This window comes from Lissotriton helveticus, chromosome 3_1, assembly GCF_964261635.1.
Source record: "Lissotriton helveticus chromosome 3_1, aLisHel1.1, whole genome shotgun sequence".
Classification (NCBI taxonomy): domain Eukaryota; kingdom Metazoa; phylum Chordata; class Amphibia; order Caudata; family Salamandridae; genus Lissotriton; species Lissotriton helveticus.
In genome coordinates, this window is record NC_136061.1 from 1,912,788,909 (window position 1) to 1,913,942,341 (window position 1,153,433).

The following is a 1,153,433-nucleotide window of genomic DNA, read 5'->3' on the forward strand; positions in this document are numbered from 1 at the left end:
TCACACCGCTTGCCACGCTGATTAGATCGTTTGGGCTATCCTTGGTGTCATATGCCGATGATACACAAATCATAGTATCAATAGCTCAAAATGAAAATGGGGCTGGCGACGCGTTCAACAAATGTATGAGTGTAGTAAGTAGCTGGATGACCAACAATTGCCTGAAGCTTAACTCCTACAAAACAGAGGACATTCAGTTCAGCAATAATCCAGCCATCTGGTCCCCCCAAGGCCACGCAAACCCACTCTACGTGGTTTTCCATGGCCTTGTAATATGGTCCCCTTTTACACATTACTCTGCGTGAAAGGGGTATTCCATTGGTGTTGCTGTAGGTGTTCCCACGCATTCGGACACAGTGCTAGATTTACAGGGTCGAAGAACAAGGAGAAATACCTTTATTTCTCCTTGTTTTTTGCTCTTTTTATGTGCTGCATTCTGCCATCAACAATTGTTTTTGTGCAGGAAGGCATACTTCCCTGCACAAAAACAATCATCCCTGCAACGCAGGCACCTTTGCACCATGGTGCAAGAGTGCCTGCGTTAGTAGTAGGCAGCAAATTGTGTGTCAGCACAGAGGAAAGCACAGTGATGCTGTCATTACGACATGTCCCTGCACTTTCCTAATGACACAGCACGACACAGCAAGATGGCTTGCAGCACTGAACTGTAGGCCTCATTTAATATGTTTGGGTGCAGGGCAGCACTGCAATTAATCTTGCTGCACTGCCAAGCGTCAAAACAAAAGTGCAGGTATGCGCCGTAACTATAAGATAGGGCGCATTCTTGTCCTTTTCCCCTGCGCTGGTACACAATGGGCTACCATGCGCCAAAGCAGGCACCTTTGGGGCATGGTGCAAGGGTGCCTGCGTTGCAGGACTGATTGATTTTGTGTGGAAAGGGACACCTTTCTGCGCAAAATCAATCAATTGAGGCGATTTTCTCTTTCTATGTGTAGTGCACAATGCAGCACAAATAAGAGGAGGAAAAACGAGGAGAAAGGAAACTATTTCTCTCGTTCCGCCTCCCTAACGCCACCCCTGGGGTAGCGTTAAAATCTGACTCATTTCCAGGTTTGCGATTCCTCGTAAACCTGGGAATGCTTCAGATTCCATGGGTGTTGCGTGGGAATACCAAGAGCAACACCCCTGGGACCCCCTCTTTCATGCAGTGTTCTGCGTGAAAGGAGCACATATTCACAAGGCCATGAAAAGCCACGTAAAGTAGCCTTGTGTGGCCTTGTAAATATTCTGTGGCACATTGTGCCACTAGAGTGTCAAAAAAGTGACACTCTGGCGGTGCAAAAGTGCTGCAAGAGCCTCGTAAATGAGGCCCTCTGTCATTTTCTACTAAATATGCTCCCAAATGTACTGTGCTTAGTGGCTGCAAGGTGATACGACTTGGACACGGTAGAAACTAAAAAGAATTCAATTTTTCTCCACTTTCATCTCTGATGAGGATGCTATCCAGGCTGCACAGTTATGCAAAAACCACGTATTTATGGGTTTAGCACTGTAACAGGACTGTTGTTATTAATCGTTGTGACCTGCCTTATTTGCGATCATTTTAGTGAGGTTCTGATGAATCTGCTTTTTACTTGGCTTAGTTTGAAGGCTGCAGGGCCAAGGCCATATAGAGGAACTATTGGGGTGCCTGTAAAGAGTAACCTTTATTTATTTTATGAGTTAGACTGGCTACAAATGTCAAATCGGTGTTATTTTATACGTTAGACCTTATCAAGTCGATTTAAGGTTGTATGTGGGCTACAGTGAAGGTTTGATTATATATGCAAGATTGCATTGAAGTTCTCAGTGAAGCAGGATACGAACCTGAATTTTGATTGAACAATGGGATAAAGTAACTCTGCTTGCAAATCATAGGTTAGTCTAGCAGTATAGCACAGCAGTGAGGGAATGTCAGACACACTGAGTTAGAGATTATTGAGCACCTAGATGAATCTGGTAAAAGTGAACTCTAAAAGAGTAAATAATGCTCCCAGGCTTTCAGTCAAATAGTTCGCTTCGCTTAACACACTGCGAACTCCGTCAACTCATATGGTGATGTGATTTTCTATATTTTAGACTTTGCATTTCAACAGCCTGGTGGCAAAGTTGGGTTTGTGGATAAAGGATCTTTGAATAGTTAGAGAACCCACGTTGACAAATCAATGCCATAGTAAAAGAGCAGCAAATGCAAAATGATTCGAGTGATGGCACAAAGAAACTGTTGAAAGGTTCTGTGTGGTTTATTTCATTATCTCAAGCATAAACTGTTTACATGGACAGAGCGCTGGTGTGAACAATCTGTAAAAGAGACGTAGACTTCCACTGGACCTTTAAGGCTGTATGTACAAATGTAGGCACCACCGTTAGATGTTCAGACCCACCTCTCCGCCTGTCAATAACAGGCGCCATTTTAGCGTACTGGGACGGACAGAGATTCTAAAAGGCCCAGAAGGTCGAATCATGTTTTTATACCTTATGGTCTGTGTTATGACATTTCAGGTGGTGATGATGGTCACTGCACAGCAGCACACACAGCATTACCTGGAACCTCTTTCTGAGGAGCAGAGGTACGGCACTGATCATATTTACCAAAGGGTACAGACCAGGAAGACTAAATCATTTCGAATGATGCAGAGTCGCGCATTTACCTTTTCACACTTTGTCCTTAAATGTTTTCTAAAACATCCCATTTCTGTCACTACCTAATATTTGCATGCACACATTGCATCTTAGGGTGCCTATATACAATAATGCAAAAATAACTTTTGTGGGAAAGTAATTATAATTTATAATCAGCTGTGGTGGAACCTTGCCAGTCAGTCGTTCTGCTCAAGTTGCTATGCTCAGTCCTACCAACAATAAATAGTGATTTAAGTCCCGGTGCAGTACTTCCTAAACACTGGTCCAAAAAAACGCAGATGTATCGAAATGCACTAGTATTTTCAAGTCCATCAGCGTTCTCCTGAAATTAAAATCTCTGAACTGTTTGTACTGCATGTCCAAATATAAACAGTGACCCCAGCATGAGGCGAACAAAGTAACAAGTTAGTCAGCCGGTACTAGTGGACATAGAATATAAAAATACTGCTCGAAAATAGTTTGTTCCTGAAAATAACAGAGGGACAAAGAAAATAATTTGCACAAACGAAGCTACATTTGGCTCTAGCATTAAGGCCCGTACAAGAGCAATGGTCCTTGACGGAGTGCGTGGAAGAGGCCAGGGTGCGCTTGTTAAGAATTCCATTGCCACCTCTCGGGGTCCATTTTGTTGCTTTCTACCCCTTGTTCATTGGCGTAAAGTGCTTGGCACCCCCATGGTTCATGGGTCCTTTGTGGTTAGTGTTCTCCAGCCGGCATCCTTATTTAAAGACAAGATGGATCAGGAGCTGACAGGAAAGAAAGATGCAGAGGAGGAACCAGTAACGAGAGTTCCGGAGAACGTTTTCAGAAGCAGTGTGTCTGGTGAAGGATTTCCTGTTCAGTGCTGTTAAGTCCCTGAAAATAAGCGATATGAAACATGGAGAGGCGTGTCAACATTTTTTCTGCCTGCTCAATTAAACAAATATCAATTTACATTACAAAGACATTATTAGCGGAGCAAAAATATGAATCAATCTGGCATCAAACACATTACCAAATTATTCTTCTTTCTGGGGGAAAATCTGTCTAGGTGCTAATTCATCATTTGTTAAAATATCCAGATATCAGACATAATGTGTAAACTTCAATGTACTCAAATAGGCTCCAAGTGGTACCTTCCCTCAGGGAGTCTCATATGCGTCTCTAGTAGAAGAATTGTTTTGGCTATCAAAGATGCCGCCCCACAACCTTGACATCAATTGCATCGGATTTCTCCTCAGTACAGTTTGTAAGACAAAATGGAACATATGAAGCTAGCATGAGTACTTAGTTTAGAAACTTCCATACTAAATAATTCACAATCCTCAGAAGAACGGTAGGAGAAGAGTGAGTGTCCACGAGAAATAATGGTACCAAACAAGTGATTGAGGACCTAATGTACAAAACACTCTAGCAGTCGCAAAACCCACAATTCCCAAAATCATAGAGTTTGCAACCAGGAATGCTAGCAAAACTCCTTTTGCAATTTTAAAAGGTATTTTCGATTTACAAACGGTATTCTACGACTCATTACGAATCGCAAATAGGCAGAGGGATGACAGGATAAAATGGCAGGTTTCAATGCTTTGTGAATCCAACTTGGGTCACAAATCATTGAGTAGACTGCTGAGTTTTAGGTGGTGTTTGATTCTTACCCAGTCACGGAGCAAAGACATACACCCAATGCTTCCTCCTCTCTATGATCATTGGATAAAGTACATGTATCAGCAGGGACACATGATGAAGATGAAAATAATTATAGATCAGGAATGCACTTCGGAGAAATGTCTGAAGGGAAAACTCTTCAAGGAAAACAGTCTGCATTAGTGGTATTTCTAAGTGGCAAAAAGTTTACTGCAGGTACACGTCAAGCAGTTACTCGACTCACCTATTGTTAGAGCAACTACTATTGTTGGGACCTAGAATTTAGCCACCTTTAGACATCAACCTGACAATTTTCAAAGCCTTCTATATGAGAAGCCGAAGCAAAAATACTGAGTGACAGAAAAGTGCTAAAGGTTATTGCTTTGCTGCAGCACTGGAAAGATTATACTAGTACTATCTTGTTGACATGGTGCATTGCTCTCATGTTGTCCATCAAGACTTTCAGCAAGCAGTTCAGCAAGCAGTTCCACAGGAAAGAAAATGAACCTCATAGGCCAGAAGAATTCCTTGGTTTCGTTCGTTAAAATAATTTCCCCAAAAATATTTGGTTTCTTATGTGGTTTTCTTATTTTAATCAAGCCCTTTTTATACATTTCGATGTACTGTAACTTAATTTTTAATTACTTTTTTTATATTCAATTTTTTAAATCTCTCTCTCTCTCTCTCTCTCTCTCTCTCTCTCTCTCTCTCTCTATATCTATATATATATATATATATATATATATATATATATATATATCCACGCTCCTACACACCAGTTACGAGTCACTCCAGCAGCGGGTGCCGTTTTTCGCGGTGGTGCTACCGCGATCCAAAATGATTGCTCCACTTACTCCAAATTCTCCCAGCCGGGATTGAAGACAAAGTAAGGCACTCACGGGGTTTATTTTCCACACGGAGAATTACTCATTCCACATCGTAAATTCTAAGGCTGGTTATTCTATCACACCCAAACAAATGATTTTCCATCCAAAGCTTCAATCATCAGAACAGGACCAAATAAATTTCCAAATGTCCAAACGTAAAAAACACATGTTACATAATTCAGAAAGCTCGTCTGTACAGCAATTAGATCCAATTAATGTCAACATGTTCTACAGAACTGTAATCAAGAGCACATAACAACAGGTAAGAATTTGTGCTTTAGCCCAGATGAGTTGCCAATTCTTCCCCCATATTAAGCCCCCCCGGGGCCTTCGTTTCCATGTCTATTATATAGCGGGATTCCAACCTTCTGAGCATCTGTAACCTGTTTCCTCCTCTAGGATTGTCCACTACATAATCCACACAGAAGAACCTCAACAGATCCCTGTTGCTGTTGTGCTTGATAGCAAAGTGACGAGCGACCGGATAGGAAAAATCCTTATTCGCGATCGCTCGCATATGCTCAAGTATTCGAAGTTTTACCGAATTAATAGTGCTACCAACATATCTAAGTTGGCAGGGACATATCAAACAGTAAACTGCGTGATCTGTGTGACAGGACATAAACTTCTGTATCCTCTTTCCCCCTTTACAACCTTTCACCTCATATGACAATGTACGCCTGCTGTAGGCGCAAGCCTTGCATTTTCCACACGGAAAGAAGCCCTTAGTTTCATTCAGGGTCCCGGGGCTTTTTCTGGTGGAACTCAGATGACTTTGGACCAAATGGTCTCGTACACTTCTGGCCTTACCAAAGGTGATCAAAGGGACAGCTGGCAAATCCGATCCAATGATCTGATCAGTTTTTAGAATGTGCCAGTGTTTTTGCATGATTGCTCTCAATTGCCAGGAGTTTGCTGAATAGGGGGTAATCATCCGAAATTGATTTTCTGGATTTGGACGTGGTTTAGTCTTTTGTTCAAAAAGAGAGTGTCTGGAAAGTCCTCTAACTCGGTTGAGTGCATTATTTAAGAGGTTGTGTTTATACCCTCTTTCAGAAAATCTGTCAATACTCTCTCGAGCAGCCTGTTCAAAATCACTATCTAAAGTGCAGTTACGTCTTAATCTGAGTAATTCTCCGTAAGGGATACTCTTCACTAATTTATTAGGGTGGCTACTTGTAGCGTGCAAAATGCTATTACCCGCTGTTGGCTTGCGGTACAATGAAGTACAGATTTTATCATCCCTTATAGTGACTAGTAGGTCTAGATAGCTGACCTGCCCTTTACTGATCTCCCCCGTGAATATCAGATTACAATCATTGGTATTTAATGATTGGACGAACTGTTTAGCCTCTTCTATGGACCCATCCCAAATAAGAAACAGGTCATCGATATACCTGTACCAGGCAATCACCTTCCTGTTAGATGTCTCATGTTGTGGGGCCCAGGCTACCTGCTCCTCCCACCAGCCCACGAACAAGTTCGCGTAACTGGGGGCGAAGCAGGAACCCATTGCTGTGCCAGACAATTGTTTGTATATCTGATCCTGAAATATAAAGATGTTAAAATAAAAACAAAATTGGATAAGTTCCAACAACATTTTGTTGTGCATAGCAAATTTCAATGGTTTCTTATCCAGAAAGTATTTCACATCAAGCAGACCTTTCTCATGTTCAATGCTCGTGTAGAGACTCGTGATGTCAAGAGTCACGAGTGTATAGGTTGGGTGCCAATGGATCTTCTCAATTTTTTCAATAAAGTCAGACGTGTCTCTTATGTATGACTTTAGTGAAATCACAAATTCGAACAGGTAATGATCAAGGTATTTGGACAGATTTTCAGTTAAGCCACCAATAGACGAAATGATGGGTCTACCCGGTGGATTACTTATGCTTTTGTGGACCTTGGGAAGGTGGTAAAACGTTGGTAAGATGGGATGTATAGGCCTTAGTGGCTGCAATGCCGATCCACGGCGAGATCACGACAGGTAGACCGTTTGGTCTTCAGTCGCATTGCACTATTTTGGTGCTTTTAAATACTGGCAGCTTTAATGCTGCTATAGCCGATCCACGGCTACATTTTGATCATTTATTAAATTAGATGGTCACACAACACGCATCTTGGCGTCCTTATAGTGTCCACAGTTTTGACTTGTGGATTACCAGTAAGCATCATGGCCATACACATTGAATAATATGAATAACTTTCATTTAGGCAATTTGGTTTGATGTAATCGTACACCCATTACGACAAATAGATGGCATTAGACACTACAAGATGGAGCGCATGATTAGACTCGAAGCTTGTCCTATGTTTATGTCAATGCCTGTAAACCGGAAATGATATAATATGCTGCCACTGCGCGCGTTTTTTGTAAAACACTGACAAAGGGAGCGTTCTCCCGAAACGCGTCTGAAAAATAAATACTGCTGCTGAGCTAAAAGAAACCCCGTGAGTGCCTTACTTTGTCTTCAATCCCAGCTGGGAGAATTTGGAGTAAGTGGAGCAATCATATATATATATATATATATATATATATATATATATACACACACACACACACAGACATGTATATGCAGGTAGACACACATATGTTGCTTACACACTTACAAAATGTTACATACTGACACTTATTCAAAGTGTGAATTATATATATATATATATATATATATACATACACACACACATATATATGTATATGTATATGTGTGTGTGTATATATATATATATATATATATATATATATATATATATATTTTTTGGATTGGTAATAACTTTGCCACCTTTTGACGAATCTCCATTAAACATTGCAGACCTATTACTTTTTCTACATTGGCTGATGATGCAAAGTTTCATGGTGATTAGTTAAGGGGTGCAAAGTAAAAAAAAAAAGGGGGGCGGGGTCCCAATTTTTTTTTTCCACCAATGCAGTTTTCAGAGACAATTTAGACAGACATAGTGGCAAAATGGCTAAACAGATTTTTATGACATTTAACAGGGATATAGATTATGGTGTGGAAAGAGTCCTTTTTCCTATTTGATAAAAAGTGGTTCAGTAGTTGTTAGTAATAAGGGACAAAAACTTAGTGATATATTGTGCCGCTGTACAGCGTGGTAATTTATTATGCTATTGTACGACATGCCACTCCACTCTATGCAACTCCAGTATACTCTATGACACGCCACTCCATTCTTCACCATTTCATTCTATGCTGTGATACTCTATGCCAGGACACCCTGTGCCATGACACAGTATTCCATGTCACTCTACACCATGACAATCCATGACAATTCACTCGACTCTACTGTAGGACACTCTACGCCACACCATGCCACTCCAGTCTGCAACACTGAACTCCACACTTTGTCACTCCACTACACTGTTCTTCACTCTATGCATGAAACTCTACTCCACTCTATGCAACTCCCTCTATGACACTCCATGCAGCTTTCACCTTACTCCACTGTACTCAATGACAAACTATGCCACAAGACTCTAAGCCATGACACTCTATGCCATGACACAGTATGTCATGACACTCTACACTACGACACACTATGCTATGGCACTCTACAACACAACACTTTATAACACGCCCCTCTACGCCACAACATTGTATGCCACTCCACTCTACTCCACTGAATCACATGCTACTCCACTCTACACCCCTCCACTCTATGACATTAAACTCCACTCTGTGCCAGTCCACTCTACAACACTGTACTTCTCTCCATGCCACTGTACAACACTGTACACTCCACTCTCTGGCACTCCTGACACTGTACGGCACTCTATGACACTCTACTCAACTCCCTCTCTGCCACTTTACTCCACTGTACTCTATGACACTCTATGCCACAAGAGTCTACGCCACTACACATACACCACGATACAGTATGCCATGACACTATACACCATGACACACTATGCCACAACACTCTACAACACTCCACTCTACACCACAACACTCCAAACCACTGTGCGACACTCTACTCGAATCTACCCCCCTTCACTCTATGCGACTCTACTCTACAACACTCTATGCCACTGTACAGCACTCTCCTCCGCTCTATGGCTCTCTACGACACTCCACTCCACTCTGACACTCTACACAGCTCCCTCTATGCCACGCCACTGTGCTCTGTCACTCTATTTCAATTTACTCCTCTAGAACACACTACTCCAACCTACTCCTCTATGACATGCAATTCCACTTTACAACACTCCACTATATGACACGTAACTCCATTTATGCCACTATAGTGTACTCTGTGATACGCCACTCCACAGTATGCCACTTCACTGTTTGCCACTGCACTGTGCGCCAATCCACTGTAGACCACTACACTGTACACCACTAGGCTATGCCACAACACTGTACACAATTCACTCTATGCCACAACGCTTTATGCCATGACACTCTACGAAGCCGCACTCTACACCACTATACGACACTCTACTGCACTCTACTACATTCTGTGCCCCTTCACTGTTCAAAACTTTCTTCCACTCTATGCAACTCACTTCTACAACAATCTACTCTGTGCCACTCCACTCTACTCTACAACATGCCACTCCACTCTACATCACTCTACTCTACAACATTCTATTTCACTGTATGCCTCTCCACTCTATGCCAATTTACGACAAGCCATTCCACTTTATAATATGCCACTCTACTCTGACACACCGCTCCACTCTACGACACTCCACTGCACTCTACTACACTACAAGCCACTCCACTCTACGACACTCATATCTCTGCCACTCCAGTCTACTCTATGACACACCACTGTACTCTACGTCACTCCACACTATGTCACTCCCCTCCATACCATGAGACTCTATGCCACAACATGCTTTGCCACAACACTATGCCATGACATTCTACACAAGGAGACTCCACAACACTGTATGCCACTCCACTGTACTATATGACACTCTACTTCACCATACGCTCCTCTACTCTACGAAACTGTATTCCACTCTATGCAACTCCACTCTACCAACACTCTGTGGCACTCTACTCCACTCTATGATGCCCTGCAACACTGTACTCCACTCTGTGACACTCTACGCCACTCCCTCTACACCACTCCATTCCACCTCACTCCACTGGTGGTGAGTGTTTGATTTGTTTAAACGCTCCTTCCATCATCCCCTTTGGTATCGCTTTGTTCGCCCTGAGTTGGCAGGGTGTGCCCAGACGTGGGTCCATTGCTCACTCTGCCACTGGATTCTAGGTAGCCTGGCTGATGAGGGTTATGAACCCGAAACCGGTCCCAGGATGCTTGGCAGTTAGGGCTGGACTGTTCCGATGAGGCACAGGGTCAGACTGATTTGCACACAAGACTTTGCAACTCTCTGCTCCACTCTACGGCCCTCCCCTTTAAGACACTCAGCTCCACAACACTCTAGTCAACTATATGCCACTCCACTCTGCTCTACCACGATCCACTCCACGCCACTCTACAACACACTATTCCACTGTATGCCCCTCCACTCTATGCCACTGTACAACATGCCACTTCATTAGACTCTACGCTACACAACTCTACTCTATGGCACACCAAAATGAGTAAGTGCCTTCTGTGAATACCAAAATGATAGTAAGTTCATTTTGGTATTCACAGAAGGCACTTACTCATCAATTAGTAAGCGCCTTCTGTGAATACCAAAATGAGTAAGTGCCTTCTGAGAATACCAAAATGAGTAAATGGTAGTAAGTTTACGATTTTGTCCCAAGTTAGTTCTGTAAATCGGGCCCCATTTATTAATGAATAATGCAAATAAACAGATAGTTGGTACAGTGAGACCTTTTGTATCTATGCTTACTCAATCGACTAATAATAAACCACTTCAATGTGCCCATGATTGGTACAATGCACAATGTAGAAGAGGGAAAGACACTCTCTTCAAGGCTTTGAAAAGTAATCAATGGATGACATTATCACACGGAGGAGAAGTTATAAGGAACTTCTAAAGAACACGAAAAATTATTGATTCCTACAAGCCTGGAAACAACATTTGAAGTAATGATTGCAGAGCCCTTTGGAACATTGTCACATACGGGGTAGAAGTAACCTGTATAACCCTTGATGTACACATTGACAAAGATAAGTATTATGCACACTTTTGGTTACTCTACTCTAGAGTACATTCTTATCTGCCCAGTGTGTTACCACTGTCATTATCAATGTTTCTGCCTGTGAAGTAATGGTTAACAATGCTATTTACGACTCATTAAGCACTGAAAGCCATCAAATTACAAATCTGTAGTCAAGCTCGAAGGTAATCCATGCATTTTGCCACCTCACAAACAATAAATTCTTACTCATAGTAATTCTCCTGGGCTCAAAATGATACCCTCTGGAATTAGATGTATTAATTCATCTTAGGGCATATTTATTGGGCCTTATCCAGCAATCACTATTTTCCGATATTTGTGAAAACTAAAAGGACCTATTTTTGGCTTTGGCTACTTGTCCATTCATTTCTATTTCCTGTACGACAGCAGGCAATGATGCTCACCATGATCTCAGGCCCCGATCATCCAGAAAGTATTTGATTGTACCCATTAGACATGCACATTTCAGCTTCATTCTGGAGATCTGGTGGCTTTCCAGACCTAATGCATCATTTTCCTATCTATCACGCATGGGAAAGATAAGACAATGTTGTCCCTGCATCTAGTTGGCACTCTTGCCTCTTGTAACTGGCTAGTAAACTCCAGAGCGCCCAAGTTCTTGAACTTCCTACTCACTGAATTCATTCTTATCCCTTCTGAAATATACAACAGGGGTGTCACTATATTTGTTATTGGATACCTTTAAATTCAGGCACGATACTGATTTACAACAACATTAATAAACTGGAACATACGTCACAGCCTCCCTTTAAAGTCTAGGCATCTGACTCGAGAAATAAGAGAGCTAATCTCAATGCTGGTCATCGATCCCAAGTAGAACTAATGCACATTCAGAACGGATATTAAGTAAGTTATTTCAGATCATCCATGCACATAAAAATATTGTCAAGGTATGGTATTTGTGTTGTATTTCACCTATGAATATCCTGCTGAGTCTTCTGCAAAGCTAGAATAGCTGCTTGGATTTCCTTTAGTTCATTTGCTTCTTTCCCACAACGAGTGCATGATCTATCAAAATCTACAAAAGAGGAAAACAAATTTAAAAAACGTAATATATCACATTCGACAATATAATGAGACTGCTTTTGTATTCACAGTTCACAGTCAAAGTCCACAGTAGAAACCAAACGAGTACTTTGTACAATAAATAGGTAGAAATATTTGGCTGCAGCCTCTAGTTCCCTAACGTGCATGTTCAAGTACAAGTTGAACAGTATGTGGAGATTGAAACCATAAACAACCATTGACCAAAGCACTCTCTAAGAATACACATCATCTCTACCTCACAGCATTTAAAAATCTGATAATTGTTCGGAAAACTGCAATGGATGCTCCTTATCCAAGCTTGCGTCCTAAGCACTTATCTACTGCTCTTGTATCTTACTCAGTGCCCCAATAAAACAACACAGCCATAGGTATCAGCGTTTGTCTGAAAAATCATGAACACGTATCCCCCTATCTTTTTAATTAAAATGGCGGCTCATCAAATAGCAAATTAAGTTACACCATTTACATCATCTGGAAGGTGCCTCACCGTAAAGCCTTATTTATTCAGTCAATCTAGCATTCAGGAGAAGTTACCACTTAATCTCAAAATGTTGAAAAAATCATGGTATCCATCTTCTAAAATGCTTCGGGCAGCACATTGGTGAATATGACGCACACAATAAATGTCAGGGTGCCTGCACAGATTGAACAGAGACTAATTTGCTACCCCTCCAAAACACTGCAGCAGGTTAGCAAGTTTGTTATCTCATAAAATGCCCAGTGATTAGCCCCTCATTAAACCCTTCGCTGCACCAAGTGTTAGAACTCATAGGAGGTCATTGCAGAGGAGAACAATCAGCTTGTCTAAAGCCTACCAACTCAAAGTATTTGCCCATGATGACACCCCAAAAAAGAAAACTGAATAACTTGATTAGAAATTCAGAAACTAGTCAGTTATCTACATCGTATTGTAAAAAAATCATGTTAAAGAAAAAAATATAAAAACATAATTTAACAGGCAAAAAAAAGAAGGCACTTTGAATCACAACGGTGTAATCAGTATACACACTACAGTTCTAATGCTTCCCACAGATTTTGAGATAATGTTAACAGTTTAGATCATACTAACGGTAACCTCGACTAAGTAGAGAACGACATGTTGTCCGATAGTTGGGAAAAGCATATATTCAGCGCTATGTCTTCAGGTAAATTCAATTTATCAACTCTCTAAATACTGATTACAGGGATTGTGTACAACTGTTCAATAATAATCTGCTAATAAATCAAACAAAAGAAAGCAGATTAAGTGGTGCACTAGGACCACTTGTGATGCTTGAAGCCCTACTTAGAGAGGATCCTTATAATTGGATGAGATATTTTACTCTGTTGTCTAATATTCACAATATCTCTGCTGCAAAACAGCCTTCTTAGCAAGGGTCCATACAGCATTACTAATTTGTAAAAGGCTATCCCTTTAGTTCATCACATTATCATTTAATTACATTATTGGATATTGAGTCTAAATGCTATGCTAAGGGACTACTGAAAAAACTGACTCATTGGGCTCAGGATAAGCCACAATATTAGACAAGATTTCATCTTGGACAGCATTATCTATGTTAGTACATACTGTTATAGATTACTAAGTCAACTATTGTATGTATGCTTTATTGATTTTCAATTCTCATTTGATTGAGTGGCTTGGGGAAATGTCAGGGAAAATCTTAAAAACTGGGGGATACCACTTTTGCTGCTTTGAGCTATCCAGAGTCTTTTCCAAACCATGGATGCAAATATAGCTCGGTTAAAAGGGCTCTCCACTCCTCATAATTTACACCAATAGAGGGTTGTAGCAGGGGTTGCTGATATGCATGTCATATACAGCTAACATCAACACCCCTTGAAGAATATATATCATAGGCAATAATCTCACACATGGTGGGGACTTAGTTGGATTTTGCTCCGCCCCAGCCCACTTAAAGCAGCGATCATTGACAGCTGAAATTGAGTTATTTTCACGAAGATTATATAGCTGAAAAATATGCATATTTAGTGTTAATAACTTATTCGATCATAATTGTATTTGGACTTTCCTTATAATATAGGGTACCCAATGTGTATCTTCCTATAGCCTAAGTATCATTTAAAGAAAAAGAATATTGATTCTACTTCAAAGTTCAGGAAAAGCAATGCTTTGAAGTAGACCCTTCAATATATACTGTGTTGATGCCCAGCCTTTATGCATGAACGGAGATGTTTTCTGAGACCAGCGGTGGCTCCCTCGTTATGACGTGCTGTAGGTACACACATTAATAAAATGGTAATAAATACCATTGTATTTTGTTTGCAGGCTCGTGCTGTTACAGCACAATGGCGGGGGTGGGGCTGATTCATGTAATTGAACTATTTCTGCAGCCCCTGTCCGTGTGCATGTCAGATTGGCCAACTGCCTACAGCTGACCAATCTGACATGCGCACTTCAGCCTACACAATCCCAGGGCTGCGAAACATACGAGGGATTGCAGCCACAGGCCCCCAGCCGCAAAATGAGCATTGGGTTAGCCTGCTCCAACAAATCTTGGTTGGAATCATGTTGCACAAGGGAGAAAGTCCTTCCCTTACCTGCTGCCTGCTGGAGTCACCACTGAGGACAGAGACACCAGACGGGGCTACGTGCAACAAATATGGTGAGTTTTTTGGGCCTCGTTCCCCACCATGTTTTAATGTTTTCAGCCACCACTGCTGAGACAGATGCTTATTAACAATGGGGTCTAGGTCGCACCTGTCCTAATGGTATGGTGCTCCGTCTCAATAGAAAGGACACACAGCTGTTTGGGAGATTTATCAGATATATGCAAAAGGAATTCAAAAGTTTTAATTAGGTTACACAGTGTTTCTTAATGTTTTGTACTATTAGGACGGCAGGCCAGAGATTACAATTTTTTATTAATTTATGTGATTAAGGCCAGGCTGGGTGCTTGCTTTTTATTATTGGGTGTTCTTATTTTCCAATGATTTTAATGAATCATGCAATAATAGGCAAGAACAATAATAAAGCAGGCACCTCTCTTTTTAATTCTGCTTCTTCCAGGTAGCCAGTGCCAATATAGCAGGTCATTCACCATGTTAGTTCCATCTCCCTATCTCCACGTTAGCCACTGAATTATTCATTTATGAGTTTTCTTCCCTGGCATTCTGACTACCCTGTGTTTACAACCTTTTACTCTTCTTTTGTAGGGCTAGTAAATAAAATGATCCAGGAGTGATACTATTTGGTACAATATTAGAATCTAAGAGAGTGAATTGTAGGGAAAACATTTTCTTCCCCAACTCATTGACAAAAAAAGTAAATCCCCTGGTATCTGTAGGTTTTTATTTCTGGGAGGCACAACGACCCTCCCATATGCAATTTGGCGGATACCAGATCCTGATAGCACAGACCACATTCAAGTATTTAGGCATCAACGTTTATAGGTTGCCGGAAGATCAGATTGAAGGCAATGTCCGAAAGGCCATTAACAATCTCCGTAGTAGTGTGACCTTCTGGACGTCCCACCCCTGTCCATTATGGGTAGGATAGCGGTCTCGAAAATGGTCATGCTTCCCCGTATGCTATATTATTTTGTGAACCTGCCAGTGCTTCTCCCACAGCATATCTTTACTACCCTGAATACAATCCTGATTAACCTCATCTGGGCTCTGGGCGGCGGAGAATAAGCCTCAGGAAACTACAGCTCAGCACCAGGCAGGGAGGCCTTGGAGTGCCGGACCTGTGATGTATTCCTATAGGTTCTGTATCGATCCCCCTATTCCTGACCCTATTCTGGTTAACAAATTAACTAGCAGCCATCCCATGATGCAGAAACCGTTATCTGATTACGCCAGACCACGGCACAGGAGCGCGTTATCTGATTAGGTCATAACGCTTGCCATCTAATTAGGCAAGCAATATTCCTCCAGCCCCTGATAAGGCATACGGAGTTCTCAAAACAAATCAAACCTATGACAACCTGGGAAAATCCCTGCGGCCATTGTTTTGATTTCTCAAAGAACTTCAGTAAAAGAAAGTGCTAACGACCAGCTCGTATGACATCCTTATTGACGTATCTATGTCCATCCTTACGTCAATCTCGGCACCTTACAGGTATAAATATTACCGATATTGCCTTAAGCAAACACACGCGGTGGTGACTAGATCGGAGCAGCGAGACTTGCCGAAGCCCAGCAGAGAGCGAAGCCACCGGCGCTGCCCCGCCTTCCTGACGCGCTGAGAACGAGACGCTGCTTTCTCCTGCCGAGAAATCCAGCTCCGGCGCTTCCGAGCAGCCCTCGCAGGCAGCTTGGAATATCGAGACCGCAGACGAGAGATACTATCCCTCAACCATCCTAGATCTCAGGTACAGAGCTGAATAACCCCTTACAGAGAATTCTTGAGTTAGTCACTTGGCAAAACAAACTTAACTTAAACTGCTACTTTCTATCCCCGCCCACGTATTAGGCTTAGATCAGGTACACTGGGGTAGGCGTAGTTAGAAGCACCAGTTGAGTACTATTAGTTAAATGTATATGTGTATGTATATATTCTGTCCATTTTAAATAACGTATGGCTTAGAAACCATATCAATGTTTTTACAGTATTATTTTATAATTCTGCTTTTATTGTATGCACTTTACTTAACCATAAGTATTGCGATAATATCGATCCATTTCTCTTGTACGAGAAAAGAGACTGATCAATAAATAACATCTTTTATTGAACACGCCCGTCTCTTCCTTTTCTCTACAATCTGGTGAAACTAAGAATGCACGTACTGACTGAGTAAAATAAGTTGTCTTTTGTTTTCACACGACTCTAGAGATACACTCTTGATTAGGGGAGAGCAAAGTTGTCATGTTCTATGGTTGTCAGAAACTAAATCCCTTCTTGTCTATCCAGGGAGGTTCAACTCCTCCTTGCCTATTCGAGAAAGTTTCTAGTGAACTCCGAGCTAGCTGGCAAACCCAAAACTTTAAGTCTAATATCGACAGTAGAAGACCTAGTTAACGTCTGGTCTAGGTCTATACTATTGGAGGTATTATTCCAATGCGCAGAGCCTATTGGGATAATAGGATCTACACTACATGGCGCCCAACGTGTTTGGATAGGCGATAAAACTAACGCAAGACTTTAGAGTAACTCAGTCGTGCTCTTTCACTCAGACCCCTTTTTCCCATAATACTCCAAAGACGTCTGGAGTGGGTGAGAGGTAAAATCCGCCAAACCTCGCAGGAGGGAACTCCTATGTATGGTTCTTGGTTCAATCAACGTTGAAGGATACACTGTTCCAAAATATTGTGCATCTAATCTTTGTTTCCATAAGAAACCTGATCTGCAAACAAACAGAATAACCTTCCTGACAGTAAAATGCCAGAAAGTGATGATGAAAGAGAGAGAGCTAGAGTAGCAGCTGAACTAATAGAAGCTGATAATACTATGCAAGAAGCGGACCCGGATGTAAAACTCATCCCGGTCAACATAAGAAGATCTATAACGTTAAAACGTATAGAAAATGGACTGACACCAAGAGGTGGTACAGTCATATTCGTAATTGAGGCACACGAATATCGGCAGACAGAGGTATTCTATTCATGGATAAACTTTCCAGCAGCAAATGCTGTAACAAAGGAGTTCCACTATTATAAAATAGAGGAACCTCCGGATACCTACACTCCTTTCGAGGAAGTGGAAGTACCACTCAAATTCCAAGAGCACCTGCTCTTGTTTAATGGCGCCTTAAAACATAATAATCACATCACCAGGCTCGGTCCACTAGGTAGACCAGGAGCAACATGGCCGGTCCTAGCCGGATACACACCACATCCAGACAACGAAAGAATGTCTGTAGCAGATGTTTTAGTACAACTAAAACAACTAATTAAAATATATAGACAACTAGTCCAATATGTAATGCGGACTTCAACCATCCAACCTGTAGTTAAAATTCCACAGCTGACCCCACATCAGGGGAACACAAATAAAATTACACCACAGAACATACAGTCCTGCCTAGGTAAAGTACCAGCTAAACGGGAACAAATACCATTCTGGTTAGCACAAAAAATCACCCAAATAGAGGCGGTGTTTCCAGACACCACCCCTGTGGATAAACACAGGATTCTGACTATCTGTCTTCCAATGGGAATCGCACCACACGTGGAGGACTGTGACACTTGGGGTACAGTCTTTGCTTCCATTTACACAAAAACACATGGTGTACCATCCATGTCGGTAATACCAGATGTGCTAAAACAAATTCAAGACGAATACGGTCCAGAACCCGCTTTAACTCTCGGTATGAAATTACTAAAAGACTTCAAGCAGGTCTCGGCAATATTACTAGCCAACATAAAAGGAGAAGCAGCGAATGTGGCGATCCGCCAGAGGTTAAAAGAGACAGATATAGCTGACCAACCAGCTGAAATTGCCAGAATTATAGAAAAATCCTATGAAGAACTAGGTAGAGATAGTTTGGGTGGAATACCAGTAAAGCCCCAACTAATTGAAAGTCCTGAAAAAATATTTATTAAAAATAATCTAAACAGTCAAAAGAAGAACTGGGATGGAAACAAACAATCCAATCCAAAAAAAAAGAGATTCCAGTCCAGAGGAAGGTCTCCTCGGCGGAGAGAAAGATCTCCGGACCAAGGACCCAAGTCTCCCCAAAGGGAGCCCTCTGTGAAAAAATACAACCTTAGAAATAGGGATAACATAAAGAAACCGGATAGATATCAAGATTTTGATACACGTCCCTCTCAATCTTTTCAGACTTCCTCGCAGAAATCGGAAAGAAGAGGACGATCGGAACCCAGGGAAGGGCACGTCAAGTCCAAAGACAAAGAACCTGCTCATCCAAATAAAAAATTACAGTTTCCAAAAAAGAAGGTAGCCAGTATTAAAGTATTCAACAATGCCGAGAATACTGAGGACACAGCTGAAAAACGGAGAGTGGGCTCAGACAATGCTAGACAGCGCAGCAGAAGTGAGCATAGCACGCAAAGTCCTTATGAATCATCTGGAGACAGTGGACACAAATGAATACATTCAGGTGGAAACTGCAGACACCAGAGTTAGCAAACCTCACAAAATATATGAAATAACTTTACGTATAGAAGGGGATAAGACTAGGAAAATAAGGGGCCTTTTTTGGGATAATCTCTCCAAGGGCTATGACATCCTTCTAGCTGAAAAAGATTGGCCACCAGAGTTCGTCAGGGAGTGCCCACAAGGCGAAGAAATAATTATGCCTGCCTTCTCAAATCATATTCCAATTCATAAAAAATATACACTTGCAAGAAAGTGGGCAGTAGCTCAAGCTCCTGCTTTATATAAAAATCATGTAGGATGGGATGAGGAGTCTCCTCCTCACAAAATCCAGTTAAAATCACAACCTACTGCACAAAGGCAGTATCCAATCAAGCAAGAAGCTAAAAAACAGGTAAAAGAAATTCTAGATCAACTAGAATACCAGGGGGTGATTGAAACTTGCACCTCACAAATGAACAACCCTTTGTTTCCTGTCTCCAAACCAGACAATTCATATCGTCTAGTTTTGGATTACAGACACCTTAACTCATGTTGCAAAACTTTTGCAGTACAAAACTCGCATAGTGCTGCACTAATGAATAACATAGTGCGCAAAAAATATAAAACAACTTTAGACATCTCTAATGGATTCTTTTGTCAAAATATAGCACCAGAGAGCAGATACTTGTCAGCGTTCTCAATAAATGGCGCTCAAAAAGAATTCTGTCGGTTACCCCAGGGGTACAAGAACAGCCCAGGATTATTCTCAGCGAGAGTAACAGAGTTACTACAAACATATGATGACGAAGCATTATCGTATGTCGACGACATATACCTAACAGACGATGACTTGGATACTCACTTGAAGAGAGTGAACACCATAATACTTGGGTTCGCGGCAGAGGGTTACAAATTCAACTTTAAAAAATCTAGAATTGCCCATCTAACAGTCCTGTTCTTAGGATATGAATTATCAAGTGAAGGCAAAAGCCTGGCTGACAATTTCCTAGAGAAATGTGCCGTACTCCAAGCACCTAGAACACTAAAAAACCTACAGTCAATTCTAGGCTTCCTAAATTTCGGAAGAACATACATTACGCAGAAAGGGTCAAACCCCTTTATGATCTAATAAAACCAGATTTTAAAAAAACCAATTGGACTCAAATACACACAGAAATTCTGAGATCCTTACAAACAGATATGTTAATTAAAACAAAATTAGAAACACGTGATAACACACGCAACCTTGTGATTCGAGTCATCCCAGGAAGATGCGGATTCACATACCTGACCTCTAATGAGGGAGAAAAGGTACCAATTGCATTCAAATCACACTTGTACACAGAAGCGGAAAAGAAATTCAGCATTAAAGAAAACCTTGTTCATGCAGTTCAAACCGCAATAGCTAGAGAAAAAGATAAAGCTGACGGTAGACACATCACAGTCAGAACAGCAGAATCAGCCTTTGAGCCATTAACAACCCCGTGTAATTTACCAACAACAGCATTGAATCCGGAATGGATACAATGGGTGAATTCCATTACAATGGACAAAGTAAAATACTACTTTGATCCAGAACTAGAGGAACTAAAATATCTAGAATATGAAAGAATATTCCCTCTGCCAAACGACATTCTGCCATTACGACAGTACGCTTGTGTAATCTATACAGACGGACATGCTCAACCATCCGTTTGGGGAGAACAAGCATACAACCCCACATGTGAGATTACAAAAGAAGTGTGGCGCGGAGGTATACTAAGACCTCTATTAACAAAAACACACTCAGTAGAAACTAATTCAGAACAACAGACTGAAATAATAGCATTGAAAATGGCGCTAGATAATGCAAATCGCGAATTCCCGACACTCATAGTGTCCGATTCGTATTACTGCGTCAAATCATATAACAGCGATTTACAGAAATGGATTCAAAACGGTTACAAAGATGACACAGGTGCAACAATAAAGCAAAAACTGCTTTGGGAACAAATAGTTCTGTTAAAAAAAGAACTACCAAAGACTCACGTGATACACTCACTGAGTCATCAGCGTGATGGCGTTCACGTTGCAGGGAATTCATTGGCTGAGAAAGCCACAGCGGTAGCAACTAAATCGGCTTCCGTAGCTAGGAAAAAGCGTGCAGTAAAATACATTGACGGTGAAACAATGCTGGCGGTGAAAACGTCATCAAAAGGCGACTGCTCAGCGTTACCGATCAGTTACCCACTCGAATATACATACATAATCGATGCGAACTCCGTTCCTTTTGCTCGAATCCCTGGAGTGGGGGATAGAGTAATTCCAAACAAGGACAGGAGAACTTTGTTAATAGCAGACGCGCATATGGGCGAGGGTCTCAGACACCTCAAACTAAAAGATTCTCTGGAAGAACTACAATCAGTGTACTGGTGGCCAGGCATGAGCCTGCATCATCACATTTTTGTAAAAAAATGCCCGGGCTGCAACAGAGATCGCAGCGGCGAGAGGAACGGGGTAATACCATGGCGTTTCACTCAATAAGGGCTAAACAATAATCAGTGAAACAAGTGTAAATAATGCGTCCCATTAACAAATAAAGACTAGTTTCCACTTATAAATGTAGACCCCAGCACTCGGCTGACGTCGGGACTGTTATACAAAGATTTGCGAGTCTAAATGGCATATACGCTAGGAGCATGCTACGTTTGACCAATGTTTTCACTTTAGCCCTCAAGCTTGTGGGAAAGCACGGCCAAATGAGCATAGCGAAGCGGGATTCTTCTCACTTCCTTCCTGAGGGATACGGGATGGTGTAAAGAAAAAACCAAGGCATAAAGCAATCTATAACAGCAAAGGTATTAGGTTCGGGAGCTGGGTGGGTCAAACATCTAATAAGTGTCCAACGTAGTCTAAATAACTTGCCAAGAAATTCTCTGAGGGGATTCAGTCCGTACGAATTACTGTTTGGGACTAGGATGCTAGTCTTAGATCTTGACAGTCAGACTTCAGTGGTGAAAGAAAAAAGCTTTGATATCAAAGATCGTTTGGCTATTTTACAGGACTTAAACGAAACAAGAAAAGACCTGAGCAACATAAAGTTGAAACAGCAGCCAACAACCACTGAAGAACCACCACCTGTCCCAGCAAGACCTGTCTGGATTCCAAAAGTCGGGGATCTAGTCAGAGAAAAGATCGCGGTAAAGAAGGAATTTGGGCCTTCTTACAGAAAAGCAGTTCCTGTCTTGTCCATCAACGGGACAAGATCAGTTTTACTACCGCCGCTTGCTGGTAAAAAGGAGAACCGAGTTGTATCCATCGACCTGGTAAAACCACAATCATGTGGCCGATAACAAACAGTAGGCCAAGTGGACTCCCGATAAGTAGTAGAACACCGAGGTTTGCTACAAGTACAGAGGTGCTAACTAAAAGGCTAATCACATTCGAAACGCCTACAGAACAACAACAAGGACTATGCAACAATGCAATGGAACTCACACCTCTGAAAACCCAAATAAAAACATTTAGTAGAGACACACCAACCTACAATGAAGTAACAAATGAATATGCTGAAGCTGCAAGAAACAGTAATCCTGAAGCAATTGGAACAATAGACAGAACGGCATCCGGCTACTTTATCAACTTTGAAGATTCTTCTGAAGATCTAAGTGAATCAAAGACACAGCCATCAACAAAAACTTTTAAAGACAAAGCTAAGGAACTTTTGAAACAGCTGAAAGAAACCTATCTGATTTCTCCATGGATTGAATTTTGGGTGTCCTTTGGTGTATTTATCCTGATACTTTGGCTCATCATGATACTATGTTTGGGACGCTTCATTGAGGGAAAATATGCAAAAATGGACACAGCAAGCCAGAAAATCAACTTGATCCTCAAGCCACACACGTCTTCACACGTCGAGAAAAGAGAACTTTCTTCAGTCAACTTCACAGCCAATCCTATACCGGGTGGGGTAGCATGGGACAATACTGACTATGAAATCTATGGTCCGGTTGAAATCCTCAAATATCCACACCAAATCAAGATCTCGTTGAGTGACTTTGCAAAACCAAACTCATTTGCTGATGATTGGGACTTTGAAAGTATTAATGACATGATGTCTGACCTAGTGATGTCTGCTAAATTTACCAAACATGATTATTTGCAGGGTTCATCTAATTATGATAGTATGTACTGCTACAACCACTATGGTAACCATTTTCTACATAAATCTGCACAACCTAGAAATGTTTTAAATTATAATCAATGGGAACATTGTGCAACCCCTCCAAAAGGAAGCTCAAGAACCTTTTATGACAAATATTCATACTTTTCAGGGTTCAACACAAGTGATGCTGAAACATTTTATTTTAAATTGTCAAATAGGACAGGAACAAAAACCATGCTTACAAACACAAAATTGATATATTCGGACTCATTTTTTGAACAAATGAATACATTTGGTTTTGATTATTGGGACAAAAATGTTGAAGTAAAAAGTGTTTGGGGTACAAAAGAATGGCAAGTACAAGGTATAGAATCATTGTTTAGAGCCTGCATGATCCCAGAACAAACTATATTCTTGAATGAAACTATTCAACAAATTACCTGTCTTGGATTAGCCAAAATCAAAGACTTAAATAAACCGTCTATTCCAAAACCAACAATGAACAGCAATAACTCTGCAGATGAAGAGATAGACGTAAACTTTGTATTAAACCAAAACAGAACAAATCCTGATTGGAAACAATGGTTGATCTGGCCCACAGATACTAATAACTGTCAAGACAGATTCCTGAACAAAACACAGGGGTTCACATTGACCAGGCCAGACCCTAGATATTCCCAAAGACAACACCCAGGGATAATCACCACCTACAGTGTGGGCAAACTCTGCCTTCAATGGCTACAAACTTCCACACTGACAGAGATTAAGCAACACCTAACTTTACTTACTGATGGTGCTGACTTGCGTGATTTCATTATGGGACCGCGCAAACAGCGTCAAAAACGCTTCATAGCAGCCTCTATATATGCAGCTTACAACGAGGCCTGGAAGATAACTCAAATTGAGACAGCAGAAAGTATACGGGAAATTGACCGTATTAATTTGGAAAAATCGCTTTCTGTAGTGGACAATGGGTTAATGACTCTGTCCTCCAGAATCTTTTCATTGGACAGCATTGTGTCATCAGCAATCGACATAATATCGCAAGACTTACTGTTGTTACAACACGGTCAGTCTCAATTGCGTTCTATTGTACAGCTTGGCTGGACGTTACAAAATCTGCGTTCAGGCTATGTGCCTTGGCGTTTAATCAACACAACGTCACTATTCAATATCTTTAACCTTACTGATAAACAAATCAGTATGGCACAAAAGGGTGCTGATTATACAATCCTGAGCATTGAGAAACTCGAGAGATTACCATTGACAATGTCAGAACGACCTGTCATTGAATGGATAATACATGGGATAATTAATATTCCGATATCTACTTTCAGGTTTCAATACTGCCAAAAAATATATACAGGCTGGCATGTACGAAAAATTGGGTAAAGGGTACATTAAGACAACATGGAACTTGCCCTATTCACATGCATGTGTCAGTAATAAAGGACAGAAAGTGTTTCTTAGTGGCAATAATTGTGCGAGGTCACTAAGCGGTACACTTCTGTGTAATGGAATTAGTTTGCATGGAGCCTGTGAAGGGAATTCAAATAACCTTTCATGTCACCAGCTAGGCACACCTGCAACAGAGATAGAACCATTCTTTAAAAGACTCTATAACGGGAGTTACATTCTAATTGTGGATCGCAGATGTTGTAGTCTACTGCCCGGGGTTCCTTATCTCGTTAGTACGACTGCGAAGGTCATGTGCTGTGGACGCTTATTGTTCCCCAGCTCCTTTCCAGACAGGGAGGCAAGGGCATGGCCTAACTTGAAAATTACTTCTATTCGAGTTGATACTTTAAGCAGAATGAAAACAGTGCTTCTTCAGACGCCGACCAGGCTCACGTCATCAAAAGAAACGTATGATCTCCTAGTCGCAAGGACGACTGCAGAGATTCACTCATTGCTATCAACTAATTCCCCCATACATTTCGCAGAAATCCTGAATGAAATCTTAAATATTTCTGATACCAGTGGAGTCTCAAATGTATTTAAGACAGTATTTTCGATGGCATTAACACCATTCAAAGCCATACTGGGTATTTTTCCAGACTTCGTCCATTCGATTTTTGGAGGAGTTCCCCTCATTTTGGGACTAATTGCAGGAATCCTATTCTTAGTCCTTATATTTCGTTATGGCAAACCATGTCACAGACAAAACACCCGCGACAAGGGAAGAAACAATCCGAGCCATTGGATACCGGGACCGGATATCAAAAATCCTGGGACTAACCCGGCTTAGAGACCTGAACATGACTTGGTTTCTTTCATTTCGGCCGATATGGCAAAGATGTGTTTTATCTGTATTAAGGTGCATGCTGTGCGGAGAAGAATGCGTGTTGGACACCTGTCTGACGCTACAATCGGATGCGCCAATGGATGCAGAAACATTGTTGGGTCCGGTAAAGGCTCATGCATTGTGCTGCCCTCAACGGCTGCCAATCCTGATGACGGCATTCGTGGAAACTTCACCACTACGATTAAGGGGTAGTGAAGATCAAGATGAAAGCAGCATCGATCAGGTACAACCTTCTGTCAGCAATACTACTCAAAACGTCAATGGAGACAATCATGCACATGAATGCATGGTTACATCCTTTTCCGAGTTAGTGGAACTCTCACAGGAAGCTGTTGACAGCTTTTTCAGCAGTCTCAATGATATGATGTTCTCACCAGAGCAGAAATAATGACTCTTGAACAAGCTAGCACACGGCGTTCCCGACACCTTGAATTTGGCCTTCAACTTTAATAATAAAGTAGCAAGATCAACTTTTCCTCCAGTCCACGGACAGCAATTTTTTTAGCAGCCCCAAAATATTTTTTTACATTTTACGGGACACTTTTTCTTCTGCTTAAAGTAAGAACTATTCTTAGAGAACTAATTTCTGTTTTTAGAAACTTCATAGACATTAGCTGCCCGCTGGTATGTTCATATATATTTTTTATCTTGAACTGTGATGAAGTGGTCTCGAACTTTTCTTCTGTATTAAGAGCCATTTCATGTGTATTTCTAATATTCTATTACTAATAATGTATACATATGCGTGATTATTTTAGCATTATTCTACTGCTTGAGTGCATATAGTACATATGACTATTTTTTTTCCCGTATGTTACATAATTTCAAAATGCATTATGTGTATTTTGGGGTGGTAAGGTATACACAATACTCTACAGTATGTTTTACTATGCCTAGATTTGTAAATATGGCCATAGTTAGCGTGGAGTGGGTGTGATGTATTCCTATAGGTTCTGTATCGATCCCCCTATTCCTGACCCTATTCTGGTTAACAAATTAACTAGTAGCCATCCCATGATGCAGAAACCGTTATCTGATTACGCCAGACCACGGCACAGGAGCGCGTTATCTGATTAGGTCATAACGCTTGCCATCTAATTAGGCAAGCAATATTCCTCCAGCCCCTGATAAGGCATACGGAGTTCTCAAAACAAATCAAACCTATGACAACCTGGGAAAATCCCTGCGGCCATTGTTTTGATTTCTCAAAGAACTTCAGTAAAAGAATGTGCTAACTACCAGCTCGTATGACATCCTTATTGACGTATCTATGTCCATCCTTACGTCAATCTCGGCACCTTACAGGTATAAATATTACCGATATTGCCTTAAGCAAACACACGCGGTGGTGACGAGATCGGAGCAGCGAGACTTGCCGAAGCCCAGCAGAGAGCGAAGCCGCGGGCGCTGCCCCGCCTTCCTGACGCGCTGAGAACGAGACGCTGCTTTCTCCTGCCGAGAAATCCAGCTCCGGCGCTTCCGAGCAGCCCTCGCAGGCAGCTTGGAATATCGAGACCTTAGACGAGAGATACTATCCCTCAACCATCCTAGATCTCAGGTACAGAGCTGAATAACCCCTTACAGAGAATTCTTGAGTTAGTCACTTGGCAAAACAAACTTAACTTAAACTGCTACTTTCTACAAACTATTCAACAAACTACCTGTCTTGGATTAGCCAAAATCAAAGACTTAAATAAACCGTCTATTCCAAAACCAACAATGAACAGCAATAACTCTGCAGATGAAGAGATAGACGTAAACTTTGTATTAAACCAAAACAGAACAAATCCTGATTGGAAACAATGGTTGATCTGGCCCACAGATACTAATAACTGTCAAGACAGATTCCTGAACAAAACACAGGGGTTCACATTGACCAGGCCAGACCCTAGATATTCCCAAAGACAACACCCAGGGATAATCACCACCTACAGTGTGGGCAAACTCTGCCTTCAATGGCTACAAACTTCCACACTGACAGAGATTAAGCAACACCTAACTTTACTTACTGATGGTGCTGACTTGCGTGATTTCATTATGGGACCGCGCAAACAGCGTCAAAAACGCTTCATAGCAGCCTCTATATATGCAGCTTACAACGAGGCCTGGAAGATAACTCAAATTGAGACAGCAGAAAGTATACGGGAAATTGACCGTATTAATTTGGAAAAATCGCTTTCTGTAGTGGACAATGGGTTAATGACTCTGTCCTCCAGAATCTTTTCATTGGACAGCATTGTGTCATCAGCAATCGACATAATATCGCAAGACTTACTGTTGTTACAACACGGTCAGTCTCAATTGCGTTCTATTGTACAGCTTGGCTGGACGTTACAAAATCTGCGTTCAGGCTATGTGCCTTGGCGTTTAATCAACACAACGTCACTATTCAATATCTTTAACCTTACTGATAAACAAATCAGTATGGCACAAAAGGGTGCTGATTATACAATCCTGAGCATTGAGAAACTCGAGAGATTACCATTGACAATGTCAGAACGACCTGTCATTGAATGGATAATACATGGGATAATTAATATTCCGATATCTACTTTCAGGTTTCAATACTGCCAAAAAATATATACAGGCTGGCATGTACGAAAAATTGGGTAAAGGGTACATTAAGACAACATGGAACTTGCCCTATTCACATGCATGTGTCAGTAATAAAGGACAGAAAGTGTTTCTTAGTGGCAATAATTGTGCGAGGTCACTAAGCGGTACACTTCTGTGTAATGGAATTAGTTTGCATGGAGCCTGTGAAGGGAATTCAAATAACCTTTCATGTCACCAGCTAGGCACACCTGCAACAGAGATAGAACCATTCTTTAAAAGACTCTATAACGGGAGTTACATTCTAATTGTGGATCGCAGATGTTGTAGTCTACTGCCCGGGGTTCCTTATCTCGTTAGTACGACTGCGAAGGTCATGTGCTGTGGACGCTTATTGTTCCCCAGCTCCTTTCCAGACAGGGAGGCAAGGGCATGGCCTAACTTGAAAATTACTTCTATTCGAGTTGATACTTTAAGCAGAATGAAAACAGTGCTTCTTCAGACGCCGACCAGGCTCACGTCATCAAAAGAAACGTATGATCTCCTAGTCGCAAGGACGACTGCAGAGATTCACTCATTGCTATCAACTAATTCCCCCATACATTTCGCAGAAATCCTGAATGAAATCTTAAATATTTCTGATACCAGTGGAGTCTCAAATGTATTTAAGACAGTATTTTCGATGGCATTAACACCATTCAAAGCCATACTGGGTATTTTTCCAGACTTCGTCCATTCGATTTTTGGAGGAGTTCCCCTCATTTTGGGACTAATTGCAGGAATCCTATTCTTAGTCCTTATATTTCGTTATGGCAAACCATGTCACAGACAAAACACCCGCGACAAGGGAAGAAACAATCCGAGCCATTGGATACCGGGACCGGATATCAAAAATTCTGGGACTAACCCGGCTTAGAGACCTGAACATGACTTGGTTTCTTTCATTTCGGCCGATATGGCAAAGATGTGTTTTATCTGTATTAAGGTGCATGCTGTGCGGAGAAGAATGCGTGTTGGACACCTGTCTGACGCTACAATCGGATGCGCCAATGGATGCAGAAACATTGTTGGGTCCGGTAAAGGCTCATGCATTGTGCTGCCCTCAACGGCTGCCAATCCTGATGACGGCATTCGTGGAAACTTCACCACTACGATTAAGGGGTAGTGAAGATCAAGATGAAAGCAGCATCGATCAGGTACAACCTTCTGTCAGCAATACTACTCAAAACGTCAATGGAGACAATCATGCACATGAATGCATGGTTACATCCTTTTCCGAGTTAGTGGAACTCTCACAGGAAGCTGTTGACAGCTTTTTCAGCAGTCTCAATGATATGATGTTCTCACCAGAGCAGAAATAATGACTCTTGAACAAGCTAGCACACGGCGTTCCCGACACCTTGAATTTGGCCTTCAACTTTAATAATAAAGTAGCAAGATCAACTTTTCCTCCAGTCCACGGACAGCAATTTTTTTAGCAGCCCCAAAATATTTTTTTACATTTTACGGGACACTTTTTCTTCTGCTTAAAGTAAGAACTATTCTTAGAGAACTAATTTCTGTTTTTAGAAACTTCATAGACATTAGCTGCCCGCTGGTATGTTCATATATATTTTTTATCTTGAACTGTGATGAAGTGGTCTCGAACTTTTCTTCTGTATTAAGAGCCATTTCATGTGTATTTCTAATATTCTATTACTAATAATGTATACATATGCGTGATTATTTTAGCATTATTCTACTGCTTGAGTGCATATAGTACATATGACTATTTTTTTTCCCGTATGTTACATAATTTCAAAATGCATTATGTGTATTTTGGGGTGGTATGGTATACACAATACTCTACAGTATGTTTTACTATGCCTAGATTTGTAAATATGGCCATAGTTAGCGTGGAGTGGGTGTGATGTATTCCTATAGGTTCTGTATCGATCCCCCTATTCCTGACCCTATTCTGGTTAACAAATTAACTAGTAGCCATCCCATGATGCAGAAACCGTTATCTGATTACGCCAGACCACGGCACAGGAGCGCGTTATCTGATTAGGTCATAACGCTTGCCATCTAATTAGGCAAGCAATATTCCTCCAGCCCCTGATAAGGCATACGGAGTTCTCAAAACAAATCAAACCTATGACAACCTGGGAAAATCCCTGCGGCCATTGTTTTGATTTCTCAAAGAACTTCAGTAAAAGAATGTGCTAACTACCAGCTCGTATGACATCCTTATTGACGTATCTATGTCCATCCTTACGTCAATCTCGGCACCTTACAGGTATAAATATTACCGATATTGCCTTAAGCAAACACACGCGGTGGTGACGAGATCGGAGCAGCGAGACTTGCCGAAGCCCAGCAGAGAGCGAAGCCGCGGGCGCTGCCCCGCCTTCCTGACGCGCTGAGAACGAGACGCTGCTTTCTCCTGCCGAGAAATCCAGCTCCGGCGCTTCCGAGCAGCCCTCGCAGGCAGCTTGGAATATCGAGACCTTAGACGAGAGATACTATCCCTCAACCATCCTAGATCTCAGGTACAGAGCTGAATAACCCCTTACAGAGAATTCTTGAGTTAGTCACTTGGCAAAACAAACTTAACTTAAACTGCTACTTTCTATCCCCGCCCACGTATTAGGCTTAGATCAGGTACACTGGGGTAGGCGTAGTTAGAAGCACCAGTTGAGTACTATTAGTTAAATGTATATGTGTATGTATATATTCTGTCCATTTTAAATAACGTATGGCTTAGAAACCATATCAATGTTTTTACAGTATTATTTTATAATTCTGCTTTTATTGTATGCACTTTACTTAACCATAAGTATTGCGATAATATCGATCCATTTCTCTTGTACGAGAAAAGAGACTGATCAATAAATAACATCTTTTATTGAACACGCCCGTCTCTTCCTTTTCTCTACAATCTGGTGAAACTAAGAATGCACGTACTGACTGAGTAAAATAAGTTGTCTTTTGTTTTCACACGACTCTAGAGATACACTCTTGATTAGGGGAGAGCAAAGTTGTCATGTTCTATGGTTGTCAGAAACTAAATCCTTTCTTGTCTATCCAGGGAGGTTCAACTCCTCCTTGCCTATTCGAGAAAGTTTCTAGTGAACTCTGAGCTAGCTGGCAAACCCAAAACTTTAAGTCTAATATCGACAGTAGAAGACCTAGTTAACGTCTGGTCTAGGTCTATACTATTGGAGGTATTATTCCAATGCGCAGAGCCTATTGTGATAATAGGAACTACACTACAGACCTACGGGGTTATTATTATGCAAGTCAACTCCAGTGGTTGTCACGCTGGGTAGCGGGCAGGGACCTACACGAAATTGACTTCCCGACAGTCCGATTGATGCGCGGAGAATTACACTCCCTCCTGCTAGCTGGGGCTAGGATCCCCCGAGACTGCCATCCCCTTCTATACACCGCCCTGATGTGCTGGCGAAAGGCATTCGCGTACACGTCGGGGGTCAAACCCTACGCAGATAATATTCCTCTGTTAGGGTTTCCAACACCGCAGGGGCGACTGACGCAACGTAGATTACTACCTTGGACGGAGGCGGAGGTCGAAAAAGTGGGGGATTTATTTGGAAACGATATACTGTTAGATCATGGTTCTTTTACACGGTATACAACCTTTACAACGAAACTTTTACAACGAACTACCATTACAACGCAACTTTTACAACGCAAACTATTACAACGCATTGCTCTGGGGGGGCGCTCTAGGATAGGGAATAGGTTAATTTACTATCCAATAACCTTCCCTACTATCCACGGGGACTGGAGTTGGAATAGTAAATTAAACTATTCACTATCCAGCACCCCAAAGCGCTATGCGTTGTAATGGTATGCGTTGTAAAAATCGCGTTGTAAAGGTAGGCGTTGTAAAAGTATGCGTTGTAACATCATACATCCCTTTTACACAGTCCGCAGGAGCTCCTCCACGATTATACATCCTACATGCTACAGTATCGCATTATGTACGAAATACATGGGCCCCACAGCGTATTAAGCCGGCACAACATGAACTTGTACATCTCCTCTATTACATGGGGACAGGAGGACACTTAGTGCGGTGGCTCTACGCTGGGATCAGGGGACACGCAGCCATGTCACTCACTGCACTCGAGGACACCTGGACCCAGGATACGAGAGAGGAACTGACGGACGGGGCCTGGAAAATTATCCTGGAGCATCCCAGAAGGGTGTCCAGGAATGTCAAGTTCAAATTTATACAGGCAATGGTATTACATAGGGCATACCTCAGCCCCAAGAGGTTACATAGGATGTTCCCTGATTCTTCGCATTGTTGTCCCCGTTATCAGACAGACGGCCTTCTCCATATGATGTGGTCATGTCCCAGCCTGCGCAGCTACTGGGGGACAATCTGTCATATATTGCACACAGTCACAGCCCTGCAGGTCCCAGGGGAGGCGACACACTGTCTGATAGGACATAGGAAACGTCCCAAGACACACAGAGCCCAGTTGAAGTTTTTGGACTTGTCATTGTTAGCAACCAGAGTTTTAACTATGAGGTGGAAGTCCGCCAGACCTCCAGGGGTAGAGATGTGGCGCTCGGACCTGTTAAAATGGGGCAGAGCAGAAGGTGCAGTTTTGCGCAGGGAGGAGGGGAGGGGACAACGAAAATATCCAATTGCACAGGAATGGGAACGAATGCAGATAGAGGCGGAGGAACTAGATTTGGTGCCCTCACAAGCAGGCACTGTATTCTCAGGAATAGTGGGAGGGAGTTAGTATGGATGTCCAAGAGGAATTGCCCAGTGTACATACAGGTTGACCAGACGAACCCAGACATGCTTCATTAGGTGAGATTGTTTTACCTTATCTTCGTAACGCAGACGGCTGACACTATAGATGGAGGGACCAGGAGACGTACGGGGTGGGCGGGGAGTTGGGCGAGACAGGGAATGTTCAAAGGTTTAATTAGTACGAGACTAATGTTGCAGACTGTGGAGGAAATGCTTGCTAATATTTGGTCGGGCCAAAATATAGTAGATTATTATCTGTACTGATTTTGTTTACGGTCCGATAGATGACATACTATAGAAGTTGCGTGTAATTGTTAACCTCTCAACCTGTCGCAGTTTATTGGGGAGAAAACAAAAAAGACTGTACCTTACTGAAAATGGATACTGATGTAAAATGAGATGCCTTGCAATCGCAAATAAAGAGTTTAAAAAAAAAAAAAGTAAATCCCCTGGCAATGTTTCCACAAATGAAAAATGACCGAAAAACAACCGCAAAACTATTAACTCAAATTTGCTTAAAACTAAAGAAAATTATAACCCTCAGGGAAAAACTCTAGATTCCAGTCTCAAAACCTTGGTGGAAAATTATTCTTAAAATTGGACCATATTGAACATAAAGTTCTGCAGGACATTAAGGTTATTAAAGATAGAGTAGCTGTTCTTGAAACATGTTGCAGGGAGTGTATGGATGACATGGTACCAATAAGAAAAACAGAAGGGGAAATGTTAAACCTTTTACAACATAGAACAAATACATTGAAATTGCTTACCCCTACAGTTCTTTCCGCATTGACCCCTACATCTAACCCCATAACTTGTTTAAGTAACTCAACACAACAATTGAACTCTGGTGATAGTAGGGGTACAAGTAAGGATTCCATGGACCAGGGAATTATGCAGAAAAATGCGGAGGGTAGAAGCCTACAACCACAAACAGTCCAGGATAATCAAGTAATGCTTCACTTACCTCCTGATGCAGCACCCTATGTTATAGTGCTATAAAATGTCCCTAAGTTTGAACCAAGATCTAAATAAAGCTGGGATAGCTTAAAAAACAAAGCGGTGCACTGGCTGTCGTCCTACAAATTTAATATAAAATTATTACAGGCTGAGATCATCATGGTAAGGAGAATAAACTGGGGTGGCCCTCGCCGGAAACAAGAAGGGGGCGACTGTGTCATAATTAATTTCCGAAACAATCACTCCTATTTCACTTGCAGCAACGACAGAAGACTCTTAGCCACCATGGTGAAACAATGACAGATTTTCTCCTTGCTTATTTCTACAAGCCACAAGCAACCTGATAGAGGTCACAGGTACAGAAACCTGTGGTCGTCCAATGCAGCCTCAGACCAACTGTTCCGATTACATCTCCAAATAGATTTGCACCTTTACTGTCTCTCGATGATCAGGACTGATGCCACAACATGCACCAGAGTAACATTGATGAAGGGGTTGGTTGTGTAACCCTGGAGACAGATACATTGAATAGAAGAATTACCCTGCTTGATGCAGGACAAAAAGGTGCTGTATCTTTGGATGCAGATGATCTAAATAGAAGGACTATTATGCATTAAACATTACAAAATGGAACGGGAGGCACCCCCTGCGACGCTGAAGTAAATAGGAAGATGTGCCTTCAGGAAAACTCTGCTAAGAAGAACTTTTCTCTTAAATCATGAAATATAGTGGTGTAAGAAGCAAGTTAGCAAATATCGACTGGTGTAATTACATATGTACAACAGATTTATTATGCTTCCAAGAGACTTGGCACACCGAGGATTATACAATTAATGGGAATATCCCCTTAAACAGTCCAGCCATTCTAACTATATATGGACGCGCTAAAGCGGCTTGTCTGTCCTGGTCTCAACTGTGGCTCCAGTATCTGTTAAAAAAAACCTTTGTTAATTCTCATTTATTTCAATTGGTTTTACATAAGGCAAATTTAAGATATTCCATTGTTTTAATCAACTTTTACAATGATGTGTTTAATAATAAGAGCTATGATGTGATAATGTCACTTGAAAAAGAATTAGATTAATTAATAAAGAATATCGATGGAGAGGGGACCCTTATCTGGGTAGGTGATTTTAATACTGACCTTTGTATACATTCACCTAGTGATATTTGAGGGCATGTAGACCCAAATAGCAATAGTTTGGAACACTTTCCTTCTAATAAATATGGGGATAGTTTAAATATGATGATATATAAATACAACATGAAGCTAATGAATCAGAACAGGGACACTTTGCTACCAACGTTTTGCGGGACCTAAGGCTTTTCAAATATTGATCATATTCTTATGTCTTGCAATAATGAGAGACTTTTTAGTACATTAGCTATTGGCACAGTTTACTATAGTCACCACCTCCTACTAATTCTTAAAATGTTTTTTCCAACTCAGTACCGGGAGGTGTATCAGATTCCTGGCAGTTGCAATAGCAAAAAAGAATAGTATTAGCTTGAAATGGTCAGGAGTTAATGTTCCAGCATTTATGGAGAAGTTGGTTAAAAGTAATCTAGATGAATTTAATGTCTGCAATTAAATAGAACCTGAACCATATAAATAGATGTTATCCTTTAGTAGTATCACCACAACCATAGCTGGAAACTTAACGAAGGCAAATCCCAGCAAGCAATAGTGCAGTACTGGGTGGTTCGATCAATTTTTCACCCAGGCAAATAACAAATTAAATAGAGCCCTGCAAAAAGCACCAAGAAATAGAGAGGAAGTTAGGTCTTTAAAAGTGGAAGACAAACATGCCACAGCCCAACGCAAAAAAGAATTGAGGGAACACGTGGGAAAACTTAGAACAAGCAGCTAATACCAAAGACATTAAGCTCTTCTAGAAAATTATAAATTCCCCTTTCTTATCAGATGGAGCTGAACCAAAAGTTGATGTCCTAGTTGCCCCGCTCACTTGGGTAGAACATTTTGAAGGCTTCTTTTCCTGTTTCAACTACCCGGCAGTATCACAGAGCAAAACAACTTTCACAATATCAACTCCCTAACAAACCATCTCTGTGAACAAGGTCATTGCAGCCATTGGAAAAGCCATTGCCTTGAAAGCCGCGGTCCCTGATGGGGTCCCAAGAGATGTGTTCAAGGATTTAATTGAATTATGGGCACCGATTTTAACAGATGTTTTTAATGCTGTGGGAAGGGGGTTTATTCCAGAAACTTGGACTGATTACATTATTGTTCCAATTTTTAAAAGGGGAAGACAGTGGGGACCCAAGGTGCTATCGCCTGATATCTCTTTTGAACTTTTCTGCTATAATTTTAGGGAGGGTAATTTTGAACAGACTTGATGAGTCGATGACTAAAAACTGTATTTTAACCGACTTACAATTTGGTTTCAGGAAAGGTATTGGGACCGCTGAGCAATGTGTATTTCTGCATCTCATTATTAGTAAATACACATTAGCAAAGCATAGATTTATTTATCTCTGCTTTGCCGACCTCTCCAGTGCTTTTGACTTTGTGAATCACACAATCTTACGGAAAACTTTGGCTGACATGGGTGCACCAATAGATATAGTGGTCCACCTATCCCAATAACCTCATATGTCAGGTTTGGGCAGGGGGAGAATGCATTAAGAGGTTTAGCGTTAAAAAACTAAATCTATTGAAGACTTACACTATGGTATGTGGTAGGGGTAGGCCTAAAAATAAAATACATTCTGTAAGGGGCCACAAACTACTCAATACAGTCTGCTATTTGGCATTCTATTTTTAAATAGAGGCTAATTTAACCGCATTTGGAATTAGCTAAATTGAAATTTGTAAGAACTATTGAACCCCTGTTTAGGTTTGCAAGGAAAGCAGGAAATAAGCCCATCCAGGAAATGCTCCAACTTTATAAGAGCAACTGCTTTCCAGTAGCTATCTACGGATCGATACTGTGGGGGGGCAAGGAAAAACACTACGCCAAAAACTCTGAAAAATCTATTTTTGGCTAGGCTGCTTGCTGTACCGCGTACAACACTGACTATAATTACCCATAGGGAACTAGATATACAGTTTATGGAAGATATAATTGACCTGAGTGTGATTACTGGTTGGTATAACTTCTGAAGTATAGTGGGTACAACATTTTACAGAGCAGTCATTACTAATTGTCTTAGGCTCAGGTTGGCTCAGGTTGATAGACTAATGCAGGAAATAGTTGCGGATTTTAAAATTAAACAGCCAGCCATAAATTGGGAGAGGTGTGGCGCAGTGATCAGGGCGGCTGACTCTGGAGCATGTGATTCACGTGTAAATCCCCGGATGCAGCTCAGCCCAGCACCATGTGACTTTTGGCAATAGCTTGCTTAATCTCCCCGATGGCCCTCAACTCCTTGAGACCCTTAGGGGTGATTAGTTCACGCTTTACAAATACTGGGTTATTATTTATTATAAAGTATGGAAAAAATGTAATTAAAGCCCTTATCATGAACAAGCTAACTGACAGGAGAGAAACCAAGAAAAGGCAGAGAGTCTCAGTAATGACTATGGTATTAATCACGCACCAGCGAACATAAGAGGGGGTGACCGGATTTTTAGACTTCGCAGACTGGAATCAAAATATATAATCGATCTCCAAACAAAGGCCCCACTAGGCATGAACAGTGGGGAGGAATTAGCAGTTCACCATGGAAATTGAGTATACTGACAGGGTATGAGTAAATGTCCACAAGTTTATCTGGCTAGGAGTAAATAGCCACATAGGTTTACACAACATAAAGTATTAAATGCATGCATGTTTGATGAATTTGAATGTAGGAGCTGTCAATAGAAGCAGCCAATATGCGGCTACATAATAGAAATCAGCTATAAAGCTTTATATTTCATACACACTAAATGAATGTATTTTTGATGAGCTCGAATATATGAGTTGTAAATAGTGGCTGACCATTGGTTACATGGAAAGTTTGCCGATACAGGGCTATATAATGGGTATGAGCTATTTAATTAAGAATGATAGCATTTTAAAAGAATCACAATTTGTGAAAGAGTGAATTTTAGCTCTCATAGGTGGTGCCACATAAATGAGAGGATGATTATTCAGTTTCTAACATAAGAAATACAATGTAAAGCTATTGTTACATTTCGAAATTTTCCCATGCCCATTGAGGGCTTTATCATGAATTGCATTGCAGCTTGATTTGAATTGGTACTGAATAACTACAACTATTGCGGCATACTTTCAAACTGTTTATACATCTGTCTCTGATCGACCGGAGGAGGACTCCCATTTGCTGCTCCGTGATATACAGCTCCCCTCTCTGTCCAGTGAGGACCGTGATTTTATGGATAGTGCCTTAACTGCTGATGAAATAGCCCAAGCTATTCGCTCCTTGAACTCGGGTAAGGCGCTGGGACTCAATGGGCTCCCAATTGAACTCTATAAGCTTAGACCCGATAAGCTTGCTCCTTACCTTAAAGGTATGTCGAGGCCCGGGAGAAAGGGATCTTGCCCAGTGATCGGAGAGTTGCATCGGTGGTGGTGATTCATAAGGAGGGTAAACCCAGGACTGACTGTGCCTCTTATAGGCCTATTTCTTTATTGAATGCTGAACCCAAAATCCTGTCCAAGCTTCTCTCTAATAGACTGGTGAAAGTGGTCAGCGGACTGATCGACCCAGATCAATCGGGCTTTATTCCCCACAGAAATACGGCCCTGAATTTACGCAGGTTGCATGGCGTGATAGCCAGGGCCCACACTCTGCAGCAACCAGCCGTAATTGCTTCACTTGATGCAACTATGGCTTTTGATACCGTGGAATGGTCCTATTTGTGGGCAGTCCTGACTAAATTTGAATTTGGCCCTGATTTTATTGGCTGGGTGCGCTTACTATACACTGAGCCACTTGCCTAAATAGTCGTTAATAATAGGGTTTCGGTGTCCTTTTGTCTTGGTCGGGGCACTCGGCAGGGCTGTCCTCTCTCTCCCCACCTTTTCTCGCTGGCCCTGGAGCCCCAAGCGACTTGGGTGCGCTGGGATCCATCTATCCGGGGAATTCGGTTGTCCCCTGATTGAGAGGACCGGGTCTCCTTGTACGCGGACGATATTCTGCTTTATTTAACATCTCCTCGGAAGTCCCTCATTGTCGTGTGTGATGTCTTGGCCTCTTTTGGTAAGAACTCTGGGCTCTCCATTAACTGGGGGAAATCCCTGTTTGTACTTAAAGGGGAGCCCCCGGTCCCTCCGCGGAACTGTCTCATTCAAATTAATACGGGCGGGTTTAAGTATCTGGGGATTTTAATTTCTCTTGATCCAGCAGTCAGATATGCCAAGAATCTCCTTCCCCCTTTGCAGAGGCTTAAGAGTGATATTGCTAACTAGAGGAAACTTCCACTCTCATTGTTGGGGCGTGCGGCGCTATTTAAAATGATGTCTCTGCCCCGTTTTCTCTATGCCCTTCAGAATACCTTAGATGTAGTGCCGGACAGTTATTTCTGTGAGGTGGAAGGGTTGCAGCGTAGTCTTTTATGGGAGGGCAGATACCGTATTGCTTTAGCTAAGCTGACGCTCCCCTGGTATGATGGAGCCGTTGCCCTCCCGGTTATTAAACGGTACTATTGGTCTACCCAGCTGGCCGCGATCAATCATGGAACATATTGCCCCGTTGCCAATCCCGGATACGCTATGGATAAATGGCTCCTCCCTGGAGGTAATTACAATAGGGCACTGTATTCCAAGCCAACGAAGTTGGACTTGACAGGGCCAACTAAGCATGCGGTGCGGATCTGGCACGATGCCACAAGCTCTTTGGGATGGAGGGACAAACTGACGCTAGCTACCCCACTTTTTGATTCGGAGCGGCTGGGTAAGCTTTGGAAGACAAGAGGGTTTGACAAGTGGGATCTGATAGGGATCTCCACCATTAAAGACATTGGGGCAAGGGGAGGATTAAGTCATTTGAGGAAATGCAGGCTGAAATTGTGCTGGCGAGTTCTGAGTACTTTAGCTATGCGCAAATTCAACACTCATTACAGGCGGCCCTGCCTGTGGACACGGACCTACCGGAGGCTTCGCCTCTCGAGGATAGAATTTTAGATGGTCACCTCCCCGAAAAAACAATCTCCCTGATCTATAAGAAGCTAATTAACCACAGGACGGATCAACTTGGGGAGTTGAGGGATTTCCCTCCCGGCGCAGCCGATTGAGGCGCTGACGCCGGGTGTCAGAGGGCTAGCCGCCATCTTAGGGGGAGGCAGGGTAGCGGTCCAGCTCTTGGACGCCTCCCGCCCTCCCTGGTTATTTAAGACGCTAAACCCCGCGTACTCGCAGATTACTTGCTACTTTCCCCTGAGGCGGAACGCGGGGGCGCTTCTCTTCTATCCCTCTTAATTATACACTTTGCTGGTTATTCATTTGATGTTTTAAACTTGTATATATTTTAACGGTGCAGTTTTATCTACCTACTCTGCCGATCCTTGGGTCCGAGACTCGCATCGCACCAAGGCTCTCGGGGTTGGATTTCCCTCCCGGCGCAGCCGATTGAGGCGCTGACGCCGGGTGTCAGAGGGCTAGCCGCCATCTTAGGGGGAGGCAGGGTAGCGGTCCAGCTCTTGGACGCCTCCCACCCTCCTCCAGCATGTATAAAAACAAAGGGACTCCCCGTCCGCGCAGCGGACGGGCGCAGCGGGCGCGCCTAAGGCAAGCCCGTCTGCGCCCGTCCGCGCCTGGCCCGCGACCAGCGCCGGTCCCCCTGTCAGTTGTACCAACACTAGACAGATCAGCTGGACTAGAACTCAACTTTTTAAGTTGAGACTAGGTATTTGCTCGCCAGCTGCCCTCTGCTGCCCACTCAGCCTTGAAAGCCACCCTTTTAAATGCTCACTTTGTGAGTTCATGCTTACCCCCTGGTCGAAGAGGCCCCCTCAGCACTCTAATCCAACACAATGCCCCAGCCACCCTTTCATGCTGAAGGCTGCTTTGATCAATTGTCGCTCCCTTCCTCGACACGCTACTGAGATCTGTATGTCACTCGATACCCATGCTTGGGATATCCTATTTCTCACGGAGACCTGGATCAAAGACACCTCGAAACCTGATATTCACTTAGCTATTCCTTCAGGTTATCGATTGGTAGGGATTAATCGAGATAACGCCAAAACTGGTGGCGGTCTTGCTATCATCCTAAGGTCACATCTCAATTTGACTTTTAAGAAACTATCTAATATTGGGCTTATTGAAGCCATGTATTTTACTATCCTTGATTCGGCTACGGCCATTATGGCTGGCATCTTAGTATATAACCCCCCCAATGCTTTAGCTTCATCTCTAACTACCCTTTTACACATGATAGCGGATCTCTCCCTTAGACATTCGCACTTTATAGTGCAAGGAGATTTTAATCTTCATATTGATAATCCCTCCTGTTCACTAGCTTCTCACTTACTTGAGACCTTGCAGGGACTCACCTTGTCCCAATTAGTTCAGGGCCCGACACATATAGCAGGTCACACTCTTGACTTAATATTCACTAACCATCCGGGGATCACTATTCTCCCCTCACTTCCCATTACCTGGTCGGATCATTATCTCCTTCCTTTTGATTTTACTCCTCCCTTACTACCCATCCCCTCTACTCTTGATAGGGTAATAGGGAGAAAATGGCTTAAAGTTACACGTGCTGCCGTTGATCCTCTCTTTTCTTATCAGTTTGATCCTCTCTCAAAGGACCTTAACGAAGAAGTGGCGAAATACAACTCCTCTCTTTTACTTGCCATTGATGCCATTACTCCATTAAAACCTATCACCTCCTCTAGATCGAGGCCCTCTGCCCCTTGGTTCTCCCCCGCCTTGCGAGAGGAAAAGAGCCGCTGTAAACAGCTGGAACGCAAATGGCGGCAGACATATGATGCTGAGTCTAAAGTGACTTACAAGAATGCCCTAAAAAATTTAAAAAAATTAAAACGATCCACTACGAGAGATTTTTTCACCCAACAAATTAAGAATGCAGAAAACTCCACTAAAACACTTTTTAATATTGTCAAGGACTTTGTTAACCCCCCCGCGATGATGGTTCAGTGCTCCCCTAGCCAGGTACTCTGTAACGGGCTATCGGATTACTTTCAGGACAAAATCATTAATCTAACTTCCTCATTCAATCCTGTTCCGGCCCCCCCTTCGGTCAGTGACCCTGACTGTCAGAAAGTTTCGCTTAAGTCTTTTAAAGAGCTCACTACTGAGGCCGCCTTAAGTCTTCTTGTCCAATGCAAATCAGGGTCTCCTTTAGATCCGGTCCCTGCCAAAGTGATGGGCAATCTTGCCCCTTTACTGATCAGCCCACTCCTCTCTATTTGGAATTCCTCGCTATGCACGGGTCAATTTCCGAGGGCCTGGAAACAGGCAATGTTAGTTCCAATTTTGAAGAAAGCAGAGGCGGATCCCTCGCAATTTTATAATTACCGGCCTATCTCTCTCCTCCCTAAACCGGCAAAAATACTGGAAAAGGCTGCCCAGAAGCAATTGACGGACTATTTAGAAGCCAACCAATTGTTACATGACTCGCAGTCTGGATTTAGAACAGGCTTCAGTACCGAGACTGCTCTTTTGGAGGTATCAGAGACAATGCGTGAGTGTGTGGATAGGGGCGAGGAGGCCATGTTGGTCCTCCTCGACCTCTCCGCCGCTTTCGACACAGTATCTCATGAGATACTGTTGGATCGGCTAGGTCAGATCGGAATTGGAGGTACCGTGTTGACTTGGATTAGATCTTTCCTTTCAGGTCGGACCCAGAAGGTTTTTCTTCGACCATTTGAATCTGAGGGTAAACCTCTATTTTGCGGAGTGCCTCAGGGTTCGGCCTTGAGCCCCCTGTTTTTTAATGTCTATCTCGCCCCACTGGCAGAGGTGGTGGAATCTTGGGGGGTCAGAGTGATCTCCTACGCTGATGATATTCAGCTTGTGTTTTCATTTAGAGATCACTCTGACACCAATTTCATTAATTTTCGCCACAGCCTCACTAATATCTTCTCCTGGATGACCTCCAATCATCTTAGACTTAATACCGACAAAACGGAGGTGCTATTTTTTAATCAGAAAACCGCGCTGCCTGCCATTCAGTGGTGGCCAACTGTACTCAATCCTCCTCCGGTCCCAGTTCGGACAGCTCGAAACTTGGGCTTCCAAATTGATAACGCACTTTCCTGCAAATCACAAATCAACAAGGTCACAGCAGCTTGCTTCGTCAAACTGCGTATGATCAGGAAGATCTTTCCATACCTCCCACTGGATTCCTGTAAAACCATTATTCATTCCCTGATTACATCGCATCTAGATTATGCCAATAGTCTCTATGCGGGTGCCCCCTTGTACCAAATTGAACGCTTACAAATAGTTCAAAATGCTGCGGCCAGACTGATTGGCAATATCCCTTTTCGCCACTCGGTGGCATCATATCGGAGGAAGCTGCATTGGCTTCCTATTGCCCGCCGCATTCAGTTCAAGGCTCTGATTTTTGCTTTCCGGGCCCTTAATGGGTTAGGCCCAAGATATTTAAGAAAGAGGCTCAAACTGTCCCAGTCTGTCAGGTCTTTGAGATCAAACAGCCTACGCCTCCTGGTGGTGCCCAGATTTCGTCGGGCTAGAAGTGGTGGCAGAGCGTTCGGCGTAGTTACAGCTAAACTCTGGAACAGCCTCCCACTGGATCTTAGGTTTGTCTCCTCCGAACCTTTGTTCCGTAGCAAATTGAAAACTTAGTTGTTCACTATTTCCTAGTAGCATCTTTCCTTTCTAGCTTGCAGTCTATAGCGCCGGGACACCCCCGTTGGGGGTAGCTGTGCGCTCTATAAGCTTCTTAAATAAATAAATAAATAAATAAGTGGGTGCGAGACGGAATAGAACTGGATGATGAAGACTGGCAATCGGCTGTGTCCTCTCCAAAAATGGTTGCCATTCCTGCACGGTTGTGGCTCATTCAGTTAAATATTACACGGTCTATGTCACGGGCCCCACCTTGTACAGATGGGGTTGTTTAATACCGAATTGTGTAGACGGAAGTGTGGTCTTGTGGGGACGTTCATCCATATCATCTGGGAGTGTTGATATATCACGGAGTACTGGCGTAAGGTTCACAACAATATACACGAGGTTTCGGGGGTCTCTTTGCTACCAGAGGCGAGAAGATGCCTCCTCAACATATGGGAACCCACTGCACTTAACTCTGCACAAACACAGTGGGTCACATTAAGTTTTATGATAGCGAAAAGGAATATTGCCCAGCACTGGGGATCCAAACAGCCCCCACCCTTGAGAGCTGGAAAAATGACTTAGACTGGAGTATGTTCCGGGAAAAGACTGTTTTCATGGCAAGAGGCCGCCCTCGAAAGTGGGCCTCTATATGGGGACCCTGGAATAAATATATTTTTGATGTACCCCATCCCCGTAAGATTTCTGACATGTCTGTATTTTGGTTTCCTATACCCCCGCGGGTGTTATATTTGCCATAACATGACTCCTCTGTACTGTGTCTTTTCTTGATGCCTTGTTTTAATAAAAAGAATTGTAAAAAAAAAAAGAATAACTACAACTACATGTTAAGATGGCGGAACCCTTGTAGTAGCATATCACCATTTCCATTTTCGATGTCGAGCAAATTGTGAGATTTGAAAAACTGTCGCTTCCGGCGCATCTAACAACATTGACGAAGGCGTTAGCCGAAACGCGTCTGCTGTGTGTTTGCATGCATTATGAATAAATAACGATTACATACTCTCTGTGAGTGCTTATTCCTTGGTTAAGCAAAAGGAAAGGGAGCATATATATATATATATATATATAAATATATATATATATCACTCTAAATATACTATAAACTTCACTAACCACAATACACTTGTAAAAAAAACATAGAAAGTGAATGCGTGCTTAATATAAAAGTACAAGCCTGTCAGGTGACCTCATCCCGTGATCAAGCCTTTGGAAGAGGTGACACGCGTTGGGTCTGGCAAGAATTAAGGCGCTGTAAACTTTTTACCAAAATACGAGCGAGTGCCTTCTTTATTAGTCCTAGTGACTAAACTGTGTGAATATATATCGGCTGGGTCCTGCCGAATGAAGATGCACCGCGCTACCCTGGGAGAGCGCTAACGTTGAACAGGGTCTAATTACGCTTTTGAGGCATATATATATATAATGAGGCATATATATATATATATATTTGCCATAAGTTGCCATAAGTTCCTCAAGTCAAAGGAAACACTCGGACACCCAGGCTTCATGCAGTCACTTTATTCAGCAAGTGCATAAACAGCGCGTTTCGCCATTACGGCTTGCTCACGCTCGTAAACCAATGCAAACCACCATTTTTAAATACACTTCACAACGTGTCAATAACAGTGTGCCACCCTACCAAGTCGCCAGTTGGTAGTTATAGTTAAAGCCTCATTTCTATTCAAGAAGCATTTCTTCTTTTGCCAATGCCTTTGGCGCCGTTTGACGAATCTTTGCGAAATTTTTCAAATGGGGCGCTCTAGTCAGCTCCTGTCTTGAAAGTTTTGGGGTGGTTCGTCAAGCGGGGGCAGAGAAAAAATGGGGGTCCCTAAATGTGTTTTCCCTATGTTAATTTCCATAGGAACTTTAGACACAGCTACAGCCCGAACTGCAGAACAGAATTACACCAAATTTGGCACAAAGCTAGCTCTTGGTTCATAAAGCACTCCTTTTTTTAAAATGGTGTACATCCGTTCAGTAGTTGCTGAGAAATTCAAAAAATAAAAATGTATACATCTGAGCACCGAGGAGGAGCCGCGACTTCTCCCGGGCACGAGCTTCACTCTGGCTGCCGAGTCACAAGAAAACAGAAAAAAGAAGATGAAAAACAAGAAAAGGGGGCAGGGTAGAAACACCCTGACCCCCTAGGCCTGCTCAGGGGGTCCCACACAGACCCCCAGCCCCAAAAAAGCATGACAAAAAAAATATATATATATAAAAATCGGCCGAATTCACACTGGGTCCGTGAATCGGGCCGAGAAAATAAATAAAAAACGAAGCCATGTGACTGAGTAATAGCTCGCTTAATCTCCCCGACGGCCCTCATCTCCTTGAATCCGTTGGAGGTGATTGCGTTCAGAGATGCAGTTCCATAATAAATCCAGGCCAGATTTTCAAACCACCAACTTGCAAGAAAGTGTTCTTTATGTCTCTCCTGACCCGCTTTTTACTTATGTCCAGGTCTTCTTTGCAACCTTTGTAATATTAAATTTAAAGCACTCCGTCCATCATCCCCTTTGGTATGGCTTTGTTCGCCTTAAGTTAGCAGGGTATGCTCAGACGTGGGTGCCTTGCTCACTCTACCATGGATTCAAGATAGCCTGTCTGATGAGGATTATGAATCCGAAACTGGTCCTAGGATGCTTGTTTCCGGTCCAGGGAAGACATGGCTAGGCAGTTCGGGCTGGACTGTTCGCATGAGGCACAGGGTCAGACTAATTTGCATATGACCATGTCTGAACTGGGGTTGTGGAGTGAGCTAAAGAATGATGATGGATTAAACCCAGATCAGTTGACTGGGGGGTGAGTGTTTGATTTGCTCAAGCACTCCGTCCATCATCCCCTTTGGTACCACCATAATAGTGGGCAGAATCTGGTCATCAAGACCCCAATTCAGGCCCCCCGATCCCTAACAAACCTACACGAATAAGGTGGTACTGGCGGGCAAGGTGTAATATAACTGACACACTTCTTGGGCCAGAGACCTGTATGCCCGTTCAATTAAAAAATAAGTAGACAGCCATAGGGGGTCAATCCAGGATCAAATCCATTGTTCCAAAAACACTGCAGTTGACGATCCCTCCGCTACTGCAGAAAACATGACATAGCCGATATTGCTTCTGCGGGTATGATTTTCGGTGTCTTCAGCTGTGGCAGTGAGGATCATGGAAGACGAAGTCAGACAAGACAGATCAGTTTTGAGGTCACACACTGCGTTGTCCATTTCGGATATTTACGCCCTTCATCCTCAAAGACCCTAGCTGTATTATTGAGGAGATCCTGATGCTAGAGGGCCATATCGATCGCACCTCCCATGTATTGGTCTCGAGGGCCGAGTGTGAGACTTGGATCACTTGAAGAATGGTAGTAGTTCACCCACCCCGTGTCTGGGTCGCCTGAGGGTCTCTGCCATGGCTCCCTATTGTTTCAGCCCATAGGGACTGTGAACTTGTGGATCCTGGATTTTTCTGGCGTCACCGCAGGTTTGTCATGCCCCATAACAAAGATGGGAACTGCGCAATGTCCACCAGCTCTCCAGTAGCCCCTCTGCATGCAATTCCTGCGACTTCCGGCCCTCCTGCCCTGCAGCATCACAGGTGCGGGCGGTACAGGCAGATGATGCTCACCAGAGGACGGTCCTGTACAGTATAGGCTAGGGCTTTCTGGTCTTGTTGGGCATTACAGGGCAGTGATAGGTGGCTCTCAGGCTCCTGGCACACATCAGTGTGGTTCTCCACTGCCTCCACAGCTTCAACCGGCCCAGCCTACTTCCTGGGCCCTGTAAACTCCTGTGGCCATTCCCCTCATAGCTGTTGCCTAAAAGGCCCCAGTTGCATTTCAGGGGGTGGGGGACTGGGTTTGGGAATGTGGTTGACTGTTCCATCGCAGGGGCAACAGCGGGATGCTAGTCAGTGGATTTTCTTCCCCTCTGTGGGTCGATGAGGTGCCCAGAATGGAACAAAATGGAGCCATGCCTCTCATGCCATTCCCTTCACAGCTGCCCTGGGTGGGGCCATGATCTTGAGGATGGGGCCAGACTGCCAGCGCTCATGTACGACATCCAAGGGATGTAGCATGGACTCGGAAAGGCAGTGGGGTCATGTGCTGATCACTGATGATGGCGATTGCCTCACCTCCGGGCCGCTCGTCTGCTGCACCTTCGACAGCAGCTATGCTGGGCTGCCACAGCTCGTCTGTACTCTCCCAGGCCCCAGAGTCTTCCAAAGCCGCCTGATGAAGGGCAGGCAGTGCACCAGCACCAATGCCCGGAGTTAAGGACTGGGAGCCATGCAGGAGCTCAAAAAAGAGCGACCACCATCTTAGCCATCCCAGCTCAGCCCACCCTCCAACCCCGCTTCAAAGGAGCATTTAAAGCAAAAACAAAAATCCCAAAAGTTCACTAGTGGGCTGGTGGAGGAAGCGCCTCCAGCTCTCCAAAATCTGCCATACTCAAAATGACCTCTGGTGTGAGCCTATCAACCCCAGAGAGGAAACTAGCTGGTGGAAGAGACTATTCTCACTTATTAGATCACGGAAGGCTGACAACTACCTCCTACTGTTTTCTACAGTTTTGTTTTTGCTCACTTTGTGGTAGGCACTGACAGTAGCCTCACCAGTTAGCTGCAGAATGAAACTAAAGCAGGTTTTACATTGGGCCAATGGTTCTTGTGCCTCACATTGACTTTTTTTAAAAATGATTTCTGTTGTAAGTAATTCAAGTTTGGGCTGCAACTTATTTACCTTTAAATATTCAATTATCCATGAACGTCTTCTACTGTAGATTATCTGAGTGGTACTTAGCAGAAAGTCATAATTTTAAAAAACTAGGAGCAAAATAATCCCTTTCTTGGATAAATGTAGTTACTGTCAAGGTTCAACAATATGGTTTCTTATCTCTCATTGTGAAGAATGTCTTTTCAATTGTCTTATAGTTTTCATATGTCATGTTATGGCACAGGAACCAAGCATAAAACTGCAATAGCAGAAAATTGGTCTTAATAGCGAACATGGTCAAAAAAAGGTACTCGGGGGGAGGTGTGATGGTACATTGATATTACAATTTCCTTTTTCAACGAAGGTTGGTAGAATAAAAAGGAAACCCACTTTCATTATGCAAATCTTGGTGTTGAAAGTTCATGCTGAAAAGTGCATATCAGCAAGATAATAAGTTTGTAGAAAAGTTGAAATCACTGGTCCATAGTGAAAACAATATGTACAATCAATAGTCAACAGACAAAATACTAACATTTCAATCTAAATGTTATTTCTGGTAAGGTAGTTAATCTCAAGTGCCTTGTTTTAGTTACTAAAAAGAAAACCGCAAAGGTATAGAGAAATCGCTGGCTATAGAATACATGCCATCATCATCGGAGAGATCCCGCGCTGGCTCAGGTGTGGAACCGCTGCTCTCGGTGGTTTGGCTGCAGTTGGATGGCTGGTCACTTGTTTTCCGGTGTCTGCACTCGATCATTGGCCTCTAGAAGGGATACCAGGCAAGAAAACACATACTGAACTCTCACAGCAGAATTCGTTATTCAGTTCTATGTCATATAAGCCAACCAGTTTATTAAATTCCGGTGCGTAGTGCTGCTTTACAGAATATTGACAGAATTTGAGAAAATATTTTCGCATACAGAAAAAGTCTGCACTCTGACCAATAGAAATTGGGAGACAAAATGCACTTATCACTACTAGATATAATGTAATGTGAAATGCATTAGCCATGTTTGGATATATGAGACGTGTGAAGAGACCTATTCATTAATATTCAACTGTTTCTGATAGCAGGACACCTGCAATAGCTCACCAGTTACAAGAACAGGGGATTTTACATTTAAATAAATAACATTTGATATGTAAATGTTTTATATCTCATAACATTTGATGTGTACATTTACCGTTAGAGTTCAAACTAACATTTATTAGCAAATAAAAACAAGCTATTAGGCATGTAACCAGTGGTCTGTTTGCTAGTTTTGTGCTGCTAGTATGAATATGTGAACTTCTAAAAAGCAGTGGGAAGCCAAATGAAACTTACAACATCGATTTTCCTCTTCTTCCCAAGATGTCTAGTTGCAGTGGAGACTGACAGACTGACTCACCAAGATGTTGTCTTGAAAGTGTTGACTGGCCTCACAAAATTATGTTAATGGGAGTCTGATTTTAATGCACAGGCATGTTGTATGTGATGATATCTAAAGTAATTGCACATTGAGGGCTGTGACTGACATCCAGTTGCATATGGTCGAATCTTTTCAGGAAGAAGTGTAGAATGGGAAAAGCTTAAGCCGCAGGGCATATTTTCGACCACAAGGGGTGTTGTGAAGTTAGCAGACTAGTGGTTGTGGGTGGAGCTTAGGGGGTGGACAGGAAGAGGAGGGGACGGACAAGGGAAGAGGCAGTTAGAGTAGGGACAGGGTAAAGACAGGTAACAGAGAATAAAGCTCCTTAAAAGTAGAACCTGTGTCTGGGGTTCTTTGTAGCACGATGCTACAACTGGCGACGAGGGTGGGATAAGCAGGACTGCAGCCCACAGAATTGAATGGAAGCACCCTGTCGCCTGCAGCGTCGGAGAGAAAGGTCCGCTGCTGTGTGATGCTGCCAGCCGAAGAAGAGAGCAATAGTGGATGACCCTGCCCCTCCTGTGAGTGTGGGAGCCCGAGGGAGCCACTACCACGAGCGCTGAAACGCTCGAGCAAAGAAGAAGTTTTTGCGCCGAAAGCGCGAGCTCCGCCTGATGCGTGAGCTTTGGCACGCTATTGGCACCGAAGAAGCGGGAACTCCGAAAGTGAGCTGGGAGCCTACCCCAACCCAACCTGATGTCTGCTGTGGTCGGGGGAGAGTGAATATTGGGGTAGATCGCCCCACGAAGGCCTGCTTCTGAGCGCGAAATAATCGGAGCTTGAGTGGCTCCGACGTCGGAGAATCTCACGCCCGATGCGTGAGACTTGGCAAGCCACCGCCGAGGACCCTGCAAAGTAAGGTGGGAGCCCACCCCAACCTCACCTGACGGTAGCGGTGACCTGAGGGAGCTGAATCCGGAGGGTACTGCTCCTGAAAACGACTGCCGGTGAGTCCTGGGTGAAGAAAAGAGCTGAATGAAGAGAGAGAAAGTAGTGCCTGTGGATGATCACGGCGGCCATCTTTGAGTCAGGCAACTTTCGGGACACCTTCCCTGTGCAAACTGTAGGCGGCCATTTTGAAGTCAGGCATTGAGCAAAATAAACAAGCATTGGCACCTAAAGTTAAACAAGCATTGGCAAACAAACAAGCATTGGCACCTAAAGTTAAACAAGCATTGATACCCGAAACTGAAAACAAGCAGTGACAAGACAAGCGTCGACGACTAAGTAAATAGCAGGAAACAAACACATCAGTGAGGCAAGCGGGACGCCCCTCGGACAACATGGTGTCTGACGATGAAGCCACTCCACCGCAACAAGGCGACGTCAAGCCCAAGGTTGCAGGTGGATCGCACCTACGAGCGCCCGAGCCTCTCAAAGTGACCACTGGGGGAAGCATGGGTCCCAGTTGGCAAGAATGGCTGGAAGAATTTGAAGACTACATCGAAGGGTCGGAAGTGACTGCGGACAAGAAGAAGTTGATTGCCCTGCGCAACCTGGCGGGGCGGGAAATAGTCAAAATAATCAAAGACCTTCCTGCTGCTGAGGCGGACACCTATGACAAAGTGCGTGACGCACTCAACAAAAGATTTCTTCACAAGAAAAATGTGGACTACGAATGCCATACGTTCCACTCGGCTCGTCAAGGGAAGGAAGAACCCATGAGTACTTTCATGATGCGCCTGCGGAGACTAGCCAAGCATTGTGAATTTGATAATTTCTCAACAGATGCTGCAATTAAGTCACAAATAATAGATGGATGCCACTCCGATCAACTGAGGAGGCGACTATTGAGGAAAGAACATAGCCTAGACGACATAGAGGAGATGACACGAGTCTATGACCAGGCGGAGGAGTATGCCGCTGATATTGAAACGGGACACAAAGGGAGTCACGAACAAGTGCGACGAGTCCACGCCAAAAGCGACAATCGAAGGAGTTCGAGGGACAGACAATGGCGGTCACGCCCGCCCTCCCGTCAAGATCAGTCAAGATACCAGCGGCGAGAGCCATGGAAGAAAGAGAGAAAACCAGAGAGAGTGAGGAAATGTTACAGATGTGGGTATGATTACCCTCATGTGGATAGCTGCCCTGCCATGGGCCGGAGGTGTCGGAAGTGCGGTCGAACTAATCATTTCAAAGCGATGTGTGGGGAATACAACAAGGAGAGACGAAATAGTGCAACCAGGACATCTCAGTCTGACACACGAAACAGCACTTCGAGGACATCCCGGTCCGACACTCGAAGAAATGATGCGCGAGCTGTCCAAGAACTGACTGAGCCGTCCTCTGGGTCGTCACACTCCAGCAGAGAGTCACGGCAGTCCAGGTGGGAACGGAGGTCACCGTCCAAGGACTCGAGACCTTCATCCCGAGACTCAGCATACACCATCGAATACCTGAACTTAGCTGCAGATCCGGACCAACTGAAAACGTATCCTCGTTTGGACATCACAGTTGGCAATCATGACACAAAGTTCGTACTAGACTCCGGTGCATCCTTGAACTATATTCCGATCACCGAATATGAAAGAATGAGTCCACGTCCTCCTCTGACATTTGCACCAGTGAGGGTTTTCACGTGGATGGCAAAAAAGCCACTTCCCTGCCTTGGGAAGTTCTCGACGACCCTCAAGCACGAGGACACAACCATTTCTGCGGTCATCCATGTCATCAAGGGCCCAGTAGCAGACTGTCTGCTGAGCCTTCCGACAGCTGAACGTCTTCACCTAGTGGAAATCCTCTTCAAGGTTAGCGGTAACCAAGATGTGACCCGCCAATTTCCCAGACTATTTCAAGGACTAGGCAAATTGAAAGACTGCCAAGTGCGATTACACATTAATGAACAAGTCAGGCCCATCGCTCAACATCCGCGAAGGGTACCGTTCCATCTTCAGGCTGCTGTTGAGGAAGAACTCCAGGATCTGTTAGCTGCTGACATCATCGAGCGCACGGATGGTCCCACACCGTGGATGTCCCCAGTAGTTATAGTACCCAAGAAGGGCACGGCCAACAAAGTCAGACTCTGTGTGGACATGCGCCTGCCCAATACTGCAATCAAAAGAGAACGACATCCGGGACCCCATCTGAGCGATATGATCTCCGCCCTCAATGGTGCAACAGTGTTTTCCAAGTTGGATTTAAATAAAGGTTACCACCAGCTAGAACTAGATGTAAAGTCAAGATACATCACCACATTCGCAACCCATCTGGGGTTGTTCAGATATAAGAGACTGAGTTTTGGAGTTTCCTCCGCAGCCGAAATATTTCAGGAAGCCATTCGGCAAGTTATCCAAAACATTCCCAACACGCTTAATTATAGCGATGACATACTTGTATATGGTTCTGATCTACGAGAACGCTATATTGCACTCAATCGTGTCTGTCATGCGTTATTGGAGGCCAACCTGACTCTAAACAAAGAGAAATGTGAATTTCATCAGAACACACTAAAATTCTTTGGCCACATTTTCTCAAGCGCTGGCATGAAACCTGATCCTGACAAGATCATGACCCTGAACAACACCAAGAGTCCCCAGGATGTCAGTGAACTCAGGTCGTTCTTAGGCATGGCTAGTTACTGTGCTCGCTACATCAGGGACTATGCGACGATCAGTCATCCTCTCCGCATCTTGACCAAACAAGGTCAACCGTTTGAGTGGACTCCTCAATGTGAGCAATCCTTCAAGGAAATCAAGAAGGCGGTGGAGTCTGCGGATCACTTGTCTTACTTCAACCCACAAAGAAAGACTGAGATAACTATGGATGCCAGTCCCGTCGGACTCGGTGTCATCCTGGCCCAGTATAATAAAGACTCAGATCAACGTCGTATCATTGCTTATGCGAGCCGCAGCCTGACAGACCCGGAGAGGGCTTACTCGCAGCCCGAGAAGGAAAGCCTTGCCGTTGTGTGGGCATGTGAACATTTTCATGTTTTCATATACGGCAAACATTTCACTTTAATCACAGACCATCAAGCCCTTGTCACCATTTACGGAAACCCACGATCAAAGATGCCCCCAAGGATTGAAAGATGGGGCTTAAGACTACAGGAGTACACATTCACCATTATCCACAAACCTGGCAAATCGGAAAACCCGGCTGATTATATGTCCCGGCACCCACTTGCATCGTCAGTCTCCAAGTCATCCATCGCGGAAGAATACATACATTTTGTGACTGACCAAGCCCTACCCCCAGCTATCCCCATGGATACCATCCGGGAAAGTACGGCTCAAGACATCGTCCTGCAGAAAGTCCTTCGCAGGGTTCGAAACAACAGGTGGAGACATGACCCTCAGGATGAAGAGACTGATCCCATTATCAAACGAGAAATGCAAGCCTTCCGGCATGTCTGTGGTGAACTATCAGCCACCACTGATGGTATACTACTGCGAGACCAGCGTATCGTGATCCCCACTCAACTAAGGCAAGGAGTGGTTGCCCTTGCACATGAAGGGCATCGGGGGATCGTGTCGACTAAACGTGCGCTACGGGAACGAGTATGGTTTCCCTATCTGGATCAACTGGTAGAAGAGACCTTGAAAGACTGTCACGTCTGTCAGCTCACCAGCAAGAGTGATCCTCCAGCACCACTGCACATGACCACGTTGCCCCCGGGAGTATGGCAGGAGATCGCCATTGACTTCTAAGGACCCCTGGCATCTGGCAAATATGTGTTGGCCATCATTGATGAGCATTCTCGCTATCCCATGGCATACTTTGTACCATCCACAAATGCCTTTAGTACCATCAAAGTCCTTGATGAAGTCTTTGCCACATGGGGTGTTCCCACGAAGGTGAAAACGGACAATGGACCCCCTTTTAACGGGCAAGACTTTGCAGCTTTTGCGAGACACCTGGATTTTCATCATCGCAGGATAACACCTCTCTGGCCTCAAGCTAATGGAACAATCGAGAGATTCATGGCCACACTCAAGAAGACTTTTCAACATGCTACTACGGAGGGCAAAGATCTGCAAGTGGCTCTCAACGAGGTTCTCCGAGCCTACAGAACAACCCCTCACGCAACGACTGGGCAGTCCCCGGCGACACTCATGCTAGGACGCCCCATGAGGAATCGCATTCCAACGTGGGAAGGGGCCTTGCATACGTCATCGCCCGCACAAGACCATCAAGAGATGGTGATAACGGACAGACGCAATAAGGACAGAATGAAGTCATATGCCGACCGCCGGAGAAGAGCGAGGTCACTGTCCTTCCATGAAGGGGACCGTGTTCTCGTCAATCAAGAACAGCAAAGGAAGACCGACTGCCTATTCAAGGATGAACCTTTGCTAATCACGAAAAAGAAAGGAACAATGCTGACTGCGGAATCAGAGCATCGGCGAGTCACGAGAAACATTTCGCATTTCAAGAAGTTATCACGAGACACCACTGGAACCGTGGTGAGTGAAATGGACACTCCCAGTTCAGAAGAACCACGTTCAGATGATCGTGATACCACGGGTCCTGTCCATGAGATAATGAACAATGCTGGTCCGAGAGCTAGGTCACCACGACCTCATCGCGACACACGTCCACCCAAAAGACTCATTGAAGAAATGGACTGAGAAGCCAATATGTTTGTTTTGTTTGTTACAAAAGGGGGAGATGTTGTGAAGTTAGCAGACTAGTGGTTGTGGGTGGAGCTTAGGGGGTGGACAGGAAGAGGAGGGGACGGACAAGGGAAGAGGCAGTTAGAGTAGGGACAGGGTAAAGACAGGTAACAGAGAATAAAGCTCCTTAAAAGTAGAACCTGTGTCTGTGGTTCTTTATAGCACGATGCTACAAGGGGGTGCTGTCCCCATTGAGTGGGTCAAGAGCACTTGAATCCCCTATTCATAAGTGGAAATTCTAAACGTAGAACATAAGGGGCCAAATTCAAATGATTTAGAAATCTACACCCTACATTTATCTCGGAAAGGTGCAGATTTACACATTTTAATACGTCACCAAGGTTTTCAAGAGCAGTCTTGGAAACCTGCAGACGTGACAGGGTTCCAGGAGCACTTATGCAAAACGTTTTTCGAATGCCACTTCAATATGGTACTTTTCCCACATTAACAGCTGTGCACAAAGTACAAATGTGCATAATAATTCTTTCACATTATGTAACTGCTGTTTTTTTTCCTCTATTGTAACAATAATATCCTGATGGAGAATCCGATTTTCTTACAACCACCATCAATTTCTGCAGTGCTCTCCTCCCCTGGGAAATGAATTTACGTCTACCTTTGATGAGACGATTGTTTCCAGGTTGGGAACAGGTCATGCAAACGTATTTGAATACCCACACACGCTCTAGTTTTAAGTTTGCAAGCTTTCTAGGGCTTTGCAAAATCCACTTCCCACCTCTGATTATAAATTGAAATTATGAATATGACCTAAGTGTTTCTTCAAAAAGCTTCACTTGTCATGTGAAATATTGACCTCAGCAGAATAGAAATCTGTCACTAGTTGAAGTTTAACCTGCCACACACACTGTGTTTATTTTCAGACTATAAAACAGTTAGCTTTTGAATTCCTTGTGTATTGTGTTGAGGTAAAGATTGTGAATTTTGTATGCATTTTAAAAAAATATCTTAACTTTTTTCCAAAATAATGTATTTTAAGTTTAAGATCTGATATTTGTGTATAAAGAGGAGAGGCTTTTCTTTTTATTGTAAGATGAAAATAATATTCTATTGATAACTTGTGTCCACACACTGTGGTTAAAAGTAGGGGTGTGCACTAATGCTAGAGCTGCGGAAAAGTGACAGGAGACTTACAGCACATGTTCCTTGATTGCATTTTTCTAAGAAAAGTCTTGTCCAAACTTGGGGCTACCATATTGCGGATCCTAAGGACATGCTGAACCCCTGATCTTGCCTCTACTGTATTAGGTTCCCTCCCTCCAGAAACAGCTCATCGTCTGGACAATGAAGGAAGTATTTTATGGGAAATACTAGTTTCAATCGGTCCAAAAGCTATTCTGTCTGAATGGAAGGACCTCTCTAAACTCTCAGTCCACACCTGGTAGGAATGGGTCCAATGTACCAGTGGGAATGATAACTCTCTAAACACTTACCCAAAATATCCATCGAAGAAAAAACAAAAAATCTGGTCAAAACTACAGTCATCCATCTCTAACTCCAGGTTACCATAGATGCTAACTCATCCCTTCTGCCACCCTCTGCCTAACTCCCCCTCCCTAGCTTACCTCCCCTTTCCCCCAACCTTCTCCATATCTACCCCTCCACCATAGCTTTTTCTTCTTTCTGTTTCCTTACTTTCTGTCCTCTCTATCTTGTCTCTCTCTATCTCCATATCCTGATACTACTCTCGGGTATTCCACTGCATAATACTCTGGCAACACACTCCTAGCACTTCATTCGTCCCTGGCCCCTATGGTACTATCATACTTTGATAATATTATTTTTGTCATGATACTAGAATATCGTGACACTATGACTATATAGCAAATCATTTTGTACCTTCTCCCATTCCTCATATCCCAATATGCAAGTATTCCTCTTCTTTCTGTACTGCTTCTCTACTATTTGACTTCTAAAATCTCAATAAAAATGATTATGAAATACAAAAAACAGTAGGGGTCTGCAAAAACTGGAGTTTGGGTAAGTACTTAGCTCAAAATGCTAAAGTCGTGGATGCATTTCGCGGTTAACGGGACAAAAAACCAAAGCATGGCTAACAAGTGCTCACATTCTGTTCATGATGCTCCAGTGCTTTCAATGAAAATGTAACCGCAAATGGTACATTTCCACAAAACCTTTACTGCAAACGGCGTGTGATGGCGCAATGAGTGGTCATATCATAGAATCGAGAATTTCATATAACAAAAGTAACACAAAATTGCACTAATTTTGCCATCGTATCACAAATCAGGCCGAGGCAGAGTTGTAAATTTGTGTTTTCACCACAATAAACGTTTAGCAAACAGAGTGCTATATAAAAGAGTAAAACCATGCTGATTTGGACTGAGGCTAAATGTATCAGGTTTTCAATTACCTCGTGATGTGTTACAAGCCTTTTGATGCACAAAGCTTTGTGAGAGGGAAGCCTGGAAGGTAGGTGTCGCTCCACGGTTTGAAGAATCCCATCCTTCTCAAATTGTGCAATGTCATTCAGCAGGCTCCAGGGGCGCAAGCTGCAAAGCATGATGGGAAGAATAATATTGAATATTAAGCCTTACATTGAGCTATTATGAAGAATGATAGCAGGGTGGACAGGAATGCCCAGGAAAGAGGTCACATCAATTGCCCACCATCTGCTCATTGTTAGAAAGATACAACGAAATGCAATGCAATAAATACGCAAATTAATATACACACACATTATGTAGAAATTTGTAAGTCATCGGTCAATGCCACTTCTATACATCCAGTTCCACTACAATAGAAGTGTTATGAATCATTTAAACTTCCTTGCAGACCCATCATTATCATGTGGTGAAACACACACAGAGTGATGTGATTCAAAGCAGGCTTTCATCAGAATACTTATTCCAGTTAATTATAGCAAGTTGTGTCTTAAATCTCAAAATGCAGTTAAAATTTGAAATAATTTAATTGCATTATTTCACAAAGTATTTATGAAGCTTCATTACAGAGTAACAGTTGAAGTGTCGTTAATTACCTTGGACGGGAATGAGTTTATCACTCACATAGCCATTATTCGTCCCCGGCAGCATCAGTAAATGCCGGAGGGTAACTTCTCAATACGAGTGGAACCCTGATGGTCCTCTGAACAAATGGTAAAATGCTGCAGGATTCCCATTGTGTTTAACCTTTTCCCCAGCAGTTTCTGGGGGAAACACACAGCATCGGGCATCCTTAGAGTGGTTTTCCCCTTAATATTTTGTTTTCAACCCTCCTGTTTTGTTGACTTTGTTTTGCTGGCCATAGGACTCTGCACAAATTACCACTGCTAACCAGTGCTAAAGTGCTTGTCCCCCTCCTTAAAACATAGTAGAATTGGCTTATACCCAAATGGCATATTTAATATACGTGTAAGTCCCTAGTAAAGTGGATCTACCAGTGCTCGGAGCCTGTAAATTGAATGCAAAAAGTGGGCCTGCAGCACTGATTGTGCCACCCACTTAAGTAGACCTTTAAACATGTTTCAGGTCTGCTTCTGCAGCCTGTGTGTGCAGCTTTTAAACTGCCATGTCAACCTGGCTGGGAAAAACCTCTTTCCAGGCCCAAATCGTCCTTTTTAATACTTATACGTCAGCCGTAGGATAGGTCCTGGACAGCCAGAGGGCAGGGTGCAGTGTATTTAAAAAGGTGGACATGTACTTTAAGATTCACATGTCCTGTTAGAAAAAAACTCTTACATTCGTTTTTCACTACTGCAAGGCCTACCTCTCCCATAGGATAACATTGAGGTTACCTTATACATTGAATTAGATGTAACTTCCAGATAGGAGCAGGCACCCAATTCATGTTTGGTGTCTTTGGAATTATAATGGAAAATCCTACCTTATGGTGGAGTCGGATTTTAAATTAGAATTTTGAAAATGCCACTTACAGAAAGTTTTAATTTTCCTGGCCTAGCCATTTAGTGCCTGCAGACTGTCTCTGGGTCACATAACTGGATGTTGCTGACAGTTGGGCTTTGTGTATTCCTACTGGATAGCCACACACAATAGAGAGGTTAGGTGGTCTTGGATGGGCCATCACTGTCAGGATGGGAGGGTGGAATGGGGCACCCCCACTTACACTGGAAGGGGCTGTGTCCTGCCTCTACATAATAGGGCCTCATACCCCCTGTAGTTACTCTGGAGCTAGGGCAGGGTAGTCAGAATACCTGTGCACTTCAAAGGCAAACTTCCAGTACCTTCTCCCACTTCAAAGGATGTGAAATATTGGCCCTCAGTTATCAACTCTTCAGTACACTTCTGGACCTGTGGACCCTGTCAGGAAGAAGGACGTCTGTGCTGCTAAAGGGACTGCCACTCTGTTGGACTGCTGCCCCGAAGGCCAGCTGCCTGCTGTGCTGACCTGCTGCCCTCCTGCCTGGATAAGAAGGACTGGGCCTGCATCTGTTGAACTCAGGAACCCAGGGCGACTCTGAGGGCTAGATGGCTGGACTACTGACTAGAGCCTCAAGAACAGAAGGCTCTAACTACCTTGAACCAAGCACCTGGACTCTGCCGCCTGTCAGGCCTACCTTGCCAAGTGGTGCTACCCCAGTCCTGGACCATAGGAAGTGGGCCTGAAGGTGCTCTGCTAGCCCATCTGTGGATCCAGAAGAACAGACCCATCTCCTCTGCTGCGCGGGGCAACCCAAATGAGGACTGATGCATAGACTCTACAGCGAGAATTCTCCCAGTGCATGGACTCTGCATTGGCCCCGCAGCATTCATTGGAACCGCTGCAGTACAACGTCTTCACGATGCAGGTCTTGCTTTGCTAGTCATCAATAGAGGTCCCTGTTGGCACGATGAGCAGGTTTCACTGAAACTTCACGTTGGCGGTCTTCGCATGTGGCAGAGTATTGGTACAAATGTGCTTGTTTGCTTTCAGGAGGAGCCCACAATTCAATTTTTAAAAATGTTTTTCATTAAGGCGGATAGCTCACTGATGCCAGACAAGGTTCCAGGACCTGATGGGGTGTCTCTTGGGTATTAAGATTCACTCCAGCAGAGGCCAGCAGCAGGGTTCAGACAGGTCCAGTTGAATGTCCAGTTGCAGCAGGTCAGCTGGGCTTTTTTTCAGAGAGGCCTCTGAAGTTTGTTGTGTCCCTGTAGTTCAAACAGGAGGTCAACCAACTGATCATTAGAGTCACTCTGGGTAGCCTAGGATAAGAGCAAACAGGTCAAATCTTCCTTCTTAGACAGCAACACAGTCCTTCAAGCAGCAGGGTGGTCCACTGGCAGCAGGGCAGTCTTTCTTCTGTAACCGCCACAGATCCAAGAGTGTTCTGATAAGTCGCTCTGGAGGTCCAATATTTATACCTGGTACACAGACTCCCTGTCCTAGCCCGACAACTGGGTCTGGAAAGTTCTTCCCCTTACCCAGTCCAGGCTCCAAATTATCTAGGGTGACAAAAAGAAGGGCAGGCATGATATCTAGTGCCATTGTGTGTACAGGAGACAAAGCAGTTTGAAGTATGAGTGGGGCTGTGTATACCCCTCCCCAGTCATCCTACCAGAATGGCCCATCCTGTCAACTGAGCACTCTTTGTGTTACTATCTGGAAGAAACACACAAGCCCCAACGGAAAAGCCATTCACAGGACATTAGCAGAAGGTACAAAAAGATGCCAACTTTCTAAAAGTGACGGCTTCACCTTTAAAGAGTATTCTAAAGAACAATTTGTTTGAGTGTAAACCACATATCTCTATCTGCTACCCATCTAAAGTTAGCATTGTTAAATGTAATAAGGAAACCCAGTGTTAGTCAGTGGGAGAGATAGGTTTTACAACAGTAAAAAACAACGTTAGGAGTTTTCCATTGCCAGGACATGTAAAAGTTAAGTACACATGTCCTACTTTTCAAATTCAATACACCCAGCCCTACGAACCTTTAGGGCCTACCTTATGGGTGGCTTACAAGTATTAACAAGTCATATTTAGGCCTGGCAAAAGGTTTAGTTTGTCAACTCTAAATTTAATTTACAGGATCTGGGTACCATTTACTATGGACGTACAAGTAATTCAAGTGTACCAATGAAGTAGATGCCAATTGCACCATGTGTTAGAGAGAAAGCCCAAGCACTTTACTACTGGTTAGGATAGAATAGTTGCACAGAATCCTAATGCAGCAAAAACAGGTCCAGCAACAGAAGGCAAACATCTGGGTGTGACCCTGCCAAAAGGGCCAGGTCCAACACTGTTCATTAAGAATTATCCTGGATCAGTTGAAAATGTGTCAGAGTATTGAAAGTTATGATGGCTTTAACAACGTAGCATTCATGAGGATCAGCTACATATGTATGTCCATAGTATTAAATAATGACAATATATCATCAGGAGAGAGAGGGAAGAGAGAATGTGGACCAAGGATGCGTACTAGGCATCGCTCATGAGCTAAACCTGTAGGCTAGATATGGGCTTAGCTACAATATTCTGATGGATGGTACGAATTTACCAAGCGAAAAAACCTTTTTTTTAAATTTACAAGTGTGAGAGACAGGTTGAGAACCGTAGCTTCATGTGAGAGATTTAGACGAAGTCTGAAAACCTCTGGGTGACCAGCTAAGCAATCTGATTTAGCAATTTTGCTAACAACAGCTATTTATATGGTGGCAACTGTGAAAATAAAACTAGAAGTGCATTCAGAGTTTTGTGATATTGTCCCTATTAAATATGGCATTTCCACTGATAAAAAGTCTGTGTAGAAAGATGAATTACCTTTAGTTTAAGGTTTCATTAAGAGCATGCCAAAAAGTTATGTGGTATGACATAGCTCAGTGCAATATTGCAACCATTGCAAACAAATGGTCAGTATCTCCTAGTCCAGTGCTTAATTTGAGTAGGGTGGTGCAGGTGGGGCCCAATAGCTCTCAATTATGGGGATCAGCACTTATTTTTTCTCATCAAACTATTACCCAGAGCAATAAGGAGGAAGAGAAAGGTGGTAAAACTGTGACAAAGGCAGTAAGCCGCAATCTGCAAGAGTGAGATAAAGGGACAAGGAGTTTCGGATGGTGGATTAAAGAGGCAGGAGGTGGACACAAGTCTAGGCAGCCTTGGTATTTGGCACGCTTGCATTCAAGAGTGTTGACTGTGGTCTTCTGAACAAAACATTGGCCCCTTACAAATTAGGCACTATTAAGTCACAAGTTTGAATCTTGGTTGCTAACCTCAGTCTTTAACCTCAGTCTTACAGCCTTCTGAGGTAGATACAATTAGCACCATTAAGCTGGATATCCATAAACTGTTACCTTATAGCATCACGTGAACCTAAAGGCTGATCATGCCTGTCATGCTATGCTTCTCAGGTGCAATGTATTTAACGTGGCACAACTTCTGATAATTTTAGTGTGTAAGGGTTATCACTTCATTTATTGCATGGCACAGCGCCAAGAGAACGCGCGGGTCACTTACTCTTCATACTTGTACCGCCACTCATTCATAGCCACATCATATGTGAACAGCAGCGGTTTCCAGTCTACGCCTTTTTCTTTCCGCTCCCGCGTTGCTGTTCTCTGAGCCTCTTCTAACACAAATTTCTCCTCTGTCGCTTTGTGTTGGTCCTCTTCATTTATAGCACTTGTCACGTGCTGCCAGAGCCTAGAAAAGCACGACAAAAACATTCATTTGCTGAACCCTGGCAACTAATAAAAATGTCTACTGGCTATTAGGAAAAGAGTAGCAATTCCACATGTATTATCACGATTTTTTACCACAAAAACGAATCAATTCCAAAAACAAGTAGAGCAAACCCTCCCCACACCTAAGGAAGAAATAACACTAAACAGACCATTCAAGCAGTGTACTAGCACTATGGTGCTATGAAAACGCACGACGATAAGAACGTAAACCTAAGAGGTTAATTTCATTGTTAGTCTTCTGTTATCACAAATTAAGTAAACACATACTTGTAAAACATTAAAGGAATTATCACACATGTATTCATTTATATTTCCTTTGGAATACATTAAAACATTGAATAATCCAGAAGCAATTCTTGCTACTTTGAATGATTGTACATTATTAGGACTTCCTTCATATTACTCACATCACACCCTCTGGTAAAGGTAATAGAAGCTTTTACTGAATATTATGAGTTCTTGGCAAAGAAACTACAGGTACATTTCATTAAAAGGTTTGTTTTTATCATGTAATATACAGAGTGGCTGTGCGTCACTTTTTGCCTCTTTTATAGAGCCTGTGGCTACAGCCATCCGCTCAATTAGTGGTTCGACATCTCCAATACCAGGATTGTCTGATTTTAAGTTGTACGCTGATGATATCGTTTCGTTTTTAAAACCCAGCTTAGACATTCAAAAACAAATATTTGATATTTTTCAGGACTATCATCAGCAAATAGGAGGGTATAAAATAAATAAATCAAAGAAAGAGATTCTACTCTGTAACACTGTTAACTGAATTCGGCCCACTGGTTAATGCTAGACCCAAGAGGTATCTTGGTGTCTCTTTTCAAAACATTAATCATTTTAGCTATTTCATTCTAAAATTGTGATTTACATGCACTTTTGATTTCATCTTTTTCAAAGTTTTCACAGGCCGGGGGAACCTCTATCAAAACCTTATTTGAGGAAGGCTTCCTTGCTGAAATTCAGAATGTATATTACATCTGGCTTTCAGCCTGCCAGTTGAGGATGAAGGTGGAGCCAAAAAAGGAAGTGGGTGGAGCCAGTGGAGGAAGTGGGCGAGCCCAGGGAAAGTGGGTGTGGCATGAGACAAATGTTTGAGCACCTGGACTTCATATTTTACAAATTAAGCACTGCTTGGTATATATGTTTCTGAAAATGTCGATGACCTGTATGTTTTAAACTATGTCTCTAATGAATAAGATAAAGGGGCTGTTTGCAAAATGGAATGAATTTCCCATTTCAATATTAGGCCGGGCTGCTCTTATTCATATCTTGCTTTTACCCTTATGTATTTTCTTATTTTTAGATATTCCTAATGCAATACAAGTGACATTTTTTAAAGAAATGCAAGTTTTTTTCTACTTTTCTCTGGGCAAATAAGGTATCAAGACTAACTATAGATATTCTGGCTAGACCAGGTTAGGAAGCATGTTTAGCCCTTCTTGATTTGAAATTATATCCTTTTGTGAATTTTGCACATATTACATATAGATCGACCAAGCCTTTAAATATTAATAGGTATGATTTTTTTTAGATTTAATTTCTCAAGAATATTAAATTATTGATTTTATGTGTTTAACGCAAACCCCCAAAATGTTTAGATATAAAACACTACAATGGAATATTAAGCGTAAACAACAAATGTTTCGCCATTGTGCGATCTCTAACATTGATGGAGCAACATTATTATGATCAATTTATATAGGGCAGAGCCTTTAATAGATAAGGCTGTAATGCTCAAATTGACGCGTCCGGGCTATGGTAAAATAGGGAATTTTTGGGATGTGAAGTAGAAAAATTGGAATGAAAGAGTCTAGTATCAAACATTGAAAAAAAAACATGCAATTGTCCTTTATCAAGATCAAATATTTTCTGCATGAGTTGAAACCCATATGTATAAATGAAACCACGGAGCTCGCGGAGCAGCTGTTATTTCAAAACCCGCAAAACAATCAGCAGCTGGGCTTCTCTTCTACGCAGTCATAGAGTAGATGTGAGTGAGTGAGTGATATATGCTTTATTTCGATACGTAAATATCTTAAAAGCAATACATACATTAAGAAATACATTCACAAGGCCAAGAATAAAATACAGTGTAATTTAAAAAGAATAAAACAATCGGGAACTATTACAATAAATATCTAAAAAAGAATTAAATTGAAATGGAAAGCCTTTTTGAGCGGATCACCCATGCCCATTTTAAAAATTTTGTAATACCACAGACAATGGGGGAGGATGTATCAGTCAGTAAAATACGGAGGGCCACCAAATGCTGGCGTGTACCTAAAAGTCTACACAATGGTATGAGGCAGCGCCTCCTTGGAGCACAAAAGTCCGGGCATTCAAAAAGAATGTGTGCCACCGTCTCCACCCGTGTCGAACACAAAGCACAGAAGGGCGAGGACTGGGAAGAAGATTTCCACCTGGACACCAGGTTACCTAGAGGTAAGGTACCCACTCTAAGCTTAAAGTAGAGAGCCCTATCCAGTGGGATAGAGATAAGGTCCAGATAAGGCTCATATGCAACCACATCTTTGATCCTTATGCTGCGGTCGAATTGCAGTGTCGAGGATTGCCAATGAGTTTGGAAGATACCCACTCCCAGTACAATTTCTTCAAGGTGGCTTAAGGAGGAGCAGAACGAGTAGCCCAACAGTCATCCAGACCCAGCTCCCTCAATAGACTCTTAACATCCCTTAACCATTTTATTTGGTGCCATCCCTCCATTTCGATCACCTTAGACAGGCCTGCTGCATATGAGGCTAGCTCGGGAACCCTCCACAAGCGAGCCCACAAGAGCAAAGACCGGAGTCGCGCCTGGTCCGCAATTGGTCTGCAGCCCAAGTCGAGAAGCACTGGGACTGTGGGTGTGCTCAGTGGAAGGGCCATAATATCCTTCAGAAACCTACTTTCCGCTTTAGCTAGTACCTCAAGGTTTGAGGTGCCCCACAACTCCGCCCCATACAGGGCGGCAGTAACCCCTCTAGCTTTGTAGATGTCTATAACCGAGGAAATGCAATGTTTAGAGGATGAGCGATGTTCCCTGAGTAGGACGCCAGTCACCCTTTTGTGGCTGAGCAGCATCTTTTGAATATGTGGGGTCCAGCCCATGGAATTGCTAAGGCCCTCTCCAGGGGAACAGTATTTAGAACCGGAGGGGGCCCTAGCTTTTTAGGAGGGTTCAAGGTCAGGAATTTGGTCTTGTCTACATTGATCGTCAAGCCCCTGAGAGAGCAGAACTCCTGGAAGCGGTTGAGGAGCTTTTGGAGACCCCGGGGTGTCTTTGTGATGAGAAGGGTATCGTCGTCAAAGAGCAGCGTGGGGATCCGAGTGCCCGCCAGGGACGGAGCATCTGCTGGTTCTTTAAGCAGGTGCTCTACCACGCCATTCACATACAATGAGAATAGTGTGGGAGCTAACACGCATCCCTGGCGGACACCCCTACACACCGGGATCCTATTTGTTTTCTCCCCATTCGTGCCCCACCGCACCTGTGCATAATTGTCTGTATGAAGTTTAATCAAAAGCGACAGGATATAGGGGGACAGCCCCAGCCCCTGCAGAACCCTCCATAGCTCCTCCCTGTGTACTAGGTCAAAGGCAGTCTTCAGGTCAATGAAGGCCAGATAAAGACTGCCCTTGCCCAGCACCACCACCTTCCAATACAGGAGCATCAGCCTGAAGGCCTGTTCGATCGTCCCAGTACCTGAACGGAATCCCGCCTGAAAGTCAGACAGTATCTTGTAGTCATCAGCCCATTGAAGGACCCTCCCCAAAATCACCTTCCCGACCACCTTTTGGGAAGAGTCGATGAGACTAATGGGCCTGTAATTAGCGGGGTTGTCCCAACACCCCTTTTTGAATATCGGACAACCTCCGCCCCCTTCCAGGAATCAGGTACTAATGCGCCCCTCACAATTGCATTTAGTAGTGTAGCGACGAGTTGTCCCCATTCCTTGGGATCGGCTCATAGCAAGTCACCTGGTATCCCATCCGGCCCAGCTGCTTTTAATGGGACCTGGGACTTAATTACGGCCTCCACCTCCCTCGCGGTAAAGCCATCAATGCCACTAACAATAACATCATCCTCCAGGGAAAAAGGCTCACTAAGGTCCCCTTCAGGTTGGGAATACAGGGCCTCGAAGTGGTTATACCAGATCTGGGTGGGGATGTTACACGTAACCAGCGATACATCTGGCCTATTCCTTGTTCTAACCAAGCTCCAAAAGCCCCTTGCATCCTTTCCCTTGCTTGCTATCAAAAGGTCTTCCCAAAACTTCTCCTCCCACTCCTTTTTCGCTGCCCTTAGGGTGTGGGAGTAATCCTTCCTAGCTGTCCTAATTGCAAGTTGGGACTTGAATTTAACTGCCCCTATTAAGGCTTTTTTCATGGTCCTGCATTTTGTCGTAAACCATCCCTGTCTATTCATGGGTTTAGTCCTGTTAGTCGCACCAAAGGAACTACTAGGTGAGATGAAAAGCTTACTTAGGGCCCTAGTTAGGTCACAAAAAATCTGCGTGGCCTCCTTAGGCGCATGGGACAATGAGCCTAGATTTCTCTGGGCTAAGGCCAGCAGTGCCCCTATGGCTGTGACTTTCTCAACAGATAAGACGAGCTTGGCCCACTTCAGTCGCCTCCCACAGTTAGATACACTGGCCATCTGAGAGTTGGATGCCGACAGTGGTTGTAACCCAGCCTTGCCCTTGAGCCACTCAGGAGATAAGACAAGAGAGAGAAGATTATGATCACTCTCAATAGTCTGAATAATCTCCATGTCACTCAGGGTGCTCCATAAACATACGTCGAGAAGAATATAATCTATTCTAGACGTATGATTGGGCCTGTTGTAAGTGTGTGCACCAATCAAATCAGATTTGGACCTCCCATTGACCGCCCTCAGATCAAATTCCATATTGAGTGCGTTGATCTGCAACGCCACTTGTGACCACCTTTTAATAGGGGGCAGAGTCAGGGCCGGAATCCCCTTTCTCGAATCCTCCTCTTCTATGCCCAGCATGTCATCGAGGGCTAGGGGCTCGAACGTACAATTTAGATCCCCCGCCACCAAAATGCACAATTTATTTGGCCGCTGCCTGAGGAGATCTTCCAAAAGAGCAATGGTGGGCAATTGTACGCCTCCCCTAGTGCCTCTAGCATAGATATTGAAGATGTCTAGGAGTAGACATCCCAGAGAATCCTTTAACGTGATGTTACGGATATCAGGTGAATTTGTGGGGTGCTCCTCCACCCTGCAATCTAAAGAGACGGCAACCCAAATGAGGAGACCACCCGAAGGGCGACCCCTCCCTGACAAAGGTGGGACAGCTGGAAAAAAGTGGGATGAATATCCCACCTTATGACAGGGATCCCTACCCCACGTCTCCTGGAATATACAAATAGAATATCCCCTAGAACGTTCCAGTCAGGCAGCCCCAACTTCCTATCGATTCCTGCGATGTTCCAGCTGAAAATCCTGAGAACTGGATCCGCCACAGCTGGGTCACCGCCAGAGTCGAGGCCTCCTCCACCCTCCAACGGGTCCTGGGTCGTTAGGCTGCCAACCCCACCATGCCTCCCGGGAAGCTGATTACTCTCTGGTATAGGGGTGGGAACTACTATACTTGGGGGGAGAGTGCCATAATCAATGGTCAGCCCACTCAGCTCAGTGGCATCACCTGAGTTACCGACTCCGAGGACCTCCCCTACGATACCGTCGGTTCAATATCCCTGTGGTCTTGCTCCAAACCACTCCGGATTCTCGGCCAATCGGGGTAGTGATTGATCTTGGATAAAAAAAGGTTAGGTCCACTATACCAATTCTCGGCCCCCCGGGATTTGGTTTAGAATTGCAGATGGTTTGTGCTACTCTACTGTCCCTGAAATTGACCACCACGCAGTCTCCTTCCAAGTGCTTGTGACCATAACCCACCCATCCCACCCATCTGACTCCTATAATTGATCTATCAAGGCCCCGTGGGAGGGGTCTGTTGGACTCTAGCCAGTGCAACGTTTTATTTTTTAAGACTTGAGGGGATTCATTTTGATCAGCCTTCAGGGTGGGTACATTGATAAGGACAGCAACATACGGTTGACAGTCTGGAGGCAGGTTCACAGGAGGGGATATTGGAGCAACTTTGGATGATGAAACTTTTGGGACAGCTTTTGTTAGTAGTGTTTGTGGTTGGATAGGAGCAGGATTATTAATCGAGGTTTTGGCTAAACAAGCCTGACTAGTAACTTTACCTTTACCCGTCCCCTTAGATGTTCCCTTTAATTTAGCAGGACCACTCCCCCCCGGCAACTCGACCCGGCCCGGCTTCGTTCCCGGGGCTTTGGGGGGCTTGGGGATACTTGAAAGGACTTGCGCTTTTTGACCAGTGCTCCCAGAAGTAGCCACAAGCGGCACTAAGGGAACATTGTCAGTCAACTGAGAAGATACCAAAATAGCCGCAGTGGGTACAACAGGCAAAGCCTGCTGGGGCTCCGTAGTTTTCCTATTTTCCGTGGGCCCTCCTTGACCCTCCTCCCTTAACCTAGAGTGCAGTTTAATAAGTGCTTTCAACGAGAAAAAGCTATCTAGGGTTGATTGTTCAAACCTATCTAGCCTATCACCCAGCCCTGTTACTCTGTCAACAATCGGGGACAACAATGTTTTCATCAACTCCTCGATTTGTGCAATAGTAACAGGGACACAGAGAGCTGGTGGCTGGTGGCTGGGAAAGGGAGCTGCACCTGCTATTTCTAGAATAGAACCACTCCCCTTGGTAGAAGAAGAAGAATGTATCGTGCCCAAGCCCTCACCCGTTTTGGTACCTATGCCCTTGGTCCCTTGTTTCCTTGGTTTCTTGAACAGTTTCAGGGAACTTCCTTTACGTGGGCTAGCAATCCTTTTCCTTTTAGTAATTACAGGGATCTTAGGAGCCAACAGCGGGGTGCCCAGTGTCTTATGATTATCCACTGTGGCGGGGGGGGGAGGGGGCAGACAGGACCTGCTATGGATACAGGGGATGCAGTGGAAGACAAGGTCGGATTGCCACCATCCTCAGAAGGAGGTATGGATGATGCAGCCAGGCTCTCCAATCTGTCGATACTAGCCCTCAGAGATGCAACCCGCAGTTCGTCAGACACATGAGGAGTGGCTAAAAGGGGAGCAGGGTTACATACAGGTGACACTGCCTGGGCTAAGGGGCTCGGGGATGATCTTTTAGACGGGAGATGTTCCTGCGAAAGACGCCGCTCCGTCATTACAATCTCCTTCTCTATGACGGCAATAACCCGTGTGATAAATTTGTCCATAGTACCTATAACATTACTAGATCCCACATCGCCCCCTCCTCTCAAGCTCTTCCCAGAGTGGGTAGACATTGTCACAGACTGTTAAGCAAGAGCAGATACCTTTAAAAAAAAAATAAAAAAAATTAATAGCGTTAAATTATCCCCCGGGTCCGGAGTATCGAATAACAATGTCAGAGGGGTAGCCCAGCCCAGCCCTAGACAGCCCTTGACTGCCACAGACTGCCCGCCCTTTGCCCGGGCTTAGCCCGGCGCCGCCCGCGCGCGTCCCGCGATGAGGGAGGCTGGATCCGATTTTGATCACCTGTGGGGCGTGTCCTGGCGATGTCGATGACCTGGCGGTAGCACGCCTCTCAATAGGCCAGGAGGTTTGTGGGCGCTGTAGTTTGCCTCACCCTGTGGCTCCTTTGCCCCCCAGCTGCGAGCGTTTCCCGCGAAACGCGAGATGTGGCGTAGAGGTCCGCACAAACTGCAGGGGAACGTGGTTTCCTTCCAAATACTGCCCCCTCAAACTGTCTGCAGGTCAGCACGGCACAGTTCTCTCCGCATCTTTATTATCTTCTCTCCATGTTGTCGACGTTTGTGTGAGAGCGGCTAATCTCCCTGCTACGGGGGTAACACAAGATGCCAGCAGCGCCGATGAACCAATGTGTCCCAAACGCCGTCCACCGATTCTCCCAGATGCTCGTTCTCTCTCGTACCTCCTCATACATGCCTCGAGAGACGGCTGCAGGCAAGACCAATCCACTGACGACTGTTGGAATCTATCCGTCAGCTGACAAGCGCCGGGCGCCGGGCGCCGAACTCTACTCTCTCAACCCGGGTCCCAGAAGTGCCGAGTACCGAGCTCCCTGAACTTCTCCTGATCAGTTTGAGCCACGGCGGAGTTTGCCCAGCTTCCAGGCGTCACCAAGCCGTCACCCCGCCAGTCCGAAGATCAAGGAAGCCGCCGTAAGTAAATGAGCAACAATTTAGCAAGTTACTGAACAGTAGACATGAAAGGGGGCACAGGACGATCCTCCTATGCGTCCGCAACGATGTAGAGTCGGGAGATGCCAGATACATGAGCGCAGGATGGTGCGCTGCTGAGAAAAGGACCACTGCTGTAACAGGCGATCTGCTGTGCCCCGGACTGGAGCCTGCGGCGGGGGCGTGCTCGTAGAGTAGATAAGCCTCATGCGAAAGCGCAAAAAAAAATAGCAATTAAAAGAAGGCCTCAAGATATTGTTTTCAGCTCGGGATCAGATCAATAAGTTTTACTTCTCTATAGTGAAAGCGGCCAATTTACGACGGATGCAATATTATTCTAAATGGCTCCTATATAGAACCCCAGACTTTCTCCATAAAATAAATCTGAAGATTTCTACGAATTGTTTTTTTTGCAATTTAGAAGGAGGAGGGAACTGGACACATATTAGATGGAGCTGCCCAAGGTTAAGTATATTTTGGGGAGAAATTAATTGGTACTGCGCTAATAAATTGAAAGTACAGCAGACGCTAGATAACCAGACTGCTTTTTTTTGCATATTAACCTGATGTAACAGCTGATTTATTGCAAAAACAAATATACACAGTGGTCTTACTAGCTAGAACATTAATACTCCAAAGGTGGCAGGCAGATGAAATCCTGACCTTTAAGGATTTACAATGTAAACTAAATAGGATTAAGGAGTCATAAAAAAATATGCATTAAGATCCGGGTCGTATAGGAAGTTTGTGAAACTATGGGAATTTTTGGATTAATAGGCAGTTTTATTGCTCTGTTTTAAAGAGTGTTGACAATTGTATGTAATTATAGTGTTGAAATTTGTATGTAATTAAATAGGGGTTTTTATCTTTATTTATCTTTCACACTCTAGGTATTTAAGATGTACTTGTGGATCAGGTATAATATTCATGGCTTTTAAATTTTACACATGTTAGAAGATTTGGACTGTTTAATGTTTAAATATGTGACTATTTTTTATTTGATGTTTCAATGATTCAATGGGATTTTGCAGTAATTTATTTATTTATTTATTTTTGGGATTTTTAGTGCGCAACTAATACCCTAAGGTGTCTAGGCGCAGAAAATACTCAGGATTACAGCACCAGTCAAAGCACGTTCTCATTGATTGAAAAGCCAAGTCTTCAGTGATTTGCGGAAATTAATAAGGGTGGGAGCAATTTTAATGTCCAAAGGAAGAGAGTTCCAAAGCACGGGAACTGTTACCAAAAATCGTCTGTCACCCCAAGTAGCCGTTCTTGTTCGGGGGACAGTCAAAAGATGGCTGGCCGCTGATCTTAAATTCTTTTTAGGGATGTATACCTGGAAAGCCTCTTTTAAAAACTTCGGTCCAATCTGGTGAATGGCCTTATAGGCTATACAAAGAGCTTTAAATTTGATCCTGCTTTCGACCCTTAACCAATGGAGATGGCGAATGGCTGCAGAAGTGGACTGTCGCCTAGGGATGTTGAGCAGGATCCGTGCTGCCATATTTTGGATGGACTGAAGTTTATTTAAGATATATTTATGTGTGCCAAGAAAGAGAGCATTTCCATAATCTAATTTTGAAAATACTAGAGTGGTAACTAGCGTTTTTCCTGCAGATGCTGGTAGGTACGGCAGGAGTTTTTTTATTTTCTTCAGTACAAAAAAAGCAGCTGAAACCACCTTGTTAACATGGCATCCAAAAGATAACCTGTTATCAAAAATTACTCCAAGATTTCTGACCTTGGTGACTGGCACCGGAGGGGGGCCCATCTGACTGGGCCACCATGTGCTTGACCATTCTGGGGAGATTGTGCCAAAAGTCATAACCTCGGTCTTCTCCGCGTTAAATTTCAGGCAGTTACTGTGCATCCATGATTGTACATCCAGTAGTCCCTCCTGAAACTTGGCTGCTACCACAGGGCCATTCTTGTGCACTGCCAATACAAGCTGGGTATCATCGGCGTAGGTGGTTACACGCATCCCATGAGATTTAATGACCCTCGCCAAGTCCGAAACATAAATGTTAAAAAGTGTGGGACTTAGCGAGGATCCTTGAGGAACCCCACAAGGCAATTCTGTGGTGGGCGAGTAATAATTGCCCAGCTTTACTGCCTGTCTACGGTTGGCTAAAAAAGAAGCTATAAGGTCTTTGGCCCGATGATTGATTCCAAGGGTCGCGACACGGTCGACCAAGATGGTGTGGTCGACCGTGTCAAAGGCCGCCGACAGGTCCAATAATATAAGCACTGCGGCTCCTCCTGAGTCCATAATCTCTCTAATTTCGTCCGATGCTTTTATTAATGCTGTCTCAGTTCCGTGTTCCCTCCGGAACCCGAACTGAGTGTCATCTAAGAGTTTATGATGTTCAATAAACTCTGCGAGCTGTTTATTCATGATTGCCTCTATGACTTTGGACGTGAAGGGAAGACAGGCAATAGGCCTGTAGTTGGACGAAATAGTGGGATCTAAAGAAGGCTTTTTAATTAAAGGTTTAACAATGGCCTTTTTCCAGCTTGCTGGGTAGACACCTGATTTAAATATGGAATTACATATTTCCATTAGTGGTTGTGTGATGACATTTTGTAATTTATTCATTATAGTAGGGGGGCAGGAATCAAGGGGGGAGCCTGATTTGATCTTACAAATCAGTGTACTAATCTGATCTTCAGTAGCTGGTTGAAACTGATCAAAGGAGGGATGGTTGAGTACTGGAGAAATGATGGGTAGAGCATCAGTTTTTCCTACCTGTTCACTAGAAAAAGTAGAATAAATGTCCACCACCTTAGTTTTAAAAAAAGTGGCTAATGAGTCACATAATTCCTGCGAGTTCTCGATCACCGGTCCACTTGGGTTAGAAAGAGAATTGACCACTTGAAAGAGCATCCTAGCTGAGGTGTGTGCTTGCTCAATTTGGGCAGTATAAAAAAGATTCTTTTGCATGTTAATCACTTTTTTATAAATTGCTAGAGCGCTCTTATACTCTTGCTTAGCAGAGGAACTGTAGTGTTTCCTCCATCGTCTTTCAAAATTTCTACAGTACTGGCGCTGGAGGCGCAGTTCCTCTGTATACCATTGAGCAGATGGAGTAGCTCTATTGGGGCGATGACATTTTTCAGGTACGTTTTAAGGTAATGATGAACTATTCAAAAATAAAAAATATTAAATGTGAAAAAAATAGATTAAGAGCACCTCTGCGTGAGGAATGCCTTGGCAAGCTCCCTCCCCACCCAGCCTTTTCTAAAGGCAGTCAGGCTAAAAGATCGCCTTGAAAATACCTACATAATTGAGAAAGAATTTCCCTGTGATAAGAAATGTAATCAGATAAAGAAGATTTCAAAGAAAGTCTCAGAAACTCAGAGTTCATAGCTACTGTCAATGTTTGAACAGCCCTTCGATGTTCACGTTAGTAGTCAGCATCATGTAACAACAAAAACTCATAAAATAATACTGTTGGAAAGTGGATTATTAGGTAGCTTGGTTGCGAGCAGGCAGGCTTAACTTCAAAGACAGGTATGTAAAGCATTTAAAAACACCTATTCAGTGAATAATTAAGACAAATCACACAATAAAAAATCCAACACCAATTTATAAAAATAGGAAATATTTCGATCTTTAAAATTACACCAAAAAGGAAAAATAACTAATGTAGGGAACAGGAGATATGATTTTTTAAAGATTTATTACTATATAGCACTTAGAAACCTATTGCGCCAATTGGGGCATGTGTTTGCGCTAGACTGGGAAAAGTCATACTTTCAGGCCAACCTCAATGGGGCCCTGCCCAGCTACCCATCGCAGTTGGCCTCGGTCAAACTTTTTACTTTCTGACATAGAAACGTTTATGGAGCTTTTTCTGCCGGGGTCCCTCAATGCTCTCCACCAGTCCAATTGGGTGAAGATTCACAGGGTTGCCTTTCGACAACCTCCTAGTCAACTATGGATGTCAGATATCCAAAGCTTGCGAGTGGGACGAACCAGGGATCCAGGCCGGCTATCGGTTTGAGGTGCGCGGCTTGACTCTCGTAGTTGGAGTCGGTCAAGTCTTTTACCTTCGGAATTAGAAACTTTTACGGAGCCTTTTTTCCCAGGGTCCCTCAATACTCTTCACCAGTCTGGGCTCGGTGAGGGTTAACCGGCTTGGCTTTTGACCAGCTCCCGGTCAAACTCTGGAAGTCGGACCTCCGGAGTTTTTCAACAGGACGAACCTAGAGGGCAGGCCGACTCAGGGTTGAGAATTACTAGCTTGGCTAGCCAGGTCGAGTCGGTCCACTTATGGAGCTTTTTTCCAAAGCTGTTCCAAACTTCTCTAAACTTCTGGATCTTTTTCCTGAAGTTCCTCTGATGCCCCGAAGTGTCCAAACCTTACTCCAAGAGTCTGGAAGCTCCAAGATGGTTCTTGAAACTTTAGGTCTTCTGTTCCCACAATCCACTTGGAAAAAACCCTTACAATTCCACTGGACACACTCCAGGCTGGGGATTCTTGGTGGTGAAAGTCAATGTAAGCTCTGTTAACCTGTAGCTTGCAGGGAGTCCACTTTGTATTCCTCTTGAAGACAGTTAGGTCTATAGGGCTGTAGTTCCAGATTGTGCAGAAGGCGCAAGTCAGTCAGAGTGCAGTGCCTGGTTGGTGCAAATCAAACTTCCAGCATTGGCACTTCTTATTCTCTTGTTTCAAGCGGCAGATCTGAGAGGATCTGCCCCACTCAGATACTTATTAAGTGTTCTCTGGGGTCAAGCAGGAGGACACTCCAGTCCAATGAGGTGCAAGGCAACACTCTAGAGCATGTGTGGTGCAATGGTCTCCCAGAAAGCACTATTCTTCCAAAATTCAACACGGCTGAAGCGTCAGCAGAAAGGCAAGAACTAGCTAAACCAACCTCCAGGAAGGCTCATCTCCATAGTATCCCTTCCCCTGGCCCCTGCACATTCCTTTCTTAAGCCTGCCATCTGGCTGGGTTCAGAGGGGATAGGTGTAGATGGACCTGGATTTTTCTGCCTGTCCCCTTCTTCCTTTGAAGCTTATGGTTTATGACCTCTCCCTCTTGGTCTGGCATTCCTGTATAGGAGAACCCTCTCCTCCCAAATGGCTCCTCATCCCCGGTGTCACTTGACATTTATCAAAGCAGCCTGGATAATCCACTTAACTCTGACCAATTAGGGAAGACCACCAGAAATCTGAATTTTGGCTTACAGACTAGAAAGTCTTTTTAACTTATGTTCTGTACATTTTAGGATAAATTCAGCAATAACATATTGTTCTATTCTCCTAAATCCTTGAATTATATTTTTTGGCAATTCCTAGTGTTAGTTATTAACTATTAACTTCTTATCTTGTTAACCTATTAGGCTGGGGATCTACAGTGGGGGAATGATGTGGGCAATTGATCCAACACCAGGGCTTATTAAACATCTTCTATAAGGACCCTGCCTATATCTAGAGGACCCCCACCCGTGGAACCCCTAGCAGAGACTTTATGGGGCTGAATATGTAAAAAATATTATAGATCCTCACTCCACAGTGCTCCTAGCACAAAAGTCGATTTTGGGAACCATCTTAATACAATGAAGGAAGTAAAATGTAAAATTTCTCTATACACAGAGCACATAAAACCTTGTTTATAAGGGTCCTCTTTATATGTACCTGAATTCCCCTTGCCCCTAGGGCATCTAGAGGAGACTCTGGGGGCACCTAATGTGCCAGAATATTGTAGTTTATCAATTTTAAGTTCCCCAAACACCAAAGTCGAGTTTGGGAACAATTTACTTTTTAAAAGCAGTCCTGCTACACAAGGCAGCTTTTAAACTGACCTAAGGCTCTCAGAAGTGCAGCAGATTTGTTCCATCAGAGCATAGAGCATGGGACATTGGTTAGCTTCAACCATTATCGTTATAGTAAATCAAAGCCCATAGTACCTTTTCTTTGAGCCAGTAAAAAACAAACATATCCTGTAATGTTCATCAAAACTAAAAAAAATTCCCTTGCCATTTAATGCGAAATCCATAAACCAATGAGCAAATCCCCTTGAATTTATGTGTCACACAATCATTGAAGAGAAATGAAGTAATAAATAACTCATGCAGCAATTAACAAAATGCTCCTTAAAATTTCATCTGTCATTATTTTACATATAAACTATTTTGAAGGAGGGGGTACTGACCCTCAAAAAACGTAACTAAATAATTCTAGTGTATCTGCAGTTGTCTTGGCCACTGGGGAGCTAGTGAAACACAGTTTCTTTCAACTATTGTTTTTGTGAACTTGTTTCCCTTGGACGTTACCAAATATTATTGGTGGCTGTGTTTGCTTAATCCCAGTAGCATTCTTATCGCAATAGTCGGAGCCTCCTGGGCATGCTGCAGCCCTGACCAAGTATAATCCATAAACTAGTATCAGCATAGGCCAGCTGATTGTTGTGTTATTGGTATAGTCACTTATAAAGCGCACTATCACCCTACGGGTATCCTGGCACTATCATACGTGTGCCCAACTGAGCTCATGGTACGTGTGGTATCTAACCGGGTGAGTGGAATCATGCTCTAGGATAGAGCCATGTCTTCAGCCTTTTCCCAAATTGAAGAAGATCTTCCAGCTGTCTCATCTAAGGTGGAAGATTGTTCCAGAGTAGCGCAGCTGTGGTGCTAAAGGCCCTACTTCCGCATTTTGTTCTTTTAAATCTTGGCACTTTCACCAACTTGTCCGAGGAAGAGCGGAGGCTCTAGGCAGGAGCATATCAAGCAAATTTGTTCTGCATTGGTTTAGGCCCAGCCCCATGCAGAGCCTTGAACACTATGCAAAGCGACTTAAATTGTACTCTTTGCAATACAGGATGCCAATGCAGCTCTGACCGAGTCTGGGAAGCAGATGAGCATCGTGGCCTTCTCAAAGCTAGCTTAGCCGCCATTGTTTTGATCCTCTGGAGTCTCTTGATCAAATATCTTGGAGACTCCAGCAGCAAGGCATTACAATAATCTACCCTGCTCAAGATGGTGCTTCTTACTATCAACGCTCGGACCTGGGCTGGTAGTAATTGGAGAATCTTTCGAAGGGCTCTAATATTGGAAAAGCAGCTCCCCACTGTTTTATTTACTTGTGTTTCTAAGCTCAGTCTGTCATTAAACATAACTCCAAAGTTACGCACTGTCTCAGAGGGTGCTCGTGGAGTGGTTGTGGTTAGGGGCCAAAAATTGATGGGAAAGGGCGGGGGAAACTGCTGCGCAGTAAAGGACCTCGGTCTTATCAGCATTAAATTGTAACAAGTTCTGTCTTAGCCAGTGTGCCATATCCTGCATACAGTCGTGGAAGTTTTCCAAAGATATAGACTGGTCCCCCTCTAATGATAGAATAAGTTGGGTATCATCTGCTTAGTTTACAATATTGACATCATGAGCCCTTATGACAGCAATCAGAGGGCTCACATAGATGTTGAACAATATTGGACTGATCGCAGATCGCAGGTTGAAATAGCTTCAACGCTGTGCCCACTACCCTAACCTCTTTGAGTCTGGACAGAAGGACCTCATGGTTGACCGTGTCAAATGCGGCAGACAAGCACAATCAGTATGCCTGATTGTCCCCTGTTTGCTCGCATTCGAAGATCGCCTAACACGGTCACCAGAGCGGTCTCCGTTCCATGTCCAGGACGGAAGCCAAATTGCACGTCCTCCAGAATGTTATTGGTTTCTAGGTACTTAGAGAGTATCCTACTGACCAGTTGCTATACGATCTTTACTGGGTAGGGCAGCAGAGAAATAGGTCTATAATTTTTTGGGCAAATTGGATCAAGTCTTGTTTTTTTCAGAAGTGGTGTCACCAATGCTTGCTTCCAGCAAGTCGGTACTGACCCGCTGGATAAGGATTGATTACAAATCTGCAGATGTATCGGGAACAGTTCTGTTCCCAGTTCCTTCCAAATTTTGTGTGGTAATGGGTCCATAGGTGATCCTGAGGAGACACATAAAGCCACTCTGTTGAAATCCTTCACCGAAAATATCCCAAGGTGGTCTAAAGAACTCAGGTTCATCATCCCTGCCCTTCTCAGCTTTTTTGTATCTAGTGAACCTCTAGTATTACCTCTGTGATCTTATTCCCCCACAGGGAAATTGCCCATTTTGAGTCCATCAGTGATCTTTCTGATTTTGTCCTGAAAAAAAGTCGCTAGACTATCAGAGGTCCTGAGTGGCGTAAATCTTATTTTTAGGGCAGTCCGGATTAACTATATCATTCATTATTTTAACAATACTTCTTGTGCTATTGGGAGCTTTCAAAATAGTATCAGCGAAGTTCTCTGTCTTCGCTATAAAGATTTATTTTTTGTAGTTAATAATTGCTACCTTCCAGATGGTTTTATCCTCATCTGTGTAACCCTTTCTCCATTTCCTCTCTGCCTGCTTACATCCCTGTTTCAATTTTTTTAATTTCTTATTAAACCATGGGGCCGAGGGTCTACCTACTTTTTAATGATTTTTTAAAGGGGCAATCTGGTCCAGCCTAGAAGTTATCTGTGCACAGAAAGCCGCATAGTTTTCTTCCACCTGCTGTTCTACATCAGAGCACCCATTAAGGGGGACTACAGAGGATATTGTTGCCTTTTTCAGGAGCATCTTTAAGTCCCTGCTTACAAAATTCCTCACCTCACTAGTGACTGGGATGCACATCCTCGGGTTGCGTACCCGGAATTTAATCAGGGGGTGATCGGACCAACCCACTGGCAGAATATCCAATGTTCCTATGACCTGCTTTTTGGAGAAAATTAGATCTAAAATATATCCTACCTGGTGTGTTGGCTCAGTGACCCATTGTTGTAAATGTAGGCCTTCACAGGATTGGAGGAGATTATTATACCCCGAATCCAAGGTTCAGTTTAACCACAAGTTAAAATCTCCCACAATAAGCAGTCTGGAGTGTGCAATCGCCATATTGCTAAGGACCTCAATCAGCGCCTGCTGTTGTTGGAAACTAACAGCCCAAGGAGGCCTATAGCAAACTATGCCAGTCAGCACATGTCCCTTAGGGTCCTTTAGTGAAAAACCTAATAGTTCAATGCTCTCTGTCGCATCGATGTCCATTGGGGCAAAGTCCCATATCTCTTTAAAAATAATCCCTACTCCACCTCCCCTACCACTGGTTCGGGGATAATGAAACACTTTATATCCCGGCGGGCATGCCAGCCCTGGCTCTAAATCTGAGCCAGGGTGTGTCCATGTCTCGGTCATGAATAATGCATCCAAGCCATGGGTTTTCAATACCAATTCGGTCTCCAAGTAATGTTTTGACAAAGATCTAACATTTAGCAGACCACATGTAAGGGTATCTCGTCTGACAAAGTCGGACTTAGGGCCCGCAGTCTCAGAAGTTGCTGAAGTATACACCCTTGTTATGCACCAACCCCACACGTGTACGTCTGCTTTACTATTTTCAACGAGAGCAGCCCATTTAGAATCCTTCCATATGGGAAACGGCCACTACAACGCGGCCGTTTCCACGAAAACCTTTACCACGCATGCTTTACAACGCATGCGTGGTTACAACGACAGCCTTTACCACGCATACCTTTACTATGAGATACGTAGCAAAGGCATGTGTGGTAAAAGCAAAAAAAAAAAAAGGGGGCTTCGGGGGGTCTCTCCCCAAAAAATAAAAAATAAAGCGTGGGATTAAAAAGGGGGGATGAGGGGGGGCATCTCCCCCCCCCAAAAAAAAGAATCTGAAGTGCTGAAGCAATCGGCGTCATTAGAGAGGAAACGGAAAGAAACTTCTGCTTCCTCTTCACGACGTACGACCGAGGTACCCAACGAAGATGGAGAGGAGACAAATTAAAAAGTTAAGGGGAATTTTAGTTAAAAAAAAAGATTAAGGGTTAAGGGCAGGGGTATTTATAAGGAGTGGGGCCTGGGGGTCATGTAAGGGGAGAGGAATAACCTTTAACAAGAGTATGTCCTCACCATGCATAAATTTACAACGAAAATCGTTGTAAATCTATGCGTGAAAAGGATATTCGTGGTAAAGGTTATGAGTGGAAACCGAATTCCGTTGTAAAGCATGCGTGGTAAAGGCAAGCATTGCAACGGAATTCGTTGTAACGACATACAACCCATCCATATGTATGTTTTCTACACAAACCATCATATATTATGCCTGTAAAGATATTCTATAATAAAACATAGTGCCCGATTGCAAAAGATTTTGCTATATGGTGTAGTGGACGGTCATTTTAGGAAGGAGCAGGGTGGGTGGGTCACACAAGCACACATATAAACTCACTCACACTGATACATTCACAAACGTGCACACACACCCATTCACAACACTCACTCACAACAAATTCATTAATTCATACATACTATGTACCAAACTTTTTTTTTTTTTAAATCACTTTCCTGTGACGGCTGGCTGCCGCCTCTCCACAGTCCTCTTCTTCCTGCTCCTTTCTGCAGCAGGATACATGAAGTAGTAGGAAGCACCCAGCTCCCAGGCTTCCGCTAGCCAATCACAATGCTGTAATGCAACGTTGTAATTGGTCTAAGAGCTTTTGCTCTGAGCTCAGCCAGGGAATGGGGGCCTGGGCATGTTGTCCATACAGCCTCTAATGTAGCCTGCATGGAGAATATGGGAAGTGCGCATGACTGTTTTGGGTGACCCGAGAGGGCTGACCAAACAGTCTTGTGCACTTAGGAGTGGGCAAACCACTCCTTCCCAGCTCCTCTGTCCTTGGAGCAGCATCGCCCGGCCAGAAAGCAGCAGCAGCATAATGTAACTTAAAATGATAATAACGTGCGTTATTATCATTTTATGTTTCCTGCTGCGGACCAGTGGGGCGATGGTCCTCTGCCATAGAGGAGGAGCCACCACAGCCTATATGGACATACAGCAGCTGGCTGTGAGTAGGTTTGAGTTACTCTTGTAGTAGGCCTTTCTTACTTCTAGATTTCATGAGTGAGGCAGGAGCTCTAAAAGGGTAAGTGACCGCAAATTCTTTGTGAATTGAGCCCACAATTCTAATACCAGGTAGCAATGAAATTTTGAATTTCCTTTCCATGGGTCAATTTGTGATTGTGATTCCTATCCCTTCCCCTTCATGAACTATATGTCCAAGGAGAATGTGTGAGAATGTAAATAAGTGGGATTGGCGGTCTGGCCTCGGCTGGCATTTTGTCATGTGCTGTATATCGTGTACCAGCCCTCTATTTATATATGGTTCTTTCATGGTTTTGAATTTGCAACTGTTGATTACTTACTGAATTTGTGATTCTTATTGTATGACAATATGTGTGTATGCATTCAAAGTTCTGATATTGTGAAAATCAGGCATTTTTTTACCTCCTTTCCTCCCACATCTCCGCCCGATCTCTGCCGGCCGCCACTTATGTGTGATTTGTATTTGTGTAACTTCCCTTGATGTACGTGTTCTCATATATTGTTTTCGAACACCTCACATAATGTGTAGGTCTCCGTTGCTTCTTAGCTAGCTTTGTGCTATATAAGTACCAATACATATCTATAATGCCTGGTGTTATAATATATGAATAATTGACTTGTATGCGTGGGAGAATTTTCATGGAATTTCCCTCACATCACCTCACAAACCACGAGGACAGTTTCTCATGATGACTTGGAGAATTATAATAAAAAGAGTGCCTTTAGCTCTCATGTGGCGACAGGAGCATTTCAATTTCCAGGGAACTTGTTGTCTCTTTATCAAGGCTGCTCACTGACTACAGGCTTGATTCATATAAACAGAGCTTGTCCTTGCGCCTGGCTGTCTGCCTTCAGCTTTCAGTTATGCAACAAACTTGATATGCCATTCATGATGGTAGACAGTGCCCAATGGGATGGTCTCACACATCAGCGTGTGCCGTGTGGGTCCGTTTTTCAACAGTTTGTGGGCCTGTCTTATAGTCTGTTGGGCCCGGTTTTTACTGTTGATTTCCACGATACACCACAAACATTACCTGCTCAAACACAAATGCATGCAGTCCCCGATACCTTCCAAAATACTGACACAGCGTGTCTTTACAAGTTCAAAACTGGCCGGATTTTCAAATGTGCCCACTTTGTTAGCTATCTGGTTCGCTGACGGGGGCACTTTTATTTTGGTGCACTGGCCAATTTGTTGCTCCTGTCTGACCCTATAGCCAGGACTCGGTAAGAAGGGAGTTAATGTATTATAATATGCTGTCTGCTTTTATGTTGTTCACTCTTTGTTCGTTTATAATCATCACACTTGGATCAGGGGCGGGATACTTACAGCGGAGACTGAACTTCTATCATCCAGTTCGCTCTCTCCGTTCGGAAACCCTTTTTAAAGCGGTGGTTCCACGGGTGAGGAAGGTGCGCGCAGGAGGGCGATCCTTCAGCTGCCGAGCGCCTCAGGTGTGGAATTCGCTTCCGCTTGCGCTGCGCAGTACTGCCAATCTGCTTCAGTTTAGGAGGAGCCTGAAGACTTGGCTTTTTAATTCCTAGTCTGTTTTTTATTAAACTGTTTCTTTTTTTTTCTCCTTTTAGGGTTTTGTGTTTTAGCTGTGTTGTGTTACTTTTATGAGCCACGGGTGGAAAAGCGTCGGGACACTCCTTTCGAGTAGCCGTACGCTATACAAAAACAACGTAACATAACATAACATAACACTTCTTTTAATATATGTAGTAATATTTGTGTATGTACTCTGCAATTTCACTGTGCCTAGTAAAACCATAAAAAAATGCTAGCTCAGATTTCCTGTGTATGTTCTATTGAGAAAAGGGTGCAAATGCACCCCGTTAACTACCTGCGTCTTCTGAAGATAAAATAACCTTCCTAATGAAAGTTGCAGCCTGGTAAACCCACTGGAGTTTTGCGGGACAAAACCTGTCAGTTCTGCTCATCCTGAATGGTAAGTTAGGTACTTGCACTTCATTAGGGCCAAGTGAAATCTATCCCATGTGGTCAGGATAGACGCTGTCATCCAGCAATCAAGCAGCAGGAGCACCCCCATTTCAAGACTCATAGGTACACTGTGCAACCAAGCTGAAGAGGACCACAAAAACTGTATAGTACTCGGGGGCAGCTAAAAACGACAGCCTTGCTTTTGACCAGTTCTTTTGTAACTTCAGCCTTGTGAGCGTGAATGGAGAATGTAAATGTAAATCTAAATGTAAGAGGTTCTTGTATAGCGCGGCCTTCACTCCAAGGAGCATCTTGGCGCTTTAGACAGGATAGGCAGAAAGTGGGGAGTCTCGCTGAAGGTAGTAGGAAACTGCGTATTCAGATTAGACTTTTACACATGGTGTCGGATAGATTGTATATCCACGTTTTTAAGGTCTTTCTGAAATCTGTTTCTGATCCGATTTGGCGAAGGGATGGCGGAAGAAGGTTCCAAGCCTTGGAACCCAAGACTGACAGAGCCTTTCCTCCTCTCGTTTTCAGTTTGAATTTGGGGATGATGAGGAGGTTGGCTTTTTGGGACCTCAGGTTGCGCAAAGGGATGTAGTGTCTGAACATGCTCCGAATGTAACTGGGTACTTTCCCATAGAAGGCCCTGTAGGTGATTAGAAGGATTTTGAAAAGAACCCGTTTATGGATCGGCAGACAGTGTAGTATGTCCATTGCTGCTGTGGCCGAAGTTCTTCTGTTCCATCCTAGCACCAGTCTTGCCGCTGCATGTTGTACCATTTGCAGTTTATGGCAGACTATCCTGTTTGTCCCTGCATATAGACTGTTGCAGTAGTCAAGACGTGATGTTATCAGTGCTACTGCAGCCATTTTACGTGCAGGGAGTGGTATTAGGTCAAAGAATTTTCTGAGCCCTTTTATGAAGCCGAAACATGTTCCTGCCACCGTGACTGCTTGATGTTTAAAAGTCAGAGAGGAATCGAATCTGATCCCTAGATTTCGGGCTGACAAGATGGTGTAAGGGGGGAGGGTAGCATCTTCCGGCCACCATAATGAGGGGTTAAACAGATTCCCCTAACCATATGGGACGATCTCTGTTTTCCCTGAGTTGCATTTAAGATGGTTCGCGCTCATCCATCGGAATGTGGCTTTTAAGCAGTTTTTGAGCTTCATTTCAGACTCATCGGTGTCATCTTCCATCACCAGGATGAGCTGCGTATCATCCGCATATGAAATGGTGTGTATGTTAAAGGATGATAAGAGTGCGATCAGGGGGGCCATATATACATTAAAAAGTGTTGGGCTCAGACAGGAGCCCCGAGGCACTCCCGAGGTGAGCCGTTTTTCTTCAGACCTAAACTGGCCTAAGGTGACCACTTGTCATCTGTTAGATAAGAAACTTTTTAGCCAGCCCAGCACATTTCCAGCTATCCCTGCCGCGGCTAGACGGTCCACCAAGATGACATGTGAGACCGTATCAAACACCGCGGACAGGTCCAGCAGCACCAGGACCGCCTTCTTTCCCTGATCCATTGCAGCCCTTAGAGTTTCAGAAGTGAAAATCAGGGCTGATTCCGTTGAATGTTGGGACCTAAATCCGGCTTGGTTAGGGTGCCATTTATAATTGGCCTCCAAAAAGGTGGTAAGCTGCCTATTCACGGATTTCTCTGTTAATTTGCAGAGAGCTGGGAGCAGGGAGATGGGTCGCAGATTTGTCAGAGTTGTTGGGTCTGATAATTGTTTTTTCTGCAGGGGCTTCACTGCTGCAAGTTTCCATTCTTCAGGGACTAAGCCAAGGTTGAGTGAGGATTTAATAATGCTATTTATGATGGGGTTGACAATGTCCACCATTGAGTGAAGCATAAAAGGAGGGCAGGGATCAAAAGGGCAGCCTGATCTAATCTTTAAAATGTCTGCCCGGGATTCCTCTAGGCTAACCGAATGAAAGATGGCCATGTGGGGAGGGGGGGTAGTTGTTGTGGCGACTCTGTTTGTTGGCTCTTTATACGTTAGTGGATAGGAGAAATCTTTTATAATCTTTTGAAAATTTTCCTCGAAGAAATCTGCTATTGTGTTACATAAGTTCTGGGAGGGGGGAATTTTTTTCTGCACGGTTTTTGGGTTCATAAAGGTATTGACTATTTTAAAAATGTCCTTCTGTTGTTACTTTTGGTTATAGCCTCAGTATAGTAGTCCTTTTTAGCAGTTTTTATCATCCCATGATATCGGCGGCGTGCGGCTTTATAGTAGTTATGATCCATTTCTTCATAGTTCATACGCCATTTGCGCTCTAAGGCCCTAACCTTTCTTTGTTCTTCTTTTAGAACCAAAGAGAACCACGGGGCATCTGGTTTCTGCTTCTTTCTGGCACCTAGCCTAGGAGCGGCATGGATATTTCCTGAACTTAATGTATTAATACACTCCCTAAGGGTTTGGCTGTCCTTAGTTGGGTCTCCTGTGGGGGTGGGTCTGCTTTCTGCAGCTGTAGTTAAGAACTCCTCCTGCCCTATCAAAATTTTCCAGCAGGGTTCTCTCTGGGAGGGTTCGATGTCTTGTTTGAGATGTTTAACGTCTTGCCAGTCGTCACCTAGAGGTGGAAAAGGATGAGGCTATGGTCTGTCCACGTTAGTGCTTGGGGTGTCTTGACACTGAGTGTCTCTAGGTTCGAACAAATGCAGTCGAGGATATGCCCCGCCTTATGTGTGGAGTTTGTTATAGCCTGAGTTAAACCAAGGAAATTCATTGTGTCCCTAAAACATATTGCTGCTGGATCTATGGAGGAGTCTAAATGTACATTAACATCTCCTAGGAGTGTAAAGTTTGCAGATTTGAGAGCTAGGTTACTGACGGCTGGCCCAATGCTCTCCAGGAAATCTGTATGTTTTCCTAGCGGACGGTATAGTAGCGCTCCCGTAAATGTGAATGAGTAGTGCGCTTTTATAGCGAAACAGAATGAAGCCTACAAAACCCTCCTGCAGCTTAGCCTATTAATATGGTAATACTAGCTGTAAGCAGAAGCTGGTACTAGCTGGCTCTGTACCACTATATCTTCGCCTGACATAACTATGTGCTTTCTGCCCATTGGATTTCCCTGTGTAGTATTTAATTGTATCTTGTGATTAAAGTTATCTTGCTAATTAAAAGCACTGGCTGAACAATACTTTACTAACTGGTATTATATGCATGACTTAGACCCAAATCTCAACCCCCCACCTCAAAGTAAGATACGAATAGCCTTTCTAGGAGTGGCATTGTGGTTGGTAGTTGCTTATAATTATTTGCCATTCTTTGAACTTCCACGGCTAACTTTCTCTGAGTCAGCCTTTGATCGCTCTGCCTCACTACCCTGGGGATCAAGGGCTAAAGAGGTGTACTTGGTGTTTAGTTTGAGTCCAGCAGTAGGGTCCATCCCAGGGCATCAAAGGTAAAATGTTTTAATTGTTATAATTTGAGCCAAACACACCGCTGAGTGCCCTGGGATTCCTGAGTTTTGAAGAAGAATACTGATGTTGCTGTATATAATGATAAACATAATTCTAAATTTGGGTGGCAGTATTGTCCATGAAATTTACAAAGTGGTAGTTAAAAAATAGTCATTAAAAAACGTATCTAGCATACTTCTATATCAGGTTTGCAAAATCTTCATTTTGCCACTTCACGGCAATACTGTATGTCTCCTTAACATTTGATAGAGCCTGTACAAGAACATGACATGATGTCCTTCTGTCGTTTCACAAGAGCCAGGTTAGGACTTTGAGTGAACACTGCAGTTAAGATGTAATACCATACCACTCAGCTAGCAACAAATCCCTCCTCTACACTTATTGCAATAATCATCCATTGGATAAGATTAAAGTGCATTCCACTACGAATGTTATTTAACATGCATCATCCTGCCTTAAGAAAAAGCAGTGTGTTCTCAAATGCTAGAAAAGAAACAGTATCTTTAACGTCCTTAAGCATAAAATAGGTAAATAAATGGCTCCTCCTAAATTCTTACCTGTTGGAGTTACCCTAACAAATGCAGCCTCACCGACAGAGAATTGGATGGTTGAGAATTAAATCACTTGTAAAGTGCTACAATTCCTAGTCGCAAACTTGACCCGAAGCTATCGTGTATCAGAGCGCTTTACATTAGCACCACTTACGTTACACAAAGACACATTTATTTTTGTTCAGCACGGGGAGATTAAGTGATTTGTCCAGAATCACAGGATTTTAAGCGTCATTGCCGAGACTCCAACCCGGATCCCCACATTTGAGGTTGACCGCCCTAGTCGTTAGACCAGATCCTCACCCAAGATTTGGGGTTACAGATGTTCATGAACATTCATGAATTTGCCAAGAGATTTGTAAGGGCACTGTATAAAATGCCTGCACTGCCAGGCTTCTCAAAAGTCTCAAGAACATTTTCGTAGTGAGTGATTTAGGCTACTTGTTATTTAGAAAAAAACAGAATGGGTGCTAAAGCTAGGCAATCCACAGAAAGAATACAGTGAATGTATTCCACACAAAGAAATGTACCACATAATGTAGTTTAATGAAAAAAACTGCCATTTTGTATAAAGGTAGGGCCAGGGGCGTGGGAGAGAACACAATTTCAGAGAGTGAGTTTTTTAAACTTTTTTTCTGAAAGAGATGTAAATGCAAGTTATTTGAGGCAACACAACTCTAGATATATGCAACCGAGATTGTATTTATTTTACCAAAAACATTACTGGACAAGAAGCTCATAGTTCTATATGATTTACACATATTTGAGTGAAAAAGCTGAAGTAGCAATTTTATCTAGAACACGAAAAAGAGTGGGGTTGATTGAAAGGCACACTAGTGTGATTTGAGGCAAAGTATCTATACATAATAAAAAGACAAGACAGAGAAATGTGTGGAACTGGTGGCCTGCTTAATTCTTGCATAGTCGCCTCTGTAATCTATACGAACACCTGAATTGCCATGTTATTAGCAGAATCATGCATGGCACTGTGCTATCCACAACTACAAACTTAATGGCCACTGCCAGAGGAGTAGCAAAACAGCGAAGCACAGCGTGGTGGGGTTACGACACTGAATATCACTGGAGCAAGATGTGCATAAAACTATGCTGAAGTCAGTTCAATGCTCACCTGGCATTTGTCCTAATCTCCTTTCGTCTGTGTTGAAACCTACAGGGGTACATACCGGAGTTGTGTCAGCCTGATATTCTACTGGTAAGTGTGGTGGATGTGAGTCCCCAATCACACTGGAAGGTTAGATTTTGCCATCAACTTTTGGAATTGGGCATGTACCAGAAAAGCGAGAATACATTGTCAGCACCCACATGTCTAATCTCCCTAATATGCTGTGGAGGGTTTACCCAATACGTTAGGGACACAACGCTTATCTTACAATAAATGTCTGACACACATTCCATGGTCGTCCTTGATAGACACAACTCTATCAGACATGATCGTGAACCATTCACATTCAATTGAACCGCTGCTCCTTCACTATTTCTGGCAAAAGTGCTGCTGCCTCATTGCTGGGGAAGAAACACTGAAAGGATGTCTGCCATCAAATGAAGTCCTAATATTTGTATCATTTCCTGGTGGAATCACTGTTTCCACCATTTTGGTTTGATTAAATGTCTGGTGGGCGATTAGCCCACTGAGTCTGAGACTTGGAGATCAAGCAAGCAATAGGGAGAGAAACATCATATGGTATAGAACAGTAGAACGTCTCAGTGACTTTTACTCCAATTACATTTTGCACACTTTCTAGTTCTACTGGTGGAGACTTTGATGATGACTCAAATATAGGCCTATTTCACAAAGGTAAATTTACAGCAGAGGTCTGTATAATGTATATTTAGTCTTATGTCTGGGAATACATTTCCACCCACATGCAGTTGAGCATATTTACTCATTGTAGCAAGAGTGTGTGCCCCCACCTTTTTACATGAGAGGGAGGGGTCACACTTACACTTACAACTCAAAATGTGGCTGAAACGTTACTACTACCGTTTTATGGCCTGCTATTTGGGGTGTAAACGCGCCAAATGCAGTTGTACATAGCAAAGAAAACAATAAACATTCGAGAATCATCACAAATGGAAGCATATAAATACAGTCCACACTCCTTGTGCTGTGAGAAGTCGTGGAGGTAAACTTCAACTAATTGTGTGTTCTATGTGTAAGTGTGTGTGAGCGTTAGAGATAGTGTTTATACACGTCTGTGTATTTGTGTCTTTTTTGGGCCATGAAATATGTTATGATGTGATTTTGAATGTGTATAGAGCAGTGCTAATTCAGATTATGTCAGGTCAGGTGTTTTTTGTATTCAATGACAATGTACATATTTATCATTTTCTAAGTACATGCATCAGTTTTTTTTACATTTCCCCATTTGTGATTTCTATGGTTGCCTGCAAATCCTAAAATTACATGGCCATTTTTTATAATTGATTTTATTTATTTTATATTTAATTGATTTAAAAAATATGTTTACAGTTTGCTTTCTGTGTGTGTTGGTAATGGGTAAACCTATTTTGCCATTTTTTGAACATTCGTTTTATTTTTTATGTTTTTATATTTTTACAATTTGATGTCTACTTGGTGTCTGCAACGTGTTGGGCTATTTGACATTATTTCCATTTATCTGTATCTTTTTTAGGTGTTTGAGCTGATAGCATTTTTCTATGCCTCCCTTGGTTGAGATGTGATTCCCTCAGTTCTTATAGATGTAGGTGTAACGTTTGTGAATTACAATTGACTTACTATTTTATGGGTGCATCTCTGTATTTCATGTCACTTTCTGTACCTCTACCTAATTCTCTGTTTCTCTCTCCCACATTATATTATACATTCTCAATTTTCCGACCTCTCACCCTTGCCTCTCCCACATCACACCTAAAATATAGAGCTATGTGTGCAGATTTCTATACTGAGAACTCCTCACATACAGGAGGGAACTGGCACATGGGTAGATCTACAACCAAACCCATTATAATTGCATTTATCCATATGTGAAGTGGAACTACAAGTACTATTACTCATGCTCATTAATGTCAATGTGAATATTTGTTTATATTTAGGGCAAAATTGAAATCTCCTTTTTACATTCTGATAATAAGTCCAACTACTTGTGAATGTCACTACTGTCCTAACTACAGCACCAGAAGGAATTAATTCAATATACTCAAGCAACACAGAATTTTGCACAGGAAGCAGTTACCAAAACCTGTTACTGCAACCGGTCATCCTGTATGAATATCACCAACTGGATCATTAAATCCCACTCATACAGAGGTTAATCTAACTCCTGAGGCGGAAGCCGGGAGAACGCTAGGATTGATTTTATTTTAAAACTTGTGTATTTACTGTGTTTTTATCTCCTCACCTCCCCCTCCTGCGCACTTGCACCTTCGCTCTTCTTTGCTCTGGGCATTCCCGTGCAGCAGATTGCATAGCTGCAGCGGGCCACAAACATCTTCGCCGCCATTCCCCAGAGGTCACTGGCCACGCCCACCACCAACAGGCCCCCCCCCACCGAAGGCATTTAAACGCGCTGAATGCGAGCGTGAGTCAGAGGCTAATCTAACTCCTGAGGCGGAAGCCGGGAGAACGCTAGGATTGATTTTATTTTAAAGCTTGTGTATTTACTGTGTTTTTATCTCCTCACCTCCCCCTCCTGGGCACTTGCACTTTCGCTCTTCTTTGCCCTGGGCATCCCGGCGCAGCAGATTGCATAGCTGCAGCGGGCCGCAAACATCTTCGCCGCCATTCTCCAGAGGCCACTGGCTACGCCCACCACCAACACGCCACGCCCCTTCCGTTTCCCTCCCTATAAACACTGTGTTTTCCCCGTACGCGCAGCGGACGGGAGCAGCGGGCGCACCGTCAGCGCGCCAAAGGCACGCCAAAGGCAAGCCCATCTGCGCCCGTCCGCGACCAACAGGGACCAGGGGCCACACACCCTGCCCTAGCCCCTACCTATACCCCATCTCAACTTCTCCTATTAAACACAGCTCAGTCTATTGCCCCTTCCCTGTCTCGGGATATTACCACATTGGGCATCTCTGTCCCTTCCATTCCCTCCTCTGAACCCATGCTGCCCTCCCCCTGGTTACTCCCCTACCCATGTCCATGGCCATACCCTAGATCAGATATGGTCAGCCAGTTGCACTATTCTTTCCCCTACAGTCCTCCCCTGCACTTGGTCCGACCACTTTCTGATTTCATTTCTCATTGAGCTTGGAGCCCAAGAGAAACCTCCTGTGTCCAAAAACGTCACAGCTCGTAATTCGAATCGAGTTGATCTTAACTCTCTCTGTACCTCTCTTGCTGCTTCTCCTCCCGACTTAGGTACTCTTTCTCTTGATTTTCAAGCAGACGCTGTGAACCATTGGCTGTCCTCCACTTGTGATCGGGTTGCCCCCCTTAAAAAAGTTAAGACCTGCCGCCCACATGACGCCCAAAAATGGTTCACAGATGAGCTGAAAACCCTAAAATTGGACCTTAGGTGCTCCGAACGCACTGGAGACGCAATTACTGTCCCTCCCTGCGAGCCAAATATAAGCTTCTTTTGGACAATTATAAGAAGGCTATTCTCTTAGCCAAAACTAGGTACTTTTCAGAGAGAATATCCTTATCAGCCAACAAACCTAAGGAATTCTTCTCCATAGTTTGTAACCTAGTTGCTTCGGATAGAGCCAATCCCAACCTTGTCCCCTCTCAAGCTCTTTGTCTGTCTCTTAACGACTTCTTTTTAGAGAAGATCGCGAAGATCAAATCCAATATTCCTCCAACTAATTCACTCCCTCTTCCCTCTCCCGCTCTTCCACTCCCCCTGTCCTCTGTGCTTCTGGACCAGTTTCCACCCATCTCTCTAAATTCCTTTCTGGCTCTACTTCAGAAAGTGAAGTCTGGTTCCCCGGCTGACTGTGCCCCAGCACGCATACTGAAAGAGCTTTTCACTTACTGTCCTGACCCCCCTCTTTCCCTCCTCAATGCTTCAATTTCCTCAGGCCTAGTCCCGCAATTTTTCAAATCTGCAATAGTTCGCCCCATCCTAAAAAAACCTGGTGCTGACCCTTCCCTTCCCTCCAATTTCAGACCCATTTCCCTGCTCCCTTACCTTGGGAAGATATTGGAGAGCTACATTACCTCTTGTCTCTCCTCCTTCATTGAGGACAACCATCTCTTGGCCTCCCACCAAGCGGGATTTCGTCCAGTTCACTCTACTGAGTCAGTGGTCCTGTCCGTCCTAGACGAGCTCAAGAGTAAGGCTGATTCCAACTTACCTCAAGCTTTGGTGCTCCTCGATCTGTCTGCTGCGTTTGACACGGTCGACCATTCCATCCTTCTCGGCCGTGTCTGCGCAGCGGGCGTTCGGGGTACCGCCCTCTCTTGGCTCGCCTCCTTTCTTAAAGGACGGACTCAGGCTGTCCATCTCTCTGGCCACACTGCCCCAACCTGCTTGGTCCCCTGAAGGGTCCCCCAAGGTTCCTCCCTTTCCCCTCTTCTTTTTAATCTTTACATTCGTCCCCTTATTCTTTCTCTTCTTGACATGGGGGTCTCCGTATATAACTATGCGGATGACCTCCAGTTAGTCTTTGACCTTTCGTCCCCCTTGCACTCCCCACCTAAATTCCACTCCACTCTTGTCTTCATCTCGGAGTGGATGAACTGTAACCAACTTAAGCTTAACCCGGACAAGACGGAGTTGGTCCTGACTGGCCATACCATCTCCTCTTGGTCGGCCGCCTTTTGGCCTTCCACCTTCGGCCCCCCGCCCATACCAGCGGCCTCGGCAAAGACCTTGGGTATTAAAGTCAGTCGGGACCTCTCCATGCATGCCCAGATTAGCTCTGTTGTCTCTTCTTGCTTTCTTTCACTCCGTATTATTCGGAAAGTGTCTCGTTTCTTTTCCTCCGACGCTCTTAAACTGATTATGTTGGCAATGATTCTCTCCCGTCTTGATTATGGGAACAGCCTCTACGTGGGCATTCCGGCCTACGAACTTCGCCGATTGCAGGCCATTCAGAACCAGGCTGCTCGAATTATCCACCACTTGCCCAAATCCTCTCACATCACGCCTGTTCTGAAATCCCTTCATTGGCTCCCCATCTGTCAGAGATCTCTCTTTAAATTGGGCTGCCTGGCCTTCATGGCCCGCATTCGTACTGCCCCAGCATTCATCAATTCACTCATCACCCCCTACACCCCCACCCGTGCCCTTCTTTCCTCCAACCAATCCCTCCTCAATGTCCCGCGATTTCGCAGATCCAAAACTGGAGGCACCAGATTCGCGGTACTAGCTCCCCGTTTCTGGAACAGCCTCCCTCTGTCAATCAGGTCTATTTCAGTTTACCCACAATTTCGTAAAGCTCTAAAGACCCATCTGTTCTCCATAGCGTACTCCGGCTGATCTCCTTTCGGCAATTCCATTCTCTTTAGCTCTCTACCCTCAGCTCCAGGAAGCCGCTTGGTCGCAGTGCGCTTTATTAAGAACCTTCTTCATTTCATTTCATTTCACTATGCAAATGATGCAAGTGACACCTCAATGCTATGATGAAAGTGAGTTTGTCCAGCAGTCTTCGTGCACGACAAGCAACAGAAATGTATTTGCTTGCTGTGCTGAGAAAATTGTATCCCCTGAGAAAATATAGATAGCTTTTGGATATGTTTTCGATTGTATATAAAGAGCAGGTCGGGGGGGCGGAGCTAGCTCGCAGACAAGATGGCCGCATAAGCCGAGAGCTCCCCCGTCTCGAGACCTATCCTGCTAAATATCCTGACACAGAGCGGACCGAAAGCCGAGAATTTTGGCAGATTCTGAGGGTGGTGGCGACTTTGTCCCAAAAAATCGGTGCCGGCGAGCCGCAATTACTGCTGCGGCTAGGGACGGTAGTGAGCAAGAGCAAGCCGCGCACTTGAGTGGGAGGAGCCCCGGGGCCCGGCCGGGCCTGACTCATCGAGCGCGGCGGTGGCCTCACAGTAGTCGGAGGTGGTGCTCTGCGAGATACCGAGCAGTAGAACGAAACGATAATCCGGAGGTGAGAGGGACCTGACGGCGGGCAGATCGGAGACGGCGGGGGCGCACGGACGGGGGCGCGCCTCCCCGATGGTCCAGAATATGTGCTCCAGAGGAACCCTTGGGGGGAGATATGCGGTACCATACGGGAGAGCGGATGCGTGAGTGAAGGACGCTGGTGGACCGGACGGGGACTTCTGGCTGCGACTGGTGCCTTTGGGGTGCATGAGCCCCCCTCCCCACACACGCATTGGGCAGGCAAGAGCCCCGAGGATCCACGCTTCCACGAGGGACGCAGGGGCCTACGAGCAGACATCGCTGGAACACTTGCACATCCACTGGCAAAATCCCACAAAACCGAGACATACTGAAGTTTGGGGAGACAGCCCCTACCCGGGTACAGCCAGAGTAACAACCCACCAGAGCACACGCCACGAAGCTGGGCGGCGGCTGCCATTTTGGACAAGTAGGAAGGTGACATTTGCCACAGGCCTCGATAGTGTGGGAAACCCCGGGGACGGGACCGGATTGCCCGATAACAGCTAAGGACGGACAGTGTTGGTACCGAAGGTGTGTTTCGCGCCTGCCCCCTCACACCCCTAGGCAAGCCGCCGTGTGGATGTTAGCCTCAGAAGGGCGGAGAATCAGCTGGAGGAGACCACGGGCATTACGTAGAACGCCGAAAGTGGCACCGCTATTCCCAGTGAGAATTACAGGCACCCTACACTACCCGAGCTATCCCGGATCACCAGACCAGATACAAATCAGTCTGCAGCAGGACCTTAGGACTGCTTCTGGTTTCCTCTGATACAGGACCGCGACTGGCAGAGCTAACATGGGACGCACGGACAGATCCCAGCCAAAACTTTCCTTTGATCCTAAAGGCACCAGGGCTACCGACACCTCGGCGAACAGAGAACGCTGGAGAACGCGACTTGCCGGAAGACGCTGCGTCGCTAGACATTAGAGGCCTACTGATCGCCATGGAAAAAGGCCTACAGGGAGGTATAGCGTCATTAGGCACCAAGATGGATACACTATCCTACTGTATGGACAGGATGGCGGAAAGGCTGGACAAACAAGCAGAGCTGGTGGATATGGCGGAGCGGCACATTACGGAGGTGGAAGAGGCACAGACCACAATGGATTCGGAGAACAAACAGATGGCAAGAGCCATGCAGGCGCTTATGGATAAGACGGAGGACCTAGAAGCTCGTTCTAGACGCTGTAACATACTCATCACAGGCCTTCCGGAGACCACGCAGACAGGCATTATGGAGGTGTTCGTGGGGCAGCTGCTTAAGACGCTGCTTGGGGACTCGGCCTTCTCCGATATGTTCATCGTGGAGAAGGCGCATCGCTCTTTGGGACCGCGACCCAAGCCGGGGCCCCGCCGAGACCCATAATCGCCAAATTGTTAAATTATAGAGACCGAGATATCGCGCTCAGATTGGCAAGGGAAAAGCAACCACTACAATATGAGGGTTCCACCCGCTCACTATTCCCAGACTTTACTGCAAAAGTCCAGGAGGCAAGGCGACAATTTCTCCCAATGAAGAGGTAGCTGCGCGACATGGGAACCGACTATGCAATGCTGTACCCTGCGAAGATAAGAATCAACCGACAGGGGAAATCTTTCATTTTCACTGACCCCAAAGAACTACAACGGGCGCTGAAGGAGTGGAAGAAGGAGTCGAAACGTTCCCCTCACAGAGAATCGGAGGAAGCGGGGAGCTCGCTCGAGGAGCAAGAATGACACGCTGCGTGGCAGACGGGCAAGGGGATGACTACACAGGGAGTTGGCAGGATGGGGAGTTTCTTGTGGTCACTATTTTTTCTCCTTGTCTAGCTCAATCGATACTATTGTGCTGAAATGGGCACCAAAGGAGCTACAGGGAATGAACAGTCTTGTAGGACCTGCTGAAGAGCTTGGGGACCGCCCACAGAACATGGTAGGACATGCATTGTTGTTTACAGGCTAAGGTTGCGCACAAGAGATTGGCAGAAGGAGGCGGGGGAGGCAGAGAGGCGGCAATAAGTATAAGAGGGTTTTTTGTTAAAACATTTTCATACAGAACTGGACTTTTGCTTGCTACCTCTGCCCACGAGTGAACACCACAAACTTTGGTCAACGAGGGTGCTACCCTTGGGGGAAGGGGGGGGGGGGGGGAGAGGGGGAATTTTGTTTGTATGGGGGGAGGACGCGGTGAGGGGGTTGGGGCAGTAGAGGGTTCGCGGCCTAGTTGGGGATGGGCAGGCGTGGGAGGGACGGGGTGGGAGGGGAATGGAGCTGAATGCAGTTGGGGAATATGGCTTATTGAATGTTCTGTTTATGGGGTTACAGTTTGCATTTTGTCACACAGGCCAGTTACAGATTGCTCAGGACCGCAGTATGTGCAGATTCCATTATTGCATGAGATAGATGGGGGATGACACCTGAATCAACTGGATCAGAGACTGGTCTAGATAAGCTGACTTTGATTACGTGGAACATAAGAGGCCTTAATGACCACAGGAAAGTCAGAAAAGTCCTACAATACTTGGCTAGATATGAGGTGGACATAGCTCTTTTACAGGAAACTCATCTGCCCACAGACAGTCGCATACTCCAATATAGGGAACTCTCCGGAAATGCACATGCTGCAGGGTTCACATCGCATGCACGAGGTGTCCTCACATGGGTTAACCCGAAATCACGCATGACATGGGTGCCATTGGTGACAGACAGGGACGGCAGGTACATTATTACTAGATGTTGTGGTAAGGGGTTAGAGTTCTGCATAGTTAACATGTATGGACCCAACTATGACAACCCAGGTTTTTATTTTTTATTCTGAACTCACAGCTAAGATTCAGGCGTGCTCAGGGGGGGAGATACTCTGGGGGGGTGGGGACTTCAACATGACCAGGCACCCACACATAGATAGATCAGATGGCCCTGATAGAATCCCCGTTGCATCCGCTAGAGCGCTGGAGGTACACATGGAACATATGGAACATGGGCCTGAGAGACATCTGGAGATATAGATACCCCACAAAGGGAGGATATACACATCCCTGAGCACACTTTAACATACACACAAGAATAGACTACTGGCTGGCCACGCAGTCTCTGACATCGGCCGTGCAACGATGCAAGGTGTTGCCTCGTACATACTCCGGTGTTGATATCAATAGCGACGCCGGAGAGGCGGATTCCACCGTTCACATGGCGTTTCCTCCCCTATTCCTTATTAGACGCATCCTTTAAGGAGGAACTGGCTACGGACATCTAAACATTCTTCGAGGCTAACGAGGGGTCAGTTTTGTCAGTGCAAAATGTCTGGGTGGCGTTTAAACTTTATGTAAGAGGTGTCACCATATCTAAGCACTCGGGGGTTCTCAAATCAATCAGGGGCAGGCTACAGACACTGGAAGCCAAACTCAGGGACCTGAAGGGGAGCCAATTGCAAGATCCCACTGAAGACCTTGGTAGAGAACTAGCAGACACGCTGCGAGAATATAATGAGGAGGCAGATCTAGAAGTTAAGCAATTGGGGAAATAAGCGACTGCCAGGGCTTATGGGGAAAGCAAAAGGCCAGGCGCGGTGTTGGCGCGGTTAGCAAAACGGGGAAGGGACAGAGGTAGAGCGCCAGAGATGAGGTGTGAAGACTCGGAAGAGCTACTCACAAATGCCCAAGTAGCAGATAGATTCCGAGAGTATTATGCTGCTTTATATGCATCCAGAGGTCCCGCGTCGGTAGAGCGAACTCTTGACTACCTGTCTCCTATCAAGATACCTGGGCTTACGGATGTGGATAGGAGATTCCTAGTACAACCCATTTAACGAGAAGAGATAGTACTAGCACTGTCAACCATGCAGTCTGGAAAAGCGCCACGAAGCGACAGCATCACGGTGGCCTTTTATAAGGCTTTCCTGGATCTCTTACTTCCCAGGCTGCTAGCCCTCTTTGAGGACATGGCGGGAACTATGCCTCCTACGACGCAGGAGGCGATATTAGTGGCCATTCTCAAACCCGGCAAGGACCCAAGCGAGTGTGCATCATATAGACCGCTCTCGTTACTGAACGTCGATGCGAAGATATTCGCTAAATTGATTGCTAATCGACTCCGACCCATGGTTACCATGTTAATGGCCCCAGAACAGGCCGGCTTTGTACCTGAGCGGAACCTCATCCACAATTTGAGAACGATCTTTGCAGCCTTTCAGCACAAGTGCCCAGAGATCCCGGCGGTGGCAGTTTTTCTAGCCATGGAGAAGGCCTTCGACTCGGTCGAGTGGCCTTTTCTGCAACATGTGCTGACCCGCATGGGGGTGGGCAACTATTCCTACAACTCCTGGCCACATTATATACTGCTCCCACAGCTCATGTGCACATCTGATCGCTGGTCACTGGCACTATTCTCATAGAGAGAGGCACGAGGTTGCCCCCTATCCCCCCTATTATATGCCCTGGTGGCGGAACCATTGGCCTGTGCCTTGCGAGAATACCATGGCCACAGTGACATATGGTGTCCCACATATAGGTTGATAGTTTCGACATACGCAGACGACACGCTGTTATATGTAAGAGACCCTGAAACACATCTACCAGCGGTTTTACGAGAGGTGGTGCTGTTCGGTTCGCTATCTAGCATAGGGGTCAACTGGAATAAGTCGCTTATGTTCCCGCTTACCCCAGCTACCAAGCAATTGGACCCAGAATATCCTATACAATGAACTATGGACTGCGTGCGATATTTGGGGATCCGGTTACACACGGACCCGGAAGTAATATTGAGGGGAAATTACGGTACGGCAATCTCTAAATTAGAAGATGATCTTGAAAGATGGATAACATTGCCATTGTCACTTCTGGGGAGGGTGGCCCTCATGAAGATGGTAGTATTGCCACGCCTTCTGTTTTTATTCTGTAATATACCTATGGTATTATCCACGAATTTCGTCGTACCGCTCCGAGCTATAATGGTGCGCCTTGCTTGGGCTGGTACGCAACCTCGAGTGGCCTGGTCTATACTTATACGGCCCTATGCGGCAGGAGGGCTGAACGCTCCGGACTTGGATTATATTACAGAGCGGCACAGGCTGCACCCGCATATCATTGGATACATGGCCCAAGGGAGATACCTCACGTACGCATTGAGGCAACAGTTGCTGATCCTACTCCTCTCCCGGCGTTGTTGACACTCCCACGAGACAGGAGAACTGGCTTCTTCGACTCTCTGAATGCGGTTGCACACGCTTGGCACTATATGATGGTGGCGCAGGCGTGCAGTCTACTGTACGCTCCGGCTGCAGCGATAGAATGGGCTTACTGGCTGCCCAAATGTAAGGAAAGGGCGGTGAGGCTAGCGCTGAAAGCCCTCAATATAAATATGATGGGAGACATGTTTGTGAATGGCGTAGCACGTTCATGAGATCAGGTTGAGGCAGACGAGGATGGTGGACAGATGCTGGGGAGGTTCCAGTACCACAGAGTACGACATGCGCTGAGGGCGCACTTGGGGGAAGCAATGGAGGAGCCACAAATGGTGGCTGCCTTCGAGTATGTGGTCACAGCCAAGTCCCCTGCCAGACTAATAGCTAGACTGTATTCTATAACGTTAGCGGAAAGAACGACAGACTATGCCAAGCTGAGACTGGCGTGGCAAGTGGATCTACACAGAGACCTGGATGAGGAAGTCTAGCGATATTGATGTACCAGCACTAAACGTATATCCCTAAATGGCAGGCACCGATTAGTCCATTTCAAATACCTGAATAGAACATATTACACACCGGACAGGCTCCACAGATACAAGCAACGAGACAGCCCTGCCTGTGAGAGATGTGGGTCAATGGTAGCAGACTTCCTTCATGTGGCGTGGCACTGTCCGGAGATACAGGTTTTTTGGCAGGAGGTTTATGGGGAGGTCAACAGTACTACGGGCTGACACTGACACCAGACCCTTTAGTAGCGATACTAGGGTACTCTAAGCCCCTGAGCCCGACACATAGACGGTTGGTCGACATGGCCTTTTTGCTGGCGAAGAGGTTTGTGTCAATGAGGTGGATGAGAGGCCCTACCCCTAGACTGTCTCACTGGACCAGGGAAATGACCTATTGTTGTACACAAACGGAACTCTATAGTGAACTGTTACCCCCAGAAATAGACCCAAAAATTTTTGGTCTTGTTTTATAGACCGTAGACAGACGCAGAGTGACTCAGGGGACGAAGGGGTGGGCACGCAAATGGCAGAAACCGAGAGTGTAACAGCTGAGGAGGCGACTGCCCTAGACGCACTATCAGACGATAGGGATTGAGGACGGTCGAATGCACATGGAAGTATACGAAAGGTCACATGGAGGGGATACACACACAAGCGACTGCTGTGGGTGGACATGTCTGTATATAATTCGGAGAAGAACGCCAGAGAATATGTGTGACGGACGGAAAGCTAATTAAGCGACGGCTGATGTTCGAATGTAAAAAAGAATCTGCACTTTGTCGATGAATATGTAACTTTCATATTGCCTGTGTCGGTTGTTGTTTTGCTTATGCCTTTCCTTTGTTTATTTTTGGAAAATGTAAATAAAAATATTAATTAAAAAAAAAAAGAGCGGGTCCCAAAGAAACAGCTATCTCAGAATAGATGGATGTAGTGGCCCATGCCATCACCTCTGACAGTGTCACTGGCAAATGTTCTTCCTCATCTTATCATTAAGACCAGCAGCGCCTAATTGTGTTTTATCTGCCACTATTAAGGTGCTATTGCAGTGTTACCAAAGCGTTTAAACGTGGTTAAATATATTGTTTGGGTTTTTTATTTTTTTATTAACCTTGTAGGCTCACATCAATACTGAAGCTTCATAACCAATATTTTTCTATTCTGAAAAATGTGGGGCTTGTCCAATTTTACATTTAAAGCAGCTGAATTTATTGACCCATCACAGATACTTCACAACTGAAGGGGTTCTTCTGCTCAGAAACATCATTTTGTCAGACATTGGTTGGCCACAGTAGAACTGAAAGATATCTACCTGACAGAGATTACCCCATCAGAACAGACTTTGTCACACAAAGGACAGATTTACAATAAAGGTAGGGGAAATTAAAGATAGCACAACGTTTGTCCTGTGATGCAGGTAGTATTACAATATTTGACCTTTTTTTTTTTGTAAAACATGTTTATTGGCATTTTATATTATTACATACATCACATCTTTCATTGCCAATGGTTTTTGGCGTACAAGTGATCCCGCACGGGACCTTAATACTGCGATATATTAGCATATGAGTTGAAGATTTTTGAGCCCTGTCACTCAGTCTATAAATTGGCGATGACCCTCACAAGTCTGTGTCCTTATACAGGTAACCTTCACGTATGTTACTCGCCGCGTCACGCTGGGGATGTGAGGTGCATTGTCTCCCCGCACAAGGGCTCGTAGGAGTTTTGAAATATCAGCCTTATTCCTAACCGTGAACAAACTTGGGGTAGAAAACTGGGATGCACTGTGTCTTATGTTGTGGTTATGTGTACGCCTGAGAGCTGCACTATTGTGGGATATCATTGTGTAATTGCACTGAAGCAGATTGGGGGACGGGGAGGGGACAACGCTAGGAGCTGTCTGCGTGGGAGTGCGGCGATGGGTCGTGGCAGCCATTAGGTCTGACCCGTTGGATGTTTGGGCCCGTTGCATACCCTCCCGAGCATCCTCAGGGGCTATAGGTGGCCTAGGGGAACCAGCCCCACGTTTCCGCCACTGTTTCGTGTGTAAAGGAGTGAAGTAGCATGGCCCAGGGCATGGAGATTGGATGCTTGCAAATTCCCTGAACTACCTCCCCTTACAATATTCCCTCTTCCGCTGCACCCCACTTCTTGACTGCACCCACCCAGGCCGCCAGGGGGGGAAGTTCAGGTGCCTTCCAATGCATAGTTATGCACCGTTTGGCCAAGAGGAGCACTAAGGAGGCAAAGCGCATTTCGACTTTCATATGCTTGTGCCGCTTACCAATGCCAAGGGCGCTAGCTTCCCACGTGTAGATGTCCCGAAGTCCCGTGAACATTCCAAGGGTATTATGGATGGTCCACCAGTAGCTGCGGAGGGACGGACAGTCCCACAGCATGTGAAAAAATGAGGCAGCGGGCTCCTGATATCTAGGGCAGGTGAAGGTACCATCAGGGAAATACTTCTAGAGCTTTGCAGGAGTGAGATATGTCCGATGCAGGATATGCAGTTGTATGTTTTTGAAGCGGTAGTTGTGGGATACCTTCTTGGTGTATGCTAGTGCTTTGACCCATTCCCTATCATGTAACAGCCTGCAAAAGTCAGCTTCCCATTGTTCCCTGAGGGATGCAAGTGTGGGCTGCTTAAGGGATCGTATGGCTTTATATATCCAGGTAACTAGGTGTTGCCCTGGGCTCATCTGTAGGATTGCGTGGAGGACCTGGTGCGTAGAGGGTTCTTCGTCAATTGTGTGCCAATATTTACGACTATGCAGCAAAAACTGTCCCCTAGGGAGCTCAAAGTCATTCACGAGTGCCTCAAACGTCTGCATTTGTCCGTCAAAATAGAGCGCCCCAACTTCCGTCAGGGCGTGTTCAGTCCATGTGTAGAGCATTCTCCATTCTCTCCGTGTAGTGTGTGCGACCGTTGGGAAGCCCTACCAAAGGCAGGAGAGAGGAGTACGGGGGCGCCGCACGATTCATTCTGTAGATGCGTGCGAGACAGGCGCGTGCCATCATCAGTTGGAGTGGCTTGGTCAGGGGGGTGCAGCTCTTGGTAGCAGCATGCGATGGATGGCGGGGGTTTGAAGTTGTCCAGCCGTGGTGATCAGTTCTTTACGCCCGGCCCACTGTCGAGCGGGACACCCATTGTAATTGGGCAGCCAGGAAGTAAGCCTCGAAGGATGGCGCAGCCAGCCCTCCTTGGGCGAGAAGTAACTGCAGTTTTGCCAGGGCGATACACCTGCGACCAGAGCCCCAGATAAGGGTCCCTAGCAGAGCATCTAGCTCGCTGAAAAATGAGCAGGGGGGAACCACTCGGAGGTTGGCAAAGAGATATAGGAGTCTTGGGACTAGGATCATTTTGGCGATCGCTATCTTGCACGTGACTGCTAGTGAGAGATCTTTCCAGGATTACAATAATTGAACAGACCATGAAACTACTAATAAAAAGGTTTAAATTAAAAAAGTAATGAAAAAATACAGTATGCAGAAAAGGATGGTATGTGTGCATATAGCAGGTATCAGGGCTCAGATGTACATGAATTTTTTTAGTTGGCGATTGCAACCGGAAAAAAGCACTTCTTTGGAGATATCGTTTCGGTCGAGGACGTGTTCTTCTGGCCTAAGTCCCCGTTTTTTGTGAGGGAGTCTGTATTCCGTGGCATCTCCGGAACCATTAACTTTGAAATCTGCTGCCTCTGATGTTATCAAGATTACTTTAGTTTTGGTTTTCCAGTATTTCCTTTGAGTGGAGTTACTTTCCTGATAGTTCATCTTGTCTGCGGGACTTATCCCCCGAGGGCTCTTGAGCCGCGGGAAGTGTGGCGGGCCACGTTCTCAAGGAACTATGAGCCTTGCTTGGACTTGTTGCCCATTATGGACATCTGAAATAATACAAATTGAATGGATTGAGCCCCCTTGTCTGGTCATTACCTGAATTGTTGATCTACCATATGAAAATTGAAGAAAGCAACGCTTCAGAAGAAACTGTGTATATATTTTTCTGCGCCCTGACAAAGGAACTGTGGATAGTTGTCCTTTCCGAAACGCGCGTCAGTGCTTTTTGCTTGCTTTTTTGTATTATTTGATTATTGTTGTATTGTTCTTTTTTTTCTTTTGTTGTATTGTTTTGTCCATATTGTACATTTGTGTATTGTTGTGGAATTGTGTATGGTTGATTGGTTGTTTGTGAGGATGTCTGGTTGCTTCAGGTTGATTGGGGGTTGTGGTGTACATATAAATTGGTAACTTGTTTCATATATTTTCATGAAACAGTATTGGTCTTTGTACATAAAAAATAAATAGGAAATATGTTTTTCAAATAAACATTTGTGTGTGGGACAATGTTAATATATATGAATTTATGGATATATTACCTATAGATTAAGCGTGTTTTCAGGAGAGGTTTTTTGTTCTAGTTTGAATTTGCTCCCTGCCTCCCCCTCCCAGTATTGCTGTATTCAGGGACCCTCGCTTGTTTTTGATATGGCGATCGCTATCTTGCCCGTGACTGCTAGTGAGAGATCTTTCCAGGATTACAATAATTGAATATACCATGAAACTACTAATAAAAAGGTTTAAATTAAAAAAGTAATGAAAAAATACAGTATGCAGAAAAGGATGGTATGTGTGCATATAGCCGGGATCAGGGCTCAGATGTACATGGATTTTTTTAGGTGGCGCTTGCAACTGGAAAAAAGCCTTTTTGAATGTCGAGAACCCTATTTTGCGATTTGGTAACCTGTTTCCGAACTGTAAAATGGATTTGCGGTTCGGTATTAGGAAAGGGGATGTTCAGGACGTCCCTTCCTAATAGCGACTCGCAGTGGTATGTGTGAATGTTTTGCAAACCAAAACATTGAAAATGTACAGACACTTTAGTTGGTCTAGTAAGCCATTTACATTAGGGGAGTGGTCCCATTGGGCTTCAGGGACCACTGCCAACTCTCATACAAACTTTTTTTTTAAGTAACCATTGATTTAAATAACGCTTTATTTTGTTTTAGGATAATGAACTGCATTTAAAAAGTTTACTTTATTTAAATGTGATCATAAACATGGTGACCTACCTCGGATGTGCTATCTGTGGGTAGGTGCTACGAGAAAGTGAAAGTTGCTAGGAAAGTGGAGCACGCTTTCTTTTCAACAGGGCACTTTGTCAGTCCTAGTTGAACACACCATGTCTCAAATAAATGTCAACAAATGCTGGTTTCGAGTGGAACCTTACCTCTCCGACTCAAACTCAGTTTGCTCCTCAAACAGAACAATGTGGCGCTTCAGTCTCTGCTTCCGGATTTCACTGGTTGGGTTCCAAAATACATCTCTCACTCCATTTCTCATATCATTTATATACACCTCTCCATCCTGCAAGAGAGACAAAAAATAGACTTGAAAAGGAATACATTCTAATTAAATGAAACACATATCCCTTCCCTCTGTTTAGATGAGAAAAGTCATAATAAGTGCGCACAAATTTGTAAGTAGGGTGGAGTTGGGACGAAAAAGGGGAATAAAACATATACCCTAAACTCGGCTTTACTAGTAGCTTGTTGACTTCAGAAGGGTCAACAAACATACTGGATACTGCCTGGTCACTCTAAAAAAGGTAAAAGCGCAGTGCACCGTTAAATTCAGCCTCTTCAGTCTTTCAATTTAAAATGTCCAACTCATGCCATTATTTAGGGTCACAGGGATAGATGGAGGGTACTGCAGAAACGTTCTGAGCTCAATGTGAAATAAAAAGAAATTATCAGAAAGAATACTAGTGCGCACGTTATGCAAAGCAGGTGCCTGGGCCTTGAACCATCTAACAAAATGTCTAAAATGCTGCTTTTTTCACCTACCTGAAACAGTACAAATGTGTGCAGAACATTTTAAGTGCACAGTAAGCTAAAGCTGCACCTCTTTTTCTAATGTCCAGGATGTCCCTGTGTATTTTAGGTCCCACCACCTATTGAATTTGAAGGTATTGTACTTCCTAAATAATGTAGGAGGAGTATGTACCCTTTAGAACTAAATTAGGTAGGCTCAACATTTTACCACTATCTCTAGACAGTGGTGAAAAACATGCACAGCCTGAAATCAGAGCCCAGTTCGGCCTTGGACTAAAGGGTCAGCTACAGGTACTTCAGAGTTTCTCATTAAGGACCCTATTCCAACATGGCGGGATATCGCTAGCACCAATTGGAAATGCTAAGATTATCAGGTGGGAGAACACCAGGCACAGTTTGTTGGGTGCGGATCTCCGCCTGGCAGAATTACTAGAGCTTTGGGGCAAGCGGTGAGTAGAGGCTCTGTGCTCTCCTCTGATCAAGCCCCATTAAGCATCAAGGGGAACAAGGATTATTCTTCCTAACAACCCCAGCGTTTGCCCTGCCCCTTCCTGCCCTTTACACCTCAAAAAATATACATGGCAACCTATTATGCACCCCCTTACATTTACAACTCACTTAAAACAAGTGGTAAATGGGAGTGTGAAACTCCAAGAAATCAACGAAACGTGGGCAAAATTACCCAGCAATTAATGGTCCGATAACTGCAGTTTCTGAGGACTTTAACTTGTGATCCCAGTTTATTTATTCGGAAATACCTGCTTGAATCATTAGTTACAGCTCTGGTACCTCTCCACTGAGTTAACAGGGAATTTGTAATTGGGAACTAATTGATGTATAGGAGTGCAGACACCATTAAAACAGTCTTTCGCCATATCATGGTCTCTATGCCAGTCTTAAACTTGCTACTTCCATGCTGAGTTGACCTACACTGTCCTTTGAGTCAGTTACTGCATTTCTGTTCATAAAGGATGTCATTGTTTTCTCATGGCTCTGAAATCTGGCCTTACGAGCAAGCAGCCTTATACCGCACCTTATGTGGAGGGAATCGCTAGGTCGTATTTGTTATTATGGGTAGGTCTCTGTCAAGTGCTGATCAACCTTCTAGAAAAATTTACACCGCCCAATTCACCACTCTCCTGAGATGAAGAGGCACATGGCTGACCTAAAATATTATGGTTTTGAAACGTTGGCTCTAACATTTCCATCAAATATTTTTTGCCCATGTTGTGCAGAACTCTTCCAGAGCTGGTGGTTGAATGATCTGAGATGGTTTTCTGAAGTGAATGCTGCTCAGGAATTGAATCCAACAATCAGTGAGTTAGACTTCCTCAATAGTTGTACGTCTTGCAGACCTTAGGTTGGAGGTGCTTCAGGGGAACCAATCAAGGAGACCATTAAAACAGCCTCCTTGATTTGCAGTCTGTGTGCACTGACCTGTGAACCTAAATTCAGTGCTCTGCTAGGGTGCTGCGAATGTCTCCAAAATGGACAAAGCCTACATGCATGTGCTACAGTCTACCTCCATCTGGCCTACAATGTGCAGACGTAGGTTGGGGTGTACCGCCAATCGCCCTCCTTGAAATATCATTCTATTCAACTCAAATATATAGTTCAGTGCTTAGGCCCTCCTTACGGGTTGGGTTAGTTCACCAGAAGCAATAAACTTGGGTGAAATAATGCAAGTCCCTATTACAAGTGTTTCCGGGAGTGGGGTTATCAGGTTTGAATTCCAGATTTGATAATTCCAAGCCAGAAATACCGGGCCTGCAGAACCTAATGCAAGGCAAGGGCTAGAGGCAGTAGTATTGCCCAGCCCCTGCCTGCCCCCTGTAGCAGTTCGAGAAAACAGATAATGTGTGCCCTTTAACTCTGACCCACATGCAGCCCTACAGACACTTTCTGCCTGCTCAGTTCATGTATTGAAGGCTGGTGACTAGTATTTTGTTACTTAGAATCTCACAGATTCATTTACTAAAGAAGGGATTTGTGTTGGCTATTCTTTCAGATGAAAGATGATTACAGTATGATAATCCCTGTTACATGCTTTATAGAGGGGTAGTAAATTATTTTTCTGACTGTAATTTGATTCATAGTTGCATATTTTGTGCACAGTTTGCCTGCTAGATGCATTGTGAGAAAGCCTATGCTTCATATAGCTGGCATGTGTTGGTGAAGGTGTTAAGCCAATGCTATAGGTTAGGCGTAATTGGTTTATTTGAACAGCTGTGTCAGATACCATAGGACTGATCTGTTTATTATGAAAAATTCTGACAAGGACAACAGGTCTAACTTAATTATTGTAAAAGGCAAAGCCAGCAGGCCTTTAGGATGGATTGTCAGACAGGTATTTAGTTTCACACGATCTCAGAGATTACCATAGTAGGTCAGGCCTTTGGTGTTGGTAACAACTTTCGACAAACAAGATTTTCAAATTGAGAATCCTTGTTATGCCATTTTAATAGGGGTTGTATATTGTTTTATCAGCAGTAATATTGTGCATATTTGTCATTTATGACTAAAAGTAGTTGCTTTGCGGCAAAAGCTCATGCTGAACACAATAGATTTCAGTTTTTTATGGTGACATGCCAGGGATAAAGGCTGTATGCCTGAATGATTTATTAGAAGAAAGTATGTCAGGTGCCATTCATTGTAAAAACCACATGTTATAGACAGGGTGGAAAGTTATTGCACTGTGTTATGGCCTGTAAAAAGATAGATTATTATATATTATTCTAGTAACCAAGGGAGTTGGTGTTAGTTGGTTCCTTTGATAAACACTGGGTGGAAAAATATTTGCATTGTGATAACTCTTGGTAGACCCTTTTAGGAATAATTAGCAGGTGTAGTTTCCAGGCACTATAATAAAAAAGAAAATATTGAAATACTCTAAATACATGTGCTTAGAGGGTTTTTGTGTCAGCCCTCCTTTGTCTGAGTGTCTTTCACATTCTCCCTATGAAAGTACAAAACATGGGGCAATGGGTTAGCCCATTTCACATTCTCTCTATGAAAGTACAAAACATGGGGCAATGGGTTAGCCCATTTCACATTCTCTCTATGAAAGTACAAAACATGGGGCAATGGGTTAGCCCATTTCTGTCATTGGCTCTATTTCCCTGTGTTTACACATTTTCCCCAACATCAGTGTGATTCGGTGTCTGAGATCGGGACCACTCCTTTAGTTTTTCTTTTTTTTCTTTCAAAGGTTCCCTTAATGTATTTCCTTTTTCGTTTCTTTCTTTCCGTCCTTCCTTCTTTTAGGGCATCCTGCCTCTCCCAGACAGTCTAACTAGGCTTCTCACTTGTCACTCATTTCATTTGCAGTGTGCTGCATTTTGTGCTGTCACTATTTCTAAACTGGGTGGCCATCCCTGAATGTTTTTCTCCATAGAGTCTTATTTTTTTTTTACTGGTCTAAGATGACCACCATGTTTAGAAGCATTATGTTGGCCACCTCCAATGAGTACGAGAGTGATAGACTATACTCTTTGGATGGCTGCCCAGTGCAATATTTACTGAGCGCCACCCTGGAATGGTAATATGATATGTATAGTGTATCATTGTTTTTACTTTTCCTAAATGGTCAACACACTACTTCTAAATAGAAACTCTGTTGGAACTTTAAACAAATGATACATGATACAAGACGTACAATGCCATTGCATAGGTCTAAAGGTCAAGGGCAAAATGGCAGTTTAGGTGGCGTTGCTGTCTTTTTTCTACTTTTATTATTTAATTTATCTTCTATCTACTTGTTGAGCTTGTGTATCTGTTTACTGTGGCTGGGTAAGTGGGTGAGTGTAAACATGCGTCAGTGGATGGATGAATGGATGTATAAGTACAAGGATGGGTGACAGAGAGCTTGTATAATGAATTATGGACTGCCTAAATGCATCCCTGAGTAAAGAGGCACTTTCAGTTATAAGCCAGGGCAATGCTGGCTGGCAAATGTTTTTTGTTAAATTTGTGAAATTTACATTGATTGCGATGTTTTAAGACCATAACACAATAAAAATCATTCAAACAATAAAATAAAAATACATCGATTTTTAGCGCGCACTAACCCTGCATGTCCCATGGTAAGCGTGATGCCTGAATGCGGTCTGTTGACAATAAATCACGATGAAAGCAACACTGTGATGCTTCAGGATCGGCTCACAACCAAGAGAAAACATTTTTTCCATCCATGCATTAAAAGCAAATTCATACTATCAAGGAAAAAACACGAGAATGTAGAATGGTGTGCTTCAATGTGGGGCCGAAATATACGCCTGCCCTCAAAGCCACTGTTTATTTTAAATGCATAATGCAATTTCATTTAATTTGAGGAAAAATATGGGTAGCATCCATCATCGCCAGACCTGAAGGGCCATGTTGTGCGCAGTAACATTTTAAAATAAATAAATCCATAAAGCACTGTACCCAGTGTCCATGGAGGTTTGCTAAGACTTCTTCTCCAGATGTAATCTTCCCAGCGATTTGATTAATGGCTGTGCTGCCACCGAAGAAGGGCTATTAAAAGAAAACAACTCGTTATAACTGGAGCAAGCAAACATTCTTCATCGGTCACTGTCTGCAGGAACAATTCTTTAAGGCCCGCTATAAAAGGAAAACAAAACACAAGTTTAACCGGTTTAGACTTTTGATTTGGATTTTAAAGGGCAAATGTCAGCACATGAAAGAGTGATCAATAGGAAACCATTGGACACGTATAGATAATTTATAATTTTTAGGTCTGGGCCAGAGACAGCTTTAACTGTCCTGCCAGCACCAAGTAATGAAACGATCGATATATATGTAATACATGGGATTCTGTAATCCCTGTATAAATACATGTCTATAATTTAGCAGCTGCTCAAAGTAACGAAAATTAAAGGTTGTGTGCCTTTCTTCTGCTCTATTTTTCTAGTTTACAGAGACTAGCAAAAATTTTTGTTGTTGCGTTCCTTAGGTAATTATAGAAAAGTTAGAATCTTTCTGTAAGTTTCAACACATTCTGTGTTACTACAGCTTTTATAAAAACAAAAACAAAACTAACTTGTATTGAACTGTTTCTAATGTTTTATAGCAACTAATATCTAATAGGTTATTGACGAGATGTTCTATTTTTATTCTTCATGTTTGAAAATGTGCTCTTTCTGAAAGATCTACGCGCCAAGATTTTACATGGTTTGTGAGTAAGGTGTGAACATGTATTACATGGGATAGAGTACCCCCTGCTGCACCGAGTTCTAAAACCTGACTCAGGGACTTGCAATAACCTTATAATTTATGGCAAGCTGGTGTGTGTGTATGTGTGTGCGCGCATGCATGCATGTGTGTGGGTGTGTGTGTGTGTGTGTGTGAGAGAGAGAGAGACCTACTGGTATTAGCCAGTAGGTAGTTATAGTTAGATCCCACTATTGCCATAGAAGAAGCATGTATTGTTTTACCAATAACTTTGGTCCCAATTGAGGAATGTTCACAACATTTTCAAAAGTAGTTTACCACCTACTTGAGCAGCTGTGTGGAAAGTTTTGGGATGATTTGTCAAACACAGGCTTAGAAAAATTGGGGGGTTCAAAAACGTTTTTTCCCCATGCAATGTCTATGGGGATTTTGCATTTTTTAGACATGACTGCAGCCCTTACTGCTGAACGAATTTACACCAAATTTGAGGAAAAGCTAGCTCTAGCTCCAGAAGGAGACCCTTTTCTAATTTGGTGCAAATCCATTCAGTATTTGTTTTTATTTATTTAAGGTTTTATATAGCGCGAACATGACCCATTAGGGTATCAGAGCGCTTTACAGGGATAAACACGTTGCGTACAGTATAGGCATAGGCAAAATACAAGGATGGGGTTAGGGAATTGACTACAGTAGGATAAAAGTCAGAGCTATAAACAATAAACAGTTCAGTACCAACATCAGCAAGCAACATGTCAGCATTAAAACAAGGCGAACAATTGATACATGGAGAGGGCCAAGCAATACAGAAGATTATTCACAGAAACATAGGCCATGAAAAGACGGAATGCGCAATAAGGAAAATGCTACCTACCAGTATGCATCTGTTCTTGGCATGTAGAGCTGCAGAGTTGTACACTACGCATAGATCGCCATGTGGTGTTGCGCTCGGATGCTTGCCCTTTGTTGTTGTCTTGGAAGAGTCTTTTGTGGTCACGAGATAGGTGACTCCTCCCTTGGACAATAGTGCGTTTGGGCATGGACTCCATCCTTAGATTGTTTTTCGCCATGATGGGAAATGATGGAGTCAGTAAGAAGTAAGAGATGTCCATGTGAATGTATCTAATTAAGATAATACTGGAACAGATACAGGTTCCGGTGAGGCGGCTGGGTGTTTACAACTCTGCAGCTCTACATGCCAAGAACAGATGCATACTGGTAAGTAGCATTTTCCGTTCAAGGCATATGAGCTGCAGATTGTACACTATGCATAGACTGTACAGCAGTGTCTCCTCTAGTGGTGGTCACCTGTATCTGTTGCAGTGGTTTGAAACAGTGTTTTAAGAACAGCCTGGCCTACAGAAGCTTGTTGCTTAGCCTGCATTGTCAACACAATAGTATTTGATGAAGGTGTGTGGTGTAGACCATGTTGCTGCTTTACATATGTCATCTAAGGGAATGTTCCCCAAGAATGCCATGGAAGTCCCTAGTTTGCGTGTTGAATGCACTCTAGGCGGAATTGTTAATGTGCGCTTAGCCTTTTGGTAGCATATTTGAATGCATTTTACTATCCACCTCGCGATCCCAGCGTTGGATATGGGGTTACCTTTATGAGGTGGGGAGAATGCACAAACAGTTGTTTTGTTTTTCGAAAGGGTTTAGTCATGTCAATGTAATAAAGTAATGCTCTTTTGACGTGTAGTGTGTGAAGAGCTCTTTCTGCCACAGAGTCTGGGTTTTGGAAAAACACTGGTAATTCAACTGATTGGTTAACATGAAAAACAGAGATGACTTTGGGAAGGAATTTTGGATTTGTTCTGAGAACCACTTTGTTACGATGTATTTGTAGGAATGGTTCTTGTATGGATAAAGCCTGGATCTCACTTACCCTTCTGAGAGAGGTAACTGGACAAGGAAAGCTTCTTTCCATGTGAGGAACTGAAGTTCACATTGATGTAAAGGTTCAAATGGGGGACCCATGAGCCTGGTAAGAACAATGTTTAAATTCCACACCGGAGAGGGTGGCAGTCTGGGATGAATTATTCTTTTAAGGCCCTCGATAAAGGATTTAATTGCAGGTACTCTAAATAGTGACAGGTGTTGTCTGTTTTGTGAATAAGCTACAAGTGCTGCTAGATTTAATCGTATGGATGAAAATGCTAGATTACATCTCTGCAAGTGTGCAGGGCGTCTGGCTTCTTTAATGATGTTCATACAGTCCGGTGGAAGGTTAAGATAACTGAACTCTAGGACTTCAGGAGCCAGATCGCTAGATTCAGTTGACCTGGATTGGGGTGCCTTATCTCTCCATTGTTCTACGTTAGCAATGTTGGGGAGAGGCGTCGTTTTTGGTGTGGAACTACTGAGAGTTCCAGTAGTGTTGTGAACCATGGTTGGCGTGCCCATGTGGGAGCCACCAGGATCATCTTGAGAGACTGTTGTCTGAGCTTGCATACTACTAGGGGAATCAATGGGAGTGGCGGAGAAGCGTACTCAAATCTGCCTGATCAGTTCATCCATATTGCATTGCCTTTGGACAACGGGTGTGGAAACCTGGCGGCGAAGGTTGGGCATTTTGCATTTGCGTGTGTGGCAAACAGATCTATGTCTGGTGGACCCCACATTTGGAAAAATGGTTGAAGAACTTGAAGATGAAGTTCCCATTCATGTATCTGCTGTGCCTGCCGACTTAGGAGATCCGCAATCTGATTGTGAACTCCTGGAAGAGGTTGGGCCATCAGGTACATGTTTTGTGGAATGGCCCATCTCCAAATGTTTTGTGCGAAACTGGGACTGCTGCAAAGAATATGTGCCTCCTTGTTTTTGTATGTAATACATGGCTGTCATGTTGTCCATCTGGACGTGGACAGTTTTGTGCTGTAGATGTACTTGGAATGAATTTAATGCTAGAAATATTGCCAGTAATTCTAGGTGATTGATATGGAGCACTTTTTGTTGAGTGGTCCATTTGCCTTGAATTGTATGGTTAAGGAGATGGGCTCCCCAACCGGTGAGTGATGCGTCTGCTGTTAGCACTATCTGTGGAACTGGCTTGAGGAACAGCCTCCCTTTGGATAGGTTTGTGCGTTCTACCACTGCAGAGAGCAATGAGTGCGGCTGTCCACCAACACCAGATCTGTAAGTTATCCTTGAGCCTGGTTTCACTGACGTGCTGGCCATTCCTGTAAGGTGCGCATCTGGAGTCTTCCATGAGGTACGATAAAGATGCAAGAGGCCATCATTCCTATGAGTTGCATGAATACCCTAGCTGGGAGGGAGTGCTGTGGTTGACATTTGGTGATTAGAGCTTGCATACTGGCTATCCTGACTGGATTGGGATATGCCAGAGCTCTGGAGGTGTCTACTGTGGCCCCTAGATACTGAGGGGAGAGCTGTAAATTTGACTTGGGGTAGTTTACTGTGAATCCCAAGTGAATCCCAAGTCGTGTAGCAGCTGGATGGTTTGATGAGTGTGATGAACACACTGGTTGAATGACTTGGCTTTTATTAGCCAGTAGTCGAGATATGGAAAGACATGTATTTTTTGTCTTCTTGAGTGTACTGCTACCACCGCAAGGCACTTTGTGAACACTCTGGGTGCGGTGGTTACCCCAAATGGAAGGACTTTGAACTAATAATGTTGTCCGTCCACCATGAACCTTAGATACTTCCTGTGAGCAGGGTGTATGAGAATGTGGAAGTAGGCGTCCTTGAGATCTAGTGTGGCAAGGAAGTCGCCCTGTTGTGGGAGGTCCTGTTGGAGAGTGATCATATGAAAATGATCTGACTATATATAGAGATTGAGGGGTCTGAGGTCGAGTATTGGCCTTAGGGTCTCGTCCTTTTTGGGGATTAGGAAATATAGTGAGTAAACCCCTGTTCCTTGATGCTGTAAGCGAACTGGTTCTATTGCGTGCTTTTGCAACAGTGAGAGAACCTCTTGTTTTAAGAGCGTGAGGTGTTCCTTGAACATTGGATGCTGTTTGGGTGGTATGGTGGACGGGGTTGCTGTAAGTTCCAGGCAGTAACCATACTGGATAATTTGTCTTACCCACCTGTCTGTTGTGATGGAATCCCAGACAGGTAGGAACTGTGAGTCTCCCCCCAACCTGAGTGGAATGGTCGGTATACAACGTTTATAACGCAACTTTTATAACGCACTACCATTACAACGAAACTTTTACAACACAAAGTCCATTACAACGCATACATTTACAACGCATGTTTTTACAACGCAGATACTTTTACAACGCATAACATTACAACGTAAGTATTGGTAAGTATATAATTATATTTAAAATATTATAGGTTTGGGTTTTTGGGTAAAGGGGTATTTTTAGGGTTCAGGGCTAGGTTTGGGTTTTTGGGTAAAGGGGTATTTTTAGGGTTCAGGGCCAGGTTTGGGTTTTTGGGTAAAGGGGTATTTTTAGGGTTCAGGGCCAGGTTTGGGTTTTTGGGTAAAGGGGTATTTTTAGGGTTCAGGGCCAGGTTTGGGTTTTTGGGTAAAGGGGTAATTTTAGGGTTCAGGGCTAGGTTTGGGTTTTTGGGTAAAGGGGTATTTTTAGGGTTCAGGGCTAGGTTTGGGTTTTTGGGTAAAGGGGTATTTTTAGGGTTCAGGGCCAGGTTTGGGTTTTTGGGTAAAAGGGTATTTTTAGGGTTCAGGGCCAGGTTTGGGTTTTTGGGTAAAGGGGTATTTTTAGGGTTCAGGGCCAGGTTTGGGTTTTTGGGTAAAGGGCTATTTTTAGGGTTCAGGGCCAGGTTTGGGTTTTTGGGTAAAGGGGTAATTTTAGGGTTCAGGGCCAGGTTTGGGTTTTTGGGTAAATGGGTATTTTTAGGGTTCAGAGCCAGGTTTGGGTTTTTGGGTAAAGGGGTATTTTTAGGGTTCAGGGCCAGGTTTGGGTTTTTGGGTAAAGGGGTATTTTTAGGGTTCAGGGCTAGGTTTGGGTTTTTGGGTAAAAGGGTATTTTTAGGGTTCAGGGCTAGGTTGGGTTTTGGGGTACAGGGGTACAGGGTAAAAATAAAGTAAAATTAAATTTAAATTAAATTAATTAAATTAAATTAAATTAAATTAATTTACATTAAAAAAATTATTATATACTTACCAATACTTACGTTGTAATGGTATGCGTTGTAAAGGTATCTGCGTTGTAAAAACATGCGTTGTAAATGTATGCGTTGTAATGGTTTTTGCGTTGTAAAAGTAGACGTTGTAAAAGTAGACGTTGTAAAAGTATGCGTTGTAACGTCATACATCCGAATGGTCTGGTGGGAGTGGAGGGAAGTCACTGTTTATTATTGGGGGTGGGGCGCAGGTGTTGTGGTTACCTCAGCCTCTCCCTTTGTTGTTATTGCCCCTGTATCCGCCTCTAAAATATCCTCTTTTGGGGGATGAGTGGTGTTTTTGTAGGAAGAGGAGGCGGTCTCTGTTCCAATGTTTTTGGATGCTCCTATATAGAAGGAGCGACAAAGGGACCCACTACTGAATGGAGACTGTAATGCTCCCATGGATTTAGCAGTCTGCGTGTCCTTTTTTATCTTCTCTAGAGTGGTGTCTACAGCTGGTCCAAAAAGTTGTTCCTGATTGGACGGCTGGTTGAGGATTGTTGTTTGCACCTCCTGTTTAAAGCCTGAAATGCGTAACCTGGCATGTCGTCTGAGTAGCACACTAGTGTTAATGGACCTAGAGGGTGTGTCTGGTGCATCAAGGGCACATTTCATTGATGCGTTGGTTATTAATTTGCCCTCTTGAATCAAATCATTTGACTGGGTTTCGTATTGATCAGGTAAATGTTGTAATAGAGTTTCTAGTCGGTCATAGTGAGCCCTATCCTACCTAGCAAGTAATGCTTTGGTGTTGGCTATGCGCCAGTGATTAGCTGCTTGGCCAGCAACTGTCTTGCCAGAGGCATCTAACAACTTAGATTCCTTATCCGGAGGTGGTGCGTTAGTTACCACTAGTGAGTCTAAGGGTAGCTGCCCTTTGATGTAGGTGGGATCATCTGGGGCAGGTTTATATTTTTTGTCAATCTTGGGATTGAGTATTCTAACTCTCACTGGGTCTTTGAATATGTCGGGGGCATATTTAATGACCCATTTTAGCATTGGCAGGATTTGGACAGTTTTCTGTGACTGTTCCAATGTGTCCTCATCTGCAGGGTCTGAATGCAGATTAACACAATGGTAGACAGCAGCTCTATTTACAAGCTGACCAAAGCCAATATTGTCATCTGGGGGAGATGGTTTTGTTGGATATGGCTGGGGATCAGGGAGGTCTGGGGGATCTATTGGGTCATTATAATCGTTCCAATCATCCTGTGGTGTGTCCATGTCATCATCAGGGTCAGTGAATGGGTCATTGTTGCCTCCCCCACCCCCTAAATTATCATCATCATCATCATCCTTTGGTGGTGGTGAATGAGGTGGGAGTTTTGGAGGCTGTGGAGGAGAGACAGGCTTAGGAGGAAGAACAGGCTCTGAAGGAACAACAGGAGAAGAGGGTCTTATAGGTGAAGTGGTACAGTCTTTTTTCTTTACAGGCACTGCAGGAGTATCTGGTGTGTCCAGCTTTCTCTTGTTGTGTGGAACAGTAGCCACATGTACTGTTTGATCTATATGGAGTTTTTTCGGCTTGGGATCAACAGGATCTGGTAAAAAAAGTTTTTCCTCTTTGGTAATCGCTTTCGGTGCCGACTATTTTGGGTCCGAGCGGGGTTTGGATTTGTGCTCCGAGGCCTTAATAGGTGGTTTAGGATCCTTTGGCTTGGCTATGGAGACCGGAATCTTTTCTTCGGATCTGATGGTTTTTGTTTCAGCATCGAGGTGGTCGGTGCCAAATTCTTTTTAGGAGTAGGTTGCTCTCCCGTCTTCGGTGCCGATGGCGCCTACGGGACTCTGATATGCGGTTTGCTCGGTCCCGAGCTACCGGAAGGCTTGTCCTTTATCTTCGGAGCCGGGCCCAGGGGCGGGGTTTCTGAAGCTTGTTTTCGGTCGCGACTGGGGCCAGCATTCGAAGTGTTGACCAGGGTCTTTTTTTTGACGGGTGGGGTTGAGGTAGTTGTACTCACTCGTTGACCAGGAGTGATGTGGTAGTCTGAGTCGTCTGCTTCGGACACAATTTCCAGGTCCTCACAATCCTCCTCTGGGACATCGGGATCTTCGTCGAAGATGTCCACTGGTGCCGGAGCTGCTTGCTGCGCCATGATGTTTTGTCAGGCCCAGCGATCACGGATGGTTTTCTTGGATCGAAAAGAGGTGCAGACCTGGCAATTGTTCTCGTCGTGCTAGGGCGAGAGACACAGGTTACAGACCTTATGATGGTCACTGTGTGGGAATTTCGCTCCACTCTGGGGGCATTTTTTGAATGGGTCCTTTCCATAAGCTGTAGGCCCAAACGGCGTCGATAGACCCAGCGGCCCGCGTCGACAACTGGAATCGAGTAGTTGAGATTCGCGTCGAAGATCACACAATCGAAAAACAAAACCATCAAGTTGTAGATAGTCAGCGCGTCGAAAAGGTTTGGAAAATACGGTGCCGAACCAGAGCACAAAAGTTACATCTGAACCCAATGGCGGAGAAAAACAATCTAAGCATGGAGTCCATGCCCATGTGCACTATCATCCAAGGAAGGAGTCACCTATCTTGTGAGTACAAAAGACTCTTCCACAACAGCAACAAAGTGCAAGCATCTGAGCCCAACACCAGATGGTGATCTATGCATAGTGTACAATCTGCAGCTCATATGCCTCGAACAGGAGAGTTATTGGAGGAATTGGCTTATTAGGAAGGTTTTCGCTTCCTTTTTGAAGAGCGACAAAGTATGAATTTTTCAGATGAAGGGAGGTAGCGAGTTCCAGATTCTTGGTGCGGTCCAGATTCTTGGGGTAGCTGGAGCACACGGTCTCTGGTGGGCTAGGAGTGTCTGGTTCTCCCAGATATCACAATTTTCTGGGTGAGATACTTTGGGTTGTTCGTGTACAAGGCTTTATGAGTGATGCAGGCCAGCTTGAGCTGGATTCTGCCTTCAAGAGGAAGCCAATTCAAGGCCTTCAGATGTGGTGAAATGTGGTCCAATTTTTTGAGCCAGATAAGAGTCTAGCTGCTGCATTGAGGCAAGCTTTTAGCGGGCCGTCAAAGTCTTTGGTAGGCCAGATAGGGTAGAGCAGCCGTATTCAATTCTGGAGACGCTTGAACTGCGGTTTTTAGGTCGGCTGTATCAAGGAAAGGTTTTAGTTTTCTTAAGTAGCTCAGCTGGAATCTGGCAGTTTTGGTCATCGAGTTGATATGTTCATGCATATTCAGGTTGCTATCCAAGGTAGTTTTTGAGTTATTAAAGAAATACAAATTTGTATATCTAGGGACCCGAATCCTCCAAAGCTTGTGATCTATTCACCTTTTTGGGATCATTCTCTTAAAGATTTTATTTGACCCGCATTTTTAAGTCAAGAGGGTAACACGTATGCATTTGCCGCTGACAGGACACGTATGCATTTGCCAATGACAAGACACCTTCTGCAAAACCCTACGGGCAACACTATAGTTTGGTAAAATATATGATGCACATTCCTGAGATGGGACACATTATAGATATGGTTACAACCCCAGTGTGAGTTAAACCACCTCTAAATGGGACACCCCTACATTAACATTATTCAACAGCTTTCAATGCATCAAAATCTTCAGTGAAGTTCTGGAAAATACATCCAGACTTTATAAATTACCTTGTATTTGATGTGTCCATAGCACTGTATTACAACTATTTAACATGGGCATGTGCCCAGACAGCCACTAGTGGTTAATCTATTGTCAACAGCAGCATTGGATTTTCTCACAGATGTTTTGCAACAAGCTTTGGCTTTAATCCACAACCTACTAGTTTATAAATGGTGCACCATATAACTTTCAACCTGCGCAAACACACTTACCTCCTGGACTTGCACTATTTCCATTCTATGCACCCACACATGTACACACAGAAATTCTATGTTGTATATAACTATAGCCTTTTACGAACAACTTTTTTATTTCTAAATTATGTAAATGCTTAAGGAGTAATGTGAATAACATAGTCAAGGATGTTGTCATGTGAGATGTCATCAGTCATGTCATTTGAGATGTCATCAGGGATGTCATCAATGATGTCATTTGAGTGATGTAATATGTGAGGGCATAAATAGTGCATGATAGGGTGCAAGTCATAGTTCACTAAACTATAATGGGCAGATTTCAGGGGTTTCATTTTTTAAACATTAGTTTTTATCTCTATGAGAAATCGGGCTGTTGGTTGACTAGGGTGTGAGCCCTGGTCAAGCAACAGCCACAGTCCCTGGCAGGTTGACCACAAAAAGTCACTAAATTAACCTGTGCTTAACCTTGGGTAGCGTGGCACAAAAAGCAGTCCAGCTTAACATAGAGGCAATGTGCAAAGTAATTATGCAGCACACAAACAGTAACAAAGTAGAAACACAACACAAGAAAAATCCTAAATTAATTTAGAAAAATAGAGCAAATTTGTATATATTATACAAATAAATACAATTATTATTTTGACACCAAAATGACAAAAATCCATACCAAAATGACAAACTTCCAATCAGTAGAACCAGCGTTATGAATTTTAGAATTCTTAAGTGAAAACTAGTGCCTAAAAGAACAAAGTGACAACTGCGGACATCTAGTTGTGTGAGACCGGGTCCAAGTCGAAAGTTAACGTCAACTTCAATGGAGTGAGTTTTGGATACAAGTGGATTGGGCCTGGCCAGCGCTTCCCTCTGCACTTAGAAAAATTCTTGAAGAAAATTGTCGGAGCAGGTAAAGTTTAGCAGGTCAAGGCGGCAGTAGGTGTCCGAGATGGGGTCTTCGTCGTCTGATGACCATGGATCAAAGTTGTGGTGAAGGTTTCTAAGTTTGGACTTAGTCACTGAAATGGAAGCTGAAAAACTCCAGCAGGATGAAACAGAGGGCTGTAGCTGAAGACAGCTCCTTGAGATTAGATACCCCTTTGGCGAAGGACCACTGAAACTGATTTACTGCTGAGAAGAAAGATTCAAAAGGGGGTGGTGATGGACAGAGTATCTGAATTAAGCAGAACACTCCTACCCAGTCAAAAGATCAGGGCTTGATCCATCACCGTTTTTTAGCTCACTGCACCATCCCAGTTCAGAACCTGGCTACATGCAAATTAGTCTGACCCTGGCCCAGTGCATCATGGGAACAGGGCAGACCAAACTACCAAGCCAATTCTTTACTGGAAAGGAAACAAGCTTCCGGGGACCGGTTTCTGGCATTACAGCCGTCTTCGGCCCGGCTTGCTTGAATCCTGATGGTGCAGTGAGCAAGGGACTCACATCTGAGCATACCCTTCCACACTTGTGGTGGCCAAAACGATTCAAAAGGGGGTGGTGATGGACAGAGTATCTGAATTAAGCAGAACACTCCTACCCAGTCAAAAGATCAGGGCTTGATCCATCACCGTTTTTTAGCTCACTGCACCATCCCAGTTCAGAACCTGGCTACATGCAAATTAGTCTGACCCTGGCCCAGTGCATCATGGGAACAGGGCAGACCAAACTACCAAGCCAATTCTTTACTGGAAAGGAAACGAGCTTCCGGGGACCGGTTTCTGGCATTACAGCCGTCTTCGGCCCGGCTTGCTTGAATCCTGATGGTGCAGTGAGCAAGGAACTCACATCTGAGCATACCCTTCCACACTTGTGGTGGCCAAAACGATTCAAAAGGGGGTGGTGATGGACAGAGTATCTGAATTAAGCAGAACACTCCTACCCAGTCAAAAGATCAGGGCTTGATCCATCACCGTTTTTTAGCTCACTGCACCATCCCAGTTCAGAACCTGGCTACATGAAAATTAGTCTGACCCTGGCCCAGTGCATCATGGGAACAGGGCAGACCAAACTACCAAGCCAATTCTTTACTGGAAAGGAAACAAGCTTCCGGGGACCGGTTTCTGGCATTACAGCCGTCTTCGGCCCGGCTTGCTTGAATCCTGATGGTGCAGTGAGCAAGGGACTCACATCTGAGCATACCCTTCCACACTTGTTGTGGCCAAAATAATTTCAAACTTCAAAACGGTGATGGATCAAGCCCTGATCTTTTGACTGGGTAGGAGTGTTCTGATTAACTCAGATACTCTGTCCATCACCACCCCCTTTTTGAAATTATTTTGGTCACCATGAGTGTGGAAGGGTATGCTCAGACATGAGTCCCTTGCTCACTGTACCATCAGGATTCAAGCAAGCTGGGCCGAAGACGGCTGTAATGCCAGAAACCGGTCCCTGGAAGCTTGTTTCCTTTCCAGTGAAGAATTGGCTTGGTAGTTTGGTCTGCCCTGTTCCCATGATGCACTGGGCCAGGGACAGACTAATTTGCATATAGCCAGGTTCTGAACTGGGATGGTGCAGTGAGCTAAAAAACGGTGATGGATCAAGCCCTGATCTGTTGACTGGGTAGAAGTGTTCTGATTAACTCAGATACTCTGTCCATCACCACCCCCTTTTTGAAATTATTTTGGCCACCATGAGTGTGGAAGGGTATGCTCAGACATGAGTCCCTTGCTCACTGTACCATCAGGATTCAAGCAAGCCGGGCCGAAGACGGCTGTAATGCCAAAAACCGGTCCCCGGAAGCTTGTTTCCTTTCCAGTGAAGAATTGGCTTGGTAGTTTGGTCTGCCCTGTTCCCATGATGCACTGGGCCAGGGACAGACTAATTTGCATATAGCCAGGTTCTGAACTGGGATGGTGCAGTGAGCAAAAAAACGGTGATGGATCAAGCCCTGATCTGTTGACTGGGTAGGAGTGTTCTGATTAACTCAGATACTCTGTCCATCACCACCCCCTTTTTGAAATTATTTTGGCCACCATGAGTGTGGAAGGGTATGCTCAGACATGAGTCCCTTGCTCACTGTACCATCAGGATTCAAGCAAGCCGGGCCGAAGACGGCTGTAATGCCAGAAACCGGTCCCCGGAAGCTTGTTTCCTTTCCAGTGAAGAATTGGCTTGGTAGTTTAGTCTGCCCTGTTCCCATGATGCACTGGGCCAGGGACAGACTAATTTGCATATAGCCAGGTTCTGAACTGGGATGGTGCAGTGAGCTAAAAAACGGTGATGGATCAAGCCCTGATCTGTTGACTGGGTAGGAGTGTTCTGATTAACTCAGATACTCTGTCCATCACCACCCCCTTTTTGAAATTATTTTGGCCACCATGAGTGTGGAAGGGTATGCTCAGACATGAGTCCCTTGCTCACTGTACCATCAGGATTCAAGCAAGCTGGGCCGAAGACGGCTGTAATGCCAGAAACCGGTCCCTGGAAGCTTGTTTCCTTTCCAGTGAAGAATTGGCTTGGTAGTTTGGTCTGCCCTGTTCCCATGATGCACTGGGCCAGGGACAGACTAATTTGCATATAGCCAGGTTCTGAACTGGGATGGTGCAGTGAGCTAAAAAACGGTGATGGATCAAGCCCTGATCTGTTGACTGGGTAGAAGTGTTCTGATTAACTCAGATACTCTGTCCATCACCACCCCCTTTTTGAAATTATTTTGGCCACCATGAGTGTGGAAGGGTATGCTCAGACATGAGTCCCTTGCTCACTGTACCATCAGGATTCAAGCAAGCCGGGCCGAAGACGGCTGTAATGCCAGAAACCGGTCCCCGGAAGCTTGTTTCCTTTCCAGTGAAGAATTGGCTTGGTAGTTTGGTCTGCCCTGTTCCCATGATGCACTGGGCCAGGGACAGACTAATTTGCATATAGCCAGGTTCTGAACTGGGATGGTGCAGTGAGCTAAAAAACGGTGATGGATCAAGCCCTGATCTGTTGACTGGGTAGGAGTGTTCTGATTAACTCAGATACTCTGTCCATCACCACCCCCTTTTTGAAATTATTTTGGCCACCATGAGTGTGGAAGGGTATGCTCAGACATGAGTCCCTTGCTCACTGTACCATCAGGATTCAAGCAAGCCGGGCCGAAGACGGCTGTAATGCCAGAAACCGGTCCCCGGAAGCTTGTTTCCTTTCCAGTGAAGAATTGGCTTGGTAGTTTAGTCTGCCCTGTTCCCATGATGCACTGGGCCAGGGACAGACTAATTTGCATATAGCCAGGTTCTGAACTGGGATGGTGCAGTGAGCTAAAAAACGGTGATGGATCAAGCCCTGATCTGTTGACTGGGTAGGAGTGTTCTGATTAACTCAGATACTCTGTCCATCACCACCCCCTTTTTGAAATTATTTTGGCCACCATGAGTGTGGAAGGGTATGCTCAGACATGAGTCCCTTGCTCACTGTACCATCAGGATTCAAGCAAGCCGGGCCGAAGACGGCTGTAATGCCAGAAACCGGTCCCTGGAAGCTTGTTTCCTTTCCAGTGAAGAATTGGCTTGGTAGTTTGGTCTGCCCTGTTCCCATGATGCACTGGGCCAGGGACAGACTAATTTGCATATAGCCAGGTTCTGAACTGGGATGGTGCAGTGAGCTAAAAAACGGTGATGGATCAAGCCCTGATCTGTTGACTGGGTAGGAGTGTTCTGATTAACTCAGATACTCTGTCCATCACCACCCCCTTTTTGAAATTATTTTGGCCACCATGAGTGTGGAAGGGTATGCTCAGACATGAGTCCCTTGCTCACTGTACCATCAGGATTCAAGCAAGCCGGGCCGAGGACGGCTGTAATGCCAGAAACTGGTCCCCGGAAGCTTGTTTCCTTTCCAGTGAAGAATTGGCTTGGTAGTTTGGTCTTCCCTGTTCCCATGATGCACTGGGCCAGGGACAGACTAATTTGCATATAGCCAGGTTCTGAACTGGGATGGTGCAGTGAGCTAAAAAACGGTGATGGATCAAGTCCTGATCTGTTGACTGGGTAGGAGTGTTCTGATTAACTCAGATACTCTGTCCATCACCACCCCCTTTTTGAAATTATGCTGAGAAGAAAGAAGCGGGAGACGCAAAGTCAATCTAATTGGTGATGCACCTCAGTGTGATACTTTTTTTTCCTAAAGCCCAGTGTCAAGGGACATATAAACAAAAAAGAATCCATAAAAAATATAGAACATATAGGAGGTGCCTCACATAAGCGACCACCATATGCCAGTTAGCTGTTACTCACTAACTGGCTCGCTTTATCATCATTGGCCTCTTTCTTTCATTAACAAGAGGAACCAACCCCATGACTGAAGTTAATAGTGATTCATGTTTACACTTTCTTTTTAAACCAAAAAATTATAATAATAATAATAAAGGGCATTTATAAAGCACTCAGCTACCTCAGAAGAGGTGTCCCGGTGCTAAAGCGGAAGACATCAGAGCAAAGAGACCAAGCTGCTAAACACTATGCTTGAAAAGCCTGGTTTTCAGTGACTTTCTGAACTCCTGCTCCTAGTTCAGCATGCATAGGTGGAGATTCCACAGTTTGGTGGTTCCCACCACGAATGATCTACCCCCAAGCCTGGCTTTGGAAAAGCAAGGGACAGTGAGGTAGCGTCTGTGGTTGGATCTCAAAGAACTCTTCTGCTGGTAAGGGAGGAGTCTCTTCCTCGGGTAGCTAGGACCCCTTCCTTGGTAGGCCCTGAATGCAATGGTAAGGGCCTTAAATTCGATTCTCTTGGAGACTAGGAGCCAATGGAGTTGTTTGAGAAGTGGAGAGATATGACGGCGCAGTGGAACCTTACGGACCAGCCTCGTGGCTGTGTTCAGTACTATTTGCAGCCTTTTGATCAGACATTTAGGCAAACCTGGGTAATGGCCATTGGCATAGTCGAGGTGAGATGTCACCAGGGCATGCACCATGGTTCTTCGGCTTTCGTCCGCCAGAAATCTGACACCAAGGTTCTTAACCGAATCCCTAGGCACTGGTGGAGAGCCAAGTTCTACAGGTCACCAGAGTTCTGCAGGAGGGGGAGGCTTGGTTAAAAAATAGAACCCCAGTTTTATTGGTGTTAAGCTTTAAGAAGTTGCCGTTCATCCAGGTAGCTATGTTTTTGAGTCAATCTCTGAATGAATCAAAAGCTGACACCAATAGATCTCTAAAGGAAAACATCAGCGGGGTGTCATCCACGTAAGATATCACTTTGACCCATTCTTAGCAATGAGAGCAGTCAGTGTCGTCAGATTGACGTTGGAAAGTAGTGGACTCAATGCCAAGCCCTGAGGCACTCCACATCTGAGTGGTTTTTCAGAGGAGGATTAGGGGCGGAGAAAGACTTATTGTTCTCAGCCGTGGAGGTAGGAGGCGATCCACTCTAATGCCGTCCCCTGGATGCCAATATGCTTAAGTCTGTCAAGCAGGATTGGGTGTGACACAGTATCGAAATCTGCTGACAGGTTGAGAAGTACCAAACATCTACACAAATAATTAAGACAAAAATGAATATAGACCAAGATTGAAATCTATATTAACTGTCCAGCCGGACAGATTTAATAGTAGGTATAGTCAAGTGTAGCCAAGTTGTTAGACAATTTCCAAGTAGGACACAACCTGTGTCCAACTACCACATATGTGAGGACAAAATGACATACATACACGTGCGAGGCAAGGAAGGGCAGTCTGCAAATTATTCAGAATTAAAACAGACAGTTAATATTGGAGTACACTTAGTGTGATTTTCCAATAAAACATTTAAATCATCAAGTGTAAGCTGTCGACGACGTTTCGATCCCTATTTAATATGGGATCATCATCAGGACATATTGATTCATGCCTTTACTCAATATGAAATATGAAAAGGGGCGGAGTCATCTATTAATGCATGGCAGATTAGCCTATGCATAGGGTAACCGCTAACACGATCCGCAAAGTAACAGGGAACCGTCAAAGATAAGAAACCACCACCAGCGCACTAGGGTGCCGGTCGAGGGAGTTGGATGGGTCCCAAACGATCATCAGATAGACTCCGGAGTGGGAGTCAAATGCGGCGGGCGAGTCAATGCTCGATCCGTCTCGGGCAGTTAATACTTCCTCATTAAAAACGCCCGAGACACGACAACATTTCACATGACAATTGAGTGAGGTACAGATCTCCCTAAGCGCCAATGTGGTCTAAATACATTCACCCAACCAAAAACATTACATCGACTTAATCAGACCATTAAAGAAAGGGGCAATAAAAACAAAAAGCATGCATTGTACAGGGCAGCAACACGAGGCAATCAGATGGCAGCGCTACAGCGAGTCACTTAAATAAAACACATCCATTTGGTTGTAATCCACAATGGGCACAATATTGGATGAGGACACTAACTCCGCAGCCAGAGAATTTCACCGCTGGATCTCCAGCTGCACCGACATACGCGCACCCCTCCGCCCCCCAGCCAAACAAAAAGCTGCCTGGTTCACCACAGAACTTCAAGAAGCCAGACGCTCTTGCAGATGCCTAGAAAAAGCCTGGTGGAACCTGAAAACCACGGAAACTCAGAACAACCACCAAAGCTCCCTGAAGGAATACCACCAACGCATAAGAGACACCTAACAGACCTTCATAAGAGACAAAATCCAGACCAACATGACCAACGCCAAGGAACTGTTCAACGTCATACAGCAGTTCGCCAAACCCACCTGCGAAGCCACGGACATCACACCCTCTCAGAAACTCTGAGACAGGCTCAGCTCCTACTTCCATATGAAGATCAAAGCCCTCTACGACAACTTCAACAAACCAACGACAAACACCACCACCCCCCTACCGACCACCGCCGATAAGCCTACCATCATGTCCTGGGATCCCGCTACCATCCAACTTGTCTCCACGACCATGAAGAAAACCCCCTCAGGTGCCCCTACGAACCCCTGCCCACCACACATATTCCACAGGGCCACCACCTTCATCGCACCCGAACTAGGAAGAACCATCAACGCCTCCCTCAGAACAGGATTCTGTCCAGATGACTGGAAATGGGCAGAGGTAAAGCCCCTCCTTAAGAAACCTACAGCCGACCCCATGGACCTAAAAAACTACTGGCCCATCTCTCTCCTCCCCTTCGCGGCCAAAGTCAGTGAGAGAATCGTAAACACCTAGCTGACCACCTTCATAGACGAGAACTCCATCCTGGACGCCTCCCAATCTGGATTCCGCTGCAACCACAGCACCAAAACTACCCTCCTCGCCGCCACCGACGACATTCACATGCTACTGGATCAAGGACACACAGCAGCCCTCATCCTTCTAGACCTCTCTGCAGCTTTTGACACCGTCTAACATCGCACGCTCGCCCAGACTACACGATGCGGGAATACAAGGAGCCGCCCTCGACTGGATCCGATCCTTCCTCTCTGACAGAAACCAGAGGTTTCGACTCCCTCCCTTCCTCTCCAAACCAATGGAGATCAGCTGCTGAGTACCCCAGGGATCCTCACTCAGCCCCATGCTCTACATGGCCCCTCTCGCTGCCATCGTCAGACAGCATGGGCTAAACATCGTATCCTACGCCGACCACACTCAGCTCATCCTCTCGCTCACGAAGAATCCCGATGACGCCAGACTCTGCTTCCAGGAAGGAATGAAAAAAGTGGCAGCCTGGATGAAGGACAGTTGCCTAAAGCTCAACTCAGAGAAAACCGAGGTCCTCATCCTCAGACCCTGCACCACCGCCTGGGACAACACCTGGTGGCCCTCCGCACTCGGGAGCCCACCCACCCCTTCAGACCACGCTCAGAACCTCAGCATCATCCTGGACTCCTCCCTCTCCATGAACCACCAGATCAACGCCGTCACCTCCACCAGTTTCAACTGCCTTCACATTCTCCGTAGGACTTTCAATGGATACACCCCCCCGACTGCAGAAAGACCGTCACCCACACACTCATCGCCAGCAGACTGGACTACATCAACGCCCTCTATGCCGGAATCACCAAAACTCTTCTACACAAACTCCAAACCATCTAGAACGCTGCAGCCAGACTCGTCCTCTGGGCACCGCGCCACGAGCACATGACCCAGCACCTATGAGGCCTCCACTGGCTCCCCATTGAACAGAGGGTCACCTTCAAACTCCTTACCCATGCCTACAAATCCCTCAACAACATCGGACGCAAATACCTCAACGATAGACTATCCTTCCATGTACCCAGGAGGAACCTCCGTTCTGCCAACCTCGCCCTGGCAGAGGTCCCCCGCATCTGCAAAAATAGAACCGGGGGAGGGCTTTCTCCTACATCATGCGGAAACCTGGAACGAGCTCCCTGTGACCATCAGACGCTCCCCGACTCTGCACACGTTTCAGAAGAACATCAAGACCTGGCGCTTCGAATGACCCAGAGCTGGAGCTGCCGCTCTTCCCCCCCCCCCCCCCAGCACCGTGGGACCCTCACAGGTGAGTAGCGCGCTTTATAAACCTCTGATTGATTAACTGATTGATGAGGTACAAGCTGACTACTGACAACATACTATGTAGTTCGACTATGTACAGCCAACCAAAGTGTGTCATATGATGGACCAATTTTTCACAGGTGCATCACACAGACAGACCATTGGAAACAGAGGGAAGAAAAAAGGGGGAAAGGATGTTAGTAAGGAGCCCAACATGACTGGCAAAATAAAAATTACCAAGTGGCAGTTAAACTTGAATCAATTTAATTAGCGAACGCCATCATAAACATGGGGCGCTAAACACTTACCAGCTTATCTTTATACAGCACACCCAGTTTTGTGCCCAATTCCACATTACATATGGCCAAACATTCAAAGAGAGCTATCTTTTCAATAGTAGTGTAACAAAGGATTGACAAATACACCTCTACATCAGGAGTGTGATTGAAAGCCTGCCACACCCAATAGATCAAACATGATTGGCTAAGGGAGAACCACCTCCTACTCAACACTTCCGAAACCGAATTCTTGCTCATTTCTCCTCCGAATTATACCCCCAAGTCTGACCTCTGGTTGAACCATCTGACTGCTTTCAACCCCCACCGTCATCATTGATTCAGCCAAATCGCTTGGAATCACCCTGGATAAACACTTAAATTTGAAGAACCACATTAGTAAGATTTGCAAGGGAACACATCACCAGATGAAACTAATCAGGAATCTCAAACCTTTCCTCCCACAAGCTGACTTCAAGCAGGTTGTTCAAGCGCTGGTTCTGTCGTGGCTAGATTATGGCAGTGCTACACTATGTGGCCTCCCGAAATATACCTTAGCCCCACTTAAAGCTGAATTGAATGTGGCAGCTAGACTGACCACGGGCACTAAAAGATCAGCGCACATCTCCCCAGTCCTAAAATCTCTAAATTGGCTGCCTACTGAAGCAAGAATACAGTTAAGGATCACCTGACTGACTCACAAAGCTCTCCATCTCAAAACCCCCAAGTACCTATGCCAAAAGCTAGAACTATCTGGAGGTAGTAGACCTTCAAGAAGCGTTAACACCTTCCTTCTGAAACCACAGATATTTCTAAAAAAGAGAACTTGTCAAAGAGCTTTCTCCGGCTTCGCTCCACAGATCTGGAACTCTCTCCCTCCTGAAATTCGTAGTCTCACCTCCACGGTTGCCTTCAAAATTGAAGTAAAACGATTCCTTATGTGCAAGTTCTTACCTTAATTGAGCTCCGATCATTTACTTGAAGATACTGGACTTACTCCCTCATTCATTGTACTTACTGTGATGATGTGTTTGCACCCTTTGTTTTCTGTGTTATGTATTTGACGCCTGCCTAACCTTGACCAACTGTAATTGAGATGCGCTCTGATATCCCTCGGGATCATGTTCGCACTATATAAAACTTTATAAATAAATAAATGACCTCACAGGAGAATTATCCCCAAAGCGTAAGCCATTCAACCAATTCAATCGGGCCCGCCTTGTTTGTTCGGAAAAATCCAATGCACCTCCTTTTTGGCACTCATTGGGGATTACAACCAAATGGATGCCTTATAATAAAGTGACTCGGTGCGCCACCATTAAATTGCCTCACCGTGCTGCCCTGTTCATTGCCCCCTAAAAAAAATGTATTGCCCTTTTTCCTCAATTGTCCAATTTAGTCATTGCAATTTTTTTAAATTGTCCATCTCAAGATATAGTTTTGTTTGGATGAATGTATTTAGACCACATTGGCACTCGTGGACGTCCGTACCTCACTCAATAAGGAAACCCATTGTTGTTTACATTCTAGTGGACGCGTCTCAATGAAGCAACACGCCAGAGCGTCACAGTTAAGTAGACTTGCGGTGCCGATGCTGGTCTTGTGGTCTCAAATGTGGTCTGCCAGCACTGGCGGTGATTTTAAGGATGTGATATTCTAATTGAAGGGGAGTTTTCGCTCCTGACACTTGACCCTGGAGCCTGAAAACAGGGGTCTGGTTTTTGATGCAGGGATCGTGTGAGTGCGGTACTGGGGGTGTGCTACATTGTGGTATTCTTGATACTTCTAATGCATAACTCCGATATGGTAGTAGGTGACAAGTTTTTTATCAGGGATGTTGCTTTCCCGCTATGCGGCCCTTATGTAAACAAGCATTTGCAATGCAATCGGTCTCGCCTTTGGGAGTTTATATGTATTTAGCTATACAACACATTAGCCTGGGTGCTAAAACATCTACTGTTCTTTAACATGGAGGGAAAGTAAGCACCAAACTGTGTGACATGCCAGGTATGGGAATACATGGAGAGAAACATTGCCTTTTAGCTGGAAATGGCATAGTCCAAAGCTCTGTTTCTAATATAAAATCAGGGCCTTCGGTGTTCATATCACTGAAAATACATGATTTGAAAAACATATTATTGTCTACCGGTGCTCATGGAAGACAATTTCTATGGACTGGAATCTAGAGAATGCTAAAGTGATTCTGGTATTTTAATGACATCTGCTGGTCATTTTCTAGCAAGAAAGTTTAATAAAGACAGTTAGAAAGTACCTCAGCAGAAAGCAATTCTGGGTTTTTACTGAACTCTGCTGGCCATTTTCTATCAAGACAGGTAAACAGAGGCAGTTGAACAGAAAAAGAAAAGTCCTGAAGCGGAAGCAGGCAAGTCTTAGTAGGGCTGATCTCTAGAGCCCACAAAGTACATACACATATAAGTATATAATAAGTATATACTAAAATATATACAAGAGGTCTTGAATGCTCGACCCAACAATGAAGGGAGCAGTCATAGATGTTATCAATGCTCGTGTCGATGTCATGGTTTGTGCGTGGTGGATTATACCTAGATACGGAGGTGCTATGGGTATTTCATACCGTATAGGTGACTTGAAGCAATACTGTACGGAAGTACATATATATATAAAATGGCACAGCCACGTATCCACTAAAGGGAATTGCTCACTGGCTTCATCTATTTTCCAAATGTACATCTTTTAAAGCATATTGACTATGTCTCCTCCTTTTAGATGGCCACAAACCTTTTCATTTGACCGACTGGTAGGCGTATACCTGGTGGTCATATGGTAAATATAACATGTCCATGTTACAGAGGTACAGATTGGGGATTGAGGTGTTTTTATACCACCATTAATGTACTTTGTATGCATTTCACTTTCCTGTTGTCGGCCCACTTGTTTTTTTAATACAGGTTCGGTGCACAATTGGGTCAACACTGGTTCTTTTACCCTAATGAACTTGCCAGTAAGTTTTTTGTATGGCAATGAAACATTTCTGCTGTTCACAATAAAATGGTCTAAACTTGCAATTTTATTTTCAATCATGAGCATAGGCATAGAATAAAGACTTCTCTAATATGCCATACTTGACTCATTTTAGTATACTTTGGTTAGGAAGATAGAATAGCCATTTCTTCCTGAATGAGGAACGACAGGAGGTTGATGCGTGTTTTTTTTTGGTGCAAAGAGAAAGTGTGAACAAGAAACACTATTAGCTTCAGTCAAGGTGTTGGTTCCTCCTGTTAATGTGGGAAAGTGGCTGATGATAAAGCAAGTCAATTGGTGAGTAACAGTTAACTGGCACATGGTGGTCGCTTGTATGAGGAACTCCCTATATATTCACATTTTTTTTAGCTTATATGTCCCTTGACACTGGGATTTATAAAAAAAAGTATCACACTTGGGTACAGTGTCTGACTCTGAACTGACATCAGAGCCTGACATCCCCCCAAAAAAGACTGTGGCTCTAGGGTGGTACCCTTAGAGAGATATTTATTTTGTGTGACAAATACCAAGCTGTGTTGTTGGTTTGTTTTTTCAGTGAAGGGTGCCCTTGATATTTGTTTAGACTCTCTCAATGACCTTTAGCTCCACAACCAAGGGTCCAGTACTGTGGTGACACCTCTTGGGGGTTCAAGACTAACAAAGGCTGTTCCAGGTGCAGGCTCAAGATAGTGGGAGCCTTTTGTATGTCTTTGTGTTTCTTAACAGGAGATCAGCAAATTAGCCCATGGAGTTACTTCTGGCAATCCTGAGAGATTAAGATGCCGGGCTCAACAGCAGAGCTGGCCTCTGAGGGTTCAAGGCAGGCTCCAGGCAGCAAAGCAGTCTTTCCAGGTACAGCAGCAGTCTGACAAAGTGTGCAGTGGGTCACAGCAGCAGGTAGTCCTCTGAGAGTGCTTCCAAAGGTCCAGTAGTGAACTGAAGAGTGGTCCTGAGGTCCTATTTGTAATCCTGGTACCATTGTTCTGGAAGGTGGGAAAAGCTCCTGACTGTCCTGCCATGACTCCAAGCTGGCTGCAGTAACAATACAAGGTCATTAGTATATTTGCTTGAAGGCAGAGCACAGGCTATTCAGGTGTAAGTGGGGTTGTGCTCAGTGCAACCCCTCTCACATCCTGAAAGCAGATGGCCCATTGATGCGCACCTAATCCTTTTATTGTTTGACTGTCTGGGAGGAATTCACAAAGTCTATCTGCCAGCTACACCCACTCAGGAGGCCCGAGCCGCAGCCTTCAGGCACAAAGGGCTAAGGGCAGGAAAATGCCCAACCCCCAAATATGTAACGTTTAGAGTGGGTGCACACCCGCGAGGGTTATCCTCACCACAAATAAGGTGATACAAAGGAATAGTTAAACTAAAATCAACATGGCTAACCTGAACAGGTCAACCACCAAAAGATTTCTGAACAAGAGACACTTTCATTCTTGGAAGATCATATTTAGAGACTGATTACTACTCCTTCACTTTTTCCTTCCATCACTTTGAGTACAACTGCAAAACGGCAGAATGAAACAGATAAATTAACAAGACTAAAGAAAAAACATATATGAATTGGGTCTACAAGTTAAAAATACACCAGTTATATTTATTGAAGACCCCGAATATAAGGACAACTTCAGCTACATTAACACAAAGTGCAGCAGAGATTTGATGGTTCACTTGAGAGAAACAGCCCAAAGGATTTGCAAGAAACAAGTAGAAGATATTTCAACTTTAGAACAAGCAATCATAGATAACCAAACAATAACTGAAGCAAAAGCTCTACTTGAAAAAGTTGAGACGGAATACAGTACATTCAAGGATTACACTGTATATCTCAGAAATAATACATTTTAAAGATTTTAAAAAAGAGTTTAATTTGGAGGCAGTGTACCCATATTTAAAGGAAGAGTTTTACACTGGACCAGAATCACAGCGAGTACTTCCTAAGTATCATGGAAGATAAACAAAATAGGTTCCTTACATTCTCTGAAACTTTAGCATCTGAATCAATTGGGGAATCAGACCAAGGCAAAGGACCTTCAAACCAGAGTATACAAAGATATAGTTCTTTTTTAGCCAGATGCCAAAAAAAAACAGAAGCCGATACAAAAACCAACCATGGGAAGTGTGCACAAAACACCAATTCTACAAGAATTAAAGAGAACATTAATTGTAAACCTGTCATCTAAAGTTTTACCAGAGATGAAGAATCTACACTTGAATTAAGTTTGGAATTTGTCTGTACAAAACACAGATTTTGCAAGATTAAAAACAGAATTATTGGAATTTTTTAGGAAGATCAGATTAAAAGCCAACTTTGCTTATAAAGAAGCTAACTTTGGTCCACCTCCTCATTCTGTTCCAAAGGAAGTTATTGCATTCAAGCAAGTAGTTTTTTCAGCCTTGTGCCAACTTGAAAAAAAAAGATTTCTGCGAAAACAATATAACTAAAAATCAAATTAGGGCCATACAAGAACTAAATAATAATAGCTCAGTAGTGATTAAGCAAGCTGACAAGGGCGGAGCAGTAGTCCTATGAGTTAAATAACAGTATCTACAAGAAGGAAGAAGAAAAGTCTTTAATAATGACATACTTGGCCTCAAAGAATTTGAGAATTTCTAAAAAAAACTAAATCCAAGGATCCCAATGACCTATGTTTTATCAAAAATTCACAAAGATGAAATGAACCCCCTAGGATGACTGATTGTTTCTTGGGGGGTGAAGGTGTTTTCCTATGAGGATGACACTCAGTTGGTGTTTTCTTGTAAAGAAAAACCCGTTGATGCCTTCCATAAATTCAAGGAGTGCCTGAAAAATATTTCAAACTTGATGAAAGGACAGTCCGCGGTCCTCTGGAAGCTTTGTTGAGCAATGTGTAGCATGAATATAAGATAATTGACTGTAAATCTTCAGCAGAGATACATGCACAATTACCAGAATGCAACAGTGAAGCCCGGTGACTAATTAATTACTCAGGTCTGAAAAAAGAGTCCATCGTAGTACGAATATACATCAACTAAAAACTGACCTAATATGCCTTCAATTTTAAGTGGAGATATGCGCACTGCAATTAACAGCATGCACTAGTGTAATCCGATGAGTAATCTATTACTCAAGTCCGAATACAGGTTTTGGAAGACTGCAATTAGAAAAGTGGGAGACTGATGAGAGCAGGAATTGGAGAGTCACTAAGCCTTGATGCAATTCCAAAAGAAGTACGTTTGGAAACATTTAGGTTGGTCCCATGTAACACAGGGACCAACAGACACACATACAAAATAGGAGAGTTTGCATGACAATTATTCACCCGTGCTGACACTGAAAGATGTTTAAGGGTTTTCTTGCAAGATAAGACCTCATGCTTTTAATTTAATTATTATTTCACGATATCATGTAATGGGCTTGTATCTTTGAAGCTGAAGGAGAGATCATGTGTACGTGAACTGAAGCGCAAGTGCCGGTGACGTGCTAAGTAAAAAAAATATATTTTTGTCGAAGGATACAAAGCACCTATTGAAAAAACAGTTTGGAAGACAACTAAAATTTGCTTGTATAAAGATATTTAAATTCTGGCTATCTCACAATGGTAGTCCAGTGTTTACAAGTGTGTAACAAGTCATCTAAAGAACACAGGTGAGAAAACAGTACACATTTTTAAATAAAAAAAGCCTTTTTTACATAGCCAAATTTCTGCTTCAGTCTGAAAGTATTCACAAAGCTAATTAAATCTCTGGTGACATAAGCTCAGTGAGAGTTCAGCCCCAGCTGCTCCGTTTCATTAACAATAAAATCCTTTTTGCAGAATGAGAACCCAAAAGGAGGACAGAAGGAAGCTGTTTGAATTTGATAAAGGAATCCTGGCAAATGCACAATGAATGTGCTCTAATTTAAACAGAACGAGCTAAATTATCAATACAAAGTGCTGGAAGTATGATAGAGATAATTGAAGATCTGAGGAGAACCCATAAGGAATAAGAGGTTCGAAACGCATCGACAGACAAACTTGGGGAGTGTCTTAGTTGTATTTAAGTTGAACAGTAGACATTCAAAAAAAGACTTAAGAACTGATAAGGTCTACTGTAAGAGATCTGGCTTAGAACCCCCAAGGGACACCCGTGGCAGGAGGGTTTGCATAAATGATCATAGCAAAAACTCTGCATTTGTTCATTATCAGACTGGTCATATGAGCGTGTGTTAATATTCGTCACTATGGTATAACTCCGCTGGGTGACAGCTGCGCTTAATAAGCATTAAAATACATACATACATACATAATGTCATAGTTTTGTACAGTGTTATATAGTGTAAAAATTAGACTTTTTGATTATCTGAATGTGGTTTAATGGATATATTTAAGTATAAGTATAAAAAACAAATGCATGGAAAATCATGAAATAAGTTGTGAATAAATACACAGGGCAATAAAATTCATTAACTTGACCAAGAATATAAAGTTTTCTTTAAATAATTACAGCTAGGGTTCTATATAATTTTTTTTAAGTGGCGTATTCAAAATTGCAATGAAAAATCCAACTATACCATGAAAGAGGGTTTATCATTGCATTTTCATAGGTACCAAACATGATATATCCATATGCTCCCAATTAGAATTTACAGCTTTTTAAATGTAATAAGGAATCCCCAGTGTTATCCTATGGGAGGGGTAGCCCTCACAGTTGTAAAAAAAAAAAAAAATAGGAGGTATTTTACTACCAGGACATGTAAACCTTAAAAGTACATGTCCAACCTTTTAATTACACAGCACTCTGCCTTTGGAATACCGAGGGCCTACCTTAGAGGTGACCTATATGTAGTAGTACAATGGGAGTTTAAGGCTTGGCCAGGGGATTTAAATGTCAAGTCATCATGGCAATGCAACACTGCATTCAGTCTGCAATGGCCGGCCTGGATGTTTTAGAGGGCTACTGAGTTACTGCAGGCCCACTGGTAGTATTTAATTTGGAGGCCCTGAGTATATGGTATACCACTCTACAAGGTATTTATATGTAAATTAAATATTCCAATGGGGTAGATGGCAATCAAACCTTGTTTAGGAGAGTGGGCACAGGCACGTTAGCACTAGTTGGTGGTGGACAACAAAAACAAATTCAGCATAAAATAGTAGATTACGGCTAAATGTTAGGGGTGATCCTGCAGAAAGGGCCAGGTCCAACAATCTCAATTCAACTACTAACTACAAATATTCTAAAATTGTCTTCCTCAGAGCACAGTGCTATTTGGCATAACCTGACAAAATACTGCTAGTAACAAACAATCTTTTATTTTGTGAAGATTTTTCACAAAATGTGGCTTTTAATCACAGTGGTTAAGAACAGAGGTATATCATGAATGTGAGAAATTGGGGGGCATATTATCAAGCACAGCGTTAACATTATCGCTGCTTTAGCGGCAGAAAACTGCTGCTAAAACGGCGATAATGGGCTTGATAATACGCCGTAGAGAATTCCCATAGAATCCCATGTTCACACCAGAACATGGGCTTCTATGGGAATTCACAAGAGCATATTGTCAAGCCCATTATCGCTGCTTTAGCGGCAGTTTTCTGCCGCTAAAGCTACGATAATGTTAACGCTGTTTCTTGATAATATGTCCCAAAGTTTTTAATTGGCAGAGGTATGCACCCTGTCCAAGCAGGAACCACAATCCTAGTCAGGGTAGTTCACAACACAACCTAAATTCTCCTGTGCTCCCCCTCAGGTAGCTTGACACAGAGCATTCAGTTTTAACTTAAGTGGCAATTTGTAAAGTATTTATGTGAACAGTAACACAGTGAAAATACCACAAAAAGACTCCACACCAAATTATAAAAATAGATTATGATTCTATAAATAAAACAAGAAATAAATGACAAACATCCAATGCGTAGAAAATGAGATATGAATTTTTGAAGATTAAATGCAAAACAGAGCTTAGAAGCAAATAGAGCTCAAAGAATGAATTGGTCACGCTGTACCGGGACAAAGTAGAGGGTTTAGGCCAACCCTATGGACCACAGTTCGGATGCAGGACCACGCAGGGCCTAGTGAGTGATCAGTACCTTGATTCTTGTCGCAACATGAGATGCGTTTCTGATCTCCACGCAGTTGGGTTTGTTGGGCTGGAGTCCTCCAGTGAAGCGTTGGTCCCAAATGGGGTTGTTCCGAAGGTGTTAATCCATGCTGGAGGGGCAATGCGTTGATCTTCTACATGCAGTGGCGGCGATGCGTTAGTTCTGAGTGCGATGCAGCTGTTCCGAGTGCAATGTGCCACTACGGTTCCCACAACAGCTCTAATGCGGCGATTCTGCTCTAGCAGCAGAGAATGCTAGGTCCACTTCTAAGAGTGCAGGACTGGGATGGCATCACTTGGCATAACAGACCGACAAGCAGATGAGCCCAAGAGTTCGAACAGGAGAGTTCTAAGTCTTTTGTGTTCCTGACACTTAGGCAACAGGTCCCTCTTTGAAGTCTCCCCCACTTCAGAGGCACAACTCGGTGTAAGTACTGGACCCTTGATGGTATACACAGATTGGGAGACCTCTATCGGGACTGCCACTCATGTCCTACGATATCCTAACACAGGAAGAGGGAATACCACCCGGACATTTCATCAGTCATGCGACTTGGACTGGTACATTGCAATGCCACTGGGGAAACATTGAGCAAGAACCACAAAGGCACCTCACACTCCAGTACCTACACATCATGGGAGAGGGGCGTCATCTTACTCAGTGTTTCGCGGATGCGCTTCTTCAGCAGACTTCCACAGACTTGACCTCCCTGCAAAACCACTTGGAGACAGAGCTGGCTCCCCAATGCACACCTGGGGAATGGAATATGATCCTATCGAGCCCTACATATGTCCCACACTATGCTAGATTGTGATTAATCCAGTACCACATAATACACAGGGCATATCTCCCTCTGTAAAAAAATAATTGTTACTTTCACAGGCATGATGCAAGCTGCCCCCGATGCAGTCATTATGATGTTGACATCTTGCATATGTTGTGGTCATGCCCAAAATTATGAGATTATTGGAAGGGAGTAAGGCATCATTTATTTGAATGTACTGACTGGCACCACACAAACACATGGGAGGTGTGCATATTGGGCATATTTACAAGAGACAAGAAACATAGGCTACTACTCTCTTCTTGGATCTCGGTATTATAGTAGCCAAGCGCCTCATTATGAGATGCAGGAAATCTAGTGAACCACCGTCATTGCAGGTCTGGTCACCTGGTACTTAACTGGGCTAAAGTAGAAGAAGTATCTCTCTGCGTAGAGAAGACACCCTGAGCCTACGTAAACTCCCTATTTCATCAAATTGGATCGTAGAGGCCCTCCAAATTGCATTGTGCCCTGAAGGGGTAGCAGATTATACTACGGATACGTAACCACTACATGACCAAGAACATATGTGTAGGTCATGATTTCATTGTCTGTAATGTTTATGTGTGTACATACTGCGATGTATAGATGAAGTGAAACTGAATTTTAATGCAATGTTGGTACTTAACTCCTTGGGTACTGGTACTTCATTGAACGTTAGCGAACCTATTTGTTTACTCCTTTCTCCCCGTCCTTAATGTTATTCTTGCTTTGCTCTTGTATTGCTTATTTCTGTTTTTTCTTGAGCTAAATAGTTGCTCACAGTTACACAGTTCATATATATGTTTGATATTATTATCATGGAATGTAGCAGACAATCCAGTTATATTTTTCCTTTTTCTTTGCTGGTCATTTTATGAAGCAACTCTTACTCTTACTTTGAGCCACACACGCTTACTAGATTCTAGATTGCGGGACAGTAACCTAGACTAGAAAGGTTGTGCACACTCAAATGTTTCTATTGTACAATCATTTGTTGATACATCTGTATTACTATATTGTCCATTTACATGCTGTAACAGTATTATTAACAATTCCTAATAAACAGATCAAACAAAAAAATAAGTACTGGACTCTTGACACCACTAACTCAGTACCCTTCTGGACCTCAGGACATTCCGCCAGGAAGGACTGCTGTGCTGCTGAAAAGGACTGTCACTCTGTGAACTCTGCTGGACTGCGTCCATACCTCTGCCAACTATAGACACGATTTCTGATAGTATTTATATAGCAAAAGTTATAAATGATATGCACTCATCATCCTAGTGTTTATTGGTGCCTTTATTTTAGTGCTCAGTGATGAACACGTTAGAACAAATGAGAAGTGGGGTTCTTGCTAAGACAATGGGGTATCAATGTCTAACATGTATTTATCATGCCAGTGGTGCCTGAAAGAAAATATTAATATACTTTGCAAAAAGGATAGTCTTGCCATTATCTTCTCAATCTATATGAAAGTTACTTATATATGCCTTGGTGAAGAGTGCCTCTGTAATTTACGATCCCTGTTTGTAGGAAGCTGGCTCTGTATATACTATACCAAAGTAAGATATAGCGTGCACAGAGTCCAGGGGATCCCCAGAGGTATAGCAGAGACTAAATTAGCTAAGTAACAACAGCTCTCTTTGTGGTAGTGTGGCCGAGCAGTTAGGCTTATCATGAGAGTGTGTTAAGCATTTATTGAATTCACTCAATCAAGAAATGATTACACCATCTCAGAGACTTAATCCAGACCAATTACCTAAGTATCAAAAAGGAATACTTATGCCTTATTTCTAGAACCAAGCAGGACTAGGCACAAACAAGTAAATATACATTCAAATGCAAAACCTTACAAGGAAAGGCCATTGTAAATGGAATTGGCTTAGTTACAGGTTTGTATTTGTTTTTAAAACAGTTTAGAATACATAGAAATTACTTTAGATTACTTTAGGATTACTTTTCAGTTACTTTGAGTATTTGCGGTGCAATACTGAGATATCACATACCGGATCTTACAACATACAGGTAAGTACGACAATTTTGGGTTTAAAACAAAGTTACTTTGTTTTCATACAAAAACAGTTCAACACAACAAAACTCAGAACCTATGGGAGAAAAGAAGGTTATCGGTTTGCAGGTAAGTAAATGACCTGCAAGAGTAGCTTTTGGGGGTTAGAACCAAGGTTCATTTAGGCACTCCACTTGCACCACCAACAGCACTAGGACGGCCGCGTGGAGAGTGCAGGGGCCCAATGTTAGCCAAATGGGCTAAGGGGGGCCTTCGGTCAGGGACTGCTTACGAGCAGGCCACTCGGATGTGGGAGCAAAGCTCCTGGGGTTAGGATCAGCACAGTAGGGGCCAACAATCAACACAGGAGCTGCACCATCAGCAACATGGGGGCGGCTGGATGCAGAGTGCCAAGAAGACGTTGGAACCCATGTGGTTTGCTATGGCGGTCCCCTCTTTGAGAAAATGTCTGCAGGCTCAGGCACGGAGGCTACCTAACGGCGACCAATACCTGGAGAGGTAAGTTGGGTTCTTGGGGATGCCTGGACTTCATCGGTTTGGCCACCCAAGGCCATGAACCATCGGGTGCAGGGGTGTCTTTAGGTGTCAGATCTTCTTACTAGCTCCAGTCTCGGTCGGGGGACCCGTCAGGTTGAGGCTGCAGATGTCGGACCGAAGCTCGTGCACCAGATCCCAGCTCAGGATTGCCCGGGAGACCACCTCATGGTGTTGGGTTATTTGGGCAATGGGCGCCGCGTGTAGAGTGGTGCAGAACCCCAGAGCTGTCTGGATCCGGGTTCTGTGATGGAGTCTTTGTTGAGCAAATCCGGTGATCAAGGGAGACAGATTCTTACCGGAGAATGCATGGCAGGTCCTCCAGGTTCTGGATGGCTGGTGGCAGCTGGAGATGCTGTGGTCTCGCTATGAGCAGGTCATAGTCGGGACATGCCAGTAGGGCTGAGGCCAAAGCAGTTGGTGTTCTCTTCTTCCTGGGTAAGTACGGCTATTCGGTCCTTCTTCTTTCTTCCTGGAATCTGAGGAGGCAAGGTTCAGGGTTGCCCCTAAATACTAAATTTAGGGGAGTTACAGGAATGTGCAGGTTGGGACCAATGGGTGTGTACACCACCTATTATGCCACCCTCCAGTGGGAGGGGGCATGAGCCTCTCTCTAATTAGCTGTGTCCCCTGATCTTCAAGATGGAGGGGACTGAGATGTGTGCTTCATCTCGCTTCTCCCACCTGAGGGATGGGGTTGGCAAAGGTGGGCACACCTCTCTTCCTCACTTGGTTTTCCCACTGAATCTCCCGCTCAAAGTGGGGGGGAAGAACCAGTGGAAGCTAAATCAGGAACAGTTCACAAAGGTGGCAGGCCTTTGAAGCTTCCCCTTTGTGGATCCAGCCCATCATGGCGGAGGATGCCTGACAACTCGTTCCAGGATGGGCTTTGTTTCTGGACCCAGAGAGTGGAGGCTGTCTACCAAGGGGACCAGAAAGCTGTCTGGTGGTGGCCAATGGCAGGTAGTCATTCAGAAACTACACTAGAGCTGGTTGTTTTTCAGGGTGCAACTCCAAGATGCCCTTTGAGTGCATTTTTACATTTAACCCCACACTGGCATCAGTGTGAGTTTAATGTGCTGAGAAGTTTGCTGCCAAACTTCCCAGGTTTTTTAAAGCCATTATGGAGCTGTGGAGTTCGTAATGACCAACTCCCAGACCATATACTCTTTATGGGTTTACTGCAGTTACAATGTCTAAGAAGGAACTTAGACACTGTAGGGGTACACTGCTCTTGCAACTGTACTTTCACCTGTGGTCTAGTGCACCCTGCTAGAGGGGTGACTTACCTAGGCCACAGGCAGTGGATTGCAGGCATGACACACAGGGATGGGTGCCATGTCGACTCTTCACTTTCCTCTGCACCAAAACACGCAACCTGCAATTGCAGTGTGTGGGTGTTCAGGTGCAGGGCCTCTAAGGGTGGCACAAGAGGTGCCGCAGCCCTTAGAGGCCTTCCCTGGTCACAGTGCCCTTAGTACCCATGGTACCTTTTACAAGGGGCTTACCTGTGGCTAGAGAGGGGCCAATTGTGGGTACAACGGTACAGTTTTGGACACGGACACAGGCTCTGGGAACCTGACTGGCAGGGACCCAGGGCACATCAAGTCAAAGTGCATCGGAAATCTGGCAAAAGGTATGGGTGGGGGTTACTGCAAAAGAAACCCACTTTCCTACACTGCTCCAACACAATTGATCAGGGGTTGCAATTACAAGTGGTGTGATGTTCATCACATCCAGATAATTACCAGCTGGTATCAAGTTTGCACCATTGTTTTTTTCCTCTCAAGCCTAAGTTTAGGACTAAATTTCAAACCTGATGCAGACAAAAGCTTCCACAAGGGTCAGACTTATGAACTGATAATTATCACACTCTCACAGTGTTCCTCGGATACAGTGCCGCAGGTTGAACCCGGGGAAAAGTCCTGGAAAAAGGCAAGAAATGTGGAAGTCAGTGTCCTAAATAATGATTGAATAATGATTCTGCCTGTTTTGCCTCATTTTCAAGTTGAAAAATTAGAAAAGGAGGTATTTATCACACCTGTTAAATACCTCACCCGGGATAATTGTATTTACTGGATGTGGTAAATATCCTACCCTAATCTGCAACCTTAGGATCAAGGCCTTACATTTAAGCTGGTGACACCTGCCAAAATCATACACGGGGAAAAGGACCAGAAAATACCAAAACATTCATATTTTGGTGCATACATTTGCATGTTATATTCCATTTTAACAGGTAAGCATGGTTGGGGTTATTTATTACACCTGGTGACCTCCAAACATCGTGGAGTCAGATTTAGTCTGAGCCATATACTTCTGTCTTTGAAAATGCCCAAGGAGAGATAGTTATACAAGTAATACATATCATGTTCAAAGAAGAGAACAGCTGGAAACCAAAGTCAGAACTGCACATTCACAGACTAATGGCAGGAAACAGGCATTTATATTAGCCCGACAGCCATAATCTGCTGTCAACTCTTTTACGTCTTTCCGAGTAAAATGCTTTAGCTGTCTCGCCAACTATTGTTTTTCCAAACAATTCTTACATAATTGTGCATTGGAGGACTTAAGGTCAGCAAACATAATTTATTGGTCTTTTAAATAGTCCTTCACATTTTGCTTCCGCCTACCACAGCACACAGTATGAGATAATGGGTCAGTCCCCTTTACTTATTTGCTACCTTCAATTTGAGTTTTCTTGAGCAAAGCCTGTGCACATTGTTCTCATCCACCTAAAATCCTTTCTTTTCCTTTGGTGACAAGCTGCTTCAAAGTGTGCTTTTCATTTCTTTTTACCTTTAAATAACTGTTGTTTATTTTGCCTAAACGTAGGGTGCCTGCACTTCAGTTGATTTTCCATCACATTTTGAAGTTGCTTTTATAAAGTAGGCAAGTGACATTACAAGATGGTAGCTACCTACAGTTTTAATGCTTGGTTGTTCCTTCATCTAATCTTGTTTCCTTCCCTGTAATAATACCAAAAATGCATGGCACAGCTGAAAGGCTTGTTGTTTAAAAAACATCAGTAGTAAAATGAACACATCAAGTATTTTTTTTTTATTTCAAATTATTATTGATAGCATGTGACAGACATGTTTAGGTTTTGTAGCATTTGATAAAATAAAATAAAATAAAATAACTATTGCACCTGCTTGCCAAAGTCAGACCTGTTGGTGCTGCTGGTGCTTGTTAACCAAGCTCTCCATCCAAAAGATAAATGGGTCAGGGAAAAAGCAGTGTGAGAATGGGACAAGACTGGATGACTGTAAGGGATCAAACGTAGTCAAACTGCTGTAGATCATCCTTTAATGAGAGCAAGCAGGAGGCTGGCATCAGTCTCTGGTACAATCCACAACTGTCTGCCCTCCTCCTAAATTCTAGAACACATGCCCTTGGTTGTCAGCTAACCTGGATACCACAAACTGGAGTGTAATATAAACAAGAGTATAGAATATCATACATGACAGTTTGTCTGCTCCATAGACATGATCTCTCTGTGAAATGATGAGATCTTACATGAAAATAAGGAGCAGATTAAAATCACATAGTTCTGAGAGACACCTTGTAGCTCCCATGGAAGAGGAGTGCAGGATGTTCCTCTGTGCCAAAGACACACGCCTAGAAGTCTAACTGGCACCCTTGGAAGCTAAAAGAATCAGAATGAATTACAAACACAGGAACTGGGCTCAGGGAAAAACTGGACTGAATTCAGTGTCAGGAACAGGACTGGAATACACAGAGCTGAAATACTAAATACAAGGCTAAACAAGATCTACACTCAAACAAGGCAAGTCAAAAATATGCAGACAAACAGGAACACAGAACACAAGGCAAGGAGTGTGTATATAACATATATCTGTGCAGATCAAGAGGCGTGCAGACAAGATACTATGATCCACTGCTAACCCAGGAATAGAAATGCATGAAAACAAGGGAAAGAAATGGATACTACAAATAGCCAAAAACATGACAATGGATACAGAGAATAAGGGATACAGAATCAAAGGACAGACCTGTAATAACAGCATCAGGAGCACAAGGAGACTCAACAGAAGTCAGTAACAAAGCACTGCACTCTGTGCTCACAGAGATGAAAACAGCTGGAGGCTTAGGGTAGGGGCACAGGTGCAGGGAGAAACCCAGGTGCAAGGACTTAACCAGGTGCAGGGAATCCGGGAACCACCAATTAAGGGAATGCTGAACTGGGACCTGGAGCAGGGTAAAGACCAAGGAAACCAGGAGACACAAGAAAGGGAAACAGAGTATGGATTGGTGCAAACATAGAGAAGGATCAAGGACCAAGCTAGTGAACAGGAAACCACTACCAGGATGTGATCTACGAAGGTTCTGGGGAGAGAGGGAACTACAAGGACCATAATGCATCTGGGAAGTGGAACAGACAAATGAACTAAAATGAAATGATGAAATGAAATGATAGGAGTCTTATCGTGCGCAAACTTAGCCCAGTGGGCGTCAAGGCGCCTAATTCAAAAAACCAGCTCATGACGCAGACCAAGCAGTTCATCCTGAATAGGCTCTTGAAAAGCACCACGTTTTTAAGGCCTTTTTAAACAAGTCTAGAGAGGGTAGAGTTTTAATCTCCATAGGCACGGTGTTCCAGAGCTGAGGAGAAACGACGGAAAAGGCCCTGGCTCCCCATCTGGTAAGCCTGAAGCAAGGGACAGCAAGCTGGAGTAGTCCCGCAGAGCGAAGGCACCTTGTGGGATGGTAGCGGGTAAGTAGGGAGCTGAGAGCGCCTTTAGATCCATCCTCGAGAGCTCTTTACGTCAAGCACAGGATTTTAAAATAGATTCTGTGCTGGACAGGCAACCAATGGAGGTCTCTCCTCGCGATGGTGGCAGATGATGTCTTAGGAAGGTCTAGGACAAAACGTGCAGCAGCATTCTGCACGATTTGCAGCCGATGTATGAGGCCCTTGTTGGACTCCATGTATAGAGAATTGCAATAATCCAACCTGGAGCCAACAAGGGCGACTGCAATCTGCTTACGTGCATGCAGAGACAGATAGCTGCGAATTCTGTTGAGTATCCTGACAACGCCCCAGCAGGTTGCCACAGTCCGATTAACCTGAAGAGACATTGAGAGTGAAGTATCAAACACCACACCGAGATTTCTGGCCGATTGAGAGGGAGTGGGGCAGGTGAGTATGGTAAGTGTTGATGTGTTTATTGACCTATACTGATATAAAAGCAGGTTTGTAAAGAGCTCTCATGAGTGACATCTAGTGGCAGGATGGCAGAATCCTGCCAAAAAGAGTTAGTAGTGATGGCAGAATGTGTCCTTTTGACTGATTCTAAATCTTAAATGTAACAAAATGGCACACAAAACAATCCAAGGACAGAAAAATTAACTAATGAAGAGAAAGTACAGCTTATTTATGATGAAATATTAGACATCGCTCTTTTCTCACATTCATGAGCTGGTTAAACAGAGGCGCACAGAAATCTTTTCTAAAGTCAAGCAGCCATGGGATGCTGTGGAGGTTGTGCAAGTGGCTGTCTTCACAAACGGGAACCATGTGAACGAAAGGGCCAATAAAATTACCTTCAGTTTGAAGTCCAGTTCTGCCACATAACTGCTTTTTTCGCACTCAATGGTGACTTTCCCTCCAAGCTCCATCGTCATTGTGCCATATAAAATTCCTAAAGAAGCACAAATGCCAAATAAATCTAGTAGAATGAAATGGACTAATACTTTGTTTAAAAAGGTTATCACGTGGCACGTACTCTGCACAATTCCTACAATTTCAAAAAGGATACAATTGTTAGTTTTTGGGAAGTATTACCTAAAAGTTATTTGATAATTATAGTACAGAGAGAGCGTGGAATTTTTAGTGAGTCAGCAAAATACAAACGGTCTGTCGAAATTGAAGTCTGTCGGGCTCCAAATATAGAGCAAGACTGCTTTCTAGCCATGATTCTCCTGCAGAGTATGTACTCTTTATCATCATGTCCCTGGTGCCAAGACAAGCAACTTGATTAACATTCATACATGTAATTCCACCAACTTTTTGTGCAACAAATAAATCAATTGCCACACATTGGCCGGTCACTGCAATTGTATGTTATCGGTGGCAAACACATTGCATGGTGGTCAACAGAGTAGCCCAAAAACACCAAAACACCAAAACGTGTATTCAAATATTAATCAAAAATAGTTTCAGGTGCACACACCAAAATGTACCACTGCCTTCGCTTTTCTGCCTTTATGCATGGGTCTATGGATGTTGAGTTTTGTTTTGACGTGTGGACCGCAGAACAAGTGTAAGCCACAGTTACTCAGCTAAAATGTTATGATCCTCTTCTCCTAGTGAAGCCCCTGCTATTCTGAGGAGCCTCTACCCCTCTTCCAGGAGACAATGCTGATTGAGAGTTGTCAAAATGTTATGTTTTTATTAAATCATTCACAAATAACGTTTTATATATACTAGTACAACATTCATAGCTAGTTTTAACCATTCTTCCATCGTTATAAATTATGTATAACAATCATACCAACATTGACTGCTTAACTAATTAAAATACAGATCTGATCAGGAGTAAAAAGAACACAGTGCAATTAGGTAATGTTTCATTGTATAGAGCAAGATTCTGAAAATCCGAAAAGTCAACAATTTTTGATTGTCATAAGGCATTGCTTTCAAAATGCATCCTTTTGTAGGACAGTCCCATTCATAGATAGTAATATATGTCTACCTGTGCTTTGGGTTTTTATTACAATGCCACGGACAAAAAGCAGAAGGTTTATCAATACATATTTGTAGAGCTAAATAGTGGATATTGCTATGTTATGAATTCAATCAAATACAACACCTCCTGGAAAAGACAGTTGGGATATGATTCTCTTCATGGACATGGTGTGCAATGTCCAATTGCATTAGAGTTCTTTGCAGACTAAAATTATATTTTGATGAAGGTTATGTTTAACCCTGAAAGTTAAATTGCTCAACTATCACATTTCAAGAGCAAATGTCCTTGTTACAATGTGAAATTCATCATGCACATTGTCTCAGCTTAATCAGTTGCTACGGACCCTTCCAAAGTGATAAACAGGCAGCACCTTGGTGAGACTTCAAGGCTTGCTGGGATCGTGCATTTGCAGTGTTCCCCGCTTTGCAAAGTAAAAAAACCTCTGAACTGCGCAAGTACCAGAATTTCATGGACGTCATTTAAGGGTCGCCAGAGGTTGCAGTGGTGACTCCTGGCTTGCTCCTTGCGACCCTTGGTTCAGAGGTGGCAAGATCAATACCAGAAACTCAGGGGCAGCTCGTACTTCTGGACGTCGGTTGGGGCTTCAGTCACCTTGTTTTCTGTCACTTTGTTTGTTACACTAATAATAATTATTATTGCATTATTCATTATTAGTGTATTCAAAATGGAGAACAATTAGCTGTGGTGTAACATTTCTTTGCAGCTGAAGTAAGTAAAAAAGAAAATTATGCTTTTAAATGTTTGTTGGGTGCTTGCGTGTGGATGAGAGAGTGTTTATGTGTGAGAGAGAGAGAGTGTATGAAAGTATGAATGTGAGTGTAAGTGTGTGTGTGAGTGAAAGACAAAGGACATGGGATGTCAGTTCCGCTACCCCTGGGATTTTGGTGAATTTAGGTCAATAAAGAATGTTAATGAACAATTTGCTAAGGGTTCATTAACCATACTACAACACATAAGAGACTTTTAACATAACTTTTAACTGCCACAATGCATTCAATTAGCTTATTTGAAGATTGCCCAGAGCACCAGTACAGGCATTCTCTAATCCATTTGTGTTACTTTTTCATGTATATGCAAGTAGGTTAGGCATGGAGGCTGTGTTGTACCAGAGTGAAGGGAAAAGTGCTCAACAGTAGCTTACTCAGCACTGGATTGCCATATAAAAGAATACCTTTCTAGCACATAGCAAGTTATAATTAGTAGCATTATTGAGTTAAAGTCATTCTGCAGTTATGATTAACGAGCCAACACTACTGCCAGAAAAGACAACAACACTTGAACCAATGTGTGCAATCAGCCAAAATGGATGTTCCTAGGCACAAAAGCTTAAGTGCATTGTCTCAATGAGTTTCAACTTCAAAAATAACAAGCAGAGCTACTTTTGATGTTGATTCATTGCCCAGAAGTCAAAACAAGCCTTCAGTCGAGCATTATGGGGGGACAATCAATAAGGTCTAATTCTTTAATTACATCGTGACTAAAATGACTTTCATAAAAAACAAGAGCCATGGCACATCTTATGATGAGGGCTGTGTATTTTGTTAGGATGATTAGCACCAAACTGTAATGGCACTAAACTGCAATGGCCTGACATTAAAACATTTTTAACCTGTTGTATCACGTACAGCAAGGAATCTGGCGATTAACTGGGATATGTCTCTTAATTACCTGTTTTAAAAAAAATCTTTATTGACATATGCGACAAGAATATAAGATACATCCTCTTCGGCATATTATGAAGCTATACATCAAAGGAAGGTCAATGAATCGAAAGAACAAAAGGAAGGAGAGACAAGAAAAACAGCGCCAATGGCACAACAAATGTATTCATACAGTGCTATATACCTCATAATAGCAAGACCTAGCATATTATTGCTTCTCTTTATCTCCTTCTTCAATATACCATACTGTTTTAATAGATGTCACTTTTATAACAAACATCTTTTATTTAAGCTCAACTATCCCCCCCCTTCCCATACCACCCCCCCTATCCATGTCTGTGCATGCAACCTTCATCCTGTCAAAATGTTCATGTATCTTCCTCCTTTATGTAGGGGTCACCCTATTATCTTGCGGCCTCTCTGTTTTTAAAATTAACTGTTAAAAAGTGTATTAGTGCAGAGCTATTCATCTTTTGTAGGATTTAAGCAAAAATAAGGTATGACAGACTTAAATGGTTTTGATTTTTAATGACTTGAGGTATGCTCAACTGACGTGAAATCGGAAAGCAAAACCATCAGTCTGGATCCTGACAGTGGAGTTCATAATAATTTCCGGGCCATAGACCATCTAGGAATCACTTCTGAAGGTGATCCAGATTGCTACTCCAACTCAACTTACTTAAGATTTGTGAATTGCCAACTAACAAAAGAAGAAATTATGTTAGCAATAGAATAGGGCACACATAAAGTTTTATTTGAACGGAAAGCCAAAAACTGAAATCAAATGTGAAGACTCCGACATAATATCTACTTAAGACTGGAGGAAGTAAACCACTATCTGAACAGTTCAAAAGGTTAGTGTTGCTAAAGCAACACATGGACACTATACTGTAGCGTCTTAGGGTCTGATTCACGAACGTAAGTTTGCACATGTCGATCTACTCATGTGTAGATTTACATCTGCACCTAGAGTAACTCTCCACTTTTTGCTGTTCACAATTTCTGAGTGGAGATTTACATGGAGATGTAGTTTTAATGCCCGATGACTGAGTTTATTAGTGTAACGTTCATACTATCAGCTTTGCACCTATTTGTGGAAATCTCTGCCACCATGGGGCAAAGGTCTCCCTGCAGGAATTTCTAGGAATATTTATAAATGTTATTTATTATTTTAAAAAAAAGTAAAATGAATTAAATGTAAAATAAGAAAGGAAAATAATGTTAAACAAATAAAATGAACATAGGACGCTCTAACTTCTTTAATACTAGTTTTTGAACAATACTTTAAATTAAAATTGCTCACTCTCAATTACATTTATATTTAACTAGCTGCCCGTCCCGACGTTGTCCGGGTATAAAAAAGATTTACCTGAAGGACGGTAAACTTTACCGAACACTACCCCACCGCTTTCCAATGCAGCAGTCGTCTTAGAATCCACACGCCCACACACAACAACGCTGAAGGGCACGCACACCTCACGACGTGCACGAACGCTAATCTCATCACAGTGAGATTAGCATTTGTGCACGTCGTGAGGTGTGCGCGCTCTTCAGCGTTGTTGTGTGTGGGCATGTGCATTCTGAGACGTGTGGGCGTGTGCATTCTGAGACGCCTGCGTTTATCCCCGGTTGAGATCGGTAACGCTTATGCCCACAAAGGTTGCTTCGCAACATATGTTATTAACGCCGCCTGAATGTTAATGTGCGTGAATGCGGCGCACCTTGTGTCTTCTATACGGACGTGTGAGAAGTGATTATAACTCGTGAATGGAAAGGCGCGCTACTGAATGACGCAGGCATTTTTTTGTTATAAAATTTGTGGCACGCCCCTCTGAGAACGCTGTTGTGGTACGCCCCTCTCACAAAGTATAATGTGTGTACTTTGACACGGCTACGACCACGCCCCCGACACGCCAATGGCCCTCTGAGTGTGTAGTTTGACACGCCCACACCCACGCCCCTCTGACAACAGTTACGGCCACAAAGTAAAATGTGTGTAGTTTGACATGCCCACGAACACGCCCCGACACGCCCACGCCCACAAGGGACTACTTTACCGCTAAGGTTCTTTGACGTTTCTAATGTATATGGTGGCCACCTGTATAGCCTATGTCCATCTGCTGCAACTCCCCTTTCCAATGCTGTATTGGGTGTTGTGATTGGTGCTGTACTTCTTGAGTTTACCCGCCTCAAAGGTTTCAGCTCTCTCTTTATAATAATAGTATGGATTTGTAACAAACTGGTTATGTTATGTTTCATTTGTAATCATTTTTAGACTTTTTAAACTAAGGTAAACATTTCATTTAATTTATTTTAAATGTTCGTATATTAAATTCAAATTCAATAACATTTAGTATCAATTACATTTAAATATGTTAACTTAAAAAAAATATATACTATAAATTTAGAATTAAAATAATTAGTTTTTGCATTATTTCCTAGGGGGTATTAGTGATATAGCCTACTTTTATTATGTTTTATGGAGGTGTATGGTAGTATCAGTGGTTGGCCATGTGTGGTGCCTGACTTACTCTAATGCTGTGCTGGAGTATTTTTTTGCCAGATTTTTTACTATTAGGGCCATATTAGAATTAAAAGTGTATTTTGTGAATTGCAATTGTCTTACTCTTAAGCGATGTGTGTTTTGTATTACCAACCAAGCTCCTCCATGAAACCCTTCCTAAATTTCCTTAAACCCCTCCCATTTAGTAGTAACTATTTCCCATTTTCACACCACTCCCTCTTGTCCCTCCCACAGTTACTAATAAATCATATACCTAGTTGTGCAGAGATATATGCCACCAGGGCAGATCTCTCCACCCAGAAAAGGTAGAAGAGGTGAAGCTGGAGATCTCTATGTGGAGGTTTGTGAATTGCATTTTGTAGTAAGTAAAGAGGTACTATGTGAGAACTACTTTACATACTTAAAAATGCTTTTTCTGGATCAGGCCCTAAATGTCCAAAAGGCACACTTACGTGTTGGGAAAAACACTTGAAGTGGTAAAGAGAAAATGGCAGTGGCCCGACCTTGAATGAAATGTTAACATGCATTGTAAACAATGTACATACTTTGGGATGGGAGAGGGCACCTCTTAGACTGTCTGTCTGTCTACACAGCACATCCATACAGCAAAATAAGTTTAGATGAGATCTGAACTATGGTTATTTCTCTGGGAATGGACATAATGAGATTCAAAATATTGTAGTGTTTACTGCTTGGTTGAATCAGATATGCTGTACTACTCACAGCAAGGATCATAAATCTGTAACAGTTGCCGAGTTCCAGGGAAAAGGTTTTCAAATCCCTATTCAATGTCAACTTCTGTTTGGGTAGAGGGTTAGACTGTGAATTCAAATTGGTCACACCAATGTTACAACTAATGAGAATAAAGCAATAAATTGATGACCAGGCTGAAAAATGTACTCGAGCCTTACTGGACATACTTGAACCCTATACCCTCAGCAGCAAACAAGATGGAACCAACATCTGTCACACTGTTACTTAGCTAGAATTCTAAAATACATTGATGTACTATTAATTATCCATGTTAGCACTGTTTCAGTTTATTTATTAAAGAGCTCAATTAATTAAAACCATTGACTAAGTGCATACACAAAACCATTTAAGTACAATCATTTCAGGAAAAAGACTAAAGCAGTTGCGCAAGATATTAAACAGCTGTTCAACTAAATGAAGACAAAGTGCAGGATATTACACATATAGAGTGCTTATCGTGATAAATTGTCCTTGAGATAAAACGCAGCAATCAAGCTTAGGCTGCCAGTAAGTTGTAAAGTGGCAGTGCAACACATGTTAAAAGAAAAACCTGTGCAGAACTTGATCAGGGAGCATCTAGTTTAGCCGCCGAGATTGTAGCATCGGTTAGTCGGTTAATTTTGTGGTCAAGTATTTTGTGAGCATTCACCAGCTCTGAGTGTCCGTTGAATTAAAGCAAGTTATGGTTGCATGCCTACATTGGTGTTATCTCCTCTGGATCCAAACTGGTCTTAAAATGTTTGCCTCTCATAGGCAGATTTGGTGAATCACAGTCTTGGGAGCTTTTTTGCAAAGTTGACAAAGTATGGTTGTGGTACTTCCTTGGTGTAAGACGCCATTTTGAACCGAACGTGCCCCTCAGTGCAAATGCATCTTTGTCTGCAAGCAATGAGCATGTTTTGACTGTCTTGTTTGCCAAGACTTTAAATTGGGAGAAAGTGAAGATCATCTCCCATTCGTCTAGTAAGCCAAGAGCTGCTAAGGAATTGGTGAGGTAGGCTATAGCCGGGTTAGTGGTCTATGCCAGTCATATCCGCCCAGAGATTGTGGTTCAGGGTCCATTATTAGCCTGTTTTTGCTTGTAGCAGAGTCTGATGAAGGCTCCTTGCCATGCTATTGAATGCTTAACTGGGCCGGCGACGAGTGTCGCGGCAGGGAGAAGACTGACTTTAAGAGTTTGGTAACTGCGTAATCCAAGTAAACTGCTGCTCTTCCCCTCAAGTCTTCACTACGTAGACGGTGGTTGGAACCAGTTTAGCCTGGATTCTTTTCAGAAGAGGGAGATATGTGGAAGTTGCTTGAAGGCTACAGTTACAGCTATTTATTTCCAGCACATAAGCTCCAGACACTGTTTAAAGAAGCTGCGTCTGTCGAGAAGCATGCCCAGGTACTCGTACTCTATTACCTACTCTACACTGTCCGAGCCCAGAGGTCACTGGTGGGGCTGCACGCTGGTTTTCCCAGAATCATTATTTTGGACTTCTTTAGATTGATTTCCATTCTGTTGACAATGGTATATGAGACTGCAGTCCCACCATTGATCTAGGGAATTCTATTTCTATATAGCTTTAGGTGTTAAAATTGCAATATTAACACATGTTTATTGAATACATAATTTTGCCTTCCTAGTGGTTCAGAAGTGTATATATCAAAGCAATATTTCCCCTTACAGCTTTGCTTCTTTGTGGATATATTGGTAGGTCTCAGCTTTGCCCTTGTTATATTTCTACCCTGATAAAAGCAGAGCGGAGGCACTACTTAACAATATAGTACATCACCGTCCAGAAACCCAGGTTGGTATTGTATCTTTTAGTAAAATGGTGCCCATTGTCTGTTATAAAGATTAGTGATATTCGCACCCTTCCTCAATAGATTTTATTGGTTTACACTTTTTCAACAATTTATCTATAACTGTGAGTGTAAAAACCTGTACATACAGACACAATGCCCAGAAAATGAGGTGCAGACACTAAGGCTACACTACAGCATTTTCCCATAGACACAGAATAGGTAAACCCCTTTGATACATCTGGCACTAAGAGTTATAGAATAAGGCTGACAAGTTATGTATGTCTGTAATGTTCTTGTATACGTTCCCCATTTATGTATTGTGCTTCATTGCTTTTTGAAGCTAGGTCCACACTTTAAAAATATCATAATAATAATAAATGCATGGTATTTAATAACAGGTCACGCATTGTTCTATAGCACATTCAAGTTATTTTGTAATTTTTAAACAAAGGTTGACGTAATTCAACAATACTTGTGATAGAGCGCCATGTTGTTTGAGAAATTGTAGGGGTGCACCATAGACCCAAGTAGTGAGCACCCGCATATTTAGAGGGCCATATTATTGTGTGATTTTATAATGTAGCATTAGGCTGGGGATCTGTCCAATATGCAGAACTGTGTTTATATCATTTATAGATTGATGTAGGGTTTTAGTTGAGAGAATCATGCTTTACTTAACTCAGAAATAACTGCTCTGTGTGTAAACGTGCATTGAGATTAAACGTGCCATATTAAAGTTGCACATGTAGGCTGCCTGATAAGAAACGTGATGTTTTAACATGAGAATAAAGGTTGCTAATGTGAAATGTAATGTTAGGATTGATTGATGAAATGTTTATGTTGTTATATTAGAAATGCATTTAAAAGAGTAAAGGCCTGAGACATGGAAACGCTGGCAGAGGCCTAACTGTGGTTTTCTTAGCATGACTAGAAATGTCGAGTTGGACATATATTTTGGGAAAGAAGCTCACGGTTGCAGTTGAATTTTGAATTATAACTTAGAGCGTGCAGAGGGATTGTGTCTGATGCATTTCTTTTGCAGGTGCAAGTCCATGTAGCTCGTTAGGTAGAATGAACCATTGTTTAGAAGTTAGATTAGTAGGAGAAGAGATGAAGGGGGTGCACTGGTATGTGCACTTGCAACATTTGGCGGAGAAGGTGCCTGGGACCCAAGGACACAGCAACGGTTTTTGGAAGAAGAAGGTTTGACGCTTGAAAAGTATGAGAGGCTGTACCTGCTGAAGGAGGAGTGTCATGGGTGTATCCATTGTTTTTGTGATTTTGTATTAGGGAAAGTGCCCTGAGGGTGGAGAGTTAGTTCGGTCTTAGTGAAGCTAGGGTTAGGTCAGTTGGGTTTAGACTGGGTCCTGTCTAAGGCAGTCCAATTAGATTTGCAATTAGACATGGGTCTTAGTTTGGAATAGGCAGGAGAAACTAAGGAGCATCTTAGAATGAGCTCAGAAATTGAGGATACTTACCTGGAAAGTGAATGTGCTTCTTAAGGAGCCTTCACAGCTGACACCTTTTCTCTTGCCTGGGAGGGATGTTAAGTAGGGATGTCACTTTAGAGTTAGTGTAGGGACAGACTAATATTTTTTAGTTCCCATTGGAACAGATGCAGTCGAGTTTTCCAGTGGGCACAGCTATTGCATACCTAATGCTTCTTGAATTAACTTTGCTTTTTATTTTGAGTCTTCAGACTCTTGCGTAGGATTATGTTTGTATTAGTGCCAGTTTATTTTTTGAACCTCTTGTTGAGGTGCTTTTATGTCCAGTTATTTTTGGCTTTGTAATACATTTTTAAACTTTTCTTCTGAGTCAATGTTCCTTCAAATTAAAACGTGTTGAATTAGGAATTTGTCAAAAGAATATGAAATTTAACGAACTTCCTTCACACTTCCATGCACATTAAAAGGTCTAGTCGGCCAGGGATTTTTTGGATTGGTAAGGTGAAAATCTATACGAGAATCCCAGCGTCATCAGTTGGTAGCCAGAGGAAGGTTAGTTTCTGGAAGTAAGGGAGTTCTAAGTTAGGATAAGAGTTTTCCCAAGGCCCATAGAATTCAGGTGATGACCGTCCAGTGCATTACCAGCGGATGACGGCGTTTTATGGAAACTGAAAGAGAGTGACAATACGGCAAAAGCAGCAGTTCGTGGGAGAGTGAGTATGAATAGGGCTATATGTTGTTAGATTGCGGTGTTTGTATTGCGATGTCTTGCGGAGTGGGAATGCCTGTTGTATGAAAGGAGATCAGGCTGTGAGCGAGCGCAGCCCGGGAAAAATCTTAGGCTCAAGGAGTAGCTTAAGTGGGTCGGGTGAACCGTAAACCCAAAGTAGTTGTCAACCATTGTTAAGGGGATCGTGAGGTACCATCGATTGCCCGCAGGACCGAGATAGGGGGAATGAATGTGTGAGTGCATGAGTAACTGACGCTGGTTGTGAGTTGCTGAGCGGTTGTAACCTATCAGTGAGGTGATTGTCCGGTCGTTTCATGGACAGACAGTTGCCAGTTTCGGTAGACAATTACATGACTGTGGACGTACAGTCAGACTGTGGACGTACCGTCAGAGAAGTACTTGCTTGGAGGTACAGGCGATTAGTTCAGTGTGTGCATGGGACGTATGCGGGCGGAGGAAAAGTGACGTCAGAAGGTGCTGCGCTGTGATAGGGCGGTTGGTGTGAAGCCGCGTTGGGATTGGTGGATTGTTGTCAGGAAGTAAACAAGCGCTGCGAACAGAGAAACGTTGGTTTCATCATGAAATGTTTTAAGGTTTTACGAGATCTGTTCAAAAAAGGAGAAAAGAAATGAGATCGGGGGGGAGAGGCTCCGCCCGAGGACACCCCATCTCATTACATGGCTACGAATGTGGGTTTGCATATCATACTGTGGCTCGAGAACTGGTGCAAAATGAAGGACGGAAATGAGGAATTGACTTTTCCCAGATATGGAACTTTTAGATTAGAAGTGTTATACCAATTGATATCGATTATGGCTTCTTCGCGACCTTTGCCTAGACCGATTCAGGTTGAGGCACTGAATGCATGGATTAGGGCGGCACACGAAAGAAACAGGGACAGGAGACAGGAATGAGTGAAGATGTCAGTCAGGGCATTTCAGGATGCGAGATGGGATGCATTGGAATAGAGATGGAGGGTGCAGACGATTGAAGGGGATAAGTTGTATCCATTGTTGGTCAAGTCAGGGGACGCACAGAAAAAGAAGGTCAAGGATGAGGACAGTGATACTGATGAAAGCTTGTTAGAAAGGATGTTATCTGAGAGACCGCCTCCGTACAATCCGGAGTCAGAGGGGGACATATCAGCCCCGTTAGAAGGAACTAAGAAACCCCAAGCCCCATTGTGTTCTGAAGTAGTTGGACAACTCTCAATGGGGGAAATGCAGAATGCGGAAAGTGTGAGTTCTCAGAGGTTACCGGATGCTCTTAGAGTGCCGGTTACCATTGGTCCCATAGTGTCAGTGTACAATCCAGAGCAGGAGAGGAATGGAAGCCCACGACAGACAGGAATGGAAGGAAGTGCTGGCTTTGGAGGGAGCAGAGTAGTGAATGATCTGGTTCCATCACCGAGGCCTGTAGAGTCAAGCAAACCGTTGCTGGCTACAGCAGATTTGTCAAGAGGGCCGATGGATCTGAGGGGACCAAGACCAAAATCCCTGGGAGAATTGAGGTCAGACCTGAGAACATGGGAGTCAGTTGAAGGGACTCAAGGTGATCAGTCAAGAGAGGACTTGGATCATGGGAATGGCGAGAATAGAGTGGCTTTAAGGGACACCTTTGAAGTAAATAGGTGCAGAGAACAGGACAGTGACTGCAGGGAGTCAAGTGGTGCATCTAGTCGAGGTATCCTTAGGACAGCAATAAGAGGAGGAAAAATGTTAGATGTGATGCGGTTGAAAGCAGAAGTAGATGAGATTGTTGAAGGGAACTTGCCTATAGAGAGAGGGGAACTCTATGAGCCAGAGGAGTTGTTGTTTGTAGCAAAGGATGTGACTTATGAAGCAAGAACTGCACATGAGAAACTAACTGAATTGGCAAACAGATACGATGTGGATTTGTCTAAAACGAAAATGTTTGCAGGGTGGTCATCGGTTACAGTATATTGATCAGGATTTGGACGAAAAGAGGATAATTGGACTAAAGACCCACATTAGAGAATTACTTATAGGGATACGAGCATGGAGTAGGCTTTACAAGTGGGAAGAAAGATGGTCCAAGAAAAAGAGTGTTAAGAGAAATGCAGCAGAACCACCTCCTCCGGGAGGGGGGCTATCAGGAATTGGGAACTACCCTTTATGAGAAGTGGCTAGTGGAGGGTATGTGCATGTGCCTTGGAGTAGAGGAGATTTGGCGGCATTCACAAATGAATTCCCAAAACTGAGAGAGAGTCCAGTTGAATGGTACAAGCAGATTGAGAGGTTCGTCAAGATTTCGAAAGTGTTGTGGAATGATTTGAATACACTGTTTGACATTTTAGTTCCGACTGACTTGTGGGTAGCCTGCAAGGTTGCCGTTGAATGGCCCACATCTGAACCGGACAGGGAGGTTCTCACGAATGGCCTGTCACCTTTTGTTATGAAGAAATATGAACAGGAAATTACGTGGTTGAAAGCTAAGGTACAGTGCATGAGTACTACGAAAGGTTGTTGCAAGTTTTCAAACAGTACAGTGGGTTGGATGTAATGGATCCTAGAGATATGGGACAGTTTGTGTCAAAGTTTGTCCTGGATTGAGACCTGAGATTTGCCTTATGATCCAGCAGCATTTAATTTGCTGGCAGAACAAGCCGCTGGATGAGATATCGAGGTATGCCAGATATTACAGTGATGAGATTGATTTGAAACATAAGAAACTCAAGGATAAGCTGATGCTGTCCAGATGCTAGCGGCTGATAAGGGAGGCACTCTGGGAAGGAAACAGAATGGTCAGGGCAAGCCAAAGGGAAGTACAGACGATTCTAGCCCAAAGGTGGATTTGGCAACACTGAAAAAGACCATGGAGTGTCATCAGTGTCACCAGATTGGACAATGGAGACGCGAGTGTCCCTGGAATCCTGCAAATCAGGTACAGCAGGAGGAAGAAGTAGTGCAGGTGCCAGAGCCAGAGGTGACAAAGGCGGTAGCAAAGTCAAGTCGACAAAAGGGGGGATTCGGCTCCACGAGTACAAGTTCCCCTGCCTCCGTGGATCTCGACAGGGACTCAGACTTACCAACAGATGCCCCTTTTTGATGACAGTGATGACTGTTACCTAGACCCGTTGGCATGACGGTGCCTGAGGGGGGAGGAAGACTGCACTCTTGGGGCAGTCTTGGAGGTAGACCAAAGGGGACCCTTTGTGGAAGCTGATGTTGATGGTCACTCTACCACCTTGTTGGTTGATACTGGTGCTACCCGTTCTACTGTAAGATCTGCAGTAGTCCCTAACCTAACCCTCTCAGGACAGAGTATCCAAGTTGTAGGTGTTGCAAATAAGAAAATAACAAGCCCTTTGACAGAGCCGATACCTGTGAAAATAGGAACGTTTCGTGAACGACACCAGTTTGTGGTGTGCGATTCGAGCCCTGTGTGTTTATTAGGGAGGGATCTCCTGTGTAAAGTCAATTGCACCATCTATTGTACCCCTAAAGGAGTGGAACTGCAAACTAGTGATGATGATGCTGCTTTTAAGGTCTCAAATCAACATTTGTGTATTGAAATGTACCCTGTTGTGACAGTGGAAGAGCTTCCACTAAATTTGAGGGACTCGGTCTCACAGGAAGTGTGGCACTTCACTGGTGAGGACATAGGCTTGATCAAAGGAGTTAAGCCTGTCAAGATTCAGGTTAAGCCGAATGTTGATTTTCCAAGAACACCCCAGTACAATTTGACCCCAGAGACGATTGCCGTGATAAGACCTGTGATCGAGTACATGATCAAGCAAGGGATCCTTAAGGAGATAATGGGCAGTCCATGTAACTCGCCTATTATGGGGTTGCAGAAGCCGAGTGGGAAATTTAGAATTGTTCAGGATTTGCGCCGGGTGAACAACATAGTTGTTCCCTGTTGTCCAGTGGTACCGAATCCATCTGTGATATTGTTCCAGATTCCATGTCAAGTGGAATGGTTCACTGTGATTAACCTTTGTCAGGCTTTCTTCTCGATTCCATTGCATGAGGAAAGCCAATTTCTTTTCGCATTTAAGCTGGAAAACCGTGTTTTAACATGGTGTCGTATCCCACAGGGGTATACAGAGAGTCCATCAATCTTTAATCAGATCTTGAAGAAGAATCTTGAGAGTCTTGTACTGCCGCAGAACTCTGTTCTCGTACAGTACATTGACGTTCTCCTTGTGGTGTCAGAGACTGAAGATGCGTGCAGGGTTGATACCATTGCCTTACTGAATCATTTGGCAGGGAATGGACACAAGGTGCCACCAAATAAGCTACAGTACTGCTTGAGCGAGGTGCAGTATTTGGGTCACCGGATAGAAAAAAGCAAGAGGAAGGTGTCACCAGACAGGATAGAGGCAATCATGGGAATGATGGTGCCTTCTACTCAGAGATAAGTTAGGATGTTCTTAGGGATGGTTGGCTACTGTCGTCAGTGGATTGCCAACTTCTCATTGAAAGCAAAGCCCTTACAGAGACTGACGCACAAGGATGTAAGTGATCCGGTATCATGGAACGATGACTATATGAAGGCATTCTTAGAGTTGCGAGAGGACCTTTGTCATGCTCTGGCATTGGGGATGCCTGACTACAACAAACGTTTTCATTGTTTTGCTGTGGGCAAGAAGGTTGTGCATTAGCAGTTTTAGTCCAGGATCATGGAGGTGTCCGTAGACCAGTTGCCTACTTTTCAGCTATTTTAGATTCAGTAGCTTCGGCGTTGCCCAGATGTCTCAAATCCGTTGCTGCAACGGGTGTCAGCATTGTAAGGTGTGAGAGTATTGTCATGGGTCATCAGCTAACAGTGTTTTTCCACATTCTGTTGAATTGTTAATGACCAGGACCAAGACACAGCACTTGACCAATAATAGGCTCACACGCTACAAGCAGGTTATACTTGCTGTGGAGAATGTGACCCTCAAGAGGTGTTCTATTTTGAATCCTGCTACATTGATGCCGTTGCCGAACACACTTGATGAAGATTGTGTGGACCATGATTGTCTTGATGTGACTGAACTTTGCACCAAACCAAGACCTGACATTCTTGATGAACCATTGCTTGACCCTGATGAGATTTTCTGTGTTGATGGTTCAGGTTTAAGAGACAGTGTTGGTCGTTTGAGAGCAGCCTTTGCTGTATGTACTATTACAGGAGTAGTCAAAGCTGCATGCCTTGAAGGAGTATACTCTGCTCAGATAGCTGAGATCATTGCTTTGACTCGTGCCTCATTGCTTTGACTCATGCCAGCTTAGCAGCAGATCAAATTCGAATTACCATCTACACTGACAGCCAGTACGGGTTTGGTGTGGTTCATGACTTCGGACAGCTCTGGTCTCAGAGATGTTACATGACATCGTCTGGATCACCCATCCGAAATGGGGAGTTTGCGAGGTTGCTCTTAGAGACCTTACAAAGCGGTACAAAAGGGGGCGGTGATGGACGGATTATCTGAACCAATCAAACACTCACACCCAGTCAACAGATCAGGGTTTAATCCATCACCATTCTTTAGCCCACTCTGCAACCCCAGTTCAGACATGGCCATATGCAAATCAGTCTGACCCTGTGCCTCATGGGAACAGTCCAGCCCGAACTGCCAAGCCATGCCTTCCCTGGACCGGAAACAAGCTTCCTAGGACCAGTTTCTGGCATTACAGCCATCTTCAGCCAGGCTTGCTTGAATCCAGTGGCAAAGTGAGCAAGGGACTCACGTCTGAGCATACCCTGCCAACTATGGCGAACAAAGCGGTACAAAAGGGGGTGGTGATGGACAGAGCATCTGAACCAATCAAACACTCACACCCAGTCAACAGATCTGGGTTTAATCAATCACCATTCTTTAGCCCACTCTGCCACCCCAGTTCAGACATTGCCATATGCAAATCAGTCTGACCCTGTGCCTCATGGTAACAATCCAGCCCGAACTGCCAAGCCATGCCTTCCCTGGACCGGAAACAAGCTTCCTAGTACCGGTTTCTGGCATTACAGCCGTCTTCAGCCAGGCTTGCTTGAATCCAGTGGCAAAGTGAGCAAGGGACTCACGTCTTAGCATACCCTGCCAATTTATGGTAAACAAAGCGGTACAAAAGGGGGTGGTGATGGACTGAGCATCTGAACCAATCAAACACTCACACCCAGTCAACAGATCTGGGTTTAAATCATCACCATTCTTTAGCCCACTCTGCCACCCCAGTTCAGACATTATAGCCATATGCAAATCAGTCTGACCCTGTGTCTCATGGGAACAGTCAAGCCCGAACTGCCAAGCCATGCCTTCCCTGGACCGGAAACAAGCTTCCTGGGACCGGTTTCTGGCATTACAGCCGTCTTCAACTAGGCTTGCTTGAATCCAGTGGCAAAGTGAGCAAGGGACTCACGTCTGAGCATACCCTGCCAACTTATGGCGAACAAAGCAGTACAAAAGTGGGTGGTGATGGACGGAACATCTGAACCAATCAAACACTCACACCCAGTCAACAAATCTGGGTTTAATCCTTCACCATTCTTTAGCCCACTCTGCCACCCCAGTTCAGACATGGTCATATGCAAATCAGTCTGCCCCTGTGCCTCATGGGAACAGTCCAGCCCGAACTGCCAAGCCATGCCTTCCATGGACCGGAAGCAAGCTTCCTAGGACCGGTTTATGGCATTACAGCCGTCTTCAGCCAGGCATGCTTGAATCCAGTCGCAAAGTGAGCAAGGGACTCACGTCTCAGCATACCCTGCCAACTTATGGCAAACAAAACGGTAAAAAAGGGGGTGGTGATGGAAGGAGCATCTGAACCAATCAAACACTCACACCCAGTCAACAGATCTGGCTTTAATCCATCACCATTCTTTAGCCCACTCTGCCACCCCAGTTCAGACATGGCCATATGGAAATCAGTCTGACCCTGTGCCTCATGGGAACAGTCCAGCCCGAACTGCCAAGCCATGCCTTCCCTGGACCGGAAACAAGCTTCCTAGGACCAGTTTCTGGCATTACAGCCGTCTTCAGCCAGGCTTGCTTGTAACCAGTGGCAAAGTGAGCAAGGACTCACGTCTGAGCATATCCTAGTACAACTTATGGCGAACAAAGCGATACAAAAGGGGGTGGTGATGGACGGAGCATCTGAACCAATCAAACACTCACACCCGGTCAACAGATCTGGGTTTAATCCATCACCATTCCTTATCCCGCTCTGCCACCCGAGTTCAGGCATGGCCATATGCAAATCAGTCTGACCATGTGCCTCATGCGAACAGTCCAGCCCGAACTGCCAAGCTAAAGCCTTACCTGGACTGGAAACAAGCTTCCTAGGACCGGTTTCTGGCATTACAGCCGTCTTCAGCCAGGCTTGCTTGAATCCAGTGGCAAAGTGAGCAAGGGACTCACGTCTGAGCATACTCTGCCATCCTATGGCGAACAAAGCAGTACAAAAGGGGCTGGTGATGGACAGAGCATCTGAACCAATCAAACACTCACACCCAGTCAACAGATCTGGGTTTAATCCATCACCATTCTTTAGCCCACTCTGCCACCCCAGTTCAGACATGGCCATATGCAAATCAGTCTGACCCTGTGCCTCATGGGAACAGTCCAGCCCGAACTGCCAAGCCATGCCTTCTCTGGACCGGAAACAAGCTTCCTAGGACCGGTTTCTGGTATTACAGCCGTCTTCAGCCAGGCTTGCTTGAATCCAGTGGCAAAGTGAGCAAGGGACTCACGTCTGAGCATACCCTGGCAACTTATGGCGAGCAAAGCGATACAAAAGGGGGTGGTGATGGACGGAGCATCTGATCCAATCAAACACTCACACCCAGTCAACAGATATGGGTTTGATCCATCACCATTCTTTAGCCCACTCTGCCACCCCAGTTCAGACATGGCCATATGCAAATCAGTCTGACCCTGTGCCTCATAGGAACAGTCCAGCCCGAACTGCCAAGCCATGCCTTCCCTGGACAGGAAACAAGCTTCCTAGGACCGGTTTCTGGCATTACAGCCGTCTTCAGCCAGGCTTGCTTGAATCCAGTGGCAAAGTGAGCAAGGGACTCACGTCTGAGCATATCCTGCCAACTTATGGCAAAAAAGCGGTACAAAAGGGGGTGGTGATGGACGGAGTATCTGAACCAATCAAACACTTACACCCAGTCAACAGATCTCGGTTTAATCCATCACCATTCTTTAGCCCACTCTGCCACCCCAGTTCCGCTAGAAGGTGTTCCTGATTATCTGACTTGTCCATGAGAGAGGCATTATAGGAGTGCAGGAGAGTATCGATATCATTCCCTGTGAAGGAATTCATGGATCTAGAGGGACTAGAGGGAGCGTTTGAGAATAGTATGGTTCTCCAACGAGTGGATGCATACGATTGAGAACAATCAATGGTAGAGGGGGGAATGGTAGCTTAGAGTAGGGGGAAGTGTCAGGAGTAAGATTGTGTCTGTAGATCCCTGTAGACCTGTCTGTCAATCTATCGTTAGCCAGTTTAGTGGTGATGAGTATGAGCTTTTGTAAGTCAGCACTTGAGTTGTTGGATATCAAGCGAGATAGTGTCCAAAGTGGAAGAGGGTACAAAGAGTAGATGAGACTCGAGGAGTGTGTCAGGGAACTCGTAGGCTGAGCTGGAATACTGATGGCAGCGGTTGTGGGTTGATGTCCAGAGAGCTCCAGGTAGGGGTTGGTTAGCAAGGAAAGGTTTTTAAGATGGCAGGGGGGCAGAGGAGAACTATTAAGCTGATCATCTAGATTCTCTAGGGACGACATGGTGTTGGGGTAGATCACAGATGGGAAATATGGCTTCAGGAAAGACATCTCTCTAGCTAAGAGGCAGGAAGGATAGACCGCAGGTCAGATAGGCCAGGGCAAACACAGGGTGAGTGGAGGTACGGTGTGGTGTGGAGGGGAGCAGTGTTCTGTATGACCTTATTCCGGGTGATACCACTCACCCGTTGAGAACCGTATGTATGTCAGTACAATTCGATCTTTTAGATCGCGGTACTTTACAATGCGGTTTCTACAACGCAAGTCGTTACAACGACTTGCGTTGGAGGGCGTGGATTGAGGATTAATATAATTTTATATTCCAACACCAGCCCACGTAACAGTAGGGAAGGTGTTGGAATATAAAATTACAATATTCCTTAAACAACAGCGCCATCCAGCGCAAGTCGTAGTAATGACTTGGCTTGTAATGGCAGCGTGGTAAAGGTAGTGCGGTGTAAACACCGCGTTGTAAACGATGTTTCCCTCGAGAACCTGTATCCCACCAACATGAAGGCAAGATGGGCAAAAGAGGGGGTCTGGAAGCATTAGAGGAGGATAGGGGGATAGTGACAGGGGGAGTGAAGTTACCAGCGGGGGTCGTTTGGTGGGACAAAGACGAGGGACGGTTGCAGAGCCCATATGTAGGAGTGTCAGGAACCTGGTTAGAGATGGAGTTTTTGATAATGTGAAAAATTACCTCTAAAGACCCTAGATGGCAGTCTGCAGTTTGGATGAGGATTATCCCATTATTATAGCTGGAGATAGTAGAATTTGCTTTGAAAGTGGTTGAAGGGGTTACCACTAACCTAGTTTCATGAGCGAATTTTTGGAAGAGGTGATCAGGCTAAGAGAACAGATAGCATTCTTCCATTTGGCTCTTCTTTTTGAGTCGAAGATGAGATCGCAAGTCTTAAATCCCGGTAAGGGTCAGAAATTAGCATTTCAGGGTAAGCTTTGAGAATTCTATGTTTGAGGCATTTGGATGCATTTGAATGCATTTTAGATAGGCTGGGAGGGAATTCAATAGTAAAGGCATTGATGCCCAGTTGAATTAGCTTGAACTGTGAATAAGGATCCATGATGTTAAGTGGTAGACGGCCAGAATAGAGACGTGGAGGGGGAGAAGAGGGAGTAGGTGAGCATATGGCCACAAAACAAAGAGAGACCTAGCTAGAACAGTCAAACACAGGAATATATTGCCGAAATATGGGTTACAAAGGTCACGCCCTAGGAGAAAGCACAACACATATGCCAGAAGGGAGCCTCTTTCAGCTCAGGGAGGCCTAACAAATCTAGCGGAGACCAAGGAGCGTCTAGGTCCAAGAAGATCAGGAGGAAAAATGAGGTGTTCTCTACTGGGATGTGTTGCACAACTCAGTGGAGAACATGTCCAGGCTCCCACGTACTGCCTGAGTGGCCAGTCAGACCAATCATGACGCTGCTCCTGAAGCGTTGTAATTGGCTGGGAGAGTCCGGGAGCCTGGATGCTTCCGGTGGCAGAGAGCAAGGACAGAGGAGAGCCATGCCTCCCCGGCCTACGACCCCAATACAGAGGCAGCCGCCACTGTCATCATGATCTGAACGTGCAGCACAGTATGGTTTTCTCTTACATTTAGGTTTAACATGTACACCTCTCACCTTTACAGTGTGCGTACGGCATTGTAATGATGTAGTCCTCTCCTCTACTTAGGAATGTAAGTCGAGCTTTGCCGTCCAGTATTGCAGAAAGTGAATTACCTGTGGTTAATAAAGAAACATATTACAAATGTTGCAGTTTATAACTTTTCATATGTTCACTGAAAAAGATATTCTAAAAGATTAACTTTTCAGTCCAATATCTGAATCAATTGTTACACCATATATAAATGCCTGCTTTCCCTTTTTTTTTTTTATAAATCTTTTTATAAAGACAGTAGTGCAACATTTATACCACAAACAATCAAGGAGAGGCTCTGGCCTTCTATATCTTGTATGTACATTGGGTATACAGATACATATTACAATAATTGACATATTGGTACATTATAGTTATATTGTGGGAGAGACGAGGGAGGGGATAGTAGGTGGAACACAAGTATTACCTCTATACTTGTTTCATTTACTCTATATTTGTGACCATTTTTTCGGACAGCCCCTTGCAATATAAACGGTCTTTTCCCTCATCATATTCCAGTCCATATCGGTTTCCCATGCTTCTACGGAAGGTTCCACACTGGCGCCCCACATTCTAGCCACATTATGTTTTGCGACCCTCAGGCCCAGCGATACCCATGTTTTTTCTTTGGTATTCAGGTCAGTGGGTTCCCATATGTTCAAGAAACATCTCTTGACATTGAGATCCATTTGTGTTCCGAGCACTTCCCCCAAGCTACAATGTATTCCTATCCAGTATGTTTCGACATGAATGCACTCCCACAATATATGTATAAATGTACCCTTATGGCCGCATTTCCGCCTGCACCCATTTTGAATAGTATGGGTTCCATGACGCATATCCTGTGTATCTGGACCAGTCTAAGTCTAGCTGAGATCGCAACCTCCCTGGGAGAGGCTATTGCTTACTGCCACTTGTCTTCGTCCAAGTCCGAGTTGTCCCTTTGCCAACACCCACGGAGGCTTTCCAATGGGTCTGGGGTATTATTTATCAGTTTTTTTTATAGGTTAAGGATATTGCCTTTGTTTGCATATAACCGTCTAGGAATCGGTCTTCTAGTGGCGAGCCCTCTGGGGGTGGTCTCTCCCCTCGATATCTGTGGAGTCAAAGCATGCCGCACCTGCAGGTATCGAAAACGTTCCGCGTCTGCCATCTCATATTCTTGTTGCAGGGTAGAGTATTAAACAACCTCTCCCACCCTCCACAAGTCGCCCACCCTGGAGATCCCTATTATGTCCAATTTATCAAATCCCTTCATCTTTTGCAAGGTACCCAACCGTTCTGAATCCCACAAGCGGGTGGCCTGAGTTATCTTATGCCCCCATCTCATGCTTCTAGTGGCCACATGCCACACCTGCACTGAATGTCTGTTGGGTCCTGTCAGTTGGAATTTTGAAGGTATGGAGTAGAGTGCCATATTATAATTTACCCCAGGCAGGAGCCATTCCTTCATCCTGTAGCCCAGGTCATCCCAGTGCCGATAAGTGCATTGGTTGATTGCAGACAGGTGGGCCACCCAGTAGTATTTTTTAATATCCGTATGCCCTATTCCCCCATTGTACCATCCCCTCACCAGATTTGTATGTGAAATACAGGCCCCCTTCCATAGTAGCTCTCTCTGTGCCCTTAGGTTAGGGAAATTCTGCAGGGCATATAGGAATCGCTGTAACAACATCATTTTAAATAGGGCGGCTCTACCCAAAAACGACAGTGGGAGAGTCTTCCAGTTTCCCACATCTTGTTTCAAGCGTTGCAACGGGGTAGGAGATTACTCTCGTAGCCAGCCCTTGGGTCAGTTATATACATTCCTAGGTATTGGAATCAGTCTTTTGCCTCCTGCAATTGGCACTCTCGGGTAGGGGAGGGAGTCTTCCACTTAGGGCATAAATCAAAGACTTTCTTCCATTAATCGTATAACCCGGGTATTTGCCAAAGCTTGTAAATATGTTGAGAACTCTATGTAACAATGCCCTGGGTGAGGACGAATACAATAGGATATCGTCCACATAGAGGGAGATGCGGTCTTCCCAGTTTTCTGCACATTTAAGGCCCTGAATAACGGGGTCTTTATGGATCCATGCCGCAAGGAGCTCCAGAGTTAGCGCAAAGAGCAAGGGGGACAGTGGACAGCAGAGTTTTTATTATTTACGACCACTTGCGCTTGAGGTTCCGAGTATAACAGTTTTACCCAGTTGATAACATTTGGTCCAAATCCCATCTTACCTGGCACTGCAAAGCGGTATGGCCATTCTACAGTGTCAAAGGCCATAGTGGCATCCAAGGACACCACTACTGCATCTTCCATGACAGTTTCCTTACATCCCAACACCCCATTAAGCCTCCTCAGATTGAGTGCTGTGTTTCTGTTGGGCATAAATCCCGACTGGTCTGGGTGTACCAACTTGCTGATAACCCGACCCAGACGGGTGGCCTATAACTTGGTCAGTATTTTGGGGCCCGCATTTAAGAGCGAGATTGGCCTTTAGGAAGAACACTTATTTTTGGGCTTACCTATTTTGTGCATAGTAATCAATTTGGCCAGGTGCTGATTCTGTGGGAGCCCACCCATATGCAGAGGCCGCTTTCAGGAGGAATACTTGTTACAGGATTTCAAAGAATGAATTCTTGTCTCATCAAATTTTTGGTACCCATTTGCCATGGTGGCACTAATGATTTTCCACCCTCTAATTGCAATTGTCCTAATGATGACCTGTAGAGTTGAACTTCATTGACATCTGAGCAGGCACACACAGTATTATAATGAAGACTCTCTTAACTATAGCAATTGTGTGGCTATCTTTACTTATTCTGATCCACGTTATCAGCTTTAGTACATACACTTTTATACTCAATGTCAAAGGTTTCTTCGCTGTGTGATCACCGAGGACACTGGGAACTAAATGTGACATTCCTTGAAATTTTCTTGTATATCTTTTCTAATGAACTTTTTGTTAGCAGACTATTTACTTCTTCTTGAATTAATTTCAGTAGTAATTCATTTACTACTAATGTATAATGCTTACCATATATCAATGTTATGTTATGTGTATTTGTAAAGTGCACTATCACCCACAAGAGTAACATGGTACTGAGTCCCCAGTGAGCCACTATTTATTATAGACATGTTGACCTAGGTTCCTGTGAGGCGTAATGGGTTGCCCCTCTTTTTTCTTACTATGTTTGTGGAACAGGCCCTACAATACCTACCACAGAACATGTTGACAGAAGAAACTCAGTTTTGCTCCCACAGTACGTTCTCAAAATGGAAGATGACAAGTGAGGAATTCATTTTACAAATTGTCTACAGTGAGGTGTTAACAAGATCTACCCCTCAAACGCATCACATACAGCACTTGCATTCTGATAGAGTAGGCAGACTCTGGGCCTGATTACGATCTTGGCGGACAGGGTACTCCGTCACGAACATGACTGCTATCCTGTCCACCAAATACAATTCCATTATACCCTACGGAACTTGTAATACAGCGGACGTGAAATCCGTCACATTTAGAACGGAGCATCTCATCTGCCAACATTGTAATGAGGCCCTCCATCTCCTTTTTGAACCCGGGCATAGCATTCTACTAGTTCAATAAGCAAACCCATATCAGTTACCATTTCGAAAATCTACAATGTTATATTTTGCACAGTTCAATATTACAATTTTCTACTAGACACAGAATTTTCCAGAATTAGCTTTTACACATACATATTGAGGAAACCAAAACACAAGTGTTCAGAAAGGCATAAAAGCCATGATTTTTTTCAAACTAAAGTCAAAATTACATAGTACCATAAAACTTGGATTTAGCTAGAATGCTTCCACTTATGCAAAAACCATCCTTCCTGTTGCTGACGTGGAAGGCCGATACTGGTGGATGATGCGATACCTGTGAAGAAAAATAAATTGGTCTTAGGAACACGCTTTGGGGTTTATTTGGAAATCACACTGGAACATTAATAATGTGGTTACACTGCTGAGCAAAGTGTATTTGATTATATAGCATTGACAACCAATAAACAGAAATGGTTACAAAAAATAACATGGCAACTTATTTCTAATGTCTGTCAAACTGCTAGTCATGCATATAAAATATAAAAAATATCCTGGCTTGTAATCTTGGAGAAGAAGTGCTAAATACATGCCAGTAGCCAATGCTTAATTTGTGCTGGTGGTGGGAACCAGCACAAGAGCTTGTTTTTCAACACAATACTTTGAACAAGAGCATGGGACAAAAGGCAGAAAAAAAAGAAAGAACGAGGAAGAGAAAACTAGAAATACTGCCACAAAACGAAAAAGCAGGATCAACACTAGACAGTTTTGCTATTTGGCAATCCTAGCATATAGGTCTGGCAGAGGACTCCAAAGAAAAACTTTGAACCCATGCACGTAATTCTTTTAAGAGCTAAGCACTGCCCAAAACAGCTTCATAAAGGGCCAGATGTAGGTAATTCCTATTTACCGACACCTAAATACCGAATCATACCGATTCGGTATTTAAGAGTAGGTAAATAGGAAGGAGGCATATGTAGGTAATCCTTATTTCCTAATTACCAAATCGGTAAGATTCGGTATTTACCGATTCTGTAAATACCGAATCGGTATTTCACATTGATTCCTATGGGCCTTGAAGCCCATAGGAATCAATGGGAAATACAGATTCGGTATTTACAGAATCGGTAAATACCGAGTCTTGCAAGGGTGCAGGGGGTGTCACTTTGACACCCTCTAGCACCCCAAGTACAGGCTTGTGTGACATGTGGCACACATACATGCCCTAAGGGCATGTCTGTGTGTCATATTGCACAGGTATGCATGCACAGATGTGCATGCACACCTGAATTCGGTATTTTACCACCCAATAGAATTGGGTGGTAAAATACCGACTCTTAGGGCCTGTGGCACTCTTAGGAGTGTCAGCTACATATGGATTTACAGAATCGGTATATTTACCGATTCGGTAAAATACCGAAGTGGTAAATTTACCGAATCGGTAAATATACCGATTCTGTAAATAACGACCCACCTACATCTCAAAAGCCAAATACCGGTCGGTAACGGCCGGAATCGGCCGTTACCGACCGGTATTTGGCTACCTACATCTGGCCCATAATGTTTTCTTTAATACTTTTTTTTATTGATTTTAATATGATTACAAACAACAACACAAAGTGCAGTACAATACAGGATAACAGACATCGAGATAATGTGGTCCAGCGTGCTGGGACAGGCATGTATAACATCATGTGGAGAATGTCATAAACACAATAACTCTGTACACACAAGTCCCTAAATCACTATGTTGTCCATATAGAGTTTGCAACAATATATCACATAGTCAGTTTCTCAGTGACAGCATGCCAATTTAACAATACAATTACATCACAGAACCTCAGCGGCATCAGAGCACAGCCATTCCGCCACTGGGTCCCAGATGTCCCGCGGACGGGACCTAGTATGCATGAGTTCGCAGTAACACTCCCGCTGCTCCCTGCAGTATGTCACATCCCGGACCCACTCCTTTACAGTTGGGTGGAGGAGGGGTGGGGAGACAGCTCCCAATGCAAGGCCACCTGTCTTTTTGCTAACAGTAACAACATTGCTGGCAGCTTCCTAGACTTTGGCGCCACACTTAAAATGACACCTGGCAGTGCCACCATCAGAGTGCAAGGGAGCTCCTGCTCAGTTATAGTCTTTATATGATGCAATACTGACAGCCAATAATTTGCAATGGGCCTACACTGCCAGGCTACATGGAGAAAGGTGGCGTGGGAGGATCCGCAACGCCAGCAGTTGGAATCCGAGCGCAAACCCATTCTATTCATTTGTGTGGGGGTGTGGTATAACTGATGGAGATATTTGAAGTGGATGAGCCTGAGGCGATAATTGGGGGACAGTTGCTCTAACTGCCTGCAACCAAAGCTCCATTGTTCATCCGTGATGCTCTCCCCAAGGTCCTACTCCCAGGTCCCGTGGGATGGTGGGACAACAACCGGAGAGTCACGTTGTGTTATGTTGTAGATCCGGGAGGTGAAGTTACGGCCTGACTCCAATGACAATATGTTTTCAAGTGCTGGCAATGTGTGCGGGTCAGGGAATGTCTTAAATTTGCTCTTACAAGCGGCACAAACCTGATAGTAAAGTAACATTTCAAGTGCAGCTGGTGGGGTAGCTTGATACAATGTTGATTTTTAAAATCATCGCTTATTCTATGAATAATTATTATATAGAAAAATAAATGTTATTTGTGGAGCACATTTCGGCTCGTATCTTCCAGTACTTAATGTGTATCATCAATGGAGAGTGATCCAGTTGAGGGCTAAAGTGGCTGGGATCCAATCATACTTTATCATAAAGAAAATGCCTCCACGACTATCGATCTATTACTATTCTGAAGGAAGAGCCAGTAACTTCTTTCTCCAACCGTCATTGACTTGACGGTTGGATTCAACTACTAATTCAAAAATACTTCAATTGTTACAATTCTTGATGGCACCTGATTGATATCTTCAAGTTGTAGTGGCGGCTGGCATGGTTTGCGGGTGGCAGGGCAGGTAGGTCTCGCAGGGAGGGGTCGCGTGGGATCGTCACGCATATATATATATTTTTAATGAACTTACTTTTGCGCCCGGTCCTGCTTCTCCGTTCCTGCTCTTCTCCATCTCAGACGGAAGCACAGCCAGATCCCACTGACCAATCACAACGCTGCAATGCAGTGTTGTGATTAGTAGGCACCCAGGCTCTCCTGACCAATCACAACGCTGCAAAGCAGCATTGTGATTGCTTTTGAGCATCCTGGTTGGACGCTCAACCAGGGAATGGGAGCCTGGGCTTGTTCTCCATGCAGGCTGTAGTGCAGCCTGCATGGAGAGCGGGGAATGTGTGCATGCCTGGTTTAAGCAGCCTGATAGTGCCGACCAAACAGTCAACTTACTAAGCGCACTTAGGAGTGGGCAAACCACTCATCCCTTGCCCTGCTTCAAGAGCAGAGCAGCCCTGCCCACCCATAAAGCAGCAGGAAGCTTCTACTTCGCACTGCTTAAAAACAGAGAGGTGACGCTCCTCCGCCATAGCGGAGGAGCCGCCACTGTCAAGTTGCCGTTATGTTTAAACACAGATTTGGAAATTCAAGGTTATGAGGAGTGGGAATCCCATCGCAATTCAGCATAGCTTCTGTCCAACAGAAACACAAAATTCCCTGCAGTCATTTACAATCACTGTCTGCTCTCATCTGCTGAATGGCCTCTGGATCTACGCTTTGGAGACATAACCTGTATAAGGTGGACTTTTCAACGCTTGTGTATTTTGTTTCTGACGGCCAGAAAAAAGCAAGAAAAAGTACAAAATGACTCACAGACCCTGTGAGAAAACTTTTAATGCATAACGGCGAAACACATTTTGTTTAGCAGAAATAAACTCCCTCTTTGGGGAGTATTTCTGGTAAACATTTGGCAAGCTGCCAGACATTCATTTCTGACTACAGTGTTCCCACTGTGTCGGTGGAAGCACTTTCACCAGAAAAGCTCCAATTCAGCAGCAGAGACACAAAGGTATTCTGGGCAGTCTGCAATGCCCAATGTCTTTGAACTAAAGATTATGCTTTGTTTATTATATTTTCTCAGATCAACCTGACCTTTTGGCTATCACCACCTTGTTTGAGTAGCCTCAAGAAGATATTCCTCAAGCTTATTGCTGACAACACACTTTATATCATACCTTACATGAAAAGACATATGGTCTGCTGCATAGTACAGTGTTTTTTTAATTATTCATACCAACTACATCTTAATGGTGTAAGTAAATATATTTGACTGTGTGCATGTTGCCATACAATATGTTCTTTCTAGGACAGAGCTGTTTAAATGACTTGTGTTCTGCCTACAATCATGGAAAAAAGACAGACAAAACACAAAAAGATGCAGTGTTGGTGCAAATAGTGTCTCACTCAAATGCCTACCTAGCCTCTATAGGCTGGAATATTCATCATATTGAATGAGGAAGACTCAGTCACATTATGTGGCATGTTTCATCATTGACTTCCTCACCCCATCCTGGTAAGAAAATACTGCCAGGGTCGACTCAACCTCTGTGAGAGGGAGTTCTTAACAAAGAAACAACGGGATCAAGGTGGAATCCTGATAAATTGAAGAATACCTTGAGGTAAACCTTATGGAATTTCCTTTATTTAAAGGTACCTCAGGTATTGTTAAAAGTAAATGATTGGATATCTATAGGTACAATGGTCCTTTCATCCAGATCAAGCCAACATGTTTCTACCCATACTAGTGGCAACAATAATCAAGGGCATGCATCTGGGCTCAAGGGATCCCTGCTCTACAATAATCTTTTAGCACACTTACATGGGACAAGGAATGTCCTTGCTCCACACCACCTTTAATAGTGACCCTAACTTAAAACGGTTAGGACATCATGGTCAGGTCAGAAGGGGCACTCTATGTAGGCACAGTTTAATCCAGAGGTATTTTTAGAAGTTGGGTTTCTAGTTGGCAGAAGTCTGCACCCTGTCCAAGTAGGGATCACAACCCTAGTCAGGGTTTGTCAGATACATATCCTAAATTAACCTGTGCTCAACCTATCGTAGCTTGGCACAGAACAGTCAGGCTTAACTAAAGACGCAATTTGTAAAGCATTTGTGCAATACTTAAAACAGTAAAACAGTGAGATCATCACACCAAATAATCCATACTAGGTTAGGCAAATTAAGTTTAAATATATTAAACAAAACAATACCAAAATGACAAAAATCCAATAAATAGAACTAGAGATATTAATTTTTAAGGATTAACGCAACATAGCCGTAAACGCAAACTGGGGCTATCGGTTTGAGCTGGATCAGGTTACATCTGAAAAGCCAGGCTGACGGTGATGGAGCATTGGTGAGATACAGAAGCCATGCAGAGCCCGCTGTAAACTGTACTTTCCCTGAGGATGCGTTGATCCCTTGTGATGAAGGAGATGCATAATCATGGAGCAACACATCTGGTGCTATGATGTTCTCAAAGCGGCAATGCGTCGGCGCCGAAGGAGATACATCAGTTCAGACCAGCGCAAAGACAGTGATGCGTGGATTTTGATACTGTAATACAGAAAACCCACTTCCAAGGGCCAGTGCTGGACTGCCACCACTTGCCAGGGTAGGACTCACAGATGGCTTAGTTCAGGTGCTGTTTAGTGAGATGGATTGAAGTCTTTGATATCCCTGAGACTTCCAACTGGAGGCAAGGAGGCAAGCCCTTTGAGCAACTCTGAGTTCAGTGATGCAGATTACATCCTACTCACCCAGGCAAGGAGTGCAGCAGGCAGGCCTGTACAGAAGAAAAGCAGTAGTCCAGCAGAGTGGCAGTCCTATAGCAGCACAGCAGTCCTTCCTGGCAGAATCTTCACAGCTCCAGAGGCGTACTGAATAGTTAGGGTCAGAAGTCCAGTTCTTATACCCAGTGGTGCCTTTGAAGTGGGGGTGACTTCAAAGAGGGGTTTTGAAGTGCACAGAGGTCCTCCCTCCTGCTCTGACTTCAGACACCTTCCAGGGGGTAAGCAGCCCTTTGTGTGTGAGCAGGACACAGCCCATTTAGCTCCTCCCTCCCAGCCTGTCCCAGGATGACCCATCAGGATATTACTGGCCCATCAGGCATACTTAAGCTCCCTTTGTGTGTGACTGTCTAGAGAGAATGTACAAAGCCCAGCTGTCACCCACCCCAGACATGTATTGGAGACAGACAGTAGGCACACAGGGCTTAAGAGCAGAAAATGTCAACTTTCTAAAAGTAAAAACAACAATTGATGGACAGAATGCAGAACAATGTCATACATTCACCCCAGTACAAAGATATGGGCCTAAACCCATCAGTTTTTTGCTCACCATGTCATTTCAGTTTGGACCCAGCCATATGCAAATCAATCTTGACCCTGCGCCCAATGGGGACAGTCCAGCCCGAACTGCCAGGCCAGGTCCTCCCTGGACTTGAATCAAGCATCATAGGACCGGTTTCGGGCTTTCAGCCCTTATCAGCCAGGATAGCTTAACTCCAGTGGCATAGAGAGCACAGGACCCACGTCTGGGCATACCCGTCCCACTCGGGATGACAACTGCAAAAACAACAATTGATGGACATAATGCAGAACAATGTCATACATTCACCCCAGTACAGAGATCTGGGCCTAAATCCATAGTGTGTTGCTCACCATGCCATTTCAGTTTGGACCCAGCCATATGCAAATCCGTCTTGACCATAAGATATAGAGCTGCAAGAGGTCAGGGCACCTATTAAGGCCATGGCCAGGAATAAGACACCAGGCACAGACGGCCTTCCAGTTGGGTTCTACTCGATGTATGTAGACATCTTGGGACCGAGACTTGTGAAAGTGAATAATCAAGCGCAGCAGGGGAGTATGTTTCCGGGTTCTACGAGGGAAGCACTGATCGTCCGGTTGCTAAAACCTGGCAAACCAGCCACGGATAAGGCAGCATACAGACAACTCTCCATGCTGAATTTAGATTATAAGATTTTAAGTAAAATCCTGGCCACGAGGCTTCATCCACATATGGCAGACCTAATTCACCTAGACCAGGCTGGGTTTATCCCAACACGCAACACGGCAATGAATGTCCGACGGTTGATGCATGTCCTAGAGGCGGAATCATATGATAAAGAAGACGCAGTCATATTTGCGGTCGATATCGAAAAGGCCTTTGACAGCTTGGAGTGGTCTTACTTATTCAAAGTAATGGAGAGATTTATTTATTTATTTATTTATTTATGTGCTTCTATAGCGCCTGATTAGATCCCCGGAAGGATATCTCTGCGCTTATGATGGAAAACAAGGACATTTGACCCATGCCTGAACATCAACAGAAATAATGAAACATGTGCAGATTAGTTAGAGGGAAAAAGGTAAGTCTTTAGGTTTTTACGGAAGGATAAGTGGTTGGTAGTAAGTTTCAGATGAATGGGGAGGGAGTTCCAAAGGACAGGTCCTGTATGTGCCAACGCACGACCTCCCTGACGAGATTTTTTTATTTTTGGGACCTGTAATAGGTGAAGATTGCTCGATCGAAGTGATCGGCCTGGTACATAGGGTAGAAAGGCTTTAGTCAAATATTTGGGGCCCTTTCCTATCAAACACCTATGAATGGTACACAGAATTTTAAACTTTGTGCGTTCTCGCACTGGCAGCCAGTGAAGTTTGACTAGTAGGGGGCGGGAGGGTGTTCTAGATGGTACATTGACAACTAGCCTCGCCGCCGTGTTTTGGACTACTTGTAGTTTGTTTAATTGGCCTTCATTAGTTGACAAAAGAAGGCCATTACAGTAGTCCAATCTACTGATCACTAGCGCCTGAACTAAGGTTTTCCTGTGACCATCAGGTATATAGGGAAACACCCTTTTCAGTAGTCCGATGGCTCTAAAGCAGGTGCCCGCAACTTGGTTGACATGTTGTTTAAAAGTCAGGGCTTGGTCGAATAGCACCCCCAAGTTTTTGACAGTCTGCTTTGAGACAGGAACTGGTCCTAATTCTGTGGGCCACCACTCCCCAGACCATAGTTTTGCTGCCTCACCGAACAATAAAACCTCTGTTTTGCCCACATTGCATTGTAGGCAATTCTTAGCCATCCAACATGACACAGCCCTCATGCCTTCTGCAAAAGATTTCTGCAGAGCAGGTGAGAAAGTTTTAAAGGGGAACAACAGCTGGGTGTCATCAGCGTAGGATATCGGGGTAAACCCAAATGGCCTCACTAAGTCGGCTAGGGGGGCCACATACATATTAAATAATGTGGGGCTAAGGCATGAGCCCTGTGGCACACCCCTAGTGAGCTCCCTAGAGATGGATTTATGGGAGCCCAGCCTGACTTCTTGTGAGCGACAGGAAAGGAAGCTCTCTATCCAAGACAGGGCCGTTCCTCCCAGCCCAACACCCCTCAGACGGTCGAGAAGCACTTCATGAGACACCGTATCGAAAGCAGCAGACAAATCCAAGAGCACCAGAATCATAGACCCCTCACTATCAAGTGTCAACCTGATGTTATTGGTCACTTCCAGTAGGGCCGATTCGGTGCTGTGGTTTGGCCTGAACCCAGATTGAGAAGGGTCCAGGCCTTCTGCTGCTTCAAGGTGATTCGATAGGTGGGTGTTAACGTGCTTCTCCGTCATCTTACCGATGTAGGGTAGGAGGGAAATGGGCCGAAGGTTGGACAAATCTGTCCAGGGGAGAGCCGCCTTCTTCCTGATAGGGTTTACCGCCGCTATCTTCCATTCTCTCTGGACTTGTCCCTGCGTCAGTGAGATGTTCATAACTGACTGGATGGCGGGCCCCAAGATGGAAATTAACGGGGCCACCATTTTTGCAGGAAGGTGATCGTTCGGGGAGCCAGTTTTTATATGGTTAATGAGGAGTGGGAGATCTAACTCACTAACTGGTGGAATAATAGAAAAGGTGTTTTTGATCTGTGCAGGAAGTGCACATGGAGGGGGGGCCCAGTTGCGGTGCCTTGTGAGGCCAAGATTTTATTATAAATCAGATTTATTTTGTCCTCAAAGAACATGGAGATTTCGTCACACAATGTCTGTGAGGCATCGTCAGGGCTCTCACTAGCTGATGGCTTGACAAAGCTTAGCAGGATTTTGAATAATTCCCTCGGGCAGTTTCCGGCCTCTTCTAATTGTAGAGATAAATCATTTTTCCTTGCAAGTTTTATGTTTTTATAATATTTTGCCTGAGCTTCTAAAAACATTTTCCTTTCTTGCTCAATTTTTGATTTCCTCCATGCTTTTTCTAATCTCCTGCATTTCTGTTTTTCCTTCCTGAGATCCAGAGTGTACCACTTCTCTTGTTTAGTAGGAGGGTACTGTTTATGAAGTTTTAACGGGGCAAGAGAGTCAATAGCTGATTTAAGAGATTTATTGTATTTTTCCAGTGCCTCTTCAGCTGAGTCTCCTTCGGTGAATTGAGGTTGTTGCCAGTGTTCACTCAGATTCTCAACTGATATTTTGTGCCATTGACGATGGAAAATAGGAGGAGATGGCGCTCTGGACGATTGTTTGGTGGGTCCTGCCAGATAGAACTCAATCAAGAAGTGATCGGTCCAATGGATTTCTGTTGCAGGAAGGCATCTTATTTTTGTAGAATTAGTGAAAATAGAGTCAAGGGTATGACCAGCTGTATGAGTAGCTCCGCTATTTCTTATCTCCAATCCAAGATTGGACAGATCTGCAGTTAATTGAATAGATTCATGATCTTCGGGGTTATCCATATGTATGTTAAAATCCCCAAGGAGAAGAAAGTCCTCCTTAGCTCTGACATTAGGGGCCAGTAATTCCAGAAGAGACAAAGCAAAATCTGGATTCTGTCCCGGTGGGCGATATGTTAATGCGCCCTTCCATGAGATATTGCTTGTCAGGGTAATTTAAAAAATCATGATTTCCAGAAGAGAGGTAAAACTCTGTTCTATTTGGCCTAGGGACAGAATTCATAAAATGGATGTCCCTATTATACACAGACTCTAGAGCTCGAGTCAAGCCTGGGTGATTGATCTCCGAGTCCTATCATGTGGAGAGGGGAACACGGCAGAGATGCCCGCTCTCCTCACTGTTATTTGCTCTGGCCATGGAGCCCTTTGCAGCCAGGGCCAGGACAGGTCTTCATTACAGGGGGTTGGAGGCGATGGGTCGAATACAGCCATATAGCGTTATATACTGACAACTTATTACTATTCCTTCGGGATACAAGAGAAGAGCTAGAGGGAGCAAGGGAACTGCTTACATCATTGACGAGGGTATTGGGCCTTCAATTAATTGGAGGAAGACGAGCCTTTTCCCCACTAAATCAGGGCGTGAGAAACCACAAATGGAAGTGGAAGTGACTTGGGAGAACAGGTGCCTCCCCTTCGTGGGAATTACCATCTACCATGAAAGTGCCGACCTATTGGAGGGGAATGTAGGGAAAGCAATCAGTGGAGTTAAGGCGACTTTCGCCTTCAGGGAAACGTTGCCCTTGTCGGTTATGGGAAGAATATCCTTACTATATATGTTTGGGGTTCTGCCTATTTGGATCCTAGGGAGAATGTTTCGATACCTGAAATCCCTAATGATATCCTTTATATGGGGGGAGGCAACGAGTGGGATGGGCCACACTAATGAGGCCAAAGAATGCAGGAGGCCTGGCACTACCAGATTTTGAATATTACTATCTCGCAGCGCAGATGCAGTGGCTCATGAAATGGGTGGCTGGGAGAATGAGAGGTATGAACCAGCAACATGATGCAGTCCCTAGTTTGGCTGTACTGTCTAACATAGTGCTCCGTTTGCCCGTCCACAGCAGAGATGAAAACAACAAAGTTAAAGTAATCCGCAAATGCTGGGTCAGGGCACACCAGAGATCCAAAACCAAAAAACCATATGCCCCGGAAATTCCACTTACCATCTGCATGGCACTTCCCCATGGAGGGAACTGGCGGGATGTGGAGAACTGAGCAGAAGCAGGAGTAACCACCATAGGCATGTTCTAAGAGGACAGAACCCTACTCCTATTTAACATATTTAGAGAACGCTATGACATACCCAGAGGAATTCTTTTTATCTATACTGACATTACGAAAGCAATTCAAAAACACTGGGAGAGGGATTATAGGAGCCCCCGATATCAGAAGGGTGTCAATATGTAGTGTCAGCCTTCAGGACTTTTAAAGCCTCCAAAGTGAAATGCTGCCTGCCCTCACCTGATTTAAGGGAAAGCTGGGAGGGGGATTTGGGAAAAACTATTGAAGAGAAAGCATGTGACACATTTATGTGCTACATAGAGTTTACCTCACACCTGCACACATTAACAAACGATTCGGGATACGCACAGGCCAATGCCGACGATGCGGGCGGCAGATGCAGCATTTCTACACATGTTCTGGGAGTGCCCAAATGAGGAAATTTCTGGAGAGAGGTGTCAACTACAGTAGAAGAAGTAACGGAGAAAGAGATACAAGTAACTCGAGGATGCTGTCTATTACATTGGTTCCCACACACATCCAAGCTTAAAGTTACGAGTAGGTTCCAGGATTTGGCGTTCCTGATGGCCAAAAGAGAGCTCACTAGAAACTGGAAATCCCAGGGGGGACCTGGGGTAGCGCGATGGAAAAAGGAATTCATAAGGTGGACACCATACGAGGGAGAAGTAAGAGTGGGCGAGGCCAGACGAGGCACGGGATCCCTGGAAACAGCTAGAGCTTGGAAAGTGTTAGTGACGCTACTAAAATGCCCATCTTCTGAAGAGGATGAAGGAGCCTGGGGCGTGACCACTGAGGAGGGAGGCCAAGAGTGATCAGGATTATACTTTCTCACCATAGCTGGCAGGAGACGAATGACTAAAATACATGCAGCGTGAGCCTAGATAGGGACACATTAATAGCAACCTGTAATGCCCAGGCACACCTAAGAGGAGGGAGGGGGAGGAGAAGGAGTTGGGTAGTTAACCATATTTATAAGCATAAGAGGATATGCCTCAAAAGAAAGGAGCTAGCTCCATTACTGGTTGTACCAGAGACACATACAGAACTTCTATAGCAGCTATCTCAGAAGGCATGTGAAGGTAGCACAATAGAGAGAATTCAAAATCCTGCTTTGTGAGAAAATACAATTGACTAGAGGTAACAACCTCCTCCATGTACTGTAATTCTGATAAACTTGAACGGCTTCATTGTATATTCTGAAAAGTACAGAGAGATGTAAGAAAAGCTTAATAAAATCTGTTTAAAAAAATAAAATAATAAGGCACTAACATATAAGGAGACCTCTATGGGACCTTAACACTAGTTCATCGAAATTTGGACGTAAATCATGCTCTGTCTCACAGCCACATTCACTTGCTGGAAGAGTATGTTAAATTTCTCTTCCTATGACTAGAGTTGGGCTTTCTGGTCATGTTGTCTGGTGGTAACTAAGGAGCTATGCAATTATTGTTTACAAGGTTCTAGGGCCTTGATGTAGAAAATGTATTTGAGATCCCAAAGACTGGGGTGTTCAACATTCGGGCTTTGTGCCTACAAAAAAGTTGGATTGTACTAAAGGTACATTACAAGTCATGCATCTAATTCTTCCTGGCAATGTACACTCAGACTTCTTCCAATTTGCAAGGAATGTGGTTGGGCGAAAGGGTTGTCTTTCCCTCTGTGTAAATCACAATGAAATGCATCTCTCTTGAATACTGGCATGTCTGCCTGTATAGGTAACTGGGCAGGGTGAACCCAGCTACAGCGCAACACAGTGCTGTACACTTGCAAAAGCCCACTGATCCACTTTAGGATTATTTACAAATTGTTAGAAATGTATGTGGTAGTTCCTGCTTTGCCTTATGTAGTCTTCTCTGAAAAGGTGAGTCTTCAGATCCTTTCAGGTTTGCTGGAGATTAGGGCCGTTCTGACGTTTTTCCGGGGTTGTTCCCTTCCAGTACAAAACCTACGCTTCAAAGAAAACACACCCTAGCACCATGATGCAAGGGTGTGTGCTTTGGGGCATCACAGTCAAAAGTGCACCAGAGCTGGGTTAAAGAAATACTGCACCATATTTTAGTAGATATGGCACATTTTTTTCTCTCCCTTTGAAGCAAGGCAGCACAGCAGCTTGTGTCGCTGTGCTGCCTCGCGTCAAATATTAGTAAATCTGGACCTACTTGGAATTCAAAATCACGAGTTAGGAAGTTTTAAGAACAATTAAATATTTTCAGCAAAACAAACACGATGAGAACCATTTTTTCTTGAACTTCATCCAAAAATTCTTGCAACTGGGATTGAAATACTCACTGTAAAATTTAGATTAGATTTTATTCGGTACGTGCACATGCATAGGGTCTTACAAAGCTTGAGTAACTGTTACGTTTGCCCCTTTCATGATCATGCCCTTTTTGCATGTAATCCAAGATGTGGCTGTCTTATTTCTCTTGATGGAACAAAAGGACTGATCAAGGCCTGGTTGTTTGCTTCTAACTTTTGTGGAGTTTTAAAAGTGTGGTCACCATATGGTTTCTGGAGCCTGCTAGACAAAGAGAAGTTATTAATCTGTTAGATTCAGTTGGATGTCATTTGTCCAATTCCCAAAAATTGAATACTTGGTCAATTATTGTGATTTTATTTTACACTATTTATTTATTTATATGATTTATATAGCGCATGGCTACCCAGAGGCTTCCCTGCGCCGATGATAAGACCTGTAGTGAGAGACAAAGGCCACTTAGTGGCTTAATGGCAACAGCCAGGTCTTCAGATTTTTCCTGAATATTAGTTCATTTTGCAGCCCTCTGAGGTCAGACGGAAGAGCATTCCACAGTTTTGGGACCAAGTGGGAGAAAGATCAGCCTCCCCATCTGGATTTTTTAATTCTCGTGGTGCTGAGGAGGTTGCGTGGGAGGACCTTGGAGATCTCGAGGGGATAAGGCATGAGATCTGGGATTTCATTTTCGGTGGGCCTTTGTTATTTTTTGCCCTGTGAGAAATAGGAGGGCTTTACATTTTATTCTTGATGCTATTGGAAGCCAATAGATTAGTTTCAAGGATTCTCTAACTTCCGCTTGTCTATGGAGTTTAAGCAGGAGCCTGGCCGCTGCATTCTGCACCTTCTGAAGCCGCTTGATCACCTACTTGGGAGAACCCAGGTATAGGGAGTTCCCATAGTCCAGTCGGGAGACTATAAAAGACTGCATGACGGTTTTGCTTAGTTGCTCCGGGATAAGTTCTAACATCTTTCTAAGCGTCCTCAGGAGTCCAAAACAGATGCCCGACAATTTGTTTGCCTGTTCGCACATTGAGAGTGTGCTATCGAGCAACTTACCTACATTTTTTACAACCAGTTTAGGAACTGGAGGCTCCCCCATGCAAGGAAGCCAGTGATTTAGAGGTCTCGAGATGGCCCTGTTACCCAAGATCATAAATTCGGTCTTGTCACCGTTCAATTTTAAGAAGCTATCTGACATCCAGTTGAACAGTTTTTCCAGGCAGGGCCCAGGGCCAAGTAGTCTCCCTGATGGTGTTCATGGGGCCGAAGGACGATCAGCTTGGTGTTGTCTGTATACGAGATGCCTAGGATGCCAAATTCCTGTATAATGTTGGCAAGCTTCCTTACATAAATATTGAATAGGGTCAGGCCTAAGAAGGAGCACTGTGGCACTCCAGACTTTAAGGGCAGGCAGTCAGAGAGGCATTCCTCATCCATAACTTGTATCGACCGATCATCTAGAAAAGAGAATAACCACTCTGCCCTGGATACCAATTTCCTTCAGTCTGTTTTTTAGCAGGGCGTGATTGACGGTGTCAAACGCCGTACTAAGGTCAAGTAGTATAATTGCGACCGACTCTCCGCTGTCAAGTAAGGATTTAAGTTCCTCTGTGACAGCCAGAAGTGCTGCTTCGGTATTATGGAGGGCACGGAAGCCATCTGCGTGGGGTGGAGAAGTTCGTTCTCCTCCGGGAATTTGACCAGAGTTTTGTTGACATGTCTTTCCAGGAGTTTACCCAGGAGAGGAAAAAGGGAGATGGGACAAAGATTGCTCAGAGTGTCTGGGTCCAGACGGGTTTTTTCTAGGATGGGTTTTACTATAGCGTGTTTCCAGGCCTGGGGGACCGACCCAAATTAAAGTGATTTATTGAGGATTTTCACTAGGGTAGGGAAGACCACCTCCGTCACCTTGAGGATGGCATGTGGGGATGCAGAGTCCAGAGGAGAGACTGATTTGATGGATTTGAGCAGCTTGAGAGTGGCTTCCTCGTCGATGCCGGGGAAATGAGTAAGGTAGAATCATCTAGGTAAAGTAATACAGTTTCTGTTGGAGATATTCTGCTGATAGTAAGCCTGCTCAGATGGTTTAAGGCTTCAAGCCATGGCAACCGTGCTAGTGTGTTTGAAGCATTGCATGTGTGCCACCTCCAGGGCATAAAAGAGTAATCAGTAACCCAAAACCTACGTTCAGCAACTCACCTGATAGAATCATTGCAATCCATTAGGTCACTCAGTGGTTAGAGAGGAGACTCTCCATATATATATATATATATATATATATATATATATATATATATATGAATCAACTTTGAATGCTTGTCCTCTTAGCAAACCAAAGCAGATACTCTTTCTTAATCAATGACATATCTTTATGGTAGCTCAGCCCAAATACAGCACTAACAGCCATGGCCATACACAAGAACTACTGAGCACATGTGTTCGCATTCGCTGTGTGTTATACCCCCTCCTGAGCGGAAGCCGGGAGGTTGCTATACTATTTTGCTTTAATATTTTGTTACTTTGAACGTTTTTATCTGCTGTATTCATTCAGCTTTTAACTTCACTTCTATTTTTGCTTGATTACGAAGCTTATAATTGTATTTTCATGTGATCCCCCACGCTTGATTTAGAAGCAGTGGTTATTTCCCCTTCGCCCCTCGCTTGATGTAAAAAGTGTTACCGCCGTCCCCAACGACCCTGTTCTACCTCAGCTGACTATGGCGCTGAGTTAGCAGTGTCCAGGGCGGGCGGAATAATTTTCGCGGCCATTTTTGATTGGGGAAGCCTGCGCAGGCACACGATTGGCCACTATAAAAGGACTCTTTAGGACAGGCCCTCTAATTCGCTGTGTGTTATACCCCCTCCTGAGGCGGAAGCCGGGAGGTTGCTATACTATTTTGCTTTAATCTTTTGTTACTTTGCACGTTTTTATCTGCTGTATTCATTCAGCTTTTAACTTCACTTCTATTTTTGCTTGATTACGAAGCTTATAATTGTATTTTCATGTGATCCCCCACGCTTGATTTAGAAGCAGTGGTTATTTCCCCTTCGCCCCTCGCTTGATGTAAAAAGTGTTACCGCCGTCCCCAACGACCCTGTTCTACCTCAGCTGACTCTGGCGCTGAGTTAGCGGTGTCCAGGGCGGGCGGAATAATTTTCACGGCCATTTTTGATTGGGGAAGCCTTCGCAGGCACTCGATTGGCCACTATAAAAAAGGAAGGGCATGCCTCCGCGCAGTGGACTCGACCAGCGGATGCACCGGACCAGCACCGGAGTCGCGCCAGAGTCCTGCCCGTCTGCGCCCCTCCGCACCTGTTCGTCGCCCCTCACCCAGGCCCCTGGAGAATCCAAGAAAGGTGAACGTATGTACTCTAGACATGATTTACAAGCTTTTAATTGTCTGGCAAGGAGATGCCCTACACTTAACCTTTCACGGAATAAACCCCCTTTTGCCTGTCCCTGCGGTTTTACACTACCAACGCCCCTACTACAATCGTCCTGCACTTGAGCCCCAATGGAACATATCAGGATGGGCCAACTGAATGTCAGGTCCATGCAAAAACACCACCTGGAAATTCATGACCTATTGTCCAATCACACCATAGACATTTTATTCCTAACAGAAACATGGCTGAAGGATGAAAGGGATTCAGTGGTCAACCTAGCTAACCCTAAGGGTTACACAATGCATACCCTAAACAGACACACCAGGGGTGGCGGAATAGCGATGATAGCTAAATCCCATTTTATTTGCACCTTCACCAGATTGGAAATTGAAGATTGTGAATGTGCCCGCTACAATATCAAAATCAACCCCCAATTCACTTTTGTGGGTCTTTTGATCTATAGACCTCCTATGGCTAATACAAACTTCATACGGTCTCTTCTTGAGAATGTATGCTCCATGGTTACTGGTACCGCCAATCTTTCTATCATCGGGGACCTGAATATCCATTTCGATAATACCACCGATAATAAGATCAATACCTTAATAGCTGACCTGGCTGGCTTACAGCTTAGCCAATTGGTGAGTTGTCCCACGCACAGTGGCAGGCACCTTCTAGATCCGATCTTCTCCAACCTTACCGACATGAATGTAGAATTGCCTATCCCTATGACGTGGACTGACCACTACTTAGTGATTATGGTACTGTCCGTTGGAGGCGATTCACACACCAATCCTGCTCAGCGGGTTAGGAAAAGGCCATGGAAAAAGCTCCATCTTGAGGAATTCCACGCTCTCCTCACTACGAACCCCCCTATTTTTAGTGAGGACCCTAACTCAGGGTACGACAGTCTTTGCGACTGGATCAACAGAGCCTTGGATACACTAATTTCAGCAAAGTGGATTAAGGCGCGACTACATCAATCCAGCCCATGGTTTAATGACGAGCTCACTCTACAAAGAAAGGAGTTAAAAATAGCAGAACGTAGATGGAGAAGGGACTATGATCCTACGTCCAAGATCTTGTATGTCCAGCTTCAAAAAAGTTATCATCGCAATATATGTAGGATAAGGGCTGCATACTATGCCAGTGAAATCCACAACAGCCAGAACGCCTCCAAAACCATCTTTAGAATCTTGAAAGAGCTCAGTGCTAAAAAAACTGTAAATAATCCCAACACCTCACCCGTATTATGTGATAATTTGGCCACCTTTTTTATGGACAAAATTAAGAAAATTTACAACACCTTTCCGACTACCATTCCAACCCACTCCCACTGTAGATCCTAACAGGCCTAAACTTTCCATTATTCCGGCACTCAGTCATGAAAACCTCCTGATATTATGTAACAAAATCAAAACTGGTTCACCTATAGACCCCCTGAAACCGGAACAATTTAGAGAAGCAGGCGAGATAATATTAGGCCCTCTTAGAGACATTATCAACCTGTCCTTTCTCACGGCCAATATTCCCACCAGCTGGAAGCAGGCATGGGTTTCTCCTATTATAAAAAAGCCCACAATTGACCCTAACTTACCCGAAAACTTCAGGCCCATCTCTCTACTTCCTTGGCCAGCCAAAGTGGCGGAAGCCCATGTTAACTCCACCTTGACCAACTTTTTGGTGTCTAACTCCATTCTAGACAGATCTCAACATGGCTTCCGGGCTGGACACAGCACCGAAACAGCCCTCCTGAGTGTTACTGAACATCTACGGACCATTCTAGACTCAGGAGGAGTGGCAGCACTGATTCTTTTAGATCTCAGTGCTGCCTTCGATACTGTTTCCCACAAGGTGCTGTTGTCCAGGCTAGAGGAAGTAGGGGTATCTGATCAGGCCCTTAGATGGTTCAAGGCTTTCCTGTCAGACAGATCCTTCAGGGTCTCCATTCCACCGCATCTCTCCAAGGAATGTCCCATTGAAACGGGAGTACCTCAGGGGTCTGCTCTCAGCCCCTCCCTGTTCAATGTCTACGTCCCCCCATTGGCAGAGGTAGCCAGGAAGCGCGGGCTCTCACTTGTGTCCTATGCCGACGATACCCAGCTGGTGGTAGCACTAAAAGACGAGAGCGGCCTGAGTGCGCAGAATTTTAAACAGTCTCTCGCAGATATCACCAGCTGGATGTCCTCAAAGTACCTCCAACTTAACGCCGGCAACACAGAGTCCTGCTGTTAGGCAAAGACACAACAGCGTGGGGGAATAATTGGTGGCCTGAGATTCTGGACCAACCACCTGTGCCTAAAAGTGTGGTGAAAAATTTAGGAGTATGGGTAGACTCTGCTCTGAATTTTGTCCACCATACTAACAAGCATTTACAATGCAATGGTTTTGCCTTTGTTAAAGTTAGAGCTATTGGCATTGCTCTTGACATTATTTTTATTTATGTTTTTTTTTAACATAAATAAATGGCATTGTCATTTACAATGCCACTAGCTTTATCTCTCGCAAATGACACACACAAACACACACAGAGCCCCCCCACACACACCCACACAGAGCCCCCCACACACACAGCCACACAGAGCCCCCCACACACACAGCCACACAAAGCTCCCCACACAGAGCCCTCCACACACCCACACAGAGCCTTCCACACACACCCACACAGCACAAGCAGGCAACAGGGGCACGAAAACGGAGGCACAAGCAGGCAACAGGGGCACACGGAGGCACAAGCAGGCAATATGGGGCACACGGAGGCACAAGCAGGCAACAGGGTCACGAAAACAAGCACAAGCAGGCAAAAGGGTCACAAGCAGGAATTGTAATTTAGACGGGGCTGAAGTGGAGAACGGTCAGTAGGGAAGTAGTGCGGCTGGTGCAGTGGTACCAGGCTGAAAGGTGAGAGGGGCTGTCTGCACCCCAGTTTGGACAGTTTCCACTACCTAACAGGGATTGGTGGGAGGGGGGTGTACTTCTTGCTTTCTTTAGGGCTGTTACTTCGGGGACGCAGTGCACGCTCTTGCCTGCTGCCTGCTGCCGCCGGGACACGACAACAGGCAGGGAGAGGACAGGCTGGGAGAGGGCAGGGAGGGGACAGGCTGGGAGAGGGCAGGGAGGGGACAGGCTGGGAGAGGGCAGGTTGGGAGAGGGCAGGCTGGAAGTGGACAAGCTGGGAGAGGACAGGCTGGGAAAGGTCATGGAGGGGACAGGCTGGGATAGGGCAGGCTGGAAGTGGACAGGCTGGAAGAGGACAGACTGGGAAAGGGCAGGGAGGGGACAGGCTGGGAGTGGGCAGGCCGGGAGAGGACAGGCCGCGAGAGGACAGGCCGGGAGTGGGCAGGCTGGGAGTGGGCAGGCTGGGAGTGGGCAGGCTGGGAGTGGGCAGGCTGGGAGTGGGCAGGCTGGGAGTGGGCAGGCTGGGAGTGGGCAGGCTGGGAGAGGACAGGCTGGGAGAGGGCCGGCTGGGAGAGGGCAGGGAGGGGACAGGTTGGGAGAGGGCAGGCTGGAAGTGGACAAGCTGGGAGAGGACAGGCTGGGAAAGGTCATGGAGGGGACAGGCTGGGAGAGGGCAGGCTGGAAGTGGACAGGCTGGAAGAGGACAGGCTGGGAAAGGGCAGGGAGGGGACAGGCTGGGAGAGGGCAGGCTGGGAGTGGGCAGGCTGGGAGAGGGCAGGCTGGGAGTGGGCAGGCTGGGAGTGGGCAGGCTGGGAGTGGGCAGGCTGCGAGAGGACAGGCTGCGAGAGGGCAGGCTGCGAGAGGGCAGGCTGCGAGAGGGCAGGCTGCGAGAGGGCAGGCTGGGAGAGGGCAGGCTGGGAGAGGGCAGGCTGGGAGAGGGCAGGCTGGGAGAGGGCAGGCTGGGAGAGGGCAGGCTGGGAGAAGGCAGGCTGCGAGAGGGCAGGCTGGGAGAGGACAGGCTGGGAGAGGACAGGCTGGGAGAGGACAGGCTGGGAGAGGGCAGGCTGGGAGAGGACAGGCTGGGAGAGGGCAGGCTGGGAGAGGGCAGGCTGGGAGAGGGCAGGCTGGGAGAGGGCAGGCTGGGTGACGACAGGCTGGGAAGCAGAGAGGGTCTTAACTGAGAAGTCTGCCAGTGCGGAGCTCTCCGGGGCGCAGAGCAGCAGCAGGGCCCAGCAGAGCAGGGCGGGGGGCGGTAGGGGCTCGCAGAGGTGTCTCCTGGGGCAGCCGACCAGGTCCACCATGGTTTGGCTCCGAGCCCCAAGCTCACATGGTGCCAGCCCTCCTCCGGGGCAGGCGCTTCACACCTTTGTGACACTTCACACCCCTTCACTGGCCTCTTTTTAACAGAAGGCGATGGTTGTCAAGCTACGCTCCTTGCTAATAAACTAGCGGGTCAAAAAGGGACATTTGCACCTAAAGTATCGGAGAAACCGATACTGGAAACGCACACAAGGGCTGAAGTAATGTGCTTAATTAATTTTATTCAACGCACTCCAATTTAACATATATGAGATATGATCACATTTACAGGAGCACATTATGCATTTTACGGACCTTCATTTGAAAACATGGACACATAAAACGTAGACACAACCATGCATACTAAGGCCGAGGGAGACAGCCTGGCATCTGATATATTGGGTATCACCAGTTCTTGTCCTTGTGTCTCGTCCATGCAACGAAAGTACTGACGTTCTCAGATGGGTGTGCGTTTACCTATGAGCAGGGCATATAGGATCTGAATGAGGGGCTCGTGTTTCAGCCCCCTAAAGGCAGTACTGGGGATCCGTTCCAGAATCCCCTCGTAGATGCGCCGTGCCACCTCCTGGTCCGAGGGCTGAAATTCCCGAATGTAAACCCGGTCCTTGGTCCTGGCATCCTCCTCTTCAGCGGCGACAAAGGACGAGGAGACCGGGGCAGCTGCTGGCATCAAGGGCCACATCTGGGAGGAGGACACGATCTGGGCATCTTTCTGTGTGCTCCCCGGTATGGAATTGTGATCTTCAGCCACTATTTTAGTCTCGCAAACCATTTTGGAAGACGAATACATCCTAAGTCATTCCGATCCTTATGACTCGTGGGGGGGGGGGGCTCGCGCGGGGTGAGGGGGGGGGACTTGGGGGTGCGGGGGACGACGGGACTTGGGGGTGCGGGCGGGGGGTGGGGGGGGGAGGGGGACTCGCGCGGGGGTTAAAAAGTAAATTTTTTTAAAATAAGAAAACTTACCTGACTGCCCGTTTCCGCGTCAGAGCAGAGGAAGCAGCTCTAGTGATGACGCGACTCTTTGCACCTGCCCTCCTCACCACATCTGTTGCCTACAGCCACCGGAAGCCCCTCTTTTTCGTCCACTTCTCACCACATCCAGTTTAGATTACAATTTACAAGTCAAGCGCCTCGAGGCCAGGCTTCCCTCCTCTGCTTGCTAACACCCTTCACAGTTTGCTACACTATTGGTTAAAGCTTTGCTGATGCATTGCTGCTCTCAAGTTGCTGCCAGTGCCAGTTTAGTTGCTCCCTTGGTTAATCATTTACATAGTTACACCCATGTTTATGCCTTGGCTTTGAAAATAAATGTGGCCCATTAACACATAACATGTTATTTAGATTAACCGTACTAATAAGCACACATTCACACGTTACTACTTCGGTGCAAAGATCAAATTAGATGTTATTATCACAATTCAGCAAAAGAAGCAGGAGAAAAACACCTATGTTGCTTCACAGATTGCATTCAACTATTACTCTACACAGGGAAACAACTCCCCTAATAGTCACAGATATCCCTTCGGTGTGGTTGTACAGTGCTGAACAAATTGCAATAGCCTCTGCATCCTGATTTCAGTGAAATATGGTTACAAAAATAAATAAAGAAAAGAAACACAATAAAATTCTCCGGCACAAACCATATATGCAGGTGCACAATATATAACATGAGATTTAGTACCACAGTTGAGTTTAGGGAGGGGGGTCATGGCCTGTTTTACAATGGAAATAAAAGACAAATTATATACCTGCGTGTTTATTATATATATATGTGTGTGTTTACACACACACACACACACATACACACACACACACAACTCCCGCTCCCGAGGAATAATTTATGTATCTCATTGATTTCCTTTTTCCTGGTCACAAGCTGATTACTCGAGTTGACAGAAAATATCCGAATACAACGAACACATCCAAACATGATACCCGGATTCACCACTAGTATTGATGCAATCAGCCTCCCCTGCAAGAAATGTACACAAAACGGGGACATTTCCATTGAAACCACGGACCACTGCAAGCCGAACACTGCAGGAATCTGCGAGGCAACCCTTCACTTCTGCATACAATTGTGCTCATTGTGCAATGTGTGCGTTCATAAAATCTCCCTCTTCTCAAGAGCACACTCGAACATGCCCTGTTCTTGTACCACAGAGAACGGACAGCCGAACAACAGGTGCAGTATTTGCATTTCTGTTTTCAAAAACATGATCCGTTTTAAGAAAAAGAGGCCAAGTATTCCATACCTAGTGTGGCAAAACAATCATGAAATATAAAAAATACATAACGGGTGACAAGTGTTTTATGGTCTAAGGTGGGGATGGACATCTTGTGAGTAAGGGGAGAGCACAGTAAATTCCCGCTTCCTTTCCCCCATCTTCCTTCTCTCCCTAAGCTCTCACGAGCTCTCGAGAAGAGAGAGACACTCGGGAGAGCACCTACCGTGCCACATTCACACGCGCACAGACGGTGCTGTCACAGGTACCCTATGACGCAGAGGAGACTGCAGCAGACACTTCCACGTGCCGAGCTGCGCGAGGCCCGCGGTGCCCAGTGTAACATGGCGCTCCCAGTGCCAGGCACCAGAGCCACGCCCCCACCAGACTTGTAATTAAATATGTGTCAGCCTCCTGTCACCAGGAAGCTTCTCGGCACCAGCAAGGGAGGTTAATCGCTTTTTTAGGGCAGTGGCTAGATTGCTACTTGATACATTATGGAGCCCCATTGTTAATCCTCCTGGCTGCCCCACTTGGCCAGACAGACTGTGTGATCCTCGGACGCTAGCTTTAGCCAAGTGTGCCTCAGTTCTATTCGCAGGATACAACGGAGAGCGGGAGGGGGGCGGGAACGGCCACACACTGACAGCGGAGGGGGAGGGAGGGGGGGGTGCGAACAGACACACACGGACACACTGACAGCGGAGGGGGGGTGGGGGAGCGGGAACAGACACACACGGCAAAAAAAACAAAGCACTCACGCAAGCAGGAAGGCGGGTGCCGGTCAATGCCGGACCAGATTCGGGGGCGTTCCCGGCTTTCGGCTGACGTCGCGTGACGTCGGCAAAAGCCAAAGAATCTCGGGAACGCCCCCGAATCTGGTCCGGCATTGACGGACAGGCCCCTCGTCCAATGGCTAGGCTCCATTTATGGAGCCAGCCAATGAATGACGAGGGCCGACCCAAAGCCACACTACAGTTCTCATCAGGTTTTCGCCTGCGCGAAAAAGATGCGCAGAGCGCATCTTTTCGCCAGGCAAAACCTAAAAAAGTGGCGGGCACTTGTTTTGGCATTTTACGAAATCTCCGACCCATCTTAAAATACTTTGACCACCATACTCGCCAATTGGTGGTACAATCAGCTATTCTATGGCGGTTGGACTACGCTAGCTCCCTGCTGCTAGGAACCAACGTAGCTGAGAAAGCTAGATTACAGCGAGTACAAAATGCCGCCGCAAGAGCCCTGACGGGCCATCCCTGCCACAAATCGGTCACTACTACCCTCAGGAGTCTACACTGGCTTCCTGTGGAAAAGAGGATTTACTTTAAAACCCCGTGCCTTGCTTTTAAAATTCTGAAACTTGCCTCCCCCCCCCATGTTATGCCCGCTTCTCTCATTCTATGTTCCTCGATGTTCTTTACGGTCGGAGGGACAGAATCTGGCCACAATACCCTGCATTAAATTGAGTCGGATGGGTGGTCGATCATTCAGATACCTAGCAGCAAAGCTTTGGAATGAACTCCCAGCTCAAATTCGTGGGATGAAGGATCTTCTATCCTTCAGGAAAGCTATTAAAACTCACCTCTTCTGTTAGTTATGTTATGCCACTGCTAGTCTACTTTTTCAGCAGCCTCCTTTTGGACACAGACAGCTAGCGCCGGGACGCCCCTTGGCTGGGGCAGCCGTGCGCTATATAAACATTTATAACATAACATAACATAACATGTATGATTTCAGTTTCCAATACATTATCAACCATCCCAAAGTGTGCTTCAATAAGTCATACAATTGATTTAGAAATCCACAACCTTTAATATTTATGTTATTACCTGTTCTGCAATATAAAATGTGTGACTGTGAGTCTGAGGGTGAAACCAGCAGCAGCGAAATGTCTCTCCGAGAATGGGATTGTATGGCTTTTTCAGCCCCTGAAGAAAAATATATATTTTGTTAATTAAAGTTTGGTTTTTATAGAATCAAATTCCATAACATAACGATCTGCACATTAAGAATATTCAGTTCAGAGGTTACTAGGAATGCCTGAGATACTGAGAGATTTTTGATAGAGATAATTGACTTAACATTTATGCTAAGCATTGTATTTAATCCTTCCTCTAGTAAAGTTGCAATATTCTGCAGCATAATCAGAAAATACTACACACATATATCCTACCCACTTCAGATATAAAGTGTAAGCATCATCTGGTAAACACTCCCTCTTTAACCCGCCCCTGGAGGAAGTGGCTTGTTGGAAGTGTCAATCATTTTGCAGAGATGATTGAAAATATTGCCCTTGTCTTGCTATTGTCATCAATTCCACGGCTTCTGTTTTCTGTAGAGACAGAGGGCCCTATTCACAAAAGTCTAACTTTACTACTTTTCTGTATTCAAAAAGGTAAGTTACTACTAGTAACTTTGCTACTAGCAAACTTTCTAATAGTAAAGTTACTGCTAGCAAAATTACTAGTATTAAAGTTATGTGTAGTAACCTACCTTTATGAACATTAAAAAGTAGTAGACAGACTTAAGTCTAAGTTTAGTACTTAAGTCTAAGTTAACTACTGGTTGGTATTTACAAATGTAAGTTACTACTAGTAACTTTACTACAAGTAAAAGTTACTACTAGTAAAGTTACTACTACTAAAATTACTAGTAGTAAAGTTACTAGTAGTAACTTACTTTTGTGACTACCAAAAAGTAGTAAAGTTAGACTTTTGGTCTAAGTTACCTTTGTGAATCAGGCCCTATGACATCTATATTTGAAGCATATCAGCCCCCAGGTGTGTCTCCACTGCCTGCACTTAGTGCACTTGTCCAGAGCCACCAGAGGACCCACTGAGGAACGAGCTGAGGACCATTTCCAAAGGTGTCTTAACAATGAACTTTAAAAGGTTCACAAAAGGTTCAGAGTGGTAAAGAGGGAGTCACTGATTCCACTAATGATATCCTGATATGGGCTGCACCAAAATGCCCAGTGCAAGCATCCACTAGTGCTTGAAAGCAAACCAAAGAAATGGAACAAGCTCAGAGCACACCTCTCTCAATGTAATGCACCTAAAAAAGAAAACTGTAGTTAATGAAGCTGTCAGGTGCATAACTGAAGCTACCTACCTGCTGGAGCAGTTCAGAGAAAACTATCTGGCAGACTCCACCCTATACTGTTCGAGCTCAGCGGACCTCAACTCACTGGATCCACTTTTCCATCCTACAACAACTTCACCTCAGAGCCCTGGGGTACCAAAAATGAAGGCCAAGTGCCACCTTCTGCACCCAACTCAGCTAGTCAACTATGGGAGCATCCAGCCTCAGCAACAGAGAGCAGCCAAGCAGGGACAGGCACCAGCACTGAGTGATCCAATGCATCAGAGCCTACTAGGCCACATGAGAGGTGAGAAATTGCCTAGTCCAGCAGGTCCCAAATGTACGTCATTTACGGGCTACCTTGGAAACCTGTTCCAATCCTTGTCTTTAACATCGTGAACACCACAGCTCTGGCCTCGGAGATGGCAGGACAGGCAGGCGTGTTGCTGATAGGAGGATATGGAGGGGGGGTTGGGGAGTAAGGGAAAAAGCCCTCCCGTTGCTTCTTGCCTCTCTCCTCTCCCCATAGGTGTCTTCTATTGAGTGCTGAGGGTGATGGGGCAAGAGCGCGTGGTCACTTTTTTTTAATGTGACAAGTCAGAGAGAGAAAAAGACAATGGATTAGGGAGAGCGAGTTGGCACCAGTGATAGGTGCACACAGTCTTCTAATAAATAACTTCATTCTTCTTCCACATAAACTGTACTAGCTGTTAATACAAACCTGCTAGACTCACAGTGAACTTGTAGAAACATTTGATGCCCGATTGACTGAGTCGAGTGTGTCTATTTCACTGGGTGTTCATAGATGTACTCTAGTGTAGGTATGCGGGTTGCGAGTTAATATATGAGGATTGCATCTGAATAAGCAACATTTTATCATATTATTCATTGATTGTACTTTTTTGTTACCATCTAAGATGTCATGTTCTGTGATGTCATTGTAGGTGTCAAAGGGGCTGTGATGCTGCTTCCAAGGCGCCTGACATGTTGGTGACATTCTTCAGCAGGCATAGCTAGCCGAGGACCTGAGCTCCCATGCCCCAAGCGACAGCCCACCTCCTAGCACTTGCTGTCCATTATTGTTAGCAGTCCCTGAGAGCAGCCTCGCTTCTTGGGCAAAGTTCAAAATATATTTTGCGAGTGACCCCAGACAAACCTCATATCAAAGAGTACAGAATGGTTTACTCTAAAGCGCTGGGTTAATAATGAGTTTATTTCATTTACTAATGTGCAGGATGCTGTTGTAAAGCACCACGGGTAATATACAGACATTTTCACGAATATTCCCAGCTGCCTTGTAGATCAGTCACATTCTTGACATGTAGTGAATGGGAGCTGTAAATTCTTCTTACATTGGACCAAGGAGACGGATTAGGCAGGGTAATAGTGTCTGAGTCATGCATGCATTATATGAAACAAGAACTGACAAGTCTGCTATAATGTGCTATCACATGCAAAGATGAACATGCGTTTATGTTATTTGCATATATTAGCACACCAAAGCTAGACCTGGGGGTTGGCAAATGCGTATTTAATAACCTTGTGTTGGAGTACAGGCCCTTCAAGGCAGTGCTGTATTGCTATTGTTTTTTCCCTTAAAGCATCTCAGAGGATGGCGGACGCGTGCAACGCAGCAAAACGTTGCTTTTTAAACCACACGTCATAATCAAACCTATGGATTTTATGTTCCTAGACCAACCACATTCCCACGCCATAAACAGGCTTGTCTACTATGTTTACGTAGCACAGGTACAGCCAGAGATCACAATTGATTGTATTGACCAATGTCATGAACTCTGAGTAGGTCATGTGCTCATTAAGAAGTGTTACTGAATCTTGTGTTCTTTTGACATAGTTCTGGTATGTGTGTGTGTGTATTAATATATATATATATATATATATATATATATATATATATATATATATATATATATATATATATATATATATATTTACACTGGTGCGCAGACAAATCTCGCAGATGTCGAAGTCAGTGGATGGCTGTGATACACCTTTATATATATCCGACTAATTAAATAAAGAGACTGCGTTCAAGGCAGCAGTTTACACCCAGTTAATCCGGTGCAGTGCAACACATTTCTCTATCACACGCACACATCTGTTAATGCAATGGCAGTGAAATAAACGCAGCCCAATAAAACATCCTCTTTAGAGCAACTGTACTAACAGCACATTCAAATGTTTATTACTGCAATGCAAAGGTCACTTTCAAGTTTATTACCGCAGTACAACAAAAATGGCATTATAAAAAACTGTTTACTGCCTAACAGATGCAGGGAACAATTACTTTCAGAGGGAAAGAACTCACGAGAAGAGGCTCATCTTGGGACCTGAAATCTGAAAATAGTATTTTCAAGAGTGTCTTAATTAAAGTTACTTAATGAGATAATTGTGTTTTCATCATACAACGGTGGCAGCTGGATGAGACTCCTACTGAGAAGAAAAGGGTTATGAAATTGTAAACCAAAGACACCGTGAGGGGCCCTGTATTTCGAAAGGTGTTTTCAAAAGTGTATTTCTTTTTCATTTCAATAGTGACAAAAGTATATATATATTCAGTGCTTCGCTACACAATTGTTCCTGCCCCTTACCTTTGGTTTTTTATAAAAGCCTGATAGGTACCATCTCAAAACTTGCTTCATTCGGCAGTAGGCATCATTCTCAAAGGCTGCTCTGCAGGAAGACAGAGGGCGGGAGAGTTAATCAACTGAGCGTCGAAACACTGAAATAGACAACATTCAATAGTAGAAACCAAAGAGCTCGTTTTCGTACCAAGAAACTAAACGTCAAGGGGAGCCGGTGGTTGAAACATAATAATCTTCTTGTTCCATTATTGTCCCCGTAGGAGTTCAGCTCAGAAACAAGCTGAAGAAAGACTCCCCAGCGGAATTCACACTCCCGCGTGCTCTGAGGGAGCGCGTGCCCTTGGCTGTGGCCAGCTGGAGAGCACAGAACCTCAAGGGGCACATGTCCTCTTACATAAACCAACACAACAAAACACTCTTCAGTTACCTGAGCCTAACCTGCGGCTTCAACAGTTGTACATCACCTCTCCACGCAGGCTGACACCCTCTCCTGTGCATTACCCTTGACGTTATAAATCTTGAAGTTGTCAATAAGAAACAACACAAAATATTGCTTCACAACTCATTTACAGTAATGAATTTATATTTTATGATTCATTATTTGAAACATTGCGTTTACACTGAGACTCTGAAAAGTATCCATTTTCAAAACAAACATGGCACCAGAATATTAATATTAAAACCTTATTTATTTACACTAGCTGCAAGTTAAAGACAGAGTCCTCTTCATGATGCTGTTTCTTATACACAGGCTGACATGTCTGTGCCCAATTCTGCCGGTGTGCCGTTCCTGACTACTACTAACATCTGATGCACCATGTAGTGGGGCTGTGATACCCTTTTACCGGGAGCAACTGACGGCAAAGTAGTCATGTCTGTATCATTTACAACTCCTCTGTATTGTAAGCCTACATCTACATGTATGTATGTATGTATATATATATATATATATATATATATATATATATATATATATATACACATACACACACACATAAATATATAAACTTTCATTAATAATAATAATGATAATGAAATATATATATATATATATATAATGATTATTATTATTATTAATTATTATTATTATTAATAATGAATTTTTATAGAGGGCATAGCTACCCAAAATCGGGCTAACCAGCGCTGAAAGAACTAGTGGGAAAAGATACTGTTTTAAGTCAAAAGATACGTTTTTAATTGCTTCATGAAGATTAGCAGGTTTCCAGTTATTCTAAGCGGAATCGGAAGGGAATTCCAACGTTTGGACACCACTAAGTAAATGAGCGACCCCCACCTCTTGCTCTCTTAATTCTAGGTATTTCAATCTCAACTCTCTAGGGGCGCTATACAGGGGAATGAGACGGTAAAGAATATTTGGGCCAGGTGTGTGTTTTATCCTGTGAGCGATGCATAAAGCTTTGAATTCTATCCTTTTGTTTATGGGTAACCAATGGAGTTTCACGGGGCCGAGCGTGCTGCTTGTATTTTAGGTAAACCCAACAGTGCTCAAACTGCGACATTTTACGTGACTTGCAGCTTTTTGACATATAAAGAGCTGCATAGATGAAACGAGTTGTCACAGTCTAAATGGGAGTAGTACGAGACCTTGGACCACTGTCCTCCGACCTTTCCATAGGGAGTCACTTGAGCATATTTCTAAGAGCTCTTAAAAGGTTAAAGCAGGTACTTGCAACTTTTTTGCCTGGAAGGCGATGGTACCCACAACTTTCTTTACCTGGAATGCCATGGTTAAATCCTTATCCAATATGATCCAAAGGCTCTTCACTTCTAGTTTGGGGGGCGCTCCCCTAAGCACAGGGGCCAGAGATATTGATCCCATAACAAGGGGTTGTTTCCAATCACCATGACCTCTGTTTTATCCCCATTTAGCTTGAGGTAGCTTGTTGCCATCTAACTGGTCACTAAGTAGTAAGGCTTTTGAAAGTTGAGTCGGTGTTTGATAACAAGGGGACAACTATCTGAGTGTTGTCTGCGTATGACACCATGGTAAAACCTAAAGTACAAATGATATCTGATAGAAGGACCAGCTTCCACGGGAGCGAAGAAGAATCCCTCCACCTCCAGGACACAAAAGCAAGAATGCGAAAATATAACACACTCCTGTCTACTGTCCCCTAAAAGTATGAGGGAATTTACCCAAGGAGTGTCCACCACTCTCCTCATACGAGGGGTCAACGGATAACAGAAGACGTCTCAGGTGATAGTCCAGGCTAGGAAACAAAACCAAGTCATACACTGTAATAATCCCACCGTTACACTGACCATAAATAAGTAAACATTGACATGTGTGATTAATCCAATTAATCTTACCCCAACTGTAGGTCGGGCGTGCCTCAACGATGAGTTCAGGAAGCAGGGGAAGGCAGGAGGCCCATCAACAGGCCAGGATTAGCAGAACTCACGAAGGACTTACCACACACCAGACACAAACAAAATGAATACAAAGAGTGAGGTGCACCGACCGGCTGCAAGGGGGCAAGTGCAGCAGAGCAGTACACACTCAGGAGGTGAGACACCCGGCCCCTAGGGAGCAACAGGGCGGAGCGCTCACTCTCAAAAGGTCACTAAATAATAGAGAAAACAAAGGAATGAATCCAGCCTCTAAGCGGGAGGAAAAAGGAATGCAACGAGCAGCAGACGCCCGCAAAATGCGTGAGCTTTGGTAGGGCAGTCGCAAGCGCTCGCTCGCGCATACCCAGAGAATTGCCGAAGACCGGCAGCCACTCACACAGAGCATACACGGGGCTGAGGTAAGCTTAGAGAGGAGGCAGCTTAAAGTTTAGACTGAGGAATTCTCCAAAAACAACCAGAGGGTCCGTAAGGCGCCAGCAAGACGCGAGCAGGAACCAGGAAGTGGAGAGGGGGGCGTGGTCACGGGGAAGTAAGCCAAGCAACGGCTGCTGTCTGCCGCTCCTCCTTATTCTCCTTAGGGAGCGTCCACAAATGTTCCTGCACACAAGTGTAGGGGTAGGGGAGAAATAATCGGACTATTAGTAATCACACACGTCAAGGCTTCTAAACCCTAACAGAGGGTGGACGTACATATTAAAGAGCATAGGGGTCAAAGAAGAGCCTTGCAGCACTCCACAATTAAGCTGATGTGTCTCCGAAAAGAAAGGTCGTTTACTCACTTGAAAGCTCCTATTAGCTGGAAATAAAGTAAACCATTTTAGCACCTTGCCAGTAATACCAGTCTCTTCTAATCTATGTAGTAAGATTGGGTGGGAGACTGTGTCAAAGGCTATGCTCAAATCAAGAAAATTGAGCGCAGCAGACCCACCTCGATCCAGTGTCTTTTTAAGGTCTTCTGTGGCCAACAAGAGAGCCATCTCTGTGCTGCAAACAGATTAAAAACCAGTTTGCGTCTGGTGCAGTAAATTGTTGGTATCCAAAAATCAGTAAGATAGCCATTTATCAGTTTTTCCAAAATTTTAGTTACCCCCGCAATTGGCAATATGAGTTTATCGTTTTCCGCCCGGTCAGGGTCTAAAGAAGATTTTTTTTCAACAACAGGTGAACAATCGCATGTTTCCATGCATCAGGAACACATCAACTTTTCAAGGATAGGTGACCATTAGGGCTGATATAATAAACTATCCCCTTTTCAACAGGATATCAATAGCAACTGGGTCCAGAGGAGAGCCGAACTTAACTGTGTTCGCCACTGTCAGGATGTCGTTGTTACTCAATTGTGGGAATGTTGCGAGTTCTGCCACAGACATCTTGGCTGTAGCACTCTCTTTGGCTTCAATGAAGGGGTCTGAAATCTCTGACAGTCAGTCATAAATAAGTCTGACCTTTCCAAGAAAATAGTTGGCCAGCTACTCACAATGTTCCTTGGAAGGGGGAGCACCCCTGCAAGATTAGGTTTTAAGAATTAATTCACACTAGCATAGATTTCTTTAGAATGCTGTAAAGACTGATTGATCCTGCCAGCAAAATCTTTTAACCTGGCTCTGTGGATCTTGTACTGATGCTTTAAGGCTTTCTTGTACATTTCCTTACCTCCCTCATCATACTGATGTCTCCATTTTCTTTTATCTCTTTTGCACTCTTTCCTTTGCTCACTTTTCTCTGGTGAAAATTATTTACCACTAGCTCTGACGTGGGGAAGTTTATGTGCTTTTATTGGGATTGACGTCTCCAGCATAGAGATAATCCATAAAATCCAAAATATATATATATATATTACCTACTGGCGGTCGCCAGTAGGTATATATAGTTAGGATTTTTTCTCTATGGGATTTTTGAAAATTCTATGTCTAATAACTTTGACGTTTGTGGACGGAATTGGCTGAAATTTTCAGGAAAATTGAACATTTTGTTTCTGAGCAGCCCCTGAAAATTTGGGGGGGTTTCGTCAAGGGGGGGGCCGAGAAAAAAGGGGGGTCCCAAAACGTGTTTTTAACATTGAGTTTTCCATAGGGCGGTTGGCCTCACTTTTAGCCCAACGGCTGAATGGATTTGCACGAAACTTGGTAAAATTGTAGGGACTGGTAGCCCGATGTGCCTTTGCTAGGTCTCAATATATGTGCTCCAGTGGATTTTGAGAAATTAACGTTCAAAAAAAGATATATATCTGTAACAGCGGACCGGGCAGCGCTCCAGTTCGCGTACTTTTCGCGTTACGGAGCTTTGTGAAGCGAAGCTGATTGGTTCTCCGGCGTCTGTAAACATTCCAAACAGTCCGTAGCGGCCGCCATCTTGTCTCTCGGTAGGATCGAGAGACAAGAGGAGGCCAAAGCGAAGGGGAAAATGACCATAAGGGGGCATAGTAGATCCTCCCTGACCCCCTAGGTTTGATGTGGAGGTTTTAAAAGGGCCCCGCGGGGCAAAAAAAAATAAAATAATAATAATCGAACGGCTGAATGGATTTGCACGAAACTTGGCAAAATTGTAGGGACTGGTAGCCCGATGTGCCTTTGCTAGGTCTCAATATATGTGCTCCAGTGGATTTTGAGAAATTAACGTTCAAAAAAAGATATATATCTGTAACAGCGCTCCGGGCAGCGCTCCACTTCGCGTACTTTTCGCGTTACGGAGCTTTGTGAAGCGAAGCTGATTGGTTCTCCGGCGTCTGTAAACATTCCAAACAGTCCGTAGCGGCCGCCATCTTGTCTCTCGGTAGGATCGAGAGACAAGAGGAGGCCAAATCGAAGGAGCAAATGACCATAAGGGGGCATAGTAGATCCTCCCTGACCCCATAGGTTTGATGTGGAGGCTTTAAAAGGGCTCCGCGGGGCAAAAAAAAATAAAAAAATATCGTTTTTTTGGTGGGGTGCGCCCGGTTAGCGTAACGGGAAGCGGACTGGGGAGCGTACTACAAGGAATGAAGAATGATTGACTTTTAACTTATTGTATGTTTATAGACTTTTTTTAAACTTTTTTTTCTGCTGAGTGACGTCTCGGCCTATCTTCACGGGATGCAGTCCCTACCATCTCGGCGTTTAAGCCCAGGGGGACCGGTAGTGTGGGAGAGATAACGGGGCATATTATCAAGGGGGTTTATCTCCGCTTTTTTGGCTTTAAAAGCCAAGAAAGCGGAGATAAAATTATCTCCGTATTACCTAGCTGTCGCTAACACCAGTTAGCGACCGCTAGTAGGAGATAGCGACCATCTTGGGCCCCACTTTGCATGTCAGTGATATTTATCACTAATGACATGCAAAGTGGGCATGCCAAGATGTTAGCGACTGGAAACAGTCGCTAACATCGCTATCTCCTATTACCAACTTTTGGAGATATTCGCGCTAAGCGCGAATATCTCCAAAAAGTAACACCTGCCCTGAGCAGTTCTTAGCCATGTTATCCAATGAGAGGTGGATAACATGGCTAAGAGCATTAGCTCGGTAATGCATGAATATCGCTGACTTTTCAGCGATATTAATGCATTGCGGCCGTTTTTTATCGCATTTGCGATAAACCTTGATAATAGCAAGGTTTATCTGCAATAATTTCTGACGATGCTTAGTGGTAAAAAATTCGTTGCTAAGCATCGTTAGGGATAAATATCGCTTAACTTTGGTAATATGCCCCAACGTCTGTTAACGTTCGATTCGAAGGAAATCAGGAAGTGTTGAAAAACATTGTCTGCGCCATCTTGCCTTTTTTCAAATGCCACACTTTTGTCGTGCACGGCAGCCATTTTAGATGACTTGACCAGACCCACTCTCTGCACGCTGCCGATCCTTAGCATGGCTCCCCACCCTCGCAAGCATCTCCCCCAGGCACTGGTCACCCCCGCTCTCTGTCTTATGCATGGGCAATAAACCTCCCCCCATCTGCGCTGCTCTTCCCTGAGATTCACACCCTGTGCCCGTCCGACACCTCCCTTTCGCCCTATTCACTACCGCACCCTCTGACACTCCTCTTCCTCTGTGTCCGATTGTCCAGGCCGGTCCCAGGCTATCAGCTAGCCTTGCAGATGTAGTTTATGGCCCCAGCTGTAAAGAATCACCCCTCTTCAAAGGAGTTATAGTAGATCAAGGCCCACACCCGATGAGATCCGTCACACCACACGCGTTCCTACTATCTGAAAACCATCCTGTATTGTGATTGGGGAGGGGACCGAGCCTGAAGCGGAAGATTCCAGGGATGACTCTTTGTACATCAAAGTTTTTACAATTATGTGTCACATTAAAAATATATAGCACTCCAACAAAGTAGTAGGATTATAAAACTTTAATAACTTATAAATATATACAACAAAACAAAAACAGTAAAAACATTTAAACATTTTTAGGGAAAAAGAAGGAACAATGGTCAGTAGCGGTCGGTTGTGCGAATAGTCCCAAGGCAGCACAACGTCCAGATTTCTGGACGGCACCCAGGTGATGTTGCCTGGGTGCCGCACTGATTTGGGTATCCGGCGTGGGGCGTCCCGGGGGGTGGGTCGTCAGTAGCGGTCTGTTGTGCGAATAGTTCCAAGGCAGCAGAACGCGCTGAAATGTGGATGGCACCAAGGTGATGTCCAATAAGTTGCCGCCCTCCAAATAACGGCGTGGGGCGCCCCGGGGGGGGGGGGGGAGGCGGCGTGAACGGGCCTCCCCAGGTGGAGCCTCGTCTGCTGTAGTGGGGCGCCCCTTTACCGTTTCAGTTGCCATTCCGTCCGCTTTTGGTCCACTGTGTCAAAATCCGCAATTCAGCTGAGTTGCGCCCACTCTTGCGGTGCAGCGATAGGCGGCTGTCACAGGACTCTCAAAATGGCGGCAGGCTCTTTCCTTTTTGGGCCTGGTCCACTGAAATGGCCCTGGGACACCTTGGAAATCGGACGCTTGTCTGCTAGGTCTTGGACCCCATTCTCGAAAGCGTCCCCTCCGCCTTGAGGATTCTACAAAAGTCTTGGGGGCCCCCGACTCCTGCATGCTTCCGGTGGGGAGCGGCTGCCATGATTGCTCGCGGAATGACCACGACGGAGCCACGAGATGGTGGTGCTTTCATGCTGACGCCAGCTTCAGTCTGAAACATCCAGAAACAAGGTGGGGCGTTCATCGTTTGGGGAAAAAAAAAAGTTTTCATCCAATGAAAAGTGTTATTTTTAGGTCATATGATCAAGCCTTCCATCATTAGGAAACCAAAAGTAAAATGAACCAATGAAAAGTTTTATAAACAAGTCACATGACCTGTTATGCGGCATAGGGTATAAAAAGCGTAGAAAATCCGTTGGCACGTGAGGCGGCGTCAGCAGCGGACCGATGTGCGAATAGGCCGAAGGCAGCACAACGCGCCAAGATCCGGATGGCACCGAGGTGGTGTCCAGCAAGTTGTCGCACTGGTGTGGCCATCCTACAATGCTGAAAGTCGGCGTGGGGCGCCCCGTTGGCCTGTGAGATGGCGGCAGTAGCGGACCGATGTGCGAATGGGGCCAAAGGCAGCGCAACAATATTGCGTCAGTAGCGGACCGATGTGCGAATAGGCCGAAGGCAGCACAACGCGCCAAGATCCGGATGGCACCGAGGTGGTGTCCAGCAAGTTATCGCACTGGTGTGGCCATCCTACAATGCTGAAAGTCGGCGTGGGGCGCCCCGTTGGCCTGTGAGATGGCGTCAGTAGCGGACCGATGTGCGAATGGGGCCAAAGGCAGCGCAACAATATTTTCGGAATAGAAGACACCACAAGGCGCTGAGATTCGGTTAGCACCGAGGTGGTGTCTAGCAAGCTATGCAGCTGAGTTGCGTGCGCACTTGCGGCGAATAGGTCAAAGGCAGCACAACAATGTTTTCTGAATAGAAGACACCACAAGGCGCTAAGATTCGGTAGGCACCGAGGTGGTGTCTAGCAAGTTGCCGTACTGGTGTGGCCATCCTACAATCCTGCTCCGAATAACGGCGTGGGGTGCCTGAAGGGGGAGGGGGGCGGCGTGAACGGGCCTTCCTAGGTGGAGGCTCGTCTGCTGTAGTGGGGCGCCCCTTTACCGTTTCAGTTGCCATTCAGCTGAGTTTCGGCCGCTCTTGATGCTACAGCGACAGGCGGCTGCAACAGGACTCTCAAAATGGCGGCCTGTTCTTTGGATTTGGGCCTGGTCCACTAAAATGGCCCTGGGACACCTTAGAACTCGGACGCTCGAATTTTTTTTCCTTTCCTCTACATGCAAAAAAAGGTAAATGCCCGGTACGTTACACGCTTTATCTGCCACGATGTACTCTCCAGAGGAACCGAAATATCGTCATATGGAGAGGTGGCACCGATTAATTATAGTGCTGCATAAAAGAGAGATTTGGAGGAGAACCCCCGACCTGCCAGTACATTCATCAAAGAAGTGGCACTGACAGCATCAGAGGCAAGGGAAACGGTCCCAAATATTTAGAAGAACTTTGGAAAGATTAAAATGACATGTTTAGATTGTGGCAAATTAATTTCATGTGGACAGATGAGTGTTACTCTAATAAATACAGCATATGAACATCATCATAGTCGATGGTTGGTAGAGACATTTTGACTATATCCTGGACCTGCCCGTCCTCGCCCAAAATGGCGCCGGAATAAATGGGACTCGTAACTCCTTGTTGTGTACTGGTTGCACAACCTTGATATCACGAGATACGTATGCAGTTTTGAAGCACATGGCGGGCGGGGACGAGAATAGATTGAATATTTCGATATCCCTATTGATATTAAGTTCTGATGTGTTATTGATTACTGTACTATTGAAAGTTCGAATTAACGTCACCCATGGTACTTGCCCGCAAATGTATATCTAGATAATTTTATTGTAACTGGCCCTGTCGTATTTTAATTATAAAATGTACGTCCACCGATTCCGTAACTGTTAGACACTTTAGTTCTTGCACCCTAATGGCCCGCCCGTTACGTTCCTCTACAGTGTAAATGTCTACTCATCATATACGATTACAGTTTGCTCCGTGGCCGGCCCACGTGGTTATAGGCCCGTATTTGTATAATGACATTTTCACAATAAAGGTTTTTAAAAGAAAACATGGTAGTAGTATATACATTGGTAAAGTTTTTAATAATAGTCACTGTTTTAGAATCAGTAAAAGGCAAGTGAAATAAAGCAGACCAATTACATGAAGGGTAAAAGGTATAATACGCAGGAACGCAGTAAAGATAAATGGTCAAGGGCTGTTGTGTTTTCTACTCCTGCAACATAAAGTGATCGATAAGAATCTCATATTCAGGCGTATCGGCGACTAAGACAGCAGGCCGACCCTCTTTTGCTCAACGGCTCCGTCATGGGACGAAGAAACGCCCTTTTTCTCGAAAAAGGAATATATTTTACTTGCAGGACAGTTGTAAATTTTCCGGGAAAGTACATTAGCCTGGAACATTATAACATATATTTAAGAAAAAATAATGTTCGAAAGTAATAAAAAGCGTAATTTTTAGGTCATATGACCAAGCCTTTCATCATTAGAATAAGAAAAGTAAAATGAACCAATGAAAAGTTTTATTAACAAGTCACATGACCTGTTATGCTTACGTTACGCGCTGCGCGTCGCGCCCCGGATCACTTCCGGATGCGCTAACGCGGCGCGTCATATGACGCATTACGCGACAACGCAGGTCCAGAATATAGTCAAAATGTCTCCACCAACCAGCGGTCGGAACACAACCCCTTTCAGCAGGCTAAATAGTTCTGTTAAATGACAACAGAAGGGACAGGCAACAAGAACCATCAGTCAAAGAGGGGAGGGCTAGTTCTTCTCTACCGGGTCACGTTGGGGCGCTACCGGAACTGATCGAATTGGTAGTCTACAGTGTTTCTGGATGTTTCAGACTGAAGCTGGCGTTAGCATGAGAGCACCACCATTTCGTAGCTCCGTCGTGGCCATTCCACGAGCAATAATGCTAGCTGCTCCCCACCAGAAGCCTGCGGGAGTCGGGGGCCCCCAAGACTTTTGTAGAATCTTCAAGGCTGAGGGGACGCTTTCGAGAATGGAGCCCAATCTCTAGCAGACAAGCGTCCGAGTTCCAAGGTGTCGCAGGGCAATTTTAGTGGACCACGCCCAAATCTGAAGAGCCGGCCGCCATTTTGAGAGTACTGTGGCAGCCGGCTATCGCTGCACCGCAAGAGCGGGAGCAACTCAACTACATGGTGAGCGAGACGCTGTAGTCGAAAGAGCGGGCGGTAAACAGCTGAATAGCGGAAGAGGCACAGTGTAGCAAAAGCGGGCGGAATGGCAACTGAAATGGTAAAGGGGCGCCCCACTACAGCGTGTCTTTAGGTGAAACGGATTGTGGGACAAGGTCAAGAATGGAAGAGTTACCAAAAGGCAAAAAGTTCCGCTTGATCCCGGGAGCCGGCCACCTATGTCGGGGGCGATCTCAGGCTACACCAGGAGAACACGACTTGGGGAGGGAGCCGGAGCCAAGAACCCCCTCCGAGTCCGCGCCATCACACCGTTCCTCGGGGGCCTCCGTCAAGCGGTTCAGGGTGGCACCGCATTACATTGTTCACAAATGCAGTCACGTCCTCAAACAGCCCCCACTTTACTTTGAGAATAGTGAAGCTGAAGCAAGTGGAAATAGGCTTCAGACAGTGTTACAAGCACTCCTCAAAACTTTGAACCATCAGAGTGCATGAGTTTCATGCTCGATCGATTGAGCTAGCCGGATCGGGCAACAAAAAGTATAAAATAGTTATGTAAATAGTTCTTTAATAAAATGTTTTACCCTGTTACTTTGCTGGTGTGTTGTATATATTTGTAATATTTGCATAGAGTTTATCGTTATTTTGGGCGGGGTGGGTGGCGGAGCCGAGCTGTATTGCAGCCATCATGGTGTGGAGTTCAGTTCATCTCGATAGTTTCGTGTTTGTCATGAGGGGTTGTTCCTAATGTTTCTATTTTAGCGAGGTCAAAAAGAGATCCCATTAGTGGCCTACTGATTTTGCTCGATTCCTTTTGTTTTTTTACACGATTTTTCGCTATCTGCAAAGACTAAACAGAGTATTGCGACTCTGTGCTTGTTTGTAAATAGAGAATGAACCAAAGAGAACCAATTCTAAAACAGTAAATGCTTGGATAACAATCAATCAAATGGAGAGAGAAGCAGGCACGACGGATTACAACGGGGGCAAAGGCCTGCGTTAACTACCCTTCACTATCTGCAAAGAGAGAGTACTCCTAATAGAAATGAGGGGGAGGGGGGGGCAGCATTCAAAGCAGATCAGTGTGCATAAACACGAAAATGTTTTTACTTACCACGTACTTGACATTCGACAGCTTATGATATTTGCTATTAAAAAACCATTGAAATTCACTGAAAAAACCATAGGTTAGAGACCATATATAGTTAGGAATTAGCATTTAAAAAACCTTGAAAATTCACTGAAAAAACCATAGGTTATAGACCATATATAGTTAGGGATTAGCATTTAAAAAACCTTATTTTACTCACACAAAACCATTGAAATTCCATATATAGTTAGTTGCACTAACTATATATCGCGCACCCGCAATCCACTGCTGATGATGTCACATATTACATCATTCATGACATGGTCAGTGACATCACTGATGACATCACTGATGACATCTCAAATGACATCACTGATGACATCACTGATGACATCTCAAATGACATCACTGATAACATCTCAAATGACATCACTGATGACATCTCAAATGACATCACTGATGACATCACTGATGACATCTCATTTGACATCAATGACCACATCACTGATGATATCATTCATGTGACAATACAATGCATCTCCTCACACTTTAATATAACCTCTGTTACACCCAGTGTTAAATACAGAGTATAATTTTTGAAACCATTGACACACCAATACTAGTTACTACATACGCACTCACTGATTCCTACGTCTACACACACATTCACTCATTCACCCATACAATCATTCATACATACAATCACTCATCTTTACAACACTATCATATGCACTCATACACCTATACAGACACTCACACTCTGCCACTCATCCATGTAGTTACTCACACACCTAGTCAGTCCTGTAAAGAATCAATCACACTTCCATTTTCTTGTCTATACAGTTAAACATAGAGCACCTTACATTTTCAAACATATACTAACACATACTTACTCTCTTATACAATCATTGATACAAGTACACATTGATCTGCACAGAGTCACAACCTCCCAGCCAGCCACACACACACTCAGTCTCCCATACAAATACTTGGACAATCAATCAATAACCCATATAGTTAATCATATAGCTACTGATCAACACATGCAGCAGTTTACAGAACAACAGACATAATGATGCACAAATTAAGACAGTTTAGTCACTAACCCATGCACTCAGTGAGACACATTTAATCACTCACTCATACATTCAGTCATGCACCTACTAAATCCTTCGTCCAGACACTTATACTTCCACTCATTCTTCAATATGTAAGACATATTTTAACTTTACAGAAACATACAGTCACTGGATGTTGTCATCAGTGATGTCATTTGAGATGTCATCAGTGATGTCATCAGTGATGTCACTGACTATGTCATGAATGATGTAATATGTGACATCATCAGCAGTGGATTGCGGGTGCGCGATATATAGTTAGTGCAACTAACTATATATGGAATTTCAATGGTTTTGTGTGAGTAAAATAAGGTTTTTTAAATGCTAATCCCTAACTATATATGGTCTATAACCTATGGTTTTTCAGTGAATATATATATATATATATATATATATATATATATATATATATATATATATATATATATATATATATATATATATATATCTTAGGGTTCCAATGGGGCTTTGTGCCGAGGATAGCCTGAGAGACACTTTGCCATCTCTCCCTTCCTTCCCTCCCATAAAAACAAGCATTGGCAAAGTCAACAGTTCTAGCATTACTAATACTTGTTTCATTTGCTATGGTTTATCGTTCATTTTGCATTCCAAGAAACCTCCATGTTAGTTATCTTGGAATGGTAAACTAATCATGAAAAATAAAAGGCATTATAAGATGGCTGCTATGGTATGCACATGCATCCAAATGAGTGTAGGCACATGGGTAGTAATTTTATATTGATTTTTTGTTATGCTTTATGCTTTATGGCAAAGGAAATACATGAAAAGGAATGGGTACTGGCAAAGTCAAAATCTCTGTGACCAAGGAAATGCCTGTTGTCATTGCCGGTGCTTGTTAAAATCTGGTGTGAGCTGCAGATTTTGAGTACTAACTCCAGTATTTGTGATTAATACCAGCTGTCCAGTCAGTAATGATCTGTGCAGCTCGGGACACCTAAACATAGTTTCCCTGCTGCCTCCTTTTGTAGGTGGTTCTTTTACTACTTGCACTTGTGTGATAGGTAAGCTTCTTTTTTTGCTGTGATTTTGTCAAATAGATCAATGTTGCAAGGTTCTGCCACACAAGCATAAGCAATGCAAGCTTTCCTTGCACCCAGAAAATGAAGCAGATGTTCAATCACTTTTGCAGTGCACTGGCAGCAGCAGTGCAAACCTCACTCACATTGAGAATATACAAAACATAAAGACCAGGGGTGCACCACATATAAACAAACAATAAACGCAAATGCTGTTAGGAAGCAAGTAGTAATAACTCCTGCACAATCCAGTAATCTTCTTCTTTTATTTATGCGTCCAACCCCCGTTTCTTGTGGTGCACCCCAGGGCCCAGTAGTGGTACACCTTCACATGTCAATATGTATTCGGAACCCTTGGGGTCACCCTTAGCAGAGTAAGAACGTCTCTGTTACCTCTGTGAACATAAAACCCAGTTATTCCTTGAGCGTCTCTCTGCCCACCCAGTGCTGCACTGTCTATCCAAAAGAAAATGACTAAAAAAGTAAATATCTAAAACTGAGCAAACAGAAAAACAGAATTTGTTTCTCTTATCCCCAAAACCTGACAGGCTTCTGAATAAAAATTGAATAAAAATAAGCAAGTCTGCTGTTTTTTTTAGCATCAAACTGTTTACTCTGCCAAATTCTTTGGAATCATATTGGAACGGAAACGTAACCTAGAAGCCACTTTAGGTTAAAGCCATTTGCTTTGCTAATGACATTGTATAGCAAAACAAATGGCTTTAACTTAATAAAAGGCGAGACCTATTGCCTTTTTAATGCTTGTTTTATTTAGCTTCTTCACAGACTCCACTACCAGGGGACACATATTGAACCTGCGCTTACACTTGGCATAGCTATGTGCCCGTTTTTATGCGAAACACTTAAGTGCATACACTTGAATGGAGTTAGTGTTGCAGAGAGCACAGCTCGGAAACTGAGGAAACCACTGCTTACTTTCTCCGAGCTACGCTATCTGTAGCACAAGACCTAATTCAGAGGCATTATTTCACTTTATAAAGTGCTATGGCATAAAAAAAATAAGAGGGACAGCTGTGCCTTGAGTTAGAACAAGAATTCATGATAGGGTCCTACATATCATGCTAGATCTGAACCCATATAGATATATATATTATTTATATATACACATGTCACACGTCAGCCTCTCAGGACCTAGGCACCAGCATTTGCATTTCAAACTTATTCATACGTGCACATAGGCCTCTTGTTGTCTCTATTAAATGAGAGCTGTAAGCTTCTGCAGCAACTACAGATCAATCAACACAGGGGCAAGTGAGTTTCTGTTCGCGAACAGAATAAGGGGGGAGTGGGCTATACAGTTTTGGGTGTGAAATTGTGTTTTTTATTTTGTTTACTATCCGCCTCCAAAAGCAGAGCACACTAACCCTAAGAAACGAAAATGATTTCAAAATGAAAAATGTTTTTAAGTAATAAAAAACAACAGCTCAGTAATATGAAACTCCTCTCCTGGAATTCCAAAACCCAACAACAAGCCAACACCTCCATGGCAGAACAATAACCACTTCACTGTATCTGGTGATTGCTAATGAATGTTCACAACAATACCATCTATGTGAAGAGACAGCTGGAACATGTACTGACAACAGCTAGTATTTCCAGGGCAAGAGAATAAGCGCCGATCTATTTCGTCTACCTGCTTGAAAGTGTTTGCAGCAATACCATCTCTGTGAAGACACAGCTGCCGCTTGCTATCTAGGTGCTAAAGGAATGTGATCTGAAGCGAGCATACAGTAGCATGTGTGTTAGGTGTTGCTGGGCCTCAAACCAACATACAAATACATAGGCAAAGGCAAAGCCAATAGGTTCGCCTATGCGAGGTATTGGTTTCGTCTGTGTTTTAGCTACGTTGTACCACAGCATAACTGCGATACAGCATGACTGGAGTTTAAATAAATGTGCCTCGATACCACCAGCGCAGGACGCCTCATAGCACATTGTTTTTATTGCTAGTGGAGGTAGGATAGGGTGGGAGACAAAACAGGTTTCAAGTGGGAAACAGACTGCTATGATACATCCAGCAATGTCTGAGTCATACCCCTTTGCATTTTTAGGTCTCGGCTCTTGACAGTGCATGCGCTGTCTCGAAAATGACATGTTGTATCGAATTTGTGGGCTTCCGCCCGCCCATTACCTTTCCATCTCCTGGCTCTATCGTTGGTCTTCTATTATTTATCTGAAATTTAGCGGAGATGCACACCTTATACAAAGATTAATTTAAATTTGTAGAGATTCGTTGTACGTATTACGTATCCAAAAACTCTCTCTCTGAATGAGGGATTGGGTCCGATCCGTACCTTCAGAGATCAAGACTTGTTCAAGCACTGAGAATTGCTTTTGTGCTATGCTGTGTCTCTCTTCAGTCCAGTGCATTGCTAGACTACTTTTCACGTTTTTGTTTCTTATTGTACTTTTATGTTCTGAGATCCTTACTTTTAATTTCCTCTCAGTTTTGCCTACATATAATTTCCCGCAGGGACATTTAATGTAGTAAATCAAATTCGTTGAATTGCAATCTGAATATGGTACAGCTCGATCTCTTTTCCTGTCCTCAGGATGGTGTAAACTAGCTCCTACAATCACATTATTACAGTGTACACAGTTGGTACATTTTTTCATCCCTTTGAACGATGTCTGCTGTTTTTGCTTAGATGAAAACTTCAAAATTTCTTTCAGGTTTTTAGACCTAGTGAAGGCAAATAATGGTTTAATGCGAAAAATCCCTTTGAAATCTGGTTCACTCTCCAAAAGCGCCCAGTGACGAGTGATGATATTTTTAATCTTCTGAGTGCTTGTGCTGAACTTAGAAACAAACACATGTCTTTCTTTTTTTCCTTTGGGTCTTTGTTTAAGCAAGTTGTTCCGATCCAGAGCCTGGATCCGACTCTTAGTTTGTTCAAGTATTTCTTGGGGGTAACCCCTCTCCTTAAATTTCCGTTCCTGGATGGACAATTGTACTTCTAAATCCAATGGATCTGAGCAAATCCTTTTTAATCTCCTAAATTGTGAGAAAGGTAGATTTTTCTTCAGACTTGGTGGATGAAAGCTTTGAAACTGTAGCGCATTGTTCACATCAGTTTCCTTCCTGAAAACAGATGTTACAATTTGTGATTCTTTAAGTTGAATGTGGACATCCAAGAATGATATCTGGAAATCACTTATAGTGTATGTGAATTGGATGTTTTCATCATGGTTGTTTAGTTGAAGTAGTTTATCTTCCATTGTTCTTTTATTTGCTGTCCATAAGATAAAAATGTCATCTATGAATCTGGAAAAAAGACTCACGTTGTTACTCAACTCTTGATCATTGAAAATATGGTCTGACACAAACTTGGCCATGAATGTGTTGGCATACGCTGGCGCCCCAGCGAAGCCCATAGATGTACCCTTCTGTTGAAGGAAAAATTGTCCGTCCCATGTAAAATAACTATGATAAAGGCAAAAGTGCAGGATCTCCAAAATAAAACAATTTTCAGCCTTGATTCCAGATTGTTGCAAGAGTGCCCATTCTACTGCTTCGATACCAGCTTGGTGTGATATAGACGTGTACAACTACTTAACGTCCACTGTACAGAGCAACATGTTTTTGGTGGGGGTGATTTCTTTGATTTTATTAAGAAAATCTGTAGTGTCTTTTACATATGATGGTCACTTCTGAACAAATAATTGAAGAAAGGTGTCGATATACTGACCCAATGGTTCAAAGATGGTTCCACATCCTGTGACTATCGGCCGCATGGGTGGATTCTGTAAATGCTTGTGAATTTTGGGTAGCATATACAACTTTGGTTGTCTGGGAAAGTGAATAGTGAGGAATTATCGAGTTGAAGTAGAGATGTATCCTTTTTCATATGCGTCCTCCAAGATCTGATGAAGAGTGCTTTTAAGTTCTGTGATGGGATCTTTATCTAGTCGGAAATATGTTGATTCATCTGAAACATGTTCAGTTACTTTACTCTTATAGAAGGATGCCTCCATAACTACAATCTGCTTTTTGGATCATCAATTGATCGTTGTTTTGAAGTGATTTGAGGATTTGCCTGTCTTGAAATGATAGGTTTTTCTTTGAAGACTTTTGCAGGTTTAAACTTTGGATATCTCTTAACACAGAATTCTCAAAGGCATCCAGTACTTTATGAGATATAGGGGTTTGAAACTTCGATTTTGGTTTGAATTCAAGAAATTCCGGTTGTTCTTTCTGAGTAGAATCTTGAATGACATTGTTGAAAAAATTCTTCAGACGCAAGATGCGCATAAATTTATAGAACGCAACTTCTGTTTCAAGAATATTTGTGTCATATGTAGGCACAAAACTCAAACCTCTATTGAGGATTCTCCTCTGATCAATCATTAAGGTTGTCTTTGAAATGTTTACTACTAAATCTATCTCTGGCTCCTTAGTCTTCCTTTTACGGTGACTTCTCCTGGTTTTTCTGCTTCTTTTGACGTGCCAGGTGTTTGGCTGGCATCCGTGGCTTGTGATAAAAAATCCTTAGAACCAGTAGATTTTTCTCCACTCTTTGAAGACGTTTCTTTGGATAAAGTTTTATCTCCCAATTGCCCTTGTGCTGGAGGTCTACTCATGCTGATATCCGAATCTGACACGCTGCTTTCATCTGATGTTGTCGTTGTAGTTTTCTTTTTAGAAAATGAACGCCTCTGGGCATATACTTCTGCCCACGTATATACCTCGTTAAGTTTATAATCTAGCGTGTCTCTTTTGTATTTTCGTAGTTTTCCTTCTTGGAGTTCTTTAGTGTATTTCTCTAGACGATTATTGATTTCTTCCAACTCTCTTTCCAAATCATTTTTTTCCATTCTCGCTTCCAAGTTGAATTTGATTTCCTCTATTTCTGCCTAAAGTTCTTGTATGACTCTTGCTAATTCTTCAACAAGTAATAAGATTAAATCTAAAGAACACTTGTTTAGAATGGCGAACCATCTTTCCATAAAGTCTTTGTTAAGGTGAAATCTATAAAGCATGGGCTTGATAGACATCCTTCGGCCACGGGGAATCCTTTTTGCTCTGTGATACTGTATCAATGTGTTTGGCATGCAATTTTTGACTTAGAAGAGAACGTGTTTATTTAGGCTTTAGTTGGTGAGGATTTTTTAATTTGGTAGTTCTAGATCGGCGATTTGAGAGCTTCGTATTTATGCCATTCCGTTTATTGACAGCATTTGAGATTTGAGGAGTCCTTTCCCAACAAGTACAGGATCCTTTCTGATTTCTTGGTAAGAATGGGTTTAAGATTAGTGGGTTTTGAGCACGTATCAGTATTTGTGGCACTAGAGTAATCGATGTGCACCATATTTTTCAGGAGTTCATTGACTTACTTGAAGTTCGAACATGTAAGCATGTTTTTATTTTGTTTTTCACGATGCAAACATGGGTGTGGTGATGGTGGTATACATATTTTCTGACACGTTTTAAACGTAAATTAGGATGCATATTGAATAATTGATTTGAAAATTTGCATCAGTATAATTCTATTGTTTTCCTTCAGGCTGAGAGAAGTTACTTGTGACTGTGTGTATATTGTTGTTCATAGATAAATATGCTCCTGATGAAGGGCCGGTTATGGCCCGAAATGCATTGAGCCAAAGAAGAAACACAGATGAAGTTGTTAAAAATTGTTTCTACGTTCATACATTGTGAAAATTGTTTTCATTTATTTTCATTATTTACAAATACACGATGTATGTTGGTGGACTTTTGATGGAAAGTTCGATAAAATGATAGCATTTTTGGTGTTGAATTAAAACAAAAGATTATGTTCACTTAAAATTCAATATATGTTTAAATGTGTTTATTTGGGTTGAACCATTGAAAGCTATTGTGCGTAGAGGTCGAATCCTCAGGGATTCGAGATAGGAAGCTTCTATTATTTATCCCCATTTGTCTTCCTGTGTTTAGCCCTCCTGGAGAGCAGGGACTAATTACTAATAGACATACACAGAGGCCATTTTAGGAAATGTTTTCAGGACTACTTTACTCTTCGGTTAACAGCACTTTTTACAAGCACTTGTGTTTACATTTACTATGAGCGATTCTCATCACACTGCTGGGCATTCCGGTGTTGCTTGTCCGTTGTCCAATCCCCTCCCAATTCACAGCTTGGCCTGTCCCCCAACCCCCTTCCTCATCGCGCCTTGCTTTGTGCATTAGAGCTAGTGACAAAGGTTTCCCAGCTTTCATTTGCTAGAACACATAATGGGCGATGGAAAAGCTAGTCAATCGGAATAAATTATTTAACAAATGTATAAAAGAGCCCAGGTGCACCACCACTCAATACATAGGGAGATAACGTATTCAATCAATTCCTAAACAACCAAGGTATTCCAAAATTTCATTTATTCAATATCAAAAAGATTTGTAAAAGCAAGATCATAAATATCAAGAAATCCGTACACCGAGATTCAATTTTAAGTTTCCAACTGGTAAAACTCCATCATTTCAATTAATCCAATTCCTAAACTGCATATTCACAGTAACGGAAAAGGCCAGTTTAGATGTGTTTCTTTCCCGAAATATCAATTTTATATATTAAATGGCACTCAACAATATAAATGTGTTCCCTGTAAATCACAGCTTATTTGAATATCATAGAGAAACTGTGGGTAATATCAGACCTAGTGCCTCTTATATATGAGATAATTGAGGTCAAGCGCTGTCAGTTAGGGGCTTGAAGCCGATAACAAGTTATCCAAGAGCCGAACAGGATCCATCAGAGCGCCTGGTGTGGTGACCGGAGAACAGAAGCAGTTCCTCAAATCTCTGTGTACTGAGTTCTTGATATTTGAACCACTTACCTGCTAACCATGCTACCCCTTGTGATACGTGGAATTTTCGCCCTGAAGAAGTCCTTTTCAAGGACGAAACGCGTCGGCTGTGCCACTGTCAACAACTGATGTTTATGATCTTGTTTTTACAAATCTTTTTGATATTGAATAAATGAAATTTTGGAATACCTTGGCTGTTTGGGAATAGATTTAATACATTATCTCCCTATGTATTGAGTGGTGGTGCACCTGGGCTTTTGAACAACCTTTTGACAGTGGGGGTGATACAGTGTGCACACATTTCTTCATGAGGATATAAGAGGTCAGAAATATGGAGGGATAGCAACTTAGGTGCTGACAGCCAGAAGGGATCTACTGTCTGGTGCTTTGTTTTTATTATTTAACAAATGGTTTAATGAAAGTGGTGCCCAAATCTCGATGGCTGACATGCTCCCCACATGCACCTTTATGTACTTCGCAGAAATGGCATCTGTGAAGGAAGCGCGCAACATACAGAAAGCTGTGCATCGAAATGACTGACATTCAAGAAAGTGTGGACTGATCTCTTTGCCATGCCTTTTGAATTATGTAAAATTGTAAACAAAGAGAAAGCTAATGGATATCAGATGGCAGGATGCACGCAGGATTAGCACACAGTCACTAACGTGCGACTCGTGTAACATTTGCTATGCATGCTTTACAACAAACTCTTTCAGTTCTAGGAATGTTCCTGCAGCAGGTGCACTAGAATGATTCCTACAACAAAAAAGTGAATTGCTCCATGTCTACCGTAAAATTAGCAGGATCATGCACATGGAAGAAAGACTACAAGGCAGGATTGTGAGAAAAAAACTGGAGTGCTGGCTTTATTCCAATAACACTGACTAACACTATGTGAGGCACAGTGGTGACATAATGGCCAACCCCAGCTACCGATTCTCTTCGACTGAGAACTCGTATATCAATAAAACCAGCCCTAATTCTGTACACAAATGCATTAACATTGGCAATGCCTATAGCTCTTGGATTGCTGAGACATATTAGCTTTGTCAATGCTTGTTATGCCGGGTGGGGTGCAGCACCGATAAAAGAGGGATCATGGGCTAGTGGGAGAGAGGCACAAGCAACAGGGGCAACAATGGACGGAGAGAGGGGGGTTGGGAGAAAACAACATAGGCAACAACTGAAGGTGGGCGGAAAGGTGGAAGCAACATGGGAACCATGGCTGGCAGGAGGAAGGGTGAGGCAGAAGGCAACACGAAGGAAGGGCTGGCAATACAGAGGGTAGGTGGGGGGAAAAAGCACAATGAGGCGATCAGTGGCGTCATGTCATATTGCTTTTTTTGTTATGCAAGAGTCTGAGAGCAGCATGGACAATAGTGTGAGGACAGACAGGTCGGGGAGGAAACAGCAGGGAGATCAACGAAGGGAGGGAGGGCAGGTGGGGAAAGCAGCACCGATATCAATATAGGGAGGGAGGTGAGGTTGAATGCACAAACACCTACAGAGGAGAAGGGAGAAATACACAAGGAAGCCAGTGGAAAAAAACAGTCTCAGAGTCTTTAAACACAGAAAATAAAAGCACTGACAAAAATGAGCAGTGGAAGGGCACAAGTAGTGTGGCCATGCTCCAGGGGAGGGACAAACACACAAACTGGAAGGAAGCCTACAGCCGCTGACCAATATAAAAAGCAAGCAAATCAAAGTGACATTGAAGCTAACCAATAGTAAGTAATGGGCTATCTTTAAGCCCATTGAATGAAAACATATGGTTTTGAAGAGTCAGTGCGTGGGTTGTCTAGATGAGACCATACAGAGTAATCTTAGACACTGCAGGAATTCACTAGCGCAGGTTGGCATGTTTCTCAGCAAACTGGTACAGTCCCATCTCACAAAAGTAGTTGCACCACCAGTGGACTTACCTCCAGGATTCCCACACTGGTATTTTCAGGATCTGCATTCTTCCACTCAGCTTGCTGCGTGCAGTGTAGCATAGAATCTGCAGTCCAGACCTGAAGTATCACTTAAGCTTTGCCCTAGATTAATCACCAGAGGCACCCCAAGGAAGATATGGTTTGGAGCGAGTCAAAAGAAGAAACAAGGATGGAACTAGAGACAGTGAATGGGCAACGTGAGGTATTCACGGGAGCCTCCCTCTGTTCAGATTAGATGTTGAATCAGAAGGGGGATAACCAAGTTGTGGAGAAAAAAACCTAAAGTTAAATAACACTGCAAGCTTAATTTGGGGTCCCTATATAAACGGTCTGTCTAACGCAATTGCAGCAGGTGCTCCCATACCAGCCTCTTGGAGAGGGGAGGAAATTATACCTACTTTTAATTAGGAAGCCAGGCAAGACTCTAGGAACTACTATCCCACAAGCCATAAAGACAATGTAAAAAAAATGACAGCTAACAAATATTGGTAAAACTTTGGGACTGGATATGTTCAAACAACGCCCTGTTGCACTTTCAGGCCGGGTTTGAAGCTGGTATAAGGACAATGGAACAGGTTCTCCCCTTTCCGTCAGTAAAGTGGAAACAGTAGATTTTGACCAGTGCGTCACCATTTGTCGCCTTTGTCGACCTGTGGGCGGCATTTGATCCAGTCCCCAGGAGCATAATGTCGGAGGTCCTTGGAAAAATAAGGATTTCAAGTGGTTTATTGCCGTTGATAAAACAACTTTATGCTAGGAATTGTGCTAAGGTTAGATGAGGTCCAGGCGGTAAAATAACCACTGAGATCCCTATACAGCATGGGGTCTGCCAGGGGTGTGTACTGGCTCCGACTCTATTTTCACTTTTAATCGATGGGTGCATCCCTTACCTAGCAAATTGTCAAAACGATTCACCCGAAATGGCAGGGACCAAGGTGCAGTGTCTGCTTTTTGCAGTGGACATTATCATCCTTTCTAAAACCCTGTATGGACTAAATACTCTTTGGGGGATGTTTAATTCATTCTGTAGGGATCATGGCCTGGAACTTAACTGCAAAAAAAACAAGTTTAAGATATTTAGTCATAGGAAAGAAATCAGAGTGACCCTGGCTCTCGAGGATGAAAACATAGATAGAGTAGCCACATATTATTACCTGGTGTTAGATTAAGTTATTCCCATAAAAGGCCGACCCAGATTGGAAAAAGTGTATTAACCCTAAATCTTAGAGCCGGACTAATACTAAGAGTTGTCAACAAGGCTGCTTCATATCCTGTTTCCCCCCGGGGTAGAAATGTATACGGTTCAAGCTTGTGGGGCAGTGCTACATGGAGCTGGACAGTGAGGTTACTGTAACCTCTTTTTTCAAATCCCTTTTGAGATTACCTAAAAGTACTCCATCACTTCTCCTGAGGTGCAACCTAAACCTCAGATATCTCTCTGATGTAGCTTGTTTGAAACCTATTCTAAACTGAACAAAGTTGCCCCATTTAGCAATTATGTCTAGGAGATTATTGATAATCGCCTGACACTTTCAACACCCTGGGTCTCCCATATAAAATGTGGCTGCTGGAGCCTGATCTATCTGAATAATGGCAGAATCTAGCTTCTATGGCCAAAAATGCCAGGGAAATTGTTAGAATAAGTTATTGGAATGTTGTTTTTTGCAATAGGTTTTCGGCCGTTCCCTTGGGCAGTCTGTCTGACCTTTATCTGTTTTTCAAGTGTGAGTCCCGCTTTGAGGATTACATGGACTATGGGAGAGCACTTCTGGAGAGATCCTTATTCTTTAAGTTTAGGCTTGGAATACTCCCAATGGCCGCCTTTACTGCTACATGGAGTGAGATCCGTGTATACCCACTAAATTATGCCCTATGGGTTTCCAAAGTGTTTAAAATGATGAACATGTATTATTTTTCTGCACTGCTTACTCAAAATAGCGTTCACGTTGGGGATAGCCCCTCTTTGTCTTTTCCTCCATTTAGATAATCGACATTTAGCCTTGAGGATCTGCAAGACTAACACTAGGCCTAGTGTTGTATATTCAGTCTCCAACTTTTTACGTTCAATATGGCATATCAGGCAAAAAGCTGTTGGGGCAAACTCCCATTAGAGGTCAGCATGGCTAAAACCCACATTGGCTCAAGCTTTAATTCTAATTCCTTCTATACAATGCGCACTTTATCACACTAAGGAAATCTAGTGCTTCGAAGGAACCTCCAACCCAGAATATAACCTTAGGATGCCATAGAGGGCCCGCAAGAGCTTATTTTAGGCTATTGCTAGAGGTGTTTGTTCATCTGTGACATCAGCCTGTTGAGAGTGTATCTATGTGTTTATCTTTTTCTTTTCTTTTTTTTAACTAAGTGCAAAGTTTGTGATCTTAATCTTTAAAAAAAAATGACTTTTGACTTTTGTTTGGGACTGTCGGCCAACTGGGAGTTTTGGATTTCTCAAAACCTGGGGGCATCTCACCACACTTTATTTAGGCTTATCTTAACGTGACATTTTTAATTGCTATTATATTTTGCCTTACTTAAACTGTTAAGAAATTAATATTTTTTACTTTGCACATATTTACTTTTTTATGTCGGTACACTGTATTGTTTTTAACCTGATGCGTTATGATGCATTTTTATGACTCTTTGAGATGAAATAAAGGTTGCTGATGATGACACTGCAAGGTTTAAGAAGACTAATAATGAAAAAACTGGGGGGAGTCATGCGGGAAAGAAATGATTATAGTTAATCCCACACAACTCAGGTCAATGCTGTTTATCCAGGAAACAGAAAATCGTAGCCTTTTTCACGTTTGAACAAAAATATGGCAGCGCAGGAGGCAAATATAAATCTGCCTGAAGTAGCCCACAAAGTAAAAGCCTCGCATATGATGGGGCTAGAAAACCGGTGCTGAGGTCAACAAAAAATTGTGTCCTATTCAGAAGCCTCGTGTGAGCATGAAAGAACTAAATAGCACGAAGAAGCATCGTTCTGAGCATTCTGCAAAATAATCAATAATATAGAATGACCTCATAGCTTGCTTTGCTCTACATCTGCCTAGCGTGTGAAATCACGGTTAGTTATGCTTCGGTTTCATCCACTTGTGCCTAATATTATCTACACATCTCTAATGTTCAAAAAAGCTCCCTGATGCTGGGGAAGTTTTAGGCGCTACAGAATCAAGATTTTAGTTTTTTGGGGGGAGGGTAAAGTCCAAAAATGCGGAAAAAACATGACGTTCTTGAAGAAAGGTAGGTTTGGCGTAAATCAGTAAAAGGCTTTGTACACCAATTTTTTTTTACAGTAATAAGACAAATCTCTGGAGGTCGTGTTTTTATTACAGCTGTTGTTCAGGTTTTACTTCATCCCAATCCCCTCTAGGGTTCCTCACTGCGCTTTTACTGTGTGCTACATTACAAACTGGGCAGGATCAGTGCATACAGAATCCAAGAAGCCAATGGCAAGCAGTGTAGGAAATAAATGAGCCCTCCTATTCCCCCATCTTTACTGCAATGTACATAATCCATAATATGTAAAAAAAAAATAGGGCACTTCCAGCATGTGCGAACCTTTGATCTAGACATCTTCATGTATCAGTGAATATGTTCCCAAAATGCACATCAACATCTTAAATCTCTGTATGCCAAAGCTCTGCATGTGGGTGAAAACGGCTCCCTTTCAGACCATTGGAGCCCCAGCAGAATGCTGTATTGCTTTATTCAGAATTCCGTGTTTTTTCAAGGTTGGAAAAGCCATTGCTTTAATTTCCACTGTAACGGGTGCATCTGCAGGTTTTTTTTTTTTTTTTTGCAGAGTTTTATATAGCGCGAACTAGAACCGAACCGAATCAGGTATCAGAGCGCTTTACATAGCACCAGTTACGTTACATGAGGACACACTTTCATTTTACGATACAGAAAAGGGGGTGGTGATGAACAGAGTGTCTGAATTAAGCAGACCACTCTTACCCAGTCCAAAGATCAGGGCTTGATCCATCACCGTTATTTATCTCACTGCCCCATCCCAGCTCAGAACCTGGCTATATGCAAATTAGTCTGTCCCTGGCCCAGTGCATCATGGGAACAGGGCAGACCAAACTACCAAGCCAATTCTTCACCAGAAAGGAGACAAGCTACCGGGGACCGGTTTCTGGCATTTCAGCCTCTTCGGCCCGGCTTGCTTGAATCCTGATGGAGCAGTGAGAAAGGGACTCATGTCTGAGTATACCCTGCCACACCTATAGTGGCCAAAAACGATACAGAAAAGGGGGTGGTGATGAACAGAGTGTCTGAATTAAGCAGACCACTCTTACCCAGTCCAAAGATCAGGGCTTGATCCATCACCGTTATTTATCTCACTGCCCCATCCCAGCTCAGAACCTGGCTATATGCAAATTAGTCTGTCCCTGGCCCAGTGCATCATGGGAACAGGGCAGACCAAACTACCAAGCCAATTCTTCACCAGAAAGGAGACAAGCTACCGGGGACCGGTTTCTGGCATTTCAGCCTCTTCGGCCCGGCTTGCTTGAATCCTGATGGAGCAGTGAGAAAGGGACTCATGTCTGAGTATACCCTGCCACACCTATAGTGGCCAAAAACGATACAGAAAAGGGGGTGGTGATGAACAGAGTGTCTGAATTAAGCAGACCACTCTTACCCAGTCCAAAGATCAGGGCTTGATCCATCACCGTTATTTATCTCACTGCCCCATCCCAGCTCAGAACCTGGCTATATGCAAATTAGTCTGTCCCTGGCCCAGTGCATCATGGGAACAGGGCAGACCAAACTACCAAGCCAATTCTTCACCAGAAAGGAGACAAGCTACCGGGGACCGGTTTCTGGCATTTCAGCCTCTTCGGCCCGGCTTGCTTGAATCCTGATGGAGCAGTGAGAAAGGGACTCATGTCTGAGTATACCCTGCCACACCTATAGTGGCCAAAAACGATACAGAAAAGGGGGTGGTGATGAACAGAGTGTCTGAATTAAGCAGACCACTCTTACCCAGTCCACAGATCAGGGCTTGATCCATCACCGTTATTTATCTCACTGCCCCATCCCAGCTCAGAACCTGGCTATATGCAAATTAGTCTGTCCCTGGCCCAGTGCATCATGGGAACAGGGCAGACCAAACTACCAAGCCAATTCTTCACCAGAAAGGAGACAAGCTACCGGGGACCGGTTTCTGGCATTTCAGCCTCTTCGGCCCGGCTTGCTTGAATCCTGATGGAGCAGTGAGAAAGGGACTCATGTCTGAGTATACCCTGCCACACCTATAGTGGCCAAAAACGATACAGAAAAGGGGGTGGTGATGAACAGAGTGTCTGAATTAAGCAGACCACTCTTACCCAGTCCAAAGATCAGGGCTTGATCCATCACCGTTATTTATCTCACTGCCCCATCCCAGCTCAGAACCTGGCTATATGCAAATTAGTCTGTCCCTGGCCCAGTGCATCATGGGAACAGGGCAGACCAAACTACCAAGCCAATTCTTCACCAGAAAGGAGACAAGCTACCGGGGACCGGTTTCTGGCATTTCAGCCTCTTCGGCCCGGCTTGCTTGAATCCTGATGGAGCAGTGAGAAAGGGACTCATGTCTGAGTATACCCTGCCACACCTATAGTGGCCAAAAACGATACAGAAAAGGGGGTGGTGATGAACAGAGTGTCTGAATTAAGCAGACCACTCTTACCCAGTCCAAAGATCAGGGCTTGATCCATCACCGTTATTTATCTCACTGCCCCATCCCAGCTCAGAACCTGGCTATATGCAAATTAGTCTGTCCCTGGCCCAGTGCATCATGGGAACAGGGCAGACCAAACTACCAAGCCAATTCTTCACCAGAAAGGAGACAAGCTACCGGGGACCGGTTTCTGGCATTTCAGCCTCTTCGGCCCGGCTTGCTTGAATCCTGATGGAGCAGTGAGAAAGGGACTCATGTCTGAGTATACCCTGCCACACCTATAGTGGCCAAAAACGATACAGAAAAGGGGGTGGTGATGAACAGAGTGTCTGAATTAAGCAGACCACTCTTACCCAGTCCAAAGATCAGGGCTTGATCCATCACCGTTATTTATCTCACTGCCCCATCCCAGCTCAGAACCTGGCTATATGCAAATTAGTCTGTCCCTGGCCCAGTGCATCATGGGAACAGGGCAGACCAAACTACCAAGCCAATTCTTCACCAGAAAGGAGACAAGCTACCGGGGACCGGTTTCTGGCATTTCAGCCTCTTCGGCCCGGCTTGCTTGAATCCTGATGGAGCAGTGAGAAAGGGACTCATGTCTGAGTATACCCTGCCACACCTATAGTGGCCAAAAACGATACAGAAAAGGGGGTGGTGATGAACAGAGTGTCTGAATTAAGCAGACCACTCTTACCCAGTCCAAAGATCAGGGCTTGATCCATCACCGTTATTTATCTCACTGCCCCATCCCAGCTCAGAACCTGGCTATATGCAAATTAGTCTGTCCCTGGCCCAGTGCATCATGGGAACAGGGCAGACCAAACTACCAAGCCAATTCTTCACCAGAAAGGAGACAAGCTACCGGGGACCGGTTTCTGGCATTTCAGCCTCTTCGGCCCGGCTTGCTTGAATCCTGATGGAGCAGTGAGAAAGGGACTCATGTCTGAGTATACCCTGCCACACCTATAGTGGCCAAAAACGATACAGAAAAGGGGGTGGTGATGAACAGAGTGTCTGAATTAAGCAGACCACTCTTACCCAGTCCAAAGATCAGGGCTTGATCCATCACCGTTATTTATCTCACTGCCCCATCCCAGCTCAGAACCTGGCTATATGCAAATTAGTCTGTCCCTGGCCCAGTGCATCATGGGAACAGGGCAGACCAAACTACCAAGCCAATTCTTCACCAGAAAGGAGACAAGCTACCGGGGACCGGTTTCTGGCATTTCAGCCTCTTCGGCCCGGCTTGCTTGAATCCTGATGGAGCAGTGAGAAAGGGACTCATGTCTGAGTATACCCTGCCACACCTATAGTGGCCAAAAACGATACAGAAAAGGGGGTGGTGATGAACAGAGTGTCTGAATTAAGCAGACCACTCTTACCCAGTCCAAAGATCAGGGCTTGATCCATCACCGTTATTTATCTCACTGCCCCATCCCAGCTCAGAACCTGGCTATATGCAAATTAGTCTGTCCCTGGCCCAGTGCATCATGGGAACAGGGCAGACCAAACTACCAAGCCAATTCTTCACCAGAAAGGAGACAAGCTACCGGGGACCGGTTTCTGGCATTTCAGCCTCTTCGGCCCGGCTTGCTTGAATCCTGATGGAGCAGTGAGAAAGGGACTCATGTCTGAGTATACCCTGCCACACCTATAGTGGCCAAAAACGATACAGAAAAGGGGGTGGTGATGAACAGAGTGTCTGAATTAAGCAGACCACTCTTACCCAGTCCAAAGATCAGGGCTTGATCCATCACCGTTATTTATCTCACTGCCCCATCCCAGCTCAGAACCTGGCTATATGCAAATTAGTCTGTCCCTGGCCCAGTGCATCATGGGAACAGGGCAGACCAAACTACCAAGCCAATTCTTCACCAGAAAGGAGACAAGCTACCGGGGACCGGTTTCTGGCATTTCAGCCTCTTCGGCCCGGCTTGCTTGAATCCTGATGGAGCAGTGAGAAAGGGACTCATGTCTGAGTATACCCTGCCACACCTATAGTGGCCAAAAACGATACAGAAAAGGGGGTGGTGATGAACAGAGTGTCTGAATTAAGCAGACCACTCTTACCCAGTCCAAAGATCAGGGCTTGATCCATCACCGTTATTTATCTCACTGCCCCATCCCAGCTCAGAACCTGGCTATATGCAAATTAGTCTGTCCCTGGCCCAGTGCATCATGGGAACAGGGCAGACCAAACTACCAAGCCAATTCTTCACCAGAAAGGAGACAAGCTACCGGGGACCGGTTTCTGGCATTTCAGCCTCTTCGGCCCGGCTTGCTTGAATCCTGATGGAGCAGTGAGAAAGGGACTCATGTCTGAGTATACCCTGCCACACCTATAGTGGCCAAAAACGATACAGAAAAGGGGGTGGTGATGAACAGAGTGTCTGAATTAAGCAGACCACTCTTACCCAGTCCAAAGATCAGGGCTTGATCCATCACCGTTATTTATCTCACTGCCCCATCCCAGCTCAGAACCTGGCTATATGCAAATTAGTCTGTCCCTGGCCCAGTGCATCATGGGAACAGGGCAGACCAAACTACCAAGCCAATTCTTCACCAGAAAGGAGACAAGCTACCGGGGACCGGTTTCTGGCATTTCAGCCTCTTCGGCCCGGCTTGCTTGAATCCTGATGGAGCAGTGAGAAAGGGACTCATGTCTGAGTATACCCTGCCACACCTATAGTGGCCAAAAACGATACAGAAAAGGGGGTGGTGATGAACAGAGTGTCTGAATTAAGCAGACCACTCTTACCCAGTCCAAAGATCAGGGCTTGATCCATCACCGTTATTTATCTCACTGCCCCATCCCAGCTCAGAACCTGGCTATATGCAAATTAGTCTGTCCCTGGCCCAGTGCATCATGGGAACAGGGCAGACCAAACTACCAAGCCAATTCTTCACCAGAAAGGAGACAAGCTACCGGGGACCGGTTTCTGGCATTTCAGCCTCTTCGGCCCGGCTTGCTTGAATCCTGATGGAGCAGTGAGAAAGGGACTCATGTCTGAGTATACCCTGCCACACCTATAGTGGCCAAAAACGATACAGAAAAGGGGGTGGTGATGAACAGAGTGTCTGAATTAAGCAGACCACTCTTACCCAGTCCAAAGATCAGGGCTTGATCCATCACCGTTATTTATCTCACTGCCCCATCCCAGCTCAGAACCTGGCTATATGCAAATTAGTCTGTCCCTGGCCCAGTGCATCATGGGAACAGGGCAGACCAAACTACCAAGCCAATTCTTCACCAGAAAGGAGACAAGCTACCGGGGACCGGTTTCTGGCATTTCAGCCTCTTCGGCCCGGCTTGCTTGAATCCTGATGGAGCAGTGAGAAAGGGACTCATGTCTGAGTATACCCTGCCACACCTATAGTGGCCAAAAACGATACAGAAAAGGGGGTGGTGATGAACAGAGTGTCTGAATTAAGCAGACCACTCTTACCCAGTCCAAAGATCAGGGCTTGATCCATCACCGTTATTTATCTCACTGCCCCATCCCAGCTCAGAACCTGGCTATATGCAAATTAGTCTGTCCCTGGCCCAGTGCATCATGGGAACAGGGCAGACCAAACTACCAAGCCAATTCTTCACCAGAAAGGAGACAAGCTACCGGGGACCGGTTTCTGGCATTTCAGCCTCTTCGGCCCGGCTTGCTTGAATCCTGATGGAGCAGTGAGAAAGGGACTCATGTCTGAGTATACCCTGCCACACCTATAGTGGCCAAAAACGATACAGAAAAGGGGGTGGTGATGAACAGAGTGTCTGAATTAAGCAGACCACTCTTACCCAGTCCAAAGATCAGGGCTTGATCCATCACCGTTATTTATCTCACTGCCCCATCCCAGCTCAGAACCTGGCTATATGCAAATTAGTCTGTCCCTGGCCCAGTGCATCATGGGAACAGGGCAGACCAAACTACCAAGCCAATTCTTCACCAGAAAGGAGACAAGCTACCGGGGACCGGTTTCTGGCATTTCAGCCTCTTCGGCCCGGCTTGCTTGAATCCTGATGGAGCAGTGAGAAAGGGACTCATGTCTGAGTATACCCTGCCACACCTATAGTGGCCAAAAACGATACAGAAAAGGGGGTGGTGATGAACAGAGTGTCTGAATTAAGCAGACCACTCTTACCCAGTCCAAAGATCAGGGCTTGATCCATCACCGTTATTTATCTCACTGCCCCATCCCAGCTCAGAACCTGGCTATATGCAAATTAGTCTGTCCCTGGCCCAGTGCATCATGGGAACAGGGCAGACCAAACTACCAAGCCAATTCTTCACCAGAAAGGAGACAAGCTACCGGGGACCGGTTTCTGGCATTTCAGCCTCTTCGGCCCGGCTTGCTTGAATCCTGATGGAGCAGTGAGAAAGGGACTCATGTCTGAGTATACCCTGCCACACCTATAGTGGCCAAAAACGATACAGAAAAGGGGGTGGTGATGAACAGAGTGTCTGAATTAAGCAGACCACTCTTACCCAGTCCAAAGATCAGGGCTTGATCCATCACCGTTATTTATCTCACTGCCCCATCCCAGCTCAGAACCTGGCTATATGCAAATTAGTCTGTCCCTGGCCCAGTGCATCATGGGAACAGGGCAGACCAAACTACCAAGCCAATTCTTCACCAGAAAGGAGACAAGCTACCGGGGACCGGTTTCTGGCATTTCAGCCTCTTCGGCCCGGCTTGCTTGAATCCTGATGGAGCAGTGAGAAAGGGACTCATGTCTGAGTATACCCTGCCACACCTATAGTGGCCAAAAACGATACAGAAAAGGGGGTGGTGATGAACAGAGTGTCTGAATTAAGCAGACCACTCTTACCCAGTCCAAAGATCAGGGCTTGATCCATCACCGTTATTTATCTCACTGCCCCATCCCAGCTCAGAACCTGGCTATATGCAAATTAGTCTGTCCCTGGCCCAGTGCATCATGGGAACAGGGCAGACCAAACTACCAAGCCAATTCTTCACCAGAAAGGAGACAAGCTACCGGGGACCGGTTTCTGGCATTTCAGCCTCTTCGGCCCGGCTTGCTTGAATCCTGATGGAGCAGTGAGAAAGGGACTCATGTCTGAGTATACCCTGCCACACCTATAGTGGCCAAAAACGATACAGAAAAGGGGGTGGTGATGAACAGAGTGTCTGAATTAAGCAGACCACTCTTACCCAGTCCAAAGATCAGGGCTTGATCCATCACCGTTATTTATCTCACTGCCCCATCCCAGCTCAGAACCTGGCTATATGCAAATTAGTCTGTCCCTGGCCCAGTGCATCATGGGAACAGGGCAGACCAAACTACCAAGCCAATTCTTCACCAGAAAGGAGACAAGCTACCGGGGACCGGTTTCTGGCATTTCAGCCTCTTCGGCCCGGCTTGCTTGAATCCTGATGGAGCAGTGAGAAAGGGACTCATGTCTGAGTATACCCTGCCACACCTATAGTGGCCAAAAACGATACAGAAAAGGGGGTGGTGATGAACAGAGTGTCTGAATTAAGCAGACCACTCTTACCCAGTCCAAAGATCAGGGCTTGATCCATCACCGTTATTTATCTCACTGCCCCATCCCAGCTCAGAACCTGGCTATATGCAAATTAGTCTGTCCCTGGCCCAGTGCATCATGGGAACAGGGCAGACCAAACTACCAAGCCAATTCTTCACCAGAAAGGAGACAAGCTACCGGGGACCGGTTTCTGGCATTTCAGCCTCTTCGGCCCGGCTTGCTTGAATCCTGATGGAGCAGTGAGAAAGGGACTCATGTCTGAGTATACCCTGCCACACCTATAGTGGCCAAAAACGATACAGAAAAGGGGGTGGTGATGAACAGAGTGTCTGAATTAAGCAGACCACTCTTACCCAGTCCAAAGATCAGGGCTTGATCCATCACCGTTATTTATCTCACTGCCCCATCCCAGCTCAGAACCTGGCTATATGCAAATTAGTCTGTCCCTGGCCCAGTGCATCATGGGAACAGGGCAGACCAAACTACCAAGCCAATTCTTCACCAGAAAGGAGACAAGCTACCGGGGACCGGTTTCTGGCATTTCAGCCTCTTCGGCCCGGCTTGCTTGAATCCTGATGGAGCAGTGAGAAAGGGACTCATGTCTGAGTATACCCTGCCACACCTATAGTGGCCAAAAACGATACAGAAAAGGGGGTGGTGATGAACAGAGTGTCTGAATTAAGCAGACCACTCTTACCCAGTCCAAAGATCAGGGCTTGATCCATCACCGTTATTTATCTCACTGCCCCATCCCAGCTCAGAACCTGGCTATATGCAAATTAGTCTGTCCCTGGCCCAGTGCATCATGGGAACAGGGCAGACCAAACTACCAAGCCAATTCTTCACCAGAAAGGAGACAAGCTACCGGGGACCGGTTTCTGGCATTTCAGCCTCTTCGGCCCGGCTTGCTTGAATCCTGATGGAGCAGTGAGAAAGGGACTCATGTCTGAGTATACCCTGCCACACCTATAGTGGCCAAAAACGATACAGAAAAGGGGGTGGTGATGAACAGAGTGTCTGAATTAAGCAGACCACTCTTACCCAGTCCAAAGATCAGGGCTTGATCCATCACCGTTATTTATCTCACTGCCCCATCCCAGCTCAGAACCTGGCTATATGCAAATTAGTCTGTCCCTGGCCCAGTGCATCATGGGAACAGGGCAGACCAAACTACCAAGCCAATTCTTCACCAGAAAGGAGACAAGCTACCGGGGACCGGTTTCTGGCATTTCAGCCTCTTCGGCCCGGCTTGCTTGAATCCTGATGGAGCAGTGAGAAAGGGACTCATGTCTGAGTATACCCTGCCACACCTATAGTGGCCAAAAACGATACAGAAAAGGGGGTGGTGATGAACAGAGTGTCTGAATTAAGCAGACCACTCTTACCCAGTCCAAAGATCAGGGCTTGATCCATCACCGTTATTTATCTCACTGCCCCATCCCAGCTCAGAACCTGGCTATATGCAAATTAGTCTGTCCCTGGCCCAGTGCATCATGGGAACAGGGCAGACCAAACTACCAAGCCAATTCTTCACCAGAAAGGAGACAAGCTACCGGGGACCGGTTTCTGGCATTTCAGCCTCTTCGGCCCGGCTTGCTTGAATCCTGATGGAGCAGTGAGAAAGGGACTCATGTCTGAGTATACCCTGCCACACCTATAGTGGCCAAAAACGATACAGAAAAGGGGGTGGTGATGAACAGAGTGTCTGAATTAAGCAGACCACTCTTACCCAGTCCAAAGATCAGGGCTTGATCCATCACCGTTATTTATCTCACTGCCCCATCCCAGCTCAGAACCTGGCTATATGCAAATTAGTCTGTCCCTGGCCCAGTGCATCATGGGAACAGGGCAGACCAAACTACCAAGCCAATTCTTCACCAGAAAGGAGACAAGCTACCAGGGACCGGTTTCTGGCATTTCAGCCTCTTCGGCCCGGCTTGCTTGAATCCTGATGGAGCAGTGAGAAAGGGACTCATGTCTGAGTATACCCTGCCACACCTATAGTGGCCAAAAACGATACAGAAAAGGGGGTGGTGATGAACAGAGTGTCTGAATTAAGCAGACCACTCTTACCCAGTCCAAAGATCAGGGCTTGATCCATCACCGTTATTTATCTCACTGCCCCATCCCAGCTCAGAACCTGGCTATATGCAAATTAGTCTGTCCCTGGCCCAGTGCATCATGGGAACAGGGCAGACCAAACTACCAAGCCAATTCTTCACCAGAAAGGAGACAAGCTACCGGGGACCGGTTTCTGGCATTTCAGCCTCTTCGGCCCGGCTTGCTTGAATCCTGATGGAGCAGTGAGAAAGGGACTCATGTCTGAGTATACCCTGCCACACCTATAGTGGCCAAAAACGATACAGAAAAGGGGGTGGTGATGAACAGAGTGTCTGAATTAAGCAGACCACTCTTACCCAGTCCAAAGATCAGGGCTTGATCCATCACCGTTATTTATCTCACTGCCCCATCCCAGCTCAGAACCTGGCTATATGCAAATTAGTCTGTCCCTGGCCCAGTGCATCATGGGAACAGGGCAGACCAAACTACCAAGCCAATTCTTCACCAGAAAGGAGACAAGCTACCGGGGACCGGTTTCTGGCATTTCAGCCTCTTCGGCCCGGCTTGCTTGAATCCTGATGGAGCAGTGAGAAAGGGACTCATGTCTGAGTATACCCTGCCACACCTATAGTGGCCAAAAACGATACAGAAAAGGGGGTGGTGATGAACAGAGTGTCTGAATTAAGCAGACCACTCTTACCCAGTCCAAAGATCAGGGCTTGATCCATCACCGTTATTTATCTCACTGCCCCATCCCAGCTCAGAACCTGGCTATATGCAAATTAGTCTGTCCCTGGCCCAGTGCATCATGGGAACAGGGCAGACCAAACTACCAAGCCAATTCTTCACCAGAAAGGAGACAAGCTACCGGGGACCGGTTTCTGGCATTTCAGCCTCTTCGGCCCGGCTTGCTTGAATCCTGATGGAGCAGTGAGAAAGGGACTCATGTCTGAGTATACCCTGCCACACCTATAGTGGCCAAAAACGATACAGAAAAGGGGGTGGTGATGAACAGAGTGTCTGAATTAAGCAGACCACTCTTACCCAGTCCAAAGATCAGGGCTTGATCCATCACCGTTATTTATCTCACTGCCCCATCCCAGCTCAGAACCTGGCTATATGCAAATTAGTCTGTCCCTGGCCCAGTGCATCATGGGAACAGGGCAGACCAAACTACCAAGCCAATTCTTCACCAGAAAGGAGACAAGCTACCGGGGACCGGTTTCTGGCATTTCAGCCTCTTCGGCCCGGCTTGCTTGAATCCTGATGGAGCACCATCAGGATTCAAGCAAGCCGGGCCGAAGACGGCTGTAATGCCAGAAACCGGTCCCCGGAAGCTTGTTTCCTTTCCAGTGAAAGAATTGGCTTGGTAGTTTGGTCTGCCCTGTTCCCATGATGCACTGGGCCAGGGACAGACTAATTTGCATATAGCCAGGTTCTGAACTGGGATGGTGCAGTGAGCTAAAAAACGGTGATGGATCAAGCCCTGATCTCTTGACTGGGTAGGAGTGTTCTGCATTAATTCGGAATACTCTGTCCATCACCACCCCCTTTACTGTATCGTTTTGGCCACCATAAGCGTGGAAGGGTATACTCGGATGCGAGTCCCTTGCTCACTGCACCATCAGGATTCAAGCAAGCCGGGCCGAAGACGGCTGTAATGCCAGAAACCGGTCCCCGGAAGCTTGTTTCCTTTCCAGTGAAAGAATTGGCTTGGTAGTTTGGTCTGCCCTGTTCCCATGATGCACTGGGCCAGGGACAGACTAATTTGCATATAGCCAGGTTCTGAACTGGGATGGTGCAGTGAGCTAAAAAACGGTGATGGATCAAGCCCTGATCTCTTGACTGGGTTGGAGTGTTCTGCATTAATTCGGAATACTCTGTCCATCACCACCCCCTTTACTGTATCGTTTTGGCCACCATAAGCGTGGAAGGGTATACTCGGATGCGAGTCCCTTGCTCACTGCACCATCAGGATTCAAGCAAGCCGGGCCGAAGACGGCTGTAATGCCAGAAACCGGTCCCCGGAAGCTTGTTTCCTTTCCAGTGAAAGAATTGGCTTGGTAGTTTGGTCTGCCCTGTTCCCATGATGCACTGGGCCAGGGACAGACTAATTTGCATATAGCCAGGTTCTGAACTGGGATGGTGCAGTGAGCTAAAAAACGGTGATGGATCAAGCCCTGATCTCTTGACTGGGTAGGAGTGTTCTGCATTAATTCGGAATACTCTGTCCATCACCACCCCCTTTACTGTATCGTTTTGGCCACCATAAGCGTGGAAGGGTATACTCGGATGCGAGTCCCTTGCTCACTGCACCATCAGGATTCAAGCAAGCCGGGCCGAAGACGGCTGTAATGCCAGAAACCGGTCCCCGGAAGCTTGTTTCCTTTCCAGTGAAAGAATTGGCTTGGTAGTTTGGTCTGCCCTGTTCCCATGATGCACTGGGCCAGGGACAGACTAATTTGCATATAGCCAGGTTCTGAACTGGGATGGTGCAGTGAGCTAAAAAACGGTGATGGATCAAGCCCTGATCTCTTGACTGGGTAGGAGTGTTCTGCATTAATTCGGAATACTCTGTCCATCACCACCCCCTTTACTGTATCGTTTTGGCCACCATAAGCGTGGAAGGGTATACTCGGATGCGAGTCCCTTGCTCACTGCACCATCAGGATTCAAGCAAGCCGGGCCGAAGACGGCTGTAATGCCAGAAACCGGTCCCCGGAAGCTTGTTTCCTTTCCAGTGAAAGAATTGGCTTGGTAGTTTGGTCTGCCCTGTTCCCATGATGCACTGGGCCAGGGACAGACTAATTTGCATATAGCCAGGTTCTGAACTGGGATGGTGCAGTGAGCTAAAAAACGGTGATGGATCAAGCCCTGATCTCTTGACTGGGTAGGAGTGTTCTGCATTAATTCGGAATACTCTGTCCATCACCACCCCCTTTACTGTATCGTTTTGGCCACCATAAGCGTGGAAGGGTATACTCGGATGCGAGTCCCTTGCTCACTGCACCATCAGGATTCAAGCAAGCCGGGCCGAAGACGGCTGTAATGCCAGAAACCGGTCCCCGGAAGCTTGTTTCCTTTCCAGTGAAAGAATTGGCTTGGTAGTTTGGTCTGCCCTGTTCCCATGATGCACTGGGCCAGGGACAGACTAATTTGCATATAGCCAGGTTCTGAACTGGGATGGTGCAGTGAGCTAAAAAACGGTGATGGATCAAGCCCTGATCTCTTGACTGGGTAGGAGTGTTCTGCATTAATTCGGAATACTCTGTCCATCACCACCCCCTTTACTGTATCGTTTTGGCCACCATAAGCGTGGAAGGGTATACTCGGATGCGAGTCCCTTGCTCACTGCACCATCAGGATTCAAGCAAGCCGGGCCGAAGACGGCTGTAATGCCAGAAACCGGTCCCCGGAAGCTTGTTTCCTTTCCAGTGAAAGAATTGGCTTGGTAGTTTGGTCTGCCCTGTTCCCATGATGCACTGGGCCAGGGACAGACTAATTTGCATATAGCCAGGTTCTGAACTGGGATGATGCAGTGAGCTAAAAAACGGTGATGGATCAAGCCCTGATCTCTTGACTGGGTAGGAGTGTTCTGCATTAATTCGGAATACTCTGTCCATCACCACCCCCTTTACTGTATCGTTTTGGCCACCATAAGCGTGGAAGGGTATACTCGGATGCGAGTCCCTTGCTCACTGCACCATCAGGATTCAAGCAAGCCGGGCCGAAGACGGCTGTAATGCCAGAAACCGGTCCCCGGAAGCTTGTTTCCTTTCCAGTGAAAGAATTGGCTTGGTAGTTTGGTCTGCCCTGTTCCCATGATGCACTGGGCCAGGGACAGACTAATTTGCATATAGCCAGGTTCTGAACTGGGATGGTGCAGTGAGCTCAAAAACGGTGATGGATCAAGCCCTGATCTCTTGACTGGGTAGGAGTGTTCTGCTTTAATTCGGAATACTCTGTCCATCACCACCCCCTTTACTGTATCGTTTTGGCCACCATAAGCGTGGAAGGGTATACTCGGATGCGAGTCCCTTGCTCACTGCACCATCAGGATTCAAGCAAGCCGGGCCGAAGACGGCTGTAATGCCAGAAACCGGTCCCCGGAAGCTTGTTTCCTTTCCAGTGAAAGAATTGGCTTGGTAGTTTGGTCTGCCCTGTTCCCATGATGCACTGGGCCAGGGACAGACTAATTTGCATATAGCCAGGTTCTGAACTGGGATGGTGCAGTGAGCTAAAAAACGGTGATGGATCAAGCCCTGATCTCTTGACTGGGTAGGAGTGTTCTGCATTAATTCGGAATACTCTGTCCATCACCACCCCCTTTACTGTATCGTTTTGGCCACCATAAGCGTGGAAGGGTATACTCGGATGCGAGTCCCTTGCTCACTGCACCATCAGGATTCAAGCAAGCCGGGCCGAAGACGGCTGTAATGCCAGAAACCGGTCCCCGGAAGCTTGTTTCCTTTCCAGTGAAAGAATTGGCTTGGTAGTTTGGTCTGCCCTGTTCCCATGATGCACTGGGCCAGGGACAGACTAATTTGCATATAGCCAGGTTCTGAACTGGGATGGTGCAGTGAGCTAAAAAACGGTGATGGATCAAGCCCTGATCTCTTGACTGGGTAGGAGTGTTCTGCATTAATTCGGAATACTCTGTCCATCACCACCCCCTTTACTGTATCGTTTTGGCCACCATAAGCGTGGAAGGGTATACTCGGATGCGAGTCCCTTGCTCACTGCACCATCAGGATTCAAGCAAGCCGGGCCGAAGACGGCTGTAATGCCAGAAACCGGTCCCCGGAAGCTTGTTTCCTTTCCAGTGAAAGAATTGGCTTGGTAGTTTGGTCTGCCCTGTTCCCATGATGCACTGGGCCAGGGACAGACTAATTTGCATATAGCCAGGTTCTGAACTGGGATGGTGCAGTGAGCTAAAAAACGGTGATGGATCAAGCCCTGATCTCTTGACTGGGTAGGAGTGTTCTGCATTAATTCGGAATACTCTGTCCATCACCACCCCCTTTACTGTATCGTTTTGGCCACCATAAGCGTGGAAGGGTATACTCGGATGCGAGTCCCTTGCTCACTGCACCATCAGGATTCAAGCAAGCCGGGCCGAAGACGGCTGTAATGCCAGAAACCGGTCCCCGGAAGCTTGTTTCCTTTCCAGTGAAAGAATTGGCTTGGTAGTTTGGTCTGCCCTGTTCCCATGATGCACTGGGCCAGGGACAGACTAATTTGCATATAGCCAGGTTCTGAACTGGGATGGTGCAGTGAGCTAAAAAACGGTGATGGATCAAGCCCTGATCTCTTGACTGGGTAGGAGTGTTCTGCATTAATTCGGAATACTCTGTCCATCACCACCCCCTTTACTGTATCGTTTTGGCCACCATAAGCGTGGAAGGGTATACTCGGATGCGAGTCCCTTGCTCACTGCACCATCAGGATTCAAGCAAGCCGGGCCGAAGACGGCTGTAATGCCAGAAACCGGTCCCCGGAAGCTTGTTTCCTTTCCAGTGAAAGAATTGGCTTGGTAGTTTGGTCTGCCCTGTTCCCATGATGCACTGGGCCAGGGACAGACTAATTTGCATATAGCCAGGTTCTGAACTGGGATGGTGCAGTGAGCTAAAAAACGGTGATGGATCAAGCCCTGATCTCTTGACTGGGTAGGAGTGTTCTGCATTAATTCGGAATACTCTGTCCATCACCACCCCCTTTACTGTAACACTTTCATTTTAGGCACGGGGAGATTAAGTGATTTGCCCAGAATCACAGGGGGTTTTTGGTGTCGTTACCGAGACTCGAACCCAGATCCCCAGGTCCGAGGTCGAGCGCCTTAGCCGTTAGGCCAACCCCTCTCCCCCACTTTAGCACTGGCACAGCCAATAACTAGCCAAGTTAGCAGTATGCCAGGTATGCAGCATTGCTTCAAGAAAAATAAATAAAAAATACTTTGACATGGCCAGTGCTGGCTGTGTCATAGCACTTTTTAGGTCGAGCCTAGCGACAGCGCACATGCGCTGCTCGCTCTACGCAGTGGAGACTGCTGTAGTACAGTATGGGAGAGAACCCGCCCCCCCCCACCCTCTCTGCCCATATTTTTCATTGGCTTGTGTCATTGTCTTTCGTAAATGCTGCCTTTGGATTCGTTAATAGGCTTGTTAGTCTCTCCTTAGTACAGCCTTGTCTTCATTTGCAATCTCCCATGGCTACTGGCCCCTTTACTTTGGTTGTTACACGGGACCTGTTACTTAGTCTGTAAGCACTATTTACTTTATTGAGTTTCTCTTACTGCAGGCCAGAAATGCACTGCTTCAGCTGAAACTGCTTATGTTTTTTTAAGCAGCATGGCCGCTCCAGTAACACGGGCGCCCGCTTTCATACACTTTAACCCGGCATTATCTCATGGGTGTTTCAATCCCACAAGTAAAATGGATTCAGAAATGATTAGCGTGCTAATGGGCTGAAGCTGACAACAGCACATCTGTGTCATCTGCACCAAAGCCACCTGCGAGTTGTTTTCAAAAGTCTGTTTTATTTAACACCACCACCACCAATACCAGGACCTCTACCACCACCAATACCACCACCACCACCAATACTACCACTACCAACATTACCCCCACTAATACCACCACCAATAATGCCACCACCATCAATACCACCACCACCACCACCACCACCAATACCACCACTACCAATACTACCACCAACACCAATACCACCACCACCACCAATACCACCACCACAATACCACAACCACAATACCACCACCGCCACCAATACCACCACCCCAATACCATCACCACTACCAATACAACCACCACCACCAATACCACCAGCACCAATACAACCACCTCCAGTACCACCACAACCAATACCACCACAAATACCACCACCAACGCCACCACCAATTCCACCACTACCAATACCAATATCACCACTACCACCAATAACACCACCGCCAATACTACCGCTGCCAATACCACCACCACCAATACCACCAATAGCAATACCAATACCGCCAATACCACCACAACCACCAGCACCACCACCAATACCACCACCAATACAACTAATACCGCCACCAATACCACCACCACCAATACCACCACCACCACCAATACCACCACCACCAATACCAATACCACCACAAATACCAACACTACCACCACCAATACCCCACTAATACAACCACCAATATTGCCTCAACCATCAATACCACCACCACCACCAATACCACCACTACCAATACTACCACCACCACCAATACCACCACCACCAATACCACCACCAATACCAATACCACCACCACAATACCACCACCGCCACCAATACCACCACCCCAATACCATCACCACCACCAATACAACCACTACCACCACCAACAATACAACCACCTTCAATACCACCACCACCACCAATACCACACAAATACCACCACCAACACCACCACCAATTCCACCACTACCAATACTACCACCACCACCAATAACACCACCGCCAATACTACCACTGCCAATACCACCACCACCACCAATAGCAATACCACCAATACCACCACCACCAATATCACCAATACCAATACCACCACCACAACCACCAATATCACCACCACCAACACCACCACCACCACCAATATCACCACCACCACGAATGCCACCACCACCAACACCGCCACCAATACCACCACCAATACAACTAATACCGCCACCAATACCACCACCACCACCACCAATACCACCACCACCACCAATACCACCACCACCAATACCACCACCACCAATACCACAAATACCCCCACTAATACCACCACCAATAATGCCACCACCATCAATACCACCACCACCAATACCACCACTACCAATACTACCACCACCACCAGCAATACCACTCCCACCAATACCACCACCACAATACCACCACCGCCACCAATACCACCACCCCAATACCATCACCACCACCAATACAACCACTACCACCACCAATACCACCACTAATACAACCACCTCCAATACCACCACCACCAATACCACCACAAATACCCCCACCAACACCACCACCAATTCCACCACTACCACTACCAATACCACCACCACCACCAATAACACCACCACCAATACTACCACTGCCAATACCACCAACACCAATACCACCAATAGCAATACCACCAATACCACCACCAATACCACCAATACCACCACCACCAATATCACCAATACCACCACCAACACCACCACCACAACCATCAATATCACCACCACCAACACCACCACCATCAATATCACCACCACCACCAATACCACACAAATACCACCACCAACACCACCACCAATTCCACCACTACCAATACTACCACCACCACCAATAACACCACCGCCAATACTACCACTGCCAATACCACCACCACCACCAATAGCAATACCACCAATACCACCACCACCAATATCACCAATACCAATACCACCACCACAACCACCAATATCACCACCACCAACACCACCACCACCACCAATATCACCACCACCACGAATGCCACCACCACCAACACCGCCACCAATACCACCACCAATACAACTAATACCGCCACCAATACCACCACCACCACCACCAATACCACCACCACCACCAATACCACCACCACCAATACCACCACCACCAATACCACAAATACCCCCACTAATACCACCACCAATAATGCCACCACCATCAATACCACCACCACCAATACCACCACTACCAATACTACCACCACCACCACCAATACCACTCCCACCAATACCACCACCACAATACCACCACCGCCACCAATACCACCACCCCAATACCATCACCACCACCAATACAACCACTACCACCACCAATACCACCACTAATACAACCACCTCCAATACCACCACCACCAATACCACCACAAATACCCCCACCAACACCACCACCAATTCCACCACTACCACTACCAATACCACCACCACCACCAATAACACCACCACCAATACTACCACTGCCAATACCACCAACACCAATACCACCAATAGCAATACCACCAATACCACCACCAATACCACCAATACCACCACCACCAATATCACCAATACCACCACCAACACCACCACCACAACCATCAATATCACCACCACCAACACCACCACCACCAATATCACCACCAATACAACTAATACCACCGCCACCACCACCAATACCACCACCACCAATACCAATACCACCACAAATACCAACACTACCACCACCAATACCCCACTAATACCACCACCAATAATGCCACCACCATCAATACCACCACCACCACCAATACCACCACTACCAATACTACCACCAACACCAATACCACCACCACCAATACCACCAATACCACCAATACCAATACCACCACCACAATACTACCACCACCAATACCACCACCCCAATACCATCACCACCACCAATACAACCACTACCACCACCAATACCACCACCAACAATACAACCACCTCCAATACCACCACCACCACCAATACCACACAAATACCACCACCAACACCACCACCAATTCCACCACTACCAATACCACCACCACCGCCAATAACACCACCACCAATAGCAATACCAATACCGCCAATACCACCACAACCACCAGCACCACCACCAATACCACCACCAATACAACTAATACCGCCACCAATACCACCACCACCACCAATACCACCACCACCACCAATACCACCACCACCAATACCAATACCACCACAAATACCAACACTACCACCACCAATACCCCACTAATACAACCACCAATATTGCCACAACCATCAATACCACCACCACCACCAATACCACCACTACCAATACTACCACCACCACCAATACCACCACCACCAATACCACCACCAATACCAATACCACCACCACAATACCACCACCGCCACCAATACCACCACCCCAATACCATCACCACCACCAATACAACCACTACCACCACCAACAATACAACCACCTTCAATACCACCACCACCACCAATACCACACAAATACCACCACCAACACCACCACCAATTCCACCACTACCAATACTACCACCACCACCAATAACACCACCGCCAATACTACCACTGCCAATACCACCACCACCACCAATACCACCAATAGCAATACCACCAATACCACCACCACCAATATCACCAATACCAATACCACCACCACAACCACCAATATCACCACCACCAACACCACCACCACCACCAATATCACCACCACCACGAATGCCACCACCACCAACACCGCCACCAATACCACCACCAATACAACTAATACCGCCACCAATACCACCACCACCACCACCAATACCACCACCACCACCAATACCACCACCACCAATACCACCACCACCAATACCACAAATACCCCCACTAATACCACCACCAATAATGCCACCACCATCAATACCACCACCACCAATACCACCACTACCAATACTACCACCACCACCACCAATACCACTCCCACCAATACCACCACCACAATACCACCACCGCCACCAATACCACCACCCCAATACCATCACCACCACCAATACAACCACTACCACCACCAATACCACCACTAATACAACCACCTCCAATACCACCACCACCAATACCACCACAAATACCCCCACCAACACCACCACCAATTCCACCACTACCACTACCAATACCACCACCACCACCAATAACACCACCACCAATACTACCACTGCCAATACCACCAACACCAATACCACCAATAGCAATACCACCAATACCACCACCAATACCACCAATACCACCACCACCAATATCACCAATACCACCACCAACACCACCACCACAACCATCAATATCACCACCACCAACACCATCAATATCACCACCACTAATACCACCACCACCACCAATATCACCACCAATACAACTAATACCACCGCCACCACCACCAATACCACCACCACCAATACCAATACCACCACAAATACCAACACTACCACCACCAATACCCCACTAATACCACCACCAATAATGCCACCACCATCAATACCACCACCACCACCAATACCACCACTACCAATACTACCACCAACACCAATACCACCACCACCAATACCACCAATACCACCAATACCAATACCACCACCACAATACCACCACCACCAATACCACCACCCCAATACCATCACCACCACCAATACAACCACTACCACCACCAATACCACCACCAACAATACAACCACCTCCAATACCACCACCACCACCAATACCACACAAATACCACCACCAACACCACCACTAATTCCACCAATACCACCACCACCGCCAATAACACCACCGCCAATACTACCACTGCCAATACCACCACCACCAATACCACCAATAGCAATACCATCAATATCACCACCAATACCGCCAATACCACCATCAATACCACCACCAATACCACCACCAACATCACCACCACCAACACCACCACCACCAATATCACCACCACCAATATCACCACCACTAATACCACCACCACCACCAATACCCCCACCAATACAACTAATACCTCCACCAATACCACCACCACCACCACCACCAATACCACCACCACCAATACCACCACCACCGATACCAATACCACCACAAATACCAACACTACCACCACCAATACCAATACAAATACCACCACTAATACCAATACTACCACCACCAATGCCAATAACACCACCAATACCATTACCACCACCAATGTCCCCACCACCACCAATACCACCACCACTACCAATACCACCAATACCAACACCAATACAACCACCACCAAAACCAATACCACCACCACTAATACCACCACCACCAATACCCCCACCACCAATACCACCACCACCAATGCCACCACCACCAATACCACCACCCTCAATACTACCACCACCACCAAAACCACCACCAATATCACCAATACCACCACCAATATCACCAATAACACCACCCCACCACCAATACCAATACAACCATCACCAATACCAGTCCCACCAATACCACCGCCAATACCAATTCCAATACCACCACCACCACCACCAATACCAATACTGCCACTAATACCACCACCACCAATACCACCTCCACTACTAATACCACCACCACCAATACCATGAATGCCACCACCACCAATATTACCACCAATACCACCACCACCAATACCACCACCACCACCAATACCAACACCACCACCAAAACCAATACCACCACTACAGTGCCTCTCGCTCACTAGTAATAGCAGGGGCACTGTAGGAGGCCGGAGCTGCAGCCGAGACTATCCCTCCCTCCACACCTGCCATAAAGCACAGCCCGCCCTGCACCAGGAGGTGAAGCCAGGGCCCTACTACAGCTGGAGTGTTTTTTATTAGGCCAAGGATAGCAATGACATTACACAATGCCACACTGCACACTCAAATCACGGAGAGTGCAGGAAAGAGCCCCCCTCCCGCTCTTCCTCCTGAGCCACGACAGTGTAATCACAGAGTGAAAGGTGTTGGAGCACTATTTTAGTGTTTATAGCTCAGATCATAAGTAACTCTCACTTCATACTTTGTGTCTGTGTTATTTACAATACTTACACATCTTCACTGCACTATTTATCACTGCTTTGAAGATGTCGCAGGCCAGTCTCTTCCTCTGATATTTACAATCTAACATTCGGTCGAGAAGGCACTTTATTGCAATGCAATAGGTCTTGCATTTGTGAGTTTAAGCTATTAGTATTGTAAATGACAATGCCTTTTATTTATGTTTTAAAACCCAAAATATAAATAAAAGGCATAGTCATTTACAATGCCAATAGCTCAAACTTGCGTGAATGCAAGACCTATTGCATTGCAAATGCTTGTTTTAAATAGTTAGCGAGAAGGGGAGAGGGCATATGGTGGGAGCAATGTTGACAAAAAAGGGTGTGGTGAAAAAAGTGATGTGGCTATCGTTGACCACGTCCTTGTGTTTTTTTTTATAGGGGTACAAGGGGGGCAACATGATGTGAGGGGGCAACATGGATAGAGCAGGGAGGGAGGCACTGGGAGCAAGCAGAAGCAGATGGACAACGGAGGAATGAAGAGAGGGGCTGAGAACGAGCACATGGACAACGGAGGGTTGGAGGGAGCTGCTGGGGGCAAGCAGACCAACGTAGAGTGAGAGGGAGAGCGTGATGGCAGCAGATGGATAACGGAGGGTAGTAGGGAAAGAACAGGTGTAGGCAGATGGACAACCGAGGTTAGCGGTAAGTAGAGGAGGGAGGAGCTGGGAGCAACCAGAAGGGAAACGGCAGAAGGCAGGTTTAGGGGCAGCTGACAGAGGGTGGAGAAGTACACGATGAAAGACAGCAGAAAAACACAGACTCTGGAACAGTGCTTAAACACAAAGAAAAAAGTAGTGCCTAAAAAAACCAGCAGTTGAATGACACAGGAAATGTGTTAATGCTCCAGGAGAGGAACAAACAAAGGAAGAGGAAGGAAGTCAATGTCAGCTGCTCAATAAGAAGCAAGCAAATAAGAGTGACAAAGAAGCCAGCCAATGATAAGCAAAGGGAGAGCTCTAAGCCCACTGTAAGAAAACAAAAGGTCTTGAAGAGACAGTACATGTGTTGCCTAGACAAGACCTAAAAGTAGTAAACCAAACTAATTAAACTAAATGAAATGAGTCATTAACTCACTAGCATTGCCACTGAAGTGTATTATTTAGCAGGTGAATATTCACATGTGCAAAGTTAAAATGCTATCATTCACTATGAGACAACCCTAAGGCTAAAGTGGGTGGTTGACCCACTGTTCCATGAGGTACGCTGCTAAGTGAAAGTCTCTTGATGTATGTATATACTTGTGTATTTTGTAGCTATGAATTGTTAAAAAAAAACAGTATGGCAAAGGCCAGACCTGAAAAACATCCTGAGGAGCAGATATTGCATGGCACACGCTGGCACTGTATGAATTGACAGGTCTAAGTGCGTTCATAGATCTGCTGCAATGGAATTTTTCATGTTCCCTAATGGATGTGCATATTTTTCACCACCCGATACGTCCTTTCTATTTTTACATGCATTACTATTAATGTATCAAGGGTTTAAGAGCGGTAAACATATCTGAATTGGGAACAGTGTCACAGCGCCTGTCTAGTGCCCTAACCTAAAATACATGGATGAAATGTGTTTCCCTTCCTCATCACAGGCTAAAGACTTGCAATGCCCTCTCAGCTGACACAGTGGGAAATGATGTACACTACACCACTGAAAATACCAATATCAAAATCAGCTTCGGTGAAGTCGGAATCGATAGAAACGATAAATGAAGTGCAGGTAAACAAAAAATGATTATCTTTAATCTCCTAGAAAACCAACTGCACAATATTACACAGGGAGTCAATGGCACAATGATGCATGGAAGTCAGTTAACAACTGTTAGCCTCTTGAGATTCCTCTGGCTAGCATTCCATTCCATCAATTATTAGATCCTCTTCGACAGTACGCTAGAGGGCCAAAGTACTTTTGCTGAGCTTTGTAGGTCACATTTCGGTCACTTTGTCTTTCGGTCACTTTGTCTTTCGGTCACTAGCCCCACCCAAGAAAAAGTACAGACTTCAACTGCTAAACCAAGTTGCTGCTGTCCGAGAACACAAACAACGCATACAGAGACATGCGTAATAGGCATAGAGGCCTGGCAACAATACAGGGTCATTTCCCTGGAGAGTTACTTACTGGGAAAGGAGGTCAGCGTGGTAATAGTAATCAGACAACTTGTTGAGAAAGGACCTTGGCTCCAGGATGAAAGTGGGAAGAACCACTCGGGACAGATCCATGCCTGGACGAAGCTGCTTGAGTAGAGTCCACATTAGACCCTTGTTTTCTTCAGAGACGATCTCAGTTTGCGATCTTTCACCGATCTAGCAGGGCCACCACCACAGCAGAGCGCAAAAGAGAAAATACATAAAAACAATAGGTAAGTGGTATGATTCTCCTCCATTACGTACTTCCAGAAAATTAGCAAACACTTGTGAGCCAACAATAGAACGAGCCAATCAAAGCGTTTTATGGAATCATATTGTTTTATGTATAAGAACACAAAAAGATCCGAACAACAGCGACATTTGAGCCTGTATTTTAGAAATGACGAGTGTATTACATTGTTAGGTAGGGGGAGGAGTTTTCCCTGAGGTAGTCAAGCCTATGAAACTTCTAGTGTGCAAAGTTGCATAACTTTTTTTAAGACGTTGTCATCTTTACAAAGCATGAGGCTGCTGATGTTTAAACAGTGGGAGTTGTTCCTTGTGCAACAAAGACGTATTGGCTGGCACCAAAGCCCTGCAGCTGTTCAGCAATGCTCACAATCAATTCCTCACCGGTGGGATGGGGAAGTCGTATTCCCTAGGACAGGACATCATGTGAGAAGGGAATAGTGGGTGTGCAGTTAAACTTCTCAGTCGTGCGATGTTACTTTTTAAGAGGTGGGACATCTGGCAAGTGGGAAATGTTTAGTGCGTGGCTATTTCCCACTGCCCTTCATAGCCAGGACCAATTCCTTGTAGGTTGGCATGTGGCTCTCCTTGGGTGAGACATCTCGCTGAAGTGAGGAAATTGCATGGACCTTGGTGTAGGGCAACGTTTTTCTCAATTTCATCTCTCTTTGTTGGCAAATCTTTACACAATCCGAGAGCACAGTATCTTGACCTGCATTATATCTTGATGAACAAATACGAGACCATGCATATTAAATGAGGATGGTGGAGACTTCTTGGTTCAGAACGTTTTGGAGTTTACTCAAGGACTTGCAGGCATGCCTGTTTAGATAGTGCTAATCCTGGTGTTGGTGCATCAGTAACAGGGGGACGCTTCATAAGTCTATCAGTTCAGGTGCATTAGGTGATTTATTGTGTAGAGGTCAGATGAAAATCGAAGATCAAACAGACAGCTTATGTGTCAGTGGTGGATAGGGGGTTTGTCCAGAATTGACAATTAAATGGTAAGTCTTAAGGATGTTCCCTGTCTAGTATTCCTTTTTAGGTCTCGCCTTTACCATTCCGAAGGAATGGGAAATGGCGAGAATTCAAGTGCTCGAACTGATTGTGAAACCACCGCTTTTTTTCGTGGCGTTTTCTTCGAGTGCACGTGGCCACAGGCATGCGCTTTTGGCCCATACACTTTCATGGCCATCTGTTCCTCAATGTCCCTCCCACCCTTCGTTTGATCTTGCCGCGAGTTCAGGCTAATTGCCCTCCCCCAGCACAGAGCGCGCATCGCGGCCGCACAGCACATCAAAGGGCTTCTCCCAGCGTGTGCTGTGCGGCTTCTCCTCCCCTAATTATGTGGCCGGCCGTACTTGTGTTTCCCGGCCGCTTCCCGGCCACTCTTGTATTTAATTAGCAGCAGCAGCATTTCTCCTGCGCCAGGCCACATCAAAGGCTCTGTGCCACTTTCACCCACACAGCAACACTTACAGACACGCAACGCCACTCACACCCACGCAAGCCCACTATCATCCACGCAACACCACACTCACCCACGCAATGCCACTCACCCAAGCAACACCACTCACACACGCAACGCAACTCATCCACGCAACCCCACTCATCCACGCAACCCCACTCATCCACGCAACGCCACTCATCCACGCAACGCCACTCACCCAAGCAACACCACTCACACACGCAACACCACTCACCCACGCAACGCCACTCACACACGCAACGCCACTCACACACGCAACGCCACTCACACACGCAACACAACTCACACACGCAACGCCACTCACACACGCAACGCCACTCACACACGCAACGCCACTCACACACGCAACGCCACTCACACACGCAATGCCACTCACACACCCAATGCCACTCACACACCCAACGCCACTCACACACGCAACGCCACTCACACACGCAACGCCACTCACACACGCAACGCCAATCACACACGCAACGCCACTCACACACGCAACGCCACTCACACACGCAACCCCACTCATCCACGCAACCCCACTCATCCACGCAACGCCACTCACACACGCAACGCCACTCACACATTGTGGGTGCAGATTGTGGGTGCAGATTGTGGGTGCAGATTCAGAGTGCAGATTCAGAGTGCAGATTGTGGGTGCAGATTGTGGGTGCAGATTGTGGGTGCAGATTGTGGGTGCAGATTGTGGGTGCACATTGTGGGTGCAGATTCAGAGTGCAGATTCAGAGTGCAGATTCAGAGTGCAGATTCAGGGTGTAGATTCAGGGTGCAGATTCAGGGTGCCGATTCAGGGTGCAGATTCAGGGTGCAGATTGTGGGTGCAGATTGTGGGTGCAGATTGTGGGTGCAGACTGATTTACTATTACTCACCCCTGAGGCGAAAAGCCGGGGGCTCTCCTGGCTATCCCTTTCATTTCTGACATTTACTGAACAGAATAGAATTGTTTGCAGAAATATTTTAAATCCTTGTAAAATATTTTAAATAGCTCGTTTTTACCTGCTGACAAAGATTAATTCCTCGTGGCAAGACTAGCGTTGCTCCGAGGCCCCTCGAGGACATTGCCTGACCGGTGCAGCCGATTTTGGGGCTGACGCCGGCAGGTTAGAAAGGTCGCCATCTTGGGGAGGAAGGAAGGAAGAGGGTAGCGGTCCAGTTGTTGGACGCTCCCCGAGTGAAAAGGTATTTAAATCTCGCCCTCCCGCCAAACCACAGATTTACTATTACTCACCCCTGAGGCGAAAAGCCGGGGGCTCTCCTTGCTATCCCTTTCATTTCTGACATTTACTGAACAGAATAGAATTGTTTGCAGAAATATTTTAAATCCTTGTAAAATATTTTAAATAGCTCGTTTTTACCTGCTGACAAAGATTAATTCCTCGTGGCAAGACTAGCGTTGCTCCGAGGCCCCTCGAGGACATTGCCTGACCGGTGCAGCCGATTTTGGGGCTGACGCCGGCAGGTTAGAAAGGTCGCCATCTTGGGGAGGAAGGAAGGAAGAGGGTAGCGGTCCAGTTGTTAGGACGCTCCTCACCTCCTCCGACTGGATATAAGGATGACGTCTTCCCGTCCGCGCAGCGGGCGCGCCGGTGGCGCGCCAAAGGCGCGCCAAAGGCAAGCCCGTCTGTGCCCGTCCGCGGCAGACTGGGGCACAGGGCCAGAACCCCTGCCCATTTCACCCAGAATGCCATAAACAGTACGACACATATTAGGTACTCTACCAAGGATATGCTTGCCATACGCCCCAATGTTAAAGAGAGTTGCCGCCATACTATGTCAGTAGACTCTCCCACGTTGTACTGTGCGACCTGCCATTTCACTATTAGGGGGGGAAAGAATGGTGAGTTAAAAGGGACGATTTTGAAAATGACATTAGTTAATTGAAGATCCCTCAAAAAACACAGATTAGAGATACATGATCTTGTGTTAGATGGTGATCTCGATGTACTCTTTTTAACAGAAACGTGGCTTGATACAGCCTCAACTCCAGAAACCTTGGAGGCGGTCCCGGTAGGATATAGCCTGCTTAGAATTGATAGAGAAAAGCAGAAGGGAGGAGGATTGGCTATAATTCACAAGAGCGACCTACACTGTACCTTTGACAAGGCTACACTGCCTAACAGTGAGGGTGGGTTTTTTGCGATAAAAACTAGTCCCAAAAGTAATATCAATGGACTTCTGGTGTATAGGCCCCCTGGTAAGTCCTCACAATTTGCCACTCAGCTGACAGAAATAATAACGCAACATGCGCTCCGACATAAGAAATTTCTTATTCTGGGAGACCTCAATTTTCATTTTGAAGATCTCAAATGTAGGGAGGCACAGGCCGTGGTAGATGCTTTGAAATCATTATCACTAACACTGCAATCTATATCTCCTTCTCACCAACTGGGCCATCTTCTTGACCCTGTTTTTGCCAACTGGGAGGGTATTAAAGTCACCACTCCGCTGCAAATTACATGGTCCGATCATTTTGTCATTCCCTTTGAGGTGGAAAATGTTCTACAGGAATGCAGTGCGACTAATTCTAATATGCCCAATTCTAGATCCTTGAAACGCAGAGACTGGAAGAACTTTACAGAGGAAAAGTTTAAATCTGCCCTATGTAGAGAACCTCCTCCCCCCAACGACACTCTGCTCAAGGCATGGGATGGCTATGAAAAATGGATGTCCAGGGCTCTGGACACAGTAGCACCATGGACACTTAAACCCCCTGTCAGAAAGACTCAAACGGCTCCATGGTTCTCCAAAGAACTTAAAGAAGCTAAAGCCAAATGCAAAAACACTGAACGGGGCTGGAGAAAAAATTATGATCCAGAGGACAAGCTAAAATATAAAAAGGAATTAAAAATTTACCATAAACTTATAAGAGCAGCTAAAGGTGTGCATTTCAAAGAACGCATTGAATCCGCAAAAAACCCCACTAAGGAACTTTTTTCAATATATAAAGAGCTCACGGTCTCCACCAGACTCGAGGCTCGAGACACATACTCTAACGAGTTATGTGATGAGATTGCGGACTTTTTTGTGAAAAAAGTAGACTTAATACATGCCACTTTCACAGACAGTACACATGATCATCACTCAATAGTGAGAAATGTTTCCGCTACCAAGCCCCAGATAACAAGCTTCTCAGTCCCTAAGAGGTCAGATCTGCTTCCCATTATGAGAGGAATCCACTCTGGATCCCCTCTTGATGTAATCTCCCCTAATCGCTGTATGGGAGCTTTTGATGGCATGATTGAGCAGATTGAACAGCTTATCGCTCTCTCTTTTCAGGAGTGCCATGTGCTGGATGCTTGGAAAACCGCACAGGTTATACCCCTGAAAAAGAAAGCGAATATTCATATCTCCCAACTGCAAAACCTCCGTCCTATCTCTCTTCTCCCCTTTTGTGGGAAAGTTGTGGAGAAGGTCGTGAACAAGCAACTTATGAAATTTATTGAAGAGAACTCTTGTCTCCACTCAACTCAGTCAGGGTTCAGAGCAGGATATTCAACCGAATCCGCGGCCCTCTTTTCCACAGAACGCTTGAGACAACTTGTTGATGGAGGGCAGACAGCAGCGTTGGTGTTATTAGACCTTAGTGCAGCATTTGACACCGTGCTGCACTCAACGCTGCTGTCCCGCCTCTCCGACATGGGAATAGAGGGTCCAGCCCTGGAGTGGATAAAATCTTTTTTGGAAAACAGGAGTTTTCAGGTGCATTGCCCTCCCTATAAATCATCTCCTCGCAAGTTGAGACATGGGGTTCCACAAGGCTCAAGTCTGAGCCCCACGCTGTTCAATATTTATATGGAGCCTTTGGCACATATCGTGGAAGCCTATGGTGTGGATATCGTCACATACGCTGACGATACCCAATTAATAATTCAACTTGCCAACAACCAGCCAGAGGAAGCCATCAACTTTTCCAACTGTATGCGGGCTGTGGCGGGGTGGATGAACAGCAATTGCCTTCGCCTAAATGGCGATAAAACCGAGCTGTTGGTGGTCGGTAAGTCCCCCTCCACCTGGTCGCAGGACTGGTGGCCGACGCAATTAGGGCCTATCCCCGGCTCAGCAGAAGTTGTTAGAAATTTGGGAATTATGATTGATGCGGAGCTTTCCTTTAAGCAACAGATTAGCAAAATCACTGGAAAATGCTTTGGAATATTGAAAACTCTCCGCAAAGTTCTCGACCTGCTCCCCTTTGGTGCCAGGAAGAAACTTATTCATGCCCTAGTCACGCCACATCTAGACTATGGCAATGCCCTTCTCCTGGGCCTGAGCAAAAAAGGCATTCAACAATTACAGTGTGTCCAAAATGCCGCTGCCTGCCTGGTACTTAATCTTCCACGCAGGGCATCTGGTAAGACGGCATTGCATAAACTTCATTGGCTCCCTATTGTGGAGCGCATCAAGTTTAAGGCACTATGTATTGTTCATCGTATTGCCCAGGGAAAAGGCCCAAACTATCTGCAAAGACTCCTCACTATCCATCGCCCCATTCGAAACCTTAGATCTGCCGGAGTGATGTTATTCCAACTCCCCCGTGTTCGCAAGACCAGAATGGGAGGTAGCTCCTTCCGCTTCTTGGCTAGTAAACACTGGAATAGCCTCCCCTTGAATCTTCGGATGGAGCCCTCCGAAATAAGATTCAGACAACATTTAAAAACGTATCTTTTTCCCAAGTAATTAGGTATCGTGGTACATTCTAGGATTTGAGTTGGACCTGGTTTCAGCTTCTTCAGGGAGTAGTAGCATTTCAGCGCGGGGACACACCGTCATAGGTGTAACCAGGCGCTTTAAAAATGGTTTTATTATTATTATTATTATTGTGGGTGCAGATTGTGGGTGCAGATTCAGAGTGCAGATTCAGAGTGCAGATTCAGAGTGCAGATTCAGAGTGCAGATTCAGAGTGTAGATTCAGAGTGCAGATTGTGGGTGCAGATTGTGGGTGCAGATTGTGGGTGCAGATTGGGGGTGCAGATTGTAGGTGCAGATTGGGGGTGCAGATTGTGGGTGCAGATTGGGGGTGCAGATTGGGAGTGCAGATTGGGAGTGCAGATTGTGGGTGCAGATTGTGGGTGCAGATTCAGAGTGCAGATTGTGGGTGCAGATTGTGGGTGCAGATTCAGAGTGCAGATTCAGAGTGCAGATTGTGGGTGCAGATTCAGAGTGCAGATTCAGAGTGCAGATTCAGAGTGCAGATTCAGAGTGCAGATTCAGAGAAAACCCAGCAGCACCACCACCATTGCAATGCAATAGGTCTTGTTTTAACGCAAATTTAAGCTATAGGCCTTGTACATGACAAAGCCTTTTATTTATGTTCCAAAAACCAGAACGCAAAAATAAAGGGCATTATCATTTACAATGCTAATAGTTCAGACTCGCGTTATTGCGAGACCTATTGCATTTCCAATGCTTGTTCTATTTTTGACATATTGTGGCAAAGTTTGCATTGGTTTATCGGTGTACAGACATGAAGCAAGTGGTTAGTAATGTGTTGTCAAACTCAAGAGCAATAACACTCCGAGATCTTTAGGTGGATCTAGATCCCATACACACACTTGTGGAAACAAGGCCTCTAGGATATAGACTAAGAGGACTAATTACACATAGGCCAGGATTAGTGACAGGGATTACCTTTCAGGCACTCCACGAGGGATTCTAGTGGCATTAGAGAAGATTGAGGGGAGTATTACATGGTGTGCGTGTCCATCAAGGAATGAAGTGAACCATGATAACTAGGTAGCAGTTCTGGACTTTTCCTGTGTGGTGACCATATGTGTACTGATGATCCTGGAAAAGCCTAAATTTTCTATGCAAGATTGTCCTTTGCAAGAAATAACATGCAAACACTACCTAAATATCTATCTTTTGCATACTTCAGTTTACATTCCCCACATCCTCGGCCCAGTCCACTCGTCCTTCATCGACTGGGACAACTTGGTACTGTGGGAGATATCCAATGTTTCTGTAAAAATTTTACTGTAAGCTTTCAAATCAAATTTGTGCGACACTCTGTTCTTTAGGTGCCAGAGCAAACAACAGTTACTGGGGTCAGAGATTACCAGTGGGGAGCTTTCTGTACTGTGGAGCCTTCCATCACAGAGTCTGTTCCACTGCCCTCTGTTGTGTCTGTGGTTTCCTTTTACTTTGTTTACCTATAAAAAACTGCATCCAAAGACAGCTTTCTTATGGGCTTCCAACATTATCTGGGTGCACCTGCCTTCCCATAAGACACTTCACTTGGGACAAGACCCTGTGGCCACTCCACCCTTGGTACATGGTCAGAAGCTTCTTCTCTGCACAGTTCTGCTAGCACTTCTTCCCACCTGACCTTTTTTTCCTTAGCTCAGTGAGGGAGCAGGCTGGTCCCTCTCTTCTACCTGCCTGCTATTCTTATGCATGGATTAAAAGACCAAGGTGGCAGGAAAATAGTGTTCTAATGTCACAGGGTGACCCTGAGGGTCAGGGTTACGTGGTGAAGACTGGACCATCAGATAGGCAGGTCCCACTTTTTACTGACCCTATTTTTCACGAGTCAAAAGGGCTATGCTTATGAACTGATGCCGAAAGGGAGCAGAATAAACCAGCACATGATCAAACTATTGATATTCCTCCAGCCCCACTGCACAGGGCATTAACTTCACCATGGGTGTTTTTTGTTAGGATGTTACAGTGTCGGCCGATGACCTCAGCTTCATGGCATCTGCAAATGGCATGCATCAGTAGCAACTTCAATTTGAGATTTCATGGCCCCAGCTGAAGTAGGGTTTGAAGCATTTGGACACTTTTCTTCCAGTCACCACCACCCACTACAGGCACAGGTGGGTCAGGGCAAAATTCCTTTTTTATAGCCCTTCACATCTTCTGGAAACACGGATTCTTTCATGTGATTACAGGAGGATTCTGGGCCTTCCGTCCTACCAAGTCCTGATGATCTCTTGACCTGGGCCATTCAGTTCCTCAGCAGCGCCTTACTAGTCTTCCATGAGAGACTATACTGAATGCCTGCATTCCCAAACTCCACAGGCACCACAGCAAGCCCACTCCCCACCAGGATTGGGGGAAGCATTAAGCTCGTTCCACGACTTCCAGTTTCCGTCCTCTCATTACTCGGTACACTGTGGAAAGAGTACAAAGAGTTCTGGAGTACAATCCGGGAGTGAGTGAACCCTCAACGCTCATAACAAGGGCAGTGCTGGTCTTTCTTCATTCCATTTCAGGCTTGTTCTCAGCTCATCCAGCCTTTATGTGGTTTTCTGAATGAAGAAGGAAAGTTCTTTCATTCCTAACCAATCTAGTGTTACCACATCATCCCCCGATCTCTTACCAACTCTCAATGATTCACGCCACTGCCTGTATCACCCCTGGTAAAATTCCAAAATGGCATTCTCACCAAAATCAGAGCACAACATTTTTCTGGTCCTGTCTTGGCCTAAGCAGGTCTGGCTTCATTTCTCCAAAACGTGTTGCGCCCAGCAGCAAATACACTAGTGTGCTATCTCCCCACTGTCAGAACTGGGCACCTCCGCTAACTTAATTAACATGCTGTTGCTGGTGTTTAGCTATGGATATACCAATCTCCCACCTTCCACCAGCAAGAAAATCGTAATCTCTCTGGAATGGACCTACTGTTCACTGGGGCCTTTGATCTGCTGGGTAGGGTGGGGGGCACACTCAGCGAGGTAGCTCTATGGAGATTTCATTAAGAGCTTGTTTAGAGAAATATGCTACAACAAATTACAGTGAGGAATTCATCAAGGTTCCATATGATCCTAGATATGAATTCTACGCTCAGAATAATGTATACAAAGCAGCAACTCTGGTTCTTATACTGTGTGGCAATATGAAGTTACATAGGCAAAAGAAAAGGTAGAATGGTCCTGATGTGCAGGAAATATTCTCCTTGTGTGTCAAGTCCATTTGTTTTTTTTAAGAAGTTGAATTCCCCTAAAAGGAGTTTCTTTTCTCTAAACAAAAACAAAGTTTGCCAAGCTTTAAAGATGGCTTCACCTTTCAAACCTGCAGACCTGTGAGTAAACCTGCCACAGCAGCGGCTCCTCTCACAGCAGAGAGAACCCCACAAGGGTGGATGGTTCATCCCAGGGTCTGGCAGACCGGTGGTTTGTCTGCCATTGTTTAAATGGTTCCCATTGCTTTGAACCTGAAATACAACGGATATATAAAGACATAGAGAAGTCTCTGTATCAAAGTCAGATTTATGAAGACAATGTGGTCAATCCATGATTTTTCATAATTCTACCACTTCATTCGGTTATAAATTCGTTTTGAATAGTTATCTTAATTTAGATTAAAAGATTGTATGGAAATGTTTAACCTATATATATTTTATGGAATAAGAGACCCGTTGGAAAAAAGAATTGTATGGATTATATCTGCCTCTCTAATGTTCACGTGTGCTAATTTTGGGAGTAGTATTCTCAAAACCAGATAACTTTCCAACCGTCACAACCTCCAACATTGTCTCAAGGAATGGGGCTATGGCTTTTAATACTACTAAAACGGCGTGTTCCACAATGAGGTGATCTTTATTTTCTGAAAAAACTTTGCATGTTCCCATTTTGTCTAACTTGTCCATTTATACAAGGGAATTCATAGCCATTGAGAATACCAAGGCAGCAGTCAGCCTTCTTGATGGTTTTCCCTAACCAACGCTATCATGACTGCTAAGGAGCTGTTTAACCAAATATTTATTTTAAGGGACTTGTAAGTGACCAAATGAACCTGGCAAAATTAGGCCCAAAAACCGAATTTGCAAAAGGCCCCTTTAATAAAGGTTTATCCTTTGAGGTCAATGCTTTCTCCGCATCGTCCATCTAATGTGATGTACGAATTTGTTCGGTGTGGCTTTGTGGCACTTTAATCTTGCTAGCACATGGTTTTTTGCTATTAGTAAGATTTTGTGTGTACAGTACAAAGGAGTGAAACAATTCTGTTTAGAATATTTGATTTCCATTAGGGTATGTGTGTCAGTATTGGCCTTAGAGTGATGGTGAGTACAGTGGGGAGAGAGGCGATACTGGTTTCATGTTAAGAACAATCTGTCAACAGAATCATATCTCAGAGACAGTGTAGGTGGGAAAGTGCTTGAAGGGGCAGAAATGTTGGTTGATGAGTTTCAACTGACTGTCCCAACACGGTTCATGAACATCTCGAGATGATGTGATGTATAAGCGGGATCACTCACTCACTCACTTTAAACTGCCCTTTTTCAGGACCCATATTCTGAATATTGTCTATGTTGAATATATGATGACATCATCAATAGACACACGATGAGTTGGGCATTTCAAGAATGCAAGTCGTTTCTAATTTAAAGATTTTTTGGGCCGAGATTGAAGAAGGTATGAAAACACTCTTCAATTTTGATATACAGGTTAGTATATCATTAGTTTTCTTTGGATTGTTTGATAATTATGAGGAACTCTCTCAAGATACTAATAAACTGTCTCTTTATTTAATAATTCTTGCTCGCAGAGAAATATGTAAACTTTGGGTGAGTGATAAATCACCTTTGTATATTGATTGGATTAGAGCAATCAGACATACACTTAATTTAGATAAGGTTGTTTGGAAGAGAAGAAAGCATTTCTGGAACCCATGTATTAATTGGTTGGATAGGATGTGAACAACCTCGTCCAATGATTATGCCTTTTTGCAAAGGGAGTTACCCTAAGATCAGTTCATGGGCCTGGATACTCGGAAGAACTGAATTGAATGGATACTGTGCAGTTCTGTTTTGGACGCACTTGGGTATCTGCAGAAAGCGCATCCATAAAGATCGTCAGAGTTTAAGAAGGGGCCCCTCTGCATTTCTGCAGAGGGTGGTAGGAATCACTGACTCTGAGAATATCCTTATGGCATATGAGGACATAAAAATTAAATAAAAAAAAGAATGCAAGCCGTTTCATTCCTGTTTTTGACAAGTATTTAAATCTATGAAGTGAGATCTGTGATGCTTTTAGGAAATGATCAAAAATGAAAGCAAGAAATGATGACTAACATACTAAGAGTCTGCATGACAGTTTTTACCACTTGACACCATTGGCACAGAAAGACAAATATTTTTTAGGTAAAACACATCCGGCATCCCACCCATGCAATAACAAAATTACTCCATTTCTTTCAATTCGCTTACCTCCCCAAATTCCTCATAGATTTGTTCTATGTACGTCGTTCCCTCTCTATCGGGTGAAAGATCCTGCAGCTCTGATTGGTCGCTGTCACTGGTCTTTCGGCTGTTTTCATGCGTTTCATTCTCAGACTCTTCAATGTTGTCTTTCTCAGATTTATCAGAAAATGCATCATGTTCCAGCGCAGATTCATTAAGTCTTGAAGCAAATAGAATGTTAATTAAGCAAACTAATGTGTCACTTTCCATTATGACTACAACGTACAGTGAGCATACTATAAATCGACGCTCACACATGGATTTTGAAAGAAAATGTAAATGCTACATTCATACAGAGGAACTATGCACTGGGGAGCAGGAAGAAAAAACTGAAGGAGGGTAAGACTGTGGTGATTCATCTCTTCTAGGAGTGTGTGGGAGTAGGATAAGGACACCTCACTACTTCTTCATTTGTTCTCGAGAATTTGCACATGCATGCCTACCACTCATCTACTGATGAGGACCTCCAAGGGCACGACAGCCACGTTTTGTGAAGACTGAATGTAATGCCAAGACACTCATGCTGTATAGAAAACTTTATTAACATATCCGATGAACGGTGGTTTGTTATGCCGCTCAAGGAGAAGTGTCTTGTGCACAAAGTATGATGGACTAAAGATTGTATTTCTCATCATAAATACGCTAATGGCTGTTGAAGAAGCATTTACAGTTTTGCTCTGTCCAACGCCAGGAATAAAAGCACTGAAGTTTACAGATCTGTGTGAAGATGACAAGGTCATTAATGAACTAGTCCTTGACAACTCTATCTTACAGCTACTTTTTAAAAAAACTTTTAATTGACATTTCCACATTGACCGTACAAAGTAAAAGCTGATTTCCAGTTATGCAGAATGAATATGGTTACAGGGCCCTACACAAGTAGACTGACATTTAAGTGGAAAAACTCCCTCCCTCTACTTCACCTACCACTGTCTCCAAATACCATCCTGTTAAGATTTTAAGACATGAAGAGAATCATCTATTAAAATCTTAACAGGATGTTCAGGTGCCAGGCTGTGTTTCATCATGCCCCCTCCCCCCCCAAAAAAAAGTACTTCCGTGATATCCGGAGGTATCACCTTCTCCAGAGTTCTGTCCCACATCTTCATATATATTTTCACTTCTCACCCTCAGGGGGGCACAAACAAGACTACACAGCCATGACACAAAACTCATTGCACCCATGTGGGTCATTATCATTTTCTCGTTGGGGGTCAGTTTGGCTGTCTCATAGAAGGAGCCATAATGTGTGGTTGAGTTACCAAGAGTCATGGTTGTTTGTAACAACACCTCTCTCCCTCAGATAGGCCAGACATTTTCTTACAGTCTTGAATGTTCTCATGCACATGTTTCAGATATAATGGCTTAGGCCCCAGAATCCTTTTCTCACTATTTCATAAAGGCTACTCCTTTACCACTGGTGCAAAGTAAGCAAGATGGTGAAATCACACTTTGGGATAAATTCACATGCAAGTTAAAAAGCACCTTAAGATGCAACATTGACCTTGGTGCAGCATCAAAAGGTGTAGGAAAACACTTGCAAGAAAAAAAAAACCAATTAGGTACAAAAATCATATTTGGATGTAAAATGACATATACGTGCAAAATTACCCGTGATAAACACCTCCAGGCACGTGAAAGCAATTTTAAAACACAAACCACAATTTGTCGCAAGGACATATTGAGGTGCTAGATCACGAATAACAGCAGATTATTTTGAAGGGGTTCTTATTATCAATTTATTTAGATTAACATATGCGTAGTTTGACTCGGGCTTCCCCAGTGATCAGTCTTATCATTTGATGCTGTTAATAGCCACAGCATTAAAGTCTCAGGGCCTCATTTACAATATTTTGATGCATGGCAGCTTAGCAAGCCTTCCTTCTGTGCTGCCATGCGTAAAAAAAAGGGCAGGAATTCGCCATATCTATCAGAAACATAGCATCCCTGCCCTTTTCCCTTGCACTGGCGCACAATAGACTGCCATGCGCCAAGCAGTCACACTTGCGCCATGGTGTAAGGGTGACTGCGCTGTAGGGGTAATTGTTTTTGTGCAGGAAGGGACACCTTTCCTGTCCCTTCCTGCTCAAAACTATCACTATTCCTCTTTCTACGTGTGCTGCAGAATGCAGCACACAAAGAAAAAGCAGAAACGAGGAGAAATAAAAGTATTTCTCCTCATTGCACCTCCCTTACGCCCTCCTTGGGGATGCATAGGAATGTGACGAATTCCCAGGTTTACCAAACCTTGTAAATCTGGGAATGCTTCAGGTTCCATGGGTGTAGTGTGGAAACACCCACAGCAACATCCATGGAATGGCCCTTTCATGCAGAGTAATGTGTGAAAGGGGGGCATATTTACAAAGCCATGAAAAGCCACACATGGTGGATTTACATGGCCTTGTACATATCGGCAGGCACACTGCACCACTGGTGCGTCCAAAAAAGTGACGCACCTGCTGTGCAATGGGCTTGTAAATAAGCCCCTCAATCCTTAATTTGGGGTATGTTCTGCTCTCCGCAGATCTCAACCATGTCCTAACCCCTTTACCACGGCTTTTGCTCACTCAAGGTTAGTTCAGTTAAAGTTTATTTTCCCTTGTAGGATAAATCCTCTTTCTTTGCTCTCAACACTTGCTGGGGCATATTTCTTTCTACAAGGAACATAGATGAACTTCAGGGAAAGTTTTGCCTCCCAGTCAATCGCCATCTCTACGGTATAAACACTGGCTTTTGTCGGCAATAGCCCTGCATTTTTTCCCTTTCCAGTTCTGCCCCTTCTTTTGTATAGGGGAGTTTACGATGCAGCTTCTTTGACTCCCTCCTTCCTTATCGGTCACTTTCCCATGATCCCACCCTCAACAAAACTAAACATCACGCCTGCTTCTGTGCAAGGTTCAGCTGCTACATCCTGGGTGTTCTACTCAGGGAATAACACTATCCCCTCTGTACCAATTTCGTTTCCTCATGTTAGCGAAGTTGTCCTCCCTTCCCTGGTAAGACTTCTCACTGTTTTGGCTATGTGGGTACTGTCTGCCTGTTAGGACACATCTGTGAGCAAGGTAAGTTTAGGCGCTGCACAGATGGGGTCCACAGGTGAGTAGAAGGGTTCCCCATGGGTCAGCTTAGTGGGTCCTGAGAGTATGGATAGTGGGATCCAACTGGGTTCAGGAAGGTGTAGAATGGGAATAGACCCCTGCTGGTGTTGCCAGGTTCCATGTTCTATTGCCCCAAGCAGGGACGCCCATCGAGGTATGGATTGGTCTACCCTGGCTTTAGGCTGGTAGGAGGTTGTGTTGGACTTGGCCCTTTTTGCAGTGTTATCCCCAAGCCATTTGCTTCTTCCTCCTATTTTTTCCTGGCCTGTCGTTGTTGGTTTTAGGACTCTGGACACTTTACCACTGCTAATCAGTGCTAAAGTGCATATCCTCTCTGTGTAAATTGTGAACATGATTGGTTATCCATGATTGGCATAATTGACTTACTGGTCAGTCCCTAGTAAAGTGCACTAAGTGTGCCAGGGATGGTAAATCAAATGCTACTAGTGGGCCTGCGGCACTGATTGTGCCACCCACACGAGTAGCTCTGAAAAGGTAACTCAGACCTGCCACTACTGTGTCTGTGCGCAGTTATTAACTGCCATGTCGACTTGGAAAGTGCACCCACTTGCCAGGCCCTAACCTTCCCTTTTCTTACATATAGGACACCCCTATGGTAGGCCCAAGGTACCCCCCTGGGCAGGGTGCAGTGTATGGGAAAGGTAGTACATGTACTGATGTGTGTAACATGTCCTGATAGTGAAATACTGTCAATTTTGTTTTTCAATATTGAAAGGCTATCTTGCCCCATATGACAGAATGGGGAATACTTTGTAACATTTTACAAGCATATCTTCCCACAGGGATAACATGGAAAAATAAAGTTTAGGCTCTCTGAATTCAGAATTTAATAACACATATTTTAGTAAAGATGGTGTTTAAATTGTGTGTTCGAAAATACTACTTCTAGAAAGTAGGCATTTCTTGTTTAACCATTCTGTGTGCCTCTGCCTGTTTGAGTATTGACTGTCTGGTTTTGAAGTGACAGGGGCTGGGGCGGTACATTCTCTCAGATAGTCACGGGGGGATTGATGTGTGTCCTGCCTTTCCTGAATTAGTCAGGGCTGGGGCTGATTAGGCCTGGGCTGCATTCAGAGTAGGGGAGGAGTTCTCACTAGTAACCGAATAGGTCCGGTCTGCATTTAGAGTGGTGGGAGGAGATTTCCCTTGCACCTGAATAGGGCCTGTCTGCCTTACACAATGCTGTCTCTACCTTCTGCCTGGCAGCTGTACAAGAGGGGACAGAACTGGTTTGGACTGGGCTCAGAGACTCTTACACAAAGATAACAAAAACATTTTGGGATATAAGTATTAGACCTAAAACCCCTGACATTTAGACTACTCCTGTAATCAAAGAGAAAGCTTTGCCAAGGAAAAGAGCTGGATAAACTGAGGAGAAGTACTGCCCATGCTGTGTGTCTGGGGTTGGCCTGCGGTTGCTGTTTCCTCCAAGGAAAGGAGAAGGACTTTGCTGTGTGCTGTGACCCTTGCTTGAGGAAAGTCACCAAGGGCTTGAGTAGAGCTTGCCTCCTGTTTTGAAGTCTCAGGAACACAAATACTTCACCCCAACTCCCCTGAACTTCCTTGCTGGGAGTTTTGACCTGCCAGGAGTGCCTATGACTGTGTGTGGCCTCTGGAGGTTGTTTCTGCTACTGGGAGATGGAAAGCAACACCACAACAAGGAAATCGATGCATCACTCTTCTTGTAACAGTTTTCCCGAAGCAAAGCCGTGGTGAGAGAAGAAAATTTCCCGCACTGCTGCTGAAACTGTTGAGGCATTGAGGGATCGCAGCTGAAGAAACCGACACAGCGATGCTCGACGCCGCCGCATCGTTTGCCGCTGCGTATCAGATTTCCACGCATCCCACTTGTGTGGCAAGTTTTCCCTGATGCATCACCTGTGGATCGGAGTTGTCTCAGAATCGAAGCATCGCTTGCCCCTACAGCCCGGACCAAAGGCACTGCTCCCCTGTGTCCAGCGGAACTGTCGGATCGCATCCACGGAGGTCTCAGAAATCGAGGCATCTCTTTGTTTTTCAATGCTTCCCATCGCTGCGGCTGTTTGGCTTGGTGAATTTTGTCGCAACAACAGGTACTTTGTAGGAAATCATGCATCCATAGTTTTCTATGGACTCAGTTGCTTAAACCTTTTAAAAGTAATTTTCCTTAATACTGTATTTGTCTTCTGTATTATATCCAATCTTCCCAGATAACTTCCAACTTGGCCCTCAATGGACATATGGCCAGCAGAAGACCTTTACATATGAAATTCAAATCATCACCATGAAGAGACTGCAGCACAACATACATAAAGAGGGATGATTGCTCCATTGACAGTTGTGAGAGACCAAGGCTGCAGGACCTCTTGAATACATGCTGCCATCACTTGATGGCATCCGCTTTTCTAGAGTCCATCCCAGCAATCTGCATATTACCTTAAGTAGCTAGAGGTTTGCTGTCATCAAACGTAGGGGAAAGAAGCATCCAATAGTGATACTGGGAGAAAGAGTTATTTCCTATCATTAGCCTCTGGAGCGTGGAGCCCCCAGCAAAAGGCAGACACAGACAAGGGCACTGCATGTTAGGGCCTACGACAGCATTGGGTAGAACCCCTGTTCCACTGAAAATTACAAGGTGAGAGATATATTCACATTTCACTAATCATTCCGTACTGCCAACCCCCACAATCACACCTAGACTTGACAATCCAACACTCATAAAACAATCGTACAACACACAGACCCAAACTCATACACAACCCACTGTCCACCACACACCCTCAAAGTACAGAACACACAGTTCACCACATGCTCATTAAGGCTCTCTCTGCAATACTCCCTGCACCAGACATCTCAGACCTCATCATGTTGACACCTTCCTCATCACAGAAACATGGTTCACCCCACATCGTCACACATGCTAAATGCCCTTCTTTTCACTGTCTATAGCATCCATAATGTGGAGCATTCCATTAACAAGGGAGGAGGCCTCCCTATCATCCATATTTCCTCCTGGTCTTGCATTCTATGCAAGTAAGTAACACTCAACTTCATGGAGCTGCTGACATGCTATTTTACACTCTCTTCAAAGAAGATCACTACCTTTCATTTCATTTACAGTGCCTCCTCGGCAGAACAAGGGCTTCATTGTTGAATTCTCAGATCTCTTTGCCAAACCATCTATCTGACATGTCCACACCACCCTCTCTGGAGACTTCAACCTCCAAGACAACACAAGTTCCAAATATACAAGAGACACCATCCTCAACTTCATTGACACACTTAATGTGGTACATATTGTCACACAACCAGTGCACTTCAAATACCACATCCTTGACTTTGTGTTTTCACCACCACCAACAATTTAATACAAACCCCAGTAACTCGGAATAAGATCTACCACTTTGCCTCCCTATCTCTCTGCTCAGCACATTACTAACAAACAAAGGTCAACTCAAAAGACTAGACCTATCTTTCGGATCTTGGAAAGAATCCTTCATAGACAACCTAATCCTTGAACTAAGTTCTCACACAATCAAACTCACATCTGATGCTAACGTCCATGTAAACAACTTAAACACTTTTTAGGAAAAGTATGTGAGCATCCACACCCCAATTAAAACCTACAAGTGCAAGTCTAAGGTTTCAGGACCCTCATACTCTAGAGACATTGCTGACAACAAAGCAACCATGCACACACAGCAAAGAAAATGAAAGAAAAACAGAACTTCCTCTGACCCTATTGATACTGAAATCCCTCAGAGCAAGACACAGTAAGCTCATGACAGTGACCAAGGCAAAGTAATATACCAAGACCAAAACAAAGCCACCAACTGAAGCAGAACACTTTTGAAGTGATTCACGCACTGCTTCAGCCCTCTATCAGACCCATCTATACCTCACTACACAGAAATGTGCAACATAATCAACCTCTTGTTTAGCAAACAAATACAGAAGATATGACGGCACACTGACAACGCCAATCTTGCTTCATCTCTTATAATTACGTTCAATAGAATCCTGTAATGGTTATCTTTCATAGTCCTATCTCTTGCTGATCTCACTGACATGATCAACTCCATCAAATCATTGCTTATGAAAATGATGTCTTCCCTTCCTCTTTATCATAGCTCTCTTTGGGGGCACTCTCTCACTTCTAGTCATTATTGTCCCTGCCCCCATCCCTCAAGGAACATAATCACACATTTACACTGTGCCAACTGGCACTAGGCAATATTCACAGGGGATTATATACAAGACATGGCCAATCGGGCCACTGTCAGAACCATCGCAAAGCACAAGTAGTAAAAATAAGACACTACCAGTAACTACTTCTACCATAATTACCTCAGCATTATCACATTATAATTAGACACCATCATAAAATGTCATAGCATGACATTAGGCATAAACTCGTTAGGCCCAAACCTCATTAGCATAAACACATTATGCATTAGGCCTCACCAGCATAAACACATTATGCAATAACCTCATAAGGATAAACACATTACACAATAGGTATCACCTCGAGGCAATAACAGTAGGCATAAATCACATTAGCCTAGAGTAGGACCCGAGGCCAACTGGCCTGTAAAGGGGGGGCCCCAATGCCCGCTGTCCAGAAAGTCAGGGCGTAGCTGGCAATGCAGCGAAACTACTGCGCAAATGCGCTGGGGCGTGGGGTGCAACTCACCCCTGTCTCCTCATCAACAAAATGCCCCCAAACGTTGCAGCTGCCCACTGTCCGGCGGGTCAGCTGTGAAAATGAGCCCTGGCACTGTCGTGCCTCCTAAGCCCCCACTGGGACTCTAACATAAGATTGCCCAAAAGAGAAAACAAGCACTGGCACAAGCGAGCCTCTGGGGTCCCCACTGAGACTCAACAAAACAAATGGCCCCCAAAGTTGCAGCTGCCCGCGCTTTTGCGGTGCAGCTGTGTGGAATGAACAGGCGCCAGACCTACTAGTGCCCCGTGACCCCCACTGAGACTCTCAAAACCAAATATGTTCCTCAATCGCAGCTGCCCGCAACTGTGGTGCAGCTGATGCAAGGGAACAGGCACTGGCACCACCGTGCCTCCTGAGCCCCACTGGTACTCTGCGCACCACCACTGGACAATGTGCCTCGACCAACCCCCCAACAAGCTCACATCTTAGCCCAACTCACCAGGGCTGTCAGCAGACGTAGGCTCTGTGGCCTCTCCTCATTTCGGAAGGATGCCGTCGTGCAGCACAGTCACTGCCTCCTCATGGGAACCAGACGGGCAGGGCACGGAGCAAGTCTCCGGCGGCTCCCTCCACGGAAACACGGAAGGCGACAATGGAGCCCGCAAGACTCAGACTTCCTCTGCCACCAGCGAGGCTCCCACCGGCAGACGGGGGCCTGCATTCCTCGGTCCTTTCAACGACGGCTTCTCTGTTGGGTCATACCAAGGCGGAGTAGGCTCCCGCCTCGACCCAGGCTCCTCGTTCTCCAGCAAACGCGGGGCTCCCACCAGGTCACGGGAGCCCTGCTCGGCCCTGCGCTGACTTCTGGACTCCGGCCCCACCCACAAGCAGGCAACTTGCCTGGCTTCTGCTTTCGCAACGCTCCTTCCCGCTTCCTCGGGCAAGGCCATGCCCACAACCAGGCAACCTCTGCGTGACGTTCGGCTCGGGCCGCGGCGGTGATCTTTCCTAGATCTCAGCAGATGCAGGTGGGCTTCCGCCAAATGAACAACAAGGCGGGGTGGGCTCCCGCCAAGTCAGCAGCAATGCAACGTGGGCACCCGCTCTAAAGGCACTGATGCGGGGTGGGCTCCCACTCAGTTTTTAAGCATACATCAGCGGGGTAGGTTCCCGCTCTCCACACAGCACGGGGGAGTCCCCACACCGGGATTCCCCCTGTAGATAGTGCAGCAGCGTGCTGCAAGGCATGCACTCTCCTCTTCGCCTCCTGGAATATGAATGTAGAGCTCATGAGATGCTAAACCCCAAGCTCAAGGACAAGCTGGGAAGCAGGCAGAAATCAAACGTCCTGGGTGCTGGGGAAACCCCAGCAGGGCGCAGCCAGGCAGGCCAGCACGTAGAGACCACCAAGAGTCATCAGCTGGGTCCCACGGTGGTTCCTCCTGGCAGGGCCTCCCCTCCTGTCCCAGTAAGCACAAGCACACCATTTTCATGGGGTCACAACCCGAATACTTATACTGTAAGGGTCTTTGTTCTCCCCCTGCACAGGGCTGTGAAACCAGTTCAAACCAGTTCTGGGTGCACTCACACCTTCCTCTTTGTCAGTGTAGGCTCTAGCCCCAGACCCCCCGCAGGGGAGTGGAGCCAGCATTGTAGAAGGCAGGCTCTATCCTATTCAGGCCCAGGTGCTACTCCTCCCACCATTCCCAATGCAGATTGGCCTAGTCAGCCTAGTGCTGACTCACCCAGCCCCTGTCACTCCAGAGCCAGACATGCAATACACATCAGGCAGGCACAAAGACACATAGCACACAGAAATGCCCAGTTCTAAAAGTGGCATTTCTAAAATAGTTATAATAAAGCTGCGCACACCATTGCATGGCGTTCATTATCACTATTCCAACCATACCAAATTTGACCATGCCGCTCCTCTCATATCAGAGATTACCATTGAAACACTTATCAGGGAATCCCCAATGCATTCCTATGGGAGGGCAGCCTCACAGCAATGAAAAACCAAAATGGCTGTTTTTTACAACCAGGACATGTCACACACTTAAGGTACATGCCCTACCTTTCACCTACAATGCACCCTGTCCATAGGGCTAGCTAGGGCCTACCTTAGGTGTGACTGACATGTAGTAAAAGGGGGGGGGGTTACAGACATGGCACACACACAATGGCAGAGGCCTGAGACAGGTTTGCAAAGCTACTTTGGTGGGTGGCGCAACCAGCGCTGCAAGCCCACCAGTAGCATTTAATTTACCAGCCCCGGGTATGTGAGATACCAGCTTACAAGGGACTGACAGGTAAATGAAATAGGCGAAACAGGCGTAGACCAATCTTACCATATTTATCAAGAGAGCCCACACACTTTACACTGAACAGCAGTGCTAAAGTGCCCAGAGTCCTAAAACCACCAACACCATGTCAGAAAAAAGGCAAGGAGAAAGGCAAAAAGTTTAGGGATAACCCTGCAAAAAGGGCCAAGTCCAACACTGGGTACTTTCCTTCCCTTCCAGCCAACACCACTTTGTTCACATGCAGAACTCCAGGTTGCTAAAGATCCCGATCACTTGTAGAGTCCTGAGGGTTTCACACTGTCCCATATCATCTTTTGTCTTTACATGAAGTCACTCTGTGCTCTTCTCACAGATTAACAGCATCAAGATTCACCATTGTGCTGATAATGCACAACTTTACGCCTCAGTCCAATGCTTCAAACACTGCCTGCATTGCATCCAGATATGGATGTTCAGTGCCTATCTGAAGTTCCATCCAGCCAAAACAGAATTTCTGTTATTCGCCAAGCCAAGAACAACAAACAACAAATCTGTCTCAATGACATGAACTTTGCTGGCTTTGAACACCAACTTTCACAGAATGGCACGTCACTTGTAATTATCCTGGACACCAACCTCACCTTAAAGGAACACACTGCAAAACACATAAAGATGGCCTGGTACCAACTCTCTATCTCCCAAAGAAAATTAAACTGTTTTCTCCAGAAAGCAACTTCAGAACTCCGGTTCAAGCCCTTTTTCTCTTGTGTTGGATGGTAGTAATGCACTACTCCAAGGCCTCCCAGACTCCACACTGGCACCCCTAAAGAGGATCCTACATACTACAACATGTTTTAACCAGGGCCTGAAGAAATATAGCCACATCACATCCTTCCTGATGGAACTCCATTGGCTCCCTTGAGGATCCACACCATCTTCAAAACCAGTTGCATCATTTACAAATGCATCATGACAAGCAATCACGCACTTATCTTGGAACTAAACTCACTATCTCTGATGGCTCTCAGCACAGCTGCAGCGAGAATCAGACAGCATGCCATTTATATTCTGTGCACCCACGATCTAGAACAACACCCCCATATCCTTCACAACTGCCCCAATTCTGCACCAACATATTAAAGAGCTAAAGAAGCATCCTGTGGGAAATTGAATTGCTGATTGAAGGGGGGAAAACCTACTTAAGCAGTAACCACAATATCTGTCAAGGTGAAATACAAGCAAACTCCAAATTAACCTGTGCTTAACCCTCTGGTACCTTGACATGAAAGTAGTCAGGCTTCACTTAAAGGCAATGCGTAGAGTTTTTATACAGCACTCCAAAGAATAATAAAGTGGAAACACAATACAAGAAAGATCTCACACCAATTTAGAAAAATAAAGTAAAATGTAATAAATTATTTGAGACCAGAAATACAAAAATTAAATTCTGGGAATTACAAGTAATTTAAATATGCAAAATGAATGTAAACCGTTTTTGTTACCGTGTTTAAAAGAGAGAGCGCAAACACTTTAGCACTGGTTAGCAGTGGTAAAGTGCACAGACTTCTAAAGGCAGCAAAAAAGAAAGTCAGCAAAAACAGAATGATGGAAGACAAAAGGTTTAGGGAAACCTCATCAAGGATGTCTGATCCAACACATCCTCTTTAAAGAACACTACAGCACACTGCATCATTAGTCGACAACCCAGCCACCTCTTCTACCACTCGCTGACTGTGTACTGGTCTTTACCTCTGTACAGCGCTCCACTGCGTTTAGCTTGGTTTGCGAAATACCGCAATACATACATGCATAAGTATAATCAAACCAAAGCATTGAAAGCATTGAAGGTCATCTGGCAGCTAAAGAATAACCTCCATCCATTCTAACTAAATATTGTGCTAGACTAGTGGTTGCAGTCAAAATTGGGAAAGGTGGTAAGCATGCCCTGGCTGTTGGAAGGATAGCCCATGCACTCCACAAGCTATTTGCCAATCTTGGACGCTCTTTCCGCCACTACTGCAACTCCTGCTTCATCGCTGGGTACTACTGGTCCCAGAAGTCTACACTCCCAGGAGGGAGGGGCTGGTGATGCGCTTTTAAGCGTGACTGGGATGTGCGCAGGATGTGCCCAGGCGAAGCCTGGGCCAAGGGCAGACCCATCCTTGCCAGGAAGAGGCAGGGCAGGGCCACCCCTCTTACGTTTGGCCAACCGCAGATCTGTGCAGGTTGACCCCTGCCATCTGCGGCATGGGTCTCTTTGACTTATTCTACTTGCTGGCCCTGGTTAAAGTTGGGGTTTGGATATATTTTATAACAAGCAAGCTGGGACTGTCTATTGACTTATCCTGTGACATTTTTATGGACTATTGACACTGGTTGTCTGTGTTTGTTAAGACTTTGGGCCTTGCTTTGGTCAATTTAGCTATATTTTTTGTGGCAGCTTTCCTTGGGACCCTGTACTTGTATCTGCTGTTTTTGTAGCAGGCAGAGCCATCTAGGTATTCTTTGTTCTGTGCTGCCTGGAGAGTACCTCCCCTTGTCTTGTTTTAACTACTAATCACTCTACGGGATGGGTTGAAGTCCTTTGCTTGTGTAGGTAACTTGTTAGGTTGGGTGTCATTACCATCGCCACCCTGCTTTAATACCCCTTTATTTTGTGCTGGAAAAAGTCTAGACTTTAGCTGGCTTTTATTCACCTTGGGCTGTGTGATGGGGAAGAGAAACATTATGAAGGGTATGGGTGGTAGGCATGCCTGGAAAGGGACAAAGGTCAGGAAATCTCTTAAACACCCTGCCAGCAACTGCATCTTGGATCGCATTGATAACCTGTCAAGTGAGTGTGAAGGCATTTTAGACACTGAACCAGCCGATTCTTCACCCACCACTACTGACCAACCCTCTCTCAGAATCAATAACCCCAGTCTTCCACCTGCTATTCCAGCCAATCCGCCTCATTTCAATCAATTAACGCAACCAGCTACTTCACGCCTGCCCTCCCCCTCCCCACCAAAAATGTTTAGGGTTAATGTCCCTAAACTTGGTAAAAGAAAGGAATATGAGGGGGAAGACTCCTTCATTAATAAAGCGATCCATTGGATCCGCTTTGTTAGGGGATGCCGTTCAGTGATTCGTGATGACATCATTAGGGCTCCTAGATACACATTACCAGCTCAATCATTTGATTGCATCAAACTTACACTAAAAGGGATAGACTTGGCCAAAAATCTCTTCACCCTAGATTATCGTACCTGTTCCCCTGACGCTTCTTCAATCCAGTTCAAGCGTACGATACTCCATGCCCAGAGTAAGCTAATTCCATCTCTGTCCCTGGGCGGAACACCTAGTGGTTCCAACTTAGAACTTAATGATTGACTCCTGAAGGAAGACCCCCTAGTACCCTAGACCACCCCCTCCTCCCTCCTCCCACGTAAATAACCGCCCAAGCATTGAGGCTCCACAGAAGGCATCTTATCTAATGGAGGAGAGACTCCTGCTAGAAGTATGCGTTTACCAACTCTAGCGGGCCGGAGGGTGCGGGCCCCTGTAAGAACCATAATTCCCAAGTACCAACCCAGGCCCCTACCCGCTATTACCCCTTTAATCCAAATGCTGTATTGTCCCCTAGCTTAGATTCTCATTGACAGCTTAGCGTAATAGCTTGGAATGTGGCTGGGCCAAATAGAAAAATGTCACTCCCTCACTGGAACGATCTAATTGAGGCATATGAAATCTGCATTTTCCAGGAGACCTGGAGTTTGGTTCCCCTATTCAAATCAGGCTGCGTATGCTACTGTGGATCAGCAACAATAATAGGAAGAGGGCACACGGCAGGGGGGCTGATCATTTAGTTGGGCATTGCATTGGAATGTCAGATTACCCTCCATGCCAGTTCATAGATTTGTTCAATGTTTATGTGAGGGGGACCAAAGGGCGCAGATCTTCACCTACTCTTATGTTATTGGAAGAAAGCTCAGATGTTCACCTCACACAAGAGTAATAGTAGCAGGTGACCTTAATAGCACTTTTGAGCCTCTTGATAAAGAAGATCTATTAGGCTCTGAGGACGATAAACTCAAATGGTCTGTCCCAAGCCTAAATCTACCCCCAGTTAAAAGATGGACCCAGACGGCGCTCCACCTTAATGCTCTAAGAGTTTGGATTAAGGGCAGTAAATGGTAGAACCCCGTCGGACAGGCAGGGTGCAAACATGTATAACAGAGTGTTGTGAATAAATGATGGTTAGTCATTTCATTTCCTTCTATTTTCATTGCTTGTAGGTACCTTAGTTCACTTGAAAGTAGTATCTTGCACGCTTCTTCAAACGTCGCCAAAATGTTGTGAATAAATGATGGGTAGTCAGGTAGTTTCTTGAAGCTCCTTTATTCAAGTAAGATAAACAGGAGGAAACCCCACCAGGAGCAGGATGGTAGCTGCTCAGCCCTCTCTCTTCAACTGTCATTCCCCACACACACCAGGCACACTAACATTCTACTCACTCTGTCATCCAGCATTCAACATTCCACGCAGACATCACATTCATACTGGCTGAGCAGCTAACAAGGAGATAACCCAAGGTACAACATAGAGTTAGTTGTCCGTCTCGAATCAATTACATCATCCTTATGTGAGGCTCTGGAGAGATATGATCGATAAGAGCATGAGTGTAACAACAGAGAATGACCACAATCCTCTCTGTTTAAGTATGAGCCACTTGTGGAAAGCATCTTACTACTCCAGGAGCAATTCACCCACGACTAATACCAAAGAGATTTTCCCTTCCAATAACAGTAGATCCTTAAAATGGCTAAAGATGGCCTTGCAAGAAAACAAGATCAAAGGCTTACAGCAAGACCTGCTGGTAGGCACCAACGAGCTCCAGTTCTATGTTGCTAGCAATCACGGAATGGCCGATGTAGCCAAGGCTCATTGCTGAACTTTTGACCGACTTAGCTTACTTGTGGTACACAAAGGATTGAAGACACAAGCGACTCCTCTTAGACTCAGCAATCAAAGCTAAGAACTGCCCTTTAGTCAAAGCTTCCAGGTAGCGCTATATGGCTACTTTGCGTTCAGCAAAAATGGCATGGGATGAATCCCGTTGGCAGAAACTCAAGGAACCAAGCGTAGCGAAGGACGCAAAGTAGTAGTAGTAATATACTTTATTCAGTAGACAAGTACCATCAAATTATTTGCGATCTGTCTGCAATCATACCAGTAGCATGCTCACATTGATAGCCCAGGCAAAAAGATTTAGCTAGATGATTTCCTACTCCTCAAATGGGATCACAAATGGATAGTGATTTGATATCTGTAAGGGGTGTGTTGTAGACTCCCTTCCAAATAACAAATCTGTATACTATGTATTAATTTTTATGCTACCAAAATCCGGTTGCCAAACATTGAAAAATTACCAGGGCCTCAAAGAAGTTTGAACCCTGCTTGTAAAAGGGAAGGGGTCCCCTTGAGACCCTTTGCCCTTGTGAATTATAAAAGAGTGAGTTTGGGAATAGGCAGTGGTCCATGGGACCAGTGGCAACTCTCAAAATAAAAAAATAAAAAAACGTGCATTATTTTAAGCGATCATGGTGGTCTTCTGGCCCCAGCATGCCATCATCTCTTTGATCATGGAGAGTCGCAATTGGTGACCTACATCATAAATATTTATCAGGGAGGTCAGACTGCAGCCAACTACAATTTAAAGTTTTCTGAACTGATCTATTAATACATAGGTTAGTTCAGAAAATTAGTTAGTGGTCACAAAAATACTGGCCACAAATTGTGACAAGCATTTCGTGAGGAGTAAATAGCACATCAGAACCCAGGTTCAGTAATTGGTAGGTTGTGTATCAGATTTAACTGTCCTGTCACTAATGTGTTTAACATAAAAAGTAAGAGATGGCTTCTATACTGGAAGTAGCTTTCCCCTGCCAGGTATGCACAAGGGAGGAGATATTTGCCACAGTCATTGAAAACTGTCATGTCGTTGTTCTGCACTCCGAAAGTTGACTTACAAAATGTGGTAAATTGGTTCTTTAGCACAGGTCTATAATTTGTTTATTATTTGTGTGCCATAAAGAATCTCGAGTACTCTAAATTTCACAGTGAGATGGATATAATTAAAACAAGAGAAAAAGAGAAACTTACTGGAAGAGGTCCTGCTCATGCAGAAGGTTATACCAGCCAGCATGAGAAGCATCTGGCACGTAGTTCAGATCTACATCCTTAGCTTGTTTAGATGAACTGAGCCTGAAGAGACTGGAGCAACGCAGGGCAATTTCTAGTGCATCCATCCAACATCGACCTATGCAAAAAATTGGTGTTATAGACATTACTCAGGTTAGAAGATCTTCAAATCCAGTGAGCAGCAATATGCAGAAACTCAAGATCTTTGTTAATCTCGCAGTAATTTGAAACAGGAAACAATGGCAGTGAGGGGCATGTTCAATTATGTCATCAGACTTTGGTTCATAATGTGAAAGAGTGATAAAAGTTGTAAGAATTTGGGTAATTCATTGAGGGAGGGGTGGAAACCCTACTCAAGCAAGAACCACAATCCTTGTCAGGGTGAACCTCAAAAGTCATTAAATTAACCAGTTGTTCAACCTTCGGTATCTTGGTACACAACAGTCAGGCTTAACTTAGAGGCACTGTGTAAAGTATTTATGCATCACACAAACAGTAATAAAGTGAACACACAACAACAGAAATATTAAAAAACAACGTAGAAAATCAAACTAAATTTCAATAAATAAAACGATACCAGAGCAATAAAACTCCAATCATAAGAACCAGAGAAATTCAATTAAAAGCACAAAATTTCACTCATGGACATCTGGTTGTGCTAGATCAGGGGAATGGAATGCTTGGATTAATCTCAACCACTGGTGATTAATCGGCCTACATTCCAATCCATCGTTTTTCAACCAACATGCCACCTCAGTTTGGCTACAGCCATTTAAAAATTAACTTTGACCCTGCTCCAATGGGAACAGTCGAGCCCAAACTGCCAGGCGAGGTCCTACCTGAACTGGAACCCAAGCAACCCAGGATTGGTTTTGTCCTTATTATGGGCGCATCAGCCTGATATAGCTTGATTCTAGTGGCACAGTGAGCATGGGACCCATGTCTGGAATTACCTGTCACACCTAGGGCATCAAAAAACAAAATAATGGATGAAATGTTTGAATTAATCTCAGCCACTGGCGATTGCGCAGGACGAGTCCCAATGAATTGTTTTTTGCTCAACATGCCACCTCAGTTTGGACCAAGTCATATGCAAATCATCCCTCTCCCTGCTCCGGTTGAACAGTCCAGCCTGTACTGCCACGCCAGATCCTCCCTAAACCAGAACACAAGCAGCCCAGGACCAGTTTTCCTCTTAGAAAGGGCTCATCAGCGAAGTATAGCTTTATTCCAGTGGCACAGTGTGCAGGGGTCCCACGTCTGGGCATACCCGTCACACCTAGGGCATCAAAAAACAAAGCGAACGATGGCATGCTTGAATTATTCTTAGCCACTTGCGATTATTTGGGCCGCACCCCAATCATCAATTTTGGCCCACCATGCCACCTCAGTTTGGGCCCAGCAATATGCAAATCAGCCTTAAGTCTGCTACTGTTGAAAAGTCCTACCCCCACTGTTAGGCCAGATCCTCCCTGAACCAGAACACAAGCAACCTAGGACCATGTTTGCCCTTATTATGAGCTCATCAGCGAGGTTGATTCCAGTGGACCAGTGAGCAAGGGACCCATATCTGGGCATACCTGTCACACATAGGGCATAAAAAAACAAACCAATGGTTGGAATGCTGTATTTTAACTCAGGCACTGGCGATCGCTCGGGACCGCATCCCAATCCATCATTTTTCATCCACCCTGCCACCTCAGTTTTGATCCAACCATATGGAAATCAGCCTTGACCCTGCTCCAATCCATCACCTTGCTGTTGTTGCAGTTGAAGCCCAAGTATAGGTCCTGTGCTCCAGACAGATATGTCTGGATAGAAGACCCCCAGGTGCCAGGGGTATTCCCAGTGTGCCAGTTGTTTTATGCAGTTCTACAATGTGTGATATATCATCCTCTTCCAATGGCACTAATGATGCTGATGAAATTCTGTAGATCACCCAATGTTTATATCGCACTCTAATATTTCTGGAACCATTTTAATGTGATTTTTGCAATGTAATGACTTAAAAGTCATTACACACTTATCTTCTAATGTTTTGCATGGATGTAATAAAACCTTTTAACCTCGTCTTAGCTTTGATAACATGTTAATAAAGTTGTTAAAAGGCAAACTGGTAAAATATGTTCAGCAGCAGCAGCAGTGTGCTTGCATGTACGTGCATGTATAAACACACCCATGTATATACATATATCCAAAACGTCAGCCTTTCAAGAGCTGAAGGTTTATCATGTCTTTGGCATTTTTCATGGTGTTGCATGCACCACTTCCCAGAATGCAGTTTCTCTGAAACCTATGGTAAACCTAGGGCAGGAAGTGTCTGCTTTTAAAGAGATTACCTGTAGAGCCTCTATGAAAGAGGTGATAGGCTCACCTCTACATCTCAGCCCTTGCAATTTACACTATTGAACAAGTGTGGAATGCATATCTTGGTTGCCAAGTTGAAACCTCTGAAACACAGATGTGTGTTACAGAATAGAGTCTAAGCCTCCTCATACAGTGGCTACTCTACTGGAGGTCCTGATGAACAGCCGGTGCAAAAGTCAGAAGTAGAAATATTAACTCAAGCTAGAAAATTGATTGCCAAGTAAGGATGCATTCATGCCAAAGCTACCAGTCCACACTGCAGTATAGGCACTTCAGTAATTATAGCTTTCAAGCACATCTTAGAAGAATTGTTTGTGAGGTGATGACGTGCACATCTAGTTACCCAACAATCATCAGTTCAAAAAAGTTTTATTGATTTTTTTATCATTCCAAATAATAGATAACATACAAAAAATAGTGCCACAGCTGTAAGGAGTAAAATCCCGGTAAATACTTCATAAGAATAAGAACTATCATTTACAAAGTCATATATTATGATGACTAATAACCTAAATAAAAACATAGAACATAGAAGGGCTACTATAATAAATAGAAACACAAAATATTATAGGCATTATAATACATTAGAGTTATTAAAGTAATAACCCTAATGTATTATAATGCCTATAATATTTTGTAGAACTGCTCTTTTGCTTTACGAGGGGCAAGATGGCAGATGCTGGTGTGTCCGAGTGAGTAGGCACTGAATGCCTCTCGCTGATAACCATGCCTGCCTTACCTGACAGCTTGTGTCGAGAACAGATGGATTACTGGCATTCTTTCGTTACAGCGATGCTTGGCTATGTTATTTGATGGTGTCCGGTTATACCGCCGGTTACATCGCTGTGGCTGGCGTCTCCCATATTCTCTGCGAGAGCGTATCCCACTTATGGGCGGCAGACGGTGGAGGTTTGCTGCCGCCTCTCACCTCACGGATACGGCATCAGCGGCTCGTGAGCGACCAACGGGTTACTCCAAAAGCCTGGACTGGCCCGGGGGCCAGACACATCTTGCTTCGATGGCGTCCAAGAACGCTAATAGCTCGGCGAAAGGACCAAAGACTCGGGCGGCCGCCGCCGCCACAGGAGGTGCACCTGGTGTACTTGACACGCATGGCGGGGGTCCTGCCGTTGGCGCTACTGATAGCGCTAGTGGTAGCAGTAGCGCTTGTCATCCTTTAACGCATTTGCAGGGGTCACCATCTATTCCCTTGTCCACTATCGGAAAGCTGGACGAAGCTGGAGGGATCCCCAAACTTCCAGGAATCTTTAAAAAAAGGACTCAACCTAAAGGTAGGAATCAACCTTTGGCTGGTATAAACATTTTCAGAGCGCTAGTGCGAGTCCTACTGTTGGTTCTACTGCTGTTATGGAAAATGCAACGCAATTGGGTTATATTGCACCCCCTTTACGGACTGAAGTTGAGACGTCTATAGCCCTGGTTCCGGCAAAGGAATTAGAGACCCCTGTCGCACCGGCGTTAAATAATATAAGCTGCATTGCTGAGGACACTAATACAAGTGCCTTACCAGGAGGGGTCACAGCCCACCAGTCTGCTAGCTCAAAACCAATTATTGCTTTGTCGGCAAACCCAGGCAAACTAGATAAATGTTCTGAAGGCGCTGGGGGCCCTGGAGATTCAAGTATAGTAACTAAGAAAGGAGTGAATGCAGGATCAAATGAATTAACTGAATTAATTGGCGATGCGGATTCCATTGACTCTGCCTGCAAATTTGACTCCATATCAGATCTCTCCAATGCCTTGGAGACCAAAAGCCTGGAGGGGGATTGGCCGGATGACAGAAGTTTGACTAGCCATACGAGCTCGGCGCTACCAGAGGATGATGATATCACTCCGTTAAGGAGGGAAGAATGGGGCAAAGAAGAGAATACTGTACGTAAAATTATTGAGTCTAGAGATAAGCCCAATTCACCTCCGAGAATGGACCTGAGAATGAAGGATCCCTATACTGGGCCACTCTGGCATACCCTTTGATGAATCTATCAGGGCCAGGGATTTTTCGGAAGGATTTAAAGAGCCCGAAGTCACGTTAATTACTATCTATCAAGCAATTTTACAGCATAGGGTGGAGACGAAGGCGGAGAACTTGCGAACGCAAGGGGCGGTTCGCAAACGCCAAAATATGGTCCATCGTGTTGTTAAGACTTGTAATGAAGTGCCTTCCAGGGTAGGGGAGGCAGGAGGAAGAATCTCTGCAATTGAAGATGAAATGGTGCAGCATCAAACTGATATCTCTCCCCTAGCCTCATTGCGTGAGGATATCAATTGGAAACTAATTGATTTAGAGAACAGATCCAGGAGAAATAATCTGCACGTTTTGGGCATTCCGGAAGGGAGCGAAGGAAGTGATATTCCCCAGTTCATCACCGGACTATTTACAGAAGCTTTCCCAGAGCTGACCCAGTGGCAATGGGAAATAGAACTGCAGAGGGCTCACCGATTCCCTTTTCGGCAGAAGAACGTTAAAGGGACTACAGTTGTTAAGCCTAGAGCAATACTAATTTGTCTAAATAACTTTCTGTCACGCGAAGCCCTGTATGACCTAGCTAGGCCTGATCACAAGAGAAAGGGGAAGGGGGTTGAACTTTTTGTTTGACCTGATTATTGTCAGGCTACAGTGCAGCAGAGATGGCAACTTCGTCAACTTATACCATTGTTCCAAGCCAAAGGCGCACAGGCATATCTACTTAATCCCTCTAAACTCAAGATTATACACAAAGAGAAAACACATTTTTTGATGTCAGAGATCAGTGCCAAGGAGTTTTTGGCTACTATGTAGGGTAGCGATAATTCTATCATATATTTATAGATCTCCTTTTGTTTTTCTGTTTTGTGCGTTTTCACTTTGGGTTTCTTCTGTTTTTTTCTTTTTGCTGTCAAAGGGTCAGGTGCGACGGGCTCTTTCCATCACCTAATGGGACTATCCAGTCCCTCTGCCACTTTTAGGTGGGTGTCTGGGTGGGTGAGGGTGGCTTGTGGGGGATGTTAGGGGGGTAGGGGCAAGAAAGAGCAGCGTAGTTTTTTCAAGGGCAAGGAAAGGTTATAATGTGTCAATTAAATGTTTTTCAATGCATATGTTGATATAGCTGTGTTAATAATTGTGCCAAGAGAAGCTCTCATTTATCACATGTATCACATATTAGTTTTAGGAAGCTATCTGGTTGATGATAATGGCTAAATTAAGGGTTTGCTTCTGGAATATCTGTGGGCTGAATGACAAAAAGAAAAGAGGGATAGCGGCCCAAATTCTGTATTCTATGAAGGTGGATTTATTGTGTTTACAGGAGACACACATACCCTGGAATAATAGGCATTGGCTTAAAGATCTAGGTATGGAAATTGTGCTCTCGCTTACGCGGATGATATTGTCGAGGTAACTACGGATATCAATAGGGCGGTGCCAGCGATAGAGGATCTAGCAGCCCAGTTCGGATCCTTTTCAGGGTACAAGCTGAATATCTCTAAGACTCAAATTTTCATTGTTGGTCAGGACCCCCCGTTGAATATTAGAACTGTTACAGAAGTTACCTATTTAGGTATTAAAATCTCACTTCCTCTCTCTAATATCCCTGATCTAAATATAAATACGGTTCTGAAAAAAGCCAATTCAATATTGGAGGGAATAGATCATCTTCATTTATCTCTTTATGGGCGAGCCAATGTTTTAAAAATGACGGTATTACCCAAGCTTCTTAATATGTTCCGAACTATACGCTTGAGTTCCCTCTTAGCTGTTTTAAACCGTTAGAAAGTATGTCAGTAAGATTTCTGTGGGGCTACATGCTACAAAGACGGGCATATAAAAACATGATTCTGCCGAAAGATCGGGGTGGCTGGGGTATACCGCACTTTATGTTTTATTATTTGGCGTCCGTCTCGCAGTTTATTAACCCACTGGTGATAGGTGACAGGGCCCGTATCTTGCTGTGTCATTCTCCCTCAATTTACGAATTTGGACTGAGGGAGGCATGCAGGGATTGTTTAGTCAAAATTATAGAACCCAGCTACTTCAAAAAAACTAAATTCAAGACCCTGAAATCAGCATATGCTGTATGGAGATGTGTTAAGCGCCAGCTTGGCCTTTCATAGATCAGTGCAAATACACCGTTTGCAGCACCAGATATTCTGCCTTTAATATTTCGTGATTCAATCACTAATAGGTGGCGCTTCAATGGAATTCAGTGCCTGGGTGGTCTATTGCAAGATGGACACTTCGCCTCTTTTGCTGAGCTACAAAATAAATTTGGATTGCCAAAACACGATTTGTTTAAGTTTTTACAGATCTGTAGCTATCTTAATACTTTAGGCCCCCAGGTGGAATTCCAATTGAGGAGAATCCCTCTTATTAAGAGCATGTCTAGAAAAACACCGATAGGTCAATACTATGCATACTTATTCTATCACTTCCTGATGATCTAGAGCACTACCAAAATAAATGGGCAACAAAATTGGGTATCAACATAGTCCATATGGAGGAATCAATAAGCTTAGCAAACAGGGTTCTGATGACAGGAAGGATGCGCACCCAACATTACATGGCTTTATATGATCTGTATTATACGCCCGGAAAGATATCTAAATGGGGAACAACGGTTGGGATTACTTGTAGCAGATGTGGTGAAGTTGCTGCTGACGCTGTCCACATGTTTTTTCCTTGCCCAATATTAGCCGACTTACTTCTGTCTATTGGAAAATTTTGAGGATTATTGTTAGGTACACCGGTAACTATAACCGGGGAACTGGTTTTGATAGGTGTTACTTCAGATGTATGCTTTAATACATTTTCTGAGTTTAGGAAATGCTTTGCATTCATTTGTATGGCGCTAGTGCGCGCATGTGTCACGAATGACTGGATTAGTCTTGTTCCCCCTTCTTTTTCCTCATGGCGTGCTCGCCTCTGATCAATGTACAATCTGGAATTGGCTTTATATAGGACCAAGTGTCGGAAAAAGAGGCCTACTGGCATTAAGATATGGCCCCAGTCACAGACTGGATATAAGGGAAATTGTTTGTATTCTTTGTTTCTGCTTTTTGTTTCCTTGCAGCTCAACATGCTTCATGTAATATCCTTTGTTTTCTATTTTACCTTCCGTGCATAAAATGGGATAAAAAATCCAATAAAAATTATTTAAAAAATTAAATAAAAGAGTTATTAATGTAAGAGTCTGGAGTATACCAAATGGTAGAGACAAGCATGGAAGAATCCTTATGGGTACATAATAGTGAATAGTGGCCACGTTGAAGAAAAAATATAAGGGCCCACCAAACATTAACAGATGATAAACTTGCATATTTCCAGTTTGAAGTGATTCATTTAACAGATGTAGATATATTCTACCAGGTTTTAAAGAGCAAGCACTCTAGCACTGGGTAATAGGTAATTGTTACGAAGTCAAAGGCAGGTAAGATTACTTCAAGTTTTAATGAGTACACCACTAAGGCAGTAACAGAACGGCTTCCCAGTCCCTCAGAACACTCTCCATCCCCACTGGAGGTAGAGATAGAATGTTGGGACAATCGGAGGACAATACCAAGGAGGCAGGAAGGAAGAGGGAAATAAAGGAGGAAGAGACCAATAGATTACAACACATTTCCCTGGGAAGGAGCTAAAAACAAACACAGAAAGACAAGGAGATAGGTAGGAGGAAAAATCAAGGCTAAAGGTAATAAGGTACTAGTACCAAAACAGATATAGAAAAAAATGTAACCAATATTATAGTCTTTGTGCCATGAAGGGCAACTGGTGTTCCTTGATGATCTACGAACTGGGTCAAAGTTAGTAGGCGATGCTTTAACTACTCCTCCCCCCATTTGAGGATGGTTGCTTTTGACCACTCTGTCCATTCCCCACGTTTGTCCATTTTCCAGGTGGACAACATTTCTTCCTACTCCTGTAATTTTGACGGGTTCGGAAAACCGGGAATTACTTTTATTTCTACCCAGTGGCAAGTCTATGCGAACCCATTCTCCTGGTTTGAATGAGAGCGCCTTGACATTTTTGCTATAGTCATATCTCATTTTGCATTTCTCTTGTTGGGTTTCAATATTTTTTGTGTTGTCTGACCTGTCTATCTTGCACTTGTATGCCTTATACAGCCACCCTGCTGTGAGGTTGGTTTTGTGTTTTTTTCCTTTTAGGGATATAAAAGGTGAAATACGTGTGACAGTGTTGGGTGCTGTTCTGTAGGCCCATATCATTTCTTGCAAGGCTTGTTTCACAGCTACATGGTGGCTTCTGCTCTTTGTAGACATTCTTTAATGACCCTATTCATTCGTTCTACTAACCCATTTGCTCTGGGACAATACAATACAGTCTTAAGATGGGTAATTCGTAGATCAGCAAGAAAGTTTTTCATTAAGTCTGAAGGCAATTGGACCCCATTGTCTGTTACAATGGAATCCGGTATACCCTCTTCATAGAAGGTGTCTTTCAAAAATTGGATAAGATTTTTGGTACCAATGAGGTTTACCCATTTGGTTACCACCCACCTCGAGTGATAATCTATAAGAACCAGGATGAAACGTTCACTTGCTTGTCTGAGATTTAAAGGTCCAATAATGTCTAACGCCAGTTTGGACCATGGACGGTTCGGAACTTGAACAGGCGGCAACTGAGGTTTTCTTACTGACAGTGTTTTGTCACTTTTGGCACAGTCTATACAATTCTGGACAACATTTTCCACCATACTGTCCATACCCAGCCACCAGTATTCTTCCCTTGCTTTGCTTTTTGTCAAACTCCGTCCTAGGTGTCCTATGTGCACTAGCCTAATAATTTTTCGCTCATTCCTTCAGGGATACATTTTTTTCTCCTTGATAGATAGTATCGTTGATTACACTTAGTTCGAATCTCACTTCCCAAAATGTATTAACAGGTTCTGATAACGTGTTCCTTTGGTCTGGCTACACCTTTCTGATAAGTTCTTTTAGGGCTACAGCCGTACTGTAAAGTCTTTCATGGTTTTCCTATTCTTTTTTTTCCAACCCAGTTACTTCTAGTACTACTACATCATTTTCTTCTTCTTTTGTGCTGCAGTCAATATTAAGGGGAGCACGAGACAGAAAATCAGCTATCACATTGTTTCTTCCCAGTACATATTCAACTATGAAATTGAATCCTTCCAGTCCTATCATCCATTTAGCTATTCTGGGTGTCAATCTGGTGGAACCTTTGGTTGTAAATACATAGGTGAGAGGTATGTGATCAGCTTTAATAGTAAAAGGTATCCCCCACAAAAAATGTTTTAAATGGTTAACAGCCCAAAAACAAGCCAAAGCCTCTTTCTCAATTACTGAGTAGCGTTGTTCGGAACCTTTTAATGATCTGGAGGCAAAGGCTATTACTTGTTCTGTGTTCCCCATCTTTTGAGTAAGACTGGCCCCCAACCCTTTATTGCTGGCATCTGTGGACAGATAGGTATTTTTGGTGGGATCAAACCTACTTAGAAAAGGAGCTTTGGTAATGCATGTTTTAATTTCCAAAAATGCTGTTTGGCAGTTTTCATTCCATTAAAATGGTTGTTTGGCCTTGAGAAGGTTACACAACGGCTCCACCTTGCTCGCATAGTTCTGAATGAATTTTGAATAATATTCTGTTAGTCCTAAAAAGGATTTCAATTCCTCTACATTGGTGGGAGCAGCTGATTTGAGGATAGCTGCAACCAGATTCATTTTGGATTTTATTCCTTCACTGGAAATACTATGCCCTAGGTATTCTACTGAGTTTACTCCTATTTGGCATTTATCCTTTTTTAAGGTCAGACCCACTTGGCTCAACTTTTGTAATGTGTTCCTTAACCTGTCATTGTGCTCCTGAGTGTCTCTGCCAAAAATTAAGATTTCATCCTGAAAACAGTGTTCCCGGAATGTTTTTGAACACATGCTGCACGATTCCTTGAAAAGCAGCCGCAGCTGATGCTAATCCAAAGGGCATTCGGAGATATTGGAATGCTCATAAGGGTGTAATGAATGAGGTAAGGTGTCGGCAATCAGGATGTAACTCTACTTGGTGATATGTGGCCAATAAATCGAGGACACTGAAATGACTGGCATCTTTAATGAGAGTGAGGACTTTCATGTATTCTGGGTAGCGGGTGCCTATTTACCCAAATATTTTTATTCAGGTCCCTAAGATCAATGCAAAGTCTGACTTCCTTGCTGGCAGCTTTGGACATAAATACAATGGGAGATAACCATTGGGAACTTTCTATAGGTTCTATGACCCCCAACTCTAGCAGTCTCTTTATCTCTTTCTGTAGGGGTTCATGTATTAAATGTGGGATAGGCCTCACCTTCTGGGTAATGGCTTTGGCTTTGTCTTTAAGTTTTATGCAATGCTGGAAATCTTTGGGTAGACCTAATTTATTGGTAAATACTTCAGGAAATTCTTCGCAGATAGCTTGGCCACAAACTGATCTATCTACTAAGAGAACTTGATCATAACTATTGGGATCAAGTTTCATACCTAGGTCTTTTTGATGCTTCCACCGAAGCAAATTGGATCCTTTTTCAGATACATAGATTTTGCCTTCTGTGCTTCTACCCTTATATTCAATTCTCATAGTGGTCATACCTAACAGGGAAATGGGATCTCCTCCATATCCTCTGGGTTTAATGTCTGCTTCTGCGAAAGTGCTTAATTTGTTGGGAAACAACGCTTCAAACATCTTACTGTCTAGAAAGGTATAAGGAGAGCATGAGTCGGCGAAGACTCTGACCAATTTATTGTCCAGTGTGACAGTGCATTCCGGAAAGTTGACCATGTTATCATTGTTTTCTACTTGGAACACCAACTTGGTCTCTTCAGGTATGGGTTCTGCTTCTATCAAAGAGACCTTCCTTGAATTGTTGTCATGGCATACTCTGGCTAGGTGTCCTCTCCTTCCACATTTGTGGCACGTTACATTTCTCGCTGGACACGAAGGATTATTTGCTAAATGCACTGTGTTACCGCACTTATAACATTTAATTTTAGAATTAGTACTCATTGGGTTTTTCTGTTTCAATTCTTTTTCCTTTGACAATTCTTGTTTGTTAATGGTATTTACTTCATGACATTTGGACTCAGCGCTTACGTTTATTTATTTTATACACTGCTGTGTGTTCAATGCTTAAAGCGATTTCTATAGCTTGTTTTAGATCAGGGTTGCCCGTTAATAATTTTTCTTGAATTTTGTGGTTGTTTGTGCATCTGACCAATTGGTCTCAGGTGAGGGATTGAGTTAACCCTTCAAACTCGCATGTGTTGAATAACCCTTTTAAACCTGCAATATAAGGTTTAATTTTCTCACTTTTACCTTGAACTCTGGTAAAGAAGTAGTGCCTTTCCAGCACCACATTTCCAGCTTTTCCAAAATGTTTCTCCAGTTTGTACATTGTAGCTAGGTAAACGTTGAAATCTCCTTCACTTCCTTCTTCAACCTCTGTGACAGGACCTTCTAAGTTATTATAAGACTTTCGGCCTTTAACTCCTAGACTGAGCTCGTCTTGGTAGGAGGCCCCAATCAACCTTGGAATTCTACTTTCTGGCCAACATCCTTGGGGCCAGCACCCTCCCCTGTGAGCTCAGTCAAAAGCCTGGGGGTGATCATCTCTGAAGATCTTTCAATGAGACCGCATATCAACGCGGTCACTTCTGCCTGCTTCTTCCACCTCAGGCGGATCCGTAAGATCAGCAGGTTTCTCAGCAAAGAGGCCCTGACCCAAGTTGTCATTGCGTTCATCACCTCCAGGCTCGATTATGCCAACATTCTTTATGCAGGAATTCCTGCATGCCACCTCCAACGACTGCAGCTGGTGCAGAATCAGGCCGCCCGCCTGATTTTCCACCAGCCCAAACACCAGCACGTCACGCCCCTCCTCCACAGTCTACATTGGCTTCCTGTTTCGAAACGCTGCACTTTTAAATTGGCATGCACTACCTTTAAGGCCCTTTCGGATGCAGCCCCCGCTTTCATTACTTCGGCCTTGTCCCGTCACATCCCTACTAGAGCTCTTCGCTCAGCCTCATTAAACTTCCTTGAGGTCCCCAGATTTAAAAGGAAGAAGCACGGTGGCCTGAGTTTCTCCGTCCTGGCTCCCTCCACTTGGAACTCCCTTCCACCTTCTCTCCGTCTCTGTCCAAAGTATGACTGCTTTCGCAGACTTTTAAAAACCCTGCTCTTCCAAGCCGCATATGACTAAACCTCCTGCCTCTGGCCCACGCTACTTGTCAATGAGCGCCAAGAAACCGATGGTGATAGTGCGCGTTATAAATAATTTTAATAATAATAATAATAATAATAATAATAATAGATTATGCAGTAAGATGTGCTGCTTCCTGAAATTCGAAAATGTTTCTCCCCCTATCGCTATCAAGTATGATTCAAATATTACTCTCCAGTCCTCCCATGATATAGTAGGATCTCTTTCTTCATTTAGAAAGGGCGGAGGCAATGCCATGTTTAGCGCAGCCATGGTGTATTAATATAAGGTGGTCTCCACTGAATATTTTTCTTATGGATAAAACACTCCGAATATTAAGAATAGCAGTGCCTATCAGCGTGTCACCTTGAAACACTTTTAGAGCAAAATAGGCTGAATAGCGTTAGCTGTGCCTATCAGCGTGCCGTAGCATAGAGAACATCAGTGACGTTGACAGGCATTGTAAATTAAGCTGTGCCCATCAGCGTGTAATTTTAGGAAATAATATTAGCTGTGCCTATCAGCGTGCAGCAATACCAACAACTTCACTGGTGTTGACAGGCAGTATAAGATAAGCTGTGCCCATCAGAGTGCATAGGGACTGGAATAGAACAAATCCTTGTCCTGAAAATCCTTCAGAGAATATGACAACATTTGGGCAAAATAGATTGGCTGTGCCTATCAGCGTGCAGAATTTAAACAATTTCAATGGAGTTAACAGGTAGTATTGTATAAGCTGTGCCCACCCGCGTGCACCACGACAGAAACACAGCTCTTGTCAAAGAAATTACTTCAGTGAGTTTATGACGAAAGTGTGGATGAGAAACACAGCTATTTCAGTCAAGCTGAAAGAAAATGCTGACTGGAATACTAAGCCACACGAGGCGCTCATCAGATGCTGAGAGAGAGTTACAGGGTGACGGCAGGGAATGCCGATCCGACCACATAAAAATTCCACAAAGCGCTTCAGGCAAACTAGAGGAGGTAATAGGATTCCCAGCAATGTGAGTCGACAAACTCCTCGTCACAAGGAATCTCCGCCTGAATGCACAGGAATCTCCACTCGTCAACGGCCAGCACCTCTCCTCACCAGATGACAACAGCGCCCAGAACGAGCTCCGCCAACAGGAATCACCGCCCACAGAACCGCCGTGTTGACAATAACTGAAATCCTCCAGATGGACGCGCCAACACTCGAAAAGGAGATCGCTCACCTCAGGGAATAGTGAGTGCTGAACAACCAGTCATATAGAGGCACCACGCACCCAGTAGAGCACTCACTCTGATAATATACGCATAGGCTGTTTCACAGTAATCCTCAGGAACCGACACAGGCTGCTTGCAAACGTTGGCACCCAGGGCACGGAACACAGAATGGTGAGAGTCCACAGCATTGACTTCATCACCACGATGTACCCACTCAGCCAGCGCACACGTCATGAACTCCTCTTTACTTCTTCATGGAAACTGGATACCGCTGCGACAGGACACGGAGCATAGAATGGTGAGAGTCCACCGCAACGACTTCACCATGACTATATGCCAGCGACTGTCATGAAATCCTCTCCACTTCTGTTTGGGAACTGGACACCGCTGTGAACAGCTGGGAATGGTGGTGTAGCTGCCCCCACGCAGTGCTCGTCGCCAGTGTTACAAAGTCAAAGGCAGGTAAGATTACTTCAAGTTTTATTGAGTGCACCACCAAGGCAGTAACAGAACTGCTTCCCAGACCCTCAGAACACTCTCCACAACCCCACTGGAGGCAGAGATAGAATGTTGGGACAATCGGAGGACAATACCAAGGAGGCAGGAAGGAAGGGGGGGACTTAAAGGAGGAAGAGACCAATAGATTACAACAGTAATGTATGTCAAGGGTGTGTGACTGGTATTCTGATCACAAACCAAGCTGGGGTGGTAACCCATTCGCAAAAGTGAAGGGGTCCAGTTTGTACCCTTTCCCTACGTGAATGTTGATAATTGTTTCAACTAGAGTAGGAGGTAGTCTAAGGGACCACTAGTAACTCTCTCCGAAAACTTTTTTTCAAACACAGTCCTGTTTCCTATGAGGAAAACGGGTTGTATTACAAAAAATGTTTTCTTTATTTAAACACAATCACAGACATGGTGATCTGCTGAACCTTGGAGGCCACCATCAGGGCGATTGTTTCCACTATGAATGAAGAAGGTGGGATTGCAGTCTACTGCAATTCACAATTCTATGAACTGTCATAATAGTTCATAGGTCAGTCCACGAATTTCCACATCGGTTGCAAAAATACTGGTCACAAATTGCAACCGTTGTTTGCGACAAGTGTCATACTCAGCCACGGCCCATGCAGGTAAGAGCGGGCCAGGTGGGGAGATTTTGACAGACGTCGAGGGAAAATGAATTATATATTTAATTTCCCCTCAGCATCGTTTGTCGAATCCAATCCCCCCACCACCCGCCACGGCCTCACCACTCTTACCTGCACAAGCTGCTCCTGGTAATACTCCATGTGGCCTGAGCTTGATCATTTGAATAAAGCCTTGAAGTATTGCATGGGGCTGCTTGCAGCACACCTTTCACACATATATTACCGACTGGCAAATTGAACCAAATACCATTAACCAGCCGTTTCCAAGGTGCAATTCGATATGAATTTCTAAACCCATTTTCCAAATCGCAAAATAAGGTGAGCACAGCAGAAAAGGAGATGTAGCTGTCGCAAACTCTGGGATGCAGGGTTTGGGACTGCTAAACCATTTTGTTTCAGGGACAATGTCTCACTGGCACAAACCACATTAAAATCCAAACTACTGAAGCAATCCAGAGGATTGAAAGCAGCTTTCATATGCTGCCGTTCCCTAAGGCCTGCTCAAAAGGAGTACTTTCAAAGCTTTATTATGAAAGGCAACATTTGCTAGACTTTGGCACACCAAAGAAAGATAATTCTTTTAGATCTAATGCTCCGTAGACCATCAGTAGTCTAGGGCTGGGATCCATCTACCACGAAAGCATTCTTTAAAGCCCTTGTTAACAGACAATATAAAGCGATTTCCTTCACGGAATATCAGAAACACCTTTTAGCAAGAGAAATATACCATGCATAGCTCGTTATTAACAGCTAGGAATGTTTTTTCACATAGCTGTACCTATGCTCCACTTCCGTGTATATTAAATAGAAATTGCTAATTTTTAGCCGTGGGTCTTGTAGAAGGCAGGTTATCCAACTATAAAGTAGAATCTCTGGCACATGAATTGGGCACATGTTCTGCACTACTCCCTCAGCAGAGGAAATGGTTGAACCATTACTCCTACAGTATCACATTCACAGCCATTTGCAAGCCGTCATTTTAGCCTAAAAGAGGACCCACCAGTGCTGGTAGCACGTTTTATATAGTTCATGGATGATGGCATGGCTCTTTTAGCGTGTACTGATAAAAACTAATGGCACCGTATGAGTGGTCCCTATAACGTACTGCTTTTAGTTTCTTTAATGTCAGGCTAGGGCAGCTGACATCCAGTACCTTTATCTATGTGGTAATCTTTACTATGTATTGTTGTTTTTATGCATTTTATTTGTAAGGAGATTTTTCATATTTAGAATTGAAAGTTAAGTAGACATGATTTACAAATACCATGTAATGGTTTTAACTAACTATACAATAAACTTACTGCAACTCAAAATTGCCCCTTTTTTAACATCAATTAGCTTGTAACCCTTTCCAGAGTTTAGAGGGTAAATCCCTCCATATAACTGAGGGTTTTCATTTGGGCTGCTGATTGTGATTACCATACCACCAATACGAGAATTACCTGCATTACTCGTACCTTGCTCCCGCACATTTGTCCAAAATGTCCCGGGGACTCCGGATAGGTGCCCTAGATGCAGAGCAATAAGCGCACATTTTTCACATATTGTGGTAATGTTCTCCTATCCAAACACAGTGGTCATTTCTGGTACAGAATATAATTGACATAACAGGTAGAAGATTACCGCTCACTATGGCGACCTGCTTCTTGGGCCTATTTAGTAGACTGTTGAACACGAAGGCCACCTCTAAGTTTATAGATCTGGCCATATTGATAGGTAAATGCCATATTGTAAGGAACTGGAAGGCATTGAGGGTATCCGAGGTGGATGTCTGGCTGAAGGCGTTGGTGAAGTGGGCTACGCCTCCGGGGGTTAATATTCTGACGCACCTATATCGCCAGTTAAGGGTGGGAACTGCTATAGGAGAATGGGATACGATCCTGTGAGTCTTCCGTCGAAGAAAGACACCATCCTGATGATATTAAACCAGAGGAAATGTTTATGTGGCATTTCTTCAGTGGGGCTGAACTAATTAAATGACTCCACTCATTGGGTAAGGGTCTCACAAATAAGTTCTGTACGCCAATTGGCTCTTCTAATCTCTCAGGAGCTCACATTGGGGCATATTTATGACCCGGTTTGCACCACACTTGCACCACGCAATGTGGTGCAAGTGCAACACAAACCGTAAGTCAGATTTTTTAAGCCATGCAAAGCCTTTTTACGTGGCTTTGAGTGGCTCCAAAACTCTGGAGTAATGCAATGCATCACAAATTGCTGCGTTGATTTATTATGCCCTGGATAGGTGTTCCTTTGGCTTTGCGTGGGTGTTCTCAAGCAACTCCCATGGTTTTTGACACATTACCAGCTTTACAAGACCTTGTAAACCTGGGAATGCGCCACAAAGATACGCCTCCCAGGAGAGGCATAACGAGGAGAAATATCTTTCTTTCTCCTCATCATGTCCTCTTTCTATGCATTCTGCAGCACACATAGAAAGAGGAAAAAGCCTCTCAGGATTGTTTTTATGCAGTAAGGTGCCCCTTCCTGCACAAAAACAATCCTGCCTACAAAACAGGCATCCATGTACCATATGCAAGCGTGCCTGCGTTGGTGCTAGGTTGTCAAAATGGCAAGGGAAAAGGATGGGAATGCACAGGATTTGAATAATACTGGCACATTCCTGTCGTTACCTGTGACGCAGGGCACCCCAGCAAGGTCACTTGCTGCACCCGACCGTGCCACAAACTTTACAAATATGGCTCTATATTTATCTTGTAAGTTTTGACTCAAACTTGTATGCCATTCACTAACCCTGTATACTCAAACCCTGATGTGTTTATGTGATGGTTTGTTTGACGTGGCTTCGCTCTTTTCGATTTTCAAGTGGTACAACAATTGCATCTAATTATGCTGTTTAGGTGTAATAATCCTGATGTACGGAACAAAGCATTCCACACATTTTTTTATTTTATACAGAAAAGAAAAATATAGAGGTATTTAAAAAAACACAATACATTCGAGAAGCATGCTTGTGAACAGGTAGAAGTAAATGGAATCCTTAGAAATATAAGTAATCAATAGTTCTTGCAGTCAAAATTAAGTATTGCTTGGGAAATGTGTTAATATTGATTTGTTTTCAGCCGAACGTACAGGGCAGAGTTTGAATAGTTTCAGTAGGCTGGAGCCATAATAAAACAGTAGGTATTATTCTAAACCCATTTCAGTAAGACACCATGCTATGCCACACCAGCATACTTATACCTTCTGTTATGGCTTTTTCTTGTATGTATGTGAGTATTCATGTTTGTTTGTCTGTATGTATGTGGTATTTGTATAGTGCAAACCTAAACAAAAGGCAGTTAAGAGCTGTACAGGGTCAGAAAATGGGTTGTCGAAAGTATAATATATCAATGGAATATACTAGATCTAGCCATGTCCAGGAGTTTCATGGATTTACTGTGCAACTATGGTGACGAGCAACTACCTGGACTTGAAGGATTTGCCCATAACATTCAGTCTTAGGACAAATAAAAGACCCAGACGATACGGACAGTGACTTGGACACCTCCATTTACTTAGCAATGGGCTAAAGCTAGTGCCCAGATTAATAACCAATAACGTGGACAGCTTCTAGCTCTTCTCTTCTGTTTCAGGGCCCTTACTAATTTGGTGGGACCCACATCTGAGGCAGAATCACAACTGTGAAAATTGTAAGATGGATGATTTTCAACCACATGGTGGTCGTAAGGGGGCCATAATAGACAGATTCTCTGGACTGAGATAGATGTGTCTGGTACCTGGAAGCTTTCGGTAGACTCCTGAGGTCCCACCTCTGTGAAAAGCGAGGGGAGTTGCTTTGCAACACAGAAGCCATTGATGGGATCCCAAGGAACTTGTTAGGTGAAAGTCCCAACTTAAGCAGGATTTTGGCAATCAAGGGTCCTGCGGAAGGTGGACTCATTGACTGGCATCAGGGGTTACAAGATTGCCAGGCGATGAGGAAGGAGCTCAGAGAAATCTAAGGATATGTAGGGAATAAACTGTTAACCTGTATTATAAGTATCATGGAAGGGTTATCACCAAATCCACTTCTTTGTCAAAGTATCCTACTTCTTTTTAATACATTGGCATTTCTGAAGAAAATAAATTATGCCCAGCTGACACATTATGTTTTATAAGGACTGTATCGTTTTACACCCTCTACAGGCAGCTTTAGTAGTGCCAGAACTTATTTCAACACAACAAACCCAGAAGAAAAAATTTAACAAAATTAATATATACAAGAAAGCCCCAAAGTCAGCCCCATGCAGCCTGATTAGAGTTAACGAAGCATACATACACGTAAACATTCAATTTACTGAGATGAAGTGCAGACAGTAATGCAACGAGGAAAACGAACACCTCTACTCAATACAAAAAAGCAAAACATATAAAAATAGACTGCACCTGTAAAACGGCAAAATAATATTTGAAAACTGACTGACAATAAGCCTAAATTAATGGTAGGTGATTAGCAGACAGCATAGCCTGTTATTTCTGACAGATATCTATTTTTGCTTTACTACGCATGCAGTCGTGTTATTACTGGAACCTCTGATTGAAGACAAAGTAATCGCCAAACTATCAACGTTAATGGAATAATCCGAAGATAACTACTGGTATTAGCAATGACCCACTCACTTGAGAAATCCGTTGCTCGATAAAATAAGATTTTGGTACTATTTATCTAATTATTGCTTACTTTCATCTGAACGAAAACATTTACATATCCTTGCAAAACATGTTTTACGATACATATATTTAATTTAACTATGACTCGTACAATAAGAAGGAAATAGATGCTTCAAAATGTGAATTCCCAAGTACGTCTGGTTGAAGTAACGATATTACCATTATCGAGGGAGTAGCCAGAACATTAAAAAACCCTCAACTTTGAACCAAAGCTCTAATGGCACCAAGCTAGCAAAGCAAGTGACCACACACCTCCAGAGGAGAGTTCCCTTGTCTCTTCCAAGCAAGCAGCATCTATTAATTCATTCTTTCACCCATCTGTCCACCCTCTGATATCCACCATTTCACCTTTAAATTCTGTCTTCGAATAATTTTTTTTCCTTTATTTCTTATTTCACGATTTCCTCCATCCCTTGGCAACTCCATGCATCCATCCATCAATCCATATGGTCATTCATCCCTCTATGCATGCATTATTCCATCCATCCTTACATACATCTATCATTTGACTTACACAAACATCAATTAAGCCTTTCAACTATCAATTGATCCTTTTGTTCATTTACCCATTCATTCATTATCCACCCATGCTCTCAGCTTTTTATTTACTTTGCCATCTACCCATTCTCTCAAATTTCGGTTTCTTGCCAGATTTCAATTTACTGTGACATCCTTTCATCCAGTCATCCATCCATTCTCCCAAATTTCCATTTACTCTGCCATCCTTTCACCCATCAAATCATCCATTATCAGAATTCCATGTACTCCGTAATCCTTTCATCCATACAGCCATAGATTTCTATTTACTCTACCATCCGTTCCACCCACCCACCCATCCCCCCATCTGTCCATCTTCTCAGATTTCCATTTACTCTGATATCCTTTCACTCACTCATCCATCCCTTCATTCATCCATCCTCTCAGGTCAGATTTCCATTTACTCTGCAATCCATGCACCCACCCATCCGTTCACCTACTCATCTACTGAACCATTTCCCTAACATTCTACTCATACTTTCCCCACTCCTATATCCATTCTTTCACCCATCAATACTTTCACCCACCTATCCATCATTTAACAAATCCATTTATCCCATCACCCACTCATCCTTTCACATACCCATCCTTTCACCCAGTCATCCACCCATCCTCTCACCCACTCATACACTCATCATTTCACCCACTCATTAATCCATGTGTACACCTTACTTTCCCTTTTCATCGACCCATCTTTCTTTCTTCCTTTAGGTGTTAATTATGAGCTTTTATCTGTCCAGTTGCAGATTAAAGAGGCCCATAAAGAACTCCACCCCACTGTAGCTGCTAAATCGAGAGGTTTACACCACCCATGACAATTATATTCATAAACTTTGTGAGAACACCTGGGAAGGCATCATAAATTCAACAGGATTTATTTCATCCCCAACACATCTCAAATTTAGCTGTCAAAAAATCTGAGACAGGGAGCGCGCGACGCGGCAAAACGAGATGGCCGCACCCTGACGAGCTCCGCGCTGTCGAGCAGCGCTTGTTAAAGAAGGGCTTGTTTTACGTCAGCGTTTCATCACCAAAACGGCTGATTTTGCATTCGGAGACACCCCTCCACATATGGGTATGCTTTTAGGGCACAGCATGCCGTTTTTCATCTAATTTTTGGCTGAATTGCTCCTCACTCGATAACGGCCGCCATTTTGTTTTCCTCACGCAGCGTTTTTTTTCTTCTTTTCTCTCCTTGCTGCTGTTTTATTCCATGGCTTGCCTTATTGACGCTATTTCTGCTGGAACTTTTCCCTTCTGTTTGCTGGGATTACTACTTCTTATGTGAAGCTTCATTCGCTCCTGTGTCGGGATTTTTCAATTACCTCAGGTTCACAGCTGCGTCATGGTTCCTACTCCCTTATGACTTGTTTACCAGGTACTGTTACATACTCTCATGACCAAATAGAGGTATTGCTCTATCTCTCCAGCTGGGCCTTACATTTTGTTGAGTTCATGCTTCCATTTTAATTCGCTTCTATTGGCTCCTCACCTCAACGGTTGCTGCCTCCTTTGCTAGTCCTATATTGACCCGCGTGCCGGCGGTCTTTTCATAGCTCCTGTTTGTCATAACAATTTGGTCCTGCTGGTGTTTTGTGCTTTTGTATCACAATGGAACCCTCACATACTTCTAAGGCTCATGGCGCTGCCTCTACACGTAAAGACTCTGCTGCTACTGTTAAACGCCTTAAAAAAGACCCTCCATATCCGTCAAAGTCTCCACTTCTTGTTATGCTGGAGGATATTATGGAGGAATTATGTCTTATACGCCCTTTCATGACTGACACCACTACTACTCTTCAGAGACTTGATGATAAATGGTCTAGTTTGGATACAAGACTATCTGATGCAGAGCAAAAAGTCAGTGATGCTCAAGATGTTGTAGCTAGGGTTGCCAGCGTTACCAAGGAAGTTGACCAGCTTAAAAAACCTCTGAGGATTCGGAAAATCGCAATCGGCGTAATAATTTACGCAGTTATGGTATTCCGGAGGGCTCGGAGGGGTCTGACATCATCCAATTTTTGAAGACTCAAGTCCTTCCTATTACTGGCATCCCTAAGCACTTGGATGTTAATATTCAAAGGGCTCATCGTCTTGGACCAAGGAACTCTTCCTCCACCTCAAAATCCAGAGGTATCATTGCTTATTTCCTTCTCTATTCAGACTTTATGTCTATGCTTCACTCTGCTAAACAACACAAGCAGTTACTTTGGTCTAGACATAAAGTTTTCCTCACTCAAGACGTTTCTAAACCAACTGCTGCGCGGCAAAAGGAGTTTCTGGACATTGAGACCTGCTCTTAGCTCAATGAATGCCCGTTATGGGCTTATCCATCCTTGTTTTTACAAAGTGACCTACAAAGAAAGAACTTTTAGATTCAACGATCCGGCGGACCTTCGGAAGTTCATCCACACCCATAAGGAGGAATCCATGGAACTCAGCAAACCTTAACTTTTCTGTTTTCATGTTCGTTGTCTTATATTGTTCTGTATCTTGTCCCCTGTGGTAATGCTGTTCCTGTTCTTCTCGTCTTGTTTTACAGGTTCCCTCTTCGTAGTTCTTGTTGTTCATTCCATTTTCTGTGCTGCTCCAATGTCTGTACTGTGCATTTCGTTATGCTGCCCCTCCCTCCCAATTGTTTGGTAAGTTCCCTTCACTTGTCTTACTTGGTTACGTTTGGTCTTTCGACCTCTTTATTTTTCTCTTTTCTCTCTGTAATTGCTGTTTAAGTGACCATATATTTGATTTTCTTTTCTGCTCGTGCGGTCGTCTTGTTCTTCGCTGCTTCCCTTCCCACTTCATTGTCCTTCGTTTATTTGTCTTCAATGGCTAAAGCTACTCGGCTTGTTGTCAACTTTTTTTTCACTTTATCTCTTGGGAGTTTTGGTCTCCCACTCCTTTCTTTATCTCCCCTCTTCTGCTCATTACCTCTAATCCTTCTCTCTCTATTCCTTTTCTTCCTCTTTTCTGGATTTCCCTCTTCTGATAATGCTCTCCTCTTTTTCTAAGGCAATTTTCATCTGATCCTGCTCCTTTCATATCCTTTTCCATTTGCTATTCATATCCTGATTCTCCTCTGTCTTCTCAACTTATCTACAAATTACTCACTCCTTTCTTGTTCTCTAGGGCGGTTTTGGGTTCCAGTGTCTCATTTGTTACTTTCTTTCCAGTAGCCTTTCTTCTTTCATCTCTACTTTTTATCTCTTGCCTATTCCTATTATTCTACACTTCTTCTTTCCTATTTTCTTGCCTATTTTTCTGTGACTTCCAGAGATGAACGGTCTTCGTGTCATTTCCTGGAATGTTAAAGGACTCTGCAACCCTGTCAAGAAACAGCGGGTCTTATCTCATTTAGCAAGACTGAAATGTCAAGTTGCTCTGTTGCAAGAAACCCACCTCTCCCTTAAAGATTTGTCTTCTCTACGCAAACAATGGGTGGGCGAAAGGTTCTGTTCCTCTTCAGTAAACAACAAAAATGGTGTTATAATTTTGTTTCATAAATTGTTATCTATTCAGTTAAAAAATGAGTTTTCAGATACAAATGGTAGATGGTTGTTTTTGGATGTAGTGGTTAATAATACGAACTTATCCTTCTGTAATGTTTATGGTCCTACTGGTGTAGATTTAACTTTCTGGAATGATTTCTCTATGCTTCTCTCCTCGCATGCTTCTGCTGATTTAATTGTTGGTGGCGACTGCAATCAACTAATGGATCCTTTTCTGGATCGCAAGTCTCAAACTAGATTTATTCCCAACAAGATGCAAAAGTCCTTTTACAAAGCTATATCCTCCAGAGGCCTAATTGACTCCTGAAGGATATCCCACCCTGATACTTTGTAATTTTCCTTTTTTTATCCCGTACATGCATCGCACTCCCGCATAGATTACATTTTTCTCACTCAGCACACCTTCCAATTTATGACTAACTCTGAAATTGGCTCTATCCTTATTTCAGATCATGCCCCCGTTATCCTTGATATTGACCTCCCTCCTCCTACCCGCAGTTCCCGGCGTTAGCGCTTCAACAATTCCCTTCTTCTAGTTTCCCAATTTAATGAATAATTCACTCTTTTCATGGAGGAAATTTTCCAAAATAACCTCAATTCGGCCACTCAATTTCATTTCATTTGGGATGCTTTTAAAACAGCGTCTAGAGGTTATATTATCGACTTTGTGTCTCGTAAGAAGAAACAAGCCCTTTCTAACTCTTCCCTTATCCTCAAACAAATAAAGGAATTAGAGCATCTTTTTTATACCTCCAATTCTGCAGATGCTCTTTCTTCCCTTGTCAAAGCTAAAATTCAAAATAATAAACATTCTTGGGTTGCGGCCTGTAATAATCTTCTTAAATTCAATTAAAAAAAGTACGGTGGGCATAACAAAGCCGGTAAATCACTTGCGAATTATCTCAAAATTAAGAAACAGAAATCTAAAATAGCTGTCATTACTGATGTTCATGGGAACCGTCATTCCACTGATGATAAGAACCTTGAATGCTTTGTTCAGTATTATTCCTCTTGATATACACCTGAATCGACACCATCCTCTGCTCAAATTCACTCTTTTTTCCAAACTATTCCCAAATCTCCAAATGCTGTTGTTGATTTCTCCTCCCTTGATGCACCCATTTCTGAAAAAGAGATTTTTCATGCTATTACTCTCTTACCTAAAGATAAATCACCTGGCCCTGATGGCTTTTACTGTTCATTTCTATTTTCACTTCAAGAATATCTTATTACCACATCTATTCTCATTGATTACAAATTTTCTTTCTATGGGGGAATCCAAAGTTTTTTTTGCGCAAGCTATGTTATGTTTACTCCCAAAGAAAGATAAAGATCCTTCTCTTTGTAAAAATTACCGGCCCATTTCATTAATTAATACAGATTGCAAAATATACGCAAAGATTTTAGCTTCCCGATTAAATGTTTTTATTCCTGACCTCATCAACATTTACCAATCTGGTTTTGTCAAGGGCAGATCCATCACGGATAATTCTAGAACTCTCCTTAATATTATCCACCTTGCTTCTAAAATGAATTCTCCACTTGCCGCTATCACCCTTGATGCTGAAAAAGCATTTGATAGGGTCAGCTGGGATTTTATGTTCGGCGCTCTTCGTTGGCATGGTTTTAGTCCTCACATTATTAAATGTATTCATTTATTATACTCAGCTCCCTCTACCTCCATCTGGGTTAATGGTGTTCAATCTTCTTATTTTCCTCTGCATAGAGGCACTAGACAAGGCTGTCCCCTATCCCCTCTTCTTTTTATTTTGGCTTTAGAACCCTTTCTTGAAAAAATACGATGCTCCACATCTTATTCTGGTTTTGTACATAAGAATATTGATATTAAATTCACTGCTTATGCCGACGATATTTTACTTTATATCTCTAAACCTAATACATCTCTGCCTGCTCTTTTCACCTTATTACACGAATACTCCTTAGTCTCCAGATATAAGTTGAATATTGATAAATCTGAAGTGTTACCCCTCAATAAATGTTGTCTCCCTCATATGTTTCAAGGTTCTGGTTTTGAATGGAACCCTAAGAATATTAAATGTTTAGGCATCCTTTATGCTAATAATGTTAAAGAAACTATTAGATCTAATCACAAAGATATTCTCTCTAAGCTTTCATCACTTATAGACCGTTTGTCTCCATTATTCTTATCTTGGTGGGGGAGATTAGCAACCATTAAAATGATGCTTCTCCCCATTGTTAATTTCTATCTCTCAATGCTTCCCATTTCCCTTCCCGTTTACTTTTTTACGCTCATCAATCGCATTCTCATTCGGTTCTTATGGAATAATCGCAAGTCTAGGATCCCTCAATCTCGCCTTCAGCAACCAAAGAATTTGGGAATGTCAACTTTCCTAACCTTATCCGTTTTCACTCCTCCTTTACTTTAAAACAAATATGGCCCCTTTTAGCAGATTCATTCCCTCTTCCTATCACAGCCGGAGTGCAATAGAACTGGCTCAGTTTTTGCCTTTCTCTTTTCTCACTGCTACTCGTTTGTCTCAACCCCCTAAACATTCAAGGGCGCTCGCACTATCAATATTTCGCTCTTCCTTCTCTCAAGCACGTCTCCATTCTCTCACCCCGTTATGGTACAATCAATCCCTAATGATCAATAATAAAGCACTCTTTTGGAAGGAATGGATTGCCATCTTTGCGGATAAGCTTTTCGCTGATGATTCCTTGATGGATTTTTCTGATATTCATACATCCTATAATTTATCTAACACATACTCTTCCCAATAACCCGCGCTTAAATTAGCTCTAACCACCTTCATATCTCATCACAATTCCCTACCTGATACTGATCCATCAGACTCCTCTCCACCAGATTTCACTATTCCTCTTAAAGCTGCTGTTATTTACAAGATTCTTTCCCGTTCTGCCCCAGACCGTCCCAAATCTAAACCTGAGCTTGCATTGGAAAGAGATTTGTCGCAGGAATTTTCCTTCCCTGTCTGGGATTCCATATGGTCTAAAATTCACACTGTATCTCGCTCAGCTAGTACCACACAGACTTTATATTTATTTTTATAATCGTCTTTTCCTTACCTCCTCGGATTTATTTAAATTCAAATCTTCAGAATCTAGTCAATGTTGGTCCTGCTCTCACGCTGACAGTAATCTTTTTCACATGTTTTTTCACTGTCCATTGATCAAATCCCTCTGGTATCAAATATGGTCCAAGTTGAATGATATTATAGGCTCAAATCACACTTTTGATATTGTTCATATTTTTCTAGGTGGTTCTTCCCCCATTTGGAATGTTTCATGCAATGTTCGTAAATTTATAGATTTGTTTATAGCTATTTCTTTGCAGATAATTACTATGAACTGGAAGGATACCTCAAAAATCTCTTACAATGCTTGGTGGAATTTGATATGTCACCATCATAGACTTGATCGTGCCTATGCTACTACTATTTGTTATGGTTACCTTTAACTGATTTTCTTTCCAGACATTTGCCTTAATTTGTATTTATAGTTTATGAATTGTTTGCCGTTTTATTTTCTTTCCCCTCTCCTTCTCTCTCTCCCCCTCCTTTCTTTTCTTCCCCCTTATCATCTTTCACAAAAATCTTTAAAAATGCATTTTCTCTTAGTATAAATTTTTATTACTCCCTTTTTGGGATTTCTTCTTGATTTCACCTTTATATTCTGTATCTTCATTGCCTTATTTTTACTGCTTGGTGATATTGTACTGCTGTTTTACATGGTATATTTAATTCAATAAAGCTTTCTAAACTAGAAAAAAAAAATCTGAGACAAAGATTTTGCATCAGCTCAAGTAGTGTTTGAAGAAGCGACGATGTGCTCACAGTTGTGAGAGAAAAAGGTAAACAAATAGCAGGACCTTTATGAAACAACACATCTGCGAAAATGTACTTCAGTGGGACTGCAGCGTGGGTAAATTATAGAAATATAACTCTCTGACAGGGAGCTGGAGGTATTTATGGAGGATATAATTAGTTTGAAAGCGCCAACTCAGAACCAGGAGCAGGAGAGGAGGATCTGGAGCTAGTCTAGGACAAAGTGGATGCAGTAGCAGCAAAAAAAGGACACAAGACACTTGATGCTGGAATTGAGGAAGATGGTGCTGGTCCTGAGCCCTACGCAAGTGGTGATGAAGGTGTCTGTGAGCTTCCCTTAACCTCTTTACATTTCATGTTACATCAACTAAACAATGCATATATTGTGACCCAAACACAACATTGCAACACCAATTTGGCATGCCCTATAAGGGGCTGTACACAAACTTCACTACCTGTACATCATATTTTGCACTGCAGAGGGAACTTCATACATGTGTGGACATGGAATTTGTATTCTGGTAATGTGGATCAACATGTTTCTCTGGTAACTTCAAATAGCAACCTAATAATGATCCTCTTACTGCTACTGGTGGGACAAAGGATATTGGGGGTGCTCAAAAGCCTATACACAATCAAATGCATGTACGTCAGCAGCATTAACATCAACCAAGGCAATGGTGCTCAGAAGACTGACTCAAATAAATGCATCTAAATGAGCTGCATCAGCATCAGAAAAGGTTACACAAGGCCGGTGTGCAAAGATCACTGGCAAATTATGCCTCCGGCAATGTCCCTGCGACCACTGTTGCCACAACCTGTTCATCAGCAAATACTGCTTGGTAGTAAATTTGAGATACTACATGCAACAAAGAATGAGCCTCAATCACATGGGAAAGGCAATACCAGGCAATGTAGCTCACCACATGTGACGGCAATAGCAAAGATCACCTATGAATGCAGATCAACAGCTGCTGGACAGAGTAAACATTCATCTTATGTGTCTGAAAACCCCTTGAAGACATGTGCAAGGATTCCTAAAATGGCATAATGTATTGGTGAACAATTCAGGTGTCCAAATTCTGGATATGCAGCACATTGACCAAGTCTGGAGCAAGATAGGAAAACAAATACAGGGGCCCATCAGCAAGCAATCTTTGAGCAGGTAGTGCTACGCTGCTCAATTGATAGCATGCCCACACATACCCACGGCATGTCCAATGCCATGAATAAGGTTTGCTTGAGTGCAAAGAGCAATACTTGCCACCTAAAGGTTGAAGAGCATAAGACTACACTCAATTGTTAAAGATTAGGGAGATCAATTCTAGAGAGACAAACTAATCAAATTGACCTCAGTTATATTTCGTACAGTCACAGTGGGACCATCCATGCCCCCTAATTCCTCTAACTTAGCATCATAGCTAGAACTCACAAGCCAGAAGTTAATCATGCAATATGGCACAGTCGCCACATGGCCCTTTCCATGTGTTACCGTAGAATAAAAGATGAAAGTGGAACCAATGATAACCTACAGTTGCAGTTTACATGGAAATAGATGTTATGCATACCTTAAAATGTAATCTGAGTGTGTTTACAAGAAATATTCTAGTATGTGCAATGAATCAACGTGCATGGTGTTTCTCGGTGCATAATGCAATTTGGTTGTATGCATTGGTGTGCGCATATTACTGTTGCCTGGGTATGGCTGAATTTATATATATGTATATACCACACCTACTGGCAGTCGCCAGTAGATAGTTATAGTTAGGACCATGTTTCCATAGGAAAAGCATTGTTTAATAGGGGGCCGCTTGACAAATTCTCATGAGATTTTCTAAACTTTTGCTACAGTTGGTTCAGCTGCTGTGTTGAACGTTTTGGGGCGAACTTACAAACGGGGGCCGAGAAAAAAGAGGAACCCCAAAACATGTTTTCCCCATGCGTTTTCCCGTAGGGATTTTGAACACGGCTGTAGCCTGAACCGCTGAACAGAATTACACCAAATTCGGCAGAAAGCTACAAGTTGGTCCAAAAAGAATGCTTTCTGTGATTTGGTGTAAATCTGTTCAGTAGTTTTAGAGATATTTAAGTTTAAAAAATATAGATATTGGGGGACGCACAGTCCCCATGCTAAAGTTTGATTGGCTGCCAACACTTCAACCAGGAAGTGACAGCAGCCATCTTGGGACTAAGCTTGAAACCGAGTCCCACATAAAACGTAAAAAATAAGAAAAAGGGGTAGGGTAGGAATCCCTGACGCCCATATATAGTAGGGGAGAGGGTTCCACAGGGACCCTGCCGGGAGTTAAGCATTTTTTCAATTCAATTTTGCTGCAAATTCATGAGTGGACCTGCTTCAATAAAAAAAAAAAAGACCCATGATCTCCTGTGCGGCTTCTTTATGAACCCCCCAGGAAGGCCAAATCCCGGGGGCAATTTATAATGATTCAGGGGATGCCCATGCTGCATCCCAGCGCCTGCCATCTCCCCTGCGCTATGTAAAAAATTAGTGTGAGGAAGCCCGTATTGCCTCCTCTGCAGCCCCTGGGACCACCACCTCCCCAGGGTTTTAAGCATTATTGAAAGCAGGGGGGCCACCGCCATCTTCCTGGGGCTTTACATTTAAAAGAGACTGCCAACTCTCCAGGGCAAATGTAAACAACTAAAGATGGGGAGCTGTGCGGCCCCCCACCACCCTGTGGACTACAACCTCCCCGGGGCAGTGTCCAGCAATGGAGGGGGAGCTGGAGCCATAAATGGTCCTGGAAACCACCACCCCCCAGGGCTGGCTCCTGCAATATTCCGGGGTGCCCACCCCTGGGACATTGCAGTTTGCTATGGCTTGGCAGGAGCATTATAGTTCCCGCAAAGCCACCACAAACTCTGCTAGAAGCAAGTAAGAGCATTGAAAATGCCCTCGCCTGCTGAAAGCTGAGCAGAATTGCATTTGCACAGACAGAGCTGCATGTTTAGCTGCTCCCTCTGTCCAGGAAGCGGGGAGGTGGGAGGGACCGCGGGGGTCTCGAGGCTCCCCAGCGGTCCCCAACTGTACAAAAGTGGGTGCCCTGGGTGGGACCAGGGCACCTACACAACAGGCTGGGCCCCAGGGGATGGGTCCCAGGGGCAGAAATCACACACTCGGCCTACACTCCTTTCTTTTACTAAATAAATAAAAAGAAAAGGCTGGGCCCCAGGAGATAGGATCTCAGGGGCTGATATTGGCCCGGGGAGGGGGGGCCATGCACCCACCCCCTCCGCGAATAAATAAAGGCATGAACCTAGGGGATGGAGTCCCTGTTGCCAAAATCATCCCAGGGAAGATTAGCCACGAGGCCCCCCTCCAGTAAAAAAAGAAAAAAAATGCCAGCAAATCGCCGTAGGCCCTGCCCCCTTTCTCACCAAAGGTTACAGGTATTTTATAGTTTGGAAATGGAATTTAAAAAAATATATTGAAAAAACAAGGGTTATAGAGACGTAGTTAGTCTCAGGTTTCACTTGAAAAAAAACAGTAAAATTCAGCTGAGCTAACTATAACTCGCGCCCCTGTAATCCACTGCGTAGGACCTCACATATCACATCAATCATGACATGGTCAGTGACATCACAGATCTATTATAATCGAGTTCTAACATAAAAGGCTTTTGCCTTGGGCCTCTACTCTGAACCACGAGTTCGGATATTAACATCTCTATTATATTCACAGATGGAGATCAGAATAGTAAGAATATGTTTTTAAAACGTGGAGAAATATTGTTACATTCTAGTATCAATACATTTTATTTTCACCTGCTTGTGTTGGAACCTCGCTATCCTAGTTGATAGACAGATCCTGATCACTTTTTACGTAATCCCTGCCATTACCAGCTAGGTTTAATTATTTTCTTAAAAGGCATTAAGAAACTTACCGTCTGAGTCTGAAGATGCTCGGAAGATGAGGTGGCTGCTGGGAAGGGGCTGGGTGATGGATCCTACATTTTCACCTTTGGGACCCTGCATTTAAAAAATAAACATTCATTTGAGGTATTTGCTGGCCCTTGTATTACATGATGTGACACTTCAGTGTGCACAGCACATTATCACATATTTTATCATTACAGGCCAAATATCATCAAAATAGTTCTGTCACAAAATAAATCAGCAATTCCCAGAAAAATCCTGAAATCGAGTATAAACTGTAAGCAGTTGTAAGGAAGTCACTTAAAACTTCTGATGATCTTTCCACAAATTTCTCTATTGAGATAAGAACAACCAGTGGGGGAAATTAGTGGTGTGCTCCCCCTCCGCACACATTGTGGATGGGACCGAACCACCTGCGGTAACAACTGTGCCATTTTTTGTCAGTGAAGAACTGCCACCTAATAAGTGTTATGGAGCAAATGTCTGCTAACAAAGACATTTTCCTTTCTTCAAAGCAAATTGGCTATATTTCTAGAAGTGTTTCCCATTTATTTTGGTCGAGACTAGGATACTGACCAGGATCTGACAATTGGAAGAACGTTTAACTCTTTGTAGCCATGGCCCAATTAGGCAGTGATTGCTGTAGTACTGGTAGCAATATTTTATCATCAATAGTACCGTATTGTTCATTGGATAACTACTGGTGTCGTTAACTCAGTGCCTCAAACCTAACACTGCAAAATTATCACTACACTTTCCAAGAGAAATGGTGTAGTTGTTTTTATTTTGCATTAATCTTGCTCTACGAAAATCAGCAACATGAAAACGAGCTTGCTCAACCTATACATGCAATCTAGATCTTTGTCAGCTTGGATTCAGAGCAGGTTAGAACAGAGATAACTGTAGCATTCACCCTAGACGAACTTAGATCAATGGTGGTTCAAGGGAACTTTACTGCCCAGGGGGTTCTGCTGTCTTGACACTTCTGGACCCCTCCCAGGTGTTTGACACAGTTGACTATTCCATTGTTAGTTGCAGCTAGACAATTAAGGGATCTTAAGAACAGTTGTCAAACAGTTTGCATGCATTATTGAGGATCAAGACTGCAGCCTTACGCCACACCATGTCAAATGTGGAGTCCATCAAGGATCTATGCCATTACCTATGATCTTTAATGCATATGTAAAGCTAGTATCGAGCTAATTAGATCCCGTGGCTGTCTAGCTGCTGTGTCCTACACTGACAACACCTGTCATAGCCTTGTTTGACCATCAAGCTGAACACGTAGGAGTACAGTCTTCTTAGGGAGTCTACAAGGAATCAACACCTAAATGTTTATTGAATGCCAACACAACTGAAATCATGTTGCTTGCCAATGATTCAGCCAGGCAGAAAACACTGCCTCTGGCTGTGTTCCTGGGGTGAAACCACTTCTCCCACAGAAAAATCACAGAGTTAGGAACTACAGTCGTTATTAACCTCCTGCTTAAATCACAGATGAATGAAGTCTCCCCACCAAGCAGATTAAGGAGTCTTGGCAAGGTTTTTCCATTCTTGCCATCTGAACTGCATGCACAAACAGTCACCGTGTGTATCCTGTCCAGAATAGATTATTGTAACATCTTGGACTACTCTACAGCAGTGTAGCCAAACTGCAGACAATCTAGATGTTTGCACTGCAGACAGGTGCACTCCTCAAAATATATGACCAAGCATCACAAGCCAGTACTCAACTCCAATGGCTCCTGGTCATGTGGAAGGTCTCCTTTACAGCCCTCTGCCTTATGCACAAGATCGAATATGACATAGAGAAATCAGGTCTACGTGACCAGTTTAAATGCTACATTTCTGGTATAAACCTGCACTCTATCGCCAACCTCCTGCTGCCCATACCTAATTGTAAGAAATCACAGACGTTAGGGCATTCCCTACAGTTTTTTGGGCTCTCATCTGACACTCACACATGACTTTTAGAAAAACAGTGAAAACTTGCTAATTTTTCTAATTCATTTGCTCTTCTTATGCTTACCATTGATTTGTATTTGTTTACTGTTTGATAAATGTAGTTGAAAAAAAATAAAGTTTAAAGTGAAGTTATGGCTACATTTGGTATATTTAAAAATAAAAACCAGAAAGTTAGTGAAAAGTCAGCTAATGTGCAGGTATGGTTGCAAAACAAAACTTAGAACTCACAGAAATTCACCAGCTATGGTTAGGCAAACAAACAATAACCTTTGACCCATCATACATTGTTTACGGCATTATATAAATATCACTTATGAAATGTTAACATTGTTGATGACATCATTGATTATATTTAAAATGACATGCAGGTCCTCTGCCAAGGTGGTGGAGGTATGAACTCTAACTTCAATATTGGCTTTACTGACAAATGTGGGTTGGGATTGAGATTCTCCATATTAATGTAACATTTTTCCTATCTGTAATAAACCATGATCCCTATGTATCTCTGATAATTTACTTAATTTCCAAAGCATGAGACAAGCTAAATAGGTGTGCTATGACAATTTTCTACTATGTACACTTAACAGCCTTATGATTGGAACGTAGGGCTTCTTTTAGAGTTGATAGCATTTCCGCTTTTTGAGTTCCAGACCTATATTTTCGATACAGTAATATATGCTGTACATTTGAATACATGTGGACTAGTATATCTGTATGCATGTGATTTTGACATATCTAAAATTACCAAATGATACAAACAGGCGTAATATTAGTGACACGTGATTGGATGGGATAATCATTACATCTGACAAAATCAGATATTAATGTAGTAAGTATTTATTGGAAGGATTGATTATCACCTATCCTAAGTTTTGCCCTAAACATGGAGCATTACATGTGGAGTTTGATGCCAAAATCTGCATGTGCCAGTATTTCTAGGTCTTTTCCATTCTTTAAATTCTGGTAAGTTTGACCTACTGAAATTAAATGGGGTATGCAAACTTTATTGGACCTGGTAGTTACTGAGTGTGATAAACATCACACCGCTTACAACTGTGATCCGTCCACAAACAGCTGTTTGCTCAGGAAATACAATTTCAGGCTCACTTATAAACAGGCCTTAAGTTTCACAAATATTCCTTTCGTATAACTCCGGTGCCCTCTGTAAAGTGCTCTTAGAGTCTTAACAGTTTCAACCACCGTTACTGACCCAATGTCCTTTAAAATACATCCCCACATCAAATCATGTCTCACCAAGAAAAACTTTGTGCATTCCTAGAAACCTGCCTGTCAAATAATGTAAAGGAAAGAGTTCTGGATATTGGTGTAAAGAAAAATATAAACACCTGGTCCTCGATGGATCATGCACCACCAACTCCTTAATCACGAAACACCACACAACCTAGATTAAATCAATCACTCCCCGCTCTGTGGCTAAAAGCCTTGAACTATAGTCAGCACTACCATAAGACAAGGTAAAGTCAGAAACAGGCGTACATATCACTATATTAGGCTAAAATATACTGAGATGGTAGTGGGCAATGGTCATAATCGAGCCACTTATCCATAAAAATAGCTCAGTCACTACAGTCTGATACACGTATACATATATACTGTTCACTGAAAATAACAACGTTTAAAGTGGAGTTATACATAGGTATTCTAATAGTAAAAACACAGCTTAAAAAAAAAAAACTGAAATTCACCAGTGATGCATAAATGACCCAAGCATAACTTGCACCGCCATAGATTAGTTGACAAAATCGTTTATGATGCCCTCTTCAGATCATCACACTTCGCCACAAGCCTTGCCCATTCCTTTTCTTTCTGGCAGAGGTCTGCCCCATAGCATTGATAACAATGGCAAACTCCCATTACAATAACAACGTATCCTACATCGGCCTTGCCACAACATCTACCATTTTAATTACAGAGCCTTTTCTGTGTGAGAGAGCTCAGTCCTCGTGGGTTGGCATTAATGATGTACTCTTTAGTTATGAAGCACCCCCTAACTCTACTGTCTTCAGCTGATTCAGAACACAGCAGTTTCACTTGCAGCTGGATAGAAACCCATAACTCTATCTTCATCATGAAATCTCTGTCAGTGGTTTGGTCGCCTATGAGGCAGTCTGCTTCACCCACAAACTGAAAGGACCTGACTGCCTCTTCTGCAAAATACAGTGGTATTTCCTTTACTGCTTCCTATACTTATCGAACAAATATTGATCCTTCATACACTCTGCAGCTCCAAAGGAGAGAGAGCCTTCCCAGTCCAAGGACTCCAGATATGGAACACATTTCCTATGAGAACTACACTAAGGCTCTATCTCGCTATCAGGGGGAAATTAAATCACATAATTACTACCATTTACTTCAAACAGGAAGCATGTTGGAACAATGCATATAATAGACTGAGCTACAGAGGCATTTCATCTCAGTGGTTTAAATCAACCACATTTATATGCACATATGGTCTGTTAGTTTTGAATGGTTTGGTAGAAGAGCCTGATAAAGCATTTTCATTAAACATTTTACAGCAGAGTAGAGGAGTTGGTCAAACGGCTAGGGCGTTCGACCTTGAATCTGGGGAACTGGTTTCGAATCTCGACATTGACGCTGAATAGCCTGTGATTCTGGGCAAATCACTTAATCGCCCCGTGCCTAACAAAAAGATAAATATGTCCTCATGTAACGCAACTGGTGCTATGGAAAGCGTTCTGCTACCCTATACCTACAGGTCCAGTTCGTGTTATATAAAACTCAGTAAAATACATTTAAAAAAAACAAATAAAAAACCCAGCATGCGTTGTTTGGCCTCTTTAAGAATGTATGATCATCAATGTGTAATATTTCAGCCTTGGAAAATCTATTTTTCGCCTTAGTAAAACATGTTTGTTCGGTCTGGGAAAATTACACTTCAGGCAAGAATAAAAATATGTTCCTTGCATGACTACAAAGCGGCTTAGACTATGGTACTGAATTGGATTTTGTTAGAAATTGGGTTATTGGCTGACTGAAGTATGAGCCTTCATCAAGCAATAACCACAATCCTAGGCAGGGCAAGGAGCAGGCAAACCCAAAATTAACCTGTGTTTACCCTCTGGTTGCTTGGCACAGAGCAGTCAGGCTTAACTTAGAGGCAGTGAAAACACCTCACAAAAGGATTCCACACCAAGTTAGTAAGATATATCTGACTTTTAATAAATAAAACAAGACCAAAACGACAAAAATCCAATTAGTCAACAGTGGATGCGAGGGGCTTGCGCCGGGAAAAGCGTCACGCAGCGGTGGTTCCAAAGGCAATGCGTCGGTCCCAAGATGTGAGAGGCAGCGGTGATGCAAGTCTCTTGCGACAGGTGCAATCCACACAGTAGCAGCGATTCTGCTCCGGGATGCTCAGCTGAGGAAATGCGTCGCTCAGCAGAGAAGATGCTTAAGTTCTGCTGGCAAGCACCTTAGGCCCATTCCAAGGGTCTCGGACTGGTGTTGCACCACTTGGGAGGGTAGACTCACATATGGCAGAGTCCAGGTGCAGTGGTTGGAAGCCTGTTATGTCCCTGAGGTTTCAGATCAGGAGGCCCGCCAACTAGCTCTTGGAGACACTCTGGTTTCTGGGGGCAAGAGATACAGGTCCAGTCCTTCTTGCTCAGGCAAGAGGGCAGCAGGCAGCATATCAGCACAGCAAAACAGAACTCCAGCAGAGATCAGTCCAGCAGAGTGGCAGTCCTTCAACAGCACAGTAGTCCTTCAACAGCACAGTAATCCTTCTTCCTGCCAGAGTATCCACAGGTCCAGAAGTGTACTAAAGTGGTGGTGTCTGATGGACTTTTAAGTGGGTGAGAATTCAAAGATATGCCTTTGAAGTGCACAGATGTCCTCTCTTCCTGCCCTGGCTACAGAGTCACTACAGGGGGTTATGCAGCCCTTTGTGTGTGGACAGGACAAAGCCTATTCCGTGTAAGTCAGGCTGTGCCCAGGTCCTCCCTTCCAACCTGCCAGAGATGGCCTATGGAGACACACCTAAGCTCCCATTGTGTGCGGCTGTCTAGTAGGAATACACAATGCCCAGCTACCAACTACATCCAGTCATGTGATCAAAGACAGGCTACAGGCACCATATGGCTAAAGCAAGAAAATGCCACCTTTCTAAAAGTGGTATTTTCAGAATTGTAGTTTCAAATCTGCCTTCAACATAAGTATGGATTTTAAATTGTGAGTCCAGAGACATCAGCTTTGAAGGGTTTATCTCTTCCCAATTGGAAATTACACTTATAAAAGGTAATCCCAATGTTATCCTATCGAAGAGATAGTCCTTGCAATAGTGAAAATTGAATTTGAGAGTGTTTCACTACCAGGTCATGTAAAACGTAAAAGCGCATGACCTGCCTTTTAAATACATTGCACTCTGCCCTCGGGGTTGCCCAAGGACTACCTTAGGGGTGACTGATATGTATAAAAATGGAAGGTTTGGGCCTGGAAAAAGGTTTATGTTGCCAGGTCAATGGCAGGCCTGAGACATGGTTAAAGGGCTACTTAAGTGGGTGGCACAATCAATGCTACAGGCACACTGTTAGCATTTTATTTATAGGCCCTGGATACATGTATTAACACTTTACTAGGTACTTATAAGTAAATTAAATATGCCAGTTGCGTAGAGTTCTAATACTAGCAAAAACAGGCCAGAAAAGTGGAAGAGTAAGTCCAAATGTTTGGGGTAAGACCACCCTAAGACTGTCAGGTCCAACAGATGTGCTTTTTTTGTTTCTAAAAATATATTTGCTCTTCATGTTCTAGCATGTGTTGACAAGTGTTAGTACACTAATGCTTTTTTCAAATACTTCATTTTTTATCAATTGTCCTGAACATTTGGAAATGATCCTTTAAATTTCACCATATTTTTCCTCTTTGGAATAATGAAACCTATGCCCACTAAAGAGAATCAAAACCTGGAAAAAAATAGGTTGTAACAAATAAAGGAATTTAATTCTTCAAAATAATGTTTTGGATTCTATCTACAGGAAACACACTAACTTCATGTTCTGCAATTTGCTGAAGAATAGCCCTGGTACAGAGCTACTGTCTCCACAGATACATTAATATGTTGGTAAACTAGGGTAAGTGAGTAACATGAAAACAGCCTCAGTGTAACGAAATTCTGTGTATACATTTTGTGTAGTCTCCTCACAACCGTATGAAAAATCTGATTTTTATGAGACAAAAATATGATTCAAATGCAATATGAGGCAGTGTTCTCGCTTCTTCATATCTTTCTAGAAAATAATATGTTTTGTAATGATATATCTTTCTCTCTCTTATGGAATTATGAATCATAATCAATCAGAATGCCCTGGTTCTGTACAACATTAATCTAACATAGCATTTTACTGACATATTCAAATGAGATTAAAAATAAAATATGATGACTTTAGCAATTCCTGGTAGAAACGCTTGTTCAGTAAGAATACTACACTTAACATATTGTTTTTCAGCTAGAATGGCATTTACTACCCTTTATACTGTACATACAGTATATGTTTTAGGAGACAATATCAGTTTTTTAACTAAATGAGAAAAATGAAAAAATACTGAACGGGCTGTGGTATAAAGTAGGGACTGCTTATATGTGTCTGGATTCTCACCTGCTGTGTATATTACTTTAGATATTTGATGCAACCAAAATAATCCATTAATTTTCTGATGAATTACAATCATTACAACACAAAATAAAAATGAAATCAAAACAAAGCTAGCCCCTAGAATACAGACATGTAACTAATGTTATTGCCATTAATACAAGTAATTAACATACAAATTATTACAGGCTAAAACATCTATGTATTATGCAATAATTGTATTTAACATGGTAACCCCTGAGACCGTCTGTTCTTAGGAGTGTTCAAAAAATATGCTAAAACATATTTCGTTTTCCTAAGCTTTGCAACTATAAACATGGATTTTAGCAGATGCAGAGGTTCTTGTAAAAGATGTGGAGGGATGCAAATACTAGGCTGATTCACAAAGATTGGTGTTTGAGTGTGCCATACACGTATTCATACAATTTTTAGGAATAAGCAACGACTACTCATGCCTTACTCATGGAACTCAGTTTATAAGGTCTCTGAATGAGCACTGCAAAGACATCACTGCCTAGACATGTTGTCATATAGGTTCTGGCTGTGTCTCAAGGGCGAAAAAGCATAAAGCACGTACAAACACATTTTGTTATATATATTGAGGTTTTGGCATGGAGAGATATCCCTGAGATTGTACTTTTTCATAAGAGTCAACTAGATAGGATTAAAATGTACTTTCCTTATACTGTACTAAATCAAATGCATGTGCACAAGTTATATTTGACTCATTACCTAAACTATTAATAATTAGAATTGTGTAAGACCATCAGATTCAACTTAGTTAGTGAGGCTTGTATATAAATACCTCAAGGGTTACTTTGGCATTGTTCACTGATGGACATGGAAATTCTAGCCCAAACCGAGCCCTTAATTGATACATGTCCTAAAACTATATTTGACAAAACTTGTGCCAGAGTGGGGAATTCTTTTATCTTAATCATGGAATAGAATAATTAAAAGAACACTGCCATTAGTCGTATTAGACCTTTGTTCGTTGAAGGAGAGATAAGGAGCAATCATTTACGTCAAACACCATGAACAGTTTGGGGCTGAACACGAATCAATAAAAAAAGTTGGTGTGAGTTAAAATAATTTTATTAACAAATACATTTAAACTGATGTATTTAATTAGTAAATCTTAAATTACAGTCATTGTCATTATAGATTCAAATAATCCATAAATTGGTATTTCAAAACATCAAAACAAGGTAAAATACCACATTAGTAGGAATTACAAATATAATAGAGAAAATACAGCAAGTGTATTTCATAAAAGAATACCCTAATCTAAATTAATAGTATTTTTGGTATTAAAAGGAAATTTCCTCAATAAGCAAGGTAAGGTGTCAGTTTCAGAAACCCAAATGAAGGGTTTTGATGACAGAATGAAAATGCATAGGCACAAAGGCTTAGAACTTAAGCTGTGGAAATTTGAAAAAGCTGGAAAGTATTCTCAGCTATAAATCAGCAGGCATACCTAGTTTCTGAGTGAGTGAGAATGGGAAGGGCTAAGATGGGTTCTCACCTTTCTAGTCCTCATTAAACTAAGGAACACACACTAATAACACTACTATAATTCCGCCAATGTTACTAGCAACAAATATTGCACTCCTCATTCCCACCAACCTAATAATCCGCAGCAAACTTTGAGTGCAGGTAAACTTCCCAGTTTCTCATGTCTTCCCATTGGAGAACAGAATCGAGGCCTTGAATTGTTACACTGATCACATCTTGTCGTACAAACAGTTCTTCTCATGAGCTGCGTTTCCTGCCACCTCCTCCCCTCCTGGTGAGAACCTCACTATTGTCTAATACATAACAAATGTCTATTCACTAGCTAACTTCTGGAAAATTACAGCATCTGCAGGGGAAGAGGAAAACATCTTGTGCAACACAACAGTTTAATGCGAAAACAGGCCTCTTAAATCTAACTATGTTGACTTTTAACATGGCCTCAGTAGTTAGGCTAACTTAAATCAAAACAATATGTTAATTATTTGGTCTGCTTTTAATGTCTAAGTGGTATTAACTACTACAAATGCATTATGCATATACATTTGCACTTTATGGTTAATTGTGTTCAATTTGCAAACATGAGTACATTTACTCTGTTTCTGACCATTACAAACAATTAATTTAACAGGCCAAATTCCAGCCTTATGTTGTTGTGACAATAATACCGATGTGAATAAAAATACTTGGTTATGTTGAGTAATTTGGCTAGGGGGTTCAACAATTATTTCATGGATAGACAGGGAATACAATTAGCCCACATAATTTTGAAGAAACATTGTAGTGATGGGCTCCCGATTTGCTTGTAATCCATTTTATTGTAAAATTTAAGCTATTGGTCTTATGCTTTAGCTTTAATTGATGATGACTTGACAGAACGCTTTCCTGTGTCTAAACTCAAAAATAAATATACGTAAAAAAGTTTGATCTTCTCACCCCCAATCTGACAATTTCTATTGTACACACATCTCTGGCCATACATAATAATCATAATAATCCAGGATAAATGGAATTAGCCATCAGCTTACATTGCACATTGCTATGGCATTATAGTTGTAAGAAACTGGATTACTGGTTGAAGGGATGAGAACCCACTTCAAATAATAATCACAATACTTGTCAGGGTGAACCACAAAAAATCACTGCATAAACCTGAAAAACCATCTGGAATACAAGCAGTCAGGCTTAACTTAGAGGCAATATGTAAAGTATTTATACACACCAAAACAGTAATAAAGTGAAAACACAAAACAAGAAAAATTCCCAAACCCATTTTCGAAAAAAAGAGTAAATGTTAATAAATATAAATGACAAAAATCCAATCAGCAGAACTCGAGCGATGAGTTTTTAAAGTCTTAGGTAAACATAGTGCCAACTGTGGCAATCTGGTTGTGCCAAAGTGGGCAAAGTCACAAGTTCAGGCAGACAGCAATGGAGCACTGGCCAGACACTGCACCAGGTTCATCCAGATAGAGGTTTTGCCCTCTGACTTTGATATTAGGACAGTGCAGTATGGCTCTGCAGGGCTCGGCACAGCTATGCGCCGCATCAGCATTGATCTGCGTTGGATCCGGCTTTCATTCAGAAGCTGCATTGCTCTGTGTGACTCTGCGCCTATTGCCAAACGATATCATGAAGTCTTCACTAAGGAGCTGTGCGACTGAGGCGCTCTGTGTCACCTGACATCATGATGCATTAGATGTGGTGAGGCTTTTAGTTGGGAGCTGTGGGACTTTCGCTGCTCTGCCTTGAATATGTTAAAGCCTTCGTTGAGAAGCTGCATGGCTCTGCGAGGCTCGCCATCATGTGCGTCAAATCTGGTGAAACCTTCAGTTAGGCAGGGAGCAGTGCACTAAGACTCCACCCATGAGCCGAGGACCTTAAAGAGAATACTTCCACAGAGGCCAGCAGATGAGACCAGTTCATGTCCAGTTTCGTCTGGTTAAATGGAAAGTAGAAAAGGCCTCTAGAAGCTTTTTGTGTCTCTGTAGCTAGGGCAACCAACTGACCCTTGCAGTAATCTTTGCGGTCCTGGATTCAAAGTAAGTAGGTCCAGTATTCCTTCAGGATTTTCAGGCAACAGGTCAGCCCTTCTTTTGATCGTCACAGATTCTAATTTTAGGTTCTGGGGACATCGAGTTCAATTCTAAATTCCCTTTTACAATGAGTCGTTGAATCATTTTCCTAGCTAGTCCCAAACTGAATTTGTGCATTATAAGGAATTAGAATGTAAACCAGTGCTTCTTTATAGAAGAGCCACTCTTGTAGCAGTGAAAAACGACTTTGGAGGTTTTCAGTGAACTTAAATAAACATGCCCTACTTTTGAAATACCATGCACCCTGCCCCATGGGTATTTAGGGCCTACCGTAGGGGTGATTTATATGTATTGAAAAGGAAGGTTTAGGCCTGGCAAAATGGTTTATTTTCTGTTGTTTATGTAAATGAGAATCCACTAATTACACAAAGTGAGGTCACAATTTGCCTGCTTGGTGTGCTGATCAGGAGAGTGTGACTGCCTAGCACAGAAATCGAATGTTTTTTATAGTAAGTGACAAAGGTCCCTTATCACCTGATTGCACGGCTTATGAATATATCAAGATAAATCTTACCACAAAAAACGCTGTGCCGCTTCGAATTTATTGACACATTAACAACAATTTACACTTTCAATATAACAATTAATCTGTGGACAGTGTCACTTATTGACAAACATACATGTCAAAAAATGCAATAATTTGTCTGTATGGTGAATGTGATCATAACAATTTGAAAAAATAATAATAGATTGGCCTATTTAACAAATGAGAATACATTCCCAGGCGTGTCTCAGTTGCCCATATGCAATTGGGGCTCTCTAGCCCTTCTTCAGGGGCCACTGTAAAGGAATATAAAAGAACACTACATAGGGAGGAAGTCTCTCCATAAAAAATACACTAGGTTGAACGTCCCGGTGCCAAACCAATAAAGCGTAACCTTCTGGACTATAAATTGTTCAGTGGTGCTCAGATGTCGCTGCTGAATGGAAAAGAAAAACAGAACGGAGAAGCTGATTCAGAATCTTCAGTCCCCTTGGAATAAAGAAAAATTTCGTAGTTCTCTGGTATCTATGCTTGTGTTTGCATAGGCACTTACTACCAGTAGGAAATTACCTCTCTAAAAACCAGTGTACAAATACTATCTGGATGTGTTATTCCCCATTTTGAGTACATGTAATAATCAGCCAGAAAAAATCGCAAATACCTGGGGTGTATTGTACTAGAACATCAAAAACAAATAATGATTGCCAGAAATATTGTATCCTAAATATCATTTACAAGAATATCACTCAATTGGCGTTACTATTATAAAATCATTTACAAAATGTTTCATTATTGAAGATAATACTAGAACATCTAGATCCAAAAGGACCATCGTCTTCTAAACAATATTTAGGATAGGACACTTTTGTCAGAATGCAAGAGTGTAAACCTACATAACGGTCCTCACACAAATATTCTATTTTTAATAGGGTTCTATATGTTTAAATGTATCGTGTTTCTTGAAAAAAAAGATATATTGGGTTGCTTTCGTGCTACAAATACAACAGAAATTCAGATGCAAATTGCTATTTTTGTATTATTATGTTGTTAGAGTCATTGGTATAGCGCACACTTTGGCATTAATAAAATCTAGCAGCTGTAACAAGAGGCCTGTTATCTTCCAACCTTCGCTTTGAGAATTCACTGCAGAATGAAGTTTGATCCGAATGGTGAAGCTGTACCATGAGTGTTGCATTTGTAGCTCTTTTACTTTTCCCAGAGGTGTGTCTCAATCATCGATCTGTCAGTGAATTATAGTCTTTGATAATTCCTGTCATTATATTAAATTGCACTAAATTGCTCCCTGCACAAAATGGTGCTGCAGAATCTTTGGAACATTCAGGAGATCTTACACCTTTCTAATTAAACATTGATCCAAGAATCTTGAAAGGCCATGGGGGAATCATTAAAGAAATACCAGTGGATGTGACTACCCACCGCATCGTGGTATTGCATGCTTGGTAGAAAATTACAAATGCAATGTGATTGTACCTGGCACTAATGCAACACAAATATTAAACGAGTGCCCCTTTTCCTGACATAACACAAGCAGAAGAACCTACCAAAATATATTGTATGCCTTATGATTCATTGGAAAACAATATTAGCCTGCTGATTATAATTGCTTTTGATTCATGATAAAACTGTTAAAAGAAAATCTATTTTATATCACACAAGACCAGTGTTGTTCCCATCTGTCCCACATGGTAGAACATTGTTGTACTGTTTTCAAAAGCAGAGTAATTCAGTCAAGAACAAAAAAATAATTGTTGGGTATGAATTTGAGGAGTGGTTTAAAATGGTATTAAAACACAGACTCATTCTTCAAAACTATCAAATTAAGAAAGTGCAAAACCCTCTTGTGAATCCCCATTTAAATGGCGAACATCAAGATAGCAGTTATTTATCCACCGATAAATACCGATCTCTGAGGTATCAGTTTTTATAGGGCTAATAAGTAGGTCAGCCCTCCACCACCAGGCGACTCATAATGAGGGCCTAGGTAACTATGCACATATGCATTGTAAATCAAATTTAACCAAAATCACTATCAGCATATTCCGATATGTTGCACTATGTACTATAAGAAAAGAAAGGCTGCAAAAAGTGAAGGCCAATTGATCAATTATCTTTTCTGGTCGGCCTCGAGTTTGCGATAGAACCTATTTAAAATTAGGTTGCAATTGCAGCAGGTCACAGAACAACCAACTTAATTAATGTTAATTAGACAGGCAGGTGACCCTGTGTGATTAGCTACATACAGGGAAAGTGGCCTGCATGGAACAGCAGATCACCAAACCGTTATTAGCATTCCCACACGGTTCCTTAAAGAAATTAAGAAATTAGTGCTCCTTTTAAAAAAATAAAAAATCATTTGGTAATGCATTAGAGAGGATTACCCCTATGAGGTTGCCCACAGACTTCACCTTCTCCTTTGCAAATCAGTTATCACATACTTTGAGGTGGTGTTTGCTGTCCAATGGTTTGGGACTGCCAATAGCGGTTTCTTCATTAAGGCGGAGAAGCACCAACCCCGCCCACTGTGAGCCGTGCGTAGCAAATGTGAAAAATAAAATAGCAATGGACTGATTTCATTGCCATTTTATTTTTTGGTTGAAATCTTTTTTATTGTAGAGGGGACGAAGACTCATCATGTACACAGCAAGTCGCCTACAACCCTTTGATGGGCCGGCCGCGCGATGGAACTAAGAATCAGAATGCAAGGATGGAACAATATGAAACTATGCATATACATTAGGTTACACAGCAAGTCGCCTACAACCCATACAGGGCCGGCCGCGTAGCATGACAATCATACGTGGTGGTGCTCGAGGAGGTACGCTGGAGTCCCACGCCTCCGCGTAGCCGGAGTTCCCGTCCCTGACTCCTCCCACACCTCGTGGTCAATGGCGAAGCAGCGAGAACGCTGGTCTGCCGTCTCTGCCGTCTCTCCGTGAAGCTGTGGACGGCGGAATTGCCGTTTTTCTGCCGGGACTTGCATGAGGAAATCGCTGACTGATAACGATGTCCTAAGCTGGGGATTCAGCTGACAGAGCAGCCACGTACTCGGTGTTCAAGGTTTGGTGTGCGTCGAGACGCTGTCTGCGGTCGGCGCTATTAACTTGCAAGGCGCTACAAAGTTGCAAGCGCTATCTTTGCTATCAAGGTTACAGGCTGAGGCTTCAGGTGAACACGCAAGCGGCTGGAGTTTCGGGCCAGATTTCTACGATGGATTCGGTTTTTGGAGCCTGCTGAGATTTCATTTTGTGTGGCAGATGTGAAGTAACGTCTGGGCTACAGCCACAGTTATAACCTTAAAGGTACAAGCGGCAATGTGCTAATGCAGGCAAGATACCACGGACTTGGTATTTGGTATTTGGTTTTTTGAGCCTGCTGAGACTGCTGAGACTGTATTTTGTGTGGCAGACGTGAAGGGACGACTGGGCTACAGCTACAACTTTAAAGGTACAAGCGGCTACTGTGGAGTCTTGATCGTAACTTGTGACCTTGCACTGGCATAATCCTTTGCTACCTGGCGCTTACCGCCCGTTTAGCCCTGATTTATTGGCATCGATTCTATCCGATCCGCCGCCTGCCCCCTACCTGCAAGGGAAAAAGACTTTCTCAATCTCCCTTGTTTCAGGTTACTACGCAGCGGTTGAAGGACACTGATTTTTTCTGATTGCCATTCAGAATTTTTTACCGGCATGGGCAAACAGTTGAACGCACGCGCTAAAGCGCGAGCTAGACGCCAGCAGATGAAGGATGAGGCCGCTGCCACTAAGAGTGCTGACACAAGTGTTGAGAAAGAGGACTTATTAGTCGATATTTCTGGAACCTCGGGGGACGAGGAGGAAGAGCGCACAGAGTCTGTTTTGCCCATCTCTGCTCAATCTATCTTGCCAGAGAACTTACCCCTAGGGCAAGAGGACTTTGTACATAAGGTGAATGGGGGCGAGTCGATTAAACTAGGAACCTCCAAGGATGGGGGGGCTAGGTCAGGCTCAGAAAATCTCTAAAAATTTCCCCCTATTCGGGAATGACAATTTGATGCCTGTGCTTCTACCCTCTCCAGCGGTGGGAAGTCCAACTTTAATCCCCTCGACAACAGGAGTTAAAGACATCCCCTCACCGGTTGTATTGGTCCCGCAAGAAAGCAATTTTACGGTAGATGGAGTGTCACCCTATGCGGAGCCAATAGAATGTTCTCTTCTTGAAGTGCAAAGTCCAATTCTAGAAATGGAGACTGTAACTACAGGAGAATTCCAGATCTCAGTTAAAGATATGCTCAACATGATATTGGGCGAGGTGAGGGAAATAAAAAACTCGCAAAGGTCTGATTTGGCCCTTATTAATCAAAGGCTGGATAAAATCGAAGAAGTGATCTCTTCTTTTCCCGTTCGACTCCAGGAAGCCGAGACAAGGATTTCGGACCTGGAGGATAATGTGTCTGAAGTTAAAAAAGAGGTGTCATCCCTCTCTAAGACCTCTAAGTCTTTAGAAATAAAGTTAGACGAAATGGAAAATTATAATAGGAGATCGAACCTCAGAATTGTGGGAGTCCCCGAGAAAATTGAAGGTTCTGATATGACGCAGTGGCTTACCTCCTTCTTCCTCCATGAGGTTATCCCAGAATTTAAAGGGGACTTGACGATCACAAGAGCACACCGTGTCCCTGCTCAACCTTTTCCAAACTCCTCTCTACCCCGAACTATTGTTGTGAATTTTGCAGATATCCGAGTGAAAGAATCTATTCTGTCTAAGGCCTTTAAACAGAGGCAATTCTCAGCTAACCCCTCTACTAAATGTCGGATCTTCTCGGATATGTCTGCAGCGGCTGCTAGAAGGAGGAAGGAATTTGTAAAAATGTTACAATTGTTTAAGGACAGGGGAGCGCAAGCTACGATTGCCCAGCAATCAAAACTGAAAGTTCTGGTTAAGGGCAAATTTCATTTATTTACGGACATTGACGAAGCACAGGGGCTGTTAAGCATGATCTCTAAGGACCAATGAATTTAGGCCATAAGGCCGTAAGACTGCCCTTTAAACTTTGGTATAGAAGTTTTTTTTTTTTTTTTTTTGAATTTTGATTCTTGGTGCTCTTTCGAATTATGGAAATCTGCCGGTTGGCAGAGGTAACTACTTATCTCGCTAATTATTCTTAACTTTCTTTTTTTGCGAGGGGGGAGGGAGGAGAACAGGACTGGACTCCGAGGAAGGTCAAGGGGTGCTAATTCAAGGCACCTTATGGGTGGGGATGGGACTGAATGGCTGGCGTGGGGGGAGGGCCATAATGGAAGGGGGGCCGAGAGGCGGGGGGGGAGGGCGGTAGGGGGTAAAAAAATCAAAAAAAGAAGTCGTGGATGATTCTATATATTTACTGGCACACAGCCGGAAGTTTAAGAATGTCGTTAATTCTGAAGTGTGGTATTCCTGGCAACGTGGGGTCAAAATATGGTCTATTTTCAGATTTGGAAATCAGATATGTGCCGATTTTTTTCTTTGCTTTGATTCTCTAGTATGGGGGTGAAAATTATTTCCTTTAACGTAAATGGGTTAAATAATAGGAAAAAAATGAGAGCAATTGAACTATGGGTTAAAACGCAACAGCCGGATGTGATTCTGTTACAGGAAACCCACATACCCAAGTCGAAAAATGAGGAATTTTCTATGTTTAAAAGTTGGGCATCCTGTAGAGTATTATCTGCATGTTCAGAATCACAGAAGGGAGTTGCGTTATTTGTGAGCAAAAAACTAGAAGCTCAGGTAGGTCAGGTGGAGCATGATGGGATGGGCCGATGGTGTTGGGCCACCTGTGTTATTCCTAACAGAAATAACCCAGTGACATTTGTAAGTTTTTACGCTCCAACGGAGGATAGACCAGCGATATATGACGAGCTTTTTCATTCTTTGTTAATGGTCAAGGGGGAAATCATTATAGGCGGGGATTTCAATATTATGATGAATAAAGTGCTGGATTCATCCAGTAAGTCGATGGTTCAATATAAGCCCAAATCCCTTAGATCGATTAGGAATAATATGGCGATTTTTAATTTACGGGACCCTTGGCGCAACCAAAACCCAGATAAGAGGGAATAATCCTGTTGGTCTGGCAGGCACAAATCCTCCTCCCGGATTGATTTCTTTTTAATCTCACATCAAATTATTTTTTCTAAACAGATGTTGCTACATAATGGATTCTCGGATCATGCAATGATTATTTTGGAAGTAGGATCGGGAGACAGGGTAAGAATTCCGAAGCGCTGGGTCTTTAATAGAAAATATTTGACTGATGAGGCCTGGGTGGAGGTCATTAAAACAGAAATTTCAGATTTTCTCGCCCGGAATGCGGGATCAGCCCCCCTTAACTATGTTTGGGATTCTCTGAAGGTATATATTCGAGGGTTGGTTATTGGGAGAGACGCGGTCGATTCATCGGCCGCTAGGATCAGGAATAAAGTGCTTCAACAGAAAATACAGGATCTGACTCTACGCATGCAACATAGCTCAGATAGATCGGTCTATAGCCAACTAATTGCGGCCAAAAGAGAGTTCTCCCAGGAGATCTATACTCAGAGTGAGGAGATTTTTCGTAAGAGCTCTCAAAAAATCTATGAGGAGAGTAATTTTACTGGCAAATTCCTGGCGTGGCAGGCCAGAGAACAAGCCTCGTCGAATTTAATTCATTCTTTGATCTCTCCTGAGACTCACAGAGACACTTCGGTTCCAACTGAAATTGGAGATATTATGGTCGCACATTATAAGAAAATCTATGGTACACAAGCGATGATAGACCATCAAAAGTTATTGAAGTATCTGGAAAAACAATCTCTTCCTACTCTTTCTCCTATAGATCAAGCGAGTATGGCTATCTCCTTCTCGCGAGAGGAAGTAGAGAAAGTAGTTCAACAGCTCCCACTTGGGAAAGCTGCTGGCCCTGATGGGTTTCCCGCAGAATTTTCCAAAGTTTTCTTTAGTGCCTTTTCAGATTTTTTTATACAATTATTAAACTTCATGTTGAAGGGCGGACATGTTCCGGATTCATTTCGCGAAGGGACAGTAGTAAGTTTTCTTAAAAAGGGTAAACCCCCGACAGACGCAAATTCGTATAGACCTATCACGCTTCTGAACACAGATTATAAAATCATCACTAAACTTTTATCCACTCGCTTTAATTCTTTTTCCGCAGATTTGATTCATGAAGATCAAAATGGTTTCGTTGCCGGCAGGCAATTGCTGACCAATACTCATTTTCTAACAGAGGCTCTTGATTTCTTTGATGCACGAAAGATCCCAGCATTAATTTTATTATTTGATGCTGAAAAAGCTTTTGATTTGGTGGTGTGGGAGACACTTTTTGTTATTTTACAGCACTTCGGCATTCCAGAGGCAATAATAGATCTGATACGGAATCTCTATTCTGGGGCCCGTGCCAATATCATTATTAACACAGAATCAGTGGGATTTGTCTCGGTGAAACGTGGAACTAGACAAGGCTGCCCACTCTCCCCGATATTATTTGCTTTTTTTATAGAACCATTAGCCACTGCAATTAGGAAAGCTCCAATGTTACTCCCCCCTATTAACTCGATGCCTAAAATTAAACTGTATGCAGACGATATAATTCTGTTAATCAGGCCAGAAATGCAATGCCAAGCCCGGGCTCTACAAATATTTGAAGAGTTTGAGGAGTTGGGGGGATATCGGATAAATAAAAAAAAAACGAAATTCTAGTTTGTGGTGGTATCATCCCCTTAACCCCTTCGACGCTGATGACGAGCTGGGCTCGTCATGAGGTAGCCTCCTCGCACGCTCATGACGAGCCCAGCTCGTCACGTAAAGTGTGATTTTGAAAAACCCAGCGTACGGGCGGAATTCCGCCCGCACGCATGCGGTTAATACATCCTGATTTAAAGTCATGCATTAATAACAAACCGAAAAGATATTTGGGGGTCTGGTTTTCATCCTCAGTTGCTGGTCTCTATAGTTTAAATTTTCTACCAATTTTGCAGAAAATTCGAGTATTGTTTGAAAGATGGAATTCCCTACCTTTGACTATTTTGGGACGCATTGCTCTAATTAAGATGTCGGTTCTTCCGTTATTTAATTTTCTATTCTCAACTATCTCTTGCGCCCTGCCTGGCTCATTTTTCACTAAGGCTGAATCTTTGTTTTCTTCTTTTATATGGGCTAAAAAGACGCCACGCATTGCCTTGCACACTTTATTTGAGGATAAGGAACAAGGAGGACTTGCTCTTCCTAATCTGAAAGACTATTATGATGCCTATTTGGCTCAATTAATGACTAGATTTAAGGACAATACCCAACAACTTTTTATTAATTTTTTCTTTGATTTGATTTGTATAGAAGCTCAGATTCCCTCACCGCTCCAAATTTTCAAATCACCAAAAACAGTTAGGTATAAGGTTTTGCACTGGTTCCTTAAAAGACGCACAGCACTGTTAAAAAGGCACTCTCTTCCATTTCTTAATCTATTCTCTCCCATTAGCTCCGTCTTCTCTTTTTATGGGGTAGATATCAATTTGGAGCTTTTAGAAAAATGGCAGAAAATAGGGTTCAGGAAACTGAATGATTTTTTGCAAAATGATACCTGGATTATGATGCCTGATTTGATAGCCCAGATTCAGGGTAATTTTATATTATTGGGTTCATATAAGCTGATTCATGGTGTTTTGCTTCAATTAGATCGGACACATCTTTCCCCCCCTGATTCACTATTTAATGAACTTTTTCTGTTAATACAAGAAAGGAAGCCTGGGGAGTGGAAACGTCGGTTAACCATGAACAGGGATCCGAATCTATATGGCAAAGCAAGTAATAAATGGCTAGACCAGGAAAATATGGTATTAACGCCCGCCGTATGGAAGAAAATTAATGTGCTGAACTTTTCTGCATTAAGAGGAGCCAATTGGCGCAGAATGCTGTTTTTTAGTAAATGGCTTCTGTATTTTACCCCGGTCAAAATTAACAAGATGTATCCTGAGTGCTCTTCGAATTGTTATAGATGTTTGCAGCATGACTCAGCTAATTGGTCCCATGTGGTTGTTAAATGTTCTAAAATTGTTCCTTTCTGGGAAGATATATTTACGTTCTTGCAAAACCAGTGTGAAATCTCTATTTCTGTTAATTATAAAATGATTTTGTATGGATTTGACCCGGAATTGATGCTAGAAGGGCAATTAGTTAAATTCACATATATCGCTATGGCCGTGGCGAGGTCATTAATTCTTCAAAATTGGCGTTCGTAATATTGCCCCAACGTACATGAATGGCGTTTTAAAATGCAAAAAGTTAGAAACAGTGAACAAGTGTATGCTCAAAGAGTGGGGGCGATTCCAAAGTTTGAGAAAATCTGGGGCTCTTTTTCTTTTAATGGTAACTGAGCCTAAGTGTATATATGGTTCAGTTTTTTTATTTTTTATTTCTTTATTTTGTTTTTTTTATTTCTTGTTTTCTTCTTTCCGTATTTACCTTTATTGTTCCAATCTATTGTTATGGTGATATGTATGCTTACTGATTTTTGCTGATATGTGTACATTTGGTTAAAATTACGCTATGTTTGTCTGTGTCCAAGACTTCAATAAAAAAAAAAAATAATAAATAAAAAGACAATCATACGTGGTGGGTGCAAATTTAGAGCTCCTTCAAATGATAAGGTCAATATAGATCAAGTGAACTCAAACGTGGAAAGGTGAACAAGAAAAAAGAAAAGAGAAAAAATATGGGGGGGAGAGCCCCCCCATATTCGTAGAAGAAGAAAGTGGAGAGACAGAATAATCAAGAAGGAGGAGCAAGTAAGAAGTTGAGGAGAGGAAGGGAGGGTAGAGTACGGTATACAAGTTCTTCAAAGAGCGTGACTAGGAGGAGGAGGGTGAAGACTGTGTAATGGTAGGTCCATTCGAATGGGTAATCAGATGGCAATGTATAGAGTATTAATGTTGATGCCGGAGGGATGTGTTGGAGTTGGGAGGGTATATGGCGTCTTCAAAAAGGCGTAAGGCCCGGAGTTTCGGGGGTTGAAGAAGGTTACAAAAATGAGTAATTAGCAGTTGCCAGAGTTTGGTGAAATAGGAATCTCAGGACTGTAAGCACGCCGTGAGCAGTTCCATTGCCATGGTATGCCATAGGCGAGTGAACCAGATAGTGACTAGGGGGGGTCTCAGCTTTTTTGCAGTATAGGGCTATGAGTTGTTTAGCCGTCCCCAGCATATGAAGGCAAATATGCCAATCGCTACGTGTCAGTGCGCGCAAATTGTCTGGCTTGATACTCAATAGAACCGTGGCTGGAGTTTCAGGCAGGGGGAAACCTAGAACGGATTTCATGTGGCTAAGGATATCTTTCCAGTATGTGGCCAGAAGTGGGCAGGTCCACCAAACGTGAAGAAAATCTCCGGGGGAGTTAGAGAATCACCAACAAAGAGGAGAGGATGCAGGGAACATTTTATGTAGCCTGCAAGGGGTGTAGTACCATTGGGTCATAACCTTGTATGCGGTTTCCCGCTGGGAGGCGCATCAGTAGACTTTTGGGATGTCGTGCCAGAGGTGGTCCTATTGCGCAGGTGGAATGTCTACGGACAAGTCAGACTGCCATCTGGTCTGGTAGGGGTGTAGGACAATCCGTGGGGGGTCCTGAAGAACATAATACGTACGAGATATGAGGCCCTTGGAGTTATCAAAAGAGCGAACCAGCCACTCAAAAGGAGTGAAAGTGGTGTGGCCGCCTGTGACAAAGACGCGGTGTGCCGAAGTTGCAAATATTGTAGTCTCAGGTAAGTAGTTCTCATCAAAGTAAGAGCCAATGGTGGCTTGAAGTTCCGCAACATCGACCGGATCCCGGAGGAAATGAGGAGGGAGCCGCCAGCGCGGTGGACTGCTTGCATGAGTGAACAGGTCTTGCAAAAGAAGTTCTACATGTGCATGGTCAGGCACCGAGATGTCTGACATAGAGGCTGAGAGCGTTTCACCAATCAGGGAGTGCGAGACAAAAAAATTGTCGATGCGCGAGTAAGAACAATGGCCATGTGAATAATATGAATAATTGCGTACTTCTGGGGAGTGGTAGCGCCAAGCATCTATTAAGCCTAAGTCCGTCAATTGTTTTTTCAAAGTGGAGGACATGGCCCCTGACCAATTTTTTATTTATTTAGTCATTTTATTTAATGCGCTTTTATATTGTTGCGAACTTTACCCGAAGGTGTCAGAGCACTTTACATAAGAACCAGTTGCGATACATAAGGACTCAGGATTACGTGCGTTGCATAAAAGATACAAACAGAAAAATTGCAAATGTACAAGTTATAGTCACACAAGGCGGAGCACTCAAGGAAGGGATACGAATGGATATACTCTAAGAGTCACATAGGAATGGCAGATAGTACAAAGGTCTACTGAATATACTAGTGATTAGGGTTATCTCTATATACATAGGAAAGGGATACGAATGGATATATTCTAAGAGTCACATAGGAATGGTAGATAGTACACAGGTCTACTGCATATACTAGTGATTAGAGTTATCTCTATATACATAGGGAAGGGATACGAATGCATATACTCTAAGAGTCACATAGGAATGGTAGAGAGTACAAAGGTCTACTACATATACTAGTGATTAGAGTTATCTCTATATACAAATATATACAAATAGTAGATTTTCTCAGGTCAAGACCCAAAAAATCAGGAGAGCAGAGTTCCATTAAGTGGGGTCGGAGAGGGGACGCAGTCACAACACCAAGGGAGGGTGGGAGGGATACAAGGGTATGGAGAAAAGGCAAATCAGAAAAAGGAAGAAACATTTAAGGATCGTCAAGGGGGAAACGAGGGAAAAGGGGAAAAGACGAGGGAAGGGACAAGATGGCGGTTCAGAGTCCAGAGAAAAGCGGCCATGAACAGCAACAAAATGGCAGCCAGGACAAAAGAAAAAACGTAAAGAAGTCCATGAGGGTGACCTAGTGAGTATGGATTAGAGTGCCAGGAGAAGTCCGGGGGGTACATAGTTCAGAAATCAAAGTCAGGAAGCGCTCTCCCGAGTACAGGCTCATGGCCTGCATGTTGCAGTGGTAGCTCCCTGCGCTGGAGCTGCTGTTCTGGCTGCAGGGCCAGCTGTAGAGGGAGCCCTTTCCGGGCGAGTAGTTGAGGGACAGGGAGGGAGGGATGCCAGTCCTGGGTGCGGTGAGGAGATCGCTCCCCGCCCCTTGCGGGGAGCCCCACAACGAGGTCATGATGTTATCCACGATGAAGCCCTGGCCGTGGTGCTGCGGGTGCTGCTGCTGCAGGTGGGGGTCGGGGCCCTCCAGGCTGAGGGAGCGGCCTGAGGGGCTGCCGCTTGACATGCTGCTGCTACTGTCCGGGCTCTTGATCTTGGGCACGGGGTGCAGCGCCGGGGAGGCGGCCTGTGGGGGCGACAGGGCACCATTCTCCGTCTTGCTGTCCTTGATGCGCAGCAGCTGCGGGGCGCCCGGCTCCGACTGCTCCTTGGCCAGCAGGCCAGAGGCGCTGGGAGCCCGGCGGGGTGGACAGCAGCCCAGTGGAGGGCAGCCCAAGACAGCCGTCCTGAGAAAACGGCTCTTTTGGAATCCGACTCCCGGCATCCCTGGGTCATTGAGAGGGAACTGACTCTCCTCCTACTGCGGGGCTCGGGTTCGGATCTCTAGGGCTTGGAATCGGATATTCAGGACTTATTATCGGATCTTCCCGCCTTGTGCCCCTTCTTTTGTGTTTTTGCGCAGTCGGGCACCAGACTGTACTGCTCAATCCACCTTGTGCCCCTTTTAACCTCCTTAGTGCCGGAGTTTGCGCCGGGTTTTAATTTTTATTATTTATTTATTTATTTATTTATTTTCCTTAAAATTGCAGCCCCCACTGCTCTGCTTCAGTTTTGGTTTCACCTTCCCGGTGTTAAGAGGGGCGGCTCTCCTCTTCTGCCCTCACCGGGAGTAATGCGGGGGTCTGCTGGGGGGGGGATGCAGCGGATGGCTCCAGCACTGACCTTGTTGTCTTCCGCATAGTGCCTGAGTGAACCAGGGACTTCAGACGCCGCAGCCATGATCACAGCTAATGGTCGCCATCTTGATCTCTCTTATCCCTCTTTGAATCCTCTCGGAGGCTTCAACGGGGTGGCTTCTGTGTCTATGCCGGTGTAAACTGCGATTCCCGGAAGCCGGTAATGAATAGCTCGCTCGTCGTGTCCCGTTAGCTAGAATCCTCACTGCCGCCTCCCGTCTGGCCGCTCAGGAGCAGTTGATCCGCCTGCTGACCGAGGAGATCGGCCGCCTGACGTGGCAGGAAGAAGCGGTCAGCAGCCCCGGACTGGAGCTGCTGCGTGCCGAGAACGAGAAGCCTTTTGGATGGTGTCACTAGCCTCTCTCATTATTATTATGAGTTAGTTTAGATGACCCCAGTTCCACTCCAATATGAGCGCCAGTAGCATCAGCTACAGCAGGGTAGAGATGTACAACCTGGTGGTAGAAATGGAATTAAATGAGCCGTCACTACGGTCCATGCTAGCGTCCCACACCAAGTTAAAATCACCCCCTATGATGAGGGAGGAATCTGTGCACGACACTCGTTCCCGTAATGTCTCCCGGAGGTAGAGGTCCTGTGCCTGATTAGGAGCGTAAATGTTACGGAGAGTGATGGTCCTATGACCAATTCTGACCGCCACTTTAAGGAATCTGCCATCAGGACTGCGAATTACTTTGGAGTCCCCCTGCTGAATGCCAGCCCTACAGAGAATAGCCACTCCCGCGACTTTGGAAGGAGCCGACGCCCAGATTTGGAGCAGGTATCCAGGGTGAGCCATGCGGGCTACATCTGCCTTGACCAGGTGAGTCTCCTGAATGAAAATGACATCAGGGTTCAGGTGCAGGAGATAGCACCATATCTACCACCACGTATTAGGGGAGTTAAGCCCCTTCACAATAAGGGACAGGAATTTCAAGCAGAGAGTGTTGGTCATGACTAGCCATGGGTGAGGCCAAGCGCAGACAGCAGCGGGGATGACATCGTGAGGTGGGGGATGGAGTGTAGGGGGAGTCCTTCCTAATGCATGGAGGAGTAGTCCTGTGTTAAAAAGTGCCACCCCCCCCATAGTAAGAAAGAAGAGAAAGGAAGGAAAGATCATAATAGTAGAGCACAGAAATACAAAAGAACTAACCTGTCTCAGCCAACAGGGCCGTTGAATCCGGTTCCAGACAGGGGATAGGCTAGGCTCACCGGCACAAGCCATCCCAGAGAAATCACTCTTCGAGGAGCAGGCAAGGCCCTCTCTAGACAAGGATTCATCTCCTGGGGAGTGCTCCGAGGCCGCCACCATGGTGCTTACAAGGCAGGGAAGGCTCAGTAGAGAGGACATGAGGCCCACTCATCCATTGTGAGAGTCCATTGGAGATGTCGGGAAGAATTATTGCGCCCAAAGACAGATGGCTGCACGATAAGGCATTGCGGGGCGAGAACTTGAAGTGAAGCACTCCTCCTCCATCGAGCGGATGTGCTGTATGATATCATGTCGGGCCTGCGAGGAGGCTTGGTCGTCGGGGCGAGACAAACGGCGGGGGCGACATACCTGTGTCCATTGTGATTTCGCTGTCTCCCATTTCAGGGGAGGCAATCTGGTAGGGCTAGGCGGTGGCGTGAGGGAAAGACGTAGCAATTGTGCTGCCTCCTGGAAGGATCTCAGCACCCGGCGTTTGGACTCCCAGTGAAAAATAAGAGCAACGGATGGCCCCACTGGTACTGGATACCCAGACTTCACAACTTGTCCGTGATGGCCTTGAAGTCTCTGCATCGCCGCAGCGTGGTGGGTGCAAGGTCCTGAAAGAGCTGGATTGTGGCATTGTTGCATTTAAACTCTGATTTGGAGTGTGCTGGTTTAAGGATTGCCTCTTTTTCAGTAAAGAAATGGACCCGGTTCAGTATGTCAGGGATAAGGCCAGGGTGGCCAAGGGGGGTATGAGACACGGTGAGCATGGTCAGAGATCTTCATCACCTCGTATGTGCTGGAGCAGGTCAGATACGAAGGTCATGATGTCCGTTCCTTCGGCTCCAATGGGGACCCCGCGGAGGCGTAAGTTGTTGCAATGCCCCCAATTTCCCAAGTCCTCTTGTTTGAGTTGGAGATCAATATGTTGCTCCTCTAGGGTGGCCAAGCCTTGCCAGACCTGGAACGCACTTCCCCTCCTCCTACGACAGACAACAGACCTCCCGGCATTCAAAAGACTGCTCAAGTCCTGGCTCTTCGAACACTGGCTGCAGCTCCCCCTCCCTCCCCACCCAGCGCCTTGAGACCCTAGCGGGTAAGTAGCGCGCTTTACAAATTCCTTGATTGATTTATTGATTGATAGCTGCTCTTCTGTGCAGGCATCCATAGTTTTCACAAGATCGTCCAAACTTTTATCAATCACTTTAACCTACTTCCTGAGTTCCCTGACACAAGAGTGGACTTCAGAGCGGAGCGAACTAATTTCAGACTTTAGTTCCTGCATGAAACCGTCCATGAAGGATTGAGTGATGGGTTCAGAGGTCCCCCCGGCCGATGATGACATGTCGCCAGAACCAGTGGAGGCAGTCTTGTTCCAAAGTGCAGCAACAGGGTTGTCCTTCGGAGGAACAGCTGTGTCTTTTATTGATTTGGTGCGAGTCATGGCTTTGCAGTGCCCCACACCTCAGACACAGGGCAGGCAAGCAAGGAGGTGAGCAGAGAGTGTCAAGAAGCTTTGCGGGTCTCCTGTATGAGGCAGAGGCGTTGTGGTGCAGGCTCGCAAAGGAGGATATCCAGGATCCAGAGAGAGGGAAGGAGGCGAGAGGGGGTGGAGGAGCACAGATGATAGCCTTTGTAGGCCTCCTCACTAAGCACTGCAGGTACCACAGGCCGTCACTTCCGGGCAGCAACCCCCTCGGGCGACGGCACCAAAAGGCCACAGGACCAAGGATGGCATCTCCCCACAGGGCAAGGTGGTTCTCTCCCGTAGGGGTCCACCAGCCTCAGAACAGAGGCGCAGGGAGGCAGCCTTCACCGGTGGAAAGCCGTGGGAGGCGGCACACCCAAAATGGCCACTGTAAAAGGCCAAACCAGGAGGCCGAGGAGGGCCGGGTCCATCGTCGCAGCAGTCAGGTGGAAATCCGAAGGCCCAGGTGAGGCACAAGACGCTCCAGTGACAGGGAATGCAGGAGTATGGGTCAGACGCTACTTCCGCCTCGCACTGCCGCCAGAGATTAAGGATGTGGGTGTCAGCGAGCGGCTTTGTTCTCCTGCAGGGTTCAGGGGCATTGGAACACCAGCGCACAAAGAAGTGTGTCTAGTGGAAGGAGAGGCAGGTTACAAGGTTCACAGGTGATGATGCTGGTGAGCAAAAGGCAGATTCGGCATGCCCCTTCACAGGCGGGAACAGCCGTCACAGGCACACCGCACCTCTAAGGGCAGGATGCTACCACCGGGATTGTAGAGCGCAGGAACCCAGGCCTTCAGCGAGCTTATCCAGTCCAAGAAAGCACAGGAACCGCTCGAGCAAGACAGACAGGGGTGAGGGGGGCGATGAACTCACTGGGTCTGGTGGGCCGCCGGTGCAGTCGAGCGAGGTTCGGGCCCTCTGTATGCAGGGCTCCCCAATCCGCCACCAGGATTCGCCTCTTGCCCTGTGGGACCTCCTCCAGTTTACAGGGGCTCCCTCGTCTCACATGGAATGATTCAGTGCCGAGCAGGCCTATCGCTCCGCACCTCCGGGCAGCGCCGCGAAGGCCCCAGCGTCCGGCAGGGGTTTTCTCCAAGCGATGTGTCCCCGGGCGTTCCGGCCAGCTGTAACTCAGGCCGGAGCTCCAAAGATGCCGCTCCTCAGCCAAGGGTGATGTGCAGAGGCCCCGGCCGCATCCGCCTACTGGTGCAGGCAAGATGGAGGCCGCCAAAGTCTGGGCGACGCGGCAAGCAAAGGCTGACTCTAGCGCCGCGACAAACAGGGCCAGAGAGGTGCCCCCTCATCAGAAGATGCCCCGTCCACTCCGCCAGCCAAGCGGTCAAGGTAGGGTCATCGCTGAGGTCCCCAGCATTGCTTTTCTGGCTGTATAAGGCAGCGGCCGAGCGGAGCTCACAAAGCATGCATCTCACTCCATCAGCAGCGAGACCACGCCCCCCCCCATTTGATTTTTAACTGATGTGCAGCCACGACATACCCGGGCAGAGTGAAGCCAGGGTATGTCCTCGGCAGCTGATTGACAGCAAGGAGGACTGGAGTAGTGGCCAGACACTCCAATGTGAGCATCTCAGTTTGGCCAGCTGTCTTGTGACAGCCAGCCTGACATGCACACTTTGAAGCTCTCCAATCCGAGCTGTGTTAGACAGCTGGGTGGAGAGCAAGCAAGGGCCTACAGGGCTTGTAGAAGCATGCAGCCATCCAATCCTGGTGCTTCTCATACTGATTAATAGCATGATAGCAGTGTCTGGATTGGTTAGCAGAGATAGCTCTTTGACTCGTGCTTGGAGCCACAGACTGCAGAAGAACACCAAGGAGGAAGCGCAGCCCGTCGGTAAGTAACATTTAATTTTATTTCAAATCTTGGTGTAATGTATGTCAGTGTAATCATTTAGTTTATGTTTATGCTGCATGGTGCTTGTTGTTTTATTTTTGGCTTTCGGGAAGCAGTGGGGCACTTCACTCCCCCACAACAGTTATCAGCCGCCCCTGGTGACTTCAATTGTTTTCGCAAACCATTTATACATACCACTGCAACCAGCAATTAAAAGGGCATGTCCTTTTCATACGCCCTCCTAATAACGATTTGGAATGGACAATAACACTCATTTTTGTGAGTCATAAAGACTCTCAAAATAGGTTTAGTACACTGCACATAACACTTTTGTGTTCACAAATCGTGTGATCATGTAAACCACAGGATTTACTAAAACTCATTCCAACAAATATCCTAAGAATATTGACCCAAAATATGCCTGACAATTAATTAACAAGAATGGATTCAAATAATGAGATCATGCACTAAACTTAGTAAGAAGCATCTGCCTAATTTCCAAATACAACAACTTCTCCTTTTTGTGTATATAAATGTTTGCTATGTATCTTAGTACTGGTAACATTGTGAATTGTAAAGTTGAATGTCATAGATAATCAGATTTGTCAGAAAACCTTGTTTTTTTCTTAAAAAGGCTTTCAATCTCTGTATGCTTATTAGGATGGTTACATATTGAGAAGGTTTATGCCTAACTCCCTGCTTACGAACTGAACATATAGCTATGACCTCTCTTTTTTATTATTTAATTCATTTTCAAATTTGGACACTAAACAATATCAACAAGGAGTACATCATATCCTGTATTAAGGGAGTGGTTATGCTCTGATACATCAGTCACAGTCAGATTGGTACAACCAAATATCATATTACATCAATTGTGTGTTCTCAATTTGTCACCAGTTATGTCACAGGTAATTCATACTAGACATTCCCAGATGCATAGGTATTGGAATGGGCTCAGCTTCAATTGTTTGATGATTGTTACACTAAGCAATTTCTCAGTGGGGACCAAATATCTTTGGGTCATGAGTTGAGAGGGTGGAGAGTAATTCCAGATTGTCACTGCAGTATATCAAATCTTTGACCCGATCTGTGAGTACAAGAGGAGGGTCTCAGCCACTGGCCATAGCCACTCTGTGCTTTGCAAATAGTAATGCCAATGCTGTACAGCAGTGCTTCCGACGTTTTTAGAACCACAACCCAATTTTAAGAATGGTAAACGTTCATGACCCACATAGGTTTTTAAATGTAATTAAGGTATTGTGTGATGGCACACTATCATTTCCAGACAACGTAACATTCATTGAAATGGTCACTACATTTGCAGAAATACAGATTGACTAATAAAACTATATTGCACACAAATGATAAAGTGTGAAAATCGACTTTGAATATTTATCATGTGCATCGTCAAGTATGTTGTCTCGATTTGTTTTGTTACTATTAAAATCTTTGTTCACTTCACATTTTAGAATCACCATGTGCTTCATTTTTGCTTTCCTAATTGCTGAATGTGTACAGTTCATTTATAGGTATTTACATTTTGTTGTGTGTTAGAAAAAAATGACATCCTACAGCCTTTCCTTTCAAACTTCCTGTACCCCAGCAACATTGTCATATAATTCACTTTACTTTCTGTGACCACAATGTGAGAGGAGTTTGTAAACACCAATCCCCATGTTAGAAAACATAGGCAGCAATTCATCACAAGGCATAGACTGACATTTGACCTCTGTTTTTTGAAGTGCAGGAAATGTGAGAAGAGAAATACAGAATTTAAAGGCGTCATAATGTAGTGTTTGCGCTTTCGTGACCCACCAAAAATCGGCTGGCCACACACCAGCGGGTTGTAGCCTATAGTTTGGGAACCACTGTGTATAGAGTCTAACTGTAAAAGAGATATCTCATACATATCCCAGTAGTGCCATCATTATGAAAAGGGGAATGTCCCACTGCATCATTTGACCTATGACCTGAAAACTCTGTGGACATAATCTGCTATTTTTGGGCATTCCCAGGACAAGTGATATACATTTTCTTTGTCGGTGAGGCACCTGAAGCATTCAACTGTGTCCACTAAACTGTATTTGTACAACCTATGCGTCGTGCAGGTGAATCTTTCCATGTATGTATTTAAAGCGTGATAGACTATGTTTTGTGTTTAGTAATCTAAAGTTTATGCATAGCAGAAGCTCTATTGATAAAACACTATTTCTTGACCTAAATCTTTCTCCTATTTTGCTTTTCTTCATACCTGAGCGATGGCTAGGTGGTCGTAATCTGTTTGTATAATTGTGTCACTGAGTTACTTCGGTTGAGTGTTTGCAATGCCAGTGTGAGGGCAGACAGCTCCACCGGGAATTGAGAGATCATGGCTCTAAAAGTACTTGTCAGACGTTAATAAAGAAAACTAGAGATGTATTTAACCTTCCCAGCAATTAATAACTAGATAAGGAAGTTGTTAAAGTACCTTGAGTTCCATCGTAGCCATGGGATGTTGTCAAATGAAAATCGTAGGGAGAATATCTTGTCTAGAATTATCTTTCAGGTCAGCCACTGCTAGGATTCGATGGTGCATTGCATGCTATCAAAATCAGTTTGGAATCTATGCTGGTGTCTTAGAACTACTGTGTGTAATGGGTGAGGGCACAAAGCCTGCTCCTCCGCTGCCATGTGCGCTGTGCCTCTTGCCTCAATTTTCCCCAAAATTTTAAACTGTGCCTGAGTAGTATTAATCCGGATCGGATGCTGATACCCCCCTCGCCAAATGGCTGTATTAATTTTACAGAGTATTTTAGTGGTTGAGACAGGTTTATTAACTAATAGGTACAGTAGTTTGGGAAGGATAACAATATGGCAAATGTTACTGGCTGCTTGTTCCATTCATTGATGTGGTCGGTTAACCAATCTATTACAGTGCTATAGTTGTCTCTAGAAACAACTGATGGATCTATGAGCTTTGATGTCCAAATATCTTATTGATTCATTCACCTGTCAGAAGGTAATCATGTTTCCTTTCCTGCATGGATTGTGTCATGGGCATGATGAGTGATTTACAAAAGTGTATTCGTAAGTCTGAGAGGCTACCTTATCATAGCATCTTGCGTATTGTAGGTGGAAGGTTGTTAGTGGGATTTCAAACAGGCAGAGGTAAGTTGTCAGCATTTAGAGATATCTCTTGTTTGTACATCAAATGCATCGATGTGAGTGGTATTCCCACAGTGCACATGCCTGAGGTTCCATTGATATTGCATATAGAGGGGCAGGATGGGGTATCCCTGTCTTCTACCCTGTTCCATATGTTTTGGGTGCTGGATTGTTCAATTTAGGCTAATTCTTACCATGGGAGCAGAATGTATCAGTGATATTAAAATTCTACTCCTACTCTTCTGAGAACATCTTTAATGAATCCTCACTGGAGGTAGTCAAAAGCCTTCACTACATCCAGGAACACAGTTGTAACATCAAGTTCTTGGTAAAGCTGGTCTAAGGATGCTAAGAAGGTCCTCGGGTTATGTATTCTGGAGCACCCATGAACAAAACCTGCAGTTTATTTGCCAGAATCTTGGTGAGGGGTTTTGTACTGATATTGGATTGGCCTATGAGAGACACCATTTCACTAAGAGTTTCCACTTTAAGAATTTTGATTATAACAGCCTCACACAGTGTTGGAGGGAAAACACCAAGGTCTACATTCTCCTGTAGAAATTGCTAGTAAGTGAGAGTCTACGTTGTCAATGTATGAATTGTAGTAGTCAATCATTAACCCATTAGAGCCCAATGCTCATCCGCTCACTATATTTTCACTTCACTTTTCACATCCTACTTATAGGCAATGTTTGAGGTTCCCAGTCACCTTCTTCCAACCATGGCATCATAATTCTATCCCAATAAGTTATCACATCTGGCTGTGAATGGGGAGTTTGTGATGAGCACAGCTGTTGATAGAATTCTCTAGATCAGTTAAAAATGCCTGGGGATTCCAGGGAGTTTATAATTCTCTGTGGGTAATTTCATCAGCCATCCAATTCAATCCTAGTCCCTGTAGGTCATGTGTTTTTTCCAGTTCACAAATTTTGGCTTCTAATTTGCCACGGCTACCTCTATGCGCATTAAGGGCTTCTGATGGTTTACCGATACATACTTCACTTGAAAACTTCTCATAGAGTACCGGCCTTTGAGATTGATCCCTGGTTCATATTGAAATATTCTAGAATCTCTTGATGAATTTCTCACATAAACACCAAGTTTAAGATATGGAAATGTCACATAAAGACATGTTCAGTCCAGACTGAAAATACTAGTTCCAGCAACATGGGGCGTGGCAGAAAGAGTTCTTACGAGGCACTGTCATACAGTACGCCACGTCTCTCGTAGTAGTCCAGTTATCATTATCAGAGTGACTGTCATACACTGAAGAATAGAATATTCTGATGTATCTGGATTAGTCATTCTTTAGATAGCAATTAAATTATCTTGGTTCATTCTTTTAGGAAGTTGTTTTGACACTGGCTAGACTCTTCTGTGTTTTTGGTAAATATCTACATTTATTTCTAGCATTGTATATAGGCCTTTGCCTAGGAGTATTGTGTTGAGGTCGAGCATGGTGTATGTCATTTTCTAATTAATGTAGAATTGTGCTTACTCTACATTTGGTCTAAAGACGTTTATTAGGGTTATGCGTATCTCCTTAATGGTATCCTCCACTATATGGAGACTACCATGTGAGTCTTTGTAACGGTTGGTCACTCGTAATGGAAATCACCTATAGATCTAGATCATGACTCCTCTTACATGTTTGCTATATGATAGAAAAAACGCTGCCCCTCCACATTTTGGTTGCCCATGCTTGTCTGTTGTATTTACATGAATGTATTTCTTGTAGGTATGCTGTGTTGATGTTCTCCCTATTAAGGTATGCATTTATCTTTATAATTTTGAATGCAGCTTTATGCTATTGAATTTGTCAAATGATCAACCTGATTGGTAACCCTGTCGGTCACTATTTGTGAATATTACGATGGACTTTTAATTGACTTTTAGTTAGTATGTTTGACTTAAGTCGGTAGGCTGTGATGGAGTGTTCATGAGGTCCACTCTGATCACTAATAGTTTAGTTTTACCATATTTCTGCCAGGGCTCCACACACACACACTGAATTTACCAACATTATGTGACTCAAATATATCCTTCCACATAACCTTTAAAAAACACAACATTGTGCAGTGCATGTGGGGGTGGAGAAGACTTACAACTGTTGCCCACCTCAGTAATGAGGTGGTGACTGTCCCTAATATGCTTGCCTATTTCAGTACCCTTAAACCCTTATTGCATTGTCACTGCAAAGAGTTTTCCTTTACCCCTCCCCATCCTCCTATTACCATCTTCCTATTACCAAGAGAGTATGTAATTACATTATATAGTTCTATTACTAATAACTTTCCTCGCAACCCCCAACTAAACAGAAATCTTATTTTAATCCAATGCTCACCTTAAATAGGGAAATTAATAAATTGGTGGGGGCCCAGTTCCTGAACTTTTCTAATGAACGTAGTAATTTAATCAGCTTATTGAAGAGGAAAAGGCAGAGGAAAAAACGCTCTTTGAAGCAATTAAAGGAAGGTGGTGGATGGGTGCAGTTAAAAGAGGCAGCCTCCAAAAACAACTCTAAAAAATTTTGGGAAGTAATTGTAGACTGCTGCGGTACAAGAGTAAAATCTCTTCCCATTCCTGTTAAAGAATTGGATTGGAAAATCCACTTGGTAGGACTATACGCAGAAAATATTAACTCCCCTAGTTTATCCCTGCTGCCTTTGACCCTTTAGAAACACACGTATCCAACTATGTACACTCAGTGAGTGACATAGTTGGATTTATTAAAAATGTTAGATTCTCAGGAGCAATGGGTCCAGACGAAATACCAATGACGGTAATCAAAAAGGAACCCCTTCTGTGGGCTACGTTTCTAGTCCCCCTGTTCAACTTTTGCTATTCGCAGGGGAAGATATTGCCGTCATGGTCTGGTAGTGTTTTAATCCCGTTACATAAAAAGGGCCTTAGATCTTATCCAGGCAACTATAGACAAATAGCTTTACTAGATGCAGTGGGAAAAGTATTTGCACGAAGTATTCGTGATCATCTCACGGAATGGGTCACGGAGAATAAGGTCCTACCCATAGAACAAGCAGGTTTTAGAAAAAATCATTCGACATTGGATAATATCACCATGCTGAAATTAATAGAGGAGAAATATACGCTATCTCGCAGATCAAATGTTTATATGGCCTTCATAGACTTCTCTACGGCCTTTGATAAGGTAGATCGGCCGCTCCTTTGGAGGAAACTACAAAAGATGGGATTGCCTGCTCCCCTGTTGTCCTTAATCATTGCTTTACATACACAAACCTGGTGTTGGGTTTTAAAGGGAGGAAACTAAGGATTAACATCTCTAATTCCAACAGAAAACGGCCTGAAACAAGGTTGTTTATTAGCTCCCTTATTATTCTCATTATATTTAGCAGATCTACCCGACTGTTTCTCTCAGCGAGAGTGCGATGCTCCAAAGATAGGTAGCCGGCCTTTCGCATGTCTCCTTTATGCAGACAATATATTCGTGATGGATCTTACTCCTATAGGGCTAAACAAAAAGCTGTCATCATTGCAGATTTATACGGTGGCTCATTTTTTAAAGATCAATGTCTCCAAAAGTACAATTCTAATCTTGAAAAGTGATGGTTGATTCTTATGTATATTTAGGGAAAATAATTACGAGCAATACGAAGAATAAATCCCATATCGATCACAGCACCAGTAAAGCTATGTCTCACGCCAATGGTCTGCGCATGTTTTATCGCACAATGGGAAGAAGGCATTTTTTACATCTTTTGACGGTGCTGAAAGCAAAAATTCCATCAACCTTATTATATGCTATTGAATCAATAAGGAGTAGAGTTTTTTTTAGAGAAGATAGAAGGCCAGATATTACGTAAACTGTGTAATTTTAATACGTTAGTTCCTTCAGCTGCTATTAGATTGGAATTTGGACTAATAAGCACTTATATTCAAGGTATTTCCAGAGTTTTACGCTGGGGATACCAGTTAAAAAACAGTGAATTTTATTCCCTTAGAGGTTTTATGTGTAAGGAAATTTTTGGTGGTATAGGGGAGAAGTACTCTTTAGGCCGAGATTTCTCTATGGCCTTAAACATTTTTTGTGTTGAGGAAGTATCTAGGATTTCCCTCCAGCTAACAGAATTTAAATTCTTTTTTAAAAAATCAAGTGGAAGGATCAGCTTCAATAGAGATATTGTGCTATGTAATACTAAGGAGAGATTAAAAATAATAACAAGGTCTACTTCCCCGAAACTGCCCCAGAAATATTTAACCTGGAACCTAGATCATGGAATAAGATGTTGGTTTGCCCTATTTAGATTTAATCTCCTACCTCTAAATGATCTAACAGCACATTGGTCCCAGAATACAAAAAACGAAAAAAATTGCAATCTCTGTGAGCTGAGTATCCAGAACCTCGATCATGTTTTGTTTGTTTGCCCGGCACTGGACTTTCACCGTCGTCTTTGGCTTAGGCCGATGTTTTTAGAAAATGGTATTAAAGACGTAGCCTCAGCTCGCAACTTTCTTTTTAATCCCAAAAATGAAGCTGTGTGTGCAAAATTGTTTAAATTCTTTAAGGAATTTATGTGCATATTTTAACTAATTATTTTTCAAGTGAGATTTAATTCTTAAACAGCTGATCTTTTTCTTAGTCATATTATCCTTTCTTGATTATGAATGTATCTTGCACTATTTGGTCCTTATTTTATAGGCTGTGCTTATTTAATTTATTATTCCAAATTGTAAACTTGCACATGATTAGGCTGCTTTTACTTGTTATTTGCACAGTTCAGGAAATGCTCTGTTCTCTCATTTTCTGCTGCAATCTCTAAACTTTGCTCCTCGAAACTGCTTTACGTTGTCTCGGTTGCTTTCTAATTGCTTTTTGCACAATTCTGGAAATGCCCTGTTTCCTCATTGCTGGCTGCTGGATCCCAAACTTTTTATCCCTTGAAACCGTTGTATCTTGAAATGTATTTTGCACTATTTGGTCCTTATATTGTAGGCTGTGCTTATTTAATTTTTTATCCCAAATGTTAAACTTGCACATGATTAGGCTGTTTTTACTTGTTATTTGCCCAGTTCAGGAAATGCTCTGCTCTTTCACTGTTTGCTGCTAATTCTAAACCTTGTTTCTCGAAAGTGCTTTACGCTGTCTCGGTTGCTTTCTATTTGCAATTTGCGCAAATCTGGATATGCCCGGTTTCCTCATTGCTGGCCGCTAAATCCCAAACTTTTATCCATTGGAACTGTTGTATCTTTAAAAATTTTATTATCTTGTTTCCGCTGCATTACCACATGGTTTTATTGCACTTTATGTAATAATTGGTGTGTAAATTTTAAGTGGACCTCATTGGAGTTCCAAAACTTTTAAAAATTGAAATTGTAATAACTTTCCTCAGGCAGGATTGCGGTTTTGGTGAGCCCACATCGGGTGTTTAGCTGGCAATGGCAGATCACTCTCATGCACCCCACAGTCAAAGCAGAGGACCCAAGGCGTTGCCTGGCATTCTATGCCCTCTCATATCAATATGTTAGAATTTAGACATTCATATGTTCAGTGTCAGTGTTATTGACCTGGGTGCCATTCCTATGTGATTTATGTATTGCCCAGTACTGGTCTCAGATTAATAGATTGGCAGTCTGGAGGTCTTGAAAATCTGTGACTTGCCTTCTATCGTGATTTTAAAGCAAGCTGGACTGAACATTGATCTCCTGTACTTTTTTCGTAATTCCAGAAAAACTTGTACAGCCATTTGTGCCTGTGAAGTAAAAGCCCAGGAAGAGTGCAATCAATTACCATTATTGCTTTAGTTCCTTTTTTCTCGAGCCAGACTTATTTCTGTGTCACTATCCCTATAGATTATTATTATTGAGAGGATTGGCTGTGGGGGTGTGCCTGAGACTGCCCTGGCTGCTACGGATCTATGTGCTCTCTGAGTGATTAATGTGGTTGAGAATTGTTCTTTGTCAAACAAGTCAATCAGAAGTGTTTCAATAAAGGTTTCCATTTTATGAATACTATAGGATTTTGCTATACTCATGATTCAAATGTTGTTGTGTAATGAGTGTGCCTCCAGGTCTCTGCATTTCACTTTCAAGGGTTTTAGAGAAGTATCTGCCTTTGCAACTGTATCACTGCAAGCTGCTGCATCATCTTCCACGTTGGATATATGCCGCTCGGCCATGTCTGTGAAGAAGCATGTCTATTCTTTCAGACATTTGATCCCTGTGGTGGGTCTTTTTTCTCACCCGTTGTTTACAAACTTCGCTTCACATTCTGTGATAAAGTTCAGATTTTGAGGGAAGGTCAATTTGGTATCCTGCATGGGTTGCTCCTTTTTCTGAAGAGCAGCAGGATCTTCTTGCGTTGAGTGCGGTTTACGTTTTTTTGCAGTTGTTTTGCCCATTCTATCGATATCACCTTAATGGAATTATTCCATACGTAAAGCTGAGGTTCTTCTGTAATCGTTATTCATTGATCCCCGTAGTGGTGAAGTCCTAGGCTGTCTTGTGACCCCAAGATTAAGGAAATGGAGGCTGTTTATTGGGGCTTTATGCCCCCATCCACAGACCCTTTATTAGTTTGTTTCAGTGTTTCTTGTGAAGGTCGGGCACAGAGTTGTTTGTTGGGCTTCTCTGTTTCTTTGGGCAGCATCAGTGGCGCTCAGAGTGGGGTTTCAAATGTTTTCTTCGGGTATTATCATTCTTCTTGTCACAAGTGTACATTATCTTATGTCACTCTGCTCTGGCACTGTGGCATTTACACAATGGCTCCGCTATGATTTGACTTCACTTCCAGTCACATGCTGCCTCTCACCTGTCCCGGATAGGCTACTGCTCTGCTCACTGTCACGGGTTAGCCCCCATTCCCCTCTAAATAGGACACACAGTCTAAGGTACTCAGAGCGATGGTCTAATATTTGTTGGGCTATCGGTCTAAAGTTTCTGCCTGTGGAGCCAAAAAAGCTCAGCCAGCAGAAGCATGACCGTTCACCGACTCTAAATAGAGCAAGATGACGGTCAGCTTGGCAGACAGGCTCCTCATCCACTCCAGCACCTGCATACCTCTCAGGTGATAAGTGCTCTCTACAAATCCTTACAAATATAACATACCAACACATAACCACTCCAGCACGTTTGGCGGGGTACCCTGTCCACCAAATGCTAAATAGCCCTTTAAATGACCTAAATCTAGATGTGAAGATTTTCTGTCTTACTTTATCCAAATAAAAGTCTTCTAAGTGAAGTCATCACTTTCCTTCATATGCTCTAAAAAAATATTGAATTTACGACTCTGTTGATGAACACCTCATTTGGGTTGCATTTCACTGACCTCCTTCTGATTTTCTCCTATGAACGTCCATCAGGAACTACTTGTAAATGCAGAACAATCTGTGGACGTAGAATATTTAGAAATTCCACTAAGAAATTCCAATATTTTCATCAGAGCCACATATGCTGCTTCTTTGCATGGGAGGAAGACTGAAAATTGTGTGAAATACTACCTTTTTCACCAAAGGTTGAAAAGAACCTATAACAAGGGATTGTTTATAGATTCTTTAGAATAACAACATTTTTCAGTCTTCTGAACATCCCTTATTGGTCGTAGGCACTCATCAGGACTACCAGTGCTTTAAATGGGCTGGCACTCACTGGTACTGAGTACCACCACCTTTTACTTTTCTCCCTTGGAGTACCGGAACTTTTCCTTGGCCAAAGAGAGTATCGTTACTCGTTGGTGAAAGGTAGAGCAGACTCGATGGCATTGTGAAGAAAGTGCTCTGCTCAAATGCTACAAAAACAGAAAAGGCAGAATTGAGGGCGGGGCCAGTGTACACCTCTGAATGGAGCCGCTGCTGAGTATTGAAGGAGCTGTGGATGATTGTTATTGACCATAGTGGGTGCCTGCTGTATGATAGATGATGATTGAGGCAGTATTGTAGTCTGCATTGTGTTGAAGGCCAGATTGAAAATGATCCCTTTTGTTTGGGTTGGTTCTGACACTTCAGTTTTGATGTTTACTGTGTGAAAGGTGGAGGAGGCAACAGAGAGGAAAAGGATGTAAAGATGCAAGGTGGAAGGTGTACCCTAAAGAATGGAGGACAAAAGGAATAGGCCTATCGTAAACCAAATTTCTTAGTTAAACTGCCTACAATAGCTATTGTTGTGCACAATGCAAAAATTCATGACTTTTATGTTTCAGATGTGCATAGGCTCAGAGACTATCTGCATTGATATCAAATCACCAAAATAATAAATGTGTCCTTTTGCACATGGGGGGAAAAAACAAATACTCTACAGATAGCAGAAATATTTCTATATTATCAAGCACAATTGGCACCAAGAAAATGTAGTTCCCATTAAATGCCTGACTCCAAGCTCCGCCTCTATCCCTGCCCAAAATTGCCCCTCCCTCATTCACTGCTTAAATTGATGAGTGTCTGCACTTATTTTTTTCACATTTAAGGCACTGAGGACTACAGTCCGAACCTGTGCTTAATCTGAGCTGGTTGCTGGTGGGGCCCAGCGGTGCTCATTTTTGGGGACTGACGCTCATTTCTCACAATCGGATATTGCCCACTAGCAAGAGTGAGAAAAACACACAAAGGGAAAAGAAGGAGGAACCACCACGGGAGAAAGCAGGATCCTGCACGGGAGATACATTGGCAGACAGTGTCTGGTAGTGGATTAAAGTGGCATGAGGTGGATTAAACAGCATGCAGCCCTGGTAGTATTCGGTGCACCAACATTTAATAGTGCCGGACGCAGGCTTCTGAGCAGAGCATTGGCATCGGCATTCATTCATATACAAAGTAACCACTGGTACTAACTGAACCCCACTACCTACGAATACCCCTATGTTATATGCTCTTAAGGCATGTGTGTAAATTGAAACATTGATATTCTTGTGACCGGTAAGATTAAAATATGGAAGTTATTTGTGAGCCGTGTTTCCAGACCTATCCTCTGGCTGGCACTGGCTAAAGAGTTCCCACATATAAGCATACACTGATGATTTTTCACTGTCTCTTCTTGTACACGATCGTGATTCTTTTGAGAAACCAAGGCATTCTTTGCTCCTGGGGAGCCGCCTATTAAGTGGCAGAAGTGGAAAAAGGTATTTGAGTGCTACGCCAAGGTGTGTGGTGTCAGCCTAAGTGCTGAACATAGATCTTTTCTTCTGCTTCACTGTTTAGGATCGGGAGGGTAAGATGTCTTCGATCATCTTCTTGAACTCAGTGACGCAGAAGGGAGATATTTAAATGAGTTCGAAGTTTGCATGAAAAAACTTGACAAACACTATCTACTGAAAGTTAGCACAATTGTAGAGAGATACCAATTCGCAAAAAGGTTGCAAAATGAAGGGGAAAGCGTTGAGGTCTACATCACTCAACTCAGGAAGCTGGCTTCATCTTGCAAGTTTGCAGAATTGTTAGAGGAGAGGATCAGAGATCAATTCATGTTTGGATGCAACATTGAAAAGATCCGTGAAGAGCTCTGGTTGAGGGATGAACCCTCACTAGAAGTAGTAGTTCAAGTATCAAAAAGAGTAGAACACTCTATCAAGTGTGTAGACACTATAAAACAAGTTAAACAAGATAAGCAAACTATTGTTCAAGTGGTAAAAGATGATGAGAAGGCTATGTCAAAACCTGAGGGTGATTTTAAAACTGAAAAGAAACCTGTGACATTTAAATGTTTTCGTTGTAATAAATTAGGACATTTAGCTAACGATAAGAAATGCCCTGCTTTATATGTTATTTGTGCCAAATGTAAAAAAAAGGGTCATCTCTCCGTTGTCTGTAAAACCAAGAGTTCCTCTTCTAATGGTAAATGCGTGGAAACGGAGATTTCAGATGAAGATTTTTTGTGGTCACATTGTTGATCAAGTAGACTCTGGTATACAACATAAATCTTGCCCGTTGGGCGAGATCAAGGTAGAAGGGGAAGCCACCAGATTTCTGTTCGATTCTGGTGCTAAAATCAAGATTGTTTCAAGAATTTTCTTTCAAAACAGTTCGGCTCACAAGACTTCACTTCTAAAACCTGATATTCGTCCTCTGGCATATGGACGGGAGCCTATTTCACAGCAAGGGTACTTCATAGGACTCATTGAATATAAAGACCGCTATACCTCTGGGAAAATATATATATATATATATATATCAGAAAAAGGGGATAGCATTAACAGCTTGTCCCACCAGGAGGATTTAGGAGTCATTCATGCTTGATCCTGGTAGTGATTGTCCTATTAAGTTGAAGGAGCATGTGAATTCAATTCATAAACAAAATGATTTTGATATTGCAAGCAAGTTTAAACAAAATTTTCCCACAGATTTTAGGGATGAACTTGGGTGCCTCAAAGGATTTAAACTCAATATTAATCTCCGTTACATCTCCCAACTGTCTAGTTGTAAAGTCAGAAATGTTCCCTTGTCAGTAAGGGAAGAAATGAAAAGTGAGTAGATAAATCAAACAGGGTGGTATACTTGAGGAAGTGGAAGGGACCGATTGGTTGGCCCCGGTGGTAGCAGCCCGCAAGGCCAATGGATCTCTCCGCTTATGTATGGACTTGAGACAGCTTGATAAATGTGTAGTAGTAGATCGATATCCTCTTCCAAACATTTCAGAGCTCCTGGTGTTGTTAGGGGATGCTAAGGTATTCAGCACTGTCGACCTAGCTTTGGCATATCACCAAATTGAACTTACTGAATAATCAAGAGATTATACAGCCTTCATAACACCCTTTGGGACATTCAGATTTGTAAGGATGCTGTTTGGCCTCGTGTCTGCGGCGTCTGTCTTCCAACGTGTGATGGAAAAACTTCTCAAGGATTGCAAGGGGGTCTGCATCTATCAAGACGATATCCTAGTGTTTGTTAAGGATCACAAAGAACATGAGGATCTTCTGTACAGTGATTTACGTAGATTGAGAGTGAAGCTAATCTCACAATTAAAGCTGAAAAATGTCAGTTTGGAACATTTTCCATTCACTATTTAGGACACACTGTGTCAGGTGAGGAGCTCATGAAGTTTTTGAGAATAATAGAATATTATAATACATTTATTGAGAATTTTGCTGAGAAAAGTAGTTGTATGATGTCTCTCTTGAAAAAAGGGGCAGATTTCAAATGGTCTAAAGAGTGTGATCTTGAGTTTGATTCTCATAAAGAAAACCTTAGTAATGCTGTTAAACTCAAAAGTTTTGATCCTTCCAAGACCTCTTTTATTACTACAGACACAAGTGTCAAAGTTCTGGGGGCAGCTCTTCAGCAGGATTTTTCTCTCACGTTGTCTGAAGGATGCTGAATCTCGCTATTCCGTTATTGAATGGGAAGCTTTGGCTGTTTTCTAGGCTGTTAAGAAACTTAAAAAGTTTTTGTGGGGTACCAAGTTTGTTGTAAAGACGGATCATAAGCCACTCTGTGAAACCTTCAGGAAGAAAGGATTAGACTTGGTATCTAGCTGAATAACCAGATGGGTCATAGCGCTTCAGGAGTATGATTTTGACATAAGATACATTCTGGGCGTAGAGAATGGCATAACTGATACACTTTCGAGACTTGTGAGAAAGGGTGAAAATTGTGTCCAAGATGAGGATAGTGATGAGGATGATATTCATGTCTGTGTTGTTGAGGATGAGATTATTGATGAGCAACAATGGCGCTTAGAACTTTTTACTGATTCTGTTCTTTCAGAACTGTTATGTCTTATTCATAAAGGTTGCCACTCAAGAAAACAGGCATCAGAATAGGCTGGGAAGTTTTGGGGCCTGAGAGATGAGTTGGCTGTTTGTGATGGTTTGCTTCTACAGGTACTAGACTTATTCCTCCTTTAAAACTTTGGCAAACCTTAATAGGGCTAGCATACAAGTCACACTCTGGAATGTCGAAAACTAAAGAGAGGCGTTGTTCCTCCTACTGGTGGCCAGGTATGGACTTACACGTTGAAAGAGTGGTGAGGGATTGTATTGTGTGTTCCAGGAGTGAAAAGTCAAAATCTGCAAGGGTTCAGCCTATGGTTGTTAGGGATCTTCTGTCTGGGCCTTGGAAACATGTAGCCTTGGACATACTTGGTCCAGTTTACTCAAATGGTCAACAAGTTTTTGTTTTGGTGCTAACTGATCTGTTCTCTAGAGGGCCTGAAGTACATTTTACTACTACCATTGAAACTGTTCATGTTATCAAATTTTTAGAATCTCTTATGTCCAAAGATCCTCACTGATAATGGTGTTCAGTTGGTCTCAGGTGAGATGGAGACATTCCTCAAAAATTGTGGCATCAGGCATAAGAAGTGTTCTCTTTACCACCCAGAGACAAATGGTATGGTGGAGCGGTTTAACAGAGTTTTGAAGGAAACCATCTCTTGGTCAAAGAGTGCTGGTCTCAATTGGAAGGAGTATATTCTTAAGAAAGGTTAAAGTTATAGGGTGACACCACACAGTACTACTGGAAAGACACATTTTGGTCTATTTAGAAGCAGATCTCCCTGTATGTTGGTTGAGCCCTCGTGGGTAAGGCATCTTGAAGAGTCCACCTCTGTCTCTCCATCTGAGGAAATTTATCCTGAATGGTGTAATAGGGAAGTGGCTAGATGTTTATCCAGGAAAACTTACTTTGATCCTAAGAAAGCTGCTAAAGAAACCAAGGTCTCTGTTGGTCATTTAGTTGTCATGAGGCAACCTGGTATTAAGGTCAAGTTTTCCAAGCCCATACGTGTTATAAAAGTTTTCAAAAATGCTGTCAGAACTCAGGATCACAGGGTTTGAAATTTGAACAGAGTTTCTGTGTACAAAGGGGGTGTGTTCTGTGATCAACATGTAGCTGCGAAGGATGCTGGTGATGCTTCTATTTCCCCACGCATTTCTTTTAGGAATGTTAAAAGGCAAAGTTATTTAAGAGACTTTGTATCCTTATGTATGAATCATTCAGTTGTTTCTTTTCTTCCATCTCATGTATTTTGTTTGTTTTTCTTTTCTGTTAAAAGGGGAAGGTGTGTGGCATGCTGCAACATGCTCCATTTGATATGTCATAGTTTGCTGTCACCAAGTGTTCTGTTATGACACTTGGTCTCCCGGGTGACAGAATGTAGTGTTTTGAAATGTTAAAGGATGTTACCTGTATTGGATGTGGAGCTGTAGGTGGGTTTCTTCTTCCTACCAATAAACATAGGGCGTTTATTTTGGTAGTTCTTATTTTGTCTGCCTGGTAAATACAAGGATGTGCACTGGAATGCGGAAATAAGAATAAGCTACCCTTGGGCAAACATAATAAAAATGTATACTGTGATTGTATTAAAGTTCAACTACTTGCTTGGAGATTAAATTCCTATGCTGAGACAAATTTGCTGAAGTGGAAAACATACTCAAATTACTGCTTTGGGAAAACAAAATAAATATTAAAACAACTTCAAAAGGAGGCATGGCTCTCAGCATTAAGATTTGTTATGAAATATTGTTGCCTCTGTGACTTAGCAAATCATTTACACTTTGGAATAGGCTATATTAAAAGTATCAGCATGACCATATTAATCAATAAAATGGTTTTGAAAATGTAAATGAATTCTATTTTTATAAAGTAAATTGTTCCTATGTCTCTGCTTGAAAAAGAGTATCCTGGTAAGATGCATCTACATTTCAGCATGATGTTACAAGGAAAATACATTTTCAATCCAAAAATATGTAGTTCATCAAAACAACTACCTTCTTTATGGAATTTGGTTGCAATGTCTCAATGACTATTTGAGCAATAACTTAATGATAAATCGTCAGGAAACTATTGCAGTTAATAATGTTTTTTTATATGCCATCTTGGAAGCAAAATCTCTAAACTTCCTTCCAAGGTAGTGTCTTTGAGCAATAAATTCAATAAATGTTGTAAATGTTTCTTAACTAATAGCAGGCTAGCTTGTGTCACGTAGGAGTTGCGTGACACGATTGTTGAAACCAGCGTGGAAAGGAAATTAACCCACTGAAGCTGGAGAAATTAACAGAAGTAGTTGTTAGTCTGCAAGTTCCAAGTATTCTGTAAAGGTAGCTCCGGGGCTCAGAAAAACAAATTATGCAGCTCAAGCCTGGCATGAACAGAACAGCTATTTAAATCCATCCAGAGCAACAAAGTCTGTTGGGGCCCTGAAGCAGTGGCGCAGCTAGATCTACTGCCACACGGGGCGGACCTTAAGTTTGCCGCCTGGTGCAGGTAGGAGTGCGGCGGTGGGGGGTAGCCGACATAACTTGTTCGGGGGTGGGGGATTTATGATGTGGTCTGGCGGCCGATGGATAACTTGTTTTTGGGGGCGGAGGGTGGTGGTAGTCAACAGAAACGCCCTGGTCATCTCTGCCGCCACCGAAAACAGTGCCCCCCCCCCAACTATGCTACTGACCCAGGAAGAGGCAACATGAGCTTTCCTTTATTGGGTTGGTGCTAATTTTGGAAGGTCTGCATATGAAGGGATAGACTGGGGCACGGCAAACTCAGCAAGATAATAGAGCTTTAATCTGTGATTTGAAGCACTCCTATCACACAGGAATCCTGGTGGGTGGTTGAGGAGTAACTACATACAAACTTCTAAAGAAATATAAGCTGAGACTCATTTCACTCCCAGCAGAGAATTAACATGGAGATGGCACTGCTGAATGCCAGGATTACCGAATATGAAGGAATTCTGGTCTTGATTCCACGTTGTGTATCTTCTTACACCACTCTCCCTTCCTTTATCGCACTAATACAGGTTCTATTTAACTTCTGCCTCTCCCTACTGTTATTGTATTCAAATTGTTCTCTTCACACTTCTTTCTTCCTCTTCTGCCATTCTTTCTGTCAATCTAAGTCAAATACTGGTGATGAAAATTAAGTTCTGGTCCACAAAAATGAGTACCTGTGCCTACCACTCGCAAACTCTTTCATAAATTAAGAACTCACTCTTATAGGTTGCACGCACAACTGTTGGAGGTCCTACACCAATACACATAATGCTGGGTCAGCAGAACAGACATTCAAAAATAGAGTGTGTTTAATTGAAAAAAGTAACTCAGACAAAGTCTATTGAAATATGTGATGATTCAAATGCAAGAAAGAGTGAATACATTGAGTTCTTAGATGCTACAATAGAGTGCCGCCTTGCTGAATTGATGGATGGATCAGACAAGATGTCTCCCTGTCCAAGTGAAGATTTGGTCAATGCAGGTGTGAAAAGATAGGAGTCCATGACCATATTCTCTTCGCCTCCTACCTTGATAAAAGTTTGTCTTTGGAGTATCAGGTGTTTATCTCTACCTTGCATCAGAGATTCTACTTCATCTAAGTAGGAAATGAGAGCAAGGATTGGGGATTATTGTGGGGTTTGTTATTTGAGGATCTGCTGATGATATTTACTTCAGCAGGGCAACCGCTTGTCATTAGTTGTGAAAGGGCATATTGTAGGAAATGGTTAAGTTTTGCCATGAAAAGTTAGAAGCGAGTCCAAAATGTAGACCTGAGGCACACCAGTCAACACAATTACGAATCCTAGCAACGCCTGAACTCACAGTAGGCATGCACATAAAAGACTGGTCTCTGATGGGCAAAGTTAGTTAAGAACACAGCTGGAATGGAAAAGTGATTGACAGTGTATTCGACTGGAGCAGGTTCTACAGAACACTGACAGCAATAATAACTGCGTCCGCAATGAACACTGACACACTGGGCATATAGATATCAGTCTTAAAAACATTGGCACCATATACAATGCCATTTGACCCTAAACTAGAAAGATTGAACTTCTCGATGATAAGAGCTCAAAACTCAGCGATAGAGAGAGTAGAGTCCCTCGTCTGCAGTTCTGTAGAGGAAATCTGAATTGGCAGACATCATGAAAAACAGTATAGTGGAAATAAAAAAAGCAGTTTTACTTCACAAAAAATAAGAATCAATATCAAACGTCTGGCACTCACAATTGAAGGAACACAATGATAAAAACACAATACAATCGCCTAGTCAACCAGAGCTGGCTCCCCCTCCGCTCCAGGAGTCACTATTGCAGTCACAGGCAGGAGAAACTGAATTTTTTTTGGCCAGGACCAACTGTCAACTCAACAGGTAAACAAACCAATTCAAAATAACCCAACTCGAAACTTAATAAAAACCGTCTCGGGAGGCACTAAACCGTCCTGTGAGAATGTCACTTCGGAGGACAAGTTTCAAACCATGCTTTCAAGGAAAAATTAAAAAGGCTGAGAAAACTTTATAAAATTACCGAACTAGGAGGCTACACACCAGAAAATCTGAGGCGCTAAAAGGCCCGCAAATCTATCCACTCTTCAGACACCCTCAAAATATTAAAACTGTCGGACAATCCCTGGAGCAAATAAAAATACCCACACAACACGAGTGATGCAGTCAATAATAATAGTGCGGCCTTAATACAAGGGCCCTCTAGCAATGTATCACAGCAGCTCATGGACTCGCAGGGCGCCTTTAACTTACATCGGAATTCGCAAGCAATTAATAAACTAACCCCCAGATTCATCAAAGTCATGTTTTGCGAGTCCTTAATAGCGAATTTTAAGGATTCGCTATTAAAGACTCGGAAAACGGGATGCATATAGAAATCGCAATATTTTTAGCGATTTCTACTCCTTCCTTATTTGCGATTCGCTAATTGCTAATCGCAAATAAGGAATGGCTTTCCCATTCATTCCTATGGGCCTTAGGGCCAGATTCATCAAACCAAAATCCGCTCGCAAAGGGCCAGATTCTGAGAATCTGGCCCTTTGCGAACGGTATTTTTGCATTTGGGATGCATCATCCTAAATGCAAAAATCGCAATTTTAGAAATCGCTACATTGCGATTATTTGCATTTAAGGAATCTCATTTTGAGATTCCTTGAATGCAATGCATGAACTATTTCAAAATTGCGAATTCGCAATCTGGGGCCGCTATTTACCGCGAAGTCTAACTACGTGGTAAATAGCAAAAACTTAGGAAATTGCACTTTAGTGCATTTTTCTAAGTTGTATGTTACACACACACATGTTCTTGGGACATGTGTGTGCGCAACACCAGTGTACATTACCATTTCAGGGGTGCAACAGGGTGTCCAAAGGACACCCTGGCACCCTTGAAATTGCTTCCTTATTTGCGATTCGCTAATTGCTAATCGCAAATAAGGAATGACTTCCCATTCATTCCTATGGGCCTTTTGGCCTTTTGGCCCATAGGAATGAATGGGAAAGCCATTCCTTATTTGCGATTAGCAATTAGCAAATAGCAAATAAGGAAGCAGTAGAAATCGCTAATAATATTGCGATTTCTACATGCATCCCGTTTTGCGAGTCTTTCATAGCGAATCCTTAAAATTCACTATGAAGGACTCGCAAAACATGACTTTGATGAATCTGGGCGTAAAGGCCCATGGGAATGAATGGGGAGTCGTTCCTTATTTGCGATTAGCAATCAGCGAATCGCAAATAAGGAAGCAATTTCAAGGGTGCCAGGGTGTCCAAAGGACACCCTGTTGCACCCCTGAAATGGTAATGTACACTGGTGTTGCACACACACATGTCCCAAGAACATGTGTGTGTGTAACATACAACTTAGAAAAATGCACTGAAGTGCATTTTTCTAAGTTTTTGCTATTTACCACGTAGTTAGACTTCGCGGTAAATAGCGCCCCCAGATTGCGAATTCGCAATTTTGAAATAGTTCATGCATTGCATTTAAGGAATCTCAAAATGAGATTCCTTAAATGCAAATAATCGCAATGTAGCGATTTCTAAAATTGCGATTTTTGCATTTGGGAATACCGCTCGAAAAGGGCCAGATTCTCAGAATCTGGCACTTTGCGAGCGGATTTTGGTTTGATGAATCTGGCCCTAAGCACCCTAAAACATCACAGGAAAGAGTCACCCACTATGACAAACAAAAGAGCACAAACAAAACCAAAGCAAAAGCACGGGCAGGCAAAATAACGCTCAGCCAGTCTCACCTGCCCCAGGCAGTGGCCCACTTGGAAGCACAGTACCCGAGTGGGGAGTGAGAGAATAGGAAAGGGGAACAGTTATCTAGACTACAACATCACAAGACCCGGACACAGGACTGGAAAGCAACACAGTGATACACTGGGGAACTAGGGAAAGCAAGCACAATACACAAGCACCCAATGCAGAGAGCCAATATGAAGACCAAAATAAAAACACTCAAGATTTAAACACACGAGCTACTCAAGAGATTGGGCCAGCTCAGTCAAACGGACAAAAACAAACACTCATTTATCGTAAGTATGCACTAACTTTATAAAAGAAGACAAGAGGCACCCTATACAAGTGCAAAAGCCACATTTGTCCTATGCTGTCAACTCCACTGCTCCCAGCACCAACCACTGACAAACAAATTCAAAAATTGAGACTATTGCCCCACCTTCATAGCTGGTCACCCTAGCTTTCTGCCCTAGAGGTCACTCTCGAGGGCCTTAGGGCATTTTAATTAGGTCAAACATACTCAAAATCTGTTCCGTCCTTCCAGATGGACAAAATAATACTAAGGACTTGGACTATACAGTGTGCTTGGCGCCAGACCAAGGCAAGAAAATGGAATCTACGACATACGCTTTCATGATGCAAAAATCATGGGTCTTATACTTAGCCACAGCACCCTGCTGGAAGAATGGGGAATCATCCTGGGTTGTTCGTCTACATAGAAATATCTTAATTTTCTGAGTTCACAGCCAACAGCACACATCAGGGATGAACATAGACCCTTGAGAATCAGACAATCAGTGTTAAGAAGTGTGAAAAGCGCCTCAGATGAATCATAACAAACCAGGCACAATCTGAAAGTCACCATATCAACAACACACGGAGCTAGATTTACTGGATGGACATCGCCAAGCAGACTGAACTCTGACAGGCTTACGGAAGCTCTTCACAAATGTTTCTAGCACCCTCATGTCAACAAGAGGACCCATTGTACACCTTAATACCATGGAACATCACCCGAGCAGGCAAGATTGCACTAGATCCTGAATTAGAAACCCATTTACGCTCATTTAATATAATACATCTAAATTAGACACAGCGCCTGGGAGAACAACCTCTTAAAGGCTATTCACAATTCTATAAATCTATTGTAAAAAGGAACACTAAAGGCGGGTTGAGCATCTATGTAACAAAGTGTTAAATATAGATGAGTTAAAAATAGATTCTCTGTTTATGCAAGCAGTTCAGATTAATGACTGAAAATCTGAGACTCGTAGAAACATTAGTTTTAGTAGTGAATGTTTATTTGAACCCAAAGGAGGCCTGTAGCCAAACGTGATTGCATCTCTGGAACATCCACTGCTCGAACTAAACAGTTGTCATTCGTACGCTGAATGGATAGTGACTGGCGACTTTAACATACATTTGGCAATCCACCAAAAGCACGCGCTGTGGAAGGAAGCTGTGGCATACCTGAGCAGGCTTCAAAATATGCAACGTTCGATAGTTTTGACCATCAGCTGTTGTTCAAGTTTAAAGCCATGGGACTAAGAGCACTAAACGGTAGGTTTGCTACAGACTGCCCAATGGCCGCGACATGTAAGACCATGACTGTGGAGTCAGTGATGGATTACATGCTCGTTTCCTCTTTCGTAATCCAAAGGGTCACAACGTTTATAGTAGAAGACCGCCGAGAAAGTACTCACCAGCCCTGATGGTAGAGTTCACAAACAACAACAAACACGTTGCCCAGAGGTACAACATAGGCCTTCAGGACCCAGTAAAACAAGGGGACCCCTGATATTTATTATAGGTGGAGATGCAGGGGAGAGGTGCAATACAACAAGTCTATAACGGCATTTGACTCAATGGTTATCATAATGGCAACAGCATATGCCAAAGAGACAACATATGAATCAGTATATCAACATGTGAACAGTCATATATGGAGGAGTGTCAAGCAGTCTAATCCAGTACTTTAATAGACTCCAATATATTTTGTACTTATTATTGCATTTAGACTTACTGCTCGAACATTGACATTAAGATTGGTTTCTTCCAAAGCGCCTAATGAGTGAGTTTTCTGAGTGTTTTTGTGTATTTTTTAGTATAGTTGTTATGTCAAGGCTCCCCTTTGGTGGCACCCGGATTGTTGCACACGTGGGGATATCTTTTGGATAACATGATATTGTGGTTGTTGGGTTGACACCATTGGCGTTCCTCACTTTTGTTTTCCTTTTGTGTTGAACAGACTTTATGCCTTTTTAGTCACTGGGTTGACATGCATTGTTACTGTTTTACTATACTAGATGTGTATGTGCAACTGTTTCGTCCTGAAGATGGTCCCATGGATCTATTAGACCAACGGGGGACCGAAACGTCGACGCCCAGCACCGTTTCACATATCTGTTGATTATTCAGATTCCAAACATGTTTACATGCTGTGTTTAAAATTCCATGTATATGGTGTTTTTGATTACCCATAATTTATGCGAAAGGTGTTGTGAATAGTACTGTTAACTGATGTATGACTTTCAGTAGTATGTATGTTGCCAAATACTAATTTATGAAATTCCAAGTGGACTAAATATATTCCATTTTGATACATCAAGGTATATGTGCATATATTCCCTGTGACTCTATTGATTAAATGTTCATGTATGTGACATTATTACAAATTAGCAATACTCTATAAATGTTTCCTCTAGGGACATTGTGTTTCTGTTATTGAATAAAAAAAAAAAAAAAAAGATGATAGACGGAATGTTGCACAATGGCAAAACATTCACCCCCAGTCACAGATCTGGGTTTAATCCATCGTTATTTTGCTCACCAAGCCACCCCAGTTCAGACATGGCCATATGCAAATCAGTCTTGACCCTATGCCTCATGGGAACAGTCCAGCCCGAATTGCCAAGCCATGTCTTCCCTGGACTGGAATCAAGCATCCTAGGACTGGTGAGGACTTGGTGAGCAAAATAACAATGGATCAAACCCAGATCTGTGACTGGGGGTGAATTCTTTGCCATTGTGCAACATTCCGTCCATCATCTTGTGTGTTTTGCTATTCAACCTATGTGGGAAGGGTATGCCCAGACGTGGGTCCCGTGCTCACTAGGCCATTGGAGTCAAGCTATCCTGGCTGAAGACGGCTGATAGCCAGAAACCGGTCCTAGGATGCTTGATTCTGGTCCAGGGAAAACATGGCATGGCAGTTCGGGCTGGACTGTTCCCATGAGGCACAGGGTCAAGACTGATTTGCATATGGCCATGTCTGAACTGGGTTGGCTTGGTGAGCAAAATAACGATGGATTAAACCCAAATCTGTGACTGGGGGTGAATGTTTTGCCATTGTGCAACATTCCATCCATCATCTTGTGTGTTTTGCTGTTATTGAATATACCCAGTCCCCAGGGGATTATTGGGTGGCTCTGTGATTGATGCCATTGCAAGCCCACTAGCAGCATTTAATGTACAGGCCCTGGGCACACACAGTGCACTGTACTAGGGACTGACTACTAAATCAAATATGCCAATCATAGCATCACCAATCCATAACAACAATTTACATAGGGAGCACTTGCACTTTGGCACTGAACAGTAGTGGCAAAGTGCCAAAAGTATCTAGACCAGTAAAAACGAAATCCAACATACAGCAAAATAACAGGAGGCAAAGGCAAAAATACAGTGTAAACACACGCAAATGATGCCAGAACCAACAGTAGTGCTGTGGGCTCTACAGAGTCCTAAGGGGTGTGCAATATGCCACAGCTGTAGAGAGCCCAACGGCGGTGCAGAATGCCCCATGGGAAAATACGCCCCTACTCAAAGTCAGGACTTTTCAGGGCAGCCTAACACTACTTCGCCTCAGTAAGCCCGTCAGGCCAGTCAAGAGCCTATCCAGCCCCCACCGAACCCGCCCATAGAGACACTATTACAGTGCACTGTAGGCATAGGGGGAGAAGTTGGGTCCACAAGGGTTCCCTGCATGAGATCTACACATTGGCAGGTCCCAGGTGCAAATGGGGCTCACCAGGCCCGCCATGTACCTCACATGGCCTCTGTCAGCGGCAGCGACCATGTATTGTAGCTCATGCCCCCGGTCCAGACATCGAAGGCTCAGAGAATGCGGGAGGGATCAGGGTGGTGGAACGGGCCATTCCAGCAGTCCGAATCGGCCACAAAAGGTACCCTAAGGACGCACCCTCGTCTCAGGATGTACTAGCTCTCGCCGTGAAGATCCCCCAGCCCGGGTAGTATATGCAGGCCGGCGCCAGCAGGCGTCCACTGTGGTGTGTGTACCACAAGTGATCAAGCGGGCACCAGAAGGGTTCCCAGGTCTCAATGAAGGAGTCCCAGCGGCTACCGGACCACTGGCTACGAGGTGTGGCCTATCATTAGACACAGCAGTCCTAGGCTGTCAGGCACTGAGGCACCTGCCATCTTGATATCTCTGCCCCAGCACTACTCCTGGGCCGATACTGACAGCAGGAGGCTCTGCGACGCTAATAGCCACCAATACTGCAAATCACAGTCAGTGAGCGGTCCGGAGAAAGGCCGGCATGTGCCCCTAAACGACGAGCAGGCAGTGGAACTGTGAGGTTCTTTAATTTTGACTCCATCAAACATTTGTCATCAATTTGCGTTGCCTTTACACAGGCTGCTCTATTCATGAAGTGTTTCTGCCCTTTGGACTGCAACGTGTTGAAAACCCCCCTCTGTCCTTGCTTTGAAATCAATCTCAGACACCAGCTAGCCTAACTGCATACAGACATGTTCTGCCATTACTGATTGACCTATAAGTGCTGTAATTGATTGACTTATGGGTTGGCAGAAACACGACATAAGGGGGACATTTTGGTTACATGATGTTTTTCTATTGGCTAATATTTTGCAGATCTTGTATGTCCATATTAGGTATTTTGCATGCTTGTAGAAGCTAGGACTGCCCCTTTCTTTTATGCTGAGTTTGTAACCCTAAGCATATAAAAGACCTCTGTGTTCTGTATTCTTTAGACTGCCTCATTCAGTTGCTAAAGGCTTCTGTGTGACGTAGTCTCACTTAATTAAGTTTAATAAAGATGTCTGTTCATATTTCAGCTTCTGTGCCAAGTTCCTTGTATTGTGAGACCCCTGAGAATGAAGATTACAGTTCTTCAACTGCGAGAGATTGCTCTCCCTCGAGCGCCATCTTGGACGTGCCCCCATGCCTTCCATTTTAAAAGGTAGAGGAGTGATGCTCAGTGTAGAAAAATGTAAATTCAGCATTCCCATAATTGATTATTTAGGCTATCAATTGTCAACCGAGGGGGTCAAACCAAAAGCAAGCCTGGTTAAAGCCCTTCAATATTTCAATCCACCAGAAAAAAAAATCAATTACGATCTTTCACGTGATTAGTTGAATTTTATACTAGATTAATTCCCAAATGTGCAGAAAAAACATATAATATGAAAAATCTTTGGAAAAAGAACACTACATTTGTATGGAGTGGAGAGTGTGATCAGGAGTTCAAACTGGTTAAAATCGAGGTAGTGCATGCTATGCCATTAAAATCTTTCATTACTTGAGATAAAAGTATAATCATGACTGATGCAAGGAGGGGATTAGGAGCAGTTGTCATGCAGCACAGGGAAGGAAGGGAGGATGTTGCTACATTTGCATTAATAAATTTTAGAGGTGCTGAGACAGCATACTCTGTAATAGAAAGAGAAGCTCTTGCATGCTGGTGGAGTGTCATCCACCTCAAACCTTACCTATGGAAAAACACACTTGACTATATGTGCCGATCATAAACCACTGGTACAGTTATTTACTACTAAAGGAGGGGAACAAGCTATTCCAAGACTTGCCAAATGGCTGTTTAGGCTGCATGAATACAATTATAGAATTGAATATGTACCAGGAGTCACAAATGTATTGGCCGATTGCGATTGTCTTTCTCGTCTGCCAGTACGCGAGCAAGACATGAAGGAAGAAGAATTGTGGTTGGATGAAGTGGATTTAGAATGTACAGTTGAAAATCATTCTGAGGGTGCCATGTCGCATGAAGAATGTATAATAATGTGAATCGGACAAGGAGTTGAGTGAGGTAATAAATGGAATCCTTCAAGGGTGGTCAAGGTGGAAACAGGGGTGGCTCCTACATGTGGGCGGAGGAGTGTCGCCTCACTACTTTCTCACAGTGCGAGAAGCAGAAACATAAAATGGTATTATAGGTACCATTTTATGTTTCTGCTTCTCGCACTGCGAGAAAGCAGAAATGTTTGGTTGGGGGCGGGTGGGTGGACGATCCTGATCTAGGGCAGGGGAGGAGTGGTTTGCTCACTGATGAGAGGTTTTCTCACTGATGAGAGCGCTGTTTGGTCAGTCCTCTGGGGCAGACCAAATCAGTCATGCGCACTCTGCCTTTTCTCCATGTAGGCTGCATGCAGCCTAAATGGAGAAAATGGCATCCCCATTGAAGCCTGGCTGGGCGCCGTCCCGACCAATCACAATGCTGCCATTGCAGCGTTGTGATTGGCTTAGGGGAGGGGAGGGAGGATGCCTGCTTCCTGTTCCAGAGAAGATAACGCAGGACCAACGACACAGGACCGGGCGGACGAACGTAAGTTAACTTTTAATTTATTTTAATTTTAAATTAAACCTTCACCAACCCCCGTGCGACCACCTCCCTGCATGACGCCCTACCCTCCCACTCGTAAAGCATGCCGGCCGCGACTGGATGGAAACGTAAAGATAAATCTTGTGAGGGGTACAAACAACTTTTTGAGGAATTATCTATTGTGAATGTTCTTTTACTCAGGTTGAATCTTTTAGTGATGCCTGAGGGAATGAGGAATAAATTACTTGCTTTAGCTCACGAAGGGCATAAAGGTAGGAAAACACATTAGAATTTTTGGTTGCCAGGATTGGATAGGAACTTTGAACAATACTTGAGAGATTGCATTAATTGTGCGATTAGTGATAAATCGCAACTTACGTTTCCCAGTCCAATTGAGGCTGTAGAGGTATCCAATAAGGCATGGAGCAAATTAGCAATTGACATAATTGGTCCAACGATATTATCTGGAAGCATTCCATAGTATGGCATAGTAATCTTAGATTATTATAGTCATTGGCCAGAAGTGAAATTTGTGAAAGTACCCATTAGTCAAAAAGTCAAAGAATTCTTAGAATCCATCTTTGCATAATGGGTGTCAATTCACTTCGGGACAATTTACAGAACCTTTGAAGTTTTTAGCAATCAAGCACACTAAGGCTTCTGGGTATCATCCCAAGAGTAATGGTATCATTGCGAGATTCAATAGATTTATAAAGGAAAATGTGTAACTGGCTAAGATTAATGGATTGAACTGTATAGTAGAGTTGAGGAAGATGCTATGGGCTGTATACACCACGCTTAATGCCGGTACTCAGGTGTCACCCTTCGTTTCACTGAAAGGAAGAGTGCAGGCATACAAAATGATAAGACAATGGATGGGGAAATTTTCAGTGTCCAAATATAAGGTAAAAGAAGTGGAAAGGAAAACGATACAAGTGCAGAACAAATATGTGGACAAGTGCATAAGAAGGGTAAAAGTGGTAGTGGGAGATTGTGTGAGGATCATCATCTCTAGAATAATATCGAAGGGTGCATCCCGATTCTCAACACCTAAGAAGGTGGTAGATGTAAAGGAAAGTGTGGTGAAGTTAGAGAATGGTAAGTGGTGGAATAAAGACAAGATAGCAATAACACATCATCAGGTTAGAGGAGATTTCCTGTACAACAGCAGGAGAAAAAGGAGGAGGTTATGATGAACAATTATATGAATGATACTGATGGTGACAGACAATGTAAAGTTTTGTTAAAGGAAGCTGAAGGTAGAAATGATACGAATGACCAAGAATATAAATTGTCATTGAGAAGGAAAAAAATGGCAAACACATTTCACAATTATATTCTTTATTCATGCTACAGTTTGAGGGTGCAACTAAAGCACTGTTGTGTCTGTAAAAGTGCATTTGTGTTGACTCTTTGGGATGTCTATTTTATCGTGAGAGAACAATACATTAGTTTACTTTTTAAGATGACTATTTTTAGGGAACATGATATTTCTTTACTTTTACGTTTCTTTTCTTTTCTGTACGTAGTTCCATTTTGTCTGTCTGCATAATTAAGATTGTACATAACTTCTAATTGTTGTGTTATACATGTTGTAATGTTCTGTTTTACATAAACTGTATCTTTTGTTCACAATTATAAGGACAAGGATGTGTTGGGACTTTACCATGGAGTGTTATGTGTTGCCATGGTTAAGGAATATTGAGGGAAGAAAGGGAATATAGAAACTTTAAAAAGGCAGTTAATCTGAGAGACAGTGGTCGCATGTATTGAGAAATCCTGCTGTTTACTGTATGCTGTAACTTGAATAAAGTCTTACCTGGTGATCCAGCACTTTATACAGTCTCTAGCAGTGAGAGTGAAAACGAACATACTGCAAAGACAGCGTGGAGTCGTAAAATAGATTTATGCAGTAAGTGAAGTAGCTAAAAACTCAGTTTGGATGACATAAGTTGCAAGGCCTGTGTAGCCACCCGCTGCGTAAATAGTTACAATGTGAGGGTCACAGATATAATTACCTTCATTGCCCAGATAGACTGGTCCAGAGGGTGGAAGAGCTTGAAGCAGAAGCCATCCTTTTTGGAGGGTCTCTCAATCAGCTCACATGAATGAAGGAGGATGGTCCCCACCCACTGGCCAACCTTTGGCGTTTTATAAATGAGAAGCACTCCTGGTTTTAGGACACACCACAGACGGGTCCAGCTTTTCAGGGTCCCACGGATCTGCAGGAAAGAAACAACAACATTATTTGTTAAAAATATGGCTGCATTGTTTAGTATGCGCTGCACTTTGAATTCTTTCAAATAGTAAAGCAGAAATTCCAGAAAATATTTCGAAGTGACTAGACCCCTATTTGGTTGCACGTGCCACTAAGCGTAAGTTTCCATTTCTGTAAGTACAGTGTGATCTCCTGCTCATGCCCCCTGTGTGCATGGGCTTACTCCTACTCTTTCAGGGTATGGTTGTAGTTGCTTTGGTAAGTAAAGAAGGAGAGCATGAATGTTTCACTCTATGTGGAGCCCTCGTGCTTCTTCTCAAATGCTGGGGTGCGCCAATCCTTTCAGCATGGCCCCGGAACACCACGGAAGCCCACCTCGCTTTGGCCTATCTATCAGTGTCAGACTGGCCTATCGGTAACTCTGCACTGCCAGATGGGCTGGCTTTTAAAGGTCGGTGTGGTGGCCTTTTGCTGGGCCTGGCATGACCTCTAGGACCATAAGAGGCCCAGGCACTGGTCATTTGGCTGTGCCAGAGTACGCGATAGGCCAGTCCAGCACTGTTGACCATAGCTCCATCATGGGCGCTGTATAATCTTGTTGATATTATGCATCCTCCGTAATGGGTGCATGTACCAAAGCAACGCTGATTGCCTTTTCATGAGTGCATACTCAGCAGCAAAGGAGGGGACTCTCATTGGATACAAATTCAATATTGAAGACGAGGCTCCGTCTGCAAAACAAAACCGTAAGAGGGGCTTTTACCTTTTGAAAAGTCAACTAAGTGTAATTGTTTCCACCGTACCCATGTGCAGCAGATGGGCTTCTGTACCAAAGTACCGTAAAGAAAATGTTCCATAACGCAACTAAAAGCATCAGGATTCTAATTTCTAGCTGTTTAATACAGCTGAAGAAACACATAGAGCAAAAGAATAGACTACAAAGAATCAGTAGCTCGCGCAAGAAATCATTGTCCACATCTCTCTTTTAGGAGCAAAAAAGGCCACTTTATTTTAGGACAGGTGCATCATAATTTTCACGAAACACATTTCATTATTTATTTATTTACAAAAACCAACTCTACAATGATCTTAGAAAACCTGAAACCCAAAACCCAGAACGAAACTCCTATCTACTACCCCTAACCTACCCACGCTACCCTTCAGGATGGCCAACCCGCTCCAGGCTGCCCACCCCCACTACCAAAAACCCGCCCATAGGTAGAACAAAGGCACCCATCCTAACCGTGGCAGGCCAAGAAAGGAGCAGCACCTAGGGTACCACAGAAGAAAAAACACCCCCCCCACCCAAATGGAAAAGAAAAAGAGGGAGGGTGGGTGGGGCAAAACAAACCTCCCTACTAGCCTCCCGCTACGCAGTTACGCCACTGCCAGCCTAACCCCCTTATATCACTTTCCCTAATCAGCCCACACCTGCTTTTCCTGCTTCTCGCGCGAACCTACCCAGGGAGAGACCGGCTCGCGCCTGGCTCTCCCTGGGTCCCCCCTCGCGCAAGAAATCATTGTCCACATCTCTCTTTTAGGAGCAAAAAAGGCCACTTTATTTTAGGACAGGTGCATCATAATTTTCACGAAACACATTTCATTATTTATTTATTTACAAAAACCAACTCTACAATGATCTTAGAAAACCTGAAACCCAAAACCCAGAACGAAACTCCTATCTACTACCCCTAACCTACCCACGCTACCCTTCAGGATGGCCAACCCGCTCCAGGCTGCCCACCCCCACTACCAAAAACCCGCCACCCAGGAAAACCTTTAGTGTTTTCCTGCCCCACCAAAAGGACAGGAAGGAGCACACCATAACTGTACCTGAAGAACCTTACTAATCAAATCCCTGAGTTCTAAAAGGTAAAAAGAAATACCCAAAGCCGAGAGATGCACACCGTCCTCACAAAATAAATGATGTTCCGAGACCTGTAAATGATAATGATTCAAACAGTAGATACCCAAATTATGACAAAAAGGTCGCATTGTCCTGTTCACTTTTCTCCTGGCCCTTTCAAGGGCGGAATGGTTCCTTGCTCCACGCCACTGCAGACGAGGCACAAACTCAGTCCATATCAGCATGGTGCTCACCCATGTGGTTTTGATAATTTCCAGATCTTGCTTCATGAGTTTCAACAAAGTTAACCCAGAGAGAGAAACCAAGTCATTCTCGCCAAGATGGAGCACCAAGAGATCCGGAGGGCCCCCCAAACACTGGGAAACCAAAGCAGCTAAGGCGGGAAAAAGCCCACCCCACCGCATGCCCCCTGTTCCATGCCAGGAGACTTCATGTTCCGCGCTGTTGAGACCCAGCGATCTCCCACAGAGCTGAGTGGCAGCGGCGCAAGCTGCACGTTTAATAAAAGAGTGCCCTAGTATCCAAACCCTCCGTTTGCCTCCGGGGGCCGACGGCCAAGGACCTAGGAGAGAAAGAAATGTTAGACAATCCAAACAATTCACTATTTCCTCACATATTTCTCACAGCACTTGGAACGCCAACGACCAATGCGTCTGATCTGGGACCAGTCCCACCCCAAACGAGCGGCCTCCGTCGCCGCACCAATTCTGAAGGAATGGGTACCAAACTGAACCGGATCCTTCCCCAAGCGCAACAAAACTTTGCGCAAGACAGCCAGCAATTGGGAAGCCACAATGGGACTACCATCCACATGACAAAATATAGACCCCTGGAGAAAATGTGGAGATGATACAAACACTTCCCATTCCCCAACCGGACAACAAGCAGAAACACCACTCCTGCCAAGGAACACCCACTTTCCCCTCCCCAACTGGTCGGTTTTGGATGCCCGCAGCCACAGCCGCACCCTGTCACTCTCCAACACTACCTCACTGCTAGTCATGCCTACCCTACCCCGTAACCCCAACAATTCCGAAGCCCGAAATGCCCCAAAGAACAACCAAATGAAACACAAACGAAACTTGGCACACTCAAAAGCATCATGACAACACAACTCCAACTCTGGTAACAACAACTGAAGCAACTCAAAAGTCACTGGCTGCCGTAGCTGCGGACCACCAGCCCGAAGCCTAGCCAAACCTTTCAACATTTTACGAACCAACACCCCCCCAACCGGATCCCTCCCCCACCAAAGTAGCCCATAAAAAGAAATCCCAGCCAACTTGCCCGAAATGGTAGTGGGCGATAGACCTTTGTCTGCCAAATGCAACACAAACTGTAAGACAACACGTTCATCAGACCAACCAGCCCCAGCCGGGCCCACCAACTCCTTACCGAACTGCAGAAACTCGCTCCAAGCCTTCACATACCCCCGCCTCGTTGAGGCGGCCACCGAATGCTCGACTAATTGGTGAACCCTCAATCCCCCATGGCCCATACGTACTGTGGGATCGCTGTTGGTTCCAGGTCCGCCCCAGGAGCTAACTTGCGGAACTCGGCCCACTGAAATCGAGACAAAGAGTCAGCGATGCAGTTAGAAGTGCCAGGAACATGCCGTGCTTTAAAGACAATATTTAATTGCAGACACCGCAGCATGAATGCGCGCAGGAGTCGCAACACCCGCAAATCACGAGCCTTCTGGTGATTGACAAGATGTACAACTGCCAAATTGTCCACATGAAACAAAATTGATCGATTCCGAAACTCATCCCCCCACAGATACAAAGCAACCAGCAGTGGGAAGAGCTCCAGAAATGCTATGCTACGACCTTGGTCCCGCCAGAGCGCCGGCCAGCCGGCCGCGCACCACCGACCGTCCCAAAAAATTCCGAAGCCATGAGCCCCAGAAGCATCAGTGAACAACTGTACTTGCCACACCATGTCCTCATCCGCAAAAAACAAGGACACGCCATTGAACTCCTGCAGAAAACGAAGCCAGACTGTCAGATCAGCACGGACAGCGGTGGTAATGCGTACCCGATGATGGGGAAGGCTCGCACCGGACATGGACAGACCCAGACGTCTACAGAACGTCCTGCCCGCCCGAACAACCCGACAAGCAAAATTGAGGTACCCCAACAGCTTCTGGACAGTTCTCAAAACTACTTTCCGCTCCCTCAAAACCAGTTGGATGAAGTCAGACATTTCCGTCACTTTAGCTGCAGGCAATCGCGCCACCATAGACAGCGTGTCAATTTCAATCCCCAAGAAAATCAGGGACGTACATGGGCCCTCAGTCTTGTCCGGCGCTAAAGGAACACCCAATTCCTCCGCCAGGGCCTGAAAGCTGGTCAAAGCCGACTGACACTGTCCGGAGCGACCCTCCCCAATGAAAAGAAAATCATCAAGGTAATGACAGACCAGGACGTGGCCAGTAACAAAAGTGAATCTCCACTGCAGGAAGGTACTGAAAGTTTCAAACAGGGAGCAGGACACTGAACAGCCCATAGGCAACACACGATCCACATAGAAACAACCATCAAACTGCATTCCTAACAGACTGAAATCCCAAGGATGGATGGGCAAAAGCCGGAAAGCCGACTGAATATCGCTCTTCGCCAGCAATGCCCCAACACCTGCCATGCGCACGAGCCGTAAGGCATCGTCCACCGAGGCATAAGCAACACTCGAGTCGGCCGGATCGATGAAGTCATTAATGGAGGTACCCTCAGGCCAGGACAGGTGATGGATAAGACGAAACTCTCCTGCCGCCTTCTTGGGCACCACGCCCAGGGGAGAAACAATCAAGTCAGGCAGAGGACAAGATACAAAAGGACCAGCAATCCTACCAGCCGCCAGCTCGGCATCCAGTTTTTTCCGCACCACATGGGGACTCTCCTTCGCCGACTTCAAATTGTCCGACCACCTGCCCACCCTGGGTCCCTGATATCCAATCCGAAAACCAATTTTGAAACCCCAAGACAAAATCTTAGCGGCATCAAAATCTGGATAATCCACAAGCCAGAGATCGAGAACCGTCTGCCTAATAGGAGTAGGAGCCCTTGTAAACAGGCTGTTGGTGCTGTCCCCTACCCCCGGAACCTCGTCCCTGATCGCCCAAACGTTGTCCAGGAAAACAGTGGGTGAGGGAGTGCTTTCCCCCACACTGGGAACACTCATGCTTGTACCTACAAGCTGGCCTGTTACAGGAACCCCGGTTAAAGTGCCAGCAAGTGCCAGTGGCGGCTGCTTGACCTCTGCCCCAAACCCCCGCCCCAGACTGAGCGGGGCGAGCTGAAAAGGGCCGATAATGCACCGGCTGACCACTAGCCGTGTGGGTCGTAGCAGGCGGATTTGCCGATGCCATCCACTGTAACCATAATTCGGAGTCAACCTCACCCCACGAACGCTCGGGGAAAGCGCTCATGCGAGCCCGAAATTCGTCATCATAGGACAACCATGCAAAGCCACCAAAAGAACTGTGAGCCTTGCGGACGATATCTGCATATTTAAACATAGCAATTGCCTTCTCAGGATGACGTTGACAATAAACACTGGCATAAATCAGAAAGGCCGAAGTCCAATTCTCTATAGACTTCGGAACACGGGGCCGCCTCGCCAGTTCTAGTTCCTCCTCCTTCGACCCCTCCTTTGCCTGAATATCTCTATGAAGAAGTCGAAAAACATCCACAAATGCCCCAGACCATATCAGATTCTTCGTTTTCTCGGACAAATGAGACCCCAAAGGCATTCCCACCCCAGAATAAGGCAACTTTTTCGGCAGGATACTATCCTCCGCCACCTGTGGGGCAACCATTCCACCATTCCCAGCAGTAGAAAGCTCTTTGGCAACTTGCCCCGTAGAAACGTTCGAACAGACCGGCCGCTCAAGCCTCGGTCCCAGAGCGACTCGCTCAACCACAACCCCATCCCTCGTAGAAACATGCGAAAGTACAGGCCGCTCAAGCCTCGGTGCCAGAGCGACTCGCTCAACCACAACCCCATCCCCCGTAGAAACATTCGAAAATACAGGCCGCTCAAGCCTTGGTGCCAGAGCGACTCGCTCAACCACAACCCCATCACCCGTACCAATAGACCTTGTACTCTTCACAGGGAGACTCTCCCTAGGTTGCCACACAGACCACCACCCATCCTTACCTCTGGGCAACTGCTCCGACTGCAGTGTGACAGCCCCACGCTCCTTCTGCGAAGGTCCAGAACTCACTGCCCCTCGTACACCGGCCTGGTCCGCTCGAGACTCCTGCGAAACACGAGAGACAGGGGGTTGCCCCAACCCACCCCCCTGGGCCCGTGCTGCCAAAAGCCCAACAGTGGTGTCTCTCAATTCCCCTTCCTCCAAATCCTCATCACGAAAATTACCACAGAAAGCTTCATCAGAAAATAAAACTTGGTCACTGCCACTGGGCATAGCCCCATCACCAATACCCCCATCATAAAACTGCCAATCAATAGGCTGAAAACTGTGTACATTGAAAGCTGTAGACGAGCTATCCGCTCCAGATAGCCCCCCGTGAAGCCCACCACTGGAAACAGCCGTGTGGACAGTTCCCGGGCCCGTAGAAACAGCCGGCAGCCGCCCAGGCGAAGGCGCCGGACGAAAACTGCGGCCGCTCGAGCCAGAAAAGGAAGAGGACCCCATAACCGGCTCCCTGGAAACGAAAACGCCATCACCCCCCAAGGAACTGGTCGCCGACGCCAAACCATGGCCACCCACCGCCCCAGGCTCAGGACACCCAAAACGGCCACCCGGCCGACCCCTGGGGACCGGGAACAGGGAAGGACCAGGGCCCGCGTGCGCCCCCCCATGGAGCAAACCCCTCCCACCCGTGGCCAAATGAGGGGGGGTGGCAATTCCCAGGCCAGGCACACCAGCGTCCGTAGACTGTGCAGGCGGAGGTGGCAGCCCACTGGGTGCAGCACCCGCAGGGGGAAGAACAGCAGCAGGTGGCGGGGCTTCAGGGGGGGGGCAGACAGGTAACGCGTCTGGCAAGGGCCGTACATCAGCCCCACCTTGGGGTGGGGAACCAAAAGAGAGGTGAGGGGCCGTACCAGGCCCCGGCACAGCGGGGGAGAGCAGGAAACATTGCCCGTTCAGCCACAGGTAAGGCGAGGCCCCGGCCGGCATTAGAGGAACCGCAGGGGAGGGGGCAGGGGGCCCCGCTGCAAGTGGGGGGGGGTTGCGCACGCTCAGGCACCTCCAGGCTCCTCCCACGCTTGGGCTTTGGGCCCGCCGGAGGCTTCCCCGACTTCCCCCGCACCAGCCCTCTGGGGCTCAGTGCCTGCCGGCCCACCGAGCGACCCCTCCTCCCCCCGGGCGCCCCGCGCGTGTCAGCAAGAATAAATGGCAGCGCACATACCTGCAGCGGGGCACCCGGGGCATCCAGTGGGGGCTCCACATCGACGGCGGGCGACACCGGCCCAGGCCCGTCCTCCGGCATAGCCGCGTCTCCGTCCTGCTCCTCCTCCAGGCCCTGCGAGAGGCAGGCCTCAACCGCCCTGGAGACGCCCTCAGACGCCCTGCGAGGGGGGCGGGACAACCCGACCCACGCCTCCGCCGGAACACCCGGCCGTAGCAGGTCTTCGCGCCCCGCCTCACAAAGGATCCTCACAGCCCTACGGACCTCCGCCGCTTCCTCCATGCCCCAGGACACAAGGTAAGACACGAGCGCCGCAAAACAAACCTCCCTACTAGCCTCCCGCTACGCAGTTACGCCACTGCCAGCCTAACCCCCTTATATCACTTTCCCTAATCAGCCCACACCTGCTTTTCCTGCTTCTCGCGCGAACCTACCCAGGGAGAGACCGGCTCGCGCCTGGCTCTCCCTGGGTCCCCCCTTGTCGTATGAATTTCCTAGTGCGTTTGTTATTTTAGTCTGGTGTAATGAAAGTATGAGTTTTACTAGCTTTTGTGCTCCATGCCAATGACTTCACAGGCAAAACGTACTAGTGCTTGCCAACTCTAGACAAAAATTCCCTTTGAGAGATTTTAGTACACTTGAAAGGGAGAAAATTCTGAAGTAAGTTATCAATTAACATGAACAACAGACAACTGAATGTGGTAATGAGCATGCCTTATTTCCAATCACAAGCTATTAAAGAAGCAACCAATGTCAGTGCTGAGACAGGATTAAAGGCTAGGACACACCGTTTAGAGCATATTTTAAGCACAGAAATGAGGGACGTTATTGTTTGCACTTGGTAGATCACAAATGCAACCTCATTTCCCTAGATTGACAGCAAGTGAACATTTAAGACAGTTTTTTAATGATTGTAATGAATAAGGTTGTTTCAAACTCATTAGTATTGCTCTAACTAACCTTGAAATCATTCTTGTGGATATAGGAAACCTTTTTTATTTGAACATTTTTCACAGAATTTTGGACAGCAGTACATGACAATCAAAGCAAACAGCAGGTAGGCACCGTTACCACACAAGCTGACTAACAATCGGACCAATGGGGCCCCCAAACTCTGCTGTACAAACCCAATAATAATATAGAATACAATAAAACTAAACAAAAGATAAACAACACACCCTCCACACTGATCAAAATCAGGGCCGGACAGCGTACCAAAACCGGCCCTGGCAAACTGCTCCACCGGCCCCCCTGGGGGGATGAGGAGGTGCAGCCCAGCTTTTTGTTAGTGCTAGTTTCAGCCGATTTTGTTACAGGGGGCTGATATTGCTGGCCCCTGGTAAAAAAAACTCCCCCCAGTGGCCCAAAACCAGCCCCCGCTATGGCGGCCCACTGGGGAAAAGCCCGGTGCCCGCTACGGCCATTCCGGCCCTGATCAGAATATGGCTTGCTCCGCGCCACCCGTCCCACCTACCCCTCCCCATATATGACATGCTCATGAACCAAACACCCTAATTTTGGCCTCCAGGGACCATCCCTGTGGGGGGCATGATTAAAAGTGCATCGCCGAAAGGCTGCCCACCCTTCCCATATTTTGTCATATTTCTCGGGAGATTCCCAGGCTATATAAAATGGGGGAGCCAACTCCATACTGCGATCCAAGCCCCCTTCCAAAGCTCAAGGGAGAGGGCCTGGGCATCATTCTATGCCTTTGCAATGTCCCTCTTATCTGGGCAATGGGAAGGCCCAGGCAAAGCAAGTCTCGTTTGTATTTATTGCCGTCTACCCCCTTGCGAGGTGCAGTCCCAACACACCTTCCAAGCAGCTAATTACCCTCTAGCAAAAAGCAAAAACGTCTCAGCTCTAAACAGTATGCCGGAAATCTCCTGTTTTGGCCCGGCAGTGTAGGCAGCTGGCAGACTCAATCAGTCCCCTCCTCCACAGTTTCTCCATCATAAAATAGACCTTCTGTAAATAGTGCAACTGTATCAGGCAATATTGGTAGGTGACGTCAGAAGTAGCTTGCCCTCCAAGGGACTGAACTCTTGGACAGCGACCTAATGCGTGATGTAGGGTGTAAGGGAATGGCAGAGCTGTACATATTTGAAGAACTGGCTCGGGTGGAGACCAAGCTCCTCCTGGAGATCAGTGAAGTTCTTGAGTGAAACCCCTGCAGCTCAGCTGTCTGGCACATAACAGAGCCCACCCACAGAGAAGTCTCCAGTGTAAGTCATCCCATCCAACCCATGGACACTGTCACCTCCTTCCAGACTTTAAGGACTACGCATGTGGCTGGAGGGAGCTGCTGAGGAGCCCCCCAGTAAATAAATATTGGAGAGGGTTCTCACCAAATGCCCATAACGATGACGAATAGGCCGAATTTCTGAACACTCCAAAATGCCAGTCATTAAGGATGGCCAACTGGTTGGCCCTATAATAGAACCACACATCCGGTGTGGCGATGCCACCATCGTAGGTCGACTTATGACATTTGGACACCGCAATTCCAGGTAAGCCTTGTTTCCATAGGCAACCCCGCAAAAGTGAGTTAATGCATGTGAAGAGGGATGTGGTGATAGGGAATGGGAAGTTTGGAAGTTGATAGAGCAAGCAGAGGAGAACCACTACTTTTGCAGATAGTCAATCTCTCCAAAAGGGAAAGAGGGAGAGATGCTCAGAAAATCAAGTCCACCATCAATATGCGTAACTGGGGGTGGATGTTTTGCTCCCATGCCCGAGTCACAGCTGAAGTGGTTTAAACCCCCAGGTAGCAGAAACCCTGGTGTAAAACTGCGAGATCTGTCACCCGCGACAATTTTGGGGCACATTCTCCCACTATGTAAACCGAGGATGTTCAGAAGTTCATCCAAAGTCCTAAGGAGTCCCCATAAACCTTCAACATCTGCAATACATGGGACCCCGAATGCTGGAGGTCTATCAGGAACAGGAGCACGTTATCAGCATGCAATGCAATCCTTTCCTCTGCTCCATGCCCTCGCTCAAATCCCCTCAATTGAGCATCCACTCTGGCCCACTCCGCCAATGGATCAATAACCAGGGAAAAGAGGAGCAGTGAAAGGGACCCCTCTGCTGAGTACCCCACTCAATTAGAAATGACAATACTCTTTCCTATCCCTATCCCTATTCCCTTCCTAAAACTGCCATTCCTTTTCTTAGAGGTAGCCACAGATCATTTTATCTTTCTCATGGATACTTGTTTCTCAGTGCTTCTGGTGCTATCCCATGTGCTGAACTAGGTGCTCTCCCAGAATACTCTTATGCCTTTAAATGAACCCTTTCATGACGGGGGCCTAATTAAAATATCCTTTAATCTCTATTGTTTACTTTTTCTTGGTATTCCATTTCCCCATTTAGATTAAGTTCAAATGGTTTTCCCTTTTTCCCTTTCAGATCAAGCTCACGTTTTAGAAAAAAACAAGTGTCCATTCACAATACTTCAACAATGCTATTGAACCCCTTCCTCTAGACCTACCCAGTTAGCCAAACATGCAGCTCCCTCTGCTCAAAAGCAATTCTGCATTTTCAATGCACTTGCTTCCATGAAGTTAAGCAGAGTTTGCCATGGCATGGTGGGAGAAATGCTCCCGCAATGCCATAGCAAACAGCAATATCCTGGGGGTGAGCACCCCGGGACATTTCTGGTGCCGGCGCTGGGGGATGGTGGTCCCCAGGGCCATGGAGGACTGAGGGGGTGACGCGGCCCCCCCTCCCATCTACATTGTAGCCTCAGAGAGGTGGCGGTTCCAAAGGCTGCAGGGGGCCGCGTGGCCACCCGCATTACATTAAATTAGCCCCACGGAGGTGGCGGTCCCCAGGGCCCCGTGGGGGGGGCTGGAGCCCCCACACATCTTTTGAGTTTAGCCCTGGTGAGGTGGCGGTCCCCGGGGCTGCAGGATGCTGCGTGGCCCCCCGCATTACAATAAATTAGCCCCGGGAGGTGGCAGTCCCTGGGGCTCCATGGGGGGGGATGGAGCACCCACACACATCTTTTGAATTTAGCCTCAGGGTGGTGACAGTCCCCAGGGCGGCGGGGGGCCCGCATGCCCCCTACATTAAATATACATAGCCCCTAGAAGGTGGGGGTTCCCGGGTCTGTGGGGCCCCACACGGGCCCCCGCATCTATTGTGATCATTGCCCCCGGGGGTCTAAAGAAAACGAAGCGCCTGAGGCCTTGCTTTGTTTTTAAAAAACGCCAATCCCGCCAAATTTGTTTGAAATAAATGCTGTCAGGGTGTTTCTACCCTGCCCCTTTTTCTTGTTTTTTAATGTGTATTTTACATTTATTCTTTCTAACTCAATTCAACCGAGTCACAAGATGGCTGCCTCACTTCCTGGTTTGAAGTATTGGCAGCCAATCAGATTGTAGGCTCTAGATCGGGAGGGTTTGCAGATCCTCCGCTGCCATATTTGTTTATCTGCAAAATGCTAAAATTTCTCAGGAGGATACTGAACGGACTTACAACATTTAACAAAGCTAGTGCTTTCCGAACCAAGAGCTACCTTTTTGTTGACTAATTTGGTGTAATTCCGTTCAGCTGTTCGGGCTTTAGCTGTGTCTAAAGTTTCCTATGGAAATGAACAAAGAGAAAATGTATTTTGGGACCCCCCTTTTTCTCAGCCCCCACTTCACGAATCGCCCCATAATTTTCAACACACCAGCTGAAGTGAGTGGGCCATTAGTTTTGAAAATTTTGCGACGATTCGTCAAATGGCGCCAAATATATTGGCAAAAGAAAAAACGCTTTTTGAATAGAAACAAGGTCTGCCAGTAGGTAATACATATATATATATATATATTCCATACAAGAAAAAGATGTAGCGGCACACTTCTTGGATATTCAACAGTTATTTATTTATCAAACGTGACAAAAAGCTCCTACACGTTTCGAGCCGTAGTTCCTGTTCACGGTAGTGTCTGTCATTAGTCCCTCTTTAGTTTTCTTATTTATACCATTACACTCGATGATTCATTGTGTTGCATGCTGAATCTTGTAGTCTTTCCAGTGTTGATTCTGTTTGGTGAGCATTTGTACGCTCTCACATGGAGATTGTTGTAGGACAACGGGGTATGCATATGTTACTACACTTCGCGCGTTTTCCCAAAGTTGAAAAAAGTTGCTTTTTCATTAATGAAACTCATTAATGTGTTAGACCAACAATGTGATTACTCATCATTGATCGTGTATGTAACTTTAAACTGAGTGTTTGTTAGGCTGTATGGGGCTGAGTGTCCTGAGTCCCCAATGTCTCTTACTGCGCCCTCCATGTGCACTAAATTTAAATTTGTTGTAATCAAATTTTCTAGCAGTTAGACATATCGTACAAAGTTTTTTGAAGTTGTTTAAAAGTTTTTTTCAAAGTTTTTTAAAGTTTTTTTAAGGCACTCAGCCAATTATGCTGCATTTAGCCAAGTCCAGATCGATGTTTCATCAGTCTTAGTGGACCAAGGTGCCTATATTTTTTGTTCTGTTTCTTCTGTTGTTTTTATCTTATTTTCTTATTTGTTTGTCTTGTCATCAAAATTGTGAAGGCATATCTGGATGTTCTGTTTTTGTCGTCGGGTTTTTCCTACAAATGAATGTACATTTCCTCGTCTCCATTAAGACCCAGTGGCTGTTTGGTTTTAAATATTATAATCAACTTTGACTCTAGTCTTCTGAGTTTTTGTGTCCGATTTCCTCCTCTTTCATGTTGTGGAATGGTTGCCATTCCAAAGTATTTCACATCCAGCCAAGTTTTTCCTTGGTGAGTAGCCATATGTTTGGCTAAAGCATACGTGTGGTCACAATTCTGGATGGCAATGTACGCTTTTCCACAGCAACATTGTAACATGTAGACAACAAAGGACATTTCACAGGTTATGTTTGTTCTGATTTCAAAGTTCTTGCCTGTTGGATCTTGGAGGTTTTTGATGTTCCGGCCTATTTTGCAAGCTTTGCACGTTAAACATTTTGTGAATCCCTTGCTTCTGATGTCGAGCCAAGATTCAGGTTTCTTCATTTCAAAGTGGCTATGTACCAGATGATCTGCGAGGTTGGGTGCTCGTCTATATGAGACCATTGGACGATCTCCAATGGTTGTTCCTATGTCAGGATCTTTTTGAACTATGTGCCAGTATTTCCTTAGGATCTTTTGTATTTTATAACTCTCCTTGCTGAATGTCATTATCATCCGTGGTTGTTCCTCCTTGTTCTTTCTTGTGGGCAATTGGGGATCTCCTTGAGTTCTTGTGAGTACATTTTTTCTTTTTCTTCTCTACGTAGGAGAGTATCTGCCCTGGTTTTCATTCTTGCCTTGGTCTCACTTCGATTAAGGTCAGTTGTTTTGTATCCTCGTTGTTTAAAACGTATCTTTATTTCTGCGAAGTTCTTTTCCATTTCCTTGTCTTCAGAGCAATTTCTTTTCATACGTAACAGTTCCCCGTATGGTATGCTCTTTTTTAGTTTCTGAGGATGAAAACTGAGTCCGTGTAGGAGACTATTGGTGGCCGTTTTCTTCCTATGGATAGTGGCTTGGATTTTGTTGTCTGCAATGCAGACCCTCGTATCCAGGAATTCTATCTCCTTAATGCTGACTGTGCATGTAAAGTGTAGGCCAACTTCATTGGTATTCAGAATGTTTGACATTGAAATCAAACCCACCGATAAAGGTGGAAATATAGTCGTAATGGAGGAACAACACTACATAGAGGAGGCCATACGGCAATTGAGTGAAACGAAGAACTATACAATAATGACCAATAATCCAACAGAAAAACTGAGGATGGATTTGAACATGAAATTGATTCATTGGCAATCAAAAGGACTTATAACGAAAGTGGAAAATAATTTTTAATGGTCGAAAATCCAATCACTCCGACCATCTACTTTCTACCGAAAATCCATAAGACACTGAATAAGCCGCCAGGACGGCCGATCATTTCCAGCTGCGGAAGTTTGTATGAGAACGTCTCGAGCTATGTGGACCATTTCATAGCTCCAATAGTTCCCACTTTGAGTTCGTATATAAAAGATACGGGTGATTTTCTACGGATACTGATGAACACAGAATGGCAACCCAACTACTTGTTGGTGACAATCGATGTGGTGTCTCTGTACACCTCCATCGGCCACGAAATAGGGCTACAAGCAATTCAGTATTTTCTCCATCAACGACCTATAAATGAAAGAGAACATTCCAAAATGCTAATTCAAATGATATCTATGTGCCTATATAATAATGTATTTCTCTTCAACAAAAAGACCTACCAACAATGCTGCGGGACAGCGATGGGAGTGTCTTTCTCTCCAAGCTATGCGAACCTCATGATGGGATGGTGGGAGAGGAGCATAGCTTGGAGAGAGGAAAACGAACATCACATGGCAAAGGTAGCACTTTGGCTACGTTTTATCGAAGACTTGCTCCTCTTATGGAAAGGCACAGAGTCAGAATTTTACACCTTTTTTGCCATTCTGAATACCAATGAAGTTGGCCTACGCTTTACATGCACAGTCAGCAGTAAGGAGATAGAATTCCTGGATACGAGGGTCTACATTGCAGACAACAAAATCCAAGCCACTATCCATAGGAAGAAAACGGCCACCAATAGTCTCCATGGACTCAGTTTTCATCCTCAGAAACTAAAAAAGAGCATACCATACGGGGAACTGTTACGTATGAAAAGGAATTGCTCGAAAGACAAGGAAATGGAAAAGAACTTCGCAGAAACAAAGATATGTTTTAAACAACGAGGATACAAAACAACTGACCTTAATCAAAGGGAGACCAAGGCAAGAATGAAAACCAGGGCAAATACTCTCCTAAGTAGAGAAGAAAAAGAAAAAAATTAACTCACAAGAACTCAAGGAGAGACCCAATTGCCCACAAGAAAGAACAAGGAGGAACAACCACGGATGATAATGACATTCAGCAAGGAGAGTTATAAAATACAAAAGATCCTAATGAAATACTGGCACATAGTTCAAAAAGATCCTGACATAGGAACAACCATTGCAGATCGTCCAATGGTCTCATATGGACGAGCACCCAACCTCGCAGATCATCTGGTACATAGCCACTTTGAAATGAAGAAACCTGAATCTTGGCTCGACATCAGAAGCAAGGGATTCACAAAATGTTTAACGTGCAAAGCTTGCAAAATAGACCGGAACATCAAAAACCTCCAAGATCCAACAGGCAAGAACTTTGAAATCAGAACAAACATAACCTGTGAAAGGTCCTTTGTTGTCTACATGTTACAATGTTGCTGTGGAAAAGCGTACATTGGCAGCACGTGTCCTCTTAAAAAGTGGCTATTAGAGCACATCCGTGCCATCCAGAATTGTGACCACACGTATGCTTTAGCCAAACATATGGCTACTCACCAAGGAAAAACTTGGCTGGATGTGAAATACTTTGGAATGACAACCATTCCACAACATGAAAGAGGAGGAAATCGGACACAAAAACTCAGAAGACTAGAGTCAAAGTTGATTATAAGATTTAAAACCAAACAGCCACTGGGTCTTAATGGAGACGAGGAAATTTACGTTCATTTGTAGGAACAAAACGACGACAAAAACAGAACATCCAGATATGCCTTCACAATTTTGATGACAAGACAAACAAATAAGAAAATAAGATAAAAAACAACAAAAGAAACAGAACAAAAAATATAGGCACCTTGGTCCACTAAGACTGATGAAACATCGATTTGGACTCGGCTAAATGCAGCATAATTGTCTGAGTGCCTTCAAAAAACTTTTAAAAACTTTGAAAAAAACTTTTTAAAAACTTCAAAAAACTTTGTACGATATGTCTAACGGCTAGGAAATTGGATTACAACAAATTTAAATTTAGTGCACATGGAGGGCGCAGTAAGAGACATCGGGGACTCAGGGCACTCAGCCCCATACAGCCTAACAGACACTCAGTCTAAAGTTACATACACGATCAATGATAAGTAATCACATTGTTGGTCTAACACATTAATGAGTTTCATTAATGTAAAAGCACCTTTTTTCAACCTTGGAAAAACGCCCGAAGTGTAGTAACATATGCACACCCCGTTGTCCTACAACAATCTCCATGTGAGAGCGTACAAATGCTCACCAAACAGAATCAAAACTGGAAAGACTACAAGATCCAGCATGCAACACAATGAATCATCGAGTGTAATGGTATAAATAAGAAAACTAAAGAGGGACTAATGACAGACACTACCGTGAACAGGAACTACGGTTCGAAACGCGTAGGAGCTTTTTGTCACGTTTGATAAATAAATAACTGTTGAATATCCAAGAAGTGTGCCGCTACATCTTTTTCTTGTATGGAATATTTGCGAGACACAGTCCCGGTCTCGATGCAGGCACCCGCTGAATAGCGCTCCCACTGCTACTTGACAGTTTGTGTGGTTATATATATATATATCTTGCACACGCTCTAAGCTGGAGGACACCGCTGAAAATTGCCAGGCGCCGCTGCAACAAGGAACACGAGACCCAAGAGTTCAGGTGAGAAGATTTTAATCGGCACCTTCGTCCAACATAACGTTTCGGCCTCCGAAAGGCCTTGGTCACATGACACACCGAGAGGGCGATCAAAATTTAAAGTGCAAGTGCAAAAATTCGGCCACTAGTGATTGGACACCACCAAGTCTTGAAAGATAACATAGAAAACAGACTTAAAGTACATATAGAATCGCTGGATAATCCAAATTCGTCATTACATTTGTACAATTAAAGTGACATAGTGCATTAACATTTGGCATGGCAAAGTGTGTGTTATTAAAACCAATTGCAAGGAAAATTCATGACAGTCTCATCACAAAGCATCTCTATGACATTTTTCAATATAAAGGATAAATCCTCTTTATATAACCTAGAGAGCAGGTGCAAGACCCCTTCCATCTGTTACAGTTGTTAATGAACCCAATAAATAACACAATTATTGTATAAATACCAAACCACGAATACGTGATTTGCAACTCCAGCCCGACAAGTAAGCCGAGACTAACATGCCAAAAAAAAAAAAAAAAGGGCACCACACAAGTGTCCAAACTGTTTTTTGGGTCGAAGTGAAAAAACAAATTAATGAGTGAATGTGATAACATATGTGTATACATATATATATATATATATGTACAATTTTTTGCCTATCACAATATGTAAATAGGATCATAACAATTTTATCTACAAGTGCTTTACCATTGAAATATTGAGAAAAATATAAATATAAAATCAACACACAATAAAAAATCTTCAGAAAAATCCACAAATAAATTAGCTTCATGTACAGCAACACTTGAAAGTCTGAGTTCCTATCTATCTATCGACACATGCACATATGGGACTTTATACAATACAATTGAATAGCCAAATGTGACAATAAACCAATAGCCTCCCAAAGTAACTCTAACTCCTTGTGTACAACTCTGGCCTACCGCACTACTAAGCATTTGTTGCATGTGTAACCTATTTTTTGGTGCATCATTTTCTTTTGTACCTGCTTAATGTCTATGATTCAATGTACAGCGCTCTGATACTCTAGCAGGTCTTGTTCAAGCTATATAAAACTCTTCAAATAAAATAACTAACTTTATATCTCAACATATTACTTTCTTATACATATATTCCCTTTCGATGTAGTTATGTATCTACATATTTATTACTTTACTCCTACTGTAGAAGAAAAAACCCAAAAAACCTACTACTCTCTTCAGTGCACTACTCTATATCTCATCCTATACCTCTATCAATATATCTTCTACTTCCACTTTTTGACTCATCTCAAACCTCATTTGACTATGATATTTCAAATAACCCTTTCTAGAAACGTTCCTTCTCTATCCCTCCTTGACTCACCCTATCCTTCATCCCACTACTAAGATCTCCCAAATGACACTTGCTAGACTCTTCCCGCCTCTATCCCTCCATTATCCTATTCAATCAAACTAACTGACTCACATGTCCACTGCTCAAATGAACAATTTATATTTCCTTATAGTAATTCACCACTAATCTTTTTGGGGTTCTGGACTAGTATGCTACTCGCCAAAAAGAACTTCAAAGCCTTGTTAGGGGCAGTAAGTTCTACATAAATACAATTAGATTATTTTACCCTAGCCGACGGGGTGCAACAAGGTTGCATATTTGCCCCTCTGCTCTTCATTTTTCATATTAACAATTTGTATCCTGCCTTGGTTAAAGCCTCTTGTAATATCCCAAGGATTTCCAAAGTATTTGTCCCAAAGATACTTTATGCAGTTGAGACAGTGCTTAAGACACAAACTTCATGGCCTCTTCGTCTGCTGGTGGAATATTTTATATATTTTATGAGTGACCTGGATTTGTATACAAACTTTGGGAAAATGCATATAATGTCATGTGGACCAGGAAAGAAAAATATAACTTACTTAAGGGCAAAGGGACAAACCTTGAGTTGTGTGAATGATTGTAATTATCTGGGGGTTCTTTTTAGTCGCTCTAGTTCTGGGCAACAACAGATCAATCATTCAGGACTGAAGATCAGTAGAGCAGCAGGTGCCTTATTTAACCTCCCACAGGCAGCCGGCAGGAAGACAGTTTCAGCCTTCTTGAACATTTATAATTCCCAGTGTGCATCAGCAGCGCTTTATGGATCAGGGATATGGAGATATCAGGATGTCTTTAGTTTGCAGAGGGAGGAAAATTGCGTCTGAAGACAGCTTCTTTGTTTGCCTCCGACAAGCTCACATTTTATCATGCATTCAGAGCTCAATCTTTCTTATATTATTGATAAAATAAAGTTAGCATCTCTCTTTCTCTGGGTCAGTGGGTGAGCCAACATCGAGGTTAGATTAAATAGAGACATTATTTTTTTAGACTGCCTCAACATAGATAAGGGGTTAACAATCCCCTGGATGGCTTATGTTAAAAATCGTTTTAAATAACAAGATGTACCGGATTTATTTGATGCACCTTACTTTGGAAAAGCTTTTGGTGAAGCGCCACTTTTTAGAACATTGTAATTCCCAAAGACTACAAAATAAGTACAGTAAAGCACTATCAGGGAGTACCTCAGTTTTTAGATATCTGGAGAACCAGCATCCTACTTTTCAAAGCCACTTTCTCGGTGGGAGATTATTATTTCATTTTACTGTGGTGCGGCTTATAAACTTCCCAGGTACTGGAGGATCCTCGGGGTCACCAGCTTCAGCTTGTCTCTGTGATTGATTATCGGACCAGTCCATAATGCACTTTATGCATTTTGTCAATTTATGAAATGTATTTTATCTTATTTATTAAGCCTATTTTAGAATCACTAGGGATTCGCAAGTGGCGGTATGCTGTGTTCTTCCTTCAACTTTTAAATGGCCATGATGTCTGTTAGAGTGGTTGTGCATTTTCTAAAGCAGCGGTAAGGTGCAGAAAGTCGATGGATGTCTAGGTGCAATATGATATGTATGTTCATTTTGAGGGTTTAAGGGCTGGAGAAAAATTCTGTTTAAGTGTACCTGAGGAAACTTCTTTCTGTTTTGATGTCCTGCGGATCTGTATTCATATATATGAATTTTGTGATGTTTTTATGTGTCAATCGTTTATGGCCATTTTCTGTGCCAAATAAAGACATTTTAAATATAAATACCATTACAACTACAATTACAATGTATGCTAGGCAAAATATGTATGCATTGCATGAGCGCCTGTTTAAACCAAAGTGACACTGGCCTGGTTCCACTTTAGAAGCCCCTAGCCTGTTCATGTGCACAAGATGGAGATGAGGATGCATTCTCAGACAGTGGAAGTGCATTGCTGATATTCCTTAGATTGGAGGGAAGAAACCTAACAGTAAAGTGGAGATGAATAAGATAGAATTTAGAGCACACTTTTTTTTATACAGATGGCTGTTGATTAGACTTCTTGATACTGCCTTTTGGTGGATGTTGGGATTGAGGGGCGGGGCTAAATTTTCTGTTGTCAGCTTTAGAAGGATTCTTTAGAAGGGGAGCAGTCCATTGTCTCCCCTGCTGATCACTATCAAATGGGGCTGTTGATGGTCAGGAAGAGACTGCCCACACCTCTTTGTGCCTCTGTTGTGGGTGCTTCAAACTGAATACCACACTGTTTAAAAGAGTATCACTCAAGACAAACGATCAGGCTGGAAGACAGTCAGAAAAGGACACGAGTAGGGCACTGGTCCAAACCAGTTCTGCACGATCAGAGAGAAAACGCACATCCCCTCCCAGCTCTGTATACAAGTAGGAGTTGCTGACTCACTCACTGTTCCATTTCCAAGTTTTCTCTGGCCATTAAGGGGTGCTTCACATAGTACCCAGAGTACTACAGTATGACCAGGACTGGTATCTGCTTGCCAGTTATCTTCCGAGGGTTGATGGAACATTACCTGGAGTCCGATCTGGAGAAAGAACTGCCCGACTTGCTGTGGGAACTCAAGGAACCCTGCCTGAGTGAGAGGATGAGTCAATCCTGCAGGAGGAGCTGACTATTGGAAGGGGCTAGAGCAGTTGACCCTGGTGTATAGACCAGTCTTCCAGAGACTCACATGACTGGCATGTATGAAGTCAGTTTCAAACATCCTTGGTGGAATTGTGGCACTTCCGAAGCATGCCTGAGCACCTTCCGTGTCACCCCAGTCATCGTTGCCATGGCACATGTGGAAGTGTGTCCGAATGGTTGTTAACACTGAAGCCGGCATTAACATTTGTTCCATGGCTCCCAGTGTGTACTTGTACTGCAGACAGTGTGACCGTAGCATTGCCAACTCATTGCTGTGTGGTCCCAGCTGCCCAGAAAGTTGGACACCTTTAGTGCCTCCTTAGTGTATCCACCAGTGGGTGGCTAGGCTGGAACTAACTCACAAGGGTGCTGAGTGGACTGCACTGCTCTGAAGACTAAACCTGTCATGTTGAGGCACTATATGCCGATGATCTCTGTGCTTGAGTAGACTGTTGCGGGTGTACTTCTTAAGTGCCTAAAAGTATTCTATCATTGCTAGAGTTCCATGTCTGGAGAAGAGCACTACCAACCTGCCTCCACCAAGGGAGGTTCAACGTGCCTGATAGTGAACTCACCAGCGGATTCAGGCCCTCTAAGCATGTGAGGTCCGTCTCTGCAGAAAGTGTGCAGGAGCCTACAAGAGGGCCACCATCAGAAGCTGCCACCCCTGCCTTCCAAAGACTAATGTGTGGCCTGCAGCCTCTTCACCTGAGCAGGACTGCCATGTGCAATTGGTCCTGAGTACCTCCAGTGAACCAGCTCATCTAGTAGTCTTGCAGATGTAGAGCCCATTAAGCTCATACCTCAACCAAACAGGCCAATTGATCAGCGGTGCTGAACAAAAATTTGTTGATTGGGATCTGAGGAAGCAGAAGTACCGGATTGACGCGCAAATGTCAATCGCTGTGCAGGTCGGGGAGGAGGACAGAGGAGTGCGACACCAGCTCTGCATCTCGCGTCCACGAGCCTAGGTCCCCGGCCCTTTGACCAGTTTGGGGGTTGGCTGGCTGCAGGTAGTTGAGAGGGTAAGCGGACTGCAGGGAGCCAAGAGAAGAGGAGCTGAACGGAGCGGCAATCTGCAGTGGCAGTGAGTGGGGCCACCCAGCACGTATCGGTGTATCAGCACATGCACCAGCATGCTGGTCTACATACTGAGATGTGCCAAGAAGTCCCATCCAAGGTACTCCCATCATTTGTCCCCAGAGCCGGGGAACCCATCTGCGTCAGATCTGCCCCCGCTCTCATCATTTCTCCATCATTTCTCCTCACTAGTCTTGTAGTTCCTGCTGTTCCTGCTGCCAGTCTGATGCCGGCTGGCTTTCTCATCCTGGTCACTACCTGCTCTCAACCCCTCATTCAGACATTACGTTCAGGCTAGTGAAGCAGACCAGGACAAAACTAGGACAGAATCTAAATAAGGATATAAGTTTCAAGACAAGAACTCATCGTGGTTGGTGAGTGAAAATGCTCTTTCCCCCCTTTGCCCACCCCAATCTGGCAGTAGCTGATAGTAGTCCACCCTGAGCTGTGGCAAGTGGAGATTGGTACTCAATGCTGTAGGCCGCAGGCACTACCTCCCTCAGGGTAGAAGCAGCCAGCATTAGGGTGGTGCAGCTTGAATGAAGCAGGTGGCCAATGCCACTCGACATCAGCTCAGCGCCCACTCAAGCATTCTGTGGTGGCTTGACTAAAATACCAGCCTGTTCAAAAGGCCACTGCAATCAATTGAACCCAGGATAGTCCTTTATCTACGATCACTTGAACATCAGTTCTAAATCAAGAAGCCTTTGGGAGAAAGTGCACTGTCCCTCATCTGAGGACTGTTCTTCAAAATATAGCGTGCTTGGGCCCCTACCCTGTTCCAAGTTGAAGCTTATCATTCAGGGGAGGTGAGGCAGCGCTGTAGAGGAACCACGGACCTCCTGGAGGAGAACTTGGTGGAGATCCCCTTAGGAACAGCTATGAGGTCGGGCAGGACAAGGAAGGAGCCCTCTGCTGCCCCTAAGTGCAGGAAGATAAAGTCAGGATGTGTGGGGAGCCCCCAGAGAAAGGGGAACTTCCCCCTAGTCCTGGAGACATCCAACAACTCTCACCACCTCCCACACTGCCCCGGCTCCTGCATCAGATTCAGGCTTAAAGAGTTGTAAGTGTCTCAAATCAAACTCCGCTCCAGCTCACAACTCAGCTGCCTCCCTGGGCACTTGAAGAATGGCTGGCACTTCAGATGTCCGTGTGTCAACCTTTTTAGACTTTTAATTTTTTTTTATCAAAGGCAGTCTGTGCAGGTGCTCCCGCAGGAAGTAGTACTGGGCCCCCCATTGACTTCTTCCAGCGCAAACTTGGGAAGGACCTCTGCAACTCAAATTTCAGGCCATAGTGCATTCACCCCCACCCTCACGGCCCACCCTAGATCGTAGTGGAACCCCCAGAAGCACAGTGGTGGGCGGGCAAAAGTTTACTAAGGCAGAGTCCAAGAAGCCAGATCTAGCATTACCAATGGCTCCAATCCAGCTGTCTGACAACGAATCTCCCCATTGGATGGCTAATTCCTCATATAACCTCACACCTATTGTTACACCAAATTACTACCCCCTGAACTCTCTGATGCATGGACGAGCCACCACATAAACTAATCGTCTCACCGGGATGTACATGACTCATAAATCAGAGTTCGTCCACACCTGGCTACCCGCCCCTGGCTTAAATCAACACCGGAGACATGCGGGGACTGTCCCTTTAGCCCACCGGTGGTCCAGTGGATTCAGGACCCAACTGATAACATAATATTACTCTCCTCAACGAAATCACCCCATTCAGAAGGCACAGGAAACATGGATCATAGACCTGATGGCTTGGAATTAAATGATCAATCTCTTCTCGAGCTGCCTCTTTTTCTTGCAGAGCCCTACCGCCAGTCCTGGCCTGTAGGGAAGATCTGCCCTAGAATCCACCATGGCCCCTTCCAATACAATCTGGCCAGAGCTCCTGCAGATACTTCAATCTAATGTTTTGCCCTTAACTATCATTCTGACAAATAAGACATTAAAGTTGATCTTTTAAACTCTGTAGCTGTTTTTGCGGCAAGGATTGAATGCAAACTCGACAATTTAAGTAAATTAATCTCCTGAGCACAAGCCACTGCAAAGCTCACGCAGACCGTTTACTGCTGCCCCCCATAATAGATAGTCTTTCACCCTTTCTCAAAAACGTTTTGTCTGAAATCAAGGGGCTCACTGGTGGAGTAGCACAATGCCAACAAGCCGCATGCACAACCCCTCGGCAAGCTTTTGCAGACCCCAAAATCCAAACTACAGACAAGTATATCATGTCCATCAGCTCTAGTCAGGAACCTGAAGCATCTCCGCTGGTGAACAGTCCCCCTCAGTCCACCAATGCCATCAGTACCTGGGCCTGTGAAGGCCCTGATTATCAACAAATGACTACAAACCCATACCCTTGACAGACTTCGAAAACAGCAAAATTAAATGAGTGGCAACACTCCCTCTGCCACTCAAAGCGTATTCTCGTTGTTTACAAGTAGAAGAACAATGGTGAAGAAAGTGACCTCAATCAGTCGCTGTGCGATGCCCCGCTCCCACCCCATACTGAAGATGAATTGCCAGCAGATTTTAATAGACCTTCAGCCCCCATTTGCAATGGGCACAGTCAAGCGCTTACACAATATGTCTCATGCCCTGAAGCTGGATCAAGAAACCCTGACGTGGGAACAAGTGTCCAACAGCCGTCGACAATCCAAGGCTTCTCAGCTGATCAACCAAGGCCCCTCAACTGATCCACCAAGGTCATCAGGCCTGGCTAATAGCGACCATGTCTAGGTCAGAGATAACACCCATTGGGTGACAATCACAAGGACCATCTGACCATCGACCTACCAGTCCGAACCAATACATACTCCTGGACTTTCTCCCAGGCTCACTGGAGGGGGACTTCCATACAACCCTCCTGGCACAAACCCAGGTGGCCCAGGACGGGCCCAGGACATACGGCCCACAACAAGAAGTACCCTTGCAACCCTCAAAATCCAAATTGCTGTTCTGGAATACCACTCGCAAGGTCCCCATGACATCATAAATGGAGGTAATATCCAAAGGTTACTGAAAGCCGTCCCTGAGCTGAGCAATCTAGAGTCATAGGGCATTGAGTAAATTGAATTTCTCTCCCAAGGGGTTCACAAACCTCAGAAGACACTCTTGAACCTTTACCTCATCTACTTTTGCCCAGTCAATTCAGTTTAGTTCAGAAGCATGGGGCATCAAAATCAGACCCCCCAAAGTGACAGGTTACCCAGCCGTTCTGGCTAAAACCCAGGCAGCTACAGAAACGTCCAAGAAGGAGCACTATTAAATTCTAAAAAATGCACTGTATCGTACAATTTCAACTAGTAGCAAAGTAAAAGTGGCCCCTATTGCTCCCTTAAGAACCGACTGGAAATGGCTGGCCTCAGCCCTATCCAGTAGGCACTCTGACTGAATCGATCACTCGGTGCCTTGTGCCTCAAGCCGTTTCAGCTGTCTGTCTGCTCCTGGAATATCAATGGACTCCAGCAGAAATTGCAGTCCACCGACCTAATAGCTTTCCTAAACAGCCATGATATTAGAGTCCTACAAGAAACATGGGCTGAAGGAGTTGTCCAATGATGGGCGTAATTGAGTATAGGAAGCCGCCCATCAGAGATCATAAGTACAGCACATCAAAGTATAGCTTTTCCATATTTATCTCAGTAAAATTGCAAGGGAACATCGATTTATTAACGTTCCAAGAGAGCTGGCTGCAAGGTATCAAAATCACCAACTGGAGATCACAGTGCCCCCTCCTTTTGATCAACGTTTACACTAACCGAAATGCTAGGGAGAAGAGGATAGAACTCAACTGCTTCATACTGATTCGTTGTGACTTAATCAGGGATCATTCTCAAACAGACTGTATGATAACTGGGGACTGCAATTCGAATATCTTTCATGATTTCCACAAGAACTCTGATGAAATCCCCCTAGAAAATCCAGAGAACATCGCGGAACAATCCAGGCTAAGGGGCTGCCTTCATAGTCCACTGGGAGAACTTCTGGTCTTGCAAATCAATAGTGTGGGATTCAAAGTATTTAGCGGTCGGATTCCACAAGATATACCATGAATTGGTCAAGAACCAATGGAAAAACCTGCTCCTATCTCGAGTACACCAATTGCAACATGGAAATGCTACTTTTAGTAGAAAGCTATTGAATTGTTACGCATGTTAAAAATGATCATCAACCTCAGATTACCAAACCAAACTTCAACCTGTCTTATCATGATGCAGTCAGTACCAAGTTTAAAGGTATTTACACGAGAACCTGAAGAATTTCAAATCAAGCGATACCGTCAGCAGCAACTTTAAGCTGAATGTATAAAACACATGGAGGTGGGTCCAGGTATGGTGTCACACGTCACTGAATTGACAGTCAATATCACCCGGCTCCTTGCTAAATTTTCAAGAACAGCCTGACTGCAAGGTCTTGCTAAGCCATCTATCATCCCAACAACGATCAAGCAATTAAACAAAGCCCACAACAAGGCCCTGAGGGGCATTTGAAACAACCACGGATCGAAAAGCAAATTGACATTTTCAAGATGGCACAGAAAAACCTCAGGCTGGCAATCCATGCAGATAAACAAAGCCGATCACACCAGCTCTGGGCTACTCTCCTATGTGAGAGTAAGAAATCCATTTTCAATAACTTTTGGGCCATGGTGAACAAGCAAATGAAGGGAGCCAGTAGGTCCGGTTGTGCAGACATTGCAGTACTGAAAAGGGCATCCTTTCTTTCCAGGCACTTCTTAGCAAATGAGGTTGCAGACCAAATACTAGTTGGGGACCTCCAATGTTCAAGTGTAAAAGTGAGCCCCGCCACTCCCCAAATCCAGGATTTTACGCCCTGCTCTCCTACAGATATGCCTCTCCAGATAAACCAGCTGCACCATGTAATATCTAAAGCAAAGAAAGATGGGCCCCTGGGTCCAACGGTCTCCACCCGGCTTTTTTCAAACACAACATTATGTTCTGGGCAGGAAGGCGTTCCTTACTCTTGGACTACTGCCTGAGATGCTCAACAATACCTGAATAGGGAGGAGGAGCTTGGCGGGCATCCGAGATGGCCGCGTGAGCACAGCGCTCCCCGGACCCCCGCCACTCCCGGCATGATATCCTGAACTTATCCTGACTTTTTACGAGGATTTGTATAGAGGACACTGGGCTGATTGCCCTGGACTTTTTGGAATTCGATTTGGACCCGGGGTTCCGGAGTTACGTCTGTTCGAACTTTTGGGCTCCACTCTCGAGGTACGCCCGGGACTGGGTGAGGCTCAGTGGCCGTCTTGAAGTTGAACAACAACGGCAGGGGGATTCGACCTGTGGGTCCCCCTCTTAAGTTTCGGTTTCGTTTCTGCCTCAGACTGAGACATCTGGCAGAGGAGCCTGGCCTGGGCTGCAGTCGGGGCACGGAACGGTTGTCGGGCCTTTGGCTAGCTTGTTCTCCTATCTGTTGCCCCTTCTACTAGTGGTGCCCTAGCTGCGGTTCTTTGGTCCCGAGGCCCTACTTTCCTGTGGCCATTCCATCCAGCCTGGTTAATCACCTGGTGACGCAGTTCTGATATGGCGGGCAGAGGGGACCGAGAGACTCGGAAGACCAAGACGCCCCTACGTGGGGGCCCGGTCCAGTCTAACGTGATGGACCGCTACACCCATGCCAAGGGGTCCCCCGGAGCCGCCCTGCCCGGAGCCAGTAATGCTGATCTCACTGTGGACGCGTCAACGGAGCCTTCTTTGCAGGACATCATGGGCGCCATTACTGCTATGAAGGAGACGATGGGCCAACAATATGAAGCTTTGGCCCTCAAAATCGACACCGTGGCCATTGATGTCAACTTGATTCGTGCTGACCTGTCGAAAACCAATGAGAAGGTGAAGTCACTGGATCTTAAGTCATCCAGTCTCACGGAGGACGTTTCGGAGATACAGACGGAGGTCGGCAACCTTCGCAGGGTGAACGACTTCATGACCCGGCGCTTGGAGGACTTTGAGAACAGGGCACGTCGCTGTAATGTACGCGTGGTCGGAGTTCCGGAGAATCCAGAACCTCATTCTGTTGATCTCCTTGTTGAGGACTTGATCCAGAACCACCTCTCTCCGTCTGGTCTGACAAAGTTTTTCGCGGTGGAACGTGCCCATCGTGTTCCGGGGGGCAAGGGTAAACCAGGTGCCCCGCCGAGGCCTATTGTTGCGAAACTTTTCCATTATAGGGATCGGGACGCTATCCTGCAAGCATCGCGTGTGAAGGGCCCGGTGGCCTTTGAGAACGCCACAGTGAACTTTTATCCGGACTTTTCTCAACAGGTCCAGAGACAGCGTATGGGCTTCCGTGATGTCAAGAAACGTCTCCGAGACATGGGGCTTCGCTATGCCATGCTTTTTCCGACCAGGCTGCGCGTTGAGTACAACGACCGAACCTTTTTCTTTGATCGGCCTGATTCTGTAAATGACTGGATGGACTCTCTGCTTGATCGATCTCCTGAGACTGAGTCCGCCGCCCACCCGGGTGGTGCTGAGGGTGGTGTGGAGAGCTGAACAATCCGCCTACGCCTGGGCCCTCGAATGGAGTAAATTTTTCAGGGATTTGATGCCTCAGTGCCTCTGCTGTTTGTGTATTCTCCTCATGATCTGTCTTACTCGGGGTGGCGGGTGGGCCGGAGCCTTTCCTCCTCCGGGGTTCTTTTTGTAGAATGGGGGTTCTTGGGCGACAGGCACACTGCATGTTGGGGTGGCTATTTAGCATTTTGCAGGGGTGCAGGGTGGGGGGTGTTTTCTTGATTGTTGGGGGGTGGGTGGTTGGGATGTTCGATGTTTTTGTGTTATGTTTTCAAGGCGAATCAATCTGGCTTCTGCTCCTTTATAAGTCGTGCTCATTGCGGGGGGGTTTCGGGGTTGCTGTGTGGGATGGGGGGTAGCGGGTTGAGGCTTGTTTCGTGGAATGTTAATGGTCTGGGAGATCGCATTAAGCGGAGTGTGGTGTTAAAATGTCTACGCCGTTTATCTCCCGATATTGTTTTCTTGCAGGAAACTCATTTGGTGGGCAATACTTGTCGTGCGATGAATAGATGGGGGTATCGCCTTGCTGCACATTCGGGGTTTACCACGGGTTCCAGGGGGGTGGGTATCCTCGTTTATCTCCCGATATTGTTTTCTTGCAGGAAACTCATTTGGTGGGCAATACTTGTCGTGCGATGAATAGATGGGGGTATCGCCTTGCTGCACATTCGGGGTTTACCACGGGTTCCAGGGGGGTGGGTATCCTTGTTCGGGCTTCCCTCCCCCTAGCTATTGATAATGTGATCCTTGATGATCGGGGGCGTTATGCTGTCCTCGTGGGTCGCTACGAAGGTCGTACCCTCTCCTTGTTTACTGTTTATGTGCCCCCCGGCCTACAGACTTCTACCTTTGCCGATTTGGGCCGTGTGTTGTTGGACCTTCCTGATAGTACTCTTTTTCTTGCAGGCGATTTTAATTCTGTGATCTCCGGTCTACAAGATCGCTACCCCCCTAGGGATACTCCTTTAGCCCAACAGTGGTTAGGTGGGTTTTTGGATACGTTTGGTTTGGTGGATTGCTGGAGGCTCCTGCATCCTACCCAAATTCAATACACCTTCCATTCGGGGGCCCACGGGAGTCTATCTAGACTGGATTATTTCCTGATGCCCGCGGCGCAGACGCCGGCGGTGCGTGAGATCCAACACCTCCCCCGGGGCATCTCCGATCATTCTCCGCTCTGGCTTTGTTTTGAGTTAGGGGTGGAGGCGGTGGGCCGAGTGGCTCCAATTAACCCCTGGTATATTGCCTCCCCTGAGACCCGGACCCTTTTGACTAAGTCTTTAGATGCCTACTTTTTGGACAACAAGGGGTCGGTTTCCTCGGCGGTATCCCTGTGGGAGGCCTTTAAAACAGTGATTCGTGGGCAGGCCCTTTCTTTAATTGCTGAATCCAAGAAGGCTAGGAATCGGGAGGTGGTGGCCCTTGAGATGGAGATTGCTGAGAGGGAGGCCGACTTAGAGTCTGAGATCACCTCTGATAAACTCCACGCCCTGGGTCTGAAACAATTTGCTTATAAATCCTTGGTCACAGATGCTGCTAAACTGATGTTCCGGGAACAACAGGGTCGTCTGTATGATGTGGGGGACAAAGCGGGTAAATTGTTGGCATGGTTGGATAAGAAAGAGAGAGCGAGTCGTGTGGTGCCTGTGATTCAGTCGTAGAGTGGTGTCGGAGTGACTGACCCGGTTGGAATAGTTGAATGTTTTGCTGAGTATTTTCGTGTGGTGTATACCCCTGTGTCTGGACGAGATGTGGCTGACTCTCGCCTTTTGTTGCGCGATATAGCTTTGCCCAGTGTTTCCGATCTGGACCGTGTCTCGTTGGAGTCCCCTTTTACTACGGATGAAATAGCGACTGCCATTTGCTCGCTCCGTTCGGGCAAGGCATTGGGCCCGAATGGGTTGCCAATTGAGCTGTACAAGCTACGCCCTGACAAGGTAGCGCCCTATCTTCGTGACATGTTTTTGGAGTCCCGGGAACGGGGTATTCTCCCGTATGACCAGCGTCTTGCCACGATAGTCGTAATTCCCAAGGACGGGAAACCGCGGGACCTTTGTTCGTCTTATAGGCCCATTTCCCTGTTAAATGTTGAGCCTAAGGTCCTGGCTAAGCTCCTGGCAACCCGCCTGCTGACGGTCATTGGCGACTTGGTTCATCCGGATCAGTCCGGATTTATCCCGCATCGCAACACGGCTCTTAACCTACGTCGTCTTCATGGCGCTGTGGCGAGGGCGGGGCTTCTGTCGGAGCCGGCCATTTTGGCCTCGTTAGACGCCTCGATGGCTTTTGACACGGTTGAGTGGCCCTATCTTTGGGCAGCTCTCGAGAAATTTGGTTTTGGACCTGAATTTATTGGATGGGTGAAATTGTTGTATGTGGAACCCTTAGCGCAAGTGGTGGTGAACGGTAGAGTTTCTGTCCCCTTTAGCCTTGGTAGAGGGACCCGTCAGGGTTGCCCCCTGTCTCCATTGCTTTTCGCGCTGGCCTTGGAACCGTTAGCTGCGTGGCTTCGATGGGAACCCTCCCTCAAAGGGATCCGTTGGTCACCGGACTTTGAAGACCGCGTCTCTCTTTACGCGGACGACATTCTTCTTTATCTGACATCCCCGTGTAAATCTTTGAACGTCTTATTTGATGTTCTTACTTCGTTCGGTGCTAACTCGGGCCTTGTTATTAATTGGGCTAAGTCCTGTGTGTATGTTCTCTCGGGTGTTTTGCCCTCTTTGCCGGCCAGATTCCCTATCCAGGTGGTCCAGTCTGGCTTCAAGTATTTAGGGATTTTTATTACCCGGGATTCCTCCCTCCGGTTTGAGCGTAATCTCCTCCCCCCGCTTCTTAGATTGCGACTGGATGTGGCCCGTTGGCGTAAGCTGCCCCTGTCTCCTCTGGGTAGGGCTGCTCTCTTTAAAATGATGTCTTTGCCGCGGTTCCTCTACGCCCTTCAGAACTCTTTCGACGATGTTCCTGCTACTTATTTCAGAGAAATCGAGAGTCTGCAAAGACAATTGATTTGGGATGGGCGTCCACGTATAGCCCTTGCGAAACTTACTATCCCTTGGTACGACGGGGGCATGGCACTCCCCGATATCAAGAGGTACTACTGGGCGGCCCAGCTATCGGCCATTAACCATGCGATGTACTCGCCGGGTCGCGATCCGGCGTTTGAGATGGATAAGCTCCAGTTGCCGGGAGGGGACTTTAATAGAGCGCTATACTCCAGATCGGCCGGGCGCCATCTTGTGGGCCCGACCAGGGCAGCGGTCAACGTGTGGCGCGCAGCGAATGTGAGTTTGGGATGGGAGAATCGGCTGACGCTGGCGACTCCGCTTTATGCTTCTGAACGTTTGGGATGGCTCTGGTCTTCTAAGGGCTTTGATCGCTGGGATTTGATTGGGATTTGTAAAGTGGGTGACGTTTGTGTGAATGGTCGCGTGAAATCATTTCAGGCCCTTAAGGCAGAATACGACTTGAGTGATAGAGAGTTTTTCCGGTATCTGCAAGTCCGACATGCCTTGGCCTCGGTTCTGACTCCTGATGTGGCCCTGCCCGAGTCTTCCCCCCTTGAAGATCGTATACTAGATGGACACTTGCCCGACAGCACCATCTCTCTCATCTACAAGAAGCTGATTCATAATCGCGCTGATTTGTTGGTCCGACTCCGAGAAATGTGGGTAGGTGATGGATTGGAACTAGATGACGAGGACTGGCAGTCGGCACTCTCCTCCCCGAAGGAGGTCGCCATTCCCGCCCGTCTTCGTTTGGTACAACCTAAGATCCTCCACCGGGTGTATGTGACTGGTCCGCGTCTGGTCGTGATGGGTTTTTCCCCGGATGGCTTGTGTAAGCGTGGCTGTGGGATGAGCGCTACCTTTATGCACATAATTTGGGAGTGTCCTGTGGTGGCAGCTTATTGGATGGATGTGCTTGCGTTGATGACTGTGGTGACTGGTGTTGACCTGCGGCCTGAGGCCCGTCGGTGTCTGTTGAATGTGTGGGAACCCTCCGATTACTCTGTGGCCCAGACTAGATGGGCGACCCTGGGTTACATGGTCGCGAAGCGTGACATTGCGCAACTCTGGGGCGCATCCCGACCTCCTGATGTTTCCGTGTGGGAGGACAACATGGACTGGTCCATGTTCCGTGAGAAGACAGTCTACGTGGCTAGGGGCAGACCGGGGGCGTGGACGAAAATTTGGGGTCAATGGAATGCATACCGTGGAGACATTTGTACCCCTCCCTTGGTGGCCACCTCCGATGTTACCCTGTCTCCTTAGGCTGACGTTCCCGAAATTTTTCGCTCTGTTCTAGGATTTTCCTGTCCTCCCTGCTCCCCCCCCCCTCACGGCCTTCCCGACTCTCGTTGATGTATTTTTGTTCTCCTGTTACCTGACCTCCCCCTCTGCTATTTGGGCTGACTTGATTATTGCACTCGCCTTATGTTCGTGTTGGTTATTTTCATGTTTTATATAGAAAATTGTTGTATCCTGTTCTATGTCTGTAGCAATTTCGTTCTACGATTTGGCCTGACCTAGGAAATGATTGTTTATTTCATGTGTCGTACTATGCGACTTAGCGGCCAGCCCGTGTGGTTGTGGGCCCGTCTATGTAATTTTATGTGATTGCTCAATAAAAGTTTTTAACCAAAAAAAAAAAACAAAAAAAAAAAACAATACCTGAATAATGGCATGGGGCCATAATACATTACATTCACAAAGGAGGCTCCACATCCAATCCAATCAATTATAGATTCATTGCACTCTTCGAAAATTAAGCCAAATTCCACACTAGTTCCTCATGGAGGACCTTCAGCTATGGGTGAAGTCAAAGGGTTTTATTCAAAAAGATCAAACTGGTTTCACGGCCAAATCTGGTACTTTGTCCAACCTGTTAGAAATATCAATTTTGGTGGACAAAACAACCTCCTCACATTCCCTGTTGCACTGCTGTTTTGTTGATTGTAAACTCTCAAAATGGGGAATTCGTTCCATACTTTTGGAATCTATAATTATGCTGCACTCTCACCTACACTGTCCTTTGGCAGCGAAATCTTACTGGGCAGAAACAGCAGCAATAAACAAACTTACCACAAGGATATACAAAAGTGTTCTTCGCCTGCCAAGGTCTTCTTCCGGTACCCTGATAAGGCTGGAATTGGGTCTCCCCTACCAGAGGGCAGTCAGTGCTGGTGCCTACCTCAACCTGTGCCACAAACTACGGGCAGCCAGGGGTGGCTGCTAAGAGGAATTGCTGTGGGCCGAATCAACACCTGTGGACCGGGTCAAGTGCACTACCAGCATCTTGCGGACTGACAACACCTTCTGGCAGAGAAGGAACTCTGGGACTCCAACTTCAGCCAAAACACCTTTAAACTGGGAATTAAAACAAGAGTCCACTTCTAGTCATATAAACTCTGACAGGGTTCTGACAGTCCAATGTAAGCATGCATGGGCAGTCAGTAACACCTAACAGCTGGCATCCCCTGCAACTTATCTTGCTTGCACATATTCTAACCGCCTGAAGACCAGATTTATGGCCCTAATGCAATGGAAGTTGCTGCTTTTAGAACCCCTTGCCAGCTGGCATCTACCCCAGAAAGGAACTACATGTGGGGGCTGTGGCCAGTGCGAGGAATCCATTGAACACGTTGTGCGCCTCTGCCCTGCTCTGCTGGAAGTGTGTAAATCCAAGCTAAAGTGAAAGTGGAACCACCTTGGAATCTGTTTGTGTCGGCAGGCCATCATTGCTTCTCTTAACCCAGACAATACCTCTCTAAACAGCCTTCTGACCAAAGTTATCGCCCTGTACTTTACAGGCTCAGTTGCCCTGGAGTGTTGCTGAAGAACCCAGCTCCCACATCCGCCACACTCTCGGCTGGCTCAGCAAAGCTGGGTGGGACCTCCGGTTTGTCAGTGGGAAACAACATTCACCAAGCGGTCTGAACCACGTGTGCCGTTACACCGCGTGCGCTATCGTGCTTCACTTTACCATGCATTTGTATTTACCATGCATGCCTTTACAACAATTTTCGTTGTAAAGGCAGTAAAGAAAGGCATATGCGTGACAACGGCAGTCAGGGCTCTTGACTGAGAGCGAATGGGCGGGGGGTGGAAGGTGTAGGGGACTTGAAGGGACTTCCTGCCCGGACGAGATTGTGAGGAACGGGAAGGATCAGGACGCGGCTTGGTGAGTAGTTTTCTGGGCAGGGTTGGGGTAGTGGTAGTTTTTAGGGCTGGGTTTTAGGACTCAGAGCGGGTTGTCGGGGTAGTTTTTAGGGTGGAAGGCCGGATTTGGGGCTCAGGGCAGGGGCTGGGGTGTTTTTAGGGCAGGGAGGCCGGTTTTAGGGCTTGGGGCTGGGGGCAGGGTAGTTTTTAGGGCTGGACCGGTTTTAAGGCTCAGGGCAGAGGGCTGGGGTTATTTTATGGCTCAGGGCAGGGAGTGGGGGCTGTGGTTTTTTTAGGGCTGGGGTTGAAAAAATTATGGCATGGGGCTGGTTTTAGGGCTCTGGGCGTGGAGGAAGTTTTTAGGGCTGGGAATAGGGTAGTTTTCAGGGCTCGGGTTTTAGGGCTCAGGGCCGGGGGCTGGGGTCTAAATTTTATCACGCATATGCCTTTACCAATCATGCCTTTACAACAAAATTAATTGTAAAGGCATGCGTAGAAAGACGTGGTCATGGTAAAGACCGCATTGTTAAGGCATACGATGTAATCGCATGAGTGGTTCTGTCATACAATTGAGTCAGAGGCTCTAACTGTCATGCAATTCAGTCTGACAGTACTCCCAATGGATAATTTGCTCCTATCGTCTACTGTTGCCAGAGGGTTGTTTCCACATGCAGCCCGGCTGATTTCTATCAAACTCTGTGCATTGTTGTTTTTTTTTCATCCTTCTTTAGAACACTTACTACCACCTCTATTCTAAAAGAAGGCGGGGCTCCCGTACCTTTAGTATGTAATTAGCAAGCTTTAAAACCTCTATATTCAAAGTTGGTGCAAACGTTTTATGCAATTCTGAAGGGATTTCATCCCCCCCTGCTGATTTACTGTTAGCCAAAGATTTTACCATTTTCTCAACCTCAACAAGAGAAAATTCAGCCATCAGCTCCTTTACTTGGGCGCTCTTCAGCTGTGGAATTGGGAGCTTACTTAAAAATTGCTTCAACCGTCTTATATCAACCTGGTGATGCAGGTTATATCTTTTTTTATAATGTTCAAGAAAGGCGTTCTGTATTTCTCGGAGATCTGTTAAATGTACCTTGGTTTCTGTATCTATTAAGGATGTAATCCTATTCATTGCTTGAAAATGTTACTACACTCATTCCGTTTCCTTTTCCTACCTTTTCTCCATTGTGCTTCTTTAACCAGAGCCAATTTTTCATGACTTTTTTTCCTCTCATAAATCTTTTTTTTCATAATTCTAATCTGGCTATCTCCACTTTCCGCTATCCTCAATTGGACTATCGATCTTGGTGCCTCTAAACTCTCCTTTGTTTTCTCTTGCTTTGCCCCAACCCACCCTGCAACACCCTCCCATGAACCCCCTATGGAAAAATTGCCCAAACCTCCTTCCCTCCCCTCCCCCTTGATTTGGGTGCCATTGTATGCTTGGGTGCTCATCCCTTCCTTCCACTAGAATCTACTTCCAGGAAAGGGCCACCCATCCAGCACCCCCATCACATCCCATAATTATATATTGCATTGCCCCCCTGCGTTCAGAATGCTCAGTTGGCACTTAATTCATTTAGATTTTAGTTAGACAGTTTCATAAGAAGTACTTGTGCTCCCTTGACATCATTAAATAGAAAGAATTAACCTTTCACCAACATCTTAAGTTTTGCTTGTTGAACAATGGACGCTTGGCCCCCCTTAGCCTTAAACGAGTCAATAATTTCTCAACAAATTCTCTACGTCTCAGTGCAGTAATTGCTGATATGTCTGAGGAAATTTTAAATTGAGGCACTTCTGACATCGAGAGAGTCCTTCTCACAATAGCCTGGTTTAAAATGTGCTCCTTCACCCTATAATCTGCAAAGTTAATGTGGATATTTTGCATTTGCATATTTCTGAGCTGGTGCCCTATGAGCTCTAGTGATGGTCAGATCACCATCGTACTCTGGTATTGCTTTTTTCAGAAGTGTCTTAGACCATTTCAGAACTTGGGTGTCCTTGCATCCTTCTGGGGAGCCCACCAGACTGCGGTTAGAGCATCTGTTATAATTTTCTAAATCTTGCAGCTTACTTTCAATTAAGATTTTACTCTTCTCACCATGGATAACATCCTTCTGCATGCTTGCTACCTTATCCTTTAAGGTTGAGACTCGAAAGAAAAACATTAACTCCAATAGACCGATCAGTCTACTTAATGTCGATTATAAGATTTTTACTAAACTCTTGGCTAACTGATTATGTAGTCATAGTTACTGTTGTTCATCCCGATCAATGTGGGTTTGTTGCAGGAAGGCAGCTATGTTCAAACACAACTTTTCTTATTGGAGCCCTAGATTTTATAACACAAAATCAAGTGCCCACCCAAGTGATGTTTTTAGATGCTGAAAATACATTTGATTTAGTATGCTGGGAGAGTCTTGTTATGATTTTTAGGGAATTTGGACTTCCAGATAATTTGATTCATATAATATTGTGTTTGTATAAGGGAGCTACCGCACAAGTAATCATTAACTCAAGGAATGCTGGTACCTGTAAGGTGAATAGGGGTACACAGCAGGGCTGTCTTCTATCTCCAATATTATTTGCACTGTTTATAGAACCACTAGTAATAGCCATTAGAACTAACGAATATGTGGAGGTGCCTATTAATGGGATGTCAAACATAATATTATACGCTGATGATATTAACCTATTCCTTAAGCACAAGAATAGCAGTCAGGAACATGTATTTGGGATTTTTAAAGAATTTCAAGAACCAGGTGGATACAAGATAAATAAGTGAAAAACTGAAATCCTATTATGTAATTGCACACAAGATACCTTGTGCCAGAATTTCGACACCTAATGAATGCACGGCCAAAACGAGACTTAGGAATTTGGGATTTTGAAAATGTTAATGAGTTGTATGCATTAAATTATGTTCCATTAATTCGTAAGATTAAGGCACTGTTGGCAAAATGGTTATATCTACCAATTTCATTAATGGGATGTGTGGCCTTAATTCGTATGTCTTTACTGCCTTTATGTAACTTTCTGTTCTCTGCTGTACCATGTGCTTTACAGATTACATTTTTAAAAGAGCTAGAGAGTTTATTCGCAACATTTATTTGAGCAAATAAAATACCAAGACTAGCACTAGGCACTTTAAATAGACCAACTCTAGAAGGAGGCTTGGCGCTCCAAAATATTAGGGAATATTACAACACAAATTTTGCACATAATACTTTTTGATTTTTTAGATCCACCGAGATGCCTCATAGAGATAACTTTTTTATAGAAAGGATATTCTAAGATAATACAATTCTAGACTTTTTAAGACTTACAAAAAATCCAAAGAAAATGAGATATAAGACCCTACAATGGCTAATAAATCAGAAAACACAGTTATTTAAGTTTTATAATATTCCATTTATTAATGGGTCTTCACGCTTAACCGACATAGTTGTAGAAGACCGGCTCTTGATAGAAAAAAGCATTGTACAAAAATGGGAAAGTAATGGTTAAAGTGCGAATTTCCATTTTATTAATAAGGATGCCTGGATGGACTGGGGGCCTATCGAGCCTGGCATTAGATACTATAAGGATTTATTAAAATGGTTGCATGTGCAGGATAGACACTTCTTAAAAGATATCGACTTGGCGCTGCTTGTGTCAAGATTGGATTTTATGGATAGAGTCTAATACTTGTAGATCTATCAGCTGCTGGATAACTCTCTTATGAAAGAATAACGCTAGGCAACTATATCCGAAAACACGAGATAAGTGGCGAGCTAAGGTAACGATTCAACTTCCAGTAGCAGCCTGGGATAAGATCAATAACTATAACGCTACATTACTGAATGGTATTATAAAAAACTCCTGTTTTGTTTTGCAGAAACTATATCCTCAAATACCGAGTCATGTTTTAGATGCTCACTACAAGAGGAGGGCCGCTGTACCCATATTATTTGGAATTGCCCGAAAATAAAAAAACTTTTTGGAAGAAATTGAGAGATATTGCTCTCACAATTTGGAATCAGGGATGCTCATTGATTCCCAGACTGTTGTTTTAGGATACTCATCAAATATGCACATTTGCCCATTGCAGGTGAAACGGTTATTCATTATTGCACTAGTAGCCAGATCATTGATATTACAGAACTGCCGTACGGTAGTAACTTCAATGCTTCAACAGTGGTTATATAAAATGCGCTGGGTTGGGAGAATGGAAAAAAGGAATGCCTTAAGGTCGGAATCAAATTCTAAGTACAAATTGATATGGGGATCTTTCTTTTAAAAAATAAAAGTTTCTAATTGGGATACTTAGTATATGGCTATTAGGGCAGGAGTAATAGAGAAAATGTGCAATATACCGTTCTATGTTATGCACGGTATATGTATTATATCACAATATTAAAATCCTCTACCAGAATCTATTTTCCACTTGTTTATACAGAATATGAGATGCGTTTAATATGTAATGTGTCAGATGGAATATGCAGTTATCATGTAGGTTATATTTTAGGCACATTTTAATTCTTATATTTAATATTTATGATGTGGATTATGTGATCATTGAACCCTCTGAAATAAAAATATATATTTTTTAAACTATGCGTTCTTTACAGGTGTATGGAGTTTACTGTTATGCATGCTGGGAAGTTGACATTTATCAACTTATAATTTGCTGCTATTATTTACTGAGCTTCACAAGTGTCCAGGAGTTTACTATTATGCATGTTCGTTCTTTTTTAACAAATAATCTACTGCTACGATTTACTGCACTTGCACTTTGTGAGATAGTTTTACCATTCGGAGATAGGCTTCTATTACTTAATCAAACCTAAACCCAATGCTTTAATGTGAACTCGAAACAACATCAGTGTGGCCAATGTAGCTATTATGACTTCTTTTTATGTGTCGTCGCTGATTATCCAAGCTCTTTTGCCCGGGATTTTTTTTTTCAGAACAGATTTTATTAGTGTTATGGCAGTTGACAGAATACAAAAGAAACACTGCTTCCAAGATTGCAGAAAGACAGTGAGCATAGAAGAGCAACAGTGTTCAAGAAATTCAGTCAACATTATCCAACACCCCCCTCCCCGCATCCCCACCCGGTTCCCACCCCCCTCCCTGCACGGTGTTCATACTGTCCAGAAACAGGAGCCAAAGCAGCATGGTAGCGACAGGTGGTCAGTTCACATGGGGGTAGTACAGACGTGATCCATATCAGAAGCTTGTGGCGCCGGGGGGTCCAGCAATAGGCCCCTATAATCAGCCCATTTCTTCCAAATCCTATAATGTTTCTTGGGGCAGCCTCTGGCCTCAAAGATCGGGCGTTCCAATCCCATGCTAAAGTCCATGCCCCGCTTCCACACCCCCACTAACGGAGCCTTGGGGGCTTTCCAGGCTTGGGCTATATCCCGTTTGGCTATTGTAAGACCCAGAAGGAGCAAGTGCCGTTTATACAGATTACCCCCCACTTGTTCCATAACGTGGAGCAGGCCCAGCTGCGGCGTGCGAGGGAGCTCCCATGCCAACACTTCCTCCAAGCATTCCCACACACCGGTCCAAAACCTCTGCAGCCGTGCACATCCCCATACTGTATGTAAGAAGGAGCCTACCTCACTGCCACACCTCAAACAATCCGGGGAGGCTATCAGCCCCGCCTTCCACAACCGTTCCCTCGTGAAGTATGCCCTGTGCAGGTATTTCAATTGAATAAAGCGCAGGTGCACCGCTATCGCTGCTTCCCTAGGGGCCTCCAGGGCTTCTCTCCAGTCCTCCTCCTCCAAGTCTCCCAGATCGCTCTCCCAGACCGCCCGCAACTTATCAAGAGAGGGGGAACAATGCGTAACTAATGTTTGATATATGGTTGAGATTTTTTTCGATTCCAATTCCCCCATAAAGACTTTTGCTTCTAGGGGACTAAACTCCGGCAAGGACGACAAGTCCGCTAGTGTGGGGGTCAGGGCGTGGCGGAGCTGTAGGTACCTGAAGAATTGGGACCGGTGCATATCGAATTCATCCTGCAACATCTGGAACGATTTGAGGACTGTGCCCTTCAGGACGTGACCCAGCGCCGAAATGCCTATGGCATCCCAGCCCTCAAAGCCCCGGAGCGCAGCCAGGCCGGGCAGCCTCCCATTATGCCATAAAGGAGTCTCGCCCGTGAGCGTGTTCCACCATCCCATGCGGCGGAGCGCATCGCGCCACACTTTGAAGATTACTTGTGTGGCCCTCGGAAGTCTCTTCCGGATAGTCGCCGAGTATAAAATAGTATGGAGCGTGTGTGGGTCCATCATATACCTCTCTAGGGCATAGGTCGGGTCATTGCGATCCCCGTACCACCATTCGTTAAGAACAAGTAGGTGTGATGCCTGATAGTAGGACTGAACATCAGATGTGGCCAGCCCCCCACAGTAGGTCGACAGGAAGCAGGTGCGGAGCGCCACTCTTATCGCTCCACCGGCCCATAGGAACCGACCTAGAGCCGAGTTCACCTGACGAAACCACTGCTGCGGAACTGGGTACGGGTAGTTCTGCAATTGGTACAAAATTCGGGGTAGGGCCACCATCTTAAAAATGACCATAGACATTTAGAGGCATCCTGGACCACATCAGCATATCTGAGCGGATCCTGTCCCAAACAGGCACTACATTACGGGACCATGACACTCCCTGCACATCAGTTAGAAAGACACCAAGATATTTAAGGCCTCCCGCCGCCTCCTGAAGGACCGAGGCCCAGGGACCCAAAGTCCCCCTGTCGCCCAGGACCCACAATTTCGACTTCTGCGGATTGAGTCGGAGGCCCGACACTTCACCGAAAACGCGCATTATTTCAAGGACCCTCGGCCCCGATTTATTGAGGTCCGTAAGGAAGAATAGGACGTCGTCCGCATATAGCGCAATCCTGTCAGACGGGCCCCCCACCCACTCCACACCACGCAACTGGGCATCCATCCTCACCCAGGCCGCAAGCGGTTCCATTGCCAGGGCGAACAGGTAGGGTGAGAGAGGGCATCCCTGTCGGGTGCCACGACCGATGAGGAATGTGTCAGAGGTGGCTCCCGCTATTCTGACCGTTGCCGTCAGGTCCGTATATAACAGATGAATGTACGACAGGAAACGTGGGCCCAAATTGAGCCGGAGGAGGAGGGCTCGGAGGCATGACCAACTCAGGGAGTCGAAGGCCCGGTCCATGTCCGCCAGCAGGAGGGCCGCGGGGATGCCCGCCGCACGTGCCGCCTCCACCACCAGGTGAGCGCGACGTATGTTGTGTCTTGTAGCCCTGTGAGGCATGAAGCCTGCCTGGTCGGCATGGATCAGGTCCGTGATGTAGGGGAGAAGACGGTTCACCAACGCCTTAGCCAATATTTTCGCTTCAAAGTTCAGCAAAGAGATCGGACGATAAGAGTCCGGGCTGTCTTGGGGCCTTCCCGGTTTGCAGAAGACCACAATCTCGGCGTGTCGCCAGTCCGCTGGCAATCTGCCAAGCTCCCGAGCCGCCTCCAGTGCCTTCCTATAGCGCATCCCCAATTGGAGATGAAACAACTTCATAAATTCGCAGGGGAACCCATTGGGCCCAGGGGCCTTGCCCGTGTTCAGGCCACCCAGAGCTTCCCCAAGCTCCTCTGCCGACAGTGGGAGATCTAGGCGGGCCCGTGCCTCATCCGAGAGCGCCCGGGGTGGAAGGTCTGCGAGAAATCTGTCAATCTCCTCCGCTGGGAGAGATTCCCGGGGGGCATACTGAGTCTCGTAATATTGGGCAAACATCTGGGCCAGGACCTCAGGGGCCGAAATAGGGCCGCCCGCAGCATCTCGGAGACCCGGCAGGGGCTGGGCTTGATAAGTGCTTTGACATAGCCTATATAGCATTGTGCTAGACTTGTCCCCCCATTGATAGATTCTGCTCTGCGTAGCGAGCCAAGCCTGTCGGGCTTCATCTAACAATAGCGAGGTGTATGACCGCTGGAGGTGCAGGAGCTGGTCCACGGCTACTCCATCCTCCCCCGTGAGACATCTGGTCTCCTGGTTCCGCACCCGGTCAGCCGCCTCCTCCACTTCTTGCCTGCGGGCCCTACGATTCGCGGCGCACCACGCAATGTCCACGCCCCGAAGGACGGGCTTGAGGGCCTCCCACAGGGTCATGGCATCTATGCTCGGGTCCTCATTCTCTGACCAGTAGTGCGAGATAGCCTCCCTCATGTGCGATTGATAGTCGTGGCGCTGCAAGTGCCACACAGAGAGGCGCCAGCGAAACGGTTGTCGCCGCACACCGAGGCTCAACATCAGGGCGACCGGGGAGTGATCCGACAGGCCCCTCGGAAGTATGGAGGTGGAGTCAATTCTGCCCAACCAGGGTTGCGGGACGAATAGGTAGTCCAGGCGCGAAAAGGATTTGTGGACCGCAGAGACAAATGTATATTCACGATCACATGCATGCTGGTGGCTTTGCCCGGGATTTTACTCTTACGCATGCACGCTAGATAGCAATTTTTAGCAAATAATTTGCTGCTCGTATTTATTGCACTTGCATATTGTCAGATAGTCTCATCATCTGAAGATACATTTCTATTACTTAATTCTAATGCGTTTTTAAAAAAATGTGTTAAACGGCCCAGGAGCTAGGAAAATCCTGAAGATTTGCCTGTGTTCTTCTGCACTTCTTTCAGTATGTTAACATGGAACAACATCAGTATGACCACTTTTGTTATTACAATGTCTTTTTATGTGTCGTTGTTGATTATCCAAGCTCTTTTGCACTAGCACTCAGTCTTACCATGCCAGCGTGGAACAACTTCAGTAAGACCGTTTGAGTTCATTACAATGTTTTTAATATGTTTGAGCTCTCTTTCCATTATTCAAGATGGCGTGCATATGTATGCGCTTTAAACAATTGTAATGGTTTTAACTAACCGCACAATAAACAATATCTACACTGGCTGAACAAAGCCCCTTTCTGTATCTTGTGTGTGATGTGATATGTGTGGTGACACAAATACTGCCAGACAGCTAAAGCTGTCTGTAGACAGACCTAAAAAGCTGACCCTTCATAAATTCCATACAAATAAAAATCAAACATAGACACAAGAGTTTTCCAGTGAGTTCCTCATGAACCTGTTAGATTTTAATATGACTATATTTTCTTGTAATCGATCAAAAGAAGGGGGACCATTGTATTTTCTTGTATACTGGCATTCTCCAACCACCATCCCCAAACACTCAACTCTTTTAACAAGTCTAGCTGATGTACAACCTAATCAACTGGAGCATGCGGGCCAAGACCTTTAAAAAATACATCAAATGCATTGTGGAAGCTCAAATTTGGAGGAGAAATGCCTACTGTTTAGTGACTATACATTGTGAGAGATATCTACTTTTGGCATGCTACCTTCCTTTCACAGAAGGCAGGAACTACAATGAGTTAAACCCAGGATACTCACAGACTAATGCCTAGTTTCATTCGAGATTGTCCCTGGTCCCAACCAGCAACGTTTTCTCCAGAACCAGGATCTTCATTGGTGTTTTGGGGAATGACAGTTGAGTGGGGAGGAGGAGGTTCTCCCATCAATCTTTCTCTACAGAGGAAATGCAGCACTGCAGGCCTTGGGTGGTCTGGCATTGCATCTTTTTTCTTACTCCAAGGATGCAATTGTCTGGTCTCTATATAGGCCTTAAGACTGAGAGCCTGCCCCTAAGTGCTCTCAGCTTTTTAAGGTAGATGCACTACTGCGGTGCCTTCATCCCCTAGCCAAAATAGTGGAACGAAAGACAGAGCAGAATCACCTTTTTAGTTATTTTCGAATAGTCCATTTGTGTCCAGTGCAGGGTGTTCTCAGAGCAAAGTTGCATACCCATAACCTTTTCTTGTGTTTTTCAGCTACCTGTTAGAGGCAGCGAGATGTTCAGGTGATGGGGAAGGCTGATGCTTTTCTGTTCTACAGTGCAGTCAATGTTTTTTTCCCATTTATTTTGATCGCCAGAATATTGACATTGCTTTGTATAACACGCTGCAAGGCATCATTTTTATTTTTCCCTATTGACCCCAAATTAGAAGGCCCATTCATGCCCAGCCGTGGGAATACGTTCCTCTTCACAGCTGTGGCCGCGGATTTCAAGAGAGGGACTCGGTTTTCTCTCACTATCAACAGTCGAACGTGCAGCACACTTTGTCCTTCAGACATTTTTGATAGTAGTGTGAGATTTAAAATTTACAGCCACAGTTAAAACAGGACCGTGTTCCTCTTTAATAGTTGAAGAACTTGCGGTGCCGGCATGCAGAAATACAATGCCATATCATTATTCCGTATTAGGCCAACGACATGTAGTTAGTGCTAGTGTGAAGCACTGCTGCTGCTTTTGTTATATGGTCCGATATTGCAGCACTGCTGCAAAACCGGCCCCCAGTAACAACAAGCATTGGCATAGCCAATAGGTCTCGCCTTTGAGACCTTATAAGTGTTTAGCTAGAGATATTGGCTTAGCCAATGTCTTTAAGATATGGTGTAGAGCAGTGTGGCTGCTGTGCAGCATGTTGAAAAGTTATAATAAAATAGCATTGTATTTTTGCTATTTTACATAAAACCAAGAAGATATTATGTAGAACTGAACGACCCTATTAAAAAAAGAATTAACAGAGGAAATGTCTTCTAGTTTTTTGGTTCTTGCAATGCTGTAAAATTCTTACTGTCTGTTCTAATACTTGTTTGCTACAGGAATGTACAGCATTTTAAAAAGCATGTCTAGTACTACATTTAAAAAAATTGCCCCGCCTCATGTGAGTTAAAGCTAGGTGGGTCTCAAACGTTTCTAAGTCTAAAAACTGGGTCATGGTATTAATAAGTTTAGGAAGCACTAGCAACATATAGGGCAAAGATGACAACTGACTTGCCTCTTGGTCCACTAATGGCAGAGGGGGGTCAGAAAGTTTCTAGGCTCATGTTTAAAAACTATTACTTTTAATAATTATCTTTCAATGCAGTGATAGAGCCTGCTGTACTAGGAGTAACACTTCCGCATGTCAAAGAAATACATTTTTCTTTAAAAGAATTTCCATATGATGTTAGCTGCATAATCTACATGCAACCTATTTTCAGGGTATGGTCTGGCTTGGGCTCTCACCCAAGTCAGACTCTTCGCTCTGTTCTCTACGTTAACTTGCTGGCTTGCCCAGCTTTAGTAAACATTTCCGTCTTCAGCACTTTTTCCCACCCCCAAAAAAATTAACTGATTGTGATGTTGAAAGGAAAAATATAAAAGTAGTCTTAAACATTTGCTAGTTTAAGAAGACGTAGATTTCATACAATGAACGAAATCTACGAACAAGTAAACTTGCTAAAAAATTTTGTTTGGTCGATACTTTCTGGGCCTAGCTATTTCCACAGAAACTTAACTCAACCACCTGGATGCCCTTCTCTGCAACTGAGTGCACTCACCGCACTCTTAGCGGCCACGCTGTGAAGAACGCAAGAGCGGTTGGCGCCCCGCAAAATGGAACTCCGGAAACAAAGCACTACGAACACATGGGAAACTGCAGCACTGGTGGCAAAGCGAGGCCCAGGAAACAGCGACCAGTGACGTTAACATGCAGAAGGTGACGCACCCATGATTCAGTTACAGTCCAGTTGGTTCTCGACAATCGAGCGCACCACAAAATATGCTATGGGCCAGAACCGAAACCCAGCCACAACCTGCTCGCAAATAAAGCAAGTAGACAGTTCAACAAGTAACTGACTAATATTTATCCATTCAATCATAAAACACATTCTCATGCTAATCTCACAACAAGAGTTTTTTCAAGGAACCCACCCGATGTTTCGCATAGACGATCTCCATTTACAGAAGTAATAGTTTTTCAATTACAATTCCAAGCACAACAGACTCTCCAAGGTAAACCTATGACAGTACCGGAGGCAATGATTATGCCTCCTCTTTCCAGTGCCTTCAAACATTAAGTAGCAAGTAAATGCATGCCAAAAAGAACTATAATTCCCAAGAAAATCAGGAGCAACAAATTGAAATGTGACATCTAACAAAAAATCAATGTCTCATTTGTCCATTACTTTGTCTCTAACCACCACCATGGCTTCCTCTTTCTTTTGCTGCAGAACGTAGCGATCCAATAGAAAATCTCACACCTGACTATTTTTTAGCTTCAGATCCTATTGGTAAACAAGCATTTGAAATGCAATAGGACTCGCATTTAAGCATTGCATCACGGACAACGTGAGGGAGGGAAGCACGGACAACGGGAGTGCGGGCGGAGGCAGGGAAGAGAAGGGGGCGAGAAGACACGGACAAAGTAGTGCTCACAGGCTAAATAACATGTAGCCTACTGTGTAACACTCGAAGTAAAAGGGCCAGTAGCCATAAGAGAGTACAAATGACGACTGGCCATAATAAGGAGGAACAAAGAAGCCTCATAATCAATCAGAAAGCAGCATTTACGAAAGACAATGACACAAGCCAATTAAAAACATGGGCGGAGAGTGGGCGGAGCTTCCACTGCACACTCCATTACTGCATGCCTCGCAGAGCGAGCAGCGCATGCGCGCTGCTGCTAAAGGCTCAACCTTAAAACGGCCCCCACCCCTCCAGCCCACCAGTGGGTAATTTGTGAAAAACAATAGTGCCAGGGCTCTCGTCAGGAGAGAGCTTCGACCAGCCCATATCTCCTGTTAGCACTGTCTAACTCAGCACCAACAGACCTTACAAGTGGGGGAGGATGTGGCCTAGTGATCAGAGTTGCCAACTCTGGAGCTGGGGAACCAAGTTTGAGTCTTGGCATCGGCTCAACATCCTGTGATTCTGGGCGAATCAATTAAACTCCCTGTGCCTTTCAAAAATGAATGTGTCCTTAACTGGTGCTAAAGTGCCGGTGTTGATGATTGCCGGTGCTGAGCACCGGAAATCACCAGCTCAAATTAAGCACTGCAGCCCACAAGGAAAACGTCCGATACCCGCTACGGGCAATCCGGCCTTGAACCATTCCAATAGTAATATGCTGAGCAGCAGAGGAAGAGCCTGACACAGATGTCATGCAGCAACTTAAGGCAAAGGGCCTCGATACAGTTATGTGATAAGGCTTCACCATAGTAGTGAGGCACTGTTAGAAAATGAGTTTATATGAGAAGTTTGGCTTCAGGGGCAGTACTGTGCTGGTAATGGCTGGGAATGGACTAAAAAGTATCCAGGTATATGCTCTTCATTGATGGGATATTTAACAACAAGGGGTGGTGATGGGAAGCAGAAAGTAAAAGGGCAAAATACCATCACTCAGACAGCAACCACCCAACGGTTGTTCAGTGGCCTGAAACAAAATGTGAAAGACACTGGGAATACAACTGTAGGTGAACAGGGGAGACCCATTCCTTACTCTATGCTGTTTTATGGGCTGAAACAAAAGAAAGTGAATGAAAAGCCTAACAACCACTCACTCAAGGGAGCTGACCAAAAGCCCCCCTGAATACACGTAAGATTATAACCTGCGGCTGAGGACTATAACAATTGTTTAAGGTCCTCTTCCCAAGTTACAGTTCTGATCTGCAGGCGAGGTCCTATAAGAAGGAAAAGTACTTTTAGCAATCGGTTTAACCTGATGAAGAATGGCTATAATACTATTTTAACATAACATATCCTGAGTGTAGAATGTTCTAAAATAAACATGAAGAAACAGAAAGCAAACATAGGAATGTTGGATTGTATGGTCTATAGCAGCCATTATTGCCCAAGAGCCACTGCATAGTCTTTAATGGCTCTCTCGATGTTCTGCTGTCCATAATATACAATACATTTTCATTACACAGGGTTTGGAGAGTTAGCTAGGGTTGTCTCTAGCCCAGAACTAAAATGACCATTATCCTTCTGTGACCAGCTTGCTCAAAGCATTCCAATGCACTTCAACAGACACTTTATATAGGACCAGTATTTTAGGGCCACATGTATCATTTTTGGAAATAGCGATTATCTAATTGCGATTTTCTCCAAATCTCAATTAGGTAATCACTATTCCTAATGTATGAAACTCCATGAGTTTAAATTAGTGATTCCTAGTGGATCACAAATCAACCTACCTCATGAGTATTAATGAGGTACGTAGCAATTTGTGACCAATTAGAAATCACTAAAATCACAGGGAAGGTGGTCTGCTGGGTTCAGCAGACCACCATGTCTGTGATTGCTTTTAAATAAAGCAATATTTTTTTGCGTTTAAAAAAGAAAAATGGAAAGATTTCTTTTGATTTTTTGGTCGAGCCTTGGCAGCGCATGTGCTGCTCTGCGAGGCATGCTTTATTGAGGTATGGAATAGAAGCTCTGGCCATTTCCAGCCCATCTTTTCAATTGGCTCCTGTTACTGTCCTTTCAAAATTGTGTCTTTTAACTTGTGAAAAGGCTTAATAGTCCCACCTTGGTAGCACCTTGTCTGCATTTGTAACCTCCCATAAGGACTGGACTCTGCTTTATGTAGTCGCTGAGCACTATTTTCTTTAATGATCTTCCCCTATTCCACCTGCGTTTTCACTTTAATGTTGGTCCCACCCCTTTCTTTAGCCGCTGCTCGCTGTAACCTGAATACGGCAAGCAGCGTGTAAAGACATGGGCTCTGCCACCATTAAAGTGGTCTCGCATTTGCGAGAGTTTGAGCTATTAGCAATAGAAATGACAATGCCTTTTATATATGTTTTGTGTTTAAAACACATAAATAAAAGGCATTGTTCTTTATAATGCCATTAGTTTAAACTCCCGCAAATGAGAGACCTATTGTATTGAAAATGCTTGTTTAAGAGTAGGCAGTGGTCCGTGGTACCACTGGCTGCTCTGAAAAAAATGTTTTCGCTACCATTCCCAGAGGGGAAGGGGCCCCTTTCGGTCCCCTTCCCATTTGCGAATCGGTTGCCACCTACAAGACGTAGGTGGTAAAATGTGAATGATTTGCGACCACATTTTGGTCGCAAAACATTCTTACATACTGCTGCGATTTGGTATTAGAAAGGGATGCTCTAAACACGCCCTTACTAATACCAAATCGGTATGTATTCAGAATTCCAAATAGTGATTTAGTAACATGTTACCAAATCACAAATTGGAATTCATACATACCAAAATATATTTCACAGTTTGCAATCGGCACGATTCTGCGAATCATACCGAAAATGCATGATACATGTGACCCTTCGTGTCTGGGGAGAGGTCACTCATTCAAATACTGAATGGCTGAGTGCTAACTGGCAGGAAGTGATACCTGCAAGAAGTGGAAGAGAGTGGGATGATGAGATAAACATGCTTCTCTGACCTAGTACAGTGATGGTGGTGAGGCTGGCTGGCTGGGGACCCTAAACGAGTTTTTGTCCTGTCTGCTGAAAAAAGGTTTGCTTGAAGTATGGCAAAAGTATAGTTACTTATGACCCTAAATACAGGTGTATAATAAAGCAATAACGTGTTGCTTTGAAGATTACAGATAATCCCTGTATACGAAGAATGTATTCAATTAGAAATGTATTAAACAACAATACTTTTTTATTTTGCAACTTTTTTAGCACGTTTGCAGTTTCTACCTGTTTTAAGCAACATCATTACTTTTAGCCTACTTAATGCAGCTCAATTTACTGACCTTACAAGGAAAGAAGGCGGTGTTGGTCTTGCAAATAACAGACTGAGACTTTAATCCTTCAGAGCTTGGTAATTTGAGCACCATTATGTAGAATAAGAGAAACAGCAGTTTTTTAAAGTGCTTGGAAACAGTAGAAGTGAGGTAGGAAGTGATGGCAAGATGCACTTATTTAAGTTTGCAGATATTTACAAAGGAAATATTTGAAAAAAACAGAACGTGTCGACAGGAACACACGAGTGCACGTCTCTTAGTTGCTGAGGCCTCCTAAAGTCAGTGTTAAAATTAAACAACGCAGGGATTTGAACTCAATGTGGTAAATGATAAGCTTGTGGAAACGAGAAAAACATAAATAATGATGTTTTACAGCAGGTACCTTGAGCCAGTCCGCCATAATCACCGCACTGGGATCTTTCAAAGCGCTGAAAAGCTGCTTGCTGGCCCTCTTTTTCTCCTGCCGGTAATTCTTCTTCTGTACCTGTTAAAAGAAGGAAATGAAATATTAGTAATGTGGACAAGATTTTCTGAACGGCATCTTTTAAATTCTGGTGTATGGCGAAAAGGAATCTCATCATTTTGGCCCTGATTCAGACATGGTCGTAAAAGGGAGAGTACTTACTGAACTGAATAACTACTATTACCTCAGGGTGAGGTATTTACTGCACGCATTAATTACCTCTAATTTCAAGTTTTTCAGTTGGTAATGAGAAATACAATGACAAATTAGTATCTAATAAACCAAATTCTGCATGTTTTAACTTTTCCTGTGGCTTTTCCTCAAATTTCATCAGGTTTAATTTGTCGAAATCATACACCCGAAAACAGCAGGGGTCCGATAATTATTGCACAACTCAGAATTGAAATCCCTGCTTAACTCCAACTTGCAGAGGGCTCAGATTTCAAACCCCAGCTTCTAATTAGTACCTTAAGAGGGCCTTTTTTATGAATTGTAGTGCCACAAGAGATGAAGTTGAGCTTCTGAAACCAAATGTTAGAAAGTACATTATGTTAAGAACCTGTGACACCATGGAAATGTACCTAACATGCTCCTTTTCCTCTCATGATAAATTTTTGCTGACACGATTCAGGTTCAACATCTTTCATCATATTTTAATTAGACCAAAGCTGGACACTTTTAAAAAACCTGCAGCACCCTGTGGCTGCGACGGGAAGTCTCCACAGGATATGCTGCATTTTATATTTTTATGCTCATTTTATGAGTACCCCCGGAGGCGGTATCTTGTGACTCTTTTAAGAAAATTAAATTTTAAACAAATCAGACCTGCCCTTGTATATCTACAGCTATTGCATTCTGATTGTGTCCTTCAGGTGCTAGAATATTTAAAATTATCAGTGAGAATAAGAAAATGCCTAGATGAATAACTGTGATTCTCAGCTAGACGCACTATTTTGCACTATTTTGTACATGGGCTTAACCTGCACTTTTTCTGTACTGCTCTCGTCCACTCACTCTTTTAAGAAATTCTTATGTCTTATGTATTATTTTATATTGATTTGTCATCTTTGTAATGTTTTTAAATGTAATGTATAATGTATTGTACTTTTATGGATTGCAATATATCCGAAATAAAGTCAATTTGAATTGAAAATTGAAATAGTACCTTTGTGTTAGTGCTGCTGTATTTCAGCATGAAAAATCCATGGCAGGATACAATCAGCAAAAAGGTAGTAGTATTTGAATTCATGCATGACGTTGAACTTTTGATAAGGTAAAATTACCTCTGGTTAGTTAGCATATATGAGTACAACATCTGAAATACAAGGGTGAACCTATAGCTTCTCACTGTGGTACTTTTATTACAGGGTCTGGGTACCACCCCTCGATTCATTGCAGCCCTCAAAATGAGGTCTAGAGTTCTGACATGCCTTGTTAATATGAGTACTGTATTTTGTCTGAATATAGATTTCTTATAATTCTACAAAATAATCCCCTTTGACAGGCCTAAACCTTCCTTTCTAATATCTTTCTAAAAATTAATAAGGCCTTACTGCCCATAAGCTAGAATGCATGATAATTAAAAGTAGGACATGTAAAAGTTTAATATTACACATATCCTTGTAGTGAAAAGGCCCCAAAAGCTATTTTCACGGTAGCCGTGTTCCATAGGAATCGTTCAGATAAAATATTAAATGTAACAATATTATAAAATATTACATTTAATAATGTTATCTCCAGCTAGGAAACGCCTACAAATGTTATTCTTGGACTCCCAATTCAATTATAAAGTTGATGAGGGGTCAACTTACTTTCAGAGCTGAGACATAGCCCTTCTGTTGGACATAACATCCTTGGCGTAGTTTTCCACCACCTTTTTGTCTTCTAGTCTCCTGGTTTTTCTCACTAGGTTTGCTGACTTTAGGACTCTGCACACTTTACCACTGCTAACCAGTTCTAAAGTGCTTGTGCGCTTCCCTTTAAACATGGTAACATTGGCTCACATCCAATTAGTATATTTAATTAGTTGCATATCCCTTGAAACATGTACTACATGTGCCCAAGGCCTGTAAATTAAATGCTACTAGTGGGTCTACAGCACTCATTGTGCCACAGAGTCCTATAAATTAAATGCTACTAGTGGGTCTACGGCACTCACTTTGCCACACACTTAGGTAAAACACACTTAGGTAGCACATTAAACATGCCACAGGCCTCAGGCTTGCCATTGCAGCTTGTGTGTGCAGTTTTAAACTGCCATTTCGGACTGGCAGGATAAACCTCTTGACAGGCCCAACCCTCCCTTTTTTAATACATATCAGTCACTCCTAGAGTAGGCCTTAAACAGCCCAGAGGACAGGGTGCAGTGTATTTAAAAAGTTTGTCCGAAACCGATAGTAATAGAGGCCACAAATCGCTATTTAAGATTAATTAAATTCAATTCAGATATAATAGTACATCAGTGCAGAGTTTGATTTTGTTGTTTAAGTCTCCACCAGATGAATTAGTCTGTCACAATCTGTTTAAATTCTTAAATCATTTTTAAATTTGTATTGAAAAATGTATTGTATACTGACACATTTTAAATGTTTTATCAGAAAATGTATTGTTCTCAGTAGACAACTAAATCAAATAAATAAACACTGAAACTGAAAACGTTGGGCATGTACTTTTAAGTTTTACATGTCCAGAAAGTGAAAAACCCCATAACTATTTTTTTACTACTGTGAAGCTTACCTCTCGCATAGGATAACATTGGGTTAACTTATTATATTTAATAATGGATAACTTTCAACTGGGAGCAGATCAGAATGTCGAGATCAGTGTCTAAAGAACTGTAATTTAATGGTAAAATTGGATTTTATGTTACAATTATGGGAATTGCCACTTTTAGAAAAGGGGGTGGGAGGTCAGAAAGATTTAATTGATTCTGCAGTTATTTTGTTTGTGTTTATAGAGCACTTTTAAATCCTACGCAATTGGTATAGCTGTTCTTGATGTATTTTCCAGAAACCCCTGACGAAGAGCCTTCGGCTCGAAATGCATTGGGTAATACTATATGGCCTACGCTGGTGTTCATGAAATCACGTGTTGCTGTTTAAAAACCTGGAATGGAAAGCAGCCGCATTTGAAAATGAATAATAAACATCTTCATGGAATGTCGCTGTCTCCGTGGTATTGACATTGAAAAGATGGAATTAAATATTGAATCAAAAGTCAAGTTTTGAGAAAAGATGGCGTAAGTGATGGATTGAAAGGGAAAAGGTCCCATTTACCGCAGTGCGCCGGCCTGGTGTGTACGTTAAGTGCCTTATTGTTTTACTTTTAGAAAGTTTACATTTTCTTGTCCTAACCATTTGCTACCGGCAGCCTGTATCCTAGGTCAGATGACTAGGTGTAGCTCGTAGTTGGTCTTTGTGTCTAGCATCCAGACAGTGAGACAAAGAGGGAATAAGTGCTGGCAGAATGGGCTATCTCTGACTTGAGGGGGAGGGGCTGTCACCTACAATGCGTGCACATCACAAAGATTCTATCTGAACACAGGGTTTGACACAAGTATTTTGTGACCCTAGGCAAGCAGAGGCCAGGACAGGGTGGCACGAAGTAGCAAGCACTTCTGGGGGAGGAAGCCTCTAGAAACATTTCCTTCTTCGAAGTTGACACCAGGTAAAAATAATGGACCCGGAGACCCAACTCTTCAGTACAAACTGGACCTTTGGAAGACTCAGAAGGACTGCTGTGCTGCTGTGCAAGAAGGACTGCTACTCGGTTGCCCTTCTGCCTGCTGCCATGCTGCCTGAGTAAAAAGGTATAGACCTGCATCTTGGACCTAAGCTACCCAGAGTGACACCAAGGGCTAGTTGGCTGGCCTCCTGATCAGAGCCTCAGAGCAAGAAAATGCTCCAACCGCCTTGAACCCAGGACCTGGACTCAGTCCGCTGTGAGTCCTATCCCCCAACCTCCCAAGTGGGGGCACCCCTGTCCTGGATTCTTGTGAGCGGGCCTGACGGTGCTATGCCAGCCCAGCGGTGGTCTTGTGGACAGAACCAATGCAGTGTGATACTTCTCAGTGCAGCTCCGCTTTGGATCCGCCACAGCGCAGCGCATCCAGACTTCGCATCGCAGCCCGCAACATCCTCAACACAGGCCTTCACATCTCAAGCTCCTTGTTAAAGGTATCCTCGATTACTACTCAGGACTATGCATCCCAACCCAGCAGCTTCTTCGGAACTTCTGGTGCATGACGCATCTTCAACACAGGACTTCCCATTGCAAGCCCCACAAACCTCTCAGACACACCACTGTGAAATGCATCTTCAACACGGGATCTTGCAACTCTTCGCAAACCAGGATTTAAGATGCTTTGTCTAGCATGCCTAACTTAGCCCCTGTAGCTGGCCTGCACTCCATCGTGGTAGGCCTGAACTTGTGACTTTGTCCTGGTTTGATGTGACCAGATAACCACTGTTAGTACTTTGTGCTTCTAGACACTATTTTCACTTTAACTTTGTTTATCTCCAGTTCTACTGATTGGATTTTTGTCATTTAGGTCTTAAAGAATTTATTACATTTCAGTCTATTTGTCTAAATGTGTAGGATTTTCATTGTTTTTTCACTTTATAACTGTTTGAAGTGCTGTATAATACTTTACCCATTTCCTCTAAGTTAAGACTGGCTGCTTTGTGCCAAGTTACCATACTGGCAAGAAAACGCTAATTTGGAGTTTGCTTGTGATTTCACCCTAACAGAAATTGTGGTTCCTGCTTGAGTAGGGTTTTACTCAGCCCCCTTTTAACCACTGGCCCAATTTCCAACACCTTGTATGTGGTTACATTTTCTGTTATACTGGCAGGATGACAATCTGGATTGTGCCCAGAAACGTGTTCAACTTTAAAGAGGCATATCCTCTCACTGAGAAATGTTAGTTGACACCTGGGTAGGATCCATATTTGTTCCTTTATTTGTGGCAGGCACCGATCCCAGTGGAAAAGAAGCTGTCTTCAGTACTAGTACAAAGTGACCATAAAGGAGGGGTAGATCATTTACCCGGCCAAACCTCTGGAGTGGGCAAACAGGCTTTTCACAAGGTAATAAGTGTTTCAACATCTTGGATATAGGCAGAAAGGGGCACTGCGGGATTGTTTGCAGAGGGCACACAGAAAATGCTGCAAAAGTGTGGGCTTTTTCCCTCGTGGTTAGGGAGGGTCCAGTAGTCACTTCACCCACAGGCTAATGCCAGTCATAAATGTGGCACCCCTGGACACCCTCTTCAGAACACTACTGAGAATACTACTGGACCTGTGGAAGACCAAAAGGGGTTGCTCCTACTTTTCAGACCTCGGAGGAAACCTGAAAGGCAGGACCCACTCACACTTGTAGCTAATAAAGGTGAGCGTGGCAAGGTCAAATTCTGAACAAGATCATTAACAGGTTAACATAGTATTAGTTTACACAATGTTCAAAGGATAAAGAAAAAACGGTCACCGCACGTTTCAAGATTTGGAGCCTAAAAAGCCCCAAATGTCATTTACTCAAAAGTCTTTACCCTCAGCAAATGTCCAATGAATTTCAAAATCCACAAATATGTAGTCGTAGAGACTTCTTTTTATTCCAAGTGTTCAATTTCAAATTCAGCAATGTTACAGCCAGTTCTGCTTCGTTATACTTCAAATGTTGTATTCAAAGCCTCATAAGCATTGCGGTCTATCCAAAAGACAGATGTAGCCTATGTAGCCAACACGTGTTTCGTCTTGGTGTTAATCTCCCACGACTTCCTCAGGAATACAAAAAAACTAAATAAAAAGGAAACCATAACTATTTATACCACTAATCTCCCCCATAGTTAGTATGGTGTAAGTTCTCAGAAAATAAAGTAGATCATAGGGTCAGGGAAATGAAAAAGGAAGAAGTACACTGTGATCCTAAGTGCTACGGGAAAAAGGAAGGAGAAAAAAGACTAAATAGAATGAGGGTATAGTGTATAGGAGTAGTAACTCCAATCCAAAGCCTATCCATTGTGCCACCTTTGCAATTGTGCCTCTTCATCATACCACAAGTGAAACCCAAAAGGGAGTAAAGTAAAACCAAAAACAGTGTGAGACCAAATTTGCCACCAAAGCATTATATAAACATAAGTCAACTCACCAAAAATAAATCAGGGTAACGTCAGTATTGACGTCACCAGCGGAAAAAGTACACTTTCTCCAATACCTAATGATCGGATTATATCATTAATCAAAATCTAGTAAAAGAGTAACTAATAAACAGAATACCAAACCCTTACAAGTATTAACAAATCATACCTATATTTCAAATTTGGTCATCACTGGTAGTCAATTTTAAAATGCGATCTGTAAAAATAAGCACCATATTACCAAACAGCTACGTCTACAAATTGTAACACAATTAATCTACATACAGGTATATAGTTCACATGATTCTAGCATCACAAGACAGCAAGACTCAGTGCATAATTGTATTGCACATTCAAGATCACATATGTTCAGCATTAAAGGTGACCCAAAAGTCTTAGTTATAAGGCAGTGCTGTCACATGTAACTCTCCCAGTCATTATATCTACAGCTAATGGAGACCAACTTCATCTAAGCAAAAAGATAGCATGAGTTAATCTGAACATGAGCACATAGTTAACGTAATTTTGAAATCACAGAACAGCATCAGAAAGTGCATAAACTATATATTGTATACTCGGCATTGAAAGTTAACCAAAGTACAAACGATTAAAGATTAAAATCAACCATGTTACACTATGGCTCTCCAGGTCATCGCGTTCATGACTGGCAGGGCCAATTCCAAAGGGATATATCCAAGATGAAAGCAGCTTACCTGATGTCATTATCCCGCACAAGCTTGCAATTTAGGTTAAAGACATATTCAATCCGTATAAAATTTAGACCATCCCGTCTCACATATGCCAATAATATCTGAGATGAAAGCAGCCTACCTCATATTCAAAAGAGAGTGCTCCTGGCTACAACACCGTGTTTGTCACAAACACGCCAAGTGTGTTCATCCATATATACCGGAATTGTGACCGTATTCAATTGAGACCAGACTAACAGAATTCCCTAAGTAGGCGCCATCTTAAAATTCCGAACTAGCAGTAATTAGCCCACACAAGTTTACACTTAAAACTTGAAACATACTCTATCCCAATCAAATTTAGGCCGTCCTGTCTCCCATATGCCATTAATAGGCATCCCCGGGTATTCATAGTGCAAAAACATTAGTATTCGTGGACAAACTAAATGGGAGAGATCATAAAGATTATATACCCAGGCGCCATCTTAGAAACTCAACTCCTATCTAAAGTTACATTCTGAGATTATTCATATTGCATTTTATGCATGACATTATATGAGATCTTCAGTGTGCTAGGTATTGCCTATCTTCATCAGAATCTTTCTCACAATAGGAAATATGTGTCTAAAGTCATACACTACTAGTTACACCTTGTTCACGAACACAAATTTCATATCCTATTTTCTGCAAGATACCTATGGTAGTAGTTGGTACCCAGAAAATATTGGAGTTCATTATCCATGTTGAGACCCCCGTCAACAGCATGTAATTTCATGATCGAGCGGGCTTCACATTGTCTAAGCTTAAGATCCCGGTTACCTCGCCTAACTTCAGGCATCACAGATCCTATACCATGAAATTTGAAACAGAGCTGTTTACCTTGTATTACACATTCCTTCGCAGGGGCTCCAATAGGGTATCTATTATCCAGATTATTAAGAGCTCTGAAACGTGCTGCTATACGTTTCTTCAATGCATAGTACCTCCCAACATGTGCCATTGCAACCAGGGGTTTAACTCACGTTTATATTACTAAAACCTTTCCTGGACCTAACAAGAAAAGTTTGATTATTACTTGTGGTGGACTACCATCCAACCCAACTGATAATCCATTTTCTCACAATACTGAAGTGTTGTTTTATTGATGTTTTTACTTATCATTACTGGGCACCAGAGGCCTCAGTAATTTGAGCTATTCTTCTCCAATGTGATGGTGTGAGATAGTTTTCAAGAGGTTTACTCTATGCTGATATCATTAGGTTGTCCACGTTGACGGGAAGAATTGACTCTTGCCCCGGAACAGGCCCTCCTCCTGCTACTTTCTCCTGGCACTCCAGATTGGGAGGTAGCGTTGATTCTGTCCTCAAAAAGCAGAATATAAAAACTCTCTTTAGTCGAATTGATATCTTTTCACACAGGACGAACAGAAGGCTGGAGACCGCTTATCACAGTGGACCACTCTGCTATTCGGAGTTTCTCGTGACTACCAGGAGTGAACGCTCAACTTTACTTATCCGCAATGTTTTAGTCACTCGCCTTTGCCACGAGGTGGGAGACTGGCCCTTTGAATTTTGGCTACATCATGAAATGATTATTACAGTTAGCCACTGAAAACAGGATTATCAATTCGACTAATGAGAGTTTTTATATTCTGCTTTTTGAGCCCTGAAAAAGGTCTAATTGGTTTGTGCCTAATAAGAACGAAACACGTTATCTGCTTTTATAATCACATGCGGATATTAAAATAAAGGAGGAAAACAAAGAAAATGCAAATGGACTGAAATTTACTTTGTTTGGTGCACCTCCTTTTGTTGAATTAATAGAGAAAATATCTCAATATAATGAAATGAGTTGCTCTCAAATGGGCGGAATCAATATTACTTCATAATTATATGAGATATGGTATGTCATAATTATCATGATTTTAGTTTCAACATGTCATATTAGCAAAAAAGATAGAAAAGGGTTACAGTTGATCAAAATTCATTGTTACTTTCGTATGTAATCATTTCATTTAAATAACCATCAAACCAAAACCAAATAAAATTAACATAAAAATTGGACCTCACATCAAGACTGTCCGATTAATGTCCTTGACGTTTGATAGATATGGTCTTCCGGCTCAGGAATTGGTAAGGACAGTTAGAGTTCTGAAGTGTTATGTGGGTGAGAATTACATATAACCCGAGTAGACAAACCATATACAGGGTGAGATGTCTTTAATTATGACATAAATGTAGTGTCGGCCATTTCACAAATAAAATTGAGGTGAAAGGTCCTTCGACAATCGCAGTATTGAGATCCTATAATGGAATTCCATTGGGATCAAAAGCCAACACCGGGCACGTGCCCTAAGTGTGTATATATGTAGGTCCTAATAAAGATTAATACAGTGCAGATCCTAGATTTCGGATCATAGCTACACGTGGTGTTTCCTACGTGCACCCAAAATAAAATTGAAGATAAGGGAACCCTTATCTGAAAGAACGATAAAGAAGGGTCATAATAAAGGGGAAAGTGCTAAAAGAAGGATCAGATGTCCTTGTTTACGGGAATGCATGGGAAAAACTGAGAGATAAATGGGACGGTTGATTCCTATGTGTGTCGACAGTTTCTCCGCAGTGTTCACCCAAATGGCATCCAGGTATTGAGATAAAAAATGTACCGGGATTCGAGGATGCGTAGCTGTTTCTCCCTGTCACCTCCTCGTATGTGTTTCATTACTCTATCAATCCCACAGAACTTGAGTAGTTTGTTATTACTGTTGTAGGTACTGTAGAAATGTCTGGCTAGAGAGTAACTGAAGTCTATGTCTGTTATTGCTCTTTGGTGTTCTAGGATATGTTTTTTCAATTGTAATTTGGTGCTTCATATGTATCTAACATCACATGGACATTCCATAACGTAAATCACAAGCTCTGTGGTACAAGTGATGAATTTTGAAATAGATCTGTTCCTGCCATCATGCGTTTTGAAAGTCTTACAGCTCTGACTGAATTTACACACTTTGCATGAATTGAACCTACGAAACCCTTCCTTTGTTTGTAGCCAATTGACAGATGGTTCAGATAGCTGGAATCTTTGGACTAATTTGTTCTTAAGGTATCTCGGTCTTTTATAGGTTACTACAGGGAAGTCACCTACACTTTTGCCAATTACGGGGTCTGCTTGAATGAGACCCCAATGTCTCTTCATGATAGTTTTAAAACTACTAGATCTTGCCTAATACGTGGTAATCATTCAAGGGATGTTGGTCAATTGATTATCCAGGGGCATCTTTCTATTTCTAAAAAGGACATCTGTCTGTTTGATATTCTATAGTTTACTACTAGCCTGGGACAAGATTTTATCAGAATAACCTCTCCTTTTGAATCTTTGTATCATGGTGTTATGTTCTTTCCTGTAGTCATCATCTGTGCTGCAGTTTCTGCGAGCACGTAATAGTTCTCTGTATTGGATACTGTTCAGAAGGGAAGTGGGATTGGTGACTGCGTGCAAGCAGGGTACTGTTGCCTGCAGTTTCCTTCCCTAAAAGATTGTTTATCAACTTTTTGTTTTGTACCGTAACTTTGATATCCAAAAATTCACATGAAATATCACTCTTGTATGTGTGAAGCTCAAATTCAAGTTGTTCTGGGACACAGACTCAATAAACTCCAAGGCTAGATCCTTTCCACCATCCCAGATGATGAAAAGGTCATCGATATACCTTAACCATAAAAGTGTATGTCCCGTCTACTTTTCATTGGTATCTGTCCATACGACCGGCTCCTCTCACCAGCCCAAGAACAAGTTCGCTAGGCTCGGGGCGAATCAGGTGCCTATGGCAGTACTGGACGTCTATCGATATGATGTTTTGCCAAACAGAAAGATGTTTTCTTGCAGGCAATATAGCATCATGTGTCTCAACAATAATGTGTGAACAAACAAATCAATTGTTTGCCTCTGAAGATAGTACATACAAGCCTCTACACCTTTTTCTTGATCTATACATGTGTAAAGGGAACACACATCCAAAGAAATCTTCAAGAAACCCCTCTCCCACTTGATATCATAGATTCTTTTAAGAAAATCTGTGCTGTCCTTACAGTATGATCTTAGATCAGTCACGAAAGGTGCTAGAAAGTGATCCAAAAAGATTGAAGCGTTCTCAAGGAGACCTTCATTTGAGGAGACAATCGGTCTTCCTGATGGCTAGGAGGGATGCTTATGAACCTTCGGACAGAAATACAGGCACAGAACTCGTGTGCTGTTGTTTTTCAGAAACGTATGTTCATTATTATCTATGAGACCAGCCTTCCACCAATCATTCAGCATCTCATAGTATCTGGTGACCGTATTATCATATGTTTCCCAATTGATGATTTCGTAACAGTTTAAGTCACTGAGATGTCTGATAGCTTCCGTTTTTTAATCATTCATGACCATCAAGACAATGTTCCCCCCTTTGTCTGAGGGTTTTATCACTATCTTTGAGTCCTGCAATAAGTTGGTTAATGCATCCCTCTGACCGCCTGCGAGATTATCCTTGATTCGATAGTTGTGATTATTCCTTTTTTCTTGACTTCATTTTTAGGCCACTTCTGCATGTTGTGCCTGCTGGAAAGCCCAAGGTTTTCAATGTGGCCCCCACATTCACATTGTTCGTGACGTCACTATTGCTACCCAGTTCATGAATCTACAGAATGGAAGGTATGTCCTCTAGAGTGAAGTTTGTTGTAGTCTTTGTGACCTGGTGTTTAGTAGTAGTATGTTTCCGATATTCACAGTAGCGGCTTCTGGAGGGCAATGCAGTGATCGCAATTTAATTTGTTTTTATTTCTTTACCTAACTCCGATCGGCTGCATGACGGAGTTTACTACCCCCAACCCTGCTCCTCCACCGCCCTGCCCCGCTCCGCAGTACTCCCTCCAGGAACCACTACTGGATATTCCTTGTATTTGGGCATTTGTTGTTTCATGTAATCTCTCTTATCACCTAGGAATTTACGCTGTTTTTTAGCTTTTATTGCATCCTCATAGGTCTTAAGAAGGCCATCCAGAGTTTTTAAGAATTCGATTACCAGCTTATCTTCCTTGTGTTTGTCCAACTCCGATCGCAATGATGACAAATCTTGTCTAGTTTTTTTCTAGATCAATCTTGGCATATTTTTTAAAATTTCCAGCATTCCTTTGCATGTTTTGGACATATACAAGGCCCAGTCCTCCAGAAGTTCCGGGTTAGGATTTTCAAAGGTTGGTATAATTGAGATTCGTAACCCTCTTGGGACAAGAACAACTTCAACATAATTAGTCAGTGAGGTCACTTCCCACCATTTGTTGAGTTCGTGTTTTGCGAGTTTCTCCAATAAATTCAGATTTCTTTCAGGGTCGGCTCTAAGATTCCATGCGAGGTTCCAGTAGCTGTTGGTAATTGGTTTATATCAACGTTTTTGTTAAAAAGAGAAAGTGCAACTGCCTGTCTCTCCGTTTCCCATGCACTCATGTCCAATACTGAATTAAACACTTGTGGTTTGAAAAGACATGGCAATAAGATCTGTACTGCAACGTGACACAGCTCCAGACTGGTTGGAAACAATATAAAGCGAAGCGGCAATGAGAGCATGAAGGAACAAGAGGAGATAATCAAGCACACAGAGCCCTCCGACCCATGTAAACCCGATACCTTCCCAAGTCCAGCCGCTCCCACTCACCCCGCACAATCTGATTTTCTTCCAAGAGACGTTTTCATGGAAAGTTCAGAACTGGTGGGGCTGGGACGGTGTGTATTCCACTCTGGTTGCACATAACTGCCACAACGCTTTTCTCCTGCATATCAGTTTCGGTGGCAGCAGTGGCGGCAGAAACCACAACTGTCCAAAGAATTCAATCCAAAAAGAGAGGAGGCGGCACACCAATTCCATCCACAGGTAATTTATTAGTGCAAAACTGAGCCAAGACGGCCTTTGTCAAGTTTGCCAACCAAAGCCAAAGGAGCCGTGATATACAAATGACTTCATAATGGACATAAAAGAAATCCTTCTCATTCAATGCAATATTGCATGGACAATTCTATTTTAAATTTAAAAAAACGAAAAATATTATAATTTCCTGCCAAATAAAGCATAATGTGTGCAAATTGGTCACTTTAGTATTGAACATCGAAATTTACCACAATAAACATTTCATTGTAACTGTGCCGATACTCAACATAGATTATATATTCAATGTGATCATAGTCATACGTCATCATCGACATAGAGAAAATATCTCAGTATAATGCAATGAGTTGCTCTTGTGTGGGCAGAATCAATATTACTTTTATAATTATATGAGATCATGGTATGTCATAATTATAATGATTTTAGTTTCAACATGTCATATTAGCATAAAAGGTAGAATAGGGTTACAGTTGATCAAAATTCATCAGTACTTTCAAAAGTAATAATTGTCATTTAAATAATCATCAAACAAACACCAAACAAAATTAACATAAAAATGGACCTCACACATAACACTTAAGAACTCTAATTGTCCTTACCAATTCCTGAGCCGTAAGATCATTAATATTTATATATATATATATATATATAATTACATACTGGCGGTCGCCAGTACGTAGTTATAGTTAGGACCTCGCTTCTATTCAAATAGAGTTTTTTCTTTTGCCAATATCTCTGGTGCCGTTTGACGAATCTTCGCAAAATTTTCAAAACTAATGGGGCGCTCCGATCAGCTCCTATCTTGGGATGATTTGTGAAATGGGGCCGAAAAAAAGGGGGATCCCAAAACAAGTTTTCCCTATATTAATTCCTGTTGGAAAAATTGGAACAGGCTACAACCCGGACTGCTGAACAGAATTACACCGTGTGGTGCCTGTCACGTTGTACAGTGAAGTGCGCAGTCCCTGGGGGCTCGCAACGGGCCCTCACAAGTCATTCATGCATGCCTTTCTGTGGCGGATGTCCCTGCACATACCCTAATATGGATGGCGGTGTCTAACAGACACCGGCACCATATGAAACCCTTTTCCGCACGGTCAACTCCTTGACCGGGTGGAAAAGCGGTGGACGGTCTTTCTGTCCACCGCGGTCCCCCTGCCATAGTAATATGGCGGGGGGGAAATGGGTAGTGGGCGGGAAAGGATGTTGGGCGGATCGCCACTGCCCGCATGGCAGTGGCGATCCGCCCGACATCCTAATGGGTCCCTTAGTTTTTTTTTGTGTATGTAGGTGTTTTCACTGTATTCTAAGTGTCTTTTAGTATAGCACTGGCTCTAGGCATGGTTAGTCAGAGTCAGTTACCCGTCAGCAAAAAGTTGGGTGCACAGGTGGACTTCCTGTTAGCAGTTAAAAAACCTTTAAAATTCACTGAAAAAAACATAGGATTCAGGCACGTTATAGTTAGAAATTAGCATTTTAAAAACCATAGAAATTCACTGAAAAAAACTGAGGTTTCAGGGACATTATAGTTAGTTGGACATTTTACTCATGCAAAACCTGAGAAATTCGCTGTTATAGTTAGTTCAGCTAATTATAACTCACGCCCCCACAATGCACTGCTGATGACATCACATATTACAATATTCAGTACATGGTCGGTGACATCACTGATGACATCACTGATGACATCATCCACGTGATAATCTGATGCACCTCCTCACACCCGAATATAACCTTTGAAACACCCACTCTAAAATACAGAGTACCATTTTTCGAAACCATAGACACACCAACACCAGTTACTACATGCTCATTCACGGATTCCTAGGTCTACACACACATCCACTCATTTACCCATACAGTCACTCATACATGCAGTCACTCATCAATACAGCACTATCATATGCACTCATACACCTCTACAGATACTCACACACCACCACTCACCCATACAAAGAATCAATCACACTTCCATTTACTCACCTATACAATTATATACACACCACCTCACCTATTCATACAGATACTAATACATACTTACTCTCTTCTACAATCACTGACACAAGCACACACTCATCCATATTCCAACACTCACATATACTGCCTTTCACATATGTAGTTACTCACACATATACCACTGAGACATCCATACACTCACCAACACAGCTATACACACTCACTCATCCATACAGCCCTTTGCAGACACACTCTTGAACCCATCCACCCAGTGACTCACCCACTCACACATCTATGCACAAAGTCACCCCCCCACCCCCAAACACTCAGGCACCCATACAGATACTCAGGCAACCAATCAATTACCCATATAGATACTCATGTAGCTACTCACCAACCCATGCAGCAGCTTACACAACAACAGACACACTGGTACAGACATTCACACAGTTTAGTCACTAACCCATGTATTCAGTAAGACACATTTAATCACTCACTTATACAGTCACGCACCTACTAAATCCTCCACCCAGATACTTATATTCCCACTCATTCCTAAATACACCTTGGCATATTTATAAAACATATTAAAACTTTATAGAAACACACAGTCACTGGGTGATGTCATCATTGATGTCATTTGAGATGTCATCAGTGATGTCATCAGTGATGTCACTGACCATGTCCTTAATGATGTAATAGGTGACGTCATCAGCAGTGTATTGAGGGGTGCAAGTTATAGTTAGCTGAACTTATATTAGCCGAATTTCACAGGTTTTGTACTAGTGAAATGTCCAACTAACTATAACCTCCCTGAAACCTCACTTTGTTCAGTGAATTTTTATATATATATATATATATATATATATATAAATACATATATATATAAACACTGAAAAAAAACAAAGGTTACAGGGATGATTTAGTTAGGAAATAGAATAAAAAACATAGAAATTTACTAGAAAAAAACAAAGGTTACAGGGACGTTATAGTTAGGCTCAGATTTCACTCATACAAAACCATTGTAATAGTTACCTACAGTTATAGTTACCTGAGCTAGCTATAACTTATGCCCCCGCAATGCACTGCTTATGACCTTGCATATTTCACCACTGATGACATGGTCAGTGACATCACTAATGACATCACTGATGACATCTCAAATGACATCACTGATGACATCATCAAGTGAGTGTAAGTGTTTTTAAGAGTTTATGAGTGTTAAACATATATACTAACCTACTACAAAAGTTACATTAGTTTATTATGTGCATTACTACTGAGTGATACTACTTCCAACATATACTATGAGTGGCTGTGTGACTGTATATATCTTTGTGTGTATGGGTGTGTAAGTGGCTGTACGAGTGTTTAAGTGGGTGTGTGAGTAGTTGTGTGGGTGAGTGAGATGCCATATGGGCAGCTGTATTGTTGATTGAGTGGGTGTGGCAGTGGCTGTATGGATGAGTGTGTGGTAGTGTGAGTGGCTCTATGGGTGGGTAAGTGGGTGTGTAGTAACCGTATGGGTGAGTAAGTGGGTGTCTGAATGACTGTATGAGCGAGTGACTGGGTATGTAAGTGGTTGTATGGGTAAGTGAGTGGGTGTTTGGTTAAGTGAGTTTGTGTGTGAGTGGCTGTATAGGAGAGTAAGTATCTGTGTTACTGCTGTATAGGTGAGTGAGTGGATGTGTGAGTGCTTGTATGGATGTGTGAATGGGTATGTAAGTGGTTGTGTGGGTGTTTGAGTGAGTGTGTGACTGCCTGAATGGGTGAGTGAGTTGCTGTGTTCAGAGGCTGTTTGGGTGAGTAGTGGGTATGTCAGTGACTGTGTAGGTAAATATGTGGGTGTGTGAGTATCTGTAAAGGTGAGTGTGTGGCTATGTGACTGGCTGTACAGGTGAGTGGCTGGTTGTATGAGTGGCTGTCTGGGTGAGTGTATGGTTGTGTGAGTGGCTGTACGAGTGAGTGGGTATGTGAGTGGCTCTATGGAGGAATGAGTGGGTGTGTGAGTCCTTGTATGGGTCTGTGAATGTGTATGTATTGTATTGTAATTGCATTTATATAGCGCTTACTACCTCTGACGAGGCATCTAAGTGCTTTTTCGGTGGGTAGCACGCTACTCCGGGACCCATAGAGGATTAGTGTTGAATTAGTATAGGGAAACATGACAGTACATTTCAAGTGGTGGATAGGTTAGTCAGTTATTTGGATTCGGAATGATAGCAGAAGGATAGAGGAGGAAAAAAAGGTTTGTATTTATATAGCGCTTGTTACCCCTGATGGGGTGTTGAAACATGCTATTCAGGAAGCCCATAAAGGATTAGAGGTGAATTAATATGGTGAAATATGAATGTAATTTTAGTGGTGGATATTAGTCAGTTATTTGGTGTGAGAATGATAGCGGAGGGATAAAAGGGGAAGAAAGGTTTGCATTCATATAGCACTTGTTACCCCTGATGGATGTTGAAGCGCTTTTCTGGCGAGTAGCACGCCACTTCGGAACTCAAAGGATTAGTGTTGAAAATTAGTATAGTACAATATGAAGTAATTTGAGTAGTGGATATGTTATTCTGTTAGTTGGGAAGAGAACGGTAGGTGGCGGGATAGTGAAGGGAAGGAGGTTTGTATTTATATAGTGCTTGCTACCTGCGATGGGGTTTTGAAGCGCAAGTAGCACGCTACTCCGGAACCCATCAGGATTAGTGTTGAATTAGTATGGTGAAACATGAAAGTAATTTTAGTGGTGGATATATCAGTTAGTTATTTGGATTGAGAAGGGTTGGGGAGGGGTAGAAAAGAGGGAAGAGTTTAGAAAGGTTTGTTTTGGGGGATCGGTATAGTAAAAGGTGTAAGATGATGCAAGGGTAGAGTAGGAGAGAGTCTAGAAAGGGTTATTTTGGGGATCATAGTAGTGGTATGGGGTTTGGGATTAAATGAGAGAGAGGATGTAGAGGATATATTGAGCCAAGTATAGGCTGAGAAATAGGGAAGTGCATTGGAAATGCTAAATTAGACGAAAGTGATAAATATATAGATCCATAGTACATTGAAAGTATATAGATACATAAAGGAGGTAAGTATATGTAGATTAAAGATATTGATAGAGGCACAGGATGAGAAATAGGGTAGTGCATTGGAAATGCTAAATTAGAAGAAAGTGATGAATATATAGATCCATAGGTACATTGAAAGTATATAGATGCATAATGGAGGATGTATATTGGGCAGCATTTCTGGTCCAGGCCAGTCTCGAACAGGCTCGAACAAGCACTTACCCTTGTCCTCTCCGCCCTTAACAGGCTTAAACAGGCACTCACCCTTGTCCTCTCCGCCCTTAACAGGCTCAAACAGGCACTCACCCTTGTCCTCTCCGCCCTTAGCCTCAACGCCCGGGCTGAGACGCCTTAAGCCTGGCCTTTTATAGCCCTAGTAATCAGGTGATCCTGTCAGCCAATGGGAACCCTAGTCCTAACACTATCCAATCACAACACTAGCCCTAAACATCTACAACTAGTAGGAGACCAGGACTTTACAGCCAATTTTAGCCCTAGTCCAAGCACCCAATCAGTTCAAAAACCCTAATCTCTATGTACAATAGAGGCCCTAGCCCTACCAGTAGTCCCACCCCAAGTCCAAGCAACCAATGACACAGGTGGCCCTTGCCCCTACTTCCAATAGAAAGCCTAACCCTACTATTAGTCCCACAATCAGTCCAGCAACCAATCACACCAGAAGCCCTAATCGCTACTTCCAATTAAAAGTCCAACCCTAGCCCTAGTCCCACCCTAGTCCCAACAACCAACAACACAGGAAACCCTAGTCCCTACTTCCAATAGAAATCCTAACCCTAGCCCTAGTCCCAACCCTACATCGATTGAACCACAAACCCAGAAACCAATCAGAACACTTAAATACCCAACCAATGAGGACACTAACCCTAATCTAATAGAAACATTAGATACAACCACCAATCAGTGTACACATGTACCAAACAATATCAGACCATATAAGTCCCAGCGACCTCAGACAAGGTTTGCTGGCCAGGAAGTTGGAAGCTGCTTCTCCTTTTCAGAATCTCCTAGGAGACAGACCCGCTCAATCCACACTTTGGACTTCTGCAGGTAAAGGCCTCACTAACTTGAAATCTAACAATACTGTTTGAATAAAACTTTACTCCCTCTACTGGCCAAAAAACGAAGTCCACAGTCCTTAGTAAATACAGTTTAAACAGCTCACAGAAGCGCCCTCTGATTTCAACTCACAAGGTGCCAAACCCCACACTAACACATACGTCACCCCCACATTTTAAACCTACGCTGTCTTCCAAGTCCATATCACCAATCAAGAATAACTCTCAGGCATCCAACACACAATCCACACCAACCTCAAAACCAACCACATCTTTAAAGCCAGCTTTAAAAAGTACCATCACCTATGAATCCAAAATGTCCCCCTGGCACACCCCAAAATGTACCAGACATCAAGCTCTGCACAACTAATACAGCACAGATAGGTCCTGCTCAACCCAATGCAGCATAGACAAGCCCTGCTCAACCCAATGCAGAACAGACAGATCCTGTTCAATCCATTGTAGCACAGACACGGGCCCTGCACAACTCAATGCAGCACAGATACAGGCCCTGCACATCCCAATGCATAGATAAAAGCCCTGCACAACACAACACAGCGTAGACACGAGCCCTGCAAAACCTAATGCAGCAAGGATACAAGCCCTGCACAACCCAATGCAGCACAGATACATGCCCTGCACACCCCAATGCAAAGATACAAGCCCTGCACAAAACCAATGCAGCACAGATACAGGCCCTGCACATCCCAATGCAAAGATACAAGCACTGCACAACCAAATGCAGCATAGAAACAAGCCCTGCACAAAACCAATGCAGCATAGATACAAGCCCTGCACAACGCAATGCAGCGTAGATACAAGCCCTGCACAACCCAATGCAGCGTAGATACAAGAGCTGCACAACCCAATGCAGCTATCCCATGTGCCCTGGCTCTACCCCACAGCCTGCTACTACAGCTAATCACTGCTCTATTGAGTACCTGTGCACGAACCTGCCACACTAGATGAGCAAAGCGGACTTAATCGGTTTTCTAATTTAATACAATTTCTTGATGTAGGAACAGTGACCAGACGGTGAAGAGAGGATGAAAGTACGTTTTAGATAAACTCAAGAAACGGAGAACAGCCCCAACGCAGATGTATAGAATAAAAGGGAACTTACTCCAGTGACAGCTTGAGTAGCCCTTCATCTCACTGATACCTTAAAATTGCACGTATTAAAACAAACTGTTTAACTATCCCACTAAACGCCTAGTAACAGTTTTCCTAAGAAAAAAATCCAATTGTCTATCTAAGCTACTTGCTCCTTGAATACAAGTTTAGGCTAAAAAGAAAATTATAATTGAGTCATAAAGTGCCAGAACCTCGTGTCTGTCCAAATAATGAAGCGGTTACTTTGAAAGGATGCTACCTAGGAATAAGCTCAATTGTTAAAATGCATGCTTCTCCAACGAGCAGCCCAGGATACTGGTAGTTGCCCAAGTAAGATCTTCCCTGCGTAGAGCTCACATTAAATCGTATCGCAAGTGCTTTCATATAGCACTTACTATCCCTGATGAGGCGTCAAAGCGCGTTTTCAGGCAGTACCACGCTACACAGGAGCCCATAAAGGATTATTGGATTGAAAAGGATAGCGATGGGGTAGGAGAGCGAAAAAGGTTTACATTGTATAGCGCTTGTTATCGCCGATTGGGTGCTGAAGCGCTTTTTTGGCGAGTACCACGCAACCCATAAAGGATTAGTGATGAATTAGTATAGTGAAATTAGACACTTAGTTTGACTATTTGTACCCCAAGCATCGAAAAGCAGGACGAAAATGCGCCTTTCAAAGATCGTATGCCGACGTTTCAATAAAAGTTGCATCTTTACAAATTATGTCATTTTCGAAGGTTAATGAATTATGGCAGTCAGAGGCGTATTTTATTAGCTTGGACTGTCCTCGACATACTGAGACAGGAGACTTATTCCCCCCACCCGCTTTTTCTTAAGTAGCCATCATCTCATCCAAATCAGGAGGCACATTTTTCACCCGACAAAGAACCAGTCACCTCGCATTACCAGTTGCTATACTCACTATGCAGAAGGCCAGATTTAGACAACTAAAGCAAGCATTACACCAACTCTTAGAACAGAGCACTTACCTATATCCCCTTGATCCATATTCATCACGACTGGAATATTCACGGTAGGCATAATCTCTGGGAGGTGGCGCATAATCTCTGGGATGCCGTGAGCTAGGTCATGAATGATGTCATGAGTGAGTGATGTCACTGACCATGTCATCAGTGATACATAATGTGAGGTCATAAGCAGTGCATTGCAGGGTGTAAATGGTGTAAATTATAGTTAGCTCAGGCAACTGTAACTGCCGAATTTCATTGGTTTTGTATCAGTACATATATATATATATATATATATATAAAATATAATATATATATTCACTTAAAAAACTATAAGTTTTAGTGGTGTTATAGTTAGCTGGACATTTCACTCGTACAAAACCATTGAAATTGCTCCTATATAGTTAGTTGTACTAACTATATTTCGCGCACCCGCAATCCACTGCTGATGATGTCACATATTAGATCATTCATGACATGGTCAGTGACATCACTGATGACATCTCAAATGACATCACTGATGACATCATCCAGTGAATGTGGTTTGCTTCGTTATTTAAATATGCATTATATATATAGCAATTTGCATTGAAGAATAAGTGGATATATATAAATAAATATTTGGATGGAGGATTTAGTAGCAGTGTAATTGACTGTTTACTTGACCAATTTATAATGTCTCACTAAATATAGTGGTTAGTGACTAAACTGTGTGAATATCTGTATCACTTTGTCAACTGAGTATTTGTATGGGAGTGTGAAAGTGTGTGTGGTTCGGTGGGGGGTGTATGACTGTCCAAAGATGTGTGAATAGTTGATTCAGTAGATATATGAAGTTAAAACGACATGTTCTAACAGTTGTTTGGGTGAGTGAATATCTTTATGGGTGTGGTGATGAGCAAATATATTTCTCAATGGTACAGGTCCAACAAACTAGAAAAATAAAAGGCAGTGTATGTGTCAGTTGTTGTATATAAATAAGTATACATAAGACACAATGATTGTGTGAGTGACTGTATGGATAACTGTATACTTGTAATAATGATTTTATAATTTACTAAGTATGACTTACTATCTAAACGAATAGAAGAAGTGGTGTTTGTATACGTGTTTTGCTAAGTAAATATGTAAGTATGATCCATTGTTTGCATAAGTGAGTAGGATGACTTCATATGTGAATAGGATGCGTGCTGTTGTTTAATGTCGATATAGATGTATAAGTGTTTTTGATAGTGTTCTATTGTTCATTGACAGCATGTATGAGTGAATCCATAGGTAAGTGATTAGATGTGTGTATACATCTATGAATCACTGAGTGGATTTTTAGATACTTGTATTGCTGTGATAATGGATTTAAATATGATACTCTGTATTTTACAAAGAGTGATGAAAAATTGTAATAGTGTATGAAAAGGTGTATGTGATTGTCACGTGGATGATGTAATCAGTGATGTCATCAGTGATCTCATTTGAGATGTCATCAGTGATGTCACTGACCATGTCATGAATGATCTAATATGTGACATCATCAGCAGTGGATTGCGGGTGCGCGAAATATAGTTAGTACAACTAACTATATAGGAGCAATTTCAATGGTTTTGTATGAGTAAAATGTCCAGCTAACTATAACACCACTAAAACTTATAGTTTTTTGAGTGAATTTCAAAGGTTTTTTAAAAGCTAATTCCTAACTATATAACTCCTGAAACCTATGGTTTTTCAGTGAATTTCAAAGGTTTTTTAAATGCTAATTCCTAACTATATAAGGCCTGAAACCTATAGTTTTTTCAGTGAATTTGCAAGGTTTTTTAAATGCTAATTCCTAACTATATAAGGCCTGAAACCTATGGTTTTTTCAGTGAATTTCAAAGGTTTTTTAAATGCTAATTCCTAACTATATAAGGCCTGAAACCTATGGTTTTTTCAGTGAATTTGCAAGGTTTTTTAAAATGCTAATTCCTAACTATATAAGGCCTGAAACCTATGTTTTTTTCAGTGAATTTCAAAGGTTTTTTAAATGCTAATTCCTAACTATATAAGGCCTGAAACCTATGGTTTTTTCAGTGAATTCGCAAGGTTTTTTAAATGCTAATTCCCAACTATATAAGGCCTGAAACCTATGGTTTTTTCATTGAATTCGCAAGGTTTTTTAAATGCTAATTCTATTAGCGGATAACGTTTTTTTTTTTTTTTTTTTTTTTTTTTTAAACCTTTATTGTACAGAAGGCGCGCACAAATACGGGCCTACAACCCACCGGGCCGGTCACCACAATAAAGAAACATACAAGGCAATACAGGAGAGACAACAGGATTTCTAAATCGCTCATATGAAAGGCAAAGGCAACAAGTCTTCGAGTCGCCATCACGGACAGGATAAAAGTAGGTTAATTTTATAATAGAAAAGGGTGCAACAGGATAATGACAATCTGTAAAGTCCAGAGGGCCGCGGTGGGCCGTGAGCAAGCCGAAATCTCGAATACAGGAAAAGACCAACAAAACAGTACATTTTGACAAAGGCCGAACGTGAGTCCCACATCAAGAACAATCACAATCGCTGCTCAGCACCCACCCACCACTACCAGGGCACATAATAATAGAACAGCGAAAAATACGCTCACAAAACTAAAAGCCCTCCGTTACAACAACCCAAGGGAAAAAAAAGAAAATGGGGTGGGGAAAGGGAAAACAGGGGAGGAAGAGGACATCAAAAAAGGGGAGGGGAAAAGTGAGGGCGCAGCATCAGTGCACGCCCCCCACGGCTAACAAAGCACCCAATACTAATTCGGCACATGGAACTAGTGGCAACAGGAGAAATGAATGCGTAGTAAACCGTAACAGCAGACATACCAAAAGGGCCATGCCAGCACAAACACCCCGGGGGGCTACGTGCCGACACCGCGCCACGAAAACAGGGGATACATAAGAGCCATAGAACCAAAAAGAAGAATAAGGAAAGATACAAGAAACAGACCCCCCCACCACCCCGCACAGCCCACCCTACACCCCTGCAGAAGGCTATGGCCTACCCCCCAGCAGCGTGCCTGTCGCCCTAATTAGAACCCGAAATGTAGAGAATATAAGAAAGAGAGAATCACGTAGATTAAAATGGGGGGGGAAGGGAAAACAGGGAAAAACAGCGGGAGAGGAGCCACAGAATCAAAACCCCTTCAGCTTCCACTCCCCCGCCCGAAGATACTCAGAGCCCACGGGAAGATAATAAACACACGGACAAGCTCCAGGAACGTAAAGACGTATCAAACATAATCATACCATTATGAACGGATCACCCAACCATACCACAAAATAGCAGTCCACAGAGGCAAGATCAGCTCAACCCTGTCCTCGTTTTTCGCAAACTGTAATCGTCCAGGGCACCTGGAACCAGATCACATCAAACAGGAGGTGAATAACAGGGAGTCGAATCAAAAATACACTCAAGTTGTAGCGATCGTGACCCGGATGATCCAGAAAGTACAGTAACCACTTCAGGCAAAGCAGGCAAAGTTCCGATGAGAATACGGAGAAAGCCGGTCCAGCGGCACCGTCACAGGATCTTCGTACGGCCATGTGAGGCAAAAGAGGAAAAGGAGACCCATCGAGGTCGGTCCAGACGGGATCCAGCCGGGGAACCTCCGGAGCAGAAGGAGGCACAGGATGAAGAAGGGCAGCGGACCCCCGCACATCCACACCAACAGCAGCCTCCAGGTCCACGGCCCCAAGGAAAGTTCCAGCAGCACACAACAGAGATGAAGCCGCACAAACCGAGGGGGGTCCGGCAGGCCCAACAAAGGGACCCCCCTCCAGGATAGCGGTCGGTGCGGGCATGGGCGCCCCCCAGGAGCGCAGGGCGGCGAGGATGTCGCGGAGCGTAGGCTCACCTTTACAGTATTCAGCAAACGTGCCGCGCGGCGGACTCGCATCGCCGGTCCCTGCAAGGCCGAGAGTCATGGGGCCGGCCGCCATCTTAGAAGCCCGGCGGGGCTGCTGCGAACGCCGACCCACGCCCGCATATCAGCGGGGCAAAACAGGACACCGGCAACTACCAGCGGAGGTGCCACCAGGGCAGGAAGGGGAGCCACCAGAAGAAGGCGATGCGCCGGCACCTCACACGCCGCCGGCAACGTTCTCCGAGTCCGGGCGGAGGAACTCAAAATGGCCGGGCCAGAGAACCAAGGGGAGACGAGCCAGATGTACGGTTAACCCCGTCCAAGGAAGACAGCTCCCCAACACCAGGCCGCAGGACCGCCGGACCGGGCCCGGGAGGCCGCAATCGGTCTATTAGCACATAGGCCCCTCCGACCGACTCCACACCACCACCAAGGGCCGGCCACCGCGTCCCGTCCAGCCCGGGCGCCTTCAAGGAGTGCCAGGTCCGGCCGCTCCGGAGGCCCCGAAGCAGACAGGGGCGTAACTCAGGATCCGTGGCACCCAGGAATCACCGGAGCAAACGGTAAGTGCCTGTGAGTTATCGTCGTTCCACTGCACATCGTGGAATACTTCCCGGGGCAGGATAAAGTACAGGATATTTGTTGCAGACAGGAGAGTGATCGGAGCCGAGCTAAAACGCGGCCATCTCGGACGCGAGCTTGGCTCCTCCCCCCAGCGGATAACGTTTTTATATATTAAAACGTTTTTTAAATCTCAAATGCCTCCTTTGCTAACATAGTTTTTAAGCACAGGCTCTTTTGTCTCTGGTGGCCATCTTGGGAGACTGCATATCAGAATTTTTTTAATGAAATATAAGAGGATTTGAGAAGTCACTCAAAATGTGCCCTAATTTTTCTTTCTTCAGCACTAAACATAATTTCTATGGCAAAATGAACCCCCTCATTTTGTTGCTTTGCAAATTAAATGTTTTAAGTGTTAACACTTTATTCCAATCAAGATTACTTCAGGTGTGCCATACTTTTGTCATAAGTAAGACTGTTAGCGCTCTAGTTGTTCTTTAGAACACTCTGGGACATTCTGTCATTGGTCTATAGTTGGGCTACATCAGGCTGATATTTGGGCTACATTTGCTTTTTTTTGTCTCTGGTGGCCATCTTTGGGCTACATTGGGCTACATTTGGGCTCAAAGATATATATAGCCCAATGTAGCCCAATATATATTTTTTCAAAGTTAATTTTCGTAAAAACCACTGGAGCACATATCTTGAGACATAGCAAAGGCACATCGGGCTACCAGTACCTACAATTTTGCCAAGTTTGGTGGAAAACCATTCAGCCGTTAGGGCTAAAATTGAGTCCAACCGCCCTATGGAAATTAACATGGGGAAAACACGTTTTGGGACCCCCCTTTTATCTCGGCCCCCGCTTGACGAATCCCACCCCAAACTTTCAGGGAAGGACCGGAGCGCCGCGAGGCAAAGTTAAGGGAAATTTCAGGAAGATTCCTCAACCGGCGCCAAAGTTATTCCCAATAGAATGTTGCGATTTCCTTATGGAAAACAATCCTAACTATATATACCTACTGGCTATCGCCAGTAGGTAATATATATATATATATGAATACTCCACCCCCGCTGCTGCTGTTTTCGGCATTTCAAACTCGAGAAAGAAGGAGCACGGACCACAATGCTGCACTTTTCGTTAGGGTAAGTCAGCCATTACGCGTTTCAACTCCGTAGAGCCTTGATCACATGTTGTGCTTAGAGATCACATGACTGTTTAAATACCATTTTGTGTATTTTTTTCACTTTTTTTCATTTTTTACACCGTGAATAGGTTAAAGTGACAGTGCTCATTACTCTTCTGTTGCGTGTATATACACAGATGCTTTGGTCAGTATGCAATTATTTATGTGTTGGTATAAATACCTGCGGTACAAAAGGGCATAAGTGTGGCAGGGTATACTCAGACGTGAGTCCCTTGCTCACTTTGCCACTGGATTCAAGCAAGCCGGGCTGAAGAAGGCTGTAATGCCAGAAACCGGTCCTCGGAAGCTTGTTTCCGGTCCAGGGAAGGCATGGCTTGGCAGTTCGGGCTGGACTGTTCCCATGAGGCACAGGGTCAGACTGATTTGCATATGTCCATGTCTGAACTGGGGTGGCAGAGTGGGCTAAAGAACAATGATGGATTAAACCCAGATCCTTTGACTGGGTGTGAGTGTTTGATTGGTTCAGATGCTCCATCCATCACCAACCCCTTTTGTACCGCTTTGGCCGCCATAAGTGTGGCAGGGTATACTCAGACGTGAGTCCCTTGCTCACTTTGCCACTGGATTCAAGCAAGCCGGGCTGAAGAAGGCTGTAATGCCAGAAACCGGTCCTCGGAAGCTTGTTTCCGGTCCAGGGAAGTCATGGCTTGGCAGTTCGGGCTGGACTGTTCCCATGAGGCACAGGGTCAGACTGATTTGCATATGGCCATGTCTGAACTGGGGTGGCAGAGTGGGCTAAAGAACGGTGATGGATTAAACCCAGATCCTTTGACTGGGTGTGAGTGTTTGATTGGTTCAGATGCTCCGTCCATCACCAACCCCTTTTGTACCGGTATAAATACCTGAGCCTATCTTGTTATCGCACTACATGCTTCAAACCATAGATAACGTGTTTGGTTTACAATCAATTGTGCAAAACAGTGCTCACAGTATATCTATTTACATTAATAAATAAATACATAAATATATAAATATATATATTCTAATTTATATATAAACAATAACCCACTTAGTCCATAAAAGCTCTTTTGTCGTTATTGTGTAGATTTTGACAGTCCTAAACTCCATAAGAGATACAGTCGAACATGATTTGACATTTGACATGTTATATATGTATATATATGCTGCATAACATATGCAAAAAAGTAGGCAAGAAGCTCTGGGCAGATCCCATGTTTAGGTGGAGAGCAGCTCCTTCTTATGAGCACCCTGCAACACCACTGACACTCCGAATCTGCTCACCTCAGCAGTTTTTAAGCACAGAATTAGCACAGTACCATTCACACCATGCTAGACATTGCAAAACCTTTTGCCATTTTTACAGCAAAGTCTTTGAGCATAGGATTTGCTTGTGCCATCCATGCCGAGGTAAAAATGACAAAAGCCTTTTACCATCCGAGGCACAGTTTTGCAGTTTTGGATTTGTAAAATACCATCCAAGCCAACCTGAAGTGACTAATAGCAACCCCAGACATGTGTTTCTCTCTTGTTAGAGCTCTTCGGAGAAGTATAGCTTTGTCCAGACACAAGGGAGCACCCAGTATAAGTCAAGACAATACCATTTCAGCCTTAGAGTGATGCATGAATTATGCACGAAAAGAAAGCAAGGAACTCTGGAGAGTACTCAAGCTTTAGGTGGAGAGCAGCTCCTTCATAGGGAGCACCCTATGACACCACTGACACTCTGAATCTGCTCACCTTAACTGTCTGTTTTTCTAGCATGATTTTAAGCATAGGATAAGCAGGGTGCCATCCAGACTAAGTAACGGAAGTGACAAAGCCTTGTGACACTTTTACAGTGAAGTCTTTAGGCATAGCATTCGCAAGGCAAAATATCTTGACATTGGTGCGCTAAAATTTGACTCTGCATGTTTTACATAATTTCCACTTGTTGTAAATATCCCACGGCTTTCTGCATAACTTAAACTTAGGGCCATAATCATATCAAGAATATATTAAAGGGCCAAGTACCTTAAGTGTTTCTTTCTTAGCGTCTTTAGAGGTTGGTGACACACACTCTTTATCAGATCCGTTGCAGAGCTTGTTCTCAGGCTGAAAAGAAACAGATCACACCTTTACAATGTGCTTAATTACATACACCTTCCCACACACACACACACACACACACACACACACACTGGTCTTCAGTTCTACTTGCTTAATGGTCATGTGTCCCACCCATTTCTGGCAAATACAGCCATTTAGAGGAAGTTTTCGTTAATAGCATATACAGAATGCATTTTTATGATATGGAATATGAGATATACCCTCTTTTGACACATATCTTTTTTGTTAAGTTCACAATCACCCAGAGAAAGAGTCTCGGTGCTATAGCTTCATGAAAGAGTATAAGCTGGATAGATTGAGACAGGTTAGGAGGATAGTTCAAGCCATTGAGGGAGAGGTGTGGCGCCGCGGCCAGGGCGACTGACGCTGGAATCTGGGGACCACGGTTCGATCCCCGGCTCCGGCGGCAGGTTAGCCCAGCACCATGTGACTCTGGGCAATAGCTCGCTTAATCTTCCCGACGGCCCCCAGCGCCTAGAGACCCTTACGGGTGATTGTGCGCTTTACAAATGTGGACTTTATTTAAATAAAACAACAGCTAAAGGAGAGTTAGGTTTCAGATTTCCCACTTTTCAGTAATAATTATGAGTAGATCTCAGTGACGGAACAGAGTGTATTGAGAATTTCTGACTTAATGAGGGTAGCTGGTCTTGCACCTCGGTTGGTTAAAGATATTTTTGAAGACGGTAGGCCAGACCATACACCAAGCCAAAATGTTGTCCCTCCTTACACCTACATAAACCTCTCCCATTTAGGTGTAAGTATTCCTAATTTCCAAACCTCTTCCTTGTGCCTCTCCCATATTTACTACTAAAACATATACCTATGTGTGTGGAGATTTCAGAACATGGTGAGGACCTCAACACAGAAACTATAGGAGCGGTGGAGGTCTGTGCACATAGAACGGTTTCTTAGGAACTCTGCTGTGCTTACCTGTCAAGCGCTTAGGGACCCCTGGGTTATATGCGCTATATAAGTCGAATAAAATAAATAAATAAATAAATAGATGACTGAATAGCATTTAGTAGTATCTTGGTACTGCAACTTTGTACTACTACTTCTCATACTACAAAATGCAGTTTGTGACTATGTAGTTTGCCTGCCCCTTTTGTAGACCAGGGTAAAAAACCCATCTTTTCCAAGTTGACCAACAACCTTTCAACCCAGTTGTGCCCATTTCTTAGGCATAACATAATAACAAATGCGTCAAACGGATGAATAGCCACAAATCTGAGTCCAGTGATTAAACATCTGGCAAGCGATTTACTGGACTAAATAGAAGAATTTGAGGAGAATATTATTTCTAAAAACATTATTGCATAGTCCAACAAAAGATATTGGTAGTCAATGCCAATTGCAAAACTTTAATGTGCGCTTTCTGAGAAGAGTTACATAATTCATCCTGAGTATGCACCAACCTTTGCAGTAGAGTCTAATACCCAGATAAGTCCTCTCCTCCTGGAATTACAGGTTCGTAATTTTACATTTCATTTTTTGTCTCACCAGATTGGGGATAGGTATCTACAGTAAGAGTCCCTATCATCGCAAGAACGCTAATACTCCTTCCTCCTGGAACCTGTTTCATGTTTTTTGTTTTTCACTTCACACCCCAGTCCTGACGAAGCCCCACGGGATCCTTTAGGGACCACTTGAGAGCGCGGAACATGTTGACCTTATTTTATGTAGGACTTTTTCACTATAGCACACATCCTGAAAGCAGCGGTTAGACACACATCTGCCCTCTATATTTATTCTAAAGATGAGCTCCAGGATCCACATCCTTTTAATTTACCATATGGATCCCTGAATAAACACAGGTTCTGGGTACCATTCAGTAATTTTAACACTCACTCACCCTTTTTAGAGGCCCACATAAACACATGCACAACTGTGGCGTCTCCTTAAAAGATCTCCGTCAAAGAGCCCTCTAGCGGGACCCGTGAGGGACTGCAGCGCCACCCCCATGAGGAGCAACGCCCGATGATGAAGCATGACACTCGCAAGGGTGTGTGAGGGCACTGTATTCAAAAGGAGAAATTCCCCCCATCACTAATGTAGATCCAACCTGTCGTGATTCAACAAGTGCCTTCATCCACAATGGAAATCAAGGTTGACTCCCATTGGGCCCCGGATGGAACATAACACAGAGTTATTTCCATATCTATCAATGGAGCTTGGGTTTACTGATTAAAAATGGGAAAAGATTAAAGATGAATAGGATACAGACAACAAATCATGAAATCTTATGTAAATATAAGTTCATTTAGTTGCAGAGGGGTTTCGTTTATGAATTATAGGAAAATTGATCCATGGGGACACATCATTTATTAATTGTTAGTGGGGATGTTTGTGGTTAGGGCATTCGTCATAAGCTGTGAATAGCCATGAAGCACTGGCTGCATATAAACCAAATCAATCATGTCTTCTCAAACCCATATAGCTTATAAGTACAGCGGTGTGCTGAAGCAATTTGGGTTTGACTTAGTTACATGCACCTTCCAACAATCTTCAATTCTGTGACAAGCCTACTTTTAGCCATTGCTGGTGGTGGGCCTTCACATAATAATAACTGTGACTGATAACTGGTGGGCGGGCATCATGGCCATATGGTGTCCAGCCTTGGCACAATAGTGGACCTGATATAATAGTTGGCTTCAGTAGCATAATATAGGCATCCTTGATGTTATGGGGAGACTCATTGGTATATGATTGCAATACTGTGACAATTGATGCAGAATCTGTCCATGTGAGGCATTTATACATTTGAATAACTGATGGACATGACAAGCTGATGTTAGGGTACTCTGTATTTCGAACATATGAAGAGTATCATTTTGTAGGCAGGATTATGCTTTTGTCCAAAAAAAAAGGTTTTCTTCTGGGAAATGAGTTTATTTGCCTAAAATGGAAAGTGGTATTTGATTGAAAAAGATGAGTATTTTCAGAAACAGATATGCTAAAGGACAAAATGGTTACAGTTTCAGAACACATGTAAAGTTGAGAGTTAAATGATAATGCAAGCTGAATTGGATCGACGTATTGCCTTGATTATGCTCTATATGTCAAGGGGTACATGGTGCTTTGGACAATATTTCATTAGCCAGGTGGAGACATTTAATATTGATAAGCTTGCATTTCTTGGATGGTCATAATTTAATATTAACATATATGGTCACTATTTTACAGTGATAGAATGTACTAGCAGCTCTGGCGGGCTTTCTTTGAGAAAAAAGCAGCTCTTACTAGAGAAATGTTGGAGACCCCTGGTTTAGTGCATGTGAACTATCAGACATGATGTTCCTTTTAGTGGTTTGGTTGAAATCCAGTAAGCCGTTTTGGAGATATAGTGCACAACGTAAGTGTCCAGTCTGTGTGTTAAGGTATGTATATTTATGAAAAAGCTTGCAAATAATTGACCGGGCATATTCAGACCCCCAGAGTGTATGCTCTCACGGATGTTTTCTCCCAAAGGTCTCAAACAAAGGGAGAAAGATAAAAGAGAACATGAAAAAAGCAGCAAGACGGGAGAGTTGCTGCACCGGTACTCATAATTAGGCAGGTAAGCACACCCACTTATGAATAACTCTCCCTGGTCCTTGAAATAGGTTGGGTGGCCCGCCCGCCTTCCCTCCCATCTGTCTGCTTACCTATGGTATGGGCTTATTATGTTCTGCAGCAATTCGATTCGCCTGCACAGTAAGTCCGCGAAAGCCATTGTTGATGATCAGTCAAGTATAAGGGTTACATTTAGTCATGCAGTTTCCATTCAGTCATGCAGTTTCCATTCAATGTCATGCAATTCAAATATTCTCAAGCAGATTAGATAGCTTTTGTGCGTTCCAAATGTGAAGTTATTTGCACGTACTTGAGTTAAAAGGATACTTCATGCTATTAGTAAGATAGCCATGGATATGAATTCCTATGCAATGGATTATCATGCTCTATGTGTCATGCATATGGATAATAACACCTTTGTCATACCATTCTTGCACTGTTTTCACAAGGTTATTTGGGGGATAGAAAGAGTTTAAAAAATATGTTGTTTAGACATCAAGCCGTAGCCAACACAGTGGTGCCTATTCATAAGGATATTTTGGGGTACGTATAGAAGTGCCCCTGTAGTACTCATTTACATATTCTTACACATCTTCTTGAATTGCCCCAAAACATCTAACATTGGAATATATAAGTAGTACAAATAGAACGAACTGTGCCCTCATAGCCTTTTTTATTAATGGGGTGTTAGACGTCAGGGCTGATTCATAAAGGCATGTAAGAGTATGTGAAAAAGTGGTCTGTAGCACTACTTCCATATTCATTAATGCTTTTGGGAATCAGCCCCAAAGGGTCAAACTATCATCAGATGCTAACATGGAGGGTGGGATACCTCAGGTTTCCCCACTATCTCCAATTTTTTTAGTAATTCACCAAATTTCTGTTCTCAAGACATGGGGGTTGCAATATCACTCCTATGCTGATGAAACCAGATTCATCAAAATGCATGAGGATAACTTTGAAATTCTGATTCGAGGACTGGAGGATTTAGCCTGCTGGATGAAAAATAGTGAGCTAACGCTTTATCAGGCAAAAACTGAGGTATTACTATTGGGATCCAGTCACAAGATGTGGATCCACAAAAATCTACCCTGGCCTTTTCAACTCTTTGGCCTTCCTACAACCTTCGAAAAACAGATGTCCCAGGGGGGAATATGGCGGCTGGTTGGTCTTCGTTTGACAACAATACAATATCACCCTCTAAAAAAACTTTTAAAATGAGGATGTACTTACTACATTAGATTTTCTTTTTTCTACAGTGGTTCTGTTGTGTATGTTTTTTTGGGTAGGGATGCTGATGAGATCCGAAGCAAAGCAGCCTCTGGAGTCTAGGTGGAGTTGGGCGTCGGCACTCCTGCAGCGATCCCAGGTTGCTACGGCTTGAGCTGGCTTTCGGGTGGGCTCCGGCAGAGTCAGCACAGATCAGGGCTCTGTAGAAAGTCAGCAGTCCCCGGAAGATGGGGAGCAGAGAGGAAGCAAAGGCCTCCTGGATGTCGCCAATCTTAGGGCATGGAGTCATAAGAGACTGAAGGAAAAGGGCACTGGCAGCGTGCAGCTACAGCAGTCATCAATGGAAAGGACCTACCTTCCTCAGGTACTATTAGTATCTAAGGACCACTTGGAGGGGGTTGAAGGGGAAGGTGCCAGTGTGGAAGGTTCTGGGCAGCACATTGTAGAAAGCATGGTGGAAAGGGTCTTTACCGCTGATACACATCAGTTACCGAAACTAAAAAATACATAGGGTAGGGGAGCAGACTGCTAATGAGGCGATTACCATGCTTCCCATTAAAGAATCTGTGAAAAGCTCCGGGAGACCCAAATGTTGTGTGTTGAAATAAGGTTGCGCCTTTCTCAAACCCACACCTTCACTTAACTCCTATTTTAAAATCATGGAGCAGACAAAAAACTGCAGTATCAGTTCAGGGGTGGAGTAGAGGGTCAAGAACATGCCATCTTGTTAAAAGCTACCGGCGATCTATTTCAGTAACCGTTTCTCCCCAATGGAAAACTTAGCTGAAGGAAGACAGGTACCAGTAGGCCAAAGGGAGGGTCAAGTCCCTACAGAGATATCCACTGAGGCAAGCCCGTGTCAGTCAGAGGCTGGCTCCCATGTTGAGGAGAGAGCTGAAAACCAGATGGAAAATATAATATTGAGCCTAAGGTCAGACATCTTTAAGAAATTTGAGATATCAGAGGTTAATCAGAAAGGTATACAGGAGATATTTGTGGTGTTGGAGGTAAACCTGGATAATGTCGCAGAGCGTACTGCAACCCTTGAGGAAGATGTGAAAGTTCTATCAGCAGGAATGAGCCAGAATTCTCGGGACATTGAGGTACTGAAAATGCAATATATAACATTGCAAGAAGATCTGGAACAACTGGAAACTCAATGTAGGCGGAACAACCTGAGGATACTCGACATCCCGGAAGGTGCAGAAAAGGGAGATATGAAGGGCCTCTTGTGTAAACTAGTACGAGAGGCGATTTTACTAAACAGGCTGGATTTCAACCTCGAAAATGAAATCCAAAGAGTGCACAGAGATCAATTCAAAGTAAACCCCAACAGAAAGTCTCCTATGAAAATTCTGATCAACTTTCTTACCTGTGAGGTCAAAGAGCTGATGGTGGGCCGCGCATTGAAGGAGAAAACCTTGAAGTTTGAGTACTTTAATTATCACGTGAGCTCTGATATAGAAAAGAGAATGGCACAGAGACAATGGGAGTTAGGTTTCAGGATGAATGACTTACGTGGTAAAGGTGCTCAAGTCCAGAAGAAATTCCCAGCAATGTTAAAAATCATGTGGAGGAACATGTATAACATAAGTTTCCCTGAGGAGGTAGATACTTTCTTAGCTCAGATGGAGGGAAGCACGGCTACCACATCTAGCTCCCAGAAGCCCACTTTCGGGTTCTATGGATAAGTAATACTAGATGGAGGCATTATATATAAGGCCAGCTTGATTTAAATTTATGTTTGTTAGATTGTATTTTTCTCCATGAGGTGGGATTTCCGAATGGCGGACATCATTGCTTAAGAATAGAAGGGCGGGTTCCCCAGAGGGTGTGGGTAGGGGGTGCACAGGGTGGCGGGAGCATAGGGAAAAAAAGATAAAATATGTCCTCTTCTTGCAAAATTACAGTCAAAATAAGACTCTCCCAGGGATGTTTCTGATAAATAAGCTTAAACAGGATTACTTGCAGGGAGAGTTTAAGTGGGTACAAGATAAGGGCAATAAATAAAGTTGGAAATATTCAATTCATAACCTGGAATATAAATTATTTGCGATCCTGGAGGAAGTTTGCATTGGTGGCAGAATATCTCAAGAACAGTGGGGCCCATATCATAATGTTTCAGGAGACTCATTTAGAGCAGGAGTAGTGTAGGTCCTGTTTTAGTAAATTACGTTGGGTACAGGATGTAGTGTGCAAAGATCAAAGAGGTAGTACCAGAGGAGTGGCCTTAGTAATAAGAAATAAATTAGGAATAAAGCTATTGAAGTATGATCTGCATATCTCTGGTAGATGGTTGGTGGCTAATATAGGGATTCAGGATAGGCTGGTATCGTGTGCAACTTATTGCAGTTCAAATAACGATACTCCAGATGTGCTAGAGAAGTTGCAATCCTGTCTCTTGGAGGCTACGGCTCCCATTGTACTTGGAGGGTATTTTAATATAGTCCTAAATATAGACCTCGATAGAACATCAAAGGTAAAATATGTAAGCTCCCCCAAGACATTTTCCAGATTAAAAAATAAGATGATTGAACCAAATTTATTAGAGATCTGGCGAAGGAGGATGGAGGCCATTAGAGGTTTTACATTTTATAGTAAAAAGCATGGCCATCACTTGCGCATAGATTACTTCTTGGTGGACTAGGCTCTGAACAACAAGGTTGAGTCTGTGATCCATGGCCACACAGTGCTTTCTGATCATTCCCCTGTGGTCCTATTCTTAGAGAATCATAAACAAACGGGGCAGAGAAGGTGGACCCTGGATAGAACTATGCTGTTGGATGAGGGGGTGGTAGTAAGTCTGGTGGATAAGACAGCTGATTTCTTTTATTTTAATAGATATTCTGCAACTCCACAAGTAGTGCAGGATTCACTCAAACCATATTTAAGGGCTATAATAAGTGCCATCATGTTTGGTAAGAGACGAGCTACACGCTTGAGTGATGAGGTGGCTATAGCAGAAATTAAGCTGAAAGAATCCGAACTACAGAAAGCCTCATTTGAGGGAGCATCTAGGATACCAGCGCTCTGAAGGTAACTCGAAGACCTGCAGGTAGGGTATGAGACCCAGCTGGTTAAAAGGATTCAGGACAGATGGAAAGTCAGCTAGATACAGCATTTCTCCTATGGCGAGAGGTGTAGTTCGCTTCTGGCCTGGAAGGTTAAGGTAGATAGAGCCAGGCACTCGATACCAAATCTGACGACTCTGGAGACTGGGGTGCTCTTAAAAACAAATGCGGGCATCAGAGGGGAGGCCTGGAGGTTTATGAGTAGTTTATTAGGGAAGATCTACATCCAGGAAAGGAAAGTATAGGGCATGGTTAAGGGAGTTAGATCTTCAAATATTAACAAGGGAGCAAGTGGATATACTAGAGTTGGAGAGGAGATCAGGGCACAATGTAGGAAAATGAGTGGTTGGAAGGTGGCTGGCCATGATGGCCTTCCAGTAGAGCTCTATATAGGAATTACTGAGAAGCTAAACCCCTTTCTAAATGGAGTTTTTAATACGATTTATATGGAGGCTGAAGAAGCTTTGCATCTTGGTCAAAGGCAACTGTGGTCCTCGTGTTGAAACCTAATAAAGATCCTGTAAGAGCAGAATCATATAGACCAATATCTCTATTGAATACAGCTTATAAGATCTTTTCTGGGATATTAACTTAAAGGGTTGCGCAGGTTATCAAGGGTATTATCCACTCAGATCAGAAATGTTTTATTCCGGGGAGGCAGCTAAATGAGCTCACATATTTGATTTTGGGTGTCATAGAAATGGCGCAAGTTCAGAACTCTCCTCTAACGGTAGTGGCTGTAGACCCAGCTAAAGCCTTTGGTCAAGTATACTGGGATTATCTTTCAGAAACCCTTAAAAGCTTTGGATTCCTTCAGAATGTAGTAACCACAGTGAAAAACCTGTATAGGATGCCCATAACAAGGGTGTTGTCTAATGGGGAGTTCTCAGGCTGGTTCCACATTACTAGGGGTACGAGAAAGGGGTGTCCCCTTTCTCCTCTACTTTTCAACCTGTATATTGAGCCTCTAGCACATCAGATTAGAGCATATACCACCATAACCCCCTTTAAGTCAGCTGGGTTGGAGGTTAAACTAGCTTTGTATGCAGACGATATGGTGGTATATACAACCAATCCACAGACAGCAATACCCAGTCTGATGGAGATGGTGGAAAGCTTTGGCAAGATATCAGGATATAAGGTAAATGTGCAGAAAACTGAAGTTATTGATTGGAAAAATCAGCCAGGGGGCAAAATCCCAGATGACATATCTTGGCATCTTAATAACTCAGAGGTTAGATGATTTTTACGGGTCAACTAAAAATGATTTACAGAGTCATTGGGAAAGCATTTGGATGCCCGAAGTGTAAGTTTCCACCAGCTGATGATGTACACATGTTTATGCAGTGTCTGAGGATTGCCCCCTTTTGGATATCAGTATGTAACTTTATCAGGGAGGTGATTGGACATCAGATAGAGGTAAGCCCTCAACTTATAGTTTTTGGGATACATCCAGAAGCAAGTTTACGGGTAAGCTCTCCCATAACAAATGAGTCTTTTATGTGAATTTGTTGGCGAGACGAGAGATATGTAGGCTTTGAAAGTCTGAAAATCCCCCACTTATAGCATATTGTCTGAAAAGCATTAAGTACACGAGCCAGGTGAATAATGTCAGTGATTCGAAAAGTCTGGAGACGGTCTGGGCGCTTTACGTAAATTGCCAACAAACAAGTGGGTCCAATGATTAAGTCATATATGCTGGAGGTCCCGGCTTTCTCCTCCTCTTTTCTATATGAGGGAGATAAATGTGGAAACAGCATTGTCCTTGCATGGACAGGCTTATCCTCTCACACAATGGAGATGAGAGCTATTCCAGCAAGAAAGATGACAAGAGGAGGACAAAAAAAAAACCTTCACAAAACACAGCAAAGAATCTTGATGTGCGGGTTTTAGTAGTTGTTCAACACTCTTTGCTTTAGACACCTTAGCCAAACTTGACCTTACTTTGACACAAAGCATCATAAATCAATTGTGGACTAATTGTGGCCAATTGTATATTGGATGGACTACTTAAAGAACAGATTGGAAAGTTACAATTTGTCCAAACGTAGCAACCAGATGAATTTTAGGATTAGCTTAAACTGAACGCATCACAGCCTATTTGATACTCTATTGGTTACCTGTAGTCCAAAGTGTTTTATTTATAACAGGCATGGCAAGTTTTTAAGTGCCCTTAATAGATTGCTTAAATGAACATAGGTCAGGCAGTCGGATGCTTTTCATTGTATCTGCAGGAGAAACTCATGTGGTGCCGACTGACACAATTACTTAGGTCAGGCAGTCAGATGCTTTTCAATGTATCTGCAGGAGAAACTCATTTGGTGCCGACTGACACAGTTACTTAGGTCTGGCAGTCAGATTCTTCTAAAGATTTCAAGAACAAAACTTAATTAGAAAGGAGAGCGCATTATTTGCAGTAATTGGCTCTCAAGTATGTAACCCCTAGCCAGAGGCTATTAAAACGAAGTCCACTGTGCTAGGGTTCAGGAATTTAGTCAATTTTGTTTTTGCTTTAGTCTTGCTTTCCTGTTTGTTATTATGTCTGTGAAGCACAAAAATGAATGGGGGTCTTAATTGACATCAAAGGAACTTTTTCACCACAAAAACGAGAACTTATATGAAATGGAGACACTTCGATAGCTGTATTCCTTACCCTATATAACAACTTAAAAGGACTCACACTCACGCCAATGCTGACCGTTATGGCAGCAAAACCTCTTCCAACCCTTATCTATGGCAGTGAGGCACTGTGAGGTTGAGATGCAGCCTTGCTTGAAGGAATAATAATGAAAACATATAGGCAAGTATTCAAGATAAAAAGAACTGCATCACCGAAGCAGATCCGTTTTGGAATTCAGCATTACAAAACAAACAACTGCCAGACATTGTGCTTTTATTAGGTGTTGCTACAGACACCAACTCTCTAATGAAAATTCTATTAAGAAAACACTGATGGTCAATAATTGTTAGGTCTCCGGTGATGCTTTTTGAATCCTTTTTGGAAAAATCTTTAGCTACTACGAAGTATAATTCTTATGGGACCTGTCATTACCATACATCGCTTTAAAAAATACTTAATAAATGTATAAGGAAAAAGTAATTGCTGGAGGACTAACTAAAATTTGCAAAGCGATCTCATGCCTGGATGTTGATCTACACTTATGACTTTCTGAAACCTGTACCTTAACTTTGTATCCACATAGTCAGTGTTCATGTGTTAGACCTGACTGCCTTAGGGTGGTTTTCCCTAAACTTTTTGCCTGCTTGCCTCATATTTTTGCGGATTCTTTTTGTTGGCTTTGGGACTCTAAATATTTTACCACTGCCAACCAGTGCTAAACTGCATGTACTTATCCTCTAAAACATGGTTTGATATATCCACAATTGGCACAAGTAATTTACCTTTATATAACTAGTATAGCACACTACATGTGCCAGTGCCTGAGATTAAATGCTACGAGTGGGACTGCAGCACTAATTATGCCACCCACACAAGAAGCACTGTAAACATGCCTCAGGCCTGCCATTGCAGAGCCTGTGTGTGCAGTTTACACTGCCATGCTAACTTTAAAACCCTTTGTCAAACCTTAAACCCCTTTATTATTACATATACATCACTCCTAAGGTAGGCCCTAGGTAGCCCTTAGGGCTGGGTGCTAAGTAACTGAAAGGTAGGACATGTACTACCCCTCTCATAGGTTAATATTGGGGATTCCTTATTATATTTAATAAGCTGTAATTCATAATTGCGAGAAGGTAGAAGTGTCATGGTTAATACCTCTGAAATTGTAATGACAAATTCTCTTTAATGGTAAAGTTGGATTTGTAGTTACCATTCTGAAAATGCCTCTTTTAGAAAGTTAGAATTTTTCCTGCTCCTAACCATTTGGTGTCTGCCTGGCACTGATCACTGGCTAGACAGTCCCATACAAACGAAGGCTGGGTGGGACTTCATGCATCTTACTGACAGGGAGGGAAAGAGAAGATGAGCACAGCCTCACACTTACACCTGAATACACCCTTGGAGTGATTCTGGAGCCAAGGCAGGAAGAAGGAACTTCTGTGCACTTCAAAGAGCCTTCTTTGAAGTCACCCCCCACTTCAAAGGCACAACTAGGTATAAGTACTTGACCTCTGACCCTACAAACTCAGTACATTTCGGGACCTGAAACCAACTTGAGAAGAAGAAGAACTGCTGTGCTAAGGGCTGCTACTTTGCTAGACTGCTGCTCTGGAAGACTGCTGCCTTGCTGTGCTCTCTGCTGAATGCTGCTCTCTGTTACTGAACCTTCTTCACTTGACCCAGAGTGACCCCAAAGGGCCAGCTGACTAGCCTCCTGTTCTTCAAAGATTCAGGGACAGCAAAGTATTTTACACTGCACCTGATTCATTGGAAGTGAAGCCAGGTGCTTGCTCAGCAGAACCAATGCATTCTCTGCTGCAAGAGCAGAATGGCATCGCCTCTGTTATGAGGACAGAACTTCGAACTTTGAACCGCTGCATCACCATTGGAACCACAGCATCGAAAACGCAGAATCGCCGCCACTGCTGAAGGATGATCGACACATATCTTCATTGGCGTGGCGCAATCCAACTCATCGACTTCGGAACCGATGCATCTCAGAACCAGGGCTTTGTCTTTCGAACCAAAGGTTCACCATTGTTGATGAGGAAAATCGACGTATCTCGTGTTGTGACTAGGATTAAGGTACTTTTGATCAGCAGGTCCTGTATCTGGCCCGCCCTCCATGGTGGTTGGCCTGAACTTTTTCCTTTGTCCCGGTCCAGCGCCACCAGCTATCGCAATAAGCGCTTTTCACTTGTAAGCGCTATTTTTCCATTTAATCTCTAAAAATTAATATCTCAAGTTCTACTTATTGGATTTTTTTTGTTTTGGTCATAATTTATTAATAAAGTTTTTTTTTCTAAATGGGTGTGGCATCTTTTTGTGGTGTTTTCACTGTGTTACTGTTTGATGTGTTCACAAAAACCTTACACATTGCCTCTCAAGATAAGCCTGCCTGTTCTGTGCCAAGCTACCGGAGGGTGATCACAGGTTAATTCATAGTGTGTATCTGACTTACACTGACTAGGTTTGTGGTTCCTGCTTGGACAGGGTGCATACATCTGCCAAACAGAAATCCAATTTCAAACATCATGAAACAGAAATGTATGAATCTAAGGTTTGGAGTACTCCTGTAACTCGAAGAGAAACCACCCTACCTCACAAATTAGGGAACAGCCTGTCGGCTTTGTGAGGTGGAAAAGGAAGATCTAATCCATCTGGTTTGCATCTGCCTACACTTAAAACAAGCAAGACGAGAACTGTTGAAAATCCACTTTAACTCCAGATGCATAAAAACATGTACACAGAAAATTGTTTAAAACCGCAGGATATTGTGTTTAACTGCCAATTTGTTAAATTTCTCACTATGTTTCGATTACTTTTGGAGAAAAGCTGTAGTAAGGTTGAGCAGCTGTTAAATTCATATCTAGGTACAGTATGATCAAAATGTTCTTGCCTGTTTCTGTTTTAATTGAACTATGCAATTTATCTTTATATTTGTATTCTTTAAAATGTGTGTGTGATGGTACTTATAAAATCAGTATTAATTGGGATGGTTTTAATTAATGAATGCAAATAAAATTATTCATTATTCATAAAAATGAATGAATAAATAAATACATAGGTAGACACTGTTATGTATATTTTTATGTGTTTTGTAATGCTGGCAAGAGCTCATTTGTGACTGGCATGCAGAGTCATGTTATGTGTAAGTCATGCAATAATGATTTCACTATTTCTGAGACTGCTTTGAGAAATCTGAGATTTGTTGGGTTAGACTGGTTGATGCATGTTCAAGGTTGAATATCTGAGTGCATCCTGTGTTGGTGAAATCATTATTAGAAAAAATAACCAACAGAAAATCTCCATGCATACTAAAAGTCAAAATAAGAGCTTGCAGTTTACCCAGCCAGTATGGAGCTCTTGTATCATAAAATGAAGAGTAGGAGAAACACCAATAAACAACTCCCCTTTGCTCTACTTGAAGGGGAGGATATTGCAGGAATAACATAAGAGGAAAATCCATTAAAACACAGTGTCCATAGAGTAAGCTTTCTGTACAATCATAATGTCAAACAATGTTATAAATTGTAACTAGGTTTACCTAATTTCAGTTTCTATCTTTTGTAAATTATGGTGTTTTTTTTTCAGTGTTTTCAATACCTTAAAAAAGCTGTGGTTGTCAGTGGTTATACATTTTCGCACAATTAAAAACAACAAATACAGTATTTGTCTGGTGTTTATGGAACATTTAGTTGTTATTATTGCTTGCTTTCTGCACTGGTAGTGCATGGTACATTGACAGTGTACGTACAGTGTATATGGGTCCAACATTTTTACAAATCAAACTTATTGTAGTATACCATAAAATACTTCTTCTGTGAGTCTTGGGTCATGCACGCTCCCTCTTTCCTTCCCATGTAAACTTTTGTCTGTGAAAAGGCCCTCTCAGCATTGGCACTTGTGACTGGCAATGCCAAAACAGCCAGTACACAATTTGCTATCTCTGACCACTGACATAACTTTCCTTGTCAATTTTGGTGCACCTGAAGATTGAGATTCTCTGGGACAGGTTCAGCAACATATGCGTTGAACTGGGAGCATATGCTCTCAGAGGTATTGAGTAGTCAAAAATGAAGCAGTACTTTTCAAAGTCAGGAGAAAATTCTCCTTTACGGAAGGGATCTAGAACTTGAGCAGAGTACCACAGTGAGGCTTAATTGACCATGGTTGGTTAAGCGGCATTTCTTTTTTTTTTCTTTTTTATTTGAGACTATTCTGGTACAAACAAAAAGAAATACATTAGATAATTCAGATTTTACATATTTCCATACTATCATATCCACCATTGCTCAAATATATCATGTCTTCATATATTCATATAGCATAAACATTCATTATAGTGATAAAACCATTCTAAAGTGCAGTAGTTATGCCTATATACAAACAATAATTAATATCTGTTTTTAAATTCATATTTGTGAGTCCCTTCAATTCTTGAATGGAGCCCAGATCTTAAGACCCATCTCACGTGTTTTCCAGCCCTTGGACTCATACAGGGATGATTCGATAATATGTATCCCCAAGAGTCTGGTCAACCATACCTGAAAAGAAGGTGCAGATGTATCCTTCCAGCCTGAGGATATAAGGATACGTGGAACTGCAACACAAATAAACATAAAGGCTTTGATCTCCTTCTGAAGCCTCAGCTTACTATCGCTACCTAATATCATTAAAGTAGGGTATAGATTAATCTTCAGGACTTGTAATCCCTCCAGGAATGTCTCGATTTCCCCGATAACTGGATTTAGTTTTTCACTATCGTGGAACATGTGTAATAGGTTAGCTGGCCCTTTCATACACCTGGGGCATTTATTATCTTCCCTTTTGCCCCACTCAAACAATTTAGCTGGCGAATAATATAGGTTATATAACGTCTTGAAGTGTTGCGCTCTTAAATTCGAGGAGCGAAATACTTTTTTATCTAAGTGCAGAGCTTTATCCAGATCCATATCTGGATTGCCCAATTTCAGGGCCCAGGAGACCTCATATTTCTCAATGTCATCCTGCATACCACTCATTAAAATTCTCTAACCCTTCTGCCTCCATTTAACAGATAATCCAATAGATTGCTTCTGTTTCCAAGAGAGATATGAGGTCTCATGGCCTTTAACGTTTGGGACACCTGGGCATATTTAAACCTTTGATTATCAGATATGCCAAGGCATTTCTATGCATCATTGCATGCCATTTCTCATGCATTGTAAAACAAAATTGCCTGATTTGCTCCTCAACATTTCTTTGCTTACCGAGTGGCAAGCCTTCTAAAATGGAACATGTTGCAGTGCCAAAGTCACTTAAAGTGTTGCTCAGTGAACTCTCAAGGAAGTATTTCACATCTACAACAATTATAATAATAACTCGGTATTTGTAAAGCGCAAACTAATCACTCATCTGGGTCTCAAGGCGCTGGGGGAGATCAAGTGAGCTATTGGCCAGAGTCACATGATGCTGAGGTGATCTGCCTCCGGTGCTGGGGATCAAACTGTAATCCCTGCGCCCTGAAGTCAGCTGCTCTGGCCTCTGGCTGCTGCTCCACACCTTTCCCTTAACGGTGAACACTATTCTTTTCACATCAGCAGTCATGTTTCCAGTAAATATTTAAGAATGCGACAGAAGAGCCTCACATTTCTTGCCTTTAACATCATTACTAAGCAAAAAGTCTATAAACGGTCACCACATGGATAATATAGCACTCACTGCCTCCAGGACTGAGAATCACTGGCTAAATGACACAGTTGGGATGACCAGAATGGACAACAAAGTCAATAGCATTCTTCATCAAACAACTCTGAAGATTGTAAAGATGCTTTCAGCATACCATCTAGCAAGGATCTCTTACAGGAAGGCACTTCAGCTCAGGTATCGCTTTTTGACATTTCATTACACAACTTTTTCATATACGTAGATGAATCACTGCAAATAACAACATCACTCCAATCTTTGCTGAACTTGGTATGAACGATTAGCAGAAGCATTCCAAGTGATACTGCACTCCATGTTTTTCAAAAATCTGGTATCATGTTTTCACCACTATCCCAGATGCTTGTTGACAGCACTATTTTCACATATACCGGTCACTACAACTAGCATTGAATGTTTAAAGGCTGGGGTGTTTGGCAACTCACCTACTATCAATACAGACCCACTAGAAAAGGGAGCTGATATATCAAAGGGTTTCACCCATTCTCTGTGGGTAAATGTGATGATACATATTGGGAAATATTCTTATGTATCCAGATATTTTGCCTATAAGTAAAAGAATTAAACGTAGCCAAAATATCAAATATGATTTTGAAATTTCCTGCTTCTCTACAGTTTGGAAAATAATTAACTAAGACCTAAAACATGCTTCTAAGCCCTGAATCTTTGAATCAAAGACCACAAAACTGAAAAAAGCAAAAGGAAGAAGATTTTTTTTGTGACATCCCTAAACAACAAAACTCAAGCAGAATAATGTTAGCCCAGTCTGTCTAGCTGCTACCTTGTATTAAAAAGTTACATTGTATTGGCCCCTTCAGGAAGAAATAAAAATGACTTTCACTCTCCTTTTCCTTTCTTTGAATGGTATTTAGTTTATGCAGGTGTTTTTTATTGTTTGTGTTTACACGGGTGAGGCCTATATCCCGTTTGGCGGGGTTTTATCTGTTATTATAGGTTTAAACCTAAAAGAGGATAGCCTAATTGTAACCAATCTGGATTATCCAATTTGGAAGCAAGCCCAGCCATGTTCTATGAAACAATTTGCAATTCCCCTAAACATGGCACCTCAGGCTCACACACATCCTGAGGTCACGTGCCTCGATCTAAAACCATAGCAACACACAGTAGCGTGGCTGACTAGTAGTAAGAGCCCTGGAAGCAGTGTTGTTAGAAGAACCCTTTGTCACCAGTCAGTCATTCACTCCAGTGAAAATATGTCAGATCTGTTTTTTGTAGTTCTGACAACAGACTGGCTTGAAAAGGGGTTATTAAGTACTTGTAATGTTTCAAATGTATAAAAGTAGCTGAGAGGAGCCAAACATATGCCAAAGTCAAGGGGGAACCTTATGTTCAAGGCTGAGAAAAAATCAGCAAGCAGAGACCTATTCTTAATATTCACTATTCTACAGTTCGCCTTGCAATCCTCAACAGAATCACAATAACATTGTGGAACGGAATATAAAGCATCCTAAAATCAGTGTACACCCAGTACATAGTCTTAATCTTAACTTGGGTAAGGCTTTCAATCTATGTATGTGCCAGTTAAAACCGGGACGTTTTTCGGACTATAACATGTGGGGCTGATTAAGGTGGAATTTGAATCATAGGACTAATGTGTGGTTGAGGATTTACTAATATGGAACCTTTAGAAATACCACTGAGAAGCAGTCCCCATTTAAAGAATAGCCTTAGAGGATGCAGAATTGTCCTCAGTACTGTTTCATGCCACGACCTTGTTAATCAGAGAGGTTAATCCTTTGGATATTAAACTAGAAAACCCACTGCAAACATAAGAGTTAGTCACATTGGTTGGAAATGTTGCAGCAACCAGTTTATACTGCTGCAGTTGGAATTACAGTGGTTTTGCAAACAATTATTCAACTGAGGCGATCCACTCCTTAATGTGATTCATTTAGGAAACTAAAAAACATTCAAAGATATCAAACAGTCCTTCCGAAAAGCTGAAATCACATTTGAAAATATTTTTTCTTGGAGTAATCAAAGCCGAAGACACCACCGGGACAACTGCAAGAATTACTACTTCTTCTCCAACGTTGACAGATCCATTTCCAAAATAGACTACATCTTTGTATGTAATACATTGACTCCTCTGATTCAATGAGCAGAGGTAGGTTCAATATGAGGAACCAACAATGTTACTGCATGTGGATAAAAGACATAAACGATTTAGGTGGGGGATGAAGCACCTTCACCCCACTTTGCTTCAGGAAGGAAGCTGAAATGAAAATTTAATAATATTTTTAATGTACTGTAAATGCAGAGGTTTCACCGCAGAGAATATGGGATGCTGTTAAGGCCACCCTGAGGTTGATACTTATTATTATGACAGTGGGGCTATGCCAGAGTAGGAACGCAGAGTCAAAGTATCAAACATATCAATTGGGTGTCACCTTTGCTTAGACTCCTTCAAAAAATGTCACTCCTCAAAACAAACTGAAAGCTATTCATACCAATAAAGCAGAGTTTGGCCCTATCCATCTCAAAGGCAATCTTATGAACCAAGTAACAAAATGGGAACAAGACTTGACCTAAAGCTATGGGTTAAAGTGGAACAGACATGTGTCAGAAAAATTCTCTCAAGGGTAAAATTGATGATGAAAGACATAATGTAGAACAATTAAATCATTCTATGTGGGGTTGTACTCTATGAAACATATTCCACATCAGATCAAAAAGCATATATTGAGCAGACAAATCTCCCTAAATCCCCACGGTTAAATGCGGAAATAATAGAGGCTCCCATCATCAATTGAGGAGCTGTAGGCTTTCCTCACCCTCATCTCAAATAAAGTCCTGAGTCTGGCTGGATATATTGTCAATTTCTATAAATCCTTTGCAATTTTGCACCCAATTTAACAGTTCAGCACTCGCATTTAGCTGAGGTGGGGATATTGTTACCCTCTATGAGTGAAGAGGATGTTGCTGTCATATTTGTCATATTTAACCAGATACATTCCAGTTGCTTTGTTTAGCATACAGGCCACCTGCTCTTTTGCACAAATGTTGGAACATTAAATATCAGATATTATACATCCAGATGAATCTGGCTTTGTTGGGGACAGCAGATCCATGACAACATCAGGAGAGAAGGATACTTTGTCAAAAATGCTAAAAAATAAAAAGATTCCAGCTAGTGTCATTTTATGCTGAGAAAGCCTTTAAGCAAGTGGACTGATCTTTCTTGTGTTTTGTTTTGCATGGCTGGTGTTTGGGCTAGGAATAACATTCATTTAAATTGATAATGGGTAGTTACCATGACCCTATAACCAGGATAATCTTAAAAGATTAATTGATTAGTATACTACATTCATTAAGAGGGATAAGGCTGGGATATCCCATGTTTTCAATACTTTTTGACTTGTCACATATGCCAAGCACAAAGTGTTTAGGGTCAGATGGATGGTTCAAAGCTTTTGTGTCAGACGTTCATAAACTAACTTTATTTGCCAACAATGCTCTCTTGACCCTGAGGTATCTGTTGTAGACGATTCTAGGACTCTAGTAAATATTCCCGATGTATGCCCTTATGGGGTTATATCAAATCATATCCTTTTATAGGCATAAGAATCATACCCATATTAAGACATAGCCAATGCAGTGCAAATACGGCACGGCTATTCCCATAGACTCATGGAAAGGACAACGTGTTCTTAAACAAACCAAGCCTTCAGCAGCCCGGGAATTCCCCCTGCTTCTGTATTAATTTGTCCTAGAATTCCCGGAGTCCTGAAAGAACTGCGAGTTCTTAGTGACGTCTTATGTCCAACCTTACGTCAAACTCGGCACCTTCCAAGTATAAATATACCAGCATCTGCCCTAGCAAAACACACAGTGGTTTGGAGCAGATCGACTATCTACTTGCCCGACGCCCTGCTGTAGCAAGTGCCGAAGGAAGCCGACCCTCCCGTTGACGCACTGAGAGAGACGCTGTCTTTTCTCCTGCCGAGAAATCCAGCTCCAGTGTTTCCCTGTCACCCTTGCGGGTTACTGGGAGATCGAGTCCTGAGAGAGAGATACAAGACCTCCTTCATTCTATAACCAACGTACGGAGCTGATTAGACCCTTAGAGAATTCTTGATTTAGATTCTTGGCAGAAACTATCTTAACTCAAACTACAGCTTACTTACTCATTCCCTGTACTAGGCTTATGTTAGGGACACCGGGGAAGGCGTATCTTAGAAGCACCAGTTGAGTACGTTTAGTCATGATTTTATCATTATATATATTTGATCTATTTTAAACATCGTATGGCTTAGAACCCATACCATGCTTTTACAGTATTATTTTGTAATACTCCTTTTACTGTACGCACTTTACTTTATGACAAGTATTGTGATTGTAGCAATTCACTTCTCTTGCATGAGAAAAAAGACTGTTCAATAAATAACCTCTTTTATTGAAAACGCCCGTCTCTCTGTTTCTCTGCACTTCTGGTGAAACTAAGCATGCACGATTGACTGAGTGAAATAGCTATCTATTGTGTCCGTGACTCTGGGGATATACTCCTTATTCTAGAGGGAGCAAAGTTGTCATGTTTAGGCGGTTGTCAGAAACGAATCCCTTCTTGTGAATTCGAGAAAGTTTCTAGTGACCTCTGAGCTAGCTGGCATTCATAATTAAGTCTAACATATTCAATAGAGACCTAGTTGTGGAGAAGTGTGGCTCAATGGTTAGAGCGGCAGACCCTGATGCAGAGGTCTGGCCCGGATCAGGGTTCAATTCCCGCCTCGGCAGGTCTTGGGCTCAATTTCCCCGGACCTGATAATTCTCGCCTCGGTGCCTATTCTAATCATGGGTCCCACTCTGCAACTCTGGGCAATAGCCCCAACAGCGCTAGGATGCCTGGCTTCACCTTGTGGGTGCCCAGGAGTGGGCACTTCACAGGGAAAGGCCAGGAAGGGTTCCAAAGCGGTATGTGTACAGCGCCTTGAGACCCCTTTGGGGGTGATACGTGCGCTATATAAGCACTACATTTACATTTACAGTCGACCTCAGTCCTACGTCAAACTATTGTTTATGTTATTCCAAGGCGCAGAGCCTATTGGGAATATAGGAACTACACTACATGGCGCCCAACGTTTGGTAAGGCGATAATTAACGCTAGATAGTAGAGTAACTCAGTCGTGCTTTTCACACAGACCCCTTTCTCCCGTAAAAACTCCAATAGACGTCTGGAGTGGGTGAAAGGTTAATATCCGCCAAAACTTAGTAGGATGAGAATCCTATGAATTAGTTTTTGGTTTAGTCAACGTTGAAGGATACAGTGTTCCAAAATATTGTGCACCTAATCTTTGTTTCCTTGAAACTTGCTCTGCAAACTTTCTGTCAGCAAAAATGACGGATAGTGACGACGAAAGAGAAAGAGCTAGAATAGCAGCTCAAGTAGTCTTAGATGACACAGCTCTCCAACAAAATGACCCGGATGCTATATTCATCCCGGTAAATATAAGTAAAACCATAACTATAAAACTTATAGAAAATGGAGTATCATCGAGAGGTGGAACAGTTATATTTGTGGTAGAGGCCCCTGAATATCGGCAGACAGAGGTATTCTATTCATGGATAACATTACCAGCAGCAAATGCTGTGACACACGAGTTCCACTACTACAAAATAGAGGAACCTCCAGAGGAATACGTCCCCTTCGGGGACGTTGAAATTCCACTAACTTACCAAGAGCATCAGCTCTGGTTTAATGGCGCCCTAAAACATCAAAATCACATTACCATGCTCAGGCCACTAGGTAGACCAGGAGCCACATGGCCGGTTCTAGCCAGCTACACACCACATCCTGACATTGAAGGAATGTCAGACCGAGAACTTTTAGTTCAGCTAAAACAATTAATTAAAATACATAGACAATTGGTCCAATATGTCATGCGGACTTTAACAGTCCAACCACCAATAAAAATTCCACAGCACACCCCTCACCAGGGGAACACAAATAAAATAACACCACAGACTATACAATCAGTCATTGGCAAATTACCCGCAAAACGGGAACAAATTCCGTTCTGGTTAGCTCAAAAAATAACTCAAATAGAGGCAGTATCTCCTGATACTACACCTCATGAAAAACACAGAATTCTGACAATCTGTCTACCAATGGGGTTCGCACCACATATGGAGGACTGTGACACTTTGGGAACAGTCTTTGCTTCAATATACACAAAAACACATGGTGTTCCATCTATGGCGGTTATACCAGACGTACTAAGACAGATTCTAAATGAATACAGTCCAGAGCCTGCTTTAAATCTAGGTATGAAATTACTGAAAGACTTTAAGCAAGTCTCGGCTATACTACTAGCCAACATAAAAGGAGAAGCAGCATCTGTGGCGATCCGCCAAAAATTGAAAGAAACAGAAATCACAGAACAACCTTTTGAACTTGCCAGAATAATTGAAAAGTGCTATGAAGAATGAGGTAGAGATAGTTTGGGTGGGAAACCACTAAAACCACAACTAACTGAAAATCCTGAAAAAACCTTTATTAAGAATAATCTCATTACTCCAAAAAAGAAGTGGGAGGGTAATAAACAAACCACTTCCAGAGAAAAACAGTTTCAGTCCAGAGGAAGGTCTCCCCAACCGAGAAATAGATCTCCAGGATGAGGGAACAGGTGTCCACAACGGGAGCCCTCTGAAAAAGATACAACCTTAGAAATAGGGACAATTTAAGAAAACCTGACAGATATCAAGATAATGATACACGTCCCTCTCGATTTTTTCAGACTTCCTCACAGAAATCGGAAAGAAGAGGACGGTCAGAACATAAAGAAAAGCGCGTCAAGTCCAAAGACAAGGAACCTGCTCATCAAAGTAAAAAATTACAATTTCCCAAAAAGAAGGTAGCTAGTATTAAAATAAAACATGCCGAGGATTCTGAGGACACAACTCAAGAATGGGCCCAGACAATGCTAGACAGCGCAGCAGAAGTGACCATAGCTCGCAAGATCCTGATGAATCTTCTGCAGACAGTGGACACGAATGAATACATTCAGGTGGAAACTGCAGCCACCAGAGTTAGTATACCCCATAAATTATATGAAATAACATTACGTATAGAAGGGGACAAAACTAGGAAAATAAGAGGTGTCTTTTGGGAGAATCTATCTTAAGGCTATGATATCCTTCTAGCAGAGAAAGACTGGCCACCAGAGTTTGTCAGGGAGTGCCCACATGGCGAAGAAATGATTATGCCTGCCTTCTCAAATCACATTCCAATTCATAAAAAATACACATATGCTAGAAAATGGGCAGTGGCCCAAGCCCCTGCATTATATAAAAATCATGTAGGATGGGATAAGGATACTCCTCACCACAAAATTCAGTTACAAAATCAACCCACTGCACAAAGGCAGTACCCAGTTAAGCAAGAAGCTAAAAAACAAGTCAGGGAGATCTTAGATCAACTTGAATACCAGGGGGTGATTGAAACATGCACCTCACAAATGAACAACCCTTTGTTTCCTGTCTCCAAACCAGACGATTCATATCGTCTAGTTTTGGATTACAGACACCTAAACTCTTGTTGCAAAACATTTGCAGTACAAAACTCACACAGTGCAGCACTAATGAATGACATCGTGCGCAAAAAATATAAAACGACATTAGATATTTCAAATGGTTTCTTCTGTCAAAACATTGCACCAGAAAGCAGGTATTTGAACGCTTTCTCCAGTATGGGGGCCCAAGGTCAATTTTGTCGTCTCCCCCAGGGATTCAAGAACAGCCCAGGATTATTTTCAGGCAGGGTAACAGAATTACTACAAATGTATGATGATGAGGCATTATCTTATGTCAATGACATCTATCTTACAGACGATGACCTGGAGACACTTGAAAAGAGTGAACACCATTATACTTGGGTTCGCATCTGAAGGGTACAAATTCAACTTTAAAAAGTCACAAATTGCCCACCTCACTGTCCTATTCTTAGGATATGAGTTATCAAGTGAAGGCAAAAGCCTAGCAGACAACTTCTTAGAGAAGTGTGCAGTACTCCAAGCTCCAAAAACGCTGAAAAACTTACAATCAATTCTAGGTTTCCTGAATTTCAGAAGAACTTACATTCTAAACTACGCAGAAAGGGTTAAACCCCTCTACGAATTAATAAAACCTGATTTCAAACCAATTAATTGGACACAAAATCACACAAAAATTTTACGATCAATACAAACAGACATGTTAACTAAAACAAAACTGCAAACACGCACACACGAATGCAACCTTGTAATCCGAGTCATCCCAGGAAGATGCGGATTTACGTACCTGACCTCTAATGAGGGAGAAACGGTACCAATAGCTTATAAATCACATTTGTACACACAAGCTGAAATGAAATTCAGTTCTACTGAAAAAAGTATGACTGCGGTCCAAACTGCTGTATCAAAAGAAAGAGCCCTCGCACAAGGTAAACGTATAATAATCGTTACACCGGTACCTGCCCTAGAGGCAGTAACAAGAGCCACCATTCCGAATGCTAAAGCTTTACATCCAAGATGGATACAATGGGTTTAATTCTCTTGCTGCATCAGACGTAGTATACAAATTTGATCCTAACTTAAAAACGCAAGAATTTCTCCAATACGAATATGAATGTCCTCTGCCGACTGAGATCATGCCTCTGGAACATTACGGCTGTATAATATATACAGATGGTTCAGCACAACCCACAGTTATGGGTAAACAAGCATATAGTGCTGCGTGCGCGATTGTTAAAGGTCATTGGCACAAAGGAAAATTTAGACCCCTGGTCACTAAAACTCAATCACTTGGAGACTGTACAGCTCAGCGAGCTGAACTACAGGCTTTTAAGATGGCGCTTGAAAATACCGATCGCGAATTCCCCACACTAATAGTGTGCGATTCGTATTATTGCGTCCAGTCTTACAATGAATACTTGCAGAACAGGGTTCAAAACGGTTTCAAAGATGCAAAAGGTGGCACAATCAAGCATAAAATGCTTTGGGAACAAGTAGTTCTTTTACAGAAAGAACTACAAAAGACTCAGGTGATACATACACTGAGTCATCAACGTGATGGCGTTCACGTTGCAGCGAATTCATTGGCTGATGAGGCCACGAAGGCAGCTGTGCAACAGCTTCAGTAGCTGCGAGTACTCGGTCAAAAACAAAAATAGACAGCGAGATAATACAAGCTGTCAGTGCTTCAGTAAAAACAGTGGTAAGACACTCCCGAAAGGCTTTCCAGTAAAGTACTCATACCAAACTGATGCAAATAATGTTCCTTTTGCTGTAATGCCTGGAGTGGGGGATAGGGCAATTCCAAACATGGAACATAGGTTAGGACTAATTTTAGCGGCACATGAAGGGCTCGCTTCTGCACATGCTGTTGTTTCCGCCACGTTATTAAAACAGATATTGGTGGCCACGCATGAGAAAACAGACTAGAAACTATGTTTTAGAATGTGAAATATGCCAAAAAATGAAGGTATCAACAGTGAAACGGTCTGCACAGACGCCCCTTCTAATCTCAGATAAACCATTAGCATGTGTTTACCTGGACCACTGTGGTCCCTTACAAAGGGATGGCACCTATACATATATAATGGTCGCAGTGAATTCCTGCACGAGATTCATTTGGATGTGGCCCCAGCGCTCGGCTGACGCCAGAACTGTTATAAAAGATTTGCGAGTCTTTATCGGCACATACGCAATTGGCATGCTACATTCTGACCAGGGTCCTGCGTTTAGCTCTCGAGCTTACAAGGAGGCCATGGCCAGCATGGGCATTGCATTGCGGTACTCTAGTCCATTCCATCATGAGGGAAATGCGGTAGTGGAGAGAAAAAACCATGACATAAAGCAATCTATAACAGCGAGGGTATTAGGTTCGGGTGATGGGTGGGTCAAACATCTAATAAGTGTCCAACGTAGTCTTAATAATCTGCCAAGACATTCTCTGGGTGGAATCACTCCGTATGAACTTTTGTTTGGTACTAGAATGAAAATCGAAGACCTCGATAGTCAGACTTCAGTTTTGGAACAAAAAACCTTTGCTATCAAAGATCGTTTGGCTGTTTTACAGGACTTAAATGAAACAAGAAGAAGTCTAAGTAACACAAAGCTAAAGCCAACGGCCACTGAAGAAAAACCACCTGTCCCAGCAAGACCTGTCTGGATTCCAAAGATTGGGGATCTGGTCAGAGAAAAGATCGCGGTGAAGAAGGAATTTGGGCCTTCTTACAGAAAAGCAGTACCTGTCTTAGCTATCAGCAGAACAAGATCAGTAGTACTACCGCCCCTTGCTGGTAAAAAGGAGAACAGAGTTGTATCAATCGACCTGGTAAAACCACAATCATGTGGCCAATAATAAGTAGTAGGCCCAGTGGACTCCTAACCTTGCTATAATTCAAGAGGTTCAAACTGAGAGACTAATCACATTTGATAAACCTGCAGTGAATAAAGAAGGACTATGCAACAAAGCCATGGAACTTGTGCCTCTTGAAACCCAAATTGCAACAGTTCATCATGAAACACCTGTCTACAATGATGTAGCCTCTGACTATACTAATATGACAAAAGAAGAAGCAACTACAAAGATTAATAAGAATCCGGAAGCAATTCCAACAATTGATAGAACTGCATCTGGCTACTGCATCAATTTCGATGACTTTTCTGAAGATCCAAGTGAACATGAAGAAAAGCCAGCAAATAAAACTTTCAAAGAAAAAATAACTGAACTCTTTCATCAACTTGGAGAAACATATCTGATTTCACCATGGATTGAACTGTGGATTGTGTTAGGTGTACTTTTCCTCCTACTCTGGCTCATTTTGGTTTTAAGCTTGGGAAGAATGATTGATGGAAAATACAGTACAATGGACACAGCAAGTCAGAACATCAACTTGCTTCTAAAGCCTCACAGATCTTCTCACATTGAAGAAAGAGAACTATCATCAGTAAACATCACAGCCATTCCGATACCTGGTGGTGTATCATGGGACGCTACTGATTACGACATCTATGGCCCGGTTGAACTCTTGAAATATCTACATCAGTTCAAGGTTTCTTTAAGTGACTTGGTATCACCTAGCACTTTCTCTGATGATTGGGACTTTGAAAATATTAATAATATGATGTCAGATTTAGAAATGTCAGCACAATTTGCAGAACATGATTATTTAGAAGGTTCATCAGATTATGAAGAAATGTATTGCTTTAATCATTATGGGCACCACTATTTGCATAAATCTGCTAATCCTAGAAATGTTTTCACTTATAATCAATGGGAACATTTTCCAACACCGCCAAAAGGCAGCTCGAAAACATTTTATGAGAAATTCCCATACTTCTCAGGGTTTAATAACACTGATCCAGAAACGTTTTATTTTAAAATTATGAATACGAAAGGAATGAAAAACATGTTGACAAATACTAAACTAATTTATTCTGCAAAATGTTTTGAAAAATTGTCTGCATTTGGTTTTGAATTTTGGAAAAACAACATTGAGACAAAAACTGTCTGGGATACAAAAGACAGGCAGGTACAAGGTTTGGAATCATTATTCAGAGCCTGCATGATCCCAGAACAGATAATATTCCTGAATGACACCATTCAACAAACAACCTGTCTTGGCCTAGCCAGGATAAAGGACTTAAACAAACCGTCTATACCAAAGCCCATACCTGATAGTAATAGCACTACAGATGTGGAGCTAGACGTATCCCATCTTTTACACCAAAAGAGAACTAATCTTGATTGGAGTAAATGGTTGATCTGGCCGACAGACACTCATAACTGTCAAGATAGATTCCTGAACAAAACACAGGGGTTCAAACAGAACAGGCCAGACCCAAGATATTCCCATAGACAACATCCAGGGATAATAACAACATACAGTGTAGGAAAACTATGCCTCGAATGGCTACAGAAATCCACACTACCTGAAATTAAGCAACACTTGACCTTACTTAAAGACGGTGGTGACTTGCGAGATTTCTTATTAGGACCTCGCAAACAGCGCCAAAAACGTTTCATATATGCCGGTATCTATGCTGCTTACAACGAAGCTTGGAAAATAACGCAAATTGAAACTGCTGAAAAAATACGAGAAATTCATCGTATTCATTTGGAAAAATCACTGTCTGTAGTGGACAATGGGTTAATGACTTTTTCCTCCAGAATGTATATACTGGACATCATTGTATCATCTGCTATTGATATAATAGAACAGGATATGCTAATGTTACAACATGGCCAGTCCCAATTACGTTCTATTGTACAGTTAGGCTGGACGTTACAAAATCTCCGTTCAGGCTACGTGCCATGGCGTCTAATCAACACAACATCATTGTTTTCTGTCTTTAACCTTACAGATAAACAAATCTCTTTGGCACAAAGAGGAGCAGACTATACGGTGCTGAGCATTGAAAAACTAGAAAGATTACCATTGACAATCTCCGAAAGACCTGTCATTGAATGGATAATACATGGCACCATTACAATTCCGATAACGACTTTTCAGTTTCAATATTGCCAAAAGCACATACCAGCGGGCCTGTATGAAAGGTTGGGTAAAGGATACATCAAGTCAACCTGGAATTTACCTTACACACATAGATGTTGGAGTGGGGGGAAAAGGAGGTATTTCTTAGTGGTAACAACTGTAAAAACTCCCTGAGCGGTACACTTCTGTGTAACGGAATTAACTTGCATGGAGCCTGCGAAGGTTCATCAAATAACCTTTCATGCCACCTGCACGGCACCCCTGCTACACAAATAAAGCCTTTTTTCAGACAACTTTCCAACGGCAATTACCTTATGTTAAGTTACCGCAGCTGTTGTGCCATGGTGCCAGGAACGGCCTATCTCGTCAGTGTTACATCCAGGGTCACTTGCTGTATGCAAGTATTGTATCCAAACAGCAAACCAGACAAGGAGGCAACAATATGGCCTTCTCTGCATATCTCTCCTCCAATCGAATTGATACTTTAAGCAGAATGAAGTCTATTCTTTTACAAACAACTGTGCCTTTAACCTCGTCTAGAGAAACGTATGATCTGCAAGTCGCAAGGACAGCAGCAGAGATACATGCATTATTATCAACAAATTGCCCCGTACATTTCGTAGAAATGTTAAGTCAAATCTTAAACATGTCTTATACCAGTGACATTGCACATGTATTTAAGACAATTTTTTCGGGACTATTGGCACCCTTTGAAGCAGCCCTGAGCATCTCCCCGAATTTCGCGCACTCTGTGTTCGGCGGCCTGCCTCTCATCTTGGGACTCGTAGCAGGAATCTTATTTTTGTTCCTTCTGCTCCAATATGGCAAGTCCAGCCACAGACAAAACTCAGGCTACAAAGGAAGAAACGCTCCTAGCAAGGAGATACCGAGATCGGATTACTAAAGTCCTCAGCTTGGCTCGGCTAAGAGATCTGAATACTACCTGGTTTCTTTCGTTCAGACCAATCTGGCAAGATTGCATCCTACCTGTTCTACGATGCCTGCTCTGTGGAGAAGAATGCGTGTTAGACGTCTGTCTCACACTCCCATCAGCAGTACCTATGGATATCGATACTTTGCTTGGTTCGGTAACGGTTCATGCAACGTGTTGTCCCCAGCGGCTACCTATTCTGATGACGGCATTCATTGAGACCTCACCATTACGATTAGGTGGCGGTGGGGTACGAGATGAAAGCGGCACACAGGTACAACCTTCTGTGACCATTGCTGATCTAGAATCCGATGACGGCAATGCATCTCACATATGCACTATTTCTACTTTTTCGGACATGGTCCAACTTTCACCTACTTTTGTAGACAAATTCTTTGCCAGCCTATCTGAATTAATGTTCTCTCCTAACAACGAGAATAGCTTTTGAAAACACGAACACACAGCGTTCCCTGAACTCTGAATTCGACCTTCAGTTTTGATAAACAGAACTTCTAAAAAACTATTGGAACTATTTTTTCCCTGACAGCAAAAAAATTTTTTTCCCAGTTCCCAAAATATTTACCCTTTTGGCACATGATACTCGGCTTAAAGTAGAACTATTCTTAGAGAACAAGATTTATATTTTTGAAAACTCTGGAGACAATATTTTGACTTAGCCTCTAGCACATGTACAGTCTTATATAAATATGTGATGAGATGGTCTAGACCTTCTCCTCTGTATTAAGAGCCATTTCATAAATGTAATTTTCATGATTCATTCAGTCAACATTCCAATGTACAAATATATGCATTATCTGAATGAAACCACAGCTTGAAAACATACAGTATAATACTCATTTTTCGTGTGTATACCATTTCAAATGCATTTTATGAATTTTGGGGTGGGATGAAAAACACATGCATAGATATGTTTAAAATTGCTTAGTATTTAGTAATGATGGACATTATACGTGGAGTGGGTGTTGTAGACGATTCTAGGACTGTAGTAAATATTCCCGATTTATGCCCTTATGTGGTTATATCAAATCATATCCTTATATAGGCATAAGAATCATACCCATATTAAGACATAGCCAATGCAGTCCAAATACGGCAAGGCTACTCCCATAGACTCCTAGAAAGCACAACGTGTTCTTAAACAAACCAAGCCTCCAGCAGCCCGGGAATTCCCCCTGCTTCTGTATTGATTTGTCCTAGAACTCCCGGAGTCCTGAAAGAACTGCGAGTTCTTAGTGACGTCTTATGTCCAACCTTACGTCAAACTCGGCACCTTCCAGGTATAAATATACCAGCATCTGCCCTAGCAAAACACAAAGTGGTTTGGAGCAGATCGACTATCTACTTGCCAGACGCCCTGCTGTAGCAAGTGCCGAAGGAAGCCGACCCTCCCGTTGACGCACTGAGAGAGATGCTGTCTTTTCTCCTGCCGAGAAATCCAGCTCCAGTGTTTCCCTGTCACCCTTGCGGGTTACTGGGAGATCGAGTCCTGAGAGAGAGATACAAGACCTCCTTCATTCTATAACCAAGGTACGGCGCTGATTAGACCCTTAGAGAATTCTTGATTTAGATTCTTGGCAGAAGCTATCTTAACTCAAACTACAGCTCACTTACTCCTTCCCCGTACTAGGCTTAGGTTAGGTACACCGGGGTAGGCGTATCTTAGAAGCACCAGTTGAGTACGTTTAGTCATGATTTTATCATTGTATATATTTGATCTGTTTTAAACACCGTATGGCTTAGAAACCATACCATGCTTTTACAGTATTATTTTGTAATACTCCTTTTACTGTACGCACTTTACTTTATGAAAAGTATTGCGATTGTAGCAATTCACTTCTCTTGCATGAGAAAAAAGACTGTTCAATAAATAACCTCTTTTATTGAAAACGCCCGTCTCTCTGTTTCTCTGTACTTCTGGTGAAACTCAGCATGCACGATTGACTGAGTGAAATAGCTATCTATTGTTTCCGCGACTCTGGAGATATACTCCTTAATCTAGAGGGAGCAAAGTTGTCATGTTTATGCGGTTGTCAAAAACGAATCCCTTCTTGTGAATTCGAGAAAGTTTCTAGTGACCTCTGAGCTAGCTGGCATTCATAATTAAGTCTAACATATTCAATAGAGACCTAGTCGACCTCAGTCCTACGTCTAAACTATCGTTTATGTTATTCCAATGCGCAGAGCCTATTGGGAATATAGGAACTACACTACATATCCAGAAAAATGTTTACTGGTTATGATAATACTACTTCGACTTCTCAGAACTTAGCAAGGTAAATGATCAACATAGTAGATGGAGAAACAGTGATTGTGAACATATCTTAGATATTTTCAAAAAGGGGATTGTTAAATCTTTTAAATAGTGCAAATTAGAATTTCGACCCAACGGGTCGGAGTTATTGCACGATGCACAGTATGGAATTCCCCATCAGTTGGTCCTTCCTGCAAGGAACTGCACACTGCTATCAAAGACGTAGTAGGATATCCCTTACCAGAGGATAATGCAACGTTTTAGGCCATCAAGCTATATGTGTTTCAAAAGTTCAGGTTTGTCTTTAATATCACAATGTCTTAGCATGGCAAAGCTTACAGTTGTGAAAATGGAAAAAGCCCTTCTATTACACAATATTGCCAGATTGTATATTTGTTTAGCTATAGAATGCCTCATCGCCAATGTAAAAGGGGAACAGCTGCATTTTGATATCTGAAAACCACTGTTAGATTACACATAAATAGGTGACCCACCTCTAGTGTAACTTCATGTTTGTGATTGTAAAGCTTATATTCTTAACTTACTGATTTCTATTTTATTGGACCTTTTTTTTTTGCTTAAATTGGGAAAGGCTTAAGAATCTCTTCCATGTCAAAGATCATAGTTGTAATCAATATGGTTCGCTGATATGTAAATGAGATAACTCACCCCTCTCAAGAAACTTGAGCTATCACATTGAACAGAAACGGGACGGCACCTATTGTCAATAGATGGATGCATTTCTTGTGTCTTCTTAAAGCTTCTATGTTACCAGAGGTAGTGGCGACTACTTCTTATAGCCACTGTGTCACTTTGAGGTTGATATCTTGCAAGGATGACTGTTGCCTTCAAGAATGCTTATAGTTCAGAGGAAAAAGTAATTGTCATAAAAAACTTCAAATAGGAAAGAGAAATAAAGACAATGATGTTAGAGGAACCTGGCCCTCACTAATCCCAGAGTTGATGAGGACTGGCTCCAGGTGAAGCAGGCTTCCAGAAGATGGTGCAAGATTACAGGAGTTGGATTTCAACAGATGCGTCAAGGTTACAGGAGCAGGATTCAGGAGATGGAACAAGAAACTAACAGATACAGCAAGATTCCAGGAACTGCAGCAAGAACACAGGTAAATAGTTTACATAGTGAACAAACACAAAACGTAGACAGAGGACCATCAAGTGACCAAAGAGGAGGAAAGCTAGCCATGATGGATTGATTAGTATTAGCAAATCTCAATGGAAAGGGGCATCATGCCCCAGTCAATTGACCCATGCAGAGAGAGGAATTACCAACATGGAGTCAAGCAGAAGGAAGAATCCAGAAGCCCAGTGAATGAAGAGGGGATCGGGTTTGTTTTAAAGAAACGAAAACACGCTCAGGGCTTTTCTGTAGGCATTCAATGAATGTACTCTAGAATTGAGTGTTTTACATTTGCCTGTCACCAGACAAGTCTTGTTCGCTGCGCCGAAACAAATGCCAGTGTTCTTCTCCACTATGCACCCAGGCGGTAACAAGCAGGAGAGTAGCCAGAAGGCCCCGACCTGCAAGTGAACACCAAGCACACGGTAGCCGACAGGAGTCGGATTAAGGAGCAGGGCTGGGGTTTCACCACAAGGTCAGGTATCTAGCTCACAGTTGTGTTTGCCCATCACATTTATTTGTCTTTATTGTCATATTCTGTAACAACTATTCTTAAAATGTGACTGCAGAGCCGCACCTTTGTGAAATTCTGTTAAAACGAAGCTTAAAAAAATCTGCAAAAGTAGCTTTTCCAAAACATGAATATTTGCAAGAAAAATATTTTGTACAACCATATTTGTAAGTAAAGGTGTGGGGAAAATAGCCTCGAATCCAGTTCCAGTGAAAGACTATTTCTACTATAATAAACCAAAGGGAAAATGTTGCAGCACACTGCCAGTTTCAGAGTAAATGTCTTTCCTGAGGCAAATTCATAAGGAAAGCATTCACACATCCATTTTCAGGGTAAATTGATTCTGCTATAGTAATGTTGCAAGAAAACGTTTGCACACATATGGTTTCAGTTGCAAAATCTTTGTGCCAGCTCCAGCTAGTCTGTTTGTGCAACGATTTACAATCAAAATTAATAGTAGTGCAAGAAAAAAATGCGTGGGCAAAGTTGAAAACACAAGCCTTGCAAATTCCACAAAACAAGGCAATTGAAGATCTACAAAGATTTGCAGACATGAAAAATGCACAGACCCGTAATCTAAATTTGAGCTCAATAGAGAGGTTTGCCAATGATAGATTTTTTTATATTAAATTACATGTTTGCATTCAAAATTAGTAATTGTGGGAAAGACAGTTTTAACCTGCCTCACCACTGGGTAGCAAAATAGAAGATGATATTTCCAGCATCCTCCAGGTTTTCCTCCTATCTACGAGCGGTATCCGTCTGGAGTCAGAGGTTGCTACTGGACTGCAGATCTCTGCTTTTACTGGTGCTGTAAGTCTCCTACCTAGCTTGAGGACAGGCAAGGCTAGTCGGACTGGAGGCAAGAGAGAGGATAAGCCGATGCCTGCTGTAGAGTCTTCACTATACAGGTTTTTATACTAAGTAAGTACCAGAGCCATATAGAACAGGACAGAGCTCTGTTCATTTTAGCAGTTGTGGCAAATGAGACGTGCATGCTCTGCTGTGGTCTTGAAATGACTTAGGCTCTGACACTTCACGTACAAGAACTATAATTTCTGGAATGCTGTACTTAGCTGTGCAGTCCAATGAAATACATATGTTTTGCTCTTTTGTGGTGGCTATGATCATGGCAAGCATTCTAGAAAAGGATAGCATGCAGATTCTTCCTCCAGTTCTGCCCGCTCTACTTCTCTGCCCGCTGAGCCGTGAAAGAGGATAAACACACAGGTTTTCCTCTTGATAAAGCCTCTAAGGATGTTTCAGAACCTCCAGACCTGGATTGTACTGGTACAGCTGATGGATACCATGATTCAGATTGTCTGATTTTAAAAATATGAAAATAATTGTACAGCTAAATATGATTGTGGGAGACGGTTTTTATAAACAGGGCACACACATCGGGAAGGAGGCTCTTCATTCTATACAGACCACAATTTGCTGAAATATGTTGGCCCTACCACAAAGTGCCCCAACCTATGCCTCGCTAGCTGAATTAGGCATGGATTTCATCACAGACACCATCCGTTGCCAACCTATGCTTTTGTGGCACCGTATTTGGACTAAAGAGGAGTGCCATCTAACGCGTTCCATAATTTTAGACTGTACAGCCCTTGTCAACTGGGAAAAAATACCTTGGCTAGTATATATCAGGAACCTTTGCCGGGACATGGACCGTACCAACTTCTTCAACGATCCATTGAGTATGAGTGACATTTCAAGAAAAGATCTCAAAAAGCTACGTTTGTCCCATTTAAGAGCGCTTCGCAGTGCAGCAGAACTGGTAAAACCTACAAACTCACAAGTTATTGCCGTACAGACTCATATGGGTATTCAACCGTATCTGACCTTCCCTTTGAACAATCATGAAAAGTACCTTCTCACAAGGTTTCGTTTTAATTCTTTTTTCCGGCTTGTAACTTTTCCAAATGTCCAAAACTGGTCCCCTGTCATTACTCCCTGTCCCTGTGATGTTTCCCCCCAATCAACAATACACATTCTTTTTTTCTGTAAAATTTATGTCTTCCCGAGAAAGGTCTGGATTTTGCCCTTACTAAGAACAATCGGCTTAAGAACTTGTCGCCCAGCATATTTAACCTTGCAATGTCTGAACTCTCCTATTATAGCGAAGTATGTAGCTAATTTTTTAAAAGCCTGCATCAAATACCGACGTAACTATGAGTAATCTATATTTTACCTTACGTTTTTTTTATTTTCCTTTTAACATGATTGACTCACTCCTTATACGTCTTTTAACATTGTATAATTCTAATGTTTTCTTTGTACTTTTTATGGTTGCAATAATATGTGGCAATCGAATAAAAGTTTATGAAATGAATGAATGGGTCTCCCAACTGATGAACCTGGTACTTGTCCCTCTTCTGTAGTTTTAGCAGAAACTTCCATTCTCAGCTTCCACCCTATCTTGAGGTGAGACTCACGTCACATTGTCATGCTGGGACAGAGAAGAGTAGGACCAGGAGTCATGAAGAGCCCCGAGAAGTGATCCAGACATCCGCTTTGTCCACCTGCGGTATCATACCGGTTGTGGTTTATTTTTCACGAAGCAAATTACTTTCTTTTATTTGTCTCTTTTCTGTTTGCCTTAATTCATGACAAGGCGCTAGCCGGTGGAAATATTGTGGACTCTGATCCCTGCATGTCGCTACTGCTGAATGGTTAAAAGGAAAATTTACTGTCAATCAATAAGGAAATGGAGTGCAATGTCCTTGTGCATTGAAATATCATCTGTATGTTTACACTTAGTAGAATAAACAGACTACATCAATCAACAACTTGTTTATGACACATACTGATAATTAACTTTGTTACCCAAACTCAAATAATAATGGTGCCAAAGACTGAAAGATCTAAGTGCCATCACCCTGCTACTACTGAATCAATTAGTGACCAAAACAAATGGTACTGTGAGTATATGTTGAGTGAACAATGACACATGAAGCGAATGGGGTTGTGGGCAGCAGCACTCAGAGGCAAGATGGGTCTCATAGATGCCTAGAGTGACAGTAACCTTATATACTAGGAAAACTCCACAGAACCCTGCTTCGTCATGTTTGCTAGAGCTGCAATCACTCAAACACACGTCTGCCATCTACACTGCTGCACAATAAGTGAAAGCGAACGGAGCTCGCCTCTGCGGTGCCAAGAGTACTCACTCGAGCTATTTAAAAGCTGTATAAACACATGGAACATCGTGTTTTGGATCCATACATAATTGGATTCTGTCTCATTATCAAACCTTCCAGCTGGTCCTGATTTCATGGTTCGTTGGGCAGCTCGTCGTCGAGTTCTGCCCGGCGTCAGCGTCACGTGGCGCGTGCTCCGGTACTGTGTGCACATATGCCTCTAATTAGCCGGCGGATGTGAAGGGAACTTGGCTGAAGGAGTCTGCGTGCGTTTAACGGAAGTGATAATTCCACCGAAAGTAGGTTAATTGAGGCGACTCTACTTCCTAATCAGGCAGTTTGCATGTAAATGATGAGAAATGAGGGGTTGTTGTTGCATCTCAAGTCCAAGGAGACCGACCGGTGCCTACACTCATGCATTCACTGCAATTTATGGAAATGACCTCTGTTGGTTACATGTTCTCACTGCGGTCTTCACATGGCATCGGAGGAGAGACCATTACAACTGCAGAGCTGGTCCAGCATACAAACACCAGAACATTTTCATTTTTGAAGAATGTCCAGGAATCTCGCTCACTAGAATTTACAATGGATGTGACAGAATGAGGAAAAATGCAACGATAGGCACGAAATAATGACCCGGTCTCATTTAATTTAGTTTCCATTAAATAACAGTTGAATAAGTGGAAGAATAACTATGCCTCATGTCACGTATTGGCACGGGGAGTGTTCATTGACAGAGCACTAGCTGCAGCATAATGCCCATAGCCCCCTATGGATAAACGTCTAACTACTAACGCTGGACTGGGTATACAAGTGGGAAATGTTATATAGCATGGAACAGTCTCTCTCCAGTTCTAGCAACCATATATGCATGTGGATATATGTATTTATGTGCTAACCGCGTAGCGAAAGCCTAGCCGACTGGCACCAGAGCCTGTACAGGGGCCATGAGTGATTGGAAGGAGACTGGGTTCCGGGAGTAGAAGAGGACTGTGGCTGCATAGTGATGTAGTGTTCTTTAAAGTGGGGTATCTTCTGCTCTTCCCTAAATTGTATTGTATTGTATTGTAATTGCATTTATATAGCGCTTACTCCCCTGAAGAGGGGTCGAAGCGCGTTTTCTGCGATTAGCACGCTACTCCGGAACCCTTAAAAGATTAGTGGTGAATTAGTATAGTGAAATATGAAAGTGATTTGAGTGGTGGATATGTTAGTCAGTTATTTGGATTGAGAAGCAATGGGGAGGGATAGAAGAGGGAAAAAAGGGTTGCATTTATATAGCGCTTGCGACCCTTGACCGGGTGTTGAAGTGCTTTTTCGGCGAGTAGCATGCTACTTCTGAACCAATAAAGGATTAGTGGTGAATTAGTATAGTGAAATATGTAAGTGCTTTGAGTGGTGGATATGTTAGTCTGTTAGTTGAACTGAGAACGATAGTAGAGGGATAGAAGAGGGAAAAAAGGTTTGCATTTATGTAGCCCTTGCTACCCCTGATAGGAGCAAAGTTGGAGTGATCCTGATGGATAGGGAGATGTTGTTCCAGATCTTGGGAACATAGAGTGAAAGTGAGTGCGAGTCAGTGTCAGACAGTGAGCAAGATTGTGTGAGATGCAGTGTCAGTAAGTATTAATGAATGAAAATGAGTGAGTGAGATTAAGAGTGACTGTGAATGAGTGAGAATGAATAAGAATAATGTATGGTAGTGTAAAATAGGGTGGGTGAGATATTGTGAGTGAGAATGAATGCGAGTCCATATGAATGAAAGAATGGCTGGGTGGGTGATAATGTAATGCTTGCAAGTTTGCTGTTGTCCCTGGCATACTGAATGTAATTATTCTTTTATAGAGACACCCGGGGCATAATACTGGCACTGGCATACACTTGAGACAATTCTTAGCATGACAAACACCTGTGACAAAATATTGCACAGGCACACAAGCTATAATTCCTGGCATAAAATCAGAATGGTAAAATTCTAATTCTTGGCACGTTGGAGGTAATTATCATCATAAAGTTGGATAACCTGATATTTAGGAGGGTCATGACAAACTGAGGGCATTTTAAACTTATGGGTCACCTATGGTATATGGATTGCATAAACTGGAAAATTCAAGTAGCAGTATTTTTACATAATTTTTCTATATGAGGAGGCATCCATGGCGTATGGGGCACCCATGAGAAAATCCTGGCCCCGGCACAATAGAGGACATTTTTGAAATTTTGAAGCACTCATAGCACCTTATAGAAGTCAACTCCTGGGCAGGTCCTGCCCATGCAGGTAAGAGCGGTGGAGTGGTGGGGAAGGGTGGCTGGACAGGGATTCGACATACAAAGACAAGGGAAACACACTTTAAAAAAAATAAAACCATGATTTTTTTTGTTTTTTCACCGCTCTTACCTGCACGGGCCGCGCCTGCTCCTATGGAACTTAAGATTTTTTTTTTTTAAGCGGTTAATCCTTTCATGTCTCCCATAGCATGCCACAGTGGCCCGACTCCATCAGCTAATCTATGTGAGGGGTTTGCTAACTTCTTCTTCAACAAAACTAAATTGATTTATGAACAGTTCCTTGCCCAGGCACAGCTGACAGATTCGGGAGAATACGCCATCCTCAAGCATTCTACTGTCTAAGTTGGAATCTATCTCCCTGGAGGAATCTTTTTTCATACTAGTCAACTCTAAGTCCGGCTATCCACTTTATCAATGTCCCCCTGACATTCTGAAATTTGCCAACCCTCTTGTGATTTCCTTGTTGCACAAGCTGATAAACTACTCCCTTGAGTCTGCAGTTGTACCGGAGAGTTGAAAGAAAGCTCTATTGCTTTATCTCCTGAAGAAGCCTAATGCGGTTTCTAAGGGACTGAACAACTTTAGGCCTATTTTGATCTTCCTGCTGTAGCCAATATTTTAGAGAAGGTGGTTAATCGTCAACTCTCCCTGTATCTGGAATCTAACCACCTCCTCCGTGATACACAATCGGGTTGCAGTACATACAAAAAATAAAACCATGTTTAAAATGTTCGGGCTCCCTCATTAGGGTCGTAGCGTAAGTGGCTAAAACACTTCTGTGTCATTACAGTTATAGCGTCCCAGCTAATTGTGCCTTTGTCCAAGGCAAGGTGTGGGCTTGGCTTCAATCCCAATTGGAAGGCAATGTGGTTTTCCTTGCCTCATTTCCATCAACCTTCAAACCTCTTGACTATGGGGTGCCCCAGGGCTCGGCTTTGAGACCTACCCTTTTTAATGTCTATCTGACACCTCTTGCCAGCCTGGTGTAGGCTTGGAGTATACGTGTAATTTCCCATGCTGTTGACACCGAGTTGATACTAACCTGCCAGAATAATGAGGTAGAGGCTCCATATGCCTTCAAGCCCTGCTGCATCACATGCAGATCACTCAAAATGCTGCAGCATCATTCTGAAGGTGTCGGTGCTTATCCGTTTCTGACTCGCTTTGCCAATTGCACTTACTGCCCATCAGCTGCTGCATCAAAATTGAAGCACTAATTTATACATACAGAGTCTTTTATTTGAAAGGTCCTATGTTTCTGAGGAGAAGACTGATGTGTACTCTCAAAGCAGAGCCTTGCGTTCCAATGTTCTGAAGCTAGTACAATTTCCAAGGGCGCGGGGGAAGAAGGGGAGGAACATCTTTTATTTTCTTGACTACTGAACACTGGAACACTCTTCCTACTGCACTACGAACAGTCTTCTCTGAATCAATCTGTCGTAAACAGCTAAATACTTTCCTCTTTGCCGATCCGCTCTAGGGCTTTGATTCTCGAGTTAGGGTCTTTCTGACACTCTGCTGCCAGTGCTGAGATGCTTCCTTGGAAGCTGCTGCAGGCTTTAAAAAAATGTATTTAAAAAAAACATACATATTTATTATAGTACATGTGCTGTTTAAAACATTTTTCTGTATTAATTGTAATCATGCAGTTATTATGGAACATCAGCGATGTGCCTTCCTGGAGAAAATCAGGGTCAAAGGTGATATGATGTCATTTCCTGTGATGACATTAAGGACAAATGATATGTGATGTCACTTCCGCTATTCTAGTCATTTTGGTAAATCAATACCCATGGTTCTGCTCCTCATGTTATGACATAGGTTCTCTGAGTCTGGCCTGAATGAGGCTGTGACTGGTTCTATAGGAAGCTCAGCTGCTATCAGTGGATATGCCAAAGGTAGTGGTGCTAGTGCATTACTGATTGCCATGGGCTTGCTGGTCATTACGGTGATTGTGATACAAAAGTTTGTAGCCAATATAAGAGGTGCACAAGTTGTGAGCTATGAGTTCATAGCTGACTGCTTGCTTCCAGGAGAGCAGATGTACTTCAGTTTCTTTTTCACTCTGGAGTAGTTGTTGCTGGCACTGCTTATGGAAGTGTGATCTGTGATTGATGATGTGGTTATGCTAATGCCATGGGCATTCTCAGCCGCGGTGGGGCGATGAGGCAGTGTAAGGGGAGATTTAGAGGGAAAATTAGTTATTTATTTAATTTTCCCTCTGCATCATCCCTCGGAATTCCCCCTTAGACAGCCCCACCACCCCACCTCTGTTACCTTCACGGACCGAGGCTGGGCATTGTACTAGTTCGTTTTCAGTGAGGGCAGTGAGTGGGTGTTAACTGATTACTGAGAGAACCAATTCCGTTCTTCTACCGATTTGAATCTGCATTGCCTTGCAGAAAGTAGGATGAATTCTTGAAGTTCGTAGATGATCCTTGCCTTTATCATCTTGATTAGGAAGTGGTGTTTGAGTTCAGCTCGAAGTTGTATGCTTTTGGGGACAGCTACTGACTTAGACTCCCCCAAAGGCATCATCATTTCAAGATAACTTGTTTTCACTAACAGGTTTAGTATGTGTTATATGTTACTTTTGATTATGCCAAGTTATGCATTCTTTTTTTAATGAGTTCTCAGGCAACCAACACCACTGTACAGTGATCTCCCACCCAGTGTGTAGCTCTAGAGAGTTCCACCCCACTAATTAGCGGACCTATTAGCTTCTTTGTGGCAAATGAGATTTATGCATATAGACATTTTGCCAGTATAGGGGTATTTCAGCATTCACAAAATTGAGGTTGAGGGGGCCTATAAGCAAAGGTAAGTATGTGAAAGCCCATGAACCTGTAACTTTGTGCTTATTGACCTACCCTTTGCAGGTAGTTTTCCACCCTGGATAACATTCCAAATTTACTCTTGTCAAGAGAGGTGTGTTTCCTGAGTTGCAGCCAGATGAGAACCCCTCGTCTCCATATTTTTTGGGGGTGTAGAGCAAAGAGAAAATGTATCCCTGTGATGGATTTTTTTTTATATGTGCAAATGCATATTCAAGTCACATTTTCATATGTGGAACATTTCACCAGATATAAATTCTTGGTTTATAAATATTTTACTTGTGAACACTACTGGAAAAGTACAACATGTACATATTTATAGGTGTACTCTAGGAACCTTTACTTCATGTCTGAAAAGTCCAAAATGTACTTGAAACATAGGAGGAATACTATGAGTTTGAGTTAAAAAATATTTTTAGAGCGCGCGTACACCAAGCGGTTTCATGGCGCTATTGTAGTACTACACACCCAAAGAACAAAAAGAGCCAGGGGACGATTTAAGAGGGGAACGCCTGGGTAAAAAGAAAAGTTTTAAGGGCTTTGCGGAAAAGGGAGTACTGGGGGCAGGATCTCAAGTGGGACGGGAGCGAGTTCCAAAATACAGGGGACACAGTAGAGAATTTGGAGCCTCCCCATTTTTTCCGCTTGAAGCGGGGAACAATAAGAGATTGTTGGGAGGCTGAGCGCAATTCTCTGATCGGGGTGTAATTGTGGATTGCAGAGGTGATAAAAATAGGGGCAGAGCCGGACCGGGCATTAAAAATGATACAGCCCAGTTTGAATAGAGCACGTTGCTGAACAGGGAGCCAGTGTAGAGATTTGAGAAGGGGAGTGACAGAAGGGGAGTGACATGATGTGACTTGGGAAGGCTAAATACCAGGCGAGCTGCCTGGTTCTGGACCAACTGCAGACGCCTCACGAGGTACGCCGGCATGCCACAATAAAGGGCATTGCCGTAGTCCAAGCGGGACGTCACCATGGCCAGAAGTATAAGTTTGAGGGCAGATGGGGTGAAAAACCTGGAGACTTTGCGGATTGTCCGGAGGGAAAGAAAAGCTGAAGATACAACCGCACTAATTTGGGAGTGAAGGGAGAGTTGATCATTAAATTTGAAGCCAAGAGTTTTTACGGAGGAAACAGGAATGGGTGGGGGACCTAAAGAAGGGGGCCAGAAAAGAGAAGACCAAGGACTGGAGCAACCACCCGTCAACACCAATTCCGTTTTATCGGGATTGAGTTTCAGGTGGTTGTGGTTCATCCAGTCCTGAATGAAGGTCATAACAGAATGAAAATTGGATGACGACGCAGAGGAGGGGGATAAGGAAAAGATAAGCTGGAGATCATCAGCATAATTGTATACAGAGACCTCCAGCTGCTGTAAAGCAAAAATAAGAGGGGCAATGTATAGATTAAATAACAATGGAGACAGTGAGGATCCCTGAGGGACCCCACACTGCACAGACCGGAAGTCAGCTGCGTAGTCGCCCAAGCGAACTGCCTGAGTGCGGCCACTCAGAAAGGAGGATAACCAGACCAAGGCCGACCCCCCGATTCCCGCCGCCTCGACACGTGAAAGTAAGATGGCATGGTCCACCGTGTCGAACGCGGCGGAAAGATCGAGAAGGACCAGGGCCTGGGGCTGATTAGTGTCCATGCCCTCCCGGAGATTATCCAGGACAGATATAGCCACAGCTTCTGTCGAATGAGCAGGGCGGAAGCCAGCCTGCCTAGGGGCCAAGACACTGTTCCTTTCCACAAAGGCACTCAAGGTTCTCACTACGTGGCGTTCCAGTACCTTGGCCAAATAAGGCAGGAGGGAGATCGGGCGGTAGTTGGCTGAGACAGAAGGATCAGCACCAGGTTTTTTTTAAGATAGGTACAATTACCGCCGATTTGAGTGATGGAGTGACAATACCCTGGGACAGTGAGCTGTTCAGAAACAAAAGGGGAGGTGAGGGACAAGAGGAATAAATCTGTTTCAGGATGTAGGTAGGACAAGGGTCCAGGGGGGAACCGAACTTAACCAGAGGGAGAAGGGACAAAAAGGAATCAGCCGTGAGCAGAGGAATAGAGTCTAGGCGTGCTGTAGCTGGGGGACAGGAGGGATTAGTGAAGGAAGGGGGCGGAGGGGGAATATTAGCTCTGATCGTACTGATGTTGTCAAGAAAAAAAGAATTAAGAGAATCACAAAGGGATTGTAAGGGAGAGGGTTTCAAAGAGGCCCTGTCAGAATAGGCTAGGTCATGGATAATATCAAAAATTTCTCTTGGCCGATTCTCGGCAAGCTGGATTTTAGATGAAAAAAAGGCCTTCTTAGATTCCAGAATGGATTTCTTATATAGGGCCAAGAGGGTGATGTAAAGATTTCTTGAAGTGGGGCAGTAGTCCCGCCGCCAGAGGCGCTCCGCTTGTCGAAGCTCAAGTTTTTGAATCTTCAAATCCTCTGAAAACCAACGGTTTGCATCTTTGGGCCGCTTAGACGATATGCGCTTAAAAGGGGCGACTGCATCACAGCCTGCCCGCAGCCAGCCATTGATGGATTCCACTTGTCTAAAAGAAGACAGCCCTGAAAGATCTGGGCTGGACGCGGAAAGTGTGGCCGACAAGGCAGCTACGTCTACGCGGTTCCAAGATCGTTCCCAGATGTTTTTAGCAAGGGGGGGCTTAGGGGCTGACCGGAGGGAAAAGGAAAAACGAATAAGAGAGTGATCAGACCAGGAGCAGGGAGTGATGGAAAGTGATGTAACCGGGCAATCTCGGTACCAAATTTGGTCGAGGATGTGACCGAGACTATGGGTGGGGGCGTGAACAGCAGAAGCGAAGTTAAAGGAACAGAGTGACTCTGAGAACTCCTTGGACACTGTACACTCAGCAGGATCGGAGGGCCAGAAGTTAAAATCCCCAAGAACCATAATGGCCGAGTGATTAACTGCCAGAGTAGCCATCAGGTCTTGAAAGTTTGGAAGAAATGATTGCGGGGAAGAAGGGGGTCGATAAATAAGGACACACGTGAGTGGGGGAGTAAAGGAAAGTGAACGGGCCACCAAGCACTCTGATGATCCCAAAGGGGAACAAACTACAGGTTGAAAAATAATTTCTTTACGGGCGATCAGAGCAACTCCTCCGCCTGGCTTGCCAGCAGGGCGATCGGCTCGGAGAGCATAATAAGATGGGGGAAGAATTGCCAGTAGGGAGGGAAGGGAACTGTCGGAGAACCAAGTCTCGGTGAGGAATAAAAGATCGGGTTTATGTGACTCCAATAACGTAAAAAGGTCCAGCTGGTGCTTGACTGCCGATCTGGTGTTAAGATACATCGCGGAAACAGCCGTAAGGGAAGAGCCAGTGGGTGAAGGGATAACGGAGCAGCCGGTCGAAGGCAAGGGTAGAGAACAACAGTGGAGGGGGACATTGGGTTTATGGAGGCCTAGCCTGATGAGTCGGGCTGAAATAGTGTCCTCTAGAGGCCACAGGCCTTGATGATCGGTCAGTTGTGCAGATGAGTATTGAATAAAAGGAGCAGAATGACTAGCCCCTAGCCTCGGTCGGCCGCGGAAGGGCGCAGACGGGCTTTCCTTAGGCGCGCCTTCGGCGCGCAATCTTCGCGCCCGCTGCGCTCGTCCGCTGCGCTTCCGATGAAAGCACATGATTTATAGAGGGGAGGACAGATGGGCGGTGGGCGTGGCCTCCAAGGGGGCGTGGCCTGCGGGCTGAGCGAGGCGCTGTGAAAGCGTTCCCCGCCTAGTTACACCAGCTCAGAAACCGCTGGTCAGAAGCGTCGAGTGAGGGGGTAAGTGAGTCTTTAAAACACAATAATAACAAAACAACAGTTTTAAAAATGAGCTGCCTCCCGGCTTTCCGCTTTAGGAGTGTGGTACAGACAAATGGTGGCGCTCGTAGTCAGCGTCCCTTTTGTATTGGTGGGCGGTGGGCGTGGCCTCCAAGGGGGCGTGGCCTGCGGGCTGAGCGAGGCGCTGTGAAAGTGTTCCCCGCCTAGTTACAACAGCGCAGAAACCGCTGGTGAGAAGCGTCGAGTGAGGGGGTAAGTGAATCTTTAAAACACAATAATAACAAAACAACAGTTTTAAAAATGAGCTGCCTCCCGGCTTTCCGCCTCAGGAGTGTGGTACAGACAAAATGGTAACTATGGACTATGGTAACAAATTACCATATTTTCCTCTGTGGCCTTTGAGAAGTAGGTTCCTAATATCTACTAGTGTTCTACTAGCTCCTCTTATCATTTAACACAGTTACTCATGCCCTTGTACCTTTGTGACTTGAATGACTAAGGTCCTCATTATGAGTGGCCCAATGTAATTAGATTATTAAACACCTTGTGGCACCATGTTGTCTATTTATTATAGCACCCCATGCCCCAACAAATCTTGATAGTTTACAGTGCATTGTGCTTTCAACAAGACAATTTAAATCCTTGGCAATTGAAGGCGTCAACCAAAACAGCACATACATATTAATCAATTTTCACTACTAATTTGGTTTGAATTTTGTTATTATTTCTGTAATGCTGCACGTACTCTAAAAGTCTATAGTGCCTTTAAACGGCTAACTTTACAGGCACGATTATGAGCCTGGCGGTCGGAGGACTGCCAGACTCACGGGGCACAGCGGTGATGGGCCAGCCACTGCTGCACTGGCGGACTGACCACCCCATAAAGATTTGGGCGGTCGGACCGCCCTGGAACTGTCGCCGCCGCCAGGGAACTACCATTCCCTGGAGGTGGCGTGGTGGTCAGATGCTGCAATATGCGTCCCGCCATGCATATTACGTGTTTCCCCTCCACCGACTTTTGAGTCCTTGCTAAACAGGAACTTTGCTGTGCGGTCCCATTGTGGTGCCTTTTTTAAAGGCACCATCGCCTTTGAAAGAGTCACTGCCTCAGGACCCCCTTGCGCCCGCCCGCCAGTCCACTTTTAAATTGTAATCTGGTGGGTGGGCAACGGCGAGTCCTGGCAGTGTGGGGGAGTGGTGGTGGCGCACTGCCTGCTTCCGCACCTCCACAACTCCTTATAGGGCCCTATATGTGTAGATCTACTCACATATAGATGTACTCCGATACCTAGGAGTAACTCCACATTTTTTGCTATTAACCATTTATGAGTGGAAACATTTCACCAAAGTGCCGTTTTAACAATATTCATCCCCTCAGCTGAGGTGGTGAGGCCCCTTTTAAATAAATTGATGAATGCAAAGCTATTCCAAGTAACTTGTCACATGTCATTGGATATCTCCGCCACTAGGCTAGGGACCTCCCTAAGGGAAAGTCTAGGGATATTTAATACATTGTTATCATTTAATTTCAAAATGTCAGTATGTTTTAATGTAAAATATAAATAAATAATTTAAAATATTTAATATCAAGATGGAATTAATAAGATGTTATAGTTGAATGCTGCAAAAAGTAACAGGAAAGAAAGTTTGGTTGTTGAAATACCCATGTCTTTAATGAGTGTCTAAAATGAAGGAAACTTTAGAATTACTTAAGACTGACAGTCACCTTCCAAAATGACTGCATAGATGTTGACTAGCTCTGTAGGGTTTCTTGACTGTGTTATTGCTTTATAGTTCACGTAAAGGCTATCACAACCTAGAAGTCACTGAAATCACCAGGCTCATGTTCCCGGTTATTGCCAGACAATGAATCATTGATCCGGGGCCCCAGAGCCTTTCTTATGTCCACGAGTTACAACAATGCTGATTCCTGAGGCTATTAGCAAATATATCTGATAAAATGCATGGGTTGATAGAGGTGAGATGCTCTTGAAGTTGTATAATTTATGCACTACCTGGCTAATGGAGATTGGTGTCAAAGGTTCCTCATCCTTCGCAGTTGACATATTTTTATTTTCAGCATCTTGCCCTGCAAATCACAAAAACAAAAAAAGACACTCATTAATTAGGAATCTAGAAAAACAAATTCATATTACAAACAATAAAGTAATAACAAAACAGATCTCAGTCATAGGACAGTACTAGTGTAGTGAGGGGTAGAGGAAGTGAAATAACACATGCTTTGACACTAAACTGCATCACAAAGTTGACCCGTTGTCCTACATTTAGCACCTCACAGCCTCTTTTTAAGTCTAACTTGGCAGCAAAGCTGTCTTCATACCTTAAGTGATCAACCGAAATAGAGCTTATAGAAGCACTAGCTGGGTCTACGTCTCCTCTTACATGTTGATTGTCTTAACTACAACATTTGATTGAGGAATAATTGTGTGCTTACACTGCAAAAGAGTACTTGAATTACATCTTATGTATTGATGGAAAGCTTATGCTCAATACAACAGGCCTGAATTGGTTATGGTGCCAAACAATTTGTCAGATGGCTATGGTAACATTCCATATATCAGATGCCATAAGTCTGATCTTTTATTATCAAAAGTTATGACAAAGGTGTTAGACCTTGCTGGTAGGTCACTCCCCCACCACAGAGCTCCGCCTTGTGTGCCCTGACGCTGCTGTAGAAGTGGAGGTCCTCCTCCACCCGCAGGTTACCACCTGCGCCTCATCCCTGGTGGGCAGTGGTAGGCCTTAGGTTTGTATCTCTGTCGCTGTCTGTTCCCTGTATTGCCTGCAATTTTGTCTGTGCCTGTGTTGCTTGCCTTCTGTTTCCCCCTCGCTGCCCCTGATTTGTGCCCGTTTTGCCTTCTGTTTCCCCCTCGCTGCCCCTGATTGTGCCCGTTTTTGCCTTTTGTTTCCCCCTCGCTGCCCTTGATTTGTGCCCGTTTTGCCTTGTGTCCACCTCACTGCCCCTGATTTGTGCCCGTTTTAACCTTCTGTGTCCCCCTCGCCGCCCCTGATTTGTGCCCGTTTTGCCTTCTGTGTCCCCCTCGCTGCCCCTGATTTGTGCCCGTTTTTGCCTTCTGTTTCCCCCTCGCTGCCCCTGATTGTGCCCGGTTGCCCTCAGGTGCCCTCACCGCTCCCATTCCCACCGCTGCGTCCTCTGCGGCCCTGCCCCCTCACCGCCCATTTACTGCCCCTGCCTACCGCCTCCCAGCTGCTCCTCCCTCCCACATCCCCATATATGGTGGCTGCACCGCTGGTGCGCCGGAGGCACGCCTAAGGAAAGCCCATCTGCGCTCCCGTCTGCGCCTGGATCACGCCCAGCACCAGAACCCCTGGTCCCCGCACCCGCCACGATGACCACCGCCGCATCCTACTGAACACCCGCTCCGCACGCAAACACGCCGTCGAGCTCTGGAACCTGATTAACATATCATGCCCGGACATCACCTTCCTGACAGAGACCTTGATGAACGACTCCTCCGCACCCGACATCGCCATAGCCATCCCAGACGGCTACAAGATCACCTGCAGAGACCACACCAACGGAGTCAGAGGAGGAATTGCCATCGTTCACAAGAACAGCATCAGGGTCTCGACCAGCACCGACGACACGCTCAGCACCACCGAACACATGCATTTCCCGATCCACATAGACCCCAACTCCACCCTCAGAGGCACCCTCATCTACAGACCCCCCGGACCCCGAGCCCAGTTCAGCGACTCCATCGCTGACTTCATCAGCATGCACGCCCTGAACTCCACCGACAACATCCTCTTCAGAGACCTGAACTTTCACCTGGAGAACACCTGGAGAAAAACAAAAACAGCAACTCGACAACCCTGATTGATAACCTCGCCAACCTCGGACTGAGGCAACTTGTCACAACGCCTACCTACTCCGCAGGCCACACGCTTGACCCCATCTTCTCCGCAAGCCCCCTCGTCGCCTTCAGCCACACCACCGAACTCCTCTGGACCGACCACAGCTGCATCCACTTCTCCTTCCAGAAACCCACCACACACCACCACGCCCAACAGATCCCTCGCTGCTGCTGGAGAAAAATCACTGAAAACCAATTAGTTTCCAAGCGAGCCTGCCTGAAACTATGGAAGACTCCGGACAGCCACGCAGCCCACAAGGACGCCACCCTCAACCACTATCACCTCATCCGGACTGCCAAGAGGACCTCCTTCAAAGACCACCTCGACAACAACGCGCACAACAGCAAGGAGCTCTTTAACATCGGGAAGGAACTCTCCAACCCTAGCTTCAACACCGACATCCCGCCGTCGCAAGCCCTGTGCTACTCCCTCACAACCTTCTTCCATCGCAAGATAGCAGACATCCACGACAGTTTCAACACCCAGACAGCCCCAACAGACAGCAACACAACTGACTCCCCGCACACCATCGACCACGACCTCCTGCTAGCCTGGACCAGCATGAGCATCGATGACACCATCAAGACCATGAGCACAATCCATTCAGGCTCCCCGTCAGACCCATTCCCGCACCACATCTTCAACAAAGCTAGCAGCTCCATCGCACCCCACCTGTGCAACGTCATCAATCTCTCCCTCGAGACAGTGACCTTCCCAGAGAGCTGGAAACACGCCGAGATCAACGCCCTACTCAAAAAACCCAAAGCAGACCCTAGAGACCGCAAAAACTTCCAGCCCATCTCGCTGTTCCCGTTCCCGGCAAAGGTCATTGAGAAGATCGTCAACAGACAGCTAACCCGATGCCTTGAAGAAAACAGAAACCTGGACCCTTCCCAGTCAGGGTTCTGCAGGAACCACAGCACTGAGACCGCCCTCATTGCCGCCACCGACGAAATCAGGACACTGCTGGACAACGGTGAGACCGCAGTCCTCATCCTCCTGGACCTCTCCGCCGTGTTCGACACGTCTGCCACCGCACACTATGCGCACACCTCCAGTCTGACACTGTTCAACATCTACATAGCCCCGCGAACACACGTCGCCCACGACCTCAACATAATCTCCTACACCGACGACAGTCAACTGATCCTCTCCCTCACCAAGGACCCCATCACCGCCAAAGCCAACCTCCACGAAGGAATGAAGGCCGTCACCGAGTGAATGAAGACCAGCCGACTGAAGCTGAACACGGACAAAATGGAGGTCGTCATTCTCGGCTCCAACCACTCAGCCAGGCATGACTCCTAGTGGCCGAAGGCACTGGGGGCAGCCCCAACACCCACCGACCACACGCCCAACCTGGGAATCATCCTTGACTCAACGCTCTCCATGACCAAGCGAGTCAGCGCCGTCTCCTCCTCCTGCTTCAACACCCTCTGCATGCTCTGCAAGATCTACAGGTGGATCCCAACAGATACAAGAAGAACAGTCACCCAGGCCCTCGTCAGCAGCAGACTCGACTACGGAAGCGCCCTCTATGCGGGAGCCCCGACCAAGCTCATCAAACGACTGCAACACATCCAAAACGCCTCGGCACGACTGATCCTCGACGTACCATGCCACGCCCACATCACCCCCCAACTGAGAAACCTGCACTGGCTGCCCGTCAACAAGAGGATATCCTTCAAGCTCCTCATCCACGCACACAAGGCACTCCACAAGACCGGCCCAGCCTACCTTAACAAACGACTTTCCTTCTACATCTCCAACCGCCAGCCCAGTTCCGCTGACCTCACACTCGCCACCGTCCCGCGCATCTGAAGAACAACCACCGGTGGGAGGACCTTCTCCCACCTCACCGCCAAGACCTGGAACACCCTCCCACTGAGCCTACAACAGACCCAAGACCTGCTGACCTTCAGGAGGCTACTCAAGACCTGGCTGTTCGATCAGTAGCGGCCCCCTCCCCAAAGCGCCTTGAGACCCTCACAGGTATGTAGTGTGCTCTACAAATGCTTGATTGATTGATTGAGACCTGACAGCTGTAGGTTGGCCGTCCCCTACCCTTTTGGCTGACTACTTCCATTTTTCTGAACTCATTTTTGCTGGTTTTAGGACTCTGTACACTTTACCACTGCTGACCAGTGCCAAAGTGGTTGTGCTCTCTCCCTTTAAACATGGTAAACATTGGCTTAACCCCGGTTGGCATATTTACTTTATTTATAAGTTCCTAGTAAGGTGCACTACATGTGCCCAGGACCTGTACATCAAATGCTACTAGTGGGTCTGAAGCACTCATTGTGCCACCCGCTTAAATATCCCTCTAACCATGGCTCAGGCCTACCATTACAGAGCCTATATGTGCAATTTAAACGCCCCTTTCGACCTGTCAAGGTAACCCTCTTTTCAGGACAAAACCTTCCCTTTTCACACATGTCACCCTGAAATTAGGCCCACAAGGCGGGGTGCATTGTATTTAAAAGGCATGACATGCACGTTCAGGTTTTGCATGTCCTGGTAGTGAAAAACTCCCAATTTCGTTTTAAACTGCTGCTCGGCCTATTTATCCCATAGGATAGCATTGGGATTACCTTATCACATCTTTTAAGTGTAATTCCCAATTGTGAAGGAATAGGCTTTTCAAGTTTGGGGTTACTGAACTCACAATTTAATATCACAAATTTTGGTAAAGTTGGATTTTAAATTCCAGTTTAGCGACTGCCACATTTAGAAAGTTGCCATTTACTTAGTTTAACCATTTGGTGCATTCTGCTTGTATCGGGGATACACGTCTGGGGTGAATGACAGCTTGCTTCCTGCATTCCGTCTAGACGGTCACACAAAAAGGAAGGGTAGGTGAGCCTGAGTGCTCATCTGCATGTAGATGGGACATCCTGAGCTGAATGGGAGGGGGAGCTAACACTTACACCTGATCCAACACAAAAGATTAATTACCCCTATGTAGTGTGTCTGGAGCCTGGTGAGGAAGGGAGAACCTCTGTGTAATTCAAGTATAAGCATAAGTATGTACTGAACCTCGGTCACTACCAAATCAGTACCAAACCAATACACTCAGAATTGGCTAGTTGTGAGCGTAAAAAATCAATTTGGTATGTATTACACCCAAACTATGATTCGGAAACAAGTTACTGAATCGCAGTTTGGATTTACAACCAAATACCTTTTCAGTCCACGAAACATTAATAATATACTAACTACAAACGTTATGCAGACAATATATAGAAACCAAACTATCGTCATATCAAAATATCATGTTTAAAATATTGTGATATAGAAATATCGTCTGCAAGAATATAGTTGACAAGAATAACGATTTTAAGGTAAGTAAATTCGATTTTGAAAATACAGAAATCATTAATATTGTTTACAAAAATATAGTTGTTTATAATATTGTTTTTTAATTATTGTTATGTAGTTTCGTATATATTTTAAATGTATATGTAATAAATGTGTTGTATAATTATTGTTTATTATTGTTTATGTTTTTTAATATTGTTGTTACATTTTTAGTAGCTATTACATTTAGTTCAATAAATGTTTGTGATATTTAGTACTGTAGCAGGTTGTGGGGCTTATAGAGGCTTATAGGGGCACAGGGTAGGAAGTAAATCAATTGTAATTAATTATTAATTAATGTTTAATTAATACTAATTATTGAATTGATAAAAATATTAATTATGTAATTACTTTTTTACGTTAAATTTTAGGTGTGTGTTGTGGGTTTTTGTAGGGGTATAGGGTGGGTAGTACATTGATTGTAATTAATTAGTAATTAATTTTAATTAATATTTTAATTACTTAATTTATAAATATGTATGCTAATTGTGCAATTCATGTTTATTAAAGTTGTGTTCAGGTGTGGGTTGTGGGTTTTGTAGGGGTACAGAATGGAAGTAAATACATTGTAATTCATTAATATTTGTTTTAAAATTAATATTAATTATCCAATTGATAATTAATTATCCTAATTGGGTTATTAATGTTTTTACATTTTAAGCTTTAGGTGCAGATGTTTGGTTTTGTAGAGGTATAGGGGTTGCATTGACTGTTGTGAGAATAGTAAATATTACCCCTCCACAATCCAACACTTTCTCTACTGTCGCATAGACTGGAAGGGGAATAATAACCGTTACCCCTTCGCAATCCAACACTTTCACTACCATTGCACTGCATGAAGTGCAAATAGATAAATGTACCCCTCATGAGTCCAACTATTTCCCTACTGTGCACTGACTAGAGTGGGAATAGAAAATATTACCCCTCCAGAATTAAACATTTTCCATACTGTTGAAGTGAGTGAAGAGGGAGTAGTACATTTTAACCCTCATGAGTCAAACATTTTCCTACTGTTATTTTAAATTATAGTGGGAATAGTATATGTATTATTTATAGAATTTTATAGTTTACTTTATTTAAAATTAAATGTTTATGTTTTTAAGTGAAAAATAGAATAAGTATAATAATAATATTTAATACATTATATGTAAATTGATAGTTTTGTAGGTTTACTTTTATAATTGTAATTAAGTTGGTATATTTTAAATATAAATAGAAAATATTAGTTTAATCATATTTTAAATATATATTACTATATATGTGTGTTTTAATTTTTTGAATATGTATAATAGTTATATTTATTTCAGAATTAATGAAATATATTTAATTTGTATTATATTACTGTTACTTTTTAATATATTTCATGTTTAATATTTATATTTATAAAAAACACTATTTTGTACAACAATATTATTGAGATCGATATTTCACATTAACAATATAGCATGATGATATTTTTGTACGGCAATATTTCCAGAGGCAATATTTTGTCAGTGAATCCTACAAACATGTGGTGGTAACCCATTCACAAAGAGAATGTAAACAAAAGGTTGTACTGGGTTCAACTTTGATAGCTGCTATTCCTCATTCTGTAGCTGCTTTATTATGCACAATGAAAACTCAAATTCTATCCACCACATGATTGTCCAATTTAAGTTTTGCTACTTTCTGCTTCCCACATCGCTTTAACCCACCACCCAGGAAAGACTCACTCTGCCCACTGTATTGTAGTCGGAGCTCCTTGACTTTCTCCTTATTATTGACCATTTGAAAAAGTCCACGATTGATTTGTCTAATGCCCGTTACCCAACAGTGAACTTTTATATTAAGTGTATGGATCTTGTTTAAAAAACTGTGTTGCAAATGTTGTTGGGGGATCTGCACATTGTATGAAGTAGTGAAGAGCCAACATTTACCTAAGGTCTGCTCTGCTGATGTAGCTGAGCTTCTCACCTTCACCTGGGTGTGTATTTTAACATTTACTGGTTTCAAGTTTGCCTTTGGAGTGGCCCACGATTTGGGGAAGCTCTAAAAGCAAATGGGTTTTCTTGCTTCTTCTGGGATACTTATTGAAAGTTGGTTCTATGCAAACAATGTCTTACATGCCCTCATGTGCTCCCCCACCCCCAAGATTGCTATTACCAAATGTGCAGTCCATCAATATTCTCAATACAAGGTGTCCAGGGGAAAGGCTTTTGCTGATGAAACTGTAAAAGCTCTGTGTTGTGTCCAAACCATAAAATGCAATATACACTGTATACACCTATGGATTTCCTGTAACTACACTGAAAGAACAGTCTCCATTGCAGGATCAGACTTCTGATTATGAAGAAAAACAGTCATGCATCAAGCAGAATTATAAAAGGGACCCTGATGCGGTACAGAGGGAGGGATTAGGGAGACTGGTGCCCCCCAAACTTCTTGCTCTCTAACCTTGCCCAATTATACCAAGGCTACGTGCATTTCAGAAGTGACACATGATTAATGTTGCAGCAAACATCAGATTTCCACCCTTCTTTCCTTTTGTTGCACTGCAAATATGCCTTCCCTGTGCAATATGTTTAGCCCATAATATTGGAAATGAATTACAGTCACTTCTGCCTTCCATCCACCGACTTGGGGATCTTTGTCCATTTGCAGATGGAGTTAGTTCTGATACACAAATGTTGATCCTACCCCTACATAATTGTGATTGTGTCCATGGTGGGAATTAGCATACCCGTTCTCTCATACACATGCTGTTATGGTGGTCAAAAAGCTACTGAGAGACTTCATATCCCATTTCAGCATCCTGTTGAGGATTTCAGTAACCTAGAAACCCTCTATGTCTCTTCTGTAATGCAGGCAGCTTGCAAGGTTATTCAGTTCTGTACCTGGAAGTTAGGATGAATGAGGAATGGTATCTCTCTCTCTGGTCTCGATATTCCAGGCTGCCTGCGAGGGCTACCCAGAAACGCCGGTGCTGGATTCTCGGCAGGAGAAAGCAGCGCGTCTCAGCGCGTCAGGAAGGCGGGGCTGCTGCCAGCGGGGTCTGCTCTGCTCTTGGCTTCGGCAAGTATGGCTGCTCCGTCTCGTCACCACGCGTGTGTTTGCATATGGCAAGATCGGTAATATTTATACCTTTAAGGTGCCGAGATTGACGTAAGGATGGACATAGATAGGTCAATAAAGATGTCATACGATTTGCTCGTTAGCACATTCTTTTACTAAAGTTCTCGGTGAAATCAAAACAATGGCCGCAGGGTTTTGCCCAGGTTGTCATAGGTTTGAACCAGTATGCAGACTCATAGGCTTTACAGCAGGGAACATAAGATATTTTCTCTGAGACTTCGGGTATGCACAAAGACAATACACCAAGAAGGAGAAAGGGAGAGGGCAACAAGGAGAGGGCAACAAGCCATCTAAACCACATAGCTATGATGTCTACTCCTCTTGTTTAAGCATTTTGTTCACCGTGGCATCCCCATTTGGAACCAGCCAGGGCCTGACCCTGAATCTCATGGGAACATACAGCCTGAGCTGACAGGTCAGGTCCTCATTGAACCTCAAAAGGAGCAACCAAGGACCGGTTTCATCTTGATAAGGGCTCATCAGCCAGGTATAGTTTTGTTCCAGTCACACAATGTGCATGGGACCCTCGTCTGGGCATACCCTTGCCACTTGGGGAGGTACATCAAAGACACAATAACTGAAGGCTGGAATGCTTGCAATTTGTTTAACCACTGGCAATTGCTCTGAGTAGCATCCCAACCCATAATTATTTTGCTCACTGTACAACAATGATTTGGACCTAGCTGTATCAAATCAGTCTTGACCCTTCTCCTGATAGGAACAGTCCAGCCTGAACTACTAGGCCAGGTCCTCACTGAAACGTTGCATAAGCAACCTAGGACCAGGTTCACCCTGATAAGAGCTCATCAGCCAGGTTTAGCTTGGTTGCAGAGGTACTGTATGGGACCCACGCCTGGGCATACGCTTGCCATTCAGGGCAGGATATCAAACACACAACAGGGGATGGGAGGAATGCTTGCAGTTTGTCTAATCACCACCAGTCAGGGCCGGACTGGGACACAAAACGGCCCTTGCAAAGGGCTTGGCCAGCCCCCCAGGGGTTTGGGGGTGCGGCCAAGCTGTTTACCAGGGCCGGTTTCTGACGATTTCGTTACAGCAGCTGATGTTGCAGCTATGCTGCAAAAGCGGCCCTGTAACAAAATTGGCACCCAGGGGCCCAAAACCAGCCCCCACCCTGGTGGCCCACCGGGGAAATGCCCGCTATGGCCAGTCCGGCCCTGCTGCCAATCACTCGCGGTAACATCTGAACCCATCCTTCTTTTGCTCGCCTTGCCACCTTAGTTAGCCAAATACATATGATCCTTGACCCTGCTCCTCATGGGAAATGTCTGGGCCAGGCCTTCACCAAACCAGAACACAAGCAACCTAGGACTCCGCTCTGATAACCCTGATCACCATTCGTTAGACTTATTGCAAACATTCTCCCATCAACTTTTGTGTGTTTATTGTTGGTTGAACAGACTTCCGTCTTCCTTATTGTTGCAGTTACTATGGGTGAATGAGTATTGTAGGACTTGATTCATGGTGAGAGTGTTAGCCCAATCCTTATAGCCAGTTTAATGGATTAAATGAAAAGTAGCTGCTAGACAAAATTGTGCAGTTTACAGGTGAATTACAGTCAATGACAGTATTCTTCGTGAGCCAGCCAACAGTATTTCTGAGCTATTGAATATGATTTAAGGCATGTTTAGTGCCATTGAACATGGCCAGACGTGCATTTGTGATGTTACAAGAACACCCCCCTATGAGGGTCTGGCTCCAACATTCTAAAGCACGCTCTTTCTGGCCAGAATCAATATCTGACAACATGTTTGTGAAATACATTATGAAAGGGAATGTGTGAGTAAAAGCCTCGTTTAAATATTCAAGTGTACATGCTTTGTGGGTCACTGGTAAAAGCAATGCCTTGCTTGTTCAGCTGTAGAATGTCATTCTGGTGATATTTAACAAACCCCATCATCAACCTATGAGGTCACTTTATCAAAGGTACCCTATGTATAACTCATAACGTTTTTACCCCGTAAATAGTGTTGCACGTCGTCCTATCTGCTGTGGTGCATTCCGACTCTATTTTAGCTTTCTGGAGCCACAGTTGTTGACCCCTTGCGTGGGCTGGGGGCTGCTGAACAGGCCTTAGCAACAGTATGACTGCAAAAAATGCAATTTCCTTCAACTTTGTTAATGCATCTATTTTAGAACTGACCGGACATGCGGTCAAGCAAAACATTAACAGTAAAAGGGCTAAAATATCTAATATATTTCTTTTTTTTATAGCTAGTGGAAGAAGTACTTATTGGCGTGCACATATATATTTTCAGGCCTCACTGTATGCACACCTACATAGTTCGTCACACAGATGGAATTTCACAGGCTAAGTATAGTTTTCTTTTAATCGAAATACAGTTCAAATTTTGATTCATAACTTGTTACTTGTAACTTAATGAACTTTGGACTGAACCATGTAGATGTTTTACATGTAAAATAAAGTATATATAATGTGGTATATAACAGTGCATTCAGAAATAAAAAAAATTCTCCCTAAAATGTTACAAAATGTCTCTAAATAAGTACAGCCGGTTGATTTACGGTTCTTTCGTGCAGAGATGCGCAGAGCCATTTATAAATGTACTCATTCATAATAAGACTGAATGAGCGAGCGGTGTGACGTAGCACCTCTGCAGGGCCATGGAAAGCAGAGAGCATAGGAGGCAGTGGGATCCTAGCACAGGTTTGGGTCGGCACTTAAGGGTGCGGCTGTAACTCGGAACATGGGACTGGCCCTGTTCATTGTTTAGGGAGTGTGGTTTGGTGGTTTCTTGTAATATGTTATTTGTAAGTTGAAATTTAGGTCTTAGGGACATATGAGGAAAATAACATATGTCAGGATTCATCGTGCAATTCAGAATGAGTCACAAACATCAAAAGGAGCAAATCTGAAAAAAGAATACAAATGGGTGAACCCGCTTGAGGAAAACTGGACAATATAGGCACTCAATAGATTCTTGTAAGAAAAAGCGAAAGGTAGACAAGCTAGTTGTTTATTTAAGACATAAAGGAAGCATTTCTGCAAGAGGCACTCAAATCTGCAAGGCCATCTTTCAAGTTAGCTTAGGGCGCTCCAATACAAAGAAAACCACCCATCCATTTCAATGCACCGCGAAATATTATCCAATAGCTATCACTTCAGTTGTCTTCGTGTCCACTCGTGCGATTAAGAAAAATGAGCAAATGCAACATGAAATGGTAACATTGAGTGGGGCGCGTTTATAAATAATGAACCTTACTGTATGAAAATATTTCTACCATGATGTCACTGATGAAATTAATTGATTAATACATTGTTCTCTTGAAAAGAGTCAAAAAGATAAATTAGTTATGGAACACCGGGTTGTAATGAAATAGTTTTGCAAAGTCTGAATGTTTTTTTCGTGCTTGTACAACCTGTTTTGTTTTCTAAGCACGAATGAGACCTTAGGCTTGGTTTGTGTAATTTCTCTAATTGAAGGTCAAAAGACTGTTTATTTTATTCATGAGTAGAACAGGGCTGGACAGGCATTTTATTCCATGGGCGTTTCCCTTGTGGGCTGGATCCCTTGGAGGCCGGCTCTGGAAGCCTGGGGCTGCTCCTAGAGCCTATGTCACTTTCACAGGCTACCCAAAGTTAACTGGTGCAGGCTCAAGAGAGAGAGAAGGAGAGAGAGGAGAGGTAGAAAGAGAACGATTAGAGAGGGAGAATAGAGAGATGAGAGAAGAAGAGTGAGAAAATTGGTGGAAAGAGAGGGATAGTTTGAGGAAGACGAAGGGAAGGGAAGGGAAAGGGACTGGTTGGCACATTTTTACCAGAGCTGCTTTTGGTTCCCCAGTTTGGCCCAAATAGGGGAGCATAACAATTTGAACATAAACACGGCTCAGTGAAGGCACGGTGTTACCACTTCCAGTGACTGTATGGTTTATTAGCATGTAATAAATCCGAGGTTTCTTGCTGAGTATGTGAACTTCAGTGTGTCTAGGGGAAAGTTAATGGTACTTGAACAAGAAGTGGGTGCTGTTTACGAAAGTCAAGATTTGCATGTGTTATGTATGACTAGAGGTGCAGTGTAAAGAAGTAGATTGGGTGTAATTGACATTATGCTGATAAGCGAACAAAAATGAGGAGATATGCCAAAGAAAAAGTCCTAGGACTGAGCTTTGTGGTGCAAATGGTGATGGGTGGATGTTGTGGTCTTCGAGTTCTGACTAAGAATGTGCGATCCAATGAGCTATGGAAGTAATCCATTTGTGTCTTAGGCCAATGATGACAACTGAATGAAGTGAGATGGGTACAGTAGCATGGTCAACAATGTAAAGTACAGAGTAGTTAGAAGTAAAATAGTACATCAAGCAATTCATAATCGATTTCTCAAGTATATTAGAAAGAAAGGGAAGATGCGATACACAACAGTGATATGTAGGGTCGAAGTGGGACTGTAAATAGGCCGGGGACCAAAATAAAAGTTGCTCCCCTTAGTGAATTAAAAAACTAAAAAAGAGGACCATGGTTGCAAATTGGAGAAGTTTTGATCAAGTAAAGACACGCTGCATAAGTGTCTTGTAAGGTATGGAAGTTTGCATAGATTTGAAATTTCTGCAGGCAGTGTATGTTTTTATACAAAGGAAATCGATGGTAAAAACTGGCCCAGCAGACCATAAAACAGGCCCACAACTAGGCAAATAACCTTACTACTCAATGACATGCCAGCCCAGTCCGCTGGGCACTGCATGATTGCCCAATAGGCCTGCCCAACCCCAGTAATATGAGGGATATGCAGTATAAGTATTACAAAGGTGCCTTTAGCTGAAGTATACCTACTGGAGATCTGAAGCAGGTAGGGTTTGTGCAGATGTGCTAGAGTAGCCGAAAAGAGGGACCAAATGGATAAGGACATGGGATGTGGTTGCAAGAGGTTTGATAGTCTCAGGATTGAAACAGTTTTATGGTGCACCAGAGGGAATGGAAGGTTTAATGATAGGAATGAGTCCAAGTGCGGCATGTAGAAACAATGTGTAAAGGTATGGCTGAGGAGTGTTGGAGTAGGATGGGGTGTAAGAGGAGGATAGTGGAACAACCAATAGTGTAGCCAATGGTTTCCTGTGCTGGTGATTTTCTTTGAGAAATAGGTAGCAAGGTCATTCGTTGATAAGGATAGGTTGTTGATAAGATTGTATGGAGGAAAAGAGTAAGTTGTTGATTATGCATGAGAAACAGTGCTGAAGACACTGAAATGAGATGATAAGGTTTTGAAAGTATGATAACTGGGAATTATCACTGTATTGGATAGTGTACACCATAGATACTCACAAACATTTTCCGAGGGGCCACAAAGTATGGGCTGTGGTGAGCCAGAGGGTCGCGTTGATGCTGGCAGGATGGGAGTGGGGCTTTGTGGGTAGTTAATTGTTGCAGGATACTATATTAGATTATTTTCCTTTCCTTCAGTTGACTTGTATTTAAAAGATTCCTCACTTATTTAACATCTTTTTGAATGTTAGCGCTTTCTGTAGTTAACAAAAACTCGGTGCAGCTTTTAACCCGAGGCCGCATCTGAAGGCCAGGAGGGCCGTAGGCGACCCCCGTGTCGTACTTTGAGTATCACTGGTGTACTCAAAGGTTGTTAGTATTCCTTGAGGTTCCCAGTAGTTTTGTTTCAGCTCTCATTTTGAATTTGAAGTTGGGGATTTTAGTTGATATCTGAGTCTTTGGGCATGAGGTAGTTGAGGATCATTTGTGTTCAACATCTGTTTCACAATGGTATCGAAGTGATTGAATGATGTGTTGTGTTGGAATAGTGTGAGGTCGTTAAGAATTTGGTTCAGGAATGTGGGAAGGGATCTGGGAAATTTTTCCTTTTTAGGTCTCACCTATGCAGCTCATGAGCTGCATAAGAAAAAGAACTTTAGTAATGGCTTCAGCTTTGCAGGCAAAAACATGCACCTGTTGCATTGCTTTGAATGGCAACGCATGCACGTTTGGCGATTCTCTTACGGGAGCGAGCTTAGACACCATATGTTTGTAATTAACTTGCAAATGGTGCCCCTGCTCATTCCAGCAAGGGAAACAGGCGCAGGCCCCCTCTTCTCTCCCCTCCCCCTGCTGCCCCCTGTCAGCGGCCAGAGTTCACACTCAGGGAAGAGCGAACCATTGGGTTGTTTGTATCAACTTCTATTTGTATAATGCCCGGCTTGGAGGTCCGAATACATGCGTTAACTTGAAGTATTTTATTGTCTGTCACGCTGTAATAAAGACTCTTTGTTATGCTGACTTAATGATGTGCCATTTTTGTGTGTAAGTGTGATGATGCACGAAAGAGAAGTCTCACTGACAGATGTCATAAATCAGTGCACAGTGTGAAGTTGTGTGAGGCGTTGTGTTAAGGCAGAATGCAGACCCCCTTCTTCTGCGCAATGACGCCTCCAGGTGCTGTCTTCGAAGAGCTGCAGCCCTCAGATTCAAAGAGCGGGGAGAGGATTGTTAAACCTATTACTGCGCTGCCCCGTCTCGACCCCTGAGGGGTCGGACTGACCTTTAACTCCATCTGGCTAATGCAGGTCAGGACCAGTCACCTTCTGTTTCAAAGATGCCCCAGCCGCTTTAGGGCCACTTCGCTGCAGCGTTCCCTTAGCTTCTGTTTAGCATTTCTATCAATACACATGCGTGAAGCTGCGTTGCGTGTGGCACTGTCTGTGCTGCATGTTCGTCTTGGCCTTGTCTTCTAAGCAGTTGCTATTCATTCACATGCACTTAAGCAAAACTCATCTTCACCGTGTGCAGGGCTGCGGAATGGGCGTCCTGCCCAGGCTGATCCTACCTCCTCTGGTCTCCTGGTGCCACCTCAGCACCACAGGATTTCTCGGGTTCCGAAGGTAGGATGAGGGAAGACCAAGGTCACTCGTATGCCAACAGCGCATCGCGTGATAGCCCACGAGTTGACTGGCGATGGAAATATTTCCAAACGACTGTGGCGCCAAACTGTGACCAGACGCTTTCGCCTCGAGTAAAGCATTCATCCGACGGGCTGCTGTCTTGAGAAGTGCGTAGATACCACTCTGTCCAGCCGGAAGATGCTAACAGCTGTGCTCTGTCTAGCACAGGAGCCGTGTTTAATGACTGTCCCACTGAGTGTGGTTCACACTCACTTGCAAAGAGCCACCGGTTTGGTGCCAGTCGCGTTTGTGTGCTCCACATCGATTCACGCGAACGAGTCTCATCTTGCTGATCATGTCGCGCTTCTTGCTGCTCGGATATATTCTAAGTGTTTCACAAAATTTAGCATGTAACAGGCCTGGCCCTGAGAGACAAAGTTGCCCAAGACCACACAAGGTGTCCAAACAAGGAGCCCGAGGTTAGAACAATGGTGGGTTGGACATAAAGTAAGCGGTTTGGACAGTAGTCCACTTGGAGCGACCTTGCCCATCGGGCTGTGGGATGTGTGCTCCACCACATCTTGGGCAAGGTCTTTGCGCCCAAGGGGAATGTTTTCAAAGCTGATATATTTTATGTGAAGTGTAAGGCTGACGGGAGGGACAGAGCTGTTACAGATCTCATGGATGCTACGAATAAAACCCAGTGTGATGTCAACGTGCTGCCAGCTTCATTGACACTTATTTAGCCTGTGTGTGCCTCAGAATTTGGCGGACCTGTAGATCTGTCGGACACTGTGTGAGGGGCCTCGGATACTGCCGGACATCAGTTTGTTCAAACATCTCTTCCGAGGTCAGTGGTGTGTTGCGGTTTGGCGTCCATGGTGCTGGTGATGTCGCTTGTGGAAGAACGGACCGGCGGCTGAACCAAGGCGCTTTGATGATGGTCAGTGTTTAACCCACGGACCAAAGATTTTCACACCCTTTCGTATGCCCAACTCACAGCAGAAACACTCACTTTTCTACTGCTGGGGTGCGTGGGGGAGGGGAGAGGAGAAGGGGGGCTCAACTGAAAGCAAAGGACCCTGTGCTGTGACGCCATCGAAGATTAAAAAACAAGCATTTAGCATAGCCAAGAGGTCTCGCCTTTGGGACCTTATAAGTATTTAGTTATCTAGCACAATATCCTTGGTGCAACAACATCAAGTGTTGCATGGCTAAACACTTAAAAGGTCCAAAAGGTGAGACCTATTGGCTATGCCAATGCTTGTTTGAGATGGGAGTGTTAGTTGAAAGATGGCGCACTGGTTGTATACTGACTAGCATGCAAATTAAGCATGATCAAATGGGGATAGATGATGGTAGGTTTGGAGTTAGGTAGTGTTCTGACACAAGTATGCAATCCAGGGAGCTTCTCTGGCCAGGTACAGGAAATGGAGGGTGCAACTGAGTTAGTGATAGTGTTTAGTTCATCAAAGAAGTGATCAAGAGTTATGATGCGTGCTCTGAAGGCACCAAAGAATCATACAGGGTGCATTAAAGAAAAAGGATGTGACTTATGCAGATGTGGGAGTGGCTTTCAGCATCTTGTTTATTAGCATATCTACTTTCTCTGCTTTGTGGTTGTTTCAGGTTGGGTGAAAGTGGTGCGGTCTGTCCAGAAGAGTTGATGATGTAGCAGAGTTTTTAAAGATGCCCAAGAATGGAGAGTTGAGATAGTCAAAAAAGTCAGTGGTGAAGGATGTTTTGGTTATGAGGCTGAATATGTAGGCACGATTACTGGTGGTAGCTGTTAAAATGTGTCATGGAGGCTGTTCATAGTCTGTGATAGGGTGTGAATGATGTGATGAAATGATGCCTAATGGTAGCTAGTGACATCTCTCGGTATGTAAAGGACAGAGAGAGGTACACATCTCCATGGAGATGCAGTGTGGTGAGAGAGATGGTTACATTTAGATATCCTTTAAAGTGAATGTAGAGTTTGATGATTCACATACATTTATAATTAGAATAACTTTGACAACTTATGTAGGATGCAGATTGGGAAATAGGGAAGTATAATATGTTTCTTTTGAACATCTGGATAGTTAGGATTCTAATCCAGGCAGAATGCACAGGCACATTTTTGGGTATGTACCCATTAGGAGGCAGATTGATCAGTTGTGTGGTATAATGCCAGAGTCTTCATGCAGGAACACAGGACCAGTCTTATTCAGAACATGGTGACTGACCCTTTATGGTCCCGAAAAGGCCAAATAATGGACCATATCATAGTGTATAGGTACATTTTCATGACGGCTCTGTCAAACACAAGTCAATAGTTTTCAAAGATATTTTGGGTGGAATAACCAAATCTCGGCTTGCCCCCATAGAAGGACACTTAGGAATTTCAAGTGAAAAGAGGAAATCTACAAATTCTATATTTCAAACTCGAAAATCTGGAGGCGGATATTTTAATTTTCTGCAGTGGCATTACAAGAAATGTTTCTTTTTTTGCCAAATAAGAACTTTTATTGTAATAATATATGCATGGTGAAATATCCCTTGCTTATAAGTGGGGATATAGTGATATCATTTAGGAAAATTGGTTCTCCTGAAATCTTGCAACTGCAGGCTTTCCTTTCCTAAAATCAATAGATGGGAAAGCTGCAGTCATTCTTCTGTTCCAAGAGTCTACTAGGAAGCACATTCACTGTTATGTTTAGTTACGGAGATGGAAGGCCATATGAGAGACTTCTAAGGGCAGGAAGGGAAGGATTAGCAGTTTATTGTAAAGAACAATCCACCACCTAGCTTTCAGCATGGCCATTACCGTAGTGAGCAGTTGCATTAAATGACCCCCAAAGCAGACCTTGTACACACACGAGTAGTTCTCCGCCCTTCACCCTGAATCCCAAAACAACAAAACCCTAGCAAAGTTCTAAACCACACTGCCCATGTCTCTCCCACAAGTGGGTGATATATGGGCTATAGTGCCCTGTGACGTTCATTATACGTTTATTGCAAGCCAATGAGGAGTTCCATGACCATATCAGGAATGAGGCCAAAGGCTGAGTTCCTTTGTAAGGTAATGGATCTCTGACTTTAAAGCATGCAGCAAGGGTTATTGTATTGCTTTTAAAGCAAGATCACACCATTCCTCTTCCCAAAACCCACTTAAAACCTTGGTGCCTGGACCTTGTCTGGAATACTCTCCCTCTCTCTATCCGCTCCATTCCTATCTTCTCACACTTTCGTAAAGCTCTTAAAACTTTCTTCTTTCTTCAGGCTTTTCCTGGCTAAATTCCCCCGGACCCCTTGGCAGACACGGTTGTGCTCCTTAGCGCCAGGAAGCCGCTTGGCCGCAGTGCGCTCTAGAAATATTTTTTCATTTCATTTCATTTCATTACCTTTCATATAAAAAGATAGTACGGCTGCAACATGAAGAATATAAGCTGAATCTGCTGCTTAAAATCAAACACATCAGAAGACATTTAGAAGCCTCTTGCAGAATGATGTTAGATTCCGTTCCATGTAACTCAGATAAAATAATGCTGTAGCTCAGCATGTGTAGAAATATACAGAGACATTTTCTGTAATGATCTGTAGCTTGGAAGAAAACAAACATGCTGCCATAAATATCTCCTTTGTGCCGATAACTGTCCATTTTAGAAAAACAGACCAGAGAATGAAAGGTCAGTTCTCGATTCCCTTGTTTAAAGTACAAATGTAATTATCCTCTGTGATTTGCATTATTTTTTACTGCTTGCAGCATGCGTTACATTATGATGTCACAAGTCAATTATAAAAATGATTACATTTGAGGATCTCCATTGTTTCCTTATGACAGGTGATTAGAGACGTCATAACTCAGCAGTAATAAAGACATTAGAGAACGGCTTTTTTACTGGGATTACAGACTCCCATTGTAAGACACATTCGATGCCCTCAAATATCCCCATTTACAGGGGGGTCCTCATCAGATCCTAGGTAGGGTTGGGACATGTTCTGCTGTGTACTGCTGACGTGCCTATCAATGCCACACCCAGAGAAGGTGACACAGAGCAAACGTATGCTTTGTGGTCTTTGGGGCCTGTAGGTGGTCCTGCTCCTGGGCAAAGCCATGTGTCTGAACACCGCCCGTCCAAGCTTAAGAGCAGACCTTCCTCAGTCTGCACCCTGGCCTGTCATCCCCCAGCATGGCCCCAGTTTGAAGAATATTACAGCTGTCGCCTGGTTCCACCCGTCCTGGCTGTCATGTCTGGTCAATGGTTATGGTGGGTTTTAGCTCACCTGATCATGCACTGTTCACTTGGTGCTCCGCATCTTAAAAAATAAAGTCTTTAACAACACTCTTTTTGGTCAGCATCGGTGTTCGCAGTGCCCAAGTGTAAGGTACAGGCACAGTTCACTTTAAACTGCATTTAAAATTATTGCGCACACACTTTAAAATGAAAGACAAGTGAAATTTAAAATAATCAGGAAATTAATTTTTTTACATTACGAACTCCTGACCTTTTCAATGACGAAATGTTTTCATCACATCCACCATACTACATAGAAGAGTTCAAAGAAAATTAGCATTATCTTTTGTATTCTATTTTGTTTTACATCTGCAATATTATGTCATTCCGAATGTTGTGTAGTGTTACAGGAGGTACAGGCAAGTGCTGCTGGCTGCTGGCTGCAGAGGGCCCTGTTGTGGTGCAAGTTAGCTGATACTTCCTACCAGAAACAAGTGGCCTGTTTGGGGGAAGGACTCTCTATGTGTCATGTTGGTTAGTGTCCTCCCATTTCTGGTTTATAGCAGCAGTTTTAAGATCTATTTGGAATTTCTTGTTGCTCAGATGGGTTTAACTCCTAATATTTATATATGTTTCAATTGTCTTCATTGCTTGATTTTGCTCGCGAGACAGTGTCACTCATAGTCATTGAAATAACACTCATAATTACACTGGAATTATGTATGAAAATGTCACACATAGCAATCTGAAACCTTGGCAGCTATGCATGTATAATAAAAGAACAATGGAAGCTATTCCATTACTTGTTACCAATCCCAGCCCAGACTTAAGATTTAAGAGATTCTATCGTCTGTAGGTCAGGAAAATCTTCTACACCCACCTGACCACTTGCTCAGGTTCCTTGGTGCTGCCTGTAATAGCTAGCACCCCACCATACTCTCAGTGTCTCGACCTACATCTACCTACACTTGACAAGGACAGAATACCCTTTCTGCTTCCCATGCTGTCATCCAAATGCTCTGCTCACAATTAACCTAGACCCACTTCTGTTGAACCTTGCCATCCACAATTAGACAAAAAGAAGAATGTGTCCCCTTACACAGCGACACTATTTCCCCCAGCTGGCCAGACTCCAAAACAGAAGAATTCGTTCCATTGCATTGTCGTGGTACCCCTGGGGTCCAGGAGCAAACAATGCACCCAACTGCTTTTCCACTGTAGAATTCTCTGCTGGACATAACTTTTTCAAGAGTAATTCCCTTCTGAAACCTCTCACTCAGCGTCCTGCCAACCACAATCAGAAACAAAATAGACACCCACCTCTCTTCTGTCCTTTGTGATTGATAAAAGAACCCAGTCTACCTCAGTGGCCTGTGATGAGTCTCAGCAAACACACTTTCCCATGGAGCTGCCCTCTTGCTGTCTGCAATACAGAATAAAGATGATTCCACATCCCATGCTACGTATGTGCTCCCCTGCTGTCCTAACTCAAACGAAATGAGAATCTGCAATCCTCCTGGGAGCCCCGGTGCCCTCAGCTGTGAATAATGGAAATAAAACATTGAGAAATGACATCTATCCATAAGATGTTAAGAGCATGCATCGCCCAGCGTCATCTTCTGTGCTGGCCAATAAACTCCACTCGGACAGACAATCCTCCTCCGTCATATCCCGCCTCTTCCTACTGAAATGAGCAGCAACAGAAACTGATCTCTGAGGACCAAAGTCCAGATTTACTAAGGATTTTCACGAAACAAAAATGGAGCAAAGTAGCACAAATGGAAGTGATGCTCTGCTTTCTGGTGCAAAAGATTTTTTGTCTTGAAAGCTGCCCCTCATGTAGTGCATAAAGTCAGATCAACTACAGTAGCTAGATCTTGCTTTGCACCTAATGCTAATGTCAAGTGCATCCAGGTACCAGCAAGAGGCCAAGTGGTATGTAGCCCGAACCCGCTACGCGCAACATGTACTTGCATGAAACACACATTTTTCATGTCTGACCCCTGTGTGCTTTCTATGCATACGGTATACCTCCAATACAATTCCTTAGGTGCACACTGCTGGCACTCCTTTGGACCATAGTATAAGGCTGAGCTTTACACAGAACAGTCACAGAGTAGTAAAAAGATTCTACTATGAAGAGTGTATTTATTCTCAATGCAGCACTTGCCAAAAAAGACACTATTCGCTTACAATAACCAAGGTCTGAAAGTGCTAAATATTATACTTCCAGCAGCCTTCATACTGTGATAAAAACTTCACAGATATCCCATCTTCTGAAGCAAAACAAGCACATGTGCATAGGTTAGTATGTTATGTAGAAATTGTCATTCTGAGATGATTCTGTCTAATAGCTTAAGGCTGCTTACGATGCTTATTGTCAACAGCCTAAAATCAATTCCCTGTTGAATACGTTTTCTACAGAACCAAAAAAGTTATGAGGAATATGCAAGTTACTCCAGTATTGGAACTTTCATAGATTCCCATTGCTTGTATCATTCCCCGTCGTCGGACTGGGAGCCTCGGTAATAATAAATATATATATATATAAATATATACTTAGGTAAATACACCCTAATAGGTGTAAAAAGTAAAAAATTAGGCCTAGGCCTCATTATATTTTGTAGCCTATAGGTGTCCTTATATAAAAGGACCCAAACTCACATTAGCAACCAATCAGATTAGCCTCACCCTGTGGAACCTTCCTGAGAAAGCTCAGAGCCTCAGATTTTCTACCGCATCGTTGATGACAGGGAGTCTCCTTAGAGCTCTGCTCTAACTTCTACTTTGAGGTACTATTTAAGCTGTTTTTTGACAGGATTCCTTTGAATTCTTACTATGGCTGATAAGGAAAAGAAGAGCCTTTTCAGGCCTTGTGCCACTTGTGGCAAAAAACGACTTTATACTGAGGATAAACACAAGGATTGTATATACTGTTTATACCCTGACCACAAGCCAGAGGGTTGTAAGATATGCAGAATGATGTCTGTTAAGACCCTTCGTGATCGTGAAGGAAGGTTACTTCTTTGGCTTAGAAAGTTGGAAAAGAAGGAAGAAGTGGTTTCTAGTGATGATGAAGATGCCAGATCATCATCTTCCAAGACATCTTTGAAGAGGGGTGTACCATCTGAGGAAGTTTCATCTGAACCCCCCTCAAAGGCTATGCGTGGGACCTCTGATAGGTCTGGCAAGCCCGGGCCTAGCGAATCTCCTCACGAGAGTGTAAAGGAGAGGGAAAGGCTAGCACCTCAGGTGCAGAAGGCAAAACTGGATGAGGGCTCGGCTGGGCCTTCACATCAGGAGAAAGTTTCTAAGTCCTTCAAGAAACCAACTGTAGAGGCTTCAACAGTTGTCAAAAAAGGCTCTAAAGCCTCTGTGGTGACTTTGTCTCCTCATACGTCGACGAGCCATCTATCGACGACGAGGATGTCGACGACGACGGCGTCGACGAGGACCTCGACGACGATGCCGTCGACGAAGACTGGGTCGACGACAGCGTCGACGACGATGACTACGTCGACGGTTACCACCTCGTCGACGAAGACAATTCCGTCGACGATGACTATCCCGTCGACGGTGGCAATCTCGTCGACGACGACGATCTCGTCGACGAGGGTGAGCCCGTCGACGATGGCAGTTCCGTCGACGAACCCGTCGACGATGACGAGCCCGTCGACGATGGCGATCCCGTCGACGGTGAAGTTTATCTCGTCGACAGTCCCGTCGACGACGGTTCAGACTATGGAGATGCCGTCGACGGCAGGTGATAGAGGCGCCAGGAAGAGGAGAATAACTCCGGATATGACTTCACCTAGAAAGGTGTCATCATTACCCCCAGCCCTGTTGTTGGACGAGGATGAGTACTCGGAGAATGAGATGTATGGGGATGCATATAGCCCATCTCAGTTGCATCTGAAATACCACGATTCTGACCAGGATGATGAGTACTATTATGGGCAGGAGCAGCGACAACAAAAACAGGTCGCATACCAGGAAACTCAGGCACAACAGGGCACGGTTACAATGCCTATGAGTCTTTTGACGGACTTGAGAGCAATGCTGGAGGAGTATAGAAGCAGGCAAGGGTCGCGACCAGTGGAAGGTCAGGCGCATGTTCAGCCACAGGTGATGGCAGTTCAGTCTGTGGCCCCTTCACAGGGGGAAGAAGAGAGGGAATATCCTCGGCAGACACAAGTCCAAGATGATACCTCGGATGAGGATGAACACAACCAGGATCAGAATCCTGATAACGAATGGAACCAGTATATAGCACAGGATCCGGCTTCTCCGGTGCCGGACCCGGTAGATTCACCTCCGGCGGATGTGGGAGGTTTCTTCAGCTTGATGGAAAGAGCCACGGCACGCTTTAAGCTAACCATGCCGGCAACATCTACGGATTGTTTTTTGTATGATTTTAAAGAGGCATACCGTAAGACAGTGCGTTAGATTCCTATTGTAGAGCACATTTGGGATGAAGGAAAGAAGGTGATGCAGTCTCCAGCGACAGTCATTCCAACACTTCCACGCTTGGAGAAAAAGTATAAAGCTCCGGATGACAGTCCCGCCTGCTTGATTGGACAACCTAGACCAGACTCAGTCATATCGCAGGCGGCGCAGAAGAAATCACGGAATCCTTCGGCCACCCTCACAACTCCACCGGACAAGGAGGGTAGAAGGTTAGACAACGCTGGAAAGCGATTTTCGTCTATGGCTAGCTTGCTGGTCAGGGCGGCCAATGCTTTGGCGATTCTAGCAAGATACGACCGCCAGATGTGGAGTGATGTGGCACACTATGTGGAATTGCTGGCGGATGACCCTAGAGCCGAAGCACAGAAACTTCTGGAAGAAGGACAACGGTCTTCTTCGGAAATGATTGATTGTGCGATGGACATCGCCACCATTTCTTTCCGTGCTCTGGGCAGCGCGGCTGTTCTTCGACGGCAGGGGTGGCTACGAGCGACTTACTTTCGACCAGAGGTCCAAAATAAGATTCTGGACTTGCCCTTTGATGGGGACATGTTATTTGGGAAACATGTCGATGACACCCTACAGGGAATAAAGAAGGACACAGAGACAGCAAGGGCTCTGGGGAACCTACAATATAGAAAGACACCATTCCGTGGAGCGAGAGGAAGAGGCTTCACTTCGCCAAGAGGTGGTTATCAGCAACAGCGATACTCGCAGCAGTCGCAGTCGTACAGACCGCAGTACGGCAATCAATATTATCAGCGACAGTCACAGTCTCAATCGTTCTCTCGTCAGAACGCTCGTGGACGTCAAGGGCGTCAGGGCAAAGACGCTGGCAAGCGTCAATAGCGGCCTCCTGACTCTGCCAACTGTTCCTCCGCCTCTGGTATCTCCAGTGGGCGGCAGGATATCTCAACATCTGAGCAGCTGGGAAGAAATAACATCGGATCAGTGGGTATTGAACATCATCCGACATGGGCATACGCTAGAATTCCAGGAGTTTCCACCTACAAGAGCTCCCCACGCCACTACTTCAAAACATCTAAACCTTCTGCAATTGGAAGTTCAACAAATGCTTCAGAAGGGGGCGATCCAACGTGTTCCCCTATCACAAAGAGGAGAAGGTTTCTATTCAAGATTTTTTCTGATCCGAAAAACGAAACTAAAGTGGCGTCCGATCCTGGACTTAAGGGAGCTCAATACCTATCTCGTAAAGCTGTCGTTTCGGATGATTTCACTCCAGGACATATTGCGCCTCTTGAATCCAGGCGATTTCATGGCTACACTAGACCTGGAAGATGCCTATTTTCATATCCCGATCCATCCGGCTCACAGACGTTTTCTTCGCTTCACAGTGGGCAAGAGTCACTTCCAGTTCATGGTGCTCCCATTTGGATTAAAATCCGCTCCTCGGATATTCACAAAGGTGCTGGCCCCGGTAGCAGCTTTTCTGAGAAGACAGTCGCTGGAAGTATTCCCGTACTTAGACGACTGGCTGCTGAAGGCACCAAGCTTCCAAGAGGCAACAGAAGCAGTGGACACATGCTTGAGCCTCTTCATTCATCTGGGTTTGCAACTCAACAGAGAGAAATCGGTTCTTCAACCGTCAGGTATGGTGAAGTTCTTGGGAGCGATACTCGATACTCAGTTGTGCAAAGCCTTCCCATCGGAAGAGAGACAGATGAAACTCATGTCTTCAGCCGCTCGGCTGCAGAGGAAAACTTGGATGACAGTCAGGATGTACAAATCTCTTCTAGGGTCGATTTCATCCTGTATTCAATTGATTCCGCACTGCAGGCTGCGAATGCGCCCCTTGCAGGAGGAACTGGACCTTCAGTGGAGACAAGTGGAAGGGTCGTTCGACGACAAAGTAACGGTCACCCAGCAGATGAAACGGACGGTTTCATGGTGGATGAAGAAATCTCACCTCGCAGTGGGTCTCAGTTTCAGAGCGGCACCGGCTCCTCGCGTCATTACCACAGACGCCTCCCTTCAGGGTTGGGGAGCGGTCATGCAAGATCTCCAGGTCAGTGGCCACTGGACACCAGTAGAACGTCGCTTGCATATCAACGTTCTGGAGCTAAGGGCTATTCGGTTGGCGATGTTGGCGTTCCTTCCAAGGATTTCAAATTCGGCCATCCTGGTGCGTACGGACAACACCACCGCAATGCATTACGTCAACAAGCAGGGCGGCACAAGATCGCAACTGCTTTCTCAGGAAGCCCAGCTGCTGTGGGAGTGGGTGATCTCACAGAACATCACGCTCGTGGTGGAACACTTTCCAGGAGTATGCAACACAAAGGCAGATACGCTAAGCCGCTTGAGGGCAGTCTCACACGAGTGGGAACTGGACAACACAGTGGTCAAGGACATCTTCTCCCGTTGGGGAACCCCAGCGATCGACCTGTTTGCAACACCGAGGAACAAGAAATGCCGGTGTTATGCAAGCAGGGAACACCATCGAGGGTCACTGGGGAATGCCCTTTTGATGTCTTGGTCCGGCGCATTTGTTTACGCCTTTCCGCCATTTCCCCTGATTCCTCGTGTCCTCAAGAAGCTCAAGCTGGACAAGTGCAGGATGATACTAATAGCGCCTGCCTGGGCTCGCCAGTTCTGGTACACGGAGTTGCTTCTTCTATCGGAAAAGCGGCCCATTCATCTGCACCCCAACCAGACCCTTCTATCAATGTACAACGGCCAGGTTCTCCACCCGAACCCGAGCTCGCTTCAGTTGACAGCTTGGCTCCTGAACACAGAGAGTTTAAGGATTTAGACATTTCAGAAGAATGCAGGAACATTTTGTCACAGGCACGAGCTCCTAGCACTAATAAGACATATAGAGCGAAATGGAAAAGGTTCTATTTATGGTGCCAGAGAGATGGAGTGCATCCATTCTCATCAGCTCCGCATCAGCTCTTGCCATACATTCTATCTTTGGCACAGGCAGGTCTGGCTCATGCTTCCATCAAGGTCCACTTGGCAGCTATTTCCAGGTACAGAAGGACAAGATCGGGCCCTTCTCTACTATCAACAAGGATAATAAAGCAATTCCTGAAAGGGCTGTTTAGAGTTTTTCCGCCAGTTAGGCCCCCACCTCCGGTTTGGCACTTGAATGTGGTCCTGGCTCAACTGATGAGATCGCCATTTGAGCCAATACATAGGGCGGACCTGAAGTTCCTATCATGGAAAGTGGCGCTTCTTCTGGCACTCACATCTGCAAGGAGAGTAGGAGAACTTCAGGCTTTAACTATCAAAGAACCTTTCTTGCAGTTCAAGAATGATACATTGATCCTACGAATGAACCCCAAGTTCATTCCGAAGGTACCGACAGACTTTCATCTTAATGAACCGGTGGTTCTGAATTCTTTTTTTCCTCGGCCTTCCACTCAGGCTGAGAGGACACTTCATTCTCTGGACGTTCAGAGATGTCTGAAATTTTATCTGCAACGCACAGCTGGATTTCGGAAGACGCCCCAGCTGTTTGTGGCTTTCGGGGCCCCAAGAAAAGGATTTCCTTTGTCAAAGCAGGGAATTTCCAGATGGATATCGAGTGCGATCCGTTTCTGCCACCAGGCGGCAGGCAAGCCGTTGGAAGGACAGGTGAAGGTGCACTCCACAAGATCGATCTCATCGTCAACAGCGCTGTTTGCTGGAGTATCGATAAAGGATATTTGCAGAGAGGCCACCTGGAGCAGTACTCACTCATTCACGAGGCACTACTGCCTGGAGGCGGCTGCAAAGGGGGATTCGGCTGTTGGACAAGCAGTCCTGAGAAATCTCTTCCAGTAAGAGGTGAGCTTTCCTCTCTTCCCTCCTCCTGTTTTTTCAAACATTTCGTTTATTATGATATGGTTACTGATTTATTGTTGTTATGATGTATAATATCATTGGTTTATAATGGTTCTATGACTATGCACGAAATGTTTGAGGTATGCTAACTGCTATCTACTCTGATACAAGCAATGGGAATCTATGAAAGTTCCAATACTGGAGTAAGAAACAAGTTACTTACCTGTAACTTTAGTTCTCCAGTATTGGTAACTTTCATAGATTCCCATGCGCCCACCCGCCTCCCCTGGGAAAGCTCACTTCTGGGCTAGGTGATTATGTGGCAAAGCAACGGCTACGAAAATCTGAGGCTCTGAGCTTTCTCAGGAAGGTTCCACAGGGTGAGGCTAATCTGATTGGTTGCTAATGTGAGTTTGGGTCCTTTTACATAAGGACACCTATGGGCTACAAAATATAATGAGGCCTAGGCCTAATTTTTTACTTTTTACACCTATTAGGGTGTATTTACCTAAGTATATATTTATATATATATATATTTATTATTACCGAGGCTCCCAGTCCGACGACGGGGAATGATACAAGCAATGGGAATCTATGAAAGTTACCAATACTGGAGAACTAAAGTTACAGGTAAGTAACTTGTTTCTTGTTAATTGTCATCAGCACACAGACTTACTCTTCAGTACAAAGATTTACATTAATAAACACAATGCATTAGGAACACATGTGTTTTGCAAACACTTACACCCATTAGCTGAACACAGGCTATACAAAATTAGGTAGAGAAGTAATAGGGTAGTTACACACTACTATGTAAACTATAAAATAACCTAGCACACTAATTTTTTGCAGTAGTTTATTTCCATACGTAGAGCCAACCCACCGCTGCACACGGGCTTTGGCTGTGTGTGGAGGTGGGCTGGCCGCAGGGGCTGTACCACACCTCCAGCAGGCAGCCAACACCACACTGGGCACAGCCTTTGCCGAGGCACCCACCATGCACAAACGTTAGAGGCTGCATGCGAAGCCCCTGAGCCCCACGGCCCCAGCCGGCTCCCCACATGCTGCGGGAGCTGGCATTACTCGTGCTCGGAGGGAGCAGCTACTTATGCAGCTCCCTCCGAGTGGGAGTAATAACTTATTTTGCTTCCCGACCCACATCAGTGCAGCCAGGGAAACAGATAAAAAGTCAGCCCCTAGCCGACGGGAGCATTTTCTTTTTTTAAACTATTTTATTTTTCATTTTCAAAGAACAAAGCAATATGACACATCATACAATTCCGCAAGAAAGAGAAGATCACAGACAAAAACGACAGGTCTTCCACGTACACATACCCCCATCCAATAGACAATTCTAAACAGCACATCGCCCCCTTGGCAATCACACATTAATCACATTTCAACAGAGTGTTCCTCAGAAGCGGATGAGGATAGAACATGAATAGCGATGCGCACAATGTTTTGGACATCATCATATGCAGACCACCCTGCCCTCTGTAGATGTTTAATATATGTTATGAAAGGGCGCAATATAGCATCAATTTTGGCCGCTCGGGCTCTGAGAATAGCGGTCAGTTTCTCCGTTACATATATGTACCCGTCCTTCTCCCATCATAGGTTTAGCAAAGGAGGCAATGGCTGCTTCCACATCTGCACCAAGCACAAGTAGGCAGTGAGAAGGAGATGAGAAATGAGAAGACCCTGCGGGGTCATCATGGGAAAGTCCTATCAGTCCCCGGGTCTCCCAGCAGAATTGGGAGTGCGGCAGGTGGATGTAGTGATTGTTTGTAATGTGTTCTGAATCTCAACCCAGGCTAGGGCACATTTGGTCACCAAATCGTCTCAGGACTGTAAGTCCTTTACTTGATAAAAGTCGCATAAGGAAGGGGATCGGCCCTGTGTCCAATGAAAGGAAATAGAATGGGTCACACCCGGAGGGAAATCTGAATTGCATGCCAACGGGGTGAGGCGAAAGGGATACGTCAGGAAAGCTCTATGATGTTGCACTTTCCTCCAGTACTTTAAGAGTAAGGAGGTAAATGGGAGCAATTGGGGAGATTTTGCAGCAAAGGGTGTTGGACGCCACAGCAACCTCTGAAGGTGGGATGGACAGAAGGCCTTTTCCAACTGAACCCAGGGCTTCCCATCAGGATCGTAGTTCCAGTCTAGGGAAAGGCGGAGTTGTGCCACCAAGACATATGAGGAAATTTTGGGGAAGCCCAAGCCACCCTCTGCCACCAGTTGCATGCACCACTCAGGGGTAATATCCTCCACAGACAAAATCCAACATCTTTGCGCAAATATGTCTACACAGCGGAGAAGGCAGGGCTAAGGGAAGAGTCTGAAGAACATATAGCAAGCGAGGCAGAAAGTTCATTTTCTAACTATTAAGTCTGCCTAACTATGAAATCTCTAGTTTCCCCCACCAATATAAATCCTTAAAGAGAGTTGACCGAAGGGGGGTATGTCAGAATAGTATAGATCTTTCGACTTATGTGGCAATTGGATCCCTAAGTATGTAATGACGTTCATTTCCCATTGGAAGCTAGCCCCCCTGATAAGGCCCACCAGATGGTTTGAGAATCAGCAACATCCATGCCCCGAGACTTATTGGAGTTGTCTAGAAGCAGAGAATGTCATTGGCAAATAAGGTAAGCTTACGTTCCATGCCAACGACTACCATGCCAGAAATGCAGGGGTTAGCTTGAACTCTAGCCACAAACAGCTCTATCATCAGTGCAAATATAGAAGGAGATAGAGGACATCCTTGATGGAGGCAGATAGATAGGGAAAAGGAGCGGTTGACTTTGAGTTTGGCAGAGGGCCTTGAAAGTTAGCTAAGATGAAGGCCTTCATCTTGGGTCCCAAGAGGATCTTTTCAAGCATTTTAGTGAGAAAACTCCAGTCTACCCTATTGGGCGTCTTCTCGGCATCGACAGAGAGAAGGGCCATAGGTTGATGTTGTCATTCAGCGACATCAATGAGGGCCACTGCCAACTAGGCATTGTTGTTAGCCTGCCTGTTGCGGATGAAGCTCGATTGCATTGGGGCAATAAAAGGGAGCCATATGTGCTTTAGGCGGGCAATCAAAATTGAAGCGAGCAGTTTTACATCACAGTTGAGAAGGGCTATAGGCTGGTAGGAAGAGCAGTGTGAGGCGGGTTTACCTTGCTGAAGGAGGAGAGTGATGTGTGACTCCAACATGGAATCTGTGACTACCCCAGTTGTCAAAAAGGAGTTGAATACTTTTGCGAAAAGCCTCTGTCAAAAAAGGGGGCAGGCTTTATAAAAGGTGGCAGTATAACCTTCAGGGCTATGCTCCCTACGGGTAGGAAGGCCTTCTATTGCAGTCAGCACCTCCTCTGGAGTAATATCCTCTTCCAGGAGGTGCAGCTCCTACGATCGATCAGGTGGGTATAGGACACCAAGTAGTCGTCTTGGCGCAGGGCATCAAGCTGGTGACCCTTGTATAGGGTAAGGTAGTAATTAGCAAAAATCTCCAGAAACTCCTCCGTCTCATGTTGAAGAAGACCCTCATCGATCCATTAACTTCTGAATATGAATACGGGTGGAATGGATACACAATTTATGCGTGAGGAGTTTATGAGCCTTGTAACCTCTCTTGTAATACATTTGATTGACGTACAGCAGCTTTTTAGCAGCCGATTTCATTATGAGATGTGCAAGCTCACCTCATGACTGTCTCAAGTCCCTCAGACTTCTATTGGAGCCTCACTCTCTAAGGCGTACATCAGCCTGTTGTATCTGAGCTTCTAATTCCTGTTGGCAATGCTTATTCGCTCTTTCAGAAGGCCACTGTGTGGGAAATAAGTTCTCAGCAGAAAACCAATTCCGCGGCATCCAATAGAGTCGTAGGGGAAACATCCCTGTGTCATTTTCAAGAAAGCAATGTTCAATAGTGTCTTTAATGCGGTCACAGAGAACTGGATCTCAAAGGGCAACTTGATTCAAGCTCCATGGGCGAGGAAACATGCATTGTGGAGTCACTAAACTAAGTGTCAACCATACTGGAGCGTGATCAGAAATAAATCTCACATCAATGCCGGAGTCAATAAGGCTAGGAAATAACAACTGAGAAGTCAAAAAATAGTCAATGTGGGAGTGTGTTCTTTGCACTTTAGAATAAAACATAAAATCCCCATCCTGAGGGTGATGATGACACTAAACATCTGTCAGTGTCATGTCCAGAATGCCCTGGGTGAAGGCTGAAGGTGGTTGAGGTTCACCTTGCGGGAGAGTGGTCACAGCTAGGGTCTATGGGGACATTAAAAGTCACCTCCAAGTATTATGGCACACCTATGGAAATGTGATAGCCTCGGGAAGAGATCAGTGAAAAAAATCATCCTATTGCTGTTGGGACCACAGATCAAGGCTATAGATAGTTGTGTAGTGCCGAACATGCCCCATAAGCCTATTTGATGCTACTCGCAGTCCCTATAGGTGCTGTCTAGTGTGAAGGAGAGATCTCAATGAAGCAAGTTTGCAACTCCCTGGTCCCTTGTGTGTAAGGCAGGAGTGAAATTAAGGAGGATACCAGTATGAGTTCAATTGTTTAGTGTCAGTTCCTGTAGGAACAACCCATCTATCTCCTGGCGACGCAGTCAGTTTATTAACACCCTACATTTAAGGAGGGTATTGAGGCCCAGTACATTTTAGGAAACAATATGGAGTGTCATCATGGAGGAGCCTGTAGTGGAATTCAAACTGTAATTAAAGGTAGGCAATATGGGCATGGCGCTGTCTTTCTACAAGAAGAATTATGCACAGATGTGTCAACAACAATGAACAATTAACCAAACATTCTACTAATATTAAAGCGAGTAGAGGTCGCACTGGCAAAAGTGTTGTTGGGCCATTAGTCATTAAACAAATAATCAAAAAAATGATAAAACATGAAGAAATATAAAACAAAAATAAGCAAGAGCACAAGAAAGGCAGTGGAGAAGGAGCAAGCTCGTAATTATGTGCAGATGGGTCCACCCGCTCCATTTCGTTTGGAAGCCAGAGAAAGAAAAAGAAATGAATCTATCATCATGTGAAAAAGAAGTAGACCATTCCCCCCTCCAAGTCCGTTCCAGAAAAGACTTACCACAGTCCCAACAAGGCTATCAGAGTTATCAAGTTGGTGTATCTTCATCTGAAGAATGTGAATGGTATTTCTTGTTGGCTATGCACCTTTGCTTCCGCACCTTCTGCTTGGCCTGGTGCGAGGATTGGAAGTGCCACCCGACACCCCCATCCACCAAGGCAACGAGGGCACGAGACCCAGAAGTCTGGTCTACATCAGGTGAGGTGGAAAAGCAGATGGACAGCCAATCTCTTCTCTTGGAATGTGAAATGATGGTGGAGGGGGGAGCCCCATTAGTACGGAATCTTATTGGTTTGTAAGTGGTGAGTAACATCCTTAAAGTCTTTGCAGTGGGCCAATGTATGGGCTGGTACATCTTGGTACAGAGAGATAGAATCACCATGGAAGACCATTGGCTCCTGCTGCTGGGCCGCCCACATGATCTGTTCCTTTTGATGGAAATAGTGAACATGGGTCAGGGTATCACGAGCAAGATACTTTTGTTGCTGAAAGGCGGAGTACACCCTGTGGGTGCGGTTGAGAAGAACTGGAGACTCATCCGAAAGCTGTAGGAGATGGACAAAGAGAGCCTGGACATGGACTCAAGATCAGCAGGAGAAATAGAGGCGGCAAGGCCCTGAATGCAAATATTATTGTGTCTAGAACGGTTTTCAAAATCATCAAGCTTATCCTGTAAAGCCAAGTGTCCCTGTTCCAGCTTTTTAATACGGGCCGTCCTGTCCACTTTATCCAGAGCGGACCCTGCCACCATTGCCTCTGCTCTGGTCAGGCATGCATCCGTCCATTGCAATGAATGGTCAAGACCAGTTATGGGTCTTATGAGATCCTGGGAAGCGACGAAAGGTCCTTGCGGAATTTAATATTCTCCTTAGTCGCAGGGGCGTTAGAGCTAGAGCCCCTCTGCTGTCCCGAGGTGTGAGTGGAATGATCACTGTCTACTAGTTGTGATGGTCTGACTTCTGAACCATATCACGGAGCAACGATGAGCACTGGGATTTAGGCTTGGATGCTACCATGATGAACCTGGTGCATAAAAAGGAGCACAAAGGAAAGGGCAACCACTTCTAATGCCCAATAGGGGATGGGGCTTGCTCCTGGTGGCAATACTGGAATTCATCAGGGACAGCAAAGCACTTGATCCCAAGAAGTGATGGGTGGGGAAAGGCGTCTGCTTGAGGAAAGCTTTAGCATCACAGTGGGGGGCTATCAAAGCGAGGTGCCAGCTCAGGGCAGGGAAAGCAATGCCTTCGCCAACCGGCCCTCTCAAATCTCCACGCCCCTGCTTGATCTGTAGGCCCTCGGGCGGGGAACAGACAGCCATTCACGGTAAGTCAGGCAGGCGACAGGAAGAAGCCGCCACCCTTAGGGGGCTCAAGGCTCAGCTCACAAGGGCTGACACCACTGGCCAGTTAACTCACCCCACCAGGAGGACTTTCCGGATGGTGAAGTGCAGCAGATGCTGTCGCAAGATGGCCACCCCGACTACGACACATCAATCCACTTGCTGGGTCTACCGAATTTTCTTTGCCCCAGTGGGCCTTAGCCAGCCTCCTCTCACTGCCCCAAATTCTTGGGATTGGTGTGACCGCCGGGAGGTAATTTAAGGCAGCAGGTTGTGCATTGAGCAGGATTTCAGGGGCCCGACATTCAGAGCTCAGAAGAGACACTTCTTGTCTGGCCTCCTCCCTGGCCATGCCACTGAAGGGAGCATTTTCAAAGCTACTGCCAGCCATTAGCACATTTCCATGTTTGCTACCGTTTTACGTGAAGTTTAAAAATGCTCCCACCAGGTAGTGCGGGCAGGGAAACTACTATGCCCCGGGAGTGGACTTCCTGGGACACAGTATATGAGCCGGTCCCAAGGGATGTGGCCCCGGCCTTTATTGGCTGAGGGAGGGGGGCCACACAGCCCACCTCCCCTTGGAAAAGTTTATCGTCTAGGGGTTGGGGTCCACGGGCCCTTTTAAAGGCTTGGGGATGGGGACAGACTAGCCCTCCTCCCCTTTTGTGCTCATTTCGGCCATGGAGGTGGGCTTCCTGGGGCTTATAATGGCTTGGGTAGGAGGGCCATGCACCTCTCTCCCCTTAATTAAATGGTGCAGCCCTGTGCTGGCATTTTTTTTCTTTTACAATTCCACGAGAAACCTGTGGAATTGTGGCAAAAATGTCAGTTATTTTTTCTAAGTTTGGCCGGGTGGGGAGGGTGCCTCTGGGTCCCTCCATTGGACTGAGGGGCACAGGGTATCCCTACCCTGCCCCCTTATATTTTTTTCTTTTTCATATTTCAAACCAGGGGACTAAGTACCGGATGCCTCAAATGGCTACCAGCGACATTTATGCTGACAGCTACTCAGAGCGCTCACTCCCACGGGACTCACTGTGGAGCGAATTGGCCCAAGGGAAATAAAGCTCCATGGGCCAATCAGAACGCTCTGCTTTTCAACTGGTGCTCTCACAGGAGTCTCTTGAGCCTCTCGCTGACCCAACCATCGAAATCTCCAATTATTTTGTCAACCTTAATTTAGAAAAAAATACTGTATGGAATTTTCAGCAAATCACAAAACGCACAATCTGTGGACCAAGATCTAGCTTACTGACAAATTTGGTGTAATTCTATTCATCAGTTTTTTCGGTAGTGCTTCTTAAAGAAGTCAATGGAAAATGCAATAGGATTTTGTGTTTGGAACACCTCTTTTTTCTCGGCCCCCACCTGATGGATAACCCTAAAACATTCCATGAACAAACTAGTCAAAAAGTAGCAGCTTTTTAAAACGCTTTGTGGAGAGTTGTTAAGCAGACCATAAGTTATTAGTAACACAAAAAACACTTTGACTGCGACAGTTAGATCAGTTGTTCCATAAGAAAAACGATTTTTGTCATGATGTCATTTGAGATGTCATCAGTGATGTTATAAATGATGTTATAGAACACATCATGAGTGATGTAATATGTATGGTTATAAGCAGTGCATTGTGGGAGCGCAAGTTATAATTAGCTCTGCTAACCTTAACTAGTGATATCCTGTGATTTATTTTTGTTCAAAATGTTAATGTTGTCACTAACATATTCACCTAACTAAAATGTTACATTACCCTTCGCTTTATTAAATATATTTATATCAGTCGCCGCTGTATAGTTATAATAATTAGGATCGTGTTTCCATATGAAATGCATTTTTGTGTTGCTAATAACGTTGGCTCTGTTTGATAACTCTCCACTAAACCTTCCAGGAAACTGCTACTTTTTGACTAATTTGTACATGGAAAGTTTAAGGGTGATCTGCCAAGTGGGGTCAGATAAAAAGGGGGGGGTCCCAAAACGCATTTTCCCCATTCATTTTTCTATAGGAACTTAAACACTGCTACAGCCCAAACAACTGAACGGATTTACACCAATTGTGGCACGAAGCTAGATCTTTGTCCAGAAAGAGTGCTTTTTGCAATTTGGTGTAAATCATTTTCACAGTTTTTGAGCAATTAATGCTCAAAGTTTTTTTATATCTAGGGACGGTGAGCCTCCGCACATCCGACAGATCTCTTGCTGAGATCTGATTGGCTGCCACCACATCAACAAGGAAGTGGTGGCAGCCATCATTGGACTCTGGACTCAGTCCTGAGAAACACTAAAAAAAACAAAAGGTGGCATGGTAATGATACGCTGATCGCTTAAGCATGGTGGTGGGGTCCCAGCATGGGCTTCTGCGCTTCTTTTTGGGGATGCCGGGCCCAGAGGGATGACAAAAATATTATTTTTAATAGGGAGCACGTGGCCCCTCTCCCTGGGCAGTTACGGCCCTGGGGACCCATTCTGTGGGGCCTGAAGTATTTTATAAGGGAATGGGGCACACAGCCTCCTTCCCCAGGCCATTTATGGCCTGGCGCTCCCATCCCCAGGGCCTGCAGTTATTTTTATGGGGTGGCGCATGCGATCCCCCATCCCCAGGATGCTTTAGGCCCCAGGGAATCCATCACCCAGGTGCGGCTGTATTTTTAAGGGGAGGGGCGCATGGGCCTCCTTCCCAAGACGCTAAATGACCCTGTAAATCTGTTCTCCGGGGCTGCTAATCATCTTATAAGGGAGGGGTGCTATGCAGCCCCTCTCCCTGAGCCATTAATGCCCCGCAGGTCCCACCCCTTGGAGCTGGCTCGCATGCTATCTTCTGGGGAGCCCCTTCCCGGGACACAGCATTTTTCCCTGATCGCATCTTCATGGGCTGGGAAACTTGTGTTTGCTCTCGCTTGGCGAGAGCAGTTTTATAACTCCCACCAACTAGAACATACACCAAGTCTGCTCCGAGCGTGCATGGTGGGTACCCTGGGCGCCCTAGGGCCAAATAAGGCTTGGGCGTGTGGTCACATGACCCACATTCCCTTTAATAACCAAAGGCCCTGGGGGTGGGGACTCCAGGGCCTAATAAGGCTCGGGTGGGGGGCTGCATGCCCCCCTCCCTATTTAATTAATATATTCACCCCTGGGGGATGGGGTCACTAGGGCCATATTAGGCTTGGCGAGGGGGAGAACATGGCCCTGCTCTCTTTTAAAATAAAAAAAAGGCCCTGGGGGATGGGGTCTCCATGGCCTAAAGAGGTTTGGGGAGGGGTGTCACGTGTCCCTTGTCCCTCTTCCATACAACCTCGACTCTATCTTCCATGGCAATCATATAGAGATTGCCATTGGAAATAGAGTCCCCAGGGCCTAATGAGGTTTGGGGATGTGGGCCACGTGGCTCCCCTCCCCTTTAAAAAAAGGCCCTAGAGGATGGGGTCCCCAGAGCCTAATAAGGTTTGAGAGGGGGACAATGTGCCCCCTTCCTCTCTCAAGCATGCCCTAAGGTAACTATAACTCGCATCCTCGTCATGCACTGCTAATTACCTCACACATTACATCACTCATTACTTCCTCTATGACATCATTAATATCAATGCAACATTTGCAATGAAATTGTTGATGAGAAACCTGTGCGTGGTGGGGGTGTGAGTTATAGTTACTTTAGGGCACGATTCATAGTTACTTGGGATAACTGTAACTGGTGAATTTCTGTGGTTTTTAGAGTTTAAAATGTTACGTTGTTACTGAACACTTCACCTAACTACTACATTAGTTTAATCTTTGTGTTTTAGTTATTTTGGTGCATTGCTTTCACTGCAACAAAAACACCATTAATAGCAAGCATTGACTTCCTTTGCTGGTTTCTTTGTTTATTTAATGATGAATGAGACCTTTAAGGCACTGTCTATGTTGGATCTCTTTGTTTAATCTGGTGTATTGTACTGTTGGGCCAATTCACTTCTCTGTAGACTTAATGGATCTCACTTGGCAACAAGTTATTCAATTCCTGTCATTGTTCTTACGCACGGCGCCACGCCTGCCCATTTCTCTCTGCTTTGTTTAAACAAAACATTTCTAAACTGAATTAAACAGTGTCCGCTGTACCAGAAACAGATTGAAATGGTCACCTTTTAAAACATCAACAAAACCAGTCTGTATGCCCCTTAGCAGTCACTTGATAAATGCCTTGTTCTTCATTTCATATGGTGTGCATGAGCTTCACATTTGTACCTTCATTTTGTAATTCTGGACCCAACTTCCTGGCTGCATGTATAGTTTGCATTGTTTGCTTATGTCATGGATCCATCTCAATGAATAATGGCTGAGAAATCACCAAGGGGGTATAATTCTCCTTTGCATAAGCAGTCCTTTGCTTATGCACCCTTTTCTAATCAATGTATCATTTCACTTGTGATCCATTGTCTTCTTCCAATAAGTTTATTCGGCAACTGCATCAGTTCCGGCACAGCTAGCTTTGTTGTGGACTTTCCATCCCTTTTAGGCCTGACTACAGTCAGCTTTAGGTGCCAGACAGCTCCAATTTGACCACACGCCACAACCCACACAAAACAAAACGTACACATACAGAAAGGCGCTTTAAGTCATCCCACTTCAACCGCTGCCTTGTTTGAGCAAGCTCACTTCGGGGACCGGCTCGCTAGGTTGTTATTCAGATTTTGGGATCAGCTCACAATATTTTGCAGATGCTTGTCTTTACTCCAATTACATTTCGCAGTGACATCCAGGTCACAAAAGGCCCCTAACACCTGTGGCGTCTCCCAGCGTTCCATACTGTCTCCTGTCATCTTCTTGGTGCTCTACTGAATCAAGATTCACCAATATGCAGATGAGAAACAACTGTACTTGCTACTCTTCTTCAGATATCCAATGCATTTAACACTGCTTGCACAGCATCCAGGTCTGAATACCCAGTGTCTATCTGAAGCTCAACCCAACCAATGCAGAATTCCTATTTTTTGCCAAGAACAACAAAAGAGATTCATGAAGCAAAAAGAACTAGGGACGGACTATATAGTCTGCATCTAAGTGACCTATCCAAATAAGTAGAATGTCCTGTGCACGAATCTTCCAGCACCTGCAACTGTTGGGTACTACTGTCCAGCAGGTCCAAAGATGTATGACAAAAATAGATGGTGCAACAGAAACAAGTCCAATACCAATATGAGTTTTAAATTATCTCCTTTAATCTTTTCTACAAAGTTGAAAATGTTAAAATCCAGCCAACGGTGTTTGCAAATCAGTCCGCAGTCAATATGTGGTAAGAAGACTTATTAAGGAAATAAACTTAGGATTCGAATAACTTCTCCGGTACTTACAATAATTTAATATATTATCTGATGACCAATAATGGAGGAATCTTAATGAAATAATACAGATGCAATATTGATGTTTATCATTACCATAAACACATTGCCTTACACGGCTCAAAGCCCTAATGAAGTTCCAAGCATTGGAGCAAAACGCGTTGGCTGGATTTTAACATTTTCTATTTTGGAGAAAAGAATAGGGGAGATAATTTAAAACTCATATTGAAACTGGACTTCTTTCTGGTGCACCTTCTATTTTCTTCAACAACAGAGATTCAGTACAAACGGCTCAATGTTGTAAAACTTGACAACTTTAATCAAATGCCACGTCACTTGGATTCAACCTGGACACCAACCTGACCCTCAAGAAACATTTTGTACAACAACAAAGATGGCCCGGTAGTAACTCTCTCTTCTGAAGAAAATCGACACCTTTTTTTTTTACTGAAAGCAACTTCAGAACTGCTGTTCAATCACTTGTACTTCACATCTGAATGGTCGTAATGCCCTAGTCCATGGGCTCAGAAACTCAAAACTCATCTACCAGGGGCATCCTACACACTGCAGGATGTCTCATCCAGGGCTGAATAAATATGATCATAGCACCCCCATCCTGATAGTACCCCATTGACTTCCCTGCTAGCCCACACCAGCTGCATCAAATAAAGAGCCCACAGAACCAGCTCCATGCTTATCTTGCAGGGAAGCTCACCATCTATGGAGGTTGGTGGTACATCCACAGCCAGGAAACCATTAAAGTCAGACTAAGAAGTGTAAAAAAAAAAAAAACAACACACAAGCCGTTTCCATCTATGCACGCAGGACCTGGAACAATATCCCCGTATCCAGCAAGACAGCCCCAAAGCTGCGCCAGTTTTGGAAAAAGTTGAAGACTCACCTCTTTAAAGATTGATGTATGTAGTTCTCAATTAAGCAGAGTATAGCTCTGTCTAATTGAGAAATACCTACATTGTTCATCCATTGGTGGATTTTACAGCTGAAATCTGTGTGGTCTTTGGTTCAGTAAACAGCTGATCTGTTAAATATTTACAATCAGGAAACTTATCTTTGGCAGTAGTCATACATAGCTTTATTAACCTGTTCAATTCTTTCTTGATTTAAAATCTAGCAGAATCTTACGGATCCTAAAAATGTTTGACTATAACATTCATGCAATTTCCCACTGTGTAAAGCTGTTCATAACTGACCCACTTCTTTGATATTACAGAATTTGTGACACCTTGCAATAATTTTTGTAGTAACTGGGTGGAAATACTTAAAACTTGGTTGTATTCAAAAGATATTTAGATAATTTATATTAGTGGCTGTTACCACAATAAGAGAATATTGCCCAGATGCATGAAAGGAAAATCTGGTCACAAAGGGGCAGATTCTCAGAATCTGCCCCTTTGCGACCAGTATTTTTGCATTTGGGATGCATCATCCCAAATGCAAAAATCGCAATTTAAGGAATCTCTAAATTGAGATTCCTTAAATTGTGATTGCATTTAAGGAATCCCAAATTGAGATTCCTTAAATGCAATGCAACAAAGTAAAAAAATTAGCGATTTCGCTAATAGGGGGAGCAAATTACCATGAAGTTGAACTTCATGGTAGTTTGCAAAAACTTTGAAAAATGCACTTTTGTGCATTTTTCAAAGTTTCATGTTGCGCACACACATGCCCTTAGGGCATGTGTGTGCGCATCATATGTGCCTTGAAATTGCATTCTCAATTTGCGATTCGCTAATTGCAAATCGCAAATTGAGAATGTCTTCCCATTCATTTCTATGGTCTCTAGGCCCATGGGAATGAATGTGGAGGTATTCCTTATTTGCGAGTCGCAATTTGCGAGTCGCAATTAAGGAATATTAAGAAATCGCAATTTTTTTTGCGATTTCTTCATGCATAGCATTTTGCTATTCCTTATTAGGAATCCTTATTTTTCGCTAATAAGGAATCGCAAAATGGATGCTTGATGCATCTGGGGGTTAATTAATTGACCGACTTGAATAAAGTAAATAATTAAGTAACCACTGTAAAACAAACCGTCATGAGTAATTAATATTGACACACAGCCTTTAATCAATTTTTGAATGAAGATTATTTGATGATCTAGAATAAGGCACCATTGGAAGGTGAGAGACTGAGTCGATTTGTCAAAAATTTAAAAAAAGAACGTACTAACTGTTGTTATATGTATGTGCATTTTAATATGCTGAGGCAAAGGAACATGTATAAGTAAAGTCAGTTGTTCTCACCTCTGATGCCAGGCTTCAACTTATTGGCTTTGCTGATATTTTACTTTTTTCCAGATGGCCACCAAGCATGCGTGTACAGACACAGTGCTCATCTTGTAATGGCGTTTCTAATGCTTTATTACAAAGCATTACAAGATGGCTGCAGTACATAAACGCACATCAATAGTGGCCATATTGCCATGCGTTTTCATAAAGAATACAAAAGCCATTATAAGACTCCAACTGCACATGCATATGCATGCTTAATTACATCTTGAATTTAATTTTTTTATGCAATAGGTCTGGATGACACTATTGGCTTTGCCAATGCCTGCGACTCAATTCAACAAGCTTTGGTAATGACATAGGCATGCGCAGTGGCGGGCGGCAGTGGGTGACAGCAGACAACAGCGGGCCACATCTTGATCAGAGGGGCAAAAATACAGTGAGAGGGAATAGAATGATCTGGGGAATAGATGAGAGATTAAAAGAAGAAAACATCTTGAAGCCCGGCCCTATAATGAAAGCTAATACAAAAAATAATGACAAAGCCATGTCATTTTCCATGTAATATTATGGCTTTAAAGAAAGCCCATCGAATCAATGGCAAGAGTTGCAATATGCCAATAGTCAATGACTGAAGGAGTTGACCAAAAATCCACTCTATATACTGTATTTGTATGTTGCATGTATGTACAATTGTACTGGTAATATGGGGTCTCCAAAAAACAACTGCAGCGTTTAGTCAAAACCCAACATACTCTCAGTGAACCTCGCTAGCTGTATCTTCTGGGTGTAGTGCTATGGGGACAACCCCTGTTTTAGTTGCCCAATCATTATTCAGGATGTTCATTGATGCGGCAGAGTCCTCTCCCCCTTAGCTCCACAATTTTCCTAATGTGAAGGCGATCATGAGTAGGATTTTTCTGTCTATTGCAAGAGGGTGACTTCTTTGACCTGAAGAACTCTTTGTTAGGATTTCTTTTCTTTTCTCTGCCTTGGCTCCCATATAATACCCTGTCAGCGACGGCTACTGCATTAACATCAATCTGGTTAAAACCCACAAGAAATGCTGGCCTCATGGGATCAAGGCTCTTAATCCACTCATTCATGAGGAAATATGAGATTAGATCAGCATAACAGAAAGCCTAAGTTTGCAAGAAATGTAATGTTCTCCCAACTTTCCCTCCTCTGCTTACAGGCACACCCATCACCATTTCCTCCTCTGGCACTGGTTTACTGCTAGAATCTCCTTAGCTCCCCACCTTTCTCGGCCCTGTCTGGCTCATGCAGGTAATATCACTCTCCAGCGGGTCCCCACAATAAATGTCCGCACATGATGCTGGCACTGCTGCCTCCGGCATTATTACTCTCAGCAAATAGCCAGAGCGAAGAGACATGAGGTTTTTTTCAGTGTGTCATAGGAGCCCAAATAACCCTTTTGTGCTGATGAGTACACTACGCCTTCTCTTTTTATTGCTTGTCCCCGCCATGGTCATTTACACTGCCTGCAGTCAAAGGGCATTCAAGAACAGGCTCTCCAGCTCAGATCCCATGTGGAATGCCATCATCATGGACGCTGGCCAGCAGTGTTCCTTGACTTTATATATAAATAGAAACATCCTATGCTTGACAGTACAGTGCAATCAGAATTGTTGCCATCATATACTAGAATGGTGCAAATATACAAACTGTACCCACACCAATATCTCATGGTACAATTAATAACTTCAGTGGTCAATATTGGGATGCTGCTTAAAAATTGAATAGGGTTCCTGAACATACTGGGGTCCCTAACAATATGCTGGGGAAATATTCCCAAACTATTGCTCAATGGGCGTGGCTTAGTGCTTCTCAATAGTCAATAGGGCTTATGATAATCTACTCTTGGAAGTGAGTGTATCAAGATGGATGTTGCATTCACCCACAAGAAAAACTTAGAAAATGGGCCCAACCTATGCATTTTACTTCAAAATGTATCAAACGTATTGGCTAGACAGCAATTAATGTTATAGGCATGTCTGAAGGAGAACTGATGAGATGTGAAAGTTGACCCATGAAGTAAAGTAGAGCAGTAAAGTCAGTTTCTACAAAGCACCATTATGTAAAGTAGTATTCTCAGCAGGTAGACACAGTTCTTACATCATCATCCTTTATTCTGTATCCAAAATGTCCCATCCTCAGGCCGCCTTCTCCAATGTTACTTCATGTAATGAACTATCCATAGGAAGCAGTCATTATATCACAACATCTCAAGTAACAAAGCCAGGTCATTATCCACAGACTCAAGTCTTCAAAAGCAGAATACTCAGGCTTGTATCCTTAGCATCTTAACACACGCTGTATTTGACGCTGAGAGCACGAATGAAACGCTTGTAAGCAGAATAGCGCTATGTGAAATTGACTGAAGAACTCATGTAGCGCGAGCTTAGTATTTTAATTATTGCACTTGATTTAATTTTTAAATTCCTTGTTGCCTTTTAATTTGTTCACAGTCCACAAACCTTTCTCTGGCGCTTCTTGTCGCCCCTGCTACCCCGGTCCACCGCAAGCCTTAGGCTTGTTTGCTGTGGAGGGTGCAGGGCGCTACCTTCTTCCGGGTTCTTCCCGGGGCCGGCCATTGATTGGTGGAGTGTGTATGGGAGGCGGTGCTGATCACTAGCACGGAGCCTTCAAAACAATGACAAAGCCTAAGACGCGCAGCGATGACGCGCAGCATCCGCGCCGAATCCGCGCCGAATCCGCGCCAAAGACACGCCAAAGACTAGCCCATCTGTGCTCGTCCGGGCCAGGACGGGGCACGGGGCAGAGGACCATGCTCCTAAAGTCACCCCTATACAGGTACTGTCTCCAGCCCAGATACTTGCTCTGCGCCCTGTATCTGACTCTAACTGTGCTTTACTTGCCATTCCACATTTGGGAACAGCTGCTTGTCCTCACTGTAGTTATACCATCACATCATTCCAACCATATCCCCCTCGCAGGATCAGACGGAGCAATATACACAAACAATTGCCCCCACTAATGACAATTGTTTATTTTACAGTATTAACTGTCGTTCCCTGCCCAGGCATAGATTGGATATTTTTGACCTCTTAGTAGATGAAAAACCTAATGCGCTATTTCTTACGGAGACATGGGTGCATGCAGGCTCTGACCCCGACATAGCGACGGCCCTTCCTCCCAACTATGCGATCTTGAGGATGGATCGACCCCGAAAATTAGGGGGTGGAATCGCCATTGTTTACCAGAAAAAACATACATGCACTCTCGAGCCATTAATAATCCCTGAATGCGAAGCTGCTCTTTTCAAACTCTGCTTGAATCCCAACTTCACTTTTTCAGGCATCCTTATGTACCAGCCACCTGGAAGCTGCACTAAATGGGCCGCCGAGTTGGCCAACTACATCACTCCTTTTCTCTTGGCAACCAAGAATTTCTCCATTATTGGAGATCTAAATATCCACTTAGAGGATAAATCTAATACAACTAGTGCAAATCTGTTAGAAGATCTTAGTGCACTAAACATCCATCTCCAAAACTCAGGACCTACGCACAAGGCAGGACATTTATTAGATCCAATCCTCACAAACTTCTCACAACTTACTTGGAAAGACTCCACTCCGGTATGTTGGTCTGACCATTTTTTAATTAAGTTCACTCTTATACCACCTACTTCCTCCATTGACCATAAGATTGTACCGACTCAGCCCAAAATAAATTGGAAATCCTTAGATATTTGAAAACTTAACTCTGCACTTGTCTTAAATCCACCTAAAAAGAACACCACTATGGAGAGCATTGCTAATGCTACCCAATTATGGCTTACCAATGCAGTAGAATCCTGTATACCCACTCCTAAACACAAGGGCAAAGTACATCGCCCCCCTGCCCCATGGTTCAATGACTCACTGAAAGGGAAAAAAACTAAATGTAAAGCTCTTGAAAGAGCGTGGCGTAAGGATTTTGACCCTGACAAAAAAACTAGGTATAAAAATGCGAGGAACCTCTACCACACTGCATGTAGGAAAGCACGTGCTACATACGTTGCTGAAACCATAACAGGAGCTGCAAACAAAGCCAAAACTTTGTTTAACACAGTCAAAGACCTGGCGGGTGGGCAGATTACTGCCCCATCACGCCCTATTAGTGAGAAGCAATGTCAAGATTTAGCCCAATTTTTCTCAGACAAAATTGACAAACTAATCGTTGAGATTGACAAGAACAACTGCGACACCACCTCTACGGAAAATTGGGAATACAACCCCATTATAAATCAAACTCTACAAAATTGGCCGCCCATTACAACCGATACCCTCACCTCTCTCCTGAATTCAATCAAATCTGGTTCTCCACGTGACCCTATCCCTGTGAATATAATAAAACTTCTTGAAACTCCTGCACTTAATATTATTGCAGATACCTTAAATTCTTCTCTAGAGCTAGCCACAGTGCCTCCCCTATGGAAGCACGCCATAGTGACCCCACTGTTGAAAAAACCTACAGCTGACCCGGAACAATTAGCCAATTACAGACCCATATCACTCCTTCCTGCGCTCTCCAAATGTCTGGAAAGACATGTACACACAGCCCTTACCCGTTTTTCTGACGAAAATACCCTCCTTCACCCCACACAATCTGGTTTTCGAGCAGGTTTCTCCATAGAAACCGCTCTGTTAGGAATTTCTGAAACCATCAAAAAACTCCTTGATGACGGTCAAACGGTTGCGCTTATTTTACTTGACTTAAGCGCAGCCTTTGACACTGTGTCGCACAATAGGCTACTTACCACACTGGAAAAGAATGGAATTGGTGGAATGGCACTGCAGTGGATCAGATCTTTCCTGAGCCAACGTACATATCAAATTGCATCTGCCACCGCAAGCTCGGGAAACTTCAACTCCCCTCATGGGGTTCCACAGGGCTCCATTCTTAGTCCGCTCTTATTCAATCTATATTTGAGACCCCTGGCAGATTTAGTGGAGAAAGCTGGGCTCACTTTTATGATGTATGCAGACGACTCACAAATTGTCTTTTCACTATCCAAACCCCAATCTTCATCGCCGTCTTCTCTCAAAAATGGTCTTTTGAACATCTTTAATTGGATGTCAACTAACCAGTTAAAATTAAATGGAGACAAGACGGAGATCCTCCTTCTGGGCAAACAGCCAGAGCTCTGGAACATAACACACTGGCCTACACAGATGGGTGATCTTCCAACACCAGTGACCCATGCAAGAAACTTGGGAGTAATTCTAGACAACACCCTGTCCATGAAACAACAGGCAAGCAAGGTAGTGGGTCTCTGCTTCACCATTATCAAATGGCTCAGGAAGATTCTGTGGATGCTGCCAGTCCCCATGCAAAAAACAGTAGTCAATGCCCTAATTACATCCCGGCTTGACTACGGGAACATATTGTATTTGGGGGCAAATAAAGCAGTCATAAAAAGACTACAACTTGTTCAAAACACGGCTGCCCGACTTCTCTGCCACATCCCCAAAAATACTAGCGTGTCTCCTTACTTACGGGAACTACATTGGTTGAAGGTAGAAAATCGCATCGGATTTAAGGCCTTAAACTATATGTTTAAAATTAAATCAGGTACCGCCCCGAAATATCTTCAGCACTTGCACTTCCCTATGTCCCTACAAAAAACTTACGGTCCCTATCAGCTGAAAAGTTCTGCGTGCCAAGATTCAAGCTCTTCAGGATGGGAGGAAGATCCTTTTCCCACTTGGGCCCCACTATATGGAATTCACTTCCATTTCACATACGAAAGGAGGGAAGCCTCTCCAAGTTCCGTAAAGCGATAAAAACCTGGTTGTTCGATCAGTAACCTGAATGTGCCAGCTATACTCGTCCATCTTTGATGCTGTGTTCTTCAGGCGCCGGGAAACCCTTTTTGGGTAGCTGTTGCGCCATACAAGCTTATAAAAATAAAAAAATAAAAAATCTTAGTTAGAAGTATCTGCAATGTTCAATTTGTAAAACACTTTTCATACTTTCTACAGGCTAATGTCTATAATGTTGCCCTCTATGTAAAGCACTATACTCAGGCCAGTATCAAGAAACACCCCCACTGACCACAGATCTGTGAACTGTGACTTGTGTGCTCTGTGGGACTTCTTTCTATTGAGAAGCATGGTAGAGTCAAACTTGCTTTGCACTTACCCCTCAATACAGAATTAAGGGAGGCCCTGGGTTTTGAGCAGGACCCTGTAGTACAAACAGGTCTGCGTGGTCACCATTTGACTGAGCTATTGATGAAATAAAGTTGAATTTTAGGAGTAAATCGTTCCATTTCTTAGAATGTTCACTCTTTACGAAAAGACATTTGGTATTCAGCATACACTGTTAGTACAGAACTTGAAGGCGTACACTCCCATCATACATAAGGGCATATGTTGGCAAATAAGAAACTATATTGGTTTAAGTGTGCAAGTATTCGAATTGAACTGAAATCTGTAAATATACAAGTTAAACACAAATCCTTGCAGTAAGTGCATTAGCTGACCAATCTAATTCACTATCATTAGAACTCATAACTCATAGGTTTATTCATAAATTTCTGTTTCTGCAGTGGCTTAAAGTCACTGAGCTTTCCTAAGTGGCTTACACTCTGTGACGTCCAAGAATATCATAGATCTCAGTAAGTGCATGTACTCATAGTTTTCTGACCTGTAGGCAACACGGATCTTAGTGAGTGGCATATTAACCCTCTGTACAATATCAGAAGCATTGGAACTAGTGAGGTATGGCTTACATATTGGATGCAGCAATATCATCTGCATGTAATTTCTCACGTTCTTAACTGCAACATTCAGAGTCTGGCTACGTTTCTGGTCATTGTGTTTATTTTTGTGTACTTTTCTTTTAACTCACCTCCGTTCTTCTTACTAAGCTTTCCATTCAGCTCATCTAGCCATTCTTTTTCTCTTAATTTATTATTTTCTTTGTCAACTTTCCAGTTCTGCCCCTTCTTTTTTTAAAACAATGTCATTTATTTATGACAAACAGAGAAGCAAAAACCATCCTGTGGCAGTCAGAGGCATTTCAAGATCAAGAACATTATCTATATACTAGTGAGTGTCCATGTTTGAGTCTGCGGTGCCTTTCAACATAGCCAATGAGTGGAGTATCATATATAGGTATCCCTCATACTGGTATCAGCTGGCGGTGGGAATGGGGTGCAACCTTTATAGTCCTGCTACTGTGAGGGACTCCTACTGTGAGGGACACATTGCTTCTCTATAATAATCCAAAGTGTCAATTATTACTCTTCAGCCATGCAAATCATCTATTTATCTATCATCCACCACAACCTGAGTCATAGGTATCTACTCCTGCAACAGCCATCGAAGAAAAGGCCAGACCTCTGCCCCCAATGTATAGTAATATGTCTTTTCGCAATTAGGAGAGACAGACCAACCCATTTATAATGTATTCTTTCCATGTTTTGGTATTGGGTGTAGGCCGAGTTTCATGTTGAGGTCTATCAAACAATGGATTTGTACTATCACACATTGACAAAATGTCTTCAGTATTGAACAAGCCCTTATAATATGTACAAAGGCTACACCTACCACCATGGCAAGAGGGCATTCATCCGTACAATATGGGTAGATCCTATGCATGATTATAGGGATGACATAACATCTGGGAAAGTTATAGTGCTTATACTAGAATCAAGTTTTAGTGGGCACCCTCTTTTTATAGATGAGCATCTTGTACAGATGTGTGTCCGTTATCCACTTCCCAATTTCTCTCCCATTTTCTTCTAATCTAGAGTAGAGCGTATGCCGATCCACTCAGAGCAATTTATTAAGTGTTGAGTTTCCTCTGAGACTTTTGTCAATGAGTGAAGTCAATCATAGTAGAATTTAGTGGTCTCTCCCTGTTAAGACGGGACACTCAAGCCAACCTGGCATACATCAAAAGTTATCATGCTCAGGCTCCAAATTGGATTTCAGCTTCATCAAACTTTAAAAGGGTATCTCAATTATACCCCTCTAGCCATCCCATTTAGGCAAATCATCAAACCACTTCACCAGGTTGCATCAGGGAAGCCACATAATAACACTCAAAATCTGGCAACACCAATCCCCAAAGGTTAAAGTTCCAAAAGTTAGAGCGCAAATGTTGCTCTTTTATTTGTAGGGGTGCATCATAATCATGGGTAGTCCGCACCTACATATAATCCTTTACAGTATTAATTTAGGCCATTAGAACGTGAACTGTAATAACAGGAAAGGTGATGTGCTAGGGATATTTTCAATGTAAACATGAAGAAATTAATGTTGCAACTACGTGCGGTTAGTCGAAAATATTAACCTGCAGAATTGTATATGTCGCTGACAAGTATTCAAACAATTTATGTGCTTAAGTAACATGTTAATTTAGATGTGCTTAGTAATAATGTTCATTTTATATGTGTAACTTCATGAGGCCTTGTGCTATTACTTATTTTGGGCGATTGCGATAGGCCTGAATTGTATTTTTCCCCTGAAAGCTCTTGCATTAGATTTACTAGTGAATTTCATGTACATGTTGAATTTGTTATTTCTCACATTTCTGTTGCAGTCAGAGAATTCATCCCTGTTAGCTAGAATAATGCCTTTATTTTAGAAGTTAGGCTTAGGGAGGAGAGGATACATTGAACAGCGATATTGATAATAAAGAACTGTTGTATTTTCTCATGAGAGTAAGCCTGGGAATCAAGGTTATCTCACTGAAGCCTGGGAGCATCGCTGCCGTGTGGAAAGTTACCTACAAGGAAGTGGCTTGCTTGGATGGTGTGATGTCGCAACGCATTTTGGGTTACTCATGCAAAGTGAAGTATCCAAGTTAGGGACAGTGCCCGGGGTACTATTACCTTGCCTTGAGAGAGAGAGAGCATCTCAGAACAAGCGCTGTAGCTTTATGCTACTTAACCCATCTAAACGTGAAAAAACTTTTTAGGAAGGCTTCACGCGCTGACACCTTTATGGATCTTGCCTTGGGAAATGTTAAGTAGAGATATCATGCTAGTGGTAGTGTAGGGAGAGAATAATGCCTCACTCCTACAAACTTCCAATGAAGGGGAATCTCGACATTGGTGCAATTATTTTCTGTATCCTGATTATCGAACTGATTATTCTGTGCATGCTGCAATGCCTTAATTTCACCCCTAATCAATCAATCAATCAGGCAGATTTGTATAGCGCGCTGCTCACCCGTTAGGGTCTCAAGGCGCTGGGACAGGGGAGGGGGAGGGGGGAAGGGGGAGCCGCTCCTGCTCGAAGAGCCAAGTCTTTAATTGTTTCCTGAAGGAGAGGTGGTCCTGGGTCAGACGTAGGTGGGTAGGGAGGGAGTTCCATGTCTTGGCCGCCAGGTAGGAGAAGGATCATCCTCCGGTGGTGGATCTGCGAATGCGTGGGACGGTGGCGAGGGCGAGGTTGGCGGACCGGAGTTGGCGGGTGGGTGTGTAGAATGTGAGGCGGTTGTTGAGGTATTTGGGGCCCATGTCGTGGAGAGCCTTGTGTGCGTGGGTGAGGAGTCTGAACGTGATCCTCTTGCTGACGGGGAGCCAGTGCAGGTCTCTCAGCAGGGGAGAGATGTGGCTGCGGTGGGGGATGTCCAGGATGAATCGTGCAGAAGCGTTCTGTATGCGCTGGAGTCTTTTCTGGAGTTTGGCTGTGGTTCCAGCGTAGAGGGTGTTCCCGTAGTCCAGTCGGCTGGTGACGAGGGCTTGGGTGACCGTCTTCCTGGTGTCGGTGGGGATCCACCGGAAGATCTTCTGGAACATGCGCAGGGTGTTGAAACAGGATGACGAGACATCGTTGACTTGCTTGGCCATCGTGAGGGAGGAGTCCTGGATGAAGCCCAGGTTGTGTGCATGATCCGTTGGTTTGGGGGCGGTGCCCAGGGCAGGGGGCCTCCATGAGTCGTCCCAGGCAGAGGAGGATGTTCCCAGGATGAGGACTTCCGTCTTGTCTGAGTTCAGTTTCAGACGGCTGTGCTTCATCCATTCCGTGACGTCTTTCATTCCTTCCTGGAGGCTGGCTCTCGCGGTGGTGGGGTCGTTGGTGAGGGAAAGGATCAGCTGGGTGTCGTCTGCGTAGGAGATGATGTTTAGGTTGTGTTGGCGTGCGATGGCTGTGAGGGGGCTCATGTAGACGTTGAAGAGGGTGGGGCTGAGAGAGGATCCTTGCAGGACGCCGCAGATGACTTTGGTGGCCGCGGACCGGAACGGAGGGAGGCGGACTCTCTGGGTTCTACAGGCGAGGAACAAGGTGATCCACTCCAAGACCTTTCCTTGGATTCCGGTGTCGAAGGCTGCTGAGAGGTCCAGGAGGATGAGGGCAGCTGTTTCCCCGTTGTCGAGCAGGGACCTGATGTAATCGGTAGCTGCGATGAGGGCGGTCTCGGTGCTGTGGTTTGCTCGGAAGCCGAACTGCGAGGGGTCAAGGGATCCGTTTGTCTCGAGGAAGGCTGCGAGTTGTTTGTTGACGGTCTTCTCGATGACTTTGGCCGGAAAAGGGAGGAGCGAGATGGGGCGGAAGTTCTTGAGGTCCGTGGGGTCCGCGGTGGGTTTCTTCAGGAGGGCGCTGAGCTCGGCGTGTTTCCAGCTCTCCGGGAAGGTGGCGGATGTGACGGAGCTGTTAATGATGTGACGGAGTTGGGGTGCGATGATGGAGTCGGCTTTGTTGAAGATGTGGTGTGGGTCCGAGCGGGTTGGGAAAACGGAGTGGATGGTGTTCATCGAGCTGGTGGTGTCTTCGGTGCTGACCGAGGTCCAGGTGCGGAGGGTGGTGGTGGGGGTCGCTGGTTCTGTGGTTGGGTGCGTGGTCTGTGCGCCGAAGCTGTTGTGTATGTCGGCGATCTTGCGGTGAAAGAAAGAGGCGAGTGAGTCGCAGAGGTCTTGCGAGGGTATGATGTCGTTGGTGCCGGCGCTGGGGATGGAGTGCTCTTTAACGATGTTGAAGAGTTCCTTGCTGTTGTGGGAGTTTTAGTCCAGTCGTTCTTTGAATGTGGTCCTTTTGGTGGTGCGGATCAGCTGGTGGTGTTTGCGGGTGGCGTTCTTGAGGGCTGTCATGTTCTCTGTTGTCTGGTCATGGCGCCAGGCTTTCTCGAGGGTGCTGCAGGTTTTTTGGAGTTCTTGAGGTCGTTGGTGAACCAGGAGGCTTTCTTGCTGCCGGGTTTGCTGGGAGGGTTCTTCAGTGGTGCGAGGTCATCGGTGCGGGTGGCGTTCTTGAGGGCTGTCATGTTCTCTGTTGTCTGGTCATGGCGCCAGGCTTTCTCGAGGGTGCTGCAGGTTTTTTGGAGTTCTTGAGGTCGTTGGTGAACCAGGAGGCTTTCTTGCTGCCGGGTTTGCTGGGAGGGTTCTTCAGTGGTGCGAGGTCATCGGTGCAGTTGGTGAGCCACTGTGTGAGGTTGCGGGCTGCTTCGTTGGGGTCCGTCGTGTTGGTGGGAGGGTTCTGGCGAGGGACGTGATGAGCTGGTCGGCGGTGATCTTACTCCAGCTTCTGCGGGGGACCTGTTGTGGGATGTGGTGGGTCGCGGTTCTCCTGAAGTTGAAGTTGACGCAGCTGTGATCTGTCCAGTGTAGTCCGGTGGAGTGGCTGAAGGAGATGTTCTTGCTGGAGGAGAAGATGGGGTCAAGCGTGTGGCCGGCGTGGTGGGTGGGGGTGGTCACCAGTTGCTTGAGTCCGAGGTTGGCGAGGTTGTCCAGCAGGGCGGAGGTGTTGCTGTCATTGTTGTTCTCCAGGTGGAAGTTGAGGTCTCCTAGGAGGATGTAGTCTGAGGAGGTTAGGGCGTGCGGGCTGACGAAGTCTGCGATGGCCTCGCTGAATTGTGTGCGGGGTCCCGGGGGTCTGTGGATGAGGGTGCCTCTGAGGGTGGTCTTGGGGTCGGTGTGTATCTGGAAGTGTAGGTGCTCGGCGGTGGTGAGGGTGTCATCGGAGTTGGGCGTGATGCAGATGGTGTTTCTGTGGACGATGGCGATACCTCCTCCGGTTTGGTTGGCGCGGTCCTTCTGGGTGATCTTGTAGCCATCCGGGATGGCTATGGCGATGTCGGGGGCTGAGGAGGGGTTCATCCAAGTTTCTGTGAGGAAGGCGACGTCTGGTGATGATGTGTCGAAGAGGTTCAGAGTTCGACGGCGTGTCTGTGGACGGAGCGGGTGTTGAGCAGGATGCACTTGAGGTGGTTGTTGCTGGTGCCTGGCTTGGCGGGTGTGGTGCAGGTTCGGAGGCAGGTGAATTTGCAGGCTTGGCAGATGAAGGGACCTTGGGCGCGTTTCGGGGTGGCTCGGTAGCAGGCAGGGTTCCGGCTGGCGTTGAGTGCGTAGAGGGTGGCGGCTTCGTAAGTCTGTCGGGGGGGGGCTGGCATCGTGGAGGGCCAGGGGTCCTGGCGCTGTCGCGGTCCAGGCGTGGACGGGCGCAGACGGGCTTGGCTTTGGCGCACCTTCGGCGCACAATCGGCGTGCCTGCTGCGCGCGTCCGCTGCGCGGTCGCGCAGTGGTTGCCATAAGAGGGGAGGAGGGGTCAGCTGGGAGGCGGGAGGGTAGGGAGTCATTGGTTGCAGGGGGGGCGGGGCCGCACAGGAGGCAGCGGCGGGAAAAACGGGGCTGAGGAGCCCAGAGGGAGATGACAGGCACTCACTCACTCGGGGTACAAAAAAGAAGGGGGGCGGGCAGGCACACGTGGGGGCACTCACTCACTCGGGGTAAAAAAAAGAAGGGGGGCGGGCAGGCACACGTGGGGGCACTCACTCACTCGGGGTACAAAAAAGAAGGGGGGCGGGCAGGCACACGTAGGCACAGGAACAAGAGGCACAGGCAAGTCTCCAGGCGTCGGGGCGCCGATCTGGAGGGAGAAGCAGGCAGGAGCAGCGTCAGGTCAGGCGGAGCTGCAGCGGTGGGAGAGCGACCTACCCGAGGGTCAAGGGTCGCTGTCTCCGCTGCGCAGTGGTCGCCTTTAAGAGGGCAAGAGGGCAGGAGGGGAGGAGGGGTCAGCTGGGAGGCGGGAGGGTAGGGAGCCACTGGATGCAGGGGGGCGGGGCCGCACGGGAGGCAGCGGCGGGAAAAACGGGGCTGAGGAGCCCGAAGGGAGATGGCAGGCACTCACTCACTCGGGGTACAAAAAGAAGGGGGGCGGGCATGCACACGTGGGGGCACTCACTCGGGGTACAAAAACGAAGGGGGGCGGGCAGGCACACGTGGGCACAGGAACAAGAGGCACAGGTAAGTCTCCAGGCGTCGGGGCACCGATCTGGATGGAGAAGCAGGCAGGAGCAGCGTCAGGTCAGGCGGAGCTGCAGCGGTGGGGGAGCGACCTACCCGAGGGTCAAGGGTCGCTCCCCCACCAGTTTGGATTTGTATTAGTTCCAATATATTTCTACACCCTCATCTTGAGGTGCTTGTATGTCCACTGTTGTTGGCTTGTAATAAACTAACTAAACTTAATTGGGAGTCTGTGATTCTTTGGAGTCATAGTTCATTGGAACTGTGATGATTGATTGACTAACGATTACCTTCCCTCCACGCTTACATGCTGACAAAAAGAGACATCGGCTTGGGTTTCCACTTTCCAGAGTAGATCTAGAACATAGAATCTGGCTCCATCATAAGCGTCAGAGTGAAAAAATGTTATACTTGGGTGTGATCAAGCCATTATTAATGTTGTTAACACAGTTAAATATCAATAAATATCAATCTGGGTAGTAAGAACCATGTCCCGTGGAAGAGACACAGACATAGTGGTTTGCTTTAACAAGCATTCTCCCCCCGACAAAACAAGCTTTTCACAATCCATCATACCATAAAATCACTTGAAAACTCGGCAACCGTCACTCCATTGCCTGTGGTCAACATTTCAAAACATCATTGACAAGGGGCCACTTATTACACCATTTCTAGCCCTTGCTGCGAGTCAAGCTAGCCACATGCATGTAGATGCAATCTTCAGAGGACCAGGAGATGTGTTGTATCATGAAGGAGTGAGGACAGCACAACCAGCTGTTTTCAACAGGGAATCCCTATGAGTTTCTTAAAAGTAATTCTCCGGCTGCAAAATAGAATGTCTAGCTCTCTAGTATACCATCAAAAAATAGTGTTACCACTGTTTGGAAAATAATTCACTAGAATGCACCATGTTCACTTATATATTTAAAACCAACAACTTGGATCCCTCTGGCAGCAGGATGCTCTCTCTGCTGATGATATTCAGCCTCAACAGTGCCCTAGAGTCTTGCATTCTGTAGAAGACAAAAGAGGTATTGCAATTGTACTGATAGAGACGATTATACATCCCATTCACAAACCTACCCAGTAAAAAGGACCTGAAAGGGTCGTCCATTGTGAAGATTCTGTGGGAAAAATACTTAGTATATTACATATGGCAGTCCTGACTTATTGTGACCATGTAAAATGTCTGGGAGATGTCTTATCAAGGAACTGTAGGCTTCGGAAGTTAAAAGGAACACCAGAATGATGCACAGTTAAACACTTTCAGGGCCGTGCAGGTATGCTCAGGCAAATGTTAATATGGTTTTATCTCTTGCAACACTTCAGCCCCCTACAATTGTTTCAAGCTTTTGTGGAAATTTGGTAGTAAATGGTAACCCACCAGAACCTAACCATAAGTCCCTTATTTTAAAACCCTGTTGTGTGAATGTTAAGCCCCCATAGAGCAGTGGTGTTTCTGAAAGTTATCAGTGGAGCGGCTGCACAGTGCTCCAAGGTCTCCAAGTTGTAGGGAGTCTTTAAAAGCTGACAGAAGGAATCTAAAATTAAAGAGGGAACCCCTTTAGGGACATGAGAAGAAATGCAAGGTGAAAAAATACTCAATACATACCCATTATAGAAAGTAAGCCCTCAGAGGCTTGTAAAAAAAATTCTATCTGACTTGTTAGGTCCCACTTCATTACTTGCTTACAAATCTCTGCAGTTCATGGGGCTCCAATTCCCTTTCATTATAAAATAAAAAGTGACACCATAAAGCCATTCTAAACAATTTGCTTGGGACACCATGAAGCCATTCTAAACAATTTGCTTGGATTGCCAGGGCACATGATTAAAACACTTACACAGTACTAGGAGAACATGATGTTTATGCCTGACTCCAAGAGACATCAGAAAGACCAATATTCTAGATCAGATTCTAGGAGTGCATCACGCTCATGAAACACCAACTTTAATGGCTCTCAGCTTCAGTTGTGCCATATGTTCATTGGAAAGAAAGCCAAAGAACATTGTGAACCACACACAAACACTCACCAAGCAACGGAACTCATTGTTATTTGCGGTCAACTAACACCATGTTGTCTTCTCCGGTACTGCCTAGCGCACCTTTGCATCAAATATATGACAGATCTTTCGCTGAGGAAGATCTGCCTCTTCATAAAGGCACATAGACCCTAGTCTAGCCCTTGAGTGCCACCTGCCCTCTCTCCTAGAGACCATCTTGAGATCTGTGCACATCGACTGCTACCTCTTCGCAGGTGCTTGCTGCCCTGGATGTTCTCCTAACAATATAGTGGTGCTTTCTATCCACTGTTGCCACACACTGTTTGTGGGCTGACATCACTCACTATATAACAAGCAGAGCAAGGAGTGTACTCGCAACTGAGGTGAATGAACAAGGTATGCGGTATACTCGCCACACCAGCTCTACAGTCCTTGCAGCATGACTTGCAGGACTTGCTACAGGTGAGATGCCCAATAGAATCAAGAGAATATACATATTTGGTGAACTGCACTAAACAGCACTCGATAACATAAAAATATACTACATGTTTTCTTACAACTCCCTGAAAAGGTGGGAAATATTTCTAGCTCTTACTGTACCAAGCTCTGACCTGCAGTGCCATGGATGGGCCTCAAGCTGGAAATCGACTAGCAACCATGGATGCTTCAAAAACCATTTCCACTGACCTGGACTGAGTGGATAAATATCATGGTCGGTTCCAAAGGATAAATTCCGCGTCAGCTTACGAGGGACAGTCTTCTGAGGAGTGGACGCTGTCGGACATAGCGAGAACCTGCGGCGAAGAAGATTCTCCTCCTTCATTGTGTGAGCTGTGGGGGTTTTCTGAAACAGAGGAAAAGAAATGAGAGTTCATGATTTATTCTGGTACATCAATGCCCCCCTCCCCAAGCCATTTCATAGAAGGTTAACGGAGAGCCTATACATTCCCAAAGAAATGCTCATGCAGTGGCAGAGAAAGCAGAAACCCTGCGGAAGAACTAAAGGTCAGCTTGTGAAATCGGATGTGTCTCTGGGAAGATCTATACATGGACACCACGTGTGCTTCTAATTATCACCCGCATGGTGCTGGCGGTCACCTTTATGGCGGGAGCGGGACTGCACAGGAAGGGGGAGATTGTAAAATTATAATGCTCTAGTCGGCGAGAGGTAGTTGAACGAGTTACATACAGAGAATGTGATTTGTTGTTCTTTGAAAAAAATATATTTAACGTAAAATACAAATTTAGGAAAGAGGAGTTGTGTGAAGAATCGAGGCTTCTCGGGAGGGAGTGGAACAAGCAGTGCGAGAAAACATCGTTGATAACACAACCTTGGTGTGTCCACACTGCTGATCCTTGAAACATCTTAAGGAGAGAGAAGAGAGACCCCAAAAAGCTCGCTAGCACCCTCATGGGTCTTGAGCCAGGGTACAATTAGGGTGAAATACACTGGTGTCGCTAGAGTAGGGCCAGCTGGGGCTTGCACCCCAGCGCTATTTGTCTGAACACCCCCCCCCCTCCCTTTTGGGCCCCATTACCACAGCGGGTTGAAGTGTTCGGAGATGTCATAAAACAAGCAGACATCGTGCCTTTCAACATACATTAATTTGCAAAGCAGCATTGTTTTATTAAAATGTTTAAATCAGACAATGTATGTATTTAGATATAGATATAGATAGATACATACAGAGTCCGTTTTAACATTTTAAGGGAACATTCACACACACACACACACACACACACGCACACACACACACACACACACACCCACACACACACACACACACACACACACACACACACACACACAAATGCACTTTACGACTGACCTTTGTAGTTGGCCCGATCAGTTTGATCTGTAGCCAAATGTGAGCCCCATCTAAAACACATTTCTAGAGTCTCCACTGTCACCAATGTTTTAGGTTGAAGTCCTAAAACATTTTCTATATTATGACTTCTGAGTACGTTGTAGGTTGCAGTGTGGACCAAAGACGATTCAAAGCATTGACCAAGCGCATTTGCCCAAGACCAACACATTCTAAGTGACCCCCCCCCCCATAAGTGAACTTTCTCTTTCTCTGTCTCGTCTATATGTCTATATCTCAACATCTCTCCGTCTACCTCAACTTCTCGCTCTGTCTCGTCTTACTCAGTGCCATGTTAAAGATTTTTGTCTAATTCAAGATTAATTGGCACCATCAAGGCTTCCATTTGCAAAACAATGGGTGGTAACAGTCAGAGTTCTTGAAAACAGTGTATCCCAAATGTGTCTTGCCCTATGCCCCAAAAGTCCTTAAAATTACACAGCTGTGGGCAGGCTAAAACATCCACAAACCACATTTCTTGAGCCCAGTACCAGTCTTTTGCGGTTTTAATGTGGACACACGACTAAAAGGCCTATCCTTAGGTCTTTTTTTAGCATTTGTGACTCGCTTAAGTAAAGACAAGCAACTTCAACAGAGCCTCTACCACATGGGGAGGGTGAACCCGGAGCGGCCAGGGGTCCCAAAATAAGGCGTGCGTCATCATAATGCGGTTGGCAATATGCAGTGCTCACAGGTACAATTCAGGAGACTGTTGAAGAGATAAGATTTGCATGCATTAACCCTTCTTTCACCTATGAATATGTTTAGCATGCCCTTCAAAATAAAAGACCTGCATTTCATTGTGAAGGAAGCTTCAGTCTCTTTCCTTAAATTTCACATGCTAAGTGATACTGTTCCTACATGGTTATCTACAAAAATTAATGTGATATACAGAATAGCCATAATGCTGCACGAGCCACTTTAATGTAAGCATTAGAAAAATGCATGTTTTACTTGTCATCTCCTATTTAGGTCGAGCATTCAAAACCTCTTGTATATACTTTAGTATATACTGTAGTGTGTATACTTAAGTATATACTTATATGTGCATGTACTTTGTGGGCTCTGGAGATCCGCCCTAGGACTTGTCTTCATCTGCTTAGGGACTTTTTTTCTGTTCAACTGCCTCTATTTAACTATCTTGATAGAAAATGACCATTAGAGGTCAGTAAAATACCAGAATTGCTTTCTGCTGTGGGACTTTATTTTTTTAATTTTTCTGGCAACTGCCTCTATTTAACTTTCTTGATAGAAAACGACCAACAGAGGTTAGTATAGTACCAGAATCACTTTAGCCTTCTCTAGATTCCAGTCCATGGAAATATTCTTCCACAAGCAACCGGAGACAATAATTCTTGAATTTTCAGTGATATGATTACCAAAGGCCCTGCTTTTATATTAAAAACAGATCTTTGGACTATACCATTTACCGCTGAAAGGCAATATTTCTATCCATGTGTTCCCATACCTGGCATGTCACACAGTTTGGTGCTTACTTTCCCTCCATGGTAATGAACAGTAGATGTTTCAGCGCCCAGGCTAATGTGTGCATAGCTAAATATATATAGGGCTCCCGGTTTTATGGTATTTATTTTTTTGCCATTTCCGTCTGTATTTATCCATATTTATTTTGTGGGCATTTTTTCTGTATTTATCCACTTTTATTTTTGCCACAAGCCAAAGACGAAGCTACAGCTAGTATTTTTCCACATTTATTATATTAATTGACAATGCACATATGCGCTTGGTTATGTGAGGGCACTGCTTGCAAGTATGAGGGAATCCATTTTGAGGAATTTCAATTGATTGCTTGATTCTGTAGGTAGTTGTCTCCCCTGCATTGTTTCACAAACCAGTCAAAACATCCATGCCAAGCTCTCAAATTAGGTTGGCTAGTTTCCAAGTGATCAGACGTCATAACTTGGATTGTACAGGTTCCTCGGTTGCACAGTGGGGCCATCTCTCCCACCCAGTGGGCGAAACCCATTCCCCCACCCTCCCTCCCCGTCCTGTGTGTCAGCCCGGGCAGGGCCATCTTCCTGGGTACAAACACAGTTTTTGGGCTGCCAGCCGCACCTGACGAGTACTTAACAGGTCTTTAAAAAAGGCCATTCACTAGTTAACGAGTCTTTGTTCGTTTTTTTCACCTCTTCTTATCAGACTGCGGGCAGTGTCTACAGGACTCCCTGTGCTCTGTGGCCTAATCACTGAAACGAAATGAGCTGCCTTTTGTGATACACACTTTAATTGGTGGGACGTCCTGCCGCCCACGGCACTAGCCGAGCGGGCGGCAGTTCAATAAAGTTAGTTTTACTTTTGGCTGCTGGCAGTTGCAACGCAGCTTAGCCCTGCTCGCACCGTGGGTTAGTAATCATTTTAAATGATCCTGTGACCGGACCTGACACATCACCCCACTGTGGGCCAGCAGAGTGCACAGACCGCCAAAGTGGCTCCTCCACACTCAGCAGCCCACAACACACCGTCGTCCACTCTGCAGCTGAGCCGCCCTCAGAATCACTCCAGGCGTTGCCGCAGGTGATTCAGTCATTGAGGCCACGAGGCAGCCTTACCGAATCGCCACTTGCCTCGCAAAAGAGTAAGTGCCTGGTGGAGTGAGGTATTCACAGCTTTTCAAAGAAATAGCTTTTTCAGTGCCCTCGGGTCATGATGATTATACATCTTCAGCTGCCTGTGCGTGCCCTGTTTAACAGTTGAATACTGCAGTCTCACATTGCAGTCAGAGTCGGTCTGTGCTGACCTCACTGGAGTGTTCAGTGACAAGCGCATTAGTCTGCATCAACTCATTTTGGGTCCAGTCAGATGAGCAGCAGTAGTGCCAGTCCAACTTCTACTTTTAATAATACTTTCAGCGCAGAGCACTCAGCTGCGGCGTCACTAAGTTCGCAGAGCCTGTAGCTCTCTGACAGGCTGGTGTGAGATCTGGTGCGCTGCTGGGCGGCGCTCTGTGAAAGACGGCATTGAAGCATTGGGCTCATTTTCAGTATGGCATCACACGTGATGTACAATGTCTTGTGCACTTCAGCGCGGCAAAATTTGCTAGTATTTTGCCGTTTTTAAATGTAAATACAGTCAAAGGAAATATAGTTTTCCGTCTGTATTTACATGTATAAATCCGTAAAAACGGAAAACCGGGAGCCCTAAATATATATAAGGTCCCAAAGGCGAGACCAAATGCATTGCATATGCTTGTTTAGTGGGCCTTTCTCTCGTTCTCTGTCTCGAGGAAAAACATTGGGGCTGATTTACTAAGAATGCTCCACTGCAAAGTCTGGGAAAGGAATTTACATTCCAGTGCAGATGATAGCTTGCCAGGGCCGGCTTTAGCGCTGGTGGCAGCCGGTGCGACAATGTTTGGTGAGGCCGCCCCATCCATGGTTGACATGTTAGATTCCCTCACCACTACCTTTTCATAGTTCCCCATCAAGTCTCCATAACCACTCTCTTTCAGATGCATTCGACATGCCACTCATACCAGTGTAGGGTGTTAGAGCACTTTGCATCACACACACAGTACACAGAGACAATCAATCACACATGTGTAAATCAGTTTATAGGAAATGTTACATAAGCCAGAGGACTGTAAGGTGTAGGAGTGACATGACATCCATACCTGTAGGCAGTGTAGTTTAAGAGTGCTTGATCTGGAGAAGCACAAAATCAGAATTGAAAGCAGAACATCATTCTTGGGAGTTCTCTTTAATAAGAAGAATAGATTTCTACCCAAATGAACCCATTTTTTTAATATCAATCTATGCTCTAATCTATACTTTGCAGTGTGCATGCAGTTCTTTAATGACAGTTAATAAATTTTTTCATTGCTTTTTATTGTCATTTTCATAACAAAACATCAATACAAAAAAGGAAGAACAGACATTGCAGTGCTTGATTATTGACAGGTATTACATGTCCGTGACACATCCAGCACACATATGAAGTTAGAGTCCACAATATGCAATCGATAGTATGTAAAATTATAGTACATAAGTCCCACAAGATACGTGTTGACCCCACCTGTCAAATTTCCAACAACACAATAACCTTTCATAAAAGCGCCCCCACAAGAACACAGGAACAAATAAGCTATTCTCTACCCCTCGACATCCCTGGCACTCCACCAGGTTACAAACGGTTCCCAGATATTTTTGGGTCTAGATTTGGCTGGTTGCAGATTCCAGTACGTGGTGAGCTGTGTACTGCAGTAAGCAACTTGTGTGATCCAGTCCCTAGACAGCGGTGGTCTTGCTGTCCCCCAGTGTAGTGCTCTCTGCCGTTTGGCCATCAGAAGCAGCATTGCGGGTAATTAGGCGATTTCGGTGGCACTGTCTCGAGTACACCAAGCAAAGACATCAGGGGGGTGATAGGATGACAGTTAATAATTCACTGTTCTATATTAGGATTATAACTTATAAACTGCAAGTAACAAGAGGATGACTCTTAGAAAAGCAAGAACCCACTGACCTATTTACATTATATGCACTTTGTGATTTGCCTGGTACATGCTCTTTGCAGCAGGCATATTCACCCTCTCTGCTATTTTATGATCAGTCAAAACCTCAACTAGACAAAACTCCAATCTCTCTCCAGGAAGAACATTAATCACTGGAGTTATGTTATTGTTGCATGGAAATTGCTGGAGGCAAGTACCGCGGCAGTAGGAGCTTTTAAAACCAAAATAAACTTGCAAACACCCTGCCCCCTGAAGTTAGCACTCAAAGCAGTGGCACCGGGTGCACCGCCATACAGCCAGCCCTGTATGTTGACTGTAAATGTTGCCTTTTCTTGGTGCCAATTGCACTTTGCAATACTTTGCACTTGTTTTCGTCCATGGGGAGTTAAATGGGTGGTACTCGGGCATTACAGTAACCATGTTTTTAAATGCGAGCCCCATCTACTAATATAGCCAGAGAACAGTGATACTGGAGCACTGACATGGAGCATAATCGCTAATGCTGAGACACAGGCATGGGTGGGCTTCACTGGGACACTGACATAAGGACTCTAGGACACAAGGATATTGACACTATGACACAAAACTAGTACAGTACCAAGACATAGGAACACTGACTGGGGGGGGTGAGATATTAATATACTGACACATGGATACTCACAAGGGCTCTAACAGAAAGACATTGAATAAGAAGATGCTCATACGGGATACTGTTACTGGGAAATGGACAGCAGAACCCTAACATTGGCCGCCAAAATAGGGATTTTGGCAACAGGACGGTGACATTGGAACATTGACATGGGTCATAAACATTGACATTAGGATGCTGACAAAGGAGCACACACATTAACAATGGACACTGAAACATTGGAAGCAGCAATCACCTGGCAACATGTTACAGGGACACAGTCACTGGGCCACAGACATGGGAGCACCAACTCTAACATGAGGATATTGGCTTTTAAAAAGTACAATGCAATACTGACGGGGAGCACAAACACCAATGCTGGGACAATGACAGAGGGCAGAGGCCCTGAGAGATTGAACAAGCATTTGCAATGCAATAGGTCGCGCATTATTTAAGTTTAAGCTACTAGTACTGTAAATGGCAATGTTTTTATTTTTATTTATGCGCTATTTTAATTTTCTTTGCATAAAAAGGCGAATGCGCAGCATAAGAATATTCATTCTATGTTAAGCCAAGTGATGGAACACACATGGCTATAACCCGATCTATGCAAACCGAAACCTCGATGCTCATAGATTAGACATTCAGGATTCTAGGCGCAATGTTTTACTTGCGGTTACTTTCACTTTAAACCCTTGATTTGTTTCTTGGATATTTGATTGATATTACATAATTCTAGCGACATTCCAAAGTCCACCAATAAAAGCAGTTGTCGACTAATAGATAAACATTACAAAGAGCAGCTTTTTAAAATTCCCAATCTTGCAGATGAGCGCATTTTTAAAAAGGCTATTTGAAGACAAAAAAACGTTGGCACAAAATAATGCGCACTTACCCACAGAGATTCGTCACTCGTTTCCATTCAATTTACTGAAGGCGACATTCTACCGAACACTTTACTGCACCGTTCTGCATAATCTTTTCAACAACCATATCCAACTAAGTACATTTTCATTGATTGATGAGGTGTGCATAGAGGGCGTAGCTACAGCCGGGTATATGGGTTAGCGTGTGCCCTGTGCAAAAACTCACCGCCGCAGCCCGGCTCGAACAGGAAGCCAGGCAACCTGTGTTGGGACGGGGCCGCAAAAAGACAGGAAGCAGACGGGAGCCTACCCCGCGCTCCTGTGCCCGTCAGCCGGAAGATTGCCGGAAGATTTGCGTGTCAGCTAGCGGGGCTCCTGTGCTCGTGGAGAGCCCCGCCTGCTGCTGAGGATGACCCGCTGCCTGCCGCTGCCTGCCGAAGGAGAGAGGGAAGGAGAGAGGGACACACGAAAAGAACTCGGTGAGTGGGGTGTGAGGGGGGGAGGGGACATGTGCGCGCGCGCGTGTGTGTCTGTGTGTGTGCCTGTGTGTGCGTGTGTGCCTGTGCGTGCGCGTGTGTCTGTGTGTGTGTATGTATGCATGCATGCGTGCGTGTGTAAAAAAATCCGATGACTGGTGGGGGGGTTGCAAAGTGAAAGTAAGCAGCGCGTGTGTATGTGCGCATGCGTGAGTGCTGTGTATGCGTGTGCCTGTGATGTGCGCATGTGTGAATGTTGGTGCGCGTGCAAGCAGCTGAATCCAGCCGGGGAGAAGCGCGTGACAGTTTTTTGTCCGTCATTCCCCCGTGTCAGCTCGCTATAAGTCTCCGACCCTGGACGCATCCTTCGGATGCGAATTCCAGGGCGAGACCTAAAAAGGGAGACCAGTATGCTCACACTAAAATACTGACACTTGAACACAACTCCAGGACAGTGAAATGACACAGATACACTAGAGAGACACAGAGGAATTGGTGAGCTACGCTGACGATACCCAGCTGGTAGTCTCACTCACCCAGGCAGACCCCCCTCAAAACAATCTCTGTAGCTGCCTGGTTGAAGTTGCAGGATGGATGGATGCCTCCCAATTAAAACTGAATGGAGGAAAGACCGAGCTGATGTTGCTCGGAAGAAAGGCCTCCTTTGACACCCCCTCCATGTGGCCTCCCTGTATGGGACCCGGACCCACCCCCAAAGCGGAGATAAAAAGCCTAGGGATCTGGCTTGATACAGAGCTCTCCTTTAAAACTCAGGCGAAAAAGACAGTGGCTACGTGCTTCGGTCTAATAAAAACAATCCGGAAAATTCTCCCCCAGTTGCCGGAAACTGCGAAGAAAACCATAGTCCAGTCCCTCATTCTTTCTAGGCTGGACTATGGGAATGCTCTCTACCTAGGAGCCCCCGCCTCAGTGATCCGCCAACTGCAGATAGCTCAAAACTCTGCAGCAAGGCTACTCACCGGAACCAGCCGTCGTATCACCGCAGCCCCTGCATTAAGGGCCTTACATTGGCTCCCCATAAAGGAGCGAATCCATTTCAAGACCCTCTGTCTGGTCCACAAAACACTTCAGGGGAACGGCCCCCCCATTTTGAAGGATATGATCAAACCATACATTCCAACCAGGCACCTTCGGTCCAACCATCAAAACCTCCTCATAACGCCCAGGACCAATAAAGCCCGGTCTGGGGACCGCCTTTTCTCCCGAAATGCAGCAAAACTATGGAACGCCCTACCATTATCACTCCGTCTAGAACCCAGCCTTCTGATGTTCCGAAAACAACTAAAAACTTCATTGTTTCCCAGGCCATAAACCACCCTTCTCTTTTTCCTAGTCTTTGCATCAACTTCCATCTTTTTTAAGCGCTGGGATGCTCCCGAGTAGCCATGCGCTATATAAGAACCTTCCAATTCCAATTCCAATTCCAATTGAGACACCAACACTTGCACATGAATACCGATAAGGCGGCACTGAACAGTGATACTGACACTGGGGCACTGCCACAGGAGCGCTGAAATGGATACATTGACACAGAAACACAGCGTTATCAATATTGACAGTAGAACATAAGCATATGTACTGAGAAGTCCATTGCTGCCACTGGCACAAAACCCCTGATCCTGTAATACATTGACAATGGGACTGTAAAAGTTATATGGGATACTCCCATTTATATATCTATTATATATGTGCGCAAATCTAGCCAAAGGCAGCAGAGCATTGTGCAGGGACAAAGACAAACATACAGTCAACAAGTGACAGGAGTGCGAGCTGGTTTGTGAAGTGTTAATGTATTGTGATGTAGTATGCTTTAAAGAGATGCGTCTTCAACTCTTTCCTAAATTGGAGCAGCATTGGGGCGATCTTGGTGAATATAGGGATGTTGTTCCAGTTCCTCTGTGTAATTTTATTGTCCATAAGTGCTTTCAAAACAACCATTTGGCACATTTTCTGAAAGATTACCAATTCTCCTTTCTCACTCTGCAGTTAATGGCACAAGTTAATACGACTAATCAGAAAAAACTTTGAAGGTAGAAGACTTTAACAAAATACTGCCAAATGTGTTGTGTCCTTTAACCCCTTGGCTGCTAGGGTCATTCCCCTGCCGTGCTGGGGGGAGGGGGGCGTGCACAGCGCCCCGGTGCTCAAGACGAGCTCAGCTCTTCATGAGCCACGGTTCTCGTGTGCTCATGACGAGCTGAGCTCGTCATGACCACACCCGTTTGTGTAGAACGTTCGCACAGCAGGGGAATTTCCCCAGCGTGCCAGCTTTTTAACGGTCATGACGAGCAACGGTCATGACAAGCTCAGCTCGTCAGGAGCACACGAGAACCGTGGCTCATGAGTGTGGGAGGGGTAAACTCTCACTATCTTCTTCCCTTTTAAGTGGAGCCTACCAGACAGCGCATCGCTGTCTGGTTGAAAAATACCTATTGTCAGCTTGCCAAGAACTTTTAGTGGGCTTATGCCTGCCCATTGCTTAGCATTGGTTAGCTTTATTTTCACTCTAATTTGCTTGCTTATTACTTAATGGGCTGCCTTGTCTATCTTGTGATTGTACCTTTCCCAAAACATACCCTTTTTACTTGTTTGCTTCCACTACTCACTTTTAGGGATCTACTTTTTCTTTTTGCTGAAGAACTGCAGGAGATTGCATGTGCACTGTTTTCCAGGTGTCTTCCTTATGTGCTTCTCCCATCTTCACTCTGTATTGCTCTCTCTTGCCCATCTGCTTCTCTCCCCTAAGCTGCTCTGCCTATCCTGTGTGTTTCTTTACCCCCTTACTCCATGTTTCTCTTACCTACGTGCTTCTCTCTTTGCCCTTTGTTGCTTTCTCCCTCTTGTGCTTCTTTTTTTCCTCCTCCTCACCTGCTACTCTAACCAGATCCTCCTTTTCCCCCTCTCTCTCCCAATGGGCCTAATTTTTATTTTCAATTTTAGAATTTGTTTGCAAAGTGCTGCCAGCCCTTCCACTTTTTAAATGAAAGTGCTTTTGCACTATTTAAATTTTGTTAACTTTTTAAAAATGTACCGATTTAACCCGATTGGAAAAAAAGAAGGCACTGACATCACATGAATGCATCATGATTAGGGCTCCCGGTTTTATGGTATTTTTTTATGGCCATTTCCTACTGTATTTATCCATATTTAATTTTTGGCCATTTTATCTGTATTTATCCATAATAATTTTGTGTTTCGCATGTAAAGGAAGTTGTAAAACTGTACATTTCCATATCTATTTAACTGATAGACGCGCACTCATACTTTGATGTCTGTCGTGTTTTAGCTATTTAAGCTGCTAAATATTACATAACTATACATCCAGTGGTAAATACTAGCATTATACTATAAATGTATGCTGACATATACCGTTATTTAAAGAAATTTCATCCTGTTTTTTAATTTCTCATGCTGTCCATCTGCTCAGCTGCTGGCCTATAATTCATGAAAGGCAGCACGGAGAGTCACTTAAAAGAAGCACAATGTTATGTATTTATCCACTTTTAAAAATAAATGCAAACAGAAAACACATTGTTTTCCGTCTATATTCATCTGTAAAAATCCATAAAAGCGGAAAACAAGGAGCCTAAGTCATGATCCATGCGTATGCCTATAAAAATACGTGGTTGTGTCACTGCGTCTTTTCCCCTCTTTTGTTCATGCTGTACAGTAGTGGCATTTTTGGCGATGTTTGCAGCAGTGGTTCTTAACCTGTGGTCTGAGAATCCCTGGGAATCCGTGAGACCTACTGAGGGGCTCTGAGACTGTTTTACAAAATTAAATAAAAATTTAATTAATAACGTATATACAAAATTAAATTAATAATGTATGTACAGTTAAAGAAGCATAATAGTACATTTTAGAACTTTTTCTGTGTTTGGCTGTGAATTACACAAAATATTTAAATATTTGAGCATTTTTTGGTGTATGCTTGTTTTAGTAGATTTTATGTATTGTTTTAAGTTTCAAATCATAGACATTGCTTAGGTGGGGAGTCCCTGGGTCCAATAATCACTCAGTGGGGTCCCCGGATTCCAATAATGATTCCATGGGGGTCCACAGAAGCCAAAAGTTTAAGAACAGCTGCTCTACAGCATGAACAAAAAGTATTGGAAGATATTGACTTTGCCAGTGCTTGTTTTGAAAGGTACTTAGGGGGAAGCCACATCCCTGTCCACCCCCACACCCCTTTTGTACTATAGTTATCTTTCTAGGCCTGGGCCCCAAAACATCGACTCCCAGCTATGGGCCCAGGCTTGGATCTGCTTTTCAATTATTCTGTGTCAGCGTTTGAGAAATGCACGTGTAATCCTCTTATATGGTGCGTAGGGGAATACTTTTATTATTTACATGTTTTACATTATTGTCTTAGGACTCTCTCCTCCTCATATCATGGCTATTAAACATCACAAGAAGATACTTCAAATTTAGCACTGCGTTATAGTTTTATAGAATTTTAGTAAAATAAATGACACAGCAATCAAAGAGAATAAAATCCATGATTAAGGATGTTTTTTAAGCTGAGTGTATTGTATGGAATTACCCATAATATATTCACACAGTGACTGAGAACACGAAAATATTTTGGACCAAATAAAGGAACAGAAGAGCAGGGGGAGACTAGAAGAGGGACCATATGTATAGGCGAAAGAGCAGGCAAAGGGTGTGGAATGAAATAGGCGAGGTCAATAAAATGAATATTTGCGGAGTTTGTTGAGTTTTCTGCAGTCCACGCTCCACGGAGCTCACGAAGTGCAGAAAACTCTGCTCTGCATGGTGCACTCCGCCACTTGCAGGACTTCGCAGAGTTTGTTTGCCACTTCGCGGAGTTCAACGTAGCGAAACTCCATTAACTAAGTCTGTATTCCAACAGAGTTTAACATATGGTGTAAATTTCTTTTCACAACGAAGACACACTTACATTTATGAATCAATCACAAGTATGTGCCAACACACTTAATTGGTACGGTTTCTTTTGGGTTGAAAGTGGGATCTCAGAATTTCCACACAGGGGCTGTTTTATTAATCTATTTGAACACTATGTATAGCACAAACACGGCCCAGTGAGTATCACAGCGTTTAACATAAGAACAGATATAACACGCAAAAAAACTTTTAACTTAACTGTTCAATATGAAGACTCAATTGAGTACACTTTCTAAATTGTATTAGAGACGTTCACCAAAACAGTGTGACCTGAGTTCCAACACAGAAGTTTCATTATTGAATAATAGTAAATTCCATTGCACGATTTCGCTAAGCCATAGGATGGATTGACCAGAATTTCCATGTGAGCAAACTGTTCATCCAGGTATTTATTTCCATGGGGGGGAACAAAGGGCTTGTTTATGTATTTGTTGGTTACAATCAGGTATTTAACCAGTTCTTTATTAGTAGGAGAAAACATTCTTCTTCACCAAAGATGGCTAATCTCATGAGGTTAGAAGCAAGGCCAAGGTGATGTGAAGCAAGGCTGTCACGTGAAAGATAGAAAATACGTTTATCACCATGAAAGTTAATACGTTTATCACCATGAAAGCTAAAGGCATGATTTAATAATTCCTTAACCCATGTGGGATCTGCTGGTTCCACAAATATTGAAAGGGGGAGAGGTGGAGATGAGCACTATGTAGTATCCTGGTTTGTTATGGTTCATGATATGCCAGTGGAATGCTGCAAGATGGAATGTTGGGAGTGGGAACTTACAGTTGGAGATGGGTTGAGCGCCTGGCTGGATGCTCCTGGTTGGGCTGAAGACTACTGTACTACTTATCTGTAACCAACTTAAATAAATCTTCTTGAAAGTAGCCTGGACTTGTAGTATTCACTCTCCGCCCATATTTTTTATTGGCTTCTGTCTTTATCCTTTGTAAATTCTGTCTTCTGAATGATTATGAGGCTTGTTGGCCCGCCTTATTATGGCCATTTGTCATTTGCACCCTCCCATGGCTATTGGCCCCTTAACATTGAGTGTTACACTGTACGGAATGTGCTATTTAGAGCACTATTTTTCCCCCTCCCCGTCTGCACTCCCGTTGTCCGTGCTTCTTCGCACCCCGCCACCCTCCCCACCCGCACTCCCACTGCCCGTGCCTTCGTGGACCCCCTTCCCCCCAACCCCGCCTGCCTGCACTCCTGTTTCCAATGCAATAGGTCTTGCGTAAATGCGAGTCCTATTGCATTGCAAATGCTTGTTCTTTTTTCCCCCCACTTGCCTGCACTTACACATTCTTAACACTTGAGGGCGCACAAGTATTTTAGGTGGCGCCCACCCAACCTTTTTTGCTCAGCTTAACCCGAACAGCCACATCCTAAATATATTCTAGTTGCTTTGCTACCTTTAAGTGCTGGTTTGACTAGAGAGATTGGGCGCAAAATGTGCCCAAGTGTTAGTTAGATTCTGTATTGTAAGTAATCCAGACTAGAGTTTCCTAAGTTTTTATCCCCATCTATTGAGGGCCGCCTTCTGTCCTCTCTCTGATACACCGAACTGAGACACAGTTTGAGAAGCAAAATGAAGGGCGAGTGTAGAGAGAAAGATGAGGCGAGAAGATGTGAGGAAGCGAGAGAGAGGAAAGAGAGCAAATGGGCGAGTGCGCTCGAGAATAAGGCAGGATATTGGTTGTGGCATGGAGGAGAAACATGATGGAGGTGCAGAGAGAGAATCGTGGAAGAGTGGAGGTGAGCAGCCAGAGGAGGAAGATAGGGTGACCAACGGTCCGTAAATTTCACAGACTGCCCGTAATTTGGGCCTTTTGGCCGTGAAGTATTCTTTCACGGACACTTTTAGTGTGGAAATTCAGACTTTAGAGCGAGTTGCCCCCTGCAAGCAGCCTTAGAGTCCTGTACTCTCACTGCAGAGGCCAGCTCGCGCTCCTGCTGTGATCAATGGCCTGCCGCAGCCCCTCCCCAACCTATCAGCCCATTATCATTCTGTATGTCGGCCTAATTATCACACACAGAATGATAATGGGCCAGTGACAGCATTTGCTGGGCCTCCTCCTGCCAGAGCCCATGGAATGGAAACTGCTTTTGTTCAGGACAGAGTTCCTCAAACATTTTGATACCGAGACCCCCCCTGTCAAAAAACTTTAAGCATAAGGACCCCCAACTGACAAAAAATTCCAGAATTTGGTCCTCCTCATCACTGCCAACTATCGACTAACAATAAACGCCCCAATTGCCACAGAAAATAATTTTTACATTGGGGAAATAAATTAAACAGTGTTTAGCAAAGCAAAGGTCAGTGAACGCAGGGGCGTGGTCAAAGGTGTGGCTAAAACAAAGGGCCTCATATGTGACTAGAACAAATGGCCTAATTTATGAGGCATTGACGTAGGGCAGCGCCACAAGTCTTCTTGCTGCGCTGCCCTATGCCAATGTGAAAGGGCAGGAATGCACATTATTTATGAAATATGGTGCATTCCTATCCTTTCCCCCTGCATTGGCGCACACATTTCTGCGTAACGCCAACATAGGCAGGATTGCTTTTGTGCGGGAAGGGGCACCTTCCTGCACAAAAAGAATCCTGAGAGGGGTTTTCCTCTTTCTCTGTGTGCAGAATGCAGCACACAAAGAAAGTGGAACACACATAGAAAGAGGGGAAATGAAAACATTTGTCCTCGTTACACCTGCTGTGGGGAGGAGGCGTAAGGTTTTGGTGCTACCCCAGGTTTACATGGTTTTTACAAATCCGGGGCAGCGTCAAAATCCATGGGTGTTGCGTGATAACACCCACTGCAATGCCTATGGAATGCCTACTTGGCATAGTGTAAGGTAACTCAGCCACTTGTCTTACTCCATATTTATGAGACCATGCAAAGCCACGCAGGGGGACTTTGCGTCACCTCATAGGTATGATTGAGACGCTTGTGCCACCAAAGCTTCAAAAAAAGTGACGCTCCGACAGCACAAGCCTCTCATAAATCAACACCAAATTATTTGTACCCTTTTTAGGTCTTTCACCATCAGGTAGTTACATATAAAATAATGGGTAGCTTAAATGAAAAATATATTTACTCAATGGGAAATGCACGGTAGTACATTATGAAACCTCTGTTATTTAATGCACTGCAGAGGGCTGTGTGTAACCAGATAGGCACAGCATCAAATTGGTTGGCGCAGTGGAGAACAGTAACTTGTGTATTTTTAGTGCTATGAGTCGTTATTTTATACTTGCATTACACACATAATAATATAGACTGCTAAAAACTGTGCAAATAGCTGTAGGATGAAATGGAGCTTCCAAAATGTAGATTTGAGTAATATAAGACCATAAGTAATGTTTTTTTTTTTGCATACCTGTCCCTTCAACGCATCACCAGGGGAACTAAGCACAGTGTAAATACAGTTACGGTTAAAAGCATGCACTTCACAGCCCAGTTGTTAATTCTTTGCACCAGCATGCAAAAAAACACATTTTTGCCATCGCAATGCTTGGAGTGATTCAAGCAATTAAAGCCAGAACCACTCCCAAGCACCCTTTACATTTTCAGATTAACTCCTAGCACACATTTACATGTCATTCAGCCAAGCAGGCACCCCTGGGATGAAGACTTACTTGAAGGATTGTCGTGCCCCAGAGATTGAAGACCACTAGTTTAGGGGCTCCAGTCACCTCACCAGGGGCCAAGCTCTGGGGTGGGTGGAGGTTTCATTTTGGCACATTTTACCCAGGTGCATCCAATATGCAAACACAGGTATTTAAGCTTCACTCAGGCACACAACAGATGCAGTGCAAGTTTCTCTCAACCTAATATAAACTTATTTTGACTTGTGCTTGTGTTGGTTGTCTATTTACTTAAGTAATGTTGCACAACCTCCTCTGATGTGTCTGTAAAATGTACCTTTTGTCTCGAATCTTTGTCCTGAATTCTGACCTTCTCTCCTGAATTTACGTCCTGAATTTTGACCGTTTGTCCTGAATTTTTACACTCACTGTCTTGAATTTGCACCCATGCCAGTTGGTCACCCTAAAGGAAGATGATGACGTGATAGGCCGGATATATGACATAACTCACTTACATTTGAAGCTGTGGCGGGGCTGTAGCCTCAGATTGTTTAAACTGATAAAACAGCACTTCAGAAAAATACGTGATTGAAACGTTGTTTAAGGTCCCTCAGTTATCACAGAGAAACAAACACACAGTAAGGAAAGTTCACTGTTGCAGCAGTTTAATGTGCTCTGCGGAATGTACAGACTGTCTAGCCCTCCCAGCATCACAATGGAACTGCAGAGGGCGCCAGAGGGGTCTGGCTACATCATTGCCTGTCTACCCCTGGTTGAAGTTTTCCCTCCAAAATCTTCTCACCAAGTATATGCACACGGTGTGCGGTCCTATAACTTGTAGAAGAGCGTTTATTGCTTATTACGGACTGGAGATGTGCTGTGAGCCCCCTGCCATCCAGCCCCTCTCACACCACCACCTCTGATTTATGTGCTGGTAGGACAGGAAAGGACTGGGTGCATTTTGCTAACGGCTGCAGGCCTTCAGGGGCTGTACAGCGCTAAGAAACAGGCAGCCAGATTCATCATTCTCCCGTTTTGCGAGCCCCTAATAGCGATTCATAAGGAATCGCTATTAAGGACTTGCAAAACGGGATTCATGTAGGAATTGCAAAAAATATTGCGATTCCTACATGTTCCTTATTTGCGATTAGCAAATTGCTAATGACACCCTGTAGCACCCCTGAAATGTAATCTACATTGGTGTTGCGCACACACATGTCCAAAGGACATGTGTGTGTGTAACATGCAACTTAGAAAAATGCATTTAAATGCATTTTTCTAAGTTTTTGCTATTTACCACGAGGTCTGACCTCTCGGTAAATAGCGGCCCAAAATTGCAATTTCGCAATTTTAAAATGATTCATGAATTGCATTTAAGGAATCTCAAATAGAGATTCCTTAAATGCAATTCTTCGCAAATGTGCGAATTCTTTAATAGCGATTTTTGCATTTGGGATGATGAATCCCAAATGCAAAAATTGCACTCGCAAAAGGCAAGATTCTGAGAATCTTGCCCTTTGCAAGTGCAATTTAGCTTGATGAATCAGGCTGAGAGTCTCCACATCCAGGCGCTGCGTGCTGCAGTGGCCTCGTGTTGCAGCTGGGTGTCTTGTGCTGACAGTCCTGCTGACACGTTTGGCGCACACAATTCTTGCGGCGTTTGGCTGTCCGCTCTCCCCTTACAATTCTATGCACACTTCTGCAGGTTTGTGTCTGGAAGTGGCCGGATGGGAACATTGGCGCTATAGAAAGTGAACATCGTTTATAATTGTATACAGCAAAACAGGATTCCCGGGTCTGCAACGAAGTGACGCCTATTTTGTAAAAGAAAGAAGTGTAACAGTGCAGCATCTATGAAACACACAACAGAGGCGTAGACACACCTTCTCTTACTGTTAGGAAACAGGGCTCCAAGCAGGACAGCGTAGCACTGTAAGTGGCTGATGGGCAAAAAACCACCTGCCAGAGACACTTTCCATTTTAAGGTTCATCTTGAAGTAGAAAACAAATGCAAGTACTTGAGGCCTACATCACTGTATCACCACTGAGACGAATCTGCCCAATCACAGGAGGTTCTGTGCTGCTGAGGTTCATTGTGAGGCATTTCTACTGCTCGGGTCTGTGCATCAGTCTTGCTGAGAGCTGTCAGTCCCTCTCTCCCATTGCAGTTACAGTATCAGTACTCAGTCCATGCTTCTGCAGAGCAGAGGTGTAGCTAGATCTTGCGGCGCCCAGGGCTTTCCTGCAGGTCACAGAGACATGTAGTATCGCTGTTAATAGTTACTTCGATCATGCAAATTACATGCACATACCGGACATGGTCCAGGGCTAGACAGCCCCATCCCCCAAATAGTGCCGCCTGGGGAGGACTGCCCCCACCTAGCTCCGCCACTGAAGGAAAAGCAGAAGGAAATCCAAAACTTACATCAGTTCTACCTACCCTGTTTGTGACATCTCAGTCATAACATCACAGCTTGCGCAGGACTCTTGTCCCTTGTCCCCTATCTGTCCCGTCCATGACCTCAGCAATGTCTGCAGACCGGTCCACCACACTGGGTTTGACCACGATTCCCCTGGCAGCAACTTCAGGATACTACAGGTGAGTCCAATGCACCTGATCACTAGACTAACTTGAGTTCTGCAGTTGGGGCAGTACCAGCCCTGCAGTGGAAGCCTTCTCACTCCACCCAAGCCCCCCATGAGAGCTCGGTAGAAGCCATCCCACTACCCACCACATCGCCTACGGCACAGTAGAATACTTCAAGGAAACGGGTCCTATCCGGGGGTGTCAGGCACCATAGCTGATTCACTCACCGTCATCGGGGAATGGTGGTGGTAGGGGTGCCAACAATCCATGCATTTTCATCACATTCTGCAGCATGCCAACCAAGTGCGTGCAGAGACAGACACATGATTACATACCTACCAGCTGGCTATCACATCACGTCATACTTGTCAACAAAAGACAACACATAAAGTACATTACAGAGAGCATCCCTCATAAAGATACACTGTGTAGTTGGCTATGAGGGGTGACTAAATCAGTATGAACCAAAGCATGTTACATAAAACATCCCAAATCATACAGTAGCGTTGCTGGCATGCATCCAAGAGAACTGAGATGTGCCATATACTATCACTACTGACAATGCCATCATGCCATCTAGATAATTTCACCATGCTCAGGTCACTGCGAAATGTAGGGTCAAGGACATATTTAAGACCATGCAATCAGTCATAGGCACTCAACCATATTTTCACCAGCATACTAACACCCAGAGTTCAATTCATTCAAATCCGCACCAAATTGTCCAGCTGGCCCACTCACAATCCTTTACATATCGATCCAATGGTCAACCTTTCATCAAGCAAGTCACACCATGCAGACCTCAACAGTTTAAAATCTTTGAACAAACTGAAGTAAAATGTGTGGCTGGTAGAGTATCCCTTAAATCTTTAATTTATTCCTTGTCAGATTTACCTACGCACTCCTTTAATTATCCATTCTATTACCACTTTTAATTCGAACCATCTCTAACCTGAGTTGTTTTCTCTTGACTTTGTAGGTCTCTTGTTTTTTCAATTAAATACCCCTTTCACTTCTTTTCCCAATAATTTTTAGTAAAGCTTTTTAACATTTACTTTATCAATACAATAAGTAAACAGGGAGAGAGAGTGCACATTCAGCAAGAATCGAATCATAATCAGTAAGTAATCAATTATCAAACAGCACACAAAAATAGAACTACAAAAAGCATCTGAGCGAAATTGACACTGTATTAAAAAAACTGTAGGGGCCATTAGAACTCATATATCAAAGCATGGACTTTTGAGACTACATACATGAATAAAATATGCAAAAAAAACGATCAGTACAATCCCCAATAGAGTGTAATATATACCTCTGCAAAGGATTCGAACAGCCTGCCCGTATAATATAACCAATATCAAAATTAATCTGATCATACACTGCTGTACTCGTACATACGTAAGCAGAAAAATCCAGACAGTGCAAAAACCGTGCCTGCATTTAGGCTCAAAAGCAGGTCATACTACCCAAGGATCCAGGGCCAGCCAGAGAGCATAAACCCAATCCAACAGGGGCCCCCATATTCTTTTTCCCTTCTGTCTGGACCTTCTTCCTTTGTGCTCATACAATGCAATTTCTAAATTCAGGATAGACAAAACCAGCCCCCTGCCATTGCTGTAACTTGTGAGGCTGTGGATCGTTGAAGCAATGCACATACGAAAACAGCCATGGCCACATACATGAAGGAATCACCCCCTCTAGCCCTTCCTGCCTCCTGTATCCCGAGGAGCTTAGTTTGAGAGGTCAGAACAATATTGGTGTCGAGAATTCTCTCCCCCCACCACCCAGCCCAAAGTTTTTTAGTGACCCTGGATCTCAGTACATCCAACTGAGGGCATGAGCAAAACATATGGATCAAATTCGGAGGAACTTAATCATCAACCCTAGGGTTTTTAATGAGGATCAGTTAAGGATACATTAATTTACCAGGAGATTACTTGCTTTGTTCAGAATCACAGGATGTTGGCCTGACCCAGAGGCTCGAACCAGGTTCCCCAGCACCCAAGTCGGCAGCTTTGGTCATTACGCCTCATCCTCTCCCCTCTTTTCATGTAGTAGTTTGTTCCGTTGTCGGCGGTGCTAACAGGCGAAATAGGGTGGTGCAAGCTGCCTCTTAATGAAGGCCCCAGCACTTATTTTTGACCAAAATCCAAATTAACCACTGGTGTGACCTGCACTCTCTCTCCCTGGCTGCACCAGTAGTAGTGGCCTGCTGCTCAGACGTCACGCACTGAAGCGTTTTGAAAGCAGGTCACGTGCGCAGCACTTGCACTTCATACGGCGGCCGTGCGGCACTGGCCCGTTGCAGCTGCCATTATAATTTATTTGGGTACACTGACTGACAGTAGAGTCGGTGAGTGTCGCCAAATAGATTATAAAGGCCTCCGCAACAGGCCAGTGCCGCGCAGCCGCCGCCCTCAAAGTAGTGCCGCCTGGGGCGGACCGCCCCCCCTAGCTACGCCGCTGCTGCAGATAGAGGTGACTGCACTGCACAGGTACAGAGCCCTCTGGGAGTCATTCAGCAGCATCCCAGGCAGAACTAAGGTCGGAGCCTGCTTTGGACCTAAGCCCCTCCACAGGGCTCGAGTCGGGGGTACACACAGGTACACGGCATCCCTCCACTCTTTTCACAGGGTGGATGCCGTCCCCCATGCCAAGAAGTTGGGCCCCATAGAAATATGCTGACATGTCCCGGTGTAATTTTCAGTCACCGGGACACGTTCAGCAGCACCTGCCCTTTGCCTGCTTTCCATTCCCAGCATCAAACTGCAGGTAGCAATGGAGCCTTTTTTCACCTCTAGCTGTGCCGGAACCTTACATTTAAATGTAAATGCCAGAGAGGGAAACAAAGGCACACAGCTTACCTTCTCTTCACAGGTACTTAGGAGAGGCATGCTTTTGCCTTTGTTCTGTCCCTGTATATAAATGCAGACACTCTAAGACTGTCAGATGGGTTAGTCTGCCCAAGTATTTACACAAATAATTTAAATAGCACTATTTTATGTCTTTTATAGCGCTACCTCGTGACGTCATGAGGTCATTTGTATATTGTCTTACTTGGTCAGTCCCCCCACTTCTTTTTATAGGACTTGTGCCCTGCCCCACCCTCTACCCCAATTTATCCAAATATCTAGATCCTTGCACTGCGGCCTAACTTCGTAGGAAGCCAACTTAGTTGATGTTGATTGAGTTCCAGAGGGCTCATCATGAAATGGGAGATTTTATGAGCTGCCATTGCTCCTAGCCTTCCAACTGCAACATACATGAAGGAAAAACTATTGGAAAGGATTTAAATATGTGGCCTGCAGGTTACACAATGATCTTTGCAACAAAAGATGCAGCCCATCGAATTATTTTACATAAAATGCAAATCTGGGACCAGGCCTCTATGGTGAATTCAATGGTTTATAATCGCCCCAATGCTCTCCGCCAACAGCAGAGATGTGTAGACATTTTCATGAGCCTCCAAGCATCTTACTTAATAGTTGAAGTGAATACTTGTGTGCATGTAATCTCATGCTACCGCAGCTCCTCCTACAATGAAAATCACGTTTTTTCAGAAGTTGGAGAAATACTGGGAAAAACCCACTGGAATTCATAAAACATGAACATTGACAACTGGATACCCTACTAATTGGGGTGAGAATGAGAAACGAAAGGACTGCCCTGCGCTCCTCTCTATGCTACAACCACTGCCCTGATGCCAAACCTTCACTGCCCGGGCAGCGCAGCCTCTAAGCCGCAGAGCACTGTCCTCGCTGCTTGGTAGAAGGCAGCAGCCATTTTAGGTTCTGTAGAACCGAGGCCAGGGCCCAGGGCACATGATCCAAGTTCAGCCCTTCCTTCACGTGACAATCTCACTTGTTTTACACTGGTATCAAAGGGGATGGGTGACTGGTGCTCACACCCTCCCCTGGGCTGAAGCCTACACACCAATACCTATACCACCAATACCAATACCACCACCACCAATACCACCACCTCAGCACCTCTTGCTCACTACTAATAGCAGGGGCATTCTACGAAGCCGGAGCTGCAGCCGAGACCATCCCTTCCTCCATGCCTGCAAAAAAAGCACAGTCCGCACTGCACCAGGAGGTGAAGCCTGGGCCGTATTACAGCTGGAGTGTTTTTTTATTAGGCCAAAGATAGCAATGACATTACGCAATGCCACACTGCACACTCAATTCACGGCGAGGGCAGGAACTAGCCCCATCCCGCTCTTCCTCCTGAGCCAAGACAGTGTAATCACAGAGCGAAAGGTGTTGAAGCGCTGTGTTAGTGTTTATAGCTCGGATCATATGTAGCTCTCACTTCACACTTTGTGTCTGTGTAATATACAACACTTACACATCTTCTTCACTGCACTATTTATCACTACTTTGAAGATGTCGCAGGAGGGCTCTTCCGCTGATTCTTACAATCTAACAAGAGGTCGGGAAGGCCCTTTATTGCAATGCAATAGGTCTCGCATTTGCAAAAGTTTAAGCTATCAGTATTGTAAATGACAATGTCTTTTATTTATGTTTTAAAACCCAAAACTTAAATAAAAGGCATTGTCATTTACAATGCCATTAGCTCAAACTCGCGTGAATGCGAGACCTATTGCATTGCAAATGCCTGTTTTGTTGCATTACCTAAAAGTTAGACAAGTGAATTGTGGTTAGCCAATTTGTTTCCATGTTTAGAGGACGAAGCAATACAATAGAAACTGTTTAGATGTTTCCCAGCACCCAGAAACAAAATATACAAGTAAGTGCAGTGTCCTAAAAGCTAAATATAAATACAAAAGTTGGGGAGACCCCATGAAAAGACCAATTGCCTACAATAAATGTTCAAAATCCAGTGTTTAAACAGTTATCATATAATTTGCAAAGTATGGTAAACAGTAAAGGGTAAATGGTAAAGGAAATTACACCGTGAAAAAAAGTGTCAAATAAATAATTCCTATAGTATTTTTTGGACATACTTCATAGAATTTGCAAAGATAATTTTCACAGTATTTCATAATGAACTCGGTCTATTAACGAACTAATGCTTTTCAAAAACTCATGCTATTTTGTAAAGAAATTCCTGAGGAAACTGCGTTGGAAGCGTCATGTCTTTGGTAGCTAAAACAATCTTTGCCTCCTACATGCTTGGCACATAGGTCTGTGCTCAAAATCAGGAGAAGGAAGTGTGCGTGTTTGTGCGGGGTGGGGGGTGTTTGAGTGTCTGTGTGTGTTTGCACATACACATGCTCGAGCAAGAGTTGGCCTCTCACTATGTTTGAATATGTATGAAAGGGATTAGTGGTACCTGTATGAAGGGAGATCAGGCTATATTATTCCTAAGGGGCTGTCTGTTAAAATGGAGAGTTAGAACATGTGCTCCCAGAAGCCTAACACACTTAGGCCCTAATTATGAGTTAGGCATAGTGGTAATTACTGCATACAGGGGTAAAAAGCGCATGAGTTAATTGAACCGTCTGATCATGTGTTAAAAACTGCATATGTTATTAGCACATGGTAATTACCGCATGTCTGTAGTCCACGTGTACTATTTAACACATGCAATATTTAACACATGCTATTTACCACATGTGAATAATAACGCAGGTGGTAAACAACACCTAATTACTAGTATGAGAGGTCATTAAATACCAATGGAAAATTCCACCTTAAAATACCACCGGTCAAAATCAGGTGGTAAAAATTCATAAAGGTGTAGGGAATGAAACAAAAGCTGTATAACAAAAGACAAATTCAAAGATGAACACAATAATGCAAAAACCAAAATACAGTGCATGCACTGTTTGAACTGAAAATAATACAATCTCACAAAGCTGCACACAGGGCCAGACCTACATTAGAGCCAGGTAAAGGCATCACTCTCACAGGTTAATTGCAGCAGCTCAGACTTATATTCTACAATGCGCCACCAAGGATGCAGCAGAGTTAGGCCACTATATGATGCTATCCCAGAGCCATGTTCTTCTACAGCAAACTATGCAGAATGAGGGTGGAAACCAGGCCAACAATCAATGACACCAGATGGGGAAGCAGCACAGGGTAAGAGCCTGGATTGTTAGAGTAAGGCTGGAACTAATAAACATGAGTCAGCTTGAGAGCCAGGGGATACACAGGCTCAATATGACACCATAGAAAACATATTTTCATTATTACTGATAACCAGGAGCCTAATATAGGGACCCACTGCCATCCCTCATTACTGAAAATTCTAATAGTGCAATAATTCTTTTCAACAGGCACTTCTCCGTCAACCTTTTGCAAAATACAAGTGGTGGATGCTTTGCAGAGAATGAGTGAGCAGCATATACAGTTCCCATTGGACACTGACACAGCTAATGCCAGCAAAGCAAACATCTGTGCTACAGCAAGATTTCCTGATATGCCAGGGTAAACCAGCTGTACTCATGTACATGTGATGACCTCAGGTAAACAGGAACAAGTGTGCTGAAATCATAAAATGAAAAACACTAATTATGTGCAAATGCTGTGTAATGTTGATCTGTATATACTGAACAGGTGTGGTAGGAGCTCTGGACGAATGCACAATGCTATAATACTGACGAGTAGCAACATAAGTCATACTGTGGTAACACATCACCTTTCAGGTACTTGGCGGACAATTCAACCTTCGTTATCAAGATTACAGTGCATTAAGATTGTCGTACTCTCAATACATGCCAGCAGTACCATTGGAGAGTTGTTAGCCCCTCTGACATATTCATTGATCAAAGTGAATATGTGCAACAAATAACATCTGCCACTCTCGCACCATGATGATAATTATCAGCGAAGTCAACTTTTAATAAACATAGTAATTCCATTACAACTCTCATTACTTTGGATTCCTCCGACCTCTAGACCTTCTTTCATGTCTTCCACTCCAGACATGTTGAGGATGGTCATAATTTTTTCTTCACACAGCATGATTTGAGTTTTTAAAAAAAATATCTTTTATTAACATTTGCATTACCATTACAAAATAAATGTGTATGTTCTCACGAACACATATGAGGTCCTGACTAGGCCGTTTCCCCCGTCTCCTGCATACCCTCTGATCCGCTTCCTTCCTGCACATTCCCATCCTCTTCCTCGTTTATTTCACTGTACTCTCTGTTGTTCGCTAGTTTACCCAACATCATCCTCCATGCCCGTACGTCATCCTCCACCTTTTTATCCCTCCGATTCTGTTGCATTCTGAGCATCTTGGCAGGCGCCCATTCCGTCATGTCTTGTTTACATTGGATCATTATGGGCGGTCGACAGCTCAGCCATGATATGGAAATCCGTCTTTTTGCCAGCACTAATCCCAGGAGGACAAATCTCCTACTCAAACCTATATTCTTGGGTCTGGGCAGCAGGCCTTACAGCACCACCTGAATATGTCCTGCTATCTCCCATCCCGTCACTCCTCGTAGCGCAGTCAGGACATCCGTCAAGAAGCCTTGTAATTCTGGGCAAGACCAGACCAGTTGGATGAATTCTGCGTCTGCTTCTCCGCATCTAGGGCATTCCCCCGAACGCTCCGGGTAAATCTTATGTAGCATCTTGGGTGTCAAATATACCTGGTGTATGTACTTATATTGAATTAATATGAACCTCACATTCGTGCTTACCTGCTACACCCCTTCATGTATTTTAACCCAGTCTTTCTCGGCAATGGGGTTCCCCGTCAGGACCTCCCACCTCGCCTGTACGGGCAATGCCATGATCTCCTGTCCTCTCGGATCGTTCAGTTGAGGTGAGTTGAGGTTGAGAAATACCGCCATGTCATGATTTAGTATTTGTGCTTGGTAACTTACTTAAGTTCCTAGAATTTCAATGCATAGAAACTATTTTAATGTTCTCAACATCATGTGGATCTGTTGATTCAATATTGATTTGGCCATTATAACCTCCAAGCATGTTTTTGTTTGTTTTTGGTGACATCTTCAGAGGATAGGGCACATTAGACAGCCATGGTATCTTCACACCTTTTTGGGCAGAACCTCCAGCTCAGGATCAATAAACTTGTACTTCCTTGTACTGTCTGGGTCTATGTAGAAGAATATGGCAGGTTTCACATGAGCGATGACCGAGCGATATCAGAGGATGGCAGTGGATTCTGTTTGTCCTGTTTCAAAGTGCTTTGTTCACACTGAACGAATGCCTGCAATCTCCCGCACAGGAAGGAACTTTTGGTGTACTTTCGGGGTGATCTAAGGTCTTTTTGTGTGTTACTCTGGCTTTTTCTGTTTTCTATGGATTAATGTTCACACTACAAAAGTTTCCAATACCTGAAAATGGGCACTACCTGATGCTTTATTTGCTGTTCATCCAGTGAGCTACTTAACATAGGTGCAAAATAAGGATTTCATGTTAGACAGTAAAAACTCATAATCAGTGCTATTCAACATGTGTTATTTACCGAACCCAGTGGAACCGCTATTTACTCTATGTGCAACTTTGGTGGTGTATACCACCAAACTCATAAACTCATGTTATTTACCCACACTGTGGAACCACTATTTACCTTATGTGCAACTTTGGTGGTGGTGTTATTTACCAGCAAACTTGTAATCGAGGCCAGAATCTCAGAAATGTGCAAATGAGCGACTGTTGTTATCTGCCTGAAAAGGACTGCGGTGAGCTGAATTTGCATTTCCTAATGTAAACCAGACGACCGAAGGATTTATGAAATAAATGATCTGGCCAGTCACTGTGTACCATGGGATGGTTGGTTTTGCATTGTATTTGGTGTTGCTTTCCATTTAAAATAAGTAGGACACTGAAGAATTAGGATGTATTTACCACCAGGAAGGTGGAAAAATTACTCAGGATGTTTACTCTCTTGTCCACCAGGGGAAGGCTTCCAGAGGAGCTGATGTCCACAGGTGCAGCACCCGAAGAGAGACTGCATCTACACTCAGACAATTGCACCGAATTATACCTTAAGTAGTTGGCCATCTGTTTAATGACGGGAGTAGGTTAGCATTGGTCATAATAGTGAAGAAACTCTACTTATGTTACCAGGAGGCCAGTCATCCTCTGTTGCAATGGAATGCAGCTGTAAACCACGGGGGATTGTATAGAGCTTATTGTTTCTGCTGTGACTATCAGATTTAATTAGAGGATGGTTTAGTGAGGTGCGTGCAACCCAAATGACAACTTGGAAGAAGGATTCTGTAATGTTCTTGAAGTGTGTGACCTTCTGTGGTATTGCAAACAAGGAAACAGAGAATCCTGGAGTTTGCTGCCTGTACAATGCAGACAGTGCATGAGCATTGCGGCAAAGCAGAACCCTTCATGTTAATGGTGATTCGATGGCAGAAGAGTCGATTGCTGCAACCCAAATGAAGTCCACCTGTAATACAAAACATGGAGTAGAGCTGTGACGGTTATGAGATTGATCTTAAAATTGTCCATCCGCATACAAAGTTCTTCTCCATAATACAGCGGCTGCCTCGCATAAGCAGACCCTGCTCGGACAGGGATTAATTAATTAATTAATTAAATTAAAAAACTAATTAATTAATCCTGCTTCCAGGCAAAAGGTTCCTGGTGGAGTGGAGCAACATGGTCTGGTACTTGAGCATTTAAGAAAATAAAAAGGTAATAATGGGTGGCATACTTGGCTGAATCAGAGGCACTATTAATTATTCGGGTCATATTCCTGTCCATCCTTGTTTGCTCTCTATGCTACTCTAGACAGAGAGCAGCAACCAATGCATGAGAATGTAACAGTCCAAGTAGCATGATTAGGTGCAGAGTCTTGACAGCAGCATGGCTGACATTTCCGTATTTGGATATCTTTTCCAACATACATTATTTTTCCAAAAATAGTTTGCCTGTCGTCCTCTCTTTTAAGAGAAAAGAAGCAATGGAAATATCAGACTCCAGAGGATTATTTTTGAAACGAAGAATGAAAAGCTTCTTTAAAAAAACATCTGCAAATACGGCAGACTATGTAGTGCTCCATCCCAAATGCATATTTACTTTTGTCGAAAGTGGTAAAAATAAATGTTATATAAACAATCCTCGAGCTATAAAGGGAGCTGTATACTTTATGTCGTAATTCTTCTAGAGTAGGAAATATGAACTTCTGCCTCAAGACAGAAGCCGCAGCAGACGAAAACAACCTCCTGGGAATTTCCTGCCATGGCACCGCTTCAAGTACTTCACTGAGCTTTTCAAAGATGTATAAATAAAAATGGAGCAGAAAACCTCTGAAACTGTTATTTAAAAAAAAGACCCCGCCTTCCTTTCCTTTATAGGCCATATTTATAAATAGATCATTTTTCGTTTAGAGCAGCAAAAAGTAGTAGGCACTGGTAGGAGCAGGTTTCCCTGCTCATGTATTATTACTGCGAGTTCGTACTTCTCTAATGGCATTTAAATAAAACGCCATAGTTTGCAGGTAAGCTCAGAATACCTATATTAGCAATGTTTTGACTCGCTTTTGAGGGGTTTGCAGAAAGTGCTGACCATGGCTTTGAGTGATTCATAATTTCACTAAGAGCTGTATGCCACTCCCCTGTTAAAGGATATACCATTGGAAATGGCAGCAATCCACTCGGCTTCTTTTGCTTTGAGGGCGTCCAGATCAAAATGCATTTCAGAATAGTTTTTTAACTCTGGCCCATATTTATTGATTAGGAGTATAAATTAATTCAGAATCCCTTAAGTGCTATAAGGTGCTTTCGGCATAGAAGAAATTAGCACCTGTTCGAGGTGGACAGGCACCTCACCAAAATGATGCCTAAATTAAACCTAGATAGGTTGATGCAAGCTTAGTTTGTGAGACTGCCTGATGTGATGGGCTGCTCAGAGTTCTGAACATTCACTTACTGGCATAGGTTTTACAGAACATTAAATGACAGGGCAAGACTGGGAACTTAAAGCAAAGTTGGATTTTCCCTAGGAAATTTTAGAAAAGTGAATCAGAATGGTGCCTATTTACAGTGCAATTTTCAGCTTTTTTTGCTAGATTTATTGACTGTTCCAAAAGGCATTGTTAGACCTTGCACCGTTGGCGTGGGGCTCCCCTGCATTTTTTGCCTTTACCTCATGTGTTATTGCTGTGTGTTGGACTCTGTGTTTGCTGGTGTAGATGCTATGGGCACTTTGCCACTGCTGTTCGGTGCCAAAGTGCAAGTGTCCCTTTGTAAATTACTGTTATGGATTGGTGTTTCCATGATTGGCTATTTGATTTACTAGTCAGTCCCTAGTACAGTGCACTCTGTGTGCCCGGGGCCTCTAAATCAAATGCTGCTGGTGGGCTTGCTGCACTGATTGTGCCACCCACAGAAGCAGTCTGTAAATGTAACTCGGGCCTGCCATTGCAGAGCCTGTGTGCAGTCTGGTACTGCCATGTCGACTTGGCAAGTGCTCCCACTTTCCAGGCCCTACCCTTCCCTTTTCTTACATATCAGACACCCCTAAGGTAGGCCCAAGGTACCCCTGTGGGGAGGGTGCAGCGTATGTGAAAGGTAGGACATGCCTGATGTGTGTGGCATGTCTTGATAGTGAATGACTGCCAATTTTGTTTTTCACTGTTGCAAGGCTACCTGTTCTCATATCACATAATGGGGAGTTTGTTTATAATATCTTATAAACATAACTGGCCCTGGGAACAAGGTAGGAAAATTAAGTTTAGTGCGCCAAAACTCAGACTGTAAAAGTGCATCTTTTGGTAAGGGTGATTTTTACATTCTGTGTTGTAAAATACCACTTTTAGAAAGTAGGTATTTTCTTGCCTAACCATCCAGTGTGCCTGTGCTAGGTTTGTGTATTTCATGTCTGGGTTTTGGATGACAGGGGCTGGAGAGGGGCAGTGGCTCCAGAAGTCTTATGAGCCAGGGCTGAGCTGAATAGACCTGGGCTGCATTTAGAGTAGGGGGAGGACATTTCCTTTCGCTTGAATGGGCCTGGTCTGCCTTCAACGAAGCTGTCTCCACCTCCTGCCAGAAAGCTGCACCAGTGTGGACAGAACTGGTTTTGGCTGGGTACAGACACTCTGCCTTCAGAGAACAAAGGATTTTTGTGTATAAAAAGAGGGGCCCAGACCACAGGCTTTTAGATCACTTCTGGGAATCAAGAGGAACCTTTGCCAAGGAGAAGAGCCGGAGAAGCTGAGGGCGGATACTGCCCCTGTGCTGTCTGCTGTCTTGGGTTGGCTTGCAGTGGCTACTTGCTGCCAAGGAAAGGAGAAAAGGTATTTGCTGTTTTGCTTTATCACCTTCTTGAACGAAGATCTCCAAGGGCTTTAAACTTAGCTTGCCTCCTGTTCTGAAGTCTCAGGGACACAAAGACTTCACCACCAGCTCCCCTGAATTTCCTTGCTGGAAATTCTAATCTGCAAAGAGGTACCTGCTGCTGTTCTGGACCTCTAGAGACTGTTTTCTGCTGGGAGCTGGAAAATCGACGCAACTTCGAAGAAGCGAGACACATCCGTACCTGTTTCCGACGCATCGCCGAAGAAACCGTCGCAGCGCCTGCCGCGGCCCGAGAAATCGCAGTATGCAGCATCGAGTGCCTCGATCCCCGAAGTCCGAGATCATCACACTGACTTCGACGCAAGGCCTGCTGTGCAGCTGCACGAGTTCAAGCATTGTCACTGGATCATCGTATCGCGGCACCAAGTCTGTTGCCTCGTTGGGGACTCAGTAAGAAGCCAATGCATCACCTCCCCACATAGTAAGAAACCAACACATCACCTCCTCTTTGGTAAGGAATCAACACATCACCTCCAGTCAGGAAGCTGCAGTCAGGAACCGATGCATCACCTCCCCTGAAGCAAGAAACGACATATCACCTTCCCTGAGTGTACGGAACCGGCGCATCACCTTCCCTGTGGCCCGTTTGGTTTGTTTGCGTGACGCAATCCAGGTACTTTGTGAGAAAAGTGTTACATCTGCAATGTGCTTGAACTGAACTATTTCTACCATCGGAAAGTCATTTTTATTACTGTATTGTGGATTTTTGTTGTTTGGTCTAGATAAAGATTACTTATTTTTCTAAACTGGAGTAGTGTCCATTTATAGTGTTTTTATTGTATTACTGTATGTGTTCGCAATTGCTTTACACACCGCCTCTGAGATAAGACTGTCTGCTCGTGCCAAGCTAACAAGGGGGTGAATAGGGGTTATTTTAGAAGTGTATCCCCCTTACCCTGACTAGAAGCAAGGGCCCCTATTTTGACAAAGGTACCTACCTCTGCCAACTAGAGACCCCCATTTCCAACAGGCATCAATTGAAATATTCCGTCACATAGGGGTTTGCCACAGTACCAAGTAGCATTGTTTCTACACAGAGCGTCTAACATGCATGTACCTGTGCAAAAATAGTGTACTTGACAAGAACTCAAACATGTTGGTACCACTATGAGAGGCGTTTTTCTCATCTATACCCCAATTAGTCTTTGAGATGAGCCTAAGCACATGTCAAACAATGACCCTAATTTTACATACTTTTTCGCTGCAAGTAGCGTACTACCATTTAAAAGACAAGACCAATTTAATAAAAGGTGAAGCTAAAATGGATTTCCAGAGGACACAGTTCTTGAATGGGGATGTTGGACATGTATCTGGAAGTCACTCAATAGATTTCTATTTTTTAAATATGTAGTGTACTAAAACAGACTCAAAATACACTTGAAACCTAATGATCAAATTATTTCTAAAGACTTGTCTATTTTTCATGCAACCCAGCAAAGGCTGATAGTTTGTCAATGGGTAGATTTGAAAGTGGCTAAATGAAACATTGGCACAGTATATTCCTCTAAATAGGCGTTGCCTGAAAGGTGGCGGCACATAACAACTAAAACACATAGAAGACAATCTGTAACATTTCTTTTAGCCTTCAGATGTGAGATAACGATTACAGTTTTCACATATTAGCTTGAAAAAAGGTAACCTACTTTTTCTATATGATATGACACATCAACTCTTCCACAAACAGCTTCATGCCCCTTTTTTAAAAACAACCAAACATGTCTTAATCATTCACTATCTATTAAAATAACACTCAAAGGATATCATATGTAAACAATTTTCAAGTTACTGGAAACAGGTTTGACAATGCTCAAGAGGTCCTGTATGGAATTAGTTGTCTGCATTGGGGTTGCTTTCACACTCCTACTTGGCCCTAGTCCAGCCATGTTGAAGACAGGCTCTTAACAAAACAGTACATTTGTTTCTGGAAATGTAAACAGCATTGTGACTGACCACCCTTAGCTTCTTTATTTATTGGTAGTTTTAAATACAAGGTCCAATAAAAAATGTTTAGGCACAGGGAAATGTGATTTTCCCAGAATCTCAGGATGTTGAGCCGACACCTGGACTCAGTGCTTGCTGCCCATTTCCAAAGTCGGCAGCTCTGACCGTAATGACACATCACCTCTGTGGGACCTGACCCCCTCTGCGTGGTCATCCCCAGATTTTTTTATAGTCATTTACCACTCCTGTTTTCTGAATCGATTTTTGTAGGCTTTTAGAGATGATGGGATCCTTCTGGTTCCTGATAGACTTAAGTGACATAAATGCTGGCTGCTTGCCCTTGAGTGATAGAATTCTTGATGTAGAATGTTCAGTGAAGGGTTACATGCTGAGAAATAAAGACGCGCAACACCATTCTCTGTGTTTTGGGTGATCATTTGCATACACCCGGGACAGGCAGCTACACTAACCAGTGCTAAAGTGCCTGTGCTCTCGCCTTCAAACATGGTAAAATTGGCCTACATCTGAGTGGCACATTAACTTAAATGCTACTAATGGACCTACAAATGCAAAACGAACAGACGTTGGATGGAATACTGAACAAATCAAACATTTACCCCAGTCACAGATCTGGGTTAAATCTATCTTTTTTTGTTGTGCACGCCATACCATTCCAGTTTAGACCCAGACACATGCAGCTCATTCTTGACCCTGCTCTCCATGGGAACAGTCCAGCCCAAACAGCCAGGCCAGGTCCTCCCTGGATCAGAAACAATCATCCTGGGACCAGTTTTGGGGTATCACCCCTAATCAGCCAGGCTTGCTTGAATCTGGTGGCATAGCGAGCACGGGATCCACGTCTGGGCATAGCCTTCCCATTTAGGTCAACAAATGCAAAAAGAACAGATGTTGGATGGAATGCTAAAGAAATTAAACATTCACCCCAGTCACTTATTGTGCCACCCACTTAGGTAGATCCTGAAAACATGTTGAAGGCGTGCCCTTGCAGTCTAGGTAGTTTTAAACTGCCAATTCAACTTGGCAACATAAACAAAGCATAAAACTCCCTTTTTAACAAATATAAGTTACCCCTTGGGTAGGTCCTATACAGTCCATAGGACAGGATGCATTGAATTAAAAAAAAAAGTTGGACATGTACTTTTGACCTTTACATGCCCTGGTAGTGAAGAACTCACAAATTGTGTTTTCACTGCTGTGAAGTCTTCTTCTACAATAGGATAACATTGGTTTACTCTATTACATTAAACATGTGATATGTTTTATTTGGGAGCAGGCAGAAATATCATGTTTGGTCTCTAAGGATTGCAAATTAAAATCCTCTTTAATGGGAAAGTCAGATTTTAAGTCACAATTCTGGAAACACCACTTGTAGAAAATTGGCATTTTCTTTGCCTGGTAATTTGGTGCCTGCAGCCAGTTTCCTGGATCACATGGCTAGGTGTAGTTGGCAGTTGACCTTTGTGTATTCCTCCCAGAAAGCCACACAATAGGGGGCTGAAAGTCGGCAAGATGGGCCTTCCTTGCAGGATTCTTGCGGTGCAGAGAAGTGTCGAGCTCCACTTGCACTTCAAAGCAGCTGCCTCGGCCTACACGCCAAGAGCTTAACACTAGTCTTTTGTGCCAACAGCCATCCTGGGACCAGGGCAGGGAGGAACGAAATGTCAACACTATTTGTGGTGGGAAAACTCTAGAAGTTTATTGCTCTTCAAAGCTGGCACCTGGTATAAAGTTAGGACCAAAAAAATCAAAGGGGGGAGAATCGACCACTTTTCCTTTGTAACCAGGGTTTATTCTGTAGTGGATCCTTCTTAAAAAAAACTCATATCTTTACACAGGCATGAGGCGGTATATCTTAATTCTCCACCTTTCAGTACAGTGACAGCATCATTTTAGGGTTAAGTTAGTTATGCTGACCACCAACCGAAGATTAGACCAACTGGTGTTACAGGAGAGTCCAGAGATCAATAGATAAGTAGTTGGTGCTCTGAGTAAAAAAAGTAAATATACCTACACTACCATATTGAGCTTTAGTAAAGGAAATGGAGGTGTGGAAAATTAAAAACAAGGTGGTGCGTGCGTAGATTTAGTTACTAATCTACCGCACTGTTAGTGGTCATAGTTGGTTGACATGTTTCAGCCTCTTGAAATCTTGAAGCTTTCTTCAGGACCAAATGTTGCGTAGCGGCAAATTGTAGCAGCTACTCAGTGGTTAACTTACTACTCTTTAATTGCCAAGTCAGGTCTGACGTACCTGTAACTGAAAAAAGAGAATATCTATCGTACATTTCATTTTGTCTTGAGAAATGGCTCACTGATGGTCTAGACTCAGAGGAGGGAACAGGGTTAAAAATGCTAGGTTTGAGCTTAAAAATACTGAATGGTGATGGCGTACTTATTGAATGTCACATTCTATTCTAAATAGGGCACTGGCTCTTGTGTAAATATGTTAGAGGTATCAGAAAACCGTTGGTAATTCGCAAAGTGAGGAGGCATATTACATAAATAAATAATGGTGATATCTGCTTTTTAATCAAAAGCGATTAAGAAAAGATTTCCACAGGCTTGAAATTACAAGTGTGCTTGACATTACTCGTCATCAATAATATCTGTTTTGGTGTTTCTAAACACGTAGCGCTGGGCAAAGATCATTATAGCATGTTACAGGCATGTAATTACAAGCGTACCGGTCACTATGAATTGTTAAATAAGTGTATAGAGAGTAAACAATGTTACTATATCATGGTTGCTGTACAGACCGGCATAGTCGCTATCTAGCGGCGATAGTCAACTTTCATTACTTGTAAGTACCTTAACGTTCTATAATCCAGACATCGTCGGGGTCATGGTGAGCTCGTGCTACCTGCTTCTGTTGGTTTAAAATAAGGATTAGTCATGCCTTATTTGTATTATTTCTTCAACTTCGTGATCTCCTATTTCGTGCTCACTGCTCCGTGCTTGATAGCAACTTGTGCTTGCCCTGTCTGCGGTGCCCCCGGTGACGCGGCTCCGCATACCGTTTATTCGTCAGAATTCAATAGAAATGGTAGAAAGACTATCGGGAGGTTATTACGAGGTTGTTAACCATTTAACTTTTACATTACACTGCACTTTTATTTGTGAAATAACTTTATTCGGTAAAAATTTCACCATAAAAGTATACAAATATATGCCATACATTTAAAAATACATAATAGATACTTCATTCAATAAAATTCCAATCAATAGTGTGCATAATGTACAGTACACATAATATGTTTAAGACCCAACAACCAAAAATGCCTGCGGTCTCACATAACTATCCCCGTACATATTGGTGGGGTACATTTTAACTAATGCAAAGATACCATCAAGTGTCCTACCAGAGGCCGGCTAGGTCTTAAGCGGGGTGGGGCGGGGCTTCATCCTCCTCATACGTTTCAGCCATGCACTACCCAGATATTTAGCTACCCCGCATACCATAAGGGTGGAGGACGTATCTGTGCAAAGTACTCGTAGGGCCATTTTGTGGCATCTAAGACCCAACCCCCTACATAAGGGTTTTAGCCAAACCTTCCTGGCAACTTTATATGCGGGGCAAGCAAAGAGGAAATGCGCCACAGACTCATTCGGGGCAGCACAACAAGGACAAGAGTTCAACGAACCACCGACGTTAGTCCACCCCGAGGTGAAGTCATGCACCGGGAGGGTCCCATACCTAAGTTTTAAATAAAGTGCTCTATCCAGAGGCTTTGATATAAGGTCTAAGAAGGATTCCAGTTTTCTTGACCCTTTAAACTCTAAGAACCGCTCCGTGAGCAAGCCCCCTGCGCCACTACGCATTGCCTCTGCCTGAACCCAATCCCAGTAGAGTTTCTTCATCACTAATTTGGGGGGTGGCGTTTGACTAGTCCATGCGTCGCTCAAGCCCAAATGCACAACCAGCTGTCTCAGGTTGGTCAACCATCTAATCTTATCACTGGTATTGAGCAAAATGAGTTCATCTAAAACAGCAGCATAGTTTGTAAGCTCCCTGGTCCTTCTCAACCGTACCCAAAATAATAGTGGGCGCAGTCGCACTAAGTCTTTAAAGGAGCGCCTGCCTAAATCTAGCCGTAGAGGGATTAGCGGAGTTGAGACTGGGAGAGCCACCAGGTCCCTCAAGAATTTATTTTCAGCTGAAGCTAACTCCGACACATTCTCAAACCCCCACAGCTCAGAGCCATATTGGGCGGCCGGTAAAATCTGTCCCTCATAGATTGCCAGAGGTTTACTCGACGATTCCCGGTATTCTCTCAAGATCACCCCTGATACTCGTTTATGGCTCAATAACATTTTGGCCAGATGGTCCTTCCAGTTCATCCGACTATTAACCCGAACCCCCAAATAGTCAAAGGAATCTACCAGCTCCAGAGGTGTCCCATTGAGCGTGAAGTTGTTCCTAAATCTGGAGGGAGAGAGGGCCATAAGCTTAGTTTTGGAGGTGTTGATGGTAAGACCTCTATCCGTACAAAAGGTACTAAAACGGTGCAAATGTTTTTGAAGTCCCACGGGGGATTTGGAGATCAGTATGGTGTCATCCGCGAAGAGTAGGGTATGTGTTTTTTCCCCCGCCAGGGTTGGCGCGTCTGCATCTTCCTCTCTCAGATGGTCCACCACACCGTTCACAAAGAGAGAAAAGAGGGTCGGCGCCATAACACAGCCCTGGCGGACTCCACTCCTCACGGGCACCCTATCTGTCAATTGTCCCTGGGTGCCCCATCTAATCCTCGCATAATTCCCCTCGTGGAGCTTTACAATCAAACCCAAAAGAGGCCCAGGAAAGCCCATCTTCTCTAGCGTGTCCCACAGCCTTGCTCGAGGGACCAGGTCAAATGCCATCCTGAGATCTATAAAGGCAAGGTAGAGGCTACCCTGATTGATGGTTACAGATTTCCAATAGATGGCGAAAAAACGAAAGACCTGGTCCATCGTGCCTACCTTTTGGCGGAATCCAGCTTGAAAGTGGGAGAGGACATGTTCTTCTTCCATCCAGGTTCCCACCCTAGAGATGATGACCCTGCCAACCACCTTCTGAATCACATCTATCAGACTGATTGGTCTGTAGTTGGCAGGGTCATCTCTAGCCCCCTTTTTAAACACGGTGACAACCTCTGCCCCCTTCCAAGAGTCTGGCACAGGTTGTCCCTTGGCAATCAAGTTCATTATAAGGGCAATGAGTTTGGCCCAAGGAATAGGATCTTCTAACAGGAGGTCCCCTGGGATCCCATCCGGGCCCGCCGCCTTCCCCGGGGTCAAATGCCTAATGCCACTACTAACTCCGAGGGTGAAAATGGATCCTCAAGCACTAGTGGGAGTTGGTCCCTTCTCACCGGGTCCAAAGGGGTACAAGAGTGTTCTTCAGCTCCACCGTACAGTGCTGAAAAATGGGAGAACCATTGTTGGCTTGTTATATGGGTGGCTAGTGGTTGAGAGCTCTTCTGCCTAGTTTTATTAATAAGCTCCCAAAACAACATTGAATTCCTCTTACTAACTGCGGAGTTAAGATCCTTCCAGTGTTGTTCTTCCCAATCTCGTTTGGCCAATACCATTACCCTTGCATAATCCTTCCTAGCCGCTCTAACTAGTGAGGGATCTTTTTTTAGCAGGGCGACTGTTAGCTCTTTCCTTTTTCCCCTGCACTGAGCCGTGTACCAAGGGTTGCTGGATAAGGAAGATGAGTTATTTAGTCTTCCTCTTTTCCCCTTGGCTAGAAAATGTTGGCCTACTTCTTCTATTGTATTTTTGTATGCAGTAGCAAAAACTAAAGGCATTTCCCATTCCCAGTTCCAGGGCCCCCAATTCAGCGGTCAGATCTGCCACATGTGACTTAATACTCACAAGTTGGTCTTCCTGCAGTTGGGCCTTGTCCCATTTCAGCCTTCGGTTACCATTGTATGGGACAACCTCATTGGTTGTCCTCAAGGGAACGCTCTTCACACATCCATTTAAGGTACCCCACCTTAGCTTGGTGCAGAGGGGATTATGATCACTGTCCTGCTTGGGTACCACCTCCATGTCTACCAGATCTCTCCATATTTTAACGTCCAGTAAGATATAGTCGATTCTTGACGGACCAGTAAGCCTGTTAAAAGTCATCGCGCCAGCACGGTCGGACATAGTCCTACCGTTCAATGTTCTTAGGTTATGTTCCCTGGTAAGGGCATTAATTTGTATTGCCCTTGCTGACAATTTTCTAATTGGGGCTAAAGACAGGGTTGGGATGGACCATCTAAAATCTTCCTCCTCAGTGCCCAGGGGATCATCCCCGCTAAGGGGCTCGAATGTACAGTTAAAATCCCCACCCACTATAATTTTAGATGATGGAGGGCAATTGGCTAATGCCAGATCTAAACACGATAGTGTGGGTGAGGCTGTGTCCCCCGGTGTCCCTCTAGAGTAGACATTGAATAAATCAAACCTGCTCACCTCATTTTGTCCCCTAATTGAGAGATGTAGGATATCCGTACATGCTGAATTGTGACTAACAACTTCCCAGTTCAGATCAGTTTTAATCCAGGCCAACAAGCCTCCCGCTGGCCTGCCCTTCCCACAGCTTGAGGCGGGGGAGAAGAAGGTTGAATACCCTGATTTATATAATGGGGACAGGCTCCAAGTCTCTTGGAACAGACACACATCGAACTTCCCAATAAAAGTGTGCCATTCCGGTAAGGCCATCTTCCTTTTTAGCCCCGCCACATTCCAAGATAACAAATGAACAACCCTGCAACCTGTAGCAGACCCATCAGGGGCCCCCTTGTTCCCACTCCTTCCCAAAGCAATGGGCTTTGGGCTGGCCTCCACATGTTTGGTTAAATTTAGGGTTACATTTTTGCCAACCTTGGAGCTCGGACACAATACCTCTGTGGTAGCTGTGGTTTCGCTGCTAACTGTGAGATTGGCTAATATAGGATCCAGTTTCCCCGTATCAAGAGAACTGGCTTCACTTGAAGCCACTTGAACTAAACCCCCTAAGCTGGTATCAGATGATCGACCACCCATATATACCCCCAACTGTGATCTTCAATCGCAGTCTTCCATGCCTGATAGCACAGAAAACCTATTCCCTGACTCCAAAGGTGTGAAGTGTCTCAAATGGTCCATTCTCCTGCTGATGTTCCTATTATATCTCGGGGGTACAGTATTCCACCCGAAGGGGTCGGCCACTTGTGCAGGGTAATGACCATGACGTGCATACCTAGTATTATATAATGGCAGGGGGTTTAAATGGGTGGGGATCAGCCCATTTGAAAAAGATGGGGGGAACACCAAGGATCTAGGGTAAAAGTATGTCAGGGCCCGTGGGGTAATACAGTTGTCACCACTTCCCATGGGCCAATTTAATATGTGATCCACTGCACGCGGGTCTCTAAAATTAACTACCACCAAATTGCCCTCAATGTCTTTACATCTACTGCCCAGCCAGGTGAGTCGCCTAACGTGCACTATCTCACCATCAATATTGTGTGAGATGGGTCTATATGTACCCAGCCAATGCATGATTTTGTTCTTCAGCTGGGCAAACCCTTCTTTCTTATTGTCTAATAGTGGTGGAACCCCCGTTAGAACAACTACAAAAGGCACAGCTTGTGGAGGTAGTTCCACTTGTGGCCCTTTATTCACTGTGCCTCTAGTGTATCTGGCACTTCCCCGTTCCTCCCGAGTGTTCCCTGTGGGAGCCATTGCCAAACCCCTTGGCAATTCACTAACCGGAGCTCCTACCGGCTTTTGAGGCTGTAGCTTTTGCTGGGTAGAGTCGCCCCTACTAGAAGGCTGTGGAGTGGCTTTGATGATTTGGGATGGAGCTTTAGCGACATTAGTAGAAGGTAACATAACCAAGGTTGCGGGCAGAGCAGCCACACCTACCTGGGCCTTAGGGGAAATAACCTTACTACTTATGGCGGTCTCTAAGATCGTGAGTCTAATCTCCACCCTTTTTAAACTCTCTAAAATGGGCTGAAGGAGAGATCTGATTAAATATTCCAAATTTCCCGGTGGAATTGTGAGGGGTACTACATTCAATTGTGTCTCCACAGGGGCTGGGTCAGGCTCCGTGATATTAATATCCGTGACAGGTGGTGGAAGTACTAGGGGCAATGGCAGGATTAAGGGACTTTCTGGCGCCTCCACTGTCGCCGAGACAGGTTTATTAGCGGGCTTTGAAGATTTGCCAAAATCAGAGTGGCTAGTTTTAGTTTTAGACAGCCCATCCCCCATCTTCCGTCTTCTTTTACTAGGGGGTGGGCCATGGGTTTTCGCCAAAGCTGGATGCTTCGGCTTCATCCTTAACAGCTTAACACGAGTGGGGGTCTGGGTAGTTAAGTCTACAGCCATACAGCTTGGAATTAAAGGGGGGGAAGTACTTACAATCTGGTCAGTAGGAACACCAAGAATGGGGGTGGAGTCCCGCAGCAGCAGTGGGACACTATCCATTGATAATAAATCTTCATTACTACTACTTGGGCTTCCTCCCTCCTGGGCAGCGAAGTAGGGTGTGGGGTCTACAAACAACCTATTTTTCAAGCCTTCAACCGAGCGTCGGCGCTCAGCCCTACGCTCTGCCAACAGGTTTTCCCTTTCACCATCGGTCAATACCCTGGAGAAGTAATTGCCCAGTGTCCCGTTTCTAGACCCCCCCGACTTGTCAGTGGTGGCAACCTCGGGGATCAGGGCCATGTCCATCAATTGTTCAGGGACCACACGTGGAAAACGCTAGCGGAGGTAAGAGGGTAGGCCCAGCCCAGCCTCCTCTGGCCTACGAGGGCCTCAGAGGGCCCGTTCTTTGCCCGGGATTCCCCCAGGACGCTCCCGCGCAGCGGTATCCTGATTGTGCTATGAAGGGGTGGTGGGCGTGGCCAGCAGGGAGAGCGGACCAGGTGTGGGCAATGGTCTGAGCAGGGGCTCCTGGGAAACGGAGTCCCTCCTGCTCTGCTCGCAGCCCTGCCGTAGGTGCTTTAATGCCCCTCACGCTCCGCTCCAGTCACAAGCAAGCTCCCACCCCAAACTGCGAAGCAGGACCCGCGAAGCGGGTCCAGCGAGCAGTGGATAGTCCAGGGGTTCAGCAGTGCAAAAGAACAAGTGGCAGCCTGCTCCCAACGAAACAGCAGCAACCAACAACAGAGTTTAAATGATAAATTAAATTTGTTTAATTTGGGTGGCTGATTGTCGTATTTTCTAGTTAATCCTAAAAGAGTTTATGTGAATTAGGAGCTTGTAAATCAATAGATTTATGTGGCTTGAAAATCGTATGTTGGTGTCTACAAAAGAGTAATGTTTGATGGTTTACGTCATGTGACACTGACTCTTGGCCCCTCTCGTTCATTTATTTGAGGACAAGGTCCTCAACATGATTGTCCGTATTGGGCCCTCTGAGGCATTCTGAGACATTCAGACGTTTTTATTCATAGGTCGTTACACAATGGCTTCTCGTTCTTGATTCCCAGTCTGATTTCAGAATGATTCAATGTAGGGTTTCTGTGGAGTATGGAGATAATCCATAGCTAAGAGGGTCTTTAGTTATGAATTCCTTCTTTAATTCTCATTCAGACATCATGCCAGTGCATGCCAGGGAATATTGTCATTCAGTCCACCTGTGTCTGTCCGGAGTCGATGAACCCATCGCTGCAAAAAGAACTCGTTCAGCATTGTGGCTCTTGATAGATAAGTGAATAATAAATGAGCACAAGGAGGTGTTCATTTATTACTCACTTCTCCTTTAAGGTGAGCCCCATGATGCCCAGCGAGGAATAGAGAACATGCCAGGCCCGGAGTCCCTGGGTGAGCGCTGAACCATGGCACTCAGCCCAATCACAATGCGGCATTGCAGCATTGTGATTGGTCAGGGGAGCCTGGTCGCTTACCCCCCGCCCTCCCCGCTGCCCCCTCCCACACCATCTCCCGCAAGCTTTGCCAGCTGCCACTGCTGTAGAGTTTCTCCCGCCCGGTTGCTCAATACAGCTGGGCTGGAGAACAACTAAGTGTGCATGTGTGTTCTGGTTGGCCTGAGACGGCCGGCCAAAACATATATGCGCACTTAGGGAGTGGAGTGCACGTGGCACTCCTCATCCCTCCTCCCATGCCTAGGCCCCACCTCTCCCAACATGCTGGCTAAGAGCCGGCAAATGCAAAATAAAACAATGCAAGAACATCGCTGTATTCTACATTTGCCGGCTCTTGGACTTGGCCCTTTTTGCATGTCATCCCTAAACTTTTTGCCTTTCTCCTAGCCTTTTTTCTGGGCACTTTAGCACTGCTGTCAAGTAAAGTGCATGTGCTCTCTGTGATAAACATGGTAAGATTGGTCTACACCTGTTTGGCCTATTTAATTTACCTGTCAGTCCCTTGTAAAGTGGTATCTCATATACCCAGTGCTGGTAAATGAAATGCTACTGGTGGGCTTGCAGCGCTGATTGCGCCACACACCAAAGTAGCCTTTCAAACCCATGCCAGGCCTCTGCCATTGCAGGGCCTGTGCACACAGTGTTACTGCCGCTGTGACGTGACACCTAAAGTGTGTGCCATGTCTGTGACTCCCCTTTTACTACATGTCAGTCACCCCTAAGGTAGGCCCTAGCTAACCCTATGGAAGGGTGTATTGTAGGTAAAAGGTAGGTCATGTACCTTAAGTGTGTGACATGTCCTGGTAGTGACAAACAGCCATTTTGGTTTCTCACTACTGTGAGGCTGCCCTCCCAGAGGAATGCATTGGGGATTCCCTGAAGTGTTTCTGTGGTAATTCCTGATATGAGAGGAGCAGCATGGTCAAGTTTGGCATATTTGGAATAGTGATAATAAATGCTGCGCAATGGTGTGCGCAGATTTATTATAACTATTTTAGAAATGCCACTTTTAGAAGTTGGCATTTCTGTGTGCTATGTGTCTGCCTGCCTGATGTTGATTCTATGTCTGGCTTTGGAGTGGCAGGGGATGGTGAGGTGTGTGTGGCTCCAGAAGGGGCAGGGTGAGTCAGCGCTAGGCTGAATAGGGCATCTGCATTTGGAGTAGTGGAAGGAGTAGTCCCCTGACCCTGATTAGGTCTGTGCCTGCCTATGTGAATGCTGGCTCTGCCCCCCTGTGGTGTGCGGATGACGAGCCCCTACCTGACAAAGGAGGGTGTGAGCACTGTACACAAAGTGCTTCAACACCCCCCAGAACCAGTTGGAACTGGTTCCCCCAAGCCCTGTGCCAGCGCAGACAAAGGGAAATGGAGTATAAGTACTGGGGCTGTGACCCCATGAAAGTGTTGTGCTTTTGTGCTTCCAGGTGACCTGCTGCTGCTGGGCTCCAGGAGGAACTGCCATGCGGGACTGCCTCCTGCTGGAGGGCCCTGTGTGCTGGCCCAGACTTTGCCCTGGACGTTTTTGTGGTATAGCGCCTCGGCAGCGCTATATCTTTAATTCCAGGATGGATTCCTGGTGCTCTGCAGCGGTGCGCTGCATTCTGAAGGAACCCCAACGTGGGATTGCCCTGAGTTGCTGGAGGAATCGGGAGCCTACCCCGCATGGTGGGTGCATCCGCCGCAGAGCGGAAGCCCACCCCACACTCCCATTGCTGAGGATAGCGTTTATTTGGCCAAGCGGGAGCCCACCCCGTGTTTTGCGGATCGGAGCGGGAGCCCACCCCGCTTTCATACATATTTAATGAAAAGCGGGAGCCCACCCCGCATTTGAGCTTCATTTTAAAGCAGGTGCCCACCCTGCATTGCACCACCAAGAGAAGGGAGACTCCGCGGTTAAGGACTCATCCTGACCCGAAAGCCAGGCGGCCGTGCCTGACTGTGGGCGGGGCCGGAGTCCGGAAGTCGGCACAGGCCTGAGCGGAGCTCCTGTGAGTTGGTGGGAGCCCCATGTTTGCCGAAGGAAGCTTAGAGCGAATTTCTAGAAGAGCACTGGAGAGGAGCGGAATCCCCGAAGGAGCCCCGGTGAGTGGGGGCTGAGTCTGGAGCGCTTTTGTGTGCTCCCAAGGCACGGTTTGTGCCAGTGCGTGCTTTTCTTCCCAGATGCACCGTCGGTTGCGGGCAGCTGCAACATTGGTGCAATTTTGTGGGGACGTCCTGGAGGGGGACTTAAAAGGCATGGTTAGTGCCAGCACTTTTTCTGCTGCATCTTCACAGCTGCAACGCGAAAGCACGAGCAGCTGCAACAAGGGGGTCATTGGTTCACAGAGTATCCAGAGTGGGGCTCACCAGGCACAGTGGTGCCAGTTCCATTTATCTTTGTGGCCATATTGTTATAGAGTCCCAGTGGGACCCAGGAGGCACAGTTGTGCCAGGCCGCATTTCCCCAGCTGCACTGCAGGAGCGCAGGCAGCTGCACCATGGGCGTATTTGTTTTTTCCTAAGGAAGAGAACAGTTGCACCCCACGCCCCAAGCGCATCTGCACACTGTGTTTTCTGCTGCATAGGCAGCCAAGGGGTCAATGGAAGGCCCACAGCTTACAGCCCTGACTATCAGGACATAGAGCATTTGAGCCCCAATAAAACACCAGTTGGCCTGGGGGTCAGGTTTATGTTGGTAGGGCGCAAAACCCTAATGTGATGTCTACTACATGATGTGATTTATACCTACTGTTATTGCCTCAAGGTGATACCTATTGCGTAATGTGTTTATGCTTATGAGGTTATTGCATAATGTGTTTATGCTGGTGAGGCCTAATGCGTAATGTGTTTATGCTAATGAGGTTTGGGCCTAATGTGTTTATGCTTAATGTCATGCTATGATATTTTAGGATGGTGTCTAATGCAAATGTGATAATGCTGAGGTCATTATGGTACCAGCAGAGGTCATTATGGTACTGGTTGTGTTTTATTTCTACTACCCGCATTCTGATGGTTCTGACCATTGCCCGATTGGCCTGGTCCTGTATATAATCCCCTGTGAATATTGCCTAGTGCCAGTTTGCACAGTGTATATGTGTGGTTATGATCTAATGTGTTTATGACAATACAAAGGCTAATTTTGATATGACCTTGTGTGGAGATTCTTTTGTGGTGGGCCTAGTGTGTTACTGCTGTGTGTGTGTGTTGCACAAACGCTTTACACATTGCCTCTGGGATAAGCCTGACTGCTCGTGCCAAGGAGGTGAGCAGGGGTTATCTTCAGCATGTAACTCCCTTGCCCTGACTAGAGTGGTGGTTTCTGCCTAGCCTAGCGCAAGCCCTAGACAACCAGAAATCCCATTTCTATCACCGGCTCTGAGCCAGGCAGTGGTGCGAAGCTCCTCCTCCATTGCGAAGAAGCCGCCACTGCCCCAAGACTCCCTGGTCCGAGCAGGGCATATTTCCGGCCTGGTCATACCAATCCCCATGCTGCTCTGCAGCACGAGGATTGGTTGGGAGTCTGGGTACCAGGGGCTGCTGGGACCCAGGAAGAGGAGAGGCAGCAAACATGATGCTGGAAGTGGCCGGCGGCAAAAGGTACGTTAAAAAAAATGTATTTGTAACATTCCCCCCGCGTAAACCCACCCGCCCGCCCCACCACCCTTTGTTTATGGCGGTGGCCGCCGCATATTCTTCTTTCATTAAAAGGTCAAACATTCAGCATCATTTCTTAGACGTGAATGCACAGAAAGTGTTCAGAGTAATTTTCGATAAATACCCTGAAATCTAATGAAGAGCAAAATAACTTGACACCCTTTCTTATTTCATCTGAAGCACGGTACAAAAGGAAGTGCAATCTACTTCTGTGGTTAAATGCAAATTAAAGCAATTCAAGTATCATCCTGCGACCTACTTCACTAATCTAATGCAAGGTACAATAACCAGAGCAATCTTTTGTGTGGTTTGTTGCAGAATGCAGTGATCAGATTAATCTCCTGTTAAAGGAAGGTGAAATAATAATGTATCTGTTTCTTCTGCAATCTGGTTCTATAGGTAAGGCAGGGTGAAGCAAAGCAATCTACTTTTCTAGTCCATTAACGGTAAAAGAAATCACTTAACCCCTGCAATCGAATTGAGGCTGAAGAAATCAAGATTAATCACATTTTACAAACCGGTAGAATAAATAAATCTGAGTAATTCGATCCTGCAAACCAAAACGTTATACGTGCGAGATTAAATGTGTTTACATATTAGGAAAAGGAAAAATATAGCCAAGGAGAATAAGTAACCAATACAGTAGATATGGGGACTATGTCAAGAACGCAGATGAGCAATAACTTGTTTTAAATGGCCTGCATTTGGGTAGTTATTGATTTCTGCAACGAGTAAAAACATAGAGCTTGAAGAATACGGTTCAGAGAGGAAATCAAAGTGGATAAATAAAATGCATAACTATTGGGAAAATTTGGAAAACAGATTTTACCAACAGAAGAGATTTGTTCGGTGCAGTACAATGAAGAGTTCAAAATAAATCTCACTTGACTCACCTTGATATAGACTGTAATTTGGGTGTGCTGTGCATAATATCAGTGACATTTGAAAACACGTGAGTCTTGGCAATGCTCGTGTTGGCCAGTTGGTGGTGGAGATGTATATCACCACCCAGGGCACTGCTTCACTCACGGGAGACAGAATGTGTTAAAATGAAGCAAACTCTCAAATGGATGTGGGGTCTGGGGACAAGCACCTGAATGGCTTCATTGTAGCCATTGTTTGGGAGCTGTATAGGCAACATTGATCTTGGGGTCTGCTTCTGCTTTGTCTTTGTCTGAATCTGAGTATAATATTTAAATTAATCTGTTATTCATTAGCAATTTTTATGGAGGACTGCCTCTCCAAAGGAATCCCAAATCACTAAAAGGTTACCTCGTTGCTAATAGTCCCCACTGCTTTTTTTATTGAGAAAAAATGGAGCAGGTTGTTATTCTATCATTTCGAGATGTTGAATCTCTTGCCTGGCCAAGAATGAAGCTGCTGAATGGACAATGATGGATGTGTGATCTTTCTGTGCGAGAAATCCTTGAAACAGGATGCGCCTCTGGCTTAAATTATCCCAAAACAGGATATCAAATGACGAAAACAGCCCCCTCATCATATCTTTTTGGGACATATGTCACTGCTGTATATTGTTCTACTTCCTCTGAAAAGGTTTGAGATGGAAAATTGCAAGTGAATTTAATCTTTTGAGGATGGAGGCGGACTCTGCTTTAGCCCCGTTATATAATTTTGACATAATGGAAACTTGGAATTATTTTTTAAATGATACAGAAGACTTGGAAAGATGCAAAACTGCACAGATGTTGAAGGCACAGTGTGAAAACAGAAGACAGGTTTACATCAATACTGACTAGGATGATTCTGATACTGTCAAACAGTTGCTGGCATCGAAAAGTCAATTTCGCGCTTGAACTCCTGAGACAGGAGGGTTGTTTGCCACAATAATGAGTGACAAAATATTGCCCTGCCAGAATATTTTGACCAAAATATCAGCTACCATAATAGCACAAAAATAGGAATAAGTAGAATTACTGACTTACTATTCATAATTCAACATCTACATCTCTTGAAGATAATTATGCCTTTCCAATGAAATACAAGTATGCACTCTGATAAAGTTATTATGCTGCTATTGTAAATGGACTGTGAATATTTATTTATAATGCCATATTGTATTATGTGTCTTGTTTTATGGTGTACTTTTATGACCTATAGTGATGGAAATAAAGGGCCAGATGTAGGAGCCCAAATACCGGTCGGTAACAGCCGATTTCGGCCTGGGTTTTGCAATGTAGGGGGCTTAAAATTACAGAATCGGTATATTTACCGATTCGGTAAAATTACCGATTCGGTAAAGTACCGAATCGGAAAATATACCGATTCTGTAATTCTAGATGTAGCTAGCACTTCGATGAGTGCCACAGGCCCTTAAGAGTCGGTATTTTACCACACAATCCTATTGTGTGGTAAAATACCGAATTCAGGTGTGCATGCACATCCGTGCATGCACACCTGTGCCATGTGACACACAGACATGCCCTTAGGGCATGCATGTGTGCCACATGTCACACAAGCCTGTACTTGGGGTGCTAGAGGGTGTCAAAGTGACACCCCCTGCACCCCTGCAGGATTCGGTATTTACCGATTCGGTAAATACCGAATCGGTATTGCCCATTGATTCCTATGGGCTGCAAGGCCCATAGGAATCAATGGGCAATACCGATTCGGTATTTACTGAATCAGTAAATACCGAATCTTACAGATTCGGTAATTGTTATTTAAAAATTACCTACATCTGCATCCTTCTAATTTACCGATTCATAAATACCGAATCGGTAAAATTTGGTATTTATGAATCTGTAAATTAGAATTACCTACATCTAGCCCAAAGTTCTTTGTATTGTATTGTAAATAACTTAAATGCATTAATGAGCGCTGAGACCTCTAAATTCATATTCTATATGGCACTACCTTTCTTAACTTAATATGGAGATTTGTTCAGTCCTGACTACCTAAACAAGATGGGCAAATATCGAATCATTAATTGGACTAATAATTAGTTGTTGGAGCCTTGGCACTACATGGACAGCGTCAGATGCTGAAAACATGAACATCGAGCTGAAATATTTTTCTAGAAATTCTGTAAAGATAATAAGCAAAAAGATGACGACTTTACGAGCCCACATGCTAACTTGTGTAGTGAAGGGTATTTAGAAGATGCAAATAAAGCTGGAAGAGGGCATTCCCCTCTCATCCCATGGGGCAGGAGATGACAGGGTTGTGGGCATCAGGGCTTGAAGACAAGACAATTTCATTGCCCGCACTGAAACGCATTTGGCGTTTCAGAGCGTGCAATGAAATTTGTTTTATTTATTTATTTATTTATTTATTTACATTACTCCGGTCTGCCATAAGCCGGAGTTTACTACCTCCCACCCTGCCCCTCCCCCGCCACACCGCTCTGCAGCACTCCCTCTACGAGCCGCTACTCCAGACAACAGAGACTCATGAATACAAATACCCTCTCACGTTTACGCACTAAGGGGCCGATTATGATGGCGGACGGACCTGAGTCCGTCCGCCACCATAGAGAAGGAGGGACCGTCCGCAGGGGCAGCGGCGGTCCCTCCGTGCAAATTAGGATGTGACCACCACCCTGGCGGTCACATCCTGTATTTTTATCATTGCGGCGGGTGCTGCTTGAAGCAGCACCCGCCGCAATGATAAAAAAGTAAGTTGTGCATTTGCATGCACAAAGCGGCAGGCACCTCGCGGTGCCTACCGCTTTGTGCAGGCAAATGCAGGGGGGTACCATAGGTACCCCCCATGTGCACCCCCCACCCCCCCTTCACCCCTGGGGGCCCGCAACGGGCCCCCAAACACAAATCCGTATGCCTTTACACGGCGGAAATGCCGCCGTGTAAAGGCATCTTTCCGCACTAATCCTAATATGGCTGGCGGTGTCTGATAGACACCGCCAGCCATGTTAATGCTTTTCCGCCGCGGGCGGAATCCGCCCGCGGCGGAAAAGCGGCGGACAGATAGTAAGACCCACCAGCCATCCTAATATGGCGGTGGGTCTTGCAAGGCTCCCCAGCGGATTTCCCGCATCCTCCGGGCCGGCGGTGGCTTCTGCCGGCCCGGTGGATGCGGGAAATCCGCTATCGCAAGCGGCCCCATAGTTACTAAACACTGTGTTTTTGTGAGAGATATCATGGCCTGCTAAAAAGGAACTCTTCTAGTAATATTAAGAGTTCTAGCCTTATTCTAAAACAGCTTTTGGATCTTGACTGGTTTATGAGATTGACTAGTAACAACTTAAACAGTTTTTAAAAGAGTAAAATGTAAGAAATAGGCAACAATATATCCCAGTACAAGCCAGTCCTTTATATTATTAATGTTAGAGCAAGAGTTGCAGAAGCCCTGGTGTAAAAGTGTGACTGTAACATCTAATGATACAGTTCTCTTGTCAAGTTACACACTTTCACTGCCTGCTCGTAGCAGGTAACATTTCCTTGCAGCATGGAAGATATTCAGTGCTTGCAGGTGGTGGGATCCGGAGCTCATTTTGGGGGACCAGAACTTTTTTCTCACCATCAGCCTTTGACCCAGAGCAATTCGAGAGAGGCATAAAAAGGAGAAAGAATGAGGAAAATATAGGATAAAAGTAAGAAAGGGCATACAAGAACCCACACAATAGACATAAAGAGATGGAAAGTCTAGGGTGGTGGAAGATAGACATGAGGTGGAGCCAAAACTAGGAAGCCTTACTATATGGCGCCTGAGTGAAAAAATCCCCTACAGCCACGCCTCCGAACACCTCTGGACTGACCCCCACTGAGTTCACTTCGCCTTCACCAAACCCACTGTACACCACGCCCCCACCGCCGTAACTGGAAAAAGGTCACAGAAGAACATCTCACGGCCTCCCTCAGCACAAACACACTACTAACATCCATAGACGCCAATACCGCAGCATGCAACCTCCACTGTTGGATCTCCAACTGTTCCAGCGAGCTGGTCCCCCTCAAGAAAAGCACTCGGCCAGCAACACTCCAAGAAAGCCAATTGGTTCACTGCCGCCCTCCACAAGACCATACGCACTTGTGGACGGCTCAAGAAGAGATGGAGTGGCGACATAACCCCAGAAGCCCATGCAACCTTCAAAGCCACCGTCACCGCACACCACCACCTCCTCAAAACTACAAAGAAACGGTCCCCCAAAACAGAATCAATGCCAACGCACACAACAGAAAAGAACTCTTAAGCCATCATCAAGGAGTTCACCAAACTCAACAGTGCGACCACAGAAGTCCCACTCTCCCAAGACCTCTGTAACAAACTCTGCACCTACTTGCACCACAAAATCAAGGATATCACAACACCCAAGACCCACTCATCTCTCCCACCACCACCACACACGATGACACCGCCCACCAACAGATACTGCTCAACTCGACCCCGGTCACCATGGACGATACTCTCAAGACCATGAAGAGCATTCAATCCAGAGCACCCTCGGACCCCTGCCCGCACCACATCTTCTACAGATCCACCCCCGCTATTGCCCCAAAATTACGCGGCACCATCAAGTGCTCCAACAAGACCGCCAACTTCCCGATGACTTGAAACACGCTGAGATCAACCCCCTGCTGAAGAAATCATCTATAGACCGGACAGACCTCAAGAATTTCAAACCCATCTCACTGCTCCCCTTCCCAGCCAAGCTCATGGAGAAGGCCATAAAAGCCCAATTCTCTGAGTTCATCGAAGCCAACCACGTCCTGGACGACTCTCAACCTGGTATCCCAAGCAACCACCACCCTCCTCGCACCATCAATGACATCCGCTCCCCCCTCAACTGGGGAGAGACAGAGGTCCACATCCTCCTGGACCTCTCAGCTGCCTTTGACACCGTCTCCCACTGCACACTAAGCACAAGACTCCACAGTTCCGGCATCCATGCCAAAATCCTGGACTAGATCTGTTCCTTCCTCGCGGGTAGAACACAGAGATTCAGACTACCATTGTTCCTCTCAGAACCCACGAAGATCGCTGTGGAGTATCCCAGGGCTCCTCCAGGAGCCCCACCCTCTTCAACATCTACATGGCCCCACTCGCAGCCATAGCCAGGAACCTTGAACTCAACATCTTCTCCTAGGCTGCCGACACCCAGCTGATCCTCTCCCTCACCAATGAAACCACAATTGCTATAAACAACTTCTACGATGGGGTGATGGCCTTCGTTACCTGGATGAGAGACAGCTGCCTCAAGCACAGCTCAGACAAGACCAAGGTCCTCTCCTGGGATCCAACACCGCCGCTTGGGAAAACTCCTGTTGGCCCACGCATTAGGAACCCCACACCCATGGACCACGCACAAAACATCAGCATCATACTGGACTCCTCGCTCACGATGAACCGTCAGATCAACATCGTCTCCTCATCATGCTTCCACACTCTTCACCTTCAAAATCTCTTCAGATGGATCCCCACTGAGGCCAGAAAGGCGGTCACTCACTCACTCATCGGCAACAGACTCGTCTACAGCAAATCACTGTACGTAATCGTCACCCAGAAACTGGTCCTCAACATCCCCGCTGCAGCCACATCTCTGAACACCTGTGTGAACTCCATTGGCTCCCAGTCAACAGAAGAGTCACATTAAAGCTCCTTACACATGCCTATAAAGCCCTCCATGACACCAGACCAGCATACCTGAACCACCGCTTCTCATTCCACGTACCCAAAAGACACCTACGTTCTTCCGCATTGGCCCTTGCCACCGTCCCTCGGATCTGCTAGACCAGGACCAGAGGAAGATCCTATTACTACCTTGCCGCCAAAACCTAAAAACACCCTGCCTCTCCACCTCAGGCTATCCGTGTTGCTGACCCAATTCAGGAAGGATCTCAAGACCTGGCTCTTTGACTGAAGCTGAGCGCCCAGTAGGACCTGCTGACGCCCCATCCCGCCAACCCTCGCTGCGCCTTGAGACCAACGTGGTTGAGTAGTCACGCTTAACAAATACTGATTGAGTGACAACAAAGGAATGTATGAGACACCTCGCACTGTTGCTTCCATATTTACCTTTTGTACTAGTAGTTCCCTTAAAGAGAGGCTTATTAGGATGGAGATCTCAGTCACCATGGACCCCTTTTTTCTACTCTAAAGCTTGTCCCAGCTGCAGACAAAGTGGAAGAGGTCCACCTTCTAACACTTCTACTTTGCATATAGTTTCGAATGCTGATAGGCATTGCTATATGAATAGCTGTAACGATTTGATACTTCCAGTTCAGCAACAATGATATGAGTACGGCTAACCCTTACTAATAAGCCATCCCTAAGTGCATTACAATTATTTTACATGGGTATCATTCCAACAAACAGCAGAGCATGCAAACATGTCTATTTATGATGCACATTACACAAGAGGGACGTTGTGGTGGCTTCTAAAGAACTGAAAGAACTGAAAGTGCAGCTGCCATTAAAGCAACCAACCCATTCTCGAAGAAAAGAACATGCTTTGCATGGCAGCATGCCTCATGCGATGTAGTATATTCCTGCTGGCTCAGTGGATGACACCAATATAGAAATTGGACCAGATAAAAACACCACTTGAGGGATGAGGAATGTTTGGACCCACAAGGTAGTTGTCTAAATTTTGAACCCCCAAAAAAGGGCAGTTTTGGAGGAGGCAAAGAAGGTCTAAAAGTATGCTCTGGGAAGCACCCACGGGTGTCTGCTACAAAGTGCCCCCTCGTATCCTTCCAGTGCTGGGATGTGGGCACCCATTACAAAGACAGACAGCCTGCTTCAGTGGCACACGACCTGACTCTGTGCCATTCACCCCGTCTCGGTCCTTGAAGGAAGGTGTGGAGGTCCTCATGAGGATGGGTGCAGGCAAGGACTGCATCTAAGCCAGTACGACATCTGTTGTCTACAGTTTTTCCTCTTTTTTAGGTCCAGCCTAGAGCAGCGCATGCGCTGCTTGCTCGACTTTAGTAAGGGTTTTTTCAAAGCTACAAGCTTTTCCTGGCCTAAAGCTTTGCGTGCACACGCGCAGCCGCCATCTGCCTTTTGTTATCTCTTCCTCCGCTGGCCATTACTTTCACTTTCGCGGCCGCGCGGCTGTGTCACTTTCACAGCCGCGCGACCATTGCTTGTTTAGATATGCCACATGTCTATCTGGCCATTGTGATGCATACAGCATACCTACTACCTACTCCATCTTACACACGTGTACAATAAGACGTTTAGTCATAGAATCTGCTTCCCAGGGGCATCAATTCTCTATTGCTGATGGTTGACATAATTCCCATTACATTGCTCGTTGGAGCACTGACGACTGCTTTGCTTCCAGTGTGATATAACCCATCTCGCTTTTGATCTTTCAAAAGAACACCACTTCAGTTTTTGTCGCTAGCTGTCAGTGCAGCAGTCATTGTTGCCATACTGCAGCTTTGGGTTTCAAATAAGATTGTTAAACAAGACAGACAATAGGGGTGCTATCAGCTTCAAAAGTCATATGACGGTACTTCCTGTGATGACATGGTGCCTAGGGCAAGGGGTTTATGATGTAATTTCTGCCACCATAATGATTATAGTTAAATGACACAAGTGCCGCTCTGCTGTTTAGATGTTTATTTGTAGAGGGATTCAGAGATCCTCTGTGCTGTCCCTTTGAAGGAGATGTTCAGACAAAGCTGTCCTTTCTTAATACCTAACCACTTCAAACTTGTATTTATGCCTGAAAAACAAAAGACTACGCTCTTTACAGGTATCTCATTTCCGGCCATTCCCCTCAAAAACGGACTGTAGCACAAAAACATGTCTGTACACACTGTGAAACGGAAGGCGGGCACTCGGGTGAGAAAATGTTAGTTCAAACCTAGTCACAAGACTCTGATCTTTTGTCAGCTTCATAAAACCTGAAAAAAATAAACAGAAAAAACAAAAAGGTAAATTCTGCATGCAATCTACACTTGAGTTCCGCCGCAGTTGTATGAGAAAATAAAGTATAATAGAGTGTGTATAGTCAACTAAACAGATCCTTCGGGGCACAGCAATTTTGACTTCACCTTTTTTTTTTCAAAGCAACCTTTTTAATTCTCAAAAGTAGCGAAACTTATTGCGTTTAAAAACATTTAGATACAGAAATATTAAACCAGCTGAGGCTTCCAGAATACAGTCGCCTCTAGAAGCACACAGAGGAGTAAGGTTGTATGCAGTTTGGCTAGGACGGGATGCCGAAAATCTAGGTCACTGGGAAAACAAACACACACAATGCAACAGTTACCTGCAGTCACACAAACGGCTCAAAACAGGCCTTTCTAATGACCACTGGGCAAGCATGCCGTCACACTCCCAGACCCAAGACAGGGTCTGGGCTCACTGGCAATAAGGACAAGCCTCAAATATAATCACTAAACCAAAATAAGCACCAATATTGCCGAAATACTTGTATAATGGATCTAGCTTGATCGCTCGAATTACTGACCTAAACAGTAACTCTCAGGAGATATATTTATCCGGAATCAATCCAACAATTTTTATTAATTATGCATCAGTAATCTCATGTAAATGAACAATTTTTTCTTTTTGGAGACGAACAACACAAATATCAGCTCCACATCATGTAATAAAGTACAATTATTTACAATTCAAAAAGACGATTTGGAACAAGCTACAAACTTTCAATCTAACACTCATACATCACAAGACATTGATAAACATACAAATACTAGTTTACAATTATACAATAATATTTACAAATTCCTGAATTGTAGAGAAAAGCATTGGAAGCAACAGATAAACAATTATTGAGCTTTTTGTTAAATCAACACGATCTTCCTAATGCTGGGTAGAGGGGTCTACGCGTTTCGATAACCCCTTATTGTGGGGAAATCTCGTCAGGACCAAATGCCTTTTAAGTGCACGGGTATTCTCTTGCTTGGAGAAAAAAATGCAAGCCGCGTATCCAGGCGGGATCCAAGTTAATTCGGAAGTGGTGGAGGTGGTGATTTGTTGTCAGCGTGTGCGTCGGTCAGTTTCTGCTTCTCGGGACTGTCTTCTTTTAATATTGTTCTGAATGTTTGGAATGAAGCGAATTCATCCGGGGGTTCACGCTGTTCGGTCTCTGGCAACAAATGCAAGGGCCGGTCCCATCCAGTCCAGAGACCGAACAGCGTGAACCCCCGGATGAATTCGCTTCATTCCAAACATTCAGAACAATATTAAAAGAAGACAGTCCCGAGAAGCAGAAACTGACCGACGCACACGCTGACAACAAATCACCACCTCCACCACTTCCGAATTAACTTGGATCCCGCCTGGATACGCGGCTTGCATTTTTTTCTCCAAGCAAGAGAATACCCGTGCACTTAAAAGGCATTTGGTCCTGACGAGATTTCCCCACAATAAGGGGTTATCGAAACGCGTAGACCCCTCTACCCAGCATTAGGAAGATCGTGTTGATTTAACAAAAAGCTCAATAATTGTTTATCTGTTGCTTCCAATGCTTTTCTCTACAATTCAGGAATTTGTAAATATTATTGTATAATTGTAAACTAGTATTTGTATGTTTATCAATGTCTTGTGATGTATGAGTGTTAGATTGAAAGTTTGTAGCTTGTTCCAAATCGTCTTTTTGAATTGTAAATAATTGTACTTTATTACATGATGTGGAGCTGATATTTGTGTTGTTCGTCTCCAAAAAGAAAAAATTGTTCATTTACATGAGATTACTGATGCATAATTAATAAAAATTGTTGGATTGATTCCGGATAAATATATCTCCTGAGAGTTACTGTTTAGGTCAGTAATTCGAGCGATCAAGCTAGATCCATTATACAAGTATTTCGGCAATATTGGTGCTTATTTTGGTTTAGTAGTCACACTCCCAGAAGCAGATAAAAGCACCCAAATGTATTTTCATATGTGGGTCAGCACTGTGCAACCATCCAAATAAAAACACAATTTCATTTAGGTTTTACCATTACCGAACTCAATGATACTGATTTAATCGACCTTGGAAAGGTGAATGGTTGAGACAACCTTACTAAGAACCTGTGGCCTACGGAATGTAGTCATTTTATTTACTACCTGCTGCAATTGAATGTCAAAGTCTAGAACGCATGATAATTTAGTGACATTAAAAAAACATCTCGCAGCGGCCAGCTTGATGCTTTCAAAACCACAATGGGGAGTTAAAAAAACACAAACGCAAAGGCAAGTGGACAATAATGTAGGTATTGTGCATTTCTTAGTATCTTTCTGCAAAACATAAGGTATGGACGCCATCTAGTCACACGGCTGCGGGTGCCAAAGCCAATGTGGATACCAAGTACTTGCAGGAAATTCTGGGGCACAAGAAGGCATGACTATAGTCACCAGCTTTTGAAGTTCGCATCATTTTCATTTATACTCGCATTTTTATAATCTTCACCTCAATAATACAGGAAAATGAGGACATGAAAAAAAAGCACACACTTTGTAACTAAACCACGTTTTTCACTTGTACTACGTTTAATGTCATAAAGTAAACATGTTCTCAACCAGCCATTATAGACAAGCTTCGGCATAGCCAATAGGTCGCTTTGGGACCTTATACGCTTTTAGCCATCCAGCACAATATCCTTTGTGCAACAACATTAACTGTCGCATGGCTAAACACTTATAAGGTTCCAAAGGTGTGACCTATAGGCTATGCCAATGCTTGTTTTAACACTATCCAGATACGAGAAAAACTAAGCAATAATTCGCCACTGCACTTTCAAGATGTATGACGATGCGTCAGCTAAGCAGTTCAAACTGTTACAAATAGCCGAGTTTTTGTAATCTCAGGCAAGTCCAACAGAATAGTCCATGTGCCCATCAAAGCAGTCTGCCATGCTTGGTTTTGCTCACATGACTTCAATTTGTATAATCCATGGGCGGTTTGTTCACTTACAGTTCTCCTAATGGGTTTTGGATCAGCCCATATTCGTCAGTGGATGACTTTCTTGTGTGCCTAGCTTCCCTGATCCTGAATCAATGGCTTTCCTCACATTTCTTGAGTTCGTCCTTCCTAAACGCATTTTGGTCTCTCAATGAGGTAACTGGCTTGGCATGCATCCTTCCGCTCCTGACTCAAGACTTTGAATTGCAGCGAATATTAGGGACTATTTTTTCTCCCTGCTCTCTCCACCTTCTCTTACCCATCTGCTTATTAAAAAGTACCCGGGAAAGACCTATTGGCGTTGCCGATGTTTGTTTCAACCTTGTAAAACTTTTAATTTGAGCGATGTCCAGGACCCCATCACCACCAGGTGGAAGAATCTTTCCCATAGTAGTGCAGGTCCGGCACAGGGAACCCAGCACAGGCAGCTCTGCCGACTGCCGTCGTGAAACGCTCGCCGGGCAGCCCACCTCTCACCCTCTCAAAGTGTTTGCTTGCCACCATCGCAGCCGCAGCACAAGCTGCAATCTGCCTGTGGGCACGTGCGCAGCCTATCGGAGAATTATTAATAGCCTGCGGGTATTAACAAGCAATGCAATCTGGCAGGGATACAGCTTATGCGCTCGCATGTGCAGTTAACGCTCTGTGCCTTCAGATGAGAAAGCAAGTTCTCGGAGATAGAGATGCATTTTACCGAGATTATAAGCACTCTCATTAATGGCGTCCGATATCTATCTGCGGTACAGGCCGAAACTCCCCCCATCAGAGTGCTTGACTAACGTGGCAACAGAAGGCTCAGTTGAAGCCCACCCTGTGTGACATGGGAGGGTATAAATATTGTTGATCGAGGCCTGTTCTGTTACAGGCTCACAGAGTTTAATGCTGAAGCCATCAGAAGTGCCCCTGAGAAGCAGCATCTATGTAAATGTATGTATACTTGTAAAGCGCACTATCACCTTTCAGGCATCCTGGCGCTGTATACCGCTGTGGAACCCTTCCTGGCTTTCCCTGTGAGATGCCCCTTACTGGGCACCCCCAAGGTGAAGCCAGGCATCCCAGCGCTTTCGGGGCCGTTGTGGAGATTAAGCAAGCTATTGCCCAGAGTTGCAGAGTGGGACCCATGATTAGAGTAGACACCGAGGCAAGAATTATCGAGTCCGTGGACATTGAGCCCAAGACCCTGCCACGTCGGGAATTGAACCCTGGTCCCGGGTCAGACCTCTGCATCAGGGTCTGCTGCTTCTAACCAGTGAGCCACACTTCTCCACCTAGAATACACAAAAGCCAAAAAAGCACTTCTGCATTTATTTATTTTTTAGAGTTTTATTTAGCGCAAACTAAACCCGAAGATATTGGGCGTCAGAGCGCTTTACATAGCACCAGTTTCGTTGCATGAGGACACATTCATTTTTGTTGAGCACAGGAGATTAAGTGATTTGATCAGAATCACAGGATGTTGAGCGTCGTACCCGAGACTCAAACCCGGTTCCCCTGATTCGACGTAAGGAGACATCCTCTCCCCATTTAATGCAGAGAAGGTAGTACAACTGAGAAAGGGGAAATATTCCAGGGGTACTACCAACACAGAGAAAAGAAGTACTGAATGGAGCCCTTATTCCGAAGTTTATTGCTGCTACCATACATGGCATCTGGCAAATGTAACCTGTGGCTTATTGGTTGATCGAGTAGGGTTTTAGTGTAACACTTTGACACTGATAATTTATTTGGGAACAGTCAACGTGCTGTAAATAAATGGCTGGAGCAGGGATAGACAGACTCTTTGCGCACCTCAAAGTGGAGACTAACACACACTGTTAACAATTCTGCAGTCAAACACAGAATAGGGGGCATATTGCACACTGACTAATGTAAATTAGCGGGCGTACAATGTAAGAATACACAGTAACCTGAGAGTGACAGAACCAGGCCAAAAAAATGAAAAATCTCACAAACACTAGCTGAATAAGCATTAGAAATGCAATAGGTCTCGGATTTATTTGAGTTAGAGCTAATGGCATTGTAAATGGGCCATGTGTTATGGAGTGTATGCATGTGGTGTGTAGTAGAATTATGTGGGTTGGATTGGAATTGTGGCATACTGCGCTTTAGATGGATATGTTTAAAAGTAAAGTGCACCATACTGCGATTGCTACAATAGTTAATTGTGGATGCGTTAACAATTGATGTGTGCACTGATGGCTGCTGGTGTGTGTGCATGTAGAAATTGTGCACTGATGGCTGGTGGTGTGTGTGCTTGGTGGAAGCGTGCACTGATGGCTGGTGGTGTGTGTGCCTGGTAAAAGCGTGCACAGGTGGCTGGAGGTGTGTGTGCCTGGTGAAAGCGTGCACTGATGGCTGGTGGTGTTTGTGCCCGGTGAAAGTGTGCAGTGACGGCTGGTGGTGTGTGTGTGTGGTTGCGTGTGTGGTGGTGAGTGTGTGGTGGTGTGTGTGGTGGTGAGAGTGGTGTATGTGTGTGTGGTCTTATGTGTTTGGTCTTATGTGTGTGATCTTATGTGTGTGATCTTATGTGTGTGGTCTTATGTGTGTGGTCTTATGAGTGTGGTTTTATGTGTGTAGTTTTATGTATGTGGTTTTATGTGTGCGGTCTTATGTGTGCCGTCTTATGTGTGTGGTCTTATGTGTGTGGTATTTTCCTGCGCACTCACTCTTACTCTGCAGTCATTCTGCACTCAGTCTGCACTTACTCTGCAGTTATTCTGCACTCACTCTCACTCTGCACTTATTCTGTACTCATTCTGCACTCACTCTCACTCTGCACTTATTCTGCATTTATGCTGCACTCATTCTGCACTCATTCTGCACTCATTCTGCACTCTGCACTCACTCTCACTCTGCAGCACTCACTCTCACTTTGCACTCCCTCTGCACTCACTCACACTCTGCAGCACTCACTCTCACTCTCCACTCACTCTGCACTCACTCACACTCTGCAACACTCACTCACACTCTGCAGCACTCACTCACACTCTGCAGCACTCACTCACACTCTGCACACACTCTGCACTCACACTCTGCAGCACTCACTCACACTCTGCAGAACTCACTCACACTCTGCACTCACTCACACTCTGCAGCACTCACTCTCACTCTGCACTCACTCAAACTCTGCACTCACTCTGCACTCATTCTGCTCTCACTCTGCACACACTCTCACTCTGCACTCATTCTGCTCTCACTCTGCACATACTCTCACTCTGCACTCATTCTGCTCTCACTCTGCACTGAATCTGCGCTCACTGTGCGCTCACTCTGCACTCTACACGCATGCACGCATTGAGAACTAACACAGACCCACCCGGCCGCGCCCCCTTATCACACAGAGGAGGTGGTGGTAACAATGCCGGGGGTGTTCCATGCCCAGGTACCCAGTGGAGCCAGGCGAACACAAACGTATCCTGGCCCTTTTCGCAGAGCTGGGCAACTGCTACACGCAAACAGGTTAATCGAAGTTTCCCTGGTTCTCCGAAGACGTGGTAGGTGCAATTTGAGAACAACAAAAACACAGCACTCACTGGCAGTACTGGGGCTTCACGGCGCAGTACCACTCTGAAGTATTATTTTATTGATCAGGGGGAGGGGGTGGGGGGGGAGACTGAGTCAGGTTCTCATGGAAGAAAACTAGTGGCGTACAGGCAGCAGCCATCTGCAGCAAGCACACGAAGCAACTGAGCTATCTAACATAAGTGTAAGCTCCTTGTGTACACAGAGTAGACCCTCGTGAAAAGTACTGTGTTCAAATGCACGAAATGCTGCTAAAAGTGCAGTTTACAGACAGGGTGACATGTGCTCATATGCTAACACTTAGGAAGGCTCACGTGAGGAATCATAAAAAGATGACGAATATCTGGATAGGCATTTTTCAGAATAAGCAACATTTTAATTACTAAAAAAAAGGAAGGGTGTTTGGTCGTCAATGAGAAAACAAGCGGCACTTCAACAGATCGCAAAAGCGATCCAATTGTAAAACAAGAAACGACTTAGTTACGGAATAGACGGGGACAGGCTTAAATATTCGGGACGTGATGGCAAGATGACTACCGTCTGCTATTTCGGAAAGGATGGAAAGATTAGGGAGGTGATGGGCAACAGTACGGCGTCCAGTCTCAGGTTAATGCGAGTGATGGTTATCTGCACGTGTGTGACAGGCTGGCACTTCGGAAGGGACACATGAGCGTTGTGTGGCCGGGACTTTGGCGGTTTCGTTTCGTCACTCGGGAATGACAGTGCTCCGACTCGTATAAATAGCGTTAATCACGGATAAAAATATTCTTGTCCAAAAGGCAATTTATGTAGTGAAGAGAAAAAGCAACGCTTTTAAGCTTGAAGCATAAGCTTCTTCCACCGCATGGCTGGTGCATTTTACCAAGTCCAACTTGACTGCATAAAGATAACAAATAAACTGCTCGTTTCAAAACGTGCCAGGCGAGGTTACAAACAAGAAAGCCGTTAAGGTCTTTCTTGAAATACGCAATCATACAGGCCAACTTCCCTGTTCGGGGAGGGAGGGAGGTTCCCTTTTTAGAGCTGGGCGAGCCGCACAAGGCTGCAGCCAGATAGCCCAGCATCTGTCTTCAATTACCGCGGGCCCTGACAGCTGGTAATTGAAGAAATATGCCCTTCTGCTGTGCGTGTCCGCACGGAATATGCACTAGGCGGAGCAACTCTAACGCCTATGGCCTATTGCGTGCTCTCTTGTAAAAACACACGCATGCGAGGGCCAATTGCCATGCAGCTGGCAAAAAAACCCAGCAAAAATCACGAGCTTTGAGCTTTCTGGAATTCGGTAGGTACGATTTTCGAAGCCCTCAGAAAAGGACTCTTAGGCCACGCCCACTTCGTGGGACGTAGGCCGAGCCCTAAAAATGGAATAACATTAACTCCACATATTGCTTTTAAACACAGTCGTTATTTTTAACAGTTAAATGTCATACAGAGTAAGTCCCTATTCAGACATTAATATTCAGCATTAGCGAAGCTACCAGGTCTGGCCAACAACCTTTTGGCAACTCTTGTTTTGTCACAGCTTTTGCAAAACCTTATTGTTCAGGAAGCTGTTAGATGTTCGTTACTGTATAGAAAAAACACGGGCACTGAAGGGAACTACCATGCTTGAGTGGGTTGGAAAAATTGTGAACGACATCACCACAGACATATTTATTAAGTTTGGCTGAAAAAACCCCTATGAGTACCTATGTCAAAAACTTAATTTTATTAAAAACCAAAAGGTCTTGGCTAACACACACCTAAAAAGCCAATCATTCTGCCATTGGCAGCCAGCCTCTTGCCTTTGAGAAAGAAGAAAGCAAGAAAGAAAGAAGGAAAGGAAGAAAGACGAGTAAGAAGGTTAACAATAAAGAAGCTGAGAAAGGAAGAAAAAAGGGACAATGAAGGCAGGAAAGACAGAAAAAAAGAAGTAAGGAAAGGTGAAAAGAAAGAAGGAAGTAAACAAAAAAAGAATGAAGGAAAGAAGGAAGCAAAAGATGGAAAGGTATACAGATGGAACGGGAAATAAAGAGAGAAAAGGGAAAGGAGGACAAAAAGCAAGAACGTAGGAAATAATGCAAGAAAGAAGGAAAAAAGAGGAAAAAAGCAAGCAAGAAGAAAATGAAAAGGAAGGAAGAAAAGAAGGTAAAAAAGAATGAAAGCCAGAAAGAAGGAACGAAACAAAGATAGAATGAAGAAGGAAAGAAACCAAAGGAAGAAGGAAAGAAAGAAAGTGTTACAATTCCTACAAATTAACCATGATGAAGGCTGATTTTCTTCCTGAGGACGTTTATTAAAGAACCATTGGTGAAATTGCATCAGAATAAACATGTTCTGAAGAATTATCCACTTATGAATTCTTTGTGTACAGCTTATGTGCTGGATGCATAGTGAAAAGAGAATAACTTAATACAGAACAGTTCCAAATGGATGCAGTCTGTTATGCTGTGAAATTGGACACTTCAAAGGGAATTTACAACAGCATTGGCAGGAGACAGGAACTGATGAAGCTGTAATGTGGTCTGTGCTCTCCTCTAGTAGAAAACATCTTGCTATCACCTGAGGCTCAAACCACAAGGGTACCAAGTAATTCTGAAGTAAAAGCAAAACCACTGGCACTGAAAGGTACTATTGTGTGTGGATGTGCTCATTGTGAAAGAGCAAAATGTAGACAAAGTGAAGGTGAAATGTGAATGACACAGTCCAATGGAAGATGAGAAGTGTCTGAAAGCTCATTTAAGCAACTAAGCAACTATATTATAGATATCATTTTAGTAAAATCAGAAGGTCTTTGTCAACACCAGACCTTAAAAGCCATAATGCTGGTTTGCATTTTTAACATGGAATTGAAATACCCGAACTAATATGCAAGTATCTATCAAATCAATCAATCGAAAACGTTTATTTTGGTTAATTTGACAATAAACCATCCTTCAAAAGCAAGAAGCACAGTATAGCTTCTAGCAGAACACCAATAACGTTTTAGCATAAAATCAAGGTATGGGGACATTGGAGGAGTATTCAATGTTATGTGCAGTAGTTGACTGTTTGATTTTTCCCCACTGCTCTGGAACAGATAGAACACTTGTCAATGACATCAGATCCAGGTAGGACTCCAAGATCATGATGGGACAAACATAATAAAAGTGCATGGTGACAAGCTTATGAAGAAAGTACATCTTATTTCTTGAAAGCCTATTTATCTAAGCCATCTATCAAAAGGGGTTTGCTTTCTAACTCGAAAATGTTTAACAATATATAAAAAGCAAATATATGAACCAATGCCACTGCAATCTGCCAATCCAGGCATAATCAATGAGCCAATTGGCAAAGTGCTACCAATACATACTGACCCTTGCAGCCTCTGATACACTTGATGACAAATCCATTGTCCATATTCAAGAGCTCCAAAAGCTCCTCAATAAAGATAAGCAGGATTCCTTCCCCCGTGGGCCTCAGACTTCCTGATGAAGCACCAAACCCTCTCATCATTAGCATAAAAAAGTTCCTGATGGCAAAGACTGATATTTTAATCAGGTTCAATAATTGACCATATGTAATGTATGGATCAACAAAATAAAAACACAGGGAAGTCACAGTATGTCTTCCTCCCTGGTTTGGGGTCGTGAAAATTTTTTGTGTGATTGACAATTAACATTTTATTGGCATACATTTAAAAAAACTTGAAGCGGGGCTGTTAAAAAGGATAAAGATTTTAGTATATCATGATTATACTCTACCAAAGGAGCTCACATTGGATTTCTTATATTTTTAAGGATTTTATTTCTTTTGGGCAGCGCTTTAATGGCAACTTTCATCTGGACCTCCTATCATTACAAATTCTTAAAAGTAAAAAACAGAATAGAAGATGTGGGAAATTGGGTTGTTCGTTGAAGGGGTTGTTAGCCCTTCTCAAGGAACAGCCACAATCCTAGTAAGGGTGAACCACAAAAAGTCTCTAAATTAATCTGTATTGTATTGAAATTGCATTGATATAGCACGTAGTACTCCTGACGAGGTGTCGAAGTGCTTTTTCGGCGAGTAGCAGGCTATTCCGGAACCCATAAAGGATTAGTAGTGAATTAGTATAGTGAAATATGAAAGTAATTTGAATGGTGGATATGTTAGTCAGTTATTTGGATTGAGAAGGTTAGTGGAGGGATAGAAGAGGGAAAAGGTTTTGCATTCATATAGCACTTGCTACCCCTGATGAGATGTTGTAGCGCTTTTTCGGCGAGTAACACGCTACTCTGGAACCCATAAACGATTAGTGGGGAATTAGTATAGTAAAATATGAAATTAATTTGAGTGGTGGACATGTCTGTTAATCGGAGTGAAAGGAATAGTGGAGGGATAGAAGAGGGAAGGATTTAGAAATCTTTTTTGTTTTGTTTTTGAGCTCATAGCAGTAGGAGGAGGCTTGGGATAAGTAAAAGGATGGTGGAGGGGGGAGAGTCAGAGGGAAGGGTTTAGAAAGGATTGCTTTGGGGATCAGAATAGTAAAAGAGGTATGAGATGTTGCAAGGAGGGGTAGAGTAGGGAAGTGTCTAGAGAGGGTTGTTTGGGGGGTCATAGTAGTGACATGGGGTTTGGGATGAATGAGAGAGTGGAGGTAGAAGATACATTGATAGAGGTATAGGGTGAGAAATATGGTAGTGCATTGGAAAGAGTAGTAGAAAGAGGTTTGAGATGAGTCAGAGAATTGATGTAGGAGAGTAGGGTCTGCTTTCCTATGGTCACCCCAATTTTTGCTTTTTGCTTCACTGATTTTTGACTTAATGTGGCTGTGGGCCTGCTAATCAGACCCACAGCCTGCTGTTCTCTCTCTAAATTAATAACCATGTACATTAGGTACATCACCAATTTGGTACTGGACACCTTATCAGCCCCTGTACAGTGCACTATAGGTGCCCAGGGCATAGGTGCATCCAAGGCCTACCAGGGGCTGCAGCATATCTTTTGCCACCCCTGGCTGGCCAGTCAAACAGACACAACTGGCTGATCACTCAGCTGGGGCAAGGTCGTGCAATCACCCCTTGCTTAGATATAGTATACCTATGTCTAAACCTATATCTGGACACATATGCACCTATAAGTCACTCGAATGGCAGGCCTTAACAATACTGGAGGCAGAGTGCTTGGTTTTATGTGAGATGGTGCTCTAGCATGAGCTGAGCCTGTCTGCAGCGTTCAGAACCATTTCCTTACAGCTGTTCCAGGGTATTGCCATACCATATACTCTTAAGTGCATTATAATCCTCGCGGTTATTGCTAACTTTGGTTTGGCTTTATCAAAACATGTCGTGTAAGGTGTCATACACTTTGGAATACTATCCCCTCGCAAGTTCTGGCGATGGGGGTGGCATTCCACCCTTCTAGAGGGAAAAGACATGCTACTTTACTTAAAACGCGGTTAATCCTAACCAGAGCCTCAGCATGACAAAATGGATGCTGCTGCCCCGACACAAGTCTGGCCTCCTGCTGCTGACCGAAACCTGGCAGGGGAGGCTTGGACAAAGAGGTTCCTGTCACAGGGAGGTGTCACACCACCCCAGACAGGAGATAGTGGATTGGAGCAGGGAGGGTTGAAAGAAACTAGACACTGCCTGGGGCACACAAGGTGTCCCATGCAAAATCCAGTCAAACCGGTTCTGGGGGCACTCCAGCCCCAGCTCTGGCGCGAAACTGGACAAAGGGAAAGGGGTGTAACCACCCCCTTCCTGGGCCCCACCCATAGGAGGGACCTAGCAGGTAATCCAGCCCCTTGATTTGGAATAAAAGTAGGAACTGTGCCCATGAGCAGTAGATTTATCCTGACTGAAACTTTGATACGGAACTCTGGACCCTTCGACATCCCACTCGACGTGGAAGACTGAAGAATCTCCCTTGTGGTCAAGGAGTGACCACCCTGTGCAAACAGGCACCATCCAGCACCCAATGTTTTGCTTTGTTGCAGTTCCCGCCGGAACTCGAGCCACAGAGATCAACAAGACCAGCTTCCCTCAATTTCTAACAGCCCGATCCACAGTCCCAGCGAATCTGAGACCCGTGGAGGCGACGTGAAGCGTGGAGCCGGCCATCTTGGAAAAACTACAAAGTGCTGACCGTGCAGCTCCCGATGCTCCCTCGAAGCTGTGCATTGGGGTTTGAGAAGCCCCAGCCCCGAGCAGCTTTTGCACTGAAGATCTCCCCTCCACACTCACCGAGTGCTGTGTGGGGACCTTTTGCATTTTCTGCTCGACGCGTTGGTCCGGTCACTTGCCCGTTGGCTAGTGGCCCCAGTACCAATGAAACCTTGAATTTACACTGCTAGTCTGGTTGCTCCAGACTGGCTCTCGCTCCCCTAAAAAGGAGCAATCTATCTGACCTTGCTGGTCCGAACAAGAAGCGATCTTCCAATCCGCGTGGGTTGCACTTGCCAAGGCTTGTTAACTCCGATCCGGAAGCCGACACCGCCGACAGCGAGAGCCTTTGTGGGACAGCTCGTGATTCACTTCAGGTCACCGTCGGTGCCCCAGAGTCTACGTGGCAGCGGAGACAAGCTTCGCGACAAGCACCTGATTGCGCCCGACATTGCCTGGTTCCTTCCTGGTCACTGGCTAGTGACCCAGACTCTGTCCCCTCTGTTTTCAGGTACTCTACATCTTCGATCTACCCTTGGATCCAACCGGACTCTTCTCTCCTGGCCGCCTGCAGCATCTTCATCTCCAGGCTCCATAGAACTCCACGACGAAACCGACACGCTTTGGCACCGATGCACCCGCTTCCTGTGGGTGAGGTAACTCATGAACGCCGGTGCTCCTGTAGTGGTTTACACCTCTAGTGTCTAAGTTTTAAGTGGCTAGGGTCTAGTCCAGTCGGAAGACTTCTAAAACAGTAACTTTGTAACTTTTACGCACCATTGACTTTGCATTGGTGCATGCGTGTGCTTTTAGCGCTGCACCCGATTCCCGCGGGCTACTCCCGTCCTAACTGCTGTTAGTCCAGTGTAGTCCCAGCGATTCCCAAGGCCCCAGGCCTTACCACTGTTCATAAGGTGATACTTATACCACTTCTTTGATATATGGTTCGAGTGGCCACCGGCCTCATCCATAATTGTGCAACTTTCATATGTTAAACTGTACTTGTGTTTAAACGCTTGTGCTTCTATACTCATAAAGAGTACAGGGGATTATTCTAGTAATAAATACATATATTTTTATAATATATAACTTGTGTGGTGTCCTTTCATTTGATATTAAAGGATTGCATATGGTAAAACAGCTGGCTTCACATGCCCTCTTGAGTTTTGCCTAAGACTGCTTAGTCCATGCTACTATTAGGATAGCTTGTCTTTTAAGGTTGACTTACAACCACCACCATAAGGGATTGTTTGGACTGATACAAGGTGCCCCCAGAATTGGAGACATCATACATCAGGCCAACTTCTCACAATTGAGGTAGATGATACATAAGTATATGGAAGGTATATAGATGCATAAAGGAAGGTGGTATATGTATATTAAAGATGCATTAAATAAACTTTGGCTTTTAAGTGTTGTACTTGAAAATAATTGTATTTATTTATACATATATATATATATATATATTTGTAATTCAATAGTGAAGCAATTGTAGATAAATAGTTATGATAAAAGATTTACCTATTTATGCAGTCACTTACATACATGTTAAAAACATAGAATAATGTAGCTATCAGTAATATGTACATTTGTTAAGCATAACTAATGAATATCTATATTTATTAAAAACATAATTATTCAACACATTTATACAAGGCAATACACATATATTGGTACATATCCATAGTACAAATAAATGCTTATATACAGAGGAGTATGCTATATATAATGTGGTTAAACCTTAGGTAGATTGGCACAAAAACAGTCATGCTTAACTTAGAGACAATATGTAAAGTACTTAAACATTAATAAAGTGAAAACATAACACAAATTAGGGTAAGTTTAAATGGATTATTTGACACCAAAACAGCAAAACTCTAATCAGTAGAATAGGAGCTATTCATTTTTAAGGTTTAAAGTGAAAAATAGCGCCTAAAAGATCAAAGCACCAACTGTCAACATTTAGTCGTGTGAGACTAGGGCAAATTACAAAGTTATGGCCCACCACGATGAAGCGCGGTATGGATGTACAAAGTAGATTTGGCCCAGTCTTCGCTTACTGTCACACTTAGAAGAATGTTTGAAGAAAAATGTCAGAGAAGGGAAAATTCAGAGGGGCAAGGCAGTTGACGGTGTCTGAGGAAGAAGTGTCGTCGTCTGGAAGCCACTGAACGAAATTACAGTGAAGGTTTCTATGTTTATACTGAGTCTGTTTATGGAAGTCGGAAAACTCCAGCAGGACGAAGATTCAGGCTGTAGCAAACCAGGGCTCCACAAGGCAGGATATCCCTTCTGCAAGGAACCATTGAACAGGATTTGCTGCTGCATAGAAGAATGGAGCGGGAGCTACCATGAATTCGGACTAACCAGCAATGCACTTTGGGCGGATCGGCGAGCAGGTAAGTCCCGGTCTCCTCCTCTTTCTCAGGGCACTTTTTGGCTGAAAATTGTTTGAATCTTAAGTTTTGGGTTTGGCCATCTGGGCACCTTTAGCACCACTTTCAATGGTCCAGGACTAAAGGGGCACTATTTGGAGCCGGCCTAGGCTGGATGGAGGTGCAAGTTCAAGGAAGCTATAACATTTTCTGTCCCTGAGGCTCTAATAAGAAGGCCAGCAAACTAGCCCTTGAAATCACTCTGGAAGGCTTGGGTACAAGAAGGAAAGCAGATCTCAAGCTGCAGGCCAGTCCTCTGAAGTTCATACCAGGCCAGAGGCAGCAGGAACGTCTACTGACAGTCCTCCTGCAGGTCCAGAAGTAAACTGCAGAGTGAGTCTGAGGGTCCTATTTTTATGCCTGGTGCCAGCTTTGAAGTGGAAGAATCTTCTGGAATTTCCTGCCACCTTGCCCTGGTACCAGGCTGTCTGCAGTCAAAATGGGCTTGTGTGAAATGCGCATTTCGAAATGTGAGGTCGCACGCGCATGCACAGTTTTCCCCTGGACGGCGATGAAGAGGAGGAGGGCAGCCCAGGGATGCTGCAGCTCAGGCAAGTGCTTTTAATTTACTTGAAAGTGCTTTTATTTCATTTTAAATCAATTGGCGGTCGGAAGCAGGGGCTGGCCAACTCTGCTCCAGAGATTTGCCTACTCCATGTTCTCCGTGGAACGCAGAGTCAGCAAATCTTCGCACACTCCGGGGCGGACCGGAGTTCTCTGCCCACGGTTAATTTCTAGTACCTATTTACACAGAAATTATCCTATGCCTCTAAGTTAAACCTGACTGCCCTGTGCCAAGTTGCCAGGCATTTGAGCACAGGTTAATTTACGGTTGACTTGTGCCTCACCCTGTCAAGGATTGTATTTGTTGCTTGACCTGGGCCCACACCACAGCCAACAACCCAATTTCTCACAAGTTTACATTTTTGTCACCAATTTCAAATGTTGAATCATCATGCCCATCTATAAAACATCCTAACCGACCCTAAAAGAGAATGGTATTGACATGGATGGGAACCAACCAAACACTACTCCACAAATTAGAACATGATTCATGGTGGAAAACATCATGCAATCGCATACTGGACAGCACCCATTGACATGAAGACTCGACTCCATGCGAAATGTAAACCTTACATACAACTACAATAGGATCACAGAGATTAAGATTCTTTAGCCTGGTATCTAGGAAGTTCATCATGCTACATATAGTGGGGAATATTGGAGATATGACACTCCAGGATCTAGAACATGGATAGGTTCGAATGTCCTTTTGTGGGTATAAGCCACACCATCCAAAACACAGACACACAACACCCCCAATAGAGAACCTCTATTGGAAAATATTACGAACATAGAGAAAAGTCTACACAAAATGATAAGTGGCTAATTAATAGGCAAAATGTGCACTGCACAAATATCAGTCAACATGATATAACAGTGTTATGTGTGAAGAAGGCAAATATGAATCATTCCTCAGTTCATAAGGCTCTATTGTGCTATTATACAAAGATGATAACAATATACCAAAATTGATTGCATCTAGAATGCTAACATACATTCCAACTCTAATCCATGGAGCCAGTATGGTCTCATTACAGGCTGGAGGGTGTATACTAGTATTATTTACATCGCTTTTTTGATCAGAAAACAATATTTTTTAAGTGATATTAGCATCTACCTACAAAAGTTAAATTACTCTGAATGTATAGAGCTGGTGTATTAAAGGAGAAGTGGCAGTTGGAAATTTGAAACAACTACCAGATTATTTTTAGAATAATAAATTATTAAGAACAATTTCTGGTGCGACCACAATTGATTGACCCTGTTCAAAACATTTAACCACTATCATTAATTTACCAGCTAAATTGTAGAAGATTTATCATTACTCTCTGATCTGTGTCAGAGATGGGACAGAGATGCAAGCTTCTTGTCATATGCTACAGCATTATGGCACACTTAGTGTAAAAAAATGAATACAAAGTCTCAAAAGAAAGAGGTTGGTTCAAGGACGGGTAAGTACGACAACTTTTTTCAAATATATTTCTGCAGTATATACACCTATGGGTATATGATACATCCCCAGAGTATCTATATTATCATAATAGTAATGCCAAGATGATGTTTTCTTTGACAACAACACACTTCTGTTTGGTTTTTGGACTATGTAGTAAAACATATATATATTTTTGTCTTTTTAGGAATGGATCCAATACTCCTGTGATATTCAACCATATTCAGGATTCACAGGTGATTGTAGGTTGTATTGAATCAACCTCTTTCTTTTGAGAGTTTGTATTCATTTTTGCACACTAAGCACACCATATTGCAGTAGCAATTTCATTTCTTAGGTCCTGATGAAAGCCTGGATCAGAGGATCCATAGGCTGAAACATGTAGACCTGTCATCCTTGTTGACTTCTTACAGTTATTCTTTTAAACTGTACACTCACTGTTTTAGTTTTGACACCAGGATAGTGTTTATTAAAATGGTTTAGTGTCCTGGTAGTCAATTTTAAATTGCACTTTTTTCACACACATCTATTTACATGCACTGCAATCATCATCACCCCTCTAAATTAGAATTTCGGCTCATCACATTGAGATCATAGTGGATTCCATCTCAGGCCACTGATTAAAACATCCGTGAGCTCCCTTCCACTGTTGAGAAGGTTGTAGCCCTTGGTTGCACTAGGATTTGCAGCTAAGAGGAGATCTCAAATGATGAAGCATGCCACCTTGGTGGGTGATGGGATTCCGTCCTCTTTAAAGGGACTCCTTTGACCTAATTAGTTTAGTCTGTTGTTGTCCAAGTTTATTTCTTATAGACCAACAGTTCTTGTTTGTTATGTAAGGATTAGTTTTGGGACAGAATACTGTTTGGTCTTTAAACAGTTTCCCCAGGACCCCCTGTTTAAATAGTTTGTGATATATCTTACATGTCTCCTGACTGCTTTATTTATAAACCCCCAAGTGCGATTTCGAAAATGTATAACAGGCAGCACTGTAGCCCTGCAATCCAAGCTGGAGTGCGTCCACGTCAAGACAAACCTGTTTTGGAAGGCTAAAATGTTTTGCTTACATTAGATATATCACCTGGAAAAGGTAGTTTGACGGCCACATGGCCCAGGTGGATAATGTTCAGTAAATCATCTCAGTTCCTTGAAATATGCTTGTTCTAGTAGTAAGAGGGCTAAATGTGCTAAATGTGCTTAACTGCATAGGTTGATGGCAGTTTTTCATTGAAAAAGCTGGTGTTGTGTTTCAAACTGCATATTTGTGTATTGTGGTCTAGGGACATGGTTCTAACTTAAGTTTGTAGTACTAATGTGACAAATATAAGTTCTATCAGAGTTGTTTTTTTCTGCTTCATGAAGTGGAAAGTAACCACCCAGTTCAAACACACCATTATTCCCTTGCAGTACAGATAGTTAGCCTTCCGCTGAGCTCCAAGGGTTTGAACATTGATCGTAAAATGGTTCTGCTGGCAGTGCTTGGTTTGTAAAAGAATGAGTGCTGGTCTTCCCTTTTTCTCCCAATAGGAACACTTTCAGATCAGCAGACAGTAGTGTTAAATGTCAGTCGGCTGTGTGGCCCACAGGGGCTCTTTTTTGGGCACCAACACTTTCCTCATCAAACATTTCCTGAGAGCAAAAGGGAAAAACAGAAAAGGGTAAAGAAGGAGGAAGAGAAAGATGGGAACACCATCACAAATGGAGAAAGCAGGAACCTGCGAGGGTGAGATTAAGAGGCAGGGAATGTCTGCTAGTCGATTAAAGAGGCATGAGGTGGAACAAACTTGAAAACCAAAGCAAGAATAATGATACATCCTTCTCTACAATGGCACGTGCTAAACAGAACATACATATTGTGCCAAGTACAATTTCAACCTTGGGTGCTAAAGGAGTTTTAGAAGCGCTCAAGAAGTAGTGCACTGTAGTATCTCTTTTCTAAATATTGTTATACATGCGGGTGCTTACAAAAGGGGAGGAAAACACCCCACTCCTCCCTGCGTAATCAAAAGATTAGGCACAGTTAAATGTCTACCACAGATTGAAGCACTCCACTTATCACAGTTCAAATAGCATAATATTTTAAAATATTATGCTATTTGAACTGTGATAAGTGGAGTGCTTCAATCTGTGGTAGACATATATTGTGCCAAGTATCTAAACAACCCAGAAGGTCATTGTGTCCTTATTTTAGAAGACTCAGTCTATTTTAAGTCAAATATAGGCTACGTCACCTTACATCAATGTTAGGAAGATGTTACCCAGTAGCATCTGTGACAGGGCAGTAGTGGTGAGCCACTCAGACAGGGACTGGGGGCCTGTGCATGTTCTCCACCGAGGCTGTACATTACAGCTGGTGGAGATCATGCAAAGTGCGCATGACTGTTTGGCCGGCTTAAGACGGCTGGCCAAACCATCATGAGCACTTGGAGAGTGGCACCACTCCGCTCCTGATCTGTGTGCAGCCCCATCCAGCACCTACAGAGCCGCTAGTGAAAAATAAAATGATAATAAAATTGCGTAACTATCTTTTTTTTTTTTTTGTGGGGCGACGCACCTCCACCTTAGCGCATTACCAATTCACAGGGCCTGGGACAAACAATTAAACTCCAGACAGAGGGTGTTCTCTGCAGCTGCCTTGAAATGCCAGTATTCAGTGCCTGGAGCGGGTAACAGTCGGAACACCGCAGCCTCAGGCACACATGTTCCGACTATGGAAGCGCTACCATGCTTGCCTTAACTACACATATGGCTTAACTACGCGTATGCGTGGTTAAGGCAGTGCGTCGTCTAAAGGCTAGCTGCTGCTCGGTGGAACTCAAGCAGGAAGACGTTGGACAAGGAAGAGGGGACATGGTGAGGTAAGTGGGGCTGGGGCCGGGCATTTGGGGCGTGGGGGATAGTTTGCATGGGTTATAAAGTAGTTTTCAGGGTTGGGGGTCAGGGTAATTTTTCGGGCTTGGGTGGTAGTTATCAGGGCTGGACAGTCGGGGTAGTAGTTTTTGGGCGGGCGGTCTGGGTAATTATCAGAGCTGGGGGGTCAGGGTAGTTTTTATGGCTAGGGGGGCCAGGGTAGTTTTTAAGGTATGGGGCGGTTGGGGTCGGTTTTTTAAAATTAGGGGTTAGGGTGTTAGGTCTAAGGGCAGTGGGGGTAGGTTGGGGTCGTTTTAGAGGCAATGGAGGTGTCAGGGTGGTGTATGTAAAGGGGCAGGGTTTTAGACCTCAGGGGAGGGGAATAGGTGGTAGGGGTGGTTTTTAGGGCTTAGTGGCGGGCGGGTAGTTTTTAGGCCTAAGGGCAATGGAAGGAGTTGGGGTGGTTTTAGGGACAGCGTGGGAGTGGGAGGGGGTCAGCAAAGGTTCTAGGCCTCAGGATGGGGAAGGTAGAGGGTATGTGTTGTGCTTACATTTACAGCAGCTCAGCCAGTTTGCATGTGTGTATGTATGGAACCTTAGAATGCCTGATGACAGTGTGGAATGTTGGCATGCCTGGTGGACTGGAAGAGTGACTGTTGGAGTGAGTGGGCTGAGCTGTGAAGATGCAGCTCCTGGTAGGACTTTGAATTAGCCATGAACTAATTTCAATTCATCTTGAACCAACCATCATTCTGCTTGTAACCAACAACTATGATCCTGTAACTTTATAAATAAACCTCTACTTGGATTTATCTCGGGAGTACCATTATACTTTGTAACAGTATGTAGCTTAGGGTGGGGGGAGAGGGGTCGGAGTAGTGGCGGCCTTAGCCACGCATACCTATTTACCATTCATGCCTTTACCATGAAATTGCATGGTATACGCATGCGTGGTGAAGGAATGCGTGGTTCAGACGCATTCGTGGTTCGGGCTGCTTTTGCGCGCGTGGTTTAGCTATTCATACCTCTGTCATACAACCACCTAGAACATTCCAGTGCAGGCACTCTGAATATTCCAGTGCAGGCACTCTGAGCATTCTTCATCCATTAGTCTGTTTAAGTGTCATTCACACTGAATTTCTGCCCACCAAAGCATACAAAATAGTGATGCTAGTCAGACTCATTAACCAATCTGTTGATGAACCAAGCCAAGCGAAGTCCACAGCTTAGCCGATTTACTGTGTACTGTCATCTACGCATGTGTATATTGCTTACATGGTAAGCTGAAGTCAATCAGATTCTGAGCGCTAAGGGATAGAGAAAATAGTAGTCAAACGGTACAGGGGGATGAGAGAGGAAAAGTTCAGGAAGGAGTGAAAAAAGCAGGCTCAGGTTAAAAGTGAGAGTTACTTTCTTTTACAAGGGATTTCTTGAGTGGCCAGGTGTGATCCACCTGAAGTGTAGATGGGTGGCAGGTAGTTTGGAGTAACTGCTAGCGACTGAACTGGCACAGTGTTTGATTGATAGCTTAGAGCTGCAGCAGGTTTTAGGGTAATAGGACACGTTTGATTTAGCAAGTTTCAGTAGTGTTCTGCCTTTGGGTATTTAAGCCATCTGTATATTATTCAGTCCTTTTTCTGGGAGTCTTGTGCGCTGCCTAGAACACAAATCATTGGTAATTTTGAGCGATAATTCCTACAGGCCTCTCAAACGTTGTCAAAAATGCATTCACTGCTCGATAGAGCACAGTAATTTAAAATCCATAAAAGTAAAACTGCTGGTGCGATTCGACCACTCCGGCGTAGTCATGTCAAATCACCAAACACAGCGGGAAAAATGACTTCATTTAACGGCTATTCCAGTTGCAACACATTATCGTACTTTGTTTACATTAATTTGCTAACTACATCAATTAATTGCAATGACATTTACAATTGCTAATGGGTCTTCATTGAACACTTTCCTTCCAATGAAGCAAGACAGCGGAGCATAGATGGCCGCACCTGTCCATGTTCCAATAGAAACAGGTGTCAACAATTCGACCTGGAAACTAGGGAACCGGGTTCGAGGCTCGGCAACGACGCTCAACATCCTGTGATTTTGGGCAAATCACGTAATCTGCCCGTGCCTATGAAAAATGAACGTGTCCTTGTGTAACGAAACTGGTGCTCATGTAAAGCGCTCTGATACCCGATATTTTCAGGTCCAGTTCGCGCTATATAAAACTCTAAAAACAAAAAAACAAAAACAATTCAATTCATTTTTTGCATGCACACACTACAAGCACCTGCTGCCAAGGTGCAACCTTTTGGTCAAAGACATATAACAACACAAATGGGAGTGCACCACAATCAATATTTTCATACGAAAAATGTCCCATTCAAATGCCAGAATATTTTCAATTATTCACTTTATTTTCTTTCTTACAGGAATCAAATGTTACAGCAAAGACAGCCAAACACATTTCATCCATAAAAATTGACATCTTCTGCCCAAATTCTAATAGATTATCTAATCTTCGAATAAAGGTATATGACCAGCATCCACTGTTAACCATGTCAAATTCTACACGTGTGCCTGGCTTTTTCGACCATAGGTGTAATCATGGTTCGGGCCAATTTGCCCTGTGGTTGGCATTACAATTGGGGCCAAAAGCTGCACAGAGGGGTTCCCTCACATCACGTAAAGTAGAATGACGAAGTACAAAACATCGTCATCTGTAATACAGAATTTATTTCTTGGATATTGGAACAAGATATTTATTTGGATATTTCAAAACACTGTTGTTGGCATTTCCAATCAAAAATACAAAACGTTGGCATGGTATTATTGAATTAGCTGTTTTGAAAGAATTATATCATATGGGGAAAAAAGAAGTTATTCTGGGACGGATTTATAACGTTTTCAAGCAATGCTCGTTTGTGGAATATTTGTTCAATTTTTAAAGGCTGATTACGTTTGGAGAGTTGTTATTATTTGTATTTCAATTTCACGAAGATTAGAGGAGCGATGAGGTTTACATGACAGTTGACCCATCGTGTTATTGCTTCTTAGTGCATACTATATTTCGTCGAATTTAGTGATCATTTGGTTTTTCTGAGAGGTGGTCTCTTGGGCAGTTAACACATGGAACGTTGAATTTAATAAAAGTTTTGGAGTAAATAGGCAGTTAATACATGGAATGTTGAATTTAATTAAAGTTATGGAGTAATTACTAAAGTAAATTGTGTTGAAACAGTGGATGTGGTAATTTGGACAGGGGAACAAGGTTCGAGTCTCAGCATCTGCTCAAATTCCTGTGATTCTGGGCAAATCACTTTATCTCCCCGTACCTAAAAAAACCTAACATGAATGCGTTTTCTTGTGTAATGTAACTGGTGTAAAGCGCTCCAAAGCCTTCGATATAAACTGTAAAAAACTGAAATCAGGTCAAAGGTATAGCTTGGCATGCATTATGAAGCAGAAAATCTACTCACCGTTGAACCAAAATAGGCAATATTTCAGTGGAATGTACAGCTACTAAGCATTAGACCCCCAGGGGATGATGTGAGCAGTCACGAAATGACATAAATGGGACATCTGCAGTAGTTGAATAGAAATGACAGGCAAACTAAACAAATGGATACAGACTAAAATGATACCATAAAGTTGTGACATTTTAATTGTTTGGGTCTGTCCTCAGTTGGGTCACTACATGGAACTCGCCAGCGGACATCCTGCCTGGCAACAATCCTAGCCCTGGTTGATCTGCCACTCCCAATATCAGTAAGAACTGTGCCAGTGGGCAGTGACAGGCCTGGAGATAACAGGGGTGCTCCTGAGTGATGTCCCTAGTCACTGTGCGAGGCCCTGGATTACCCCACCCGGGGCAATGTGGAAGTTCATGTAGAAGAAGGGGAGCTGTGTGCCCAGCCTCGTGCAGCCAAAAGGAGAAGGGAATTGGGGTTCACCTACAAGGACAGAGCAGCCTCACTGGGAGTCAGGGGAGGATAGGATGGGTTTATAGTGACCACGGCAGAGTACAGGTGCCATAAACTAAGTCCAAAGAAAACAAACTGTAAGCAAAGGAAGTTAAGAGCTATTTACCCTAATATTCTAAGGAAGTCTAATAAAATTCACTTGTGGTACATTAAAGAGTGGAAGTTCACCATAATGGATTCACCTAGAACCACCAAAATTGATTAGTTGGATGAAAATATGCGACCTCATAAATATTACATTTAAATATAAATGTGTGAAGGAAAGGTGGCCATGATGCAACAGCTTATTTAATATTTGCTTAACAGATAATGTACACAATCATGTTTCTCCGGTTTAGGGGCGTGTAGGATCTATTATTTAAATCATGAAAAGCGCTGAGAACACACGTATTAAGCAATAATTGCTCAACATTTTCATTTACATCATGGAATGCTGCTGATAACTGAGGATGTTCCTATAAAAGGTAAGGAGAGTCAGGATAAGGAAAAGAGCGCTAAGTACCTGAGTTGAAAAAATAAAATAAACACTTTGTAAGCCCCAAGGAATTAGAAACGTTGTTTTCAGTGAATACATCTCCACACAATTAACTAATGTGAAAGGAAACCCACTACACACGTGCATCTGTTTAATTACAAGGCAAACCAGTTATAGAAATGATTTCTGTGAGAAGTTGGTTGTGACTCCTTTAGAGATCTTGATTCTCTGGAATTTGGAACTCTGCCATGAGTGAGTCTCGCTAATTGAATCTCACTCACTGGAAGCTTCTGGCTGAATAGCATTAAGGGATAACTTGCTATGCCCACCTTTTAAAATAAGGCCTGCTGCTGAACACCTTGGTTAAGGGGCTCTGTGCTGGTCACACATGACACAAGCACACGTGTGACGCTCATATTCTCGCACTCACCACCTCCGCTTTTAAGCGCCCAAAAAAGGCAAAAACTCTGTCAAGGAGAGAAACTGCAGAGGAAGGATGCTGAGCCAATTTGCTGATGCCATCCTGTCTGGAGAAGACTGCAGGTTTGTGCGTCCTGGGACTCTGTGGCACTGGTCTCCTAACACCCTCTGGAGGACAGTACAGGGCGGATTTCTGGTGACCTTGGAGGTGGGTGTTCCCACAGAACATCTGTGGAGGAGTTCTGGCTCTTAGTGCACTAAAAACAAGCATTTACAATGCAATAGGGCTCGCAGCATTACAGTTTGAGTTATTAGCATTGTGTATGACAATGCGTTGCATAAATTTTCCGAAAACTCTGAATTGGTGTATAAAGATGATTTGCAAACTGTCATATGTTGCTCAATAATAAGGAGAGTTGGGAATAATTATGCTATGCTATCTTTTGCTATCCTGTGCTTTTTTATTATGCTGTGCTGTGTTTTGTTATGCTATGCTGTGTGTTGTTATGCTATGTTTTGTTATGCTATGCTGGTGAGGGTGTGTGAGGGTGTGTGAGGGTGAGTGAGGGTGAGTGAGGGTGAGAGAGGGTGTGGGGGCATGGGGGTGTGAGGGTGAGGGGTGAGGGGTGAGGGTGTGTGAGGGTGTGTGAGGGTGTGGGGGGGTGAGGGTGTAGGGGGTGGTGAGGGGGTGCGAAGGTGAGGGGGTGTGAGGGTGAGGGGGTGTGAGGGTGAGGGGGTGTGTGAGGGGGTGTGTGAGGGTGAGGGTGTGAGGGTGAGGGCGTGTGAGGGTGTAAGGGTGAGTGAGGGTGTGTAAGTTTGAGAGGGTGTGAGGGGGTGTGAGGGTGAGGGGGTTTGAGGGTGAGGGTGTTTGAGGGTGAGGAGGTGTGAGGGTGAAGAGTGAAGCATTGTGCAGCGTGCACATAGTAAGTGTGTGTGCAGGCAGTGTATGTGTTTGGAAATAGCACTGCACTTTTAGTAATTTTTGAACAATTTACGCTAGAAAATTCTTTCATTTTGTTAAAATTGCAGATTATTCAGCAGATGGCCGATTATGTGGCAAATGCAGCAAGTCTATGATTATGCGAAAATTGCAGTAGACACACAATCGTATCTTTTCATTGGGCCTGGCTATTACTAATGCGCTCCATTTACAAAAATAGTTTTTTTCTCAAGCCCAAGCCCTCTCCTCAATTGATATTTCGAGTGAAAGTAAAGGTCAAATGGCGTGTGCTGTCACTTCCTCTACCCCTCACATTTTGGTGAATTAACGTCTCTGCTACGCACCCCCTCCCCCCACTGTTGCAGTGGACTGATGGAAGGAAGCCAATTGTCCTGGACGTTTGTGTACAATGCTAAGGTGTGTTTCGTTACAATGCCATATGCTTGCTTTTGAATTAATGGGTGTTTTCGTGAGAAAGTACTACATACATACCATTGAGGTAAAAATATCAATGTTTTCAAAGCATTCACGTGCAGACCGTTTTGAGATTTTCAATGAGAAAAATTAAAGCCCAAATGTCTCCACGTGCAATATGGTTTATTGTTGCGTGGCACTTCCGCAGTGAACCAGAAAACACAATCGCTCAGCAGAGACGGTGTGCGGGTGTGGAGTGGTACCATGCAAGCCGTAAGTTTGATTCTCGGGAGGACTGACTCAGACTTTCATACTTCCGAGACTGGTATGTGTATATAATGTTAAGCAGAGTTGGCCAAGTTTATGAGCGGACAATACAAACGTTTGGTGCTTTTATTCTCTTTATTGCAACATCCGCCCCGAGGGGTCCGAGCCGTAGGTCCCCCCCCGGCGCCAGCTGTAAGGGACAGAGGCAATTGTTAGTTTAGGCTGACCTGACAGCTGAAACATGCTCTGCCTTTCAATCTCTACAAACGTCCGGGAGGGGGAACCTCGTCAAGGTCAACAGAGGAAACCAGTTGTGTATTGCTTGCTTATGAAGTAATCCACCGAACACCCCTCGTTAAAATACGCCTCAAACTGCCACGGTCACCTCAGTAACCCAGGGCACACTTTAAGTCACAGGACTCTGTCTACCGCTCTCGAAAAGTTGTGAAGCAGTTTCAACTACAAAATATATATTTTTTGTAAATCATTTTTGTCCATATTTACAAAATATGTAAATACACGCACTCCAAGAGGCACACGCCCACTTAAAGAGGATTCGTGATTTGTATTACCGGTTGTGTTAGTTTCCAGCCTTTTACATGCAGTGACCGTAGTACTGACTACATCCTTTTACTGCATGTAAAAGGCTGTTATGGGGTCACAGTCAGGGGCGCAACTAGGTCTTAATTTTGGGGGGGGGCTAACATGGCAAATGAAGGGGCGTGCCTAATGTTAATAAATGGGGCGGGGCTAAAATGGCAGATAATCGGGATCGATTAATGCTCAGGTCAAGCGGAGAAAACGTGATGAATTCTGCATTTGAAACTGGACAATTAGAGCACACATTTTTGTTAATTTGATGCATTTATGTCCTATTGTCTTATGAAAAAGGAACAGAATGTACTGAATTAAAAGGCCAATTTAATATATTTTACTACAAAGCACTTTAGGAACACAATATAACCAATTTTCACAATGCCATTTCAAGGCGACGACCCTTTTTCGCCAGTTCGTCAACAATTGCTTCTATAGGAGGACAATGTGCTCGTGAAATGTTTATCATCGCAAGTCCAAAACCCATACCCACCCTGAACCCTAAAATTACCCCTGGTACCCCAACACCCATACCCACCCTGAACCCCAAAGTTACCCCCTGGCACACCAAAACCCATACCCGCCCTGAACCCTAAAATTACCCCAGGTACCCCAAAACCCATACCCACCCTGAACGCTAAAATTACCCCTGGCACCCCAAAATCCATACTCACGCTAAACCCGCATATTACCCCTTGCCCCCCAAAATCCATTACCACCCGAACCTCCAAATTACACCCCTGGCACCCCAAAACCCATAACCACGAACCCTAAAACTACCGCCTCGCACCCCAAAACCCATTACCACCCTGAACCCTGAAATCATCCCCCTAGAACCCCAACCCCCATACCCGCGCTGATCCCTAAAATTACACCCTTGCCCCCCAAAACCATACCCACCCTGAACCCTAAAATGACCCCTGGCACCCCAAAACCCATACCCGTACTGATCCCTAAAATTACACCCTTGCCCCCTCAAATCCATTACCACCCTGAACCACAAAATTACCCCCCTTGCACCCCAAAACCCACGCCCACCCTGACCCCTAAAATCACCCCCCTGGAGCCCCAAAACTCATACCTGCACTGATCCCTAAAATTACACCCTTGCCCCCCAAAACCCATACCCACCCTGAACCTTAAAATTACCCCAGGTACCCCAAAACTCATACCCATACTGAACATTAAATTCCCCCCTGGCACCCCAAAACCCATACCCACCCTGAACCCTAAAATTACCCCTGGCTCCCCAAAACCCATACCCACCCTGAAGCCTAAAACTACCCCTGGCACCCCAAAACCCACACCCACCCTGAACCCCTGAATTACCCTTCTGGCCCCCAAAGCCCATACCCGTCCTGAAACCTAAAATTACCACCTGGCACACCAAATCCCATTACTACCCTGAACCCTAAAATTACCCCTGGCACCCTAAAACCCATACCCACTCAGAACTCTAAAATTACCCCCTGGCACCCCAATCCGTAACCCACCCTGAACCCTAAAATTACTCGCTGGCACCCTAAAACCCAAACCCACCCTGAACCCTAAAGTTACCCACATAGCATCCCAAAAAATGAACACTACAAACTTACACTACATGTGCATATTCGGAGGGGACTCTCCTCTGGCGTTTCCATGTATGTAAGTCAAAAACAACATTCCCTTAGAGTAACCTAGATATGCAGGCAGTAGGTAATGCTGTGCTGAAGAATCCATTAAAGTTACTGAAACTTACATAAAAAACGGCTGCCTGCTCTTCTGATACTATTCAATTGAGTTGGGCTGATCAGCAGGACTGCGTCCTGGCATCCAGCCCCTCCCGAAGATCTCACAGTGTAGATAGGTGTGGGTCAAATGTTTCCTGCTTTCTCCTTGCCAGGGTCTCCTCTGCTTCTGTGTCGTTGGTGCCCTCGGGTGCAAAAAGAGAAAGATCCATGGCCCTGTTCACCATTTAACTGGTGAGCAGGGCCTTGGATGTGAATTCCATACAAGTGCACAGACAGCAGGGGCAAAGGGATGGCAGTGCAGGTGATCCTTTTACTTTGTAAATTAATTCCTGCTGGCGTCATAGCCCAGGGTTTGCTGTCTGTGCACTTGTATGGAATACACATCCATGCAAGTGCACAGACAGCAAACCCTGGGGTTTGACGCCAGCAGGAATTCCTATACAAAGGAAAAGCGTCACCTGCACTGGCCAGCCCTTTCCCCCTGCTGTGTGCATCTTCCCACTCCCACCCCACCCCATGCTGAACACATCAAGTGCTTAGGTGAAATCCCTGCCTTCAGGCAATGATATCACCTCGGGGCCAGTAAAGGAAAACAAGAGGTTAACTGAAACTGTTCAGAGGCTGGCTGGCTCGGGCTGCTGGGCCTCAGAAAGCATCATAAAAATCAGATTCTCGGCTCCGATGCGCAGCCTTCTTTTATCCTTTCAGTGCGCGTCAAATTAGCCCGGGCTGGAGACTACGACGGGGGGGGCTGAAGCCCGGTGAGCCCAATGGGTGTTGCGCGCCTGGTCACAGTGGCAGAAAGTGAGCGTGTCTCCCTACCTCTATTGAACTGTGAAATACAACAATAATCAGGGGCGCTTCGAGCTTCTGCACCCATGGAAGCCTCGCCCCTTTCCATGCCTTCCGCTACAGCTGTTTTGTGGCGCAGACGCCTGCCTGGCAGGCTGGATTACCTTCAGAGCTCGGCGCCACTTTTAAACCACCGTCTCAATAGCTGTTTAAATAGCGTTTTCCATGTAGTTTAAGCACTAATCAGATTTACAGAGAATATTTAATATCGAAGTAATGGGAAGCAATAATAAAACATTACCCTAATATTTAAAGTTACAATAATATCTGAAATCTAATATTTTCAACAACTTCAACAGTAATAAAGATAACGACATCCGTGTATTTGCTCAAGGAAAGACAGTGCTGAAAAAAGATTTTGAAAACACATGCACCTTACCAACTTCCGTGTCTCTGCGCCTCTGAAGCAGGGGGCCTCCTGTAATTTGCAGGGTGCGTGCTGAAGGACAGCACCGGGGCGGTGCAAGTGATACCGGCGGCCCGAGAGGAAGGGGCACGGGGAGCCCGGCCGCACAGACCTCCCAGACGACACTACTAACCTACGGGGTCAGCAGCAGTTTACTTTCTCAGAGCCGCCGGCCCTGGGGGCTGCCGATTAGGGGCTCTTTACTTCTTAAATAGTTAAATAGTTGTTTTCCAAACACGCCGCCCCACGTTCTGTTTGCGCTGCAGCCTACGGAGCCGGCTTAGCGGAGGCGCCTGTTCTCCGCTGTCGGGCCCGGGGTGGACTGCAGCTCGCGCCGCAGCCCCGTTACCCAGCTGCGAGACAATGCAACGGGGGCTCCTCGGCTGGGTTTTATTCGCTTGAACCTTGAAAAAAGCCCAAAAACTCCATGTCCCTTGGTGGGTTATGGTGCTCTTCGCCCGGCAGGGCTGCCCGAGCTCGGGTCGCTGCGTGTGCTCGAGTGAAACTGCAAGTTTACTAACCTTTCAACGCCCCCCCGGGCCTCGCTAGAATGCTGGTGAACTGACTAGCAATGTAAACGTATTTGTATCTAATGCACCCTGTATATACACAGCGCTCTGAAGGATCCGCCAGGTGACACGCAGTACTTTATAAAACTCCAAAAATCAAACATTTTTGTATTAAAAACGTCTACCTGATCGATGAATAAAATTACTGTTATTTGGAAAAACTCGAGCACTGACAAAAGGCATGCATTTTACTATCTTCAGATAGCCCTTGGAGTTCTGTGCCTACTAAAACTCACCTTTGCCCCATTAGCAGATATCTTACACTCAGTTATAATCATGTTAAGTTATTTTATCACGAAGCGACTCTACGGCCGACAGAATTGGTAAAGTTTAAAAACGAAGACGTGCGCGTGACCAAAAGTACCGTGGTTTCGTGCTGGAAGCTCGCGCCCACGGAGTGACTAGCCAGGAGACGAGCAGTGGTGACGTGGGGCTCCCATGCCCGAGGGAGAGCCCCGCGGTTGCAGCTGAAGTCCGGAGTGGCGGTAAGTGGGTCTTGGTGGTAGGAGGTAGGAAGGGGAATGGGGGAGGGGGTCTTGGTGCACTCGTGTGTGCGCGCGTGTGTGTATGTGTGCGACGGCGGGGGGGGTCGGTGCACTCGTGTGTCTGTGTGTGTGTGTGCACGCGCATGTGTGTATGTGTGCGATGGCGGTGGGGGGGGCTCGGCGCACTGGTGTATGTGTGTATGTGTCCGACGGGGGGGGGGGGGTGTCTCTGTATGTATGTGTGCGTGCGTGCATAGGCGCTCGTGTGTGTGTGTCTCTGCGCATGCGTGTGTCGTGTTGGAGCTTTCCAGGAGAGGAGACAGGAGCTGGCCACAGCGAGTGCGTTCGCGTGCGCGTGGCTCGCTCAATTCCGAGCGCGCGGCCAGCTCCTGTCCCCTCTCCTGGAAAGCAGACTCGCTGACAATAGGGTCTCTGGCGAGACCGCGCTTCGCGCGGTTAACGCCACGAGCCCTAAAGAGCCCTAAAAAGGGGTCCTCAGACTGGTGCAAGACACACAGGTTCCCTACAAGTGCACAGGAGGCTGCAGAATCAGGAGAGTGTAGGAAGGCAGTGTTCCTGCATCATGAGATGCTGCTTGGTAAAGACTCCAGGTCACAGAGGCTGCTAGGAGCTAAAGGTGCAGGTTTCTGAACTCTCACTCATCAGAGGGAGATCGGTTTCAACAAAGCTCCTTGTTGCTGGAGATCACCAGCAGGAGTAAAAGGCTGCAAACTGCATCCAAAAGGCCCAGTTGGCCCTGTGACAATTGCTTGTATTAACCCCCTCCATCCCACTGTAGCAGATTTACTATTAGGTTCGTTCCCCAGTGATGTCAGGTCGAGGAAAAGTTGGACCTCATCAGGTATTGTCACTAAATTCTCTCCCGGGAGAGTACCATGTACTCTGAGAGGAACCAATCAAAGGAGTGCGTGTGATGCCCCCCACCTCCCAAATCCATGTACCCCTTGGAAGGGCCAGTTCCATGGCAGGGAACCCGCCAGAAACAAGCACCACTGTGCTTCACTTTCCATTGCCCACGGGACGGCCAGTGTCCTGGGGATGCTCTTCATAAAAACCTTACAAACCTATTCAGCTGGTTGAGCCACAGCACACAGGTGCCCAATGGAACCAAAACCGAGATATTGCAGATGAGCTTGAGCTGTTACTTCCACCACCCTTTAGTGCAGCAGAGAGCTTTTATATGCAGCATGACCTAGAATTTGGGAAGCAGAGGTCAGAGCCTGTCAGATATTGTAATGTTCTGCTGCTAGCGGGGACTGTCGTCCTTCTCCTGAACTCTCAGCAGACGCAGTATTGCTAAGGACAAAGACGCTGCTGATACATGACTAAGAACATTCTCTATAGGCGGTGCTGCTATCCTTGATTTTATCAGGCTTCAATGTGCCGCGTCTCCCATAGGGATGCTACTGACTAAAGACACGTTTCGGTTTGTATTGGCAGCGTACCTCACAAGAAACAAAGCACTCTGAAAACACAACTAACTCTTCCAGGGACGACCAGCACTGCCAGGAATCAAACATAAACGGTAATTGTTTTTGTTATTTCTTTTGGCTTTCTCTAAAATCTGGGATAGCACACCATGTGGTCCTTCATAAACTGATTGAAACTACCCAGTACCTCGCCAAGAATAAAATATGATGACAACACAGAACACCGCATGCATAATTGTTTTTATGATTCAGAGGTGCGAGCAGACACCTGCCAGCATAGGACTCACTAGAAGAAGCAAGGCCTCCATGGCCCACGTTTGTTTTCCAGACCCGTTCCAGACAAGTCTAACTCCTGCAAGAGTCATATTTCCCCCTAAAATACAGCTGGTGATGGGAACATTTCATGTCCGGAGAGGCAAGGACCCAAGGGAACGAAAGGGAGGGGAGGGACCAGTGCAAGAGCAGACACAGCACCTTCCACAATTGTCCATTTACTTACGGAGAGACATATATACAAAATACACTAGCCCGGGCCCACTTTCATCTCCAGGGTCAGATGGATTTTCAGTAATGAGCTGAAGTTGGCATGTATTATTCAGAGGTCGCGCACTCAACAGGAAACCTTGCCTTGCTGTTTTCCTCTGCACCATTTTACAAGCTCAATTTACTGGATGCGCTCACGAAATGATGACTCAAGAGCGAAATGTAAAACGAATGCTAGTTGTTTAATTTATTCACACTTAAAACGATTTAAATCTGCCCTGTTAATTGGAGTAGCTCGGCAGCACATAGGATGGCTTGGCAGACATACACTGCAGAAGAGGTTATAGCTTGCAGTATTTTGCGATCAGCTCTGGCATGTCTGCAGGGTCGCATGCAAGGGAAAGATTTAAGGTACAGTGGATGTTGTAATAAAACTCAATTTCATGATTAAAGCTGCCTGATTGCACCGAGCTCCGAACTATATCCATCCATTTTCCCCCCACCCATTGCCAATCAATCAATCGAACAGCATTTGTAAAGCGCAACACTGTCACCCATAGGGGTATCTGGGTGCTGGGTCTCCCTCGATGAGCCAGGCCTTGAGCCTCTTTCTGAAGCCTGCCGGGCGAGGGGCTGTACGGAGCTGGGGGGAAGGTTGTACCAAGTCTTGGCAGCGATTGTACAACTAAAGTCCTCCAAATCAACCTCCAAGCAAGAATTCAAAGAATGCCCTTAACTATTTCACATATTTACACAATGGCCAATTCAACACACTATGGAAAAGAGAAAAATGATGTATCAAAAATGGAATTGTCATGCATGGTTAATGTATTAATCATTCACAAAATGTCATGGATCAGAAGCATAATCATATATTCAAATAGTGCAAACATTTGACTTCGCTACATTCCTGCCAAAAGATCAAGGTCAAGAACTTACTTAAGACAACGCGCCTTCAAGTAGGGAAGAAACGCTCCAGGGCAGGTTAGTGCATTCCAAGACACTGTGATCAGCGCATGACCGAGCATACACACCGCCTTGAATGCACTGGCTTCTTAGAGGCGGGGTCCCCATGTGGAGTGTTGCTAGCCACCAGATCACCAGGCCTAAAGGGTGGCAGTGGGTGGCAGTAATTCAAGAAATGAGCGAAGAATGTCAAACCTGGGCTTCTTCATGTAGCAAACAGACTGCATGACTTTCTGGAAAGGGGCCTGGGCAACCCTTCTAATTAGCCTTTCCCTAAATCCCGTTCTATCCATAGGATTTTATTCAAGGTTCTCAATCCAAGATGATGAGAGTTTTCCTGTGATGAGAGTTCCTATTTTAATAATTTGTTTAAGGGAAGCAATCATAAGAGAAAGATGTGTCACAACTCATTTGTTAATTTATTGTTTGTCACATTCTTCGCTCCCTTGCTGCACCTTTTGTACCAGATTTTGGGTGTAGTAACTAGAACTTCATTTGTATTCTATGCTTGGGATTTTTGCTTAGCTTTTTTCTCCTTCTAGATGTTGGGATGTGCTTGGTGCCTTCCTGATTTCTTCTGTGTTATTCATCATCTTCAATCAGAAGCTACACCATTTCCAAGGAGGCTTTCTTCCTTTGGTGGGTTGTTCCTCCTAACTGAGACACTCTTTTCTTGAGCTGACAACTTTCACATCTACTATTCTTTGCAGGGTGCCACTGTGGCTACTAGGAAGAGTCACCCATTCCTCGGGCAGTCAAGAAGGAGACTCAACAGACCTTCTTAGCATCCAGTCCTTGACAGACTTGTATATTATGTTATTTTGCCTATATTACTCTCACAAAGGTGATTAACTGCCCTCCTTCTTTCATTTAGCTGCTGGTAAAATATTTCACAGGGAACATGTGCCTCCAAGAGGGAGCTATAGAAACCTCTAGATTATAGTTGTATATCTAAGCAAAAGGCCTGGTAGTTCAATGGTAGGTTAATTAAAAGAGTATTAGTGCAGTCAGTGATTAAAGATGAGCTAGCCAATCTACCTTAAAACTACAAGGTATAGGCAGAAGGCAATATTTAAAAGAGACAAACACTTGTTACATTGTAGAAGCTTCATTCCGAGGAAGAAGAAACAAGTCTCTTACCTGTCAGGGTAGTTAGTTTTCTATTGTTTTCTTCAAGCGTTGTGCCTGTACCTTCTTTAAGAATAGAGGGATGTAACATTTCTTTATTGCAGTCTTTTTGGTAGTATGTTTGGTGACATTTGCAGTAGTTCTAGCAGGTCTTTTTTCCATTCTTTTGAATAATCCCTCAGACATCTTCCCGCTGATTTTTGTGGTTGATGGGTGGGTGTTTCTTTTTGGACCTCAGTGTACTCAGAGGTGTTATTGGATTGTACCCTATGTCTCTTCCTTCACCTTAAAATGAATGTCTGAGCACACTTGTTTTGATTGTATTGTACCCATGGGGTATTTGTTTCCTGTCGTCCATAGGGGTGCTCACCCATTCGGGGGACCTGTTTGAATAGAAGAACCATGCGAAGCGAGGAACGTTTGCTGCAAGTGTGTATGATAAATGCACCAGATGTCCCGGGGGTATACACCCATTACAACGCATTTTTTACAACGCACTACCATTACAACGGAACTTTTACAACGCAAATACTATTACAACGCATTTATTTACAACGCATGTTTTTACAACGCAGGTACTTTTACAACGCATACCATTACAACGTAAGTATTGGTAAGTATATAATTATATTTAAAATGTTATATGTTAGGTTTTTTTTAAAGGGGTATTTTTAGGGTTCAGGGTCAGTTTTGGGTTTTTGGGTAAAGGGGTATTTTTAGGGTTCAGGGTCAGTTTTGGGTTTTTGGGTAAAGGGGTATTTTTAGGGTTCAGGGTCAGTTTTGGGTTTTTGGGTAAAGGGGTATTTTTAGGGTTCAGGGTCAGTTTTGGGTTTTTGGGTAAAGGGGTATTTTTAGGGTTCAGGGTCAGTTTTGGGTTTTTGGGTAAAGGGGTATTTTTAGGGTTCAGGGTCAGTTTTCAGTTTTTGGGTAAAGGGGTATTTTTAGGGTTCAGGGTCAGTTTTCAGTTTTTGGGTAAAGGGGTATTTTTAGGGTTTAGGGTCAGTTTTCAGTTTTTGGGTAAAGGGGTATTTTTAGGGTTTAGGGTCAGTTTTCAGTTTTTGGGTAAAGGGGTATTTTTAGGGTTCAGGGTCAGTTTTCAGTTTTTGGGTAAAGGGGTATTTTTAGGGTTCAGGGTCAGTTTTTAGTTTTTGGGTAAAGGGGTATTTTTAGGGTTTAGGGTCAGTTTTCAGTTTTTGGGTAAAGGGGTATTTTTTGGGTTCAGGGTCAGTTTTGGGTTTTTGGGTAAAAGGGTATTTTTAGGGTTCAGGGTCAGTTTTGGGTTTTTGGGTAAAGGGGTATTTTTAGGGTTCAGGGTCAGTTTTGGGTTTTTGGGTAAAGGGGTATTTTTAGGGTTCAGGGTCAGTTTTCAGTTTTTGGGTAAAGGGGTATTTTTAGGGTTCAGGGTCAGTTTTGGGTTTTTGGGTAAAGGGGTACAGGGTAAAAATAAAATAAAATTAAATTTAAATTAAATTAATTAAATGAAATTAAATTAAATTAAATTAAATTAAATACAATTACATTAAATTATATTAATTTTAAATAATATACAATTAAAAAAAATATATATACTTACCAATACTTACGTTGTAATGGTATGCGTTGTAAAGGTACCTGCGTTGTAAAAAAATGCGTTGTAAATACATGCGTTGTAATAGTATTTGCGTTGTAAAAGTCCCGTTGTAACGGTATGCGTTGTAAAAGTATGCGTTTTAACGTCATATATCCGTCCCGGGGCTTGGAGGTTGGGGGTTGAAGTGTAGCGTATATCTTGGATTGTAAGTTGCAGTTGGCTAAGCTCCAAAGCCAAGCAGATTTGGTAGGATGAGACCTTGCCCCCCACAGGACAGTGATCTCACGTTTGGCCAAGAGTAACGCTATTGCTGCAAAGCGCCTATAGCAAAGTTTGATGCCTGTAACCAGTCCCAACAGAGCTAGTTTCAGGGAGGGTAAAAGCGGAGTATCTATTATTTGTGCAAGTGTTGAAAAAACTTCCTGTCAATATGCCAAAATGTGGGGACAGGTCCAAGCCACATGCACGAAATCGGAATCTAATGAATTACATTTGGGGCAGTTGGTGGGTTTGGAAGGGTCAAACTTGGCCAATTGTCGAGGGCTTATGTAGACTCTATGGACAAATTTGAAATGAAGCAATTTATGTCTGTGCTTGGGGTATACTTTGTGAGTTTGGCAGAGGCAATAGGTTAATTCTTTGTCGGTCAGTAGTTGTCCTAAGTCGTCTTCCCACCACTGTCGGGTCCCCCGTCCCGTCCCACCCTAAGTGCCAAGCATGCTTTATATAGTTTTGTGACCAGGTGCGACCCGGTATCATCAGCGATGAGTAGGGTGAGCGGGGTGAATTTTGTATACGGGGAGGGAAAGGTGGAAACATTTGCTCGTAGTGTCCCCTGAAGTCGAGCCACATTAAGAGAGTCCACGCCAGTCAGCCCTGGAAGCTGTGTCAAATCAGACAATTTATGTGCCTGGCCGTGTGAGAATAAGGAGCCAAAAGTATCTAACCCCAATTTGGAAAGAGTGGCTAGGACCCCCTTTTCAGTGGTAAGGGGTAGAAACGATTTGTGGAAGAGTGGGAGAGCGTGTGAGTAAAGAGTGCCGGACCCAAGTAACAGGTTGAGCTTACGCCAAGCCCAACTCGTAGTAGACAAGGGCTGACTATCCTGTGTGTCAATTGGGATTCCCCTAGGGAGCAGCGACGCAAGAGGAGTTGGGGCATCCAGTTCCTTTTCCGGTTTCGCGTATGGTACGCGATCATCTGAGTGGAACCAATGGTATGCAAATTGGGCCTGCGCCACCAGGAAGTATAGTTGAGAGTCCGGAACTGCAAACCCTCCCCATGCATATGGAAGTGTGAGAGTGTCCCAGGCGACCCGGGTCCTGCGGCCAACCCATATCAACCTGATAAGGAGGCCGTGTAATCGAGCAAAAAAAGCATTGGTGAGAGGGATGGGTATGGTGCGAAAAAAGTAAAGAAAACTTAGGCATGTCTTCATAATACAGTTTCTGTTCTCAGTTATCTATTTGTGGTATCAGCTATATACAAAGATTATTTCAAACATTTATTCTTTATGGAGGACCGGGAACCGAAGGGGTTTGCAACATGCAGGCCTTATTATACCTGTAAGAACTCCAAGGGCTTCCAGCGCAATACACTGGAGAAAATTCTTAATGGGACAGTTCACTTTTGGATATTACTTAATGACCCTATAAGCCCTGATGAAGTTCCCCTTGAGGGAATGAAACGGGTTGGCTGAGCATTGCTTATCCATATGAAATAACAAAATAAAGGATTTTTTGATACTACTTACAGTCTACTGGACTCCATTGCCTGGCGGGCACCCACACTTGTAGTAATTTGTTCTTTGTGGGTTTACCCTTTCAAACAATAGCATTTACTCTTGATTTTTGCTGTCATGCAAGTTGTTGTAAGATTTTCTGTATTCCTTCCCATTACTAGTTTCCTTGCTTGATAGTAGGACTGTGGAACTGGCTATGATGCACCATTTTCTTTCTGACCTCAGGTAGTTGAGAGCAGGTTTTCAGACGTCTTCCTGGCATTTCTGCATTGGTTTTGATATATATACGATTCAGTGGTGATGCTCTATATTTTTGGTCAATCGTAGGAGTGAATAATTTGGCTATTGCAGAACTTTTAAAAACTTGTGAATTTTATATTTTCCATTCATTAGGGCTTAGCGTTTATAACAAAAACTTGAATATTTCTGTTCTTGTCAAACTAAACACCACACATCTCAGTTGGCCTCTTGCTGAGCTCATGTTTATTTGAGAGATCATCGGGTTATAATGGTGTATACGGGTAGGTATTGATTTTAGCCTGTAGAAAATCTGCCTCTGTATTTTCAGATATCCACATCTTCACTGTCATGAACTGAATATTCCTCCTTGTGTGTACTAAAGGAGAAGACTGAACACATTTTCTTTCCACTGAGCCAGATTCTGTTTAATCACTCTGTCTCATTTTTGCCAGTTTCTGTCATTTTGTAGGAACGTAAATCCTCATCAAAATATTTCATTCTTGGGGTGAAAGGCTGAACATCATCTACTTTGATGCGTTTCTTTATCCTTTTGGTACTGAATGCTATAGAAGATTTTTTATCTCAGTATGAGATGTACGAGTTTTTTTTTATTTTATTAGTCAAACGCTTGTAGTTACCCTGTCTAATTCAATCGTCCTTCTAAGTTCATCTTTAGGGTTTGCTTTTTGTCTTTCCAGAGTTTACCTTTCGATCCAGAAGGCACAGTATGTCCAGTGAAAATGTGCATCTTTGCCTTCTTTTTGTCTTGCGCTGCAAAGTTTATTGCTAAAGAGGAAATTACAGATGACGTTTTTAGCCTTCTGTATAATATTTTTCAGATCTTAACTTGGGTTATTTGAGTAACTGGTTAATTATTTCTTTTCTGCATTGATAAAATGTCCCTCAGTGTAGTTTTCAGGATTCTATTTTTAAGAGACCCACATTTTCAGTGGCTGATTCTAGAAATTGTTCCCTCTGACTCTTCTTCAACCTTGAGATAGTCAGAAAGAGAATTCTGACACTTACTGCTTAGATACTAAGTCTAATAAATGGAAATAAGAAAAATCCATAAAAACAAGGGCATGCTACCAAGAAAAAAGAGAAGAGTCATATCGAGAACCCAAAATGCGTAAAGCTACTCAACATTACCCACTTTTATAAGTCACTATGGTGACGGAGACCTTAGTGCCTGTAGAATCCATGATTACATTTACAAAGAGGAGTGAAGCAACGCCATTAAGTTGTGCATGTTGCCAAGATGCAAAACACAATTGCCATTTATGAGTGAAATTAAGACATTAGAATGAGAAGAAATTGGGTGCAAACCAACAATGCTTATATATGTAAATCTCACATCACCGTTTGAAAATGTTGGTTATTCTGCATTGAGTTGAATATGAACTTGTCTGAATTGAATAAAACAATGAACACACCAGTGTGATGCATGTAGGAAATGAATGAACAGATAAATGCGTATCCTATTGTAACCTCTCTGGCAGCTCTTTCACTGTCTCTTGGGACTTCAAGCTAATTACATTTATCTCACAACCAATCTGCATCCTTCAAGGCTCTGTCCTTGACCCTTTTCTTTTCTCACTTTACCACTTCCCTAACCTCAAGGGAACAATTGTTCCCCAATTCAATTGCTGACAACACACACGTTTTACCCGTTTGCAACTTTCTATCCCCCCTTTCGGTGATGTTTAGCCAACTGCCTCCCAGCCATCAGTTAGTGGATGTCAATATGGTCATTCATGCTAAATTCTTCCAAAGCTGAGGTGCTGCATTAACGCTCTTCATCAGCACCTCTGTCTCGAATTGACTTCGATTTTGATCTGCCACCCTCACATTCACCACCTCTGCTAGAACCAAGGGGTCTTGGTCGGCCATCAATGATAATGGATTCTCTTAGTCCACCTAAGTAGGCGTTTCAAGTTCTGGACCTTTCACGTTCTTGCTCCTCTATACTGGAACTCCCTTCAACCTGATGTTTGTACATGCTCCTCCATCCAGAAGCTCAAAAATAAAATGAAATGTCATTTCTTGCTACTTGCATGGCATGGGTGGCTACCTCTCTGCTTGTTACCTGATGCAGTAAATATGTGTATTAAGCAGTTCTATTGCTGTAAAAAAGCAATTTTTTACAGCCTGACTTGTGGGTCTCAGTAGACATAGGCCTCAATTCGGAAAATTACAGAGCCAGATCCTCCACTACAAGATATCTAGTGTTCCTGACCCGAAAATGCGGAGTGCATAAACTTTAGACTCAGTAAGTCAAGGCCCAGCAAACACCAGACCTGCTTTCACCAGGTGCATATCCTCAACTGATAAACTAGAGAAGAGGTAGCGTCAGGGCCTCTGCCAAGATCTGAAGTACCAGGCCTCAACTAAGTAGAATGTAAATCACAGCCATAAAGTTACTTGTAGTAACTTTACAGCCGTACATGCAATTGTAGAAGGCTGCGCCCCTTCATTGGAATGGGTGAAGCCATGTTAGTCTGCCCCTAGTGTAAACCTCAACTCGAAAATGGCGAATAACAAAAAAAGAGGTGAATAACACATAAATGCTGCAGTAAATATATATGAGTAAATGTACAAATCTATATTTACCTTTGTGAACCAGACCATTTTCTTGCATTTCTTTAAAACTTCCAGCAGTAGAAAAAAAATGTGTACAGCAAGTTTTGTTCTCTATCCTGATAGGCGACTTACCAATGGCACCCCAAGCAAGCTTGGATTTAGTGCCTTTTAACAGACACTTAAATTTTTTAGATTAACATGGATTATCTATGTATTGCACATCGACTAACAAATGTTCCATTAATGTAAGTTTAAAACACTTCCTGTTGTACATTAACAGGAATAGTTATTAAAGTTTCACATGGGCCTCGTGCCACGCAAGGTAATGCAAGGTTGATGCAAAACCTAGCTGAGATTTACCAAGTCATGCAAGCAGTGGAGTAGCAAGGGGAGGGCTGTCCGCCCCCGGGCAGCATACGTTTTGGGGGTGTCTGCCCCCTCCCCACTGTACCTGTGGCCATTGCGGTGCGGCAAATGGATGCAGGAATCGCCAGCACCTCTGCCCCCCGATCTTAACCCGTGGCCGCCGGGCAGCATAATCAGGGGCCGCCATGAGTGGCAAAGACTCTAGCTACGCCACTGCATGCAAGGCCACACTGTGTGGCCCTGTGGTACTTGGTAAATGTGGGGTAATGCAAGGCAGCACAAGTCACTGCCTAGCGTTACTGTGCCCCAGGGAGGCATTCCATGGGTGGAGTGTGGGTGTTGCCACGCATCCACCCCTGGATTTTGGCACATTCCTAGATTTACCATGACTGGTAAAAATGCTACGCCTTCCCAGGGGAGGTGTAACAAAGAGAAATATCTTTATTTCTCCTCATTTTGTCTTTGTACGTGTGCTGCATTCTGCAGAATACGTAGGAGGAAGAAAAGGCCTCAAAGGATTGTTTTTGTGCACTAAGGTGTCTTGTTGCGCTGCGTTGCATGAAAAGTGATAGATATGGTGCTAAATTTTAGGACAAATTAAATCATGCCCTTAACATTTTGACTGCCGCATTCTATTTTTCGCTTGCTCTTTTTCTTTCCCACCTTTGCCTCTCTCCCTATCTCTCACACCATGCCCACTCTCCCATTCACTTTCCCTCCATTTTTCTTGCGTTCCCTTGCTGTCTGACAAGGATTGAATATTGCTTGCAGCACCATACCCTGCTCTTACTGACCAGGGCTGACATATTAATTTAATTATTTTTGCTATATTCTTCTTTCACCCTCTAACTGTCACAACTCTTCCTCTAGCTCTGTTCCACTCTTTCTCTCTGTTGCTTACTGCCCGATTCACCTCTCTCTTTCTCTCTCTTTCTCTCTCTCTCTCTCTCTCTCTTTCTCGTCCCCTCCTGCTCTCTCTCTCTCTCGCGCGCGTTGCCTCGCTGCTTCGCATACATTCAGTATTGCCTGCAGCATTCTCTGCTGCTCACTCTAACCTGAGCTGACAACACTCACACACGAACTGAAAAACAAAAACAAGCGGCAATGCTGCACCTAAAATACCTAAAAATATTATAAAACATGAATTGCCGTTTGGGACTTTGTTTTCGAACCCTGATCACAAAGAATCTTCCTTAGCAAAAACTAAAAGCAATGAAAAGCTGATCTTTCACGCTCATTTCTAAATCCACTAAATACCATTTCTAGAACCGCTAAATAACAGCCACGACCCGTGGAGGGAGTTGCGGTGGGCCAGAGAGGCGGGGTGGGGGAGGGGCAGCGTTGGGGGGTGCTAAAAACCGGCATATGGATAATTGGAGGTAAGTAAACAATGTAATTAATAAAGCGAATTTCGTAGTGTGCCCTGCATCGCAAACTGTGATGCAGCGCGCGCTACGAAATTTGTTTTATTAATTAAATTGTTTACTTACCTCCAATTATCCATATGCCGGTTTTTAGCACCCCCCACCCTGCCCCTCCCCGCCTCTCTGCCCCACCGCAACTCCCTCCACGGGCCTCGGCTGAGAGTGCTCTCCATTTGCAAGCGCTAATGATCGCACATTCGTCTCCCCTTGTTTTTGTTTAGCCCAAACAATAAGTAAAGTGCTTTTAATTCAGAGTTTGTGCCTGGTTTATCTGTTTATGAAGCGCCCTTATGCTTATACTGTGTTATAATAGCTGCCCTACTTACACCCCGATTCTGACTACTGCGCTAATAGCTCTGCGTCTAGGGTGCATACTGCGCCCCCTGTAAATACCGATTGCGCACAATCTGGTATTCACAGTTTGCGATGCATTCTGATTTATGTGCATCAGACTGGGGAATGCTGCACTAATATCATATGTTTTCCAACATTCTGATAACTTACAGTGCATCTGCGCTATTTGGCAGTTTGATTAGCGCCTGTTTGCATTTGCAAAAATCACGAGGGGAAAAAACCCTAATGCTAATAAGGTTTTCAATTTAAAAACATTATTTACTTATTTACTGAGAAGAGATGCGTTCTGTTTATTCATTCATATAAACTCTTACAATATAGTTAAGCTATGGCATCTATTAACAGAGTTTCTGTTATAAATGTGAGTTAATTTTATTTAAGAGAACCAAAACTAAATGGTGGGATTATGCTGTGAATTGCTAAATTTAAGTTAGAGTATATTATTAAAGCGATAGAATAGCAAAAGGGCTTACTTTGATAATGAAATGCACAGCTTCTGATTAATCTATTCTTAAGTATATCAAATAGATTTTTTTTTTTACTTTGCTCAGTATAGTTGACTGTAAATGACATATATGAACCATTTTCTAGCTCATTTAGGAATAGCATGCTTTGCCATTGAGATTATAGCAGTACAGTGGACTAAGAATTAGGTCAGCTATTAAAATACCATTTGTGTAAAGAAGATTTTCTTAATGAGTAAACATAGATAATCTGTCCTATGCTTGAAGCCAGCACAATATATCAATTTGTCAACTACGAGCATCAGAGTCCTGTGTCTTTCCCTTTCATACTTCTGGGCTTGATACAATAAAAACATTAAGGCGCGCAGAAAAATCTGGATTTCATTATAGACACAGAGGTTTGGATAATGCAAATCTCCTTTTATTGTCCACTCACAGCAGCAACAATAGAGATAATTTAGAATTCTCAAACAGTCTTATAAAGTATAAAGCCCAGCAACACACAGTCATAGTGTACTAAAGTCAAAATGCAAATGCTCCCAATACATCATTCCAAATCTTATTTTCTGACTTCTTCTTAGTCTGGAAAAAATGTATGAAACAACATGTATTTATTCCATCAGGGTGGGTATTTTGTGGTGGGATAATCTTAGCCTCTGTGTCATTAATAAAATCCAGATTTTCTTCCCAACAGGCTGTGAAAAATCTACATTTTATGTCAGGACATGGAGGCTAACATTATGCAAGTTTAAAGTGATGTTAACACATCATCAATTGCATTTACAACAGGTCTTGAATAGCAAGTTTAAAACATATTTTCATTTGATCAATCTGCAGCTCTAAGGATGTCTTGTCTTGCAAGCCACTGCCCAGGACTAAAGCTTTTGTTGCTGACACACCCCTAAGGGAATGAGCTCCAAACTTACTGCATCCATGCCAGCCTCTCTCATAACTTTTTTCACCCATCTTGCCAAAGTGGAGGGTGAAACAGCCCTACGACGCCATCTGTATGAAACCACCAACTGTGCAATATTGTTTCTCGAACTTTTAATTCTTCTCTCATACTCTTTCAAGCATTTAACCACAAAAAGTCTTTCAGTTGTTTTAAAATAAGGGTAGAAAATTGTGGTAGAGAAAGTTTCCATCTTTCTTTTAAATAAAAACAAACTCACTCTGGCTGATAGGCACTACTAGCGACATAGGGCCCTTAGGTCTGTAGTTCGGCTAAATGACACCAAACAAAGTAAAACAGTCAGTTTATAACAGATATGTTTTAGATACAGGGTAGAGTTATCAACCCAATTCGCAAAATTATAAGACATGGCTAACATCCCACAACGAAGTGTACTTCGCTGTCAGGGCATTCAATACTCACATGTTACGCATAATATTCTTAACCGTCACGATCCCGAACAAGATCACACTAGGTATCGTAGGCGGACGGACTTCTTGACAAATGTGTGACAGCAGGAGTCCACCCCCTTCTGCGTCATTAATGGCTACATATCCCCTGTAGCTCTCATACTATTCCTGACGGTGGGAACCGTAAGTACGGTAACATCACTGCACCACAGCACACCTTAGCGTGTGTGCTGATATATTCTCACAAACTCACTCTATTTTTGTCCTGAAGAAAGCCTCTGCACCTCCTGTCATGGCTGAAACATGTCAACCTTTTAAATAGGGATACAGAAGTCCAATTATAGCTTCACAGTATCCCTAACCTGATTTTAACTGTGCCCTAGAACTCAACAATAAAAGAATCTAGTGAGTATCCTAGAGGTACTTTTAATCACACCTCGAGCACTCCTCCCCCACTCACATAAAAACCCACTCCGCTGTAATTCAGGCATCGTAGCACAGCCGGGCTGCACTCGGCGGCTCAGCTGGGAACCCGATGATGAAGCATGCCACCAACTAGGTTGGTGGGTGAGGGTTCTTCTAAAATCCTAATGGTTTTTTACTCATTCCTGTGTATGACATAGTGCCATCCTAACATTTGATCCCCTATTGGGTCCGTCCATGTTGTTGTTTACCGCATAATATTTTTAGTCAGTAAATTCGGACCAACAGATATGCCATCTACTACGCAATGCCCAGCCGTTATGGTTGATCTGTAGACATTCACGGTTTTGTATGATGGACCAGTGCCAAGCAATTCTGTTAAGTAATTAACCACATGGACTAAATCAGTTGAAACAGGATCATAAGTCAGTCGAATACACCAACAAACCCATTTCTTCCAAGCACTTCTATATGCTTTCCTCAATTCTGATGCCAAAAAGCCCTGTGATTTCCCACTGTCTCTTGAAATTCTCCAAACCATCAAAACGTGGAAACTCTGTTCTACTAGAGTATGAAATTCTCACCCTTGTCCTAGAATTACGTCTCTGAATGTCGGCATCAGGATAGAAAGCCTATTGCCACTTCCAGCATGACTGGAAACGAATCCTGCGACCTACAAAATGGGGTTACTACCACTACAATTTCCCCGCATCTGCATACTTGCAGAAGTAGTCTTGGCAACATAACAAACTGAGAAAGAGCATAAGGTGTTAAACCCCTTCAGTCCTGCAGAAAAGCATCTATTCCCCAAGCCTGGGGTGTCTGGTCTCCAACTGAAGAACCTTGTCAGTTATGTTGTGTGTTCAGTTTGTCCGCCAAGAGGTCCACACTAAAGAGACCTTATCTCTCCCAAATACTCAAAAACACCTTCCCGTTCAACCTCCAGTTGCTGGAATCTTTGATATTCTGTGATATTCTGTGAAAATCAGTCTGCTACACCATTGCTTAAACCAGGAATGTGTTTAGCCACAACAAAAATTCCCTTGCTCAAACAATACTCCCAAAAGTCCTTTGCCAAATCTGCTAGAACCTTCAAATGTGGTCCACCCATCTGGCTGACATACCTCACAGCTGACGCATTGTCCATACAGATCATCACACATGTCATCATTTCTTGGGTAAAGCAGCATATTGCAAATGAACCTGCCAACAATTCTAAACAGTTGATGTGTAACCTCATTTCCTGAACTGCCAATTCCCACCAGTGGATGAGTTCACACATCTTGCTCCCCATCCTTCTAAACTCGTATCTGATTCTGTCATTATTTCCTGCTCCTCTCTGAAAGTGGTCCTGCCTTTCAATGCCTCCTGTATTCCCGAGCCACCACAGTAGCTCTTTTTTTGACTCCTGATCTAGAGATATCATCTGGGAGTATGACCAATTGGTCCGTAAGCATTTTGTGTTGAGTCTCTGGAAGGCGCGATAGTACAATGAGCATGGGAATATTGCCTGAATCGTTGAGGATAAAAGGCCCAGAATCCTTGCTAAAACCCTCAGCTGTATCTCCTTCGTCCCTAATACTTTCCTCAACTCCCTGCGTAACATATATAGTTTTTCTATTGGTAACTTCAGCTCTGCCTGAACAGTGTCCACAACAAAGCACAGAAATTGAGTTTCCTGACTTGGGGCCAAACAAAACTTCTTTTGGTGTATCACAAAACCCAGTCATTTTTGTATGTTTCAATACTACTTCCTTACACTGTCCCATAATTAGTATGTCGTCAAGGGAAGCTATTAGCCTTACTCCCCTCGCCTGAAGCCAAGCTGCTATCGGGCAAAGTACTTTGGTAAAGCACCAGGATGCTAATGAGAGGCTGAACGCTGCTTGCCTTTCCTGCTGAACTGGAGATATTTCTGGTAAGGCGGACAAATCGGTATAGTCAGATATGCATCTCTGAGATCCAGCCATGCTAGGCAATCTCCCTTCCTCAAAGAGGTAACAGGTAAATTCCTTTCATTTTGAAGTAGTGATAGAACACCTACCTGTTGAGTTCCTTAGGTTTATCACAGGACTCATACCTTTGTCTTTCTTTTTAACCAGGAATTTTGCTGATGAAACCTGGACCAGTGCCTGAGACCTCCTGAATTGCCCATTTTGCTAGTAAATCGTCTCCTTCTTGAGTCTCTAACTTTGAATCTTCCTCTGAGAATTTTACTTCCTGAGGTGTCTTCATCTTTTCCAGTTTGTATCCCCAGACAGTCTCTAGAACCCAGGGATCCTACCTCACCAGCCTCCAGTTCCCATAAAATTAGGCCATCCTGTCTTCCACCTCTATAGGGACATCTGAAAAATCTATCAAAACTCTTACCTACAGAAAATCCTCTTTGCCTTGAATCTCCTTTGGAGGACCTGCCACAGAACCTTTGTCTTTGGTGATAAAAGTACCTGTGCGGCTCATAGCCTTATGTGGTGAACCTAGTGCCAATGTCCATTGAAGGGTCTGAATGAAGGTTGACCTTGGCAGAGGAACCGACCCCTCGTTCTCCCGGCCCTACCAAAAACCCTATCCTGAAAAAAGTTTTTGATATCTTTTTGAGATTTTTATTTGGAACTAAAAACTCCGACATATCTAGCCATATCGTTGATGAACTCATCTTAGAAGAGATGTCCCTGAGAGGACAAAGTCCCTATTCCTTGGTCACCAGCTCAATCAACTTCTCGTTGATCTTGAGGAGAATACTTTTATTTCTCTCATTAAAGAGAGCAGTGTTGGCATTCCCCAGTAGGCAGACTGCCCTTTGGGCCACTGTCGCAATTCTTTGGGACCAACTGGTGTTTCATTGACGTAGGCAACCTTGGTCATCTCAAACATTTTGGTCAGGGGATCAATCAGTCCAGCAGACGATGTTGGCACAACTTCAAGTCTTGGACAGGTCCCTCACTCAGGTCTTTCTCACTTTTAATAATGAATGCCACTAGTTTGGTTTCCAATGCTGGGGTCATCGTGACGTTATCAGGGAGGGAAGGGCCCGGGCACTCGGATCTCAGCCGGGATCTCACCTCCTTGGGAATCTCACTTCTCAACCAGAAAGAAATGTAATCAGCGACATGCTGTGACAATGCCCACTTAGGGGATAAAGGGTTGTGGGTCAAACTATTGGGGCCTCTTTTGGTGTTCCGTTTCTGCTGACCTTGATGTCTTCGTGGTTGGAGTCAAAATCAGAGAAATAGGAGATATCGTTTTCAGGCTCAGAAGCCTCATCGCTCTCAATACATATAGGAACATCCAGACCTTTTTCCTGCCCATCCACATTACCAGAAGCACTGAAACTGTCACAGACACTCTCTAGTGTCAAATCTTTCACTGTTACCCGTTTACTCTGCTTTCTTAGCAAAATTGTCTGCTGAAGCCCCTTTTCTTTCGGTGTTACCTACCCTCTCAGAGCATTCAGGTTGTTTAGTAGTTATAAAAACCTTTTCTTTCTTAGAAAAAGTTTCCAATTTCCTATTAATTGTGTCATCTAGCGACCCCATCTATTTCCTAAGTGCTCTATTAACCATATCCTCCAATTTCTCTTCTAATGTCTCTTTTAATTGCTCTTCAGGCTCATTTTGCCACACTAAAATATATAAAGTAATAATAATTATAGGATTAACACTAAGACAGTTTAGTTAGGGCTGTGCTAAATGTTGAATCAAGAGGCAGCCGTCCAGCAAAAAACAGTTGAAATGCGTGAAACCTAATACAACTGCCTAGGTTCTCAGTGACCGTTATTTTATTAATGCCAAACCTTACAAAAATGGCTGCTCTGTGTGAGATATCAGTGTCCCAATCTCATGCAATTGTGGCCAACGTGCACTCCAGGTAGGTCATCGGCTGCTAGGGTACTATTCTTTATGCCTTTCTTCTTACAGGAAAGGTAATTGCTGTATGATGCAGACGCGTAGGGGAGAGTGCCACACTGAAGAGAGGTCAAACAACACTATGGGGAATTGGTACGGATGCATGCAGAGAAGTGCACCACTCTGAAGATAGCCAGATGATGCAGAGGCCCTCAGTGCAGTCGCATACAAGAATGCACATTGCACCAAAGCCCGGGATCCATAGAGAAGACCCCCTACCTGTGAGGAGACGTGCGGTTGCCAACGGGAGCCGTTGTACACCCTGATGCCAGGAATCCATGGAATAATGGCGGGAGGTGCCCAGTGGCACGAGCAGAGCCCGACCCAGCCGCATTGTTTGAAATGTGGTTATCAAACGCCTCTCTCCCTGCAAGCAATGAGGGGCACACAAACTAAGAATGGGCAACAAGAGGCATTGCAGCCCAATCATAAGTACATGGACACCAAACAAATGCTAGTAAGCCATGAAAAAATGTATAAGGAAATATATAGAGATAAACAATTAAACTGCCATAAATGTGAGCAAATATGAAAGTTGTAATGGGAGCAAACAGTTTACAAATCTACATGTGCCCCTCCCACAGGGGGATGCACTCAACACAGCCATACAGTCAAAGCTCCACAATTAATTAAGTAAAAAAGCAGAGCGTACTTATCTTGTGAGCAGCAGCAATAAAAGAAGGAAGATGGCTGTGCGTTGCTGGACTTTATACGTTTTTAGAATGTTTTAAAGTTCTAAGCTCTCTATATTGTTGCATCTGTTAGCGGGCAATAAGAGGAGTCTTGCATAATGTTAGCCTCTGCGTCCTGACCTGTTATTCACACCACTTCTACAGGTAGGCCGTGTGACAGTATGTGCTATATAAATATTACGATATAAATATTGAAAAAAGCATTTATCAAATGCTGTTGGCAAATATAACGATTCTTATTTTATATCTCTGGTTGTAAATGCAAACAATTCATTTGATTGCCAATAAGTTGTTCAGATCAAAATCATATATGTTGCAAGAAGGAAATTGATGCACTACTGGGTTCTCTGACAGTTTGCAACATTAACAGAACAGGCAGGATGATTACTTGCAAGTATTAATTAAAGAGGAACATTAGGTCTGGAATAAATTGCTGCAAAATGAGTACCAGTTCCATTAAGATGTCCAGAAGCAGTGAACAGTTCCAAAGAATTATTGTCATTTACAAAGGTACTATATACCTCACAAGTTCATTTATCACAAATAGGAAAATCCTGAGAAGAACTGAAAGAAGGATTGTTGGTAAAGGCATTACGGAAACAAAAACATGTAGGCAGAAGACTTGTTTGTTGAGCAAAGAGCTACCATTGAAAACTTGTCCAAAACACCTCTATTTCAGAAATACGATTACAACACCATCATTCATGCTTGATTTTGGAACATACTGTCGCAGTCACTGAAGGCTGGGTCTTGTAGCACCAAAAACAATCTTAACTGATTCCTCAAGCCATCACTACTGTCTCATGCAAGGACAATCAACACCACTTCATCATGCAGGAACGATGATCACTGTACCTTTATACAAGAACACTCATCACTGCTTCCTCATACTGGGACAATAATTACTGCATTTCCATAGCACGATAATCATCACTGCTACCTGAAACAAGGACAATCATCGTTGCATTCTCATACAACGATAATCATCAATGCTACCTCATGCATGGAAAATCATCACTGCTTCTTCATGGAAGAACAATCATCATTACTTCCTCATAAAAGTACAATTCCCACTGATTCCTTATACAAGGAAAATCATCACAGCTTCCTATCTGCTTTCTCACACACAGACTGTCATCACTGCTTCCTGATGCAAGGACAATCACCGCTGCTTCCTCTTAAAAGGACAGTCAGCACAGCTTCCTCACACAAAGACAATAATGACCACTTCCTCATGGAAGAACAATCATCACTGCTTCATTATGCCCTCACTACTTCCTCATACAAGGACAATCATCACCACTTCATTATTTTAATTAACAATCAGCATTGCTTCTTCATGCTAGGATGATCATCACCACTTCCTCATAAAAGGACAATCATCACTGCTTCCTCATGCAAAGACACTGATTACTGCATCCTCATATAATGATAACCATCACTGTTATTTCATGTAAGGACTATCATCACTGCTTCCACATGGAAGAACACAGAACAATTATCATTACTTCCTCATAAAAGTAATATCACCACTGATTCCTCGGGCAAGGACAATTATTATTGCTTCATGTAGGAACAACAATCATCATTATTTCCTTATAAGAGTACAGTCACTACTGGTTCCTGATGCATGAACAATTCACTGCTTCCTCACTGCTTTCTCACACAAGGATAATAATCCCTGCTCCCTCATACAATAACAATCATGACTGCTTCAGCGTACCAGGATAATCATTGCCACTTCCTCACACAACAACAGCCATCATTGCCTCCTGATGTGAAGTGAATCATCACTGCTTCCTCAAGGAAGAACAATCATCAGTACTTCCTCATAAGGGGCAAACTTTGTTGCATCCTCATACAATGATAATCATCACTGCTTCCACATGCAAGGACAATCATTACTGCTTCCTCAGGGAATAACAACCATCATTACATCCTCATAAAAGTACCATCACCACTGTTTCTCATACAAGGACAATCATCATTTTTTCTTCACCACTTCTTCACACAACAACAGTTATCACTATTTCCTGATGCAAGGACACTCATAATTGCTTCCTCATGAAAGAACAATCCTCAATTCTTCCTTGCACAAGGAAAATCATAATTTAACTGCTTTCTCATGCAAGAACAATCATTACTGCTGCCTAATACAAGGACACACATACACACATCTTGATGCAAAACCAGTTGTCACTAATTCCTGTTATGAAAGCAGTCATCACTACTTTCTAACATAAGGACTATAATCACTGTTTAATGGCAAGTATCAGCACTTCCTGAAACATATGCAATCATATCTAGTGTCTGGTTTAGGACTGATCATCACAGCCTCCACTATTTATTATAACTATGTTAAAGATTGCAGGGATTTGTTAGCATGAGCTGAAAGCCATTTTGTATTTGGCAGCCATTTTAGGTAGGCATGTGCTCGCCATGTGCTGTTTCCCTCTTCAGAGCCTTGCACAAGCTCAGAAGGGCCTCACTAGTAGAATGCACCTGCTCCTAGTCTGGAACTGTCAGGCTATTTTTGCTGCTGTATGGAGAAGTAACTCTCCTCCCACTTTGTTGAGTAAGTAGATGTTGCATGGCCATATTAGGCATTTTGCATGCTTACATGAGCCAGGACCTCCCCTTGGTCTTATGCTGACTATGTAACCCTGAGCATATATAAGGCCCCTGTTTTCTGTACTCCTTAGACGGCCTCTTTCAGTTGCTAAGACTTCTGTGTGACGTAGTCTCCCTTATTTGAGGTTATTAAAGGTGTTACTTTTATATTACAGCTTCTGTGCCAATTTCTTCTTTGTTGGTTTAAAAGGACCAAGTATCAGTGAGAGACCCCTGAGAAGGTTTCTATTTTCTTTAAATGGCGCTCCAACGTGGACCTCATCAGAGAAATGGCTATCTAAGGGAGTGATCTTGTCAGGAGACAGAAATCTACTGAGGAGGTCAGGACAGGATTCTACTAAGGAGGTACTCTGTGTACAGAGATTCTGGGGATTCTCTGTCTCTGCAGCCCAGTATATTTCTGGTTTTCCTGTTTTGATCCTCCACATGATGTTTTACCACTCCTGACTGAGAACCTTTTTGGCGTGAGTATTTTAAAACAAAAACGACCGTTAGGTCATTCAGAACTTGGCAGTTAGAATTTGGACACCAAGTGATAGGTAAGGTTTGTTTTTATGCAACACTTGCTGTTGGTTTTTGATGCCTGGGATTGGTAAGGTAGTTTAGTCTGTTCGAAAATCAATTGTCGTATGATTTTAATTAATGATGCATTCTTTGTATATTTTACTATGTTGAAACTGAATATTTTACAATTAATACTACCATAGTTAGCAGAACATAGTGAGACAGATCCATAAAGTAGTCGGATTTGTGTTGCTAAATGCACTTCTCACCTTAGGAAGGATGGCCCTTGTCACTCCGCACTTTATTATGCTAATTTGCACATCTACTAATGACGAACAAATGCTGCTATTGTACTTTGCACTTAGAAAAATGGTATAGTTGCCTTGCACTTTATTTTTGCCATGTTTTGCACAGCATTAAATAATTAAATGTATTTGGAATTGGTAGAAATTTGCCAAGCACCGGCAAGGATGAAACAATAGATTTTTTGCATCTCGATATTGCCAAATTTTGCACATACATTTGTAGATAAATGCACTTTAAAGCATTTTAAGACTGTTGGATATGTCTCGTTAAATGTACAATGTATCTAAGCAACCTATGTATCTGGAACCCTAATTGATACATATGTATGTTGTATTGAGTCATTTATTTTATGTTTGTTGCTATATGGTTGTATTTTTATACACCGAATAAAGCATCTTTGAACTGATGCCTGGGATTGGTAAGGTAGTTTAGTCATGCTTACTGTGGCTTTGGATTTGTATGATTGGCCAATATTTGTATTTGGAATTTGTAATATATAAATTGCAATTTATGTAGACAGGTAATGAGGAGACATTTCTCTGTTTTGAATTGATTTGAACGGCACACAGTACAAGAGTACTTTAAGTGTTTGTTTGGTTATAATATTTGCATATGTTGCAATATTTTTGGCATGACTGTTTCAAGCACGCATTGAAGAATGTGTTGCTTTTTGAGGTACCATAGTGAGATGTTAATTAAATTAGCCGGCTCCCCTAGAGGGAATGCCTAAACAGGTTTAGGAATAAAAAACATATTTCTTCCTTGGTGACTTTGTACCCCAATGGAATTAAAATATGACAATAATACAAACAAGGATCCTTTTCTGCGCACTTTTATAAATGGAGATATGCAGAGCGATTTTTTGGTGTTCTGCCAGACAAAGCTAGTGAATTGAGTGTATTTTGGCTACTTGAAAATGAAAGTCTGTTGGGCTGTTTTTTGCAGTCTTTTGGAATACTATTGAGAAGCTCTTCTTGTAAATATGACTTACAACTAGTATTTACAAATGGTTTGGTTTAAGTACAGTCTGTGGGCTGTCCTTTGTTTCTGTCCTAAGTGTTGATCTGTGGGTTAAATGTGTGTTTAAATGTCTATGTGGTTCGTGGTTTCACATTAGTGATACTTCTGTGAGTAAATAGCAATTGCGCTCTTTGTGAAAGAATGGCTAGCCTTAAGCGCGCTGTATTGTGTGTTCTGAGTGTTTGACCCTCTTCTGTATATGTCTGGAATGAGCTCAATGTGTTTGTTTGTGTTTTTTGCTGTCATCAGTCTGTTATGCAAAATGTAATTTAATTAATATTAAATAAAAATTAAATAAAAATACAGGAATGAACCATATGATATGCTAAATAACTGAATATTACTATTAAATTGATAGAGTAAGCAATTATGCACATGTACAAACTGCTAATGCTTAAAAGATGATATTAGAATTCACATTCAATAGGAATAAAATAGGCCCCAAAAACGTAATTGTGTGTTTTGCAATAAATAAACAATTATAAAATGTTACAACATTTTCCTTAGATACATTGTATTAGATATAAACAGGCAAACACATCATCTGAGTAAATTGGATGTTGCTGAACTAAAAACACATTTTAGAACATGAAATGCCTCAGTTTTAAATAGACTGTCACCATGCTTACATTTAAACACTAAAAAACGCTTCCCAACAGCTGTGTTTTACTGCTGCTGAGAAAACAGCTGTTGTTTTTGTAGGCCACGGAGAGACATGAATGTTGACTCGGCTAGGATTTTTTCAGTGCAAACATGGTGTAAAATCCTGCAAGTTACAAAAATCAGGTTCATTATTTTGGATAACAGGAACACATTTAAAGTAAGGATTCCCTTTCTTAAACCCTTTTTACATAAGCACATTTGTGGTTCTGATGTTCAATAATGATTGTTCTTTTAAAAAAGTGGCGCAAATTTTTTACTTTTGAAGTTAGGCTTCTGTGCTTAGGCTGATGAATGAATGTGTCTAAATATGATAGGCAAGGAATGAAGATTGCTTTTCCTATGTGGAATTATCAAAATGATTGGTTTTATAAAAAAAAAAAAATATATATATATATATATATATATATATTTAAAAACATTATTAAAAAATAAGTGCTTCTAAATTCGTTTTTTAATATTTATAAAGTGTAATGATTATACTGTGACCTCCTAGCATTAAAATTAAATTTAAGTTGTGTTGTACCGTATAATGAGGACATTTGCATATCAAATCACTCTGCACAGGCGTAAAAAACTCATTTTTATAAGGGTATAAATGATATATTTCTGATGCCCAATCTCCGGACTTTGTAGAGAACCTTCTGAGGATGACTATTATGCAAAATATTTATAGGATATTCATTTTTAAGTGCCCCAAATATCAAAGAGAAATTGGACAAAATTCACTAATTTAAAAACAAATTCTGCATTCAGAGCAGCTTTTAAACTGCCCTAGGCTTTAGTAAATGCATACATTTAGGTATAATAGAAATAGCTGACTTCTATATTTTTAGACAAGTGTACTTCACACTGCTTATAATTGGAAATATGTATAAAACCAGCAGATGTTTTAACTCTAAACTGACAAACAGGGGAATGGGGCTGCATTCTAGCTTTCTGTCTTCAGGGTGACCTTGAATAGGAAAAACAACTTGGAAAATTTACACACAGAATAGGACAGCTGGGAAGAGTTAAAAGTCAGTTCTATATTTAGAAGCCTAGCATGGCTCCCAGAACAAAGTTTGCTTTGACATTTTGACCTCTGAAACTTTTTGAAAGACAACAGGGGAGAAAAGGAGAAGTTTTACTTTTTTTTTGGCAAAAGCAATCACTTTATGTACTCATGTGATAGAAAACTATATAATGGTATATGTGAACTTTGATTAACAGATAAGCTTTGCCATATTTATATACAGCACTAATGCTTTTAGTCTGAGGATTACTGTAAAAAAAAGCTGAGGCAATGAAATTTAGTTTGACTTTATGTGCCCTGATGTTACACTTGTACATTTGCTAAAAGATTTGGGGTTTGGGTATTCATGTTTTTTTTTTAGCCCTCTCAAAAGTGCTATGTACCTCCTATAACTTTGTTTATGCCCAGTTGCTACAAATAGGGGTTGATAGTGTTGACAGAAGTGAAACCTGTTTCAGGTTTCCTACTGTCAAAATGGGGGAAGGAGGCTGGCTCCTCTACAAATTAAGGCTAGGTAAAATGCATGTTGCTCTCTCTTTTTCTCAATTTTTGTTTAGCTTGTCTAAGTTTTCTGTGAAATAGCAATGAGACCTTTAATTGGCTATTCAGTAATACTGTTTTAAACATTGTTAGCATTAATAAAATGAATAAGTATATATGTTATGTTACTGGCCATCCTGTTTGATGAAATTATGACAGGATGAGTAGTCTAGATTGTTGTTCCCTTATTTTGATCTTTAAGGGGAACTAGATGTGGGTAGTTTCTGTTCTGCAAGTCTTAGGTGATAACACCATTATTGTATGTTATTCTAATGCTACATAGTTTTGCAAGAGCATTGCTAGTTTTTTATTAGCTAGTCTGTGTAAATAAACTGACAGTCCTTATTAGAGCTGATGTTGCATAGTTTGGATCATGAAAAGTAGAATGCAGGGAAGATGCCTATGTGATCTTTAGCAAAAACAAATTAAGATAATATTGTTTTATAGATAAGAACTCCTGTTAAATTAGCAGTTTTAGATTTTTCCTTTTGCTCCTATAACATGAGAGCATGGTCCTAAGCATATAATGTAGGTGCTTTTATTAAGAGAAATCATTTTAGAAGTGTCTGCAGTCCTGTACACATGGTTTAAAATCTATAAGTAAAAGTGTAGAATTTCCTTTTTTGAGGGTTTTCAGATTAGTACACAGGAATACACCAATGTAAGGATTTAGGGTATGTCTGTGTTGTTTTTCTCTTTTCCTCACAATTTAGTAAATGAACACACACTTCCTTGGCTGCTTGGGATTGGGTGTTGTATTACTCTTGTCAGTTCACCAAAGAGTTCCTTTTATACTTGCCAATAGGTCCAGGTTTTTTTTTACTCTCACATAGATGGAAGTGGTTCTTGGGTGCCTTGCTGATATATGGGGTGACCCAAGACTAGGAAGTATTCTGAGACTATCCTCTCTGTTGATAGACTGTTTCTGTGCCTTGTATAAAGACCTTTTGTTCTGTTCACCAATAGATATTTGATGCTTTACAACCATTGCCAGAGGGGCCTGGACATAAAATTAGCTTGGGGAGTCAGCGTCAGCACCAGTCCAGCTTGAAGCCAAACTGAAGGTAACCAGCACAGGCATTGCTGGCAACTAGGACTTCAGTGAAGATGGAAGCCCTGTGATAAAGTGTGTACCCCTGCCACTGTCTTGGGCGAAAGACGGGGTCACAAACCAGAAAGGAGAAATCTTGGATCAAGTTTTTGATGCCCAGCTGAGAGTCACAGACCGACCAGAATGGCGAGGAGGCTTTGCTTGAGGTGACCCTTTTTGAAACAAGGGTTGCTTCAGAGAACCTAGCATCAGGCCTCTGAATCCTGGTCCCAAAGTGAATGCAAGTTTGCTCCTTTGATGGTTGGTCAAGAGATACCTGGGTACACTGGATGCAATTGTGTGGCCCCAACTAATGAGCAGTGCGCCAGCAGAGCAATGCAGGAGTTAGGGAAGTACTTGAGTTTAGGGTACAGGTGCTGTGTCTCTGGTGCCTGTTAGATTGAAGTGAAAGAAACTGGTGCACTGCTTGAGACACTGGACAGGATTGCTAAGAGCATTTGTATTGGTGGGTGACTGCCCTATCCTGAAAGAAGAGACTTTTTCCTTGAAACTGGGCTGTAATTCTTGAGTTGCGAGTTGTGCAGCTCCACCGTGGAAACAACAAGAGCCTGCCTGTGAGGCTCAAATGGACACAGGGAGAAGACTCCCTTCTGGTTGGTTGTACAGCGGCTTCAATTTCCCCAAGACTTCTTCTTTTTGTCAATAATGTACCCCTTTGGATGTCCCGTTTTTAAGGAGGAGCAGCCCTTTGCAGCTCTTCGTCCTAATTCTTATGGCCCTGTGTTGTCCTCCTGGTCCCTTGGAGCCAGGATTGTTTTTGTAATAGTTGTATAGTTGCTTTAATATTTGCATTAGTTATATGTATTATGCACGAAAAACATTTTTCTGAGCAATTGAAAAATGTGACTTTGCCCTTTTCTTGACTGTATTAAATTGATGTTCTAGCCCTCATAAAAGGAAAATGGACAAGTAGCCCTGTAAATGTTTTTACTAGACGGTTTTAGGATTTGCTTAAGACTAGAAAAATGATAATTCTGTTTGTGATAATGGTCATTACTCTCTCCTGCTAGCTGTATGTTAATTATGACCCGATGCTTTGTTCCCTTTGTATTTGTGCTTATACCTCATATATATCCGCTTAATGAAATATTTAGAATGGAAAATTACCACCTAGCAATGAATTAGGATATTGACAAATTTATGAAAATTAATGTTCAAATATTTTCTTTGTTCCTACTGGATCATAGGAATGTCTTTAGCTCATGCTAAAAGGACTATCTGCTAAAGATTGCAGGGATTTGTTAGCATGAGCTGAAAGCCATTTTGTATTTGGCAGCCATTTTAGGTAGCCATGTGCTCGCCATGTGCTGTTTCCCTCTTCAGAGCCTTGCACATGCTCAGAAGGGCCTAGCTAGTAGAATACACCTGCTCCTAGTATGGAACTGTCAGGCTATTTTTGCTGCTGTATGGAGAAGTAACTCTCCTCCCACTTTGTTGAGTAAGCAGATCTTGCATGCCCGTATTAGGCATTTTGCATGCTTACATGAGCCAGGACCTCCCCTTGGTCTTATGCTGACTATGTAACCCTAAGCATATATAAAAAGCCCCTGTTTTCTGTACTCCTTAGACTGCCTCATTCAGTTGCTAAGACTTCTGTGTGACGTAGTCTCCCTCATTTGAGGTTATTAAAGATGTTACTTTTATATTACAGCTTCTGTGCCAAGTTCTTCTTTGTTGGTTTAAAAGTACAAAGTATCAGTGAGACCCCTGGAAGGTTTCTATTTTCTTCAACTATACTCAAGTTTAAAAAATCCATATAAACGGTTATCCAAAAACATTATTCATACATATATTTTTTCAAAATTATAAAGATATATACCAATAGACTTACAATTACATTGATGCCTTGGGACCATGAAAAACAGGAAGGCCTAGTTTTAAATGTGTCCTATGGAAAACGTTTAAGCTTTCACAATAGCACACAATATGAGTTAAAGACTACATGAATACTACAATAATTAGATTGATTCCTGACATGGGGATCTTTAGCCACCCACTTTTGAGCTCTTATCTTAGAAAGAGGTTGCAACTCGTCTCCATGAACATTTTATGATGTACTGGTGGTTGAAAGTGAACATACATAATAAGTTAATAGGTGTCTATACACAAGGAACAGTCAGATAAGTACTTCAAGTTGGTTTCCAAGGATTTAATTTTATCATTAGAAAGTACTTTGTTGTTGCTTCTTCCTGATTTCATGTGGCCACCATGCAACATATTTGACAACCAGTGACACCCAAAACCAAATAAAAAATCTGTCAATCTACAAGATCATATACCTAGGCCTATATTCTTTCATTATTATTCAGTTTGATTAGATTCATAAGACCCCAGGGTTTATGCTCCAAATTTTATAAAAATTGCATATTTTCAGGCCATTGCTTGTTTCCTCTGACCCTACTGCTGATTTGTCCACAAGGGATAGTCCAATGGTTTAGGGTGAAGTGAAATTTATATGAGCTGATCATTTGTTACATTTTTTTCTCCACATGGAAAATATTTTTCTCAATAAAGAAAATCCTTCCATGCTTCCCTTGCCCAATAGGGCAGTATGCAAAATATTGTCCTAAATGCCTCAAATGTACATGTATACCACTCTTTCTTCTGAGTAATTTCACTCATGCATTTATTGTGTGAAATGTATTGAGAATGCTTGTGAAAAGATCACACATGGTAGGTTTTTCTAAAATTCCTAATGCGCACTGCAATAATGTCATACATTGCGAAAATAATACTGAATTACAGAAGGAACATTGTGATACATACTATATCCTCTGTTTTAAGAATTTTGCAACTAAACCCACCATATTTTATTATATTTCTGCATGCATCCTCTGGATTTATAAAAGAGTATTTTCTGCAGTGGCACACCAGTTCATCACACAGGTCAATTCTTCTATTGGTGGGGCCTTTTCTGAGAACCAATTCCGAATGATATTGCTTTTGACAACTAAGAATCCTATCACCACTAGCAATCTTCTTGCTCTGGAGCCTACCCACTCAGCCATAAAACCTAGGATTGCCATTCAAGGATTGTCTGACAACAATTCTTTTTTTTTTTTTACTTTATTTATGTCATTTTGCAAACAGTGATAGACATAAAGGGGTATTTTGTCATGTGGTCCATCGGAAACATCAGTAATCAACACTTGGAGTGAATCAATAGTGAGAAATCATGTAAGTAAATGTCGGCAAGGTGGTTGTACAGGTGCAGTGGAGCACATCAAACAAGAGCATAACAAGGGAGCAGAGTTCGTAGTACATAATATGTATATACAGTCCCAAAAAAATAAAGAAGGGCAACATCTCACAGAAGAACATAAAGCATTAAAGGAAATATTCAGGTACATGCATCGTGTATGAGGAGGGACACCACACTTATCACGACCCCCCATACAGCATCCACAAGTTTCGGTAACGGATAGCAGATATCTCAGGCAAGAACCCCCTGATCCTTCAAACCTCATCACTTGCCTCAAGGACCGCATCATACAGCGATCCCTCCGCATCTGTCTCCCCATTGGATATAAGATAGGTGCTTAATGGTCCCCATATGTCCTTAGGTCTACTGGACATTGGCTGTGTTTCAGCATAAATGGCATGCTGCTCCTGACAATAGATTACATCATTGAGCCAGTCCTTAAATTTTGGGGCTCTCCCCCGACCCCATCGACATGCCACTCTCCTCTTCGCCAACAAGAGGGTAAGATCAAGGAACTTTCTGTATGGTTTAGGCGCTTGCATAGTGTCGCCCAATAACATGATCAAGGGGTCGTTGTCCAAATTACCCCCACCCTGGCCTCCAAGGTGCCATGGACCTACATCCAATATTCCCTCACAGAAGGACATTCCCACGCCAAGTGGAGAAATCCAGCACCTGCTCCATTACAGCGTTCACATCTGTCATTATCAGAGAGTTGGAATCTAAATTTCTTGGCCGGCGTATAGTACAATCTCTGCAGAACTCTATAATGAATAATCTTAAATCTGCAGCTAGCAGACATATTGGCTGTGATGCCACAACAATAGCTCCATTGCTCATCAGTGACCTCCATGCCCAAATCTGCTCCCCAGCGTGAGCGGGCAGACCCCCCAAACCCATGTCGCTGTGCCCTTATACTGCTATAGATACCAGAAACCAGATGTGATCCATCCTGTGAACCTAGCATAAAGTGTAGTGGGGTCAAACTCTCAGGCTCGCGGGGAAAATCTGGCAATAGTTCCCTCATCCCTTGGCGCAGCCGAACATAATAAAAAAATATCTAGCGGAGGAGGATGGTTATCTTTAAAAAACAGATCCATGGCTCGGAATTGCCCATCCAAGAACAGGTCCCCCAAGGTGGCCATCTTGAGGCGCTGGCATAAAAGTTGGAACCCTTTTCCTGTAGCAGCACCAGTCTAGGATGATAGGTCAAAGGCAATCTCGCCGAATAAAGTAATGTGAAGCATAACATTTTAGCTATCCGTCGCCATGCGTCTATCGTGCATGTGACAGTCGTGGGTGGAGTCTCTATGGCCGTAACTGGGCCATGTATGAGACCATTCAGGGGATGAGGATGTGCCACCCAATCCTCCACCGCCAGTTGAGGCACATAAGGCTTGTGTACCATCCAATGATAGGCATAGTGTGCCTGTGCACTCATATAATAAACTTCAAAGTCTGGGAGGTCAAAGCCGCCTTTGTCGTAAGGTTGCGCCAGTATCGACCATTTAAGCCTCAGTTGTTTACCACCCCAGAAAAGTCTAATCAATTCCGTTCATAAGGTTTTGAAAAAGAAGGCTCCCGGGTAGTAGGGGACATTTAAAAAAAGATATAAAAAACGGGGCAATATCACCATTTTAATGAGCAAGGCCCTCCCCGCCATTGACAAGGGAAGTGAGAGCCATCGAGTTACTGTAGAGGTCAATTTAGTGATGGCAGTGCCATAGTTAAGCCGATGTGTCTCATCCCTGTCTCTAGACACCTGTATGCCCAAGTAGCGGAGATCAGAATGGCACCATTCCAGAGGAAAGTCAAGGGAGAATTCCGTCACTGCATCCGTAGGGAAGAATTGCGATTTACCCCAATTAATTTGCACCCCCAGACAATCTGCAGATTACAACGAATTCACGTAACAGAGGATTTAAATTGTGTTGCGGGTCTGTGACAAAAAGCGTCATATCGTCAGCGTATAGAGAAACTGCAATTTGGCGCTGAAAACACCAGAACGCACCAGTTGGGTGAAGCTGACGAAGCCGACACGCAAGCGGTTCTATTGCTATAGCAAAAAGAAGGGGGGACAACGGACACCCCTGCCTGGCGCCTCGCGTGATAGTAAGCGAGGGGGACAGGTGGCCATTAATTAGGACACTTGCAGTGGGTTGTGTGTATAATAGCTTTACCCAGGCCATAAACAGTTTAGGGAATCCCATGCTCTGCAAAACTGGGAATAGATAATTCCATTCGACCGAATCGAATGCCTTTGAGGCATCCAAAAAAATCGCAGCCACCGGAAAATCAGACACCACCATTTGAATCAGGGAGAACAACGTCCGCAAGTTATGGGTAGTAGATCTACCAGGGACGAACCTTGCTTGATCCGGGAGTATAATTTTGGGTATCAAGAGGGACAGGCGAGTGGCCAGCACCCTGGCTAAGATCTTCGCGTTGCAATTTATCAGGGATAACGGACAATATGAGTCGCAGGTCTTGGGATCCTTCCCAGGTTTTAAAAGGGATGTGATCACTACTTCTCGCATCGAGCAGGGTAGGACCCCCACCTCCAACGACTCCTCAAACACCTCCCGAAGCCCCGGAGCCATTATATCTATGTAACATTTGTAAAATTCGGCAGGAAGCCCATCCAGCCCCGGGGCTTTACCACTTTTTAGTGACATTATTGCCTCTCTGATCTCGTCCAATTCAAACGGTGCACTCAGGAATGCCCTATGCACATCACTCAGCCAGCATAGCGCGACATCCCCCAGGATGTCATCAAACCTTGTGTCTCCCGAACGATTTGTGGTGTATAATTCGCTATAATGTGACGCAAAGATATTTAGGATTCCCGCAGTGTCCTGACATGTCCCTCCCTCTGGCGCAGTGATTTCTAAGACAGTGTTACTAAAGCGCGGGTTACGAGTAATAGCTGCCAAAGCGTTACCAGGTCTGTCCACTTCGCAAAACTTGCGCGCCTTCCATTGTCGCCCCCGAAACTTAGCTTCTCTCGCGGCCTCTTACTCGTACCCCGTACCATGAGAGCCTCTAATCCCTTCAGTTCACAGTCTAGGGCACGTAATTTCCTTTGTATATCCCGTAAGACACCGAAGCTCTTAGAGATACAATAGCCCCGAACCGTGACTTTGAAAGCTTCCCACACAGCTTCTACACTGTCCACCGAACCCTTGTTGCGAGGAAAGAATGCCGCTATTTCCTCCCCCAACTCCACCTTAAATACCTCATCCAGCAGAGCTGTAGGTTGCAAGCGCCATTGTGGCCTAGGTTTATCCCATCCCGGCACGTGCAACTGTATCAGAACCGGGCTATGATCAGAATAGGGTCTGGCCAGATGTTCAGCCCTCATGAGACCCGTAATCAATCCCCTGGTCAGTAGAAAATAATCCAGGCATGCCTATGTGCCCGTCGAGGATGTGAAATGTGTGCCCTCCTTTCGAGTTGGGTAGAGGAAGCGCCAGCCATCAGTCAAACCACCTTCCTCCGCTATACCCAGCAAGGCTTCCCCAGATCGGCATTTGTACGGTGCAACCCCATCCGCCCTATCCTGTGCGGGTAGCATAGCAACATTGAAGTCTCCCCCCAAATAGTGTGCATAGAACCAACTTCCACAATCTTGCCCCACAGTGCAGTTAAAAATTCAGGTGTGTCAACATTGGGGGCGTAACAATTCACAAGGGTAACTGTATCTGTCCCCAGGCGTCCCCACACAATGACATAGCGGCCTTCAGGATCGAGGGCCTCCCCCAGAACAACAAATTATGCTGATCTCTTAATCAGTATAGCCGTACCTCTCGCATAGGAGGAGTAGGAGGAGAAGAGACAGACATCTGCCCATCTACTGGCAAAGTGAGAGTGAGAATTCAGAGCCAGGTGCGTCTCCTGAAGCAGTGCAATATGAACCTGATGTTGCTCCAGGTATGCTATGACGTTCCTACCTTTTCGAGCATCGTTAAGCCCTTGGATATTCCAAGACATAAGTCTTAAGAAAGAATCATTCCCTGCCCCTGCCTTTCAGTGATTTGCAGTGTGTAACTGTGTTCTGCATGATAAGCAAATATGTGTCTGCCCCTCCAATACAAGATTCTCAACTGGACCACATTTCGGACCCACCCCCCCTGCAAGAAAAAAACCCATCCCAGCTTCACCACCCCCCACCCACTGAAGCATCCCAAACATGCCAGCACTAACCCCCTCCACCTCCCCCGAACAGAATCAAACCATATTTCAAAAGGGGTACTCTCATTGGGGTACCCATCCAGATGGCGCACGTAAACCTTGCTTCTAGTCAGTTAACCCACAGCTCGTATTAGTCCCCAGTACTAGCAAGGGTGTCCGGCAGAACAGATATATAGTTAACTACTTTCCCCACACCAAACTGAACATCTGACTTATCAATAACAGGCAGTATAGATTGTAAGGCAACGAGGTGTGTATACATTACAGTCTGGGATTGTCAAGCAGTCTCGCAGCTACCATCCCATCAACGTGCGTGCAAGCACATGAAGCAAGTCACTGTATTGCCGTGCCGCAATTTTCTATTCAACTTCGGATAGCAACGCCTCCTCCAGCTCGTCTCTGTCAGTCGGGACATTTTTACGTTTTCTCAACATCTTCAAAAACTTCTCCACCGACTTTGGTGTAGTATGAATAGTTTGTGTCCCTTAGTGAGTGATACGTAGGCGTGCTGGGTATAGTGAAGCATCGTCCACCTGCTCTTGGCGCAACTTCTGCTTCACAACGTTGAACTTAGGTCGCTCCTCCTGCACTCGGGCTGTGAAATCCGGGAAGATGGTGAAAGGGACGCCTTCATAATTAAGCTGCTTTTTTTCCCTTGCCACCCAAAGAACAACATCGCGATCACGATAATTAAGAAGACGTGCTATAATGGGACGTGGAGCGGCTCCCGGGGGTGGTCACGGACATAGCGATCTATGCGCCCGCTCTACTAGGAATTGAGCTGAAAGGGCCCCTCAGCAGTAATTGCCGTCAGCAACTTTTCAACGTATTGTTCCAGGCGCCCCGTGTTGGTGCTTTCAGGAATGCCTAAAATACGAACGTTGTTACGCCGACTGCGTGCTTCAATATCTTCGTTTTTAGCGTCTATGACTCGCATTAATTTGTCCATTTGCGTCACTGCCTTCTTTAGTTGTTCCGTGACGTCTTCGGAGTCGGAAATGCGCTGTTCCGCCTCCTTGAGCCGGGCATCATGAGTGTCCAGTTTATGCGCGATGTTGTCCATACGGGTCTTAAGCGTATCAACTTTGTCCGCTATCGTAGCAAAGCCCTGTCTCATTTCGGTGAGTATAGTATGCAGTTCGTTGTCCGAGCTAGAAGACGCAGCACCCGCCATCTCCGCCGTCCTCACCTCGTCCACCTCCGGCGGTTTTTGGAAGGCTTTTTGGTCTCAAAAGTGAGGCGGGGTTGTCTGGAGTCCTGTCTGCCCATGCCTCTCCAGCCCAGGCAGCTCCTCCTAAGGCTGAATCTATGCATGAATGCCGCTCACCAGCGCAGCAGCGGGACTTGCAGCCAAAGAGACCGGAGGGTAAAAAATGATGGAGTTCCCCAGCAATCTGAAGGTACTACAAATGCCATCATGGAGAGGCCCCCACAGCAGCTTCCACACTGCACCTTAAAGCACAGAGGCGCAACAGCACTGTACCATCCAGGTCACCACCACCAGTATCGTGTGAAGAGTGCAGTCTAAAGGGCCAGGAGCACTCCGGTCGCCATCCTGAAGTTCCACTCAATTGACACTATGCCCCTGAAACTGGTGATCTCTTCATCAGAAAGTCGCAACCGCCAGAGCATGTCAATGTAGAGTGGCCGCAATAATGTGCAGAGTCCGCTTTCCCTCCTACTCAGCCAGGAAGGTCGGTCCGCCACCCAGGCATCACACGACAGACAGGACGGGAACAGCACCCAGCAATCGCCCAATATCCTCGGGGCGGCCAAGATCCCGCTTCGTTTAGTCCGTCTCAATGCGTGCCGCCATTTTGCGATAGCCCTAGGAAGCTATGGCTGACGCCTGTATTCCAGTGGATAGAAGCAGCCGCGCAGTGTATGAGCACAGGATTTACAGCACCGGATGGGTACCCTCCGTCAGCAGCAGCCGCCACACAGAGTCATCCAACAGCTAGCAGGTAAGTGCAGAGGACATCGAGCGGCAAGGGAGGTGCCAATCTCGTAATGGCAACAGCGCGCTTCCAGCACAGTAGTAATCTATGGCGCCCACCACTCCAACGCTATAGGGGCACGCCAGCCACAGCAGACAGTCAGCATATGAAGGGATGCAGCCCTTCCAGCATCCCAAGCAGGGCAAGCATCAACAGCCTGATTATGCCAGGTCTATCGCGGTCACCACCACCATTTTGTCACAGCGGACTCCCCTGTAATAGGCCCCGATCCACCACCTTACTTCTGGGCTGCTGCCCGACATTCCGGGCAGGGATTCCGCAGGGGGGGTCCACCGGAGTCCGCCTGTGCACCTTCCGATATATCCGGCCGATCGCCGGCCGAAGTCCACAGCCTTACACTCTATCGCCTCTGTGCAGCCTGGGCACCACTGTGAAGCCACGCCTCTCAATTAGCCACCGCCACTCGGTTCACGCTCCACGGCCACTTCAGGCTTGCCCCGCACCACGCTTCCACGTAATGAATGCCACTCCGCTCGCCTCTCTGCAGCCCAGGAAAGCAGCCCAAGTGTGCCACCTTGTCTTCAGCAGCTTAGGACAGCATTTGTTGCCCGCATAGGGGGGTATGTAGACCAGGATAAATGAAGGATTAAAAGCCAAACAGCAGGAGCCTCAAAACATCGCCACCATTCCGCTCGTGCGCCACCTAGCGCCCCCCGACTGACCACAATTCTTGATAGAATGGTGTGAATGGATACCCGGTGTTGTTATATAATATAACACCTCCATATAGTGTGGTACAAAGTTCTTGTTGCAGATCTAAATCACAAACATTGTGGATGAATGCCACATTGAATGTTATTCAATCTGCATAAGTTATAGCAAACATGACGCAGATATTAGCGTTAGATCAATCATATTCTCATGGAAACAGCAAGAACTCTAGGGGCCATTTTTGCTTCAACCCAGCCAGCATTGTCTAGTGGACCAAGATCCTGGCCTATCTATCTCAAATGACGAGCATAGAGTCTGGGGAGTTACTTACCAGACCATGATATATCTGTGAAATGCTCTTCCCTTCAAGACCAACAATGTCACTTTAGTCTCTAAAGGGTTGTGTTTGGGGAGCAAAGTGATACCCTTAATATGTACATATAACGCATAATGAAGTTGTGAGTATTGGCAAAATGCGACCTATGTATACCATAAGTCTCAGTCAATTGAAAGTAGTAACAGATATGGTCCCCTGTCAATTGTCGCCCAATTTAAAGCTAGCAATATGATCCTAATGTTGAAAACACATGAAGATCTGCTGTCTCATCACTCAGGCACACCTCCAAAAAGGTGTTTCAGCAACCAGCGCTCCCTCCTACCTTATCCACTGGAGTGATTGTTGCCAACATTTTAGTAAGGTCAAGGTAGAAGGGGGAAGTATGCAGTTTCGGATTGAGCCATATCACAAGTCCAATATGTTGTATCCATCTAGACTCTCCAGGCACACAGGTTGTCTCTGTGTGCATGAAGCCAGTAATTGATAGCCTTAATCTGAGAGGCCCAATAATGCATTTTGACATTCGCCACTCCTAGTGCACCCTAATATGGCGATAAAAGACATTTATGATACACAACACAAGAATTTTTACTTGCCAAAGAAATCTAGTAATTGCCATGCTGAGCGATTGAAAAAAGGAGTTGGGAATCTGAAGAGGGAAGTTTTGGAGGACATATAGGAGGTGGGGAGAGAGATCATTTTAAAAAGTACACTTCTACCTGCAATATTGAGAGGAAGGGGACTCCACACCTCCATATCATATTGCGTCCTAAAAAGAAGTGGGACAATATATATGTCCCATGCATGTTGGCAGGTGGTTGTAATGTGAGTGCTGAAATACTTACAGTGGTCATGGGTCCATTGTAAAATAGTGTCCAAAGCAAAGGCATGGTGGCATCCAGACACTGCAATGTATGTGTACTTGGACCAGTTGACTATGAGGCTGTAAGCCTCCCCATATATTCGCAACATTTGCATGTGCATGGGAACAGACAGGTCAGCACTGCCCACATACACCAAGATGTTCTTGGCAAAGAGATATTCTATTTTCTTTAAGCATTTCCGATTGAAAGCCCTTGAACCTGTTCATCCCTGCATATCCACTCAGCTAGTGGTTCGATATTAGGGGCAAATAGAAGAGGTGATAGGGTGCAGCTTTGGTGGGTGCCCCGGCTAATCGTAAAATGGAGAGAGAGTATGCTGTCACCCTGACACACACCCAAGGCTCTGTATACAGCACCTGGACATATCTGTGGAAAAGGTGGCCGAAAATCATATGGTCCAAGAGGCGCATCTTATGTTATGTTATGTTAAAATCAATTTATAAAGCGCTCGTACGCCCGTGGGCTTCATGGCGCTATAGGAAAAGTGAAGAATCCGTCCAACATAACACTGAGCTAGCAATGGCTAATGGTAAGCTTGAGAGAACAACCACGTTTTTAATCCCTTACGAAAGGTGAGTAGATCCTTACTCTGCCTAATCGGTAAGGGGATGGAGTTCCAGAGTGAGGCTGCTAGATGGTGAAAGCAGCAGCCTCCCTGTCGCTTCCTTTTAAAGCGAGACACCTCCAGTAGGGATTTTTGCGCAGAGCGCAGGCTTCTAGTGGGTATATATTTAGAAATCAGACTACGAATAAAGGCAGGGCCTTTATCTTGTGTGGCCTTGAAGGTGATACAACCTGCTTTAAAGGCTATGCGCTGGGAAATCGGAAGCCAGTGTAGCTTTTCTAGTCCTGGTTTAATAGAAGACCATTTTGGCTGTTGTAGAATGAGTCTCGCCGCCTGATTCTGGACAAGTTGAAGTCTCTTCGACAGGCCCACTGGAAGTCCCAAATAGACGCTGTTGGAATAGTCCAGGCGGGACATGACCAAGGCAATAGTAACCTGGATTAAGGCAGACTGGGTGAGGAGGTGAGCAATTTTTTTTATTTTCCTCATTTGGAAAAAGCTAGCTGAGACCACGGCGCCCACCTGGGTTTTTAAGGATAGGTCCGAGTGGAGCGTGATGCCTAGGCTCTTTACAGCAGTGGACCTTACAGGGGGGATGCCCAGGTCTGCTGGCCAGAAGTTAACACTCCAGCTGGATAAACTGTTCCCGGGCAAAAGTAGTTCTGTTTTGCCCGGGTTGAGTTTTAGATGGCTTTCGTTCATCCAGCATTGGATGTGTTTCATGGTGTTCTGAAATTCGGACACAGCATCAGGGATGTTCAGAAGAAATATTAGCTGTAAGTCGTCCACGTAGTTGAACACCGTATCTTTAAACTTCTTAAGGGAATAAAGTAGAGGGCGAAGATAAAGATTAAATAATAAGGGGGATAATGACGACCCCTGCGGAACTCCACAGGTGGACGTATGCCTAGTGCCTATAAAGCTGCCTAGTTGAATTGCCTGAGTCCGGCCCTCGATAAAGGATGTAATCCAGCTCAACGCTGGTCCTCTCAGGCCGGCCTGTTCGACACGGTTGAGCAAGATGTCATAGTCAACCGTGTCAAACGCAGCCGAGAGGTCAAGCAGCACCAAGGCTTGGTGTGTATCGACAACCGCATTGGCTCTAAGGTTGTCCTGAACCGCCAGGATCACCGCCTCTGTTGAGTGACCCGGGCGGAACCCCGCTTGATTAGGCTCCAAGTAGTTGGTGGTCTCGATGAAATTAGAGACACTCTTAGAGACATGAGCCTCCAGCACCTTTGAGAGGTAGGGCAGCAGGGAGATAGGTCTGTAATTTGTAAGATCCGAAGGATCCTTCCCTTGTTTTTTTACCAAAGGTATAAGGAGAGCTTTTTTAAAATATGTGGGCACTCTGCCTTGTCTGAGGGATTCATTGAGAATAGGCAGGAGTGCATGTGGAAGGGATAGGCCTACTTCTCTAAAGATAGCAGGGGGACAAATATCATTAGGTGACCCTGATTTGATCCTTTGAAGAAGTTCCGACAATTGTTTGGAATCAATCGGAGGGATGTGGTCTAAAATCTCTGAATTCATGTATGTGTCCTCAGTGGTGTTGCTGGCAGGGTGAGGTGGTATACTTTGTTTGATTGTAATGATTTTGTTAATAAAATAGTTATTCAAATCATCACATAAAGCTTGAGATTGTGCAATAGGTAGTGACGTACGCTCATCGTTACAGAGGTCGTTCACTATTCTAAAGATGTCTTTAGTTTGATTCTGGGATTTCAGAATTATGCCTGAAAAATAATCGGTCTTCCTCTTAAGGATGGTTTTTTGGTAAAGACGACGGCTCAGGCAGTAGACCTCTTTATCTTGTGGAAGATAATTTCTGCGCCAGATTCTCTCTTTTTGCCTGACCTCTAGTTTGAGTTGTTTGAGGTCCGCAGAGAACCATTTGTGAGCCTCTTTGTCGCGTGAGCGGGAGAATTTTACATTAGGGGCATGAGTATTGGCAGCACTTTGGATCCACAAGAATAGCGCCTCATAGATATCATCTACGTCCCCCATGTCGTCAAATGGTGGCAGAGTAGAAACCAAAGTGTCCAGAAAAGCAGAAAGATCTATCGCCCCCCATTTGCGAGTTTCCCCTCCAGGCTGAAAAGGAGTCTGATGTTGTCTCCTTACTTGAAGGGAAAAATAAACCAAATGGTGATCTGACCAAATACAGGGCTGAATCAAGATAGATAATAGAGGGAGAGTATGCGACCATAATTGGTCAAGATGATGGCCTTTCTCATGAGTGGAAGACTGTATGAATTGGGTCATATTGATGTCAGTGAGTAAATCAAACAATTCTCTAGCTTGGATATCAGTGTCCAGACTGTCAAACCACAGATTAAAATCTCCAATAAGGATGGTATGAGGGTATTTCATAGTGATTGACGCTATTTGTTCGGCAAGTCCTGAGGGAAAGGCAGGCATAGATTGTGGGGGACGGTAAAGTAAAACCAGAGCTATGGCGCCTTTCTCAGTATCAGTTTTTATGACTAGATTTTCAGTGCCAGGTAGTAGCAGGGACGGGCGACTGATAAAGTTATGTTTTTTATTAATAATGGCCGCCACTCCCCCTCCAGCTTTACCTGGGGCGCGATTCACTGCCAATATATAGTAGTCTGATGGGAGTGAGGCCAGTATGTCGGGCTGCGAATTCTCAGTAAGCCAAGTCTCGGTGAGTAGTAAAAGGTCGGGTTTCTGCGAAGTAAGTAGCAGAAATATATCCAATTGATGCTTCACCAAAGATCTAGTATTAAGGTAAATACAATCCAAATTGAGCAGAGGTAGATTGGAGCTAATAGGGGATTTAATGGATACCATACTGCGTTTATAATTCGGTCCAGGTGGTAAGATGACCTGAGAAATACCTAGATCGCTCAGGCGTTTAAGCGTGTAACAGGGGAGTGAGGGGCAAAGGGACGCTGGAGGTCTAAGGCATAGGAGTTCGTGGGTAGTGTATGTGTGGATAGGAGAGCGGGCAGAGTGGCATAGCCCTGGTCCCGTGCGGTCACGGACGGGCACAGACGGGCTTACCTTAGGCGCACCTTCGGCGCGCCACCGTCGCGCCCGCTGCGCCCGTCCGCTGCGCTCCCGGAGGCACATTGCCTCTTATGTTCTCCCTCGGGAAGCACTAGAACGCTGACTGCGTCCAGGCTCCCGGGAGACACCCACCCAAGATGGCGCCTCGCACTCCCCTCTCCAGACCCTGATGGTCGGGGAGAGTGGGCCACGAGAGGCAAGAAGCGAACCTGCACAACAAAAACGTTAGTCACAGAGAGTAACAAATTTAAAATGCGCACATATAATTTTTTTAAAAACGTATTACATTGGTGTAAAATCAATGCTAAATTATAACGAGCTCTCCGCTCGTGTCAGGCTCTTAATAGCTATACAGACGGACTCCGCAAGCAAAGCAGGGTGCTGCCACCAACCCTTAGCTTCACCGCGAGCCCCGTCGTCTTGGCCCTCTTATGTTCTCCCTCGGGAAGCACTAGAACGCTGACTGCGTCCAGGCTCCCGGGAGACACCCACCCAAGATGGCGGCTCGCACTCCCCTCTCCAGACCCTGATGGTCGGGGAGAGTGGGCCACGAGAGGCAAGAAGCGAACCTGCACAACAAAAACGTTAGTCACAGAGAGTAACAAATTTAAAATGCGCACATATAATTTTTTTAAAAACGTATTACATTGGTGTAAAATCAATGCTAAATTATAACGAGCTCTCCGCTCGTGTCAGGCTCTTAATAGCTATACAGATGGACTCCGCAAGCAAAGCAGGGTGCTGCCACCAACCCGTAGCTTCTTAAATGGCAAAGGACTAAGTCAAAAGTCTTTTTCGAAATTGAGTGATAACAACTCAACAGTAATTTTTGTCTTTGAAGCAAGGGCAATAGGAAGGTGCCTGAGAGTGCTGTGTACTGCGTCCAGGTATGAGACAATTTTGCTTATAGTGTACCAAGCTACATATTGCTTTTACCAATCGATTGGTGAGGACTTTAGTTAATACTTTGATTTCAAGGTTTAATATGTGGTGGCATAATGAGGAAACCTAAGGGAGCCCCTAGCAATTATTTTAGATACATTTCTGTTCAGAAGGATAATGGTCATAGCAGGAGTTATTTTACGCTGATTTTTTGAGCCAGGAGCTTGTTCCGCATGGCAAAATCAGCATGAAGGCACCACGCGGCCAAAACTCTGCGAACTCCGTGGGTGGGGTGGAATTTATAGACCACCCTTACTTAAAACTTAGATATCAATGGATAAATGAGTGTTTTAACTCACCTGTACAACACAAGATAAACGGAGTTGTAACAACGACTTTGAAAACATCAAACATTTCAGCTACTATACATCAACAGGACAAATCAGGCAACTGGGTAATTAGTAGGCATGGGAGGAGCGTGCAGAGTTTTACTCTGCGGAATTCTGCAGAGTCACCAAAAAACTCAGTGAAATTCTGCAGAGCTGAGATAACACCAGGAAGTGCAGGCTCTGGATATTTGTCATCCATGACAAAAATGACAGAGGTGCCCACATTCAGATATATTAGGTGTAACGTTATGCAGGCCTCTGATACGCTACACAACACTGGCCTTTAAACAGGTACTACTACTACTAACTAAAAACTGTCAGGGCCGCCCCTGTGATGTCCCATGGTCCTGCTGTACCAGCTGGTTGATCACCTTCTGGGTGAAGTCAGCACCGATGGCATTCTTGCACACGTCCAGCTCCCCGATCACTAGCACCTTGAATAGGTATACGCGATGCTCCAGGGGGTGTTGGGGACCTCCCTGTGGCAGAGGCAACATCATCACCGCTGCCGGAGCTGGACATGCCCACGGTAAGTGGATCCTGGGAGGTGGCGGCAGAGAAGGACGTGGAGAACGGGGTGCACAGGTATCACTCCCTCAATGAGTGGCGCACCCACTTGCAGCCAAGGATCTCCTCCTCCAACAGCATCTGCCCTGCCTATGGGTATGCTGGCATTGCCAGCTTCTCTCTCTCTCTCTCATCTGTGACGCCACCTCCAGCAGTCTGGGAAATGTAGTCTTCCCATGTGTGCTTATTATTAGTTCATAGTGAGCGACTGAGCATGCTGCTAAACTTTGCTCTGCCAGCGGTTGGAGGAGTTTTTGCCAAAATTCATGCTCCAAGCAGAGCGCGGAGTGGCAAAACTCTGCAAACACTGTGAGCGGAGTTTACCGCACACCCCTATTCTAGCTGAAAGAGGAGAAATAGATTGTATGTGATGTTATGTTATGTTATACTGACATATAAAGTGCATAGTTGCCCTGGAAAGGGGTTTCCAAGCACTTGCCTTTTACCCAATGCAATAATTCATAGAACAGACACAAAAAAAGGACCTATGCTGTAAACAGTCAGTTTTTCACCAGTTCTCTAAAGCAAAGATGTTTCTGAGTATTACGTTAATGTAAAGGTAGGTTGTTCCATAAAACCGGAGCCATCGCTCAAAAAGAGCGACCTCCCAGCCTGACCCTATTAGTACGCGGCATCAGCGCCAAATTGAAATCAGCTGATTGGAGGCCTCCAGTAGGTATAAATGAATGGCTGCACCAGGGACTACAAGCTGGGTGCCCCCTGTTTGTTCATAATCTGATGAACTACCCACAAAGCCTTAAACTGAATAAGTTTCTGTATCAGCAGCCAATGAAGTTTACAAAACACCTTAGAAACAGCGCTGATTTTAAGCAGATAAAAAAGTAATCTCGCTGCTGTATTGTGAACAATCTGCAGCCTATGTTGTAAGTACCTGGTGGCACCCAAGTTAACTCACACTACAAACAGCCAAAGGCTGTGTGTATTAATTGTTGGCTGCTCGCAGTGGGCTGGGAATAAACGTGTATTATGCCAAACCCTTTAGATTCACTACAAAAGCCACAAATAAGAACTCAATTATGGTTCTGGCTCAAACGTGTAAAACTGACATTAATGGTTCTTGGGGGTCCCAATCACAGACCATAACTAATGTAACCCAACATGCTCAAAACACCCATTGCTTAAGGCGCAGGAAAAAAGGCAATCTAGCAAAAGTTAAACAACGCGGATGATGGTAGAACTATAGCTATCATTCTTTCTCGCTCTCTCTCTCTCTCCCACCCCCTCCCCACATTGAGAGAGAGAGACAGAGAGAGAGAGAGAGAGAGAGAGAGAGAGAGAGAGAGAGAGAGATGGTTATAGTTCTGGCACACGACACACACCGTAAGTAACATCACCCGCCATGCATTACTTTTACGAGATTGCCTTTTTTCCTACACCAGTAGCAAATGGGTGCATGCACACAAAATATTTACCGTATATAATATACATACAATACATATGTACATATTTAGCAGTGACAGAGATCTATGTGTATCCAGCAAACTTCAAGGAGTGGTATTGGAAGGATGACAGGCGGTTAAAGCACTTACTGGAGATATCTAAAAAACCTCAGCGGTAATGTATCAGCTGCAAAGCACTGCACGTAAGTGTACGTCACAGACTTCTAGTCCCTGTGAGACAGCTCATTGGGGTAATGGTTTTGTTAAAGAGATCATTCTGGAACCTTTACGTCACAAGTTACAAACAAGTGAGTTGTGCGCCCACAGCAAGAAGATGGTGGAATCTGCACGTTTTTGACTCAATCATATGTAAAAGGTGTTATCACTGAGCATATTGATTAGTAATAGTGTTAATTGCAGATACGATTTATATAAAAGACTGACAGCTGATATTCCTAAAAAAACGCATATATACCTGCAGTTCTTAAAACGATACAGGGCTTGAGGAATCAGAAACTGTTGAAAATCTGAGTTTCTCTCCTGGTAACATGTGAAATGACATGCTGAATATATCTTCCCCCCCACTAAGAGGCTCAATGGGGGTTTTGAACTGTGCTCAATTTGACCTCTAGCTCCTCTCAGCCGGGACACTTTTCAGACAGTATCCGCCAGAATATTGTTTGCAAAATACCGTCATGCCATAATATTGTGGGCAAAATATTGAGGACCAAAATATCAACACCGAAAGTACATATATTGTGCCGACGGTATTGTGACACACCCATTTCATATCAAGATAATAACTGATGCGCTGTGAAGTCCGTGATTGGCTGCTCGGTCACGCTGCGAAGGCGGAAGACCTTCCCACGTGTCATGCTCCGCAGACTGCTGCTCTGGCACACACTGCCAGTGTACACAGGGACCGGCCATGTGCCCCAGAGCCGGCACACTGGTGGGACACAAAGGGAGGATTCACTGGGACACCCTTGTTGCTGGCGCCTGAATCTGGCCGCTATCACACAGTGACAACACGAGTAATGTACGAGGCAACACGAAGGCATCTTTCCCTCTTTCCTGTCCAAAAATGCCACAGAAGGGCCTGGTAACCGAACAGTTAATAATATTCCATCTTTATCGCCCTCTAGGCCAGGGGAGTTAGAGCCCTTCTTAGCGCTACCCTTGCCGCTCCCAAGGTGTGCTTCTGGCCCTGAGGAGCATTGATTAGGCGGCATTCTACTACACCACCTTCTGACATCAGAACCCGGGTGCTCTAGTGCTGTGATAGTGGATGGTGGGTCCTTGGGGCCACCCCCAGGCCTGTTAGTTGATTTATAATCAGGACCTATTGCTTTTCCATATTGGATGCTAGTGCACTTTGGGCTGCCTCCTGAGCACGAGGCCTCCCAGGGGTGCAATATTAGGCACAGTTCTGGTGGTCTAGTGCGTAAGGCCTTCTACACATGGTTCTTTTCCTTCCTAGCATACTTCTTTAATTCCCAAATCATTGCTCTGAACTATTAGCCTACATATGCCAAAGTATATCAGCAATCTCTCGAAAGGACTGGATTGCCCCAAAACATGATACCACAGTGGAAAAGATGCTAGCAAAGCTGATAGAGATGGAAACAATGGCATAGGTAATGCTGTTTAACAATTCAAACAATCCAAACTAAAAGTGAGTTATCCTTCATTTCTGGGCATTCTTGTTTACCACAGGTGAGTTTTGCTGCTGCCTTGTTGCATGAACTCCTGCTGTGAGTTTGTGCTGCTCAGCGCCCCAGCTGCCAAATGATGATTCCCAAAGGTCCCACCCTATATGCGGATATGTTAAACAGGGGGTCGGCCAGGATGAGGCACATACATTGGTGATACTTGGCGCCCACCATAGAGCCGTGTCTTCTTCAAACAGGCAACTGTTCAGGAGAGTTGGGTGACAAACAACTTTGCGCATCCCCTACACAATTACTCCCGCAGACTACAGCCTCGAGGACATATTTCTCAATTAGTACAAATATTAAATGATTTATATTAACAACTTTAAGTTTATCATAAAAAGCTGTGATCCTAATTGCTATATATTTTGGCAGAAGTGCAATAAAATGTGTTCCCGCAAAGTTTGACTAATACCCACTCCAGCTAAATTAATTAGTGGAAGGAATCAATGATAATTGAACAATTCTCAGTGTGCAATGAGACGTTTTCCAGTTTGTGGGTGCAAACTAGTGGTGTGAGCTCACTAAGCTCACAAAGATTTGTAAATTCCAGTGTCACCAAATTACCAAGTGCAACTAATGACCTAAACTTTTTCAGCAGAGTGTGGAAAGAGGTATGTCACTTCCCAGTCACTGGGGTCTAATGGTACAATCTGAAGCCCCTTTTTCTCATTATATAGGTTAATAAATTTGACATACATGTAATATGGTGTAGGATAGTTGTTTATAATGAACATCTTACCCATTGAAAGGGTGTCTTGGTGCTAATAAATCACCAAAAACAATCACAAGATTGCTGCCTCAGAGCTTTTGCAATTTTAACTGTGCTGTTTAAAGTCCCAGGGACTTAATAATTCATCAATTTTCCACAGTATTCCACAGTGCACTGACTGTATGATCCCATTTATTTTCTCATAAGAAACATTTTGTGCTCGTTTGGAACCCGAAATGTAATACAGGAAAATATACTTTAATTTAATTGTAAAACATCGGTAGCAAACATAAAACCCATCCCAAAAACAATGTGATTAGAAACAATTTCTTTCAGAATGATATTCATAAGGAATAATGTGCCAACTATAAGTACTGCCATTAAAAGTACTGTAAAAAATAATAGCTCGTGTTGCTACTGTGTAATGCCCCCTCAGGAAACAAGATTATTTAGTTTTAAAATATTATGTGGCAAGATCAAGTCTTCATATATAATTATAGACGGATAGCTGCCAATAATGAGGTTGTTTTCCACCAAGGGGCTCAGAGTGATATGAGATAAACAACAAGGGAGAAGCTCGAGTTGTCTCTGATGTCACTTTGAATACCGTGGTGGAAAAATCTATGTTATTGGCGACTATCCATATACACTTTAATTCTGTCTATACCAGCTCTGAACCAATTTCTATCCTCATGCTCAGCCATGGAACCATGGACATCACTGTCCCTAACTGTACTACAAAATAGTATGTATGTGGTGTCATGCCACTTACCCCACCACACTTTCGGCATCTCCCAATACCACATATTTAATTGTCCGCTCCCATTTATACATCTTTTACATATTCCCTCTCTCATCCTCCTCCTCCTCCTCCTCCAGGAACTGAGGTTGAAACCCAAGTGGAGAGAGAGAGAAAGGTAAGAAACCAAGAAAGCCACCAAAAAAGAATGATTATTCCTAAAATGTATGGCAAAGCTAGTGAGATACAAAGAGAGCCAAAAAAGGAAATAGGAAAATGTTCAGGGTTTGCAGGCTGGTAGGATAAGCAGAGATGGAAGTGATAGAGCTCAGCTTTTAGTCTGTCATTTGAAGGGGTACATTATATTTATGGGTAGTTGTTCGTGCCCGCATATAATCCTTTGTGGTGCCAACATTGGGTCGTTAGAACGTGTACTGTAATAATGTGAAAAAGTGTTAGGGATGTTTCAATGTAAACGTGAAGAAATTATTGTTGCACTACGTGTGATTAGATGAAAACATTAACGTGTAGAATACGTACATATAGCTGATGAGCATTTACACAACTGAAATGCTTTTATAATGTGTTAATTTGGGTGTGCTTTGTAATAATGTTAATTTTATAATTGTGCTTTTATGAAGTTATGTGCTATTTCGTATATTGACGGATTTCTGTAGGCCTGAATTGTATTTTTCCCATGGCAGCTCTCGCACTAGACTGCGAAGTAAATTTCATGTGTATGTGGAATTTGTTCTTTCTCACGTTTCTGTTGCAGGTGGAGAAATTCATCCTTGTTAGTTTGAATAATGTCTTTGTTTAGAAGATAAATTGAATGGCGATGCTGATAATACAGTACTGCTGGACTTTCTCATCAGAGAGAGCCTGGGAATCAAGGTCATCTAGCCAAGGTCTGGGAGCATCACTGCCACATGGAAAGCTACCTACAAGGAGGTAGTTTGCCTGGATGGTGTGATGCTGCATTGCATTCTGGAATGCTACCTGCAAGTTTATGTGTTGAAGTAGGGATAGAGACAGGGATTTTCTGCCTTGTGTTGAAAGTAGCTTTATGCCACTTCACCCCTTCAATGTGAGAGGACTTCTTAGGAATCCTTTACATGCCGACACCTTTACAGAACGTGCCTTGGGGAAATGATAAGTAGGGATGTCATGTTAGTGGTAGTGTAGGAACAGACTAGATGCTTTTCACCTACAAACCTCCAATAAAGGGAAATTTGGATGCTTGAGCCATCATTTTCTGTATTCTTATTCTAGAACTGGTTATTTTGTGCATGTTGCACCGCCTTAATTTCACTCGTAGGTTTGGATTTGTATTAGTTCCAATGTATTTCTATACCCTTGCCTTGAGATACTTGTATGTCCAACCATTTTATGCTTTGTGATAATTTTAATGAACTTAATTTGGAGTCTGTGATTCTTCAAAGTCATAGTTCATTGAAACAATAAAAATTGGTTGGCTAATGATTTTCTTCCCCTCCACACTTTCATGCAGAGAAAAAGAGACATCGGCATTAGGGTTCCAGAGTAAATCTAGAACATGGAACCTGGCTCCTTCAGTTGGTAGCAGTGTAGGATGGTTCTCTCATGAAGTGAGGGGGAGAATCTAGAAAACTCTAGAAAAGATCTAGATCCCTAGAACCCCAAAAATCGAGCTCATTGATCGAGAGTGGAGAATGACAGACTTTGGCGGAGACCAATGAAGATTGACGGTGCGGCTAGAACAGCTGTGAACGGAGGAGTGAGTATCAATAGGGATGTGTCATGTGTTTGATTGCGGGATTGAGTTGGTTGTATGATGTCTGGTGGAGTTTGTGTGAAAGTCAAGCGAATGTGGTTTCGGCAGGACGTAGTCCAAGAGTTTTGTTTTGAGTTTTAGGCTCCAGAGTGGGCCAAGATCCCGGGATATATTTTGTGGTGTGAAAAACATTGATTTGTTCTGATTGTCAGACTATTAATTTAAATGGATGTCGAGAGGGGTCATCCGCAACCCACCTGAGACAGGGAACTTTGTGTGAGCGGGACAAATAGGATCATGTGGGAAACCTTGTGTACAGGGGTGGATCATATTAATTTGGGTAACCAGTGCAGGTGGGGAGTTGCTGTGTGTGAACGTTCCTGAGTAGTTGAATTCTATCAATCTTTTAGCAAGGCAGACAATTACTTGTTTTGATAACTGTGTGAGTGAATGGGTACAGAGAAACTGTGAAGAAGACTGAAATGCTGCGAGGAGGAAAGGGTGATGTAAGAGTTTACTGCGCTATGATAGGTTGGTTGGTGTAAAGCCACGCTGGGATTGGTTGGTGATCATCGAGAAGTTAAAGTGAGGAAATCTTGTCGGTAGAAGGAAAATTTGGTTTAATTATGTAATGCTTTAAGGTGTTACGGGATCTCTGCAGGGGAGATAGGGGAGAGGTAACTCGAGTGGGTAAGGAAGCACCACCTGAGGATACCCTATCACATTACATGGCAACTAATGTAGGACACCAAACCATAGTTTGGCTACAAAATCGGTATAAAAGCCCTGAAAAAGAGGGACATTTGGCTTTTTCACCTTATGGTTAATTTCAATTGGAGGTGTTATATCAGTTGAGGGAAGTGATGTCGTCATTACGGCCTCCACCTAGGCCAACACATTTTGAGGCATTAGATGTGTGGTTGCAAGCAGCTCAGGCAAAGAACAGGGAAAGATGTCAAGGGAAGATGAAGAAGACAATGAATGCATATCAGGATGTGCGATCAGATGCACAACTAAAGAGATGGAGAGTAGACAACATTGAGGGAGAGAAATTATACCTATTACCGGTAAATAGGGGAGCTATGCAGAATAAGAATGGCGGAGACGTCAAAGATGATGGGAGTGGGGAGGAGCCAAGATGGCGATCGGAACGGTTGCATAAACGCTTGGCTCCGTGGGTCCTTCCTCCCCGCACGTCTATCCTGAAGATAATCCTGGGCAAGGTTTGCTGATCTAAGCTGCTGAAGGGAAGCAATCACTTACCGTCTGTTTCTGGGGCTCCACCGTGCAGTAGATCCGAAGAACCGTCCCCGTCTGCTTGCCGGCCTTCGTGGCGCTGAAGCCGGGGCCTCGAGTGCAGAGGGTGCCCTGCAGTGATCGTAGCGTTGGCGGCCCTGGTCGGGATGAGAAGCCGGTCAGTGGGAGCCTGAGAGCCGCGAACCGGAAGAGTTGGTATCAACCCACTCCCAATAGTGGGTTGCCCTGTGAACCCGAGATACTGCCGAGCCGGAGAGAGCCCATGTTGCCCGGTTCCCCTTGGGTGAGACGCCCGGCCATGTTGATAGTCCCGTCCGGGATCCAGCGGGTGGCTCTCGGCGAGCTGCGGAGAGCACGTCTGGCCTTTTGGTGACTCTCCTTTCTGCAGCACGCACCGACTGTCGAGATCCAGCCGTGGGGCCTGCTGACTCCAGTGGTCGGACGAGACTCTGAAGTGGAGGGGAAGAGGAGGAGAACGAGATGGCTGAAATGGTGGATGACGTCTCGGGGTGCGCCCCTCCCAGGGACAGAGAAACTGCTGAACTTGAGACCCCCGGAGTTTGGCAATGTGGGGAAACGCTTACGCGTCGCCACGTATTGGCTGCACTGACAACCCTGCGGACTGCACTGCTCCAGGGAGCCCGGGACTTGGAAGGAAGGATCGCCGCCATTGCTGACCCACCATTTTGTAGCGGACTGGGTTGCTTTCGAGATGGTGCCGATGCGTCTCCCTCTGCTACAGTGTCATATTCCCCGGATGAGTTTACAGACTTGGAGGCGCGAATAGATTTGGTTTCTGAGCTTCCTGTTGTTCTACCTGTTCCGCAAGTGGTTGTCTCACCGGGGCCCCCTTTTTCTGTCCAGCGAGTGGAAAAGCTACATCGATCCATGGTACATGAGGCCCGGACTGTGCTGCGGTGTTTCCCACATCCTGTGCTTTCAGTTCCGTGCTTGGCGGACCTGTTTTTGGACTTGAGACTGTTGGTGGTCTGGGTATTGTTGCATTCTGACATCCGCCATGCATCGTCAGTTGTCTCTCGGTGGCTGCGACCATGTTGGGCAGCTGCGCTACCTGGTCTGATTGGAACGATTGGACCTTTTGTACCGAATTTTATCCCGTCTGCAGGACTGTTCATCATTGATACTATTGACAGAAGTGGCCAGGGGTGACCTCGTTTGGGATTTGGAGGGACTTCTTGCTGTTTAATGGTGATTCGAGGGCACGTCTAGTGGGGCTGTAATTGATTGCGTTTTATGTGCTTGCTGATACTTAAACTTTTATACTGCTTCTGTCTATACGATGCTAGTATGCGGGGGTGGGAGGGAATGGGTATCCGAATCGCCGGCTCTTCTCCTCAATTTTTTTCTTCTTTACTCTTTCTTTTCTATATTTCGGGTCTCTCATTTAGGGCGACAGGCACGCTGCTGGGGGGTAGGCCGTAGCCTTTTGCAGGGGTGCAGGGTGGGGGGTTGGGGGATGGGTTTGTTTTCTGCTCCTTTTTTGTTTCTATGGCCCTTTGCCCTTTTCCTTCTTCGATGTCGTCGTCTTCATGTCTCCCATAGTATGTTCCCTTTCAGGGGTGGGGCTCGCATACCGTGCTTGGTACGTGACTATTGCATTTATCCTGACTTTAGTACTCTTCTCCTTTCCCATTCAATCTATGTTCATCATCGGAGTGATACTGTGTTTTAGCTGACTGTGTTGGGAGTGGGAATGACAATGCGATGTCGATTTTCGATTTAATTTTTGGTTATTTAAAAATGAACCGTTTCAAATCCTTGGTATCACGTATTATCTTGATTCTCTGCTGTATCCTGGATTTGGCTTTGTTTTTAAGCGCCGGATTGATGTGATATTTCCTACCTAATTTCTGCTCGATTTGATTAGCGGCCGGCCACACTGGTTGTAGGCCCGTGTTTGTAACTTCATGCTAGCGGAAATGAAGGTTCTTTAAAAAAAAAAAAAAAGATGATGGGAGTGATACTGATGACAGCATGTTAGACAGACCACTAGCAGAGCATCCTCCACCTTACAATGCACATTCAGAGGAAGGAAGGTGAGAACTGGCAAATGCAGCGAGCACAGAAAGGCTGGTAACAGCACAGACAGACCCCAGTGCAGGGGTAGTGGGGAAGATTTTAACAGGAGCAGAAGGAACAGGAATAACAGTACTAAGAGGTACAGGGTCAAGTGGAGTCAACGTTGCTGTAGGGGTACCAGAAGCCCTTACGGTACCGGTCAACATTGGACCTGTAGTCTCTGTGTATAACCCGAGTTTAGTGGAAAACACTAGTCAACAACAGCCAGGGTTGGGAGAAAGGGTCAGCTCAGAGGGAAATGTGACAATTAATGGAAACAACCCATTTGTGGTGCCTGTAGAAGCTAGCCCCCATTGCCAACAACTGCAGATCAAGAGTATGTGTTAGGTCTGCTACTATACAATTTGTGTCATTCGTGAATTCAAATTCAGATTTGAGAATGTGGGAAACTCCAGTTAGGGGACCCATGGGAAGGATACCAGAAGTAGGTACAGATCAGGGAACTTCTGGAAATCAGCATGTCTTGCAGCTCCCAACTTCTGAGAATTTACATAGAAGTCAGAGTAGTGATAGAGAAGGGCATGTCGAGTCAGGGCACAATCAAGGCTGCGGTTAAGGCGAAGTTGTTAGATGTAATGATCTGTGGGCATTTGCCTTTGAAAAGGATAGAACGTTATGAAGTGGATGAATTGTAGTTTGTGGTGAAGGATGCCACTGATGTTCTGTGTTAAATCATGCTACTTTGATGTTGTTCCACATGTTAAAGGGGAAGATTGTGAGGACCATGACCGTCTTGATGTGACTGAACTTTGTTACAAACCGAGACTTGACTTTGTTGATGAACCTCTACCTGAATCTGATCAAGTCATTTTTGTGATGGTTTATGCTTAAGGGGCAATGAGGGTCACATGAATGCAGCTTTTGCTGTGTGTACCATTTCTAGAGTTGTGGAAGCTGCTTGTGTACTCCGCACAAGTAGCTTAAATCATTGCTTTGACCTGAGCACATCTTGTTTCTGATGAAATCTGAGTCACCATCCATACCGATAACCAGTACGGTTTCTATGTGGTTCATGACTTCAGACAGCTATGGTCACACCGGGGGTTCTTAACATCATCATAATCTCCCATCAGGAATGGAGAATATGTGAGACAATTGTTAGAAGCCTTACAGTGACCGAAGGAAGTGGCAGTTGTGAAATGTGCTGCCCATGGGAAGGGGAAGGATTTTGTGACAGTATGTAATCGGTATGCTGATGAATTCACCTGTTTTTGTGCAATTCATGCATGTATCTTTAATGGGGATTGTTGGCCATAGCAGATACCTGAGATGAGGTCAGGCGCCACCAGGGTGTAATGTCAGACCAATAACAAGTTGGTTGGATCAAAGCAGGTTGTGAAAAGAGGGACAATGGCATTTGGGTCTTGACTGATGGCAGAACCCTGTTACCAGACTGTTTACTGAATCCTATGGCGAGACAGATTCATGGAGCAGTTCACATTGGGAGGGATGCAATGGTGCGAGTTTTCAGACAAAGATGTTTTAACCCTAGGTTTCGTGTGTTTGCTGATGCAGTGTGCCATTGATGCGTCATCTGTCAACAGATGAATGCTGGAAAGAAAACTGTGGTTGCAATGAGTCACATTGGAAGGTCGGGGGTCCTTTTAGTCAAATTCAACTGGATTTCATTGAGATACCTAGGTGCCATGGTTTGAGGTACGTTCTAGTTGTAATGTGCATCTTTTTATGGTGGGTGGAAGCATATCTGACTAGAAGGTTTGATAGCCTCACAGTAGCCAAGTTATTGTTGAGAGAGTTGATTCCACGATTCAGATTTCCACCTTCAATTAAATCAGATAGAGGAACTCACTTTCACAGTGAGATCATGAAGCTGTTGCGCACTGCCTTAAATGTCAATCAAAGGTTACACTGTGTCTGGCCTGGTGGAGCAAAAAAATGGGACTTTAAAGATGAGAAAAGGTGTGCTCTTCAATGTCTCTGAATTGGCCTGATGCGTTGCCTCTGGTGCTGATGAGTTTGCGCAGTGTTCCGGATAGGAGAACTGGATTATCCCCGCATAAGATCCTCATGGGGAGGGTGATGCGCTTGCCTGCAGTGCCATCCACAGCATAGATAAACATCACTGATGATTTAGTTCTTGACTATTGCAAAGGATTGGCTGATGAGGTTTACCTGTGTCTCACTAGGTTGACGCTGCGACTGCACCAACCTCGAAAGACCTCTGTCATGACCTGTGTCCAAGGGACTGGGTACTGGTCCAGAAACATGTGAGGAAAAGCTGTCTGGATTCACCTTGGCGAGATCCTTACCAGGTGTTCTTGGTGAAAAATACTGCTGTTAAGTGGAGAGGTTAGCCAAACTGGATTCACACCTCCCACATCCACAGAGTTTCAGGACCCTCTGAAGAAACAGCTCCACTCCCTGAAGTGAATCCACCCATGGTTGCAGAACCACTGGAGAGGGCAAGCCAAGCTGTGGGGTTTCCTGAAGAGGCTGATACCCACCAGTTCGAGCTGAGGGGGGTCACGCTAGACAAGGCCCAGGTACAGACCCTGAGGGAGATAGTAACGTTGCAAGTGGTTGAGAGTCAGACTCAGCTGAAGAGCCTGGTGTGAAAAGTGGTCGGGTGCTGCGGAAGAAAACTGAGGTCGCAAGAGAATTGTGGCCTGCGAGACAGAAAACACAAAACCTCAGACTATCACCAGAAAGCCGTCTTGCTCGTATCTCTGAATCATCTGAGTTGGATCAAAGTGACACCAAATGAGCATTGGGGAGTCTGAGGAGATTGAGGAGATTGAGAGTACTATGCCAAAGATACGCATCCCCAGAGTGGATTTATCTGGTTACAGGTGCTGGGAACACTGAGGTCCAAGAGAGTGAGGTCTGGACGAGTGAGATGTGGAACTTCAGTGTTGAAAATTTAAATTGAACTGTTAGCCCCTGGAGTAGAAGCTAATGGAATTTTGACACTGACTGTACCAGATCATCCGAGTCTGAGTGGCTTACCGAGCTTGATTCTGGAAGATCTCATGTTTACAACTTTTGGATATCAGCCACCAGCTCAAGAGATTGCAGCATTTGGAGTTGAACTTTTGCTCTGATCTCATAAGGGATGTAAATTGAACTGTGAACTGTAAAAACATTTTTTGCTCAAAAAGAAGATCACCTAGGCCATAGTGGAAGAAAAATTAAATTAGAGACTTTCCGTAGAAGAAGAAAGGGGCTAGGGAAGTCCTTCAGTTGTGTAACCAATTGTGCCACAAACTGAGTGAGAACTTTTTCCATGACTTCGAGCAACTGTGTATGAACTTTGTTGTGCATCAGTGAGGGGTAGAGAAAGAGGCGTGCATTTATCCTCTTACAAGCCCAATCCGAACTCAGTTGAAAATGGAGTCTGGAAATTCGCACCATAGGCAACGATGTATAATAGGTAAACTTATTTTAGGAGTGAGCATAGTTATCTGCTTCGCCGCGGCTTGAAAAAAAATGACACGTGCGCAAATTGCCGCACACGCCCACCGTGACGCATAGAAAAGGTTAAAGCAGTAGTAATTATTATGTCTGTTATAGTTTCACATGGAGCTGAAATTAATGGAGTGGGAGTACATGGGACATCTACACCCACCACTTCAAGTGCACAAGAGGGTACATTAAGAGCTGACAGTGCTTTAATAGAACAGGCTAGACGCTTGTTGCAGGTAGATTTGTCTGAAGGTGATTATAAGTTGAATGCTTATGCAAAGCTATTGTTTGAGTACGTAAATACAATGAATGTAAGAGATTGTTATGTGTGTATGCAGTTACCTGTGTCTGTTGAGGAGGGTATCAGATACCACCACCTGCCTTTGACGTATGGTATTACTTGTAGCTTATTGCTTAGCATGTTCTATGGTAGGAGTCATTACGAGTACTATTTCTCAAATTATGCTGTTGTGCTTTCAGAGGTTTCAGCTTATAAGCACCTGAACAAGTATGATTATTACAAGCAAGAAGAGAGAATAGGATAGTATTTCATACCAACTGTTACATTGGACACAACTTATGCACATAGACATAATTTGACATGCATGCTAACTGACTTTGAAAAGAAATTTGTAGATCAAGTAGAAGATAGACATAGGTCATTAGTAGTTAAGCTTAACAATAGAAAAGGACATTTTGAAAGGACCAAGGGAGAGTTAGCTCACAAGGCTAAGGGAATTCATGGTCCAATATCTTTGAATTAGGAACAGCGAGGGAAGCTTTGCATCAGACAAGTACAGACATGTTATGAAAAGATATTTGTGGGACAGAGCATGTGTGATCATATCCTCACAACTGAGGCCTCTGCAAACACGTTCTTACAAGAGGCAGTACAAATACTAAAAATCTGTATTTTGTGTGTGGGAATAATTCATATGTTCGGTTGCCACTGAAATGGTATGGCACATGTTATGTGGCTGCTTTATTCCCTAAGATATATCACGTGGCGGATTTGAAGAATTTGGAAGAGAAATCACAACATAGAGAGAGGCGTGGTACCAGTGCACGAGAGATTGTAGGAGACGTGTTTGGAGCAATGAATTTGGGATTGGTCTTGAATAATATCAAGATTAGAAGGTTGTCAACTATAGACGTCACTTTGTCAGTCAATACAGCCCAGTCGTTGTTGCTCGTAGATGGAGAGATGGTTTCGATAAGAGCTATGGTGATGCAGAACCGTCTTGCTTTAGACATGCTTTTAGAAAAAAAGTGCAGAATCTGTCAAATGTTGAGGGTTCAACAGTGCTGTACTTATATCCCAGACCATAGTAAAGATCTGAGGAAGTATATAAGTAACATCACTGAGATACATCATGAGATATATGACTTGGCAACAGAGGAAGTTTGGAGCGAAGTTGGCAAAGGATTTGGAAGGGCTGGAAGTTGGTTTGCAAGCCTTAGGAAGGGAATTCTTGGTTATATCTTGAAATCAATGGCAATAGTTGTGGTTTGTGTCATCCTGTTGATGGGAACAGTGAGAAATTACAAGTGGAATAGGTCTAGACAAGTTGAGAATTCTCTTAGACAGTGAGAGAGGAGACGGGAGAGAAAGCAGGACAGTCACTATGAGAATCTCAAGAACTTAGATTAGTTTTGACAGGGAAGACTGGCTACGACTTCTGTTTAGGTCAGTTCTTTCTACAGGGAGTTGTAAAATAGGTGGGATGACACTCACAGGGGGAACTGATAGAGTGCAGCTTTTACTCTGCCATTTGTAGGGGTGCATTATGCTTATGAGTTTTTCGCGCCCCCACATAATCCTTTGTGGTGCTAATATTGAATCTCTAGAAAGTGTACTCTAATAACATGAAAAGTGAAGTGTTAGGAATAACTCAATAAAAAAGTGCAGAAATTAATGTTGCACTATGTGTGATTAGACAAAACATTAATGTATAAATTCGTACGTGTAGCTGATGAGCATTTACACAATTGATATGCTTTTATGCTGTTAATTTGGGTGTGCTTTGAAATAATGTTCATTTTATAATTGTGCTTTCATGAAGTTATGTGCTATTTCTTATGTTGAGAGATTTCTGTAGGCCGGAACTGTGTTTTTTCCCCTGGAAGCTCTCGCATTAGACTCAGTAGTAAATTTTGGGTGTATGTGGAATTTGTTCTTTCTCATGTTTCTGTTGCAGGTGGAGAAATTCATCCTTGTTAGTTAGAATCATTTATTTGTTTTAGGAGTTAGGCTTAGGGAGGAGAAGATATATTGAATGGCGATGCTGATAATACAGAACTGCTGTACTTTCTCATCGGAGAGAGCCTGGGAACCAGTTCATCTAGCCAAGGTCTGGGAGCATTGCTGCTGCATGCAAAGTTAACTACAAGGAGGTGGCTTGCCATGGATGATGCCGCATTGCATTCTGAGATGCCACCTGCAAGTTCATATATTGAAGTTAGAAATAGTCAGGGGATTTTCTGCCTTGCCTTGGGGGAGAAAGCACTGTAGCTTTATGCTAGTTGACCCATTCAATGTATGTGGACTTCTTAGGAAACCTTCACGTGCTGACACCTTTACAGAACTTGCCTTGGGAAAATGCTAAGTAGGGATGTTATGTTAGTGGTAGTGTAGGGATTGACTAGATGCTTTTCACTTACAAACCTCAAATGAAGGGTCATTTGGATGTTGGAGCCATCATTTTCTGTTTTCTTATTCTGGAACTGGTTATCTTGTGCATGTTACACAGCCTTAATTTCACCTGTAGGTTTGGCTTTGTATTGGTTCCAATGTATTTCTATACCCTCATCTTGAGATGCTTGTATGTTCAACTATTTGTGGCTTTGTAATAAATTTACTAAACTTAATTTGGAGTCTGTGATTCTTCAGAGGCATAGTTCATTGGAATGGTAAGCATTCGTTGGCTAATGATTTTCCTCCCCTCCAAACTTTCATGCAGAGAAAAAGAGACATCTGCCTGGGGTTCCAGAGTAAATCTAGAATGTGGAACCCAGCTCCTTCAGAAGCACCATTAACGACTGAAACCAGTTGCTGTATTTGAATCCAAATGTGGGGAGGGATGCTAATGAGAATGACAGTAAACAGAATAAGGAAGCTAAGCACATAGTAGATTATGATTTCATCAGAAAAAGGAATATTTTTTAGTGAAGTCTGGATTTTCTGTAGAAGGGTTCATCTGGTAGTCCTTTGTCAGCTTTCAAGACTCTCACGGACCCAAGTACCTTAAGATACAAGTATTTTTTACCCTACATTTCTTAAAAACTACTGAACCGATTTTCACCAAATCACGAAAAAGCACAATATGTGGACAAAGACCTAGCTTCCTGCCGAGTTTGGTGTAATTCCATTCAGCAGTTTGTGCTGTAACCTTGTCTAAAGAGGTCTATGGAAAATGCATGAGGAATTCCCGTCTTCGGGTCCCCCTTATTTTGCGCCTTCCTCCCTCACGGATCAAACTTTCCAGGAAGGAGCTGGGGTGAATAAACTTCTTTTTGGGAAAGTTTTGTGAAGAATCGTCAAACAGGGCCAAAGTTATTAGTAAATCAAAAATGCTCTTTCTATGGAAAAGCAGACCTAACTATAGCTACCTATCTTTCCAAAGATTTTGGGTATATTTAATGAACAGCACATCTATCAGCACCAATGTTCAATATGTCTCACCAATATACTTCAGGCCACACTGTATGTGGGTGCTCTCATAGTGTCACAATACTCACCCACCAGGGTATAAAACCCCTAGGACTGCCAAAAGCCTAGAACATTGTCCAACACAAACACTAAAGCACACCAACTGATTGTAACTCCCATCCACAGTCAAGGATCTGTTGTTCAGTCAGTCAAAATGATTTTTAGAAGAATTTTCACAACAATTATTGAATCAGGTCACTTGGATTAATTTTATTCCATTTCATTGCAAATTAAAGAGCAGCAGCAGCCGACGCACGTTTCGCTCTCCTGGGCTTTCTCAAGGCTCAAATCCAGGTTACTATATGCAATGCCTCTTTTTCAAGTAAACGGAATGTCAAACACATACCCTCCTTTCCTTCCTCTGTGTTTCCTCCCTCCCACACTCCCTCCAGCAGTAAAATAAAACTCTATGACTGATCAATGACTATCATAGAGCTTTTTTTTTCTTTCAGCTATGCTGCACAGCAGCCGTTCAACTGTACAACATGGCTAAAGCCCTCCCTTCGGCAACAATTAAAATAAGAAGGAAAAAAACTATGATGGTGCTATTGCTGGCCATGCCATAACACCCGACCTACATCGCATCATCAACTGCTCCATTGAGACTGCCACCTTCCCCAATGACTGGAAACACACCAAGATCAACCCCCTGCTGAAGAAGCTTCCAGCTGACCCGACGAACCTCAAGAAATTCAGGCCTATCGCCCTGCTCCCCTTACCAGCTAAGGTCATCAAAAATGCCATCCATGCCCAGCTTGCCAATTTCTTGAAAGCCAACCATGTCCTGGACATCTCCCAATCTGGTTTTGGAAGCAACCAATCAGCACTGAGAACGCTCTCCTCATCAACACCAACAACATCCGCTCCCTCCTTGACCAGGACAAAACCGTGGCCCTCATCCTCTGGACCAGTCGGAAGACTTCAACACTGCCTCCCACCATACCTTAAGCACAACACTCCATGATGCCAGCATCCGTGACAAAGCCCTGGACAGGATCCACTCCATCCTCACTGGCCGAACCCAGCAGGTCAGACTACCGCTGTACCTCTCAGAACCTACAGAGATCAGCTGCAGAGTGCCCCAGGGCTCCTCCCTGTACCCCACCCTCTTCACCTCTTCAACAGCTACATTGCCCCACTCTCAGCCAAAGTCAGGAACAACAGACTCCACAATGATGAAGACACCTAGTTTATCCTCTCCCTCATCAACGAACCCACAGTCACGAAAACAACTTCCACGAAGGGATGAGAGCCGTCGCCACCTGAATGAGAGACAGTTGCCTCAAGCTCAACTCAAACAAGACAAAAGTCCTCATCCTGGGATGCACCCCCTCCACTTGGAACTACTCCTGGTGACCCACTGCACTGGGAACACCACGGACCAGGCTACAACCTCGGCATCATACCGGACTCCTCGCTCACCATGGACCACCAGATCAACGCTGTCTCCTCTTCATGCTTCTACACGCTCCACCTGCTCTGAAAGACCTTCAGATGGATCCCCACCAAATCCAGGAAGACGATCACCCATGCCCTCATCAGCAGCAGACTCGACTACAGCAATGCACTTAATGCCGGTGTCACCCAGAAACTCCTCCGGAAGCTCCAGAAAGTCCAAAATGCTGCAGCCTGACTGGTCTTAAACATCTCCCATCACAGCCACATCACACAACACCTACGTGAACTCTACTGGCTCCCAGTCAACAGGAGAATAACCTTCAAGCTTCTCACCCATGCATTCAAGGCCCTCCACAACGTCGGACCAGCATCTCTGAACCACTGCCTCTCATTCCAGGCACCCAACATATTCCTCCGCTCAACTGTCACTGGCCACCGTTACACGGATCCATAAGACTAGAACGGGAGGAAGATCTTTCTTCTAACTCGCTGCCAATACCTGGAACACCATGCCCCCTGCCTTAGACAATCCCCATCGCTGTCCCAATTGAGGAAGGGCCTCGAGACCTGGCTTTTCGAATTAACCCAGTGCTTAGACGGATCTGCAGGCCCCCCCCACCCCCACCCCCAGCAGCTTGAGACGCTATCAGGTGAGTAGCTGAGCCTTACAAACCCCTGATTGATTGATATTAAATTAAACTTTATTTTCCTAACATGGTGTGGAATCTTTTTGTGTGGTGTTTTTACTGTTTTACAGTTTGAAGTGTTGCACAAACACTTTAAACATTGCCTCTAAATTAAGCCTGACTGCTTTGTTCCGAGCTACCGAGGTGGCTTACCACCAGTTATTTTTGGGGTTTACTTATACCTAGGATTGTGGTTGCTGCTTGATCAGGGCTCACACCCCGCTCAACCAGTAGCCCAATTTGTAACATTGGTGATTAAAGGTGAGGATTTGGCTTTTGTTTGTGCCCATGTACATTTTTTAAAATTATTATTATTTATTTAATTTTTGTGCAAACATGCAGTAAGCAAAAGATTGGCAATGTTATAAAAAATATAAAATAAAAGCGCGAACCAGCTGCCCAGGCACACCAGCCTAGCATTAAAGTGCACTTTTTTTAAGCAGATGTGCACATGTGATTATGTGAAATGTCATCACTCACAGTGTAGGACTGCCAATGCATTAAGTCAACTATGATGGTTTGAAGTGTAGCATGTACAGATGAATGGATAAGGAAAGCAGAGCTAAGGCTGCTGTATATATATATACATGTATGTATTGTATTTTATTATGAGGAGCTGGAAGAATAGACTGCATACAAAAGAGGTCCGAGCTTTAACAGAGAGAGAGAGAGAGACTAAGGAAGGCAAGGGGAAAGAATGAAAATCGAAGGATACCAACAGAAAATAATCAGGCTCTTTTTGATATAATACGGAGCCTGATTATTACAGGCTAAATGCGGATTAGTGTAATGCCCGCTCATTGAAATAAAATGCCAACTTCAGATGTAACGTAAAAATCAGAGATTTTGCTCCAGTGTTTGCGTTGGAAAACAAGTGATAACTTAATTAAATGACATCAAACTGGTCATATTTCTCTCTGAGCTTTCTCCGGCTCCAATCAATGACCCCTATTCCTTGGTCTCACGACGTTTGATTGCCGCACCCTATAACTAGGGCTGGTATCACATGTACGAGTGATTGACAAGCGCAGGGCCTAATTGGGTCATGCGCTGTCAATCGCACAGTATGCCTGATGTCAGCCCCAGCCATAGCAAAGTGAAAGGAAAGGCAGAGCCAGTGATCACGGAGCAGGAGCAAGGCTGAAAAGGCAGGGCTTGTCTTTCTGATCTTAGCCGAGGCACAGAACCGGGCCGGATTTATCCGCCAGGAGCAGTTTCTGACAATACCAGTACTGGTCTCTGGCCTCTGGAAGGCCATAACCCCCACACTATGCCCCACTCCCTCCTGTATGCCGTATACACCTCCATACTGTATCCCTTATCACGACAAGAAAAGCCAACGTACACGTTTGTCTTGTGGTGGTCATTTGTTGGCCACAGTTTATTAGGAATACAAGGAAACATGTATATACTTTGCATCTTTGCATACTATGTCATAACAAACTTCCTAGGTATTGTCTCTTGGCCCTTCTGGGTCGTTTTCTCTGGTAGGTTGGATTTTTTGCGCCCCGTTTGCGCGGGGAGGGAGTAGCTTCTGCCCCGGAGTTAGACCATCTCGCTAACTTGTCCGACTTGCTGGGCTGCGAGCGCCATCTCCATTTGCTACCTCCCCCATTTGGTAGGCCAAGTTACCCAGCCGTGAGGCATCCCAGACTGGGTGGTCCTACACACCTGTCCTTAGGTCAACTCACCCAGCCATGAAGCATCTGAAGGTGAGTGGACCTATTCTGGCACACCACCCACCGGTGTACCTCCGTACCAACCGATATCAGCATATATTGTGTTCCGCCGCCTCTGCTGCTCCCTGGTCTGTGAAGATAGGAGCTTGCCTGGGGGAACATTACTTATATGCCTCCCCAGCTTGCCTGCAACTCCAGGTAGGCCCTCTTTCCATTGAGGGGTTCGTACCCTGCCCTGGCCCCCATTGGCCGGGGGTGTCGGCGCCACTCAGGCGGCCGCTGCAAGAGGAGGGGTCGGCTTCTTGGGCATCTTTTGTCTCTTTTTGCGCCAAAAGCCGCCCCCCACTAGTTTGTCCCGGGAGAGCGAGGGATACGGCGCTGGTTATGGCGCCGGCTCTCGGGCCCCCTTCGGGAGCAGCCTCTGCAAAAACCGGCCTCCGGGATCAGTAGTCTACCGTGGGATTTCTGACCTGTCCGACTCTGCTGCCCCTGCCCTTCTTCCCACATTCTTCAGGTGTAACCTGCACATATGTTTGCACTTTCCAACATTTCCTGCACCACTTTAACCTGAGCAACTTGGATATAAGCTAGATACACTGACAACTGTCAAATATTAACTAATACATCGTCACACGTACTCCTGGAAAGAGCTTTGTCTGTCCTTTACGTAGAAGCATTATTTACTATTCAAATTAGAAAGTGCGTACAATATGAATATGAAAACATAGATTTTTCCCCTACAGCCATAAACAGATAATCGTGAATCATGGTAAAAATACAGTACAACATTTCGTACTGCAATATGTTACTCCTTAATCTCAAAGTTGTTTATTTACCACAGATTCGTAAACAGCACTGCACACCACCTTTTAGTTACTTTACAGGGTAGCAAACATGCCTATATGTGGTGAGGCTTGAGAAGGTTATATGCAGCAAAGTTTTACAGCCAAAGCCATTAGAGCGCTTTACGAGAAAACCGGGTGTTATAATTTGTTTTTAGGCCCAAGGAGATAAAGTGATTTGAACCTAGTTCCCAGTTCCACAACGGGAAGCTGTAGCCTCTAGGTAACATCTCCTAACAAGCAGGCAAAGCCAATAGGTCTTATTTACACAAGATATTGACTTTGTCAATGTTTTTTTTAAGCTATGATGTAAAGTAGTATGGCTACTGTGTACCATGGCTGAAAGTTAAAAGTGGACAACAAAAGGTGTGGGGCAAACGTGCTGAGAGTGTCAAAGACCCTTTTTTTGGTTACTATGGATGGGTGGGCAACATGGATAATAGAGAGAAGGTGAGTGGAGGTGCAACACGACAGACAGTAGGGGGATCGGCAGGCAGACGGAACACAGAGTAGGGAGAAGTATAGAAGGAAGATGCTGAAAAAGATGTACTTTGGTAGAATGCTTTAACGCAAAGAAAAAATTAGGAAAAAAGTTGGACCTAAAACAATGAGCAGTGGAAGGACACAAGTAGCGGGTTCGTGCTCAGGGCAGGGACAAGTACCAAAAGAAGAAGGAAGTCTACTGCAGCTGACCAAAAAAAGCAACTAAATGAGAGTGACGATGAAGCCAACCAATAGTAAGCAATAAGCTGTGTCTAAGCCTACTGTTACAAAACAATATGTCTTGCAAGAGAGAGCACATGTACTGATGAGATGAGACCTAAAAATCAAGTTGATACTCTCCTTTCCGGACTTTAAAATTCGTGAGAGGAGAGCAACTAGCATTCCAGTCAATCCACGGTTACTGCCCTAATTACTTAAAACAACACCTGTATAGCTATAAGCAGACCCGACTGCTGAGATCTAATACAGAAAATCTCCTCTGCACTCCTCGATTTAGAAGAGCTCGGATGGGGGGAGCAGATCTTTCACGGTTAAGGCTTCTAAACTCTGGAACTCCTTGCCTTTTATCCGGCATATTGTTTCACAGCCATTATTCAGGAAAGCAGTGAAAACATGGCTCATCAGCTGTGGTTAGTATGACCAGGGTGTTTTTCTCTGTTTAGACCTTTCTCTGTCTGCCGCCAATTGCTACAGCGCCGGGACACCTCTGTGTGAGATAGCTGTTTGCGCTTTATAAATGTTGTTATTATTATTATTATTATAACTAGAGCAACTTCTTGATTTTTTCAGAGCATTCAGCAGTCTAGGGCCCTGAAGCTCAAGGTCCTACATCCATATCTAATTTGATCAAAAGTGAGTGATCAAAGGTGCTACCAATGGGCTTTCGATCCTCTTTGGTGTGTAACAGGGGTTTGCTTTTCTATAGACCATGTATTCCATATAAATGGAAAAGTAGACTTGAAACATCAACTACACGTTCAAAGAAAGTCAGTGTAATGTTTTTGGGTCTGACTTTATGTGGTCATGGTTCAAGTACAATCTGGCAACCTGATGGCTAAGCGTCAGTGAGAGCTGAGTGTGGACTAGCTGTGGGAGGTAAACTCTGCTCCTCTGGCAGAGTTCGCAGAGTTGTGTTACCCCACACTCCAAGCTTGGACTGCAGAGATTCGAAAAATTGAAGTTTTTTCTCACATACAGCTCGCCAACATTAAGTTGTCAAGCGAGAAAATCCTGCGCTAAACCACGTCCTGGTGAGATTTATCAATGTGGGTGGTTGCAGCAGGTCCCTAGAGCTCGCGATGAGAAAGCAGTTGCTTGCATTGAGAAAGCAGTCACTCGCGTTGAGAAGCTGTGGCTTGGGTAGAAAATCTACTTGAGCAGCAAAGAGAAGCAGCGTCTGTTAGTGCCCTGCACGGTGCTGGGTGCACTGATTTCACAGCACGGGACAAGCTCCTGGCGCAAAACATCAGCGCTACCAATGCGACGTACCAAACTCTGCCGCTCGGGGAACTACGTGAAATCTCGCTGAGTTTTTAGGTAACTCTGTGGAATTCCGTGGACTGAAAATCCACAAGTTCCACCCACCCCTACTGTACACATTTCAATGAGCCACCACCAAGGTCCGCTTTACCCATGGTTGATTTCGAGGAGAGGGAGGAAATTCCTTGATTAGTGGCTAGTGCAGGTTGATGCTGGTTGATGCCGTTCACATCTGCATAGACTTGTAACACAGAGGAGAACTCTGTCTCGAGCTTTGTGTTGAATATAACACTTGCACGTTATTTTTATAGGGTTAGGCACACAGACGTCAGTTGGGGTAGTCTGGGGTAACAGCCTAAATCCTCTAGCTTGCCCCCTAGTATCCTTGGCCCTGCTCTTCTCCCTCTGGTTTCAGAAGACATAAAAGCAGGAGTAGGAACAGAAAGCAACAAGCACTGGCAAAGCCAATTGTGTATACTGGGAAAATACCTATTTTTGCATATATAATTTTGCATTAAGCACCAGTTAGAAATGACCAACACACGCAATTAACAAACTGCCAATGTTTACATTGCAAAGAAATAACATTTGGAGGTAGATAGCTGGGTGCTATCCAAAAGTTACTCCTTGAACACTTGTTGTCATGCAAATGATAAAATAACAAGGTGCAAGAACGTGAAGTGAGGGAAGTTAAAACAAAAAACACAGTCCAGAAAAATCGGTATAATAAGCAATGTAAAAAATATGAAGTGTAAAAAAATTGGAAGAATGAGATATAAATGGGACTAAGTGGAGGAGTGGGGACGAACACTAATGAAGAATGCAAACACAGCAGCCGGCCGTCAGGAGTATGCATCCAAGTGCTGTTATACAGAGAAGCCTTAGCAAGCAAATGTAGTGACAATTCAGAAATCCAGCGAAAATCACGTCATCACATGGGAAACCAGCCAGGGATGTAAGCTAGCGATATAACTGAACATACAGCAACCATGCTCTAGAAAGTTTGCATATATTATATTTAGCTCTGGGATGTTAGCGATTTTTTTTTAAAACTAGACTACACATTTTTGGGGATGCAGTGATTAAGTAATTTACCCATCATCACAGGAAGTTGAGCCGAAGCCCAGATTTCACCCTGGTTCCCCATCCCTAAAGTTGGCAGCTACAGTTGCAAGACAATATATGCCCCCCCAGTTAGTATAAGAACTTGTAAAACGACCCTCATTCACAAAATAAAGAATAAACATATTAATACAGTTACACGATCGCTTTCAGGATTTTCCAGTACATTATTTTGCTTTCATATTGCTTTATTATCATGTAATCCAAATCCTGAGATAAAGAAGGCAATGGTACACGAAAAGAAAATGAACTGATAATAACAGGAGATGAAAGCCTGTAAAATAAGACCTGTACCAACAATATAGAAAAAAAGAATGTAAGCTCCAAAGGCCATAGGCCTGGATTGTGTGTATGAGTGATGTACAAGCAATCAGAGAAGCGCAGCATAGGAAAGTCAGTCAAATAATTAGGATAATAGAAATGCGACAATTGAAAACTGCAAGGATGCAAGCAGTAATGGAGCGGGCATGCGTTTAAATCCAGTACAAAAAGAATCAAGGAACCCTGCCCACCTTATATTACTAGGGTCCTTCTAGAGGATCCTTCAGTTCAAAAAATGGGTGACAATCGACAATATTTCAAAAAATGGGTGACAATCGACAATATGCGTTTAAATCCAAGCACAGTGAAGTCTCTTATACAGACGTTGAGCACTGGACAGTTAATGAAAAAAAGTAGCATTGAAAAGTGGTAAGGGGTGTGCAGTCAAGCAATGTAAATGTCCTCAGCAAAACTACAAAAAGGGCGCAAAGAAACTTCATGTCTCTTCTCCTAGTTCACAGGAGGCTGTGTAGGGACTACGGATGAGACAATTCTGGTGAAAACAATTCACAAAAATCAATATTTCCACATCTATTTCAAAGCAATGTTTTTCCACCATTGCTGTATTTTTTTATAGCATGGGAGTGCACAGGCTTGGTCTCATTACACATAGTAGGGCACACAGCTGCATAAATACCACTGTAAACTTGCTAAAGTAGTCGTTTTAATGGGCTGATACTGACAGGTTCGTGATACTTTACCATAATCTTTTTAGCGACAGACGGCATCATGTGAGGAAAGATTGAGTATTAACACTTAGGGTCCCGTTGCACGTTACCTCTGGTTCCTGATGAGATCGGTTACAGGGTTAGACTGCAGACCACTCATTTTTACTTAGGAGATTTTGGCTACTGAGGAGATTGGGAGAGGAGTTGGCCTAACGGCTAGGGTGGTCGACCTCAAATCTGGGGAACCGGGTTACAGTCTCGGCAAGGACGCGCAACATCCTCTGATTCTAGGCAACTCACTTATTCTACCTGTGCCCAACAAAAAAAATATTTAAAAAATGAATGTGTCTTTATGTATTGCAACTGGTGCTCGTGTAAAGTGCACTGATACCCGATACCTTCGGGTCAAGTTTGCGCTATATACAGCTCAGTAAAAAAAAAGAATTGAAGAATGACTAGGGGAATTATACTTTGAATCACAGGGTCCTCTCGTTACTCAGCGGAATCACAGGGTTTAACTCAGAATTCCACACCTGCAGAGTTAATGGGACCCACGATATTGTGAACGCTGATGGCACAGAATTAACAAGTCCACATAAAGCTGACTTTAGCGCTTGTGGCGCCTGGTGCAACAATCTTTTTTGGCGACACCCACCCCATGACCTCCTCATCTGATTCCCTTACTGCCACCAGGCCCGGACTGGCCATAGCAGGCAACCGGAAATTCCCTGGTGCGCCGCACGGGTGGGGGCCGGTTTTGGGCCCGTTTTTGTTACAGGGCCGTTTTTGCAGCATAGCTGCAAAAATCGGCCCTGTACCAAAATCAGCCGAAAACCGGCCCCAGCAAAGAGCTCGGTGGCACCTCCAACCCCCCGCTCCCCCCTCCCGAGTGGGGAGGGGGGATGGCCGAGCACTTTGCCAGGGCTGGTTGTAGTTCCCAGTCCGGCCCTGACTGCCACCAGGCAAAAGTGCCACTCCTCTCTCCACAGCCTTTCTCTCACATACATTTCATTTGTTTTAAAGCCCTGGTAAAGGCTGGCTTTACTGATCCACCCAGATATCCACATAAAATACAGATCTGTTCTGTGCAACAGGTATACTCATCTTCTGTGCTACTTTATGAAGAGTGAAAACTCACTAGACAGAACTCCGATCTCTCTCTCTTAATCACAAGAGTTAGCTTGACTTTTTTATTACTGCATGAAAGCTGGACAAAGGAACTTTGCAGCAGGTGTTTTAAATCTTAAATGATTGCTAACAGCGCCCCACCGCCTGAGGTCAGTGCCCCCCTCCAGGTCAGCGCCCAGTGCAGCCACACCAGTAGCACTATCCTAAAGCCGGCACTGACCTCACACCGGGGCACTTGTAAAGAGACCTCTGTTTCTGTTGTCTTCTGTCTGGTGCACTGATCCATAGAAAATCCTTCCTACTTGAAACCACGAATGTATGCAATAATGCAATTTCTTTTGTGGGTAAAAAGCAAAGCAGTACATTCCTAATTTCCTCCCAGATCTCCTTGCCCTTCAAAAATGTCTTAGAAACCTTCGACCACATCTGGTGTTGAGAGATGGCGACTTGTTTACCCACCGTTCTAACTGGAATTGCACAGCACAACGATTAGATTGGCTGTGTGTGTGGTGAGATTCAGAGACCTAAAACAGAATCTGGACATTGTAGATAATCCCTCTGGATTATAAATTGCTTGGTGCAGTGATCCTGAGTATAATTCCAAGCGGTCTGTCTCCTGTGGGAGCATGAATCCTTAGCAATGAATTACAGGCCATTACATGTAAAACATCACTATAGTCTATTGGCAAGGGTTACAGTCCAAAACGGACTAAGATTCAGTGGGCACAATGTCCCAGGCATGATGGACTGCAAAAGGACACTGTTCGCACATGAGGGGTTGACCATCTACAGAGCCTTTTTAGGTCGAGCGTAGCGAAGGGACCTCGTGTATACTTTAGTATACTTTAGTATACTGAATATGTGGACAGAGTCAGACGCGCGCATTTTCCGTCTCGGATTTGGTCTCGTGAGCGCGCGTTTGCTGCTGGCATGAGCTGTGAGCGTGTACGGCGGCGTCAGCAGCGTCTGTTCTCGAGTGCTCCTTTTCTTTTACATGGAATTGTATACATGTGCTTGCTGCTTTCACTCAGTGATTCATTAGCTAGTGTAGTGGCTAAGCTATGAGGAACACGCATTTTTTCCAGTAAGTGTTCGTCTGTATTGGCGAACAGGTGGACAGATTAGCACCAGAATGAGGGTGTTACCCGCAGACACCGTTCAACACCGACACATCAACAGTCAGTCAGTCAGCAGGGCGCCCGCACATCACATCACCACAGGGTGGCGGATGAATGACAGAGGGTGTTTCACAAAGGGTCGCGCTCTCACACCTTTTAGCTCGCCCTACAGCTCGCTCTTTGTGTGCCCGAGGGCCGTGGGAAGAATATGACACCCGACCTCCAGTCACAAGATCGTGTTTCCATGCGTAGACAGGGTATAGGAACTCAAATAGCAGGCAGATGTGAATGCGCCGCTCATCAACACAGTGTTTGAAGTCGCGGTTTCTGCACCCCTTGTTTCATTTGCTTCTTTTCAGACATGTAAGGACTTGTTCGCTGAGCTTCTCTTTAACACAAAAAAGTGATCTGAATGTAAACAATAACAAATGAAAAGCAATTGATCTCAATGAAAACGTCTCTAAAGGCTCAAAAACAGCGCATTGTTTGCTGAAAAGAATAAAATAAAATAAATCGATCGCATTATTTGCTGAAAAAGGATAAAATAAAAGAAATGCAAGGACGTAAAATAAAATGGAAGGGACAGGCAACGCTGTACAGAATTTTTTTAATCACCTTTTTGCTTGACTCTTATTTTTCTGTTGCATTTTATGTGTGAACATATACATACACATGACGTTGTGGGCAAAATATGGACACTCATGCTCACCGAAACTTTTAAACGAGGCGTGTAATAAGCATTAAGAAATGTTCTTTCTCTATGGCAGACACGCTGGTGAAAATAGCAGCAAAATGGCCACATTCGACTTAAAAAAGGGAAGCAGCTTTGAAAAAGGACGTCTTAAGAAATAGGCGAGATCGTGTCACAGTTGCCCGACGGTGACGCAATGAGAGTGTGTATTCATGTCACAATAGTAGGACGATGATGCAACAAACACACCCGTATTGCTCGAAGTTCGTATTTCATAATTGCCAACTGGTTTACAGCTGACAGGTTGGAAACTGTAAAACAACGAATGCCTCTGGGGACAACTGACAGTTTCCCCTATGTTATGAGATTTAGTAACACCTGAAGGAAAATTAAATTAGTGTTCCCCAGGGCATACGTGGAAGTAAAAATTCTCAATCTTACAACAATACCATAATCTTCATATCACACTCCCCTCTAGCTTAACATATACCCTTTTTTGCTATGACCTTTCAGAACGTAAACGCCCCAAGATGGGAAAAATGTTTCTGTCACCACTAATCATCGATTTGACAAGTTGCTGGATAGAAACACAAGCAAACACATGCATTGTCTCCGAAATTATAAATCCTAAGAGTGCTTTAAAATATTATAGCAGGAAGAAACAATGTGTGCGTGCTGCTTTATAGCATATTTATGTTTTTTATTGTATTTTGAGGTGCAATTTTTATCTGTGTTTGTACATTATTTATGTTATTTCTATAGAGTGGTGCTAATTCATTTTACTGCTATGTTGTACGTATGAATGCAGTCCAAGCTGCTAGTTTGCGACATTGGTCGTTGCCTTAAAGGTTCAAGGAGTTCCACAGCTGGCATTTGGTTACTGTTTTTGCCTGATGCCAAACATGACCTACCTCCTAGGGTTAGATTTACAGTTGACAGACGTCAAATCCATCCTATTTAGGGTATTGGTGTCAATGCAAGCTAAATATGGCAAATGGGACATGCACCGCTTTTTGGTAGATGTCACACATCATCCAAACTCTACACCAGGCCCTTAACTACTTAATCAACTGGTGTGGTATATATATTATGTAAAGACTATAATTGTATATCACCAACACCAGAAGGTATACAGTTATTAAAGACATCAACAAAGACCTGTTTGGTCCATGTGTTACTAACTGATTTACTCTCTCATCACTAACATTAATATACTCAGTGGTATATGTAGCATACAAAAAAACTATATTCCTTCTTGGCATAAAAAAATAATGGTACTCAGTATGTCTTATTTAATTAACAGAGGGATTACATGCTAACGGTGCTCTGCATGTTATATATACTATGAATTAATCAAAGTATACCTGGTATAGCCTGACTGACCCCTATGGAACCTGGTAGATAACAACTACGTGAAACGGGAGATCTTTTTGTAGTTGGAGGGCAGTCTGGAGCCCTTAAAGTAGGAGGTACGGTATTTGTTTCATGTTAGGCCCTTGTAGGGCAGGGAATGGTGACACACAGACTAGTTAAATTCCCAAAGTGATAAATACATACCTAAATACACTAACAATAATGCCTTTGTCAATATTGGGAAATGTAAGTCCTACTTTTTGGGAGTAGTCAAACAATGATTGATGTCATTAAAGGACTCTCCTGAGTTGTTAAGGACAAAGGGTTGTCGGAGTAATACCGAGCCTCCTATGTAAACTATCTCCAGGTGTTAAGTTGAACACTAGAATTCATTGTAGCCCCCTTGAATTATGTATACAAGGACTGTAAGATGTTGGTTGGCAAATTATGCTAATGTAAACACTACTCCAAAAGGAGACTGTTTGGTGAAAGTTTGTACAATGAATTACAGAATCCCCTTAGCTACCTTACCAGTTCATTTTGCTTTTTTTTATTTCTATTAACAAACACTACAAAACCTTCAGCTGTCGTCCCCCCCACCACCAGTGCCCCCAGGCAAACTACAACTCCGTGCCCCTCCGCTTTACCTCTGCCATGCCTCTTATCAAAGTGCAATGCCAAGCCTCACACTTCTACCCTCGTCAGGCCCCCTATGAAACTACAACTCTGTGCTCCTCTGCTCTATCCTCGCTATATCTCCATCAAAGTACACCTCCGCACCTTGTACTTTACTCCGCCATGCTCCTTATTAAAATACAGCTCCGTGTGCTCTATCCCCCGTCAACTCTGCCATCAAACTGCAATGCTAAGCCTCACAGTTCTACTCTTTGCATCATTCCTATTAAGGTAGCACCCCGTGCCTCTCCGCTCTAGTCACCTCTAATCTACTATCAAACTACAATCCTTTTCTGTCTGCTCTATTGTTAGTATACCTCCTATCAGGCTACAACCCCGTAGCTGCAGTTTTACTTTTAACACCACTCTTATTAGAACTACACCACTCTGCCCTTCGCATTATTCTATCAGGCCTCCTATCAAACAATAACATAAAAGCTCTATATTATGTTGCCGCAGGCATTCTTAATGTTTAGGTATTAGTGCGTTCTCTTCTTACAAACACTGTGGTTAACTTGTGAACGCGCTCATAAAGATTAATATGTATTCAAGGTGCAATTTTGGCTGCTTTATTGAGTCTTAAACATTCAACCTTCAACATCACTCAGCGCCACAGCATCAATCTGTGCAACCATTCAACAACAACTGGTTCAAAAATGTTCTGTCAATGTTTCAAACTTTATTACAAATGTCACAAAAAAAGATGTTAATATTTCACTTCTGTACTTGGTTTTTCGTCACAATAAAATAAACCGAACATAATCTTCACAAAAGTTCTTTGGAAAAGTTTAAGCTATTGCGATTATAAATTACAATAACTTTTCTTTAAGTATTAATTATTAAAATAAATTAGAAGCCATTGTTATTTGTAATATCAATACATCTAAGTCACGTAAATACAACACATATTGCATTACAAATGCTATAGGTGTCACATTTGCGAAAATTAGAAGTATTGGCATTGTAAATGACAAAGCTATTAATTTCGCTATTTTCAAAACCAACCCATAAATAAAAAAATCGTCATTTACAATACCAATAGCTCAAACTTTCCTAATGCGAGACCTATTGCATTGCAAATGCTTGTTCACTATGTTGGTATGAGCCTAACTCTGTCCGTGCTTGATATCCCCAAAGGGCTGTGAATGCTGCATACCTTATAATGGCAACTTTGACCCCAAAGTGTTGAATACAATAATGCCACAATTTCAGGATTACCACTGAGGAATGCAAATGGGTTCCATTCAGACTGAGCGTTTGCAGATTTCTCAATTAGATATCACGAAACTCTGGCATGGATTGAGTGGGCCTTTGGAGTACTGTGCTGAAAGAGCCTTTATTGGCTAACACGAGCTTTGGATTGTAATGCAATGTGCTTGAGTATGCTTCAATTGAGCGTCTGCAAGGGTGGATTTATATGTTATGTTTGATGTATGTTACTCTTGTGAACCCTTAGACAATTGGTTCTATGTCCTATAAAATACATTTGTTTTGTTGAAGTGAAATGCCATTCATTTTCCATGTTTTGTGTGTGGATGTTGGCATCTGTATCTCAATGGCAAAGGCCATTCAACAGCATTTAACTGAGTTAAATAATTTTTGCACTACTTCCACGCCACTCAAAATGCTCCATCCATGATTCACAGCACCAATATTGTTTGTCCTATGAATATCTGGGTGAAATCGAAATCACTGATAATTTTGCTAAAAAGAAGTTTCTTGGCAATTGAGTATTATTGTTAATCTGCTTTCCACCAATTGGGCAGAATGCTCCATACCATTGTGACTCAAACGCTTTCTGAAACTTCTATATGATCTGGAATGTTATTCTTACATCCAAATACAGAGACGATTATTAGTTCCTGAGAAATTACTGTTATGTTTGTTTTATCAATAGCCATACTTCTAGCATCATTTGTTTAATTGGGGGTCCAACAAGAATAAAGGAGGTATCCATCTGAGGAAACATTAACGGACTGCATCTCGCAGTAACCTTCACGCACTGTCTCATTAAGAGCAGCTGAATGTCAGCGTACGATGTGGTGTAAAGGGAAGTTGCGGTCCGCCATGCTTTCTTCAACCGCCTATGCCTCTGAGGAAGTGAAGCCCATGAAACGCGTAAGGCAGACTGATGTTGCATGCCTTTAAAAGGACCAAGAGCGTAGCTGCACATACCAATAAATGCTTTTGGGGAAGAGCAGTGTGTGTTCATGTGCTGCTTAACTGCGGGACACCCCACTGAGTTTAATATATATATATATATATATATATATATATATATATATATATGTTTATATATATATATATATATATATATATATATATATATATATATATATATATATATATATATATATATAAATAATTGTGCTTACAAGACTGCTCTGCTGTTGTTACCTTGCCAGTGATCAAGGGCGCTTCACGCCCGAAACGCGTTTGGCTGACATTTGTGTTCATTTGCCAGGCTTGTGCAATCCTTGAAATAAACGGAGTTTACACGCTGGGAGTGGCTTCATCTTTGGAGGCAACTTGTTGGTTTAATGTTTAGCGGTCTGCCCGGCCGCGATGAAGCCCCACTGCGTAAACAGGCAGGACCTCCGTGCAGGATACCAAGAATCACGTGAGTGACAGCGTGTCCACTTCAAGGAGGGTGATATTTTATGCAAGCTGGGCTGCAGTGCACATACCCACTTGGGGAAGATTAACATTTTGGGTGAACAACGGCGCCCATTTATGGTTTTATTCAAAGAGCGGACTTCATGAACCATAATTCTCTCAGGCACACGCCCACATGGGCGGGATATTTAATTGTGCTTACAAGACTGCTCTGCTGTTGTTATCTTGCCAGTGATCAAGGGCGCTTCACGCCCGAAACGCGTTTGGCTGACATTTGTGTTCATTTGCCAGGCTTGTGCAATCCTTGAAATAAACGGAGTTTACACGCTGGGAGTGGCTTCATCTTTGGAGGCAACTTGTTGGTTTAATATATAAATATATATATATATATACATATATATATATACATATATATATATATATATATATATATATATATATATATATATATATATATATATATATGTAAATATAGATTGCCTTTGACCTCCTATATATATGTAAACATAGTTTGCCTTTGACCACCTAAAATGCTTTTCTTTATGTCTACAGCATCACATCAGATCATTTTAGGAATCAGGAGCTGTCTTCTGCATTATTTCCTACAGGCCTGATGAGCAATTGTTGCACAGACAGCCATTCCATTGATGGGTTGGAATCATCACCTGTGCTGCTCTGCCCATCTATGGAATTTCTAATATGGACGATGGAGTCCAGTCCTTCACCCTACCTCCGACAAAGCATTAGCCACTTGCATGGTGGCATCCTCCACAAGGAAAACAATCTCACAGTAGCATTATATTTCTATTAACCACATTAAAGATGTCCATGATGCCTTGGGAGTTTTCTTCCAGCACATCACTAGCACTTTAAGGGAATTCGGTGCCAGACTGCCATTGAATTCATGGCAGCCTTGCAAGGAGTGGTACCACCAGAAAGGAATGTTGGTGGTGCAAACAGTCAAAATTGAGATGCTGGTCCAACGCTGTTTCTTTGTAAGTGTAATCGTTTATTATTTTTAATGCACATCAAGCCAAGCTTTTAGGCTGAGCACACAATAAGCATGCAGAGAGACATATAACAGTGAGATGTTTCCATGGGCTTTCAGTTAATAGTTGAGGAGGTAAAAGGAATAGGGGAGCGGAGACGGGGAACATCATGGCAATAAGAATCATTGAACAGAATTTAAAGGTGAGTGGGTTGTAGGGAAATGTGCAGAAAGGGTAGGAGGGAGGACAGATGAGTTCATAAATATTCTGCGGAGATCAGTACAATAGTCCAGGGGATGATAAGAATTGCAGGTAATGCAGGAATTGTTTTAGATTTCACTTAAACGGGTGAGACTGCTGATCATTCTGAGTTTCTGGGTAGTTTGGTCCATCAATATGTTCCTGCTACTTAAGTGATGTGACTCTAAATCACCATCAGCTGACCCTCCAAAGTCAGAAAGAAGGATAGAGGGCAAGGCTGCCATGATGGCCGAGTTGCACAGTGGCGTAGCAAGGGGGGGCAGTGGGGGCAGACAGCCCCAGGAGGCACACGTTTTAGGGGCGGTGGCTGGCACTCCCCTTCCCCCGCTCTTATCTGCGGCCATCGTGGCTGCCAAAATTGGCAGCACCCCGCTCTTCGATCAGGCTGCCGCGGGCAGAAAAAGCTTGGGCCGCCATGGGTCGCCTAAGGCCTAGCTAAGCCACAGAAGTTGCATCTTGTAACCAGTCACAGATGAGACATGCAACCTCTTGGTAATCAGTCTGCGATCAATGCTGGAGTGTGGGGAAAAGGCCCGATAAATATTTGGGAGCTTTAGCATCGGTTGCTTTCTAAATTAAATAATTTAGTTGTATGTGGGGCTCTCTGGTTAGCGAGGATAATTGGAATCAGAGGGTCGATAATTGACTGTTCTCTCTCAAGCCAACATGAAAGGTATAAGGATGACTGTTTCTTGCAGCAGAAAGAGCTACTGGCTGTACTTCCATCAGGAGCATTACCGGCAATGGTGTCTGGCATGGGTGGCGGGGCGGGCGGTGGTTGTATGGGAGGAGGGATAACGGAGGGAGGCAATATTCATTTAAAAAAAAAAAAAGAATTAACTTACCTTGCCAACGGGTCCCATGTCTCTGCTCCTGCTCTCCTCGTCAAACTCGAGGAACAGGAAGCACAGCCGGGCCCCACTGACAAATCACAATGCTTCAATGCAGCGTTGTGACTGGTAAGCACCCAGGCTCCCCTGACCAATCACAGCACTGCAATGCAGCATTGTGATTGGTCTTAGCATCCTGGTTGGATGCTCAACCAGGGAATGGGGGCCTGGGCATGTTCTCCACGTAGGCGTAGGCTGTAATGCAGCCTGCATGGAGAACAGGGCAAGTGCGCATGACTGTTTGGCCACACAATGCTTCAATGCAGCGTTGTGACTGGTAAGCACCCAAGCTTTCCTGACCAAACACAACGCTGCACTGCAGCATTGTGATTGGTTTTAGCATCCTGATTGGACGCTCAACCAGGGAATGGGGGCCTGGGCATGTTCTCCACGTAGGCGTAGGCTGTAATGCAGCCTGCATGGAGAACAGGGCAAGTGCGCCTGACTGTTTGGCCTGCCAAACAGTCATGTGCACTTAGGAGTGGGCAAACCACTCCTGCCCTGCCATTCTCTGAGAGTAGAGCAGCCCTGCCCACCCGCAAAGCAGGACGAAGCATAAAAATCAAAGTTATTATCATTGTATGTTACTTTCTACTGCTGTGGTAAGAATAAATCTGTCTTCATAACACTACATTTTTCGAATAACACGTTTTTGATAGGTTCTTAATCTTTCAGTAACAACTCTGCAATTATATAAATAGAATTCTTCCAGCCTCCAGATTCACAGCTTGACGAGGCTATCGTTGTTTAATGCTAGGATATTATTAATGCTGACGAACCTATCTATTCCTTGTGTAAATGTGAAGCCTAAGGGTCGTTGCAAAGACATACAAGAGATGCCTAAGATGTGTTTCCATAAAATGTAAGGTGTGGCACTAAAACTCAATTATCACTTTGGAAGGGCCTTAACAGAACATTTTAGAAAGATGCTCACCTTTTAAATTTAAATCAGAGCACTGTTAAGCTCATTACAATTAAACAATTTCTGCCTAATTTCGTTGATATGCCAGGGGTTTCGTTTCTCTTTTTAGGAAACTCCTAATCTCAACATAATTCTTTGGGGCAGATTTATGTCGGACTTGCGCCACGTTTACGCCGCTGTTGCGTCACGCAACAGCGGTGTAAACGTGGTGCATTCCTGCGACCCATTTACAACGTGACGCATCTAGGCAGATGCGTCACATTGTAAAGCCCTGAGCCACCTGTGGGCGTTCCGGCGCAGGGTGGGCGCTCCGGGGCAGGTGCGCCTCGCAAAAGTGCCTGCGTGAAATCTACAAGATTTCACGCAGGCACTTTTAGGCCAATGCTGCGTCGAAACCCTGTGCCTGCTTGAAGCAGGCGTAAGGCTTGACGCAGCATTAGACAGATAGGGCCCCCCAGAGCATTGCTGGAGCTGCGTCGTGCTTGCGACGCAACTCCAGCAATGCGCCGCCTTTACGGCACAGATGCATCACGCATCTGTGCTGTTTTTGCCCCATGGTGCGCCGCATTGTAAATGCGGCGCACCATGAGTGACGGAGCTGCAGCGCACAATAACTGACGTATCCCCGGGGATGCGCCAGTTATTGTAAATCTGCCCCTTATTCTTTAACCATGAGAAGTTGTATATAACATGAATAACCCATTTGGCTGACATTGTATTCATCTTGCTAATTAGCATTCCTTTGTTAAGGACCAATAGTTTGCGGATGGCAATAAGTTATAGTCTGTAGCCTTGCATTCTGCCTGAAAAGAGCCCTGGGAACTAGTAATACCTCCCACTGATATATATACTAGAATTCACCGCTATATGTGAACATGCATCAATGTAAAGCTGTTGGGAAAGCAGCGCAGATATAGGATGTATTTTTATATTGTACAATGCACTGAAAGTTGACAAGACCCATAAGTCATTTAACCAACAGTTCATTACTAAAATAACTATTTTGGTTTCAGTCAAGAAATTGCTTTTTTATATCAATGGGCATTGGGACATTTAAAGCCTTCCTATAAACTGAATGTGATTTATATCAGACAACAACAGGGGTGAGGAGTTGGCCTAACGGCTAAGGCGCTCGACCTCGGACCTGGGGATCGGGAACGACGCCAAAACCTCCTGTGATTCTGGGCAAATCACTTAATCTCTCCGTGCCTAATAAAAATGAAAGTGTGTGTCCTCATGTAAAAAAAAAAACGTAATTTGTGCTATGTAAAGCGCTCTGATACCTGATTCGGTTCGGGTCAAGTACGCGCTATATAAAACTCTGAAAAAAAAACAACAAAAAAAAAACAACAACGTGTTACTTTTTAAAGCAACGTTTTGATTTACCTCTGCATCGTCGTAAAATGTGCCTCCTTTTCAGCTGTGTAGCCTTTGGGGTCATGGGCTCTAGTGCAATCAATTAAACTAGGCCCCCAGCTGATATTAAAATACTGCTATAAATGAGGTGCAGAGTGGGCCCCGGTGTCACTGCACACTGTAATTTATGTTTCTCCAAGTTCCTCATTCTACTAGTCTTTTCCTCTCGCCTCCCTATCTGCACCCCGCTCTCCTCTCATCCCCTTCGTCCAGATAAGGCTCTCCTCTCCATCACCTTCGTCAGTCTCTCTCTTCCCCCTCTTCTGTCCCTCACTTAACCTCATTCTTATCTCCTTTCGCTATCTCGCGCAACTGAGTTTTCTTCTCCCATTCTGTTACGTTTTGATGAGCACCTACCGCTTCTTTCACTCTCACTTTTTCTTTCGTCCCTTTCCTCTGTCTTCTTTATTGTTCCCTTATCCTCTTCTTCCCCTGTATCCCTCCCACTGAAAAATAAACACTTCAAGCCCCTGGCATGCACTGTGCCGTAAAAAAAAAAGACATTTAAAATAAAAGAAGAAGAAGAGGTAGCCTCTGCAATTACATTAGATGGTGCAGGGCAAACTGGGCCCTCTCCCACTTCTGAGCCCCGAGCATTGAGCCAACTGAACCAATGGTAGCTACGTCCATGGGCCTTTTGTGACATATTTGAAGCTTCATTTTAACACCTGAGTGAACGCGCTTGAATAGGAATCACTTGTAAACACCCACGACAGAGACGAACAGACACAACTATCCACTTCTATAACATCGATGATGAGCAATCACCCTGCTTCTAGCGGCAAAACGTCTATTTCACCTCAATTGTAACTTCTGAAAAACCACAATAAACATGTATTTTCTGAGTATGCCATATTTCGCACACATTGTTATTACACCTAAAGTCATGATGTTATTTAACATAGTCCTGACTACCTTTGTTTATTTATGGAACACAGCTTTTTTCACAATGCAGCTCGGGCATGCTATCGATCCTACGTAGACCATGATATCAAAGGCAGTGCTTAAATTGTAAAAAATAAAAGTTGCCGTCGAAAGTTGCAATCCCAATCATTAATTATGCACTAGTCAATGTCCTGCTTCGATGATGATTCTAAGATGGCTCTGATCTGATTACACTTTAAAGACCACGGTTGGGGTGGGACTTACTCCTGCATTGTAAACCGCCCTGTACCACAGTCCTCAATGATCCAGCCTGTAAATCTCATACTCTGGATTTTACCTTCCCAGTTTCCATGCTAATTTCATGAGTTTGCTGAGGCCTAGACCTGTCCATGGTAATGCCACAGTCCAGAAAATGTTCTGTGACCTGAAAGGTCGCACCAAGGCCCCGTCTTTTTAATGACATGGGATTTCTGAACATGTCTAGGGTTGTTGACATGTAGTAGCAGTTTCAACATACTGATTGCTGTGAATTAACAGTTATATCCAGACGTTTTCTTCAGTGTCAGAAAGGATTGTGGCCTACTGACTACACTTGAATAAAGGTTGTGCTTCAACTTAGTGTTTAGACCCTTGCGCTGTCAACCAGTGTTTGCGTATGTGTGGAACATACTGACAGTGAGAGAGTGTGCAACGTGGATATGCTTACTGGTACCACTGGGATCCATTTTGGATGGACCTAGTTTAGCATGGTACAAGATGGGGAACTTATAGTGCCCCCCCCCCCCCCCCGACAATGGAAGTGGACTGCATGCATTCCTGAAGCCAGAGGCTGAAAATCCAGACACTGAAGTGAGGTAGGATGGAGGCAGGGTTATCCTTAGAAATTGTATGAGGACCTTTTAGTCAGTGATTGCTGATTAGATTTTCCTGAGAATTTGGTAGCTGGTGGGGAAGAAATGGCGAGTCAGGAGATTTTGTTGATAAAAAGGGGAATTTTCTTAGCAGGATGTGTATTTTTGTCTACTTCTGATAGCTACTTCAGGAAGGCTGTTGACAGTCTGGTACAGAGTCTTCACACTTCATTATATCCATGTTTTGGATACTGCTGCTTCAAGCCACCCTCACTACCTGCTGTGACAGCTATCACCTTGCACAAATGATGTATCTGCACTGCAGAAAAAAGATTTACATTTGAAAGTGAGCCTTTTCAAACTGATCCCAGTACCTTAGATAGTGGATCCACACCCCCTGTCTGGAAAATAAGCTTTATTCTTGACCAAGACCTGGAGAGCTTCACAGAGTATACGAAGAGCTTCTGTGAGGGAAGGTGGCTGCGTGACAACCAGTCTCCAGGAGATGAGGGATATCATCTGAAGTCTGCAGCTTGCTGGAGAAATTGTGGGTCCGTATAGGACACAGAAGCCTGTCTGCCAGAGAGGGAAGGAGAGTATCTGCCCTGCAAGAGGAGAGACTGTCCAGGAGGAGAGGTCCAGCATGCCCTCAGTGTGGGACTTCCAGTAGAAGTCAAATATCCACTGTGAATATCACTGGGATTGACCTGTGCTGCCAGAGGCCATCTGGTCTCTCAGAGTATGATTCTGGAGGTGAACTGCTTAAAGAAGCCTAATTACATAGCCCCATGCCAACCAGGCCTTCTACAGTCAGAGAACTGGTGCTTCTGCCACTGCAGCATGAGGAGCAACCAAGAGGGACACCTGAAGCAGGAAGTCTGCTCTGCCTTGGAGGCCAAACTTGACATGGATGCCCAGTATGGAGGCAGCACTAACCACGGATGTCCAGCCCTAAGGCCACACCTGCCAGGCCAACACCTGAAACAGGAGAGGGAGAGAGAGAGAGAGAGAGAGGAGAGAGGAGAGAGGAGAGGGAGAGAGAGAGAGAGGGAGGAAGAGAGAGAGAGAGAGAGAGAGAGAGAGAGAGAGAGAGAGAGAGAGAGAGAGAGAGAGAGAGAGAGAGAAAAAAAAGCGAAAGGGACCGTGGCGTGGTACTGCTGCTGTGGACGAAGAAAACCCACCAAAGAAACTGACCAGTGTGCCTTGCTGCATACAGCAGCTAGCACATTCGAGGACATAGTCTAAGGACTGGACTGCTCTGCAAAGGATAAGAGGCTGTAAACACGAGCCAAGCCAATCCGTGAAATGGATTTATCCTGAGCAGCAATACTCCTTTAGGCTAACGTACTACATGAACTGATGCACTAGTTTCCCAGGGCAACCAAATAGTGAAACTTGTACCTTTGCCTAATTTTGATTAAAAACGACTTACAAGAAGGGAACATCCTAGACCTCAGGCGGATACCAAAGTCAAAGTCAAAGTCAAAAACTGCTTTATTCGATTTTGATTAGAAAAACCATAAAAGCACAGTAAAAGCAAGTCATATTATAAAAAGCTTACCATTAAAAAAGTACATAAACATTACTATAAATCATGATAATACAGTCAAAAAAAAGCAGCTCATATTGGATACATAAAAATGTTACACTAACTCAGACGGATTATTATAAGTCAATTAATTATAATCCTGTATCTGATTATAGCTTTTAAAAAAGACGACATAAGGAACATGATCAATTCATCCTCCAGCATTTGTAGCCTCAAGAGTGTTGTTCTACATTGTCTAAGTCCCCACTTTCTCAAGATGTAAATTAAGAATCTTCTCCTTGGCAAATCATAACATTTACAAAAAAGCATGAAGTGTAGCATTGATTGGGCAGAAATATAGTCACATGGACATAACGACAAATTTCTAGACCAAGAGTTTACCTTTGGGAATGTAACCAGTCTAAAAAAAGTCCCCCCACGAAAGCGTGTAAGTAGCAAACGTGAATAACAACTTTGCGTCTGTATCAGATATGGCTGAATTCCCTGGCCTAGGATCATCAAACGGTTCTCCATAACTGAAATTTTACATTTCTCTGTCAGCCAGCGCTTATTTTCTAGAAAATGTAAACAAATTTCTTTCAGCTTCTTCCTTGATACAGTTTCCAGGCAACTTGGGGAATAAAAATATTCTGGGTAACCAATGTCATAAAATAATTTCTTTACATACATGATCCATGAGATCCTTGTAACCCCCCGGGAGATTAAGGCAATTCTTAATTATATCACGATTAAAACCGGTCTCGTCAGTGGACCATACCTTATGCCATAGAAGAAGGGGATTAACTTTAATAAGGTCCGATATATATGACAAACCTAATTCCTTATGACATACATAAGTAGAGGTGGACCCCGGGACGGCTAGAAGATAGCGCAAGAAAGCATTCTCACAGAGTTGTATGTTGTGAGTTTCTGCTATTCCCCAGATCCCTATCCCGTATATCGCTGTGGATACGCATTTAGATTTATGTATGTCCACAAGCTCTGGAACTGGTCGTCCACCCAACTTATTAGCAAAGTTGCGAACGGCACCTATGGCTCTCGAAAAAGCCAATTTTCTCGCATGTGCCGCAGATGACCAAGTGCCCATTTTCTCAAAGTTAATACCCAGATACGAGAATTTATCAATCGTATCTATTTTCGTTTTTGAGATAAAAGTTTTACATGTAGTGGTTTTATTTGTAGTACAGCACATAGTGAACGTGCTGCTTATATTTATTTTTAGACCTCTATCATTCATATAATTTGCGAATTTAGTGATTGCTCTTTGGAGGCCTACTTGAGTCCGTGCCATAATTACTGCATCATCTGCATATATTAATATAGGGACTGGGGCGTTCCTAATCTGAGGGTAGACCTGCTTATCCTGGACCAGGTGCGAGTATACAACCTTGTCTAACTCCTTTGTTTATGCTGAACTTGGATGTACACTCGCCCTGCTTCCCAAACCGCACCCTCGCCCCCGCCCCCGATATAGCTCCTTGATAAATATAAGTAAATTAGAGTCCACGCCCATTTGTGACAATGTGCTCCAGAGTTTGTCGTGATTTAAACAGTCAAAGGCTGAACTCAGGTCGACAAATGTCAAGAACAACTTTTCCTTTTTGGCTGTTACATACTTAGCTATAATCAACGCTAAATTCAATCCTTGTTCTGTCGTACCGAGTCCTGCCCTAAACCCATATTGAAATTTTGAAAGTATGCCCTTTTCTTCAACCCAAAGTTTTAGTTTACTTAATATGACCCTCCCAGGAACTTTCATGAGTGAGCCCAGTAATGATATTGGACGATAGCACTTTGGTTCATTACGGTCGCCCTTTTTAAAGATGGGGATCACAATGGCCTCTAGCCAAGTGGAAAAGAACCTATATTTATTGCAGCTATTCAGGACATTAGTTAGAAGTGGGGCCCATAGCTCAGTGTTAGAATTATATATATCCACTAGCACACCGTCGGGTCCTGGGTCTTTCCTTGTAGCACTCTCATTGATGGCAGTTAGAACTTCTATGAGTGAGAATTCGATGTTCATGGGAAAAGATGCCTGATTCACATTTACATCCACTTCAGTTATGCCAGGTACCTCACATTCGGTTGGGTCATCTGCCTGATAAAGGTCCTTAAAGTAGTTAACCCATCTGTCTTCCGTAATTGCCACTTCCATTGAATTAGTTACCTTGTCTACAAAGAAAGGGGCATTTACAGCCTTCCAGAAGCCCATGTTGCCCATATTTAGGCAGGCTTGATGTAGCGCCTGCCAGGCTTCCTGTTTCAACTGACTCTTACGCTTTTTAACTACTCGTTGATAGTCAGTTCTAGCCAACCTCACTTCATCCTTACTTCTCGGGTCGCTTTTTAACACCTTCAATAAATGAGCATGGGCCTTGCTACAGTCCCTATCAAACCATCCCTGCGCCTTAATCTTACCCTTTTTCTGTGTCCCTGTGAGGAGTTTACGTATTTCCTCAGTTATTCTGAGGAAAGCCTCAGTGACTAGGACATTTTCACCTGTCTGCATTATACACGTTTCAAATTCCTTATATTTATTTTTTATATGGGTTTCAAAAAAGGCCGTGGGTTCTACTTTGTTCCACTTTATTGAATATCTATTAGTCTTTACAAGGCTTAATTTATAGTTATATAAATTTTCAGTTGTTTTAGTTGTTTTTTTGCTCCATGCAAGAGAAAAAAGTAGCCTGTTTGGAAGGTGGTCGCACGATACTACATCACATGTTTTACAAATAGAAACATGACAAGAATACCGATTTGATATAAGAACGAAATCAATTACTGATTTACACCCCCTCCCAATAAAAGTTTGCTCAAAAGGGACTGGAGGAGTACATAATTCATTTGCAAAGCCCAAGTCAAATTGAAAGGTCAATTCATTTAGCAAATTACCTAGAGTAGTATGGGAAAAGTGTGTTAGGGGGTCGTCTTATCTGTGCCCAATCCACAAATACCCAGATGACTATATGGGCATAGAAAACAGTAGAAGGCGCCAACCCATATTACACATATATCCCCAGACTGATGTTCTTCAATGTGCTTCAGGTTTTGGCATACCTCTTCTAATACCTTTTTAATTTCCATTTTTGGGATGTTATTATAGAAGTTTATTAGAACTGTTTTCTTTTTTCCCTCGTCGCTTACTAGCAGAATCTGATAATATTCAGATCCATTTCCAAATTTCACTACAAGATCGTTTAGAAGGTTAGACACATAGATACATAATCCCCCTTTATTCCTTCCCCTTAAGCTCGGGCTGGCAGGAGTGTGGAAGGTGCGATAGCCAATTATATGTATTGCCTCGATTGCCCAGGATCCCTGCAAACAGATGATAGAAAAATCCTGTATGAAAGTTAAACAATTGGGGTCCCTTATTCTGGAAGATAGCCCAGCGATGTTCCACGACATCAGGTTGAGAGTATTACCCATCTCTGGTTTATTAATATTTGGGCTGGCAACTATTTGGGTGCTAACATCTCCTAATGTGCTCCTTAATTTACTATACCGTACAGATGTATTCACTCTATATTGTCTGGCCTGATGATTTTTTTCCAGAATCTCTTCCCTTTCTACTATCTCTTCCCTTTCTATTATTTTCAAAGTTATATTTGGCTCAGGGAGGAGTTCACCCACACTAGATATAAGTTGGTTAGTTTCAATAGCAATATTGGCATATCCCCTTTCTTTGCTGGCAAAAGCTAAACTATATTTGGTACAATTTGCAAGCCCCCCCAAGAGCCTCATTGATTGGGTTGTTGTCAAGCTGTTGCCTCATGACCTCTACTCCCCTTTCCATTGAGAAGACCTTCTGGAAGTTAGCACTATTTGGGTTAAGTCAGTCCACCAAATCAAGTACGCTGTACCTGTTACTGAGGGGGATACTAGATACCAAACCATAGCCATCAATTCCAATCCTATTTCTGGCATTATTTACTCCAATACTCCCTTTCAAGAACATTTCCATTGAAAACATGATTAACTCGTCGTGTGTGGGGGCTATAAAAGTGAGTAAGGTCAAGTGGCTGAATTCTGGTGATTGTGATATGGGTCCGCGGCTCACAAATGTATTGCACTACTCGTGTGTCTCTAAAGTTTATGACAATACAGTCACCCAATATGTCTTTCCTACTTCTGCCCACCCAACTAGCCAGTGGATGATTTTATTCTTCAGTTCGACATACGATTCCACGCTGCCTTTCCCTAGTTCTGGAACCCCTGCCAAGACGACAACATAGGGGATAGATTCTGGTGGTAAGTCGATTTGTGGTAACGAATTCTCATGCTGATCAATATCAGTGGGTCCCTTCCATCCCCCTGCATGGTTTTAATTATACCCCCTCCCAACACATGATGGACTGCAGTATTTCCCTTAACGTTGTCCATGATTCCCTGGGAAACTGCATCATCGTTTGTGCTCAGTCCGGTTCCAACGCAGGCCCGCAAGGTGCCTTTCGTGGTATCAAATTCCGATATATGGGAAATTGGGTTGAGAACCGAAGTATCCCTTGTGCCGCTTATCGGCAGGTTCTTATGTTGATTGGCTGTTGGCTGTTTGTTCTTATTACACTCATAATTAGATATACTCAATTGCTCAAGATTCTTTAATCTGTCTTCAATTTGTGACAATCTGGCCAGGATGGGCTGCATAGAAGACGTAAGGGTTCCGCCAACTTTTAGCCAGAAATCCTCGTCCAATGTAGCCGAGATACCAACAGGCGGGATGTTAGGTGGAGTACTTGATACCACTGTCTGGTGTTCAGGAGTAGTTGGTGCAGTAGTTGGTACAGCAGATGCCGAATTACCCATATTCTTAGCTTTTGCCACCTTTGGGTATTTTCCCTTTGAAAAGCCCCCCCTCGCTTCTTCTTTGGGATTGCTCCCGATATATGTCCTATTGGCAGTGGCGCAACCCCAGAAGCAGGCATCGTGGATGCACGAGTAGATACCCCGCCTGGCACAGTTATCGGTGTGTTGATGTTACTTTGGGCCCCATTAAGCCTGGTGTTCACCATATCCACAGTTATTACGCCACTATTGTGGCTTGTGGTCACTGGTTCTGTGGTAGCATTTATATGTCGCTCCGGGGTGACAGACAACACAAAGTTTCCCAGAGAAGACCGCTTGGAGAAAGCCAGGTCTAAAGAAAGGCGGCGCTCCGTAAGTTCAATTATGTGCGCTAGTATCGGCGATACCCTTGAGATAAATTGGTCGAGTGTCCCGGTCACAGAACCTCCCGGTGCGGCCTTCCTCCCCCTCCCTACACGTCCGGCCATTTCAGGTTTATTGAAGTACTACAACGGTGCCAGTACAGTAATGTGAAAAACATACACAGATGAATAAACTTACTCTGTCTTTCAGGTTTTTCAGCGTTAGAGGGGGAGCCCAGCCCAGCCTTCTCCAGCCAGCCTCGAACGGGCTCAAACGGGCCCACCCTTGGCCCGGGCTTCGCCCGGCACGTGTCCCGCGTAGCGGGGGCGTGATAAAAAATATAGGCTGTGGCCGGCAGGGGAGGAGCACAGGTGGTGGTTGTTGCGGGGCACTTGGTCTCGGTAGTCCCGCTGTTTCCTCACACCCTCGGCGACCAGTAAAGCCAGGAAAAGTCCAGTAGAACACAACAACCGCTGCGAGCGGCTTCCGGGAAGCGAGGGCCGCGAGCAGTTATCAAGGCGGCGGCAGGGGAGGAGCACAGGTGGTGGTGGTTGCGGGGCACTTGGTCTCGGTAGTCCCGCTGTTTCCTCACACCCTCGGTGACCAGTAAAGCCAGGAAAAGTCCAGTAGAGCACAACAACCACTGCGAGCGGCTCCCGCGAAGCTGGGGCCGCGAGCAGTTATCAAGACGGCGGTAGGGGAGTAGCACAGGTGGTGGTGGTTGCGGGGCACTTGGTCTCGGTAGTCCCGCTGTTTCCTCACACCCTCGGCGACCAGTAAAGCCAGGAAAAGTCCAGCAGAGCACAACAACCGCTGCGAGCGGCTCCCGCTAAGCGGGGTCTGCGAGCAGTTATCAAGGCGGCGGCAGGGGAGGAGCACAGGTGGTGGTGGTTGCGGGGCACTTGGTCTCGGTAGTCCTGCTGTTTCCTCACACCCTCGGTGACCAGTAAAGCCAGGAAAAGTCCAGTAGAGCACAACAACCGCTGCGAGCGGCACCCCCAGGCGGATACCATATGGCTGGAATTGGGCGGAGATAAGGACACCATGGTGGTTCAGTATAAGCCTGGGGATGGTATCATTTAACCTAAAAGCTGGTGCCTAGCTAATTGTGTACTAATTGTGCCAACAGATAATCACTGGGGTAGAGAGTGATTTATTTAATCTGTTGATTGATTGTTTAGCTCTTCTTATTTGCCCCCTACCCCCTCCCCCTCCCTGCGAAGTCGTTTACTGTCTATCTTTGCTTACATGAGAGTCAAGAGGAAAGAGTGTACTTGTCCCAGTTTGTAATGCCATAATAGGCCGGATATTAGAACACTAGTGGTAAGCTGTGCCTACCACCATGGTTGGGGTCAATTGTTCCTGTCGGCCATGTGGCTCTCTCAAATGGTTTCTGACAACCACAGATCACTACACACAGTAAACAACTTGTGAAACTTAAAAAAAATGGAAATGATGGCACAGTTTACGTAAAACTCTGTTGTGTTATTTGGTGTTTAAATCTGAAATAGATTGAGGTAAGTTTCTAGTACTAAGGCACTACCCAGCTCACACCTCAAAATAGGAGCCCCAGCCATGTAAAAGATGTGATACATAATTTGCAACACTAATTCTTCTTCTCTTAAAAGCACTTTATCAGTTAGTGGGCAAAAGTATAATCTTTCTGTCTCCGGTTTGCTTTGGGTATTACAATAATTCACTATGCACATGCATTTTTTTTATGCTAATCAAAAATAACTATAAATAGAGAGCATCTGAATGAAGTTGAAATACTGATCCACCGTGACCCTAAGCACTATTTTGTTTGAAGCTCAATGATAAGCAAACCAGGGTGAGGTGAGGAGACTAACTTACACAGGATCTGCTCTAGGGCGGTGTGACTAGTGCAACCGCACCGGGCACTGACTTCGAGGGGTGTTTTTTCAAATATTATGGAATCAAAAGCACCTGCTGCTGTGTTCTTTTCTCCCAGCAACATTAAACATGTCAAGATAACTCTGGTGATTAATGGAAAAGCTGGAGAGAGATGGAGTTTTGTCTAGTGGAAATTTTGACTCATCATAAATGGTGCAGTAGGTAAATTAGCCAGCTCAAAGAAGTGTCACGGAAGTGCAGATCACAGAAGTGCATACAATGTAAATATTTCAGTGGGTTACTGCTTTTGTCTGCGAGATCCTTTTGTTACTTGCATTTTGTTAGTTAAATGCCTAATATAGAACAGTGAGCTATTACCTGTCATCAAAGATCTGCTTTCCGAAATGCATGTGAGAGCATGGTTTTGGAGACTGGAGGGGCACCGTTAAAGGATGGCAGTGAGGGAATCCTTGAAGAAGGAAGTCACTGGGTGCACAAACAAACATCATCACACTGGACGCCACCAGCATTGAAGCCGGTCCTGAACTTACATGTGAACTGATGCTTAGACCAAACAAGCATTTGCAATGCAATAGGTGTTGCATTTCGAGAATTTAAATGTCTTTTATTTATGTGTTTTGAAAACCTGCAAGCGGTGCCTAAACACACACTTTGTGCTTATAGTCCTTGCTTATAAACAACAAGGCTGGCAGTAAAAGTGGCGCAGTTCCTGCCAGTCTTGCTTCTCATAAGCAGCAACTATAAGTACAAAGTACAAAATACAATTAGTCGCTTTGAAATGTGACAAAATAATTATTATATTAATTCCACATTAGGTTGTACTCTATGTGGAGCTGATGAAGGGAAATTTATAGAAGGTCTAATATAAATGAGATGTGGTAGGTGCAGTACAGCAAGCTGCGCCTAGATGTCCCCAGCGAGCAAGGCACCAGCACTGCTTGCCTAGGTGCAGTAGCACAAACTGTGCCTAGAGGTCCCTAGAGAGCATCATGAACTTTGAAGATATGGTAATCTACCCTACCCATAATGCATTGCATGCAAGACAGTACCACAAGCACATTCAAATAGCTATGTCCATGTGTACAATTAGCAGCTTTCAAATATGACAAAACAATTATTATAATAATTCCAGATTAGGTTGTACGCTATATGGCGGTGATGAAGTGACATTTATATAAGGTCTAATATAAATGAGATGTGGTGGGTGCAGTACAGCAAGCAGCACCGAGATGACTCAAGCGAACAAGGCACCAGCACTGCTTGTCTAGGTGCAGTCGCACCAGCTGTGTCTAGAGGTCCCTAGTGAGCATCATAAACTATGAAGATATGGTAAATCTACCCTATCCATAATGCACTGCATGCAAGACAGTACCACCGGGCATTCAAATAGCTATGTCCATGTCTACAATTAGAAGCTTTGAAAAGTGACAAAATAATTATTATATTAATTCCAGATTAGGTTGTACTCTATGTGGAGCTGGTGAAGGGGCATTTATAGAAGGTCTACTATAAATAGGATGTGGTAGGTGCAGTACAGCAAGCTGCGCCTAGATGTCCCTAGCAAGCAAAGCACCAGCACTGCTTGTCTAGGTGCAGTAGCACAAGCTGTGCCTGGAGGTCCCTAGTGAGCATCATAAACTTTGAAGATATGCTAAATCTACCCTACCAATACTGCATTGCATGCAAGACAGTACCACAAGGACATTCAACTACTCATGTCCATGTAAACAATTGGTAGCTTTGAAATGTGGCAAAATAATTATTATAATAATTCCAGATTAGGTTGTACTCTGTGTGGAGCTGATGAAGGGAAATTAATAGAAGGTCTCAGATACATGTGAGATGTGCTAGTGAGTAAAGTAACCACTGCCAGCCTTACAGAGGACATAGCTTGTGTTCTGTCTATACTAAGTCTATCGACCAATAAAGAGCTGCCATTTACTAAGGACTGGTATTGGAGCCAATTTAAAAAATGGGGCAGAACGTTTTGTTTCTGTTTGCAGTGGAATTATATTTGCTTTGCACTATTGCCAATGGTACACAAAAGCAAAAGTAAAAATCATTGTCATTTTCAACACCAACAGCTATAACTTTAACAAGTTTGAGACCTATTGCATTGGAAATGCAATTGGTCTTGCATGTGTTGGAGATAGAGTTACTGGCATTATAAATGCCAATTTTATTTTTGTCTAGACATGTTGCAGTGGCCAAAAGAGGTCCCAAGGAACCTCTTTTGGCCTCCTATGGTACTGTACTCTGGAGAAGATATGGTAAATCCACCCTACCAATAATGCATTGCACGCGAGACAGTACCACAATTACATTCAACTAGCTATGTCCATATATAAAATTCGTAGCTTTGAAATATGACAAAAGAATTGATTCCAGATTAGGTTCTATTCTGTGTGGAGTTGATGAAGGGAAATTAGTAGAAGCTCTCATATAAATGTGAGATGTTCTTGTGAGTGAAGTAAGCACTGCAAACCTAGCTTAGGACAAAGTGTGTGTCCTGCTTGAAGCCTTCAAAGAATAGTATTCTTGTGAATTCCCATGAGGGGTGTTCTCAAGGGAGGTTACAAGAAGAGACAAGGTGGTTACTAAGGAGGGACTACTAGGCCTATTGCCCAATGAAGAGCCATAATTTACAAAGGACAGGAGCCAATTAAAAAGATGGATGGAAAGTGGGCGGAGCTTTATTCACAAATCCTCAATACAGCATGTCTCGAAGAGACAGTGCAATCGCTGCCTAGGTGAGACCTAACAGCTGCAGGGTGTCACAGCTGACAGCACTAGGAGATGCTTCTACAAAGACTCAGTATCTCAGTGTGAATGCAGAGCATTACCCTGCTTTTGATGTCTGTGTCAAGGATTCAATAATGTTCTCCTATCACTTTATCTTTGGCACGATGAATCTTTATCATTTTCACAGCTCAATTTTGTACCCTAAAGAAACTACTCTTAAGGGCAGGAAAAAATAAATATGTTGCTAGTTCTAAAGGATGCTCATCGGTCTGGACTTAAAACACTGAGAATTATCACATTTTATATATATATATCTTTTATCATTAGTTTTGGAGTCTAGACTACATTCGCTGTATAACACCTTCTCACTAATGAATGGAAGATCACAGTCTACAAGGAAATGAATAAAGATATAATTGGAAAACATTTAGAAAAACAATTGAAAAGTAATTGTGGAGAAACGAAGATGTGTGATGGCACTTACCTGCATCAGCCGTGAAATCGAATCTCTGTTCTAATAGGGCACTTAATTGTAAGGTATTTTGCTGGCTGAAAATAAAAACCCAAATAGCCTTAGAAAAGTAAAGAGAATAAGGGCATGTACTTAATTATTTGCCCCGAGAAAAACAGGTGACACACTTGGGGACATTTCGATGATCTTATTTTGTGTGTGCACTGAAAATTCAGGATAGGCTTGTGGTGAAACCTCACGAGTATTTTCATAATCAAAGTTAAATAATTGGAATTTTTGAACCTCGAATGAAAGGGAATGGATATGAAAAAAATGAAGTGGTATTGCCAGTAGTAGAACTATGAAGGTGGAGTGACAACACAAAATAATGATGCTCCTTGTAGAATATATTGATGAGAATCTGAAATTCCAACCACGCGTGTGTAACAGTTCATCCATAAGCGCTGGTCAACTGCTGTCTTCTGAGGTTGGGCGCAGGAGATGACCGAAGGTGTACCCCTAACTGCCCACAACTAAGCAAATTGTATCAATATCTTACAATTAATCCTCACCATAATTTCACTTAATCTCCGTTTTTTTCATTGACTTTCTATAAAATGTGTGTGTGTGTATGTGTGTATATATATTTATATATACACATATTTTATATTAAGTCACTACAAAAAACACAGTTTAAGTGACACACACACACACACACACACACACATATATATATATATATATATAAAAAATATATATACATATATATATAAAGGCTCTTGTGTCAGAAACACACTGCACTCGCGGGGTTGCTTCAATAATTTATTTGCGGGCAAGGACGTGTTTCGGCGTTTTGCCTTCTTCTGCACGCATATGCAATTCATCCAATGTGTCAGTGATGGTACAGTTTTGAAACACTAGATCACTTCCCATTGGATACAGCAAATCAGCGGGGGGAGAGGATTGGTCAGTCTCATACCAATGTCTTTCTGCCCCTCATTGTTCATACGGGGAATTTTCAATAAGTGCAACGGGAATGTATGATGAATTTTAAAGTCCTGATACTCAATAAAGATCTTACATATTGTGCCGAAATTGGCCTTCCCACACTGCACAGTTCGTAAATTGTGTACCTCCCTTCGTCGCTGTCATGGACTCCCAGGTCGCTCACTCGTTATTGATGACCCTGATTGAGGAGCCCCTTCGTCAAACCCTGGGCTCCGTGGCATTAGGCGCAGGGGGCGGTAGATATCCGTATCCCCAATGGTCTGGATGTCCGGCGATACTATTGACGCTGGTGCTTTGGGTGCCATATATATATTCTGTTTATATAGTCAATTTGGCTTCTTTTTGGGTTGCTACCTTAGAGTAATTCTTCCATTTTTTATTTTTGCGATTCCACATTCTGTCTTATGTATCATGGTCATTAATCTTTATTTGCTATATCATTTATTACAATTGTTATGTTAGGGGAGGGTACATGGCTCACAAGAGGTGTATAATTCCCCTCTCCTCCAGCAAGAATGGTCATAAATACTGTATTAAACCTTGAACATCAGCATGTATGATTTATGTCTTGAAATTTGTGGGTATTTTCCTTAAAAATGGTATCAGGGCGAACAGTGTGGCATTTAAGCATTAAGGTAATACCCCATTTCTCAGCTATTCATGTATTAAGATGGTATAATGGTTATTGCAGAACTACCGAGCAATAAAGCTGGTGGAGCAGCTGATTTGCCGGCTGACCTCTTTTACTACCTTTAGGCTCAATTTCTGCTCTTTTTCTCCATGAGAATGATTCCAGAATGCTGAAATTATGTCAAAATACGCGCTTTTCCTAATGCAATTAAAGACAATGCAAGTTTATCATGCCCACTTTCACTCTTAAATGCTGATTGAAAAATCCTTGCACTTCTAGACAACTATTTTAACACTATTGGACAAAAGCTCCATCTTAATATATTTTAAATTACAGATGAATGCCCTATTCATGTATTTTATAATAGAAGGAGGCCGCTTTCAGGAGATGTTGACATTTATAGGGATTTACCTAAAAATGATTGCACCTACATGGCCATAGAATAAGATTATAGGTTGTCCTGTTTAATTTTTCATTCACTTCCTTTTTCTTTACCCTAATCATTCCTTGTATCGGATTCCTTCTCTTATTATTTTAAGAAGTAAATGAATGTTGTCAGTTCTCAATGAATCATTGGAACTGAAATCTTTGTGAGTCATCTATTTTTCAATTAAATATGTGCAAGCCATAGATAAATTAGCAATCGCTGACACTCAACTGAAAAACTATCTTAGCCAGATATTTTAATACTGCTGCCCTAAATATGTCTTCATAAAAGTAAATAGAGAATAGGTAGCTGGGAAGAACATGCACCAACCTACATACAATATACCAGGTAATACCCATGTCTGTTCAGTAGCATTTATCTAATATGAACCTGAAGTATGTAAAATTAGAACACATCAATGTATGTATCTGTTATGTATTTGCCCCAGTACTGAATAATAGAGACAATGTTTTGCCTAATCTGTTAGAACTTTATATTTCGGAACACAGATTTAAATATTTAGGAAGAAGATTATAGCATTTTATGGTACAATTAATTACTAGTAGCAGACCAAGAGAAGTAGGCTTTTAACAACATATGATGGACAGAGTTCTCAAAAGAGATTGCTTGATTGGTGTTTTGGTAAATAACATTCTTTTTTTCTGACCATGTTGCACCATATATAGGCTGCTCAGACCATTGCTCCTTGTAATACTACAAGATAGGTAAACATTGGCAAGGATAAATGGTCTGGCTTATAATTGAAAGTATCTGGGTGATTCCATTCATGCAGTAACCCATCCATTCATCTATATGATTAATAAATCATCATTATGTGCTCTGTTAGTCATTCTTGCACTCAAGTATCTATTTATCCACCAAATGTACTTATTCTTGTATTCATCCATTTTCTCATTAAGAATACCAGTCATACACACAAGCTCACCATTTAATAAAGAATCACTTTCAATAACCAGAAAGGTCTACTGGCTGTGCTGCTAGATTGCGAGTTAAGTGAGTGTGTTCTGTTAGTGTCCGATAACTGTGACAGGTGTGAATGCTGTCAGTGCAATGATATTGTTTCTCTGATGGCTGTGCGAGTGTGGTTGACAACGTGTGACTGCTAGGCTGTGAAGGAAGTGAGAGTTCTGTCTTGATTGTGAGACTATTGAGGTGTGTTGGATGTAAGACTGTCAAAAGTGGGACATTGTCACTTTGTGTGGGCAGGGCTTGACAGGAAACCTTGGAATTTTTGTCAGATGACCCCCCATATTGTGCATAGTGAGCAAGCAAGCCTGACCACTACAAGGTGGCTTTTGGGTGGAAGGCGTGGAAATCTGGGAAAAAATTGCAAGAAATGGTGCATTCTACAATACATTTTACATCATGTATTAAATTGTTTTACTTTTTGGAGCATGACTGTACAATGCACCAGAATAAGGCAATCTTTATTGAGGCTCTTCAATAATTCCATCACAATCAGCCTCCAACAAAGCTTCTCATCTCTCCATAGCCCCTCTCTTACATGTATTTTATTTGTTACATCTCACACACACATACAGAGACAGTGAATAGAACATTTTACACAAGACAAAGGGAACTACAAGGTGTAAGATTCACATGTCATCCATACCGGTAGGCATTTTTAAAGAGGGCTTGGTCTGGGGAAGCACACACTCAGGATTCAGAAAATAACAAAGTAGTAAGGGTTAACTTTACTAAAAAATAATTAATTTCTACGCAAACAAGCCCTTCTTTGTAAAATTAGGGTAATGAGAGACTGGGAAAGAAACATTTCTTTCTAACCTAGATTACGGTTGTGATTTCTGAACTGCACAGTAACAAAAGGATCACTGTGACAAAAGCAGTAACCCACTGAGCTATGTACATAAAATACTGTTCAGTCATCTGCATAGTACACAGTCTTAGCAGCTGGCATATTAACACTCTGCACTAACTTAGATGAGTCAAAACTGCCACTAAACAAAACTCTGATCTCTCTCCAGCAGGTACACTAATGTTGTTGTCTGAAAACTGTTGGATATACAAGGAACTATGCAGTGCTTTTAAAACTGCTGCACTGCTACAAAACGGCCCCAGCAGAAAAAGTACCTCTCGCTCTTCCAGCCTTCCGGGGACACACCCGATGCCCGATATGGCCAGTCCGGTCTTGTGTTTGGGTTTTGAATCCGGTCTGTATTGTGTTGCAATATATCTGCTAGGGGTGTGACATTGCTTCAGGTAATGTCTGACTCATATTCTGTGAGGTATCCCAGAGTGCTGTTGTTAATATGGGTGATTACACTATAAACGCTTTAACAGTTCCCCTTAAGTATTTGTAGAGGCCATGGTTTAAGACACACTGCACAGGCATTTAACTATGGATGGATGCATTTTACTCCTGAAACAATTCTGCAACAATCATTCCTAAGCAGAGTACCCTCCCTTAATGAGCTTCTTCTTTTTTTGCTGTATTATTTGGCACAAAGTCGACCCAGAGGTGTTGGAGTCCTTTCTAAGAAAGAAGTGCATCCCCCCACTGCGCTCAGACCAATCACAACACTTCATTGGCTTGGGGAACTTAGGGGAACAAATCACATTGCAGCGTTAACATTGTCATTGGCCTAGGAAGCCTGAGAGACCGGGTGCTTCCTGCGAAAAGGAGAGGCGTCAGCTGGCGACGCTACCAGCAGGTACGTTTTCTTAATTGTTTTATTTTCTATCCCCTAAGTCCCCCTGCCACCATTCTCTGCCAGCCGCCACACTGTTTGTGACTGCTGAAATGCTTTTTAGCATGTACTCACCCTATTTTGCTTATTGGTAAAATATTACCGACACACAAAATAGGGTTTGCAAGTCGGTATTAGGAAGGGGCATGCCAAGGGCGTCCCTTCCTAATAGTGAGTTGCAACCAGAATGTGGTTACAAAACCATCACAGTATACCGCCTACTTCAAGTAGGTGGTAAGACAGGCGCAAATGGGAAGGGGGTCTTTCTTTCTTAAATGCATCCTGTTTTCCTTTTAGAAAAATTAGATGAATTTCAGAAATAAAATTGCTTTATTTAAAGAACATTCACAGATATGGTGGTCTGCTGAGCCCAGCAGGCCACCATCCCTGTGATTACAGGTCATTCCCAATGGGTCACAAATTGCAATCTACCCCATGAATATTAATGAGGTAGGTCATTTACAACCCAATTGGGAATCCCTAAATGTGTCTGAGACACATTAGTACATTTCATTTAGAAACTCGTTAATTACGAGTCAGTAAAAATTGCATTTTGCTAGTTGAAATAAAATGGTCGTACATCCGGCCCTAAGTGATTTGCCCATTATCACAGGATGTTGATCCAATGCCAAGACTTAAATCTAATTCCTCAGTTCCAAAGTCGGCAGTTCTGGCTGTTACGTCTTCTTTCCCTAAGGAGGCCAGCCAATAATTGGTGGGAGGGGCCATAAAAGATCCAAGCTGTCCATTTATTTACTTCCAAGTACCCTTGCCTAGTGACCACGGACAGGCTGCTCCCATCCACTAACCTCCCACACAGATACTAACTCCCCTGTCAAGTTCACAACCAGTAGCATTTACTGGTTTCTTTAGGCAACAGTTACACCACTGGACAGAGTTGCAGACACCTATCCGAAATCGCGTCACACTTGGAGACACTCACCCTCTACTCTGGGACTCTTCTTGCATCACATGAACAGCTGCCTAGCAGCTTGTAGCAGCTGCTCTTCCTGACTGAAGCCAATTCCAGAGCACCAATTCTGAAGCAACCCTAGCTCTCCTGCTAGCATGCATATAGAGTGCACATGTTCAGCACAACATGCATGAGCAGTACCATAAGCTCGTATGGAGCAGTTGGTTCGACACTAGGCTACTGCAGAACGTGTAGCTTGAGGTGCTGTTCCTCTTTTCAGTTGTGGCCGGCACACAGAATGCTGGAGTACCCACATTGCAGTTCAGGAATGAGGAAACTGCTTCATGGGGCAGTGGAGGGAACATGGTAATCAGGGGTTACAAAGCTCCACTTGTGACAACTGGAGTCTTTTATCCCTGGTGTCCTGGACGACCCAAGCTGAGCACCAGTACACCCCCATGAGCCCTTGACCTCCAGGGCAGTGAGGTAGAGCCGTACAAGCCTTACTAAATGATTACAAATGTACACAGCAAAACACAGACCTGTTTGGGCCCTTTTCAACTCAATATCTGTCTCACAAGTTCTCTAAGTATTACATGTCCATTAAAAGATGATAACAAAAGTACCAGAGCTAAAGTCCTCTCTCAATCTTACCTTTTAACACAAACTAAGTCAAAGTAGCTTTATTGAATTAGCATATATGCCATAACAATTAAAAAACCTAGTTCCATTGAATGCAAATATATTAAACAGCTAAAAAATATTTAAGAACAATAGTAAACCATGACATACATATACACTACATCCTCGGATACTACCCATGCTGTGGTAAAGTGCAAATACCAATAAAAATGGATTATTGTAAAGCAGAAAAATTGCAGTAACCAAGCTTGCGTATTAGAAGATGGTGAGGTGCGAGCTAACACTAATGGGGCCAAACAATTCCGTTGCTGTAAATCTGCACTAGTTACAGGGTTAGAATAAATGTGATAGAGGAGAGATTTGGAACGACTGTTGATCGAACACATAGTCACCCTGCAGGCGTGTTCGATGCTAAAAATAAAGCACTGGCGCAAATTAAAATCAGCAGTAAGTAAAAAGGAAAGGTGGTAAAAACGAGGCTTGCATGTAAAGGGGTAGTAAGATGCTGGCTAAATGTCATGCCAGGCACAGTCCTGAGTCTAAGTGCTGATCGTATTATTTAAGTGCATTAAGAAAGGGCGTGGGCCGGTACTAACACACACGAAGTGCCTACTACAAGCACCAGCTGCTTGACTCCCAGGGTAATGTGGCAGCACAGTCGAAGGCTTACTCGGTGAGGTGATAGGGTAGAAATAAAGAACTCTGCAAAGCACACGTTCATGCTTAAATAAAAGCCCAGTCAGTGTTTTTACTTAAAAAAAAAACACATTCTTTAATTCATGCATAGTAATTCACAATAATCATAAAATTACAAACGTGCACAAAGAAAACAAGATATCAGGCACCCCTGGAATCGTTGTAAGGGATTTTCTCTGCATTAAAGAATGTAAGGACCCTCCGTATAGTTTTTTGTCGTAATGTTTACATTGTGAAATCCCTTCCTTGTGACAGAGTTCACAAAGTGTACCCCCTTCCTATTGGATATGTAAAAGCGTTGTCTCTGATTTACAATATGCCAAGCTCCTTCCTACTGAATTTGACACAGATCTGTGTTAACAATGTTTCTAAACAGTTAGGAGCAGTAAAACTACTTTATTGGAAGACTAGCCTACTTGTGGCATATCAAATACTGCAAAAGATGGAAATCAACAAAGGAGCTGCACCAAAGCCTCTCCCTGACTTATAGACAGCTTAAGCTGTCTGTTGTCACCGCTTTTGCTGGCTGTTGGAGCAGATCTTTTGTTTACAGTACAATACACAGACATACAATATACAGAGTGAGCTTTGGGTCAGCCCCTTGCTTATAATTATATGTTTTTTTTTGTATGTATCAGTTCCCTACTCCTTCTGTATGTCTCTTCCCTGGAGATTGCCTTTTTTCCACTCCGTTGACTGAATGGCTTGTATAATGCAAGTGCTTACACCCACGCTGCATGTGTTTTCCTACTGTCTTCTCCTCTCTTTTGCATTCTACTCCCTCCTTTCCATTTCAAATGTCCCACACTCTCTGTGTAGCTATCCCAATCGGTGTAGTACGGTTACAACGAATTTTTTACAACGCACTACCATTACATCGCAACTTTTACCACGCAAACCATTACAACGCAATGCGCTGGGGGGCGCTCTAGGATAGGGAATGTATTTAATATACTATCCAACACCTTCCCTGCTATCCACGGGGACTGGAGTTGGAATAGTAAATTAAATAATTCACTATCCAGCGCCTAAAAGCATTATGCGTTGTAATGGACTGCGTGGTAAAAACCGCGTTGTAAAGGCATGCGTGGTAAAAGCATGCGTTGTAGTGACACCAATCCATCCCAATCCCAATCTCAGCCCTTGCTTACCACACCCCATCTCAGCTTTTTTCATGCACAAGTATAGTATATTCACAATTGGCTTGTTTAAAAAAATAAGAAATGTTAATACTTATTCACGTAATATTTGATTTCCATAGTTGGTGTTTCGGGCCAGAGAAATCAATATAAATCACATATGCAGCAATCTAGCCTTATTACCCACAAGCCAACACCACCGCATGCAAAGTCAGACTGGTCTGCCTTATGAAGGGTGTTAGCGTTTGATGTGCTGGCCTCCCAGGCTGTACAATATCACAGAATAGGTCTAAGAATCCTAATATTCCCACCGACAGAGACAAGAGCCCCTGAAAAATTGATGCAATGGGTAGACAACCTACGCACAGCATCAGATAACATGCTGAGGCAGCTAATAGACATTGCTCAAGAAGAATTTGACAAATACAAGGAAGAAGTAGACATTCTAACTAAAAGGATTGATGAGGCAAAGTGGGAAGACATTGCTAAAAAGTCTTATGAAATTCTCAACAAAATAATAGATGAGTCTGAAGAAGATATTGTACAGAGGAAAAACAGAAAGTTTAGATGCAATGAAAGCGATTATCACCTTGGAAGGGTATATACACTTTTGAAAAAAAGTATGTCAAAATAACTAATGCTCCCACAGATCAAGCAAGCTCTTCAGAAATCGCTCAATCCTCAGACGTAGAGTCCACTGAAGAAGCAGACAGTGTGAGAACCAAACATCTAGGAGTGCATTTGTACGAGGAGGTACGCAGACAACGTTTAGGGAATGCACAAAACAACTGCACCCGACCACCAAGTACAGAAACCCAATAACCATCCATTTCAGGGGTTCAGACAAGAGCCAGAAGTAAGGAACAAGCCAGGATGAAATTATAGAACGCCAACTAGTTGTCAATCTATCAACAAAAGACCTAAACATCACACTTAACCAAATAGTGAACAAAGGTCTTTCGTTTTGTCCCACAGCTCAATGGGATTTGACTCAAACCAAAATGGATCTGTTAAAGTTCATAAGGAGATTGAAATTGCAATATTTCTTTGCAGACAAGGAAGTGACCACAGCATAGAACATAATGCACCTCAAGACTAGTAACCTCACTGCCCAATAATTTGAAACCATCCACCTGCTTTCTAAATTGTCAGAGGACGACAGGGAAGACCAAATCAGCTCACTTTCCGAAACAGCATCAGAACTAGCAATTGATATCTCACTTCCCAAAATAAGCAAACTTTCAATAAAATCTAACGTCAGACAGACACTTCCACAAGGTAAATCAATTGACCTATATTTTTTACAGCAATGGAACGTGATCTTAACAAAGAATACCAAAAATATTAGTGCAAGAGCACATATCTCCTATCAAATACTCCCTAGATATAAAAAGCCTTGGAAGAAACTCTACAAAGATAAAAACATACGTACCAATGAGGCCGATAAAGGTGGCAACATAGTCATTCTAAAAACGGATGACTACCTTATGAAAATATACCGACAACTTGGAGATCCCACCTGCTACGCAAAACTCAAACAAAATCTGACCAAGGGGATTCAGAAAAAACTGGGAGACCACCTTAATAAGTGGTACAGCAAAGACCTTCTCACCCATTAAGGAAAACACTACCTACAAAACAAACATCGAGTAATTCCTACACTATATATATGTCACGGGGCGCGTCTCCGGGGTGTTGACTCCGACCTGGACCCCGAGACGGGCATGGACTGGTGGTCGGCTGTTCCCCCCCTTACTCCCCTTTCTGTTTCCGTACTACAGTCTACATCATGGCCGGAGGCGTGGTCCCTGAGTGACGCCGACGCCCAGTGGAGAACTTGGGACGAAGGACGATCAACATGCGGCCCCTTTAAGGTGGACAGCGCGGAAGCCGAAGCACCGCCCCCCTGGTTCGCCACGGAACCAAAAGGAGACGCGACCCGGAAGTCGACGGACGGCGTTTCCTGAGGTGAAGGCGTGAGAGACCCGAGTGTGGAGACGGAGACGGAGGAAGACGGCGAAGCAGGTCGGACGAGCCCAGCAGCTGACGACAAGCCAGGAGGCCACCGGATCTGTGAATCGCCCCGCCACGGGCCCACGGGAGGAGCGTGGCTCACAAAGGTACGGGGCAAAGTGGCGGGCTGGGTCTCTCGGAGTGGCAGCTCGAATGTGTGAATAGACCCGTGTACATAGTGTACAGTAACCAGCACTCCCTCATTCCCTCACGAGCACTTACAGCACAGGAACGGGTGTGTTAAGACAGCACTGAAAGCACTAGGTGTCCTTCACTCCCCTGGCCCCGATACAACAGTGGGACGAACAACGGAGTAAACCCCCTCTCTCTTGTTGTTTTCTTTTTCTGGGAGCATCCACCCTACACCCGGCACCGAGAGTGGGAGAGAGAAACCCCGACCTCTACGAGAACCAGAGAGCTAGAGGACTGGCGGGCTCCCACAGCTGGCGGGACCGAAACACCCTGGACCATCCGGTGTTCCCAAGAGGCGTCAAAACGGAACCGGACGATTTCACCAAGCTGCGTGTATCCAGCAGACGGCGCAAAGCATACCTTAAAATAAAACCATCCTTGAAATCCCTATTTCAGGTGTCTGACTCGGTCCCTTCCGCCCCTCCACCCACCGAACCCCTAACAATATACTTAATAAAATCCACAAAAAGACAGACCTATTAATGCTGGAATCGATTCTCCAACCATTCATGAAAGACCTACCCACCTATTTATGAGATACAAAAGACATCCTCAGAAAACTAATAATATTTTCAGTGGCAGCCTAACTACGTACTTGCCACCATAGACGTAGTTAGCTTGTTTACATCTATCAAATACCAGGATGGCGTGGCGTTAGTAAGGAAATGCCAATCCACTAGATCTGTGCACTACTTAGAAAGAAACGAAATGATCATCAAAATGCTTGAGTTCTGCCTGATGAACAATTGCCTCCTATTCAAAGGAGCGTTTTACCTGTAAGAACAGGGGACAATGATGGGGGCTTATTTCTACCCCAACCATTTGACTCATCTCAAACTTCTTTCTACTACTCCTTCTAATGCACTGCCCTATCTTTCATCCTATACATCTATCAATATATCCTCTACATCCACTCTCTCATTTATCCCAAACCCCAGACCACTACTATGATCGCCAAAATAACCCTTTCTAGACTCTCTCCTGCTCTAACCCTCCTTGCATCATCTGACACCTCTTTTTACTACACCGATCTCCTTAAACAAACCTTTCTAAACTCTCCCCTCTGACTCCTTCCCTCCAAAACTCCTTTTTACTCATCCAAAAGCCTCTTCCTACTGCTAAGACCTAAAAAACAAACACAAAAATAAAAACCTTCACTCTTTTATCCCTCCACTATCCCTTTCAATCAAAATTAACAGACTAACATGTTCACTTATGAAATTCCATATTCAACTCTACTAATATACTGCCAAAAATAACTGAATAACATATCTACTACTCAAATTACTTCATATTTATACTATACTAATTTTCAACACTAATCCTTTATGGGTTCCGGAGTGGCGTGCTACTCGCCAGAAAAGCGCTTCAACACCCATCAGGGGTAACAAGTGCTATATGAATGCAAATCTTTCTTCCCCTTTTATTCCACCGCTATTCTTCTCACTCCAAGTAACAGACTAATATCCACCACTGAAATTACCTCATATTTCACCATATTAATTCACCACTAATCCTTTATAGGCTTCCTGAATAGCGTGCGTCAACAAGCGAGCGATAAATAAATACAAACCTTTGTCCTCCTCTATCCTTCTGCTATCATTCCAAATCCAAATAACTGACTAACCTATCCACCACTTAAAATGTACTTGCATGTTTCACTATACTAATTCTACACTAATCCTCTATGGGTCCCGGAGTAGCGTGCAGCCCGCCGAAAAAGCGCTTTGACGCCTCGTCAGGGGTAGTAAGCGCTATATTAATGCAATTACAATTCAATACAATACAATTACAATATATTATGGCCTAGAGTGTAACTTTGGTGCATGAAATGCAAAGTTTTAAGCATTTATCTAATGAGCTCAACCGTAAAAAGGAATATTGGCATCCTACGGCGACAGTAGGTGTCATAAGCAGCCCCACAGCCATCGAAAGGGGTGGAACTGCCTTATTACTTATTTTCTCCTTTTCTGAAACCACACGATGATGGCCTTTATACCTAGAGTAAAATGTAGTAATCAATTAATCAAGAATTTATAAAGTGAGGAAAACACAGGTGAGGGTTTCAAACAGGGCCGGACTGGGAGCCAAAACCGGCCCTGGCAAAGTGCTCGGATGCCCCCTCCCCACTCGGGGGCGTTGGAGGTGCCGCCGAGCTCTTTGCCGGGGCCGGTTTTCGGCTGATTTTGTTACAGGGCCGATTTTGCAGCTATGCTGCAAAAACGGCCCTTCTAACAAAAACGGCCCCCAGGGGCCCAAAACCAGCCCCCACCCTTGCAGCCCACCGGGGAATTGCCCGGTGCCCGCAACGGCCAGTCCGGGCCTGGTTTCAAAGCGCTGGAGTTGCTAACTGCTATGTGGTTATCCTGTTCATTTGAACAGCCAGGTCTTGAGTCCTTTGCTGTATTCCCGGAGGAATGAGATGGTCCTGAGGTGCCAAGCTTTGGCTGCCAGGTGTGAGAAGGAGTGTCCTCCGCTGTTGCCTCTGCAGATCTGGGTGTCTGCGAGGAAGAAGGTGGTGGATCATAGGTGTCCGGTCAGTTGGTAAAAGGTCATTTGTATGTTAATGTATGCTGGTCCTTCATTGTGCAGGGTTTTGTATGCGTGGGTCAATATCTTGAACTGGCATCTCTTCTGGATCAGAAGCCAGGGTAGCTTCTTGAGGTGCAATTTGATGTGAGACCATCTGGGGAGGTCGAGGATGACTTTTGCCACTAAGTTTTGTGTTGTCTGTAGTCGCTTCAGGAGGGGTGCGGTGATTCCTACATAGAGTGTGTTCCCAAAGTTCAGCCTGCTGGTGATAAAGGCCTGTGTGATGGTCCTTCTGATGTTGACTGGGAGCCACCTGAATATCAGGTGTAGCTTCAATAGGGTGTGGAAGCAGGCGGATGAGACTGTGTTTACCTGTTTCTTTATAAATAGCCTGCTGTCCAAGATGATGCAGAGGATGCGGGCTTGGTCTGTCGGCATCGGCAAGTTCTGAGGGTACCCATGTGTCATTCCATAGCGAGATGTTGCTCCCAAAGATGAGGACTGTCTTATCTGTGTTGAGCTTGAGACAGTTGCCCTTCATAAAGTCAGCGATGTTCATCATACATCTCTGGATGTTGGCTCTGGTGGTGGAAGGGTCGTTTGACAGCAAGAGGATGAGCTGGGAGTCGTCAGCGTAAGAAATTATGTTGAGTTCATGTGACCTGACGGTGTGGGCCAGAGGGTCATGTACGTGTTTCAGAGGGTGGGGCTCAGGGACAATCCTTGGGGGATGCCGCAGATGATCTTCTTGTGTTTCGAGGTGAACGACAGGAGACAGATTCTGTGGGTTCATTCAGTGATGTACAAGGAGATCCATTTGAGGGCGTCACCCTGGATTCCGATTTGGTGGAGTCAGTTGATCAAGATGTGACAGGAGATGGTGTCGAAGGTGGCTGACAGTTCCAGGAGGATGAGGGCTGCCATTTTGCCGCAGTCCAGGAGGGCCCCGATGTTGTTGTGGCTGCAATCAGGGCTGTCTCTGTGCTGTAGTTGGCTTGGAGTCCAGATTTAGAGCGGTCCAGGAGGTTTGTTGTGTTCCAGGTGTCCGGTGTGTTGCTGGTTGATTGTCTTCTCGAGAACCTTTGCTGGAAAAGGCAGCAGGATTCATAAAAGGGGGTGGTGATGGACAGAGTATCTGAATTAAGCAGAACACTCCTACCCAGTCATAAGATCAGGGCTTGATCCATCACCGTTTTTTAGCTCACTGCACCATCCCAGTTCAGAACCTGGCTACATGCAAATTAGTCTGACCCTGGCCCAGTGCATCATGGGAACAGGGCAGACCAAACTACCAAGCCAATTCTTTACTGGAAAGGAAACAAGCTTCCGGGGACCGGTTTCTGGCATTACAGCCGTCTTCGGCCCGGCTTGCTTGAATCCTGATGGTGCAGTGAGCAAGGGACTCACATCTGAGTATACCCTTCCACACTTGTGGTGGCCAAAACGATTCATAAAAGGGGGTGGTGATGGACAGCAGGGCTGGTAGTTCTTTGGTTCTGCTAGGTGGGCGGATGGTTTCTTCAGGAGGTGCCTCACTTTAGCATGGTTCTAGTCCTTAGGGAAGGAAGCCACGATGATGGAGGGGTTTCTTGAGCTCGTCTGCAATAGTCTTGCTCCCGTGGTTGAAGATGTGGTGGGGATAGAGGTTTGTGGATACTACTGAGTGCACGGAGTGACTACATGAAATCATCTATACCATCCACAGGTTTTCTCACCTCTGTGCAGACTGTATTAAATAAAATATGTATACATTAAGTTGATGTTCACTTGATTTACATATCCATTAGGATTCACTTAGCCATATTGGGCCCGATTCACAAACTGAATTTTGTAGTACGTAAAGTACGTAAACAAGTACCACAGTAGTACTACTTACTTACAAAATGCAATTCACAAAACTACAAGTGGATATATCACCCTACACCTCCCTAATCTTTCCCATAGATAAATCCTCACACAGGTAAGTTGACTACTTAGGTGTAAATGTGGGAGAGGCTAGAGAGTGTGGATAGAAAATGGGGAATACTTTCAACTAAATGAGAGGGGTTTATTGAGGGTAAGGAAATGTTTTGGGAGGGACAGAGGAAAAGAGTAAGCACATTTCTATTCACAATGAGAACTTTATAGGAAATAAATGTCAAAATAAATTAATTAATTTAGATTTTTATAAAATATATGTACATATATATTTATTGAAGGTTAAAATAAAAGATACATTTCATTTTATGATCTAAAAATAAATGTAACTTTCATTAAAAAAAATCAAGTTGATTTAAAGTAATCCTATGCATAAAAATATTTGTAAAAAAATTTTCATCAACATTTAGTACAGTTTTGAAATTTATGGGCAATAGATTTTTTTGTAAATTACATCATTCCAGACACACTGAAAGAAGCTTGGATAACATGACTTCTACAAAAATTGTTTGAAGTTTTTAACCACCAATTCCTGCCCAATTTCTAATATTAAGTGGCTTCTCAACATCTTGGAGAAAGCAGCTACCCTCCACCTCCAGAAACAGGTGGATTGAAAGCAAATAACTTTCTTGGCTTCCGTCCAGACCAAGGTAGAGAATCAGCATTTGTGGGCACTCAGACTGTCATCCTTAAGATTGTGGATTCAGATGGTACATCGCTTTGGAAGGTTTAGTAACTCCCAGCAGCTTTCAATAGCATGGACTCTAAAGTGATAGAGAGTTTGATATTTTGTAAATGCCAGAGTTCCTTCCTCCCAAAGAGCAAATCCCAAGTTAGAGTAAGTTAAAAACTAGCTGAATCCATGACAGTCTACTGTGGGGTCTCATACAGCTTCTACTTATCTTCTCATTTTTTAACATCTATTTTCAATCGCTACATCAGCTGGTGTGTATCTTGAGAGTCAATTTTCAGATAGCCAATTGCTATTTGGGTTAACCAAGGATCCTCGGACACGGATGAGGAATTATTTGAAGCTATTAATGAGTGATTGAATTGGAACAAGCTACATCTAAATGATTCCAAGAAAGAATTCTTAGTAGTCGGTCACAATCACTGACTAAGTTGTGTAATAATTATCACACACATTCTAGGTTGGTTAAAAGAGGTGAAAGTGATGTGCAGGGTGGTGACCTTGGGAGTGTACTTGAAGGACGGCTCTTGATGAGCTGTCAAACGTCTTGAAACTTCTCTGCAAATGCAACGTCTACTACTTAAGAAACACCATACAACTATAGCAGGAGCGATTTTTGGTTCACAAATTGATTAGGGAAATGCATTATTAGTATGTACATCTAAAGCCAATGTAAACAAACTAAAGACTCTACAAAATATGGCCTGGAGAGTGGCTCTTAACATACATATGATTGTTCATATTTCAGATGCCCAGCACAACCTTCACTAGCTATCGGTAGCAGCCTGGACCAAGTTAAAGATACCAATTTGCATGAACCAAATCCTATCTGTCACAGTCAGTAATTGTGTGAAACAAGATTTTATTTTACACTCTCCTAGTATGATATTAAGGTCTCCTGGCAAATGTTTACCATCAGGATATAGGCAGATGGAAAGTCCTTTCTGACCTTGGAAGCTATTTGTCCAATTGCTTACCTGTAACGTACTTTGTTTACTAAAAACTTCAGGTTTGACTCTAAGCTAGTGCTCAGATATTCTTTTGGATTCTTTAGCGATGTATAAATATGCAATTCATTTTAATTAAAACACAGCAACTATTTGTGGTTCATTTACAACAGATATTGCAGAAACAAATGACAAATGGAAAAGTTGCTAAGTGCATTGTTGCATTTATTTACTTAAGACAAATAATCATTTACATCAATACAAGAGCGCTCTCATCTATGCAAAAACTGCCTCCCTTGAATTAATCCAAAATGTGTTTTCAAAAAGTATATGTAAGGCGGCAAAGTGGTCTTCCATTCACACGTTTCCAAAACATTACTGTGTGGATGTTCAGGCATTCCAAAAGTCTATTTTAGAGCATACAATTTTGACACATTTGATTGCTATTACTCAACCCTCGGTCGACAAATGATTTACAATTGATGCGCAGCATGTGAATCTAGAATAGGATTATGCTGCTAAAGGAACACGTTGCTTACTTGTAAAAATTGTTTTGAAGCTATTTTAGATTAACATGACACCGTCCCTTATTTCCAGTGTAAAGAATCAGTGGTAATATTAAAGTATAAAATCTGTTAATATTCAATCATATACACTTTCACACCATTGATGACTATCAGCGACTCAAAGGATGGTGGTGATTGCATTACGTTGCACCATGATCGTACGTTCAACATCATCATGAGTCATACAGACTCCAGATATGGTCAACGTCCCCAAAAATGTAGTTATATGCTGTTCCAAGTCCAAATAAGAGGTAGCAGAAAAATGCACAACATGTGCATGAAGAAATGACTCAAGCAGAGAAACTATTCATAGGGATAAGTAATATTATAGGTATTCAGTTTAAGAATGCGGTACTAGTTTTATAAAGTCGAACTCACACATATGAAACAGGTATTTGAGTATTGACTGCCTTTAAGGGCATGGAAATATGCATCGAAAATAAATCTTGTACTACCAAGGACCATAAGACTTAGTGGCGAAGAACATTGACAGAAATTGCAGTGACCTTCCCGATGGTTTGAGATTGGAGAAGTACCTGCAATTTCATAACAGAATAATATTCTTTTTCACTTAAATATAGCCACACTTGTGTTCCAGTAAACTGGGTTTGCCAGTTGGCTGGCCAGGATACATGTGATCCCTGACCAGGTTTCAGTGCTAAAAAATACATTTATAGTCTCACATTTTTCTGGAGAGTGGATGCAAATGTCTATGTGTTCTAGCCTTGCATTGGATCCCACATACAGGTCCACTCTGGTTGCAGGACCGGCCTGTTCTGCACTTTACCAAGCTAAAACAATGAATCATACCGGTCAAACTCTTGTGTCAGGTTGTTGACTGATAATTCATTTTACACATTTGGGGCCAGATCATGTACATAGAGTAGGAATTGTCATTTCCAAATATTAACTTTATCCGAATAGCTAGTTGGAAATTGCTATTCCTTATGTATGAAACTTTTTGTTTCATACTTGTGATTTCTAGTGGGTCACAAATCGACCTACTACCTCATGAATATTTGCGACCCATTAGGAATGCCTGCCATCAGAGGGATGGTGGACTGCTAAGGTCAGCAGACCCCCATGTCTGTGATTGCCTTTGCATAAAGATTTTTTTTTTTTTGTTGAAATGCAACCCGTTTTCCTTAAAGGAAAATGTAATGGGTTTCAATAATAAAAAAATTGAAACATATTCTTTTAATTTTTTAAGAGCATTCAGCTGTCGTGGGACCTCTGCCTGCTCTTAAAAAATGTTTTCCCAAAATTCACAAAGGGAAAGGAGTCCCATGGAGAACCCATCAATTTGAAAATGCATTACCTCCAATTTTGAATTGGTGGCAAAACACCAAGGTTTTGTGACTGCTGTTCGGTTACAAAACCTTGAAACAACACTGAAAATCACTATTTGGTAGAAGCGCCCTAAACACGCCCTCACAAATAGCAATTTCTACACCCAAACTGCGATTCTGGAGATTCTCAGTTTGCGTGTTTGTACACTTGGAAAAGCATTTTTGTCAAGTCAAATGGCCCAATTTGGCAAGTGGACCGTTTGCCACAGCAAAAATGCTTTGTACATGTGGCCCTTGGTCCATTATCTCTTTACCTGAGCCTAAGCAGGTTTTCTTTATTGGGATTCCAAACGTGAGGGCTTTGTGCAAGGATTATTTACAGTGAGTTGTCTTTGCATGTGAGTATTTTTGCATGTGATGGATGGTATGTAGTTAGTGCATCACTGAGCTATTTCAAACAGTTAAGCAATGAATTTGTAATTGCATATGAAGTTAGAATAACGTTTTTTAGTCTTGGCCTAATGAATTCCTCTTGCAGGATTTATTTAAACCAACCTTATCCATAAATAAAAAATAAGACTAGATTTTGTTTTGTGTAATTGCTGGCTTGCAATTGTCTTAGACAGAAAGGCTTTTGGAATAAAGTCGAGCTCTTGCAACTGTGCTAATGTGGCATCTGCTGTTTTTGTTGATGGTGCTTTTAAAAATGGATCTTGACTTCATAGAAAGTCATTTTGAAACAGTCATTTGCTGTAAAAATCTTTTGTGTGTATCAGTTTGACTGTACAAGCTGAGAGTAGCATGACATCAGTTTCTATGTGGTTCAGCATGTGTTATTTGAACATTATATTTAAAGGGACCCACTGTGCGTGCGTGAATGTAGGCACACAATGATGAAAAGGTTTGCGAGCTGAGAACAATATAAGTTTCATGTAGTTAGTTTGCCGTTTTTCATTTACATAACTGAGAAATGGAAACAGGAAATATAAGGAACTCAATCGAACACGCCTCTGCTTTTATTGAGAGCAACCACGCATTTCCCTTAACTATAGCAAGCAGCTAAAACCTGTCCTTTATTGAGTTTAATCCGGCTCTTTCTGGACCAGAACCTAGATATCTCCTTTGGTGAATATTATGCTCTACACATTTTTATAAAGGGAGGTGGTGTGGCCTGGTGACTAGAGCTGCTGAATATAGGACGTGGGGAACCAAGTTCAAATCTAGGCCTGGATGCAACACATTATGATTCTGGACAAATCATCTATTCTCTGTGTACACAAAATGTAAAAACAGCAACATTGTCTAGTTCTGTTGTACAGCGTTCCAATGCCTTCAGGCCAGGTGCGCTATAAATACATGCAACAACAAAATAATCACAACATGGGCTGTGGTTTCCTTTATAGAACGTGTATTCTATTGCACATTTTAATGTACCCCTCTATCATCACCCTCATAACCACACATCAACAAGTGTTCTAGTGATGCTGAACAGCCAGGACTTGCCTACTACTTGCCACATCTGTGGCTCTCCTGAGACACGCCACCCAGTGCTCCTATCAGACCCATCATTCTCATGCTCCAGGAGGCCCATCAACATGTGCTTCCTCCATGCATAGTACAGTGTGCTACTCTTGGCCAACACGAAGAATATAGCTCAATACTCCCTTGATGCACATCACTTTATGCACCCTGTGGAACATTACCCTCTGCTCCCCAGAAGCACATGACCCTGAACATTATTGATGCAAATCATTTTTTAATGCTGCTGAACATTATAGTGAGCTCCCATGGTGGAGAAGTGTGGCTCACTGGTTAGAGGAGGTAGACCTGGAAGCAGAGGTCAGCCCGGGACCAGGGTTCAATTCCCGGCTCGGCGGGGTCTTGAGCCCTAAAATGTCCATGGACTCGACAAATCTCACTCCGGTGCCTACTCGATTCACGGGTTCACACTCTGCGACTCTGGGCAATAGCTTGCTTAATCTCCACAACGGCCCCTCGCGGCGGGATGCCTGGCTTTCACCTTGCGGATACCCTGCCGGGGTTATCTCACAGGGGAATACCAGGACGGGTTCCCTAAGCAAGCGCTTAGAAACCGCTCGGTGATTTGCGCTATATAAATTCCTGTACATTTACATTTACATTCACATCACCCTATGCCTGATGCTCGAGATGCGCTCAGTGACTAGTGACTTGTCGGCAAGGGTGCCTTAGTGTCTGTGTGCATGGATGTCTGCACATGTATTGGTCTGTGTGCATGGGAATTTATGCATTTTCTAGGATATGTGAATGGATGATTACAGGAATTCTGGTTTGGTGGTCATGTATGTTTGCTCTAGTTTTGCTTGTATGTTGGGTGCCTTTACCAAAAATTTTTTGAATGCAAGCAGAGTGCTTCAATCATACTGATCCAAATGTAGATGTTCCACAGTCTGATGGGCATAAAATCTGGATTTCATTATACATAGACTAAGATTATGCAATCTCCTTCATTGCTCTCACTCACAACAGCTGGCAAAGAAAGAATTTGGAACTCTCAGTAAAATTCTAGGAAGTAATAAAACAGCAGGACATACAGCTCTCTTCTTTTTTTAAACAACACTTTTGTTACAAGCAACAATCCAAAACTCAAATACTTGATCCAACAACATCTGCATCCACTTCTGAAGACTCAATTTTTCCTAATCTGAAAATTAGAAACACATTTACAATCATAGCGGGTTATAAGAGTGGGCTAATCCTAGCCTCCATTTCTTTAATAAAATCCAGATTTTCTACCCACCTGGCTGTGAAAACTCTACATTTATGGCAAAAAGCAGAGGCTAAGATTATGTAAGGTTGAAGCCTTGCTAATACTTTATCTATAGCAATCACCACGGGTTTAAAATAACAACTCCTAAACATAGATTCATACACCCAATCTGCTTACAGCATTTTATCTTGCAAAAACCATCACCAAGGGCAAAAGCAATGGAAGTAGAGGCTTCCCTCACAGAATGTACACCTAAACTACTCTCACTAATGCCAGCCTCTTTTACAACCTCTTTTACCCAGCTCACAAGAGTCAGGGCAGACAATGGTTTGTGTGTATTCTTATATGAGATTAATAATTGAAATAACACTAATCACTCTCAATTCTAATATTCTTTTCTCGTACTCTTTGCTCATTTAAACAACACACAGCCTAAACTTACTCTGAAAGTAAGGATAAAAAAAATCCAGAATGTGTCTTAGTTCTTCTTTCTCGCATAAACACACACACACACACACACACACACACACACACAGTTTGGAATGCTCTGTTTGTTACATCTGAAGCTTTCACATTTGTCATCCTCTGAAAAGAAACTAACCACCCACAGTCCATTATCTCTTCAAATCCGAACAATTGTTGTTGCCCCAACTTCCATAATGTTCAATATCATACTAACATCACAGATTGATAATTATTTTGCATAAGGAGGTTTCAATACTCTCATTATATACATTACTTAATTTACAGCCCAACCATGACCTACTGATTCACTAACATGGCCCGCAGGTATTGCTGATCATTACAGATTTACTATTCTGTATGATAAACCTGTCCAAATAGTTCCATAAATTAATTTTTAACACTAATTATATAAGTTGAAACATGAACACAATCACTTTCCATGCTAATCTATATTTTGTTTTGGTTCCCAGAGCCCAGCAGTATAAGTATAATATAAGCCCAAAAGCTATTGCCAAAACGCCTGGCATCTCCCATTGTTTCCTGAAATTCCCCAAGCCATCACAGTCACAGTCCTTGCATCACTAAAAAGTAAAACTCTTCTTGAGGATCTATGAACATAATCTTGAACAAAGGAAGACATAGTAGGAAGCCCACAAACATCCCTCCCATCACCAGGAACCAAGCCTGATACCTCCAGTCTGGGGTCCCCACAACCACTGTTTCCTGTCAAAGATGGACGTGCAGCTTCAATCTTTAAAGCATTGCAAAAGATGAAAAGGCATAAGGTACTACTCCTCCAATCTTGCAGGAATGCATAGACTCCTAAGGGCTGGGTCTGGTTTCCAACTGAAAAACCTCAGAAGCTGGGTATTCAATCTGTTGCAAACAGATTTACCTGAAAAGGTCTCCACACTTCCTGAATCCTTAGAAACAATCCCTAATCCAGTCTCCAATTGCTTAAATCATAAGAATTCCTGGAGAACCCATTCACTCTATCAATTCTTCAAGCATGGGATGTGCTATGATATCAATGTTATTCTTTAGATCAAACAGTACTCTCAAAAGATATTGTCTTCTTCCGCCAGTACCTTCGAGGGCAGACCCCCAATTTCGTTCAACTTTCCGAATGCTGAATGATTGCCCATCCTTCTGTAAAACATCCCTTAAAAGATGATTTTCCTCCATATTGAAATGGTGGTTGTAGGAAAATGCCTATTTTAGAGAACACCAAGTTACTGCAAATGAACAGAACAGAACCCATCAACTTCTCCAAATAACCAAAGAGGAAAACTCAAGCAAAACAGTCCGTCTGGCTCAGAAGTTAAAAAACCGATTAATGACACCTACGCAGAGGCCATGGGGAAATCCCTAAGGCAGCCTCTCGCCTACCAAAGGAGTGAAGCCCCGGCACAAAGACACACACAACCCGGACATATGCAAGGGACAGAACCTGATGCAGCTATAACTCCTCATAATGACTCTATCGGTGAGGCAAGTAAGGATGAATCAAAGGTAGTAAACAAAAGACTGCGAAAACAAAAAAGGAAAGGAAGAAAAAAGACGGCCAGCATAAATTCATTCTTCCACAAGGCAATCATGTCCCAAGTAGTAGTAGCAGCAGAAGCTCCAGAAGAAACAGCAGCAGAAGAAACAGAAAGTCTGCCATTGACCCTAAAAACGTCACCGGCCAGGAAGACGGATAAGCTAACACAAAGTGAAAAGCCCATTGACTCAACATTATTATTATTATTATTATTATGCGTTCTTATATAGCGCTCGATTACCCGTAGGCATCTCGGCGCTTGCCTTGGGAACCCATCCTGGTTTTTCCCTGTGAGATACCCATACTGGGCATCCCCAAGGTGAAAGCCAGGCATCCCGCCGCGGGGGGCCGTAGTGGAGATTAAGCAAGCTAATGCCCAGAGCTGCAGAGTGTGAACCCGTGATTCGAGTAGGCACCGAAACGAGAATTATCGAGTCCGTGGATATTTTGGGCTCAAGACCCTGCCGCGTCGGGAATTGAACCCTGGTCCTGGGTCTGACCTCTGCTTCAGGGTCTACCTCCTCTAACCAGTGAGCCACACTTCTCCACATCAAGGGGAGAACCATCAGCAGACAGAAGTAAGACCCCCCCTCGAAACAAGATTCTAAAGCCACAGCCAACAAGACAAACCGGGCAGGGCAGGGGGAGGACCCAAAACCAATCAAAAGACACGAAACCCCACAAAGGGAAACGGGCACAAAAGTCGATGAAATATGGGAGATCGGCCAGGCGGAAGCTGATAGTAGCACAATACTGTTCATTCCAGACTATATCTCAAGAGGGAGAGGAGACACCCTCAATAGAGGCAATATCTTACTCCTACTATCAACTATCAGTAGTCTGACCGATATCAGCACCAAAGACCTAATGGCAGTGGAATTTATCCAAAGTATGCACCAGTCAAATCTTGAGGTCACAAAAACTACATGGGCAAGGAACGAGACAGTGAAGAGAATTATGGAATCCGAGTCACATTTTCTATCCTGGGGGATACGACTAAAAAGAATGGGAAAAACCGGGTATCCGGAACCACTACGTCAGGCACAAAAAGGAAGACATGCTCAAGACCCAACAAGTAAGCCTCCGCCGGTAAAAACAGAAAGTGTCTTAAAGGGGGCCAGGAGCCTCTCAGTGTCCAGGATGACCCCACAGCCCAACAGGCAAGAGCAAGACCTAATGGATCACTCCGACTGGAATTGGATAGCACGGACAATTAACACAAGGGCCTCAAAGCCCTGACAAAATTCCCAACAAAATACAGCAACACAGCAACACCTAAGAATATGTTCTTGGAACATAAACGGCTTAGGAAACAAAAGAGACAACGCTCAGCTACTCTCCTACCTCCAAACATTTGACATAATAGCCCTACAGGAGACCTGGCTAGAACAAGAACACCACATTCAAGGCTATAAGACATACCATCTCCCAGCAATAAGAAATGCTAAATACGGCCATTCAAAGGGGGGTCTAACAATATACACTGCTATAAAGAGCTTCAACGAATCGAAGTACATACACGCGAAACAGACAGGCAATAACTGCACCCTCACAATAGAATTAGAAGTGAGGGGAATAGACCCAAAACAAAAACTAATGCTGATGAATGTATATCTACATCCTCGGGAGAAAAAAACAGGAATGAAGCTCCTGGTGGAAGAGATCGCAAAAACATTGAAAGAGACAGAAAGTCCCAGCCTCATAGTAACAGGGGACTTTAACATGTTCCTGGGAGGGCCTCAAACAAGGGACACTCCGCTAGAAGAACTGTTCCTCGCATGGGACATTCCACAACAAGCTATAAGCATTTGGGGCAACCAAAACCGGCTGGCAATGGCAAGCACTAAGGACCTAGAACACCTTAATCTGGCAGAATTAAATGGCCGCTTTACAAACGACAGCCCACCGTCTGCTACCTTTCACAATCTAACAGTCAGTTCCACCTTAGATTTTACATTTGTATCCCTGCAACTCTTCGCGAAAGTCACGGACTTCCGAATAGGTACAATGTCAGACAGCGACCATCAGCCCCAAGAATTCAGCCTTAATCTCCAGGGGGTGGTACAATCTAGGCCGGCGACAAATTTGGGATGTTCACTGCTGGTGGCACAGAAAAGAATTAAATGCATCACGTCAAATCTGGAACGCTTTACAACTGATGCAAAAAGTCGGTGGGAAAGGTGCATCACAAATAAGTCTGAGTACCTAAATGCTTGGGAACAATTCACGAGGAGCCTGGGACAGGCACATACAAGGAAACCTAAGACCGACCAACAAAGCGGCAAAAACCAAGGAAAAAGAACCCATTCAACTGATAACCGCGACAAGGAACCAAACGAAAACATCGAGATAAAGGCCCTTAAAAGTAAAATCAACAAACTACTGCGGAAACTACACCGCGACGGACCGGGCACTGCAACCCAATTGGAATTACAAAACTTAAAACAGAGCAAAAAGAGAACAATCTGGCAGGAAAAAAGAAAAGCAGAGGATGAGCTATAGGCGAGACTTTTACACGACGCCAAAGGACCCAATACAAGCGGAAGATTCTGGAAAACAGTCAATTCACTTGAGAATTCCAGGAATCCTACCATCGACTCCTATGTAACCGAGGAAGCCTGGGTCAACCACCTTCAGGTACACTTCAATAAAGGGCAACAACTTACTACAACCAGTCGACCAGATAAGGAAAAAAAATGCCCAGCCCGGCCATCACAATTGCCCAGAAATTCATTTGACCCAACTAAAAAACAAATAATAAGCAGGATTGCGAAAGGGAAAGCGGAGGGGGCGCCAGGTCCCAATGGGATTCCCCCAATACTTTATAAGCAAAACCCGGACTACTGGGCAGCGGCCCTAGTGCCACTCTTCAAACAGATATCTGACACTGCAACAATTCCAGCGTCATGGAAAGGCTCTATATTAGCACCAATACACAAGAAGGGCAATGTTAAGGACCCAAACAACTACAGATTAATAGCACTAATCGATAACGAAGCTAAATACTACGCTGGCCTCCTATTAGAGAATCTCCTAGATTGGACGGAAGAAAATGCAGTAATTCCTATCACCCAGACTGGATTCCGTAAACAAATGGGTACAACATCAAACATGTTAGCTCTTTCACTCCTTATCGACGCCACAAAAGCAGCAAATCTACCCCTGTATGTATGCTTTATCGATTTCACCTCAGCGTTTGACACCGTTAACAGAAACTTACTATGGTCAAAGCTGGAAAAAAGGAACATTCCATCAGGCCTGCTCACCCAGCTGATCTTACTACACACGGACACATGGGTCCAAGTCAAGCTAGGGCCAGGTGACCTCCTCTCAAGAAAAATAAAGACCACGAAAGGGCTAAAACAAGGCTGCGTCCTAGCGCCAACATTATTTAACATCTTTATGTCCGACCTTGCCCAGCAGCTGGACAAAACTAACTCTCATGCTCCTAGTATAGGCGGTCTCACTCTTTCTAACTTAATGTACGCTGACGACATTGTCCTAATTAGTAGAACACCGATAGGGTTACAACATCTGATTACCGCTACGTATAAGTACTCATCAGATAATAGCTTAAGCATCAACCTATCAAAAACCAAAACAATGAGGATCAATGCAAAAACATCGTCAGCTGGATTTCACTGGCACATGGGAGGGACCACACTGGAAACAGTGGAGGAGTACAGGTACCTGGGGGTAATCCTCGACAGAAAGGGCTCATTCCACCAGCAAAAGGAAGCAATAAAACGGAGGGGAATCAGCGTAGGGATCGCGCTAAGGAGCCTTAAAACAAAGGCAGTTGGCCGAAGCTTCACCCCCCTGCTTCAAGTACTTCAGGCAAAACTAACACCGGCCCTAACCTACGGTAGCGAATGCCTCCGAGGAAGGGACGCTCAGCAACTGAACTGCACCATTGCGAAGGCCATGAGAATAATTTTCAGCCTGCCCAATTACACCTCTCAGGCGCAAATTAGGCTGGAATTTGGCCTGAGAAATCAAACATTTGAGCGAATGGGTGCCTACGCCATAAGATGGCACAAGATCCAGAGAGGAGATGCCACAAGCCTAAATCACCATCTATGGAAAGAGATGGAAAGAAAGAGCAACAGTGCGGCTGCGATATATCTTAATCACTCCATAAACTCCTTGTGCCTACAAGAAGCCTGGAAGATCGGTGGATCTCATAATACCTTTAAACAGTTAGTTAACAAATCAGTTAGATCTATGTCATTAATTGAGGACAAAGCAAGTCTAGCAACCCGGGCCCACGGTTGGACAGTTATTCAAAGCTACACAAGCAGCCTCTGCCAAAGCTACTTAGGAGTTGGCTTCACCAGGCGCACAAAGGAGAAGTTCCTACGCCTACGGCTGGGCCAACTTCCCGTACAAAACCATCTCCCTCCATGGAAAAGGCCCCAAGAAACAATCAACTGCCGAGTCTGTGGGAAGGAAAAAGAAGACATCATGCATCTACTATGTACATGCAAAGGACTGGACATAGAACGTAGATACCATCTAAAACAGCACCTCAACAGGCTGGGAATAAGAACACGCCGGCAGGCGGTGAAGGCCTGCTTTGATGGGACAAACACCCAGCTAGCAAGTCACGTTGTCAAATTCTTGGAGAAAGCAGAAAAGAAACAAAAATGACAGAGGGCAGAAACAAGCTGACGCCAACTTACGAACTGAAACCCAAACGGACATTGACAAGGGATCAATCACTCGTTATGAGTATTGAACCGCCTCCTGAAGGCTAAATAGCAAGGCGGTACATAAGTGCCTCACCTTTTTCTTCTACGCTTAGCCCGAAACAAACTCAAATTCCTGTACTAATTATTACTTTTATATGTAGTCATTCCTATTTTATATTTTTACACACTAACTGTATTTAACTAATGGTTTTATTTGCTAATAATTGCAATGGTTTTAATTAACTGAGCAATAAAGATGATTACATCCTTCCTATTTTAGTATGGTCACCCGCATTTTTTCAGGCCTGAGGCTGCTCATTTTTTGACAAAAAAAGAGGATATATCCTGAGCATGTTCCACAGTCAACAGTTAAATTTCTTAATCAAGCAACACCAATAGTCTTCTCAGTCTTCTTTTATTTCTTTAAACCTTCTCCAAGAACAGTCCTAGCCGCCAACACGTGTCACCCAGCCATATCTTCTTTGTATTATGCTCATGTTTTGACTCTGCGGACTGGGACACTGTTAACCAAGCCCTGTGCAAGTGTTCTGACTCCTAAAACATGTTGAAATTGGCTGTACTCCTGATTGCCATATCAGTCCATAATACATGGTCCAAAAGTGTATCTAGGGCCCGTAAGTTAAACATCACTAGACTAGTGGACTACAGCACATATTGTGCCCCCACTGAAGTGACAATGCAAAGCATTTCTCAGGTCTGCCCCTGCAGTCTGGGTAGGCAGTTTAAAACTGCAAATTTGACCTAGCAAAATAAACATTCCTCCATAATATTTATACATCACCCCTAAGGCAGGCCCTAAATGCCCATAGGGCAGGGGGTATGGTATTTAAAATGTAAGGCATATGTACATATGTTTTACATGTCCAGGGAGTGAAACATTTCCAAAGTCGTTTTTCACAGTGTTAAAGCTCTCTCTCTCTCTCTCGTAGGAACATCCTAGGTTACAATTTAACACCTTATAATGTTACACTTTAGATTGGGAAAAACTAGAAAAACTGTTCAAGTACTCATGTTAATGGTAATTTAAAATCTAACTTTGATTTAAGATCAGTTTTAATAATTTATAATCTAACTTAATGGCCAGGTTGGACTTTAGATCGCTATTTTGGAAATTACACTTTTTGAAAGTTGTTATTTTCTGCCTGAGCCAAATGTGCCTTTCTGACAGTGCTCAGTGTTACATGACTGTTGATGGGTCTTCTGTGGTGAAATGTATATTGCTCTCAGATAGTGAACTAGGGGCTTAGGTGTGGGGAGATGGTTTTCTCTTTGACGTGATGGCCATCTGGGCTGTGTCCAGGAACTTAATTAACTTCAAACGGTGCCTACCCTGTCACAGACAGATGTGGCTAACCCGTGGGCCCACCTGCTCTATTCTCCTGATAGACAGATTGTCACCAATCCCAATGTAAGAGGGGCTGCCCTGAGAACAAATTTTGAGTGAGACCACAAGGGGGGTTGCACATTATCACAGCCACACATCTGAGTGGGTACAAAAAGCTCTGAACAGGGCAAGAAAGGTTCTGCCATGCTGGAGAGCGGTGCACTGTGGGTCAGTTTAAAGTAAAACACAGAGGACGTTTTGCAAAAGTGGGTAGAGTTGCCCCTGGGAATCTTTACTCCATTGGTCAAGAGTTTCCCCCACCCACAAACTGGCACTGTGCATAAATGTGGAACTCTCAGTACTCTCTTCGGAACACCTTTGGACCTAAGGAAGACAGAAGAAGGACTGTTGTGACCTGTGAGGAGACCCTCAAAGGTTGGAGCTGCTCCCACTTGTGCCCGGGACTAAGGATTGAAGTCCAAGGGTCAGTTTGCTGACTGCCAGTTAAACTACAGGGACAGAAGCTACAAGAAGTCTACTGCACTGAACATTGCTGGTGGACATTTCTGGAGTGAGTTCTGACCCTCTATGTGGTGTTCCTAAGATCCTGGAGCCCTTAGATAAGTGTCTGAGTGTACTTCTCCTGCCTAGCCCTAAAGGTTGTGACTTGGAAACTTTTTCAAGACTTTTTTGCCTAGAGAACTGGGACTATGGCCAACCTCCTAAGTTGATCCACAGAGGGTCTATCGCTGGTGGGCCTGACTTTGCTGTAGCTCCCGCCACGTTCTTTGCTCAAAATCAGAGTCCGTCAATCAAGAGCCACTTTGACTCCATTTTGCAGCTTCCTCTATTCCACCATTGAAAAGAACTCAATTGACGACATAGACCTCTGGGGCACAGAAACCCCAAACATTTGCTGTCTTTGTCAACAACCTCATGAGGATCTCATCCTCCTGCATCCCTTCACTGTTGAGCCTTACTTTGGCCTCCGCCTGCTGCTTTTGACACTTACAAAACTGTCAACAACCCATTGGCGAAACTATTCCTAAGAAGGTAACTCCTGACCAGGAAGACCCAGTCTTCTAACCAGTGATCAACAGTAGTTGCCTTAACTAGACCGACCAGTTACCCGTGATTATCGCTTTGTGCTTTTTTATGCTAAAATTTTATTCAACTTTACAATTCAGATCTCTGGTTCACCTTTTGGATTTTTTTTGCTGTGATCTCAAGTAGATCATTAAAATGTTCCTGTTTTTTATCAATTGGAATGGTATTTTTATGGTGTGTTGTTTTGGACTTTTTAACTGTTTTGGTACTTCTAAATGCTTTACACATTTTCTTAAATTAAGCCTGTCTGATCTGTGCCATAGCTACCAGAGGTCAGGTTTAAATTACTGAAACCTTTGCTGGACAGAACAGTAATAGTAACATTATTACTTGTGGTGTACAATCTTCCACTTCAACTTATAATCCACTTTCTCACAGTGGTAAACCACCCAATTGTTTGGATCTTTGAGATTTATCACAGGGCACATTGCCTTGACTTTATTTTCTACCAACAAATGTTGTTTACAGAACCTACTGTGCCATCCACCACTTCACAATTTCTCTTTTAACCAGTAAATCAATCTTCTACCTCCTTGTCCAAGATATTCTCCTTGTGTGTGAAAATAACCTATCTTGGAAATATTGTTGATACGGATGACCTAGAAATTCTGTATCATTTGACTGTTTGCAAAACCCACGTGTTGTGCATTATCTCAGGTCATTTTCCGTAAATTTGGGCTAGTCTGCCACCCAGCTTTACAGGGTATGTGATTGTTCTAAATCAACACTCGCCTTTGTCTCTGACAGAAGAAACCTTATGTGGATCCAAATCCAAAATGGGTGAAACCAAAGTGGGTTCTTGATCCATGGGTCATATATACTCTAGACATGCACCATGTTCTCCCAGCCCAAGCAAAAACGCTATCAATGAAAACACATTTTATGTCTTTCTGGGATTTCCTAATGGAGCTAAATGTTCCAGCAAATGTTGCCATTTCTTTAATAAATGATCGCATAAAAAAGCAACTCTGAGACAAGGGGCTCCCTTTTAACTTGCCAGATCAACTAACTTTGGATCACTTTTAAAAAACATGGATTCTTTTCTTTCATTTCAAAGAGCAGTATAAGCATTGCCCAAGAAACATTTTGACCGCCGGCATGATTCCACTGCATCCACAGACTTCTCATTAACAATGTCATCCTCTGCTGAAACGAAATCTTTTCTTAGTGGCCTGTTCGCATCCAGCAGTCAGTCATGACAAGACCTCAAACCTGCATCCTGGCCCTTACGGGGTCCCTCCCCCCTGTACTTATGAACGCCAAGACCTTAACATCTAATTCTAGGGTTAATGACACTTTATCTGGGCATTAAGACCATAGTCATGATCTCTCCTGCTTTGAAATCCATCTTTTTAACCAATAACCCACAGATAGAGCCACATGTGGAGGCATGCTTGATCATGAAAGATCAAATATATCAACCCTAAAACGGCCTTCATGTTAAGATGTTCGAGGCCTTTCCTATACAATCAGCGATTGGCCCCACAAACGTTCATGCAGTTCTCATAATATACGTTTCTATTATGTCCTGCAAAAGCAAAACTATATTATCTTCTGCCGTTTTCCTTATATATACCACAACGCCCTCAAGATTAACTGTCAGCTCAACAACTGTTGCATAAACAAATACAAGCCCAATTTATCAAAATGGTTTCTCCATTATGAGCCATTTTGTTTTCTCACGCTCCAGATGGTTGTCGTTCACAACAGACAACATGATGTGGCACTCCCATGGCTCTTAACAGACTTTCCTTAAATGGAACCTCGAGTTGCCTTTGTCACCTCCCCCTCATATGTCCTTCATAATTCATCTAACATTGTGATAGTAATAATCCTGCTAAACCTTTCTCTCACGCTGCCAGCCCATGAAGCCTGCTTGTGTCAATTTTTTTAAAAAAATCTAAGAGATTGAAAAGAGAACCTAAACTTCATTTAGGACTAGATTAATGTAAAGTTTAACTCTTTTTTTTTATTAAAAAACAGATCGTTACAGGTAATTTAAACTCATAAATAAAATCAGCCGTCTAAAACACAAATAACCTTTCATTCATGTCAAAAAGACAATTTAGCAAATTTAATACATCAATAAAAGCCTTATTCACTTTACTTATCACAAGAAAATGAATAGCAACTACATTGAAAATGGAGTACGAGCAAGAAAAGAAAGATGAGATCTGTACATTGTGGTGTTTATTACTTTTTAAAATGTACTGACATTTGCAAACTCTATTTTTTTATTGCTGCTGTGATTTGTAGCAATAAAATAAATTGCATATTTTTAACCTTAGTACCTTGCCATAAAATACAAAGTGTAAGCAATTTCTAGTTTCTATACTCAGCCTTTCAGTGGATGGATGCATAATGAAAAAATAGTTTGCTTAAAATCAGCAATGCTCACGTTACTATCATGAAAGCACAGCAGAAAGTAAAGTGCCTGCGAAAGAAAAGAAGGCCTTGGGTGGCTATTTTGCACTTGACTGGGAAATTACAGTTACTGTTCATCTTCAGTCAGTAATGCCGCCAAGGGGCAAACATTAATTCATTAAATGCAATTGCTTATTGATTAACCATGCAAGCAGACCCACTATACACCCACAGTAGACCAGCCATGTGAGACGCTGTCATTATGAATTTTCTTTCTACCAAGTCAATTGGCCATCATAGCTTTGTCTTTCTAAAAATGCAAATAAATTACAGCATGGAAATTTGTTCCAACTCCGCAAACAATTAGGCAAGCAGTTCTTAGTCGGTTGTCTGTGATGCTGTGGATCTGCAAGATGACTTGCAATATCCATGTCATGTACACCAGGGGGCACTTTATCCCATATAATACATGGTCACACCATCACCTTTCCCAGTTAAAATCTTGTTGCGTAGCTCTTTCATATGAAAGAGGGAATATGCGTGCAAACATGAAGAATAAAAATAAAACCTCTAGTGATAAACTAAACACATTATGTTTGTTGCAAACACATATTAGAAACAATTCAATACAAGTCATTGTTGTTTCTTTAAAATAAAAAAGCTAAGGTAACTCGGAATGAATAGAAACATCTAGAAAGATTCTATCATTTCTCTAAGGAGTGCAAAAAATAAACATATCCTCTTTGCTTGTCATTGTAAACCATTAAAATAGAGCTGAAGAAAGAAAAGCAAAGTTCTGTTTGTTGCTTTAAACAGATGCTTTAATTATGCTGAATGACATGACCTCCTTTCACCTCAGCTGCTAGTTTTGGCAGCAGGCATTGTGATGTCAGAACTTGACTATAATAAACCTATAATAGTCAAGCTCTAATGTCTTGTCTTAATTTAATAATCGGTGACTTGGTGCCCCACAAGTCGGCAATATATATAATCACATGTGTGTGTATATATATATATATATATATATATATATATATATATATATATACTTAAAATGTATAATTGCTATAAAGGAGAAGGAATTTCAGATTGGAGGGGGCTAAAAAATGAAGTTGGCATCCTTAGCTTGATTTGTGGGAGCAGTGCAAGTACAGCAAACAGAATCCAGTATGGACAGTTTATGGCCTCTATTGAAGAACTGTTATGCGCGAAAAAAAGAGACTAATCACTAAGCAAAAAAGACACGATGCCATGCTAGAGGCTAGCATTTTGCTAAATCTATTAGAAATAAATCCAACCCTCCCAATCAAATTTAAATGTCAATCTTTGTATTTTTTGACAATTAAATCATATGTTTCCTAATTAGTGTATTTGTTTGTAGTATACTTATTTCTTTAATTTTGTGCATTGTGTTGAAGTTCAACTCAGAGTAGTTGCAGAGTTTGTGCTCCTCTGCTTCCAGTAATGGTTCAGTTGGGGTCCACTAAAATGTTCAGGATCCAATCCCGACTTTGGGCCCCTGATGCCCAGTTCATCCTGAATACTACTTTTTGACTATAAGAGAGCCTATTGTAATTGAGAGCATCGCAGCCTTCGAGGGCCCCTGTCAACTTTACTGCGGTGCTGAATTGCATGTGGAATAGGCACTTACATTGAGGTGGAGTCCTGAGTGCACTACTAACCTACCTGGGTATCAACACTTTTTTTGTTGCTGTTTGTCTGCTCTTGCCCCTGCGGACCCCCTCCCACCCTCCTGGGGTGAGGTTAGACTCTCCATGGTGGCCCTGTGGTTGTAAAGAGACACTACCTCATAGATTCAGACAGTTGGCTCTGACTCTCTCAGATCACCTAAATTAAGTTATCTGCAGATGAGTATGCTAAATCTGTACTCACCTCCTACATATCCTACCTGGTGGACCCTGTTAGGACTGGCGGTGGGTAACGTCTGTGGCTGTGGCCCTCCCTTGGTGAATAATGGCCAATCTGCTTTGTCCTTCCTGTGTCTTGCCTGTCTATCCCTCCCCCCACCTTGGGAGACACGGCGACAGAGTTGGCTGATATGGGGAAGGCCGACAACAAGCAGACTAGGCTCCCCTTCAAACTGCGGAGGACGACAGGCACCCTGAAGCTCCCGCAAGAAGAGCCAGCACAGTGCTCTCAGGGTGAGGGGACACTATTATGGAGCCAGATATCTGTTCCATGTTCAAGGACTTTAAGCAAAGCTTGCATACTATAGATTCCAAGATCGACATGCTGGCAGATTGTTTTGACTGTCTAAAAGAAAAAGTGACCGACATGAGGTGCGGCTGGACCAACTCGAACATCATACCTCTGAGGTTGAAGATTCGCACTCCTCGGCCAGGGAACCCCTAATCCAAAGTTCTTGAGGTCATTTGGAATAAGAATGAAGATATACAGGCAGGGCCGGACTGGCCGTAACTGGCACCAGGCAATTCCCCCAGTGCGCCGCACCGGTGGGGGGGCCGGCCGAGCACTTTGCCAGGGCCGGTTTTGGTTCCCAGTCCGGCCCAGTATACAGGTGCATTCCCTACACAACAATCTACATATTTTAGGCGTCCTGGAATTGACCGACATGGGCCCTATGGAGGATTAAGTAGAAAACATGCTACACTCACTATTTGAAGAAACCCTGTCTCCCACGCTAATTGTTGAGAGGTCGCCTGTGTTGGGTTCTCCTACCGGGATAGGGACACTGTGCTTTGTCTTGCCGGGGAATGCCGTCCAATTCAGTATCAGGGCTGCGGGCTTCACTATAGCCCTCCAGGGTGCCAGACAAGACTTTCTCCCAGTGAAATGAGCCCTCCAGAAGGCAAATGCTAAGTACTCCCTGATTTACCCTGCCAAACTCCATAAACAACATCAGTGCAAAATTCATATCTTCACTGCCCTGAAGGCTGCTTCAACATTCGCCAGGGGATTTCCGGAGACTGGCACTCCCCCTTTGTCCTCGCTTGTGAATTCAAGCAGAGCCGGCTAGATGAACATGATTCACTGCTTTGTGTCATCTTGACACTGACAGCTAAGATTCTTGGCGATGACGGTGGATGGACGGATTCCTCATGAAGTTAGCCTGTAATGAGTTAGATGAATCCCAAAATTGCATCCTCATGGGCATAAACCTAAGCTGGATACCATGGCATACTGCACTATCTCCTGGCCGATCCCATCCAACGTTCCGGCCACCAGGTGCTTCTGGGCTGGGAGAGTGTTGGCTGCTTCCTCACTCTTTTCGAGATGCATACCGGTTGGTTGTTTCAGATTGCATATGGGACATTATCGGGTGGGTGGGCTGGCACTATTTAGCCCAATTGGCGGGTCAAAGTGGGTAGGTGCCTTTGGGTCACTGTTACGACCCTGTTATGTGTTCATTTGATTTATTTCCTTTTTGCCACTCAATTGTGCTTTTCTCCACTCCATCTTGCTAGCATTCAAAGCTGTAGGAACACTTACTGTACACTTTATGTCATCTGATAGCATCACTTAAGTACTTGACTTGGAATATTAGATGCATGAATGACAGTTGGAAGGCACAATAGGTTTTCTCCTACTTGCAGCACCATAAAATAGATGTGTGCCTGCAGGAGCTCCACCTGACAAATTCGATCTTAACACGCATGAGAGCACATTGGTTGGGAGACACCGGGTCCCTCCAGGTGCACTGCAAGACCAGATGTTTGGTCATGAAGTTCAAGACGCTATCGTGGAATATTTCACCTTCAATGCACAATCTGTGGATTCCCCGTCCACCCTCAGGGAAGCCTCCACAGTGGTTATTTGCAGAGTCTGCATTGCTACACAGTCTGGGGTGTTAAGGACAATTTAGGTGTCTTCGTCCCATCGGGAGGCAGATATTCGCGACTTAGCCCGTCAAAACTTTAACTCTGGCATGACGGACCTTCTTGAGTCCATTCATAACAGACTTGTTGAGTATAATGAGGACGAGCTCAGGGAGACCCACTACCTGAAAGACCTTGGCAGGGCTGCTGCATAAACCCTGGGTGAGTAACTATGATAAGGACCTGATAGAAGACCACCAAAACCTACAGAATGGACACAAAGCTGTGCAACACACCATGGTTGATTTTTATACCAATATACAATCCACTTCCCAACCCTCCCCTCCCCCTGACTTGACTTCATACTTGGGTTCAGTGCAGTTCATCTGGATATTAGACGGCCACTGCCTCTTACTGAGGTGGCAGAGTGAGCTAAAGAATGATGATGGATTAAATCATGATCAGTTGACTGGGGGTGAGTGCTTGCAATGTTCAACACTCCGTCCATCATCCCCTTTGGTTTTGCTTTGTTTATTTATTTTATTTATTAAGTTTTATATAGCGCGAACATGACACAAGAGGGTATCAGAGCGCTTTACATTTAGGATCGTTGCATTACAAATTACATCATATACAAGAGCATAGTACGGTACAGTGCACATAAACAATGTTTCAATAATTCGTAAGAGGGAGGGGAGGAAGGAGTAATAGCGGGGAGACGAGGAGGAACTATGCCCAATGTCCGGCTGGGTAGGTGACGGTCAAGGGGGAAACCAGGGCCAATCTCCTCATTAGCGGTCAAGCAGCTCCACCGGTTATCAGCCATGTTGCTCAGGTCTCTGAGTTCAGGAAAAAACTGTTTTTAGTTTATTTGATTTGTGACGGTTATATGGCGCTATCTAGACCCAGAGGTATCAGAGCGCTTAACCAGGGGAACGATGAAGGTAAATCAAAATGATTATAAAGCGCTGGCTAGACCCGTAGTTATCAGAGCACTATAACAGAGGAACATTGCGTTACAAATTACATCAGTTGCACTAACGTAATAATGTACAGTAAACAAACAACGAGGTTGAGAGAATTTATAGGAAAGGAGGGGAGCAAGGAGCCATAGAAGGGAGACGAGGAAGAACTGTGTCCAATGTCCAGCTGGGTAGGTGACGGTCGAGGGGAAAACCAGGGCCAATCTCCTCATTAGTTCTCTAGCAACTCCATCAGGCATTAGCCATGTTGCTCAGGACTCAGCAGTCGGGAAAAACAAGAATAATCAATTTAGAGTAGGTATTTTACCTACAGTTGCATAGTCAAACATAGAATACCAAGTCCCCAATAGAGGATAGAGGAGAGGCCACCCTGCTGGGACTCCACACTCAGGGAACATCCCTACTGGATGATGTTGCTGCTGAAATCCATGTGTAGGCGATGACACAACACCCAGGAAGGAGCTTTGATCAGGTTCTGCAATGTCTCGTGTTGGCAAGTCCAATGGGCTCATAATATGATGTGTGTACCACCAGGGTAAGCTTAAGTGCAACTTCCGCCTGCGAGGGATAGATTGCGGGTGTTTCAAGATTCAACACACCTCATACCGCAGAACATACAATTGCCCAGGCACAGCTCACAGCAGTTCCGTGTCTTTCAATTGGAGGACGGGAGACAGTGCAAATGTCCCTGGGTATATCATACTGATAGAATCTCTTGGGCGCTGCACATGTTGGATTATTGCTACCAGGTGCAATTCCCGGGTCGGCGCCCCCTTTTCAGGACAGCAGTATGTGGCCCAGCATGGCATGGCTATAATTCAATAGTTGATACAGTTGAGTTTAATGGCGGGGAAAACGATCTCCCACTAGTACCTCATTAGCCAGGGATCGGGCCAGAGGCGCGTGTAATATGTCCTCTGATAAAGATTTCTCCCCCTCCGAGCTCGTTAATCCTTCGTTTAAATCAGTTACCTGCTTTTAGGATCAAAGGAGTCAGATTTCCGAGTGCATCATTCTGCCAATTTAAGGTCAGGCAGTACGTCGCGGAACAGCGCCAAGCTTTTTCAGCCACAAATAGAAGGTCAGACACCTCACCAGAGCACACGTGGAGAAGTAATTCTGGCAAACCAAATCCCCGCCAAGGTCTCCGGCATCTCATTCGGTTACAGTAGGTTGGCAGGGTATGCCCAGACGTGGGTCCCTTGCTCACTTTGCCACTGGATTCAAGCCAGCCTAGCTGATGATGGCTGATTAGCCAGAAACCGGTCCCAGGATGCTTGTTTCCGGCCCAGGGAAGGCATGGCTAAACCCACGTTCCCATTCATTTGCTGCCAGATAAGTCCATTCAGGAGATGAGAACTTTTGACTGGGTACTGTTGCTCTTTTCAATCACCTCACAGCTGTTTATTCATCATCAGATTCATATTGTGCAGACGACTCTTAACATTCGGTAACAGTTCGTAGTACTCATCCTTTTGTCAGACAACTTCTCAGAATCTCACCTCTTCTGGGGCAATAGTTTCCAGGTATCACTCGTTTTCTTTCCGCACTAGGCCCTTGACTAGGATCTGTATCTTTCGCAGTGAACTTCAATGGCTTAGCCCTCTTGGTACCTACAGCTGGCTCTCTCTGACCCCCCCTCAGGCCAAACAAATGCTGTTCCATGTTTTTATAATTATTAGGGTCTCCACTATCACATCTATAAGTTTCAATTTCCTAACTACCTTCATTGCATAAATGCACCACAATCTATTCATAATACAAATACAATGAAAGACAATTTAACAGTTAAAGGCTTCGTCATTAGAATAATTTATTTTTATCAGTAAGAGAATCGTAAAACATCCTTTCATGAGCAATCTTGTTATGAAAATATATAAATAAGTGTTCTAAATTCTAAATATTTAGCAATGTAATATCTTCCTTTTCTAACCCTTTCAAACATGCTTTTATGGTGCTGTTACTTCACTTGTCTCTATTGCTGTTTCACTTCATTAATTTCGTTCAATGTGCACATTCAGCTTTTTGTGTCTAAATTAGTAAATGTGTCAGATATAGTGTTCTGGAAATGTTTAGTGCGATCAGTGCGATCAATACCATCACAGCCATGTCGTCAACACTGAACAGCGAAACTGCTGTCCGTGATTCTGCAGTTTACTACCCCTCTGGCACATCTCTTTGCCCTAAAGCTACAACCCTACCTGGCAAGGTGAGGGTACTAAGCAAGGAGGGTGGAGGATATACAGGGAAATATAAAGCTCTCAAAATATATGATAAATGAAACAGTTACCCTATAATACAAATATAAGACAAAGTGCTGCCTTTACCCCATATTACACTATACACTAGCTGGTTGCCGGTCACCCAGTAGACATTGCATTTCCTTGTTCCGAATACTAGTAGCCAGAAGGGTCTCACTACCAAGCAACTATCCAATGCAGTGCCTTATCAACTGTTAAAAGAAGCTAATAGTAGACAAAGACATTTTTTCTAATTTACTCACACGCCTTCTGTAATCTTCATGTGATTTACAGTGTATCGTTCGTTTGTTCCGGGACCATGCATCATGTCAAAAAGACTAAAATAGTAAAATATAGGTCTCTCAAAGCTTAAGTTAGGTCAGGAATTGGAAACACATTCCTTAATTGTGAGCTGTTCTTAGTGCTCTGTAAATAGATAACTACAGCAAGGTTCAATGGACCTCATGGAAAACTTTCCTGCAACGCTTTTAACGTAGAAGTCTTTTTGGAGACACAAACCCTGTATTTACAGCTGTGTGGGTGGTAGTCATGACAGTTCAAGAACCCAAGATGCTGCATCCAACTCGAGATGCTTGTGTGAACAGTTCAGGCAGCAGAAACTAACAAAGCATGGAGCCAAAACATTTGCTTCTTAAATATTTGTTCCGCAGGGATTGTAGTGCGGGGCAAATGTTGCGAATCCTCATTATTAACACCAGGGCACTTGGAAAATACGGCATTTCTGGTGGGGACGTCTGCCGTATACGCAGACATTAACGTAGCCACAGCATGAATTCTCTGCCGATGCCTATGTATTTAGATCAGAGTCAGGAAGGGAACTGATGATGTCCAACCTGGCTGATAAACATGGCTTTCAGACTGTATCATTTGTTAAAGAGTCAGTGGTATGACATGGTTCCACAGTGCTTGCAAGAAAAAGGAACGCACTGACGTATTAAATGCTCATCAGTTACCGGTGCCAACACTGTCTTCGTTTTAGGCTTCAGCCTCGCTTTGTTCATTCTCTGCAGCTGGTTCCTGTTTTAAATAATTTGGAATATCTGTTCAAGCTGCACACAATTTTGTCCAAAAGAAAGCAGATTATATTAGAACATTTAAATTGTTTTGACAACTGTGTCCTCATCTGCTTGCTAGCATGATATCTGCGCTCTTATTGGGCCCTGTCCCTCTCCCGGCCTTCCAACACTGCAGCACACTCACTGTGTGGGCACCATTCCCTTGCTCCAGTCACTTTCCTTCCAACTGTGGAGTTCTGTGCTCCTCTCACTCTCGGGGTGTCGCGCTCACTGCGGTTTCTTGTTTTGTGAAATGTATCAGCTGTTTGTGGGGGGCTGTATATCCGAATATTCGTTAACAAGAATATCTTTTGAAATAAATCTTGTTACCTATATTTTGTTCACAAACATATTGCTTCATCCGTTGTAGATTTTGCATTATTAACTTCAGAGGGTCGTTACTATTGTAAATTGTACTAAGAACACAATATTACAGTCATCTGCTATTTAGGCCACAATTAGTTTTTTACAATACTCTGTGGGGCGCTTGGAGATCTGCAAGTGCTGGTAACTCCAAAAATTATTGCGGTGTGCCCAATGTTTACTCAGGTGAAGGTGTACTCTTAAAACACACAACAAATCTGCTAGGAAGATGCTTGCAAGACGTCTAACCGCTGGCAATCACTTGGTGTATCTTCCCAATGCATTGTCTATATACATCAAGCTACCTGAATTTCGACTGAGCCATATGCAAGTCAGTCTTGACCTTGTCCCAATAGGAACAGTCCAACCCAAACTGCCAGTCCAGGTCCTACCTGAACCAGAAAACAAGCAAACCAAGACTGGTTTCACCCTGATTGGGGCTCTTTAGTAGGATGTAGCTTGATTACAGTATCACAGTGAGCACAGAACTCAGGTCTGGGCAACCCTTGGCAACTTATTGAGTTGCTTCTTGGGGACAGACTAAATAATAACAAGTATTCTGCGGACATGGGTTTTGCTTATGAATTATGTTCACCCCTATACCTTTTAGTAGTACATTCAACAGACGAGGGATGCGTTCTACCATAGACTATGTGCTAGTATCTAATAGATATGCCAGTAGAATACACAACTTTACAACTCACACGGTTGCCTACAGCGATCACTTCCCCATTAGAGTTATCTTAAATATGCCAGCTAAAGTGTTAAACATAAAACACCAGGCCAAACACCCTGTACAGGATATCGCTGTAAATAGATCTAATGGATAAACAATTAAATGGTCAGAAGTGGATCCTCTAGCGCTAGCTAAGTCAATTTTAAGCTGCTGCGAATATGATTTTGAAGTCTGTCTCGACCATACAGCTGCAGATTCTGACATTTTTAATTCTTTTCATAAAATATCACTGACAATAAAGAAGAACTTATTAATAGTACATAAAAAAACTATTATCAAAACAGGCTGGTTTGATACCAACTGCAGCAAAGCCAATGCAGCCCAAAAACTGCCTTACATAAGCCAGTTAGAGATCAGGCTGTAATAAAAATGGCAAGAACAGCGTATAGAATTTCGCTTACGGACCGCAAGGGGGCCATAAGAACTGAAGCATGGTGGGCCCTCCAACAAGCGACCGAACTAAAGGATACTAAAGGTTTTTGGAGGTTTCTGGCCCCAAAAAATAAACCCACTAACGAGATTACCATCGGAGAGGACCAATGGGTGACTCACTTTTCCAAGTTATATTGTGATAGTGTTGACAAAAACCAATGTTCGGACCTTAGAGCATGTCCAGTGAACTACCTCCCAATCGATATTCTTTTTACTGTGGATGAAGTGATACTTGCTATTAATTCAAGCACAGGAGGCAAAGCCCCTGGCCCTGACAGCATACCCGTGGATTTATATAAATCTAATACCCTGCTGTGGGGCCCACTACTAACATCTGTTTTAAAGGTTTGCTGCAAACAAGGCTTTATTTCAGCCTGGCCAGAATCCATACTTATTCCTATTTTTAAAAAGGAGATCGCAACGACCCGGCTTGCTATTGACCAATTTCACTTCTGGATTCCTTCGTGAAAGTGGCCGGGCGAGTTATTTTAAATACATTGCAGCTGTGGGCCGAGGATATGGGAGTAATTATGTAACTACAGTATGGATTCCGTCAAGGACTGGGTACTGTGGAACAAGGCCTAAATCTAAGCCTGATATGGGGAAATTATATACAAGCCAAATGTGGAAATCTCTTTTTATGTTTTGTCGACTTGAGCTTGGCTTTTGACTGTGTGAGTCACCAGAAACTTTGGAGCATTTTAGAGTCCTTGGGTGTGGAAATTCCACTTATCAATTTTCTACTGCAGCTGTACCAAGATGCACAGGCAAGCGTCCGCTATGGAAATGCAGGCGAGCGTAGCTCAAATTTCCCTGTTAGGAAGGGGGTAAGACAGGATTGTGTGCTATCCCCCTTCCTTTTCACGTTGTACATAAACAGTCTAGGGGCAACACTATCAAGGGAATGCCAGGACCTAACCTGCATTGGCAATCAGCCAATTGGAGCATTACTATATGCGGACGATGCGGTCTGCAAAAAGTTGTATCGTGTTTTGTAACTTATATGTCAAATCTAGATCTTAATGTAAACATTACAAAAACATTTGTCATGAAATGTGGCAAGTCTTGTGTAAAGTGTCGGGATACTTTCATCAACAACAAAAAACTTGAATTTGCCAATTATTTTTTATACCTGGGAATTGTTTATGAAAAAAGGGGCTGATGGGTAAATGCTATCACATTGAGTAAATTGTTATTTGCTAAAACCACAGGAGCTCTGGTAAACTTTGCAAGAAAACTAGGAAAGTGATCTATTGGGGAATTGTTAACAATTTACAAAGTTAAATGCATTTCAACAGCAATGTATGGAGCCGGAATTTAGGGACGTGCAAATGCAGAATCGCTGCAGGTAGTTGAGAACGAGTTTATAAGATATCTTTTAGCTGCCCCGAAAAGTACGGCTACATACGTTTGCCACGCTGAACTGGGAATACCATACCTATCCGACTTCATTAAAATACAGACGGTCCTACGAAGGCACAAGATATGGGTGAGCACAGCCACTGGCCTTAATCGGGATGTGATAAATGACTGCCTTAAACTGCAGCCGGTATCTTGTATCCCATGGCTCAACTACGTTAAAAACATCTTGGCCGACTTGGGGTGTCCTGAATATTTCTCCAACCCAGCTAGCATCACAACAATCCCATGGAAAGTCTTAAAGATTGCTTGTATGAACTTCCTGGAGACTAGCAGACCTTCCCATAACATCAGCAAACCGTCTGTTAGAGAGAATCAAATGTTATTGTTACAACCGGGGATGCAACCATATGTGCTAAATGTGAAGGGGAGTTATGACAGGATATTATTGATGCACCTTCGTCCAGGCAACGTTTTTAGACTGGTCACATTCCCAAATATGAATAATTGGTCACGCTCTTTAAGCCCATGTGACGATATATCAATCCAGAATACCATTCATATTATGTTTTTCTGTAAATTTTATACACTATTACGGAAATGATGGGTCTTGCCTATCTTGAAAGAGTTAGGTTTGAGACAACTTTTGGATGATGAAATTTTTATTGATTATTTAGCTAAATATAAGTAAGGGATGGTTAGATGGGGAACAACAATGGAATGTCTCTTCCTTCTTTATTGCAAAATTATTCTATTTATAAACCCTTGTGTGTTAATGGATGTGTATGAAACGATGCTGCAGCTTTATTTTAATTGAAGTTATTTTAATTGGTTTGCCGATGCACACACATGATATGATGCATATAGTTTTTAATGTATTGTGCTTTAATGATTTAACAAATCAAATCAAATAATGCTTATTTTGATTTGATTTGAGTTGCATCAAACACACAAATGTGATGGAAATGTTTGCAGTAAGTCTAGTCAATGGCAATCCCTCGGGTAGCATTCTAACCCATCATTCTTTTGTCCACCTTGCCACCTCAGTTTGGAACCAGCCATATGCAAATCAGTCTTGACCGTCCACCAAGCTGCACACGATTGATGAGGCCCATCACGCCAAAACTGTTTTTTGGTTGCTTGTGTTCCAGTTGAGAGAAGACCTGGCTTGGTAGTTCCTACTGGACAGCTCCTTTTGGAGCAGGACAAAGACTGATTTGCATATGGTTTGGTCTAATGTGAAGAGGCATGGTAGGCAAAATAGCAATGAGATGGAATGCTACACCGAAAGATTGCAAGTGGTAGACTTATTGCAAGAATACATCCCACCACTTTTTGTTTCTTTTAAGATGTATTCTTTTACATATGTTGCAGGCAATATCTATATTGCTGGATCACACTCTAGATAATTTTGGACTATTTAGTGTGTGTGTTGTGAATGATTATTTTAGAGGCATATTTATATAGCAGTATTGCTCACTTTTCATAGTGATTCGTTCTCTTCTCTATGTTAGAAAGGGTAGAATAATGTGTAGGAGAGATTGAGCATTCACAGAATGGATCAGAAATGAGAAGTACTATTTCGTGGTTGTCATCAGTTGGTGAAACTGTGACCAGAGATGACATTTGTATAGCTCTGAAAAAGTGAGAGACAAGCTATTTGTAGCTATGAAAGGCAGGTAAGGTAAAACTAAGTATAATACTGTTTCTATTTGTTCTGCAAGTTGGCGTCCGATACGTGGTCCCTCCATAGATGTTCCGGAAGGGTGAACTCTCCATCTTCTCCCTCGAGTATTATCCAATAAAGCACTGATGTTTTGAGGGTTCTCGGTTTCTTCATTAAGAGCTCATCCAAAACAGTCTTAACACCTTTATCCCCTAAAAGAGCCTGGGACCAGCTTTTAATTTGTAAATACTTGAATTTAGATAACTTTTTATCTGTAAGAACAGAAATGTCTTCCCAGCTCAAAAGGTTTCCTTCAGGGAATAACTGGCCCCATGTTCTGATGTTTGCGCTCTGCAAAGCTATAGATAGTAAATCTTTAGTCCATTCAGGAGAGCCAGGAGAGTCCCAAATTGGGGCGATAGCGGAGTAATATGGGATGTTCAGCGCTCTCCTAACTCTGGCCCACACATATGCTATGTCTCTAAGGACCTTTAATCGCACTTTGGCAAGTATCTTTTGACTTACTACATCTCACGGTCTCACCTGCCAATTTAAAGCGGAATCACTTGTTTTCTCTCCATAGAGTATACTGGTCTCCGGCTAGGCTCGCCAAATTTGCGAAGGGGCCCACTCCTTGTTGTCCAAAGTCTAATCTGGAAAAAGCAGATGACCTCCATATGTTTATGACCTGTCCCGCACTTAGATAATTTTGGCTTGAAATACAAGAAGGTATGAAAGCCCTTTTTGGGTTTGAAATACAGGTTAGTACGCAACAAGTTGTTTTTGGAATCCTTTTTAATTATGAGAATGTATCTCGAGACAGTAACAAGTTATTTCTTTATTTAATTGTCCTAGCCCGTAGGGAAATATGTAAACTGTGGGTGAGCACTATTGTTCCGACAATTCTAGATTGGATTAGGGCAATCAGGCATACTCTTAGTGTGGATAGAATAGCATGGAAGAGAAGGAAGCCTTTCTGGACTCCCTGTATTATTTGGCTCGATGGATTATGAACAACTTTGTCCAATGATTAGGCCTTTTTGCGGAATGGTCCACCCTAAGATCAGTCTAAGGGTCTGGTAAACTGGGAGACTGAGCTGACTGTTCACATGGTGGCAACGTGAGATTCATACTGGGGGTCTGCAAAAAGAGCTTCCATAAAGATTCTCGGTATAATCTATACTGAAAATATCTTTATTGGCGTATGAGGACTTAATAAAAATAAATAAAAAAAATACTGTTTCTATTTAAGTGTTGGAGCGACCCTATATTACATAGCTATGGTGAGGGGAGATAAGCATGAGGGAACAGGCAATCATTTTTTGAGGTGTCATGGGTCGAGAGGGAGGAGGAGGCAAATACCAGATACTACTAGCTATTATTGGATGTAGGCTGTAGGTAAGGGCATGGTACACATAAGGTTAGTTGTCTGGAATAGGGGGCTTCAGGAGGGGCTATACATTCACTTTTGGAGGGAGAGCTAGGGATGCCAAAAACGTATGCTATATTGTTGAGATAAGGGAAGTGCAGATAATTTAATGTGGTGCTTTGTTTACTCAGAAGACAGGTGATGAGACTCCAGATATAATTTTTATCTACAGACACATGAGGAGATGCTTGAGAGAATGGATATGAACAAAGCTTTAAATAACGTTTAAATAGTTTTGATTTGGAATACCTTAGGCTAAAATATTCTCCAATATGAAATCAACTCCCAAAAACCCTAACAAGTTGTGTTTCTTATTGTGAACTTGGGCGATCCCAATGTTTGTGGGCCTGGAAAGAATCATACATTAGACAGAATCAGTGGTGTGAGTTATGAAGGGTGAATCCTTCTTAAGTGCCAGCCATATGTCTCCTTCAGTGGAATAGCAAATATCACAGTGAAGGACGAGAACACAAGCACCTATCCTGCCTTTTTTCACACAACTAGGGAATGAGAGACAATTACGTCCATGGTGATCAAGACGGGCAGGTCAATTAAAAGGTAAAAGATACTGCCTGGCTCTAGAAAAACAGCAGACATGTCTGTGTGAATAACAGGTAACTCTCAAGCAATTCTGCTCTCTGGCAGAGGCGGACAGTCTCTACTTAATGTGTTTGACCTTCTTTTGTGCATCTTCTTTAGGTATACTGTCCCTAGAGTACAACCAATGCGTTTTCACGCCTCCTTTGGAGTTAATTTGCACTGAATATGACGCATTTATGTTTTTTCCTTTTCTATTTTTTTGCATGTTCAGTGCGTTCATCTGTTAAATATTTCACATTGATACACGGATATTTTTCCTTCCAAACTGTCTCAACGGCCCTCCTAGGCACTTTGATCTGTGCTGTACAGAGTGGGAGAAGAAGAACTCATGCCGCCAGGATAGACTCCCTACCTAGAAACATGAAATATAAAGATCCAGAGGTGCAAAGAAGGTTCATTGCATGCACACCAACTATAGATGATGTTAGCAAGAGCGAGCAGTTATGCAGCTCAGGGAACTACTTCTTATGGTCCACGTGGGCAGTGGTAGGTATTGGAATGATTTTGGGGTGGGGGCATTCATAATGGGCGCATGTTTTTGCTCTTCCTAATAGACATGGGGATGGGCACAATGGGGGCCAGGAGCAATGCAACTGCTACACAGGTCCTAGATGGCCCTACCCTTGTGACGCCACCAGGGTACTAAACGTTTGCCTATGAACTAGCGATTTGTAGTGAAGAAAATGGCATTTTGGAGCAAGAAGATATAAAATATAAGGGCACTCAAAGGGCTCAAGGTTCTAATTTTGGAGTGTCTTGTGGAGACAACTATGAAGAAGTACGATGAGGACCACAGAGGTACATTCTCCAAAAGCTTTAGTCTTCCAGTGCACTTCCAGCGACTGATCGAGCAGCAGCAAATTACAACTGCTGGTCCATTCCAAACAAAACATTCTCTCTACACATTCTGATTCCACTGCTGGAATCAAAACCCAACAACATCTCCCATCCTCACAATTATACCTCCATACACAAAAATACCCCTGAACAAAACACACACACAAAATCTACAATAAAGAATAACAGGAAAATAAAATTAGACATTGATAAATAAACATAGCAAAACATACTATAAGCTCCTAGTATTATGTGGAGACAACAAAGTTGGTTCACACAGAAATTTTATAATTTACAGGTGGTCTCCTCTCACATAGTGTCCTCAAGGTTCTCGTGCCATTAGACACTTGTTCAGGCCTGACCTAATTTCCCACACAAACACCCCAAAATGCTCCACCCCTTCACTGCAAAGACAACCTCTCTTTATTCCCCCACTTGTTATCCTCTAAATTGGTCACTCGATCCGTGACCAACATACCTTTCTTAGGTTGTGAATATTTAGACAGTCCATTGGTCAAAATACCTGGTAACCGAACTCTGACCACATCACCGAAATAATTAGTAAAGTGTGTCCTTTCTGTTTTAATACTGCATGCATACTTCTTTTGTGCTGTTTCCCATTTCAACTTTATTGATTACCAATTTATTTCACCCTCAGAATTTCCCATCCACGGACACAACAACTTTGTAGCATGCTCACTACCTTTGAGAAGGGTAAATAGTGACATCCCGGTTACCACATTGGGAGTGTTACGAATTGCCCATGATAAATCCTCCATTTTCTTGCCCCAATCCAACCAACTAGCAATGGATAACTGAATGTTGTCCTTGATAACTCTATTACACCTTTCCACAAAGCCATTGCTACGAGGGTGGTATAAAGACGTGTTGGTATGTTTAACACCCCAATGGGTTAGAAATTCCTCAAACTCCCCAGACGTAAAGTGTACCCCATTATACGTTATTATTTCCTCTGGTACTCCTTCTCTCATGAACAGTGGTTGCAAAAACCTAATGACTTCTGAGGTATTAGATGACTTTATGAACTCTACCCCTGGCCACCGTAAAAAGTAATCCACAAGTAAAATTACATATTTACAACACTCCTTAACCACGTTGATGGGTCCTATGATATCTATCCCCAGTTTGGCCCAAGCGCCCATCAGGAATGGGCACAGCTTCCACAGGACTGGGTATGGCAACTTGGGATTTGTCGCTAATGGCACATGCTAAACATTCCTTTACAAAATGCTCCACATCCTTGTCCAAACCTGGCTACCAAAACTTTTACTTAATCCTTCTTTTCATAGCTCTCATTCCCACATGGCCCCCATGCGCCAGCTCCAACACCGTGCAACTAATTCCTCTAGGTACAGCCAATGCATCACTTCTGCTCAGAATTCAATTGGATACATTCATTTGAGAAAAGATCATGCTTAAAAGCATAAGTATGCATGAAAGACTTGTCCATGAGACACTCCTTGCTGATTAGGCTCCGAACATCCTATAAACATTTGTCACCATCAAGAGCAGATCTCCACTCACTCTCTGAAATGCAACCATTGGTGAGACTGCAAATTGTACCCACCATACTAAAATCCTCTGCCTCTACCTCCACTCTGCTATCAACGTCACTCAAAGGCAAACGGGACGAACATCAAGCAATACTTTACTAGCACTCGGAATATATCCCTGCCAATACTGAAATTCCTGTAGCCTAAATTGCTACAAGGCTATGTGTGGTGCCACGCTGCAGGATCTTTATGTTGTGAGCAGATTAACCAGAGGTTCATGGTCCACTCTAATGGTGAATTCCACACTCCATAAATAGTTTCTAAAATGGTCATACCACCACCAAAAGGCCAAAAACCACACGTTCTATAACAGAATGGAACTACTTCATCCTTTACACCTCGAGTGTGCAATAAAACAGCCCCCAATCCATACTGGCTAGCATCCGTAACAATCCGTAACAATGATGGATGAATCACGCATGTCGTATGGTTTTAAAGGAACAATATTAGTCACTTCCTCCTCCCTCAGCCCACACACATTTCTCATTCTTTTTGAGCAAAGACCTTAGATCGTATGTTCTCTCTGCACACTTGCGAAAAAATCTGTAATAAAACATACCAAAAAATGATTGTACTTGATGTCTATTAATGTGAGTGGGAAAGTCTGCAATTGCCCTTACTAAAGTCTCCTTCGATTCCACACCACATGCAGAAATCTTATAGCCCAAATAATCAACACTCTATGACGCAAATTTGCATTTGTCAGCTCTCAGTGTCATACCTTTCTCCTTCAACACATGGCATGAGAGGTCCTGACCAAATACTAGAATGTTGTTCTGGAAGCATCTGAGATTTGCTGTGATGTTACACAATGCCTCCACCACCCGTTGAAATGCAGAGGAGGCAAGGCCAAACCAAATGGCATGCATTTACATTTGAATGCTCCCTCAGGTGTGATAAATTATGTCAAATGCTGCAACTCATTTTTCAAAATGATCAGATGATAGGCTGCTGTCATATCCAATGTTGTGAACACCTTAGCACCCTTGAGAGAAGAACAGTATCGAATTCCCCTGCAACCTCTGTCGTATTTTCTTTCCTCCATATGCAACAGGTCGTACATATAACTTCCTTGGATTCACATCTTTAAATTGTTTCTATTCCTCCTTCTTAATAAGGGTACACAAGGCTCCAGAATCCACCATCATGATAATGGGGACATCTGACACATTAATAAGACAATATGGTCTTTTAGCCTTATCAACCCCAATCACAAAACATCAACCACTACAACACTCTCATTCTCCATGCCCTCCACATCTGCCTCTTGCAGGCAGAACACAATGTTCTGGAAACCCATTCAATCATATTAACATGTTTAGAAACCAATTTGTCATTAGAAGATTTACATACTTTGGCAAAATATCCTTTTTTCTATACTTTGCTACACTTTTTATCCACAGCCAGACACAATGAGGAGTTACCAATATGATTTCTGTTCCCATAACTGTATCACTCCATGACCTTACTTATTCACTCAAATTTCCTCTCTTTATGTTTTACTGCATCCACCCCATGCACAACATGCACGTGTGAACTTGCAGACATTTGCTCCATGTACAAAGTAGTTGCTTCAATACTGCTTGCAATTTCAACTGCTCTCTCCAAAGCCAACTTTTCAGTGGTCAGCAATTTCTCTTGTATCTTTTTGCTGTTGGTCTTCTCCACAAACTGATCTCTAATCATTTCCTCCTCGAACAGCCCATATTCACAAGAGGACACCACTATTTCTAAAGCGCCTACATTTTTTAAAAGCTTTATTCTTCCAGTGCACTTCCAACGACCAACCAAGCAGCAGGAAGTTACAACTGCAGGTCCATTCTAAATAAACATTCACTCTACACAGTCTGATTCCACTGCTGGAATCCAAACCCAACAAAAACTCAGTACTCAGTACTTCATTCCTGACGTATCATATTTCATTTAAAATGAATGCTTTTAGGTGCGGTCACTTTCACACAGGTACAACCTAATCTCACAGTCATAGGTATAATACAAACATGGCACAGATGTCTTAGGTATGTTATAAAATGGATTGAGGGTAGCTGGAACCGTGGAGGATATAGATTTCAAGCGATGATAGTGACAGAGGGAAGCAGTGGATGAGATCTGTTGGAATAAATATCCTACCTTTTTACCGGCGAAGACGTGTGGATTTTGTACTGTTTCATACTGGCGATGGCCTGAGGGAATACTGCAGATCTCAACACCAGCCAAGAGTGATGATGCGAGTCAGACATGAAGGAGGCAGACAATGTGGTAATTTGAAGGGCTTCTCGAAGTTTAGGATCGTGTTGGAGACGAGGCGGCCAATTATTTTGAGGAGCCTGTTATGTAATTGTGTGCATGTGCAGTGCAGTGAAGGAATTGCTGGAGTTTTTGTTTATATATGTATATATATAGGTGTATATATATATATATATATGGATCACTGACATAACCTCGACAGACCGAATATCGACTGGACAAAATATCGATGACTAATTATCGACAACAAAATTATCGATTTACTATACTTACACAACAAACATCAAAAATATCGACTACACAATATCGACTACTAAAAACAACGACTACAACAATATCGACTCACAACATTATCGATTTCTAAAACACCGATTATTAAATATTTATATAACAACAGTCAAAATATCGATTACACAAACATAGATAGCAAATTTATCGATTGTAAAAAAATCGCCATTAATAGATCCTAAAATAAATGACTTTATTATTTAATAATTAAGTCATACTGATCATAAAAAACCAGATTTAGTTAATATAAATAGATGACATATATTATTTATTTTCATAACATTTACAACACACAATAAATACTAACATACATTTTATAATACATAAACAATGTTTCGACCTTCTACACATTTTTTACAACTAATTATATATATTCCTCCACTTTACAAATATCAAAATAACATTACCTAGAACATTACCTATACAAAATAAATCCTTACACATTCAATAAACGTTAATTGGCGTCACCCATATAAGGAAAGCAATTAGCATAACAGAAAAAAAAATTCAAATCAACAAATAAAAACAGACTATCCATTTAAACAACCAATCCTATTTCTGAAACAATTAACCTAATACTATATAAATGAAATAATAAGTAACTAAAAACGCAGTATACATCTCCTAAGTAAAGGAAGACGAAACTCTGCTGTATTTCTGGAAGAAAACTGATGGACTTCAACAGAAAGAGACCTACACATATCTAAAGTAAGTACTACTACATTATTAGTCAGCGAAAATGTAACTCTCAAAGCTCACACCTATATTTTAAAGCAAAATACATCAAATATATCTTTTTTTTTTAGCACTCATCCTACAGATGAAAAAAAAAAACAGAAGACCTACACAACACCTGGACATCAAAAGTTACATATAAAAAAGTAAGTATACATTAGAAATGTAAAATCGAGAATTAATAGATAGGTAACTAAATCTAAACTAGCAAAAAACGTCGAACAAATTATCATAAATAGTAATAAAATATTTCTACACATTTTCTCAACTTCCACAGGTACAAAAAGATATACACAGAAAATAACAGTTTGAAGAACATCAACAGCTGAAAATAACGACTTGAAAGCATCAAAACATTTACAGGTAAAATACAAATGTGTGAAACTGTATAATGTGATTAGAACATTTTTTTTCCTTAAAAAATATTTACATTCTCTTTTAATTACCTCCTAGCACTACAATACTATCATGACTGAAGGAGCTAAATTCATTTATTCACAAAAAGGGAAAATGCTTCTTTGTTACATGGGATATGTCTACACTCAAGAGAAACAAAAAGATTTGAAAGTGTTTTGGAAGTGTACGAAATATTATGCCAACAAATGTTATGGTAGAGCTATAACTCAGGAAACTACTGTTACTTATACTAAAGAACATAATCACCCACCCAATGTAACAGAAATAGAGATTAGACAAATGCTAGATTCCCTTAAAGAAGCTAGTACTAGCACTGATCAACCAACAACTGCTATTCTGAAACACCATTTAAGTGTACTTCCCCAACATGCTTCTAGCCAATTACCATCTATAGAATCCCTTAAAAGAACAGTAGCTAGACAAAAAAGAGCAACATGCACTACTCCTCCCACACCAAAAACTTTAGAAGAAGTCCAAATTCCACCTGAACTCTCTGTAACTCACAATAAAGAAAATTTTATACTCTATGACAACAAATCTAAAGATAAAAGAATTATACTGTTTGCCACAGCAAACAACATGACAAAACTTACCCAATGCCAAACTTGGATGATGGACGGTACTTTTTCTGTATGCCCCAAACCTTTTTATCAATTATACACCATCCATGGTCATTTCCAAAATGCAAATATTCCATTCCTTTATGCCCTTCTACCAAACAAACAGCAAACTACCTATCAAGAAATACTAACTGAAGTCAAGCAACATACTAACAACTATTTTCCACAAAAAATTATCATTGACTTTGAAAAAGCTATGATAAACAGAATCCTTAAAACATACCCACACACAGCAATACAAGGTTGCTATTACCACTTTAATCAATGTATCTGGCGACATCTACAAAAATCAACCTTGAGTATCCAATACGCCACTGATAGCACATTTGCTTATCAAATCAAAAAACTCATCGCCCTAGCCTATGTTCCACTAACAGATGTAACTGAGCACTATAACTTATTAATAGACAGCCCCTACTATAAAAGAAACGAAGATAAACTAAGCCCTATGCTTGACTACTTCGAAGACACATGGGTAGGAAGGCTACACAGATCAGGCCATAGAAGACAACCCAAATACCAAATAGCTTGGTGGAATGTCTACCTTAGCACACTAAATAAGGAAGCAAAAACAAACAATGCAGTTGAAGGATGGCACAATGCCTTCCAAGCAACTACAGGCCGAGGAACGCCTACCCTTCACAAATTAATACAATCCTTACAAAAAGAACAAAGTTACCAGGAGCTCCGAATGGAGCAATCAGTAACTTTGATTGGACCTAAACTCACCAAAGAAACAAAAAAAATGTATAACACACTCCAAAGTCAAGTTACCCTCTATCCAACTAGCAAAGGACTAGAATATCTATCAATGATTGCCAAAACTATTCTTTAAAACATTACATAACTATACACGTAAAACTAAACATATTTTTCCTAAAATTCTTCATTATAATATGTAACAAATTGCAATTAAATTATCAAATACATAATATTAACATATATAAAATGTATTTAGATAATGTATTTACAAAATGTTACATACAACGTAAGTAAAGCAAAATTAAAAACAGTTTTCCCACCCATTAAAAATCCAGAAAATACTTATATTTCTGATGCAGCTTCAAACGTAATCCAATTCCAAGCAATCCATAGGACACCATTCCAAAAACCCATATAATCCATGAAAGCCCCAAAAAAATGCAAAAATACAAGCAAATGCATAGCGACTCCTTTCCACTTCAGTAGACACCAGATACCATAGAAAACCCAAAAATCCGTAATGGCGAAAAATAAACGCTCCAAGAAAATGTAAAAACCCAAAAAATAGTGTGCAAAAATAAGAGTATATAATACTCGTTACACAGCTGTGATCAAAAAAGAAGGGAGTCCTCCAAAACAGCGAAACGCGACGATAACCTAGAAAAAATAAATAACATACCCACCCACATAAAAACACCCATACATATATAAAAACACATATTTATACATCAAACATATTATCTTAGTAACATTTAAACATATTACCTCACCTCACACACCTACAACAAAAACGCGGTAAAAATCCAATATCGTACACTCTACCTAACACCGAACACACACGCTTCTCTAATTAACTCTACCTACATAAACATAAACACAGCACACATACACTAGCAATAAGTTCAGAAACTTATAAAACACAATTAAAACAAACTTACCCTCTCTAACGCGAAGCAGCACCCAACCGCGATCTGTTGAAGCACCAAATACGCCTAAGTAACATTACGCGGTTAAAAAGTAGTCCCTGTATACAGCTAAATGCTATTTAATTTCTATATTCCAACACTTTAAAAAATACACAGAGTATTATATTAAGTGTAAATATTTATTTAAAGTGTATAAAATTATTTCATAAATATTCATAAGTTTGAAATAATTATTCAACTGTTATGTTATAGTTAAAAAATTAATTTTTGATTTATAAATACATTTAGTAAATAATGTTAATGTAAAAATAAATTGCATATATAAGTTTGTTACAAGAAATGTTTTTTTTAAATTTGCAAATATTATGTAAAACATTATGTATGTATATAATAAATGTTTTTGGTGTTTATGTATTTAAAAATGAATATTATAAATATGTTCAATATTCATAATAATTATTTCCAAAAATATAACATGACTTGGTAATAAACAAAAATGTTACAATTACAAAAAAATGTACATAATTTGCAATCACAATAAATTCAATGTGTATCTGAATAAATATTTTGTTATTAAATAAAAAGTACATATTACCAATTTGTTTCAGAAACTATTTAAATGTTAATATATGTAAAAGATAAAAAAATTATGTTAATATAATTTATGTGTTAAAAACATATACATGTACTTCATATTTTTGTTATGTTAATAAAAACATTGAATGAAAATTTTTGATTATCAATAAAAAATGATTCTCTACTTACAAATAAATTTTTATATGTGAATAAACAATTTTTCATTTATGGCATTTAACCCTGTCTATGTTTCCTTCTTTATTATTGTATATAAATATTATTTGCATATTAAATAATCTATTAAAAAATACCTTATACATTTAAATATGTTTAAAAATGTATTAATATTTAAAGTCCTACAATACCAATAATTGTTTTAATGTATATTAATTGAAATATTTTATATAAAATATATGAAAAAGTAACTAATTTAATAGACATTTAAATTGACCATATTTTTACCCTGTATCCCTCTAACCTAAAACCCTAAACTGACCCAAAGCCCTAAAAACACCCCTTTACCCACAAACTAAAAACTGACCCAGAACCCACAAAATACCCCTTTACCCACTAACTGAAAACTGACCCTGACCCCTAAAAATACCCCTTTACCCACTAACTGAAAACTGACCCTGACCCCTAAAAATACCCCTTTACCCAAAAACTGAAAACTGACCCTGACCTCTAAAAATACCCCTTTTCCCACAAACTGAAAACTAACCCTGCAACCAAAAAAATACCCTTTACCCAAATACTGAAAACTGACTCTTAACCCTAAAAATAGCCCTTTACCCACTAACTGAAAACTGACCCTGACCCCTAAAAATACCCCTTTACCCACTAACTGAAAACTGACCCTGACCCCTACAAATACCCCTTTACCCACTAACTAAAAACTGACCCTGACCCCTAAAAATACCCCTTTACCCAAAAACTGAAAACTGACCCTGACCTCTAAAAATACCCCTTTACCCACAAACTGAAAACTAACCCTGCAACCAAAGAAAGACCCTTTACCCAAATACTGAAAACTGACCCTTAACCCTAAAAATAACCCTTTACCCACTAACTGAAAACTGACCCTAACCCCTAAAAATACCCCTTTACCCACTAACTGAAAACTGACACTGACCCCTACTAATACCCCTTTACCCACTAACTGAAAACTGACCCTAACCCCTAAAAATACCCCTTTACCCAAAAACTGAAAACTGACCCTGACCTCTAAAAATACCCCTTTACCCACAAACTGAAAACTGACCCTGCAACCAAAAAAATACCCTTTACCCAAATACTGAAAACTGACCCTTAACCCTAAAAATACCCCTTTACCCACTAACTGAAAACTGACCCTGACCCCTAAAAATACCCCTTTACCCACTAACTGAAAACTGACCCTGACCCCTACAAATACCCCTTTACCCACTAACTGAAAACTGACCCTCACCCCTACAAATACCCCTTTACCCAAAAACTGAAAACTGACCCTGACCCCTAAAAACACCTTTATCCACAAACTGAAAACTGACTCTGAAAGAAAAAAATTACCCTTTACCCAAATACTGAAAACTGACCCTGAACCCTACAAATACCCCTTTACCCACTAACTGAAAACTGACCCTGACCCCTAAAAATACCCCTTTACCCACTAAATGAAAACTGACCCTGACCCCTACAAATACACCTTTACCAAAAAACTGACAACTGACTCTGCACACAACATATACCCCTTAATAACCAAACAGAAAAGTAACCCAGAAGACTAAACCAACCTCTTTCCCCAAATACAAAATAATATATATATGAGAATATCTATAATTATATATATATATGTTATATATATCTTTATATATCTAATTATAAATATATTATATATATGTAATTAAATGTAATTAGACAATTATATTTCATATATATATATTTTATATTTAATTATTATAATATTAGTTATATCTATTTATATCTATATAATTAACATATTTTAAGTCTTTAACAATTATTTCATTATGAATACCAATTAATTAATTAACATATGTCATTACTTATAATTAATTAACTTCCCACCCTATACCCCTATTAACACACAACCCACTACATAACATAAAAATGTGAGATGTAACATAATTTACTATAATAGCATTAATGTTAATAAATTTACAATTACATAAAATATAATTAACATATTTAATTTATTTTACAAATATTTAATTATTCATAACAATTAACTAATTAACATAATTAATTACTTACAATTAAATTACTTCCCACCCTATTCCCCTATAATCCCACAACCCACTACATATCCTAAAAAAGTTTGATTTTACATATTCAACAATAATTCCATTTATTTAAATAAATTAACAATTAAATTATATATAATTAACATATTTTAGATAAATAACAAGTATTTACTTATTCTTACCAATTAATTAATTAACAAATTTAATTACTTACTATTAAATTACTTCCCACCCTAATCCCCTATAATCCCACAACCGGCTACATGAAAAAAATGATTTAAATAAGCATAATTCTCAAATAAGCTATTAAAATAACATATTTACCAATTACATATTATATATTTAATTAAATAGTAATTTAACAATTAATTACATATTAATACCAATAATTATATTTACATATTTAATTAATTAATACCAATTAATATATTTACATATTTAATTAATTAATACCAATTAATATATTTACATAATTAATTAATTAATACCAATTAATATATTTACATAATTAATTAATTAATACCAATTAATATATTTACATAATTAATTAATTATATTTAAAATACTTCCCACCCTATTCCCCTAAAAACCCACTACCCGCTCCTAGAAATTATTATAGTAATATAAATTTTTTTTAATTTATTAATTATTTTTAACATTAATTCTATATAAATAAATAAATAAAATTAATACATTTTAACACAAAATGCTATTATAAAACATTAAAACAATGTACATTGAACTATTACATATTATATATATACATATTAAAATTCGATATCATGAGAGTCGATATTGTGACAGTCGATAACACAACTTTCGATATTTTTAAACTAATAAACATATCGATATTTTTTACTGACGATATTACTTACTCGATATTTTTTATGTCGATATTTTTTACATACATAACAATCGATAAAAAAAAATCGATATTACTTACCTCGATATTAATGCCATCTCGATATTCTCTAGTCGATATTATGTCCAGTCGAAATAAATGACTCGATATTAAGACTGTACACCATATATATATATATATATATATATATATATATAAAGAAAGGCAGCTGCGACGCACTGTGGAGCGTGACAAGCTCCATTGGATGTAAAGAAAACGCATACAGTCACAATGCACTGGGGAGAGTGACAAGCTTCACCGATTGAAAAAACAGGTGCCTCATTTGGTGGCCTTTTTAGGAGGATTTAATTGATTTGACACACAAGCCCGACCTCCTATAGAAACAAAAATAAAACTAGTGGTCATCTTGAAAACAGGCCAGATCGACTATAGAAATCATGCAGTTTCGTATGTGTAGTAGCCATTTTGATACTTTGGAAAACAAGTAAATTGGATGAGAGAAGATATACTCTAATTATCAAAAGTGAAGTGAAAGAAGGGATAATTAATCAGAAGAAAGCCTAACATCGGTGATAGGCACACCTTTGGCCGAATTACCTCCTTACTTGTGATACTGTTGTTGGGTTTATCGGTGATGGGCACACCTTTGAGAAGAGGTGGTACATACTGCTTTTGGGGCAAGTGAAATGAGGCTGTCAGTAAAAGACAATAACTTGATTTGTCATAAACAGGGTCCTCATTTGGATATAATATCCATTAACAAAGAGTGATTACGTGGTGGAGTGGAAATGTGGCTACTTAGAAAATGCCACTTATCACAGCACCTCCATTTTTTTGTTAAAACTTTGAGAGGCATGGGTGGAATGTATAAGTGAAAAAAAGTATTTCTCAATTATATTCAGATGTAAAGCCTTAGTACTGAAACACTCAAGAAGCAGTCCAAAAGAACAGTCTTAAACCTTCCAGATAATTTTTATACATATTACTGTTGATTCTAAATTAAAGACAAAAGCCAGATGGTTGTCGACCATAAATGTGTATTGAACCAGGAAAAAACAGCTGCCACGTTTTCGTTACAAGGTGACTTTTTCAAGGCTAAATTCACGGTTGATTGGTTCAAGGTTGCGAAAAATGGCTTAAGAAATGTATAGCCAAAGAGTCGTTAAATTGCAAAGTGTTCCACGTTCTTAATGTTCAATTGAGTTGAATATGTCCAAACTAGTCATACTTCAATTTTAGATTGATGACCTCCCTTCCTGTAACAGGCCATAAAAGTTCTAAGAAAGTTAGATATACCTTCTATACAGTTGACCACTCCGAACTAGTCCAAGTGGAGTAACCCTGATAAGTTTTCTGTTAAGAGTGTGCTTCTGTTTATGAAGTATTAGCGTGCCGGAAGTTCATGTTCACACAAAAGTACTTGTACCAATGTGTTTCAAGCATCCATGGTAGTAAGGTGATATTGTACCAAGTGAAATGAGAAAAATCCCTCTGGGTAGTTTTCTATTAAATATTGGATACCATAGTGGAGAAGTGTGGCTCAATGGTTAGAGCGGCAGACCCTGATGCAGAGGTCTGGCCCGGGACCAGGGTTCAATTCCCGCCTCGGCGGGTCTTGGGCTCAATTTCCTCGGACCTGATAATTCTCGCCTCGGTGCCTATTTTAATCATGGGTCCTACTCTGCAACTCTGGGCAATAGCTTGCTTAATCTCCACAATGGCCCCAACAGCGCTGGGATTCCTGGCTTCACCTTGGGGGTGCCCAGGAGTGAGCATTTCACAGGGAAAAGTCAGGAAGGGTTCCACAGCTGTAGGCGTACAGCGCCAAGACACCTCAGGGTATAAGTGCGCTATACAAGTACGAATTCATTTAGTTTCATTTCATACATCACTTTGCATCCTCATCAACTACACTCTTTCCGCTTTCTCTCTTTTCACACCTAAAGATTGCACCATAACGGGAAAACCACTAAAAAAGGTAAAACATGCACATAGTTTTATTGATTACATAAACACAAAATTCATTAGATTAGATTGGGCTATTGTACCAATACAGTACCAAGCAGATACAATTTGCAATTTTCTAATAATTTTTGCACTTAACACAAGATGTGTGGTCGACAAAACCACTACAACCTGTGGTTATCATTTATATTCAAGTGTGTCCTAATAGTTTGACTATGGACAAGAAAGCTGTGCTTTTGAGGGTGGAAGGACAAGAGGTATATCAAGGGTTACCAAAAATATGCACAGAAAATGCGAGGAGTCTATATGACTTGGAAATTTGTATCAAGAAGCTTGATTTACACTATTTACCAAAAATAAGCACTATTTTGTAACATTTCCATTTTGGGAAAGAAGTCCAAGGGGAAAGTGAGAGTGTAGAAGAATATGTGACTGATCTAAGGAAACTGACATCTACCTGTAAATTTGGAGCATTGTGTGAGGAGCGTATTTGAGACCAGTTCTTATTGAATTGCAAGGATGACAGGTTTAGGGAAGAGCTGTGGTTAAAAGATCAATGACTATTGGCTGAAGTGTTAATCATAGCAAAATGGGTTTAGCATATGTTAGTGCGTGTGTCCGACATATGTGAGAATTCAGGTATAAAAACACAATCACTTGTAAGTGTGGTGGGAGGAGCAAAGGAGAAACAAGGCAAGAATAATGAAGAAAGATTGGCAGTTTAAAGCTATGTGTTTTAGGTGTGATCAACTAGGACACATGGCTAATAATGACTGTCCTTCTCAAAGAACTACATGCAACAAATGTGGAAAAAAGGGGCATTTTCTGAAGAGTTGTATGTCATTCATGCAGAATAGAAAAACTTCAGATATAAATGACTGTGATGATGAGATAGTTATGCAATTGTGTAGTACGCCATGTAGAAATCCATGCAAGATGGTGAAATTAAAAAGGGAAGAGTATGAACATTTTTTTGCTTCTTGTTCCATGGTAGCATTAATATCTAAAGAAACATATAAACACCTTAATGAAAATGATGGGGATCTAAATACTTTGGATATCAAACCTAGCGGCTATGATGGACAGGAAATTATTTTGTGTGTTTATTTTTATGCCGACCTAGTATTTTAAAACAGAACATCAAAAGGAAAGGTTTATGTCTCTGAAAGAGGTTATGATATATTGGGTTGGCCTGTACAAAAAGACCTTGGTGTGTATCTTGATCCAAACATGCAACCTCAATTGCAAGTATGAATGGTGGAAGATGGTTGTTTGAATGCTGTTGGTAGTTTTCCTAAAGTGTTCTGAGATGAGATTGGGTGTTTGAAATCATATGTGCACAAAATTAAACTAAAGGGTAGTGTTGAACTGGTTGTATAGACGGTAAGAAGATTACCCATAGGTATAGATACTATGGTGAAAGTAGAGTTGGATAAACTAGTAGAACAGGGTGTGATTATGCCAGTGGAAGTCAGCGAATGGTTGGCTTTTATTTTGGTGGCAAAGAAAGCAAGTGGTGAGATTTGCCTGTTCATTGATTTGAGGGCCTTAAACAAGGCGGTGGTTGTGAATCGTCATCCTATGCCATACATGTCTGAGTTGCTAACTTTGATGGGTTGGAGCCAAGGTATATTCAACTTTGGATCTGGCATATCTAACAGCATTTTCACTCCATTTGGTACGTATAAATGTATACGTATGCCTTTTGGTTTGGTTATGGCCCCATCAGTAATCCAAAGGATACTGGAAGGTTTATTGAGTGGTATTAGTGGAGTGACATGCTATCAAGAATATATACTGGTGTGTTGTAATACATGGAAAGAACATAATGAAAGGTTGAGGCAAGTGTTGTCCTTGTTCCAGGAGAAAGGCTTGATGCTCAGAGCTGAAAAATGGAAGCTTGGTGTAAGTGAAATTTGTTATCTGTCTCTTATATTGTCAGTAGAGTGAATCTCCCCAAAGAAAGGAATGGTGGCATTTCGACAATTAGCAAGATGCCCTCGCCCAGGAATAAAGAAGAGTTGGTGTCCTATTTTAGGATGTTAGAGTTTTGTAATCGTTTTATTCCAGGATTATCTGAAAGGACACAAAGTATGAGGAAGCTACTTAAGAACTGAGTTCTGTTTGAATGGTTACATGAATGTGAGCCAGAACTTTTGGAAACTAAGAAATGTTTGCGAAAGGCATCAAATTTGCAGGCTTTTGTTCCTGGGAAGGACACGTATGTTGTTACAGATGCCAGCATGAAAGGTATTGGTGCGGTTCTGATGCAGAAAACGCTGGGTGATGATGTAACAATTTACTTTGTAAGTCAGTCTTTAAAGGATACTGAAGTAAGTTATTCAGTCATTGAAAGATAGGCACTTGCGGTGCATTGGGCCTTAAAGAAATTTAGGAATTTCATATGGGGCGAGTTGTTTGTTGTGAAGACTGATCATAAGCCATTTACAAAAGATTTTTATGAAAAAAGGTCTGATGCAGTGTTTTCTAGGATTTATTGATGAGTGATTGGCCTACATAAGTTCTCATTTGAAGCCAATATATTCCTGGTATATGTAACTATGCAGCAGATTATTTGTCAAGATTAGTCAGCAATAAAATGGAAGATCGTTGTGATGCAGATGGTTTCATGTGTAAATTGTTACTGATGGAGTAATTTCAGAAGGTGAATGGAAGGAAGGAATATGTAAGGACGGTGAATTGACAAGTGTGATGATGAAATTAAAAAATTATTGGAGTACAGTTTGGAAGGAGAAACATGAAACTTTAAAACCATTCTGGAATTCCTGGGAGGAATGGTTTATTGTTCAGTGGTTCACAACGTATTCCACCTGAAAATCTTAGCCACAGGATTATTGAATTGGCCCACCCGGATATTTGGGAATTGTTAAGACATGGGAGTTGATAAGGGAGGATTTTTGGTGGCCTGGTTTGGATATTTTTGTGGAGAGAGTCGTGCGAGATAGCATGGAATGTTAAAATAGCGATATGTTTCTGAATCTTAAAAGACCACTAATGCAGAATACAGATGCTGGGGGCTTCTTGGACAGAAATCCCAATAGATATAAACAAAGAGGGACAAGCTACTCCATCTGTAATTGTACTAACTGACTTGTTTTCAAAATGGCCTGAGGTCATATGTGTGATAAATATTTCTTCAAAGAGTATCATACAATTCTTGGAAGAATAGTTCCTGAACGCAGGGTATTCCAAATCTTTACTATCTGACAAGGTATAATTTTGTTCAAAGGGCATGGAGGCATTTTTGGCTATCTGGTTTTGTTCCATAAGATATGTGCGCTTTATCATCCAAAGGCAAATGGTGTAGCTGAACATTTCAACAAGACCTTGAAGGAGGGTATTCAAATTGCACGTGTGAATAAGATGTCATGGAAAAAGGAGATAAAAAAATAAGTTTTGCGTACCATACCCTCATGCTTCAACAGGGTGTTCTCCTTTTGAATTGTTTAGAGGGAGCAACCAAATACATTTGTTTTACCAGGGTGGAAGGTGTGGCGTAAATGATATGTGGAAAACCTAAATGAGGGATTTTGGACGGAAAAAGAAAAAAAATGTCAGGAATAAAGAAAAGAGAGATATGACATGGAAAAGGCTACTAGTGTGCCAAGTGTGAAGATAGGAAATTTGGTCAAAGTGAAGAAACCATTAGGCCATGTGTCATGGTCCAAATTCTCTAAACCAATGCAAGTCGTGAAGTTATTTAAGAATGCAGTAAAGACAAATGACAACAGAATATGGAATTTTAATAGGATATCTAAGTGTTTAGAACAATGTGTGAGTCGACGGAATAGTGGTGCGGGTAGTACCACTTTGTTGAGTGCTGAGGAGTCACGCCATGGGACCCATTTGGAGAGTTCTGATAAAGGAAGACATAATAGAAAAACAAGAAGTCTTTCTTATTTGAAAGATTTAATTTCAAAGTTAAACTACCTAAGCTAAAGCCTTTTTATAACAGGCTATATGTTGTGCATGTAGAGTTAAGTGATCATTACTTGTTCTATGATGTTAAAATGAGAATATTCTTATTGCTTAGTTTTCATTATCTGTAGATTGGTTCAATCATTATAGTAGTAGCTTCATTTTATAGGTGTTAAGAGCTATCTTTGGTGTATTTATTTTTTATTTATTATGTTCAAAAATGTTTTAGAAAGGTGGAATGGTGATGTCTTAGGTATGTAATAGAAGATTGAGGGTAGCTGGAACCTTGGAGTATGTAAATTCCAAGTGATGATAGTTACAGAGGAAAGAGGGACATGAGGTTTGTGAGAACGTAGATCCTACCTTTTTAGTGTGAAGATGTGGATTTTGTACTATTTTATAATGACTTTGAAAAGTAACCGCTTATAAAGCTAGCTAGAGTTTAAAGAATAACAAAATCAACAAACTCCTAGGCCAAATTCCTCTATTACTCTTTTGTGCTGCATTGTTTCAGTAAAAGTACTGCCATGTTCATTAAAAAACTTTAACACTTTTTTGTTGCTCTCCCACCTTGGCCCTCCAATTTTCTGTGACATGTGTATTGTTTGTATTCAATAAACAGATATTACACCCAAAAAGGTTTTAGATCATATGGGTGCCATGAAGATGAGGGACGTTACCTACAGAGATGGGAGTGCCTAAGGAGTGTGAATGGAGTGGTCAGGGGAAGACAATATGAAGGAAAACACCCACCACCAAAACAGTAAATAATTCTAAAGGACAAGTAAGTCACCAAATCTGTGACACACTGATGGTACCTCTATGTGTCCCAAAGAGCAAACTGCTGGATGAGCATTATTATCTTGTAACCCACCCTCTATGGAATGGGGATACTTGGAGTTTATCGTGTTGGGGGCATCCCTCTCACAAGCAAGATCTAATTTAACAATGAGAAAAGAGCAGATCTATGGCTAGAGTTATGGGTACTTGTAGAGCTGCTCGCTGTCTATTGTGTATTTATGGCTACCTAGATCATATTGTTATTAGCAATCAAACCTCATCTGGCAAACAACACGAATTCAGACATTCAGAGAGTGCACCATATTTTTGCAGATGCAACAAAGAGGCAATACTTTTGCAGAATGTGTGACTACAAGGATTCCCCCACAAAACACTCTATGAGGCCCTCTATATAGTTGCAAGGGACCCATAAAACGAGCAGTTCCAGCACATGCTGGTTCACAGGACCATAATAGTAGGTATTGTGTGCCTGGTGATGTATGCTTGCTAATATATGTTTTCAGATAGGAGTCAGGAAAATGTGGATCTGGTGTCCTGAAAAAAGACTAGGATTTGCTAAAGGCTGGTTTTTAGGCTGAAACATGTCGACGTCTACAGATGCAGGGATTAAAGCTAACCCTGTGTGTCAATATAGTTTTTAATTATCCCCTAGATATACCCACATTAAAGGACAATCCTTGGGATTAGATACAAAGATTTTCCTAAAGTCTAGACACATTAACAATCCTTCTCAAATGTACTCCTCGTCTTTGTGAGGAGCCCATTCACCATGGGAATGTTCATTGGTGAAGAGGAGTGGCCGATAAGGATGCATGACACCCGGTTGGGGGAGGTCACACCTATCACTTTTTTTAAAATTCTGTGTGCTCTACACGTTGTGAGATGTACTATCATGGGCCCTGCATTGAAGGGAAATTCCTTCCTCCTTAGGGTTAGGCATCCTAATGCTCTGAAGTGGCAAGTCATTCATTCTACAACTCTGTTGCTTATTGTGCTGCGGCTTATGTTTTTGAAAATGGTATTACTATATTTTGCATGTCTTTGTGTGTTCCATTGACCTACTACTCTGTATTCTCCTTACCTCTCTTACCCCATATCTGCTGTTTCCCTGTAACCCGACTCATCAGTTTCTATTTTAGTGTAGGAGGAGAAACATGGCAGCTAGGAGCCGCAAGTCCTCTGAGTAAATAATGAAACCACTGATGTACAAAACTACTAATAAAGACACAGGATTCTGTCTCTGTTGCCCTGCAGGATGTTCTCACTTTAATGGCTAATCAGCCTCTTGTGGTCCTGCATCGTTGGACTCTTCCAGCTTCTTAAGAGGCTCTCCTCTAAATGATTCATCTGTATTTCTGTTTCTTTCTGGAAGCAAATGACCCTTTCTTGCGAGACGGATGGCCACTAAAATAAGCTTTGCCGGAAGATGAGTATAACATAATGAGTGACCTTGGTCTGAAGTAACTAGACTGTTCTGTTGTTTCCATTAAATATGATCATAACCAATTTCTAGTAAAAAAAACAAGAAGCCTAGACAATGTAATGTGGTTATGAAAGGGGCAACTCCTAAAACAACTAAAAATATCTGGAATAAAGACCAGCTATATGTCTGCAAAATGGAAAGGCGCTGTTACTGTATCTACTTCGTGGAACAGATGTCTTTGAATCCACTCTAAGGGGACACAATTAGAATGACACTGGTTTTTCTGTGCTAACTACAAAGTGTGGAGGCAAGGTAACAATGCTTTCAAAGATAATATTCGACATGCTACTCGATGCAACACCTACCAGTGCAGGAAGTGCACCATGTCTTTATGTACTGTAAACTGCAAGGACAATCATATTACCTGCATCTTACATTTTTACCATTTTGAATAATGCCATGGCATTCAAGTAAGAAAGATAGGCCTTCCGCCCCCCACCCCTATTTTTTCTGTTTTCATTCTTTCCGGCTGCTAGCTGTGCTGCTTCCTCTCTCAGAAAGTTAATGCACACGACCCTGGGAGAGCATTTTAGCACCATTGTGCTCCTAACTGCAAAATAATGTCTTCTGTGTATGCTAATTTTAGAAGCCTCCTTCAAAGGAGAACTGTTTAATTAGGACACAGTCCTCTGCCCTTCACTGATTATATGCATCGGGGAGTGACTGGTAATGAAAGTGGCTTAGAAAGACTCCTCCACGTTGCGGAATTAGGATGTAGAGCATGGAACTCGCCGGAGCTGTTATCTCCCTCAGAAACAGAACATGTCCTGCTTGTTCAATGTTGAACGCCCCAGTTGAAAAAAAAAATAACCATATCTTCAAAGCCTTCATTAGCAGGGTGGTAAACAATGGCAGAACAAATTTAAAGTCCGCTCTGTTTTTTTGTTAATTATTGCCGTTCTGAACAGACGGAGAAGAGTAGTTGGCTTCCCTCCTCTAGGGGATGTCCCAGAATCTCTCTTTTGTTTTTATGAAATATGAGCGGTCCACAGTCTAAAAGGCTTGATGTTCATTTCTTGTCCTTTAGTACTGCTTCGCTTACTTATAAATGCATTTGTGAATTAGCCCCATGATCTTTAAACTAGCGCCTGGAAACCTTCGGGTAGCTGTGCGCTTAACCAAGTGTAATTATAAATAAATAAATAAATAAATAAACTAACCCTAAATTGAGATTAACCCTAAATTGGTTTTTAGATTTTAACCATCACTCTTTGGGCACACGTGAAACCCGCTATTCCATCATGTCTATTTTTTTGAAATACGGGGTCAATTCAAAAAGGCATTTATAAGTATGAAAAGGGTAGGGTTTTCCGCAACCCCAAATGTCTTTGTGAATTCACACTGGAATGTTTCACTACACTAGAGAAGCTCCTATCTGTACTTGGCTTTAGAGTGACAAGGTGAGAAGACTTTTGTAGAATTTTAAATTAGTGTTATGTGACAAAAATGTACAATTCCTTATATTACACCTTACACGGTTTGAGCAGAAAGGTCACAATTTTGGACTCTTTTGGGTGGTTGTTTTGTCAGGAGGTGCGTCACAAGTACACAGTGGTATACTTGTCTTGGCTTGCTGTTGTAAGTTTGGGAGTGTATAAAGGGGAGAGGGCTCTTGGTCCACCACCTGGGTCTTGAATGCCCTGGGGACCCCATCTGCCAAGGTCGGCTTCATTGTTGAGTCCCGTTAGCCCACCCATGGGACACAGTTTCCCTGCCCACAAGAGCCCAGGTAGGGGAATAAATGTGTGCCCTCAACCAGCTGGAGCTGCAAAAATGCTCCCACCCCTACCGGGTTGGAGCACACTTTTTTCCCTGTCCACACTCTTGGGGCAGGGAAACAGAGATTGCTCCTGCCTGGTGGAAGCAGAGAAAAAAACCTGCTCCTGCCAGGCTGGATCAAAGATGGCTCATTCTGCACCCAGGAAGAGTGCATGTGGGGAGCCCGCCCACCATGTTAATGTTGTGAGTAATTTTCCCATAATTGAGGAAGTGTGATATTGTAGTGTATATCTCTAACATGTATTACCCGAGAAACCTAGATAGAATTCCTAAAGTGCTGCTCATGCTTCATTACTAATATATGTTCCCTTTTGCAGGGGGAAGAAGATGGATTAGCACTCTTTCTGGCATGATTTAATTTACGTAATCAATAAACTGAAATTAATCTCATATTTAAAGTGTACAATATTCCTAAAAAACTTCACTTCCCAGACTAATGGATTATGAACAATAATGGGACTGGAAATATTGATATGTAAAGAAAGAAAACAGTTACAAATTATCTTTTTCATTTAAGAGTAACTATCCAATTAGCTTAAAGGTATATGGAAAACGTCTAGGTTAGCCGATATAGGATAATTGATTTTATTACCATTACATATTTCAGCAACCGTTTGCTAAATTAATGTTGGTACTGTTTGTCAATTATTGGAGATTCGTATATGTCTTGTCATGATGGCGATGCTCAATGTTGTGACTATGTTATTAGCAGCAAAATGGGATTTGGGGATATTTTAAAATGTTAATGGTATACATAATTCTATTGCATTTTTTATAAATTATTTGATAATTGCATGATGAATTCTATAGTTTGACTGTATTTTATATTTGTAAGTTTTCTGCTGTATTGTGCGCAATATAAACATATGATGATGATGATGATGATGATGAACTGGTTCTTAGGGATACAGTGGTGATTAAAATTGAACACTAGGGAATAGATTACTAACATTTTGTGCTGCTTAGTATCACAAAAGTGATGCTAACCAGCACAAAATGTTTTTCCTAATTTACTTTCCAGTGCAAAACTTGTTTTGTGCAGGAAAGGACATTAAAAATAACAAAGCAGCGCGAAGCACTGCTTTGTGTTACTTAGAGCAATGGGGGAGTTACATAGGTGGTACGTGGATCTTCTCATGCAACCACCCATGCCTTTTAACACAAAACCCTATCTACAAACAATAGTAGACAGGGTTTAGCGCTAAAAGTTAAAGCTGTTTGAAAGGAGGCATTAAAAGGAGGAATGTTTTTATTTTTCCTTTGTTTTCCAACTTTGCATGTGTTCTGCACTGTGCAGCACACATGCAAAGTAGAAAAAGTTTTAAAGTGTGTCTAATCATAGTATTTTGTACTGTAAGAGTACAAAACGTATGGTAGACTTGCACACACCCTAGCACTATGGGGCGAAGGTGTGTGCCTGGCAGCTAAAATCTGCATCGGTGCTAGGGGAAGGTGTAGAGAGAACCATAGCTCTGTAGATATTGCCCTCTCGTGCTCCCTCCCTGACACACAACGCAGCGAAGCATTTTTGGCTGTTGCACTGCGAACCTTGATTGTTTAGAAAATCTTTTAAAACCTTTATTAAAGTATGTTGAACATGTTATTATTTGGAAGATTTATTATTATTCATTGGTTTTATACAAGCGTCCTGGCGTTGAAACAGACCAAATACTAAGGCTCATTTATAAGCAAAGAAGGTGCAGAGCTAGATAAATTACTGACTAAATAACCAAGTTTTCCACCGTTTCCTGAAATGTAACAAGTTGGTTTGGAGCTTCTTCCAAACTTTAGATGTCCGGTAGGCAAACACGTGACCTCCCTGCCACATATTGTGATTTCTGGAACTTGAAGAAGGTAGGCTGAAACGGAGCATAATAGTCTCAATGGATAGTAAAAATGAAAGTTGATGGACAAAAGAAGGGCAAAAATGACTGAAAGACTTAAAACAAATTCAAAATTATTCGCTTCTCCCACAGAAAGGCAATGCAATTTGGGCAACTGATGAGAAGTCGAGCAGCGCAATTCTGAATAATTTAGAGCTAGTTGGAAGGCCCGCATATGGTGCACTACAATGATACGTGCACCGATTATAGCTTGTATAATTGGGAAGTGAGAAGACTGGAGAAGATCAGAGACACTTTTTCTTATCAATTTCAAATCTAAAAAGCAAAAAGATGTAAGTTGATTAATCTGAGTTTCAAACGAGAAGATGGAGCCAAACACTAACCCGAGGATTCTTACAACATTGAATGTAGTAGGTGGTAGCCCCACAGACTCTGGCCAGCGTTCATAGGACCAGGGATAGGAAGGACTCACTAGAGCCAGTATCTCTGTTTTGGTGCAGATCAGTTTTAAAGAGCTACAGGACATCCAGTATGCCACCGCTTTTAATGATGTCTCTCCGAAACGCGCATTCATCACCATTCAATTCCCCACCCTGTAACTCTTTCTTTATCTTTGCCCTCCATATGCTTTCCAACTCTCTCCCCCTCCCAGTCTTCACCATACTCATTAAGCAACCTTCAAGCACTCTTTTCTACCATTCTTTCCATGCTTCTACCCTTACCTCCCTTCCCCCTGTCCCTAGTCTACTCTTTCACACCCATCACCCCCTCTACTCCCACCTACCTCCATCTCATCTCCTTTTTACCAGCCTTGCTCTTTCTGTATTTGATTTCTACCCCTCTGCAGGCCACCCTCTTCTCTCCTAACTTGCCCTTTTTTCCTTTCCCCTTACAAGTCATTGGTTCACCCCTTTCTACACTCTCTCCTCCCCTGCCACACTTCTACCCACCTTCCTCTTCTATCCTAAGGGTGAGGTTTTCAGAAATGTTACATCTTCTTCCCTTTTAAATCACAATTTTGTTTTTATCATTATTGTGTCACAGGATCATAATATGCTTTGAGGAAGGATGCACTAATTTTCCATTCACTACATTTAAAATTGGCAAGTAAATGTGCTTTTTTCGAATAAATGCAATGGATGGTCCAAATCTCTAGCGGGAAGTAGGAAATGAAGAAATTACTAATTGGTGATTTACATTACCTGAAACGGAGTCCTCAAAATCCCAGTCCATACCATGTGAAGAGTGCCTCCTTGCAGACATAGATTTGAAAGTCCTCTTTCTTTGACTAGTTACGGACCCGCCCCTGTCCAGAAAAAGTCCCTCCTCATGCTGCCTTTTTTTTACAAGCAGCATTGAGGAATAGGGACTCCCAGGGTGTGAGGCAGGGATCCTGGACTGGGTTGAAGTGGACTAAGGTTTTGAGTAATGAAGATTACCGTAAATCATTTTTTCATACCTCCAACAACAGCATGCCCCTATCTCAGTCCATACTTGTGAGGAAATACACAAGTTAAGTTCTAATTCCTCAATATTCGCAACCGAAGAAAACAAAGGAAAACAATATTAGAACATCTTTTTAATGTTAGCAATGATACACACAAAATTGCTATTACTCCAGAGCAGACTTCAGTACACCTAGACCACAATTATTGGAATAATTCAGGTCTAATTTGTAGTGCTTTACAAAAGTGTTCTCTGAAGACTAGGGGGTGGCCATACAGATGTCCATTACAGGAACCCCAATGGCTTCCCTTGAACTGAGCCAGGTACCTGACAATCCTTACAAGAATATGCTTCGATGAGAGCCTGATATTACCACATATTGATAGTCATAGTAACGGCTTCTTACCCCTAGTTGCAGGCCCAAATGCAACGAATAAAGAATTTGTTTTTCTTATTTATTTTGCCTTCTCCAAGTGAATTGTCGAATATCTTCTAATATACAACCAACAGGGGTATAAACCCTCATCCTCAGACTAAAAAACTGGTAATACCAACAACTTCTGCTGTTTGTGGAACTGAGATTGAATTTTGAGATGGGATGTCGGATTTAATCTAAACATCACCCTGAAAGAGAAAAATCTGATATACGGATAGGATGCTGAATAGTGCTTCCAATACCCCTAAACGTCTTCACCACTAAAAACACTTCGATCATAATCCATTGAAGAGAAGTAGATTCTAATGGTTCAAACAGCAATTTCAGAAAACCATGTAGAACCGTAAACCACTGTGGTACAATTGGGACTCTAATACATTTTCTAATCCTGAATCTCCTTAGTAATCTTTTAACTAAGGGAGCCATTTTTGAAAAATCTAGAAATTACCTTTAATACTGCCCATTGGGAAGACAATTTTTGAGGGAGCTAATCCTTTTAGCATGCCTGCTTGAAGAACCTATAATATTTTGAATGGATCCCCTGTTTCTGCAGTAAAATCCTTATCTCTGCACCATTTCTCAAAATTACTCCAATGCTTGACATAGTGAATTAAGGTAGATGCTCTCCTTGACTGCTGAATGGAAAATGCCACCTCTCTCAAACGGCCTAATGTTGCAATCCCCTCCCTCAACTTCCAAGCTAAAAGGCTCAGGGCTCATAGGTTTTCAAGAGGTGACTGGGGGTAAATAATCAGAGCAGTCAGCAAATTGGAACAACCAAGATTATAGTCACTTTCTCTTACCAAACCTTCTAGAGAGCATTGTACTTGTGGTCAGGTTTTATTCCGCCATAAATCTGCCCCACCTTAGGCCAGACCCCGAAAGAGACGTGTGTTCTGTTTTGCTTGTGCCAATTTTCTTAGAAAAAAACTACTTTTTTGTTAAAAACCGCTTAACTTTTTGGAGAATCAGGTTTTCATCTGTGTATTCTTTAAGTAAATCGTTGAGTCTTTCTCCAAATAATATCTGGCCAGAAAAGGGGAGTTTCTGAATCGAAGTTTTCTTGCCCACTTTTAATTTTCAAAGTTTTAACCACAGTGATAGTCTTGCACCTATTGTGGCCCTACAACTGTTGGGGCAGACCACAAGCTATTGACAGTGGTCTAGGATAACAACTGTGCCAAAAACTCCATGTTCCCAGTATTGTTATGCAATCTTCCCGTTTCCAAACATTCAAACAGGGGTTGGAAGTCTTCCAACATGGTTTGTGAGGACCTCCACAGAACCTGCCTACACGAAGGGATGAAAGACGTCGCCGAGTGGATGAAGGACAGCCGCCTGAAACTGAACTCAGACAAGACGGAAGTCCTCATCCTGGGATCTTCGCCCTCCGCCTGGGACAACTCCTGGTGGCCCCCAGCCCTGGGCACCGTACCCAAGCCAACCGACCACGCACGCAACCTGGGCTTCATCCTGGACCCCTCCCTCTCGATGACCAGACAAGTCAACGCCGTCTCCTCATCGTGCTTCAACACCCTGCGTATGCTTCGCAAGATCTTCCGCTGGATCCCGACCGAGACCAGGAAGACTGTCACCCAGGCACTCGTCACCAGCCGACTGGACTACGGAAACGCCCTCTACGCCGGAACCACAGCCAAGCTACAGAAAAGACTCCAGCGCATCCAGAACGCCTCCGCCCGACTCATCCTGGATGTCCCCCGACGCAGCCACATCTCCAGCCACCTGAGGAACCTGCACTGGCTCCCCGTCGACAAGAGGATCACGTTCCGGCTCCTCACCCACGCACACAAGTCTCTCCACGACCTGGGCCCCAAGTACCTCAACGACCGCCTGACCTTCTACACGCCCACCCGCCAGCTACGGTCCACCAGCCTCGCCCTCGCAGCCGTACCACGCACCGAAGAGCAACCGCCGGAGGAAGATCCTTCTCTTACCTGGCTGCCAAGACTTGGAACTCCCTCCCCATCCACCTTCGGCTGACCCAGGACCATCTCGCCTTAAGGAAACAACTCAAGACCTGGCTGTTCGAGCAGTAGCATACCCCTCCCCCCAAGCGCCTTGAGACCCTCCCGGGTGAGTAGTGCGCTATACAAATGGCATGATTGATTGATTGATTGAGGCATAGGTTGCATATGCATTGGTTTTGTGTGGAAAAATGTGTAGCCATTTACACTTTTTTAAGGCACATTCTACTTTTTTATCCCCAGGCTCGACCAGTAATGCGTCCTCCGAAGCTGATGATGGTCATGACACTATGCAAGACAGAATAGAATTCACCTTAGAAATATGTGTGAACTCTGCTCTGCCTCAAAGTTTTCCAGCGAATATCTTTTGAATTTTAATTGGCTTGTGTCATTGCCCTTCGTAAACGCTGGCTTCTGAGTCGTTATTAGGCTTATTGGTCCCGCCATTGTACCGCCTTGTCTGCATTTGTTACCTCCCATAATGACTGGACCTTTTGCTGGTGTTGGTACATGGTCTTCTTTATAAGTCATTGAGCACTATTTTCTTTATACTCTTCCCCTATTCCACCCACGACATTGCACCACCCACCCGCTTTTATTTTAATAACAATATATTTAATTACAATGCGATCCACTTTAGCTATAGAGGCCGCGCTTATTTAATTTCCTAATATACGGAGCAGTCTGCTTTCACTTTAGTGGCCGCGCTTATTTAATTCTCTAATATACGGCGCGGTCCACTTTCACTTTGGCTGCCACGCTTTTTTAATTACCTGTGCGGGCCGCTTTCACTTTAGCGGCCATGCTACAGAAGCTTTTGAAAAAAAAAATGTTTCACTTTGTGTGAAAGTGCCATACACACTTTCACTTTAATGTTGGCCGCACCCCTTTGTTTAGACGCTGTTCACTGTAACTTGAATATTCGAGCAGCGTCTAAAAAAAGGGGGTTGCGGCCACCATTAAAGTGCTCTCACATTTGCGAGAGTTTGAGCTCTTAGCATTAAAATAACAATGCCTTTTATATATATATGTGTTGTTTTTAAAAACACATAAATAAAAGGCATTGTCATTTACAATGCCAATAGCTTAAACACTTGCAAATGCGAGACCTATTGCATTGAAAGTGCTTGTTATTTCTCAAATGAGACGATTAGGAACAATGGATTCATGTTGTTGATCCCTGTACCACTTTGTTACCCACAGGAAGGATTTACTCCTCTTAACCGAAGATGGTAACTTTCCTCTTTATAGGGAACGACTAGGAACTAACCTCGTAGCTCCTATGCCTGGTGTCCCAGATCATTCAAAGCTTTACAGATTGGTGTCCCTGCATGCGAACACCAACAGTCCCTCATTTCCATATCAAAATCTTCTATATTTGATGCACTCAAGCTCGTGCATTTCAAAAATTATCTGCAGCTTCACTCAGGGCAGGGTGCTGGTGACACCACACTCTGCCCATGGGTGCTGGAAGTAGGGGGCTGCATCACCACCTCGATTTTGTTACACATTATTTTTAACGAAAATAGCTACTTATCTCCCAATCAAACTAGTGCAGCCATCCAGTGTATTTTTCTGCAGCTGTGAACCGAGAATAAAGCTGGGAGCCTACAATTTAATCTGATCTGATGTGGCCACGAATTGAACAATTATTTTACCAGCAGAATTCATTCAGTCTAGTATGAAGTTATATAATTAAACAACATCAGTGCATGGCACAAGTAGAAGTTTGTTTTTGTTTGATTAATTTTCAGAGCTCCTGTAAACTATAAGTGTGGTACATGGAAATGTATGGGTTAATACAGCACAATTGGTTAAACCAACATGTTCCTGTGTATCAAGGTCATGGGTGGGGCTGACACATTTTTCTTGGGAAAGGACTGGCCATTCATTAATGTTTTGAAATATGAAATGGTCTGTAGCTGGTACTGGAGTAAACGTCTGTGTAAAATACACTGTAGGCTTTAACTCTGGTGTGTATGTGTTTGCTTTAATAAAAGTTTAGGATTAATTTAAATAGTTTAGACAGCCTAAATAACACAATAAATCAGGTGAAAATGTTTTAAAGCTTTAATATTAAGGAGGGTAAAATACCAGCTTTTGCTGATTTTCCCTATTGTATTTACAGGTCATGACATATATATATATATATATATACAGGCCATGTTGCTAAAGTTCCACACAGGTGGCACCAAACCAGAAGGTACTGATCTGGATGCACAGGGTGAATGCAGGCATGCCCAACATGCACACTGTAAACAACCTCATGAGAACCATCTGATTTCTTTTTTTGTCATTCTTGCTTATGAGAAAATAGATTAAAGAGTTTGGCAAAATCACATGAAATCTTTAAAAGCATATTGCACAAAACAAGTTAGTCACTAAGTTACACAGCAAATAATGGCATTTCAGCATACAAAAGCTCAATTCATTTTTGTCATACAATAGAACATTCCATTCATATTTCGTGTCTGTCAGCTGTGCAAAACCGAAAGGAACATAGAAATAACTTCAAGATTATGATTGAAGAAGTTATTTGGGAGGAATTCTTGCCAAGACACAAGAACACATGACTTTGTGTGAATACGTAATAATATTTCTGAATCAACCAAGAGTGAAACCTTAAGAAGATATTCCTTTAAGGTACTGAGTTCTGTTCCTGATGTTTGTAACAAAGAGTGAAACATTAAGAAGATATTCCTTTAAGGTACTGAGCTCTGTTCCTGATGTTTGTAACAAAGAGTGAACCATTAAGAAGATATTTCTTTGAGGTTCTGAGCTCTGTTTTTGATGTTTGTAAGACTATGTAAACTTTCAACATGTCACAGACTAGGTCTAAAGTCCATATTCCTGTTTTTTGAAGATCCAGGACACTGTCACTTTAGGGTCACCAAAAATGCTGATGTTTTGGATGCAAAGATGCGGTACCCTTCAGAACCTATCGCATTTTAAACAACATATTTGGAAGCATGTTCTAGGACCAGGACATTTGACCCCACTTTTTCAAGGTTTTCTGCACCTAAGCGCCCTGGAAAGCCTTAAGTGCCCCTCTTTACTCACTTGCTCGCTGACACTGGCATTGCTGACAGCTATGATATTTGTGTGACATTTATGTCGTGTCTCCAAAGACCAGCCCCCCCCCCACTTAGAAAACTGTTCCAGCACCACTGACTCTGCCCATCTCTGAGTAAAGCTTTTTTAATTTCATGAGACTATGCTTTGTGCTAATATGTGGTAGTTATTTGTTAATTAGTTACAGAGGTTTTTGTGGCACTACAATGCAATCTTAACACAGCTTGTTTGAACAAACTGTGCGGATTTGCCCATGCTGGTTGATGGGGTGGCTAATCGTTGCAAGCCAGAGCATAGATGGTGACCTGGGATTTTCAGACACCAGCCCCTGTCTTGTGAAGCACTGCAAATCAGGTAGGAGGAGGGCATTGCAAGGGGTTTCTGGACGTATTGCCGGCTAGGCAATAGCTTTTAGCTTCTACGAACAGGAAGCTTTTGAAAACCTTCCTGAATGCATTACAAGTGCTTTAGAAAAGTGCAACAAACTGACATATTGTTGTCATATCCTAAAACTGTTTAGTTTCCTGACAAATGGTGTCCTTGTTGGTTAACCAGATATTTAACCCATTTTCACCATTGAATCGTTTGCTAGAGACCAGCATTAGATGAATTAGAAAGCTGTGTAAGAGTCCGGCCTTTTAGGGGCACTTGTTAGTGAAGCAGCATAGCAAGTAACCTGCTTATTGTGCCTACACTGTACTGGGACACTGCCTTTGAATAGAGGAGGAGGAGCAAGAGATGGGAGACAGGAAAAGGATGAACTGGAACCACACTCCCACAGTCCCACAGCACTGTCTCTGAAACAGTGATGCTGCTTGGAGCCGACGCCTCTGCCAAAGCCTTTCCTCCTACAAACGCTCATGTAGCATCTCTCACTAGGTGCACATTGCCCGGGTGTTGTGATTCCTCTTTATACCTGAGATGATGGCAATACACTGAGCCCTGCTCCTATTTAGGTCGAGCCAAGGCAGCGCATGTGCTGTCTTCGAGACATGCGGTATTCACTGTATCAGCTTTCATCACACTCATCGCTTTTAATTGGTTCACTTGTGTGCCTTTTAAAATTCCTTTCTTTGTGTTGGTGAAATATTACCGCTTGTCCCGCCTTGTCCCTCCTTTGGGCTTGTTTTTCATTTTCATGGCTACTGGCCCTGTTACATGTCTACTTACTCTTTTGTTTATATATGGTTTGGTTAGCACATGGTTTTTTTCTTTGAACTGTCCTGCCTCGTTTGTTTTCTTTGAACTGGTCCCACGCTGTTTGTTCACCCAATCCTATACAAAGGGAGTTCAACCATTGCCATAGTATCAATTGCCATTTCCAGCGCAGTTTTTTCATCAGATCCTGTACAAAATATAAAGAAAAGAAAATCTTGTACAAGCGTTACCCTAAGGTATGTTAAAAATCTCCTTGTACAAGAGTTACCCAAAGGCAACTTCAAAATCTCCTTGTACAAGTGTTACTCTCAGGCACATTAAAAGTCTCTTTGTACAAGTGTTACCCAAAGTTATGTTAAAATAAGTCTTGCACTAGCTTTACACAGTTTCAGGATTTACAAAATGCCTATGGAGCTCCCTGTAGCGTCGTCCTGCCTGACTTCCTGTGTGAGACAGGACAGGCAGCAGTAAGAGGAAGAGGAAGTGAGGACACAGGAAAGCTTAGTCTGTAAGCCAGTGTGAGGCTGGCAGGGAATAAAGTAAGACGTGCAATCCTTACCTCAGTGTCGGTGTATAATTGCAATGGGCGCCAGCGCTGCGACAATGGCGACGAGGGTGGGATGCTTGTAAAGCCCACACGCAGTATTGCCCAGCCACCCGACGTGGCCAACCACCGAACCCTGCAGCGGAGAAAACCGCCGAAGCCAAGAACACCTGACCGCTGCCGGCGAGAGGCGCCACCTGTTTGCTGCTGGCGAGAGACGCTCGCCGCTACTGCCCGGGGAAGAGAGGCGCGAAAGAACCAGAGCGCGGGTGCGCGAACGACACCCCAAGCACCCGACTGCTACACAGGAGGTAGGAGCGTATGCCAGAGCGCGGCCCCCACGTGTCCAGAAGAAGCAGCCGAGTGTGCAGCGCCGGAAAACAGCGCCCGACCCCAGACGCAGGCAAGGAGAGAAGGGCCGGTACAGAATGCAGCGCGAGGAGCGAGGGTGAGTCCAAACCCTGCCGCTTCCCTCACGCGCTGTCTGCCAGTCTCAGAGACAGAGACACGAGGCCTACTGTCCCGCGCGGCGGCCATTTTGAAGTCAGGCGCCCGCCCTCAAACAAACCTGCGCTCTCTCCATGGCGGCCATCTTAAAGTCAGGCGCCCCTCGTTAAATGAGGACATTGCCAATATAAAAAGTCAACCAAGATACATGAAGGCTCGAGGAGCTGAATGGTGACAAATAAACACTGCATACTGCCAATACTACGCAAATAAGCACCAGATAACGCTCCACACAGCTTTCAGAGCCAGCTAAGTGCAGATGTCCAATCCGGGCCCTGACAGCTGCTCAGGCACTGCCACCACTGCCACCACAGCGTCAAGTGCATCAAGCACAGCGAGTTCAGGCAGCCCAGCTCCTAGTACAGGAAGCCCAGCTCCCAGCACAAGAGGCCCTGCTCTTCCAGCCACCGTACCTGCAATGGCGAACAACCCAGTTGGAGCCTCCTTCATGCGCCAACCTCAGCCTTTACCACTGACGCCAGGCAACAGCATGGGCCCATCGTGGAAAACATGGAGTGAAGATTTCGAGGACTACATGGTCGGATCCCTAGTACAAGATAACAAGCAAAAACTTGTGGCTTTGAGAAATCTGATTGGTCCAGACATTGCACAAATCATCAAAGAACTACCTAACGCTGCAACAGCCACCTATGATGAAACCAAAGCCGCACTTGACAGACGCTTTCTCCATAAACGCAATGTAGATTATGAGCGCCATACGTTCAACCTTGCCACGCAGGAGAAAGATGAATGTATGAGTGACTTCATCATGCGCATACGTAGACTCGCACGATACTGCGATTTCGACAACTTCAAAACGGAAGACGCCCTGAGGCTCCGCATTATCGACGGCTGCTCATCTGAAACCTTGCGCCGGAGACTTCTAAAAAAAACCATACACACTAGACGAAATTGAGGAACTGACAAGAATTAATGACCAGGCGGAAGACTACGCGAAGCGGATGGGGGCACAGAAATCATCAGATCACAAAGACCATGCTTTGCGCATTCAGGCACACAGGTCCTCCAAGACTACCAAGCCTACCTCCAAATCCCACAGGTCTCAACCATCACGTCGAAGCTCGCGACACACGAAGTCCGCAAAAGCCTCGCCTACCTGTTATAGATGCGGGCAGGACTACCCACACTCAGGACAGTGCCCAGCCATCGGGCAACGATGCCACCGCTGTGGAAGAGACAATCACTTTGAGATTGCATGCCAAGCCAAGCAACCAAGTCACAGATCATCGACCAAAGGGCACGAGTCACGCCACCATGCCCGAGCCATAAAAGACAAGGGAAGCAGGTCCTCCAGCTCGTCCAACTCCAGCGTTGAGTCAGCATACTCGCATCAGTCAAGAGGTCGTTCCGGAAGTGGCCATCGCTCAAGGCGTCATGTGACGGACTCCTATAGGTCACGCAGAGACACATCCAGTGAGTCACCATCGCGCACCCCCACATCACAAGACAGTGATGAATACATATGCATGGTAACAACCCCGGATCGTGATGAGTACATATGCATGGTTGCTGACCCGGATCGACTGAAGCGATATCCAAAACTTGACATCTTGATAGGCGACCACCCAGCTAAATTTGTCTTGGACTCTGGAGCATCCTTAAACTATATCTGTGCTTTAGAACATCAAAACATGAAACACAAGCCCAAACTGGAACCAGCTGCTGTCCGTGTGTTCACGTGGATGTCACGCAAGCCACTGCCTTGTTTAGGCCGCTTCCGCACCACTCTCACGTTCAAGGACCGGACAATTGATGCCTACATTCATGTAGTGGAGGGACCAGATCTGGCAGACTGTCTCCTCAGTCTCCCCACAGCAGAAAGACTTAAACTCATAGAACTCCTCTACATGACGGAGGACACTCCTGATATTGTTGCGAAGTTTCCCAACTTATTCAAAGGACTCGGGAAGCTCAACCACTTCAAAGTAAAGCTTCACATCAACGAAAATGTAACACCGGTTGCCCAACATCACAGGAAGGTGCCATTCCATCTACAAAAGGCCGTTGATGACGAGCTCCAAGACCTCCTTCGAACAGACATCATAGAACGCACGACGGGTCCCACCCCGTGGGTATCGCCAGTCGTAGTAGTTCCGAAACGAGGAGAAGACAACAAGGTCAGGCTGTGTGTTGACATGCGCGCACCCAACACCGCCATCGAGCGGGAACGCCATCCTGGGCCGCATATCAGTGACATGATCACCAAGTTAAATGGCGCCACAGTATTCTCCAAGCTCGACCTTAATAAAGGTTACCACCAGCTGGAGCTCCACGACAAGTCGAGATATATCACGACTTTTACCACGCACCAAGGCCTATTCCGCTACAAACGCCTGAACTTTGGCATATCCTCGGCCGCCGAGATCTTCCAGGAGGCCATCAGGCGAGTCATCCAAGGCATCCCAAATGCCTTCAACTACAGTGACGATCTGCTGGTATTTGGGAAGGACCGAACAGAACACGACACAGCCCTGGACAGGGTCTGTCATGCACTGATGACGGCAAACCTAACACTTAATGCCAGCAAATGTGAATTCCATAAAGACACCTTAAAATTTTATGGACACATCTTCTCGAAGGAGGGCATGAGACCGGACCCTGAGAAGGTAGCAGCCCTGGCCGACACTCAGAAACCCCGAGATGTCACTGACCTACGTTCCTTCCTTGGCATGGCAAGCTATTGCGCGAGGTACATCCGCGACTACGCCACAATCAGCTACCCACTGCGGGAACTTACTCGCCAAGGTCAGCCATTCGAATGGACGGAAGCGTGTCAACATGCGTTCTCCGTCATCAAACATGCTGTGGGGTCAGCTATCAATTTGGCGTACTTCGACACGAAGAAGAAAACTGAAATCACAGTGGATGCCAGTCCAGTGGGCCTGGGTGCCATTCTGGCCCAATACCGCGAAGACTCAGACCAACGACACATCATCGCTTACGCAAGCCGCAGTCTGATGGATACAGAAAAAGCATACTCCCAGCCGGAGAAGGAAAGCCTAGCTGTGGTGTGGGCGTGCGAACACTTTCACCTTTTTGTCTATGGCAAACATTTTACGATCATTACAGATCATCAGGCGCTCATTACAATTTTTGGTAACCCCAATGCGAAAATGCCACCACGCATTGAGCGGTGGGGTTTGCGCCTCCAAGACTACGTCTTCTCCATCATCCACAAACCTGGGAAAGCTGAAAACCCAGCTGATTTCATGTCACGACACCCGCTGGCGGGTGCCCGTTCTGCACTTTCTGTGGCTGACGAATATCTTCACTTTGTTGTCGACGCTGCGTGTCCTCCCACTGTTCCTGTCGAGGCCATCCAGGAGGCGTCCGCACTTGACCCCCTCGTCCAAGCAGTGATGACCCGCATTCGCTCCAACTCATGGAGGGACGTGAAGCAGTCCTCCTCCGAGTCAGTTCAACTCCGACAAGACCTAGCCGCATTCCAGCGAGTGCGTGAAGAACTTTCCATCAGTGACAATGGTCTCCTTTTAAGAGGGGGGAGAATTGTGATTCCTCTCAAACTGCGCCAAGGGGTCATCAACCTGGCACATGAAGGACACAGAGGCATCAATGCAACCAAGAAAGCTCTGAGAGAACGAGTCTGGTTCCCTACCCTTGACTATATGGTCGAGACAACCCTGAAGGACTGCGTCACATGCCAAGTAGTCAGCCGGGAAGAACCACCGGCACCGTTACAAATGTCAGAACTACCGGACGGAGTATGGCAACAGATTGCGGTCGACTTCTTCGGCCCACTACAATCAGGACAGTATATCATTGTTGCCATGGATGAATACTCCCGCTTCCCATTCGCACAACTGATATCGTCAACTCGAGCAACGACAGTGATCCCAGTGCTTGATGAGATATTTGCAGCCTGGGGCATCCCACTGCGAGTAAAAACAGACAATGGACCTCCCTTCAACGGTCATGAATTCACAAACTTTGCAACCCATTTAAACTTCAAGCACCAGAAAATCACTCCGCTATGGCCACAGGCAAATGGCATGGTGGAGCGATTTATGGGGACACTAAAAAGAGCAATCCAGCAGGCAGAACTGACTCACCGAGACGTCCAGCAGACGTTAAATGAAGTACTCAGAGCGTATCGGAATACGCCGCACAACACCACAGCTCAGTGCCCAGCAACTGTAATGCTAGGAAGGACACCTAGGACAAGACTGCCCATGCTAGATGAAAATCCGCAACAACGGAAAGTCACGGTTGATCACAACACCCTCGTGGACATTGATCACACCAAGAAGCATAGAATGAAGACATATGCTGACCAACGCAGACATGCCAAAGACTCCAACATACAAGAAGGAGACTGGGTGATAGTGCGAAGTGATCGGCGATCCAAAGCAGACAGTCGATACCTTGATATTCCCATGCAAGTCACCAAGAAGAAAGGAACCATGGTCACAGCCAAAGCTGACCACAAACAAGTAACAAGAAACATCTCACACTTCAGAAAATGCAACCGACGCGGCTGCCACGAGACCGTGTCTAATCTACCCTCAAGCGACTCTTCCAATCAGAGTGACAACAGTGACCCAAGCCGTCACAGCCCCACGCGAATGGTGGAAACTACAAATCACCACAGTCCCCTGCCGAGACACAGAGAACGACCGCAACGTCTGATCAGGAAACCTCGACGTCTGGTTGAAGAGATATAGAAGAAGTGAGACTTTGCAAAACAGGGGAGATGTAGCGTCGTCCTGCCTGACTTCCTGTGTGAGACAGGACAGGCAGCAGGAAGAGGAAGAGGAAGTGAGGACACAGGAAAGCTTAGTCTGTAAGCCAGTGTGAGGCTGGCAGGGAATAAAGTAAGACGTGCAATCCTTACCTCAGTGTCGGTGTATAATTGCAATGGGCGCCAGCGCTGCGACACTCCCCTTGAACAGCATTGTGGGAGGCACTCTTTGTTTGGGGAGGGAGTGTAGACTAGAGTGCTGCAGCAGGCTGCGGTCAACAATCTGTGTCACCATGGCTCAGTTTCACAGGATTCCAGTTCCAAGATTTGCGCACCACCGGCTGCTCGATGTGTTTGAATGTGGAGACAGCTTTGTGTATGTGTTCTAGGTTTATGTTTAAGTTTTTTTAGCACCTTAAGGCGATTGGTGTGGATAAATTACTGAATATTTACATACTAATTTCATAGCAGAACTGCAGCGAGGAACACCAGTTGCGTATGCATGTCTGAGGACTGCGTTTACAAGGCACCAACAAAAATGTTTTTTATAGCACCTGGTCGAGGCTGGCCTGCTTATATTACTGAATATTTAAATTGCAATTATATTCCAGCACTGGAGCGCTAGACCCGTCACCCCGTATGCATGTCCAAGGCTTGTGTTTACAAGAGCCCAGTATATATATTATATATATTAATGTGCTATATAGACGTTGGTGTGCTTATATTCTAGAACATTTAAATTACACTTGAAGCCCAGAACCACAGCGTCAGGCCCCAGCCCTACGTATGTCCGAGTCTTACCTTTATAAGTGCGTAGAAAATATTAGGTTGCAGCGCCTGAATGAGGTTGATGTTCTGATATTATTCAATATATATAATGTAATTTAATTTCAGAACTGCAGCGTCACACCTCTGCCCCCTTATGTATGTCCCAGCCTTGCTTTGAAAAAGGAACCAAAAATATGTTTTAATAGAACCTTGTGGTCGTCAGCATATTTATATTGTTGAAAAGTTAAATTATAACTAAATTCCCCACCTGACACATTAGACCTCAGCCCTTGTGTATCTGTTTGAGGCTGGTGTATATAAAAGCCGAATTATAGTTTTAATAGCGCCTATGGAGGTAGTAAGCGCTATATAAATGCAAATTCAATACACCAGAACTGGAGCATTTCATCTCTGGCCCCATCTGTGCGTCTGATGGTTGTGTTTTACAATAGTCTACAAATATGGCTGTTAACAGCGCCTTACCGAGGTAGATATCTTACATTATACCATAGTTAAATTATAATTACATCCCAAATCCAAGCGTTGCACCACAAACAAAATATCTGTCCGATGCTTTTGTCTACTAGCGCCCAGAAAACTTGTCGTTAAATAGCGCCTTGTGAAAGTGGGTCTGTTGGTCTTATTCAATATCGAAATAAAAATGTCATGAAGTGGAAAGTGCACGTTTTCATTTGGATGATTAGGTCTAAATAACTGGTCTTTTCTACAATTGATCCCTTTCATAACAAAGAGGGTGTTTTGCCATCAGAAAACACATCATTAAATAAATGTTAACATGTTTTGTACATGGAATTTCTCGTACAACGTCTGCCTCTCAATAACCAGAAGTGGTTTGTTTCAGCATTTTCTAGGTTTATTTGTGTTCGCAAATTGCATTTCTTTATAAACTGAAGATGTATTCGTTTTTATTTTATCTTAGGTAGTAAGTAGCATTCGTTTCTAAAATACAAATATAATGATGAAACCCCCTTGCATTCCAATGTACAATATTTCGCTTCTATAATCGTGGTGTTTGCCTCAGTGCAGGGGTGGTCGTGTGGGGGTGGGGCATGTACAAACCGCTTCCGGCTTTGGAATGAGGCCACGCCCTGACCTCAATAACACATTGTCAGAGAGTTGGGGACATTAAAAGTGGGGGAAAGGTTTTTAGTACGGCGTTTCAGGGACTTATTAAGTGATGTTCGGGCGCAGAAGGGAATTGAGGTGTGTTGTGTTAGGAACTCACAAATGAGTATTTGCTTGAACACATTAAAGCTAGGATGTTGGTTTTACCAGGGTTTGTTTCTGATGTTACATTGAAAATAAATCTAAGACTTTCTACATCCATTTAATGTGAAATGTTGTTCTGTAATTAGATACTAAGACCTAGTTTGTCCTCTGATGGTTTCGGTATCTCTGAATATACCTATGGATGTGAAAGTTACTCATAGCACTTTGTGTGTGTGACATGACCTTCAGAGCCATCTTTAGCAGAAAAGCAATTTCATTGTGGGAGGGAGCGAGCATACACCTCTAACCATCCTGGGAAATACTTGCTCGGTTCATATGAAGGTTTCCTTCATGGTCGGCTTTCTTCCTTACGTAAACCGGTTCCAACAGTCTAGACACAGTGTGAAGGAGGAATGTGAAGAATCTCAACCCTTTTAAATATCACTGGTCCAGTATGTACCGGGCCCAGTGTCTCAATGGGTTAATGCACTTACTGTGGCTGCTCAGCCTGTCACTGATTCTAATCCCGGTGGTTCCTCTTTGCCTTTCTTCCCTCTAACATTAATGAAAAGATTACTATCGAGGGGGCAACAGCGTGCACCCCACTAGTCTAGCAATCTCATTTGTTCCTACACTTTTATTTCTAACATTAACATACAATACTACACATAATTACGCTCCATAATACACAATCACACTACATAATTTTAGTACACTCAATACCACATAATTACTATCCACATAATTTCACTGCACACCATGCCACATAATTACACTACACATAACTCCACTCAACACCACACAATTTCACGTCATACAATTTTAAACATGCGCAAACATCCACTTCTGTTTAATACATTCTGGAACGAGTGCTGCAACATTGTCAAACTTTAATATCAGCATATTCTTATATTACTTTATCCTGAAGTTGACATATCTTAACAGTGCCGTTAAAACAAGCTTGTAAACAGGCAGAAAGGGACTGGCGGAAATCCTATGAGACTGGGAAAAAAACTCTGTATTTTGCTAAAATTAAAACATATCATAGCAGTGTGTAGAGCCCGTGCAGCCTATTACTCCCAGGAATTTAGAAATAGTCTCAATCCGTCCAAGTTAATTTTTAAGGTCCTTAAGGACCTGACGGCTAAAAGAGCTCCTGCGGCTGAAATCTGTTCAGTGGCTCATTGCGAAGATCTGGCCGCTTTTTCATTGAAAAGGTCCAAGCTATTTATTGCGCCTTTTCCATTACTGAGCCAGTAGCTGAGCCCACCAGCCCTACACCGACCATATGTGAGGGCTTAGCCTCATTCCCTAGCCTGCCGAAGGAGACATTTCATAAGCTGGCCTATAAGATAAAATCTGGCTCGCCAGCGGATCCCCTGAGACCAGCCCAGTTCGGAGACTCTGAGGCTATTTGTCTTCCCCCAGTGCGCCAGCTTATAAATCTTTCTCTCGCCTCGGGTGTCCTTCCAATTAAATGGAAACAGGCTGTTGTGACACCCATACTGAAAAAGGCTACAATGGACCCCCTTAAACTCGAGAGCTATCGCCCGATTTCTCTCCTTCCCTGGGCCGCTAAAATTGCTGAGGCCTTTGTGAATGGGGTGTTGTCTGAACATCTTGTGAGGGCAGGCATTCTGGATCCCTCCCAGAATGGTTTTCGTGCTGGTCACAGCACTGAAACAGCCTTGCTCTCAATGACGGAAAATCTTCGTTCTGTGCTTGACTCTGGTCAGACTGCGGCACTAGTACTATTGGATCTTAGTGCCGCGTTTGATACGGTCTCGCACAGGATCTTACTCCAACGTCTTGGAGAGGCGGGCGTTACGGGCACTGCACTCGACTGGTTCAGTTCCTTCCTTGCTGATCGGACCTTCAAAGTAGCCACCCCGCCTTTTGAGTCCAAGTACTATCCGCTGGAGCTGGGTGTGCCTCAGGGTTCGTCGTTGAGTCCCACATTATTCAATCTTTATGTGAGACCGCTGGCGGCTGTCATCAAGCATTGGGGCATGACTATGGTCTCTTATGCTGACGACACGCAGCTGGCGGTCGTCCTGAGTGGGGACTCCGACCTTGACGTCCCCAGATTCCGGGATGGACTTTTGGCGGTAGCTAGCTGGATGAACGCCAACTGTCTCCAGCTTAATGCTAAAAAAACTGAGGTCATGATTGTGGGCAAGCGGGCTGATCTCTGGGGTGATACATGGTGGCCCCCTGAGCTGGGTGTAACTCCTATTCCAGTCTCAGAGGTAAAAAACTTGGGGGTTTGGTTAGATCCTGCCCTGTGCTTTTGCGGCCACACTAAAAAAGTGGCGGCCACCTGTTTTGGCATCTTACGAGGGTTGAGACCTATTTTGAGGTTCTTTGATGCTTCCACCAGGCAGTTGGTCATACAGGCATCCATTCTATCTCGGCATGACTACGCCAGTTCGCTCCTGTTGGGAGCCAACCAGGCTGAAATCGCCCGGATGCAACGTGTCCAGAACGCCGCAGCTAGAGCCTTGGTGGGTTTACCGAGGTTCTGCTCTGCGGAAAGTACCATCCGTTCGCTGCACTGGTTGCCAATGGCACAGAGGATCCATTTTAAGACCCTGTGCCTCTCCTTTAAGATCCTCAAGTTGGCCTTTCCCCAGATCCTTGATAATCTTTTGCTGCCTTACGTGCCCTAGCGCTCCTTGAGATCTTTGGGGCAAAACTTGGTGGTTGTCCCACGGTTCAGGCTGTGCAGGGCTGGAGGTCGGTCCTTCTGGGTTTTGGCTGCAAAACTGTGGAATTCGCTTCCGCCCCACATTCGTGAAATGGATGAGCTTCTGAAGTTTAGGAGAGCTATTAAAATGCATCTGTTCCCTCATACATTTTAGTACTCTGATCTCTGCGCTTTTGCCCTTGTATTGCTGTGTTGTGTTTGGGTACTTTCTATGAAGCGCCGGGACGCCCCTTGGCTGGGGCAGCTGTGCGCTATAAAAGTGTTTTTAACATAACATAACATAACATAACATATCTTAACATCAGCATATTTTCACATCAACCTATCTTCACTTAGGCATACATTTACATTGATGTATCTTCACCTCACCATACCTGCACAACAATATATATTAGTATCAACACATCCTAATATATATTATGTATAGCTCTCAACACTGTCTATCCACCACATCACATAATTCCACTACAAAAACCCACTCCACACCACACAATTTCACCACACACCACAACAAAAAATTCAATACAACCCACATAATTCCATTACACACCACATACATCCACTGCACTACAAACCAAAACCAGTGGCAGCTTGCAGTGCGAGTGCTGCGGGCGGTGGGGCAGGTGAGGGGCAGGGTAGGGGGGGTAGTAGAGGCAGACATATGACGTCCACGAGTAAAGTATGTAAATAAATAAATAAAACGAGTTACCTTACGCTCGCTGCATCGCCGAGTTGGCGATGCCGGGAGCCCAAGGTAAATAGTACTATTTATTTATTTACTTACTTTTCCACCTCGCAGCACTCCCACTGGGAGCCGCCACTGAAAGGGTAAAAAACATTTACAATGCCAATATCTCTAACTCTCACAAATGCAAGACCTATTGACATTACCAATGCTTATTTTTGCCTATTGCTACAAAGTGGGACAGTCTGCTTAAGAGACGTTCCAGAGCCCCAACACTGAGATGGGCATAGCGCGTGCCAGTGTCCTCGTTGTTGTTACTCAGTGGCGTCACTAGGTGGGTGCGGGGGGGTGCAGACCGCGCCGGGTGACACCCTCACATGGGGTGACACCATCTGGTTATGCTGTGTATGTAACACAGCTCTGCAGCCTCACCTCTGCTCTGCTTTGCTTTATCATCAGAAGGAACCCTGAGCCTAATGAAACGTTGTGCCTCTCTGACAAGCGCAGAGGCTGCTCTCCCAGGCTCCCCCCCCCCCACGTCCCTGCTGCGCTCGGAGGTGAGGGCGAGAGTGTCTTCTGTGTCTATTTAAATTTATCCTCAGTGTCGCACGCACAAATTCAAAGCACATTTCATGAGTTTATTTCAGTCACTTTGAGAAAAGCCGAGAACTGAGAGGGAGAAACCATGGGGGTTGAGGGGGGAGAAGGTGACGAGGAAATGGTTAAAAGAGCAGCAGGCGGGGGAGGGGGTGCAGGCAGAGAGGGAGATGGTGCAGGCAGAAGGTGAGATGGTGCAGGCAGAGGGGGAGATGGTGCAGTCGGAGGGGAGATGGTGCAGGCAGGGGGTGAGATGGTGCAGGCGGAGGGGAGATGGTGCAAGTAGAGGGAAAGATGGTGCAGGTGGAGGGGAGATGGTGCAGGCAGAGGGAGAGATGGTGTAGGCGGAGGGGAGATGGTGCGAACAAAGGGAGAGATGATGCAGGCAGAGAGGAGATGGTGCAGGCAGAGGGAGAGATGGTGCAGGCGGAGGGGAGATGGTGCAGGCAGAGGGAGAGATGGTGCAGGCAGAGGGAGAGATGGTGCACGCGGAGGGGAGATGGTGCAGGCAGAGGGGAGATGGTGCAGGCAGAGGGGAGATGGTGCAGGCAGAGGGTGAGATGGTGCAGGCGGAGGGGAGATGGTGCAAGTAGAGGGAAAGATGGTGCAGGTGGAGGGGAGATGGTGCAGGCAGAGGGAGAGATGGTGTAGGCGGAGGGGAGATGGTGCGAACAAAGGGAGAGATGATGCAGGCAGAGAGTAGATGGTGCAGGCAGAGGGAGAGATGGTGCAGGCGGAGGGGAGATGGTGCAGGCAGAGGGAGAGATGGTGCAGGCAGAGGGAGAGATGGTGCACGCGGAGGGGAGATGGTGCAGGCAGAGGGGAGATGGTGCAGGCAGAGGGGAGATGGTGCAGGCAGAGGAGAGATGGTGCAGGCAGAGGGAGAGATGGTGCAGGTGGAGGGGAGATGGTGTGGACAAAGGGAGAGATGGCGCAGGCAGAGGGGAGATGGCGCAGGCAGAGGGGAGATGATGCAGGCAATGGGTGAGATGGTACAGGCTGAGGGAAAGATGGTTCAGGCAGGGGGTGAGATGGTGCAGGCGGAGGGGAGATGGTGCAGGTAGAGGGAAAGATGGTGCATGTGGAGGGGAGATGGTGCAGGAAGAGGGAGAGATGGTGTAGGCGGAGGGGAGATGGTGCGAACAAAGGGAGAGATGATGCAGGCAGAGGGGAGATGGTGCAGGCAGAGGGAGAGATGGTGCAGGCGGAGGGGAGATGGTGCAGGCGGAGGGGAGATGGTGCAGGCAGAGGGAGAGATGGTGCAGGCAGAGGGAGAGATGGTGCAGGCGGAGGGGAGATGGTGCAGGCAGAGGGGAGTTGGTGCAGGCAGAGGGGAGATGGTGCAGGCAGAGGAGAGATGGTGCAGGCAGAGGGAGAGATGGTGCAGGCAAAGGGAGAGATGGTGCAGGCCGAGGGGAGATGGTGTGGACAGAGGGAGAGATGGTGCAGGCAGAGGGGACATGGTGCAGGCAGAAGGTGAGTTGGTCCATCCGGTAAGTTGTGATGGGGTGACACCATGAGTTACCTGCACCGGGTGAACCCAACCCCAGTGACGCCACTGTTGCTTCTCACTACCACCGCTGCGCATAGCTGGGTTTTTATGTGTCTTACAAGCAGGGCACGAGTCGGGGGTACACTATTTTCACAGGGTGGACACCGTCAACACTGCCAAGAAGTTGGACCCCACTGAAAAATATGCTGAATTCGTCCTGGTGTAATTTGCAAACACCGGGACAAATTTCAGCAGTGCCTGCATGTTGTTGTCTGCTTTCGATTGCAACAACGTGCAGACTCCTGCTGGGCCCAATTTGAGAGGTCCTTTTTGTTCCAGTCTCTTGGCTGGTAGCAGTCAGAAGCCTCACACCTAGATGCAAATGTAGCAGAGGGGAAACAAAGGCATACACCTTGTTAGCACTTCACACATAGAGAGGCAGCTTTTCACTTTGTTCAGTCCCTGTTTAGGAGATATGTATGAACTGTAAGAATGTCAGATGATTTGGACTTTCCCTGTATTCACACAAAATAAATACCATGTATATAGTGCTTATTACCCCTGAGGAGGCTTTGTAGTAATTTAATTTATGCTGACAAAAAGCAATATTTTATGTGTAGCTTACAAAAGTGTGAATCTTCTGCCTTGATCAGGAGGGTTTCCCTGTATACTCGAAATGTGCTCCAATGTACTCATGAAAGTGAAGTTTAAAATCTGATGTCACTTCTTATGATGCCACTTCCTGTGATGTCACACACCTTGATGTCACGCGCCACGATGTCACGCGCCGTGATGTCACATGCAGTGATGCCACTTGCATTCTGATTAACTACGTTAGTCCCCCCCACTTCTTTTTTTTGGACTTGTGCCCTGCTTACAAAGGCCCGCACACAGAAGGCTTCAGGGCGCATTCAATGTTGAGATGAGCCGCCGGACCGTGCCTGCTTTCTGTCTAGCTCCCCAATATCCCAGCAGTACATGCTCTTTCCACCGACCCGAATCAGTGGGATCCGAGAGAAGAAACAGGCCTGCTGGGACATTGAATGTTCAATGAACCAAACTGCTTCCTGCCCTACTTATTCAATATTCAGCATCCCATCAGCCTCTATGCTCACTCCTGTGGTCGGACTGCCGCTGCTGGAATGCATCAATGCACACCATTGCACCGCTAAAGTGGTCCCATGCCATGTTGGGTCCCTAGTTAAAAGGGGGGTTGAGGGCACCATTGCGACTTCTCGAATAGAGCATTCTCCCGAAGAGCACTGCGTGTTTTTTCCCGGACATGAAAGTATGAAGAAACAACTGTCAATTTAACAGGATAAAAATTGCTAAACGATTTAGACGTTGCAGGTTTCGAACCCTGTGCTGCAGGCCCCGAACAGCAGCCCACAGAAGAGGGCTTAAACCAGTGGCATATTTTCAGGATAAACATGTACCTTTGTGCCACCGCGCATTTGCTTGGCACGGACCTCATTGATATTGTTCTTTTCTACGCACTGACAAAGTGGAGCAGCTGTACAGAACGTTTTGTCAACAAAACCACCCTCATGCCTTTTGGCACGTCCCATACCGAGATTAATGTCTTATGAGTGGGCAAGTGGAGGAAACGCAGTATCGCGAGGCAGGAAAGAACGGATACTTCAAATAGGAAACGGGTAGCCATTATAAAGCATGTATTATGTTCCTGTAAATTGAACATATTAAAATAAAAATTACCCTATGCAGCTGGTGTACATAAGTTACCTCACAATCCATTTATTTCTTTTCCTACTGCCGCTGTTTTTACATTTACGCAGTACTTAAATCTGTAACGTTTATCAAATAGCTGGTGGAAGAAAAAGTGCTTTTGTAATGAAACCTCTTGGGGGATACCGTGCATTCTTCGGTCTCCACACTGGCAAAACGAACAAGTCTCTATTACATTCTAAGTTATTAGACAGAGCTTATGACTTAAAATGCTAGCGTTGGCTTTGCCAATGCTTGTTTTCCTTCAAATAGTTTGACAGGAAATAAGTTGTTAATTTGCTTACATTTAGACAGAGCGACATCGTGGGCAGTGAAAATATGATGCAGGAGCTGCAGTTTTTGCCACCCCGTCAAACTACAGCAATTGTATGCCCTAAACTGGAGCTCCCATTAATCGCCCTAGAGCTCCCATTAATCACCCTAGAGCTCCCATTAATCGCCCTGGAGCTCCCATTAATCGCTCTGGCGCTCCCATTAATCGTTCTAGAGCTCCCATTAATCGCTCTGGAGCTCCCATTAATCGTTCTAGAGCTCCCATTTTTCGCCCTAGAGCTCCCATTAATCGCTCTGGAGCTCCCATTAATCGTTCTAGAGCTCCCATTAATCGCCCTAGAGCTCCCATTAATCGCCCTAGAGATCACATTAATCGTTCTAGAGCTCACATTAATAGCACAGGAGCTCCCATTAATCGTTCTAGAGCTCCCATTAATCGCCCTAGAGCTCCCATTAATCGCCCTAGAGCTCCCATTAATCGCACAGGAGCTCCCATTAATCGCTCTGGAGCTCCCATTAATCGCACAGGAGCTCCCATTAATCGCCCTTTCGGTGCGGTGCCTGTATTGTCTGCCTTATTAGCCGCTTGCATGACCCACATCTCCTCCAGCATCAGCATTTTTATTGTACCGACCATGACAGATCCCCATTAGTAGGCTAAAAATAGAAACCGAAGATAGAACATAGTACGAGCGGAGCAGTCCGTAATGTACACAACCCTCTGACTGGACCTAAACAGCACCCGCAGGCACTATTCATAGCAGCAGCACAGCAGCAGCGCGTGCTGAAGGGAGTCGGGTCAGAGGTGAACAGGCCACTGATTCAAAAGGGGGAGGGGGCTGTCTACAGACGCGGTCCTGAGGGGGAACACATCTGCATATCTCGCATCGTTTATTCCTCAGGAAATAAGCTACGTATATGGATCACTGTCAACAAGCGTGCTGTAAAGGGAAATGACGTAGGCTCTCCTGTGGTGGCCAGCATTAGCAACATCATTATAGCGCCTTTATCTTAGTGCAGAGACCTGGGTTCGTGGCTTCAGAAAAAGAAGAAAAAAACGTAAAGTGGGGTTTCTGAGTAGAGATAAACAGGAAGAATGACCACAGGGTAAATTGGTAAAAAAAAAGTACTGCCTTTACACGCCACATATACCGTTCGTTGATTTTCTAATGATTTTTCCAGAATAAGCAAAAAAATGAATTTTTGTGGCGAGTGACCGATTCATCATCCTGTATGTGCGGGTTCCTCATTTCTACTATTAGTGCAGACTCACTCCACTGGACACCTTGTAACCGATTTACTATAGCCCAGCATTGTTGGTACTCATTTTAGCAACACAAGAAGCATGAAAGGCTGAGCCAGTCACAAGGGAATGAAAACCCCTGACCTCCAGGTAACACCCAGATCCCACTGGCGTGAGCTATTTGACTGCTGTCCTATGTCAAGTGAAGACAAGGCTGCGACTGTCGATCCTCATTGAAATAAAAATCAGAAAGTGAAAATTGGCTTTCTAGCCAGCAGTCAAACGACCCGTTTTAAAAAATATTTTGAATCACCAAAAACTGTGAACAAATGCTGTGTGTGGTGATTGGAACGAAGATGTAATGGAATCATTAATTAAGGTTGTAGTATCACTGGAAGAATACTTTTGTAACCGAACAGTCATAGACTACGGATGCCTGTGAAACTAAACACTTCCAGGTCTTGGGCAGCTGCACGACCTGCCCACGGTACCCAGGCACAGGCAGGCAGCGCCCTGGTTTATGGGGCCGGAAGACCCAAAACTTGTACAGGGCATCGGACGGTGGATGGGGAGACTGTCAGCGCCTCATCGGGGTTGTTAGCGGCGGAGGCCTGCTAGGCGCTGGCACAGACATGCAAGAAGGGCTCAGGAGGGTAAACAAAGCTTTCATCCATCTGCCCCCTGGCTCTATAGAGACCACTTGACAACTTCACGGGTTTACCTTTTCAGAGAGGAAGTCTTCCAGTGTACATGATAACATGCCAGTAATTGGCTCTTAAGGCATTTGACAACACTCATTATTAATTCACTCACACATGTGTATACTTCTGTGATTCCCAGGCTATGGGTAGCACAGGTATTCCATAGGATGGTCAAAAAAATTGGTATGGCTGTCCTGTATCATGCATCAAACACCAAGAATGTTCACCTGTAGGTCACAGATGTTAACACATTAACATAGGATGATATCCATTCACACCATGGGCCACCATGGGCCACTGGAATTATGTGGCAGGAGAAGGCTAAATTGCATGCAGGGCCACTGGAATTATGTGGCAGGAGAAGGCTAAATAACATGCAGGGCCACTGGAATTATGAGGCTGGGGAAAAACACATTTTGTGGCAGGGTTAACTAAATTGTGCAGCAAGAAAATGCAAAGTATGCAGTATAATGGCAGTGGTGTCTGCTAGTAGAGGAAATCGGCGAGACAGCGTGGGGGACATAAAAAACAGAAAAACAGAACTCACGTCCGCTGCCTAGCTGCCTCTTCAGATACGGCGATGCTCACACAGGCTCCCAGACTCCCCTGCGCCAATCCAGATGCAACTCTTATGCTGGCTTTACCCAGCATGAGAGAAGCATAGGGATTGGGCGGAGCGGGCTGGTTCCACCTTCCAGCAGGGACTGGGAACCTGTGCTCCTGAGCCCTGCTGGTACCTTCAAGCAACAGCCTGGAGATATCCAAGTGGTTATGTCGGTTGGGCCGTTCTAAGACGGCCGGCCAAACCGACATGCACACTTACTGTGCCCTGTGCCTACCACTCCTCCTGTTGCTGATGGCCCCACCCTTAATACTCAGCTGCGGCGCCAAAATAAAATGATAATAAAGCAGTTTTATTAATTGCTTTATTATCATTTTATTTTACTTGCGTCTGCTGGTTCCAGCAGTGGAGCGATGCTCTTCCGCCATAACGGAGGAGTCGCCCCTGTATATTGGGGCACATTTTGTAATAGTATAAATTCATTATTTTACCAATTTTACAAATGCTAGCACTGTCTGGATCAATGATTCTCTTATTAGTACAAATTTTTTTTTTTTTGCAGAGTTTTATATAGCGCGAACTAGAGCCGCACCGAATCAGGTATCAGAGCGCTTTACATAGCACCAGTTACGTTACATGAGGACACACTTTCATTATAGGCACGGGGAGATTAAGTGATTTGCCCAGAATCACAGGAGGTTTTTGGCGTCGTTACCGAGACTCGAACGCCTTAGCCGTTAGGCCAACCCCTCTCCCCAACTTTAACGTCAAAATACAGCAATAAACAACTGAGAGGCCTTACATTGCTGGTCAAGACACAATGCTGCGTTTTTGGAACTTTTGAACAGTTTGAGTTAGAAACAGATTTGTTAAAGCCCGTAAATTATGCAGGAGATGCTAGATTATTAGCCAAATGCAGCAAATCTAAAATTATGCGGAAATGTCGCAGCCGCAGAATCACATAATTCCAGTGGCACTGGCTATGGGTAACACAGTCTTCACTAGCCATGACTTCGGGCTGTGATGGAAACATCATAGCCATTTAAAAAGTCACACCTGGAATTCCAACAGCATTTCAACCCCATACCAGCTGCAGATTATATACCACGCAGTTACCAGTAATATAACATAATGTTACTGACAAGTGTACCTTTGCTGTGCACTTAGAAGATGAGTTGCAAACTAGGGCATGCATGCAGGAAGCAGAACTATTAGGGCATGAGGGAACGACCACGTTCCTTGTCCTTCCCTCTTCTTTCAGTATCTAACACTTCCGGCAGGCTCGATGCAGCTGACCCTTCTCCTGGTGATGTCATCAGTGCTGCTGTCGGGCCCATTGCGCATCCTCCTTCCAACCTGCGCAGTTATATGCCTTCAAGATGCGCGTCTTGTTCCTCTACCGCCCTGTGCTTCTAGAAGGCTAAATCTCTTTCCGAAGTATCTTCTCTAGTCGAAATAAACCATCTCTTACCTCGCACCTCCCCTCTTTCCTCGAAGAGGAAGCAGCTCAAGGCTGTACAATTGGCACACTTCTGCTGAATTATGTCGAACCTAAATCGAAGTGAGTGGATAGTTTGGTCTCCACACCTGCCATCTTCTTCCTCTCACACGACCGATTAACTCCACTACCTTCTTGTACATCACTCCCCTGCCTCTCATCTCTACTCCCCGCTCGTAAGAAAGCTAAAGCCAAAGCTGCAAGGCAGCAGTTTTTCAACCATAGAAGACCATTACCCAACGCAGGGGATCCTAAACAAACACCACCCCCAGCTATCCACCAAATAGGGGGTGATAGTAACCTCACCACGGTTCCTGCGGTAGAGAATCCCATTATCCTTGCAGATAATTCAACACTGGGAGGGCTAAACAAGACAGAGAGGGACAAGGATAAAGTGGGTGATGATGAAGATTTTCTCCAGACAGTCTGGGTCACTTTAAAACAACTATTGACACCCTTCGAACTCAGACTGTCACGTATTGAGAATCACTTACTCGAGATGGATAAAACGTTAGTATCCCTGGCCACGCTTAGCCTAAAACAGCTGGAAGCAATACATCCCCATATTAATGAGAGTCCACCTCTGGCTAGAAATGCTGGTACCCAACCTGCTCCAGCCTCTAACATTGGCACTAAAGCAGCTACAGCGCCTAAGGAGGTTCCTCCTGCCCCCTCGATTCTTTTTGCACCCTTACCCCCCCCGTTATCCAAGCCTACTCCAATCCCCAAACCTAGGACACTTGCAAATGTCGCTGCCAACCTCCCAAAAATAGAGGAAAAACCCCCTAAAAAACATCTTCAGCCCAAACCCCCTCCTAGAGCCGACCAGAAGGCGAATAATCCCATCACTCCTCTCTTAGAGCGCACACCAAATTTACACCCAAATCACCAGAACTTTCGCGGAGGCTATATTGATCTTCCCCCTGAGGCTGGGCCCTATGTGGTTATCTTGGCAGGGGTACCTCCGCTTGCCCCCGATATTGTTGAAACCCAGTGGTCCTTAAAAAATAAAGTGATCCACTGGTTAAATACCAATAGGCAGATCCATCACACCAATAAGAGTAGGGTACTAATGGTCAGGAGAGTCCCTTGGGTGGGCCGTACCCACAAATCGATACCAGGAGACTGTATCGTTATGTCTTTTGCAGACCCTCATACAGCCCATCTCATTACCACATGGGACCAATACGTGACCGAACAAATCATTGTCACCAAACCCCTAACCTTTTTCTACCCTCCAAAACAGCTAGTAGAGCATCCTGGGGCTTGGACCACAATCCACAACCACAGATGGAAGGGTCAGGTGCAGGGATGGCAACCCACCAATAATTGGTGGGAAGGTGTACACACCATGAATAGGTTTGGATGCTTAGATCAGGTGGATTGACTGGGAATACTCGATCAAACACCCCGATCAAGTGAGCAAGACCACACAATGATTGACACTAATAGCAATATATCGCCACCCATTGTTAAGAACTTGACCCATTTGATGGTGGTTACAACCACTTCCGCCCAGCACCCTCCCCCTGTGCGAGCCATACAACACCTAGGCAGGCCACATTTTCAAGATCAGGTAGAGTTAATAGAGAGTGAGGGTCACATACAGTTAATAGAGAGTGAGGGCCACATATCTCAGGTAGACAGTGAACTGAAACACTCATTACTGTCCTGGAATGTAGCAGGACTGGGCAACAAGATCAAGCACATACCCTGGTTGGAGACGGTCCACAAGCATGGCATACTTTGCCTGCAAGAAACCTGGCTGGTAGAAGAAAGGCACATCATGGGGTATCGAACGTTCCATACACCCGCTGCTCCCGCCATTCAGGGCCGCAATAAAGGGGGTCTGTGTATATACGTTTCGAATGTGGGGGATATAAAAGTGTATAATTTTCACTCTGACCAATATTTTCAAATCCTTTCTTTTAAATGGGGCACCACACAAAAGGTCATACTGGTGAATTTCTATAACAATATGCCACCAAATGAGATGGAATCCATCTTAAATAAAATGTTAAACCGTATCCATAAAGTGAGGGACCAAAACGCGGGAGACCATACAGTTATTTGGGTGGGAGATTTTAACTGTGCTATCTGCCCACTTTCTGAGTTAGGTTTGTGCGGCCTTGCAGATCGTGAGGAGGACGGCCCTTTTCACTTCTCACACACCAAACTGGGGTCTCTCCTTAACAGTATTATGTTTGCTTTTGACCTCACCTTCGTTAATCAGGCATGCTCTCCCCCAGTTCCCTTTGCCCCAACATATAATGGAAGAGGTTGTGAATCCACAATTGACTTTGCACTGATATCCCCCACCTCGCCCAACTTTATAACCTCTTGGGAGATAGGGGAAGATCCAATGAGTGACCATTACCCTATTACCTTTGGGGTTAGGCTCCCAGTAGAGAAACTAAAGGAACCTAGCGGCCCACTGTATCCATTGGAGGTCACCTTAGCAAAGATAAACGGCTATGTGTTAAAGTGGGAGAAATTGAACCCCACCATCTTCTTCCACAAATTAATATTATCCTGCCTTGAAGACATATTTGTCTGCTTAGAAGAAGATGCGGAACCTAAGGCGATTATGGCAGCTTTTGCCAATATACAGGAGTACATAAAAGGCGTTTTAACTAAGAGTCACAAAAAGAAGGGGAGACGTGCATCCAGGTGGTTTGATTCTAGGTGCACAGCCGCCTTAAAGAACTTGAAGAAAGTTTTAAACGCAATCCCGAAAAATAGGGCCCAAATCTCTGAGGCTAGACGAGAGTACAAGAGAGAAATTAACCTCCGAAAAGCAACCATGAAAAAGGAGGCCTGGGAGGCACTGGGAGAAGCTGCCAGGAATAAGGACACCAACCTTTTCTGGAAAGTGATAAGATCAGTATACAACCCAATACATACTGATAATTGCATAGATGTAGCAATTACAGCAGAGCTCTGGGTTGAACATTACGGGAAACTCTACACCAACAGACAGGGGAACAGCATGAACCAACAAAAGGTACTTTCATCCTCGAACAACTTCATGTGAGATCATCAACAAAGCGATCCCCTAGTTTCGCCGTATCCAATTGATTTGGTCTTTACCACCCTAGAAGTCGAAAATGCAATCAGGGAAAGTCCTTCAGGGAAAGCTCCGGGTCCGGATTACACACCAGTGGATGCCTATAAAACAAACTTGGAATTTTGGGCTCCTCTCTTAACGAACGTTTTGAATATGGGAAACAAATGCGGTTTAATCAAGACCTGGTCAGATGCCATTGTAGTCCCCATTTTTAAAAAGGGAAACAGGGACGACCCGGCTTGCTACCGTCCCATATCCTTACTAGACGGCCTTATGAAAATTGCAGGAAGGATAGTCCTAAAGAGGATCCAGCACTGGGAGACAGAAAATAAGGTTACTTCGGAATTCCAATATGGATTCCGAAAGGGACTGGGCACCCAGGAGCAATGCCTAAATCTGTCGTTATTAATGTCCAAATATACTGAGGCTAAAAAAGGGGATCTGTTTGTTACATTCGTTGACCTTAGCTCAGCATTTGATTGTGTGGATCATCTGCAGCTCTGGTCAACATTGGAGCTCATTGGGGTGGATCCCACCATAGTGGTTTTTATCAAAGAGCTTTATAGAGATGCTGGTGCCAGGGTGAGGTTCGGGACCCAGGGGCAATGTACCCAGAAATTCCCCATAAATAGAGGGGTTAGGCAAGGTTGAATACTCGCGCCCCTTCTATTTAGTTTTTATATTAATTCTGTTGTAGAACATCTAACAAATCTCCAGAATGACTACCCAGCTGTCAATGGTAGGCCTGTACCCATCCTATTATACGCCGATGATGCGGCTATTATGTCCAGGACTAGGGTAGGGTTGCAGAGAGCGGTAAGAGAATTTTCGTCCTACATGGGGAATAGAAATTTGAAAGTGAACATCTCAAAAACTTTCTCCATGCCGTGCACCCAAAAGAGTAAAAGGCCACAATGTTCGATATACCTTGACGAGCAAAGAATTGAGACCACAGACACTTTTTGTTATCTAGGCGTTGTCTTTGAGAGAAAAGGAGCCTGGAAACATGCAGTATCGGCTAGGAGGCTCGCCTTTACCCGTGCTATTGGTGCCCTGAGAACTTTTGCAGCGAAAATTGGGGGCAAGCCGATTGCTGAGATGATACAGATTTACCAAGCAAAGTGTATAGCGACAGTCACTTATGGAGCAGGTTTATGGGGCTTTGAAGACGTGTCCTCACTCCAGATTTGCGAGAATCTTTTTATTCGTTACTTATTGGGGGTGAGCAAATCTACTTCAACTTTTATTACTCACATTGAGACTGGCCTCAAATACCTTAGTGACTTCATAAAGCTGTCACCATGTTTGCTTTGGCACAAAATTTGGACTACCAGGGAATGCCAATTTAACAGAGATCTAATCAGGGATTGCATGAGCTTGGATGCCGCACCCAAAATTAAATGGTTGCGACATGTCCGGTTGATGTTCGCCAAGATTGGTCGTCCCGAATACTATGATGACCCAGAGTCCCTTGAAAATTTGTCTAGGTCGTCTCTCAAAAAACTTTTAATTATCCACCTGGAAGGTGTTAGATGGGATGCAGAGAAACTCAAAAATACCACCTTGAGCTACCAAAGAATTACTCCCACCGAAGGTTTGCAATTGTACCTTAGGACCGAAACTGCACCTTATCCTCGTATGCTTCTCACCAGGCTGCGCCTAGGCACCTTTTTCCGTATGGTCACTTTCCCTAAACAAAATGACTGGACTGCCTCGATCCTAATTTGCCCATGCGATGATCACTCATCACAAAGTAATATTCATATTATGTTCTTTTGCAATCTGTATTCTGCCCCAAGGAAATTGTACCTACTACCTCTTCTAAAACACTGGGGCATAAGAACATGCAAAGACGCTTACTACAAATTACTTTTGTTAGATGAGGTGTATGTCATCTTTGTCGTTTCACGTTTTTTAATGTCAGTGATGAAATATAGAAATTCCATGATGTAACCCTTACATGTTTTAACTTTTGCATATGTTTTTACATGAGGTCAACGGCTGTAATTTCATCATTGACTCTTATCATCTGGAAAACTGTTTTATAGAGTCTCATAAAAATTTCGTTGGGGACAAGTTTTTAGACTTGCTGTATAAAATGTACTTGTATGCTTTTATGATTTTATCAAACAAATCGAATAAAGCTAAATTTGAATTTGAATTTGAATTTACTCCCCACCCAGCCCTACAAGAAGCCAAAGGTGCCTGTAGTGTTGCACTGGGCTAATGATCACGCGCACTCAGTGCGTATCCTCGCGCCTCTCATGCACTGAGGATACTTTGGGCCGCCCTGGGGTCCTATGGCCTCTGCTTCTCGCAGCAGGGAAAGAAAAACTCCACCACTCACGCCTCGACTGGCCACCAGCATAACAAGAGTCACATCTTCTGGGGACACGAGGTGCTGGCTCAGGAGGGCACAAGAAGGCACAGCGGGAGTCAAACGATGCCAGAGTGCACAACGTGCATCAGTGAATGATGTGGAAACGGTGGCAGACAGCACAACACGGATCAGGCATGAGGTGGGATTTGTGCCAGAGAGCTCAACACTCATCACAGCATGTGGGAACATTGTCAGAGAACAGGCATTCATCGGAGCACGATGTGGGGGTGTGTTGCGAAGGACAACATGCATCACAGCATGATGAGAGAGCACACCATGCATCCTGGCAGGATGAGCAATGCAAATCCCAGAACGTGCATTGAAGAATTATTAGGAAATCATGAGAGCGGGCCCGTAATGCATCAGAGCACTGTCCCGCTGAGCATCTTACATTGTGGCGCAGCTGTGCCACCACTAGGCAACGAATATTCCCTGGCGCAGTCGGTGGTCCTCTGCCGCAAGGACTTTCAAAGTTGTAATGCAGCGGACAGTGGGCCGCCACCGAGAGTCTGGCTGTTGGACGACCACCAGACTTGAGACGCAGCACAACACAAGAGTATTACGAGCCAAGACTGCTGGGGGCTGAAGGCGAAGACCACAAGACCCAGGAGGCACAGGGGTCAGCCGCGCACCACCCGCCCCTCCCATCCGCAACTGGTCGGTTTAAATACCTCTTGCGTCCCCCGCTCCGCGGGAGACGCTGCGCAACATGAGAGTTTCACGAGCCAAGACTGCTGGGGGCTGAAGGCTAGGACCACAAGACCCAGGAGGCACAGGGGTCAGCCGCGCACCACCCTCAACCGGTGGGTTTAAATACCTCTTGCGTCTCCCGCTCCGCGGGAGATGCTGCGCAACACAAGAGTTTCACGAGCCAAGACTGCTGGGGGCTGAAGGCGAGGAACACAAGACCCAGGAGGCACAGGGGTCAGCCGCGCACCACCCGCCCCTCCCATCCACAACCGGTGGGTTTAAATACCTCTTGCGTCTCCCGCTCCAAGGGAGACGCTGCCCAACATGAGAGTTTCACGAGCCAAGACAGCTGGGGGCTGAAGGCGAGGACCACAAGACCCAGGAGGCACAGGGGTCAGCCGCGCACCACCCGCAACCGGTGGGTTTAAATATCTCTTGCGTCTCCCGCTCCGCGGAAGATGCTGCGCAACACAAGAGTTTCACAAGCCAAGACTGCTGGGGGCTGAAGGCGAGGACCACAAGACCCAGGAGGCACAGGGGTCAGCTGCGCACCACCCACAACCGGTGGGTTTAAATACCTTTTGCGTCTCCCGCTCTGCAGGAGATGCTGCGCAACACAAGAGTTTCACGAGCCAAGACTGCTGGGGGCTGAAGGCGAGGACCACAGGACCCAGGAGGCACAGGGGTCTGCCTCGCACCACCCGCCCCTCCCATCTGCAACTGGGTGTACTTCTTTGAATCCCTCCTCCCGCCTCGCGGGACGCGCGCGGGCGAAGCCCGGGCCAAGGGCGGGCCCGTCTGAGCCCGTCCGAGAATGATTGAGGACGCGACGGGGCCACCCCCTTTCAATCCGCCATTACCGCACCAAAGAAGGTCAGTGAATTTTTGCTTGACGTTTGACTTTTGAGATTCCTGTCTCCATTCCTGTTCTTGCGAGTATTTGTACTGAGGCACCTCCTCAAAGGCAGATATGGATACAGCTAAGGCGGGAAAGGGGAGGAAATCCCTATCTGGAGGAACAATCGGGGGTACACTGGACCAATTTTTAACTAGGGCATCCAAATTGCTTTCACATGAAATTGAATTGACAGAAAAAAGGTTATCCTTAGAACCAGTTTTTCATAAACGGTCATCAATGGGTGGGATAGCCCTGGCACTGTCACCGGTGACCTGAAGAACCGGGTTTTAGAACCCAGCGGCGCCAGGGACACGCCCAAAGTCTTCGAGTTCTCCTGTCTTGGCAAACAGAGACACGGAATACTTCTAGGTGGCGTCAGAGATCACATTTTTTAGCTGCAGCTAGTAACAGTAATCTCAGCAATACAACACGGTGTACAACTCAAGAAACTGTTCAATTTTCATAGAGCAAGACATCACCTTTTATACACAATATTCTCATTATAAATGTACACCCACTGCGCAAAATTCTGACCAATAGGACACATTTTCTAACTGAGTATCACATTAACAAAAATCCAATTTACAGTAACCCAACCCAAAAGGTAATTATTAGGACTGTCCCAAATTCAATTTTTGCAAGCCGGTCAAATTTATAATTGAAAGCACTACCCATGTAATGTAAAGTCATAAGGAAAGAAACAATTCAGATGCTGATTAGGATAAGATATGTGCAAGGAAACTAAAGGTTAACGAGGTCCTGAACATTCATTGGCAATCTCAGACAACGATCAGCCAGAGAAATTGGCTTCGTGAAGGGTCAGTTTCAGGTGAAGAGGTCAGCGTCCTGCAGTTCACTCACAAGTCAGAAAAGGGCCTGTTTAATGCATACATGAACAATGAGGCCCATGCAACTTTGTTCGTTCGGTTACCTCCACGGCCTACGTGAGGGCAAATGGCGTTATGAACAACGCAAACAAAATGGAGTCCGGTCCCGAAAACCACGGAACCTCAAACCCTCCTTTTGCCATTACGTAGTCAATGACCTAAACTCAAGTCAATCTGAATCCAGGTCTATATCTATTCTCATCAGATCATCAAGGTGTTGCTGTAACATCATCTTATTATCCTTCGCTTCTCTCAGGACTGGTCTTCTCACACAGATCGTAGCACAAAGACTACAAATGGCGGGACCACACTGAATGCATAAGCAACACGAGAAAAGGATCGCTAAAGTCATACCAAGGAACATCAGAATCTTCCATCCCCATTTGGACTGCAGTTCCCAAAACCATCCCATCAATGACCAGTTCCCTTCGTCTACATGTATAGACTCAGCAGACTTATGTAACCTCAAGATGGCTTGGTACACTGTCAGGGCGTTATCTGGTATGAAAACACAGCAACTAGACCCGATCAATTTACATACTCCACCTCTATCTGCAAGTATAATATCTAAAGCAAAGCAGTTCTGTAATGTCATAAGGCGATCCGCTTGAAGCTCAGCTGTAATATTGCTTAGAGCACCTGCAGTCTCATTGATAGTGGCCTCGACCACTCTCGTAAGCTGACGAATTGTCCTACCGTTAGCCATAGGACCCCAAAAGGGCAGGAAACCCTTAAAGAAGTCTCCAGCTTCTTGTGCGGTAGTGTCTTTCGCATCAATAACACCTCTACCATATCTTGTCTTATGGTAATTGAAAGCAGCTGTGTATGTAGGGGGACGCAAAAATGCCACATAACATGTGCCTGAAAAGTCAGAAGGCAACCATGTATATGCTCTATCATAACAAACAAAATATGTGCCTTTAGCTGGCACGAACGGTGGAGATTTCTGGGACGTATAGTCATAGGTGTGAACACACACACTCTTACCAAGCTGAGCTCTCGGATTCTGACCATTACCTTGCAGACAAAAATGACCTCGGTGGGGTACAATCCAAATAGGAGGAGACCTTTTCTGTCTCTCCTTTTCTGTCAGACTAATGCTATATCTCGTCTTGTTCCAACCAACATATGCTCGTACCTCATCCTTAGGGATAGCATTACATGCATCAATATCTCTGACCATATCTACTATTCCCTGTATCAAGGCATTATTATTCGCATTATCTTTGACAGAACGTCCAGGAGATGCTTCATTCGCATAGATAAACATTGATTGGAGTGCCCATACTGACACATTAGGCAAAAAAGTCAAAACCAAATATGGCATTCCCTTATCAGTCGTATGTGGCATAAGACCACACACCCAACAATTCGTGGTATTTACAACTAGCTGATGCTGATGTAACATCTGTATAAACGAATTGTTCACAAATTCTAATCTTCGTGTCTGTTCATGTTCAGGCAACGTATGAAACTCATGTGGGGAAACAGTAGGAAAAGAAAGAGTAGGTTGGGAGGTAGATGCAAGTGTCTGTTGTGATGCATAGAAAACCCAACCCACACAAACCAACGTAATGTTCAAAAGCATAAGAAAACACATTATTAAAAAACATTTGCTACGAACCAATATACACATTTGCACTCTGAAATCAACTCTTTTAACACCCTTGTCGGACTCCAAAGACTCCATCCTCTAACGTGCTGCTCACTGCAATTTTCCTTCTTCACTTAAGTGTTCGTCAAGATCGTACTAACGACCCTAAACCACAGACCTTGTGTCAATACGCGGCTCACCCCTTAAGAACTTATACCGTGACCCTGCAACTGCGTCCGGATGGTGACTCAAAAAAGAAAAAAAGATCTGACAAGGTGTAATTCACTACATAAAAAAATTCCAATCTTTATTTGTCCATAGCAATAGGCTTTCTTGGCCTCAAATCGTAGTGTTCTTTGCCAGGTACAGTCTGATCCTTAAATAAAAGTTCCGGATTAGTGGTGTCGATCTTCAGATGAGGAGGCGCAGCAGCTTGCAGAACATCATCATCCTCCTCTGATTGTGTCCATGTCAAATGAGCATCACTAAAAGGCACAAATCTAGGAACTCTCTCGCACTCTGAGTCAGCTATTTCATCCCTCACCCACTTGTCATACGGTAAGGGCAAAGGAACTTTTTTAGTATGGGTGGCATGCACCCAGTTCTTTTTACCAGCTACTCTAACAGCAGTTCTAGTGACCAGCAATACCAAATAGGGACCAGTCCATCTCGGCTCCAAATTCTTGGATCGCTGAAAATTCTTCGTCAAGATAAAATCACCAGGTTGGATCGTGTGCCCTGGATCTACAGTAGCTGTCGGCAAACTGTCATAGACCTGTTGGTGGAGAACACGTAATTTAGCAGTCAAGCCATGTAAGTAATCCACCAACATAGGGTACTCAAGGTCACTGTATTTTTTAGGACGAGGCACACCCTAAACATTCGCTGGACGACCAAAAACTATTTCGTATGGGCTAAGTCCCACACGAGAATGCACTGTCGTCCTTGTTGACAAAAGAGCCAACGGCAAGGCATCCGGCCATGTAAGACCAGTGCTCGCTTGAATCTTAGCGAGTTTCAGCTTTAATGTGCCGTTATAGCATTCGACAAGACTTGCTGACTGGGGGTGATTCGCAGCGTGGAACTTCTGATTTATCCCTAATCCAATACACACTTTCTTCATGACTCAACCCACAAATTCACTCCCATTGTCCGACCATACAATTCTCGGCAAACCAAATCTAGGGAAATACTCTTTGAGCAAAACCTTAGCTGTAGACAAGGCAGTATTATCCTTTAGGGGGTAGGCCTCTATCCATCTGGAAATGGCGCAAACAACCACAAGCAGACAAACATTGTTACAACCAAGAACAAGAATTAAACAGAATAGGATGTTGTTCGTGACAAAGTTTACCACAGTATCACCAAAAGTTAAGCAGATCATCAACCAGAGATGGGAACTTCTGTCTACAGAACAAGATTTCAATGGGATATTTGCTCAACAACCGATGCATGCTTACAAAAGAGGACCCAATATCAGACAGATATTGAAACGCACAGTAAATGCAGAACAAAATCATGATTGGAAGGGAACTATTCGATGTCTGAACTGTGTAAACTGTAATAACATTATCACTGGCAATACCTTTTCTCATCCAACAACGGGGAAAACTATTAGACTAAAGCATAGCAGCGATTGTAATGCTCAAAATATAATCTATGGGATTAAATGTCCATGCGGCAAACTGTACATTGGCAAGACTGAGCGGAAGTTTAAGACAAGACTAAATGAGCACAAGAGTGGAATACGCAACCAATATTTGTCATCGCCGCTTGGTACTCACTGGAAAGAATTGGGTCACACTATTTCCCAATTACGTTGCTTCATCATAGAAAAAGTGTCAAGTCAATCAGGGGTTGATAACAGACAGCGACTCCTTCAACGGGAGTTGTATTGGATTAAACTTTTGCAAACAATGCAGCCAAAGGGATTAAATGACAGATATGACTTATCGTGTTATCTGTAGGAGGTTATAAAAGCAATATTGATTGGATTTTTTAACTATTCATCTGAGATATCAATATGTATAGTCAACATCAGAAATAATAGGCTTTATGCTGAGTGATCAATTTAACGTGCATAGATAATGATTGATGACGGGTATGTCCCATTACACTATATATATGTTTCTCTAGGTATCGTCACATATTACATTTAGCATTCAATGTTGAAATACGAATATCCAACCCAAGAAATAATATGCATTGTGCTGAGGGATCTATCTAACATGTATAGACAATTATTAATGACTGGTATTTTCCATATACAATACTATATATGTTTCTTTAGGTTTTGTACTTAATGTGGAAATAAGAATAGAGTGAAAATTAATGCATAAGTTGGTTGGGACCATGGTGTTTTTATGTGATTACACCCTTTGATGTCTTTGTTCGGTTCACTTATTTTTTACATACATCAACCTATCCAGTTTTCATTCATACATCACCATAATCCATGATCATTTAGTGCATCTAATTTATCAGTTCATCCCATTATTTCAATCCCGGTTTGAAACCTTTTAGCGGTAGAGAGCGGGCTGACTATATAGTGCATTTGAAACCTCAACATCGCGCATGAGTAATCATATACCTGTTTGTTTTAATACCCATCTTGATATCTCAAGCAATATGGTTTTTACGAACGATAACTTTACATCGTTTTACAATGAATAGTCCACTTTTAAAGATGGCGGACATGATCGCCGTGAATAACAAACCCCTTTCACCCAGTCCTTTTTTAGTGTCAGACCAACACGCGTTTTCGGTAACGTCCAACATAAGTAATGGTGCATTTATTTTGCACTTACACGGAGGACGCGGTCGGAGTATATTGTTTGGAACACTGGCGAAGCTTCAATCAGGTATTTTACATAGCGATACCCGTAATATGATAATGGACACTCTGTCATTTCTTTCGAGTCCGTTCACAGTAGTAAATATTTCGTTCTTTTCTAGTTTAGGAGACGATTAAACCACTCTTAAGGTATGTGGTTCTGGAATTGGTTATAACACCGTAACGTTTGAAATTTCACTACAACATCTAACGCCTGATTATATGTTTATAGATCGGTATAATCCACACAACTAAGGTAGGATTATTTACTCACTATTTTTTACTTGAGATCACACGTGCATGACACGATGATATTGACGTTTAGATTGCCACAACTTTTTATCTGTAGGTAATCAAGTTCCTGAAAACATAGGGTAAGCCACCTAGTATCTTTCTCTTTTTTGCCATCAGTGGTAAATCTCTAAAGTATACGTTTTTATAGCATGATTTATCACTGGTTTTTTATGTTTCATCCTTTAGCTGACTCAACACATTAACAACCACAAGAGGTATGAAAGAAAGTTCACTTTATTACACACCCCCATGAACAATATTTAAAACAGCACACTTACAGATCCTGTTGTTTCGTTTTTATTGCAGATCAGCCCCTGATGAAGGCACTATCTGGTGCCGAAATGCATTGGGCATGAGTACACATAACAAGCATAGCATATGAATTATGAGTGGCCATAACATGATTTTCAAAATGTTGATTATTGAAAATACTGTATTGTAAGAAAATGTGTCAAATTGGATTGAGTTTACATCTGAGTATGTAATGTTTCATTTCTTGATTACAAAGAGATCAGTATATGAAATTAAAATAACTGATTGCATTATTTTTGTGTTGAAATTGTTAAATGTTTAAGGTGTAGGAAAACACCAGGTGAACTGTGCGCAACTAGATGAGATCTACCTCATCATAACCAGCAAACAACCACAAGGACATACTTCAGATTGTTGCATCTCTCCATGTGAATGTAATCTAGCTGTATCACTTCAAATGGATACGTTGGAGGAGCAAAATGACCAGCTGGAGTTGGAGTTCCCTTGCCAGGAATATACTTCAGACAAATCATGCAATGGTTCACAACATTCTCAGCACATTTCGGAATTCCAGCATTCTGCCATACTGGAGCCAACAACTTACATATCCCTTTCGAACTGATGTGAGCCATTCCATGCGCCATAGTAACCACTGGGAGCACGTACGCATCAGGCAACAACCATCGCTGATGTTTTGACAACTCAACCCAACAACCTGTCGAATCCAACATACCCATACTCTCTCTCCACGTACTCACTTCTTTTACCGTAGCTTCAGCCTGAATCATCTTCACACTTTCTATTGTGTCTTCACACATTCCACTTTCCACAACCCATCTTGCAGGACCTGCCACATACATACGGCTCATCATGTCTCTCGCCGTTTCCTTCGCAACTTCATCCGCAAACGCATTCCCTCAAACTACATCGTCCACAACTTTCTTATGCACACTACACTTCACAATTGCAATCTGCTTTGGGAGAGCAAGAGATTCCAAAAGTTCATTCACTAACTGCCCATGCTGAATTTTTGTGCCATGGGAAGTAAGGAATCCTCTTTCTCTCCACAAACGTCCAAAACTATGGGCAACACCAAATGCGTACTGGCTATCAGTATAAACATTCACTCGCTTTCCCTTTGACAATACACACGCTCGTGTCAATGCAATCAACTCTGCTGCTTGCGCAGAATTCTGTGCTATGCGTGCTGTCTCAACAACTGTATGTAAAGTTGTGACGGCATATGCTGCAGTCGTCTCACCATTCGGAAGCTTAAAACACGAAGCATCTACCCCTAGCGTACCATCAACATTCTCAAGAGGAGTATCTTTTAGGTCAACTCTAGCTTTTGTTTCTTCCTCTGTACAAAGAAAACAATCATGCTGTTCTTGAGCATCTGACTCTACAGAAATCGGCAACAACGTAGCTGGATTCAATACATTACATCTTTTAATGTGAACATGGCTAGCTAAAAGAGTCAACTCATAACCTGACAGACGTGCACTAGTAAGATGCTGTGTCTTGGTCCTGTTCAATAAGGTATCCACTGCATGTGGGACCATCACAATCAACGTATTATCCAATACCAAACCAGCAGACTGTCGGATGGAAACAGCGGCTGCAGCTCTCAAACAACTCGGCAACGCTTTAGCTACCGGATCTAACGTCGCTGAAAAATACGCACATGGGCGTTGCTTGTCTCCAAACTGTTGAGTCAACACTGACAATGCACAACCTTCTCTCTCGTGAACATACAACGTGAAAGGTTTACTGTAGTCAGGAGTACCCAATACCGGAGCTGAACACAATGCATCACGTAATTCAGAAAAACTTTTCTGACACTCATCAGACCAAGGGAGAGGATGCGGAGTATCTTTAAGAGTCAGCGTCAACATAGGTTTCGCTAGCAGGGAAAAATTAGGGATCCATTGTCTACAATACGAGGTGATACCTAAGAAAGCACGCACTTCTCTCTGTGTGGATGGTACACTCATTTGCGCAATCGTTTGAATTCGTTCTGGGGTCAACCTTCTTCCCTCCTTCGACAAGAGATGACCTAAGTTGGTTACTTCTTATCGGCAATACTGTAACTTGGAAGGTGACACTTTATGATGAAGGTCAGACAAATGTCGTAACAAAAAAAGAGTAGCCTCTTTACAAACCTCTTCGTCATCAGCGGCAACCAACAAATCATCAACGTACTGGATAAGAGTAGCACCAGTAGGCAACACAAAGCTATCAAGCTGAGTTTTCAGATGGAGGGACTTTCACAATAACCTTGGGGAGCTCTCTTAAACCGGAAGCTTCGTCCTCCTAAAGAGAAGCCAAAAATATCCCTACTCTCTTCAGCAATCGGAATGCTAAAGAAAGCATTCTTCAGGTCAATAACAGAAAACCAGGCTGCCGAAGCAGGAATCAGAGTCAACAAAGCAGTGATATCAGGGACAACAGGAAACTGTGGCACCACAATCTTGTTTACCTCTCGAAGGTCAATCACAAACCGGTACACAGGTGGCTGAGAAGCATCAGTACGCTTAAGGACAGGCAAAACCGGACTGTTACACACATTGCCTCTCGTTTCCTCAACTACACCCTTCTCAACCAGATCATAGACATTCGCTAATAGAGCTCTCTCGCCATCACTAGATATTTTATGCTGTGGGATACGAGGTAGCCTAGCATTCGATTTGAGGGTAACAACATACGGTGGAATCTGCAAAAGACCAACATCATTTGGACCTGTAGCCCAAAGCGTATCAGGAAGAGAACGCAATTCCAGTGGAAGACAATCTTTAGACAAATACATCGGAGAAATCACTTTCTTACCTAGGGTAAGATGTACTCCCGAAGGAGAACAATGTAATGTCGCATAAAATCTTTTCAGCAAGTCCAAACCCAACAGATTCTCATTACAACCAGTCGTCAAAATAAGAGGAGCTTCCAATTCACAAGGGCCAAAGGATTAGAAATCGGGTTACAAACTGGGGCACCTGAAAATCCTACAGAAACATTGGTCAAGCCAGACAAAGGTGCGCCAGGAAGTTTAGAGTGCATAATAGAACTCTTTGTCGCACCAGTATCCAAAAGAAAAGGTTCTGTCACACCTGATGTAGTCACTTCAACATAAGGTCCACTCTGGTCTACTGGAACTGACACTACTCCCTCTCTTTGCCCATTGCTGTCCTAACTATCATTATAACCAGCACTCTCACGCTCGACAAAATAATCATCAACATGGTACTGTGCAGACTGACCACTCGGAACATTCTGTCTGTCAAAATAATTCGCAGAATTCTGAAGGGAAGAGGAACGCTCATTCTGGGGTAACACACCACGTCCCCTACCCCTAGGAGCTTGCTGGATACCACCACGACCTCTCTGACCAGATACGCCATTCGCACGCTGTAACAAAGCCGGGCAACTATTCTTAAAATGACTTTCCTCTCTGCAATAAGCACACTGATTAGGACCAGGAAAGAATCGCGGAGCATAAGGCTCAGGTTTCTGTAACAATCTCTGAAACTGTGGAGGTTGCTGAAACTGAGGCTGATTCTGACGAGGCGGATAAGCTTGCTGCAAAAGAACCTTCGTCTTTAAATCTTTAGTTTTCTTCTCTGCTTTATCCTTCTCATCTTTATCCCTATTCTCATATTATTGTGCAGTAGCCAATATCTGGGCCGACGAAGAAACAGCCCATGAACTCTAAGAGTCCTTTAACTTATTGGAAAGTTCGGGAAGCAAATTAAAGACAAATTTGTCCACAAACAACCTTTGACCACCTTCCGTACTCATGTCCTAACCACTATGATCGATAAACGTTTCTTCAAACCTCGTGAAGAAATCAGACACACTCTCGTCTTTCTTTTGTTTGCATGCTGCTAACTTGTCCCAATTCACTCGTAAAGCAGGCATCATAGTTTTCATTAGATTAATAATCCTACCAGGTAATTCTGCAAGTAAAGGCTCAGGTTTGGCACCTCCAACCTGTCGACCATCTGCAGCAACAATATTAGCCCACGTATCTCCTAATTCTGCCGCTTGATTCTCATGACGAATCTTCGCCCACAAAGGTTGAGGAACTACATTACCCATTAACATATCTATGTCAGCTAAATTCATAATACACGTTTCAACTGTCTGGGACAACTCCTTGTAATAACCAGCAGGATTCTTACGAGGGTCAGGTAAGGTCTGCTTAAGAGCCAAGACCTCTGCTCTCTTCCAAGGGACATGTACCCACACTCACTGAAAATGGGCCTCTACAGCCTGAATACCCTGATTAACATTAGCAGCAACTGCCTCTCTCCATATAGGGGGAACTTCTCTCATAGGGTACTGCTTCACTTTCCTCCTAACAGAAGGATCAGGTTCGTACAATGGCTGAGACGGGAGTCTAGTTCTGAAGGCAAGTATCGTCTCTACAGCATCAGTAACATCAGATTCCACTATCGTCCCTTTAGCAAACTCTGACTGAACATCAAGCACTTCCTGCGGAATCGGACCCAACTCATTATCTTCCCATTCCTGCTGCAGAAAAGCACACATCACATCAAAAACAAACCTTTGATTAGGCGGCTCCCACTGAAAGAAAACATCCATAACTGCTGGCAAATTATACCTGGAAGCATTTAAAATCCATCTACGAGCCAACAGATCCAACACTGCTCGCTCTTCGGAACTAGGAAGCTGACTACGACTCTGCTTACGTTCCGAAACAGGGGTCATACTCAGTGGCCCAAACAATGGCGACAACAGATTAACAACAGTTTCTGTCATTCGTTTTCGAGTAGAAGGAGAAGAAGTAGGCGTAAAAACGGGAAAGTTAAAATCTTGAGACAAAGTAGGAACAAGAGCAGTAGGAGTCTGAGATGCAGAAGCAGAAGGCAAAGGAGTTTGAGGCAAAGCTGGAAGCAAAGCTTGCGACCCTAGAGTGGGTTGCGCAGTAGGAGGCAAAACCATCTGTGGAGCACCGGGTGGCTGAACAACAGCAGTAGGTTGAGCAACAAAGGGTAGAACAACCGGGGGTAATGGAGGCGCAGTAGCACCCTGCACATAAGGGGGTGGCAATCTCAGTAAATGAGACATCAAAGGATCTTTTTCAAGGTCTTCAGTCACTTTCGGAGGAGAAGACGGCAAGGCCGGATAACATTTATCTATGGCCATGCAACGCTGTCTATCTAAAACTTCACACACTCGATCTTCCTCATCTGACTTAAACTGCCTTGCAGCTTGTAGTACTGACATATTCTTATCTTTCCGATCTCTCTTTGCTTGCTTAATTTCTTGCTGTTTGGCTTCCTTTCGCCAAAGGCGGAAAGAGTCAAACATTGCCGGTCGGGCTTTCTTCTTAAATAGCGCAACTTCCAGATTATCTAAAATATTAAATTCAAAACTACCATGTTGGGGCCATCGTAAAACACCATCTTTTTTGTATAGCGGACCTACACTTCATTATAAGTGATAGGACCCACTCCGTGTTTTGAATAGAGCTCATAAGTCGGAGTTCTAACCGGAGGTATCGACACGAATCCTCCAATCGGGAATCCCTGTTGCAACCACAACTAAACCATTTCCCAAATTTGCGAAGACCAGGCATCTTATAGCTCACTAATCTAGCTTCAAACTTCAAGGGGTTATCAACTATCGATACACTCGTAAATATACGAGCCCCTCGGCTTCGATTTTTGCAAAAATCAAATCAAAACCAAGAACCAAAACAAAGTCGTGGGAGCGACCCACTTATACTTAACCAAATATCTGTCACGCCACCAGAAGACCTTCTATCGTCTCGCTTTACAAAGGATCAATCAAGGGTCCAAGACAGGGCGACAGTCAGGGCAGCAGTCCTTCGTAGCCGTTGGAAAGCGGGAAGCCTCGCAGAAAAGACCTTCGGTCCACGTCGACATGCAGGGGTCAATGAAGTTCCTCCAGAATTTCCTCACGTGGTTCCTCACGATCCTCGGGCTTGGACCGGTACCGCTGAAGTCGCCCCACCATTGGGCGCCAACTGAAGAACCGGGTTTTAGAACCCAGCGGCGCCAGGGACACGCCCAAAGTCTTCGGGTTCTCCTGTCTTGGCAAACAGAGACATGGAATACTTCTAGGTGGCGTCAGAGATCAAATTTTTTAGCTGCAGCTAGTAACAGTAATCTCAGCAATACAACACGGTGTACAACTCAAGAAACTGTTCAATTTTCATAGAGCAAGACATCACCTTTTATACAGAATATTCTCATTATAAATGTACACCCACTGTGCAAAATTCTGACCAATAGGACACATTTTCTAACTGAGTATCACATTAACAAAAACCCAAGTTAATTATTAGGACTGTCCCAAATTCAATTTTTTCAAGCCGGACAAATTTATAATTGAAAGCACTACCCATGTAATGAAAAGTCGTAAGGAAAGAAACAATTCAGATGCTGATTAGGATAAGATATGTGCAAGGAAACTAAAGGTTAACGAGGTCCTGAACATTGATTGGCAATCTCAGACAACGATCAGCCAGAGAAATTGGCTTCGTGAAGGGTCAGTTTCAGGTGAAGAGGTCAGCGTCCTGCAGTTCACTCACGAGTCAGAAAAGGGCCTGTTTAATGCATACATGAACAATGAGGCCCATGCAACTTTGTTTGTTCGGTTACCTCCACGGCCTACGTGAGGGCAACACAAAATGGCGTTATGAACAACGCAAACAAAATGGAGTCCGGTCCCGAAAACCACGGAACCTCAAACCTCGCAAACGACAGACATTGTGTCCACAGGTCCTGGACACGAAGGGGAGGGCACATACCCACTGATAGCACCTGACAATTTGTCCAGTGTCCCAGTGATTTTGAACACTGTCGCAAATGGTCTACCCATCCCTTCAACTATTCATGAGATCCCGGGAGCAGCAAAACTGAGACTGACAACCCGGTCTGCTTCCAGTGCTAAACTGGGGCTACCCACTTGGTACCCAACCCTGCAGTTAAGAGAAAGCGCGGTGGGGCAGCAACCAAGAACAAGAAGGCAAAAATCCAATTGTACGAGAACCGGGAGTCAGACCAACCACCAAGGGTTGTATCCAGCCCGGAGACATCCCAGTTACCTGCACCTAGACTTATGACAACCCCAGCTACTGGAGAAATGGTTCCTACTGATTTAGGAGAAGACTTTTGGGTTAAACTAGAACTTATCTTCACTGAGACCTGTCTAAATTGATACTTGTATAGCGCACTACTCACCCGCAAGGGTCTCAAGGCGCTTGCACGAATACCGCTGTGGAACCCATCCTGGCTTTCCCTGTGAGGTGTCCACTCCTGGGCACCCCCAAGGTGGAGGCCAGGCATCCTTAGCGTTGTGGGGGCCGTTGTGGAGATTAAGCAAGCTATTGCCCAGAGTTGCAGAGTGGGACTCCATGATTGGAATAGGTACCGAGGCGAGAATTATCAGGTCCGTGGAATTTTGAGCCCAAGACCAGCCGAGGCGGGGAATTGAACCCTGGTCCCGGGCTAGACCTCGGCATCAGGGTCTGCCGCTCTAACCATTGAGCCACACTTCTCCACTATATGTCTGCTCATATACAACAGATTGAACTCCATTGAAAACAGACTCACCCACCTTGAAACATTGTTTACTTCTGTACAGTTTGAGGGTGGCACACGGGTTGATTGTGGGTCGGAAAATACGGAGGGGCACACTAGGACAACTAATGTAGTCTGCAACCCTGTAACACCGCAGGCTTGTAATGCTATAACGGAATTACCTGCTATAAATGTACCACAACCCCTACACCAAAATCGATCAGGGAGTAATGATACGTGTAATGGTGTGGAAATATCTAAAAGAGCGGAGCAGGGGGGGATAGAGGTGCAGGAAGAAATTACAACCCTGTAAACACGGCAAATATCCCTGATAAATCAAATGTGCTCCCATGTTTAGACCTCCCCCCAGAGTCCACACCATATGTGGTTGTTTTAGTAGGAGTCCCAGAATTGAATAAGGAAAAAAAGGAGGCCTACAGTGACCTTAAAAATAAATATATTCACTGGCTGAGACAAAATAGGCCACTTCCAAACCAGGTCTCGGGTGAAATTCTCTTTGCCAGACGTGTGGCTTGGGTAGGCTTTGGAAGGTCCATGGGGGTGGACTGCGAGTGGCAAAGGGCAATATCCAAATCCTCTCATGGAACCTGGCGGGGATTAAAAATAAATTATTGTGTCCTGCTTGGGATATGTTCGTAGGAAAACATGACATCTGTTTAATGCAGGAAACTTGGGCTCTAGAAAATAACAAACGAACTGGCTATGCAACATTTGACATATTGGCCACGAAGAAGGGCAGGGGTAGACCAATGGGAGGCCTTAGTATTTGGGTGGGCACGCACCTGAGCGCAACAGCAGAGCATCTGCCCACAGATTGAATGGACATACAATGCGTCCTTTTAACTTTGCCCTCTAATAAACAAATCGCCCTAATTAACATCTATTCAAGGCCGACACAGAGCGAACAAGAGTCTAAAATTGTTGATAAACTGAGCGACTATATATCAACTCTTGACCCCGAGATCATTTTAATAATTGGGGGTGACTTCAACTGCCAGTACGAACCCCTCCACAATCTGAGCTCAGAAGGTGAAGAGGATAGTGAGAACCAGCACTGGAATATTTTGGAACCACAAATTCCACCTGTTAGAGCGTGGACACCGTTGGTTCTCCAAATCAATTCCTTCACATTTTTTTTTCTTTGAGGGCCTGCAATGGGAGACAAAAATCAGATAGACCTGGCTTACCCACTTTTAATAGAGAAAGGCACACTTCGATCATAGACTATATTATGGTCGAATCTAGGTCCTGGGACATGGTCCTTGATTTCAAGATTGTCAGGCAGAGAGATAGTGATCATAATGCCCTAGTTATGACACTCAAGCCAGGGAGCTGGGGCCTGTTGAACCACATGGGAGTGCCCTCACTAGTACACCAACCTCTCCTGCTGCATAACAAAAGGCGGAGGGTAAAATGGCCCCACATACAAGATTCCCCAGAAAAGGTGGCACGTATATACCAGCAGGTTGTGCCACACATTATGGAAATAGCTGAGGTGGGGCTAATGGGTCAACAAGTAGGGCAGGACACCAGGCCGCTAGAAATCCATAGTCAATTGACTATCAAGCTCCTGGATGCATTTTATCCGGAAGCCAGCACCAAGGTAAAACCTCTCCCATCACATCCCTGGTATAACTCATCTTGTCGTGAGAGCAAAAGTGAGCTATTGAAAGCCATTAAGGCCAGGGATAGGATAGGTACAAAGGAACTCAGGCTCCAATATAAGCGGGCTATTCTATCTGCAAAGAAGGATTGGGATGCCAAGAACTGGGAGGAACTGAGAATTGCTCTTCAGAATAAGGATCTGAAATCCTTCTGGGCAATAGTTAGTGGCGGTGGGAGGGAGTGTAAAGCAGCAATTGAACCAAATATAGCGCCAATGGTATGGGAGGCTCACTTTGGATCATTGTATGCTTGTTCAGGCGAGGATGCAGCGGCATTTTTATCTTCTTGCCCCAACCACGAGTATCGACTGGGTGGGGAACAGGAAATCACTCTTGTCGAAGTTGAATCTGCTATTGCTAAGCTAGTGCCAAACAAGGCGCCCGGCCTGGATAGGCTCCCAGGGGACCTATTTAGGTCACAACCAAAAATATGGGCCCCCTATCTCTGTGCCCTCTATAATTCCATCTTGAGGGGAATGGACCCGCCGGATACATGGCGTGGTGCAGAAATAGTTCCCATTTACAAAAAAGGCTGGTCCTTCTACCATCAAACTATAGGCCCATTAGCCTAATAGACAACACTCAGAAGCAGATGGGTCGGATTATCCTGGAAAGCGTACAGGCCTGGATTGAGGAAAATGAGATCGTGAGTCCTCTCCAGGCCGGTTTTAGGTCAGGTACGTCAACTACTGACCAGTTATTCAGACTTCTGGTCCTGTACTGGAGAGCAGTGAGTGTAGAGGGTGGCAGCCTCTACCTCATCTTCGTTGACCTGAGGTCTGCATTTGACCTGTGCCCAGGGGTAAACTGTGGCAAGTGCTTTTGGACCTAGGTATCCCATCCTACCTTCTGGATGTGCTAATTATGCTCCATACAGAAACTTATGCCCAGGTGAGGTGCGGGAAGCAAGGAGATTTGTCCAATCGATTCCCGGTAAGAAAGGGTGTGCGCCAGGGGTGCGTTCTGGCCCCCACCCTTTTTAGCATATATATAAATGGCCTCATAGACCATCTATTCAGCCTAAAGGACATTGATGCCCCAAGGCTAGTCTCAGGATGGGTACCCGCATTGATGTTCGCGGACGACACGCTGTTGTTGTCCAAGACATCAATGGGGATCCAGCGCATTTTGGATGGATTTGCAACCTTCTTTGCACTGAGAGGATCAGAAATAAATTTGGCAAAAACCAAATTTATGATTCTCAACCCACCTAGCAAGACCCGCCAAAATCCAGTATTGGATGGTATTCCCCTGGAGCGGGTAAAAACCTTTGAGTACCTGGGTATTACCCTTGAAGAACATCTGGGATGGGGTATTCAGGAATCAAAGGCAGCCCTTAAAATGACATAAAAAGCAGGAGGGATGTCTAAAATGCATAGACGTTCGGAGTACAAGCCTGCTGCCCCTGTTGTAGAAATTTATAAAGTTCAGGTTAGAGCGGCCTCTATGTATGGGGCAGAGTTATGGGGACATCATAAGCTTACCATCCTGACAAAGATAGAACACACCTTCATGAGGAATTTGTTGGGGTTGCCTGTCAGTACTCCTCTAGTACCTCTTAGACTGGACCTAGGGCTGCTCCCCATTGAGGAGGAAGCAGCGCTAAGGCCGCTCACATTCTGGAGAAGACTGTGGATGGCCCCAGAATTAACTACCTATGAGAACGAGTTTAGAGATGTGTGGGCCGAAATTAGAACAAAAAAAATTCCCTGGCTAACCCATATCAAGAAACATAGTAGTAGGATTGGCCTACCCGAGCTGTGGGTAACACCAGAAGTAGCTTGCCCTGCATTATCTAGGGCCAACCTAGTGCACCACTATAGGCACCACAACTTAACCCTCCTGCATATGAGTTCTACAGTGGGTAAGTTGACATCCTAGTTCCTCCAAGTCAAAGTGGATTATAAATTGGAAGAGTTTCTTGATTTGATCTACCCAGCCATGTCAAGGAAATTGTACATGCAATTGAGGATGGGTAGTTTGCCACTTAAATCATTTACCAGCAAATGGGACACAAATAAAAATACTGAGTGCCCAGCATGCAATCACCATCTAGAAGACGAAATCCATGTCCTTTTCTTTTGCACCAAATACCAAGCTGCACGTAGATGTTGGGTGAAACCAATTTGTAGGAACCTTGGATTCAGGGAATGTTCCATGGCCCTCAAAGTATTAAAATTTGATGCACACCCCTATTCACCGGCGTAGCTAGGGGGGTGCGGGGGGGGGGCGGTCCGCCCCAGGCGGCACTATTTTGGGGGTGGCCGGGCGGCGCCTCAGCAGTATCAGAATGTACACAAGAGTAATTATTATTGGCAGCCAAACAAAGTGCGTTGCGCAGCATAATTAAGCCTTGGTGGTGGGCCAATGTGTGTGAATGCTACTGCATTGCACGCACCACCAGCAGCTTATTTTCAAAGTGCACCTTCATGTTTGGGTCCCGGGCCGTCAATCTGGTAGCGCGCGAAAGCGCTACCAATGACGGCCCTGCAAGCGTTTATCATGCAGCAGAGCCAGCCTATCTATGGCAGACTTGTAAACTGTCCTGTTTTTAACGTAATGTGCGCACCAACGTACGTGGTGACGTGCATGAATGCATCCAGTGACCTACACCTCAACAGGCCACCACAAGCTGTTCACACGAACCGGCTCTCTCCCAGTCTCAGTACATAAACGAGGGGCAGGTCGTGTGAGAGTAAACTTTTACTTTCAACTCTCCTTGAGTGTCGTTGGAAGATTCAAGCAGCAGCAGGTACGTTTTCCCTAGTTTATGCACAGTTTTTTGAGGGGGCACGACTGAAAAGATAAAATGCAGGTCATTCCGGGGGTAAGGTTAGGGAATGGAGGACAGCGCACGGAATAGAAGTGCTTTCTGTGTCTTTTAGCAGCACAGGAGTGTGGTAAAAAGTGATGTTCCCGTGATGTTCCTTGGAAATATTTCCCATGGTGTGTTATATTCCAACAATGCCACAATGCTTCACTCACCCGTCTTCATTAATGCCTGTATATGCATGTCTTCAAATACAGATTAAAAAATAGGCTATTGACTTTGTTAGTTCTTGTTTTCTATTCAATTATCCATGAGCGTCCCCGTCATTTACCTATGCACATATTGATGCTTATCAAATTCTCATTGGCTGCTCTGCCTTCTTTTCACTTTCAAATTAAATAAATGGAAGACAGGGTGCCTCAGCTCACTATTGACTTCCACTGTCTTTGTCAAGCAACTCATTTACTCCAACATTTTAAAGCATTGACGTGAAATAAAGTGTCAATAGTGATAATGGATCATTCAATATGAATACAGATCATCTTTTTTTATAAATGTGCAATCCATATCTTCTGCCCCTGAGGTCCTGCCCTTAGCTAACTGAGCTACAGGTACAAAACTGAACTCCTGTAAGTACTCAGCTTAGCTCCTGCAGACAACCAACCAAATCACTGCAGGCAAACAACTGTCCCCTACAGGTATGCAACAAGGCAAGCTCCCAACAGAACTCATGCAAGCACCCGCTGGGCCTTGTGCAGGAACCAAAAGGGCCTCGGCAGGCAGCCAAGGTGACTCCTGCAGTCACCACTGATGTGTGCAGACTTTTTATTATTGGCTGTACCCTCAGCCTCGTACCCAGTATCCAGGGGCATAGCTATCATAGGTGAAGCAAGTGCAGTGGCACCGGGGCCCAGAGCCCTAAGGAGGCCATTGAACCCTGACAATAGCTGTATTTTACTTCACCAGCAGCACTCAAAGGGGCCATTTTCTTTGCTTGCACCAGGGCATCCTTGCTATGCTACTGTGGCAGCGCCTTCTCTTTTTTCCTTTATTGCATTCTCATTTCAGTTTCTTTTGCTGCTCTGCTCTCCTAACGTCTCCATTGTCCTCTTTTTAATTCACAATTGTATTTCTCTACCCATGCTTTTTCCTTCCATCTGGTCCATCTTTATTTTTAATACTTCCTTGTTGGTCTATTATACCCACCCATAATTTTCACTTTGTTATTGTTCGCTTTCTATCATTCACTGCCATAAAACCCTATACTGTTGCTTTCTCCTGTTAGCTTTAAATAGCTCGGGTACCAGTCCTGGAAGCCCAACTGGACAGGGCAGAGCCAGGCCAGACAGGGCAGAGAAGCACTTTTTTAATGTTTATTAGTAACCAGGGTTTTTTTTTTTATGATGGTGCATGTCAGGATGATGGTTTATGTGATTGTTACATGTTTTTAATGATGCTGCTTTTCATGTTTTATGGACATTTCTCTTAATAAACTTCATAATTACTCCTACAACCAGAAGAGACTAGACTAGATAGGAAGCACTATACGTCTTCAAGGCACACGCTGCTGAGCTGGGGGATCGGCTCCTCGAAGCGCAACAGCTCCACCTATTCAGAGTGCACTGAGGGGCAAAGTGATCGAGGAGAGAGCTCCTGAACTTACTCTTCGCGTGTTTGTGATGGCTGAGCGAGGTCCTGCTGCCTCTTGAGAGATAGCTAACCGAGGATAAGCATTTTTTTGTAAGCGTCTGCCCTCATACAGCGCAAAACGTGGAAGGTAGTATTGTATGTTAAGTAGTGCTTCATACTCATGAGAAGGCCACTAAGCGGTCTGATGTGAATATGGGGGCACTGGAGACTTTGTCTGCTTCCCTTGCAAGAGGGCCGCCTCCTTAAAAGAGCGCGAGGATGGAAGAGGATTGGGATTTAGATTCTGGAGAGAGGAGAAGGGGAGGAGAGTACTGAAAGTCGAGGTGTCTGGGGAATAGAAGAGCCCACTGAATGTAGACGTCTGTGTGAGGAGTTTGTAGGACGAGTCTGTGGAGTAGAAGAGACTGGGGACTGGGAGAATCTGAGGAGTGGAACATGGAAGAGGGTGGGGGGAGTGTTCGGGAACTGGAAGAGACTGCAAGTGAAGATTCTGGGTAGGGAGAGTCTGGGGAGTGGAAGAGGCCGAAGACTGGGATAGGCTGCAGAGTGGAAAAATGCGATAGCTCTCGCCTTTCATTAAGTTAAAGATCACAGGCACAAATATGGTGACAATCACATAGAGATGCTGCAACATGCACCTCCAGACAACAAATGGCATCAGATTTCACGCGAAACATACAGACCAGGTCAGCCTTGGAGTGGAACAGCCACAAGTTAAAGCCATTTGCTTTTATTATACAATACCATTAGCCAAGCAAATGGCTTTTTAACTTAATCAAAGGCGAGACCTGTTGCATTTTCAATGCTTGTTTTTCGAGTGCATCTACCGCAACATACCACAGAATCCACCCTTGTTTTCCATGGAATGGAGGTGCCAGTTACCTAAAGAATGTAACTGAAACATGCAAAACCCATAGGATTATATTATGGATTCGGAGTACTGTCCCAGTCTGTGCCGCAGCACACACTCCAGTCTGTGCACAAAACTGTGACAGTGTGCTGTATTACGAATATTTGATCCCCCAGCAGGCCTGCATGATCGAGGTAACTATTAGCGGCGATACTACGTGTCTCTCGGACCTCGTTCAGGTGCTTGCCGTCCTTTTTCCCCAGCACCCCCCAAAGGGGGGGGGGCGGCAATCTGAAGGGTAGCCCCGGGCGCCACAAGCTCTAGCTACACCGTTGCCCCTATTGTCTTCGCAGTCTCCCATTTTTTAAATGCAATGTGACATAAGCGACAAAACTTCCTTATGAAATGATCAGTTGATTCAATTGCCACAATTAAATGCTATATGTACCTTCGCGATAACTACTTCGCATGGTTTAAAACATTTTTTATACAGGAAATGTTTTAGAAAAATGTAAACTAATAGTAAGTATCAATGAGTTTGTTGTTCGATAGTTTAAACCTATTTATTCATGTATTGTAATGTCTGTATGCATTTTATCATGTGCTTTTATGGCCCTTGGTGGCCGAAATAAAGTTATCGATTGATTGATTGATTGAAATCAGGCCCTATGATCTTTGGCGATGGTTCAATCCGTTACAGGGCTAGCATGGCAGACCGTTGATAACATTTCTACTGCCCATAATTCATCCAAATAACTCTTTAAAAAAATTGAAGTTGATTATGGAACCCACTTATGTGTTGCTACGTCCTTATATCTCGCAAGCAAAATGTAATGCACTTGCTGTCTTTTTCTTTAGATAGGTCGCTGACATACATGCATCTTTCAGTGTTTCCGCAGAGGTGGAATGGCCTACTGTTTCTGTCCCCATATTTTAATTCTCCTTGGCATCCTTTAATTCCATGGATGATGCCAATTTCCTGGATCTCCAATGCGCCATTAAATCTGAATCTCTGCTGGACCCTCTACTGCCAGGAAGTTTGAAAAGGATTAGTTCTACCTTATTCCCAGTCCTGGTTAATTTGCTGAACGCCTTCATGTCAAATGGTGTGGTCCGCCTAGCTTTGAAACATTTCATGGAGTTCCCCTGCTAAAAGAGTCTAACTTGGAGTGCCAGGGCCCTCATCAGGAGGCCACAGCAGCCAGCACCTCTGCTTGCCCCTGCTAGCACCACCAATGACAGTACCAAACCAACTACTAACCATCACACTCCTACAAGAGACAATTCAGAGTATTCCAGGCCCCAAAAGCTAACAGAACAGCTTGGGTGGCAGGTATTAGTATTTTTTAATGTGTATTGAGTTAGTAAACAATTGTTGTCGTGCTCACTCTAAATCAGTCAAACAGCGCCACCATGTGGCAGACTGTCACAAGTGCCTGTGCTGACAAACAAGTGCTATTGCCGAGCACCGGAAACCACCGGCTCAAATATAAGCTCTGACTTGGTGGGATCTGAGTTGATGAACTAACGTCCGATTTTGCCTTTGACTATCTGTGTGAAGATCCTCGAGAAATATATCAATCGCAAACTATCAAAATATTTAGAACCTCATAAACAGCTCCACACAGCTCAAAAAGGTTTCCGCCCTGGTCCGAGTGTGGGATCCGCGCTTCTAGGGGTGACCGAGGACATCAGATCAATTCTGGACACAGGGTGAATGAAACCCTAATCCTTTTCAACTTGAGTGCAGCGTTTGGCACTGTCCCCCATCCAGCGCTCCTTCAGATGATAGCAGAAAGCAGCACCCAGAACACAGTTTTGCTATTGTTTCACTCTTTCTTGCAAGATCGAGTTTCACGTTTTCTCAAAACCTTATAATACTGTGCGAAAGCTTCCATACGGGGTCTCACATGGCTCCTCTTTGAGCCCCACATTGTTTAACGTTTATGTCCACCCTCTAGATGATGTACTGGAGGCTTATGATCGGATTTGTTTTCGTATGTTCACACCATGCAGATTATTGTGTTGCTATATACAAAGGATGACACCAAGTTGTCCAACAGTAGCTCTTATTTGGTAGCTGCAGCAAGATTGATGGAGAAAAACTGTAGATTCTACTGGTTGGCAATCAGCCTAATTTTTGGGGCCCACATTGGTGGCCGGAAGAACTTGGGCCCTTCCCTAATCTAACCAGGTGGTCAAAAATCTGGGCTTCTGGCTGGGTAAAAAGCTTACACAAGGAGATGATGGAAGAAGCATTTACATTTTTCAGACACTCACCCCCAGTCACAGATCTGGGTTGAATCCATCATCGTTCTTTAGCTCACTTTGCCACCTCAGTTCAGACCGAGCCATACGCAGATCAGTCTTGACCCTGCGCCTCATGGGAACAGTCCAGCCCGAACTGCCAAGCCAGGTCTTCACCAGACCGCATATAAGCATCCTAGGACCGGTTTCAGGGTAACACCCCTCATCAGCCAGGCTAGCTTGAATCCAGTGGCAAAGTGAGCAAGATACCAACGTCTGAGCATACCATACCAACTAAGGGCGATCTGTGACTTGGGGTGAGTGTTTGAAAAGTTTCAGCGCTTCATCCATTATCTCTTTGTGTTCGCTTTGTTCACCCTTATTCGGCAGGGTATGCCCAACATGGGTCCCTTGCGAAAAACTTGTTTGAATTGTAACAAAAACGTTTCAATATTGTTTTACGTCAATGTAGTGTTGGTACTTGTGATGATATTTTTGCCATTTGTATTACATGTTGTATAGGTCTGTATCGTTTTTCTGTACTGCAGACGGAGAGATTGACATAAAATGAGCACATTTTTTTAGACAAATAAGAATATTACACAAGGAACAAGATAAGTACTCGAACATACTGGATTCAAGTGGATGTTGTGTTTTTTAAATAGATTTGTATTGATGGCCATGTGGGGTTTAAATATTGCATAAGCAGGAGGCAGCATTTTTGTAATTTTACTTCCCACTGTACTATCCAAGATCAAACCCAGCCCAGGGTGTCTCAGGTGGATGGTCATCAAGGAGTCAGCCAGTAGTTCTCAGATCATCCTTCCACCATTCTTATGTTTCGTTTTTTATAAACAATTTTCTTGCTCCTTTTCCAGGGTTCCCAGCAAAATTAAAGGACCTTTCAGGGTGGTGTATCATAGAGTTTTATTGCTGAAGAGATCCCTGGAAGAAGACTTGCTGGCAGTTAAAGTCTACTTCTTGATGTGTAAATAGTCTCTGTTGTACATGACAAGGTTACGGATGCTACTAGACCTAAAGTCTACTTTGGTTATTTGAGGTTTTGTCATATCCCTCTTAATTGTTAATGGGTTCCCACGAGGGGCGTAATGAAGGCCCCAGCATCCCCTGAAATGCAGGCAGATTGGCAACCCATTCAGGGCCCCCATTCAGTGAGATATGGGAGGCTGAGGGGAGTCTCAGCACATTCTACAGGAGGGACCGTCATTGTGCATTAGCCCACTACTACGGTCCAATTCACATACAAAACTTGTTCATCTACACCCATACATGTACTCTTACAAATGGGTGTTGACTTATAAGTTTTGAAATTCATATTTTCATTAATGGATTGTTTTTCATCCAGGTTTATCCTTTACACAAAAACAACATTGCTCCAATGCATTTCGAGTTGAAAACTCTTTCTCAAGGAGCTCTGTGAAGGAATGAGAACGATCTAAGTTTGTACCAGCATAGCATTAACAGGTAAATCAAGTGAAAACGACATTCTCAACGGTGAATGACAGCAAAATTAAATGAATGTAAACAATCTGTGCATAAAAAGCCAGTGTGACTTTTGAACCAAAAGTGACTTATCACATTGTTTCACATGCGTGATCAAATTATGTAAGAGGATGGTCAGTGCACCCAAAAAGGAAACCAAGATATAAAAGCAGATAGTAGGAGAAAGCGGTAGGCAAATGAAAATTTGCTCACGTGTGTGCCGGGCAGAAACTGCCGTGCTGGATGGGACGGAAAGAAAAAGCAGGTTAGGAGAACGCTCTGTGGGCGGGTACTAGCGCGTTTGAGACACACTCGAAAGTGTTGTCAAAGCTTACCAAAGCTGGATTCTTCAAGGGACTACAAGGGTCTCCGGGTTGGTTAGTAGCGACGTGAAGTCGCTGGCTTGCAATGCGGGGTCTCATGCGAGGCTGACTCTGTTATGAACGCGCGGCGGGCTGACTGATCATGAAGATCAAGGAAGGACTAACTCGGAGCGACTTTGGGCGCCATATTGGAACGGATGTTTGCCGCAAGGGAAAGGATAGTGAAAAGCTAAGAAAAGAGTCGTCGAACAGTGTAAAAAAATGGTAGAGGACACAACAAAGAGTAAGACAAAAGGGTTGGTGCAACAAACCATGAATTAATAATCAAAAATAAGTAGTCAAAAAAATGCAACAATAGATTCATGTGTACACAAATATGTAAACATATATGTAAACTCGCACAATTATTAATGTGTCCTTGTATACCCAGCCGGGTATTTATAGGAAGCAACTCAGTTCAATGCGGTCATTGAGACCGAACGGTTTATAAGATTGCAAACGGTAAATCCATGAAGTCTCTCTTTGGAGAAGGAACTTGCTGTTATCTCTTCCTTCTTTTTTATCCACAATTTCAAGAATCATGAATTTCAACTGTGCCACTGTATGATGGTTTTCCATGAAGTGTACAGCTACACTTGATTTTGCTTGCTTTGTCCTGATATTAGATTTATGTTCATTCAATCTGACTTTCATTTTTCGCTCAGTTTTCCCTATGTAGATTTTCCCACAAGGACACTTGAGAAGATAAATTAGGTTAGACGAGTCGCATGTTGCATTGACTTTTACCTTGATTTCTGTGCCTCTCATTGGGTGGTTGATTTTGTTACCACTGATAATGTTGTTACAATTGTTGCAGTTAAGGCACGGTTTTGTGCCTTTGTAGATGGGTTGAACAGGTGTTGCTTTCGATAGGATTTCCTTGAGGTTGTTGGCACGAGTGTATGCAAAAATTGGAGGATCTTTAAACATATCTTTGAAATCTGGTTCCAAAGCCAAAATTCTCCAATGCTGTAAAATAATCTTCTTGTATCTACCACTTAGTGTGGAATATTTCGAAACAACTACCATCCGGTTTGTTTCTTTTTTCGTTGTCTTTTTAAGAGCTGTTTCACGTGTGATTGCAGATGCTTTTCTTCTTGCTTCCACTGTGGTGTTTGCCGGATAACCTCTGGCTGTGAATCTTAGACTCATTTCGTCAATCCTTTGAATGTATGTATCCGGATTGGATACTATGCGTTTTAATCGTAACATTTGACTGTATGGGAGATGGCGCTTCAATGATTGTTGATGAAAACTTGTGAAATGCAACGTATTATTGCGATCGGTTGGTTTCCTGTAAAGGTCTGTGATTAAACCAGTTTCAGATCTCTTGATCAGTACATCCAAGAAGTTGATTTGTGTATCATCCAGATTCCATGTGATTTGAATTCGATCATCTTTAGTGTTTAGATTGTTGAGTTCATTTTCCAGCATGGTTCTAGTGCCTTTCCACACAAAAAATAAATCATCGATGTACCGAACGTACATCAGTAGGTTGTTGGTCCAAGTTGGGTTTTCATAACTTGCTGGAAAATGAACTCAACAATCTAAACACTAAAGATGATCGAATTCAAATCACATGGAATCTGGATGATACACAAATCAACTTCTTGGATGTACTGATCAAGAGATCTGAAACTGGTTTAATCACAGACCTTTACAGGAAACCAACCGATCGCAATAATACGTTGCATTTCACAAGTTTTCATCAACAATCATTGAAGCGCCATCTCCCATACAGTCAAATGTTACGATTAAAACGCATAGTATCCAATCCGGATACATACATTCAAAGGATTGACGAAATGAGTCTAAGATTCACAGCCAGAGGTTATCCGGCAAACACCACAGTGGAAGCAAGAAGAAAAGCATCTGCAATCACACGTGAAACAGCTCTTAAAAAGACAACGAAAAAAGAAACAAACCGGATGGTAGTTGTTTCGAAATATTCCACACTAAGTGGTAGATACAAGAAGATTATTTTACAGCATTGGAGAATTTTGGCTTTGGAACCAGATTTCAAAGATATGTTTAAAGATCCTCCAATTTTTGCATACACTCGTGCCAACAACCTCAAGGAAATCCTATCGAAAGCAACACCTGTTCAACCCATCTACAAAGGCACAAAACCGTGCCTTAACTGCAACAATTGTAACAACATTATCAGTGGTAACAAAATCAACCACCCAATGAGAGGCACAGAAATCAAGGTAAAAGTCAATGCAACATGCGACTCGTCTAACCTAATTTATCTTCTCAAGTGTCCTTGTGGGAAAATCTACATAGGGAAAACTGAGCGAAAAATGAAAGTCAGATTGAATGAACATAAATCTAATATCAGGACAAAGCAAGCAAAATCAAGTGTAGCTGTACACTTCATGGAAAACCATCATACAGTGGCACAGTTGAAATTCATGATTCTTGAAATTGTGGATAAAAAAGAAGGAAGAGATAACAGCAAGTTCCTTCTCCAAAGAGAGACTTCATGGATTTACCGTTTGCAATCTTATAAACCGTTCGGTCTCAATGACCGCATTGAACTGAGTTGCTTCCTATAAATACCCGGCTGGGTATACAAGGACACATTAATAATTGTGCGAGTTTACATATATGTTTACATATTTGTGTACACATGAATCTATTGTTGCATTTTTTTGACTACTTATTTTTGATTATTAATTCATGGTTTGTTGCACCAACCCTTTTGTCTTACTCTTTGTTGTGTCCTCTACCATTTTTTTACACTGTTCGACGACTCTTTTCTTAGCTTTTCACTATCCTTTCCCTTGCGGCAAACATCCGTTCCAATATGGCGCCCAAAGTCGCTCCGAGTTAGTCCTTCCTTGATCTTCATGATCAGTCAGCCCGCCGCGCGTTCATAACAGAGTCAGCCTCGCATGAGACCCCGCATTGCAAGCCAGCGACTTCACGTCGCTACTAACCAACCCGGAGACCCTTGTAGTCCCTTGAAGAATCCAGCTTTGGTAAGCTTTGACAACACTTTCGAGTGTGTCTCAAACGCGCTAGTACCCGCCCACAGAGCGTTCTCCTAACCTGCTTTTTCTTTCCGTCCCATCCAGCACGGCAGTTTCTGCCCGGCACACACGTGAGCAAATTTTCATTTGCCTACCGCTTTCTCCTACTATCTGCTTTTATATCTTGGTTTCCTTTTTGGGTGCACTGACCATCCTCTTACATAATTTGATCACGCATGTGAAACAATGTGATAAGTCACTTTTGGTTCAAAAGTCACACTGGCTTTTTATGCACAGATTGTTTACATTCATTTAATTTTGCTGTCATTCACCGTTGAGAATGTCGTTTTCACTTGATTTACCTGTTAATGCTATGCTGGTACAAACTTAGATCGTTCTCATTCCTTCACAGAGCTCCTTGAGAAAGAGTTTTCAACTCGAAATGCATTGGAGCAATGTTGTTTTTGTGTAAAGGATAAACCTGGATGAAAAACAATCCATTAATGAAAATATGAATTTCAATTCAAACCAATAAATGTTTGAACAAAAACAGAGGAGTCCTTTTTGTGAACCAGAGGGAGTGCCCACTATACTGGGATGTGCGCATTGATTTGCTCACACATATCTTTAGTTTACACTCCGGCGTAAACGGACGGTTACGCCTCCAGTTGGAGCACCTTTATACTCAATTAAAAATAAGACGAAGAGTTCAACTTTCCCAATTGACAACAGCAGTGCATTGCCCATCCCATTTTTTGGACTTATAAGTTTTGTCAGGCATTAGGGGCTACTCCTTGGAAAATCATGTGACTTAGGATACTTTTTTCAATTTTTTTCCACTCAGGTGAAAATATTTTTTCCATTTACAATTCCTTTTTCCCTTCCCATCCAGGAAAGTCATTACCTCCAACCACCGACTGGCCTAATCTTATAGCCATTTTCAAAGTGAGAAAGCGTCGGAGAGGATTTGGGGATTCCTCAAACGGTGTCATATTTGCGGCAGTTCATAAACGTACAAGGCACCCAAACCTTAATTTGCCCACTCCCCACTCCAGGCATACAATTTACTCGAGAATAATATTAAGCTACCATGGGGTCATTCTACATGGGAGTAAATGGATCTATGCCTAGAAGGTCATCATGTTTGAAAGTATTACAGGTCCAGCGTTTTCTATCGATCATTGGTGTTTCATTGTAATTGCATCAATGGGTTTTCTGTTTGTTTGAGAGGTATTGGAAAATGTGTTACAATAATATTATGCAGGTCACATTCTTGATTACCCACAACTCTTTCTGAGAAAAGGGCGTAATATACAACCAGGAGTCGTGGCCTAGTAACTTTTCAATGTGACACAATGACTATTAAGATGTACCAGAGTTGTGAGTTAAGAACTGTAGCTTTAAGAATTCAGTACCAGAGAGGGAGGCCATTGAGAGATAGACGGAGGACAAAAGGAGCTTTGTGGCATTTGTGTCTCCTGCTTAGCAGGTGTACCATCATATACAAGAAACCAAGCAGCATCTAAACACTTTGTAACATCTGATATACCTTCAGGCACCACATTTTACTCAATTGTGCACAGAAGGAAATAAATTCACAGAGAGCATGAAAGTGGAAGACGGCAAGAGAGGAGCAAAAATAACAAACATTGGTAAATGCAATAGGTTTCATATGTGATTAATATTAATCAGTTTGTTGTAAGTTGTAGCTTGGCAAGCAGTTATACAATATGAGCTACTGAAGCCCCTTTTAAGGTTGATTTTAAATACAATAAATTTCACAAGCACAGCGCAAGCGCTGTTCAGGCGAAACCTAACAAGCGCAGTGCAAGTGTCTTGCTTGCAGGCGAAGCCTAATAGGCACAGTGCAATTGATTTGCAGCCAAAACCTATAAAAGGAAAAAACAGACCAAGTATTTCACTGTTGGAAACTTGCAAATCAGATATTATGCTGTGGGGCATTCAGTGTCAGAGAGAACTATGCCCAGCCTCATCTTTTTTCTTAAAGCACAGTCCACACACAGTGAAAGTGACACTGTGGGATAAAAGTGAAAGTGGGGCTGTGGAGCTCCCGTAAATAAAACCCATTTATGTGTATCAATACTATACATTGTTTAAAAACGAAAACACCATTTAAAAAAAAGAGATGGTTTGAATTGAGAGTCACTAATTTGAGGACGCCTTTGATACTTTTAATGTTACCTAAAAATAAGGAGCTTTTTAATATAGTTATATTTGTTTAAGCATCCCAAGAGTGCTGAGCAGGAAAGTGTAAGATCACAAATTTTAAATCTTAGCTCCCATCACACTTCAGAATTGCATAAACACCACTTAAATTGTCTTTCTCAACTGCTGGTATATTTTCAAATATATGTACAATACATTTACTTAAATTGTTTGCTAAAAAAATATCATCTTACAGCCTTTGCTTTCACACTTCTTGTACTCATGCACGATTATCAAATAGTTCACTTTACAAAAACCGCTCACTTTGTAGCCAGAAAATGAAATATAAACAGCAATCTCCGTGTCCAAAGAGTAACAGGAATTTGTCTGAAGACATGGCCTGATAGTTGACCTCTTGTTTTGAATACACAGCAAAAGTAACAAGCAACGCAGCGGAGGGAGACAGACAGCAGACACATGCGCTCTTCTAGCATAGCCAATAGGTCTCGCCTGTGGGACCTTATAAGTGTTTAGCCATGCAACGGTTGATATTGTTGCACCAACAATATTGTGCTGCATAACTAAATACTTATAAGGTCCTGAAAGAGAGACTTATTGGCTATGCCAATGCTTGTTTTAAATCTAAGTGAAGCTAAGAAAATATTCCTCTGTCAGAGACCCCGCCCCCTTTTGTTCATAAAACTTTGCCGAAGCAATGTTTTGCAGAAAGGCAATCTGCAAATGTGGGCCACTTTTTTTAGTGTGCCCGGGCCGATTTTTTATCCCAATCCAACCCTGACGTTATCATATTACAGAATCATTGAAATAGCTGGATGGATGGAGAACATTTTGAATAACGCAAAATCGTTCAGCATGCAATATTACCTCAGTGTAGTAATGTCAAATGTATTATGACCTCACCGAGCAAACGGTCCACAACTAAACTTAGAGCCAATGTTTTGAGCTCAAATTGACAATTCATTTCTAACTAGAGAAGCTAGATTTCAGGATTTTTTTCATGCTAAGGCATGGTCTCTTTAATTACCTAAGCATACTTTCACTTATTTTATTGTCATTGGAACCCTCATGTGCTATAAAGGCCAGCTTCAGAAGGAACAGTGAAAAAAGAGAGTTTGTAAGAAACGACATAAAAAGTCTGGGATCGGAGAAATGTATGGAGTGGGGCCAACGTAAACAATAGAAGGGACATTTTCCAAACAAGCATCTAATGTTGAGAGACAAACCATAACCATCCCTATGAAATTGAGGGATATGACAGGGCTATGACGTAGCTCCCTGTGACATCAATTTCTGTGTCGTCACTCCACGTGATGTCATTTCACATTGCCACTGTAATTTGTACCCCATTTCGTTTTTAGATCCTTTGGCCAAACCCACACGTAGAGGAGTTTCATAATTTTTTGCTGCAGACCAATAAAAGGCCAGTTCTCTCCTAAAGTGTGCAGGCCTTTACCAGTATCTAAGACTTTTAATGAAAAAACCCTTTACACAAACTGAAAAATCACACAAACCAAAAAAGCGTAAAATTCAAAACTATTCGCTTATCTTGCCTGCGCTTCCCTGGTGTGGTTTTGGTTGAGTGGGAGACAGAGATTGATTGACACACAGAAAATGAGAGAGAGCAATAAAGTGCATATGTAGGGCAGAAAATGTACTATTCAAACGAGGCCCTGCACAAACTCGCAAGGAGTAAAGCACTAAAGAAAATCAATGCAGCTGCACGGTTTGGTAGAAGCCATGTTTTGCAATACTCCATTATATCAGCTTCCCGCGTTGATGGGTATATATCAGTTACTCAATTTGTCATGGCTTTATCAGTGAATATTTTTGATGTTACAACTCACAGTGCCATGCGAGGGAAATGTCTGCCGCTCCCTCATATTTCTTTTCTCATCAACATTCGTGCTGCTGCTGTCGGAGTGTTAGGAGCGCTAAACAGGAAAATGCAGCACCACCAGTAACCACCAGTATAGTCAGTGGCTCACAAGCAGCCGCAAAACAAAGCCGTAAAGAGCCTGCAGCATGGCGCCCAGGCAGCCCTCTAAGAGTAGGCTGCTCTCCCAATCACTACATAGCATTCGGGCAGCCACTGCAGTGGCACAACAAAGAGGATGTGAACCCTGGGTAGCTGCTTACAAACAAAATGCCGCACCCAGTGCCCTTTAGAGACTTCAGCATGGCACCCAGGCAGCCCTCGTTAGACGCTCTCCCACTCACTTTGTGGCATTTGGGTATCCGCTGCAGCGGCACAACAAAGAGGATGCGGACACTGGGTAGTCACTTACAAACAAAATAAAAGTCTGAAGAACTTCCCAACAGAATGAGACAAACAGCAAAAGCATATTAGAAATGCGTGCAGACTGGACAAGACAAACATCAACAAAAAAGGACATTTGAAATGTGTGCAGACAGGCTGTCACAAGCCATGCATTGGCAAATACACAACTAACATATACAAATGAGACACTTACCACTAATGGCTTAAGGATCACAGCCGCACAGGCTGATGTTTTAATTTTAAAACAAGCTTCAGCCTCTGATGCGGCTTTAGCACTAGAGTGGGTCCCTGCTTCGGCCCTGGGGGGACTGGTGAGTGCCTACTGTCCCAGGCAGACAGTTCAGTGCCATTGTGATCGGATCATGCAGCTCCGGGCTTCACAGAGGCTTTTACTCTAGTACAGCCACAGGGAGATTACAAAGAGGAAGTGCTGTGCAGCCTCGGTGCACACTGGAAAGTTGAACGCTAGAATGTTGACCTTTGTCGACAAAAAGAGAGCAGCCTCCCAAAGAAGTACCGTGGATGAAATGGAGTACTTAGGCCTTGGGACACTGATAAGCACAAGCACAAGAAACAACAGGAAATAGTGTGAAACAGCCAATAGAAACATAGGAAAAGTAAGTGGCAAACACACGAACCAATAAAAAGTAAGAGCGGAAAGTAAAACCCTTTTAAGATTTATATTGAACACAATAGATTTTACAAGCACAGCTCAAGTGCTGTGCAGGCAAACCCTAATATAAATTAAAAACAATGAAAGTCTTGATGGTGTTGGAAAACTTGAATCCCTAAGAAGTTCTTTCACCATTACAGTGTTGTCAAGACAAGAAGCCTGTGCCACATTTTTGTACAACTCTTCACACACTAAAATAAAAACAAACAACTTTTGCCGGATTGCTACGTTTATTTGGAAACAAATGCCATAAAATCTATCTCACCCATTTCCGCAACAACCCACTCAGCTACAGCGTCACTGTGACATGAGTGAAGCATTCCTCCCAACCTCACGTATAACTACCCACTGCTTCCCACACAGGTCACACTAAAAGTCCACCATCAACCAATGGCAGGCATTAACCAGGGTGGATTTAGTTGATACTTTCGAGAGTCTTTGCAGAAAGATTCTTCGGTATGTACCATTTCCAATCAGACCTTAAGAAACTTGCAACTCTTCTGTTTTCTAGTGTCTAGCTGTCACTTCGGGGAGTGGGGGGAGGGGGTAGGGGGTTATATGACATGTTTGAGATGTATTTGCCAGTTTGATCCATCCTTAATTGGGTCTGTTCCCACACATATCCCTAAGAATAGACAGTTTAATCCTGTGAAAGTAGTATGTGGGTAGCAACTCAATTGACGTGCACATGTAGGCAAGGAATTGTGGCCTTCAATTAACCTTGTTTATATGAACACGTCTGTGACAACAGCTCGGTGTTCCTGTTAAGGCGTATCCCGCACTTTACAAATAAATAAAAAGCCCACGCCGAAGTAAAGAAGTGTCACTTGCTGATTAAATAGCGGAAGGAGTCGTTATCTGCTTCCTAATCGAGAACGCTTTTTTTCTGTCAGGCCACTTATTCACGCAAACACTGCGCTTGCTTCAACGACACTGCGCAGCAATAAGGCGAAGCCCATTAACTACGCAGCACTGATGTGAGAACGAGACTGGGTGAAGCCTTTCACGGTTGCAATTAGTCAATTGATTAAAGGAGCGCACTGGCCTGTTAGAAAGCTTCTCTTAAAACAACCCAGACTATGCTCAAAGAGATAATCAAATGAAGGTGGTTTGGAAGAAAATGGATCGATCATTAATTTTGATACCTCAGTATCATTTTATATAGACTGCTGCAGGTAAGTAATTTGAAAACAATGCTGATTCCATTAGGCAGTAATTCATCGTAAAAACAAAAAAAAAGACAGAAACGCCTTCTGCTTGGGTGCGCTTGCAGTGGTTTCGCGACGACTCTCCTCAGGAATGCGCAGCTCTGGAAATTATAACACTTAGAAATGTGGCAATGCCCCCGTCGACTCGAGTCATGTCCTGATCCCAAAGAAGAGGGCACATGAACGCTGAAAAATATCATGCAACACACACCAATGCCTACGCACGCTGGCTTCTCAAAGATAGCGTGCTGTTAATAATCCTGAAGTTTGACCAGGAGACAAGAGTGGCTTCCGTTTTCACGTGCTCAGTACAGGACCCTAAACATGTGAGCCAAGCTGAGATTTCATCATCGGCTTCTGTTGATCTGGTTAAGACAGTAACAGCCTGATTCATCAAGCCGAAATCGGCTAGCAAAGGGCCAGATTCTGAGAATCTGGCCCTTTGCGAGCGCTATTTTTCCATTTGGGATTCATCATCCCAAATGCAAAAATCGGTAATAGCGATTTCGCTATTTTGCGAGGAATTACATTTAAGGAATCTCTATTTGAGATTCCTTAAATGCAATTCATCATCCATTTAAAAATTGCGAATTTGCAATTTCGGCCCGCTATTTACGGCGAGGTCAAACCTCGTGGTAAGTAGCGAAAACTTAGAAAAATGCTTTTAAAAGCATTTTTCTAAGTTTTATTTATGCGATTTTATATAGCGCGAACTTTACCCGAAGGTGTCAGAGCGCTTTACATAGGACCCAGTTTCAAACATAAGGACTGACGGTACAAAAAGAATTTGCAAATTGTTGACTTACATAAGAACCAGTTGAAAACATACGGATTGAGGATTACATGCGTTATAGAAAGATTTAGGATTACATACGTTATAAAGAGGTACAAACAGAAAAAATTGCAAATGTACAAGAGATAGAATCACACAGGGAGGAGGTACAAATGGATAAAATCTAGGCATATACTAGTGATATCTCTATCTACTTAGGGAGGGGATACACATGGATATATTCTAAGAGTCACATAGGAATGGTAGAAAGCACAGCGGACTCCTGCATAAACTAGTGATTAGAGTTATCTCTGTATACATAGGGAAGGGGTAAGACTGGATATACTCTAAAAGTCACATAGGAAGGGCAGAGAGCAACGCGGACTACTACATATTCTAGTGATCAGAGCTATCTCTATATACATAGGGAAGGGATACACATGGATATATTCTAACAGACACATAGGCGACTAGTCGTTAGAGTTATCTCTATATACATAGGGAGGGGATACACATGGATATACTCTAAAAGTCACATAGGAGACTAGTCGTTAGAGTTATCTCTATATACATAGGGAGGGATATGACTGGATATACTCTAAGGGTCACGTAGGAATGGTAGAGAGTACAAAGGTCTACGCATATACTAGTGATTGGAGTTATCCCTATATACATAGGGAGGGGAAAAGAATGGATATACTCTAAGAGTCTACTGCATTTACTAGTGATTAGAGTTATTTCAATAAATCACAGAGCAGAGTTCCAAAAGTGTGGATGCAGTCACAGCACAAAGGGAGGGTGGAAGGGATGCAAGGGTAAGGAGAGAAGGGAAAGCAGAAAAGGGAGAAAACATTTGAGGATCATCCACGGGGATAAGGGGTTGAAGGGCGACGGAATGGAAGGAGGGCTAGAGTCCAGAAAAAAACTGTCCGAAAACAGCAGCAAGGTGTCGGCCAGGACAGAACAAGAAGTCAAGAAGTCCAGGAGAGAAGGTGGGAGTCCAGGTGGAAGATGAAGCTGGAGGCCAGCCGCAGGCGCGTCGCCATCTTGGAGAGCTTGCGGTCAGCCGGCTCGGTGGGGATGAGCTTGCGCCAGGTGGTGAAGGCTATGTTGACGCTGTTGGTGCGATATTGCGAAGATATGTGCGAAGTTGCATGTTGCACACACACATGTCCTTTGGACATGTGTGTGCGCAACACCTGTTTCAATTTGCATTTAAGGGGTGCTACAGGGTGTCCTTTGGACACCCCTGGCACCCTTTAAATCGCTATCTTATTTGCGATTAGCTAATTGCTAATCGCAAATAAGGAATACTCCCCATTCATTCCTATGGGCCTTTTGGCCCATAGGAATGAATGGGGAGTTATTCCTTATTTGCTATTAGCAATTTGCTAATCGCAAATAAGGAATGTGTAGGCATCGCATTTCTTCATGCAATTTCTACATGAATCCCGTGCAAGTCCTTAATAGCGATCCCTTATGAATCGCTATTAGGGGCTCGCAAAACGGGTGAATGATGAATCAGGCTGCAAGGGCCTTATTTATGAAGACCTTGCGCCGCCGGTGCGTCACCTTTTCCCATTTTAAAAGTGACACACCGGCGGCGCAAGGCCTTCATAAATAAGGCCCTAACAGCCTGATTCATCAAGCTAAATTGCACTTGCAAAGGGCAAGATTCTCAGAATCTTGCCTTTTGCGAGTGCAATTTTTGCATTTGGGATGCATCATCCCAAATGCAAAATTCGCTATTAAAGAATTCGCACATTTGCGAAGAATTGCATTTAAGGAATCTCTATTTGAGATTCCTTAAATGCAATTCATGAATCATTTTAAAATTGCGAAATTGCAATTTTGGGCCGCTATTTACCGAGAGGTCAGACCTCGTGGTAAATAGCAAAAACTTAGAAAAATGCATTTAAATGCATTTTTCTAAGTTGCATGTTACACACACACATGTCCTTTGGACATGTGTGTGCGCAACACCAATGTAGATTACATTTCAGGGGTGCTACAGGGTGTCCTTTGGACACCCCTGCACCCTTGAAATCGCATCCTTATTTGCGATTAGCAAATTGCTAATCGCAAATAAGGAATAACTCCCCATGCATTCCTATGAGCCTGTAGGCCCATAGGAATGCATGGGGAGTTATTCCTTATTTGCGATTAGCAATTTGCTAATCGCAAATAAGGAACATGTAGGAATCGCAATATTTTTTGCAATTCCTACATGAATCCCGTTTTGCAAGTCCTTAATAGCGATTCCTTTTGATTCGCTATTAGGGGCTCGCAAAACAGGAGAATGATGAATCTGGCTGTAAATGTTTCTGGCTTTTGGGTAGCGCCAAGACGCCTCAGGGCAATTGTTTGCGCTTTATAAAATATGTAATTAAATCAAATCTAATCAAATATTTATATGACGTATCGAAAAATGTATTCAGTAGTTAACACATTCAATTGTTGAAGTATTTGCTAAAATGACTTTAGACAATACGATATACTGTATGACAAAAGTCATTTTTGATTCATGTTTAATCCGTTAATAGATTTATGGCTCCGTTATAGAAACTCCTAAGGTTACTCCTCATTTCTCATGCGTTCACCGGTATACTCAGTGACGCTGTGGACTAATTGTCTGCTCCTGATACTAGGTATGCCTTGCATATGTAGCCAGTGCTTAAAAGCCAACGTCCAAGGGGAGGCTGATCGGGGTACAGAATGACCCCGCTTCACCATTCTAGCTCCTATAGCTCAGTGGCACAGTTAAACAACTTTGTAAGCAAGTCTGTGTTTGACTTAGATAATGATATAAATTGCGTTACGCTTTCTAATCTTTCTTAACAGCACACATATATGTGCTAATAGCTCTAAGGGATTCTCCCTAGGTTTCTGTTTTCGAATCGAATTTTGCCAAAGCTGAGAATTGTTTAAACTAATCAACCAGTAGTCTCACGGTCTTCACGTAAATCTCTTAAACTACTCCATGCACGTATTTAAAATAATGAATAATCTGTATACACAACTTTCCAGTTTAGTTTCCAGTTCATTAAGCTGAGCAAACTCAGTAGGGCAGTATGCAAAGTCAGCAAGTCTGACTTTACTGTGATGATGCATGCAAACGAGTGCAAGCACAAATACCCATAGTTTTTGTGCTGTGTATTGTGCAGCCTGTCTCCTTTGACTGTGCCCTATTTTGCACACCCAAAGTTTGGAGTTCCACATGACAATGGAACTGCAAACTTGGAGAGTACAAATCAATTGCACTGCAGGCGTGAGGAATAAAAAGCAGAGTATGTTAGGTCTGAAAGGTGTTTCCTCAGTATGATTCCACATTTGGTTAACGAACCTTGGTGGAACATCAGCATGAGCATAGAGCACATTTAGCAGCACAGATGACATTTATGCACAAAATCACATCTAGGTGCAAAATTATCCCAGGAATAACATCATCAGGAGTGTGAAGACGCCATTAGGTTAAAAAACACACTTAAGAGAAAGTTTTGTTACACCACTGCACACAGATGGTGCACTAATAAGTCATTATCAGGTTTTGGTGAATCTGGTGGGATTGCTGCCCGACTGGGCTGTGTAAGAGCTAAAATGAAATTTAGATGCACCAACTCATTTCTGTGCAAAACCACCCTTTCGTGCAAGCAGCATTGGTGTAAAATAGCATTTAGCTGCAAAAGAAAAAAAAACAAGCCAAATACCTACCAGAAAAAGCCCAAAGAAGCTAAAAATAAGAAGCTCAAAATAAATGCAACGCTCCATGAATAGGAACTCAAAACAAGCTCAAGTACTACTAAGGAAAGCAGCTGTGCTCTCTGGCAACATGTAAATGATTCATAACAAAAGAGAGAGAGAGGGAAAATAATTACAGGCACTATGTGAGGTGGGAACTCCTGGTCCCCCAACTAATTTGCAAAAACAAAGGAGGAGTAACCCCTCGTAGGCAGAGAGAGGTACCTCTCTGACAATGAGCTTAAGTGCTCTGGTCAGCACATTTTGCCCCAACCGGTTACTGGATAATGAATATCCTTGTAGAAGACCCCTCACTCACCAACCTAGTTGGTGACATGCTTCATCATCGGGGTCCCACCCCATAGGCCGAGTGCCTATAGGGTGTGCTGCGACACCTGATTACAGTGGAGCTGGTTTTATTTCTTTTATGTGTTCAAGACTATCAACAAATCTGTATTAAAAAGGGCCAACACTACTCACTGCAAGTATTTTATTCTTGAGTGCTTGAACCCTCATTAAAATTAAAGTGTGGCACCTTTGCCTAATTAGGTAGGCTTTGGTGTCATAAGTAGTATTAAAATATATAAAAATAGCTAAAGTGTGCTATGTGAATGTGAATCTATACAAACTATTGTTTAAGGAGGTCTACATGTTTCAACCCATACATAAATTCAAGGGTTTTCGTCAGGACCGTGGTGATTTGAACTGGGTGGTCCGCCCACGCTAAGGAGCGTCCTGCCCTAGTTCAAGTAGGAGACCGCAAATTGCGATCTCGTGAAAAAAGGTGCGTTTTTCTTTTTTGAAAAAACCTGTGGAAAGACAGGAAGACAAAGAACAGGAAGGGGTCACATACTGGGGTAGACAAAATGACTATACCACATTTAACACAAGCGTTAGTGGTCAACACCACAATCGTGACATCCAGGTGTTGAGTCATGCCAGCATATCAATAATGAGTGTAGATTTTCTCTATTGCGTACTTACAATGGTACTACAGTGATAAGTTGCCGAGTTGTGCCTTTTCACTCAAAGGACCGGCGCCAAAATGAGAGGTGTCGGGATGGTTTTGGCGTCATGGATATGTGAAAAAAACCAGGGATCGGTAAATGGGAGGGTGACCTTATAGCGTGTTGCGGTGTGAACGGCTGCCAGACGTTGTGAGCAGTCGTGTAATAACTGTCATGATTTGTGGAGTCGACTAGTTAATGGTAGATGCTTACGCTTGGAAGCGGAACTATCGCTTCATGGGCACCAGCGTTTACCAAGATGACAAGATTCCGTCTCCTGTAGGTAGAGAAAGCATATATCGAGTGTCAGCTCTGTAGTCGCTGAGTACTGACAAACGAATGTTGCCTTTAGGAAAAATGCGGTCCAACGTTACCGCATTTCGATCCGACCAAGTGTACTTACTTGTGCCTTCTGATCGTCAGACCGAAAACCTACTTGGTTCTTGTCCGGCGTGCCCCGTGGAGTGTCTCGGGTGCCTGAGCGCTGCCGGTAAAGTAAACCTGCTCGCACTTCCTGGTTGGGCGTGGCCGGGTAACGTGTGCTCAACGCGTGGTCCGGTGGTGGCCACTCACGTTGAATCGTTTGACATAGTAGAAGGACTACTCTGTCAGCTGCGAGAGTTGTAAAAAACACATCAGACACTACATAACATCGGCCAAACTCTGTGACAACATGGCCGAAAACCAGGGCTTATCCTATACCTCTGCTGAGGTAGATGAGATTATGAGTGACCTATCTGTGTTCGCGGATGCGAATATAGCACAGAGTATCTCAACAACAAAAGATTGGGAAAATCTTACAGAAATGAAGAGAAACAGAATCAGGACTATCCTTCACGGGACAATTCTAAAAGAATATTTGAGCAACAGCATGGCACCAAAAGGGCTACTGGTTTCAAATGCACCCCGCATCTTCCTTGAAGACGAAGCTTTTCGAAAAGACTGGGCAGCTATAGCATGGCACTGCACGCACGACTGGATAGTACTGATACTAAAAACAGCTTTAAGACTGTCAGAAAAAATCCAAGTAGAGATCCAGGTGACAGAAGGCAACATGAGAGCTACCATCACAGGCTTCAAGAAAAAGCTAGATGAGCTAAACAAAGAAATGACAGATTACAAAGACAATTTGACCCAGCAGAAAGTACAAAAGTTCCAGAAAGACCTAAAGAAATTCTCCTATACTAAGGCATACCCATACTCTGACCCAGAGTTCACCCCTCCATCGAAAGGAGAAGACAACTCAGATGCCTCCAGCAACGCATCAAGTAACACTTCTAACTCGAGTGTGAATTCAAGTGGAAGTAATACCAAACCGAGAGGGAGAGGACGTGGTAGAGGCCAGGGTAATTGGCCACACTTCGCACCTGTACCAATGCAAGGACCACCTGACCCATACTACCACCCACAAAATATGCCAATGTATGGCTGGCAACCACCTTTCCAGCAACCATTTTTTCAACCAAACCCCTGTACACCGCCTTTTTTATATCGGGGCGGAAGGGGAAGGGGAAAGAGAAAAAAACAAAATCAGGGAGGAAATGTACACTGGGCACCGGAAGATCCGAGTGCGAACCAGAACAAGCCCAGACCCCAACAAGCAGGACCGAGCAACCGGAGAACCTGATAACTAACCTCGCAACCAGACCACTGAGCGCTGACGAAGAATCGGTCCTGAACAAAGGTTTAGGATTTGTACCCACAGCGAATCTGGATAAATTCAGACTTCACTGCGAACTCTCTTCTTTCTTTAGAAAACTGAGATTAAAAGCTTTCTTCGAAAAAAGACCAAACACAGAAGAGAACACAGACCCTAATGAAACAGGACTGAGGAACAAAGCCACTTTCACTCCACCACCACATCTGATTCCTGTGGAAATCTCCGCATTTGAGCAAGCAGTGTTCAATGAAATTGAGAACACGAAACCGAAAAAACCATTCATGAACCTGACTAATCAAGAAAGAGACGCCCTTGACGTTCTGCGGAATTGTGAAACCATTGTGATCAAGCCTGCGGATAAAGGCGGAGGAATTGTCGTGCAAGATCGCACAGCTTATCAAAACGAATGTCTCCGACTTTTAGCAGATGACAACAGTTATCGCAGACTACCGGCGGACCCAACTGATGACCTGAAAAGTGAGATAACATCACTAGTGGAACACGGGGAAGCTGAGGGTTTCATATCCAAGCAGGAGGCAAATTTCCTTTGCAACAGCGAAGGGAAAATCCCCTACTTCTATACCCTCCCCAAAATACACAAAAACAGGACACCGCCGCCAGGTAGGCCAATTGTCTCTGGTCTGGGATCAGTCCTCGAACCACTCTCGCAATTTTGCGACGTGTTTTTCAAATCTATGGTGCAAAGAACTAGCACATACCTGCAAGACACAAAAAGTCTTTTACAAATTCTAGATCAACTCACCGTGGATAGTGACACCATCCTGGTGAGTTTCGACATTGAGAGTTTGTACACTAGCATCCCCCAGGATGCCACACTGGAAGTACTTGAACGAGCTCTAGAGAAAGAAACGTGGACATCAAGAACACCAAAGAATTTTGTCCTGGAATGTGCGAGGCTAGCACTAAAAAGGAATTATTTTGAGTTTGAAGGCCAAATATTCCTACAGACGGGAGGGACATCCATGGGCAGTTCTTTTGCTCCAAGCATAGCGGGTTTGTATGTGTACGATTTTGAAGAAAAATACATTCTCAGTGACACGAACCCCTATAGCTCCAATATCCTACTATGGCGCAGGTACATCGACGATGTGCTAACCATATGGAAAGGTTCAGAGGAATCCCTGACCTCCTTCTTCAATTGGATGAATACCCGTGACAAACACTTGAGGTTCACATATGAAAAAAACATTGACACTCTGGTCTTCCTAGACGTAAAAATTACAAAAAAAGAAGGGAAACTGACTACTATTACCCATTATAAACCAACTGCAAAAAATAACCTTCTTCGCTTTGAAAGTTTCCATCCCAGACCCCTACGTGAGAATTTACCGTATGGACAATATCTTAGAATCCGTAGGAATTGTAGTGAATTGGAAGACTACAAGAGACAAGCCAATGATCTCTCCCAAAAACTTCAAAACCGAGGTTACCCAAACAGAATTCTCCAGAAAAGCCAAAAGCGAGCGCGGAATCAACCACGTGCAGCTCTATTGGAACCAAAAGAAAGGACCCCGGAAGAAATTCCTTTGACGTGTGTTACCACATATAACACAATATCCAATGATGTGTCAAGAATAATAAAAAAGCACTGGAACATTCTAAACACAGGCAACCTCAGATGGAATAAACCCCTGTTTTCCTTCAAAAGGGCATGAAGCATAAAAGATGCAGTTGTCAATACAAGACCCCTAATGGTATGTTCTAGAAAAGAAACACAAACAAACCTATGGGGCCTACCAAAGGTAACAGGCCATTACAAATGCGGAAGTTGCAGCGTTTGCCCTTTCACTACGAACACAAAAACCTTACTTTTGGAACCAAATAAAGTATGGACAATTAGAGGGCAGACCAACTGCAATAGCGAGAATGTCATCTATCGATTGACATGCCCTTGCGACCTACATTACGTAGGAATGACCAGTAGGAAGATAAAACTACGTATCGGAGAGCACAGGAGCACCATCAGGTGCAAGAAGACGAATACAAAGCTCACTGAACATTTTCTGTCCATAGGTCACACTGCAGATGACCTCAAATGGACAATCATTGAACAAGTTCAACCAGGTACAAACCTGACCAAACGTCTATTCGAAAAGGAACAGAGGTGGGTCTACAGACTTTCCACGCATAAAACCGGTTTGAACGACAATATACCGTGGAATAACGTAATGACATAAGGGGGTCCATCACATTCCCGATTCTCCCTACATTAAAATATACTGACAAACTATGTGCCCGATTTATCTGCGAATGGTGGTGATCAAGCCCGTTTTTTGGTCCTGAATAGTTTTTCTGTCCTGAATAATTCTCTGAAATTTTCCCTCTATTTTATTTTATTTGTTTTATATGCTCACGAAACCGCTGGATGTAATAAGCCCGTATGTTTCCTGAATAAGATATACCATCACCATAGCGATGTAAACAATGAATCATACTGACAGAGTAGTCCTTCTACTATGTCAAACGATTCAACGTGAGTGGCCACCACCGGACCACGCGTTGAGCACACGTGACCCGGCCACGCCCAACCAGGAAGTGCGAGCAGGTTTACTTTACCGGCAGCGCTCAGGCACCCGAGACACTCCACGGGGCACGCCGGACAAGAACCAAGTAGGTTTTCGGTCTGACGATCAGAAGGCACAAGTAAGTACACTTGGTCGGATCGAAATGCGGTAACGTTGGACCGCATTTTTCCTAAAGGCAACATTCGTTTGTCAGTACTCAGCGACTACAGAGCTGACACTCGATATATGCTTTCTCTACCTACAGGAGACGGAATCTTGTCATCTTGGTAAACGCTGGTGCCCATGAAGCGATAGTTCCGCTTCCAAGCGTAAGCATCTACCATTAACTAGTCGACTCCACAAATCATGACAGTTATTACACGACTGCTCACAACGTCTGGCAGCCGTTCACACCGCAACACGCTATAAGGTCACCCTCCCATTTACCGATCCCTGGTTTTTTTCACATATCCATGACGCCAAAACCATCCCGACACCTCTCATTTTGGCGCCGGTCCTTTGAGTGAAAAGGCACAACTCGGCAACTTATCACTGTAGTACCATTGTAAGTACGCAATAGAGAAAATCTACACTCAATATTGATATGCTGGCATGACTCAACACCTGGATGTCACGATTGTGGTGTTGACCACTAACGCTTGTGTTAAATGTGGTATAGTCATTTTGTCTACCCCAGTATGTGACCCCTTCCTGTTCTTTGTCTTCCTGTCTTTCCACAGGTTTTTTCAAAAAAGAAAAACGCACCTTTTTTCACGAGATCGCAATTTGCGGTCTCCTACTTGAACTAGGGCAGGACGCTCCTTAGCGTGGGCGGACCACCCAGTTCAAATCACCACGGTCCTGACGAAAACCCTTGAATTTATGTATGGGTTGAAACATGTAGACCTCCTTAAACAATAGTTTGTATAGATTCACATTCACATAGCACACTTTAGCTATTTTTATATATTTTAATACTACTTATGACACCAAAGCCTACCTAATTAGGCAAAGGTGCCACACTTTAATTTTAATGAGGGTTCAAGCACTCAAGAATAAAATACTTGCAGTGAGTAGTGTTGGCCCTTTTTAATACAGTTTTGTTGATAGTCTTGAACACATAAAAGAAATAAAACCAGCTCCACTGTAATCAGGTGTCGCAGCACACCCTATAGGCACTCGGCCTATGGGGTGGGACCCCGATGATGAAGCATGTCACCAACTAGGTTGGTGAGTGAGGGGTCTTCTACAAGGATATTCATTATCCAGTAACAGGTTGGGGCAAAATGTGCTGACCAGAGCACTTAAGCTCATTGTCAGAGAGGCACCTCTCTCTGCCTACGAGGGGTTACTCCTCCTTTGTTTTTGCAAACATGTAAATGATGTCAGTGCTTGGTGGGAGTACATTTCCAACCATTTCCAGGATGGAAAGGGTCAGATTCCAGATTGTGAACACTCACAAACATACATGTTCGTGGGCGTACACAAATTTACAAGGCAAGTTACACTTTGTGGCCCCAATGTCCCTTCCCTGTGGATTACTGCTGCAGATTTCTCTGCACTTCTAGTGGAACATTCCTGGCATGTAGAACTAAAGTATTTTTTTTACCATAAACGTATGGCCCAGAACTGCATTAAAGTGGATTATTTCAGAGGACCTGGTGAACCAACTGATCTAGCTAATTGAAATGCCAACCTTTGACTGTAGTATAGAACAACTGTAAGCAGAAATACGGTGTAGCTAAATTTACGTGCAAAGCTACTGAAAAAGTTGGTGGCGGCTGGTGGATTTTCAAAGTGGGAAACGGAAATGTTATACCCCAATATGATGAGCACGCAAGGCTGAAGTGCAAAAAGAGGCTGCGTGGTGGTGCTATTGGGGATTCTGAGGGGGAGTCTGAAAGGGGGTGGGGGGCTCCTGCAAGAACACTTTGAAAAAATGGATACAAATGGTGGATTTTACACCACTTGTTTGCTGCTATTTGTTGAAAAAATGGGATACCGAGAAAGCATTTTGAAGCAGGAGTGTGAAGAAAACATTAGAAACAACTCAATCCTCAAACAGGTCTGCTTGCAAAATGACCCCGAGCTAAGCACATCCAACCAATAAGTTACAGCGTGAACATTAACGTGCTGAGCTACCTGGCAGGGAAATTCGAAATGCAAGCTTTACACAGATGTGCCCAGTGCACATTACCCCATTCACTAATCTTGGTGTGATTTGAAGATGTGAAATGCATCTCACCTAAACTTCTTTGGAGCAGTTGCATTATCCCGTTGAGCAGTCCTACTGGGATTCGTACAGATCAGATGTACGCTAGATATTGATCTCTGTAGCTCCGGGCCTTGCTGGAGCTGAGGCACGGTATTCTGCAGGTTACACTCACATCTATGAGAGAGCAGAGCCAGGAGTAACCCTGCTATATGTGAAGAGCCAGACGGGGGTGCATGGAGGGTGCTTGGAGGGACCAGCTGCTCATCCCGGGGGTGCTTCTCAGCTTTAGAGGCATTATCTGATATGAAAGGGAAGGGTAAGTATCCCCACCAGGAGAAGGCAAAGGAATTAAAGTAGGCAGGCACCGCATAATGAAGAATAAGAGGCTGAAATGTGTGGCGCTGCAGAGGTGAGAATGGCAGGATAAGAGGCAGAGCATGGGAGGTATGAAAAAGGGATAAACCATTGAAAGATGAAAGTACAGACATTGTGGCGGTAGGAGGGAGGATTAAAGGCAGAGCACAGGGGACGCATAATATAAAGTAGGATTAAAGGCGTGGCACAGTGGACGTTTCAAAGAGAAGATGAAAGGTGCTGCCTCCTTCCTGCTCACTTCACACCGTGTGGCACTGCCACTCACTAGCACAGGGGAGGGAACAACATCCTCGCCCCACATTCCTCTTCTGCCCCACTAGTGCAAATGCCAAAATATTGAAGTAATACCAATACAAAATGTGCCGCTTTATATTTTGCCATTTCTTGCTGAATTTAGTCAACCCTACTACATACTTTGATCCTCGTCTGCCACATAATTCCAGAACCCTTTGCTATACAACCTTCATTCCTTTCGTTCAAGTACAAAGGAATTAGAACTCCAGATGCATTGCTTCAATGCTGCAACTAAAACCTGATAATTTAAAAGTCCCTTCTGCTCTGTTGTGGACAGACACACCACACTCACTCACTACACTGTAGAAGTTGTGTTTTGTTGCCTGCACTCCCCCTGCACACTCCCTCAGCCCGTGATGTTACTGCACTACAGATGTGGTGTGGCTCACTGGTTAGAGGCGGCAGACCCGTAAGCAGAGAACGGCCCGGGACCAGGGTTCAATTCCCGACGCAGCAGGGTCGTGGACCAGCGTAAAAAACGGACTCGATAATTCTCGCCTCGGTGCCTACTCTAACCAGGGAACACACTCGCCAACTCTGGGCATTAAGCTTGCCTCATCTCAACAACGGCCCCCTACAGACGCCGGGGATGCCTGGTTTCACCTTGGAGATACCCAGAAAGGGACCATCTCACAGGGAAAACCAGGACGGGTTCCCCAGCGGTCTTCAGCGCCAGGATACTCCTTGGAGTCGCAGTGCGCTTTACAAGTACACCCACATTTACATTTACATACCTGCAAGGTGTGAGGTGCACTGAGCCCAACAACACGACCATGGGCCCAAATATTTATAGCAGGATATAATGCCGTGCTTACCCAGTGGTACATCATGACGTAACACCAGACTCCAAGCACCCGTTGTGTTTTCAGGCCAAAATATTAGCAAGGGGTAGAAATGCAAAGCCTATAAAGCACACCAGGCTGATAGCAACAATGTGCTACTTCATATAAAAATTTACGATACGCTAAGCGCCCAGCAGGCCAGGCACTGAATTGCCTCCTGAGATAGGAAAATTAGTGTTACTAATATTGACCAATACAATAGTGGGCCCGTAATATGAGTGGGTCAATGCCCCAACGCCCTCACAGAGGCACCGCCCCAAAAATGGTGGCAAGTGAATTACTCCCTAGAAATTAAGTCTGAATTAAGAAGAGCTCAACAAATTATAATACACGCATATATGCTGCTACAGCGGAGTATTATACTGGTATAATACTCAATGCGTCAAACACTTATAAACAATTTTTGTCTGTAGATTAGTCTCTAGCCAAACCATCTTCCACCTGCAATACAATTAAACTCTTCCATCAGCTGTGTGCCTCCCTGCTACTTTATTGTGAGGAAAACGTTGTAAATATAGTTATGAGTCTCACTCCAGTTAATCCAGTTAATTTTGGTTTACAACCTGACATCATTTCAACAGAGAGTTGAGACAGAACAGTTCATTCCACACGATTACAAGTCTTGTTTCTCTTATTGCCAACAAGTTTTGTGGCCAAGCCAATTCTTTATCCTCAGGTTCACCCTTGGTTACTCTGCCACACAGGTTTTGAAAACTAGCATCAAATCACCAATCACCTCCTCTCCAATCTGTTTGTAATCTTTCACTATCAACTGGTGTATTGCCATCTAACTGGAAAAATGCCATGGTAGCTCATCTTTTGAAAAAACCTTCAGCTGACCCCTTGGTCTCTAGTAATTTTAGACATATTTTCTTGCTCTGTTTTTCCAGTGAAAAGTTTGGAAAAGCACTTTAAAAAGCTTCTTTCCAAATTTCTTGAAGATTGTGATATACTTGATCCGGCACATTCTCGCTTTTGGCCGGCTCATAACATGAAATCGGCTTTGGTAGCCATGTTACATGCAGCCGCGGTCGGTAGGGGAGTACCTGCCGGGGTGGTGACGTGGGCAGGGGGAGGGGCAGGGTGAGGGTTAGTAATGTATGGATTATGGAGGTTTGCAGGTAAGTAAAGGCTTAGAGACCCCGGGGTGATTACGCGCTATATAAATTAAATAAATAAATAAATAAATAAACATTTCAATAAATCAAACGAATTTCGTTGCGTGCTCTGCATCCCCAAATGCAATGCAGTGCGGGCAATGAAATTCGTTTGATTTATTTAAATGTTTACTTACCTGCAAACCTCCATTAATCATACATTACTAATCCCCACCCTGCCCCTCCCCCTCCCCACGTCACTGCCCCGGCAGGTACTCCCCTACCGACCGCGGCTGGTTACATGATCTTAATATGGCAATAGATAAGGGTAAATTTGTAGCCCTGATGCTACTAGACTTGTCAGCTGCCTTTGATACCGTAAGTAAATCAATAGATCCTGAATTCTAGGTTAAGGGAAGTCGGTATTCGAGATGTGGCTGTCAAGTGGTTTTCAACATATTTGGCTGGCAGAACACAAGCAATACCTCCTTTTGTATTCAGATTCAGAGAAGTAAGGCAGGGAGTCCCTCAAGGTTCTTCCCTTAGTGATTGATACTTTCTTTACCATCTATATGAAAACAGAAATCTGAAACTTCTGGCAAAATTAATATGTGGCTACACAGCAGAATTAATTTAATTAACTCCGCCGATAACACATACAATATTTTGTCTGTGGATCAATCTCGTCCTTAGCCTCCCAAAACTGTCTTAGGGACTTCTCCTGCTGGCTAGGAATGAATTCACTTAAATTCAATGGGGACAACATAGAAATTCTCCACTTCTCCATTGGCAATCCTCCTCTTCCTTCCCTGGCCAATTTTTGGCCTTTTTTGGCATCTAACTGCCAACTCTACTTTGGTTGCCTTCATCTGCACTGTATAAATTGCATGAGCTTCCTGTCTTCAAGAGGATTACATTTCAGATTTATGTATAGTGCACAGGGCTTTAAGTCGGTCCAGCCCTCATTTTGTGCAATCCTGATTCCGTCATTATAGACCTTTCTGTCCACTATTCTCTGCCAATGCTAGCTTACTTATTGTACCTCAAATGAAGAGATGCAGACTTGGCGGTTGCTCTTTTTTGGTGCAGGCTGCAGAGTTGTGGAGCTCTCTTCCTATACACTTACACCAAATTGATGACCTCCTGGCATTTAGGAAATCCATTAAAACCTTGCTTAATAGACTTTAATCAGAGTTTTCCCACTGGGTTAATCTGCTTTATACTTCCCTGTCTAAGTATCAGGATACCTTCAGGTAACAGAAGAATTCTACAAGTGGAAATAATACTAATAATAATAGTTTTTTAAATATTGTGAACAGCATCAGTGCATTAATTTCCTCATTCTGAGTATTTGATTAGTTGTTCTGAAAGTCAATCGCGGTTATCAGTTTTTGATACATTGTATATTGTTAAATGAGTGATTCTGATTATTAAAATGTGTAATATTACTGTATAATAAAGTGTTCTTCATTTTCCTTTAATTAATATTGCCTTTTTTCCCAATTTGATATGACATAACTGTAATTCTGCAACCTGAGTCTTTGATTTCTATTGGACAGCTGAGTAGGCAACTCATTTTGTTCAAGAACTGAAACTGATCTGAACATGTGTGGGAGCCAGTAATGTGTGATCAATCTTCAGGGAACTTCACTCAAATTACAGCTCATGTTATGGGTCTGAAAGTTGTGAAGTGTGTGCCCACACATGGATTACTTTGTGTGTCTATGTATTTACCAGTCTATGTTTACCTATATTTCCAGATTACAACAGCAAGTTCGCGCATGGCCTAGCACTCTCAGCATATACATAGTGATCAGAGAAAAAAGAAAACCACTGTTGTATCATATTGGATCGAATATGCCCATATAGAAATGGATCATCACATTTAAATCCATATCTGGCAATATGCAAGTGTACTAAGACAGCTGGCTGCACATACTCAAAAGTGGTATGCAAGTGAGTATGAGGGAGCCATTGCTTGCGGAACAGAATGTGAGTCATGACCCCACTCCATAAACATTTTAACATCATGTGAAGTGGGACAGCTGGTCAACCACCATTCATTCCTTGAGGGAGGAATGTACCAAGAAGCTGAAGCTATACTTAAAATGATGACCAGGGCCCAGTTGAAGTGGAATCTTAGATTAACCAGCTACTGACAACATTTGTTTGAGATAGGTAGAACCAGCATTGGATACAACCTGGATGGAGTGGGCTGTAAATGAAGTTTGCTTTGGATGGAGCTGGACTACTTAACAAAGGATTCTAGCAGGGTTAATATGTGCATTGCAAGTTAGAGATGAACTAGCAGAACCACTGACCTACAACCCGTGGCTCAGGCACGCAAACATTTACAGAGAACAAATATAGAACTGGAAATGCCCCCAGGGCTCTGACCACTTTGTACAATGTTGTTCTCTGTTTTTTTATAGGGCAGATAGATCTAGAGGGTGACAGAGCACTTCACAATCAAAGATTTCACAGCAACAGAAAAAGCTAAAGAGGTTTACGATGAAAAAGCTTTATTCGAGTTATACACTCATAAAAGCACACACATGTAAATTTACACATTTAAAACTCTAGACATACGTTGGCAATAAATTACAGGTAAAAATACACAATACACACACATAAAATATTTGCCAATAATAATTAATATAAGCTTTTTCTTGAAGTGCTGGAACTAAATGCAAGTTAAAGTGCAAAATCACCCGCTTTATGGACCATAACCAAATTTATACAGTCAAAAGCTCTTAACGTACATATTAGCAGCATTTTACAATTAAAATTCATGATTCTCTCCCGCAGGGTACTAGCAATACTAATTCATACAATCAAAAAGGTGAGATTCAAAGCATGTTAGGAGATAGAGCCCTCCGCCTTATGGACCAAGCCCACCCCAGGTATTTTGCCGTTCCTACTACAATGGACAATTCAGTGGAGGAACAAATAATTCTCAGCCCCTCAACACCACTTAAAACACCAAGGTTTCTACAAACAGGTGCCAACCAGGATTTTCTCGGATTTACATAGGCCTCACACAGGAATAGAAAATGTGCTATGCTTTCGTTTGGGGCGCCACATGTCGGGCAACACGAACTACTACTGGTTCCCCAGCTGGACGTCAATGACCTCAGGGGGAGGGAACCTGCCCTTAACTGGAAAAATAATTTCCTGTCTAACGGAACAGTTATAGTGTCCCAGTACTGTTCTAGGGCAGGTCTTGCTTTAATTTCCATGAACCTACCCCCCATGGATTCAGAGGTCACACTCCTCCAAAGCTTCTGATCAATGTAATCCCAATATATAGCTTTTATAGTGGTTTTACTAGGGAACACTTCCCCAAGGGGATTTTCCCAGAGTTTGGAGAGACCGAGCTCAGTAAGGGCGTCCCTAAGCATTTTTAGCCATGTAATTTTGTGGAAGACATCTGATTTAACTAAGGCTGAGAACCCCTCAGCATAGTGTCTAATTTCTGGGGTCGTCCATAACCGTCTCCAATAAAGGATAGGCCTTAGTCGGGCACGATCACTAAGCGATCTTCTTCCTAAATCCAGGCCAAGCGGTACTAATGGGGTACTTTGGGGAAGACTAGTTATCCCTCTCAGGAACCTGTTCTCAGATCTTTGGAGGGTATTAAACCTCTCAAAGCCCCAGACTTCAGCCCCGTAAAGGGCTGCGCCCAAGGCTTTTGCGTCGTATACCATGAGAACTGGTTTAATAGGCCTAGTTTTGGATTTTGCTTGTTCTACCTGAAGAGCTCCTGAAATCTGCTGGTGTTTCAGCACCGCCTTCTCAATATGTCTCGACCAACCAAATTTGCTTGATATCTCTACCCCTAGGTATGTAAAAACATTTACTACCTCTAGTCTAATGCTGTTCAGAGATACCCTAGGTTGGGATTGGCGCTTTTGCCCAAAGACCATCAGCTTGGTTTTATTTACATTAACTTCGAGACCTCGTTCCTTACAGAACATATCAAATATGTTCAAGGCTCGCTGGAGTCCTGCCGGGGTTTTGGACACGATCAAGGTATCGTCAGCGAACATCAGGATCGGAACCCTGATGCCCGCTAGCGAAGGTGCGTCAACCCTCGCATCCAGCATCCTATCCACTATACCATTAATGAACAAGGAGAACAGCAGGGGTGCCATGGCACATCCCTGCCGTACCCCCCGCTCAACTGGGAAGTTGGTGTTAGATTCCCCGTTCCTCCCCCACTGGACTTTAGCGAAATTGCTTTCGTGGAGACGCATTATTAATGTAAGCAGCTCGAGTGGGACCCCTATCTTACTCAAAACCACCCACAACTTGCTCCTAGGCACCAGATCGAAGGCAGCCCTCAGATCTACAAATGCTACATAAAGGCTGCCTTCGCCAAGGAGAACAGTCCCCCACCGTAGCATAGTGAAGCGAAAAATTTGATCAACCGTGCTGGTTGCCCGCCTAAATCCTGCCTGGTAGGGGGATAAAGCATTGTACTCATCTACCCAGGCCATAAGTTTGTCGACCACCATCTTCCCCACCACTTTTTGGATAGTGGCCAGCAAACTTATCGGTCTATAGTTTGCCGGGAGTGACCGATCGCCTTTCTTAAAGATCGGTATTATTATTGCCCCCTTCCATACATCGGGTATTTTTGCCCCTTTAGCAAGGGCATTTCCCAGCACAGTCGCATATCTTGCCCACCGAACCTTATCATGTTTGAAAATATCTGAGGGAATTCCATCTAGCCCCGGAGCTTTCCCCCCCTGAAGTAATGAGATTACAAGGTCAGCTTCTTTGATTGAAAATAAATCACCCTTGCAAAATACCACGGGGATTGGTTCTGTGGCCATTATATCCCTATTCTCCGCATATTGGGGTTTGAAATACTCGACCCACGAAGCCTCGTTAACATTATTATCGGGGTTATTTGGGGTGCCACCTCTGCCCCATTTCACAATTTTCCAAAAAAGTCTGGAATCTTTTTGCCCAGAGGCCTCAAGTAACTCCTCCCAATACTCCTCATCCCACAGCCTCTTAGCCTTGCGGATGTTATCATTATATTGTTTCCTAGCAGTGCTAATCAAAGCCTTGTCCCTGCTTTTGATTGCCCTGCCCAACTCCAGTCTAGTTGCCCTACACTGCTTGTTAAACCACCTCGCCAATTTGATAGGTGCTTTTCTATTTGCCCTGACTGATTTGATGAAATGCGGTTTTATCAAAGAAAAGAATGTGTCATGTATGTCTGCTATTAGAGAGGAACCCGGTGTTACAGGATATACTGTTTCCATGGCGGCGATAGCATTATCCACCTCCAAGTTGATGTGATCCAAGGTGGCCAAATTGGCCAGCACATTTGGCCATTTCACCCTTCTTGAGTCATTAGCCATAACAGGTACGATCTCACTACCTGACACTAGGTGGGCAGGTGCGGCCCTCCACCATGAATGGGTAACACAGAGGGGGTTATGATCGCTTTCTACTCTCCCCTTGATTTCCATGTCGCCCACGCCACACCATAACTCTAGACTACAGATGACATAGTCAATCCTACTTTTATTATGACCATTGTCGAATGAACAATTTCCTCCTTGGTCACTTTTTGTCCTGCCATTAAGGGCCCTCAAACCATGTTCCAGACATAACGCATTCAACAACAATACATCTTTTGTCCACCGCTTCACGGGTATGAGGTTTAGGTTTGGGACGCCCCATAAGGCATCTTCCTCTTGTCCTATCGGATGTTCAGTATTTTCTAAAGGCTCAAAAGTCCTATTCAAGTCACCTGCCACAACCACTCTATTTCCAAGTGACTGGGATTCAAGGAAGGTTGATAGAGCTTCTAGGGTGGGAGAATTCCCAGCACTTATACCCCTAGCATAAATGTTATAGATATCTATCACACCACCCTTTCCTAATGTTAACCTCAATAATTGTATATCCTTACAGCCTAGATCAATCACTTTTACTTTGACTTGAGAATTCTGCTTGATCCAGGCTGTTAGACCTCCCATAGGTCTGCCCCTAGGGCCTCTAGTCGCTGGTATACAAAAATTTAGGTAACCTGGCAGGTAAACTGGATCACAAGCCCACGTCTCTTGGAATAGGCACATTTCGAACCCATTAACAAAATCTATCCAATCTTGAGACAACAATCTAGAGGCCAAACCTGCTATATTCCATGAAAGAAACCTCCCCGTGATATCACCTTTGCTGGTCCCCCTTTCGGTGGCTACCATGACCGGTGAATTAGTCAAGGTCTCACAGTCACCGCCCTCTCCTATAACGATATCTACACAGTTGGCATCTTTAGCATCATTTATACCAGAACTTAATAGTGACCAGGATTCTCCCCCCCGATCTTCCTGACATGCCATATTGCCCCCCCTCGTACTTCCACATTCCCTGTCATGGACCACTCCAGCTGAAGTACACGTTAGATCCCCATTGGGTGACAATGTTACCTCCACGATACGTCCCCTATCCATTTGGTCATCAGAATCAAAGAGTTCGACTGGATTCCGTCAGCATCCCCACCTCGTATGCCCTAACCCACCATCAAAGTTGTATACCTGTTTATAACAATCATTTAGACGTGGGATAGGGGCAGGGAAAGAGCTGGCCTCTACCCAAGGAGGTAGGCTAATTCTCATTGACTCATTACTCCCCCCAGAATAGGTGGACACTGGTCTAGGATAAAAAAATGTCAAATCCACAACACCAATCCCTCCAATGCTAATATTCCACCCAGGTCTCGTAATCAACCCTACTACCCTTGGGTCCTGGAAGTTGATTATGATACACTCACCCCCCTGCTTTTTTAGGGTATTCCCAATCCAGTTGACCCTTCTAACCCCGATGATCAGACCGTCCACACCCCCTGGCAGGGGTCTATTGACCCGTAGCCAATGCATGGCTTTATTTTTTAACATGTCATAGGTTTCTCTTTGACCTTCCAGTAAGGGTGGGACATTGGTGAGAATAGCCACATATGGATAGGAATCAGGGGTGAGTTGGACCGGGGGAATCCGAGTCGGAGGTTTAGTAACATATGGTTTTAGTGGACAACGTTCTGGAACAGCAAGGCTCGATGGAACAACATTTCCCACTGCTATAATAGCATTATTTCCATCGGCTAAGGTATTACCATCCCTTACAGGGCCGCCTCTGCTTGCTATCTGGGAGGCAAGCGGCACATTTGATCCAACAACATTATTACCTTGATTTTTATCTATGTCTATCAATGTGCCCTGTCTAAGTTCCATAGTAGTTGGTAGGGGTGGATTCTTTTTTTTAGCGGCAGAGGCAGAGTTTTTTGTGCCATCTTTACTACCTTTAGCCGCAATACTATTACAGTTGGTCTTAGTTTTCCCACAATTGGTATTATTTACAGTGGATAAAGGTGCAACTATGTTCTTACTGTTCTGCCCATTATTCCGCTGAGTAGATGCACCACTCACAATTAGGGGTACCACATCGACCACCATAGCACCTATATCCCGCTCGGCTAACTGGTGATTTGTCCCATTCTCTCCCATTTTGTTGCAAGACTTAATTAAGGAATTAATCGAAAAAAAATTATCTAAGCTAGCCTGCTCAAGATGGTCCAATTGCTCTGCTAGCTTTTTAAGTCTAGTCTCAAAGGGATTTAAGAGGGAACGTATTAGTTTTTCCAAATCCGAGAGATATTCCGGATTAGATATCAGTTGCCCTGGGGCTGCTAGAGTAATAGGGTCTATTCCTGTTGATGCAGGCATCATTAGGCTTTCTACACCTATTGGGGCAACAACTCCCTCCCCCGTTATAACCCCAGTAGAATTCTCTACAGGGACATGGGTAAGGGGTGTTTTGGTGGTCAACTTCCTGAGCTTCCTTGCGGGATTTGGGACTTGAAATTTTTTAGTAGTGGCAACCCTTTTCCTCTTTGGGCATGGTTTGGATTTAATAGCCTGCGCATGAACACAGGCTTTTGATATAGCATTTTGCCCCTTCGGCACTCGATTAGAAGCATTTAAATGCTCTGAGGATAAAGTGGTAACCACTATATCTACAGGAGAGATACCCAATGGCTCATTAGATACAGATATTTCATGCGATGTATCATGTGTAGCTGGCAATACTATAGAAGATAACGGGGTAACCAATGAGGGAAAACTTTGGCCTATGTGTTTCTCAAGGGGGGTTTTCATAAGCTCTATCGACAGCCTTCGCCCGGCGCGTCTTTCCGCCAAAGCAATCTCCCTATCAATGTCCTGGGGCAGGCGTTTGAAGTATGTATCTAGGGGGCCCATAACCGCCATCTCCACCTCTCCCATAGAAGACAGCAAGGCGGAGGTATTTGAAGAGCTAGCCATGTATCAAGCCCCCCTGCTACCTGCCAATATACTAGCTGTTCCGAATAGAAACTAAACAAAACAAATAGGTTACAACAAATACCAGGACTGTAGATATTGGAGGGGGGGCCCAGCCCAGCCTCTTTCGGCCCCGGACGGCCACAGACGGTCCCGCTCTTGTCCCGGGCTTCTCCCGGGACGCTCCCGCGTAGCGGGTAGTGACCTTCACTTAAATGGGAAGTCCGTAAGGTTGCAGGCGGGGCGTGGTGGCCAGGGAGAGCGGCCAGATGGCGAGAGGCGCGGTGTGCAGGGGCTTCTGGGATTTGAAGTCCTGCCCCGCATGCTCGCAGCCCTGGTCCTCCCACGCAGCTGCAGTACAAACTCCCCTTGGTCTCTGGGGCGCAGCGGGACCCGCGAAGCGGGTTCCGCAAGTCGTGAAGGGCTTCAAAGGGTCCCACGAGGTCCTCAGCAAAACGGCAACGAGCAAACAAACAAAGGAGGTCTCCCACGTCGGACAGTCAGTAGACGCCCTTTAAAGGTTGCAGGCGGGGCGTGGTGGCCAGGGAGAGCGGCCAGATGGCGAGAGGCGCGGTGTGCAGGGGCTTCTGGGATTTGAAGTCCTGCCCCGCACGCTCGCAGCCCTGGTCCTCCCACGCAGCTGCAGTACAAACTCCCCTTGGTCTCTGGGGCGCAGCGGGACCCGCGAAGCGGGTTCCGCAAGTCGTGAAGGGCTTCAAAGGGTCCCACGAGGTCCTCACTAAAACGGCAACGAGCAAACAAACAAAGGAGGTCTCCCACGTCGGACAGTCAGTAGACGCCCTTTAAAGGTTGCAGGCGGGGCGTGGTGGCCAGGGAGAGCGGCCAGATGGCGAGAAGCGCGGTGTGCAGGGGCTTCTGGGATTTGAAGTCCTGCCCCGCACGCTCGCAGCCCTGGTCCTCCCACGCAGCTGCAGTACAAACTCCCCTTGGTCTCTGGGGCGCAGCGGAACCCGCTTCGCGGGTCCCGCTGCGCCCCAGAGACCAAGGGGAGTTGCGGGTGACAAGTCGTGAAGGGCTTCAAAGGGTCCCACGAGGTCCTCAGCAAAACGGCAACGAGCAAACAAACAAAGGAGGTCTCCCACGTCGGACAGTCAGTAGACGCCCTTTAAAGGTTGCAGGCGGGGCGTGGTGGCCAGGGAGAGCGGCCAGATGGCGAGAGGCGCGGTGTGCAGGGGCTTCTGGGATTTGAAGTCCTGCCCCGCACGCTCGCAGCCCTGGTCCTCCCACGCAGCTGCAGTACAAACTCCCCTTGGTCTCTGGGGCGCAGCGGGACCCGCGAAGCGGGTTCCGCAAGTCGTGAAGGGCTTCAAAGGGTCCCACGAGGTCCTCAGCAAAACGGCAACGAGCAAACAAACAAAGGAGGTCTCCTTAAAATTTGATTGGAGTGTGAGTAGTGGAGACTTCCATCAATATTATATAACGAGACAAAGAGATCGGCCAGCATGGGTTATAAATTACATACAGGTTTGGGGGCTACAGTCATATAGCTCAGTGCCAGAAACATTCTTATTTAAAGAGCCGAAGTTCGAAGAGCAGATGTTTCAATTGCTTTGTAAGAATTTCTAAGATAGAAATAGTCCTGATGGTTTGGGGTTATAGTTTTCTCACAGGGTACTTTCGGAAAAGGGTTGTTTCAGTGTTTTTGATTTCTTTTTTATTAAATGACAGGATTTAAAGAAGAAGGAAGGTCATACTTTGAAGACAGTGGTTCTACATGTGATTATTAGTTTCTGTGATAGGTATGTTGAGGATCCAATATATAGAATTCCATGCCGGTTGCAGGCTAGATTGAAGATTCTTTCAATTATTTGGTGACCCAATTCAGTGAGATCAACTTTGGTGTTATATCGTCAGACTTTCTTGACCCTGTGGCTAACCTAGTTTAATGCATTCAGTGTCACTGTAAGGGAAGTTTGATTACATTTGGTCATCCCAACCAGATGTTCATTTTTTTGTAGTTGTGCCTCAGTAGCACCAAGGCTTCGATAACCTACTCAAACCACTGTTAGAAATAAAGAATTTAACCCCTCTGGAGTAAAGGATGAACAGAGTTGGAAAAAGGACCACGCTTTGTGAAGCACAGTGTTTTAATCTTTACATTTTCCAGGTAAGACAATCCACTATGGAACATTTTATCGTTAAGTAGTTATACCAGGGTTGAATGGTTTATTTGAGTTGAATGATGCCAGTAATTCAAAAAGTATTAAGAGGCAAGAGTCACCATTGTCTAAGATTTGCAGAGCTTCATCCATTTTTTAGAATATCTGTTTCAGAATTGCAGCCTGATGTGAAGGCTGATTATAGCTCATCAAGAAGATGATTCTCTTTGCAGTTGAGGTTATGCTGTTTTTCAATGCACGTTTGTAGGGTGTTTACTAGAAATGGTAGGTCTGAAAGAGGGTGACAATTCTTCAGATCTTTAGTTTCTAAAGCAAGGGACAGCCCAGACTGATTTCTAAGCAATCTGGGACAGTGTCTTGAGACAAAGAAGATTTAATTTGGTTTGTTGAATATGGTGTCAAAAAGGGGGTGATCTCTTCCTGGAAAAATGAAGGTATCAGTTAAAGAAATGGTCAAGAGTATTTCAGCTTGCGTTACAGTGCTAAGGATAATCAAATGCCACACAATTCTGGATCATGTCGTTATAATCAGGAACAGTCTCTCAGGACTTTGGAGACCTTTCTATCTAACTTACCCTATCATCAAAAAACGGGAGAGAAGCTCTCATTGTTTTCTGTAGTGTGGTCAGTGATCATTGTTGAGGAAGGTTGTGTGATTTATTTGGCTACTTCAAAATGTTTTCAAGTTTATTTTTTTCTTCAGCCATTTCATCCTGACTGAGGCGAGTTTGGCTTTGAAACAGTGGCAGTCTGTAATATGCAGCAGTCGTGAAGCAGGCAAACATGCACACTCTCTTTCACACATGCACAAAGATATGCCCAGCACATACGCAAGCACACACCAATTCACAGCATGCACACATGCACAAATACACAACCATTCATACATATAGACATGCATGCACCTAACATCAAAGAAAAAAACGTACCTGGTCAAAGAGATGATCAGGGTGGTGGGAGGGCAGCCGTTGTGGTTCCAGGAGAATGGGGACTGTGATCTCCTCTCATTGGCTGACCTAGTTATGGATCAGCCAATGAGAAGAGGTGGCAGCCCCTTACTCCTCACAGACTAGGATGGGGTCAGTGAGAGTGCTATTCACTCTTTGACAAGATGTCATGATAGACACTCAACCCTGTACACTTTAGGGCTTAACACTGAAGTGCCACCTTCTGAGGCTATCAGCGGCACTGGGCTGAGGAGGTCACACTCACGAGGCTGTGAAACCTTTAGCCTGGAAAATTTGGTTCAGGCAGTCAGGCACCTGCATTTGGTTCAGGCAGCCAGGCGTCTGCACATTTATCACTTGTACAGCTCTTGGCTGCCTTACCCGCTCAATGAGAGTATATGTCAGTAGATCTTTGCTCAGCCTGACAGACACTCTTGATGCATTGACAAAAGGAGGAGAAGCAGAGTGCCTCCATCTTTAACAACAAGCTGCTGCTGCTTTGAAAATGTGTTTTTATTTGTTCCTTGACTGCATAAGTTTTAGATTAACTCCTTAGAGGGGAATGCCTACACCACTGGTACTGAGCAACTCAGAGGGCCTGATTAGGATGGCGGTCGGACTTATGTTCGACTGCCTCCCTTCGTAAACAGGACCGGTCGACTTGCTGTCGGCAGTCCCACCATAAGAATTACAATGTCACTGCCTTCAAGGGCTCCAATGTCCCTTTCCGCCTGCCTTTTCTTGGCAGGTAAACCGCCATGAAACAGCCAGCAGGAAGGGACATCGTAATTCCTAAAGGCACCGCCACCATTGTAGGGATTGCGTGTTCCTCCGATGCACTGAAGGGCTCCTTGAACTTTCCACCCACCAACCATCAGCCCGCCATATTGTAATATGGCAGGCAGACCTCCACAGTCCGATAGCGGTGGGACCGCCACCGATGGGCTGATGGTGGCAGTCCCACCGCCATCCTACTCAGGCTCTAAATTAATTTCTTTTTTCATTCAGTTCTTTAAAGAACCATTGAGCAGATTTATTTTTTTCTGTTTCGTTTTTTGGGATCATAATATGCAAGATTATTGTCAGAGTCTCAGTATATTGAGAAACAAGACTATCCATTTCTTGGTCCTGAGGGACAACATCAAGACATGCAGAACAGTATTGGTTAACATGGTAAGAACAATGTTTTAAGTCTCTGAACCATTGCTCAGTTCTTGTAGGCTGGCCTGCAGTTACATTTCAAAAGGAAAAATTGGTCAGTTTTGATACTTCCACAGTCGGTGTGGACCCTTCCTTCCCTGCAATAATGGTTCTGTTTCTCTACTTTCATTCTTCCCAAAGATTCTTGAAAGTTAGGTTTTAATCTTCTTACCTCCGTTATCACTGGAAATGATTTATTTAACCCCCTTTTCTCTGAATTCAGGATAGGGAGAAGCCCTCATTCACATTTGCAACTTTACAGCTTTCCACCACAACCACCTCTTGTCCATTCTCATATTCCTCATCCTCTTAGGAGCATTATACTCTGTTAATCATCCCATTCCACTATCTACTCTTCTAGGAGTCCCTAATTCATCTCTAAACCTCTTTGCACTCTGTATATCTGACTGTTCCTTCTCAATGTCTTGGGCCTACTCACTCCCTGCCACCTACACTCCTGCCAATGGACATCCTTAAGGCTCAATCATGTACTTCCTGCTCGTTTCATTTTATTTGGTGGTAGTATCATAATGTCCGTTGGCATCTCCTATCTTCCCTATGAGAATTATATAAAATGTTTCACGATTAAACATACACACAGCAATCAGATACCAACTTCTGAGTATACAGAAAAGACTCGCAAACATTTCCTTCCACACAGCCAAAACAATAGAGTCGCCAAAAATGTAGTAATTAGTTCTCCCAGCCAGTGATATTAAAGTAGGAGATTTATTGAGGAGCACAGCAGAATAGGACCCAACGCCTGCTGACCAGTCGGCAAAGTGCCACAGCAGAACCCCGAGTCACACAAGCTAACATGCTAATTCTAGAATCAAGAAATGACATAGAGATGAGAAAAGATCATAGAGAAACATGAAGAGAATAAAGACAATACGTTTACAACATCTCCCCAATTTCCAAAGCAATCAAAAATTGCTGCAACTCCTTCTAGTAGGCCTCTCCCTATTTTCTTTTACAGCGCTGGATAAAGTTCTATATTTTACGGCAAGAAAAAGTTAATCCCACTGAGACAGACTCCAACCTCACAAATCCCCCAACTAGCATGCAGGATAATGTGAAAAACAAGTATTTTGGTATTAATTGCGGTTTTCAAAACCATTAAAGTGCTGTTATCAAATTCCAGTTCTGTAAACCTAGGTCGGTTCATGCCAACACACCACGTACAATATGCCAACAAAGAAGTTCTAGCTACCACCAAACCTCCATGTGCAGCTTTGAGGTTCTGCTCTCTTCTGCCAAAGGCAGCCAGTACCCTAAAACACCCCTGAAACTCAGTAATTTCCTCTCATTGCACCATTCAAAACTGCCCTTAAGAAACATCTCAGCCGACAAGGACATTCTTAACCGAATCATCATTACAATCGTTCACAGTAACTGTAAATATTTGTATATGGTGATAAATGTATATGATAATAAATGTGAATTGTGTTTGCACTAATGTTGTAATGTCTTGTTTTCAATGTATTGTCCTATAAGTATGTATATTGATACACATTTTCTTTTATACATGTAAGCTATGATATGCTAAATGTTATCATTTATTGTTTTGTTTTAAATTTTTATATGAGAAGTATTTAAGGTTTACAAACATGGTGGCATTGCGCCAACAACTGGGAACACGGTGTCAAGAATTCCGAATACAAGCACTGGAAAAACAGCAGCATCATTCATGTGTTATGACAGGAATAACGGCTAGTCGCAGTCTGGGCATGTTAGCAGTGATAATAAGGAAGGAAAAGAACAGGAGATTAAATGGAGAACAATAACAAAGGCAGACAATTTTGGAAAGGGCGTTAAAAAAGTCAGACAAGGAAATGGGCATCATCAAAGTATTTACCACATTTAGAAAGCAGATGGAAAGCAACGGGCACACGTAGGACTGCACACGCAAATGTTCGAATTTCCTGTTTACCCATCAGCCAGCTTCCATCATCATCCTGACCACCTATCTCAAAACTACCAGAGGTCGTTTCTACCGACTAACTATTGCAATGTACAGCATTTCTTGTAGAAATGCTTCGAGTTGTACAAATAAATAAATAAATGCATAAATAATTAAAATAAGCATTTTAGCAGGAACAAAGTTGAGGCGCTGCTTGTGCTGAATTTATGTTGAATATAACAGATATTATAACTGCAACTCCTTAAATATGAAGTGGAGCTTACTGAGGTAGTTTAAGAAACAAGGCTACCCCATAAAGCGAACCTGGGGTTGTAGTGTATTTTTGAGAAAACAATGGTTCGGGGGTGGCCTAAATAGGTCCTGAACAACAAACTTTAGTCTAGTATTGAACTCTGTTTCGGGGGTGGCCGAAGTAGGTCCTGGACAACAAGCTTTAGTTTAGTATTGAGTCAATCTTTGGAGCAAGGCGTGTAGGGTAGCATGTGAAAGAATATTTATTTCATATTTTCACATGTAGAGATACGTTCCGGTGCTCACATGAGTGACAGGGTGCATAACGTGACTTGAGAGAACAAAGTAAAAATATACGAAATGTCACATAAAAACAACAAGGTATGATCCACAAAGCTATATACAATGGAGAGGGGTATTTTCCTTGGGTGGGTCGATGACGTTTCGATCTCTAGCAATTTAAGATCATCATCAGGACAGGGTAAGCTTCCTGAAATTAGTCACTCTAAAAAGGCCCAGCTAGGGGATCCTTTTGTCTGCGGTTATCTGTCTTAGGGACAGTCAGAGAAGGGATATGAGACTGAGACCGTAGGGGGTTGGTCTGGTGTAAATCTCTTAGTGATTCACGGTTAGGTTTTATTTTCACGCTTTTTGAAGGTTAATAACAATAGTGTCCGTGGTGCTTTTAGTATTTATCCTGGTACCATGACCACTTTGGTACACGGGGTCCCGCCTGGAGCTGGAGACAGTGTCAGTGTTACTTATTTCGTGGTGCTTTCTATATTTTATCTTGGCGCCACGACCACTGATAGGTGACACATTGACAGGTGACCAAGAGAAAGGAGAGGACCCATGAGAGGGGATGACTGCATGGAGGTTATGATACAGATAGAGAAACAGATTGAGAAGATAGAGAAAGAGGGAGAGACAGGTGGTGATAGACAACTGAGAGGCAATGTGAACCAGCGAGAGAGAAAGTGGTGATAAGACAGAGAGGTTAGAAAAGAAACAATGAGATGCAGGGAGATATGGAGGGGATATTGAGACAAAAACAGCAAGAAAAAACCTAGACAAGTGAGTAAATGGGGTGGGAGTAGTGCTTAATTGGAGACAGTGGTTTCCGGTGCTCAGCACTGGAACTTAATTGTCAACACCGCCACTGCACTGTTTATCTAAATTAGAGATTAACACAGCAACAGTTGTTTAGTATTTCAATGAACATTAAAAATGACTAATATCTGCTGCCCAAGCCATTATGGTGGCTTTGTGGTCTGGAATAGTCTAAAATGTTATACTTGTAGAGTAGTTGTGTTAATTCTGTCACTGGCAGCATGTATAGGGGCAATGAGTAGTACAAGATGCAGTGGATTCTTGCCGAGGGCCCCAAAACGTATTTAACAAATTAAGCACTGGGTGGGTGACAGGTGAAAGAGCTGAAAAATAGACGGAGCAGGTGAGACGGTGAGATGAGAGAAGGAAAGATCTGGGCTATTATGAGGAGAGAAGTAAGAAAACAGTTGAGATAACATAGGAGGGAAAAGGAAGTGACAACAGGGGAGAGATAATAAATGGCATCATATGAGAAACAGACAGCTATATCAATGGTAATTTGACATCACTTCCTGTGATCTCACTGGGGTACAATAACATATGATGTCACTTCTGCTACCCCAGGCATTTTGGTGAATTGACGTCCATGGCCAGCAGGAACACCACATCCAAATCCGGGACACTTGTAATCGGGGCCTAAAAGTTATTTGAATCGGGTGTTTTTGCTCCGGTTATTAATGAGATATCTAAATGACATTATTAAAGTGATTATAAGATCCCTTTGCTGCCTTAATTGCGCGTTCCAACGCATGCTTCTTTAAAATCAAACCACTGACCTTCTGGAACTATTCAGAGTACGGGAAGCCTGTATTTATTATTCAGAAGTGCAGATGGAAAATATTCTGGGGATTGGTCTTATAAGGGATTTGTGATTTGTGGGCTGTAGTTTGCTTTTGGAGTAGAAGCGGGGCCTTAGTGTGGGCAGTATTGATGGTGGTACTTGTGAAGGACATGAACAACATCAGATAGAGCGCGTGCAGTGTGGGGTCCCCGCGCGTGCTGGTGTCATAGAGGAAGAGGCAGTGTGCACGAAGGACGCTTTGTCTGAAGCACACCCTGCAGGGCAGTGTCACTCAGTGGCGTAGCAAGGTCACGTGGTACCCGGTGCAGAACATTTCTGGTCACCCCCCCACATTGAAATTATAACAGAAAGTAGGATAAATAAGATACTTACAGTTGCAAGTGTAATTTGTTTATTTTAAAAACACATATTTTTGCCATTTTGTCACCTCCCACAGAGATGACACCCGGGGCAGCCCCTACCCACCGCACCCCCTTCCTACACCGCTGGTGTCACTGCCACTTGTTTCTATCAGCTTGCTATCGGACAAGTCTCGGTCTTTAGAGAGCTGTCAACAAGTGTTCACAGGTCAGGAAAAGCCTTTTGTGGGGACCCCCATTTTTCCTCAGCCTCAATTGCTTATTAATGTGGCCTCTGCTACTCTGAAGAGTACTGCATTAAATTCGATGACTTCACAATTTTTCGCCAGCATGTTCATCGGAGAGACCACTTAGCATTCTTCAGTGGTGCCCTCGGAGTCAATAATCTTGACTGGCTCTGGATGTCTAAGCAACACTTCACCTTTTCAACTGTACAACTGCAATATTTGCATAGTCCAATATTGACTCAGTAACCCAGGAGAATGCAGATACATTCCACTGTAAATCACCAACAGTGGCACACATCCTTTACTTTACTCAGGCATAATAATCAAGGGCGCCAACATTATGCACTTCTCACATGGCTGCACTGGAAGCTGACTGAATCACTGGAAATTACCAGCTTCACAGTCCACCTAGCTTACTAATAAAAAGAAAGGCGGGCTCATTTTAAGATGGATGCTGGGGATCTTCTCCCAAGACCATTATTTGAAACAAGCATTGCCAAAGCCATTACATCTGACATTGGCTACCAGAATTCTGCTTTGTTAATGCATGTTTTGTAAAACTTTGTTGGGAGAGCGGAAGGACCTTCGCCAATGTAAAAAAAAAATGCTAAAACCAAAAATATGTTTTGCTGTCAAAAAGCATGTGAGAGAGCACAAGTTTGAAAAAATGTATAAGTACGCCATATTTACAAGCACGTAGTTAGTTTAAACATGTTTTGCACACAAGTGTTTTATATCCAGGAGTGAAATATACAGAGTGGTTTATATTCAGTAGTGAAATGTATAGAATGTTAAGTAGAGTAACTATAATTGTAACGGTGTGAGATTAATGTAGAAATGTTGGAATATATGTGAAAACCTCATGTTCTCATGTTAAAAGAATCATGTCCGAATTAAATGTAACTTTGAAAATCCAGTATTATGTGTAGGCCTTAGGGCAATTCACAGCAAACCTGAACGTGCTGCTAAATTAATGTGAGATAAGGTTGACATGGTTCTTCCAAATGTACTATTGAACTTAGGGTTAAAAGTATATGCTTTATAGATGTGTTATTTTAGAAACGTATGCTAGTTAAGAATGTTTGCTGTTTAAATCAAGTTAACGTTTTAAGAGTGCAGGGACCTGCTGCATGTAAATCAAGTAGGCCAGAGGAGATAATGTCATGTCGGGTAAATCGTCATGTGCTCGTTAGAGAAGAGGTCGCGAGGTGTCCAGCACCGAGCTTTGAGAGTGTTTTATGACTAAAGATATGGTGGAGTCTGGAATTTGAGGCCCACTGCAGGACGAGCTGTATGCAGGTGCGAGGGTCCTAATCAGCTCGAATGAAAGGGACTTTGTTCAGTGGCGCCTTGCGCAGGCCTGTAGGAGTTTCCAGGAATTTCAGGGGGTATCAGCGCACTGGAAGAAGAAGCCTGGGAACCAAGGTCAACTATAACGAGGGTCTTCAAGAGTACCATCATGGAGTTTGCCGCGCAAAGATGTACCACGTGAGGGGCGTCCCAAGGGGCGTTTCTATTGGAAATGTGATTTGGTATTAGGGAAAGCGACCCGGGAGGAGAGCAGAGCAGATGATTTTGGGAGCCTAAGGAAGCGGATGGGTAGGCAGATAGGCTGATCAGGAGAGACCCATTATCAGAGAAGAGACAAAGAGAAGTGCGTGATCTTCTTAGGAAGTCACCACGGCTGACACCTAGAGGGTTAAGATCTTGCTAAGTAGGGATGTCATTTAAAATAGTGTAGGGACAGACTAACCTTAATTTTCTTTTCTGTAATGACTTTGAGATTGCAACTTATATCTATTTTGACAACCCTTATGGTCTTTGAGCTTGTTCTTATTATTTTGTTCTTCAGACTTAGATTATTCAAGAAGTTCATGTTTATAGTGATACCAATTTACCTTTTGAATCTCATTTTGAGAAGTTTGTATCTTCAGTTATCTTTGACTTTATATTAAATCTTTAAAACTTAAATTTGGTCAGTGGTCATTTAGAGTGGTGTAAGTTCTTAAATTGATTGACTTATTGCGAGATTACCTTTACTCAACGACAGGTACCAACGATTCAGTCGACATAGTTTGGGATTTGGTAAAATAATTAGTAACCAGTAATCCCGCGTTAGCAGTTGGTAGCAGAGGATGGTTATCTTCTTGAGGAAGGTAATCTAGAGAGGTTAGTTTACCCCAAGGCCCGAGACGCCGAGAGACGAGCAGCGGAAGAATCGTGTGCCGAAAGGTGCAGACGGTGCGAGAAAAGCAGCAGTATCGGAGAGTGAGTATAAAAAGGGTCATGCGTGAACAGATTGCGGTGTTGTATTTGTATTGTAATGTCTTGCGGAGTTGAATGCCTGTAGTGTGAATGAGAGAAGGTTGTGAGCGCGCGCAACCTGGTAAGCTGGTAACCTGGTAAACGGGTGAACTGGTGAAATCTTAAGTTCAGGCCAGAGCTTAAGTGGTTTTGGGTGTATCGAACATCCAGGGTAGTTGTCGACCATAGTACGGAGGTCACGAGGTACCATTGACCGCCGTGGATCCAAGATAGGGGGAGTGTAAGAGTGAGTGTATGAGTAACGGACGCTGGTCGAAAGTTACTGTGTGTGAGTAACCTATCGGAGAAGGCGATTGTCTGGAAGTAAACGGAAAGACATTTCGCCAAGTTAAGGTGACAACTACAGAAAGACTGTGGGCGTACAGTCAAAGAAAGGTGATCGCTTGGACGGAAGTAATCATTTTTCAGAGTATGAATGGGACGCGTGCATGACCGAGGAGACGAGCTGAGAAAGGAGGGGAACTGCTGCGAAGGGGGACGGGTGACGTCGGCTAGAGCCGCGCTGTGATTGAGCGGTTGGTGTGACGTTAGCTAGAGCCGCGCTCTGGTTGGGCGACTAGAGTGACGTCGGAGGAAAGTCGCGTACGGATAGGCCAGTTAGTGAGAACGGCGCTGAGATTGGTGGAGTGTCATCAGGAAGTAAACAAACGCGGAGAAAAGAGAAATCATGAAGTGTTTTAAGTGTTTGAAAGGGATTTTTAAACGTAAACGAAGTGAACATTATTACGGGGAAGAGGCTCCCCCAGAGGGTACGCCAGCTCATTATATGGCAACGAATGTGGGGCTGCATACGATATTATGGATTGGGGCTTGGAATAAGCTTACGGAAGGGAATGAGGAAATGCAGTTCCCGAGGTACGGGACGTTTAAATTAGAGGTGTTACATCGGCTAAAAGCAACCATGTCCTCATTGAAACCCTCGCCCAGACCAACACAGTTTGAGGCTCTTAATGCATGGATTAAGGCTGCACACGACCGAAATTTGAACAGGCGTCAACAAAGACTGACGCGATCGGTAAGGGCAGTGCGAGATTCCAAATGGGATGAGGAGGAAAAGCGTTGGAGGGTACAGACTATTGAGGTGGAGAAAATGTATCCGATGAGGGAGGTGTCAGGAGGAGGAAATCTCATGGAAGAAGACGAGGAAAGCGAGTCGGAGGACAATCTAATAAACAGATTGTTAATGGATAGACCACCTCTGAGAGTGGGGATGATAGAAGATAGAGGGCTCGCAAGGGAAGATGGGAATGACATAGAAGGATATACACCACTCCCTATATCGGAATGGACACCTATCAAAAGTGGAGAAACACCTCCAAACAACACTGTACAGAGTGTAGTGGGAAGGTTTGTGGTGCAAAAAGCGCCAAACACCGAAAGGGCTGAGACTGTTGGATTGCCAGACGCTCTTCAGGTGCCTGTTACCATAGGACCCATAGTTTCGATCTATAACCCTGAGAGAGATAGAGAGGAACAACAAAGGCAATTGGATAGAGAAAGGATCGAGATGGAAAGGAGGAATAATGTGACAAATGCATGGAAACAATTGCCAGGATCAGTAACATGGAATACCCCATTAGACACAACTGTCGGTCCCAATTCAGAACAGGGAGGTCCGAGAGGACCAATGGATCTAAGGGGACCACGGCCAAGACCCTATTCAGAATTAAGAGCTGATTTGAGGGAATGGGACGGGTCCGTAGTATCTCCAAGTAACAGGACAAGAACAGAACCAGAGTGGGAAAGCAGGGGTAACGGGACTGTATCTCATTGTGGGGCCAGCGAAAGCAGTCAGGGCCGGGAAGGCCAAAGTCAAGAGAATAGAGGGGATGCATGTCCTACAAATCAGAGAGAACAGCCGGAACAAAATACTAGGATTGTAGAATGTGAGGAAATGTCCCGTCTCTGGGGGAAAGGAGGAGATGAGGCGGTACGGGCTTTTCAGAATAGGTTTAGGTGCCTTCATCATACACTCGGGGAAGACGTTCAACATTGGAGAAAGGAGAACAGCGATAGGTCCCGCCACGCCTCGAATAATCAGGAATCACAGGGAAGTAGGGAGGAAAGAGGGAGTAATGGAACATCTTACCCTGCATCCCGTGAAACTAGCCAGGATGGGGAGAGAGAGGCTAGGAGGCATGAAGGAGTGTTTCACCACCCACCCCGAGAAGATGGAAAGGCATGGGACTTAGAGAGATGGGAACAGGGGAGGACTCCCTATAATTCACCAATACCTAAACGTAGATCTCGGAGCTGGGATGGGAGAGATGCGGATGGAGGAGCTAAATTGAGTGTCTTGAAAGCTGAAATTAAGGCAAAAAGGCTTGATGTTACCAGTTTAAAATCAGATGTTGATGAGATAATAGATGGAACATTGCCTTTGGAAAGGATAGAATTGTATGAACAGGATGAGTTATTGTTCATGGCAAAGGATATTACTAGGAAAGCTAGAGCGTTTCATGAGAAACTGACTGATTTGGCAGACAGGTATGCCGTGGATTTGTCTAGGACAAGGGCATTACAGAGTAACCACAGATTACAGTACGCAGACCAAGATCTAGATGAGAAGAGAACTACTGGATTAAAAACACACATAAGAGAGCTGGTAACAGGGATAAGAGTGTGGAGGGAACTGGATAAATGGGAAGAAAGGTGGTCGAAAAAGGGCACAGTTAGGCGAAGTACAAATGTGATGACCCCTGAGGGAAGGGTAATGCAGATGGAGGCATTCCCTTTGCGAGAAATATCAAACGGAAATTATGTACATGTGCCCTGGAGTAGAGGAGATTTAGCTGCATTTACCAACTCATTTCCGAAGTTGCGGGACAATCCAGTAGAGTGGTATAAGCAGGTAGAGAGGTTTGTTAAAATTTCGAAGGTATTGTGGATTGATTTGAACACGTTGTTTGACATCGTGGTCCCATCTGATCTGTGGACCCCTTGTAAGACTAGTGTTGAATGGCCAAATACTGAACCAGTGAGGGATGCTCGGACAAATGGACCGTCCGAGATTGTCATGCAAAAGTATGAAAGGGTAATAGCATGGCTGAAAGATAAGGTACCACCACAGGACATAGATTGGGTAAAAATAGACCGAACCAGGCAGGAACCCAAGGAGACAGTTCACGAGTTTTATGAAAGATTATTGAAAACATTCAAGCAATACAGTGGACTAGATGTAATGGATCCCAAAGATATAGGGCAGTTTGTGTCAAAGTTTGTCTTGGGGTTGAGACCTGATATTTGTTTGATGATACAGCAACATTTAATCTGTTGGCAGAACAAACCACTAGATGAAATTCTACGTTATGCACGATACTGCAGTGACGAGATAGATTCTAAAGCCAAGAATCTAAAGGAGAAATTGATGGTGGTGCAAATGCAGTCCGCTGGGAAGGGTGGCCAGCAGAAACAGGGGATGGGACGAAAGTCAAACGGTCAGAATAAGGACAATGAGGAAGGGCAGAGACCTAGGATAGACTTTGCCACTCTAAAGAAAACGACAAAGTGTCATCAGTGTCACCAGGTGGGGCATTGGCGACGCGAGTGTCCCTTTAACCCTGAAAATGGAGAGCTAGAAGTAGAAGAGCAGGTCCAAGAAGACCCAGTGCAAAAGGTGACAGTTCCGAGCAGTAAGGTGGCCAAAGGGGGGACTTCGGCTCCACGGGCCCAATTCCCACAGCCACCGAAGATAGCAGCTGGAGGAAAGGTCTTTAAACAAATGCCTCTGTTTATTGAGGAAGAAAAGTGTTATTACATTGACCCATTGACAGGACAACGGGTGAGCAGTGAAGAGGATTGTACCCTCGGGGCAGTCCTAGAAGTGGATCAAAGAGGGCCATTTGTTGAGGCAGAAGTGGCAGGGTGTCCCACTACGTTCTTAGTGGACACTGGGGCTACTCGTTCGACTCTGAGATCAGCGGTGGTTCCAGACTTGCCAATGTCAGGGGAAACAATTCAGGTGGTAGGAGTCGCAAATAAAAGAATGACCAGTCCTTTGACAGAACCAGTATCTGTGAAAATAGGAAATCATATGAACGAACATCAGTTTGTGGTTTGTGACTCAAGTCCGGTATGTCTGTTAGGAAGGGATTTGTTGTGCAAATTGAACTGCACCATATACTGCACCCCGCAAGGAGTGGAGGTACAGACTACCGACGAAGATGCTACTTTTAAGGTGGCCAATTCAAAATCTTGTGTAGAACTATATCCTACTCTGACAATAGAAGATCTTCCCCAAGATTTAAGAGATGCGGTGGCGTCAGAGGTATGGGATTTCACAGGAGAAGAAATAGGATTGATTAAAGGGGTAGAACCGGTAAAAATATTGGTAAAACCAAATGTTGAGTTTCCAAGAACGCCTCAATACAAATTGTCACAGGAAACGATTGCAGGAATAAAGCCTGTGATCGAGTCAATGATACAGCAGGGAATACTGAAAGAAATCGTGGGTAGTCCTTGTAACTCCCCGATTATGGGTTTGCAGAAACCTAGCGGGAAGTTTAGGATAGTTCAGGATTTACGAAAAATTAACAACATAGTCGTTTCATGTTGTCCCGTGGTACCGAATCCATCAGTGATATTGTTTCAAATACCATGTCAAGCAGAATGGTTCACAGTGATAGATCTTTGTCAGGCTTTCTTTTCAATCCCATTGGATGAAGAGAGCAGGTATCTTTTTGCTTTTAAAATGGAAGATCGCGTTTTAACATGGTGTCGAATCCCACAAGGATTCACAGATAGCCCATCCATCTTTAATCAGTTGCTGAAGAAGAATCTTGAGAATCTAGTACTGCCACAGAACTCGGTTCTGGTACAGTACATAGATGACCTACTTGTTGCGTCAGAAACAGAGGAAGCTTGTAAAGCAGACTCAATTGCCTTACTGAACCATTTAGCTGAAAATGGACATAAGGTATCTCCGAGCAAGTTGCAGTATTGTCTGACAGAAGTACAGTATCTAGGGCACAGGTTAGAAAAAGGGAAACGTAAGGTGTCCCCAGAGAGGATTGAGGCGATAATGAAAATGAATGCGCCTACAACTCAGAGAGAGGTTAGAATGTTCCTAGGAATGGTGGGTTACTGCCGACAGTGGATAGTTAACTTTTCACTGAAAGCAAAGCCCTTACAGAAACTGACGCACAAGGAGGTGAGTGATCCGGTACCATGGGATGAAGAATGTCTGGTGGCGTTTTTACAGCTGAGAGACGATTTGTGTCGTGCCCCAGCTTTGGGAATGCCCGATTACGAGAAGTCATTTTCACTGTATTGCTGTGAGAGAGAGGGATGTGCTTTGTCAGTCTTGGCACAGACCCACGGTAATGCCCGTAGACCAGTTGCATATTTTTCGGCTACATTAGATCCAGTAGCCGCAGCGTTGCCCGGATGTCTCAAATCCGTTGCTGCAACGGGTGTCAGCATTGAAAGGAGCGAGAGTATTGTGATGGGACATCCAGTAGTGGTGTATGTACCACATTCAGTTGAATTGTTAATGACCAGGACGAAGACGCAGCATCTGACCAATAGCAGGCTCACGCGTTACGAGCAAGTTATACTTGCCGCAGAAAACGTGACTCTCAGGAGATGCTCTGTCTTGAATCCTGCTACTTTGATGCCATTACCTACGGTAATAGAAGGCGAAGGATGTGAAGACCACGATTGCCTTGATGTGACTGAACTATGCACGAAACCCAGACCAGATATTGTGGATGAGCCATTGTCAGACCCCGATGAAATTTACTTTGTTGATGGCTCATGTTTAAGAGACGATACTGGTCGGTTGAGAGCAGCTTATGCTGTTTGTACCATTACTGGAGTTGTGGAAGCCGCTTGCCTGGAAGGAGTACATTCCGCACAGGTAGCAGAGATTATTGCCCTAACTCGTGCCTGCATAGCAGGAAATGGAAAGAGAGTCACCATCTACACGGACAGCCAATATGGTTTCGGTGTGGTTCATGATTTCGGGCAGTTGTGGTCTCAGAGGGGTTACATGACCTCCTCTGGTTCGCCCATTCGAAATGGAGAATTTGTGCGATTGCTGATAGAAGCATTACAAGGTCCTGTTGACATCGCAGTAGTGAAGTGTGTAGCTCATACTAAGAATACAGATTTTGTGTCACAAGGTAATAGATATGCTGATGAAGTCGCACGCTATTGTGCGGAACAAAGTTATTCTTTCTCAAAGGTGGAAATAGAAGGTGCAGAAGAAAAGACTGAATTAAGTATGATGTTAGAAACTGTAGACACTTGGGAGGATTTAAGAATAATGCAGGAGAACGCACCTGAAACAGAGAAAAAGGCATGGGAAATAGCAGGTTGTGTGCGAAGTGAAATGGATTTTTGGGTTTCAGCAGATGGGAGAGCTGTGTTACCTGAAGAATTAGCTAATCCCATGGCGAGAGAAATACATGGTCCAGTACATCTAGGAAGGGATGCTATGATGAGAGTTTTTAGGCAGACTTGGTATTGCCCGAAATTCAGAATAGCAGCAGAATCAGTATGTAAGCGATGTGTTACTTGCCAACAGCTGAACGTAGGCAAACGAACACCAGTCACACTGAGTCACATTGGGAGGTCGGGGGGGCCTTTCAATAGAATGCAACTAGATTTCATCGAAATGCCAAGAGTCAATCGCCTTCGGTATGTGTTGGTGATTGTATGCGTATTTTCCAGATGGGTTGAAGCGTACCCTACACGTAGGTGCGATACACTCACAGTGGCTAAATTGTTGCTCAGGGAGTTGATACCGCGCTTCGGGGTGCCTGCCTCTTTGGAATCGGACAGAGGAAAACATTTTAACAGCGAAATAGTGAAGATGTTGTGCTCCACACTGAATATCGATCAAAAGCTGCATTGTAGTTATCGACCAGAAGCTTCAGGAATTGTGGAACAAGTGAATGGCACTTTGAAGAATAGATTGGCTAAAGTAGTGGCATCCACATCCTTGAGTTGGCCAGATGCTCTTCCTTTAGTGCTCATGAGCATGCGCAGCACACCTGATAGGAGGACAGGTCTCTCTCCCCACGAGATCCTGATGGGGAGGGCCATGAGACTTCCTACAGTTCCAACTACTGCTCTATTGAATATTACAGATGATCTGATCTTGGATTATTGTAAAGGACTGTCTGACGCCATCCATTCTGTGTCCCTTCAGGTGCATGCAGTTGAAGTTCCAGCAGCGAGGAACCTGTGTCATGACCTGAACCCAGGGGACTGGGTCTTAGTTAAAAAACACGTCCGGAAGAACTGCCTAGATGTTCGCTGGCGTGGGCCCTTTCAGGTAATCCTGATAACGAACACCGCGGTGAAGTGCGGGGGGCTGCCAAATTGGATCCATGCTTCCCATACTCGCAGAGTTCCAGCACCTCTAGAAGGAACAGCTCCCATCCCAGACGAAAGCCCGGAAGTGGAAGAAGAGTCGCAAGAAGGGATAGAGGCGGCTGAGGGGGTGTCAGAAGAAGTTGGGAACGCAACGGATTCAGAAGAAGAGCAAAGGCAGGACGGCAGTGAGACAGAAGACGCAACTGAAGGAGAGAGCAGAAGTGAATACGACTCAGACTCAGATCCGTATCGGAGCGACCAAGAATCAAGTGAGAGGACAAGGAATAGGAGAATAAGGCTTGGAGCTGCCACTTGGCCAACTAGGAGAAGAAGGCTAAGTTTGAGGTCGGCCCAGGAAGAAACGCTTACTCCTATATCCGAAGACTCAGATCCAGAAGAAGATATCCAGGATCAAGCCGAGGAGGGTCTTAGAAGATCAAGGAGGGTGCGAGTGCCTAGTAGAAGATACTCTACTCCCGACTGGACCTACCTCGTTGCAGATGTCTGGGAGACACAGAACAGGGAGGATCAGGGAAGTGGAACTGATCAGAACTGACCCGATCATCACAGTGCAAATAAGGTTTCTACTGCCAGGAGCGGAGACCGAAAGGTTGCTGACACTCAACATCGTTCATCCTGCTCTCCTGAGTGGAATAAGAAAATTGATTTTAGAGACAGTTGAGTTTCCAGTTTGCTGTTCACGATATCCAATATTGGAGGGAACTCTTCTTCGTTTGGAAATGCTTGAGCGAGTAGTAGAAATGCTAGGAGCGCTTATTGTTGTGGATTAATACCATATTGTGAATGTCTTCAAAGGGGCGCAGAACTGGAAAGGTGAAGAAAGTGATCTTGATTAGAACGGACCCCTTTGTAATTGTGGATGTAGAACTGATAGTACCAGGAGTGGAAATTGAAAAAACGCTAACTCTCAATTTTGTCCGTCCACTTGTCTTGAGCGAAATAAGGAGAATAATCCTAGAAAAAGTTGACTTTCCATGGTGTGGCACGAACTGCCCAGAACCTGAGGGAATGATACTTCGGATGGACATTTATGAAGACGTAGTATCACTCCTTGAGTCATACATAACTTCAGACGAAAATAAGACTTTTGAAAAGAAATTGTAAATTTGTTGCAAGATAACCTAGCGCCGAGTGGAAGAAGAAAAAAAAAATGGTAGGGCTTTCATTTTAGTGGATGGAGAAGGGCTAGGGTTGTCTATTTTCTACTGGACTTTGAACTGTTTTGCGGAAACAAATTGTCAAGCTTCCAAGTGTTCAAAGAAAGACATTGCAAGAGAGAAAGACTTTGTTTGAAAAGAAGAGGAAGTGAATGCTGGAAGAAAGTCAAAAACTACACTGTTTGAGAACATGGAGGCTGGCAACCCGAACCGCAGGGCAAAATGTATAGCTGTTACACTTTTAGGAGTAGTGGTTTCTCTTATAATTTTAGTGGTAACTGTTTCATTCCTAGTGGGACACGAGGGGGATGAAAATCAGATACCATCATCTTCCGTTGACATATGGAATAACGTGCAGTTTATTGTTGAGCATGTTTTATGGACGAGAAGGATTCGAGTATTATTTCTCGAATTTCGACTCGACATTGCCAGAGGTTCCGAATTTCAAGCATTTGAACAAATGGGACTACTACAAAAGCGAAGACAGATTACACAAATGGTTTATTCCATGGAAAACGTTAGATACTTCACATGCTCGAAGAAACAATCTGACTTGTCAAATATCAGAAGTTGAGAAAAAGTTTATAGGACAGGTAGATACTAGATACAGGAGGCAGAAGATTTTGAAAGCATCAGGACAATGGGAAACAGATTGGACCAAGGAGGAGAGGGCACACCAAAGAAAGGGTAGTATTGGTCCAATTGCTTTGGATAAGGATAAACGGGGAAAACTGTGCATTCACAGGAGTTACTCATATTATGAAAACTTTTATGTAGGTCAAGTCCATTGTGAACATGCCTTTCAATTGGAGTATTACTCTAAGAACTTTTTGAAAGGGATGCAAGCAATACCAAATGTATATTTTGTATGTGGAAGAAATGCCTATGTGAAGTTACCAGATAATTGGTACGGATCATGCTATCTGGCTGTTGTCTTCCCTAAAATATATCATGTTGAGAATTTAGACACGCCTAAGAAAGAAATATCAACTAGATGGAAGCGAGGGCTGGGTGCAGCAGAAGTAGTTGGAGATGTCCTAGGTGCTGCATTCCCTTTCTTAGGATTGATAATGAATGACATCAAAATTAGGAGGTTAGCTACAGTCGTAGATAGGCTATCTGCTAGTACTGCAAGATCATTGATGCTGATAGAAGGTGAGATGCAATCGATTAGGGCAATGGTTCTTCAGAACCGACTTGCTTTAGATGTTCTGTTGGCAAAAGAGGGAGGAGTCTGTAAGGCCTTGAAGGTCCAGGAATGCTGTACTTACATTCCAGACAATTCAAAACCTTTAGAGAAGTATATACAAAATATCACTGCCATACACTACGAAATTGAGGACCTAGCAAAGGTAAATGTGTGGGAAAAAGTAGGTCATGGAATGGGTAAAGTTGGAAGTTGGTTTGCCAACTTAGGAAAGGGTATCGTTTGGTACATATTGAAACCCATCATCATAATTGTGATTTGTGTAATCACTTTGTGGGGATTGGTGCGTTTGTATCAATGTTATAGAGCAAATAGGTTACAGAGAGCTATGAAGAAACAGGAAGAAGAGTTGACAGCGATGCAGGACACTCAATATAAGAGTCTGAAAGCATTAGAGAGTATGAAAAGAGGTGGAACTGCCCTGTCTTCACTTTAAAAGGTTCTACATTTTTAGTGTCTTGGTGATGATGACCCCTGAAGGTCATCAAAGGGGGGACTGAGAGAGCACAAGTTTGAAAAAATTTATAAGTACGCCATATTTACAAGCACGTAGTTAGTTTAAACATGTTTTGCACACGAGTGTTTTATATCCAGGAGTGAAATATACAGAGTGGTTTATATTCAGTAGTGAAATGTATAGAATGTTAAGTAGAGTAACTATAATTGTAACGGTGTGAGATTAATGTAGAAATGTTGGAATATATGTGAAAACCTCATGTTCTCATGTTAAAAGAATCATGTCCGAATTAAATGTAACTTTGAAAATCCAGTATTATGTGTAGGCCCTGAACGTGCTGCTAAATTAATGTGAGATAAGGTTGACATGGTTCTTCCAAATGTACTATTGAACTTAGGGTTAAAAGTATATGCTTTATAGATGTGTTATTTTAGAAACGTATGCTAGTTAAGAATGTTTGCTGTTTAAATCAAGTTAACGTTTTAAGAGTGCAGGGACCTGCTGCATGTAAATCAAGTAGGCCAGAGGAGATAATGTCATGTCGGGTAAATCGTCATGTGCTCGTTAGAGAAGAGGTCGCGAGGTGTCCAGCACCGAGCTTTGAGAGTGTTTTATGACTAAAGATATGGTGGAGTCTGGAATTTGAGGCCCACTGCAGGACGAGCTGTATGCAGGTGCGAGGGTCCTAATCAGCTTGAATGAAAGGGACTTTGTTCAGTGGCGCCTTGCGCAGGCCTGTAGGAGTTTCCAGGAATTTCAGGGGGTATCAGCGCACTGGAAGAAGAAGCCTGGGAACCAAGGTCAACTATAACGAGGGTCTTCAAGAGTACCATCATGGAGTTTGCCGCGCAAAGATGTACCACGTGAGGGGCGTCCCAAGGGGCGTTTCTATTGGAAATGTGATTTGGTATTAGGGAAAGCGACCCGGGAGGAGAGCAGAGCAGATGATTTTGGGAGCCTAAGGAAGCGGATGGGTAGGCAGATAGGCTGATCAGGAGAGACCCATTATCAGAGAAGAGACAAAGAGAAGTGCGTGATCTTCTTAGGAAGTCACCACGGCTGACACCTAGAGGGTTAAGATCTTGCTAAGTAGGGATGTCATTTAAAATAGTGTAGGGACAGACTAACCTTAATTTTCTTTTCTGTAATGACTTTGAGATTGCAACTTATATCTATTTTGACAACCCTTATGGTCTTTGAGCTTGTTCTTATTATTTTGTTCTTCAGACTTAGATTATTCAAGAAGTTCATGTTTATAGTGATACCAATTTACCTTTTGAATCTCATTTTGAGAAGTTTGTATCTTCAGTTATCTTTGACTTTATATTAAATCTTTAAAACTTAAATTTGGTCAGTGGTCATTTAGAGTGGTGTAAGTTCTTAAATTGATTGACTTATTGCGAGATTACCTTTACTCAACGACAGGTACCAACGATTCAGTCGACATAGTTTGGGATTTGGTAAGATAATTAGTAACCAGTAATCCCGCGTTAGCACATGCATTGACATAGTAGTTATTGGCATGGAAAAAAACCTACTTTGTGTAAGAATGTGCTCTTTCTGAAAAAGCGGAATGCTGTCCTACTGTTCGATGCTGTATTCTGTTGTAGAAGGAATAAAAATGTGACTGACACAATAAGAGACCAATAGATGAAGACGGCTAGCTGAAAGTAAGTATATTATACCTATCAAATTAGTAAAAGCAAAAGGTCTTGGTTAGTGCTAGACCTAAAAATGGGACCAAATGAAGTATTTATTACTTTAGTGTGTGTCAGAGTGGGTGCTCAGCTTTATTTCCAGTGCTTGGAGGTTGTTGCACCGACACTTATTTTTCGGCCTCCTTTTTCACCATCAAACTTTGGCCTAAGGCAAGATTGAAAGGCGGAGAAGTAAGAAAGAAGAATACACGTAGACAGGGAAATCGTGCTAAAGGAAGAAAGCAGCAATGAAAAAACTTTCAAAAATGAGAAAGAGAGATTTAAGAAGTGTAATGAGGTGGTATGCAGCAAGACGGGCACCGCTAGTGCCGGACTCCTAAGAAAACTACAGGCTCTGTACTTAACTTTTAAAAACTGACCACTGGTTATTTCATGCATGCGCCAATGGAATTGGTAAGTGTGAGCCATTCGTTTCTGAATGAATGAATGGTTTCTTCTCCAATCCAGCCCTGAGAGCAACAACTGCAACCCAGCTCAACCAGGCGCGCCCCTCTATCAATATGTTAAATGTAGCTGTTTAAAACTTCTGCAGTAGCTGTCAAACCTTCAGTAAGCTGGGCCAGTTGCTGGTGTGCTGCTTATTTTTATGATATGAGCTTCTTTAACTCAATGCAATTCAAAAAAACACATTTTAGACTTTCCTGCCTTTTGTGCATCAGTCAAACAATATATAGAATAACAGAAATGGTAGCAAAACAGATGTATTACAAAGAAGATTTAGATAAGATGTGAACCAGCTTCTAGTTACACAGCAAAGAAGCATTGCCAAATCTGGTGGGTCTGGTTTTAAAATGCCAACGCTAGTAAACACAGGCCTTCACAAAGGTTGTTCACATGTATTCCATGCACAAATGCAGTTTATTCCATTAACGAATGCTCTCTTGAGTTTGGCAATGCGGGGGTAAAAAGCAGCATAAAGGGATTGCTTTCTGTATAAAAAAGAATAGGAGACATAAAGAACTGAATGTGACAAACAACATGATGATTGAGTGTACTTTTCAGATGTGAAATAGTCTTCCATGGACTGGAAGATTGAATGATACACCAGATAATCAATAAAATGATGTGAGAAAGTTATACTTCTCTGGGTGGAGCCAAATTTCATTCAAAGTATATTTTAGAAACTGGTAACAATACATAATACAGATTGCTGGACTGTTAAACAAGACATAACAATACATGTTGTAAAAATACAATGTAAGAGAGAGAAGAAGAAGCCAGGGTATTTATTTCAAATCGGTACAAGGGACAATGGAGAGGAATTTAGGGGGAAAACAAATAACATGGAATGCACGTTAATAAAAAAGAACGGCTACAATAATAGAATATTTTATAAGCTAAACAATTGATAGGGCTGCAATTGCGACCACATGGGGGAGAGAAGTTTAGAAAAAGAAGCAACCACATGCCCTATTTGGCTATAGCAGACTTACCCCCAGATTCATCAATGTCCCGTTTTGCGAGTCCTTAATAGCGATTTTTAAGGAATCGCTATTAAAGACTCGCAAAACGGGATGCATGTAGAAATCGCACAATTAAATGCGATTTCTACTGCTTCCTTATTTGCGATTCGCTAATTGCTAATCGCAAATAAGGAATGACTCCCCATTCATTCCTATGGGCCAAATGCAAATGTACACAGGTGTTGCGCACACACATGTCCAAAGGACATGTGTGTGTGTAACATACAACTTAGAAAAATGCATTAAAGTGCATTTTTCTAGGTTTTCGCTATTTCCCACGAAGTTACACTTCGCGGTAAATAGCGGCCCCATATTGCGAATTTGCAATTTTAAAAAGGTTCATGAATAGCATTTAAGGAATCTCTAATTGATATTCCTTAAATGCGATTCTTCGCAATTAAGCGATTTCGGTAATTGCGATTTTTGCATTTGGGATGATGAATCCCAAATGCAAAAATAGCGCTCGCAAAGGGCCGGATTCTCAGAATCTGGCCCTTTGCGAGCCAATTTTACATTGATAAATCTGGCCGTTAATTCCAAAATACAACACAAACTTATGTATAAAGAGAGCAATACATCCAATATAAAGTTAATTAGCGACAGTGCATTAAATATGTAGTGTCAGAGAAAGAAGAGAGCATGTATATTTCTTTCTATGAATATTCACTTATTTATAAAGCAGGGCATGTCTCTTGGGGTCCATATACCAGCTCAAGAATGCTTATGTCCTATATCTTGGTTGCCAATATGGACTACTATTGGAGGGCGGGTACTTTATCCCTTAATACAGTGCAAGGTAAGGGATGTAGTGCTGTGACCATCCAGGACTGACAGCAACTCCACCCCTTGCTCCTTGGCATATAGAGTGTTTTCTTTGTGCTCTGGAAGGCCAGTCCAGCGTTTCTTACGTAACAAAAAGAATACAACTACTCAACACTAATCTAGCAGTTGTCATCGCCATTAGGAATGTCAGTTTTCGTTTCTTTAGTCTCTTTATAGCTCACTTTGCCCTCCCCCATATGCAAAAATGTAGCGCTAGTGCTCATCCTTTTGGGAATCTGAGAGAGATCAGGTTATCTACTTATTGCATAAATAGCACATATGTGTTTTACTAATACTATTTCTAACACACGGTTAATGGTTGAGACAATCAAACTAGTATATTGATGTATCTGCTGAAGAATCGTTAATTCCCTAGATGTTTTCCTCTACTGATACGTCTAATCAATATTTGTATTCTGTGACATCATTTTAATTTAGTTTTGTCTTCAAATCTTTACAGCCTCCACAAGATTTCCAGAATAGCTTTGTGACGTCTGGTCAGAAACCAGGAGTTCAGTGTGCTTCATATGTGTTTATACATGTAATATGAACAGATAGTATGTGTCAATAAAATGTTTGTACCTCACATTCTAAGAAATCTGCAATTCTTACCCAGTAACTGGATCTCTTCGCAAGACATATGAAGTGTCCGTCTTTGTTAGCGTAAGCAAGTATGTCTGCTCAGGGGCGGCTCTAGGCTCATGGCGGCCCTGGGCAGGGAGCGTAGGTAGGGGGCCAGAAAAGGGGGGTCCGGGCGGGGCAGAGCCCCCCGGAGCTCATGAAGGTGGAACAGAGCCGGAGGCTGCCAAATCCCTGCCAGGGGCCGCCACGCAAATATGTATCCATCCTCAGAGGATTATTATATTAAGGATATATATTGGCGTAGCGGCCCCTGGGGTTTGGCAGCCTTGTGCAGGTGCACAGCTTGCATATGCCTAAGGCCGCCCCTGTTCTGCTGTTCTTTGCTTGATCTCGGGTGTCATGTATGAGAGGGTAAACTGGGATTTTGTAGCAGCTGTAAACAGCACTATATTTTTAAATAAAAGAGGGTTTTCCCTTATCAAAACAGCGATAAAAAACAAATATTTTCTGGAATGAGCATACATTAATTTATAAAAGGTTTTAGTGTTCATGATATGGATGCTGTGGTGATTGTTTATAACAAACAAGTAGTGGCAAAGCTAATGGGTCTCAGTTTTAAAAGGCTGAGCTATTGGCTTGCCAATGTTTGTTAGCACTACCATGAGAGTGCATGCGTCAAAATGCAATGTTGGAATGGGTTTTCTATGAACTAAAACTCATTAAAAGAAGGCAACGGATGCTCATACATAAGTCATGATGCATGCTCATGTGTGCGCAATGACACGTGTTTTCATGCGTAGTGGCAAATGGTGGTCATTTTAATTAAGTCATTACTACAGTTTAGCGTTGAAGACATTACTACAGTTGAGTGATGTTATAATGCACACCTGTGCACACTATGGGTTATAGTTATACAGTTCATGGGGTTGAGAGAGCCTTTTACTGCCACTATGTGTATACGGTACTGACCTACTTGGGTTTGAGTATGATTTTTCTCTTTTTTTAGATTGTCCTCTATACCTGTGGGTAATAATTCTTCCCGCGGTCTCTTCATGTGATAGGTAGGTGTTTCCACCTGATCACAGTGTGTAGATAGTTTTCACCATGGTCCTGAAGAATTGCCACTGATCCCCCTGACAATTAGGCATGAAACTGGTTGACCCTGAAAGCATGAGCAGGGCTCAAACATTTTTGATCCACTATGATCATATAGCTGCCATACACTCTATTTTTTAATCAGGTAGGGAGCCCAACCCGGCTAAAGGTCTTGCACTGGACTTCCTAACCTGGTTTAACCTCTGCACTCACAAGCACATCACATCTACACCTTATAGGTCCCTTACCCCCACGACACCATACGGCATGGAACAAAAGATCTCCGCCAAAGAGCCCCTCATTGAGTGCCCGTCGGGTATTGCAGCGCCGACCCGACGAGGAGCAAGCCCAATGATGAAGCATGACACCTGCTGGCTGGGTGTGTGAGGGCCCTTGTTCCAAAGGGAACAATTTCCCTGCAGTGTAACATCAGCAGGATTACCTGTATTCATAGTGGACCTTGTACATAGCTCTTTTTTCCCCTTCCGTTCGATGACCCATTATAGGAACAACGTACCTTCTTTTGTTAACGGTCATTTTACTTTACCATTTTAACACAGTGGACGGCCATTTTACAATAGTAAATTACAATATAAAACAAAATGAAAAGAAGATTACTCAAAGACATGATAAGGGACAGAGCGGATCAGTATCAAGTTGCACTTGATGTGCCCTTGTAAAATAAACACAAGAAAGAATAAATTAATAATTAGTAAGAAAAAAGGAAAATGGAAAATGGAGAACAGGGCGGGAGCATCCGGAAGGGAGGCGGGAAGAGAAAAGAGTGCGCTGGGTCAAAATTACAAAAAATGAAGAAACAGGAATTGATTTTTCCAGCAGCACTTAGCAGCTGCTGTACCCTTGTAAAAATGAAAACAAAAAAGCAGTCTATAACATGGAGAGAAGGGTGGGAAATAGTGCAGGGAGGTGAAAAGAGAGCACGTTGCTTAGAAAAAGGGAGATAAAACAAGGAAACATATGTACACCATGGATATGAAGTGTCCAATGCTAAAAAAATAATTCCCACAAGTAGGCTGTAGAAGGATACAACTCATCCAATCAGAATATTGCATGACCCAAATTATTTCGGGTGAGACAAACACATGAATGAGAAGGAATTCAAGAGCAGGGAAGTGATATAGGCAACAACACCATCACTCATCAGCATGGGGCTAAACCAAAGCCCACTCTAAGGGCCTCATTTAATAAGGCCATTGCGACGCCGTCACTTTTTTGGACGCACCAGCAGCGTAGTGTGCCTCCCCATATTTACAAGGCCACGTAAAGTCACCCTGCCAGACTTTTCATGTCTTGTAAATATGGGCCATTTTACACATTCCTCTGCATGAAAACAGTGTTACATAGGGGTTGCTGTGGGTGTTCCCACGGAAAATCCATGGAGCTTGGCACATTCCCAGATTTACAAAGTGTCGTAAATCTGGGACTGCGGCAGAATCCTGCGCTTCCCCAGTGGAGGTGTAGGAGTGGTGCAATGAGGAGGAATACGTTTATTTCTCCTCTTTTTTTCCTCCAGAATGCAGCTCGCTTAGAAGGATGAAAATGCCATCAATGGTTTTTTTTGTGGAAGAAGGTGTCCCTTCCTGCACAAAAACAATGATCCCTGCAACGCAGGCGCCCTTGCAACATGACGCTAGGGTGTCTGCACTGGGGCACTACTGCTGTTTGTGCACTGGTGCAAGAGAGAAGGACAGGAATGCACCATATCTTATAGATAACGTACATTCCTGCCCTTTTATGTTGACGCATGACAGCGCAGCAGGAAGGCTTTCTGTGCTGCTGTGCATCAAAGTATTGTAAACGAGGCTGTAAGTGTACATTATGTATTGGAAACTATAGGTCTTGCCAACAAAGAAGTAAATTGTCTTCATTGTCCCATAAAGCATAAAGTATATTCCTCTACCTCTTTTGAGATGTTGGGAGCGGAGCATCGAAACACAGCCTCCTGCCACCAATCCCTGTGTTCCATCTAATACTAAGAAATAGCCCCTTTCCAGGTAAAGCTCTCTTAAGATGACGTTTAACAAGTGGTGCTACTTGATCATTCAGAAGCATAAACACGATACCGTCCTCGTGCAAGGTGCGGGGTTTACTCTGATCATATTCATCCTGACAGCTCTGCTGAAAGTATCAGATCAGACTCTTATCAGTTGATGAGTGAACTGTACATGCAAAACACTTACAAGAGGTCTCTCGGAGCTCAGGACAAAGATATCTATGCACTAATATTCCTCCCAGTGTACTCAGATCTAGCACCTGCAACATTCATATGAGACCAACAAATCACCCGATCTTTTGCACGGCGACAGTCAGGAGAAACATGTAATAGAGGAGGGCCATGAACTTTACACAGTAGGTATAAATAGCAACAGCCATCATACATCTATATCCAGAACAAGAGCTACGGGAGCAGCCTGGGTCAGTCTGAAATGAAAACGACAGCCAATAGACACTTGCAGTGTGACAGAATGGGTTAAAATGTGACAAACGTGGCCAGTAGACACTGGCATTGAGCTAGAATGTTGGAACGACGCCAGAGCAACGATACACTGCAACTGAAGGTGAAAGTGACAGTCAATAGATACAGGGATTCAGTAAAAACGTAAATGGATACACAAAGGACAGTGGCATTGCAGCAGGATATGAAGATACAGCCAATATATGCCGTCAATAGAAGAGAAACCGAAATGACCTGAAAATCAATACTGGCATTGCAGAAGGAAAATAAGAAATGGACGGAGATCAACTTTTGATATTTTGGTGAAAATGTAATAATACTGGTGACTTGATTATTCCACAAGTAGCAATTAGTAAGTCTTACCAGCAGATTTAAGCTATTTGCCTCAAAAGAACTTCTGTGGCCTATACCACAAAGTTACAGTGCGCTTAGAGCTCGCTCACTGCTTTCATTGGTTGGCTTTGTTGCCACTTTCATTAGCTTTCTTCATATTCTATGGCTTTCCTTTCTTGTTTTGTGTTTTCCTCCACTGGAGCATGTCCCCTTTACACCCTCTAGCTCGACTATTTTGTGTCCTTCCACTACTCACTTTTAAGGAATTACTTTTTTCATTTTTGTTAAGCACTCCATGAGCATGTGTTTTCTAGCCTTCTCCCTAGCGTTCTTCTCCCCCAGTCAGATACCCGCTCTCATGCTTGGCATTGTGCTTCCCCACTCATCAACCCCACCCGGAGCCCTGATACTCCGTGTCTCATGTTCTGTTTTTCCATGTTTCCCCTCATCCGGCTATATTTTAATTTTCTTCCCTCCACTCCTTATTGCTCCCCCCACCCTCTCCTCTGTTGATCCCTCAGCTTGCTCTGACTTAAAAAAAAAAAGTAAAGTTGCAGTTCGGAGAGCCCAACCGTTGCCATTTGTTTGCAGGTGCTCTTCGACAAAAAAGATCGTTTCCATACTTAAAATCTCTTTTTTTATCTACCGATATAAGGGCCATATGTATGAACAGATTTTCCCATAGACAGAGAATGGGGAAAAACCTTTGATACATCTGGCCCTAAGTGTATTCTGCGTAAAGAATATAGCTTCCAAAGGCAAGGCCTATTTGCTTTGCCAATGCTTTATACTCACTGAGCAAGAATTGAGCATTGAGTAATTTGTCCACACAGAGCAGGACATTCTTTGAGGGATCTTGGCAACCAGAAAGAACACACTAAAATCACGCTTCTCTGTGGGTAAGATTTAATACAGGGTCCTATAGGGATTGTTTTTATACTATTGAGTATTGACTATTGAGTAATGTTCAGTCCGTTCCCCAGAACGAATTGTGCCAGTAATTACAATTTGGTAATGGCCTTTCTTTATCATTTTTTAGATTGTTTTTATTCTTACGTTCAGCCAAAAATCTAAGAATTTGGTTGGCCATTCTCTGCCTAATATCCTGCACGCCATCCCAGTGCATCATTAAGATCATCATACCTCTTAATGACCGAGGTAAGCATTCCCTTACCGGCCACATTGAGAACAAGGATATATTTAATTCCTTAGCCAAAGTGCTTAAGCACTTCTCTTGCTACCCTCAACCCCAGCTTGCCTTTTTCATGATACCAATAATCCAAACCTCTTTTTGAATTAGTGCCCCATTGTATTTGTTTTGGCCTCTTGTTGCAGTGCGTAAATGTAAAGAATAAACAAAAAATAAATAATAAAAACTAAACAGCTAGTAATTGTGTCTAGGGTTATGACAGCTTGTATGTGCTAAAAAATGATGATATGTGTAACTGTACACACAGTAACGTTGTTGTTTCTTTAACAGAAACTGTCCTGATGAAGGTTTTAAATACTGTACCGAAACGCCGCGTCGACAACTGTTCCTCTTGAACATTTTAACATTATTTTGTTTTTTTGTATTGTGTATCCCGAGTATTTTATATTACTTTGTTCGTTTTTAATAATATCATGTACTGTTTATGACCATTTTTTATTGTGCATACTTTTGTGTAAATCAAATAACCCTTTATTATTATTAAAAATCACTCCTGCTAGCAAAATACTCTCGTTTTCACTGCCACTTATTCATTTTGCTTTATAAATTTTGCTGTATGTATCATTTTGAATACTGTGTGTCATGGTTAATTAAATGTCTGACTTACGGAAATAGAACGTAAACGATAATTGAACATCTTGAGGTTTTTGTCCTATGTGTGATTGGTATCACTGACTAAGGTTAGATTGAATACGGGTAGTTGTCTCACGGATACCACTTTTTGTGGCTCCCTATAGGACCCTTGCTCTTTTGTTCCTTTTTCTCCCCTGGTCCCGAATCATTACCAGTAGGGGGCCTCCTTTACTTTCATTCATAAGATTTAATACACACAACCCTCTGACCATGAATTTAAGTCATATTTGTGAAAAGAAATGGGGCCCCTGCCTGAAAGGATGAACCCTAGCAAGGAAACTAAACTTATTTAGAAAGAAGGAAAAAAGCACCGGGTTATGTGCATGTATTTACATGGCACTGCTGAACGCTAAACATAATAAGGTCAATGTCTGGATGGATTTTTTATAAAATTATTTTTCTTTTATTTTATTTTATTTATGGACTTTTGTAGAATATTTGAAGCAATTGATAAATAACTATATATTTTTTACATGTGTATAATACAAATAAGTGCTTTACAATTCAAAACATAAAACATAAGATAAATTGTTTCAAATAATACAGAATTAATTCCCCTTCAACGCGTTTCGGCGGTTAGCCTTCCTCAGGAATTCTGTATGCGTAAGTTGATACTTTTGGCAAGGTTAGACAATGCCTTGAATAATCTCTTGGTCCTGAAATTCTCAGTCGGATTCTGACTGGTTGGTGTTTCTATAATGATTTCTTTTAGCAAGGCTAGCTGGGGCCTTAGGCTAATGTCTTTATTTACGATCTCTCCGTTGGATTCGATCTGGTTGGTTTGTCTCTGATAATTTCTCAGGCCTCCTGCAAATGTGCCGGAATGGAGGATATACAGTTATGTTGGTCCTCAATTAATGATTTACGGTGCAGGCCACGATATAATGCATCTCTGTAAGGGTGTAACAACCCATCTTAAAGAAAGGGTCTGCAAATATTGTTCGTAACTTGGTAACTCCCTTCCGCACCGTAAATCATTAATTGAGGACCAACATAACTGTATATCCTCCATTCCGGCACATTTGCAGGAGGCCTGAGAAATTATCAGAGACAAACCAACCAGATCGAATCCAACGGAGAGATCGTAAATAAAGACATTAGCCTAAGGCCCCAGCTAGCCTTGCTAAAAGAAATCATTATAGAAACACCAACCAGTCAGAATCCGACTGAGAATTTCAGGACCAAGAGATTATTCAAGGCATTGTCTAACCTTGCCAAAAGTATCAACTTACGCATACAGAATTCCTGAGGAAGGCTAACCGCCGAAACGCGTTGAAGGGGAATTAATTCTGTATTATTTGAAACAATTTATCTTATGTTTTATGTTTTGAATTGTAAAGCACTTATTTGTATTATACACATGTAAAAAATATATAGTTATTTATCAATTGCTTCAAATATTCTACAAAAGTCCATAAATAAAATAAAATAAAAGAAAAATAATTTTATAAAAAATCCATCCAGACATTGACCTTATTATGTTTAGCGTTCAGCAGTGCCATGTAAATACATGCACATAACCCGGTGCTTTTTTCCTTCTTTCTAAATAAAAAAACAAACAAAAAAAAACATGAATTTAAGTCATCCAGTGCACCCCTAATTCAAGGCATCCAGTCACCCAATGAGATGCATCACTAGTGCTTCTCTGGTGCACAAACCCCTTCTGTTCCCCTACCTGCACATCACTGTTTGCCACTTGGTGCACATCTTCCTTTGTTCCACTGATGTACAATACATGTGCACCTGCAACACATATATATAGTATGATGGTTGCTCTTTATACATTGATGCTTGTATTTTTGTGGGATCTTACAAATGTGGGTGCCTGCAGGTGAGCTAATTTTTGGTTATGCTGTGCTTGTGCATTTGTTCCCCTATGCTGAGTGTTCCTGTGTGCATTCACTACGCAAAATCCAAACCAGCTAGCGTTGCCAGTGCATTTTTCAATAGCTGGATAATAGCCGAAGGAAGTTAAGCCTCTTGTCACACTCCCACCTTTATCTTGACGGTAACTTCCTCCTAGGTTCTCAATTTCCTGATAGATTATGTGTTTCCTAAAACTGAGCTTTTACCAGCGATGATGCCACTAGGCACTAGCCTGTTCCCTTAATTTAAGGATTCCCAATCCATAAATACGTGCAACACCAATGAAAATTCTCAACTAAGCTTTAGGAAAACAGTATCAACAGCAGTGGGGTCTTCAAAGTGCACATAACTAGGGGTGGGTGTAACTCGCGGAATTCTGTGTAGTGTATTCCTGTGGAAATACCCAAGAATTCCATGAGATTATCTGGAATTACAGAGGAGAGTAATTCTGCATTTAGTGCTCTTTTCTTAGTGCAAAAATGCCCTCACACATCTAAAATGGACAGAAGGATGCACTTTGCACCAAGAAATACCGCTAAATGCAACAGAGCATGAATATTTGGTGAGAGCTCTGCTCACTTCTGCTAAATGTGTACTAGGGGTAGGATTTACCCCCAATTTATTGCTGGCATTTAGCGCTATTTTCTTATCCCAAAATGCATCCTTGTGTCTTTTTTAGACGAGAGTGTGCATTCTGCGCTTAGAAATAGTGCTAAATGCAAAAGAACATTATTAGTGAGCACAAGCAGTCGCTCACTGAATGTGCTCTTGGAGTAGGATTTTTCACTCTAAATTACTCTCAATTACACAAGCAGGCGTAATCGTGTTATTATCAATAGTTTAGTATCAAAGAGTAACTGAATTACCAGAATTATTCCTACTTGTCCAGCATAATTGAAATTCAGCCCACGCCTACACATAACCGAAAATAGAACTGTACTCTGCCAGTCCAGTCTCAGGTGAAAGCTTTAGAACAGTTCTATTCTTGCTCCTCTCTATCAGCAACAAAGATTTGTCCTTTGTGGATAACACTACCCTGCGTGGGAATGGTTTCATCCCTGGTATAATCATTGACATGCAACTTCACATACTTTTCAAGTGCATCGCCTTATCCTTTCACTGGCTAAGGCGAGACTCTTCACAGAACTGAATTATCGTGTTTCTTTTAACGGGTCAAGTGCCCCAGGGCAAGTAGTCCAAGTGAGTGACCTTTTTCTTAGAGACCAGTTGTAAGAGCTCACTTGAAATGTTTTTGAATGACACCTTCAATTCTTCAGAAACTCTGGTGTCTGTTGTGTTTGATGGCCGGGTTGTTAGCCTCCAAATGTTTATTGCATTTTCACTGTCGAAAACGACCCGCTTGCTCGGTGAAGAAAGTGTCACATTTATCAATGCATTTTCTCGGACCTGCAGCGGCTGAGACTCTTGCCAGACCCTTATAAATTCACAGTACATGTGCAACCATAGAGAGGGCCACCTGGACGAATATACCCATCACTGTCACTAGGTTGTGGGTGCTTTAGCCCCAGGCCACTAGCTTTCTTTATGTAAGGGAACACATATTGCCCTCCCCAGAACTCTTCAGAGACCTCCAAGCACACACACTTCATGTTCATATTTATAACAATCTGAAAAACTAATCGGTCTTATATTTCCATTGACTTCTGATGTCACAAGGCTCATAGGGGATTCTGTTAACGCTCTGCTGCACCTAGGCTGTACTATAGCCTTATAGTCCGCCGTAGCGGGCTATACCGGCTATTAAAGGCGCGCTGAATCGTTAAAGGCCCGAGCCGAAGGCGAGGGCCTTTAACGAAACAGCGGGACTTTAATAGCAGTATAGCCCTGTTACGAAGGGCTATAAGGCTATTAGAACATTCTGCAACTAGAGGGCAGAATGTTCTAACAAATTAAACAAAGGGTTCTCGAAGCTCGAGGGGATATAAATCCCCTCGAACTTCGAGAAGCCTTTGTAGAACATTGGAATGTTGCTCTGGGGGCCTTTACCAGCCCGTAGAAGCAGGGAGCACTCCATTGTCTGCAATGGAGCTCCCAACATTCCAATGTTATAATATTTCATAATTATAATCATAATTTTTATTATTATTACCACTCTGTAGCCACTTACTAGCAGGTCTTTCAGTGAATTAATCAGAAAATTAGATTTGTACGTAAAGTCATTCCTACTCGTTCTATTGATGTAAGTTCAGTGCAGAGCATGGTAACTCTAATATCTCTGCTATTGGGATTTCCAGTGTTCTACCCACTGGCCAACTATTGTTTTGCTGTCAATGTCTGGTTAAAGTTTGATACAATGTTTGCTCTTTGCACATAATATCCCTTTGGGGCATATCATTGACTTGGGGTTTTACTAACACGTTTTAATGAGTTAAAATTACAGAAACGTAAATATAATTTTATCACAAATACTTCTAAAATTATGACATTAGTGGTGCACGACAAATATACACAAATGTCATACAAAGAATGAAATAAAAGTATCAGTTACTAAATTCTAATGGCGCATAATAAACCCCTTTGTCTCAGGACTAAACTTGGTAGGGTGACCAGATTTTCAGAACAAAAACCGGGGCAGCCATTGACATAAATGTTGGCACTAGTCAACGTGTAGTCCTATTTCTATGTCACTGGCTTTTCCGATATGTGTGTGTGTGTGTGTATATGTATGCTTGTGTTTGTGTGTGTCTGTGTTCGTTTGTTTGTTTATTTCTTCAAGATAGCCATATGGAACACAGCACAGCATGGCCGAGCAAGCCTTTAATTTTCATGCACACACACCTCTGTAGCATAAAAATGAAAGACTTCCTCGGCCAAGCTGGGGTGTGCTGCAAGGGGAGCTTTGAGATTCTGGCCCCTGGTGATGTGCTCTGCAGGGGTTGATTCACCCCCACCACCCCCCATTAAACCCTGCTGCCTGAATTAAGTCAGGCAGCACGGTAGGACATTTTTTCATACAAAACTCTATCCCTGGTGTCAGTGAGAGGGCCAGTGTGAAGGTGAGCCTTCACGGCACAATGATAAATGAGCTTGCTTACTCGACCATCTCTCAAAACCAGGACATTTATTAATTTGTGCAGTAAGTGTTGGGACGCCTGGACAGTCATCAAAAACCAGAACTGTCCGGGCATACATGGGATGTCTGGTCACCCTCAGATTTGGGCAACAGCGCCACTGAAAGCCCAGAGTCACAGCCGTCATGATTATAAGCATAAAGATCCCGTAAGGACAGTCAGTGGTGGCTGGTACCCTGAATAATTGGTGAGTCAACCACTGACCAGTAATGCCTTGAGGGCAACGCCAAAGCTGACTTACTCTAAATCCCAACAAAATCAGTCCATTGGTCTGACATTAATTTGTACTTGATATGTATTAAACTTTAGCCAGTAAATTACTATTCCCTCTTTTACTGCTCCTTGAGAAGTGCTTCTTGACTTGGACCAGGATTATGGGGAGCCCCCAGGGTAGGTCAATGCTGCTTTACATTTCTTGTTTGTTTGATTTAGTCATGGAACTAAATCTACTCTTCACAATGCTCAAGGTTAAGGAGAATTTCTGTAGATGGGGAGGGTAGTGCAGCTGGGTGAGGGTTATTTGGCTTCCACACCATTTGAACCAGTTCTTTTGAAACTGAAAACTCACATGCTCAGCAGCCTAAGGACATCTCAGGAATTAATCTAAAATCAGTCAGACTAATCTAATAAAGGGCAGCTTGCACACAAATGTACCCTCTGCCCTTTAAATATGCAATATATGCATGGATCATATGCACTTGATTCACAACAGAAAATACATGAACAGTTTACGTGGCTTAATGTGAGCGTCAGGGCTGTAATGCATGCTATATATGCAGTGGTGTAGATGTCATAAGTTCAGGAGTTGCAGTGGCAGAGTTCGCCACTTACCAGAATGGTGGAATTCATGTTTAGCTCCTAGTAAGGGGTTCCTTCTCCCACCGGCTCGCAGGCCAGAAGCAAACTGGTCGGAGGTCTGAGAGAAGGTACATTTTGGTGAGGAGAAAAGCCCTTGGTTCTGCTCTAGGTTTTATTTGTTCAATGTGATCTCTGAGAAGTAGGTTCTGCAGCTCTTCACAACAACCCTCTGGCCATCACAACGTGCCATCACAGCCGCATGTGCAGCCTACCCTCTTTGGAAAATCAAGGAGCACCAGAGACCACAGAGGCCAGAAGGGACAGAAGACATTTTAGATCCCCAAACACCTGAGAAACAAGCAAAGTGGGGGGAAAAGCTAATCAGGGTATAGGTAAGGATAGGGGGAGAAATAAGAGGGTAAACAGCCTCCTTCCCTCCTCTCTTTCCGAAAGGCCTCTTTTGCTGCTGTTAAAGTCCAGGCAAATGGGAGGCATGTGAAGCTTGGCTTTGTGATCCTGCATCACACATATTAGATGACAGAGCTAGTGAAGCACTCTCCACCTGCTAGCACAATACTCTAGGCAGTATCCTCCAGTGCTGAAATAAACAGATAACAAGGAGATCATTTTTAACCACAAAACAAGCAGTGAAATGACAGTCAGGAAGATAAGATGTTCTCAACAGGACAACAGGATTTATTTAAACCAAGTATCTGCATAAGCTGCAAAGGCCACAGGAGTCATGCTCCACAGATACACAGGACAGAGGCAAAGAGCCTCCTACATGGGTTCAGAAATCCCTAGTAAAATAAATTAGTACGCTCCATTTTAATCTGTAGGCTAAACCACCAAACCCTGATCCTCCAGGTACAAGTTGAAAGGCCTCACTGAGAGGATGCTGGGGTTTAAATGAGCACTTGAAAAGTCGCAGGTGCGTTGGAGCTCTGAAGTGATGCAGTCCTATGGTGGACTCCTCCAAGCCAGAGCTATACTATAACTAGTGAGATTAAAACAAATGTGTGGGTGTGAAACCTGATGCCAGTGTGGATATGTTGTGGATGATCTAAGATGGAGGGCCCAAATGAGAGGTCAGGAGTTTCCTGCTTTTGTTCCTGCGACTGCTTTGTAGAATGAGATGGGGAGTGTGCTGTGGTCTTTACTAAGTTTCGGAGGGGTATCAGAGCACACTCTTACTCCCCATTACTATAGGATTCTACTGAATAGGCCGAGCTCCAATAATGTCTCTCTAATAATGCCAATAGTGATGGTGATTCTGAGGTTAACCAGATCCTGAGAGAGGCCATCCAGGAAAAGGAGTTTTTATGCTGAGTGCTGGCACTCTGTTTTTCATGGACTGCAGCTCAGACACACTGTATGAGAGTGGTGCCCTGGATGTATCTTCCCACAAAATGAAAGTAGGTCGTCTCAATAAACATTACGTTTTAATCTAGAAAGGTGTGATAAAGGTTCTTTAGGTGGGTCCAAGGAATAGGAACCCTGGATAGTTAAAGGATGGCATTCTGTGCTCATGCCTCGTGTCTAATTTTGAGGAAAAGACATAGGGGGGTAGTTGTTGTTCAAGGGGGAGGGGGAGGCCTCTCTCTGTGGAAGGCAATAGCAGGGGCTTAATGGGTTCATCCCTTTGGGAACTTCCAGCCTCTACCATTTTTTTATCCTTTAATAGCAAATATAACATTCGCAGCGGTGGCATTTATTATATTTGATTGTGCTTCACCAGCACTTTGATCACCTCTGTGAGTCCTATTATATTTGGCCATGAAAACCGTGTGACATTGGGCACATCATTTCAGTGTTCAGATCTTTAGCTGAGAGCGACAGAAGGAGTAGTGGTCCTTTGATGTATTTCTCAGCAGGCTATTTTAGGGGCTAAGGATTTCATTTGGGTGTAAACTTGTAAACTTGGGGATTTATAGAGCGCAATTGTTGCCCGAAGGCGTCCAAGCGCTAGGATAATCGTAACCTCCAGAGAACAGGGGAGGGGGGAGAAAACACCGGTTTAGCAGGCAGATGTGAAAAGGTGGGTCTTCAGATGCTTGCGAAACGAGGTGAGGTTCTGGATGGCTCTAAGATGACGTGGTAGAGCATTCCAGGCCTTAGCTGCGTTGTACATGAACGTCCTTCCACCGGTTCTAGATCTTTTTATTCTTGGGACTACTGCTAAGAGAGTCTGGCTGGAGCGAAGGCTGCGATTTGGGATATAGTGAGTGATCAGATCACGGGTAATGATAGGTCCCATGTCCCAAAAAGCTTGATGGGCTATACATAGCACTTTGAACAGAATCCTCTGCCGGATCGGTAACCAATGGAGGCTAGACAGTCCGGTCCTTACTGAGTGTCTGTGCGGGATTTTTAGTAGAAGACGAGCTGCACTGTTCTGTACAGTTTGCAGCCTCCGAAGGGTGTATTCTGGAGCACCCAGATAAAGAACGTTATTAAAATCAAGACGGGAGTGGATGAGCCCTTGAATAGCAGCCTGTTTGGCTTCCAGGGGGAGGAGAGGGAAGATTTTATTTAGCACTCTCAGAATGCCAAAACATGTGGCTGATAGTTTTGTGGCCTGATCATTGAAGGATAGTGAACTGTCCAGCCATACCCCGAGACTTTTGATGGTATTTTTTGGGGTTGGAGGCGGTCCTAGGCATGGGGGCCATAGGGAGGGGGGAAGTGCCGGCTCTGAAGGTCCTAAGAGCATCAGCTCAGTTTTATCTCCGTTTAATTTTAGAGATGATGACGCCATCCAGTTCCTCACTTCCTCAAGGCATTCTCTGAGCCCGCCTGGCGCAGTTCGAGATGCCTCCTGCGCCAGTGAGACCACCAGCTGCGTGTCGTCCGCGTATGAGATGATTTTGACTCCAAATGGGCGGACGATGCTGGCCAGTGGTCTCATGTATAGGTTGAATAAGGCAGGGCTCAGAGAGGAGCCCTGAGGAACTCCACAATTTAGAGGTCTACTGGAGGAAACTGAGTCGCCATCAAAAACTCTGAAAGATCTATTCCCCAGAAAGGATTCAAACCATGCCCAAGCTTTATCCTTAATCCCCACACAGGACATGCGGCTTAAAAGGGTGTCATGACACACTGTGTCGAAGGCCGCACTTAGATCAAGGAGGATCACTGCCACTGTGATCTACATATCAAGACTCCACCAGTGCAGGGACAGCTCCCCCCCCACATCTCACGTTTCAAGTTCTGTTATCTTTCATTACATTAAAAAAAGCCAGTCTCGATATTGGTGATGGTGTAAGCTTCAGCATTATTAGGTTCTCAAATCCAAAGGGCCTCCAGGTCCCAAAGGTAGAGAAACATTCTTTCTAAGACCAGTCTTGAATTTTAAACACCAGATTTGAGTACTGTTCGTAATAGCATATCTGAAGCCCAGATTGTTCCAACCTTAGGTCAGGGTTTAATTCTGCATCCCATATGTAAGAAAGGGGGTCCCAGTAAAACAACAACTTATAGAATCATTACCCTCTTAGATGCTGAGGCTACATACTATGAGCAAATATATTTAATAGAGCTAGAACACTGGACTCAAACTAAAAAATGTATTTCGCAGAAGCAAACAGACTTTTGGAGCCAACAGCAATGCAAGTGACAATATATTTGCATTGACAATGAAAATATACGAGTTGTTAAATTTTTTAAAAAGAGGCATGTTTGTTGTAAAGACTATTGACGGTATTGTGAAAATTAACAAGGTAGGGGATTTTTGCCCCGTTACTGAGAGCCAATCAGTCACTATAGATCCATCATCCAAGTTAATTGGCCGATGATGGCCACCTATCAAAACAAATATTATGACAAAGATAGGTCTCAAAGAAGGTTGTGTGTGTTGGCTGGCCCCACTCCTCTTCAATTTGTGTCATATTCCGATCAATAATTATCAAGAAGGGGGAGTGAAGAGGTGGTGCTGAACTGCACCAGGGTGGGTGCGTCCTCCTCTTCTGAAAGTACAAATAATCAAAAAGGTCCACCTTAGGTAGAGTTAGTGTGTAACCAGATGTTAACGGAATACACAAAGTGTGTTAAAATACCCCTCACACACCAAAAGGGCCCTTGGTGTCATGCTTCATCATTGGGGTCTTCCCGCCCCGCTGCGGGATGGGGCAGTGCTGCGACAAGCGACTACGCTGGAGCACCTTTTATTTTGAGGGTGCTATGTGGGCGAATAGGAGTGAGTGTAAGTAGGGTCAGGGGTGATACTAAATAAGTGATGTTAAAAAATACCTGGCCTAGTGGCAGAAAAAACTTTTTAATAAACACTGGCTGGTATTGTTAAAAAAATGTGAAGCGGAGAGGTAAAGTAATTATAAATTATAAATATACATGTTCCTGGCTATATCAGTAATGCTGATGTAATAAGCTCACGGAAGCCACTGCCGAAGGAGGAAGCACCGCTGTGCTGGGGGTCAATCTGGACCCTCAATGTACCCTTCGTTCAAAAAGTCGGCTCATGGGGCACTGACTCCAAACACCCTGAGCTTATTACATCAGCATTACTGATATAGCCAGGAACAAGTATATTTATAATTTATAATTATACACATTGATCATTACTTAATACATACACTATAATTTTTGTGGCAATACATTAGTGAGTGACAGGGGGATCAGCCCCCGGTCCTGTCGAAGGGGTTTTTATGCCCCGAAACATGTTGACCCGCACAGGAGAGTAAGTACATTAATATACTTTACCTCTCCGCTTCACATTTTTTTAACAATACCAGCCAGTGTTTATTAAAAAGTCTTTTCTGCCACTAGGCCAGGTATTTTTTAACATCACTTAATTAGTATCACCCCTAACCCTACTGACACTCACTCCTATTCACCCACATAGCACCCTCAAAATAAAAGGTGCTCCAGCGTAGTCGCTTGTCGCAGCACTGCCCCGTCCCGCAGGGGGGCGGGAAGACCCCAATGATGAAGCATGACACCAAGGGCCCTTTTGGTGTGTGAGGGGTATTTTAACACACTTTGTGTATTCCGTTAACATCTGGTTACACACTAACTCTACGTAAGGTGGACCTTTTTGATTATTTGTATATTCCGATCAATACTATAATTTTAGATCGCATAGTGAGGAGTGTGCAAAAATCTTTGGGGACTTCTCACAATTATAAAAAAAATGTTAGGAAGTTGGCAGTCAACACAAAGAAATGGCAGTCTTCTTTTTCCCCACAAAGATATGTAAAGTCAAAAGATGGTACATTGGCAATGTTACGGTTTAGACCAATAGGGAAAATAATCACCTACGTGTAAGCATTGCAGATAGGGGGTCAACAAGTGGACATCTTGCCTCAGTAAGAAACAAAGCTGCCATGCTGATATACTCCTTTACTCATCTTTATAAAACTTGGAGGCTCCACATATTAAACCATTATTAGAAGCGGCAAATGCGAAACTATTGATATTATTTGACTATGGTGTTGTGGCACCTCATGGTAAATAAAGGTCCTTTGTTAGATCTTATTCAATGCAAACATTTTGGACACATTTTCAGTCTACCTACTTCAACCAGCCAAATGGAACTTAGGATAGAATTTGACTTGCATCAGCCAACACTTAGGTTGATGTCTCAATTGTTGGCCTGCTGCCATATTTTGCAGCATGCTGGTGAGAAAACCATCAGAGCAGCTATTTTGGAAGCACATTCTTAGAGACAGCTCTCTCAATCTCCTTGGCCACTTTACTTCTGTAAGGCATTGATATTACTGATATTGAGGCTAATGAACCAGGTGAAAGTACTGTCCTATGTTGGTGAATTTAATAAAAATAAATTTTCAAGTTATAATTTAGGCAGTTTTTTGACCAGATATTGGCCAACTTTCTGTTTGCCACTCTGGCTTCATATTATGCACATCCGCTTTTTATCTTTTCTTTTTTATAGTTTGGGTGGACATTGCAGCTATCCCCAGACAATTATGTGAGCATCACCAAAGAGGGGCTTTGGCTCCACCCACATGTTGGAAACCAGGAGTCATGTTTTGATTGGGCAGAAGTTGTGTGCTCCAGAAAATAGGTGCCAACCGTCTGCACAGTTATGATCTTTTTGTTAATTTATCCAGCTACCTCACTTTGAAGTTTCAGGGACACACTCATGACATTGGAATGCTATTACAGGGTCTTAGATAACTAGATGATTTACATTGTTTTTCTCAGGCAGCAGCACAGATGGGATGAGGGCATGCTTTTTAAGTCTTTCTTGACAGTGCAATTGTCACCTGACCTTGTAACCTACACCAATATTAATCTATAGTTCTTTGCTTACACGCACATACTCATCTATTCCCATGCTATCTACGTGTAATGCTTCACATTATAATAGAACAAAATTTAAAGCCAGACCTATTGCCATTTTTTTAATGCTTTTACTGGAATTTATACAGGCAGGGCCCCCTCCATGAAAACAATATGAAATGTTGTCGATTATGAGATACCTGGTATGAAACACAAACTATTTGAATGTTTGAAGAAAATGGTTCAGGCCGTTATTTTTAGGTCGAGCCTGAGTCAGCGGACATGCACTGCTCTGCAAGACTTGCTGTAGTGAAGTACGGAAGGGACGCCCTGCCCACTTTCTGCCCATATTTTTCACTGGCTTGTGTCTTTGTCCTCTGTAAATGCTGGCTTCTGATTCAGTAATTGGCTTGTTAGTCACTCCTTAGTACTTACAGTCTTTTCTTAATTTGTAACCACCCATGGCTACTGGCCCCTTTACTTCACTTGTGACATGGGACGTCTTTTTAAGTCTGTAAGCGCTACTTTCTTTATTGAGATTCTCTCACTGCAGGCATGACGTGCTTTGCGAACATTCAGCGTGCCAAGCACACTTTTTCTTTTCAAGCAGCTGGGACAATGGCGTGCTTCTTCCCAATGCCACCTATTGCATTGTAAATATTTTTTAACCCGCATGGGGGAGGGGCACGCGCACCAGTCAGCGTGTGTTGTAGCTCTGGGCTGTGACGGCTGGATTCCGGTCACAGTTGAAACGTGGATTCAAGAGCAGGAGTGGTATTTTTCTTTCCAGAGACGCTGCTACCAGCCGAGCCAAGCTTAGGAGAAGGGAGGTCAGGTGTCCCGTCAGCAGCTGCGGCTGTCAGGGAGCAGACTGTGAGTATCATGCGCTATGAAACAGCTCGTATGTAAGGAACACAATTTTGCTTTCTATCCGTGAAAACAACTGTATTGACTTTTAACGAGCCTTCCCTGTCAGTGGCGGGAGGTTCTGTGGGGTCCTTTTCCGTGCAAGCACTTACCGTGGCGAACATTTGTGTAAACGCTGTTGCTCGGTTCCTGGCCCCACTGTCTGTTGGGCGAGTAGTTGGTTCAGTGCTTCCTCTCCCCTTGAAGCAGTAATCTCTGTCCATTACTATTGTCTTTATTAACAGACTCAAACAGAGATGGGAGGAAGAAATAGAAAGCAAATCAGTCACATAGCCTGCTCATCTGGTTGCAATTACATATTCAAAGGGATGCATTAATCAGAGGTGCTAAATGCAGAGGCTCGTCAGGGCTACGCAGGCACAAAGGAGACAGAATAAGCACTGCATGTATGAAGCCATGCTAAGCTAATTTGGTGTGCTCCGCTCTGCCCCATAGGATCATAACTGTCTGATGCACTAGCAATATGTCAACTTAGCTTACAGGTGGCCCTGGGTTATTGTGTGACACTGCCAGCAAGTTCTATATAGTCAACAACATTTTGCATTCTTGTAGTATCACGTTTAATACTGTAAAAATGGAGTGAAAAATAAAAGTATGCACTGTACTGTTGGCTAACAAGGAACGGCTAAAGATGTTACTTGTGTCATTTTGCCGCTCAGCACATCTACAGCCATCCATAATTGGAAAAGCTGGGGGCAACGTACATAGCTGCCACGTTTGCCCTGGGTCCATGGGGGATGAGCTGCTCTAGTACAGTTTTTCCCTTTGAATTGTGGGACTTATAGTCCTGGTTTTCTAACAGAATAAACAGGACTTTAAGTCTCAGAAGTCAAAGAAAGACACCAGAAAGGGAGCAGCTCATCACTCATGGATCTAAGAAACTTTGCAGGATCATTGTGACCCAGTGGAGCAGGTGCTTCCAGGTGCTCAACACCGGCACTTCTTTCACAGGGCCGGGGCTACAATTTCTGACCCTGCAGAATGGTGGTCTCAATGTTAATTGTTCAAATTCAAAATAAAAAGAATAACATACATTGCATAGTGACAGGCTGGTAAATGTTCATAGACAGGCCAGCATAGGCCTGCCCAGGCAGGCATGATTGTGTATCACCACGTTAGTGATGATGTCATCATGCCGATCACAACTCCAAGAAGTCATTGACAAACTATGTCTTGCATTCTATTCCCAGAGTCTGCTGCACCCTGCCACTGCCTGAGCCTAAGCCTCCCATTGGATAATTGTAGTTGGGGGCTGGCTCATGACGGAGTTGAGGCAAGGAAGCTGCGAGAGCACATTTGGAACTTGGGAGTGAGGGCTCTTGAGGAAGAATAAACAAAAGTAAGTGTGGACTTTCCACTTGCTGTGTAGCCAGAGTAGCATATCCTGCATTACTGCTATCCTCAACGTGCTCGATGCCGCTGTGGCCTAACACAACTTTTGTGCGCCATGGCATCACCTGTAGAATCTGTGCACTGCACCCCATCATGGTAATTGCTGAGCATGCGTGAGTCCAGTAGGCATCACAGTCATACTTACAGGCATTGGCAGCATTATGGCTGGGGACAATGCCTGTGCTGTAGCAGTCAGGGTCACAGCAAGCTGAGCAGTGGAGGCTGATGCCATCCCTGGACCTACTAATTACAGGCAGCACTAGCAGTGACATCACCTGCTGTGCTGGAGCAGCTACCTGTTCTGCAAATAACCCAGTTATACTGCACTGATTATTATATGCAAATAAAGCATTTTCATTTGGTCTACTTTTTGTTTTTGCACCCGGTGTAGGTAAGAAAGTAAAACACATGTCATTTTCCTCTTCTTTAGGAAAGACAACAGGAAAACAGAGAGTTCAAAATAGCAGGGACATGGACAGGCTGACGGCCGGGGTCACAGGCAGCAGCAGTGTTATAGATGAGAGAGGGCAGGAGTAAAGAGGAGAAAGAAACAGGAGAGGAGAGAGATAAGACGGAGCTAAGTAGAAGAAAAGGAGAGCAAATCAGATACAAAGAGAAAGCATCCATGATGTGAAGAAGAGAGCATTAAGAATAGAGAAGATAGAATGAAAGGATGTAGAGGACAGGACAGAGGAAAAAAAAGCAGACAAATGATAAAACGGAGACACAGCTAATCACTGCTAGAAGAGTGATAGTAAAGAGCCAAGATCAAGGGGAGAGAGAGCAGGGCATGGATAAAAGTGAAGAGGAAAAACGGCAGGGCTAGAATGAATAGAGGGCAAATCAGAAATACAGGGAATAAGGTAGCACACCAGGTGTGACAAAGATGATGGAAAACAATTAGAGTGGTGAGAGGATAGACTCTTAGAGCAAAGACTTAGGGGACAGACAACAGATCAAGGTTAGAAGATAGAGACTGAAGCAGTGAGAGTGTTGAAAGTGGAGCTCACCGCAGGAAGAAGTGAGCTGTGGCCTCCTTTGCAAAATTTTCAGCACCTGCACTTCTTTTTTTTACAAATTAAGCACTGTTGTGACCCCTGTACAGACCGTGATGGGGCATTTTCTTCTTAGACCAAATATTCCAAGGGCCATGCAGAAATGGCTCACGTAGTCCGATTTTTCTTGTAATCTCAGAATTACTTTTTGGAATTTATTATGAAAGGAACACGCCTTCAAGCCCCAGAATGCAAAAATAAAATGTGGATTGGTTCCACTACTCATGCATGAGCCTGCTAATCTTGAGAGCCCTGTTAAATAAACATTATTTTAGGAGACTAAGCTAAGGATTGCCTTTACGCTGAAGGTCACTGTCACACAGTATCCATCCTGGTCTTTTCCTGGTTTTAATCACGTATTTGTCCATTTGAATCAGTGAAGCAAGTCAACATTACAACTACCACAAAGCAATATTGTACTGAATTAAAGCTCAGGATGAGGCTACAATGTCCTGATGCCACGACTCAGCTGGTAACCCTGTATATTTAGTTTTTATAACTCATACCAAGGTGCCAGTAATCTCTATGTATATTTATCGGGATCTAAAGGTCCAAAACTGAACTACGGAGTCCTAGACAGCAGCATCTCATGAGGCCAGTTTGAAACTAAAAACTACAACCCAAAATGAATGCATGGAAATGCTTGATCCTTCTCTTCTCCAGTTGCTGCCACTCCATCTCAGCGTTTTCACTTGTCTGTGGCTTTGCAAAACGGACCAACCAGTGAGGTACCGATTAGTATCAATTGTTTGGAAGCACTGGTCCGGCCTCAGCTGATAAGCCCCCAACCCCTCTGCATGTAAAACAAACTACCCTAGATGCATTTCACCCTTACTGGGCCTCAGTGAGATGAGTCTTAAATCCCCAGGCAATGCATACTGGAAAGAAGGGTGAATGCTATACGAAAACAACCTCACATTTCACAAAACATTTATGTGCCCTTTCATGTGGCATGCCATTTGAACTAATCCAATAAAACACATACACAGAGGTCCCTGAGGAGGCTCAGTGCTGGGCTTCTGTGGTAATGTTGCAGGGTCGCCAGAGTCATTGATTATTGAGAGGTCAGGCAGACTGTGTTCGCAGTTCAATATTTGAGCCCTAGGGGTTAGTGCCTGCTAATGCAATCTAGATTATTTTACTATTTTTTTAACTGGATTCCGAATACTACATATTTACTGATTTATGGAAGGAGATTTCACATAACATAATGGCCAGGAAAAGGAGACAATATTGTAGGAGAATATGGTGCGGTGCCATTGACCGTTTTGGTCTAACAAAAAATGTACAGTATATGTAGACCTTGTTGATGAAACCGTTTCTTTTATGCTGGCTTTGTCAAAAGCACAATTGATGGCTAAAGGATGTGTGCACACATGTAGAAAGTCAGTTTGATTTTAGAGATAAAAATATTTTGGCAGGAAATTAGAAAGAGGGAAATCTTGAAAAACACAGCTCTTTCTATCTGCTATATCTAGTCCTCAAGCAAAACTGGCTGCTCGAAATGTGGCTAGATGTGTTAATCTGTCGTTCAGGTCACAATATGTGAATGGGTGGTGTGCAGCTGAGAATGCAGCATCTTATTATTATACATAAAACAGCAGTGATTGTTAGACTTGGCCCTTTTTGCAGGGTCTTCCCAGAACTTTTTGCTTTACTCTTGGTATTTTACGGACATCGTGTTCGTGGTTTTAGGACTCTGGGCACTTTGTCACTGTTGTCCAGTGCTAAAGTGCATGTGCTCTCTATGGTAAACATGGTAAGATTGGTCTACACCTGTTTGGTGTATTTAATTTACCTATCAGTCCCCTGCTAAGTGTTATCTCATATACCAGTAAATTAAATGCTACTAGTGGGCTTGCAGCACTGCTTGCGCCATCCGCCAAAGTAGCCTTTCAAACCTGTCTCAGGCCTCTGCCATGCAGGGCCTGCGCACGCAGTTTACTGCTGCTGTGACGAGGCACATAAAGTGGGTGCCACGTCTGTGACTCCCCTTTTACTACATATCAATCACCCCTAAGTTAGGCACTAGCTAGCCCTATGGGCAGGGTGCAATGTAGGTAATAGGTAGGACATGTGCCTTAAATGTGTGGCATGTCCTAGTAGTGAAAAACAGCCTAATTGGTTTCTCACTACTGTGAGGCTGCCCTCTCATAGGAATGCATTGAGGATTCCCTGATATGCGTTTCAGAGGTAAGTCCTGACATGAGAGGAGTAGCGTGATCAAGTTTGGTATGTTTGGAATAGTGGTGATAAATGCTGTGTAGTGGTTTTCGCAGATTTATTATCACTCTTTTAGAAATGCCACTTTTAGAAGTAGGCATTTCTGTGTGCTACGTGTATTTGATCCTGCCTGTTGCGTAGTGCATGTCTGGCTCTGGATGACAGGGGATGGGGAGGTGCAGTGGCTCCAGAGGGGCAGGGTGAGTCAGCGCTAGGCTGAATAGGTTGATCAGCATTTGGAGTAGTGGGAGGAGAAGCCCCTGACCCTTAATATGAATGTGCCTGCCTTCCACAATGCTGGCTCCACCCCCCTGTGGTGTGTTTGGGGAAGAGCCTATACACACAATGGGGACTGTTGTGCACTTGGTTTTGACGGGGCGCTGAGCCCTGTGATGGGGAGAACAAAGACACTTGTAATATAAATATTTGGGCTGTGACCCCCCTGAAAAGTGCTGAGTGCTTACTTGGAACAGAAGATATTGCCAGGAGGAACAACCGTGGGACCCAGCTGCTGCCTTCTGCTGGGAAGCCCTGCGTGCTGGCCTACCTATGCCCAGCTCTGCCCTATCGGGCTTGAGACACTGCAGGATTCCTTAGTGTTGAGCCTCAGGCGTGAGCTCGTACCGCAGCAGCACATGGTGAGTGCTGTGCTTGAGACACCACCCTGGAACGTGAGGAGCACTTTGTCCTTACTATGCCCCTCTGCACTGTGCCTGCACACCAGGAGCGCGTGGCCGGCGCTTTTAATTTTATTGCTTGAGCCCGAGGAGGGGGATCCTACTTGAGTCCACCGGGTACCGTTGCGCCGGGGAAGAGAAGCCCCAGAACAGGCCACGTGGCTGTCGCCTGGTTGTGGGCGGAGCCTCTGGCCGGAAAGCAGGACGTTGAAACCGGGTGGGAGCAAGGCTAGGTCTTAGCCTGATTGATGGCATGGATCCTGCAAGTAGGAGAGACATCGCCGATCCCAAATTCAGGCGGGAGACTACCCCGCGATCGTGGGCCAAGAGAAGGAGGGGAGAGCGGAGGGAAGGAAGCACTCTCCCTCTCTCCGCTGGTGGTGGCCATGGCTAGGAGGCTGACGGAGACTTTGCTCCCTGGCCAGAAAGGGGAAAGAGGAAGTCAGGTGAAGGCCGCCTGATGGTGGGCGGTGCGGACAGAGGCTTCGCTCTGTAACCTGCTGCCCGTCTGTCATGTTTCCTGGCTGAGCGGCTGAACCGCATGGTTGTGGGCACCCACGATTTCAAGAGCCAGGGTGGGATGCCCCTAACCGGCCTCATTGTGCATTCCGGGCACTTCTTTTCCGCAGCTGCGCCGCATGGTCAAGGGCAGCTGCATTCTCCTCTGCTCATGGGAGGCAGGGACCAGGTGTGATTACGCCCTACCCCTGTACTTGGTGTTCAGAGCTCCGGGGGGATTCTTCATCAGCAGCGGGAGGATCCAAAACGCTGTGAGTAAAACTTGCCTATATCATTTCAGCGGTGCCGCTTGGTCGCGGGCAGCTGCATGCTGACCGTGGTGGGGCAATTGGACTTCAAGGAATTGTTGGGCCATGCAAGGATAGTCATAATGATGTGTTTCTGGAATTTACTTAATGCTTTTGCCTAACATGTGCCCTTTGAAAATGGGTACTTTTGTGCACCATTGTTAATGATAATATGCATAACGTGCTATGCTGAGTACCCATCTGTACAGTGATAGTGAGGCACTGCACTACTGCTGATTATGTTTTACCTAATATGCTGTACTAGTTGATGTTAGGGTGTTCATGCCTAAGCTTTTTATGCTAAGTGCAGTGTCACCAGTAATTATCGGTTGTTTTCACTAATTGTGAGTTCTGATGGGAAACATGTTTACAACACTGTCTCCACAACACGGTACCGTTACAACGACCGCGTTGTTAGCATGCATACCATTATATCGCAAGTCATTACTACAACTTGCTGTAGGGGGCGCACTGGTGTTGGGTTAAGAATCCAACACCTTCCCTGCTGTAGCACAAACTGGAGTAGGTATAGTAAATAATACTATTCCTAATTCCAGCAAGCCCCCTACAGCAAGTCGTAGTAATGAGTCGTAGTAATGACTTGTGATGTAATGGTATGTGTTCTAACAACGCGGTCGTTGTAAAGACCGCATTGTAATGGGATGGGGTGTATTCGCAACCGTTGTAAGGGTATATATTCGTTCTGATGGTTATGACAGTGGCCTGATTGGCCCTGTAGTGTATATAATCACCTGTAAAGTAATACTAAGTGCCAGGTGGCACAGTGTATATATGTGATTACATTCTAATGGGTTTTATGAGTAATACAAAGGCTATTTTTGATATAACCTTGTGTGGAGTTTCTTTTGTGCTGTGCCTAGTGTATCGCTCCTGTGTGAGTGTATTGCGCAAACGCTTTACACATTGCCTCTGGGATAAGCCTGTCTGCTCTGCCAAGCTACCAAGGGGGGAAGTAGGGGTTATCTTCAGCGTGTAACTCCCTTGCCCTGACTAGAGCAGTGGTTTCGGTCTGGGTTAGGTGCATGCCCTAGCCAACCAGAAATCCCATTTCTAACATTGATGTACACCATGTTTCTTAAATATTTGGCAATGTACAACATAAAATGGTTGCATGAATCCTGTGGCATTTCACTGGGCAGTACATTTCGATGACAGCTGGTGGAAACTCTCGTTGAGTACTTACAAATGTGCAGATTTGAAAGCCATTCCATGCACCCTGGAACCAGTAGATAAGGCAGAAGGTAATGCCAAGGAGACTTTGGTAGATGCTTTGGGATAAGGGATGGGTGAAAGCAGGCCTTGGATGAAAGCTGGAGGTCACCAAAGGCTGTATCCAAGACAGACCCCCTCACCCCCATCAGCCATGGAACACATTTAACATGGACAAATACTATTTCTAGTAAGCAAGGACTATAAGTACAAAGTATGTGTGTGTGCACCACTTTCAGGTTTTCAAAACACATAAATAAAAGGCATTGCCATTTACAATGCCAATAGCTCAAACTCTCACGAATGCGAGGCCTATTGCATTGCAAATGCTTGTTTTTAAAGAAGGGTTACCACAAAGTTTTAGCTTTACCAGTTGTTTTAATTGGTTTAGAACTTAGTACAGATGGAATGTTTTCTTTTAATCCTTTTTAAAATGGATTGTTTTTTATACATTTTTATCATGGTTATTTATTCTTGGGGTGCATTTTAAGCACTGACTAATTGTCAGTGAAATTGCTCTCCCACCCTCGCAGCTCCACCATTGAGCAAGGCTCCCCCGAGCCACTTGCCTTATTCCACTTTATCTCCTTTAGCCTCCTTTACTTTTCCTTTCCTTTCCCCACCGCTGCTGCCCCCGCGGCTCCTCCCCCAAGCACGACCAGCGCGACCTGCCCAATCCAGCTCCCCTCCCCGCTACCGCTCCCCAGCTGTCCAGCCCTCCCCGACCCTTACTTAATGGCGGCTGCTGTGGGGACAGGCGAGCAAGACCACTGTCTGATGGAACACCTGATGGAACACCTTCACATCAAGATACTGGCCAGCCCTACTACCACCCTCCGAGGAACCCTCATCTACCGACCCCATGGACCCCGCCGACCCTTCGCCAACTCCATCTTGGACATCATCTCCCCGCAGGCCATCGCATCCACTAACTACACCCTGCTGCGAGACCTCAACTTCCACCTAAACAACCAACTGGACCCCAACACCGCATCCCTCCTCGACAACCTCCACAACATTGGACTTCGCCAGATCGTGACCGAGCCCACACACTCAGCAGGACACACCCTGGACCCCCTCTTCATTACAGGAAACTCCATCACCTTCAGCCACACCATCGAACTCCCATGGACCAACCATCGTTGCGTCCACTTCACCTTCAGAACACCCACCATCTACAGACTCCAACGAAGAAACTGGACCAAAATCACCGACGACCAGCTCACCTCCTCACTCAACACCTCCACCCCAACCATCACAGAAAACGACGACCCCAACACCAAAACCCAAACCCTGCTCAGATGGATCGCGGATAGGGCCAACACCATAACCTCCCTCAAGAAAAACATTAATACTCGCGCCAAGAAAGCCGATGGTTCACCACTGAACTTCGAGAGTCCAGAGGCACTTGCCACTGTCTCGAAAAAGCCTGGAGAAACACCAAATCCACATGCCCACAACAGCTTGAGAGCCGCCACCAAAGCTCAACACAAACTCATCAGAGAAACCAGGAAAAAAGCGATCGAAGTCAGAATCTCCACCCACGCGCACAGCAGCAAGGAGCTCTTCAACATCATCAAGTAGTTTGCCCAACCCACCACGAGTCTACGGACATCCCTCCCTCACAAGACCTCTGCGACAAACTCAGCACCTTTTTCCACCGCAAAATCAACAGCGTCTACGACGAAGACAACCAACACACTGAACCCTCATCAACCACCCTAGACACCCGTAAACCAGCGATTGACAACTGGACAGCCCTCACCAACGAAGAGACACTGAAGACAATGAAGTCAATCCACTCAGGGGGCCCCACGGACCCCTGCCCCCACCACATCTTCAACAGAGCCGTCGATTCCATCGTACCCATGCTCCGCCACACCATCAACCTCTCCCTAGCGACTGCCTTGTTCCCCGTCGACTGGAAACACGTCAAGATCAACCCCCTCCTGAAGAAACACTCGGCTGACCCCACCAACCTCAAAAACAACAGACCCATCTCCCTGCTCCCGTTCCCAGTGAAAGTCATCGAGAAAGCAATCAACAGCCAACTCGCCACGTTCATCGAAGAGCTCAACATTCTGGACTCCTCCCAATCCGACTTTAGAAAAAAAACACAGTACAGAAACCACCCTCCTCGCCACAACAGACGACATCCGCATCCTACTGGACAAAGAAGAAACAGTAGCCCTTATCCTCTTCGACCGCTCAGCTGCATTCGTCACAATCTCTCACTGCACCCTATTATGCAGACTCCACAGCGCAGGAATCCAGGACAAGGCCCTCGACTGGATCCGCTCCTTCCTCTCTGGTAGAATACAGTGGGTCAGACTCCCCCCTTTCCTCTCAGACCCTACACCGACCACGTGTGGAGTCCCCCAGGGCTCCTTCCTCAGCCCGACGCTCTTCAACGTCTACATGGCTCTGCTCGCCCCCATTTTCAGAACCTTAGGACTCAACATTGTGTCATACGCAGACGACACACAACTCATCCTCTCCTTATCCAACAAACCCAACACCGCCAGACACAACTTTTGAGAAGGCATGGAAGCCATTGCCAAATGGATGAAAAACAGCTGCCTACAACTAAACCCCAACAAAACAGAAGTACTTATCATGGGCCCAAACATCGATGCCTGGAGCAACAACTGGTGGACCCCCTCCCTCGGAAACCCGCCAACCCCCGCGGACCATGCACGCAACCTGGGACTCCGAGCTCAAAGTAGACCGCTAGATCAACTCCGTCTCGTCTTCCTGTTTCCACACCCTCCGCCTCCTTCGTAACACCTTCAAATGGATCCCCCTCAAACACAGAAAGACCGCCCCTCACACCCTGGTCACCAGCAGACTCGACTACAGCAACGCACTCTACGCCGGAATAAATAAAAAGCTCCCTGCAAGCTACAGAACATCCGGAACGCCGCCACAAGACTGATCCTCAACCTGCCAAGACACTGCCACATCTCCCAGCACCTGCGCAAACTCCACTGGCTCTCCGTTGAAGCGAGAATCCCCTTCAAGATACTCACCCATGCACCCAAGGCCCTCCATGGCACCGGACCAGCATACCTAAACAGCAGACTCAAATTCCACGCATCCCAAAGGACCCTACGATCAGCCCAGCTCTCCTACGCTGTGGTCCCCCGCACCAGAAAGACCAGATCGGGAGGTCGCTCCTTCTCCTTCGTCGCGGCGAAACGCTTTCGCTCCACCTCAGACAGACAACATTGCTCCCCATCTTCGTACGGGTGAGTAGTCGCGCTTAAGAAACGCCTGATTGATTGATTGATTGAATGCTGCTGTCCATCTTTGCACTATTTTAACTCATCATCAATAAAGAACCGACTGACATTAATTGTTTTTTCAGGCTCACGTCTTCCCATCCCCAAGGCACGTTGGACCAGTTAGCGCGTGAAAATACACAGGCTTGTATGCCAGCTCACGCTGAGCTGGGCAGCTTTGCAGCTTTGCCCAGAGTCAATGACGTGCCAAAGCAACCCGCTGCTACCATGCAAATGGGCCGCTCTATCTCTGCCACTCGGGCCTCGAGCGCTAATAGCAACCTCTCCAGCATCACGCGTGCGCTTTAGGCTAGAGAATGTGGCCCTGGCACCGTATCTAGTAAACTAGGACTAATACGTGAGGCACAAAATGTACAATAAGTAAGTGATCACAAGCATTACGTCAACACAATTTAATAAAGAATAGGGATGTATAAAAGTGAGCTCTCAACACCTATCTGCTTAAAACGTTTGCAGGCAGAAACGTTCATGCTTTCTGCAGTCACTTTCTACGCAGCTCACACACAGCTCTCTCCCTCACTGTGAATGAATAAGAATCACATGAATACATCAATGTTAAATTAAGATGAATAGGTGCATTTTAAGAGGCAGGTATTCATGACTGAAAACAATTTCATTTTATGCATATTTAATGGGCTGAAAAGCACTCAATGAATGCTCGATTCATGAATGTTAAGGATGAACCCACGTATAGTTGGGCCCTAGTGTCTAAAACCATGTGACCACATTTTTAATATAAGCAAAATCTGACCTCAACATACACGTTTCCACTGAGCACCAGAACAATGACCTCATAAAACTTAAAGCATGTTCTACATGAAATAACCTCGAGAAGAAGGGCCCCACACTTGAGAATATATATATGTATGTATATTTATTGAGAGCGAGTGAGAGAGAGAGAGCATCTTTTGGTGTTCTTATTGCACAAAAAGCAGTGCTATGTTTCACAAGAAATCATGAAGTATGGGAAATAGTTCACGCTTGCCTGTAAAATGTGAATTTCCTCAAGAGAGTCCCCATATCAGTATACCGAGCTTTAACATTGTCAGCCTTACTTGGATTATATGACAATGGAGGACAAAAGTAAGTGCAAATTGTGCAACAAAAAATTCAAATGCATATTCTCTTACAGCATTATTTTCATATACTTTTGAGCAAGAACCGAAAATTTTGGTCACAATCAAATTATTCAGTAAACATTGCATCCACAGAATCTCGTAAATCCACTGACCATTCAACTGCCCATTATTTAATTATCACTTTATTCAAGAAAGGTAAACAAAACGTAAACATTTTATTTCCAGTCAGTGTCCATTTTTAGCTGCACTTTGAAAAAAACTGCTATTTCAAGATAACTTCTCCACAATAAACATATAATATAAAAAAATACGTAATGGGCACCATTTCTAATATGGTCCTATGTGCCATCTCGGTTTCTGGTGGCATTTACAACCCACTAGGCCTCTTGCATCGTGGTTTATGATGTCATCAAAGTTCCCTGATGGTAACATTAGACTATATAACGGAGCCACCAGGTACATAGTTATATTGCACAGATGCATATGTGTTCATATGTGCGTGCAGGTATATGTGTTGAGTGCACATGTGTTAGCGTGGCTGTGGAATATGTGCGTCTGGTGTATCTGCCGTGTGCAGGGGCGCACAGGCCTACAAGGGAAACCAAGTTGAATTTGGCCTGGAGCCTCTAAAGGCTGATTAGACTGGGGATTTGTCAATCACCTGTCACGCAGCAGCCTGCCTTGCAGCACTCGTCTCATGACCTCCTGGCTTTTCAGAGTCATTGACTTGTGAAGCTGCTCCAATCTGTGAGGATGAATTGGTAGGTGTACGCCTCCGTGCACGCCAGTGTGTTTATTTGCAGTGTATTTAGCTGGGCACAATGCTTGGTGTGTGTGTGGGGTATGCATGATCATATTGTGAGCGGTGTTAAGTCACAAGCCCATCGCTAGAATTGTGAAAGGATTTCAATCATTTTAGAACTGGTTTGAAAGACTAAATAAACTCATTGACATATTCAGGTTCCAAGATTCCAGCATACACGTTCATTGCTGGTCAGTCGTTGGCTGCAAATACCTAGTTTTATCCCAAGGATCATTGCCAGAAGGTGAAATCTGAAGATTGTGGCCTTCATATTTCAAGATGCCCCAGGGACTGCTCTGATAGCTAAGTATGAGCTAAAGGCTGGACCAAAACCGCAATGTATATAAGAAAGTACATTAAGATCTATCATACGATGAATTAGATGCAGAGGAAAATGTGTAAACGCCAAAGATCTTAATGCAGGGTTTACCCAGAAAATAATGTAAACATAATATGTTGTTTGAAGTTACTTCACTTGTATTCGTAGCATTACTGGTGGGAGTACTGGCATTATTCGTGGTGTGGTATTGGTGGTGGAAGTATTGGTGTTGGAATGGTGATATTAGTGGTATTATTAGTGGTGATGATATTGAAGGTAATAGGTCTATTTATAGTGGTGGTATTTGTGTTTGTGGTGTTGTTATGGTATTAATGGTGGTGGCTTTTCTGTCATAAGTAGTGGCTTGATATTGATGATGAGGTTTAATGTGTGGTGGTATGGTACTGGTGGTAGTATGGTATTGGCAGTGATTGAGGAGTAGTGTGGCTCACTGGTTAGAGGCGGCAGACCCGAGAGCAGAAGTCGGCCCGGGACCAGGGTTCGATTCCCGACGCGGCAGGGTCGTGGACCTTGGTCAGCGGACTCGATAATTCTCGCTTCGGTGCTTACTCTAATCAGGGATCACACTCGGCAACTCTGGGCATTAGCTTGCCTAATCTCCACAACGGCCCCACCAATTCCGGGGATGCCTGGCTCCACCTTGGGGACTCCCAGCAGGGACCATCCCACAGGGAAAGCCAGGACGGGTTCCCCAGAGTTATACAGCGCCGGGACGCCCCGTTGCTGGGGCAGCTGTGCGCTTTACAAGTATACTACATTTACATTTACATGTAGTATTTGTGGGGGTATTTTATTTGTTGTGGTCATATTGGTAGTTGTGGTCATGTTACTGGTGGTGGTATTTTATATTGCTGATTTTGATGGTGGTGTATTGATGGTGCTATTGGTGGTTGTATGATTTGAATATTATTATTGGTAAAGTGTTATATGTGCAGTTAGCCTGTGGTATGGTTGCTTGCTAATGATATTGTTGGCATTTGTGGTGGTGGTCGTATTGTTGGTGGAGGTGATGGCATTGCTGGCGGTATTAGTAATGGTGATATTTGTGTTCATGATATTGGTGGTTGTGTAAGGTGTACTGGTCTGGATGTGGTATTGAACTTATTAGATGAAGAATTCGTTGTGACAACATGTATTATAGTCGTTGAGTGTAACATTTACACTGAAAATAGTCTCTCAAGCATTGTAAGAGAAGAAGTCCAAAAAAGGTGGAATGACACACCAAACAGGCAGTAGCATGAGGTGAGAGCTACATGAAGTAATTCAATTAGGGAAGTGCATTGTAGAAAATCCTTGTTTCTGTATGGCATAATAGGGTATAACGGAGCATCATTATAGATAGCAAATGACAACTTAGTGGTCTCTTGGTTAATGGCTTTGTCATAATGGTTCCTGAATATTTCTAAGTTCATGTTCAGAAACTATCATTTCTGATAAATGTTTGGGACAGACCAGGCATTTTCACTAATTTTACTACCTGTCACCCAAATAAATGTTGTTAGACGATGAACAAGACATAAAGATACAGGAGGAGACAAGTAGTGCACAAAAGGCATTAAGTTCTATTTGGGGGATACAATTATGCAAATAAAATAAATGGAGAAATGGTCGCAATCTTACAAAACAGTGGGGACAAAGGACATTGGCATGGATGGTATGACTTATAAAAATCATTATCATAAAATCATATTATAACTTTAAAATAACCTTCTTAGTCTTCCTTTATAAGCAGGCAGGTGATAGATAAAAGGCTGAGTCTGTAATGAGTGCAGCTGGACCATATGGTAGATGATTTCATGGGTGAATGATATGCTGGAAAATAGGTTAGGGACTTCTGGGATTTGAGATAGCCTTTGAAATACCACCAGTTATAGAGGATTAGAAATGCCTTTGGCCAAGACGCATTGTCATGATGAATGAATGCCATGCTTTCAGTAGTATCCCTGCTTCATTCATGTGATACCTATCCATAGTTCATTAGGGTAGACATGGGATGTCAGTACATGAAACGTCATTGTATTGATAAAAGGAAAAACAAATGAAATAGTGGAATGTCTCCTGATGGATGCAGTAAAAACTCTTGGTAGATTAAACCTTTCTTATTATATCCATATGGATCATACTAAATTAACTCCTTCCCTGACTTTTCTCCAATCCTACCCAATTAAATGAGCTCATATTAAAACTGGAAGTCTCTATATAAAATACAAGTCACTGAGTTCCCTTCGATCCTGCTAGAATTCCGGCTTTTTCATATCTTGGCGTCCTGTTAGACTCCAATATAAACTGGAAGTCCATGATCGAGAACAAGAAAGTTTAGCTTATTAACACCAATGCTACTGTTGCTTGTTTTGCCCAGAGGCTGGGGACCAGGTCTCCAGAATCTTGACTAAGGTTTATCAGACCAAGTATGGCTCCAAGATTGTATATGATAGTGATGTATGGGGATACATATAAATTGATAATATCCAGACCGTGAAAAACATGTTCTTAAGGCGCATGCTGCAGGTTCCCCAAAGTACTCCAGCATTCGGTGTGCATGAGGAGCTAGGAGTAAAATATATAGGAGATATGTTTACCCTCAGACCACTGTTAAGTTGGAATGAAGGTTTGGTCTAGGGAATCCCCGCTAAATAGGCTCATCCTTGAGGACGGTTTGTACCTTGACCATGTTCAGTGCCGGCTCTAGGGCAGTGCAACCGGTGCCACCGCACCGAGTGCTGACTCTTTGAGGGGGCGCCGTGTTTGGAACCATTTTATGGTTTTAAAACCACCAGCTGCTGCATTGCTGGCCTCCATATTTTTCATACAAAAATACAAATGACAAGATAAGTCGGTGGTTAATGATCTTTCTGGAGAGAGAAGGAGTTTTGCCAAGTGGAAGTTTTAACTCATTTTATGGAAGCACAGAGGGTTAATGTGCCTGCTTCAAAGAATTTGTAACATGCAGATGACAAAGTGCATATAGCTCAAATAGGTCAGTTCTTTTGTCAAAGCGATCCTTTTGTTATTAGCAGGGTAGATGTTAAAATCCTAACATGGAACAGCGAGCTAATATCTGTCATCAAAGAGCTGCATGCAGACTGCAAGGTATAGACTGGAGCATTATGATGTTAAGCTCCGTCTTTCATTATTCTAATGTTTCAAAAAGGGTTCATTTGGGAAAAAAATCCTTATTATTAAATGTAACTCCCAACCATGGTATTAAGTTTTAAATTCCGAGTTTGTGCTTCTCCAGACCAAGCACTCTTAAACTATACCGTCTACCAGTGTGGATGACATGCGACTCACCTTGTAGTCTTCTGTCTGATGTAACATTTCCTATCCACTGATTTACACACCTATGATTGGTTGTCTCTGTGTAGTGTTTGTGATGTAAAGTTCTCTGACACCCTACACCGGTATCGGTGGCGCTATTTAATAAATCTGAGAGAGAGTACTTATGGAGACTACGGGGGTACTGTTAAATAATAGTAATGAGGGAGTCTGTGTGGAGCACCCGTGGGGGGTGCCAACATACATTGTCACCCAGGGCGCCACCAGAGCTAAAGCCGGCGCATATGTCAAGAACACTTTTAACAGTATGTGGAGGAAGGATTTCTTTTACAGCCCCAAGCCCTTGTGTATCTCAGAACAGAGGTAAGTGAGCGGCCATTTCCTGGAACTCAAGTCATTAGATAGAGCACAGGCTGAACTGCTGAAACCCATGGTGCGGGGGCATATGTTTCTAAAAACAGCTCAGACCATGGAACAGTATTTATTTATTGTAAATAGTGATAGGGATAGATTTGTGTTGATCAGGCTGGGATTGAACACTCTGCATCTTCTTCTGGCCTCTCCTAGTGGTTGGAGCCCTCTGGCTCCCTGGGCCCTTTTGGCTGCGAAAATGTGTCTCCGCAGGGTACCCCACATTTTATAAGTGTTTGTGGCTATTTTAGGTCACCTAGGAGAATGTTTATTAGGCCTTTATTGAAATCACTGAATTTTAGGAAAGTTCGACTTGCTCTTAGGTTCCCCCAGCTTCTATCCAATGAACACCTCATCTTTAAAGTCTTTTTTAAAGTCTACTGTTTTTTAAGAGTGGCAATTAGACTGAGGTACACTAGGCGTGATGAACTCTGTTGCTGCTATTGGATGATTTTACTTATGTGATCTCTGGGTCGATATTTGTTAATGGGTTATATTTGTTGTTTATGAAATCCGAATTATGTGTCCTATTTGGTGTGTGTGTTGTTTTCATGAATGATATGTTCGTATTTTGTTGCTATGTTTTTGTATTGTTATGATTGTAACCAAATACATATTTTTTGTTTAAAGATCCCGCTAGCAGCTTTTTAATGGCTGAGTCCCAGAGATCACTATAAAATCATGAAAGCTGCCAGTCGCCTATGCCACTGCAAGTTGTATACAGGGGGTAGATACCCCTATCCTCCTCTCTTTCTATGCACCAAAATAGAATTGATGTTAAGATGCCTCCTATAGCATGCCACACTATAACATAAAGGAAACACATTTTCATAAAAGATTACTAACATAGCAAATGTTGCCCCATGGGGAGAGTTAACATTATGATGGTAACATTGGATGTACTATTTTTTTTGTTTTTTTAGATAGCTTGAACTTTCTTTCAAGAAACAGCGGAACCCTTTACAGAGATCAATTTTTAGACAATACTAAATTATAAAAGAGCAAGACTTGTAGTTATCCAGCAAGAACATACTTCTTAGATAAACTATGGCACTTATTCATATGAATAAGCAGTGACATGGACTCACATTATGAACACTCATAGTATAGGAGGCTGCTCGGCAAAGACATAACCCAAAATACATCAACTTATGTCTAGAGGGAATCCAGGGAAAGAATTGGCGTTTTCGGTTGCTTTCTGAGGCTTCAGGGAACAGGGTGAATTTGCTGGGAGTTATCTGGATGGAAAATACAGGAAAGCCAACATCCTAATATCAAACATGAGTTTTTCAGAAAGTGAGTGACTAGGATTGTATCTCTTTTCAGTCTATAAGAGATGACACTTGAAATGGTTCTCTATGAAGCAGAGTTATCATGCTGAAGAGAACACAGTGTAAGTGATGGCTGGAGACTGGTGGTAGCCTTAGTAGAGGCTTATTCTAGTTACTCTTAATGTTCAACTACATACATAGTATGAAAAACAAGAGAGAGGGGACCAAGGAGCCATTCATGGTCCAGTGTCCATGCTCCTTATTGCAACCGATCAAAAAGAAGAGGACACCGTTCCTAAGGCGCAAAGAATCGCCTACAAAGAAAAGACTAGATAGAGTGAAAAAAGCAGGATCCCAGGTTGAGAAAAAGCCCACTGGTAAGGGAAAAGACCAAATCTTGTATCATGTTGGCCTCACACACCCCGAAGGATGTCATGCTTCATCATCGGGCATTGCTCCTACGGGTCCCCCAAAGGGTCACTTTGTCGGAGATCATTTGTCCTAATGCTGGATGGTGCATGTGGGTGTGTGGGGTATAGGTCCTAAATGAGGGTAAAAAAGGTGTGTGCAAGGTGAATTAAAATTGCCTATGTCTCTGCACCGGCCCGCGGCACGCTCTGTGAGTAATGGCTACCTGCAGTTTTGGGAGTGGCAGATTAAGTTTTTTAAGCTCAGTATTTTGAGTGGGACTATCCTGGTGAACTCATGCCTAATTCTGTAATGGTTTTTCTGTTTAGCCTGTTTTGGTACGGGCATTTCCACTTTTGCAGCCTTTGAAGTCTCTTTCCTCTACATGAGAGGTAGGGATACCTTGGATATTGCCATATATATATATATATATATCTCCATAGTATGTTGTCGTGATGCACTTTTGTGGGGTGATTGTGCACTAACAAGTTGGTATGGCACATGGGGAAATGTATAATGGTTGTGGATGATCTACACCTATTGTTTGGCATCCGGGTTCCCTTATGTGTCAGAAGGTGGTCCAGATAACTTATTACTTGCTACCCAGATGTTTATGGTTTACAACTCTATCTCCCAGTATTTAGAGGCATTGTGCTCTCTGTGTCTTGTGAGTGTCACTTTCTTTCTATTACAGTGTGCACACAGCTGTGGCACACAGTGTTGCATCAAGTCCGTCTGATGCACAGTTTTTCTTTTCTTTCCTAGGTTCATATCAGGAGCAGTTTCAACCTATACATGTAACCACTTGGTAGGGTACATATGCTGCTATTTCGCCCTGGTATACATGGAGGGTTTGTTTTTAGATCCTTTTTAATGATTATTTGGTCCTGAAGAAGCGCCAATGACCTATACGGCAACAGAGGCGCGAAACATGTTGGCCAGTTACACCCGGGCACAATGTGCCCTTTGGGATTACACTTCACATATAGTTTTTATTTTGTATAGGGTACCACCACACCTGTACTTCCTCCGTGGTAACCCATAGGCAATTTGAATTCACCTTGCACACACCTTTTTTACCCTCTTTTAGGACCTATACCCCACACACCCACATGCACCATCTGGCGTTAGGACAAAAGAATCTTCGACAAAGTGACCCTTCGGGGGACCCGTAGGGAATTGCAGCGCTGGCCCTATGGATCTTTTCCCTTACCAGTAGGCTTCTTCTCAACCTGGGATCCTGCTTTTTTCACTCTATCTAGTCTTTTCTTTTTGGGCGATTCTTAGCGCCTTAGGAACAGTGTCCTCTTGTTTTTTTATCAACTACATATATAGGCAGCCCCTTCAGGGGTATTTGTGTTAGCTCTGCTCATCCCTCTGGGTCAATAGGCCATTTCCACTGACCTTCACAAAATCCCCAACACAGAATACTTACTGAATCATATATCCAGACAGGAAAATCTAAGGACTTACACTGAGATAGGAAACAGACCACTGAACAACACTCCTACATTCCTACACAAGAAGCAGGAATGCTAGAAAATATGTTCAGAAGGTAAGCATTCAAAGACTCAGGGCACAGGGTGCGCAGCAAAGACAGAAAGACAAAACATAACTGTACATTACCTTAAAGCCTCACCCCACACGTGTGCCACCAGAGTAGAAACTGCATTTAGGTGTATTGTCCAACATTCAAAGAAGCCCCCCAAAAAAGGAAAAAGGTCACGATACACAACTATATGAATACATATCAAAATGGTGCAATAGATGCTGACATTTAGGCAACCACAGACACAAGAAATGTTGCAAGGCATGCAAACCAAAGTTGGACACAACTGCACCTGCAAACCACCGGAAATAGCACAAGGCTTGCAAACCAACTGAAAGTGTGCACAAGTAACACTACAGCTTGAATAATCTACATTATAAGATTACTGCTATTCACGTGCTTGCTCCATCCCTTCTTATTATGCTTAACATTCAAGAATGCATAAAAAAAATCTCCACCAGAAGCAGACTTAGCGCCCCTCCGCAGCCATCTAGTCTACTCGGCCAGTCCCACAGGCTTTTAGAGAACCCTCACCACAATATACATACTGAATATGGGACTGGTGCGGGAATTTTCAGTGGCAGAAGCAGAACAGATTTTGCGTCATGGAGTGCTCTGCATACAGTGTCCAAATGCTGGTTGTTTTTATGGTCTTTTTACCTCCACTAGAAGGAGCCCTGGATGTGTTCTTCTCTTGACTCTTGTAATAGAAGCTTTGATACTGAATACATCATACATTGTAGGGCACAAGCAAGGAATATTAAAGGAATGAGGGATCATTTGGAGTTTGGAAGATCCAGGACAACCTCCATAAAGCGGCGGGGGTCCCGTCACCAAACCTATAGTTGGCTTGCTCTTCTTAAAGTCAGAGACATTTTAAGGAATAGACAAAGTGGGCAATTGCCCAGGAACTCCACTTCCCAAGGGGGCCCTTTGGAACTGGAACATTCTTACTATTTGACTTCTATCTATTCTATTTGTCAAAAGCTCTCTCTGCCTGCCTTTACCTCCGATTCTGGTTCTGCTACCCAGTGTCATCTTATTCTTATCGTATCGCCTTAGATTTTTGGAGTTCTGGGCAACACATATTTCAACTGCTTTCGTTTTACCTTGTTTCTGATTATTTAACATGTAATTCAGTATTGCTTGGCATTATGCAGGCTTAAATTAGCAGGAAATGCTTTTAAAAATCCAAACTTGTTCCAAACAGGGGAGCCTAATATATGTCTTGTATAGGGCCCCTATAAAACCTTAAGATGTTACTGCTTTAGAGTTATGCGATGTGTTAAGTTTCCGATGGTGGAATGCCTGCAATCGCGCCGGTGGGATTTTTTTCTACCATTGGCCCACAAGTCAATATACTTCGAACCATCGGACAAACATTTTTCTTGTTCGGGACTGGCAAGGAAAGCCTAACTGTCGCAAGCAAGAAATAACCCATATGCCAGATACAAAACTCCCAGCACAGCTGAGCCATTTGTTTTTTGTTTTTCACTTTGGTCCTGCATGGGAAGCTGGTTTTATAAAAGACATAAATATTTTACAAGTAGGCGCAATAAACATGGTACCAATTTGGCAAAGACTAAGGGGCCCATTAGGATGTCGGGCGGATTGCCCCTGCCAGGCAGGTAGCCATCCTCACTAGTTTTCCCCCCGCCATATTAGTATGGCGGGGGAACCTTTTCCGCCCCGGTCCCGGCGGAAAAGGAATAATATGGTGGCGGTGTCTATCAGACACCGCCAGCCATATTAGCATGGGCATTTTACAATGCCTTTCCATGAGGTCTTCACTCTGGGGGCCCCCTGCGGGCCCCCAGAGTGTAGGAGGGGTGGGGGCTGCACACGGGGGTACCTGTGGTACCCTCCCCACATTTGCATAAACAAAGCGGCAGGCACCGCGTGGTGCCTGCCGCTTTGTATATGCAAATGCTGAAATGCATTTCTAGCATTGTAGCGGGCGGTGCTGAGAGCACCGCCCGCCACAATGCTACAAATGCAGGATGTGCCCGCCACTGTGGCGGGCACATCCTAATGCCCCCCACGGACCCCGCCCTTATGGCGGGCGGTCCCAATCCCCGCTAGGATGACGGGCGGACAAAGTCCGCCCATCATCCTAATGGACCCCTAAGTGCCTTGAAGCTGCCTGCCTGAAGGGGATCTCTAAATATGGAAGGAGGTCTTCCACTTGGGGAGGAGATGACATCTGTCTGGTGACCTGGCAGGCGACCTGCAATATGCAAGTAATCTAGATAAGCCCCCTTAGATATGAGAACAACCACATCATAGGAAATAACAAGGATACTATCTGAAAGTGAAAACATAAAGTGACAAAGAGGAGTCGGTGCAAGCGATTTAGCAGCGCTACGCTGCGCCATTTCAAAAACACGACGCTCACATAACAGAGGCAAAAATAAATGTCCTTTCAAAATGTATATATAATTCCCCAAATAATACAATGCAGAAGACCAGTGAACGAAGCATGCTTTGCAGTTACCCCACCAGTGTAAGGTTCTGTTGGTTCCACGTATTTTATCTCCTCTCACACTTAGGGGCATATTTACAAGGGGATTGCACCGCTGAAGTGTTACTTTTTACGACGTTCCGGTGGCGCAATGCCCTGCACCATATATACAAAGCGGCGTTAAGCCACTTTGCTTGGCCTAACGCCACTTTATAAATATCCTACTCTGTCATGCAGGTATCTGCAATGGGTGTTGCTGTGGGTGTTCCACTGCAACATTCATTGCATTTAGACGCTGCCCCAGATTTACAAGGAGGTGGAAATTTGAGGCAGCACAAAAAAACTAAGGCCATGCACTAGCAGGAGTTAGAGTGGCGCAACGAGGAAAAATATTTATATTTCTCCCCGTTTTTGCTCTTTCTATATGTGCTGCATTCAGCAGCACACAAAGAAGGAACAAATTGCCTTTAATGTTTATTTATTTGCCGGAAGGTGCCCCTTCCTGCACATAAACAACCATCCCTGCAACTCAGGTACCGTGGCACCATGGCAAAGGGTGTCTGTGTTGGCGTTAGGCGAAAGGGTTAATACACGGGTGCACCATATTCTTGTGTATACACCGCATCCCTGCATTTTTTAAATGGTGCAAAGCTGCTAAATTGCTTGCAGCACAGCTCTGCCCCATTTCTTTGTGAATATGCCCCTTAATGTATTGTACAAGACTGGATACCTGTAACTTTTTTATGGCAAACAATGCAGAGAGCTTAATCATATTTCTGCCTTATCCTAAACAAAGGCCTGGTTTCCAAGTAACCTACATGGTTAATCTCTTGAGATTTCAGACGCCAATTGATAACAGCTCCTAGAAAAATAAATAAAATCCTTTTTACTTGAAAGTCGAAAAGGGTGAACTTCGATAAATCAGTAACGGCAGTGCCAGATAGGTGTTTTTTTTCTGGCGAGTTCCATTATCTGCCCTTGATGAAAGCAGCGGCTGGAGGAGGGAAACAGGCAGCCGGTGTCATAACCTGTTACAACTCACAGCTCTCCGCCAGCTTGCTTTGGACTCCACCTGCCAGCGCGAAAGCTTGGAGACAGTTCCTTTTCATTATGGAGTTTGCTCGACAGCTCAACCCGCTCCCGCGGCTCTTATTAAACGCGGAGACTGGCGAGGAGGAGGCGCAACCTGCAAGTGCTGGAGCAAGATGTCTGAGCTGGACATAGTCATCGAAAAGGATGGCCATCAGAAAGAGATACATACGAGAGCCTGGAACGCGTTAGCCTCATTCACTTGTTTTATTTCAAGAGAGGACTTTGATTCCTATTTCTAACCACTTTCCAATGTCATTATATATGTCAGGCTTTTTACGTGTATCAAAATGTGAGTTTGCCCTGCTATGGCTTCCCACCCCCTGATGCTGCCTCTGCCTTGAATTCTCTCTCCACCTGCTGCCTCCTTGTTTGAGCATCTGTATACCTGTTTATTTTATTCTTTTGATACACATGTGAAAGATTAAAACATGGAACACTGTTTAGCTGGCTTGCTCAGTTTAACTGATCATGTATAAATAAATATATGCTGAAGCAGACGAAATCTCCGGGTGAAATACAGGGAAGAGAGGGAGAGTAGCCAGGAGAGTGGATTCTACATTCTGGATTCCCCTAGTAATTTCTCGGCAAACCCTCAGAGCTCCCCCAATTCCCCTGGTATTACCGATGACCCCAGTAACTCTGATGGAGGGGGAGTAACTAAGCCAAACTGCTACGACACGATGAGGCCCTTATCAAACACTCATATACTTGTGGGTTTGTGTTTGTATATAAATGTGTGTCTGCCTGAGTGTGGTTAAATAGGTCTGTCTGTCTGTGCAGGGCATCACTGGCATAATGGGTTCCCTGGCATTTTGTTACCCAGGTTGGCATTCTCATGGCCACTTTCTCAAAATGTAGCCCACGCATATTGTGACTCTCTGCAGCATTATTTTACTCACTTCTGGCACAGCTGTTGCAAGGGCCTTCTTTTGTGAGCATTATATTCTGTTGTAGGTGGCTATTTTTATACCGCAACATACATTTTCTACTGGTGCTGCAGATAGCTAACCTCATGTAGAAAATAATGACCTGAAAGGCATATGAATGAAAAATCAAAAGAAGTGGGCAGCCATGTTACCCTGAATAACTAGATTGTTTGAACTTCCTATTACATTAATTACATTAGTACTGTTTTTTGTACAGAAATAGTGCTAAGAGAACATTTTTTTAAGTATTGTCTATTATCTTCAAAATATTGTAGTTTAGTCTCCTTGTTTCTTCGCTCCTCCTTTCATGACATACACATAGTTCAATGGTGTCAATATCAATATACTCTTCTCGAATATCAAAATAACATGGGAGCCGTGGTATTAAGTCTCAAAACATGTGTCTTTATTATTCATCAATAGATCAAAGAAACAGCCTGGCCAACGTGTTTCGTCCTCCGAGAGGACTTCAGCAGGGTTAATGTATTTCTTTACAGCAATGTCACATAGAAGTTTAAGTGTAAAATGGATCAGTTCTCCCCAAAATTCTTGGAACACTCGTAATGCTCCTATATTGTTCTAGGGAAATACCAGGTGACCATATAATAATACCATAGCTTAATATCCACACCCCGTGGGTTCTGTAAGCTCAGACTGGATAATATGACACACCAGCACCGTTACTGACCAGAAGGAGAACCGATCCATGTTACACTTAGACTTTGATGTGGCATTGCTGTACAGAAATACATTAACACTTATGAAGTCCTCTCGAGGATGAAACACGTTGGCAAGTCTGTTTCTATGATGTATTAAAGAATAATAAAGAGAATTCTTTTGAGACTTCATACCACGGCTCCCATGTTATTTTGATGTTGGAGAAGGGTACATTGATATATATTTTTTTTTTACTTGAGTTTTATATAGCGCTGGCTAGACCCGGAGGTATCAGAGCGCTTTACAAGAGGAGAGTTACATAGGTTACAAGTTACACATTGTTACAGAAGTTACACCAATTACAAGTTACATCCGTTGGATTCATGGCGTGTAGAAGGGCAAGGGGGTAATTTAAATGGGCGACAAGACACCATTGAACAATGTGAAACTTCATGAAAGGAGGAAAGAAGATACAAAGAGAACAAACTGTACAATACAATTTTTTGACTCTTGAGGCATTCCCTTTTATGTGTGTTTTCTGTTTTAATGTATTTATGGTTTTGGAGTAATTTGACTATTAAAGGGTGAGTGCAGACCACTATTACTTTGTGAAACTAGCACATGTGCAGGTGCCTTTAGCAAGAACTACTCTTGCTTTCGGATTATTTATCTTTAAAATATGCATGTATAGTAAGCTTTGGTAAGCCATTTGCTCTTGATTGGATGGTTTTCTTGCCTGTCTTATTTCCAAGCTTCTTAAATTATGGATTTCCAAACTTTTCTGTTTTTGTACTGCCTGTGGAGCATTTCTGCTTCACTAGGCTCTGAAATTATGATTTGTGTCCTACCACTGCTTGCATTCAGGGGACAATATTCTTCTTCATTTTTGGTCAACACTCTATAAGAGGTAATGGTTTTTCTTGCCCTCTCTTTTGTATGCTGCTACACCCTCAAATATTCATCTCCTGCATGCTCCTCATTGCTCACTTCTGTCCTTTCTCAGCTCATCCATTGTTTCCTCCGCTTCTTCCAATCTCTTATTTTTTAATCTCCTCCACCTCAAGCTCCTGTGACTTTGCTTCGTATTTCTATCCACTTTTAAATGCCATTATATATGTCAGGGTTTTAATACAATGTTACAATATAATTAGGATCTAAAGTGTATCAAAATGTGAGTGTTGCCCTGCTATGTGTTCCCACAAGTGGCGGCTTGCCAAGGGAGTGTGGCGGGGCGGGGTGGGGTGGGGGGTAGTGGAGTGCGACATACGACGGATAGGAGTAAGGTAAGTAATTAAATAAATAAAACAATTTACCTTCCATGCGCTGCATCCCCGAGCTGGCAATGCAGCGTGCATAAGGCAAATTGTTTTATTCATTTAATTACTTACCTTACTCCTGTCTGTCATGTCTTGGACTCCACTCTCCCCCCCCCCACCCTGCACCTCCCCGCCTCACCTCCCCGCACCACTCCCTCGGCGAGCCGCCACTGGTTCCCACTCCTGATGCTCCCCCTGCATTGAATTCTCTCTCCATCCACTTCATCCACCTGCCACCTCTACTCACTCCATTATTCCACCATCCCTATAAGTTTTTGGGTTTTTATTTTACATTTTTTGGAGGACTAGGCAGTTAAAGTTTGCTGCTAAGCTGCTCCTTTTAAAAATGTACTTTCACACAAGTTTAAATTCATCTTTTTTTTATTTATTACTCCAGGATTGGCATCTGCCATCTTGGAACAATAATAGCATATAAAAAATATAGAAAATGGCACCATGTCATGACAAAAGTGTGCATGAGTGGTGATGCATGCATATGTGATAATGCATGGATTTCATATATGTCATTACGCAGGGCCGCTGTAGCTTCATGACACATACGCACATACTTTTTCTTTGTTCTGTCACGGTTGTGAGGCTTCACCAAAAAAAGCATTGGCAAAGCCAAAAGGTCTGCATTAGCAGTCAAAACATGAGACCTATTGGCTTTGCCAGTGCATGATCAACAATGCTTTCAAAACATATTTGGGGATGAACCCTTAGCACCTATTTTGAGGGTCAGGTTTGCCTGACTCTCAATAAAAGTATCAAACTACTTCATGAGTGCCCTTTGGAAGTACCTATAAATACTATGTATTTTTTTAACCAGTATATACTAAAATGATGTTGCCATGTACACCTTCTTCCTCCTTGTTTAAAAATCTAAGTGAGAGTAACCCTCAAACCTCCTCTGTGGAAGCTTGATTGCTTGTTTAATGTAGTGCAATTGGTAGCCGTTATATATACACTCTGCACCACTTTCAAAGTTACCCATCTATAGTGGCGACCAGCTCAGGTAAGCGCGGTGAGGCAGAATGGGGCAGGTCAAGGGGGGGGAGGGGACAGAAGACGGGACTGATATAATTAAATATTACCTATTCCATCACTTGTCAACTGCCCCTGCCCCCTGTCACGCCTCGCCCCATTGCATTTACCTGTGCCGGCCGCCGCTGCCAGTCTGTCCCTACCCTACCCCCCAGCCGGAAAAAAATATCTATTTGAATATGGGAAGGGTTTCTGTATACTTTTGTTCATCTCTCACCACCTTTCCAAAAAATAAACAGAATAACTGTGGTATATCATGCCAGTCCTCTCCTCATCAATGTAAAAGATGTTTTGTATCTGTGAACCTTCAACCAGATGATCACAAAAACAGCGAGAATAAAAGAGTAAACCCAGATTAACTTTCGATCTATGGATGGCCATTCCATGCGGGAACATACTCCACGACATCTCACCCCCAATAAAGATATGTTTGTACATGAAGTGCAGGACAGGTTTCAGGGTTTAGGACAAAAATATCCATGAAAATGCATGAGCAAAAAGACATTCTAATTGAATTGAAAAGTAATCCAATCTTGGTGTATAGTAGATTAAATCGTCATTTCTAAATGTGGGTTTTGACAGCCCAGCTGTGAACCGGATCTATTGCTAAGAATATATATAGTGGACTTTGAGTCTGCCCCTTTCAACCACTGGAACTCTTCAACAGCCTCGTTCAGCTATTGGACCAAGAATTTGTCAATCACTTCTTACCTGAGACCAGTTTACTATTAATTTCTCATCTAAAAAAATCACTGTTTGGATGTGCCCTTCTGCCACCACTTGAGAATTTGCATCGAACTATATCAGTGACTTTTTTAAACTGTAACCCTCTTGGTCTACTCCTGCCGGCTCCTTCTTTCCCTCCAATGTGCTAAAGCTGCGAGGGTTAGCACATTAAACCTGGATTTATTGACTTAATCCGGTACATCAGTCAGCCAGTTAATATAAATGCATACAGACAGAGGGACTAAACACTGTTGATGACGACATGCCATGTAAAGCTACGTGGTCAACTGGCATACAGGATCAAGTCCGTCCAGGGGCACATACCACGTTCAGAGCAGATTGGATGCTTTCTGGTATTAATATGTGGAATTAACTTGAGAAAATCCCTAGGCACAAGGTTTTTGAGCAAACGTGTCGCATAAACAAGCTATGGATATAATTATCAACTGATCTCTTTTTATTCCACTATACATCAAGTTTGATTCATTTTTATTCAAACAAGAGTGCGTTGTGGCTTCTGAGGCAGTCGATTGAACCCCTGATCGGGGCATTTAAACTATAGTAAATGAAACTCCTCTGCACAAATCCTTTCTGCTATGCTTGTAAAAAGATATCACCCGACAGAGCAGGAGCGTAGACAGGTGTTCTTTAATGCCGTGGTAATAACAGATGCCTCCTAGAGGGGTCAGAGTGACGTAGGTGCTCGTCATAGACAGATGTTCCGCATGCATGAAAGATGCACAGATTCTTAAGAGATAACGGCACACGGATGCGGCGTACAGCGGGGATAGACAGACAGGTGCGGGCTGCAGTATCTAGGTGCCAGTGTGTGAGAGAATTCATGAACGGACTGTGACAGCTAGATACCCGAGTCTGCCAATAGACGGATGTGTCCCCCATGAGGGCATGTGTCGGAATGGCCTCTGCTATAAGCTGTCCTAAGAGCTGGACCCTCCTTACCTCCTGCGGCTGCACAGTTCGGTACTTGTCAGCGGGGATCCCCAGGTCTCTCGATGCTGTCACCGTCTCCGCTGCTGCTTTCCCTGGATGTCACGGCTCTGCGGCCCGCATTGCCCAGTTTCTCCCAGAGCTGCTCCTGGTAGCTCTCCAGTGGTGCTCCCGGGTGATGTCCGCCCCTAACCGCGCTTTCCCCTCACCGGACCAGCGTTCATTCAGCCCCAGGGCCCGCTCTCCACAGCGCCTCTCTCCGGAGCTCCATTGCTCAGGCGCGCTGCCTCTCCATAGCCCAAAGTTACGTCTTTTGTTAGGGCTGAGACGGGGATCGCGTGGGGACAGTAAATGCAATATGTCAGTATCCGACTACGGCCCTCTCAGCCCTAGAGCATGGATTTAAAGGGCAGGCGAACGAGCCTCGACTCTCTCGCGGTAGGGGCTCTCCTCCTCCGCCCCTTCTAGCGTGTCCAATGCTGGCCGTCTCTCTCCTGCTCGGCGCAGCTCCTGATGCTTTCTCTTCGGGCTGAGCGAGGAGGAGGAGCCGGGGGAGGGTGGGCCATCTGACAGCCCATTCCAGCTGTTCCAGGAGCTGCCGCGGCTGCAAGCCCACGGGTCCAGGTAAAGGCGCTACATAGTGGCAGGCAAAGTAAAGACCCCCGGTCCCCGACACCATGCAAGGGGCCCAGGCAGACTCTGCAAGAGGGTCCGACAGCGATCTCGACAAGGCGAGTTCCATACACAGGGTTAGTTAGACAAGAGAGGGAGACATCCTTTAACGAGTAACTTTTACCGCGCAGGTAAGTATTTTTTATTGTTTAGATAACATGATTTTCTAATGTCATTTTATAATCTGGGTAAAGGTGTAAGTAGAGGTAAAAGCAGTCAAAGGGGCGTAACAGAGGCCCCCGTATTGCGGAGGGGACCCACAGCTTTCAGGTCGGATGGAGGCCTCTTCAAGCACAGGCCCGCCAAAAATGGTCATGTTGCTGACGGTGACAGGCCTCTTATTGATTCACATCAGAGGCAGTGAGTGGGGGTCTAGTGGCCAGTATTCCCTCTGCTTTCTGTAGCAGGGAAATAACTCCACAACTCATGCCCCGACTGGCCATCAGCAGGGTCGGATTGGGATCACAATTTGGCCCGGGCACTGACGAAAAAAGTGGCCCACATTCAAGGGGCGTGGCCCACATTCAAGGGGTGTGGCCCACATTCAAGGGGCATGACCAACATTCAAGATACGTGGCCCACATTCAAGGGGCGTGCCCTACATTCAAGGGGCGTGCCCTTTCATGAAATACCATTTGGCTACTCTTTGAGGTCTAATTTGTAGAGAAATATTTAGTAAATTAAGCATTTTAAAGCTTACAGAGCCAGTAACATTGGTAAAGACTAGGAGCACTGCAGTTCTGAAAACCAAATACTTACTTGCAGTCTTAACACCCTGCACAATGTTGTTAGATACTCTTTCCCAACCAGCTATGTCCTAGACTCTAATCATCACATAAATCAGAAATCCACAACATAAGAAAACCAGACCTGAGTTCTATTCATGAGCACCAATTACAGTACTCAAGATCCGATTTTTTATTTAAGGGCCTGGGTGATGAAGTGATCTGCCCAGAATCACAGGGTGTTGAGCAGACGCTGGGACTCAAACATGATTCCCCATCTCTACAACTCTGGCATCAGGCCATATATGCCTATGCACACACAAGGAATGTAAGTGGGAGGATACTGTTCTTGCAAAGGACACAGGGCCAAGGTGACAATGGCCTAAAAGCTGAGCAACTAATAAAACAGCAAGGCACCTTTCTGTTGCAAAATTATTCTAGCCCTCAAGCACAGGGGCACCTGATAAGCAGCGAGGACCCTGCTATTACTAAACTACTCGATCTTCCCCAGCCCTCCACTGCCTCAGGGCAATGTCCTGGCAGGGTACCACAACAAAGCTGCTGGGTCATCCATGGTAGCCAGGGGGAGGCTGAGGTGAAAATGTGCGAATTCCAAACATCACCTGGCCCCCACAGTGAGACCCATTCTTCCTCTCTTCCTCACCCACTATGCCCTGCATGTGAAGGGCTGGGGGCGAGGTGTTAAAACAAACACTGTTTCTGGGCTGAGTGGGCCCCAGGGGGGCCGATGTGAAAATGGCTCAAAGGCCTAAGCAACACCTGGCCCCTAGGGATGCCAATTCTGGCAGACAATCACCCCTCCCCAGCCCACCCTCTGCGTGATTGCTGTGCAGGGCAGGGGGTGAAGGAGGCCCCAGATGATAATCGCTGCGGCCGACCAGCGAAGCTGCTTTCCTTTCTGTCTATCTCGGTGCCCTCTGTGGGCCGTTTTTTTTCTCCCCTTTTCCAGTCCACAGAGAGCTGGGAAAGGGGAGAAAAAAAACGGCCCACAGAGGGAACTGGGACACCGGCCCTTTGGCCAATGCCCGAGTGCCCGCAGTGCCAATCCGCCCCTGGCCATCAGCATAACAAGAGGGGAACTACCGTAACTCTGGTGCTACGATAGGGTGACCAGGTGTCCCTGTTTTGCCAGGACGGTCCCTGTTTTTAACCAGCTGTCCCAGCAAATTTCAAGAAATGTAACTCATGTCCCGGTTTTTAGAGAGGGTCAACTGAAAACGGTGGGAGGTGTTTTTTTATGTTTTACAAAGCAGGGAAAGTTAGCAGTTGTTTCAAGAAAGCAATTTATTTAACAGGCACGCTACTGGGTTTAAAAATTAAATGTTATGTATGTTCTAAGTGCCTGTTCAGTAAGTCTCTGCTGAGGAGCGCTCTCATAGCTTGAAATAAAATGGTAGTCCTTCTTCTATTTTTGTGAAAGGTCCCGGTTTTTGGCTTTAACTTTCTGGTCACCCTATGCTACGAGCTGCTGGCGCAGGAGGGCCTCGTGCGCACAGGAAGGTGAGAGCCGGATGCCGGATCGGTGCCAGAGTTTTACAAGGGCAGCTCCTCCATTAGGGCGTAGGAGCATCGCCCCACTGCTTTCTTGGAGTGCCAGAGGCAGAAACATAAAATGGTATAAACATAAAATAGTATTTTAAATACCATTTTATGTTTCTGCTTCTCACACTGCGGAAAGGCAGGTGTATGCCTGGTTGGCGGCGGGCGGTTCGGGGAGGAGTGGCTTGACCAATGCTGTGGGCCCTGACTGTTTGGTCGGCCCTCTGTTGGAGACCAAACCAGTCATGCGCACTCTGGATTTTCTCTATGTATGCTGCATGCAGCTTACATAGAGAAAATGGCCTCCCCATAGGTGCCAGGTTGAGCGCCGTCTTCACCAATCACAATGCTGCCATTGCAGTGTTGTGATTGGCTTAGGGGAGGGAGGCTGCCTTGTTCCTGTTCCAGCAGGAGAGCTGGAAAGCAGCCGCAAAACGCGGGACCCGGCCAGGAGTGGAGTTGGCGCGGGACCTGGTAAGGTAACTTTTAAAAATTATTTTTAAATCCCCCTGCACGAACCCCCGTGCAATCCCCTTTTCTCCCCCCCAACCCGCGAGTCATGCCGGCCGCGACTGGCCAGAGAATGCAACATGCATCAGTGGATGATGTGGGAACACTGTCAGAGAGCACAACATGCACCGCATCATGTGGGAACATTGTCAGAAAGCAGGCATTTATCAGGGCATGTTATGGGTACGGTTTCGAGAAGCACAACATGCATCTTAGTATGATGAGAGAGCACAACATGCATGATGTGGTAGTAATGCAGCATGACATGAGGGTCATAGCTATCTCTGGGACAGTAGGTGCTGTGACACCGGGGCCCAAAGATGTGAGGGGCCCATTTTACCCCAGTTAGTGGCTTTAAAAAAATAGAAAAAAATACCAGATGATGGGGCTCAGTTTCCTTCTTCCCATTAGGGCACAGGGCACCTTTACTACACCACTGTGAGGGATGAATGTTGTCAGAGAACACAGAATGAGGAGGAAACAGAGAACACAGCATGAGGAGGAAACAGAGAACATAGCATGAGGAGGAAATAGTGGCAGAGAGCTTTCCATCTACCAGTAAGTGAGGCGGAAACGGTGCATGACAGGAGGTACGACACGCATTAGCCCATGAGGATGAAGATGGGAATGGTGCCAGTGGCCACAATGTGCATCAGAGCACAAGGTGAACATTATTTGTTATTACAGTTCCAGTGCAATCATAATCGGCTTACGCCCTGATGGAATATAAACATTGACATGTCTGTGATCTTTGGTGACGGTTCAATTCCAGTCAGCCGGACATGTAAGATGTTCAAAGGAGCACTAGGTAAGGGATACTGCTGTGCTTGGCATGGAGACCTATAGTGTTAGGCCTCCCATGGGTTGTCATTATGTAATTTTCTAGCTGTTATTGACTAATAGATGTAGCCATCTAAGGCCACCTCTGTTTCTGCTACATCTCTGAAAGCAAAAGACACACAGATGATGGACGGATTGCAGAGCAAATCAAACATTCACCCCCAGTCAAGAGATCTGGGTTAAATCCATTGTTCTTTTGCCCACCATCCCACCCCAGTTTAGACTCAGCCATATGCAAATCAGTCTTGACCCTGTGCCTCATGGGAACAGTCCAGATGGAACTGCCAAACCAGGTCCTCCCTGGACCAGAAACAAGCATCCTGGGACCGGTTTCGGGGCATCACCCCTCATCAGCCAGGCTATCTCGAATCCAGAGGCATAGTGAGCCCGGGACTTACATCTGGGTATACCCAGCGCACTTAGGGTGAGAAAGCAAAAAACACACAGATGATGGACGGAATGCAGAGCAAATCAAACATTCACCCCCAGTCAGGAGATCTGGGTAAAATCCATCATTCTTTTGCTCACCATGCCACCCCAGTTTAGACCTGGCCATATGCAAATACGTCTTGACCCTGTGCTACATGGGACAGTCCATCCTGAACCGCCAAGGCAGGTCCTCTCTGGACCGGTCCAAACATCCTGGGGCCGGTTTCGGCCCATCACCTCTCATCAGCCAGGCTAGCTTGAATCCAAGCAGCAGACGTTCAGCTGCTTCATAAAATCACTTGTTTTAGTGTTGAACCCAGCAATATTCCAGGAGAGAACAGGCAGTTGATTTAGGGCTGATTCTACCTTTCTCTCTCCTTCTGTTAAATCGTATATATCTTCCGTCACCAGGGGACATGGTTATTAGATTCCCAGAGTAAAAGAAGTTGACAGCATTTTTATAATGTTATTTCTCGCTGTGCTATTCAAGACCAAACCAGGCAGAGGGTGTCTCAGGTGGATGGTCATCAGGGAGTCACAGGCAGTTCTCCGAAATCATACTTCCACCATTCTCATTGTTACCCCATTTTATGAATACTTTTCTGGCTTCCTCTCTAAGGCAACATCATAGGACCCTTCAGGGTGGGTACTCTAGTTTGGCCTCTTCTTCATCTGTTAATGTGGCAGATCTTGCCCTGAGTTTTGTTGCTTGAAGAGATCCCTGGAAGGAAACCTACCTGCAGTTACCTCTACTCCCATGATTTGTAAATGGTCTGCATTGTCCATGACAAGGTTATAGATGCCATTAGACCTAAATTTCACTTCGGTTACTTGAGGTTTTGTCATATCTCTTGTAGTTGTTTATGGATTCCCACAAGGGCTGTAACACAGGCCCCTGCTGCCTCTGAAACGCAGGGGCGGCGGTGTGGAGAAACCATTTGTGGCACCCATTCAGTTAGAAATGGAAGACTCAGGGGCCTCACATCACATTCTGCAGGGGGCCCATCATTTTTCCTTACGCCATTGTGGTGATTTTACAGTTTAAAAGTGGGTAAAGGGAGCTAAGTGTTATTTTACGCTTTAGAGGGAGGTAAAGTAAAGGGTTGTAAGGCTAATTGTAGGATTCCGGGGAGAGAAGATGTCAAGGGAGGATAGGAGTCACACGTTGTAAATGTCACATGTTTTAAAGGTCAAAGTGTGGTATTACATGTGTGGTAAAGGCATGTGTGGTAAAGGAATGCATGGTAATATCATACAAACGTCACAAAAGTCCGATGCATTGTCGAGTGGCAACCGTGACAGTGGCAAAAGTCCGATGCATTGTCGAGTGGCAACCGTGACAGTGGAGGACAGAGACACTATCTCAGTTTGTCGGAGTCTTTAACACTTTGCCAGGCGGTGGCAATCACCCAGTACTGCCAGGTAATCAGTGACCCAGGCACAGGGCGAAACAAAACCTCACAGTCCTACTGACTGCACTAGTCAGAGACCCCTTCGTAGTGGCACATAGAGACACTGACACAATGCCAGGCACTTGGTCTGAACCTGCTGAGCAGAGACCTGAGGTATAGTTCCACATTTGCTACCAGGACAACTCTAGCACAGGCACAATCTCCAACCTTGTGCCAGTCGCACCCCTTGTAGAGGACTTAGAATCAGATAACATGACTAGGCACAAGCCTTGACATGAGGAAGGCAAGTGAATTCACAGTTTAAGTGAGAGACTTCAAAGCTTTGCTGGTCAGAGTGACAGCCTGACAGAGATCACAGTGACAGACAGGAATCGCTGTGGCAGACAGATCCCATCAATGTGCAGGAGAGAGACGCTGAAGCCAATGCTATTTTAAGAATTTTAAGGGCACCAGGCCAGACATATTGTGGTTCCCAAGTTCTGAACAACTTTCTACTGTTTAATCATTGCCTTCTAATGCTAGCCTTCTTGATTCCAAAATTTACTGAATTATATGTTAAACTTTCAGAAACAGGTACACGCAACAGCTTAACGTTCAAGCTAACCAATGCCCACTAGCCAAATAGTAACAAAAGAAAAATTGGCCGAGCACTTTCAAAACGTTTTCTTTTAGTGCTTGGATCTAGCCTTCTTTGTTTTGTAATTGTACTTTATGTGGAATTCTATGTCTACCCAGCCTGCTCCTTTCATGTATGAAAGACACAGTAGTGGTGATGTGATTGCTATTTTGTGGACTGGTGCATATCATAATAAGACATGCGTAGAGTGCTTGAAATTGTATCTTTCCTGGCCAGATATTCAGTCACAAATGATTCTCTATTCTAAACTGGCATTCTTGCTACAGCAGGGAAAGCCAGTGTACCCTTCTCATGATTTTCACCATTCAAGAGGCAAATCTGATCACTTAATTATTTTACCCAGCCTTGTACCTCCTCTTTTCTTTCTATGCTTACACATTTATGACTAGACAGTGACCTCTGGCTCGCTGAGAAACTCAGCTATGATGGGATTGGAGACAAGAAAAGGATAGAGAGACAATTAAAATGGCTTACTGAGATAGGTGAAGTAGAGGGCAATGGGAGACATAGATTTAGACAAACTTAGGGGCATATAATCAAGCGGCAGCGATAGTTATCGTTGGCGGCTCTTAGCGAGAATGTATTTATCGCCGGGTATTGCTGGAAATTATCACCATGCTATCGCTGTATTAAAAACGCATAGCGCAATGGCGATAATTTTCCAGCGATAGCAGTGTTTTCCATGGAACATGATTGGTTTTCCAGCGATGTTCCATGGAAAACGGCGATAACCTTGCTGATACGACCCTGTGATCGTATCAGCATAATCCACCCCCATTGTTAGGTATAGGTAAGTCAGCATTTTAGCAGACGTTAGTTTTGGCGAAAACTGCGTTTTTTCGCCAAAAATTAACATCTGCTAAAATGCGTGGGCCACCTAGTAAATATCGCGATGTACATTTATCGATATTTTACAAGGTAGTCCGTCAGGGGTACGCCCAGTGACGCCTACTTTGCATCTCATTAGAGATGCAGAGCAAGGCATCAGGAAAACAGGTGCTAACATGCGCTAATGCATGTTAGCACCACCTTGTAAATCGGGCGATGAAAATATTGCCACTTTAGCGCAAAAAGTGCAGCTAAAGCGGTGATACTGCCCTGGTTAATATGTCCCACAGCAGCTTAAAAAGGGAGACACTTAAGGTTAAAAGTGAATGGTAGCTCATAGATGCAAACAAATGAAAAAGCAAAATCAGCTCTCTGATGCACAACGTACGTTTGAGAAATAAATGCTCAAAAACAAAGTCATAAGATCAAAGCGTTGTATTATGTAAATTATAACAAAGTTGCTTCCATATACATCCGAATTACTTCATTCAAGGATAGATTTTCAATACATGGTAAGACCGTCATAAAAATGTGCACATTTGTGACTTTTTGTGAAGAAGTGCTCAATGAATGTGATGATATATACAGTGTAAGGAAATTTAATCTATATACATCTATACAAGGTTCATTTCAATGGCCAGATGTTGATTTCAACCAAGGATTCCTAAGGTTTCTGTGAGGATCCTGGTGATTCTGGACCTATGGATACGTTGATGTTACGACCCTCATGCCGAAATCGGATGCGGATCACGAGAGGAACTGAGGGGCATATTACCAAGCTATAGCGATAATTATCGCTAAGCTTGGTTAGCGTGTATTATAATATCGCTGCGCTCCGACGATTTTTACCGCGGAGATACCTTGATATTATCAAGGTTTATCTCAAAAGCTGTAAAAATCATGGAAAATGCATGAATATCGCTGTAAAATCAGCGATATTCATGCATTATCATGACAATGCTCTTAGCCATGTTATCCACCTTCCATTGGATAACATGGCTAAGAACTGCTCTTGGCAGGCGTGAGCCTTTGGAGATAATCGCGCTTACGCGATTATTTCCAAAAGTTGGTAATAGGGGATAGCGATGTTAGCGACTGTTTCCAAGCGCTAACATCTTGGCACACCCACTTTGCATGTCATTAGCGATAATCATCGCTGACATGCATAGTTGGCCCCTAAATGCCCGCCATCGCCTATTAGCTGTCGCTAACTGGTGTTAGTGACAGCTAAGTAATAGGACGATAAAATTATCGCCGCTTTAGCGGGAAAAATTCCAGCTAAAGCGGCGATAAGGCCCTTGGTAATATGCCCCTGAGTGCCTCCGATCACGCTCGACTCAAACACCACTTGAGATACGACGGGCCATTGAGCCACAACGAATCAGACTGAGGATTCCCTGTCTGTACTACATTTTTGAACTGTATTCCCTTTCTTGTCTTGAGAAAGACCCGCCGCGACCACCCACAGGGGCGCATGAGGGTCGAAATGTCGACGCATCCATAGGTCCAGAATCACCAGGATCTTCACAGAAACTGTATTCATCATCACATTCATTAAGCACTTCTTCACAAAAAATCACAAATTTGCACATTTTTATGATGGTCTTACCATGTTATAATTTACATAATACAAAGCTTTGATCTTATGACTTTGTTTTTGAGCATTTATTTCTCAAACGTACGTTGTTTATCAGAGAGCTGATTTTGTTTTTTCGTTTGTTTGCATCTATGAGCATCCTTCAAAAAATCTGTCTTACCCGACAGAACCATTTTTTGTTTAACTATTGAATACCAAGGTTCTGAGGGACACAGGGTCACCCCTTTTTTGTGAATCATTAAAAGGGAATGGTAGCCAGAAAGAAAGATGTAGAGAGCAGCACCGAACTGGCCCATAGGGCCATCTGGCAGTGCCAAATGGGCCTGTCTTGAAGGTCAGTGTGTGGTTCTGTTTTGTTGGTGTGTGTGGGCTGACGTGGCGGTGGGCAAGATTTGTAACTGATGAGATCATCATTATGTAATAAGAGGGATGCAGAGGCAGATAGCACTGTGCAAGCGATGGTAGGCTGCACTGGGGACACAAAGCAGCACAGGGTGGGGTGTCTCACATGGTATGGAAGGAGCTACAAGATTTCCTATTGGGGATGCTGCAGCAAGGGGTGCAGCTCTAATATGAAAAAAAATCAAATGCCACCTGACCTGCGGTAGCTGCTGCACACATACCTTCCCCAAAGTGCCTACTCTCTAATTATATCCTTCTACTATTCATGCCAAAGTCTTATTGAAATACTACCAGTGGGCAACTGCCAGGATAGGGTGTTCATGTCTTTGGACGCAAATAAACCATACCCGAGAAGCCACAGTGATGGGTCTCCAAATGTGGGCTAATTGTTTTTACTACCAAATTTGCAAAACGGGGTGGGGGGCACTTTTATTTGTTTTTTTGCTGCCTTTTTTCTGTCCCAGTTCGACCCTAGTAGAGTGATAGAAAAGTAATAGTTATGTAGAAAAAGAGACATAGGTAACGTTTCAGAATTAGGTATAGGTACAGATAATTAGAGAAAAGGGTAAGGAAAACTAAGAGTGAGAGGGGGGAAATACAATGAGGGTTGAGCTAACTAAAAAGATATGGTTGAGAGACGAGTTTAAACTAGATACATATAGAGTAGAAGTAGACAGGTGAGGTTGTGAGATAAGTATACAGAGATGCAGAGTAAAAAGAGAGTTCTGCAGTAGAGAGGTTCAAAATGAAAAGGGAGGTAAAGAATGATAGGTAAGGTAAAATGAGGAGTGAGGCAGAAAGGAACTTAAAATGAGAGGGGCAAAGGATATATAGATGAGTTGTGTTTAGAAAATAGATAGGTGCAGTCGAGGTACACGGTGCAGTAGACACAGAAGCAGGAAGAGAGTATTAAGTAGTGACAGGTAAATATGCTAGATAGATGTCTAAAGTTAGAGGGGTAGATGGAGAAGTGATGTATATAGAGTGAGGTCAAAAAGAGGCAGCTAGAGAGTGAGGAGGTAATGTTAGATATTTTCAAAAAGATGCAAATCTAGTGAAAGAGGTAGTTAGAAAGGGGTAAGATAGTGACAGAGGTAATGTAACAGGAATATACATACAAAAAGAGGTGGAAACGTACGGTAGTCAAAGAATTGTGAGGTAAATTGAGAGGTACAGCAGCAAGAGAAAGGTTTAGTAGAGAAAGATGAGCTAATGAGTGAGATGTAGCGAGAGAGAAATGGGTTACAGAGAAAGGTAGGTGTAGCTGTGAGAGAAAGACAGAGAAAAGTAAGATATAACAAGTTGGAGAGACAGAGCGAGTGAGAGGTTAGGAGAGACGATGTTAAGAGAGAGGTGAATTAGATGAAGGAGAAACATTGGTAGATGAGATTGAAACAAAGCAGTGAGGTTCAGAACCAGCAGAGAGCAGCAGAGAGCAGCGGTGTGCAGCAGAGAGTCACGGAGAGCTGCGAGCCGCTCCGGTCGCCATTCCCCACGTTGCGAGCAGAGGGAGGCGAGTAGGCGAACTACAGCTGAACGCCTGTTCCAGCCCCTTGGAGTCAGCGCCCGCCTCCGCTATCTGGCAGCCGTCAAAGAAGGTCCGGCGGGGGGTAAGAGGAAAGCCTGTAGGGGTGCCCAGCACCTCATAACTGGCGCCCTGCACCCTGTGTCCTGCTCCGCCCTGCCCTGCCTACCGCTTTCCGGCAGCCGGCATTGAAGGCCTTTGGTCCAGGTGGGTGCAAGCGGTGTAAGCGTAAGCCTGCTGGGGCTGGGGCTGCAGGGGGGCTGCCGCTCCCGCAAAGCAAGGGAGAGCCTGGGCAGCTCGGCTGATCGGGGCAAGCTCAGGAGTTCCAGGAGACTGCAAGCCGTGAGCAGAGAGCGGGACTTAGCGGAAAACTGGGAAAAACGGCGATAACGGCAAAAACTGCGTATTGCCATACTCCCGCTAAACTCTTGCCACAAACACACAGCGTGTGGAAAACCCGGGGGAAAACCCGGTAAGCAGCATTATACAGCATAATATAGTGGCTATATTATTCTACGCGTGGCAGAAGTATTGGGGGAATCAGGGAGTTGCAACGGAGAGAGGAGAGGAGTCATTGGCCTCTGTTTACTGGCGCTGAACAGGTGATTAAACCGGACACTGCAGCTTTGAGTCCCAGGCACTGGTTGGGGCTGGTTGGTACACGTAGCAGCCACGATAACACAGACGTGACCAGACCTGAACGTGCTCCCCCGCTCCCTAGCCCCCTATAGACTGCTTACACAGTGCAAAAAACTAAAAGTGGTTTAATAAATCCTAGCACTGGGACAACGCAGATACAAGAATCAGATAAGTGGCTAATTTTATCCTGAGCAGGTAAAAGTGTCGCAGAGGGTGCCTCCTCCTTTCGGCAGGGGATCCGCGGGCTGTAAGGAGTCTAACACAGCTGCAAAGAGGGTAGCGTGCAGTCCGCAAGATACCCTTTTGGTCACCCAGCACTTAAGTCAACCAAATCAAGACCCCGGAACAACTATGCGGTCTGGCAAAGTAAGGAAGGCCCCTGGTGAAAAGTCAAGTGCCCCTAAGGGATCGGCCAAACGGAGAAGACTTGATAAAACAACTGGAAACAAAGCAAATAACAACATGAAAAATCCTCTAATTTCTCCAATTGCTTCTCTATTCGAAAAGTCTGTGTCAAATAAAAACATTCTAAGCAGTTCGCGAATCTAATTCTTGAAGGATCCAGGGTCTGTACTGTTTTCCCTAACAGGGGATGTTGTGGGTCTATCGACTCCCATAGCCCACGCAAAAAACCTGGCAGTAAACGAACAGTGGCTGGATGATGCCACTCATGCATCTACTTCAGGGAACCAAAAGTTCCAACTTAGCGGAAATTGTGTTTCACCCAAAGGACCAGTTCAATTGGATAATTTAGACTACAAAAAAGCAGCATAATTACAACTGCAACTGTACATTCTGCTCTAGATGATTCAAATACGATATCTATCCAGCAACCGCATTTGATAAATTCAACTAGTCGACGTCAAAGTTTGGAAATAATTTATAATTCACAAGACAAGCATATACAATCTTTACATTTGAACTTTGACGAGCTCTTGCATTCTGTGTCCAACTTAAACAACTTAATAGATAATAGCAAAGAGAATGATCGATTGGCTGACACAAATTCAGCCCATGCGGAGGCAGTAGTAGCCGCAGAAAGGGGCAGCTATGAAGAGGTACAACAATCAGCTTGCACGCGCCATATGGAGAATCAGCCCAGGCCAATCGGCCACGGTGAACTTTTGTTACCATCAGCAAATGCGAGGCTTGATAAAACATTAAGCAATGAGGCCAAGACAATGCTCCACGAGGATGTAGGGCCCCCGTATTTTGTCGCTCCCCTACTAAAAGTACTTCAAACCTCTACGGCAACCCTAATAATGCAACCTGACAAATTGGACATTCAGATAGATCTGATAAATGTGATTGCATCTTACATAGCCGGGATAAATACGAAATTAGATAATCTGAACAATCTAATTAACAGAGCACAAACACAATCAGATTCTTTTCAACCTCAACCTACCTGCCCTTGCGGACCAGTTCTCGATAAATTAAGCTCATTACCAATTGTACTAGAACAAATTCTCACTCTTAACAAGCGCTTTATTAATCCAGACCCAAAGCTCGATCAACCAGGCACTCTCAAAATCGAGCACCAGCCGATAATAAACTCAGGTCAGGCAATGTCACTATTATAAATGATTCAAATGAAATAGTTACGTCCGAGGCAATTACCCCAGAACCAATAAAGCAAGGACTAACAAAGCGACAAAGAAAACGAGAACGGAAGGCTAGGAACAAGAAATGCGATGCAGACTCTCAGCCAGGCATTGGGTTATTTCCCATTTTTCTAAACTCAAAAGCAAAAATAATAAAAGAAGACTGTATTACGGAAATCCAGTTAGATGCAACCAAAAAAGTCACCAACTCCGTTAATGAAAAGCCTACGGGTAAAAGGGAACCTAAGAGTTCCCAACCATCAGGAAGCGCGATAATCCATTCAAATGCAGCAATAAATCAGCAAGACGCGCTGCTGAGAGCATATCATTCGCCTACCACTGCCCCCGGTAATAAGCCCAGCAAAATTGCAAACTGGAATAGAAATAGCGATCCTCACTCTAAAGTGATCATGCAGTCGAAACCTACCCGGAGTAGGATGCTTCCTCAAGATATAATTCTCCCTCGCGAAAATGACAACACTGATGGTCATATAAAACCTACAGCAATAACAAGCGAATTAATACCTCAAATCTCCCAAATAACAAATCAAATACCTGAAAAAGCTGGGGTTCCAGACAGCATCCACAGTCAACTACATCTGGAGCACCGAAATTAAGTAGGGGAACAATTAAACTCTGTTTCCTCTTCACAACGGTACTAGAATCGGGAGACCAAGATATGGTTGATAACCCTCGGCGCGATAATTCAAGATTGCTATTTGGAACACAGAGCAGTTTGGTTCAGGGCAAGTTAAGCTTCTGTATAACTAATAAGGAAATAACGCAACCAAACAAAACGGATGGCAAAGAGCAAAGGACAAATTCTCCTAAGCCAGGTATCGAATGTCATCAAATTATCTGGACAGCTGAGTACAAGACACAGGGCTGTCATGATATACTGAATAGGCTCAATATCCTGAAATTAATGGCTGAAATGAAGGAGTTAAGAGCTATTAAATCCATAGATCTTGAACGTGTTCAATTTCTAATGGGGTCAAAGGACTTAACAAGTGAACAGGCATTGACCACCTGGAAAACCCCGGGGATTGCGCAAATAATACTAGGAAGATCAGACCTATTTCAAACATGGGGTATTCACCTATCACAGCCCGTCACCCCTCGCTATCTATTTCCGTTAAAGAAAATTTGTAGTTTGCAACCCATTAGGTTACCGGCTGAATTGGCTCCTCAAAAGCCTGTCTACTCGATTCTATACAATGCCAAAGGCAGAACTGATGCAGTCCTCACCCAGGAAGGAGTGGAAGCAGAAAGAGGGGGGGGAAGCCAGATCTCCAAAGGAGCACTGGAAATGGCTTCCCAGTATGTTAAATGACAAGCAGAAGAACTGACCGTATAGAGATAATGCTAAGCAAGAGGACAAAAGCGGTATACACGTTCTATCATGGAACATTGCAGGAGCTAAAAGATTGCTGGAGGATGGATTACCTTTGGATGAATGGGCAAATTGCGATATAATCGATCTACAAGAGACATGGCTGCAAGAAGAAATTGCGTTGGCCGGCTTCACGCACTATTCGGTACCCGCTGAAAAATTTAAAATCTATGGCAGAGCCATCGGTGGTCTTTCAGTCTACGTGTCATCAGCTTTAAAAATTAAGTCAGAACAACTCAACTCTCCCGATCCAAGTATTCAATTAATCAAACTATCAGGCCCAATTGCAAGCAATAACATGACAACTATCTTGATTAATTATTACACGCAACCCAAAAATCGGGTGAAAAAGATAAAAAAATGCCTTACTGCGTGATGTAATAACGGACCTACGCAGCACCGAGCCATTGTGGAACATAATAATAACTGGTGACTTTAATTCCAACCTGATATACTCTGTGGAGGAAGATGAAATATTAACATCAGATAACATGCACTGGAGTGTTCCTAAACAGATACAAGGCGGGTCAAGGACCCGTATGGATCGATTATGCACTCAATTGGTGATTGAACTAGAGTATTTAGGCATGCGCATCTTGAATGGAAGGACTGATGAAGATCGACCACCCAAAAAAACTTTCTATGGTCCGCATGCCCATCAATATTGGATTATACAATCGCAAGTCTTTCGCTGTTTCCCCTATTAGATCGTTTTTACATAGAATATACATCTATGAGTGATCATGCAATGCAACATACTATATTCAACTTGTGTGTGGAAAGATTCCAATCATCATACATACTTGAGGGCCAATTATGCACTATCAACCAAAACGTATATCCTGGTCTAATTCGATTAAAATCGAGTGGTTCTCGATAATAGAGGAAACGATGAATAATTTAGGTGACATGCCAACGAATAGCATACAAGCATGGTCTCTCTTTTTAGAGAAACTAAAGCTCAAAATGAAATCGCCTAATGTGAAGGGCAATGGGCGCGGTTCAAATAGCAAATTGCCAAAGGAACTGAAAGATCTAAGAAGGGATCTGCGAAAAACACATAAGAAGTTGCAATTGAATGCCAAAGACTTAAGTCAATTGGACATTTTTCTTGCTCTAAGAAAATTGTATAAAAAGAAGGTCTGGGAGCATAAAAGAGGGATAAATGAGAGTTTTTTGACTAAATTGCTCTTCAGTTCCAAACTTCCTAACCCAATTACTTTCTGGAAAATTATAAATCAACTAACAAGACCTCGGAATGTATTAACATCAAATGTGCAGGAAAGTGAATGGGCTACTTTTCTTTCATCAAAATTCAAAGAAAATATAATAAAACCTTTAGGGGATCAACTTATTCCGCATCATCATAATAAAAGGATAAATGAGGCGGAGTGCTGTAGCCAGTCGCTAATAACCTATCTAAGCAAAGGTTTCTCATCGGCTGCAACGCTCGAGGCTTATACTGCGGAGGAGATAATAAAAGTAATTAAAAAGGGCAAAAACAACGGGGCCCGGCTCCAAATGGCATCCCGCGAGCTGCTTACAAACACGCACCCGAATATTGGAGCACACCTCTTGAGAACCTCTTTTCAGATGTACAAACCTACAATCAAGTGCCGGAAAGCTGGAAAGGCTCCATAATAATGCCTATATATAAAGGTGGTGACAGATCTAATCCACTTAACTACCGACTAATAGCACTGCAGGACGTGGAAGCAAAATATTTTGCATCACTGCTCTTAAAAGATCTGGTAACCTGGTCTGGAGAAAGAGAACTGATCCCAATCAACCAAACAGGGTTTAGCGAGGGGATTGGAACTATTTCAAATATTTTATCCATCACCATGATAGCTGAAAAATGTCAGCGCACCAGGCAGGAGTTGAACTTATGTTTTATAGATTTGCAAGCCGCATTTGACAGCTATACCGGAGAGCAAATTACGGGGCCTGCTACTATTTTATTCAGACACATGGACACAGGTAAAATTAGGGGATGGTTCCCGTTTATCAAGGAAAGTGTTCACAAGAACAGGTTTAAAACAAGGCTGTGTCTTGGCTCCACATCTATTCAACTTATTTCTCTTGGATCTCTCCGGCAAGTTAAATACGTGTAACGCTCACTCACCGAAATTAGGCAATTTGCAGCTCACTTATATTGCATATGCTGATGACATCGTGCTCATGAGCTTAACAAAAGTTGGTATGTCCAGGTTGCTAACTGCACTCTCTGCTTTCCTGTCCGTAAACAAGCTGTCTCTGAACTTATCCAAGACCAAAACAATGTTAATTACCAATCGACGCTCAATCAATTGCAACATCTGTTTTGAAGGAAAAAAGCTGGAAAGGGTATCAAATTATAAATATCTTGGATACTTCATTGATGATAAATTAGCGTTAAAAGACCAGAAAAATTACTTGACACAAAGAGCTGGAGCCTTAATTTTTGCATTTAGTACCCTGTCAAAAAAATTGGAGGGCCCATCCTTTAAACCATTACTATCTATAATTGCCATGCAAAGCACTTCCCACCTTAGCTTATGCAAGTGTAGCAATGCACGGTAAGGATTCCGCTCTTTTAAACAATTTAATCACTAAAATCTACAAGAGGGTCTTTCAACTTCCCAGCTCCGCTTCACCAGTGCAAATGCGCTTAGAATTTGGTCTTATGAATGAGACAGTGGGAAGACTGTATACATGTATTAAGGTATGGTACCGGATTAAGATGAATGCCATCGATAATAATCTAAACAAATTTCTATGGCAGGAATTTGAAACACAAAAAAAAATCTGAAGCAAACAAATTCGTGGCCAGCGCATTGGAATTAACATGTATTGCAGAGCTTTGGGATAAAAATGTGCCATTTACCTCATTTAAACAGGCAATAAATAAAGCTGCCAAGTTTCATTCATTGATAACTGATAAGGAAATCTTTTCCCATCGCTCACACACTTGGGCCGTGATCAACAGTTATAAATCACTTACTCCGGCGTGTTACTTGGCTTCTACTTATTCAGTCTTTATTAAAAAAAGGTTGATGGCCCTAAGATTTGGTAAATATCCAACGTTGGCAGACGAGCCTGCCTGGAAACAACTACCATCCGTTGCCTGTCGGCTCTGCGGTCACATCAAGGAAGACTTAATTCACATTACATGTCACTGTAAGAAGCTGAATCAAGAGCGAACGCACTTCTTAAAGAACTGCTTCCTGGTTAAGAGACTGCGCACATGCAGGACAGAGGTCATTTGCTGTTTGGACTCAATGGACCCACAAATAAACTGCAAGATGATAAAGTTCCTGCTTGCTTTTGAAAAACGCCTGAAAGCAATTTAATATTTTTAAAATGTATTATGTTTCAGGTTTCCTTATTCTTTGACATTTAAAGTTTTATATTTTTCTGGTTTTTTTTATCGTCATGAATATGATTATTTGGATTTTATTTTGTTGCAATTTAATTCTTGAACATTTCTCTTTTATGCAATTTTTTTCTTCAAACATTGGTTGTAAACTGAACAGGAAACTTGTTATGGTTTTAATTAACTAAACAATAAAGATTAAATAAACAGTGAGGTTCAGAGAGTAGAGCAATGGAGAGAGAAAGCTGAGGTAGCAAGGGGGGTAGAGAGGTACAAAATAGAAATGCAGCTAGTGGTAGATAGAAATGTATTAGAGAAAGAAAAGGCATAGTTGAGATAGAGAGACTTTCGGAAAATGCTCAGCTATTGTCTGTCATGTGACCCAGATGTATTGACATTTGCACAAATATTGTCCACTAAAGATCAATAACAGACAAAGGACACTAGGCGGAATGTATAGGCAGTCAATGTAAGTAGCGCAATGCAACTCAGCAACTGACAGATGACTTGCTCCACCCACTCACCGCGCCTCTCTTGCCCTTCCATGTGATGGAGGTCTCAGAGACAAGAGACTTGCTCAGAGCAATCTGCTCGTTTAACTCCCTAACAAGTTATTAATACAGTTTTGTGGAAATTATTACACATTTACATGAACTCTTTTGGGTTAGCAAAGCTTGCATATGGACGTAATAACGCAGATAACATTGAAGAAGGGCTAATACCGCTTTAAACGGGAAATCTGTTTTGAGCAAGCGTCAACTAAATCTACATAGTATGACGAGGTAACCCTTGGAGGGAAATTCTAGCGCATGAGCAGAACCTATTAACTTGGCGGCTTGAAGACTCGCATGCATAGCACCTGCTTATCTGAAATTAGAGCAAGCTATTTTACTAATGCTAACGCGGGGATAAGTCTAATAAATAAAATGGGATAGAGTAGAGGTGGGTGGTATACAGTTCAAACACTTATTTAGAGAAATTAACATCTGTCTTTTGACTTTTATCATTAGTTTGTATTTGGGCCTTTCTCGCATAACTGAATGAGCTGAATGACACGAAGTCTGCGCATGCCCACTGAGGGAAGTCATGAAGGCCAATGACACATCAGTTGAAAGAGAGCCAAGGATTGAGTGCAACAGCCTGGGAATGGATGGTGAAGAGTTCAGCAGTGAAATGTTCTATTCATTGTAATGTTTTAATGTTACTATATGGATACATGTAGTAGATGGCAATAACATTTATGAATAAAAAAGTAAGGGTTTGGGTTTACGAACAATGGTTTGACTGAATTTTGGGACATGTACACATGGTGTGATGAAGACCCCCCTTTGCTGGACCAATCAAATTCTGTATTTTCCTGATATTGAAATATTAATGGGTGGAACATGCAGAACGAAAGGTATAATTAAGATAGCATTAGTTAGTTAGTCAGAGCAGAGGAGAGAGCTGATGAAGACTTGCTGAATGCCGAGCTGAGGAGAGATGCTGTGAGATGCTGAATGAAGAGCTGAATGAAGAACCTGAAGCAGAAATTTCTATCCTAATTTAATTGGGTTAGATTTGAAGAGGTATTGAATAAACTAATTCTAAGCAGTTTGTGAACATTTATAAAACTTGAACCCCACCAGCGGTTTAACCACTGAGTGTTTTATGGGCCCAGGTGAGTATGTGGTAGTGGAGTATCTGTTGTAGGTGAACAGCTGGATCACATGGGTATGTGTGTGTGTGTGTATGTGTTCATCTCTGTGTCCCTGCACTGTTCTCTGAGAAGTCTATCAGCCCAGCATCATCATGTTCTCCCACTAACCCTTGGAACCCAGGTAAGCAGGTACCAGGAAGCCAGTCTGGTTGGCAAAGGGGTCATGGGAGCAGTGGAGGGCCCCGCGCCTGGGAAACAGCTGCATGGCACATTGTATGTGGCTTCTTGCTCTTCTTCTTACCATCAGGAGTAGAGAAACAGAGGGCAGAAATTGTAAGCTGCGGCTGAGAAGTTGAGTTAAGATGAGTGGAATTTTGTCTGTGGCTTTTTGGACCTTATGAAAAAAGGCTGTCATTCTACTGTGACACCTGTTTGCTGCCTATTTTCTGCGTTTGACTAGAGTCAATCCATAAGTAACCCATAAGAGTCTTATTTGGGCAATACGCACTGCTGGAGTTTCTTTCTTCAAACAGGTAGACCTGACTTTTATGTTATACTTTTGACATTATTTTTGATAAGGATTATTTGGGCATGGTCTAGTGGAGTTTTAGGTTGTGGTTCTATCCTGCAAAAAATAAATTACAGACTGCCTTTGGGAAAACAGTTGTTTGGTAATCTTGGGTTCTCTTTTTTAGAGAAACATTGTTTCAATAATGCTATTCATTGGGATCTAAGAAGTATAAATATTACTACCTTTCATGGAATTTGGCTATGATTCTTGTGACAAATAAAGGCAGTAAGCCTGCAAAGTCTAAAATCAGCTGATAAATATACAACTGATTGCCATGCAACTTGATTGTCAGTGCGGAGTGGTCTACTAAACCATCTTGAATTTTCATACTTGCTTATTGCTCATCTGATTTATTCTGCTATCTAATAAACTGCATTTAAGGTCCTGCATGTTAACTAATACACAAAAAGTGATGAATGAACAGATGACTGTGGAGTACTCTGTTGGTAACTAACTGCTATGGAAGGTCTGGTGTTCAAAGTGCTCCTTCAACTGGCCAGGCTTCATTAGAAACACCACTGTCTACGCCTGACAATTCCCTTTGACAGAAGACAATTATTTGTGTTTAACACCTCCAAGATAATTAAGAGGAAATCTGCCCCTGATGAGATAAGGAATTTTAAGATCGTGGTAACCTCAGATTTAGTTAATGCTGTGCCAGGATTGACTTCACTAAACAGTTTTGACTCAATTTATGCTCTTGAAAATTTTAATGCCTTACGTAGTAGTCCCAGTGATGTTCCTCTACCTAACATGAATGATTACTTAGACAACCCTGACCTGGGCAATGAATTGGAAGGCGAATGTCTCTAAATAAAAAAACTGCATCAACCCAAAAAAGAGGTACCAAAGTTTCCGACTGATGTCAATCACACTAGGCATGCTAATGACCTTTCCCCCTACCCATTCTTGACTGCTATGGGTGCCATCTTGAATATGCTAATTACAATGTTTAATGCCCAAGATCATCATTTTATTTTAATGTTAGAACTGTCAATGACTCTGAAATCCATTTTGACAGGATGAAATCCATAAATGAGGCAACAAAACAATTTGAAATAATGTCCAAAAACTTTGAGACTTGAGCTGGAACTTCTCATGTTTCATTTAGAGTTGAATATTTAATTGGCCTACTTCAACTACTTCTAGTTAAAATAGATAACCCGTTTACAACATCCAAGGCTCATAACCATCTCCTATATTATCCTACAAGTCGAATTTTTGTGTAGGCAGAAACCTTGAGGTTAATTTATCTTCAGAGTTTCTTGATAATGGCAAAATATTACATATTTCCAAACAGAACCAATAATTCCATTACATGCTCTTAATTCTACTCAATCTGCAAAGACTTCTGTTTCTTTTTGTGATCAGCAAATAACAAATTAATTCCATGTTAGGGGGCCTCAACGTTATATGGCAACGTCAAGCCCCTCTCCTCATTAATTTGGGTTTATATTCCACCTAAAGCTATCCTGGTGGCAGTAATTTAATGAAAAACTGATGGTGCGGAGGGTTTCAGGCATATGTAAGTAAATGTTATCTGAAAAACCTAAAGGGGTTAAAGAAAAACTCAGCAAAAGAAAGCATTAGTTCTACACACAATTCAATATTACAAGTCGCAGAAAAAGTTTATTCTATAATTTTAGGAAATGACAACACATCTTCTGATTCCTCTACTTTAATGTCTAAGTCAGTGGCTCTGAGCATAGATGAGGCTTCTGACAAATCACGTTGCTGCCACTTCTTTTCTGGCATTGTCATAAACAACTGAGCATGTTACTTTTGAGTACAATTCTTCAGAGTTGCAGTCAGCTGCCAGTACTTTGAAAGAAGTTAAATTATTATATCAATAACTGGATTACCCAGTGGGGTAAGTTAATAACATGGTATTCCTAGCTAATGTTACCACCAGTTCAACAGTGTCAAGTGGTAGTGCATTGACTTGATTTATGGGCAAACATCTAGTCATAAATCAATTCTGGTGGATAAGGTTTATGCAAACTCTGGTGGTCATTATTTCACATCTGATAATTTGAGGATGTCAGCACTAAACCCAGAAGTTAGACTGTTTCTCTCAGAAGTGTGCCCTTTGTCTTAATGCTGCCAACTTGACTTGTTTCCTATTTTCTTGTCTGAAAGATCTGTTCACATGCGATTTTTTAAAATTAAAAACAGAATGCATTTGCATATTCATAGTAAAAAATCTTACAAAGGCCTCACCATGATTTCACATAATAACGCATATTTTTGCCTAATATGTTGGGCATTTTAGCAAAAAGCCATTATTTCAACTTTTAAAATTACAAGAAGGTGATTTATTAGTCTTATCAATCAAAAAGTAGATTGCAAAAGGCATTTGCGTCCTCTGTTGTAAACATAAAGAAATCTGGCTAGACTTATTTGTGGTATTAAGACTGGTGACACCCACAGATTCTGAGATCTGATTGAGTTTGGAACCCAATACTATACAAACTCAGCAAACTACAATATTTTATATAATGCATGGGTATTTTTCATAAAGGATCCATAGACAATAGGTAGCAACTTTTAGTCAGTTAAGATGTGATCCCGTTGATGTTGCCAAATTTCAAAGTGAGAATATTGACTTTAGGACTAGGCCTGGGTTAAATTTAAATTACGGTAATTTGTGGAATTTCACATTAAACATTGTGCAAATTTGTGTTATTTGTGGTGAAAATGTACCACAAATACGACATTGTAAAAAATGTCCATGAATACACAGGAATAACACAGCACTGACTGCTGTTGTTCATGTTACTTTTGTTTAAATGTGTCCTTGCACCAAAAATTGCATTCTGCTGTAAAATATAGCATGAAATGACAGATTTGCATTTTGAATAATTTCACATAATTTTGCCACACTTTCATGCAATTAGATAAAAACAATTGATCTCTCATTCATGGCAAGCTCCATACCCTAATGACATCACTTTGGCTGTATTTTAGTCCAGTCTGATGAATGGAGTCTAAACTTGATTTCGTTGTTTAAAAACATGTTTTGTTCTGAAATTATCCAGACACTCTGGAAAGGCTCAATTTTATAGTACATATACAAACCTGGATGCTTGTCAGAGGCCAAAAGTTAATCCTTAATTATTTTACTGGACTCAGACAGTAAAATATTTGCCAAACGGATACTAAAAATACTCTAACTTTGGGTATCTGAGGGGAAACTGTAAAAGTTCTCTGAAACAATCTTTAGAAAAAACTGCTCTACATTAGATAAAATAATGGTCCTGAGTATGATGGCTAGAAAAGTATCCAATTATTATTCTAAAAACCTATTGGTTGCTTTATCGTATACATCTTTCAGTAAAGGTGATCAAATCATCTTTGGGTGGACCTACATGTATTCTGATATTTGGGTTCAAGTCAAACTGTTCTGATGGCAAGAGCCTCGCACCAAGAATAAAAACCAAATTTTGCACCTATTGGTATTTTCTTTATGCATGGCATATTTGATTTACTAGATTGCCTGGATCACATGGATGCTCTAACCCCAAATCTAGGGAAGGAAGGGAGTGCTCATTTGGGACATGCTGATCATCTGATTATTCTATCAATGACCCAGATAGGTTTTTTTCGAAGACAATTACATATATTGCATCACTATAATGTATACAATTGTCTTCAGATCAATGCATCCATAACTAAAATTATTGCCTGTTGCTCATGTAAACCTAGTTTTAAATGGGTCATTGATTCTTCACCTATCTAATGTATTTCTTGATATGGGTATTTAGAGGTTATATTTGATAATAAATTGAGCTGAAGTATGCCCTTTTTCAAATTAATTTATAGGTCTCTAGTTGTCAGTAATTCCAAAAGGTGTGTTGATATTGAATTTGGGAGGCCTGCTATTAAATGCTGCAGATGAAAAATGATTTAAATCCATCTTGTAGAGACAACTCTAGTAATCATTTTCATCACAGATCTACTTTGTTGAAATTTCAGACCTTCTACATTACATTGACCTATATGTTTTTGATTTGTCTTATATCTCACATCTTATCTTGATGCTATCCAGTTTGCTAGCTATGTGATAAGCTGTGCTAGTGCAAAAGAGACTTTCTTAAAATACATGTTTATAAGGCAATTTGCTCAGGTAGTACTTAATCATCTCTTTTAAAAAGTTTAACTATTATTCTTCACACTCTTCATCTTCCTTTTTTGGAAATATTAGCTAATATGAATGCTGCTCAACATAAATATCTCTTTAAAAAATCTCTTAATTAAATTATGACCCAGGTACTAAAATTCAAGTTGTGTGCATCATACATACACCAATAACAGATAGATATATTTTGACTTTAATCTTGAGATGAAAATTAATTATAACTTTTTAAAACTATGACTTCTATATATTCCATTTTGAGAGGTTGAATGTTATTATCATAAAATGGTTAAATCTTACAGAAGTTACCATCTATGTAACAAAGCTCACAGAACAGTAGCACACATAGTTTCACTTTCCCCTACGTTGCAAGACCTCAGGAGGACATTTTGGCAGCCATTTGTTTGTGAAGAGGGGTGTAGATCTATGTGTCAACAACAGGGAGGGACACAGGGGGGGGACAATATTTATAGGGGTCCAGTGTGCGTGTCCCATCAATTTGTAAAACAAAAAGATGCACACAGTTCCCCTGGGGAAGGTAATAGCGTAGTGCAATGAGTTGTCCTCCTCTCTTCGTGGGGTGCAAAGATGTTAATGTACCAAAGTGAAACAGGGAAAGGTATCCCTTTTCGGAACTAGGAATGCCTCACACAACAGGCTGGTTTAACGGCTGTTGTCATATCACCAGCTAGTCGTCTCGTGTCATCATCGGCTTCCTGCTCCAACGTCAAGCCGGCGCTGCAATGCCTGACGGGTAGCACTGAGTGCTACACTCTTGTGGAGATCTTTTGTTCCTTGCCGGTGAGTGAATGGGTGTGAGGGCCCCTAGAATGTGAAGTAGTGAGCGTGAGTGAAGTGTGTTAAAAAAGGTTGGTGTAGTCTACTCCTTTATCTTTATTCGTGTAGTCCACCACCTTGTATAAAACAAGAGGGGCAATGGGACTACAGTAGTTAAGGAAAGTTAGTCCCGTTCAACCCTCATCTGTGAACAGGTCAACATGTTTCATGCCCTATTGGCAATTCTTCAGGACCTAGGGTGTGCTCATAAACTCAGTGATGTGCCCCGCACAGGGCTGAGGCATGTGAAGGATACAACCTGTGTGGTTGCCGACTCCAGCAAGGGGGGTTCCTGCGTCGTAGGGATACCCTGTGGGGAGAGAGAAAAACTTAAGCTGGTGGTTCATTTCCCCGAGTTAACCAGAGCGGGGAGTCATCCTTAATTCTATATTAGAAAATACAGGAGTATAAAGTGAGGAGAAAGGAAAGACTATAAATGGTGACTACGCATAAAAATTAATAGAATATAATTATAACATCACTGAGTATTAATGTTGCAGCAGACACTAGGTGTCTCAGCCGAATGGTTGTGTACTTAGACAATTCATTGACAGGATCTACCGCCAGCCGGCGTATTAATAGGAGTAGAACGGGGTTTTAGAGAACTTACCCTCACTGGTGGGCGTAAGTGCCCCAAAGCTGCTCCCGTGGGGTCTGCGTAATGTGACAGTTATCTGGAGGATACACAAGGAAAGTCCAAATTGATTGTAAGGCAATTGGACTAACGGGGTGGTGGGCTGATTTAGGCCACCGGGTAGGACGTTCGGGGAAGAATGAACGACCTCAGCTCGACCAGCGGTGGTCTTGCCAGACACCCGTTAGCCCCAGGATAATCACACCACCCGAGGAGGTCGCAGCCTGGGTAGGGGCCAAGTCAGTAAGTTGCGGGGCCCCGCTAGTGCCTCGGCAGCGCTCAGTGGGGCTGCAGCCGCGCAAACGGTGAGGGAGGTACCGCTGGCCGCGCCCCTCGCCGGCCCACACGGACTAGTCACCCCGTTCACAGTTCGGTTCCGCCAAAACGGTGTGTTGTGGTCGTGTGGCGGGGGCAGGGGGTGCGCGTGCCCGCGGACGCACGTCTCAACCACCATCATGGCGGTCGGGGCCTCAGGCTCACAACCGTTCACCCAACCCTGCAAACGGCCTCAGAGGGGGCCGAAACCTGAAGTCCCTGGGGGCTGGCTCGACAGCACCGAGGAACCAGCCGGGGCGCCAAAGCTCCTGTCAGTCCAAGCGCCCGCAGCACCCCGCTCACGGGCCAGTCACCTTACCTCATAGACGCGGACGGGTGACCTCTTCACCTAGTCCCACGCTCCGACGCGGTGTGTCGCGTAGAGCAGCCGTGGGTGTCTGGCAGTGGCGCTCGATGATATACGTTCGGGCCAAAATCAGAGGCGTATCTGAGGTCGCGTTGCTGGGCAACACCTCGGCATCACCGGTGCGCCGGGGTGACGTCAGAGCGCCCTATGTGTAACAGGCCGCCGCCATCTTGGAGAGGGGTTAAGAGAGCGGTATTCAGGGCAAAGGGCAAGGTGGCCATCCCATATTAAATAAAGGGTTCTTTGACATTGGGCCAAACATGGTAGAGGGCCGTTCAGATTCATGTCCTGAAAGCATATCATAGTTGTGGGGTGTGTGTGATCAGACAGGTTGCTGGGTGATTATAGAGGACTAGTATCAGGTGGCTAAGTCTGAGTAGCTGAGTGGCGAGGTTGGCACGTCATCTTGGAGGGGGTCAGGGAATCCCTCTGGGTGTGTTTATGCGGGCTGAGGTGATTGAGGGAAGCCCTAGGCATGGTATGGCCGCAGGACACCACTAGACCAAAAACAGTGCTCGGTGGAGTGGCTCATGGACCAGGCAGGGAACTGGACACGATTGTTATCACGTGCTGGGCATTCATATCTAGTGTTGGGGAGAAGGGTACATACGGAGGCACTCTATCTAGATAGTGTGTTCCACGGGACGGAATCATTGAGTCCCTCAGTATCTAAATGTAAGCGGTGTACCCATCTTTGTTCCATCCTAAATAAGGCCTGTCGATTTAATGAAGGATGCCATTCTAGCACGACCCATTTGATGTCCTCAGCCACATGCTCCTGTTGTTGGCAATGTGCATATAGGTGGGTATGTGTTTTTTTGCAGCGAATGTTGCTGTTATGTTCCATGATGCGTACCTTCACCGTGCGTGTCGTCATTCCAATGTACTTCAGTCCGCAAGGACAGGTCAGCTTATAGACACAGTTACTGCTGTTGCAGTTGGTGTGCCGGTTCAGACACCACTTGAAGGTTTCAGAGAGCTGGACTGTTTTAGTTTGTGTCGTTTGGGGACAAACCACACAATTGCCACACCGGTAATGTCCCGTGACAGGGGGCAGATCCCAAAGGGTATTCTGTGGACAGATACTAGTCTTCTTTGGTCGAGTGTGGACTAGTTGGTCCTTCAGGTTGGTAGTTCTTCTGAAGGCGAACCGAGGGCGGGGGATGTCCAGAGACACAGAGTTCAAAATGCCCCAGTGCGCATTCACTGTTTTCTTGATGTAAGGGGAATTTTTCGTGAAGGATGTCACGCAGGTGATGATATCCTCTCTTTCTTTTATGTGGGTTTCCAGAAGGGATTCTCTGTTGTTATTCAGGGCTCTCTTCATGGATTGTTTCAATAGTCTGGTCGGGTAGCCCCTCTCCTGGAGTTTGTGTTGTAGAGATTGCGCCTCGCGTTGGTAGTCGGAGGTGGCGGTGCAGTTTCTCCGGAGTCTGAGAAATTGTCCAAACGGTAAATTGTCCCTCAATGCCTTAGTGTGATGGCTATTGTAGAGCAAGAGGCTGTTCCTATCGGTCTCTTTCTTGTAGAGGGTGGTGGTAATTCCCGTTGGACCTAACATGATTGTCAGATCAAGGAATGGTGTTGAGTCTTCAGCGATAGTCCCTGTAAATTTCAGGAAGGGATCCTGTTGGTTAATCCAGGTGCAGAAGGCATTACAGCTCGTTCGATCTCCTTTCCAAAAGATCAGGATATCGTCTATGTAGCGACGCCACAGGGTTAAGTTCTCGAGGAATGGGTTGCGTTCAGGGGAGTAGATGAAATAGTTCTCGAACGTGGCCATGTATATACAGGCCACGCTCGGCGCGAAGGTCGAACCCATTGAGGTCCCCCGGATCTGGTGATACAGTTGTGTGTCATACTTGAAGAAATTTTCCGTCAAAGCTATGTTAGCCAATTCCATGATGAACAAGATAGGGGTGGGGGATGTCCATTCATCCAGTCTCAGAGTGGATTCTACTGCCTCTAAAGTTGCCTGTTGGGGGATGTTCGTGTACAGGGCTTCCACGTCTAAGGTCAGTAGTAAGTCCACATCTGTGCTGCCGTCCATCTCATTGATTAAGCGAAGGACATCTCTGGTGTCTTGAAGATATGAAGGGATTTTCTTCACTACCGGTTGTAAGAAAACGTCACAAAACTGTGACAGTGGTTCCAGAAGAGAGCCAATGCCGGAGACAATCGGTCTGCCGGGGACGGGGGTGATGCCTTTGTGGATTTTGGGAAGAGTGTAGAAGTATGGTGTGATCGGATCCGGAGTTGTGAGAAAGTCAGCTTCTTTCTTGGTGATCCATTCATTGGTCTCCCCCTCAATCACTAGGCTCATAATGGAAGTAGCCAAGCGTTTGGTCGGATCCACAGTGAGGGGCCTATAATGAGTGGTATTAGAGAGTTGTCGTCTGCATTCCAGGTCATAGTCATGGTGATCCTGTAAGACTGTGGCTCCCCCTTTATCCGCTTGTTTAATCACAATCGCACCATCGTTACCCAAGGTGACTGAAGCTTGTCTTTCCGCGTTCGTCAGATTGTGGAATTGGTTGATGTGTGGTTTTTGTTTGAGGCTCGAGAGGACAGCTCGCTCGAAAGTCAGGACCTCTGGAGGGACCATGCCATCCGTGGGGGTGAAGGAAGACGGTTTCCTGAGACCAGAGTCCAGTGTAGGGGATTGGGGTTGCCCATCGAAGAAGGCTCGTAACCGGTGTAGATCTATACCTGAAGCCGTGATGCAATGCTTTGATGGTAAATCCAGTAACTTCACTGGTTGTATTGTAATTTTAAAATCTGTATATATTTGCCTAAAGTCCGTTAACAAACTGCCTAGAACTTATATGATGAAGATGAACTTTAACATAAATTAGATTCCGTTTTTTTGGAGAATATTGATTTTAACAATTTATATAGGTGATATTGATCACCATTGTAGTGCAAAACAATTTGTTTAGGGGGATTTTCATTGGTTGATTTTAACTTGTTTTTTGTATTGAAAGTGTTATTTGTATATGATATTTTAATCTATACAATTAACCTATTACCTTTTAAAAAGTGTCACAGTGGTATATCTATAAAGATGTAGAGATAGGCAGAGAGAGATATGAGGTAGGAGAGGAGAGGGAAAGTAAGAAGAGACATGAGACACAAAGATAGATGTAGCCAGGAAAGAGAGGTAGAGGGTGCTGCAGGGAGTAGACATAACTGTAGTTAGGAAGAGTGTTAGATAGAGAAATGAGGGAGAGAAAAGTGCATGGATGAAGTGAATAATGAGGTAGTTAGAGATGAGGTATAGTGTAGTATCCCTTTTAATATGTATCATAGAATTGCATCATAGGAATTGTTATGCTCTAATCCGTGTTCTACATTCTGTACATAGGAGTTGCTTAGATCTCCTGACATTCCCATCTTAGTGGTTGTTTAAGCTGTTTCCTCTACTGAATAAACTACTCCTACTTCAAGACTGTGTATCAAGTCACTTCATAAATCAAGTTAGAGAGGTAGAGAGAAAGAGGTGAAGTAGAGAAAGGAAAGGGTGAAAGGTAGAGAGAGAGAGGCAAGGTAGACAGAGGAAAGTAACATGAAGAATACGTTAGAGGGAGGTAGACAGAGCAGGGGATAGAGAGGCAAAGAGGGTCAAGGTCAGTTAGGAAGAGCACAATGATGGAGAAATGGATAGTTGATGAGAGAGAGAAAGATACGTTTAGATAAAGTTACAGAGTGGTGAGGTAAAGATAGGTAGAGAGTGACAGAGTAAAGGATAGAGACAGGCAGAGAAATGGAAAATGGCAGAACCAGAGAAAGAGAGGTGAGAAAGCAAGTGAGAGATCACTTTATCAGACAATCCCTTGGGGGTTGGATGCACTGCACATTTGTCAACTTTGCTTATGATGTCAACAAACAGCTAACCCGCTACCTCGAAGACAGCAACATCCTGGACCCCTCCCAATCCGGTTTCCGCAGCAACCACAGCACCGAGACCGCCCTCATCACCGCCACTGACAAAATCAGGATCCTGATGGACAAAGGAGAGACAGCCGCCCTCATCCTCTTGGACCTATCAGCAGCCTTTGACAGTCTGCCATCGCACCCTATCAGCACACCTCCACGACGCCGGAATCCAAGAGAAGGCCCTGGCCTGGACCACATCCTTCCTCTCCGGCAGAACCCAGAGCGTCCTCCTCCCACCCTTCCGCTCAAAAACAACCAAGATCATCTGCGGCATCCCACAGGGATCCTCCCTCAGCCCGACGCTGTTCAATATCTACATGGCGCCGCTCGCCCACGTCGCACGTCAACACAACCTCAACATCATCACCTACGCCGACGACACCCAGCTGATCATAACCCTCACCGAAGACCCCCAGACCGCCAAAGCCAACCTCCACATAGGAATGAAGGCCGTAGCCGACTGGATGAAGAACAGCAGACTGAAGCTGAATTCAGACAAGACGGAGGTCCTCATTCTTGGACCCACCCCATCAGCCTGTGACGACTCTTGGTGGCCCACATCGCTAGGCGCATCCCCGGAACCCACAGACCAAGCACGCAACCTGGGGGTCATCCTTGACTCCAACCTCTCCATGACCAGGCAAGTCAACGCCGTCTCCGCATCCTGCTTCAACACCCTCAGAATGCTCCGCAGGATCTTCAAATGGATCCCCGACCGACATGAGAAAAACCGTCACCCAGGTCCTCGTCACCAGCAGACTTGACTACGGAAACGCCCTCTACTCAGAAACAACAACCAAGCTCCTGAGACGACTACATCGAATCCAGAACGCCTCGGCACGACTGATCCTCGATGTCTCCCGACGCAGCCACATCACACCCCACCTGAGAGGCCTGCACTGGCTCCCCGTCAACAAGAGGGTCACCTCCAAACTCCTCATCCACGCACACAAAGCACTACACAACACCGGACCCAAATACCTCAACAACCGACTCAGCTTCCACACCCCCACCCGAAGCCTCCGCTTAGCCAACCTCGCCCTCGCCACAGTCCCTCGTATCCCGAAAGCCACCGCCGGCGGCAGATCCTTCTCCTACCTCGCCGCCAAGACCTGGAACACTCTCCCTAACAGCCTAGGACAGACCCAGGACCTGCTGGCCTTCAGAAGACTTCTCAAGTCCTGGCTCTTCGACCAGTAGCGGCCTCCCCCCACGCGCCTTGAGACCCTCACGGGTATGTACCACGCTTTAGAAATGTGTGTGATTGATTGATTGATTGATATGACTCTGCCTGAATCCAATATAAGTGTTAGAGGAAAAAAGGCCAACCCAGTAACCCAGGGACCTGTGCTTGACAATTAATAACAACAAAGTGGTCCCTAGAGGGGAAGTGTTGCCTTCGACTTCCACATCAATAGTAATGTAAATAATTTTCCTTTACACTTATTTCAATTCTGGGATAAATGCATTTGTTTGGTTATTTATTTTCACGAACGTCACAATATTCAAACTTTTTAAAAATGATATCTATACAAGGTGCTCCTGCAAAGTGGGCCGGCAGTGAAAGTGAACTAAGTGATAAGAAGTGCACTTGATAAAAAATGGATGTGGACTAGTTTTAAATTTTGATTGTGTCTTTTAACACTCATTCTATGAGTGCCATTTGTAACAACATACTGTCACAATCAGTCACATGTATACATTTTGTGTATAACACATGCACACTTCTAATCACTCGGTTCAATTTCACTGCAGTAGTAAAACAGAAGGATTTACCCCAATCTCTGGAGAGAACTTTTAATAGATGCCTGCAAAGAACTCCAACTTGCTTTCTCAACTCTCAATTAATCGACCACTCCAGGTGATAGGCAAATGTTGGACAAAGTCAAAAATTTGGAACAGAAGCAAGAGTTGTCTGACAAGTCCAGCTGAAGATGGATTGACTTTGTTGGGTACCAGCATAGTCGACCTATATGCAGGTTCCCACAAAATGCTAAAAACAGCCAAATGGAACAAGAGGTAACATGAATTTGCAGACTTCAAATTGTACTTGAGCACCTGACAGCTCCTGCACTCACCCAAGTCATTTTCATCATCTCTGAAAGACTTCACACCAAAGGGATATGTTGGACTTAGTCCTGGCTAGCTCACAGTGCACCATCTGTACTCCCTACCTTGCAAGGTAACAGGCACCTATGTACAGTCTCAGAACATGACAACCCTGACTCCCTAAGGAAATCATGGAAATAGGTCTAAAACCCTTTTGTTTGCTTACTCATGCATGCCTAAAGAGTAACACAAGAAATACTCAAATTGGCATTTCAAATATTTAGAGAAGCAATAAGATTCTTGTGTAAAATATGGTGCTCCGATTATCAATAGAAGGACACAAAGCAGAGTAATCAGCATCACAAGAATGGTAAAGAAAATGAATAATTCATCCATTGTGCTGTTATACAGATTATATGTTTGCATATAATTATGTTTATATTTGTGCTCTTACCTAGCACTCCCTATCCTAATGTGCCTAGAGTTAGTGAGTCAACCAGAATCCTTGTAGGGTTATCTAACTCCCCAGTTTCATGTGGGTATGTTTCATGTTGGAGCCTGTCTTGGTGTACAGTTGGGCACCATTCTTCGCAGGCGGTAAACAGGAATCAGCTGGGCTGGAATTCCGGCATGAGGCGACCTTGACAGTGTCAGCAAAATGTTCCTCTAACTAAACAATGGAGTGATGTTGTTTATATAATAAACTTCAGCCATGTTGCCATGACGAAGTCCCAGCCAGGCCGTCAATATTGATTCTATCCTGATAAATTTGTTGCTGAACAAACAATAACAAACATCAACATTTTGTGCAGTGAGCTTTAGCTTTCGTGCAGAATGTTAAATGCTCTGATTATATGCCTACAAAGAAATGTAAGCATACATAATTTCAGAAAATACTATGTATACAGTCACGGAAGCTTATGTCTGTCAATTATCAACATTCAAGAAAAGATGTCAACTTTAACACATGTGCAAAAAGAACTTAACTGAGGTGGCAAAGTAAGCTAAAGAACAATAATGGATTCAACCCAGATCTGTGACCGGGGGTGAGTGTCTAAAAAGTTTCAGCGCTCCGTCCATCATCTTCTTGTGTTTGCTTTGTACGCCTTAAGTTGGCAGGGTATGCCCAGACGTCGGTCCCTTGCTCACTTTGTCACTAGATTCAAGCTAACCTGGCTGATAAGGGGTGTTACCCCGAAACCGGTCACAGGATGCTTATTTCCGGTTTAGGGAAGACCAGGCTTGGCAGTTCGGGCAGACTGTTTCCATGAGGCACAGGTTCAAGACTGATGTGCATATGGCGGAGTCTGAACTGAGATGGCAAAGTGAACTAAAGAACGATGATGGATTCAACCCAATTCTGTGACTTTGGGTAAGTGTCTGAAAAGTGTCAGCGCTTCGTCCATCATCTCCTTGTGTTAACTTTAAAACATGAACATGTAAAATGGTGATGTACTCACCCGGGCCTAATGTGACCACATAACAGATTGTGGCTTCATCAGTGGTGCATGATCACTGAAAATGAGGGTCCTTTATCGTTTCCAAAATATGGTGCATTTGAACTGAGAATTATTAAATGATTGAGAGAAAATATATTAGATGAATCCACCACCTAGATCCACTTAGTACGAAGCACTAAATATTCGGGAGATAACAGCACAAGAGGGAGAAAGAGAAATGCCAGAGCAAAGCTAAGAGAGCAGTGCATAATTATACAGAAGCTTGATGGATACAGAGATGGAGGAAAGCCATAGTTGAGGGAACTAGACTATACCCAGCTATTACTACTGAAAAACCTGAAATGCAGAAAAAGTATAAAGCACTAGGCAATGAATATGAAAAAGATGAAAAGAAGCCAGTTAACAATTCAGAGGACTAAATATTGGCTGTATTGTTATCTGCGCGTCCACCACCTTATGTAAGTCCTACAATGAATGTTGATAGTGATGCAACTACTAGTACTATTGTGGCTACTGCCCCTTCAATCCAAATTGAGAGACCATTTCAGAAATTTTAGAATGCTCCTACTGGTATAGCACCAATTGTGGTAACACCATGGGTCCGATTCCGATTCGGTAAACTAATCTGTACAACAGGATCGAATCCGTAGCCCTTTCCGTACGACTCGTCCAATTACCGTCCGAATCCCGTAGTACGATTCGTAGGAAAAATAAATGACCGAATTGTTGTGAACTGTACGAATAGCAAGGGAAAATCCGTACGACATGGACCCTCAAAGTAAACCGTACGAATCGTAAACATGCTGTACGACCCGACAAGTACGATCCAGACCGGGGAATCAGAATGCGATTCATACGGAAAATGTCGCGTATGAGCGAGCCTCACAATCAAATACGAGACAAACCCATACTGAAAGACGCACACGCGAACCCAGTAAAACAGCACAAGGAGGGTGAAAACGACTCGCACAACACCACAAAACACGTCTCCAGTGTACAAACCATGGAAATGAATGTCCTGGGCAGATCCAAACAGGCAAACAGAGGGGCTAACTTAGAACCACCACTTATAACACACCCACCAAAAATTCAAACTAAGCCATACCCACAAATGGACCAATAAAAAGGGCCCACACACACAAACCATGATCCTTTGCAACAGACTCAATTTGCAACAGACACTGCCAATACCCCACCAACTGCACACATCCACCTTCACACATACCCCCATTCACATTCAGACCCACACACCCACATCCATTCACACCGTCACCCCACAACATGTCCACACAGAAGAATATAAAGTTCACAAAGGAGGTGGCGCTTGCAAGGCGGTGCTTTGCGCGGGCCCTCAGACTCACCAAAGGTACCATACCCTATGCCCCGAACCTACCTCTACTAGGGACTCCCTTGGGCACGGGCATACTGTCCTCGACTGAGCTATGCAGCTGGACTGCGGCAGACCTAGACGACCTGAGCGGCCTGTATAGCGACGGAGAGCTGCTGCCCTTCGAGACCCTGGCCGCAGATACCGAGCTACCGGTGGGTCAATTCCTGACGCATGCCAGACTCCTCCATGAGCTGACGAAGGCATGGGGTGACATGAGCCAAGAACCGCCCACTCATCTGCTCATCCAGTACCTACACGTGATGGGCAATGGGTCTCACATAGTGCACTGGCTGGCACAGGCTCTACACACCCATACCCAATTCTCCTCCCAAAGATTGAGGGAGAAGTGGACGGCCGACCGGGGCTCCGGCTGGACGGACAAACAATGGGTCGCGATACTAGCGGGCGCTAGAAATGTTCCCCGCAACGCGCGATTTCAAACCATCCAGTATTATATCGTTCACCGAGCGTATTTGTCTCCTGACAAACTGAATCGCTATTTTGGACTCACTTCGTCGGCGTGTCCCCGATGCGGCCTCCTGGACTCAGACTTCCTACACGCACTCTGGAATTGTGCCCACCTCGCCTCGTACTGGTCAGCGGTCACTGACACGCTGTCAGCGGCCACAGGCGAAACTCTCCCCAGGACGTGGGAAGTATGCCTATTGGGACTCTACAAGAGATCCAAGCAGACCAAGCTGTGGGCACGTTTTTGGGACTTAGGCCTCATCACGGCCAAGCGCCTCATAACGAAACGGTGGAAAAGCGCCACTCCACCGCACCCTGCGGACTGGCGTCGCTCTTTTGGCAACTGGGCCTGTGCGGAGAGTGTGTCACTGCACAGGGAGGAGACCGCTGGCCTACGGAAATACCCGATCGCCCAAGACTGGGACGCTACCCTGATCGCGTACCATCGGGCGTGCGCCCAGGCCGGTATGGAATGCCGCCTCGACGCAGACTAGACAGGACCCAGTTCATTGCTGTCCATGTAGGGCACGGAATTTACCCCCTCCCCCCCCCCCCGCTGCCGCGCCCCCCCCCCCGCCGCCTGCCCTGACAACGTGGGATGTCCCCTGCCGCTCCCCGCCGCTGCCCTTCCCCCCCCCCCGCCTCCCCCCCCTCCCTCCGCCCTGCAGCAGCAGCGACCCCACATCCTCATTTACACCCGCCCCCGCGCAGCCCACATAGGGTGCACCACATACAGCTAGGGACCTAGATACACACTACCACACACACATATACTAGTCCAACAGTTGTTGAAATATTTTTCCCTTTCCCTCTTCTCTTATTTCCCAGTTATATCTTTTGGTTGACGCAGAGATTGTTGATAACCAGGGAACGCAACTTCATACAATGACTGTTGGACTTCTTGGACACCCTGGCCTTTGCGCAGTGCTACGAGTCGCGAGCACTGCGACACGAGACATTTCCTAGCACTGCCACTTGTGAACTAATGCCTCTCCACTGGCTACTGTTTATTTTCACTTGTATATAATTGACATGTCATTTTGTGCTGATAGCCAAGTACCGTTTGTAGTAATGTTTCATTGGTATGACACTGTATGATTACTGCTTACCTCATCTGTGAAACTAAATAAAGTTTGGGACCGTTGGTCTTAAAAAAAAAAAAATAATAAAGTTCACAAAGGAGGAGAAGGAGACCCTTGTCAATGAAGTCATCAGAGTCGAGCCACAGCTGTTTGGCATATTGGTCAGACGGACCAGCATAGCTGAAACAACCCGCCTGTGGGAGAGGATAGTCAGTAGGGTGAATGCTGTTGCACCCATCAGACGCACAAGGAAGGAGTGCCAGGCCAGGTGGTACGTTCTGCGGAGGATGATCAAGCACAAAATGGATGAAGACTACGCACAGAGCCAGCACACTGGAGGTTGCGGTCCCCGCAGACCAGTACAGTACCAGCCCTGGGAGGAGAAGGTGATGGCCCTGCTTCCACCGGTGGGAGTACATGGAATTCAAAGAGTAGTAGAGCCTGGTGTGTACACAAACAACTCATGTAACATGGGGTTATGGCATCCACACCCCAAGTACAAAAAATGCCCACACCAACCCCCAAGCTCCCACTGCCCGGAACTACAGCCAAAAACAACGCAAATGCCACTAACATGTGTATGCCCCAATGAGAAAGCAAGGCCATGCTATGTCCCATGCTAAAGGAAGCACAGATCCAAAAATGGACGTCCGGTATGCTGGGAGGTTGGGCGCCTCTTATCACTATTGTAATGGTGCTTTACGCAAGCGTGTGTAACGCACCGTACAAGTACACTTCCGTTGTTGCAGTACACAGGGGTTGCTGGACACGCCCCCCCAAGTAAACGGACATTGGTGGTGATGTATGTCATCCAGATTATGGGTTTGGACTTTGATATGAGTGATGTTTACCGCCCCTCACCCCCCAATTGCCCCTGGTTGTTCTCACTGTATGCGCCGTCGTCGGTTTCTGTGCACCAGGTCGTAGGCATACAGGACTGGGATGACACGGGCGATGGGGTTCATGGTGTGTACATCGCGTACCGGGGATTCGGTTCGGATCAGACTCTTCTTTTCCGGACATTTTGAGCTCCCGTAGAAAAAGAGTCATACGGAGTGTCGCAGAGACGAATCGTACTTGCTGGGCCAGAAAGTGCTGCTGAAATACGTACGGACGTCTCGTACTGCATGTTCGGATACAAATCGCACGTATTTTTTAGTCATACGGTTCTTAGTACGATTCGTACGGAGATCTGCTTTGGATCCGAATCGTACTTCATCGTACGTACGGGGACGTTTACGGATACGAATCGTACGGGAAATATGCTCCGTACGGCTATTTGGAAAGGGATTTTACCGAATCGGAATCGGCTCCCATGTGTTACTGCTTTGATTGTGACTGTTCCTGTACAAGCACCACTAATTGTGACAGCACATATTGTGTAAGTATGGGCGAAATTTGCGAATTCCCATTGCGTATTTCCGTTTCCGGGCGCTAGTGCATTTCCTACGTGCGGGGCGCAATTGCGTGTTCTTGTCCGTTTTTGCGTGCTCATGGGGAAATATCGCGCAAACTTACCCACGTGGTCGCAATGGGCACGGCTATCTTGTTTTTCATTCATTGCTATGGTTCTGGGCATGCTTTTTCAATCCTCCTTTAATCTTTGTAATCCTTTGTTTGTTTGAACTTCTTTTTAACCTTTTTTACTCATTATCTATCTCTTTATTTTTGTACATCTATATTTTGTGTTTTTTTCTACTTTTGGTTACTTTAAAACTACTTTTTTTAACTCTCTTTTCTTTTACTTACTTTCCCTATTCTTTCCTATTTTATTTTCCTATAACTGTCCAGGACCATGGCAAAGGGAGCCGTCAAAAATCTGAAGGGGAAAGGTCCTGCACACCGTAGCCGGCTCCCTTGTGGGGGCTTAAGGGGGGAAGCAGTAACTGCCCGGGAGATCTTCCGCGGGATGGAGGTGGCCGCACTGGTTTTCTTTGTCCTGCGCCACCTCCCCAAGGTACACTGCAGGCGGCAGGCCCGGTACCAGGTACGGGCTCCGGAAGCGTCGCCAGCTATGGGGAAAGGTGTGCCGGGCCATGTATCGGGAGTCTGGGGTCCGGCGCACCTACAACCAGGCGACGCACCGGTGGTCCGACATCCTGGACCGGGAACAAGACCTGCTTGACCTGCTTGGCGTCGAGATCCCTGGGCTACGTGAGTAGTAGTAGCTATTTAATCACTACTTTGTTTTCTCCTGCTCTGTGTTATGATATTGCAAATATTTGTTTTTTCCGAAGAGCAAGAATGCTGCCGATTACATTACAGGTAAATTATGTTTCAAAAGATTCTGTGATTGCAGGTGCTTGCCTGATCACTGGCGGTGCTACTATGCTTACTTGTTTTCAATTTTGTGCTAATTTGGCCAGGGTGATTATGTATGAGTGTACTTTACAGAAGTGCGTAATGCTAGACACTAGAGATTACATTGCAGGTAAATTATGTTTCAAAACCTTCTGTGATTGCAGGTGCTCGCCTGCTCACTGGCGGTGCTACTATGCTTACTTGTTTTCAATTTTGTGCTCATTTGGCCTGAGTGATTATGTATGAGTGTACTTTACAGAACTGCGTAATGCTAGACACTAGAGACTCAAGTCCAGTCCTTCCTTTGTACTCCTGTCACTAAGAAAAGATAGGGGTGGTGGATTGATAGTTTGAGTATATTATGACTGGTTATTTAGTAGGAAACTTTCTAGTGGTCTGCAATCATGATGGACTGTGTCTGTCACTTCGCGTGCTGCGAAGTGCTGCCTGCCAGTCCTAGTAGAACCTTTTTGTAGTTGGTTTAGTGAGTTACATAACTTTCCAAGTAACTGGTCCGCGAATCCAGCAATACTAATATCCTAGTAGACCACATCAGATAGGTCAATAAATTTAGTGCAATTGTTGTCCATTTCCCCCAAATAATTTGTTATTGTTTTTTTGAAATGTTTGATTTGGTTGACAACAATCATCCATGTTTGTGTCTTTCTTTCATGTTGTACATCAGCTCCCCCCAGGGGCTAGAGGACAGAGGAGGAGGTAGCGGCGCCGGCGGAGCAGGAACAGGAAGGCGAGTATGGGTCCGCCAAGGGCTCCTCTGCTGGCCCCAGTAAGTTTTCCTGTTAATATTATTAATTATACTTCCCTATCTTTTACAGCAGCTATTTATTCCAAACGTTCCTCATAATTCTATTTTTTCCTAAATCGTCTTTGATCTTCTTGTAGACTGTTTCTAAATTCTTATTCTGCCTCTACTATGACTCTCTATGCTACTACAAGATTATTATTAGTCTGTCTGTGTAGATAGCTAAGCTTGCACAGTTGGCAAAAGGTGTTAAACAAAACTCCTATTCAGCAATAGCCCTAGGCACTGAGTGCAGTCCTCTGGGTTGTCCATCATTTCTATTGTAGTCTTCTAAATGTTTATGCTTTGACATTTCCCAACAATAAAATGTCAAAGGCCACCAAGAATAGGATACTAGTTTACTTTTTGATTGGATAGGAGGACATACTACTACTGTTCAGGGACTATTCTGCACATACAGAACTATGGACAAGAAATAGGGCATTGGTGATAAAAGGCGCAGTTAGACTTTCCACATACCTCAGTCATAACAGAAGTTGAACCCCCAATCTCCTTACTGACTTGCTAGTGTGTCAGAGTCATTATTTAGCTCCCGAATGCAGCGATGATTCCCAATGATTATACAACCCAGAACATAAGACTACGGAGTCAGAGTCCCGACCTCGCAGAGTCACGGACTCATGCTTGCAAATTGCAAACCCTTTCTCTCACTCACTCATGACCAAAAACCACAGAGTCTATGTAAGTTTTAAAGCTTTATTAAAAGTAAAACAACTAGCTCTGTGTGTACTCTGTAAAAATTTAAAGTGTGCATTATATAAAAACATTTATTAAAATCAACTTCATAGTATAAGATAAACGGTGAACGACTGAAAAGTGGCTGATTTCACACATTAATTGTGGGAGAGCCCTCACCTGGTTGGAACTTAAAGTCTTGGCGGGGATGAATCGTTGACGACTCCGACTAACATTCATATGATCTTGCTCTTGTTCGTAGAAGGGAAGCTTCTGTCTGTTATGAGAAAAATGGTGCGTGTTAAAAAGCAAGCATTCATCAGTTGTGCCAAAAAGTGTAGCATCACATGTTATGGCTAAGCATAAATAAAAACACCCTTCCCTGAAGAAAGGGACATTTTTAGTTTAGACTAGAGAGTCTAGTGACATTTTTTAATTCCTAGACAAAATAGGGAGTGGTGGATATGGCATCTAAAAATATTAAATGTATTTTCTAGACGTAACACCATCGGCACAGCCAACCACCAGTGCCGGGGCCAGCGCGGAGGTGGTCACTCCAGGGGCGGATGCAGTGCTACAGCCAGCAGGAACTGCTGTGGGGGATGCCACGGTAGTGGCGGACAGTGGTAAGCTATTATATTCCTTACTTATTGAGATTGCAGAGTGGGCTCTCTGCAGGGGTGTATATGTTGTACAGTACAAGTACACTTTACTGTTAAGAAGACTTACAAATTTAGGACTAAGTTTTTGTCAACCAGGTAGAAGACAGTCACCCTTGACTTCTCATTAGCAATAGCATTAGCGGCGGGAGTTGACGAGTAACCAATGGCCTCCTCTAAATTTGACTTCAACTCAGCTGTGAAAGTTTTATCGAGAAGCCAAGTCAGATCAGAGATGAACTTGATGGATGGGATGAATGAAAAGGGAAAGAAGGGTGTAAGGAAGGACGAGCAAGTTAAAATTAATGACTGGCAAAGAATGATACGTGTTTTTGAATGCTGCCTGAGGTGGCTGGGAATCTGATGCATGGCCGGTTGAAGGCTGAAGAAAGGATGGGTATAAGGAGAAAGAAAAGAGGATTGCCTGGGTGGGTGAAACAGAAACTGTATGTGTGCGCAATATATCCTTTGGTTCAAATTCAAATGCAAGTCAAGCACGGATGCATGGCTGGCGGTTTACAAAATAAAATAAAAAGGTTGTTTTTTGGTAAGAAAAAGTAAGGTTTGTCCTGTTGAGAGTCAGACATTAGGAAGAATGATTGACATTTACTTTGAATTGATGGATGCCTGGATGGTATCTTCCTCATAGATAGCATAGGTGTATGTAGACAGAGTAGACGGTCACTGGATGAAGAGTGTTACTTTGAAGAGCATGTAACACCGCACGTCCGTGCCAGAGTAGCAAAGCCGAGGAAAGAAGTTGTAATTTTTCTGAATACTACCATGACTAGTAACAGTAGTTTGCAAGCACAGTATATATCCGGCGATTACGGGGACCACTCACTACCTCTGTTAATAATGTTTTTACAACTCTGTCATTAATGTGTGGCCTATCGGCGTTCACTCAATCAAAAACAAAGCACCTAAAGTCATCCCATATGTAAGCAAATATCCTGTGACGGGATAGACGATCACATTATTTATCTTCTTCATTTTCCTTTTGTAGTAATCAGGGGCAGGGCAGGGTGAAAGTTAAATGAATTAAGCAGTAGCCCTTGTAACAGAGTATGGTCAGTGCCACCCGTAATAGAAAAGTAAGAGCTTCACCACCTGCATGTACTAGACTGGTAACAGTAACGCAAGTCTGTGTCATCATGGCTTGCGTCTGTTTTTCTCGGGTGCAAGTTGACTGCGCTGGCATTATGCCGGCTTCCACAAGTTTACGTACCAATTTCGCTAAACAATAGAGAAGAAGAAGACTGGTGTACTGTCTGAGTCTAATTTAGTGAGTCCATATAGTGCTAGTAGAACTCCTGAAACTCCCACTAATGTTAGAGCAGAGGCCGACGAAGTGGGAGGTTAGATAGATACATGCCACAAATGTTATGTCCTGTACTTGCAAGTTGCTAGTGCTACTGTGACACAACTTTCTGCTGAATTATTTTGTGTTAATCTTAAAGAGCATTAGTTACAGTATGTTTTTCTTTCTTCATATAGATACTCCTTCTAACTAACAAGGAAGAAGTTGGCTAGATGGGCCCGGCAACGAAATCTGGAGGCAATTGTCGCCGAATATTGGCGGCTGGTGGCCCAGGAGAAGGAGGATGACTCGCAGTCGCAGTCAACAACATCCACGACAGCTGCATCCTCCTCCGCTGCCCCTGGGTCATACAGTCAGCGCAAACCTCCAGCGGTACGGAGCCATGGTCCGGCAGCCACCCGCCACCGCCCAGCAGCAAAAACAACAGCTGCCCCCCACAGTACCTGCAAGTGCAAGGCTCGTGTGTACCGATTGACCCTGCGAGTGTCCAACCTTGAGCAGGAGGTGGAGAGGCTGAAAACCCTGCTCAAGGACTTCTGGAGAGAGCAGCGTGACCACCTGGATAAAGGACACCACCGGCGGAAGTAAAGAGACTGTCCCTTGTCCCTTTTTTAAAGACTTTTGGGGGGGGATTGGGCGTCGGGGTTTTTGGACTGGGGACATGGTTGGGGGTAGGGAGCGGGGTGGGTCGGGTCTTCTTGTGGGATAGTTTCTTTTTGTTATGGCTCAAATAATTGTTTATTTCAACTTAAACATAGCATCCGTGTTTTTTTACTGTTTTTTGGGGGAGGCAGGGGGGGGTAACTGTACGTTTGTTTTCCTGAAACTTAACTGGCTGGATGATTCAAATTGTCTAATCGCCCAAATTTGTACAAAAGTGCCACTGACAGACTAAGTGAATTCAATTCTCCTACTACTTTACTAGTACTACCGTCAGTCTCTCCTCTCCTCCTATTCCATTATTCTTCCTCCCCCAAAACGCTTATCTTACCTGTGATTCGTGTTTGAGAATAGGGCTAGGCACAGGGCTGGCTGCATGGCAAATGGCGATTAAGGTTGGCTATGGAATCCTGGACGGATGAAATGTCATCGTTGTGGTGGTAGTGGTAGTGGTACACACTGGCAGTAGCAGCATATGAAAAAAAAGGAAATGAAACATTGAGTGGCCTGAGCGGAGCATTAGAACAGTACAATAGATAGTACAGTACACAAGAGCAGTGCCATAAATTGAGCCTAAGCAATGCTAAAGTATTCAAAATATAAGTACTAGTTGCATGGAGTATGGCTACTATAAGAAATAGTACTCAAGGTGAAGGACACAGCAGCGTAAACATTTGTCACGTGTAGGAGAGGATGTTGTTGATGATCAATCCAATTGATGGCGCACATGAAATTCTGATTTGATTTGCAAATACTCATGGGTGTGTGTATAGCAGAATAAGAATAAGAATATATCATCGGATTCCTTCACCAGCCTTGGAATTGATTTTCTGTTGCTTTGACCTTATCCTCCCCAGCAAGTGTGTGGAATTATTGTTGTCATTTAGTCACAGCTCAATGAAAACCACACAGCCCGGGGGAAGAGGGTTAGGGTTTGAAAATTGGATGGGAATGGGGATTTTTGGGAAAGTTTTGTGGAGAGAGGAAAAAAACACAGCATGGACAAACAACAAATAAAGAAAAACAAATCTTTGGATACGAAGATATCCATAAATCTTTTAAGGGACATAAAGGAAGTGCACTGCATGCATGAAATTGTTTGCTAAATGGATGGTTAGGTTACTGAAAAGTAGTACTTACTACAGCTTACTAAGTATGAAGAAACAATTTGACAGTACAGGGCTGCAGTAATTACGCCATTTCACTTGCCTATCTGCACTCAGAGAGAAGAAACACTTATTAGTACATTAAATTAGTTTTAAAAATAGCAAAGAAACTTATCAAATAGCTCTAGGGATGAATTTGAAGCAGAGAGCAAACGCACAGAGTCGCACTCATAGAAGTTCACAACAATAACATTATTTAAAAGATAAGGAGGAGTGAAGAGGATACTGTAACTGTATGTTCTAGTTGTCCTGTTCAATTTGGGAAGTTGCATGCCTCCAGCCATTCCTCTTTTTCGCGGTACTCCTCCATTCCATCTGACGCTCTGTCGATCAATCTTGCTGACCAGAGACACTGTCCACTGCCTGCCTGGCAGAGGCGGAATTGCGGATTGCTAATGGTAAGCCTGAGTTAATGTTTTTCCCATCGCACATGGTAAAATCCGGCCTGTAATTGTTGATGGAAAAACAGGAAGGGCTATTAAAACTCCACAGAGAAAAAATATAAGGTACGGTGTGGTGAAAAAATAACACTTTCACTTTCAGAGGTGACAGTATTACATACAAGCATCATTTCTAAAGTGCGTACTCTGAGTCTCCTTTTCAAGGATAATAATTAGCACACAGCAGGCCAGGGCCATGCAGACGGTCAAGGCAGGCACCACTGAGTGAACCAACCTGATGTAGCATACCTCTTTGTCACAGACAGACAAAGCATATCTAATTTTATGCAGCAAGCCACATAGCCGCAATTTAATTTAAATGAACTGCTGTCCGCACTCTGGCATAACAACACTACACTGGCTCGACCACTCCATACCACGACTAGACAGACATGTAGTTCTACTGTGGTTGTTGTTGCCTTGTTTGCCTGTTTGCCACTCACGAAAGGGCCATAGTTCTTCCGTAAACCGACGATGATGATCCATCCATTCCAGTGAGTGACTGTAAAGAATAAAGGTATTATGTAACTTTGATCATCAAGACTCATCATCATCACGGTATATTGGCAAACTCAATGTTGTTCATGCAGTCACAGTCTACACACAGTGAGTCCAAGGACATTTTCCATATTAAAAAATGCAACGTGGTGGCCCCTGCAGTAGAAGTACAATTTGAATTAAACAAGGTAAAAACAGAGTAGACGAGTTACATTTAGTGTGTAAAAGATTAAATAATAACAGAACACATATGATTCATTTCATGCACAACAAACAGCAATTGATTTCATCAGAGCCAGACAGCCAGTGTTGTCCACTGCATGCCATCTCATTATTCATTACCTGTTCCACTTTTTATCCGCATCTTCTTGTTCTTAAAGTGAAGGCCCACAGGGCAGCCTCTTGTGCCAATTTCAGAAGTAACAGTCAGCAATCAGCATATAGTCAGTAATTCCAGTCCCACTTCTTTTGAGGAGACTCGTCTACGAAGCGACAGTTTCTTGATTCTGCATAATCCAGCCATCTGCCTTGAGGGAAATGGATAGGGGGAGTCTGGAGGAGGAGGATAGAGGAGCATGACTGAGTTGTGAACTTGTGAACTTCAGGAATGCAGACAGCGGCACCTTTAATAAGGAAATAAGATGTAGACAGTGCTGCTGATGGATTTGTTGTGATTAGAGTTTTATTGTGGTAAAAGTTGCAAAACAAAGAAAGACACACAGGAATAAAAGTGAATAAGGACGAAAAAAAAGTAAGCCAGTATTTCAGGCCTAGGTGTCAGGGAAGTAGAGCGCGTCCTCAAACTCTGAATTGAAACAGGAGTAGGTCAGTTACAGAGAAGAACTTCCGTCACCTAAGTCGGTGTCCTCTTCTTCCTGCGTGGATTCACGTATTTTGTAATCTGGTGGTATGAAGTGCTGATGCATCTTGATCATTGTTAACCGCTCCACATTTCTGGGCGAGAGGCGGGTCCTTTTTGAAGTTACAATGGCACCAGCGGCACTGAAAACACGTTCATAAGACACTTGCGAGTGGGCAAGACAAATAATTTAGAGCCAGCTTGGTGATCAGTGGCCATTGACCCCTTTTCCCATACCAATACAGCAATGGGTTGTGATCAATGAAGAACTCTATTGGCTCATCCAGATAAGGCTGCACCATCCACTCAAGGTCATCCAGGGGTGCTCCACTTTGCGTACCATCTGTGGCCTTTGCATCAACACTGGATCGAGCAAACCCTTGATGAGTTATCCAATCAGCTTCCGACAATATTATGGCTGGGCCTGGTGCAGGTGAGGATGATGATGATACGGTTGCTGGTGTCGGTAATGGCTCTGAGGGAAAGTGACTGCCTTCGGCCATAGAAGTGGACCTTGACGCTGGATGGCCTGCTGATTTAGTAGTACTTCTGCCGGTTCCTTCAATTTCCTGCCGCTCTTTTTCGAACCAAGTGGCTGACAGAGCTAGCCAATGTTTGTACTTTGAAACATCTGCTTCATTAAAAGGAATGAATGTATTGCTGGCCAGTGTCTTTTTGTACCGTGGATCCAGAATAGTGGCACAAATGTAATGTTGTTCACAATGTATTCCTTTAAGCCTTGCATTGTCAAGTAGGCGGGTTAATAACTGATATGGGTCTTGCTTGTCAGTATCATCTTTGAACGTTGAAGACACCGCCTTCAGTTGGTGCTCTAGCATGCGCAACAATGGGATAGCTTTGCCCAAAGTACAGTCCTCCCTGCTGGCGTGAAGACCTCAAAAGGACGCAGCATGTCTGTCAGGCTTTTAACTAGGTCCCATTCCTCCACCTCTAGCCTCATGTCTTTCATAGAAGAACCCCGTGCGTTAAAGACATACTCATTGATTACCAAGCACTGCTCAAACAGATGCTCAAGCATGTAGAATGTTGAGTTCCAACGTGCTGCCACCTCCTGGATGAGTCCTCTGACTGACACTCTACGGACACGTTGAATGATCCTCAGCTGCTTCCGGGCCTTAAAAGAATGGCTGAAATGTGTGCAGATTCTTCGGCAGGTGGTCAGTTACTTGCTGACTTTGTTTTCTTTTTTCAAGAAATCTTGAACAACAATGTTAATACTGTGTGCCAAACACGGCACTTTGAAATAGCCACCATCATTCATGGCCCTAACTATATTACTGCCATTATCCATGGAAACATAACCAATCATGCGCTTATTTGGATGCAGCCATTTAAAGACCTTACTGTTAAACTCCTCCAAAATGTTTACTGCAGTATGAGATTTCTCCATGGCAAACATGGCTACTGTTTTATGTTTCCGACTAGCTTGAAAAATTGTGGCACTGTCAACACCTGCAGATATCTTGTCTCTAACCCCTGCAAAAGAGACCCAGTGTGCAGTGATGCACATGTAATCAACGGCTTGGCAACTGGTCCACATGTCTGTTGTCAGGTGGATAGTGTGAACAGCACTCTTCTGCAAAGCTGCCCCAATCACCTCCAGCACATCTTGATGTAGTGCTGGAACTGCAACTCTGGCAAAATAGGACCGGCTAGGAACCTTCCATTTAGGGCAGACTGTTGCCTGAAATTATAGAAAACGCACCCCTTCCACGAAAGAAAAAGGGAGAAGGTCCAGCGCTAACATTTTAGCCAGCATTGCATTATAAAGACGTGCCATTGGGTGGTTGCGTTCACATGGCGCCTCCGACCAAAACATGCTTTTAATGGTGGTCTGGACCGTTTTCATATGTGATGCGGAGGATCCAGACCTCTTCAACCCAGTTAGGCTCATTGATGTGCTTTTTCGCATTGGTGTCTCTATCAGACTACTGTGCCTCCTTGATGTTGCTGGGGTAGAGGAGGGTGTGGGCGCTACCACTGCAGTGCTGCTGCCAGGGGTACTGTGTGTACCAGAAAAAATGTCTCTCTGTTGTTCATCTACCCCCTGCACGATCAGCTCCTCCTCGTCATTAGATGCAATATCAATGTCTACATTTGGATTTGTACTTTTGGCTTTCCGGATGTTACTTAGGTGCGCCTCCCACTGGATAATGTGGTGTTTTTTTTAGATGACCTCTCTGGCCTCCGGTACCATAGTTGGTACCAAGCTTACCCCGACTAACTACTTGTTTACAAATCAAACAAATGACTAGGTTTTCCACCTTTTTGCTAATACTAAAGAAGTCCCAAACTGGGGACTGGAGATTTATGGTGGTGGTGGGGGTGCTACTTTCAATGTCAGATGAAATGGAGGATGGGCGTGGCTGAATTTGACTCTGTTGTGCACTTACAGCACCACTACTTGAGGTAATGGAGGTCGAGCTGAATGGAGGTCCCTGTCGGCCCTTCTGACGAGAAAATATGGAAGCTGTAGGTCGTGTTGGTGTAGTAGTTACCTGTGTTGGTGGTGGTACCAGTGCCACGCCGCCCACATCCTGCACAGCAGCATTTCGAGATAGGGTAAAAATTTCTGTCTGCTGCATGCCCGCTGGGGCTGGAGTGACGACTGTGATAACTGGGTCGTCATCGTCAGACTGTTCATCAGCAGCAGAATACACCACTTCTACTTCTTGTTCGTCGTCACTGAGACCAATGAAGCGGAGGTGCTGCTCCCCGCTTGGTCCCCGGTGGACACCGCTGCTGCAGGTGTATTTTTTCCCCCCAAAAAAAGTGTCTGTCGGCACACCAGTCTCCTTGGTAAGTGGTGCCACTTGCTTCTTCTGCTCCTTCTTACTGGCAGTGGCGCTGGCAACTTTCTTGGTAGAGGAGCTACGGCCACCTTTCTTTGGGCCCATCTTCTTCAGATGTCAGAACAGCAGTACGCAGTTGCACGAGTTGCAGAGTTGTCTGTGGCCACCACACGTGACGTCACGTGACGTTTTGCACACACCACAGCAGGACTTCTTTCTGGCAAAACAACAACCAAAAATGGAAAGACCCAAAATAACAATTTCAGTTCTAATCCAAAATGGATGTTTAAATTAATAGAAGAGAGAGAGACCACACAGTGAGAGTTGTTTCATGCACCACTGAGTACCCCTGGGCATCATGGATGAAAGCAAGGCAGACTGGGCGCAGGCCTATTGCACAAAGCACACTGCCTAGACCCCCACCGACATGGCCAGGCCCTGGACCAGGCCTCACAATGGCCCCCACCCACATGGCCAGGCAATCGACCAGGCCCCAACAACATCCAAATAATCGAAATACACACAAGAAATCACCCCAATCCAATGGCATCCATGTCCTAAATGATGTTTAAAATCAAGAGAACACCAAGAAAGACTTGGCCCATGCAGCACTGACTACCCCTGGGCATAATGGATGAAAGCAAGGCAGACTGGTTGCAGGCCTATGCACAAACCACACTGCCTGGCTTCAAAATGGCCCCTAGATCCCCACCCACATGGCCCGGCCCTGGACCAGGCCTCAAAATGGCCCCCACCCACATGACCAGGCCCTGGACCAGGCCCCAACAACACCCACAAAATCGAAATACACAAAAGAATTCACCCCAATCCAATGGCATCCATGCCCTAAATGATGTTTAAAATCAGGAGAACACACAGAACGACTTGGCCCATGTGCCACTGACTACCCCTGGGCATAATGGATGAAAGCAAGGCAGACTGGTTGCAGGCCTATGGCACAAAGCACACTGCCTGGCTTCAAAATGGCCCCCTGACCCCCACCCACCTGGCCAGGCCCTGGACCAAGCCTCCAAATGGGCCCCATACACATGGCCAGGCCCTTGACCAGGCCCCAACACCCAAAAAATCGAAATACACACAAAACTCACCCCAATCCAATGGCATCCATGCCCTAAATGATGTTTAAAATCAAGGAACACACAGAAAGACTTGGCCCGTGCACCACTGACTACCCCTGGGCATAATGGATGAAAGCAAGGCAGACTGGTTGCAGGCCTATGGCACAAAGCACACTGCCTGGCTTCGAAATGGCCCCTAGACCCCCACCCACATGGCCAGGCCCTGGACCAGGCCTCAAAATGGCCCCCACCCACATGGCCAGGCCCTGGACCAGGCCCCAACAACACCCACAAAATCGATTTACACACAAGAATTCACCCCAATCCAATGGCATCCATGTCCTAAATGATGTTTAAAATCAGGAGAACACACAGAACGACTTGGCCCATGTGCCACTGACTACCCCTGGGCATAATGGATGAAAGCAAGGCAGACTGGTTGCAGGCCTATGCACAAAGCACACTGCCTGGCTTCAAAATGGCCCCTAGACCCCCACCCACCTAGCCAGGCCCTGGACCAAGCCTCAAAATGGGCCCCATCCACATGGCCAGGCCCTGGACCAGGCCCCAACACCCAAAAAATCGAAATACACACAGAAAATCACCCCAATCCAATGGCATCCATGCCCTAAATGATGTTTACAATCAAGGAACACACAGAAAGACTTGGCCCATGCACTACTGACTACCCCTGGGCATAATGGATGAAAGCAAGGCAGACTGGTTGCAGGCCTATGGCACAAAGCACACTGCCTGGCTTCGAAATGGCCCCTAGACCCCCACCCACATTGCCAGGCCCTGGACCAGGCCTCAAAATGGCCCCCACCCACATGGCCAGGCCCTGGACCAGGCCCCAAGAACACCCAAAAAATTGAAATACACATAAAAAATCACCCTAATCCAATGGCATCCATGCCCTAAATGATGTTTCAAATCAAGAGAACACACAGAAAGACTTGACCCATGCACCACTGACTACCCCTGGGTATAATGGATGAAAGCAAGGCAGACTGGTTGCAGGCCTATGGCACAAAGCACACTGCCTGGCTTCGAAATGGCCCCTAGACCTCCACCCACATGGCCAGGCCCTGGACCAGGCCTCAAAATGGTCCGCACCGACATGGCCAGGCCCTGGACCAGTCCCCAACAACACCCAAAAAATCGAAATACACAGCACAAAATCACCCCAATCGAATGGCATCCATGCCCTAAATGATGTTTAAAATCAAGAGAACACACAGAAAGACTTGGCCCATGCACCACTGACTACCCCTGGGCATAATGGATGAAAGCAAGGCAGACTGGTTGCAGGCCTATGGCATAAAACTCACTGCCTGGCTTCAAAATAGCCCCTAGACCCCCACCCACTCGACCAGGCCCTAGACCAGGCCTCAAAATGGACCCCACCCACATGGCCAGGCCCTGACCAGGCCCCAACAACACCCAAAAAATTGAAATACACACAAAAATCACCCCAATCCAATGGCATCCATGCCCTAAATGATGTTTAAAATCAAGAGAACACACAGAAAGACTTGGCCCATGCATCACTGACTACCCCTGGGCATAATGGATGAAAGCAAGGCAGACTGGTTGCAGGCCTATGGCATAAAACTCACTGCCTGGCTTCAAAATAGCCCCTAGACCCCCACCCACTCGACCAGGCCCTAGACCAGGCCTCAAAATGGACCCCACCCACATGGCCAGGCCCTGACCAGGCCCCAACAACACCCAAAAAATTGAAATACACACAAAAAGCACCCCAATCCAATGGCATCCATGCCCTAAATGATGTTTAAAATCAAGAGAAAACACAGAAAGACTTGGCCTATGCACCACTGACTACCCCTGGGCAAAATGGATGAAAGCAAGGCAGACTGATTGCAGGCATATGGCACAAAGCACACTGCCTGGCTTCAAAATGGCCCCTAGACCCCCACCCACATGGCCAGGCCCTGGATCAGGCCTCAAAAATGTCCGCCACACACATGGCAAGGCCCTGGACCAGGCCCCAACAACACCCAAAAAATCAAAATACACACAAAAAGCACCCCAATCCAATGGCATCCATGACCTAAATGATGTTTAAAATCAAGAGAACACACAGAAAGACTTGGCCCATGCACCACTGACTACCCTTGGGCATAATGGATGAAAGCAAGGCAGACTGGTTGCAGGCCTATGGCACAAAGCACACTGCCTGGCTTCGAAATGGCCCCTAGACCCCCACCCACATGGCTGGGCCCTGGACCAAGCCTCAAAATGGGCCCCATCCACATGGCCAGGCCCTGGACCAGGCCCCAACACCCAAAAAATCGAAATACACACAAAAATCACCCCAATCCAATGGCATCCATGCCCTAAATGATGTTTAAAATCAAGGAACACACAGAAAGACTTGGCCCATGCACTACTGACTACCCCTGGGCATAATGGATGAAAGCAAGGCAGACTGGTTGCAGGCCTATGGCACAAAGCACACTGCCTGGCTTCGAAATGGCCCCTAGACCCCCACCCACATGGCCAGGCCCTGGACCAGGCCTCAAAATGGCCCCCACCCACATGGCCAGGCCCTGGACCAGACCCCAACAACACCCAAAAAATTGAAATACACACAAAAAATCACCCCAATCCAATGGCATCCATGCCCTAAATGATGTTTCATATCAAGAGAACACACAGAAAGACTTGACCCATGCACCACTGACTACCCCTTGGTATAATGGATGAAAGCAAGGCAGACTGGTTGCAGGCCTATGGCACAAAGCACACTGCCTGGCTTCGAAATGGCCCCTAGACCCCCACCCACATGGCCAGGCCCTGGACCAGGCCTCAAAATGGTCCGCACCGACATGGCCAGGCCCTGGACCAGGCCCCAACAACACCCAAAAAATCAAAATACACAGCACAAAAATCACCCCAATCCAATGGCATCCATGCCCTAAATAATGTTTAAAATCAAGAGAACACACAGAAAGACTTGGCCCATGCATCACTGACTACCCCTGGGCATAATGGATGAAAGCAAGGCAGACTGGTTGCAGGCCTATGGCACAAAGCACACTGCCTGGCTTCAAAATGGCCCCTAGACCCCCACCCACATGACCAGGCCCTGGATCAGGCCTAAAAAATGGACCCCACCCACATGGCTAGGCCCTGGACCAGGCCCAAACAACACCCAAAAAATCAAAATACACACAAAAAGCACCCCAATCCAATGGCATCCATGCCCTAAATGATGTTTAAAATCAAGAGAACACACTGAAGACTTGGCCTATGCACCACTGACTACCCCTGGGCATAATGGATGAAAGCAAGGCAGACTGATTGCAGGCATATGGCACAAAGTACACTGCCTGGCTTCAAAACGGCCCCTAGACCCCCACCCACATGGCCAGGCCCTGGATCAGGCCTAAAAAATGTCCGCCACACACATGGCTAGGCCCTGGACCAGGCCCCAACAACACCCAAAAAATCAAAATACACACAAAAAGCACCCCGCTCCAATGGCATCCATGACCTAAATGATGTTTAAAATCAAGAGAACACACAGAAAGACTTTGCCCATGCACCACTGACTACCCTTGGGCATAATGGATGAAAGCAAGGCAGACTGGTTGCAGGCATATGGCACAAAGCACACTGCCTGGCTTCGAAATGGCCCCTAGACCCCCACCCACATGGCCAGGCCCTGGACCAGACCTCAAAATGGCCCCCACCCACATGGCCAGGCCCTGGACCAGGCCCCAACAACACCCAAAAAAGTTGAAATACACACAAAAAATCACCCCAATCCAATGGCATCCATGCCCTAAATGATGTTTAAAATCAAGAGAACATACAGAAAGACTTGGCCCATGCACCACTGACTACCCCCTGGGCATAATGGATGAAAGCAAGGCAGACTGGTTGCAGGCCTATGGCACAAAGCACACTGCCTGGCTTCAAAATGTCCCCTAGACCCCCACCCACATGGCCAGGCCCTGGACCAGGCCTCAAAAATGGCCCCCACCCACATGGCTAGGCCCTGGACCAGCCCCCAACAACACCCAAAAATTGAAATACACACAGAAAATCACCCCAATCCAATGGCATCCATACCCTAAATGATGTTTAAAATCAAGAAAACACACAAAAAGACTTGGCCCATGCACCACTGACTACCCCTGGGCATAATGAATGAAAGCAAGGCAGACTGGTTGCAGGCCTATGGCACAAAGCACACTGCCTGGCTTCAAAATGGCCCCTAGACCCCAACCCACATGGCCAGGCCCTGGACCAGGCCTCAAAATGCCCCCCACCCACATGGCCAGGCCCTAGACCAGGCCCCAACAACACCAAGAAAATCGAAATACACACAATAAATCACCCCAATCCAATGGCATCCATGCCATAAATGATGATTAAAATCAATAGAACACACAAAAAGACTTTGCCTATGCACCACTGACTACCCCTGGGCATAATGGATGAAAGCAAGGCAGACTGGTTGCAGGCCTATGATACAAAACACACTGCCTGGCTTCAAAATGGCCCCTAGACCCCCACCCACATGGCCAGGCCCTGGACCAGGCCTCAAAATGGCCCACACCCACACGGCCAGGCCCTGGACCAGGCCCCAACAACACCCTTAAAATCGAAATACACACACAAATCACCGCAATCCAATGGCATCCATGTCCTAAATTATGTTTAAAATCAAGAGATCACACAGAAAGATGTAGCCCATGCACCACTGACTACCCCTGGCATAATCGATGAAAGCAAGGCAGACTGGTTGCAGGCCTATGGCACAAAGCACACTGCCTGGCTTCGAAATGGCCCCTAGATCCCCACCCACATGGCCAGGCCCTGGACCAGGCCTCAAAATGGTCCGCACCCACATGGCCAGGCCCTGGACCAGGCCCCAACAACACCCAAAAAATCGAAATACACATCAAAAAATCACCACAATCCAATGGCATCCATGCCCTAAATGATGTTTAAAATCAAGAGAACACACAGAAAGACTTGGCCCATGCACCACTGACTACCCCTGGGCATAATGGATGAAAGCAAGGCAGACTGGTTGCAGGCCTATGGCATAAAACTCACTGCCTGGCTTCAAAATGGCCCCTAGACCCCCACCCACATAGCCAGGCCCTGGACCAGGCCTCAAAATGGACCCCACCCACATGGCCAGGCCCTGGACCAGGCCCCAACAACACCCAAAAAATCGAAATACACACAAAAATCACCCCAATCCAATGGCATCCATGCCCTAAATGATGTTTAAAATCAAGAGAACACACAGAAAGACTTGGCCCATGCACCACAGACTACCCCTGGGCATAATGGATGAAAGCAAGGCAGACTGGTTGCAGGCCTATGGCGCAAAGCACACCGCCTGGCTTCAAAATGGCCCCTAGATCCCCACCCACATGGCCCGGCCCTGGACCAGGCCTCAAAATGGCCCCCACCCACATGACCAGGCCCTGGACCAGGCCCCAACAACACCCACAAAATCGAAATACACAAAAGAATTCACCCCAATCCAATGGCATCCATGCCCTAAATGATGTTTAAAATCAGGAGAACACACAGAACGACTTGGCCCATGTGCCACTGACTACCCCTGGGCATAATGGATGAAAGCAAGGCAGACTGGTTGCAGGCCTATGGCACAAAGCACACTGCCTGGCTTCAAAATGGCCCCCTGACCCCCACCCACCTGGCCAGGCCCTGGACCAAGCCTCCAAATGGGCCCCATACACATGGCCAGGCCCTTGACCAGGCCCCAACACCCAAAAAATCGAAATACACACAAAACTCACCCCAATCCAATGGCATCCATGCCCTAAATGATGTTTAAAATCAAGGAACACACAGAAAGACTTGGCCCGTGCACCACTGACTACCCCTGGGCATAATGGATGAAAGCAAGGCAGACTGGTTGCAGGCCTATGGCACAAAGCACACTGCCTGGCTTCGAAATGGCCCCTAGACCCCCACCCACATGGCCAGGCCCTGGACCAGGCCTCAAAATGGCCCCCACCCACATGGCCAGGCCCTGGACCAGGCCCCAACAACACCCACAAAATCGATTTACACACAAGAATTCACCCCAATCCAATGGCATCCATGTCCTAAATGATGTTTAAAATCAGGAGAACACACAGAACGACTTGGCCCATGTGCCACTGACTACCCCTGGGCATAATGGATGAAAGCAAGGCAGACTGGTTGCAGGCCTATGCACAAAGCACACTGCCTGGCTTCAAAATGGCCCCTAGACCCCCACCCACCTAGCCAGGCCCTGGACCAAGCCTCAAAATGGGCCCCATCCACATGGCCAGGCCCTGGACCAGGCCCCAACACCCAAAAAATCGAAATACACACAGAAAATCACCCCAATCCAATGGCATCCATGCCCTAAATGATGTTTACAATCAAGGAACACACAGAAAGACTTGGCCCATGCACTACTGACTACCCCTGGGCATAATGGATGAAAGCAAGGCAGACTGGTTGCAGGCCTATGGCACAAAGCACACTGCCTGGCTTCGAAATGGCCCCTAGACCCCCACCCACATTGCCAGGCCCTGGACCAGGCCTCAAAATGGCCCCCACCCACATGGCCAGGCCCTGGACCAGGCCCCAAGAACACCCAAAAAATTGAAATACACATAAAAAATCACCCTAATCCAATGGCATCCATGCCCTAAATGATGTTTCAAATCAAGAGAACACACAGAAAGACTTGACCCATGCACCACTGACTACCCCTGGGTATAATGGATGAAAGCAAGGCAGACTGGTTGCAGGCCTATGGCACAAAGCACACTGCCTGGCTTCGAAATGGCCCCTAGACCTCCACCCACATGGCCAGGCCCTGGACCAGGCCTCAAAATGGTCCGCACCGACATGGCCAGGCCCTGGACCAGTCCCCAACAACACCCAAAAAATCGAAATACACAGCACAAAATCACCCCAATCGAATGGCATCCATGCCCTAAATGATGTTTAAAATCAAGAGAACACACAGAAAGACTTGGCCCATGCACCACTGACTACCCCTGGGCATAATGGATGAAAGCAAGGCAGACTGGTTGCAGGCCTATGGCATAAAACTCACTGCCTGGCTTCAAAATAGCCCCTAGACCCCCACCCACTCGACCAGGCCCTAGACCAGGCCTCAAAATGGACCCCACCCACATGGCCAGGCCCTGACCAGGCCCCAACAACACCCAAAAAATTGAAATACACACAAAAATCACCCCAATCCAATGGCATCCATGCCCTAAATGATGTTTAAAATCAAGAGAACACACAGAAAGACTTGGCCCATGCATCACTGACTACCCCTGGGCATAATGGATGAAAGCAAGGCAGACTGGTTGCAGGCCTATGGCATAAAACTCACTGCCTGGCTTCAAAATAGCCCCTAGACCCCCACCCACTCGACCAGGCCCTAGACCAGGCCTCAAAATGGACCCCACCCACATGGCCAGGCCCTGACCAGGCCCCAACAACACCCAAAAAATTGAAATACACACAAAAAGCACCCCAATCCAATGGCATCCATGCCCTAAATGATGTTTAAAATCAAGAGAAAACACAGAAAGACTTGGCCTATGCACCACTGACTACCCCTGGGCAAAATGGATGAAAGCAAGGCAGACTGATTGCAGGCATATGGCACAAAGCACACTGCCTGGCTTCAAAATGGCCCCTAGACCCCCACCCACATGGCCAGGCCCTGGATCAGGCCTCAAAAATGTCCGCCACACACATGGCAAGGCCCTGGACCAGGCCCCAACAACACCCAAAAAATCAAAATACACACAAAAAGCACCCCAATCCAATGGCATCCATGACCTAAATGATGTTTAAAATCAAGAGAACACACAGAAAGACTTGGCCCATGCACCACTGACTACCCTTGGGCATAATGGATGAAAGCAAGGCAGACTGGTTGCAGGCCTATGGCACAAAGCACACTGCCTGGCTTCGAAATGGCCCCTAGACCCCCACCCACATGGCTGGGCCCTGGACCAAGCCTCAAAATGGGCCCCATCCACATGGCCAGGCCCTGGACCAGGCCCCAACACCCAAAAAATCGAAATACACACAAAAATCACCCCAATCCAATGGCATCCATGCCCTAAATGATGTTTAAAATCAAGGAACACACAGAAAGACTTGGCCCATGCACTACTGACTACCCCTGGGCATAATGGATGAAAGCAAGGCAGACTGGTTGCAGGCCTATGGCACAAAGCACACTGCCTGGCTTCGAAATGGCCCCTAGACCCCCACCCACATGGCCAGGCCCTGGACCAGGCCTCAAAATGGCCCCCACCCACATGGCCAGGCCCTGGACCAGACCCCAACAACACCCAAAAAATTGAAATACACACAAAAAATCACCCCAATCCAATGGCATCCATGCCCTAAATGATGTTTCATATCAAGAGAACACACAGAAAGACTTGACCCATGCACCACTGACTACCCCTTGGTATAATGGATGAAAGCAAGGCAGACTGGTTGCAGGCCTATGGCACAAAGCACACTGCCTGGCTTCGAAATGGCCCCTAGACCCCCACCCACATGGCCAGGCCCTGGACCAGGCCTCAAAATGGTCCGCACCGACATGGCCAGGCCCTGGACCAGGCCCCAACAACACCCAAAAAATCAAAATACACAGCACAAAAATCACCCCAATCCAATGGCATCCATGCCCTAAATAATGTTTAAAATCAAGAGAACACACAGAAAGACTTGGCCCATGCATCACTGACTACCCCTGGGCATAATGGATGAAAGCAAGGCAGACTGGTTGCAGGCCTATGGCACAAAGCACACTGCCTGGCTTCAAAATGGCCCCTAGACCCCCACCCACATGACCAGGCCCTGGATCAGGCCTAAAAAATGGACCCCACCCACATGGCTAGGCCCTGGACCAGGCCCAAACAACACCCAAAAAATCAAAATACACACAAAAAGCACCCCAATCCAATGGCATCCATGCCCTAAATGATGTTTAAAATCAAGAGAACACACTGAAGACTTGGCCTATGCACCACTGACTACCCCTGGGCATAATGGATGAAAGCAAGGCAGACTGATTGCAGGCATATGGCACAAAGTACACTGCCTGGCTTCAAAACGGCCCCTAGACCCCCACCCACATGGCCAGGCCCTGGATCAGGCCTAAAAAATGTCCGCCACACACATGGCTAGGCCCTGGACCAGGCCCCAACAACACCCAAAAAATCAAAATACACACAAAAAGCACCCCGCTCCAATGGCATCCATGACCTAAATGATGTTTAAAATCAAGAGAACACACAGAAAGACTTTGCCCATGCACCACTGACTACCCTTGGGCATAATGGATGAAAGCAAGGCAGACTGGTTGCAGGCATATGGCACAAAGCACACTGCCTGGCTTCGAAATGGCCCCTAGACCCCCACCCACATGGCCAGGCCCTGGACCAGACCTCAAAATGGCCCCCACCCACATGGCCAGGCCCTGGACCAGGCCCCAACAACACCCAAAAAAGTTGAAATACACACAAAAAATCACCCCAATCCAATGGCATCCATGCCCTAAATGATGTTTAAAATCAAGAGAACATACAGAAAGACTTGGCCCATGCACCACTGACTACCCCCTGGGCATAATGGATGAAAGCAAGGCAGACTGGTTGCAGGCCTATGGCACAAAGCACACTGCCTGGCTTCAAAATGTCCCCTAGACCCCCACCCACATGGCCAGGCCCTGGACCAGGCCTCAAAAATGGCCCCCACCCACATGGCTAGGCCCTGGACCAGCCCCCAACAACACCCAAAAATTGAAATACACACAGAAAATCACCCCAATCCAATGGCATCCATACCCTAAATGATGTTTAAAATCAAGAAAACACACAAAAAGACTTGGCCCATGCACCACTGACTACCCCTGGGCATAATGAATGAAAGCAAGGCAGACTGGTTGCAGGCCTATGGCACAAAGCACACTGCCTGGCTTCAAAATGGCCCCTAGACCCCAACCCACATGGCCAGGCCCTGGACCAGGCCTCAAAATGCCCCCCACCCACATGGCCAGGCCCTAGACCAGGCCCCAACAACACCAAGAAAATCGAAATACACACAATAAATCACCCCAATCCAATGGCATCCATGCCATAAATGATGATTAAAATCAATAGAACACACAAAAAGACTTTGCCTATGCACCACTGACTACCCCTGGGCATAATGGATGAAAGCAAGGCAGACTGGTTGCAGGCCTATGATACAAAACACACTGCCTGGCTTCAAAATGGCCCCTAGACCCCCACCCACATGGCCAGGCCCTGGACCAGGCCTCAAAATGGCCCACACCCACACGGCCAGGCCCTGGACCAGGCCCCAACAACACCCTTAAAATCGAAATACACACACAAATCACCGCAATCCAATGGCATCCATGTCCTAAATTATGTTTAAAATCAAGAGATCACACAGAAAGATGTAGCCCATGCACCACTGACTACCCCTGGCATAATCGATGAAAGCAAGGCAGACTGGTTGCAGGCCTATGGCACAAAGCACACTGCCTGGCTTCGAAATGGCCCCTAGATCCCCACCCACATGGCCAGGCCCTGGACCAGGCCTCAAAATGGTCCGCACCCACATGGCCAGGCCCTGGACCAGGCCCCAACAACACCCAAAAAATCGAAATACACATCAAAAAATCACCACAATCCAATGGCATCCATGCCCTAAATGATGTTTAAAATCAAGAGAACACACAGAAAGACTTGGCCCATGCACCACTGACTACCCCTGGGCATAATGGATGAAAGCAAGGCAGACTGGTTGCAGGCCTATGGCATAAAACTCACTGCCTGGCTTCAAAATGGCCCCTAGACCCCCACCCACATAGCCAGGCCCTGGACCAGGCCTCAAAATGGACCCCACCCACATGGCCAGGCCCTGGACCAGGCCCCAACAACACCCAAAAAATCGAAATACACACAAAAATCACCCCAATCCAATGGCATCCATGCCCTAAATGATGTTTAAAATCAAGAGAACACACAGAAAGACTTGGCCCATGCACCACAGACTACCCCTGGGCATAATGGATGAAAGCAAGGCAGACTGGTTGCAGGCCTATGGCGCAAAGCACACCGCCTGGCTTCAAAACGGCCCCTAGACCCCCACCCACATGGCCAGGCCCTTGATCAGGCCTCAAAAATGGCCCCCACCCACATGGCTAGGCCCCGGACCAGGCCCCAACAACACCCAAAAAATCAAAATACACACAAAAAGCACCCCAATCCAATGGCATCCATGCCCTAAATGATGTTTCATATCAAGAGAACACACAGAAAGACTTGACCCATGCACCACTGACTACCCCTTGGTATAATGGATGAAAGCAAGGCAGACTGGTTGCAGGCCTATGGCACAAAGCACACTGCCTGGCTTCGAAATGGCCCCTAGACCCCCACCCACATGGCCAGGCCCTGGACCAGGCCTCAAAATGGTCCGCACCGACATGGCCAGGCCCTGGAACAGGCCTCAACAACACCCAAAAAATCGAAATACACAGCACAAAAATCACCCCAATCCAATGGCATCCATGCCCTAAATAATGTATAAAATCAAGAGAACACACAGAAAGACTTGGCCCATGCACCACTGACTACCCCTGGGCATAATGGATGAAAGCAAGGCAGACTGGTTGCAGGCCTATGGCATAAAACTCACTGCCTGGCTTCAAAATGGCCCCTAGACCCCCACCCACTCGGCCAGGCCCTAGACCAGGCCTCAAAATGGACCCCACCCACATGGCCAGGCCCTGGACCAGGCCCCAACAACACCCAAAAAATCGAAATACACACAAAAATCACCCCAATCCAATGGCATCCATGCCCTAAATGATGTTTACAATCAAGAGAACATACAGAAAGACTTGGCCCATGCATCACTGACTACCCCTGGGCATAATGGATGAAAGCAAGGCAGACTGGTTGCAGGCCTATGGTACAAAGCACACTGCCTGGCTTCAAAATGGCCCCTAGACCCCCACCCACATGACCAGGCCCTGGATCAGGCCTAATAAATGGCCCCCACCCACATGGCTAGGCCCTGGACCAGGCCCCAACAACACCCAAAAAATCTAAATACACACAAAAAGCACCCCAATCCAATTACATCCATGCCCTAAATGATGATTAAAATCAAGAGAACACACAAAAAGACTTTGCCTATGCACCACTGACTACCCCTGGGCATAATGGATGAAAGCAAGGCAGACTGGTTGCAGGCCTATGATACAAAACACACTGCCTGGCTTCAAAATGGCCCCTAGACCCCCACCCACATGGCCAGGCCCTGGACCAGGCCTCAAAATGGCCCACACCCACACGGCCAGGCCCTGGACCAGGCCCCAACAACACCCTTAAAATCGAAATACACACACAAATCACCGCAATCCAATGGCATCCATGTCCTAAATGATGTTTAAAATCAAGAGAACACACAGAAAGATGTGGCCCATGCACCACTGACTACCCCTGGCATAATGGATGAAAGCAAGGCAGACTGGTTGCAGGCCTATGGCACAGAGCACACTGCCTGGATGCAAAATGGCCCCTAGACCCCCACCCACATGGCCAGGCCCTGGACCAGGCCCCAAATTGGCCCCCACCCACATGGCCTGGACCAGGCCCCAACAACACCCTTAAAATCGAAATACACACACAAATCACCGCAATCCAATGGCATCCATGTCCTAAATTATGTTTAAAATCAAGAGAACACACAGAAAGATGTAGCCCATGCACCACTGACTACCCCTGGCATAATGGATGAAAGCAAGGCAGACTGGTTGCAGGCCTATGGCACAAAGCACACTGCCTGGCTTCGAAATGGCCCCTAGATCCCCCCCCCACATGGCCAGGCCCTGGACCAGGCCTCAAAATGGTCCGCACCCACATGGCCAGGCCCTGGACCAGGCCCCAACAACACCCAAAAAATCGAAATACACATCAAAAAATCACCACAATCCAACGGCATCCATGCCCTAAATGATGTTTAAAATCAAGAGAACACACAGAAAGACTTGGCCCATGCACCACTGACTACCCCTGGGCATAATGGATGAAAGCAAGGCAGACTGGTTGCAGGCCTATGGCATAAAACTCACTGCCTGGCTTCAAAATGGCCCCATGACCCCCACCCACATAGCCAGGCCCTGGACCAGGCCTCAAAATGGACCCCACCCACATGGCCAGGCCCTGGACCAGGCCCCAACAACACCCAAAAAATCGAAATACACACACAAATCACCCCAATCCAATGGCATCCATGCCCTAAATGATGTTTAAAATCAAGAGAACACACAGAAAGACTTGGCCCATGCACCACAGACTACCCCTGGGCATAATGGATGAAAGCAAGGCAGACTGGTTGCAGGCCTATGGCGCAAAGCACACCGCCTGGCTTCAAAACGGCCCCTAGACCCCCACCCACATGGCCAGGCCCTGGATCAGGCCTCAAAAATGGCCCCCACCCACATGGCTAGGCCCCGGACCAGGCCCCAACAACACCCCAAAAATCAAAATACACACAAAAAGCACCCCAATCCAATGGCATCCATGACCTAAATGATGTTTAAAATCAAGAGAACACACAGAAAAACGTGGCCCAAGCACCATTGACTACCCTTGGGCATAATGGATGAAAGCAAGGCAGACTGGTTGCAGGCCTATGGCACAAAGCACACTGCCTGGCTTCGAAATGGCCCCTAGACCCCCACCCACATGGCCAGGCCCTGGACCAGGCCGCAAAATGGCCCCCGCCCACATGGCCAGGCCCTGGACCAGGCCCCAACAACACCCAAAAAAGTTTAAATACACACAAAAAATCACCCCAATCCAATGGCATCCATGCCCTAAATGATGTTTAAAATCAAGAGAACACACAGAAAGACTTGGCCCATGCACCACTGACTACCCCTGGGCATAATGGATGAAAGCAAGGCAGACTGGTTGCAGGGCTATGGCACAAAGCACACTGCCTGGCTTTGAAATGCCCCCTAGACCCCCACCCACATGGCCAGGCCCTGAACCAGGGCTCAAAATGGTCCGCACCCACATGGCCAGGCCCTGGACCAGGCCCCAACAACACCCAAAAAATCGAAATACACATCAAAAAATCACCCCAATCCAATGGCATCCGTGCCCTAAATGATGTTTAAAATCAAGAGAACACACAGAAAGACTTGGCCCATGCACCACTGCCTACCCCTGGGCATAATGGATGAAAGCAAGGCAGACTGGTTGCAGGCCTATGGCGCAAATCACACTGCATGGCTTCAAAACGGCCCCTAGACCCCTACCCACATGGCCAGGCCCTGGATCAGGCCTCAAAAATGGCCCCCACCCACATGGCTAGGCCCTGGACCAGGCCCCAACAACACCCAAAAAATCAAAATACACACAAAAAGCACCCCAATCCAATGGCATCCATGCCCTAAATGATGTTTAAAATCAAGAGAACACACAGAAAGACTTGGCCTATGCTCCACTGACTACCCCTGGGCATAATGGATGAAAGCAAGGCAGACTGGTTGCAGGCCTAAGGCACAAAGCACACTGCCTGGCTTCGAAATGGCCCCTAGACCCTCACCCACATGGCCAGGCCCTGGATCAGGCCTCAAAAATGGCCCCCACCCACATGGCTAGGCCCTGGACCAGGCCCCAACAACACCCAAAAAATCAAAATACTCACAAAAAGCACCCCAATCCAATGGCATCCATGCCCTAAATGATGTTTAAAATCAAGAGAACACACAGAAAGACTTGGCCTATGCCCCACTGACTACCCCTGGGCATAATTGTTGAAAGCAAGGCAGACTGGTTGCAGGCCTAAGGCACAAAGCACACTGCCTGGCTTCGAAATGGCCCCTAGACCCCCATCCACATGGCCAGGCCCTGGACCAGGCCCCAACAACGCCCAGAAAAACGAAATACTTACAAAAAATCACCCCAATCCAATGGCATCCATGCCCTAAATGATGTTTAAAATCAAGAGAACACACAGAAAGTCTTGGCCTATGCACCACTGACTACCCCTGGGCATAATGGATGAAAGCAAGGCAGACTGGTTGCAGGCCTATGGTACAAAACACACTGCCTGGCTTCAAAATGGCCCCTAGATCCCTACCCACATGGCCAGGCCCTGGACCAGGCCTCAAAATGGCCCCCACCCACATGGCCTGGACCAGGCCCCAACAACACCCAAAAAATCGAAATACACACAAAAATGACCCCAATCCAATGGCATCCATGCCCTAAATGATGTTTAAAATCAAGAGAACACACAGAAAGACTTGGCCCATGCACCACTGACTACCCCTGGGCATAACGGATGAAAGCAAGGCAGACTGGTTGCAGGCCTATGGCACAAAGCACACTGCCTGGCTTCAAAATGCCCCCTAGACCCCCACCCACATGGCCAGGCCCTGGACCAGGCCTAAAAAATGGCCCCCACCCACATGGCTAGGCCCTGGACCAGGCCCCAACAACACCCAAAAATTTAAATACACACAGAAAATCACCCCAATCCAATGGCATCCATACCCTAAATGATGTTTAAAATCAAGAAAACACACAAAAAGACTTGGCCCATGCACCACTGACTACCCCTGGGCATAATGGATGAAAGCAAGGCAGACTGGTTGCAGGCCCATGGCACAAAGCACACTGCCTGGCTTCAAAATGGCCCCTAGACCCCAACCCACATGGCCAGGCCCTGAACCAGGCCTCAAAATGGCCCCCACCCACATGGCCAGGCCCTAGACCAGGCCCCAATAACACCAAGAAAATCGAAATACACACAATAAATCACCCCAATCCAATGGCATCCATGCCCTAAATGATGATTAAAATCAAGAGAACACACAAAAAGACTTTGCCTATGCACCACTGACTACCCCTGGGCATAATGGATGAAAGCAAGGCAGACGGCTTGCAGGCCTATGATACAAAACACACTGCCTGGCTTCAAAATGGCCCCTAGACCCCCACCCACATGGCCAGGCCCTGGACCAGGCCTCAAAATGGCCCACACCCACACGGCCAGGCCCTGGACCAGGCCCCAACAACACCCTTAAAATCGAAATACACACACAAATCACCGCAATCCAATGGCATCCATGTCCTAAATGATGTTTAAAATCAAGAGAACACACAGAAAGATGTGGCCCATGCACCACTGACTACCCCTGGCATAATGGATGAAAGGAAGGCAGACTGGTTGCAGGCCTATGGCACAGAGCACACTGCCTGGTGGCAAAATGGCCCCTAGACCCCCACCCACATGGCCAGGCCCTGGACCAGGCCTCAAAATGGCCCCCACCCACATGGCCTGGACCAGGCCCCAACAACACCCAAAAAATCAACATACACACAAAAAGCACCCCAATCCAATGGCATCCATGCCCTAAATGATGTTTAAAATCTAGAGAACACACAGAAAGACTTGGCCTATGCACCACTGACTACCCCTGGGCATAATGGATGAAAGCAAGGCAGACTGATTGCAGGCATATGGCACAAAGCACACTGCCTGGCTTCAGAACGGCCCCAACACCCCCACCCACATGGCCAGGCCCTGGACCAGGCCTCAAAATGGCCCACACCCACACGGCCAGGCCCTGGACCAGGCCCCAACAACACCCTTAAAATCGAAATACACACACAAATCACCGCAATCCAATGGCATCCATGTCCTAAATTATGTTTAAAATCAAGAGATCACACAGAAAGATGTAGCCCATGCACCACTGACTACCCCTGGCATAATCGATGAAAGCAAGGCAGACTGGTTGCAGGCCTATGGCACAAAGCACACTGCCTGGCTTCGAAATGGCCCCTAGATCCCCACCCACATGGCCAGGCCCTGGACCAGGCCTCAAAATGGTCCGCACCCACATGGCCAGGCCCTGGACCAGGCCCCAACAACACCCAAAAAATCGAAATACACATCAAAAAATCACCACAATCCAATGGCATCCATGCCCTAAATGATGTTTAAAATCAAGAGAACACACAGAAAGACTTGGCCCATGCACCACTGACTACCCCTGGGCATAATGGATGAAAGCAAGGCAGACTGGTTGCAGGCCTATGGCATAAAACTCACTGCCTGGCTTCAAAATGGCCCCTAGACCCCCACCCACATAGCCAGGCCCTGGACCAGGCCTCAAAATGGACCCCACCCACATGGCCAGGCCCTGGACCAGGCCCCAACAACACCCAAAAAATCGAAATACACACAAAAATCACCCCAATCCAATGGCATCCATGCCCTAAATGATGTTTAAAATCAAGAGAACACACAGAAAGACTTGGCCCATGCACCACAGACTACCCCTGGGCATAATGGATGAAAGCAAGGCAGACTGGTTGCAGGCCTATGGCGCAAAGCACACCGCCTGGCTTCAAAACGGCCCCTAGACCCCCACCCACATGGCCAGGCCCTTGATCAGGCCTCAAAAATGGCCCCCACCCACATGGCTAGGCCCCGGACCAGGCCCCAACAACACCCAAAAAATCAAAATACACACAAAAAGCACCCCAATCCAATGGCATCCATGCCCTAAATGATGTTTCATATCAAGAGAACACACAGAAAGACTTGACCCATGCACCACTGACTACCCCTTGGTATAATGGATGAAAGCAAGGCAGACTGGTTGCAGGCCTATGGCACAAAGCACACTGCCTGGCTTCGAAATGGCCCCTAGACCCCCACCCACATGGCCAGGCCCTGGACCAGGCCTCAAAATGGTCCGCACCGACATGGCCAGGCCCTGGAACAGGCCTCAACAACACCCAAAAAATCGAAATACACAGCACAAAAATCACCCCAATCCAATGGCATCCATGCCCTAAATAATGTATAAAATCAAGAGAACACACAGAAAGACTTGGCCCATGCACCACTGACTACCCCTGGGCATAATGGATGAAAGCAAGGCAGACTGGTTGCAGGCCTATGGCATAAAACTCACTGCCTGGCTTCAAAATGGCCCCTAGACCCCCACCCACTCGGCCAGGCCCTAGACCAGGCCTCAAAATGGACCCCACCCACATGGCCAGGCCCTGGACCAGGCCCCAACAACACCCAAAAAATCGAAATACACACAAAAATCACCCCAATCCAATGGCATCCATGCCCTAAATGATGTTTACAATCAAGAGAACATACAGAAAGACTTGGCCCATGCATCACTGACTACCCCTGGGCATAATGGATGAAAGCAAGGCAGACTGGTTGCAGGCCTATGGTACAAAGCACACTGCCTGGCTTCAAAATGGCCCCTAGACCCCCACCCACATGACCAGGCCCTGGATCAGGCCTAATAAATGGCCCCCACCCACATGGCTAGGCCCTGGACCAGGCCCCAACAACACCCAAAAAATCTAAATACACACAAAAAGCACCCCAATCCAATTACATCCATGCCCTAAATGATGATTAAAATCAAGAGAACACACAAAAAGACTTTGCCTATGCACCACTGACTACCCCTGGGCATAATGGATGAAAGCAAGGCAGACTGGTTGCAGGCCTATGATACAAAACACACTGCCTGGCTTCAAAATGGCCCCTAGACCCCCACCCACATGGCCAGGCCCTGGACCAGGCCTCAAAATGGCCCACACCCACACGGCCAGGCCCTGGACCAGGCCCCAACAACACCCTTAAAATCGAAATACACACACAAATCACCGCAATCCAATGGCATCCATGTCCTAAATGATGTTTAAAATCAAGAGAACACACAGAAAGATGTGGCCCATGCACCACTGACTACCCCTGGCATAATGGATGAAAGCAAGGCAGACTGGTTGCAGGCCTATGGCACAGAGCACACTGCCTGGATGCAAAATGGCCCCTAGACCCCCACCCACATGGCCAGGCCCTGGACCAGGCCCCAAATTGGCCCCCACCCACATGGCCTGGACCAGGCCCCAACAACACCCTTAAAATCGAAATACACACACAAATCACCGCAATCCAATGGCATCCATGTCCTAAATTATGTTTAAAATCAAGAGAACACACAGAAAGATGTAGCCCATGCACCACTGACTACCCCTGGCATAATGGATGAAAGCAAGGCAGACTGGTTGCAGGCCTATGGCACAAAGCACACTGCCTGGCTTCGAAATGGCCCCTAGATCCCCCCCCCACATGGCCAGGCCCTGGACCAGGCCTCAAAATGGTCCGCACCCACATGGCCAGGCCCTGGACCAGGCCCCAACAACACCCAAAAAATCGAAATACACATCAAAAAATCACCACAATCCAACGGCATCCATGCCCTAAATGATGTTTAAAATCAAGAGAACACACAGAAAGACTTGGCCCATGCACCACTGACTACCCCTGGGCATAATGGATGAAAGCAAGGCAGACTGGTTGCAGGCCTATGGCATAAAACTCACTGCCTGGCTTCAAAATGGCCCCATGACCCCCACCCACATAGCCAGGCCCTGGACCAGGCCTCAAAATGGACCCCACCCACATGGCCAGGCCCTGGACCAGGCCCCAACAACACCCAAAAAATCGAAATACACACACAAATCACCCCAATCCAATGGCATCCATGCCCTAAATGATGTTTAAAATCAAGAGAACACACAGAAAGACTTGGCCCATGCACCACAGACTACCCCTGGGCATAATGGATGAAAGCAAGGCAGACTGGTTGCAGGCCTATGGCGCAAAGCACACCGCCTGGCTTCAAAACGGCCCCTAGACCCCCACCCACATGGCCAGGCCCTGGATCAGGCCTCAAAAATGGCCCCCACCCACATGGCTAGGCCCCGGACCAGGCCCCAACAACACCCCAAAAATCAAAATACACACAAAAAGCACCCCAATCCAATGGCATCCATGACCTAAATGATGTTTAAAATCAAGAGAACACACAGAAAAACGTGGCCCAAGCACCATTGACTACCCTTGGGCATAATGGATGAAAGCAAGGCAGACTGGTTGCAGGCCTATGGCACAAAGCACACTGCCTGGCTTCGAAATGGCCCCTAGACCCCCACCCACATGGCCAGGCCCTGGACCAGGCCGCAAAATGGCCCCCGCCCACATGGCCAGGCCCTGGACCAGGCCCCAACAACACCCAAAAAAGTTTAAATACACACAAAAAATCACCCCAATCCAATGGCATCCATGCCCTAAATGATGTTTAAAATCAAGAGAACACACAGAAAGACTTGGCCCATGCACCACTGACTACCCCTGGGCATAATGGATGAAAGCAAGGCAGACTGGTTGCAGGGCTATGGCACAAAGCACACTGCCTGGCTTTGAAATGCCCCCTAGACCCCCACCCACATGGCCAGGCCCTGAACCAGGGCTCAAAATGGTCCGCACCCACATGGCCAGGCCCTGGACCAGGCCCCAACAACACCCAAAAAATCGAAATACACATCAAAAAATCACCCCAATCCAATGGCATCCGTGCCCTAAATGATGTTTAAAATCAAGAGAACACACAGAAAGACTTGGCCCATGCACCACTGCCTACCCCTGGGCATAATGGATGAAAGCAAGGCAGACTGGTTGCAGGCCTATGGCGCAAATCACACTGCATGGCTTCAAAACGGCCCCTAGACCCCTACCCACATGGCCAGGCCCTGGATCAGGCCTCAAAAATGGCCCCCACCCACATGGCTAGGCCCTGGACCAGGCCCCAACAACACCCAAAAAATCAAAATACACACAAAAAGCACCCCAATCCAATGGCATCCATGCCCTAAATGATGTTTAAAATCAAGAGAACACACAGAAAGACTTGGCCTATGCTCCACTGACTACCCCTGGGCATAATGGATGAAAGCAAGGCAGACTGGTTGCAGGCCTAAGGCACAAAGCACACTGCCTGGCTTCGAAATGGCCCCTAGACCCTCACCCACATGGCCAGGCCCTGGATCAGGCCTCAAAAATGGCCCCCACCCACATGGCTAGGCCCTGGACCAGGCCCCAACAACACCCAAAAAATCAAAATACTCACAAAAAGCACCCCAATCCAATGGCATCCATGCCCTAAATGATGTTTAAAATCAAGAGAACACACAGAAAGACTTGGCCTATGCCCCACTGACTACCCCTGGGCATAATTGTTGAAAGCAAGGCAGACTGGTTGCAGGCCTAAGGCACAAAGCACACTGCCTGGCTTCGAAATGGCCCCTAGACCCCCATCCACATGGCCAGGCCCTGGACCAGGCCCCAACAACGCCCAGAAAAACGAAATACTTACAAAAAATCACCCCAATCCAATGGCATCCATGCCCTAAATGATGTTTAAAATCAAGAGAACACACAGAAAGTCTTGGCCTATGCACCACTGACTACCCCTGGGCATAATGGATGAAAGCAAGGCAGACTGGTTGCAGGCCTATGGTACAAAACACACTGCCTGGCTTCAAAATGGCCCCTAGATCCCTACCCACATGGCCAGGCCCTGGACCAGGCCTCAAAATGGCCCCCACCCACATGGCCTGGACCAGGCCCCAACAACACCCAAAAAATCGAAATACACACAAAAATGACCCCAATCCAATGGCATCCATGCCCTAAATGATGTTTAAAATCAAGAGAACACACAGAAAGACTTGGCCCATGCACCACTGACTACCCCTGGGCATAACGGATGAAAGCAAGGCAGACTGGTTGCAGGCCTATGGCACAAAGCACACTGCCTGGCTTCAAAATGCCCCCTAGACCCCCACCCACATGGCCAGGCCCTGGACCAGGCCTAAAAAATGGCCCCCACCCACATGGCTAGGCCCTGGACCAGGCCCCAACAACACCCAAAAATTTAAATACACACAGAAAATCACCCCAATCCAATGGCATCCATACCCTAAATGATGTTTAAAATCAAGAAAACACACAAAAAGACTTGGCCCATGCACCACTGACTACCCCTGGGCATAATGGATGAAAGCAAGGCAGACTGGTTGCAGGCCCATGGCACAAAGCACACTGCCTGGCTTCAAAATGGCCCCTAGACCCCAACCCACATGGCCAGGCCCTGAACCAGGCCTCAAAATGGCCCCCACCCACATGGCCAGGCCCTAGACCAGGCCCCAATAACACCAAGAAAATCGAAATACACACAATAAATCACCCCAATCCAATGGCATCCATGCCCTAAATGATGATTAAAATCAAGAGAACACACAAAAAGACTTTGCCTATGCACCACTGACTACCCCTGGGCATAATGGATGAAAGCAAGGCAGACGGCTTGCAGGCCTATGATACAAAACACACTGCCTGGCTTCAAAATGGCCCCTAGACCCCCACCCACATGGCCAGGCCCTGGACCAGGCCTCAAAATGGCCCACACCCACACGGCCAGGCCCTGGACCAGGCCCCAACAACACCCTTAAAATCGAAATACACACACAAATCACCGCAATCCAATGGCATCCATGTCCTAAATGATGTTTAAAATCAAGAGAACACACAGAAAGATGTGGCCCATGCACCACTGACTACCCCTGGCATAATGGATGAAAGGAAGGCAGACTGGTTGCAGGCCTATGGCACAGAGCACACTGCCTGGTGGCAAAATGGCCCCTAGACCCCCACCCACATGGCCAGGCCCTGGACCAGGCCTCAAAATGGCCCCCACCCACATGGCCTGGACCAGGCCCCAACAACACCCAAAAAATCAACATACACACAAAAAGCACCCCAATCCAATGGCATCCATGCCCTAAATGATGTTTAAAATCTAGAGAACACACAGAAAGACTTGGCCTATGCACCACTGACTACCCCTGGGCATAATGGATGAAAGCAAGGCAGACTGATTGCAGGCATATGGCACAAAGCACACTGCCTGGCTTCAGAACGGCCCCAACACCCCCACCCACATGGCCAGGCCCAGGATCAGGCCTCAAAAATGTCCGCCACACACATGGCTAGGCCCTGGACCAGGTCCCAACAACACCCAAAAAATCAAAATACACACAAAAAGCACCCCAATCCAATGGCATCCATGACCTAAATGATGTTTAAAATCAAGAGAACACACAGAAAGACTTGGCCCATGCACCACTGACTACCCTTGGGCATAATGGATGAAAGCAAGGCAGACTGGTTGCAGGCCTATGGCACAGAGCACACTGCCTGGCTTCGAAATGGCCCCTAGACCCCCACCCACATGGCCAGGCCCTGGACCAGGCCTCAAAATGGCCCCCACCCACATGACCAGGCCCTGGACCAGGCCCCAACAACACCCAAAAAAGTTGAAATACACACAAAAAATCACCCCAATCCAATGGCATCCATGCCCTAAATGATGTTTAAAATCAAGAGAACAAACAGAAAGACTTGACCCATGCACCACTGACTACCCCTGGGCAGAATGGATGAAAGCAAGGCAGACTGGTTGCAGGCCTATGGCACAAAGCACACTGCCTGGCTTCGAAATGGCCCCTAGACCCCCACCCACATGGCCAGGCCTCAAAATGGTCCGCACCCACATGGCCAGGCCCTGGACCAGGCCCAAACAACACCCCAAAAATCAAAATACACATCAAAAAATCACCCCAATCCAATGGCATCCATGCCCTAAATGATGTTTAAAATCAAGAGAACACACAGAAAGACTTGGCCCATGCACCACTGACTACCCCTGGGCATAATGGATGAAAGCAAGGCAGACTGGTTCCAGGCCTATGGCATAAAACTCACTGCCTGGCTTCAAAATGGCCCCTAGACCCCCACCCACATGGCCAGGCCCTGGACCAGGCCTCAAAATGGACCCCACCCACATGGCCAGGCCCTGGACCAGGCCCCAACAACACCCAAAAAATCGAAATACACACAAAAATCACACCAATCCAATGGCATCCATGTCCTAAAGGATGTTTAAAATCAAGAGAACACACAGAAAGACTTGGCCCATGCACCACTGACTACCCCTGGGCATAATGGATGAAAGCAAGGCAGACTGGTTGCAGGCCTATGGCGCAAAGCACACTGCCTGGCTTCAAAACGGACCCTAGACCCCCACCCACATGGCCAGGCCCTGGATCAGGCCTCAAAAACTGGCCCCCACCCACATGGCTAGGCCCCGGACCAGGCCCCAACCACACCCAAAAAATCAAAATACACACAAAAAGCACCCCAATCCAATGGCATCCATGACCTAAATGATGTTTAAAATCAAGAGAACACACAGAAAGACTTGGCCCATGCACCACTGACTACCCTTGGGCATAATGGATGAAAGCAAGGCAGACTGGTTGCAGGCCTATGGCACAAAGCACACTGCCTGGCTTCGAAATGGCCCCTAGACCCCCACCCACATGGCCAGGCCCTGGACCAGGCCTCAAAATGGCCCCCACCCACATGGCCAGGCCCTGGACCAGGCCCCAACAACACCCAAAAAAGTTGAAATACACACAAAAAATCACCCCAATCCAATGGCATCCATGCCCTAAATGATGTTTAAAATCAAGAGAACAAACAGAAAGACTTGGCCCATGCACCACTGACTACCCCTGGGCATAATGGATGAAAGCAAGGCAGACTGGTTGCAGGCCTATGGCACAAAGCACACTGCCTGGCTTCGAAATGGCCCCTAGACCCCCACCCACATGGCCAGGCCTCAAAATGGTCCGCACCCACATGGCCAGGCCCTGGACCAGGCCCCAACAACACCCAAAAAATCGAAATACACAGCACAAAAATCACCCCAATCCAATGGCATCCGTGCCCTAAATGATGTTTAAAATCAAGAGAACACACAGAAAGACTTGGCCCATGCACCACTGACTACCCCTGGGCATAACGGATGAAAGCAAGGCAGACTGGTTGCAGGCCTATGGCGCAAAGCACACTGCCTGGCTTCAAAACGGCCCCTAGACCCCCACCCACATGGCCAGGCCCTGGATCAGGCCTCAAAAACTGGCCCCCACCCACATGGCTAGGCCCCGGACCAGGCCCCAACAACACCCAAAAAATCAAAATACACACAAAAAGCACCCCAATCCAATGGCATCCATGACCTAAATGATGTTTAAAATCAAGAGAACACACAGAAAGACTTGGCCCATGCACCACTGACTACCCTTGGGCATAATGGATGAAAGCAAGGCAGACTGGCTGCAGGCCTATGGCACAAAGCACACTGCCTGGCTTCGAAATGGCCCCTAGACCCCCACCCACATGGCCAGGCCCTGGACCAGGCCTCAAAATGGGCCCCACCCACATGGCCAGGCCCTGGACCAGGCCCCAACAACACCCAAAAAATCGAAATACACACAAAAATCACACCAATCCAATGGCATCCATGTCCTAAAGGATGTTTAAAATCAAGAGAACACACAGAAAGACTTGGCCCATGCACCACTGACTACCCCTGGGCATAATGGATGAAAGCAAGGCAGACTGGTTGCAGGCCTATGGCGCAAAGCACACTGCCTGGCTTCAAAACGGCCCCTAGACCCCCACCCACATGGCCAGGCCCTGGATCAGGCCTCAAAAACTGGCCCCCACCCACATGGCTAGGCCCCGGACCAGGCCCCAACAACACCCAAAAAATCAAAATACACACAAAAAGCACCCCAATCCAATGGCATCCATGACCTAAATGATGTTTAAAATCAAGAGAACACACAGAAAGACTTGGCCCATGCACCACTGACTACCCTTGGGCATAATGGATGAAAGCAAGGCAGACTGGTTGCAGGCCTATGGCACAAAGCACACTGCCTGGCTTCGAAATGGCCCCTAGACCCCCACCCACATGGCCAGGCCCTGGACCAGGCCTCAAAATGGCCCCCACCCACATGGCCTGGCCCTGGAACAGGCCCCAACAACACCCAAAAAAGTTGAAATACACACAAAAAATCACCCCAATCCAATGGCATCCATGCCCTAAATGATGTTTAAAATCAAGAGAACACACAGAAAGACTTGGCCCATGCACCACTGACTACCCCTGGGCATAATGGATGAAAGCAAAGCAGACTGGTTGCAGGCCTATGGCACAAAGCACACTGCCTGGCTTCAAAATGGCCCCTAGACCCCAACCCACATGGCCAGGCCCTAGACCAGGCGTCAAAATGGCCCCCACCCACATGGCCAGGCCCTAGACCAGGCCCCAACAACACCAAGAAAATCGAAATACACACAATAAATCACCCCAATCCAATGGCATCCATGCCCTAAATGATGATTAAAATCAAGAGAACACACAAAAAGACTTTGCCGATGCACCACTGACTACCCCTGGGCATAATGGATGAAAGCAAGGCAGACTGGTTGCAGGCCTATGATACAAAACACACTGCCTGGCTTCAAAATGGCCCCTAGACCCCCACCCACATGGCCAGGCCCTGGACCAGGCCTCAAAATGGCCCACACCCACACGGCCAGGCCCTGGACCAGGCCCCAACAACACCCTTAAAATCGAAATACACACACAAATCACCGCAATCCAATGGCATCCATGTCCTAAATGATGTTTAAAATCAAGAGAACACACAGAAAGATGTGGCCCATGCACCACTGACTACCCCTGGCATAATGGATGAAAGGAAGGCAGACTGGTTGCAGGCCTATGGCACAGAGCACACTGCCTGGTGGCAAAATGGCCCCTAGACCCCCACCCACATGGCCAGGCCCTGGACCAGGCCTCAAAATGGCCCCCACCCACATGGCCTGGACCAGGCCCCAACAACACCCAAAAAATCAAAATACACACAAAAAGCACCCCAATCCAATGGCATCCATGCCCTAAATGATGTTTAAAATCTAGAGAACACACAGAAAGACTTGGCCTATGCACCACTGACTACCCCTGGGCATAATGGATGAAAGCAAGGCAGACTGATTGCAGGCATATGGCACAAAGCACACTGCCTGGCTTCAGAACGGCCCCTACACCCCCACCCACATGGCCAGGCCCAGGATCAGGCCTCAAAAATGTCCGCCACACACATGGCTAGGCCCTGGACCAGGTCCCAACAACACCCAAAAAATCAAAATACACACAAAAAGCACCCCAATCCAATGGCATCCATGACCTAAATGATGTTTAAAATCAAGAGAACACACAGAAAGACTTGGCCCATGCACCACTGACTACCCTTGGCCATAATGGATGAAAGCAAGGCAGACTGGTTGCAGGCCTATGGCACAGAGCACACTGCCTGGCTTCGAAATGGCCCCTAGACCCCCACCCACATGGCCAGGCCCTGGACCAGGCCTCAAAATGGCCCCCACCCACATGGCCAGGCCCTGGACCAGGCCCCAACAACACCCAAAAAAGTTGAAATACACACAAAAAATCACCCCAATCCAATGGCATCCATGCCCTAAATGATGTATAAAATCAAGAGAACAAACAGAAAGACTTGGCCCATGCACCACTGACTACCCCTGGGCATAATGGATGAAAGCAAGGCAGACTGGTTGCAGGCCTATGGCACAAAGCACACTGCCTGGCTTCGAAATGGCCCCTAGACCCCCACCCACATGGCCAGGCCTCAAAATGGTCCGCACCCACATGGCCAGGCCCTGGACCAGGCCCCAACAACACCCAAAAAATCGAAATACACATAAAAAAATCACCCCAATCCAATGGCATCCATGCCCTAAATGATGTTTAAAATCAAGAGAACACACAGAAAGACTTGGCCCATGCACCACTGACTACCCCTGGGCATAATGGATGAATGCAAGGCAGACTGGTTGCAGGCCTATGGCATAAAACTCACTGCCTGGCTTCAAAATGGCCCCTAGACCCCCACCCACATGGCCAGGCCCTGGACCAGGCCTCAAAATGGACCCCACCCACATGGCCAGGCCCTGGACCAGGCCCCAACAACACCCAAAAAATCGAAATACACACAAAAATCACGCCAATCCAATGGCATCCATGTCCTAAAGGATGTTTAAAAGCAAGAGAACACACAGAAAGACTTGGCCCATGCACCACTGACTACCCCTGGGCATAATGGATGAAAGCAAGGCAGACTGGTTGCAGGCCTATGGCGCAAAGCACACTGCCTGGCTTCAAAACGGCCCCTAGACCCCCACCCACATGGCCAGGCCCTGGATCAGGCCTCAAAAACTGGCCCCCACCCACATGGCTAGGCCCCGGACCAGGCCCCAACAACACCCAAAAAATCAAAATACACACAAAAAGCACCCCAATCCAATGGCATCCATGACCTAAATGATGTTTAAAATCAAGAGAACACACAGAAAGACTTGGCCCATGCACCACTGACTACCCTTGGGCATAATGGATGAAAGCAAGGCAGACTGGTTGCAGGCCTATGGCACAAAGCACACTGCCTGGCTTCGAAATGGCCCCTAGACCCCCACCCACATGGCCAGGCCCTGGACCAGGCCTCAAAAAGGCCCCCACCCACATGGCCTGGCCCTGGAACAGGCCCCAACAACACCCAAAAAAGTTGAAATACACACAAAAAATCACCCCAATCCAATGGCATCCATGCCCTAAATGATGTTTAAAATCAAGAGAACACACAGAAAGACTTGGCCCATGCACCACTGACTACCCCTGGGCATAATGGATGAAAGCAAAGCAGACTGGTTGCAGGCCTATGGCACAAAGCACACTGCCTGGCTTCAAAATGGCCCCTAGACCCCAACCCACATGGCCAGGCCCTAGACCAGGCGTCAAAATGGCCCCCACCCACATGGCCAGGCCCTAGACCAGGCCCCAACAACACCAAGAAAATCGAAATACACACAATAAATCACCCCAATCCAATGGCATCCATGCCCTAAATGATGATTAAAATCAAGAGAACACACAAAAAGACTTTGCTGATGCACCACTGACTACCCCTGGGCATAATGGATGAAAGCAAGGCAGACTGGTTGCAGGCCTATGATACAAAACACACTGCCTGGCTTCAAAATGGCCCCTAGACCCCCACCCACATGGCCAGGCCCTGGACCAGGCCTCAAAATGGCCCACACCCACACGGCCAGGCCCTGGACCAGGCCCCAACAACACCCTTAAAATCGAAATACACACACAAATCACCGCAATCCAATGGCATCCATGTTCTAAATGATGTTTAAAATCAAGAGAACACACAGAAAGATGTGGCCCATGCACCACTGACTACCCCTGGCATAATGGATGAAAGGAAGGCAGACTGGTTGCAGGCCTATGGCACAGAGCACACTGCCTGGTGGCAAAATGGCCCCTAGACCCCCACCCACATGGCCAGGCCCTGGACCAGGCCTCAAAATGGCCCCCACCCACATGGCCTGGACCAGGCCCCAACAACACCCAAAAAATCAAAATACACACAAAAAGCACCCCAATCCAATGGCATCCATGCCCTAAATGATGTTTAAAATCTAGAGAACACACAGAAAGACTTGGCCTATGCACCACTGACTACCCCTGGGCATAATGGATGAAAGCAAGGCAGACTGATTGCAGGCATATGGCACAAAGCACACTGCCTGGCTTCAGAACGGCCCCTACACCCCCACCCACATGGCCAGGCCCAGGATCAGGCCTCAAAAATGTCCGCCACACACATGGCTAGGCCCTGGACCAGGTCCCAACAACACCCAAAAAATCAAAATACACACAAAAAGCACCCCAATCCAATGGCATCCATGACCTAAATGATGTTTAAAATCAAGAGAACACACAGAAAGACTTGGCCCATGCACCACTGACTACCCTTGGGCATAATGGATGAAAGCAAGGCAGACTGGTTGCAGGCCTATGGCACAGAGCACACTGCCTGGCTTCGAAATGGCCCCTAGACCCCCACCCACATGGCCAGGCCCTGGACCAGGCCTCAAAATGGCCCCCACCCACATGGCCAGGCCCTGGACCAGGCCCCAACAACACCCAAAAAAGTTGAAATACACACAAAAAATCACCCCAATCCAATGGCATCCATGCCCTAAATGATGTATAAAATCAAGAGAACAAACAGAAAGACTTGGCCCATGCACCACTGACTACCCCTGGGCATAATGGATGAAAGCAAGGCAGACTGGTTGCAGGCCTATGGCACAAAGCACACTGCCTGGCTTCGAAATGGCCCCTAGACCCCCACCCACATGGCCAGGCCTCAAAATGGTCCGCACCCACATGGCCAGGCCCTGGACCAGGCCCCAACAACACCCAAAAAATCGAAATACACATAAAAAAATCACCCCAATCCAATGGCATCCATGCCCTAAATGATGTTTAAAATCAAGAGAACACACAGAAAGACTTGGCCCATGCACCACTGACTACCCCTGGGCATAATGGATGAATGCAAGGCAGACTGGTTGCAGGCCTATGGCATAAAACTCACTGCCTGGCTTCAAAATGGCCCCTAGACCCCCACCCACATGGCCAGGCCCTGGACCAGGCCTCAAAATGGACCCCACCCACATGGCCAGGCCCTGGACCAGGCCCCAACAACACCCAAAAAATCGAAATACACACAAAAATCACGCCAATCCAATGGCATCCATGTCCTAAAGGATGTTTAAAAGCAAGAGAACACACAGAAAGACTTGGCCCATGCACCACTGACTACCCCTGGGCATAATGGATGAAAGCAAGGCAGACTGGTTGCAGGCCTATGGCGCAAAGCACACTGCCTGGCTTCAAAACGGCCCCTAGACCCCCACCCACATGGCCAGGCCCTGGATCAGGCCTCAAAAACTGGCCCCCACCCACATGGCTAGGCCCCGGACCAGGCCCCAACAACACCCAAAAAATCAAAATACACACAAAAAGCACCCCAATCCAATGGCATCCATGACCTAAATGATGTTTAAAATCAAGAGAACACACAGAAAGACTTGGCCCATGCACCACTGACTACCCTTGGGCATAATGGATGAAAGCAAGGCAGACTGGTTGCAGGCCTATGGCACAAAGCACACTGCCTGGCTTCGAAATGGCCCCTAGACCCCCACCCACATGGCCAGGCCCTGGACCAGGCCTCAAAATGGCCCCCACCCACATGGCCTGGCCCTGGAACAGGCCCCAACAACACCCAAAAAAGTTGAAATACACACAAAAAATCACCCCAATCCAATGGCATCCATGCCCTAAATTATGTTTAAAATCAAGAGAACACACAGAAAGACTTGGCCCATGCACCACTGACTACCCCTGGGCATAATGGATGAAAGCAAAGCAGACTGGTTGCAGGCCTATGGCACAAAGCACACTGCCTGGCTTCAAAATGGCCCCTAGACCCCAACCCACATGGCCAGGCCCTAGACCAGGCGTCAAAATGGCCCCCACCCACATGGCCAGGCCCTAGACCAGGCCCCAACAACACCAAGAAAATCGAAATACACACAATAAATCACCCCAATCCAATGGCATCCATGCCCTAAATGATGATTAAAATCAAGAGAACACACAAAAAGACTTTGCCTATGCACCACTGACTACCCCTGGGCATAATGGATGAAAGCAAGGCAGACTGGTTGCAGGCCTATGATACAAAACACACTGCCTGGCTTCAAAATGGCCCCTAGACCCCCACCCACATGGCCAGGCCCTGGACCAGGCCTCAAAATGGCCCACACCCACACGGCCAGGCCCTGGACCAGGCCCCAACAACACCCTTAAAATCGAAATACACACACAAATCACCACAATCCAATGGCATCCATGTCAAAATGATGTTTAAAATCAAGAGAACACACAGAAAGATGTGGCCCATGCACCACTGACTACCCCTGGCATAATGGATGAAAGCAAGGCCGACAGGTTGCAGGCCTATGGCACAGAGCACACTGCCTGGATGCAAAATGGCCCCTAGACCCCCACCCACATGGCCAGGCCCTGGACCAGGCCTCAAAATGGCCCCCACCCACATGGCCTGGACCAGGCCCCAACAACACCCTTAAAATCGAAATACACACACAAATCACCGCAATCCAATGGCATCCATGTCCTAAATTATGTTTAAAATCAAGAGAACACACAGAAAGATGTAGCCCATGCACCACTGACTACCCCTGGCATAATGGATGAAAGCAAGGCAGACTGGTTGCAGGCCTATGGCACAAAGCACACTGCCTGGCTTCGAAATGGCCCCTAGATCCCCACCCACATAGCCAGGCCCTGGACCAGGCCTCAAAATGGACCCCACCCACATGGCCAGGCCCTGGACCAGGCCCCAACAACACCCAAAAAATCGAAATACACACAAAAATCACCCCAATCCAATGGCATCCATGCCCTAAATGATGTTTAAAATCAAGAGAACACATAGAAAGACTTGGCCCATGCACCACAGACTACCCCTGGGCATAATGGATGAAAGCAAGGCAGACTGGTTGCAGGCCTATGGTGCAAAGCACACCGCCTGGCTTCAAAACGGCCCCTAGACCCCCACCCACATGGCCAGGCCCTGGATCAGGCCTCAAAAATGGCCCCCACCCACATGGCTAGGCCCCGGACCAGGCCCCAACAACACCCAAAAAATCAAAATACACACAAAAAGCACCCCAATCCAATGGCATCCATGACCTAAATGATGTTTAAAATCAAGAGAACACACAGAAAAACTTGGCCCAAGCACCATTGACTACCCTTGGGCATAATGGATGAAAGTAAGGCAGACTGGTTGCAGGCCTATGGCACAAAGCACACTGCCTGGCTTCGAAATGGCCCCTAGACCCCCACCCACACGGCCAGGCCCTGGACCAGGCCGCAAAATGGCCCCCGCTCACATGGCCAGGCCCTGGACCAGGCCCCAACAACACCCAAAAAAGTTTAAATACACACAAAAAATCACCCCAATCCAATGGCATCCATGCCCTAAATGATGTTTAAAATCAAGAGAACACACAGAAAGACTTGGCCCATGCACCACAGACTACCCCTGGGCATAATGGATGAAAGCAAGGCAGACTGGTTGCAGGCCTATGGCGCAAAGCACACCGCCTGGCTTCAAAACGGCCCCTAGACCCCCACCCACATGGCCAGGCCCTGGACCAGGCCGCAAAATGGCCCCCGCTCACATGGCCAGGCCCTGGACCAGGCCCCAACAACACCCAAAAAAGTTTAAATACACACAAAAAATCACCCCAATCCAATGGCATCCATGCCCTAAATGATGTTTAAAATCAAGAGAACACACAGAAAGACTTGGCCTATGCACCACTGACTACCCCTGGGCATAATGGATGAAAGCAAGGCAGACTGGTTGCAGGCCTATGGCACAAAGCACACTGCCTGGCTTTGAAATGCCCCCTAGACCCCAACCCACATGGCCAGGCCCTGGACCAGGGCTCAAAATGGTCCGCACCCACATGGCCAGGCCCTGGACCAGGCCCCAACAACACCCAAAAAATTGAAATACACATCAAAAAATCACCCCAATCCAATGGCATCCGTGCCCTAAATGATGTTTAAAATCAAGAGAACACACAGAAAGACTTGGCCCATGCACCACTGCCTACCCCTGGGCATAATGGATGAAAGCAAGGCAGACTGGTTGCAGGCCTATGGCGCAAATCACACTGCCTGGCTTCAAAACGGCCCCTAGACCCCCACCCACATGGCCAGGCCCTGGATCAGGCCTCAAAAATGGCCCCCACCCACATGGCTAGGCCCTGGACCAGGCCCCAACAACACCCAAAAAATTCAAAATACACACAAAAAGCACCCCAATCCAATGGCATCCATGCCCTAAATGATGTTTAAAATCAAGAGAACACACAGAAAGACTTGGCCCATGCACCACTGACTACCCCTGGGCATAATGGATGAAAGCAAGGCAGACTGGTTGCAGGCCTAAGGCACAAAGCACACTGCCTGGCTTCGAAATGGCCCCTAGACCCTCACCCACATGGCCAGGCCCTGGATCAGGCCTCAAAAATGGCCCCCACCCACATGGCTAGGCCCTGGACCAGGCCCCAACAACACCCAAAAAATCAAAATACTCACAAAAAGCACCCCAATCCAATGGCATCCATGCCCTAAATGATGTTTAAAATCAAGAGAACACACAGAAAGACTTGGCCTATGCCCCACTGACTACCCCTGGGCATAATTGTTGAAAGCAAGGCAGACTGGTTGCAGGCCTAAGGCACAAAGCACACTGCCTGGCTTCGAAATGGCCCCTAGACCCCCATCCACATGGCCAGGCCCTGGACCAGGCCCCAACAACGCCCAGAAAATCGAAATACACACAAAAAATCACCCCAATCCAATGGCATCCATGCCCTAAATGATGTTTAAAATCAAGAGAACACACAGAAAGTCTTGGCCTATGCACCACTGACTACCCCTGGGCATAATGGATGAAAGCAAGGCAGACTGGTTGCAGGCCTATGGTACAAAACACACTGCCTGGCTTCAAAATGGCCCCTAGATCACCACCCACATGGCCAGGCCCTGGACCAGGCCTCAAAATGGCCCCCACCCACATGGCCTGGACCAGGCCCCAACAACACCCAAAAAATCGAAATACACACAAAAATGACCCCAATCCAATGGCATCCATGCCCTAAATGATGTTTAAAATCAAGAGAACACACAGAAAGACTTGGCCCATGCACCACTGACTACCCCTGGGCATAACGGATGAAAGCAAGGCAGACTGGTTGCAGGCCTATGGCACAAAGCACACTGCCTGGCTTCAAAATGCCCCCTAGACCCCCACCCACAAGGCAAGGCCCTGGACCAGGCCTCAAAAATGGCCCCCACCCACATGGCTAGGCCCTGGACCAGGCCCCAACAACACCCAAAAATTGAAATACACACAGAAAATCACCCCAATCCAATGGCATCCATACCCTAAATGATGTTTAAAATCAAGAAAACACACAAAAAGACTTGACCCATGCACCACTGACTACCCCTGGGCATAATGGATGAAAGCAAGGCAGACTGGTTGCAGGCCTATGGCACAAAGCACACTGCCTGGCTTCAAAATGGCCCCTAGACCCCAACCCACATGGCCAGGCCCTGGACCAGGCCTCAAAATGGCCCCCACCCACATGGCAAGGCCCTAGACCAGGCCCCAACACCAAGAAAATCGAAATACACACAATAAATCACCCCAATCCAATGGCATCCATGCCCTAAATGATGATTAAAATCAAGAGAACACACAAAAAGACTTTGCCTATGCACCACTGACTACCCCTGGGCATAATGGATGAAAGCAAGGCAGACTGGTTGCAGGCCTATGATACAAAACACACTGCCTGGCTTCAAAATGGCCCCTAGACCCCCATCCACATGGCCAGGCCCTGGACCAGGCCTCAAAATGGCCCACACCCACACGGCCAGGCCCTGGACCAGGCCCCAACAACACCCTTAAAATCGAAATACACACACAAATCACCGCAATCCAATGGCATCCATGTCCTAAATGATGTTTAAAATCAAGAGAACACACAGAAAGATGTGGCCCATGCACCACTGACTACCCCTGGCATAATGGATGAAAGCAAGGCAGACTGGTTGCAGGCCTATGGCACAGAGCACACTGCCTGGTGGCAAAATGGCCCCTACACCCCCTCCCACATGGCCAGGCCCAGGATCAGGCCTCAAAAATGTCCGCCACACACATGGCTAGGCCCTGGACCAGGTCCCAACAACACCCAAAAAATCAAAATACACACAAAAAGCACCCCAATCCAATGGCATCCATGACCTAAATGATGTTTAAAATCAAGAGAACACACAGAAAGACTTGGCCCATGCACCACTGACTACCCTTGGGCATAATGGATGAAAGCAAGGCAGACTGGTTGCAGGCCTATGGCACAAAGCACACTGCCTGGCTTCGAAATGGCCCCTAGACCCCCACCCACATGGCCAGGCCCTGGACCAGGCCTCAAAATGGCCCTCACCCACCTTGCCAGGCCCTGGACCAGGCCCCAACAACACCCAAAAAAGTTGAAATACACACAAAAAATCACCCCAATCCAATGGCATCCATGCCCTAAATGATGTTTAAAATCAAGAGAACATACAGAAAGACTTGGCCCATGCACCACTGACTACCCCTGGGCATAATGGATGAAAGCAAGGCAGACTGGTTGCAGGCCTATGGCACAAAGCACACTGCCTGGCTTCGAAATGGCCCCTAGACCCCCACCCACATGGCCAGGCCCTGGACCAGGCCTCAAAATGGTCCGCACCCACATGGCCAGGCCCTGGACCAGACCCCAACAACACCCAAAAAATCGAAATACACATCAAAAAATCACCCCAATCCAATGGCATCCATGCCCTAAATGATGTTTAAAATCAAGAGAACACACAGAAAGACTTGGCCCATGCACCACTGACTACCCCTGGGCATAATGGATGAAAGCAAGGCAGACTGGTTGCAGGCCTATGGCATAAAACTCACTGCCTGGCTTCAAAATGGCCCCTTGACCCCCACCCACATGGCCAGGCCCTGGACCAGGCCTCAAAATGGACCCCACCCACATGGCCAGGCCCTGGACCAGGCCCCAACAACACCCAAAAAACTCGAAATACACACAAAAATCACACCAATCCAATGGCATCCATGTCCTAAATGATGTTTAAAATCAAGAGAACACACAGAAAGACTTGGCCCATGCACCACTGACTACCCCTGGGCATAATGGATGAAAGCAAGGCAGACTGGTTGCAGGCCTATGGCGCAAAGCACACTGCCTGGCTTCAAAACGGCCCCTAGACCCCCACCCACATGGCCAGGCCCTGGACCAGGCCTCAAAATGGCCCCCACCCACATGGCCTGGCCCTGGAACAGGCCCCAACAACACCCAAAAAAGTTGAAATACACACAAAAAAGCACCCCAATCCAATAGCATCCATGCCCTAAATGATGTTTAAAATCAAGAGAACACACAGAAAGACTTGGCCCATGCACCACTGACTACCCCTGGGCATAATGGATGAAAGCAAAGCAGACTGGTTGCAGGCCTATGGCACAAAGCACACTGCCTGGCTTCGAAATGGCCCCTACACCCCCACCCACATGGCCAGGCCCTGGACCAGGCCTCAAAAATGGCCCCCACCCACATGGCTAGGCCCTGGACTAGGCCCCAACAACACCCAAAAAATCGAAATACACATCAAAAAATCACCCCAATCCAATGGCATCCATACCCTAAATGATGTTTAAAATCAAGAAAACACACAAAAAGACTTGGCCCATGCACCACTGACTACCCCTGGGCATAATGGATGAAAGCAAGGCAGACTGGTTGCAGGCCTATGGCACAAAGCACACTGCCTGGCTTCAAAATGGCCCCTAGACCCCAACCCACATGGCCAGGCCCTGGACCAGGCCTCAAAATGGCCCCCACACACATGGCCAGGCCCTAGACCAGGCCCCAACAACACCAAGAAAATCGAAATACACACAATAAATCACCCCAATCCAATGGCATCCATGCCCTAAATGATGATTAAAATCAAGAGAACACACAAAAAGACTTTGCCTATGCACCACTGACTACCCCTGGGCATAATGGATGAAAGCAAGGCAGACTGGTTGCAGGCCTATGATACAAAACACACTGCCTGGCTTTTTACTGCTGGGTGACCTTAACATCCACGTGGAGGAGGTGGATCTCCCAGAGAGTAAAAACCTGCTCGATTTCTTGGAACTTGCGCACTTGTCTCAGTGGGTCTCCCTACCCACGCACTCGGGTGGGCACATTCTGGATGTGATCTGTTCCAATTTCCCTCTCCAGGTTGAGGCCCCTCAAGCTCTGACGTGGTCCGACCACCAGCTAATCAGATTTGCTTGGTCAACTTTGGGTACCCCCACCGCGAGGGCAAAAACACTCTGTGCTAATAAAATCAATAATGAGACTCTGGCCGCCACCTTGATTGGGAGTCGGCCCGCGCTAGGTAGTGACCTTACCACCGCGGTGTCGTCTTTCAATGATTGGTTGGTGATGGGGGTTTCGGTTTCTTCTAAAGGGAGGTGTGGCAGATTGCGCTCTACCCCCTCTAAACCTTGGTTCTCCCAAGAGCTGCGCGCCCATAAGCAGGCCTGTAAAAAACTAGAGCGGGCTTGGCGTCAAGTTTATTGCCCTTTGGCCAAGGAAATACTACGTAAAGAACAGAGAAATTATTATGCTAGTATTAAAAAGGCCAAAGGTATCTATTACGCCAATCGAATTGCTAAAGCCAACAATAGCAGTCGAGAGATTTTCTCTATTGTGAATAGCTTTCTTGCCCCCTGCGCGGAGCAGCGGATAGTTCCAGCTTCAAAGGCTTGGTGTGAGAGTCTGTCCGGGTTTTTTGAGGACAAAATAGCTGCCATTCAGTCTAATTTTGCTGCCATCAGTCTATTTAATACCCCGCCGGATCCCTGTCTCCCTTCGAGGGTCTCATTGGCCAGGCTGACGGAGTTTGTCCCTCCTACAACTACTGACACTCTGGCTGTGATTAAATCTTTGAAATCGGGGTCACCGTCTGACCCATGTCCAGCAAGAGTGTTGGCTGCTGTTGCTGATGTGGTTGTGCACGAGGTGACACACTTAGTCGGCCTTTCTTTTAAATCAGCCAGTTTGCCTTCGGAGTGGAAACAAGCTAAGCTCCTGCCTCTGCTCAAAAAGGCCGGTGCCGATCCTGCGGTATTGACTAACTACCGGCCTATATCATTGCTGCCCGCCCTGGCTAAAATCGGTGAGAAACTGGCATTTCAGCAGCTCAATGAGTTTGTGGAAAAGTCCGGAGCCCTTCACGTGGCCCAATCCGGGTTCCGCGCTGCTCACAGCACGGAGTTAGCTTTGGTGGAAATTTCTGAAGCAATTAGGGAGTGTCTGGACGGTGGCGGCAGAGCGGCTCTAATTTTATTGGACCTCTCTGCCACGTTCGACACGGTTCCCCACCAACATCTCTTGGCCAGGCTTGCCGACATTGGTGTCAGTGATCTTGCATTAGTTTGGCTAAACTCTTTTCTGACTGCTAGACCTCAACAGGTATGGCTCCCCCCTTTTTCATCATCGCCTAGACCTCTCTTGACAGGGGTCCCTCAGGGCTCGACTTTGAGCCCTTTACTTTTTAATATATATCTGACCCCCTTGATTGATTTAGCCGAACATCTGGGAGCCAAAATCATAGCATACGCGGACGACACGCAGCTGTTGTTCACCTGGCCAGGGGAGGCTCTGGAGACAGAGCAGATTCAGAACTGTCTGTCTTCAGTGTTCAATTGGCTAGCGTCATCTCAACTGAAGTGCAATGAGGACAAGACCGAAATCTTGCTCTATGGCCAGTTCCCTCCTGATTTTAGGATCCTACTGTGGCCGGATGGCTTCCCCATACCATGTGCCTCAAACACCTTGGCTAAGAACCTTGGGGTCTGGTTTGGGGAAGACCTTCGATTTGAGGGGCATATTAGGAGGCTCACTGGAGGCTGCTTCGGGACCCTGAAGTCTCTTAGAAAGTTTTTTCCTTATTTGCCCGCCTCAGCACGCGAGTCAGTCGCGAGAGCTTTAATCCTCTCGCGCCTGGACTATGCCAACGCTTTGTTTAGTGGATCTCCGGCCTACCTGGTAGGGCGGCTCCAGATTATTCAGAACGCTACCGCCAGATTATTGGGGAATATCTCCAGGCGGATCAGCGTGAAGAGTTACCTGGAGAGTTTGCATTGGCTGCCAGTGCCGCATAGGATCACTTTCAAAATTCTGACTCTGGCCCATAAGGCCATCAACGGGCTGGGTCCCGCTTACCTGATGAAGCGATTCATTCGGTACTCCCCCAACCGAGAATTATGTTCTGCAGCCCAACATCTGTTGTTGGTCCCGCGTTTTCGGCGCGTCCGGTTGGGTGGCCATTCTGTGGCAGTGAAGGCCGCTCGTGCTTGGAATGCGCTCCCGGCTTCTCTGCGCAGTATTGTTGATTTTATGGCTTTTAAGAAAGCGTTAAAAACGTACTTGTTTAGATTGGCTGTCTAGATCTTTGTGCTGGTTCAGGGATCTGCTATCATAACTACTTTCCTTTCTTTTTCTCGCGCCAGGATACTCCGGCAGTAATTGAGCGCGCTATAAAACAGCTTAAAAAAAGAAAATGGCCCCTAGACCCCCACCCACATGGCCAGGCCCTGGACCAGGCCTCAAAATGGCCCACACCCACACGGCCAGGCCCTGGACCAGGCCCCAACAACACCCTTAAAATCGAAATACACACACAAATCACCGCAATCCAATGGCATCCATGTCCTAAATGATGTTTAAAATCAAGAGAACACACAGAAAGATGTGGCCCATGCACCACTGACTACCCCTGGCATAATGGATGAAAGCAAGGCAGACTGGTTGCAGGCCTATGGCACAGAGCACACTGCCTGGATGCAAAATGGCCCCTAGACCCCCACCCACATGGCCAGGCCCTGGACCAGGCCTCAAAATGGCCCCCACCCACATGGCCTGGACCAGGCCCCAACAACACTCAAAAAATCAAAATACACACAAAAAGCACCCCAATCCAATGGCATCCATGCCCTAAATGATGTTTAAAATCTAGAGAACACACACAAAGACTTGGCCTATGCAGCACTGACTACCCCTGGGCATAATGGATGAAAGCAAGGCAGACTGATTGCAGGCATATGGCACAAAGCACACTGCCTGGCTTCAGAACGGCCCCTACACCCCCAACCACATGGCCAGGCCCAGGATCAGGCCTCAAAAATGTCCGCCACACACATGGCTAGGCCCTGGACCAGGTCCCAACAACACCCAAAAAATCAAAATACACACAAAAAGCACCCCAATCCAATGGCATCCATGACCTAAATGATGTTTAAAATCAAGAGAACACACAGAAAAACTTGGCCCAAGCACCATTGACTACCCTTGGGCATAATGGATGAAAGCAAGGCAGACTGGTTGCAGGCCTATGGCACAAAGCACACTGCCTGGCTTCGAAATGGCCCCTAGACCCCCACCCACATGGCCAGGCCCTGGACCAGGCCGCAAAATGGCCCCCGCTCACATGGCCAGGCCCTGGTCCAGGCCCCAACAACACCCAAAAAAGTTTAAATACACACAAAAAATCACCCCAATCCAATGGCATCCATGCCCTAAATGATGTTTAAAATCAAGAGAACACACAGAAAGACTTGGCCTATGCACCACTGACTACCCCTGGGCATAATGGATGAAAGCAAGGCAGACTGGTTGCAGGCCTATGGCACAAAGCACACTGACTGGCTTTGAAATGCCCCCTAGACCCCAACCCACATGGCCAGGCCCTGGACCAGGGCTCAAAATGGTCCGCACCCACATGGCCAGGCCCTGGACCAGGCCCCAACAACACCCAAAAAATTGAAATACACATCAAAAAATCACCCCAATCCAATGGCATCCGTGCCCTAAATGATGTTTAAAATCAAGAGAACACACAGAAAGACTTGGCCCATGCACCACTGCCTACCCCTGGGCATAATGGATGAAAGCAAGGCAGACTGGTTGCAGGCCTATGGCGCAAATCACACTGCCTGGCTTCAAAACGGCCCCTAGACCCCCACCCACATGGCCAGGCCCTGGATCAGGCCTCAAAAATGGCCCCCACCCACATGGCTAGGCCCTGGACCAGGCCCCAACAACACCCAAAAAATTCAAAATACACACAAAAAGCACCCCAATCCAATGGCATCCATGCCCTAAATGATGTTTAAAATCAAGAGAACACACAGAAAGACTTGGCCCATGCACCACTGACTACCCCTGGGCATAATGGATGAAAGCAAGGCAGACTGGTTGCAGGCCTAAGGCACAAAGCACACTGCCTGGCTTCGAAATGGCCCCTAGACCCTCACCCACATGGCCAGGCCCTGGATCAGGCCTCAAAAATGGCCCCCACCCACATGGCTAGGCCCTGGACCAGGCCCCAACAACACCCAAAAAATCAAAATACTCACAAAAAGCACCCCAATCCAATGGCATCCATGCCCTAAATGATGTTTAAAATCAAGAGAACACACAGAAAGACTTGGCCTATGCCCCACTGACTACCCCTGGGCATAATTGTTGAAAGCAAGGCAGACTGGTTGCAGGCCTAAGGCACAAAGCACACTGCCTGGCTTCGAAATGGCCCCTAGACCCCCATCCACATGGCCAGGCCCTGGACCAGGCCCCAACAACGCCCAGAAAATCGAAATACACACAAAAAATCACCCCAATCCAATGGCATCCATGCCCTAAATGATGTTTAAAATCAAGAGAACACACAGAAAGTCTTGGCCTATGCACCACTGACTACCCCTGGGCATAATGGATGAAAGCAAGGCAGACTGGTTGCAGGCCTATGGTACAAAACACACTGCCTGGCTTCAAAATGGCCCCTAGATCACCACCCACATGGCCAGGCCCTGGACCAGGCCTCAAAATGGCCCCCACCCACATGGCCTGGACCAGGCCCCAACAACACCCAAAAAATCGAAATACACACAAAAATGACCCCAATCCAATGGCATCCATGCCCTAAATGATGTTTAAAATCAAGAGAACACACAGAAAGACTTGGCCCATGCACCACTGACTACCCCTGGGCATAACGGATGAAAGCAAGGCAGACTGGTTGCAGGCCTATGGCACAAAGCACACTGCCTGGCTTCAAAATGCCCCCTAGACCCCCACCCACAAGGCAAGGCCCTGGACGAGGCCTCAAAAATGGCCCCCACCCACATGGCTAGGCCCTGGACCAGGCCCCAACAACACCCAAAAATTGAAATACACACAGAAAATCACCCCAATCCAATGGCATCCATACCCTAAATGATGTTTAAAATCAAGAAAACACACAAAAAGACTTGGCCCATGCACCACTGACTACCCCTGGGCATAATGGATGAAAGCAAGGCAGACTGGTTGCAGGCCTATGGCACAAAGCACACTGCCTGGCTTCAAAATGGCCCCTAGACCCCAACCCACATGGCCAGGCCCTGGACCAGGCCTCAAAATGGCCCCCACCCACATGGCAAGGCCCTAGACCAGGCCCCAACACCAAGAAAATCGAAATACACTCAATAAATCACCCAAATCCAATGGCATCCATGCCCTAAATGATGATTAAAATCAAGAGAACACACAAAAAGACTTTGCCTATGCACCACTGACTACCCCTGGGCATAATGGATGAAAGCAAGGCAGACTGGTTGCAGGCCTATGATACAAAACACACTGCCTGGCTTCAAAATGGCCCCTAGACCCCCACCCACATGGCCAGGCCCTGGACCAGGCCTCAAAATGGCCCACACCCACACGGCCAGGCCCTGGACCAGGCCCCAACAACACCCTTAAAATCGAAATACACACACAAATCACCGCAATCCAATGGCATCCATGTCCTAAATGATGTTTAAAATCAAGAGAACACACAGAAAGATGTGGCCCATGCACCACTGACTACCCCTGGCATAATGGATGAAAGCAAGGCAGACTGGTTGCAGGCCTATGGCACAGAGCACACTGCCTGGTGGCAAAATGGCCCCTACACCCCCTCCCACATGGCCAGGCCCAGGATCAGGCCTCAAAAATGTCCGCCACACACATGGCTAGGCCCTGGACCAGGTCCCAACAACACCCAAAAAATCAAAATACACACAAAAAGCACCCCAATCCAATGGCATCCATGACCTAAATGATGTTTAAAATCAAGAGAACACACAGAAAGACTTGGCCCATGCACCACTGACTACCCTTGGGCATAATGGATGAAAGCAAGGCAGACTGGTTGCAGGCCTATGGCACAAAGCACACTGCCTGGCTTCGAAATGGCCCCTAGACCCCCACCCACATGGCCAGGCCCTGGACCAGGCCTCAAAATGGCCCTCACCCACCTTGCCAGGCCCTGGACCAGGCCCCAACAACACCCAAAAAAGTTGAAATACACACAAAAAATCACCCCAATCCAATGGCATCCATGCCCTAAATGATGTTTAAAATCAAGAGAACATACAGAAAGACTTGGCCCATGCACCACTGACTACCCCTGGGCATAATGGATGAAAGCAAGGCAGACTGGTTGCAGGCCTATGGCACAAAGCACACTGCCTGGCTTCGAAATGGCCCCTAGACCCCCACCCACATGGCCAGGCCCTGGACCAGGCCTCAAAATGGTCCGCACCCACATGGCCAGGCCCTGGACCAGACCCCAACAACACCCAAAAAATCGAAATACACATCAAAAAATCACCCCAATCCAATGGCATCCATGCCCTAAATGATGTTTAAAATCAAGAGAACACACAGAAAGACTTGGCCCATGCACCACTGACTACCCCTGGGCATAATGGATGAAAGCAAGGCAGACTGGTTGCAGGCCTATGGCATAAAACTCACTGCCTGGCTTCAAAATGGCCCCTTGACCCCCACCCACATGGCCAGGCCCTGGACCAGGCCTCAAAATGGACCCCACCCACATGGCCAGGCCCTGGACCAGGCCCCAACAACACCCAAAAAACTCGAAATACACACAAAAATCACACCAATCCAATGGCATCCATGTCCTAAATGATGTTTAAAATCAAGAGAACACACAGAAAGACTTGGCCCATGCACCACTGACTACCCCTGGGCATAATGGATGAAAGCAAGGCAGACTGGTTGCAGGCCTATGGCGCAAAGCACACTGCCTGGCTTCAAAACGGCCCCTAGACCCCCACCAACATGGCCAGGCCCTGGACCAGGCCTCAAAATGGCCCCCACCCACATGGCCTGGCCCTGGAACAGGCCCCAACAACACCCAAAAAAGTTGAAATACACACAAAAAAGCACCCCAATCCAATAGCATCCATGCCCTAAATGATGTTTAAAATCAAGAGAACACACAGAAAGACTTGGCCCATGCACCACTGACTACCCCTGGGCATAATGGATGAAAGCAAAGCAGACTGGTTGCAGGCCTATGGCACAAAGCACACTGCCTGGCTTCGAAATGGCCCCTACACCCCCACCCACATGGCCCGGCCCTGGACCAGGCCTCAAAAATGGCCCCCACCCACATGGCTAGGCCCTGGACTAGGCCCCAACAACACCCAAAAAATCGAAATACACATCAAAAAATCACCCCAATCCAATGGCATCCATACCCTAAATGATGTTTAAAATCAAGAAAACACACAAAAAGACTTGGCCCATGCACCACTGACTACCCCTGGGCATAATGGATGAAAGCAAGGCAGACTGGTTGCAGGCCTATGGCACAAAGCACACTGCCTGGCTTCAAAATGGCCCCTAGACCCCAACCCACATGGCCAGGCCCTGGACCAGGCCTCAAAATGGCCCCCACCCACATGGCCAGGCCCTAGACCAGGCCCCAACAACACCAAGAAAATCGAAATACACACAATAAATCACCCCAATCCAATGGCATCCATGCCCTAAATGATGATTAAAATCAAGAGAACACACAAAAAGACTTTGCCTATGCACCACTGACTACCCCTGGGCATAATGGATGAAAGCAAGGCAGACTGGTTGCAGGCCTATGATACAAAACACACTGCCTGGCTTTTTACTGCTGGGTGACCTTAACATCCACGTGGAGGAGGTGGATCTCCCAGAGAGTAAAAACCTGCTCGATTTCTTGGAACTTGCGCACTTGTCTCAGTGGGTCTCCCTACCCACGCACTCGGGTGGGCACATTCTGGATGTGATCTGTTCCAATTTCCCTCTCCAGGTTGAGGCCCCTCAAGCTCTGACGTGGTCCGACCACCAGCTAATCAGATTTGCTTGGTCAACTTTGGGTACCCCCACCGCGAGGGCAAAAACACTCTGTGCTAATAAAATCAATAATGAGACTCTGGCCGCCACCTTGATTGGGAGTCGGCCCGCGCTAGGTAGTGACCTTACCACCGCGGTGTCGTCTTTCAATGATTGGTTGGTGATGGGGGTTTCGGTTTCTTCTAAAGGGAGGTGTGGCAGATTGCGCTCTACCCCCTCTAAACCTTGGTTCTCCCAAGAGCTGCGCGCCCATAAGCAGGCCTGTAAAAAACTAGAGCGGGCTTGGCGTCAAGTTTATTGCCCTTTGGCCAAGGAAATACTACGTAAAGAACAGAGAAATTATTATGCTAGTATTAAAAAGGCCAAAGGTATCTATTACGCCAATCGAATTGCTAAAGCCAACAATAGCAGTCGAGAGATTTTCTCTATTGTGAATAGCTTTCTTGCCCCCTGCGCGGAGCAGCGGATAGTTCCAGCTTCAAAGGCTTGGTGTGAGAGTCTGTCCGGGTTTTTTGAGGACAAAATAGCTGCCATTCAGTCTAATTTTGCTGCCATCAGTCTATTTAATACCCCGCCGGATCCCTGTCTCCCTTCGAGGGTCTCATTGGCCAGGCTGACGGAGTTTGTCCCTCCTACAACTACTGACACTCTGGCTGTGATTAAATCTTTGAAATCGGGGTCACCGTCTGACCCATGTCCAGCAAGAGTGTTGGCTGCTGTTGCTGATGTGGTTGTGCACGAGGTGACACACTTAGTCGGCCTTTCTTTTAAATCAGCCAGTTTGCCTTCGGAGTGGAAACAAGCTAAGCTCCTGCCTCTGCTCAAAAAGGCCGGTGCCGATCCTGCGGTATTGACTAACTACCGGCCTATATCATTGCTGCCCGCCCTGGCTAAAATCGGTGAGAAACTGGCATTTCAGCAGCTCAATGAGTTTGTGGAAAAGTCCGGAGCCCTTCACGTGGCCCAATCCGGGTTCCGCGCTGCTCACAGCACGGAGTTAGCTTTGGTGGAAATTTCTGAAGCAATTAGGGAGTGTCTGGACGGTGGCGGCAGAGCGGCTCTAATTTTATTGGACCTCTCTGCCACGTTCGACACGGTTCCCCACCAACATCTCTTGGCCAGGCTTGCCGACATTGGTGTCAGTGATCTTGCATTAGTTTGGCTAAACTCTTTTCTGACTGCTAGACCTCAACAGGTATGGCTCCCCCCTTTTTCATCATCGCCTAGACCTCTCTTGACAGGGGTCCCTCAGGGCTCGACTTTGAGCCCTTTACTTTTTAATATATATCTGACCCCCTTGAGTGATTTAGCCGAACATCTGGGAGCCAAAATCATAGCATACGCGGACGACACGCAGCTGTTGTTCACCTGGCCAGGGGAGGCTCTGGAGACAGAGCAGATTCAGAACTGTCTGTCTTCAGTGTTCAATTGGCTAGCGTCATCTCAACTGAAGTGCAATGAGGACAAGACCGAAATCTTGCTCTATGGCCAGTTCCCTCCTGATTTTAGGATCCTACTGTGGCCGGATGGCTTCCCCATACCATGTGCCTCAAACACCTTGGCTAAGAACCTTGGGGTCTGGTTTGGGGAAGACCTTCGATTTGAGGGGCATATTAGGAGGCTCACTGGAGGCTGCTTCGGGACCCTGAAGTCTCTTAGAAAGTTTTTTCCTTATTTGCCCGCCTCAGCACGCGAGTCAGTCGCGAGAGCTTTAATCCTCTCGCGCCTGGACTATGCCAATGCTTTGTTTAGTGGATCTCCGGCCTACCTGGTAGGGCGGCTCCAGATTATTCAGAACGCTACCGCCAGATTATTGGGGAATATCTCCAGGCGGATCAGCGTGAAGAGTTACCTGGAGAGTTTGCATTGGCTGCCAGTGCCGCATAGGATCACTTTCAAAATTCTGACTCTGGCCCATAAGGCCATCAACGGGCTGGGTCCCGCTTACCTGATGAAGCGATTCATTCGGTACTCCCCCAACCGAGAATTATGTTCTGCAGCCCAACATCTGTTGTTGGTCCCGCGTTTTCGGCGCGTCCGGTTGGGTGGCCATTCTGTGGCAGTGAAGGCCGCTCGTGCTTGGAATGCGCTCCCGGCTTCTCTGCGCAGTATTGTTGATTTTATGGCTTTTAAGAAAGCGTTAAAAACTTACTTGTTTAGATTGGCTGTCTAGATCTTTGTGCTGGTTCAGGGATCTGCTATCATAACTACTTTCCTTTCTTTTTCTCGCGCCAGGATACTCCGGCAGTAATTGAGCGCGCTATAAAACAGCTTAAAAAAAGAAAATGGCCCCTAGACCCCCACCCACATGGCCAGGCCCTGGACCAGGCCTCAAAATGGCCCACACCCACACGGCCAGGCCCTGGACCAGGCCCCAACAACACCCTTAAAATCGAAATACACACACAAATCACCGCAATCCAATGGCATCCATGTCCTAAATGATGTTTAAAATCAAGAGAACACACAGAAAGATGTGGCCCATGCACCACTGACTACCCCTGGCATAATGGATGAAAGCAAGGCAGACTGGTTGCAGGCCTATGGCACAGAGCACACTGCCTGGATGCAAAATGGCCCCTAGACCCCCACCCACATGGCCAGGCCCTGGACCAGGCCTCAAAATGGCCCCCACCCACATGGCCTGGACCAGGCCCCAACAACACTCAAAAAATCAAAATACACACAAAAAGCACCCCAATCCAATGGCATCCATGCCCTAAATGATGTTTAAAATCTAGAGAACACACACAAAGACTTGGCCTATGCACCACTGACTACCCCTGGGCATAATGGATGAAAGCAAGGCAGACTGATTGCAGGCATATGGCACAAAGCACACTGCCTGGCTTCAGAACGGCCCCTACACCCCCAACCACATGGCCAGGCCCAGGATCAGGCCTCAAAAATGTCCGCCACACACATGGCTAGGCCCTGGACCAGGTCCCAACAACACCCAAAAAATCAAAATACACACAAAAAGCACCCCAATCCAATGGCATCCATGACCTAAATGATGTTTAAAATCAAGAGAACACACAGAAAGACTTGGCCCATGCACCACTGACTACCCTTGGGCATAATGGATGAAAGCAAGGCAGACTGGTTGCAGGCCTATGGCACAAAGCACACTGCCTGGCTTCGAAATGGCCCCTAGACCCCCACCCACATGGCCAGGCCCTGGACCAGGCCTCAAAATGGCCCCCACCCACATGGCCAGGCCCTGGACCAGGCCCAAACAACACCCAAAAAAGTTGAAATACACACAAAAAATCACCCCAATCCAATGGCATCCATGCCCTAAATGATGTTTAAAATCAAGAGAACATACAGAAAGACTTGGCCCATGCACCACTGACTACCTCTGGGCATAATGGATGAAAGCAAGGCAGACTGGTTGCAGGCCTATGGCACAAAGCACACTGCCTGGCTTCGAAATGGCCCCTAGACCCCCACCCACATAGCCAGGCCCTGGACCAGGCCTCAAAATGGTCCGCACCCACATGGCCAGGCCCTGGACCAGACCCCAACAACACCCAAAAAATCGAAATACACATCAAAAAATCACCCCAATCCAATGGCATCCATGCCCTAAATGATGTTTAAAATCAAGAGAACACACAGAAAGACTTGACCCATGCACCACTGACTACCCCTGGGCATAATGGATGAAAGCAAGGCAGACTGGTTGCAGGCCTATGGCATAAAACTCACTGCCTGGCTTCAAAATGGCCCCTAGATCCCCACCCACATGGCCAGGCCCTGGACCAGGCCTCAAAATGGACCCCACCCACATGGCCAGGCCCTGGACCAGGCCCCAACAACACACAAAAAATCGAAATACACACAAAAACCACACCAATCCAATGGCATCCATGTCCTAAATGATGTTTAAAATCAAGAGAACACACAGAAAGACTTGGCCCATGCACCACTGACTACCCCTGGGCATAATGGATGAAAGCAAGGCAGACTGGTTGCAGGCCTATGGCGCAAAGCACACTGCCTGGCTTCAAAACGGCCCCTAGACCCCCACCCACATGGCCAGGCCCTGGATCTGGCCTCAAAAACTGGCCCCCACCCACATGGCTAGGCCCCGGACCAGGCCCCAACAACACCCAAAAAATCAAAATACACACAAAAAGCACCCCAATCCAATGGCATCCATGACCTAAATGATGTTTAAAATCAAGAGAACACACAGAAAGACTTGGCCCATGCACCACTGACTACCCTTGGGCATAATGGATGAAAGCAAGGCAGACTGGTTGCAGGCCTATGGCACAAAGCACACTGCCTGGCTTCGAAATGGCCCCTAGACCCCCACCCACATGGCCAGACCCTGGACCAGGCATCAAAATTGCCCCCACCCACATGGCCAGGCCCTGGACCAGGCCCCAACAACACCCAAAAAATGGAAATACACACAAAAAATCACCCCAATCCAATGGCATCCATGTCCTAAATGATGTTTAAATTCAAGAGACCCCACAGAAAGACAAGGCCCATGCACCACTGACTACCCCTGGGCCTACTGGCTAGTGTGGCTTTAATACGAAGCCCAAAATTACAAAAACATCCACATAGATATAGTAACAGTGAGCTATTCAATTCCATGCCATCCATGCCGTAAATGATATTTAAATTCAACAAAACTCACAGAAACAGTTGTATCATGCACCCATGACTAACTCTGGGCCTACTACATATTGTGGCTACCCACAATATATTTTAATTTTTTTTTTAAAGTTGTGAAAAAGTTTATAAATTGTAGTTGCAGCAACTGCAATGCCCCAAACAAACAACACCAACTTACTCGTACACACAGAAAGACTTGGCCTATGCACCACTGACTACCCCTGGGCATAATTGATGAAAGCAAGGCAGACTGATTGCAGGCATATGGCACAAAGCACACTGCCTGGCTTCAGAACGGCCCCTACACCCCGAACCACGTGGCCAGGCCCAGGATCAGGCCTCAAAAATGTCCGCCACACACATGGCTAGGCCCTGGACCAGGTCCCAACAACACCCAAAAAATCAAAATACACACAAAAAGCACCCCAATCCAATGGCATCCATGACCTAAATGATGTTTAAAATCAAGAGAACACACAGAAAGACTTGGCCCATGCACCACTGACTACCCTTGGGCATAATGGATGAAAGCAAGGCAGACTGGTTGCAGGCCTATGGCACAAAGCACACTGCCTGGCTTCGAAATGGCCCCTAGACCCCCACCCACATGGCCAGGCCCTGGACCAGGCCTCAAAATGGCCCCCACCCACATGGCCAGGCCCTGGACCAGGCCCCAACAACACACAAAAAATCGAAATACACACAAAAACCACACCAATCCAATGGCATCCATGTCCTAAATGATGTTTAAAATCAAGAGAACACACAGAAAGACTTGGCCCATGCACCACTGACTACCCCTGGGCATAATGGATGAAAGCAAGGCAGACTGGTTGCAGGCCTATGGCATAAAACTCACTGCCTGGCTTCAAAATGGCCCCTAGACCCCCACCCACATGGCCAGGCCCTGGACCAGGCCTCAAAATGGACCCCACCCACATGGCCAGGCCCTGGACCAGGCCCCAACAACACACAAAAAATCGAAATACACACAAAAACCACACCAATCCAATGGCATCCATGTCCTAAATGATGTTTAAAATCAAGAGAACACACAGAAAGACTTGGCCCATGCACCACTGACTACCCCTGGGCATAATGGATGAAAGCAAGGCAGACTGGTTGCAGGCCTATGGCGCAAAGCACACTGCCTGGCTTCAAAACGGCCCCTAGACCCCCACCCACATGGCCAGGCCCTGGATCTGGCCTCAAAAACTGGCCCCCACCCACATGGCTAGGCCCCGGACCAGGCCCCAACAACACCTAAAAAATCAAAATACACACAAAAAGCACCCCAATCCAATGGCATCCATGACCTAAATGATGTTTAAAATCAAGAGAACACACAGAAATACTTGGCCCATGCACCACTGACTACCCTTGGGCATAATGGATGAAAGCAAGGCAGACTGGTTGCAGGCCTATGGCACAAAGCACACTGCCTGGCTTCGAAATAGGCCCCTAGACCCCCACCCACATGGCCAGGCCCTGGACCAGGCCTCAAAATGGCCCCCACCCACATGGCTAGGTCCTGGACCAGGCCCCAACAACACCCCAAAAATCAAAAAACACACAAAAAGCACCCCAATCCAATGGCATCCATACCCTAAATGATGTTTAAAATCAAGAGAACACACAGAAAGACTTGGCCTATGCACCACTGACTACCCCTGGGCATAATGGATGAAAGCAAGGCAGACTGGTTGCAGGCCTAAGGCACAAAGCACACTGCCTGGCTTCGAAATGGCCCCTAGACCCCGATCCACAAGGCCAGGCCCTGGACCAGGCCCCAACAACGCCCAGTAAATCGAAATACACACAAAAAATCACCCCAATCCAATGGCATCCATGCCCTAAATGATGTTTAAAATCAAGAGAACACACAGAAAGTCTTGGCCTATGCGCCACTGACTACCCCTGAGCATAATAGATGAAAGCAAGGCAGACTGGTTGCAGGCCTATGGTACAAAACACACTGCCTGGCTTCAAATTGGCCCCTAGATCCCCACCCACATGGCTAGGCCCTGGACCAGACCTCAAAATGGCCCCCACCCACATGGCTAGGCCCTGGACCAGGCCCCAACAACACCCACAAATTGAAATACACACAGAAAATCACCCCAATCCAATGGCATCCATACCCTAAATGATGTTTAAAATCAAGAGAACACACAAAAAGACTTTGCCTATGCACCACTGACTACCCCTGGGCATAATGGATGAAAGCAAGGCAGACTGGTTGCAGGCCTATGATAAAAAACACACTGCCTGGCTTCAAAATGGCCCCTAGACCCCCACCCACATGGCCAGGCCCTGGACCAGGCCTCAAAATGGCCCACACCCACACGGCCAGGCCCTGGACCAAGCCCCAACAACACCCAAAAAATCGAAATACACATCAAAAAATCACCCCAATCCAATGGCATCCGTGCCCTAAATGATGTTTAAAATCAAGAGAACACACAGAAAGACTTGGCCCATGCACCACTGCCTACCCCTGGGCATAATGGATGAAAGCAAGGCAGACTGGTTGCAGGCCTATGGCTCAAATCACACTGCCTGGCTTCAAAACGGCCCCTAGACCCCCACCCACATGGCCAGGCCCTGGATCAGGCCTCAACAACACCCAAAAAATCAAAATACACCTAAAAAGCACCCCAATCCAATGGCATCCATGCCCTAAATGATGTTTAAAATCAAGAGAACACACAGAAAGACTTGGCCTATGCTCCACTGACTACCCCTGGGCACAATGGATGAAAGCAAGGCAGACTGGTTGCAGGCCTAAGGCACAAAGCACACAGCCTGGCTTCGAAATGGCCCCTAGACCCTCACCCACATGGCCAGGCCCTGGATCAGGCCTCAAAAATGGCCCCCACCCACATGGCTAGGCCCTGGACCAGGCCCCAACAACACCCAAAAAATCAAAATACTCACAAAAAGCACCCCAATCCAATGGCATCCATGCCCTAAATGATGTTTAAAATCAAGAGAACACACAGAAAGACTTGGCCTATGCCCCACTGACTACCCCTGGGCATAATGGTTGAAAGCAAGGCAGACTGGTTGCAGGCCTAAGGCACAAAGCACACTGCCTGGCTTCGAAATGGCCCCTAGACCCCCATCCACATGGCCAGGCCCTGGACCAGGCCTCAAAATGGCCCCCACCCACATGGCCTGGACCAGGCCCCAACAACACCCAAAAAATCGAAATACACACAAAAATGACCCCAATCCAATGGCATCCATGCCCTAAATGATGTTTAAAATCAAGAGAACACACAGAAAGACTTGGCCCATGCACCACTGACTACCCCTGGGCATAATGGATGAAAGCAATGCAGACTGGTTGCAGGCCTATGGCACAAAGCACACTGCCTGGCTTCAAAATGCCCCCTAGACCCCCAACCACATGGCCAGGCCCTGGACCAGGCCTCAAAAATGACCCCCACCCACATGGCTAGGCCCTGGACCAGGCCCCAACAACACCCAAAAATTGAAATACACACAGAAAATCACCCCAATCCAATGGCATCCATGACCTAAATGATGTTTAAAATCAAGAGAACACACAGAAAGACTTGGCCCATGCACCACTGACTACCCTTGGGCATAATGGATGAAAGCAAGGCAGACTGGTTGCAGGCCTATGGCACAAAGCACACTGCCTGGCTTCGAAATGGCCCCTAGACCCCCACCCACATGGCCAGACCCTGGACCAGGCATCAAAATTGCCCCCACCCACATGGCCAGGCCCTGGACCTGGCCCCAACAACACCCAAAAAATGGAAATACACACAAAAAATCACCCCAATCCAATGGCATCCATGTCCTAAATGATGTTTAAATTCAAGAGACCCCACAGAAAGACAAGGCCCATGCACCACTGACTACCCCTGGGCCTACTGGCTAGTGTGGCTTTAATACGCAGCCCAAAATTACAAAAACATCCACATAGATATAGTAACAGTGAGCTATTCAATTCCATGCCATCCATGCCGTAAATGATATTTAAATTCAACAAAACTCACAGAAACAGTTGTATCATGCACCCATGACTAACTCTGGGCCTACTACATATTGTGGCTACCCACAATATATTTTAATTTTTTTTTTAAAGTTGTGAAAAAGTTTATAAATTGTAGTTGCAGCAACTGCAATGCCCCAAACAAACAACACCAACTTACTCGTACACACAGAAAGACTTGGCCTATGCACCACTGACTACCCCTGGGCATAATTGATGAAAGCAAGGCAGACTGATTGCAGGCATATGGCACAAAGCACACTGCCTGGCTTCTGAACGGCCCCTACACCCCCAACCACATGGCCAGGCCCAGGATCAGGCCTCAAAAATGTCCGCCACACACATGGCTAGGCCCTGGACCAGGTCCCAACAACACCCAAAAAATCTAAATACACACAAAAAGCACCCCAATCCAATGGCATCCATGACCTAAATGATGTTTAAAATCAAGAGAACACACAGAAAGACTTGGCCCATGCACCACTGACTACCCTTGGGCATAATGGATGAAAGCAAGGCAGACTGGTTGCAGGCCTATGGCACAAAGCACACTGCCTGGCTTCGAAATGGCCCCTAGACCCCCACCCACATGGCCAGGCCCTGGACCAGGCCTCAAAATGGCCCCCACCCACATGGCCAGGCCCTGGACCAGGCCCCAACAACACACAAAAAATCGAAATACACACAAAAACCACACCAATCCAATGGCATCCATGTCCTAAATGATGTTTAAAATCAAGAGAACACACAGAAAGACTTGGCCCATGCACCACTGACTACCCCTGGGCATAATGGATGAAAGCAAGGCAGACTGGTTGCAGGCCTATGGCACAAAGCACACTGCCTGGCTTCGAAATGGCCCCTAGACCCCCACCCACATAGCCAGGCCCTGGACCAGGCCTCAAAATGGTCCGCACCCACATGGCCAGGCCCTGGACCAGACCCCAACAACACCCAAAAAATCGAAATACACATCAAAAAATCACCCCAATCCAATGGCATCCATGCCCTAAATGATGTTTAAAATCAAGAGAACACACAGAAAGACTTGGCCCATGCACCACTGACTACCCCTGGGCATAATGGATGAAAGCAAGGCAGACTGGTTGCAGGCCTATGGCATAAAACTCACTGCCTGGCTTCAAAATGGCCCCTAGACCCCCACCCACATGGCCAGGCCCTGGACCAGGCCTCAAAATGGACCCCACCCACATGGCCAGGCCCTGGACCAGGCCCCAACAACACACAAAAAATCGAAATACACACAAAAACCACACCAATCCAATGGCATCCATGTCCTAAATGATGTTTAAAATCAAGAGAACACACAGAAAGACTTGGCCCATGCACCACTGACTACCCCTGGGCATAATGGATGAAAGCAAGGCAGACTGGTTGCAGGCCTATGGCGCAAAGCACACTGCCTGGCTTCAAAACGGCCCCTAGACCCCCACCCACATGGCCAGGCCCTGGATCTGGCCTCAAAAACTGGCCCCCACCCACATGGCTAGGCCCCGGACCAGGCCCAAACAACACCCAAAAAATCAAAATACACACAAAAAGCACCCCAATCCAATGGCATCCATGACCTAAATGATGTTTAAAATCAAGAGAACACACAGAAATACTTGGCCCATGCACCACTGACTACCCTTGGGCATAATGGATGAAAGCAAGGCAGACTGGTTGCAGGCCTATGGCACAAAGCACACTGCCTGGCTTCGAAATGGCCCCTAGACCCCCACCCACATGGCCAGGCCCTGGACCAGGCCTCAAAATGGCCCCCACCCACATGGCTAGGTCCTGGACCAGGCCCCAACAACACCCCAAAAATCAAAAAACACACAAAAAGCACCCCAATCCAATGGCATCCATACCCTAAATGATGTTTAAAATCAAGAGAACACACAGAAAGACTTGGCCTATGCACCACTGACTACCCCTGGGCATAATGGATGAAAGCAAGGCAGACTGGTTGCAGGCCTAAGGCACAAAGCACACTGCCTGGCTTCGAAATGGCCCCTAGACCCCGATCCACAAGGCCAGGCCCTGGACCAGGCCCCAACAACGCCCAGTAAATCGAAATACACACAAAAAATCACCCCAATCCAATGGCATCCATGCCCTAAATGATGTTTAAAATCAAGAGAACACACAGAAAGTCTTGGCCTATGCGCCACTGACTACCCCTGAGCATAATAGATGAAAGCAAGGCAGACTGGTTGCAGGCTTATGGTACAAAACACACTGCCTGGCTTCAAATTGGCCCCTAGATCCCCACCCACATGGCTAGGCCCTGGACCAGGCCTCAAAATGGCCCCCACCCACATGGCCTGGACCAGGCCCCAACAACACCCAAAAAATCGAAATACACACAAAAATGACCCCAATCCAATGGCATCCATGCCCTAAATGATGTTTAAAATCAAGAGAACACACAGAAAGACTTGGCCCATGCACCACTGACTACCCCTGGGCATAATGGATGAAAGCAATGCAGACTGGTTGCAGGCCTATGGCACAAAGCACACTGCCTGGCTTCAAAATGCCCCCTAGACCCCCACCCACATGGCCAGGCCCTGGACCAGGCCTCAAAAATGACCCCCACCCACATGGCTAGGCCCTGGACCAGGCCCCAACAACACCCAAAAATTGAAATACACACAGAAAATCACCCCAATCCAATAGCATCCATACCCTAAATGATGTTTAAAATCAAGAAAACACACAAAAAGACTTGGCCCATGCACCACTGACTACCCCTGGGCATAATGGATGAAAGCAAGGCAGACTGGTTGCAGGCCTATGGCACAAAGCACACTGCCTGGCTTCAAAATGGCCCCTAGACCCCAACCCACATGGCCAGGCCCTGGACCAGGCCTCAAAATGGCCCCCACCCACATGGCAAGGCCCTAGACCAGGCCCCAACAACACCAAGAAAATCGAAATACACACAATAAATCACCCCAATCCAATGGCATCCATGCCCTAAATGATGATTAAAATCAAGAGAACACACAAAAAGACTTTGCCTATACACCACTGACTACCCCTGGGCATAATGGATGAAAGCAAGGCAGACTGGTTGCAGGCCTATGATAAAAAACACACTGCCTGGCTTCAAAATGGCCCCTAGACCCCCACCCACATGGCCAGGCCCTGGACCAGGCCCCAAAATGGCCCACACCCACACGGCCAGGCCCTGGACCAAGCCCCAACAACACCCAAAAAATCGAAATACACATCAAAAAATCACCCCAATCCAATGGCATCCGTGCCCTAAATGATGTTTAAAATCAAGAGAACACACAGAAAGACTTGGCCCATGCACCACTGCCTACCCCTGGGCATAATGGATGAAAGCAAGGCAGACTGGTTGCAGGCCTATGGCTCAAATCACACTGCCTGGCTTCAAAACGGCCCCTAGACCCCCACCCACATGGCCAGGCCCTGGATCAGGCCTCAAAAATGGCCCCCACCCACATGGCTAGGCCCTGGACCAGGCCCCAACAACACCCAAAAAATCAAAATACACACAAAAAGCACCCCAATCCAATGGCATCCATGCCCTAAATGATGTTTAAAATCAAGAGAACACACAGAAAGACTTGGCCTATGCTCCACTGACTACCCCTGGGCATAATGGATGAAAGCAAGGCAGACTGGTTGCAGGCCTAAGGCACAAAGCACACAGCCTGGCTTCGAAATGGCCCCTAGACCCTCACCCACATGGCCAGGCCCTGGATCAGGCCTCAAAAATGGCCCCCACCCACATGGCTAGGCCCTGGACCAGGCCCCAACAACACCCAAAAAATCAAAATACTCACAAAAAGCACCCCAATCCAATGGCATCCATGCCCTAAATGATGTTTAAAATCAAGAGAACACACAGAAAGACTTGGCCTATGCCCCACTGACTACCCCTGGGCATAATGGTTGAAAGCAAGGCAGACTGGTTGCAGGCCTAAGGCACAAAGCACACTGCCTGGCTTCGAAATGGCCCCTAGACCCCCATCCACATGGCCAGGCCCTGGACCAGGCCCCAACAACGCCCAGAAAATCGAAATACACACAAAAAATCACCCCAATCCAATGGCATCCATGCCCTAAATGATGTTTAAAATCAAGAGAACACACAGAAAGTCTTGGCCTATGCACCACTGACTACCCCTGGGCATAATGGATGAAAGCAAGGCAGACTGGTTGCAGGCCTATGGCACAAAGCACACTGCCTGGCTTCAAAATGCCCCCTAGACCCACACCCACATGGCCAGGCCCTGGACCAGGCCTCAAAAATGACCCCCACCCACATGGCTAGGCCCTGGACCAGGCCCCAACAACACCCAAAAATTGAAATACACACAGAAAATCACCCCAATCCAATGGCATCCATACCCTAAATGATGTTTAAAATCAAGAAAACACACAAAAAGACTTGGCCCATGCACCACTGACTACCCCTGGGCATAACGGATGAAAGCAAGGCAGACTGGTTGCAGGCCTATGGCACAAAGCACACTGCCTGGCTTCAAAATGGCCCCTAGACCCCAACCCACATGGCCAGGCCCTGGACCAGGCCTCAAAATGGCCCCCACCCACATGGCCAGGCCCTAGACCAGGCCCCAACAACACCAAGAAAATCGAAATACACACAATAAATCACCCCAATCCAATGGCATCCATGCCCTAAATGATGATTAAAATCAAGAGAACACACAAAAAGACTTTGCCTATGCACCACTGACTACCCCTGGGCATAATGGATGAAAGCAAGGCAGACTGGTTGCAGGCCTATGATACAAAACACACTGCCTGGCTTTTTACTTCTGGGTGACCTTAACATCCACGTGGAGGAGGTGGATCTCCCAGAGAGTAAAAACCTGCTCGATTTCTTGGAACTTGCGCACTTGTCTCAGTGGGTCTCCCTACCCACGCACTCGGGTGGGCACATTCTGGATGTGATCTGTTCCAATTTCCCTCTCCAGGTTGAGGCCCCTCAAGCTCTGACGTGGTCCGACCACCAGCTAATCAGATTTGCTTGGTCAACTTTGGGTACCCCCACCGCGAGGGCAAAAACACTCTGTGCTAATAAAATCAATAATGAGACTCTGGCCGCCACCTTGATTGGGAGTCGGCCTGCGCTAGGTAGTGACCTTACCACCGCGGTGTCGTCTTTCAATGATTGGTTGGTGATGGGGGTTTCGGTTTCTTCTAAAGGGAGGTGTGGCAGATTGCGCTCTACCCCCTCTAAACCTTGGTTCTCCCCGGAGCTGCGCGCCCATAAGCAGTCCTGTAAAAAACTAGAGCGGGCTTGGCGTCAAGTTTATTGCCCTTTGGCCAAGGAAATACTACGTAAAGAACAGAGAAATTATTATGCTAGTATTAAAAAGGCCAAAGGTATCTATTACGCCAATCGAATTGCTAAAGCCAACAATAGCAGTCGAGAGATTTTCTCTATTGTGAATAGCTTTCTTGCCCCCTGCGCGGAGCAGCGGATAGTTCCAGCTTCAAAGGCTTGGTGTGAGAGTCTGTCCGGGTTTTTTGAGGACAAAATAGCTGCCATTCAGTCTAATTTTGCTGCCATCAGTCTATTTAATACCCCGCCGGATCCCTGTCTCCCTTCAAGGGTCTCATTGGCCAGGCTGACGGAGTTTGTCCCTCCTACAACTACTGACACTCTGGCTATGATTAAATCTTTGAAATTGGGGTCACCGTCTGACCCATGTCCAGCAAGAGTGTTGGCTGCTGTTGCTGATGTGGTTGTGCACGAGGTGACACACTTAGTCGGCCTTTCTTTTAAATCAGCCAGTTTGCCTTCGGAGTGGAAACAAGCTAAGCTCCTGCCTCTGCTCAAAAAGGCCGGTGCCGATCCTGCGGTATTGACTAACTACCGGCCTATATCATTGCTGCCCGCCCTGGCTAAAATCGGTGAGAAACTGGCATTTCAGCAGCTCAATGAGTTTGTGGAAAAATCCGGAGCCCTTCACGTGGCCCAATCCGGGTTCCGCGCTGCTCACAGCACGGAGTTAGCTTTGGTGGAAATTTCTGAAGCAATTAGGGAGTGTCTGGACGGTGGCGGCAGAGCGGCTCTAATTTTATTGGACCTCTCTGCCGCGTTCGACAGGGTTCCCCACCAACATCTCTTGGCCAGGCTTGCCGACATTGGTGTCAGTGATCTTGCATTAGTTTGGCTAAACTCTTTTCTGACTGCTAGATCTCAACAGGTATGGCTCCCCCCTTTTTCATCATCGCCTAGACCTCTCTTGACAGGGGTCCCTCAGGGCTCGACTTTGAGCCCTTTACTTTTTAATATATATCTGACCCCCTTGATTGATTTAGCCGAACATCTGGGAGCCAAAATCATAGCATACGCGGACGACACGCAGCTGTTGTTCACCTGGCCAGGGGAGGCTCTGGAGACAGAGCAGATTCAGAACTGTCTGTCCTCAGTGTTCAATTGGCTAGCGTCATCTCAACTGAAGTGCAATGAGGACAAGACCGAAATCTTGCTCTATGGCCAGTTCCCTCCTGATTTTAGGATCCTACTGTGGCCGGATGGCTTCCCCATACCATGTGCCTCAAACACCTTGGCTAAGAACCTTGGGGTCTGGTTTGGGGAAGACCTTCGATTTGAGGGGCATATTAGGAGGCTCACTGGAGGCTGCTTCGGGACCCTGAAGTCTCTTAGAAAGTTTTTTCCTTATTTGCCCGCCTCAGCACGCGAGTCAGTCGCGAGAGCTTTAATCCTCTCGCGCCTGGACTATGCCAACGCTTTGTTTAGTGGATCTCCGGCCTACCTGATAGGGCGGCTCCAGATTATTCAGAACGCTACCGCCAGATTATTGGGGAATATCTCCAGGCGGATCAGCGTGAAGAGTTACCTGGAGAGTTTGCATTGGCTGCCAGTGCCGCATAGGATCACTTTCAAAATTCTGACTCTGGCCCATAAGGCCATCAACGGGCTGGGTCCCGCTTACCTGATGAAGCGATTCATTCGATACTCCCCCAACCGAGAATTATGTTCTGCAGCCCAACATCTGTTGTTGGTCCCGCTTTTTCGGCGCGTCCGGTTGGGTGGCCATTCTGTGGCAGTGAAGGCCGCTCATGCTTGGAATGCGCTCCCGGCTTCTCTGCGCAGTATTGTTGATTTTATGGCTTTTAAGAAAGCGTTAAAAACTTACTTGTTTAGATTGGCTGTCTAGATCTTTGTGCTGGTTCAGGGATCTGCTATCATAACTACTTTCCTTTCTTTTTCTCGCGCCAGGATACTCCGGCAGTAATTGAGCGCGCTATAAAACAGCTTAAAAAAAGAGAATGGCCCCTAGACCCCCACCCACATGGCCAGGCCCTGGGCCAGGCCTCAAAATGGCCCACACCCACACGGCCAGGCCCTGGACCAGGCCCCAACAACACCCTTAAAATCGAAATACACACACAAATCACCGCAATCCAATGGCATCCATGTCCTAAATGATGTTTAAAATCAAGAGAACACACAGAAAGATGTGGCCCATGCACCACTGACTACCCCTGGCATAATGGATGAAAGCAAGGCAGACTGGTTGCAGGCCTATGGCACAGAGCACACTGCCTGGATGCAAAATGGCCCCTAGATCCCCACCCACATGGCCAGGCCCTGGACCAGGCCTCAAAATGGCCCCCACCCACATGGCCTGGACCAGGCCCCAACAACACTCAAAAAATCAAAATACACACAAAAAGCACCCCAATCCAATGGCATCCATGCCCTAAATGATGTTTAAAATATAGAGAACACACAGAAAGACTTGGCCTATGCACCACTGACTACCCCTGGGCATAATGGATGAAAGCAAGGCAGACTGATTGCAGGCATATGGCACAAAGCACACTGCCTGGCTTCAGAACGGCCCCTACACCCCCACCCACATGGCCAGGCCCAGGATCAGGCCTCAAAAATGTCCGCCACACACATGGCTAGGCCCTGGACCAGGTCCCAACAGCACCCAAAAAATCAAAATACACACAAAAAGCACCCCAATCCAATGGCATCCATGACCTAAATGATGTTTAAAATCAAGAGAACACACAGAAAGACTTGGCCCATGCACCACTGACTACCCTTGGGCATAATGGATGAAAGCAAGGCAGACTGGTTGCAGGCCTATGGCACAAAGCACACTGCCTGGCTTCGAAATGGCCCCTAGACCCCCACCCACATGGCCAGGCCCTGGACCAGGCCTCAAAATGGCCCCCACCCACATGGCCAGGCCCTGGACCAGGCCCCAACAACACCCAAAAAAGTTGAAATACACACAAAAAATCACCCCAATCCAATGGCATCCATGCCCTAAATGATGTTTAAAATCAAGAGAACATACAGAAAGACTTGGCTCATGCACCACTGACTACCCCTGGGCATAATGGATGAAAGCAAGGCAGACTGGTTGCAGGCCTATGGCACAAAGCACACTGCCTGGCTTCAAAATGGCCCCTAGACCCCCACCCACATGGCCAGGCCCTGGACCAGTTCTCAAAATGGTCCGCACCCACATGGTCAGGCCCTGGACCAGACCCCAACAACACCCAAAAAATCGAAATACACATCAAAAAATCACCCCAATCCAATGGCATCCATGCCCTAAATGATGTTTAAAATCAAGAGAACACACAGAAAGACTTGGCCCATGCACCACTGACTACCCCTGGGCATAATGGATAAAAGCAAGGCAGACTGGTTGCAGGCCTATGGCATAAAACTCACTGCCTGGCTTCAAAATGGCCCCTAGACCCCCACCCACATGGCCAGGCCCTGGACCAGGCCTCAAAATGGACCCCACCCACATGGCCAGGCCCTGGACCAGGCCCCAACAACACCAAGAAAATTGAAATACACACAAAAAATCACCCCAATTCAATGGCATCCATGCCCTAAATGATGATTAAAATCAAGAGAACACACAAAAAGACTTTGCCTATGCACCACTGACTACCCCTGGGCATAATGGATGAAAGCAAGGCAGATTGGTTGCAGGCCTATGATAAAAAACACACTGCCTGGCTTCAAAATGGCCCCTAGACCCCCACCTACATGGCCAGGCCCTGGACCAGGCCTCAAAATGGCCCACACCCACACGGCCAGGCCCTGGACCAAGCCCCAACAACACCCAAAAAATCGAAATACACATAAAAAAATCACCCCAATCCAATGGCATCCGTGCCCTAAATGATGTTTAAAATCAAGAGAACACACAGAAAGACTTGGCCCATGCACCACTGCCTACCCCTGGGCATAATGGATGAAAGCAAGGCAGACTGGTTGCAGGCCTATGGCTCAAATCACACTGCCTGGCTTCAAAACGGCCCCTAGACCCCCACCCACATGGCCAGGCCCTGGATCAGGCCTCAAAAATGGCCCCCACCCACATGGCTAGGCCCTGGACCAGGACCCAACAACACCCAAAAAATCAAAATACACACAAAAAGCACCCCAATCCAATGGCATCCATGCCCTAAATGATGTTTAAAATCAAGAGAACACACAGAAAGACTTGGCCTATGCTCCACTGACTACCCCTGGGCATAATGGATGAAAGCAAGGCAGACTGGTTGCAGGCCTATGGCTCAAAGCACACTGCCTGGCTTCGAAATGGCCCCTAGACCCCCACCCACATGGCCAGGCCCTGGATCAGGCCTCAAAAACTGGCCCCCACCCACATGGCTAGGCCCCGGACCAGGCCCCAACAACACCCAAAAAATCAAAATACACACAAAAAGCACCCCAATCCAATGGCATCCATGACCTAAATAATGTTTAAAATCAAGAGAACACCCAGAAAGACTTGGCCCATGCACCACTGACTACCCTTGGGCATAATGGATGAAAGCAAGGCAGACTGGTTGCAGGCCTATGGCACAAAGCACACTGCCTGGCTTCGAAATGGCCCCTAGACCCCCACCCACATGGCCAGGCCCTGGACCAGGCCTCAAAATGGCCCCCACCCACATGGCCTGGCCCTGGAACAGGCCCCAACAACACCCAAAAAATCGAAATACACATCAAAAAATCACCCCAATCCAATGGCATCCATGCCCTAAATGATGTTTAAAATCAAGAGAACACACAGAAAGACTTGGCCCATGCACCACTGACTACCCCTGGGCATAATGGATAAAAGCAAGGCAGACTGGTTGCAGGCCTATGGCATAAAACTCACTGCCTGGCTTCAAAATGGCCCCTAGACCCCCACCCACATGGCCAGGCCCTGGACCAGGCCTCAAAATGGACCCCACCCACATGGCCAGGCCCTGGACCAGGCCCCAACAACACCAAGAAAATTGAAATACACACAAAAAATCACCCCAATTCAATGGCATCCATGCCCTAAATGATGATTAAAATCAAGAGAACACACAAAAAGACTTTGCCTATGCACCACTGACTACCCCTGGGCATAATGGATGAAAGCAAGGCAGATTGGTTGCAGGCCTATGATAAAAAACACACTGCCTGGCTTCAAAATGGCCCCTAGACCCCCACCTACATGGCCAGGCCCTGGACCAGGCCTCAAAATGGCCCACACCCACACGGCCAGGCCCTGGACCAAGCCCCAACAACACCCAAAAAATCGAAATACACATAAAAAAATCACCCCAATCCAATGGCATCCGTGCCCTAAATGATGTTTAAAATCAAGAGAACACACAGAAAGACTTGGCCCATGCACCACTGCCTACCCCTGGGCATAATGGATGAAAGCAAGGCAGACTGGTTGCAGGCCTATGGCTCAAATCACACTGCCTGGCTTCAAAACGGCCCCTAGACCCCCACCCACATGGCCAGGCCCTGGATCAGGCCTCAAAAATGGCCCCCACCCACATGGCTAGGCCCTGGACCAGGACCCAACAACACCCAAAAAATCAAAATACACACAAAAAGCACCCCAATCCAATGGCATCCATGCCCTAAATGATGTTTAAAATCAAGAGAACACACAGAAAGACTTGGCCTATGCTCCACTGACTACCCCTGGGCATAATGGATGAAAGCAAGGCAGACTGGTTGCAGGCCTATGGCTCAAAGCACACTGCCTGGCTTCGAAATGGCCCCTAGACCCCCACCCACATGGCCAGGCCCTGGATCAGGCCTCAAAAACTGGCCCCCACCCACATGGCTAGGCCCCGGACCAGGCCCCAACAACACCCAAAAAATCAAAATACACACAAAAAGCACCCCAATCCAATGGCATCCATGACCTAAATAATGTTTAAAATCAAGAGAACACCCAGAAAGACTTGGCCCATGCACCACTGACTACCCTTGGGCATAATGGATGAAAGCAAGGCAGACTGGTTGCAGGCCTATGGCACAAAGCACACTGCCTGGCTTCGAAATGGCCCCTAGACCCCCACCCACATGGCCAGGCCCTGGACCAGGCCTCAAAATGGCCCCCACCCACATGGCCTGGCCCTGGAACAGGCCCCAACAACACCCAAAAAATCGAAATACACACAAAAAATCACCCCAATCCAATAGCATCCATGCCCTAAATGATGTTTAAAATCAAGAGAACACACAGAAAGACTTGGCCCATGCACCACTGACTACCCCTGGGCATAATGGATGAAAGCAAGGCAGACTGGTTGCAGGCCTATGGCTCAAAGCACACTGCCTGGCTTCAAAACAGCCCCTAGACCCCCACCCACATGGCCAGGCCCTGGATCAGGCCTCAAAAACTGGCCCCCACCCACATGGCTAGGCCCCGGACCAGGCCCCAACAACACCCAAAAAATCAAAATACACACAAAAAGCACCCCAATCCAATTGCATCCATGCCCTAAATGATGTTTAAAATATAGAGAACACACAGAAAGACTTGGCCTATGCACCACTGACTACCCCTGGGCATAATGGATGAAAGCAAGGCAGACTGATTGCAGGCATATGGCACAAAGCACACTGCCTGGCTTCAGAACGGCCCCTACACCCCCACCCACATGGCCAGGCCCAGGATCAGGCCTCAAAAATGTCCGCCACACACATGGCTAGGCCCTGGACCAGGTCCCAACAGCACCCAAAAAATCAAAATACACACAAAAAGCACCCCAATCCAATGGCATCCATGACCTAAATGATGTTTAAAATCAAGAGAACACACAGAAAGACTTGGCCCATGCACCACTGACTACCCTTGGGCATAATGGATGAAAGCAAGGCAGACTGGTTGCAGGCCTATGGCACAAAGCACACTGCCTGGCTTCGAAATGGCCCCTAGACCCCCACCCACATGGCCAGGCCCTGGACCAGGCCTCAAAATGGCCCCCACCCACATGGCCAGGCCCTGGACCAGGCCCCAACAACACCCAAAAAAGTTGAAATACACACAAAAAATCACCCCAATCCAATGGCATCCATGCCCTAAATGATGTTTAAAATCAAGAGAACATACAGAAAGACTTGGCTCATGCACCACTGACTACCCCTGGGCATAATGGATGAAAGCAAGGCAGACTGGTTGCAGGCCTATGGCACAAAGCACACTGCCTGGCTTCAAAATGGCCCCTAGACCCCCACCCACATGGCCAGGCCCTGGACCAGTTCTCAAAATGGTCCGCACCCACATGGTCAGGCCCTGGACCAGACCCCAACAACACCCAAAAAATCGAAATACACATCAAAAAATCACCCCAATCCAATGGCATCCATGCCCTAAATGATGTTTAAAATCAAGAGAACACACAGAAAGACTTGGCCCATGCACCACTGACTACCCCTGGGCATAATGGATAAAAGCAAGGCAGACTGGTTGCAGGCCTATGGCATAAAACTCACTGCCTGGCTTCAAAATGGCCCCTAGACCCCCACCCACATGGCCAGGCCCTGGACCAGGCCTCAAAATGGACCCCACCCACATGGCCAGGCCCTGGACCAGGCCCCAACAACACCAAGAAAATTGAAATACACACAAAAAATCACCCCAATTCAATGGCATCCATGCCCTAAATGATGATTAAAATCAAGAGAACACACAAAAAGACTTTGCCTATGCACCACTGACTACCCCTGGGCATAATGGATGAAAGCAAGGCAGATTGGTTGCAGGCCTATGATAAAAAACACACTGCCTGGCTTCAAAATGGCCCCTAGACCCCCACCTACATGGCCAGGCCCTGGACCAGGCCTCAAAATGGCCCACACCCACACGGCCAGGCCCTGGACCAAGCCCCAACAACACCCAAAAAATCGAAATACACATAAAAAAATCACCCCAATCCAATGGCATCCGTGCCCTAAATGATGTTTAAAATCAAGAGAACACACAGAAAGACTTGGCCCATGCACCACTGCCTACCCCTGGGCATAATGGATGAAAGCAAGGCAGACTGGTTGCAGGCCTATGGCTCAAATCACACTGCCTGGCTTCAAAACGGCCCCTAGACCCCCACCCACATGGCCAGGCCCTGGATCAGGCCTCAAAAATGGCCCCCACCCACATGGCTAGGCCCTGGACCAGGACCCAACAACACCCAAAAAATCAAAATACACACAAAAAGCACCCCAATCCAATGGCATCCATGCCCTAAATGATGTTTAAAATCAAGAGAACACACAGAAAGACTTGGCCTATGCTCCACTGACTACCCCTGGGCATAATGGATGAAAGCAAGGCAGACTGGTTGCAGGCCTATGGCTCAAAGCACACTGCCTGGCTTCGAAATGGCCCCTAGACCCCCACCCACATGGCCAGGCCCTGGATCAGGCCTCAAAAACTGGCCCCCACCCACATGGCTAGGCCCCGGACCAGGCCCCAACAACACCCAAAAAATCAAAATACACACAAAAAGCACCCCAATCCAATGGCATCCATGACCTAAATAATGTTTAAAATCAAGAGAACACCCAGAAAGACTTGGCCCATGCACCACTGACTACCCTTGGGCATAATGGATGAAAGCAAGGCAGACTGGTTGCAGGCCTATGGCACAAAGCACACTGCCTGGCTTCGAAATGGCCCCTAGACCCCCACCCACATGGCCAGGCCCTGGACCAGGCCTCAAAATGGCCCCCACCCACATGGCCTGGCCCTGGAACAGGCCCCAACAACACCCAAAAAATCGAAATACACATCAAAAAATCACCCCAATCCAATGGCATCCATGCCCTAAATGATGTTTAAAATCAAGAGAACACACAGAAAGACTTGGCCCATGCACCACTGACTACCCCTGGGCATAATGGATAAAAGCAAGGCAGACTGGTTGCAGGCCTATGGCATAAAACTCACTGCCTGGCTTCAAAATGGCCCCTAGACCCCCACCCACATGGCCAGGCCCTGGACCAGGCCTCAAAATGGACCCCACCCACATGGCCAGGCCCTGGACCAGGCCCCAACAACACCAAGAAAATTGAAATACACACAAAAAATCACCCCAATTCAATGGCATCCATGCCCTAAATGATGATTAAAATCAAGAGAACACACAAAAAGACTTTGCCTATGCACCACTGACTACCCCTGGGCATAATGGATGAAAGCAAGGCAGATTGGTTGCAGGCCTATGATAAAAAACACACTGCCTGGCTTCAAAATGGCCCCTAGACCCCCACCTACATGGCCAGGCCCTGGACCAGGCCTCAAAATGGCCCACACCCACACGGCCAGGCCCTGGACCAAGCCCCAACAACACCCAAAAAATCGAAATACACATAAAAAAATCACCCCAATCCAATGGCATCCGTGCCCTAAATGATGTTTAAAATCAAGAGAACACACAGAAAGACTTGGCCCATGCACCACTGCCTACCCCTGGGCATAATGGATGAAAGCAAGGCAGACTGGTTGCAGGCCTATGGCTCAAATCACACTGCCTGGCTTCAAAACGGCCCCTAGACCCCCACCCACATGGCCAGGCCCTGGATCAGGCCTCAAAAATGGCCCCCACCCACATGGCTAGGCCCTGGACCAGGACCCAACAACACCCAAAAAATCAAAATACACACAAAAAGCACCCCAATCCAATGGCATCCATGCCCTAAATGATGTTTAAAATCAAGAGAACACACAGAAAGACTTGGCCTATGCTCCACTGACTACCCCTGGGCATAATGGATGAAAGCAAGGCAGACTGGTTGCAGGCCTATGGCTCAAAGCACACTGCCTGGCTTCGAAATGGCCCCTAGACCCCCACCCACATGGCCAGGCCCTGGATCAGGCCTCAAAAACTGGCCCCCACCCACATGGCTAGGCCCCGGACCAGGCCCCAACAACACCCAAAAAATCAAAATACACACAAAAAGCACCCCAATCCAATGGCATCCATGACCTAAATAATGTTTAAAATCAAGAGAACACCCAGAAAGACTTGGCCCATGCACCACTGACTACCCTTGGGCATAATGGATGAAAGCAAGGCAGACTGGTTGCAGGCCTATGGCACAAAGCACACTGCCTGGCTTCGAAATGGCCCCTAGACCCCCACCCACATGGCCAGGCCCTGGACCAGGCCTCAAAATGGCCCCCACCCACATGGCCTGGCCCTGGAACAGGCCCCAACAACACCCAAAAAATCGAAATACACACAAAAAATCACCCCAATCCAATAGCATCCATGCCCTAAATGATGTTTAAAATCAAGAGAACACACAGAAAGACTTGGCCCATGCACCACTGACTACCCCTGGGCATAATGGATGAAAGCAAGGCAGACTGGTTGCAGGCCTATGGCTCAAAGCACACTGCCTGGCTTCAAAACAGCCCCTAGACCCCCACCCACATGGCCAGGCCCTGGATCAGGCCTCAAAAACTGGCCCCCACCCACATGGCTAGGCCCCGGACCAGGCCCCAACAACACCCAAAAAATCAAAATACACACAAAAAGCACCCCAATCCAATTGCATCCATGCCCTAAATGATGTTTAAAATATAGAGAACACACAGAAAGACTTGGCCTATGCACCACTGACTACCCCTGGGCATAATGGATGAAAGCAAGGCAGACTGATTGCAGGCATATGGCACAAAGCACACTGCCTGGCTTCAGAACGGCCCCTACACCCCCACCCACATGGCCAGGCCCAGGATCAGGCCTCAAAAATGTCCGCCACACACATGGCTAGGCCCTGGACCAGGTCCCAACAGCACCCAAAAAATCAAAATACACACAAAAAGCACCCCAATCCAATGGCATCCATGACCTAAATGATGTTTAAAATCAAGAGAACACACAGAAAGACTTGGCCCATGCACCACTGACTACCCTTGGCATAATGGATGAAAGCAAGGCAGACTGGTTGCAGGCCTATGGCACAGAGCACACTGCCTGGATGCAAAATGGCCCCTAGATCCCCACCCACATGGCCAGGCCCTGGACCAGGCCTCAAAATGGCCCCCACCCACATGGCCTGGACCAGGCCCCAACAACACTCAAAAAATCAAAATACACACAAAAAGCACCCCAATCCAATGGCATCCATGCCCTAAATGATGTTTAAAATATAGAGAACACACAGAAAGACTTGGCCTATGCACCACTGACTACCCCTGGGCATAATGGATGAAAGCAAGGCAGACTGATTGCAGGCATATGGCACAAAGCACACTGCCTGGCTTCAGAACGGCCCCTACACCCCCACCCACATGGCCAGGCCCAGGATCAGGCCTCAAAAATGTCCGCCACACACATGGCTAGGCCCTGGACCAGGTCCCAACAGCACCCAAAAAATCAAAATACACACAAAAAGCACCCCAATCCAATGGCATCCATGACCTAAATGATGTTTAAAATCAAGAGAACACACAGAAAGACTTGGCCCATGCACCACTGACTACCCTTGGGCATAATGGATGAAAGCAAGGCAGACTGGTTGCAGGCCTATGGCACAAAGCACACTGCCTGGCTTCGAAATGGCCCCTAGACCCCCACCCACATGGCCAGGCCCTGGACCAGGCCTCAAAATGGCCCCCACCCACATGGCCAGGCCCTGGACCAGGCCCCAACAACACCCAAAAAAGTTGAAATACACACAAAAAATCACCCCAATCCAATGGCATCCATGCCCTAAATGATGTTTAAAATCAAGAGAACATACAGAAAGACTTGGCTCATGCACCACTGACTACCCCTGGGCATAATGGATGAAAGCAAGGCAGACTGGTTGCAGGCCTATGGCACAAAGCACACTGCCTGGCTTCAAAATGGCCCCTAGACCCCCACCCACATGGCCAGGCCCTGGACCAGTTCTCAAAATGGTCCGCACCCACATGGTCAGGCCCTGGACCAGACCCCAACAACACCCAAAAAATCGAAATACACATCAAAAAATCACCCCAATCCAATGGCATCCATGCCCTAAATGATGTTTAAAATCAAGAGAACACACAGAAAGACTTGGCCCATGCACCACTGACTACCCCTGGGCATAATGGATGAAAGCAAGGCAGATTGGTTGCAGGCCTATGATAAAAAACACACTGCCTGGCTTCAAAATGGCCCCTAGACCCCCACCTACATGGCCAGGTCCTGGACCAGGCCTCAAAATGGCCCACACCCACACGGCCAGGCCCTGGACCAAGCCCCAACAACACCCAAAAAATCGAAATACACATAAAAAAAATCACCCCAATCCAATGGCATCCGTGCCCTAAATGATGTTTAAAATCAAGAGAACACACAGAAAGACTTGGCCCATGCACCACTGCCTACCCCTGGGCATAATGGATGAAAGCAAGGCAGACTGGTTGCAGGCCTATGGCTCAAATCACACTGCCTGGCTTCAAAACGGCCCCTAGACCCCCACCCACATGGCCAGGCCCTGGATCAGGCCTCAAAAATGGCCCCCACCCACATGGCTAGGCCCTGGACCAGGACCCAACAACACCCAAAAAATCAAAATACACACAAAAAGCACCCCAATCCAATGGCATCCATGCCCTAAATGATGTTTAAAATCAAGAGAACACACAGAAAGACTTGGCCTATGCTCCACTGACTACCCCTGGGCATAATGGATGAAAGCAAGGCAGACTGGTTGCAGGCCTATGGCTCAAAGCACACTGCCTGGCTTCGAAATGGCCCCTAGACCCCCACCCACATGGCCAGGCCCTGGATCAGGCCTCAAAAACTGGCCCCCACCCACATGGCTAGGCCCCGGACCAGGCCCCAACAACACCCAAAAAATCAAAATACACACAAAAAGCACCCCAATCCAATGGCATCCATGACCTAAATAATGTTTAAAATCAAGAGAACACCCAGAAAGACTTGGCCCATGCACCACTGACTACCCTTGGGCATAATGGATGAAAGCAAGGCAGACTGGTTGCAGGCCTATGGCACAAAGCACACTGCCTGGCTTCGAAATGGCCCCTAGACCCCCACCCACATGGCCAGGCCCTGGACCAGGCCTCAAAATGGCCCCCACCCACATGGCCTGGCCCTGGAACAGGCCCCAACAACACCCAAAAAATCGAAATACACACAAAAAATCACCCCAATCCAATAGCATCCATGCCCTAAATGATGTTTAAAATCAAGAGAACACACAGAAAGACTTGGCCCATGCACCACTGACTACCCCTGGGCATAATGGATGAAAGCAAGGCAGACTGGTTGCAGGCCTATGGCTCAAAGCACACTGCCTGGCTTCAAAACAGCCCCTAGACCCCCACCCACATGGCCAGGCCCTGGATCAGGCCTCAAAAACTGGCCCCCACCCACATGGCTAGGCCCCGGACCAGGCCCCAACAACACCCAAAAAATCAAAATACACACAAAAAGCACCCCAATCCAATTGCATCCATGCCCTAAATGATGTTTAAAATATAGAGAACACACAGAAAGACTTGGCCTATGCACCACTGACTACCCCTGGGCATAATGGATGAAAGCAAGGCAGACTGATTGCAGGCATATGGCACAAAGCACACTGCCTGGCTTCAGAACGGCCCCTACACCCCCACCCACATGGCCAGGCCCAGGATCAGGCCTCAAAAATGTCCGCCACACACATGGCTAGGCCCTGGACCAGGTCCCAACAGCACCCAAAAAATCAAAATACACACAAAAAGCACCCCAATCCAATGGCATCCATGACCTAAATGATGTTTAAAATCAAGAGAACACACAGAAAGACTTGGCCCATGCACCACTGACTACCCTTGGCATAATGGATGAAAGCAAGGCAGACTGGTTGCAGGCCTATGGCACAGAGCACACTGCCTGGATGCAAAATGGCCCCTAGATCCCCACCCACATGGCCAGGCCCTGGACCAGGCCTCAAAATGGCCCCCACCCACATGGCCTGGACCAGGCCCCAACAACACTCAAAAAATCAAAATACACACAAAAAGCACCCCAATCCAATGGCATCCATGCCCTAAATGATGTTTAAAATATAGAGAACACACAGAAAGACTTGGCCTATGCACCACTGACTACCCCTGGGCATAATGGATGAAAGCAAGGCAGACTGATTGCAGGCATATGGCACAAAGCACACTGCCTGGCTTCAGAACGGCCCCTACACCCCCACCCACATGGCCAGGCCCAGGATCAGGCCTCAAAAATGTCCGCCACACACATGGCTAGGCCCTGGACCAGGTCCCAACAGCACCCAAAAAATCAAAATACACACAAAAAGCACCCCAATCCAATGGCATCCATGACCTAAATGATGTTTAAAATCAAGAGAACACACAGAAAGACTTGGCCCATGCACCACTGACTACCCTTGGGCATAATGGATGAAAGCAAGGCAGACTGGTTGCAGGCCTATGGCACAAAGCACACTGCCTGGCTTCGAAATGGCCCCTAGACCCCCACCCACATGGCCAGGCCCTGGACCAGGCCTCAAAATGGCCCCCACCCACATGGCCAGGCCCTGGACCAGGCCCCAACAACACCCAAAAAAGTTGAAATACACACAAAAAATCACCCCAATCCAATGGCATCCATGCCCTAAATGATGTTTAAAATCAAGAGAACATACAGAAAGACTTGGCTCATGCACCACTGACTACCCCTGGGCATAATGGATGAAAGCAAGGCAGACTGGTTGCAGGCCTATGGCACAAAGCACACTGCCTGGCTTCAAAATGGCCCCTAGACCCCCACCCACATGGCCAGGCCCTGGACCAGTTCTCAAAATGGTCCGCACCCACATGGTCAGGCCCTGGACCAGACCCCAACAACACCCAAAAAATCGAAATACACATCAAAAAATCACCCCAATCCAATGGCATCCATGCCCTAAATGATGTTTAAAATCAAGAGAACACACAGAAAGACTTGGCCCATGCACCACTGACTACCCCTGGGCATAATGGATGAAAGCAAGGCAGATTGGTTGCAGGCCTATGATAAAAAACACACTGCCTGGCTTCAAAATGGCCCCTAGACCCCCACCTACATGGCCAGGTCCTGGACCAGGCCTCAAAATGGCCCACACCCACACGGCCAGGCCCTGGACCAAGCCCCAACAACACCCAAAAAATCGAAATACACATAAAAAAAATCACCCCAATCCAATGGCATCCGTGCCCTAAATGATGTTTAAAATCAAGAGAACACACAGAAAGACTTGGCCCATGCACCACTGCCTACCCCTGGGCATAATGGATGAAAGCAAGGCAGACTGGTTGCAGGCCTATGGCTCAAATCACACTGCCTGGCTTCAAAACGGCCCCTAGACCCCCACCCACATGGCCAGGCCCTGGATCAGGCCTCAAAAATGGCCCCCACCCACATGGCTAGGCCCTGGACCAGGACCCAACAACACCCAAAAAATCAAAATACACACAAAAAGCACCCCAATCCAATGGCATCCATGCCCTAAATGATGTTTAAAATCAAGAGAACACACAGAAAGACTTGGCCTATGCTCCACTGACTACCCCTGGGCATAATGGATGAAAGCAAGGCAGACTGGTTGCAGGCCTATGGCTCAAAGCACACTGCCTGGCTTCGAAATGGCCCCTAGACCCCCACCCACATGGCCAGGCCCTGGATCAGGCCTCAAAAACTGGCCCCCACCCACATGGCTAGGCCCCGGACCAGGCCCCAACAACACCCAAAAAATCAAAATACACACAAAAAGCACCCCAATCCAATGGCATCCATGACCTAAATAATGTTTAAAATCAAGAGAACACCCAGAAAGACTTGGCCCATGCACCACTGACTACCCTTGGGCATAATGGATGAAAGCAAGGCAGACTGGTTGCAGGCCTATGGCACAAAGCACACTGCCTGGCTTCGAAATGGCCCCTAGACCCCCACCCACATGGCCAGGCCCTGGACCAGGCCTCAAAATGGCCCCCACCCACATGGCCTGGCCCTGGAACAGGCCCCAACAACACCCAAAAAATCGAAATACACATCAAAAAATCACCCCAATCCAATGGCATCCATGCCCTAAATGATGTTTAAAATCAAGAGAACACACAGAAAGACTTGGCCCATGCACCACTGACTACCCCTGGGCATAATGGATAAAAGCAAGGCAGACTGGTTGCAGGCCTATGGCATAAAACTCACTGCCTGGCTTCAAAATGGCCCCTAGACCCCCACCCACATGGCCAGGCCCTGGACCAGGCCTCAAAATGGACCCCACCCACATGGCCAGGCCCTGGACCAGGCCCCAACAACACCAAGAAAATTGAAATACACACAAAAAATCACCCCAATTCAATGGCATCCATGCCCTAAATGATGATTAAAATCAAGAGAACACACAAAAAGACTTTGCCTATGCACCACTGACTACCCCTGGGCATAATGGATGAAAGCAAGGCAGATTGGTTGCAGGCCTATGATAAAAAACACACTGCCTGGCTTCAAAATGGCCCCTAGACCCCCACCTACATGGCCAGGCCCTGGACCAGGCCTCAAAATGGCCCACACCCACACGGCCAGGCCCTGGACCAAGCCCCAACAACACCCAAAAAATCGAAATACACATAAAAAAATCACCCCAATCCAATGGCATCCGTGCCCTAAATGATGTTTAAAATCAAGAGAACACACAGAAAGACTTGGCCCATGCACCACTGCCTACCCCTGGGCATAATGGATGAAAGCAAGGCAGACTGGTTGCAGGCCTATGGCTCAAATCACACTGCCTGGCTTCAAAACGGCCCCTAGACCCCCACCCACATGGCCAGGCCCTGGATCAGGCCTCAAAAATGGCCCCCACCCACATGGCTAGGCCCTGGACCAGGACCCAACAACACCCAAAAAATCAAAATACACACAAAAAGCACCCCAATCCAATGGCATCCATGCCCTAAATGATGTTTAAAATCAAGAGAACACAAAGAAAGACTTGGCCTATGCTCCACTGACTACCCCTGGGCATAATGGATGAAAGCAAGGCAGACTGGTTGCAGGCCTATGGCTCAAAGCACACTGCCTGGCTTCGAAATGGCCCCTAGACCCCCACCCACATGGCCAGGCCCTGGATCAGGCCTCAAAAACTGGCCCCCACCCACATGGCTAGGCCCCGGACCAGGCCCCAACAACACCCAAAAAATCAAAATACACACAAAAAGCACCCCAATCCAATGGCATCCATGACCTAAATAATGTTTAAAATCAAGAGAACACCCAGAAAGACTTGGCCCATGCACCACTGACTACCCTTGGGCATAATGGATGAAAGCAAGGCAGACTGGTTGCAGGCCTATGGCACAAAGCACACTGCCTGGCTTCGAAATGGCCCCTAGACCCCCACCCACATGGCCAGGCCCTGGACCAGGCCTCAAAATGGCCCCCACCCACATGGCCTGGCCCTGGAACAGGCCCCAACAACACCCAAAAAATCGAAATACACACAAAAAATCACCCCAATCCAATAGCATCCATGCCCTAAATGATGTTTAAAATCAAGAGAACACACAGAAAGACTTGGCCCATGCACCACTGACTACCCCTGGGCATAATGGATGAAAGCAAGGCAGACTGGTTGCAGGCCTATGGCTCAAAGCACACTGCCTGGCTTCAAAACAGCCCCTAGACCCCCACCCACATGGCCAGGCCCTGGATCAGGCCTCAAAAACTGGCCCCCACCCACATGGCTAGGCCCCGGACCAGGCCCCAACAACACCCAAAAAATCAAAATACACACAAAAAGCACCCCAATCCAATGGCATCCATGACCTAAATGATGTTTAAAATCAAGAGAACACACAGAAAGACTTGGCCCATGCACCACTGACTACCCTTGGGCATAATGGATGAAAGCAAGGCAGACTGGTTGCAGGCCTATGGCACAAAGCACACTGCCTGGCTTCGAAATGGCCCCTAGACCCCCACCCACATGGCCAGGCCCTGGACCAGGCCTCAAAATGGCCGCCACCCACATGGCCTGGCCATGGAACAGGCCCCAACAACACCCAAAAAAGTTGAAATACACACAAAAAATCACCCCAATCCAATGGCATCCATGCCCCAAATGATGTTTAAAATCAAGAGAACACACAGAAAGACTTGGCCCATGCACCACTGACTACCCCTGGGCATAATGGATGAAAGCAAAGCAGACTGGTTGCAGGCCTATGGCACAAAGCACACTGCCTGGCTTCGAAATGGCCCCTACACCCCCACCCACATGGCCAGGCCCTGGACCAGGCCTCAAAATGGTCCGCACCCACATGGCCAGGCCCTGGACTAGGCACCAACAACACCCAAAAAATCGAAATACACATCAAAAAATCACCCCAATCCAATGGCATCCGTGCCCTAAATGATGTTTAAAATCAAGAGAACACACAGAAAGACTTGGCCCATGCACCACTGACTACCCCTGGGCATAATGGATGAAAGCAAGGCAGACTGGTTGCAGGCCTATGGCATAAAACTCACTGCCTGGCTTCAAAATGGCCCCTAGACCCCCACCCACATGGCCAGGCCCTGGACCAGGCCTCAAAATGGACCCCACCCACATGGCCAGGCCCTGGACCAGGCCCCAACAACACCCAAAAAATCGAAATACACACAAAAATCACCCCAATCCAATGGCATCCATGCCCTAAATGATGTTTAAAATCAAGAGAACACACAGAAAGACTTGGCCCATGCACCACTGACTACCCCTGGGCATAATGGATGAAAGCAAGGCAGACTGGTTGCAGGCCTATGGCGCAAATCACACTGCCTGGCTTCAAAACGGCCCCTAGACCCCCACCCACATGGCCAGGTCCTGGATCAGGCCTCAAAAATGGCCCCCACCCACATGGCTAGGTCCTGGACCAGGCCCCAACAACACCCCAAAAATCAAAATACACACAAAAAGCACCCCAATCCAATGGCATCCATGCCCTAAATGATGTTTAAAATCAAGAGAACACACAGAAAGACTTGGCCTATGCACCACTGACTACCCCTGGGCATAATGGATGAAAGCAAGGCAGACTGGTTGCAGGCCTAAGGCACAAAGCACACTGCCTGGCTTCGAAATGGCCCCTAGACCCCCACCCACATGGCCAGTCCCTGGTCAGGCCTCAAAATGGCCCCCACCCACATGGCTAGGCCCTGGACCAGGCCCCAACAACACCCAAAAAATCAAAATACACACAAAAAGCACCCCAATCCAATGGCATCCATGTCCAAAACGATGTTTAAAATCAAGAGAACACACAGAAAGACTTGGCCCGTGCACCACTGACTACCCTTGGGCATAATGGATGAAAGCAAGGCAGACTGGTTGCAGACCTATGGCACAAAGCACACTGCCTGGCTTCGAAATGGCCCCTAGACCACCACCCACATGGCCAGGCCCTGGACCAGGCCTCAAAATGGCCCCCACCCACATGGCCTGGCCCTGGAACAGGCCCCAACAACACCCAAAAAATCAAAATACACACAAAAAATCACCCCAATCCAATAGCATCCATGCCCTAAATGATGTTTAAAATCAAGAGAACACACAGAAAGACTTGGCCCATGCACCACTGACTACCCCTGGGCATAATGGATGAAAGCAAGGCAGACTGGTTGCAGGCCTATGGCTCAAAGCACACTGCCTGGCTTCAAAACGGCCCCTAGACCCCCACCCACATGGCCAGGCTCTGGATCAGGCCTCAAAAACTGGCCCCCACCCACATGGCTAGGCCCCGGACCAGGCCCCAACAACACCCAAAAAATCAAAATACACACAAAAAGCACCCCAATCCAATGGCATCCATGCCCTAAATGATGTTTAAAATCAAGAGAACACACAGAAAGACTTGGCCCATGCACCACTGACTACCCTTGGGCATAATGGATGAAAGCAAGGCAGACTGGTTGCAGGCCTATGGCACAAAGCACACTGCCTGGCTTCGAAATGGCCCCTAGACCCCCACCCACATGGCCAGGCCCTGGACCAGGCCTCAAAATGGCCCCCACCCACATGGCCAGGCCCTGGACCAGGCCCCAACAACACCCAAAAAAGTTGAAATACACACAAAAAATCACCCCAATCCAATGGCATCCATGCCCTAAATGATGTTTAAAATCAAGAGAACACACAGAAAGACTTGGCCCATGCACCACTGACTACCCTTGGGCATAATGGATGAAAGCAAGGCAGACTGGTTGCAGACCTATGGCACAAAGCACACTGCCTGGCTTCGAAATGGCCCCTAGACCCCCACCCACATGGCCAGGCCCTGGACCAGGCCTCAAAATGGCCCCACCCACATGGCCTGGCCCTGGAACAGGCCCCAACAACACCCAAAAAATCGAAATACACACAAAAAATCACCCCAATCCAATAGCATCCATGCCCTAAATGATGTTTAAAATCAAGAGAACACACAGAAAGACTTGGCCCATGCACCACTGACCACCCCTGGGCATAATGGATGAAAGCAAGGCAGACTGGTTGCAGGCCTATGGCTCAAAGCACACTGCCTGGCTTCAAAACGGCCCCTAGACCCCCACCCACATGGCCAGGCCCTGGATCAGGCCTCAAAAACTGGCCCCCACCCACATGGCTAGGCCCCGGACCAGGCCCCAACAACACCCAAAAAATCAAAATACACACAAAAAGCACCCCAATCCAATGGCATCCATGACCTAAATGATGTTTAAAATCAAGAGAACACCCAGAAAGACTTGGCCCATGCACCACTGACTACCCCTGGGCATAATGGATGAAAGCAAAGCAGACTGGTTGCAGGCCTATGGCACAAAGCACACTGCCTGGCTTCGAAATGGCCCCTACACCCCCACCCACATGGCCAGGCCCTGGACCAGGCCTCAAAATGGTCCGCACCCACATGGCCAGGCCCTGGACTAGGCCCCAACAACACCCCAAAAATCGAAATACACATCAAAAAATCACCCCAATCCAATGGCATCCGTGCCCTAAATGATGTTTAAAATCAAGAGAACACACAGAAAGACTTGGCCCATGCACCACTGACTACCCCTGGGCATAATGGATGAAAGCAAGGCAGACTGGTTGCAGGCCTATGGCATAAAACTCACTGCCTGGCTTCAAAATGGCCCCTAGACCCCCATCCACATGGCCAGGCCCTGGACCAGGCCTCAAAATGGACCCCACCCACATGGCCAGGCCCTGGACCAGGCCCCAACAACACCCAAAAAATCGAAATACACACAAAAATCACCCCAATCCAATGGCATCCATGCCCTAAATGATGTTTAAAATCAAGAGAACACACAGAAAGACTTGGCCCATGCACCACTGACTACCCCTGGGCATAATGGATGAAAGCAAGGCAGACTGGTTGCAGGCCTATGGCGCAAATCACACTGTCTGGCTTCAAAACGGCCCCTAGACCCCCACCCACATGGCCAGGCCCTGGATCAGGCCTCAAAAATGGCCCCCACCCACATGGCTAGGTCCTGGACCAGGCCCCAACAACACCCCAAAAATAAAAATACACACAAAAAGCACCCCAATCCAATGGCATCCATGCCCTAAATGATGTTTAAAATCAAGAGAACACACAGAAAGACTTGGCCTATGCACCACTGACTACCCCTGGGCATAATGGATGAAAGCAAGACAGACTGGTTGCAGGCCTAAGGCACAAAGCACACTGCCTGGCTTCGAAATGGCCCCTAGACCCCCACCCACATGGCCAGTCCCTGGTCAGGCCTCAAAATGGCCCCCACCCACATGGCTAGGCCCTGGACCAGGCCCCAACAACACCCAAAAAATCAAAATACACACAAAAAGCACCCCAATCCAATGGCATCTATGTCCTAAATGATGTTTAAAATCAAGAGAACATACAGAAAGACTTGGCCTATGCACCACTGACTACCCCTGGGCATAATGGATGAAAGCAAGGCAGACTGGTTGCAGGCCTAAGGCACAAAGCACACTGCCTGGCTTCGAAATGGCCCCTAGACCCCCATCCACAAGGCCAGGCCCTGGGCCAGGCCCCAACAACGCCCAGTAAATCGAAATACACACAAAAAATAACCCCAATCCAATGGCATCCATGCTCTAAATGATGTTTAAAATCAAGAGAACACACAGAAAGTCTTGGCCTATGCGCCACTGACTACCCCTGGGCATAATGGATGAAAGCAAGGCAGACTGGTTGCAGGCCTATGGTACAAAACACACTGCCTGGCTTCAAAATGGCCCCTAGATCCCCACCCACATGGCCAGGCCCTGGACCAGGCCTCAAAATGGCCCCCACCCACATGGCTAGGCCCTGGACCAGGCCCCAACAACACCCACAAATTGAAATACACACAGAAAATCACCCCAATCCAATGGCATCCATACCCTAAATGATGTTTAAAATCAAGAGAACACACAGAAACACTTGGCCCATGCACCACTGACTACCCCTGGGCATAATGGATGAAAGCAAGGCAGACTGGTTGCAGGCCTATGGCACAAAGCACACTGCCTGGCTTCAAAATGGCCCCTAGACCCCAACCCACATGGCCAGGCCCTGGACCAGGCCTCAAAATGGCCCCTACCCACATGGCCAGGCCCTGGACCAGGCCCCAACAACACCAAGAAAATTGAAATACACACAAAAAATCACCCCAATCCAATGGCATCCATGCCCTAAATGATGATTAAAATCAAGAGAACACACAAAAAGACTTTGCCTATGCACCACTGACTACCCCTGGGCATAATGGATGAAAGCAAGGCAGACTGGTTGCAGGCCTATGATACAAAACACACTGCCTGGCTTCAAAATGGCCCCTAGACCCCCACCCACATGGCCAGGCCCTGGACCAGGCCTCAAAATGGCCCACACCCACACGGCCAGGCCCTGGACCAGGCCCCAACAACACCCATGAAATCGAAATACACGCACAAATCACCGCAATCCAATGGTATCCATGTCCTAAATGATGTTTAAAATCAAGAGAACACACAGAAAGATGTGGCCCATGCACCACTGACTACCCCTGGGTATAATGGATGAAAGCAAGGCGGACTGGTTGCAGGCCTATGGCACAGAGCACACTGCCTGGATGCAAAATGGCCCCTAGACCCCCACCCACATGGCCAGGCCCTGGACCAGGCCTCAAAATGGCCCCCGCCCACATGGCCTGGACCAGGCCCCAACAACACCCAAAAAATCAAAATACACACAAACATCACCCCAATCCAATGGCATCCATGCCCTAAATGATGTTTACAATCAAGAGAACACGCAGAAAGACTTGGCCCATGCACCACTGACTACCCCTGGGCATAATGGATGAAAGCAAGGCAGACTGGTTGCAGGCCTATTGCACAAAGCACACTGCCTGGCTTCAAAATGGCCCCTAGACCCCCACCCACATGGCCAAACTCTGGACCAGGCCTAAAAGATGGCCCCCACCCACATGGCCAGGCCCTGGACCAGGCCCCAACAACACCCTAAAAAAAAATACACACAAAAATCACCCCAATCCAATGGCATCATTGCCCTAAATGATGTTTCAAATCAAGAGAACACACAGAAAGACTTGGCCCATGCACCACTGACTACCCCTGTGCATAATGGTTGAAAGCAAGGCAGACTGGTTGCCGGCCTATGGCACAAAGCACACTGCCTGGCTTTAAAATGGCCCCTAGACCCCCACCCACATGGTCAGGCCCTGGACCAGGCCTCAAAATGGTCCCCACCCACATGGCCAGGACCTGGACCAGGCCCCAACTACATCCCAAAAAATCGAAATACACACAAAAAATCACCCCAATCCAATGGCATCCATGCCCTAAATGATGTTTAAAATCAAGAGAACACACAGAAAGACTTGGCCCATGCACCACTGGCTACCCCTGGGCATAATGGATGAAAGCAAGGCAGACTGGTTGCAGGCCTATGGCGCAAATCACACTGCCTGGCTTCAAAACGGCCCCTAGACCCCCACCCACATGGCCAGGCCCTGGATCAGGCCTCAAAAATGGCCCCCACCCACATGGCTAGGTCCTGGACCAGGCCCCAACAACACCCCAAAAATAAAAATACACACAAAAAGCACCCCAATCCAATGGCATCCATGCCCTAAATGATGTTTAAAATCAAGAGAACACACAGAAAGACTTGGCCTATGCACCACTGACTACCCCTGGGCATAATGGATGAAAGCAAGACAGACTGGTTGCAGGCCTAAGGCACAAAGCACACTGCCTGGCTTCGAAATGGCCCCTAGACCCCCACCCACATGGCCAGTCCCTGGTCAGGCCTCAAAATGGCCCCCACCCACATGGCTAGGCCCTGGACCAGGCCCCAACAACACCCAAAAAATCAAAATACACACAAAAAGCACCCCAATCCAATGGCATCTATGTCCTAAATGATGTTTAAAATCAAGAGAACATACAGAAAGACTTGGCCTATGCACCACTGACTACCCCTGGGCATAATGGATGAAAGCAAGGCAGACTGGTTGCAGGCCTAAGGCACAAAGCACACTGCCTGGCTTCGAAATGGCCCCTAGACCCCCATCCACAAGGCCAGGCCCTGGGCCAGGCCCCAACAACGCCCAGTAAATCGAAATACACACAAAAAATAACCCCAATCCAATGGCATCCATGCTCTAAATGATGTTTAAAATCAAGAGAACACACAGAAAGTCTTGGCCTATGCGCCACTGACTACCCCTGGGCATAATGGATGAAAGCAAGGCAGACTGGTTGCAGGCCTATGGTACAAAACACACTGCCTGGCTTCAAAATGGCCCCTAGATCCCCACCCACATGGCCAGGCCCTGGACCAGGCCTCAAAATGGCCCCCACCCACATGGCTAGGCCCTGGACCAGGCCCCAACAACACCCACAAATTGAAATACACACAGAAAATCACCCCAATCCAATGGCATCCATACCCTAAATGATGTTTCAAATCAAGAGAACACACAGAAACACTTGGCCCATGCACCACTGACTACCCCTGGGCATAATGGATGAAAGCAAGGCAGACTGGTTGCAGGCCTATGGCACAAAGCACACTGCCTGGCTTCAAAATGGCCCCTAGACCCCAACCCACATGGCCAGGCCCTGGACCAGGCCTCAAAATGGCCCCTACCCACATGGCCAGGCCCTGGACCAGGCCCCAACAACACCAAGAAAATTGAAATACACACAAAAAATCACCCCAATCCAATGGCATCCATGCCCTAAATGATGATTAAAATCAAGAGAACACACAAAAAGACTTTGCCTATGCACCACTGACTACCCCTGGGCATAATGGATGAAAGCAAGGCAGACTGGTTGCAGGCCTATGATACAAAACACACTGCCTGGCTTCAAAATGGCCCCTAGACCCCCACCCACATGGCCAGGCCCTGGACCAGGCCTCAAAATGGCCCACACCCACACGGCCAGGCCCTGGACCAGGCCCCAACAACACCCATGAAATCGAAATACACGCACAAATCACCGCAATCCAATGGTATCCATGTCCTAAATGATGTTTAAAATCAAGAGAACACACAGAAAGATGTGGCCCATGCACCACTGACTACCCCTGGGTATAATGGATGAAAGCAAGGCGGACTGGTTGCAGGCCTATGGCACAGAGCACACTGCCTGGATGCAAAATGGCCCCTAGACCCCCACCCACATGGCCAGGCCCTGGACCAGGCCTCAAAATGGCCCCCGCCCACATGGCCTGGACCAGGCCCCAACAACACCCAAAAAATCAAAATACACACAAACATCACCCCAATCCAATGGCATCCATGCCCTAAATGATGTTTACAATCAAGAGAACACGCAGAAAGACTTGGCCCATGCACCACTGACTACCCCTGGGCATAATGGATGAAAGCAAGGCAGACTGGTTGCAGGCCTATTGCACAAAGCACACTGCCTGGCTTCAAAATGGCCCCTAGACCCCCACCCACATGGCCAAACTCTGGACCAGGCCTAAAAGATGGCCCCCACCCACATGGCCAGGCCCTGGACCAGGCCCCAACAACACCCTAAAAAAAAATACACACAAAAATCACCCCAATCCAATGGCATCATTGCCCTAAATGATGTTTCAAATCAAGAGAACACACAGAAAGACTTGGCCCATGCACCACTGACTACCCCTGTGCATAATGGTTGAAAGCAAGGCAGACTGGTTGCCGGCCTATGGCACAAAGCACACTGCCTGGCTTTAAAATGGCCCCTAGACCCCCACCCACATGGTCAGGCCCTGGACCAGGCCTCAAAATGGTCCCCACCCACATGGCCAGGACCTGGACCAGGCCCCAACTACATCCCAAAAAATCGAAATACACACAAAAAATCACCCCAATCCAATGGCATCCATGCCCTAAATGATGTTTAAAATCAAGAGAACACACAGAAAGACTTGGCCCATGCACCACTGGCTACCCCTGGGCATAATGGATGAAAGCAAGGCAGACTGGTTGCAGGCCTATGGCACAAAGCACACTGCCTGGCTTCAAATGCCCCCTACACCCCCACGCACATGGCCAGGCCCCGGACCAGGTCTCAAAATGGCCCCCACCCACATGGCCAGGCCCTGGACCAGGCCCCAACACCCAAAAAATCGAAATACACAAAAAAATCACCCCAATCTAATGGCATCATTGCCCTAAATGGTGTTTAAAATCAAGAGAACACACAGAAAGACTTGGCCCATGCACCACTGGCTACCCCTGGGCATAATGGATGAAAGCAAGGCAGACTGGTTGCAGGCCTATGGCGCAAATCACACTGCCTGGCTTCAAAACGGCCCCTAGACCCCCACCCACATGGCCAGGCCCTGGATCAGGCCTCAAAAATGGCCCCCACCCACATGGCTAGGTCCTGGACCAGGCCCCAACAACACCCCAAAAATAAAAATACACACAAAAAGCACCCCAATCCAATGGCATCCATGCCCTAAATGATGTTTAAAATCAAGAGAACACACAGAAAGACTTGGCCTATGCACCACTGACTACCCCTGGGCATAATGGATGAAAGCAAGACAGACTGGTTGCAGGCCTAAGGCACAAAGCACACTGCCTGGCTTCGAAATGGCCCCTAGACCCCCACCCACATGGCCAGTCCCTGGTCAGGCCTCAAAATGGCCCCCACCCACATGGCTAGGCCCTGGACCAGGCCCCAACAACACCCAAAAAATCAAAATACACACAAAAAGCACCCCAATCCAATGGCATCTATGTCCTAAATGATGTTTAAAATCAAGAGAACATACAGAAAGACTTGGCCTATGCACCACTGACTACCCCTGGGCATAATGGATGAAAGCAAGGCAGACTGGTTGCAGGCCTAAGGCACAAAGCACACTGCCTGGCTTCGAAATGGCCCCTAGACCCCCATCCACAAGGCCAGGCCCTGGGCCAGGCCCCAACAACGCCCAGTAAATCGAAATACACACAAAAAATAACCCCAATCCAATGGCATCCATGCTCTAAATGATGTTTAAAATCAAGAGAACACACAGAAAGTCTTGGCCTATGCGCCACTGACTACCCCTGGGCATAATGGATGAAAGCAAGGCAGACTGGTTGCAGGCCTATGGTACAAAACACACTGCCTGGCTTCAAAATGGCCCCTAGATCCCCACCCACATGGCCAGGCCCTGGACCAGGCCTCAAAATGGCCCCCACCCACATGGCTAGGCCCTGGACCAGGCCCCAACAACACCCACAAATTGAAATACACACAGAAAATCACCCCAATCCAATGGCATCCATACCCTAAATGATGTTTAAAATCAAGAGAACACACAGAAACACTTGGCCCATGCACCACTGACTACCCCTGGGCATAATGGATGAAAGCAAGGCAGACTGGTTGCAGGCCTATGGCACAAAGCACACTGCCTGGCTTCAAAATGGCCCCTAGACCCCAACCCACATGGCCAGGCCCTGGACCAGGCCTCAAAATGGCCCCTACCCACATGGCCAGGCCCTGGACCAGGCCCCAACAACACCAAGAAAATTGAAATACACACAAAAAATCACCCCAATCCAATGGCATCCATGCCCTAAATGATGATTAAAATCAAGAGAACACACAAAAAGACTTTGCCTATGCACCACTGACTACCCCTGGGCATAATGGATGAAAGCAAGGCAGACTGGTTGCAGGCCTATGATACAAAACACACTGCCTGGCTTCAAAATGGCCCCTAGACCCCCACCCACATGGCCAGGCCCTGGACCAGGCCTCAAAATGGCCCACACCCACACGGCCAGGCCCTGGACCAGGCCCCAACAACACCCATGAAATCGAAATACACGCACAAATCACCGCAATCCAATGGTATCCATGTCCTAAATGATGTTTAAAATCAAGAGAACACACAGAAAGATGTGGCCCATGCACCACTGACTACCCCTGGGTATAATGGATGAAAGCAAGGCGGACTGGTTGCAGGCCTATGGCACAGAGCACACTGCCTGGATGCAAAATGGCCCCTAGACCCCCACCCACATGGCCAGGCCCTGGACCAGGCCTCAAAATGGCCCCCGCCCACATGGCCTGGACCAGGCCCCAACAACACCCAAAAAATCAAAATACACACAAACATCACCCCAATCCAATGGCATCCATGCCCTAAATGATGTTTACAATCAAGAGAACACGCAGAAAGACTTGGCCCATGCACCACTGACTACCCCTGGGCATAATGGATGAAAGCAAGGCAGACTGGTTGCAGGCCTATTGCACAAAGCACACTGCCTGGCTTCAAAATGGCCCCTAGACCCCCACCCACATGGCCAAACTCTGGACCAGGCCTAAAAGATGGCCCCCACCCACATGGCCAGGCCCTGGACCAGGCCCCAACAACACCCTAAAAAAAAATACACACAAAAATCACCCCAATCCAATGGCATCATTGCCCTAAATGATGTTTCAAATCAAGAGAACACACAGAAAGACTTGGCCCATGCACCACTGACTACCCCTGTGCATAATGGTTGAAAGCAAGGCAGACTGGTTGCCGGCCTATGGCACAAAGCACACTGCCTGGCTTTAAAATGGCCCCTAGACCCCCACCCACATGGTCAGGCCCTGGACCAGGCCTCAAAATGGTCCCCACCCACATGGCCAGGACCTGGACCAGGCCCCAACTACATCCCAAAAAATCGAAATACACACAAAAAATCACCCCAATCCAATGGCATCCATGCCCTAAATGATGTTTAAAATCAAGAGAACACACAGAAAGACTTGGCCCATGCACCACTGGCTACCCCTGGGCATAATGGATGAAAGCAAGGCAGACTGGTTGCAGGCCTATGGCACAAAGCACACTGCCTGGCTTCAAATGCCCCCTACACCCCCACGCACATGGCCAGGCCCCGGACCAGGTCTCAAAATGGCCCCCACCCACATGGCCAGGCCCTGGACCAGGCCCCAACACCCAAAAAATCGAAATACACAAAAAAATCACCCCAATCTAATGGCATCATTGCCCTAAATGGTGTTTAAAATCAAGAGAACACACAGAAAGACTTGGCCCATGTACCACTGACTACCCCTGGGCATAATGGATGAAAGCAAGGCAGACTGGTTGCAGGCCTATGGCACAAAGCACACTGCATGGCTTCAAAATGGCCTCTAGATCCCCACCCACATGGCCAGACCCTGGACCAGGCATCAAAATTGCCCCCACCCACATGGCCAGGCCCTGGACCAGGCCCCAACAACACCCAAAAAATGGAAATACACACAAAAAATCACCCCAATCCAATGGCATCCATGTCCTAAATGATGTTTAAATTCAAGAGACCCCACAGAAAGACAAGGCCCATGCACCACTGACTACCCCTGGGCCTACTGGCTAGTGTGGCTTTAATACGCAGCCCAAAATTACAAAAACATCCACATAGATATAGTAACAGTGAGCTATTCAATTCCATGCCATCCATGCCGTAAATGATATTTAAATTCAACAAAACTCACAGAAACAGTTGTATCATGCACCCATGACTAACTCTGGGCCTACTACATACTGTGGCTACCCACAATATATATATATTTTTTTTTTAAAGTTGTGAAAAAGTTTATAAATTGTAGTTGCAGCAACTGCAATGCCCCAAACAAACAACACCAACTTACTCGTAAAATCTCAACTCCAAAAGTGATCCAAACAAAAAGTCCTCAAATACAAATATCCTGCAGCAGCCACAAAGAGTAATCCTTCCAGCTCCAGATCCAAATGAAAAGTGACCAGGACATGGTCAAAGCACTGGGAGGAGCCTGCTGGACAGGAACACGAAGTTGGAGACTATGGGGTACTTCTTTCCTCCCAAACCCCCAAAAATGCACTCCTTGCGCAAAAAAGTGCAGCCAAATGTCAATCTGAGGAGTTATTCTGATCCAAATCATCAATTTCAGAAGGTTTATGCTGCCAGTGATAGATTTCTTGTGCAGAATGGCAATTTTTGCTATTTCGGGGAAGCGAGAAGTTCAAATCTCCCGGCGGAAGTCAGCTGCACGGCGCATCTACGTGTTCGCAATTGTTTATTCTCGCGATGCGTGATCGCAGGCTCTTTTGATGTATTCGCATTTTGAGCATCTCACAGTGCAAGATGGCGGGACGCTATGAGGTACTCGCAGTCGAAAAGTCTAGCGCAATCACGCAATGACGTACTCGCGGTCGAAAAGACTCGCACGATCACGCAGCAAGATCGAAAATGGCGCAGCGCATGCAAACCGGGAGGAAAACAACTCGGCGAACTCAGAATCACAGTAAGTCAATGCCACGCGGCAAGATTGTATTTTTGAAGCGCGACCAAGCAAAAAAAATCCGCCAACTCGCAAATTGCGAATTCTTTGACAATTTTGCACGATTCGCGGACCGCGAAATTGCCTAAAATTCGCAAATTCCGCGAGCGGAACAGATTTACAGTCCATACTTAATATTCTGGTCAATTGCAACTGCCCCAATAAACATTGCCCCATCTTTAGGAGCTCAAGGAGCTGTAGCAGAAGTGACTGGGGCAGGGTTAAACCCAGATTGTTTCATGAAACCACTGCAAACGATTCAGTCATTGAGAGAAGGGAGAAGGATTCACTTTACAACACCAATAGCACAGGGAGAGACAAATGAATTTGAAGATGGAATTTTTCCACTAAGGTTTGAGGAAGCTGCAGCAAATAGATCCACAGAGAGTGCAGAATACCTAGTTAGCCCAGAACCTGAAAAGGAGGGACCACTAAATATTCAAAAATGAAAAGCTGAATTGGAGGAAATTATTAGAGAATGTTTAGATCTTGAGCATTTGAACCAGTATCGGGAAAAGGAACTAATTTATTTGTATAAGGACATTTTCAAGGCGCGCAGCACTTACACATGATAAATTAACTGATTTGGCCCAAAACTATGAAGTCAACATTTCAAAAGGTTTTACATTGCAGAAAAGGTTTCAGGGTACAATTGGATGATCAAGCTATTGAGACAATCTGTTCTTCAGGAATGCAATTACACATAACAGAATTATTAAAATACATTCGTAAATGGATGGGTTTTGAAAAATTAGAGAGCAAGTGAGCAAGGCAGCATAAGAAGAAAAACAAACAACCAGAAACAGTTGGAGAAAATAATAAACCAGGCTTGTGAGAACCTTCAGCTTATACATTGAGAGAAATAGGAGATGAAGTGTATGATCATGTACCTTGGAGCAGAAGTAAAATGACAGCATTTTGGAACAATTTTCCAAAGTTAAGAGGTAAGCCTGGACAGTGAGACTCAAAAGTTGACATCTTTGTCAAAATTTCAAAAGTGCTGTGGATTGATCTGAATACATTATTTGATATTGTAGTGCCAAATGATTTGTGGGACAAGTGTAAAGTTGCTGTATAATGGCCGCATGAAAAGCCAACAAGAGATTCCTGTACTAATGCACCATCTCCTGTTATCATGGAGAAATACGGAGCAGTGATTACATTCCTGAAAGGCACGTTTCCTCAAAAAGATATTGATTGGGTAAAGATTAAAAGAACTTCACAAGAGGCAAAAGAATCAGTGCATGATTACTATGAGCGGTTGCTTCATGTGTTTTGGTCCATACAATGGAAGGGAATATCCAGAACAGATTGACATGGGATTTTTCATGTCTCAGATTTGTTTAATACCAGAGATCAGTATGCACATACAAAATTGTAATTTGTTGGCATGCACAATTGTTGAATGAGATTCTAAGGTATGCAAAGTATTGAAGTGATGAACAAGAAATGAAGCAGAAAAAGCTTAAGGAGAAATTAATTGATCAATTTAGAGTGACTATATTTACAGATATTCGGTATGGCTTTGGCGTTGTTCATGAATTTGGACTGTTATGGCCACAAAGAGGTTTCATGACCTCTTCTGGAGCTCTTATCAGAAATGGGGAGCATGTAAAAAATTGGCTCACAGCACTCCAATTACCAACAGAGGTCGCAGTGGTTAAATGTTCAACTCACCGAAGTGGCAATGGTCACATTCCAGTTGGAAACAGATATGCGGACGAAGTTGCCCGGTACTGTGCAATTAGGGCCTGCACATTTAACGGAGGTTACACAAATTAATATTTAGAAGACCTTGTCTTTTTGATGTTGTTGTCAGTTATTGATTCATGGGAAGGGCTCAAAAGATTGTAGGAGAATGTTTCAGGAGCAGAAACACAGGGTTTGATCAGAGCAGGATGTGAGAAAAATGATATAACATTTGGATGTCAGCTAAAGGAAGACCCGTGACGGAGAAATTACAGTCTCACTGTAGCTAAACTACTGCTGAGAGAGTTGATACCACGGTACGGATTACCGTTTTCTCTGGAGTCAGATCGTGGGACTCATTTCAACAAGGAGGTCCTGAGGATGCTTTGTGCAACATTACAGATTGAGCAGAGATTGCATTGTAGTTACCGACCAGAAACCTCTGCCATTGTTTTTTTTTTTATAAATTCTTTTTATTGTTGCACCAGGCAAATCATAAGAACAAGAAACAAGACATCTCGGGGGAGCGTCAACATTCCGCTCTTCCCGACCTTACGCAACTTTTGTAAATCGACAGTTACATGGCAGACATCGTGGTGAACTTATTTATTTCCTATTTCCACCCCGAACTCCCCCCCCCCATAACTACAAGTAAAGTCATCAACTGAGAGACCTCTTCTCGAAGCCCCCCTACCCGCCCTCCCCTTCCCCCCCCGAGCAGCGTGTCCCCCTTCTCTACCACCCCCCCCGACATCCTTGTCTCATTCGGCTCTCTAAGTTGTGTTACATTGAAGATAAGCAATCCCATGGCCCAAACCCACCGGAGGTAAAATGCTGGAATCAGCGACAAACGTACCACTCCGGCGAACCACCCCTCCCCCCGCCCTTCTCCCCAGTCAGTCTCCCCCTTCTACTCCAATCCATGGTAGTGTCTCCACTTAGCCCATATTTTTCGGAATTTTCGTGGGCACCCTCTAGCTTTATAGGTAACTCGTTCCGCTGCCATATACATATCTAACCCCCTTCTCCAGTCCTCCAGATTGGGTTTCCCAGGCGCCCCCCACAATCTCGCAATGTCCCTTTTTGCGACTACCAGGGCCAGCAACAGAAAAATGAGTAGGTGTCGTGTGATGTCGACCTCCGTTGACATGCCCAGAAGCGCCAGTTTGGGGTCCTTAGATATCTCCACCTCTAGTATCGCACTCAATTCATTGAAGACCTCGTCCCAAAATTCCTGTATTACAGAGCACCCCCAAATGATGTGAAAGAAATCGCCTGTTTGGTGCTAGCAACGTAGGCAGGTGGTGTCATTAACCCTCCCCATCCGAAAGAGCCTTACTCTATCAAAGTAGGCCCGATGAAGGACCTTAAACTGGATGAGGCGAAGCCTCGATTTTATGGCTACTTCTCGGGGGTGCATGAGTACGAGTTCCCAATCCAGGTTCTCCATCGTGCCCACATCCGCCTCCCACCTCTCCCTGAGGGCCTGTAGATCGCCCAACATGTTATTTGTTAGCGTTTTGTATGTCATGGATACCGCCCCCCTCTGCATCCGCTCTTGCAGTAGGCGGCCCTCAAGTGGTGCAAACTGGGGTATGTCAGTGAGAGATATGTTTTGTGCTCCCCATGCGTGTCGCAACTGTAGGTATTTATAGTATTGGGTTCTCTGTAGTCCAAAGTCCTGCTGCATCTCCTGGAAGGTTTTAAGTTCCCCCCTTGCTATGACATCCCCAATTGTGGAGATGCCAATATCGTCCCACCTTTGGAATCTCCGTAGTTTGTACAGTTCAGCCAGCCACCTACATGACCACAGGGGTGTTTGGCGGGTGGGCCTTTCATGCCAGCCCATTCTAACCGTCGCTCTGCGCCACGCCAATAGTGTAATCTTAGTCGCAGGGAGGAGCTGTCGGCCCCCTCCCCCCCCATATAAGAAATGTAACACCGTTTTATTGTCCCATTTAGATCTCTCTAGCGCATAGGTAGGGTGGTCAGCCGGGGCATGAATCCAGTCATTGATCGGGGTAAGGTGCTCTGCCCAATAATAGGCCTCCAGGTTAGGCAGCGAGAGTCCCCCACTATATTGGTGGCGCTGCAGGGTCGTGAGTGCCACCCGGGCTTGCTTCCCCAGCCACAAGAAAGAGCGGAGATCAGTATGAATTTTTCGCACTGTCATAGCCGGTAAGGGATAGTACTCATTTTGGAGGGCATATAAAAACTTTGGTAGCAGTATCATTTTATACAGGGCGGCCCTACCCAGAATGGTGAGCGGGAGCGGTCGCCATCTATCCATCTCCGCCCTCGCTGCCACCACCACCCTATCAACATTGTCCGCGTAGGAGCGCCGCTTGTCTCGGGTGATAAAGACCCCCAAGTACCGGAAGCCTTCTGTGGTGTGTATGAGCTGCTCCGGCAGTCCCTCCCCCCGCGGCGCGCCTTGTGGGTCGTAGAGGATCGACTTATGCCAGTTTATAGTGTGTCCGGCCACTGCCCCAAATTCGCCCAGTTCCCTAAATAAGGCCGGTATTGTCCTAGCCGGGTCTGTCACGTACAACAGCACATCATCGGCGTATAAGGAAATCTTCTCCTGGTCAGTGGCCGATTCTCCCCATTGGAAGCCTACCACATCGCTATTGAGCCGGATACGGATCGCGAGGATCTCAATCGTGAGGGTAAAGAGGAGTGGGGATAGCGGGCACCCCTGGCGTGTCCCCCGCACTATCGCGAACTCTCTCGACAACCGCCCATTTATCCGCACTCTGGCCCTAGGGTTCGAGTATAGAAGTCGCACCCAATTCTGGAACTTGGGCCCAAACCCAAACCGTTCAAGGGTCCCCATTAGGAAGGGCCAGTGGACCGCATCGAACGCTTTCTCTGCGTCCAATGAGAGGAACCAGTGTGGCTCACTTCTGTCACAGACTTCCTGGAGCCAGTTGTGTGTGCGCCGCAGGTTGAGTTTAGTGGCCCTATCCGGCAGGAACCCGGACTGGTCTGGGTGTACTAGGTCCGTTATGACCTGTCGCAGTCGCCTTGCCAGAATCGTGGCCAGGATTTTAGTCTCAATATTCAGAAGGGAGATTGGGCGGTAGGAGGAACAGTCCCCCCTGGGCTTGCCCTCCTTGTGGATCGGGATTATGGTAGCCAAGGCCAAGTCCGGCGGAAGAGTCCCAGAGTCAAACGCATCCGCATATAACGTCTTCAAGTGACGTGAAAGGAGGTCCCCTGTCCGCTTGAAAAATTCCGCCGGGAAACCATTAGGTCCCGGGGCTTTCCCCGGTTTCAGGGCAGTCATCGCCTCCGCGATTTCATCCAAGGAAAGGTCGGCTTCCAAAGCCTCGCTATCTTCGGGGGTCAGCTGGGGGACCTCCATGTTACCCAGGAACGACTGCACCACCCCGTGGTCCCCCAGGTCTCTAGCCCTGTAAAAGTCCTCGAAATAGGTCGCAAAGGCCTCTACTATAGTGTCATCCGAGGACGCCCGCGCCTGACCAGGGAGCTCAACCCAGTCTACCCACCTGGCATCCCGCTCCCGCCTGCTCAGCCACGCCATGAGTTTCCCGGACTTGTCGCCGACGTCGTACAAGCGATGTAGGGTAGCCAACGCCTGAGTACGCGCCTCATCCGTGATTAGTTCCCTGTACAGCCTTTGAGTGTCAAGCAGTATTCTTAGATCTACCTCCTCCTTCGTTCTGTGGTATTCGGCCTCTTGGGTCAAAATGTTTGCCTCTTCCCTCGCTATGGCTTCTGTGCGTTTCCTTCTGGCCTCCCCCACCCTGGATTGGAAGCGGTCCCTCAACACGGTTTTCATGGCTTCCCATAGTGTAACCCCGGACTGTACCGATCCCTCGTTTTCCGCCACGAAGACTCTAATATCCGCTCTTATGCCCCCTAGAATTTCAGGAGTCTGTATGTCCCATGGCGACATATGCCAGTGTGCCTGTCCTCTCCCCCTTCCACGACCTATGTGTACAAACAGTGGGGAATGGTCCGAGATACCCCTCGCCCTGTAGTCTGCCGAGTCCTCCGCCGAGAGTTCCTGCCTCGAAGTGAATATGTAATCTAGTCTGGAGAAGACTTTGTGGGCCCCAGAGTAAAAGGAGTAAGCTTCCTGAGCAGGATGGAGCCACCGCCATACATCGGTGAGACCAATCGTGTCTATTCTACGCGCCAAAGCAGTCTCTGTGGCCACTGTGTGTGGGTTCCCTGATCTATCGCGTGTCGTGCACATTACGTCATTGAAATCCCCCCCCACAATCTGTACCGTGTCGGCCGTGTCTAGTAGTATATTCGTGATCTCCTGCATCGTTCGTGTCTGCAGTTTGGGTGGAGCATATACTGACAATAATGTGTACCTGCGCCTCCTCCACGTCCCCTGCACTCCGACAAATGAGCCCTGTGGGTCCAACCATGTGCGTGTTACTGTGAAAGGTGCTGTTTTTCTAATGAGTATTGCAGTGCCCCTTGAGTCCATGGTGTATCCAGCGTGCGCCAGGACTATGTATTGCCCGCGCGCTAGAAAAGGACATCGGTTTCCCCTCAAGTGTGTTTCCTGGAGGAAAATAATGTCCGGAGCTGCGCGCTTAATGTATGCAGTAACCAGGCTCCTCTTAATTTTGGAACCCAGGCCGTTCACATTCCATGTTAGCGCCTTAATCCCGGCGCCTTCTCCATTCGGTATAGCTAGTGTATTTGCCATTGCACCTCACGAGGACCATCAAGGACCGGACCCCAGGGCCAGGACAGTAGCAAGGGTAACTTTTCTAGAACTCGCTGCTTCATTAACATCCGTCCCCCACCCTCCCCAACAACCCAACACCCCAACATGAGGTAACAACACCAGCGCTCCCCCCCCACCCCCACCCCACCTCCCTCCCCTTCCAGCTGCGCCCCAACATGGGACCAAACCATCAATGGGAGCAGGTCAGTCGCCCTCCCGCACATCCCTCCCCAACTTAAACAATGGTTAAATCAAACACCAGGGGAAGTAGGGTATGTGAGGGGGATTGTGCCAACTTGCGTGCTCCCTGTGCGCCGAGTTGCCATCGGCATCGAGCCATACCGCACCAGGTTCATGAATGGGAGTCTTGTGTGTCTGTGGTTAGGCCGTGGCCAGAGAGGTCCTGTTCCAAGTGATGGATCTCCTTCGCCAAAGGGTGTAGTGATTCACTCAAAAGTTCCATGTCCTCCTCACCGGACGATGGACCCCCCGACTCCTCCACTTCATCACCCTCCGAGCGGGCTCCCTTCCGGAGGCCACTAAATCGTGAGCCTGGCGCTGCGTCGGGGGATTCCGATCTGCCGACCCTCCTGCTTGCCAACCCCCGGGTCCTATACGGTGTCACTGAAGTCTTGTGTTGGGTTCTCCGCGTCCTCTGTCCCTGCGGTTTCGGCATTTCCCACTGTGACTTACTCCTCGCTGTTTTGTCCATTGCCTCCCGGCTGGCCACATCGCGGCTATTCAGGATGGGGCGCTCCTCGAGCCACTGCCAAGCGTCCTCAGGATGAGTGAAGAGGATCGCTTTGTCTCTATAGATCACTTTCAGCTTGGCGGGAAAGAGAAGCATGTACTTGATTTGCAGGGATCGCAGTTTAGCTTTCACCGAGTCATAGGAGCGGCGTTGTTTCGACACTTCCTGGCTATAATCTGGGAAAATCATTATCGTTGCATTCTCCAGTCGAATCTCCCCCAGTGCCCTGGCTTCTCTGAGGATCAGGTCCCTGTCGGCGAAGTTCAGAAAGCGCGCGATGACCGGCCGGGGTCTCGCACCCTCCGGGGGTTTGGCCAAGAGCGCCCTGTGCGCTCGCTCGATTATGAAGCAGGGAGAAAATGGCGCCGTCGGGAAGGTGGTCTTGAGCCAGTTTAACAGGAAGGCAGCCATGTCCTTGCCCTCAATTCCTTCTCTAAACCCCACAAAGCGGAGGTTGTTGCGCCTGGACCTGTTTTCCGCATCGTCCACTTTCCATTGGAGGTTACGGTGTGATGCCTGGAGGTCCGCCATGTCTCTCCTGAGTGTAGTAATCGCCTCTCCGTCTTCCTTCAGCCTGTCCTCCGTGGCCGTCACCCTTTCGTTCAGGTTCCTAAAGTCTTGGCGCAATAGCGTTACCTCCGCCCCGACCTCCCCAATCTTCGTTTCCAGAGCTGATCTCGACGCCTGGATGTCCGTCCTGGACGCTTGAATGGCCTCCAGCAACACGGCCATATCGGGGCGGGAGCCCGGTTGGTCAGTCCCGGTCCTCGGGGCCGCGAAATTATCCATGGGGCCTTGCCTTGTACTCTTGGGAACGTCTCCTTTTTCCCCATGCTCTCCACGTGAAGGCTTTCTGCTCCACAGGGGTCGTGTAGCACCGTTCACCTCCTCCTCCCCCGACACCCACCTCAGCTCTCCAGCCGGCCAGGCGTGGATCGCTGGCCAGATTCCACCGGGGGGAGTCCAGTCGTATCCTGGTCTCAGTATGGCACCCTTGTTACTTCTTCCCGGTCCTCGGAACCTGGGCGCCGCACTTCACCCCGCCACTGTGCGGGCGAAAACGGGGGGGGGGGGAAGAAGCTACCCCCGCTGGCGACTGTGTCTCCTGGATCAGGATCTCAATTCGGATCGTTCCCCAGCTCTCCTCCGTTCCCCGCCGGGCAGCGCCACAGCTCAGCACTCACCGCCGGCCGCCATCTTGGGATGGGACTGTTCCCCGCCGAGTGGTCAGTGCGGGTCCGGCTTGCTCTCCCAGCCGCGCGTCACAGTCTCGGACCGCGAGGGGTCCCTGGGCGCTCCGCCGCTCGTTTCTTCAGGCAGCCTGCCGGGCACAGCGTCAGTGTGTTCGCCGTCCTCCGCGCCGCGCGGCCGCCATCATGGCCGCCCTCACCCCGATGCAGTCTCCGGGCTCGCCGAATTCCAGGGAGAAACCGCACCTCTACCCTGGCTGCCTGCACTTCGGTAACCGGAGTGGTTTTGCTTCAAGTTGGTATGCTTTTTAGCTCGATGTCAGGGTTTTAAGTCGGATTATGGGGCAACTCGGCCGGAGCTCCGGCGAGGCACGTCTAGTCGGCCATGCTGTTGGCCACGCCCCCCAACCTCTGCCATTGTTGAACAGCTCAACTGAACCATAAAGTCTCGATCAGCAAAGACTTGTGCTTCCACATCACTGAAATGGCCTGATGCTTTACCGTTGCAGTTGATGAGTTTTCAAATTATTCCTGAAAGGAAGGCTGAATTATCATTTAATGTGATCTTGATGGGCTGTGCAGTGAAACTGCCTGTGGTACCTGTGAATGCGTTTTTAAACATCACAGATGACATGATACTTGATTACTGCAAAGGATTGGCTGATGTGATGCGTTCTGTCTCTCACCAGGTTGAAGCTGCCACATTAAAGCCGCATCCAGAACAGTGCCATGACGTCAGTCACAAAGCCAGTTTTGAAGTCTTGTCTGGAACCAAAATGAAAAGGCCTCTCCCAGGTGATTTTAGCTACAAACACCAAGGGCCTCATTACGATGGCGTGGGACCTCAGTGGCAGTCCCACCACTGACAGCCCTTCAGTCCAACCGCTAGGTTACAATGTTGGTGGTTGGACCCTATTCTGTCGGGAGACAGACTGCCGCCTCCGACAGGATCTTAGATCCCGACGGGGCAGCAGTCAGAATCGTAGTCCTAAATGGGGGCAGTGCCGAGCCAGGCACTGCCATCAGGATTACAATATCCCTTTCAAACAGCCTGTTCATGGTGGGAGCACCGCCATGTACAGGCTGTCGGAAACAGACTTTGGGAGCCCCAAACAGGATCCCCGTCCCTCGTGGGCCACTGAAAAGAGGCCCTGGGGGCACATGTAGTGCTCCTGTTCAGGGCGTCTTGTGCTGCAGTCCAGATCTATTGACTGGGGAAGAATGTTTGATTTGCTCTGCATTCCATTCATCATCTGTGGCCCGGTTGCTTTCTTGTCCTAAGTGCGCCAGGAATGTCCAGGCGTGGGTCCTGGGCTAACTGTGCCACTGAATTCAAGCTAGCCTGGCTAATGAGGGGTGATGCCTCAAAATGGGTCCCAGGATGCTTGTTTCTGGTCGAGAGAGGACCAGGCTTGGCAATTCGGTATGGACTGTTCCCATGAGGCACAGGGTCAAGACTGATTTGCATATGGCTGGGTCTAAACTGGGGTGGCATAGTGAACAAAAGAACAATGCATTTAACCCAAATCTATTGACTGAGGGAGAATGTTTGATTTGCTTTGCATTCTGTCCATCATCTGTGTGTCTTTTGCCCTTTTCCTGGGTTGCAGCAGAAGCCGCCGTGAAAATGAGCACTTTGCGACCACCAGCCCGGCGTTCGCATCATAACTGAGCAGTAGGACCACCATCTGCTTGTCGGGCGACCTCCTTCCTGCCATGATAGCGGTCGGCGGTCTGACCACCAGCTATCACATTAAGGCCCTCAGTTGAGTGTTCTGATGTACCAAACTGGGTGCAAGTGTCACACACCAGAAGAGTAAGAATCAATGCCAAGAAATAGTGTTCTTTGAGCCTGAACGGAAAGCACTGGTGTCTGAATCACCACAAGCTGAACTTCAGCAAGGGCCAGTATCACAAGAATCACAACAGCGAGAAGAAGAAAGGAGCAAAGATCTGCAAACAGTCACCCATCCAAGTTCCTGTGATTTCTCAAAGTGGCACTGAAGTCTCTGACACAGAAGAAGAGATCAGATCTCAGAAAGCAGTTGAGACAGCACTTGAACCAACAGAGAATCGGGGGCAAAGGATCAATCACAGAAACAAGAAGAGTCATTTGCAGTGCTGAATGGCCATGGAACTATGATCAAAGGAGACTGAGACCAAGTGTGTCAGTTGATAGCATACCACCTACTGTCACTGAAGAGACAAAGTTAAGTGGTGTAAGTGACAGAGAGGAAGATCAACAGAAACTGAGGGGATAAAAAAGAGTGAGAGTGCCCTGTCAAATGTATTCTGCACCTCAGTGGACTTACTACGTAAACCAAGTGATGAGTGTGTTAGGGGATTAATTGAGTGACCCGAGATCTGAACTATTTGTACCCCTATGATGTCACTCTAGAATAAAACTGGGTAAAGATGCTTGAAAAAGATTACTGGAAAGAAATTAAAGTTTAAAAGATAGTTTCGAGACAATATTGATTGAGAAAGAACAAAAGACTAATTCAAAATTCTTTGTTTTGTTTTAATAAGCTTTTCCTAGGCCCAAGGCTGCTGTAGAAGGTTAGGATAACATTTGAGAAGAACACAGAGTAGGGTTAGCTTTGCCTATATGAAGATTGTTGTCGATAAAGAGGTTGTTTAAAAAAGACTGCTTAAAGAAACGTCTTAAAAGATAAATGCAAGAAAAGTACTTGAGAAAATTTAACTGAACTGGAGATTTATTGCTGAATATTTTTTCTTAAAATATCTGACTACAGACAAACCTCTGTTGTTTTAGAAATAGATGCAAGATTATTATGGTTATTACATTTTGAGTAGCGGCATTTGCAAATATAATGATATTAGTAGGGTTTTATTTAACTCCAAATAAAGAGATTAGGTTTATATTTGCACCTATAACATCTTAACACACAACAGATGAGAGAGAAGTCAGCGGGGATCAGCCCATGTGATGGGTAACTGAGTTTTTATTTAAACTGATTCCCACACCAGCAAAATTCGGTAGCAGAGGATGGTTTTCTCCATCGGCTTCTGGACTATGGGCCAAACACTCTTCTGCTGTGCCCCTTCTTGGTAGGGGAAATGTTTGGTAATAAACTGCTTGTGTAGCGCCCAGTTATCCTAGAAAGTTCATCTGATAATGAAGTCAGATGTTGAGATACAACACTATGGAACATGAGAGCAGGGCCCCTTTGCTGAATAGACAGCATTAGCGGAGTTAAGCTGAAACCTCAAAGATGAAGAATATTGTGAAAATGAAGTTTGCATTGTCGGTGTTGAAAATAAAATGTATACACAATACAAATCTGCATAGTAGACCTTTTTGACAAAAGCTGTATTTTTGTTGCCACTTAAACAAAGCCTATCTGCAGGTACATCTTTAGTTGTGAACAAAAAAGCTGCAGGTTCAATATGTTATTGTGACACCAAAGTGAAATAAATGCATGAACAATTAGTTAGTAACGCTTGGCCTTAATGAAAGGTTAAAATATCTAAACAGAAAGCACTTCCTAAACAAAAAAGCCATAAATCACCAATAAAAATGTTTTATCAGGAAACTAAATACAGCAAAGAGAACACACTGGGCCTCAAGTTATATGTCACATTATCAGTCCAACAAAATGACTGCTTCATAAACTCATCACTCCAATACAAACACCAATAGGACAACTTAACCATCCTCAAAATGCCACAGCTTTATCAAAAAACCTTGAAGTAAAGGCAAACCATGAAAAGAAAAGAAAGTAAGTGTGACAGGGCTGAAATAAAACACACCCTCTTTCTGTATTTGTTTTCTAACGCACTGATAACACAAGAAAATACAATAAGTTATTGAGGTCTGTTGCCAGACATCAAACGGCTTATAGCACCCTCCAACCATGCTTGGATTATCTAATCTAATGTATGTACATATTTCAGTATATGTTTGTGAATTGCATCTGAGAGCTCTGATAGAATGTGGAGGTAGCTATTCGTTCAAGCTGTATCTGCAGCTTTTTAAACCTTTTAATAGTATTCAAATTGTTAATTCGACATCTTCAGTGTTCTTTTTGGATAATATTTAGTTTCTAACTACTAACTGGCACCAGATTAGCTTTTTGTTGCTCTAAACATTTACCTCTGCAAGCATGACCCCCCTGCTGACGACTGAAAAATTATACCATCTACAGATAGGTATGCCTTTTGTACTAAAAAGATGCAGTCTAATAAAATTCATGAGTCATTAAATTGTGACCAGGTTAGGCATTATTCCAGGGGTGAGCACTATTCAACCAAGGATGCCAACATCAAGCCAACAACTGTACAAATATGACAGGGTCACCATTAGACCAGAGGTGGATGACTCTCTGACCTACTTATAGAAACGTAGAGATGCCAACACATGCATACGGGAATGCACATGAGCATACAAATAGACAAGTGGATACACGCAATCACAAACACACACATTTTAAAACATACGTACTCACATCCCACAACTGAAGCCAGCCATAAATATATTTGAACTATCTTGTCTCCTTCACTCCTGCAACACTCTGGCTAAGGTTTATGGTATGTTATGCTATGTTATATGATTTCTAAAGCACAGCAAATACCTCGAAAGATGTCCTGGTGCTGACAGGGCATGAAAGGGCAACAAAGATGTGGATGAAGACTTAGGGCCAGACGTATATATATTTTTTTGCAGTCACAAATGGCTGGATGTTACTGAATCGCAATTTCCATTTGTGATTCAGTATTTGGAAGTGGCATGTTTAGGGCATCCCGTTCAAAGTCTGAATCGGTATGGTGTGTATTACTTCTCCTTTTAGAATGTTAATAAAATATTTTTCAAGAGCAGGAAAATGTGATGCATTAAAAAAAAAGTGCTTTATTAAAGAGCAATCACAGACATGGCGGTCTGCTGACCCCAGCAGGCCACCATCCCTATGAAAGCAGTGATTCCTAATGGGTCGCAAATTGCAACCTACTCAATATTCATGAGGTAGGTCTATTCACAACCTACTAGAAAATGCTAATTGGAAATACAAAAATTCATACATTAGGAATACTGCTTTCCGAATTGCGATTCAGAGATAATCACAATTTGGGAATTAGTATTCCTAATATTTGTACATCTGGGCCCAAGCTCCTGAAAAGCTATGTCTTTCTGAAGTGTAATAATATGGGGATCCTCTGCAAATGGCTCCTGAACCTAGCCTATCCAAAAACATTCACTCAAGTAGCAGCTCATGCCCTCAAGCACACAAACAGTGTATTTGACAGTGCAGTTGCTGCAACATGGCCAATCAGTATGTGGCAGCAGCCACACTACTAATCAAACAATTTGATTTGTTATTGTTGTAATTTTTTATTGGGTATCAAGAAAAAAGAACACCGCAGTGAGAGAAGAGTACATCATGATACAGAATGAAGATTGTAATGTGATGGGTACATCCATATAATAATGGGGGAGGGGAGGGCGTGTAGTGGGGGCAAGGGGTAGACGGAGGAGAGGGAAAGGGGATGGGGGAGGTAACATAACAATGCAGAAAAGTACATCATCAACATGAACAGTGTAGCAACTCGGATAACTTGATATGTGGTGGTGCTTGGCTTGTGGCAGTGGGCATCATAAATGGTACCTTGGGTATGCCCCCTCGGTGGTTGCGATTCGATGGCCTCTTTGGTGAGTGCTCTAGACAGAAGTAGGGAGGAGGTAGCGGGTTAGCGAGGGTCACTGAGTTGAGGGGAATATGAGAGAGGGGTTTGCGGGTGGGGGAAGGGAGGGAGGGGAGGTATGTTCCCTTGTCTGATCCAGGTGAGAGAGGTACTGTGACTCTTGGGCGGAAGTGGTGGGGATAGTAATGTGTAGTGTAATGAAGGGGTTGGTTCTGTCGGTCGATGTGGGTGGAGATGTTATGCACTGCTGAGGAGGTTATGTGGGTTGCATCCCCATGTAGGAGGTTGGTGTGCCAGATTTTGGTTACATGATGGTGGCTGCCTGCATTGAATGGGGGGCAGTAGTTGCCTTCCTTTGCATCCGATAGTGGGATAGGGAGTTGAGTGGGTAATGGGGGGGACGGTGGGTGATGAGGGGTGGGGAGGGGGAGGATGGGGCAGAGGGGAATGGGGAGTGAGAGGAAAGGAGGGGGATATAAAGAATGGTGGAAGGGGTAAGGAGAGGGGGATGGGGTGGGAAAAAGGTGAGGGGGTGTGTAGTAGTGTGGTCGAGGGTATCAGTCTGGCATGAGGAGGTGGTGGGATGGGAGAGCTGATCTGGTCATTAGTTGTCGGATTTTTAACTAATGGCCCGATGTGGTCTGGCTAGAGCATAATCAAACAATTTGCTTATAACCTTGCCATTAGCTGGCTGGCCTCTGGTAAGTCGGAGTACAGTAATCTTCTATCGAAAAATAAGTGCTGTTTCAGCCTCACCTCACTTTCAGATCCCTAGGATACCCTAACTCCAAAAATAGAAATTGTACCAGGGTGGCGGGCTGTGTGACTCATACCAGTGTGCAATTTTTACTCCGCTTCTGCTATCAGTTTGAAGGAGAACATCTGTATATCAGCCGGGTTGGACTGGGGCAGAAAAACAAACAGCTAAATACGTGCACATGTTTGCACATTTGGGAATTTTTGAATTTGTAAATCAATACTGTATAAGGGTATTGCAAGGTATGATGGTGGACTGCATGATTTTCAGCTTGTTGCAACCAATGTCTGTGGTAAAACGGGGAAATGTACAGTAAGAAGGGGCCCACCAGACCATAAAACTGGCCCACAAACAGACAATAAACCAGCCCATACACTGATTTATCACACAGGCCCATCATGCATTGCCTGATTGCCTTATCGTCCAGTCCAACCATGTATACCAGCACTGCCAGAGGTTGCTCCTCACAGCTGTATCCACTAAGTGAGATACCAACAATTTCTCTTGGCTCTCTGCTCCATTACCCTCATGGATGGTGATGCAGCGCACAGTTGCAACTGCCTGCACGTCACAAATTTCCACAGAAACTTTTCACATATACATGACATGAACGTGCACCTAGCACGTATCTTACTTGATTCAATGACTAATGAAAATATTTCACTCTACATTACTATTAAAGAGTGCATTTATTGTAGAATTAGAGAATCTATTCAGAAGTGTGTGTTTTAGCATGCTAATTAAAATATTTTAATGAAGTTTTAATGAATATAAAACCATCCTCGTATAATTGATAACATGTTTACTCTGAAGCAGAAACCCGACTTTCCTAAACATGTGCTATAATGTATGATTGACACATAATGACTTGAAACAGTGGTTAAAACCATCCTCATATATGTAGAATGTAATCTTCCTTGGAACAACAAAGTTTATTTAATGTGTTCACTGATGTTACCCGTATATGCATTTAAATGTATTTCTGAGTCATACTCACACTTGACTAAAATAAAGATTTACTGTATGCCACACATAATATGAATTTATTAACGTGTACTAGAAACCTATATTCACTTGAGTTGAATGTGCACCTGCATATTAAATCTACACCATTGAATTAATGTTTAAGTTGTCTTAACTATTTAGGCCTGTATTCACCATGCTGCATTTAAAAAAATTGTATTCCGTTTTCTGCTAACATAACATTGCTTGCAGGTATTCACATGCATTGTTAGTTTAGAATAGATACATTACTGTACTAGAAATAGGGGAAAGAGCATAAGAAGACCATGATGAAGGTACATGGAGGAACAGAGTGTCAACTGAAACGGCTATTGACACAATTCATAATATTCAAAATTATCTTAATGGGCTCCCTAAGTAATAATCATTTAGGCAATACTATATCGTGCTACAATGTAAAAGCTCTGTATGGAGAACAAAAAGTTTTATCCCTATACTGGTTGCTGATATTTTGTAAAACAGGGCTTGTCACGTGCATGTGCTAAATATAAATACAAAATGACAAACCAACAAAGATGTCTGACTTTAATGAAAACTAACTGCAGCTAAAGACACAAAAGTAGAATAACATAGTTTTTTAAAAAAATCTCTTTTTATTGATTTTCCAAACGTCATCTTGGAAATAGTACAGCAAAATTAAGATTCAGTGCATAACATCTCTGTTACATCATTGTGCAATCGGCTCAGACCCCTTATCAATGCAATCAGGCAATTTTACATGCTAATGGCTTATAGGTTACCTCCCTCTCGCTACTTACACATTGACCATTGCAATCGTATAAAAGTCCAGGGGCCCGATGTAGGTCGGTCGGTAACGGCCGAAAATCGGTATTTTCGGCCGTTACCGACCGGTATTTTAGAAATGGTATGTAGGGCCACATATTTTACAGAATCGGTAAATTTACCGATCGGTAAATTTACCGAATCTGTAAAATACCGAATCGGTATTTCTACCGATTAGGTAAATTTGATATGTAGGTGGGACTCTTCTGAGTCCCACAAGCCTTACCGATTCGGTATTTTAGCATCAAATTCAATTTGATGTTAAAATACCGATTCCGGTGTGCATGCACATGTGTGCATGCACACCTATGCCATATGACAGGCAGACCTGCCCTTAGGGCAGGTATGCCTGCCACATGGCACATGAGCCTCTTTTGGGGGTGCCAGAGGGTGTCAAAGTGACACCCCCTGCACCCTTGTGTAAATCGGTATTTACCGATTCGGTAAATACCGAATCGGTAATGCCCATTCATTCCTATGGGCTTCAAAGCCCATAGGAATGAATGGGCATTACCGGTCGGTATTTACCGATTCGGTAAATACAGATTTTTACCGATTCGGTAATAGGAACATCTGGATGCTCCTACATGTCCCCCCTTCCTATTTACCGATTCTTAATTACCGAATCGGTAAAATTCGGTAATTAAGAATCGGTAAATAAGTCCTACCTACATCGGGCCCCAGGTCCTGCTATTAATCACGTAGCGTTAATGCCGTGTCAAATGAATATTATAATAAATAATAAGCCAACTCTCTACCCACCCACCCCTCCCACCAGTGTGCCCTAACTACTCGCCAGTCACAGCTTGGGACAGGGGAACCCTACTCACTCGGAACCAGGGTATTGGGTTTATATAGGAAAACAAAGGTTCTGGTGGCTAATAGATACACAGTTATGATAATAGGTATTCACGATGGCAGTAAGTTTTGCAAAGACCCTATTAGCATCAGAGGGCAGAAGGGACACTCTACACAGTTTGATCTTTGATGTTTTAATAATTACACAGTTCAATTGTATAAAACACAGTCTTAGATTCAAAAAGCACTACACTAGGTGCGTTATATCCCCAAGTGAAGCATGAAACCAAAACAATTGTAACTATATACAATGTGCAATTTACAAAGGGTTTTCATGAAAACAGAAATCGACCATTCAATTTGTACATTTGTTATCATCCTTAGTGTGTAGTTACACTGGCTGAAGGATGGTCTGATCTGTAAGGTTGTCGACTACGTTTTGACCCACTATGTGTGGGGGGTCTCCTCAGGACTGTATGTTGGGGACATCTATAAAGGATAAACATAGCATTAGGCCCATATTAATGGCACAAATGTGAGAAACTGGGATGGGTCATAATGGAAGGCATTTACCTGATGTCTAATGGCACAGCTTAATTGTGAGTGGTGTGACCCGAAGTGGTGAAGGAAAGTTTAAAAGAACTCACGTGAGGACCCGGCCGGGTTCTTCATTGTGTAATCAGGGGAGGAAAGGAAATGATTACATGGGATAATTACAAGGGGTTGTACGTGTTTCTGACAACTAGCATGTTGATGTATCTTACCTCACTGTGAGGCAAGAAAGCTGGCTATTCCAATATGAAATACGGGCTCTTGCGATGCCCTTCTACGTCCGTAGCGTGTTGTTTCTGGATGTTCATGTCGGAAGATTCCGAGTGCTGCTGGAAAAATAGGTGTAGTTTAGAGGATTTTACAGGCACCTTAGATAAAATGCTGGCGATGAAGGGTACGGGACACGCTTAGATTAAGTGCAATATCTACTTACTTAGTCCTTCAAGGCGGAACAGTCTCCCTCTTATTTTTAAGCTTGTGAGTGAATCGACGGCCTCGGCGTTACGAAATCCGGCTCGTGGTGTGATGACACCGGGAGCTTAAACCGGACTGCTTTTTATACCTCGTTTCCGGCTTCCCGCGTTTGCATGGGGCAGGGAAGTTGGAGGAGCCCAGTTATTCTGATTAATCCGACGACCGGAATCATGTTGTCATAGAAACACGGACGCGCCTGCCACGTGCAGCATGTACGTCACTTGTTAGTTTCCTTTCAATGCCGGCATCACCCCACAAGGGCTCCAAATTAGAAATGTCCCTGGCATCTTCAGGGAAGACCCAAAATTCAAACGAAAATTTAGTAACATCTCCACCACCTGCTCGCGTCACTGGATGGTGCTGGACATTGAAACAGCCCTAGAACACGCAAAGGCTGTGTTAAAAGAAATTGAAGAACTTGAAAAAGAACCACTAGGCGGTGATGCCATAACTGACGCCAAGGCACTACTTGATAAGCTTAACAAAACTATCGAGGAGTTCAATACTTTCTAACATAAGAAAAAGGTAGATAAGGTTGGCAAAGACATTAAGAACTGCTCTAAGGAAAGGGCCTATCCCTACCTCATAGAAGAGTATTACATCACCATTGGGAATCAAAACCGACAAAACACGTGGGGGAGATTCCGTAGGAACCAGCCAGTCACATTCTCGGAGTCATCCGGTGGCTCAGACGATTCTGAAGCCCAGGCGGGCCCCAGCCGAACAGACAACCATCCTGGTCAGCCCTCTTTTTTTTAGACCGAGGAGGCAAAGCCAAAACCAAATCATGGTATCAACACCCAGGGGAACGGCAAACCCACAGGAAACATTATCAATGGGGTCCCCAACCATATTAGTACAGGACACCAACCAAACAGAAACCATACAAATCTTTAACCTATCACAACACATAATGTCATCCGCAGAAACCTCACTACTCAGTAAAGGTCTCTCATTTGTAATCACAGAAAGAACCAATTTTTTCGCACTAAAAACAGAGATCTTCCAATTTTTTAAGAAAATAAGGCTCAAACTCTACTTCAGGGATAAAGAACCTCTTCAAAAAGACTCCTGTACTGGTCTGAGACCTCCCTCAACATTTTATCCTACCAATGGCATGATGCCACCAGAAGTCCTAGCCTTTGAAAGACTAATCATACAAGGCATTGACAATATGAAGTCCACACGATCATACATCCCATACAACATCACACTTCAGGAACGCCAAGCACAACAGGCTCTAAAAAATGACGAGTCCATAATTCTCAAGCCAGCCGGGGTGAAAAAGTAGTCCAAGATCGTACACTCTATGAGACAGAAATTAAAAAACAGATTAATGAGACCAAACACTATAGGAAGCTCAATGGGAATCCACTTCCCCATATCTGCCAGAATATCCTACTGATTACCACTAAAGCTAGAGATGAGGGATACATCACTCAAAAGGTATTTGAATTTCTTAACAATAGCAACCCGAGGACCCCGGTCCTCTATCCGATACCCAAGATACACAAGAGCACTACCAACCCTCCAGGCCGCCCAATACTTTCAGGTGCAGGTCGGTCTTGGAACCCCTAGGGTCTTACATAGATTACTTCATACAGGATTTTGTACCCATACAGGACACGTATGTGAAAGACACTATGTACATGATCAATCTAGTTGATGGCATGCCATTCGATCAAGGCAGGGATTTATTAGTCACTCTATCCATAAGCTCCCTTTATACAAACATTCCACAAGAAGAGAGTATACAAGTAATCGAAACCCTCCTGGAAACAAGACCTAGGCCCATACAAGTACCCACCAATTTCATCATAAGTCTGCTTTGTATTTTCCTTCAATGTAACTATTTCATCTCTGGGGGTAATTACTATGAGCAGTGCTCTGGTACGAGCATGGGAGCAATTTTTGCTCTAAATCTTGCTAATATATATGTGGATTACATTGAACACAAGTTCATCCTAACCGACAACAACGTGTACCGCTCCAACATAAAATGTTGGAAGCGTTATATAGACCCCATCTTCGTCATTTGGTGAGGTACTGATAGAGAGTTTCAAGACTTTGTCACTCATTTGAACACAACACAACAAAATCTTACATTCACATCCACCACACATGAATCTACGATAGCATTCCTAGATCTTAACATCAGTCATGTGCTCTATACACCTCTCTCCTATCGAAGTCATCACCCACGGGCCCTAAGAGACGGACTCCCATTCGGGCAGTTTCTTAGAATCCGCCGCAACTGCAAACACAAAGTGGACTCATGAAAGAAGCAGAAATACTGAGACTTAAACTAGTAACCAGACAATACCCGAACAGACTAATTGAAAAGATCACTCAAGAGGCCTGGCACTGTCCAAGGGACGAACTACTCAAAACTAAAGAAAAAAAGAGCATAGACAAAGGTGTATGTGTTACAACCTTCAGTACCCATACCAACCAAATACGCAATCTGATCTCAAAAAACTTGGGGCATTATAAAAAGTATAAACCCCACTTTTGAACTCCCTTTGTTTGCCTATAAAAGAGGAAAAAACATAAAGGACCATATTGTAAGGTCAGCAACTAAAAAAAAGTAGCCCACACGTAACACATTAACAAGCGCATGGGGTTTACCAAGAGTCAGGGGTCACCACAAATGTGGAAACTGTGTTTCTTGTGAATTCACATTCAACACCACCACTTTTGAACATGCCAACATCAAACATACCCTAAACGGCTTCTCTAATTGCAACACACGCAACATATTATACTTCATCTGGTGCCCGTGCAATCTGCCATACATAGGCCAAACACAACAAACTGTCAAAGCCAGAATCAGCCAACATCGAAGCAGGATCCGCAAGTCGGACCCCAATGCACCGCTGGTATCTCACTATAATGAAAAAACCACACCGCTGAAGAACTGAAGTGGCAAGTGATAGAAATAGCCACTCTACCAGAACGAGGAGGAGACCTAGCCATCATACTACAACGCACTGAGTGTAGATGGATTGATAAAGCTAATTCAATTGAAGAAGGATTACATTCAGCTGAAGAATGGAGAGGTTATGTGACAACATTACATTAATAAACCAGAACATCAGTCCGGTATCTCACTCAGGTTTCCACAGGTCCCTCCACCTACACATAGGCCCTTGACATCCGGCCGAGTACCTTCCGACTATAACTTGTCTTACATGAATTTCTTTATCACAGGTCAATGACCCCAGTGGACATCTTGCTGAGTACTTTCCTCCTACAACCTGTCTTGCATGTATTATTAGTAACGTGTAATTTACCAGCCAAAGAATGGGAGCGCAAACTGAAAAAGCGGTCTCTCAACAGTGTTCACAACATACAAATATAAGGACGTATGTAATGTAAATGTTTTGTTGCCATTGTTGCAAACATAAATGTAAAGTAATGTGGAAAGTCATTAATTTCAAAGATGTAAGGATGTTGTTAATATTTTAATATTATTGGTGCAATCGCACACATACGCATATTCAAATGTGAGCAGGGCGACATGCCCCAATGTCGTAATAGACAGAGCGTTAGGGCAATAGCTCACACGCAAGAGGGAAGGCCACCTTATCCGATCACCACGGATAATGCGCACACATAGTAGACTGTTACTAGTGACACACACTGCCCCCTGTTATTCACCCAGCCGGCTCAAACTAGCAGGCACAATGTGTCTAAAAGGCCCTTATGACACGCACTATGCCTATGAGCGAGTATGCACCACAAGAACTGGGTGTAACGAACTAACAAGTGACGTACATGCCGCACGTGGCAGGCGCGTCCGCGTTTCTATGACAACATGTATCCGATCATCGGATCGATCAGAATAACTGGGCTCCTCCAGCTTCCCTGCCCTGTGCAAACGCGGGAAGCCGGAAACAAGGTATAAAAAGCAGTGCCGTTCAAGCACCTGGTGTCATCACACCACGAGCCGGATTTCGTAACGCCGAGGCCGTCAATTCACTCGCAAGCCTAAAAAAACAGACGGAGACTGTTCCGCCTTGAAGGACTAAGTAAGTAGATATGGCACTTAATCTAAGCGTGTCCCGTAGCCTTCACGACCACCATTTTAACTAAGGTGCCTTTAAAATCCTCTAAACTGCACCTATTTTTCCAGCAGCACTCGGAATCTACCGAAGTGAACATCCAGAAACAACACTATACGGACGTAGCAGGGCATCACAAGAGGCCGTTTTTCATATTGGAATAGCCAGCTTTCTTCCCTCACAGTGAGGTAAGATACATCAACATGCTAGTTGTCAGAAACACGTACAACCCCTTGTAATTATCCCATGTAATCATGTCCTTTCCTCCCCTGATTACACAATGAAGAACCTGGCCGGGTCCTCACGTGAGTTCTTTTAAACTTTCCTTCACCACTTCGGGTCACACCACTCACAATTAAGCTGTGCCATTAGACATCAGGTAAATGCCTTCCAATATGACCCTTCCCAGTTTCTCGCATTTGTGCCGTTAATATGGGCCTAATGCTATTTTTATCCTTTATAGATGTCCCCAACATACAGCCCTGAGGAGACCCCCATACATAGTGGGTCAAAACGTTGCCGACAACCTTACAGATCAGACCATCCTACAGCCAGTGTAACTACACACAAATGCTGATAACAAATGTGCAAATTGAATGGTCGATTTCTGTTTTCATGAAAACCCTTTGTAAATTGCACATTGTATATAGTCACAGTTGTTTTGGTTTCATGCTTCACTTGGGAATATAACGCACATAGTGTTGTGCTTTTTGAATCTAAGAAAGTGTTTTATACTATTGAACTGTGTAATTATTAAAACATCAAAGATCAAACTGTGTAGAGTGTCCCTTCTGCCCTCTGATGTTAATAGGGTCTTTGCAAAACATACTGCCATCGTGCATACCTATTATCATAACTGTGTATCTATTAGCCAGCAGAACCTTTGCTAACTACTCGCCACTCATAACTGTGAGAACTGCTAATCCTTTTTCCCTACTCATCACAATAATAGGGGTACATTACATTCTAACCACCAATCCTTCCAATGCAGCAACTGCATCACAGGGTTATGCCCTGGATTCCCCTACTGGACTTATGAATCATGGCGAACCCGCTAGGACCTCCAGGGCGGAGCTTACATCTGAGTCTGCCTTGTGCACCTGCAGCACTACCACCATGGCCTCCCATGTCCTTGCTGCCTTTAGTGCCTTCCCATTATTAGCCCATAGAGCTTGTTGCAGTCAAACTGTGCTTTCACTCCTTACCCATTTGAGCAATTCTGTTTTCCACCTTTCAGAACAGGGCCCTCACCTTGAATTCCAATGTACAGTGATCTCTCTCTTAGCCAGCAACAAGCCTAGATCTAAAAATATACTTGTTAACCTCGTTTTGGGAGTGTGTGGAACCACTGTAATAAACAGGTGCTCATGTCAGGTTCTATGTGGCTCTCCGTAACAACGCAGAGCAGGTCGACCACCTCCTCCCAATACATTCCTAGCTGCCTGCAATGAATTGGAGATGAAGCACAAGAAATTGAAGGAGAAATGAATGATAGCACAAATGAAGGCTGCTCAGTGAGGTCAGAATCAGTCATTTGTTGAGAATGCAAGTTCCATGGAGGGAGTGTATCATCCGGTCATTACTACGATGCAAGGTGTTAATGGATTTCAACAGCAAGGATTTCAACCACAGGGTAGAGGGCAAGATACCCAGATTGATCCGAGGACAGATGTTGATGTGCCAACGTTGAAGAAAACCAACCCACGACATGTCTAAAGCAGTATGGGGCATTGGATGTGCAAATGTAATTTTAATGCTCGCAACATGGTTAGTATAATTCAGGTTCAGAATGGTGGATTTGTACAGTCACAAGGAAATAATATTGTTTAGACAAGGCAAGTACAGAGGCAAAGAATTCAGAACCCTAATCTCAATGTGCCACAAGCTCAGATGATGCAAGTCCCACAGGCCCAATGTCACAAGAAAATGCAAATGTTGCAAATGTCCCGAGATACAGTGCAAATCAGGTGCCCAATGTAAATACTAATACCTTTGAAAATCAGGGTATTTACCAACAACACTCCATGATCCAAGCAGATTATTTCAGCTCAGACCTGTTGCAATGACCTGAGAGCGGAGGACAATTCCATGCTTGGCGTAACCTTAGAGGTAGACCAGAGTGGTCCATAAGTGGATAGTGAGGAAAATGGAAATCCTGCCTCATTTCTCATTAACACTGGTACTAACAGCTCTACTTTAAGAACAGCAGAGGTTCCCAACCTATCCCTCACGGGACAAAGAATACAAGTTGTAGGAGTTGCAAATAAACAAATGACTGGTCCATTTCCGAAGCGGTGCATGTCAAGATAGGGTACTTTGAGGATTGTCACTGATTTGTGGTGTGTGATTTTAGAATATATGACAATACATTGTATGCCATTATATCACATGGCATTATATCGCATGGCATTACAATGTGCTTGTTACAACGCATGTGTTGTTACATCGGTTAGCCATTACAACGCAAATGTTTACCACGCATATGCCTTGACCACGCATGCCATTGCAACACAAATACCTGCGCGGTAAAGGCATATTCTTGGTAAAATTTGTTTTGGTAATTAAATTTATGAAGAAGAGCAAGGAGATCCAAGAGAGCTAGAGTAGCCTGTCTGAGGTAGTCTTCACCTGAATGGTCTTACCTAACGGTCAATGATCGGAAGAGAGCATTTTTTCCCTTTTGCTAGAACACTTCACATCCAATTGAGCCTCCTTGAACTGAACTTTGAGGCTAAACTGAGTTTTGAAATAGCACTGCAACTAAACAGACTGAGTCAATTTATTTTGGAATTGATTAGTGAATTTGAACTACACATTTATTGGAGACAAAACTTTATAACTACAAAGAAGAGTACAAAGGCTCAAGTTGGTGAAGGAGCGTAAGGTTGTCCTTTAGCAGAACATGGAGTAGGGCTAAGAAGGTCTCACAAAGATCATTGTACATACCTCACTGGAAAAGACATTTGAAGTTTGCTTTGCTATCTGCACAAGTGAAAACTAACCGAAGGAGCTTTGTTGCAATCTTCAAGATAAACCATCTGTCACTATAGAACTCATGGAGTCTAGCACAAACACTAATAGACGAAAACGCATATGTGGAGAAGTATATACCGTTGTGACAATGGTGCTAGGTGCTTTACTTATAATTCAGAATTTACCACATCGTTTACAGGTAGAAGAGCTTAAGTCTACACGTGCCCCTCAAACACCATGTTGTACAGACAATAGGTTACCAATAGTAGACGAGAAAGATTTACATATAGATGCTTCTAGAAGTACTCATTGAATGCTTATTCAGAGCCGCTTTATAAATATGTTGACACTATGGATGCTAAGGATAGCTAAGTTTGAATACAATTACCAGTTGCTGAGGGGACTACCTATCACCATCTCCCCTTGACATATGGAGTTACCTGTAGCTTGCTGCAAAGCCTATTTTATGGGAAAGGTCATTTTCAATACTATTACTCGAATCATGACCTGGTCTTTTCATAAGTTCCTGTGTTGAAGCATTTGACTAGACAGCCTATTTGATGCAAAAACACTGAAATAGTGGGACATTTCTTTAGACTCACCTTGACACTAGACACTTCTTATGCACATAGACAAAACTTAACCTGTTTCTTGACAAATGTAGAAAAGAAATTCAGATATTCAAGAAGACAAAAGGAGAGACATTTTATCTAAAGTAACAAATCATTCGAAAAGTGCCCCAATGGGCTTAAGACGAGAGTGAACATGGATTAGTGGGAAACGTGGCAGCATTAGCATTAGATTGGCAACAAAAAGGGAAATTATGCATTTCCATGAGAAAATCCACAACGGACACACATTTTGTAGGGGACTAGTGAGTATAAACATACTTTCAAAGCTAGAGACATTGAGGGTTATACTTAGATGGAGCAGAACCTCTTTTTCCTGGAGTTTATTACATTTGTGGGTAACATGTATTTTACAGGTTACTCAAGAGATGCTAAGGAACAAATGGTATGGTATGGATATATGGGGGTAGTTTTTCCAAAGATTTATCATGTGGGACAAATTGATGGTTCAACAAGGGAACATCACATGAGACCCAAAAGAGGTGTAACTGAAACTGTAGGCGATATCTTTAGAGCTTTGGCACCATCTGTCAGAGAGATACTCTACTCACGTATGATTGGAAAGCTTTCTATTGTAGTTGACAAGTTGTCTACTAGTACTGCTGGAGGATTCTTAGTCATAGATACAGAAATGATTCCCATTAGATCTATGGTTTGCAGAATCAACTTGCTTCAGATGTCCTTCACGCAAAAGAGGGGGGAGTCTGCCGGATGTTAATAGTTCATCAAAGTTGCACTTAAATTCCAGATGCAAGTAAATACCTGAAGAAATACATTAGTAACATTACTGACCCGAAGAAGGATTTGAAAAGGTTAACAGCAACAGGTGCTTGAGAAGAAATAGGGAATGGATGTTTTGCTAAAGGTAGATGGTTTAGAGTCCTAGGTAGTGGAATTGTTGGAGCATTCTGAAACCCTTAGTGATACTTGCACTTTGTGGATTCTTGTTTTTAATGTTTAAGGTATACAAACCTGCACAAATGAAACAGGGAGTGAAGAGAAAGAGAAGAGATATGGAACTGGAAGATAGGCAGAGTAAATACAATGACAACATGAACTTTCTGGAGGATTCCAGAAGAAAAATGATGAAAACAGCCAGATTATAATCTGTCCATCTGATAAGACATTGATGTGATGGCTTGAGTTGCCATCTGAGGGGGAATTGGTGCAGCACAAAGCTGCTCACTCTTTGCACATCACAAATTACAACAAAACTTTTTCACAGATAAGTGACATGAATGTGCACTTAGCACATGCTTCTTACTTTTTTTTTTTACATATATTGCCCCCCCCAGAGTGGAGCGTAAACCATTAGATACATTACGTCTCATACATAAGGGGACATTCACTAAAAGACAAACAGAGAACTGGCAAAAACAGAAAAACTAAAAACACATGGAGCGATAAACACAATAAGACCTAAAAAGGAGGAGACCCCAATCTTCTTCCTATAATCCGTGAGGTCTAATATCTCATAAATAGTATTATTGCCAAACCTCACTAGTGACACATAGTAACCTTCCCAATTACCGACCTGGAACCAGGCAATCTTCACCCCTTAGGGGGCCAGTTAGCCGCCTGACAATTAGGGACCAGATCTGTTTCCCACGTTTCCTAGCTCCCCTACCTTGCAGTTGTATAATGCACTTTCTACATTATAGATACCCATTAACTGCCCTAACCAGGCCTTGAACGTAGGGGGTTCAGCACTTTTTCATGCTGTTGCAATTAACAACTGGGAAACTGTCATAGATATATATAATATAAATTACTTCAAGTCGAGTCTTGACCCTTATGATTATCATATCCAAGAAGCGTCATGGATGCGCTAATATGGACCTCTCCCAAATAGCTTTCTCCTCTATGTTTCAATACCCTGTTTCAGAGGCAGAAGAATCTCACATCCAAAATGCATGTGTCAGATGGCCCTCTCCACTTCTGCAGCACTTATTGTCTGCCCTTTTGCCCCATACAAACAGCTTCTCCAGTGTATAATACAGCCTAAATACGGTTTTATAATGCGGTGCTGTCATATTAGAGGAAAGAAAGACCTTCATCCCCAACCTGATGGCCATATCCAGATCCATAACTTCAGGCGGAATATACGTAAATAGATTATAGGTTTGTCTTATTTTGCAGCCAAACTGAGTTATTGCCTTTAACAAAGGCATCTTCCCCAGGGAGAATCTACCAGTATGAACGTAATACTCCCCTCACCTGTAAGTACTTAGAATAGGAGCTAGCCTTTACTTCACAATCCTGCTGTAACTCAGAGACTTAGAGTAGCTGATCCTCCTTGTACAAATCCCCATAAGTGGTAAGCCCAGCTTGTTCCCATTGCCTACCTATTAGATCGTAAAAATGTATCGTAAAAAAGTGTGGGGCACCACAAGTGAGTACATATATTGTATTGCTTAACATTAAACACATTTTTAACTTTATTACAGTCTCTCGCAGTAATTATGCTCTTAAAGCACGCTTTATTAAAATAGCTCGGTTCAACTTACTGAAGGAGGCAACCCCAAGTTGCTTTATCTGTTTCTTACTTGATTCAATGATTACTGAATATGTCTCTCAACATCACTATTAAATAGTGCATTTATTTTAGAATTAGAGAATCTATTCACAAGTGTGTGTTTAACCATGCTAATTAGAATATTTTAATAAAGTTTTAATGAATATAAACCTCCCTATTTTATTGAAAAAGTATATACTCTGAAGAAGAAAACAGACTTTCCTAAACGTGTGCTATTACATATGATTAATACATAATGATTTGAAACTGTGATTAAAACCATCCTCATATATGTAGAATGTGATCCTACTTGAAACAACAACGTTTATTTAATGGGTGCACTGATGTTACAAGTAGATGCATTTAATTGTAGTTATTAGTCATACTTACACTTGACTAAAATAAAGATTTATCTGGGAACTTGACGTGGACAATGGACCTCTGATGGTGTAATCAATGGGGTGTTATCTATGGGTTTTTGTACTTTATAATATAGTGTTTGCCATGGATTTCAGAGATTCATTCCTGACTTTTGCTGGACTGCCTTGCTTAACTCCTTTGGCATACTTTATGCAGATCTCTCTTGTTCATTCCTTATTCCTGACTCATAAAATAATCTTGACCAAGCTGAGATGCTAACGTTTTCTTGCTTGATTTCCTTTCGTCCGGACCTGATTTCCTTCAGCAAAATTCTCTGATTTGTGAGTTTCTTTATTACTTAACCATACTCATGACTTTGAAATCATAGATTTCTGATGCATAAGCAAGAGAGCGTTAGACTATATTCTGAGCACCAGATATTGATGCTATCTTTCGGTATCGCAGTCACAGAACTGCTTATTTGTTTAATACTATCCCAAGTAAATTTCTTCAGGAGGCTGGGACTTCCAGTTTTTATACTATACCTTTACAGCATGGTTTTAAGAGCAGCGTATTTGAACTTGATTATTCATTTGTAATAAATATTTTTGAACATGGCTACCGATTCCTGGTTCTCATTGTGTAGCCAAATGGGTTGCATTGATAATTGAACTTAAATTGAATGCAAAGACTCACCCCATCACCTCTCATTTGGGTTTAAAACATTAATCGGAAGACCAATAGTAACCAAGAGGGCCCAGAAAAAGCTGTATAAATGGGCTACCATTGCAAGTAACTGTGGTGTATAAGACAATTACTGATTATAATGCAACAACAAGCAATTCTAAAGTGGCATTCACACTCAAGTTAAAAGCACACCTTAGCTTGGAGAGCTCATGTCCACGAGGACTGTGGGAGCTGCTCCAGTACAGAACATTGTGCTCCATTGCGATATGCCATATTGTTTTACTTTGTCCCTGTCTCGCACGACTAGATGTTCGCAATTGACTCTTTGATCATTTAGGTACTAGTTTTTTTACCTTAAAACTTAAAAAATTCATAACTCTGGTTCTACCGATTAGATTTTTGTAGTGTTGGTGTCAAATCATTTATTAAACTTTACTCTGTTTTTATAAAGTGGTATGCGATATTTCTTGAGTTGTGTTTTCACTTTATTACTATTTGTGAGTTGTTTAAATATTTTACACATTTCCTCTAAGTTAAGCCTGACTGCTTTTGTGCCAAGCTACCAGAGGGCTAAGCACAGGTTAATTTCATGACTTTTGTGGTTCACCCTGACAGGGATTGTGGCTGTTGCTTGAGGTGGGGGTCGCCCCACATTCAACCAACAGGCCAATTTTTCACAGACTAGCTTCTGCATTAGTGATTTTGCAAATGGTGATAGGTATTATTTTGCAAGATATGAGTGGTGTTAAATTTTTCCAAAATGATATTCTGGAGTACGCTAAAGATAAGAGGGAACACAATAAAATATTAGATGGATTCAAGAGTAGTTTGAACTTCTAAGATTCTCTTCAATGACAGTTGTTGCCCTGGAGGAGAGCTGGCAACAGTGCTATCAGATTCTTCTTATCCTTGTACAGAATAAATGTACTCAAAGCTTTATCACAGCTTGTTGTCATCTTTACAATAGCGATGAGTGGCTGCACTGCTGCTGGTGGATCCTCAATGCTCTAATATCATGTTTCAGTTACCCGGCTCCACAGATTTCAAATGTAAAGGCAGTGACACTCTAGTGATTTATTTGCATAACACTAGAAGCATATGAAATTATAACTTGTAGAGTAGAGGCAGTGTCACTCGAGTGAATTGATGGCATTACCCTGGAAGCATGGGAAATTACATGTTCTCTACAGTAAGAAACTAACATAAACATCGTTCATGTGGTAGCCAGGCACTGGTGCTTAGTCGAGGAAATTGACAGCACAAAGCCAAGGAAACTGACAGTTCATAGTCTCCAGATGCATCTACTTGGCTACGTCAGCATGTAAAATATGTCCTTATGCATCTGACACAGCAGCCATTTTGTTAGCCTCAGCAATCACTAATGATACAATTGCGATGACTATGAGTTAAAGAGAACAGTTCAAGGCCCCACTTAGCACTGATAATTTCCAACAAATGTACCTCCATAGCATCTACTATACAGTGCCTTCCACAACCAGTAAGTGACATTTCTTATACATAATTTGTCTTTCCAAGTTGTTTCCCTTTTCAATTGAACCACCAGTTTCTGTGCTAAGCTCGACAACAACAACCCATGCAAATCAGTTCTGCACGAACAACGGCAGGGATGAATCCTCCAGACCCGTTTTCTTTTAGCACCTGGTACACCTGCTGCTTTAAAATAAAAGCAGTAGAAAGACGCTTTCAATGCATATTTAGAGGCAATTGATTGATATATTTTAATATCTAAAAAGAGAAATGCATTACTGATGCACAATCTGGGTCCAAAAAGATGTAGTAACGTAAAAGGGATACCTATAGATAAGGTAAAGATGAAATCTGTCACTTTTTAAAGCGGTCAAGCAATAATGGTGCATAGATGTTTATGAGACCATTCTAAAGACTTTGACGAAAGCTTTAATACAAGGAAATATGTGGCACTAGAAACACTCATATTTTTACAGAATGTCCAAAATCCAAGAGAACCTGCTGATGAGTGTGGGGCTATTATCTTGGCAGATACAACATTGGAAGCTGCCCTAGAAATCACCCATGGCATTGAGTATTTGGAAGGAGATGTCTATCTCAAAGACAAACTGTGCATGTAATCTGATCAAAGTTTTTCAGAGGAACCCTATACAAATAAAGTAGCAGGTCACATCAAATCAGACAAAAAGCAGGTGACCATACATTTAAGGAGGTACATTGTTTCCAGTGTAGAAACAGCTGAGATTTGGGTCATATGAACTCCTGTCGTGCATGTTATAAATGTGATTACAGAAACCATGTTGCTAGCGTTTGCAAGGTAGGGTTTCCAATAAAAAGCCATTATATGAATAATTTCAGTTTTCAGAATAAACCTCACATATTTGATCTTCCATTAAATGATAATTTTGTCTTGTACCTAGGGGAAAACAATGAGGAAGTGGTGGTTGAGTTACAGAAACACATGTACAATCTTCCTTATTGTTCTCTTAAGATCAATGAAGAGTGTTTAAGGTCATTGCTGATTCTGATTTATTTGGAAATACATGTTCCTAATGTTACATTTAAAAACTCTTTACTTATTGAAAAAAGAGTGGAAGTGATTGGGGAGTTTGAAGCTGTACTCAGGTGTGGTGTCAATATGGAAAGAAGTATGATGTATGTGGCAAATAATAGCTTGTCCTGCTGAGGTGGCAGGAGCCAGACGAATTACTCTGGACCCCAATCATCCAGACCAGGTAGTGTGTCAGAAAGACCTGGGGTAGGTATACATCGAAGATCAAGTTAATGATCACTGGGTGAGTCAATCTCCTGAGTTGTTCTCCGGAACATTAGCCAAGATTTACAATTTTACAGACAAGATTGTCGTCAAATTGGATGCCAGACTTAAGGGAGTAAGATCAGGAAAGTACCCTTCAATTCAATAAACCATTCAGACCAGGTTGTGTGTGAGAAAGACATGAGATTGGTACACATGGAAGATCAAGTTAATGATTACTGGGTAAACAAATATCCTGAGGTGGTCTCAGACAAGTTAGACAAGCTTAACAATTTTACAGACAAGATTGTCCTCACATTGGATGCCAAGGCTTTTGTGAATAGGATTAGAAAGTACCCTTGAATTGAAGGAAGAATTAACACAACTGTGTGAAATGGATATGACAGGGGAGTTTGAGAGCTGAGAATGTTTGGCCTTTGTAGTTTTGGTTGGTAAAGATGATCAAACGCTCAGGGTATGTGTTGATTTGCCAACGTTTATAGGAAGTTTGCATGGATTATCAACTCCTGGCCTATAGTTTAGAATTGTTTGTGACTTTGAAGAATGCTGTTCTATTCTCAACTCTGGATATGTTAGTGGCTTACCATCAGATAGAACTTCATCAGGCACCCCAACATTTAACATCTTTTGTCAACCTTGAAGGAGCATATTATTATAGGTGAATGTCTCTTTGACTAGCTTTTGTGTCAGTGGCCTTTCAAAGGGTAATGGGTATTAATGTCTAGGATAAGTGTAGATTAACATTCTTCCAGGATGATATTATGGTTTTTACTAAATATAAGTGGGAGCATGATAAAAGATTTGGGGCCAGATGTAGGTAATTCCGATTTACCGACTGTTAAATACCGAATCATACCGATTTGGTATTTAAGAGTCAGTAAATCGGAAGCAGGCAGATGTAGGTAATAAATTACCGATTCAGTATGATTCGGTATTTACCGAATCGATAAATACCGAATCGCTATTTCCCATTGATTCCTATGGGCCTTGAAGCCCATAGGAATACCGAATCCTGCATGGGTGCAGGGGGGTGTCACTTTGACACCGTCTAGCACCCCAAGTACAGGCTTGTGTGACATGTGGCACACATACATGCCCTAAGGGCATGTCTGTGTGTCACATTGCACAGGTGTGCATGCACAGATGTGCATGTACACCTGAATTCGGTATTTTACCACACAATTGTATTGGGTGATAAAATACCAAATTTAGAAGGCCTGTAGCACTGTAACCAGTGCTACCTACATCTGGGATTTACCGAATCGGTGAAATTACCGAATCGGTATTTTACAGAATCGGTAAATTTACCGATTCGGTAAATTTACCGATTCTGTAAAATAATGGCCCCTACATCTCAATCACCAAATACCGGTCGGTAACGGCCAAATTTGGCCGTTACCGACCGGTATTTGGTGACCTACATCGGGCCCTTGATGTTGTTCTTAAAATACTTTCTTTTTAAAATAGAATGTACGTAAGAAACAAGAAGTGCAAATTTGCCATCGAAGAGTTGGACCATTTAGGTCATCATGTGTCTGGGGCAGGTGTGAGACCAAAGGTCATGTTTATAAGAGTGGTTGAAGATTTTCCTCAACCTAATAAATAAGACCCAGTTGAGATTATTTCTTGGTCTCACAGAATATTATTCATGTTTTGTGTAAAGTTTTCTAGTAATATTATACCTCTACTTGCTCTCGGCAAGAAGAATGCAAAGTATGAATGGACTGCAGAGTTTATGCCTGCTTTCAAGAATGTAAAATAAGATATTGTGATGCCCAAACCATTGAAGCCTTATGACGCCAGCGGGTAAACAGACATAATATCGACTACAAAATATCGAATGGACATAATATCGAGTACAAAATATAGACTGGACAAAATATCGAATGGACAGAATATAGTCATCAAATATATCGTTTTGAAGGTAAGTAATGTAATATCGAATGTTAAAAATATAGAAAGTTAAAATATCGAAGTCTATAATATAGGTTATTAAAATTATCGAATTTTTTATAATATCGAATTTTTTATAGTGTTTGTTATGTTATTATATGTGTGAAAAGTATGTATTTATGTTATAATTAATTTTAATTAATGAATTTAGTTTATTTATGTTTTTTGCGTAATTTAATTCTGTAGTGGGATGTGGGTTTATAGGGGAATAGGGTGGGAAGTAATTTAATTATAATTAATTAAATATGTAAATTTATATATTGGTATTCATTTTTAATTAATTGTTAATTAATTTATATTTGGTAATTAATCAAAAAAAAATTTAAAACAAATTTTATTGACCGAAGATACATATGTATGCAAAGCTCTGTAACCCAGAGTCAATACCATCATCATGGTCCTGATAGCTACCTCAGTGATTTACAGTAAATGATAAGAGAATAAAGAAAGTGCACAACAGACCCCCCCATCAACAAATTCCCCCCCCCCAGCACTGCTGCCTGCTTGGTTCAGCACCTATAGGTGATAAACAATATACGCTATGTACACACAGTCTACAGTTCGTGATGTCGTAGAGTTCAATCTTTCACAGAGTTGGAAGGGACGCCTCCTCCGGTGGAGGGTCCAACTCCAGACCGCGGTAGTCCGCCCATCGCTTCCAGATCTTAAAGTGTTTCCGAGGGCAGCCCCTAGCCACATAGACTGGTAGTTCAAGCCCCATACAAAAGTCCAGCCCGTTCTTCCAGTCCGCCAGCGGTGGAGCCCGGGGCGCCTTCCATGCTCTCGCAATGTCTCGTTTTGCCAGCGTTAATCCCAGTAACAGTAGGTGCCGCTTGTGCCTATTACCCCCCCACCCCGGCCATCACATGAAGCAGTACTAATTTAGGGTCTCGAGGGATCTCCCAGGCCAGAACCTCCTCCAGGCATCTAAGAACCCCGTTCCAAAATCTCTGCAGCGCCCCACGTAATTAATTACATTTTAATTGGCAATTCATTTTAATTAATTGATTAATTGCTAATTATGTTAATTTTACTAATTTATTTTCTGTAGCGGGTTGTGGGTTTATAGGGGAATTGGGTGGGAAGTAATTTATTTATAATTAATTAAATATGTAAAAATATTTATTGGTATTTTTTTAGAATTAATTGTTAATTAATTTTTTATGGGTAATTAATTACATTTTAATTGCCAATTAATTTTATTTAATTGATTAATTGCTAATTATGTTAATTTTACTAATTTATTTTCTGTAGTGGGTTGTGAGTTTATAGGGGAATAGGGTGGAAAGTAATTTATTCATAATTATTTAGATAATTCAATGTATTTAATTTTATTTAATTTGAATTAATTGTTAATTAATTTTTAATTGTTAATTAATTAATTGTTAATTTCTAATTAATTTGAATAGGTAACTAATAGTAAAAATTAATTGTAATTTGTAATTTTAATTGAATAATTATTATATTATATCAAATTGGTAATTACTTTTAATTAATTTTTTATAGATATTAATTTATATATTTTTAAATAATATGAGAAGTATTTACTTTCCCTACTGTTGCACTCTCTGGAGTGGGAATAGTAATTTTAACCCCTACGCTATCCAATGCTTTCCCTACTGTTGCACTCTTTGGAGTGGGAATAGTAATTTTAACCCCTACGCTATCCAACGCTTTCCCTACTGTTGCACTCTTTGGAGTGGGAATAGTAATTTTAACCCCTACGCTATCCAACGCTTTCCCTACTGTTGCACTCTTTGGAGTGGGAATAGTAATTTTTACCCCTACGCTATCCAATGCTTTCCCTACTGTTGCACCCACTGGAGTGGGAATAGTAATTGTTACCTCTACGCTATCCAACGCTTTCCCTACTGTTTCACTCACTGGAGTGGGAATAGTAATTTTTACCCCTACGCTATCCAATGCTTTCCCTACTGTTGCACTCTTTGGAGTGGGAATAGTAATTTTAACCCCTACGCTATCCAACGCTTTCCCTACTGTTGCACTCTTTGGAGTGGGAATAGTAATTTTTACCCCTACGCTATCCAACGCTTTCCCTACTGTTGCACCCACTGGAGTGGGAATAGTAATTGTTACCTCTACGCTATCCAACGCTTTCCCTACTGTTGCACTCACTGGAGTGGGAATAGTAATTTTTACCCCTACGCTATCCAACACTTTCCCTACTGTTGCACTCATTGGAGTGGGAATAATAATTTTTACCCCTACGCTATCCAACGCTTTCCCTACTGTTGCACCCACTGGAGTGGGAATAGTAATTTTTACCCCTACGCTATCCAACGCTTTCCCTACTGTTGCACCCACTGGAGTGGGAATAGTAATTTTTTACCTCTACTCTATCCAACGCTTTCCCTACTGTTGCACTCTTTGGAGTGGGAATAGTAAATTTTACCCCTACGCTATCCAACGCTTTCCCTACTGTTGCACCCACTGGAGTGGGAATAGTAATTTTTACCCCTACGCTATCCAACGCTTTACCTACTGTTGCACTCACTGGAGTGAGAATAGTAATTTTTACCCCTACGCTATCCAACACTTTCCCTACTGTTGCACTCTTTGGAGTGGGAATAGTAATTTTCACCCCTATGCTATCCAACGCTTTCCCTACTGTTGCACTGTTTGGAGTAGAAATAGTAATTTTTACCCCTACGCCATCCAACGCTTTCCCTACTGTTGCACTCTTTGGAGTTGGAATAGTAATTTTTACCCCTACGCTATCCAACGCTTTCCCTACTGTTGCACCCACCGGAGTGGGAATAGTAATTTTTACCCCTACGCTATCCAACGCTTTCCCTACTGTTGCACTCTTTGGAGTGGGAATAGTAATTTTTACCCCTACGCTATCCAACGCTTTCCGTACTGTTGCACTCTTTGGAGTTGGAATAGTAATTTTTACCCCTACGCTATCCAACCCTTTCCCTACTGTTGCACCCACTGGAGTGGGAATAGTAATTTTAACCCCTACGCTATCCAATGCTTTCCCTACTGTTGCACCCACCGGAGTGGGAATAGTAATTTTTACCCCTACGCTATCCAACGCTTTCCCTACTGTTGCACTCTTTGGAGTGGGAATAGTAATTTTTACCCCTACGCTATCCAACGCTTTCCGTACTGTTGCACTCTTTGGAGTTGGAATAGTAATTTTTACCCCTACGCTATCCAACCCTTTCCCTACTGTTGCACCCACTGGAGTGGGAATAGTAATTTTAACCCCTACGCTATCCAATGCTTTCCCTACTGTTGCACTCTTTGGAGTGGGAATAGTAATTTTAACCCCTACGCTATCCAACGCTTTCCCTACTGTTGCACTCTTTGGAGTGGGAATAGTAATTTTAACCCCTACGCTATCCAACGCTTTCCCTACTGTTGCACTCTTTGGAGTGGGAATAGTAATTTTTACCCCTACGCTATCCAATGCTTTCCCTACTGTTGCACCCACTGGAGTGGGAATAGTAATTTTTACCCCTACGCTATCCAACGCTTTCCCTACTGTTGCACTCTCTGGAGTGGGAACAGTAATTTTTACACTTCCGCTATCCTACGGTAATAATATTGATTATTATTTAATTATATTATGTTACTATATATATATGTTTTAGCAAATATGATTGTAAAATTATTTTTTTATAACTTTCATTAATTATTTAATTATTATAAGGTAATATAAGTATTTTTAAGTATATTTTAGTAATTCATTTTTAATATTAACTTAATTTAACATTGTTTTTAATAAAGTCGATATTTTTAGAAACTATATTTTGGTAAACGATATTTTTTACTCGATATTTTTGTACTTACCTGTTTGTAGATACAAAGTCGATATTCTGTCTGTCGATATTTTGTCAACGATATTTTTGATAGTCGATATTATGTCCCTCGATATTATGTCAGTGATCCACACCAGAGATAGCAATATAATCATGATGGATGTAAATGAATGTATATTGGGGTGATTTTATTGCAAAAGAAAGAATGAGGTGTATGGAAATAGTGTATTTTGCTTTAAGGGCCTCACAAGGCGCAGAAGCAATCTAATTTGTCACAGAGAAGAAGCCCTTCGCTATATGGTGAAGTGTTCAACACATTAAAAGTTATGTAAAACTAGTTTTGAACTGACAACTGTTTATAAACCTTGTTTTATCTAGTTTGCACAAAAGGAAGTGGCCATGCCACACCACAAAAAAGCCTTAAGTCAGATTCAATCAGAATGCGATTGAATTTCTGATGGACATTTTCAATAGATTAGGTTTCCCTGAAGAATTTGTGACAGGCAATGGTTCTCAGTTTGTTTATTGGAGATGTAGAAGTTTAAAATATATAAATGGAGTAAAGCTTATGAGATCCTCATTAGATCAGCCAAAAAGTAATGTTTGCATGGAATACATGAAGAGAGTAGTCAAAAAGACAATTCAGTTGACCCTTGTTAATGGATTATAGTGAAAGAAGAGAATAAGGATATTATTGTGGGCATTGCATCCCACTCCCTGGATCAGCACACAATGTTCTCCTTTTGTTTTTTGCAGAGGGGTAGGGTTCCAGGTCCTGAGTTAAATATACAATGGATGAACAGATAAGAGGTTGAATTAGAAAAGCTACATTAGGCATTGGATGGTAGACGAGCAGTTCAGGATACGTATGGATGTTAATTTAGAGACTGTAAATTGAAAGTGAGTTTTGGTGATGTAGTAAGGATTTAGCTGGATCATTTTAACAAGTCATGTTTCTCAGATTGCAAAGAAGTAGTAAAGGTAAAGGATGATGCTGTGATTCTGAACCAAAGTAAGTTGTGGAATAAGGAGAAAGTGATTGTCATGTCATGGAGTAAACTCAAACATGTCTATAGAAAATTGGGATAGCATCACAGGCAGCTTAATGATGATGAGCATGTGAGTGCAGAATGTGAAGACAAATATTTGGATTGATGTAAGTCACATAGAAAGTAGGAAAACACCTGAAAGACTTATTGGAACAGTGTTGTTACTATTGTACCTTTATTATCTGTTAAGATGTTAGTAGCAGAGCTTTATTTCCAGATGTTATTGTTCATCTATGTTTTCTTTATATTTTCTAAGGGGGAAGACGTGTTGGGCTACATATCTATTTTATGCGGTCAATTTAATGGTAGATGCAGTTAACCCCATTATTTACTTTGATCCTTCCTGTTTGGTTGTTAGCGTTGTTTGCACTGATAAGATTCTCTTGGGTGACAGAGAAGAACTGACAGCAGCAGTGTTATCAGACTCGTCTTATCCTTGTCAGAATAAAGTTACTTACACCTTCCAGGCACCATGTAGTCATCTTTACAATGTGTGTATGACATTTATTTTCAGATGAAATATTGACCACAAGTTTGAATCCCAGTAGGTGCACTCAGCCTTCCATCCTGCCAAGGTTTAAAAAATGAGTGCCACTGAGTTAAGTAACAATAGTAACAATAAACAACTGATAAACAGCTCTAAGAAATCCACGGGATGAATTTACATTTTACAAATACACATGTTAAATTAATACGAAAATGAAGACCTCATTAACTATAAAGCAATGTGTGATATCAATAAGAAAGTGGACCATGTTTCACAGCTTAGCTGAAACCAATGAACTGCAGCAACAAAACTGTGTTAGTAATAAAGTAGCGCTTAACTGTATGGTTACATGCTCATACCTTCAACAGTATGTTACACGTGCATGACTTTTCTGGGTTTCAGCATACATATACACCTAATATGTCACTTAACATATTACTACAGAGAAGCTGCACCACAACATTTCAGATCAAATATGTACCTGCAGATATATGATGACAATAATATTTACTCCAAAATATAATCACAGTGGGATTAATAGTAGTAAGCCTCTGCTTACCGTGATGATATTTTGGCCATGATATATTATCGCCAGGCTGATTTTCCATTCACAATAGAGTGACCTACAAATAACCATTGAACGTTCACCACATACAACACAACAGGACACCATTAAATGCAATTCTAGGCATGGGAATTAGGCGTTTCAGTGGGAGCTAGAATTGGTGAACTTTGCACAAAAAAATGGTTTGTGTTACAAGTTGATTTATTCTTTTAGGAGGGGGAGACTCATATCAACTTAATAAATATAATCAGGTAAGGCCCAAACTC

The 1,153,433-nt window shown here is 44.4% G+C and overlaps 1 protein-coding gene across 2 annotated transcripts; it reads right to left on the reverse strand.

Annotated features, from left to right (window-relative positions):
* Positions 1 to 2,199: 2,199 nt before the first annotated feature.
* Positions 2,200 to 972,563, reverse strand: OSBPL5 (oxysterol binding protein like 5). 2 transcript variants are annotated; one of them, XM_078682922.1, is made up of 23 exons: positions 972,053 to 972,535; positions 736,191 to 736,255; positions 555,091 to 555,247; positions 497,479 to 497,552; positions 449,776 to 449,856; positions 421,160 to 421,261; positions 370,444 to 370,647; positions 311,533 to 311,617; positions 280,118 to 280,274; positions 263,895 to 264,087; positions 251,988 to 252,172; positions 201,472 to 201,553; positions 197,608 to 197,706; positions 172,963 to 173,059; positions 169,154 to 169,252; positions 148,706 to 148,803; positions 111,369 to 111,458; positions 106,340 to 106,476; positions 63,028 to 63,213; positions 57,985 to 58,123; positions 49,211 to 49,328; positions 12,218 to 12,320; positions 2,200 to 3,498 (listed from the first exon to the last, which is right to left on the reverse strand). In XM_078682922.1, exons 2-23 carry the CDS (start codon positions 736,194 to 736,196, stop codon positions 3,363 to 3,365), a joined length of 2,628 nt encoding a protein of 875 aa, XP_078539048.1. In that variant the 5' UTR covers positions 736,197 to 736,255; positions 972,053 to 972,535; the 3' UTR covers positions 2,200 to 3,362. The 2 variants fall into 2 exon arrangements, with proteins under 2 accessions (XP_078539048.1, XP_078539049.1); XM_078682923.1 differs by lacking the exon at positions 736,191 to 736,255 and having other exon boundaries at positions 972,053 to 972,563.
* Between the last annotated feature and the right edge of the window lie 180,870 nt (positions 972,564 to 1,153,433).

Coding starts and splice junctions, on each gene's coding strand:
- OSBPL5 (XM_078682922.1), bottom strand. Junction 370,648..421,159: donor TTATGGCGGACTGGCTCAAG/GTACCTGCTGTA, acceptor TCTTTCCTGCAG/ATCCGTGGGACCCTGAAAAG. Junction 197,707..201,471: donor GCTTTTATAAAAAACCAAAG/GTAAGGGGCAGG, acceptor ATTTTTCTTCAG/GGGCTGAAAAAGCCATACAA.